Genomic DNA, 1,153,433 nt, shown 5'->3' on the forward strand with positions numbered 1-1,153,433 from the left:
GTAAATGGGGCAGAGTTTTCACACGCTTTGTTAAACCAGAGATATTAATATGGTAGAAAAATCAGAGACGTATTCTCTGTTTAGCTGGTTGGAGGAGCCAGAAAGTGACTTCTTGAAAGCCAATTATTCATCAACTGACCTCAAAGAACCCCTGCTACTGCAGGCAGCAGCACCGCAGCAAGGGTAGCAAACACCACTCTGCTCTGCTAAACTGGGTGAATGGCTTGACATACTTTTAAAACAAATGCAAAAGAAACATCATTGTTATTAACGTGTTTTGCGAAGGAGTATCAATTAACACCATAGAACACGTAAACATATGAAATAATACACATTGCCTATTTATTTCACTGAAGAGTATGAATAAGTATTTGACATTGAAAAACAAATGAATTTGCTAGTCTCGCAAAGAGGTAGAGATGTTCCTCTATTTATTTGACCTGATTATTCATTGCTGGAGAAACACAAGAGCATGGCCATTTCATATGTTGTATTTGCAGCACAAGGTGTGAGCACAAAGTCAGCACTCAAGGCATACATTGGCACTTGCTTCATAACAGTATTTGTAGAGGGCAAGTGTGGCAAATATTGTGAACTGCGGTATACAGATGAGCAATGATGGCATATTTTTTGGCACAATGAGAATGAAGCTGTGTTATTACAGTAAAAGGAGGCATATATTTGGCAGAGCCAGTATGGAAATGTTTACAGTGGCTGCAAATAGTGGGCACAGCCAGCATGAAAATGTTTTAACAGTAGAAATACTGGCATTTGTTGTTTGGGCACACCGAGACATCATGCACATATGCTTTACAGTGGTGGTGCTGAACTATGCTGTGGGGTAAGGCATCAGGATATTTTACAGTGGCAGTACTGACATATATTGTCATCACAGACATGATGAATTCTATTTTACATTGGCTATGATCGCATATATGTTTTTGCCACATGAGTTATGAAAGAATATATTTCAGTAGCCAATGCAGGCTCATATTGCGGGCCCAGCCATCCTGAAATGTGTTTTACTGGGGCAATACTTGCATACATTGTGGGCACAGGCATAATGATAATGCACTGGAAAATGGCTCCTTTATACTTTTAGTGACCAGGCATGTTTCCGATGTTTTCATTATCGTTACCTTAAAAAAATAGAAAGCTCATAAAATCTCAAGCCATTATTTTAAAATGTTCTCAGGATAGAGTCCATTGAAACTGCCTTTGGTTGGTTCTGGCTTCCTCACTATACTTGGTCGCTAGCTCAAATTCCGGGGAATTATTTACTTGCCTCCAGAGAAAAAACATTTACCAGATGGCAGCACCAGTACCTTTTGATCAGAAGACCAGTAGAGTCTGGTTTGAAAATGCAAGAAGGCAGATAAGCAAAGTAAAACACACAGATTGCAAAAGCATCTAACTAGGAGTGCTTAGGAAAAAAAGAAAAAGCAGGCTGTGAAAGAACTGATGAGCATAGAACAGGAACTGCTAGGAAAAAGGATCGAGGCAATTATGAAAGCTAGAGGGAATATGAAACTTTGGGGATAAAACGAGATGAACACGGACAGAAGCAGCTGCTAGTCCGTCAGTGAAGTGATGTGAATACAATTAAAAGAACTAATAGTGGAAACACCCAATGCAAAGCAGGTGAGAGTGGGATAGACAGGGCAACGCATAGGCCCCAGAGAACGGTCATTCTAATAGTATATTCTCTGATTCGCTCACTGGCAAAGACTCTACAGCTCTATTTCCTGGCACAGTATTCAAAACTCATACTATTTTTCCTGGTGCAGAATTAATTCTATTTTTCGGCAGCCACACAATGATTTCGCTACAATTTGTCTGTTGTGTTTTCATACATTTTAAAGGCCATAAAATATCCTATTGGGCACATGCATGTTTTTGTAGGTGGAGAGAAAACATGCTCCTCGATACTGTGACAGACCTTAAAGTACTGGATTATGTTTCCTCTTCTTTTCAGAACAGTCTTGTATAAGCTATACTATGGTCTTTTGGCCAATATTTGAAAAATACTCTGTAACATGCACCATTTGGCGCCATTTTTTACAACGTTTCATGGAGAGGTAAAGTAAACCCTGGAGCTGCGTTTTAAGTGGTTGGCTCACTTTGTAAATTCACTTCTTTGGTGACAAAGTTATTTTTCACAGCGCCTGTGATGTGGGATAAATGACACAACTGTGCGATGAGTGCCCCTCTCAGGGCTGTGATGTCCATATCGTCTTGGGGAGCTAATCTGACTTTCTAGATTTAATCATCATCAACCGCCCTGGAGACCACCAGATTGCAGCGATGCACGGTCTATATTCCAGTAACATAGCATAATGTGTACTCCCCATCAGCCGCCATTCCGTGTGTTGTGTTTGCAGGAAGAGGCATGGTTAATAATTGCACTGTCTAATGAACTTACACCACTGTAACGCGGGATCTGGATTGGTGGGCGCTTAACGAAAAACGTTCACAGTTAAATAAATACACGCATGCGTACACGTCAGGAGAAACTTTCTTTCTCATTAAAATGGAAGCAGGCGTGAGGGTATGTAAAGAATATACACCAAGTGTTCCAGTTGTCATTAGTATGACTTTGACCAAGCCCTCTGGGCGAAAGCATTACACTTGGTGCAGAAGTCCTGCCTCATAGACTTGACTGGAGGGCGCGCGCCAGAGATGCGAGGTGAAGGGCCTGTCACGTCCCCTCCATGGCAGGCCTCTCAGGGTCTGGTAGCCTGATGCCTTAAAAGGCGAGCCCTGCTGAGGTGATGTGTTGCTTATCTCTTGCGGTTGGCTGTTTCTCTGCAGATAAGGTATTTATAGGAGCACATCCAACAGAAGAATGCCTGTCTAATTAACAAGTGAATAGCCCTTGTTGTCCAATAAAAAACTGAGCCCGCGCGCTCATTTCCGCCCTGCTTCCTGGGTCGTGGGCAGACGACGCTGAAGCTCTGACAAGGTAAGCACCGAATGCCTGACGCTGCGACGCTCTGGTTCCTCCATTTTGTCCAGTCTCTTCCAATAAAGGCTTGGCAGCAGGGAGGGCGCAAATGGATTCTAGGGGCTCTGGCTGATGATGGTAGGTGCAGTTAGTGGAGAGTGAGAGCGAGAGGCATAAAAGCAAGATCGTTTGCTGTTGTGTTGATTTGTGCAGACCCTAAACCCTGAGCTCTGGGTACGAATCAGTTTATAGGTCAGAGGTCTGTCACCTGCAGCTCACGAGATGATTTTGATTACAAATCTCGCCATTCCTGGCCATTTATTCGACAGGGCTGATGGGAGTTGCAGTCCAAAACCTCTGGCAAACCTAAAGTTGCAGCCCCTTGTTATAGGTGTTCTGTATCAAAAGCATAGAGGCATTTGTGTCCAAAGGGGAACCTCAAGTGCCTGTGGTGCTAGGATGCATTGGCCCAGCGTGGGGTACGTTAAATTGGTTTTAGAGGTCTAGTGTACAGATGTTTGATGTCTTTTTGGAGGAGATTTCAATTGCCATCTGTCGGTAGCTTATTTGGTATTTGTGTGTTGTAATGTGGAATTTGAGCATGTCAATGCAGGGAGAAGTCAGAGACCTTGACGGGCATCAAAGCCAGAAACGACGACATAGAGCAGAGCATAAGATGGCATAGCAAGGCATAAAAGTCTTCACAAAGCATCAGAAGTCATAGAAATGGATTGGAAAAGTCCTTACAACCTGGGGTCCCCCTCGTGCTCCTACCACTCGCCTCTTGCAGACTGCTCCCATTTCACCTTCTCATATTGCCACTGTCAGATATTGCCCTCTTTCACTCTATCTCTCCCTCTCGATCTCTCTCTTTTTCTTTCTTTCTTTCTCAAATTGGAGAAAAAAATATCTATGTGCCACAAGGATCCGGGATTTGGCAGATGCGGCAAGGGGGCTGTTTGGAGGATGCACTCATTTCCATAAACTAGGTGCTAAAGATTAAGGTAGGCAAGAGCATTTGGTTCAGAGAAGCAGTTCCTTGTGATATGAAGACACCAGGCACCACTTTCAACTTTATTGATAGGTAGGTCAGCGGGCTGAGCGCCATCTGAAACCTCACTCTAACTTGCCCAGTTGCTGTGCTCAGTTGCCTTCTGGGGCATTTGGTTGTTAGGGCATAAGGCAACGTGTGTTGGGCATAAGGCAACGTGTGTTAGGCATTCGTCAGGCGATCAGGGCAGGGACCAGAATCCCTGGTCCTTTCCCCAACAATTCTACCTCAGTGTCTCCCACAAGCCAGACACACCCCTCTCAAGCAGTGCACACAGCAGAAGGCCAAAATGAAAATAAATGAAATCCCTCCCATACCTGCTTCCGCCACCCCTCACCTGGTTTAATGGCCGTTCCATAACTTCAGTTTCATAATAATGCTGAAATCTTGCTGGGGGTTCTTCGTGGGGGAAATGAGGAGCAGGAAAGATAAAATTTGGAGTATGAAATCCTCAAAGTGTCAAAGTGCACCGCCTCTTAGTCCTAGAGGGCTGCGGTGCAGTGGCTGCAGGATGGTGAAGAGATGCATTTTGACAGGGGGGCTCAAATGGGGGGGGGGCAATTGACAGTCCAGTGAAACTGTAATCTCGAGTTTGCAGTGTCTCCTACCCCTTACTAGGTGCTGCAGTATGCCCAAGCTCCCGGGAAAACTTTGCAACAAACCTAACTAATGATGACAGGGCAATAGCAGGTAAGTAGTGGGGCCTCCTGGAGCCAGGAAGAAACCACCTCTACCATCAACAGCTATTTGCACAAAAGGAGACTTAAGGTGGAGGGGACTGCCTCTCTGGAACAAGGTGGATTTGACTAATTTGTAGCCTAATTTTTACAGTTTTACACAAGTTGGTATGATTTCTGGGGTGAATGTCAAAGATTGTGTTTACATACTTTTGAAGCTTGCTCCAAAAGCTTCACAGCAGCACCTCTTTTATCCATGCAGGCTCCTTTTGGTTGCCTGGTCACTTTCTGCTCTATTTTGTCAACGGGCCCTGCACGTGTCACGGCTTGTCATTTCCTGACTATTGCTGGACTGGCTAGTCAGTATATTTGCTGCCTTCTCTTGACACAACGTCCCGGCATGGTCTCGAGCTTTGCCCTTTCCTCTACAGCACTGCAGTTAAGTATTAGTACACAGTGCACCTATTTGCCATGGGTTAATGAGCACACAATAACCAGGTGCCCGCCGCATACAAGTGCAGCCTTTTAGATGTCGGTGGCAGAAATACGAATTTTTTCTCCTCATCCAACACCCAATTTCACCTAATATGTTGAAAGACAGAAGTTCTACTTGAAGTTCAGCATTACCTGAACACCTAAATGCCTACATGCTTGTTCTTAAGTTAAAATTATTTGATGTTTACCCAGCAGTCTGCTAAGGGACTTAGTTTTTGTTATTGTTTATGCAGCAGTCAGTGAAATGTATTACGTTTGTGCTATTTAGCACCCAAGTGGTTCACAATTAATAACTGAGCAGAGACTTATTAGCTACAGATTAAGGCTAGTCCTTGTATTTCGAATTGCAACATTTGCCTACAATTCTTCTTTTGGTCAAGACTTAAACCATATAAAATTCAAAAAATTTGCAAATCGTATGTCGTTTTACGTCTGTTGCGTATCATGCGTCCTTTTTGAAGAGATTCACATTGAAATTTTTATGGACAAATATAGATCAGAAAATTATGCTTATCAGGCATCCTAACGAAAAGTTATTATTGTAAATTCATGATTATTGGAATTCAAATACTCAGGGTTAGGTGGCGGACACTAGAGGTCTTTTTTGGGGGGGGATAGAAACCTGTAAAGAAATGGCGACCAGGCATTATGCCCAGCCTAGAACCACTGAGGCATTAAGAAAGTAATCTCTGGACTTTATCCAGACAGGTATTTTAGACCTAAATTGTGTGTAGCTAGATTTAGCTAATGCAAACTTCTTAAACTCATGTATCTAGCCACCATAGAAAAGAGGAGACCTGAATCCTGTGGAAAATTCCAAAGGCCACCTAATCTCTGAAGCAGCTTTATCGAAATGCATTGTGCCAATAATTGACACAATCTAATCCTTACTACCCCGAGGACTCTCTGGTTTAAATGTTTCACACACTAGTAGCTGCTAGAATGCAGTCTTAAATCAGTTTAGGTTCATTTTGGGTAAATGCTGTTTCTTTCTCTTGAATTCCCAACATAATCAATGATTTGCTTACTGCCACTTCTTTTTCTAGCATTTCTGATAGATTTGTACAAGCGTAGCGTCAGAAGCTGCTGGTTTTATCACAGGTGACCAGCATAGGGACATCATCGGCTGCAGGAGGCTCGCATCATCCGCAGTTGCTATTGAACGCTTTGTGGGACTTCTTCAGCCTCATCAGGGTGTAGTAAAGCCTATGTAAAGCATACAGTGGTTTTGACTTAAGGAAACAGCTTTAACCATAGAATGTAGTAAAATATTTGACACTTCCTATTTAGATTGAAGTCTGCTCAAAGGGAAGCATCTTTGTACCAGATATTCCACGATGGATTCATTCTGTCCAAGACCATACTCTACCAAGTGGATTTTTCTTTTCCATTGGATATATTGTTGTCACCTGCATTGCCATATCGGAGGCCTTTTCTTCCAGAGTTGCTCGTTTGCTTTGTAGAAGGACGCCAACGATAATTTGTTCAAATTGGTCTCAGTCTTTACCCTTAACATACAATTCTTCCCAAAGTTAAATCATTTATAGTGTGAATCTGTGCTTTGAGCAGAAGTTCATAGTTTTTCTTTCAAAATGACAAAAATTTAAGGAGATTCGCACATCGGCAAATTCGGGCTACCTTATGGTATGTTTGGTATTTTCCTGATTTCATACCAAGCTCTAACAAAGCATTGCAACTCTTTTAATTTATTTTACTTAAAGAATGTTGGGGCAGAGCAGCCATCTATATAACCTCCCAGTTTGTGTGAGCTAGTCACTACTTTAATATGACTAATCTGATTTCCAATATTTCATCGCAAGCATGAAAGTTTGAACTTGCTTGACTCTGATTGTAAAATAGTGAATCTGAATATCAGGTAAGGCTAATACCAGCTTTGTTCACTGTGTGCTTGAACGCTTCCAAGCTAATCCTGGAAATACACGTCTCAAGTGAATACATGTATAACACTTTGGAATTGTAGGACACAAATCTGTAGGAATATTTTCAATTAGGAAATACATTTTTGAGAGAAGCATCACCGTGACTATAATAATCTCATTTACTGTATTATTATAAGCTTTATTGGTATCTAGTGATTTTACTGAATACATTACAGAGAATGCTTTTGTACCGAAATTTGGTAAAAATGTACATCGGGGGTGGGGTAAAGGGGTAAAACAGGTGGTGATATTGTGGGTTTAGGTCCCCCCCCCAAAAAATAATCTGTATTTCTTTCTTATTTTCGTTGTTTTCGGTTCAGAAAAAAAACATTCTCTGTAAAGGAATTCCTTTAAAAAATCCTTTATATTCCTTTAAATCACATAGATCAGCTTTAATTCAGACAGTTTTCTATTTTGTCTTTCTTTTCTTTTTTAAGCTGTCACAATTAGCTTTGATTAGATCCTAGAGTTTCTCAGGAGTTTCTATTCTAAATGCCTATGTTGGTTAGTCTTTTTAGACATATCCCTCCTCTTCCTCATATTCCAGGCCATCACTGCCGTCTTTGCTTAAATATCCAGACATATTCACATGAAACAAGAGAAAAAGAATAAAGAATGTGCTTGGAAAAGCTCACAGAAATGTAGTAGTCCAGGCAAGTTAGTCAATACCATTTTTTGTTTAGTTTAGAGAATATGTCCACATAGTGTGTATGGACAGCACATGTTTTGGGTGGTATGTACTTTATCATCATAGGATATTATAAAACATGTGTGTGTTGTCTCTCAGCATGGCAGACTTCTATGGTCCTATCGTTGTCATTCATCCTTTATCCTACAGCCGGATCCCGTGACAAAATCTAGGTTATTTCTGATGGAGCTAATGTATCAGGGTTTATGCTAGAAGTATATAATAAGAGATCACCTGTGTATAATGCAACCTCCTTTTCAAAGGTAAGGTAAGGTAAGGAAAATAACTTTACATTCCGACTGCTGCTGACGAGGTTGGCCAGTGGGTATTTATGTACTTCTGATAGTAGAGGAGGTAATAGGCGACCGGGATGCGTTCCTTTTCCAATGGCTGTATATTTATATTTCAGTCTTTGAGTTTGGTACGTTAAGTGACCGCCTGGTGCAACGCCCTTCAGGTCGGGGTGCACGAGGGAGAGCAACAATGATTTTAATTGATTTCTTGTGATTCTATCCCGCTTATTTGCACCATTTATCAAAGATATTAGTTGGTAGCCGCTGCTTAGTTTTCCGGCTCTTCCCGGCTTTCAAATAGGCATAATAACTTCCTGACTCTAGGAGGCAGGTGCCTGACCACCGACCTATCAAGGTATCATTAAACAGAGTGAAAATCAGAGGAGCCCGCAGAATTCCACTGGAAGTCCGTCTGGGCTATTTGCCTGCCCATTTTTTTTTAGTTCTTTGAAGAAATTAAAATGATCAACAAGAAAGGTGAGTTTTTAAATCGGAAGAGTTCTACAAATATAATAACAACAATGAGCAGAGCAATCCATAGACAGGTTGCCTTACAATGATAGACAGTAAATAGAGAGCAGGATATCATAGAGGGTTTATAGTCATAATGTCGACAACAAAAATGTCGACAGTCAAAATTTCGAAAAATAAATGTCAAAAAAAAAAATGACGACTTTTTTTTTCAATGCATTTTTTTTTTAAATGGGGGGTTCCCCCCCAAACCCCCTTTTTTAATTTTTTTTAAAATTATTCCCTTTTTTTTAACTCCCGAACCCCTAAAATAAATATATAATTAAAAAAAACGAAAGTCGACTTTTTTTTCGACATTTTTTTGTCGACATTTTTGTCTGTCGACATTTTTTTTTCGAAATTATGACTGCCCACCATCATAGAGATGACCGATGTGTAAAATATAAGTAGGAACAAGGACTGAGGACATCACAAATCGACAAAGCGGGATATTCATCATATAAACTGTAGTGCTACTGAAAGCGAGGTTGTGGAATGATTATCTCACTGTCAGTCTTAGGTGCCCCTGACTGGAAAAGAGGTACTTTTTGAGAGCAGTCTGGGATACTGGTACAGTGATAAGGGACTAAGGGGTTCCAGTGATAGAGAACAAGAAGGGGGAAGGAGAGAAAGTGTGAAGCAGTGCACAGGGAACAGACATATTGAGCATGACCTGCGGCCAGAGAGTGAAAGGCGAGGAGTAAAGGGATACATAGCTGGCCTGGTGCTTGTCAAGAGGAAGGTGCACAAGGAGGCTAGAACAGTAGTCGGCTTGATTGATTGATAGGTTATTTATAATGCGCCTATAGACTTGCGTTTCAAGGCTTGGGTAAAGAGGGGACACCATCAAGGTGTTAGTAAACAGGTGGGTGTGGTGGAGACATATTTTGCATTCATTTCTTTATTTATTGGAGTCTGAAGTCACGCTGCACTGCGAGCAAGCCACTTCAAAGTGCCAAACAGGTTTATCCTTCAAGGCATGATAGCAGCAGAGGGAAGGAATTGTTGAAGCTTTACCTTGCCATCAAATTGGTTCCCAGGATTGAGAGCTTTTAGAGATGGGGTGAGAAAATCAGAGAAAGATAGCAAGGGTCGGGAAAGGTCTGGCGAGCTGAAAGGTACCATAGTTGCGGGGGGCCACAGAAGAGTTGAATATTAGGTGCCGAAATGGCATATAGTGATGGTTGTCCAAAAGACACAGATATATGGGAAGATGGCTCTGGAGTGACATATGTGAAGGAGAAGATGGCAGTTGTTTGCAAATAGATACTAGAAAAAAGCAAAGGACAAAATTAGTTTTCTCCTAGAGGAGGTTAAGAATGTGAAAAGAAGTGAGTCACCTTGGGAATGCCCACTGGGAGACCCGTGGGAGTGTAGGTGCCAGCATTTCCTAATATACAGACAGATATATCACGTAGGTCGGAGGCATTCCAGACAAGCGCAGAGCGCAGAGCTGTGGATGCCAATGTTTGAGAGGGTTAGTAGGAGAGCCGGCAATTTGTATTTGTATTTATTTTATTTATATAGCGCACCAGGCCCAAGGGCAACCGGGCGCATTATTTAGTTACAGGCATGGTAAAATAAAGCATTGGTATAGAATTATATTCAAATTATGCAAATTATACAACATGTAATTATAGACATGTAATTACAGTCATGGTAGAATAAGGCAGTTTGGGTGAAAATATACATAAAGGCCATTTGTACAAGAAATATATAATGTGAAAAGAGCAGGTCAGTAGCACAGTTGTAGGGAACCTGGACGTTGTGATCTAGGAATCAAGCAAGTCCTGGGCAGACAACCAAGCTGAGGCTTTGCGCTTGAAAGCCGGGAACAAGGTTTCTGCTCTTAGGGGATTCGGTAGTGAGTTCCGCAGCTTGGCTGCTAGGACTGGAGCAGTGAAACAGTTGGACATGTGAGTGGAAGATGATTCCATGGAGAATCTGTTGAAGGGCCAAGTTTGCAGGCCATAGAGTAAGACCTTCATGCCAGACTCCATCCTCTAAGCACAGGACTAGGTGTTGAATCCATGTACCTCAGCGTTGTCTTGTTCCTAAAATGAGCGTGTGGCCCTAGTTGTTAATGCAGCTTTTGAAGTTCATATTAGTTTTTGAGGAGCATGGTTGTTTATTACAGTAGATATTTTGCAGAAATCAATGAGCAACACTGTGGCAAACTAGAGGTTAAAGAGTGGCGAGAAGTACTGTAATAGCAGTTTAGAGATGCAAAGTCCATGCCAGTTTGGTAGGGATAGCGATAGAAAAATATAGTAGAAGAGAAAAAGGGGAGGTAAGGAGTAGTGGGGAGAAAAATGGGAGGGTGGGATAAGAATTTGCTTAGAATATTTATCTTTTAAATTATGAGAAGAAGAAAAAGTAATTGGCTGGGAGTGAGGAGAAGATTGGGTGAGGGTGAGTGGATGGTGAATGGAATGGTGATGGGGGATTAGGTTGGTGTAGTGACTGGACTTTGATGAGTCCAGAAAAAGCAAAAATGGACTGAAGCACCAGGAACTGCAGAGGACTGACCTGGCCTCCAAAGTTTACTACTCCACATCATTCAAGCAAAGACTTGTTCAACGTACAGAACCCTCACATCTTTCTTCCAGCCACTTTCCTGAGATGGCTGAACCCAATATATGTGATGGGATACTAAGCTAAGGGACATATTCTTTATATTGAGAAAAAGGCTTTGAGATTAAGGGAGATAGTCCTGATTTCACACAGTTGTGAGCAAGAGGATGAATTATCTACCCGAGCTGGTTATCCAGAATTAAGGCGCACATTTGGACCTAATGAGAAACTCCAATCTTACACGATGAGGTAAGGACCTCTGAGTCCTGAACCAGTCAAGCACTTTGAATGAAAGAAAGAAGACATTGTAATCTAGGAGGATGCATTTTGACATGTTAATGACACATGATTTGGACACCTTACCTATTTGATACCTTTTGGCTACACGTTTATTGTGAATTTCTATGTGTGTTTAAGATTTATTATGCTTAATCCCCTCTCTCATCTCTTCTGCGTTTTTGTTACTAATTTTGCCTCGACCAATCTTGCTAACAGGCAGCTTCACACATTAACATACTTTTTATGAAGACAAAACTTCTACAGTCACACCTCTGCTAGATTATACTTAAGAGATGTATTATAACTGGGTCTATATTTAAAACAACCTGCACGTCGAAGGCCACGTCCAAAAGAGGCCACGATTTTGTGGCCGATTTGGAGCAGCCTTCAAAATGCAGGAAAGACCGATTTCAGGGGGTTTTACTCCTCTGCCCTCAAAAACCTTGGAACCAATCCCAATCATGCCCTCCTTTTCCCTCCCCCACTTTTCTCCCACGTTTCCGGAATTTCTTCTTATCAGGGGACTTCAAATCCCAACACTACTCCACAACACACACACACACCCCGCCACAAGCATTGTGCCCCTGCCCTCCTAAATACACACACACACACACACTCTTAACTGCCCTGCGTGCCTTCCTTCAACTGGGCCACTTAGGAAATGGCTGTCAGCCCCTGCGTGCACTTGTGTGCAGCGTGGGGTGGGGCTCGGCATCTGTGGTCCGGAAGAATCTGGCCAATGGTATACAGTCTTTTTTAGCCACGATCGCGGGCAAAAGACTGTATACCATGACAACTGTGTGCATTTAAAAGTCTAGATCATATTTGCCCTCTTGCTCCACAGAAGATCCAGGCATTTTTCATAAGATGCACAGATCATTTACAAATCTGCATTGGCTTTTATAGGGCTTTATAGTTTGAAGATGTTGCCTTTCGATCTGAGCACAATCTTAGTTGATGCTTCACCTATTATGCATACAAGGCCAACACAATGCTTTTGTTCGTCTTATGTATAAGTCTCCACATAGGCTGTGACATTCTGCATGCTTCTTCACACTGCCTTGTCACACTGTTTGGAAACAATTAGGTCATTGGGGAGGATAACTGCAAAGTCCCTCTCCTGTGTGAATGCTTTAACGCACTCGTTGCAGGGTTTGTTCACCCAGCATGCTTACATTTCCACTTGGCTACCTTGCATCCTAGGTATAACATCAAATCATTGTTTGTAAGGTTTTTGAAGTTCCTACAGGGTTTTCTACTCCCTCTAATGATTCAAATATGCTAGAGTTCTTGGTGTCATCTTCAAACAGACTCACCTTCCACCCCAGCCCTTCTGCATCGTCACTGATAAAGTTATTGAAAAGGATGGGCTATCCCAAGAGGGTCGACATTTCCTAAATACTCAGTTTACCCACACTCTTTGCCACCTGCCATTTATCCAGAACCTAATAAAGTCCGCCACCATGGAGCTCTCACCGGGGTTAATGCTCAGTTATATACATTTGTACTTAAAATGGTATTTGCTCTTTGCCCTTTCAAATGCATTACTTTACTTCTGGCCCCACGAAAGAGTGTGCTGCTCCTATTGGAAAGCATGCATGCATTCACAAGCCAGGGTACCGCTAAGCAACACGAGTCCAATGCAGATATTCTTACAAACATCTAAAAGGGACTATAGGGCCCAAGTCCTTGCCCAAATACCTTGATGAATTATAAAAAGGCAGTTTCAGCATATAAAAAAGCGATTTTTGTTGCTAAACAGCTTAATTAGAATTCTCTGGGCCAAATCTAGTTCATGAGAGATCTTTAATATTCTTTGTGAATTGGAAGGGAAGAACACTAGGCCAGAAATTGAAAAATAGCCTGGTTCCAGGCTATTCGGGAGGAATTTGGCAGAACATTGCTTGCACATCAACAAAACATTGCTTTATGTTTAGATAAATTAAAGCCTCCCAATCTTCAGTTAGCCACTACACATTGTGAGGAGTCAGAAATGAGAAGCAGACACAAATGCGTATTATTCTCAAAGTTCGACATGTTATTAAACAAAAATGGGTTGGAAAAACGCCTCTCTAACCCTATTTTAAAGAGGGGTCTAACTACCTGGAATACTATAACTAAGGATCTGGCTGTCTCAAGTAGTCAGTAACTTAAAGTCCGTCCTTGTGTCCTCAACATTCTAAGCTGACCCTCACAGTACAAAAGAAAAAATAACAAGGAATGCAGAAATGTCTTTGACTTGATATTAGCAAAAAGTGTTCACAACCAAAAATATAATGATAGTTGCAACAGAAAGGGGTTTCCAAGGAAGGAACCTTGGGTCCAGAGGGGATTCTCTTCCCTTGCTTTTTTAAGTAGGAGGGCAAAAAGTGTCTCTTCATCCAACAGTTCCTTTGTGAATTCACCAATGTTCGAGTTCACACAATAATTCCCATAACAGTCTTTCTTTGACTTCAAACAGTACATTCCATAACAGTCTGTCTTTAGCTTTTCTTGCGACTTTTGCAGACTGCGTGGTATACTCCCCTGCCAGGAATCATTCTATGGGATTTTCAGATCCTCTGGTTTACTTGCCGACCAGGTATCTCACCACAATGTCAAACTCTTTATACAACTTCAGGTGCCTGGTGTACTCCCCTGCCAGGACCTCTCATTGGTTTCACTGTTCCTTTCACTTCACCACCATGGCACATACTATGAGGTGCTCAGTATATTTGCTTATGGTAGCACTTGCTTCAACTTTGCCCCACATTAACATCTCTTACATCCGTACCTGCCTGGGGCTTGATGCACCACTTTGTTTTGTTCGCTTTCAAATTTTCTTCTTATTGGCATTTGAACTTGTGCTTTTACTTGGTTGCATTTAAACAAGCTTTGTATCTTCCTGTCATTTGCAACTTCATACAGTTCTGTGAGCGTGGTGATGCCTTGGGGTGCCCCACTGCTCTAGGCAGACTCACTGTGTCTTCTTTGCACTTCCAGACTTGCTTGGGCTTCCACAGTATTGTTCCTTCCCCCTCGGGAATGTGCAGACGCTTTGTCAGCTTCCAAAATGGCTCTGTGAGCAACGGCCGGCTACCCTGGACCGGAGAGAACAGTTTGCCAGGGTGGTCGTATTTCCGGGAGTCTCAGCAACCTCCAGCCTCTCCACAGATATTCCTTCCCTTATGCTTCGCTCCCTTCTCACCACACTGGTCTGGATACCTCACAGTCAGAAGCCCCAGCACAGGGTTCCTCGTCCTCTCCTGCACAGCACACTCCTGCACTGCCTCTGCCATTTCTAAATGTCCCGCTCACTTTATATCTAAAGAAACAACTAGCCTGCACGTCAGACTTCAGACTTTGCATGAACTCCTTGTCTCCGTACCTGAGGGCTTAAGGGAGTTGAAGTCCATAGATGTTACTGAGTCTTTTGGTCGTCGTTGTTCAGAAGTCTGACAAAATGATACATCAAAACCAGAAGGTGTTATGTAGGAGATATGATTGTTTGAATCATAGATGGGAGCCTGAGAATAAAGTAGAGGAAAGGGTTTCTGATTTGTACTATAGGGTGGAATAAACTTAAAAAGATCTATTTGAATGTTAGCTGTTGGAACGAATGAGAGGCCCTTATTAAGGACAGACGTTTCAGCTGGGGAGAGCGAATGTGAACTAAGGTTGGTGATGAGATTCACAGGTTTTGATTGGACAGTTGTTGCTGAGACATTGCTCTGGTGAGTCTTCGAGAGGGTGGTGACATTAATAATTATATTACGGTGTCTAATTCCTGTAGATTCCTTCTTGGCACTGGCCCTCACTCAGCAATTAGAGTTTTTTTGGAGTTTTTTGCAATTTTGAAGTCAAGGTAAATTTTATTTCTCATGCATACTTCAACAGAATACTATACCTACAAGGGCTTGAAGTAGCTTGTTTTTTGATTGCGCTGCTGCAGCCACTTTTAATTTTGTATATTGCTTGTTTCTTCTTCCCTTTCTCGGTTATTGACCATCCATCAATTAATGAACTTCAACTATGTGCGGTACTGTTCTCTATTGATATCTTTTCCTTTTTACATGCCAAATTGACTTATCTGTCTGTGCACATTGTTTTTGCACTAACTTCTGTATAACATGTATCATATTGTCTTGGCAAATTACTCCTTGCATTGCCCCTTTGTGTTATGCCTTTTGTTGTTATTTTTGGTTTGGTTATTTTATTTTTCAATTGCATTTATCCATTAAAAATGCAATGTTATTATATCTTTTGTTTGTGGCAATATCATATTCTTTTTTGGTGATATCTCAGCCTCAGATAAAGAGCTGTTTCAGGCTCGAAACACGTGTCAGGCTGTTCCTTTCCTTAATAAATTTTGGACTTCAATCCTTATTTTGCATACCTTCTTGGCGCAGTATGACTGGGACCCGCTCTTGTTTGAATTGTACTTTCTCAGTGGTAGTATACTGGCAGTATAACCACACCCCCCAGATACCTGCAGCCTTGTGTCCCTCACTTAATTCTTTAAAAGTACAAGCGCTGTGGATCACTGACTTTTCCTGCCAACCTTTGTTTCCTCCATAAAGTGTGTATGGAAGTGGCGACTGGACCCTGAAGGAATCGGGTCCAGAGAGAGAACTTTGCAGTTGATACTCAACGTGACCTACCAAAGAACGTCATAGTTCAGCAGTCAGCTGATTCTGTATGGGTAGTCGCTGACTCTGGAATTTGTAGTTACATTTGTTTCCCTTTTTGGAGTCTAGCGCTGCAATTCCCCAGATGCACAGTGCTCTTGGGTATCCAAAAAGACTGGATTAAAGTAACCCTTATGGCATTGTCGCCAGCTGGCAGCTAGGCAAAGGTCAGAAAACACAAAAGCAAAGTGTGATGTCTTTGGGGCATGAAGGAGCCGTATCCTATCTTGAAATGAGAAGAAAATAGCAATGGTTCCAGACATATCACTTGCACTCCATATCAGAAGCATAGTACCCGACTGTATCCTGCTGCATCTGTCTCCTGATCTGCAGCTCCTGCTCTCCAGTGAGATAGAGCAGGTTCAGAGGTCACAGGTGCATTGTTTGTTAGCTGTGTATGACAGCACAGTCACTGCAGACATCTGCACTTCTGATCCATAAACATTATGATAACCTACCACCTGCTGGCAGGATAATCTTGAACTATAAGCCACAGCTAGGTTTTGGGTTGGTGGCTGGTTGGTCACATAATTATTAAAGCCACATCTGATTTGTAGCATACACATGACAACACTGTGAGGCCAGGCCAGCCAGGGAAAGGTTGTGTCTATTCTAGTTAGACTGCTGTTTCTACTGAGCCTGCGGGTCAATGGGAATAAGACTGTTCCTCCCTTACGTACTTTGTGAAGTTGGGTAACGGCTCTCTCTCCAGCAGGGCAGCTCCCAGCAGGAGCCCCGGGAGCAGCAGCTTTCAAAAGGGCACACCCTTAACAAAAGGGCCAGCCTCATACTAGTGTGTTACATACCAGAGGGCCGTTGAAGTGCAGGTTTAGGGAATGGGGCGGGATTAGACAGTCATAAACAGTAGAACAGAAGTGAGGAAGGATTCCTCCATATTGGTTTTCTGTGGACTTCTCTTTCCTTTATTCCTCCACCATATCCTGCACAGCAAAAGCATTTTGATTATGTTGTCCGAAGTCAAAGGTTGATTGCTACCTTAACAGGGATTGGACGCTTTGAAGCAGTCTTTATTTTATCGTCTTCTGGTCGGCCGTATGGCTTTGTGCTATTACAAGGAAGGATCTCACACTTTCTTTGATTCACTGTTGGACCTTCAAAGACATCAGGATGACTTCATCTGGACCGTGTTGGGAGAGACGTCCTCTGCAAAGTCCTCTGCCAGAGGTGAAGACTGGCGCTCCAATGGAGAGGCAAGCTCCATTCATGGGGCACATTGTGGGAGAACTGCTGTTGGGTCAAACCTGCCTCTCTGCCCGCTGCACTGGTACCCAAGCCCCTTACTGGAGGTGAATGACTCCTACATGTGCTAACTAGACTCCCCCAGGCTGGGAGTGAAGAGAACAAGGACCAACCTTGTGCCTGGGCCCATGGATAGGGACTCACAGAAGAGGCAAAGCAGCTAGTTTTCTGCATTCTACAGCTTCAAGCTGCCATTGAACAATCGTTGACCATGTTCAAACACCTTTGAACCACCAGGACCCAAGGTGCTGTATTTGGCACTTCTTTGAACTTCTTTTGCTGCATTCCAAAAACCAATTCGCCAATGAATCACACCAGCTGAGCATTTCACCTGCTCTGGTTCTAACAAGAAGCTAGCCCGAAGTGGAACTCTTTGAACTGTCATAGTGTGAACAGCATCTAATCCCAACAGCATCTTTGTCATCAACCCAAGCTTGAATGTCAAACCAACCCTGGTGGCCTAATGGATCCTTCCAAGTCACATTGAACCACACAGAGCTTCACCTCGAACCCGACTCGATGCCAAGTTCCTATCTGGATTACTGTGACCAGCCGCATGCGAACCTGGTTTGATCCGCCCCCACAACATTTAGACGCTTAGTTCATGGCCATCAAAATTCGGACAAAGGTACTGTGGAGAGGCCCCCTTTGGACATTTCTGTCACATTTCTGACCCTAGAGATTGCTAAGTCAGCCATTTGAATCTTTTTCAACCAAGGCATATCCTTTTTGGCGACTTTGTTGTGATTTAGCGCCTTTCACCACTGCTACATTACCCAGCGTGCTTGAATTCTTTGTTCTTTCTACAGTGGTGGGTTTTGTAACGTTTTTAAGAAGAGTTATTATTGCATATAACTTGTTTAATTAAGTTATATACTATTATTATACTGCGATCACATCCGCACCCCTCTTAAGAGTATAGCCTTCCCTCGGGCCACCTTACCACAAAAGGCAAACAATGCATATTGCTTGACTGTGTCTGTTTCAACTTTTAATGAGTCACACTGTTGGTTTGTAGTAGTGTGAGGGCCGAGAAGGTGGTTTAGCCACTACTCATCCTTGTACTCCTGTAGGGCATTAGTCATTGCGTCACAATTCCTATGCGTCGCTGTGTTTGTAGCCAGGCATTGTCCATAGTGCAGATGGCTACGTTGCGTGCTCCTACAGGGCACCGTTTGCTATCAAAGAGACCTTTTCAACAGGAGCGGGCACTGATGTTCTTTATTCATGTGCCAAACCATTAAGCTTAACCGTCCTCACTGAATATACCAAACAACACACGAGTAAACAAATGTAAACCCCTCTGCGTCTTAAGCCATTACTCACAATTTGGAGTGCTGCTCTTAAAAAGGGCATGCCAGAACTGGGGTTATTTGAAACAGAATGTTTGGCATTACCACGAGGTTGTTTGGATAACTCAAATTAGGTCACCTTTTCTTCTTCAAAATATTTGCTAATTGGGATTCAAACATTTTTATGCTAAACCCCCCTTGAGTAAACACATTGTTGCTGGGTCCTGCCCCTTCAGTAGAACTATGGTTGCTGGGGCCCCCAGGTGACACACTTGCTTATATTTTCTATTTAAAGCAGTCACCGTACTCACTTTTTGAAGTGATGTGCACTCCCCTCAGACATCCATTTTGTGCCATGAGGGGGCCCAGCCCGACAGTGTGAAGGGCACTGCGCTATCCCCCTCCCCCACACATAGCTCTCAACTCACACGCTTTTGGCGAGTGTCACCCGCCTTGTAAAGGGCTGACTCACCCGCCAAGCCTCCTGCACGCCCATTCATTCCAATGGGCGTCTCACCCGCCAAAAACAAAATCGTGTGATTTCCTCCGCCTTTCTAACACAAATGGTTGAGAGCTATGCACACACATCCGCCCTGGACGTTCTGCACCGAAGATGTGAAGTGACTCCTGCTTCTTCGGGCTCAGGTAGCGCACAGAGCTGAAGCTTGCTCCACACTCCAAAAGCGTGAATCTTCATTTGCAAATGCGGAACTGGCTGTGACTTACATCTTCAACTTAAAGATGGATCACCCCTGTTACATTTCTGGGCCTACATCCAACGGTTGCCTGTGTTTGCACGCCCGGGGTTTGCTGAAGTCTGCCGAGATCAGACAGGAACACGCCGCGGAGACAGAGAGAGAAATAAGCGAATGCTGGCAGCCAACGTGCATTCCTTGCGCTAAGGGCGATGCATGCATGCAATCCAGGGTGGGGCGGGAAAGCTTCCAAGATGTTCAAGGAAAGCAGCTGCGCAAATGGCGGCGATCAATAAACTGTTGTGGGTCAAAGGCTGTGCACAACAATTATTCGTGTAAAAGACTAATCACCATGTGCTAACGGCTTTCCTACATTATTATAGCAGCCTTCGGTGCACTTTGAAGAGAAACCATACACGTGACTATCTGTCTAAACGTTTCAAAGCATCACAGATCTCAGCCAGTCCTATGTGCTTTGAATGAAAGCGCTTTTCTGACTCTGTGGCTAAGTCCCATTGTCGCTGGCTAAAACGAGGTGCGGATGTAGTTGATTGCAAGGCCAATCTCACAAAGCCAGCGGTATCTGACATTTATAAATAACCATAGCTTCCTTTTAGGTCTGGCTAGAAAGAGCCTTAGCTCTCTGCCCAAGCTCGTTAATAAGCGTCTGCCCTTATGTATTTATTTATTAACATTTATAAAGCGCACGGCAGCCAGAGGCATCACAGCGCTGTTACAGAACAATGAGAAAACGTTGCTGGTCACAGAACTTAGTTAAAGGGGAGTAAGGCAGCTAAGCACTGCCAGAGCTTTTGAAGCAGTACGTCAGTGCTTTAAACGGGCCGGTTCTACCTGGCCCATTTAAAGTTGTTTCTTATTTTTTAGGATTTGAGTACCTGCACTTCTCAATGCCTGAAAGAGGATACCGGTACTCAACTATGTTGTGAGGCGAAAATGAAAGCTTTTCATTTCACTTAATTGCAACGTAATGGACTAAGTATCTGCAGCCTTCTCTGGGGAAAGCAGTCTCTACCTCCTCCTCTCTCCACCACCCGCAGTGCCCATAATGTCTCCTTCAGGGCCCACCCTGCGCAACAAAAGGAGAGACAAACATGCAGCTGCTGAGCAGGTGCACCAGCCCAGGCAGGAGGTGCTAGAGGGGCAGCTGACATAGCGGGCCGCCCCTCTGGTCACCCCCTCTGTGGACTTGCCTCCTCTCTGAGAGGCGTAGTGCCCATTCCCACGGGGTCCAGCCAGAAATGGCTGACCCCTCGGGGGTGCATAAATAGATTGGTGTGAGACAGCCAAGTCTCTACTCTGTGGCGTAGTGCATACGCATTGTGCGCATGCGCGAGCCTCGTTCTGGGCCGCGCATGCGCGTGGTTAATAAAGGAGGTCCCGACGGCAGTTGCAGCCGGGACCCCGTACCAGCAACACGCGTCCCTTCTGTGTCCCTGTATGCATGCGTGCGAGCGTGTGTGTGCATGCGAGGGGCCTGGGGGGCCACACGCCACCTCTAACACTGGCGACGAGGAACGGCGACGGTGGGGAACATGACATTGCTCCGGCTGCTGCTGAGTCGGAGGTAGTGCATTCTTTCCCCACGCGGTCGCGAACCTACGCACATGGCCGTGGCCATCTTGGGACACACGCGGACACAGCGGTTGCAGCCCACACGGGTGCTCATGTGCCGGCTGTGATCCAGATCATCCTTAGATAATTTTTGGACACTCCATGGCTTTTTGTGATAAGGGCCGTGGCTCATCATTATGAAAAGAAGATAAGGCTGAAGGCGCCTCCTATACCTGCCGCAGGCCCACCACGCCTCCATCCAAAGTTTTGGGGCCTGGACAATATCCTAGACTCCTGAAGGTCAGTGTAGGCAATCCAGGGCTGACCCACTGGCAATACCCTCAACCCAGTCACCACCATGGGTGAGGAGGAGGGAGAAGAGGGAGCCCCAGCGCCAATTCCACGCAGGTTGCAAAGTACCTTGGCGCCCATGCCTGAATTCGACACCTCAGGCCCACCATCCAAGCTGGAGCCGAAGTGGCTACTGTGGATGAAGAAGCTAGAGATGTTCTTCAGGGCATACTCAGCTGGCACGGAGGTCCACAGAATTTATGACACGCTGAATCTTCAGGTGGCCACATATGATGCTGTGAAGCAGGCCCTCCAAGACCACTTCCTTCCCATGGCGAATGTCAATTTCAACAGATTTGTGATGTGTGCAGAGAAGCAACAAGGGGAGGAGTCCTTGGACCAGTTCTGTGCACGGCTGAGACACCTCGCAAGCACCTGCAGGTGGGTGAATGAGGAGGAGATGGTGAGGAACCAGCTGATTCAGGGGTACAGCTCAGGAAAGCTGAGGAGGCAGGTGCTTAGGGAGCCAGGCCTGACGCTGCCGCAAATCCTTGACACTGGGAGAGCGTATGAACTGGCGGAGTCCAGAGGTGTGAAAATGGACGCAGCAATGCACCCAGGAAAGGGTGAGGACGCTTTTGTCATTGGGCGCTCTGCCCCAGGTAGGGCGCGCTGGGCCCCCAGAAGAGTAGACAATCCTTATGCACCCGGAAACCCCCGGTCGTGTCCGTACTGTGGATATGATTTGCCACATGCTGGGGAATGCCCTGCAAAGACAAGAGTCTGCGGATGGTGTGGCACGCCTGGACACTACACAAGAGTGTGCAGGGCTTCAACTCCAGTGGCAGCGTCAAGGGGGCCAGTGAGGTCAGTCGGGGGCAATACCCTGTGCGTGAGGGGTGTGTCGTCAATCGAGCAGGTCGTGCAAGATCTGGATATCGCCGAGGAGGAAGAAGAGGAGGAGGAAATATTTTTCATCTCGAGCATAACCACCGGGTCAAGGCAGAGCAGGCAGCCGGCGTGCACGGTGAACATTGGCAATGTGCCCACCCCAGTCTTGATAGATACAGGGGCATCGGTCTGTGTGCTGGCCGCCAAACACTATGAGGCCCTCCCGTGCCCTGCCCAGTTGGAGGAGTCCAAAACCCGGATTTACTGCTTTGGAGGGGATACGCCGCTTCAGATTCAGGGAGTCTTTGTAGCCCCAGTGTCACATGGGCTGAACAAGATCAAGGCGAGTGTGAGCCCGCACTCCCTATTGAGTTGTGCTTCATCTGAAGCCCTTGACATCGTGCACTTCACTCTGGTGGTGTACCACACAGACATTGATCGCCTGTTGCAACGGTTCAAAAGCATCTTTCAAGGGGTAGGGAAGCTGAAGGGTGACCCCATCAGACTCCACATTGACGGGTCCATAAGGCCGACGGCCCTCAATTATCGAAGAATCCCGTTCCACCTGAGGGCGCAGGTGGAGGAAGAGCTTTAGTCACTCATCGATTTGGACATTATCGAGAGGGTAGAGGGCCCAGCTCTGTGGGTCTCACCCATAGTGGTGGCACCAAACCCAAGCAACCAGGGGATGTCCGCATCTGCGTGGACATGAGACTGCCAAATGCCGCCATTAAGAGGGAGCATCACCTGACACCCACGCTGGACGATAAAGTGGCCGAGCTGCAAGGAGCAAAAGTCTTCTCCAAGCTTGATCTGAGGTCAGGCTACCACCAGCTGGAACTCCACCCGGAGTCGCTGTACATTACCACCTTTACGACCCATGAAGGGCTATATCAGTTTAAAAGACTCAGTTTTGGTGTCTCGTCAGTGGCGGAGGTCTTCCAGAACGACATCCAGGGACTCAAAGGAGTCATAAACATGTCTGACGACATCCTGGTCTTCGTAAGTCAGAGTCTGAACACCTGAAGAGACTGGAACGTGCCTTGGAGAGACTTAAAAGCTTGGGGCTGACCCTGCACAGAAAGAATTGTGAGTTCCTCAGGGACCGGATAGAGTTCTTCGGGTTCATATTCCATGCCATGGGGCATATCGCCAGACCCAGAGAAGGTGAGAGACATTCGTGAGGCGGCCCCGCCCGAGTCACCGGCAGAGATAAGAAGCTTCCTCGGCATGGTGAACTATTGTGGACGGTTCATCCGCGACCTGGCGTCGCTGTCAGAGCCTTTGCGGGCCCTGACGAGGAACGATGTTGCATGGACGTCGAAGGAACATAAGGCGTTTGCCGAGATCAAGAACGCTCTGTCGGGCCAAGAAACCATGGCGTACTTTAGCCTGGATAGGGAGTCCCAGATAGTTGTGGATGCCAGCCTGCTGGGGTTGGGTGCGGTGCTCATGCAGGCAGACTCTCAGGGGCTCATGCATCAATCGCAAATGCCAGCAAGGTGCTCACGGATACAGAAAAATGGTACTCCTAGATCGAGCTGGAAGCCCTGGCCATCCTGTGGGGCTGCAAGCACTTCAGGATCTACATCCGGGGTAAACCGGTTGTTGTGATAACAGACCACAAGCCGCTGATTCCAATCAAGGCAGGGGCCTCATCTAAGCCACCGCCACGCATCGAGAGGTGGATGCTGTCGCTGATAGAATATGGGGTCAAGCTGCAGTATCGCCCGGGCACCCATAACCTGCAGACTACCTGTCCAGACATCCAGGGGCCGGGCGCCCCCGTGACACTGTCGAGGTGGTGGACTGCATCCAGATGGTGCACAACGTTGTGGAGGTGGCCCGGCCAGTGGCCCTGGCGCGCCAGGAGATTTCAGACGCTTCGAATGAAGATGAGTTTTTTCTGATCATTAAGGAGGCCATGGACAGCGGGGAATGGAGAGAGGTGCTCACTAACAACGCCAGGAGGGCCCCCGGGGCCCAAAGAGATCTCCAAGCACTGTGGAAAGTGTGCAACGAGCTCTCAGTTGCAGAGGACGGCCTTCTGTTGAGAGGTCGCCAAATCGTCATCCCGCGAGCCTTGGTGATGAAAGTGCTGCAACTGGCCCACAAGGAGCACCAGGGAACCGCGAAGACGAAGGCATGCCTAAGACGGAAGGTGTGGTTCCCGGACCTGGAGAAAAGAGTGGACGAGTTTGTGCGCTTATGCGTACCATGCCATGCCATGCGGCCAGTCCGGTGGAAAGAGGTACACCGATTAGAGCGATGGAAAGAAGTGAACAGCCATGGGGGACAGTGCACGCCGACTTCGGATCCACAGGCCGAGGACTGTACTTTCTCGCAGTGGTCGACCAATGGTCACAGTATCCCGAGGTGGAGCTGGTAGAGTCAACGGCCAGCGACCACACCATCCTGGCACTGGAGAAGATGTTTGCGACCCACAGGTTCCCCACTGAACTTTGTTTGGACAACAGACCATCATTCCAGGGGCAGCAATTCACCAGGTACTGTGAGGAAAGAGGGATCACCCACCGGAAGATCCCTCTGCTATGGCCCAGGGTGAATGGTCAGGCAGAGCACTTCATGCGGACACTCAATAAGGTCTTCCGAATCTCGTTGGATGGGGAGAGGAATTATGCCAAAACCTCTTTGAATTCCTGCGAGAGTACCGCACGACCCCACATCAGTCTACCGGGGTCGCGCCGGCCGAGGCCCTATTCAAGCGGTGCCCCAGAGGATTGCTGCCGGAAGTGAAGGGGCGCTGCCCGGGGGTGATTCACAATAACCGTGTACGCGTAGAGTGTGAGGTCAAGAACGAGAGGGAAAGCACCCGCAGGAACCTGCCCGAGAAGACGATCGTGGTAGGGGACACTGTTCTGGTCTGGAACAGAAGGCCGGAGGGAAAGCTGTCACTCCCGTACGAGGCCCAGCCGCTAGGGGTGACCCACATCAAGGGGTCCATAGTCACGGCGGCCAATGCGAGAGGAACCATCACGCAGAACGTCTCGTTCTTCAAGCAGATCGAGGCCTCATCACCCCCCCTATGCCACCAGAGGCATCCTCTCCAGGACCTGGACCTGGACCACCACCACCGAGGGACCAAGAACCTCCAGAGGTCCCAGGAACACCAAGACCACCTCGAGAGGAGTCCAGAAGGTACCCGAGCCGTGAGGGTCGACAGCGCCCGCAGAGGTTCCAGGACTTTATCATGGACCCGGTCTCCTAGGAGGTCGAGAACTGGTCCGGTGTTCCCAGGTTGGGTGTGTTATTTGTTAATGTTGGACTTGTTCATTGGTTGGGGAAAAAGGAGGGTTGTTGCTTAGTGCATATGCATTGTGCGCATGCGCGAGCCTCGTTCTGGGCCGCGCATGCGCGTGGTTAATAAAGGAGGTCCCTACGGCAGTTGCAGCCGGAACCCCGTACCAGCAACACGCGTCCCGTGTGTGCCCCTGTATGCATGCGTGCGAGCGTGTGTGTGTGCATCTGGCGGGTCTGGGGGCCACACGCCACCTCTAACATACTCCAGCCCAGGCAGCAGCAAACACCCTCCCACCCAAGCTGTAGGAAAAGAAGAGGGCAAAAAAGTGGCTGAATTAGTGTTTGCCAGAAGGACAGGGGCAAAAGGTTGTTTTATGAAATATTGCACTTGTTTTTATAAATGTCTAACTCGTATTAACCAGTTTTTACGCATAGTTGAGTGTAGTTACAATCAGACTTGGACCCCTTGCTCACTGTGCTCAGAGAGGCACAGCTCCACCTCACTGATGAGGCTCAACAAGGCTGAAACATGTGTATTGGGTTGCTGTTGGTACTCTTGTTCAGAAGAGAATTGCCATAGCATTTCTCTAATGGACTGCACATGTGGGCGGGGCAAAGACTGATATGAAAATGGATATTCCCCTTCTGTGAAAGGTACAGTGAGCTAAAGTGTGGCTGCGGACTCTCGAATGGGTACCTTCCCAAAGGACAGGTCATTTAGCCGTGTTCGTTCTCGCAGACTATTTTTTCATCATTTTATATGGATATTCCAACTTTCTTAACACAATGCATAACAACAAACTGGACGTTTGTGTGAAAGGATCCCATATACACTGCTTTACCAAGGTGTGTGATCCTTGGCACATCATTTTATCTCACTGGGCATTGCCTGCCAACAACAGGGTCAACTAAAAGGTATGTGTGCCCAAGAGGCTGTGCCGAAACGACCAGCAATAAAATCGCTGCGCCGGAATAGCTTGGTGAGTACCTGCACTTCTTTTTTTCCATTTGAAGCACTGCAGTATGTAGGGGGGCCCTCGTGTCAAACAGCTTATGCATGATGCAGAAAAGTGCATCAAGGTGAAGGCCCTGTTCTAGTGTCAGCATTTTTGTTCAACATAGAGCAAGTGTGTTAGTTGGAGAAAGTTATCAAATGTTGCTTTTAAGAGCTTTTTAGTTTGCCACGCTGCTTCGTACAGTGATGTTCTTTCCACTTTTGGGCTGCATTAAAATGTGTTTAAAGCAGAGGCGTTGCTAGGGGGCGCCCAAGGGGGCGCCTAAGGGGGCTATAGCCCCTGGTCTATTGGTTGTAGCCCCGGATAGAATCTTATGAGCTACAACAAAAAAAGGCTAGCTAGCTCCCAGTCCCGACAGTTCTGACATTAGCGTAGCCCCGGGTCTTTTCCAGACCTAGCAACACCCCTAGTTTAAAGAATATAATAAATTGCACTCTGATGGAGAAAGTGACTTTCATTGGACCATCGGGTCTTTTCCCTAGCACTTTATCCCAATTACTTTGAACTTTAGGGTGTAGCAGTCATGTCATTCCGTGGCCCCATTTAATAAAAGCTGGATCAATTGCTGAATAAAAGGCACATTGCATATCAGGGGTTCTGCAAAACCTGCTTACGATCTTGAATGAATAAGGCAATACCTCACATTCAATAACATCGCTTTTGTCTAGGTAGCTACCTTCTCCCACAGTGCATCGGTAATGACGTGATGGGTTCTGTTGGTGCAGTTTGCCATTTTTCTTTCACTCCAATGGCTATGACAGATCTGACTCTCAGAATATCCCCATAGACAAAGGCTATGAGATTCCAGAATCCCTCAGCCACCAAAAGTAGTTCCAATGTGTTAATCGTTTTAGTTCTTCCAGGAAATTCTTGTCAGTGTTATCTGGCTATCACCCCTAATTGTGCATATTGCTTCATGCCCAAAACCTGTCCGCAGGCTCAGGCTGGACTATGGGGCAGTAGGGCAATGCTTGAAGAGCCAGCCCCTGGTACTAGTATAGATCAGGTTATTTTGGCGATAATGGACAACTATTTTGGCCAGAGTAGCCCAGTTTCATAAATTGCTACATTAGTTTTAACCAATGCTACTAAGCAAATATGCTTTCAAATGCATTATATGCAACATATTTTATTAAAAATACCCCCCGCCCCTACTTAAGTAGTACTCTAACAGTCTTAAAAAATTGTAATGTGTGATTGGGTGGCGCTTTTTCATTAGTGCCCGGACTGATTTCATGTCCCAGTCCTACCATGCCTGTCTGCCACACCTATCCTTGAATTGTGGTACGGCAAGTAATTCATCCTCAACATATATTTCACCTGACTTAGACTTAAAAAAAAACAGTGTTAATATACACTCACACTAGACCCCTACACATTCAAGCGTGAAACTAGAAGAATGAACACTCCCTCCATACCAATACAAATTCAACCTTAAAACCCACTTGAACTACGGCATAAATGTCACCTGCCAAATATTTAAAGTAAGTGTTAAGGTTGAATTAGTGGTATGGAGTGAGTTTTTATAGTTTGAGTTTCATGGTTGAGTTGTGTAGAGTGAATGTTTGTACCTTAACATCGATATGTCTACTGTTTATAGACTTTACATTTTGTTATAGTGATCAAAACTCTTTTTTAAACAGACCCTTTTCAATTTTGTGTGAGTGTTTCTTGTGGGGAGTTTGCAGTATAGCATAGGAGTGTATGCTGTACAATTGTATGTTATAAAAATGTAAGGTGTATGAGTGTTTGTTGTATTAATGTATTAGCAAATAAGCATATGGCGTATGCCCAATATACATGTCATATCAAGGTATCGAATATGGTGTATCATATATCAGTGTATGGTGTATGAGTGTATGGTTTAGGAGTGAATTGCTTAGGGCATGCACGTGTATGCTATATGCTGTGAGAGTGTATGGCATGTGTTTATGTCATATCTGATCTATTGATGTCATTTTTGCATGGCGTATGATGTATGGCATATGAGTGTATAATGTATGGGTGGTGAATGAGTTTTGGTATGTGAATGTCTGGCATATGAGTGTGTGGTGTGTAAGTGTTGGGTTTATGGCATATGGGTGTATGGTGTATTAGTGTTTGGTTTATGAATGTGTGGCATGTGAGTGTATATTGTATGTGTATGGCATGGGAGTGTATGGCATATCAGTGTATGCCATATGATGTATGCTCCATGAGTGCATTGCCTTTAAATGTATGTTGTAGGGGTGTATGGCATATAGGTCTATGCTGTATGAGTGCATGGCATATAGCTATGGTGCATGCCATAATAGTTTATGATATATAAGTGGCTTATGAATGTTTGGTATATCTGCTTGTTGCATCATATCTGGTGTACGATGATATTGGACATGTGCGTATGACATGCCATTGTATGTCATGTTGGTATATGTTGTATGAGTGCATGTTCTTTGAGTGTATGGTGTCAGAGAGCTTGGCATAATAGTGTGTGTTGTAAAGTTGCATGGTATAAGTGTGTGGGTTATAAGAGCACATGGCGTAACAGCATAAGAGTGTGGTTTAACAGTGTGTCTTAAGTGTATGACATAAAATGTGGCCTACGAGTGTATAGCATATGAGTGCAAGGCACACAACCACATGGTGTGAGTGTGTAGTGTAAGAGCACATGTGGCAAGAGCATGTGTCATAAGAGCTGTAAATGTGTGTTGCATAAAAGGATGGGGCATATGAGCATGTGGAGTGTGTTATTTGGTGTGTCTTAAAATGTAGTTATCATAAATGGTTGTGTCTAAAGACCATGTGGCATAAGAGTGTGTGGCCTAAGTGAGTAGCATAAATGTGTGTTGTAAGTGTGTGTTTAATAAGAAAGTGTTTCACAAGTGTGTGTCGTAAATGTAGGTTGTGTGTTTGGTGTAAGAGGGTGTGGTTTAAGAGCATTGGTCTTAAGACCATTAACCGTAAACATATGTGGCATAAGAGTACGTGCTATAAGAGCATGTGGCATAAGAGCATGTGTTATAAGAGCGTGTGGAGTAAAAGCATGAGGTGTAACAGTGTATGTTGTAAGTGGATCATAAATGTTTGCAATAAGTGTGCGTATTATAAGTGTGCAACATAAGAGAATGTGTCATAAGAGCATGTGATGTAAGAGCATGGGCCTCATTACGACCCTGGCGGTAGCCGTGCCCTTATTAAGGGCACGGCTGCTGGTAATTATTTTTTACTGGGTCCCAGAAAAGGGCAATAACCAGGTCATGCCGACCTTGGCATACCCGGTAATTGCCCTTTTCTGGGACCCGGTAAAAACGAATCCCCATTCCCATTTTTGCCCCATAGGGCTCAAATGGGAATGGGAGGAAGTTAACAACGGGCCCGTTAATGACAGGCACGTTGTTAGCATCCTGGACTGCTAGCGGGACCCGTTAAGGATGCCTGGTCTGACCAGGCGTTCCTTAGTGGGTCCTGCAGCAGTCCTCGTAATAGGGCAGCCCGTAATTAACGTTGCCGGTCCCGTACCATCACTGTTCATTATGTGGCCGCCTGCCCCCTAATGAGGCCCCATGTGTGGTAAGAATGTGTGCCATGAGATGGTGTGTCATAAGTGTGTGTGTTGTAAGTGTGTGTCGTAAAAGCATGTACCCTAAAAGTGTGTGGCATGAAAGCCTGTGTCGTAAGAGCTTGTGTCGAGTTTGTGTGTGGTACATGTGTGTTTTAACGGTGTGTCATAACAGCATTTATCATAAGAGCATGTGTATTAAGACCGGTTCCATAATCTTGTGTTGCATAAGAGTACCTTGCTTAAGAGCATGTGTTGTAATAGCTTGTGTCATGAGAGCATTTGTCTTAAGCATGTTTCATACCTGTTTTTGTAAGTACAGCACACAATTCTTTGGTATACGCTCTTAAGACATATGCTATGTCACATGCTCTTATGACACACACTTATGACACACCCACACTTATGACACAGTGACAGAATTCCATCTAGTGAGGGTGAGATAGACCATGTTTTCAAGTTTTTAATACATAGAATGGGGCGTGTAATTTTGTTTCTGAAAGGGAAGTCTGCTAATCAGACCCCACTTTCATAAATGCTCCAGCCATAATTATAGTGCAAACTTGTGCCTTTGCTAGATAGTGTACGCCTTCAGCACCAGTCATGCAGTGGGACATGGAAGGTTCTATGGTTAGATGTGCATTCCCAGCAGCTGCTGGAACACAGTGTGACAGCAGGCAGAGGTGGCTTTTTAACTAGCTGCACCTCTGATATAAATTAAAGTAACTGTGTAACCTAGTCAGCCTGGTGGCACAATAATCTTTAAATATACATCATGACTGTGAGGAACTCCGTAGCTCCGAGGATTACACAATTAGGCAACCATAGAAATTTGAAATCAGTCTAGTGCCATTTATATGAGCCCAGCTATGACCGGGCAATATGTATCAACCATCAGGCCTGGATCCCTCCACAACTGCCAAGTGAAACAATGGACAGGAAGCTGTCTTTTTTGATTCCCCACATAAAGGGTAATACCTTCCTCGACAGGACAGGAACCCTCCACAGGAGATCTCCTGGGAATCAGTTCTTCAACGATAGCACTGACATAGCACACACTCACACCAGGGTACTGACCACTGGAGTCCCTTTGAAGTAGGAAGAGGTGCAGAGTTAGAGTAGCGACGGGAGAAAGGGTGAGAGAGTGGTTCCACTGTCTTGGTTTCTACTAGGGGTCTCTAATCACTTCCTGTCTGCCCATTTCTTGCAGGAAAAAGGACTCTAGGTATGATATCAGAAAGCAAGGGGCCCTCGTTACAACAGCCTGGGTTGAACTCTTTGCAGCAGGCTCACATTGGGCCAATGCCCGGGGACATTTTGCCTTCATGTCTTACATTATGCACATTTACTCCACGCACACTTAATCCAGACTCTTACGCCATTCACTCACACAACATAAACACACAACGTACAATGACACAACATACACTGACACAACATGCACTGCCTTGCCATACCCACATACCCCATACACCTGACATTTACTTATATGCCAGGCACTCATATACCAACCACATGCTCAACTACCAAACACTCATACACAACTGATACACCATACATATATATGCCATACACCATAAACCAGTTGAATGGCATACAGTCATACTGCATACACTCCTACGCCATACACTCCCACACCATAAACTCCTACTCCATACACTCATATGCCATACTACCAGCCTTCTCAACAGTGGGACAGTCATGATTCAAGAAAACTATTAACAATTTAAAATGTGAGGACTCCCAATCTATCCTAACCTTCAATAAATCAAATATATTTGTCCTTTCGACTAACAAACGTTCTCCATGAAACACGGGTAGCAAGGCTATAAGATTGCCTCAGCCCATCAGAATAAGACTTCTCCAAGAAAGAAACAAAGGACGCAGGCAGAGGCCCCAAGGATTCATGTTGGATATTCACCGCCCAGTGGTGCCCAAGGGATGACCATTGGGAGGGACAAAACTACACATAGGGATCCTCGAGTGGCCTATCCCACTGGACTGTTTATTTCGAAGGGCAGACTGGGTGCACAGGCTGAAACACTGCCAGGGCTGACATTGCCCCAATGATATTATCTACATACAAGCATTAGGAACCCAGACGTTTGAGGGGGACTAGAGGTGTGCCTTAAGAGTAGGTACAGTTCATGATTGCATGCATCCTTGTGGGGGTGCTTAGGTCAACTTCAGTGACCCATGGCACACCTGTAATCTACTGGGCATTTCAGCGTGCTAGCTCTCAGCCTGTTCGAGCGTGTCAGAGCACCAGAACACGTATCCTTTTTATTAATGCAACAAAGGTCCACAGTACCTGTGAGGGACAGCATATTTCCATGTGCAGACATGTAACCAGGGTCGGACTGGGGCATAAAATTGTCTCGGGCACCAATGAAAATGTGGCCCACAGTTGCAAATGGCAATTCATTCCTTTTGTGACAGACTGAACAGTACCCAAGGGGGAAATATATGATAAAATGTGAATGCAGATTGAGCATTTTATTTTAAAGAATATTTATTCAGTAACACTGTTCAAAACTACTAGCCGCATAGTGAAGTAACGCATCAAACTGGCCCACATGGACCAAAAAAGTTCCCCACTTTGACCAAAACAACTGGCCCTCACTATCATTCTGCGTTTGCGGTTGTCCTATAGGTCCTTCCGAGACTGAACCAGACACCTTAGTAGTCCAGTTTATGATCAGTTGCAATTCGGGCTAATGCAAACTTTAAAGCATTGGTGTGTGAGTGTGGCCCTGCAATTCACCAGACTCACTCCCATGGGCACCTGCATCCCTGCCAGCTCCCCAGGGGCATGCTGCAAGTCTCTTTTCCCTCCTGGTGGCATGGAGCGAATCCGAGTGGGGCAAGCACATAGCTTTGGGCCACACACAAGCGCGTGCAGGGCCTGAGCTTCAAATATCAGCAGACAGATCCACACAGCCATATTCCCCTGTTGGATGCTTTTTTGTCAGGGCACATACAAATAATGCTCGCTACCCAGGTACATTCTTGGAGGCAGTTCAGCTTTTATTAACCCCTTAACTGCTGGGCTGTTATGCATGTCTGTGAAAATAGGACGAGCATACTCATCCCCAGCGCTTAAGAGGTCCACCATGTCTCACCATCCCTGGAAAATAATGTGGGACCCATGATAGCCCCCCGGTCAAATGGAGGCCTTGGGGAAGAAGGAAGACGCCCTCTTTTATGGACCCACCGTTGCTTATGCTGAGCCTCCATAGATAGCCCCACATCCCAGATTATGTTGAGAGGACCAGCGTTCGCCCGGGGCAGGTCAGGCAGAGGCATAAGGAATATACCCTACATAAATATTGCAAACCCCAAACAAACCGTGTGCTTCCCCGACCGGGGAGAGAAAGGGAAGCCCTTTATTAAATGTGTTTGTTACATAGAGCCACCCAGGGACGCCTTAGACACCCTAACACGAGGTTAGGTACAAGGGGGGAGCAACTATAAGCAAGCTAGTTGCTGGCTGCAGTCAGTTCCTGGAGAGAAAGTGGGGACATGCTAAGGCTGAGAGAGTCTGTAGAAAGGGGAGACAAGACAGCTATCATTTCCATTGATCAGTCTCTGTCAGTCATCCAAGTAGGAGGAGAAAGCTTTCCTGAGATGATCCGATGACCAATGGTTACATTTATATCTGTTCCCCTGATTGGCTGAGGCCCTGGGTGGGAGGAGGAAGGAGGAGAATCTTTGAGAGGACCAGAGAGAGCTGAGTTTACTTCCATCGGTAAAAGACGTTGTAGTTTTTTTCTCTTCACCAAGGCCTGTCTTAATACTAAAGTCTGGTAGTTGTGAGGGAATAGTACTCAAGCCACCACGTACTGAGTCAGTGCCCATATTAGCACCTCATCTGTGTGGTACTGTATTTCCATCAGCCTGAGGTCCAATGGCCTTGCATTATCATTGCAGGTGTTGGTTGTTTGTCAACACTGATACAGTGTTTTTTTCTATGTAGTACAAAGTCCTTTGAGTGTTTGCTACCATGTAACGAGCCCAGTGTCCTGCTCAGTCCTCTTCAGCTTCAATTCCCAAAATGATCTCTGAGTAGCGGGTGAGGACACGTACCTGTGGGAGGCCTGTCACCATACAGCTGTTGTCTGTTTATCATTCTACTACACAAAGGGGAAACAAGGCAGGTGTACAATGCGCTGCACACCCCATACACTGGGATTGCTAATCAGGCTTTAGTGATGATCATCTGCGCTCATCAACTTCATTCGGAACACTGCAATCATTCTGCTTGCCTGTGATTTTGGACCCCCCTTTTTGCTGCCATTAGGGGTGTAGCAATTGCAATTGCTGTAAATGCTCCCATGTTCTGTATGCACACCACATCTTCACTTACCATGCACTTGTACGAGTCTTTCATGTTTCTAAGAACCGTTTTAGTCTAAACAAGACTCTTGCCTTGCCAATGAAAACCTGGTCTAAGGCCTAAGGCACCCAAACACCAGGTAGTGACACAGGCAATTGTGCCACAGACTTGACATGCCCCCACAGAAAAATTCCACTCTTAGAGGTTTTCCAATTAAAGGGATTGCATATCTGTTTGAAGCAGAGTAAAGAAGACAAGCTAAATGTATCAGTTTAAGGACATAATATGATACCATAAAGACAGATGACCTCTATATCTAAAGGCCATTGGCTCTCTAGACAACCCCAGCGACTGAGCATGTCCACTTGCACCCTATGCCTACACCGGATCATATGCAGGATCAGGGATGGGCCATGCAGAACAGTGCCGCCAACAGAAAGAGGGGGCCTCTGGTCCTTGTTCTGCTGTGGACCTGAGCAGCCGCCGCGTACCCACCAGGAAAGAATAGGTGCTCCAGGGGAACTAACGCATCACTCCCAGGCTCTGAAAGCTGCTTCGTATAGCCCGCTGGCCACCACCGGCAGGGCTTCCATTGTTGAGCACTGGTGACTTTTCGGCGAAATACTGCAACACGCTGCATCTCTTTCTGCGACCAATGAAAGCGGTTACCTCAAACTGAAAAAGGTATGTGAAAGTGTGAACAATGAATGATTCCTGAGAAAATGCTTATTCCCTAGATACATTGCGAGCATAATAATTTACATCGTCAGGAGAGGGCAGGGGTATTCTTGATTGAATGCAGCAAGTGGCTGCTGACATGTACTTTAGTCCATGGTACCTTACAAAATTATTTTGGTGAGTAGGGTTTTGGTTAAATTGGTCATGCGCAGGATTGCAGATACCTGCTAACACAAATGCCACAAAGCAGCAGATGATAATGGAATGCATGTCTTAATATGCACGATGAGTTCAAACTTTAGCTTTTTTCCAGAGCTGGTGCAGCTCGGCGTATCTCTACACCCCTTCCTCCCCCCTCCACCATAAACGCACTGGTTGAGTTTGACTGAACAATGTCTCGTATAGCCGACACCGTTGCTACGGGCACTGCTCTACCAATAGTTCGCACATGGCAATTGAGTCAGCTTGGAAGAGAGTTTAGAAAGGGCAAACGATCACATAGTCAGGAAAGAGACGCGTGTTGTCCTGTGTAATTGCGGGAACAACCCATTCAAGGTGTGACGTTAGTTTATAGGAACATAGACCCCGCTACTCCCCCTTCCAGAAATTGACCTCGACTGGGGGATATCGTGGGGGTGTGATGCGGCCCAACTTCATTGAAAATCTCTGGGGGGCCCAGAGTGTTCCAGTTTCTGCTGCCACTGATGGATGAGACCTTAGACTCGGATGTTGTGGTAGAGGGTAATGTTGCGAGCTGCAGAGGCTGCCTTGGCAAGCATGCCCCGTCTCTAGCCAGACAGTGCATGCACACTGCCTCACTAACACTGGGTGTATGCAGCACATCCCAGTAACTACAGTGTGGAGGCCAAATAAGGTAGAATACACACACATGTGATTTGCTCAACACGGTGGATGTCTTTGACCTTGGGAATAGACACTGGCAACTTTAAATCACTGGCACCCGGCGAACAGCATAGAGATCTGCGTGGGCTATAGTCCTGCCCTTCGCGTTCTACTCGTGTCTCTCATTAGTCCCTCCACTGCGTCACGTCTCTACAGGCCTGGGCGGGGTGCTAGGAAACTTTGCGTTCTTAAATGAGCCGATACCACATCGTCTCCTTACGTGAATGTATGCAGTTCTTATTGGCTGAACCTCACTGGTGCTGGTTTCTTCCTTACAGTCTGGCTCGCAACGCTGGGTTGACAGGTCGCGTCTTCTTTAAGACTTTGCCCTGACGGTTCATGCATCCGAACTTGACTTGCCTTGATGATCTGCTGTCCGATTTGGTTCTGGCCAGGCCCCTTGTCTAGTGTTCCATGTTGTAGAAGGCCTGATTTATAAAAAGGACAAAACTGGCCTTTGCCTTCATTGTTATGATCTACCCCCTCTTCGCACATGTTTCTCTGCTTATGGCATCCTTCCTGGCATAGCGTGCTCTGCACATATCAGCCCTTCCCTCTATCCGTGATGATCGTGTCATTGAACGTGAGAATGACCTCTGTAGGGTCTACTTTGAGGACTATTTTGGGTCTGATTTTGACATGATGGACAATTTTCTCTTGTCATTTCATTATTTGAACTACATCCTCTTCTTCCCCCAGGCATTAGAATCTCCTTGCTGACCCACTGGGCTGATGTTTTCCTGATCGCGTACTCACATCTGTAACCAGGGTAGATTTAGTTTGGTACGGGCCTTCCAGCCTGTCATCAGGACAAATCAAATGGGGTTGTCCCTGTTGTTGAGTTCACAGACACTCCATGTGCAGATAGGTGAGTGACAGAGGGGCTGTGTGCCCTAGCCTGTTGTGTGGTCTTTCTGATCATATTGGTTGCCCTTTCAACGTGTCTGTTTCCTCTGGGGTGATGCAGACCTGCTGGATATTGTTTTATACCATTCCCTTCTAAAAAAAAACAAACTGCTGTGTCCTTCGACATGAAGTGTACCCCATTGTCTGCTACAATTGTCTCTTGGCACCCCTATCTGTGTATGGCAGCCCTATCTGTGTAAGACCTATGGTACCTCTATAGTGATAGCCGTGGTGATTGTCTGCAGGAAGTGTGCTCCTACCCATTTTGAAGTGCAGACTCATATTTCTGATGCAGGGCCATGTGCTCTAAGGGACCAATACAACGGATTCCTACCATCTGCTATGGAATCCCAGGTGATTCAACAGATGCCATTGGTGGGGTTCGCGTGATGAGAAATGTTTGCCCTCGTGGCAGGCAGAACAGGCTGCTTCGTGTCGCTCCATGTCATACTATATCCCCCAGCCTCCAGTACTGCTCTCAAAGTAGACACTTTTATAGGGTAATGCCCAGGTACCCCTCCAAAAGCCAAGGACAGGAGTGTTATGATGAGGGCTGTTGGCAGTATCCACTTGTCATTCCGACACAAAAGCTCGTCTTCCTCTGTGCGCTTAGAAGCTATTTTGCAAGAAGAGTTTTCCCTGGAGGCCAGCCTTGCTTTACATACGGTGGGACTATGTGGTCTTTTGGGGGGGTTGAGGCCGGCGCTACTCGCAGGTTGCAGTGAGATGTAATCGGAGGTGACTTCCTCTGAGTCTAGTACAGGAGCTACTATACCGTTGATGGCGTTCCAGACCGAGTTATCTCTGATGGGTAAAGGCAGCCTCTACAGGTTTGCTAGCTTTGCCATCTTGGAATGTATTCGACTTGAATCATGAATTCTTGCAGCTTCATGTGTGTCAATCGTGAGGTGATTTTCCTGCTGCCACCTGGGATCAGGATATGTAGCAGTAGTTTGCGCTCCACGTGCAACGTGAAAATATAATTCCAGAAATGTTCGCTCGCCTAGGCCTACTCTGGCATCTCTTTTTTGATTGCAGAATCGATTTTCTCTGTGTCAGAGAGTGCTGTCCTCGCGAACGCGATGACGTAGTCGCCGTCTATCTCTTTTTGCATCACGTGGCACTGAGCCCGTACGCACGGGCATCGTCTGTGATGATAATAGGAATGTCTGGTTGGAAAGGGCGTAAAGTCAGAGCTAAGAGAACGTTCTTCTTGATGGCGTTGAACACGGTTTGGCTGTGTTTCGACCATTCCTAGGAAACTCCTTTCCTGAGGAGATAACAGAGTGGTTCTGTCTTCCAAGTGAACACTTCAACAAACTTTTCATATTATTCTGTCAGCCCTATGGATGAACGCATAGGTTCTTCGATAGTAAGAAAATTAACTTTGGCAATAGGCTAGCGCCCAAAAAGGGAAATGTTTGGCTGGATGCTGATATGGTGTAGCCCAAGCACTCGGCCCACAGTTGCTCAAACATACACTTTTCTTTCCTAAGAGTTAGTCCACTGGCCTCCATCTTCTGTAGTACCTTGCCTACATGACAAGCCTTTGTAAAACCGAAAGTCCGAAAGGAATCCTTGTGTCGTATACTGGTATGGCCCAAGTCAAGGTGAAGGGGGACCAGATGGTACAAACTTGTTCGACCAAAAGAAAAAGTTCCGCAATATTCGGCTGCAGGTATAAGGTGATCACTATGGTATTGTTTAAGGCTGCAGAGGTCTGTCTACGCATAGGCAGAGGCCATATCTGTCTCGTATTTTAGTGAGCACCACTGGGATCAGCCTTGCTGTGATTTCAATCAGTTTCATGATATTGTTGCATCGCCAGTCCTCAAGCAGCTGCTTTACATCCTTGTGTGCTGTGGAGGGGACAGGGTGCCCTTTGTGTTTGACTGGCATGTAGGGGCTGCAGAATAATCTTGTGAGAACATTGTTTAAGGGTCACTGTTATCTTGCAGAAAACCTTCTCATGCTGAGTAAGGAGGTCCTGTACCGACATGTGTTAAACAGAGGAGAATTGTTCTTCGGAGCACGTGTCAAGCTTGACCTCTAAGAGTCTTTAGTCACCCCAGCCCAAAACTTCCAGTTATTTGGTCAATGGATTAACCTTCACGACTTCTGACTGGTCTTTGAAAAGGACTCAGCTGCATCAGTAATTCAATAATTCTTTCTTGTGCCCTCCATAGGCACCTGAGACTATGTCAGGCACGTGAAGTGTATTCCTGCGGCTGGCAAATAGTAAAAAGTACTCTTGTTGCCGCAAGATGGTGCAGTCCCATCCAGAATCTGCAAGAAGACTTGTCATGATACCGTCAACTTCAACACCGCAGAACGGTTTATGCCATGGCCGGGCATAGTCATGAACACATAGAACTATATCTCAAGTTCTTCAACTGGTTCTTTCTCCTCAGAGTCTTCTTGCACGGATGCTAGTGCGGCACTGCCTGAGGTTGCACAGTGCCGCTAAACGTCCTCGTTTTTGACGTTGTATACATTATTTACCAATGGCTGGGCATGTCCTGTGTCGTCTTTCCGCATGAAGTTGAATAGATGTCTATGTTGGCCTTCTTCCGCTTGTTTGGGGTCTATGTGGTGTCTTTCGTATTAGGGTGTCTTTGCTTGAGAGGAGGGAACATACAACGTTCAACAGTTTCCGCTAATGTGATAGCCTGCTCAAGTGTGTGATCTTCACTGATCCACAATGCTTCTCGGTCTGCGAGTCATGACAATGTACTATTAGCTGATCCCTAGTGAGCTGGTCAGCCGTCTTCCCAAAAGTGCATGTCCTTGCTAGCTCTTTCGAGGCAGTGACAATGTAATCGTTAGACTGTGCAGGAGATTGGACATGCTCGTACAACTTCTGGGGTTCCAAAATAATGTTAGTTGTCTTGACAAAACTGCTTTAGAGGCATGCCTGTGCCTCAATAAACATGTCATCATGCTCTGAGCCATAGTAAGGTCCCATTTCTTTGATCCTGCGAAGGTTGCTGAACCCCACAGACTCCAATTGGAGGGTCCACCCTGTGCTTTCACTTTACAGCAACAGAAATGGCCCCCTCATGGGGGGAATGACGAAGTGGACACAATTTTACCTGGGATCCTTCACTTAATGCCCGGAGATTGATATCTTCTAGGTATTTTCTATACAAAGCTTCTTAAAAGTTTTTTCCTCCGATGATGAGTTTATCTCCCTTCCCATTATTCTTTTCACTGGATTAAGAACTATTGTGCAACTGACAACTTTAATTTCTTTCATGCTTTAACTCTTCTTAGATTTTACGTTTTTCTCCTCTTGAGCTTTTCCAACAATGAGCTTATTATTAAAAAAAAATGCTAGTTCCTCTTCCTCCAATATCTGTTCCTAGGAGTCTTCGCGCTATCTCCTGATCACCACGCTATCCATGCTCAGTTCATTTATCGCACTCACTGCGTTTAATTTACACTGTGTTGACTCACAGCGCACCTCGTGCTTCAATCTCATTCACCGCGCTCCCCGTGCATGCACTCGGCTTTACGCTTCTGATATAAGTTGGTTCCATGGAGCTCGAGGCTTATTCGGCCTAATTCGGTTCTGCGCTATCTACAAAACACTGAGAAGCTTCGTATGCCCCAATAAACTTGCGCCACGGTTTTAGGTATTGATTGCGCGCTCACCAATCTATGCCCCACTCTGCGCGCTGCCCCAGCTACGGTAAAGGCTTTAGGCTTTTCTCCTTAAAATTAAATTGTTCCTTACTAAAGTTTACTGAACACTTGCTACGAATGGGAAGGTCCACACGCACCACCTATAATCCTGTCTAAATGCAATTCACCACTCTAAGCATCGCTTCTGAAAGCATAGCACATGCTTGGAACCTTTTGAAAGGGCTAAGTTTTCTTAGCGTATCTCGGCTCTGAAAGGGAACATTTTAGGACATTCTTTAGAATTAGTCTAACTTTTTACAGTTCATAAAATGACATACGTGACACAAATGATTGACTACTACTTATCATCTTCTGTTGCTGTACAATCTTCTTCCTAAAAAAGTGCTAATCTTATATTTTAACTCTGGTTCTCCTTAGAATTCTTAAATATTGATTACTCAGCGCTGGAGACCGTGGCCTGCGTGCTTGAAATATTGGAAGAAAGACCGTTTAGAACCCACCCGAGGGTTCCACTCTGCCTCACTGGTGGGTCTTCAACCAATCGTGAGATGTCTCACCTCCATCTTGGAAAATAGAATAAGGCCACCTCCCTAAAGGAATCTTAGTTAAGGAAAAGACAGGGCAGCACCGGACTCAATCTTAACTTTCATGTATACTGTTGTAGGCTTGCTCTGGGATGTGTGTCACTGTGAGTGGAATGGGGGTGATTTCCTGGTGAATGCAAGGTCTTACTGTGTGTGTGTGCGAAGGTTCTGACAACGGCAGTTGGAGCTGGGTGCTGGCGAGTGTTGGTTGTGCCAGTGTCTGTCAGGATAGTTACTTACCTGTCATCACTTACCTGGTACTCTGGAGCATAGAATAAACGGACCTGAAGAAGCCTTGGGTCAGCGTCTTCATTGCCCACGTGGCTACCACATATACATTCTTCTAAACCTTCTGTAATCTGTGTGAACAGAGCATCCTCCCACCTTATGATTCACCTGAGCCACTCTTCCCTCTCTTGCTCTCCCGACTCTCCTCCTACCACGGGACCTAACCAACAGCTGGGGCCTTCGGTGCCCGGGCTTTGCACAAAAGTGCAGACTTCCTTTCAGGGTCAAAATCCATTCCATCAGTGACTTCCAGGTATGTTTGAAATTGTGTGTGGAGGGGTAACTGCTTGCATGGTGCCCATGCACATTCTCAACAGAAGCACGTGCTCCACAGGTGCCGGCGATGATGTGCCTGCTACAAAGAAGACCCTTTTATAAATCGTTGCTACTGCGAAGGTTAAATAAGGTAGAACACACACATACTGTATTTTGTTCACCAGCATTTATTTATGATACAAAAGTAAATCAGCGGCACCAGGTGAGCCGCGTAGTGAGTTGGCGTGGACTGAAGTGCCACCACTTTGTGCTCCCATCGTGTCCCTCCACTGCATCACGTCTCCACGAGTCTAGGCGAGGCGCTCGGCATGGGGCACGATGATGATGATGAGGAACTGGGAAAGGGCATAGCTCTTAAAGGAGCCAAGCCCACACCGAGCCTGCCATTGGCAGGATCAGCAACACCCACAAAGTATGGCTGAGAAAGCTGCCCATCCCACCACACCCATAATGTGAGTTAAAACATCAGTCCAAATTCTCAATATTTTCCTGCGGAATTTCGTATCTCGTACCCAGACACTTCTGTGAGGCATGGCTGGTGACCCCAACCACTAGCATTGCTCAACAAATCCCACGTTAATTGATAAGACGACGTCAGTGAGGACATTTTCTGTAAGATAAATGTATGTTAACAATAAAGAGGATCGGGCTCAGCAGTCCCACTTCTGTCTGGTAATAAGTCTGATCTGATATATTCCGGGGAATGTGGCCAAGTCCTGGGATATTTTAAAATCAGAAAAATTTCAAAATATAATGAGCGCGTTTCTTATTGAAGTTTTGGTTTACTCATTAATCATGAGTGGATAATTCAAAAAGAAAAACTCTGACTTACACTTGACTTACACGTGCAAAGAGCTATTTCATTAACAAAGAAGTTATTTTGAGTACCCCTGAATCATTCCTGATTTAGAAATAAGTCAGTAGTAAGTCAGACATGTTTGTGAATCAGATGGTCCTCTTCAGGTTTCAGTAAGGTGTACGTTAGAGTTGCTCACGCTCCTTTATGAAGCAGCCCACGTGATGATGCATGTCATGGAATGCCATCAGTATGCCATCAGTATGAAAAGGTGTGCACGCAACACTTGGCCACCATTTTCCTTCAAAGGTGATGTCACCTTTGATGGAAAACGGTGGCCAAGTGTTGTTTGGTGTTTTCTTTTGTATAGAGTGGCCAGATTGATCACTCTCCGTGTGGTTCTTTTTTAATACCAATACCCAGCAGAGGAGACGCTTCTCCTTTGAAATCATCCAGGCTCCTTCCATGCTTCATTGGGCCTCATTACGAGTTTGGAGATAGCCATGCCGTTTTTACCGGCATGGCTACCCCCAAACTCAGGTCAGGGTCCCGAAAAATGGGAATTACTGGGCCATTCCGACCTTTGCGGGCCCGATAATTCCCATTCGCAGGACCCGGACCCGATACATCCCCATTCCCATTTGAGCCGCCATAGGGCTCAATGGGAATGGGGAGGATGGTAACAACGGTACAGTTAAAAACGGGACCGTTGCTACCATCCTGTTCTGCTAGCGGGTGCCGCTCTGCACGTCTGGTCTGAACAGGCGTCCAGAGCGGCACCCGCAAGCAAACTCATAATGTTGCGGCGAGGTAACAACGGCGCCGGTATCACGACCAGCGCCATTGTTGCCTTACCGCAACACTCATAATAAGGCCCGTTGTCTTTTGTTAGATTGGACTTCCCCCTCTAGTGTTTTGAGGGCATTGTTGCAGAGGATCAGCCAGCTGCTCTCCTCCAGGGCGTTAATTAAGGGGTGGGCTCCGTCTCAGCCGCAGCGACTTTGGTACCTTATGGCACAAGGTTGATTTTAAACAAAAATTAAGGCAATGTCACCGGAAATGTTAGGATTTTCCAAGCAGCAAATATTCATCTCTGGGCCAAAAAAACCTCAGAATTAAAATATGAAGGGATTGGAGTGTACCTTAACTACTCAGGTAGGCAGGGATCGTATTTCATTCTCATGAGTTGATTTGGTCCATATACCTTAAATTCAGTGGTCGAAGTGAGCGGGAACAGCTGAGAGCGGTGTTCCACTACTTTGTGCAACCATTTTCACTATTCCAGAACATTTCTTTGTGAAGTTAAAGCACTCTTCTCCACTTTACCACCTGACAGCAATTACACCGAAACTAAAATCAGTTTCAACTCAATTGGCTGTCAATCAGCATGGCTGAAAACCAGGAAGGTCATTTCACCAAAATGCCTGGGGTAGCGGAAGTGACATCATATGACCCTTGATCTCTGATGACATCACAGGAAGTGAAGTTGTTGACCCTGCCCCCACGAGACATCAAAGGAAGTGATGGCACACGACTTTCAGATGCGTCTAACACCTGTGTTTCCAGGCGCTCTCATTTCAGCCAGATATAAGAACCGAGGCACAGAGGGAGGCGTGATTTGTCCACGTCCATACCTTTGGGGAACGTCATTTGCCAAATTCGACGTGTAATGCAGTACTTGTACCTGGGTAACTGAACTCTTTAACGCAGGCTACAGCTAGTTTATGAAACATCCATGGATCAATGGACACAGAAGTACTCATAATCTGTGGCATTGATGTGTTAAACCAGCCAAAGAAAGCACTGGCCTGGAGAGGCGTGCACTGTCTGTTTACCCAGGAGAAAAATGCTGCACTTGCAAGGCCTGAAAAGTAAAGCATTAACCAGGATTTCGTATCAACAAAATTCCCTGGTTATAACTATGAGTCAGCTACCACTACAACAGAAGAAACCTGTTGAGCGGGTGTAAGGTGAGGCAATCTGTCCACATGTGTATTTATCTTTAAGTTATGTGACAACCCAAACTCAGAAGGTTTGTCACGCCTTTTACCATCCCTGCAGTTGTCAGATCTTTCCTCTCTTTGGAAATCTCGGCTTTCTGAAATCTAAATGCCCACCACCGGGAAGAGGCTAAACACCTAGAGGCTAACTAGAGAGAAGGAGATTTTGAGTAGGGCAGTCATACCCCTGGCGCTGTCCAGCCCTGCCAACCTTAGAGAGACACTAGTCTGTCGTTAAATTTCACAATACCCCCATATGTCAGCACTCAAACGACGAGACCCGGCAGCTCCTAAATGCCTCCATCTGGACCTGGCCCTCCAAATGCCCCTCTCCAGTCTTGACCTTCATGTTGATAAAGTCACCCGCATTCTCATCCATGTTTAGGTGTGCTTACGAAGTCATACCTGTTTTCCGTCCTTTAGTGCAAATTAAATAATTAAATATGGCACGAAGGCAGCTTCTCAGGGGCAGCCTCACCTGCAAGATGGAAAGTGCTGGTGTTTCTGTGGCGCAGCAGTGCAGGAAGGAACAATGGCCTGCCACGGCAAGCTATTTATATCTTCCGGGCTTCCTGGGTATCCAGCAGCCAATTGGGGAAGATGAGAGGCGGGAACAGGGTGGAAAGGGGTGGGAGGGAGAAGGGAACAAGGGCGGGTGCAGGGGCAAGGGGAAACCACTCATAGTGCTAATTAAATCATTAAAAATGGTAAGATAATGGTAGAGTGAATGCCCCTCTGATGTATGTAGGTTCAGTAAGTACCACTTACTTACTTCAATGCATCAAAAATAATGGATGTGACTTATATGAGAAAAAACCTAGAATGGTGGAACTAAAACGCCACCTATATGGATTGACTGTGTGGTGCTAAAGCACCATATATGAAACACAGACTTCTTCTGCCTTCACAATGGCTATTATTGCCTCCCTAAGTGCTGTTAAAGTGGCACTGATGAGTCAAAACGAGCAAATTAATAACAAATAAAAGCCATGTTCAAGTATTTTAGTTAAATGGTTTTTGCCACGAAAATCTCAGCCAACCCTTACCATATTGTGCATGGGGCCCCAACATTTGGTGTTGCGCAATTCATTCTACTGATTTTAATTCACACAATTGTGTAGAATGGAAAGCACACAAGTGTGGCAATAGTTGTAGTGAATGCTAAGCAACCTTCTTTGCATACCAATAGCACACATCGCTTTTCCCCTGACATTTTAATTCTGGGAAATGTTTCTGGATAGAGAAGAGAACATGCATCCCACAGAGGCTGGCTATGAAGTGTATACCACAGACCATTTCCAAAAAGGATTGAGAAACAAAAAGGACCCTGCAGGAGTTAAGTATCTTGGCATGTTGCTTTTATTTATTTTCCCTGCAATGCCTGGATTTTCCTATTCATGTCCCTTCTCGAAACACGCCCACAATGCCCGCCTGGTAGCACTTAACAATTTCTTCAGCTTCATTTTTGTTCAAATCTTACCAACCCGCTGTGGTGTGTAGTTTCCAGCTCAAACAAACAACATTCATAATCTGGATGTATAGATTGCGCTGCTTCACTGTTTCGCATTTGAAAACTGCCTCCATCAGCATGTCAACAATTCACTGCATAAACAGCTTCGGAAAAAGGGATAAGCTGAGGAGCAGGAATTAACATAATGCGTACTGTGTGCACAGTAAAAAGGTTTCACCTTTTAATCAAAAGCAGGCACTGAAGAGTAGGCTTTTAAACTAAACAAAAAGGATATCCTTATTATCCGGAGTGGGATATTGAAGGGGAGACATAGACAGGAGATTTTGTTTTTATAAAGATTTATTCAAGCAGTGGCTTTCTAAGGTAAGTCCTTGTCTTGTTACTTACCATAATGGAAGAGACTATAGCCACAATGTTCACTGGCCACACTTGGCAGAAGCAGGAGAATATGGCCAGAATTAGGTAATTGTGGGTTTCCCCTGCACCTGGGCATTGGTGGTGGATGTGGAGAATGCCCTGGCCAGACTGACCTTGGAGGACGAGAGCAGCGCTGACTCCAGCTTCCCGGCAGACACCAACTTGTAAGGCATGCCGTGGCCGTCCTGGTCCATGTCCATAGACTTCTCACTGGACATGGTGACAGAGAAGGATTTCTTCAGGCCATTCTTCTCCTTGCTCACAGTGCTGGTTAGCAGGTGCTCTGTCTCTTTTGAGTCAGTGAGCTGGGCATTGGCACACTCGCTCAGTGCCTTATCAAAGTGGGCATCAGTGTTGATAGCCATTTTGGGTTTTGATGGAGGGGCCTGGCTGACGTCCCTTTTTAAGAAGTAGGCGCTCAAGAAAGGTGCTAGTTTTCCATCCCGGGCCAGCAAGTATGTAAGGAAGCAGAGCGTAGGAGCCCTAAATCTGCCGTGTGCTTGGGGACGCTGTAGATAGTTTGCCCATTAGAAGAAAAAGTCAGAAGATACCCTGCTTTCTGTGGGTTTGAGGACCAAAGGAGCGAGCAGGAGAGTTTCTGTTAAATACGTATATTCTACACCAGCTGAAACGTGTGTATGTGTGCCCCTCGCCTCCTACGCGTGATTGCTGCTACCACGCTGGCCCACCAAAGTCCTGGCAGCACTGCTAGAGGAAGCTGAGTAGAACAGTCCTGACAGGATGAACGTTGAAACCAACTCCAGACTGAGGCTTCAGATTGCTTATGCTGCTGAAATACTCTTATGAGGCAAACCTGACCCCCCCATGCCGATCCCCCACCACCGCTGGTAGGGTTTAAATGCAGTTTTTTAGGGGTAGCATGGGGGGATCCTGGGGGTCGCAACTGCAAACCCTGGTGACCCCCAAATGACGTCCCTGTGCAAACCTTGAAAAATGTGTTGCAAGTTGCTCCGTCCCTGACTACTCTATGCCCCGCTTGAGTTACAGTTCCACTACTTTTTTTGGTACACATCTACCACTGGTTAAATTGTATGATGGGCTCATGGCTCCCGGTAAGGTGCGTACTGGGCATTTTATTACATAATAAGTGTACAATTTGTCAACTTTGTGTTTCCTATGTGTAACATCTATGTGCTCAGTTTTTATCTTCAGGTATTTTCCTTTCTTTTTCTTATACAAATCTCAGCATGTGGTCACGCAGATGTGGTGCTCTTAGGGCATTCATGTTTGCTCATGGACCACTCAGTGACTTTTGACAACAGACTGGCATTTTCATATTTTCCCTTCTGGGAGTCTGACAACCTTACAGTATCAGCTTTCAGATAAACAAGCCTCCATACTTCAAGGGTTTGCTTGAGTATAACTTAAGCCCATCACGCAACCAATGATTGACTATATTTAGTACCTGTCTAGGTACTAGTAATTGCTCTCATGGGTTATACGCCTGTTCTAAGAAGCCTTGGCCATTTTACCTTCTTTTCAAAGCAACGGCTTTGATCTTTCTAGAATAACACTACATGCATGCATGCATACTATCACAAACCCCATCCCAAACCCTATTTCCTTTTAATTCTATACAATCCCTTCTTCTTAGTCTATTTCTGCCTTCCCCCCTTCACGCATTCTCTCAGTTGTTGCCGTTTTACTCTTCCTCTACAGAATATGGTCTGCAGGGGAAGAGTAAATTGGCAATATAGGGCCTGGCAAGGGCACAATACGCAGCTGCTGTTGTACAGGTTTCAGTTCTGTTAGATCACTGCAGTGATGACTAGCACAAATGCCAATATATAGTTACTAAATGGCTTTTCTGCAGGATTATATATGTGAGTAGTGATTAAAACACCTACTCAGTCCCCACACTTCTCAAATCATCAATGGTGCCAATCATAAAAATAAAACCGCCACATCCAGGAGCTATAACTCATTTGCCTTTTGTGGTAACGTGGGCCAAGGGACCGCTATGCTCTTAGAAGAGGTGTGAACGTGATACAGTAACAACCAAACGGCAAATTATAACAGTCCAAAATAAAGGGAATGTCCAATCAAAGTTCTATAAAAAAAAAAGATATATATATATACGCCATCTGCAATATTAACTAAGAAGAACACTACACACCTCTAAGGAACGTACAAGGAATATGCAAAGATAGAAAGATGTAGCACACTGGGACAGGAATCAGGGGTGAAAGACAATTAAAAACCATCAAAAAGGATAAGTTCTTGATGCAAAAAGTGACCTAACCAGGCTGTAGAGCCCAAAGGTGAAACAAGTGGTCAGTTATGGATTAATAGTGCCTTTTTCCAGATATTGGGCCTCATTACAAGTCTGGCGGTCTGGAAATAAGGGTACCGGTAGCAACGTACCGGCACCCTTTCCGGACCGCCAGACTACGCAGGGGCCGGTCTTCCTGGGAGGTCTGATCTGCCAGAAGCACAGGCCCCTGCAGGCATGGTTTCCATGTAAGCACTGGCACTGTTAGCCATGGTGCCACTGCTTCCGTGTCCGCATTCCCGTGGAGTCCTATGGGACTCCATGGGATTGGGGACTTACAGTTCCTGCTGCATGACATCCCGGCTGCCGGGACTTGTAATATCCCAGTGGCACTGGGATATCAGGCGGCTGAAACTGTGTTACGAGGTCGACGGCAACCCGCCGGTATCACCGGTGGGTTACCGCTGACCTCATAAGGAGGCCCCTTGTCAGTGCAACAGAATCAAACCAGGCTTTGTACTGTTGTGCTGACTGTTCGACCAACGTGCAGATGCAGTGAGTCATGTTGCTGCAAGAGGCAAGCAGACGTTGAATTGGTTAGAGTGAGGTGATTTAGAACAGTTTGAAGGTGGTGTTCGGGCAGTGCAGGTCAGATTGTTCACCAGGATCCATTCAGAGTTGTGCAGGTTTGAGGCACGAGGGTCAGTGAGTGACGTTCGAGCGGTTCGATTCCAGATCCGACAATGAGCAGTCGATTCAAGCCAAGCAGGTCATTGGCTCTGTAAGTACAGTGCAGAATCAAGCTTGTTTGAAGTTGAAAGCATGCTGGTTACAAGAAAACTCTCTAGTAGGTGTCAACTTACACTTACCAGGTGATGGCGAAGCCCTATTAAATACTCTGACTACGGAGGATGGTAAAATACCTGTATCTGACTTCTCACCTGGAAACCCGTCCTCCTTGTTGTTCCAAGACTCTGTAAACATCGCTGCAGCAAAGAAAACGACGCCTTGGAAGCATTGAGCACTGAAATCTCAATGATGAATGGCACTCCTCCTGTGTTGATGCCTGCGAAAATATGACGTGGGACTGGTGATGATGTTGCCAACTTAAAAAAGTAAGTCTCTTTTCAGAGCAAATCTGTTGGACCATATCCATCAAATCAGCCAACAAGTGGAGCGCCCTCCAGGGACCAAAAGTGTTTACTAGAGTCCAAGGCGAGGGGTCTAGGCAGAAAGTCATACTGCACGGGCCCCTGGACAAATGGATGTATCCAAGGGGGAAGTCCTCCACAGCTAAAATGATGGTTGGTCCCGAGATGGGTTCCATACGAGTAGCTGTGTTTCGAGGGTGCTCAAGTGATCCCGTTGTCCCTGGTCAAATCCTCCACCTATAACTTCGTTTCAGGACCCCACAACTGGCAACTACAGTAAGAAGTCAGTATTTGGGAACCTTATTAGGTTCGAGGAATTTTGCCCTAAGGCTGAGAGCCAGTTTTTGAACAGATCCCCTTTGTTAGACCTTTGGAAACAGATCCCGGCCTCTCGGCCATCTCCAGCGCAGATCTTCTGCGAGTTGAACTCCCGAACTGATTTAGTGTTATGAACTGGGCAGGAATGTGTCTCTTCTATGGTGCCCTTTTTACTGTTCTTGTATAGGGATCTATTCATCACTTGGGGTTTTCGACTGATGGTCTGTGTTCAGCGATCAGCAGGGGGCCCACGACTCAGGTCACCCAGATGACCGTCCGCCTATCCCGGCTTACAATTATGCTGCTGTGCATGGGCCCACCAGGGAAAATGTGCTGCCTGGGAGCACCAAACCTTTGCATGGTGCCACTAGTCCTTATTGTTGCCCACGGGAGGTGGGAACACTCCATGAGATTTGGAAATTGACAGTATGCAAAGACAGCTGTGCTTCCCCTACCGCTGGTGCGACAAATGGCCCGAATTTTGTCGAATAATCCCCAAACCCTTTGGTGGATCATGATTTGATAGCCATGCAGCAGGAGACATGGTTGCTCACGGCACACGATCTCCAGGGATACACATGTTTCCATATCCCAACAGTAAAGGGGAATACAGGACGCCCGAGTGTCCAAATTAAACCCACCTTTAATTTGCTGGTAAAGGTGGGTTTTTTCCAGTCAATCGGCATGTGCCCCATTGTCTCTAATGATTTAATGGAACTCCAAATGTGCTGCCCTGATGGATTTTGGCTCCTGTGTATCAATGTCTAGTACTGCCAAATTACCCTAGCCAAAAACTTCCTATTGCAGTTACTAGAGGACAGAATCGTCGGGTGGAGGGACAGCTACCCTGGTCCATCAAAAATTATCATCTGTGGGGATTTTAACCTTCAATTCGAACCATTGGTCGTCATGGCAGGCCTCCAGGAAGACGAGGACCTGAGATGGTGTGTGGGAGACTTGGTGGTGGACTATCCCAAGAGGTTGCACAGATCTGCAAGAGGCACAGCAAGTCTGTTTATGACGCTGGACCAAGGGCACACAACAGACGTTTCCAAAGTGATCAGCGAGCAAGCAAGACCTATGACATGTACGCCAACTCCAGTTTGATAGACTATAATCTGATAAACGTGGAAGCCTGGGTTCATCTGTGTGATTTTAGGGTGCTGAAGAGGCCAGAGAGCTACCATAATACGATAGTAGCCCTGGCCAAAGGGTCATTCTTTGGTGTAAAAGGCGAGGATTACAGGACTGAGTCAACACCAGCGGAGACAGGAGGCATAGTAACATGTCCCATAAAATGGCATACATTGAATCTCGAATTGAAAACCCCAGGGTTGTATGCATCGATCCTGCCTCTGCTGGAGTACTTTTGCCTTACTGAGGGGTCTAATGTGGACCGCTTGTTGTCAGTGTATGAAAGTATTATGAGTGTTTTAGGCAGCGGTCGGAGCAGAGCTAGGACTACCACGAGTAAAAGGGCAAAGAGTAGCACACCCTGGTATGATAGGGCTTGCTGAGCCACCAAAAGGGTCCTAATCGAGTGCGCAAGGCGCCCTAGGGCCCAGGGCATGAGGGCCCTTGTGATTGCAAGAGCACATTACCACAAATTACTAAGGGGGAAAAAGGAGGAATACTCTGCACAACTTTAGGATAACCTTCTCCGGATAGCAAAATCCAGAGATGCCAAAGGTTTTTGGCATCATGTTAACGCAGGAAATAGTAGAGTGGTCATCCCACTGTATAGCAGGGATAGTGCCTCTAAAGGCTTTAGCCATGAGCCCGCCGCCCCCAGTACGTCATATGAGAAGCCGCTGCTCCATTGGTGCTATCATTACAGGACATTGAGAGAGCGTTTATGTCCCAGAAGCCGGGGATAGCTACAGGCTCTGATTGAGTCCTCACTGAACTGTTTAGACAGGAGCCATGGCTTCCCTTGCTGCTTAAGTTCTGTAATGTTCTGCTGGTCGCTAAAAGGGTTCCCCATTCTTGGACTCGGGCAATCCTTGTCCCTATATTTGAAAAGGGTGACAGGGGCTGCCTGGCTAATTATCGTCCAATTTCTCTTCTTGATGTGAGGGGAAGTTGTTTGCAAAGGCGGTGCTGGGCCACTGGAAGGCCTGGTGCCAGGAGGTGGAGGCCGTTCTTAATCTCCTGGACTGATGTCAGCACAGTTGATTAGGTCCTGTGGCTTTCGTTGATATTGTAGAGGTGCACAGTGTTAAAATCTATGAAATCTATTAAAATGTATGCCGTCTTCATTGACTTGAAGACTGCCTTTGACAATATACAGAGGGTGGGCCTGTGGGCCGCGCTGTCCAATTTAGGCCTGCCATTGGGTATATTGGGTGCAATACAGTCACTGTACCACAACAACAGAGCAGTTATTAGGTACTCGGAGGCATGGAGCGGGAGGGGGGGGGGGGCAGAGAATCCTCTAGAATAGAAATTGAGGCCGGTGTGCGACAGGGGTGTGTAATTGCCCCAATCCGGTTCTGTCTTATTATCAACCGAGAGATTGAGTTACTATTGGCCAAACAGACTGATGCCCCATGCTTAGTGCTGGAGAAAATCCCCATTTTATTATTTGCTGATGCTGCAGTATTGCTTTCCCTGACCCCCACGGGTCTCGGAAGCAATTAGTTATTCTTTAGGCATTTTGTGCAGCCATTGGACTTGAGATTAATCTGCACCAAACTCAGTCCATTTTGTTTTGCAAACCTCATGCCAAGAAGCTTCTCTGCCTGAAAGCTGTTTTGAGGGGCTGACGAATTGAACAGGTTGCGAGCTTCGATTACTTAGGGGTTTGTCGTAACGGCCAACTGTGTTCGGGCAGAAAAGGTAAAGCGGTCGGGTTTAAAGCTGACCAGGGACAGTGCAGCCATATCTAGATTTATCCAGGCGCATGGGTGGGTCTGCATAAACCAAGAAGATTAGTACTGCTACTGACCAGGTATGCTCCCATATGTTATCAATGAATGAAACAATTATATCCTAGTGGACTGGAATCCTGATATTGGTGGTACTACTGGGAAAAGAACTCTAAAATTCTGTTCCATAGGGATGTCCAGAAAGGAGGTGAGGTTTAAGCAAAGAGAATCACATACAGCCATGGTAATGAATGAAACATGGTTTGTATTGAGACAAAGATCATTCAAACATAAACAAGAAGACATTTACAAATATTTTGTGTGTGAAAATTCAAATTCTCTTAGACATAAATAAAAGAAAAAAACAGAAACATAGAAATCACAGTTTTGCTTCAGTACATCAATCAGTACATAGTCCTTGATCGTGTTACATGGAATATATCACTGGTGAGATCATAAAGGCTATGCTAAAGTGCAGTGATAGGTGTAAGGTGCTACCCATCCACCGAATTTTGCAGATGGTGTTATAGGTGCCTTGTTTAGTAAAACATCTAGTCTTTCAAATGATATTTCAGGTGTCAACGTGGCAGGGGGACCGTGGTCAGGTTACTTAGTATTAGTGTGTGTCTGTCAGTAAATAGTCCATAGACCCCAAGGCATCTTTGACAATGCAAATCACCCCCTTGCATGGGTGGGTTTGGTCAGAGTAACCCTGCACATTTACAAGAGCCAGGCTAATCAGGCAGCCCTTTATGGGGCTGAGCTGTGGGGCATTCGCAATTTAGCAGACTTCTAGGCCACGGAACAGAAATTCTTAAAATCTCTTTTGGGGCAGAGCATTGGGTTCATAGCTCGGCTGAGGCCAGTGTTCCTTTCGGCCAGACTGTGGTTTTGAGGTAAACTGGCCCAAGACAGGATAGCGGTTACCGATGTTCTGGCATGTGTGGGTGGCCCAAGCCTACCTTGGTTCTGGGCGATCCATATGGAGTTGTCTGCAGTGGTAATTGAGGGCTAATGGTTGCATCCTGATTCTATCCTAAGGAGCTTCAAACAATTATACAAGAGGGCCTCCAGGATCAGATGGGAGAAAGATACAAGATCGATCCTTGTGAACTCAGCCAGTCTAGCCCCCTATTTGGCCAGGAGATTAACCCCAGGACTTGAATGTTACCTGGATTTTATTCTACCTAAATTACTGAGGGCCCTATATACATGAAGTTGCGCATCGGCATCCTGCCCTTGGCATGTCTCAAGCATTCTTGGAATGCGTCTCATTCTGCCATTTGTCCTCTTTGCCCCAGTGCGGCCGAAAGCATTGAGCATTTTGTTTTTTTCTGTCCAGCACATAGGTATGCAAGGCATAAATACCTGTTACCCCTGGTTATGCTCTCGAACTCTAATAGGGTACCCCTGGTACTGCGCTTCTGTCTGAGTGGTGACACAATTGTGTTTTTCGGCATGGGGCATTTTCTGTTGCTCGCATGGGGGAAGCGACTTAACCATATGGCTGCTGGCGGACACGCTTTATGAGCCGTATTTAAATGCATGCATTTATCTTATCTTTTAAAGTGCATAGTTCTATCTCTTGTTTTTATTTCCATGGTTTAATCGCTTCGATTTATTTGACTGTTTCACTTTTATGACCTATTATTGGTTGAAATAAAGAATTGATTTAATTTGGTTCAAAGAGTTTGATTGAGTGCCAAAGGCAGCACCAGTGGGTCCTTAAATTTGAATGTGGCAAACCTGATTTGAAAGCAGTTCTAACGGCCTGAGGCAATGCACAACTGGGATCCTGACTTTCTTGGCTCTCATGATGCTATGAATCGCAATCAAGGGACCCAGGTTCAAGATGAGCTTTTATTCTCCTGTCTAGCACCAGGGATTGGCTGGCATACACCTGCAGGGATCCTTTAGCTCAATGCGATTGTAGGTACCAGTGTGGCTGGCAGAGACACAGGCCTTGTGCAGCAGCAGGTCAGCCCCAATGTGCCCTGTGGATTCTTGGGGAGCAGAGCTTGTCTCTGGCGGGGGGCTTTGGAAAGTCAACTCTCCCAACAGAGGTCCAATTAATTTTTCCTCAGGTGTTTGTTCCAGAGTGAATCAAGGAAAGAGTGAGAGACCCCTTCTTTTAAAAGCAAAAGTGAACAGGTGATTGGGCAAAAGCTAGCTTGCTTTAAGCAGTCCAATCCTTGTTCTTGAGACAAATTGTCTCTGCCTCCTGGCATCATACCCAATGTTCTTTGCACTAGAGGAAGTGGAGGGAACAGGAAGGAGAGATAGAGGCAGAAATAAACAAGATGTCTACACTAACACTGGCCCTTCCATTCTCAATAGTATCAAATGTCCTTTTGGTATGCAACACCCTGGTTTGAGACTGCTCCTTTTTGTGAAGGGTGTGCCCTGTGATTCCTGCTCCCAGGAGAAGCGTCCTGATGAGGGCTTGTGTCACTGGGAGAAGTGTTACCTGGTGTCTAGTCAAATGGTCGACAGACAAATGGTCGACACAATTTGGTCGAGAGGACAAATGATCGATATTTTTTTTAGTTATATATATTTTTGTAGGTTTTCGTTTAGGGAAAAAAGGGGTTTTAGCAAAAAAAAGGGGTTGGTGGGCCCACCCCCACAAAATAAAGAAGTGTGAAAAACAAAAAAAGAAATTCGATCATTTGACCTGTCGACCTTTTGGTGTCGACCATTTGTCCTGTCGACCATTTAGATTCGACCATTTGACCTACAACCGTGTTACCCTACATCATAATAGATCAAAGATAAGCAACCCTAAGGGCTACAGTGTTGCCGAGAGCAGCAGAGACAGCCTGGCTGGGGAGAATACACACAGTCTATCCACAGCTCGGTTGGGCCCACATTGTTGATATGTGTGATATATGTCTGGTGTGGCTTCTTAGAGATATTTGAATTACTATCAGCCATACCCTAAACCAGGTATTTCTTTGTTTAAAGATTAAAATGTCACCAGAATAGTAATTTGTTAGGACTGTGGTTTTGGAGCAGAGGTGCAGACTTTAAATGTAGCCTCTGTGCTGAAATGACATGGCTGTCCCAGCAGTTGTCAAATGGGCACCTCTGTCCTCTGAACCTCCTATGTGCCACTGGAGAGCAGACATTGCACATCATGATATCGACTCAGCAATCATGAAACTGACTCAGCAGGGCACATATGTACACTATGCTCTTGGCTAGGAGCTTTCGAATGGGAGATCTGGTTAGTACATCACTCTTTGTGAGATCGATTTACCAGCATAATTGAATTATTATTTTTTAAAACAGGGCTTCTACGCCCTGACCATATGGCAATTCGTCACACATATGATAAGATAAATGCAAACATTCCCAGTTTGAGTCACTTTTCTACTAGTGACCTGACCCATTCTCTACTCTGTTAACAGTTCCCTCCTAAAGTATACTTGTGTGTGTGTGTTTCTTCCCCCTTCTGTCTCTTAATATTCCATTCAGGTTCTCTTTCTGTTCACGCCACTGTGTGCACATGTCTTATAATGTAGTAGGTGGGCTATTCACAGTGTATTGTAGAGAAGTACACATTCATTTTAACATGTTCACTGGGGGATCTGGCTGATGTGCTTTCTGTGCATGAAGAACAGATAAACAGTGAAAGGGGTGAGTGGAACATTTACACTGCAAGCAGAATAATGTAACATCCCTTCAGGTTCTGCTCTGCACACGAGAATATAACACAGAACATTCTTTCGGTTATATCTGTTCGATGATGTGAGCAATGTGTGTTCCAATCATGCATTTGGCTTCCTAACCAATCCGAGTGGGTTGGGTGGAATGTTCTTCTGCTCTGAATCTCTGATTCATCGAAGTGTTCCACCCATTCTGATTAGCTGGACTATTCCGGCCTCTATGAATGGGCTGAAGACAGGACACTCCACCCAATCTGCTGCCTCGTAGGTGACACCAGTGTTATGTCTGCAAAGCCAAGCAGAATAGATGAGTAATGAATTAAACGACTACTCAGCCCCACACTACTACTAAACCAACAGTGCTCTCAATCATAAAGATGAAACAGGCATCCAAAACAGCAATAGTACTGTGCTACCAAAATAAAAGAAATGTCCAATCAAGGTTCTATAAAATATAAAGGTTGAATCAAACTAAAAACAAATACAGCCTACTAAAACACTAATAACCCACCCCTGTAAAGGAAGGCACAGCATATGCCAACATTTGGATACAAGGGAGAGACAAACAGACAATAGGCTTTGTAGAAATGGTTACCGCAAAGTACATATCTTTTTGAAAGGGAAAGAGTGGGGCCTTAAAAGTCAACACAGCATGTAAAACCAGGCGAGGAGGTCAGAACTACTGTAGATACCTTTCATTCCTGTTCTTGTGGCTCAGCAGTGTCAGTCCTGAGTCAGGGAGCTTTCATAGGTGGCGATTGGGCATTAGGTTGGTGAGCAGATAAACTGGCATGAAGAAACTTGGGACAGGCAGGCGATATCTGGTTCAGTGTAGCTCACAAATGGTTCAAGGCGGTAACCAGAGCCCATTGCTCTTCCTTAGCCCCGGGGTTGCTGTGAGACCCACAGCCATGTTTCAATGCATCAGATAAGTCCCCTTTCTGTCCGCTCCAGCCAGGAAGTTTACCAGAGAGAACTTGCATGTCTGCCCCTATCCAGCCGACAGAGTCCTCTCTACCAGTGGTGTTAGCAGCAGACAGGCTGGTCCAAACAGCAGGCCATTCCAAAAGTTCAATTGTAGGGGTGGGGGAAAGGTCTTGTTCCTTTTTTGGTACAGCTTTATCATCACCTCAATGGATGAGAACTTTGGACAGATTGTACACCAATAAAGAGACAGTGAAATCCTTATTCTTCTGATGTCCGAAGATGATTTAACTAAACGGGGGATTACCAACTCACCAAGTAAAGAGGATTACTCCCCTTAAACAATCTTCCACAGATGATTGGCTCTCTTCTAGCCTTCTTTAAGGGCCCCCATTATGGCTCCTATGTGCAGAGGCTTTTGCTTGGTGATGTCGTACATAGAGTACTTTGTCTTCAGGAGGTGGGAGAAGGGGCACAGGAAATGTGGCCTGAGAAATACCAAGATGGTGGCATGGCATCCTTTTGCTAGTAATTCTGATCTTGCTCCACCTTAACCATACCCTGTCCCCGTCTGCTCTGCTTCAAGGGGCACCCAGTAATTTACACATTAGCAGGAGCTGCCCATCGTACTGGCAGGGCTCACCTTTGAAGCACTGGTTCCCAGCTGACCCATTAGGGAATTTCCTGTCCTCTAGGGAACGCCCCAAACATTCCCAGAGAGATCAAAAATGAGCTTCCTGGGCTGGGCCCACTAGCTTGTTTGTGGTGCAATCCAGCCCAAGTCAAGAGCATCCACTACGATTGACAGTTGAATGAGTTCAGAAACCAGGCAAACAATAAAAGGGATCTATGTGAAAACTGTGAAACAAAACCTTCGAAGCCCAAAATACTGTTCTCTTTTACCCTTTTTCACCACCTATATGTAGGGAGGACCCTCCGCAGCCACTCCAATACCCCTCCACCTTTGTATTCCCTTAACCCACCCCCCACATATATATGTGGTAAAATGAGGGTCTCGAATTGCTGCATTTTGCACTTCAAAATGTTTTCATTCCATATTTGGTTATGATCCCCAATAAAAGGACATTAATAGCCTGATTCATGGAATTATTTGCGCTGAAATCGCAGATTTGCGCGCCTTTCTGCCCGAAAATCCCCATACTTTAAACAGGGATTTTCGGGCAGAAAGGCGCGCAAATCTGCGATTTCAGCGCAAATAATTCCATGAATCAGGCGTTAAATGGGGTTGGTCAGCACAACTCTAGCTTTCCACTGGCCACCACATCTAAAACTAGATATGACTTAATATTTATTTTTAGGCAAACCTCCACCAAGCATGAGCGAGGAGCAGTTATTGAAAACTGCTTGTTTGCTTTCAATGGGATCCACGTTTTTATTGCAAAAAAGGCAATTGCGAAAATTAGAATATATTTGGTTTTATATGTCAGCTATGGAAATTCCCTCCAAATGGTTGACTTCTACCACTTGTGTAGTAGATTTGCCAACCAGAAACGGTTTTATACATTTTAGTGAACGAATCAACTGTGGCACTTACTAAAAGGGAAGCCTCATTGTTGCTGGCAGGCCAAATATAGATGCCCAGCAGCAAGTATACATCTGGGTACACACCCACCAACACGAGTTTTTAAAACACAGAGCGCTGTCTGAAAGTGAGACTGTTCAGGGGATCTTATTTTCAAGGCAGAAGTCCATTTGCTAGAGTTTCTGACACTTCAGAAAATGTGGTAGATTCGCCTTAGAAGATGCATATCCGTCACACATGCTGGTTTATGTACGGGTACATCAATCACCCATGCTGGAATCAAATGGGCCACCTGTATTGGCTACTACCTCCCATATAAAGAAATATTACCAAAGTGTGCTATGAGAAGCAAGACTGAATGTTAGGCCTGTGCGCTGGCCTTCTGTATCTTGCACAGGGAGTTTGCAAAGTGAAGCGCAGCACAGCCTACAGGCTGCATATTCCGCACCAGGGCTTTAAGTGGGTAGGGTCCAGCATGGTTTTTAGTTTGGCCCATGCACAGCAGGCTCCACCCTCGTTTCCCATATGCTGCTGCCTCTGTGGCAGCAGGGCTTACCCTTCAATTACTGGAGGCACTGACAAGCAAAAGGCACATTATTTATTGCCTTACTGACTACTTGAGTACTGATTGCAACAAAGTGTTCCTAGAGGGAACGTCTTGATTTTGCTCAAATGTATTTTCCACCTTTCCAAGAGAAGACATTTTGAAATGTCCGTATTTTGACGAGGATCAAATTGAGGAGCATATTTTTCAGGTTTTGGGGAATGAGCTGAATAGTGAGAGTGGGACCACAGCCCTCCTTTTCTTTTGGTGGAGGTATCTGCACCCCCAGAATTTTAGAAGGGCTGGCGCTAGCTGGGGCAAAGCCTCACCAGTGTCCAAATGCCCATCACAGGCTTCCTCTGTCCCCACTAATAAGAAGCCAATGCAATCTCTCCTCTAAGCACGCTTCTGGAAACTCACTGAGAGATCGATTTACAAATTGTGAAAGGAATGCTTTTTTTAAATTATAACATGATTTGCTTTATCAAAACCTTTCACATCAAAACCAACGTTACACGTCATTCAATTTAAATTCATTTCAGTTCATAACTTAATATGCACAATTTTACACTAAAAAGCAGTTCATTCATCATCATATACACATTGATATAAAACCCCTTATATTTAAAACCTTCCCACTTAAAAAACATCTCTGATAAAGCAATCAAGATAATTGTAATAACCTGGCTAGACTGGCATTTGGGAGCAGTCAGTCCTTATGTTGGCATTGTATATATTTTCTGGGCATCTATGATAAAGTAAGCATGATAAGTGTCATTACGTGGTTAGATTGGCATTTTGGTGCAGCCAGTCTAGGTATGTCTTACTGTGGCATATAATTTTCCTGTGCATTATCAAGGCTACAACAAACCTGATAAGTGTTATTAAGTGTTTGGCCTACATTGTGCAGCCAGTTTTTACATATTTTCTTATGGTGGCATTGCATTTTTAAATGCAAAGCCTTAAAATAGCTCAGTGGTTTGAGCATTCACTGCTATGATCTGCAGGTTCGAATCCTGGCAAGGTACCAACTTCGGTTGGGATGAAAATTGCATGTAAATATCTACAGTGCTTTGGTGAAAGTGCTTTACAAATAAAAAATCATCATTAATTAAAGCATTAATGCTCATGTGTCGTGACTTGTATCTATTGAATTTTTGGATACGGTATTATCGCAGCAACCTGCAATGTAGGGGCTTTTCTTTTCATATAACGATAATAACTGACATACAGCTATAATTGGCATAATGTGGAAGTAACTAGCCACACATTGCTGAAGTGGCATATCTATGGCAGTGCTTCAGCCTATGTTGTTCTTTTGGGTGGAACCCTGTCCTATCATGTCCCCATCTATGCCATATAAAAGCAGCACCCTTAAAATGTGGTTGTTATCTAAAATATTCGTGTCTGCTTTAATACCTATTTGGTTTTTAAAACGTGTACGTTTATGAACATTTTTAAGCCTGCAAGCCACTTCTGGTGATGTCACCAAGGTTAAGGAGGGACTGGTGGCATCTGGATCAAAGGTCAAGTGACATCACTTCTGGTGATGTTATCAGGTCTGTGATGTCACTTCCTTTATCCCTGACATTTTGGTGAATCGACATCCCTGAGCATTGGTATAGGATGTGCTCACAGGCAGATTTAACACTCCCAAAGGCAGACAAACGGTGAGTGGGCCCTGTGCCCTGCCTCACCCCTTCCCAGTCTTTCAGAGACACACAGACCCGGGTCAAGCTCCTACTCCACCTTTCCATTTCCTCCATTTCTGGGCCAGTGGAGACATGGTCGCACTGGGCCATAAAATGATCTCGGGAACCAATGAAAAAGTTGCCCACAGTAGCAAATGGTTAATCATTCCTTGGTTAATCATTCCTTTTGTGACACTGTTTGAATAGTACCCAAGGGGGAGTTTCTTGATAAAATGTGATGCAAAATGTGCATTTTATAGAATATTCATCAGCACTGGTCAAAACGACTTGCCGCCTGGTTACTCATCAAACTGAACCACATTGGTCAAAATGTGGCCCACTTTGACCCAATTTATGAACAGAAGGTAGAAAGAATCTATCAACAGTGATTCCCGCATAAAAAATCACAAAACTTTAGTTCAACATTTTATTAAGATTCAATATTAAAATTAAAAAATCGCAAAAACGAGATCACAATACAAAACAATTTATTAAACAACTCTTAAAACGTACAAATAAAGTGCAAGTGACAAAAAACTCTTTCTTTCAAATAGAGAGATTGATGTTGCATTCATCTATTTTTTATATATGGAACAATGCTAGAGAAAAAAAATATATGCTTCTTCCTATTGTTCAGACCCTTAGTCAGTCTAAATGTACACTGCTAGGTTTAATTATCACTAGAGGGAAGACTCAACATGTTTCAGTCCTCTAGATATGAATGGGACTTTCATCAGGAAGAGTCACACAAAAAGAGTTCCATATTTTCACTATCTTCTTTCACTGAAGTTTTTAGTCTTAGCGGGGATCACTGGTCAAGCTGGTTGAGCTATTCCTTCATGGTTCATTGTGCTAAATTGGACTGTTTTTTTTTAAACTTTAGAAGAGATACGTTCCTCCTGTATATAGAACCTCTTAAGTTCTTTAAAAAAAAAGGCAACTTGTTTTTGACTATTCGAATGTGGTCAAAGATTCCAGAGTTATGTAGCCGTCACACCAGGTACGTCTAGGTTTGCGACTGCACTGTGTTTTAGATCATAGCTTGGTTCCTCTGGCTACTAAATCGAGGGGATTCCTTAACTCTGTATCTGGATTTCTCTGCATCTTTGTTTTTTGATGTAAAGACCAATCGTCAACAGGTATGACTCGCTACTTGGCGCTCTATGGCATCAGCATCCGTTTACAGATTACAGCATGTAGCTCGATCCACATGGCATCCACTTACCAGATCGGGATTTCTCTGTCCCGGTCTCAAGGTTCCTGTGTTATTACTTGCCACTTTGACCCAAACAATTGTCCACACCAGCATTTTGCGTTTTTGGTTCAGCCATGGGCTGTTTGCGCTATAGGCCAGTCTGAGCCTGAGTGGCGAGCAGGTGCACCAAGGAAGAAGGCGCTGCCATGGCCACCGGGCCCATATTTAGCAGGGTGCTGGTGGTCATGGTCTGGACTCTGTAAATGTTCCTGATGGTACGGGCATGCTGAAGGCCTGGGCGACCCCTCAAACAAGAGAGAAGTTTGTTTCTGCAGCATCAGATCGCATAGGCAGCCAGGAAAAGCATGTGTTACCCCTGTCTCTCCCTTCCTGCCTGCTTGCATTGCGTACTTCAACGACCCATGTTGCTGTGACCAGGGCCCTGATGGTTCAATGGCCCAGTCCCACACCCATCCCTTGGGGACCTGTCCTAATATCCTGGCATTTCTTCTCCTTTCTAGTCCCCGCTGCACCATTCCCCCTCTGCTTCTGGTTCACTGGGGTTGGGTTGATTGTCTCATTCCCCTGGGGCCCTGTCCCCTTTTCTAGGCCTTTGTGTACCACTCTGAAGCCCCCTCAAGCCCTTCTTCCTGACCTTGAGGGCTACTTTGGCTGGGCCCAAGACCTCAGTCCCCTGCCACCCTGCCGAGATTTTTCTGTCCAAGCTGCTCCCCTTCACTATCCGTTCCGGGGCCTTGGGGACTTTCTTTGCCAACCTTTTTGTCCCACACTGTAAACCATCCTCCTCTTCCCCTCCACCACATAAGGGGAGTCACCTTCCCTTGACAAAATAATTTTGCAGGACACTTTAGGCCTGATGGCAATGGCACATCAGAAGCAGTTTGTGGCGCGCCCAGTTAGAATCGTACAAACATACCTCTTATGGTATCATTTGTGGCAAAGGCATTGCGCTTATACACAGCACAGTGAAATAACACATTGGGACTCTATGGAATCTGAGACACTGACTTTTAGATTTTTCTTTGTGGCCTGCCTGGGTTTTTGAAGGCCCTGTACCAGGGGTCAAGTCCTAAAAATAAAAGTGGGGGGACTCATCAACAAACGCAATGGGATGTGACGTTGCCAGAAATTAGCATATCAAGGTGAAATGTGCATATTTCATTAAATTGGCTTTGCATAACCACCCAAATTGCACAGGACAAACTCCATTTGCTTTCATAAAGTCAACACACACAAAAAACCAAGAGAGGATATTTTCTTCTAATAGTGGTTATTGAAAACGTTAAAAGATGTGCATGTTTTAAACTCCAAGAACCAATTCAAATATTTTCCCTGGAACTTGCAGTACCGAAATGGGACATTTCACATTTAGTTGTTTGTTATTTTTCATCAGGTTATATAGTGCAGTGGTGAAGTGTCCAGACTGTAAACCTGACAAATGTGGTTTGATCGTGTGGTTGGCTTTAATTCAAAGAGGACCTCCAATGATTCTCATTTTAACTGTGGGGACTGAGTCCACCCTCTGAAAAAATGTGGATGGACTCTGTCCACCTGCGTGTACCGTCGACTTGAGCCCTGCCCTGTACTGCAAAAGACATGCAGACTCCCTAATTCCTTTGGTATGGCTTGACATGAAAAACATCACAGAAAATAACATTACAAAAAGTGACATTGATCTCCAGTACTCTATGGCATCATTGGAATTAACATTAAGAGGTTTTAATGTGTAAGGCAAGGGGAGTTTGTTGTGCACTATATGAATCAACACTATATTTTTAATATGTAACAAAGTAGCTTAGTGGGTTGAGCACTCACTTCTGTGATGTGTGTGTGATCTGCAGGTGAAATACTCTAATACTGGCAAGACCAACACATCCTTTCATCCTCCCGAGGTCGATAAATCTGTGTCAACTTTGGTTGGGTGATAATTGTATGTGAGTATGTTTTATGAAACGTGGTTTGGGGAAAGCACTATTTAAATAACCAATAATTATCATTAAGTAGAGTTTAGTGACTCTGAGGAGTATATTTTATTTCATAGGAAAAGTTGCAAACTGAATTGCTTTTATGATGAGATGGCATGATTTGCCCAGTATTACACACTTTGTTTAAGTAGCAAAACCAGATTGTGTCCCACCCGGCGATGTAAGAACTTGACCGCATATCTTCCCAGGTATACTTCATATCAGTATTTGCTAAAGTTTAATGATCAAAAGGTTAAATCATTATTTGTCTAGCAATGTCTTGAAAAGTACACAAATCACATAATAAAGTGACCTGGCACTGTATGTATATTATGTAAATGGGTCAAGCAAAAAGAATGTGATATGTTTACGTTTCCCATCATCAATGCAAGGTTTTCATGTGTAAGCCAAGAAAAGTTTATGTTGTGCACTATATGAATGGACAGTATATTATTAATATGTCACAAGGTAGCTCAGTGGGTTGAGCGCTTACTTCTGCACTGTGACTGTGATCTGAAGGCCAATTCTACCTTTCATCCTTCTGATGTCGATAAATCAGTACCAACTTTTGTGATAATTGTATGTGAATATGTGAATATGTTCTATGTGTAGTGGTTTGGCAAAAGCACTATTTAAATAACCAATAATTATAAATAACTAAAGTTTAGTGACTCTTGAGTAGATTTTATTTAATAGCAAAAGGCCCATATTTACCAGGGTGCTGGTGGTCATGGTCTGGACTCTGTAAATGTTCCTGATGGTACGGGCATGCTGAAGGCCTGGGCGACCCTGCAAACAAGAGAGAAGTTTGTTTCTGCAGCATCAGATCGCCTAGGCAGCCAGGAAAAGCATGTGTTACCCCTGTCTCTCCCTTCCTGCCTGCTTGCATTGAGTACTTCAACGACCCATGTTGCTGTGACCAGGGCGCTGAGGGTTTAATGGCCCAGTCCCACACCCATCCCTTGGGGACCTGTCCTAATATCCCGGCATGTCTTCTCCTTTCTAGTCCCCGCTGCACCATTCCCCCTCTGCTTCTGGTTCACTGGGGTTGGGTTGATAGTCTCATTCCCCTGGGGCCCTGTGCCCTTTTCTAGGCCTTTGTGTACCACTCTGAAGCCCCCTTAAGCCCTTCTTCCTGACCTTGAGGGCTACTTTGGCTGGGCCCAAGACCTCAGTCCCCTGGCACCCTGCCGAGATTTTTCTGTCCAAGCTGCGCCCCGTCACTATCCGTTCCGGGGCCTTGGGGACTTTCTTTGCCAACCTGTGTGTCCCACACTGTAAACCATCCTCCCTTTCCCCTCCACCACATAAGGGGAGTCACCTTCCCTTGACAAAATAATTTTGCAGGACACTTTAGGCCTGATGGCAATGGCACATCAGAAGCAGTTTGTGGCGCGCCCAGTTAGAATCGTACAAACATACCTCTTATGGTATCATTGTGGCAAAGGCATTGCGCTTATACACAGCACAGTGAAATAACACATTGGGACTCTAAGGAATCTGAGACACTGACTTTTAGATTTTTCTTTGTGGCCTGCCTGGGTTTTTGAAGGCCATGTACCAGGGGTCAAGTCCTAAAAATAAAAGTGGGGGGATTCATCAACAAACGCAATGGGATGTGACGTTGCCAGAAATTAGCATATCAAGGTGAAATGTGCATATTTCATTCAATTGGCTTTGCATAACCACCCAAATTGCACAGGACAAACTTCATTTGCTTTCATAAAATCAACACACACAAAATACCAAGAGAGGATATTTTCTTCTAATAGTGGTTATTGCAAACGTTAAAAGGTGTGCATGTTTTAAACTCCAAGAACCAATTCAAATATTTTCCCTGGAACTTGCAGCACTGAAATGGGACATTTCACCTTTAGTTGTTTGTTATTTTTCATCAGGTTATATAGTGCGGTGGTGAAGTGTCCGGCCTGTAGACCTGACAACTGTGGTTCGATCGTGTGGTTGGCTTTAATTCAAAGAGGTCCTCCAATGATTCTCATTTTAACTGTGGGGACTGAGTCCACCCTCTGAAAAAATGTGGATGGACTCCTTCCACCTGCGTGTACCCTCGATTTGAGCCCTGCCCTGTACTGCAAAAGACATGCAGACTCCCTAATTCCTTTGGTATGGCTTAACATGAAAAACATTACAAAAAGTGGCATTGATCTCCAGTACTCTATGGCATCATTGGAATTAACATTAAGAGGTTTTAATGTGTAAGGGAAGGGGAGTTTGTTGTGCACTATATGAATCAACACTATATTTTTAATATGTAACAAGGTAGCTTAGTGGGTTGAGCACTCACTTCTGTGATGTGTGTGTGATCTGCAGGTCAAATACTCTAATACTGGCAAGGCCAACACATCCTTTGATCCTCCCGAGGTCCATAAATCTGTGTCAACTTTGGTTGGTTGATAATTGTATGTGAGTATGTTTTATGAAACGTGGTTTGGGGAAAGCGCTATTTAAATAACCAATAATTATCATTAAGTAGAGTTCAGTGACTCTGGGGAGTAGATTTTATTTCATAGTAAAGGTTACAAACTGATTTGCTTTTATGATGAGATGGCATGATTTGCCCAGGATTACACACTTTGTTTAAGTAGCAAAACCAGATTGTGTCCCACCCGGCGATGTAAGAACTTGAACGCATATCTTCCCAGGTATACTTCATATCAGTATTTGCTACGGTTTAGTGATCAAAAGGTTACATCATTATTTGTCTAGCAATGCCTTGAAAAGTACACAAATCACACAATAAAGTGACCTGGCACTGTATGTATATTATGTAAATGGGTCAAGCAAAAAGAATGTGATATGTTTACTTTTCCCATCCTCAATGCAAGGTTTTCATGTGTAAGCCAAGAAAAGTTTATGTTGTGCACTATATGAATGGACAGTATATTATTAATATGTAACAAGGTAGCTCAGTGGGTTGAGCGCTTACTTCTGCACTGTGACTGGGATCTGAAGGCCAATTCTACCTTTCATCCTTCTGATGTCGATAAATCAGTACCAACTTTTGTGATAATTGTTTGTGAATATGTGAATATGTTCTATGTGTAGTGGTTTGGCAAAAGCACTATTTAAATAACCAATAATTATAAATAACTAAAGTTTAGTGACTCTTGAGAGTATATTTTATTTAATAGCAAAAGTTGCAAACTGAATTGCATTTATGGGCTCCCAATGTTGGTAGCTCAGGCATGATGAGATTGCATGATTTGCCAGGGATTACACACATTGTTTAAGTAGCGAAACCAGTATTTTGTCCCAGGCAGAGAAGTAAGAACTTCACCATATATCTTCCCAGGTATAATTCATATCAGTATTTGCTTGGGTTTGGGAGTCAAAACATTAAATAATTATTTTCTAGCAATGCCTTGAAAAGTGCACAAATCACATAATAAAGTAACCTGACAGTATAAATACATTGTTATAGAAATAGGTCAAGCAAAAGAATGTGATTTTACATGTATTTTGCCTATCCTGGATGCCAGGTTTTCCTGTGTAAACCAAAAGAATTGTGTGGTGTGCAATATATGAATGGACACGTTATTATTAATATGTAACAACTTTATAGTTTGGGTGCACTCCTTTAGTTGCATCTGTGATGTTTAATGATAACTGGCGTGTGTGGAAGACCGGGGCCATGCATAAAATGGATCTGCATGCTGTAGGAATTATCATATGATATCATATCCTGTGACGTCTTCCCATTGCCCATGTTCTTAAGGCCCCCATTTTTCTTTGTTTTTCTTTTTAATACTTGCCCTGCCACGCACCCATGTGTGTCTGTCAGCAAACATTGGATCCAACTAACCTTCTTACAGCCATTTTTCTAGGAAATTGTGTGGGCGCGATAAGCTCCTAGTTCACTTAGCCTTCAAACATGTTCATTTCCAACATTAGTTTCAGGCTTTATCATCTGATGTTACCATTGAGAGCGAAGCCTGGTCAGGGGGCCCAGCTGTTTCCACTTAGACCCCTAAACAGAGGTAAATATACTAAAGACAACTAGAAAAAAGAACTTTTGTCCCGAAGGTTCATCATTGTGCACTTGTGACCGCAATTAACTCCAGCACCCTAAGCTCCACCTCCTTGACCCACCCACCTAGGGCCCTTTGTCAGGTGCTGCCCACTGGGCCCTTTGCCTTAAATCTGCCCCTGGATGTTCTTATTTTTTTGTCTGTTAAATAGCCACTCCATACATGATTTCTCATCTCAGTTTTCTCATCTCACGTCTTCAGCAACATACCTCTGAGCAGAGACTGTGCAACAAAGCAAGGTCAGAAGGGCAGCGATATCTGGCCTCCGCTCGAGTGGAAATTGTTCTGGACGCTTTGCAATGGAAAAAGGCTTTCCACCTAGTTCTTATTATAACTTCCCCAGCTTGGTGGCTTGGAATACCGGATTGTTCCAACTCACGATTTTATCGCGATTTGGTCAAGTGCTGGAATCGGGGGACAGTGAAAGCCGAAAGAACCAAGCAAACGAAAACAGATGTACAACGATTGCATCGACGTGTGCACAACAGCAACTGTGGTCAGTCCGGTTCCTCTTGGAAGTTGAGCTGGCGACATGTTCATAACAGATGCAATTTACAAGCAACCCCTTGGGACTATTTTTGCAATAACACTCTGTATTTTTGTTTTTCTTTTGGACGGAATTCGAAGTTTCACAATTCGTTTGCCTATGTCACTCTCTCATGCTTCTTTCTTTCATTCTCCCTTCCTCTTTTTACTTTCTTTCTCTATATCCTTCCATGTATTTCTTGCTTGAAACATGTCACGAGATAATGCGCGTGACACTTTTCCGTAACTTTGTATGAGCTCTTACTCCTGAGATGAAGCAAGCTGGTTTGCATTTGTTTGGAATGCCAGTTTTAACCCCCTCAGACTTATAAAATCCAGGCATTCCCTAAACGGCCGACGGCAATAAAACGCGCTGTTCGTACACGTGTAGCACACATCCTAGTTTCGCAGTGTGCTTTTGCAAACAAGATTAGCATTGTTACTGCATGCCCACTCCAGTGGCACCATGCCATCGCCCACGGGCTACAGTGCCACCGAACGGAAACCTACATTTAAACGGCCATTCAACTGTAGGTCCGACTGTGCAAAACAAACGCGGGATGATAGCGCAAAGGTGAACTGAATGACAGTGCAAGGGGTGAAGTGTGACAGCACAAGCAGAGACGAATACAACAGTGCAAGCGGAGGAATGGCCACAAATGGGAGAGCATGACAGCCCAAAGGGGTGAGTAATGACAGCGCAAAGGGGGAATGATAGCTCAGGCGGGAGCAATCACAGAGCAAGGGGGATTGACAGCGCAAGTGAGAATGACAGCACACAGGGAAATGACAGCACAAAGTGGAAGGAATGATGGTGTAAGGGTTAAGGAATGACAGCACAATGGGCTAACAATGACAGTGCACGGGGGTTGTAATTACAGGACAATGGGGGGAAGTAATGTTTTTGCTTTACCCTTGATGCCAAATAAAAAAATCCACGTCACACTGTGAACCTATATGCAGACTGGCACTATTAGTAGTGCCAATTTGCATATACTTTCTTAATTTGGCATTGCATATTTTACTTGCCATCGAGGTTAAGGCAAATATGATAAGATAGAATGGCCTACATTTAATTGAGGCCAGCCTAGCCACCTAATAACACTTATCTTGTTTGCTTTACCCTTGCTGCACAGTGTTGTGCCTCACGGTAAAGCAAACTTAAGTGTTATTATGTGGATACACTGGCTACATTGACTGAAGACCCGTATAGCCATGTAATAACACTTATGATGTTTGTTTTACCCTTGATGCACTGTAAGTATACTTTACTGCGCATGAGAGGTAAAGCAAACATAAGTGTTATTATATGGATGGACTGGACTACATTCACTGTAGGCCAGACTAAGCTCGAAATAAAACTTACTATGTTTGCTTTGCCCATGATGCACACTACATGTAATTTACTGTGCTTTGGGGTAAAGCAAAAAATAAACACACACACACACACACACACACATACTACATAAAAAAGCACTTAGCTGCTGGCACCTCCACAACGCGCTGCCTTGGAGGACCGGATGGCACTCCCCTCCCCTATGCAACGTGGGCACGTTAAATGGCTGCTGTCACTTAGCGTGGTCACGTTAGGTAAAGGAGAGGAGGGACATCCGGTACTCAGATGGACCTCCCATCCTTTACCTGGACACGCTGATTGAAAGCTGTCACTCATTTTGTCCATGCTGGGAAGGAGAGGGGAGGGTCATCCAGTCCTCAGTGGCAGCACGTGGGGAGGGTGCGAGCAGGTAGATGTTTTTTAAACAAAATGATGCATACATACACATTACTTAAAATTTTTAAAAAATACCTCACTATGCGCTGCCACAGAGGACTGGATGGCCATCCCTTCCACCATGTTGACACACCGATTTACAGGAGAGGACACTTCTCCTGTCAGTCAGCGTGTCTATGCTGTCAGCGCAAAGGAAAGGGAGGGCAATCCAGTTCTCCATTGCAGCGTTGCACGTAGAGTGTGAGCAGGTCTATCGTGTCTCCCTCTGTGTAGGCCTTCAGGATGGGCCTAAGGCCCCTGCACGCGCTACACTGAAATAAGGGACAGGAGCCAAAATAAACACATGCTCTTGTATCTTTATTTCTCACATTCTGCCGCGATTGCGGCAAATCCGCTTAGCGCATGCGCAAGCATGCATAAAGCTGATTTGTTCCCTCCAGCGTGACGAGGCTCCTCATCACGCTGTGCTAACGCCGTAAAGGACACAGCATCTTCCTCTCTCCGCAAATAAAAACTCTGTTACTCACAGTGACTTCACATCTCTTCAATGAGTCTTATGGGTCTTGTGATACACCGCTTGGGCCTCAGCGACAGCTCCACAGGCTGCTGTCCAGTCTCTGTCGAGGCTGCATTCTCCTTCCTTGCCTTCACTTGAACAACTTCCACGGCAGTCTCCTCGTCCTCACGCTCTCTCTCTCCTCTTCTCTGTAGAGCTGGAATTGTGACACATTTCTCGTGATCACCCGTCCCGGGGACCAGTTACTCACCATAGACCCTTTGATCTGCGTGATTACAAAGGTATTGGGATCAAATCTGGACTCTGACTTCCATTCTTGCTTCTGACACACGAGAACCTTGTCTCCCGCTTGCAGTTTCGAACACTTTTCTCCCCTCGTCCAATCAGCATACCTTTTCATCTCCTGTTTCCTTGTTGCATCCTCATTCTGGAGCACCTTCCGGTCTGTCTTTCGGATGTCTCCACTATGGGGTATTCTCGTCCTCACTTTTCTCTGAAACACCAATTCTGACAGGCACCTTCACGTTGTTGCATGTGGCGAGTTCCGATAATCCTGGAGCATGCTGCAAAGCGCCTAGTTCAGCGACCTCTGACTCAAAGCATTCTGTTGCAGTACCTTTTTCAAATGCCCCATGAATTTTTCAATCATCCCATTGGCTTGTGGCCGCAGCAGTGGGATTTTTCTATTTTCCTATGGCGTTTGCCCATGTGGTTCATGAATCGAGCAAACTCCCAGCTGCTGAATGGAGGCCCGTTGTCTGACTTGAACATTTCAGGAATGCCCCACGTTGAGAATATGATGTCCAGCTCGAGGATGACAGTGCTTGCTGCTGTGGATCAGATCATTTGTACCAGAGGGAATCTAGAGAATTCGTCCATGATCACCATCCAGTATTTCCCTCCACCAAATGGCCCAAATAATTTGATTGCGACATGTGTCCATGGTGCTCGGGCAGCTCAGACATCCGGAGCGGCTCCGGTTTAGCTGGCTTCGACGTGCACTGACAGAGATGGCATCCTTTTACTGTGTCTTTTTTCCACCATGGGGTCAATTCCTGGGAACCAGATTGTGTCTCTTATCTGGCGCTAAGTGGCCACGATGCCACGATGCCCTTCACGGGCATCAAATTCTACCCCTTTCTCAAAAACTACCATCCCAAAGCGTTTTTTTAACCTTCTGTAATCTATAGGTGAGAAGTTATGTCAATCCCATTTGTTCCTAACTTCATTCATCGTGAGCCATTTCCCATCCTTTTGCAAGTCTCCAACCAATTTAACCCCTCCAAAAAACCAGTCCGCCAAAATAACACTTTACCATTTTCTTAAATGCATTCTCACCCAACTACCTCAAAAGCTCTTTCCAAGAGCTTCTCAGAAACTCAGTGGCGGGATTCACCTTACTACCTGGTCTTGATGTTATTGACAAAATGGCCCTTGGCATCAAAGGCCCTACAAAAAAAGCTTCTGCTGTCGCCCAATCATTTGGTTCTTTTTCTAAGCATGGAATATAGAATTGCGCCATGAAAGCTAGATGATAAGCATAGAAATTTCGGGACTCCCAACCCACCTTTTTCAAGTGATAACTTCAACTTCCACAACTTTAGTCTGGATGGTTTGTTATCCCAAAGAAAATTCTGTAGAAGCCTGTCAAACTCCTTCCAATATTGTGTTCATATTTTCAAAGGTAGCAAACTGATAACATAGGTTACTTTTTGTGTGGCATTCCTTTTTAAAGCTTTCACCTTCCCCCATAAGAAGAGTTTTAACACTTTCCATCTCTCCAAATCCTGTCTTAAACCACCACTCAAATCTTTCATATTTTCCCATACCATATCCTCCATCTTTGGGGTTAACCAGACTCCTAAATACCTCAATCTATCCAAGCACCATCTAAAACCAAGCAAAGTAACCCACTGCTTATTACATGTTACTGTCAATGGTACGACCTCTGATTCCGCCCAATTAAGCTTGTATCCTGAACATATATTAAAATTTGAAAGAATTCTCATCATAGCGGGTAATTAATTCTCTAAATCCTTCAAGACCAACAATAAGTCGTCAGCATAAAGCCATATCTTTTGTTCCACACCCAAGAAACTCACTCCATTTAGAACACTTTCATGTCTAATTGCAATGGCTAGTGGTTCTATCGTGATAACAAACAAGGGGCAGCCCTGTCTAGTTCCTCGTTCTAATTCAAACTTGCCAGAAATCAAGCCATTTGTACTGATATCAGCAGAAGGTCTGGAGTACAACAATTTTATCCAGGATATAAATCCCACACCTAGACCCATTTTATTCAACACAGCATATAAATAATTCCAATTAACTCGATCAAACGCTTTCTCAGTGTCTAAAGATAGCATCACAATATCTTCACAAGTATCCGAAGCTTGTGACATTGTTTGTAGAAGCCTCCACAAATTACAAGAAGCATGTCTTTTCCTGATACATCCTGATTGATTTTCATGAATTAGCTTTGGTAACAGTGCTTCCAATCTCATGGCCAAGATCTTAGATAATACCTTGTTTTCTGTACTTATTAGGCTGATTGGACGATAACTCGATGACAAAGTCTCGTCCTTTTCTTTCTTTTTAATTAATGTAATCATGGCATGCCTAGTTGTTTGGGGTAGGATACCATCCTTTAGATTCCAGAGATTGGTAAAACCTTATAAAACTCAGCCGGTAGACGTTGGGTCCAGGGGATTTCCCAGTATTCAAATCTGCAATTGATTTCCTTATTTCTTCAATCGTCAGCTCTTCTAGTATTTTTCGCTCCTTTTCCAGTATTTCCGGGATCTTCAAATTTGACACATTTTTCAGGTCCCCTGTCACTGATTGTTCATTGCAGTACAGATGTTCATAATATTTCAAGAAAACTCACTTGATCTCTGTGGGATTAAACGTGACTCAACCATCAGGACCCCTTATTGATGCTATTGCCCTGACGGACTCTAATTTCCTCAGATGATGCGCCAGCCAGCGGTCACATTTCTCACCTTTCTCAAAGTAGGTGCCTTTTAACCGGTATAAACTACATTCCGCTCTATCTGTCAGTATCTTATTCAGTTCTGTTTTTAATTTCCGTAGCTCCTTGATTTTCTCTGTTTGGTTTGGATCCTCTGTCACCTCATGTGATAGTCTTTTGATCTGTATATCCATATCAAGCCTGTCCCTTTCTAGTCTTTTCTTCCAACTGCTTGATAAACGAAGCAGCAGTCCTCACATAGAACATTTGAACACTTCCCACACTGTTTTAGCATCTAGCTCTCTGGTGTGATTTTCCTCCACAAAGTGCTCTGCTTCTGAAATGATCTTCTCCAGTAACTTCTCCTCTTTCAATAATGAGGTATTCATCCTCCATGTGAATGACCTTATAAGCTCAAAATTCAAGCTCATGTACATTTCTACTGGTGCATGATCCCTTAAAAGCATGTTTCCTATCTTCCCCGTCCTATAATTCTCAGCAACTTTACCCGCTGTTAGCAGCATGTCTAATCTTGAGTATGTGTCATGAGCATTGGAGTAGAAACTATACTCCCCTAATGATGGATTTTCTAATCCCCATATATCTTTCAAATTATGCTCCTCCATCAGAGCATGAAGTGACAAGAAGTGGTTATTCCTACTTTTCTGTACCCTATATTTACTTTTATCTAGTAGTGGATCCAGAACTTCATTAAAGTCCCCACCCAGCTAAATGTTCAGCGTATTCATGTCTGGTATTGTTTGTGCCACATACCTATAAAATTAACCATTATCCACCGTGGGTGTATAAATATTGCATAGTGCCAGTATTGCTCCCTGAATATTCACTAACAGTGCAATCAATCTACCCTCTTTACCAGAGTCTTCTTTCATTATTTGGATTTGGGCATTTTTACGTATTAAAATTGCAACCCCTCTTGATCTCGAGGTGAACGAGGAGCCATACATATTCCCAACCCATTTATTTTTATGGCTTGATAGTTCTTCCCATATTAAATGAGTTTCCTGCAAGAAAATGTCGGCGTTATGGTGGGGCCACAAAACCAAAAAGGAGTTTGGCAGCCGCCCCCAGAGACATTTTGTTTGAAAGCACGTGACATGGAAAATAATTTGATTAAGACTTTACCTTTCACAATATCCATGAATCTTCCTTTTGATGTGCATTACATACTGTGTATTTATTCCAAAATACTGGTGCCATTACTTACGTTAAAAGGGAAACCTTGCCCCTTAACTTCCAAGACGGTAATTGCTGTGTTTAAATTGTTGGCCATAAGCCGTCACAGTCACTGGTTGAATCCACACAGCTACTCATTAATCAACTGCACGCAAATCCCACACAACTGGAATAACGACCATTCAACCACCCATCATCGCACACAACCACCCAGCAATGTCAACACTACCAAAAAAATCAACCTGCCCAACTTCACACTCTCACAATCAGGGGTCAAGTCCTAAAAAAGAAAGTGGGGGGACTCATCATCAAATGCTATGGGATGTGACGTCGCCATAAATTAGCATATAAAAGTGAAATATGCACATTTCATTAAATTGGCTTTGCATAACCACCCAAATTGAACCGGACGAATCGTATTTGCCTTTCATAAAATCAACACACACACAAAACCAAGTAAGGATATTTACTTCTAATAATGTTTTTGAAAACTTTAAAAGGTGTCCATGTTTTAAACTCCAACAACCAATACAAATGGTTTCCCTGGGACTTGCAGTACCGAAATGGGACATTTCACCTTTAGTTGTTTTTATTTGTCATCAGGTTATGTAGTGCAGTGGTGAAGTGGCCGGCCTACAAACCTGATGACTGTGGTTTGATTGCAGAGGTTGGCTTTAATTCATAAATTCAAAAAGGACATTCAATGATTATCATTTTAGCTGGGGGGACTGAGTCCACCCTCTCAATAAAGTGGGTGGACTCACTGCACAAAATCACTACCAACCAAGCCACACTCTACATCGCACACCACACCCGATCACTAAGACATGAAAGCATACTGCTGGAGCATGTTCATTTAAAAGTCCCACAGTAACATCCAGCCATTGCAGAAGGTCACACAGTCGAACTACCACTGACGTAAAGTCATGCATCGAGGTGATAAAGATGTATCACAGCGGCGACTCCTATCAAAACACGCTCTTGACTCCATGGCAGTGATCAGTGCTAAAAAGGCACTGCAATGTTGAACGGTGTGCTTCAAAAAGTCTTCTTAACTTAACATAATGTACTTAAATGACCACTTGTTCATATAGCATTGGCCGAGCCTACCTCTGTTCCTCATTTCTACAGCTAAGGAGGCTGAGGCAAGGAGACATACTGCAGTTTGCCCAGGGTCACGCAATTTGATTAAGTGCCAGTGCTGGGATCACAACTCATACATCTTTACAGAGCCAGCAACATCTACAACAATGTGTGCATTCGGGGATGCATTTGATATGCCCATCAGCCCCCAAAGGAATTGTCATAATGGGAACAAATTCCAGTCAAAACACTTCAACAACCTCTCCCTAAACCCGACCCCCAGCTAACACCGTAATCCCTGGTGTGGTGGTTGACAACTGGAGTCAACCGCAGCAGCATTGGCTGACCCATCCGTTTATTCCACTCCTGAGAACCCAAGGGTCTCAAACACAGCGCATCGCGACTTCCAGTCAGTTGGGCGCGAGGCCCTGTAGCTTTCGCTGGCCGCTGTCACATCTGTTAATGAACTGTGGGTAACATGTAAAACATTTGTTTAATCTGGAAGAGCAAAGGCAAACCAGTTTTATTGGTCGTTTGACATCCCTATTATACATTTTGAATCAGCAACTGAAATGTATGATTTTCAATTTACTTTCTCCTCTTTAAAGATCACATGCTGCACATGTTACTCCCAGGTACACAAATAGGTCCGCAATATGAGTTGGGTTTTCTGGGCGTACACTAAGTGTGCACTGTATACTGGGAATATAACTAGATGCACTGTGTTAAAAAGCAGGTTCCAGGCTCTTTAAGATTTCTTCAGGTAAGTTTATTTCCAAGTTCTTAGTTACATATCCACATGAAGACATAAAGGACATAAGCTGTGACAACACCGGCTCCCATCACCCAGGGCCAGCCAGCTGTAACCGCCTCTACACAGAACAGTCACTCAGAATATTCCATCATCCACACATAAACATTCCACATGGCATCTCAAGCTACCTCACCTCAGACAGGCATAATACAACACACCTCCCTCCTTTACTAAACCATACATGCACAGAACAAGTCACATACCAGAACAACACAACTACCACCTTCCAAGATATACGCACACGTAACACTCAACTGGCAGACAGACACTTCCACGGCCAAACCCAACCATCAAAACATCACACCCTGACAAACTACATTCCATGTACCAATAACAAAAATACTGTCATCCATCTGCCTGTTCCTGCCACAAACAAGCAACTGGGCTCTCATCCCAGGACCTGGCCAACCCTGAAACTGGGCTACTTCACCTACATTCCTGAACAACCACAAGACTGCTACACCTCCTACCACCTGCCCCCGCCTACAACGACACGGGTGTCCAGGCTGCCACCCTGGAACTCCAGCAGGCCTCTAGACTGCCACTCTAGAGAGCTGAGACCTCAAAGCCTCCAAAAAGACAACCACAACCTCACTCCAATAGGGATTCACAAAGTGGAAACACAAAACACAACTGAGACCACAAACACCCATGGACTCAACGCCACACGCATTACACCAGACCAGATTGTGCAAACCTTCCAAACCCATTGGGAGCAGTGGCCACGCACTTCCAATGCCAACATCAATGACTGGTAAAAACTCAACGGTCTTATAGCAAGGAAAACATCCTAACCCAAAACAAGCTGTTGAACCCATGGATACAACGAAATCCACAATAAATACCACAAGTAACATAGAAAACAATTTACTCATCATCTGAAGACTTACCACACTCAATACCGACGGGTCATTACCAGGTGTCCCCAGCTACCCCTTTACCAAGAGCTACCTACTGTCCAATGTGATGAGAAGGATACAAAAAAACCTAGAGGAGGCGCTACCTCCCTCACAGAACAACCTCATCGCTGCTCAACCTTTACCAGAATCAGGTAACCCCTATAACCAGACCAATCCCCTCACATGAAATTAGAAAATCCTAACATCCTTAATTGAAAGAGTCGAGGCGCTACCTCACTCTAGAACAATCGCATGGGTGTTCAACTTTTACCATGAGAGGTAACTACCCAAACCAAACCAAAACAAAACAATGTAAGGAAAACTATATACTCCACTGACATCACCCAAACAATTCAAACCATGCATTTCACACTGCAACACTTCCATGCTGAATGTGAGTTCACCCAATACCCAACACTCACTGACTCTCTCCAACCTATCTGAGTCAGATTCATCATAACATGCATTCCAAAATCATAGAATGCTGCAACCATATGCTGTAAACAATACATAAACCGCATTGAAAACATTTGCGTTGTGCACTTTTGAATACAAAACCATGTTGCTCATAGTAAGTAAAATCCCCAAAACTAACACTTTTATGAACTAAAACGTCCATAGCCATTTGTAGGCTCTTAAGCGAACCTATGAGTCCATAGCCATTTACACAGGCTCTACTGACATTGTGCAATATAGCTGAAAATCCTCAAAATGATTAAAGCTATCACACTCATACACATACCACCCATTTTACACTAACAGCAACGATTTATGCACATTAGTGTCCATGTGCCATGGTGCTTGGCACTCGAAACCTGCAATTCCTCAAAAGAATTATGCTAAATACCCTTCATTAGAACATATTACCACACTATATTGTCACCGTTTCACGTACCCATTTACATAACAGAACAGCGCTGTTTAAGATGCATGTATATCTCCTATAAACACAAACTCATTTGCATCCTCGCAGTGCCCCCATTCTACAGATTCACAGCGCACGAAGGCACTCACCATCCTGTACATGCAAAAATGCTCCGTCAGTTTTAAATAGGTATATTAAAGTTCCAAACTACCCAACATAATGGCTGTTACTCTCTGCACAAGCCTATACCCCACCATACTGTCATGACCTAAAAATGTCACCTTATTTGTTGGCCGCTACCTGTCGCCTCACTAACTGAGACGGAGCGGCATGCCAGCATCACAATACGCCGTAAATGTCTCTTTTGCCAAGCAGAGACCACAGCATTTGGCCGCCTAAACAAACAACGTCTCTTGGATCCGATTCGTATCATAGGGTTCCCATGTTCTAAGCATTGTTCATTCCTGCTTTAATATAGCTGCACACATATTTTGCTTCCTTCTTTCTAAGACACGTGTCTTGCCAAACGTCAGATTCCTTAAAGTACTTTCCCTTTTACATCCTCAGGGCAAACAGCACTTATAATACGAAGCTCTAACCATAGCACATTCCAAAGAACATTCTACGCTTCACCATCTCCCCCTGCTGCATGTGTGACATCATCAGTCACTACTGCTCAGCAGGGCTATGCAGAGCTTCATAGGCCAACGGTCGTTCACTTCCCAGGAGACCTCGCCACGAAAGGCTCATAAATCACCAGAGTTTCAGACAGCCAAAAATATGATGTGCACGATAAGCACAGTACGGTGCTGCCAGGCTCCCATAACTTCAAAGCCTGCAATCATCTCGTGAGAAGGACAGCGTTTGAAACAGCAGCTCCCCATTGCTATGAGTGCACAAGACATGGGAGTGACGTGTAGTCAGGCAAACAGTCCTCCTTGTTCATGTCAAATTCACATCCATTTCCCAAACACAGAGCAGCGTCTCTTTTTTTCTATTGCCATTCTAACTTTTAAAAAAAACGTAAAGTAGCATTGCATTCCTCCCAGTGGGCTAGCTCTTCATTAAATCTCACGGAGGACCAGGGTACAGCATTTGCTTTCAACATCAATTTCCCAGTATTGCCAGTATTATCTTTCACCTGCTGGTCCAGTGCCATCTCCAGCCCCCAGGGCAGAGCTCTGCCTCCTGCTTAGGAGCTGCCCATCCAAAAAGGGGCCTCTTTCTTGGACTTCCCCTGAACCCTGGGACGCAGTCCTCCTTCCTGCTCCTGGAGCCGATCCCTCTGCAATGGGGCCCAATTCCTGTTCCTGCCCCTGCGCTCTGGGGAGCCATGTCAGGGCTTCTCCCTGAAGACTCCCTGGGGCGCAGCTTGCCCACTACTTATGTGCGCCGGTCCCACCAAAGATGGGGCTTTAATCCTCCGGCTCCCCCTGCACCCTGGGTGATGGGACTTACAGTTTTTGGGGGCGGCGTTGTCCTTCTCCAGAAGCTTGTCCTTCCTGCACCCCCCGCAGCAGGGTCCTCAGTCCATCAGCTTGTGGCACGTAGGTTACCAAAGACCGACTCGTCGCCATTGTTAAAAAGCAGGTTCCAGGCTTTTTAAGATTTCTTCAGGTAAGTTTATTTCCAAGTTCTTAGTTACATATCCACATGAAGACATAAAGGACATAAGCTGTGACAACACCGGCTCCCATCACCCAGGGTCAGCCAGCTGTAACCGCCTCTACACAGCACACTCACTCAGAATATTCCATCATCCACACATAAACATTCCACATGGCATCTCAAGCTACCTCACCTCAGACAGGCACAATACAACACACTGTGAATGTATACTTCGATTACGCCCCAATGTTTCCTCCCTCTAGCCTTCTTTCCCTGCTGTGCACTATGAAGCAATTGTATTGCAAGATGGCGTCTGAAAAAAAAAAGGCTTTAAAGCGCAGTCAATTTGCACAACTAAAATGGAGTGTATCCTTATCAACAATCTCTTAAAAGCGCACAGTAACATCATCAGATTGGTGGCGGATGGGGCTGTCAGTGTTCCAGAAATAAGCCACATGGAAGCATTCACATCTGCAGAAGCAAATCCTCTGGTTGCAACATACAGGAGAAACAAAGCACTGGCTAAGCCCACTTAATGAAACTTTAGCACAATCCAAACACACAGGAGAGTAAAAGAAGATGAACCCAGCTGGGAGGACTTACAGGAAGCCGCGTGGGCAGAGGAAGATGAGTCTTTCCCGCCCGTGTCATGCCTAGCCCGGAGGTAGACCAACAGTGGTGTTGCGAAAGACGAGCATTAAAAGGTAGACTCATGATTTTTCCTGGCTTCGATTGCATTTTGGGGAGATTTGGATGTCTGTAGAAAAACCGTAGGGCCCACATTGCCGCTTGTTGCGCATAAGTGGATTGGTTCTGACGAGCCAGATCCAACCAACTGCCACCACGTTTTCCACAAACTCTACGTTCTCTGTGTGGGGATTCAGTTTGGAATGCAATTGAAAGAATCCACTTCCCAGTTGCACTGCCACTAGTCCAGTTTCCCGCTCAACTACTTTTAAAACCCTTGCCTGCAGTTGCTGGTTACCATGGCAAAACACTGGGAAACCGCAGCCTCTTTGATTAGCAACCCATTGTCTCAGTAGATGGTAGTTATGCATTTCTTCCTGCATTGAGGCTTACATTTCATTTAGGAACTATATGTCGGCAGTTTCGCTCTTTGTAAAGGGTATGGTCAGAGGTATGCGGCTGGTGGTTGACCAGTCTAAAGAGGAAGGTTGTTTAATCCTTTTGTTTTACTTGGAGGCTTTGTCACTGTCAAAGATCACTCTCTTTGCGACCCCCAGTTCCCTTTCCTGGCATTGAAAACATAGGCTGCTCTCCTGGCCGTGTGGGGTATGCGACTGCGCTAAGCACAGCCATAGCTCTCAACTCACCCGCTTTTGGCAGGTATCACCCGCCTTGAAAGCAGACGAATCACCCACCAAGTCCCTCATATGCCCATTCAATTCTATGGACCCCTCACCCGCCGCCCCTCACCCGCCAAAAAGAAAATCGGGTTTTTTCGCCCGCCTTGGTGACTAAAAAGGTTGGGAGCTACGGCACAGCACTTTCATCACAGAAATCTCGCACAAGGCACTGAGGATGACATTGCAGTGAAGACCAAGGGATGTGAACCCAGGGCGTGGCCGCACTTCTTCTCCGCATGCAGTATGGCCAGGTACTCTCAGAAGAGGTGGATTGAAGAGGTACAGATTTATAATTGGGATAACTTGAACCAACAACTAGAGCCAACGGTAAAAATAACAAGGCCAACAATGAAATATTAAGTTGTCTGCTCCAGAAAAGAAAGCCAAAACACCCCAAACAGTGCACATATTAACCGAAAAAGAAAACATTCCAAACAAACTGTTGACAAATATAAATATAGAAAATGAAGGCTTCTTTAACAAGAATGCTAAATACATAGTTTGGTCGCACTGTCTAATGAATCGAAAAAATGTATTATGTAGGGTTAACCTGTTGCCTTGTTGGTACTTCATAGTGCTCAGTTACATATTATTATTATTATTATTATTATTATTATTATTATTATCATTATTATTATTATTTCGATGAAAAAGGGTTGGGTGAAAATCAGGAAGCTAAATATGTCTTCAAGGTAGGCTCTTGGACTGGTTTTGAGCCGGGAGACATGTTCCCTAGAGCCAGGGTCAATTCCATTTCCCAAGATAAGCTTGCCTCAAGAATGGATGTGGAATCTCAGACTTTGATACCCTCACAGATCCAGTAACCCCCAATGTGGGGGCATCTATGTCCATCTGCCCCAACGCTATCCCAAGAAATTCGACCCTTTGCTCTGCCGCTGGCTCAGGATAAGTCCAGAGATAGGGTAGAGTACCCACCAGGTCTGAACCTACAGGCGTTGGAAGCCATGCCAGTTTGGAAAAATAAATCTGGAGCCGACCTAGGAACAAGTAAGGGGGATACTAGGCAACGAAGATCAACAGGGTCCTCCGAAACTGCTCCTGGAATTCCTCTTTAAAAAGGGCGTGCCAGGAATATTCAATCAGGCAAATGTGTGGGATCTTTTTTTATGAAATACCTAGCCTTAGGTTAATTACATCTAAGGATATTGACATTGTCGAGTTTGTGGATCCGGCAAGAGATGATAGAGTTACTTTATCGATCCCTTTGAGGATTGTGCACAATGTACTATTGAAGGAGGTGAATTGTCTGAGGCAACTAGGCTGTGATCTATCTCACTATGTCTCAAAGGAAACCCAACAGCATTTTGTGCTATTGAAGGAGGTGAATCGTCTGAGGCAACTAGGCGGCGATCTATCTCACTATGTCTCAAAGGAAACCCAACAGCATTTTGTGCTATTGAAGGAGGTGAATCGTCTGAGGCAACTAGGCTATGATCTATCTCACTATGTCTCAAAGGAAACCCAACAGCATTTTGTGCTATTGAAGGAGGTGAATCCTCTGAGGCAACTAGGCTATGATCTATCTCACTATGTCTCAAAGGAAACCCAACAGCATTTTGTGTTATTGAAGGAGGTGAATCGTCTGAGGCAACTAGGCTATGATCTATCTCACTATGTCTCAAAGGAAACCCAGCAGCATTTTGTGCTATTGAAGGAGGTGAATCGTCTGAGGCAACTAGGCTATGATCTATATCCATATGTCTCGAAGGAAACCCGACGGAGGGAATAGTGTTCAAAGAACTCGATGATGGCAGATACCCTAAGAGGGAGGGACGAGAGGTAGTAAAACATCTACTGCCATGCTCCAAGGAACGAGAGGTTAGCTCGAGCTGGCAGCCTAACTGTGCAAATGTGAACAAATGGCCATGGCTAGCTGTGGCCTTAAAAGACTTAGTCTCCCAGGTGAAGGAATCAAATCAACATCTTTAGCGCACGCACTCCTTTCAAATGTATTTTGTGGAATGTCCATGAGTTTAATGAGCTGTTAAATAATCAGGAGTTATGCACACTCTTGAGTCTCCACACAATTCTAATCTTAAAAGAAGTCTGGTTGACAGTGTGCCCTGTGTTTGATGGCTATCAAATCATGTATTAACCTGCTATTAAAGGGAGTTGGGCCAGAAGGGAGTCTCAATCAAAATCAGGCAGGGTAGGATGTGGAGGCAAACAATGGAGAATTGCATCTTATCTATGTTGAATGATCAAATGAATGGTATGTCCCAGAATCGCCCTACTTGCCATAGGGAGAACTTTTCCCCCACAACTGATTATATGTTTCCCAAGGCCTTGCTGTAATTTGCTCGGACCTTCATATTAAGGAAACCTGCCTGAGTGACCACAACATGCTTGTCACGTAGTTCCATAACATGATACATAAGGGTGAAAGTAGTGGCAGGAGAGCACGGGAGGTAAACTGCAGTCGAAAAAGGTTAAGATGGAGTGATAATAGAATCGCCTGATTCAATAATAAGATGAAAGTGACCTTTAATATTACCACATTGGAGCATAAACTTCAGCTATTCGTTATAGGAGGGTTTGGTCGTGTAATTCATCATTTATCAAACATCTATTAGAGTCGAGATCAAAACAGAAGTTGGCAACATTTCACGTGCATAGATTTGATAAGGTTGTATATGAACACAAAAAGCAAAGCAGGAAGATAATTAGAGATATCAGCACAGTGGCAGGGACATGGATAGTGTTGTTACCCTACTGAAACAGGAGAGACAAAGATATTAAAAAAAACTGGTCTAAGGCCCATCAACACCTACTCCTCTGGCGGGACGGGAAAATTATGATGGCCATTATGGCAGGAAACTCAGAGGCTAAGTTCTGGGCCACTATCAATGCACTGGAGGCAAATAGGAGGTGGCCAAAATTAATCCCATACCAGAGGATGTGTGGGTGTGACATTTCCAGGATCTGTATGATCTGTATGGAGAGAGTGTGTGCAATTTTGTCCAGATCACCCCCAATAAAGATGCAGAATGGAGCCTAGAATTTACATTGGAAGACAGGGTCCCTCATTAGGCGAGCAAGTTGATCTAGGGCAACCAGCCCAATCAACTCACTAATACTGTCTTAAAGCAGGATCTAAATTATATGTCCTTTTCAGTGATATTATTGGTCTACTGAGGACACTACTGTCCTTGAAAAATGCTTACGTAAATCCAATGTATAAGAAAGGTAATAGACTAACACCGGGTAACGCTCCTTGACGGGACAGTAGGATATTCGTGGGCATAATATTGGATAGTTTTGCCCATAATAATATTGGAAAAGGTGGAGCAACGGGCAAGTGCAGAGGGTTTGCTAAATAATGACTAAACCGGTTTTCGGCCAAATGTAGGGGCGGATTGCAATGGCTTCCTTATGCACTGTTTACAGATACAGGCGGGGGCCAAAAGCTCTCCACTAATTTATATGGTCTCACTGGATCTCTCCACTCCATTTGACTCAGTGGATCAGAATTTATTATGGGCAAAACTATACAGTTGGGGTATGCCCATTGGTCTCCTCAAAATTTGAACTGATCTCCAGTCAGGGACTACGATCCAGGAGAGGTTAAATAATCAGGGGTGATGTCGAGGGCTATTAATACGAAATAAGGATTACGGAAAGGGTGAGTGTTGGCACCCTGCTTTTTTAATTTGAATGTGGCAGACATTGGTGTTGCCTTGGGTAAGTTGACTATTATTACCCCCAAAGTGGGTCGGATAAAGATACCTTGGCTTTCGTACGCCAATGATTATCTTCCCTTTGATGTGACACTGATTGGTCTACAGCTTTTAATCACAGTGTTTGCTGAGTATATGGAGGTCCATAAGTGAAAAATTAACCCCCAAAAAACAAAAGTGATGAAGATATGCAAAAAGGATAGGAAGTGTAATCATGGCTGGTTTATGGTCACACTAGGGATAATAGACAATCTTAGATAGGTGGGCTTTCACATTTCGGCCCATCCAAATAAGACATTCTATAGAGAGACTTTAAAACAAAAAGTGAATATGCTTGCTGCTCAAATGATGAATATCCGCACTAAGTTTGGAAAGGTCTCCTTACAACCAGTTTTAAAATGTTAGACCGGCAAAGTGTTCCCAAAATTATTGTATGGTCTAGAGTTCGTCCCCATTTGGTTGCTGGAGGAATTAGACTACTATGAAGCCTCATTTTGGAGAAGGACACTTTATTTTATACCGCAGTGTGTCCCCCTAGATGTCATACGATAGGAGTTGGACCTGCAATCACTGCACAGTGAGGTAGTGTGGAAGCAGTTGGCATTGTACCGGAAATGTCTCCTTCCACCGTCCGATACTATGTATACTGATAACGGAAAAACAGCATATGGAAATACCTCCCCCAACATAAATGTCTTTGCAAGTTATTGTCAAGAACAATTTAGGGGTTTAGACACAACAATTGGCACACTGATTTCGAATCCATCCAAGGTGAAAGCTATCGTGATAATAAGAAATTGGATTAGAACAAGGGAGGCCCTATCTCACCTCACTCTTTATGGTCACTTGTGAAGTATTCATAAGAGGGTGGGAGTGGCAGAACCTTATGTAATAACATTTCCTGATTGGCGATATTAGAGCAATTTTATGAGATTTTGTTTCAATGTGTTATTCCTGAAGGAGATGGTCTGTATCCGAAATAAGTTCTCCAAGCAATAGGCTTTCTGCAGATTTTGCTGCAATATGAAGGTAAAGGAAGACTTAAAACATCTATTACTATTCTGTCCCGTGCTGCCCACCCCCAGCACATTGTATCATTTGGGCAGTGTGTCAACAATCTGGTGCATGTAGACTCAGGGAACTTATGGTTAAGGATGTTGAGAGGCAGATTTGTAGCTCTGACACTTACTGTGATGATATTTCTAAAGATTTTAGCTTTATGGAAATTAAATTTTGTTTAGTTTTCAGGGTGTTTTGACCATTTGAGTTTTACTTGGGAGTCATGTTAGTGTTCTTTTTATCAATTTTTTTTGATGTATTGGAATAAGAACAAATTTAAAATGTGTTGTCCATGTGATTTAGCGTGATGAATTGTAAAGGTTTGTTTTAAACCATAAACAATAACAAATTATATATATATATATATATATATTCTGCTTAGATCACATGCTGTGCATAGGCTGACATCTAGTGGAAGCTGCAGAGTATTACAGTTTGTTTTTCGAAACTCGAACTAGGGTGTGCCAGTAATACTATCCCTAGTGTGACGTCCCCTGTACCCATGATCCCTCATGCGTGCAGATTGTATTTTTTCTGACATGAGGTAGCATGAGGAGTAGCGTGAGTACAGAGTATCCAAGCAGATAAGATAGATAAGACTACCAGCATCAATGTGCCTTCTCTCAGAGAGGAGGAAGGGCGGGCGCATGTGAATCTAAGCAGATACAAGCATCAGAAATACGATTACGGTGAGTAATGTATCCCTTCTGAGGCTTGTGGAATCTGCTTAGATCACATGCTGTGCATAGATTAGCTAGCAGTGTTAGAAGAAGAAGGTGGGATGTGTGAACCTAGCTCTAGAGCAATGGAGCACTGTACAGGTCGTAGAGCAAAACATTGGTAGCGTGAATGTATGAATTCATCAAGTAAACATTAGTAATAACAGTATCACAGTACACTTTAAGGATGAGGGTGTGCACAAGATAGCCGGGATCCAGGCTAGCCAAAGCTGTTGTTGTTAAAGAGGTCTTCAGTACTGTCCTTAACTGAAGAAGGATTGGAGCAGTCCAGATTACTACCGGGATGGCCTTCCAGAGGATTGGAGAGTAGCATGAGAAGGACTGTTCCCTAATTTCCTCCTTGTGAGCCCATTTCTATTCCAGTCTGGTGATGGTTTTACTGCAATATGACTGATGCAGCGCCCAATGTGTTTAGTTTGACCATCAAGTAGTCCAGTGTATTGACAATGGTTGCCTTGTAGGCGAGCATGCAGTTTTGAACCATATCCAACCTGGGATAGGGAGCCAGTGTAATTTGGGCAAGATGGGGGTGATGTGATCACATTTTCTAGAGCCGGTGATTAGGCGAGCTGCAGCATGGTGAGCTTTTTTGAAGGGGGTCCATGTGAGCAGCCTGAAACTCTGTGAGGAGGTTGTTAACCCCAACAATATATAAGATTACTAGGGCCTGCACCACTGTTCGGTCCTCAGGCAGGAGGAAGGTCTTGATCTTGCAGCGTAGATAGATCTAATACCAAGCTGTTTGTGCCTTTTTCACAATGGAATTTTTGAAGGTATTACCCAAATTGGTAATTTCGGATTGATCGAATGGTACAATTGGCCAAATTCGGCCAGTACCATTTGGTCATTTTGAAACAACCATTTTGGGCAATCACTACCAAACATGGGGAGCAGGGGCTGTAGGGGTGTCCCCCGCTCCCCATGTTTGGTATTGATTGCCTTTGGGGGCAGCGGGGGTGTCCCCCGCTTCCAGAGGTATGGAGGTGGGGAACAAAAAAAAGAAAAGCGGACCATGCGGCATCCGATCTGACCCATGTAGGAGGGACAGATCCGATGCTGCAGGGTCATTGTAGGCCTGGACAGTGAAAAGGAAAGTCGGGGCTCGGTGGGGGTGTGTGTGCGGGTCGGTGGGAGGTTTTTAACAGGCCGGTTTTGGCCACAGCAAAATTGGCTTCATGGCCGATTTGACCACAGTCAATTCGGTTGTGACCAATTGTGCTATGGCCAAAACAGATACATCCTTTTTGAAACATAGATTGGTATTCACAATGAAGCCTTTGGATTTTGAAGAGCAGGTGAGTTTAGCATTAAACCCCTCCAAGTGCATTTCGTCCAGCCACCATATAATGGGTTCTTGGATGAAGAGGTGACAAGCTTTAAGTAGGCATTTGTCATTCACATTTGAATGGTTTCAAGGCTTGAGCAAAGGTGAGAAATATATTTTGGATCCTTGATGGTTAGGTACAAATGTGTACTGGTTTATTGCAATGTTGGAGCCATCTAAAAGTGAGCCTAGCGATTCCATACAGAGGTTAGAGATGAGAGGAGAGAATGGAACCATAAGGGACCCAACAGGTGACAGTTGACAGGGTGGAGTTCAGACCCGAGGCAGCCCAGCTGTGCAGCCTAATGTCTGTCATATAGGAAGGATGTGAACCATTTTAGGAGAGTGCCAAAGAAGCCCATCCTATATGCAAAGAGAGTGAGTAGCGTGTAAGGTTCAACTGAGTTGAATGCAGCTCAGAGGTGCAGGAGGACTAGCAGGCACAGATCCCCATTGTTGAGAATCTGAAGGGTGAAGGCAAGTCCCTTTTAACACACACTACAGAGTGAATACAACCCTCTAGGGAAATAGGCCAGGAGATAGCTTGCAAGGATGACACAGCTTTAATTGTACAGAATACAAAATATCAGCAAAGGACTCTTCTGCTAGAGAACGTTCTGGTTAGTCCTGGTACAAACAAGAGCTTAAAAGGCCTGTTGGGTTCATCACATAAAGTAAAAATCAGCATCATGATTGGCGATACTATATACATGGGCCTGCTCCATAGGGGATGCCAGGCTATCATTGGTTAGTACATCGCTGTCAGTCAGGCTCCCTGTGGGTCAGCTGGCCTCATCTTTGAGGCTGGTGAAGGTCAGGGCACTCGCAAAGTACAATGTTGTTTCTAAATTAGTATGCTAAGCCTATGTACTATATCACTGTGGCATGCACCTGGGCGGCTTGGGAATTGGTGGTGCCAGGGGAAGGGAGGATAAAATACAGTCACATTGACCCATTGACCCTTGTGTTACAAAGTATGTATTTTATGCTGGGGGAAAAACAGTCGCACATGCTTAGATCTTTAATGGACCCTTGATTTGTGTTGGGACCAGGGTTGGAATGGGGCTATCTGTCATTCGGCCACGGGCCGAACAACCTTGAGGACCTGGGGCCAGTTTTAGAGTAAGCCACCCTGGACCGGGTTTTTAGGTGACAAGGAGACAAGAGGGGCCATGATCACTGGCCTCAGGCCTAGTATGACTTCCACCGGCGACGGCGTGGCTGGCGCAAGCCACGCCGCGCTCCTGTGCGAATTGTGACACTCTGCCTGAGCTGGGCCTGACCTTGCACACTGCACATAAGTACAGTACACTCCATTTGCAAATTGCTTTCAACTTTGCAGGTGCCAAGTAACAACAACAAATTGTTGCACTTGCAAATTTGAAAGCAACTTTGTCTGAGTGCCCTGGGGCCAGGGAACGACAGCAATATTGGCTGGGCTTGGGCATTTTGGGTGCACACACGGAGGCAGCAGTCTGCAACTGCAGTACAGCGGCAGGCAGCACCCGCCACCTAAGTTCTTCTCACTTCACCCTCAGCGTGGCTCAGCTGCCCTCAGCAGCAGGCAGCGCAACAGCAGAGGAGAGGAGCTGTTGTGTCGCCACCACTTTGGATTGTTTGCTTGCCTTGAAATTGGGCTCATCATTTGGACAGGGTAAGAAGACACAATATTCGCTTTGGAGTCATTTCCATTGCTTGTGCAGAATTGGATCTGTGAGTTAACCACATATATTTGTAACCAGTGGTCATTGGTTAAACAACTTGTGAGACAGGCAGACCGACCCTAAAGGATCCATTGTAAACACTGCCTTATGCAGTGCCATCCGATAAGAACTATGTGCCCTAGTGATGTACCACTCTTTATCTCTGGTACCACCCAGCGTCAGATCCGGTCCCGCAACTGCTGCACAACATCACTCAGTGAACCTTGTCTCACAACTGGTGGCACCACCAGAAAAGGAAGGCATTTAATTAAAGAGTAAGAGGAAGGTTTTGGTCACATCTTACTGATGGTCGTGTCATTTCAGTCACCTGATGGCCATGCTTTTGCCTGTTTTGAAGTCGTTGCTGATGCAGGGCCACGCTTTGGCAATAGGCCTGGCATAAAAACGGTAATTGACCCCACAGAGCTATGGGTTCCCTGAACTTCCCTCCATGAAAGTTTGTCATGCCCCACAAGGGACTGGTGAATTCTGCTGGCTGGAACCCATTTGCCCAGTCGCAGACTTTAATTGATCAAAGTCATGCATTCTGGGATTTGTAGTGTGCATTAAATTGAAATGTCTCTAAAAAAGAATTGTGCTTCTGTCGTAAAAGTGTCATGTAATATAAAAGTTACTTAAATTATAACTGCGTGTTTGTTTCTTTACAGCAACTTGAGGGTTGTAGAGATATTTGCAAACCACTCCGGTTTTGTGTTTTATCATTTGATCATAACCGCTCAGAGGCATTCCACAGCCACACATGTTGCATTTTCTATATGCATGTTGACTTATTGCTATGATTACATCATCAAATCAGTGGTTTTAAAACTGATAATTAACAGCAATTGGGTTATAGATATTTATCTTTTTTCTATAATTCATCCGATTCACATCATTCACGTTGAAAACATGGGGTGCTGAGAAAATTTATTCCTCAGATCTTTTTTTTCTTAATCTTAATTTGCGTCTTTGTTCTAAAAAAATTCAATTCCTTTTGAATAATCAAAACATGCTGCCATGGGGATTGGTTCTGGATGTGGTGGCATTGCAACAGATACACCCTGTAGGAGCAAGCTGACCTCCATTCAGCCCACAGAACTGGCCACAGCAGGCTGACCCTCATACAGCTCATCCCAAAGAGCTGCAGAGCTAGCACTCAGATTAAGGGCACTAGGTGCATGGTACTACATTTCCCATGAATGCTGCCAGAGTGGCCATCTTGGAGACGGTGCATTGCTCCACTGAGTGTTGGAGCGAGAAGCAGAAATACAATGTTGGCATTGCCCACAGTACTTTATTTAACAGGAATACCCACACCTCTCAGAGACTAACTCAAAACTATCATGGTAGTGTTTGGGTTCAACAGAAGCAAGATGGATTCTAAAAGAACCCCCAAAAGCAGCTAGGGTATTGGGTGTTGCTTTCTTCTTATATTATATTTATGCTGCAAAAGAGTTTTATAAGCAATTCATCTTATTGCTTCAGTTAAGGGTTTTAGGAGTTTAGAATCCACCTGTACCCATGTCTACAGGTGTTTGGGGTTTCCACTGGTATTATGTGAACTGTTATTTTTCTTTCCATCTAGTATGTTCTGTTTCAGAATCTATTTCCTCAAGACCATCCCTAACCCTCTTTACTGTGACCCTGTCTGCCTTCATGTCCATGTCAACCTCTGTTTGATAAGGAGGAAAGGTCTGTTGCTTGCAGAGGTTCCTTGATTGTGTTCCTCGCTTCAACAGAGGAAAGCGGGGCTTGGGGTCAGGTCAGGTGCTGTGCCTGGTGCCGGCAGCTGCAGACAGTGCCTGCCTGCAGACTGTGCCGTGGCAGTGCCAGCCGTGGACTCCTAGACCAGTCACTGCTACTGCTGGCCCAAACGCACACCGTGATACCCGGTCGGGCCGGCCAGCCGGGGGCCCGAGTCTGCCACTACCACTGGGCTAGCCTGGCAGTGGCACTCTGCTCGTTGACGAGATGTCGACGACTCAACACTCTGCAACACTGTGTCACACTGGCAGCAAGTAAGTGGGGGTGATTCAGGATTTGTCACACACACACTATGACTAGTCTACACAGGGAAAGGGGGTCTAGGGTCAGACTAGGCTGGCCGTACAATTGTCTCGGGAACCAACGAAAAAGTGTCTAAGTTGCAATAGCAATTCATTCCTTTTGTGAGAGACTGTTTGAATAGTACCCAAGGGGGTATTTTTTGATAAAACGTAATGCAAATTGTGCAATTTAAAGAATATTGATTCAGCAACAATGGTCAAAACTACTAGCGGCATAGTGAAGTAACTCATTAAACTGTTACTGGCCCATACTGGCCAAAACATTGGCTCACTTTAACCCAAAAAACTGGCCCAGACCAGCATTTCGCATTTTTGGTTCAGCCATGGAGGACACTGCACAGGGGCAGTGCGTACTGCGCTGTGTGGAACGGTTGTTGCATGCTTACTGTTACATGATTGGGTGAAAGAGCATCATCATTCAAGCCAGAAACTGTGCGAAACCCCCTTGTTCCCTTGCTAGTGCCTTCATATGAATCCACATAGAAGGATACACACTTTACAGTTAAGTTGGAACATACAAAGTTGGGGATAGCATGTAATTTTGTTACTACCTACGAACATACTTGCATACAAAGAAGTAATAGCCTGTATTTGCTATGCACGTGTTTTAGTGGAACGAGTTTCCATTCAATTTCATATGCGGCAGCGCAATGGCAGCAATGGGGTGGAATTCGAGCAGGGAAAGCAGCTTTCAGCAATACTTGGACAAGAAGAGTGACATGGGTGGGGCAGAACTGGGACAAGAGGCAGTATGAAAATGTGTTACAGTGGTAATGCAAGCACAGATTGTTAAGGCTGGTACATGTTGTGCATTTTCTTTTCATGAGCCAACCTGATGATTGCTGTCTTGGAAATCAAAGCTTGTGCCTTGGAGTGTATGGGGACTTGAAAAGCGTTTTATTAACCTAATGAGCATGTGGATTTCAGAAGAACAATCCCCTGGGTACGGATCCACCCTCTCTCTCTCTCTCTTTCTCTACCACCTGTGTCTATTTCTCCCTCTCACTGTCTTTCTCTTTCCCACTACTACTATCTATCTCTCTCTGTCTCTCTTTCTGCCCCCCTCTCTACTCCTCTTCCTTCTGCCCTCATTCCCTCAATTTTATTTATTTATTTACTGTGCATTGTAAGGCACTTATACATCATGTAAATTGTGTTTCAAAGTGTCCCCATTGTCTCTCTCTCTCTCTCTCTCTCTCTCTCTCTCTCACTCTCTCTCTCTCTTTCTCTCTCTCTCTCTCACACACACACGCACACACTCCTTTACCTGTTTACTGAAATCCCAGAGTTCCCTGAACTAGCACGTTACTATCTGGAAATTCTTTCACAATTTGCATCCTCTAAATAAAATAAGGAATACATCAACACGTCACAAATCATCCTCTATTGTTTTTTTACTCAGCATTTATTGTCCTGGATGTTCTACTCCTTTGTTTGTGACAGACTATCTATGGTTTAGCCCCTAGCTATTGGAGGATGCTTTGGTGCTCATCATATCTTTGTTACAAGCCCTGTACTGTATTTGAATGATATATACTGTGTTTATTGGGTTTTCGTTATCTTTACTTTGCTTTTGCAGGCAGGTCGCTGTTCAAGTATCCACTCCAGCCAGGCTTTAGCAGAGCTACCAACGGCCAGCCAGGCGAGCCCATCACTGTGGGTAAGTAACCACTAGTGATTGTATATCTTCAATGCAGTGTAATGTAAGGTGGTTGTGTATAGCACACTTAAACCACGTTGGCAGGCTTCATTATGCACACCTTCTGTCTCCCCCCAGGATCCCGGCCAACCTAGGCTCCAGTCCAGTCTATAAGCAGCAGTGACCAGGAAGAACTCCTATCCTATTCCTCCACACCCAAATTAGAATTAGAGAATCAGTTGCTCTCCTCTTTCAATCTGGCCAAGTTTTGTTATTGTAAATTTGTATCCAGCCTTAATGTGTGCCAGGGCAAAGAAGAAATGGATTTCACCTCTCTCAAAGGCCCTATTGCAGAGCACACACTAGGGTGGAGGGTAGAATTATTACACAAATGTGTGCATTTGTGTGCATGCAGCAGGAATTCACTTGCTACATAGGTATGTATTGCTGCATGGCCCTTTGCGTTTTTCATAAGTTAATTAAAATGCAGCTTTCCCTTTTGGCTACTATTTTTTTCTGTGACGTCAGACCATAATATGATGTCAAGGCCCCTGGCCAGGAAAAATAACATGCATGCATCCAGTTAATTTATCGTGTCATTGGGCAGGATTACTGTTAGACTCAGCATTTTATCGACCAAGCTGGATATTGTTCTCTTTTTTGGTGTCAGCATTTGGCTGTACTGCTTATTAAATGCAACTCTATTTTCATTACTGGTGGCAATGAGTAGACATGCCTTGAGTCTGGTTCTGCAAAATAAGTATTTAGCTATGTGATGTTGTTTTTTAAAAAAAAGAACAAAAGGAATGTTATCATTTTCTCAAGTGTTTACACAAATGCAACAGACACATGAACCCTCGATAAGTAGCATTTTCTGTGTGTTTGGGGTTATTCGGTCCAGGAGTTTGATAAATATTTGACGGAGAAAGGGGTGCCCCTTACCAAACATAGACAGAGATATTTGGGGATTTACCCGAAACCGGGTGTTTTTAGAAATGAAACGATCGCCATCTTGTTTTTCTCTTGATGCAATCGATATCTTTGGCTAAAGCCGAGGATATGAGAAAATGAAACCGGAATCAAGCTATTTGCAGGTCAAACAAAATGCATATTCCATCATGCTAGAGGTGGGGGTGATTAGAGGGCACAAGTGAAATTTGGGAGTCGGAGGCGGTCTAGGGACTGAGTTTTCTGTAAAGTCGTGAATTGACGCGATTCACGGATGATGGTTTGAGGCCCACTTTTTTTGAGGCGAGGGGTGGTTTTTGGGTGTACAGGCCTATTTCTTGCCTCAGTCTGACCCTGGTAGAGACAGGAGGGTCACTTGCTTATCATGGAATGCAGGGGTGTGGGGGTCGGGGCTGTGGGGTGAGGCTGACTCTGGGCTGCCTGGGTGGGGATTCAATGCCTACTGGCAGCTTAGTGGTGATGGTTGGACCTGCACGGAGTCCGGTGTTGTCTCATGCTCTTGCAGGGCGCATTCCTCTGAAAGATACTAAATGATTGCAACAGTAAAGGGACATGGGGGAAGCGGACTTCCGTGGGAACTGACGGCGTGCATTCATTCTGCCATGAGGGTGTTGGGCTTAATGAAATCTTTCCATGGAGCTCGGCTGGTGCAGCGCAGTCATACAAGCCTGTGTTTTCGCCATAACTACAAAATGGTGTTTCTTTCTCTGTGTCTCTTAATACCATGCATCTGCTGTTCGTGCAATATTGCTTTCGCACTGAGTTTCATAGTGCGTTTTTCTCCCCCCTTATACACTACACTATTTTGTAGGGGATTTGCCTCACCTGAAAGCGCTTAGGGTGTGGGATATACTCATTTCCATCCCAACAAGGGTGATGTTGACTACCTAGATGGTGGCTGTTTCAGTCCTGCATTTAGGGCAGAACCTAGCTTGGTAATCACAGAGCAGCATGAGAATGTATGGATCTATGATGTGTCCTTGCAGCAGTTTGCTTGAAACCCATTTAGTGAAATTCTTTTTAACCCCATTTTACTGCAGAAAATGTGGAGGGAGAACCCTGCACACCCTCTCCACATCCCCAGACATTTCTAAATACTCAAACCCAACCCCCTGTCTACATTTTCTGGTAAAATGTGGTAAGAAATACATGACCAAATGGACCTCGAGCAAACTGGTCTGCGAGGAAATGGGCTAGTTCCGAACATACATATGAATATGCGCAAGGGGATGCTGCTTTGTGCTATACAAATGATTACCCAGCTTTCAAGTGTCACTCAGCTGTGCTTGCTAGGTTGGCTCTTACATGGCTTTAGGTGTTAGTTTGGCTAATGGGCAGGTTGGGGGGTGATTAGTATGAGGAAGGGTTTGGTTAGGCACTGCAGCAAATGGCAGTTATAGTCTGGATGGAAGCAAAGTGTATCCCCTTTCTAACTGACTTTGAGTTCTGTGTCTTGCGCTATCAGATTGGTTTTTGCTCCAGACCCACAGCAAGGATCTGTCTAGAATGTGAAGATATTTCTTCATTCTCGGCTTTTTGCAGTAACTGCTTGTGTACCTTGAGTTGTGGGCAGGAGGACTACGAACAAATGGAAAGTGTTCAAACATCTCTACCTTTGTACTCACAAGGGACAGGCACTGTGACCTGTGCCACCAGGACTTCAGAGGTGGATCTTGCACTCTTTGGTAGACGAGAAGAACCTGGTAGCAGTGGAGAACCAGCTTCCACGCACATTGGCAGCGAGTGACGACATGCAAGGCAGGTTTTATGTGATGGTGGATTTCACATTGTGTCAAGTTTGCAGCCTCTGTAGCCTATCTAATAATTCTTTGGGAAGGGTCCTGTAGATTATGCTGAAATAATCCAAGCCCCTCTTGTTACTTCCATGCAGTGATTGGTCTGTTGGAAATATAAGATGTTATTGGTTGAGGAGTGGTAGGAGCTGATACCGTTGTCAACTTGGTTTATCTGGGGTGAAGTCTGAGTCAAAATGTACACCATAGTTCTTTGGTTTCTGTATTGAGGGTGGGGCTGTACCCAAGGATGCATGCCACCTGAGCCAAAACGTGTTTTTCTTCTATGCCCCCAGCATGTACCATGATATATGTAATTTAGACAGTGGTGAAATAATCCATGCTCACCAGTCCATTCTTCAGGTAGGGGTAGAGCTGGGTGTCGTCAGCATACACTTGGTATTGAAGAGTGTGATGTTTTAATGCCTTGCCAGTGGGTGCAAACACATACGAAATAAATCACCAGTGTCAGTATTTCAAAACGATGGGTTTCATTTTTCCAAACAAAACAGATTTTTATCAACTAATCTTCCTAGTGTCAACAGAAAGTTATCCTGCCTCTGATTTTAAAAAAAAAGTAGATTAAACTAGTTTAAAGAAAAAGCATTATAAAATTGTGCATGTTTTGATTGAAGATACTTAATAAAAAACATTACTCCAGGAAGGGTAAACTTAAAATGACATTAGAAATGATAAACAAAAAAGAAAACGAAGATCAAAATAAAGTAGCTGTTAAAAAATGTTCAATAGCAAAAGAAACAGGATAATCCCCAACCCCATAGGAACCAGAACGGTAGACGACCGAAAGAGGACCACAATCACAATCCAAAAATCAAAGTAGTGGAAAGAAGAAAAGAGTTGTCAGCCAAATTAATCAGATAAAGAAGTTAGCTAGAAGGCATCTGAAAATGATGAAGCATAAGTTTAAACAAATGCGAAAGGAAGGAGTGAAGCTGTAAAAACATTGACGAAATGTGATCAAACATTTGGGTTCTACCACACAAAACTGTATTGAAAATGCATTTGAAAAACATGCAATAATTCTTTATCAGCAACATTTTGGGAATAAGCTTGATTCATATATCAACCAAAAAAAAAACAGTGATGACTTCTGGCAGAATCAATTCCATGTGTCAAGTTTAAAACATTGAAAACCAATGCTGCACCTAAAAATACAGTTTTAGTGTAACCACTCCTATTTCTGCGACGATTAATGAGGTAGGACTTTTAATATACCGTCGGCCAGGCTTGCACACTAGCCCCCACACTAAGCTCACTCTACATCTTATTTCACCATCTCTCTAACTCATCCCTTCCTTCCCAGACGTTTCATCTCATCAGAATCTAGCCTTATGTTTATGCATAGCCCCAATTTGCAAGTCTCTTAAATATATTATGGCTTACATAGCTGTTTGCTTTGTATCTTTGTAAGAACTGATAACAAGATTTGAAATCAAACATTCTTTATTACCCCAAATTAAACATACTTCAGGGTGGAGCATAGCTTTCAGAAATGAGAGGCAAAAACCAAGAGGGACACAGGACAACAAAATTGAACGTGAAGGATGAAGACAATAGATTTGGTAGAAGAAAACAGTGTATGGGAAATACCAAAAATGTTCAAAGAGGACAACGATGGGTGAACAGGAAGTGAGGAAAGGCAAGAGGTGCAAAACAGAATCTAAGCATCCAGCCCTCAATGGCAGCCAGTCATATGCTTCAGCATTCATTGCCAACCACAGATGACCCCGTAAGAATAATTGGTTGTCATCCACACAGTAATGGGGATACTTGAGTGCTCAACTAAGTTCCCCAGAATCTCCATGTAGATGTTATTAAGAATGGTTGATAAAACACAAACATTAGGTAGACCGCAATAAATAGGAAAGGTGCCTGACCTAAATGAATCCATTAAATTGAACTGCGGTCTCCCACACCGATATTGTATCCATCACTGCTGATAGACCAAAGAGAGCAGCAAACAGGAATGGCCATGATCGAGAAAGCTCAGGAAATCATTGAAACCCTACAGTGTCATGGTCTAGATACTACAGAAGGACCAGAAGCCCGGCTGATAAGTACACAATAGGTGATTAACAGAAAGGAGACTGCACTCTTTTCAAGAGTGTGTCAATAAGAGGAAGGGATGTAGGCACATTTTTAAATGAAGGAAGAACTTGGCTGACTTTAAAAGAGGAAAATCACCAGAGCAAAAAGGAGCGTTAATTAGAGGGAATTTGAAAGAAGCAGATGAATCATAAGAAAATTTGAATAAAGGGTTCTGTAATAGGATCATCATAAAATGAAGTACCATTCATTGCAATTATAATGTTTGCAGATTCCAGAAGAGGCAAAGGAAGAAACGCATTGCAAGATGACACAGAAAGAAAAGAAAAGAAAAGGAATTAATGATAAAAGGGTTATTGGAAACCTTGCTGGAAATCTATTCCCAAAGAATTGGATCAGTGGAGCTAGCAATGGAAATAGAATTAGGAATGGAAAGACAGGCCAAGTATTACACAAGGCATGACATGTAATAACCCACACTACCTTTTTCGGCATTCGAAACACAAGATTTTAGATAGACTATTTTCATTACAACATTCTTTCTATAACATTTGTGAGCTTTAGCCAAATGGAGTATATATTCATTAGCAAAGCCAACAATACCCATTTTGCCATATCAAACGGCATAACGAGTTATGACACTGCACCATTTGATCATTGGTAATATTTCACAATGCTCTTGGCCTCCAACAGTGAATATTTTTCAGCAAAGTCCAATAGTTGAAAAAGTGATCAAACCTCAATATTTACGAAAACGAAACAACTGATAAATATCTGTAAGAGAGACCAGCACTTGTATTGGTTCAGTAAGGTAAGGTGTAAATAAAACAAATTACATTGTAAATATCCAAAGTGTATTTGCCAAAGGCTTCACAGTCTGCCTTTAATTTCTATCAGTTCCCTAAAAATGTCTCTTCTTTACAATCTCACAACTCGGAACCCTTTGAAAACAATCCACTGCTGCCTACTGGAACAACTTAGCAATGTATCAGGTTCCAAGCCATACAGAGGCAGAGGGCTTGACTACTTGGACATGCACTCTTACTTTACCCCACCAGACACCTGCATGTAATCCTCATGCTTGTTTTGTCTCCCAGGCTAAATGGAAGAAGAGAAAGTCCTTATGCACCTGCATCCGAAATACACTGGTGTTCCATGTCACGAGTCTTCCTAGCTCACCCACATTTAAGGAAGCACTAAACAATGGTGTATTCAAATAGGTATGTGCTTCTCTATCAAGAAGAGACATGGCTTCGTGGGACCAAAGAAGGGATTGAGCATAACCCATCCAAACATTATGCCACATCCTGCATATTAACACCTTACCCAGACGGCCTGTTGAACACCTAAAATGACATTAAGCACATACCACGGGTCACAGAAACAGTACTACCATCCCACAATGTAATATAATAGAAAGTGACGTATTTCAGAAGGCCAACCAAGCCCAGGAACATCCATTGTCAAAATAGCACTAGCATCATCGTGTAGTCAAAAAACAGAGAAAATCATGTAGCTCATTCCATCTATCTGTGGCACCCCAGTTCCTGATTCGAGTATCATTACAGTGGGGGCGATGGGTTAGGGGGTAGGAAGTGAACCTGTACTGAAATTGTGATAGGATGCCATTTGTGTGGGCAGAGTAGCCTGAGTTTTTTTTTTTTTATTAATAAAATAATGCAAGTAGCTCTGTCTCTGGAAGTGAGATCTGCTATTAAGACTCACCTTTCATAAAGCTCCATGCTTGAAAAGCATAGTGCGCATACGTGAGTTTGCTGACCTTCACTACTGACAGCTCTCAGCAGCTGTCTTGTGATATGGAAATATGGAAGCAGCAAAATGGCATGTTTATACCTGTCAGCAACTGTTGGAAATAAAAGTCCAGCAGTCAGGCACTGCCTTTAATGATGGACAATCCTGAATCTAAATGAAATCATATAATTGTGACCTGGTGGCAAATAACAAATCTAAATATAAGCCTAATGTCATTTTATTATCAGCTTGCTTACTTGTGACCTTCCTGGACAGGGGCACCTGTGTATTCATTGTAGGGCACCGAGTTTCAACCAAAACAAACCCTTTGGGTTCTGCCCCAAAGAAAGCCTTTGTCTTCACTGGGAAAGGGTTGTCACCTTCCAGCAAGACAGTCACTGCCCCCTGGGATGAGTAGGGAGCAGTGAGTGGCTCTGTATTGACACAGCTGTCTTCACCTCTGGCAGAGCGCTTTGGAAGAGGCTGCTCTCCCAACAGGGTCCAAACACATTATTTTGTCATTAAGATTCCAAGACGAATCAAGAATGAGTGGGAGGCCCCTTCCTTATAATGACAAAAGGCGACCAAGGGTTGGATTAAAGCAAGCCTTCTTTAAGAGGTTGAAGCCCTGTCAATGTAACAAGTGACTGTTGTCTTCTTGCTTCATACCCAAAGTGCTTTGCTCTGCAGAAAGTATTAGGAGACACAAAGGAAAGAGAAGCCCACAGAAAATCAAGATTGAGGAAGCCTTCCACCAGCCACTTCTGCTCTGTTGGACTGTCCTCACTCTATCCCCTCCTTAGATCTGCAACTTCAAAGGCACTTTGGTATGGAACACCAGGATGTGAGGCTGGCCTTTTTGAGGTGCGTGTGTCCCTTTGAAGCTTGGTTCCCAAGAGTCCTCCTGCTGCGAGTTTCAAGAGCTAGAGAGGAGCTACCCCACCGCCCATGGGATCAAAGAAGACACAGCCTTTCTACCTTTGTCCGGCAGGCTGAGCAGACACAGGCATTATGACTAGAATCCACATTTCCCTTCCATTGCTGGCCTCGTCATACAACATTGACATGTGTATGTTGTGGCTTAGATAATTGAGTGAACTATCAGTCACCATACCAAAACCCAGGAATAGCTTATTATTAGGGACTAGTGTAAAAGCCTGTGTAAATGTGCTAATGTTTGTCCGGCATATACAATGAGTTTAATTTCTTCAGCATTTAACATTTTGCGCATTCTTAGTGTTTGCAACTTGAAGTATGCTGTTAAAGTGGCATCCCTGTCTTGGTCCTTTGCTGCAGCTAATTGTGGACCCTTGCTGCAGCTAATTGTATGTTATCATTGTTGAAATACACATTTTGTTCGCCTGGAAGATGAGCTTGAAGTCTTAATATTGTATGTGTAAGGCAACAGTTCCCTCTAGTGGTGATAACAGGCAAAGCGGGCAGTCTCTACTGCGCAACTTCAATTCTTATTGTTGTATGCATAAGGCAACAGCTCCCTCTGGTGGTGGTAACAGGTAAAGTTGGCGAATGACGGCTTCGGACAAGCATACAGCTGGCCTTTTATTATATAGTTTGATTACCCTGCCACCAGACAGAGAGTTAAATATAATTATTATGGTTTTGAATCAGAGATGCAGATTAGGATACAACCTCTGTAAGTGGTGACTTTGCTGTCACAGCAGCTGTGAAACAGGGGCTGTGACCTTTGCACCTACTCTGTGCTACTGGAGAGCAGGATCTGCAAATCAGCAGACTGGTGCAGCAGGGCACCGTATACACTATGCTTTCTGAAAGGGGTGGTTGTCTGTTTAGCAGACTACACTTTCAGAGATGGATTATCCGCATCATTTTATTATTAGTAAAAATAAAAAACGGCAGGACTTTTCTATACACTTGCCAGACGGCAATCCTTCACAGTGTCAAAAGCGCGTAGGCTTCTGGTTGGATAGATACCAAAAAGCCTGAAGAGCAGGAATACATTTAGTGGTTCAGTTCCCCGGGCCTGCTTTAATGTGCCCTGGTGACTAGTAAGACCCCACTCTCTACCTTTTTCTAAGACATCTTCAGTGAACTTGACATTGTTGCTAAAATGTATTGCCTGAGCACCCTTGTCTTCAAACCCAGAGTGCTGAGTTTTTCCAAAGTCTGCATTTGCTGTGTTTTCCCTTACAGGGGTGGGATATAGTGTTTGTAGTTAGGTGTTTGTGTTTCTAGTTTAATGTAAGTACTCTGTGTTTACAGAAATATGATTGGACATTATTTTATTTTGGCACCACAATGCTATTATTGTTTGGACGGCTTTTGTGCTAGCACAACACCCTCCTGATGTGTACAACCTGCCCTTGGCCCACCTTACCAAAAGAGGAAAAGGCAGCATACCTGTCAGAATGTGCCTGTTTCACCTTTATGTGTGTAATCATTGCTGGTTTAGTGGTAGTGTTACGGTAAGTAGGCGTTTTATCCATTACTCATGCTTGCACTCCTGCAAAGCAGCAGTCATTTCATAACAGCAATTTCTAAGCTTCGAGAGGACCCTGGACAGATGGAGGAGCAGCGATACAAAAATGGGTACTCCAAAAAAAGGGGAGGGAGATGGGTGGAGTGATTGGACCCACATAACATGATGGAATTGGCCAAAATGAATACTCCATCAACCAGAAGGAGTTTGACCTAAAGCCCCTTCACAATCTGTCACTCCCTCCTTCCAACAGATATCGAAGGATTTACAGACATGGTGGGTAATAAGAGCCTGTAGAAAAGGATTTGATAAATGTAACACCCCATGCAGATACACCAAGGTTCAGAAAGGGCTCTCTTAATAATGGAGGTCGGGAAGAAAGAAAAAGTGCAATCAGCAAGGTTACTGCACCCAAATAAACGAAAACCCCATGACTCTAATTATTGCGAAAGAAACATAACTCCGATAAGCTGTAGCTTCCAATCCACTTCATAATTCAAGCGATGAGAGGCAGCAGAACGGCACCCTCCCTTGCAGATCTTGCCATCCCAGAGACAAAGGGCCTCATTACGAGTCAGGCGGAATGGGTTAACGGGTGCCGCTAATGGATGCGGACCCATTAAACCCATTCCGCCTGATTACGAGGTCCCTTCGCGGGACCCGGTAAGGACGCCTGGTAACACCAGGCATCCTTACCGGGTCCCGCGAAGGGACCAGGGAGCCAACAACGGGCCGGTCGTAATCGGCCCGTTGTTAGCTCCCTGCACCCATTCCCATTGAGCCCTATGGGGGCTCGAATGGGAATGGGGACGGTCCGGGACCGGGTTCCCTGAGGGAGGAATTACCGGGCCCTCCAAACTCAGAATGGCCCGGTAATTCCCCATTCAGGGAACCCGGACCCGTTTTTGGAGGCAGCCATGCCGCCAATAGCAGCATGGCTACCGCCAAAGCCGTAATGAGGCCCAAAGGACTATCAACAAATGGAAACAACCACCACAGGGGATGACAGATAGGGGACCCCCAAGCCCCTTGTGTGTAAGGTCTCCAGGTCAATAGCCTGAACAGCAAGACCCATCCTGAAAAATGGCAACACATGAACCAAGATGGGTTCTGGATGTGTATTTGGCAGGTGTGCAATGGCAGACCTTTCTACAGCACATCAGCAATCAAATAAGCAGAAAGAGCAAAAAACTGAACTAAGGAGACACAGATCCATATCCAGCCTCCGACACAGCGCATGAAACAAACTAGCACACGAATGCTTGGCTTTACACCCAGGCCAAAGGGTGACCTTATTTATAGAGTTTTAATGTAACTGGCTGGCACTGTTGTCTGTTTCCCGGACATGACTCACCCTTATAAAATAAGTACTGTGACCAGGAGGCAGGGTGATGGGAGTTGCCAGTCAAGAGAGGTCTGCGTGCTTCTACACTTCACAAGCATTCTCTGTTATGCTGGCCCGGGCCAGGCTGAGTTTCACTGCCTGGTGTTTTGAAGCTTCGTACATGGAATTCTGGAATGGTAAGACTTGCAACCAAAGTAAATACGAAAATTGTCTTATTGTGTCTTTTACCCATATCCCAGATGCATCCTTCACGGTGGTCCTTTCTGATTTCACAGGGGGTGTTTTCTTAAATCACATGTATTCCCCCAACCATTGAATAGAATTGGTGTGTTTGAGCTGGGTGATAGGCAGATGAGTGTTATTTACGCGCCTTGAAGGGTATTGCATATCTGTGGCGCTTTTTGAACACCCAAACAATTAAAAAGAAAGTATTAGGAAGTATTAGGAAGAGGCATGACAGGGCTGCACTTTGAGTGTGCTATTTGGTACTGCATATTTGTTTTAACTAATGCTCCTGGGCCTCTTTGCATGCTTTTTGGGGTACTTAATGCCTATATCGGTAGGTTACCTGTTTATTCGGATTTTGTTTGCCTTTTTCTATCTATTTTTTGCCCTTTGCGTTCCCTTTTATTATCTTTGTTTATATTTCTTTGCTTTTTTGCGTTCCTTTTTTACCTTTGCTTTTTATGGCAGGGGCTACTTCTCCTCTTGTTTCTTTCCTTCCTCTCCTCTTTTACTCCTTCCATGTTTCTTTCTTTTTTATTCTTATTTATTTTGCTCCCCTCACTTTTACCTGCACTGTTTGCTTCTCCCTTCTTTGTCTCGACTCGGCTTCCCCTTTAGGGTCTACCCTTTACAATAGATCTTTCATATTGCTCCCAGAGGCTCTAATTTCTTCGTTTTTGCATTTTCATTCACCTTTTTCAGATACCGTTATGTTCTTCTTTTGGCAGTTTCCTTTTACATAATCAGTGCCTGGAAACATTCGGCAGAGGTAATTAGGCGAACGGGTTGTAGTAAAATGATCCTGCGGCCCACTTTGACCTAAGACTCCATACCAGGCAAGTCACTATAGCATACAACCAGGTGCTCTGGGCCTAATATACCAAGCGTGTTGGTTTTCAGTGGGTGTTTCCATTGAAAAACGCGTTTGCAAATCAGGCGCACAGTATTTCAACTTTAATTATTCGTAAAATGCAAGTCCTGTGAAAAATCACAGGCACATTTGCGGGCAGAGCAGGCCGTTCTGTGATAGAAACACACACATTTCGAGAGTGATCATTTTGTTTTTTTGTCGAGATGAGTGGTGAGGTTTTGGGAATTTAAGAGGAATCAGGTAGCCTTTGTGTGTGAATGTATCTGAGGTGTCAGCTAAAGTCAGGTTCATGCTCCCTAAGGCGCCCAGCACCAGTAGGCGACCAAAATGGCAGAAGTTAAGTTATGCAAGGCCACATTACTTAACATCAATTCACATGAAGCAATGAGGTTATGGTTAAAAAGTCTTATTTGGAAACGTTCCAAGGTGTCAGGAACCCACCACAATTCAATTCAACCCCTTTTCACGTGCAGCGTTGTCCTGAGCCCACACCTTTAAGGATTATCTTCCCATGAGAAACATTGGCAGGAGAAAAGTATATTGTGGGCAACACATGTCAGCACCAAACCTCTAAGGCATCCAAGTACCGCACATGATATGCTGGATTAAGGATGCTTTGCCATGTGTAATAAAGCTGGTTAAGGGGATTAACGATTTGGATGACGACATGGAGACCATGGGACCAAAGGTTGCATGCTGTGAAGGCCGTAGACGCCCGAAAGGCCTCTCAAACCTTTCTGCAATCTTCTTTTTAATGATGAGGTACTCAGCGATAATTTAAACAGTAAATATTTAACTTTTAGAGAATATATTTGAATTTCTCCTGCACCAGATTCCCCAAACCGCCTGCTGTTGCAAACAAACATTAGTAAATTGGATGCCATTTTCAGCCTGGCCTAATGGGTGATAGCCAGTTTCTGATGCTGCTGATTCCAGTATAAATTGTAAAGAAGATGTAAGGTTGTCCAACTGCAGGCCTCGAGGGCCGTAAACCTGCCAGGTTTTCAGGACAACCCTCATTAATATTCATGAGCAAACATTTACATATATTTAGAATCATAGTGTACGCAACTGTATCTCATGTATGTTAATGAGTACCATCCTGACAATCTGACATGGATTCTGTCCTTGAGGCCTGGAGTTGGACAAACCTACGTGAATCCCCATGTTGTGTTGTCTTGTTCTTCCTCACCCTCTCTCTTTTTCGGCTTCTTTTCTCTTTCTCTGTTTCTTCTCTTCATTCTTCTTTTTCACACTCACTGTTTCTCTGGCTCTCTCTTTTCCCAAATCATTCTCGTCCCACCTTCCCCTGCGCTACTGAATTGTCTATCACTACATCACCCTCGCTGTCGGCCTCGCATTATAGACTCATACACTCCAAGCGCAACAATTCCTGTTCCCCATTTAACTGAAAGTAACCTCCTTCTGCGAAGCACCACCCTCGCCATCCCCACCACAGTTCATAACCTTAATTCCTGTATTATAATATCCAAGCTTTCTGCACTTTTTCTCCGTGACATTTTGCAAACATTGTGAACAACCATGGGCAATTCACATGATGTCTAAAAGTCCTCTGCGGTAAATCACCCTAAAGACCTTATTTAAGGAAACGTCAACAGCTAATCAAACCCACTCCACCAATCAGACACATTGTAACAACATTCCAGCTATCCCCTATCCAGACAGCCTATCAGCTCCCGTTCTTCACCTTAAACCCACTCCACCAATCAGACACATTGTAACAACATTTCAGCTATCCCCTATCCAGACAGCCTACCAGCTCCCGTTCTTCACCTTAAACCCACTCCACCAAGCAGACACATTGTAACAACATTGCATCTATCCCCTATCCAGACAGCCTAGCAGCTCCCGTTCTTCACCTTAAACCCACTCCACCAATCAGACACATTGTAACAACATTGCAGCTATCCCCTATCCAGACAGCCTACCAGCTCCCGTTCTTCACCTTAAACCCACTCCACCAAGCAGACACATTGTAACAACATTGCATCTATCCCCTATCCAGACAGCCTAGCAGCTCCCGTTCTTCACCTTAAACCCACTCCACCAAGCAGACACATTGTAACAACATTGCAGCTATCCTCTATCCAGACAGCCTTCCAGCTTGCGTTCTTCACCTTAAACCCACTCCACCATTCAGACACATTGTAACAAAATTGCATCTATCCCCTATCCAGACAGCCTAGCAGCTCCCGTTCTTCACCTTAAACCCACTCCACCATTCAGACACATTGTAACAACATTGCATCTATCCTCTATCCAGACAGCCTTCCAGCTCGCGTTCTTTACCTTAAACCCACTCCACCATTCAGACACATTGTAACAACATTGCAGCTATCCCCTATCCAGACAGCCTACCAGCTCCCGTTCTTCACCTTAAACCCACTCCACCAAGCAGACACATTGTAACAACATTGCAGCTATCCTCTATCCAGACAGCCTTCCAGCTTGCGTTCTTCACCTTAAACCCACTCCACCATTCAGACACATTGTACCAAAATTGCATCTATCCCCTATCCAGACAGCCTAGCAGCTCCCGTTCTTCACCTTAAACCCACTCCACCATTCAGACACATTGTAACAACATTGCATCTATCCTCTATCCAGACAGCCTTCCAGCTCGCGTTCTTCACCTTAAACCCACTCCACCAATCAGACACATTGTAACAACATTGCAGCTATCCCATATCCAGTCAGCCTAGCAGCTCCCGTTCTTCACCTTAAACCCACTCCACCAAGCAGACACATTGTAACAACATTGCATCTATCCCCTATCCAGACAGCCTAGCAGCTCCCGTTCTTCACCTTAAACCCACTCCACCAATCAGACACATTGTAACAACATTGCAGCTATCCCATATCCAGTCAGCCTACCAGCTCCCGTTCTTCACCTTAAACCCACTCCACCATTCAGACACATTGTAACAACATTGCAGCTATCCTCTATCCAGACAGCCTTCCAGCTTGCGTTCTTCACCTTAAACCCACTCCACCATTCAGACACATTGTAACAACATTGCAGCTATCCCCTATCCAGACAGCCTAGCAGCTCTCATTCTCCACCATAGGAAATAAATACATACAGAACGTCTTAACAAAAATGTGGTCAAGAGGAATAACTTTCCAAGCTATTCAGACTGTGACCTTTATTTTAATATTGTTTTGTATCACGCCGGTAACGCTACAAGCATCAAGGCGTAGATCACATAAGCACTCAACAACCTAGAGAACATTTACCGACCAAGGGAGAAGATCCTGATAGAAATGAGAGAGCTTTATGTTCATTTATTAAAATATTTATTTATTGTTTTATTTATAACACGCCTAATACTTTAGTTGCGTTTGGTTTCTAAGCGCGGATCCAGAATTCAAACCTCTCTTGCTATGCGTGGTCTTGCTTTCAAGACTAACGCGTTGCCCCTGTGCTAGCCTCCTTTCATAATAGATGAGTGTTTATCCTTTAATACTCTCCAGGCATCCCCACAATGCCAGTACAGCAGACAAACCATAACCAGACCAGCTGCTGGCCAGCACATCAATAATAGGTACCTCTCAGAGAACCAACAACTCCAGCACCTTCTGATAGCAGAAATCCAGCTGTCTGTTCAGTGCTATGTGATTTCATCTCTACAAAGACTTCTTCAGTGCCCTTAAGTTTATAAAACTTTTGCAGTGTCCATTTTATTAAGAAACATTTTTAAGCATTCATTTTACTGCAACCTAAAACGGGGTAACGGTATACCCCCTTCCTGTCGCCTAACCCTCTCCACGTCGCATTACCCTTGCCACAGTTCTCTGCACCCCATCGCCGTGCCACTGGCCCTGCATGCAGATATCTCTAGACCCTGTGTGCTCCCGGTGGAACTAAATTAACAGCAGCACAATCCGTGGCTGGTAGTGTGGATATGGCTCCCTCCCTCCTCCTTTTAAATCAACTGAATAGTTTTAGGTGTTTTAGATATACAATTTTAGATAAAGTTGTTTGTTATAATTCCAACACGATAAATAAGTAAAGCACTGTCATTCTCTGGATGAAAATGTTGTTAGATGGATTACAAAAGAGGATTTTCCTGACATATATGAACCACATTGCAGCCTTAAATGCTCCCCGCAAAGTGTAGTATCATGTGCAAGGAGAGGCCAGGGCAGGCAGATTATTCCTCATTCATACCAAATGCCCAGCTACTTAAGGGTGCAACACTTCCCTCATAAAGAAAGCCCTATGCCACCCGGCAGTCCCCAAACCAACATCTAAGGGTGCCAAAGAACATCATCGCCTTAACATTTTCAAGTTTGAGTTCTGACCAGCTCATGGCATGGAGATCGATCGGATTACAGTCTGGGATGATACATTGAAGAACATAGATGAGGGTGCTTTTACCCTCCTGATCTTGCTTGATCTCTGCGGCCTTCAACACTATTGATTTCGCTACACTTCTCAACTGGTTGCAGGAGGTCTCTCGGGTATCTCAGAGGAATCTTCGGTGGTTCAGGTCGTTCCTAACTGGCTGAACTCAACAAGGAAAAAATGGGAGATGCTACTCTTGTCCCTGTCACTTGCAGAGTTCTTCAGGGCTCTTCCCTACCAGCTGCACTGTTTTATTTGTGCATACAGCCATGCATGTCCATTGTCTCCAACTATAAACTCTCCCATCATTCATACGCCGATGATGCTCAGATATATAAATGCATATCAATAAGTCCTCTCATTCGATCCACAACACTGTAGACTGTAGACAGGAAGTTAATCAATGGATGATTACTAACAAATTGCAACTTAATCCTTCGAAAACAGAACTCATCTTGTTCGGCCCTAAATACTTATTAACAAATTCCCAATGTGTACCTTCTCCCTCTTCCCTGGTTGGTCTCGCGTGCTCCTAGGCCTCAAAGGAAAACATTCTTGGATGCTTCTGGCAGTCAAATCTTGGCTGTGTTTTTCATGACAAGGAGATTGTGAAGCCAGTCTTTTTTTCGTCTCCGGACACTTGGATCCGTTCTGCCTTTTATTCGTGCAGCTGACCGCCCCACTGTTATGGGAGCATTAGTTAACTCTGAATTGGACTATTCTCATGCCAATCTTTGTGGCTTTCTTGAGCAACAACTCTCCCCCTTACACGTGGCCCAGAATGCAGCGGCCAGACTGCTGCTCATAGTGCTTAAATTTTCTTCTACTTCCAAATGGAGGATCTTCTTTCACTGGCTGGCTTTCAGGCAACTTTGTCTGGTATTCAAATGCATCTACGGACTGGCACCATTGTACCTTGCCAACAAAATCAAAACTTATTGTCATGCTCGCTGCCTCCATTCTGCTAGTCAACATCTCTTAGCGGTCCTTTTCTCCCGTTGTGTCACCAGAGGTGACGGGCATTTTCGGTAGCTGGCACTTGACCATGGCACTCCCTCCCACCTTCACTTAGGGCCATGGATTTGTATACTTTGTTCCGTAAAAGGCTTAATACTCACCTGTTCGATTAATACTGATCATTGAAGATCTCTTATGCTACACCTGCACCAGGATGCATTTCACTCTGCCTGGTTCTTTAGCGCAATATAAATGACTCAAATCAAATCTAAATGGTCTCCCCCGCTACATCAGCGACAGTAGCTATCTGATTGGTAAGGCTCTTACAATACTTAAACATCCATGCTAATGACATCATCAGACTTAAAAGTACAAGATGTTATCCAGGGGTTCCAGAATGTGAGCTCATCCAACAAACGGAATCACCCACACATAGCCACGGAAACACCCTTGATCTCACTTTCACCCGCAGCCAGAACACCAATTTCTTTCAACAGCCTCAACCTTGGCAGCGAGCCAAAATATCTCACACAACCAAACTGCAAGCAAGCCATTCAAGAGTATGAAAGTGGTCTTAACCAAGCTATTTCCATGCATCTATGCCCAAATCACCCTTCTGCCCAACACTCTATTGGAATGCCTGTCCAAATCCAAATTTGGGACAATGAGCATACCAAAAGCACAATGCACCCAGAACCAACAGCGACAGCCAAAATGACAAAAACAAAATGATAAATGGTGCCCCTTGAACTGCTGAGCCCAAACAATAAAGGATTTGGCAATGTGAAGAAAATGAATTCTAATATAATGCCATGTAATGTGTTAGTAAGCATTTGTATTGCACCCATCACCAACTTAGTTGTCTTACAATACAGAGCCGTGTTTGAATATTGCCGACTGTGTCTATGCCAGGGTAACCCTGAGTGTGACCTATGAAGATAAGGCAAGGGGCATGTCTGGGTGCAGTGGTTAAATACGTCTCTAAAGTGAAAGCGACTGTTTGAAAACCTATCCATAGCCAATGATAAAACGTCTAACATAATGAGATCCTTGGCAACATGTACGATTAACATGGCTCTTTCCCGGGCTGGCACGCGTACATGCTGAATACTCCTTTTCTTTGACTGTGGCAGCAGGAATAACAAAAGCTTCTCAAATATATAAAAAGATACGTGTACAATAAAACTATTCAATTATGTAACCCCTTGGTAGTGATTAACAGCTATTCTGACTCAAAGATTGTTTATGCAACTATGTTTCATATGACCAATACATATATCATTTTCAAGCTTTTCCAAGCCAAGTCTATTTGACATTCTGGAAAGAAGAGTCCACTCCAAAAGAGGTAAACACTTTAATGCTTTGCAGTCCAAGGTTAAACCCCCCCTACACCCCACACCCCCCAGTCACATCCTGCTAAACAGCAGGCCATAATGCCTAATCATTGCATCTTCAGAAACTAAAAAGAAATATCTTCCTTTTTTAGGTCTTGCTGTAGTCACCCTGACCTACTACATTGGAAATAAAACCATAACAAAAAAGGCTGTACCATGCCAAAAAGTATCCCTGTGATGCCAGTTGAAGTTACACGAGCTTTGATTGGTTGGTCCATGTGCATCCCTCCACGAAAGTGTCTGTGCGACAAGGTGCAGAGGCAGAAAGCCAAACATTCCCCCTCTCCACTGGCCAGCCGCTTCATCCTGCCTTATATGAACGAATCAGCTTTACTGCAGCCATCCCACTCCCCTCTCATCCGAAAAGAGTGTGGGTGAGGTTATCTATAGTACTAAAAGTGCTGCAGAGCTCCTTGCTTTGTCTGCAGCTCACCCTCATCCCGCAGAAACCTGAAGTAATAGAATATATAAGTACAGACCAAGGCAGCGTGAATTCTGGGATAAGTAGTCAGGTAGAGACAGTCAAGGTCATGTCACCCAATAAGCCTTCATCAATAATCAGTATTATTTGGTATATTTAATGTAAAAGCACTACATCTACCACAATGCACTGTATTTATGTGCTGTAAGACGTGCAACCATAATCTCTATTTTTCATCACTACAACCCCCAAAATGCATTGCGCTGGTCCAATCGAAGCCCTGGAAACGTAATTTTACATGTTCGATACTGCATCCACCACATAGTGGTGGTCTACTGGAAGTAGCGGACTTCTGAGCGTCAAAATGCACAGCTCACAGGGTATTATACTGGTCCAATGTAAGGCTTGGAACCTGAATGTGAACTTTTCATTTCCATTGAGAAGGAACATCCAGTTAATTTATAAAACATCCCAGAGTAAACACCAGTCAAATTTACAGGAAGCTTTAACGAGATTTGGGAAATGTAATGCAGTGGTGAGTTCCTTGTCCTGAGATAGGCGCAGCTCCTCCTGGCACATGCACTGCTTTGTAGGCGGGTCTTTCCTTTCCCCTCAGCTTCTTCCAATGGCTGCCTTCTCGCGAATAGACGCGCAACCTCTGCTCACACACGCTCCTTGCAGCTCTAGAGAAAGATGTTTCTGTGAAGAATCTTTCACGCAGCATCAGTACCTTCACACAAGGAAGAGTAAGGACATTTGTGGGGAAGGTTGGAGATATTTGGATAAGATATTTGGGAGATTTACTGGTAACTATCGCCAGAAATATTAAAAGCTTTGTAAAGGACTTCAGTGACATTTGAGGAAATCGTCAGAAACATTTGGAAGGAACATCAGGAAGATTGGGAGAGAACACCTATCGAATCAATTTGAGGAGCAGCATGATCGCACTGCCTCCGCGACTACGTCCAGCATCTTAACTACTAGATATTGTCCTTCATGCCCAAGCTTGGAAAAAAGCTCTTATGACTCCCACCATTTGTTTGCGTGACAGCGATCATTCGACTTGTTTTTTCCAGATGCTAAAATCAGGTAGCAATCCATAGGGATTCAAGCCCTTCCACCCACAACAAAATTAGATACGCCGGAAACGCTGTTGGTTTCCCCAAATGCGCATAGCATATTGCTCTCGTCGTGTCCCGCTGCGTCATAGGAAAGCTGACTTAAGTGGCACACATTTGAAAAAAAATACATCTGCATAAGGTTGACTCAATGAGTTGCACGGCGCTCTGTTCGGGTGTGTGTGTGTGTGTGTGTGCGTGCGTGCCTACAGTACAATGAAATAGCAACATTTGCAAGGAGGTTTAATGAGATTTGGGACATGCAATGTGGGGAGTGGTCTACCGAATCCTGGCACAATCTGTCCTGGGACATCCAATGCTACATGGTGGTCGGTGATATGTAGGAGTCCTCTGTACTGTCAGGCAGAGTGCATCCTATGACATAGAGTGCAGTTGGGAGGGGGAGTGCAGATCAGCGGTAACTGCAAAACTGAGAAAGACAAATTGCATTGTGTGCCAAGTAATGAAAAAGAGAAAACCCTGGCTGCTCAGCCAGCGGTGTGGGCTGCACACCCTATTATCCACTAAGTGGTGTCAAAAGCTTTTACTTGTTGAAAAATAATAATTTGGTTTACAAATAAAAAATATCATTCTTGATTTATTAATTGGTCAGAGTAGTACACTCAATTTAGAGCAGATATACATTAGGCCTATGCATTCTGGACGATGAGGTCCTTCGTCAGGACCTGTACCATAATCTTAGTGAGTTAGAAGTATCAATATGCTGATACATTTCATCACTGCAATACAATCCATCAAACAATCATAATATCAAAATCGACAATATAAATGCGTGTGCAAACCAGGTGTAAAAAAAACATGCGTGTTGGTGACAAGTATCATCACCCCTAAGCGTAGAACGCGCAAATTCACATACCTTTCTAGAAGCGGTAGAGTGGTACAAAAATCAGTCAAAGAACAGGAAAAAGAAAAAGAAAAAAGAAGGAAGAGTTAATAGCAGACATGGTATTGCCTTATGGTGGAGTGTTGTTATATCAGTAATGGTTCTGACCTGTGACTGCTCTCAGAGATGAGAGTTCTGCGATGGGTATATATTGTCTGTAATGGAGTAGCATGCTTCACTATTGTGGATACATGTTCACTGTGGGTTGTCAAACATGAGTGTATTTATCAACTAACAACTAGTCTTAGCTCAGAGAATGAATATCTACTCATACATGCGCTCTATAGGTATTGTAAAATCTGCGTGTGCAAAGCGTGAATTTGCGATTGCACTCAGTAAAAGTAACACTTTCTCGGGAATTCACTAGATGTCCGCTGCCGATCTGCAAGAATTTACAGATCGTGGTGTTAATCGATTTTGAGGTGCTAACGATCAGCTTTACTCTCAATGCGTAGCGTTAAGTTGTCGGGTTCAAAGGTTCTTATCCGACAGCAGCTATGTGGCATTCCGCGTGGCTTGCACCCGCCCGGGTCCTTCGTGTTATAAACAACAATACGTTGTCATGGTAACCACAGTCAGTGCAGATGATTGATGTAGGAAGTGGCCATCTTGGTAAGGTACCGCTCCTATAAAGTGTTCGTAACGGGCGTGTTTACTGAAGGTGGCAAGAGTACTCAGTGCCAAGTAATTAACCATATTGTGCGTAGCACGGATGAGACTGCATTAGAACATAGTGATGTCCAATGCTAAATGGTGGTCAGTGATATGTGGGAGTCCTCTGTACTGTCAGTCAGAGTGCATCCTATGATATATAGTGCTGCTGGGAGGAGGTGTGTAGGTCAGTGGTATCCGCAAAACTGAGAAAGAAACTTGTGTGGCAAGTAGCCATTATGGGGAGGCCTCTGAGTTGTGGTTGACTGTGTATTGTTGCACAGGAAGTAATATAGGTGAATCTGTACTTAGCGATACAACATGCATTTTAGGGCATGTGGTCCACAGGAGGCATTTGTACCTTCTGAAACACTTGTGCATTCATAGAAAAGTAGTCTGATGGTGCACTCTATACTGCATAGAGCAATGTGCATACCATGATATGTACTCCTATGAGGGTTGGGGGCATTAAGTGAAGCAAAGTCCCTTTTGTGGCATGTGACCAAGAGAGGCCAGTTATCTGTTTTGAGGGAGGCCTATAATGTATCTGTACTGTGTGAGGAAGAATGCATTCTGGGACCAGTAGTTCTGTGTGGACTGTGCTTCCATGTCTTACCCATGCGCCTTCTTCTTCTGCGACGGTCTTCAGCCCTTCATTCACCGCGTTTTATTTGGGTGGGACTCTTTGTTTATATTTCCAAGGGGACACCCCAACTCCCCACCTCTGGTTCACCCTCTGCCCCCAGCAATGCTCCCCCAAAGGTTTCACTCCTCTCGTTGCACCGGTATGGAGTGATAAAATCGCGGCAAAAATGTCGCAGCACAAAAAAACGCAGCTAAAATGTTGTGGTTGACCCGTTAAAGGTGTACCCCATTACACCATTTAAGGGGAGCCGGCGTTGTGGGGGTGTCCCCTGCTCCTCTTAAATGGTATAATGGGTCCAGGGGTTGTGGGGGTGTCCCCCACATCCTTTACATGGATTGCAGCATCAAAACCACAGCCTTTTTGCTGCAATATTTTGTGCCCACGGCCATTTTTGCTGCAATTTTAACACATTGAACCGTTGCACCTCCTTCCCACCTCCATCCTCCTGCCTCTTCCACACACACTCCCCCATGCCACCTTCCCACCCCAGATATGCTCTACAGAGCCACTGTCACTGCGACGCAGTGAATAACCCCTGCTGCAAAAAACAGCACAGGGAAAACTTAAGTTGGCAATGACTTGTTTGAAGAATTGTTTTGTTGACACATTCGACATTATAAACAGGTGCCATATTCTTTACGCCACATCATATTGAACAATTAATCTGAGAATCAAATTACCCTTGTTTACATAAGTCTACATTACGTTCTGACGTTTGTGTATGCATGTTCTGTGGAACTTTTGTCTCTTTAATGGGTTCTGTGTGTTGTCTTGAGTGTTTCTGTTCTGCGTGATATGTTCCTTCAGGGATCCATGGATTGGAACTGCTGCACTTTGATATTCACATTCTCTATGAATCATGAAATCATATTGGTATTCTACTGTAAATATATGCAAAAACATGATGTTAGATTTTATATGAAACATACTGATGGACTATATGAAATGCGTAACAAATCCTTTTGGTTGAACTGTGTTTCGGAGTGGAGTACTTCTCTCTCGATTGCAATTAGAAAGGTGTGGAAGGCTTTTGAAAAGGAAATAACTTTGAAAGAATAATGATATATATATATATATATATATATATATATATATATATATATATATGGAATCAGTAAGATCTTATTGCAATATTTGTAAATGGGATAATATATGGCACATGAGTTTTATTGTATTGTATATTTATATGTGTTTTTTTTGTTGCTTTTCTTATTACATGCAGTAGCGTATTTAGGCTTTCTGCTGCCCTAGGCCCATATAAGTTCATGCGCCTCGCCCAAACTTTAATCTACCTCTGCCAGACTCTGCCCCTTCACCAGATTCCGCCCCTTCAACAAACTCTGTCTGCCTTGTCCAAACCCTGCCCCTTCACTCCCATTTTGTCCCTTATTTTGGCTCTATAACATTATAAGGACGTTTATACGGTTGCAGGGAATAGAAAGTTATTGATTGCTCTCTATTAATTCAAGCCTGTCATCTTCTATGTTATGTTAGTTGAAAGAGTGTTTTCAGATCTCTGCTGCCCAAGATTTGGAGAAGACAGTGTGTTCTACAGTTGGGTGCGCCAGAGGAAATTATTACAGCTAATTGTCTACTTTCCGTTAGGTCAGAAAACAATCTTTTAGAGGAAGCGATCAGAACATAAGCTCTCTGCCTGCCAACTGCACACAAGTGAGAGAAGGATGGAACGAGGAATTTTGCTTTCAATGCTTATATCTGGTGTATCTCACAAATTCCCTGCTGTCACTCTGAGAAGCACCTAGACTGGTCTGTAATATTAATGCAACATAATTAACTTTCAACGGCCGGTCTTGTGAAATGGTAAAGTTTACATAGAAAATATATGCAAGTGGTACAGGCACATCAGATCAAAATGCTGAATAAAAAGAACTCGGCCCCTTTTCATGGTTACAGCTCTGGTGTTAGGAGTGGGGAAAATGGAAATAAGGCAAGTTACCTCCTGCAGCCGATGTACATCCAAACCCTTGGACTGGAAAGCCATTAAAATATGGCAAAATCACAAGTGAAGTTTCTAAACTCTGCCTGGGCATAAACACCTCAGTATAATAAAGACAGTTGAAGAGGTTTCTTGGACTCTCTGGCTGTGCATCCTGCCAGTAGAGTAATGGATAAGGGTGACTCTGAACATTCATGTTTGGGAAGCAACATCATTCCTCGTAGCTGCATGATGCAGGCACCTTTTATAACAAATGAAGTGGTACATACTGTTTGCATCATTGCTGTTTGTGCCATTGTCCAAAATACTCAACACTCCAAATCGAACAATGGATCAGGTGTTCCAGCACAATATTACCTTTGTGGGCGTGGGTTAGGCTATGGGTCTTACCAGCTTGCGTTTCAGTTAATTTAAAATGTTTGTTAACTCCATAGAGTTGGCTGGACTGTACAATACATAGGAACGTTTTGAGGTGTGTGGGTATAGATACAGATGTCCTGCTGGTTTGAAGTACTGTTTCACAGTAAAAGTCCTACCTTAAAATATAATGAATGTTACGATTACTTGTAAACATCACATTTATGCATTGTGTGGCATACATTAAAGTCGGTTCTCCTGGTAGTACTGAGCGTGCAGCAGAATGTCATTAAAGACACATGATAAACCCAACAGGGATGCCATTTGCCTGCTTAGCACTGTGCAGCTTCTGTAAAGATGGCTGAATGGATAGCTTTATGGAACACCTTTACAGCTGTGAAAGTGTATACCTTTGGCAAACAGTTTGTTGTTCTCACCCTTCTATGGCTTTGGGTATGCTTTCATAGGTTTCTTGATACACTTGCGCATTCAGATTTACTCTTCACCATTTTAACGTATGTATGATCTATTTCATGCTTGCACCTTTTGGGTGGCCACAGACCTCTGAAATGTGGGGCCGGGGAGGGAAATTACTGCTTGCTTCTGAACACCATTTTTAGGGCCACCTGTGGGAACTCTGTGCTTGACTTAAGCAAAGGCATGCATTCAATATTGTAAAATGATGCATCATTTTTAACCTTTACTTTTCTGAAGGGGAAAACTCTAATTTTTGCAATGGTTAAAAAAAATGCACGTCGTGGATTTGAATATAAAAGTGATTGCTTAAAACAATGTATATGAGTATCGATTAGAAAAAACTCTAAAAGATAATGTGAAGTGACACAAATAAAACTAGTGACTGTTTTGCATATCAAAGAGCATTTTGGGAAGATAAGAATGACCAAAGAGCTTTATATATGTCATGTCTGTGAGAGTTTTATGACTGAATCACTAAATACCTAAAGCACGCTGGGTTTGTTATGCAATTTCCTTTAAAAAAAAAAAGTCACCCTAACAATAATGTATTGTTATCGTTCCCCCTACCGGCACAAATTCAGCCCATTGACCTGTGCTTGGGTGGATGGCTGCCGGGAGAGTCTCAACCACGCTTTAGCTCACTACACTTTTCACAGACTAGATATTTACATATGCATATCAGTCTTTGCCCCACCCCTAGGCTGCCAGCACCGAAATGCTAGGCAAATCTCCTGTGAACAAGACTACCAACAGCAACCCCAGACACGTGTTTTAGCCTAGTCGGGCCTCATCAGTGAGGTGGAGCTGTGCCTCTCTGAGCAGAGTGAGCAAGGAGTCCACGTCTGGATTACCCTGGTAACTTAGGGTAAGACTCCAAGTAACTCAAAATATGCAAAAGAAGGTCTGGGAGTCTCTCTACCAGCACAAACACAGCCCATTGACCTGTTCTTGGGTGGATGGCCCCAGGAGAGTCACAGCCACGATTTAGCTCACTGCGCTTTCCACAAGCAATATATGCTTGGCCGGGAAAGTCTTTAGCTGTCAGAGTGTCATGACTGCTAAGAGATCAAAATGACTCACGCACTGTTGTCGATCAGCCATACGGGGAGAAACAAAATTGACAACCAGTAAATTGAAAATAAACTGAAATAAAATGCTGCCCCTCTGGCAATCTGTCGGCCTAGGCCTAGGCCTAGTCGACCTTGTTGTAAATACGTCTCTGATTACATTTATTAAATATTAATATTTTTATTCTTAACAAATTGTGCCTCGGGTATATTGGTTAACGTCGACTTTTATATGTATGTATTGTTTACTGGTTAGTGGATTATTGCTTTAGGAACGTTGGTCGTGTTATTGCAAACTGCTATAGTGAGCAGTCGCATGGCCGTTGGTGGAGCGCATCTTCATGAGCTTGCCTGCTGCTCCAGGAGGGTGTGATGCATGCCTCTGTGACTGCTCTGCAGCTCGGATAGAAGGTGTCCACAGGAGCAGGTGTAGCGCCAGACAGCAACACTCTTGTAGGGATCTACAGTCCCGCTACATTGACCTGGAGTCCATGCCTGTGTCCCATGACTACGTTATCCCGCGGCTGGACCTGGATGGTTCCTGGCACCCTACAGGCCTGTTCCCAAAGTCTCCCCAGGTTAATGCTAAATGTACACCTGTGCGTTTGTGGCAGAAATTCAGAGTGTCTCTCTTGGGTCCTATTTTCTCCTTTCAGCCTTTCATAATTGGATCATACGCAATCCCAAAGTGGCATTCCTTCATTTGCGGGGGCATGACCCATGCAGGGAAATAATGCATCCTTCAGAATGCGCCTGTGCTAACTTTATGCCCGTACATTTAAGCGCCAATAAAGGCCTTTAATTTTCCACTTCATTTGCCAAGCATCCAAGTAAGTGGAGAAGATTCAGTTTCTTTGCATCTGCTGCATGTGCAGCTCTCTGCATTTGCATCTATGCATTTGTCTATTGTTTTTTTTTACTGGGAGAAAGCTCCACGTACCCTCTACATGTTACATTTTCCATTTTACATCTGTTGTGCTTGCTCCCTAAAAAGTGAGCTAAGTCAATGCTAAAGTAGCAGATGTCAATGCAAATGTGCAAGTATGTAAATGCAGGAAATGTAAAGACGTGTCACTAGTATCAGGTAATAAAATGGAGGCAAAAATGTCGCCGGTAAATAAAATTGCGGCAAAAATGCTGTGGTTTGACCCAGTAAAAGTGCACCCCATTATACCATTTAAGGGGAGCAGGGGTTGCGTAGGTGTCCACCGCTCCCCTTAAATGGTAAAATGGGTCCGGGGGTTGCGGGGATGTCCCCCGCTTCCTTTACATGATTGTGGCAGTAAAACCACAGCATTTTTGCCATGATATTTTGTATACACGGCTATTTTAGCCGTGATTTTAAGACATGGAACCGTGTCACTTTGGTGGAAAATCTGACATTCTGTGGTTGGCATGATTCACAAAGTGAATCTACCAGTACAGATGGCTTTGGACTTGCAGATTTCTGCCACCCGAATACGTTGTGGGCAGAGCGTGTGTGTGTGACATGGGACCGCGTTGCATCGCAGAGCACACAATGATTCACACAGCGATGCATTCTAAGATGCAGCAGTCCCTGCGCCTCTTTCACTATCACGTGGTACCCCAAGTCACAGGCCAGCTGCAGGGGCAGTGCATTGCAAGCTAGTACCTCCCACCGCAGGCTGGACACACCTATGCAATGGTGCATGAGAGGATGGATGGGGTCTCTTCCTCAAAAAGCTCAAATACAATTGTGCTTTAATTTCATACATCATAATAGCAAAGCAAAGGGGGAAGGGTCATCACAAAGTGTGGCAGAGGGGACTATTTGCCCTAGGCCTCGCAGTACAAAAAGGACCCCTCAGTGTGAAGCAAGTATTTTTTGCTGTTGTTGAGGTAGCCGGGTGGCAATGCCGGCCGTAGCCTCCACCCAGGGTGCTAAATCTGGCAGGGTGACTGGAACTGCTTGTACTTTCTCCCCGCTGCCTCCCATTCATTTGTTGATGCCTGGCACTGAATGAAGGCGCTCATGCCAGGCCAGTTTTACCATGTGAGCATCAGACTGGGCAGCACAATTCAATGGAGTGGAACCGCCAGTGTCAGAGGTTCTCTGCATTCATACAACCAGGAACCAAGATTTTGCATCAGTGGCCCCCTTCTCATGTTCGAATTTAGCAGTTCATCGCCTGTCTTGCGATATGGAAGCATGCCTTGTTTCATGAGGTTTGCTGCCTTCTCAGATCTTAATTCCCTCCGTGTTTCCTTCCTTGCATTTGACATTGCACTCTGTTGACTAACACAGGTGCATTTCTTATGTTTTAATCCACTAATTTTATTGCGAATCCGTACAAATAACCTAATACAAAAAAAAGAATGATAAATTACCACATTTATTTGACCGAACATAGTGGTATTTTAGTATATGTATGGTAAATAATAGGTGGGGTAAGGGTATACGTTAGGGCAGGGGGGCTGAGGGCAGGGTGCGCAGGGACTCCACTAGCATTATAACAAATAAAAAGTTTAAAAAGCAAAAAGTAATTTTCGTTTTTCGGTTAAAAGAATTAGGTCATTTCTCAATTCTTTTTTTTTCGAAAATACCACGGATATCCATTTGATTGCACTTCCCTTGGAAGTAATGTAATCTCTGCTGTGCTAGTTTCTCTTCCGAAAAGCGAGCCATGCTTGTTTTGCCTAATATGTGTCCATAGCCTCCTGAATACTGTCGGATTCACATCGGATGCTCACGTCACAGAAAACAAATGATAGGCTGCAATGCTTGGTTGGTGGGGAGATAGCCTAGAGGTTGGGTCTGTAAAAGGTATGTTGTATCCTGCCCCAGGTTAAATAATCAAAGTCATGCCAATCATTTATACCCAATTCACATTAAATGTTTTGTCTGCGGTCTTTAAACCGCTAAATGGAAGCACGACGTAATAAAGTGACCCAGAAAGTAAAGATGCACAATAGTGTGCCACGCTTCCCCCCTAACTGTCTACGAGGAAGTGCAGGACCGAGCAGACAGGTAAGTGACATCAGATGGGCTGTGGGGTGTGGCTGGATGGGAGAGGCCATGCGTCTGGGAGTGGGCCGCTGCAGAGCAGGAGGGATTGTGTGGGGGAAGCCCACCAAAGGTAGACTGGCAGAGGGGTGAGAGATGGAGAAAACAGTTTGGCAGAGGGTGGCCTTGAGCAGGCGTCCCTCTGCAACTTCAGCCTTTTGTGCGCGGTCTTTAGACATAGATTCAGATATTTTGATGGGGTTTGTGGCAAGTTTGCTTGTTTTGGAAAATCATAGTTGTATCAAACTTTGGTAGGTTCAGGTCTATAATTTGTAAATTGGAGAGCTGGATTCCCCATATTGCCAAAATGGTGTGATCCTGGACAACCACCTTCCTTCTTTATGCCTCAGTCCAATTGGAAGTGCATACACCTTGCTAAACAGAGACTAAGCAAGCATTGGGCAGCCAAACGTTTAGACTTTGGCATAGGCTTTGCAAAGAGAGTCTGTGTGGACTGAGGCAATGGGGCCGATGAGGAGTGAGAGAAAAGGGGGCAAGAGAAAGGAGGGTGAAAAGGAGTGAGGGGACCGAGGGCAGTGATTAATGAGGAGTACAATGTTGCTTTCTGGGCTCTGTCTCCAGATGAATAGTCAGAGATAGGAAAGGTGGTACATCACAGCTAAAACTATCTTCAGAGCACTTCAGGGCATGTACAAAATCCAAGTGTCAGCAACTAGAAACAATTTTGAAATGGGAAATCAGAATTTCCAACAGGACACTGCATCCACGTAATAACCGTAAGAGAGCAGATGCTGGCTATGGCAGGAGTGGGCTATTGCAATTCGGTACATTTACAGAAACCTTTTGGAAATAGTACACTGGAATTAGTATCAGGACAAACCCATACGACTCGATATCTGCACTAGGGTAAATGCTCATGTTGGATGTAAAAGATATAATGACAAAAAATGCAGTTATTGAGATAGATTTTTTTTTAATGTGTCTACATGTAGACTGTTCTTTTGTGGCAGTAATGGATATCATGTTTATGAGAAGTCATTTCCTTTTCAAATGTTTTAATTTTTGTCAATGTGATTGCATGTTCTATTTGCACTGATACATAGTTTTGCAAATGTTGAGCTGTTTTAGAAATCATATTTTGATATATAATAAAGATGTTGTTAAATGAATTATAATTATTGTTCATGTCTCAGGTGCACCTTTGCTAATTTGTTGAGAAGAGTAGAGCAGAGTTCATCAAGATTTTATTTGTAGCAATGAAAAAAGCACGAGGCAGCAGAGTCTGTTTATAGCAAGGAGGAATATGTCTATTGACATCCAGAGGATTCAGTTGCTGACATGTACTTTGATAATCGGGTGACCTATACAAGGTGCAGAAAATAAATAAATGGCATTTTCATGCATATCACAAAATAATATGTTTGCAATATGTAACATTCATACAGTATACATATCGTCAAATCCTTAAACTCACTACCACCATAAAAGGCTTTACTGTTCCTATACTTAATATAAATGAGCACTCTTTCAATCTCCATGTAGCTTCTAAGTGCATTTTATGGAAATGCATAACATTTTACTTTACTAAACATCCTTGGAGTTGTGCTCCTGTTTTAATACATCTTTCTTTCTTGTGGTCTTTAAATTAAGTTGGACCAGGCAGCTTTTTTTGTGTAAAATGCATCATAGCGAGGCAAAGGCAAACAGATTATGGTTTGCCTGCTAGAAAGTGTTGCTTGTAGATGAATATGGGTGTTTCAGTTTGTATTATTTAATAAGTAGAATTACCTTGATGTTTTTGTCTTGACCGGATGACATCTCTTTGTGCTGCAACAGGATCCCGTAGAAACTGTTTGCAGCTCACACACTGAAATGCCCACCAAGATTGTATCAAATTCAGGGAGGTGTCTTCATGGCACTGTTTCGGAAAAACTGTTGTCAACTGACTGCATTTCAGGGAAGCTTGACTATGGCAAACAACCACGCGTCGGGGGGCGGACGTGATAACGGCTCCCCAGCCCGAGCCTAGACATGCCCAAGCGAAGTGAGGGTCTCAGCGAGATCTGTGGGCTCTTACCGGCCATGTCCGCCCCCCCTGACAAGGGGGTGATAGCCATTCGCAGCCCCTGGGCTCATCTGTGGTGCAAAAGGTTTCATTTTGTTTCAGGAGATGGGCTCTGCATGTTTTTTGCTAGCCCATTATCTTGAATAAAAAGAAAAAAAAGGTGTCTGCCACCAAAGGAAAAGGGGCATAGTCCCTTTTCCATTTTTATGGCAGCTGTGGACAGGAGGATGGTTTGAGACAGTGGGCGATACACAGTGTACTGTAGCCTGCTGTTCCAGCCACCTGATTGGCTGGGCGCCCTTCTCCAGGTGCGAATACATTCGAATCAGAAACATTTTAGAAATTCAGAGAATGGGGGTGACCTGTCCATTGCCAGGTTTCCACTATGTGTTAGGCGTGAGTGCTCAGGGTATGCACACAAACCCTTCTTCCATTTATACTAGTCCTTCACTCCAGTGCAAAGGCGTTAAAGCGCTTTGGCAGCCTTTCTCGGGCTTCTTCCATAAACCACTGCATGGAAGGCATGCTGCAGAGATTTATTTGCAAAGAATGTTGTTTGAAATGCTCCAACCCCCCCCCGTACTATACTGGAGTGACACATTCTTACACATACGCACTACACAAAGGCCTTTTCTGGGACACTTGTATGACATCATTATTTTCATTTAGAAATATGATCCTCCTCGCCATATTCAGGGTTTGCAATCATGTCAGTGAGCTACTCCAGCAAGAACAAGGCTGCCAGCGGCAGGAACCTGTGGGTAACAGTGGACAACCAATCCCAACGTCTGCTGAAAAAGATTACTATCCATGGTCATTATCTTTTATTCGTATTGAATTCCAGTTTCCTATATAGCGCCAACACAATCTTCCACAAGACAGCTGCTTCAGGCAGCAGAAGAGTCCAAAGTGGAGATTTTTTGGTTCAGTTTGCATTGGCTAATAAGACATATGTCTACTCTTAGACACGCTTAATCAGTGCAGGCAATCCCTGGGATACATAAAGTGAAGGAAGATGCCTCAGAAATGGCCAATTATATGGCAAAGGAGGGTCCGTCCTCTAAAGAAGGGTGCCTTGTATTCTTCACAAGGGTGCATGGCGCTACTAATAGAGAGTGAGCGTGCTGGTATTATGCATGGCACCTGATAGTGACATATTCATGGCTCTCTAGTGAGCCTCTAATGTCGAGGATCGTCCTTATTTTGCCCTGGTGGAAATGCCAGCCAAACAGTTGCAAATGGTTTCTACTGGATCCATTTGGTAGCATGTGTGTTTTTGGTCATCGTTTGCACTGCCATTGAGGCACAAAGTTGTTTCCAAACACCCTCTAGGAACAGATTGTTGGTGGATAATGGTGTCTGGTGGTGTTTACCTGATTGCCATTTCAATGCAACTGGTGCCTGGTCCCTTGATAATTTTCATGAACATGGCAGGCGGGGTTGTTGGTGTCGCCACCTATCTAGTGCAAAAAATAGTAAGAGGCCTCACCTGGCTTCTGGAGTGACAGTCTTCCGACAGCCCTTAATAGAAACCCCTCCTATGGCTGTAGAATGGTTTGTACATGAACCATCCCACACATACCTACGGATAGATTCATAGCTAAGGCATGAATATCAGACTGAACAGGTACTGCATGGGCGAGCCGGTGAATCGTGACGGGGGTTACCCCGTGAAATCTATCTGAAGTATGTCTTAAGTAAACATGGAATACTATGTGGGTTTGCGGCTTTCGCCTCGGGAACACTGCAGGGTTAGAAAAACAAACGGCAGGGAAACATGGTTCTTCGAAGGGGTTCAGCCAAGGCAGAGAGTTTCGTTAGAGAAGAGAAAAAAAAACAATCTACACACAGCCTCTGGATGAAAGTGTCGAATGCCAGCTGCAGTGAGCATAAAAGCGCGTCTCCGAGGCTTTCGTCTCCTTATATGGTAAAATGATATGAAGGGTTCATTAGGCTGTGAAGGCAGGCTCCTTGCACACAGCCCTGGCTGCAGAGCAGGGAGCAGGCGGGCTGCCGTCCTCGGCTGGAGGGGCTCCCAGCGGCGTGCTGTACCTCAGCCGCGCAGCCGCGCCGCCACACGCAGGCCAGCCTGCCGCAGCTGCGCTAATGGAAGCGTGACTCCCAGGTCCCCGGGGGGGAGGGACGTCGCACTGCCGGCTGCCTGACTGTGAGTAGACGTCTCCTTTCTGTGCCACCGCCAGGCAACCCACTGCTGTCGCCCAGGAGGCTGAGTGGCGGGGAAGCGGGGCTCCTGGGCATGGCTTGCGCCGAGTGGAAGCGTGGCGCTGCGTGCGCAGCGTGAATGTGGGAGCGCGCCCAGTAGCTGAGCCTGAGTGCACAACGCAGAGAGACGGGCAGCCAGGCAGCAAAAGCTTCCATTTCATCCTAATGAATTGTATTAACCATAACAAGGAATGAACTGCTTAACGGTCGTTGCTTTGGGACGCCCTTCCTTTGATCAGGAAACCGTGGCACACTCTTTCGGTCCTTGTTTTCATGACGCAAGATACAACATCCGACCTGGTTCTTTTGTGACTGTGGTTGTCTATATGTGCGTTGGCATTGTAAAGGGGTTATGAAGTCCAGTTCATTTTATATAGAGCATTTATGACCTGCCGTTAAAATATTCCTCAAACCTCAAATTTTAGCAGAGAATGGAAAGAAATCGTGTGTGGGTGTGTGGTAAGGGTGTGTAGTTTGGTCAGAAGCACTCACTTTGGTTACGTGGGGTGGCAAGCAAGCTTTAGAACGCCAATCAATAAGTGTATAATGATGAAGTGAACAATATAATTGTGTTATATTTTATGATTTTTGTTTAGTGCTATACAATGCAACTTCATAGCGCTGTGTTGCAGGAGAGGACTGGAGGCAGTGTAGGTTGGTGCAGGTGCAACGGGACAAAGTTCCAGAGGGAAGCGCTTTGGTGAAGAGATCTAGCTGCCACAACTGAACACATATAGGGCCTGATTTACAGGAAAACGTGCAAAGTGCCTCCAAAAGTTCCAGCGTGTGCGCTGGGATTGCGTGGCGCAAATGCATTGCGTGAGGAGGCGATTTACAGAAATAAGTGCGAGCAGGGACTTACAGTGCAAAGTACAGAGGTCTGCACCCGCTCCACAGATTGTAGAGCTTCAAAGTAGGAGTGGCAATTGTTAAAAATCGTTCTCTTTCCGTGTGGCGATGTCCAATGAACCACACACTCTGTGCTAATGGGCAGCTCGCTCAGCAGGGACTATCACCATAGCGCCGGCTTGACGTAGCAGCGCAGTGTCATCTTCAAGGCGTTATGTAGAGTTAAATAAAGGCCGTAGCAACTGTCCTATTATTATGATAAACATGATAACTGCAACACTAAGCAGAGAAGCAATGGCGTTCCATAATCTGTAGTGTTGGGGACCCCTCTGTTGTAGGTAGGGAACTGGTGAGGATGTGCTGGCACATCCTCACCATGTACATACAGGGCTGGAATTAACAGCACACCTCTCAAGGCCCACTTCCTCAAACCTCAGGTGGTCCAGTGGCATGAAGGGCCACGCCCACTATACAGCCCCAGTGCATATCTCCTGAACTCCCTCGCTGGACCTTTGTCTGTCCAGCGTCATTGACCAGAGTATTCAGTGTGAAACCGAGGCACCTAATGTGGCGTGGTGAAGCATTTCGGGAGTGGAGCCACCGTGGTGGTGAGACACTTAAGCTGGTGTCTACAGCTCTACCTTCCTACTGGGAAGTGCAGGCGAGTGTCCACGATTGGTCGTTCTCTTCTGGATCTGCTCAGCTTTGTGTAGAGAGTTAGAGTGATGGCACAGTCATTTACTAGCCTTCAGCCTTTCTGTGACCTTTATGCCTCACAGCCTTATAGTGTTAGACCTCTCCATGGGGGTTTAACTCCGGACACTCCTGGGACAGCTGTCCCACGTGGGAATAACAGATACGGCCTTGACTTGCAGGCTTCTTTTTTAACAGGTCGCACTCCGTGGTCCTGCCTCCTTATGAGTCTACTCCATGGCCTATTAGTTCTGAAATTGCACAGGTCTGCTCTCCTTGCTGATTACTGTTTAAATTACAGGGTTTCAAAATTGAGGGGAGCTATTCAGCTCTTGCTTCTAGCCCAGGAGAGCCTGGCTAGCTTGAAACCAGCATTTACCAGGAGCTACTTTTATCTCCCAAGATCAATTGATGCCTTACAAACATACATATGTGACATTAACTTTGAGTATTTGAAAATTCTAACAAAGAAGAATTAGGGTGCCTCTAGTACACATTTAAACATAAGGAATCATACATAATAGACACAAATTTAAAGCGTGAATCTCATGTGGAGGTAAGATTTGCGGTGCGCTGGGAACTCGCCCCTGGCTCCCCAGCAGTAGTTCCTGCCTACTGGGTGAGGCATGACACCCAGGTGCTGGTTTTTGCTCCTTCTCATCGAAGCTTCATTTTGAACCTGGAATTATATATGAGGCCCTTGGCAGCTAGTGTCCAGTCTCACTGCTATTTTATTTGCAAGCGGAAGTCACCCAGGTCGCCCTATGTCTTGGTGATGACCTGGATGCCACAGTGGGAAGATTCCTGCTTTGTATTGCAAGTGGGAGCACAAATGAATAGCAATCGTTTTAAGTTTAACACCGCAAAAATAGAGGTCCTGCTCTGTCAGGTAGTACGTCTAGATAATCTTTTCAGAGCCAGTTGGTCCTCGGATCTCTGGCCGTCAGTTCTGGGGTTCAGCCCTCAAGCAGCGAACAAAGTACACGCTTCAGGGGTTCTTTTGGACTCCGCTTTATCATATCTGTTTTTGTATCTCTCTTTTTCTGTTGAGCTTAGATGGTTAAAGGAGTTGAACTCCAGTAATTTGGATCACAGTAATGCAATCTACTGAGGTCTGCCTGCGAAAGCTCTGCTTAAATTGAAGGCCAGTCGAAATTTACCTGAAAGAATTTTGTTGAGACTGATTGAATGAGGCCACATATGGCCAATATTATGGGCTTTGCTGGGGCTACCTGTAGAGGAAGGGAATGCGTTCAAGTTGTTTTGTCTGGTGCATAAAGCATTGCACCAGGCATGTCTCAGATTTCTCCCGCTCTCACCAAACAGTGACTTGCGTCCATTTTCTTTAGTCTTTCTTGCTGTACCCGGCTCCAGATGATCATGACGGGGAAGCCGGGCTGTCCCTGTGCAGGTGGATACATTTTGGTACTCATTGCCACCTCAGCTAAGGACCATGCGCGATCCCATTCAGTTGAAATGTAAGCTGAACTCCTTTCTGTTTCCACACTAGTAATTGGCAGGAATGTTGTATTTCCAGATGGACCGGACTAGTGCCTCAGTGTAAGGAGTTGATGCTTCAGCGCCATGATGCCCCAAGAAAGGCGAACAGGCACTTTACAAAACATTGTGCCATACCTTACCATTTATGCCATACTATGTTATGCCACGCCATACCATGGCTTGCAACATTATGTGTTACTACTGACTTCTGCAATTGTATTCGCTCTCCCCTCTTCCTTCTCCACTCTTTTTGACTGCTTATTCTCTGTTCTCATCTCCTCTCCCCTCCTCCCCTTACTTTCGTCTATGCACTTACTCTATCAGAATTGTCCCTGGACCTAGTATGATAGCAACCTTGTCTGTCTCCTCCTCCCCCTTAGTTGTCCCCCCCTCGAACACTATCTGAAATGCCGTCAGGCCTATTACGATAGTCCCTTGTTTTGTTCCTCCCCTCCCTTTCTGCACCCCTCTCCCTCATCTTTTGTTTTTCTCCGGCTCTACCAGAAATGTTGTCAGGCCTAGTACGGTAGTCGCCTGTCTGTTTCCTTTTCCTTACCACTCTCCCTCTCCCTTCCTTATCTATGTCTTAGCTCTTGCACTATCTGAAATGTCATCAGGTCAAGTATGATAGTTAATTTCACATCCTTACTGTTCATGGCCTGTAAGAATGTCATTGTATTTTCCCTTGTTCCCTCCCTTGCCTTGAAGCGCTTTGAAACACATTGTGTATAGGCGCTATATACATAAACTATCATCTCATATCATACCATCCCATACCTTACCATGCCGTACCATAAATACCAAACCATAGCATGCCATATTGTTGTGTGATGTTTGATGTCTTCATTACAAATAATTTGTAGCCCTCTGTCGTTCTTAGACCAAAAGCGACGAGTTTCCATTCCAGAACATTATGTTTTAAAAAAAATAATAAAAAAGAAATATTTAAATAAAGGAAAACTGAGTCTTAAGGGGATAACCTAATGTCCAAACATCGCGTTATGGGGTTTAGTGAAATGCATTTTATTTACTACACAATTTCACGAATTGAGCTGCTGGGGATTTTCTGAAAACATGTGGATCCCTTTTTTTCAGCACCTCAATTTTGAACAAAAAACAGACTTTGGGAAGTAAATGTATAGTCGATTTTCCCCCCACTTTCCGTTGCCATGTGGGCCCAGCTACCTCTGGAATATAAACAAACAAAAAGACCAGGCAAAATGTCGCCGTCTGCCCCTCATAGCAGGAAGGCAGTGGAGGTACAGCAGAGGATCGCACTGGGGCTCCAATGAAAAAGTGGCCCACAGTTGCAAATGGCAACTCATTCCTTTTGTGACAGACTGTTTGAGTAGTAACCAAGGGGGAGGGTTTTGATTAAAATGTGATGCAAATTGTGTTTTAAAGATTATTTTGTTCAGTAACACTGGTCAAAACTACTAGCCTCATGTTGAAGTAACTTATCAATCTGGCCCACAGAGCAAAAAAAGTGACCCACTTTGAGCAACAAAAACTGGCGCACACTAGCATTTTGCGTTTTTTGGTTCGGGCATTGCCCTATTGCCATATAGGCCAGTCCAAGCCTGGTACAGCACCTTGATTACAGCTTACTTCCTCACAAAATGTTGGAGCAGTGTCAAACCCTTGCACACATTCTCACCACACCTTTACAAAAGTTAAGTTTAAAGTTTGTATAGGCGCACCAGAAGAAATTGCATGGTATAGTCCCCAAACCAGGCATCAAGGCAGAGCGGAGAGTACATCAGCGGTCATTGTAGTCTGATAAAGACCATTGGCTGTCCAATCAGTTCAGTTTCCACTCCATTTGTTCGGCTTTTAAGTTCTTACAAAATGGCTCATACTAATAGTTCATTTTTTGAAAACAACCGTTCTGCATGGACTGTAACTGCGCAATGAGGGACGTGCACGCTGCTGCAGCCATACATTTAATTAGTTGAACCGACCATTAAAGAAATAAGTACGGAGAGGCCATCCTAAAAGCTTAAGAGCAGGTTGTTTGAAAGCCAGTCCAGTAATAGCCACACTATTTACGTTAACATGAAATGTGGTTATGGTTAATGCTCACTCCATGAGATGAGCGCGGCCACTATGTCACACTTTACCAGATGCCGATTTGTTTACGACTATCATTCAGAGAGCCATGGTTTGCTGCGTAGGATAACGTCCTCCCTGGGCTGTCTGGAAGGCGTCTCGTGCTGCTGTTGGGAACATTCTAGAAACCACCCAGGCTTCGAGAACAGCATTATTTTCGGAGGGAATGCGCAGCATCTGGAAGGAACAGACGTCATCACGTGGCCTCGCAGTTACCATCATTTTTTATATCAGGGATCTCTTAGGCAGGGTTCATGAGCAGCCCCATAGCGCTAAACTATGAAAACATCCCTTACATTAATCCACAGAGAAGTTAAAAAATATCACTACAAAGTCAACGTATATGAGCAGTGCCAACTGCCTATATTTATTGCAGCCATATACTTTTTACAGCACAAAATGAAGAATACCTTCTTTCAGGACCCATAAAGTGATGAACGTTCACCCTTTGCACCCTTGTGACGTCCTTTTCAAATTGTAATGTTTTAACGTTCTTGTCACGGGTCCAATTTTCGGATTTTTCGTTGGAACTATTTGCCCCGGAACAGTTTGTAAGTAGACACATAAAGCATGTCTATCATGTGCTGTCACTCTCAAGAATGACACCCCCCACTGCCCCCCATCAAACCTGTAGCATCATTTGCAACCATCCTGGTTCACTGAAGAAACGGAAGATGATTACCCAACCAAAGAAGACAGGCTGCCTGCTTGTGGTATGCAGTGCTTTCCCAAAAAACATACATACACGAATACATATTAGCGCACTAGAAAGGCTCCTTGCAACCCCATTGGCTGGAACATGGGCTGGATTAAACACTCAAGTTCCTCCAGGGGCTGCCAGAACTTCTCCCTGCCTGCTATTTTTATTCTCGAATCCCCCCACAGTCCCTCACAGCCCTGTTCCCCCCCCCTAAGCCCCTGTCTCCTCCTCCCACACTTTCCTTTTATATTTTACACAGGGGCCATTTTGTTTTGTACTTTTTGAAATAGGAAATCTGGCCAGTGCTCTAGGCCTAGACCTGATTTCCGTTAGTAGGACCCCAGAGGAAGCCCCAGGGTGCTAATAGCATTAAGTACCACGACAGGGACGCAGTTGAGCGATGTCAGCCCTATGCCCTCACTGAGGCCCTAGTTTAGCTCGGGCCTACTTGCGCGGACCGATATCAGCCAAATCCAGCCCCTCTTCTCAGTGCTTATCACTACATAATATCTGATGGGTCGAGCCATCTTTCACGCCCACATTTTGATGCAGCTTCTTTAAAGAGCAAGCACACCTTTTTGGCATCACAACATTTAAACTTCTCTCTCAAGAAGTCAAACAATAGTTGATGCCTTGCAGTTATGAATGGGACCCTTATGTTTCCGATTTCTTCTTAGATCATCAACCTTCTCCCCAGAGCTCTCACAGGTATGGCGCTATAGAATAGCCTACTTATGATCTCTGTCACGCGTGTCCGCAGTGGCATAGTGGCTCATGTGTGGGCTGAAACCAGGAACACATGGGTTATAATCCCCATTTCTCAAATTACCAAATTGTATGGGTCTTGGAAAATAAGTGTTTCATGTCCCTCATGTTGCAAAGTTGGGGTCCCTTCAAAGCAGGGGAACTCCCAGTACCAAAGATTATATAAAAAGATGAGCTGTGCCTACGTGGCAAGTGGCAGCTGGGGAATTGTGTAAGTGGTGGGGTATACATATTTTCACTGAATTGAAGCAAGGATGTAGCGTGTGAACTCCAATCCACGAAGAAGGGCTTGTGGGACTTTCCCCTCGAGAAACTGTTTCAAAGGGGGTGAAATGGTGCATTTTACAGCTACATTTTTGGGTGAAATTAGATTATTAAAAAAGTCATGAGATGTAGAGGGAGCTGTGACAAACATGAAATATTCTAGTACATCAGGTGCCAGGTCCCTAACAGCATAATGGTACCATTTTACATTAAAAAGAAATTATGTGCATGCCATTCGGAAAGTGTTATAGCCAATAAAAGCACTGGATGCAGAGTAGACACACATATACTTCTGCCTTGCCATTGAAGCTGAGCCTGCTGTAGTCGGGCTCTACTACACTGGAAAAGATCCCGAATAGTAACTCATATGACAGTGGACCTTGCACCAGATGTAAATATTTTCAGGGGATTTAACTTTTAATGCACATCATTGTTCTTGTACTAGTTAATAAACTACAACCTTTGTCTCTCTGATGCGCCCTACATCAATCTCATTGCCCTGAACTGTCCCACTGCCCCTGGTTTACATTACTTCAGACACATTGCACCCTAGAAAAGTCCTTTTGTCAGGAACCACTGCACCCTGATTTGCTGTGCGGCCCTTTCATTAGCCCAGATTTTCCTCATTGCTACGTTATTTGCCCCGTCATTCCCATTTCATTGCACAAAGAACTGCCACAAGCAAAACTTAGTTGGTCCAATGCAAGTCAAATTCCCCCACAACACTACCCCATTGCACCATGATTTTTCCCCAAGCCATTCTTAGTGCCGCAACAATTGACAACTGGTCCCTGATTTGCCCCGTGTCATTCTCCTTGCCTCTCAAACTGCGTGATGTACTGCCCCATTGCCCCTGTTTGCCCCATATCAATCTCATTGACCCCAAAGCTACCCCACTGCCCCATATCCTTCTCACTGCCCGTACAACTATCTTCCCCCGTATTTGTCCCCATGCCACTCTAACTGCGATAGAACTTCCCATGGCCCCCTCATTTTCCCCATTCACTGTAATGGCCCACAAAATACCCCACTGTACCCTGATTTTCCCCATGTGACTCTCATTGCCAAAGAACTGTCCATTGTTCTTGATTTCTCCATGCCATTATCATTGTTCTTGAAACTGCTCAATGTAATGTCTAACTGCCTCCTGATTTTCCGCATGTCACTCTCATTACGCCAGAACTGCCCCATTTCTATAGGATTTGGCTCATGTCACTCTCACTGTCCCAACTGCCTCCAGATTTGCCCAATATAATTCTCATTTCCTCTTTATCTGCCTCATGTAATGCCTCACTAACACTCGATTTGCCACATGACCCCCCGTTTCCCCAGAACTGCCATAGTTCCCCTGATTTTCCCCATGCCACTCTCATTTCCCCTCTTATTGCCGCTAGGAGTGCCCGCTATCACATCCCACTGCCCCATGTTTGTCGTTATGTCACTCTTATTGCCACTGTCTGATGCAGGTAAACATCATGAACACAGGGATAATGGCATCCTTCATCCGGCCTCGACTGTGATCCATGGGCCTCAAGGAGCTGGGTTCACATCCCGGGGCAGGAACTGTTCTTGAGCACCCTCAACGCCTCCTACAAACTATGATCACCAGCACCCCCTGTGCCTGCCTGCACAATGGCCCAGCAGGCTCCTGTGTGTGGGTTGATGAGATTTGGACCCTGCAGCACAAGGGACCCTATGGGAATGTGCTGGCCCTGCAGGAAGAGCCTGGTGCAGCATGCAGCGCGCTCTGCTCAGCTAGCCTCCGAACTGATCAGCTCAGGGCCGGATTGAGAGAAGTGTTCTCATTTTGTCCCTGGGCCCATCCAGATTGGGTGGCGGTCACTGTAACCGACTGACCTCTGCATTGCAAGAGTACAAGGATGAGTAGAAGCCAGTGGCGGCTGGTGAGTTTGAAAGCTGGTGGGGCGTACATTTTCCAGGGCGAATTTAGTAGCGCGCGCAGCGCGCGAGCCCACCCCCCTCCCCCCTGCAAAATCTTTGGAAAAATGGCCTACAAAATATGCAATTTACTGTCCAAAAAACCCACCGAAATATGAAAAAAGCATTCGGTTTTACATATTAATGGTGGTACACTATTCTTACGTGTGCAAGTGTGATGGTGTATTTTACAGCAGCTTGTATTGAGAATAGCTGGTACTACCTCTGGGAAATCCAGTTGGAAATCATGGCCATGGTACTTAGGACCGCGCCCAGCTTGAGAAGGGCACTTATCGCTGTGGAGCTGAATCTGAGGCGAGCACCTTTTCACTTTACATCATGGAAAGGACAAGGTCGGACTAGGGCAAAAAATGGGCTCCGGCCCCACAAAAACCCTGGCCCTCATTTGCGATCACAGTTGGCTACTTTGCTGGACAAACTGTTGGAGAAATACCCGCGGTGTGTTTTTTGATACAATTTGTGGCAAGGGCATTTTACAGCGTACTGGGCCAGAGGAATCGGCTAGATGGGAGGGGACATTTGGAGGAAGGCACTAGAAGGGCAACAGACTGGGCCAGGGATGGTGTGCAGAGGTCAGCTGTGCGCATAACTGTGGGGTGTTGGGCAAGGTGTAGGAATAAGTAAATAAAGCATCATCAGAATGAGATCAGCGTTACGCAGAGCTCTGCATGCTTGCTCCACCCCCTGCGCCATGCCTGCAGACCTGTTCTGCAACATCGGAACCTTCGGAGGGGTGGAGGCAGCAAAACAGGAGTGCTGCACCTTTTAAGATTGCCCTATTCTATCCCCCTCCTCACTACTCCCGCGCCTCCACTCTCTTCTCGCTCCTTTTGATACATCTTCATTCCATTCTTCATAATCAGTTCCCCTTACTCACTTTATCATTCTTTCTATCGCCCTCTTCCTATCTCCCCTCCCAACTCTACGTGTCCTTTCTTCCAACCTGCCTCTCTCCTTCTCTTACTGGTCCTCTTCTTTTTCCTCATCTCTTCTCCTTATTTCTCCATCTTACTCCTTCCTCTACACTCACCCATCTCTTGCTCTCCCTCTTCCCCTGCCCCTCGACTCCTTCCTTTCCTCCCCTCACTCTATCCATCTCTCCCTCTTCCCACCCATCTCTCGTCTTCCACCCAAACTATCCTTCTCTATCACCTTCCTTTTCCTCTCCTTCCTTCTTCCTAGCCACCTACTTGCCACTCTTTCCCAGTACTCCCTCTCCTTGCTTCTCCCACCTCATTATCTCCCTCCTTCCTCACCCCCTCCCCCTCTCCTCACACCACACCCACCCCAACCCAACCTCTGGCACATACCGTTACAGTCCCATGAGGAGATGGAGGTTCTACAAGCATTCCCGTCGTTTGTCTGTCAGTCCCCACAAAGACAGGACATCACCCCATAAAGCCAAACTGGTAGAAGACTGGGAGGGTATACAGACCTCAGACGTCGTGCCAGGGCCGCCCCCAACCAAACATGCAATGGACAGTGACATGGAGGGCCATTTGGTGCCCAACCCACTCTTATAGCCTTCACCCACCTCCCCCTCAGATATACTCAATGACGAGCATCCCTGCTAGCACACCTCCATTCAATGGCCTAACACACTTATCCCAAAATATGCCAGCCGGAGTTGGGGAGCAACACACTTTACATTCCCCACAGCCCACCCAGTTCAAAATATTCTCTGTCCTCACTGTCAAGCACCAAGAATACCACTGCCCCCCCCCGAGGCATACGCATTCACCTTCCGACAACAGATTGGGGGGATTGGGGGTGCTAAAGGCACACCTGGCCCACATCTGGCACCCCCAGTCAGGGGTCACACTAACTCAGACACATCACCTCAACAAACTCAGAATGGAAGCTGATGGGAAGTGGGGTTGGGTGTCGGATCCCTGCTAGAACCACGCCCACATGAACTAGCACTGGAAGGTGATGGGGGGTTAGGTGCCTGACCCCTGCTAGGACCACCCTCACATGAACCAGCACTGGAAGGTGATGGGGAGTGGGGTTAGTTGTCTGCCCCGTGCTAGGACCCCTTCACATGAACCAGCACTGGTAGGTGATGGGGAGCACCCTTTTCGTTTCTGACCCCCAACATGACTTTTCCTTTCTCTACACGTTAGATATACATCATTACTTCCCTCCAGAGTGCAGGAAGTCAGAAATCACACAAGAAGATCATGTCACAAGGTAATGTAAATGACTGAGCGCACTAGACATATATGCATACAATACCATAACATGTAGCACTGCATCTGCATAATTTTCACAATAAGGCACAACTGCTTGCAAACCCCTCCACCATGTCAGGGCCATCAGCATTGCATGGAACAGGACTATGAAATGCTGTCACTAGACCTACTCGCCTCAGTCACATGCACCAGCATTACAAGACCTATATTCCATACACAACTACTGTCATTGTTGACATTTCACATGGAGAATAACAGGCCATTGCCTGGACTAGTATCCCTAGTTCATCCATGCAGGCCCCTGCGGATATCTGTTGCTGATGTGGGCTTTAGCCGAGTTCCCCCATGCAAACACAGTGCAAGTAATCCAATAGGACAGAGCCCACATATCACTGCTGAGCAAGCCATTGAGGTTACACTGTTAACACAAAACTGGAAAAGTAGTTGAGTAAACCCCAGACAAGGTATCTTGTATTACTCTCTGATGCTCAGATGTGGGCGAGCCAAGCAGGGCCCGGGACCATTCTGGAATTCAATGCTGGCAGAAAAACTGCTGGCAACAGAATTCAAGTGTATACCCCTCAAGCAAAGAGGTAAAGTGTTTAGATGATGGGGGAAGGGAGAGGTTGATGGGGGGGGTACCCCTGTAAAAAATAAAACGGGAGTGCTGTTGAGGGTGTTCTCCCACCGGCATTCTATTTCTGGCATAAGAACATAGAACCCTCTGCCTTGCTCAGGCCAAATGAGTGGCTCAAGCTGAACTAAAACTGCAAGTTGCCAGCTGCAAAAATCAGAGCAGAGCCTGGCCAGCTCAGGACTAAAACATAAAATAAAAAAATAAAACTCAATAGCAGTCACAAGGCCTGACCTATTTTCCTCCCATTCAATATCAGAAGAAACCTTTCACAGAGCAGTTTCATTGCTGCTTCAGCTTTGGTGGGAATACAAAAGACATGAAGCCAGCCTCCCCCTCCCGCATCATGCTGCTAGGCCTGGCCACCAGGCACTGCACCAGCCGTGGTGGTGGTGCCACTGTGCCAGGCGGCCAGGCCTCTTCCTCACGCTGCCAGGGCTCTCCCTGGTGACTTACTTGTGCCGTTTTATATTTTCGGCATTTTTTGTCGAAAAATGCCGAAAATATAAAACGGCACATTTTGGATGGAGATTCTACGTGGCACGCACTGGGCAGCAGCAGTACGCCTGCCTGGGCCTTGCTGTCCGCATGGGCCAAGGCCCTTGGGCCTTGGCCCACGGACCGGGGGTAAAGGCCCAGGCCAGGCAGCCCCCGCCTTGGTGGTAGGCGGGCCGGGGCCCGCTACCACCAAGGCCCGCCAGAGACTCACTCGACTCGAGTGAGATACAAGGCCCCATTAAGTTGACGGCAGTCTAGTCAGCAACACTGAAAGACGTAGGCCCTGGCCTACACGTCTTTCAGTGTTGCTGACTGGGGCTCGTGGACCACGTTCCCTCCCCGGGCCCAAAACACAAACAAGAAACAACATCTGCTGGGACCACCTACTTACCCGCTGGCAACTCATGTTGTGGACTCGTGGACCAGGGTCCAGGCCGTCTCTGCTGGGCTGGTGGTGGTCTTCAGGGCCAGGCAGCTGGGCTCGCGTCGACTTGTGACTCCTGCCGTCAACTAAAGAATCAAGGCCAGGGAAGAGTGTGAAGGTGGCGCAGGCGCACCCACACACCCTGCACCAGAGATCTGCATAGCTACAGTAATGTCATTGGCTGTTTGCCAGCCAATGAAAGGGTTGTCATTGGCCGGCAAACAGCCAATGACATTACTGTCTCCATGCAGGGGAGGGACTGGAGGGAATTTCAGTGACCACTGATGACCCAGACCTAGTGCGCTGTTTACGCATATTTTAGACTGGTGGGGCCACCCCTGAAGCGCCCCGCCAGCCTTCTAATTGATGGGGCTTACGTAGAGTGCGTGGAGCTACGGGCTCCCCGCACTCTACTATTGAAGAAGGAAGACGTAAAACGGGACGCGCCCCGCTGTGAAAGCAGCCGGGCCCGGCCCTTTGTTATTGTTGCCTTGCCACAGCGCCCCCGCGCTGTTGTCAAAGGAAATGCAAGCTAAAAGAGATTCAATCAGAGAAGTTCTCAGATTGAATCTCTTTTAGCTTCCTCTTTCTTTTCTCCTTTTCTGGGGGGGCGGCGCCCGGCCGCCCTATGATAGCAGCCGCCACTGGTAGAAGCTAAAGCGTCCTACTCAGCCCTCACACTTCTGCAAAGCAAGAGCCAGCACAATCATAAAGGTTAGTCATGCACAGTTGAGAGATATACCTCCTTCACGTTTTATTCTAATATGGGCCGACGGAAGGCTATGCTCTCAAGAGGGGTGTGAATGTGAAACAGTAGCAACCCAAACAGTGAAGTATAACAGTCCAAAATAAAGGAATGTCCAATTAAGGTTCTATGAAAATTCATATACTTTAATTGAACACACCATATGCAATAATAACTAAATAAAAAACACTGCAAAAACCGACCCTTGTAGAAAGAACACAGAATATACAAGATAGCAAGATGCAGCACTGAGTAATGGAGTAATGACACAGAAAGGCAATAAAAACCACAATGCTTAAAAAGGATATGTTCTTGGGCTGCTAAAAGGAATTAATGCGACCGGGCCAGCCTTTGGGGCCCAAAATGAACCTTAGGGGACAGTTATCAGGCAATAATATCTTTGCAGTGTGTTGGCAGTTCGACAAGGTAAACCAGATTTTTCAGTGCCGTTCGATTCAGTTTGAAGTGTGGCAGTCGCAAGAGTCCAGTGGCAAGAAGATGTCAAGGCGGGGTCAAACTGAAGAAAACTGCAGTTCCATGCGATGCTCGAGCAATGCATATTGTGGATGTCCTCAGGTTAAGGTCGACTGATGGAGGTCTGACAGCAGACGGGCTGGTGACGGGATGCGCAGGAAAATCAGTTCAATTCTGGCCTTGAAGGCTGCAGTTTGGAGAGAACAACAGGGTCGGTTAGATCATAGACTGCACTGGTGATAAAGAGGCTGGTGTTTTGAACAGCGGTTTGAGTGATGCAGGTGCAGCAAAGCTTCTTTGTTGAAGCCGAGGCAATGACGTGCTTCAGCTGGCGCGGTGTGGTGTCAAACTTGTTTGTATGGGCCGGAACTGCAGTTCGAAGGTCGGCGATTGCCAAAACGCAGCTCTCGAGGGTCCTGTTGGTTCAAACTAGGTTGAAAGCACGCAAATCACATTCAACAGAGAACGTGTAGGAATCCTGCCTGTCTTGTGTCAGGGGCAAGAGTAGTCCCTTTCTTGGGCTCCCAAACACGGGAAAGGCTGGCACACACCTGCAGGAGGCCTTCAGCATGGTGAGGTCCTGAGTACAAGTGTGGCTGGCAGAGAGGGAGTTCTTGCTCCAGCAGCAGGTCACCCCCAATGTGCCCTGGAGATGATTATGAGACAGAGCTTGTCTCTCCCTTGGGCTGCCTGTATTCACCTCACAACTGGATGGATTTGGAAAGGACTTCTCTCCCAACAAAATCTTCTTGAAGGTTTGAAGTCCAGAGATGATTCAAAGAATGAGTTGAAGCCCTTTCTTTTAAAGGCAGCAGTCATCAAGAGATGGTACTAAATTCAGCCTGCCTTAGCAGTCCAATCCATTTCCTTGGACCAAGGGAACTTTGTTTTCTGTCATCACACCATAAGTGCTTTGTGTTAAAGGAAGTGGAGGGGACAGGAAGCAAGAGAGATAAAGAGAGAAAACAAGGTGGTAGAACCTTCCTCCAGCTGGACTGAGCTCACTCTGTCTACAGTAACCCTGCCCGCTTCTCCTGTCGGTAGAATGCAGCAACCTGCTGTGAAGATAGTCCTTTTGTGAAGTGTGTGCCCTCTGATTCCTGCTCCCAGGACAGCTTCATGAGGAGCGGCTGCCTCACTGTGGGGGGTGTTACCTGCCTCATAAAGAATCAGAGAGGCAACCTCCATAGCTGCAGTCTTGCTGGAAGCAGCAGAGACAGCCTGGCTGGGGAGTGGATGAGGGGGATACACCTATCCCTTCCACATTTGAGCTGGGCTCACAGAGCTGATGCATGTGTGATATCAAATTGTTGTGGCTTGGATAGATATGAGAGATGCTAGCCACCATACCTTAAACTCAGGTGTGGCCTATATTTAAAGTTTAATGTGCCCCCAGGATAGCATTCTCATAGTTAGGTAGTTTTGGGAACAGAGGTGCATATATTAAATGCAGCCCCTGTGCTCTAGGGACTTGTCTGACACTGCAGCTGTCAAGAGGTCACCTGTGACCTGAACCTACACTGTGCCACTGGAGAGCAGATGCTGCATATCAGGCTACTGATTCAGCAGGGCACCGGTATACACTATGCTTTTGTCATGGAGCTGTCACCCTGTTTGAGATGGAATTACCCACATTATTTTAGTGAATAAAAATTAAAAAGCCAGGTCTTCTACACCATTGCCAGGATCAGGTGATAACGGCCTAGGGCCCAAGTTGCGCTCAGGCCTTAACGATGGGTTCCATATCCTTGGACTAGTTCTAGGAGTAAATCATGAATCGCATTCAGAAGGCTCGTGCAAGTTGTGTAGAACTTTGAAAGCTAGGGGATAGCAACAGCCCTTCCTTCACTGCTGGAAGCTCAATGTTTGAACTATAAACTCCATATCTTTTTCATTCCTCAGAAAAATGTTTAGTGCTAAATTTCAATTTAACTGAAACTGACTGAGGCACGTAGAGGGCAGATTGTAAAGCACACTTTGATGCATTGCCTGTTGGCATGTTCATAAGCGATTCAGAGACAAATGCCAGGAGCAAAAGTTACATTTTTGCTGATCATAGAACACTGCGCAGAATAGTAACCACACGGCAGGGCACATCAATTTAAAAAAGCAATTAAATAAAACATCTCCTCCAAGTGAGGAAGACCTGGCCAAGTTCCCTCTTCAAGGACCTCCAAACCTTTTGCAAGCAAGAATGGTGGACTCGATTAATCAGTGGTGAAAAGACCCAATGGACAATTGCGGTAGAGGGTCGTTTCAGACAAATTGGCCTGGATTGCATTACTAAGAAGGCCCCTCCCCATCCCCCTGATGTTGTGTTTGGTTAAATTAGGATTAAACTCTCAAACTGTAGGATACTGGGTTCGTTGGGGAAAAAAAGGGAGGTGGGTTGGGTTGCAGACCCATTGATACCAATTGTATCCCCAGGAATGAAACTACTCCCGCCACAACGGACCAGCCTGAGAATTGGAAACTTTTTTACAGGCCCTCTGTGGAGACGCCGGAATGTTCTTCTTCTTTTATAAAAATAGTTTCGTACAATTAAATCAAATTAAAAAAAAATCTTTTTAACAACACGATTTGGACACCGTTGACGGTAGGTCAGAGGCAAATTAAATTTAATGTGGACTAATAACATCATGTGTTTATGTAACGCATCATACCGGATTCATTCCTTCCACTTCGAAGCACTGCAGGAACAGGTGTAGGTAATCCCTAATTTTTAGTTAATCAATATCAGAACTATGGTGTATCTGCCCTTTTGGAATTTAAATGTGTGCAGTGAAGGCTGCCCGTATGTCTTAGGAGAGCGCTTTAACTCATAAACTGCCCTCTTGGACTAGTGTATGGCGATTCCTTGAGGTGACAATAATACAGACCTAGGTACAGGGGGTCATGCGTAAAGATATGGGGGCATTCACAAAAGCAGACGCAAGATGAGTGCATGTTGCCATTTTGGGGTTGTTTGATTGTTTTTTTGTTATTTACGGCAAACTGACCGCAATTCATCTGTCCGGGCCCCATTTAAACGCACATTTGTTTTGTTTTTTTGGGTCTCCCACCTCCAATTTTAAGGAAACGGGCGACACTCCTGCACCCCTGAAATCACAAAATACCGAACATGGGTGCGGGGGACAGCCCAGCAACCCCCACTCTTCCAGATCAGTATTTTGCAAAGTATGCAGGAAAAGTGACCCGCAGGCCAAATCGCCCATGCCAAAAACAATCAAATGGGTCCATAGATCAACATGTTTTGGTCAGATAGGCTAATTCACATGTAACCATGTGGCAGCCTTGAAAGAAGGGTGGGCTTTATCCTGCCTTAACAGGCTCATGGAAGTTCGGCTCGAGGAGTCATTATACCATGGTCACGGTGCAAGACACAATATGCTTGTTGTATAGATAGTACAAAAGTATACATGGGAAGTTGCAAAAGGGCTACAGGGAGTCATCTAGCAGAGTGTGAACATTTGTGTTCAGAGTGAGTGAGTGAGCTAGTGAGTACTTTTGTATGGGGCAACCTACCCCTATGGGCCTATTTTTCTCTTGTACTCACTCTTGTACTCACTTGATGGTCCTACCGGGTTTAGTGTCCGTGGTGTCAGCTATATGGAACTGGTTAATTTGCATTGAAATGCAGGTGCATTCTATGTCGCACCGGGGGAGGGACGGGCTGTGAGGCCTCCCACTATTGAATTTCCTAAAGGTTCCAAGACGGGTCAACACCTAGGTTAAAGGGATTGAAGGCTAGTTACAAAGGGCTCTCTTCCAGAAAATCCTGTTTTTCTTTTATGAAAGTGGGGATTTGTGTATAGTTATATAAATGGGGACCTTAATGCTATTATATATGTATCCTCACGATCACACCGGCTGCCAGATTTCTGAGGCAACATTTGCGTCTAACCGCAGGAGACGCTTCTGATCCAGATCACAAACGCCCCAACAGCCTCTTATGGTAAACGACATGTTCCGGTTTCCCATTTAGGTTACCGAGATAAGTTTCTTGATCAGCTGACCTTATTGGGCTGACATATACACATTTTTCATTTATCCGTGCTACAGTAATAAGCAGCGACATGGGCCTCCAGCGGGGATCATAGCAGACGCACTAACCAACATGAGCAGCTGCCAGATCCTTTCCAAGCCCTCCGAGTCCTCTTTTCTTCCGAGCCAGGTAAAGATTATGTACACCATGTTGCGTAGCTTTTTAGAATCTTGCCCAAGGGCGGGCATTTCAACTGCTTACCACTCTTTTGTCCCCTTGTCACAGGACAGGACGCAGCTCCTGGATCCCAAAGTACCATGTTTACGTAGACATCCCACCCAGCCCCGTCATCCTGGAGCATGCCTAGAGAATAGCCCACCACCCTACACCAGGGTTGTTCAATAGAAGTCAGTGGATTACAGGCTCGTATGTAGCCTGACCCATTTTTTCTTACTTCCCTTTTGTTTTGTAATTAGCAAGCACACATGTTGAATAAGTGCACCGCAAATAATTGAGTGCAAACCTCTTCTACCCTAGGGGGCACCCAATCCAGTCCAGAAGGCAGTATAAGTGGCTGTTCCCTGTCGAAACATCTTAAGCTAGGACCAGTATTCTACACTTCTGGCCCTGCTTTCCATTCGCAACTAGACATTAGCGACGTCAACTATAGGATTGGTCACACAGACTAATGTAACAGACATTAGATTACAAACAAACTTGTGTTTTTGCTACTTATTGGCCACAGCAGAGGAGTGCAGTTACAGGTACAAAAATAAATAAAAACATTAAATACCATACATACATTAAATACAATCAAAAGCTTTAGAAAGCACACAATTGATTCTAGCCTCTACATCCATGAAGTGTCCATAGAGCCCAAGTCTAGACCAAATGTCTATGTTTTGATGCAGAAGTACCCTGCACCAACACATAGACATCTGGAGTTGCTGAAGGGTCCTTTTGGATTCGGTATCTCCCTCTGTTCCCTGGGAGATGTTTAGGAGAGGGATCTTGCTTCCCTCTTGGAGGTCCTGGCCTTCCTTCACTGGCAGATGATGTAAGGCAGAATGTACCTTCAGCCTGGGTCCATTGCTGAGTTCTTCTTGCTAGTCCTTTCAAAGTCTTCATATCATCTGCGCAAAAGAGGGTCTCAGCCCTCTTTTAAAGTCAAATGGGTCACAATGATTGGTGTAGGCTAAGCCTACCTTAATGAACCAATCCTGCCCCCCCACCAACAATTTCCTGTCTGTATGAGGTCATGACCACAGTGCTTTGCAACAGAAAAGTTAAAGGTGTGAAAACATGTAATACTAAATCTCAACCATCTTCCTGTCTGTTATAGATTAAATAGTTTCTCTAGGTAACTGAGCTCTATGTGGTTCCTGATTAAAGTGGCAGGTCTCCTTTGAAGCTGTGGCGAGAACAGACTTTCTGTCTCTGTCAACCCATATACTCATACCTTTTGAATTGAGTTCCCCTCCAGGAATGACTACTGTAAACATGCCGTCCCAGAAATGACATTTCCCTGTCAATCGATACTGAAGGCGGGAGCTGCCATCAGGTTGACACAGTGCATATGAAAGGGTGTTGGGGGTTTCCTGTCTCCGTTGTTAGCCTCTGCAGTCAGGCCCCATGTAGGCCTGTTTGAATTAAACTTTGATTAGTCTGCAAAGCTGCCACCAGCAACAAAGGTAAACAAAAGGACATGGCAGATCCAAGTGGCCTTTGTCAGTTAATTAGGCTGGCCATGGCAGGGGGAAGGTTTTGGCCCTCCCCCTTCTGGGATGACATGGTGTAATCCTGACTGTCATATCCCAACTGGGGGGACTGCGACTGTAGGCTCTGTCCACCCAGAGCACACAGGTCTATGTGTATGTCATGCAGTGAGCATAGGAAAATGTGTGCAGATTAGCCCCGCACATTTTCCGGTGGTTGATCTACCATCACTCAATTTCATTTAAAATTTCAAAAAAATCCAGGTGAGCGCACACCGTGCGGATGGGCGAATTCCTCATAACTACACAAGTGACTATGATCCAAATGTGTGATATCTGCAGTTGGTGTAAGGAATTTCAAACAACGGTACATCTGCAGCGCACCACAAGTCATACACAAGAAAACCTCCCCACCAGAGCAGCATATGTCATTGTGAAGTGGTGCAGTGCATGCACACGGCAAGTGCAAAGTGCAACCATGCTATATGCCACAAGACATCATTAGTCAGCCCATTTACATTACAAAAGCACGGATGAAATCCAGTACCCTGAAATATGTCAAGTGCACCGTGCCTGATATGAGAACTTAGATGCCACCTAGTACACATCCCTGTAATACAATCAGAACAGAAAATTCAGACGGCTGAGGGACACAGTCCATGTGGCAAGGATGAACAGCACACAAGTCAAGACCCACAGAAACCCACCTCAGTGGCAGTTGAAGTTGACCGGTAATCAATGTAGAGGCTCAGCCCAGCCATCAATGAGGATAAAGTATATGAAATGCAAGCAGTTGTGCTAAAGGACCCCTCGTGCATACTGTGACCCCGTGAAGCAAGCAGCATGAAATGTGACTATCGCATTCACATGGTACCTGCCGTCATCTACCAGTAGCAAGGGTCCACACGTCCCTACGCCCCTATACACTCGAAACAGTCTACTGCAAACTTCCAGACATGCCCCCAAATAACCTGGATCATAATCACTGTTCACGAATGTACATGATCTGCCAACTGATAGCCACCATTCAGGCGCATGCGTCTAACAGTACAATGCCATGGCAGGCCATAGCGGTGCAAAGATTCAGGAGACAAAGGCAGTACTGCAGTGAACAGGTGGGCAGCACATTGCACAGTCAACAGAGAAGACACACAATTGTAATAAACTAAAAATGGACATATGCACACACATCATCCCATTTTACATAGAGACACGATAGACGGCCTCATTACGAGTTGGGTGGTATTCCAGCGGTAAATCTGCCAATATACCACCCATTTGAATTTCCGTTACCACCACTTGGTCCAGGTGGATTTCCTGCTGGATTACAAGTGGCGGTGGCGGTGTTAGTCCCAATTAATTTGGAGTCCATAGGACTCCATTGGGAATTTCGGCAGAGTTACTGCCGGCGAAATTACTGCAGTTGTAATTTTACCAATTTTGTCAACTCTTCAGCAGAAAAAGGGAGGATTTACCACCAGCATGATGCTGAAGGTAAATCACCCATTGCAGGGCCAAACTCGTAGTATGGCGGGGCGGAAAAAGTGGCGGTCATTCCGTTACCACACTTTTTTCCCGCACTGCCATGCTCGTAAAGAGCCTCATAGCACCGCATGAGTTGTACGGGGTGGAATCCCTGGCCTGCCTCTCGTACACAGAATCGGTATCAGGTAATATTATCCCCATATATATGGTCGCCGTAAATAATATCGCCGGGAAAAGGTTGTGGCGATATTATATGGGTGACCATGTATATGGGGACAGGGGCAAAAAAAAAAAAAGTTTGTGGGTTGCGGGGGTGTCCCCCGCAATGATGTCGCTACAAAAAATGGCCATTTTTCGGCGATATTTTTGCATGGCGAGATTTTTGTGGCGACATTATTACATGGAACCACAGAATCCTTTGCTTTATCTGGAAGACTTAAGGGGGCGCAGCATTTGCATTCTCATTCCATAGGCTCACAACTGCACCATCCGCCGCTGTATGTCTCAATGTATAATTGGGACTTGACATAGGACTCCCCTGTGCCTGCAACCAGCCAAGCCATATGAATCAGAGTGCCTGTCTCTGACCTCGGCCACTCTCTTGTGCATCAAATAGTGCCAGGGAAAGGCATTGTTGCTCCCATAAGACAAGCTCACCGAAGACCTTGGAGCTCCCGCTTCCAACATTTGTTTGAAGGGCTGAGCATACCGGCGCAATAATCATGAAAGCAAGGCTGTCAAAGTAAGGGTGTTTTGTGTCATTCGTTGCAAAATGTATTAACCTGGATGTAAGTGGCAAGAACACAACATGAACATTTTGGGAACAACACCCACAACTGTAACATCTGCCAAACAAAAGCCTGCCTGTGAGATTGGACAGATCACATGTAGCGGGTAACCAGGGCATAAAGTCGCCTGGGAAAAGGTCGCCAGGGGGAAACATTTCCCTGAATTTACTCTCCCAAGAAATTCAAGCACTTTGCCACCCCCCCCCCAAATATTCTAGGGCAGGAGTATATAATAGCTAATAATACCCGTTCTAGAATATGTGGTGTGGGGGAAGGTTTTTGGAGATGCAGGGAAAAAAGTCACCTACCTGTCGACTTTTTGCCAGATGACATTATCACACGGAACCATCTAGCATTCATCCGTGTGTGGTGAGTCCGTTATCTCAATACTGTCAATAATGCCTGAAGGCAGTATGTGTGTTGGACGTAGGGGAGTGTCTGCATGGTACCTTCCTATTGTGTTTTGATGTCGGCTCACAATGGCCTGGGCAGGGTTCATAATAATATCATTGGTTCATTCATTGTCTCATGGTGCCTCTCCCCAGCACATATGTCATTCTGAACAATGGCCTCATGTATCTGTTGCAGATGGGAGCATATGTTGTGCATTTCCTTGCCAAGTGTCTCAATATCCTTATTGATGGACCGCACAACCTTCAGCATTTCGGGCAATCCATGTTGGGCTGACTCTGGAGTGAACGACAGATCGCTACTCCTTGCTGACTTTGTGCTAGATAGACCCATATGTCCTTTATCCACCATTTCACTTGGCTTTCAATGTGCTCCGCTACGTATGTTACCAGTGGCTCAGAAGCCCCATCGTTTTGGCATGTTGGCAGTGGTGGAGGCTGGGGTGTGTTGGAGATGGGGGTGATAGAAGCTGTGGGAGCCTGCTTGTGGTTTGAACACACCTTCTGATGAGCTGGTTATGCCTGTCATTGTCTGCCTGGATTTCTTTCCAGTTCTGGCTTGCAAAGTCCTTTCACACATGTTCACCCTGAGTTGGTGATACCCTGCAACCTATGGAACCAGTTAGAGAGGGGATGACGAGTGTCTGGACACCAGGGCTTCACATGTAATTTCTTGCATGGCCATGTAGGGTGATGTGAGTTACTATTACCCTCAAGAGGCTTTTACCCAGTATACAACTGCATGGTGATGGTGGTGCTACGTTACATTGTCACCATCTTTCTGAACAATGATTCCACGACAGAGTGCCAGTACATGGCACAACCAACAGTATTTTAATTCTCTTTGACAGTGCACCATCCTTGGACCATGCTGCACTGAATATCACATGCCATGATACACTCCCACCCTGTTAATGTCGGGCCAACTATAACAGGTAGGTACTGGCAGTAGATTGAATATAATGGCTTTGTGGCTCCTCTGACATGGGAAATGTGGGTGTTTGTTCTGGCAGTAGATTGAATATAATGGCTTTGTGGCTCCTCTGACATGGGAAATGTGGCTTTGTGGCTCCTCTGACATGGAAAATGCGGGTGTTTGTTTACAATGAGGTGGGTACTGGCAGTAGATTGAATATAATGGCTTTGTGGCTCCTCTGACATGAGAAATGCGGGTGTTTGTTTACAGTGAGGTGGGTACTGGCAGTAGATTGAATATAATGGCTTTGTGGCTCCTCTGACATGAGAAATGCGGGTGTTTGTTCACAATGAGGTGGGTGCTGGCAGTAGATTGAATATAATGGCTTTGTGGCTCCTCTGACATGGGAAATGTGGCTTTGTGTCTCCTCTGACATGGGAAATGCGGGTGTTTGTTTACAATGAGGTGGGCACTGGCAGTAGATTGAATATAATGGCTTTGTGGCTCCTCTGACATGAGAAATGCGGGTGTTTGTTTACAGTGAGGTGGGTACTGGCAGTAGATTGAATATAATGGCTTTGTGGCTCCTCTGACATGAGAAATGCGGGTGTTTGTTTACAGTGAGGTGGCTAGTGGCAGTAGATTGAATATAATGGCTTTGTGGCTCCTCTGACATGAGAAATGCAGGCGTTTGTTCACAGTGAGGTGGGTACTGGCAGTAGATTGAATATAATGGCTTTGTGGCTCCTCTGACATGAGAAATGCGGGCGTTTGTTTACAGTGAGGTGGCAACTGGCAGTAAATTGAACATAATGGCTTTGTGGCTCCTCTGACATGAGAAATGCGGGCGTTTGTTCACAATGAGGTGGGTGCTGGCAGGAGATTGAACATATTGGCTTTGTGGCTCCTCTGACACGAGAAAGGCGGGCGTTTGTTCACAATGAGGTGGGTGCTGGCAGGAGATTGAATATAATGGCTTTGTGGCTCCTCTGACATGAGAAATGCGGGTGTTTGTTTACAATGCACAGTTCCTGACCTGTGTTTTCTGTGGCCTATTCGATAATACCCAAAGTCCAACTTTTCGTAGTTGTACTCATTGAGGGGGGGGACACTAATCTTCAATGATTGTCTGTCCTCCCAGTATGCCACTATGCGCCACCTCACTTTGTCAAAATCTATCCTGGATCCACTTATTCTCCATGGATGCTGGAAAAGTATGAAAGTTGCAGGGAATATGGACATAAGCATGTGAGTGGAGCCCCTGAGGCACTTGCCTTGAGATGGACAGGTGAGGAATAAGCAATCATGTTTATATTTTGCTGTGATACCTAAGGTTTGCCTGATGTCTCTTTCCTTGATGGAGTATGTTCTCATGTTTGTTGAAGGTATGTGAGCCGCCGCATCATGCGTTGTGCAACATGTATTGGTGTACAGTTGACGTACATGAAGGGTACACAGCTGTATGCCAGAAGATTCTGCACCAGGTTTGCGTGCATACATCTGGCATACACTCAGTGTACAGGTTGCATTTGGCATACAGGTGATGGTCATGCTTATTGCAATTATGTGTGGCACCAGAAACCCAAATGCATATGGGACGTTTTGCCTTTGTATGTACATGCCTCTTTTGTGGAGTTATTTTTACCAGGGTGTTGTATTTATGTGTGAGGAAAATAATGATTTATGATGAATGCGTGCATGTTGTATTGCGAGCCATGTGCTGTCATGCATTTTGCCCTTCATGTTCTTCGGGTGCCTGGCCAGCCATAGGTCACTTGCAGTCATTCTCTGTGTCAGGTGTCTTGTGTTCTGGTATACTGTCCATTGCAGTATCATTTGCAGTGTGACGTAAGATGGGAAGTGGTATATATGCGTACTAACTCATCATCAGGAATTCCAGACAGGGTGATACATATTAGCACACATCCGAGGCACTGAGTCCTACCCTTATGGTTACACAAGCGGAGCCGCTCAGCCAACTCCCACACGCAAGACAACGCACACAGATGCCAGTTTCTCTGGGTGCTGAACCTATCCTATCATCCTATCCTCACTAACGCCTGGAGACTGCCCTTCGGTGGTAGCGGTGCGCATGCGCAGTATAAATCAACGTAAGCATGTAAGTATGCCCACAGCAACATGTGCTGGCAGGACCGTGGCTGTAGCTGGAGTATGCCTTGCGGCACTGCTGTTCTAGGCTCACTCCTGCTTTCAGTAGCCACACCTTACATCTGCCTGAAGATGCGCTTCTAATTGCACTCAGGCTGTTGCTGACTACTCCTTTACGGGTGAGTCATGGGTTTGTGATGTGTCTATTGCCACTCCCGATTTTGCAATGATGACGTCCGTTTTACATGGTTTTAGGGCTCTTTAGCATGGCTCTTCCTATTTCTACGCCTATTTTTTTGCTTAGTTACTTTTGTCACTCTGGTATCAGGAAGCTTACTTGTAAGTAGAGTAGACTGTTGCATCGAGCCGGCATAAGCAGTACACCCCTTATACATCATATACGCGCTGCCATATGCCAAGGTTTACGCATGCATATCCACAGGTTCTGATTACTAGTCTCTTTCATTCCAATTGTGAGCTTCTCCTAAAGCAAATCAGTGGTGATGGCCATGCAGCAGATCCCGAGACAGCTTTGACCAGATAGCCAGTCACCTGATTCGTGGCTCAGTGGAATAATGTATCTACTACATGGGCCGGTGCTTGACCTCATGACCACAGGTTCAAATCCTGGCAGGTCCACTCACCCCTTTACCTGTCCGAGGTTAATAAAATGAGTACCATTCATTTGGGTAACAAGAAACATCTGTTATTTGTCAATAGCGCCAAGCTGCCCCTCTGGGGGTGAACATGCACTCTACAAATGCTTATGTTATAACATTTTCGTAAATTGTTGAAGTCAGCGAGAGATCCAATACTCAGTTCTTCCAGTACCTGAAGGCACCCTGTAACTGTGCCCTCTTTGCTCCAGTGTCTGATAGGATCGCCCAGCCTCGTGTGACATGGAACATGTGGAGTGTAGCCAAGTTGCTGTGCTTTTGGCTAAATGACCCAGTGAAGCTGCTGGAACAACTGCCCCTTCTTGACCCAGTATGACGGGGATTTCGATTCCTTGATTAAAACAGACGCCATCTCTCTCGCTGCAGTGTGTCTTTATCTTAAAAACCTTCTATTCTACACTAAATTGTGCCTCATTTCTTTGGTTTGCAGCAAGGTCAAGTTGGAAAATAAATTGATTAAAAAGTGTGAAAATGTTTTCATCTGGCGAATTCAAACACAATCTCATCTACTCCATAGCAAACATTGCAATTGATATTACTACAGATAAACATCACTGCAAGATTTGAAATTGTTACTGCTATTTATATTGATGGAAATCTCCATGACATAGATGCAATCTGCTTTCAGTCTCTATCTGTGTGGCTCGGGTGAAGTTGTTTTTTTTTCTCTGCCCTTCTGTATACCCTGCAGCTCCTTTCCATTGTCCTGGATAATAGCAGCCCTGATTTGATTAGATAATGTATAGAAAGGATTTGTTTTTTTTAATTCAGTGTGATTATCTAAATTGTGTAGATGGAATGTATCAGAGACATAGCTACATAGAAGTAACTGCGTTCACATGTATTGTGGCTGAGACATTCTTCCACTTTGGTCTTCGCAAGTCTCTGTAAAGTACCAGCCCCTCACTCACAGATTTCTGAAATATTTAAAGTCCACGTAATCATTTATTAACACGTTGTGCCGCTAAAATATTACAATTCTAGGAAAGAAGAGTATTCTGAAAAAATGAAAGTTAAAAAAATAAACAAATTGTGCAATAGAAGAAGTGCTGTATCTGGCAAACCTAAAATAAATTGTATGCAAGGTATGAGTAGTGCCTAAACCGCAGACTCAGCCCCACACTCCTATGCAACTAGTAGTGGTCCCAATCATAAATCACGGTACGACAGGTATACACTGTCACCTTTTTTAGTTACTTGAGGTAAGGGCAGGCTATATCTGCGGACTCAAGAGTGGGTACCTTCCCAAAGAACAGGTCAATGGGCCGTGTTCGTTCTCGCAGAGGGGCGTCTATGGGCTAATTTTTTGATTATATCTAGAGGAGGGTTGTGAGCTGTTAACAGTAGCAACCCAAACAGCTTAAGTACAATGGATCCAACATTTAAGACTGTGCATTCAAGGTTCTAGTCAAATTTGAATTTTAGTTTAGTTTAGTTTATTATTTGATAATGCTCTCCAAACCCAGGGGTAGCCGGGCGCAGCAGTCGCAAGAATACTTAAGCTTAGGTTACATTACATACAGAGGATACCAACAAAAGATGCATTACATGTGTTATTAACATATTTACAATACATATATACAAAAGATGCAAGAAGTGGGTACCTCACATCACACGGGGCAATGAGATAAGTCTATAGTCTATAGACCGGGTAATTATATGCAATGATCCGGGCCTAGAGCAGGTGATCCGTTTGTTGGTCGTCCTTGGTCCACAGCCAGCTTTTCACATTACATCTAAATCTAGAGTAGGGTAGGTTAGCTCTCAATGCGATTGGGAGTGCATTCAAGGCGCGGGCAGCTCTGACAGGGAAGCTTGCATTTTGTTTATGACAGTTTTACTGGTGCCCACATAAAGGGCGTTGCAGTAGTCCAATTTAGACATTACTAGGGTGTTGGCTAGTGTGATACAGTTGGTTTTGGAAAGGTAGGGTCTGCAGGCTCGGATTAATTTACAGGTGTAGGCTGTAGAGGAAGCCAAAGAGTTGACTTGTTTTTTGAGAGATAATGTGAAGTCGAGGTAGAAACCCAGTGTTTTTACCTCCATTGCCACTTTAATTATATTGCCATCTATGTTGAAGGCAAGATAATTAGGGCTAAGTATTTTGAGGTTAGAGCCGGAACCCAGGATCAGTATCTCTGTTTTGTCATCATTCAGGCAGAGGACGTGGGAGGCCATCCATGCCTGAATGAGGAGGTAAATCTTGTTTACTAGAACTGTGTCTTCGACAAAATTGCCAGATAGTGGTATGAGGATCTGCGTATCGTCCGCATAATTAGTATAAGTGACCCCCAGTCTGTCGAGTTTGTTGAAGAGTGGCTTAGTGAAGATGTTGTACATTGTGGGGGAGACACATGAACCTTGTGGGACGCCACAGGTGATTTGTATTGGGTCCGCTGAGGCTAATGGGGAGAACACTCTCATCGTACGGTTGGCTAGGAAGGATTGTACCCAGGCTATAGCTTCGCTTGAGAAATAAGCGGCAGACGCTAGGTGGTTGCATAACACTGCATGGTCCACCAGGTCAAAGGCCGCCGACAAGTTAAGGAGGAGGAGCATAGCTGTTTTACCTTTATCCTTCAACTCATCGATTTGTGTCTTAAGGTCAATTAAGACCGTTTCAGTACCATGTAGTGGTCTGAATCCAGATTGGCGTGATCCTAGTAGTTGATTTGTCTCCAGATAGTTTTGGATCTCGAGGTAGGGTACTCTGTCTATGATTTTAAGGAGAAATGGGACCGTAGTAATGGGCCTATAATTGGTAGGGATAGCTGGGTTGAGGGTCTGTTTTTTAAGGAGAGGCAGTACCCAAGATTCTTTGAGGTTTGTAGGTACAGTGCTGGATCTAAAGGAGGCATTGATTAATTTAGAGCTGAAGGGTGCTAAGTCTCTAGCTGCGTCCTTAATAACTTGAGCTGGGCACCTGTCACCTTGGCAGTTGGATGGTTTCAGGGATGATATCACCTTTTCAGTTTCCAATATAGATATGTTGGTAAATCTGAATGGTTTGCAGTTGCTTTGTGTAACTGTTCTAGGTGTATTTGTCAACTGGGTGGTATGGGTTCCAGTGGAACTCAAGGACGCTTTCTTCTTAGCAATTTTGGATTGTAGGGTTGTGATTTTATTAGTTAAGGCATTTTGGATGCTGGTGCACCATTGTTTATCCTTGGGGACATTGTCTGTGGGGGCAATCGGGTTTTCCATTTCCCGGACGATGGTAAAGAGTTCTTTGGAGTTTGAGTTAGCTTTACTAATTCTCTCATTAAATGTGTCTTTTTTGGTTTGGATGATTTCCTTCTTGTATTTTTAGCAAGGTTATCAAGTAGAGTTTTATTCTCAGCTGAGGGTGTATGCCTCCAGATAGCTTGGAGTTTACGCTTTTGGATTCGCAGTTCTTTGAGGTGAGGGGTGAACCATGAGTTGAGATAAGATTCTCGTTTACTTTTACGTAGTTTGATAGGGGCAATTATGTCCAAGGCTTTGGACATAGTGTTGTTGAATGTCTCAACTAGCGTATTAGGGTCAGAGTTAATAGTGCTGGCAGTGAGAGCTGGTAGGAGGAGTAGTTTTTCAGTCGTAATTTCTTTTTTACTTCTGGTTGGCATAGGTGGTGCTACTTCCGGATTATCTAATTTAGGAGGCTCTATAGTAGATGAGAAGCAGATGAGGTGGTGGTCAGTCCAGGTTTGTGGTAAAATATTAGAGATGGTAGTAGCACAGTTTCGGTTGGCTATCCAATCTAATGTGCGTCCTTTTATATGTGTGGGTGCTAAAACTTTTTGGGTAAGGCCGTGATCGACTAATATTGATTGGATGGAGTGGGCCTGTTTGTCCCCATCGTCATTGAAACCCAGGTTTAAGTCACATAGTAATAGGAGCTGGGTGGAATCTTTGATAAAGCAATAAATGCAAACAAACTAATTAGAAACACTAAAAAGCCACCCATGTAAATTAAACATTCAGTATTTAGAACTTTGATGTGAAAGGGCACTCCGGGTTGATAAGCAGGAGTGTTCAGCCAAGAGACCTAGCAACAAAGTAAATTGTTCAAGGATATGACCTTGGAATGTGTAGAAGGAGGGCTTAAAAGTCACTATGGCCCTTTAAAATGGACCAGAGTGACAGGGCCTCTTCAAAATACCTCAGTTCTTTTCTCTGGCTGCTCAAGAGTGTCAAGATGGCATTTTACATAGAGACACGATAGACGGCCTCATTACGAGTTGGGTGGTATTCCAGCGGTAAATCTGCCAATATACCACCCATTTGAATTTCCGTTACCACCACTTGGTCCAGGTGGATTTCCTGCTGGATTACAAGTGGCGGTGGCGGTGTTAGTCCCAATTAATTTGGAGTCCATAGGACTCCATTGGGAATTTCGGCAGAGTTACTGCCGGCGAAATTACTGCTGTTGTAATTTTACCAATTTTGTCAACTCTTCAGCAGAAAAAGGGAGGATTTACCACCAGCATGATGCTGAAGGTAAATCACCCATTGCAGGGCCAAACTCGTAGTATGGCGGGGCGGAAAAAGTGGCGGTCATTCCGTTACCACACTTTTTTCCCGCACTGCCATGCTCGTAAAGAGCCTCATAGCACCGCATGAGTTGTACGGGGTGGAATCCCTGGCCTGCCTCTCATACACAGAATCGGTATCAGGTAATATTATCCCCATATATATGGTCGCCGTAAATAATATCGCCGGGAAAAGGTCGTGGCGATATTATATGGGTGACCATATATATGGGGACAGGAGCAAAAAAAAAAAAAAGTTTGTGCGTTGCGGGGGTGTCCCCCGCATGTTCCATGCAATGATGTCGCTACAAAAAATGGCCATTTTTCGGCGAAATTTTTGCATGGCGAGATTTTTGTGGCGACATTATTACATGGAACCACAGAATCCTTTGCTTTATCTGGAAGACTTAAGGGGGCGCAGCATTTGCATTCTCATTCCATAGGCTCACAACTGCACCATCCGCCGCTGTATGTCTCAATGTATAATTGGGACTTGACATAGGACTCCCCTGTGCCTGCAACCAGCCAAGCCATATGAATCAAAGTGCCTGTCTCTGACCTCGGCCACTCTCTTGTGCATCAAATAGGGCCAGGGAAAGGCATTGTTGCTCCCATAAGACAAGCTCACCGAAGACCTTGGAGCTCCCGCTTCCAACATTTGTTTAAAGGGCTGAGCATACCGGCGCAATAATCATGAAAGCAAGGCTGTCAAAGTAAGGGTGTTTTGTGTCATTCGTTGCAAAATGTATTAACCTGGATGCAAGTGGCAAGAACACAACATGAACATTTTGGGAACAACACCCACAACTGTAACATCTGCCAAACAAAAGCCTGCCTGTGAGATTGGACAGATCACATGTAGCGGGTAACCAGGGCATAAAGTCGCCTGGGAAAAGGTCGCCAGGGGGAAACATTTCCCTGAATTTACTCTCCCAAGAAATTCAAGCACTTTGCCACCCCCTCCAAATATTCTAGGACAGGAGTATATAATATAGCTAATAATACCCGTCCTAGAATATGTGGGGGAAGGTTTTTGGGGATGCAGGGAAAAAGTCACCTACCTGCCGACTTTTTGCCAGATGGCATTATCACACGGAACCATCTAGCATTCATCCGTGTGTGGTGAGTCCGTTATCTCAATACTGTCAATAATGCCTGAAGGCAGTATGTGTCGTTGGACGTAGGGGAGTGTCTGCATGGTACCTTCCTATTGTGTTTTGATGTCGGGTCACAATGGCCTGGGCAGGGTTCATAATAATATCATTGGTTCATTCATTGTCTCATGGTGCCTCTCCCCAGCACATATGTCATTCTGAACAATGGCCTCATGTATCTGTTGCAGATGGGAGCATATGTTGTGCATTTCCTTGCCAAGAGTCTCAATATCCTTATTGAGGGACCGCACAACCTTCAGCATTTCGGGCAATCCATGTTGGGCTGACTCTGGGGTGAACGGCAGATCGCTACTCCTTGCTGACTTTGTGCTAGATAAACCCATATGTCCTTTATCCACCATTTCACTTGGCTTTCAATGTGCTCCGCTACGTATGTTACCAGTGGCTCAGAAGCCCCATCGTTTTGGCATGTTGGCAGTGGTGGAGGCTGGGGTGTGTTGGAGATGGGGGTGATAGAAGCTGTGGGAGCTTGCTTGTGGTTTGAACACACCTTCTATTGAGCTGGTTATGCCCGTCATTGTCGCCTGGATTTCTTTCCAGTTCTGGCTTGCAAAGTCCTTTCACACATGTTCACCCTGAGTTGGTGATACCCTACAACCTATGGAACCAGTTAGAGAGGGGATGACGAGTGTCTGGACACCAGGACTTCACATGTAATTTCTTGCATGGCCATGTAGGGTGATGTGAGTTACTATTACCCTCAAGAGGCTTTTACCCAGTATACAACTGCATGGTGATGGTGGTGCTACGTTACATTGTCACCATCTCCCTGAACAATGATTCCACGACAGAGTGCCAGTACATGGCACAACCGACAGTATTTTAATTCTCTTTGACAGTGCACCATCCTTGGACCATGCTGCAATGATGATCACATGCCATGATACACTCCCACCCTGTTAATGTCGGGCCAACTATAACAGGTGGGTACTGGCAGTAGATTGAATATAATGGCTTTGTGGCTCCTTTGACATGGGAAATGTGGGTGTTTGTTCTGGCAGTAGATTGAATATAATGGCTTTGTGGCTCCTCTGACATGGGAAATGTGGCTTTGCGGCTCCTCTGACATGAGAAATGCGGGTGTTTGTTTACAATGAGGTGGGTACTGGCAGTAGATTGAATATAATGGCTTTGTGGCTCCTCTGACATGAGAAATGCGGGTGTTTGTTTACAGTGAGGTGGGTACTGGCAGTAGACTGAATATAATGGCTTTGTGGCTCCTCTGACATGAGAAATGCGGGTGTTTGTTCACAATGAGGTGGGTGCTGGCAGTAGATTGAATATAATGGCTTTGTGGCTCCTCTGACATGGGAAATGTGGCTTTGTGGCTCCTCTGACATGGGAAATGCGGGTGTTTGTTTACAATGAGGTGGGTACTGGCAGTAGATTGAATATAATGGCTTTGTGGCTCCTCTGACATGAGAAATGCGGGTGTTTGTTTACAGTGAGGTGGCTGCTGGCAGTAGATTGAATATAATGGCTTTGTGGCTCCTCTGACATGAGAAATGCGGGTGTTTGTTTACAATGAGGTGGGTACTGACAGTAGATTGAATATAATGGCTTTGTGGCTTCTCTGGCATGAGAAATGCGGGTGTTTGTTTACAATGCACAGTTCCTGACCTGTGTTTTCTGCGGCCTATTCGATAATATCCAAAGTCCAACTTTTCGTAGTTGTACTCATTGACGGGGTTGGGGGTGGGGGGGCACTAATCTTCAATGATTGTCTGTCCTCCCAGTATGCCACTATGTGCCACCTCACTTTGTCAAAATCTATCCTGGATCCACTTATTCTCCATGGATGCTGGAAAAGTATGAAAGTTGCAGGGAATATGGACATAAGCATGTGAGTGGAGCCCCTGAGGCACTTGCCTTGAGATGGACATGTGAGGAATAAGCAATCATGTTTATATTTTGCTGTGATACCTAAGGTTTGCCTGATGTCTCTTTCCATGATGGAGTATGTTCTCATGTTTGTTGAAGGTATGTGAGCCGCCGCATCATGCGTTGTGCAACATGTATTGGTGTACAGTTGACGTACATGAAGGGTACACAGCTGTATGCCAGAAGATTCTGCACCAGGTTTGCGTGCATACATCTGGCATACACTCAGTGTACAGGTTGCATTTGGCATACAGGTGATGTTCATGCTTATTGCAATTATGTGTGGCACCAGAAACCCAAATGCATATGGGACGTTTTGCCTTTGTATGTACATGCCTCTTTTGTGGAGTTATTTTTACCAGGGTGTTGTATTTATGTGTGAGGAAAATAATGATTTATGATGAATGTGTGCATGTTATATTGCGAGCCATGTGCTTTCATGCATTTTGCCCTTCATGTTCTTCGGGTGCCTGGCCAGCCATAGGTCACTTCTCTGTGTCAGGTGTCTTGTGTTCTGGTATACTGTCCATTGCAGTATCATTTGCAGTGTGACGTAAGATGGGAAGTGGTATATATGCGTACTAACTCATCATCAGGAATTCCAGACAGGGTGATGCATATTAGCACACATCCGAGGCACTGAGTCCTACCCTTATGGTTACACAAGCGGAGCCGCTCAGCCAACTCCCACACGCAAGACAACGCACACAGATGCCAGTTTCTCTGGGTGCTGAACCTATCCTATCATCCTATCCTCACTAACGCCTGGAGACTGCCCTTGGGTGGTAGCGGTGGGCATGCGCAGTATAAATCAACGTAAGCATGTAAGTATGCCCACAGCAACATGTGCTGGCAGGACCGTGGCTGTAGCTGGAGTACGCCTTGCGGCACTGCTGTTCTAGGCTCACTCCTGCTTTCAGTAGCCACACCTTACATCTGCCTGAAGATGCGCTTCTAATTGCACTCAGGCTGTTGCTGACTACTCCTTTACGGGTGAGTCATGGGTTTGTGATGTGTCTATTGCCACTCCCGATTTTGCAATGATGAGATCCGTTTTACATGGTTTTAGGGCTCTTTAGCATGGCTCTTCCTATTTCTACGCCTATTTTTATGCTTAGTTACTTTTGTCACTCTGGTATCAGGAAGCTTACTTGTAAGTAGAGTAGACTGTTGCATCGAGCCGGCATAAGCAGTACACCCCTTATACATCATATACGCGCTGTCATATGCTAAGGTCTACGCATGCATAGCCACAGGTTCTGATTACTAGTCTCTTTCAGTCCAATTGTGAGCTTCCACTAAAGCAAATCAGTGGTGATGGCCATGCAGCAGATCCCGAGACAGCTTTGACCAGATAGCCAGTCACCTGATTCGTGGCTCAGTGGACTAATGTATCTACTACATGGGCCGGTGCTTGACCTCCTGATCACAGGTTCAAATCCTGGCAGGTCCACTCACCCCTTTACCTGTCCGAGGTTGATAAAATGAATACCATCCATTTGGGTAACAACAAACATCTGTTATTTGTCAATAGCGCCAAGCTGCCCCTCTGGGGGTGAACATGCACTCTACAAATGCTTATGTTATAACATTTTCGTAAATCGTTGAAGTCAGCGAGAGATCCAATACTCAGTTCTTCCAGTACCTGAAGGCACCCTGTAACTGTGCCCTCTTTGCTCCAGTGTCTGATAGGATCGCCCAGCCTCGTGTGACATGGAACATGTGGAGTGTAGCCAAGTTGCTGTGCTTTTGGCTAAATCACCCAGTGAAGCTGCTGCAACAACTGCCCCTTCTTGACCCAGTATGACGGGGATTTCGATTCCTGGATTACAACAGACGCCATCTCTCTCGCTGCAGTGTGTCTTTATCTTAAAAACCTTCTATTCTACACTCCATTGTGCCTCATTTCTTTGGTTTGCAGCAAGGTCAAGTTGGAAAATAAATTGATTAAAAAGCGTGAAAATGTTTTCATCTGGCGAATTCAAACACAATCTCATCTACTCCATAGCAAACATTGCAATTGATATTACTACAGATAAACATCACTGCAAGATTTGACATTGTTACTGCTATTGATATTGATGGAAATCTCCAGGACATAGATGCAATCTGCTTTCAGTCTCTATCTGTGTGGCTCGGGTGAAGTTGTTTTTTTTTCTCTGCCCTTCTGTATACCCTGCAGCTCCTTTCCATTGTCCTGGATAATAGCAGCCCTGATTTGATTAGATAATGTATACAAAGGATTTGTTTTTTTTTAATTCAGTGTGATTATCTAAATTGTGTAGATGGAATGTATCAGAGACATAGCTACATAGAAGTAACTGCGTTCACATGTATTGTGGCTGAGACATTCTTCCACTTTGGTCTTCGCAAGTCTCTGTAAAGTACCAGCCCCTCACTCACAGATTTCTGAAATATTTAAAGTCCACGTAATAATTTATTACCACGTTTTGCCGCTAAAATATTACAATTCTAGGAAAGAAGAGTATTCTGAAAAAATGAAAGTTAAAAAAATAAACAAATTGTGCAATAGAAGAAGTGCTGTATCTGGCAAACCTAAAATAAATTGTATGCAAGGTATGAGTAGTGCCTAAACCGCAGACTCAGCCCCACACTCCTATGCAACTAGTAGTGATCCCAATCATAAATCACGGTACGACAGGTATACACTGTCACCTTTTTTAGTTACTTGAGGTAAGGGCAGGCTCTATCTGCGGACTCAAGAGTGAGTACCTTCCCAAAGAACAGGTCAATGGGCCGTGTTCAATTCTCGCAGAGGGGCGTCTATGGGCTAATTTTTTGATTATATCTAGAGGAGGGTTGTGAGCTGTTAACAGTAGCAACCCAAACAGCTTGAGTACAATGGATCCAACATTTAAGACTGTGCATTCAAGGTTCTAGTCAAATTTGAATTTTAGTTTAGTTTAGTTTATTATTTGATAATGCTCTCCAAACCCAGGGGTAGCCGGACGCAGCAGTCGCAAGAATACTTAAGCTTAGGTTACATTACATACAGAGGATACCAACAAAAGATGCATTACATGTGTTATTAACATATTTACAATACATAAATACAAAAGATGCAAGAAGTGGGTACCTCACATCACACGGGGCAATGAGATAAGTCTATAGTCTATAGACCGGGTAATTATATGCAATGATCCGGGCCTAGAGCAGGTGATCTGTTTGTTGGTCGTCCTTGGTCCACAGCCAGCTTTTCACATTACATCTAAATCTAGAGTGGGGTAGGTTAGCTCTCAATGCGATTGGGAGTGCATTCCAGGCGCGGGCAGCTCTGACAGGGAAGCTTGAATTTTGTTTATGACAGTTTTACTGGTGCCCACATAAAGGGCGTTACAGTAGTCCAATTTAGACATTACTAGGGTGTTGGCTAGTGTGATACAGTTGGTTTTGGAAAGGTAGGGTCTGCAGGCTCGGATTAATTTACAGGTGTAGGCTGTAGAGGAAGCCAAAGAGTTGACTTGTTTTTTGAGAGATAATGTAAAGTCGAGGTAGAAACCTAGTGTTTTTACCTCCGTTGCCACTTTAATTATATTGCCATCTATGTTGAAGGCAAGATAATTAGGGCTAAGTATTTTGAGGTTAGAGCTGGAACCCAGGATCAGTATCTCTGTTTTGTCATCATTCAGGCAGAGGACTTGGGAGGCCATCCATGCCTGAATGAGGAGGTAAATCTTGTTTACTAGAACTGTGTCTTCGACAAAATTGCCAGATAGTGGTATGAGGATCTGCGTATCGTCCGCATAATTAGTATAAGTGACCCCCAGTCTGTCAAGTTTGTTGAAGAGTGGCTTAGTGAAGATGTTGTACATTGTGGGGGAGACACATGAACCTTGTGGGATGCCACAGGTGATTTGTATTGGGTCCGCAGAGGTTAATGGGGAGAACACTCTCATCGTCCGGTTGGCTATGAAGGATTGTACCCAGGCTATAGCTTCGCTTGAGAAATAAGCGGCAGACGCTAGGTGGTTGCATAACACTGCATGGTCCACCAGGTCAAAGGCCGCTGACAAGTTAAGGAGGAGGAGCATAGCTGTTTTACCTTTATCCTTCAACTCGTCGATTTGTGTCTTAAGGTCAATTAAGACCGTTTCAGTACCATGTAGTGGTCTGAATCCAGATTGGCGTGATCCTAGTAGTTGATTTGTCTCCAGATAGTTTTGGATCTCGAGGTAGGCTACTCTGTCTATGATTTTAAGGAGAAATGGGACCGTAGTAATGGGCCTATAATTGGTAGGGATAGCTGGGTTGAGGGTCTGTTTTTTAAGGAGAGGCAGTACCCAAGATTCTTTGAGGTTTGTAGATACAGTGCTGGATCTAAAGGAGGCATTGATTAATTTAGAGATGAAGGGTGCTAAGTCTCTAGCTGCGTCCTTAATAACTTGAGCTGGGCAGCTGTCACCTTGGCAGTTGGATGGTTTCAGGGATGATATCACCTTTTCAGTTTCCAATATAGATATGTTGGTAAATCTGAATGGTTTGCAGTTGCTTTGTGTAACTGTTCTAGGTGTATTTGTCAACTGGGTGGTATGGGTTCCAGTGGAACTCAAGGACGCTTTCTTCTTAGCAATTTTGGATTGTAGGGTTGTGATTTTATTAGTTAAGGCATTTTGGATGCTGGTGCACCATTGTTTATCCTTGGGGACATTGTCTGTGGGGGCAATCGGGTTTTCCATTTCCCGGACGATGGTAAAGAGTTCTTTGGAGTTTGAGTTAGCTTTACTAATTCTCTCATTAAATGTGTCTTTTTTGGTTTGGATGATTTCCTTCTTGTATTTTTAGCAAGGTTATCAAGTAGAGTTTTATTCTCAGCTGAGGGTGTATGCCTCCAGATAGCTTGGAGTTTACGCTTTTGGATTCGCAGTTCTTTGAGGTGAGGGGTGAACCATGAGTTGAGATAAGATTCTCGTTTACTTTTACGTAGTTTGATAGGGGCAATTATGTCCAAGGCTTTGGACATAGTGTTGTTGAATGTCTCATCTAGCGTATTAGGGTCAGAGTTAATAGTGCTGGCAGTGAGAGCTGGTAGGAGGAGTGGGAGTAGTTTTTCAGCCGTAATTTCTTTTTTACTTCTGGTTGGCATAGGTGGTGCTACTTCCGGATTATCTAATTTAGGAGGCTCTATAGTAGATGAGAAGCAGATGAGGTGGTGGTCAGTCCAGGTTTGTGGTAAAATATTAGAGATGGTAGTAGCACAGTTTCGGTTGGCTTGTATCTTAAGAGGAAAAAAATAGAGAAGAAACAGATTCTTTGGGCCAAAGGTAATTGTTTTTAATAATACAATGCGATATAGAAAACAATTGTTTCTTATTTGTTTCTTATTTCTTAATGCAAACTCTCAATTCAGTATTGTAGCTCTCAATTCATTGTGGTTTGACACAATCTCTCAATCCTTTGATGCAAGTTTTGAAATCTTTATTGTAGTTCTCAATTCCTTGTTGTTTTGTACCAGAATTAAATGTTTTTAAATGATAAATTGCTTCTGGCTTCATACTGATACTGGGATTTTATACTATCTCACAATCCCTCAAAAAAGTCTCTCTGTTCTTAATCCAACAACATGTGTTTCTCCATCTTGTTTTATAGATGGTTCATCAGGAGGGTTCACATCGAAACATTGTAATTGTATGACCTAAAACAAATCAAATACAAGGTTTCATGAATATGATTTGTAACTAGACCTATTTTAAAAAAATAATTTCTCACGATTTGAGATACAACAGTACATTAATTATTGTGGGATAAGTGTACTCACTGTTTACGGTGAGTATGAGGTCCAATATTCACTCCATATTGGCCTATGGTTCTGGTTTAGTGCTCTTGGTAACTCTGCTTGTGCATTCATTCAATGTAGATTCTGAAATAAATTGGTAATATGTATCCCTTTAACTTAATGAAACTTGTTATGTACTATCAATATAACATGGGGTACATGTGATTGTGATGGATATCCTATCTCTTGCTGCTCTCCCGTGTTAGGACTGTTTTCCTCGCAGCATAATAACTGTGGGAAAATGGCAGCTATTTGAATAGATGTGATGACGCGGCCACGTGATTTGTACGCTTCCACATCATCAGGCATCCTCCATCTTGCATTGGGCTAATGGTGAACTCAATATTGCATGCGCGTTGTTTATGTTTTGAGCAGCGTGCTGAATGGCCCTGACCGAAAATGTATGGATATTAAAAGTTGTAATCTTAATTTACTGCCAGTGATTTTTATCCGAAATCTTGAAATGTATGATTAACTTGAGCTTTTGAATATGGTGATATATATCTATGTTGTGACTTTTGCTTCCAATATAACATAACAAATGTTAAGCTCTGTTACATTTTTTAATGTGATCATCTTGCATACATGTTGAAATAGACAATTCTAAAACAGAAAAATAGCTAAATAAAGAGCTCAATGTTAAACAATAGGCGAGGCTGAACAAACTATTAGCAAACTCAGTTCAATCCAATGATAACTGTCATTAGATGAATAAAATAATAATGGATAAATGTTCATAAGAGATAGTTATAGAAAATGGTACATCTACATATCTTCATTTAACCCTGTGTGACAAGTGTCCATCAAGCATATCCATAATGCTTCTTTGCGTCTTAGCATCTTCTCTTGATTGCCCCCTCTGGGGGGCATGTTGACTCTTTGGAGTCCAAAAAATCTAATAGTGTCCATGGGTACCTCAATGTGGTTCTGCTGAAAGTGATTGGCCAAGGGAAAACGTAGGTCCTTATTTTTGATTGATCACAAATATTCTCTATTTGTACTTTTAGAGGTCTAATAGTGCTTCCTATATACATTTTGGCACAGGTACATTGTATCCCATATACTACGTGTTGCAATTGATAAAGTGGCACATTTTCCAGGTTGTGCCATATGGCATCTGGATCTCTTTCTTGCCATTTTCCGAATATGGACATACTTTACAGTTACCACACTTTTAGTTCCCTTGTAGTGCCTTTTGAGTCCACATTTGTGGGAGGCCTGTGTCTTGCTGCTTGGCCAAAAAGTGCAATGGGCTCAACATATTTCTTAGGTTCTTGGCTTTACGAAATGTTAAACAGGGGGAACTATCCAAATGTATCATTAGATCTGCATCTAGTTGCAAAATCGGCCAATGCTTGGTCAAAATCTTTTGTAAGTCTTGCATATTTGAACTGTAGATGGTGATAAATCAAACCTTGTCTGAATGAGCTGATGTACTTGATATGGGTTTGTTGATTAGCAAGCCCGTTCTTGTGCGTAGTTTTGTTTTATGATACGTTTTTTTGAGATGTTTAGTTTTACGTCCTATCTTTGAATTTACAAATTGAGTCTTGTGCATGTTTCTTAAATTCCTGGTTCTCAGTACAGATTCTCTTAATCCTTAAAAGTTCTCCATATGGAATATTTGAGATCACGTGATGTGGGTGGTTGCTTTTCGCGTGAAGGATACTATTACCTGCCACAGGTTTCACAAAAAGAGTTGTATAGATGGTATTGTTTTCGATATATAGATGCAGGTCCAGGAAGTTGATTGCTGTTGTACTATCTTGTAAAGTAAAATGTAAATAGTAGTCGTTGGCATTGAGATAGTTGTGAAAATCTTGAAGTTGTTGGTGACTGCCATTCCATATTATCAATATATCCTCAATATACCGTCCCCAGTATACTATGTTGTTATTTGTTGTAAATGCGGGGTGTTGCCTGGCATGCTCGATCTCAAAATGACCCATAAATAAGTTGGCGTATGATGGTGCCAATTTTGCCCCCGATGGTGCCAATTTTGCCCCCATGACCGTACCCTGTTTCTGGTGGTATACTTGATTGTTGAAAGTAAAAATATTGCTCTGGATAGTAAAGGTGAGCATTTCTGTGAGCATACGATTTTGCTGATGGAAAGAAATGGATCTAGTTTTGAGAAAATAAAAGTTGTGTCAATACCCTTATTATGTCAAATGCTTGTGTAGAGTGAGGAAACGTCTAATGTGACTAATCTGTAGTTGACTTCCCATGAAACTAGTTCAAGTTGCTCAATTACATGTTTAGTATCCCCCTACATTATATGTAATGCACGCCCAACATCTTCTCATGTTCACGTGCCCCTCCATAGCTGCGCTTGCTGCCCCTTCCCTTACTTCCCTCCCCAACTTACTTCCTGGCCTCTACTGCAAAAAAAGATATTTCATATAAAAAAACACCAAAAATAGGTTTCTTTAGAAACCACCTTTTACAGTTAAAAATAGAAGTTAAACAAATAAGCTTATAGACTCCATCTACTTTACATTTTTCACTAAAGTAGTTATACTCAATAAGATTCTCCAACATTCCCATTAGCATGTTCTACTATGCTAATGGAAATAATGGACAATTGTATACTAGAGAAAAAGAAAAAAGCACAGAAGCAATTTTATGTCCCAAACACTTTTCTCTAGCACAGGACAATAATCCACGGTCCTTCATGAATATCTGTGGTCTCCGCAGTTACCTCTGTAGGCCATGCATTATTTAAAAACCTGGATTGCACATGCACACCATCGCACAAGACAGCCCTTCTATCCTTTTTACTGTTATGTTTGTAGCACACCCTCATTACCGGCTTTGAAACAGTCACACATATACCCACCAATCAGTTTAAAACACTCTACATATAACCCTATCAACATATTGAACTTCCACACACCAACTACCACTTAAAAATGTTCTACAAATGATTTGCATATGCATTTCACTTGCTTATCCCAAAAAATGTTACACACTGCTGCTATAAATGCACATATGTACTGTGCAGTAAAAGAAGGGCATGAAAAGGAAAGAGGAGTAGGGATTACCAAATTCTCATTCAAGCCGAGAAGGAAAGTGCCAAGACATACCACTAGCTACCTGCTAGGTCAGAAGAGTCCCAAGGCTGTGGTAAACATCCACCAGGCGGTAGACCTGCAAGGGCATTGCTGAAGGGGTGGGGGTGTACTGTTGTTGACTACATATAGGGCCTGGAACCTGTGAGGCTTATGAGGGACCAGGGCACCAGTCTTCCGTGGCAGTGGTATAAGTTAACAGGCAAGGGATTAAGTAAAACAGGAACACAAAAGTTGATTTTTCAGACGTTTCCGGAATTAAGGAAGTCAAGCTCAAGTATAGGAGGAGCAGGAAGGCTGTTCCAAAGACAGGCACCTGCCGAAGACAGAGACATGCCTCCCGCTCTCTGTTTCAAAAAGCATTTGACAAGCAGAGTATCGGAGTTACAGCAGCCGAGGGCTCTAGCAGGGCAGTATTTAGGGAAACAAAGGTGGACATATTGTAGTCCTTGCAATTAGCAGGAGCCAATGTAGGGCTGCAGCGATATGATCCCTGGGCATGAGGCCAAGGATAAGTCTAGCAGCCCTTTTCTAGATTATCCGAAGGGGGCATAGACAACAAAGCGGGAGGTTAAGGAAGAAACTGTTGCAGTAGTCCAGCCTACATAGGACAAGGGCTCTACAGAAAGTGAGCTTCCGGGAGAAGGTAATGAACTGTACAATGCCTGTAAGGCGGTCAAGCTGAAAGCATGGGCTTTCTTTAAAAGCTCCAAAAGGCGTAAAGGAGTGAGAGGAGTTAAAGATAACCCCAGGGTTTTTGGTCTCACAGGATGATGAGAGTAGAGGGCCCAAAGACAGGGGCCAGAGGGTAGGAGTGCACAGGTGTTGAAGTAAAAAGGATCTCCATCTTACTGGCATTGAGACACAGATTGTTACCCACACACAATACCTCAGTGGCGGTCAGACAATTAGAGATAAAAAACGAGGGCAACAAATTAGTTCAGGGTAGTTTAAGGAAACCTGTGTGTCATTAACATAGCACTGGAAACGAGAAAAGAAGAAGGACATCAGGTGGGCCAGAGGGATGAAATATATATGGAAGAGCCACAAATATATGATAAAGCCCTGGGGTACTCTGCAGGTGCACAGTGAAGAGGTGGAGTAAAAACAGCCCAGGTGCAGCTGATAAGGGCGGTTAGTGAGGAAAACAAATCAGTCAGTTCAGTGCCCACTCCATGATGCTAATGGTATCATGTAACCATTTAATGAGAATACAATTTTTGGCTGTGCAGGGTCCGCAAAATCTACTAGCCCACTCGAATTGACAAGTAGTTATTATGAAGGGCGAGTACCATTTGCATGATACTCGACCTTGCTAGCGAGTATGGGGGATGTTGCAAATACATGTTTCACTGTGCATGCTTGACAGCATTGCAGCAAATATGAAGTATGCTTATGTCGACATGCACCATTTTACAAAAAGCACTGCTAAATATTTTGTCACCAGTCACCTTGGGGCAAGTGCATTTCTCTTGGCCTTCTTCCTGCTTCCCCTTGCGAGGCTAAAAACCTTGGGGTCATCTTCGACTCCACACTCTCCTTCTTTCCTCACATCTCTGATGTCTCTAAGAAGTCACACTACCAGCTGCACCTCCTGAGAGGTATTCTTCCTTTTCTCTTCTTCCCCCAGAAGCTCACTGTCTCCAGAGCTCTGGTTCTCTCTAGGCTGAACTATTGCAGTAGCCTCTTTCTAAATCTGCCTGTTTCTTGTCTCTGCCCCCTGCAACTCTTCCAGAACAGGACTGCTAGACTTGTCCTTGGCCTCAAGCCCAGGGATCGCATCTCTCCAGGACTGAAATCTTTGCACGGGATCCCAGTGGCTGCGAGGATTAAGTTCAAAACCCTCTGCATAGTCCACAAGGCCTTCGGGGGTCTCAATACCTTCAACTCTCTCTTCCTAAATATCTTCCTTATCGAGTTCTTTGCTCATCCATCGCCAACTCCCTCAGGGTCAGTCACTTCTCCAAGCAACGAGTTGGTGGTAGATCTCTTTCTTCGGCTGGTGCCTCCCTCTGGAACAGCCTCCCTGCATTCCTGAAACTTGAGGAGCACCATCTCCGGTTCCGGAAGCACCTCAAAACCTTCCTCTTTGCTTCTGCTTTCTCTCCTCCTGTCCCCTGCTGAATTCCTGGCTGAAATTGAAACTGCACTGGTTACCTGGCCACCCTCTGATCTCGGGCTCAGGTTCCCTCCCCGACAGTTGCCCACCTGCACTGCCTCCCTGGCAACCCCCACACTTGGGGACTGTCTTCTGTATCACTACAGCCCCCCTACCAGCACTTGACACCTGATGTCTGCACTTAGCCTTGCACTTGCCACCAGCTTTATTTATTGTTTTATTTATCCCATGTACTGCACTGTCCCCTCCTCCTTCCCCCCGCACTTTTTCCCTTGCCCCCTTCCGATGTACTTGCGCGATCTGAATGACACCTGGCCTAGTAAGATCGCTGTCTCTGTCTTCCCTTTGTTCCCCCTCCCTTGCCTCGTCGTGCCTTGAAACACATGTGTATAGGCGTGTTATAAATGCCTTATCATATCTTATCATATCATATCTTTGGTCGAGTATGTAAACTAAAGAACTCACCCTACAGGTCTAGTGGGATTTTTAAGAATTTGCAAGGCCTGCCGTGTGAAAGGAGCAGGAGACATCAAGAAGCACTGTCCTCAATTGTGCTACAATCGTAAATATCATGTACACTTTAATGATATCATTCCACCATATTACAAAAACTGTATACTCCCACTACATTACTTATAATTACTACACACATATTACTATAGTGTGTGCGTCCAGTGGCCACAACCACCACAATAGAATTGAACCATATACCAAGCACATACAATACACCTTCAAATAACAAAACTCAACCAGAACCCCCTGCCATCCATATGATGTCCGTGGACAGTAAGAATTGACCGCGGACTTGGTGGCATCTGCACACCCTTTTTTAACCTATAACAACAGCTGCATATCATCCTTATGTCACTCCCCTCCCCTTTTCCATGCTCTCTTTCAGCCATCAAATAAGCCCAAATGTGTTTTCCAAGCTGTTCATTCACAGCACTGTCGGCGGACTACTGCGGTGTCTGCAGACTGTGCGGTACCTGTGCCCACTTTTTTCACCTAGAAAAACAGCTCCATATTAGATCCACCCACCCTTTCCAGACCACCTTTCGACCACCAAATAACCCCAAATGTGTTCTCCAGACCTTTTCCACGGGGTGCTATCCGCAGACACCGGCGGCTGCTGTCCATTAAAACAAAATATGACGCACTGCATGTTTTTAACCAACTAATCAGCGGACGTGTACGATGTTCACAGACATCACGCCGGTCCCTGATTGGTCCAGCAGGGTGTCCGCAGATCGAATAGGGAAGTTAGTCCGCAGACCAGACCCAGATATCACTAATTTATTTTAACCTACATTTTGGCCGTTTTTAAAAAAATGACTGGACAGATGTACACCAAATTTACAAAAGCACACTTTCGGGATCAAGCCACCACTCCTGCTGCAAATGTGGTGAAAATCTGCCCAGCGGTTTGGGTTGCAGGATTGAGCAAAATCTATTTTCCATTGCATTTATGAGGATTTCCACAAATTTTGGGACCCCCTCTATAACTTTGCCCCCACTGGACGTAGCCGCACCAAACATCACAGAATTGTTCCAAGGGGACCATATACTTTTCTTTGCAAAGTTTGATGAGGATTCGTCCAGGGGGGTGAAGTTATAAGCAGCCCACAAAGTGCTCTTTCGATGAGTTGAGCAACTTAACCAAAGCTACACAGCTGCTGCCGCAGCCCGTGTAATATTTATGCAAACATCCATACTGTTATCCTCATTTCTTCTCAGTGTCTTTCCTCATATTCCAAATTGGCTTACTTAGTTCATTTATAATGTTTCTGTATTATGTATGATAAAATGAAACAAAATAGGCTATACAAAAAAAGAAATAATACAGTAGTTAGCCTGGACTGACAATGACCTGTGAGAGAGAAGCCCTTTCTTTCTTAGCCAGCAAAAGTACCAGCTTGGGAAGCAGTTTGATATAGTAGCTATTGTTCTTGGTCGTGATCTATGTTTTTCTTCAAGGATAGAGTTTAATGCATGGTACTCCAAAGGTCTTTACTTGGGATACAGTTGATTGGAATAAGTGTCACATAGCTGTTTTACACCCCTCAAATAGTAATGGTGTCTTTTTCACATTTGTGCTATTCACCCATGCTAATGTCCTGGGATTAAAAGCGGGAACAGAGGCGTTCCCAGACGTACTGCGCAATTTGAAATTATTTGCAAGACTGTAAAACCAGACATGCGTGCCTAGTCTCTGTCTCATGAGAAGAGAGATGAACTGCCTAGTTGTATCTTATAATTGTCGCTTTTCTTAGAGGCTACAAAAAGTACTGTACGATCGACCACATCAAACATGGCCGACAGGTACAGTATTTATTTATTGGGTATTTATAATGCACCTATACACAAGTGTTTCAAGGTGCACATACATTCATCCAATACGCCTGCCGAACTCTCATTAGAGTTGTTTTTTGATATTGGCTACGGTTGTGTTAGTGCCCATTCATGCTTCAAATCCTATGACTAACCTCTTTTGCCTGTTCTTAGTGGCTCCTTTGTTGACAGGTACAACTTTCTCTGGTACATAATAGTGGAATGTATGCCTTGTAGCTGTATGCTTGTATCTTTTTTTGTATCTTGTTCAAAACAGCCTTTTGAATCTCACCCAATCCCTACTGAGAGGATTAAGTGGTTAAGGAAAAGTTTGACTCTGGCTTCATTCATTCAAATCTAAAGCTTTTCTGTGAGATTCTGTCTGCATGTCTTTGGTTGTATCCATTTTTCTATGGTTGATTCCCTTTTTAGATGGCCAGTGTCTTGGCCATTATGGTGCAGTTATGTGTGCAAAGATGTATCATCAATGGTGGGCTGATGTTTCAAATCTCTTGTTAATATTTTGAGCTTTCAAGTATCCACAGAATGGCCATTGTGCGTCCAACTGATAAATCATCACACAGCTGATTGAGGAGTTGTCTCTACAATCAACCATTTGTATTTTTATGTTTACTTTTCGAAAGTTGCTGGATAATAAATAGCCACCAGTATCTACCAGTATCTACCTGGGACTGGTCCCGAGTACAAGGACATTCATCCACATTACCTATTACCTGGGTTAACTCCACTAAGTTACTTGTCTTGGTTTGACCCTATTGATGAAAAACAGAAGAGCTGCATGTGCTAGCAGGGGTTATATGGTTCACAAAAGAAACCAGTACGTTCCACAGAGCCTGCTGCTTTATTAAGGTGACAACTTAAAGTTCATTGTGTCTGGACTGCTGGACACTGTGTTGAGCCAGCACTGGGAACCCTCCTGCTGACCCCACACCTCACTTCTCGCATTGCAGCAATCCTCTGCAGTCCTGCCTCCCCATCGATGATTCTAATGATACACACTGTTTCGTGGCCGCAACACCTGCCAAGTAGTAGGACTTAATACATTAATGTTGAATTAAAAATAAAATCTATAATGACATTTGAAATCTGTTTCTCCATTATGGCTGCCCAGTGTAGGTGCATAGACAGGTGCAGTGGCCAAGTCATCTCAAAGTCAATTCTGGAATTCCTCTGATTGTTTCAGATTGTTAGTAGTATTTGGAAGCATGCACATTTGGCATATTATATCATGGCCCGCTTTATGGCTGGGTTGGTCACAGCTGACATAGACAGAGTGGGTCGCTGCAAAATGTTAATCTAACCAGCTGCTTCCCCTGCTTACAGAAAAAACATGTTCTGAAGCATACTCATTGATGCGTCTGGCTCTCTTTAATATATAGCCCCTGATTTGTGCTGACCAACCAGTGGTAGGTGTATGGCTATTTGGTAGTTGGTTCAGCAATTCCAAAGCCACGCGTGCTGCCCATGGTAGATGCATGAGCACTTAGTAGTTTTTCTTTCTCTGATTTGTGCCTGCCATCATCTATGGGGTAGAGTTGCTAATTAGGTCTACCCATCATTGTGATATGGCAACTCTGGACCACCAATGTACCTTCAGATACAGACCCCAATTATGATCTTCCCACCCTTTCCCCAGACTAATTTAATTGAGTCACAAACGATCCCCCTCGACATACATTCAGATAATTGCCAGAAAGGCATGAGATGAACTCACTTATAACATGTACTCATGGATAATTACTTGCCATCATTGATATAGAACAACTCATTTATGCTTTTCAACAATTAATTATAGTTAATAAAAGCTGCTGGCCACAGCCAAGAAAAAGGTCACTGATTGCCAGTATTTAGTTACTGCTTAGTAAGACCACTCCTGGACTATCTTCACTGATTATTAATGTCCATCCTTAGGCCAGTGCCCCCAGTAGCAATGTCATTTCAGAGCTATGGTTACTGTAGCAGGTCTACTTCTACTCAACTGTTCTCCAAACCCCTTTGCTTTTTATAGCCCCATTTTTAACCTCAGGAGGATGTTTGGTCTGCACATTCTGGTACGCTGAGTGAATACAAAACTTTCAATACACTACCCAGGCATTTTCAACATGTGAGAGACTCGTCAACCCGGGCAATGCCTTGTCCATTCACTTATTGTATCCATTGAGGTTTAAACACAAGAAGAGAACTTGCACTGGCTGCTGTAGCCAGAACATGCAAACACATGTAACTTATAACCTGTAGATTTGCACACGCTTACACAATAAGAGTATTGACTAATCATAACTTCTACAGTAGTTAATATATCATCTGTAATTACGAATTCGAATGGGATGTTTGAAATAGCTAAATTAAAGGAAAGATTAGCCTGATGAAAATATTATTTAATGTGTCAAACTTTAACCAAAGCCAAGCAGTTATTTAGGAAATTGCATGGGTCTGAGAAAGTCACTCACCAATGTACAGCACATCTTCGACTTTCTACAGCTATTGAGCATGTGCGTTCACAAACAAGAGTCAACTAGCTCTTCTGTAATAGGAGAGAAGACATGTTCAGATTGTACCCCTTCATTGGTACCACAACACAGCTTGGCACCTGCATGTTGGGTAGTTTGGCGGGCTTCTGACTCCATTTGAAGCACCAGCAGCAAGGACCAATATCGGGGCAACATTTGCTGGTGGTAATATTCCTTGGACAGAAAATGGGACCACATGTTTGGTCTTACAGTAGGACAACTCTCACAACATGCAGAAAGGGGTGGGTGGCTCCATTTCAATTGTGCTCTTTAGGGATCTAAGACCCAACCGATTAGAGTGAAGCATGTGCCTTTATAATTGACCCATGACCCTATCGATGCAATAGTTGAGAAATATCTCGAAAGATTGACCCCAAGCATTCGTATGAGCTAAGATTAGAAGATGTAGGTTGCTGCCAGACGTTCCATGGGTATGATGGAACATTTACATTAGGGGAGATCAGCACTACGGAGAAGCAGTTTACGAAGCACCTTTAATCCCTAAAAACAACAATTACTTGCAACAAAAAAATAGGGAACAGAAGAGTATTACTCTTGCTTCTACCCACACAGCACCACGCATATGTGTGGCTAAGAGCAAGGCTATAGGAAAGAGCACTAGAAATATTACCATCTGATCGGAAGAGGAGCTTCTTTAAGGTAAACAAATACATATTTCAATGTTCCTGAATTGTGGCGTGCAAAGAAATATGGATTTCCAAGATATATATTTTTAGAGTTTAAACATATTTGTATCCCCCTACAAAATACCACCAATCAGAATGGTTATTACTTTTTAGCCCCTAAAAAATAATTTTACTCCCAACTTAAAAAAATTATTAGTAAAATACTCTCACTTCAAAATGCTCTTTAAACCTATTTTAATCCCCCTAACAAAATACCACCAATGGCAATGGCTATTACATTTACCCCCTAAAAAATCATTTTACTCTCATCTTTAAAAAATAGTAAAATGCTCCCACTTCAAAGTCCTATCTGGAGCTATGGATGGGATCTCAATTATTGGTTCCAGTAGGCGATGCCTTAATCCCTTGATTATATTTTGGGGTCAGATTCCACAAGTAAGGGAATAAGAGAGCTCCTGCACAACCTATATTTATATCTATATGTATACAAGTGAAAATGTGTGGGTTTTTGGCTCTGCGTATGTTACCTATACAATCCCACTCTGTTTCACCAATCTGCACCACATTTTGCACAGTCACCTGTTAGGACCCTCCGGACATTACTGGCTACATGACATCTGGAAACTCCACTTCTTTCCTCAGATTTCAGCAAAAGTGCAAATGTGGGTGTGGGTTGTGGTTTTGTGTATGTTACATATACAATTCCACACTGTTTCACCAATCTGCACTAAATCTTGCACAGTCACCTGTTAGGACCCTCCGATATTACTCCCTACATGACAACTGGACACTCCACCCTTTTCCCCGGATTTCAGCAAAAGTAAAAATGTGTGTGTGGGTTTGTTGCTTCACGTATGTTCCCTATACAATTCCACACCTTTTTACCAATCTGCACCTAATTTTGAACAGTCACCTGTTAGGTCCCTCCGGACATTACTGGCTACATAACATTTGGACACCCCACCCTTTACCCCAGATTAAAGGCAAAAGTGAAAATGTGGGCGTAGGTTTGTGGCTTCGCATATGTTCCCTGTACAATTCCACACTGTTTCACCAATCTGCACCAAATTATGTACAGTCACCTGTTAGGACCCTCTGGACATTAATGGCTACATGTCATTTGGACACCCTACCCCTTTCCCGGATTTCATCACAAGTCTCTGGATATGTGGCTTCCCGTATGTACCCTAAACAATTCCACACCGTTTCACCAATCTGCACCAAATATTGCACAGTCACCTGTTAGGACCCTCTGGACATTATTGGCTACATGTCATTTGAACACCCCCCCACCACCCCTTCCCCGGATTACAGCAAAAGTAAAAATGTGTGGGTGGGTTTGTGGCTTTGCGTATGTTCCCTATACAATTCCACACCGTTTCACCAATCTGCACCAGATTTTGCACAGTCACCTGTTAGGACCCTCCGGACATTACTGGCTGCATGACATTTGGACACCTCACCCCTTTCCCGAGATTTCAGCAAAAGTCAAAATTTGTTTGTGGGTTTTGGCTTGGCAAAATGTTGTTCCTTATACAATTCCTCAGCATTTAACCAATCTGCACCAAATTTTGCACAGTTACCTGTACCTATTAGGTGACAAAAGCCCGGGCAATGCCAGGTATATCAACTAGTCTATATATACAAAACTGAAAATGTGTTTGTTTGTGGCGGGATTCGTGGCAAAGCGTTGTTCCTTATACAATTCCATGCCGTTTCACCAATCTGCACCAAATTTTGCATAGTTTCCTGTTAGGACTCTCCAGACATTACTGACTACATGACATTTGGACACCCCTCCACTTTCCCCGAATTTCAGCAAAAGTCAAAAATGTTTGTGGGTTTGTGGAAAAGCGTTGTTCCTTATACATTTCAACACAGTTTCACCAATCTGCACCAGATTTTGCATAGTTACCTGTTATGGCCCTCTGGACATTACTGGCTACATTAGATTCGGACACCCCTTTCCCTGGATTTCTGCAAAAGTCAACCTTTGTTTACTGGGTTTGTGGCTTGATGAAGCGTTGTTCCTTATACAATTCCACACCGTTTCGCCAATCAGGCCACATTTTACAAAGTTACCTGTTAGGACCCTCCGGACATTACTTGCTACATGACATTTGGACACCCCACCCTGTTCCCTGCATTTCAGCACTAGTCAACATTTGTTTCTGGGTTTGTGGGTTTGTGGCTTGGCGAAACGTTGTTCCTTAAACAATTCCCCACTGTTTCACCAATCTGTACCACATTCTGCATAGTTACCTCTTAGGACCCTCCAAACATTACTGGCTACATGTCATTTAGACACCCCACCCCGTTTCCTCGATTTCAGCACAAGTAAAAATGTGTTTGTGGGTTTGTGGTTTTGCAAAGCGTTGTTCCTTAAACAATTCCCCACTGTTTCACCAATCTGTACCACATTCTGCATAGTTACCTCTTAGGACCCTCCAAACATTACTGGCTACATGTCATTTAGACACCCCACCCCGTTTCCTCGATTTCAGCACAAGTAAAAATGTGTTTGTGGGTTTGTGGTTTTGCAAAGCGTTGTTCCTTATACAATTCCACACTGTTTAACAATCTGCACCAAATGTTACATAGTTACCTGTTACGATGCTCCAGACATTACTAGCTACATGACATTTGGACACCCAACCCCTTTCCCCGGATTACAGCACCTTCACACATGAGACGGTTGCTTGAAATCGGCGAACCATCAATGTGGTCGTAGAAGGACCGGTCCTGACACAAGGAACAAAACTCAAGGTCCAGGCCCTAGGATGCACGGTTTGCAAGATATTTGCACTGCAATGAACTGCACCTTGCCAGGGTGAGGCGACAGGTGGGGAGAGAGCACAGAAGGTCCATGTATGCAGCAACACACCAAATCTCGCCTCCCCCCAACGTTTGCTCCGGGGTATGTCAGCCAGCCACACATGTCCATTCTTAGTGCAGTTTACTTCAGGGTGCAAAGCACATCAAGCGATACGCGAATCGGAGCAGCGACCTACAGGATCAGTGTTATCATGTCTGTCTACAGAACCCGTGAAATCATTTTACACTCAACTTGAAAAAATAGTAAAATACTGTCACAATAGGCGATTCCTTAATCCCTTGATTATATTTTAGGGCCCGAGACCACAAGTAAGGCAATAAGAGAGCTCCCCCACAACCTACATGTGCTTATATTTTCTATTAAAATCAGTCAGCAAAGTTCCTTTTTATAGCCCCTCGTAACTCCCTGCATCCCCCCGTAAATCCTTTGGGCCCCTGAAGGCGGCCAGCCCCACTGAGATTGGTTCTTGTACTCTGACCAAGCATATCTTAAAGAAGCCATTTTTACTCGATGGAGAGAATTACTTTACCGCAAACCGGGAAGGTTTTAAGTGAGATGAGATGATGAGTAATGTGGGATTCCCTCATGGCAACAGGACTTTCTGGAGGATCCCATATTGGAGACTGCTCGGCCAAACAGAGGCGGGGTGGAAAGCGGCAGGTGGTGCAAGGCGAGGCATAGAGGAAGGAGGGAATGTGAAGGCAAGTAGTGGAGAACATATTACAGGAGCTGCTAAATGAAAATAACTGCATTGTATTAGTGAATTGTGTTAGTGGTTCCTTTTCCCAAAAAAAGAGGTTCTTTAATGGTAAATGGTGGTTAAGAATAGAACAACTATTGTATTCCGAACGCTTCCAAAGACCTACAAGGTGACTTAAAGCACAGTATAAAGCTCTGCAAACAAGATATCCTCCTCCAAGACAAAGGGGGAGATCTTAAATCATAGGAGATTTCTTAATAAGGTGATCACAGGTAATGTTTTTACTGCTCAAAGCAGAGCCAGGTAGGGCGGCGACTCTGTAACTCGTCTGCCCCACGCATTATTCACACACGTTGCTCTGGAATGAAATAGCTAAAGGGTAAAATATCAGAGGAAGATGCTTTCTTGCCTTCCAAATCGTTAGGCGCAACTTTGATGCACAAATCTGAATTTTGTTAAACAAAATCACTATTCCTCTGGCTATGCATTGAAACATATTTGATATTTCAGCACAAAACAGGCCGAAATAGTGATGAAAAAAGCATAGCTTCTGTCTGTAGTAATTTGGTCTAAGAGTATTGCATGCCTAGGGCTATGTGTGATGTACTCATTTACATATATTTCCTGGTTGCATTAGAACATTATGCAAACGTACCTGAGTCACAGAAAGAAAGGGAGGTTTGGCCACAGGCGCTGCCACTAGCCCTGCACAGGAAATTGGCCGTTGGCCATATGCAAAGGGAAAAAAGCTTTCACTTGCACTCACACAAGGGCATTTTCAGTGGGTGTTGAAAATCCACAATCGTTTCATCACAGACCTCAAACCTGGAACGGGTGGGTCTAGAGCATGGATTTTGTGTGTGATGGGGCGGGGGAGCATGTGTGATTGGTGTTGTATTTGGCCATGGGCTTGTGAGAGTGTGTTACAATGCACCTAGTTCCTGGCCTTTTCTCTCCCTTTAATAGGCCCCAATGCCCTGCTGGGTTTACGCCTGTTCCTCTATGCCCCTCCCTCCCAGCACCCACTGCGATATCTTGTTCGGGTCATGCTCTCTTTGCATCGTTGTTATTATTTGGAATGCTATGCTATGACCTATCTTTGGTATATGGTTGTGCTATGTCACCCTATGCTCTCCTATTTTCTTGCAGGATTTGAAATGCTATGCTTTCTTTTGTTTTAAATGTTACACTATGCCTTTCCATGGCATGTTAAACACCCCCCACATACTCCCCGTGGAGTTAATTGTCCTTCCTCACTGCATCTATGCCTAACCCTCTTCCACATTGGTATTTTTCCTTTTTTGATTCTCCCTTTCCTATTTTGATCTTGTAACCTAATCACATGTTTTGTTTTATGTGAGTCTTGCTCCTTCTCATCTACATGTATTAATTCATTCATTTGATACCCCCTTCAGCCTTTTGGCCATAATGCTGGTTTTGTTATACTAGCTGGCTCTGTTGTGTTGTGCCATGTTATTTTATCTCATATTTTGTTATACCTTTTCACATTAATGTCATGTTGTTTTGTCCACGGCCAGCTATCGCTTCGAAGCAGTCACAAGGTGATATATAGTACTCCACAAAACACCAAATAAAATACATGTAAGGGACACTTTGTCATGAAAAGTACCATACCACCAAAAGTAGGCCTGAACCCCTATCTGACCTAGGATCCCCCTGCTGCGCTTTATTTCAGTACAAGGTAACAGTGGCCCAGGGCAAGACGTGTTGACAAGGCGGGATTATGCATGTTAACTCCCAAATGAGCCCCCCACTCCTATCATCTGATCCGACCACTTCATTCTCTCGTTTGCCATCCCCGCACCCGGCCCCCTACCCGTACCCACATCTGAAACTCCTAACCTACGAAAATGCTTGAAAAAACTAATAATCACCCCGGACCTAGCCAAGGCACTCCTCCAGTCTCCACCACCTACCTGCCACCCTAACAACCAACTAACACCTGAGACCTTTGACTCATGGCTCAACACATCTCTGATGCGACTCACCCCTCCATGCAAACCATCAACCCGCCGTGGCCCGTTCCCCAGATGGTTCACTCCTGAGCTGAAGACCAGTAAACAACACTACAAATACCTAGAACGCAATTGGCAAAAAGAGAAAACCCTCGAGAGCAGGACCACCTTGGCCCGACACTTGTACCGTTACAAGGCCGAAATCCGGAAAGCTAAAAAAGCCCACTACAACACCCGAATCCTAAACTGCAAAAACCCAAGCAAAGAACTCCACAAAATCATCTCCGAATTCACCAACCCAACTTGTAATACAACCGTCCCGACCCCGTCACAATCACTGTGTGACTCACTCTCCCTCCACTTTTACACCACAGCAATTGAAAGGACAAAAACTCTAAACACCAAACTGGCTCTCATACAACCAATTAACAATCCCCCTCCCATACCGGCCAGCCCGTCAACTGCAACCTCTACTCAACCAATGTTCGAATCCTTTAGTCCAATATCACCAGAACAATTTCTCAAACTTCTATCTGCCTGCAAACCATCTGGATCCCCTCTGGACCCCTGCCCAGCCACAACCCTTAAGGAAATCTTTGCTTCCACCAGCGCAGGAGAACACGCAAGATCTATCATAAATGCCTCCCTTTCCTCCGGTATTTTTCCCGAAGCATTCAAAATAGTACACGTCAAACCTCTAATTAAAAAACCCTCGCTCGACCCTCTCGAGCCCAAAAACTACCACCCAATCTCAAACACCAGATTCCTTGCCAAACTCATTGACCGAACCGCCTACTCCCAACTAAACGCCTTTGTCGAAGCCAACAATCTCCTTGACCCCGCCCAATCAGGTTTCAGAACTCGGCACGGAACCGAAACAACCATAACCTCGATCTGGGATGACCTTAAAATCACAGCAGACTCCGCAGGATGTGCCGCTCTAATCCTTCTCGACCTATCCGCTGCCTTTGACACGATCAATCACTCAATCCTCCTAGACCGCCTCCACTCCCTAGGAATTCGTGGAACCGCTCTTAAATGGATAGCTTCATTCCTCAAAGACAGGCACCAAATAACAACACTCTCCAGCTTTACCTCCCAAGCTCGACCAGTCGACACGGGAGTCCCTCAAGGAGCATGTCTATCCGCCCTCCTGTTCAATCTCTACCTGACCACCCTCCCACCAATAATTCGTTCACACAACATCCTATGTTACAACTACGCCGACGACACTCAACTAATTCTAAAATTCCTGAACTCGAAACCCAACTCCCAACCCGACCTGGCATCCTGCCTTGTAAACATAGAGCACTGGATGACCCAAAGCCACCTCTTGTTAAACCCCTCCAAAACAGAAATCATGGTTTGCGGCAACTCCGACCTTCTTCCGCACCCACTGCCCTGGCCACCCGCCTTGGGCAACTCCCCTACACCCTCCAAAACAGTAAAAAATCTCGGATGCACCCTAGACTCCAACCTAACACTCTCGCGCCAAGTCAACAATGTCTCAAAGTCCTGCCACTACCACCTTAAAAACCTTAGGTGCGTCTTTCCATACCTCTCATTTCCCAACAGAGTCTCCGCTGTCCAATCAATCGTTATATCCAGACTGGACTACGGAAACCCCCTATACCTCGGAATCCATGCCTACCAACTGAATAAACTCCAAAGAGCACAAAATGCGGCGGCCAAAATGCTACTTGCGCTCAATCCAAGAGACCACATATCCCCAGCCCTTAAAACACTGCACTGGCTTCCAGTAGCCCGTAGGGTAGCTTTCAAAACCTTATGCCTCTCCCATCGAGCACTGCATAAAACTGGACCGCAATATCTTCAAGACAAACTAATACCTTATCATCCCTCTCGCACACTAAGATCAAGCTCAGCCGGCCTCCTAGTAATTCCCAAGACAAACTCAGTCAGGCTAGGCGGATTATCTTTCTCTGCCCTGGCACCAACCCTGTGGAACTCACTCCCACCCCACATCCGCCTAACTGAGGACATAACGTCCTTCCGCAAACTACTGAAAACCTGGCTCTTCCCATAAAACCAATCTAGCATCATCACAATAATACCGACCCAAACTACATGAAGCGAGAAATGACAGCTAAATAAACTCAAATGTATACTAGAAAGACAAAACAGGCCTAAACGAGTAAAGTAGATCAAAACAGAGAAACAGAAAATAGGAATAAATCATTGAGAAACTTGGAGATCTGAACCGATGAAAGGGACATAATGAATGAGAAGGGAATACAGTGAATGACATAAATGAAATAATTAGAATGGATGAAGCGTACAGAACAGACAAATACACTAAACGGAAGCGTGCGGTCAAGACTGGAGAGCAGATGAGTTGTGGAAAGCGGATGAATGTGGAGAGCGGAGGAGTGCGGAGAGCGGATGAGTGTGGAGAGCAGATGAGTGTGGAGAGCGGATGAGTATGGAGAGCGGATAAGTGTGGAGAGCGGATGAGTGTGGAGAGCGGATGAGTAGCGAGAGTGAATGAGTGTGGAGAGCGGACGAGTGTGGAGAGCGGACGAGTGTGGAGAGCGGACGAGTGTGGAGAGCGGAGGAGTGTGGAGAGCGGACGAGTGTGGAGAGCGGAGGAGTGTGGAGAGCGGATGAGTGTGGAGAGCGGACGAGTGTGGAGAGCGGACGGCGGATATGAGTGGAGAGCGGATGGCGGATGAGAGTGGAGAGCAGTTGGCGGATGAGAGTGGAGAGCGGTTGAGCGCAGAGAGCGGTTGAGTGCGGGGACCAGAAGAGAGCGGAGGAGCGTGGAGAAGGGACGAGTGTGGAGAGCAGATCAATGCGAAGCGGATGATTGTGGAGAACGGATGAATGAGGAGAGCGAAAAAGTAAATGTGTAGCGTGGATGGGCGTATGGAATGGATGTGTATATGGAGCAAGCAAATGTCCGATGCGGATGAATATATGGAGCGGACGATTGGGTAAAGCGGGTAAATACGTGGTGCGGACGAGTGTGCCTAACTGATGAATCCATGAGCGGACAAAAACATAGAGCAGATGAGTGTTTGGAATGGATGAACAGACAGAGCAGACGCGTAGTTGGCTTTTCCGATGAGTGGATGGACCGGACGACCATTGTGGACTGAACGAGTGCCCTATCTGGAGCCGGTATGTAGACTAGACGAGTATAAACTACAAGAGTGTGCGGACTGGACGAGTGTGCGGACTGGACGAGTGTGCGGACTGGACAAGGGTGTGAACTAGACGATGATAATGACTAGACGAATGTGTGGAGCGGAAGAGTGAGGAACGGACGAATATGTGCAACAGACAATACTTAATATGCTTTGGAATGAAGGAAACACTTGAAAACATACATCATACCACACCCCACACTTACTCTCCCCCTTACACCACCACTCATCTAGAACACAGAGATACTAGGACACCATTCAGTATAACTGTTCTCATATCTACATCTCCCGCTTACTCCACATCACTCTAAGTATCATTGCTGGTTTCACACCCCCCAGCCAGGCGTTCTCCTCAGGTCTAAGGCAGCCACACTCGTTCTGGGTAAAACCAACCAGAGCGAACACATACTCCTGACCTCTCAACCACCACACCTACAGCTAAGAAGCAGCTACCACTCGTTTTCCGCACCAGCTGCACACATACCTGGTGCGCACACGCACTTTTGGACTCCCTCTACTCTCTCTACTGACCTGAACTTCGGTTCCCAAGGGCGTTCAACCTACCAGCGCCTTCAGACCATACCAAGGGTATAGAAGGCGCTATATAAATGCAAAATAACATAACATAACATAACATAACCTCACCCTTAAAGCTTCTTCTAGGCCTTAAGAACTTTCAAGCAGCCCAGTCCAGGTCATTGCTCCCAGAAGAACCAAAATTAAAAGCACTCACTCAATTAAGAGTGCTTGCAGTTCCTCCCAGCTTTCCTGTCTTTTCTTTGTGACCTTTCATTGTCTAGGGTGTTTGCTCTTTGGTTCCATTGTGCATTGTTTTAACATCATGTTGCTAACAGTGACACCCGGTAGTTGAGAACAGCCTCAAAACCTGCCTGCTCCTAAGCCAAAGACATTGCAGATCACTAGAACATTTCACACATGTGAAAGTCTACTAGACGTTCACTTCATACAGAAGGACAGCCATCTGGCACATCCCTCTCCCCTTGCCCTGTTGGTCTTCGTCACATTTGCCTTTCGTACAATCTATTTTTGATTTGGTCACTCTTGGCCACTAGCCTTGGTGATCCCAGAGTTACTATTATGGGGACTTATTTTGAGTGAAATAATATACTACCAGGTCATTAACGCAGACACACTTCAAGGGTCCGCTTGATCACATTTCGAGTACACCACACAGACGGACTCATTTTAGTAATACCTGTTTAGCTATCGAAAACTCGAAAAGCTCTCGAGTTCATGTAAATATTCCCTTCTCCTTCATACACTTAGAATGTACTCCTAATTATTTTAACCATCATTGTTGGCCTACTTTGTCTGGCTCGGCTATCATGAGCGCTATCCCTCTTCCTTTAACCTGCAACACCTCTTCTTGGGGGTGGGTGGGGTCACAAAAAAAATGTTCCGGGCAAGTCTAGGCACTCTGTCACCACTACGGCAGTGACTTGGTGCAGTATGAAAGATTTCCAATACACTGAGATGTAACATTCGCCCAGTTCAAATTCCTGATTCATGACAGATGTCCGGTGTGGGCCAGTTCTTTGGGTCAAAGTGGGCCACTTTTTTGGCCCGTGTGCAGAGGAGTTGCTAGGTCTGGAAAGGACTCGGGGCTAAGCTGATGTCGGAACTGTTGGGACTGGGGGCTAGCTAGTCTTTTGGCTGTAGCTCCTGAGATTCTATCCGGGGCTACAACCAAAAGATCAGGGGCTATAGCCCCCTTACCCCCCCCCCTAGCAACGCCCCTGCCCGTGTGGGCCAGTTTGATAAGATAATTCATTATGCGGTTAGTACGTTTTGACCAGTGTTGCTGAATAAATATTCTTTAAAATGCACAATTTGCATCGCATTTTATTTTTTAAAAAAACCTCCCCCTTGGGCACTATTCAAACAGTCTGTCACAAAAGGAATGAATTGCCATTTGCAACTGTCGGGCCCCTTTTTCATTGGTGGCTGAGACAATGTATGCCCCAGTCTGACCCTGCTCGTGCTGTCATTTTTTGAATCATTAAACCTGGTTTGGAATCTGCGACTTTGTTGGTAGAAACCATCATTTGCATTGTCTGGCCTGGACCCTTCTTGGGCACTTACATTTCTTATTCGGAGTTTAAATTGCGCGTGTGTGGGTGACACACACACACAGGAAATGGATGCACTGGCTTTTTGGAGCAAGGTTTCCTTTTGCAAATCGTCCCCTTAAACAACAACGTTTTCCTTCTAAGGCAAAAGCAGATTTGTCACAAATCAGCGCGTGCCTGATAACTAATTCAAGGTTTGAAATCAGATCCACGCCCGACGCATATTCCAATGTTTTTCTTCTGGATTACATTTGGCATCTAAATCGGTTGCAGACTCTGCGCTCGTTGTAGTATTGTAAAATAGCTGCACATTTCCTTATACATGTCACTCTGAATCAGTGGTATTCATTACGTGTACTGTGTACTCTAATTAAAAGCACATTCCTCTAAGAGGAAATGTAATTCGTCACAGCAAACCCTTGGGGTTCCGGGTCAAAAGAAAACAAACCGCAGTAAAAATAAATGTGCTTCTCCTCAAAGAACTGAACGGATAAAAATGTGATTTTATATTTCTAAAGTGGTCCCTTTAAGAATATATATGTTGTCTCCTACTGTCATCGTTTTCACATTGGCCTTATTACCCTTCCAAAAACACTTTTCGTTGATCCGATTTAACCTTTGCTGTTAGCATACTTCTTAATTAGGCCTACCTCCATTTAGTGACCTGTTTTCAATTCCCTGAGCTGAAACAGTAAGTGTTCTTAGAAGGTTCTGGATCTGTATTCCACCAGACATGGAATACGGGTCAAGTACAGTTTCCCAGGATAAGATTAATGGTGGGCAAAATCCTTTTTTGTGGTGTTTTTCTAATGCACAAATGTGTTCATGAATAATGGTAAAGGTAATGGCAGGAGGGGGTGCAATTATTGATTCAGTAAAGACATACAAAAAAACTAAGGATGTTGTGTACCCCGTAACTCCTAGTCACCATGGGTCAAATATAAGCAAAAACAAGGCAGTGTATCACAGGAGCAAAAAACAATTCAATATTATTTATTTCAATTTGGGACTTATTAAACATAATGAGAAAAGAACCTGGAGGACAGTGGTAGACATATGTTTTCAATGAATCCTAAAGTCACATCAGCTTAATGTATTTTATTAAACACATCACATCAAACATGGAATAAAAATCCCTACCGAGACAGCATTATTTTAATACTCATAAAGTGGTATGATAGTGATTGCACCCTGCCTTTGTAAACATTATTTTGTGCGAATAGCAGCATGCTAATACAGGAAAAACAGCAGGACACACATACACATCTCAATTCATATACCAGGCGATAATCCGTCTCAATGCATGCAGTATATCGGTGGTCATGTTAGGCATTACACTACTCAACACGGTCTAATACCAGACCATTAGTAGTGGGAACTTGTCAACTGTTAGCTGGTGTGGGGAATACAGACACCTTCTCATCAAGATCCCCATGATATGTTTTTATAGCCATCCTTGAGCAGTTGTGACAGAAAGAGCTAGTGCAGAAAAATTGTCCATCTTCCTCAGGGCGTAAATAACCAGTCAGTCGCTCCCCTTCACTTCTTTACTTGGGATGCCTACCTCATAAGATACGCTTAATTATTCCTCACTGGTTCTGATTATCTACACACAAATGGGCAAAAAATACAAACATACATAAAAACTGTGAAAAAACATACCACTGTGATATCACGAAATTGGCACCTTCTATTTGAATACCCTAAACTAGTTCGTGCAAGAATAATGAAGGGCCTCCTATGGATATAGGGCGTGGAACACAGCCATCGTCATAATGTTTAAGTATGGTTTGCAAAGTCAGCATCCCCTGCAAAAACAAGACATGCATTCTAATATACATGTAAAGGCATGTCCCCTACAACAACACATACCTGTGCAATGAATTCCCCCCAGCCTTGTCCCAGAGCAGGGCAGGGACATCAATTGGGGGTCGCCAGTGGTCTCAATTGTGACCCATGGCAACTCCTGTGCTACGCCTGGCTCTGCCTCTGAGACCCCTGGGGGTTGCAGAGGCAGAGAGAAACCTAAAGTACATTAATTTTTTTTTCAAGTGAGTCTGACGTAAAAAAGAAATAATTACCATAACAAAAATATTGTTTTTTTGAAGTCAGAATGACTTCCAAAAGAACTCCCCTCTCTCCCTCCCTCCACAGAACATGGAGCGCTCTGGGTCCACTGCTCTGCGCATGCGTGGGGAATGGGAGACAGAGGCCAGCCAGAGAGTAGTTCCCCGGAATAGCAAGGGACTTGAAAAAGGTAAAAAGGTAAGAACTTGTTTTTTTGTGTAAATGTGTGTTCGTGCATGCATGGAAAGGTGTGTATGTATATGTATGTAATGTGTGAGTGAGTGCATGATGTATGGGTGGCTGGGTGTGTGAGTGAATGGTGGATGAGTGAAGTGTAAATGCGTATGTGAATGGTGTGCTTGTTTTCAGTACCTAGATTACTTACAAGTAGTCTGCATTACTCCTAGTTCTACTCTTCCTCGTACCAGTACTTGTCCATGAAGCACCTTGCCTCATACGTAAGTACTGGGGCGAGGAAGAGGGATGTGAAGGTAATGCTGGGCCAAGGGGCTGCTTTTGGGGTTGGAGGAGGAGTGTGGGAGGGAGAGGGAACGTCTCAGGAGGGTGGGGCAAGAGGAGGATACGCTATCACGTAATGGACATCCATAATAAAGCAGGCATGATATGTTTTATTAGTGGCTAGACTCGCATTTTGGTACAGCAACTCTAGTAATTTCTTAATGTGCATGACAGATTTACAGGGCAGCTATAATAAAGTAAGCATGATAAGTGTTATTACCTGTCTAAACTGGTATTGGGGTGCAGACAGTCTGGTAATTTCATGCAACATCATGGCATATTTTTCAGGCATCTATAATGGGGTAAGCATGATCAACATCATGGCATATTTTTCAGGCATCTGTAATGAGGTAAGCATGATAAGTGTTATTAGCTGTCTAGACTTCCATTTGTGTGCAGCCAGTCTAGTAATTTCTTAGGGTGGCATGACAGTTTTACGGGGCATCTATAATGAAATAAGCATGATAAGTGTTATTACCTGTCTAAACTGGTATTTGGGTGCAGACAGTCTAGTAATTTCTTACAGTGGCATGGCATATTTTTTCTGGTCATCTATAATGAAGTGCATGATAAGTGCCATTACCTGTCTAGACTGGCATTTGTGTGCAGCTAGTCTAGTCATTTCTTACTGTGGCATGACATGTTTATGTGGCATGACATGTGTACATGGCATCTAGAATAAAGCAAGCATGATATGTGTTATTAGTGGCTAGACTCACATTTTGGTACAGCCAGTCTAGTCGTTTCTTAAGGAGCATGATATTTTTACAGGGCATCTATAATAAAGTAAGCATGATAAGTGTTATTACCTGTCTAGACTGACATTTGGGTGCAGCCAATCTAACCATTACTTACTTCGTCATGGCATATTTTTCTGGGCATCTATAATGAATTAAGCACCATACGTGTTGTTTTGTGTTTCTAGACTAGCATGTTGCTGCAGATAGACTAGCCATTTCATACTATGGCTTGACATTTTGTACTGGGCATTTCTGATAAAGCAATCATGATACATGTAATTACCTGGCTAGAATGACATTTGGTTGCAGCCAGTGCTTACTGTGGCATTGTATATTTTTCTGAGAAGCTATCATAAAGTAAGCATGATACGTATTATTAGATGGTTAAATTGGCATTTTGGTCCTGCCAGTCTAGGTATGTCTTACTGTGGAAGGGCATGTTTTACTGTGCATCATCAAAGCTGCATCAAACATGATAAGGGTTATTACGTGTCTTTCCTACATTGTGCAACCAGTTTTGCCATGTTTTCTTATGGTGGCATTGCATTTTTAATAGCAAAGCAGTAAGATAGTTCAGCGGGTTGAGAGCTTGCTGCTACGGTCTGTGTGTGATCTGCAGGTCGCAGGTTCAGATCCTGGCAAGGCCAACTCAACCTTTCATTCTTCTGAGGTAAATGAGTACCAACTTTGGTTGGGATGATAACTGTTTGTAAATATGTGCTATGTAAAGTGCTATATAAATAACAAATCATTATCATTAATTAAAGCATTACTGCTCCTGTGCACTGAAAGTGACTTGAACTATTGGGTTTTTGGGTGCTGTATTATCGCAGCAACTGGCAATGTAGGGGATCTACTTTTCATATTATGACAATACCCGACATGCAGCTAAAATTGGCATAATCTTGAAGTGGCTGACCATACAATGCTGAAGTGGCATATCTATGGCAGTGCATCGGCCTATTTTTGATGTGTGTTTATAGTTTATAAAAAATGTTATACTTCACAACTCTGAGTTTGTTACAAATGGAATAAATTACTAGACACAACATTCTAAAACAAACATTACATATATTAATTCATTTAACAATACAATATAATATCATACTATATACCTATCAGTGAAAAAACTTTGTTAATGTGACGTTATGGTTAAGTTGTGCTACTAAAAACCTATGAAATTCAGTTATTGTTACAAGTAAAACCAAAAAAAACCTGAAATTCGCCAGTTATGGTAAGCTAAGCAACCATAACTCACGCCACCACCGTTCACTGCTAAGACTAACACCCAGGACATCAAAGATGACATCACAAATGTCATTGATGACATCACTGATGACATCACATGTGCATTTAGTTTTCATGCACAGCCTCCACAAGGTACTGTCATAATAATGTTGGCAGAAAAGTATCAGAGATCATTGAAGAACTATCATATGCCAAATAGTTCATTAAGCAATGCATTGCTATAAATACCATTGCATTACTGAGTTCTTTTAGTACATGAACGAACCCGTGAAGAAACATAGGCGTTCTCTGCAGCATGCAGCATAGAGGTGCAATATTCAAAATCTTCCCATGGTGGATAGTAAAATTATAAATGCTTTCATTTCAGAATTTTGCATACTGTGAAACATAAGTACCTACCAATGCTTAACTTACTGTATAATTGTACTACTACAACACAAAACATAAAGAGACCACAATGCATTCAAATAGAAGTATATACATGGAAAGTAAAGTAAGTAAAAAAAACTGCAGTATTAGCAGAAAGTGTTAATAACCTAACTAATTAACGTCATGCACAGAAAAGATTCTTGTGTTTCAGGATTCCTTCTTTGATGTCATCTTTGATGTCATGGGTGTTAATCTAAGCAGCGCACGGTGGCGGTGCGAGTTATGGTTGCTTAGCTTACCATAACTGGCAAATTTCAGGGGTTTGTCGTTTTTACTTGTAACCATAACGTCCCTTTAACAAAGTTTGTTCACTGCATTACATAGGTTTTTAGTAGCGCAACTTAACCATACCGTCACATTAACAACGTTTTTTCATTGAATTTCATAGGTTTTTAGGAGCGCAACTTAACCATAATGGCCCTTTAACAATGTTTTTTCATTGAATTTCATAGGTTTTTATCAGTGCAACTTAACCATAACGTCCCTATAACAAAGTTTTTTCACTGAATTTCATGGGTTTTTACCAGTGCATGCTATTTTCCTACAACTTACTAATATCATACTTACCCCAATATAGCAACCCTTCTGTCCCATTTACAACGTTTCACCTTAAAACTCTGCCAATTCCCACCTTCTAGCATCATTTTTAACTCCCCTATACACTTTTTGCAACTTTCTCCACTGTTTTTGCATCTGTCGACGTCCGCAAAGGTCTGATATCATCACAGACCTTCCGGACAGTGCCACGTGACCATGCGCTCGCACGCAGCATGATGACATGTCTGCGAAGGCGTCTGCACTTCGGAATCGGGTCCATGCTTGGAAGACTGTTTGGAACTGCATTTTACGACTGATCTAGGAACTTTCAAGCTCAAAATGTACCCTAGCACAGGTCCTACACCTATACTTACTCATTATCTATTAACAATCTAGTGCAAAGCACATACTTGGAAGAATATTAGTAAAACTGCTATTTCTCTTAAAAATGGCATCAGATAGTGCCCTCCCTCCTCCCCAAGAGCCACCACCAGCTGGAGCACCTACACAACAGAAAAAGTGCAGTACTTCCAAAGACAATGAAGAGGAACAAGAAGATGAGGTAGAGGACATGCCTACCTCTAGCACCCAGAGAGAATCATGGGTTTGGCAGTTCTTTACCACTGTTGGGAGTGTACCAAAGGCTTAAGATACCAAAGTGAAATGCACAAAGCAGGAACCTGGGGTGCTAAACACATTTCTTCCTGCAGCGGGACGCCTGCAGCATCCCGCTGTAGGAAGGAAGGACAATCCTTTTTCAAGATTGCCACCATGGAAAGAGAAGGTGGTGCTCCGTACAGAGCCCCTCTTCCCTTTCTATGGTAGAACCCTAGGACCATATTACCACAAGCACATTTTTTTCCCTTTGAAACCTATTCTACTTTCGAATAACTTTACCACATAGCCGGTCCCAGGTGGACATGGCCACTTTAAGACCATTTTTCGTCCGCAACAGCGGATAACAGCCCGGCAGCTCAAGTTATCGATCTGAGCGAAATGTGTCTGTGTGCGCCCTGATGTCTGCAGGCTTTAGCGTGTTATAAATAAATAAATAAATAGCGAGGACTCTTGACCATTATCTTCCATGGCAGCCCCTGCAATGAGGGATAAAGGCCATTAGCAACCCTGGTTCCCAAAGTGGGAAGCCGGGGTTCTAAAAAATAGATTTCTCTTCCTACAGTAGGAAGGAAGGACAATCCTTTTCCAAGAAGGCCACTATGGAAAGAGACGGCGGGGCTCCGTACAGAGCCCCTCTTCCCTTTCTATGGCAGCCTGCAGAACCCTATGACCATATTACCACAAGCACATTTTTTTACCCTTTCAAACCTATCCTACTTTCGAATAACTTTACCACAGCCCGGTCCCAGGTGCACATGGCCACTTTAACGCTATTTTATGTCTCTCGCGGTTATGGCCAGTAGCCAGATAGTCCGTGTCATGACCTTATGTCATCACCCAGACAATCTGGCTTCTGCCCACGGCCACAGATTTACCTCAGTCGCCAAAGGTATGTAACTATTTTTTGTACCTACATTATGAAACTTGTCAACAAATAAAACACAGGCACATTTGAAAAACCATGCTTTAATGTCCTTGCCAATGCTCCTCACGAGTTTGCTCGAAATCGGCCCATGTTTTATTTTTTCAAAAGTGTCAAAATGCATGTACATACAATAGCCATATAATTTAGGCCCACTTGACAAAATCCATTCAGTCTTTACACAAACATTGAAGGTTGGGTCTATAATCTTTCTCAAAACTTTTGTCCACATTCGTCAAATATCAACAAAGTTATAAGCCATCTAAAAATGTTGAGACCCCCCTCTAATTTCACCCCCTCTTGAGAAAATCCCACCAAACTTTAGAAAACCATTTATATCTAGATCCAAAATCGTTTTGCCAAATGTTGTGCAGATTCGTCAAATGACACACATTTATATGCCTTTGCAATATTTTGGGACCCCCCCCCCCCTCTAATTTTGCCCCCTCTTGACAGAATCCCACAAAACATTGAAAACCTATCAGGATTAGGTCTGGAATAGAATTGCAAAATAACATGCAGTTTCATTGAGTGGCGCTAAAGATATAAGCCATCCAAAAACTGCTTTTCCCCAACCATGTAATGTAGAAATAGGTGCAGATGTCCTAGGATATCTGAAGTGTCTGCGGACACACAGGACTGCTCCAGGACATCTGGAGTGTTTGCAGTCTGTCGGGGGTGAAACAACCCGTTTTTTGGCTTTTTATGGCCATATCCCATCCGATCCTCATGCCCCCCACCTTGCCAGAGATTGTTTGTTGAGTTTGACAAGTGCATTGTTGCTTTTTTAAAAAAGTTTTTCGCTGCGCTGTCCGCGGACCCCAAAAAAAGTCAGCGACTCCAACATGGCGGGCGTTTTGCGGAAACCAACGCATTTTATGTTTTCTCACCACCCAATCAGCGACCGCGTCTCGATGTCTGCGGATCACGCAAAAATCAGCGAATTTTCTGGCCAATCAGAGGCCAGTCCTCGGACCGAACAGGGAAGTGAGTCAGCGGACCGGACATAAATATCACTAATATTTTTGCCTTATGTTTTGGTTGTTTAAAAAAAAAACTATTGGACGTATTTACACCAAATTAACAAGAGCACGCTTTCAGGACCAAGCTGCCGCTCCTGCCGCAAAGTTGGTGAAAATCTGTGCAGCAGTTTGGGCTGTAGGCATGAGCAACGTTTTTTCCCATTATGTCTACGAGAAAAAAATAAATTTTGGGACCCCCCTTATAACTTTGCCCCTCCTTGACCAAACCTCACCAAACTTTGCAAAAAATTCAGAGTGAGCCATATACTTATTTTGCAAAGTTTGGTGAGGATTTGTCCAGGGGAAGCGAATTTATAAGCCGCCCAAAAGTGCTCTTCCTATGGGTTTAGCATCTTAACCATAACTACATGGCCGCTACCGCAGGCCATGTAATATATACCTATCAGGGCCTTCCTTTCTAACCCCCCAGATTACATTTGCCACCTTTCCGACAAATTACTCCCTTCCCTACTTAATCATGGTGGACTTATTGAGAAAAGCATTTTCCCCCAACGTGTTGTGTCTCACTATTAAAATATTCACCAAAGCAATGCTCATTGAGAAAGAGTATCCATACAAGAGCCTAGCCCACATGACTCCACTGTTTAATTCCTCTAATCGCCTTATGAACTTCCCCAACCACATTTTCCACAGCCATAGTTTTGTGCTACAGCCAGTCAGCCAATCTTGTAGTGTTTCTGCACCCCCAGCTTTTTGCAGAGCTGACAGTGTATTTCTTGTCAAGGGATCCCTCTTATGGAACCCCAACTTTGTAGGGAGCCTAATAAATTAAGATGAAAGCGCCCATAAATGTAACAATATTTCGGCCCTGGGAATTGCATCACGGAGGGCTGTATTGCCATATATTTCCTCCGTTGTGTGGTTAGCTCCCTTTGTAGTTTATGCAATGACATTCTCTGTATAGCTTTCACCATTTTCCAATTTTAATTTTGTTGTACATCTTCACTGGGCTTTCCATCAAGCTAAGTTTGTTTGAGTCCATTTCAGCAGAATCGGTTCACAGCACTCCCCAGAATTGCTCAATGCTTTGTCATAATTATTGCTTAAAGATATTTTCAAATCTTCAAATAAGATATATCCAAATCTTCAAATAGCGAACTCAATGGTTGAACCATTATTGGCTCGGCCTTTGTTGTACTATTGGGTCTAACCATATTATATCATGACCCTTCCATGGCATATGAAGACAGCACCCTTGTTAAAATGTGGTTGTATCTAAAATATTCTTGTCTGCTTCAGTATGTATTTGGTCACCATGGTTAAAGAGGAACTGATGTCATCCTGGTCAGAGGTCAAGTGAATCACTTCCGGTGATGTCATCTGTTCTGTAATGTTGCTTCTGCTACCCCTGGCATTTTGGTGAATCAACATCCCTAAAGTAGGAAGGGCTATTAAACAACTAGATTTGAGGTGTTCAATGCAAGTTAATCCGTTTGCCTATGGTTAATGGCATATAAACAAAACAGACCATAACGCCAGTCACTGACCTATGGTTCCATGTCATAAATCAGAGCTCATTAAAAAAATCACCTTCAAATGTTCCGCTGTGTGTCTATTCACTTAGTGGGGTGGCGAGTATTATATCGCATGGAGCAGCCATCAGGGTTTCAACAAGATCAAGTGTCCAAGATGGATGCACACAAAATAAATCAAGTTGGTGCGAGACACATCACTCACTGTGACTTTAATCCATAAATATGGCTCGCGCCATGTGGGAATGGTGTCCAATGCTTAGTTGATGGTAGCCTAACCTACCTAACTAAAATCAAGGCACAATCATTTACAAATGAACTAATCATGTGTCCCAAAAAGAATTTCAGACCACACTGAAGTCTAAAGTAATTATACATTTACTGTGACCTAGTAGCACAGGGACAATCCAAAAAACCTGGAGATCTGCTAAACAGACTTCACTTTCATTCAGAGGTAGGTGGCACTTGAAACTCTACATTTCAGCTATGTCTAATTTTGACATGGTGGCCTCATGGAATGTAGAATTATATGGCCAAAACCTATTTGTGTCATGTTATTGTCATTTTGACATGGTCTTATGTCTATCAACATCTCCAAACTGGGTTTCACGTAAAAAGAAACATTTGATCCTAGCCCAGAAATACCCCCACCCACCGATTGATCTCTCAGGTGAGGCTTGTCACCTTATCCAGAAGACAGGACATTTCCACAGGGGATTAGCCGGGAACCACTGCTTCAAATGCAAGCCCTGTCAGGACAATAGAGAACTCACACCAGGGTGCTAATTGACAGATTCAACTTGACACAGTGCAGACTGGCTAGAGGGTGAAGTTGGAGTAGCCAGGAGACTTTCACCAGTAGACTGAAAAGTGCCATCATCTTTGATTCTCCCAGAGTTCGCACACTTCCTGTGCCCCTCCCAACTTCCTGCAGACTTATCCAGAAGACAGGACATTTCCACAGAGATTAGCCGGGAACCACTGCTTCAAATGCAAGCCCTGTCAGGACAATAGAGAACTCACACCAGGGTGCTAATTGACAGATTCAACTTGACACAGTGCAGACTGGCTAGAGGGTGAAGTTGGAGTAGCCAGGAGACTTTCACCAGTAGACTGAAAAGTGCCATCATCTTTGATTCTCCCAGAGTTCGCACACTTCCTGTGCCCCTCCCAACTTCCTGCAGACTAAGCACTCTGAGTATGACATCCACAAGCAAAAGATTTTGGAACAGTAACCAAGACTGGACCCCTTACAGAAGGCTAGAAGGGAACCAATCCACTGTATCAGTTTGAATATGTAAGAGGGTGAGACCACCCCTTCTGTTTAATCATCTATGAACTACTGAAGAAGATGGATTTCACCTGGAGCCTTACTAGGGGCACAGTCTGCCCCAAAGCCCTCCTCTGTAGAGGTGAAACCAAAGGTTACCAAAGGGGAGACAGACCCTTCCCTCAACCACCCTAGAGGAACATTTGGGGTGATCTGCTGCTACTGCATGCTGGGACTACTGCTACCCCCAGGAACTTGCTCACTGGAGGCAACAGTCCCTCAAGTCCTCACTGGGACCCTTACGGCTGGGAAGTGCAGAACAAGGACTCACCTTGCCTCTGGAGACCCTGTCAGGCACCAACAATACGCCTATAAGGTACTTGAAGGGGTTCTGTCCCTGGCCTGCCTTGAAGGGCCATAGTGACTATTAAGACCCTACACTGACCTTTTTAAAAGAAATCTTCAGTAGACTTGACATTGCTTCTGAAATGATTGCCTGTGCACCCCTGTCTTCAGACCGAGAGTGGCCCCTTTCATTACCAAGTCTGCATGTTCTCCTCTTACAGGGGTGGGTGATAGTGTTTGTATGTTTAGTTTAATTAAGGCTACCCTACTTTATAGAACCTTGTTTGAACATTATTTTGGTAGAATAGTACAATTGTTTTTGGACTGCTTCTGTGCTAGTTCACATCCCTCCTGATATAGCCTGCCTCGACCCACCTTATCAAAAGAGGTGAAGGAGATATACCTATCGGCTGTGCATGAATCACATTTTTTATTGGGGTCACTGTTGGTTTACTAGAAGTGTGGAACCGGGTAGGGTTTTTTTCAATTGCTCACCCCTGTACTGCTGCAGAGCAGTCATCATTTCATCACAAGAACATGAATCACAATGGTGGGGTCAAGGGTGATGGAGCGCTAAAATTGTGGTCGAGTCACATTGTGGATTATGACAGATGGGGAACAGGCTGCAATGATGCATTTGCATTTTAAAAACAAGATAAAAATGAAGCAAGCAGCGTTGTTCTCTTCAAAAGAGCAAATAACATTACTTTACATTTTACAACTCAATTTGGAAAATGTTAATGCTGCATTTTTCCAAGCAGAGTCAGTTGCACACTGTTTCACAGGACTGTGCACAGGTAGGCATAGTCCAATTACTGCTGCATAAAATAAGAAATGTCTTAGGCTCCTGGTGAACGTAAACATGTATGCAGGCCTTTAAGTGGACCACGGCTAGCTGGGGCTGAGCCCCAGTAGTTTCCAAAATACTCCTCACAAGCCACAGCACTGCCAGGGCTCCCCTCAATGCCCACCAATAATAACCACCTGAAACATTTTCGCCTATGCATGCCGGTTATGAATCAGAAAGGACAAATAATGATTTACAAGCAGTGAAAAAACGTTTAAGGACACTCGGCGTGTGAAACTACGAGCCAGCAATCACATTTTCAGAAATTAGACATAGAGCCTCATTATGAGTTTGGCGGGAACCCTTAAATGCGGTGGTAACGCTATTGCCGCCTCATTTAAGGGTCTGCCAAATCACGGGTTTGGCTGCATTTACCCCATCTCTGAGCTGGGGGTAAATGCGCCAAGAAAATTCCCATTTTCGGGCACAATTAGCGCTGCGCTATTAGCACTGCGCTAATTGCGCTGAAAATTCCCCATTGGGTCCAATTGACCCAATGGTGAATGGGGTATACCGTTACAGCCAAACCTGTGATTCGGCAGTAATAGGGCAGGAGGGCTTGACGGTAACGCTATTAGCCACGGTGGTATCCCGGCGTTAACACCGCCGGGATAATGCCCAACGCGTAATGAGACCCGTAGTCTTCTACTCGCATGATAGCACATGCATCACATACAAAAATGTAAGCAACCAAATGAGTGTGCCTGGTTCATGGTTTGCAAACATTCTACTTATAGTGTGTGATGCACTCAGAAGGTTTGCATGCTTGAATCATTTTAACACACCTATTTGTCAAATGTAAAAATATCTGCTCATCCTTATGTTCCAGAAAGCCCTTTGATTTTATGCAAAGGCACAAGTAGCCCACATTGGTGATTTTCCCCCTCTCCTTTCTCAAAAGAGAGCTATTTACAGAATTACAGTGATTTACTCACTGAATTGTTTCTATAGTGATTGAGAGAGTGATTTATTTACACACAGCGATTTATTTATAAACCCAGCCAGAGAGAGATTTGTTTACAATGTGTAAATAAGAGCACCTGAGACCGTGCTAAATGACCCAACATACATGTTTTCAGGTTCTCTTGATGTATTGTTTGATACAGGCAGTCTTTTCCTAAGTCCTCTGCCCCCTTTAGGTTACGCCCAGTCCTCTTCATGCCACACCCATCACTTAGGCCACACCCCCTTGTTACATACCCTCCCTCGATTTTTCAGCCCACTTAAAGCACTGCAAGGAGCCCACTACATGTGCTGGCTATATTTATCGGCTTAAGTAATGTACAGCCAGGTTGCAGTAAAGGAAGCCTGCTTTGCTGAAGCCTGGTTGCAGAAAGAGCAACATCAACCAGTCTGCCAGGTAGCAAGATGGTATGCGCTTCGGCACTTGAACTGTAATATGTGTTTCTGTGCCTTGACACTTGAATGTCAATTTGTGTTTAAAGCATTCTATTAATTTATATTCATGTGTTTAATTTATATTTTTTACACATTTCAAGCGTTTGCTTTCTTTGTTGTTTATTTCTTTGTTGCTGCTCCCTAGTAGCAAACTGTTGATTATCATTAACATTGTATTCATATATCCATTCACACTAGAGTTTGTCAATTTTTGACAAAATGTATTTTATTTTTTTCTGTATTTCGCTCACCTGTAAATGTTAAAATACTAATTTTTGCCTTTCTTATTAATAAAAACCAAAAGGAATAAGATCTCCTTCTTCACTCGTTCCTCCTTTCTTTTTTGAACAGTGATCTATTCTTTCAATACAGATCAGCACACTTCATATTAGCACCTTTTTCAATGCTGAATTCATCTACAAATCAATTTGAAATGAGTACACACGGGAACACTTTGTTGTTGTTTAAGTAATGTACAGCCAGGTTGCAGTAAAGGAAGTCTGCTTCACAAAATGGTTGCAGAAAGAGCAACATCAACCAGGCGCAGTCGTTTAATAAATCGAAGAAAAACAATCCTACCTCCTTTACATATGGAAAAAGTCAGACTGCGAAATATTCCATATTAGAGTATTTCCCTAGTGAAATATCGAATATACCTTATATCACACACATATCGGTCATCAGCATTCACGGTGCCACAGGGTTACTCTGGCCAAGTAAGTGCTACTAGCCTCTTCCAGACTACCACTCGTGCTACTTTCCCCCAGGCCCTCTGTAGTCAACATGGGCTACCCCCTGGAATTCCCCTGTCACTTGCAGCATTGCGAGCCAATCGATTAGCATACATCAACAAACTAAAGCTAATTGAACTGGATAGCCTCCCGACTTCCATACCGGCTACTCCTATCTGCACAGACAACGCACAGTCAGATTCTGCTACTCCCCCAACAAATACAGTTATAGCTGTCCAAAAGCACTCCGATCTCCCGGAACCCCTCTCAGCCACTCCTTTTCATACAGCAAACTTTCTGGATCCAGGGTTTTCGAAACCCGGTTCCTTACCTCATGGTATCCATCTTTCTAATCGCATTTATCACACGGCCCTAGAGGCTGTTACCTCCTCTTCACCCCCTTACTCATTTTCCGCTATCCCATCGCATAGCTTCTCTAGTCCAGATAAAAACACAAACAATCTCAAAAGCCCACTTCATAAGCAAAGAAACCACATTAAAAGTAACGCTCCTCAACACAAGATCATTGATCAGCCACGCTTGCCTCCTCCACGACCAGATAACTGACAACAATTTGGACATATTTTTCATCACCGAAACTTGGATTCGGGATACAAGCGGACCTACTATCAAACTAGCAGTTCCCATGGGCTTCTCCTTTTTTGGCGCTAACCGCAGTTCCGGCTACGGTGGTGGAGTGCCTATCATCGCAAAAAACAATGTAGGTCTCTTTCCAGCTCCTGTCTCATGCTCCAGATGTGAAATCCTTCATGTTAAAATGACTCCGACTAACAATAATGTATAAACATTGTCCTCATCTACAGGCCCCTTAACCCTATGCCTGATTTTAACAATGAGATTATCAATATCTTAAACAATTTGTCCAGCCCCAACTCGGCCACTCTCTTTTTGGGAGATCTGAACAGATGGAGAGGGAACATGTTGGATAAAGAAACAATTGAATTAGAGTCCTCATTTATCAGCATAGGACACAAAGTCCAAAATAATGAACCCACTACAGCAAAAAACAACATACTTGACTGGGTGGTGACAAGGAACCTCCTAGCTAACATGTCAACCAGCCCCTGCATATGGTACTATCATTTTGTTGTAAGCTTCAATATCAAGAGCCCCATCCTTCCCCTAAGCCCCCTAATCATACAAAACAGTCACTGGTCGAAATTTCAAAAGAATCACATACCAGGATTTGCAGTCCTGCCTAAGCAACATTATGTCCAAAATAAAGCCAGACGACTCAGCTGATAGCATAGTCTCTTCCTTCTCGGAACTACTTATCGAAATGCTTGACCAATCACCCCCTATGAAAACTAAACAGGTGAGGAACAACCCAACCCACCAAACCTGGTTCACTCCGGAACTAAAACTCCTTAGGAAACATAAACGAGCTCTAGAAACCCGCTGGCTCAAACTCCAATCTAATGACACTAGGTTTGCCTGGAAGGAAACTTACAAATTATACAAATCTCTAATTCAGGAAACTAAGAAGAACTTCTTTAATGCCCAAATTGAGTCTTCTTCCAACCACACCAGGAAGCTTTTCGAAATCTTGAAGTCTCAGGAAAAACCTAAGGCATCTCAGATTTTCTTCACACCAACTAACTTAGACTGCTCTACAATACAGGCTGCCCTACAAGCAAACATTTTGAATGTTCAAAACAAAATAACAGCTGCCCAAGCTTACAACTCCCCCCTAACGAAACAGGATTACTTACAACCCATAGGTCAGGTTTTCCAAGAATTCTCTTTCTCTCAAATCTCCATCCAAGATATGTCCAGCATGCTGTCTTCCATGCACCCTACCTCTTGTCCTTATAATCTGCTACCACCAAAACTTATTTTGGAACACAAGGATCTGTTTGCTCCCTTCCTGACTTACCTAGTCAATGCTTCCTTTAGGGAAAACTACATACCTAACGACATCAAAAAAGTCACAATCACTCCCATCCCGAAAAAAACTAACATCGACCCCAGAGAACCCAGCAATTTGAGACCCATTACAAATTGTCAATTTTTCCTAAAAATACTTGACAAATTTGCCACCACCCAGTTACAATCCTTTGTGGAGTCTAATTGCATTCTACACAATCGACAATTGGGTTTTCAACCTTCATTCAGTACGGAGACCGCGCTTGTCGACCTTCAGACCCAAATGATGGAGCTCATGGACAGAGGGAAGGCTTGGATTTTGATCTTATTGATCTCTCAGCGGCTTTCGATCTCATTGACCATGAACACCTTCTTAACTGCTTATAGGACCCAGGCCTTTGTTCTAAGGAGTCTGTGAACTGGCTCCATTCCTTCCTCACTAACCGTGAGTCTAAAATACAGTGAGGATTTGCTTCCTCCTCCTCGGCCTCTATCCGCTGTGAAGTACCACAAGGTGAATCTATCTCACTGGTGCTGTTTAATTTATACATCAGATCCCTCTGTGCTCTCCTTGCCAAGTTGGGTGTAATTATTTTACAAATTATGATGACAACACCCAAATCGGTTTGGAATTTACGGGATTTATGCCATAGACTCCAGAACTTTGTGTAACATCTACGGTCATATCGATAGCTGGATGTTCGAGAACTGGTTGTGCCTAAATGGCAGTAAGACAGAGCTAATGATCTTCGGATCCAAACAGGCCCGGGACAAACTGAGCACAGACTACAGTAGCTTCCCACTAAAAGACAATGGGCCTCATTATAACTCTGGTGGTAGCCGTGTCGGTAAAAACAGCAGGCTGCCGCCAGACTTATGCTTTTTTTCCAGCGCCTGTCAATGGGGAATCAACAGGGCATAACAGCCCCAGCGGTCCCTGAAGCCAGGCACCGGAAAAAGTAACTCACCATTTCCATTCGAGTCCCATAGGACTCAATGGGAATAGGGAGGACGGATGCACCTGCACTGTGTGCAAGAATGCTGGTGCATCTGTCACAGGCTGCAAAAGGGTGCCTTTCCGCCCCCCAGGTCAGACCTGGTGGGTGGAAAGACACCTGCATGCAGAACTCGGAGTGTGCTGGTCCGGTAACAACAGTTCCGGTAGCTTATCGGCACCGTTGTTACCAGACCGGCGTACTCATAATGAAGCCCAATATAATCAAAACCCAACATAAAGTAAAAACCTTAAGGGTTCAGCTGGAGGCCTTTTTAAATTCAGATGCCCACACAACATATGTGAATCACACATCTAATTACTACCTATGCCTCCTCAAGAACATCCACCCCTACATTTCTGGGAAACACTGCGCCACCTTCACATGAGCTACTATTCTGACCACATTAGACTACTGTAATTCTTTACTTATCGGTGCTTCTTCCTCCAACCTTAAGAGATGTCAGATGATCCAAAATGATGCGGTCCGAAATGTGACCAACACTCACAGAAGATCACACAATTCAGATCACAGGAGGAAACTGCACTGGTTGCCCATCCGGGAACGGATTGCTTTCAAAGTGGGCTCCTTGGTTCATCACTGCCTCTTTGGCATTATACCAGAATATCTCAAATCACTGGCTCCTTTACATCAATCCACCAGATACCTTTGCTCTTCCAGCCTAGGGTTGATACAGGGCCGCACGACAAAACGTACCAAGGGCCTCAGTAGATCTTTTCCTGTTAAAACAGCCAGTCACTGGAATGCCCTGTCCCTTGCTCTCAGGCTCGATCCTGATATGAAAGCCTTTTGAAAAGCTTTAAAAACATTCCTTTTCAATTGATTAGCTCTGGTTCCACTACAAATTCTCTAGCTCTGCCTGTCTTATTTTAACTGTTCTGTTTTAGCGGTGTCTATATCTGCACCCCCGATGTGTGCGGGCTGCCGGGGCATTACAAATACATAAATAATTATTTTTTTAAAATTAGCACCATAACTATTGTAGCATTTTATTGGTGATCAATAATACCCACCTGTTAGTAGAGGTGAGCATTCAGCTGCCAATTGGCTCTGTATCATGAGGGGTGCCTGATTTAAATGCTGGCTTTCTTTAAACGTCTTTTTATTTTATTTTATATGGTTTTTAAAAAAACTTAGCAAAACACATACGTAAAATTACAAGCAAAAGACGATTAAAGCTGGCCGAGATAAGAGGAAGAAATAAAAACATTGCATTAAGTACGACATATTGAATATTCACAAACGAAGCATACGCGCTAAAATATCCTCCTTCAACATTTCAGGTCTTCTACATATTTTCACGTTGGTTAAGTGCGAACAGATTTTTAGGTTAGCGGTGCTGCTTCAAAGGCTGCACAATGCCCACATCGCCTAAAACTTCCTCAAGTGAAGAAAATGCTGTTAGAGTACACACAGCAGGATACAAGTTCAGGAGCTGCTCAAGTGCAAAGAATTTAAAAACGCAGCCACGCCAAGTCCATCAGAAGTGATCTCACTACTTAAACATCCTGCCTTAGATTTTCATGATCATTCCAATTGATTGACAGAAACACCTTCTCAAAATTAGCCATTCTTTGCCCATTAAGGGCACTACAGCACAACAGCAAGTGCTTTACAGTTTCAATACTGTTCTTGATCTTACAATCCTGGCTTTTTAGCTCTTTGCACTGTGCATGCTGATATGCAGAGCTTCATATTTTCCATAAAGTGCATGGTACTACAAGTCCTAGCATGCCAAGTGCTTGTAAATACATTCAGGGACTTCATTTCAGACTGAAGTGTATCACTGTGATCTTAAACGATTGAGGGCTCATTGGAGACATCAGTGGTTTGGGTCATTAGAGGGAACAGCAGTCGCTAGACAGCACAACTTTATGCTGTCTGGGACAGCGTATTTCTATGCACTGCATCAGGCTGTGCTGGAACTTCCATTTGAACGGTCATTTATCTGTCCCTCTCCGCTTCTCCCAACTATCCGGTTGACACATCCACCCAACACGAAATATGCCCCACCACATGAACCAACCAATTCCCTCCCATAATCCGCCCAATGGGAAGAGGTTCTTCCTTCCAAAAAGAACCGTGTCCTGTTATCAGGGGTGGACTGGCAACCACAGATGGCCCAGGAAATGTTTTTCAAAATGGCCCCATGTTACACCGTGTGAGCAAATGTAGGGAGAAACCTCACTCTGTAGAATTTGGGGTAGACGGGGAGTTCACTGCCCAACACAATTTGGAAGAATAAGTCCAAATAGTGCATTTTAAACTACATTAGTTTCTATATAGAGATTAACAAGTAGTTAAACCTAGCACATATCTTTGCTTCAGAGGAATGTGGGGAATGAGGGGCAACTGAAAGAAGGGGGTGGAGTGCATAGTAAAGAGGGTAAGAAAAACAGAAAACCAGCCTAGCCACAGAAAAGATACCCTTGGTGCAGAGGCCCACAAGGGAGTCTCCAGAGTTACATGTAGGCCAGTCCATCACTGCCTGCTATTAGATGTTTAGAGCAATCCTGTTGACGTGAAACATGTGGCTTTCTGTTCGCAAGGTCCAAGTCAGTGCACATATCAATTCTCACAATATGTTTGCCTTTTTAAAATATTCTGGACTATGCAGTTTTGTGCCATCCCGATTTCTGGGATATCATACTAATGGTTGGTGCTTTCTAAACCCTTTTTACTCTTGCTCACTACACAGAGAGAGGGCAGAGAGATGTGTTTAAGCAGTTAACAGTTGCACAGAGCAAGTACCTAATGATGAATATAAGCTTGCATTTCAATGGTAGTACTCAAAGTATTGACCTTGCCCTGCAAGGAGTCAAAGGTGTAAAGTGCAGAGTTGCTCAATGTCAGACCTCAGCAGTGAGCTATCCACCCGAGCCAAGATCTTTGCATTACAATAAGCATTGATGAAAACAATGTGTCCGGTCAAGCTGTGTTATTTTTACAGTGAAACACTTTTGAGTTGTGAATGGAGATGTACTGTGTGCATACTTGTGTGAGGTTTCATCTGATGTGTATGTAGTTTTCGCCAGGAATTGCACACGTGTTTTCTCTCAGTTGTGCTCTTTCCTCATTCCACATTCCATCTAAGAACTTTCCATAAAGGCCGTGTATGTTGTCGGGTGTAATTACCAGGGGTTGTGGTGATTTGCAGATATGTATTATTAAATACTGATTAACAGGTTAGTTCACCACACAAGACACCTATGCAGAAAGCAGTACACATTTGCTTACACTAAAGGCGATGGAATCTGCTGTCAAATTGCACATGGGATCTAATCCGGTCTTTCACACGTCACCAGTTTTTGTTAATCACTTTACGTCACTGTACTGCTACACTTGTGTTAGCACCCTGTGGTGATTTTGTTAAGCCTGCACCATAGAAATAGCTGCACGGACTGGATTGCTGCTCCATAAAGGGCCAACATGCATAGGGTGCACCGCACAGGCAGGATTTTCTCTTCCCCCACTCATGACAACCTAATTTCTGTGTGAATAGTTGTTCTCACTCCCAAAATTCAAACAAGTGATGGACGGTTCTATGTATTGTCATCGTTTTTTTCAATCGAGAAAAAATGAATCGATTTTTTTTTAAGGACTTTTTACCGCAAATGTATGCAGGGGGAGACCTCCGGCTAACTCCCCCTACCGTTATTATTACCCTAACCCCGCCCCCCACATACATTTGCAGTAAAATGCAGTGAAAATAATTCAACGAATTGTCCCTCAATGGAAAAACCTGCGATAGAATCTTCCTATGGCGTGATGAACTACTATCAGGTTTGGTGGGTGAGAGTATATTGCATCCTATTCTCTGAGGAAACAAAGTAACATCGTTCATTTCTGGTGCTGGGTAAAATTAAAATAACTTATTGTCATTTAAGTGCTCTGCCAATTTAATTTGTGTCAAACGGTTGTAGGGGATAAAAGCAGGGGGCCTACCTGAGACACAATCTTAGCTTCCGCACATGATCGAACTTGTGTTACCCTGAGCAAATCACTTTTTACAATTTCAATGGTGGGTTATTGTTATTGTTATTTGGCATTTATATAGCGCTCTATACAGCACTGGTATGATCTCAAAGTGCTTGTAGGTTGAACGCCTTTGGGGACTACAGTCCAGGTCAGCCGAGAGTTTAGATTAGAATACAGGGCTTGGGTGCACTCAGTATGTGTGCAGCTGGTGTGATTTGCATGATGGTGGTGGCATCCTAACACTAGGTGTGGAGGTAGTGAGAGATCAGTCGAATGTGTGCAGTCAGGTTGGGCTCAGACTGCATTCTGGCAGCATTGAGCCTGTGCAGGAAGTTTATGTGTGCAGCTAGGCCAATTTTTTCGTGGGGTATAGCTGCGTTCTAGCAGATTGTTGAGGTGTTCGAGGAGATGCATGGGTGCAGCTGGGACGTAATTGATCGAGGTGTATAGCTGCATTTTATTGTTAGTGTAAAGTGGAGAGTGAGCATAGTGGTAGGAGTGGTGAGGGTCAGGAGTGGATGGTCTACTCTTTGGAGCCCACTGGTCCTGGTTACTTTGTGGGTCAGGATGAGATGGCCGTGATCGTTCTCATGTTTCGTGGTAGAGGTATTCAGAGGTAGATTCACAGGTTGGACCGGGGTATGTTATGATTTGCACAATCAGATGGGCATTATTCTCAGGTCAGCATTAAGTGTCGGAGAGCCTGTTTTCATTAAACTCAAAATTCTAGAATTGTGGTAAGTTCCAGTGGGCATAAGTCATGATTTACAGAATAAGCCAGGTTTTTAGAGCTTTACAGAAGGCCATATAGTGATGGGTGTGTCGAATCTAAGGACGGAGTGAGTTCCACAGAGTTGGAGCCAGGGATGAGTAGGCGGACCCTCCAATTCTGGTTGAATTGGAAGCTGCAATCACTAGTAAGAGGGCAGTGCTTGACCTTAGGTTGAGTGATGGGCGGTATGGTATAATCTTCTGTTGTAGGTATGCTGGGCTGCTTTTGTGCACTGCTCGGTGGGTAATGCATAGAATTTTGAATGTGACCCTTCGTCTAACAGGCAGCCAGTGAAGGGTGCAGAGAGCGGGGGAGATGTGATCCCTGTGTCCCAGTGTAAGAAAGAGTCTGGCTGCAGTGTTTTGGGCTCTTTGGAATTTAAGTTGGTATGCCGGGGTACTCAGATATAAGGAGTTGGCATAGTCCAGTCTTGACATAACAGTGGACATAATAACAGTGAGTCTGTTGGGGTAGGTGAGGTACGTGAAAATGTGCCTTAGAAGCTTAAGGTGGTAGTGACAGGATTTTGATACATTATTGATCTGATGGGAGAGGGTTAGGCCAGAGCCCATAGTGCAGCCAAGGTTTCTGACTACTTCGGAAGCATGGGCGGGTGCCAATGGAGTGGTTGCGGGAGAAGGACAGAGTTGCCGCTCATCAGGATCTCATTTTTATCAGGGTACAGAAGGAGGTGGTTTCTTGTCATCCATTGGTCAATGTCACTGAGGCAAGCTTCAAGGTCAGGTTTTGGGTTGAATCTTGGTTTGGGAGATCTCAGGATAACTTGGGTATCATCAGCGTAGTTGTAGCAGGTGAGGTTGTGCATGCAGATGATCCCTGGGAGCGTGGTCAGATAGAGTTTGAAAAGGAAAGCAGAGAGGCAGGTGCCTTGTGGTACTCCTGTGTTCACAGTGCACACGGTTGAGAGAAAAGGGGAGAGGAAAATGATTTGTTTCCCGTTGTTGAGGAATGAGGCAATCCATTTGAGTGCCGAGCCCCGGATTCCAAGGGAGTACAGTCGGCCGAGGAGGATATAATGGTAAACAGTGTCAAAGGCGGTTGACAAATCCAGGAGAATCAGCGCTGCGCAGCCCTCCGAGTCTGCCGAGACCTTGAGATAATCCAAGATCGAGATCTGAGTAATTTCTGTTCCATGGTGCGGCCTGAAGCCTGATTGAGCGGGGTCAAGTAGTTTGTTGGTTTCTACTAAGTGATTGAGCTGATATTACACAGCCTGGACAATGCATTTCGCTAAGAAAAGGGTGATGGAAATCAGCCTATAGTTCGTAGGCTCGAAGGGGTCAAGGGATGCCTTTTTCAGAAGTGGATTGCCATCTGCTATTTTAAAGGCCTCAGTAAAGATACCAGAAGTGAGGGAGTTATTTATTATGGACTTTGCTTGGTCTCCCGCAGATGTGGAGGAGAATATTTCTTTCAGAAGTGAGGCTGGACAGGGGTCAAGCGGTGATCCAGAGGATCTGCTTCCAGATAGTAGATCAAGGAACTTGTCACTCGAGATGGGGTTGAAAGAGTCAAACAATGGTATTATGGTGGTCGGAGCAGCAGAGTTGTAAGGAGGAGGTTTTGGGCAAGGGGTGAGGGTGGAAAATGTGGTATTAATGATTGCCATCCTGCCTAGAGCTGTTTTGTAGAAATGAAGGGAGAGGGTGTTGCAGAGCGTTTGCATGGGTGTGGTCAGGGTAGATGTGCAGGAGGGTTTCACTAATTCAGAGATGATCTTTGCTGCTGTTGTGACAATTCATGATTCGTTTATTGTAGTCGGTCTTTTTGGCCTTTTGAATCTCAGGTTTGTAATTACGGTGGTGCTGAGCGAATATAGATCTGTGGAGAGGGGATTTAGATGTTCTCCATTTGCATTCAAGTGAGCTGTTTTTGCTTTTGAAGGTCTTCGGGTGGGGCGTGAACCATTTGGAGGACCGTCCTTTGAGAGAGGCTCAGGGGCATGAGGAGGTGAGAGGAAGTTTTGATTTGTTGAGCCAGGAGTCAACTGGCTCCATCTGAGGTTGGCGGTTCTGGGAGACTGTGCAGCAGGGCTTCAGCTAGATCAGAGAGTACCTTGACTTTGTTGCAGCATTTGCGATCGTGTGTGTAGGCAGGGTTGGTCTTGGGTGGAGGGGCTGGAGTGAGGCCAGAGAATGGTATGGCAGAGTGGTCTGTCCAGATGAGCGGTTTAGGTTTAGATACAGAGACATGGTCATCAGAGCTGAAGATTGCATCAAGGGTATGACCTCCAGAGTGAGTTGGACCTGTATGGTGTCGGGAGAGGTTGACTGCTTTTAGACTGTCTACAAGGGGTTGGGTCATGGAGTTGTTTGTCATGTCAAACCAGATATTGAAGTCTCCCAGTAGTGTGAGAGTTGGGTGGATTACCTGAATGGTAGCTAGTGAGTCACAGAGATTGTTGGCAAAGTGTCTGTCATATCTGGGGAGTCTATAAATGAGTAGGAAGTGGTGAGTGCCTGATGGCAGTAGAGAGAATTTTACTAGAAGGGATTTGCAGTTAGCGTTGCAAGGTTGTCTTTCAGTGAGAGGAGAAGTGAGACTTATAGAGGATCGTACTCCGCCACCTCTGGACGGTCTTTTGTGGTAGATACGCGAGTAGCTTGGAGGGAAGACCTTGTGCGCGATTGGTGCAAAATCATCTGAGAACCAGGTTTCAGTGATGAAGATGAGGTCAGGGTTGTCAGAGGATAGGAGGTCAATGATGCTGTGTCGGTTTCTCGGCAGGGAGCAGGCATTGAAAAGGAGACAGGTGATTTCACCAGGCGTGGCTGTTTTCCTAATGCTTGTGGCAGGGATGGCTCGGTTGGATTGAGAGGCAGTGGGTATGCAAGCTGTTGTAGGTTAGGGCCGCTTCACCATGGGCCAGTAGATTGTACTTGCCACAAGGCCAGAGGGTTCCAGTCCTCCCTAGAAAAATTACAACTCATGTACTAAATGAAATATGTTTAAACACATTACAAGGGAAAGTCCAAGAAAGCATACTTGACATGGGATTTATTGCTAAGTGTCTTTAGTGCTTCCCTTAATATCCTCTTAAATGGCAGATAAACATTTCAGTTTGAACTCTTTCACTGAGTAGGGCAGAGGCCAGATGCACACAGTGCTGAATGAGCTTAGATTGAGTAACAGAAAACACATGGCAGCAGCAAAAAATCAAGAACAAAAGGTTTCAAAGCACAATTTATCTTCTTAAAAAGTTCAGACTTGCAGAACATCAGTGAGCCTCCTTGAAATATACCATGAGTTTACTCTAAAGCTTTTGTAAGGGTCTTTATAGACTTTGCCCCTACTTACCTCCAGATTGACTATGTTGGTAAGATTGCACATTTTTTGCACTGAATTGTAGATTGCGATTGTTTTAATGAATGTATTGTTAAATGTTAAAGGTATTTGTACCGACACCATCACCATCACCAAGTTGGTCCCCAGGCGCTCTGGCGGATCTGAAAACGAGAAGGCTGGATGGGTTAGTAAGGCTAAGAGGGAGTAGGATAGTGAGAGGGGTGGTGTACTGTTGGCAGCTTCAGTTCGGTATACTCTGTGTGCTGAGCTTTGTTGCAAGTGTCGGATCGATGTCAGTCCTCGTGTGCTGTTGGTGTGGCTTATGTGTTGTTGGGGTATGGTGACGTGCATGCGGCTCGCGGTACGAGAGGTGGTTGTGTGAGTTTTTTGAGTGAGTTAAGTATGCATAGAGTTTGAGCTTTTTGGTTAGTGGGGTATATGATTTGGAATTGATCTTCACAGTATGCCTAAGAGCCTTGATTTCCCAGGTCCTTCATGGGAGGCCAATGTATTGTGAATCGATAATTGTGATTCCTTAACTTAGCATTGATAAGCATTCATTTTACGCAGTGCAATGCAAACTTTGCGATATCTTCTTTAGGGCCCTTTGCACTATTCAAATTTGTATTTGCACATTTGCAATCGACTTTGTGACCCATTACTAATCTGCAGATACTTTGAACAATGCAAGCAGCAATATAAAAACTGGAGGATTCAGTACAGGCATATAATGATCCAGAATGACGCAGAACTAATGCTTTCTGTGGTCATAGGGAAACAAGAGAGACATTTCTGGTCTATAATTAATTATAAATGCCCTAGCAAATAAAATTGTGACTCTTCAAAGTAAAATATCCAGCAAAAGAGCTTCCCTGAACAACACTCTCAATTCAAAAATTCATGACAAACCCTTACCCACTGACCTAGCTCGTTTCCAGTTTGCCAAAGTCAATATCTTGGAAGTGGAAAAAATCATCTTATCCCTGAAACCGTCCAATTGCCAGGGAGACTTGTGCCCTGCACAGCTCATCAAATATGCTGCCCGGGACCTCTCCCCTTTCATCACAAAATTGATCAATGCCTCCTTCGCTACTGGATCCATCCCCACTAACCTCAAACAATCCTGGGTAGTCCCATTATTGAAAAAACCTACCCTCGACCCTGCCATACCCACAAACTACCGACCTATAACAACCGTTCTCTTTCTCCTAAAAATCCTGGACAAGGTTGCTTATGTACAAATACATAAGCACCTGGAAGAACACAACCTCCTAGGATCTAGACAATCTGGGCTCCGGCCCCAACACGGGACCGAAACTGCTCTCATTGACTTGAAAGCCCAGATCGATTCGCTCAGAGACAATGGGCAAGCTGCCTTACTCCTTCTCCTTGACCTATCTGCAGCTTTCGATCTGGTCGATCACTCTGTCTTATGTTCACACCTCCACACTGCAGCTCACTTCTCAATGGAGGCTATCACGTGGATCACATCCTTCCTTAACGGTAGGACCATGAGGGTCTTCTCTCCCACGGCTGCAGCAGACCCCATACCTATCACCTGCGGTGTTCCTCAGGGCTCCTGTGTCTCCCCCACACTATACAACATATTTACCATGCCCCTTTTCGATGATTTGGATCATCTCGGTATCACCTACACTAATTATGCAGATGATACGCAGATCCTCCTTCCGCTTTCTGGAGATTATGGAAAGGATTTAGCCTTGTTAAATAGGGTGTACATCATCATCCAGGCATGGATGGCCACTCATGGACTATGCCTGAATGATGATAAAACAGAATTTATCATCCTAGGTACCTCACTCAACATAAAGAAACTCGGCCTGGCCTACAATTCCTTCATGATTGACGGTAATAACATCAAAGTTGAACAGGAGGTCAAAACATTGGGATTATATCTAGACTCCACTTTTTCCTTCAAAAGACAAGTGAGCTCCCTTGCATCCTCCACGGCTTATACATGCAAATTAATCCGTGCAGCTAAACCCTTCCTGTCGAATTCCAGCTGCCTGAAACTCACCAGAGCTCTTATTCTGTCTCGCCTTGACTACTGCAGTGCCCTATACCTGGGATCTACTAAGGCTACCACCACTAAACTGCAAACCCTTCAGAACAATGCTCTAAGAACAGCTCTGGGCATTTCCAGACGGGAACACATTACTAATTATAGCCAACAGAACAATTGGCTAACCACTAAAGACAAAATTCTATTAAAAACGGCATCACTCACTCACAAGTCTCTGAACAATGCCGCCCCAACTTACCTGATCAACAGATTCCACCGACAGTCCTCTTCAAGACCTACTAGAACTGCATACAAAAACTGTCTATCTGTTCCCCACTTCAAGCGGGCCACCATAGGGGGCAACAGCTTCCCAGTAAAAGCTGCTTTGTTGTGGAACTCCCTGCCTCCAAACCTCAGAATTGACATGCCTTACCAGATTTCCGCTCACTGGTAGTCTCATGGTTGAAACTCGGAGCCCACTAAGACTATGAAGTGCCCAGCACCACCTGTACAATCTGTAACCACATGTGCCTTACTGCTTACCTGCTTGTGTGCCTTTGCTTACCTGTATATAATGGCCTGTAAGCCTACTACTGATTTGTATATAACATTGGTGTAGTTTATTTGTGCATTATGTATACCCTTTGTACTGTAACCAAGCTTCGAAAATTCTTGTAAATGCTGCGCCCTGATACCCCCGGGTACGCTTGCGCATTATAAATAATAAAAACAAACAATTCAATGCAGTCCAGCCAACTTGATATGCAATTGAATCCAATTTCCAGTGAAATGTGGAAAATACACTTTGGTAACGTATACCCTATTAGAATACTCCAGAATGAGATGGTCTCACATAAGAAAGAGTGTAAATAGGACCTACATTTCGACTGTGATGACATGTTGCTTCTAATTAAAAGAATAAGTAACTCAAGTGTGGTAGGTCCAAATGGCTTGGCTAATTGGACAAGAAAAGGTAATCCAGAGTTATGGGCCATGATACACAATATCTTGTTCTGTAATATCATGCATCATTGGAAACGCTGGATTCCTGGAAATTGTCATACATTGTCCCCATCTAATAAATCGTTTAGACCTAAATAACTATAGACCAATCACTCTTTTGGACGAGGAGAGCAAGATCTTCTCCTCATTGTTTCTGAGAGAAGTGGACGCCTGGGCTATCAAGGTTGGGTGCCTGACAAGGAATCAAACTGGTTTCCACTAAAATGTCGATACCTCGTTGGATACATTAATTTTGAATATCTTTCACTACCTGTACACCAGCGCGCACTCCTCTGATCTGTTTCTGGGTTTCATTGACTTCTCTAGTCCTTTTGATATAGAAAGCGGTTATAGGTCGAAGGATTGAATCAAAATGGATCGAAATGCAATAGGCTCGAAGCAAAAGGACGGAAAACAAAAAGGTCGAATTTTTTTATTTTTTGTTTGTTTTTTTGGGAGGCCACCCCACAAACCCCTGTTTTTGGTGTAAAAACCACATTTTTTCCTATACGGAAACCCCCCAAAAAAAAGATACATTTAAAAAAAGGCAGTTGACCCTTTTGGTTTCGGGCCTATTGACTCGAACCTTTTGTCATTCGATCCTTTTGATTCGATCCTTTGACTGGACACGATAGTAAGCAAGAGTAAAACTAGCTGTATGGGATCTCCCCTCGGGTTTACTGGACATCTTGAAATATTGACACTGAAACATCTTTGTTTAGGTCCGGCTAAACCTAGAAGGAGAGGTCTCTGAAATTATCCCTACAATAGAGGGCTGGGGCAAGGATGAGTTTTGGCCCCTTGCTTATTTGATCCTTACATATCTGACATAGGAGAAGCTGTAGAAAATCATGCTCTGCGGTCCCCGCTTGTGGGGATTATTAAAATAAAGTGGCTAGCATATGCAGACGAATTTCTGACCCTGGAACATACCCAAATTGGTGTGCAGAAAATGTTAGCAGATTTACACACCTATGTAGATGCCTATGATCTTGTGATCAATAAGTAAAAAACAAAAAATCATGAGATTCTCGGCCACCAGAAAAAAAGATTGGGTTTAAATGGTTGTTGAGAAATACACCGATTGAGGTGACCAAGCTTTTCATGTATTTAGGAACCCTGATTCTTAATAAATGGAGCAGCACAGAGATTACAAATAAAATAGATGGATGCATACCTAAGATGAAACAAATCAATAATAAGTATGGGAGGTATTCCTTGGAGTCGGTAATCAACCTTGGAGTTGGTAGTCAAATACTGTGAGAAGAAAGTGATCCCCATGGTGATATTTGGCCTAGAGACAATGGTATCCCTTAATAAGGAATAAATGTATGCCCTTAACGGGAGATTGTGGAGGAAGGTCCTAAGACTGCCGAACTGTGTTCCCCTTTTGGCTATTCGAGATGAATAAGGGTTACAATCTGTGGAATGTCGTGTAATCTGGAATATGCTGCTATTATTCAGGAACGTGACTAGACCACGTCAGTATTCTTTATTTTGTGATGTGAATAGCTTGTTAATGGAAAACCTTTGTAAGATACTCTCAAAATTGGCCTCTGAGTGTAATGCTATCCTGGAGGAAGCGGCCTGAATCTTGCAGCAACATGATGTGAGCTCAGAGCTGGTAAAGAAAATGCTCGTGGAATTGGCACTGGATTAACACCTGTTTAGCTCTGAGAAACTACAAGCTGGATAAAGATTTGTGTGGAGATCATAAGAAATGGGGCCAATTGTCAGTTTATTTAACGAAATTCCCAAATGTCAGGCTGAGGACATTGTTAATGAGATTCAGATTTAAGTAGATTTTAACTAAGGAAATCCAAAACCTGTGTAATTGTGATGACTGTCCCTGATCCTTGCTGCAGGTTTTGCAAAACAGACATCAAAATTGAGTCTCTGAGACATATTGTGGTGGGACTCTTTTTATGGGGGAAAATGTAAGTTGCGGTTATACCACAGAAGCAGATCTGTTCTGGCATTGATGTTAGATCTGTTTCTCTTTCTATTAGAGTTGTGAATCTCCTTATGCACATGGGACTTGTGGACTGGTAGTAGAAGGAAGTTCTAAATTGTAAGACTAATTGGATTTTATGTGAGGATCAGCCTTTTTTTTCATAATGACTGCACCCCGTGTGCTTGTTGACAACTATGTATCATGCGTATGCAATGATAGGTATGTTTTCAATTTGTTAAGAATCATAGTGTAATAGGATTTTTCTTTTATTCCAACAGATTTATTTTGTATATAATGTTGATGATGATGTTATGTCCTGAATTGCTTTTGTATTATATTTCTTTTGTGAAAGGCTTATTTTTAAACCGAAACCCAATAATACAAAATAAAAAGATACTTTGCACATCTGTCTCAAACCTATTTCCTTCTTTAAAGATGCGGTCTTGTGGGTAGGCGAATATGGATGGATTGTTACCAGGGGCAGTATGCGATTGGTCGCAGAGAGAAGCAGACATGAATAGAAAGTTGGTGTGATGATGGACAGCAGAGGCTTTGGCAGGGGGGCTAAGATGGATATAACCCCCCTCACCCCAAGTATTTTGCTTGTAGCGCCGGCTAGAAGAGCAGGGGCTACAACCAAAAGACTAGCTAGCCCCGGGTCCTGACAGTCCTGACATTAGCATAGCCCTAGATCCTTTCCAGACCTAGCAAGACCCCTCATTGACCGTGTATTGCAGAGGAACAGGAAAAATCCCAAGAGGTGGTTGCAGCAGCTTGGAGCTGGCATAAGCACCAGAAACCATTGAGAGCAAAAGGATTCCTTAGTAGCGGTCTGGAGAGCTTCTCAGAAAAAAGACCTACTGATATGCCTCAATCTCTGCTTTAAAATGAGTAAAACACAGTAAAATCACTCTCTAGAGGCTGTATGTGGTTCACAATGCGCAAAACCCCTCCTCAACCCGGGAGAGGGTCCAATATTACATGGTGTTCTCAAAAGCCAATTCTCGCTCCAGACGGAGGGTCCAATATTACATAGGGTACTCAAAAGCCAAATTAACTTCTTTCTGGGAAATTCCCGCTTCCGGGGCAGGGTCCAATATTACATGTGGTACTCAAAAGCCAAATTAATTTCTTTCTGGGAAATTCCCGCTGCCGGGCAGGGTCCAATATTACATGGGGTACTCAAAAGCCAAATTAATTTCTTTCTGGGAAATTCCCGCTCCCGGGGCAGGGTCCAATATTACATGGGGTACTCAAAAGCCAAATTAATTTCTGTCTGGGAAATTTCCACTCCCAGGACATGGTCCAATATTATATGGGGAAAAAACACTCCAGAGCAGCATAGAATTAGTTCTGTGGAGGAGACCACCCTCTACCCCTACATATAAACACAGTTGGAATGTTGCTTTATTGGTTTGCGCACTCTGTGAGGATGACGACCCCCTTCCCCACAGGGCAACAAAAAGCGCCCTCTATACTCCTAAAATGCAGCATCCAGTAACGTCAAACAGATATGCACCAGGAATCTGTGTCTACATGTAGTTGGACATGTAGTTGAATCTACTGTTCTCTCATTTGTTGGTTTGCAGATTCATTTTTCAGTTCTTGAAAAACGAAAACAGGGCACCACTTCAAAACGTAAAACATCTTGTCATTATACAGTATGGTTAGGGCTGTTTTAGTAGCCTAGGAGATAGTCCTCCGGGACACACTTACCCTGCCCATGTTTCCCGGACCCCTTTTTTGGGGGATTGGTAGGATGCCCCACTGGCACCATGGCCTCAGACTTCTGGCTACACAGCTCTTGTTCTACTCAATAAATATCCAAATCAGAGGAACTCTTAAGTGGATACGATGGGCTTGATTTTCACAATGCTTAGCGCCCCGCAAAGGGACTTTGCACCAAAAAAGTGCACTTTAAGCAGCAGACAAAGTCAGAATGTGATCATTACTGCACCATATGACCTGCGCATGATATATGGTGCAGTAATGATCTCTTTCATGTTTGTGGGATGTGGGGAAGCCGACATGCACGTACCATAGCAGCAGTCCAACCGGTATTGTTATTCCTAAACATAGATGAACGGAGTCTGCCCCATACCAATCAAAAAGTCTAAATGTGATTCACAATGTCCACTTTGCATTGGCACAGCCCCCCTTATGCCCTGCACCACAATAGCACAAAGGAAGGACTAACGCAAGGACAGAGAATGGTGCGGAATATGCCTGAAGCTGCATTATATTGAGAAAAACGGTTGGCATAAGGGGGCGTGGGCATGGAGGCATGGGTCAAACTCTCAAACACACCCACCAAAGTGCAAAAAAACCCTCAAATATAGAACCTGCAGTGCCCATGTGCAATCACCATGAAACTTACCACTTATCTGCAGCAAGAGCACAGTATAAAAGTGCCTTGCAAACCCAGCGAGAATGGCCCATCACGCATTGCTCGCACTTGTGCTCGCGCAAAATGCAAGGAAGAGGCGGAGGCTACAACCGTACAACCATTTGTGAAATGCTAGATGAGGAGAACTATGGCTCAAAAGGATTAATCCCACATGTCATCCTGGACGTGGTTAGGGAGTGGGAGGCTAACTGGACATCCCGAACAATGTGCTCAGATGCTGTACCTCTCCATAGGGAGGTGTAATTAGCCCTTCACTTTTTGACAACTGGTTCATCCAGCGGACCACAACCATTGTCGGGGGCATATCCTAGCCCACGCAATCCTGGTGCCTGCATCCGATGTTGCAGCACATCGATGCACAGCTGCATAGCCATAGAGACATGCTGCTGACTCTGCAGGAAAGGCAAAGAGGGGTGCGGGAGTTCTATGCCATGGCACAGCTGCCAGGTCTTCTGAACTATTGATGGCAGGCATGTAGCACTGCAACTCTCCAGAGAAATGGAGCACAAATAAAAGAATCGCAAAAATTGGCAGGTCATCTGCGATGCCAATGGCAACATAATGCATGTAAATGTCAATTTTCCCGGATACACTGGTAATGGTTATATGTGATATAATCACTGGTACAAACATCGAGGCTGACTCGATATTTTTTTTAACTGCACTAAACACCCTTCCCAACATATTTTAGGACTTGTGTTGGATAGTGCCCTTAAAAAAATATAGAGTCACCCTTAATGTTTATTTCCAGTGATTGTATCACTGGATACCCTCATGATAGCTCACTCCTACTCCATTCCCCACTCCATCAGGCTCTGGCATATGGAACCTTTGGTAACCTGTGGCTCCTTGGTAAGTATGACCCATCACACCCATCCAACCATGTAGAGGGGTCGAGTGCGTAGAAGGGATGAGTGCGTAGAGGGGATGAGTGCGTAGAGGGGATGAGCGTGTAGAGGGAATGAGTGCGTAGAGGGGATGAATGCGTAAAACAGGTGAACGCATAGTGCGCCCAGTAGCCGCTGTGTGAATTTAGAAGTGTGCCCAACAGCCTTGCTGAATCTAGAAGTGTGCCCACTAGCCGCTCTGTGAATTTAGAAGTATGCTCAATAACCTCTCTGTGAATTAAGTCGTATGCCCACTGGCCTCTCTGTGAAAAGTTGAACTTAGAAGTGCACCCAATAGCCTCTCTGTGAATTTTAGAAGTGTGCCCGACTACCTTTCTGTGAAAGTTGAACTTAGGAGGGTGCTCATTAGCCTCCCTGTGAATTCAGAAGTGTGCCAAATAGCTTCTATGTGGAAACAGAAACTTAGAAGTGCGCCCAATAGCCTCTCTGTGATTCTAGAAGTGTGCATTTAGAAGCTGAATTTAGAAGTGTGCCCAACAGCCGCTCTGTGAATTTAGAAGTGTGCCCAATAGCTCCTCTATGAATTAAGAAGTATGCCCATTAGCCTCTGAAAATTGAATTTAGAAATGTACCCAAAAGCCTCTCTGTGAATATTAGAAGCGTGCCCAATAGCCTCTCTGTGAATTTAGAAATGTCTGAAAGGGCATGTAACCCATCATATCTCACCAACATGCATACTCTCTCCTTACATCATCACTCAAATAGAACACAGAGATACTATGACACCATTCGGTATAACTGTTCTCATATCAACATTCGCTGCTCACTCCACATCATTCTAAGTAATCACTGCTGGTTACACCCCCCCCCAGCCAGGTGTTCTCCTCAGGCCAAACGCAGCCACTTCCGATCTGGATAAATCCTGCCAGAACGAATACATACCCCTGACCTCTCAACCATCACACCTACCGCTAGAAAGCAGCAATTACACGGATACCACACGAGCTGTACACATACCCGGTGCTCACAAGCACCTTTTTGACTCTACTCTCTCTACAGATATGAACTTCGGTTCCCAAGGGCGTTCAACCTACCAGCGCCTTCAGACCATACCAATGGTATATAAGGCGCTATATAAATGCAAAATAACAATAACACACTTAAACAAGCACATGCAAAACAGCCACCTACCACAAGAACCAAGCTAACCCACTATTTACCAGTTACCCATTATCCACAGTGCCTACCCATTCTTTGCATTCCTCCTGACACCGTTCAGGAATCCTGCAAACCCAGGTGTGGCCCGATAAAATTCAGCACAGATTGCCACTAGAAGCATATGTGGGGGCACCTTCGGAATGCTCAAATAACGGTTCAACTGTATTGACCACGTGGTGTGGCACATTGCTATACACACAGTTAGTGGTGTGTAAAATCATACTGGCATGTTGTGTTCTGCACAACATTGCAACATTCCATGGCATACCTGCGGAAGTACAGGAGAGTTTACAGACAAATCCATCGGCCCCACCCATACCCCTAGTGGTACAAATTGCACAGGGACAAGAAACATGTGGTGGAAAAAATATTTGCATGAACCACACCCTGTGTTGTGGATACAATAGAAGCCCCATCTTTGACAGGTTTCAATGATGAAAGAGGGCAAGTCCTGTCTGCCCAGCATAACATCCCAAGAATACCTGTGTAGGAGCAGTGTGCACAGTGATAGGAACTACACTATGTAAGCACATCTTCCTCTATGTGTCACACACTTATACAAACACTTACACAAACACACACACACACAACACCCATAACACATGCCTCACAACATCAATAACCATAAACAACAAATTGACTACGTCAGTGGTGTAACGCAAAATATGGGTGGGGCTCCTCCAGAGGGCCACCGCCAAGCTTCTCAGAGAAGTGCATGCTTTGCCACAAATGCCTGGGCCAGACTGGGACACAGTGCATGTGCAATGCATATGATGATTATGCTGCCAAAGGGGACGCTGCACGCTGCACTAAGTGAAAGAGGTATGTTTTTTAATCAAACCGTATATATTTCACTTAGCATAGAAACAAGGGGGGTAGCACCCGGCCCCTGGTGCCCAAATATACCTGCCTCCACTAAGCGTGGCCAGTAACATTGTTATGTGCCTGCCAGTGGTGGGGGCAGCCTCTGAGAAAGTGTTTAAAATAATGTGTTCAAATTCTGCACTTTACATCATAGTTTTGAGAAAAATTGGTTAAAAAGTCCAGTACATGCCATGTCACCCACAGTGCACAGGAGTGCTTACAACATTTTCATGATGCCTATGTTCACAACACATGGCAGCATTGCCAGTATGTCACTTTCATAAAGCTGTGCTAATGATATATGCCAGCATTGCCACTGTGAATCAGTTTCTGAAGGTTATATGCCAGCATTTCAGTTGTGAATCACTGATGTTGATGCCGCAATCTATGCCAGTATGTCCACTGTAAATCCCTTTCATGATGTTGTGGCCAAAATCTATGCCAGGAATGGTCACTGTAAATAATTTTCATGAAGCTGCGGCCACAATCTATGCCAAACCTCTGGATATGGTCAGCAACTCAGCAGTGCTGTATATATGAAAAATGATGCATACATTTTGCAGACAGTGCAAATCCAGAAAAAAACATAACAATTGTACAATATTTTGGCTTGCCTGCCTCAGGCATATATGTTATTATTTCAGCAAGTGTCACTTAATCAATGAAAAATGCTTTTTTAAAGGGGAATACACCTAAGATTTAAATCACGTTAAAGGGAGTGACAAATAATTTTTAAAAATTGTGCGCTACAATATAAAATGAGATTCCCAGGATCAAGCATGTAAATGGTAAAGCAGGGATTTTGTACAGTCAGCAATTTCAGGGCTTCGTCTTAGCCACAATAGTTCTGTGTTCTTGTCGTAACGTGCAATTATTCTGAATGTTTGATTTACAAGAACTAAAATCAAAGTCTGTTTTGCAGGCTTGACTTTCAACGTACACAAATCACACGATTAATCAACTGATAAGCATGCAATTTGGGACTGATACTGCAGAGTTCAAAATTGAGGGGAGCCTGGAGCTATTTAGCTCCTGCTTCTAGCCTAGGGGAGAGCCTGCTTACCTTAAAACCAACAGCTACCAGAAGCTACTTTTGGCTCCTAGAGCCAACTGGTGCTCTACAAACATGTAAATGTGACATTACCTTTGAGTATTTGAGAATGTTAATAAAGAAGAATTGGAACACATTTAATACACATTTAAACACAATGGTTCATACAAAATGGGCAAAAGGTTAAAGGAGCATCTCTAGTAGCACCTGCTTCCCCTGTGGTATCTCCTGCCTGCAGGATGATGCCAGCCACCAAGGAGCTGGCTTTAGCTCCTGCTCATTGAATGTCAATTTCGAACCCTGCACTGCATCCTGGAAAATGTAGTCAACGTAAGAAAGATTCCAAAGGAGCTCAGATACTGAATTCTGGGAAAACAAGGTAAACAATGTGACAAAGGCCTGATGCTGCATTGCAGGAAATACAAATATGGGGAGCCAGAGTGCCTTCAAAAGAATGCCCGGGGAGGCCTTAATGTGCAGGGAGGTGCGAGAGCCTCCCATAGGCACATTAAGGCCCGCAGAATCCCAGCCTGCATCCCCAATGGGCAGCGCAAGGCTGGAGGAGCCCTGGCCTTGTACGGCCCATTGGGCATGTGTGCTGGTAAACTTAAACTGTCCAAATGATATGGGGTTTCCCCGTGACAGTTAAATCCAGACAAGCAGCGCTTGAGAGAGCTTTCCCTGGGATGGTTTTGGCTCGTCCAAAATGGCAGTGCTTAATTTGTGGGGGTGTTTGCCAGGGTTCAGCCCATGCACTTATTTCTGAGCCCCAGCACTTATTGTCTCAGACTCAGTTTGATCTTGATCTGGTGTTTTGGCAACTTTATTATTTTAACTGCCAGTCACATAATAAACACCTATAGAATCAGGGCAAAATGTAAATGATGATAAAGATTGCCCACGCTAATAGCTCAGGAAAGTCTTCATTCTATTAAAGACAAGGAGGCGAGCATTATGCTTATCTTTCTTTAATACTGCCATATCAGCATTTCAAAACTTCAACTTTTAACTTTTATGTTTTGGTTTTTCTTACATGTTACTTGGAAAAAACAAAGCAGGAAGTTACAAGTTTCATCTCTCAACTGAATCAACTAGGTTTTAGAAACCACGCTTCCCATAATCCTGAGGCCCTTTGTAGTCCTGACCTCTACTCCCACACCAATCAGTGGCCAGATAGGGGTATAAACACTGGCTCCCCTAAATCCATTCCTCTTTCTTTTGCCATCATAGTTCTACAAGTACAGATAGTCCCTCAAAATGTCAAACACAATCCATAAGGCCTGCACTCAATCCGCAGCTGGCGTGACTGTTCGGTCCAGCGGGACAACTTGCCAGAAGATCCTCGGTGCATATCCTGACTTGCTCATGTCGCCTTCTGATCGTCTCCTATGAGAACAGAAAAAATCATATGAGGGTGGGAATGAACTACAAATGGAACACCATGCATGACAGTTTTCGTTCGCTCAGTCATTGCTCTCATTTGTTTCATACATTAGGGTTGGATATAATGCTCGCCTCCTTGTCTTTAATAGAATGAAGATTTTCCTGAGCTATTAGCGTGGGCAATCTTTATTCTATGACAAGACAGGAGGCTCGCATTATGCTTGTTCAAAGCTTGCTATTACTCTATTCGGTATATCAGATACTGGCTTGAAGTAAAAAGTCTTAAAGGTGGATTCAGAAGACCAATCAGCAGATTTGATAATATCTTGTAGGGCTACTCCCGTCGCAAACGCTCTAGAAGCCATTTCTCCCCTAGCGGAATGTGCACCAAATAAGGATAAGTCTATCCCTGCCCACTGCATGACCTCCCTCACCCATCTCGCAATGGTCGCTGTCGCTACTGCGTGGTGAGGTTTCCTACGCGCTATAAGCAACTGAGTTACGCCGTGCGGTCTGAGATGCGCTGTAGCTGCTTCATAATCTTTGATACATTGAGCTACGCATAACTTCTTATTCTCTGCAAAATATGGGTAGGAAATTACTTTGGAGTCGGTCTTTGTTCTTTTCGCGATAGTAAACGCTACTCCTTCTGGATAAAATATCTTTCTATCGATTTCTAATGCTTTCACGTCTGACACTCTCCTGCACGCTACTAGACATAGAAGCATAGCTAATTTGCCTGATAATTGTGACCGGGATAAAGCTTCATTTTCCGGCCACCTAAGGAATAATTGAAAAACGTCTCTAACGTCCCATAAAACCGCATACTTTGGCTCTGGCGGCTTTCTCAGTTTTATACCTTTGAGGAGCCGTAAGATTGCTGGGTGCTCTCCTACTGGATTATTTTCTATTTTCTTGTGCCCTGCCGAAATTGCAGATCTGTATACTCCTGTCGTTCTGTAAGCAGAACCCTCCTGGAATTTTGAAGCCAAAAAGTTCAGGATGCTCACTAGAGGTGCTGAAATGGGATCCAGACTGTGTTCTGAACACCACTGCGCCCAACCGTTCCAAGCTGTCGGGTTCACCCGCTCATAGAAGGCGCCCAGGAATCTCAGATACAATCTGCAGCGATGTTCGAAATTCCTGGCAAGTTCCATCTTCTCCTGAAACCCTGCAGGCAATCAGCTGCAGGGAACCCGCTTCTATGAGCGGGTGAACCCGACCGGTCGAGTAGAAGGTCCTGGATGCTCGGAACTATCCTCAGAAAATCCGTAGAAAGTTCCATCGCTACTGGAAACCAGGCCTGCGCCCTCCAACAGGGCAGCACCATCACCACTTCCGCTTTGTCTCTGCAGACTTTCGCTAGAGCTCTTGTGATCATTGCGAATATCGGGAAGGCATAGTGAACTGCTTCGTTCCATGGATGTAGAAAAGCGTCCGTACCTGCTGCTCCTGGATCTATCCTCCAACTGAAATATTTCTGCGTCTGCGCATTCAGTCTGGACGCAAACAGATCTATGTCTAGGGGTCCCCATATGTCTTGGAGGCGCTTGAAAACTAGAGGGTGTAGCTTCCAATCGCTGGAGTCTACAAGATACCGAGAGTTCCAGTCTGCTATACTGTTCTGGCTCCCTGGAAGATATTCCGCAGTCACCGCAATGTCGTTCTGAAGGCAATAATGCCAGAAATCTTTCGCTAATTCCGCTAGCATTCTGGATCTCGTTCCCCCTAATTTGTTGATGTAGCGGACTGCTGAGATGTTGTCCATCTTGAGCAATACGCAACATCTTATTTTGTCCTTCGTGAATGCCCGAACTGCCAAGGAGCCTGCAAGAAGTTCTAGACAATTTATGTGGAGATTCAACTCTTCGCTGGACCATTTCCCGCCTGTCTGGGCTTGTTCGCACCTGGCTCCCCAACCTGACCTGCTTGCGTCTGACTCGATGGTCAGTTCTGGAACATCTCCGAAGATTGCTCACCCGTTCCAGGCTTCCATGTTCTCTAGCCACCACTGTAGCTCTGTCATGGCTTCTTGGTCTAGGTTCACTAGCTGATGGTATTTTAGGCCTCCGCGGAGATGCTTGATCTTGAGCCTCTGTAACGCTCGATAATGTAACGGTCCTGGGAAGATGGCCTGAATGGAGGCTGCAAGCAGGCCTACTATTCTGGCCAGGTTCCGAAGCGAAATTACTCGCTTCACAATCACTGTCCTGAGCTCCTTCTTTATCGCTCTCACTTTGTGACTTGGAAGCTCTAGAGTCGCTTTCACGGTATCTATGGTGAAGCCTAAAAATTCCAACCTCTGAACTGGCGCTAATTGGGACTTCTCTAAATTCACTAAGAATCCCAGAGATGATAGGAACTTGAAAATCCACTGCACATCTATCGTTAGGGTCTCTTTGCTGGATCCCATCACCAGGATATCGTCCAGATAGATAATCATACGGATACCTCTCTCCCTGATAGCTGCAGCTACTGGCTTCATCACTTTCGTGAACGCCCACGGTGCTGACGCCAGCCCGAACGGCAGGCATGCAAAGCGCCAAATCTCTCCTTCCCATCGGAACTGGAGATACTACCGAAAGGTAGTTGCTATCGGAATCGCTAGATAGGCATCTTTGAGGTCTAGACGGGCTAGCCAATCTCCTGAACGCAATAGGTCTCGGAGGAGATGGATGCCTTCCATCTTGAAATGGTTGTATTGCAGCCAACTGTTCAATTCTTTTAGATTTATGACTGCACAAATCTTTTCCCCTCTGCGCACCAGGAACATATTGCTGAGGAAAAACTGACTTTCTGTGCTCTCGCACTCTATTGCGTTTTTCTCTTCTAATTTGCTTAACTCGCTGTGTAAAAGCACTTTCTCTTCTAGTGGCATGTGAATGGGGACAGGTCCTCTGTACTGCTTTGGGATGTCTATGAAATCTAGGTGAAGGCCCGCTACTGCTTGTAAAACCCAAGCATCGCTTGACAAAGCTTGCCATTCTCTCAGAAAACGGAGAGTTCTGCCTCCGATAGGAACAATTGGTGTACTCACCGCCTGCTGCGCCGGGCTGACGGAAAGAACCTCTTCCTCTGCGGCCTCTTGGATGTCTTCCTCTGGCCGGGAAAAAGGTGTCCTGTTGACGGTTTTCCCAATATTGAGCGCATGGACCTTGAGGTCTTTTTCGATAGTTGTAGCGACCGGACGAACGACCTCTGACTCGTCCGGTCCCAGCAAAAACACGACCGGGAAATATCTTCTTTATAGAGCTTTGAGCTCTCTCGAGGGCTGAGTAGGTGCCAACAAATTGAGACATTTCCTTAGCGAAGGCCTCGCCAAAGCCCCTGCTTCATACTTGGCTAGATCGCTGAGCTTATTGTCGATCTTTAGGAGGATGCCTCTTCTACGCTCCGAAGAGAGTGCACAGTTGGCGTTACCCAACAAGCTCACTGCCCTTTGAGCCCAGTTACCTAGGGCGTGAATATCTACTGGGGTACCAGTATCTTTTGATTTTTCGACAAGGTCCATAATCTTTGCCAGTGGACCCGCTAAATCCAAGAGCTTATCTTGACACCCTTTCCACGCACGATCGATGCCTTTCCTAACGTCTCGTGCTGTTTTGGTCACGAAAGTGACAATTTTTGGGTCTAGTTCTGGTGTATCTGCCAGCTTCCCGGGCAGTTCAGGCCGTGGACATTCTGATCGCATGCGGGATCGAACTTCTCTGTCCAGCGGCTTCCTGATGTGTTGTGACATGTATAATGCCACTCTGGGTGAGGGCACCCACTCAGAAGACTTTGGGTGTCTAATGGACTTCGGGTCGAACATATCTATTACATTGTCTTCTTCCTCGGGAAGAGCTTGAGGAATTGGCTGAGGGAACTCTTCTTCCTCGCCGCCTTCGTCGCCGGGGGCGTATCCCTCTTCATATTCCCCTGAATTGTCCACCCCTGGGGCAGGGGGTCTGATGTGGCCATCTGCTAATGTTGCTAGAAAGGCTTCTTTCAATCTGGCGACTGGGTCGCTTTCACTTTGGGGAACAGAGTCAACCCTATCTTTTGTGCCCGAGGGGGTCAAAGAGTCTGCGCTCTTCTGGGCTTTTTTACCTCCCTTATTTTCAACCCTCTTCTGAGGGTGTCCAGCTGACGTCTCCTCTCCAGGGCTGTCGGCCCGTCTCTTCCTGGCCGCTAGCTGTTCCCGCTGCTCAGCCATGCATGCTTCAAGCATTTCTAACCTTTCAGTCAAAGGTTGCACCCCTTGGGAGACTTCTTGAGAAAGTGAATCTCCCAGTACCCTCTTGAAGCTGAGTGATAAATCTGTGTCTTGCCAGGTGGGTTCTTCCTCCCACTCTTCTTCACTCCACTCTGGTGAGGTGGACTGGGAATCTCTCGGGTGCGATGAGTGAGCCAGTGAATACTGTTAGCAGCGCTAACTTCTCGGGGTCAGCTGAAAATTAAGGCTCTAAATCAGAGTTTACCTCCTGTGCACTCTGCGCCTTCTAGCCTATCTGTGAACTGTTTCACGTTCTCTGTAGATCCAACAGATGCCACCAAGGAATGTCTTTTTCCTTTTTTTTTTTTGGAAAAAATTCCTCTCAGGTACTGATTCACACGACCCTCCGCTCTGTGTACGCGCGAAAAGCGAGCGTTAGGAGAACGTGGAGCATGCCGGGAATTATATGAGGCTGAACCTGGGTCCTAAAGCCCTGTGCGTTCGGCGGCGCGAGCCGCCTCCGCGCACACGCGTATAATGTAGGCTGCCGCAGGGTCCTAGCCTTCGCGAGCGAAGACTTCGGCTACACCGGAGGAGAACGGGGCGGCTGCCAGAAGCGAGCGGCTTTGCCCGCGGCTCCGCCCCGCCTCTCCTCACTCCCGTTCCTGTTAGAATTGAAACAAAAGCATGATGGGGGGAAACACCGGTAATACGCGCGCGCGTGCTCCCTACACAACGGTACAAACGCTGTAAAATAAGCTCTCGACAGCCATCAATCAAACACCTGTTAGTCTATCCGCTAACTATCATTGATAATGAGTACATTTAGAGACTAAATCATAATCGGCAACGATAATTTAAGAACAAAACATGAGACATAACACTTATCTCAGTATGGCAGCAAAAAGAAAGAGGAATGGACTTAGGGGAGCCAGTGTTTATACCCCTATCTGGCCACTGATTGGTGTGGGAGTAGAGGTCAGGACTACAAAGGGCCTCAGGATTATGGGAAGCGTGGTTTCTAAAACCTAGTTGATTCAGTTGAGAGATGAAACTTGTAACTTCCTGCTTTGTTTTTTCCAAGTAACATGTAAGAAAAACCAAAACATAAAAGTTAAAAGTTGAAGTTTTGAAATGCTGATATGGCAGTATTAAAGAAAGATAAGCATAATGCGAGCCTCCTGTCTTGTCATAGAATTATGTTTAGAGACACACCTAAACATTTGTCTCATGTCAAGACACAACAAGTATTGTATTTAATGTGTATATTGATTGGTATTAGTAAATCATACATCTGCCGTAGTGAGTACATCCATCAACCACACTAAGCTGGTGAGAGTTGCAGCTCTAACCCCATATATGTTGCCAGAATTGGGAGCAGCCGTGGGTGGTGGCAAGGGTGGGGGTGTAGCTAAGCGTACTGACTCGTCATGCACGTGTTAGAAAATATTTGAGCCACAGCACTTGATTCTTTTTTAAAACTAAGCACTACATAATGGTTAAAGGCACGGTCGCTGCCCCGTCGCACATCATGGAGGAGCCGTCATTGTGTAATCCTTCTCCAGTACTAACATGGCAGAGGGAGGAGTGAGGACACATGCTAACGAAAAGGCATCACAGTCAGCCTTTCAATGCTTTGCTATTTTCCTGTTCTGTTCGTCATTTCTTTAAGCAATTGTGTATACATAATCATTTTGGGAGACCGGCCTTGAAATGTGCTGTTTAAAAATTATTTTATAGACGTTTTGCTATTGTAAAAATATATTGTGAAGATGCTGGGAATGTTTACTAATGCATCACATCAAAAATAAGAAGTTTCACCACCGCACGTCAGTGTTTAGAATCAGAGTGTGTATTTTTGAATTCCAGACAAACTTTCATGCTCTTGCTGATTAGAAAGTAATACACACAGCTTTTTGAGACGTTGGCTCTGTGGACTCCAATTAATACTAATTAATGCAATATACAGATTGCGCCTTAAAACGCAAAACACTTTGCTAAACATAACGTACATGCCCGTGCTAGCCCCAGAAAATATCCATATGACAATCCTGGTAAAAAGGAATGCATTACTTGTCCAGCAATTACACAAGGCATCATGGAGTCTCTGAGAGCACCCAAACAACAGAAGAGTGAGGCAAAAGGGACAAGTGACCATGCCGTACTCTCCTGTTAGCCTTGCCATACTCTCCTGTTAGCCTTCCACTCAAAGGGGCACTTTTTTCTCCTGTTGCCATAGTCAATGCGATGTGCGGCAGTGGGAGAAACACTTGGAACATAGACGCTAGACACGATACTGGTTATACCATTATCCAAAGAAACATTCAATGCTTGGAGCCAGCCTGATCATGACATGAACCAATTGAAAGAGAAGACAGACTAAAACTAGAAGTATGTCTCCATAAAAAATAAACTAAAGATCATATGCACTCTTTCTGTAAGGAGGGATGGGGGGAGTGAGTTGGAGTAGGCAAGGCAGCTGGTGCAGAGGCACATGCAAAATTACAATTGGTGCATTGCCTGCTGTCTTCCTCAGCCTTCATACCCCCCCAGCATTAGACTTGACCCTGGTTCTAGGAACCAAGAGTTAAAACTGAACAAATGAAGTTGGGTAACATCTGCACAAATTATTTCACTTTGCAAATTCATAATGTCGAAGTTATCTTCATAAATGAATGAATTAGCTGATATGTAATAATTAATTTGAGAAACAGGTAGATGAGGTAGAACAGTGCAATTAACACATCTGTTTGTTTTCTTTTAAAAGGACTCTTGACAGAAACAGTGGCCTCAAAATGACTGAACGATTTGACTGCCATTATTGCAAGGAATCCTTGTTTGGAAAGAAGTACATCCTCAGGGAAGAAAACCCATACTGTGTGAAATGTTACGAGAGCCTTTACTCAAATACATGTGAAGAGTGCAAGAAACCAATTGGCTGCGATGGCAAGGTATTGGCCTACTTTTGTACATTCAATGTTCGTTTATGAATGGTAACCACATTTCTAATGACCTCTTCATCAGCCCTTAGAATAAAAGTCACCACCTGACTCGTAGTGCCAGGCGGAACCATTTATCTACTTAAAAAGTAGCAGGTCATTCTCCTCTAAATGCTATTGCAAAACTGTCCCTCCTGCTTGGTAATACGGGTTGTATCTCCCCATTTTTGTGTCTGTCCTCCTAGAGGATCCAGAGTCCTCTCATAGTCCAAAGCTTGCACACTCTTTGCTTGGCACTACTTCACCTGAGAATACTTCTCAATTATTAGGCATACCCGAGGCAATGCCAATCCGTTTTCTGCCTCTTCTATTCCAGGGTCATCGACAATGGTAATCTCTTGAAAGATGATCAGTTTTCTGGTAGCCTCAGGCTGGAGGTGTAGGCCATGCCACTCCCTGTCATCTTCAATTCCCTCAATGGAAAACACCTGACTAATGGCTTGGGCCTTAGTCACCATTACCAATAGACAACAGTCAGGAAGATTCCCACCCACAATGCCTCCTCTGACTGGATATACATTCATCCTCTTCTGGGGGTGATGCACATTCCCACTAGGTTCACCTCTGCAGGAGGAAAGCTTGCTTTGTTCCTCTGAACACTCTCTACTGAGACTCTTCACTCTATTGCCCATGCAGTCACTACTGTGATCAAACTAACCTTGCATTTTGCACAATATGGCCAGCCTCAATATACCAAGTGTCAGCTACCATTGTCTCCTGAATCAATTGAAATACCTGCAACTGTTAGCTGGCTCTTAGGGTGGGACATCAGGGTTAGCTGCCAGCCTCACCTCGTGGGAACATATAATAGCTCAATCCCGTCCAGCCCCCACTGGGTTCCTGGCTCTCGAAACCTTGAGAAGCTTCTTTCTGTTGTTACTATTAAAGGTCTTTCTCTCTGTGCCCTGGCGGTTCACAGTCCCAGCAGAGTCCTTTGGGTTCATTGAAATGACTGGGCCTTGATACCCTCTCTTTCTAGCCTTCATCCTTTCGGTTGGCACCTGCGGTCATTCCCATCTGCTGATTGTGCTTCTGTCTGGAAGGGGTCTCTCACACATTGGCAACCACTCTACACATCTTTCCGTGCATTTGGTTGATTGCATCCCCTGTCTGGTACTCGTATATGCCAACAAACTGAGCCACTATCATATGACTGATTATCTTGAATGCAATCAAGTGTTGGTGGACCTTTGATCAAAGATCTTTTCTGTTAATTTACAGTTAAGCAACCCCTCAAATGTCACCACTTTCTTCACTTTCCCTTTAGCAACACACCCTGTTTTAGCACAGCATTTACTATCCTATCTAAACTTTGCCTGGTCCCTGAGCCGGTAGCACATCAGACCCTGCTCAGGGGCCTTTTATGTATTAATATGTATTAATCAAAGCCTCATTCATTCTCTTGTGCACGTTCCTCTCTGGATTAAAGTAAAAAAGAAATTACCTCTCGTCCCAAAGAGAGCATTCGACAAATGAAGGCAGCTCCCCAATACTGTTTAAATGCCAGGCATATTTTAATTTTGAACTCTGCGCATAGGCATATGGCTGGTTGGGTGCTGTAGTTGGGCATTAGGACAGGATGGGAGGACATAAATGGCATACCGTGTTAGTAGAGACAACATTTTTAGGGCCTTATTGCCCAGATCTGCAGGTAGTACCATCAGTTATGTGCCCGGAAGCTTGACCTGTGGGCTCAACCAAAACCGCCAAGAGTCATAAGATGGGCTCAGGGCACACATGGCCAACGTGCAATGTTCACTAAGCGGCCGCTCGACAGAAGCCCTTCTCACTTTGTAGCAGGACAGGGACAGGTTGTGGTCGACGATGAGAGAAACCTGAAGAGGAGGGGAGCAGCAGATGATGGCCAGGCAACATGAGCGAAAGAGGTGGGAGATGTGGGGAGGCAGACATGTGGTTTGAGGAAACCAGAACGGAAAATGTATTCCTGTTATCCATCAGGAACGTTGCCATACGGCTGATTATTGTCTCCGAAGGTCGCTTATTAACCCACAGCAATTCTAAATTCAGCACCGGAGGCTGAGGGCAATGTCGGGGATAAGGTGCTCGAAAAGGTTTGACTTAAAAGCGCAAGAGAAGCAATTATTATTAAGGTAGGATGAGGGCAGCTAAGGCCCACCATTTCCTGAGGTCCAAGGGTGCCAGTGCTATTCGCATCTGCTGTGATCCTGCACATGACCTTTACAAAAAAAGCTTCCAGCTCGATGGTACACAGGTATGTTGCTCTCTGCACTGGAGGACATTACAGGGAGGAAAGGCATGGGCGCAGATAGAGGAGGAGCTGGCATGGCGCTCCCTTTGAACAGAGGAGTGCTGAATTTCTGAGTCTGGCCCACGAAGTGAGCAGCGTCTCCCTTGCTTTTGGGGCACTGCAATGATTGGTAAATGATGGTGGTGACGAACGCAGCTCTCCTAGTCCACATGCAGGAGTGAGCTGAGTCCAGCCCAGCGGCAGTAATAAAAGCGTTGCCCCACATGCTCACAAGGCATCACACAGCGGATTTCCTGTCAGCAACAACCAGGTAAAGAACATTGGGATTCGCTCAGCCAGGCAGGAAGGAATAATTCCAAGTGCTTACCAGGCAGTAGTCCCAGAATGTGCTTGGAAACCTCGATTCGAATCCCCTTGAGCCAATCCAAACATTGTGTTAAGTGTGCTAATACACAATAAATATTACTAGTATTTACATGTGCTGCATGACTATCACGTTGTAGTATTTAAATCTATGTACACGCCATAGGGCAGGATGGGTTTGATGTTCCTTTAAGGGAAAGGATGGGCTACTTCAGGTCATTCCTGAAGCCTGATATAGTAGCGATGGACTTAATATCACAGGGTCAGGTGTTTTAGTGTTGGGGAGCTCCATTGATGGGGAGTGACTATGGTAAAGAAGTGAAAGCGGGAGGTAGAACATGGAGCATGGGGTAAGGGCGTTTAAGTAGGGCTCGATATCATAGAGAGCAAGGTGGTGACACCAGAGAGGTTGAGGTAGCCAGATAGGGAGGGGTTTGCCCATACATGATTTTGTAGACAAGAAGAAGATGTTTAAAGAGGGAGAATTCATAAATAAAAAAAAGCCATACCATATGGAGGCAGTGCGCAGAGGTGGGTGAGGAGCAAGTGAGGTGGAACAGGGTGCAAGTAGCAAAATTAAGTACCATGTCAAGGTGGCTACAGGAGTACAGTTGCAATCGCCTGAGGAGGTTGGAGCTGTGGTCCAGCCTAATGCAGAGAAAGGAACACATGAAGAAAGGAAGAGGTAAGAGTCTCAGTGGAATGAAAGGTATGATAGAATCAGATTTTGTGGATGTTCAGGAGGCGGAATCTGGCAGGCGAGGGAATGCAGGACATTATCTACTGAGCTGTCAATGTGAAAGGGAGCCACAGCTTTTGAGGCATGTTTGGTGAAGGTTTGAGGGGGAAAAGATAGATGTGAGGGGAGATGGATTTAGGTGTTAGAAGCTGAAAGGTCGATCACATTACTTTTGGAGGAGCTAAACGCCAGGTATGTATAGCACCATCCATTGGGGGATAGCGACAAGACAGTGGGCCTCATTAGGACTCCGGCTCTAAACCATGGTGCTATTAGCACCATGGTCCATGGCGGAATGGGGAATTACCACCCCATTCCGAGGTTGGTGGGGCGGTAATTCCCCATGCCGCCATGCCCTTCCCCATTCCCATTTTTGCCCCATAGGGCTCAATGGGAATGGGGAAGGCGCTTATTACGGTACCGTAAATTGCGGTACAGTAATTAGCACCAAGGTCCCTTTGCGGGTCCCTACTTTAACGGCTGGTAAAACCAGCCGTTAAGGTCGGGTCCCGCAAAGGGACCTTGTAATTAGGCGCTAGGTGTTTAACGGCGCCGCAGCCTTTTACGGCGCCGTTAAACACCTAGCACCTGGGTCATAATGAGGCCCAATATCTGGTGTGAGATGACAACTCTGGGCTGAAGGAGGAAAAGAGAACAAAGATGTGTGTGTTTTTTCAAAAGAAAGTATGAGATTCTAAACAAGGAAATGTGCTTGCCGATGTACAATGTGTAAAAAGTGAATAATGGCCGGGGGTGGGGAGCACGACAGACCCTTGAGGGACTCTAATTGACACAGGGGGTCAGAGGATAGGCCACCATTTCAGTCGGGAGAATAGTTTTTTTTTTATTCGACATAAAAGTACAGGCAAAAGATTTGATTAAGACAGAATGAGCCATGCCAAATAAAAGCTAAAATGATCACTGTGATAATACAAGTACAGATTAGACTTCAATCTAAGCTACACAATTACATAATGTCATCAATCTTGATCCTTCAAAAGCACTCGTTAGCAAGTGCATGTTAACATATTAAAACTAGGTATCAATGCTTAAGATACAGATTTCAGCAGTCAAGACCTTCTAAGCCAAGCTCCATGTAAGTATTTTACAACAGAATGAACATTTAAAACCTCTTACTTACAAAAACTCATAGCCTGGGGAAGTCTTTGCACATTATGGAGATTTAAAACAGGCTTCAAATACCTGACTCTCAAATTTTTAAAATCAACACATAAAAACATAAACTTAGTGATCGTCTCCTCCCCATATATTTGACAGAGACTTGTCCCATTGGCTTTCCAATTATGCATAAATTAAGCAACGCTCAAAGTGTCCCTCCTGAATTTTATATAAAGTGCACGTTCAAGGCAAGGTTTAACAACATCCAGAGGTTTCATACCCAAAATCCAACTTAAGTTCTAGGTATTGCGGCGATGTCGATATCCGATGGCATGCATCTTTCATGCTAGTACACGCTAGTGCAACAGTCGATTCTTTCACAATAGTTTTTACCACAGCACATATTTTATGAGGGTTATCCCAATAAGATCTTAACCCCACAGTAATCAAACTTCCCTTAATGTGGGCAAACCATGGGAGAGACATCCCTCCCTCTATTGACATGACATGCATCAATACCTCACTATACTTTGCTAAGCCCAGAGAACCCCAGATGCGAACTACGAACAACCCTGCTCTCAGCTTGAGATCTTCCACAATAGGTTTTATATCTGTATCCAGGTGAAGCAGAGCATTAGATGTACTTAGGGGGAGCAGAAGTGACTTCTTTAAGAAAATGTTTTCAGCGTTAGCAAGGGTCTGGATGTTAGAAGGCCCCTTGCTCCTGAGCAAATCTTCTTACAGCCTTCTGTTCTTGATGAGGATAATACTAGCTTTTGCAAGGTGGGAATTCCAGAAGCAATTGTCAGCAAATCTCAAACCCAAATAATCGTATAATGAGACCAGCTCCAATCTGCTGCCGTCCACCCTCAAATCCAGTGAGCGGGCCTTATGACATTTTGGTTTGAAGATCATTGCCTTATTTTACTAGCGTTTATCATTAGGCATAGGACTTTGCATTTTGCATAAAAGCTGTGCAGGGTCTTCCTAATCCCCATTTGTGACGTGGATAGTAGCACGGCATCACCTGCATCATCCTATGTGTGCCTAGCCTGGGCTGATCCATTGAATATTCCAGGAGATTCCTTATGACCTCATTACAGTACATACAAAATACCAGAAGGGCCAGGATGCAGCCATGTCTGACTCCCTTCTGAAGAGGGAAGGAGTCAGTCAGGGCAACCCCAGTCCTCAACGCAGAGTTACGTGATTATTAGTGAATAAAAGCTGGATCAGAGTAAGGAGGTGACCAGGATATGTCCATCTCTAAGTACTTGCCATAGCCGTGCACACGGGACCCTCATCAAGCGCAAATCTTCAGGTCAATGAAAACTGCATAGATGTTAGCTGTATTCAAAGATGCATAACTCTGCAAATTCAAAAAGAGGCGGAAGACCTGCTCTACTGTGCTCTTCACAGCCGGGAAGCCATCCTGAAGATGGCTGATTACATCTAAGGAATTAACCCATTCCTGCAGATGCCCAAGATGAACTTTTACAAAGATCTTTCCAGTTGAATTTAACAGAGAGATCGGGTGATCATTTGCAGGAGAATCTGCCACCCTCCCTCCTTTTTATAAATCGGCACAATTTCTCCAATCCTCCAATCCTCCAGGAGTACGGGACAACTTTGCATTTGCCGATAGGCCTCAGAGCTATCACTACACAAAAAACATAACACTACAAAATATTTAACATAATAATCAAAACAGAAAAGAGAAAATCAGTCAATAACGATTCTTAAACTTATGGTAGATGATAGCCTTCCTAGTGAATTACAGCAGGATAAAAAAAAGAGGGAAGATTACAGTGTCCACACCCAATAACAATGCAGTCAGTGCCGTCCGACATGGACATTTCCTTGATATGAACCCTGTGCAAAAATCTAAGGTCCAAGGTTCTGATACAGCTCCCCACAGCTTTAGCCCGTAACCAGACCAGGACTTTATTATGGAGGGCTTCTCTTGACTTAGGTCTTTCCGGTTTGCTCACATTAACAATCACCAAATTCCTTTCATCTGTGACTAGCCCTTTTAAATGAGGATCCGCAATCTCAGGCATTGAGGCCGTTCTAGCTTGTATATCTCTCTTCGTATGGAGGCATGTCGAGTTGTGAATTGCATTTCAAGCTAGAGGAATAGAGTCAGAAGGACCGATGCACCAGAAACCAAGCCCAGTGGCATAATAAGGCCTGCCAAAGTGATAATCTTATACATGCTTTCAAATAACAGCATAATATAGGTGCCCAAACAACTAGTTCTACCTTGAAGAGATCAATAGGGATCTTGTCTAGACCTGGGGCCTTCCCGCCCTTTTGGGAAGCTATCGCTTCCCGAACTTCCCTCAATGTGAGTATGTGATTAGCTTTGCCTGGCTCCGACCAGACTCTCTGCCCAACTGATAGATCTACAGAGGGCATGAGTATGTTTCTGGTTTCCTTATATAAGTTGCTAAAATACCCATACCACGCATCTGGCCTGATCCAACCTTGAAAAACAACATCCTCTCTATCATTACTCTCGAAAACCATTTTCAAAAGGACTTAGAATCCCCACCCTTTGCCTTGTGTAGCAAAGCGTCCCATCTTTCATCCTGAAAGGATTTCTTCTCATGGTTAACAATACTCCTATACTCTGCCCTCAAATGGCAGAAAAGGCCCTTATCTACTCGTGGAGGACCCTTTAGGCAGGCAACCATGGTCCTTTTCGCCTTCATACACTCACTATCATACCAGGGTGTGGTTTACAAGGCATGCCTTTTCACCAATGACCCAGAATTAGTGATTAGTGGCTGGATTTTCCCAACAAGGGATTGAAATTTTATGATCATCTGCACATATGGGTAACTTTCCTCACTAAACCTTTCTATCTGACTTAAAACAGCCTGATAAAATGTGGAATGCGTTTTTGTTCCTCTAGGCGTTGCCATTTTATTGAGCTACCGGAATGATCAGATAGAGTGACAGCTATAGAGTCACCCTTTCCATGGGAGCACCATACATGGGTGCCAATGTTCCTAAGATTCATAACAATAGGTTTATGGTCACTGTCGCATCTGTCCATCACCCCAAAGCTCTCCACAAGCCCCCAATCCCTGGCTAAAATGATTATGTAATCGATCTTGCTCCCTCTGTTATTACCTGTAAAGGTATTTTTGGCTAGCTGGCTGGCTGGTCCAGGAGCAACTCGCCTGGTACAAGCCCCTAATTGGTTTGAATTGGAGTTGAGGTCTCCTGCCACAATGAAGTGGATCTTTGCTGGATCATACGTCGACAACTCGTCTAAAATACCCTGTAGAATGCACAAATCACTGCCACCGAGTCTGTTGTACACGTTGAACAGCAAGATGGAAAACAAAATTTGTAAGTCAGGGGATCAAGTATCTAGTTCCCTGATATTCCAATTCAGGTCAGTATTGATCCAAGTTAGGAGGCCCTCATTGGGTCTCCCTCTTGGGCCATTGTTGGCATCAATGCAGAATGATTTATAACTTTGTATGGCCACCCGCTGCGTGAGCCAGGTTTCCTACATACAGATCAGGTTGTAGATCAGGTGTAACCTCTAACAAAATCAAGACATGTAGGGTAGGCTTCCCACCCCAGAAATATTCAAGGATACCATTCTTAAATTATATTCACCAATGGTTACAGGTGTACCCAATGCAGATAGTTTTCAATCCACCCCTTGGAGTCCTTCACCTTTTTCAATATTGACACCACTTAAGTACTCCATGCTGTTGAATGCTATGGTGGAAACTGGATTTTGTTCAGCAGGTGGGCCATCACAAGGGGCTTTGGGGATCGGAATATTCTGCCTGAGGGTGATTGAGACCCTCGTGATGCATACGCTTGTTAGGAAAGATTTCATATTGTAGGTAATTTTCCTTCCATGTGGCAATCCCCAAACTTTTTGCTGTTGTTTTACACCCTGATCTAGACTTTGCCAGAGAAGCGCAGCCTTCCGCCGAACTCCTCTGGGCTTTCGCTCCATTCTTACGGGGAAACTGACATGCCCTTAAAACAGTCAGTACCAGGAAACGTTGTTTTCCGTAGTTCTTTTCTCATGTTGCAGCTTTCACGCAACATGGCACAAGAGGGCACTGTAAGATAAGTTACTGCACTCTTGGGTCTCTAATCATTCTACAGGCCCTAGAAACTCTCGATGGATTTATAACGAACTGTGCAAGTATGTCACGGAGGGGACTGGTGGCAGCGATCGCTTCTTTGTGTTTTGAACTCCCTTTGGCCCTGTTAACCGTGCTTCTCGCGTTTGGCCAAAATGGGTGGCCTGGCTTCCAAAATGGCCAGACCACGAGGTCCTTTGTCGTGTCCACTGACCGTCTTGCCCCTCCACCTTCCCCAAGTCGAGCCGACCCGGGGCCATCCTTATTTGGGCATGTACTTTCCCGCGGAACACAGATGCTTTTGCGGGCTTCTACAGGCCTGTTGCGAGCCTCCAGGATGTGGGCTGGGATGTCTGGTCCCAATACACATCCTGGGTGCCAGAGAGTCTAGTGTGTCTTGAATGCCTGGGAAAACTGTGGTCCGTGGTCCGTGATAGGTCCACATATGGTGTGATTGTTTTGTGAGCAGATCTCCCATTGGGTCCTCTCTGTTTTGGCGCGAAGGGAACTCTGGATAAGAGGAGGCTGGAAACACCACTACCATGTCGATCTCCTGAGTTCTCACAAATGAAGGATAAAGGAGCCAGCCAAGTATCCTGCAACCAAGAAGCTGAGTCGAGGAATCGCTGGTGACCCGCTGAAGGTTTAGCACCCTGCACTGCTGTTGTCCTGTGAGACCCCTCTGCCTCTTATCGTACGAGAAGGCCTGTACTGGCGCTTCGACCCTTTAGAATAGTGGGAATAACTATTCTCGACATCTTCACCAACTCCTGTATGTAAGCCTTCGGAAGCGTCCCTGGGCCATCCAGCGCACTGACCAGCCTACACAGGAACCTTGCTCTGTTACCGCCGTCTGGCTGCTGCTGAAATCCGAGCCCTCGACACTCTCACACAATTCGTACGCTTAGCGTTCCCAGGTCTGAAGTCAGAAGTGTACATTGGGCCTGGAATACAAGCGGCTGCCGAGTTGCCCTGCTGAGGTAACCAACTGTGCGTGTTCGCTGCGTTTGGGACACCCTCGACCCTGCCTTCTGCTGCCGCGGAATCTACACGGTGCCGAGACGTCCCTCTGATCGCATCTGAACCTGCCAGCGAAGAAACAAACTCGGAGAAGCCTGGGTCTGCCTGCATCGGGGACCGGTGAGTAGTCAATACCCTGAACCGGTCTCCCTCCTGCAGAGGCCTGTGGCTTTCCCCCGCTGTTGAAAAGCAGCACCCCTGTCTCCGTACTCGCGCCCTGCTTCTGCCCACAAGTGGAGGCTGCGCTTGAGTAGCGGAGGTCTGTTCGCCATCGTTTGTTCACCTCTCTGAACTGCCTGATTTCCCCGAAGAGACACTCCTTGGCACGTTGGCACCCGCGTGTGCAGGTACTTTTGAGCACAAGGCTCCACTCTTCGTAGGGCTCGGACTTCCTTCTAGTTAGGTGGTCTCTGATGTCGAACTGGGCCTAACGATTACTTGCACTGCCTGTTTTCCTCCCCATCTAGGTGGTTTGCATATTTCGTGCTTCTAACTCGTTAGATCCCTTGGTCTTGTATTTATATTGTATTGATTGTGATGTGTTGGTTTACTTGAGTTTTATCGTGATTCTTTACTATGGTCGATGTTACAAAGGCCTTGTAATAAATGTGTCTATATTTTTAATATAACACCTGCCTGGAGTAATTTGTAAGTGTCCTTGCTTTGTGTGCTCATTGCGGGCTTTCAGTCACCCTCACCCCTCTTGAGACCTAGTCTTGACGGCTGCCATTGCTACCCTGATTGGTCTGGCTTGTCCAGAGGTTACCCTGTTCCGAGAAACTAGGCTGGCCTTCTGAACCTCTGCCCCTCCAGGACAGAGTTCAGAAATCCATCTTAACAAATTGGTGTATAGCGGTGGGATACGACTGAAGGTATTTAGTGTTGCGCACGAGTGAAAGCACATCAAGTTATTCCTACCAGGACAAGTAGTGAATTGTCGTAGTATAACTTTTAAAAGGCCATAGTCCTATCTAACAGTATGGAAACAAGTACCTTGTTAACTTTAAATGCTTCTAAATCCGAAACATTGAAAAAAATGTGTGCTGAGAGAGGTGTCTCCTATCAAGGCACCAAATTGGATATGATCCAAAGAATCATGGCGTGGCAAGAAGCTCAGCTTGACGCTATAGCGTCCGAGGACAGTGCAGAAGGAGGTGGGGCTGATCTCACTGGTAGAACTGACAGTTCTGCCGCTGCACTAGTCCACCGTGACCATGAGGACAGGGAGGATGAAATGTCCAATGTTTCCTCTGCCAGTGCTGATGGGGAGGCCATACTTGAATTCAAGAAGCAAGAACTGATGTTTAGGCAGAAGGAGCTTGATTTCAATATGGCCAAGCTAAAAATTGAACAGGCAGAAAAACAGAAAGACAGGGATCACCAGTTGGAACTGGCCAACCTTCAGGTTGCAAATGGATCCAAGGGTCCTGGACATGGGTCTGGGGCCTCCTCTCATACAAGGTTTCCAAAAGATCTGCTCAGTGTGTATGAAGAAAAGAATGACATTATGGACTGGCTGAATACATTTTAGTTGACAATGCTGATAAAATTGCCTGGTTACTTAGCAGACTGCCCCATTCTGGCTGCAGTGCCATTATGGAAATGTCGAAGGCTGAGCAAGCATATTTTGCAATGTTGAAGCAAACTCTCATTTTAAAGTTTGGAAAGACTCCTGCCCAATATTTAAAACGATTCCGAGAGTATAAGGAAAAAGAAGGTGGTACTTGGGTATCTTATGTAACCGAATCCTTAAAAAACTTAACTGGCTGGGTCGAAGGTTATAAGGTTTCTACCTTTGAAGGTATGATAAGTCTTGTCATGCTGGAACATATTTTTGCATCTTCTTCCCCGGAGCTTAAGCAGCATTTGGCAGATTCTAAGGAGTTAGATCCAAAGAAACTTGCCATTGCAGCAGATTTATGGGTGTCACATCGAGTGTCTCATAAGGACAAAACTCATCCTGGTAAGCAGGAGGAAGGGAAAAGCCCAAAGATAAGGAAGATGGAGAATCTGATAAATCTTCTTCTCAAAAGGGCCACAAAAAGAAAAATAAGGGTACGACACAAGGGAACTCACAGGGTAGTGGAGGTCAGCCTCCGAAACAGAACTTTGGTTATAATAAGCCTCCGTATGTAAACAGACCCACTGGATCTTGTTTTGCTTGTGGAGCAACTGACCACGTGAAGGGGGATCCCCGGTGTAAGGTTAAACCTTTGGGGGACCACTCCGCAAATCTGGCCTTCTCCTCCTACGAGGAAGAAGAGATTACAGGAGCATCCTTCTCCTCAGACTCCTTCCCCAGTGGGATAGAAGCTGAGGTAGTTTTAGTTTCCCTGGGTTCCTGGGAGCCTAAAGTCGCAGAGGCTTATGCTAGGATCCCAGATAACACCAAGCACTACTTTAAAGACAGTGGGCCTCATTCCGAGTATGGCGGTAAGGGCTAGCGGCCAAAGGTAACGAGACCGGTGGCGGTAATCCCTTACCGCCATACTCCGAGTTCCCTCTGCGCCCTCGCCCTTAACGCCTGCTTTGAGCAGGTGTTAAAGTCGAGGGCGCAAAGGGGCCTCCAAGCCAATAACGGTGACCGTAATGAACGGTCACCGTTATTTGCATCTTCCCCATTCCCATTGAGCCCTATGGGGGCTCATTTGGGAATGGGGAAGAGCCTTGGTGAATGGGGAATTACCGCCCCGCCAACCTTGGAATGGGGCGGTAATTCCGCCATCCACCAAGGCGCTGCCGGTCCGGGTACGGCGTCAACCAAGGCGTTAATAGCGCCATTGGTTAGCGCCGTACTCGGAATGAGGCCCAGTGTGCTGATCAATGGAGTAGATACTCCAGCTCTTAGGAATAGTGGGTGCAGTCGAACTGTAGTGGATTCTACCTTGGTAGACTCAGAGGAAGTTGCCAGAGCTACTCTGATGCCCACTAAATTGGCTGACGGCCCACCTCACATGTTTCCAGTAATACCTGTAAATCTTACTCTCAATAGTACAGCAGTCAGGATTCCAGTGAGCATTCAGAGGAACGTCCCAGGAAAGGTCTTGTTGGGCAATGATCTCAGAGCTTTAGGGGCTCGTGGGAGACACTGCTGACAGACCCTGCACTAGGTCTCAAACACGGGCATCATTGGCCAAGACCAATGTGTTGCCCCAGCCAAAGGGGAAACCCAAGGCTAAAGGAGTAACAAAACCAAAACGAGGGAAAGAAAATATTCCCCCGAACTCACCTACCACTGCGGTGGAGGAAGTTGGTCAATCCCCGGACCTGACGAGGAGTCGGCGATACCAGATGTATTTGACCCCAATGACCATCCTGAACTAAAAGACTTGTTAGTAGCAGGTGGTCCTGACAGGGAAGAGTTCAGTAAAGGCCAACGTGAGTGCCCATCTCTGGAAGGCCTAAGGAGACAGGCCTGCTCCCAGCTTGAGGGTGAAACTCCTGGGAAGCATCAGATTTATTGGGAGGGTGGACTCCTGTATACTGAGCCCACAGAGTCTACAGAAGGAGACCATAGGAGGTTGGTGGTTCCCCTTGCTGTAAGACCCTTCCTCCTGCAGCTGGCGCATGAAGTGCCCCTTGCTGGTCACCTTGGTATTAAGAGGACCAAGCAAAGGTTATCCATGCACAGCTACTGGCCCAAGATGGGGGTGCAAGTAAAAAGTCACTGCAGGAGTTGTGCCTCCTGTCAGTTATCTGGTAAGAGTGGCTCAACAATCTAAGCTCCATTGTACCACTCCCAGTTGTGGGAATACCATTTGAAAGGGTAGGGATCGACATCGTTGGTCACCTTGACCCGCAAACATCCTCAGGCAATAGGTTTATGCTGGTGCTGGTCGACTATGCTACCAGATATCCTGAGGCCATCCCATTGAAAACTGTAACTGCCAAGTCAGTTGCAAAAGCGTTACTTGGCATCTTTACTAGGGTTGGCTTACCTAAAGAAGTTGTGTCTGACATAGGCAGCAATCTTATGTCAAAGTATATGCAGACTATGTGGAAGGAATGTGGGGTTACCTACAAGTTCTCTTCTGCATACCACCCCCAGACCAATGGTCTGGTAGAACGGTTCAACAGAACGTTAAAGAGTATGTTTGGGGCTCTGGAAGAACCTCAAAGAAGAAAATGGGATCTTCTTTTACCATGCTTACTGTTTGCCTACCGAGAGGTACCACAGGAGGGTGTTGGCTTCAGCCCCTTCGAACTTCTGTTTGGTCACCCTGTGTGGGGACCCTTAGCCATAGTCAAGGAGGGATGGGAGATGCCCACTCCCCCTATTACTACCAACGTAGTAGACTATGTGTTAGGGCTCAGAAAACGGATGGTACTCCTGATGGGTCTGGCTAGTGACAAGTTGAAGGCAGGACAAGCGCTGGGGAAACATTGGTATGACCAGAAAGCTTCCCTCATCAACTTTACACCTGGTCAGCAAATCCTGATCATAAATCCCATAAGGCCTAGAGCTTTACAGGACAAATGGTCAGGCCCTTACACAGTGGTGGAGCCCCTGGGTGAGGTCAACTATTTAGTGGACCTTGGAAGGCCTGGACAGGCTCCAAAAGTGTTCCACGTAAATAGATTGATGTCATGAACTTCAGATCACGCTCCTTTTGGACCTCCTGGTCCTTGTCTCAACGGGGCGTACATTCCGTACTACTTCCAACATGGCCGTCCAGAGCTGAAGCCCTTGCTCGCACCATGCGCTGAACGCGGCATGGTCTATTTATAGACCACGCCTTCCGCAGCTCCGCGCGTCTCAATGCTATTGCAGAGTAGCTCAGACGTGTGTTCGTAGCTTGCGGTATTGTTTCCTTGTCCCAGTGCTATTACCCACTCCTTTTCCTTTCCCCCTTCCTGGTTCCGAGCCTTTCGAGCCTTTCCCAGTCTCCCGGATTCCTGGACTCTGTGATCCCGGAACTAAACGCAACCTGGAACCAGACGAATCTCGAGCAGCGCTGTTCAAGACCAGGAGCGTTCGCAAGAAGGCACCGATCGAAGTCACTGGCAAACATCGGACCCAGGTGAGAAGGGGGGAACTCCTTGACAACTGAAGGCTTTCGTCCCAAGAGTCGAAATCGCAGCACTGCTACTGGCTTCAGATGTTGAGGAAGAGGAGTCTGAACCTCGCCCCGACCTGTTCCAAAGCAGTCCTTCAGATAGCTCCTTTGAGGGTGTCCTAGTGGCCCCTCACCTGACTTCTGATCAGCAGGCTGAGGTGAAAAGTTTGCTTAGGCCATTTTCCCCCCTATTTTCGCAGTCCCCTTGGTGCAAAAATAACATAGACACAGGAGACAGCGTTCCTACCAAAAGTAGAGTGTACAGGATGTCAGGCAAAGTACGGTCTTACATTAAGACAGAGGTCAACAAAATGTTAGACCTTGGGGTGATTGAACCCTCTAGTAATCCTTGGTCCAGCCCTGTGGTTTTGGTTCCAAAAGCAGGCACTTCTGAATTGAAGTTCTGCGTGGATTACAGGGCTCTGAATGCTGTCACCAAGAGAGATGCACACCCCTTGCCTCGAACAGATGAGCTGGTGGATACCTTGGGTGCCTCCAAGTACCTAAGCACGTTTGACCTCACTGCGGGCTATTGGCAAATAGCCTTAGCAGAACATGCCAAGGAGAAGACAGCGTTTTCCACTCCAGGCGGTCTGTACCAATTCCGGGTAATGCCGTTCGGGTTGAGGAATGCACCTGCTACTTTCCAGAGGTTGTGAATCATGTGTTGAATGGGTTGGATGAATTCTGTCTTGCATATCTGGATGATATAGCAGTTTTCAGCGCCACCTGGGAAGACCATGTGAAACATCTCGGGATTGTGCTACAGACTCTTCAGAAAGCACACTTGACCATAAATACTAGTAAATGCCAGATTGGACAAGGCTCAGTGGTTTACCTTGGACATGAAGTAGGTGGAGGGAGGATACAGCCTCTACCCAGTAAAGTACAAGCAGTACACGACTGGCCTACCCCCACTACACAGACCAAAGTGAGAGCCTTCTTAGGACTCACCGGGTATTACTGCAACTTCATGGCAGACTTTGGCACCATAGCTGCCCCTCTGACTGCCCTCACAACTCTGAAGAAACCCAAGAAGGTAACTTGGACCGACGAGTGTGAGAAGGCCTTCAACGGCTTAAAAGACTCCTTGTGCCAGGCCCCGGTCCTCAGGGCCCCTGATTATCAAAGACCTTTTATTGTGCAGACAGACGCCTCTGACACTGGGATAGGAGCTCTACTATCGCAAGTAGATGAGAAGGGTAAGGAACACCCTATTGGTTTCATTAGTCGCCAGTTTAAGGACAGAGAGCTCAGATGGTCCACAGTGGAGAAAGAATGCTTCTCTGTTTTGTGGGCCCTACGGTAGCTGTGGCCCTACCTCTATGGGACCCACTTCACTGTGCAAACTGACCATAAGCCCTTAAAGTGGCTGATGAACATGAAGGGAGAGAATCCAAAGTTGCTTAGGTGGTCCATAAGTCTACAAGGCTTTGACTTCACTATTGAGCATTGGCCAGGTGTCCAACATAGCAATGCTGATGGGTTGTCCAGAATGTTTAACCGACCAGAACAAGAGACTCATCCAGGGGTGGATTAGTTCCCCCAGTCCTTAGTCTGGGAGGGACGAGTGTTAGGAAAGATTTCATATTGTAGGTTATTTTCCTTCCATGTGGCAACCCCTAAACTTTTTGCTGTTGTTTTACATCCTGATCTAGACTTTGCCAGAGAAGCGCAGCCTTCCGCCGCACTCCTCTGGGCTTTCGTTCCATTCTTACGGGGAATCTGACATGCCCTTAAGACAGTCAGTACCGGGAAACGTTGTTTTCCGTAGTTCTTTTCTCATGTTGCAGCTTTCGCACAACATGGCACAAGAGGGCACTGTAAGCTAAGTTACTGCACTCTTGGGTCTCTAGTCATTCTACAGGCCCTAGAAGCTCTCGATGGATTTATAACCAACTGTGCAAGTATGTCACGGATGGGACTGGTGGCAGCGATTGTTTCTTTGTGTTTTGAACTCCCTTTGGCCCTGTTAATCGCGCTTCTCGCGTTTGGCCAAAATGGGTGGCCTGGCTTCCAAAATGGCCAGACCACAAGGTTTTTTGTCCTGTCCGCTGACCGCCTTGCCCCTTCAACTTCCTCAGGTCAAGCCGACCCGGGCCATCCTTATTTGGGCATGTACTTTCCCGCGAAACACAGATGCTTTCGCGGGCTTCTACAGGCCTGTTGCGAGCCTCCAGGATGTGGGCTGGGATATCTGGTCCCAATACACATCCTGGGTGCCAGAAAGTCTAGTGTGTCTTGAAGGCCTGGGACCACCGTGGTCCGTGATAGGTCCACATATGGTGTGAGTGTTTTGTGAGCAGATCTCCCATTGGGTCCTCTCCGTTTTGGCGCGAAGGGAACTCTGGATAAGAGGAGGCTGGAAACACCACTACCATGTCGATCTCCTAAGTTCTCACGAACGAAGGATAAAGGAGCCAAGTATCCTGCAACCAAGAAGCTGTGTCGAGGAATCGCTGGTGACCCGCTGAAGATTTGGCACCCTGCACCACTGCTGTCATCCTGTGAGACCCCTCTGCCTCTGATTGTACGAGAAGGCCTGTACTGGCGCTTCGACCCTTTAGAATAGTGGGAGCAACTATTCTCGGCATCTTCACCAACTCCTGTACGTAAGCCTTCGGAAGCGTCCCTAGGCCATCCAGCAGACTGACCAGCCTACACAGGAACCTTGCTCTGTTACCGCCGTCTGGCTGCTGCTGAAATCCGAGCCCTCGACACTCTCACACGATTCGTACACTTGGCGTTCCCAGGTCTGAAGTGAGAAGTGTACATTGGGCCTGGAATACAAGCGGCTGCCGAGTTGCCCTGCTGAGGTAACCAACTGTGCGTGTTCGCTGCTTTTGGGACACCCTCGACCCTGCCTTCTGCTGCCGCGGAATCTACACGGCGCCGAGACGTCCCTCTGATCGCATCTGAACCTGCAAGCGAAGAAACTAACTCAGAGAAGCCTGGGTCTGCCTGCATCGGGGACCGGTGAGTAGTCAATACCCTGAACCGGTCTCCCTCCTGCAGAAGCCTGTGGCTTTCCCCCGCTGTCAAAAAGCAGCACCCCTTTCTCCGTACTCGCACCCTGCTTCTGCCCACAAGTGGAGGCTGCGCTTGAGTAGCAGAGGTCTGTTCGCCATCGTTTGTTGACCTCTCTGAACTGCCTGATTTCCCCGAAGAGACACTCCTTGGCCCGTTGGCACCCGCGTGTGCAGGTACTTTTGAGCACAAGGCTCCACTCTTCGTAGGGCTCGGACTTCCTTCAAGTTAGGTGGTCTCTGATGTCGAACTGGGCCTTACGATTACTTGCACTGCCTGTTTTCTTCCCCATCTAGGTGGTCTGCATATTTTGTGCTTCTAACTCGTTAGACCCCTTGGTCTTGTATATATATTGTATTGACTGTGATGTGTTGGTTTACTTGAGTTTTATTGTGATTCTTTACTATGGTCAATGTTACAAAGGCCTTGTAATAAATGTGTCTATATTTTTAATATAACACCTGCCTGGAGTAATTTGTAAGTGTCCTTGCTTTGTGTGCTCATTGCGGGCTTTCAGTCACCCTCACCCCTCTTGAGACATAGTCTTGACCGCCGCCATCGCTACCCTGATTGGTCTGGCTTGTCCATAGGTTACCCTGTTCCAAGAAACTAGGCTAGCCTTCTGAACCTCTGCCCCTCCAGGACAGAGTTCAGAAATCCATCTTAACAAAGCTCTATATTCAATGGCCAAAATCCCATTTACAAACCTAGGTAGAAGGGTACCATAGGAAGACACAAGTATGACAGAGGGAATCCAGGCCAGAGCGGCGCTCTGAAGCTAAAGTGAGAGAAAGTCAAGAGGAGGCATGAGTGGTCGACAGTATAGAAGATAGCAGGAAGCTCAAGGAGGATGAAGATGGAGAATAGGTGGAGGGAAGAGCAGTAGCATGGAAGTTAGAGACATTGGTGAGCACTGTATCCCTCCAGTGATTGTTGCAGAACCCAGCCTGGAATGAGTCAGTGAGTCCATCATTTCCAGCTTATAGTGATACGATAGAACACAGCTGTTTGTAAAAAAGTGGAGGAGAAAGCAAACAGGTCAGAAGTAATTAAGTCTGTGTGTTTCCACAGTAGGGTTTTCTGAAAGAGGGTTATGATGGTGGCCACCTTGCAACAGGCTGGGATGATTCCATTGAAAGGGGATGAGTTGAAGAGGGGCAAGTTAGTTGCAGGAAAAAGGGGTCTTTTCTTCAGCATTGTGAAGGGGTGTACAGGAGCAGAAGAGAGGTTGGTAGCCTAGAGGATGGGTGCCAGTTTAGCCACAATGGTAGGGGAAAAGTCAAAGTGAGTGGAGGAAGTGAGCACGGGGGTGTTGGAGAGAAGGAAGGAGGATGTCATTGGCTGTGAGGAAGAAAACAATATTGCGGATGTCATGGATTTTTGAGATTTTAGTAGAAAATGGCTGTTAAAGTCATTGATGAAGACTAGGGAAGGGATGGTGAGTTGTTGTGGGGAACATGGACTGGAAGGTCCAGGATAGCTTTGACGGGAGAGCCCAGAGAAGTAATGAGGTTGATGTAGTTGGAGGACTTGGCAGAGTCATGGGGTTCTATGTTCTTAGAACATCAGAGTTTTTTGTCTAAACCTTTGGCCGAACAAACTCATACATTTCTTTTTCTGTGGAGAGGGGGTTTCCCTTATGTCCCCTTCCCCATTATCTAGTCCCTATTCCCCACCCCCACATGTTTTAATTCGTTTTTCAGATGAAAATGTTCTGCAAAACACTGGACGGGGGAACGTGTGTAAGAGTGTGGACCGGAGGGTCTTGGATACATTGCAGGGGTTAACGAGGGAAAAAGAGACACAGGTGATGTGGTGCGGGAAATTGGCAGGGTTTCGGGCTAAAGAGAGCATGTGGCTACATTCCTGTCAGGAGACCGGACAGAAGAGAAATGGATTTTTTGTCTGCACCAAAAGTGGAAGTGCATATTTGTTCTCAGCTGTTAGGTGGAAAAGGAGATCCAGGGTTGAGGATGAGGGCGGGAGGGAGTGAAAAATCAGTCCAGATAGGGGTGCTCAAACATGTCACAAAGTGCTAGGTTTAAGTCTTGGGAGTCTTTTTATTGGAATCAGCAAAGGGTGGAGAAAGCATTTGGGGATAGGAGTGGAGGGGGAAGAGACTAACTGGTCGTAGGACGACCTGCCTTGATTATGATAGTGAACTTTGGAGCCAGGATGGATTTCGTGCTTCTTGACCAAGTTGGGGGTGAGAGATCAGTGATGAGGTGGGTCCCAGAGGGAGTGATCAGAATTGGAAGAGTAATGTAAGGGTGGAGAATACTGAAGAGACGGGAGAAACATGGGAGCCAGTGAATTGTCATGAATGTGGGTTGACTGGTGAATCTCAAGTGGCTGAAGAGGCATCAGTCAAGTTGAGGACGGTTAGCCTTAGTCCTGACAGGGAGGTTGAAGTCCCCCATGATTGTGGCCAGGACTTCAGAGTGTAGAGATTCAAGTAGGAGGTCCTACTTGGAAAAGGCAATTCAGAGTTCTGGGAACTGATGGATTAGAATTATGGCAAGAGGAGCTGTAGCAAGGAGTTCAACACCAATGAATTCAAAACAGGAGGTGATGAAGTCGAGGAGGAGGGCTAGATGAAGTGTCTTTACTGCTCAAAAGTCAATCCCCCGTTGTTGGATAAGGGAGGGGAGTGGAAGAAGGCAGCAGAATCAGTGTGAAGGTCTGCTATTGTGTCTGTGTCACCTGCGGCATGCTTATGGGTTACAAGCTGAATAAAGATATCACTGTCAACTTCATACCTAACAAAATCATGTTTGGCATCATCGGGCCTGGGTATACCAGTGAAGGTCGTGGGCTACTTTGGGCATCAAGCATGGATTCTTTTAACCATTCTTTATGAGTAATCTTCTTTCCTTGTTTTGCTGTACTTGGGGCTTTTGTGATCTAAAAGTGTTCCCTTTGTCCAGGAGAAAATGGGATTTCAGGGACTTCCTTCTTCTCTTGAGACCTTGTGCCACTCTTCCTTTAGTCCTTTCGACTTCCATGTGGACTAAAAGACTCTTATGCCATTTACCCTCCTTTGAGGAGTCCTGAGAGACATTTCTGCCATTAGGCAGTATCCTGAGTTCAGGATCTTTCGGTGAGGGCAGGCATGTTAAAACTAACTTGTAGTCACCCCAAAACCAAGCAGTTCTAACAATGTATGTGCTTTATTTATTTCCTGTACTGAAAATGTGTACTGTTATCTCAACAGATTCCAGCACTAACAATCAGATGTGTACTCTTTTTTGCTGATTTGATGGAATGATATCATGAATAAGTATTAAATGGTGAGACAAATGGGCATTTAAGCCATGTTTTCTGGCTGGAAAGGATTTGGATGTGAATAAATGGATCAAATCAATATTCTGAGCTCTAGTGGAGCACGAAAATGGTTTGCTAGAAGATAGGTCACTGTGATGTACGCAGTGCGTCTTGCTGCAGGTAGTACCTGTGGGCCTAGACTTTGGGGGATTGGGTTTAAGGTTTTTGCAGACAGAAAAGAGACAGAATTATTGGACCCGATTCATGAGACATTTTATTTTACTTTTTAACTCTGTGGGGATGCAAACCTGCATCCCTAAGGTTGCAAAAGCTATGTTAAAGTCCGTAGTCGTGGGCAGATGTTACATCGTTTCCACTTATTTTACTAAAGGCAGTTGTCATATTGTTGTCAGCCATCAACATCCCATAAAGCCTGAGCCCTCCTTGAAAACCATTATCTGTTAGAAGTCCCAGCCCAGGCTACTCCTGCTGCTCTGGCTAAATAATGTGCCCCCATTTTCGAACCCAGACCCAATATGTGACGTTATCAATGTATCACTTTCTACTGGCACTGTCCCTAATGAACGCTTCATCCTCATTTGCTTCTGAAAATTCCCATCTTCCACCCGCAGGCTCAGGAACTAACCTGCATGCTCAGGAACTAGACCCCCTTCTCCAGCCCCTCCTCAACTGTTACAGCAATAACACCTAATTCCTTTCTTTATTAAGACCTTTGCAGGAAACATTTTGAGATAAGAGTTATCACCAAACTTCAATCACCTCATACCGCAATGCGTTCCACCTCAAGACAACGGCACTGGATTCCACCTCAAGACAATAGCATTAGCCGGAAAGTATTCCGGCGCACTCCCTTTCAGCGGCACGCTCACTCAAGGAGGTATAGCATCTAGCGACCAGGAAATACCCCAAGAAGGGATGAGATAATGCCTCTCAGAGCAAGTACAAGAACATTCATAAAGTAATTGAACCCTATGGTAACTCCGCTCTGAGGCACCCAAATGCTATTCATGGCCTTGCTGGCTGCCCCATGCTACACTGTAATTCATGTAATTCACTCATAAATATTGCAAAGTGATCACGCCAATGTTGCGGCTCTCCTAGGGACACCACCTGAACTCTGCCCTTGGTTATTTGCCTCTGGCCATCCCGTCTGCGAGTTCTATACTGAAACAATTTACCTAATAACTACACTTCTCTTGGCTTCCCTCTTACTGCATTCTCCCACGCTCATTTAGGACCAGTTCGTGCGCTTTCCCTCCAAATACACCAGCCCTCAATAGAGTGCCACAGGATGTCTCCTCACAATTACCTCAACTGAAGGCCAGATTGGATGGATGTGCCAAGTCACCCGTTATGCCTGACGCTAACCTCTCCCCACACTATCATTCGGAACCACTACATTCAAACATACTACATACCGACAGAGCCACTGAAATACTGAAGTTGAATACCCCTCACAACAAACATCATACATTAGAAGGCCACACTTCTGCAAAAACTCACATATCCCAGTGCTGCCCAATGATTCCTACCAGTGCACAAGGCTTCCCATTGGCTAGGGCTGGGGGTGATATAATGAGCTTTAGAGATGTATCGATATATTTTCAAAATTGAGATAGGATGAGTTAAAGGGATGGTCTAGTAAAAATTTTTATTTAAAAAATAGATAGGCAACATAAAAAAAAATACTAGCATTCTCCGTTTTAAAACTTCCTATGTAAAATTTTGAGCTATTCAAGCTCAAAATTCGCAAAAGCAATCACATGGGCGCATCCATTTTGTGAAATGGAGGCCCTCCTGTGCTGGCTTTTGCTTTTGCGGCACTAATGAAGGAAAAGCCAGCCAGCTGTAGTAAACAAAGGCTACCGCTGGGTGGCTTTCCCTTCATTAGTGCTGTAGGCGGAGGACCTGGACCGGAGACCAGAGCAGGAAAGCTGCAGCTGAATCTCGGTAAGTGCTATTTATTTTTTTTTTTTAAATAAGCACTAGCTGCGTTTTTTTTTCTAAGTTTTCCGGGCTGGAGGAGCCCGGAAAACTTAGAAATAAAACTGCAGCTTTAAAAACATTGTATTCATGTTTGCGCATAAATACAACGTTATTGTGTTGGAAAACGCTGCGGTTTTCTTTCCAAGTTTCTCAGGCTCCTCCGGCTCGGAGGAGCCTGAGAAACTCGGAAAGAAAAACCGCAGCGTTTTCCAACACAACCGCGTTGTTTCTGCCTGAATCTGCTTTCCCATTTGGGGCTCTCGGGCTCCCCACGCTTCAAAAGCGACCGCAAACATAAATACGTTTTTAAAGCTGCGGTTTTATTTCTAAGTTTTCCGGGCTCCTCCAGCCCGGAAAACTTAGAAAAAAAAACGCAGCTAGTGCTTATTTTTTAAAAAAAAATAAATAGCACTTACCGAGATTCAGCTGCAGCTTTCCTGCTCTGGTCTCCGGTTCCCGTCCTACGCCTACAGCACTAATGAAGGGAAAGCCACCCAGTGGTAGCCTTTGTTTACTACAGCTGGCTGGCTTTTCCTTCATTAGTGCCGCAAAAGCAAAAGCCAGCACAGGAGGGCCTCCATTTCACAAAATGGATGCGCCCATGTGCTTGCTTTTGCGAATTTTGAGCTTGAATAGCTCAAAATTTTACATAGGAAGTTTTAAAACGGAGAATGCTAGTATTTTTTTTTTTATGTTGCCTATCTATTTTTTAAATACAAATTGGTACTAGACCATCCCTTTAACATCGAGATATATATATATATATATATATATATATATATATATATATATATTCAATGTAAACACTTTGTTAAAGGGACGTTATGGTTAAGTTGCGCTACTAAAAACCTATGAAATTCAGTGAAAAAACGTTGTTAAAGGGACGTTATGGTTCCAAGTAAAACCGAAAACCCCCTGAAATTCGCCAATTATAGTAAGCTAAGCAACCATAACTCGCGCCACCATGGTGCACTGCTAAGACTAACAACCAAGACATCAAAGATGATATGACAAATGTCATTGATGACATCACTGATGACATCACATGTGCATTTACCTCTCATGAAAAGTCTGTACATGGGATTCTTATTGTAATGTTAAAAGTAGTGTCAAGGATCATTGGAATAAATATCATGAGGTACGTAGTGCATTAAGCAATGAATTAATTCAAATATCATTGTATTATGAATTTATTTCCAATATACTAAGGTACACATGTAGTAACACAGGGATAGTTTGCAGGAGACATGATGATGATACGTTATTTATAACGCACTTAATACCCAGAGGTTTCTAAGCGCGGACCTGGGGATAAAACCTGTGGTGCTCCGTGTCGTTTTGCTTCCAAGGCGAGTGCGTTGCCGCTGAGCTATCGCTCCGAGATGGAGATGCAATATTAATAATCTTGCCATGTTAAATACTAAAATTATAAATGCTTTCATATTAGAGTTTTGCATACTGTCTAACATTTAATAAGTACCTAATAAATCCCACTTACTACATTATTTGATTACTGCACTCAAAACAAAAACAGACAACTACACATACAAATATGAGCATATACAGGGAAAGTGAAGTAACCTAACTGATTATCTTCATGCACAGAAATGATTGCTCTGCTTCAAAGCTACTACTTCCCTATGTTTAACTATCACATATTGTGACTAGGCCCTAAGGAAAGTAGTGTACGTGCAATGTGTACAAATATGAGCATATCCAGGGGAAGTACAGTAATAAAAAAACAACAGAACTATAAGACAGTGTTGATAACCTTACTAATCATCTTCATACATAGAAAGCATTGTTTTCTTCCAAGTCTGTGTTTTCCCCTTAGTATATGTTTCATATGCTGTGAGTGGACCCTAAGTGAATTACTGTAAGAACATATTTGAAGCATAAGTCTACAAATATAGTACTTTTTGAATTTTTAGTTCCTGTTACTGGCCTAGATATATCAGTAAAGGAAAAAAAGTGAGCCAGACATGTGATGTCATCAGTGATGTCATCAATGACATTTGTGATGTCATCTTTGATGTCCTGGGTGTTAGTCTTAGCAGTGCACCGTGGTGGTGCGAGTTATGCAGTGCCTTAAGTGGCACTGCAAATCGAGCCGGGGCTCATAGAGGGGACGTGGCATAACAGCGGGGGTCTTGATGGCCCGTTAGGCCACGCCCCTTGACGAGCCCCGGCTCAATGGGCTACTGGCACCCCTGTCAGGCAGCCTTTTGTAGAGATTAGCACCCTCTCCCCTATGGGCGAGAGGGTGCTAATCTCTGCATTTATTTTCTATAGGCTTGCCTGGCAGGGGACAGCACCTCGCCTATTCAGCTTTAATGGTGGTACTGCCCCTCGCCAGCTGGGGAGGGCAGCATCACCATTAAGGCTGAAAGGGTGAGGCCACTGGAACCTGAGGCCTTTTTCCTAAAGACTGACACTTCCTCGAATCCGCGGGAGCTTCAGTATTTAGAAAGCAAGGCCTCTGCTTCCAGCGGCCTCACTTTTTCTCCATAATGGTGGCACCGGCCCACGTGCATCACTTGATTATAGGGATGCCTTGCAGGTGCGGCGCCACCATTATGGCTGAAAGGCATTTTTTTCTGAAGCCCGAATCTCTCGCACACGAGCGAGAGCTTCAGGCTGTAGAAAAAAACGCCTTTTCGTGTAGTGGCCGGGGCTGCTAGGGGAGATTAGTGGGCCCCGGCAGGGCCCCGCCTCAAAACGAAATTTCGGAGCCTGCCGGGACCCAGCCCCGGCAGGCCCCGGCCCACTTAAAGCCCTGGAGTTATGGTTGCTTAGTTTACCATAACTGGTGAATTTCAGGGGGTTTTCGGTTTTACTTGGAACCATAATGTCCCTTTAACAAAGTTTTTTTCAGTGAATTTCATGGGTTTTTACCAGTGCATGCTATTTTCCTACAACTTAGTAAAATCATACTTACCCAATATAGCAATATTTGTGTCCCAATTACAAAGTGTCACCTTAAAACACTGCCATTTCCCACCTTCCGGAATAATTTTTAACACTTCTATACACTTTTTGCAACTAATTCAACTAGTTTTAAATCTGTAAACATCTACGAACATCTGACTCCATAGCGGACCTTCCGGACAGTGCCACATGACCATACGCTGGCGCGCGGCATGATGATGTGTCCGAGTACCCATCCACACTTCACTATAAGATCTATGCTTCGAGGACAGTTTAGAACTACATTTTCTACTGATCTAGGAACTTTCAACTTAAAAATGTCCCTTGCACAGCTCCAACACCTATTCCTACTCATTATCCATTAACAATCTAGTACACAGTACAAACATTTAGCAAAACTGCTATTTATCTTAAAATGGCATCAGCTAATGCCATCCCTCCTCCCCAAGAGCCACCACCACTGCTGTAATCCAGGAGCATGAGAAACACTGCCCCTACCTTAGAAATAACACATGCGCAACATTTTCCTTTGTCCACCTACCCCTCCATATTAGTGTTTGGTTCCTCTTCCCTCATTTCCCTCCCCACCTTTCGTTCTCAGCTCTCCTGCCAAAAAAAATACATCCAAAAACAACAAAAGACATCTTCCTTTAGGAGCCACCTTTCACAGTTAAAAAATAGAACTAAAAAAAAATGTATAGACTCCATCTACTTTATATTTCTCAGTAAAGTACATAGACTCAATACGATTTTCCAACATTTCTATTTGCATTTTGTGTTATGCTAATGGGAATATTGTGGCGTTCATCCTCCGTTCCAGGGACTGGATTGGTGGATACCGGCCCAGCAGCCCAAGTTATCAGCCCAAGCGAAGCGAGGGTGGATAACAAGGTCTCTGGACCATTATCCCCCCATTCCAGCCCCTGAAATGGGGGATGAAGGCCATTAGCACCCCAGGTTCCCAAAGCGGGAACCCAGGGTGCTAAAACAGAGGATTTTTCTTCCTACACCGGGACGCCTGCGGCGTTCCGGTGTAGGAAGGAAAATCCTTTTCCAAGATGTCCACCATAGAAAGGGAAGGCGAGGGTTCCATACAGGCCCCTCTTCACTTTCCATTGCAGCCTGCAGAAGGCAAAAAGAGAACCCTATGACCATATTACCACAAGCACATTTTTCTTCCCTTTCAGATCTATCCTAATTTTGAATAACTTTACCACAAAGCCAGTCCCAGGTGGACATGGCCACTTTAATCCTATGTTTTGTCCCTTGTGGTCATGGCCAGTAGCCAGATTGTCTGGATCATGACCTTATTCCATTACCCGGACAATCTGGCCACTGCCCATGGCCACAGGCTACCCCTCAGTCACTAAAGGTATACCGCTATTTTTTGTAGCTACATTATGACACTTGGCAAATAATAAAGCACTGGCACATTTGCAAAACCATGCTTGTAGGTCCTTGCCAATGCTCCTTACGCAAGTTCGCTGGAAATCCACCCATGTTTTATTTTTTCAAAAGTGTCAAATATATGCACATACAATCGTCATATAACCTAGCCCCCACTTGACAAAATCCATTCAGACTTCACAAAAACATCTATATCTAGATCTATAATCGTTTTGCAAACCTTTGTGTAGATTTGTCAAATGACACCACATTAATAAGCCTTTACAATATTTTGGGACACCCCCTCTAATTTTGCTCTCTCTTGACAGAATCTCACTGAACTTCGCAAAAACATGTATATCTAGATCTATTATCAGTTTGCCAAATGTAGTGTAGATTCGTCAAATGGCACCTCATTTATCAAGCTTTACATTATTTTGGGACTCCAATGTTGCCCCCCCTTGACAAAATCCCACAAACTTTGCAAAAACAATCATATCTAAATATATGATCAATTTCCCAAATTAAGTGTAGATTTGTCAAATGGCACCTCATTTATATTTTTGGACCCCCCCTCTAATTGTGCCCCCTCATGACAGAATCCCACCAATCTTTGCATACTCACTCGGAATCAGGTCAGGAATATACATGCAAAATTTCATGCAGTTCCAAGTGGCACATAACAAGGATTTCAAAAGCCGTAAAAACTAAATTTGAAAATTTATGAAGTGCTATTCAAATGGTATCCAACAGGATATCCTGATTATTCTAACGTAGAACAACCCAAGGTCACCATGAGAAGCATAGAACAATATCATTTTACACAAAGAAAAACATATTTTATTTCTGACTTATTTATTTCACAAAAAGTGAGTGTGTTTAACAAGTAAATAAAATTCATTGCTTTAAACAAAGACATACAATTATAATTTAAACAAAATCTAAGTGCATTTTATAGAGGTCCGCCAGTTGATTTAGGCAAGATATAAATACATTTATATGCAATATGAAAGCATTTATACAGGTCTGCCAACGTACACTTCTCACATGGTATATGAAGAGAAAAGAAAAGAAAAGGTCTCAAAGAGAATAAATCTATAAGCAATTGGGAACAAAAATGAGTTCCAACAGACAATGAGACCGTTAAGACGTTTCGGCGGGCCACCTGTAAGGCCACTGATGTTGGAAAACCGCCTTCCTCGGGGCAAAATGAGTAGTAAAATTCCCTACGGGGAAGCAGACAAAATACTCCATCACATAATGAAATATGTAGTTTGTACAGAAAATCATTTGTATTTAAACAAAAACATACTATCACATGCTGTATGCTTCTCAAACGGAAATCCTGGGCTGACAAGTTTTAATTAAAAAAAACATTATTTCTTTAAGGCAAAGCAGTAATTTAAGTAAAGACTATTAATTTGAACTGCCTAGAAGGAGAACCTTACCCTAAATGAATGAGGGGGAATACTTCAAAGGCAGGAGGTCAGGACGTCAAGCAAGACCCCGGTACAGAGCATGAGCAGGAGTGGCTGGAGGAAGACACTGAAGTAAAGGAAACATTAAAAAACGAGGAAGAAGTTTATCCTTCAGTGAATCTGGAAAATACAGAATCTATGAAATGTAGTCATAGCAAGATGGAGAGTGAAAAAAGAGAGAGCACAAAAAGAAAAATTACCTGAGTCTTGAAAAGATATAAAGTGCTCTTCTCCAAATATCGCATACAGATCTTTAATTAATAGAACCCGATGGCCATGGACATTCTTCAGAGTGGAAGAGTTGATACCCTTTGGTGAAACAATGTTGGTATCAAATAGGTGTTGCGGTAACAAATACCTGCCGGAGGAAAGAAAAGAAGAGAATAAGAGAAGAGAAAGAGGAGGAGAAGAAACAGAAGGGTGAAAAGGAGACAAGGGCAGGGGACAAAGACAGGACTGATCCAATGATAATCCGTTTAAAAAAAACGGAAAACAGAAAAAAGTTAAAGGTTAAACTGCACATGTGCATGAAGGTCACTGGATTGCACAGATATTGAACCAGAGTGTTGTACAAGATGTAAAGCAGTAAATAAGGCTTCCTAGCGGGGTAAGAAGTGAAACAAGAGTATGCTTACCAATAGGCTGGGAATGAATCAGGCATAACTCACAGTGGGCCTCATTACGACCCTGGCGGAGAACCATGGTGCAATTTGCACCATGGTCCATGGCGCTAAGCTGCCAACTCCGCCATGGTGGTTGGCGGACTTACCACCCCATTCCGACCTTGGCGGGGCGGTAAGTCCCCAATCCCCATTTACCCTTCCCCATTCCCATTTTTGCCCCATAGGGTATAATGGGAGTGGGGAAGGCGTTAATTACGCCACCGTAAATTACGGTGGCGTAATTAACAACAAGTCCCGTAGCGCCATGGATTTTTCCGCCTGCAAAAAGCAGGCGTAAAAATCACCATGGCGCTACGGGAACTCGTAGTCAGGCGGAAAGGGGCGCCATGGTTTACGCCGGAGTAAACCCCTTTCCGCCAGGGTCGTAATGAGGGCCAGTGTCAGCGAGGATCTGACAACAGAGAGAGAGATAGACTAGGGACTGAGTAAATAGCCGGCAGCGTGATGACGTGCGATCCGGCTACCAAATAGAAATCCTCGATTGGCTATTACGTCTACGTGCTGCATCCTCCGCCTCTGGGGGGATACGCGTGACGTATCCTATCTCCTCTTTGATAGGGAAAGCGCGGAGGGGAGGTGAACTGACACACCTTCCCCGTGATTGGGGCATAAGACGTATCCAATCACAGCGCGGCCCCTGGACACACACCCTAAGAGGGGAGGTGTATGAGGGCCGTTGAACGCGCCATACAAAGCCGCGTTCGAGCGGAGCCGCGTTTAGTCACTAAGCAACGGCGAGACACGGAGCCACGTTCATGATGGATAGCTGCAACCTGCAACCATTTATAAGGCAGGTTCAGCTCCCACCAGTCGCGTGAGGACGGTGACTCAGTGAAGTGAAAATACGGATAGTTGCCTCATTGTGGCTAGACCCAGATGCTCAGCCTCTAAAAAGAAAAAGAAAAAAGAAAAAGGCAGTCCACGTGTGACTCTTTGTGAAGACTTGTACACTGGCATTATAGGAGAGATTAAAGTGGTGGAATGAATTCCTCATTTAATCCACAGGTGTGCGTGCCTAATCGGAAGATCCACCGGGCCTCTCTGTCTAACAAACATTTCTGTATGTTGGTGGAGTTTTGAACTGTTTCCAAGACCCACCATAGTATGTTGTTAGGTGAGTGTTCCAAAGTAAGATAATGATTAACTAAGGGTGCCGTGACGATTTTACATCTTATGCGTGATCGATGTTCAGCAATTCTGACATGTACTGCTCTGCTGGTTTGTCCAACCTACCTTAGTCCGCAAGGACATTCAATGCAATATACAACGTTCTTGGTTTTGCAATTGGTGAGGTTGGACAAAGTCCAGATTCGTTCATTTATTCTGAAATCTTTCATTTTTTTTAGTGAAACTGCAGACACTACAGGAGCCACAAGGGTAATGACCCTTGACTGAGCGTAGATCCCATAGACCAGTTTTGGGAGTGGTGTTGCGAAAACGAGAATGGATCAGTTTGTCACGAATATTGGGAGCCCTTTTAAATGCAAAACGCGGTGGGGGCTCCTCGGGAAGGTCCAGTCTCACAATATCCCAATGTTTTAGGATAATTTTCTTGATTTCAAAGGCTTTGATTCCATGTGTAAGAACACAAGTCATGTTTTCAGTCTCTGATTGTAGGGTTTTATTGGTAAGTAGAAGAGCACGATCTGTGAAACGTGCGCGTTTACGAGATCTTTAATGAGAGATTTGGGATAGCCTCTGTCCCGGAGTCTGATGTCTAACTCATCTGCTTGTTGGTTAAAGTCATAAAGGTCAGTGCAGTTTCTTCTAATTCGTAGATACTGCCCATAGGGGAGATAATCCTTGAGATGCCGAGGGTGGTCACTCGTGTAGTGTAGCAGAGTGTTCCTTGCACTAGATTTCCTATGTAGGCAACATTTAAGCTCACCGTCTTGATGTTTGATGATGAGGTCAAGAAAAATAACTTGATTCTTGGAATATTCAAGTGTAAATTGAATTTTTGTATCAATCTGGTTCAGCCACGAAAAGAACTCAAGGAGTTCATTTTCAGGTCCTTCCCAGATGAAAATGATGTCATCTATGTATCGCTTCCAATTGGAAATCGATTTTATGGAAAGGATTAGATTCACAAAGAATGTGTTGATTTTCAAAGTTAGACATGAAGAGAATTGCCAAACTCGATGCAAAAGCAGCACCCATTGTGGTGCCTTTTATTTGTAAGTAGAAATTGCCATTAAACTCAAAGTAGTTTTTACATAATGCCAATTCCATTAACTCCATGACGAAGTTAATTGGCACCCTCTGTTGTGTATTAGACTCTGTCAATAGCTCCAACATGCATTCGAGAGCTTGTGGTTGGGGGATGCTAGTGTATAGCGAAGTTATGTCCATTGTTACAAGAATATGTTTACTGGGATCAAATGTTAAATCTTCAAAGATCTGGATGGTATTCATAGTGTCTCGCAGATAGGTTCTTGTGTTTGTACTCAGGGGTTTGAGAAATGTATCAATAAATTTACAAAGCGGTTCAAGTATGGTACCACAACCGGAGACTATTCGCCGTCCAGGTGGATTTAATGTGTTTTTGTGCACTTTGGGTAACGCGTAAAGGGTCGGAATACGCCCTTGACTGGTTGTTAAAAATTCATATTCATTCTCCGTGACCCAATTCCGATCATATGCATATTTCACTACTTGGTCAAGCTCTGTTTTGATTTCTTTTGTTGGGTCCTTTTTAAGTTTTTGATAGCTTGCGGAATCAGTCAATAAATTGTTGACCATCTCTAAATATTGGGTGTTGGTCATCACGACTATTCCCCCTCCCTTATCTGCGGGTTTGATCTCAATCGTCTCGTTCGATGCCAGTTGTGAGAGAGCTTTACTTTCTTCTACGTTCAGATTGTGTTTTAAGTGTAGTTTAGTATTTCTATTCTGTAGATTGTGTAAATCTTTAAGAACACTCTTCTCAAAAGTTAAAATTTCCTTAGACATTTGATTGTCTTGAGGAGTAAATGTCGATGGACAACGGAGTCCGGAGTCCTGTTCCTGTATTCTCTCTTGGACATTCTGAAAAAAGATTTCAGTCTTATAGTTCGCAAAAATCTACGAACTTGCATCTCAGTAGAGAACCAATCGATTCCTCTCGTGGGGACGAAAGACAGTTATCTAGATAGAACAGAAATTTGTGGTGGAGTGAGGCTCAGATTGGCTAAATTGTAAATGGCCATTAAGTGGCGCCAAAGTTGTAAGCCATCCAAGAACTGCATTTCACCAACCCTGTAATGCTGAGGTGTCCGCGAACTTTCACAGGACTTTCGCGGCAAAGAACACCCGTTTTTTTGCTTCTTGCAGCCATGTCCCATCCCATCCTCATCACCCCTCACCTCCCCAGTGATTATTTCATAAGTTTGACAACTGCAATGTTGTGTTTTTTAACATGTTTTTACCGCAATGTCCGCAGACATCGGCGAAGTCCGCGAATCCAAGATGGCAGGCGTTTCCAAAAATCTGACGCACTTCACACTCTTCACCATCCAATCAGCGAACACGTTGCATGTCCGCGGACATGACGTAAGCCGATTAGCCAATCAGGACACTGTCCGGGGACCGAACAGGGAAGTGTGTCCGCGGACCGAACATAGATATCACTAATTTTTTGTGACCTACTTTTTGGTCATTTTTAAAAACAACTACTCGACAGAGTTTCACCAAATTTGCAAAAGCACGCTTTCGCGACCATGCCGCTGCTCCTGGTCCGAATTTGGTGAAAATCCGTCCAGCGGTTTGGGCTGTAGGCGTGAGCAAGGTTTTTTCCCCATTCAGTCTATGGGAAAAAAAGACATTTTGGGACCCTCCCTATAAATTTTCCCCCCCGGATCAAACCTCACCAAACTTTGCAAAACAATTCAGAGTGGGCTATATACTTATTTTGCAAAGTTTGGTGAGGATTCATCCAGGGAGAGCAGAGTTATAAGCCGCCCAAAAAGTGCTCTTCCTATGGAAACAGCAACTTAACCATAACTACACAGCCACTACCGTGCCTGTGTAATATATATATATATATATATATGCACACACACATTATTACATATGCTACATTTTTTTATTTTATTTTTGATATTTACACAGCTGTGTGTATTCTCAAACAGGAAACGGAACCCTGTATTTACACTTTATTTTGATCAATGTCTTATAAATAATGCTGTTTGTGACAGCTCACATGTAGTTGGCGGCTTACAACTGAGCATTTAACCCACATAAACGATATTGAGATATATATCATATATCACCATTCAGCCCAGAAATATTGAGATATGACTTTTGGTCCATATCGCCGTTGGCCACAAATGCCTGGTTCTAGGTGAAAATGTTCCCTGGGAAAAAGTCACAAGATATGTGATTTTTTTCCCTGCACCCCTAAAAGCCTTACCCCACATATTCTAGGATAGGTATTAAATACTATTATATCTCCAGTGCTAGAATATTTGAGTAAAGTGCTTGATTTTCATGGGAGTGCAAATTTGGGGAAATGCCGCCCTTTGACAACCTTTTCCCAGATGATACTGGATACCATATGACCTTGATACCCAGAAGCAGGCACACACTCAGTATATGGCCACGACGACAGAGAACAACACCGTCAAATGCAAAAAGACAGACCGCTCGGTACCGCTTGAGACCATGATTTCGACATCACCCCACGCGATCCAGTAAGTTTCCCATCCACATGCACTTGCTTGATGTATTGGAAATAAAAGCTAAATTGACCGAGCTCCTCAGGTTTAAATATGCAGCTTCCATGCTGCTGCCGTAATCCAGGAGCACGCCATATTCTCTAATAGTCAGGATACTCAGTTACCAGTTCTAAGAGGTCACCTCTCTCTTATAGAGAATGTGAGTGACGACATCTTCCAGAAGTACGATCTACCCCACACATCACGCTTCCTCACAATCAAGGTGAGTGCAACTTTACCTTCATTCATTTTGACTCCCAAAGCCAGTCTCTAAGAAACAATGGTCTAGACGTGGGGCCTAGCGCTATACCCTAGCGACTGAGCCCACGCTAGACCACACCATGTAATGAGCATTATTAAAGTACCGAACACAGAGTCCACTTTACAAATAGCCACTTTGTTATTACCATTTACAGCACTAGCAAGCTACGTTGGAAACAACATCCGATCAGCTCAGACTGCCACTGAAAATAAACTCCCTCTCAACTGACTTTTCTCAATGAAACCACAGGGTTAGTCATTACTTTTCACAGGTCGTGAAGTACCCTCCACACTGAAAGCATTATTTACATATTATCATTATCTTTACTTAAACCTGGGAAAAACAGATATCCCTTACCTGATGAAGGCTCTTTAGCCCGAAACGCATTGTACCATATATAAGAAGACACTTTGGGATACACCAACTTGTCCTGATGTAATAATTTTCCTAACATAGATATGTATTTAGTTAATCATCCCTGGATGTTATTTTTTATTTACCATGTTTAAGCACATTCACCAAGTTCGCCTATGAAATTATGATGCAGATGTTTTGAAAACTTTCTTAATTTGTATGCTTATTAATGAAATTGGTTGGTAATCATATTATTGCGTTTTTCAAATATCTACCCACGATTAAAACATTGCACTTTGTTAAATGTTATGATTCTGATTGAATGATAACAGGCGGGAATTGCTGTAAAGTGTGCCCAGGTCTTGCCCCTCAAATCTGTAGAGCCTCCTTCTTTGTTCATATACCTTTGACCTTGTAGCCAAGGTTAGACCCGGAGCACCTAAATAACCTTGAATCTGTCAAAAACAATTCTCTTATAGTCAACTCAAATCAACTACCTTCAGGTGTGCACCTCTACAGATATGTTGTTCTCTAAAAACACTGTCCATGCTTGAGGTGCCTCAACTGGCCTGCCAGCCGCGCAGACGCTGTGCCGCTCACCGAGTAATTCACTGCTCTGCCACACTTCACTGTGCTTTATCCTGCCTGAACTGGGGCACCATGCTTGGATACAGTTTGTGCTCTTAAAAAATAAACGGTTGAAAAACAATATTTAAAAAAATTGAAGAGCCATTACATTTTTCTCATTTGAACGAACTGTACACTGAGATACCTGTACTTGTTAAAACCCTTTATACATCTTTATGTTTTTTCATAATGCATGAGTGTGTGTGGAATTTTACAGTGTTGTTGCCCATGAGCATGTGGAGGGTAAATAAACCCTCTATGTATCCCCTGTCAGGGTTGTCTCCAGGAGAGAGTGTCAAAGTGTGATCACTTTTAATCTCGGAGTACAAAAATAAAACAGGAGGGCCCTGTGAAGTTGCTGTTCAGAAATCTTTCCCCTCAGCCTTTACTGCTAATGTGGATGGAAACCCACCACAAATCCGCTGTGGGTAATGTTTCTAATATGTGACTGAGGGCCAAAAGTTTAGCATATTTAGGATTTGTGCTGGGATTTGCCGTCCGAGCTGAAAGGTTTGTGTTACTACTGTCCCTTTTTGCCATGGACAGCCACGCAACCGCCTTTAAAAGCTTGATGGCTTTTTACTGGAACCTGGTCAATACCTCTCCTTCTCATGAAACCATATCTGTTCTAAAACATGTTTTAGGCATAAGTGGCACTCAGACATAGAAAAAGTGATAATTCACGCCAGCTATAAGGTATGCGCGATTCATACAGGGACATCACGATTAACAAAAAGAACTTAAGACTGTGGAGCAGCCGCATGCTCGTAGTAAATTGTCCTAGACCATAAAAAGACAGTGTTCACATGGGCATGTGTGAGAGTTCTGGATGTGTCAAGGATAGGGTATGGGTGAGAGCAGGGCTTTAAGTGTTGAAGGAACTTTTGTTTTATTATTTGAATACATCAGGCCTTGAAGGCAAGAGACTTTCAAGAGAAACGGGACTTGGCCATAGACGGCTGTGAAAGCTGAAACGGAACTGTCAACTTGTGCTGGGGAAAGCTCGAGAGAGTACTGTGCTCCAAGATCCCACCTTACCCTGTGCTTAAAACGTGGGGAAGGGAGACCCAGGCTACTGCATCCTGCCATATTATTTATGAACACTACTTTCTTTCTTCTGAATACTATCCCACACCCTTTTTTATTAGTTGCAAGGTTTGGCAATAGGTTTCTTAGACATTGTTATTTGACATGACACCACTAGAACTGCCTTATTGTTCATTTGATGGTCGACGCTTAGGTGTTCTTCCAGCCTGCATACAGTTTAATAAACACTCTTGACTGTGATCACTTGTATCTGTCTTTACTGTTGCCACCATGAGTTCCTTACACGACCCAAAGAAATATCTAAATATGTATGTATGTATATATATCTTATAGTGCGGCAGTCGCTGCACTATAGTTAAGGTGATTTCCTAACTCCATAGGAAATCCAAAAATTGAATTGCTAATAACTTTGGACTTCGTGGATGTATTTTGATGTAATTTTCTTATCAAAATGTTTGTCACTGGCCCTCCAGACTGGAAATTCTGGGAGAGATTCATTAAAATATGAAAAAGTTATTACGAAAGCAAAAAAACACTGGTGTTAGCTTACTTCCATTCATTTTCCCCTAGAGAAAAAGTCATCATTTCTGTATGCAAAGCGCAAAAACCGCTAAACTGAATTGGACCAAATAATAAACAACTTGGGCACAAACGTTGACTTAATTTCTGGGACAGGTCTGGGGTTATTCCATCCAGCAGTGTTTAAAATATTTGATGAGTTATGGGGTGCCCCCTTCTCCCAAAATTATAGCTATAACTCCCATGGTGTATTGCAGCAGAGAGGCTTTTCAGAAATGCAAAAGACGCCTTTTTTCTTTTTTTTGCTCGATGCGAGACATAACCACGGTTATTCTGGGGTTAGCCGAAAACAAAAAGTGCAAATAAAGATATTTGGTGGAGGGAAAAGGATGAAATAGCATCAGCCTTTAGGCGGGGAGGCAGAAAGAGTACATCATGCGAAATGTGGGAGTTCGGGGTGGTCTGGGAACCTCAGGATCACCTATTTGTGGAACATGTATAATGGCCACGGGCGAATGCCGTGATCACTGACCATGGCAGGAGGCCATGGCTAGTGGGCCGCAAAGAAACCTGTTGATGCAACATGTAAAGAAGCCTCCAGAAAGATTAGGGCTATTCCACCTCCAGGTCGGCTGGTTCTGGGTTTGGAGAGGATCTTGTAACCCACAGGGAGGAGAATGTCAAAACTCGTGACAGAACTCGCCGTAAACCATGTCTCAGTGAGAGAAAGGACATCTAGGCCGAGTTCTTCAAGGAGGTGACAAATGTCAGAGGAGTGTTTGACAGCAGAACGAGGGTTCAGAGTAAATAAACTGCCAGAATATGAGCATGAATTTGCATTGCCTGGACATTTGATGGCTAAACATGGCCATCTTGGAGGTAGATCTTGGGCTTAAAATGGTGAAACCAGGGTATATGATGGCATATTTTCAGCATATGTTGTGTGACAAAGTGCAGAGACTAAACTCATTAGTGGATTGTGGGGGTACCAATGGGGCTGGGTGCCACCACAAGACAAGAAATGCTGGGCCCTGAGCAGATTGGCTGGGATCCCCTGGGTTCCGCCATCATGCCACACACACACAGGTCAGGGGTTTGTCACATTGCCACCTGGCCATTAATGGAAATCTAGGAGCTGTGGTCCTGCAGAGGCACGCTTGGCCCCTTTCGCATGGGTACAGAAATCCTATACAAATCTACAGAGAGAAATAGAGGATGCCTGAATTAGGAACACAAGAGACAGACAGCCAGCTATCACTTTCAAACAGTTGAAAACAGGCAGGCTGAGTGACTCCATCCCAGGGACAGAGACAGAATAGGGGCAGTGTGTGCCAATCAGAGAGTGTACCGCCGAAGAGGAGGAACTAGCTAACCACAAGTCCCACATCAGAAATTGAAGCCATCCTCAGTGATAGTGCCTGCAAACCAATCGGTCTGGAGGGACAGACCGGAGTTCCCTTACTTCAGAAAATGCGGAAAGAAAGAGGCAGTGTTTGACAGGCAGAGAAATAACCATACCAGGGAAGGGATGAGCCAATCCCAAGCCTGACATCAGGGCTGTAAGGCATCCCCAAGGGCGGGGCCCAACACCCAATCTCTATATCAGCTAACACACCTGAGTCTCCTTTCCCCAGAGAGAGGCTGGAAGTTGGGACAAAGCCCTATACAATGCAGAGCCAGTGTCAGAACGATGTGGGGGTTAGGAGGAAGAGCTCATTAGGAGCTAGCTGGAGTCATGATCAGAAGGTGGTGAAGGAAAAAGCTGGAGCTGAAAGAAGAAGGCCTGAGTGGAGACTCTAAAGACTGGGATACGCAAGAGGCAGCAGGCCATAACAGCAACCCAGGAGGATTGGAGGTAATGAAGGACTAGAAGCCAGGATAAGACACAAAAGGGACTGTGAGAAGTAGACTTTGCTGGCTGAGAGGAAGTATACCCAACATTCGGCAGTAAACCCAGTAGGATTGGAAAGGAACAGTAAAAGAAGCTAGGACAGAAGGCTGAGAAGGTTAGTAAGGTTGAAAAACAAGACAGCTGGGAAGAGAGCACCCCAGTAGATAGGGTATACAGTGACCCAGAGGACTAGTAATAAAGAAAGTGAGGAGGCTGGGCAAGGAGATATTTCATAGGCGGTTGGGCTGAGGAGGAAGAACAGCTTGAAGGAGAGCTGAACACAATGATGAGATGTGCTTACAGAAGGAGAGGGAAATTGAGAGAATGCACACCCGTTTTTTATCAAGGTATCAATGAAAGGGGCAGAGGATTGTGGAGACAGGAAGGAGGAGGAGGCAAATGAATAGCAAGAGCCAGTGGTTAGGGGAGATAAGTAGCATGTGGGTGTTTGGAAACAGTTGTGGTAGACGTTTGGCATGAGGAGGTGCTGACAATAATTTAGAGAGGAGGGTTGAGACAAGTGTGAAGAAGGTGGAGAATAGCAGGAGAAGATCAGGTGGTGGATGAAGAAGCAAGTGTGTGGCAAGTGACAAGGGGAAAGGTTGGGCACTTGAGAACCAGAGAGACAAGGCTTGAGGGAGGGAAGCTGAGTGAACCCAGAAGAAACCTGGAGACAGTCCAGGGCAGTCTCCATTTTTCCATTGGCTCCTGGCATTGGTCAAGTTCATCTCCAAGCTACCGCTGACTACCAAGAAACCACCAATAGTCTTAGACCCAGTAGGAAAAGGCCTTCCCACCATTCCCTAGCTATGCAAGACCATCACTACTGACATTACAAACACTAGAATCTGAGAATTGGTTGAGACTATTGTCATCCATGTGGCAGAATTTAGGGTTATGCTGGTAGCACCTGAAGATACACAGGACATTAGCTGGCAATGTATTGGCATAGAAAGGCCGAATGTGGGCATGTAGTGGCAACGTTTGGGCTAATGGTGGCACCTGTTGGGCATATGATGCCAGTACTTGGGTGTAGGCTGTTACTACCTCAGCTGAATATGTCTCAACATTTGATAACTGTATTTGGGACTATGGCAACTGCACTTGAGTATTAGCTGACATAGGCCACCAGTACATGGGCATACAGTAGTCATACATGGGAATATGATGGCACTACTTGCTTGTATTTGAGTGGCAACGACAGTGCATGACACGTGTCGATGTACTCCATTAACATCATATGTCTGTTGATGTGTGTTTATTTATTTTGTTATTGTTTTTTTATACCGCGCTTAATACCATACCTGAGTTCGGTTTCTAAGGGCGGATCCAGGATTCAAACCTCTGTTGCTCTGCGTGGTCTTGCTTCCAAGAGCAGCGTGTTGCCCCTGTGTTATCCTCCGTGTTCTGTGTACCGCTAACATATGCTGTATATCGCCCACCGGTATAAGATTTGGCTGTGTTTAGAACATCAGAATTGCGCACTCAACCCCAGTGCTGCATCACTTGCAAAATGCATGTTTCAGTTACACACAGTGCATGGACACATGTAAACGCTGTGTTTTTCCGACAAATGCACTAAACACGGGCTGCAGCTTTATAGGTGTACATGCATATACATCAACAGTCATCATTCAAAAAAGGAAATCCACATGTGGATTAAAATAACACAATGAGCAACAGCAGGCAGACAACAAGAACCATTTTCATTATACATCCTATGTGAGGTTTTTCCTAAATCCAAAAGCCCTCCTTGTTAAACTATGTGTATAGAGTGCAGGGAGAATCTGGCAAGGCGGAAGGGAGTGGACATTGACAACCTTTGCAGCACAGATTCCCTGTTAAGGTGGAACCCAGAACCAGTGTGAACTGCAAGCTAGAGAGTGATACAAAAGTTTTGCTTACCCATCGCTAGCAGGGAGGTCACGGCAAGCCATGGCCAAGCTCAGGACAGAAAGTTGGTCAGCCAGTAGTGTAAGGTATCAGCGTTGTTAGTGTGGGGTTCCGTGGTGGAGTCAGGCAGGCCCCACAGGTATGTCTCCTGACCCCATAGTGGTGGCAGACCACACAAAATCTCTGGCCACGCGTCCTTTGTCAAACGCCAAACTCTAACCCTGGTTAATCCTGTGCTTGGCCTTACTCCAAGATGCAAGTGTGATCTCTCAGAACAGGAGTGTTACAAACAGCCAATCAAGGAAGAATTTGCAAGGAGAAGAAGGAAAAGAGAGAGGAACAGGAGGAGAGGTACAGGAAAGAAGTATGAATCAGAGAAGAAAGCAGGTGGCGGAGGGAATAGATAGAAGAGAAGGCGAGGAGATGTAGGAAAGAAGAATTGTAGGGAAGAGAGGACGTGACAACTGAGGAGAGTGTGAGAATGAGAGAAAGAGAGCGAGAACATAGCAAGGAGGGCAATATCCAGGCAAAATGGAGACTGCCAGCACAAGTGGTTAACAAGACAACTGGCATCCCTTTAGGCCAACTATGAGCCGTGCCATCCCTTTAGGCCAACGCTTCATGTTGCTCAGGATGGTGAGTGAGTTGATGCCTAAGGGAATCGAGGTGGTCAAGGTTTGGAAGTGGGGAAAGGAAAGTACCCTTAGGTCCAACAATTTTGATAAGATTATGATGCCTGACTCCTGTGAAGACAATGGAGGGCACGCGCAGTTGTGGTGCCAGGTAAAGCTTAAGTCAAGGAGGATCAACAAAACATTTTGACTGACTAACATTGACAAGGGAGGGTAGGTGTGGGGGGGACTGGCCTGACCCTATTATCAAATGGTATGATCAAATTGAATGCAGTTCTGAACTATCTATTGGTCTCTGTGTCCTACATATTGGTCTCAGTATTTGATCCCCAGCCGTGACAACACCTGTGACACCCATGTTAGCTGCATTTGGATGAAGTGCTGCAGTGCATGATGGGATGGCACTGGTGTAAACAGGTGGCAGCACAAGTGAGAGCAAAAGTAAGCATCAGGTGTGAGTATAGGTAAGAAGGATGCATCAAAGCAAGGGAACGCAGTAGGCATTAGGAAAAGATACAGCAGCAGCTTTGAAGGCAAGGGAAAGCACAGGGCATTTGACTGTCAGGCATTTTAACCCAGAGACCTGTCCTGTCAGATCTGGGAAGATGAGCAGTGCTAATCTAGGAAAAGTAAGGCAGAGAGGAATGGCAGCAAGTACATATGCCCCTAGACATGGTCCTATAGTGATATAGGTGGATACAAATGTGTAGAGGTGTTAGAAAGAGCTTGAAGAGAAACTTGCAACAAGATGCTCGGGGCATTTCTTTGGACAGAAAATAATGTCCACAATGCCTTGGTGGTTTAGTTGTTGTAATTGAAAGAGTGTGTTCCAGTGTTTGCTCTTACACAGCCAAGCAAAGTTATCATGGGCAAATAATAATGTCCCAGCACCCAGTGCTCCCCCACCTTCCATAATTGTGAGTAAGTAGACACAGACTGAAAGAAGAAGAAGAAGAAGAAGAAGAAGAAGAAGAAGAAGAAGAAGAAGAAGAAGAAGAAGAAGAAGAAGAAGAAGAAGAAGAAGAAGAAGAAGAAGAAGAAGAAGAAGAAGAAGAAGAAGAAGAAGAAGAAGAAGAAGAAGAAGAAGAAGAAGAAGAAGAAATTTACTTTTGACAGGGGTGAGCCCCAACCTTGCTCTTAGTGCTTCAATTCCTTATAACTATTATGCCTCTTGCAAGCTCCCACCCCTGCTAACAAGAGCGCAAGCAGAGGAGGGCCATGGTTGATGGCCTGGTCACACACTGCAGATGTTTTCCCCAGTCCAACAAGGCACTATAGGGAAGTTGGTACGAGGCCTCCATTGTGGGGTTCCTCCGTTCTTTGGTCTCACCTGCAGTCTGCAAATAAAGGGTAGGCATGCCGAGGGAAAAATAATGTCATTTTGTGTGATGGCTAGGAAAGGGAATCTCATCAGTAAGGCCCTCATTACGAGTTTGGCGATAACCATGCCGCTATTGGCCGTGTGGCTGCCGCCGAAATCGCGTCGGGGTCCGGGTCCTCGGAATGAGGACTTACCGGGCCATTCCGAGTTCGGAAGGCCCGGTAATTCCTCCCTCCGAGGACCCGGACACGGTTCCCCATTCCCATTCAGCCCCATAGGGCTGAATGGGAATGGGAGAGGGAGCAAACAACGGGCCATTACGAGATGGCCCGTTGTTTGCTCCCTCTTCCCCTCGCGGGACCTGGTAAGCACGCCTGGTTTTCCCAGGCGTGCTTACCGTGTCCCGCGAGGGGAATTCGTAATGCGGCGGTACAGAGTGAACGCGCCGGCACCTTTTACGGCGCCGTTCACTCCGTACCGCCAGGGTCTTAATGAGGCCCTTAGTCACTGGATGCAGTCTGAAGGACTGCGGGAACTTAGATGTCTACTGTTAGTATAAGGAGCCTGGGGATGTTGGTGGGATCTGAGTGGATCTGAGAGGACAGTGACATTATGGTTATCGGGGACCATTCTGAGAGGCCAGGGCAGGGCCAAAGGCTGGGAAAGTTCTGGAGGGGGTAGCGTTAGTCTGATCGACCAAGGGTGGTCTGGGAGACAGTGGCTAGTCGAGGTTTCTGAGGGCAATCGGTGGAGTCTGGTGTTAGTTTGTGGTGACATGATCCGTTAGGCGAACCCAGTGCAGATGGAGTTAATCTGAGACAGTCTCAGGGCTAAGAGCCATTCGATGATTTACCAAAATGGGAGCCTGTGTACTCAAATAATAACTTAAATAAGCCCTTGCACCCTAAAAATGGACCCAAGCAACCCCAGCATGACCCCAACGAAAAACATCAGAGCACCTGTGGGAATGAGGCTGCCCAGCATGAGTCAAGAAATGACGGGGAGATGAAGGAAGTTGAATATCTTGTTTTCTTTATTTCTCTGTGCAGAACTGAAAGGCAACATTGACTTACTCTGCAGGGCGCACTTTTCTCCTTCATTCCTACATCCACTCGCCCCACAAAGGCGCTTCCTCCCGCAAATCATTGCTGCACTGCAGACATAGTGGCTGCACCAGTCACTGCATCTCCCCCTCCCCGGGGGAAAGAAATGATTTAGGTTGGAGCAACCTCAGTACCCTTTGTGCCCTCTTTGGTCCTCATTTTCCATCTCACCTAATGTTTAATGCTCTTCTTATGGCCCTTCCTGGGCTTCTCCAAAGTAATGCATGCCCTGCACAACTATGCTGTCATTGTCAGTCCGGGTGCCGTCTGTGTTGTGTATGGGTCTAGTGGTTAAGTTGAGAGAGCGTCATGATGCTTCTCTAATAAAAAGGGCGCCCCAGGAACCGGCCACTCTTGTCTGCGTCTGGTTATTGTGGTCCCACTGCAGCGTGATCGCGGCCTATTCTGGAAGCCCGGCGTGGGTGCCTCCAGTATCGTTGCTTCTATTGCTGGGTGCCCCCAGCCATGTGGTAATTGGTCCGGTGCTCCGGACTAATCAGGTTTGTCCCTGACATTGATATGCTGCGTGAGTGCAGCGTCTGGGTGCCGTGTCGGGTGCCCTGACACCATCTGTGGCCCACCCCTGGGGCCAGAGGCGGGACACCACATTGGTGACAAAGGTTCCTGGGTCTCTGCTGCACTAACTCGTGCGTGCCAGCAGAGCCCCTTTTTATTAGAGAAGCGTCATGACGCTCTCTCAACTTAACCACTAGACCCATATACAACATCCCTCCTTTATTATAACAAAACAAAAATCACCACACACTACAAACGGGACCAGTACTGGGTCTCAACATGGTGCATTTCAGTCCGTGCACCCATCCTAATCCTACACAATCACTGCAAACATAAGGTGCATTCCAGTCCAGGCACCACCTACTAAACTAGTTACACACTGCAACCAAACTGGTGTATTCCAGTCCTCACCCCTACAGCAGGCTCTGGGAATCAAAAGATGCCCGGATCGAACTGGCCGCTGACGCAGCTGCAGGACAAGAAGAATACATTTTCCTCATCCTCTTTCTGTGCAACATCACGCCATCCAGTCCTCTGGTCTTCAGCCACCTGGACAGCAGCCACTTTTGGGGTCTTCTTCCCCCCCGCTCCCCTTCGACTCACTCCCGCTTGGTGTTCTCACCATGCTGGCGCGCGTCGGGGCGAGGCACACGCTGCAAAGTGATCCCCCTTCCCGCACCTCCCACAGGTGTGTCCCTTAGCTGGACAGTCCTTCGGGTGTGAAAGATCCCACCTGCACTGATGGCATATGGTAGCACCAGGGTCTCTCCTTGGCCAATCCCCTCTCCTCGTTGGCCTACCTCCTTGCCACTTGCCAACAGCTGACACCTCCTCCCTCAGGGCACTGCAAAGTTCATGCGGAGGGGGTTTACGTGGAAGAATGCAGTTTCAGAAAGATTAAGTTCTTCTGATGACCAATCCACATTTCATCCCCAAGGTCCTGACGGACAACCATAAGAAGGCAACCATTGTTTTAAGGTTCTTGGTCCAGAAGGCTACTACTCCTGCAAAAGTAGCTCTGCACTCTATGTAAAGACAGCCACAGAAGCAAGTCCTTTAGGAGCCCGACTCAACTGTTCCTGGTGTATCGACCTACTAACAAAGGGCAAGCGCTATCCAAGCAAGGCATTTCCAGGTGGATTTGTTTGGTAATATCGTTTTTGCCATGTGGCAGCAGGAACAACTTTGGCCGTTCCGCCCCATGCTCATTCTGGAAGGGCTAGGACAGTGTCATTGCATTATGGTCGGGAGTCTCCATCGCAGACATTTGTCAAGCAGCTACCTGGTCAGTGCCCCAAACTTTTACAAGGCACTACTGCTTGGATAGACAGTACACAGTGGACGTTCATATAGGGAGAGCAGTCCTGCAGCAGCATCTTTTCCAGTAATGTAAGTGTTTTACCTTTTGCAACCACCAATAATACTCACTGCTACTGAGTCCCTTCACAGCATGTGAATCTATGAACAATCCAATGCTGGAGAAGGAGTGTGTTGCTTACCTGTAATTCCTGTTCTCCAGCATTGGTATCTTTCATAGATTCACATGCGCTCCTCCTTCCTCTCCTGCAAGGTAAAAGCCTTCTTGGTCTGGCCAGCATCACAGGTCAGAATCTGAAGAGAGGACGAGAAGCAGGATCTATCTACTTGATGTCCCGTTGGATGGGGCCAAAAGCACCCATAAAGAGGGTGACAGCCTACACAATAGAGAATTGTTTGCTTTAGGCAAGGCAAGCAGGGCTTTAAGTGGGCCGGGGCCTGTCGGGGCTAAGCCCCGGCAGGCTCCGAAATTTCGTTTTGCGGCGGGGCCCTGCCGGGGCCCAGTAATCTCGCCTGACAGCCCCGGCCACTACACGAAAAGGCATTTTTTTCTACAGCCTGAAGCTCGCGCTCATGTGCGAGAGCTTCAGACTACAGAAAAAAATGCCTTTCAGCCATAATGGTGGCGCCGCACCTGCGAGGCATCCCTTTAATCAAGAGATTCCCGTCGGCCGGCGCCACCATTATGGAGAAACATGAGGCCGCTGGAAGCAGAGGCCTTGCTTTCTAAATACTGGAGCTCCCGCGGATTCGCGGAAGCTTCAGTATTTAGGAAAAAGGCCTCTGCTTCCAGTGGCCTCACCCTTTCAGCCTTAATGGTAACGCTGCCCCTCCCCAGCTGGCGAGGGGTAGCACCACCATTAAGGCTGAATAGGCAGGCGCTGTCCCCTGCCAGGCAAGCCTATACAAAATAAATGCAGAGATCAGCACCCTCTCCCCAATAGGGGAGAGGGTGCTAATCTCTACAAAAGGCTGCCTGGCAGGGGTGCCTAGTAGCCCATTGAGCCGGGGCTCGTCAAGGGGGCGTGGCCTAACCGTCCGTCAAGACCCCCCGCTGTTAGGCCACGCCCCCTCGATGAGCCCCGGCTCGATTTGTAGTTCCACTTAAGGCACTGAAGGCAAGCATAAGGTAATCGAGGATTCCCAACTTGATGCCAGGGAATATTCACAGCATGTGAATCTATTAGAGATACCAAGGCTGGAGAACAGAAGTTACAGGTAAGGAACTTACTCATTCTGACCCATTGAAGCCTTTATCATAATGTGCCCAAATGTCTGAGCCATACATATCAGCCATGCCGATCATTCAGGTCCTCCTATCAAACATAGCACAACAAAATGGGTCCAGTGCAACGACATGCAGTGATAAAGAGTGAGCTATGTTATGTGGAAAAACATGCCTTGTATCGAGAGAAATAAGCACAATCCCATGACATTTTTCTTTGATGTCCTGGGTGTTAGTCTTAGCAGTGCACAGTGGTGGCGCGGGTTATGGTTGCTTAGCTTAACATTTCTGGGGGGTTTTCAGTTTTACTTGTAACTATAACGTCCCTTTAACAAAGTGTTTTCTGTGAATTTGCTAGATTATTATTAGTGCACCTTAACCATAGCGTCCCTTTAACAACGTTTTTTCTGTGAATTCCATAGGTTTTTATGAATGAAAATGTTTCATGATGTTACATCACTGTATATAAGTTATTAATAATTCCTCTTTTAACATATAAAATAACTGTAAACCTCCTTTAAGAAACGTAATTTTTGCAACGCATACTGATGTGTGTCGTTATCAGCAGGGCATGCTGGGGATGCAAGTCATGGTTCAATTGTCTAGGGCATGAGGCTTGATCATGACCACAGCTCCACCAAACCACCTCGTTATCCACTCCACCTACCCTGCATCCTAGTTCAGTGTACACTATACCGTCATGCTGTGACCAATGGCCACTGCTTATGGCTTGCAGCCATGGCCAGTCTCCACAATCCATGGGGCATGGGCTTCGGGCATGCTGCATTCCCTAATAGTCAAACCGGAGCAGGCATTCGTCCTTGATGAGTGGTAGGCCCACTGTCCATGCACCAAAGTTATATCAATAGCTTTTGTACTTTTGTACTTACATTTTGACACAGTGTAAAATAAAGCACAAGACAGATTTGGAAAAGCATGCTTTCAGGTCCTTGCTGATGCTCCTCGCGCAGGTTTTTTGTAATCCAGTCCAGCACTTCAGCCTGTAACTACAAGCAGAATATTGTTTGCCATTCAAACCTAGAGCTTTGACCGTGGTGCATGCCCCAATAAGCAAATCAGAGAACACATTTGACCTTGCTCAGGGCCAGGCCCATTGCCCAGAAACCAAAGTTATATCACCATTTTTGTACTTGCAATTTGACAATTTAGAAAAAGTAAAACACAGGAGAGAGTTGCAAAACCATGCTTTGAGGTCCTTGCTGATGCTCTTCTCGAATGTTTGCTGCAATCCTGTCCAGCACTTCGGGCTGTAGCCACAAGCATAATTCTTTCTCCCATTCAAACCTATCCCGAGTTCAAAAACGTTACCACAAAGGTGGCCCTGGGGGCCACGCCCACTTTAACCCCATTGCTGGTCGTTCACGGTCATGGCCAGTAGGTAGATTTTCCGGGTCATTGCCTTTGGCCTTTGGCCATGACACGGACAGTCTGGCTACTGCCAATGGCCACAGGCTATACCTCAGTCACCTTAGGTATATCACAATTTTTTGCACCTACATTATGACCCTTTTCAAAAAATAAAACACGGACACATTTGCAAAACCATGCTTTCGGGTCCTTGCCAATGCTCCTTGCACGAGTTTGCTGAAAATCCATCCATGTTTTATTTTTTGAAAGGTGTCAAATGGCACATGCAAATAATAGTCATATAATACAGCCCCCACTTGACAAAATCCGTTCTGACTTTGCACAAACATTCAAAGTTGGGTCTATAATCTTTCTGAAAACGTTAGTGCAGATTCATCAAATAGCAAGTTGTGCCCACTCTTGACAAAAAGCCCACCAAACTTTGCAACCATTCAAATCTGGGTCTAAAATCTTTTTGCAAACTTTTGTCCCCTTGTCCCCTCCCGGTTGCCCTGTGGGCACTTTGAAACAGAATGTACTTGCTGTATAAGCAGCTAACAAGCAAACAATATATAAATAAATAAATGTGTCAACCAGCACCAAATTTATATGTCTTTCAAATATTTTAGGATCCCCATCTGATTTTGACCCCTCTTTGCGAAACAGCACCAAACCTTGCATAACCATTCCAGGTCAGGTCTAAAATGATATTACAAAATGTCATGCAGTTTCCTTGAGTGGCACCAAAGTTATAAGCCATCCAAAAACTGCTTTTCACCCACCCTGTAATGCAGAAATATGCATGAATGTTACTGAACATCTCAGATGTTCGAGAGACATCACAGGAAGGTCCCCGAACACCCGATTTTTGCATTCTTATGGCCATATGCCATCCCATACTCATCAGCCCTCCCCTCCCCAGAGATATTTTCCTTTGTTTGACAAGGGTAATGTTGTGTTTCTTAATATGTTTTTACCGCGATGCCTGCAGACTACAGGTGCTGTTTGCGAATCCAACATGGCGTCGGATTCAAAAGTTTTGATGCACCTCATGTTTTTAACCAACCAATCAGCGGGCAAGTACGATGGCTGCAAACATCACGCTGCTCTCCGATTGGTCCAGAGGCGTCCACGGACACCAAATCAGGAAGTGAGTCTGTGGACCTGACCCCGTTATCACTAATTATTTTTACCTACATTTTGGGTATTTTTAAAAATAACTACTGGATGGATTTACACCCAATGTACAAACTCACGCTTTTTGGGACCAAGCCGCCACTCCTGACACAAATTTGGTGAAAGTCCGTCCAGCCGTTTGGGCGGTAGGCACGAGCAAAACATTGTTTCCATTGCTTGTGTGAGGATTTCCACACACTTTGCCCCCCCCTGAACAAAACCGCACTAAACTTCACAAAATCATTCTCGGGGGCCATATACTTTTTGTTAAAAGTTTGGTGAGGATTCGTCTAGAATGGCAAAGCCGGCCAAAAAGTGCTCTTTCTATGAGTTGAGCAACTTAGCCATAACTGCAGGCCCTGCAAAATATATATATATATATATATTCATTGAAAAAACTTTGTTAAAGGGATGTTATGGTTAAATTGCACTAATAAATACCTATGTAATTCAATGAAAACACTTGGTTAAAGGGACGTTATGGTTACAAGTAAAACCGAAAAACCTCAGAAATTCGCCAGTTATGGTAAGCTAAGCAACCATAACTCCCGCCACCACTGCTGAGACTAACAACCAGGACATCAAAGATGATATCACAAATGCATTTTGTGTTATGCTAATGGGAATAATGTGGTGTTAATCCCCCATTCCAGGAACTGGAACAGGGGATAAAGGGCCGGCAGCCCAATTTATCAGCCCAAGCGAAGTGTGTCTGTGTGGTCCCTGATGCATGCAGGCTTTGGCGCGTTATAAATAACGAGGGCTCCAGACCATTAACCTCCATTGCAGCCCCAGCAACGGGGATAAAGGCCATTAGCACCCCTGGTTCCCAAAGCGGGAAACTAGGGTGCTAAAAAATAGATTTTTCATCCTACAGCGGGATGCCGCAGGAAGGAAAATCCTTTTCCAAGATAGCCACCATAGAAAGGGAAGGTGGGGCTCCATACGGAGCCCCTCTTCCCTTTCCATGGCAGCCTGCAGAAGGCAAAGACAGAACCCTATGACCATATTACCACAGGCACATTTTTTTCCCGTTCCAAACCTATCCCACTTTCGAATAACTTTATCACATAGCCGGTCCAAGGTGGACATGGCCACTTTAACACCATTTTACGTCCCTTGCAGTCATGGCCAGTAGCCAGATTGTCCGGTTTGGGCTATAGGCATGAGTAAAGTTTTTTCCATTCACTCTATGGAAAAAATATATATTTGGGACCCCCCTATAACTTTGCCCCCCCCTTGACGAAAGACACCTCACCAAACTTGCCAGAAACTATTCAGAGTGGGCCATATACTCTTTTTGCAAAGTTTGGTGAGGATTCGTCCAGAGGGAGCGAAGTTGTAAGCCGCCCAAAAAATGCTGTTCCTGTGGGTTTAGCAACTGTACCATAACTACACGGCCGCTGCCGCATGCTGTGTAATTGGGATATATATTAGGATAGTCCATTTGAGCCAAGTCACACATTACACAACGCCACCTAGTAGCCATCGTTGGAAGTTCACCTCCAGTTCTGATCCACATCAGCAAACAGTACTCATGGGTACAGGTTGAAGTGCTGGATGAGATAGCAACAAATATGTACGAGGAGGGTCAGCAAGAACTGGACAGCATGATTTTGCAAATATGTCCTGTGTTTTCTTTTTTTTAAGTGTAGAATATAAAACACCAGTGATACAACATTGGTGTCTGGGCAATGGGCTTGACTGTCAGCAAGGAGAAATGTGTACTGTAATTTGCTTATTGGGGCATGTGGTATGGCTGAAGCGGTAGGTTTGAATGGGAAAAAATATTCTGCTTGCGGTTACAGTTTGAAGTGGTGCACAACATTACAACAAACCAGCATGATGAGCATTAGCAAGGACCTGAAAGCATGTTTTTGGAAATATGTCTTGTGTTTTATTTTTCGAAAGTGTAAGAATGTAAGTTTAAAAACAAGTGATATGCATTTGGTGTCTGGGTAGTGGGCCTGGCCCTCGGCAAATGTAAAAGTGTACTCTGATTTGCTTATTAGGTAAAGCAGCATGGCTGAAGCCTATGCCCCATGGATTTGGAGAGTGGGCATGGCTGCAAGCCATGAGTACTTGCCATTGGTTACATTATTAGGGTATAGTGGACACTGAGATGGGATACAAGGTGGGAGCATTGAATAATAGAGGTGGTTTGGTTCAGCTGGGGTCATGGTGGAGCCTTTTGCCGTAGGCAATGGAATGATAATTTCCATCGCCAGCATGTGCTGCTGATAACGACAGACATAAGTATGTGTTGCAAAAAAATTGTTTTTTGAAGGAGGTTCATAGTTCTTATATATCTATATGAAAAGAATAAGTATTAATAACTTATATACAGTGATTTAACACTCTGAAACATGTCCACATATAAAAACCTATTAAATTGACAGAAACAACTTTGTTAAAGGGATGTTATAGTTAAGATTCAGCCCACTCTTGGGACTCCTCTGCTCCAGTAGTTACCCAGTGGTGTTGAGGGAGTGTTAGAAATATAAAATTAAAAAGAGTAGAAGGGCTGCCCTGTGCGATGGTGCGCATGTGCCATCCGGGTCTTTTAATGATCCATGGCGTGGAAAGGGACCTGTGGAAACCGTGGATAGGTATAAAAAGGTCCATCGATTATGGTCCTTATTCTATGCTAGTGAAAAGTATTTGGGACAGAAAATTGTTTCCTTCCTTTTATATTTTTCTCTAATATACAATTGTGCATTAGCACTCTGGGCGGGGGAAGCACTCAATCAGGTGGCTAGGAACGCGAGCTTGAACCGCCAGTACAAGCCCGCATTCTAAGCCTCCTGACGGCCGGCTCTCTCTACCGCCATCTTACTACTCACTCTCGGTCCCATTTTTTATTTTTGTGTTCACCCCTATACCCCTCTACCTACCTTATTTCCGCTGGTGCCGCCGCCACATTTACTTCATCTGTTCACCTGCTGCAGGCTGCCATGGTAAGGTAAGAGGGGCTCCGTACAGAGCCCCGCCTTCCTTTTCCATGGTGGCCATATTGAAAAAGGATTTTCCTTCCTACAGCGCGGCGTCCCGCTGTAGGAAGGAAAATCCTTTTTTTTAGCACCCTGTGTTACTGCTTTGGCAATCCGGGGTGGTAATTGCCTTCATCCCCCGTTGCAGGGGCTTGAACGGGGGATAACGGTCCGGAGCCCTCATTATCTGCCCTCATTTTGCTTGGGCCGATAACTTGGGCTGCCTGGCCATTATCCCCCATTGCAGCAGCTGGAACGGGGGATGAACTCCACATTATTCCCATTGACAAAACACAAAATGGTAATGGAAATGTTGGAAAATCTTATTGAGTCTATCTATTTTACTGAGAAATGTAAAGTAGATAGAGTCTATAAGATTATTTTTTTAATTCTATTTTTTAACTGTGAAAGGTGGTTCCTAAAGGAACCTTTTTTTGTTGTTTCAGAAAGTAAGGTGGGGAGGGAAATGAGGGAAGAGGCAGCAAGCACTAATATGGAGGGGCAGGTGGACAGGGGAATATGTTGCGAGTGTGTTACATATAAGGTAGGGGCAGTGTTTCTCGTGCTCTGTGATTACAGCTTCAAAAGCACTTCAGAATTGCTCCCCCTTGCAGAGTGGTGTGTTGCAGTATATACAGAGTACTGCTGTCTTCGAAAGATATGGATCGGTGTGCAGTCATAAAATTGAATAAATAATGTCGAATTACAAAAAATTCGAAACAATAATGTCGAAAAAAAAAAGTTGAATGTTTCATGTTTTTATTTATATTTTTTTTGGGTTCCGCATGTAAAAAAAAGGTCAAATAAGGGGTTTGTGGGGAACCCCCCATTTCGAATAAAAAACGTAATAAAAAAGAAATTCAACTTTTTTTGTACATTATTTTTTCGATTTTTTGACTTTCGACATTATTGTATTTAATTTTATGACTATAAACCATATGGATCAACAGCCTCTTATCGCTTGCAAGGTAGCTGGTGGGATTTTGTGTCCCACAGAATTAGGCTGTGTCGTTACAGTATTAGTTGAGGAAGATGAGGTGGAGGAAGAAAGCCTACTACTTGCTAAGAAAGGAACAACCTCTCTGAGTGCATTGCATTGGTTGGATTTGGTGTTGCAGCGCATGGAGGTGGTCCCGTGGGAGTACTGTCCAGGTCGTCCGCGACTGAGAGCAAAGTTGCACTCAGTGCATTTCACTTCGGTAGCTTTAGCCTTTGGTACATTTCCAACAGTGGTAAAGAACTGCCACACCCATGATTCCCTCTGGGTGCTAAAACTAGGCACTTCCTCAACCTCATCTTCTTGGTACTCTTCATTGCCTTTGGAAGTACTGTGCTTTTTTTGTTGTCTAGGCCCTTCAGCTGGTGGTGGTTGTGGTGGTGGTGGCACTTGGGGAGGAGGGATGGCAATAGCTGATGCCATTTTTAAGACAAATAGCAGTTTTGCTAATATTCTTACGAGTATGTGCAATGTGCTAGATTGTTAATGGATAATGAGTAAGACTAGGTGTAGGACCTGTGCAAGGGTACATTTTGATCTTGAAAGTTCCTAGATCAGTAATCAGTAGAAAATGCAGTTCTAAACTGTTCGCGAAGCACGGACCCGATCGTGAAGCACAGACGCATTCACAGACATGTCATCATGCTGCGCATGTGCATGAGGTCATGTGACGCTGTCTGCAAAGTCTGTGATGGTGTTAGACATTCACAGACATCGGCGAACACAAAAACAGTGGAAAAAGTTGCAAAAGTGTATAGAAGTGATAAAAATTATGCTAGAAGGTGGGAAATGGAAGAGTTTTAAGGTGAAACTTTGTAAAGTGGACACAAATGTTGCTATTTTGGATTAAGTATGTTATTAGTAATTTGTAGGAAATTAGCATGCACTGGTAAAACCGATGAAATTCACTGAACAATGTTTGTTAAAGGGACATTATGCTTACAAGTAAAACCGAAAAACCTCAGAAATTTGCCACTCATGGTAAACTGAGCAACCATAACTCGCACCACCACTGTGCACTGCTAAGACTAACACCCAGGACATCAAAGATGACATCCCATATGGCTCTCTTGCCCCTGCACTTGTGAATCTCTGTAACCACCCCTTTGCTACCGGTTCTTTCCCTTCCTCCCTCAAGAACTCCCTTGTGCACCCCTCCTCACACTCAGGACATTGCATAGAAGTCCCACTTTCACCTCTTCCTTCTCAAAGGAATTCTACCTTTTTTCACCTTCCCCGAGAAGCTCAATGTTACCAGAGCCCTGGCTATCTTTAGGCATGACTATTGCAACAGCCTCCTTCTGAGATCCTTCTTCCACACTGTGACCTCTCCAGCTAATCCAGAATAGGGCAGTGAGACTTATCATTGGCCTCAAGCACAGGGATCGCATTTCTCCTTTCTTAAAAAGTCTTCACTAGCTCCCGGTTGCTTCACAGATTAAATTAAAATCACTCTTTATCATCCACAAGGCTGTCTGGGGCCAGAGACCACACTATCTGCAACTCTCTCTTACTAAATATTCCCCCCTCTAGACCCATCTGCTCCACTGGCACCAACTCTTTGTGTGTAGAGCTTTTCACAAAACAGAGGGCAGGAGGTCGATCGCTTTCCTCAGCTGGCTTCCATCTTTGGAACAGCCCCCCCCCACCTCACTCTTCATCTTGAACAGGACTTTCTTAAATTCCGGTAGCTCCTCAAGACTTTCCTCTTTACTCCCTCTCCCCCACTCTCTTCTGCTAATCTCACAGTTGCTTGTTTGGTGTGCAGGGGCCTTATGCATTCTTGGGGCCCTGACTCCAACACCCAATCGGCCCCAGTTTCTGTCTATCCTCAGCACTGGCCTTGGCTCACCCTCCTCCTCGGAGGCTCACACTTATCCTTCATTGCACTTCACCTGCTGCTCAACCCATAAGGACCACATGACCTATCCCATTCCTCCTCCCTTCTGCACTTGCACGTTCGGAACACCCACAAGGCATAGTAGGTTTGCCCCCCTCCACCCACCGTATTTAATATTTCTTTATGTATTTAATTGTATTCATTGTTTAATTGTTGCACGTCCCCTTGTCCCCTCCCGGTTGCCCTATGGGCGCTTTGAAACAGTATTTGCTTCCTGTATATGCATACCTAACAAGCAAACAATAAATAATTAAAATATAAAATTAATTTTGATGAAAAATCCCAACAAGGGGTTGTGTTTATAATGTTGGTAACAATATGTTAGGGGTGATCGGGAGACCTATCCTGAACTACTTAATGTATTAAAGAATGTACTCATCTAAACAAAACATTATATTGGAGTGTTGTTGTTAATACAGGTACTTAATCATACACACACATAGGCAATGGCGGCAGCATGCACCATAGAAGAACAATATTTCTAATCTGGTAATTGTGGATAGTAAAATAATAAATGCTATCTTATCAGAGTTTTGAGCAATGTTAAACATGGAATAGACAGGTAACAATTGAAAATGTATCATACACTTGTGTTAGTAGAATAAATGCATATAAAACACGCAATGCATACAAATTAGAGGCACTTACAGGGAAACTAAAGTAAGGAACAAAGAAACAACAGCACCAAAAAATGATAATAACATTAGAGTTAATCATCATGTACACAAATTAATTGTGTGTGTGAGGCATGCTTATTGCCCCATGTCTATGCCCTATGAACTCAGATTAAACTCTAATGAAAGTACTTTAAGAACATATAAAAAGGGTAATGTGTAGACATATAGCACCTTTTAAATTTTGGAAATTCTCTTTGTCAGTAAAAAACAAAAAACTAGCCTAATCATATCAGTAAAGAGAAACAAGTGGCCCAGTTATGTGATGTCATCAGTGATGTCACATTGACATTTGTCATGTCACCTTTCATGTCCTGGGTGTTAGTCTTAGCAGTGCATGGTGGTGGCGCGAGTTATGGTTGCTTAGCTTACCATAACTGGTGAATTTCTGGGGGTTTTCGGTTTTACTTGTAATCATAATGTCCCTTTAAAAACGTTTTTTCATTGAATTTTATATTTTTATTAGTGCAGATTAACCACAGCGTCCCTTTAACAAGGTTTTTTCAGTGAATTTCATAGATATTTATTAGCGCAACTTAACAATAATGTCCTTTTAACAAAGTGTTTTCACTGAATGAATATTATGTATATATATTTCTGAGGCTTGTAGAATCTGCTTAGATCACATGCTGTGCATAGGCCGACATCTAGTGGAAGCTGCGGAGTATTACAATTTGTTTTTCGAAACTCGAAAATGGGCGTCGACACAGTTCGTGCCAGTAATACTATCCCTAGTGTGACGTCCCCTGTACCCATGATCCCTCACGCGTCTAGGACTCTCAGATTGTTTTTTTCCGCCATACTGGTCGGAAGCATTTTGCGGAGTTCCCTGGCCTAAGCCATAATCTTGCAAAATATTGATAATTTTGCCCCTTTCTCCACCCCAACGTCGGGATTCCGAATTTCTACACTCGACGCCGGATCGGAGAGGATTTCGACCGTCGACTGCACAACGGATTTGGGCCTCGAGGCTTCCGTCTCGGCCCGGGCCTGGGCCGCTGGCCTCGGCCCTGCAAGTAAGGAGAGTGGGGGGTGGTCATACTCTACACTCCTGTAATATATAGATACACGTATATATTCCTACATTTACCAGCCCGCTGCCACAAGGTGCGTATGGAGGGTACCCCTTTCCAATTCTGACCCAAGTGCAATCACAAATACCCTTGGGTCGACAGGCACGCCACGTGCAACCTCTGCTTGCCGAGGGACCACCCCGAGGCAAATTGCAGAGCCTGTAGTAGGTTTAAGCCTAAAACACTTAAGGACCGTTCAATCAAGCATTGGACCCACCACGCCAGGCGTCAAGAGGCCATGGCAGCGGAGGGCGCCTTCAGCGATGGCAGCGACGCCGTACTTTCGGACGGCGAGGGCTTTATGGCGTCGAAAGACAGCCGAGCGCAAGTCCCTGACCTCGGAAGGTCGACCGGCAGGCCGGCTATGGGGAACACCCCCGGCGACACGAGCGCTTCCCATGACACTTCCACAAAGCACATAAAGTCCAACCGAGACTCGACGCGCACGTCGAGTTCTTGGAAAGAGGCACATAGAGAACGGCCCGAATCGGCGTCCTCTGGGCGCTCTCGATCTAGATCGCCGCACGACGCCAGGCAAACATCCACTATTGCCAAGAGTGCCTCGCTCCCTAAGGTCACGGTAGCTCGATCGTCGGAAGACGAAGCCGACTTCCACCCTCAGGCCGCACTCCAAGAGTCGGCGTCCGCAGACCGAATTACTACAGATCCCGAACCCCTACCTCCACGCTCGAAGGATAGGGTCAAGACCCCCGAACCTCGACGCCAGGCGTCGAAAAGCTCATAGGGCTCTAAAACACATGGGAAACACTCCTCCAGTCATGGGGAGGGAGGGAAACAACACTTCCAAGCCCGTAGAACACTCCACTCCTCAAAAACAGAAAGACAAGTCCAGATCTTCTGATAACACCAAAACCCCTGCACAGGCTACCAAGTCTAGTCAGGATAAATTTGAAAAACTCCCAGAAAGGGTCATTCCCAGTTCCAGAGAATGGACCAGTGTAGACATAGATAGGGTAATGTCAAGAATGTCATCTTTGGCAGATTTTTATGCACAAAACCCAGAGCACTTTCTTGCTTATACTCCCGACGGGTCAGCACCTCTGGCTCTAAGGATCCTATACCTCCAAGTACAAGGTCCCACTTTGAGACACCAACAGGGTCTTCAGACCCCTTCTACGTCCAGCCCTACTCTCATTACCAGGGAGAGACATCCTTTCTTGAGGATCCAGATTTGGGCATGGTGGAGGAACAAACTGGGACAGGCTACTATGGGGATGATGAGGATCAAGATGAGGAGGAGGAAGACCCCTACAGGGTAGACTCCCCAGTAGAAAGAGAGGCATCGGTTACCGACTCCCCTGTCGACAACCAGTCGCTCCTGAATGAAGTGCTGTCTCAAGCAGCCGAACATTTCCATATTGACACCCAGGGTGCCCAGGAGGAAAGAGACTTCGCAGAAGAGTTAGTGGGGGAGAGGAGGCCTGTTGCTCAGGCCATCGCTATCCTAAAATCTATTCAAAGAAGAATAGACCCCTCACTCCTCAATCCTAACCTCACCAGAGCAGTGAACCCTAGGATTGAAAAACTTTTCAAGGCGGCCCAATCAGATCCACTGTATATAAGGGGGCATCTGAAGCCGGACTCCCTGGTTGTTACTAACACCCGTAAGAGGGCTGGAACACCCTTATCATCGTCCGAGGCTCCTCCCGACAAGGAGAGCAAAAAACTGTACGGGTTAGGCAGGAAAGTGGCCTCCACTTCCGCCTACCAGGCAAGGATTGCCAACTCCACCACCCTGTTGGCCAGCTACACCTGCCATCAGTGGGAAGAGGTCGCGGCACTCATAGACTCCGCACCAGAACCCTTAAAGAGCCAATTGGCACGAGTTTCAGCGGAGGGAAGAGCCGTGTCCGGTTGCATTTTAAAGGCAACCTTTGATGCCGCGGATAACGCCGGCAGATTAATAGCAGAAGGAACTGTTATTAAGAGACACGCTTGGCTACGCCAGTCTGGTTTCAAGGCTGAAACACAAGCGTCATTATTGGACAAACCGGTGGAGCCGGATCAGTTGTTTGGTAAGGCGGTCGAGGACGCACTAAAGAATGCTAAGGACGAGTATGAAACACTCAAATCCCTAGGCCAGCTAACCACTAAACCCCCGAATCAGAGAGGGAATGGCAATTTTCGTCGCCCACGCGGCCAAAATTCCCAGAGAGGTTCTAACTATTCCCAGGGGCAGGGTACACAGTGGAACAATAATAACGAGCAGTCTACCCAGGGTTACGGCAGGGGTAATAAGAGAGGACGTGGTAGAGGTAGAGGCAGCCTCAATAAAGGAGGCGGCACGCCTCCACCGAAACAGTGACGCTCCGTTCAGGGTCCCTTCTCACGCAACCCCAGTAGGGGGACGCATTTCCAACTTCACCCAAGCTTGGGAAGGGATCACATCAGACAGATGGGTGCTGTCAACAGTGTCCGCGGGGTACTGTATAGAACTACTAGAGCGTCCCCGAGACCATCCTCCACGACAAAAAATACATTCTTTGGAACACCAGAAGATCCTCCTAGAACTCGTCCCGGGACACCAGGTAAACAAGGCTATTTATTCAACTTACTTCCTTGTGCCAAAAAAAGATTTGACAATGCGACCAGTATTGGACTAACGGCCTGCCAACAAGTATGTCAAGCCCCAAAGGTTTCACATGACAACTCTCCAAGAGGTAATCTCCCTCCTAAAAAAGGGGGATTACATGGCAACATTGGACATGAAAGATGCCTATTTTCATATTTCCATGTTCCCAGCGCACAGAAAATACTTGCGCTTCAAGGTGGACAGTCGGCACTACCAGTTCAAGGTACTGCCCTTCGGGATAGCTTCGGCCCCAAGGGTATTCACCAAGGTACTGGCGGTGGCGGCAGCACACCTATGCAGGGAGGCAATCCCGGTGTACCCTTACCTGGACGACTGGCTCATCACGGGGGAAACCCCAGTAATTTGCAGAACAAACATTCAAAGGACTATCGACCTCCTCTTCGAATTGGGCTTCTCAATAAACGAGAAAAAGTCAAGTCTAGGTCCAAGCACATCCAAACAATTCTTAGGAGCTATCCTAGACACTCAAGAGGGGTTGACCATTCCTTCAGAGGAAAGAATTCGGAATATACTGCTGTGAATTCTGCAATACCAGTCCGGTCGCCAGATAACGGTACGCAAAGCAATGCGTTTGCTGGGCATGATAGCGTCATGTATTTACCTGGTCCCACATGCGCGCCTGCGCATGCGTCTCATGCAGGAATGGTTGGCGAAACAGTGGTCTCAGGCAAGTGGTCAGTGGGACGATCTAGTGGTCGTTTCGCCAACACTGGTACAAAGCCTTCTCTGGTGGACAAGAGAGAATCTGTCCAAGGGGAAACTCTTTTACGATCCCGAGATACAGGCGGTAGTCACAACCGATGCATGCCTGACGGGGTGGGGAGCTCACCATCTCCACCACACAGCTCAGGGTCTCTGGTCTCACGCAGTGGCCAAGAATCACATCAACCTGCTAGAGCTTCTGGCAGTATTCAGAGCGCTCCAAGCTTTCGAACCCTACCTTTTAAACCTGTCAGTGCAAATCCGGACGGACAGCACTACAGCCATGTTCTACCTGAACAAACAAGGAGGGACTCGCTCGCCAAATCTGTCCAAGCTTGCCCAGAAAATCTGGATATGGGCACTCAGACGGAACATCTTCCTGTCATCGCAACATGTTCCAGGGGATCTCAATTCCCTAGCGGATGCTCTGAGCAGAGACCCCCTCCCAGAGGAACACGAGTGGTGTCTACACAGAGAAGTCATAGAAGATATCTTCTCTCAGTGGGGTTTCCCCACTATAGACCTATTCGCCACAAGCGAAAACAGACAATGCCCAGGATTCGCAACCAGGTTCCCCCAATCAGACTCCCAGGGGAACGCCCTGTGGATGAACTGGTCAGGGATGTTTGCGTATGCTTTTCCACCAACTCCTCTAATCAGGAAGGTGGTCAACAAGATGAACAGAGAATCGATGACGCTCGTCCTGGTTGCTCCCATGTGGGCGAGACAACCGTGGTTCCCACACTTACGCAGACTGGCGGTGTGCGAACCCATCAGACTTCCGAGTCGGTACAACCTATTGTCCCAGCACCAAGGTCAAACAGTGCACCCTCAACCCAACTCAATGAACCTGGCAGCATGGCTCCTGAGGTCATAGAGTTTGGACATCTCAAATTACCACAGAGGTGTATGGACATCCTAAAAGAGGCTAGGAAGCCCAACACGAGGCACTGCTACTTTGACAAATGGAAGAGATTTGTAATCTGGTGCCAGAGTAAGCAAGTCAACCCAGTTGATTGCACTCCTTCCACTATTGTTACTTACATGCTCCACCTGCTGGATGCAGGGCTGGTTTTTAACTCACTGAAGGTACACCTGGCAGCCCTGTCAGCATACACCACTTCCCATAACAAGGTGTCGTGGTGGAAAGTACCAGTAGTTAAGGCCTTCATGGAAGGAGTAAAGAGACTTCACCCTCCTATTTCTAACCCACCACCAGGATGGGACCTGAACGTGGTGCTATCTAAACTCATGGGCCCCCCATTCGAGCCCATGCATAAAACAAGTCTCAAACACCTGACCTATAAGACTGCCTTCTTAGTAGTCATTACATCCATAAGAAGGGTCAGTGAAATTCAGGCTTTGTCAGTGCAGGATCCTTTCTTTACTATTCATAAGGATAAGCTGGCTTTACGGACACACCCTAGGTTCTCACCTAAGTTTATTTCCAAATTCCATGTAAACCAGTCCATCGAGCTTCCGGCTTTCTTCCAAAACCCGCAAAGCTCGGCTGAGGTTAAACTACACACCCTAGATGTGCGTAGGGCGGTCCTTTACTACGTAAACAAGGCCAGACCGCTTAGGAAAACAGATCAACTGTTTGTCTCCGTAGCCACAGGCAAGGAGGGAGATCGCGTCTCTAAGGGTGCCATCTCCAAGTGGATTGTCAACTGTATCCAGTTGTGTTACTCTTTCTGACAAAACTTTGCCTTTTACGCCCAGAGCCCACTCGACAAGAGGCATTGGGGCCACTCTGGCTTTCATTGCAAATGTTCCCCTTGACACCATTTGCAAAGCAGCTACTTGGAGCTCTATTCACACTTTTACTCAGCACTACTGCATTGACACCCATTGCAAGACAGATACTCAAGTGGGACAAGCGGTTCTAAGACATTTATTTGCTCATGACCCTTCTCAAATCCCACCTCCTTCTAACACTGCTCGCTAATCTATGCACAGCATGTGATCTAAGCAGATTCCACAAGCCTCAGAAGGGATACATTACTCACCGTAATCGTATTTCTGATGCTTGTATCTGCTTAGATTCACATGCGACCCACCCTTCCTCCCCTCTGAGAGAAGGCGCATGGATGCTTGTAGTCTTATCTATCTTCTATCTGCTTGGATCATCTGTACTCACGCTACTCCTCATGCTACCTCATGTCAGAAAAAATACAATCTGAGGGTCCTAGATGCGTGAGGGATCATGGGTACAGGGGACATCACACTAGGGATAGTATTACTGGCACGCCCTGTGTCGACGCCCATTTTTGAGTTTCGAAAAACAAACTGTAATACTCCGCAGCTTCCACTAGATGTCGGCCTATGCACAGCATGTGAATCTAAGCAGATACAAGCATCAGAAATACGATTACGGTGAGTAATGTATCCCATTATCCCATATATATATATATATATATATATATTACATGGCCACAGCAGTGGCCATGTAGTTATGGTTAAGTTGCAGTTTCCATAGGAAGAGCACTATTTGGGTGGCTTATAACTTCGCTCCCCCTGGACGAATCCTCACCAAACTTTGCAAAAAAAGCATATGGCCCACTCTGAATTTCTTTGCAAAGTTTGGTGAGGATTCGTCAAGGGGGGGCAAATTTATAGGGGGGTCCCAAAACTTTTTTTTTCCCATAGACTGAATGGGGAAAAAACTTTGTTGTGCCTACAGTCCAAACTGCTGGACGAATTTTCACCAAATTTGGACCAGGAGTAGCGGCTTGGTCCCGAAAGCGTGCTTTTGCAGATTTGGTGAAAATCCGTCCAGTAGTTTTTTTTAAAATGACCAAAAAGTAGGTCATAAAAAATTAGTGATATCTGTGTTCGGTCCGTGGGCACACTTCCCCGTTCACTCCGTGGACAGTCCTGATTGGCCAATCGGCTTGCATGATGTCCGCGGACATGTGACGTGTTCGCTGATTGGACGGTGCAGAGCGTGGAGCGCGTCAGATTTTCGGTAGCGCCCGCCATCTTGGATTTGCAGACGTCCGCGGACAGCGCGGTGAAACTTGGTTTAAAATTTGTATTAAGTAGAGTGTCTTGGTGTGTAAGAGTTTTTGGGGAGGGTGGGAGAGTATGAGATAGGTTAAATGTTGTATTTTGTTTATGTGGTAGATGCTCTTGTTGTGTTCGATTTGTCCGCGGACAAACCGGCTGTTCTGAAATGATCTAAATAAACTAAATGGGGGGTGTTCTGAGGACGCAATATGTGTCCGTTTTGTTCGCAAGCGAGCTGAAACTGATCTAAGAACACTTGCGGTGTCCTAAAATGTTCATAAATAAACAAAATGGGGGTATCCTGAGGACGCTGTCCGTATTGTTCGATGGGAAGTTAAATGTGTTCTAAGAACACTTGCAGTGTCCTGAAATGTTCGTAAATAAACAAAATGGGGGTGGCCTGAGGACGCTGTCCGAATTGTTCGTTGTCAAGTTGAAAGTGTTCTAGGAACACTCACGGTGTCCTGAAATGTTCGTAGGGGGGGTCCTGAAGACGTTGTCCGTATTGTTCTCTGGCAAGTTGAATGTGTTCTAAGAACACTCACGGTGTCCTGAAATGTTCGTAGGGGGTGTCCTGAGGACGCTGTCCGTATTGTTCGTTGTCAAGTTTAAAGTGTTCTAAGAACACTCGCGGTGTCCTGAAATGTTCGTAGGGGGTGTCCTGAGGACACTGTCCGTATTGTTCTCTGGCAAGTTGAATGTGTTCTAAGAACACTGGCGGTGTCCTGAAATGTTCGTAGGGGGTGTCCTGAAGACGCTGTCCGTATTGTTCTCTGGCAAGTTGAATGTGTTCTAAGAACACTCGTGATATTCTAAAATGTTCGTAAATAAACAAAATGGGGGTGTCCTGAGGACGCCGTCCGTATTGTTCGATGGGAAGTTGAATGTGTTCTAAGAACACTCGCCGTGTCCTGAAATGTTCGTAAATTAAAAAAATGGGGGTGTCCTGAGGACACTGTCCGTATTGTTCGTTGTCAAGTTTAAAGTGTTCTAGGAACACTTGTGGTGTCCTGAAATGTTCATAGGGGGTGTCCTGAGACGCTGTCCGTATTGTTCTCTGGCAAGTTGAATGTGTTCTAAGAACAAAAGCGGTGTCCTGAAATGTTCGAAAATAAACAAAATGGGGGTGTCCTCAGGACGTTGTCCGTATTGTTCGTTGTCAAGTGTAAAGTGTTCTAAGAACACTCGCGGTGTCCTGAAATGTTCGTAGGGGGTGTCCTGAAGACGCTGTCCGTATTGTTCTCTGGCAAGTTGAATGTGCTCTAAGAACACTCATGGTGTCCTGAAATGTTTGTAAATAAACAAAATGGGGGTGTCCAGAGGACGCTCTCCGTATTGTTCGATGGGAAGTTGAATGTGTTCTAAGAACACTCGCGGTGTCCTGAAATGTACGTAAATAAACAAAATGGGGGTGTCCTGAGTACTCTGTCCGTATTGTTTGTTGTCAAGTTTAAAAAGTTCTAGGAACACTCACAGTGTCCTGAAATGTTCGTAGGGGTTGTCCTGAAGACGCTGTCCGTATTGTTCTCTGGCAAGTTGAATGTGTTCTAAGAACACTTGCGGTGTCCTGAAATGTTCGAAAATAAACAAAATGGGGGTGTCCTGAGGACGCTGTCCGTATTGTTCGATGGCAAGTTAAATGTGTTCTAAGAACACTCGTGGTGTCCTGAAATGTTCGAAATAAGCAAAATGGGGTTGCTCTGAGGACGCTGTCCGTATTGTTCATTGTCAAGTTGAAAGTGTTCTAAGAACTGTCGCGGTGTCTTGAAATGTTCGTATGGGGTGTCCTGAAGACGCTGTCCGTATTGTTTGATGGCAAGTTGAATGTGTTCTAAGAACACTCGCGGTGTCCTGAAATGTTCGAAATAAGCAAAATGGGGGTGTTCTGAGGACACTGTCTGTATTTTTCTTTGTCAAGTTGAAAGTGTTCTAAGAACACTCATAATGTCCACGGACATTAAAAGTTTCCATACGCCATAGTTGAAATGTTTGACTCTATGGGTGTGATATGCTGCGGTGGTTGTGCCCAGGGCATAGAGTCTTGGTTGCATGGCCATTTGGCCAAATGGCCATGCAGCCAAGACTCTATGCCCTGGCCACAACCACTGCAGCATATCACACTTATAGTTGCTTAGACCTTTGAGTCAAAAAGAAATTTATAATGAACAAAGTTATAAGCCATTATGGGTGTGATATGCTGCGATGGTTGTACTTATTATAATATACTTACTGTTTGGTTTAGTAAGTGGAGTTCATGTATTTCTTGTTCATTTCTGTGATAAAAGAAAATAACACGTTAGTATTAGTATTTTGCAATGACTTATTACATTGTATAATCAACATTTTTTTTTATGAACCCTCATATTTAGTAGATTACAAACCAGAGTACTGTGCAATTTTCTCAGTTTCTGTGTTTGTTGATAAAATCATTGGGTCTGTGGGAGAAAAAAAAATCCATGCTGGATTAAAAAAAAAAACTTTTTCTGTTATGCTACAGTTTATTTGTTTGTTTGTTTTCAGTGTTCACTTGTTGTTTCTGGCTAATGCTTTATACATTGGCTTGTTGCAGTTTTTTGAAGCAGTAACATTATTTATTTGTTTGGATATTGTAAAATTTTGGAGCAGTTAGATATCAGTAGGCGTATTCTAACTGTTTCTTTTTTTATATACTTTAGTGATATTGATTAATATGTTTGGATATTGTTAAATTTTGGGACAGTTCGATACCAATCGGCGTATTCTAACTGTCTAATTTTTTGCTCTAATTTAGTGGTATTCATTTATCTGATTAGTTGTTGTAGAATCTTTGGGCAGTTAGATAGCTTTTGGAATATTTTAACAGTTTATATTTTTTACTACAAGTTTACTTAAGGTTTAAGTACAGTTTATTTATCAAATTTTGGTTTTAAGAACATTAAATAAGCGTTTGTAAGATTTGCTGGTAATCTCTGCTTTAGAGTAATGGTACTATCATTACATTCAAACAATCCACATTTCTTTTTTATGTATGCAGTGTAGTGCCCTGAATTGGTTGTGGCTCCTGCGATTATACCTATTGTTGTGAAGGTTTTCTTACCAAGTGATATTTGACCATGTGTGAATCCAGTCACCTTGCAGTTGTTTTTGGTACCATCTGCATTGTAACATAGAAGCATTAGTATTACGTATTTGCTATGTGTTTGTATTACTAACGTGGAGCGATTACCCGAATTGCAGGTAGTACATAATCTACCATGGTTTGCATTTTGTACAAGTTGCTGAAATGGAATGGATTCACAATTAGGTATTGATATATATATATATATATGAAGCGTTCATTGGGGATTTCTTCTTGTGTCAAATTGTTGCAGAGAGTGCATGTATGTTTCCACATGTATGAAATCTGGAAGATTTCATTTATAGGTATGTTTTTATTTTCCAGTACTTGTAGTAAGTACATTAGACATTCTTGTGGATCTTCCTGTGAGCTTATAGTGAATTTAACCATTCAAGCACAGTAGTCCAATTGCTGTCTTATTCCATAAACACTATACGTGTTATCAGGATTGTTTGTTGCATTTCTGTGAAGTACTAACATTTGCAAACACAATTGGTCTATACTGTGTAAGTAAATGTTGTCAACAATTGGTGGCAATTGAAATAGAATATTCATTGCTATGTTTGCGTAGCAACTTACTCCAACTATATTTGAGAGTTTAAATGGTCCAGGTAGTTCTGTATCTGATTGATTTTTTTTTTAGTTTGTCTTCCTTCTTTGATGAAGTACCTGGTTTACTTTCCCTAATGGGTTCTTTTATGTTTGTGGTACTTGATGAAGTTTTAGTTTCTTTTACTCTCTTTGGAGGATTTGCAGTGTGACATCCTGTTGCATTTCTATTTGATTTAGTTTTCTTTTAGAATGTTTTACTTTTTGTGGTACAGAATGTGTTTGGATGGAGGGTGTATAGTGAGCGAAGTCTATTGTATTTTAAAATGCAAGGGATATCAGCGTTTACTTTACTTGCATCAAAGTTGATTAGAAATAGACCGTCAAGTGTAAGTAAGCGTGATAGTGCTACGTAGCTCATGCCTTCTTTAAAGACTGTGTTGCCAATGTCTATCATTGCTTTGTCTAGGGTAAGACCTTGTTATTTATGAATGGTGACTGCATATGCAAGAGTTAGAGAAAATTGTTCTCTGCGTACATACATGTCTTTGAGGAGAAGGAATCGAGCTGTTGAGCGTCCTATCCTTTTTACTTCTGAAAGTTTGTCAAAGAGAATATTGACAAACTGAATTTTGGTGTCACGTGGGTATGTTTGAAAGCCAACAACTGTACCCAGTGCTCCATTAACTAGTCCTTGGTCCACATCAAAGTTACGTTTAAGCATTACTCTGCAATTTAAGGATAATTTTAATATCTTTTCCAAGCCTGCTGTGTTTGAGATTGATTTTTCTAAAGTATTTAGTCTTGTTGTGGCTTGGTCACACATGGGTAGTGTCATACCATGTACATCTGGTTTGTCTGTGGTGCTAATTTCCATTATTGGTTGCATTTCTTTACTTAACATTATTTCATTGAATTTTAAACAGCTTGCAAGAGTTTGCATTAAGGCCATACAATTGACATTTTTGTGGGCTAATTGTTACATAACTTCTGTAGCATATGCATTATCATCATAAAGTGCATGAATGTGACGGGTTTTCAATATTGCTTCTGCTTCTTTAGAAAGTATACCAACTCTGATACTTTTTAAGATGTTGGCATAAGTGAGATCTGTAGATTGCCGCATGTTTTCTGTTAATCCTCTGTATTGGAAATGTTGCCAAAGGTTGACATTTCCAATGCTGCCAACAGTTTTATGGCAGAGTTTGTGTCCTAATGTTTTAAAAATAGGCTCACCCTTTACTGGTGTCAATTGAAGAAGATCTCCGAAAACAATAATGTGTTTTCCTGCAAAGAGCTCTTCATAGTTTGTTTTGAGTACTTCTTGTAATCTGAGGTGAATCAAAGCCAACATTAGGTTGGACACCATGCTCACTTCATCTATTAGTAGCATTTTCATTTGTTTCAATACTCTGCGTAGTTCCATTGCAGTTTCTGTAGAAAGTTTGTAATAGTCTAATTTGTTTTGGTGTTCTACTGGCAGGAGTAGTAATCGGTGTAAAATGACACCACCTATGTTGTAGGCAGCTAAACCTGTGGGGGCAGTGACAACAGCTGACAGTTTGTTGTTTGTCAATTGTTGAAGGAACTTACTTATGATTTTGATTAGGAATGTTTTGCCAGAACCAGCTTCACCACTGACGTACATTAGTATAGGTCTGTAATTTTGGCAGGTGCATTCTTTGTTTTCATGTTGTACACCATGTGCAATTTCTTTTGTTACTTCTTCAAAAATTCTACGTTGCTCATTGTTTAGTTTTGATTGTAGTATGGTTAAGTCTTCTTTATCTTCATACTGACACATGGAGTTTTCTACTTCTATCATAGCTAATTCTGCCTCATTTGCTATTAGTGGCTCTCCTAGTGGTTCTTGGCTTCCTGTTACAAAAGGTTGACTACTGTCAGGTGTGTCCTTATCTAGTTGGGCTGGAGTTCTTCTTCGTGTTGCTGTTCATTGTGCAAAATTGTTTTGTACTGTGTAAAGTTTACATCAGTTATAGTGCTTTCATTTGCTTTGAAAGCGTCTTCATATGAGTCATAGTTATTTAGTATTTCTTCTTCTTTTCTCCATGGTTTAAAGAGTTGTAGCAGGGACATGTAATATACTTCTTTATGTTGAGGAGTCTTAAATGACAATTTGATATGATTAATTAAATTTGGTTTGGTGAGTTTTACTAAGCTGCCTTCACAGTTTGTCACTCTGTATTTACCGTTTTTTTCATCAGGTTTTATATTATTTTTGTATGTGTAGTTTTGGGCTATGTGGTATAGACACATGGTTGCCAAAGTGGTACTCCTGTTTGGGTAGTATGTGTCCAATAAATTGTTTTTTAAAATGTCTTGGCTGTTGGGATCATGTTTGGCTATTGTTTCTATATCTTCGTATGATTTTAGAACTCTTTTTCTAGATTTAGCTGGACCAAGACTTAGCCATACTATATTTTCAGATTTACCATACAGTGCAGTACCAGTTAAACGATCAGCTGCTTCATAGGATCAACATTCTCTATGGGAGAGCATTTTTATGCCCAAGCTGTATAAATTTTGAGATACTGTTTTATCTGATGACAGGTCATTCCAGAGGTCTTGCAGCTCTGTCTTTTCTGCTTTGGTTAAGTATGCTGTGACATATCGTGCAACTGCAGTAGAATTGTCTGCAATGTACTGCACATATATGCTTGCATTCCATAAGTGGGCAATGACTGCATTGTAATCATTGATATATTTTTCTTCTTCTTTTTCTTAATGTAATATGTGTTTTTAGGTAATTTACCTTTAACACTATGTCTAACTGAAGACATGAGGTTGTTCACTTGACCTGTATTTGTAACTGGTCTAGGGAAACCAAATCGGCATTTGGTGTAGTATTTCCCTTTGTTTTTGTATTTGCGACGAAAATATTTGCCACATTTGTGTCTTTGAAATTGTAAAATTTGTGCATGAAGATCACTATTTTTGGATTCCGATGGAATTTCACAAGTGACATATTTTTCAATAAACTGTAAAACAGTGGCATCACTGTCTTGACCAAATTTAGGAGCATCTTTAATCCATAAAAGCATGTGGATATGTGGTGCTCCTCTGGCTTGGTATTCTTTTCTCCAAAAGAAGTGTTGCACTTCTCCAAGGGAAGGAACAGTTTTATTACAAATAAAATGTAGCATAGCAATGAAGCGATGGTGAAAATATCTTGAAACATTAACAGGATCCAGAGAACAAAGTTCTCCAGGTGTTAGTATATCTATGTTTGTTTTGTTTTTGTTTGATATGCGTAGGAAATCATGTAACTCTTCCCATGCATATTCTGCACAACTTAATGTAACAAACCAAGTGGGTGGGCCAAGGTTTCTGATCATACAACATACATCTCTATGACGTTGCAACCAGTACTCTTTAGTACCACGCATATTTGCTAATGGATTTGTAATATTTGATTGTAAAACGTCATATTTTTGTTGCACTTTTTGTAATAATTGTGTAGCTGTTATATTTTGAGAGTGTGATCCTGATTTTAATATGTGTGCAACTTCGTAACATAAAGTTGCTAGTTCACTTTCAAAGAGTAGGTGGAATATGTATTCCACATTTTGTCTAAATCTGGGATCTTCAGAATACATCCGTAATGAGCGGTATTCTGATGCTGATATTTGAATAGGTCTATCATCGTATCTTCCTCCTTTACCAGTAGAAAAGAGTAGAGGAAAAGCACGTGCTTCTATACTTTTTTCCCATATGAGGATTGGTGATCCTTTTGTTTGACGCATTTGGTATGTTTCCAGTGCATCTTCTATGGTGTCATTAGAGTGCAATGGATGAATTGTATAATTGTCTAAAGTGTTTGATATTGTAGCAGGATCTAGTAGCTCAAATTCACCAGATTCTTGTGTCTCTTGAATTATTTCAGTTGTATCCTTCAAGTTTTCTTCAATATTAATTTCTTTGTAATATTCATTATTCTCTTTAAGATATTGCAAGGCTTCTCTAACTTTATGTAAATCTACCAGCTGTTGCCAAATTGTTTTGTCTTTTGTAGGTACTCTATTTCCCAAGATAATTAAAGATTGTTGCATTGGACGTTGCACTCCTAGAGTGTGCACATTTTCTTTTAGATCTAATGGTAAAAACACTACTTATCCACGACAACCTTTCACTAATTCAGAGGGAGGTAATTTTGCAGTTTTTGGTTGAAGGCGTATTATTGCTTGAAATGGGTGCACTGTTTGAATTTTGATGCTGTCATATAAATTAAGTTTTTGAAGGGGTTTTAGTAGTGGATATAATTCCAAATTATTTGTGATAGCACGTGAAGGAGTTTGGTTGTTGTCAAGTTTTGTAGTGCAGTAACTACAAAGTATTACGGGGTCAGTTATTTCGTATTTGTTTTCTGCTATAAGGTAGAGAGCTAATTCAAACCATTTAGAATCTTCATTGTCTTCTATTTTGTATGATAGGTCTACAGTTTTTGTGTTACTTTTATAAAAAGTTCTGCGGCAACATACACACACATGGTTTGGTACTTCAGCTGATGTACTTTTAAATTTTAGTATTTCTTTTTTGTATGTGTGTAGTAAAAGGTTACCATGTATAGAATTGTTACTAATTTGGTTTACAGCTGTTTCATTCTGTAAGTGGGTTTCACTTCCAAAATATTTTTTCTGAATATAGTAGATTTATTCAAGTAGGTCTTTTGCAGTACCATGTAGAAGAATGTTATTTAAATTGGCTAGTGCTAAAGCAGGACTTTTAGCATAGTACAGTTCATAAACTAGATTTCTTATAGTTGAATGATGTGTTGATATCCTTTTGATATCATGGAAGGTGGTTTTGCAAGTAGGTCCTGTAATGCAGGCCAATGAATGTCCTTGTAGTCCTGTGTACTTGTGTACTGGACAGGTATCCATATTTTGCAGTAGTTTAATTTTGATTTTGTCTTTGCTTTTCACATATTGATTAAGGAATTGGCGTAAAGACTTGAAAAATTGTTTGGGAATGTTACAGATTGACGTGCATGGCCATTTGTACACTAGACGTTCTGATTCAGTTGAATGTAGGGGTAATTCTAAGTTTTCAGGGCATATTTTTGTAAGCAGTACTTCTTGTTCCATTATAGTATTATTAACATTTTCATAACCTCGACCACTGCTATGTATGGCAATTGTATTTGTTTGCTTTTGTTTGTATGCTTCTTCATTAAAGTATGGCTCTGTGCTTGTAGTGTGACTCCATTCACCTCCGAAGATACTTAAGAAGTTCTTTCTGTTGACATTTCGTTTTTTGAGAATTTTTTTTTGTAATTTAGTTATTAGTTTTGTTAGTGGTTTCATTTTGTTTAACACTAAAATAAATAACTTTCTTTTGAGAAGAATTGTACTGTCTATCAACGCTTCTAAGATTCATTCCCTACGACAGGTTTTAAGCGTTGAACTTGGTTTCTCTCCTGTTTTTATAAGATTTTGAAGGACTTTGTGACGGAACATTTTGGCTAAAATACTTTTCTTGGTATGCTTACTTTGAACTATATCAAGATTTAAAGAAGCAGTTTTATCTGTAGTGATAGCTGATTTTCTGTTAATTGTTTTTTGGTTTGGTTTACATTTTGATAGAGGAGGCAATGTTTTTGTTTCACTAAAAAACCTCTTTTGTTTCACTAAATGACTGTATTAGCTGTTTTGTTTCAACTTTTTTTTACAAATTGTGCTAGAGATGGATGCTTATGTTGGACACTTTTATTTTCATTTGCTCTACTTCTGCGTTGCTTTCTACGGACTTGATTTTTGGTAGGCATTCTTTAGGATCTGTTGAAAAAAATAAAGAAGGTATGGGTTGAGGTGTTCGGCAATGTATGTGTGCTGTGTGCATGAGTGTTTGAGTAAGATGATAAAGATGTATGTGGTGTGTGATTGTGCATTGGGAACTACAACTAGTAGGGATGAGTATTATTGAATTAATGTGTTACTAAACTGGGATTCAGAGGACAGAAAAAAAGTAAGCTAGTGGTGTGGAGAAGTATAAATAGTATATCTAATGCTATACAATTAAAACAGTTGTTTGTTCTATAACATCTAAATTCTAGCGGTTGAGTTGGGTAATTTGTGTGTCGAAAAATAGGAATTTGTGGGCCATTCTGACTGTAAATCGCTGTTTAAGACATGGGGATTTGTGGACAGATTGGTGAAGAATCTCTATTTTTAGGCACACAAATAGCATGAATTAACCTTACTGTGTGTTTGAGTAATAATACAAATATTATGGTGATATTCTACTTACTTTTTTTCTAAAATTAGCAGGTTACTTCTTAGTTCTTCTTTGTACTTCAAATTCACGCATCTTCTTTTCAGGAGAATGGTGTTCACTGTAATTGTAAAGGAAACATATTAGTAATTTTTTTGTATATAGCACTGTTTTTAATTTTTAATTGGCATCCTCAGCGCCTTCCTCAAAACCATTAAAACTATCTTATTTACATAAAATACGTCACACCAGTTGAATACATATGATATGTTCTTAATGAACAAATTGTATTGCAATTACTAACTGTAGCAAAGAAAATATCTTTACTATGTCTTTTGAAATTTATAATGTAGCACTGAATACCATTATTCCTGTAACTAAGCTCTTCCAAGTAATAGTGCCTCAATGTCATGGGCTGCTTGTCATATATAAATGTAAATAATTAAATAAATAAAGAAATTACGAGTATTATTGTTTGAGATTTGAATATAGAGTGTGCATGCAATTTTGTTTGACTATATGTAGTCTATATATTTCATTTCAAAAATGTTAGTTTAACATGATTTGAGTGTGTGTGTGTGTGTATAAAGAAATTAAATAGTATACAGGTTTGTAATTGACAGTTGATTTTAGGAGACTGAAAAAAAGACAGTAGATTCATTTTACATATTATAGAAGGTAAAAGTCAGTTAGAAAATGTGTTCATATACTGTACAGAAAATATGCATACCTGTAGTTTGTGTTCATGCATATGGATATGCATGGAGCTGCAAGTAGAAATCTTGGAGACTTGTACAGTATTTCTTGTAGATGGTGCTTGCCAATGATATGACACTTGTACTCAGAGAGATTCACAGTACATTTGCAGTGCTAATCTATGATGATGCAGTTAGATGTAGAGGTCTTGAATGTGATCGGTGGATGGTCATGTGACTTCTTAGCTACATCCAATTAGGGAGTGGCACAGAGAGTGAAGTGGAAATGGTAGAAGGGCTGTTCATGTTACGATATGTCCGCGGACATGGCGGTAGTTCGTGGACATCGGGTGTTACATCCGGGGATTTTTGGGTTCAGAAGTCATGCAAATGATAATGAGCACTGAAAGGGATTGGTCAGGAAAGTTTAGTGGGTGTGTTGTGCCAGGAGAGAGTTTCTCAGATACTCTTTTTGCTGAGAGAAGAACAGATAGCTATGGCTGTGTGTTTCAGAAAACAGATTGTTTGGATTTTGGGAGACTCGTGGATACATTGGTTGAAGATGCATGCAGAAAGCTGTGGAGTAGCTGCAGATCTTGGATTCCCTCATGTGGAAGTGCACTGGCATGGAGTACGTGGAATGAAGTGGTTGGACGTGTTACCTCTCTGTGCTACTTTGGAGACAGAGCAACATCCAGATATAAAATTATAATTCATTGCGGAGGGAACATGTGTCTGGAATTTCTTAGCAATTTGCAATGAAAGAAGCACTTGGGAAGGTCATGGACATGTTTCCAAATTCTCAAGTAATTTTTTCACGGATTGCGCAGAGACAAATGTGGCTTCGTTCGTCTTCATTTGGTCCACAAATGGAGAAAGCAAGGCGCAATGTCAATAAGGCTGTTTGTGCCTTTCTAAGAGATTTTGGCATGTCCTCTTTTCACAATGAAAATATTATGTTTCGTAGTACATACATTTTTCGCAGAGATGGAGTACATCTAACTTATGCTGGCAATCAGATTTTTCTAAGAAACCTACAAAATGCATTGCGACATTTTTTAGAATTACAGCATCCATTTTGAAGTAGGTATTGAGTATTTATAATTTTTGAAACACAAACACCTCCCAAAGGCTCTTTTCAGAGCCACCACTTCCTCCCAGAGAAAATTGCAATGGTTATGATAGGGTAGCACCCCAAAATTTTAGATGTCCGCGGACTGTCCGTGGACTTCTAAAAAATACAAAGGGCCCTGCTTCATTTATTTTCAGTTCTATTTATTAACTGTTATTTTATATTTTTTTGGTTTGTTTTTTTTATACATGACACACTAGGAGAGGAGGGGAAAGGAGGGTAAAGGGGAGACACCAACCATGGGGATATTAAAGGGCGAGCTGAGAGAGGAAGATGTAGAGTGGGTTTTATTTGGGTAGTGAGCAGGTCTTCTCGTGCTCTGAGACGATAGTCTCAAAAGCACTATGAAGTCGCTCCCCCCTGCAGAGTACTGTTTCGCACTACATATACACAACTGTGACCCTCGAAAGGTAAGGGTCATCAGCATTATGTATGGCCTGTGAGGCAGCTTGAGGAAGACGCTGTCCCACAGAGGTGTTCCTTGTGGTGACAGGATCGGAAATGGAGGATGAAGTAGAGGCAATCAACCTACTACGCGCCTCGCAAGGTACAACCCTGCGAATGGCCCCAGAGTGAAATGACCTGAGGTGTTGCTTCATGGTTGGGGTCCCAAAACTGTACGAACCACGCCTCCCGTGACTGTGTACCATTTTGCACTCATTGCAGGTGACGCGGTTCGCACAAGCCTTAGGACCATTCCCATGAATGGTAAATAACTGCCACACCCAAGATTCGTGCCTAGTGCGAGTAGTAGGGATTTCCACTACCTCATTCTCGTCATCCTCTTCTTCCTCCTCTGCATCCTCACTCCTGTTCCCCTCTTCAGGCCCTTGGGGAGGTGGTGGTGGTGGTGGTGGTGGTGGGGGTGGGGGTGGTGCTGAAGCAGGTGCAGCACCAGGTGGCAGTAGTTCAGCCATGGATGCCATCTCAATGATGGTGTAATCTGCAGGTGGCAGCAAAAATCGCTGTGTTCTGAAGAATAGCCAGAAACACAATGAGAATAAGCTCTAGGGCGTGGTCTTTTATAGGGGTGCTTGTACGCGGTTCGCGGACATGCGCGCTGTCTGCGGATAGATCAAACACAAAAAAAGGTTCAAAAGGTTTCAAAAAGTATGTAGAAACTCTGGATTAGTATGTTGGACCTCTGCTTTGGTGGGTGAGTTTTTATTGAGAAATATTGTGGATTACATGAAAATGTACTTTTAAATTGTTCGGGGACACGAACAGTGTCCGCATTCAGAACATGCGATCAGCGTGGGCACAGTCACATGATCGCTCCGCGAACATGTTCACGAAGGAAGCGGCTGTCCGCAGGACACCAAATGCATGGACATTGGTTTGCGCATGCGTGGTGATGTTCTACGGACACTGTTCGGGTCCTGAAGTAATTAAAAGTGTGTCACACGTCAAACGAACAGTTACGGACAACCGTTTGTTCTTAGAACAGTTTAACTTCCTTGCGAACAATACGGACAGACATAGCATTCTCAGGGCACCTCCATTTTCATTTATTTACGAACATTTCAGGACACCGCTTGTGTTCTTAGAACACTTTCAACTTGGTAGCGAACACTACAGACAGGTATAGTGTTCTTCAGGACACCTCCATTTTCGTTTATTTACGAACATTTCAGGACACCACATGTGTTCTAAGAACAGTTTCAACTTGCTAGTGAACAATACGGACAGGTATAGTGTTTTTCAGGACACCTCCATTTTGTTTATTTACGAACATTTCAGAACAACCGCGCTGTCCGCTGACACCTACATTTTTTTTTTATTTTTTAAAAATTTAATCTAATTACAACAAAATATCAAAATTTAACTTTATTTAACATATGATAACAATTTATGACACAGAACGTGAGGCAGAAACGGAAACAAAAACAGGAGAATTAGGGGTTTCAACATGATTGGTATCAGGTGAAGAAGGGATGAAAGTCTCATCAAAATGTTTTGGGTTATGGAGAGGGTTTGGGGATAATTGACTGGGATATGGTGAAGGGGGACAAGTACATGTGGGACAATGGTGTGAGGTTTTTGTTTTAAAATGATTCTCAACAAAAGTTTTCAAATTATTAAAATTGGTCAACAATAAATCAATTTTTTCTTTTATGCTTTCAAGAGTGTTATCCGTAACAGTTTCTTCAGAGGTATTTTCTATTTTGGTATGCTCTGTACAAAAAAAATATATGTTAAATATATATAAAATAATAATAATTAAATGGTTTATATTGTAAAGTGTGTACCATTAGCTTCACTATCTTCTGACATTTCGTCATGTGGGAAGTGCTCCTCTAGCCATTCCAGAGTACTAGACATTTCTGTGAGAAAAAAAAAGGTAATATTTTTTTTTAATCTAATACAGAAAGTTCATAAATGTAAAAGGAAGTACACTTACTATTTGAGGTAATATATGTTCTGAGTACTCTGTAGGTCGGGTCTTGCTGTTAGTTGTGGAGTGTCTGTGAGGTAATTATGTTGGAAGCCAATTTATCTTCTTTTGGTATATTCCATTTAAGAGCATATTGTATTTAAATGAATGGTTAGTGTGTTACATATATGGGTTACATTTCTTCCGTATTACTACATATAATATGTATGTGTGCTACTTTGTGAATTTTTTAAATGTTACTATGTTATAATATAACAATTAAACATACCCCCCCCCAGACTTTTTAGGTAGTGGTACTGTTGTCCGAACATGTCCGCGGACATCAAATAAGTTCACGGACATCAAATTCAGTAGAAGGGTTCAGTATGTTCCATATTACATGTACATAAAGTCAAAGTTATTATTGTTAAGCTTTGTTACTAAAAACCTATGAAATTCAGTGAAAAAACTTTGTTAAAGGGACGTTATGGTTAAGTTGCACTAGTAAAAACCTATGAAATTCAGTGAAAAAAACTTTGTTAAAGCGACGTTATGGTTAAGTTGTGTTACTAAAAACCTATGAAATTCAGTGAAAATAACTTTGTTAAAGGGACATTATGGTTCCAAGTAAAACCGAAAAACCCCTGTGATGTCATCAGTGATGTCATCAATGACATTTGTGATGTCATCTTTGATGTCATGGGTGTTAGTCTTAGCAGTGCACGGTGGTGGCGCGAGTTATGGTTGCTTAGCTTACCATAACTGGCGAATTTCAGGGGTTTTTCGGTTTTACTTGGCACCATAACGTCCCTTTAACAAAGTTTTTTCACTGAATTTCATAGGTTTTTAGTAGCGCAACTTAACCATAACGTCCCTTTAACAAAGTTTTTTTCACTGAATGTATATATATATATATATATATATATATATATATATATATATATATATATATATATATATATATATATATATATATGACAGGGCAGAACATATTTGAGAAATAGCGATCCACAAATAAGTGGATGGGAGTGGTGCAGTTGTGATACAGTTGACCAATCGGTGCACGTTCTGCATTATAGAGGAGCGGATTGACAGGCAGGTCTCTCTAACATACCTCTCCTGAGGGAAGATGCTCTCTCTTTTTTGTCTGAAGTCTGGACATTTTTCTTTGTGCCAAGCATCTCTTGCACTGTTAACTAACTCTGGAGCTCTGACCTTTGATGAGAAGGTGGACCTTAGTTTAAAAATAGTTCCTTCAAATTCCACTAAGGGCAGCCCCTTAAAAGACAGACAGGAAAAAGGCATGGAGTATATATCATGTTTAGTAGAGACTAAGCAAAAAGGAGCACATTTAGGGTGGCAGTAAGTGAAAGGTGGCACCTGGAGAACGTAGAAGAGAGAATATGATCCCTATGAATGCCAAGGGACTGGGTTTGGTGCAACAGATGCTTTACTGATTGAACATTGATGTTACCTATCTGCAAAATGTGGTTACGTTGATGTTCTCAGCACACATTTCTGTGACTCAGATCTGCAAGAATGCCCAAAAGTACACGTGTACTATGCCTAACCCAAAAGCATTATATGAAAAAAGCTGAAACTTCGACTCAGATTAATGGGCTTTCGTTGTTCCTTTGTGTTTTCACATAACCTCTTTTTGTCCAGGTGTAGCGCATAACAGACATCAGAAAGACAACGGCTCAATTCGTGAACATTTTTTTTTCCCATTGGCGAGTAACGATGTTACCCAAGAATGTGAATGTTTTGACAGTGATAACATTGAGAAGTAAACAACCCGGGTTTGTGGACCATAAGTAAGCAGCTGCCCAGACTGAAGGTTCGTTCACCTTCAAATCCCATAAATTATGTTTATTTTACCAATTTCCCAAATTTCACAACTGACCCATCTAGAAAGGAGGCAAAACGTTCTTCAAATTGGAATGAAATTAAAATCTCATACGATGCTAGACACACAGACCCAGATTTTCCAGTTTGCATCCATAAGGGCAATTTCAGAAGAACATTGGTCATGTGGATCTATAAATTACGGAAGATTGAAAGAATCTGTTTCTGAACAAATTAGTGCAATTTGCATCTGATTACCATGACACAAAATGGCCGCCCTTTGCTTTCCATTGATTTTTGCAGAAACATCTCAAATATTTCCAGCCGAATTTCTAGATCCAGAGGCATTTGTGCATTTGAACAATGGATTGTTCTAGAGACTGGCTCCATTCAGAGTCTATGCCAGTCTTGCACAAACCAACTTGCAGTAAGAATGTTTATCTGTATGACCTTTCAGTGAAGACTCGTTCAGAAACCAACAGCCTACTTCCATCTCTAACAGCTATGAAGCATCTCTGGGCTGATCTCTACACTGTAAACTATTTTGCAACTTCTTGTGTAAGCAGCCGAGAATGTTGTTGATGTTCACCATACTTGGCTTGCATGCAAACCGTAATTTGAATTTTTGATTTTGTAAACTCTCAGAACTATTTTGCAACTTCATGTGCAAGCAGATGAGTACGTTTTTGATGTTCACTGCATTTTGGTTTCATGCAAACAGTTATCTGTATTTTTATATTTGTATTTATTTTGTTTTCATAGCACTTTGGCCAAAGCGCTGTACATGCACTAAGTGCTGCGCAACTAGTAATACAAAAGCACAATAAATATTATACTACACACCCATTTAACTCGGAAATCAAATCGTATTTCAAACATTGATAATGGAAGTTGAGAATTTGTAAGCACCCCATCCTACTTTACTCACTAAGTAAGATGCTCACATTCCATTTAGGAGTCCAGTCACCCCACAAAATGAATTTGGCACGATTGCTCAGAGACCTTCAAAAGATTCTCTGCTGAATGCAAATACTTGCAACCTTCCCAGCAGACACCACAAGTAGGCAATTTTCACCGTTCAAATATAGACATATGCAGATGGAAAGGTTATGGGTCTGTTCTCTGATTACAATCCATCTAGACAGCTTCCAATATTGGCTGCTGGTATGCTTGTAGCAAAAGCAAAACTGAAGGTTGATGACTGGAACGTTATGAATTAATCTTAACTATTGGCAATCAAACTGGACAACCCTGCAGAGCATCTTTTTACTGCATGGGATGTCATTACAGAGTGCAAAAGACTATATGCAAATCAGGCTTGGTTCCAGCACAAAAGGGTCAGTTCAGCCCAAAGTGCTAGGTCACATTGCGTTGGCACGAAGCCACACGCGCCCCGAGACATGTAGCACAGATGACTTGGATTTAGTAAAGAACTGACATTCTGAAGGGTTTTTAGCGACTCCTTAGAAGTGGATGTGGTGTGTTGATCCGATAATGTGGACAGAAGACTTATTTGAATTCAATGGAAGGACTGCAGCACAGTCATTTTAGAGAACACTGTGTGAGAGCGTGCAGTGAGAGTCTGGGATGGCTGGATGGCGTGTCTATGCAAGCCTAGTGATGTGAAGAAAACCACGAACAGTGTTTTTGCTATTAAACTCAATGGGTAAGTCACTGCCTCTCGGCTCCTGCATCCCATCAGTTTGCGTTTTGAGACCAGTTTGCAGTAGTGAGACCATATCCAATGCCAAAATAAAGCAATTGCGAGTTGAATGTCTAGGGCACCGACAGAACGACACCCTGGGCCTATTTTGGCAACATAAACAACAATGCAGGCCAAATTGTAAGGGAGGACAGTGCTAAAATGGCAGGCCTTTGGGGTGACATAAATGCTTAGACCAACCTCGACTGAAATGGTGAGAAAGAGAAGGTGAAGTGAGGTGGCAAGTAAATGTAGGGGGGGAAGAGTGAGGAATCAAAGACACCATGCTGCAGCTAGGCAATTTATAACGGGGTGCTAGTGGTAGAGAATTGTTTTCAGGCGCTGCATGTAGAGATTAATGATGACTGCTGAAAGGCTGGATCATTGATGGTCTCTGCATGTCACTGGGAGGCGTTGAGGTCTAGAGGGTCCGTCGGCACAACTTCTTGGCGATTGAAAAGATATGAGGAGGAATACCAGTGGACTGCGTCAATCACTCCCTCTGCGAGCAGAGTATGTTTTAGTAATGTATGATGCATAACAGTATCAAGGCCACTGCCAGGTAAGGCCAGGAGAGTATCCCTGCTCTGGTCATGCTTGCAGGCTACATAAATGTTCATTAGTTTAGGTTGGATGAGATTTTGCTAGCAATACTAGACATACTGCTAAAGCAAAGTGTTTACCATGATACCTACCATGGAAAAAAAGCAATGTGTGTCTTCCTTCATTAGAATAAGATTTTCAAGAGCCATAATGGCATGTTGTCATCTTCCAATGGCTCACCACAGATAACTGCACAGATGCCAATAAATACATGGAAGCTGAACTTGAAGCAACTTTTTTTTACTATGCTATGTAGCCTTGTAACATCTCTTTCTATCGCTTAAGCCGGGCAGGCCCTTTCATCGACTCTGGCCTTGATGATTTTTATTCACACCAAAAAACAGATTTGGAATGTCTGCGTTATCATGACAAACATCCATACCAGGAACGAACAAGCACATTATTTTTCCCTCAATCTGTAATGTTGCTGCAGCCCCTGGTTTATATGGCTCTGGTCCTGGTGAGCACAGTTTGCCAGTAATGGCCCACACTGGAACCATCCCACCATCCCAGACTAGCAGAACAGATGAAGCTCCGGGCAATCTGCAATTTAAAGGTGTCAGTACTGGAGTTGGGCCACAATCCTGGGTTCCTGATATTAAATAATGCACAGTACACTGCAGGGGGGGTGTTTTACTGTTACAGGCTTTTATATCAAATATGCAAACTTATTAAATAGGTAGCTGTTTTAGATTTTCATTCAAATGGCCAGTCCATTCTTATTGGCAGGGGAGACCTGCCTATTGTTTTAAGACCCAGAGCATTATGTAGTGGGGACACCACAGTCAGATAAGACCATTAAAACACACACATTAAATAAAACATGTGTTTTAAACTCCTGTGTCCTGGTTTATTTTTCTTCTATTCCTCTTCATAATATTTTCATTACCCACACCTGTATATAGACTCTACCAGAAAAGCCCCATTTGAGCAGGGTATTACATTATGTTATGTTATTTAATGGTATGTTATGTTATGCTATGTGGTTACATGTCCAAAGCCCAACATGCAAAAGTGAGAAATCCTGTAACCTTCACACTTTAAAAGTCTTGTTTTTTAGGTTATCTCCCTTTTGAATGTGTACCTTTCAACCTGCCACTTCTGATGAAGTCCATAGTTTAGCATCTTGTTGGGAATTTGGAGAGCTCTGGGGCCAGGGGAAGCCACCCACTCTGCGATACAGCCATTGCAGGTAGTATATGATCCTTAGAACACTTCCAGCCCTTTGTGTAGGGTGCCCTAGGATCAAGGGATCATCGCAAGATAGTGACCCATGTAAAGGGCAGCAAGGTATCTCTAACCACCTAGACCCTTGGTGTGGAATTAATTTGCTCAAAAAGCAGCACGAGAATCCCCTTGGCCCTAACACTCACTGTATGTAGACAAGAAGAAAACAGCTACAGGAGTGAGTGCCAGCTGGTGGGCTAGGGCCATGGACCCACCCCTGAACATAGCATTATCTGATTTACAGTGATGGTCCTGAAAGGTGAACTGCAGGACCACTTGTGGACAGAGACGCATGGTAAAGAAGGGAAACAGACCCCAGTATGATGTTGTGGCTCATGAGTTGCATTCCAACCTTCCTCCTTTGATCCGTGCATTGTGGAGAGACTGGGAACGCCAGCGTGAAATGGTGCAGTTGCCATCTTGATTCAGGCTGACCTCAAGATGGCGGCATCCCTTCTTCAGCACTCTGCCTATGGCTCAGAGACCATGTCTGCATATTAAAAAAGAGTTAAGGTTAGGAATGCCAAACACATGAGAACCTGTGCTAAATTAATCTGCCAATCTACATCTGTAGAAATGGGTTGCAGAGATCTCCACACAATTAGTTCTTAGATCACTGGCTATGGTCCTTATGTGGTGACTGAGGTAGAGGGATCTCTGAACTACAGGGAGGTGGCCAAATCTACCACACCAACTGACAGAAATCCTGATAAACTCTCTGCCAAAGATGACTTCTATAGCTTTCTCATTCCATCTGAATCCTCTCAACCTAGGCACCTCCAAAGATCTCTCAACTCAATTCACTCACCTCTTAAACCCTCCTCCATCTCCTCTTCTCTTTCTGCTATTGATCTAGCTTTCTACTTCTGACCTCTGCACTCTGAGTCAGCTTCCCTCTATGTCAGCAACTGCATCTCTTCCTAACTTTTCATCTACACTTATTCCTCTCAACCTCTCTGCTGCCTTCGATACCTGTTAAGACGGATTTCTGAACTCTGTCCTGGTGGCGCAGAAGTTCAGAAGGCCAACCTAATTACTTGGAACAGGGTAACCTCTGGACGAGCCAGACCAATCAAGGTAGCGATCGCGGCGGTCAAGACTAGGTCTCAAGAGGGGTGAGGGTGACTGAAAGCCCGCAATGAGCACACAAAGCAAGATCACTTACACACTACTCCAAACAGGTGTTATATAAAAAATATATACACATGTATTTTAAGGCCTTTAAAACAATGACCGTAGCGAGAAAATCACAATATAACGATATTAAACCAACACATACCATATCAAAACAATATATATACAAATACGACAGTCGCAAGCGTTATATGCACGAAATGTGTAGTCCACCTGCAAGGGAAGGAAAACAGGCAGTGCATACAATGCTTTAGACTCAGTTCGCCTTCAGAGGCACCTAACTAGATGGAAGTCCGAGCCCTGCGAAGAGTGGAGCCTTGTGCTCAAAGTACCTGCACGCGCTGGTGCCAACGGGCAAAAGGAGAAGCTCTTCGAAGGAAGTCAGGCAGTTCAGTTTAGTGCTTACAGAAGAAGAAAAAGTTCCGCGACTCAAGCGCAGCCTCCACCGTGGGCAGAAGCAGAGCGCGAGTACGGCAAAAGGGTGCTGTTTTACACAGCGGGGAAAAGCAATGGGCTCCTGCAGGAGGGCGACCAGATCCTAGCTAAACTACTCACCGGTCCCCGATGCAAGCAGACCCAGGCTTCTCCGCGTCAGTTTCAGCAGCTGGCAGGTTCAGAAGAGCAGGGAACGCTTCGTCGTCGTGTTGAGTAAAAAGACGTCCCAATCGAAGAAACCCGCACAGTTTTGTCACCACAGCAGGGCAACGGAGCGGCCGTGTGTATCTGAGCCAAATGTACAATGCTCACTTCCGACCTGGGAACGCCAAGTGTACGAAGCGTGTGAGAGTGACAAGGACTCGAAATACTACACAACCTGGCGGCGGTTACAGAGCAAGACTCCCGTGTAAGCTGGTCAGTCAACTGGATGGCCCAGAGACGCTTCCGAAGGCTTACTGGCAGGAGATGGTGAAGATGCCGAGAATAGCTGTTCCCGCTATTCCAAAGGATCGAAGTACCAGTACAGGCCTTCTGGTTCGATCAAAGGTGAAAAGGGTTTCACAAGGCGACAGCAGTGCAGAGGAGGAGTCCTTCAGCGGGTCACCAGCGATTCCTCGGTCCAGCCTCTTGGTTGCAGGATACTTGGCTCCTGTATTCCTTCGTTCGTGAGAACTCAGGAGAACGACATGGAAGTGGTGTTTCCAGCCCCCTCTTATCCACGGTTCCCTTCGCGCCAAAACGGAGGGGACCCAATGGGAGATCCGCTCATCAACACTCACACCATTCGTGGACCAATCACGGACCACGGTGGTCCCAGGCATTCACACCACCCTAGACTCTCTGGCACCCAGGATGTGTATTGGGACCAGACATCCCAGCCCACATCCTGGAGGCACACAAAAGACATGTAGAAGCCTGCGAAAGCATCCGTGTTTCGCGGGAAAGTACATGCCCAAATAAGGAAGGCCCCGGGTCGGCTCGACCTGGGGAAGGTGAAGGGAGCAAGACGGTCAGCGGACAGGACAAAGGAGCCTCGTGGTCTGGCCATTTTGGGAGCCAGGCCACCATTTTGGGTTAAGCGCGAGAAACGCGCTTAGAACGCCAAAAGGAGCTCAAAATACAAAGAAAAGATCGCTGCCACCATTCCCGTCCCTGAATCACTTGCACCGATCAGATACAATCCTAAACGAGTATCTAGGGCCTGTAGAAGGCTAGAGACCCAAGAGAGCTGTAACTTAGCTTACAGTGCCCTCTTGTGTCATGTTGCACGAAAGCCGCAACATGATAAAAGAAACTACGGGAAACAGCGTTCCCCGGTACTGACTGTCTTAAGGGCATGTCAGTTTCCCCGTAAGAAGGAGCGAAAGCCCAGAGGAGTGCGGCAGAAGGCTGCACTTCTCTGGCAAAGTCAAGAACAAGGTGAAAAACAACAGCAAAAAGTTTAGGGGTTGCCACATGGAAGGAAAATTACCTACAATTACGGAATCTTTCCTAACACTCGCCCCTCCCAGACTATGGACAGGGGGAACTAATCCACCCCTGGATGAGTCTCTTGTTCAGGTCGGTTAAACATTCTGGACAACCCATCAGCATTGCTATGTTGGACACCTGGCCTATGCTCAATAGTGAAGTCGAAGCCTTGTAGACTTATGGACCACCTAAGCAACTTTGGATTCTCCCCCTTCATGTTCATTAGCCACTTTAAAGGCTTATGGTCAGTTTGCACAGTGAAGTGGGTCCCATAGAGGTAGGGCCTCAGCTTACTTAGGGCCCACACAACAGAGAAACATTCTTTCTCTACCGTGGACCATCTGAGCTCTCTGTCCTTAAGCTGGCGACTAATAAAACCGATAGGGTGTTCCTTACCCTTCTCATCTACTTGTGATAGTACAGCTCCTATCCCAGTGTCAGAGGTGTCCGTCTGCACGATAAAAGGTCTTTGATAATCAGGGGCCCTGAGGACAGGGGCCTGGCACAAAGAGTCTTTTAAGCCATTGAAGGCCTTCTCACACTCGTCGGTCCAAGTTACCTTCTTGGGTTTCTTCGGAGTTGTGAGGGCAGTCAGAGGAGCAGCTATGGTGCCATAGTCTGCCACAAAATTGCGGTAATACCCCGTGAGTCCTAAGAAGGCTCTCACTTGGGTTTGCGTAGTGGGGGTAGGCCAGTCTTGTACTGCTTGTACTTTACTGGGTAGAGGCTGTCTCCTCCCTCCACCTACTTCATGTCCAAGGTAAACCACTGAGCCTTGTCCATTTTGGTGAGGGGCCACTCGGACACCCTCAAAAGAGCTATCTGAAGGACTGCTTTGGAACAGGTCGGGGAGAGGTTCAGACTCCTCTTCCTCAACGTCTGAAGCCAGTAGCAGTGCTGCGATTTCGACGCTTGGGACGAAAGCCTTCAGCCTATTCATGTGAAACACTTTTGGAGCCTGTCCAGGCCTTCCAAGGTCCACTGAATAGTTAACCTCACCCAGGGGCTCCACCACTGGGTAAGGGCCTGACCATTTGTCCTGTAAAGCTCGAGGCCTTATGGGATTCATGATCAGGACTTGCAGACCAAGTGTAAAGTTGATGAGGGAAGCTTTCTGGTCGTACCAATGTTTCACCAGCGCTTGCCCTGCCTTCAATTTATCACTAGCCAAGCCCATCAGAAGTACCATCCGTTTTCTGAGCCCTAGCACATAATCAACTACGTTGGTAGTAACAGGGGGAGTGGGCATCTCCCATCCCTCCTTGACGATGGCTAAGGGTCCCCGTACGGGATGACCGAACAGAAGTTCGAGGGGGCTGAAGCCAACACCCTCCTGTGGTACCTCTCGGTAGGCAAACAGTAAGCATGGTAAAAGAAGATCCCATTTTCTTCTCTGAGGTTCCTCCAGAGCCCCAATCATGCTCTTTAACGTTCTGTTGAAACGTTCCACCAGACCATTGGTCTGGGGGTGGTATGCAGAAGAGAACTTCTAGGTGACCCCACATTCTTTCCACATAGCCTGCATATACTTCGACATAAAGTTGCTGCCACGATCCGACACAACTTCTTTAGGGAAGCCAACCCTAGTAAATATGCCGAGTAAAGCTTTTGCAACTGACTTGGCAGTTACAGTTTTCAATGGGATGGCCTCAGGATACCTGGTTGCATGGTCGACCAGCACCAGGATAAACCTATTGCCCGAGGATGTTTGCGGGTCAAGGGGACCAACAATGTCGATCCCTACCCTTTCAAATGGTACCCCCACAACTGGGAGCGGTACCAACGGAGCTTGGATTGTCGCGCCAACCTTACCAGACAACTGGCAGGAGGCACAACTCCTGCAGTGACTTTCTACTTGCACCCCCATCTTGGGCCAGTAGAAGTGCATGGATAACCTTTGCTTGGTCCTCTTCATACCAAGGTGACCAGCAAGGGGAACTTCATGCGCCAACTGCAGGAGGAAGGGCCTATCAGCAAGGGGAACCACCAACCTCCTATGGTCTCCTTCTGTAGACTCTGTGGGCTCGCTATACAGGAGTCCACCTTCCCAATAAATCCTATGCGTCCCAGGAGGTTCACCCTCAAGCTGGGAGCAGGCCTGTCTCCTTAGGCCTTCCAGAGATGGGCACTCACGTTGGCCTTTACTGAATTCGTCCCTATCAGGACCTCCTTCAACTAACAAGTCTTTTAGTTCAGGATGATCGTTGGGGTCAAATACTTCAGGCATCGCCACCTCCTCGTCAGGCCCGGGCGATTGACCAACTTCCTCCACCGCAGTGGTAGGCGAGCTCGGGGGAATATTCTCTTTCCCTCGTCTTGACTTGTCGACTCCTTTCGCCTTGGGTTTCCCCTTCGGCTGGGGCGGCGTATTGGACTTGGCCAATGCTGCCCGTGCTTGAGACCGTGTGTAGGGTCTTTCGGCCGTGTCTCCTACGAGCCCTAAAGCTCTGAGATCATTACCTAACAAGACCTTTCCCGGGACGTTTCTCTGAATGCTCACTGGAATCCTGACTGCTGTACCATTTAAAGTAAGATTTACAGGTATTACTGGAAACATACGGAGGGGGCCATCAGCCAACTTAGTGGGCATCAGAGTAGCTCTGGCAACTTCCTCTGAGTCTACCAAGGTAGAATCCACTACAGTGCGACTGCACCCACTATCCCTAAGAGCTGGAGTATCTACTCCATTGATCAGCACACTGTCTTTAAAGTAGTGCTTGGTATTATCCGGAATCCTAGCATAAGCCTCTGCGACTTTAGGCTCCCAGGAACCCAGGTAAACTAAAACTACCTCAGCCTCTATCCCGCTGGGAAACGAGTCTGAGGAGAAGGATGCTCCTGTAATCTCTTCTTCCTCGTAGGAGGAGAAGGCCAGATTAGCGGAGTGGACCCCCAAAGGTCTAACCTTACACCGGGGATCCCCCTTCATGTGGTCAGTTGCTCCACAAGCAAAACAAGATCCATTGAGTCTGTTTACATAGGGAGGCTTATTGTAACCAAAGTTCTGTTTCGGAGTCTGACCTCCACTACCCTGTGAGTTCTCTTGTGTCTTACCCTTATTTTTCTTTTTGTGGCCCTTATGAGAAGAAGATTTAGTAGATTCTCCACCCTCCATATCTTTGGACTTTTTCCCTTCCTCCTGCTTACCAGGATGAGTTTTGCCCTTATGGGACACTCGATGTGACACCCATAAGTCTGCTGCAATGGCCAGCTTCTTAGGATCTATCTCCTTCGAATCGGCCAAATGCTGCTTAAGCTCCGGGGAAGAAGAAGCAAAAATGTGTTCCAGCATGACAAGATTTATCATGCCTTCGAAGGTAGAAACCTTATAACCTTCGACCCAGCCAGTTAAGTTTTTCAAGGATTCAGTGACATAAGATACCCAAGTACCACCTTCCTTTTTCTTATACTCTCTGAAACGTTTCAAATATTGGGCCGGAGTCTTCCCAAACTTTAAAATGAGAGTTTGCTTTAACATTGCGAAATCAGCTCGCTCAGCCTTCGACATTTCCATAATGGCACTACAGCCAGAATGGGGCAGTCTGCTGAGTAACCAGGCAATCTTATCAGCATTGTCAACTCGTTGAACTTCGCATGCATACTCAAACGCATTCAGCCAGTCCATAATGTCATTCCTTTCTTCATACACACTGAGCAGATCTTTCGGAAACCGTGGATGAGAGGAGGCCCCAGACCCATGTCCAGGACCCTTGGACCCATTTGCAACCTGAAGCTTGGCCAGTTCCAACTGGTGATCCCTGTCTTTCTGTTTTTCTGCCTGTTCGATTTTTAGTTTGGCTATGCTGAATTCAAGCTCCTGCTGCCTAAACCGCATTCAAGCATAGCCTCCCCATCAGCACTGGCAGAGGAAACATTAGACATCTCGTCCTCCCTGTCCTCGTGGTCGCGATGGATCAGTGCAGCGGCAGAACCGTCGGTTCTACCAGTGAGAGCAGCCCCACCACCTTCTGCACTGTCCTCAGAAGTTATAGCGTCAAGCTGCGCTTCTTGCCACGCCACGATTCTTAGGATCATTTCCAATTTAGTGCCTTGAGAGGAAACACCTCTCTCCGCACACATCTTTTTCAATGTTTCTGATTTGGAAGCATTTAAAGTTAACAATGTATTTGTTTCCATACTGTTAGATAGGACTATGGCCTTTTTAAAGTTATACTACAACAATTCACTACGTGTCCTGGTTGGAATAACCTGAAATGCCTTAGTTCGTGCGCAACACTGGATACCTTCAGTCGTATCCCACCGCTGTACACCAATTTGTTAAGACGGATTTCTGAACTCTGTCCTGGTGGCGCAGAAGTTCAGAAGGCCAACCTAATTACTTGGAACAGGGTAACCTCTGGACGAGCCAGACCAATCAAGGTAGCGATCGCGGCGGTCAAGACTAGGTCTCAAGAGGGGTGAGGGTGACTGAAAGCCCGCAATGAGCACACAAATCAAGATCACTTACACACTACTCCAAACAGGTGTTATATAAAAAATATATACACATTTATTTTAAGGCCTTTAAAACAATGACCGTAGCGAGAAAATCACAATATAACGATATTAAACCAACACATACCATATCAAAACAATATATATACAAATACGACAGTTGCAAGCGTTATATGCACGAAATGTGTAGTCCACCTGCAAGGGAAGGAAAACAGGCAGTGCGATACAATGCTTTAGACTCAGTTCGCCTTCAGAGGCACCTAACTAGATGGAAGTCCGAGCCCTGCGAAGAGTGGAGCCTTGTGCTCAAAGTACCTGCACGCGCTGATGCCAACGGGCAAAAGGAGAAGCTCTTCGAAGGAAGTCAGGCAGTTCAGTTTAGTGCTTACAGAAGAAGAACAAGTTCTGCGACTCAAGCGCAGCCTCCACAGTGGGCAGAAGCACAGCGCGAGTACGGCAAAAGGGTGCTGTTTTACACAGCGGGGAAAAGCAATGGGCTCCTGCAGGAGGGCGACCAGACCCTAGCTAAACTACTCATCGGTCCCCGATGCAAGCAGACCCAGGCTTCTCCGCGTCAGTTGCAGCAGCTGGCAGGTTCAGAAGAGCAGGGAACGCCTCGTCGTCGTGTTGAGTAAAAAGACGTCCCAATCGAAGAAACCCACACAGTTTTGTCACCACAGCAGGGCAACGGAGCGGCCGTGTGTATCTGAGCCAAATGTACACTGCTCACTTCCGACCTGGGAACGCCAAGTGTACGAAGCGTGTGAGAGTGACAAGGACTCGAAATACTACACAACCTGGCGGCGGTTACAGAGCAAGACTCCCGTGTAAGCTGGTCAGTCAACTGGATGGCCCAGAGACGCTTCCGAAGGCTTACTGGCAGGAGATGGTGAAGATGCCGAGAATAGCTGTTCCCGCTATTCCAAAGGGTCGAAGTACCAGTACAGGCCTTCTGGTTCGATCAAAGGTGAAAAGGGTTTCACAAGGCGACAGCAGTGCAGAGGAGGAGTCCTTCAGCGGATCACCAGCGATTCCTCGGTCCAGCCTCTTGGTTGCAGGATACTTGGCTCCTGTATTCCTTCGTTCGTGAGAACTCAGGAGATCGACATGGTAGTGGTGTTTCCAGCCCCCTCTTATCCACGGTTCCCTTCGCGCCAAAACGGAGGGGACCCAATGGGAGATCCGCTCATCAACACTCACACCATTCGTGGACCAATCACGGACCACGGTGGTCCCAGGCATTCACACCACCCTAGACTCTCTGGCACCCAGGATGTGTATTGGGACCAGACATCCCAGCCCACATCCTGGAGGCACACAAAAGACATGTAGAAGCCCGCGAAAGCATCCGTGTTTCGCGGGAAAGTACATGCCCAAATAAGGAAGGCCCCGGGTCGGCTCGACCTGGGGAAGGTGAAGGGAGCAAGACGGTCAGCGGACAGGACAAAGGAGCCTCCTGGTCTGGCCATTTTGGGAGCCAGGCCACCATTTTGGGTTAAGTGCGAGAAACGCACTTAGAACGCCAAAAGGAGCTCAAAATACAAAGAAACGATTGCTGCCACCATTCCCGTCCCTGAATCACTTGCACCGATCAGATACAATCCTAAACGAGTATCTAGGGCCTGTAGAAGGCTAGAGACCCAAGAGAGCTATAACTTAGCTTACAGTGCCCTCTTGTGTCATGTTGCACGAAAGCCGCAACATGATAAAAGAAACTACGGGAAACAGCGTACCCCGGTACTGACTGTCTTAAGGGCATGTCAGTTTCCCCGTAAGAAGGAGCGAAAGCCCAGAGGAGTGCGGCAGAAGGCTGCACTTCTCTGGCAAAGTCAAGAACAAGGTGAAAAACAACAGCAAAAAGTTTAGGGGTTGCCACATGGAAGGAAAATTACCTACAATTACGGAATCTTTCCTAACAATACCATCAACTATTCTGACCTTATTTCAACCCTATCTTTCCTAGGCATCAGATTTCATATTTGCGGGCACTAGAGTAATTAAAGTTTACTCGGCTTTTCCTTTGTTATTGTCGGTTCATTTTCTGGTGCCTTTCACTTTAGGTGGCTTAGGGTTCTCTAAAGCACCTAGCTCCGAAACCTGCTCTTTGAGCGACTGGAAACAAGTGGATTATTCCATATTGTCCTCTTGCATTTTGGAACATCTTAATATTTCCTCTTGTTTAGCCTCCATCACTGATCCTCTTACAGTGCTTCAGGATGCTTTCTTGAGTGCAGCAGACTTGGTTATGCCTTTGAAAAAGCAACCAAAATCACATAAGTCTTCTGCCCCATGGTATACCCCTTCACTTATGGCACTCAAATTGTTGTATAAGCAAGCTGAAGGCACATGGCACTCGTCATACCATCCGGTTTAAAACTAGCCTTAAAAGCTTGCCGTCTTAAATATCATCCATCCATCAAAGAGCAACATCTGCTCTTTTTACCAACCGGATTTAGTTGGCACTGAAGAAACCCAAAGAATTGTTTTCAATTGTAAAAGAACTATCCTTGCCAAACATGATTTCTATTCCAGTTCGTTCCACACATTTCTTTATGACTCTTTGTCCGATTTTTATATTCAGAAAATCGTGAATATTAGGGCCAATATCTCGGCTCCGGTCACCCCAGAAGTTGCTATGATAGCCAGTCCTGGCCTTTCTTTATCGGCTCTGAACAAGTCCTTATCTTGGTTTGACGAAGTTATGATTGTGCATCTTCTTGAAGTCATTTTGCGACTCAAATCTTGTTCACCTTTAGATTTGACCCCACTGTATGTGTTTAAGGAAATGAGTGCTGAGCTAGCTTCTGTCATCACATCTGCTATATATGTCTTGGGAGGATAGCTCAAGGGCAACGTGCTCGCCTTGGAAGCAAGACGACATGGAGCAACGCAGGTTCGATTCCCGGGTCCGCGCTTAGAAACCTCTGGGTATTAAGCGCGTTATAAATAACCTATCATATCATATCATATAAAGTATTCCATAACCCAAGGGGTAATTCCCACTGCTGTCAAACATGCATTGGTTAATCCCCTCCTCAAGAAGCCCACTCTCTATACGGCTTTCTGAGTGATTTTTGCCCTATCTCGCTGCTCAGATTATTAATGAAGGTTCTCAAGGCCATAGTTGCGCCCCAGCTTAAACATTTCTTTGAGGGATCTTTGATTCTTGACCCTTTTCAGTCCGGATTCCAGCCCCTTATTGGTACTGAGTTGGTTATCGTCTCAGTAATTGATGACATCACCATGGTTAGGGACAGGGCGGTGTCGGCCTATTAATACTACTAGACCTATTGTCCATGTTTGACACTATTGATCATATGATCTTGTGTCAGCAACTGGAGGAGATTGGTATCCCTGGCATAGCCCTGCAATGGTTTGCATCTTTTTTGCCTGACCATTCACCGATGCTTTCTTCCCTTACCTGTGGTGTTCCTCGGGGTTCGGCATCATCCCCTCTTCTTTTTAACATTTATGTTCATCCCCTTGCCAGTTTAATTCACTCCAATGGCTGTCATTTTTATTCATACGCCGACGAAACCCAGCTTGTCTTTAGAGTTGACCAACATCCTCACGAGCCTGCTGGGGGTCTGAAAGCATGTTTATCAGCCATAGGTGATTAGAAGAATGCCAAGTGGCTTAAACAGTGATAAGACTGAGGTTCTAGTTGTCGACCCCCCCTCCCCAGCTGCCCGTCACCTTTGGGCTCCTATTTCCTACCCTCCAATCTAGGCACTTTCCCCTACAATCTTGGACTCAAAATGTCAGCTTCGCTTACACCCAAACTACAGTTCAGCACTGTGTGAAAGACAGGCTTCTTCAAATTGAGAACCCTGAAAAAAGTGTTACGTCTTTTACATTACTCTCTTGGAGGCCCTCTTGTTGCCGCTACAATTGCAGGCACTATCGATTACCGTAAGGCTGCTCTTTTGGCGAAGCCTAAATATTTCATCAAGAGATTGCAAGTCCTTCAGAAACGCAGTTAGCCGATTGGTTGTGGGCCTGCTGAAATTGTCTCATATATCACCTACTTTAGCCCAGCTTCATTGGCTCCCTGGGGACAGGAGATTCAGATTCAAGGCTCTGTCTTTTCTTTTTCCCAATAAATCTCCTCTCTTCTGGTTTAGCTTTCTCCCCCTTTGTTTCCTCATAAGCGTGTGAATACCCTTGGGTGGCAGCGCGCTTTACAAATGATATAACATAACATGGAACAGCATTATCTCCACACTCTTTGTCTACTTCTCTTCATTCTCTACAGGGGTCGAACTGGATGGGAGCGGTTAGGAGCGGTGCTCCTCTACTTTTTTAAATTAAGTTTTACTGTTCCTATACTGTCATCTTAAAAAGAAACCATTCTGGAAGGGTTTTGTTTTCAAATAAAAGTGTAGCAAGAAGTTGAAACTTGCACTGAACGTTCCCCTTAAACAGCAGGCACATTTTTTTAGGGGGCTGTCTTGAGCGTAGGAGGGGGTGTGGTGATGGGGTTTGTGGGGAGCAGTGACAGTCCTGTGGGGAACATAGTTCCATTACTTCTTTTCATATACTTCGACCACTGATTCTCTATACCTCTGCTCTTGGCACCTTGATCTCCTCTCGTGGCTTCTCATATCAACTCTTTGTTGATGAAACTCAGATCTTCTTCTCCTTTCCCTCCTTTTCTAGTTAGGTACGATCAAAAATTGCTAACTGTCTCTCTGCTATCAAATACTGTACGGCATCTCACTTGCTCATGCTCAACTCCACTAAGACTGAAGTTCTCTACTTCCCATCCTAACAGGCTATCTCTTCCTCGTCCCCTCTTTTATTGTTCTCTTCTGACTACCTCTGTTCTGTTCGTAACCTTTGACGCATTAACTTCTCACACTTCATCTCCAAATCTGCACCTGTGTCCAGACTTAATCTCCTCAACATCAGAAAACTAAGACATCTTCTTCCCTTCAACACTGATAAGCACCTAATCTCCTCTTTTGTACTCTCTCAATCTGACTACTGTGACAGTCTACTCAATGGCTCCTCAACTATGTTTTTTCCCCTCTCGACAAAGTACTCAACTTTGCTGTCCATACACTCTTCAACCTGCCCCCGCTTTACCATCAGCCCCCCAGCCCGTCATCATTTTGGTTGGTTATATATTAGACAGAGGACAAGTATAAACTGGTATCACTACATATTATCCCCCAACAAAAATATCACTCTATATATGGTCGTCTGGAACGGCCATAGGCAATATTTTGGGGGGGGATCATTTTTGGGGTTTTTGGGAGTGGGAGTTGCGGGGGTGTCCCCCACTCCTTTAAAAATAATGTGGGAGTTGCAGTGGTGTCCCCCGCAGGTTCCATGCCTTAATATCGCCGCAAAAATATGGCGATATTTTTGTATGGCAATATTTTTGCGGGGATATTAACACATGGAACCGTATAAACTCATTGTCATCATCTTCAAAACTATACATGGACTTGTCCCACCCTACTTATCGGCCCATCTCATTCCCTTCTCTCCCCCCGCTCCCTACGATCATCCTCTTTTCCAATCCTTGCCACCTCCTGTGCCCTTTGTGCTCTCTCTCATTTCTGCTCTCTTCCTCACCTCGCTCCCTTACTCTGAAATGCTCTTCCTCTCCCTCTCTGTACTACTCCCACGCATTCTATATTTAAATCCAACCAACTGGCTTGACTCCTTTATAAAGAACCACTTGCATTGCATTCTACACCACTACTCTCCCTGTTTCTCCTTTCCCCCTACCTATCTACGACAACCACCCAAAGCATTTATAGCTCACACCTTCATCCAAAAATGTAGCACTTCCTCCACTATCCTGTGCCTATTTCATGCTCTACTGTCCTTGTCCCTGGTTCATGTTTCTGCCTCCACTGAATCATCTGGTCTTTTATCCACATCCTCTGACCCTTTGTTAAGGACACTGATCTTCCTCTCTGTAAATCAAAGTCAATACGTTTTGTAAGCATTTTCGGGCCAAACATTCATTGTTTTCCCTGTAATTTTCATTGAATAAATACAAATACAACGATAATAGTAACCAGACCCGTATGGCATCCATCAAAGCATCCCATTTAAACCCACATTCTCCCAACTGCCCCTCCACTGTGATACATGAACATCTACCCAAAAGCCGACAGCAAGCCTTCTAGGATTTTCTTCACCATTTTTCTTATGTTCTCAGACTTACCTGTGTGGTTTTGGGTATTCCACCATCATATTAATACCCCTCCCTAAATGTTTGTCATGCTCAGGCCCCTTAGGCGCTGTCCAGCTTATATTAGGAGGTTTCAGACTGCTGTGCCATCAGATGTGGTATGCCATACATGAAGTATGTTCAGATTAAAGGAGAATGATCAGGCAGAGTTCTGGCCGCATCACTGACTTTCCAAAATGCCAGAGGTCTGATTTCCTTGTGAACACAAAATCTGTCCTACGATGAGACCCACACACTGTACAGTAGTAGTATGAATATCCCTTATATTCTCCACAGAAAAGCCTCCAAACCTCAGTTTAATAAATGCCTGGACCAGTCTAATTCAGAGTACATTTAGTGGCTTTCTTCTGTACTGCTGTAGATAAATCTGGTACAGACACAAGTAGGCAATTAAAATGTCCTCCCCAAAAGAGCATGCCAAAGCCCAATAATGACATATGATCCATACACGTTGTCTATGATGTGCACATTTTAGCCACATAACTCACAATACCCAATTTTCCCTTCTTTTTTTATTGTGTTTTAGTCAAAAGAAATTCGACTTTTCATTATTTACATAGTATCTAAATCAATTACAGTACAGATTCAGTATCTGCCAATAAAAATAAAATAGCATTAAAGAAAAAAAAGAAGAAAAACAAAGAACAATTAACAAAATATTGTAAATATACACTTCGCAGAAAAGAAAGTTGCATAATATCAAGACAACAACCTGAATAAAACAAAGTATCGAATCCTTAGATCAATGATAATTAGTGAGTATAAAATTCACAGGAGGTTTTTAACTCTTTTAAAATTTGCAATTAATGTCATCTCAAAATCAAGAGATAGTGAGCAAGAGGCTTAATTTGACCTTAGGTATTATTAATACTTAATTTGTGACATTTTGGACAAGATAATAGCCTCCTATTGTTTTCATTGGTATCTAATAAGATTTAACTCTTTCAAGACCTTTATTACTTCGACCGTCAGAAAGAGTTCATTCCCTGAGGCTAATCTCAACCAGAAGGTATTCGTTTCTAGAAACCACATGTTATGGACAAATCTTTGTGATCTTTGTACCTGCAAATCCCAGCTCCCTGGGCATACGGATAAGAGATGTTCTATGGATTCTTTTTCGACCATATCACATTTTTGACAGACATTGGTTGGCGTCTCTACACCATCTCTAATGTGCTGGATTTCCAGTGTGGGTAAGATATCTAATCGAAATCTTAAAAAGTCAGATCTGGTCCTAGGGTCTGGTGACTTCTTTAGATAGGAAGGTAAGAAAGATCTTGGTTTATCAGTCAGAGTCATCGATGCAGATGTTTTTGCTAATCCCATCCTCTCAATCGTCAATTTTGGATAAGGGTTTCTATTGTACTGTCTGACTGTGTCAGTATCCCAGTACATTTCTTTCTCAGCTTATTTAAGAAAGTATTCTCAGATCGCTGTAATAGATCCTCCACGTCTTCGTATAGAGATGGTGAAGGTGGGTCAAGGATCGGCCTATATAGGAATATCCATTTCCACTCTAACCAAGCTCCAAGAGATGTGAGGCCCAATTCATACTGTAGACAAGCTATTGGGACACAATTCAGGAGCCCCGATGTTCGCCTCCATAGTTTTGTTTCAATTCTATCCCAATTAATATCAAACAATTGGGAGCTGGAATCCAAGCCATAGAGGAGAGTTGGAACTAGATTTCAGATGTAGAATCTTATTGCCGGGACAATAGAGAATTTACAGAATATAATGAGAATTGTTTTCAATTGTGAACCCAGATTCAAAATCTTTGCCTCTAGGATTGATAATAGATGGCTTTTAGTTGGAAACACTCTTATTTGGGAGCCCAAGTAGGTAACCTCATTGATAATTGGGATGGTTTGGTTGTTCATACACCAGATTAATGATTTAGTAACTAATAATGGATGTTTAAAAATCCCAATTTTGGATTTATCAGGATTTATTTTTCAGGTCATTAAGGTTTGCATACTCTAACAAAGCGTTGAGCAGCTGTTGTAAACCTATCTGCGTATGATCCAGTATTACAATATCATCGGCATATGCCAACCAGTTTATCCTAACAGATCCTATCTTGGGACTCACTAAGGCCACCTCTTGAAGCCATTGAGCTAGGTCTGACAGATATAAATTGAACATGCTGGTCACCAGGCATCCCTGTCAGACCCCTCTTTCTATTCAGATAGTTGTCGAGAGTTCCCCTGATCTCCTCATTCTAACTTGGAGGGTCGAGTTTTTGTGCAGTTCTATGAGAATGGACAGGAGATTATCACGTAGGCCCCATTGTTGAAGTTTTCCCTAGAGGCAGTCCCTATTAATTGTATCGAATGCTTGAGACAATTCGGCCCAAGCTTCAAACAGGGAACCACCCTTTAAGAAAGCACCAGAACTGACGCTACTGAGCACAAGACCAAGACACATTACCATTGAGTGAAGTTGAGAGGCCTCTCATAAACCCTGTTTGTTGTTTGGGGAGGATCCCCTTGATTTTAGCTCATGTTTCCAGATCCCTCAGAACCAATCCGGCGAAGATCTTTACATCCGCGTCCAAGAGTGAGATCGGGCGATAGTTCGAAGCTGCCAATCAATCTCCCCTCTATAGATCGGGATGACTATCGATCTTCTCCGGGATTCTGGAATTTGGCATGTCTCGATTATACTATCGAAGAGGGATTTTAGCACCCTAGCCCACAACACAGGGTTTGATTTAAGAATCTCATTCTCTCTTGCAATATGTATGCTGTGAATTATAGCTTGTTATACAAACTTGAAAACTAAAACTTTGAACAAGTGTTATTTTTCTTTTTAGAAGCGCTTGCATTTGGTGATACTCTTGAGCATCACCACAAAGTGTTCTTAAGCCCTTGCATCAGTCATTTCTAGCAGGAATGTGTGGCTCAGTAACTCAGTAGTTCTCATGTCCACTCCATTTAGCTGCTGGCAATTCCCCCCATTCAGCCTTGAACCCTATGTGATTTCTGTTAAACTTCGGGAAAGAAAATTGCAAACCGTTGTGGATTACCTCAAATAACATCCTGTTTCAAATCCCATGAAAACTAGGGGTTCGAGTAGCCAGAATGGCAGGAGTTGTGTGACTAGGTCACCTACCTACCAGCCCTGAAAAAGGTTTGAGCAGCTCTGTGGATCAGGGGGATCCTTGGACTCCATGATGCAACCCCTAGATGTGCTGCTACATGTGGGTCTCCCGGGATAGTCCCATCTTTAGTGGAGGTTGCCCCTGGGATCAGTGAGTCATAGCAAAGTTTGTGACCTGGGTGGGAAGAAGCAAGTTGTCCCTACTCAGCTACACCCTAGGGAGAGAGATGAGGTTGCCCAAACACTAAAAAGACCAACCCCGTGGGCCTGGGCCTGCAACTCACTGTATTGACACAGCAACAAGGTAGCTACCGGGGTGACCCTGGACACACCTCTGATCGTAGCATCTCCCTGAACATAGAATGAGGAGCATGCAAGTCCTGTGGCCACATTGTGAGTTGCCAAGTTGGTGGAGGTAGGCGAAGCACGAGCATGCCCTTTAAGCACCCATGTCCTCTTTCCTTCCAGAGTAGGATGACATTGTCGGGACAGATGAATGCTTCAATAAAAGTCCCTTTCATGTGCTCCTGAAACATGTTTAGCTAAAGGTTTTGCCAAATTAGAGCTTGTTCGCTTGAGTAATAGGTGAAATCTATAAGAAAGCAACCGATAAATATGTATGTCCAAAACAGCAACTGCTTTACATAAATGCATATAGGTTGAAAGTCATCATGAATATAGATGCCTAATATGACCAACTAAATTAAACTTTGTAAGGTACGCTTACAGCTTCCCCGCATTGGTATGATAGTCTAATAACTTTAGTGAATGGATTGCCTGTAGTAATTGTGGATATACGGATTTTGACATATCAAGTGGCCACACATCACCAGGTAGGCAGATACCAGATATTCATCTGGCCCAAAACCATTGACTTCTAAACTTCAAGATTGTGAAAAGAAGCAGCAGTGATTCTTTCGGGGAAGAATACATGTTGCTGATGGAAAAAGAATCACTTTTTTAATGGAATGATCAGTTCTTTAGACACTTCCCGATAGTTTAAACTCCCCGATCTCCAAAAAAAATACAATGTGTATTCCATCCAGTGATCAAAGTGAGCGGGAATGGTCAGGAACGGTGTTCCACTTCTTTTCATTTTTTTCTGTTTACCATACCTCTACTTTTTACGACCATATTCACCATTCTATACAGAGGATTTGTCCATTCATGTCCTTGTGCAAGTGTAAAGTTGTAATAGGAGCCTTAGTTACTAGTCACTTAGCTACTGCAATGCCCCTGCCGCAACACCGTGTCGCAGGTTGCACTATGCTTCCACTTACACACTCCCCTGCCGACAACACAGTTCCACTACTTTTTTCGGTACACTTTTACCACTGATTCAAACCTCAAAGTTTTTAAACCTGGTCAATAATGGCTGGTATGAGGGTGCTTGCTGGTAAGTGATGCCCTAATGGGTGGACAGATTTAGGCCGCAAGGGCGTTACCATTTGAGTAACTCGTGCCCGTTAGTTCATTGCTATTTTAAATGGAGTAAAGGAGAAACGTCAAAATCATAGCAATGTTTTAAAGTTGTTCGACAGCTTGCCGCTTGGTTTCCCAGATAAGCTAGACTCCCCAAACGGACATTCTAGTTGAATCCGATTCAGAGAGAGTTCTTAGCTGCTGTTGTGGTATCCAGTTAATTAAAACGTAGCATTGTGCCTGGCTGCTCTTAGAAGACTATTATGTTAACTGTAATCGTTTCCAGCTGAGCGGTTATAAAAAAAAGACCCGTGCTGCGCATGCTTGTAACTAGAGAAGTGGGTCAGATATCAAATTTATTCTGTGGGCAGTTTCCAGTCTATTCATGGTATCCATGTAGGCAGCGAACCATCCCTGCAGAAAAACGTGAGATTCCGTAAGGAAGCAAAAGTTCACGTTTCAGATGCTTCGTTCTCCAGTGCATAAATATGCAGTTTTCTGGAACATTCCACGAGTTCTTGGAATACATTTGAATACTTTTGCTAAACTAACCCAGTCTACATTTGTGACCTACCCCATTTAACCAGTGGTCGAAGTGTACGAAAGAAGTAGTGGAACTATGTTCCCAGCTGGCCTGCACCCACTCCCCACAAACCCCATTGCCATGACCTCTCCCACACACAATAAACACCCCAAACACGTGCGCCTGCTTTTTAAGAGAACTTTCAGTGCAGCGCACTGACAGTGAAGGTTTCAACTTCCTCCTACACTTTTATTTTAAAACGAAACCATTCCGGAACGGTTTCTTTTTAAAATAAATGTATAGGAGCTGCAAAAGGTAATTTAAAAAAGTAGAGGAGCACCGCTCCCGCCAACCACTGCATTTAACATGTCCATTACATTTTATGGAGCCTGTAGTAAAGAAAAAATGAAATCCTTATTGATTTCTCATTTGTGGTTGAATTGAAGGTGGGCTGCCACCGTGTGGCAGATACAAACATCAGGCCGGTGAGTACGATGACAGTACAGAGGGGGCCACAGATTTCACGGCCATTGGATCAGGGCATTGGTGGGCATGAGAGAGGGGACGTCGTTAATGCTTGGCGGGGGTATGCTGGATTTGTAGGGAGGCCTCTGGATGACTGACGTTGGAAGGAAAAGGACCTTCAGGACGTGCGATCTATGAGGGCCTTTTTAGAAGTGTAATGGGAGGTGTTGTAGTTCACTTATAGTGCTAGCCAATTGTTGTAATTTGGCGACGGACTCTCTCTCCACCACAGAGAGAGACTGACTGGTGGAAATACTTTGGAGAAAAGCAGTTGTATTGCACAGCTGAGAAATGCTAAAAGACTTTGTGAGATGAGTGCTGAGCGAGGAAACACGGGTAATGAAGTAAAATGAACTTCAACCCCTATAGAAACCCAATAGTGGGGGGCATTGCCCAGCGCACGGTACAGGAACATGGCTGCCTGCGTGCCTCCGGTGCCATAGAGATGAAGGGCCATATCACACCCTTCTAGAGACCTGTCTTTGCTTCCTAGGTAGCGGTGGCCAAGGTCCATGAGGTCAGAACCACAGCGACCACTCCCCAGTAGGTGACTAGGGAAGATACACAACTCTGGCTTTTGGAGATCAAGCTGGAGGTCCAGAGAAGTCTGGATGAGATGTCAGGAAAGAAGCCTCCATGGACAAGCGGCTTCATGAATCGGAGTGCTGCATTGAGGAGGTGTAGACCACCCCATGCGAGCAGTCTTACAAGGTCAGTGAGTGGGCCCAGCGCATTGAAATGTTGGAAGACAAAGTGAGCCTAATAGAGGCCAAACAAGAGGACTCAGAGAATCGCTCACGCCGTAACAACATGCCTGGAGTGGGACTTGGAGGGCTATGTCACTGACCTCTTTTGCCAAATTCTAGATGCCGCGCCAGAGGAACCAATCGAGCTTGATAGAGTGCAGAGTCCGACTGCCAGGCCCACTTGGTCAGGGTCTCACCCAGGATTTCCTCACGATGGTCCAATCCTACAGGTTGAAAGAGAGAATCCTGATGCAAACCAGACACCTGGATAAGATAGTCTTTCATGGTGCCACTATAACCCTCTACCAAGATCTAGCGGGGATCACCTTGCTGAAGCGCAAAGCCCTCAGACCTCTCAGAGAATCGTTCTGCGAGAAGAATATCCAATACAGATTGAGACTTACCCACAGCTCTCCACTTTAACCACATAAACCGTCCCTGGACGATTACCACAATGAAGGAGGCTGGTATGACACCCTCAAATAAAGATCCGACTACCGATTCACCCTTGAGAGCCGCAGCCAGGGTGTGTTCCTGGTCCAAAGTGGGGAAAGGGTGTAAGAAGAGGATGGCCCTGGACTCCCAGGAAGCCCCTATAACCCCCCGTGAGAACAGAGCGGGCCCAGTCTGGCTACAGGTGTTGCTGTGAACGGCCCAACATTGTTCAACCTCAATAACTCTTGCAAATCTGGGTTCTCCCTAACAAGCTTAGCTGGCTTGATGGGAGGCATAGACTGTTTTCAATAATTGTTCATTTATAAGTTTATCCCTGTCGCATGTTACCCCGAAGTTTTGTTTGGTCACCCATCAACCCTGTTTTGGTTCTAAATTGAGGATGCTTAGCTCGCATTTCTCGATTGGGGGGAATAAGGGATTACTGTGTCAAGAGGCAGATGAATATGTCATTCACAGTGTCTGCCCCTCCCCCGCTTCTGTACCTTAAGGGTGAGAAACGTTATGCACTAAGGCAGCCATACCGACCATATCCAGGATATGAAGCAGATATGCACTCACCACAAAGAAACACGAACACAAGGTCAAGCGTGTATTTAGATATGATGAATATTGCTTGCACCATATAGACATGAATAATATAACATAGCCAATGTATACAGTGAAATGCAACACAAACGATATACACATATAGCTTGATAAACGTAGAAACGCAACAGTAACAAGTGGCCATCCTGTATAAGATGGATGATGGAACTGCATTAGAGTTAATGAGAAGCTTTGAAGCTGCAGGAAGACTCGACTTGTTAAATTAGCTGAAATACAGATCCGGGCAGAACAGAGAGTGGCCCATCTCTGAGGTTACTGTGAAAATAAGGGAGGTTTCTATTTTTCCAAAGAGAACAGAAAATATAATTCCCAAGGGTAAGACATATTTCTTTTAGATTAAGTAGAGAAAAAACAGCCTTTGAGAGACAGGTGCCCATTAACTAGAAGCTTAATACTGAACCAGGAATGGCTCGACCAAGTCTCCAGCGGCCAAAGAGGGTAAGAACACATGTATTAATATGAACTAAAATCATGGTAAAAGTCAAGCATATTAATTCAAAACATTGTCTTCTCTTACGTGAACCATAATTGGAAAGCATTGTCCATTCATTAGCTCTAGGCACAGGCGATCACCTTTCTCAACTCCGCACAAATTCCCATAACAAAGACACAGGACAAGGCCAAGTACAAAGCTAGATGTCATGGCTCGTGGCCTAGGAAATAAGGGATGGTGTCTTATTTATTTGGAAGACGCAGTTCCTGGGTTTCGCTCCCCCTGCCACTATTTTGCTCATGTGCCAATGACCTGCCAAATGTCCAAGGTTGGTGAGACAGACGCCAACCAATCAAAGCTCTCAATGTGATGCCACCCCTGTTGCATTAGCCAATTACCTGTTGCTAAGATGATGTCTTTCTTACCCTTATCAATTTAACGATGACCTTAGGTGGAGCCATGAGATAGTCATGTCTAATGAGAAAACTAACCCCTATACTTTACATATGTAGAACATTCCCTTAACCAATCCCTCAACCCCATAGGTTTTTGCAACTAAGATTGTGATATTGCATCAGTGATGACGTGTTTTCAATTTATAACTCAGTGTTCTGTATTGATACGATGGAGAGCTTTTGAGACGTCTGTGCTTACTGCTGCCCCTGCTTTATGTGAAAGGTTAATAAAGCGTTGTGCGGGATTTCCCGGCCTGTCTGTTCTGTTTGCGTTGGGGTTTCCTGGTGCACCTGTACAACTGGTTTTCATAGTTAAAACATGGAACGGGGGCAGACAGCACCTTATAGCGATAACATGACAGCAGCAGAGATTCATTGCAGTTCTAACTTATTGACACACAGCTCTTATGGCCTGTCCTAACGGCACTACTTCAGATTGTGTATTGACCATGCTGACCTGTAATGTCCAGGGCTTGAACTCCCCTGCGGGGTGCAAATCTGTACAGGCCAAATTAGTAGATTTCTCACCTTTGGTAGTTTTTTGCAGGAAACCCTCCTTTTAAAAAGAGATGAAGAGAGATTCACACAGACGCATTTTGCTTGGGTTTTTTGCCTGTATCACGATAAAGATGAGAGGTGTCGCAATCCTATTTGCCAGATCCACCCCCTTTGTGAAAGCAGAAATTCTGCTGGCTCCCAACAGGAGATACTTGGGTCTCAAGGGAACATTTATGGGGAACATCGCGTCACTTTCATCTCATTATATGCCTCAAACGATCGACAGGATCTCTTTTTGACTGACTTGCTGGGGCGGATACTGCCCTTTGCAGAGCGTCCGATCATTGTGGGTGGGGATTTTAACTTGGCTCTGGACCCCACCATTGACAAAACCCTTTGGTAACGGGGTAACTTTATAAACTCATTGGCTTTCATGAAGGTCCTCCGGGATCTGAAAATGGTAGACATATGGAAACTACATCGCCAAGCACATCACAAATTGACACGCTCCTTGCTTCCTCTTCCCTTGTTCCAGCTATCCCGGAGGCTACCATATTTATTTTGGCACTCTCAGACCATTCCCCAGTTTCACTGTCCCTATCTGTAGTAGGACTATTACCTCCAAGTCAGGGGCCCTGGAGATTATACAATCCTATTCTTAAAGATGAGGTGATCCACTAGGAGATCACAGTGGAAATCACCTCCTATTTTTAAAATAACCTCAAAGAAAATAACCTCAAAGATGAAATTGTGCCCATTAAGGTTTGGGACCCACTGAAGGTAGTGGTTAGGAGTGAGCTACTGAAGCTAACCTTGTTCTATTCCAAAACCTAGAATTTGCCTTAGAGAAGGGTTGAAAGAGGAAGTTTGCAGTAGGGAGTGTGATGCTGGAAATGCACCGCAGGGACAGGGACTCTGTATCCTTGTCCTTTAGTCAGTTTATCATGTATGTTCTGTCTTGTTTTCCATGCCGGAGTTCATGACTCTTGGCAGTGCAGCTCTTCCTCTTTTTGGTTGTGTTGAACAGACCCTTGGGATACCCTTACGTACTGCCGTGTACTCCTAGTGTATGGTTTTGGGCACCTTTGTGTGGCCCATCGAGCAGGGTATGGGCTGGTGGCAGCTCCATGCAGAATTTGACAGATGCTCTGAGTAGCCTCCATTTTGGGATACCCAGGCCCTGCCATTGGAATCAGTTGATGTGGCCTCTTGCTTTCTATCACCTGTTACCTTGTTTTCCCAAAGTCCTGGGAAGCCCTGACTCTGTCCCTTCCCCTGACTGGCTGTTGGGTGGAAGTTCCATATATGGTATTGTGGGGAAGTTCAGGCCAGACTGGCTGGAGCCTTCCCAATGATTATATGTTGTGGGTACGCCCGTGGGGTGGGACCTGAGTGAATGGAGTTTGTGACAAATACACATTTCATGTTATGGGTGTCTAATATCTGGTGTGTGACACAATGACTGAGGCAGACCTGCCTGGAACTGGTATGAATGCAGTGTGGAGTGCTGAATGGCTCGGTGCTTGTCCAAATCCACATTCTGTGTTGTGAGTGTCTGGATGGAGAAGAATGGCCTGAATGCAATGTGAGCCAGATTGGCTGCCTGCCTGCCTGCCTGCCTGAATGCCTTTCTGAATGATTGGTTGCCTGAGTGTGACCCAGCAGAGTGAATGAGAGACCGAACAGTATATCTGGGGACCTCTCACTGATGGAAATTGTTCAGAAGCTGAAGTCAAAACTTGATGCTTAACCTTGAAGTACAGCTAGACAAGAAGATCTGCTGCCGCATTCTATCACCAACTGAAAGCTGTCGTGTCTTCAAGAACTGATCCAAGAGAGGACCTGGCTAGGAGACCTCTTCCCTAGCTACAAGGGGCCTTCGTGCACCAGCTGATCTTTGCCAAAGCTCCCTGGAAGTGAGACCCTCGAAAGGCTGCCGACCGGAGAAGGGGACTGCCGAGGAACCCCAAGTGATGCACCCGGACATCCAAGTCCATTGTTGTTCATCAAGGTTCGCAGGTTTGCTATAACCGCTGGAAGAACATCAATGGGTGTTTCCCAGAAGCTGGGACAACTTGACGTTGTGCTGCTCAACAACCGGAGCCGCAACGCTCCATTGCCTTAGACATTTGATTCAAGGACTCCCTTCCTCATCATCGTCGACCACTTTATCCGGCTGGAGAAAGTCAAGGTCGTCAACGACCGAGGAGAATCTGCCAGTGGGTTCCCCGCCACCGGAAGACCTCAAAGACGACGATGAAGTATCAAAAGCCAATCGTGGTCGAGTCCCATTCGCCGACACCAGACGCCGACGACCCGATACCCTTGCTTGGCCAAAGTTCTTCATTGACGCTTTGAGGCAAAAAACTATCATCGTTGAGGTGCACCGCACGCCTCATCTTTGCAGGACGTTTGACCAACCGTCAACGAGCACCGCAAGGACCGAAGCTGCTGCCTCAACGACAGTGTTCACCTTTTCTTCATGGAATCTCGACGACCCGTTGCTCCTGCCTTAAAGGGAGTTCCCTCAAGAATGGCCCATCAACGACTCATCGAAGAACTCTAGGAAACCAGGTACATTGGGGCCGTAGAACCTTTAGAAGCAATCAAGAGTATGTTAAGCATACCTGGACTGGGCTTGTCAATACGCTTTATTTACAGGTTGCCCAGGTGGAGGGATCTTCACACAGAACTGTGTCGGGTGGTAGAGAACCAGTATTCTGCCATTACTTAATTCACCTTGTTTTCTTTCTGTGGTCTATCGCTGATTCATTTTATAATCTGATTTGTATGCCATTTGAACCGTTAGCAGTTGATCCATTTCAAAGTAATCGATAGTTAAGAGTAGTACCCTGTAGACCTATATGTATTTGCCATTATAGTATTGCCAAAGTACAAAGTGTATTATTGTGATTTTGTTTATAACTTGAACCTTATATATATATAAAGACTGTGTTATCACTAACATAGTGTGTGGGCATTCCTTTGTGGGTGCTTGGGGACCACACTGTACTTAAGAACCAGCCCGCATGACCTCTTGAGATCTTAAGCCTTGATTGCTCGCCGCCGATACCATATAGAGAATCTTGGCTGGGGTGCTCTGTGCTTCGACTCTGCTGTATAGAGAGTAGAAGTACAGATACCCCCCTCCAGTCTTTACAGGGAGGATGCACACAAACTCTCTGGTTCCACAGCATCAGCTAAAAATAGCCAGGGCCAAACTGGAAGCCTATCTTGCAGAGAGAATGTCCAAGCCTTATTAAAAGTTGAAAAATTCTATTAAACTAGGGGTAATAAGACTAACACGATTCTAGTCCACAAACTAGCCAAGCGTAGGGCAGTAATAACATCCATGCCCTGCTGGATGATGAGGGACTCCTACACTTAATGGAGGAAAGAAAATTAGCTTGGGTCCATACGTCGTGTCCATCTCTGCTGCCCCTTTGGGCGTATAGGTCCTGAGAGATTACTTGCCCTTGTTTGCCTTCCTGCCCCTCCCGCCAGTGAAGGTCACATAGCTTGAACAACCAATACATGGGGTGGAAGTTGAAGCGGCCATCAAGTCACCCAGGAGCACAACCACTGGCCCGGATGGGTTCACTTCTGAATTTTATAAAAACCTACTGTGATAGCCTTGCCCCATTCCTAATGCAACTTTTGAATTCCTTCCAAAATGCAGCGATAACAACACCCACAATGTTGGAAACCTTTACTATCTCCATCTTTAAACCCCATAAAGACTCCCAGTTGCTTAATACATACCGCCCAATCACCCTTATCAATATCGACGCAAATATATACTTGGAAATCATGCCCACCCGTCTTATGACGGCCTTACCGTCGCTTATCCTCCCAGACCAAACGGGCTTCATCACCTGACGCTGCATGCAAGATAATATTAGGAAAGTCCTTAACTTGGTGGAAATTACAGGAAACTCGAATCTGAAAACTGGCTTTGTAGCCCTTGATGCCCATAAGGCCTTTGACCAACTAGACTGGGCATACTTGATAGCAGTGCTCCAGTTGTCGGGTTTGGCCCAGAGATCAACGAATCCCTGTGAATGGGAACCCAACCCCCTTACTGAGGGTCTCTAGAGGCACGAGGCAGTGATGCTCTTTGTCCCCCCTCCTCTTTCCCCTCTCCATGGAACCCTTGCGATGCGCATTCACAATAATCATGAGATTAGCGGGGTCCCATACCAGTGACAGGAACTCAAAATCACACTGTATGCTGACAATGCCCTGCTCACATTGACGGAGACGAGAACCTCAGCAATAGCACTGATGCGCAAGCTTAATGATTTTAGCCGGGCCTCGGGATTTGAAGTCAACTATTCCAAGTCCCAACGTTTGGCAATAGCGCTTTCTCTGGTAGAACTGAATGAGCTAGCAGGGATTTGCCCAATTCGGTGTAAACAGGACCAGATTGATTATCTGGAGGTTAAAGTACCCAATGACATTAAAACACTATACAACATTAATTTCATCCCTCTTTTTACAGACGTGGAATCAGACCTAAAATGGTGGAATAAGCAAACAATTTAATGGGTGTGGCAGACGACAGCTATAAAAATGACTACCACCCCTAAACTGATTTATCATTTCTCGGCCCTCCGGACCCACATCCCAACGCACAGACTACACACACTTCAGATGAAAATTCTTGCCTTCATTTGGCAACAGAATAGCAAAATAGCAAAAATGCTCCTACGGAGGAATGTAAACATGGGAGTTGTTGAGGTCCCAGATATCTACTGATACTACCTGGCTTCACAACTCTCACATGTATTCTCATAGGCACAGTCTAGGGACACTCCAATATGGACAGAGATAGAACAAGCCTCGACCCAGATCGCATTTCCGCAGCTTCCATACACCAACATGACCTGGGACGAGGTGAGGCGTACTCTCCTATCCCTGACAACCTATACGCTTACTTGCTGGAACATAGCAACAAGAAATTGGGCTCCCCACTTGGCTTATGCCCGTTATCGCCCATAATCTGCAATCCCGACTTTCCCCTGAGATGCAAACATCAGCCTTCACCTCCTGATCTTCAGGCAGGCTTAAATAACTCAGATAGCTCTTTGGTAAGGTTCCCCACTCACTTTCAAATAGTGTAAACAGACATTCCTCTTAAAGGAAAGGGAGAGGTTTAGATACTACCAACTGTGTCATTGGGCTAGTCACCCTAAAATTAAACAAAGGGGCACCAGGGATCTCAAAGTCCTGAGACTGTAGTGGGACGAACCAAGGGCAGACTCTCACGACTGTACAACTTACTGGAGCGTTATGACCCTCAGGAACGTCTGTCATATATGTCTTGCTGGGCGAAGGACCTAGGTGTGCAAACTGCGGAAGAATCCTGGTGCTGTATCTGGGCATGGAATCACAAAGTAGCCAAATGTACGACAAAGAGTGCCAACCCATTCCTACCCCGAGACATGTTGGAGAGGATGTCTAGACAAAGGCATTTTTTACCATATGTGGTGGTTATGCACCAAAGCCCAAACCTTTTGGAAAGGAGTCCTTTCGCTCATCAAATCTATGTTCAATGTGACACTGCCCTTAGTTCCTTTAGTCATTCTACTAGGCAACCAATGAGATGGGCTATATCCACTTACAGGCAACAAAGCTAACGCAATCACTCACCTCCTGCTGACAGTGAAGACCTCTCTGGCTCACAACTGGAGATCCCCTCATGGCCCTGTTATAGTGATGTGGGGGAAACCCTGGGAAAGCTTGGCCTCAGAAAAAATCCTGGCACTGGTGGAGGGACAATACTAGTTCTATGTGGCTACCTGGCTTCACTTTATCAACTATGTATAATACTCCTCAATAATATAAACCATACCTGGACAGATATTTGGCATTATTGGAAAAACTGACAGTTAATCCATACGCCTATGGCATGGTCCTGTGTGTACAATCAGCATATAACTGCTCTGTGTGTTACGCTACTCTTCTACCTGCTTAATTTCTGATTGTTATGAAACCTATTGTTATTGACAATGCACTTTCGCCTGTCTGTCTCACAAAATAAATAAAGATGTTTAAAAAAGAAAAGAAAGAAACCCAGTAGTCAGACTATGAGAAAGGCTGACACTGTGATACTGGATGGGATAGGAGAAGAGAAAGGTTCTACCTTCCCGTAAAGTGGGCAAACTGCAACCTTTTGGGGTGTGCAGGCACTGCAGAAAAAAAGAATAAGCAACAGTAACTCAGGCATGGAGGAACTGAGTTGTACAAGAGAGAGAGGCGATGAGTGCTTGAAGGTAATGGCTACGAAGGGTGATATGATAGGTATTTGAATGAAATCAAGGCATTCCGGTATTACAGAGTTGCAAGGAAGAATGGAAAAAGCAGAAGACATACTTGAAGCTCCTGAAAACCATTTTGTCTGACCTTTTGAAGATGAAATACGAGTCCAGACTGATAGATTCAGTCACCACAGGAACAGATTTGGTATTGAAGGACGATATGCAAAATAGAGCAAAAATAAATAATCTGAAGAATTTTGGCCTTGAAGAAAAGGTGGGGGAAGACCCCCAGAAATGTGTAGAGGAAGGTGATGGGCATTGTAAACGCTCTCTACCAAGATGGTTGCATTAAGGAGCTGATCATCGATGGTGCTCACAGAGTGGGGGCTCTGGTAAAGGCCTGATATCCGTGGTGGTGAAGCACCATTATTACAGTTGTAGATCAGAAATGTTAGCAAAAGCACGAAAGAAGGAGATGATCAACTATGAGGGCCCCATATCCACATCCAGGATCCCACCAGCTTAACACTAACCAAGAGGGGAGAATGCCAGCCACTAACGCTATGGTTCACCTCTCATAAGATTAGATACTGGTGGGGGTATCCCTTCACTCTCATCTTTGAATATCAAGGAGAAGGTTACAGCATTACAAGTTTAGAAGATGCCACACACGCACTTTGCCACATATCGGAATACAAAGTTAGATAACCCCTGTGACACAACGAGCAAGGTCAAAATAGAAAAAAAGCTCTAGTGTGGCATGCATGCACAAGGAAAATGATCACAGGAATTGGAACATTTGTGAAAATTAGGTTCCTTTTCTCTGGGAATGAGTGCTGGAGATCAGTCTAGCAACAAGGGAGTTCTTGGTGAAGCCGATAATGGTTATTGGGCAGTGGGTGGTGTAATATGACTGGTAGGGTATAAAGACAAAATCTTCAATCTCAGGGAGAATTTGAATGAGATGAATGAGTAAATCCTTTGGATTGGCGTGGGCAGGGGCTCTCTGTTGTGGCCCAGATGGTCATTGGCGTCTCAGTGTTAGTATGGTGGGTTATTAAAGTTGACCAAGTTATGTGGGCCTCAGGAGAAAACAAAAAAGGTTGGTATTTTACTTCAAAGGTTACTAAGATTTGAGGTAGCAAGATGGCAGGTATTGATTGTAAAGGTACACATATGGAGTTTCAACGTGGTATTCTGTCCACTATACGGCCCCAACCAAGGGCAATTTTCATTCTGTGAGGAAGCTCTGGGGTGGGTGATAAGCATGACACAAGGCTTACTCATTACAGAGGAGATTTTAATATAGGGACAGACCCACCAGGTACATATAGATTGGCTTTAAGGCAGGAGGGTTGCTTCTTGCATACTAGTGAAGCCAGCTATCTAAAACACTTGCTGCAGGCTCATTATTTGAGTGAAGTGTGGAGGGAATTCAACCTGAAAAAGAGGGGCTACACCTTTTCTTCAGCCCCACATGCCACATACACTCAAATAGATTAAGGTTTATTGGAAGAGGGTCAAGATTATGGGGTTATGCAAAGTGACATCTTTAAAGTGGCCTGGTCAGATCACGAAATGGTGGCGATAACCCTAGACATCAGTGACTTGTTCCAAAAGAATAAGGGAGGGCAATGCAAGGACACCTTACTGGGAGATTCCCTATTCAAAGAGGAGCACAGGGTGGAGATTGTAGAATTTTGTAAGAGATATTACACTGGGAAAGTGAGAGGGAGTATGGGGCGTGAGACAGCGAATGACATGATCAGGGGCTTTGTGATTAGGGAGGGGTTAGGACAAAGAGAGAGAAGAGCTTGTTGGAGGCAAGGTTGAAGATGGAATTAGAGGAGTTAGAGGAACCCATCCAACTCACATGGGGGATGGAGGAAGAACTTTTAATAGATATAATACAATAGAAGCAGGAGTTGAGGAGAGGCCTTCTGGAATCTGCTTCCTGGAGCAAATGTTTTATGAAACAGGAGGTCAGGCATACTCAGTTCTTGCATGTAGACTGAGAGCACAGATGCTAGAGAGTAGGATAGATCAGGTGCTGGATGCTGAGGGGAGATTGGTGAATGACCCAGGGGACATAGCACAATGTTTCTCTCAATTATACCAAAGATGCTATATGGAGGAAGGAAGGGGAACACGTGAGCAGGTACAAGAATAGCTCATTGGGTTAGAGCTCCCTGTTTTGGCAGCAGATGAGGTTTTACAGTTGGTACACACCTACTAAATGGGTTTTATAAGTGGTAGACAGGGAACAGACAGTACAGAAGATGCTTAATCTGATGGATGTTGGGAAAGATAGAAGGAATGACCTGGTATATCTGTTATTGAATACCGAGAAGGTGTGTGTCAGGGTCAACTGCGTCTGTCTGTTGTTGGCCTTTGCCCACATGGGGTGTATAGATAGAATATTGAGAGGGATTAAGGCACTCTGCTTTAGCCCTAAATCACAAGTAGTGGTCAAAGGAAAAAGATCAGAAATGTTTACATTAGGCAGCTACATTGGCTTCCAGTCAAACATTGCACTCATGTCAACATTGTTTATAAGGATTATCTCTCTATTTTCACTGGCTATCCTTCTGTTTTCTCCTTCCATTTTGGCAGTCACGTTCCTTCTAGATCACTTTGTCTTGCTCACTGGTCCCTTCTTTCAATTCTTTATTTTGGCAACTACTATCTAGGCAGTTGAGCGTTCTCTGTTATAAGACTTTCTCTTTGAAACATTCTTCCCTTTCTCATTAGGTCTCTTCCCTCTTACTCTGCTTTCCATCGCTTCCACTGCTTATTATTTCTTACTTCAATCCCTTCTTTGCCATTTCCTTTCAAGTTTTGAATTAGCGTCAAGAAACTGCTTTGCTGTTTACTTGTGCTTTACAAAAATACTGGACTAGGTTAGATATAGATATGTATAATGTGAGACAAACCTTTTAGTAACTTTGGTCCTATCAGTTCACTTTACAGAATAAAATACACATTTGCAATACGCCTTTGCATGACAGTCTGATGCTGCCCAAAAATCAAGCCCAACACCAAAATGCTGGGTAAATCCCATCTATTAAAATCGTACGAATACCCATCCCAAACACATGTTTAGGCCACTTTAGGCATTGTCAGTGAGCTTCATCTAGACATTCAGAACAAGGGGGTCTATATTTGGGTGACTATGGCACTCCAATTGATATACTCTAACGATATCTGGGTATATTTTATTTTTTCTTCACTAAGTGGCAATCCCTAATTTAACACCCCCTAGTATACAATACCACCCCCAATTATGAGACAAGAAGCAGGCCCTATTAGGAATACAATTGTTGTTTTATTAAAGTAGAATCAATTGAAGGATGGTACTCCAACCTTATGCTAGGGTAGTCTTCTCAATATACATGTCTACAGAAGAAAATCTACCTGCCTATCCAATTCTCACTAAGATTCGGTGCACACATAAAGTCACACCATGAACCAACTACTTATATTCCTAAATATTTATAATTCTGAAAAATACACTGCACCTTTTAAGTATCACACTTAATTAAATATGCATGTAAATGAAACACAAGCTCTGGTGGCAAACTGTGCTATCAGTTTAGAATGCAAAGAATACTGATTTAGCTATACTGTGTACCCAACCCAGCTTCTGATTTTCTGAAAGGACAACAATTATCCTCAAAATTCTCTTGGATGATTTGGGTGTGTTTAATTTAGGGTCCTTGCACTTCAACACAATGTAATGTGTGATTTCACAAGGCTTTCAATGTAGTGAGAAAGCCATGTTGCATCTCACACTAAAATGTTAAAGAATGCTGTTTGGAATGAGCCTCTCCTAGGAGCAATCCCTTCCTGGCCACACACCCCTTGGTGTTAACAGAGAAATAGGTTTAGAGGACTACTATCTAATTACATTGAGGGAATTTCCATATTTACTTTTGAATAATTATTTAACACACAGAGCAAGCAAGGACCCACACGAATGTCCAGGAAATTTCAAGTCAAAATGGCCCCTTCTGGTCTCTTTGTCCCTCCAGGAAATCAGGTTAGCGGCCTCAGGTCAAATCTGCTTCAGGCTTCCTTGTGGGAAAGGGCCCTTCATCTTTAGATATTATCCAAGCTCAGCACTTGTCCATTTGGAGCAGGGTTCCCAGTTTTGATCCTAGCTTTTCCTCCCAATTTCCTCTGTGTTTCTGCTTATAGAATGCACAATATTCCCACACCATGTCATGGTGACATCATGCATTTTGATTGCCCAAGTGTTCCTAATGGCTAGCTTAACAAAAGGAAACTCCTAAAGAATAAACCCCTTCTTTTTATTAGGTCGATCATATTTCAGCACATGTGGTATGTGCACATGGGGCTTCACATTTTTGACTGATATTCGTACTTGTTTCCCATATCTTGTCGTAGCAACGTAACACATGGATGAAATATGGATTGATTTATAGACTCCCATGCCCCTCAAGACTTTAGGGACACCCGACAAGTATGTGCAATGAAATATGACTGAATTATTAATGTTTATATGATTTATCAATTATTAATACTTATCACATTATCACGTTAAGTCTCTAATCAAAGAGGAGGCTTTAACAGTTTCAGAATATCTTTCCTTTTGCCTCTAAGTCATATAATTGTGGAGTTTGTTGAAAATTGTATTTAAAGGAACTAAATAATGTTAATTCAAAGGGCCCATTTTATTTGTGTCAGCACAGTAAACCATACAAGCAGCTCTCAAAGGCCCCTTTGTGAAGCATTGAGTCAATGAGTGAGTTGGTTAGCTGTCAGGCCTCTTTTGTTTGAGTGTCCATTAGGACCACAGTTTCTTGATTTTATGGGGAGAGGTAATGTTCAAGAAATAAGACCTTAAGTGCATTCAGCTGCGTTTGAAGCCCTGAGCCCAGAAAGCAGAACCTCATAGCATGTGGTCAGTACAGATTCTTATCAGTCTAGAGGACCTTGTTTGAGGCCTGGATGGAATGCTTAAATGTATTCTTTTAAGAATATTTCTATCGAGATGAACCCATGTGGGAGAGGGCATCCCATTAACCAGAGGACTTGAACAGATGGGTCTTTGGTATAGGGATTGTAATATGTGTCTTTGGTGCAAGATATATTGTTCTGCTTATGTTTAGATGGCCAAGCTAATCTCATGTGACTTAAAGCCTTCCCTCCCTCAACCGGGCTAAACAGAAAATTAGTTTGTTGCCAGGTTCCCTGGAATAAAGAGCAGAACTAGCATTGGCAAAGCTACATTGTAATACCAATCTGGCCATGCAAATTTAAACAGTAATGTATTCCCAATGTAAAGACTAAAATATAACTATAATGCCTAATACATTTACAATAAACTTCCGTTTGCATTTCGGAGTGCATTGCTATATGTTTCTGATATATATTCTTGAAAGGATAGTCCCCTGAGTTTTGATTGATCTTGAAAAAGAAATAGATTATTTATATTCAACATTAGCTCACATATCTTAAATGAGATAGTACAAAGTTAAAGCAAAGCCTTGTGTAATATGATGCTTTATTTGAAATTGCAGTGGAACACTTATTGTACAATGTGATGCTCCATTTGAAAATACATGACATTCTGTTTTATGAAATTACAAAATGAATAAATTAAACTCTCTTTAAAAGCTTCATAGTTTTTTCCAGGAAATGTAAGAACGTGCACCGGTTCAGTCGCATTTTTACTTATGCTGTTCCGATTATGATTCAAAGTTTGTGGGGAAATTGGCTTCATCTGATCCTTGGTTTGTCTCCTAGTGTAGGATGTGCATTTTACAGGTGCACCATTTGCTAGTATTTGAAGAAAACACAAGAAACTTAAATGAAACAAGTCCCCAAAGTAGTACGTCACTTCTCACTTTAGGTTCAGCCAGTCTCCATGTCTCTTAATTTCTTCAACAATACAAAATAAATACCGGGATTTCTCCCAAAACCCTGGTGCAATGGCTCTCTGGTTTACAAGAATCTCTATAGATGTTCTGCATTGTGGCCCTAAGACCATCTTTGGGAATGACTATCACTCACACTTACACCAATGTCATCACTCCCAACACAACTATCAACCTCTTGCAAATTTGGCACCCTCTTATTAAATAACCTTATCTGGCATTGCCATACCAATAGGATTGGCAAAATATACCAACACAAAAGCACTACAATGCAATGAATTTATTAATACATAAAAGTGGGTATGGGAGGATAAAAGCAATCACACTTACAAATGAAGTGTCAAGCTGAGAACAAGCAGGGTCTGTGGTACTTCCCCGCTATCCTTTGCAAGGCAGCTTTGGCTTAGAGAATTACCAGTTAGGAAGCACACTGCATGAGAGTGAAATGGTTTTGGCACACCAAAATCAACAGATTTATTTGAACCTATACTCCTTTTCTATTTCAGCACTTGTTTGATTCTGTATTGTCCCAAAGCTTGCTAAAGTGGGAAAGCAATCATATTGGTACTATGAAAAAAACAAACAGATAATAGCAGGCATCCTCTTTCTGGACATCTGATTTCTGGCCTTCTTCTTTAGGTCCCTTTCCCACACCAATCTACTTTGTTAAAGATCTACTAGTGAGACTCTCCTCCTCCCTCTCCATGAAACTGCAGGTCAGCACAGATTGTCAGCGGGGCTACTTTCAACTTAAACATCTTCGTTGTGTTCTTCCTTTTATCCATGCTCACCTCCGTGACCCTGTAGTCTCTGCTCTCGTCACATCTGCGATTGACTACTGTAATTACCTATTTCTTGCTCAACCTGCCTACAATACACAGAATCTTGAGGTCCTTCAGAATTCTGCTGCACGCCTGGCTACCTCCACCCCCCACTGGACACATATTTCCCCTATTCTTAGGAGTCTTCACTGGACCACGATTCTGCTTTAAACCGCTCTGGCTGGTTCATTGGGCCTTCTACAGTCAAACAGCTGAATATTTAAAAGCTACATTTTGGCCAGATTTTCCAGACCTGGTGCTGCGCTCCGCTGATGCCTGCTTAGTCCCCATACCTGTGGCTATATATAGTCGGATTGGTGGCCGCTCCTTTTCAGTGGTGGCTGCTGGTCTTTGCAATTCCCTGCTGCCCCCTCTCAGAGACACGCTCAGCCATTCAGCCTTCCGTAAGGCCCTGAAGACTCATCACTTCTAAATTCTTTCTGTCTCTCCGCCCTGCGAGGAGCAGCAAGATTTCTTTGGGTGAATGTTGCACTTTCTAATCTGCCCTACAATACAATACAATACAATACAATACAATACAATACAATACAATACAAGACAGCTAAATGGATCAATACATCAACTGCTTAGACTGTTATGCAACATACAGATCACAGGCTCGACATCGGACAATGCCCAGACAAGAGAAAGGGTAGCACTGGAACAGTTCAATAACAGGTTGTATATAGGTGCTTCTACCTGAAGCCGTCGTCCTGAAAGCTGATGTACATAATTTCCACCTGTATATTTGCACTTGACAAGGTTCTTCTGTTTACACTTATTGGCATTTGTAAAGCATGGTGCCCACCTTGCAGTATCTAGGTTCTAATGAAATAAATGATAAAGGAGATAGGTCTTTAAATACTCTAGATCAGTGTATTTACAAGGTATACAGCCAAGTTTCTATTAATCTGTGAGATTTAAATAGACCATTTGCTGCTCTAATATGTAAAGGAAACAAGTTCAAAATCCAGAGGCGTGGCATGACAATCCCCTTTCTCCCATTCGAAATAAGGTGGGTTTTCAGTAGCTTATCTACTCGTCGTAGAAAGCTGGGCCATTTCAATTTTTTACCCACAAACTTGGACTTAGTCCCATATATGGCCACCTGGACTAAATTGCTGCTTTGTATAGAACTTTGTATTTCAACAGAGGTTACTGAAGTCGGCGAAGAGCAGGGAACATATGGTCCTGAGTCCTAATGTACAAAACAAGGCCAGCAGCCAAGGTTTACACTTATTTACTTTGGGTATACTTACCTTAGGCAGATAGAATTATAAGAATGAAAACAAGCTATTAACAAAATAAGAAGAAATACCTAAGTATGTATTCGTAGCAGTCACAACTGACAGTAGCCAGCTTGCGCAACAGATGCAATCTAATCTGAATAAGGTGGCAGAATCAATTTTCACTCAAAGGATTCCCGCCAATTTGACTGTGCCAGGAAACGGATCCATACAAGGGAACCAGAAATGAGTTGTCTTCAGGCCTTCATCATCATTTACTAGAAGGATCGCCTTCTTTCTAGTTTCATTTTAAAACATGAACACCCATCCTTTTATAAATGGATTCCAGGCAGGCTTTAAAGTTGTATTCTCTGAGGAGTATCTTGGGATACGTAATGTCACAGAGCCACATCTAAATCTGTTCCATGTAACCCTTACTGGTCTAATATTTCCAAGAGCAGTAGATGTTCCACCGTGCTACAGAGCAGTCAAATAGAATTAACGCTGCTATTCCTGCTCCATTGTCGTTTCCATAGAGGTCGTCCGGAATACCAATAAAACAGGCTTGATTCTCATACCTTGGGAGGAGTCTGCCTGTTGTTGATGCAGAACACCATTATTTCTGCAAATTCTTGCATTTGGGAGACCACTGCTTTTTCCAATAGATCTCCCAGGTAGGGTAATTGAGAAATGGGATGACAATTAGATGGAATTTGCCTGCCCAAGGAAGGCTGTTTCAGCAGTGGTTTGACCAATGTAATTTGCAGTTCCCTTCATAGAGAACCAGTACCAGTGATGGATTTAGAATACAGAACAGCTCAGATAGGATTGTTGAGTTACATTTTTCAATCATTTCCCTAGAAAGAAATATTGTGGGGAACACAATGCTTCACTGCTTCGGATTGACTTTTTCTTTTGAGCTTCCAAATGTGGGATAAATATATACAGGGCCTTGATCACAGTAACAGGAATTGGGAAGTTAAAGGCGTTAACGCAGGCTCATCAATGTCATTTCAGTGCAAAGCATCAGAATTGTCAGTCGGAAGTAGTGAGCAAGAGAATTGCGGAATTCGAGTGAGGTTGAAATTGGACTATCAATTGGGGAGGGAGTATAGCTCAGGGGCAACGCGTTTGTTTTGGAAGCAAGAGAACACAGCGCAACACAGGTTTGAATCTTGATTCCGTGCTTAAAAAACACTTGTTAGTATTAAGTGTGTTATAAAAGAACAATTATAATATCAATAATACTAGGTTCTGTAGTTCATTTAATAGGTTAAATCCCTATTTGGATTGACTGTCTTTTGTATAAATTTTCTACTGAAACCACCTGTTTATAATCCCTTAAAGCTACTACATGCATGAATATTCCGGCCTCAATGTATCTGTGTCTCAAGTTGTTTTCAGGCTCCTTCAGGTGAGACCCCAATTTTTTCAGGAGCCCCAGAGACACACTGACAAGATTATTACATTTTTGAAAAATGTAAAAAAATTTGGAATCTATGTGATCACTGCACCGCCCGTAATTCCTCCGACGAATATGTTGACTGCAATTATGGCACAGCGCAGTGATCAGATAGATCACTTCAGCTCGCCTGCACAGGCCCGCAGTCCCGAAAACACTACCCCCCACTTACCTTTACTGTGGTGCACTCCTGTGTGTGTTGCCGCCATCCTTGGGCGTGAGCTCTTCCTACTTACCTGGGGCGGTGCTGACGGTGCAGGGTTCTTTTTTAAAAGTCTTATCCCCTGCTTACTGTAAAGGTAAATGAGCACACCCCCGCAACCCCAGACCGTGTTACTGCCTCCAAGGAGAGCTCTGCTTGGACACAGTAATGGGGGTCAGGATTTTTGTAACACAGTCAAGCGCAGTTTTAGTAATAGTGCCACAATCGTGGCGACATTATGGTACGATTCCATTTTTTGGAGAGGCAATCATGTCAAGTGTTTTAAAATTATTATCATTTCCATCTAATCGTTCTTCTTGCTTAATGGATGTTTTTACATATATAAAGTACTCTAAACCACCCGCCAAAATAGGTTCATGCCTTTGTCCCCTAAGGTAATTCTGCTTGTGTTATGAGAGACATCTTCTAAGGGCTGCATGGGGATCTCTAGACTTCGGATAATGCTATCTGCACACTCAACCAAACAGATAGGCCTGTTCAACCATCTGTTTGGTGTTTAAAATTCAGAATCATTGGCCTAGTGGTGTTCAGAACCCTAGCTGTCACTTTATGCTAAGGCTTTCTTTTCTAGATATATTTTCTGATATAAACTGCAGCCAGTAAGCCAGGTATGATGTAATTATGCTTTGAGAAAAATTACATATCGAATTGCAGACTAAACCTGTGCCCCCCCCTATAACATTTGTTCCCTTGACAGATCTTCATAAAGCATTACCGAAATAAATCAGAGGTGACTGAATATTATTTCTAACGTTTCATGTAGATTGATTTAATGGTGCTTAAGTTATTAGACTCTTTAAAAGTGTGTGTCATTTGGAAAACCAAATGTAACCATAACTACATAGGTGCTATTGGAAATCTTTGCAATATAAAAATCTTTGCTCTGCAACATGGGGTCTGGCATGGATTCACATGCTCATGAATATTCCCTGTTGTCAGGCTGGGAATCCTCAGTAAAAGAAAAAACTGTTTCACTAAGCCCCTTCTCTGGCAGCTATCTTCAGATTTTTACTGCACGCTTCAGTGTTGGGAGCCCTCAAGTTTGCTCTCTGAGCTATTTGTAAATTTTTCGTGTTTTTGATGAAAAAAGTTATATTTGTGTTTCAAAGAAGCCTTTGTGCTCTTTTCTTCATCTGCCGACAGCAGAGATCTGGTGTCAGTGAAGTTCCACGCCCCTCAAGAGCGAAGATCATCGACGATTCTATGAGGCCTTTGGGCCTACTTTGCGCCCTCCGACCATGACGAAGGAGAAGGAGGGAAAGTCCCTCTTCAGGCCTTGCACCAAATGTGGGCTACGGAATGTGTTTGTGGAGGACAAGCACCTGCAATGCCTCTACTGCCTGCACCCAGACCACAAGGAGGTAGAGTGCCAGATATGCCTCAGTTTCTCCAAGAAGACAACAAAGGACAGGTGTAGTAGGCTAGTGGCGTGGCTTAACGCCAAGGCCTCTGACCCATGCTCCGAGCAGGGTCATGTCTCACCCAGGACCGGCCGGTCTAAGTCCTTTGAGGGTGCCTCATCTGTGGGGGACCACTATAAGGCCAAGAGCTGCAAGTTCGAGTCCACCGGGTTTGCCGTGGAAGCGGGTCCCATGGTGGATAGGGCGCAAACAGCATCACCTTCAGCATCACGGGAGCAGGCCAATGGACAGACAGAGACGACCGCCCGGCTACTGACGGATCTGAGATTCTCCATCAACTATCCAAAGTCCTGCTTAACGCCATTGCAGAACACGCTGTTAGTAGGCACCAAACTCAATACAGTGTCTTGTCTTGTCTGGTGTTGTCATCGCAGGAGAAGATAGCAGCCATTCAAGGAAAGGTGGACTGTCGTCGACGAAGACAGCCACAGAGCAGGCCATCAATTTGTTACTGGGCATGATGTCGTCCTGCATCTACCTCGTCCAGCTCTGCAGGTTGCAAATGCGACCCCTACAGGAATTCCTGGACACCCGCTGGATACAGGTGTCCGGAGGCTTCACAGACAAGAACTCTCTCTCAACGACAAGTTCCGTCGGGTGATAGGATGGTGGGGCGTCCGCTCCAATATCGGCCAAAGCACAGGATTTTAAAACCCCCCATATCAGTAGACGGTCACCACGGACGCCTCCCTGGAAGGCTGGAGAGTGCACACCGGAGGTCTGCACGCCAGAGGCCTGTGGGTGCCGGAAGAGAAGGATCTTCATATCAACATTTTGGCGCTACAAGCAGTGTTCTGGGCCCTCAAGTCGTTCCTACCGTTTCTGAAGGGGAAGGTGGTGAGGGTCTTCACGGACAGCACAACCACCATGTTCTACATCAGGAAGCAGTGGGGCACTCGATCCACAGTGCTCCCCAAAGAAGCACAGGACTTGTGGTGATGGGCCGTCGGACATGGGATGTTCCTCATCCCTCTCCTCTTGGCAGGAGTCAAGAACACCATCGCAGACTGGTTTAGGTCGAAATGACCGGAAAAAAAAGGTCGAAACGACCAAAAGTTCTAAAAATGCTACCACCAAAGGATCGAACACCAAAAGTTTGATCCTATGGTGGTAGCATTAAAAAAAAAACGGGGCTGCGGGGTTGTCCCCCGCATTGCCCCGCTCACTATACTTTATTGTATAGTGAGCAGGGGCTTCGGGGGACACCCCTTGCAGCCGTCCGTGGAAAAAAAAAAAACGGGGGCTGTGGGGGTGTCCCTGCATTGCCCCGCTCACTATACTTTATGGTATAGCGAGCGGGGGCTGCGGGGGACACCAACGCAGCGGTCCGTTTAAAAAAAAAAAAAAATGAAAAGGACCCTGCAGCGCCAGTTCCCAATCACAGAAGTGAAAGGGAACTGGCGCTGCAGGAACCAGCGTGAAGGTAAGTGGGGTTTGTGTATGTTGGTGGTGTGGGTGTGTGTGTGTGTGTGTGTGAGAGGGAGAGAGGGAGAGAATATGTGTTTTGGCAAATTATCGGGGCTGAAATGCCCAAAAACAAAGTGTTCGAACTTTTGGTAATTCAAACATTTCGTTTTCGGATATTTCAGCCTCGATAATTTCCCCTTCGGTCAAATCACTGGGATTCCGCAGACTACCTCAGTAGGGAATTGCGCTCTTGACATGAATGGGAGCTTCATCATGATCAGGTGGACTGCCTATTCATTAGATGGGGCAGGCCCCAGATCGATCTGTTTGCGACGGCGGCAAACTCCAGGTGCCAGAGGTTTACCAGCAGATTCCACCAACCGAGGAGCCTGGGGGACGTGTTCTTCCTGACGGAAAGGACTGTTCCTGTACCCATTCCCTCTCCTGCTATGAGTCATCAACACACTCAGACAGTGTCCATGCAAAATGATTCTCATCGCCACGGCGTGGCCGAGGCAGATTTGGTATCCGGACCTTCTCAGCCTGTCAGTGTCGCCTCCAGTCAAGCTGCCAGTGGTTCCGTATCTTCTCGCCTGGTGCACACCTCTATCAAGGTACATCTGATGGCTATCTCCCGCTACACCAGGTCTTTAGGAAGATCTTCACTTTGGTCCCACCAACTTGTCAAAGAATTTCTCAAAGGACTTTTCAATCTTTCCAGCCAGTGAAGGCTCCTGCCCCAGTGTGGGAACTCAACGTGGTTCTGACGAGGTTCATGGGGTCCCCTTCGAGCCTATGCACCAGGCCCCTCTCAAGTTCCTCTTATGGAAAACAGCCTTCCTTGTGGCCATCACATCTTCCAGGAGGGTAGGTGAGATCCAGGCTCTATCCTGCAAGCAATCGTACCTGAATTTCCACGCACCCATCTGCGGGGGAAGACCTGAAAAGGGGATCCTCCATTTAGGAGTTTGTTGGCCTGGTCATAGAAGCAATAGTGCCTTCATACCTGATGCATCTCTCATCTCCTTTGGGCCGTGGCTAAGGAACATTTTCAAATCCCCCTTTCATGTCAGCCTGGGACTACAAGTTAATTTATAAGAGTGATTGAAATGTGCATAGCGATCCCTACTCACGTTCATGTCCCCTCTCCTGCCCCAAAGCCAGGAGCCATAATTGCATTAACAACAAGGCCCCTCTGTCTGAAGTCTAGCTACTCCCACCTGTCGGGTGTTCTCAGTTGCCCTGATTGGTAGGTCAAGAATGGAGAAAAAGCCCTGCGGAACACCACACGTCCCAGCCTCATTAATAAGACTCAGTCACAAATGGGTGATTGCTAGGCTGGAAGATACAGAGCCTTGGACTGCCCCCCCCCTCCCCGTTCAGCCTCATTGGTGGATCGTCTATACTGAAGGACCACTAGCTGCCAAAGCAGATCCCGGAAACTCAGCCAGAGGTGATTTTCTTGTATTTGATACAAATAACATATCTCATCATACCCTTACCCTTATCCCCACCTAGGACCTTCCAAGGCACCTTAGCTAGGTGTTCTTGTCACTCTCCACCCTCGTGGTTTAGATCCCCCTAAGATGGAGAGGAGAGGTCGGCTCTGCTGGGGGATATCTACCTCAGCACAAGTGAAGTGAAGGCCTTTATCTTGTGTTTATCTTGTTGTTTAGCTCCTGAGGAGTAGCACAAATGTTCATCCACCCTGTTTTAAGGTACTCTCTGTCAGGCTATTTAGGGCATGAAGCAAGGATTATTGAGTACTAAGGATCCACCTTCAGAAACATATTACTAAAAGCTTTTTTCAGGAATTCAGTTCACTCAAGCAAAAGTAGGTGTCAGGCAATGTCCAATGAAACCCCAATGCACTGGTGGCACCTTAATCTGTCATATCCATGAAGACATTTTGAAAGGAAGAATAGGCTATGTGCTGGAGCAGGTAGTGCTGGGAGCCCAAGCAGGGGGCACCACCGCAGAATGATGCAGTGCTTTCTTCCGGTCCTTTCTTGTTGATTTTGTTTTGAGGCAAAGTTCTCTCAATGGGACAAGTCACAACCTGAATCTGATGAAATCCTGGTATCATCTAAGGATGCTCATTGTCGCGCCTTGTGTATAGGCGCTATGAATGCCATATCAGATCATATATCATAAAGGGAAATACTCTGAGGGCAAGCAGGTTTTGCCCACAGGGTGTTTTTCTCCACAGAATATAAAACGCAATATGAAATGTTCAAATATATAAATAGTGCTTCAAAAAAAAATTTCATTAAAAAAGTGAAGTGTTCATGGGTATATGTACACTGAAAGTGTAAATAATGCAACTTCATGTACAGGTTTTATAATATCCACAGCCGAAACCAAGTGTGTGTGTAATAGGAAAAGCTGTGCTCTATAATCACCCCCTTTCTCAAGAAAACTGGGTGAAAGAGTCTTTATGTTCAAAGGAAACAGATCTCGTATAGCCCTTTTCCCATAAGGTGATTTGGGTGGTACATCAGCATAGAATTGAAAATTAAACATGCATTGATTTAACTAGGGCTACATGCACTCTGTCTGTTTTAGCGATTGGTGATTTGTTTTTATTTATTTAGCATTTTTAAAGCGCTCACACAGATTGCGGGCATCGAGGCGCTGTTACAGGAATTGTTTTTTTTTGTCTTAGTAGCGTATTTATAATGCTCCTAAATACCCAGAGGTTTCTAACCTGTGTTGCTTCCTGTCGTCTTGCTTCCAAGGCGAGAATGTTGCCACTGAGCTATCCTCCCGGATTTGTCTTCTGCTTTGCTGGAGAAGTGTTAAAAAAAACGCCTATGTAGAATTTCCATTTGAAAGCAATCCATGTAATTACAAAAATGCATCATTCCAATATGGTAAAACATCTTCTTGAAGGGTATGAAAAAGTACACATAAAAGGAAAGATATGAGGCTTAACTTGGTGGCATAGTGGAATCGATTAGCTCCACTTTAGCTCTCTGGATTAATAGGCATCCAAGGGCACCTTGAGGTTTATTGCCAATCTAGATGTGGAGAAGAGGTGACCCCAGAACTCTACATCACCCGTGCACAGGGTGGACACACTTTCAGAAATGTAAAGTGTTGCTGCATGTTTAGCTGGTGCTAGAGTACAAGATAGTGGCCACAGCTGCGTAATAAGAAAAACTGATGGGTGACAGCCTGTGAGGGGCTTTGGTAGCGCTGTGTGGACCAAGGCAGTAGAGCAGAGAAATGTCAGAAAACTGGACTGTAGTTGAACAGGATTGCAGCTGCACTGGATCCTAATTGGTGTGCCACTCAGCCACTGACTCAGCTGGTGTTCAGTATGCACTCAACAAAGAAGGTAGAAAAACAGGGGTGAGTGTAGGAGTCATGTGCTCAGGCCAAGGTGTGGTTGCTGGCTCCATTCTGCTGCTGCCTCTTGGCTACGTGGCTACCTCCGTGAACAACATAGTGCCTGTTATCCCCCCACCTCAGTCTCACCCCCATGCCGTGGCTGATTGCACCCAATATAGTATGTGAATGGTGTGTAGAGACTGCGACACAGAAGGGAAGAGGCTCCCGGCAGTACTGTTTGACAACATAGTTTGATTTAGATAGCTGACAAAAGCTCATGAACCGAGCTACCACTTAAGAGGGTGTCCTGCCAGGAACTGCCATGGGTCCCCCACCCAGTGCCAAGGCCTTTTTTGGTGATTTCGGTATTTCACCATGCAAAGCCTTCTAACATTTTCTCCTTCATTAACCCCTTAAGTGCCAAGGACAAGCTATCTCGTCCTTGACACTGGGGAGGCAATCCCAAGGACGAGATACCTCGTCCTTGGCACTTAAGGCACGGGTATATCAGGACATGGGGTTTGGCTCATTTCTAGGTATCATTGGAAGTGTGGAGCCATGTGAGCCATCATTGATACCTAAATTCATCTTTACTCTCCACCCCTGCAGAGACCAAATACTGGAGAGGCTTTGCCATTTGGAAGAAGTGCCAGGAACAATATCAAAACAATTTTTAAAACTATATTCGCAGCCTGACATACGGGTGGGTTGTGGAAGGCCTTGGGGGAAAATTGATCGGTGAAATGGCTCTGAAGACCAGTCTCCGAGCGATTTCCTAAAAAATCAAGAGCAGAGTCTCCTCATAGAGCCTGGACTGAACTAATAGTATTGTGAGGATCAGTAAAAATTGAAAAAAGGGTGGAAGGCATTGACCAAAGCATGAATGACACGGCCAACCTGCAAGCCAATCCATCATCTTGGCTGGAATTTCACAACATTCAAAACAAAACACGCAGAAATTGTTGTGTGAGAAACCTTATTTTGGAATGTGCGCAACTGACCAATTTGTTAATTTATGGTTATAGCAGTAAGACCACAGGAGCAGCAGAGGCAGGGAACAGTTGGTTTCTCACTAACCACTGAAAAGGATAGAAAAATTGAAAACTAGTTTTTACTCACCAATCGCGCTCACAGCCTGATATTTAGATGTCCATTAATAAATCAATGATATTACTCGAATAAATATTAGTCCAGAAACACATTTTTAATCCAGGACTTAAACTGCCCGTCAAAACTTAAGCTGCCCGCCACCACGTGTTTCGACCCACTTAGGTTGTCATCAGGGCGGATAAGTGGTGTCAAAATGCTAAAACATTCATAATCAACATACATCATAAAGACGTATACCAAAGATTGCATTTTGTAGAAATCAGTCAAACAGAATGATGAGCAAAAGCAGGGATGGAGAGGGGAAATGGGGTAGGATGAGGGGCAAAGGGAGAGAGAAAACAAGAAGACTTAGTTAATTATCACTTGAATTACACCACCATAAGCACATTTTTCATATGGTGCAATGAGTGAGAATATGGAAACATTGGCATAGTTAAAGTGCATTGAGGTTGATCATACACCCTCAATGCATGTGGGGTACTGCTTATGTTGCATCAATTTGCTACCATTCATACACCACTGTGAGTTAGGTGAAACCATGGAACCAGATAATATGAATTGGTAGTGTCTATGTCAACTTCTACTTATATTTCATTCTGTTAAATGATATGCCCATTTGCTACTATACATTTCTTGGCATAAGTAAAATAAACGCATAGTATGGTAGGTAAAGCAAGTAATGTATACTGATGATGCCTATGTCATGTGGGTCCTGGTTATGACATCACATTTAGTAGTTTAAACAGCCAGACATAAGATAGGATGCATCTTATCTGTCTGTGCTGTGAGAGTTTGAATTCACTTGATTTAGTGTGATTCGGTTCGAAAAACAAGGTGTTCACATCTACTTTCGGTTTGATCACCAGTTGGTAAATACGTGCGTGCAGAGACTGCAATGCTGCAGTAGAAAAAAGAATTTGCTTCAAGGCACAGTTTTGCCTTAATTCCAATTTACATTTAAAGATTCATGTCCCTTATCTAAAAAAAAAAAAAAAAACACAAACTGATTTTAAACATCACTCACCTAACTTTCCGTGATGTATAGGTAAAAACATCAATACCTTCAAAGAAAGTATTCAGACTTGGTCTATCGCGTATTGAGTCGGCGGTACTAGTGGTCATAATTCCCCAAATGTAGTTCATACATTACGGCGGCAAATTTCCAGGCAGCACTGTAAATAGCATTAAAAAGAAAAGTGGCTTAGTGTGTGCGAGATTGCGCTGGTACTAATCGGTTTATTGATGCGCGTAATGCAAATGATAATTAACTAAGTCTTGTTTTCTCTCTCCCTTTGCCCCTCATCCTACCCCTTTTCCCCTCTCCATCCCTGCTTTTGCTCATCATTCTGTTTGACTGATTTCTACAAAATGCAATCTTTGGTATACGTCTTTATGATGTATGTTGATCATGAATGTTTTAGCATTTTGACACTACTTATCCGCCCTGATGACGACCTAAGTGGGTCGAAACACGTGTTGGCGGGCGGCTTAAGTTTTGACGGGCAGTTTAAGTCCTGGATTTAAAATTTGTTTCTGGACTAATATTTACTCGAGTAATATCATTGATTTATTAATGGACATCTAAATATCAGGCTGTGAGCGCAGTTGGGGAGGAAAAACTAGTTTTCCATTTTTCAATACAAAACACGATTTGAAAAACAGAACATTCAAAAGATCAACCCAGAAGGAACACACACATGAGAGGAATTCCTCAAGAGATTGTGGATGAAAACCTAGAAATTAACATGCAAGATCCTCCACCTTACCGGCAATGATATCCTCATTTCAAAAATAGTACAAAAAGTCAGCACTTTATTTCAAACAGCTGCAAGGACGTGGAGGCATACTCAGGGTATTCCTGGGCATGGCCCAGGGGACATGAGCCAAGAGATGGAGGTTGTCAAGTCTGACATCCTCAGCAAAAACAAAGAGGTGATAGCTGGAAGGTTTAGACTGAATCTTAACCACTGGAGTTGCTCTGGGCAACCTTCCAGACTATCGTTCTTCGCCTGCCAAGCCATTACAGAAGAGGAAAAACCATATGCAAATCAGGCTTGGTCCCACCCCAAAAGCGGCAGTCCAACCGGAACTGCTAGGTTACATCCCTTCTGCACGAGACCACAAGCATCCCCAAACATGTTTCGGCCTTGTTGGGCCTCATCAGTGAGGAGTAGCTTGGGTCTCTAGGCCCAGCAGGCACAGGACCCACGTCTGGGCATACCCGTCCCACTCGGGGTGACAAAGCAAAAACAAAGAGGTGATAGCTGGAATGTTTAGACTGAATCTTAACCACTGGCATTGCTCTGGACAACCTTCCAGGCCATTGTTCTTCGCCTGCCAAGCCATTACAGAAGAGGAAAAACCATATGCAAATCAGGCTTGGCCCCACCCCAAAAGGGGCAGTCTAGCCGGAACTGCTAGGTCACATCCCTTCTGCACGAGACCACGAGCATCCCCAAACATGTTTCGGCCTTGTTGGGCCTCATCGATGAGGAGTAGCTTGGGTCTGTGTAAGTGTGACATCCTGGCTCAGGGATAGATAGATCCTGTAAAGGTGGGGTTTCTCCTGCAGATATGATTTGAAGAAGAAGCAGCCAACATGTTGGCAAAAATGCACCATACGAGCGCAGATACCGGTTTTGCAGCACTCCCAAACTGCCTCAGGGTCACAGAATGGCCAATGATTCCCCTGTAACTGCTACAGAAGCACAGCAAGCAGCAGAATAAAGAGGAGAGCATCCATGAAACCACCAAATGGAGACCAACCTGAGCCACCACAAGGAGGCCCACAATACTGAACTAATAAATGTATCCAGTTTTCTAGGCACATCAGAAGTGTTGGGGTAATTTATAATGGTCAAGGGGCTTCATTTGTTCAGTTAATGAAGCGGATACTACTGAAAATGGACAGCAAAATTAAACAGGGAAGTTAATTAAGTTACTTTAAGGCTTGTTAATCATGGTTCAATTTGTCAAAGGCACCTTGCAGAAGTTATTGGTTTTGTGTTGGATATTTGGGGGACCAGAGAGCAATGAGGCAGATAGGATTGTTCCCAGGTTGACACATGTAGATTAAAGAAAAGGATTGCCTTAATGGTAAAAGGGAGGCGGATATGGAGTGGGTAACAGCGTGGAGAGGAGTTGTCAGAGAGAACAATGGGGTCATAATTGCTGAAAAATCAGCCAAAATGGAATTCTATTTGCAAGTTACAGTTCCTAATGAAATTGCAGACTAATCACTAGATTGCGATTTTATAAAATGCAGGATTATGAAGGTGTAGCTGGACCAGACGAGAGTCAATTTGAATGTCCATGGGACCCTTGCGTAAGAAACAAAACAAAAGTTATGTATATATATTCTCCCTCAAAGAGAAAGCCACTGCATAGAAGCCTCTATGTGTCTGACACCACAATATTAATAATTCAGGAAACTCACTTAAGTAAGTGCCTGGCTTCCAAATGGTGTCTCCCACTAAATGTTTTCTCCAGTAAGGAGAATATAACATTCACGCCCGGCGGGGCGGACATGGTATTTAACGGCCCACCAGCCTGAGATTTGGTCACTCGGGCCTCAGCTCGTGCTCTGGGCCGTTAAACGCAATGTCTGCACTGCGGAGGCTTGAACGTTTATTTGCACCCTGGGCTTTCCCAGGGTACAGATTATTTCTTTTTTTTTGTCCAAGTGGAGATATGCTCTGCGTGAGCGTGTCTCCTGTCGGAGAAAAAGAAATGATAAAAAAATGGCCACCGCCATTAAAATGGAAGAGGGGTTTCGGATTACGGCAGCCATTGAAAACATGTTAAAAAATGTACACCGTAATCCGGAAAAGGACCTAGTCCGTCTTCCATTTTGATGACGGAAGGCATTTTATTTTTTGTTTTTTTCTTTTCCCACAGTCGCGGGCGGTGAAGGCAGAATCGCGCCTGGGAAAGGCAGATTATGATTGGTCAGACTGCCTTTCCTGGGTGCGGATATTGTTTTTTTCTTTTCCCACAGCCGCGGGCGGTGAAGGCAGAATCGCGCCTAGGAAAGGCAGATTATGATTGGTCAGACTGCCTTTCCCGGGTGCGAATATACAAGGAGTGGCACTCTTATTTAGTCATGAAGTGGCTTTCATAAAGCAGGGAGTCATGAGAGATACGGAAGACAATTATTAGTGAAACGAAAATTGGAAGGGCAGAATGTCACCTACGAGCAATATATGCTTCAAACAAAACAATAAGCAATACACTGTCTTTGAGACCTCTTCTCTGAGGTGGCGGCGTACTTGAAGGTTCAGATAACCATATGTGGGGATTTTAACATGGCCCAGGACCAGAATATATGCAAAAACCTTTCTCCCTATTGTTTCTGCAGATGCTAAACAGGCCCTGGGTTTCCAAGATCACGATTGTACAATTGGATGGGAGATATTTTCTACCTCATTCCAAGATTGGCAGTAATTTGGAGGTAAACCCTGCCAAAATTGGTTACCATTACCACCACTTGATCCTATGGACTTACCATGGGATTCTGAGTGATGGTCTGGCAGTGTTCATCCCCATTTTTTTAAATCCACAGGACTCCATGGGGATTTTGGTGGATTTACTGTGAGGGGTAATTTCGCTCTGATAGAACTGCCAATGTTTTTGGCGTTAAAGTGTAGGATTTACCTCAAGCATCATGCTGGAGGTAAATCCTCCACTTCAAGGTCCAATATAGTAGTTTGGCAGTGTGGTGAATGTGGCAGCAATCCCATTACCTCCCCAAAAAGTGGTGGTAACTGAATTACCAACAATTGTTTACTGCAATGCCAAACTCGGAATGAGGCTCTTCGTTTTTTTTTCAAATACACAGAGGCTTGTTTTGTGTTCACCTGCTTATTATCACAACCAATCGTATATTCTGAATTTCTGAGGTGGAAATAGGCCAACTGAAATTGTCAGATCCTCCCCACTTACTGCACTATTAGAAAGATACTGAAATTCCCCAGTGATGAATCTCCAATGGGAGGTTAGCAGTTTCATTTGTCACATGACCCAATAGTAGTTGAATGGGAGTTCCAAACCTTAGAAAATTACTTTACTGGGAAGAGAGATCAGTGAGCTACTTGGGAGACTATGATGTATGCATGCAAGGCCATCATAAGTGGGGAGATCATACGGGGGGAGATCATCAGCAAAACCTCAGATAATTTAAGTGCAATGGTGAATACACATAAAGTCCTAGAGTAGCGGCTAAAGATCCAGTAGGAGCTCTTAGGTGCATGTTAATGACCAAACAGGAGCTATATTGCTAACACATAGGGCAACACATGCATTACTGAGAATGAAGCAACTGTACCACTTGAAAGGGAATAAGGAAAATAGCATATTGGCCTTTAAAGTAGGGCAAACCCAATGTAGGCTTTACATACACAAGCTCAATGGTTATATGGAAAAGGTTCATTTCTATTCACATCTATTTTAAAAAAAAATTAGGTTGCTCACTGCAGGAGGCCTTGTGACAATGTATCCCCATTGCCAAAATATCAAAGGAGGAGTGGGATTCACTGGAGGAATATTGAGGAGGTTATGCTAGCCATGTCGTCCCTTCTGAATTATAGGGTTCTAGAGAGTAGTAGAAGCGCACCGAAAAAAGTAATTGGACTGGGAACTCAGCGGGGGATGTGGTAGGTGGGAGCATAATGCAACACGTGACAAGTTGTTGTGGCCTGGGTGCGTAGACCACCAAGTGGGTGGAACTAGGTGAAAGAAGGTGGTGCCCCTGTATTGCTTTTCTTTTTTTTCTCAGTCAGTGGGATTATTTATATATTGCCTAGACTCACTGATCGTATCTCCACTAGAATGTATACCCAACATCTACCTGAACAGATGACGCTCCCACAGTGGCCTGAAACGCTTGCCAATGAATTAACAGAATTTGATAATACAGTGTCCCAAGAATACATGTCTAATCTCCTGTTGCCTGGCAGAGTTTTAGGGATGAAAAGTCTGTGATCCTCTATAGACCAGAGGTTCCATCCAGGGGTGTAGCGTGTGATGCTATCCTAAACATAGGCAGGAGCTGCCCCGTTGAAGACATTTGAAAATGATGCAAAGATGTTTATGCTAAATGTTCTACTCTGCTGGAAGCCACAGCCGGTTCCTGTCCACAGCTTTAAGATGATCATTTTTCCTGCGTCCAGAAACAAGCAATTCTGAACCATCTGGAGTCTGCTAGTAACTTTGATTGAAGCAACCCCCAGGAGAGCATTGCATTAGTCCCAGCGGCTAGTCACTAAGGCTCATACTACAACTTTACACTTGCCAATGGGCATGAACGGACACATCCTCTATAGCCACTTGCTATAGCATGGACCTTTAAATTCAGGTGTTAGCATTTTACCTGTGATACCAACTTGACAAGTTTTCCAAAACTCAAGGTGAGATGGAGTATGAGGAGAGATTCCTTTTAGTGTTACCAGGAACTCTTTCATCTTCCCCTGGCTAAGATGAAACCAGCTAGAATCCATCCAGGCTGTTTAGCTGCAACCTCTATAAGATGGTAAAGAGAAGAGGAATGCTTCAATGCCAAGACGTACAGTTCCGGAAATGCTGAATACGGGTGTAAAAAGTAGTGCAGCTGTTAACAGTAAAATATAAGAGTGTGGACACTGCTCTCGACAATTCCCTCTCACTCGGTTCACTGGCTCTAGGACCAGACAGTGTTAGGCAACCTTTCACAAAAGGTATAACGAGCTTCTGGCTTCTGTGAAATGTCACACTCTCTTTGGTTAATTCCACAAGCACAGTATCCTGGAACCTGAGATGGATTGTGGCTCACATCGGCCCATCCCCCTTTTGTCAAACCTCAATACTAACACCTATAGCAAAATCATTTTTGCATGTTTTTTATGAGTTGTGCTAAGTGTCTGCACTTTGTACAGGGGGGTAGTCCTGCCCTCACACTTTAACACTATAGTGATTTGTTGCAGGGATAATTGTAACAGACCTCCAAATTAGTTCTAATACATCAAAACAAGTATGCATTATTGGAAGAAGGTTCTGATCCAGATACTGGAAAAACATTACAGTGTCCTTTATTAATTAGGCCACATATGTAGGAATTGAAAATTGAGATTGGAGAATAAACCATATCAACAAAAAAGCCAGTTGTGTTAGAAAAGTAGCATGTAATTCAAATGTTCAGTGCACATTGAATTTGTGACAAGTGGGCATTGAATATAGCCTTTTTAAGCAAATACAAAGCAAAACATTCTAAAGTGCAGTTTAGAGATGCACTGGAAGTTCAAAAAGGTACAATTACAAAATGCATTAGGTGTGCTGCCAACACACCTGTACAGTAGTGCAGAGTTGTTTTACCTGTAAAATGTTTTGCAGAGTATTACATCATATTTGCCAAACAGTGTATACCAACAGTATAAACAGTCATCTGCGTGAAACATCACTAAATGATCAAGAAACCTAAAAATAGGGTCTGCTATAGGGTAAGTGTCTGCACAGCAGAAATCAAGCCCCTAGGAGTGCCATTAAATGAGGAAATGAACAGAAAGAAGTTAATGCTGCTTAATTCTACAATGCTAGTTTTCATAGCACGTAGGGCGGTCACTCGGCCCACACCACCATGCTGCCCATGAAATGCGAATCGGGTTGGGGCACTCTAGCCTCAGAGAGACAATCACTTCCAGCTGATAAGGACATGCAAAACTTTCATGCAAGCAGACCTGTAGAATGTTCCAAGTGCCCTGAATTGGCCAAAGTCCCAGCACCCCACGCAGTCATGTGGCTAGATTTGTTTGCCAGGCCCCTTGGTTTCCACGCAGGACATTTCAGCCAATCACATCCCGGGCTGGACTCCCACACCTGGCTAGCGAAAGTAGAAGCAGAGTTTTAGAATTCCACTCGGTGGTGTGACTCGGTGGTGTGGAGCGGATCCTGAAATTCTGTTCCGCCGGAGAACAGATCATTAACCCCAGCTCATAGTTAGATAATGGGCCACATTATGAGTTTGGTGATACTCTGGCGGTAAATCTGCCTCATATACCAATTCCTCCACTTGGCCCAGTGGACTTTCCATGGGATTAGGGGTACTGGAAGGACAGTGTAATACCCATTTTAATGGCCCGATAGGACTCCATGGGGATTTTGGAGAATTTCCCATAGCCAGTAATTATACTGTGGTAATTTTTCTGCCTATTTACCTTAAAGTAGAGGATTTACCTCCAGCATGATATTGGTGGTAAGACCTCCACTTCAAGGTCAAACTCAGAATTCAGCGGTTTTGGTAAAAACGGGAGCAATTCTGTTAGCACCAAAACACGTGGCGGTAACAGAATTACTGCCCCTTTGTTTAATTCACTGCCAAACTCATGAGGCACAAACTCTTTTTACTGTGACCCCCATACTCCTAATGATGCCTTTAAAGGGAGGGCAGGTTCCCCTTATCGACAACTAAGGCGCGATTTCAACACAAACAGATGAACCGTTAAGTAACACCAGTCAAAAAAGAGTAACGTCGGGGAATGTCAATCTGAAGTTAATAAAACTAAAAGAAACCGTGACAATAATTGGCTTAAATATGTCAGAATCTACGAAAACGCCTGCAAGCCACATGAACATTTTCAAAATGTCCCTCTTGGCAAGCGGGCTACATATTTGCACCAGCGTGTTATTCTCTGGAGATTAAGTTTCGATTGCGTAACTTCCTGTGTCATATGAGGAACGGGAATGCAAATACTTAATCTTTTCAGTATGAACTTGCCTGAGATTTGTGTCTCTTAGATTCTCCAAAACAATCTCATTTGCAAGGGCCATGGTTGCCTAAAACTTTACAAAATAAATTAGCTCCTGATATTTCGTGATATTACCTCACAAAGGGGTCTTAGAACGGGAGAACATGACCGGCCTGCGTTTGGAAGTTTAGAATATCAGGAACACCAGAAATATGTGGCTTGTTACGACGGTTCCAGGGCTCCCTCACAGAAAAAAAGAGAGCAGTGCATATATTGCCTTTTTACTGAAAAGATTCATGAAAGGTTCACTTGGATCTCCATTTACACAGCATCCAACGCCTCTGTCTGTATATGGCGGTAAAGATAAAACATGTGGTATTTAAAATACTACTGCTTTTTTTAACCCCTACCTAATTCTGAGGGTTTTTTTGCTACACATTACTATTGCTGCATGGGGGGGAACAAACATTTATCCCATGCAATTTGTCTTTGTACCCCCAGCAGTGAATGCCCCATGCAAACCCAAATCATAATGAGGTGGTGTTTCAAAAATAAGCAGTATTAAAAATACCACATGTGCTTACCGTTCCCACCATAATCATAGTGAAGCTTTCATGAGGAAAGTTGCATGACTTTAGCAGGTTTGGAAAAAAAACCTTCGAGTCATCTTCGACTCCACTCTCTCCTTCTCCTCTCAAATCTCTGACATCTCTAAAAAGTCTAAATATAATCTACACCTCCTCAGAGGTACTCTACCTTTTCTCACTTTCCCCCAGCAGCTCACTGTCTCCAGAGCCTTGCTTCTCTTTAGGCTGGACTATTGCAACAGCCTCTTCCTCATCCTCCCTTCTTCTGCCCTGCGCCCTCTGCAGCTCATCCAGAACAGAACGGTTAGATTTATCCTTGGCCTCAAGCCCAGGGACCGCATCTCGCTGGCGCTGAAATCCCTTCATTGTCTCACTGTGGCTGCAAGGATCAAGTTCAAGACCCTCTGCATTGTCCACAAGGCTTTTTGGCCCCTGGTGCTGTACCTCACGAACCCTCCGCTCATCTACCTCCAACCTTCTTGCGAACGAGCCGGTTCTCCAAGCAGAGATTTGGAAGGAGATCCTTATTCTCTTTAGGTGCCTCCTTCTGGAACAGCCTCCTTGCTACCCTCAGTCTTGAGCCTGACCTTCTTAAGATCCCGAAACTCCTCAAGGCCTTCCTCTTCTCCTCTTCCTTCTCTCTCCTCTACCCGGCTAACCTAGCGCTCTGCTCTCTCCATCTCTTCCTCCTCTTCCTTACAGCTTGATGACTGGCTGCCTAGCATACCTCAGAGCCTCCCCGGTCCCGGGCAACCCCGCCAGTCCTCTCTCGCACTTGCCTCAGCGCCCTACAACTACCCAACTTCACTGCACTTAGAAATAACGCAAGAGAGTGTCTCTCTCTGCACTTACCCCAGTCTCCGCTGACTGGGTGAACTGGACCTCCCTCTCCTTGTGACCGTCTATGCACTTGCATGATCCAAATGCAACGTGCCTGAAGATCGTCTGCCTGCTCTCCCTTGTCTTCTCCCCTTAATCGCACTTGGTAAAACTGCAGAATCGCTGTCAGGCCAATTTGCTGTGTCTCAACTGTTAAATCTATTTTACGCACTTACTCTGCCTGTGCAGACTACATCTCAGAATTTCAAGGGCTCTGAGAGACTGTTTGTTTTTTCCCCATTTTCCCACCGTCCTTGAGCGTTTTGAAACACTTCCTGTGTCTAGTTGCTATATAAATAAACAAAACAATCAAAGGGAAACCCCAAAGTTCAAGCCATAAGCCATTGCATGGTACCTATGTGGCTGTCACCCTTTTTAAATATAAGAACTGTTACTGCACCACGCCATGACGAAGAAGACTGGTGGTTTTTATTGACCAAGTTAAACAATGTTAGTAACACAGGTGTCCAGAGGGCAGGTTCGGCTTTAAATAAGTCAATGGCAATACCATTTTTAGATTCCCACATCTCTTTCTATTTCTGTCACTTTTTTTTCCTTTTATCAGGGCCTTTTACTCAGTTCTCCTAAGGTTGACCAGATTATTTTATATCGAAGCTATCACCTTTATTAGCGGTTAAGAGTGCAGTTCACTGTCGAACCAACCCCTGGGCCTTTTCAGAAGTGAAGCCCAAGGAAGGTTCTGTTGATGGCAGAAATAAAGTTGTATGGCTTGGATCAGGCTTCCATAAAGTATAAGTTCTTGTGGGTTGTTCAGTACATCGTCATTCATAAATTTGGATATCATAGGATCAACTTTTGCATGGATGTCTACCCCCAACTCTTGGCAGTCAATTGACTTCAATTTCAGATTACAACCAGTAATTGATCTAATTGCCCCCAGTCCATTTCAATGCATCCGTTTTCTTTGTATGTGATAGCTCAAAGTGATTGCCAAAGCATTATGGTCACTTTCGGGCGATCCACAACAGATATAGCTTTAAGCATCTGCCTGTGCGCAATACTAATCAGGCAGTAGTCAATATGACTACTGGCAGACAGAGTCCTGAAGTTGGTTGGGCCGGGATATTCCCTGAAATATGGTTATTTAGTGCTCTACGCACTCTTGTTGCCAACTTTAGGGCATGCTCATATCAATTTCTTGTCTGTACCAAGGCCCTAGGAATGCCTCGTCCTCATCCTCTAAGGCGTTCGCCATATAGCAACACAGCTCCATTTGGGCATTGAGGTCCCCCACTACCAGAACAGTCTCTGTCCTAACTCCATTTCCTGTGGTGGATAAGACATCTAAACAATAAGATGGAGAGATAATTGCAACCGCTGCAGAAGTGCAGCCACAAGATTGAAAATACACATCAAATAAGAATAGCTGTAAGCCATCAGAAAAACAGTTTCTGCAGTTATTAATCAGGACGCCTACTTTGAATTACTTCTACTATGATGTTAAGATCAATCTTCATCCATTTCGAGAGGCCTTCTTTTGATCTCCCTCATTGCCCCTTCATAGCCGTGACAGTGTAAACAGGAAATCCTTGCTTAGTGGGAATGCCACCTTCCCAGGGTTCCTGAAGAGTGATAATGTGAAAGGTATCCAAAAATAGTTGCCATTCTTCGTATGTGAGCTTGGCTTGAATTCCAGCGATATTTCATCAAAGGAGCCTTAAAGGGGTAGTAGTTCCCATCTGTGTTACAGGAATGACCCAGGGAGACAGTGGATCCCGCAGGGGGAAACCCTGTCATCCATTGCCAGAGGAACCTTCTACTGTGGAGCTACTATTTGCATTAGGGTTAACCATTGCTTCTTGAACATAGAGGCTTGTTTTACGGCCATGGGTGGGGGACAAAGCCTCAGGCTGATTACTTCTTATCTGTATCGAGGAGTTAACTGGAGTGAGACTCCTAAAATCTAGAATAGTTAATATATCTGCAATTTTACTTGGAAGTACACTTTCAATATTATCAAACCTATGGCTTTCCCCACCTTCTATTGGGGTAGCTTTTAGAATATGCCTGAGCCAATGACTACCTTTATCCACCAGGGAATACTTTGTTTCAGTAGTGCCCCTAATAGGTTTTGGGGTACCTGCCAGATAAATTCTGCCTTGTCCATTGTACATCATACCTGACATTTTGGCGATAAGTTCTTTGTGCACCTAAGAGGCCTTAACAAGATTGCTTTAAGGGCACAGAACGAATACATCCCATGTTATTCCTTGACTTAGAGTATAGTGGGTGTTGTGTTTTCTGGGCCTGCCTTTCAATCACATTCAGCAATGGTTCTAAAGCTTTCCCTGAATAATTTCAGGCTAAATGATTTGCTTGTGGGCAAGGGATCATCTGGTTCCAGCACAGGCCCCATTGGACCACCCCATTCCCTACCCTTAGATTGGGGCCATGAGGTTCTATTAGCTTCCTTAGCCCCAGTACAAGTCGGTGAATCTGTGCTGTTCCCAGTTGTGGTCATAGCTTCCAGCTTTTTCCCCAGGTTGGACACCACTTGCGGTAAGGAACTAAATTTAAGTCAATCACTTCCTTTCTCAGCAGGAGTCAGTCAGGTCACCCTTTATGGCCAACTACTTCTAAAGTACATTGTTTTCTAGAGCCCTGACTTATGATTCAGAAATAAAAAGTTTCCAAGTGGAAGAAAAATCAGGATGTAAATCTCTAGGCTGTTGGGTTGGGTTGTCCCTAAAGGACTGAGTTTTCAGCAAGAAATTCAAATGTGTTAGAGCAGGGGATGAACAGCACAAAGGTCCTACCCTCTCCTGGCGTTAATTGCCCCTGAGTTCTCAAGACATTTCCACCATCAACAGATTTAGGCAGAGCCCCCTGTTCCTTTGCTGGATGGTCCAGCTGGGCCTGTAAAAGTGGTAAGGATTCCCTACCATTGTTTCCCATGGCAATCTGCTATGGTACAATAGCATATAGCTGCTGGCAATGCAGGTGGATAAGACATTTTAATTTAATTTAGATGGAAATATGGTCTGAATGCCAGAAGCCATATCCTTATCTATCCTATGTCCATTACTGTGTATAGGAGGGCTTTTGTGTGTAAGCTGTTTTTTTCAACTTCTTTTATAAGGTATAGATGAAGTGTCTTCATCTAATTCATTATTACCCAAACCTTCTACGGGGACCTCTAATTCATTAATTAATAAATAAGCATAAACTATTGGTGCCATTAAGTTGGGGCCACTTTCTGCTCTTCCTCAGATGTGGCCTTCCTTTTTGACATATCGGTTTCCAAGTGATATTCTGTAGTGCTACTATAAAGTGCCATAGAAAAAGTGCTTAAGTAGGAGGGCAATCACTAAAGTGCAAATGCAAATTGTCGGAAACAAAATAACTAATGGTATAAAAGAAATACAACATACCACTATAATTATATGATATAAAATCATGCTGTAAGTGGGGCAGACGCCCTAAAAAATGATCTAAAAAATATGGGATATGTAGAAAAAGATTTGTTTAAATTAAAAAGAAGGTCGGAACCACCTGATTGTTGGTAATTATCCAATTCCGCCTATTTCAAGTGTCTTGAAGTTGTTAAAACAAACAAGTAGTTAATACAAGCAGGATCCCAGAAGTACTTAACAAATTCAGACAACATATTAGGTAAAAACCTGTAGGAAAGATCAAGCTAGCAAAACAAGCACGAGCAATCCTACTCGCAGCTCCTTATTGTGTTTCAGACAGTGTAAACGCTGTTAGAGGAAGGCCAGATTGGCTTAAGCAGCTGCATTAGTCCGTCGTCTCCCCTCCTTCTCACCTTGCTCCTGTATAATATGCCAAATGTTCTTTAGGGCTTTTCAACCCAGCGTGAGTTTGCATGAGAGAGTGTGCAATACAAACAGCTCCTTATTAGTCCACTGGTGGTGTTTTGAGCTATCAGAGGAACACCCAATAGGCTTAAGGGGCAGCCTTAGTCAGTGGTCGAAGTGAACGAAAAGAAGTAGTGGAGCTATGTCCCTACTGGCCTGCCCCCGCTCACTGCAAACCGCATTTCCGCGCCACCTCCCACACACAATACAAACCCCCAAACAAATGTGCCTGCTGTTTAATGGAACGTTCAGTGCAGTGCATTGAAAGTGGAAGTTTCAAGTGCCTCCTACACTTTTATTTTACAACAAAACCATTCTGGAACGGTTTCTTTTTAAAATTAAATTATAGGAACTGTAAAGCTTAATTAAAAAAAGTAGAGGAGCACCGCTCCCGACCGCTCCCGCTCACTTCGACCACTGGCCTTAGTCCGCCCCGCCCTTGCTTCTGCAAAAAAAGCTGCAGTCACCTCAACAAGCTTCAGGCCGTCCAAGGTAAGCCCCAGTTTGATGTTATCCAAAGTCAATCAAGTTGATAAAATAGGCACCAAAAGGTCATTCTCGTTAATTTTCTTTGCTGAGAATCATACTATCCATAGAGAGGGAGTCCAACGACCAGAACAATACAGGAGAGCAGTTTGTCTTTCTGCTTACTGGGAATAGAACTACTTTGTTCCGTTGGGGCGCTCACCGCCAACCATGCCAAACAACCCAACAGTGTGACTTGAGTGCTGACTTTGGCCTGGCGCTGAAAACATCGGCGTGGCCTCTAGGACCCGGCATGCAGTGGCTCCAGCCCTCAGTGCTCAGCCTCACATCGCGACTTGAGCACCGACCTTGGCGCCAACTCCTCTGTTTGTTCCATTTCACGTGATTTACTGGTTATAAATCAATATTTTCGTTGCAGCACTTCTACTGGGTTCAGCCCTTGGCTTTGCTGCTGACCCCTTATGAAATCTGTCATGGGGGTTGTCTCCCTGGACAACCATGTTTCTGGGTATCCACTAGATTACACCCTTTGCCTATTTCTGAGAGCTGTTCGAGGCGGCCTGATCATGGCTCTCTTAGAGGGGCCTGTTCCTCACTTCACTCCTATTGTTTACATAAGTTTGCCTCCTGGTCCTGTGGGGTAACTCTTTGTGTATTTTTCACTCAGGCATTATTCTGTGTGTAGTCCTATGAGGCAGCCCGCCCAAAGTCTTAGCAGCTCATCTATTTCAGTGGATCATCGGAGAAACGGGAATGGGGGCTACTTGCTGGATTTCCTCGAGATCTCTGACATGGATCACCCTTCCTCTGCACTTCTTTCGTAGGCCTTCCCCTTGGGTCAGCTTTCCTACCTTGCCTCCATGTGCCCCTCGTCCGTATTACAGAGTAGTATTGCAGTGAAAATTACTTTGGCCCCTCCTCGTTCGTTTATGTGCCTTCAGCATGCAGGCCTGATTACCTTGGGCTAATTTGCAGCTTTGCGGCTGGACCTGCTGTTCCTCCATGTGGGTGTGTCTTTTCTGTTGAACTTCGGTAGCACCAGGGTCCCAGGTCCTCAGCCCCCCACTCGCTTCCTACTCATGAGAAAATCTTGAAAACAAGTACTTTGAAATCATTGTTGTGGACTGCCACTCATAGAACCACATTGAGGCAAATAGCACAGCTGCAGCATACCCCAAATACATCATCCCCCTGCCCGCATCAACACCTTCTCCAGTGGGCTTTCCATCATTTTGCTTGCCTACCAAACCTCTTTGTCGCCACCAGAACCGCCACTGCCCAACCAGAGACTGGAACCTTCACAGTTGATCTTTAAATGTGAAAGTTACAAAAATGTCACCATCAGAGGTCAGAACATACCAGGTTTACCAGACCACGAGTGCCGATCTACAGCCTTGAGTGGGCCCTATTGTTAACAATAGGGGACCTCAATACCTTCAACTCTCTCTTCCTAAATATCTTCCTTCTCAAGCTCTTTGCTAATCTGCCTCCAACTCCCTCAGGGTCAGTTGCTTCTCCAAGCAACAAGTTGGTTGTAGATCTCTTTCTTGGGCTGGGGCCTCCCTCTGGAACAGCCTCCCTGCCTCCCTGAAACGGGAGGAGAACCATCTCCGGTCCCGGAAGCACCTCAAAACCTTCCTCTTTGGTTCTGCTTTCTCTCCTGCTCTCCCCTTCTGAACTCCTGGCTGAAACTGCACTGGCCACCTGGCTATCCTCTGATCTCAGGCCCAGGTCCCCTCCCCCACCAGTTGCACCCCTGCACTGCCTCCCTGGCATCCCCTGCACTTGTTTTCTGTATCCGTACAGCCCCCACCAGCACTTGACTCCTCATGTCAGCACTTACCCTTGCACTTGCCGCCAGCTGGCCGCTTCCCCTGCACTTGCATGATCTCAATGTCACCTGGCCTAGTAAGATCGTTGTCTCTGTCTTCCCTCTGTTCCCCCTCCCTTGCCTCATCGCGTCTTGAAACACCTGTGGATAGGCACATTATAAATGCCATATCATATAATTTGGACTATACTTAACATTTGTGGTACCACAGCATCCATAACAGCATCCCACCAGCTAATCAGAAGCCGTCCATCTCGCCCAATCATTCCTGAGAGATACTAAGTGCCAATTGATCAAATAAAATGTTTGCCCTAGTCCTAGCATTGGTGAGAACTTTGCCCCAAGACATGAATGCATTAAAATAATGTTTTTTGCACTAGGTCATTTTTTTAGATCTAAGCAATGATTATATAAGATGGCCCATAATATCTAATCCAGAAAATGGTAAGTACTTCAGTGAAGGTTATTGACAGTGTCTATATAATCACACTGAACAACTAAAAACATGATTTTACGCCCTGCTAAAATGTAAGCACATTTGATGGATAGGACATTATCTGACCCAGCGTGTGAATGTATTTTCTGGTGAGTTTGGGATTGTGGGTCAGTTTTGTGGGTTTGCCCTTCTTTTATGTACCAATGCACCCGAGCAGATTGTCCTCCATATCCGCACGTATTATCTCCAGCGCCTTGCCTGCTCATGGCAGTGTATCCCCGTATTACAATGTATACAAGTCCAGTGCATTCTCTGCTGGTATAGGTCCTCGCTCTACAGCAAACAATCTCTCTGTATATATTTCCTGACTCCAAAAACCGCTTATATGTCTGTTAAAAAATGCAAATGTACACAGGACTGAGCATGGCACATGGTGGGCATCTCAAGAATTCTAAACAACAATACTGATTTCCCGGTGAGCGCCCTGCATGTTCCAGTTCTTCCGGGGCACAGCACTGCTTGATCCATTCCTTTCTCGTGGTGCTGCCCCACCCAGATCACTCGGGCAGCAACTTTTGATACTCTGCGTTTAAAGTAGCTAAAATAAAATCATGTGTGAACCGCGTGTGTGAATGTAATGCAGCGTGTCCGTGTGTATATGCATATGAGAGAAAGAGAGAGAGTGGGCCTCATTACGACCCGGGCGGTAAGCGATTACCGGTTCCGGTAAGGGCACCGGTGCCGGTAATCCCTTACCGCCCTATTCCGAGGTCCCTTTGCAGGTCCTCCCTTAATGCCTGGTTTTACCAGGCGTTAAGGACAGGACCCGCAAAGGGACTTTGGAGCTAAAAACGGTACCGCAATTAGCGGGACTGTTATTAGCGCCTTCCCCATTCCCATTATGCCCTATGGGGCAAAAATGGGAATGGGGAAGGGCCATGGTGAATGGGGAATTACCGCCCCCGCCAACCTTGGAATGGTGCGGTAATAGCTACATTCACCAGGGCGGAGTCAGTATGGGTTTGGAGGCAGCCATGGTGCTAATAGCGCCATGGTTACCTCCAAACTCGTAATGACCCCCACTGTGTGTGTTTGTTTTACCATCCTTGTGGGGACTTGGGCATGATAACATGCACACGCTGTGGGGATTTGATTTCACTGTGGGAACCTGAACCCAAGTCCCCACACAGTAATGTCATCCAAATTATGTAAAATTATTTTAAAAACTTCAGTGCCAATTTTCAGAGCATTTAAAAAATATACCTTATGACATGCGCACAACTAGGGATGCGTGCAGCATCATCAAAGTGACCAAACACCTGAAATTAGATGTCCTGCAGGGTTTAACCATTCCATTGAAGACTTAATGAGGCCAGTCTGGCAAATTACCCTCATTATGAGTTTGGCGTTAATTCCACTGAACTACTGCCAAATGGAATTACGGTTAACTACCACTTGACCTGTGGATTTACCACAGGACTACAAGTGATAGTAGGCGGTGTAAGTCCCAATTTCTTGGAGTCCATAAGACTGCATGGGGATTTCGGCAGAATAACCACAGGGGGTAATTTCACCAGCAATAATTCCACCGATTTTGCTGAATGCTGGAGGTAAATCCTTCACTTCAAGGCCAAACTCAGGATTTGGTGAAGTGGTAACAGTAGGGGTTCATCCCGTTACCATCACTTTTTTGCCAATCTGCCAAACTCAGAACAAGGCCCTTTGTCCACAGTCAACTGAATTCAGGACCAGCACCTAGAAAGTAAGTGCTAAAGATTAGGAACTGTATCTATTCAGTTGAAGAAGCAATCAACCAGACAGCCGACAACAGGATATGTATATGGTGAGCCAAGTCAAAGTCCAAAGTTCAAACCCTGAGACTGTTCCTTGGGGAGCTAGTGCAGGTGAAACCCCATTTACTATTAATTATGAATGCATGACATAAGCACTGAACAGAATTTCTGATGACACGAACACCGGACCTGGTTGAAGCACTGCATTTATCAATTTCTAATCTATGTGCATAAACCATAATTCTGCATACAGTAAAACCAAGTGCAAATGCTGGCTTATATTATGATGGGAACAGTACCATGGCAAGTGATAAAAAGTGGCAGTGTTTTTGGCATATTGCGGCCACAGCTGCCAGCATCATAAAAGCAGCATAGAGGGGCAATAGCGCTAACACTGACATATGTATTGTGAGTGCACTTCATGAAAGTGAATAATTACAGGGGAAATGCTGACATATATTGTGGGCGCACCTTCATGAACATGGAATAAAGTGGCAATGCCAGCATATATTGTTGGCACACCACCAGAATACTGAACATGATATACACTGGCATGAAAACACAGACTGAGATGAAAAGTAATCTCTATGCCCCTGGGATGTTCTAGCTATTCTGTGATTAAAAGCATTTAATTGTCAACACTATTCTATCGCTCAAATCTTCTAATTATAAAGGAGACCTGCCCAACTGATAAAGGATGCAGCCAGAGACTTGGCCCCCTTTATCTCCAAACTCATTAATGCTTCATTCTCCACAGGCTCTATACCAAGTAATCTCAAAGAATCTTGGGTATTACCTTTGCTTAAAAAACAGACGCTAGACCCTGCCATATCCACTAATTACCGTCCTATTACCACTGTGCTCTTTCTTCTGAAAATTATAGACAAAATGGCTTACTCACAAATTCAGAAATATCTGGAATCTTACCACTTGCTAGGTGCTCATCAGTCCGGTTTTCGACCTCAGCATGGAACTGAAACAGCTTTAATTGATTTAAAGGCCCAAATTGACGAGCTCAGGGACATGGGTAAATCAGCTTTACTCCTCCTCTTGAACCTATCAGCTGCATTTGACCTTGTGGATCACAAGGTCCTTTGCAACCACCTGGACTCGGCTGCTCATTTCTCTGAAGAAGCTATGGAGTGGATTCAATCCTTTCTTAATAATAGGACGTTGAGAGTCTTCTCCCCTACAGTGGCTGCAGACCCTATCCCTATCACTTGTGGATTGCGCCAGGGATCTTGTGTCTCTCCCACGCTATACAACATTTTCACAAATCCCTTTTTTCGATGATCTGGACAATCTTTGTGTCACCTACACTAATTATGCAGATGAAACACAGATTCTCCTACCATTTACTGGTGATTATGACAAGGATTTGGCCTTGGTGAACAGTGTGTATCTCATCATCCAGGCATGGCTGGCCACCCATTTACTATGCCTGAATGATGATAAGACAGAGATTATTATCTTGGGCACCTCCTCCACTCTCAAAAAATTGGGACCCAGGTATTCCACCTTCAATATAAACAACAACCTTATCACTGCCGCCAATGAGGTGAAAACTTTAGGTGTCTATCTGGATTCTACCCTCACCTTTAATAAGCCGGTCAATATGATGGCCTCCGCCACTGCATATACCTGCAAATTAATCAGAGCAGGTAAACCCTTCCTATCCAAAAGCAGTTGCATTACCCTGGCTATAGCTCGTTCTGTCAAAGTTGGATTACTGTAATGCTCTTTACATTGGAGCCAACAAGCTATTATCAAGAGAATCCAGCTTCTTCAAAATAATGCTCTGAGAGCACCACTTGGAATTTCTAGGAGAGACCACATCTCCAAAACTAGAATATCTAACAATTGGCTCTCAACTCGTGAAAAAATCCAGTTAAAAGTTGCTTTACTTGCATATAAATGTCTTAACAATACCGCACCTTGCTATCTCTCAGAGAGACTAACCAAAATCGCTCTGACCAGACCTACCAGATCATCCAGTACCAACAGCCTTCTATTCCCAAGATTCAAACCCTCCAGAGTTGGGGGACGTAACTTTCAGGTCAAAGCGGCTCTACTTTGGAACTCACTACCCTCTCCTTTGCGAGTGGATCAATCATACCCTAAATTCCATCAGAACCTCATTACATGGCTCAAAGACCCAGACAAGTAACTGCCTTGCCCTTGGCTTACCCAAGACTTACTAATTGGCTTACCCATGACTGATGAATTCTATACCTTCCCCTCTGGACCTTGTTGTATATATGTACATGATCTGCTTTGCTGTGTAACTAAGATGTAATTTGTCTGGGATTATGATGATGTGGACCATTTTGTATTTATGTACATAATTTGCTTTGTTGTGTAACCAAGATGTAATCTGCATGTGATTATGATGATGTGTAACTAAGCTGTAAGTTATTTTATGCCATGTGCCCTGATACCCAAGGGTCTGGAGCACAATACAAGTAATAAAACAAACAAACAAACAGGACGAATAAACTGAGCAATACAAAATGCAGTCTTTTATTGCCCATATGTCCTGTGCTTGTTACAGGCCAGTTGGTACTCAAAACACTCGGTTATAGTTCCATGAATGCTTTCTGCATGCATGTAATTTGTACAAAGGTACTTCAGGCAAATTGTGAAAATAGGTGCTATTGTATTGCAGGCATCAGAATGGCTCAGAGCTATTTAGGTCGTGGTTAGCCAAACACCATCAGGTTCCCTGGCCAACTGGCGCCATGCAACAGTTGGCCAGGGAACCTATGTGACATTAAGATGTGTGTTTAGGAATACATACAAAGGAACAGAAGGAGACGTCTACAGTACATTTAAAGCATTTAAAGCATAACGGAACATGTATAATGGACAAATACATGGACATTAGATGTACAGCATACTATGTACTAGCTTCACCCCAGAGATAGTTCATGCTTGCGAGCTGATGCCTGATATCCAAGAGCGTCTTTTTGCTCCCGGCCATTGAATCTTTACTTCTAACCCTAGTGTTGTAATAGCATGGGTCAACCAATAACCATAAACCTAGTGTTATGGGAGGTGCACTGTGATGATGTCATGTTAGTGTGTATTGCATTAAAGGTACTTTGTACTGTTCATTTGGCCTTGAATGGGTTTGATGAAAGAAAGGTTCTCTGCACCACACTCGTGCACTGGCATAGCTCAGGTATGGGATGGGGAATGATAGATACTTTTTGCTATAGTGGTGATATTGGATGGTCCCGGATGATGGTTCAGTTAGGGCGATCCTCTGGTATGCATAAATGATTGGATGGCACAGAGAGGGTGTCATGAGAAGTACTCCTTGGTCAATGGTCCAAGAGTAACATATAAACACTTCAAGGGCTAGTTCAAACTTTAAAAGGCAGGACAGTTCTCCCAGATTTTTTTTTGTCAACATTTTCATTGGCAACTCAAATATAATCTAACAATATAATAAAGCTTCTGTGCTACACCTTTCCACCGTCAGACCATTTCACCCTCCTCCCCAACCCTAAAACACATGTGCAAAAATATGGAATTCCCACTCTCAGTGAAACAGAAATAGGGATATTTTGGTGACACCAACTTGTAGTGGTCTCTAGCATAGGGCATTTATTCATGTTCCAAGAGGCAGTTTAATTTATGTTAAGTTGTCTTGTACCGCGCACCGTTACCTACAACTTTTGGTGTGAGCTACATATACTGTCATATTTACTGCCCCACAAACAGTGTATCATCTAAGTAGGCAGTCTCCTCCACTCAACTAAGAGTTCTCTGTAGGTTATGCACCTGCCGCTGAGATCTATGTGACATTGAGGGCCTAGGCTTAAATCCTCACAAGCAAGCTCAGTGGTTTCATGTGCCTGCTGAAAAGATCTATCCAGCTTCTAGAAAGGTCAGACCTTCCCGCTCTGAAAGCCTGTTATGCTGAGATCCAAATAATGCTAATCTGTCGCAGTTTATTACGCTGTCCCACTCAACTCAGGTAGTCCCTTTCCCCCCCAATCAAGTTAGCGCACAACAAATCACTATTATTTTGATTCAGTTTGGTAAGGCCTCCAACCCATCTCCCACCCAACCCCAACAAATACCCAGTGCCACAATGGACTAAGAACCAGGCCATTGTGTAGTAAGAATATAGTTTTATTAATTTATTTAAACCAATTTTGACACAGACTAACATCATCCACCATGTTGTGGCAACACAAGAACAACAATGACATCTGTAATGGCACCAACACAGAGCTAATACTAAGATATGCAGTCACAATTTCCCACAGCTTTCTTTTCAAATCACTCACCAATACAGAAAAAGTAAACTTCAAGGCACACATTGATTTCTGATTTGGTTAGAATAGTTTTTCTCTCAGCAACCCCCACCCTCCAAAAATCAATTAGACCTGACACAATGGGAAAATCTTGTTCGGTTCTGATAGAAAAATGTACTCTTTGGAACAGAGATTCAGGGGAAAAATCATTTTGCACTTATTTCTACAGATGCAATATAAGGGAAAGAAAAACAATCAGAAAATGTGTTTTGCCACACCTAAAAAGAACAGGCACGGTTTTGTGGTTTGGGTCAGAGCAACCTGCACACTCACTTGTAAACAGGGTTTTGGGGAGTAATTCTTTTGGATTCAGGACCTCCCCTTTCTGTACTGAAGTCAGGGGGTTTCTTACAAATGGTCAATCAAATCTTTATGTCTATACCGACCCCAAACACACTAGGAGAAGCTTGTTAGTTTTCAATGCTAACAAAACACATCCCGTGATTTCTATAGGGGAATTGATTTACTTTAATTAAATATGCTAAGGATCTACACAGACAAACAGGGTATTTTGTTATGGGGAAATAACTAGAACAATACTTGACAAATGCAGGGCCTACACAGTCTATGGCTTTGGGATAGTTTTACTTACAGGAGAGGCCTTGTAGTGGGCATCAGGGAACAGCAGGGCACCTCTGGGATAGCAACAGTGTCAGTCAAGGATAGTCCCCTCTGGCTTCTCCAATGGGTCCAAGTCAGCTTCTATGTATGTCTCCTGGTCCCTGTCTCCAATGCAAGATTTGGAGCCTCTCTGCTTGGGTGTTTCTCGCAAGAGTTCAGCAGCAGGTTACCTCCCGGAATAAAGTGAAAAAACTCAGTTCTGATGCAAACGGGTCTACTTATAGGGCAAAAGACATCACAAACTTGTCATGATTACCGTGGAAGGGATTGGTTGGTTCTCAGCACCCACCTCCCACCTGTGTGCTAATAAGACAAGGAGTTGAGGGGTGTGAGTTACAGTGGCGTAACACAAAATGTGGGGGCCCCCCTGTGAGCCATGCTGAGGGGGCCCCCCCAACTCGGCAACAAATCACGGGTCATGCTACACTGTGAGCAGGCCTAGATTATCACGTTTGCACAATACGCATGAACGTGCTGCTGAAGGGGTGTGCCGCACACTGTACTAGGAGAAAGATCTAAATATGTGTTTTAATGCCATATACAGCACACTTTCTGAGAATAATCGTTTAAAAAGCCAGAGTGTTTGCAATTGTTTTGTAGGGAAATACCAATCCAATACAAATCCATCACATGCAAGTCACCAACAGTGCACAGGAACATTAATGCTTTGCTATTAAAAATGCCATGCCACATTGAAAACATGTCCCACTGGCTGCACAATGTAGACCAGTGTAGACCAGTGTAGACAGGTTATAACATTACAGTAAAGCATGCCAGGCCACATTTAGACATACCTAGACTGGTTGCACAAAAATGCCAGTCGAAGCAATAACACTCATCAAGAAGAGAGCACATATTGAAGCCCAGGTCTCTGCGGCCTCTAACAACACGGCCAAACTCTTTCAAATCTGCAAGGAACTGGTCAATCCTGTTGCGGTCTCCACCTCTCCTGTTCCCTCCCGGCCCTCTGTATGGCTCTGGCCTCTCACTTCTCTGCTAAAACTATCTCCTCTTCCTCCCACTCTTCCTCTCTCGGCCCCCCTTTGTCCATCTCTACCTCTCCTCCTCCTTTCTCCTCTTTCTCTCTGAAAACACGTGACAAGGTTTCTAGACAAGTCCAATCCATGAAAGTGTCCAAACAGGTGCTCCCGTGCTCCTCCAGAACCATCAAGGACCATATTGACACCCTTGCTGCACCTTGGCCGATTTCTGTAATCACTCTTTTCACCACTGGAACGTTCCCCCCTCCCCTTAAGCACTCCCTTGTGCACCCACTCCTCAAGAAGCCATCTGCCGATCTACCTCTGCAGCAAACTTTCGCCCAATCTCCATCACCCCTTTCCTGGGCAAACTCTTGGAAAAAAGCTGGCCATCTCCCAACGCACCCTCCACAATAAATCTGTTGGTTGTGTCCATGACCATCAGTCTGGTTTCAGAGCTGCCAGAGGCACAGAAACCTCTCTACTGAACACCAGGGAAGATCTGCTCTCTTACCTTGATTCCAGCATTTCTTCTGTCCTATTCCTCCTTGATCTTTCCTCTACTTTCGACGCAGTTAACCACACCATCGTTATCAATCGACTACGTGAGAACCTGGGCATCATGGATCAGGCCCTGGAGTGTCTGACCTCCTTCCTCTTGGACTGCTCCTCCCAGGTCCAACTTGGTCCGTTTCTCTCCGCCACCTTTCTCTCTACCTGCGGCATTCCCCAGGGCTCTATCCCCTCACCCAGGTTTTTCAACCTCTACTTGGCCCCTTTGGCCCACCTGATCTCTACCTTCTCCTCTAACTTTCAGTGTTATGCAGATGGCACACAGCTTTCCTTCAGGCTCCTCTCATCTCTTGCTCATTTCTGACTGTCTATCCGTGATTCAGGATTGGTTCACCTCCAACGAGATCTACCTTAGTGCCACTAAGATGGAGATCCTTCTCATTGGGGCCTGCTTTCCCTCTCTCACTCTAGCCGCCCACCTTGGGCCCTCTTCCTTCGCCTTCCTGCGAGACAAAAACCTTTTGTGTCATCTTCGACTCCACTCTCTCTTTCTCTGCTCGCATCTCGGATGTCACCAAGAAGTGCCACTACATACCAGCTGCTCCTCCTCAAAGTGACTCTTCCCTTTCTCACTTTCCCCTAGAAGCTCACTGTCTCCAGAGCCCTGTTTTTCTCTAGGCTTGGCTACTACCACAGCCTCTTTCTCAAGCTGCCTTCCTCTACTCTCCGGCCTCTGCAACTAATCCAGAACAGGACAGCAAGACTTATCCTTGGCCACATGCCCAGGGATCATATCTCTACAGCTCTGAAATCTCTCCTGGGGCTCCTGGCCGTTGCATGAATCAAGTTCAAGACCCTTTGCATTGTCCACAAGGCTTTCTGGGGTCGGGCCCACACTACATCCTACGCTCTCTTCCAAAATACCTTTTTTCTCGAGCCCTTCCCCGGCTACCTCCAACTCTCTAAGGGCTAAATGCTTCTTCAGACAGAGAGTGGGGGGTAGATCCCTCTCCTCTGCAGATGCCTCCCTCTGGAATGGCCTCCCTGCCCCTCTCAAACTTTAGTGGACCACCTGATGTTCGGGAAGCAGCTCAAAACTTTCCTCTTCTCCTCTGCTTTCGCTCTCTCCTTCCCCTGCTGACCTACCTGACCTACCTGTCTGCCGTACCGGCTGGTTGCTTGGCTACCCTCAGAGTCTCACTGAGTCCAGGCTCTTTCTTGATCAGTCAACCTTGCACTGCCTCCGGCCTACCACGCACTTAGGAACTGTAACCCTACAGTCCCTTGTTCTTTTTGCATAACCCAGAGCCGCACTGTCCTGGCTGCACTTACTCAGCGCATTACAGCCCTGTTTTCCCCTCCCTTCTTCCTTGTACTTCCTCCCTCCCTTTCCCCTTGCATTTCTCATTCTCGCACTTGCACAATTGAATGACACAAGGCCTAGTAAGATCATTTGTGTTGTCCACCCTCTATCTTCACTCCATTGCTTCTCGGCCAAGAAACACTTGTGTACAGGCGTGTTATAATAGACTTATATCATATAATTTTATCACAGATGCTCAAAAAAATATACAATGCTGCAGTAAGCAATGGATAGACTGGCAGCACCCAAATGCCAATCTAGCCAGATAATTACACTTAGCAGGACTGCTTTATCAGAAATGTGCAGTTAAACAAAAGTCATACCAAACTGAGGAATAACTAGACTGGCTGCACCAAAATGCCTCTATAGCCACTAATACCACATATCATGCCTGCTTAGCCTGGACATGGACACCCATTATGATTTATGGCACAATCCCACTGCCCACACATCCCCTCTCCCTTCCATACCCTACCCGCACCTCCAAAATCAGCTCTTTGGCTCAGAATTACCTTCACGTCCCTCTTCCTTGTCCCAGAGCTTATGTTTGAGGCTCCTTGACTCATAGGTAAGTATTGGGATGAGGAAGGGTGGGATTAGAAGTAATGAAGATAGAGGTAGCTAAATCAGGCATTACCTCCATGTACCTCTACCTCATTCCAGTGCTTGTGTATGAGGCATAGTGCCTCAGGCATAGTGCCTCATACACAAGTACTGCCTCATACACAAGTACAGGGACAAGGAAGAATTGGGCTAGGAGTAATTACGATTACCAATAAGTAATTAAGGCATTAAACACAAGTAGGGGCTTAACAATATTCAGTAGACTGGGCTGCAGCACTCACCCCCAGACATTTTGGGCTATGTTGACTCAACATGGCTGACCTTCAGAACAGTTGCCGGACAGAACAGGACACAGATGTTAAACGGCACCTGGGTTTCGCTCTTAACAAGTGCCCAGCAGTTACTAACGTAAAGCATTTCACTGTTAGTACCTGCATTCAAATGCCACATTTTTTAGGCAATTGAAATTGTGATTTGTATTTAGTACTTGCATGCCAGGGGAGTGATTGGAAGGGTAGAGAGGGAACAGGAGACACGTCATTCTCACAGCAGTTCATCAGTGGGTGCTTTCACACTTAAAGGACAGAGATAACTGCTTGTAACATTGAAGCTGCAATAGAATAGTCTCATTAAAATGCGTAAAGAAGTTATATGCCCCCACACAAATAAGTTTGCCTCCCCACCACCCGTGAAGTTAGCGCCTTTCCTAACATTTGAAACTATCAGCCCCCCAAAAATGTGAAATATCAGCCCCCCAAATGTAGGTTCTGTTGGGCCCCTGAACACAAGCACAAACACCATTCACCATGTACACACATGCAAACCCAGCCATCCTTACAGTTAAGTGTGCAAGCTTTCACCATACAGGCACACCCAGGCAGCCATCCATACATTTAAGTGTGCACCTTTTCACCGTACAAGCACACACGCACTCCCATTCACCCATAATTTTGTGTGCACCCTTTCACAATACACTCACACAGGCAGCCACCTCCACATTTAAGTGTACACCCTTTCAAAGTACACTCACACGCACACATCATGGGGTTGAGAGGAGCCCTATTACTTTAAAAAGTATCGGCACCTGTGAGCAGAGCATGTCGGATACACGGGCACCACCGGCACCATTCTGAATGGTGCCCGTGCATCCGAGCTCCCCATTCCCATTGAACTCTATGGTGATCAAATGGGAATGGGGAGCATTTTTTTCCCGCGCCCGCGAATGGCAATTACCAGGTCCGGCGGGGCCATAAACACCCGGTAATTGCCCATTCAAGGGTGCTGGAAAAAGTACAAGTTTGATGGCAGCCTGCCGGTTTTACCGGCAAGGCTCCTGCCAAACTTGGAATGAGGCTGATTGTTTCTTTTTTAAATCACTCTGACTTCATAAAGAAATTATTTCTGTTGAGGACCGAACCATAACGGAAATCATTTCTTTATGAAGGCAGAGTGACTTCAAAAATAAACAATTTCTTTTTGAAGTCATAGGGCTCCCTCACCCCATGACTTGGAGGCCTTTGGCCTGGGGTCTTCCATGTCATGGGGTAGGGCGAGCCCTCGGACTTCAAAAAGAAAGGTTCTTTTTGTAGTCACTCTGTCTTCATAAATACATTATTTCTCTTCCATAATTTCTTTATGAAGGCAAAGTGATTATAAAAAGAAATAAAAAAATAATAATTTTGAAAAATAAATAATCTTTTTTTTCCAAGTTGGGGCAGTGGGGCCCTCCCAGGACATGTGCTAGCGGGGCTCCCCGCACCGCGGGGGATGCGGGGGCTCCTGTTAAACCAGTGGTGAGTTAGGAAAGCTGGGGGAGGAGAAAGCTTTTTCATCCCAAACTGACATGTTGGTTTGGCATGTTTAAACTCTGAAAATCTATCAACATGGCATTCACCCTAATTTTTCAAATCTTTACATGTATAGATATATCTTTAAGAACTACATTTTAAGGCAAATCAGATGATGCTAATCTGAAGTCGGCACACCCTTCCTGTGCAGAGATACAGTTTTTCTTTGTTTACTTAGGAGCCGCGTCAGTGAAAAATATGACCCTTCATAGTTCCCATGTTAATGTTATCCTTCACCCTCACACCAACTTTCAAATCTTTCGGAATCATGGGAAGGCCCAATTCAAATTTTCCTTACTAACTTCTGTTATGTTTATCACACAAAAAACATTTTGGCATGGTTGAAAGGGGATTACTGTCACCTTTAATAAAAGTCTGGAATGAGCATTGTGGCATATGCATTTTCTATGAATTAAACCCCAGCCTCACTGGAGCTCACTCTAGACCCAACCTTTTTTTCTCTAGTTTCATTTACCCTTAAACATGTGACCAGCCAGATGCTGGCTCATGTTTATCATAGCCTATCCCTCCTTGGCCTACCAATGCTCCTGGCTATAGCTTTAATGCACATTTTATGGGAATTGTGACCTCATTGTCACTTCTGCTAAAAAAAACAACAAAAAAACAGGCAGGGCTTTATCTATTTACACCATGATTTCCATCATTGGCAGTGTATTTATTTGTATTTTTAAGCAATGGACCTGATTGATTGTTGACCACCAGACCTCCCTCTTCGGGACAAGCAGAGGAAAGGTCTTTGAGATTAAAGTTTCCTTTCAGTATAAATGCCAAGCTGCATGTACAATTCTGCAAGAAATGGCTTTTAACTCCGACACAATGCATTTTACATGAAGCATTTTATAAGGCATCCCAGGCCTTATATCCATGTGTAACACATTTATTTAATCTCACAGTTGCAAAAGACAAGTATCACTTCTGAATTGTCCATACACAGGGCCGTTATATGAGAAATCCATGTTCACCTTGAAACCCAGTGTGCGCTTCTACTGCATACTGTCATTCGGTATGAGGGAAAGGAAGTTATTTTATTTCTTATAATTGCAATAACCTTGGTTTCACTTGAGATTCCATGATCACAATCTAATATTACATTGAAGATAATGTACACGCTGCTATCTGTCTCTTTAAGTATAACGTGTAGCTTTCCATGGATTTAGTAAAACAGCATTTTCAGCCAAGTCTTTCTCTTTCTTTGCTGAAATGCATTGCACCTATCTTCGCACTATTGAACTTCCAAGCACACAGATGTGGCAGGATGGAGGGTTTAAACAAAGATAACAGCAATGTGCCAGGGCACTTTCACAGCTGCCAGCAATGTGTAATTCCACAGTTGTATACTTATGTCATGAAAGCTTAGTGGAAGAGCATGTGTTCTAGCTCCCTGTGCAATGTAAAGTGGTCTTCTTTTTTTCTCATTACTGGGCTCATTCTGTTTCAGATTTTTGATCTAGCCCAGCCTGAGTATTATCCTCTAAAGTTGTTTTGAAAGGATGATTAAGGGGTTGTTTTTCCTTCTTTGGACAGCCTCAGGTTTCAAGATAGCTTCAAGTGTGGGATTATCTTTGCAGGCACTTGTGACCTAAAACCCAGGATGCCCTCAGCACCATGCCAAAATCGTGGCAAGGATCCTCAGCTGCATTTTGAGCCAACATTGAGACGCATAGCAGGCATACTCTAATCAGAATAATACCCTAGATGCTTGAGCGTAGATCTATTGCATTGGTGGCACCGTTTTAGTATTTTAATTTTCTTCATGTGTTTTGTGGCTGTGATTTCATTTGGGTTCTTTTGCACTGCATACCTATCTGGCAGGCATAAAGGCGCAAAGAGACAGTCTGCACCCGTGAAGGGGGAGGGTTAACAGGCAAGGCTCTCGAACTGGAGATACTTCATGTTCCTTCTCAGCGTGATCATCATCATTTCAGTATTCATGTATGTTAAAAATGGGAACAAATGTGAATGAAATGCAAATTTGAGTTTTTTGCTCCATGTTTGTCAATTGCTGGACTGCCAATCTGAAAATTCAAACAGAATTTGATAGGGCGCTTTGTGTTTGGAATCTGGTGAAACAGTCCACTCACCAGATCTCTAAGCATTCCTGTTTTGTCTGTCTTACTCATCCGTGGGACTGAATGCAATCATAGACGTGCCTGTCTTCATTTTGGTCCTGGCTCATTCATCCACCAGCCCAGTGTTAGGTGCTCTGGCACATAATAACCAATGTGCTCTTGGTTTCCCACAGGATCTGTCTTACAAAGATCGCCACTGGCATGAAACCTGCTTCCATTGCTTCCAATGCGAACGTTCACTCGTCGACAAACCGTTTGCTGCGAAGGAGGAGCACCTGCTCTGCACCGAATGCTACTCCAATGAGTATTCTTCAAAATGCAATGAGTGTAAGAAGACTATCATGCCAGGTGAGGATATGCCCAGCCATTGTGTTGAAGCATTTTGGTATATAATCTGTGTCTATGCTCAAAGAAAAGGTACTATTTTAAAAGCAGGATGACCATGAATTTAATATTCTATACTATTGCTAGAAAAAAGCCTGAATAATAAAATGTAAAACATAAGTAAAGAACTTAGATTTGACAGGGCTAGAGACCCTTTACACATTTTGTGGTTAACTAATGATAATTAGCATGCTGTAGCAGTTATTGACCACAGCGCAGATTGCTTGAGGCCTATTTGATTGTTCTGCTCCGCCAACTTTTCCATCTCTACTACTACCCCTAAGAATGCTTTCAGCCGACCAATCATTGCTTTTGTAGTGGCATCCCCAACCTGCACAGTGCTAGCAGCATTGTGCTTCAAGAATGGAAAGACCCTGAGTATCTGGCCTAAGATGTACCCCTTAGAGGATTTTGACACATTGAAAGTGCACTCACTGTGCCCTTGCTTCACTAGTGGACCCTCTATGTTATGTTATCCTGTTCTTATAAAGTGCAACCGTCACCCAAAGGCATCTTGCCGCTAGAGGAGGACAAAAACCACAGAATGCCGAGAAGAGTCACAGAAGATACTTAGAAAAGGAATGTTTTGACGGCAAAGCACAAGATGATGTGCAATAGAGCGGATAGACAATGGAAGAGTATTCCAAAGGATGGAAGGAGGGAAGCTGAAACGGAAAAGCGCAGCTGCCCGGTCTAGTGCGAGGAAACCGAGGAACCTGGATACATAGGGCATTTGCAAAGTGGAGATATCTGACCGAGGCATACGTGTGGAATTTATCCTGAAGAAATTCTGCACTGTGACCATAGTGGACAATACAGAGGGTCTTAAATTCAATTCTACCAGCCACAGGCAGCCAACGTAGTCCAGGTAGAATAGGGGAGATGTGTGCCCGATATGAAGAGTCAGAGACCGCTCTAGTAGCAAAGCTCTGGAGAACTTGAAGCCAGTGGAGCAAGTACACCGGCTGTGCAAGATAGAGGGAATTGCAATGGTCAAGATGACCAAAAACCGCAGAGGTAACAACAGGCACACTGAGATATGGGGGGGTGTAAGAAGGAGAGAACCTTACGCAAGACCTTAAGTTTAAAGTGACTAGTCCGACAGACCGAGCTGATTTGAGCCTCCATTGACAGAGAGGCCATGATCTTAACTGCCAAATCTTTCACAGTGGACACCTGGGAGGGAAACAGACCAAGCGATGTGGGCCAGAAATCTGCAGTCCATAGAGAAGAAGAAGTAGTAGTAGAAGACCCAACCACCAAAACCTTGGTTTTTTCACCATTGAGCTTGAGCCAGTTAAGGCACATCCAGCTGCCCACTAACTCAAGTCCTGAACTGAGCCTGGTGGTGGCTTCAGAATGTTTAAGATCGAGACGGACCACAAATTGAGTGTCATCCGCATATTTGTGTAACATCGAAAAAACGTGACAGTGAATCAATTTAGCCAACGGCTGAACATAAACGTTAAATAAAATCAGGAAAGAGCCGAACCCTAGGGAACACCACAAGTGACTGGCTGAAAAGGAGGAAGCGAGAGCAACTGAGAACAGTCTCTTAGAAAAGAGTGGAACCACGACAGGACCTGCCCCGAGATGCCAGCCCCAGCCAGACAAAAAAGCAGGATTGTGTGGTCGATGGTGTCAAACGCTGCTGAAAGGTCTAAAAGGATCAGAGCACTCACACCACCCTTGTCAGCCAGCCTGGCTAGGTCATCAACTACCGAGACAGGCACTGACTCAGTGCCATGACCAGGCTGGAACCCAGATTGAATGGGGCCAAAAGAAGAAGTGTGTTCAAGAAAGAATAGGGGTGATGAGAACCTCAAGTAATTTCATGGGAAACGGAAGCAACGAGTTAGGATGGTCGTTAGTGGGTAATAATGGATTTTTTAAGCAGAGGGATCACCAGGGTGTGTTTGAGCAGTGGGAAAATAGATCCAGATTAGAAGGATTGATTGACTGCTGATGTTAGAAGCAGTGCCAGGCTATTGGCCCTAGATTTCAGTACTGAGATAGGAATTGGATCAAGTGATGAAACAGACCTCTTCAGATTAATAGTCGGAAGGATATCAGCGCTACTAAAAACAGATGAGACCGATAAAGGGTGTGCTCACACATGAGTACATTGATATCCGGACTGGTTGACAGCAATATTGCAGCAAAGTAGCAAGATTTTATCAGTAAAAGAAGCACCCAAAGAGTCGCAAAGTGCCTGCGAGTGGAGGCTAGAGCTTGTCAGGAGGGCCGGATGAGAGAGACTGCACCACTTTGAAGAGCTCTCAGGATTGACTGAGTGCCATAAGTATACGATTGGTGAAGTAATCACCTTTGGCAGCTCAAGTGGCTTTATGATAAAGGGAAGTAGCAATCTGGTACACGGATTTGGCAAGTGGACTATCATTCTGGCGCCATTTCCTTTCCACATGACGGTGAAGAAGATGAATATCAGCCACAAGAGAAGTAAACCAAGGCTGAGAGGGATCAACATAGGGCTTAAGGAGTTTCAGAGGAGCAAAGTGATTAGCAGCATTCAAGAAAGCTGAGGACAGGTGTTCAAACTCAACATTAGAGTCTGAAGGAAGGGAGCCACAGGTAGTCTCAATCAAAGTCAGGACTTCTGGTAATGCACCATTCCACCACTGACGACACATCTGGCTGGTACAGAGAGGGAGGGAGGAGAAACCGGGGTGGGGAGAGTCATGGGGAAAGAGATGATAAAATGATCAGTCCAGAGCACTCGAAAGAACGGGTAAACTTTGGCCAAGGTAGCGTGAGCAAAGAGGAAGTAAAAAATGTTACCCGGTACATGACTGGACTCAGTCACAAGTTGCAGCAGTTCCAATTCAGCCATAGCCTTGTGAAAGGACGCACAAGAGCAGTGGACAAGTGAAAAGAAAGGAAATTAAAGTCACCAGTGATAATCAAGTTATAGAACCATAGCTTAAGATCAGCAATAAGCTGAAGGAATGCAGCAAAGAAGGACGAATCCCGGTAGGGGGACGGTAGAAGACAAACATTTAATAGGGTCAAAGATGCAGAAAGAGACCCTAACAGGCATGGACTCCATCTGGACATCATGAGGGAGTGATAAGAGAGAACAGGTGTATTTAGTATCGAAAATTAAGGCAAGCCCACCTCCAGGAGATCCGGTCTACACAGATACTACTACAGATGGGAGGCAGTGTGTGGACCAGAGCCGGGTTAGACGACTCTTGCAACCAGGTTTCATTGACATACTCACTCAGAAGATCATAGCAATCTGAAGCGTGCACCACTAATGATAGGGCATTAAGAAGAAAGCAATTTACATGACTGTTGTCAAGTGAGCTGCAGACAGCTATGGGCGGCGGCAGGGAATGGGAAAATCCAGCCTGAAATTTCAGGTCTGGAGGGGCAACGTCCAACAGGATATTACGCTCATACTTTCCAGTGAACAATTTGAAACTATTGGGCTGGTCCAGGGTCCAGCCCGGGTGGACCCAGACAGTGGCGTAACACAAAGTTTGGGGGGCCCCCTGCCAGCCATGCTGGTGCATACCCCCCCCCCACCCCGCCACTCAACAAAGCACAGGAAGCACCACACACTGGTCTGGCCTGGACCACCATTTGTGGGCAATGTCCATGATGATCATGCTGCTGCAAGGGCATGTGCACGCTGCACTAGGTGAAAGATGTATGTTTTTAATCAAAACTTAAATCTTTCACCTAGTGTAAAAACAAGGGGGAAGTGACTGGCCTCTGGCACCCACATGTACTAGCCACCAGTGGCCACTGGTGAATTTTTTTATTGGAGGGGCATACATATTTGTCACAAGTATGCAAGAGCGACCAAGTGTATTGAGGGAGCCCGGATCAATAAAAGGCGGTTCAGGGGGGCTCACCCCCTGGGAAGAACCTTTGAATAATGAGTTAAAATGGTGCATTATGCAGAACACTTTTTGTGAAAAATTGGATAAAACACCAGACAGTTTGCAAATGTTTTTTTTGGGTAACTCATGAAAAAATCCAATAGATGCAAGTTACCAACAGGGTACAGGAACATTTCCTAATGCATTTTCATGCCTTTCCCCACAACATATGCCAGTGGTTAAGATAGGTGGGAGAGGTTGGGAGTAGTGCTCCTTTACCTTTTTTAATTAAGTTTTACCATTCCTATACTTTTGTTTTTAAAAAGAAACTCATCCGGAACGGTTATGTTTTAAAATAAAAGTGTAGGAAGAAGGTGAAACCTGCACTTCAGTGCACAGAACTGAACATTCCCTTAAATAGCAGGTGTGTTCGTTTCGGGGTTTGTATTGTGTGTGGGAGGTGGCATGGCAATGGGGTTTGTGCGGAGCGGGGGCAGGCCAGCAGCAAACAAAGTTCCGCTACTTCATTTCGCACACTTCAAACACTGATATATGCCAGTATGAAACATATGTTCATGCTCTCTGTACTCATACATTTCCATACTGGCTGTACCAATATATGCCAGTAACTCCACCTCGGAACATACTCCTTTCAGCATTACTATTAAAAATGCCATACCATAATAAGAAAACATGTCCAAACTCGGTCCAATGTAGACAAGTCTGGACATAAAAGTATGCTTATTTTTGCTTTTTCATAGATGCTCAGTAAACACATGTAATGCCACAGTAAGAAATAGCTAGACTGGCAGCATCAAAATGCCAGTCTAGCCATGTAATAACACATATGCTTTCTTGCTTTATAGTAGATGCCAGGTACAAAATGTCAAGCCAGGACTAGCTGCACCAAAATGCAAGCCTAGCCACATAATAACACACATCAAGTTGGCTATGCCCTAAAATGCCACTAAAATAAGTCGTGTAATTTAAGGAAATTTAAACATTGCTCCCCAGGCCCCCAAGTAACTTGCACACACCCATAATCATATTCATACCTGTTCACCCACCAGTCACTTACCCATACACTTTCCATCACATTCACTCACATGCACCCAGAGCATTCACAGTGCATTCTTCAAACATGCGCCCGCAATCACATTCCTACCCATTCACCCACCAATCACTTACCGATACACCTTCTCTCACATTCACTCACACTGCACCCACCAATTCAGAACATTCTGTCACATGAATACCCACTCACTCACCTATCACTCATCCAAACTCCTTTCACAGTCACTTACACTGCATTCTACACAAAGGTACCCACACAGAACATTTGCACACATACACAATGACATCCATACCCATTCACTCACCCACACACCTTCTCTCAAATCCACTCCACACATGCATCCACTGACCCAGAACATTCAGTCACATTCATACCCATCCACTCACCAATACACCTTCTCTCATAGTTACTCCACTGCATTCTCCACATGGGCACGGGCACCCACCCACCCAGAGCATTCAATCACATTCATATCCGTTGACTCACCTATCACTCATCAATACACCTTTCATTTTCACTCACACGGCATTCTACACATGCACCCGTGCGCGCGCACGCACGCACGCACACACACACACACACACACACATTTTCTCTCACTTTCACTCACACTGCAATGTTCACCCGAGCACCCACCAAGAACATTCACGCACACAACCACATTCATACCCACTCACCCACCAGCCACCCACCCATACATCTCTCACATTGACATTCACTCACACTGCATTCATCCACACGAGCACCCCGGACATTCATCCACACACTCTTAATTCTTAACCACGACAGGCGCACTCACCATCCATACATACATGCAGCATTCACATGCATGCACACAAAAACATACATGCATACATCCATAACATTAATTGCACAATCATAACAGGCACTCACATATACATACTGCGTGAGCGATGCTCCTTCTTCCTTTCAGGCCAGGCATTGAACAGGGAGGAACCAAAGTCATCAGGAGAACAAGGCAAGTAGTCTGCTAGTATTATAAGAAGTCTAGGGCAGGAGCAAGGACACAGGAAAAGATGGCCAAGGGTCAAGAAGTCTGGTAGGGTAGGAGATCCAGGACCCAGAGTCACTGCATTGAGCTTAAGAAATTTCACAGTAAAGACTAATTGAACAAAGCCTTAATATATTCTATGTTGGGCCCTCCCTTGGAGTTACTGACCAGTGGGACAAGCAGTATGTAATGGTCCAATGTGATTTCAGACGTTGGGCCTCATTACGGGCACGGCGGTAACCCTGCCAGTGCTACCGGAGGGTTGCCGCAAGACCTGTAAAGAATTACTGGTGCCTGACTTCGCAATGCCACCAGAAGATTTAAACTCTGGCGGCTGGGAAGTCAGGCGCCAGTAATTTTGTTAATCCCCATTACCATAGAGTCCCAAACGACTCTATGGGAGGAGGACACAGAAGCACCAGCACCGTTGTTAACAGTGCTGCTGCTTCCGTGACGGATTTACCTAGCGTGACCACTGTGCCCAGGAGGGTCTGACCTGTTGGGCACAGCGGCTCCTTCAGGCAAACCCGTAGTTTGCCGGTCCGGAAACAACGGTGCAGGTGAGCTTACCTGCATCCTTATTTCCAGACCAGCAAACTCGGTATGAGCCCCATTGCTTACATGATTGCGCTTGCTCAGTGTGACTGCAGTGTATGCAGTATTTGTAGATCATGGCGCTGGCCAGTGCTGGAAATGGAAATTATTAACTCTTGAAATCCCACCAGCAGGCAGGGTGTGGGAGGTGTCACTGGAGTTCACAGGATATTTTTCTAAGTCCCTCCATAAATAAACATTTCCATTTCCAGAGATTAATGAACACCTGGGAAATAACCCAAGAGAGGAGGAGTGTTTCCTATGACGGTGCAAGCAAAGTATAAAAGGTGTACACCTTTCACACCTACAAAGCTTGTGTAAATATGTTCTGCAATCCTAACAAGCATATTCACTTGTATTCGAACCAGAAATGTAAGTGGTCTAGTGGGTACATTCTCTTCGAATACCTGCTTTGGTAACAAAAGCAAATTAAAAACAATAGATCTCTTGAGGGGTGGACATGGTGATCCAGGGAGAGATACTTTGCCAGATCTCGATCTGGGACAATCCAGCCAATGATCAGCACTGGTGGTGGTAGCATCTTTTTTTTTAATATACAATATAGACAAGGACAATGTCAGTAGCAATGTGTGCCAATAATTCCTGACAGGAATTGAAGGCAAGTGACATCAGCTGGTGTGATAATTGTTGCCATTCGTCTGTGATAACCTCAGCACTGCTCATTCTGGTCTGACTCCAGTCAGGACCTCGGCACGGGGCAGCGCTACGATAGCGAGAAGTTCTCTGCTTCTTGGGATTGTCGGGCTCTTGGTTGCTTATCAACCACCTACAGAAAGAGTGTCCCAACAAGGGCAAAAAATGAAAAAGGCACCTATAGGACCTTTGTAAGCTTGCGCCTTTTTAATTTTTTGTTGGCAGTGACAGTGTGAGGCTTGTGGAGTCCCAGCCCACCACCCCTAACCCCACATCGTGGGTGCTGCGGGTGCCCCATTGACGCCAGTGGGCCCAGGTGGGCGCGACTAAAGCGCAACTTTGGTACGGGAGGCGCGCTGCCGCTGCGCATCCTGGGTTGAGTGAGGATAGGGACACAGAGTATAACTGTGAACCAATCAGCAGAGAGCTGAGGCTCAGCAAGAAGAAAGACTCCACGTCCCACCACAGGAGTCAGGCAGGGAAAACAGTGACACCGGGAGCTTTCTTGCCAGCAGGCATATGAGGTGAGGCACTCTCTGCCGAGAGATTGGCGTACAAGTAATGTGCATATTAAAATAAGAAGCTAACACAATTAATAATTAAATAATAAAAATGGGCACTGAAATAAAGAACATAAAAACGCATCCAGTCACACCAGCACTGGAAAATATCAAGTCCTTAAAAGCAAAAGAGCATCAACATGATAAATCTAAGATAATATACTAAAAGTAAATGCAAAACAAAGACACAGACAGGCAGAAGCCGAGTCTGTGATAAATCCCATCTTCCTATGTCTTCCAAAGCTCCTTCCCCAGTAGACCATGTCGCTAAAACGGCCAGTGCATCATTGAAGAAAGCCCTCAAGGCTCAAGATGTTGCTCTGCAAATAGGGGTCTAATCACTGCTATAGAATTCCGAAATATTTTCGCTCCTTTGGAAGATGGATTGGATTGCACAGCCATCATTTACCATCATAGGAAAACAACTCATGTTTAATTCTGATATTTCATTCGATATACTTTAATCAATTCCCTTGGAAGCAGTGTTTGTAGTAGTTCGACTGACTACTGGACATTACCTCTAATACCCAAACGCCAACTCACCGATTCTACAGCGGATGAACATTTTTTTTTGTACATCTTTGAAGTGTCCCGACACACTACAAGCTGAAGCACAGTCTCTTTTATCAGGCCAAGGGAAGCATAGTCTGTCTTTACTTGTGCCGTCATTAATGCACCTGGTACAAAATAGGTTAATGCTCCTCTTTTGAATTCAGCCAATTCCCAGTCTGTCTTCGCTTACGGCTGAAGCTCAGGGATGTCATTTGGGGGTCGCAACTGCGGGTCCCGAGGTCTCCCTTGGTACCTCTAAAAAATAAAAAAATAAAAAAGTTCTTCTTAAATGTGGCCAGTGCCATGTGGCTCTCTGTTTCTGGAGTGGCTGGCTTTCTTGTTCAGGCCTCTTATAAAACAGGGGGTTTCACAAGTGTAACACTTTGAGCAGTGACCCTAAATGAGAAAGAAAAGGAATAACAAAGAATTTGTCTTTCTGAATTCTCAGAATATGTGGTACAGAGTAGGGGAGTCCTCTTTTTTCGGGGGCTGTGTGGAGGAGGACAAATTAACACTAGTATACACAAGTTTCCACAAAGAACAGCTTCCCACCTTCTAACGCACAAGATCAAATAGTTCACAAATATCACCAAACAAGAAATGTCATCATTTGTTTAGACAAAGATACTTAAAGTTCACATATTTTAATCAATGGCCCTCATTACAACCCCGCCGCTAAGCCATGGCGCTGTTAGCACCATGGTTGGTGCCGGTGTTGTAACGAGTCCGCCATGGTGGAATGGGGAAATACCGCCCCATTCCAAGGTTGGCGGGGCGGTATTTCCCTATTTCACCATGGCCCTTTCCCATTCCCATTTTCGCCCCATAGGGCTCAATGGGACTGGGGAAGGCCCTAAGTACTGTACCGCAAATTGTGGTACCGTAATTAGCACCGAGGTCCCTTTGCGGCGCCCTACTTTAACGGCTGGTAAAACCAGCCGTTAAGGTCGGGTCCCGCAAAGGGACCTCGTAATCAGGCGTTAAGGCGTTAAGGGTTTAACGGCGCCAACACCTTTTATGGCGCCGTTAAACCCTTAACGCCAGGGTCGTAATGACCCCCAATATATACATATATATATATATATATATATATATATATATATACAAAACATAAAAATATGGGCATTGAAAAACGCCTAAAAAACATAGTTCAAAATTAGCAATGGCCCTATCTGACTGGGGTGATGACACCCAAGGCTAACTAAGTACATTCTGGTCATCACAGTATTTTTGTGAGGTTAGTAGGGGAGTGAGGGATATGTTTTCATAAATTGATCAACCCTCTTTCTTCTATATAATCTCCCTTGACTTACTCGACACTAAGCTGTGGTTCTAGGTCCCAGAACTGAGATTGTATGCAACTGGCTCAATCTGGTTTGCAACATCTGATGGACATGTCTTCAGGACACTGTGTAGTAGCACATATGGTTTAAGGATGGCACATTGTATGAGAATCTTCTAGTCAAAAAAAACCAAAACGGATTCGTGTTGGCGACAATTTTAATTTTAAAATCATGCTGAACTTTGTATCTATGAGTGGTGTTGTGGCTGTCATCACTGACCTTTCCATTTCTTTCACGGCGTGTGAGGAGTCGTCTAGAGTAATGACAACGATGTTTCTTCATTCATTGGAGCTTTATACGAACTGTAGTCTGACTATAGAAAGGAAACAGTATGCAAATCAATAACTGATGTTTCCCCTAATTCCTTTTATATTATTTAATCTCAATGGAGCTGCTGTTTTTTATCTCGACAGCAAATCCAGTGAGAGATGAAAAAATTATTCATTCCTTAGACCAAACACCCGTGGCAAAGGGTTTTAAGTATCTGCCTCACTTAAATCTTAGTAGGCAATGAATGATATGATAAGGCATTTATAACGCGCCTATACACAAGTGTTTCAAGGCACGACGAGGCAAGGGAGGGGAACAAAGGGAGGACGGACAGCGATCCTTCTAGGCCAGGTGTCATTCAGATCGCGCAAGTGCATGGGAAGGGGGCAGGGACAGTGCAGTACATGGATAACAATAAGTAAGTAGCAGCCAGCATGTGGCAAGTGCATGGGTAAGTGCAGACATTGGTGTCAAGGGCTGGGAGGGGGACTGTAGGGATACAGAGACAGTCCCCAAGTGCAGGGGTTGTCAGGTGGTGAAACGCTGGCGGGGGAGGACCTGGTCCCGAGCTCAGAGGGTATTCAGGTAGCCAGTGCAGTTCCAGTACAACTAGGAAGTCAGCAGAGGAGGGGAGGGGAAAAAGCAGAACCAAAGAGAAAGGTTTTGAGGAGCTTCCAGAACCGAAGATGGTTCACCTCCAGTTTAAGGGAGGCAGGGAGGCTGTTCCAGTGGGAGGCCCCAGCCGAGAAATTCGAACAGAATTTTTACATTTGCTTTATAGGTAGTGAAAACTAACCGATTTGAACGTTAGACAAAAGATCACACTGGTTTCCGAATGATTACCTTGATGCCATTAGTTCGTAGCTTCTTAATATTGTTTTTATTCTTCTTCCCACTGTGTTTTATGCCGCAGATGCTGAATGCGTACAGGATATATTGGTGAAAAAAGTCCCTGGGTCACCTGGCAGAGAAAAGATAACAAATAAACCAACCCTGGGGTTGTAAAACTGTACAACGTTAATTCGCTATATGTATGAAAGCTTCGTAATGGTTTAAACAGCTACGATAATTGCTGTGAAAGCAAGGATGTAGGACTTACTTGATTAACCAAAGCTGTGATGTTAAAAGGAGTCGCAGTGAAGTTCTAACGACTTCCAAAACACGAACGTGTGGAATCGCGTTCGATGCCGGTATTCATTGCATGACGCTATACTGTCATGGGTAGTGGGAAAGTGTCTAAATCATGCCGCCTTTTTAGGTGTGTTAGTACTATGTTATGATATAGATTACTGCAGATGCTTAAAATATCCATAGTTACAATTCAAATGCCCGATTACCACATTAATTGTTAGACTTAAAGGTTTATTTCAGGCACACTTCAGGGGGTGAGTCACTGATTTAGTCTGTCCTTAAACACCTTAACTCAGCCTTTCATCCTTCTGAGGTCGATAAATGAGTACCAACACAGGTTGGGTGATATTGGATGTATATTTTTTCTATATAAATCGCTTAAGCGTAAGTGCTATATAATAACACATCTTTATCATTTGGCCTTGGACCTCTGCTTGCATTCACAGTAATGTGTTAACATGAGCATATGCACACTGATTAACGATACAAATGGTGATCCATTCTTGTATGAAATGTATACCACGCTATATATTGATGTTGTAACCATATTTTTCGTAGTGTACTTAAAAACAATGCTACATAGAAATACTCTCTGCACCTGAACACTCTGCCTTGAATGGCTAGTATAATGGGCCTCATTACAAGTTTGGTGGTATCGGTTAGGGAGAATTCTCATTTCTGTGCTAATTCCCTTCAACCTTAGACACCCCCAGCTCTTTTGCTGGACTTTAGCACTTTTTAATTTTAACCCTGGAGGGAATTAAACCTTTTTTTACTCTCTCATGTGTTTTGACCTGATTTGGATTATGTGTTTCCGCTGTTTTTGGTGTCTGACAAACCCCATAGGCATCTACTTTTTGTATGGTTACACAAAGCACCTTCGGTGCAGTGTCACAGATCGGATTTCTCCTAAGGTTTAAATACCTTTTCTTGTGGCAACTACTGTTCCCAAGAATAGTAAAGTGAAATTGACTTTACTTACCCTTTTCTCTTTTTATGTCCAGCACACACCATTTTATGTGGAGTGCTTGTGGGTTACTTAGTAGTCCCTTATCCTATATACTCATGTAACATTTTATGTTACCCTCACTACTTTAAATGGCTGGTGGCAGTGGTTTTAAGTGTCCTACCATTGTGCCTTTCTACAACAGGCTGAACCCTCAGCTGCAGTATAGGGCCCATGGGTGCCCATGTTGTCAAAATGGCCTTGTCTTCTTTTTTCGCCATTTTCTGTTTGTGGGGTCTTTCTTGGGTTTTACTCTGTACACCAAGCCAGGTTTGAGCCCTTTGTTCATTTTGCCTTTGGCAGGCTTCAGTCCTGAATCTTGCCTCAGGTTCCAGTGTGTCTGGAAGGGCAGGAAGTGAGGGAGGTTCCTAAAACTCCCCTGTCCTTTGTGTCTAAGAATGCCTGATTGCAACCAGTCCCGATTAGCTGGCTGGCTGTCCTTTTAGGACAGCCACCCTGCTGTGTGATTGACAGCCTAGGCTGTGCATGAATGGGAGAGACCTGGTTAAAAGGCAAGGGTTTTGGGACTAGAGGCAGAGTGGCCCACTGGGAAAAACACCCGACGGAGAAACCCTGGACAAAGTTTCCTGCATCCTCCTGGACCTTTGTATTGCCAGGTGAGGCCCTGCTGTTGTGCTGAAACTCGTTTCTCTGATCGACAAGAGAAGCTCCGGAAGGGACGACTTCTTCCCTTGGGTTAGTGGGACGAACTAACCCTAAGAGGAACTCCACTGGACCATCTTCCCCGACTGGCTGTACTTGTGTGCTGCTGCAGGAACCGAGTGACAGGGGGTGAAGAAACCCGTAGTTGAGTGCAACGTCTGCAATCTGGCCAGAAGCTCCAGGAGTCTCCTAAGGACCATTCAGAAGCAGGACGACCAGAGCTCGAGTCCCCTCACCAGTTTGCAAGATCCAAGGAGTAAAGGAAGCTCAATTGGTATCCAAGATCTGCGGTGGTGCTGTTTACCGTGCGCTGAAACCGCAAAGTGCCACTGATCCGAAAAGAGCCTGTAGCTGCTGACGACTTCCAAATTGCTGCCGCAGGAGTCCTCCAGACATCCTCCCTCTTGTCACCACGACTGAGGCTCGGGAAACCAGGATCTGCATTGCTGTAACAGGACAGATTCCAGCTGGACCACTCTCCTTCAAACCAGAGGTACTGTTCAGGCGTGGAGTACTTACCTCAGTGTCGTTAGCTTTGCTCTTCTCAGTTGAGACTTGCAGTAGCTAGTTTTGTTAGTTGATGTCAGCTCTGCTCTTCACAAGTGTAACAGCGTGTGACGCTCCAGGTGATTTCTACAAAGCTCTCTAACTTTTTATTAACTACTAAGTGCCTCAGCTCCATAGACTGTGATCCAATGGACTGTGGCTGTCCTGGCTCCCTGCAGACCCTTCTAGTCCATTGAGTTTGATATTTTCTGTCCCTCAGAGGTGATAACTTGTTTTTAGACTGGTATTGCTGGGAAAGGTTTTGTCTACACTCATTGGACGATTTACATATACTCACATGCCCTGAGAACATGTTTAAACTGTTTCCTTCCTTTAACCTTTCCTTTCGGCAACATCAGAATCTGCAAAGTGTACTAGTAATATATAAATGCCATCACTGTCACTGGTGTAGGCACTGTATAAAAAACATCTCTAAAGAATATCTAGTAAGCTTATGCTGATTCTGGAAAAGGATTTTAAAGTATATTTCATTGTTACATATCTTGCTCTTTTTAAAGAACGCTTATTTAAAAATTGACATTAAATAAATAACTATTTATAACTGAAACCTTCAGTATAAGTGTTACTTGGCTACTTGTATTTGCGAATGTCATTGCTGCAGCTCTACAGGTCACATGAACTCCTCTTGAGATAGGCCTGGCTGCTCACTCACACTACCAACATGTATAGTACAGCCCTATACCAAAATGTGGGTTACCTAATACCAAGTAGACAAGTGTTGTGTAGACTCACACAGTGTTACTACATCAATTCTTGCCTAACAGTATCTCCGCAGTAAATCTGCCAAGGTACCACCAAATGAAAAGTGGTGGTGTGGCAGTGTTAGTCAATGGGACTCCATGGGTATTTCTTCAGAATTACCACTGGTGGTAATTCTGCCAAAATTTGTGTTTTTTGGCAGTAAGGTGGCAGAATTATATCCAGAATTTTGCTGTAGGTTTTTCCTCCACATTACCTCCAAAACCATAGTTTGGCGGTGTGGCAATGAGGCAGTAATGCAGTGGTAACTGCATTACCACAGTTTTTGGCCATACCACCAAACTCATAATGAGGCCCAATGTCTTTAAACTTGTTATCTCAGCTAGTAATTGAACAGTCGACTACATTTTAATTACCATCTGCATGCAATATAATGATCTCTTATTTTCATGTTAGTCTATGTTCTGCCAAATGGCCATTCACCATACAGCGCTTTGAGGCCAGAACAATGGCAGCAGCGCTATTAAAATATCAAGCAACATAACATAACCTAGCATCATACAGGAATCAATTAGGGTAAACTATGTGCCACGCCAACATTTTAAGATGCTTAGGTATGACCTACAAGTCTGCTGATTTTGTAAGCATTAGCACTGAACCAGTAATTCGTTCAAAGAAGAAGTAACTTGCTGTGATGTTTAAATGAGAGAATCAAACATAGCTGGGGCACTGTAATAGAAATCAGTTGCTGCTGCTGTTGTTCTCGTAAGTCTGAGAAAAAAGAATGGAATGGCCCGACTCATTTACCTGATCACGTCGCAAATCTGTACAAAAAGAAATAGTGTTGGTCAAAGCATGGCAGGCATAACAGCTGGTTCATATTCCAAGAGTTTCTAACTAAAATGAGTAGCCTTGAAATGCACATTTTGTGAGGGATGCAAAGATTTGTGCTGCATCAGTCTCATGTATGTGTCGCATCAGTCTCATGTATGTGCTGCATCAGTCTCATGTATGTGTCTATTCAGTGCTTTCAAATTGGGGTGAGAAAGCACTTTTTACTTCAGCACTTAGAAGCGGAGGAAACGTAGCACGGCACACTACATAAGAATGTAATATTATTGGTATCTTTAAATAATAGGAAAAAGAAGAATAAAGTCCTAAGTCGACGAAAGAGATTAAATAAACACTGGAAGAAAAAATAACCAAAGTTGCTTTTTCATCACTTTCAGAAGTAAATGTTGTAGTTTCTTGGTAGAAATACTAGCCTTGGCTAGAGGAAAGGGAAGCGTTCACTCATTGGTGACATGATGCTAATGCATCATACCGTCCCGCCGCATTACGAGTTCTGCTCGCGGGTTCCTGACAGTCCGCCAGGTGTTACCTGGCGGGCTGTGCGGCACCCACGAGCAGAACTCGTAATGCCGCTGGCACCGTTGTTAACGGTGCCGGCGCATCCATGCTCCCCACCCCCATTCTGCCCCATGGGGAGCCTGCCATTATGGCCACCCGTGAATGGGCCATTACTGGCCCATTCATCTCGTAATGGGCCAGTTATTGCCCAATCGCGGGAGGCGGTGCCGGTAGCGAGCATGGAGGTAGCAGTGTCTGCCATACAGGCATGGCTATCGCCATGCTCGTAATGAGGCCGAATGGCTTGGTTGGACTCATGACTGTGCTACTAATATCCTAAAAGTGGCTTAACCAAGTGTGCCTTCAACCATTTTATTTATATCTGTTCCTTATGCTGAAGTCCTGTTGAAGCCAAGCATAGACAAAGCCAACAATGTTGCCTTCTCTGTAGGTATTAGATATGCATTTTCCAGGCACAGCTATCATCTGCCCAGGTTATCACTCAACTTTCCAGCTGTTGCCACCTTATTGCCAGGTAGTATATTTATGCTGGTGTGGAGAAAATGCCGATCCCATGCCTACACAAAAGTCACAACTGTTGGCTTTCCCAGTGCTTGAGTACAAGGCCACCAATCATATGCATTGTCGCGTACTGTTCCTGAACCCCAAAGCACAGATTTAAAGATTTGAGTGTATTGACTTTTTTCAGAATTTCCGTCTGATATGCAGCACCAGTTGAGTGAGTAACTCTCAGATCCAGGGCAGGGAGAGCCATGCTGGCTTTTGCAGGTTGATAGACTGGCAGTTGTCGGTTTTGCTAGTAATTACAGCAAGGGTAGGCAGTTCCCCTACTTTCAAAGTTGGCCTTTTTGGGAGGCCGATATATGCTGAAAACTTTCGTTCCTACCCCACAAATGGATGCCAAGTATTGACAAATAATGATTTTCTCCAGGTTATTAATGCAGGGATATTATTAGCCAGACTGGCAGACTGACCCTGTCGGTAATGGTTCACTACCCAAGTTAAGGTCTCGGTGAAGTGAGGGTCGCTTAAGAAAAGTCACAGTGCATTTCTTAACTCTGTTTTTCCATATTAATGACCATGGCGTTATTAACAAGGAAAGGGGACTTCAGGAGATCAGTGCGATTTTAAGGATTCTGTAGTCACATTTTAGTTTTATTTCTGGTTCCAAAAAGGCTTTAGTGCCTGCTGTATTTTTTGCAAAGGAGAGGGGGCAAGAGGCAGAAGCAGACAGACACTCGGGCTGCTCGGAATGCAGGGTTGTACCTGGGAATACAGTTTATATTCCGTGCATTCTGATTGGCCAATGCCCCACACCAGGGTGCTAATCAAAGTTTGAACTATTTGAATAGCATGCCATTTGATGTAATACCATTTAAACAATTCCAGTATTGACATAATCACTATGTATTAACATCCTGATATGCTATGTACTAATTTGATGGGTCTTCTTTATATATCATCATGTCAGCAGAGAAGGGAATATGGAATGCTGTAGCCTAATTATTAACAATTATTTTTGCGACAGTTTGCCATCTGACAAAGGGTGCAGAAAACCTAGCTTTTTTTCATTAATTAATAAAATGATGCAGGTTATTCCACCTCAGAAAGAGTAATCTGCTCATCAGATCTCCCTTTCATTATCTCCATGGCAAAAAATAATTAGTGTACACCTGTGCCCTGCCAAATTAGTATCCTGATCTGCAGCGCCTAATCTGCTGTGGTACAGAGCAGATCCAGGGGTCACAGGTGCCTTCATAAAAGCTGCAGTGACACCCAAGTCCCTGCAGCGAATGGGCTTCATTTAAGGTATGCACCTCTGTTCCTAAACTGTGTAATTATGGGAGCTACTATCCTGGTGGCAGTTGTGCATTTTGAAAATAAGCCATCCCTGAGTTAGGGTATGGTGGCTAACATCTCCCATACTTATTAAAGCCACATCAATTTAGTATCATACCTGGGTCTGCACTGTGAGCCCAGCTCAGCTGTGTAAGGGTTATGTGTATTCTGGTCAGACAGACTGGCCATGCCAACTGACAGGCAAGGATGCTTAATAGTTATGCCTCTACTTTGATCCTTTTCCTTTTTGAGGTTGAGCCACACCTCTCTCCAGCAAGACAACCTCCCAGCAAGAGCTATCCTGGGAAACAGAAATCAAAAGGCATGCCTATCGATCAGCGTGCTGCATACCAAAAGGGCCGTTGATGCTGTTGACATGGGAACGGTTGGAGTTAGTGTAGACAGAGAGCTCAGCATATCTGGAGGCTTCTATCATCTTGTTTCTTTCTGTGTATAGCTTTTCTTCATGTTGCCTCCAATTCCTTTCACACAAAGCACTTTGGGTATGATGCTAGAAGGCAAAGACCTCTTGTCTCTAGCACAGGACCTGGACTCCTAAAAACAAGCTTACTGTAGTCCAATCACCTGTGGGCATTTGACTTTAAAAGAATGAGTCTCACACTCCTTCACTGATTGATTCTTGAACAAAAACCAGAGAAAGAGTTCATTGTTCCTCTGTTGGGGAGAGTTGGCTTGAAGACTGAATGTCCAAAGCAGAAGCATGCTATGCTCCCTAACCATCCCTAGGGTACATAGCAGTTGACCAGCTGCTGGAGCAAAACCACACTTGTACCCAGGAGCTCTGTGCGTGGAAGGGCTCCTGCCCATTTATTTCCCGCCCCTTTGTGTTGGGAGCCTGAGAACAAGATCTAGCCTTATCTTTGGGTCCCTGGATTGTGACTCACAGCAACCTGAGAATCAAGACAGCCAGGACTCATATGTTTTCACCATCAAACTACTGCAAGGCATGATTTGTAGCCATTCAACCCCTTTCAAACTAACAAAACCACCTTGGAGCCACCTTTGGCACTGGAACGATCTTCAAGCAGCTGTCTCGCTCTCTCGAACCAGTTCACCACTTCAGAGCACCAGATGAGTGCAATGTTTCCTTAGCTTAAATTATAACATTATTGTTGCACCCACCACCTTCGAACCGCCTTTCAATCCTCCAGTATCTTTGTTGCCAATCTTTATCGACAGTTAACCAGACCCTGGGGGAATCCTTGAACTTGGAATGCTGCATTGGACTGCCTAACTCTAACAGCACATATAGTCACCAGCATCTTCTCTGTCAAAATGACCCGGTTGGCCCTTTCGATTTGCACTTCATTGAATGTCACTTGAAACCACTTTTCAGACCACCAACACCTTCAATGTCAATCTTCATTGCCAGTCGAACCGATGCTGGTGGCCTCATCAAACCGCAAGGCTCGAACGCTGTGTCGGACCACCTACCTTCAACTGTGCATCCAGTCACCAGCATCTTCATCATCAAACCGACTATCGACCGAACCTGGTGGCCCTCATGATCTGCACTTCTTTGAACCATAATGAACTTCAGCTTGACCCCATCTCGATAATTGCTCCCCATCTGGAACAACGCAACTGCCATGTTCAACCCTGATTTCAAATGCACGAACAGTACAAAAGAGTCTGGTTCCGGGCTGTTGAATTGCCAAGAATAGTGAAAAGTATTCACCAATAAAAGCCCCATTGATCCATCTTTGGGCCCTAGAGAATGGTTAGGCCACTTTTAGTCCCTTTTCACACAAGGACATATCGTTTTGAAAACATTGTGGCTTTTGATTGCCTTTCACCCCTGTTTCACTACTCAGAGGGCTGCATCTTTTCCATCTTTGCATATTCTGTGCTCTTTCCACTGGGGTGGGTTTTGTGTAGTGTTGTTCTATTTTATTATAATTGCAGGTGGCATTTTTAATTAAAGTGTATGTGTTTTATAGAACCTTAATTGGACATTGCCTTTATCTTGGACTATTACACTTTGCTGTTTCGGTTGCTACTGGATCACATTCACACACCTCTTCAGAGTATAGCCTTCCCTCGGTCCAAGTAATCACAAAAGGCAAAGGAGAAGGAAGCATAGTCCTTAACTGTGCCTGTTACGTTTTTATGATTGAACTCACTCTTTTGTATCAGTTTGAGGGCTCAGTAGGCGCTTTAGCCACTATTGACGCAGAGCGGAAATCACAATTTTATATCAATAAAATGTTCAAATATCCGAAAAACTGTCTTGGCCGATTACTGCCAAAACTCCAACCAGTTTTTAGAAATGTAAAGATCACTGCTTGTTAATAGGTGACTTTTCACTTTTGGTACCAGATACTGTCCCACAACAGTACAATATTTTGCCACTTACCCATGTAGATAAGTGAGATCCTTAAATATTGGACTTGTAGTAGTTCCCAAATATAATAAATCAACCAAGAGGGAAAGGCCTGGTTAATAGGTCACGCATCTAGAATATTCCATTTGTGTTTACCATCTCAGTTTCAAATAGATGTTGGTGACATGTCAATTGGGACACCACTGATTCACACAGCACTGTTATTGACTTTTTCCTGAATCTCACTGATTGTTGGCGCCTCCCCTTCTGTGTTCTTGTTTCCAGCTGTTTACTAGTGATGCACCGGGCAGTCTCTTTGGTGGCATGCAGAGGTGTCGTTAGGGGGGGGCTGAGGCGGCTGTAGGCCCAGGTCTTTAAGTTGTAGTCCCGGATAAAAGCTCAGGGGCTACAGCCAAAAGGCTAGCTAGCCCAGAGTCCTGACATTAGCATAGCCCCAGATCTTTTCCAGACCTAGCAACACCCCTCGCAACATGCTTAGCAGGAGATTTGCACCATCACTTGGGAACTCACTCCCTGAGAACATATGCATGCATTGCTGTGTGGTGTCAATCCTCAGAGAGTATATGTAATATGACAAAGTTAGCGATGAACCGAACAGTATTTTAAAAAAGACTGATCACCGGAAAGTTATTGTTTTATTTTTCTCTTTAGGGACCCGTAAAATGGAGTACAAAGGCAGCAGCTGGCATGAGACGTGCTTCATCTGCCTGCGCTGCCAGCAGCCAATCGGAACAAAGAGCTTCATCCCCAAAGAAAACCAGAACTTCTGCGTGCCATGCTATGAAAAGCAGTTTGCCATGCAGTGTGTGCAATGCAAGAAGGTACCTCCTTTCTGAATTTGAAACTGATTACTTGGCATTAATCTCCACTCTGCGTTGTGCTCAACCCTTCTGAGAGGATGGCATTCCCCACCTCCCGCCACAGCCAGCAATGCTTATGGCTCAGCCAACACCTTCTCAAGGTCCATTCCCACCTCATGGTGCAATACCCATTTTAAACAGGCCAATAATTTCAGGGATTATAGGAAGGCAGAAGACGAAAATGAAGACCTACAAGGGTTTGTCTTCTTGCGCTCAGTTGCGGAATCATAAAATCCAATTTTCAGTGATGCTTCTTACTGATAATCGGCATCAGTGCTTAATTTGTGGGGGTGTTTGCCAGGGCTCAGTCCTTGCACTTATTTTCTAAGCACCAGCACTTATTGCCTCAGACTCGCTCTGATTATGATGTGGTATTTTGCCAACTTTATTATTTTAACTGCCAATCACATAATAAAAACCTATAGAATCAGAGCAACATGTAAATGGCAGTTGTGTTTAAAGACACACCTAAACATTTGTCTCATGTCAAGACACAAGTATGCTATTTAGTGTGTTTGTTAATTGGTATTAGTAAATCACACATCTGCCGTAGTGAGTACATCCATCAACCACACTAAGCTGGTGGGAGTTGCAGCTCTAACCCCACAAAATGTTGACAGCATTGGGAGCAGCCGTGGGTGGTGGCAAGAGTGGGTGGGGAGCTAAGCGTACTGACCTGTCATACATGCGTAAGAAAGTATTTGAGCCCCAACACTTACCTTTTTACAAATTAAGCCCTAGTCAGCATAGTGCTCTGGCTGTAAATTGGCTACACTGCAGGCTTTACTTCCCCTAGTTCAGGGCTCTGTGTAGACTTTTGCATTGGGTTTTGGACTGTAGAAAGAATGCAGTCCATATTCATTATGTTTAAAGGATTTATTCTTGACCCGCACTTTACACTAATCAAGACCTACATCCCAAACTACGATAATGACAGGGGTTTCAAGCAGGTCACCACTCATTAGACGCAATACGTATTTGGGATGATAATATAACACTTTTATTTCTCCAGTTGAATGTCACAGGAAGGGAACTACATGCATATTGTGTTCCAGTAATTTTATAATACATGGCAACCTGTAATACTCGTATAAAATCCTGCAATTACATTTCTAATTGCACCGTGGAATGGTGTTCAGTCAGTCCGGTTGCTGTAAATGTGGGCGAGAACACACATTGTACCACCCGCATGCTTCCAGTCACCTGGGGCCCTTCTCCAGATGGCGCCAATCTTGATTGTGGAGAAGCAACAGGGAGCCTCTCCCTGTTGCCTCCCCATGACGCCACCTTCCCCTCCACCTCCAAATACATCCTACTCCCTTTCCTTACCACCTCCCTCCCCACTTACTTGCTGGACCGGAGCTCTGTGCTCCGGTCCCAGTGCTCCTCCCCCTCACAGTTGGCATGAAAATGGAAAAGGGACTAAGTCTGCTTTCCTGTGGTGGCAGCAATCTTGTTTCTTTATGTGAGATTGTGCTTGGACAATACGAGTGGACCGCATTTACCGTAAAACAAAAGGTAAACTACAGTGGAGCAAATAGCTTTCACCGCAGTGTCGGGGGCTTACATGGCTGGTAACGGCCCACAGCCATCGCTGAGGGCCTGCCTAGGCTTGGGCTAGCAGGCCGTTAACAGTCATGTACACCCCCTGACGTGGAGGTGATTGCCATAATAATACATGGCAGCCTGCAATATCTGCACAAAGGCTTGGAAATTGTTATCTTGTTACAGGGTAGTTGTGACATCACAACTGACATGTTATAAGAAAATGACTTCACAACTGCTCTGTAATCAATTAGGCCTTAGTTGTGACATCACAATGTTTCCTGCTTGGGCCAGCAGAGAGAATTCCATATGCCACTGCAGTACTTAATTACAGCTTTACATCCCTACCTACAAAAGAACCAAAACGGGAGGCTTGAGCTTCCTATTCTTAGCTCCTAAACAGTGGAATGCTCTCCCTATGACCCTAAGGAATGAGACATCCCACCTTTCCTTCCGCAAGTCACTCAAAACAAAGCTCTTCAACTAGCCCACATCACCAGAAGAGGCCCACACCTATTGTCACCCTGGGATGGTCCTTTAAATTGCTCTGGCTCCCCCTGTAACCATGGAACCATCGAGACTGTAATCTTTGCTCAATATGCATCTGTCAATATAACCAACAACTTTCGTTTAACAGGTTCACTGTAACCCTGGAACCGTTAAACTGTACCTATGCCTCTGTCTATGAATCCATCAACTACCATGTCACAGGTTCACTGTAACCAAGAACCACATACTGACATTCCATTGTTTTTCTTGCTTCATGTTACTAAGTAAGCCTCCTTGTAACAGCGTCACGATACCCCTGGGCCCATTTGCGTGCTTTATAAATGTAAAAAATAAAATAAAATAAAGCCGTGAAAAGCTTTTCAAATTCCTGGCTTGCAGAGTAGTTTCCTGTGACACATTGCAGTAGGTAATTGACAAGGAACTGTTTATGGTAGAATGTTTCATTTGCGCACTGATGGAGTTTAACTCATGTGAGCAGAAATCTGCATGTTATTACTTATTTTAAAGCACAAAATAATTTTTTTTTAATACATTGTATTTTTCTGCAACACATTAGGAGCTGCAGTTTTACTTTTAAAAAAAAAAATCCAGATTCTATATTGATTATATGGATCGGCAGATGAAAGATCTCTTACATATACTAAGCAAGAGACAAGGTAGTAAAGGGAATGACAGTGTGTGGCCATGTATTATAGGGAACAAAATACCCACCATACATAAAAAGGATATTGTAAGTCACCTTGGAGTTCCGTGAGCTTATAAAGGAACCCGGCCTTCAGCCTTCTTCCTCTCTTTGGTCACCCCTCAGTGAATTCAGTATCCTTAGAATGTACGGTAAGGGGTACCTTATGCTATATATTACAGGCTAGTAGTGACGTCACTGCTGACCCCTAATAAGAACATAGCATCACTATTGCTCTGTAATCGGCTATTATGCTTCAGTTGTGACGCTGCTTATGCCAGCACAGAGCCGCGTTCCATCTGGCAAGACAGCACTTAATTAAAGCTACGAGAAGCTTTACAATTGCCTTTCCTGTAAAATATCCTTCTGTGGCACTTTACTGCAGGCTAATGTATGAAATGCTGTACTTGTTAAAAAACGATATTGCATTGGCACCCATGCTTGTAAGTCAGCAAACGCGGCTGCCAACGACACGAGCGATGCTTAAGCAATTATAGTACAATAAATCAGGAGAGATTCCCAACTTAACGCTGCGTTTCCTCCCCGCACGCCTCAGGCCATCACTACGGGGGGCGTGACTTACCGAGAGCAGCCCTGGCACAAGGAGTGCTTCGTGTGCACCGGATGCAAGAAGCAGTTGTCCGGACAACGTTTCACCTCCCGCGACGAATTTGCCTACTGCCTTAACTGCTTCTGCAACCTCTATGCCAAGAAATGTGCCGGCTGCACCAACCCCATCAGCGGTAAGTATGCGTCGCTCCTCTGCCAACTCGCGGGTGTGGCGAGGGGCGAGTCATGGCGTGTGCATGGATTCAAGAGTGACTTTGAAAACGAGCGGGCGGGCGTCAACGCTGCCTTCTGTCTTGTTCATGCAGCACAATGCATCCCACGGCTTCATTATATCGTGTTTCATTGTATTGCTGTTGCTTCAGGGTTATGTTTCCTACCGGTGTTTCATGTGTTGTTTCAGCCTCTAAACCTCCATTGCCACGTCATGAGTAGGGGGTACGTTGTATAAATACAAGCATGAGCATTGTGTGTAAGAATAAAAGCATGTTTCCTCTGCAATACCAGGGTGTATGCACCACACGCAGAGGGTAGGAATGTGCCTTGTGCCTCCAGTGGCTCTAGATAATGGGCCTCATAAGTTTGCCGGTCCGGGAACTACGGTACCAGTAAGCATGCCGGTACCGTAGTGCCCGGACCGGCAAACTACGAGTTGTGCTCACGGGTGCCTTTCGGCCCGCCACCCGCGAGCACAGCATGTCGGATGCACAGGCACCGTTACAACCTCCCCTTTCCCATTCAGGCCGAACGGGGAGCATCTTTTTTCCGGCGCCCACGAATTGACAATTACCGGGTCGGGTGGGGCCACAAAGCCCCGGTAATTGCCCATTCGTGGGCGCCGGAAAATATTGCAAGTTTTACCAGCAAGGCTACCGCTAAACTTGTAATGAGGCCCAAGTAGCAGAGGTACTTTTGAACCACTCGTAGAGGACTGCACTTCCACTCTAACTGCATACGACCTACACACCGAACATAAACACCAGTGCACATCCAAGGAACTGAGTCTTACCCTTACCGTTACAAAAGCACGCAAGATACAATGGCAGTTTCTCCTGGTTCTGAATCTATCCTATCCCTACGAGCACACCACACCCTCTTTTCTTGCACAGCCACGTGAGTGCCTGGAGACTGCCCGGGTGGTAGCGGTGTGCAAAGTATAGATGTAAGAACATTTGCACCTGTTTTTGGCCATCCTCCCAGCCCTCCACACATTTCCTATTGGCCGTTTCTGCTGTCACTCTCACGAAAACAGCCCCAGATCCCATTGTTTCCATCAAAGAGTGCCAGCAGAATGGGGCAATGATGACATAGCCAAGAGACCTCTAATGCCTGCCCTGACCTGCTGAATGCCCAATGGGATAGTAGAGGGTCGTGATTAATACATGTTTATGAACACTTATAAAGTGATTTTGAGGCCTCTTCAAGAGGCGTGTGGGGCCTTCCTTCCCCCGCAGATGCCTAAAAAGAATCCGTCAAGTGCTGATAAACATTTAGTTGACATTTTGCTCGAGTGCACGGAAATAGAAGAAATATTATTTGTAGGAGCGCGATCAACATTGGAAAAAAATATGTTTTCGGCCCAGCAGTGCAAGAAGCAGGCCTCTGCCACCACCAAAGCCAGTTTCCCGGTATGTGTCTGGGCGAGATGCACCATGGGTCTGCCTCGGTACTGTCACCTGTAATTTGCCCAGTTACTTGCACCATTTGGAGTGTGCAGGTGCAGCCGCTTGCCCATTTGCTCAGCGAGACTTCACAGGACAGTGCTAGCAACAGCTTGTGCATGGCGGGAGCACCTGGACATATCACACTGCCTGGCATATGCCTATACAGAAGCCAAAACTCCCAATCTATTGGCTTTGCCACTGCTTGTTTGTGTAAAGGCTGCAAGCCAGATGATAGTAGGCCATTTTCATGGTGTACCATACCCCTTATTGAAAATTAGAAGCTAATTTGTTTTTAAAAATTAATGTGTCACAGTGCAAACTGTCATAACGAATAAGAATAACCGCCCCAAAAATTACATTTCTCTCACACTATGAAGTGTTCGAATGCTAGGGCATTAACTCGGACATTGTCCTTTATCGATGGACACATTAGGTGACAAGACACCATTTGACCCCAGGGCTATCCAACTGAGGAAAACAGAACGACTCGGGGAGGTTGACAGGCACAAGCCTCTCTGGGGAACCGAACCCTAGGGAATTTCAGTTATGACCGGGCAGGGGTGGACTGGGAACCAGAAGAGGCCCTGGAAATAATTACTGAGAACCAAAAGAGGCCCTGGAAATAATTGCTGGGAACCAAAAGAGGCCCTGGAAATAATTGCTGGGAACCAAAAGAGGCCATGGAAATAATTGCTGGGAACCAAAAGAGGCCATGGAAATAATTGCTGGGAACCAAAAGAGGCCCTGTAAATAATTGCTGGGAACCAAAAGAGGCCCTGGATATAATTGCTGTGAACCAAAAGAGGCCCTGGAAATAATGTTTAAAGTGGCCCCATATTACGCATTTTCAGCAAGCGCCCAACACTTTTCCTACGAGAACACTTGGAAATACTAAACAAAAGAGGCCGAAGGGTGGAGAGGCCCACCAGGAAATCTCTAGAGTGCCCTATGGGCCAGTCCACCCCTGCTGACGGGCCTTAATCGGGGGAAAACGATCTTACAAACCAACAGCACCAAGTCCACTCCCGGTGCTACTACTTTAAACCAAAGTGTTCCCTCATAGTCCCATGTGCCTTCATCACATGCCAGAACAGCTGTGCATCCCGGCGTTCAGCTCAACATGTACAGCCTCACATGGCTGCGTACAACCTCGTAGAGAAGAGATTCTTTTACATGGCCACATTCAACTTCTCATGTACAGTATTTATTTGTATTCACATATTTGTATGGTCCTTACTGGGCCCAGAGGGTCTCCGAGCGCCTTACAGGTTCAAAGGTTGGAAAGGGCAGAGGTGAAACGGAATTTACAGAATGTTTTTGGGACAGGATCGAACAATTAGGACAGGCAATGGGCAGCAGGAGAGACAGAAGGGGTGTGGTTATGTGTGGGGAAACAGGTATGTTTTGAGGGTCTTTCTGAAAGTGGGGATGGACAGTTCGATACTCGCATGCATAGGGTCAGCTTCATATGCCCACGCATGGACACATGTGCCCAGTTACGTGCTGGACGCCCATATACTGCAGTGCCCAGGTAAGCACATATTATTATGCCAGTTTCAGCATTGCTCCCAGAAAAGTGGCATGCTCGTTTGCACACTGCCATGCTGGGAGAGCACAGGCAGCAGCAGTGCCAACATTTCCCCCATTCGCCTAGCCAAAGCCTGAGCATTAGTGCCAGCGTACTTCCCTAACGGAATAGGTTCAGCAAAGATGGCGGCAGTGCCAGCTTCCCTCACACTAGAGGTCCAATACAACCAGCAACAGTTCCAGCTTTTCTCCAATGGAACAGTTACAGCGCAGGCAGCAACAGCTTAACTCCTACAACCAGCCACCCACAGGCAGCGGCAGGCCCAGCCCAGCTTTCCACTCATCACCAGCAACAACAGGGCAAGTTTCCCCTCTCACACCGCAGGTGCATCACATGTTGCAGCAGTGAAAGCGCCACTCACTCAATGTCTGCAGCACAAGGAGCAGTAATGCAAACGCCCATCGAATGACAGGCGTAGCATCAATGCAAAATCCCCACCCATAGAAGAGATAAAGCACATGCAGGGCGGCAGTGCGAAGGTCCCTCAGAAAGGTCCGCCATGGGCAGCAGGAGTGCAAGCTTCACTACCATAGAGCATGTATATCCGAGGCAGCAGTGGAACAGCCCTGGCCCTAACATATACCATCTATACTACAGGTAGCAGAGGTTCAGGCTTCCCTCACACAGCACAGCCAGCACAGGTAGCAACAGTGAAAGCTTAACTCCCACGCAACAGCTACAGCACAGACAGTAGCCCTGCAAGCGTACCTTCCATTTAACATGTACAGCATAGGTAGCAGCCCTGAAAGCTGGCCCTCCACAGAATCCGTCACTTGGCCCCCAAAATGCCGCGTGCTGGATTCCGGCCACCATGCTGATTGCTACCACTGGAGCTGTACCATGTGCTGCACATGGAAGTCTGTTTGCTATTTCTTCTTTGCAAACATAGAAAAGGGACTTACTCTCTCACTAACTCATCACAGCAGCCAGCATGTCGGGCGGGCATCCAATTGAGCACCCTCTGCTGCCCCTGGAGAATCACCCTTCCAATTCCATGCTCCCAAACTATGAAACAAGTGTGCACTGCACAGGACACTTTTTCGCCCTCTTCCTAACGTACACCTACTCTTCAGTATGATGGGCCAAGCGAGTCTGTTTATGGCCAATACTATTTAAATGGGTAAAGTAATATTCTCACCTCTCTGCGACTTTCCAAAGAGGGGTTGATAAATGTGAATGCATTTGACAGAGAGGCAGCACCGTTGCAGGTTTTTCTGTGTTAGGATCACAAACGTTGACTGGGACCGTCTATCCATTTTGAAATCATACACCTGTCATTCACTGCCCATCACTATGTTCTAAGCTATTGTAACATATCCTCTTCTAATAGGCCAGTTCTCTTTAATAACAGCAGTAACTTGGTACTCATTTGATTGACTGCAGAGGGATGAAATGTGGGGAAAGCTCAGCTACAATTAAAAACATTAAACATAAACAAGCAGGTTTCACTTAGTTATCTACAAATGTCCACAGATCTCTATAGACCCATACGTGTGTAATTGGCCCTTTGAAATGAACCCACCTAACCAACAGAAGTGCATATTTTCACATCTGGCACACAATAGTGATCTGCATGCTAATTAACTTCTGAATACGACAATCTAAACTTTACTAACGCGAGTAACGCTGACCAACCACTATCCACATTTCTCACCTATCAGACTTCATTAACACACCCATGTTTCAAATATATGCAGTGCTGGACATGAACAAAATGTACTGGTGGAACCCTCTCATCCTTGGAGGGGTGGGGCCAAAGGGTGTGGGCCCAGGCCATGTCATGCAATATAGTATCTCTTCATAGAACCCAATCCTGCCAATTTGCATAAAAGCAAAGAGCATTGTGGGAACATAAGCATTTCCACAATTTTAAATTTGAAACATGTCTAGTGATTCAGTAAGAAACACTTTTGCGCGAATAATGGATGTTGGGCTCTGCAGTTTTAATTGGTCATCCTACTCACCCTGAGAAAACAATGTCTGTGCATTGCAGGAAATATTTACCAGTTTGGACAGCTACAACAAGTATGTGAAGCTTTGGCTGTTTCTGTATTCAGTTTCCTGTGCCGAGTTTACTGAAAGGGTCTGTTTTTTGAACTGTGGATTGCTCATGCATGTGATAACTCAGCTTTCAGGAAGGATCCTGTTCTGAAGATGAGTTATCAGAAGCAACCTGTGCTTCAACGAACAGACACCTTTCAGAAGGTGTGTACTTCGATGAGTAGACACCTTTCAGAAGGTGTGTACTTCGATGAGTAGGCAGCTTTCAGAAGGCGCACCGGCAGGAATTTTCTTCCCGGAGCGCCGCTCTGTCTTGTTCCAGCCCATTTTCTGCACTGCAGATTGATCCTCCCACTTGAGATGCGACCACGAAGGAGGTTTTTACATGGTCCTTTTATTTATAGTCTTAAAGGCGCACTGTAACTGAAGCTTTCTGATAAACCTACCTGGTTTTCTATTCCTCATTGACACATGCATGCAGCAAGTTGACGATGTGACTAAAACGAAGTGCCCCACAAAAATGAAACACGTCAAAGAAATAGACTAGTTATAAGGAAACGGGTTTACTTAGTTAATTAGTTTCATAATTTGTCCACGTTCCACCAGTTTGGTAGAGTAAAGGGAGGCTTGTCGGGTTTTGGAATTGAGATGCTAATGTAAAATCTCACCTCTTTACCAAAACACTCCACAATCATTTGTGCCTGCCCCTCTCTGTGCTATTTATTAAGTAATTAGCAAAAAGTACCCGTACTACGCTGGGGTTCTGTAGACAGACATGATAACACTCATCAATAGTTGAAAATCAATGACCATGTAGGTCGCTGTTCCGAATCGCTTATCGCTTGATGTGATTTGCAATCTGAAGTAAACTGCACTGAAAAAGGGCGCTTGTGGCTGGCTGACATACCCCGGACTAGACGTGGAGGGAAGGCGAGAGTTAGAGTGCTGCAGCATACTGGCATCTTCTGTGCGCTCTCCCCACCTATAGCCTCACCCTGGCACAGTGCAGTGTGTTGTGGTGCAAATGTGTCCTAGGGTCTTGAAACGTGGTTTTGGGACCTCAAGTTTTTTTCCTCATTCCGAGACTGGTACTTCTACGACCAGGTTTAACAAGATTGGCGTTAAGAGATAATATTTGCGCTCAAAAATCCATATTCATTTGATTAACCATATATCCAAGACAAGGTTTTTTGATCTCCAATATCAAAATATGTTTAATCTGTGTTTTTCTAAGAACAGAGACAGCTGATACGTGTTTTGACCAACCCGGTCATTCTCAAAGCTGTTGAGATATCATCCCTTTTCACAATGTTCCAAAACAATTGAGGTTAAGCACAACAGTGCAAAAACAAAGTCAAAATAATATGATATGAAGATAAGCAATGTAGAAAAATGTCCACATACCACACATGATGTTGCACACGGAGGAAACCTGCAACATGGATCAGAAATTAAAAGAGGAAATAAGATACATTCAAAAGGTTGAGCATACAATTTGTCAAATCTTAAAAATAACAAACAAATCCTGTTGTTTTATGCTTGGGAAAACATTACAGAGCAATCAGAGGTGTGCATCGAGTGCCCAATACTCATTAGTTTGAGCATTCAGTGTGCCGCAAAACCGATCCAACCCTGTGCAAATGTAAGTGCCCAGAGTTGGCATAAAGATGTTAAAAATGTTAGGTTGAGTGTAAGAATCCTCTACGTGTATGATTGCTGACTATTTAACCATAGAAAATGTGTATATATTCCCCGCTACACCGAAAAAGTGGAGTTAAGTTTGCAGAAAGAAATGCTGTAACTATTAATCAGAGGCTTACCCCAAACTGGAACTTGTTCTTATGGAGTCTAGAGATTAAGTAAAAGGGTTCTGTTAATTCCCCCTCATAAAAGATGTTATAATGTTCCCAAAAATTGCGTAATGCACTTACTTACTTTTGTAATAAGTCAGTAAATTATAGCTTGTGATAGGTGTGGTTCGCACGTTATTTGGATTTGTTTCCAACAACTTCTATTCAATCGTCCTGTAAAATTTATTGAAAAACATAATTAATGATGCAAGTCCGCTGTTGATCAAATTCTTCCTTAATGTGTGTACAATGAGAGTTATGCACATCCCCTTACTACTGCTGTTTGTAACAGCTTTGTGATCCATATAACTCTAAAAACTATCGTTAACCTAAATTCCAATAGCTGTAATACCGTGTGGTGAAGCAAATGCTAATTACCTGGTCTAGCAATCCTTTTGTTAGGGGTTACTTGATAGGGTCAGATCCCAGTACTAATCTCTGCCACCGGTGGTGTGCGTCTACAATGGACAGTACTAACAACTAGACTGATTATATTCGATCTCCATTTAGAAAAGACGTCATTACATAATGACGTCACATGTAGTATTGCGTGTGACGCCATTATGTAAACAAGAGACATCATTGCACGAGTCTATGGTGCATAAATTGCAGTATTCATGTGTTGTCGCAATGATATTCCTGAATGTAACTTTTGAATTTACAATTGTCTGACTTATATAAGTAAATAGATGTCACCTCAAAAATTTTCCACGAAGCTAAAGGTCATAAGTTAGCTCTATTTGATCTCTGTTAGAAAAGCCGTCATTGCGTGATGACGTCACATGTCATATTGCGTGTGACGTCATTACATAAACATGTGACGTCATTGAACAAATCTAGAATGCATATATTGCAGTATTTAGATATTATCATGGTAATATTCTTGAATGTGACTTGTGGATTAATACTTATTTGAGTTTTGTAAGTAAATAAATGTAACCTACAATGTTTTCGAAACAAAAAATGTATGCCATCAGTTTGTCCAACAAAGGCTGTGGATAATCTCCAATTGTGAATTCATATCTAATACCAGGGTTGAACCAATGATGCTTGCACACTGAAAAATAATTGTTATTTAATTTACATAAACCATTAAATATATACCAAAAAAATTGATATGCATATACTGACATTCATAAAAAAACATACATCTCATGGTCTGTGTTAAGACCAAGCTCTGTGGACCGTAAAGAGCAAATAAGTTTGGATTCCATTTGACGCAGTCGCATCTGCATATTGCCTCCCCCTTTGCCCTTCTTCACTTTCATTAATCCCACGAAACGAAGATCTTCATGGTTACTCATCTGATGTTCCACTTGCCAATTTATGGCCAATGGTAATATTGGATCAGTATTGCTGAGACTGGCTATGTGTTCCCATATGCGTATCCGTAGCTGCCTGATGGTACTGCCAATATAGGTTTTCCCACATACACATCCAATAGCGTATATTACAAAACATGTTTTACAGTTAATAAACTCAGTCATTTTGATTTGCTTTCCTGAGTAATCTTTACATGTTAGTCAATTATCTAACAGTATATTATATGAAGGGAAACCCAATAGTACCACCACAGTGGTAGCTCTACCTTATATTGGGGCTTAAATCTCAAAGACACAAGAGGTAGTTAGCTAATATCAGCAGTCACAGTTAATGCACATTAAATCAAAACTGTTTAGTGATAAAAAGGATTCATTTATTCAAGATTATGCATTGTTTAAAAAGCGAGAAACATAAAACATATCTGTTATCGCACAACATATTAAATGTTTAAAACTGTCTTAAAACAGACAATTAACTCGTGACACCAATACCTAAATCTAATAAGGTGATATGTATACTGAAAACATGAATTCAATGTTAACTATTAAAGAGGCTATTGCCATCTTAGAATAGTTAGGGCCCTTTTAATGAGCTATCTATATAACCCTGGTTATTTCATGCCAGGTAGAAGTACTCGACATGTTTCTGTTCTCCAAGGTAGTTGTGGGAACATTCTTCAGGAGGTATGTCACTATCTCTTTAGAGTAGAGTTACAATAAAAACAAGTAGCTTCAAATTGCTAATAAGCTTACTTCTTTTCTTTCTTGTTTCTATATCAACAGATACAGCTATCCTTACCTCTATCAATCCGCTCTATTCCTACCCTCTCCTCATTCCGCACATCCCTTAAATCTCTACTTCACCATCACCCGCCATGAAACCCTTCCCCATCTTGATCCCCCCCTTCCTTGATCTTTTCCCCATGACCATCTCTCTACCCTCCCCCATCCACCCCATTATCACCCTTTTACCCCCTTCCATTTTCCCTCCTCCTTCTCCTCCTCACCCCTCCCTCTCACTTCTACTGCACTACTCTTCCTCTTCCCTTCAGTTTAATTGCTCTACTTACTGATTAACAATTGTAAATTGCTTCTACTGTTATAATGTTATATGTATCTAGTTGTTAAAATGTACAGCGTTTTGGAGTAAAGCGCTACATAAACATAATAAATACAAATACAAATATGTGCAGATAGACGTTTTTCATTGCCAACAAGAGTTAAAACCGTCATCAATTTGAAGCTACTTGTTTTTATTGTAACTTGGAGAACATCTTTAAATTGGGACTATTTACTTGGGACTGCTTTCTTTGGGCCTCACATGTGTGGGTGCACCTACCGAGGCACAAAAGGAAAAGGATAACCCACTGGTAACCCCAAGTGTTTCGGCACAGCACATTTTGTTCATGTGGGCAACCTACAGATTTGGGCCTACGGTGTGGAAGTCAGCAAGGAAAACAGGGAACCCCATGCATTTCCCAAATGAGGACACCCATGGGAATCCACAGAGGTCAAATCGGCCCAGAATTTATTACCCAGAACCCCCGGCAAAGACCCACATGGGAGATGGGTGCCCAAGGCCAGGGATATTACCGCCGACTTTGCTGGAGCTCTGGCTGCCCTGCATTACAGCTTCTCCCCACCAGGTAGTCCCAGCAGTGTGCCACTACCTCCCTGAAGGGAAAAGCCGTAATGCAGCCCAGCCGCAACTCCAGGACGGTTGGAGGTGATGTCCCTGGCCTTGGACATCCATGTACCCTGTGGGTATACCGTCCCCTAAGCACAGCGCAGCTCCAGGGAGCCCCGGCAGGATCCCCATTCCTCCCCCGAGGTGACATCTGTAACATAGGACAGTCAGAGATGGAACCTGAGCTTGCAGAATGGACTGCCCACACGGGAGGCATCCGCTCCCAGGGAAACACCAATGTTCTGCTGGCACGGTGGGCATTTTGTGGCCTGCCCCTGCAATTGTGTCCCAGCCCACCAAAATATCTGCCCAGACGGCCCATTCCTACCCACACCACCAACAATCCAGCCCCAGTCTCACCCACCCCACTGACAGTGGGCCCTAACCATAGAAAAGTAAAAAACAGTCCTCACATAACATTGCAGCTGCTCGCGTATAAGAAGCTGTAAACAAAACAAAAAACATTTGTTACCTATGGTCACCCCAGCAAAAACAAATCTACACTCATACTTTCCAAGCATGCCTCCCTTGCATGCCATCCCTGGTGGTCTACTGAAACTCACTCCCCCCAGTGAAAACACAATTGCCCCTTCCTACGGGCAGATATCTGCCCCCGAGAGGGCTGCATGAGGTGCCCCCCACACTCCATTTTGGGTGGGGGGAGAAGCCCACCCCAAAAAGTCAGACAGGCCCCCCCCAATGGATGGGGCAGTAGGGATTGGGCACCCAGGGCCTGAGTGGCACACCAATGTGCCCCTCTGCACCAAGGCAAGTTTGGTAAACATTGAAAATGGCAGGCTGCACTTTAGGGGGTGCTGAGATAAACCCTACACCGCCGGGGAATTTTGTAATGTGAAGGAGGTGCACCTCTCCACCCCCACCCCAATTGGATGGGTGGCGCATCTCATGTAGCCCTCCCTGGGGGCAGAAAAGGGGGGCTCTCCTGCACTCCTCCCTGGGCTCAGGTGTCCCTTCCTAGGACCAGATATCTTCCCCCAGGGAGGGCTGCATGACATGGCCCCCACTCCATTGTGGGTGGGGGTAGAGGGGGTCACCACCCATTCCCATTAGAACATTCCCTGTTGGTTTGGGGTGCCCCACAGCCCCCTAAAATGCAGTCTACCATTTTCACTTTTTTCCTTTGGTAACCCAAATCCACTTAGCGCAGATGGGCCCAATTGTGTGCCAATCTGGCCTCAGGGTGCACAAATCTTACTACCCCACCCACTAGGGGGCCTGTCCCACAATTATTGGTGGCCCTCTCCCCCCTCACCCAAAATGGGTGGTGGGGGCACCTCATGCAGGCCTCCCTGGGCCTCCTACAAACTGCTGCGTGAGGTACACCCCTGTTACGCTCACCTGGTATCCACGGGGACGCCACTCAGCCCTGGTTGGATGATATGCACCTCTAACCCTCTCCCTGATCCTGGGGGGTGCCTCCGATGGAAGTTTGAGTCTGAAATACATGAGGGCTGGATTCAAGACTGGGCCGTCTCTGGTAGGGTCTCTTCCCACCTCCCTTGGATTCAAACCTTCCCTTTGGCCCTCTCCTCACTTTGTTTCTGTAGAGGGCGTGCTCTCCGTCCTGCTCTTTGTGGCAGGGGTGCGTAGTTTCGTGTGGGCGTGGGCGACCAAGTTACTTCACTGGTGCGAGCCCTTTCAAGTGTCTTTAAGGTAGGTCTTGCTGCCTTGCAGTCTTTGTATTCAATACTGTTCTTGCCTTCCTTCCTATTGTGGTTAATGTCTTTTATCTTCTCTTTATGTGTGCAAGAGATTTGACATTTTCTTGCAGGCTGGGTCGAGCACCTGCCAGTAATCGATGGCGCAGTGTGCGCGGTGCTGTCCAGTAAGTAATGGGCAATGCGCGGTGCTGTTCACCTTGTATATGCTAACCTGTGTCTTTCTCCTTCTTCTGCAGGCCGCAATGTTCTTTACCGGTGGACGTGATGTTCCGGAACGCTGCTAGCCAAGAGGTGACTAACCAGGTGAGAATCGTGTAATGTCCGTTGTTCGTGTAAAGCCGTTAGTATGCGTTCACTAATGCTGTTCTTCTCTCTCTTCTTTTCAGGTCGCTTTGTTCCAGAAAGCATGCGGTGCCCAGAAGATGTCGTTCGCTGGATCGACTGTCCCCAGGTAAGCAGAATCAGGAGTGATTCAGCTGAAGACAAGATGCTGTTCACAGGTAAGATTGCTATAACGATGTTCCTCTTCCTCTCTGCAGGCTCGCTGTCCCAAGGATTACTGGTATCAAGGACACTGGAGACCGGACTGGACACAGTGAGCGATACGCTGCAACCTGCAGAATAACGCAAAGCGTGTTCCTCTGCTTGGGTGTGGTTTAAATAGCCTTCCATTAAAGTAGTCCAGGTAAAGTAGTCCCAGGCCAACCACACCCAAAACACTATACCGCATAGCTCAGTTCTTGGGAACTGGGCTAAGTGAGTGCCCCCATCTTTACTGCAGGCCCAAAGAAAGCAGTCCCAAGTAAAAAGTCCCAATTTAAAGATGTTCTCCATAATGAATATGAGCCTGGCGCCAAAGGCGCCAGGACTGTCTCCAAGAGAGTCTCGGATGAGGTTGTAAGGCCTTTGAGGCCATAATGGAACCCCGAAACCCAGCCCTACCTGGCAGGCTGACTTGCCAGTGGGGGTCTGGTGTAAGGGTCATGATAACCCCCCTTCCATTTGGGGTGGGGGGGAGAGGGCCACCAAAAACTGTGGGACAGGCCCCCCAGTGGGTGGGGCAGTAAGGTTTGGGCACCCTGGGGCCAGATTGGCACACCAATGTGCCCCTCTGCGCCAAGGCAAGTTTGGTAAACAAAGAAAAAAATTGAAAATGGTACACTACACTTTAGGGCGGGCTGAACATCACCCTAAACCTCTAGGGAATTTTCCAATGTAAAGGGGGGTGGCACTCTCCCTCCCACACCAAATGAAAGGGGTTGCTATCTCAATCAGCCCTCCCTTGGGACAGATAAGAGGGGGGCTTCTCATGCAGCCCTCCCTGGGGTCAGATGCCCCTTCCTAGGAGGCAGATAAAATACTTTTTTTCATTTTGCCCCCTTCCCTGGGGGCAGATGATCAGCCATCTGCCCCCAGGATTGCCCTAACCTGCAGGCCCCATCCTTTGGGGGGTCTGCCCACATATTCCTGGTGGCCCAATTGGTTGGGGGCCACCTCATGTACTCTATCCTGGGGGCAGTATTCTGCCCCCAGGGAGGAATAGATCTGGGGTGGCCCCCCTTTCGACTTGGTGTCTAGTGGTCGCCCAGGCCCATTCTCATTGCATTTCCTATTTTTTTAATTTTATTTTGCCCCCTTCCCTGGGGCAGATGATCAACCATCTTCCCCCAGGGTTCTGCACATATGTGCCCCATGATTTGGGGAATGGGGGGCTGCTTACTAGAAACTACAAAACTTCAGTCACTCAGGCCAAAGCAGCCTCCTTTAACACCAGAATTGCAAACGCAAAATCAGTGACGCGAGAAATCTTCTCCATTTTCAGGGAACTCGAGTCTCCTGCTCGCCCCCCAATCCACCATGCTAAAAGACACAACATGGTGTAATAAGATTCAAACAGCTCTGCTGGACAAACTTGAAACATTGCATTCCAAAATCCTAAACCACCAAAAAGCACTTTCTGACCTACTTCCCTAACCTCACGACACAGCACCTCCCAGTATCCCAGAGAACCCCACTCCAGTTTTTAACTTCAGGGATATGAGTGAATCTGAGGTCTGTGCTCTCCTTAATTCCACCAAAGCCTCTAATTGCAAAGGGGACGCCTGTCCAGCCCAGGTCATCAAAAACTGTGCATCCTCCCTCACCCCATTCATCACTGCTTTTATCAACTCCTCCTTCCAGACAGGCCGTGTACCCACGACACTCAAAGAAGCCTGGGTCCGCCCGCTCTTGAGAAAACCGTCCCTCAACCCACTTGTCCCTGGGAACTACAGGCCTATTACCACTGTGCCATTCCTACTAAAAATTCTGGACAACGCAGCCTATCTGCAAGTCCAAGAATTCATCGAGAACAACCACCTCCTCGGTCTGCGGCAATCCGGATTCTGACCCAGGCATGGCACGGAAACTGCCTTGCTCGATCTAAAAAATCGAATGGACGATCTCAGAGACGTCGGCAAACTCCCGCTCCTTCTCTTACTGGACCTATCCGCTGCCTTCGATCTGGTGGATCATCAGACCTTATGTCACCACCTCTCCACCGCAGCCAACCTCTCTCTGGGCGCCTGTACCTGGATAACCTCCTTTCTAGAGGACAGAATCATGAAGGTTTTCTTGGAATCTTCCTGCGTCAACCCGAGTCTCATCAAATGTGGAGTCCCGCAGGGCTCCTGCATTGCCCCCACACTCTACAACCTCTTCACAAGGCCACTATTTAAAATTCTGCACTCGCTGGGCATTTCATACACCAACTATGCGGATGATACCCAGGTGTTTATCCCCCTCTCAGGTGATTACCAGACCGACCTTGACACCCTCAATGCCATCTACTCTACTATCTAATCTTGGATGGCAGAGAACTGGCTTTGTCTCAATAGTGAGAAGACAGAACTTCTATTAATTGGCTCCCCAGGCACTTTGGGAAAACTGGACAAGCAATACTCTTCCTTTACTATCGACAACATCCCTATTGCAATCTCCAAAGTCATCGAGACATCAAGACTTTGGGTGTGTACATCAAACCTGACCTAACCATGAATAGGCAAGTCAATGCTGTCACCTCTGCATCAGCGTACCACTCCAAACTTCTTAATGCAGCCAGACCCTTCCTCTCCCAAGAGAATTGCCTCACTATTGCTAGGGCAATTATTGGCTCCAGGATTGACTATTGCAATGCGCTCTTTGTAGGGACCTCTCGCAAAAACCTGGCCAAACTCCAACTAGCTCAAAACAACACCCTGAGAGCCGCTACGGGCATCTCCAGACATGACCACATTTCGGAAATCAGTAGAAAGGTTCATTGGCTTCCCGCTAAGGAAAGGATTGTGTTCAAACACACAAATGCCTCCACGGGCTGGCAACACTATACCTAGCCCACAGAATTATCCCCCACACCACCGCCAGAGCATCAAGAATGGCCTACGCCAACAGAATAATGGTGCCCACCACACACAAAATGTGTGCGGGTGGCTCGAGCTTCCCTAACATGGCTGCCACCTACTGGAACGTTCTCCCGCCAGAACTGCGTCAGATTGACTCTCACACAGTTTTCAGGAAAGCTAGCAGGCTCTTTGTATGACAGGTCTTCCTGTCACAGCCTTAAAGGGCTGCACACACTGTATGATTCCTTGTAATGTTTAATGTAACTGATCACTATGTAATTGACTTTGCTCTAAGTACTTTTGTGGGGCCGCATTCTTGTAACCCTGAATAATGCCTTCATTCATGTCCTTCACAGCGCCTCAATGCCCGAGGGCTGTAGTGTGCTTTATAAATATAAATAAATAAATACTGTAAGCAGCCCCCACCTCCCCCCACTTCTCAGACAGATCCCTGGTGTCTAGTGGGCATTGATGGGCACGGATCGAGAGCTCTGCTTCCGATCCGTGCCCAGCATTGCTTTCACAAAAGGTGTCGTTGGAAAGGGAGAATCTCCCATTTCCAACAACACCTCCCTCGATCTTGGCTTGAAATACAGCCAGAGATCGAGGGGGAGAAAGTTGGAGACTCACCTTTCATTTTCACCGCGGCAGCCCGAAATGGCTGCCGCGGTGAAATTTACTTTCACTTTGGCGTTGGCGTGCGTAATGCAATGAAATTGAAGGTAATGCAACCCCCTGGCAGTGAGGGAGGACCTCCCCCTCACAAAGCCGGGTGTTGGATTACAGTTTTGAGCGATCTGAAAACAAGGTGCCAAAAAGGATGCGCTATCTCGTCCTTGGCACTACGGAGGTAATGTCAAGGGCGAGATATCTCGTCCTTGGCACTTAAGGGGTTAAGCAAATATTGAAGACTGAACTGAATGAAACAATTGTTGGCAGAGCTGCAAGATGATGAAAGTGAAATGGGAACATGCCTATTTAAAATATTTGAAATAAGATCCCAAGTGTGAAAGAGCCTGACAAAAAGGTGGGGAATAAATAAGACCACCACAAAGTGAACTTTATGATTAAATGCCATGTGGTAAGCCCAAAGACAGGCGGGAATTGTATGGCACATTGTGGCAAAGCCAAGGGACTAACCAGGAGACTAACCAGGAGAAGCCAGAAGCCAAGAGAGTGTGAACCTGTACGTAAAGCCAGGAAGCCGACAAGGAGAATGCAAGTGAGTATGAATCTGTAAACATGGTCAAATATAAAAGAACCTGTGTGGGTTGAAGAGCCTAGGATTCCTGGTTGCTTGACCTGTGATGGGTGTACAATGCGGTCTGACAACGGCGCCTAGACCAGGGACTCCTCAATTGTGAAAGATAAAGACATTGTGAAACAAACCAAGAAGGAGCACATTAAGTGAACTGTTAATGCAATCCTGAAGGAGTGTCCAGGAGTTGTGTTGAACATTGGAAGTTTGAAACCGAGGATACATTGGAGTATTGGGCAGGGGAACCCTGAGGCTTGATTAACTGCAATGCTTTTTTGAGGATGGAGCCCTCAAGACCCTTTTCTTCGAATCTGTGCTGCCTTGAACTTGGGGAAGAGAACCCCAAGGAATTGTGGAACTTTGGCAAGGGGAGCTGAAAAGGAAGTTAAGAGCTGGAAGAAGCTTGGAACTTTGTTTGATCACCGGTTCTTTTATTATTGACATCACTACACATTGTTTAGCTTAGTTGTGAGGGCAAGGGTAGGCTTTGGACACAGACCTTTAAGCTGAACCTTCTGGCTTTCCTTAGTTTCATTCAGGTCGGGAAATCCCACCTTAGCATACTGCAAGTCAGGCCTTCAACCATCCAGACATTTGATTTAATAAAACACTTTGTTTTGAACTTTGAATCTTTTGTCTGTGTCTTACTGCATGATGCCTTCACACTTTCCAATTTTGTAATGACAAAGAACAATAATCCACCTTTGGATGTGCAGGCGTATAGACCACAAATCCAAATAACACAGGTTATTGCAAGGTGGTCCCTCAATTCGCTCAGAAAACACAAGGAGACTCTTGGTGAATCATGCTAAACGAGCACATACAGGTCTATTAGAAGATGTTGACAACCACAGAACAGACATAGCTACAGAGGTGGACACTAGACCTATCAAAACATTTATTGAAAAAATGAGTGTGGATCTGCATAGGTTAGTAACTAAGACAACATTAACTCAGGAAATTCCAAGATGACAAAACTGATGATTCCACAGGGCGCATATACACCTTTACCAGAGGGTTTGACCATCTGGGGACAGATTACAGAAACTTTTCACCAGTGCAAGTGCAAAGTTCCACGGTATTACCAATAGGGCAACGTTTGCCCTATTTCTAAAAACACTGGGACATATTATAAAACCATTGCACCATGCCAAGTGCAGTTTGGTATGTTATAAGCACCAGGGCAAACATTGTCACTCTCTATGAGAATTCTCTTCAGCTCCACTGTCAACCCGTCGGAGTCTAGTCCAATAACCTGCCTTACAATTGGCTTGCATAGATGTTAACATCATAAGTGACCTCCCCTTATTGCATCACAGGGAACTGGTAGCTATGTCACTTGCTAGCTCAAATACACTAGAAAGGGTGAGTTTAGACCCCTGCTTGATGGTAAAATCTTACATGGGAAGATCAAATAACAGAGACAAATAGATGCCAACCTTAAATGAAGCATGGGGTTAGGTCCTGGCTATTTTTTTAGAATGGCGTGTGCATGCAATGGATTCCACCTGTTATCCTTAATTCTATGGTAAACTAAAAAGAATAGAGGCATCCGGCTTGGAATGTGTGCATATTAATACACGTCAGGGCACAGCAAGGTAAAAAAAAAAAATGCAGGGGCAACAATAATGTATACCCATAAAAAGCCCTGAGCCTCAGGCACACTTTCTCGCAGTGTCAATCCCTATTTAGCACGTGGTATAAAACCAACATAAAAGTCGAAATTACAAGTTTATATTTCCTTTGGACTCTTGATGAGTGTTAAGATGAAGCCATGGAATGGCTTTCGACAATATCTGACTTTTCCAACCCCATGATCGTCTTTACATTCATATTTTTATGTCCTGAAATGGAACTTATTTTCTTTCCATTGTCGTCCTCCATGAGATGAGACAGTGACCATAATTCAGAGATTTGCTGTGAGAATAAAAAGATACGGCGCGCGCGCGCACAAACACCCCCTCCCCTTTCCGAACACCCTTACCGAAGTCTAATGTGGTTTACCCCATTTGGAAAAGGCATCTGCGGTTAAACAAACTAGGTCAGAACCTGTCATTAATAAACAAAAATTAGTTCATTGTACATTGAAATTTGATTTTTCTGTAAAACAGAGGGTTTACGTGGGATAAGCAGATAAATAGGCTACCCCGTACAGATTGGCACTGGATTTTATTCACATATTGTGGATATCCAGGCTCTGACTGGCCTATAGGGCAATAGGCCCATGGCCAAATTGGGCCACTTTTCTGGCCAATGTGGGCCAGTTTGACGAGTTACTTCACTATGCGGCTAGCAGTTTTAGCCGAATATATATTCTTTCAAATGCTCAATTGCCATCACATTTTATCAAACACCTCCACCTTGGGTACTATTCAAACAGTGTCAGAAAAGGAATGAATAGCCATTTGGAATTGTGGGCCACTTTTTCATTGGTGCCCGAGGCAATTTTATGGCCCAGTCCGACCCTGTGGATATCGATGTTTGAAAAAAGCAGAAACACCCAAATTTATTGCAGAGTCTTAATTTATTGTGAACATAAGTTCTAGTGGTAAACTTGGCACATGTGGTGCTGGTCACATGGGGAAAAACCATTACAGGGAGGCTAAACCAGAAATAAGAAAGTTGCACATAATTGTAAGTTGCCTTTTTACATAAAAAGTTTTCCATCATTAAAAAAAACACAAGAATCAGGAACGGCCAGCAAGACTGATTTCTGCCTAGCCATTAAAAAACGTATATAGATCCTGAGTAGCAGGGAAGTGAGTGATGTGCTCTTCCAAAAGGTTTCAGTTATGATCTGCAAGAATGATAAAACGTGAGTCCAGATTGCAAATCTCCTAAAATATCCTAAAAACATTAAAAAAGAACCCTAGAACTGGATGAAACAGGAAAGATGCCCTCATGCAGCAAGCCAACTCCAACCTCATAACACATTGGCCTGCCTTTGTGGTGCAGTGGGTGAGCTTTGCATAACCGGTTGACTTGATCATGCAAAGCAGGTGTCTGGGTGATTTGTACAACCCCTTCGGCCGCAATGTTCGTTCTCTACGCAATGCATGTGGAAGTTCCATTCAATGTTCTACATCACACAGGTTGTTTACTTGGTTGATAAATTGGACATCCCCGACATTGTCTTCAGGGGTATTTTACTCAAGACTTTTTGTTACATCGCCACATCAATGCACTATGTAGAGAACTGTGGATAGGGGAAAAACCTTGACCTGAGACATTATCTGTTCTCTCGTTACAAGAACCTTCAGGATTCTGCCCGCCACTCTCACCTCAGAGAGGTCTCTTCAGCTCCAACTGTCAACCTATCCGGTCAAAAAACTCCCTTACAGGTGGCATGCATCAATGTCAGCATGATAAGGACCCTCTCCCTATGACATCACAGGGAACATGCTACTCTTCCCCTGCTCTGGAAAACAGGCTATTTTAATCCTAGCTGCTGGCTTGCCAGTAAGAGGGCACTGATGTCTAAAATAAACAAGGAAGTAAAGGAGTTTAAGCCCCTCTTTGCCACGTACAGCTCTCAGGGGGTAAAGCTCATAGCATAGGCAGACAATCAGATGTGCATTACTAACCCCAGATTAATCATGGAGTTAAATGTAGCATTACATGCATTTACAATAAGATGGCGATGACAGACAGGATGGAATATCCTTAACTGCATCCAGCAGCACCGTCTGATTTGGGACAAACAGTACATTTGGCGCGCTTGTGTTGCAAGTATGAACAAGGGAAATATCAGCAATGGGAGGCAAATATGTTATTGCAGTGTAGCCTTGTGCTCTTGGGCAACCAGTATATTGTGAACTTGTTTGTTCAACTATATGGAACAATGAAAAGTGACAACCACAGACGTTGGCACTGGGGGTCGCAGGATTCATCACAGTGCAGCCTTGTGATCTTGGGTAGGTCGTGTGTTTCAACTACAGGAATGAAAGCAGTCAGCACTATGGACTTGAAGGGATTAATTACCATCCATTCTTGGGCTCTTTGGAAACACTATTTTGATTTGATTTGAGTATTTATAACGTGCTCAGGACGGACTCAATCGTATAAAGGCGCAGTTGGTATTGACAAACGGTAACGACTCAAACATCCAAAAAAGAATTGCATCCATACATTCGGTAAAAAATGCAACGCAGCAGAATTCCACCAATAAACCCCTTCTCCTATTTAAACAGAAATGTCTTAATAGCCTTGCGAAACTGAAGAAGCGTATTGCAAGCCCTGATCTCCAAAGGATTCTATTCCAAAGTTTCGGACCTGCAACTGTGAAGCGTCCATCTCCTCTGGAAACACATACCGATCGAAGAACACTCAACAGGAGCTGGCCCTTAGATTGGAGGGTCCTTAAAGGTTGGTGGTAACAGATTTTATTGCTCAAATAGGCGGGAGCCAGATTATTTTCGACAATTTTAGATTAAGTGCGCCACCTTAAATTTAATGCGGTCTTCCATTGATAACCAGTGCAGTGTTTTGCAAAAAGGGGAAATGTGGGCTGAATTACCCAGGCAACCTATCAGTCTGACGGCTGTGTTTTGGGCTTTTTGGGGCGTATGAAATTGTTTTGCCAGGATTCCCATCAAAAGATTATTTCAATAGTCCAGGTGGGCATTTGTTCGGGCCCCCACCACCATTGCATGATCCTCGCCTGGAATAAACAGTAACACCTGGCGAAATGTGCACAGTGAGTAGAAAACTGCCTGGACCTTTGCTGCGACCTTCGCCTCACTTCCAAGATTCTCATGCCAAAAGCAGCCTAAATTCTTAATCTTGGAGGTGAATTGCAACTTTTCACTGAGAATATGCAGAGCTAAGAATTCTTTAGCGGTCAATACCAACAGTTTGGGCCCAAACATGATAAGCTCATTCTTTGATGCGTTCAACTGAAGCTGGTTATTGACCATCCAATCATTTATGTCATCCAGACATTGGTTGAGTTTACGGAAGGCATCCTCGGTGTTACCAATCTCAATGCATGTCATCAGCATATAAAAGGGTATTTCAATCCATGAATCTTGACGATATTCATCAGAGGTTGCACATATATGTCAAAAAGCAAAGGGGATAGTGAGGATCCATACGGAACACTGCATCCCATTACGATGGGATCCGAGATATAACCCCAAATTTGAGTTGTTGCTGCCTATTAGTCAAGAATGATCCAAACCATTTGTTAGCATGTTTGGAGACATGCCCCACCACTCTTAAATGGTCGAGCAGGATGTTATGGTCAATCATGAGGAAGGCCGCAGGCAGGTCTAGCATCACAAGCAGTGACAGCCCTCCTTTATCTGCGACCTCCAACAGCTCGTCATATACCGATAGCAAGGCCGTTTCTGTACCAAACTTGGGTCGAAATCCTGATTGAAAACCATCCAGCAATAACTCTTTTTCTACAAATGTTTGCAGCTGGGAGGTAACCACCTTCTCCAGTATTTAAGCAGGCCATTAGAGGCCTGCAACCGGTCGGTAGTTCTTCAAACTGGTTGGGTCCAAGTTGGATTTTATTAGTAATGTGTAATAATGGCGTTTTTCAATTCAATGAGGACAATCCATTGAGCTAAGGATTTATTAATAAAAGGGGTCAGATCTTGAGCTAAACGTTTAGCAGTTCAAGCACGCGGTGTGAACATAGAGTTGCTGGTAGGTTTAAGGCGTGCAATAAGAGATTGCTCTTGGTCCTCAGTGACTATCTTGAAGTCCAATAGGGTACAGTCCTCTCTAAGCTCGGCTTCTAAAGCATTTAGTGTAGGACTTGCTTTCGTATCATCAGTGATAGGGGGTGTAGTAGTTCCTTCTTGGGTAGAGCCGCAATACTCTCCTGAATCAATTTCATTTTTTTAATAAAAAAAATGTGTTGAAAGTGTTGGTCTATACTGCTGAGGGCTCCAATGAGGCCACAATACAGCTAGGTTGACAAAACCTAGAAATCACTGTGAATAATTCTCTAGAGTGATTGTTAGCAGTACACATTTTGTTATGAAGGTTCTCCTTCTTAGCTTCAAAAATAGCTTGTTTATAACTTTTCAATGCTGATTTGGCCCTCAGGGCATCCTCTGAGGATCTCATTTTTCCCCAATTCATATCCATTAAGCTAACTTGTTTATGAAGGGGTGTCAGATCTTGAGTAAACCACGGTTTAGTGACCTTTTTCGCCTATACCTAGAGCTTGGGTGTTCCAACCATGGCATGGAAAGGAAATCAATCAGCAATAGAAGGTGGAGTGATGCAATGCAGTGTATGCATGGGATGATAGGCACATATTATGTTCTGACATCCTTTGTGCCATGGGAAGGAATCAAAAGCAATCTGTACTGGGAGGCAGGAGGGAATTCATGTAGCGTTAAGGCCCGTGCTCGCAGTTGTGCTTGGTCATTAATGGTCATTAATGACCCAACAGCCTGGGCTAAAGCAGGGTCAAGCAAAGTGAGGGATGGTTCCTGCCAATGGCCAAGCCTGCACTGCAAACGTGGATGTTACAGCTATTAGCACTGAGGGAATCCTTTGTCTGTGTAACTACTAGTGTTAATTTCGGCACAGCAGTGAGGCGCAGCGGGGCATCACAGAAATAGAAACAGGGTATGAGATCGTACCCCCTCTTCTACTTCTATGACCAGAGAAGGCAGAGCCAGCGAGGGACTGTGTAGCATTGTGGCAAAGCAGGAGAGAGGAGAGAGAGAGAGGCAAAGTAAGCAGGTACTTGGGATAGGGAAGAGGGTGGTGTGGCTGTTGGGAGTGAGTGGGGGATACTAAATGAAACAAGCGCAGTAATTGAGGCGCTAGCTGGGAGTAGTGGCTATGGGGGTTCACCAGTTATTCATGCCTATGATCCGCAGCACCTGACTGGCTGTCACTTTTTCTATGGGTGCTAATTATAGTGGCTCCTTAACATCTTGGGCCAGAATTGAAGTCTGAGCCCCTGTGTTCCAACCATAGGGTGAAAAGCATTAAGTAAAGCAGGGATTTATTACAATGTAGTCTAAGATTTCTGGCCAAATTTATTCTGAGATATTGTCTTTCATTGGGAAGACGGTAAGGCATGGCGAAGTGGGATACGTAGGGAGTTAATGAAGTGAAGCCTTTTGATTTTCGACTAAACCAGGGCTCACAAAATCAACTAGCCCCCTAGCATTGGCTAATAGTTTTTATGAAGGGTGAGTACCATTTGCACAATACTCAACCTTGCTGGCGAGTTTGAGAATGTTAGAAACTTATTTTTCATTTACTGAAAGCACACTGCATTAAATGGCAAATACAAGTTTCACTGTGCATGCTTGAAAGCATTGCACTAAATAGGTAGTAGGTTTATGGCAACATGCACCATTTTACAAAAAACGGTGGTAAATATTTTGTCATCAGTCACCTTGGGGCAAGTGCATTTCTCTTAGGTTGAGTATGTAAACTAAGGAACTCGCCCTGCAGGTCTAGTGGAATGTTTTAGAATTTGCAAGGCCTGTAAACACAATATGCCGAGCTCTTTAATTCCACATATGGTGAGGACTGCAAAATGCACTGCAGTTAGGACTGGGATGCAGCGATTCATTGTAGTACAGGCTTTTGATCTAGGGCAAATGGCATATTGTATTTTAACCATGCAGAGGAAGGCGAGAGTAGTGGGAGTTGGCGGAAACCATTATTTTGCAGCCCTATGATCTTCAGCAAACAGTATTTAATGAGCTCTGTGTTCCATGCAGAGGGAGGAGGAGCAGCCTTGTGTGTAATTGGGTGAACAATACATTATGAGCTCTGCAGTTCAGCCATGAGGAGGAAAGCAGTCAGCACTGGAGTGGAAGGATCCATTACATAGCAACCCATTGTGTGGCGTGCTGCTCCCTTATGAATGATGGCACACATTGATATAATATGATATGGTATTTATAACGCGCCTATACACAAGTGTTTCAAGTGCATTGTAGGAGCTCTCTCCCTGTCTGGGGGTTTTTCCTCAACATCACCAACCATTCCGATTTTTCCATTCTGCAAATGGGGCCCAGCCTCCATCGTCCATCCCAAGGATCCCAAGAGAAGTATTGCCTGACCAAAGAGTGGCCCGCTTTACATTGGACAGGCTGATACCATTCAAACTGTCCCTGCTCTCTCCTTTGCCTGTAACCTTAATTGGCCCACAGTTGCCCCATAACCGTGCCCATAACCCTGCTGTTTTTCAAACTGGCAAAAGTCGATTTTGAACTTGAAGCTAGCTAACTAGGTATTTTCCAGTCCTAAATTAGAGGCTTGGGTCATATGGTCAGAATTAATATTGTGTTTACTAGAGGCCAATAGAACTTTTCTGTAAACTGCAATAGGTAATGTACTATTTTAAAGAAAACGTTAAACGTGTTACAGGTATGAAAAAACCGAGCAATATAGTGAAAAAAAACATTAAAATACCTGTTATTTTTTTCGTTTTTCCAAATTGTTTCCATGGTGAAATCCCAGCGACCCTCCTTGGACAGAGACCCACCAAAAGGGTTGTACGTTTCATTCACCGTCCAGAAAAAAGTTGTTGCGCCACCCTGCAATAGGTGGAGAGATTGGCATCTGTGTGCTTCAGTTTCATCGCAATTAATCTTTTGTTTCTGGTACTAGAGCGACCTCTAGTGCCTATTTACGGCATATATCTTAAACTTTTCATATATTTTTTAAAATTAAGATTATATAGTCCAACCACCTGCAAAGCTGTAGGTTAGGGCCGAGTTGATTCTCGTTCTCCTTTTGATAAGTTGTTCTACTTCGTCATAACGCAGCGAAATGTCTATTTATTTGATTTACAAAGGGGATCTGTTTTTACAACTTTTGCACCTAAGGACAATTAGACGCCAAAACAGAATGCACCTTTGTGGGGAGTCTTTTGGTTTGAGATATCTGATAATAAAAAAATATATGTTTTATAGAGGCGTACAAATCATGCGAGCGGCAGGAACTCCTTGAAAACACATCTGTTTTTAGGTCTGGCTAGAGAGACCCTTAGCTCACTGCAAGTGCTTCTGCATTATGTGTAGAAGGGCCCTCTTGTCAATTGACTGCTGTGTGAGGGAGAACAAATACATCATGGTGAAAGTTCTGTTGTAGTGTCAGACATTTTTGTGGAAGCTAGAGCAACTGTGGTAGGTGGGGAGAACATTGTTGAATGCTGTTCTTAAGAGCTGTGTAATGCAGCCCCAATTCAAGAAAACTCAAAACATATAATTAAAAAATGTAACAGTTGAGCTAGGCATGAATACAACACCTCTTGTTATTATACAAAATTAAACTAAACGGATAGTTTGTTTTGCATTTTACATGTAGCCTAAGATGCTGTGATAGTTTGGGTGGAATTTTCTCAACTGCAGCAAATCATGGATTATGATTTTAGGGAAACAATCTAGCCAGAGTTCTTATTCTCAGGGGAGAAAAGCAATTAATGCCGTTAGGTGGTGGGGGCCATGGTAGTGCAGCCTTTTGCAGCTAAGCAAATAGTGAGTATTGTGCACCACAAGAAGGAAAGAAACACACACAGCAATGGGAGGTCGAACCATTTATTGCAGTGTCCAGGCTTGTGATATCTGGCAAAAATGATAATATGAGCACTTAAGCTCCGTGGTTAGGAAAGAAAAACAACGTCTAATTTGAGTTGGAGTGTTTCATTGCAGTTTAAACTTGTGTTCAGGGGCAACTAGTACAGTCCAAGCCCTTGTGTAAATATATTAGTTCTAAGTACTTCTTTACAAATAATTGACTTGGTATATTAAACATATCAGTAATTCATAATTAGTCATATGACTAACTTATCGATTTTTACAGCTTGCTCAATTGCAAAGAAGCATCTGCTATATACCCAATCCACCTTCCTCCAATAATTGCAAAGTTGGATAATCACGGGTAAAAGCAGGAGGGAAGGGCATACCCCTGATCTTTGGTAACGTCAGGCATCGTTCCCTTACCTTTTGTCCTCGCTGAGATGTCTTCCTGGATGTCAGGCAAATGGCACCCATGTTTTTGTCGGCTCCCTCACTGCGGATTTGTGCCTGGACCCTGCGGGGACGTTGCTTAGGTCTCACCCCGGTGAGCTATCTTGCACATTGCTTGATGTAGGGTTTTCAGCACCCTTAACCTTCATTTGCAGCACCTGCTGTGTGCAGGTAATGGTAGGGTGATAGGGGGAGCTTTATCTTTTGGATGTCCTTAAGAGGTGTGAATGGTGAGAAATGAGAAAAGGGGTGGAGTATGAAGCCACATGCTGTGGGAGGCTATGACAAAGTGACAGTGCTCATGTAATGTGCATTTTATTCCACTGTATTTTTTTTTTTGCAAAACACAATGGTGCGTCTTGGGGTGGAGGAGAGGCAACACCCAGGTACAGGGTTTGTATTGCAGGAGAGGAGATAGCAGCCTTGGCGGTCAGTTGGGAGGGTGGTATAGAAGGTGGAAGAGAGGGTGGCGGGTCAGCGGGGAACATAGTTCCACTGCTTTTTTTTAATCACTTTGTCCCCTGTGTATAATGCAGTGTGTGCCAGACAGTAATCCACTATTATGCTGCTGATGAGGCTTTAGACCAACTCATACTGGCTTTGAAGCTGGACCCATACACAAAATGGACAGTGGTCTTCTTTCCTCCATTTCTGCTCTGCCCAAGTTGCGTTCTCCGTCGAGAATTATAGGTTGTGCTTGAAAAAAGTTACACATTGGAACAAATGTCAATTTTAACTCGTTGGAAAATGTTTTAGAACTGTAGGAGATCACCAGCTCCCTTCCCCCGGGGCCATAGGTTCATAAAAGCAACAGGCAAGTGCTGATGACCGTTCTGCTTTGCAAGCAGGCGAAAGTAGATTGTGGACTTACATACAGCACTAAAGGTGAGTGGTGTTCTCAAGTAATGCTTCTCCCTAAGTTTATAGATACATGCATGGGTTCATCTTTCTAATTTATTTATTTAATTTATTTATAAGGTATTTATATTGCACCTATGCAGCAAATGGTGTTTCAAGGCACTACAAGACAGGGGTGGGAACAGATAAAGAATAACAAAAAAACGGTCCTCCTAGGCCTGGTGTCATTCGGATCGAACAAGTGCAGTTAACAAGAAGCACAGGGGAGTAATGAGGAACCCAAGCAAAGCTGGTACACAAATTACAACTTGTATTCTTCATCCTGGGTGTAAGGCTGATAAGCAGTCCTCTGATGTCCACCAGCACAAGTTAAATGTCCACTATTGACATGGGTAGTATAACTCCCCGTTCCTCTGCACTTGCGCGATCTGAATGTCACTAGGCTTAGTAAGATCGTTGTTTCTTGTCCTCCCTCTGTTTCCCCTCCCTTGCCTTGTTGCGCCTTGAAACACTTATGTATAGGCGCGTTACAAATGCCATATCATATCATAACTCAGTGGCAACACAATCGTCTTGGAAGTAAGATGGCGCAGAGCAACACAGGTTTGAATCCTGTGTCGGCGCTTAGAAACCTCTTCAGTATTATTATAACTATCCCTCTTTGAGAAAGGTTGCAGAAAGAAGGCCTTGTGCACTTCTACCTACGTGTGATCATTTGCGTGAGGACAAGGGTTGAGCGCTGAGACTGTACTGCAATGTCATGTGCATGCAGTCATTGCAGAAAGACCAAAAAGTTAGCATGGTGAGACTCAAAATCACGTGTCTCCCACTAGAGGTAATAACTCCACAAAGAGGCCACGTTTTAATGGCATCGTAGGCTACAATCACCTTGTCGCCCACAAGACATAACTCGAAGATGAGAAAAAGGTTTCAACTGACTGTGCTATACTCATCCATGAAGCTAATGTTCACTGCCAAGCGGTCTAACCATGCACTGGATATCCAAAGGTTTTTTCATCACCCTGGTTTCAATTATAGACCAAACATGACTGCAACAGAGTGGTTATGTATTTATTGGGCTGGACGCATGCACTCACTTTAGAGATGACCTCATATCCAAAAGATAATATTTCTCATTCCTCCCAAAAGCTGTAGCATCGGGTAATGAACCGGCTTCAAACAGGGTCAGCTAGACTATAGAATGAGGGGCCAGAGTATATGCGAACTATCTTTATTCATTACAGATCGCGAATTGACGGCACGCATCTCTATCTCCCTTCCTACGTGTGCACCGCGACCCTGGCCTTATTGGCCCACATGCCGTGAGACCATGTCAGCAGTAGCAGACACCAGATAACCCCGGGAGTACCAGACGCATATCGTCAATGAAGCCCACAGGTCTCTTGGTGCACATGACGGGTCGAGAACGTATGTGCAGTTGTTCACTCATCCCCATTGGTTCCGGACTAGATATTAAGTCTTCACCAGGTGGGTCTTCCCTAGGTTCTTCTTCATTCTTCAAGAGATTTCTCTTGAAATGGGTCACATTGCATGTAATGACCCGATCAGGAGGTCTCGCTGTCACCACAGAGCCTTTGTGATTGAGCACTGTCCGAGGCAATGGATCAAAAATGGAGTGCGACTTTCGCCAACAGCAAACCAGCAATAGATCGCTTGTATTTATGGAAGACATGGTAGCATATCTTCTGTGTTCTGCGTAGGTTTTCATGCCTTCTTTTCGATTATGGTCAGTCGTGGATACTTCTCGATGCAGCTGCTGCCATTGGTCAGTAGATGTGGCAATCTCGTCCTCAGTTTCCGTCTACATATCTGCTCTTCTGGACATTTGCCAGTGGTGCTGTGAGGCGAGTTCCTGTAAATCTCTTAACATGTTGCACATCGCTTGGCTGGGGGACATAGAGCTTAACTCATTTTGCTGTATCACTTTGAGAACGCCCATGAACCTCTCAACTACTCCACTGGCCTGAGACCACAGAGGAGTTATTTTCCTGCGATGAACACCCATGTAGCACATGAAAAGGGCAAATTCTAGCCCACTGAAAGGAGGTCCATTGTCTGACTTGAGGACTCCTGGAATTCCCCACGCCAAACAAATGTTGACTAATTCAGGAATTACTTTAGTCGCCGATATCACCTGTACAATAGGGAATTGGGAGTATTCGTCCATGGCCATTAGCAGATTCCCATCCTGGAGAGGCCCAAAACAATTGACTGCAGCAATACCCCAGTCGGTATGATGCATAACAGGCTTTTGCAGCGGCTCAGGCCTCTCCGGCCTTGTGGTGCTTTGGCACAGAGGACATACTGCACAGTGCGCTCCACAAGGGCATCAAGCCCAGGAAACCACATGGTATCTGTAGTCTAATGCTTGGTTGCAAGTACCCGCAATGCCTTTCGTGAGCAAGATCAACAATTTATTGTATTGTTGCAGCCCAAAGGGAAATATCAGTCGGGTCCCTCCGTGGAGATGAATAGTTCGTCTTTGAATTGAAGGCACACAGGTCAGTCACTGATATCTTGTTCTGCTGATGACCCTGCGGGGACACAGAACCATATCACCTAAATGCGATCAGTTCTTGTACTTTGAGCAGTGTTTCATCATGGCGAGTATATTCACTAATGAGAGATATTGATGCAGCTCCAGACGGTAATGTCTGAGTGAGAACATAGATATATTCCTCAGCAATGGGCAGACCATGTACCAGATATGGTAGAGGATGTCTAGACACAAAATCGTCCAGACTATATTCTTTTGCTAGCTTGTGAATGATACTGAAGTCATACTCTGATTTACTAAATCGAAAGCCGCAGAGAGATCTAAAGCCCCATAACTCTATTCAAATCAGCGTTTTGCACCATGGATTTTCATGTATAGTTATTAGTACCTGGTGATCAGTAACTATTGTGAATGGCTTGTCAAATAAGAACATGTGAAAGTGCTCACTGGCCCATACTACTGCTAATCCTTCTTTTTCCGGTTGAAAGTAACATTGTTCTGCATCATAGAGACTCATGCTGGCACAGGTAATCACAGATCTTGGAGAGTCTTTCCCTGGTCTATGTTGCATGAGTATATCCCCCAGGCTAACGGGACTGGCAATACGCGATATGATTGGCAGCGGTAATGTCCTGTTTGATTTGCTGAAACGCATCTCCACACTGAGAGGACCATCGAAATGACACCTTGCGTGGCGAGTTCTCTTAGTGGCGTACTCATAGTAATGAAGTCTTTGACGTTACTGCTGCAGTAACTGGCTGTTCCCAGAAAGGAACAAACATCACTGATGTCCTTGGGAACCAAGATTTCCGATATGGCTTTCACTTTTCCTGGATCAGGCTTCATGCTTTTTTGAGAAAATATATGCCCAAAGAACTTCAAACGAGACTTGTGAAATGCACACTTCTCAGCATTGAGCATCACATCTGCCGCCGCCAATGCAGTACACACTTGTGAAAAAGCCTGGTCATGTTCTAGTGTGGGCCTGAAGATTAAAATGTCATCACTGTAATTGAAACAGTGTCCAATGGGCCTTATCACATTGCAGATACTTTCTTGAAAGATAGCGTTGTCCGAAGAGATGCCAAAGCTTAGACACTTCAATCAAACCAAACCTAGATCTGTGGATAAGATGGTCTTGTATCTCAACTGCAGGTCCAATTCTAACTGGTGATCCCCTTTGTTGAGTTCGAGCTTTGAGAAGAATTGTGCACCATTAAATAGACTTATCATGCCATCTAGGTGCATCCCAGGATGTCTTTCACTTCTGATTTGCATTTCTATTTATTTTATCTATATAGCGCACCAGGCCCCAGGGCATCCAGGCGTGTCACTTAGTTACAGGCATAGAACATAACAGTGAAGTGTACAGTACAGACAGTGCATTAGGAGAGAAAATGCAAGTTATACAGGAAATACAGTATATTTACACATTAACAGTATAGGTTATAAATGACTCAGGGGCCAAGGAGCACGGTCAAGACAGATATTGGGCAGACAACCAGGTTTTGACTTTGCGCTTGAAAGCTGGGAAGGTAGATTCAGCTCTAAGAGGATTAGGTAGTGTGTTCCATAGTTTCGAAGCTAGGACCGGGAAGCTACCATCACCAGATCTCTGGAGGTTGAAGCGCGGGATAGCAAGGCAGTTAGTTTGGGCACTTCTGAGTGGTCTCACGGCGGTGTGTAGTGTGAATCTATTGTCTAGGTAGCTAGGTGCTTGGTTGACGAGGCTTTTGTGTGTGAGCGCAAGTGCTTTAAGAGAGACTCTTTGGGAGACTGAGAGCCAGCGAATACTCAGTCTAGTGTCAGAGATGTGGAGGTTCCTGGGTAGGTTCAGAGCTGCTCTGATGGCATTATTTTGGATGATTTGTAACTTTTTAATGCTACATTGGTTGGTGCCCAGGTAGAGTGCATTGCAGTAATCAATTTTAGATAGGACCAAGGTCCTACCTAGCTAGTGTAGTGCAGTTGCCTGGAGATAGGAAGGGGTGGCATGCTGTGATAAGCTTGCATGTGTAAGAGGCAGCCGATGAAACTGCATTAGTTTGCCTAGCTAGTGAGAGTGGAATCGATTTAGATTCCAAGCGTTTTTGTATTTTTAGCCACTTTGATGGTGTTACCATCAATGGTGAAAGATTTAAACGATGCGTCTAGTTTACTGAGTCTTTGATGGGTGCCAAGGATGAGAAGCTCGGTCTTTTCATGATTCAAGCACAGTTCGTGCAGGGACATCCAGGCCTGGATGACTTGGTAAATGGCGTTGATGGCTAGCGAGTCAGCTTTGTGGTCACCTGTGATAGGGATGAGTATCTGGGTGTCATCGGTGTAGTTAGTATAAGTGACACCCAGATAATCCAAAATGTCGAAAAGGGGTTTTGTAAACACATTATACAGTGTCGGGGACACGCATGATCCTTGAGGGACTCCACAAGTGACTGGTGAGGGATCAGCGGTGGCGGTGGGGGAGAAGACCCTCATGGATCTATTAGCAAGGAAGGAAGTGATCCAGGCTGTGGCTTTGTCCGAGAAGTGGGCGGCGGTTTTGAGGTGGCGGCATAGGATTTGGTGATTTACTAAATCGAAAGCCGCAGAGAGATCTAAGAGGAGTAGGCGGGCAAGTTTACCATTGTCTTTTAGATCTTCAATCTGGGTTTTAAGGTCTAAGAGAGCAGTTCCTGTACCGTATCGAGGACGGAAACCAGATTGCCTCAGTCCCAGGAGTTTATCAGTTTCCAAATAATCTTGGATCTTCAAGTAAGCAGGACAATCCAGAATTTTTAGAAGGAAAGGGACTGTGGTGATCGGTCTGTAATTGGTGGGTATGTTAGCATCCAAAGTGGGTTTTTTGAGGAGAGGGATAACCCAAGCATCCTTGAGGTGGTCCGGGACAATCCCCAAGCTAAATGAGGAGTTAATGAGTGTGGTGATAAAGGGCACTAGGTTATGTGAGGCCTCTTTGATAATGGTGGCAGGGCATAGGTCCCCCTGACAATTGGAAGGTTTAAGGTTATTGATGTGTTCAACTTCGATGATGGAGAGGGGTGCGAAGCTGAATGGTTTCAAGGATTAAGGGTTGGCATTAATATTAACCTGGGGAGTTTTGTGGTGCAGGCTGTCCTGTAAACTGATTTTGTCATTGATTTTTGTTTGGAGAGTGGAGATTTTTCCAAGGCGGGCCTTTTGAATGTTCGCACACCAGGTACTGCTTTAGGACAGGTGTCTGGTGGAGTGGCGGGGGATTCCAGTTCCTTTAAAATTCTGAATAGCTCCTTGGTGTTAGATTGGGCTGTTTCAATGCGTTTGTTGTAGATCTTTTTTTTTCCTGAAGTATAGCTTCTTTGTAATTTAGAGTAGCTAAGGCAGTACATGCTTTGTTAGTTTCCGTTGGATTACTCTTCCAGCAAGCTTCGAGCGTCCTTTTTTCCTTGTGTAGGGTTCTCAACTGTGGCGTGAACCAAGAGTTGAGGTGGGCCCGGGGTTTGAGTTTTCTGAGTTTGGCAGGAGCAATAATATCAAGGGCTTTCAGCATCGTCTGGTTGTACATGTCTACCAAGACTGTAGGATCAGAGCAAGAGGATGAGAGATCATTGAGAGCAGGGAGGATGACTGGGAGTAATTTAGCACAGATTGTGTTGCGCTTATTTCTTGTGGTTGTGGCAGGTGCAATGTCTGGAGTGGTGTGGATGATTCTAGTTGGGATGCTGAATGTGATTAGGTGGTGGTCTGTCTAGGCACATGGTTGATTAGATTCGATGATAGTGTCACAGTTTAGGTCAGCTATCCAGTCGAGAATCCTACCCTTAGAGTGGGTTGGCGAAGTGACCTGTTGTGTGAAGCCTGAGTTAAGTAGCAGGTTATTGATATCATGGGCAGAGACATCATTGGGTTCTTGGTAGCCAAGATTGAAATCACCTAATACAAGTATTTGAGACTTGGTCTTAGTGTTGTTAGCAAGGATGTGGGATAGGTCCTCAGCAAATGTAGATAAAGGACCGCAGGTCTGTATATGATGTGGAGTGTGATCATCTGGTTGTGGGTGATCGCTAGCTTGGCAGTGAGTAGTTTGGCTGAGGTGATTTGGCAGGGAGTTTGATGGCCTTGTTTGCCTGTCTCATGTCCACACAGAAGCGTATGTCACTGACCGTACTTTTCTTTGGGTCAGCTACAATGCGTGGAACCCACAGAGTGGGACCTGATAAAGGTTCAGTGACGTTTAATTCGCTAGAAAGCAGTTGATTTTTTTCTCGACTTGTGGTTGGAGATGAATGGGTATTTGTTGATGATGCTGTGCCATGGGAGGCACTACCTATTCATCCATTTGTAGCACCACTGGACCACCCTTGAGACGCTGCAGTCCCAGGAAGAAAGAAGGAGGAAATTGGTGCAAATGGGATTCAGTGGTTGCATGGCATACATGACATTCACAATGTTCATGGCTATACCTGATGATCGCCCCTGGACATTGCTCCTAGGGACTTCCCCTTGAAGGATATGAACTTCAGATTGTAGCTTCCTTTCTTTGTATTGAAGCGTGTTTCAAAACTTGCCATGATTTATTACTGGGCCCTTCATAGCCCATTGAAAACCTCTCAGCGCAGATCGTATTAGGATCGTTGGTTTCAAAAAATGTGTTTGTTGAATTCAGAGATGCGCATGATATTTAGCGTTGCGCCTGTGTCTATGACAAATTTTGCAGAATGATCCCCTACAAGTAGGTTGACATCACTGCCATGAGAATTTACTAGATCAGAAATCATGTAGGCGTAGTCTTCACCCTTGCTGTGACCAGGCGACAGAGGACACAGGGCTTGACCAGTCATGTGGTGAAAGTGACTCACCAGTTGTCACACGCCGCGGGAGCTGGTGGCTCTGGCCCCGATGGCGCTTATGTCGCCATTGACCCGAGCCGTGACGCTCGGGCACACCATGTGTATGCGATCTAGTTCTTCCGACGGCAGTGACGTCGGAAGCCCGTTATCCCTAGCCGCAACCTGGAAGCCTACGTGTTGCAACCTTCGCGCGTTAGGCTTCCGGGTTGACACGCTACAGTTTTCCTTGTCTTGCTACCTTGTCTGACTCCCCGTCATCCTTCCCTCCTGCCAGCCCTCGCTTTCCTTCTGTGCTCTCCGGTTCCTGCCCAGCTGTACTTTGTTCTCTCCTCCTCCATATTCAAGGTTTTCCTCTCTTCTTTCCTTGGTACTGTTTTCCAGGCCCCCCCCTGCTGCTCTGCTGTTCTCTTTCTGGCCTGACATTGGGTTTACCTCACTCTGGATCCATTCCTCGCCCTCTGAAACACACTTCATCTGCGGAAGATCTGTGGGCCACCACCTCAGGTTTTTTTTATGCCATCTGGCTTTTTCCCCTGAACTAGTTTTCTTGGGAAGAGGGGCCCCCCTAGATCGCTTATTCAAGGGTCAGGGTGACTTCCTTTCGAGGTAGACCCTACCACCACTCCAACAGAAAAAAGGAGGCACTTTGGAAGAAGAGGCTTGGAGAGGAACTAGATTTCGACATAACAGGTGAGGAGGCGGAGGGGGAGAGGGGCATTCAAGAGAAAATCAAGTTGAAGAGTGAAAACAGTGAAGGTTGTGAAAGTTTGCAACGCCAAAGTATAACAATGGCCACACCTGAGCAGATTCAGGAATTGGTGAACGCTGTACAAGCCATGAATATTGAATTACAGAATGTTAAGGCTGATAACGCCGCTCTGAGGCAGACGGTTGCCAATCGCGACACTCGTGATTCGGATTTACCACCCATGATGCCATCTGTAGGAAAGTATGATGGAACTCCTAAAATATTGAAAGAATTTCTTGAAGCCTGTTCCGTATACTTTGCATTTCGCCCCCAGACTTTTTCCACAGACCGTACTAAGGTAGGCTTCATGGTATCCAACATGATAGGTAATGCTTTGGCATGGGCTACGCCTTTAGTCTTAAACAACAACCCGGTCAGTCAGGACCACAGGGCCTTTGAAACTCTACTTCGACAAACATTTGAACAACCCGAGATCACCCATGTCGCGGCCGGTTCAGCAGGGCAGTTGTGACTTGATTACTTATATTTCTACCTTTAAACGTCTAGCAACTGAGGCCGGATGGCCTGAACATGCACAATATACCATATTTCGTCGTGGTTTGAAAGAGGAAATAAAGGATGAACTAGCTCGCATAGCTCGCCCAACCACCCTATCGGATTTAATGTCCCTTGCCCTCCAAATTGACTACCGTCTGAATGAACGAAGGGTGGAAAGGAGAAAACACAAGACACCAGTGGTGCATCCTTCCAGTGCCCCTTCCCCGCCTCCTATGCCTGCTCTAGGGAACAAGGAGGAACCAATGCAGACAGGAACGACGCGGGGCCCTCTGACTCCAGAAGAAAGGAGGAGACGTAGGGAGTCCGGCCTCTGCATGTATTGTGGGTCCAGTGCTCATCTGCTGAGAAGTTGCCCAGAGGTTCCACCAAGGAGAGCGGGAAACAAACCACCTCGGTCCTAAAGGGGACGAGTGTCCGAGGTTTATCTTCCAGTCCCTACGTAACAGTTGCATCGTCTGCCGAGTCAATGGATTCACGCCTTATGGTTGTGGCTGTCCAGCTAGAAACCCCAACTACGCTTCTTTCCACCTTGGCTCGCCTTGACTGCGGAGCGACAGGCATCTTTATGGATAACCAGTGGGCTCACCAACAAGGTCTCTCCCTCTTGAAACGCGATGATGTCCAAAAGGTCGAAGGAGTCGACGGCTCCCCTCTCTCTTCCAGGCCCATTACCCGTTCCACTGAACAGCTAAGAGTACGCATACACCAGCATTCAGAGCAGTTACAGTTCGATCTGATTCGAGCTGCTCATTTCCCTATCATCCTTGGTATTCCTTGGTTCAGAAGACATAATCCGGTCATAGATTGGACCAAGAACACTATGGCATTCCAATCCGAATTTTGCAAGCAGAATTGCTCATCACTGATACAAGGAGAAACGGTTTAGGTCATGACTCCCGAAAATAAGGAGACTCGGAATATCTGTAGTATCCCTCCCGAATTGGCAGAATTTCAGGAGGTCTTTAGTGACAACCCAATTCTGGAGTTACCCCCACATTGTCCGGAAGACTGCGCCATTGAACTAGTCCCTGAAGCCTTGGTGCCTTTCGGGCGCATGTTTCCTTTATCAGTGACAGAAAGACAAGTCCTACGCAACTATTTGGACTCCCACTTAACCAAAGGTTTGATTCAACCATCAAGATCCCCAGCTGGAGCCTCACTGTTCTTTATACCCAAGCGCGAATCATCTGAATTAAGACCCTGTATAGATTACAGAGGCTTAAATAAGGTCACCATTCGAGATCGTTACCCGATGCCCCTCATCTCCGATATATTGGAGGCTGTGCAAGGCGCAGTGGCCTTCTCTTAATTGTATCTTCGGAGTGCCTATCATCTCCTCTGAATACGCGAGGTAGATGAATGAAAGACAGCGTTCAGGACTCCCTTTGGACTATACGAATAAAAGGTTATGCCTTTCGGCCTAGTCAACGCCCCGGCCATATTTCAACGATTTATGGACCGGTTGTTCTCCGACCTACTGTATGTTAGTACCATAGTATGCCTCGATGACATTCTGGTCTTTTCCTCCACCCAACAAGAACACACCCAACATCTCAGGGATGTCCTCCTTCGTCTTCAATGTCAACATCTCCTGGTGAAACCAGAAAAATGCTTATTCAATGTAACCTCGGTCCCCTATTTGGGTTACATACTCTCCCAGGAAGGCATAACAATGGACCCCAGAAAGGTGTCCGCCATCGTGGATTGGCCGACTCCCACTTCGCTTAAGGAAGTACAACGGTTTTTGGGTCTGGCCAACTTCTATCGAAAAGTTATCAATCAGTTTTCTCTAATAGTGCTACCCATAACAGCCTTACTTAAGAAGGAGGCTAAGCCCTTCGTCTGGACTGACCAAGCTAACCAAGCATTCCAGCGCCTGAAGAGGATGTTCTGTACCGCCCCCGTCCTGAGTCAGCCGGATCAGTCTTCACCCTTCATTGTTGAAGCGGACGCCTCAGCGGGCGCAATGGGAGCTGCACTCTTACAAGTCAAGAATGGTAGAGAACATCCAGTCGCCTACCTCTCCAAGACTTTTTCCCCTAGTCAACGAAACTATTCTGTGATCGAAAAGGAACTGTTGGCCCTTAATACCGCGTGCGAAGAGTGGAGACATCTATTACAAGGCAGTTCGCATTGGTTCATACTTCGCACCGACCATAAGAACTTGCAGGTCCTTAGAAGCATGGAATGCGTTAATTCCAGACAGGCTCGCTGGTCTCATTTCTTTAGCCAGTATGACTTCACCATCACATACATTCCGGGAAGTCATAACAGCCTGGCTGATGCTCTTTCCAGACGGGACACCCTAGAGTCACTTCCAACTCCGCCTTCTGAGTATATGTTTCCCCAGAAGAGGATAGTGGGAGTGGTAATTTCTTTTCTCCAGGAGGTAAGGTCCAACACCACTCCTGATTTGGAATCGAAGTTGCTCAGTCATCAAAGACGGTTAGTCCGATGGTCTGACGGTTTGTTATTGGTTATTCAGAGGTTATATATCCCTTCAAAAACCTTACAGTTAAAGATCATGAGATGGGGACATGATCATGTTACTTCAGGCCATCGTGGCTCACAAGGCACTTTAGAATTGATCTCACGTTCCTTCTTCTGGCCATCTCTATCTTGGGATGTTAAGAAATACTGCAGAACCTGTCAAACTTGTGCCAAGAACAAGGACACCACATTAAAGCCATATGACTTACTCGAACAACCCGAATTACCAGTTCGACCTTGGTCCCATATCTCGACCTATTTTATCGTGGATCTACCTCGTCTCAGGGTTTTTCCTGTCTAATGGTAACTGTGGACTCTTTTTCCAAACTCGCTCACTTTACTCCTTTCCCGGGAGTACCGTCTGCTTCGGAAATGGCTGAGGCTTTTCTAAAGGATATTTTCAGATTACACAGCCTCCCTGACAAGATCATATCCGACCGGGGTAGCCAATATACGTCACGCTTTTGGGGAGCCCTGTGCCAGCGGTTGGGCATTGAGCGCGCCCTTTCCTCTGGGTTCCATCCTCAAACTAACGGCCAGACTGAACGACTCAATGCCTCCCTGGAACAATATCTCAGGTGTTACATCAATAGATTACAAGACAACTGGGTGGCCCTTTTGCCCACAGCAGAGTTCGCTTATTACAATGCCATGCACACGGCTACCGGCCTTAGTCCTTTCTTTTGCACTTATGGTTTACATCCATGTGGTATGCTGCCAGTACACAACCATCCTACAAACACACCTACCATTGAATCTACCCTAGCAGACATAGCTTCGGCTCACAAGGTTGCTCAGCAGAGCCTCCTCACAGCACGCAAGAGGTACAAGTTACACGCAGATCGGTCCCGTATGCCCTGCCCTGACTGGAAAGAGGGGGATAGGGTCTGGTTGTCGACTAAGTTTTTGCCCCGGTGGCTTCATCCCACCAAATTAACTCCCCGTTTTATAGGACCCTTTAGGATCGCAAAGAAGGTGAACCCTGTCACCTTTAGATTACACCTTCCAAGAGCATGCATCGGATTCACCCGGTGTTCCATTCTTCCCTTCTTCGCTCAGTAGACCCTGACATCCCATCCTCAGGGAACAGGGATCTAGCGGAATGTCTTCCATCTACCTCTGAGGAATATGAGGTAGCTGGTATCTTGGATTCCCGATATAGTAAGGGCAGGTTGGAGTATCTAGTGAGTTGGAAAGGATACCCCCGATCAGAGGATTCCTGGGAAGCCGAAGCTCATGTCCACGCACCTGTTTTGACCCGACGGTTCCATAGGCTCCATCCGTGGAAACCCGGTGGCGTGGGTAGAGGAGGGGGGCATAATGTCACACGCCGCAGGAGCTGGCGGCTCTGGCCCCGATGGCGCTTATGCCGCCATTGACCAGAGCCGTCACACTCGGGCGCACCGTGTGTATGCGGTCTAGTTCTTCCGACGCCAGTGACGTCGGAAGCCCGTTATCCCTAGCCGCAACCTGGAAGCCTACGCGTTGCAACCTTCGCACGTTAGGGTTTCGTGCTGACACGCTACAGTTTTCCTGGTCTTGCTACCTTGTCTGACTCCCCGTCATCCTTCCTTCCTGCCAGCCCTCGCTTTCCTTTTGTGCTCTCCGGTTCCTGCCCAGCTGTACTAGTTTCTCTCCTCCTCCATATTCAAGGTTTTCCTCTCTTTCCTTGGTACTGTTTTCCAGGGGTCCCCTCCCTCCCCCTCCACCCCCCGCTGCTCTGCTGTTCTCTTTCCGGCCTGACATTGGGTTTACCTCACTCTGGATCCATTCCTCACCCTCTGGAACACACTTCATCTGCGGAAGATCTGTGGGCCACCGCCTCAGGGTTTTTTTATGCCATCCGGCTTTTTCCCCTGGACTAGTTTGCTTCGGAAGAGGGGCCCCCCTAGATCGCTTATTCAAGGGTCAGGGTGGCTTCCTTTCGAGGTAGACCCTACCACCACTCCAACAAAATAAAGGAGGCACTTTGGAAGAAGAGGTTTGGAGAGGAACTAGATTTCGACATAACAGGTGAGGAGGCGGAGGAGGAGAGGGGCATTCAAGAGAAAATCAAGTTGAAGAGTGAAAACAGTGAAGGTTATGAAACCAGTTCCCTTGTAGCGTTTACATCACGGCTTGCAGGTAACAGAGTTGTACACATTTGCATTGCACCTTACAGGTACAGAAATGCACACATTTGCTAGTTTGTTTTCTCTATCGCAGTTTCTGCATTTTTGCGCAGACCTCATTTGTACACACGGATGTCAGCAGGTTGCCGCGAGGTGACCCCAGGTTGTGCGAGCGAGAAGTGAAGTACATATGCCTACTGGCCGTGTTAATGTTGGTACAGACCGGTGTAAGAACTTTCCTGCGTTTCTATGGAGTGCTAGGCATGCCTCGCTCTTTTACATTGATATGTCTCGAACATGCCATAGTTAGGGCTGTGAGAGATTGTGTCTCAAATTTGAAGGAAGAATGGTCGACTTTATGCTGGATGATAATTGACTATACAGTTATTTGTACTTGGCATATATTAGTCTCCAAGTTTGAATGGCGTTTGCGCATTGATTGAAGATTTCTTCTTTCATTCTGGCCCTGAGGAGGCTGCACTATATGAGGTCACAGTATTGTACATGTTGACCATAAGTCTCAGGCTAGCTTTCTTTACAAACACGTTGCTATTACGTACTGCTTGCACACAGGCCGCACTATACGAGTTCACAGTGTTTTAGGTGTGGACCCTAGGTCTCAGACTAGCTTTCTTTACAAACATACATTCACGTGCATTTAAAAAAGTTGCTATGCAGCTTGCACACATGAACTGTTCTGCATATGATAATTGCTCATTTGCACTTGTCGGTGGATTGGACAGACTATGATCATGCAACATTTGATGTTTATTGCTTTGATGTAATTTAAAACTGCAGTCTTTTTAATGAATGTGTACATTTTGTGTTATAAAGTTTTGTAATTAACCTTTTTTTTCACAGTTAATTTGTAAAGATTATTGTTTTTTGTTTCTCCTCATTGGGTACTTTGGCATATGTGTACCGGGAAGTGTCACTTTCTAATTGTGTATTTACGTGCATGTTCAGAAAAAATGTGTGTTTTATTAGATTGCCGCCCCTGCTCTCCTGTCCCTTTACAGGGTACCCTGGTGGTGTTTGGAATTTGTGCCCTAAGGCAGGATACATTTTCTTCATGTGGAAACAGCAGTACTTCCTCAATGGTGTGATGCTTCCATACTTGCTCTTTAGCTAGCGAGTGTGAGATTTGATATAGCGGTTCTCCTTTGGGGTATTTGCCAGTTTCTATCTGCACTGCTTGTGCCTCGGCCCTCGCTTCAGTTCTAGCCATCATGGGCTTCCGTTCTAGCCATCATGGGAACGGTTGCCAACGGAATAGGTTTCCTCTGCAGATTTTTGAAAAAGAGGATGGCAAGCACACGCCTATCAGTCGAAGTCGAAAAACGTTCTCATTTGTGAAGTTGTGAACATTACAGTGGGCCACCAGCTTGCAAAGCGTAACCATTAGTCTGACATGCAGTGTTAAATGTGTCTTTCATGATCAATGTTCCTGATTAGGCACTCTGAGCTTCTTTCAGCCCCTTGTAAGACTCAGTCATATCAGGTGGGAAACTGGGAAGGAGATCTTAAACTTCGTCCCCTACTGGGTTGATCAGGAGGCCTAGTGAACCTATCAGACGAATTCTCACGTTATGGATGTAGGCAGTTTTTCAATGGTCTCAGTCAGCGTTCTCACCGTGAACCAAGTGCCTTCTTGTCAAACATGTGGAAGGTACTTGGGTGGCGAAATGCAGCTCCACTTGACGGCTCAGCACTAGAAGTTTCAGTGTCAGACATTTTGGGCACAGTCTTTGAGAGTGCAAGACGTAGATCACTTCAGTTTATTGAAAATGATCGCTGCATCCCTGACATGCAGGCACAACGAAACAGGTATTTGTACTCACAGGTACGTGCATCTGACCATCAGAGATCTTGATTCGGTCTGTGAATTTCACGCCCTCTGTCGATGTCAATCACACATCACATGTATGTGTTGGTCTCGAGGTCTGACATATTTGTTCACAGGATCCAACAAGAGCCCATCCTCATCACCATTATGTAGTATCGAGTAACAAACTGGCTTCAAACAAGGCCAGCGAGAACCCCGAATGAGGATCCAACGTGTATGCAAACTATCTTTATTCATTACAAAGTGCAAACTGACGCTGTGCATCTCTTTCCCTTCTCCAGTACTGGATCCTTCATAGATTTGCATGCGGTTTGAATAGTCCCCATCATCAGGCTAGGAATCCTCGGTAACCGTAAAGCAGTTTACATTTAAATTTTAAAACTGCTGTCATTTTAGTGCTCTATAAGAGTAATGTTGGGTCATATTACCCCACTTCCATTTGCAAGCTGAGGATATCTTGCCGTACCCTTTGTCTTTAGCGTGAACCTGTCTGGGTCATTCTTCCATCAAGGTACACCTGACTGGCATGTCCAGGTTCATGCGTTCCCAATGGACTTTTTCTGTGTGGTCACACAAACTAATCAAGGAATTTCTTAAAGGATTGTTCCCCTCTTTCCCTCCTGTCCTAACGCCTGCTCCAGCATGGGAGTTGAACTTGGTCCTCGCCAAAGTCATGGGACCACCATTCGAGTCTTTACAAAAGACCTCTATAAAGTTCTTGTCTTGGAAGACTGTTCTGCTGGTTGCCAACTCCTCCGCAAGACGTGTGGGCGAGATGAAGGCTCTCTCATGCAGACTGCCTTACATGACTTTCCATAGAGCCAATGTGGTCCTTTGCACTAACCCAACTTTCATGGGCAAGGTTCCATCTTCATTCCACCTTAAAAAAAATAGTGGTACTACCTGTCTTTTCAGGTTCTCCCTCCTATCCTGTGGAATGCTCTTTGCACACCTTGGACATTGAATGAGCCCAACAATTCTACGTTTCCCATACAAAAGGCTTTTGCAAGTCTTTGCAGGTGTTTGTGGCTTTTGGGTATTCTGACATGGGTAATGCTCTTTAAAAGGCATATATTGCTCGTTGGCCATCCTCCTGCATTTCCTACTGTGATCAACTGTTTAACAGGCCTCTTCCAGGCAGGCCAAAGGCCCATTCCACAAAGGCTGTGGCTGCTACCGCAGCTTTCTTCTCTGGTGTTCCCCTGTTGGACATTTGCAGGGCTGCCACATGGGGATCAGTGCACACCTTCATCCGTTTTTACTGCGTCAACAGGGATTCCACTGAGGAGTCCCGGGCCGACAGGCAGTGCTTTGTAACCTGTTTAGATGAGGTGAGTGTTATCCTGAGGTGAGTGTTTCCTTCAGGTGAGCTTTACCTCCACCCATTGTTGGTATTGTGCACATACTACTTTGTCATCTATTCAAATAACATGTGAATCTATGAAAGATGCAATGCTGGAGAAGGAATACGTTACTGACTCTATCCCCGTTGGCTCACATGATGTGAGATGTGCCACGTCAGCAGTAGAGGACAGTGGTTAACCCCGGGAGTGCCAGGACACGACAGTGGACACCCTATTTCTCTAAGCAGGCATCCCATGCACACTCCAGAGATTATCCCACAGGTGAGAACAGTGTTCTTTAAGGAACGCCATGAGTCTACACCCTTAACTTTCTACTGTGTCCTTCAAAGACAGTATGATAGTATGGTGGGTTAAAACAGCTGCTACCACAGTCTATGTATAACCGGCTGGTGATGGTTAGATCTTCTTACTTTGTCTTGCTTCCTCTTGAGGTTCATCTAATGAGTACAATTGTGCATAATAAAAGGAACACCTGCATTTGTAGCACTACTAAGCTGCAGGACAGACTAAGGGTTGTGAACAAATTTCGCCCCAAGAATGGTTTTTGGGAGTGATAGTTCATTTATTGCTAGTAACGAGACATCCTAATTGACACTTGTAAAATGTGAAGCAATAATAATGGGTTGCCCCCAGAGCAAGAATCCCTTGCATTATAGCAGCATTTGCCATATACTATGTTTTACATTTAGGGATTGTAAAAGTGAATAACCACATACGTTTGTGTGCACCAGGCCAAAGTAGAACAAATGTATATTCATATAACTATTTCTTACATTTTTCAAAGTTATGGTGCTCATGTTTACTCTCACATCACTGACCATCAACTCAACTCTCTCAAATCAATCGTTTGTAATCCCTCCTGTGTGAAAAATAACATGATTTTCTGGAACAAAGCAGCAGTGTCTTATCCTAGCAGTGGTGCTACATGGGTGCACAACTGAGATCTGGCTAAGATCTGGAGCATGGAAGGCTGATGCTGATCAAGGAAATGAAAATACCAGTAAGGTTGCTGAGAAAACAGGGAGGCTGGAAATCTGGCAGCCATTATGAATTCATAGCAATAGAAATGTTCTTCAACAGCAAATTTACTGTAGCAAGCATTGCCAAAGCCAGTAGGGTGTACATGTAAAGGCTATTGCCTTGTTTTGCTATCCATTTTGGTCAGATACACTAAATTGCTTGTTGGGAAATTCTGTTAATTAATATGTAACTAACGCATGCTTCTGACCTAGCAATTTGGTCTGCACTGCCCTTTTGGGTTGAAACGAATCCTGATTTGCATATGGTCTTTCCCCTTCTGTAATGGCTTGGCAGGCTGAAGGGTTGCCCAGAGCAATAACAGAGGTTAGGATTAATTCCAAACCTTCTATCCATCACCACTTTTGTTTTGCATAAGTCACCCTGAGTGGGACGGGTATGCCCAGACATGGGTCCTGAGCCTGCTAGACCTAGAGACCTAAGGTACTCCTGACTGATGACACCCAATTAGGCCAAACATGGTTGGGGATGCTTGTGGTTTCATGCAGAAGGGATGTGACCTATCAGTTCAGGCTGGCCTGCCCCTTTTGGGGTGGGGCCAAGCCTGATTTGCATATGGTCCTTTCCCCTTTCGTAATGGCTTGGCAGGCTGAAGAACAATGATCTGGAGAGTTGCCCAGAGCAATGCCTGAGGTTAGGATTAATTCCAAACATCACCTATTGTTTTTGCTGGATTCTATTGGCCATGAAAGATCATTTTTCCTTGGCTATCCCATTTAACACCGCTGCAACGGTCCTGCAAGATATAATATTGTAATACAGCACACAGTTAATTATTAAAGGCTGTGCATTAGTTTGGCATTCCTAGTGAGGGTGGGTGGGTTAAAGCCTCCATTCTAGTGCAAGAGAAAGATGGCTTCCTCCTTGTAGGCTGCCCCATATCTGTCCTGCCCTCCTTTATTAACCCCTCGTTGAACCTGTAACTTCTCACACTACCCTCTTCCTGAGGGCACCTATTCAGGAACTCACATATTTGGTCATGGGGTTTCAATTCCAGTAGGCGTTATTACTAAAAGTGGTAACCTTCAAGCCCTTCCAGTGATTTGCTCAGCCCCCATGCATTACCTTTACACTAGTATTTGTATTTCTTGTTTATATTGCTGTGACAACTTCACTTCTGCCCAGCAGGAGTACAAGGGCAAGTAGAGGCTAAAGCTCCTACTCAGCCCTCACACTTCTTCAAACCAAGAGTGAGCCCATTCATAAAGGTAAAACAGGAACTGTTAAGAGATATACCTCTTTCGCCTTTTGTGTTAATGTGGGCCAAGAAAAGGTTATATCCACAAGAAGGGTGTGAATGTGAAATAGTAGAGACCCAAACAGCAAAATAAAGGACTGTCCAATCAATGTTCTTTAAAAATATATCTTTTAATTATGCACAACATATGCAATTATAACAAAATATAAATCACTACAAAAACCCACCCCTGTAGAAGAAAGAACACAGAAGATGCAAAGATAACAAGATGCAACACTTTGGGTAATGAGACAGGGAGTTGAAAGGCAATAACCACAATGTTCATTGAAAAGGACATGTCCCTCTAGCAAAAGGGATTAAAGTGACCTAGTCAGTCTGGACGGGGGGCAGTTATCAGACAATAATACCTTTGCAGTGTCTTGGCAGTTCAACAACAGCGAACCAGGCTTCTCAGTGCTGTGCTGGCGGTTCGATTTGGGCTCAAATTCAGCAGTTGCAGTAGTACAGATGGCAAACAGCTATTGAGTCGTGGTCGAACTGAAGGTTGCCGTCGTTTGAAGTGATGCTTGAGCGATGCGGATCATGGAGGTTACCAGGATTGGTCCAAAAGTGTGAGATCGATGGCCGACAGGCTGTCAGGATGCACAAGACGAGTTGGTTCATTGTAGCACTCGAAGGACGCAGTTCAGGAACAGCACCAGGTTCGATTCAATCCTCGACTTGATCGCTGATGAAGAAGATGTAGGTTCGAACAGTGGATTGTGCAGTGCTGGTGCACCAATGCTTCTTTGTTCGATCCTAGGCAGCAATACGCTTCACCTCGCGTAGTGCAGTGGCAAACTTATTTGAACATACAGTACTGATGTTCTAAGGTTGCCAAGTAACAAACCAGAGGGTCCTGTTGGTTTGATCGGCATCGAACAGGCTTGAATCATGGTTCATAGCGGTTCAACCGCAAAATTGCAGAATTGTGACTGCTTTGGTTCTGAGGGAGCTACAAGCCATAATCCAGGGTCTCAGGGGTAAGGGGAGTCCTTTTCTCAGGCTCCCAAAGATGGGGGAGGCCGGCCTACACTTGCAGGAGTCTTTCAGTACATTGAGGGCCTGGATACTATTGTGGCTAGCAGAGAGGCAGGTTTTAAGTATCAAATCCCTGTTCCTGGAACAGGTGGACTTTGCCTTCTGACATCACACCCTAAGTGCTTGGTGTTAAAGGACGTGGAGGGGACAGGAAGGAAAGAATGTAAAGAGCTCAAATGCTTAGTTTAAAAGTATGGCAGATCAGCAAGTCTATATCTATGAATTAAAGCAACACAAAGTCTGATATTTCACTGGCTTGACTAGGGAATGCAAGTGCTTGTAGAATAATATTTCAAGCAGTGACATACCCCTGTGCTATATGTGCTCTGACTGAAGAGTTTGGGGTCTCTCTCCCATCGGAACTACAATACAGGATCTCTGCCAACATCGAGAGTGAACTACTCAGAAACATGTCCAAGTCCCAGAGGAAAAGTAAAAATTCTAGTTTAGACACTTTCTTAGAATCTTAGAAAAAGGCTGATCCCGTGCAATCAGCTGCACATCATATGGTGCAGACAATCAGATGGAGAACCACAGTCCTGATATGCATGGCACAACCTTATTGACACATGTGATCCAGGGACCTAAGGACAACTGTAAGGGCAGTTCCAGAAAGAACTGTAGATCTTTAAGATGGATCTCAAAATAGCCAACCTGGACAATAAGAGGGCGATAAACTTGCTAGGCGAGAGGTGAAAGAACCAAAAGCCTTAGAGACATTGAGCACTCACTTCAACTGAAATGTGAGTACCTAGGAAATCATGCAAGAATGAAAATGTATGCACTAGATTACTTAAAGAAGGATGCATGATTCGAAAGCAATCAAACTAGAAAAATGGAAAAGTGAACAAATCTGGAGACATGATCCTTCTGTCACTAACAAAAATAACCTTAGTAAAATAGCCACCCTCTACAAAAAAGAAGTTATTCTTGCCAAACAATCGTCCTTTAACCTACGTATTACTCAAGCCAATTCAAGCACAAAAGAACTGTTCACTATCCTTAGAGAGATAGAAACGCCCATCATTGCCCCGGACACTTCCCTCTAAGGACAAGCTATGGTGCACCAACTTTCAGAGTGCCATATCCAACATGTTAACAAACCTCCAGGCCAAAATCAACAAAAAAAAAGAAACTCTCCACCTTGCCCCCAAACCTAACAATCCCCCTGTGCCACTGCCCACGCCTCATTTTCATCAACTCCGACCCCGCTGTAATTTTAACAAAGCATCCATCCTAGAGGTGGAAAAAGTCATCCTCACGCTCAAACCTTCCAATTGCCACGGCGGCCCCTGTCCAGCCCAAATTATAAAAGATGCGGCACGTAACCTTTCGCCATTCATTTCCAAGCTCATCAACGCCTCCTTCTCCACTGGCACCATACCTAATAACTTGAAACAATCCTGGGTCCTCCCACTCCTCCAAACTCCACTCCAAACTCTTGACCCTTCCATTCCTACAAACTACCGCCCTATCACCACAGTCCCTTTCTTGCTTAGAATTCTCGATAAGGTGGCTTACCTTCAAATTCAACAATATTTGGAATGTAATCACCTTTTAGGAGTACGTCAATCTGGCTTCGAACCCCAACACGGGACTGAAACTGCATTGATTGACCTTAAGGCACAAATTGACACGCTGAGAGACAATGGAAAGGCAGAATTACTGCTCCTACTTGACCTCTCAGCGGCGTTCGACTTAGTGGACCATAAAATCCTATGCAACCACCTGCTGCCCACTTTTCCCAATAAGCGATAGCATGGATCCAATCCTTCCTCGACAACAGGACCATGCGCGTCTTCTCTCCATCTGCAGCCGCTGACCCATACTAATCACCTGCAGGATGCCCCAGGGTTCCTGTGTTTCCCCAACCTTGTACAACATCTTCACAAAGCCCTTTTTTGATGATCTAGATGGCCTGGGTATCACCTACACCAACTATGCCGATGATACCCAGATCCTCATCCCGCTGACGGGAGATTACGGCAAGGATTTGGCCTTTGTGAACAGAGTGTACCTCATCATCCAGGTATGGATGTCCTCGCACGGTCTATGCCTGAATGATGACAAAACGGAACTTCTCATCCTTGCCACCCCTGCAACCCTTAAATTAGGTCATAACTATGCCAACTTCAGAATAGATGACAATAATATTACTGTAGCCAAGGAACTCAAAACCCTTTAATAGACTCCACACTGACTTTTAAAAAACAAGTCAACTCTATGGCCTTGTCAACGGCCTACACCTGCAAACTAATCAGAGCAGCCAAACCCTTCCTTTCTTCTAATAACTGCATCACCTTAGCCAAAGCCCTTGTTTTGTCCAAACTGGACTATTGGAATGCCCTCTGTTTAGGGTGTGATAAATATATTACTAACAAGATCCAGATTTTACAAAACAACGCATTGAGAGCAGCCCTAAGCATTCCCAAAATAGCCCACATCTCTGACATTAGAAGAGTCAACAACTGGCTCTCGACAAAAGACAAGATCCTCCTTAAAACAGCATCACTGACACATAAATGTCTCGACTTTGCCGCACCACACTACTTCATAGCTAAATTTATAAGACAATCCTCCAACCACCCCACTAGAACTGCTAACCTCCTAACGGTGCCCAGATTTAAACGTACTAAGACTGGCGGAAGCAGCTTTCCGGTCAAAGCTGCTCAATACTGGAACTCCCTCCCCCCACTCCTGAGGGAAGATGTACCCTTCCTCCACGTCAGGTCCAACCTCATCCGGTGGATCAAGGAAAATGACTTAACATATCCTAGTATGCCTTTCCCCATTTGTACATACCTTGTATATTGATCATTGTGTATCTATTTAGACGTGTAACCTACTTACCTGCTTCTCATCTTATCCTGTACAAATTGCCTGCTCCTCACCAGCTACTTATTGTATAAATTGTATAAATGTATATTCCTGTACAGCATTGTAACCTAAGCTGAACAATCTTCTTGATGGCCATTGCGCCTGATACCCCTGGGTCTGGCGCGCATTACAAATAATAAAACAAACAAATACATTGTGTTATTTTCCTAGTACAACAGGCTTTAGGGAACCCGTTCAATTAGGAAAATAAAATTTATAGAGCTCATAGCATGGGTCCTCAAAGGCTAAATTCCAACAACCGTTATATGGACATTGTTGCGAAACTGTATTATTATCCATCATCACAGCGGCACACCATAAGATGAGTTTAGACTTCCTGGACTGCAAGGTGCTGATTTTTCAGGAATTAACTCTGTCTACCGGCAAGACAGAATTAATTGAAATCAATCACTGAGAAATTAACTGCATGAAAGATGTGCAACAAAAGGGCTCCATATTAAGCTTGATGCTAGAGTGATGACAGTCGTTACCCTGTCTGAAGGAGTCAAGGTTTTGGGTAAATAAGGAAGGAGAGTCCCCCCGCACCCTCCAACCGATGCATATGGGAAATCACATGATAGTCGTAGACTTTGGCAAATGCAGAGAACCAGATCCAAGCAGAACAAACTATTGAGCAATAATGTTGTTTCTTGAAGGGTTTACTTGTTATTTTGTTGGTGCAGCCTTTGGTGATGTAGAGCAGATTAGCTCAACCTTTGACAGGAAGTTAAAAATGTTGCTTCTTTTCCTAGAGCCATTTGTAGCCTATAATAGTTGAATGGGAAACTGATTGGAAGGAAGGTGAACACGATTCTGCTTACAATATGCAGGCTTGGTTACTTGATTAAGATTTTAATTTCCAGGGGGCATCTTCTCAGTAACAAACAGTACAGTGGTGTTGTTTATATTACCTTTCGACTTTGATGGTTTGGTAGTTATTAGGGGAGGACCAGGATCAAGTGAAGGGGTTTACTAGCTTTATAAGATCAAGATGTCTTCCACTGCGGTGCCAGACTCTTGACAGAGGGGTATAGGTCAAAGACAGAAACTCTCTTCTTGTATGTTTCGGATGATAAGAGAACTGCAAGTTGAGAGAGTGTTTGAAAGTGTTTATTTTTCTTTTGTTACTTGTCCTCTTTTCAAATGAGACCTACCATAAGATTTTGTTTGTGATTGATAACTATGGTAAGAGGAACTAAGGTATCAATGTCATTACTAAGTTTTCAAAGCATCTATCAAACATTATCTGAAGTCCATTGGTCCATTGCGAATAAACTGGACGGAATTGAAGTTTGAAATGTAAGTTTCTTATCGATGTATTCTTCCTAAAACGGGTTTTCTGATGCAGTTCATCCTGTGATGCACATTAGCATAAAATTACCAAGAAATCTGGCTCCTTTAAGACACTAAAATAGTGGCCAATAAAAATGTATCTAATGAGGTTTCTTTGATCCCAAAGTGTAATTATGAAGCAGACTTGGATGAACCTGCTCTGCACAAGGCGTTATTCTTAACCATGGGAGAGAAAAGATCTCGTCTTTTTGATACGTTTATTTAAATAATCTAAAAACAATAACAAATCTATGACACCAAGCAACGATTTTATTAATAATTTTTTTTCGTATCTACATGTGTAACGCTCACCTGAATCCCTCGGAGGCGCAGGTCTGGGCTGGGGGTTCTCGGAGTCTTCTAGGGTCACGCGCAGGCCTCGAATGCCACCCTGGAAAGGCCCTCTCCTCACTGAGATCTTGATCTGAAGGGTGAGGTGTCTGCAATTGTGAGAGCAAGGGGTTAATAGGATATATAAGCCTGACAGGCAAGCTGACTCCCCTTCCTGGTAATCCCCACGTAGTTCGTAGGCTAAAGGTGCTCACCTTATATAGGTGAAAGCGGAGCTCTCCATCCTGCGTCTGTGCAGGGGCGCCGAAGCCAGTTACTTCACTGGTTAATTGTCCAGCCTCTTGGTTGCAGAGGATGAAGATTTGGAGCTAGGCCGTCGTTAGCAGCACGAACGGCGGTTGCTTGAATGGAGAGCGATGGAAATGCGAAGGTATTGCAGGCAAGTAAGTAAAAAATGTCAATTCGAAGTTTAAAGCACTTCTTAATGTCTCTTTTCCTTTTTCAGGTTGCAGAAGCAGCTGGGTAGAAAAATAGATGTCGAGGAATGCGCCGAGGAGTGAGAAAGATGAGAGCTGCCCAAAACACGTGCGTATGGATGGAGTTTTGTATTTCTTAATGATGTCCTTTTGTTTTGCAGATGCGAGTAGCAGCGTCGGCGGAGGCGAGAAGAATGCAGCGCAGGTAGGAAAAGTTTCACGAAGGTTACTAACCAATGTCCTTGCTTCCACAGGGTGCCGAAAAATGGAGAGCTGCAGCCCGTGGCTTGAGATGCACCGATGGATTGGGTAAGTGCTGCGCTGGTTTTATCTCGTGCTAACCTGGTGTTCTTTTCCCTTCTCAGATGCTGCAGAAGACAAAGATGGTATTTCAGAAGGTAAGATTACGGATTTCTCTTCCCTAGATGCAGAAGTTGCAGATTCTCTGGAGCTGACACGGTGAGCGTCCTGCTGCTATTGCAGAATAACGCGAAGCACGTTGCTCTGATCGGGCGTGGTTTAAATAGCCTACTGGAGTGCTTAGGTGTCTCCTTCCACAGCAGCCTCGCCCAGGAAAGAAGTCCCAGCTTCCAGAATAGTTCCAGTATCCAGTCCCAGGGAGTGGTGCTGGCCACACCCAGAAGGTAAAGTAGTTCCAGCCATGGATGGATGAGGATTTCATCCTGCAGGCGAGTGAGCAGCATGGTCTGCAGCAGGTAGGTCCACCCAAGCACCATTCCTTGCATCATGAGCCCGGCACGTCCTGTGCCGGGACTGGGTCCCCTTATGAGCCTGGCGCCACTGGCGCCAGGACAAGGTCCATAAGGCCCCTATGGGAGCCGATGGGTGCCTGGAAATGAAGTTGTGACCCGGCTTCCGAGGCAGTTGGGCTAAACCTGACTCCTTGGAGACTGCGGTCATGACAGCATCCCCCCTCAAGGCCCCTCCCAAGCTTGTCTTTTCCGGAGGTTTTGGCTTGTTGGGAAAAGCCCGATGAAATTTTCGGACTAGACGAGGTGCATGTACATATTCTGAGGGTTCCCAAGATCTCTCCTGGGGTCCATATCCCTTCCAATCAATCAGGTAGTATAGTTTTGATTTGGAAATTTTGGAGTCCAAGATGTCTCGAATTTCAAATTCGGATTCTCCGTCAACTTGGATTGGCTCAGGAGGTTTAGTCAAACGGGTTCCGGGTTGCACAGGTTTCAGGAGAGAAACATGGAAGACAGGATGTATCTTCATTCGAGTAGGTAATTCTAGTTTGACAGCCACTGGGTTAATCACGGCCGTGATTGAGTAGGGCCCTAAATATCTTGGGTTGAAGGTGCGTGGCCCTTTTAAAGATAAATGTTTAGTGGACAGCCAGACTTGATCTCCTTTTTGATATTGAGGAGCCTCTTTTCGATGTTGGTCTGCTCCTTTTTTGTATGACTCTTTAGCTCGTTGAAGATGAGCTGTGGCTTCTTTAAAAGCTTGAGTTATTGTCGAATGCAGATGGTCAACAGCAGGTGTTCCGAGAGCTTGAGGTGGGTCCAGATTTGAGGTTCGAGGATGACTTCCATACAGCAGGAAAAAAGGGGTTTTTCCCGTCCCAGAATGGATTGAATTATTGTAAGTGTATTCAGCAATCCAAAGGACATCCTTCCAAGTACCCTCGGATTGATGCAACATGCAGCGCAGATATTGTTCTAGAGTTTGGTTAGTTCTCTCAGTCTGCCCATCGGTTTGAGGATGATGGCTGGTGGAAAGTCGTACATCAATTTGTGCTAAACGACAACAACTCCGCCAAAAATGGGAAATAAATTGGCTCCCTCGGTCAGAGATTAGTACTGAAGGGAAACCGTGTAACCGGACAATGTTTTCAAGAAATTCTCGGGCTAGAATGGAAGCTGTAGGTAAACCCTTCAGTGGGATAAAATGAGCCATTTTTGAAAAAAGGTCTACGATCACTAGAATTGTGTTGTATCCGGAGCAAGGGGGTAAATCCGTGATAAAATCCATCGAGAGCGTGTGCCAAGGGCCTGGTGGAATGTCTATTGGACGTAATAATCCTGCTGGTTTTTCCTTCTGACTCTTGTTTTGTGCGCAGATACCACAAGAAGCCACAAACTCCTTAACATCTTTCCTCCAAGATGGCCACCAAAAATTCCTTTTAATTTTCTCTGAGGTTTTGGCAACTCCAGGATGTCCTTCCATTAGAGAATCATGGTAGCAGGTGATGACCTGTTTTTGTAAGTCAGCGCAGGGTAAGAATAGTCTTCCTTGTAAATACAATAGGTTCTGATCTATTGTAAAATCCTTTCCTTTCAATTGCCAATTCGATGAATCTTCGGGAGTTATGAGCTTATTGACCCTTGCTTTAATTTCTTCGAGGGATAATGTGTTGATTACTCCTAGTATCTTTTGTTCAGGAATTATTGGCACCGGCTCCGGATTAGCTGTAAGTTCGTCTACCCCTATCCGGGAAAGGGCGTCTGCTTTTCCGTTCCTAACGCCTGGTCGAAATGTGATTACAAAATCGAATTCTGCGAAGAATAAAGCCCAGCGTAGTTGCCTCGAAGATTGAGCTTTAGCTGACTTCAGGTACTGGAGGTTACGGTGATCCGTGATTACAGTTACTGTGTGCCGGGCTCCCAAAAGATAATGCCGCCAGGCCTTAAAGGCGGACTTAATTGCCAAGAGTTCTTTGTCCGTAATTGTGTAGTTGATTTCAGGAGCCGAAAATTTGCGAGACCAAAAGGCTACAGGGTGTAACTGGTGCGTTTCGGGGTCTCTTTGTGACAGCACCGCCCCATTGCAAGACTGGAAGCGTCTGTCTCAACGATGTAGGGAAGTTCTGGACGGGGATGCCTTAAGACTGGAGCAGAGATAAATTTGGCTTTTAATTCTTGGAAGGCTTGTTCGGCTTCTGGAGTCCACTCGAATTTTTTATTCTTTTTCAGAAGAGCCGTGATAGGTTGGACTACCCGAGAGAATTCAGGAATGACCCTTCGGTAAAAATTAGCGAAGCCCAGCATGCTCTGCACACCTTTAACGGAAGTTGGGGAAGGCCATTTGGTGATAGCATCCACTTTTCTTGAATCCATGTGAACTCCGTTGGGTGATAAGATGAACCCTAAAAATTCCACTTCCTTTGCGTGAAAGGTGCACTTCTCCAGTTTAGCAAACAAGCGGTGTTGGCGAAGTCTCTGTAAAACCGCTGTGACGTGTCTACGATGATCAGTTTCTGAGGCTGAGTATACCAGGATGTCGTCAATATAAACGACTACGCACACATCAATAAGTTCTCTGAGGACATCATTCATGAAATACTGGAAGGCGGCCGGTGCGTTACATAGTCCGAAGGGCATTACTTGATACTCAAATAATCCATATTTAGTGCGAAAGGCCGTCTTCCACTCGTCGCCCTCCTTAATGCGTACCAAATGGTAAGCTCCTCTGAGGTCTAACTTTGTGTATATGCAGGCGCCTTTTACCTGGTCCAATAATTCAGGAATCAATGGCAACGGGTATCGGTTTTTGACTGTAATCTGGTTCAGGGCGCGATAATCGATACACGTTCTTAGGTCACCTTCCTTTTTCGGGACGAAGAACAAAGCTGAGGAAGCCGGGGATTTCGAGGGGCGGATGAATCCGTTAGCCAAGTACTGGTCCAAGTATTGCCTGAGATGGAGGTATTCTGGTTCAGTGAGGGCATATATTCTGCTGCACGGAGGGGTGGACCCAGGTATCAGGTCTATCTGGCAGTCGTATGACCGATGCGGTGGCAGGGTGTTGGCTTGATCTTTCTGAAAGACGTCGCTGAACTCTTGGTATTCCAGAGGTAATCGGGGGTCCTCGGAAGTGATGGCTGCTAGCTTGATTTCGGACTGAGGATAACAGGTTGAAGCGCATTCTGGAAACCGAATTACCTTGGCTCGCCAGTTTATCTGAGGATTGTGCTTTTCCAACCAAGGCATTCCCAGAATCACCTGAAACTGCGGGGCCTTGATTACATCAAACACGATCTTCTCCGGATGTCCGCCTTGACATAACAACGTTACCTCCATGGTGGTATGAGAAACTGGTCCGGAAGCTATTTCAGTACCATCCACTGTAGTGATTACGTCCTTTACCATCTTGGGACATAGGGGAAGATCCATCCTGGTAGCCAAGTCGTGGTCCACATAATTACCGATTGCTCCGCTATCAATGTATACTTTTATAGCATGCATGCGATCTGGTCTATTGGGACTTATGAGGACCATAGGCATAACCAAATGCGAGGTCAAGGAACTGGTTTTAACGCTCGGCAAGCGGACCTCTACGCTTGTCGGGCGAGGTCGTTTCCCGATTCCAGTTTCTCAGCATTTTTATCAGAAGCTCCTACGGTCTTCTTGACCGGTTTCACTGAGCAATCACGAAGGAAATGTCCAGAATTCCCACAGTATAGGCACAGCTGTAATTGCCTTCTTCTTTCCCGTTCTTTCTGAGTTAATGGTCCTTTTACTACTCCTATTTGCATTGGTTCCACGGAGTCATTCCCTTTAGCGGAGCTCTGAGGTCTTGAAAGTACCCGGGTTTCAAATCTGGATCGATCGGACTTCCTGTTCTGTAGCCGATGATCTAATTGGACCACTAGGTCGATATAATCTGAACAGCCTTGCGGCGGATTAACCACCTGTGCTAAAACGTCTTTAAGTTCCCCACGTAGGCCTCTGTAGAAGAGCGTGATTCTCTTATCTTCAGGCCACCTGGTCTCAACCACCAGTCTATTAAAGGACGCTATGTAAGCCAGGAGATCCTGATTACCTTGTCTGAGTGACAGGAGTTCATTGTCCAAGGCCTGCCCCTGTGAATGTCTTGCGAACAACTTTTCCATACTGGTCTGAAAGTCTTGAAAGTGATAGAGGAGCGGGTCATCCTGTGTCACGAGAGGAATGGACCAATCTGCAGCACTACCGCTAAGATAGGAGAGTACAAACGCTACCTTGGCTTGGTCCGTTGGGAATGCGGCGGGTCTACACAGAAAGTGCAAGCGGCATTGATTGATGAATACTGCATATCGCTTTGGATCTCCGGAAAAACGTTCGGGCGGGGCCAAAGGCACATTCCCTGGCAGATTAATTTGCACCGGATTACTTGAAGTTGTAGGCGTGCCGCCCCCTCCATAGAGAGGCAGTGGCGTCTGTCCCGCTTGAGCCTGTAGCAACTGTCTGGCCAGATCATCAGTCCGTTCCTTGGCCATGATTAACTCCCTTCGTAAAGCGTTTGTTTCTTGGCGAGATGCGTGTACTTCTGCCCTTAGTTCCCCAAGCATTTGAGCCAGTTGATCTGTGTCCGAGGTTTCCATTGCGCCTGGGTGGGAATATTGCGGTAGGCTTCGCGTTCTGTAACGCTCACCTGAATCCCTCGGAGGCGCAGGTCTGGGCTGGGGGTTCTCGGAGTCTTCTAGGGTCACGCGCAGGCCTCGAATGCCACCCTGGAAAGGCCCTCTCCTCACTGAGATCTTGATCTGAAGGGTGAGGTGTCTGCAATTGTGAGAGCAAGGGGTTAATAGGATATATAAGCCTGACAGGCAAGCTGACTCCCCTTCCTGGTAATCCCCACGTAGTTCGTAGGCTAAAGGTGCTCACCTTATATAGGTGAAAGCGGAGCTCTGCATCCTGCGTCTGTGCAGGGGTGCCGAAGCCAGTTACTTCACTGGTTAACTGTCCAGCCTCTTGGTTGCAGAGGATGAAGATTTGGAGCTAGGCCGTCGTTAGCAGCACGAACGGCGGTTGCTTGAATGGAGAGCGATGGAAATGCGAAGGTATTGCAGGCAAGTAAGTAAAAAATGTCAATTCGAAGTTTAAAGCACTTCTTAATGTCTCTTTTCCTTTTTCAGGTTGCAGAAGCAGCTGGGTAGAAAAATAGATGTCGAGGAATGCGCCGAGGAGTGAGAAAGATGAGAGCTGCCCAAAACACGTGCGTATGGATGGAGTTTTGTATTTCTTAATGATGTCCTTTTGTTTTGCAGATGCGAGTAGCAGCGTCGGCGGAGGCGAGAAGAATGCAGCGCAGGTAGGAAAAGTTTCACGAAGGTTACTAACCAATGTCCTTGCTTCCACAGGGTGCCGAAAAATGGAGAGCTGCAGCCCGTGGCTTGAGATGCATTTCAGAAGGTAAGATTACGGATTTCTCTTCCCTAGATGCAGAAGTTGCAGATTCTCTGGAGCTGACACGGTGAGCGTCCTGCTGCTATTGCAGAATAACGCGAAGCACGTTGCTCTGATCGGGCGTGGTTTAAATAGCCTACTGGAGTGCTTAGGTGTCTCCTTCCACAGCAGCCTCGCCCAGGAAAGAAGTCCCAGCTTCCAGAATAGTTCCAGTATCCAGTCCCAGGGAGTGGTGCTGGCCACACCCAGAAGGTAAAGTAGTTCCAGCCATGGATGGATGAGGATTTCATCCTGCAGGTGAGTGAGCAGCATGGTCTGCAACAGGTAGGTCCACCCAAGCACCATTCCTTGCATCATGAGCCCGGCACGTCCTGTGCCGGGACTGGGTCCCCTTATGAGCCTGGAGCCACTGGCGCCAGGACAAGGTCCATAAGGCCCCTATGGGAGCCGATGGGTGCCTGGAAATGAAGTTGTGACCCGGCTTCCGAGGCAGTTGGGCTAAACCTGACTCCTTGGAGACTGCGGTCATGACAACATGGGAGCCTTGTTGGAATCTCACCAATACATGACCTTAAACACACACATGGTTCTGCATTTATTTCATGACATTCTGAGATTGAAAACAATTGCTGCTAATGATATCAAACAAGTGGAATTCATGGTGGATAATGGAAATGACTTGGTAACCATTTACTTGTACTCCAAATTGACGACAGCCCTACTTTTACAGGAAGATAATTTGTTTCTAAAACATGGGTTATGACATTTATAGGCCTTATGTGCCGACTCCACCAATAAGGAATGACATAATGCCCAGTCAGTCGATTCCCATTGTCTCATCTCAGAATTATAACCTAAACATTCAGGTTGTGTCTTATTATATAAACCATAGATGGTCAGACAACTTTAAAATTCAGGTAGATTGCATAGTCAATGGGTAATGGCAATAACTTCTGTTTATGCCAAAGCTAATGAAACCACCAACTGGTCAGCGATTACAACAGCGTTACTTCATTCTAAAAAGAATCATAAATTAGTGATATGAGGGATCGATCAATTAATTTTACTCTCTGTATTTTCCTGGAATACAAGAGGTTATACTCATTCGACTAACTCACAATTCTATTCTAACACATTTAAAATTCATGATATTCTCCTATTCCTGGAAACATGGTTAACGGATAAACCTTTCATTGATGGGTATGATCTATTTTTTTTCCCATGAAGAAGGGTTTGAATAGACATCCTACGCGGGCCTCCTCACAGCGATTCCCTCTCAGTTGAATATTCGCTACGAAAACTGGAGTCGTAATTCCACTGATATATTGCCTGTTAAATTAACTTGGAGTATTATAACCTTTTCTTGCTTGCTTATTAATATCTATTGGAATCCTTCTAGGACTAAAATTTATCATTTCCTACAAGCTTTATCAAATGTACTTGAATCATTGTATGAGTAATCTACTGGGGAGATAATTGTGTCAGGTGACTTTATCTCAGTTTGTATTAATCCTTTTGATAGCAAAAAGGATTTAATTTCAAAGATTTTAGATTTAGGGGTGAAAGTATTTTAGATTTTATGACCTATGGGCCCTCTTCATGGCCAATGGAGAATCCGGTATTGACATTCCGGCCAACTGAAATGGTCTATGAATTCAACAATTGATTACATGTTTCTGGATTATTATTTGACAAATGTGTACACTTTGAGATAATTGTTACTACACTCAGTGATCTTGCTCTTTTACACATCTTAATTAATTGGAATTTTCCACGAAGCACGACTTCAAGTTGTTATGCTGACATGGTGGTGGTTATGCAACAAAAATAGTATTAAGTGGATGCCAAGGGATATCTCTAAATTCAACTCAAACCTGGGCTTTGTTGTCGATGGAAAGTTACACAAAAACAATGTTGCAAACTCCCTTCCCAACCTTATAGAATTCCATTTGAAACTCTTCCATAGGAATAAAGGCGGACTGTTAAAGACAAAATCTATCGTGTGCCACTGTTTTGATGAAATGATGCATGAAAAAAAAGGGGAACTTAGACATGATTTGTGCATATTGCACCTTGACCATCATCAGAACTCTCTGCTGATGCAAAAATCTTTGAAACAAAGATATAAGAATTGGTAAAAGTCTCATCAACATATAATGTACCAGAGAGATGCAGAAATTATGTTAAGGATACTAACCTCCAATAACAGCTTTTGGCAGTTAATTAATCATTCTGTATCTCTCCAAATTGATGCCCAATTAAATCCTATCCCAGACTATCTGGAAGACACTTTTCCGAGAACTATACAATTAGTAAGGTTCAAGGACCAGAGTCATTCTCGGGCCATGCTTTTGTATGGTCACTCAGTTTTGAGGAGAACGATGGATATTGTCAATTTCTAAAAGCAAAACCTTTCCATGCTGCAGACCCTGTGGTTTACTTATAACTATCTTCAAGGCTGACCCAGTGCTCTGGTCAACAATCCTGTTTGATTTATATAATCTCATACTTTGGGTCAACTTCATACCGAAATCTTGGAAAAACATCATTACTTGTGCCCATCTTTAAAAAGGGTGATTGGAGCCTTCCTTCCAACTAAATGCCAATCACCCTCATGGATGCATGATGTAAGATTTTTTCGGCAATATTTTTGAACAACTTGGCTGACTGATCTAACTCACATACAATTGTTGACGTAAATCAATCCGGGTTCAGGCAGGGAATGGGCTGCTCCATGAATTGCCACATCTTTCAATGATCCAACAGCAGTTTCAGCCCCAACAGAAGCCATTATAATTGACATTTATCAATTTAGCTTTTAATCATGTAAATCCAGATCGACTGTAGGACAAATTGTACAAAAATGGATGCCTGGCAACAATAGGAAGTGTCTTACAATATTTACATACAAAGAATCCGACTCGACTTCTAAAGTACTCTTTCTGATGCTATAAACACTTTTCGCCGTCTTCACCAAGGTGGCAAATTAGCCCAGGACCTTTTTAATTTGTAGATCTCAGACCTGGGTCTTGCACTTTCCAAACGTGTTTCTTTCTGTCCCAAAGTAGGCACTTCACTCATTCGCCATTTGGTGTACGCTGTCAACATTGTGTTAATGGATCAAACCCCAATTGGCCTTCAGAAACTGTTTGACTCGCTCTTCGATTATATGCATGATTTAGATTTAGAGATGAATTCAACTAAAACTAAAATTTGTATTCAAAATCTGGCCAGAAGTAGAAAGATGAAGTATAGATGGTACATTAATAGTAAACAACTAGAAATAGTAACGAGTCTGACGTCTCTTGGCCGTACCATTTACTAAAATGTGTCTAACACTGAGGTTGGGAAAGACTATCAACCTAAAATATCAGCTGCTGAGGTTTTATATTGGGAATATATAAAATAGTCCTGTGCTTAACCTTTGGTGCTGAAACCCTCCCAACTGTGGTAGATTGGTTAGAAATAGAGGCTACATTGTGGCAAAAACCTTTGAACCTTCCCACTGGTGTTCCAATTGTTGTGATTTGTTATGAAGGACTCCATAGAGCCTTACACGCGTATGTTGAATGGCAGTCACTACTATTCAATATAAAGATACAGAATTCTCCCCCTTTATCTCCATATACTACACTTCATGATCTACTACGGAACCAATCCTATCTAGCTCTAAACAATTGGGCCATCAAATTAAATAACATGATGGATATCTCTGAACAGGATTTGGTGGATTATCCCCAGAGTATTAAAAATAAACTCTGCTTGGGAGATTGGATTCATATGAAGAATCAGATAGGAATCTACAAGTTGTATAGAAACTCAAGAGTTTGTAAAACCTCCTCTGGGGAACATCTCAAACTATTTTAAGAAATCGTCTTAAAGAAAATGGAGTTTATACGTTTTGAGACTCAGGCTAAAGCTGTGCCCTATGGGAGACGTTAGCGGGGTTTGACTGAACGTACCCAGAGCATTGCAAATTTGTAGATTTTGCCATGAGGTCTGAAAAGTAGAAACATTGGAACACCTCTTTTTAGATCATCCTCAACTGCACTTTGAACAACTTTTTTTTTCTTCTCGATTTGCTGAATACTCTATTTGTCAATGGATTCGATGGGGAAGCGCATTATGAATGAAGACAAATTTCATTATGTATAGAGTAAATTATTTATTAGAAATATCAGAAATTAAATAGAGTAGATGCTGATTTGTTTTAAATTACGGGTTTGTTTTTTATATTTCTGTATGTATGAACTCAGTAGTTGGCCTTTCGCTCTCTTGAATCCAGAGGAAGGAGCCTCGGTAGTGTATGCACCTACCCACAAATAACTGTTCCTTTGGTTGGGCCATGGCCATCAAGCCCATGTTAGGCGTGCCATCAGATGCTGTTAGGATTGTGGTTTTTATTGGATGCATATTTAAAAAGCAGAAATTGCTACCATATGTATTTGTGCATGGATTTTATATTTTGTATTGATGATTTGGTTTTTTGGATGTTTTTAAAATTCATAATAAACGTATGCGACAAGGGCTATTGTTACCAGTCTTTTCTATTACTTAGCCGATAATCCAGTTCAAATGATGAAACATGTGAATAAATGTTTACATCAACTGTTATCCTGGCCTTTGCTGTGGTCACAGAAGGAAAATAATAGCTGACATAACTTTTGAGCTCAGTACTCAACACATGTTTATGCCCTCCTGTCTTTCCTTGATACAGGGCTTGGAGGGACCAAGTACATCTCCTTCGAAGAACGCCAATGGCATAACGACTGCTTCAACTGCAAGAAGTGCTCCATTTCATTAGTCGGCCGAGGCTTCCTTACTGAACGGGATGAGATCCTTTGCCCAGAGTGTGGAAAAGATGTGTGAAGATGAACATGGGTGGAACAGCACATTAACACGTGCTTGCAGTCTCTACACGTGCTTGCAGTCTCTATCTATAGAATTCAACCATGTTGCATACAGTGCCTTTATCCTGCCAATTAATGATTGCAATGCTATATTCTTCATTAGGAGTCACATCAATTAACCCTTGCATAATGTACAGCTTACTTATTACCCAAGTGTGCAGGAAAAGGGTGCACATTTAAAAAAGTAAATAAAAAACTAATAGTAATTATTCACACCGAGTGCATGCATCATAATCTTTGAATGTGATTAACGTAAGCATGTTTGTCACTTAGTAGTTGATAAACAAATTGTGGCAGTCCCTTAGGTCCATATCTATAAAATGTATGGATTAAGTTAACACATTTACAGTTCAACCACTAGAAACAAATCACATTTTGTATACATTGTACACATTTGCAACTTGTGTGATTGTGAGATTGCTGGCAGGAATAGTTTTGCCTGGTTATATTTTGAGAAAAGAAAAGAATTGCATCACTGAAACAAATAGACAGTTCACCTAAAAAAGGGGAAGCTATATGTATGAAATATTTTACTGCATGCATGGCTGACCATATGGTGAAGTGCAGAGGATGAAAATAGCACACTGGCAGTATTAAAAAATAAATTGGAACTGTGTCACATCTTGTATTTTAAAAATAAACTGCTAAAATCCAAAAATACAGCCATTTATTTTCTGTTGTGTGATTACTGTTGGTGTGCTTGTTTCTTTAAAAGCTGGTTCTCTTTCGGGAAACGGGAACGCTCCACTTCGTTAAACAGAAAAACTGATGCTAAGCAAATACATGTTCACAATATTGCATATACTCATTAGCAGCAAAGCACAATTGCAACATATTACGTTTCCGAGAAAACCTGCAACACACCAGTCAGCAGGGCTGACCAGAGCCATTTCCAAGATGACCACCACCCCTCTTTGAGCAGTAAGGCCCAAAGCTAGTGCTGCCAGTTTTCTAGACACATTGGGATTAGGCTTCTGACACGCAAATGCCCAAGACTCTTCCTTTAAGCTGCCCTTTGTGAGCCTTCTGCACTGGCCCAATTCCATCTTGGCATCCCTTGATCACCCAGCAAGGCAGGAGCAAAACAAGCATGAGGTGCGCAGTGTTCCAACCACACCAACCTGCAGGCCAGAATCTGGCCCTTTCAGTGAGAACCCTCCACTCATTGTGGTGAAGTCCCCTAACTGGCTCTTGTGGTGAAAGATGTGGTAACCATGGGACCGAAGCGGCACCACTAGTGAAGTGATTCTGAAGTGATTCAAGGCTCATGGGACGTGTGAGAAGAAGCCCCTTGCCCACCCCACCACACCCCATTTGCATGACTCTGACACTCTGATGCTGCCCTTTGAGGGGCTATCCTTTCTTGGCGCTACCCGCTGAATATGCTGCTATGCCTTGGTCAGGTGCCACCACTTCCTTGATTCAGACATGCCTCCACCAGCCTGGGATCGTTGGGGGCGGAAGATGTTTTCAAGAACGCAGCTAATATAGGGCCATTCATGAAATAACTTCTCGAAGAGCCGGTATAGCTTAAAATAATGGCGGACAATTTGGATTCATGTCTAACCCTAAGACATGGCCTCTACTGGGTGTTGCATAATCAGTAACCTTATCACAAAAATTAAATCAGCCACTTTACCATTTGCGACGGTTACAGTCAAGTGGTGCGATGATGGAGACCTTAACACACTTTTTGCTGTTCTGCCCCCTGTATGAGATATCCTCTAGGTGGTTGCTTCTTCCTCTGCTAAGAGGGAACCACATCTCTACATGCATTGAAGCTATGACGGTTTTGCTCTATGTGGCTGAAAAATGTATAAGTGTGAATTTGGTCACATTTTTAAAGCAAGCATGGTTGACTAGGATTGATTATGTGAAATCTTTGTAATGATGGTCTACTTTTAAATAGGGTTGCTATTATGTGATGCATTTAATTTGTATATGTTTTGATTGCTATTGTCCTGGAAGGAGGAGCTGTTGGATAAAGAATTCTGCATCTAGCATAGCGCGTCACAGAGAGTGAGAAACAGTCTGGCAGTCCAGCCAGCCGAAGAATGCGGCAAGGTTGGGGAAGGCTTGGCTTGGATTTTCTGAGACCCCACTTACAAAAACCTCACCATTGGTAGAGAAAGGACCCGGGTGAGTTTTGGACCTGTAAGGGCCTTTGTGATCTGTGCAAGAGGGGAAGAGTAACTTGCAATTGTGTAATTGCACTGCATCATTGCATTAGGAGCGGGCTAAACTTATAACATTTTGCTGACCTTCTTTACCTGTGCTGAATTGTGACGCGGGCGACTGCGGTGTGGTTTTATTTCTTCTTTTTCTGCCCTTACCCTTTGAGCCCACAAAATGGGTCTATCAAAAGGAACGCACTATGCAATGCCTGACAGTGAGAGCCCACTGCTGAAACCAACTGCGAAGAAAGGGGAGTACGCTGCTCGGCAGCGCGGTTTCAACCACATTAATAACATTGTGAGAAAAGGTGTCTGTGACCTGGGTGACTGTGGGGTAGCTTTGTACCATTTGAGCACCACCAATAGGTCAGTTTCACACAAAAAAAACAACATCTGTCTGGCTGTGTGGGTGTAAATCGCACTTAACAAAGAACCAACCAAAATGTATAAGCTTCGTAATGGCAAACTCAAAATAACTGAGAAGGGGCGCATTGCATTACAAGCCCATGAGGAGTTGGTAAGACTGTGCGACACGCACAAACCACATTCACATATGGGAACTACCCCGGTACAACTCAATGAAGAATCTGAAGATGTTTTTGTGGAAATGCAACAAAGTAAATCTAAGTCACTGTCCTCAGAAGGCAGGGGTGACAAAGGGGAATTGCATGGGGAGAGGGAACCTGAAGTGGACGGTACTCCCAGTCTTTGCTCTGCAGTATTGGGAGATGGCTATGGCCCTCGTGAGGATGCTCAAGGGCGCGGGGACAAGGGAGCGGGTGTTGGTGTCCCGCGGAGGAGCAGTTTTGGCCCAGGAGGGCTTCCATACTTGCGTGCAAGCCACGCCCCCTCCACTACTTCCCCCAGGACTCTCGGCCCGCCAGGGTGAAGCCCGCGGGGACAAGGGCGCGGGTGTTGGCGTCCCGCGGAGGAGCAGTTTTGGCCCAGGAGGGCTTCCATACTTGCGTGCAAGCCACGCCCCCTCCACTACTTCCCCCAGGACTCTCGGCACGCCAGGGTGAAGCCCGCGGGGACAAGGGCGCGGATGTTGGCGTCCCGCAGAGGAGCAGTTTTGGCCCAGGAGGGCTTCCATACTTGCGTGCAAGCCACGCCCCCTCCACTACTTCCCCCAGGACTCTCGGCCCGCCAGGGTGAAGCCCACTGGGACAATGGCGCAGGTGTTGGTGTCCCGCGGAGGAGCAGTTTTGGCCCAGGAGGGCTTCCATACTTGCGTGCAAGCCACGCCCCCTCCACTACTTCCCCCAGGACTCTCGGCCCGCCAGGGTGAAGCCCACGGGGACAAGGGCGCGGGTGTTGGTGTTCTGCAGAGGAGCAGTTTTGGCCCAGGAGGGCTTCCATACTTGCGTGCAAGCCACGCCCCCTCCACTACTTCCCCCAGGACTCTCGGCCCGCCAGGGTGAAGCCCGTGGGGACAAGGGCGCGGGTGTTGGCATCCTGCGGAGGGGGTTTGCGGACCCGTGGAGGTGCATCTTCTGGACTTTGTCCCTTTGACCCTGAGGCGGTACAAGGACACAGTGTTTTGGCGGTGAAGAGGGAGGCTCGGCCTGGATACACCTGGGAGAAGAGGGTGAAGTAAGTGCAGGTGAGGGACTGTACGAGGAGCTGTTTGCCTGTGTGTCTTGGACAAGAGGGCAGAAACACTGGGGTGGACCTACTAAACCCGCAATGTCACTCCTCAAGTCCCTAAGAACTTTGAAAGCTCAGGGACCACCAAGGAAACCCCTCCCTCCATTACCAGCTCTCTCACCCTTCCGCCTCCCCTCATTTTGTTCAGAGGTTCTTCTCACCCGCCAAGCGGGTGGTCCCAAACCCAAGCGAAAGGTCCTGGCTGTGAAGAGGTTTTGCTCCCAGGGTCAAAAGGGAGCGCCAGCCAAAGCTCCAATCCCGGATGTGCAAAACTCTGTCCTAATTCATGAGGGTGAGCCCCTCCCATGTTCCCCGAACCCCCACTAGTGATGAAAGATGGGGGCTGTCGGCTGCCACAGGGGGACAGTATAGCCGCCGGACAAGGGACCAGGGAAGGTCCAATACCTACTAACCATGGCAGTATGTCGGATCCTTGCGTAGGAGGGGACTGTACCTCTAAGCCTCAGGAGGACCAGGCTATCATAGGCCCCAACGGAGGAAGACATCCAGGCCCGATGTCCCATCAATCTACTGCAGATGTGCTCTCTCCCCTTGTCCCCACCTTGAGCCTCAGTCCCCCCAAGGTGTTATGCGTCTCCAGTAATCTTGGCACCGGATCAGAGATGCCGGAGTCCAATGAGGGAGACACTGCAGGAATCGGAGTACTAGCCAGCAGCTATCCCTCAGTAAGCTCCACTCCTGCTTGCAACATCGTGGCTTCCACCCGTCACCATGCTCTATCATTCGTGCCAGACGGGAAAGTCACTTTCTAGCTCCGCTCTGGCTAGCCCAATTGCGGGGGGCAGTACATTTCTCCCTGGACAACAGAAGTTTCGGGAGTGTACTTATGCCCACAGTGTGCCCGTTGGCCAGCCCCTCTCTCTACCTATCTCCATTTAGGGTGTCCATGCAACCAAAATGTGAAACCTCCCCGGCTGTAGGGCCGGTTATTAACCCCCCAACCGAGGTGGTTCTGTCACTCGGGGGGTGTAAGTGCAACCAAGTTTTGGCTGAGTTGGCTGCCATTAGAAATTTGCTCACAACTCTAATAGCCATTAAGGGGAGGGCGCAAAGGGAAGGGGAGCCCTTTCCCATTCCGATTGTCTGTAAAGGTCTCTCTGACTTCCCTCTGGTACACCCCAAGGATCAAACCCCCCTGTGTCCCGAGACTATAGCTCCAACATCTTCTTGCCCCAGCCTGTTGTCTGAGTTTGCACATTAAGACATTGGAAAAGATCCCAGGGCAGGCGGCACCAAGCACAGTGAGCTTGGTGGGGTGGTGGAATTTGCCCCAAGTCTAGTAGTCCTAAAAAGCCCTAATCAAGATTGTCTTTGGTCCACGGCACAGAGTCGGCCCATCTCAGCTTCCTGTTCATGACCAGAATGGTCGAGCTACAGTGTATCTTCACGGTGTACCAAAAATGGAAAAGAACATGTTGGAGTCCAGGGAATCTCTTGTAAACAAAAGTGTACACTGGTTACGTTCCGTGAGAGGATGTTCCTTTGTGTCCAGGGAATCCTTGGTAGGCTGTCGGAGATTGGCCAGTGTGGGCAAGAGCCCGAAGGACATAGTGGAATTGGCCTTTTGGGACTGGAGACTGGCGAGCAGGGTCCTGGGTCAATAGGGGGGGATGGGAGGGACATCAGGGAGCGGAATTCTAATCAGCCCACACTCTTATTTAGGCTTCATATCGCCCATGAGGCCAGTCAGGAGGTCCTACCCCCTGTCTGGGGCAAACCTCACTCGCCTGGGCCGTGACCGGACAGGCTTTTTGGGGATCAAGCCCAGGCAAGGGGAGTTATCCAGAGGGTGATGGGGGCCTTTGTTTCACCCTTTCCTTTCCCTAAGAGACTCTTTGCTGTACTATTCGAGTATATGGTCTATTGATTGTAAATGCTTTTTGTGTGATGTTTTGCTTTGTGTTTGATGGATTTTTTTCAATCTGAATAAACTTGTTGGCTGACAATACCAGACATTGGGCCTAATTGGCAAGGTGTTTGTCCTTAATGAGTATGGATCTGCCATCCATGGATAAAGGAGTCCCACTTTCGACCACTAACCATGTAACTTTCATGACCCCAAAATCTATGTGATGAGAACAACGTCAATGTTGAAAACCACACTAGTCCAACAGTGCAGAACAGGGAACCTTGGGGTGAAAACAACAAACAGGCACCCTGCTTCATAAGCAATGAACATGGACTCTACTGGACCCATCCTTTGAGAAACTCTGCAATGATATGGAGGGAATAATGAAACGTTCTGATCAACCATTGGAAAAACTGGTCCAGTGAAATAGGAAACAAAAGATCTGGAAGGGGCCATGATTGTGTTTTTAGTCCTCTAAATAGCTCATTCATAGAGTGTCAGGACCTATGAGAACTCAGACAAGCTCAGTTTGCTCTTCTACATGAACATTATTTCACCCCCAAAAACATCACATTAAGGAGGGATTCCAACATTATGCCAAAAAGTGAAACCCTTGACCCTGTCTCGATTTCAGCACTTCATTTGGTGCTGGAATCCTTATTGAGGCTGTATGACAGCGTAAAAGAGCTAGTGCAGGCACACGTGGAAAGGAGAACTGTCCAGGAGAACCTAGAACAATCACTTAGAACAATCATGGAATCGCCAGACAGTCCAACTCCGCTCGTTGAAATATGCCTTAGGGAGAGGGAAATTGCCTCGGAGGAATCTTTCCCTGCGCAGGAAATGCACACAATTGATGACTCACCAGGAGAGGAAAGTGGTTGAGAAGGCTGGGTAAGAGTCAGCAGACAACAAAGGAAAGGAAAACTACAAAAGAAAAAAAAGTCTAAAACCTGCCAGCCCCAAATGGTAATAAACGGACCAACTCTAGACAGTTTATCAACGCTTTGTCAGGTGAGGCCCTGGGCCATAATGAGTCTCAGCAAAATCAAAAACTAAGCACCGCAAGCAGCAAATCTGGGGCTGTCAAAAATAAAAAAAAACAACCTAACTGTATATCTGGAGACATTGAACTGACTCCAATGCAGAGTTCTTGTGCTCCTGATGGCGAGAAGAAATAAAACAAAGGGAGCCGGTGGCACTCAGGGGGACAGAAAACATGCAGATGACCTACGAGTAGCCAAAGAGGTAAACAGTGGATGCCACCACATAAAGACACGCTGTGTGGGGCGAGTTCAGGCGGATGTGTATGCAGATGGGGAAGAGTAAAATATAAAGCACCTGAAGCTGGGGATTACGTCAAAGGAAAGTGTGGTCTTCAGGACGCGGCGAGACACTGATACGTGGGAGGACGCAACCCACTCTGATAAAGAGCCCAGCAAAAATAAGCTCACGTTGGGGCTTTACCAAGATAATTGCCCCAGACCTGAACAGACACACTGGTGTGGAATCAACACAGAGGAGTAGAACTGCCACATCTGAGACCAGTAACCTCAGGCGCCTAACTGAGGCCGCATGATGTCGGGACGAGGGGCAGTGAGCAAGAATAAGAACAAGCAAACCACAATGGAAACATTCGCCGAAACGCAACAATCTCCTGCGGTCATGGCGCCCAAAGGCGTGATGGCACCAGCAGAGAGCACCGCAGCGACTGAAAATCATCAGATACTGGCAGCCATTGCAGAGCTGAGAGACTCATGGGGGATAGCAATGTCAGACCTGCGCACTTCCCTGGAAGCCAAAATAGACACAGAAGTCACCCTGCTGAGGCAAGATGCCAGGGGATTGGCGGAGAGAACTAGTAGCCTGGAGAGTGCGGTGCAAATCAACACGGACACTAGCACAAACAACGCAAAGGAGGTTCATGTACTGAAACAACAGGTAGCCAACCTGTAGAATCGGGCGGAAGAAGCAGAAGGGAGAGCAAGAAGGAACAACATCCGCGTGGTCGGCCTGCCGGAGGGGGAAGAAGGACAAGATCCGACAAACTACGTGGAGAACCTCCTCTTACAAGAAATATGGGCCGAAAAACTTTCACAAGGATTAGCTGTTGAGCGCACACAGAGCCCTCATGAGAAAACCAAGGCCTGGGGCCCCTCCTCGGCCGAAAATTGCAAAAATACTGAACTATAAAGATCGTGATAAGATACTGGAGCACTTTACTTTCGTAAAGGGGGAACGATTAAAAGGGCTTCAAGCGTCATCACGGCGCATCCTGACTATACAATGCTGGTCCAGAGGCAACGGTACAGTTATGTGGCAATCAAAAGGAGACTACGCATGGCTGGGATAAAATACATGCTTCTGTACCCAGCTAAATTGAAGGTGGTGCATAAGAGTAAAATGTTTTTTTTGATACTCCGGAGGAAGCAACGTCATGGCTGGACCTGCAGGGCTACCCGGAACGAGACGAGGAGCAGGCTCAAAAGGAACACGATAAGTGACTAGTGCAATGTTTGCATACCGTATGGCGCAGAGCGAGAGCACCCAGCAGAGCCTAAGATAACGATTGAGATTAAGGGGTGTGGCTGAGTAAGGTGGATATTTGGCTGGGACATCATTGACTGTAAAGAATGTGAGGAACTGGAATATAGCAGCAAGTATATATACGTAAATTGGGTAGCAATGTGTAGTTGACCTGAAGTAAAACTGTAGCCGGCAGGGCGGGAACATCCTACCCCCCGAACTATATTCATAGTAGCAGTAGGTTAGCCAATAGGGCGGCCTCACCCTGCAGAGCTTCGAGTACAGGCGAAAGCCAGAAAGAGCTAGATGCGGGGATGCCTGCGATCCAGGGATGGAGCTGGGCAACAGTTGAGGGGAGTGATGTTGGGAAAGGGACGGCAGGTCGGAGGGGGGAGGAACGGGGAGTTTGGTGTGTTTTTTGTTAAAGGGAGTTTAAATTGTGGTACGAGCCTATATAGACTGGAGAGGGACTTAGTGTTAGATTGCACCTGTGGGAGGAAGAATGGAAATCGAATTGGCCATGGGAGACCTTAAAATAGTTACATGGAACGTACAAGGGCTCAATAGTTACTTAAAGAGGAATAAAGTTATGTTGTACCTGCGTAGGCAAAAAGTAGATATTGCGCTGCTGCAAGAAACTCACCTGACAAGGAAGAGCATGCATGTGATTGCTGGGAAGTGGAAGGGAGTGTGGGTGGGCTGCTCATATTCTGCTTATGCCAGGGGTGTGCTTATCTGGGTGGCGCCACATGTACCTTTCCAGCGATTGCTGGTGTTAGCTGAAACAGATGGGAGGATGGTTATACTGAGAGGACTGGTGGAGAATAAGGAGGAAAGTATAGCCAACACGTATGCCCCGAACCAGAACACAGCGGCATACATCAGAACTTTGTGTACTAATCTGAGCATGTGTGTGGGAAGCGCGATGATCTGGGGAGGGGACTTCAACTGCGTACTGAACCCAAGGGTAGACAGATCGGACGGGAAGATGGATAGACCTGCCCCTGCCGCCAAAGCGTTGCAGACATTGCTGAGCGACTTTGGCTTGGAGGACGCATGGAGAGTGGGACACCCCCAGGAGAGGCAATACTCACATTATTCCGCCCCACAGCAGTTATTCACTAGGTTGGACTATGTCTTCACTACACCTGAGATGATAGCAGAGACATGGCGCCTACGAGCGGAAGCATTGAAAGGCCCCTTCTTTAGAGAGGACTGGAGAGAGGAGATTGTAAATTATTTTGAGACGAATACTGGAAGTGTGGAATCAGCAGGAACACTATGGGAGGCCTTTAAAGTGGTAATGAGGGGAGTAGCCATAGCAAAATCAAAGTACCTACAAGGTGGGATTTTAGCAGATGTACAGGAGACGGAGATGAAACTAAAAGAGGCTTTGAAGGGCTAAGAGGATACAGCAGAGAAGTTAGAATTGACACTCAGGTTACAGCAAAAAATGCGCGGAATGCTGGGGTAGACTGTGCAACCTCAATTATAAAAAATATGTAGAGAGACAGCATGCAGGAGGGGATAAACCAGGAAGACTCTTGGCATGGCTATATAAGAGCGAGACCCCCAGAGTTACAATCAGAACTATAGAGAGACGATGGTAGCATAGCAGATACCCAAGAAGGAGTTAATCAAGCATTTGCAGACTATTATAAGGTATTATACGAGGACGGTGGTGTGAGCAATTGCACCATGATAAGAGAGACGTTGGAGGACATAGGATTGCCCAAGATAGGTTAAGAAGAGAAAGAGGAGCTAGATGCACCAATTACTTTAGAAGAGCTAGGGGAGGTGGTGAAGCAGTTGCCTACTAGCAAAACCCTGGGGGCAGATGGACTTCGAAGCGAGTTTTATAAAGTGTACATGGAGGAGGTCCTCCCCCACTATTAGAAACGTTAAATGAAGCGTTTGAGACGGGAAGTTTACCAGAGTCACTGAGAGAAGGAATCATAATACCGCTTCCCAAACCTAATAAGCCTGGGCACAGCTGCAGCTCCTATAGACCCTTGTCCATGCTGAATCAAGACAGCAAGATATTGACCGCTGTTTTAGCTAATTGATTGAAGAAGGTAATTGGCAGACTAATACACCCTGACCAAACAGGTTATGTCCCAAACAGAAACATCACCAATAACCATAGACGACTCCAGAGAATTATTGAGAGCGGCAGCGGGAACGATGGTGAAATGGCAATTGTGTCCTTGGACGCAATAAAGGCCTTTGATTCAGTCAAATGGCCATGGCTGCTCGAGGCCCTGGAGTGCTATGGGTTGGGGCCAGGATATGTATGATGGGCAAAAATATTGTATAGCAAACCACTGGCTAGAGTTAAGACAGGATCAGTGATATCGGGAAGGTGGCAGCTCAGCAAGGGCACCAGGCAAGGATGTACGTAGTCTCCAATGCTCTACATATTGGCCCTAGAACCTCTAGCAATATATTTGAGACAACAATATGACATTATAGGTATCGAGGTGAAAGGGGAGCGACATTTGATCTCCCTATACGCAGATGACATGCTACTGTACTTGCGACACCCGGAAGAAAATCTCCAGTACATTCTAGGGGTGATGGAAAGATACGCAGAGCTGTCCGGTATAGCGGTGAACCCCCAGAAGTCCAGCATGTTCCCATTATGGGGGTATATGGGGATCACATCGGAGCGCTTGCCCGTGTTGCAAGTGCCATGGGCGGTCAGCACGTTTCGGTACTTGGGAATAGACATATACCACAGCGGAAGAGGAGCATAGGTTCAACACAGAGGTAGCCATTAAAAAAAAATCGAGAAGTGCATGCAATGCTGGGTTAAGCTACCCTTGGCAATGATGGGGCGGGGAGCAATGCTCAAGATGATGGTTCTGCCTAGGCTATTACACTACTTTGGAAATATACCATACTTGATCCCTAAGAAGTTCTTCATTAAACTGAATAGCATGTGCAGGGATTTCTTGTGGCATGGCACGCGGAACAGAGTGGCGCTGTGGAAACTGCAGAATTTCCATGACAAAGGAGGGATAAAATTGCCCAATTATGAGGTAGCAAGCCAGCTGCAATATGTTGCTAAATGGCTCTCTGATGAAGAGACCTCTGAATCCAGGCTGTTTGGATGTGACTGTGCACCATTTTATTTGAAAGAGATGATATGGGTACCCAGGACGGAAATGGTAGGGCGCCCCAAGATGATGCTATTAGGGTGGAAGATGTGGCATAGGGCGTGCCAGATGATGGAGAGCCCATCCCCCTGCTCACGGCAGGTACCATTGGTTGCATTAACGGGAACAGATGTACAGTTAAGGAGAATAATTAGAAACCACTGGGAACCTGTTGGAGTCGCAACAATGGGTGACATTTGGCGGGAGGGCTCTAGTATCACTTTTGAGGGGCTGCGGGAAGAAACTGGGTTGCACGAGGGACAGTATATTACATACTAAAGATTGGTGCAGAGAATCAAGAAAATATGGCCCGAAACTGTGCTGGAGGCGGAGCCAGATGCTAGCATAGACATGATATACGATATAGCGGAAGGGGGCCATGAGATATCCAGAATATATGAGATGTTGATGCCCAAAGTGGGGAAGGAGGTCACGCAGTTGAGATCAGAGTGGGAAACGGAAGTTGGAGCCTCAATGGAGGACGGGATGTGGGAAAGGGCGCAGGTATATCATAAGAAAGTATCTAGAAATGCGAGACGGCAACAGATACAACTGTATATTACACACGGGGCGTATATGACGCCCCACAGGATATCGAGGTCTGTGAATGCGGGGCGGCAGGCATGCCCTAAGTGCGATGAGGAAAACGCGGGCATGGTGCATATGTTCTGGTCATGCCCGGTCATTGAACATTTCTGGAGCGAAGTAAAAGAGAAACTTGAAAAAAAGGGGGTCCAGCTGGTAGCGGACACAGTGTGGGCTTGTCTGCTGGAGGGGTTCCCAAGATCACAAAAGCTTAAGCATGTGGGCAAATTGAAAGATCTGGCTTATGTGCTTGCTAAAAGACGAATTGCCATGGGTTGGAAGACTTGCAATAAACCAAGAGTGGAGATGTGGTGGAGAGTCTTGCAGAAATGGGCGGAGGCAGAAACCATGGTATGGCAAGAAACGAACAATGCAAGGGGGGAGGAGGAGACCGAGTCCCTGATGGCCTGGAAATCACTGATAGCCGAACTGTTTGGGTCAATATTAATATTGAACCCGGCAGAACCTGTAGTAGGGGAGACTGTACCACAGGATGCAGAAACAGAATGTGCAAAGTTATAGACTCGTAAAGGGGGGGTGGGATAAGGTAAGCAGGGGTTAGTAATGTAAAAGTATGATGAAACTGATGATATATGCATTGCCTGTTTGGTTTGTATTGTTTGTTGAATTAATTAATTAATAAAAAGTTTAAAAATAAAAAATAAAAAAAACTGTATATCTGGAGAACACCAAGACCTCTAATGCAGATATGCCACCTCAAGAAATGGCTACTCCAAGGACCTGAGAGCGGTCCAGGCATCCTTACCCAACCAGATGAGTGTGGTGTCTCCCTTGAGGGCAGATGTTATCCTGGGCACATCGGATACGGTGGCCGATGTTGTACCCCAACCTCAGCCGACGGCAGGTCCTGCTGCAAAGAAACTTGAATTAGGGATTTTTCAGGGCGCAATGATGAGTTGGCAGATTAACACACATTTGTGGGTCCATTCACATAAATAGGGGCCAAATAATTGAAAGCTTCCAGGCCATCACACAACTGTGGGCCCTGAGATCTGGTGACATTCAAAGGGTTGTATTTCCCAAAAAAGGTGCAGAGAGGTCTGTTTGCTATTACGCCTCTAGTTTGATTGCACAGACCATTTGGAATAATCGAGAAGATCTCAACTCTCTTGGCTTTAAGTTGGGCCAACTAAATACAAGAGAGGAGGTTGAGACCTTCTTAGCCCCTGTACAGCAACTACAAGTTCCTGATACCATTATGATGAACAAGCCTAAAGCAGTGCCAAGGCCGGATTTAGAAGAATGGGCTTGGTTGGAATCTGCAATTGAAATGTTCAAAAAGTCCAAAGCAAGGCAGCTGAGCCTTTGAGGGAGGTTGCCTGAAACTGATGTCATGGAACATGTGTGGCTACCATAAATTGGAGAGTCACTGTGCTCCAGACTTAAAGAGGGCAACTGTGATAATGTTACTAGAGACAATGGGCCTCATTACAACACCAGTGGTAGCCGTTCTGGTAAAACCGGCAAGCTGCCGCCAAAATCGTCATTTTTTTCCGGCACCTGACTTCACGGAATCACCGGGGCATTACAGCCCAGGCAGTCCCTGAAGTCAGGCGCCAGAAACTGTCACACCCCATTCCCATTGAGTCCTGTAGGACTCAATGGGAATGGGGAGGACAGATGCACCAGCACCATGTGCAACAGTGCCGGTGCTTCCGTCAAAGTCTGCGGGTGGCAGCCGTTCCGCCCGCCAGGTCTGACCTGGCGGGTGGGATGGCAGCTGCCCACAGAACTCCGAGTGTGCCGGTCAGGCAACAACGGTGGCTGTAGGCTTACCGGCACCGTTGTTACCGGACTGGCATGCTCGTAATCGGGCCAAATTGCTACAAATGCTTTTGAATTGGAAGGGTTCCACATTTATTGCAAGCCGGCAACAAGAGGCTTGCAAGGTAGATCAAGAGGTGGTCTTGCAATTGCACTAGATTTAAATTGTGACTGTACACATTATGAGCTAAAGGTTAAGTCAAAAAATGTGATGGCAGTCGATCTTAATTTACCCAGCTTAAATGCGAATTTGTTGATTGTAAATCTTTATCATAACCATGCTAACACCAAACGGGCAGATTTACAGCAGGAATTAGATCTCCTGTTTACGGAGTGGCTGGGTAGGGGTGAAAAAGAGTACCTTGTTGTGGGTGGGGACTTTAATGCTGCATGTGTATCGCCTCAACCCGCAAGGGGATTGATTTCACTGTGCAAAGAAACTCTTTACCCAAACGGTGTGGCAGGGGGTGGCATGGAATCGATACTTTGAGCTGTGGGACCTTCAGGTATGTTTACCAGGGGAACAGGAGCTGAGGGACTTCTTCACATGCAGTAAGGGGCAGGGGTCATAGATTGATCATCTTTATGTGTCAGAGGATTTGGGATGCCTGTGTGACCCATTGGCGAGGGGGGACCCTTGGGGTAATGATCACTACCCTATAATTTTGTCCATGCATCTGCCTGCAAGTTTGTCACTTGCAATATGCTACTGCTTTCAACACACCAGAGAGGGTGGTTTGACCATGAAATGGAACTCCAAACCATATAGGATCTTCAGCACTATATGGGAAAAAGAATTGTTGAAAATGGAGATGAAGGGGGTCAGGTTGACTGCCCATAACTATACTCATAGCCTTTTAGAATGTATAAAGCTTCTTTCTAGTAGAGGCCAAATAAGTGGAGGTAAACAACATAATCTTCCCCTTTGACTTAAAGGTTAAGCAGGCAAAACAGGCCAAAAGGGCGGAAATTAGAACCTCCCTGAAAATGACAGTTGACATACCCCTGCCGCATACCCACATTCTTGTGCATTCTTAGAGCCCAAGCAAAGGATTGTCAGAAAGTATAAACTCTCCCTTAAACGTATTGGTTGGGAAAAACGTATAGAACAAAACCAAGAAGGTGTTAAGACCCTCTTCAGAAAGATAGTGTAAATTTGTGGAAAGAAATGGGGGGAGTTACTAAGTGTGTTCAGCTCTATATTCAATGTAACATCACAGAACAGGAGTGGGTGGGACACATTTCCAAAAATTACTCTATGCCATGTGGTGAGGAGGGTCAATTCCCGATAACCAACTTGGGGATGAAACATAGTGCACTTAAATGGCAGATTGATGACATACTATGGGCATTTGGTAAAACAAAACCATTGAGGGCTCTGGGACTTGATAATATACCACCTGCTCTAATTAAGTCTAAGCCAGAGCTTTGGGCTATCCCTTTGCAGGATTTATTTAATTATGTGAGTCGAACCCTGACAGTTCCCGGCACATGGAGAGAATCTTCAATTATTCCGATCTTTAAACAAGGAGACAGCAAGGATCCTAAAAACGTTTGATCAATAATACTCTTCTGGATTCTTCTAGTAAGATTGTTGGAACTCTCATGTTAAGGGAACTCAATGCACAAATTACTCTAGGCCTGTACTCTCAGTACCAAATTGGGTTTCGAGCAGGTATGGGAACCTCCTTAAATGTATTTACTATGTCACACCTGCTAGCAGCTGTCAAAAACCAATCCGTGGGTACAGTCTATATGGCATCAATAGACATGTCCAATGCCTTCAACACAGTGAGCAGAGCGAGCGTTTGAAAGAAACTTCTGGACATGAACCTCCCATTGACTCTGGTGCAGCTATTGGCTCTGCTGCACATGGATACAACAATCAGGGTGAGGGTGAGCAGGGAGGCAGCCATGACGGACCCTATTGCTACGTATGTGGGTATGCGGCAGGGGTGTTGCTCCTACCCTGTTTAACCTCTACCTTGCAGACCTTAAAAATGTCTCGAAGGGAGATACCATCAATTGTGCTAGGCTGGGGTCAGTATCCTTGCTGGATTGCATCGCATTCGTGGATGACATTGTTCCGTTTCATTTAACACTGATTTGGCTGCAGATGAAGTTGACTCTTTTTTTGATTATGCAGCTCAAAATAATCTCAAGATAAACAGACACAAGTCTAATATCATTGTGTTTTCTAACAAAAGACAGCCCAAAACTATGATGTGATGAGTAGGAGGCAATCCTTTAGAAAGGCAGGAATCCCCGAGATGCCTGAGTTATCACATCACGAATACAAAGACCAGGGAGAGCTGGAAGCTCTTGATTAGGGGGAAATGTGTCCCTTTACTGGCAAAAATTAAGAGGGTATACTCCCAATTGTGCTACCTTTTGCTCAAGCCTCTGCTCCAGAACTGTGTCGTAATGTGTATTCACGGGCTTGTTGAGTTATGAGTCCGTGAATGTGAAGCATGTCTCGTGGTGGTCAGAGCGTTCTGTGCAGGATTGCGTGTGTACAGTCCAACTTTGGCAGTTGGAGATAACTGTGGCTGCTGGGTGGTGTGTTTGCCGGTGTCGTTCACACCATTATATGGAAGTACCTCACTGTAACTAGCAATAAAAGTTACTACTACTTTACATACCTGCCTAACGGAGCCTTCATTGCCCACGAGGTCACATCATACTACTTGTCTAGTGTGGAGGCGGTATTGCTATACGGTCTGGACCTCTTCCTGATCGATTTGGGGGAATATCTCAATTCGGGTCAGGCAATGTTCTGGAAGAAAACATTGGGATTGGCAAACTCAATCCCAAACTCAATTATGAGAGTTTGGGTTAATCTTGCTGAGAGCTAGACCCAAGTGGAGAAAGATGGCCGAGTATGCTAAACTATCAAATCCACCTCTTATGTCTCTTTATCAGAGATGGGGTGAGGATCAAACTAGGGAATCTGGCGCCAGCATTGCTAATTTTGAGAAACAAATGATTGAAACATTTTCATTGATATGTGTGAGGTGGAAGCAGTGGCAGCCGCCCTGGACACTGGGAGAAAGGAGGCAGTTGAGGAAGAGTCTCGTAAAGTGCTGGCCATCAATGAAAAGAGACAAACTACAGATCCCAAAATGCCCCACGAAATACTGCATCAGGGGGGAGGCACACCGATGGGTAAAGAAAGGAGAAAAAGGAAAGGGAGAACCAGGTTTCCTTACGTTAAAAGCGCCCGAACACAAACAAAGTACAGGGTTAGCCCACATGGGACAGAGCAGGGAGGAGGTGGGGAATCTGAATCAGGTGTGTTAAAACCGTTGCTGAGAACACATGGGGCTGATTACGGGGGAGGGGCCGGACAAGGATTAAATGCAACTCCAAGAGACTCAGGGGGCGTCTTTTTTTTCAGGAGCGGAGCAGCGCGAGGCGAGAGACGCCGCACCCGAGTGGAGTGAGACCAGCCAAGATTACGAGTGGGCTTACTATTAGTAAGCGGAAAGTTCACAGATTGACACCGTACCCGGGCCAAGGCTCAAGACCTTCCAGTGGAGATAAACGGCCGCCTAAGAAGAAGGATTCAGAGTGGTGAAGTGTGTACTATTGACATTTTGTTAATTTCGTTTTCATGGCCGGCGGACAGGTTGAAGGGTGAAAAGCCTGTAATCGCCTGGCTGTTATCTTGGAACTAATTAAGGCCAGCAGAGGCCGTTGCAAGTAAAGTAAGACAGAACGCCTGTGCCTATGAGGTGAAAAGAACCGTCATCAGTTGGCTAAATTTATTGATCTGTGACTAGAATTTGTTGTGCAATAAACCACTGTGAAAGAAAACCTCGTTTGTCTCCAGCTGACTACTTAACAATATGCTAATCTAAAGAAGAGTTTACTTACAGCTTGGCCACAGTAAAAAGAAGCTTTTCAAATAGGATTGGGCAGTTTCCTCTGGTAAGGTGGGAACATACTCTGTGTATGGTGACAAATTTCTCACTAAAAGGGAAGAGCTTCCAAACTATATTGTGATCTTTCCGTGTCCAAAATTAAGGACAATTTATCTTTGCTTTAGGCTAAACCAAATTCCTACGCTAGATATAACAAGCAAATGGGCTTTGGGTCTGCATGACCAGATCTGTAGATTTTGCACTAATTTGGCTGCTAAAGAAACTATAAAACATCTAGTAACTAATTGTCCGGCACTGAACAAATAAAGAAAAAGACATCTAGTTAAGACAATAATTAACATAAAGCTCATTCTTCAATGAATTTTATTACAAATTGTTTTTTTTAAACTGATGTCAATGTACCTTTGGATTATACTATTTTTGGATAATTTACTGTAAATATGTATAAGGATGTGTTTTCTTTTTTACTTTTTTATCTAATGCTATTGAGTGTTTTGTAAACAATGTACGGATTTGTTGTTTTATGAAATCATAGTATGTCGAAATTAACAGGTTTAAAAAATAATACATAACATATATATATATATATAGGATTGTCCTTGCCCGAGGGATAGCTGTGTGTCAGATTCCCTTCTCCGGGCTGCATTTGGGCTGGCCAGGCAGGGGGGGAGCATAGGGGATTCAAGATGGAAGCCAGCTTTCATTAAGAATCAGTCTGTAGATCAAAGGAAGGCAAGGGGCATCTGGAGTGGCGGGAAAGCAGCACACATGAAGACATTAATCAGCCCATTATCAAGGCTACAAATTACTTACAGCTTAAAATAGTTGAACAAGTACATTTGCACGGCTGGCATCATGCCTTTGTATAAGACACCCAGCATTGTTAGCAAAGTGTGTGGAGATTGAAGGATCGGTGCAGGAACATGCTGGCGGCAGAACAAGCTGGAGAGTGGATCAGCAGACCGTAGTGAGAAAGGCTGGGCAGTGCAGGAAGTGAAGCTGGAGGTCGGAAAAAGGAGGTTGGCAAGAAGGAGGAACTGGTGACTGAGGAAGAGGTGATGACTGAGGAGGGGATGGCGGTCAGGAGGAGGTAACAACTGAGGAGGAAAGTAAGGATACCTCAAGTGCTAATATGCAACAGAGGTTTTGATATACAGAAAGAGCATTGGTTCAGGAGTACCTTTGTTGCAACTGTGATGAAGCCCCTTCCCATGAGGCCAGGGAGGTAAGGCCACTACCCAATCGTCTCCCTGGGGTTGGTGCTCAGCGGGTGGATCTTGTGGGGATGGAAAAACCCTATAGGACAACACCTGGGGAGATACGCTATATAATTCCCCTACACCCCAACCTCCCTCACCCTTTTAACTCTCTTCCATGTATGTCTGCAGAGTAAGCAATGTTACTTTCCTGAGAAAACACTGAGATGAGGAAGAACATTGAGTGCAGAGATCACTATAATACTGGAACGAGAAAGAGCAACAACAACCTAGTGAAGAGTGGACTGCACTACTAGGATGAGTAAGAGCAACAACAAAGTAGTGAGGAGTGAAGACCTCACTCTGGAAGGATGAAAATCAACAGATCCATGTGGCAGGTTCTGCAGAACCCATATAATGGGTAATACCATTTAGGTCATAAAAAGGGAAGAACTGGGAAAGGAGAGAGACCCTCCAAGGAGGAACGGGAGATTAAAATGCTGGCAGCTGTAGAGGAGACGTGACACCGACGGTACTGAGAACGGGACGCAGAATCATTGGTAAAGGTGTCCCTAAAAGCTGTGTCGCAGTTGAACACCCGCAAGTGGCAGAAGCATGTGATCCCATCCAGTCGGGAAGCCCGTAGCGTGTGTGGAAGCCATGACATGCAGCTCAGAGTCCAGGTGTCTACACAGAGCTGCAGCAAGTTGTGGAAGCAGCAGAGAGAAGCTGCGAAAGCCTGAAGCACTCACGAGCAACTGAAAAGCACCGGTAAGCTCCTCAGAGAGGTGAGCGCTGGTGAAAATGATCCTGCTGTCCAGGTTTCTGTAACTGATCACCAATGTGCCGCTCTGGCGGGGCAGGGATTATTTTACTATGCTGCATCGGATACTCTTGCAATTCCTATGGTAATGCAGGAGGGGTCAGAAAAAAGTGGGTAGACCTTGCGCAACCATATGACAGCGGTGGGTTTGCTGCGCCCCATTTTGAGAACTACTGGCTTGCTGCCAAGGCCGAGTTTGCATCCTACTGGTACAGAGGTGACGGATCCCCTCTGCATGTTCGGCTTGAGCTTTTTCCTGCTGATAAGATTGACGCTAGGACCCTTATCCTTAGTACTTCATACAAGGACGACTGCCCATTCAACCCGGTCTCTATTACCATTGGGGCTTGGCAGAGAATATTCTGCAATCTGGGAGTGTCTCAATCCTATTATAAATGGCTCCTGCTATGGAGATTTCCAGGTTCAGAACCTACCTGGGATAGCGCGCTTCGCACTGCATGAGACAGGCTGGGATATCGGACGGTGGGAGACTTATTCCCAGAGGGGAAGTTAATCACCATGCAAACCTGGAAATAGGGACATACTGGCAGTGTCACTGAGAGCCTGCAATTTTACAGGCTAATGGCATCAGTATTTACAATGTGTCAGGGCTCCCCCGTTGAGCCACCCGAGGATGGGATTTTGGCATACATCGCTAACTCTGCGGGATGCCGCAGATTGCTGGCCACATTGTATGGGTTACTTGCGGGATGATCCTTGGGGCGAACACCGCCTGCTAAACAAAAGTGGGGCAACGACCTGCAGATGGCAATATCTGATGAATGGTGGGTTAAGATGTGCTCGCTGACTAGGAAAGTGTTGCTTAACTCTAGATTTAAGCTTATACAACACAAAATACTACACAGACTGCATTACACCCACTACAGGCTCAGGCTTATCTATGTAAGGGATAGTAGGAGCCCCCGCTGCCAGGCAGAGGAGGCAGACCACCTACACATGTTGTTGGACTGCCATAAACTGCAGGTGTTTTGGAAGTGTGTTATAGATACCCTATTGCACATGGTGAAACTCCCACTGTCATACTCACCCATGGGGGCTCTCTTTGGCTTATGGGAAAATGGTGCTGGTAGAAGGACCAGATCCCTCCTTAACATTGGGTGTAAAGTGGCTAAGCGCTGTGTATTGAGGCGATGGAAGGACGTCGAGGGCCCCGAGGGGCAAAGACTGGTTGTTGGTTTTGATTTGGGTGGAGAATTGTGAGGAGCTCTACATTGCCACACTGCCAGGCACATCCAGGCCAAAAGACATATGACGTGACTTTTGGGTATACCTGATCAGCCTTCGAACTGCTGTTGATGACTCCTGAAGGAATCTAGAAGGGAAAGGGTGCCCAACAAGAGGAATAATACAGGAGGTGAATGTGCTGCCCACAATAATGTTGGTCTATTAAGGCTATGTTAGGAACCCAGCAGTAACACTGAGCCCGCAGCACTCATGTATACAGTGACAGTTTCTTAATTGTTGTTTAATGGTGACCGCAAGGAATAGATAAAGGTTTTAAAAAAAATGAAAGTACAGAGAAGGCAAAGTCTGCCGCTCACTCACATATTAAGAGAGAGCTAAAGCGATCTTCATATTCATGGTACCTGGCAGGATAGTGTACCGGGTTGGCTGTGAAACCAAGGAGAAGGCAAAAGGAAACAAGACATTACCCTGGGAACATGATGAAGAACGATCTTCATAATCACAGTGCCTGGGAGAACTAAGAGCCAGGGTGACTGAAATATACTGGGAAGAAACCATGGCGAAGGGAAGCCTCCTCCCTTGTAATGGGTGGAACACTAAAAGAGGAGGAGACTCTCATTGGACATTTGGAGGACACGACAGGAATACTAAAAGAGGAAACGACCCTAATTGAACATTCAGAGGGCATGACAACCTGGGAGTAAGGTTGTCCATCCTTTTTGGAGTTAGTTTGTTGCACCATTTTGGAACTTTGTTTTGCAAGTTGGAACAGAAATTTGAGACTAAAGAAGATCCCCTATTCACATTAGTTAAGTTTTAGGCTGGAAATATGAAAGTTGCCACAACAGTGGACTTGTTTCTTTTGCACTATCCTGACAGACCCTTTAGAAAATTATTTTGAGGCAGGGAATCCCATCTTAGTATTGGGGCCAGGAAGGTATTTCTCCAACCCTTATTTGTTGACTAAAAGTCTCTGTTAACAATCATGGCACCTATTTGTCAATCGCCTCATTCCACACCATTACATATGGTGTCGGGCATGGGATCTGGCTGCGTTGATACAAAATGGGGAACCCTAGAATTTACCAATTAACAGAGAGCCTGTGCAAAAGCCGTGGCTACTCGTGAGTTAATTAGCTTTGATTTGCCTAGCAGCTGATAGCTGGCTATTATTCCAGGGGAAAGACAACAGGCTTAGTTCTAACCCCCGCCTCCCAAAAGGCATATACATGACCCTGACATCAAAATCCGGGCTAGCCTAGCAACATGGGCTAGGCGTCCTAAGGGTAGTCATTGCACCCGATTACACAGGTGATGTCAAAATCATTATGCAAAACAATGGGAAGCACGCCTAGCACCCCTACCATGTTAAGATAGGAGACAAGGGGCTCATTATCAGTCTGCTGGCCCAAAAATAAGGGTGCCGTTAGTAACATACCAGCACCCTTTCTGGACAGGCAGACTAGAACTCTGATTTCCTGGGCCTATGCACCCAGCAGGTCTGACCTGCCAGGCGCAACAGCCCCGGAAAGCAGAGTTGACCCAGAAGCACTGGCACTGTTAACAATGGTGCCGGTTCTTCCATCTCCTCACTCCCATGGAGTCCTATGAGGTTCCATGGGAATGGGGAACAACATTTCCCGGCGCCTGATTTCCTAGGCAGCCGGGACTTGTAATGTCCTGGTGACACCTGGATATCAGGCAGCGGAAACAGGGTTACAGTCCGGCGGGCTACTGCCAGACTTATGAGGCCCAAGGTATTTTAGAAAAAGAAATATTTCCTGAGATAGTGGAAGTTGTAGTGGGTGAGGTAAGGAAGGATAGACTGTATGATGTTTTAAGAGTACCTTTATTGTCCGTTACTATTAAATAAGGTACATTATGGACATAAGCATATTGAGACATAAAGGGCCCCACCGACTGCAACTCCAACGTTCCTGCTGCAATTCAAAACAGCGCAGAGTTCTGCATACGTAGCACACGGTCAGTTTTCTGAGCACAGAACACTCATGGCTGATGTATCCATGAGTTATGCTCATGGTGGAGCTCCGTGGCGGTAAGAAAGGATATATGCATTACTACACATCTCCCTTCCTTAGCCTCCCACTGTCCTTTAAAAGTCCACTACCGGGATCTCCTCATTCTCTATGCTCTAACACGAAATCCTTCATATGTCCTGGTCTGCGAATGATACTTCCTGTTCTTGACACATGCGAGAAATCTGGTTTCGGTTTTGACAAGGAAATATTTGATAACACATTCCTATCCATCACTCCTCTGATACACCTACCATCCTTCTCAGTGTTCTTACCACTGCTCACGCTTTCCTGGTTCCTACGCAAAGACTCATTAGGTACATTCACTCTACATGGTTTTATCACACATACTCTTTCCATGTTCCAGACTCTTCCATCCTCAACCTTTATCGCGTATTTAAAAACCTCAACTACACCCACTGGTTTAGACCATTTGCAAGGTCCATCTCTCAGTACAGGGGGAAGTTTAATCCTCACAAACCCTCCTACAGTCGCTGCTTCTCTCTCCTTTCTCCTGTGCAAAAGGCTGTCATGAGCTAGTTTGTTTTTTAACTGTGTATTTCTAATGTTCTCACACACTTCACCAAAATCCTTCCTTACAACAGTTACTCTCTCCATCCAGGATGGGTTTAACTTAGTGTTTGCTCTGCGTCCCCTACTTAACTCAAATGGAGACAGACCTGTCGTACAATGCGGGGTGAAACGGTGAGCAATGATTTTCCTCTTAACCGCATCTTCCCAATTTAGTATGTTAGCCCAAGCCCACCGAATGGCGTCCTTGAGCGTTTTGTTGAAGCGCTCAACCACTCCATTCGTCTGTGGGTGATATATGGCACTTCTTCTGTGCATGATAGAGTTTTCAGCACAAAACTTTTGCATCTCCTTAGACTGAAATTCCACACCATTGTCTGTCAATATACTTTTCGGAAAACCCTCTCTTGCACACATTTCAGATAAGAATTCAATAATTACTTTTGCAGACATGCACGGTTTAATCAGAACTTCCACCCACCTGGTCAGAAGGTTAATGACTTGCCATCGCTATATATTGGACCTAGTATGTCTATTCCCATATCATCCCAAACTTTACCTGGGATATTCGTCACCACCATAGGATATTTCACATTCACATTTGTACATGCCCTATCACTCTCATTGCAAAGGATACAGTCTCGGATGACTCTCTCGATTTGTAGGTCACATCCTGGCCATCAAAGGTCGTCACATATCCTTTGTTTCATCTTCATTACTCCTTAATGACCCTCGTGACCCAATTCGATGATTCTTTGTCGTAAACTTGTAGGCGGAATCATTCGGTCACCTCTCATGACTGTTCATCTGCAACTCTTCAATAATCCATGAGATTAAGTTCTTTAAATTTTGTTTTCTTCAGATATTCTTTACTTTGGATAATTGGTTTCAAAAGCATCATAGGAGCATCTTGTCTCTCTGCTTCTTCCCATTCTGTCTTGGATATGGACAGTGTTTCCATATTTAGACAACTTCCGAATTAGTCTAATTTCTCTCATCCATCTCAAAAATATTGGTGAGACATGATAAGCAATCAGCAGAATGATTTATTACCCCTGGCACATATTGTACTGTGCAATTATACTCCTGTAAAAGTATGACCCATCTTTTTATGCAGTTGGAAACATTGTCTAATCCTTTATTCATTATGACATGCATTAACGGTTTATGGTCAGTGCGAATTTCCACCTCCACTCCCCAAATGAAATTTCTGAATTTTTCTGTTGCCCATTTGATGGCCAATATCTCCTTCTCTATAGCAGCATACGATTTCCCTGGACCTTTTAGCAATCTCGACGCAAAAGCAATCAGAAGTTCTTTTCCATCGACCTCCTGGGTGACAACAGCTCCAAGACCTAAATTACTAGCATCTGTAGTAATTATAGTTTTCTTGCCGCTTCTAAAATTCTTTAATGATGGGGCCCTACTTAATTCCAATTTGATCCTTTCAAATTCCTCTTTGCATTCTACATTCCACTCAAAGGTTTTCTTCTTTAAAAGATCACAGAGCGGAATAGTATGAAGAGCAAAATCTCTTATGAACTTCGAATAGTATCCCGCCATCCCAATAAAAGTGCGTACCTCTTTGTTCGGCTTGGGTCTTAGCATATCTTTTATAGCGTTGGCCAACTGTTTCTTCGGTAGTATACCTCCAGCAGATATAGTATGCCCAAGATATTCAATTTCACTACGGTTGATATTACATTTTTCTCTACTGAGAGTCATGCCTGCCTCATATAATTTCTTGTAGACATGTTGTAGCCTCTCATCATGTACCTTCTGATCAAAAGCATGCACCAAAATGTCATCTTGAAAGCAGATGATGCCTTGATCTCCTTCGAAAAGTTTGTGCATTATCCTTTGAAAGACCGAGGCTGCCGATATCAACCCAAAAGGTAATCTCTTGTACTAGTACAATCCGTCTGGCGTGATAAATGCTGTCAATTTCTTAGATTCTTTATGTAAGTTCACTTGGTGGTATGCTGACTTTAGGTAAAGAGTGTAAAAATATCTCGACGGGCCAATGGTGGACACACTCTCTTGTATATTAGGGAGTGGATGCCTGTCAGGGACCACGCACTTATTGAGTTCTCTCATGTCCACACATATTCTCAGCTTTCCAGATTTTGTTTCTGAGGATAACTAACGGCTAAACCCACTCGCTGGCATCTATTCTTTCAATAATTCCCTGATCTTTAAGCATTTTAATCTCCTTCCTAGCCTCTTCTCTCATGGAAAGTGGAATGTTGCGTAACTTTTGTGCCACAGGTGTATGATCCGGCTTCATCTTGATTTCATGCGCAAATCCACGAAGACACCCAATCTCATTTCTGAAAACACCTTTTATTATTTCATCATTATTTGTGATCTTCTTGGCCTCTTAGGAGTTCACCGTGCCATTTTCAACCGAAAATACAGATTCACTGGATGCAGCATCTAATTTCACTTTGAGTTTGCTCTGATGAGGCCAAATCAATAAAGGCGTTCTTCCTGCTTTGGTAATGTATATTTTGCCATTTGCTTTCCTCTCCTTGAACTTAAGCATGCCCCAGAACCACGATATTAACATCTATTTTAGCTCCTCCATAAGCTCTGGGTCTTATGTCTGGCTCATGTAAATACTCATGTTTCTGCCTGTTCCACAGATTCTGTGGCACAAGAGTATATTTAGCTCCGGAATCAATCATCATGTGCATGTTAATTCCATCAACACACTCTGTGGCCTTGGGACTTTCCATTTCCTCTTAATTTTCTTTGTCCGTTATGACGAATACACATTCTTCTCCATCTTCATCACTGTAGTTATCGCTCCCTATCCAGTTTGTAGATGTATTTTGTATCCTACAACATCGGGCATAATGTCCTTTGCCACTGCATTTCCCGCAAATGATTTTGAGAGCAGGACACTCCGGGTTATCCACCCAATGATCTGTGCCATCACATCTGAAACACCTGCCTGTGTTCATTGTCTTAGATTCATTCCTTCGCCTGCGTGGACTCTTCATTCTCACACTATAACTTGTTGTTTTGGTAGTTATTTTGTTTTTCCTGTCTTCATTCCAAGCTGGTCTGCAAACCCTCTGTGGCTTGCTTCTACTTGTAATTTCTTCCACATGAGCTATGGATTCAATATTGTTATTTGCATTGGTCATTGTGAGGTTATCTTTAGGAATTTCATGCTTTATTTCAACTGTTTGTAATGTGTTTTCCAATTCTTTGACACATTTCTCAGTGTGTTCAACCTCCTTGGCTACACGTAAAACCGTGTCCAAAGTCTGATCGTTTTCTGCCCATAACCTTTCCCTTACTTAACTGCTTCTACACTCTAACATGAATTGATCCCTCAGTCTTTCATCCAACTGTGTATTACAATTGCATGGCTTAGCTAATTTCTTTAGGCTAGTTATGTATTGCTCCACGCTTTCGCCCTCCTCTTTCACTATCTTTCCAAATTTGTAGCGTTCTAAAATTGTACTCAACTCTTTTTCATAGTGTTTGCTCATTTTCTTTACTGAGCGTTTGTATTCATTTAAGTCAACATCTTCATCAGGAGGTAGTTCTGGTAAGTCTTCGAATTTTTCTTGCCCAGCTGGGCCTAAACAGTGTAGCAATAAGGATTTTTGTTTCTCTACACTGCAATTCTGACCACACAACACTCCGGCATAGTGTTCGAATGATTTGATCCATCTTTTCCACAGGATCGCTGGCTCCCCAACTTCTGACAAGAAAAACAAGGGTGGAGGTACACTATTGAAAGACATGTTTCCGCCTGCTGTGGATGTCTGTCAGGTGACAGAACATAGAAACTTAAAAGTTGCTGATATTAGGAACTCAACAGAGCAGAAGATTAATAGAAAATAGTATTGCTCTTAGAAAAAAAACGGTATTCCTTTGTATCGTTGAAAGGTAACTGGTACCCAATTTCCTTGTCATCAAGACTCCTGCATGCAATAGTGTTGAGTGTGACTTATTAGATTGCAGTCAGAAAAAAACGTTTGTCTTTATATTTCTACTCTGATCATAGATCTCTGTGCAGTGCTCGACTTGCTGGCAGTGAGATGTCATAGAAAAGTTGAGAGGTTTGACTGACACTGTAGGCGTGTGTCCTTGTTTGTCCCTGTTTGATTATTATATATTTTCATTCACTTTGTCATTACCCTCTATAACAAGCAGCAGAAAACACGGGGCTCGTATACCGTGTAATACGGTAACATAAGCGCAGGGCAACGTGAGGCAGAGACATTTGCAGCCGGCAGAAACAAAACAGATCTTGTGAGATTGCAGGTAGGGTGCGCAGTGAGCCACAGCCGGGGCAATTATAAAGTAGATTGATGTGGGATCACGGCAGGTTGACGAGTCAGCCACGCCCGGGCACTTAGGTGACTTGATGGCTGCTGCAACGTTCACACGTGAGTGAACGGAGCAGCGGCAGCGGGACCGCAAAGCTGCACAGGCCGCTACAACACTCAAAGTCGATCGATGAGGCAGTGGGGCCCAGAAATAATCCTCGTCGCCACTTGTAGTGGGTGAGGTAAGGAAGGATAGACTGTATGATGTTTTAAGAGTACCTTTATTGGCCGTTAGTATTAAATAAGGAACATTATGGACATAAGCATATTGAGACATAAGGGGCCCCAATGACCACAATTCCAACGTTTCTGCTGTAATTCAAAACAGCATAGAGTTCTGCATACGTAGCACACGGTCAGTGTTCTGAGCACAGAACACTCATGGCTGATGTATTGGCGGTAAGAAAGGATATATGCATTACTACAGAAGTCCCCAGCCAAGAACCAACAGATAGAGCAGAAATGAGATTTGGAGTAGCTGACATGGCTACAGACCCAAAAGTACACATCATCGCTCCTTGAGTAGAAACAGAAGAGGTAGAAATAATACCCCATTTTGCATTCAATGAGCGTAATGATCCAAATACTAGCTGAGGCCCTGTTCAAAGTTATCCCGGAGCAAGGAGGAAGAAGGAAGAAATAAAGGCTATCCCTTTTTCTTCAATAAATAATAGGTGCTATATCGAGGGGATTGTGATGAATCCTACAGAGTAACTCCCAAAAAATCTACCTAAACTCTCCTCCCAGATAGCCTGGGAAAGGCAGACGTTTCCTGATACTGACCCTGGGGGTGGTATTAGCCAGGAGGATAACCTAAGTGGAGAAGGGCCCCAGGGGAACAAGATGACTCTGATGGCTGAGACACCATATTTTTCTTCCTCTCGGAAGGAACCATTACTGATATCGAAATATATAATGGCTTGCTTTCAGAGAGAACTTTTATTTTCCCAAGCTAACTATCAGAATGTGGGTGAAAGCAATCATAACCCCTTATGTATTGGGAGTAAGAAATGCCCTTTTAAGGTAACTAATGTTCATAAAGATGAAGGCTCATATGACTACCAGGGAAATAATAAAAATGCTTCTTTAAATATTAGCAAGTTCGATCCTGAAGACCTTCATTCTTCTGTAAAGCTAAATCCTTCCTGGAATACTTATAATATTCCTTTGGGCAATATAAATAAGGATAGAAAGGAACTTGGTGTTGATGTTTCGATTAGAAAAGCTGATTTTTACATTGTGGACTCCAAGTCCCAGGATTCCAAAAGTACTGGGAGGAAGAAGAGGGATGCAGAGGCACGAGACTGCAAATTGCAGCCTATTAGTGGTAATGACCCACACCTGAGGGAGACAGACTGGGAGGCATAAAAGACCCCCTCAGGTGCAGGACAGAGAGAACAGCAGCAGTGGAAAGTGGACTGATTGCAGGAACTCCACATTGCAGGGATTGCAGCTGAAGGAACTTCGAGACGCTGGAACCTCTGTGGCTTGAAGTACGGATCCCAGTTCTGAGAGGGTCTTTTCCTTCAGAGACCCGAGGTGCAGAGATCGTGCTGCAGGAAGCATTACGAGTACAAGCTCTCCCCTTGAAGATTGTTACTGCAGAAGCTGCGCAGCGGGAAGCTGAAGCCAAGAAGCCTCCTCCCCAGCAAGGCAGACTCCGATGAGAAGAGAGCACCAGAGAGCCTTGGGAACATGGAACGCTGCCATTTTGCTCAGTGACCCCGGAAAACCAAGCAAGGTGGTTTTACAAGACGCCCAAAGCAGAAGCTTTTAAACGAGTGAGAAACATCAAGGAACATCTAGTTCACTCCATGTATGTACACGACACCCCACAGCCAGGACTTTGGAATCTACGCAAGATGACAGGACACTACCCTTGCGAGTCGTGCACTGTCTGCAGATTCACCAAGAAAGTTCAAACCTTCTCCATTGGAACAAGGGACTGGGTTTTGAGACATCTTTCTAACTGTAAATGCAGCCAGGTAGTGTACTGATTCGAGTGTCCGTGTGGGTACAGATATGTAGGCCAAACCATGCGAAGAATAGGCATTAGAATCTCTGAACACCGATCTAGGATTCGGTGCAAGTACACACCGTCTCCCTTAGTAGCCCACTACTTGGAGACCAGGCACACTGCCGATGACCTCCAGTTGTGGGTCCTGGAGAAAATCACCAAAGGTCCTAATATTCAGACTAGGCTTCTGAAACTGGAGAGCATATGGATTCACCGCCTAGACACCTATGAGAATGGCCTTAACGAAATGCATACCCGCCATATGAATACTATGTATGCATGGATTTTTTATTGCCAAATATAACTTGAGGAGGTCTCTCGCTTTTTGGCTCCACCGCTTCCCTGTGGCTTTCTGAGGCCTCTCAGTGCACACAAATGGTGCACACACCTCAGTTTACAAAGATCCAGGGTGCCGCCTGGATCTTGAATCACATTGCTCCCGGGTCTTCATCTGTTTTTGCATCTAATTTCTGCTCGGCTCTCCATGGAAGCCCTGACCGCATACAGTAGAGTTTGGTGCCACCACATCCATTTCCATCTACTTGCTCCATCCCGGTGGCACACTGAGGTATACCCGGAGTACAGCCCGATGCACACACCGCATTTTGGGATGCTCCGGGGCTATGCCCTGTGTTCTGGTCACAACACCCTGACATCGCGTGTGGCCCCATTCTGCCCCTCTGCGCCAGCCACGATCATACTCACCAGAGCGGAGTACCATAACATACACGCCCATATCTTCGATGTGTATGTTTTGCCCCATTACTACACTGGCCACATCACACTGTGAAAATGCACTACCACGTCTAACACCCTCCGTAGGGAGCATTTGATCAGAGATGCCTTCCGTCTTGTCTTTCGGCACCCCCTTCCCCCTTTGTTTTCTTTCTTTCCATTTGCCGAACGGGAATTATTGACCTCCATTCTACCGTTCCACATCTGTGAGGACAAGCACCAATGCTAGCAGGACATTGGGACGAGCCCCTCTGTTTACATTTGCAGTAAGTGACGATTGGTGGTCATTCCTTCCGCATTCCGCACACGGAGCAGCCAATCAGAAACCTCACAGGGAGGATATTTTTCTCCTTCTGCATACGTCATTAGCCAATCCGAGCACTGTCGGGTGAGACCGGCCCACTGGAGACCACCGAGTTGGAACTACTCTTTCAAGGACGAACGTTACATGTCCGGTTTCGCTGCTCTCATTCTGCATGGGCTGGAGCTATTCAGGACTGCGCTCAGCATGAAGCACGCAGCCCTACGCATCAGGACAGAACGATCTCCACCGGCAGCATTTCTACAGCCATCCGAGCGTGCCCGCCCAGCCCTTTATGCACAGGTACGACAGGCTTTTCTTACAGCATCTGTGTGTCTGTTTTCTTGCGCCCCCCAATCTAAAATAATATTCATTAGTTACCAGAAGTGATTTGCTCACTATACCTTCTCGATTTCCTTATTATTCCCCCCCCCCCCTTGCCCATACTATGCCCTAGGTCCGGACAGCAACGGGCCAGTGCACCTTTCTTTTGGTGCTACATTACAACAAGCACCCGTCCATTCAGCGCTGTCAAGCGTGCAATTACTGGTCTGAAAGCCTGACCTCCATTTCGAGGGACACGAATGGCACCATGGTTTTAAGTTAATTACTTTTTTGCATTACATTTCTGCAGACAGAGATTGGTGCACCAGTGTCTGCTGCCTTACTAAAATTAGTGAACCTCCCCCATTTCTCTTCTCTTCTATTCTCCGCCCCTCCCTATTTCGGCTTACACTATAGAATGTCCACACCCAGAGACGTCCACACGGCTTCTCCAGCTAGACAGCATCTCTCTCAGAAGCCAATATTCTGCATCTAGATACGTCTAGGACACCTGACCTAGAGCAAGGTATTCCCGCTATTTTTACGCACCAAATGGTTTTACTGACACACATGGTGACCATTGCACGGTTTTGGCCCAATCACGGTGATGTCCCTCTTTCCTCCTTGAACTGGTTTGGTGCATGGGTGTAAACAAGGAAATTAAGCATATTTTTTTCATTCTGATATGTCAGGTACAGAGTTACACACAGAACCTCGCTCACTGTAGAGATGCAATTTCTTCCCTCTCTATGGATTTAAAATTCACCCATTGACAGCCTGAGTCGAACACTCATTTAGGCAACAACTAACATTGTTCTTTTATTACAATTTTGTTCTCTTGCTCTCTTTATGAGACTTCCTTTTTGCTTTGCAGAATTCATCACTGCATCCCCGAGGAAGGCGGAACCAATTACTTCCTGTATTCTGGTTTTCCTTTCCGCCGAAACACAAGAATCGTGCAGGGTCCATAGTTCTCTGGAATTGTTCCAAAATAGCAGCCTTTTTCCAACGCTTCTAATTCTTTCTGTTTCCCCCACTGTGTTGGCAGTTTGAACCTCGGCAAACAGTTTTGAGTCCGATAGGAATATTGGTTAGTTGAGAACCACCATGATGAGCCACACTTGAGGAAAAAAAACTCAGCCCAAGTATTCAACTACTGTGGGACTTTTCCCACACCCACCTTTGTTCTCGTTGCTGTATATAACTATCACTTCTTGAATGATGTAATTGTCTGCATTTTCTGATATCTTCCCCACCCTTCCCTTCCCATCCCCCTTTCCTGATTTCCTGTGGTGTTATCTCTTTAGCTTCATGATTCACATTGGTTCTCTGTACAACAGAAATGAAGTTTGTACCGCTCCTGAATCAACTCATGTGTGCTTTTTTACTTTTTTTCTCTACATTTGTTCTTTGTATTATCAACAATTCCTATGTTATTTCATATGTCTTTGTATGTTTGATGTTGGATTTTTCGTTCCTCTGTAAAATATATGTTGATTTACTTTGATTACCAAAATTGAATATATAATGATTTATAAATCTAACCTATGAGTGTTTTTGATCTTTTTTTGTCAATGGGTATGAATGCAACTGGTTTTTAATTAAACAAATAGTAGTACTCCAGAACACAAACCACTTTCTGGACTAACAGAGGTCGACATCGAGAATTTACCTTAATTTATTTAACCCAGTCCCTCTTTTTTGGCACAGCAACAACCCCCCCTTTTTTGTCTTTTGCCCAAAGCAGAAGAAGCCAGAAACCCGAGAGCAACGAGGCGAGCTGACACACACAGCAAATCCGGTGACTCCTAACCACCTGTTGGCTTGAAGCAGGTCTTTTGAATACTGAACTAATATAAAAGAATTAAAGTAGCAGACATCATACTATGTAGCATGTCGAACTGGTGCAGAACATAAAGATCATTCTTTTTACTAACCAGAGAATGTGAAGTGGCGGAAATGGCAGAATCAGGGTTTGGCAAGCAGACCAGCCAACTACTATTGTGAATTTAAAGGTCAGAACAGTTACCAACAACACAAGGGAATAACCTTGCTAGAAACAGACAAAAAGCACCATTGTCAAAGCCAAGAGGAAACAACTAAGACAGAACTTGGTAGTAAACTCTATTGGCAGAGGAAGAAAGAGGCAATAAAGGTCACTGACCTAAGTAAGTGTTGGTTAAGACAACAAAGAGCAGAAGTGAGAAGAAGCCATTACAATAACTTGTTTAATGCAAGAAGAGGAAAATAAGAATGGCAGTAAGGCTGCCCTTCCAACAAAAAGTGCACAGAAGGAGAGGATCATAACCTTCATTGCATGTGGCAAACAAAAGTATGAAGCAAACAGCACTAATGTGTTTTATTTTTTCCCCAAAGAAGTAGTTCACATTGTTGTTGATCAAATTTTAAAAACCTTCTCAGTTGTATTAAGAGAAACACTACCACAAGAGTAACTGAAGAAGGAGTAGCAGTTTTGCTAGTCCTGGCAGGGGGGTACACCAGTACAAGGGAGCCAGTGGTAGAGGCCTGGCAGGTGAGTAGACCAGGCGGAAGTGGTTGCGGTACTGTGGTGTGTTTAAATGTCTGGAAGAAGAAGTGGCAGAACTACTAAGTATTTTGTTGAACTGTCACAGAAGTGTCTTGGCACATTAATATCACTGAAGCAAGTGTTGTGTGAACTGCTGCAGGACCCTTTAACATTGTTACACACGTGTTGTGAGAGCTATTGCAGAATTATCCTGACAAAGACATGTTTGTGGAACTTAAGGAGCTATGGAAGTATTCTTAGTTTACAAGACTGAGTTATTTTTATCTCTTTGTTCCAAATGGAAAGAAGGAAACCTTTCTGGATACATTTCAACTGTTGGTTGAACTCAAATTGGAACTTTTGCTGTCAAGTTGTAACCAAAAGAACTGAAGTGGAACTCTGTTAAAAGACAGGATTTCCTTATCTTTTTGGAACTGTTAATTAGAATCCTGCTTGAATTTGGGGAAGGGGAATTCACCCCGATTATAAGGCAAGACATTTATCAGATTGTGAACATAACTGTTATATTTGGTTTATTTGAATTGCCATATATTACCTTGTTGATTTGTTATATGTACAAGTGTGAGGGACAGAAACCTTTTGTTAGAGTGTTTCCTTTAGTTTATTTTAGGCAGGGAAATTCTTGTTAGGGTAGGGATAGTGAGGCATTTATCCAACCTTTTGAGTTAATAAAATTGCATCTTTTTAAAAATCTTCACAAATTTATCCACTTCACATTTCTGACCCCTCACAGGATGTAACCAATGAAGGGGTAACTAGGTCCCAGATTGTGGTTAAGAATAGCCACTGCCGAGTGGTCTTGGAGAAAGCTCACACTCACCACACCTGTGGACAATTAGAAGCAGCCAAAACCCAGGCTCAGATAATGAGCCCATGTTGTTGGCCAGGTATCTTTGACGACATTAACATTTCTGTATTAACCTGCCCCTTGGGCCAAAAGACTGAGCCACATAAATCTCCTCCCCTCACCTTGCAGCCATTACTGATAACAGATGTCCCTTTTTCCTGGATTGGGATGGATATTGTGGGGCCTTTACAACCCTCTAAACTTGGGAACCAATATAAACAGGTTGTTTTAGACTATGTTATGCGGCAGTCAGAGGCATTTCCTATGTGAAGTAATGCATCCCAGCAAATATTAAAGCATCCCATTCCATTCTGGTCTTGCGTAGGGTTCCCAAAAGAAATCCTCACCAATCACGGTACAACATTAATAAGTAAGATTATGGCTGAGATCAAGGAAATCTTTCAAATGAAAACACGCAAGACGCCCCTGTACCATCCACAAATGGACGGCCTGGTTGAATGTTTAAACACATCCCTTAAAAGCAACTTAACACGGCTAATCAAGGAGGATGGAAGAAATTGGAACATGATTATTCCCTGGGCTCTATTGGCCATCTAAAAAACCACTCGAGCATCCCCAGGATTTTCACTGTTCAAACTCCTATATGGATGAGAACCCTGGGATGTACTAGATATACTCAGAGACAGGGGACCAGTGGGAGAATGCCATATTTCCCTTGTCCCAGGCAGTGCAGAGAACAAAAGAGCATATGGCACTCGTTAGAGATATAGTACATTCTAATCTGGCCAAGGATCAGGAATATCAAAAGGGCCAATATGATTTTAAAAATGGTACAGCGATCTTTCTCCATTGGACAGAAGGTCCTTGTACTTCTCCCCACATCCGAAAATAAGACGATGTCTCCCCGGCACATCCCCTACGAAATAGTAGAGCAGAATGGTCCATGTAATTACCGGGTGTCCCAACCTGATAGAAGACTGAAGTCACAAATTTACCACATAAACCTCTTAAAGGAGTGGAAGAAAGATTCTGCAGAGGATTCTTCAGTGGTAATGGCCAGTATGCTAACGGACGAAAGGGGAGACCTCAACTTAATCCCAGCGGATCTCCCAGCGCCATCGCAGGAAGATATCCAAGAACTTTTGAATGCATTCCCAGATGTTTTCAGTGATGAACCAGGGAGAGTCAAAGGGATTCATCATCACATTCAAACATCCCTTTAATGTCATCAATCAGCAACCCTACAGGATCCCAGAAGCATGTAGGGAAATAACCATCCAAGAGGTGGAGAAGATGCTCTTACAGCTGATATAATAGAGCCATCTCAGAGTCCATGGTCCTGGTAGCCAAATTAGATAAATGATGGAGATTTCCAGAAGTTAAATGGTGTGTCTCAGTTCGACAATTATCCTATGCCAAGGATTGACAATATAATTGATCGACTGGGCACAGCCGTTTACATTTCCATGATTGATCCGACCAAGGGCTTTTGGCAGGTCCCTCTGAACCCTGAAGATAAGGAAAATACATTCTGCTCCCCTACTGCATTAGCCCAATTCAAAGTACTTCCCTTCAGACTTCACAGGGTCCCATCCATCTTTCAAAGGTTGATGGACCAATTGCTCCAACCCTATTCCAACTTTAGTGGGGCTCATTTAGATGATATAGTTATCTATAGTAAGTCATGGGAGGAACACATGAGACATCTATGCCAAATCACTCAAGCCTAGGAACAGGCTGGACTTACTGCTAACCCAAAAAAATGGCACCTTGCCCAATCAGCAGTTAAAGATCTGGGTTTCTTTGCAGATAACTGACTGGTCCAACCTCAAACAGAAAGATTTAAGGCAGTTTAGGAAGCTCCCATCCCAAAAGCTAAGAGGCCAGAGGGCCTTTTTATGCCTAGTAGGATATTATTAGGTTAATCCGTAGCTTTTCCTCTACTAGATCATATCTCACAGACAAGTTAAAGAATGCAGAACAACAGAAAATAGACCTCCATCGGCCTCTATTATACCTATACTATGATATGCTTCTACCACTGAGAAGGCTTCAAGAACTGGTAGAATGTTTTCATGAATCCTGGGTAGCAAGGTGTCAGCATTAAGCTTTTCCCATTTTACAGTGCGCCTGGCATGTCCTTCAGAAGTATTACGTTTGGCAAATCAGTGTCACCTGCTTGGCCCCTAATAGGGCCCGACTTGCACTTCATTTTAATCAGTGGTGATCACTTTCTATTCTAAATGCCCCAGCAAAGTCCTTTACAAACATCCATGATCCCACATTGACCATAATGTAACAGATCAGGCTAGTTTGGGTTCCATCCACAAAAGGTCACCCTGGCCGGGGAATCACTAGGTGACCTTCCATTGGAGGCTCTCAGATTAGAGGTCATCAGTAAACTACCTAATTCGTTTGCCTGTCAGTGCTTCCGTTTGGCTTTTGGAGCATTCAAATCCTATACTCCCCCAAACCCTATCTTCTTCAAGCACACCTTCCATGATATCCAAGGGCTCAAATTGCATATTGAAGTCCCCAGCTATAACAATCCCTGATGTACACGAGTATCTCACCTTACAGGAATTTACTCTCTTTTTTAGCAGGGAAAAACATTTAGCCCCTCCTTCTAAGCTGGGTCGATAATGCAAATTAACTAGGACTATGCCGGTACCGTTTGCAGATTTCAGATGTACTTCCAGCCAATCACTTGTCAATCACTACAAAGTTGGTTATCAACACAGCATCCACCCAAATCAATGCTCTGCCACTGGGCCTGCCAATCTTGCCCTGTTTTGCTGGAATGGAAAAGGTCACATAGCCCTGCAAATGGGCTGTCTCTACTGCCCAAGTTTCCTGCAGACATATGACTTTGTGGCCACGCACAAAGCCAAGCCAGTCCTCTTCTCCAAGGTATTTATTAAGCCCTGCAATATTCCAAGACATGACACGCACCACCGACTCTGGAGTGGGCATTGAGACTAAAGCCTGGGCCTCCATGCCAGAATCATGGTGCTGTCCATGTTGTCAAGATCTTCGATAGAAGTGACACCCCCAGAACTACTTTCGCCCCTCTCTATGACCTGGGTTGAGGGGACCTGATGTTCTCTCTGTGTTTGGACAGTTCATCCCAGCATCTGTGTAAGGGGGATATGCGAGTGCTTGTTATCAATGTGCCATATGAAGTAGTATTGGTGATTTATGTCAGTTTGCCCATGCTATGTGCCCTTCTAGCTGGTTCCACGCTAGCAGCGGTGGGCCTCGAGCTCTGGAGAACTCATTTCTATCGTAGCTTTCAACCCATAGTTAACAGGCCGTTTAACAGATCTTCATCCATTGTCAATACTCTAATTTAATCCTTAAACCCGGAGCATTGACTTGGCAAATGCTCACACTGCAGTATATCACTTCTAATAATACTATTATAAGCACCCTCTCTTTGCCCGCAGCCAGTGTATCACCTTGTTAATTAGAGAGTCCCCTGGTTCCTTTAGGTTACTGGCGATCCTAGTAGTCCATTTACCAAGTTTAAAGAGCCTTTTGGGACAGGCCTGCTGCCCTGTCCCCCCTCATAAGACCATGTCCCTCATCCCAATCCTACTCCCCTAGTTACATTCTGGAACCTGGGCTGTGTGTGAATCAGCCTTAACATAAGTCCCAGAGAAGATGTTTAAACTGGCCACAAGCACAGTAATTGGACAATTCTCATTACTGGAGAAGTCTAAGTCAACCAACCATAAATTGATCCTACCAGGTATTAAATCCAATTGACCAAATTCCACTACTAGACAGTAAGTACAATCAAGTATCATTAGGAAATTGCCTTAGAAATAAAAAGGGTCCTGTAAGCGCTATGGCACAGGGACAAAATAACAGAAACCCTGAAATGGGAGTGATAAATACCAGATCAGCAAACAAAAATGTCATTTGCATCTAGAAAACAATAACAGACCACAAATTAAACACATTGGCGGTGACCAAAGTTTGTTAATGATTATACCATCATATCAGATGCCCGACTCCTACAAGTTTAAAAAATGACACAAAACAAGAGGCGAAGAACAGGAGGTTGTGTGGCAAACAATCCCCAGAGAAATGGAAGTGCTCCCTAATCACAACTAAACCAGAGCATTACACGAGCAGTTGACACCATTGCTCCCCTAACATTACGCAAGCCCAAATGCATCTCACATATCAACGCATGGTTTACCTCGGCCATCCGCACCCTCCGAGCAAATAAAGTGAAGCTGAATCCAAATGGAAGAAAACCCCATCCGACATATATAAAGCATGCTTTACCACTGCATCAAAGGAATACAAACAAGCCATCCTACTGGCTAAAGGCACCATCTACAACACCATGCCTCTTCACAATGCTATGTGAGTTGGAATCCCCCCCACTCTACATCATCAAATCATCAAGGATGCCACCTGGTGCTCTAACATTCAGACAGCACTCTGTGAAAAAATAGGCACTCTTCAAACCAAAATCGCTTTGAAAAAAAAACACCCTCTGCACCAATTTGCCAGTCCCATCCAACACTACTCCTCTGTAAACTTCACAAGACAGCACCCCCTTCCATTTTAACCTGGTCTCAGAATCAGAAGTCTATCGATTAATAAAAAAAGGTCTCAAACCATCCCGCTGCCAAGGTGATGTATGCTCGGCTCTTGTTATCAAGGACTGTGTCAACACCCTCTCTCCTTTCATCGCCACCCTCATTAACACTTCCTTTGCTACAGGCTCAGTGCCATCCACCCTGAAAGAAGCCTGGGTCCCACCACTCCTGAAAAAAACAACACTTGACTCCTCCATTCCCACCAACTACTGACCCATCATCACCATCCCCTTCCTCCTAAAGATCCTAGATAGGGCTGCCTAACTCCAGATCCAGCTCTACCTTGAAGCCAATAACATCCTACGAATGCACCAATCTGGCTTCCGCCTTGGCCATGGCACAAAATAAGTGACCCTGGACCTCAAAAACCAACTCAACGAGATCAAAGTTACAGGCAAACCAGCAAACCTACTGCTGGACCTGTTGGCAGCTTTCGATCTTGTAGGCCATCAAATCCTTTGCCAACACCTCGCCTCTGCAGCAAATTTCTTACCTGAAGCCACAGCGTGAGTAACCTCCTTCCTATCGGACAGAACCATGAAAGTCTTTAGTGACAATGCACCCTATCTCCCTTGCCCGTCACTTGCAGAGTGCCCCAAAGCCCCTGGGTTTCCCCCACCCTTTACAACGTATTCACCAAACCCCTATTTGACCTTCTGGATGACCAGAGCATATCCTACACAAATTACATGCATGATACACATATTCTCCCCCCTTGACTGGCAACTACCCTACTGACTCTGCCATGCTGCAAACAGTCTACCGTACCATCCAAGCCTGGGTAGCAGAACGCATACTCTGCCTCAATGACGACAAAACTGAAATTCTCCTGATCGGTTCTCAAGTCGTCCTCAACAAAATGGACCAAGCCTACAAGGCATTCACTAATGAAGGCATGACCATACCAGACTACAGTGTTGTGAAGTCCCTGGGTGTCCACATAGATGCTACCTTTTCATTAGCACGGCACATCAATGCCATCACCTCATCAGCTCACACCACTAAGCAAATTAACACTAGCAGGCTATTCCTCTACACTAACAGCTGCCTCACCATCGCCCATGCACTTATCTGCTCCAGACTTGATTACTGAAATGCTTGTTTTGCCAGCACCTCCACCCATAACATCAACAAACTTCAAGTCTTCCAAAATAATGCACTTAGAGCCGCTCTTAACATACCCAGATTAGAGCATATCTCGGCAGCAAGAAGAAAAGCTCACTGGCCCCCTGTGAGGGATTGCATAAGGCTCAAAACACTGGCAATCGCCCACAGATGCCTCTGCAACTCTGCCCCCATTTACCTCACCCAGAAATTTTAGAAATCCGCAAGACCAACAGACTCCACCTATACGCACCAAATGATCACCCCAAGATTCAAGCGAATGGGAGTGTGGGAACACACTTCCCTGTCTTCGCCACCAAGAACTGGAATGCTCTTCCCCAAGCTCCGAGAACAGAGCAATCCTACTGGACTTTCCAGAAACACCCCAAGACATTGTTATTCTCCCAGGGAACATTTCATGACTGATCGGCAACTCCCATTGTCTTTTTCATTTGCCTGACTAAACTTCACCGGACTTGGTCGGTCTGAACTTGTAACAGGTGCCTTGATGCCCACAGGTTTAGTGCTCTATATAAATACGTAAATGAAGAAACATAGACCTTTTAAAAATATTACAAACACATGTAGCCCCACCGCTTAAAGGATAGTTCCGGGACTTTTTTTTTTTATTGTCCTTACGGTTCGGCCATGTGTTTTTAAGCATAACTCGGTAGATCGTAGAAAACTTTCCTATGGACCTTACCCGACTTTTCGTCCATTAACGCACTCGAAATCAGCCGCCATTTTCTGATAATCCTATCATTTCCCCCCATCGCCCTGGCTCACCTGCTTTTGCGGCACTAAATCAAATCCCCCGCCCCTGAGCCTGACATCAGCAGACGCGTACCGCCCATTTCCCAACGCCAAAGCACGTTTCGTGTCAACAATCGCTGCGCCTCAGCTAATGAAGTGTCGCCATGGAAATGGCAGGATGCCTCTTCCCTCAATAAGTATAAACACACCGTTTCACAACACACAGCAGCAGATTTTCGATTCCATTACTCTCTGTGTGTTACTTTGAGTATTCTGTGACTCGTTTCTGTGCTCTGGTCAGCTACCTTCGCCGCTTCTAGGCCTTGTGAACACCTGTACCATCTCTGTAAATTATTTTACTTTCTTTACCACACAATGGCTACAATAATGCCGTATATGTACGAGCCCGAGTACACCGAGGAAGAACTACTGGAAAGGCAAGCACGCGAAAACGATGGGGATTCGGACGGCAGTTGGGAGGACCAGTCAACGGATGAAGAGCCTGGACCATGTCGCATGGACGGCGTCTCCACCTGGTGCACGTGCAATCGGTGCGAGCTAATGCCAACTGAGGGGGAGAACTGCTGCTGCCGTGAAAATTCCGGGTGCTTGGCCTACATTTCGGAAGGCGAGCCAAGTCCGCAATGCATCACCGAGCTGCCAGAGTTCAGGGAAGCCTGCCTCTCACGGACCGTGTTGAGGATGATGATGGTGCTTATGCACGAACTTCGCGGCACTGTTCGTCCGCGTAATCCGAGTAACGAGTAAGTATACTCTGGTTTTGATGTCAGTGATGCCACTACTATGTCATGGTCGTCTCCCACATATAAAATTACATCTACATATCATTCGAATGCATGTAAATTGGTTCCATATTGTGCATTTTCTAGATAGAATTTTTTTCAAAGCAGAATGACATTTTTTACCTGAATCGACAGTGATAAGAAAGTTTTGTCATTTTAATACAGTTTGCATCTTTCATTTTCACAGGTGGTACAGGCTGGTGGCCTATCGTTGCTTCACTTGGTGGCTTCACGGGAGGCTCGGACACCGCGTTCGGAGAGTAATACCTGCCTGTGCGGTACTTGCCATTAGACAACATTTCCCCAGCGACAGTGGACAATACCGCAGATTTTCCCTGGATGTTCTGCAACCGGATCTTTACAATGTGTAATGTTTATTATTTATGTTCAATTGAAATTAAGATCTAAAATAAAACCCAACATATATTTTAACAATGGTTGTTTTGATTTTTTAAATGAATCTAGTGTGTCTCCATTGAATACTCTTCCTGTGCCTTGTCTTGTCACACCACATGTCTCCGGCCAGCATCCTCCCTCACGCTGGCCGCCCACCTTCAATCCACATAACCGTTGAACCCATATGCAGCAGACATACATATGTTATTTTGCGGGTTGGCATCAAGCCTCCCGGCCTTGCCTCCTCCCCCAAAAATACTTACCACACCGCTTTGTTCAAGCGTTGGCAATAAAAGGAAGGCCGTTGGATTTTATTGATACAAAACATGGTTATAGGTAAATAATCAATATGGTTGATCATAATAAATCATCATTTTGGGCACCGGGTACAGAGATGACCCCCTCTGGCCCGTGCCGCCTTGCCACCACAGGTCAGCCTGCTGCTGACTAACTGCCTAGGCATCCAGGGTCTCAGGGTGAACTGCACCCATATATTCTCCTGGGAGGCTGAGGTATTTATAAACTCACCCCCCTGCCTTCCATGTACTAGATCCTTCAGCCTGCCTCTTACATGCAGTTAGATGGCCTCTCCTTGGTTAGGCCCTGCGGCAAACGAGTCTTGTCTGCACGACCAGCGCCCTAATCCACACCCCCCCCCCTGCCCTATCAAAGGCAGTTCGCACCGGGGTACTTGCGCTGCCAAGTGGAGCTGTCAGGGAGCGATAAAGGCCAAGAGGTGCCAAAGACCATGTACACTTCAAAGTGGTCTATAGAGCATGGGTTGTTGTTCCCATGTCTACCTCCAGACCCCGTGTCTCCTGCCAAGCATCCCCCCTCACGCTGGACGGCCCCCTGCAATCCACATAAGTGTGTCTCCATTCACGAGTCTTCCTGTGTCTTGTCTGCACGACCACCGCCCCAATCCACCCCCCGCCCTATCAAAGGCAGTTCGCACCGGGGTACTTGCGCTGCCAAGTGGAGCTGTCAGGGAGCGATAAAGGCCAAGAGGTGCCAAAGACCATGTACACTTCAAAGTGGTCTATAGAGCATGGGTTGTTGTTCCCATGTCTACCTCCAGACCCCGTGTCTCCTGCCAAGCATCCCCCCTCACGCTGGACGGCCCCCTGCAAACCGCATAATGCCACGACATATACACGTCATTCATTCACAAACACACCCCTGTTTCGAATTCTTTATAACCCACTTCATATTTCTAATGAGCACTTCTTTGCGCTTTGCTAGTCAACCCGTGAAGGTGCTGGTTATCTGCTCTTCGTCTCTGTGAACTTCCATGACCACTTCGAGGAAACTCCTCAGTTTGCAACCTGTGAACTGCTCCCTGTTCTACGACAAGAAACTACTCTGATCCCTGCATCTAACTGTTTGTTCGTCAAGGTAAGGCCATGTACCATAATCATTTTGCGTCCAATTTCTTTTCGTTCAAGACAGTACATGCAAGGAACTAGTCACATGTTCTGAGTTTACATTGGTATTCATAGAGAATTGTTGATCTTTACTTTTCAGAACTTTCCACAATGCCTGCCTGTTCCATTGGCGGTTGCCCTTCGAAGACCCATAATAAATCTGAAGGTACTATAATGCATGTTTTCCCTAAGACAATAGATCAGATAAGAGAATGGGTCCGATATTGCGGATATCCACCGTCTGAGCTTGAAAGTAGAGTCCTAGAAGTCTTTGCGGACAAGAGGGGTGATCGATACCGCATCTGCAGCAGGCACTTTACCTCTGACATGTACTCCACATCATTGCTAATAAAGAAGAACACACCGCGAGCGAGGCGAAAATTGCTCTCAACCGCTTTTCCCACTCTATTCGTCCACATCCCTCCACTGGTGAGTCAAGTTTACGTATTTATCTCTCGGCCTTGCGGTAGTGTGAAGCATTAGCTAACAATAATTTCCCCATTTATGTATCCACTCAATATGAAGGCGGAAGATTCTCCATCCGTGTCGTTATTGCAGTCATCAGCCACTTCAAGCGCGTATCGGGTAATCTTACTTGGCTATTCTGCCACTGACTTGTTTTAGGCATGTAAATCAATAGTTTTAATTTATCGTGTAATTATTTTACCTTATAGTACACCCTTGTACTCGTCCTCTAGTCTTTGTTTTCAGTTATAATTATTGTTATCCAAAATAATGCAAGTACTGTCTTTCAGGAAGATGCTGAGGAGTCCAACGTATTGACGACTACCGTTGATGTCACTCAGATGCTCGAGGTACGTTTCCGGACAGTTCCATCGATGGAGATCATCAGATCTTGCATTCTTGTAGCGTGATTGTTACACACAATGTTTCTTTCGTTTTTAGCCATTGATATGTCCTTCTGTCGTCGCCCTCCTATGTGTCTTCTTTTTTCAATATTGTGTTCATTACTAATGAAAGTCCTATGTTTCAGGGAGTCGATGGAGCATTAGTCCAAGAAGAAGGGGGAGCATGCAGTTACGGGTCGGCGCAACAGCTTGCAGAAGTGTGCACCGCAGTTACATCGTCCCTTGATGTTCTTATGCATTTCGAGGTATGGATACTGACAGTTCGATCAAGCGAAATCATATGACGTGATTACATCCGCTATACTTCCTTCTTTATTAACGCAAGTACTATGTTTCAGGGAGATGACGGAGCTTCTTCTACAAGAACATCACCCCTAGTAGTTGATGCAGATCTCTGGGTGGTGACACTTCCAACGATCGAGCAAATCGAATCATATTTAGATATCCATTATTTATTTAAGACAACTGATCATTTGTGCAGGTCTATTTAGATGAGCCGTTGACGCCTGCACAAAGTTTCTGTTCTTTTTATCAAAATAGAAAACCATACTAATGCAATTACTGTGTTTCAGGGAGTTACTGAAGCATCATCTTCAATAATATCATCAATGGAAGTCTATGAGGAGCCCGAGGTATGGATCTTGACAGTTCCATCTAACTAGATCAACTATGCGTGAATAATTGTCGTTTGAATGTTCTACACAAAGCGTTCATTCGTGTTTTGCTATTGAGATGTACGCGGGTATTGGTCCCCAAATACATTTTGTGTTTTCGATATTATTATACATACTAATGAAAGTTCTATGTTTCAGGGAGTCAATGGAGCGTCAGTGCGTGATGGATGTGGTTATCATGAAAATATAGTCGTTGCAGCGCAAGAGGAAGTGGAGACATGCACACACGAGTCGGAGCAACAGCGTCCTGATGTTGAAGTTCGAGGCAAGAAAGTTTCAAAGAAAAGAAAGCAAAAGAAGGTTAGTGTCCTGGTCACTATATTATGTTGTTTTTCACTGTTAATAGTTCAATACTGTAAGTTGTGTTTAAACTGAACATCCCTTTTCCAATCTGTCCTCTAGTTGCGAGTGGGTGTACAAACTAGATCTACACAGACAGTGAAGCGAACGAGAGATGTTGCTTGTCAAACCTTTTGGCCGGGACTTGAGACTGGAGATGCATCGTGCCAATGGGAAGAATATGAAGTGATTGACAACGGAGCTATACCACATCCAGCCATTGATAGTGAATGTCCTCCTGGTAGTTCGGATGCAGTCGGAGATCAATTCACAGAATCCACACCCGCAAAAACTAAGACCGCGAGAAAGTTGAAGAAATTGTCTTATTCACCCATCGCCGGAGAAGGAACAGATGTTGCAATGGAAGAGAATGAAGTGGACGACAATGAAACACCATCAATATCACTGAACATAGCGGAAGACGATATCAGAGATTCTACCTTTCATGTGAGTGACATGTCCTCAACGTTACAGGCCGAACCAGCTGGGATGCAGAGTGACAGTATAACGAAAGAGGCCAAATTCATTGTATTCGATAGTTGTTTGATTGATATTATTATTCGGATGAAATGTGGGCATTCGGTTGGTGGGGAAGTATGTGGGGAGCCATTGATTAATGTGACTCGTGCAATTCGAGGCACTAACCTTAAAATACATGCCACCTGTACAAAATATCATCCTTTCTCATGGTCTGCACAACCCATGCTGGAGCAACTGCCAGCAGGCAATCTACTTTGTGCAGCGGCTGCGCTTTTTAGTGGTTCAAGTTTCAAAAAGTTAGAGTCTTTCTTTCAGTTTGTGGGAATCCATTTCATTGCGAAAACTCAGTTCTACAAATACCAAACCGATTATCTATTTCCAGCCATTAGCGAAGCTTGGAGAATGGAAAAAATGTCTATTGATAGTACATTCGCGGGCAAACGGTTCAGGCTAGCCGTTGATGGACAGTGCGACAGCCCAGGATTTTCAGCCAAGTACTGCACCTACCACTTTCAGGACATGGAAAGTAAGAAAATTGTGAGTTCGGTGGTCGTGCAGGTGTCACAAAGTACATCCTCAGTGGCCATGGAGAAAGTTGGCTTTGTAGCATCATTGCAAGAACTACAATCGCGGGGAATGGTGATCGACCTGATAGCCACGGACAGACACGTTTCAATTGCCAAGACAATGAGAGAAGAGTACAAAAATATAAATCACCAATTTGACGTTTGGCATCTTGCAAAAACAATCAATAAAAAAATGTCGGCTGCAGGTAAAAAAAAAGATATGCAAGGTATTTCACAGTGGTCCAAGTCAACCAGCAACCATCTATGGTGGAGCTCAGAAACATGTGGAGGGTCGTTGGAAATTCTACTGGAAAAATGGCGGTCAGTAATGCTACACTGTACCAACGTTCACCGCTGGAACACAAACCAACATTTCCACAATTGTGAACATGGCCATTTGTCCACAGAGGAGGCACGGAAGAAGAAGTGGTTGATTCCTTCATCACCCACTCACAAAGCCATTGAAAAGATTGTATTTGATAAAACTATAACAAGAGATTTGAGGGGCCTCACGGAATTCTGCCACACAGGAGATTTGGAGGTGTTCCACAATATGTGCCTAAGGTACAGGCCAAAACGATTGCATTTTGGCATGGAGGGCATGATAAATCGGACTCTTCTAGCGGTCTTGGCACATAACCATAATGTTGGCCGTCAACAAAGTAGGACGACCGGAACTTTAGGGACGCTTCGCTACAATAAGGCCTTCACTAAAAGAAGTAAACAATGGGTGATCAAACCAGTGTTTGAGGATATGCAATATGAGTTTATTGAGAGACTTATTGTTGACGTCCTAGATAGGCACATAAATGGAGTTGTGAACGAACCTGTGCAGGGGACAACTGCATTGCCACCCAACATTGCCTCTGTTCCATGTCCACCTAAAGAAGAGCTCATTGAGAAATACACATCACGGTTTAAATGATTGTAATTTGATTGCCTGTTCTCTCGAGTCTCCTCATGTCGCAGGCCCATTGAATATGTGTATCTATGTAATGTGTAAATAAAAGTGATTGCTCAGTGTACATGCAATGTGTCTATCCAACCTTGTTCATTTGCGCATTAAATTAAACCAAACAGTAATATAAATCATTTTTCAAAAAATATAGAATGTCTCCGTATTTATGGTTCTCTGGGGCTGCAAAGCACGCAGACAAAATGCAAAGATGGAGTGTAAATTTCAAGTCCTGTGAGATGGCCTTACACTGAATGTAGCTAACTAGGAATGTGTGCTCGTTCAAAGTGAAGGTCAGCTGCTTTGATTTTTTGCTCGGGTGCCGGAATGGCCCACGACTCAGTATAAGGTTCTATTGTTATTTGACCTTGACAGGCCGGGACCATCCCGAAAGACTTCTTTTTGGGGGTGTGGGGCAATAACGTAAGAAACGATAATGAATATAATTTCAGAAACGAAAGCCATTTAATGTTCGTTCATTAGAAGAAATAACGTCGGCATAGAAGGAGTGGTATTTCGGGGCTGCCCTACGCACAGACACAATGGAAAATGCAAATATAATGTAAGTAACTCTTTAGATGAGTTTATACCGCAATTTAATTACTATACAGTAGCTTTAAAGACGGGTTAAGTTGTACTTGTTCGTTCTATGTGGCATATTGTTTTGTACCGCGCACTATCTTGAGGAGAACCATCTCCTTTTACGGAAGCACCTCAAAACCTTCCTCTTTGCTTCTGCTTTCTCTCTCCCTCTCCCCTGCTACAACTGGTCCACTGTCTGCGACCTCGGTCCTGGGCCCTTCCATTCTCCACCTGCACTGCCTCCCTGTCAACCCCTGCACTGGGGGACTGTCTCAGTATCCTACAGCCCCCCCTTGACGTACAATACCCAGTTGCACTGTCTTAGCTATGAAATAAGTTCCCGACCTAATATATAAAATGAATAATTTTAATAAAGATCTGATGGTGAGACTAATTTCATTTTCTATGTTTTTCAAACAGGTACATCATTCATTATTGCATGTGTCACGAGTACCAGACACCGGCGGATGGGTTTTTTAACCGCTTCTCCGCGTGAACAACGTTACCACCCTGACCATTTTATGGGACGATCGCCAAGTACAAGTATGCCCTTACGCGGTACTAACGGCTAGATGCAACATACAGACCGTTGTGGTGGCCTAGTGCCTCGTTGTTGGAACAGCCATGCGATTATCAGTGCGACCGAAGAGCTTATTTTATCGTAAACCAACACCCTGTATACTGCACACGAACATCGCTTGCCTCAAGACGAACTATTTTGGATCGAGAGCAAATAAAAATGCAAATCGCTGAATATTTTCAAAACATTTGATGTCAAATAAATGTACTTTGCCAAATGTACAATCTTGCCGTTTGCTTTTAAACCACAGTTTCATATTCCGAATTGTGGCGCTGTATTGTGAGATGATCTAAGACCCTGTGTACAGCAAAGGAACATTGCGTGCCTCAAAACAAACTTTTTGGAACGTGAGCAAATAAAAATGCAAATCGCTGAATATTCTCAAAACATTTGATGTCAAATAAATGTACTTTACCAAATTTACAATCTTGCGGTTTAATTTAAAAGTACAGTTTCATATTCCCAATTGTGGCGCGCTGTGTTGCGTGAGCTCATCTGTGTTGATTTCCTGGTTCTGTGTGGAGTCGCGTAGAAGACGCCTGGGCGCGTTTGCCTACGCAGCTCAGTCACTTCACGGATAGAGGCGGGGAATATGAATGTTTTGATAAAGTCTGTTTCAGGGGCGGGGGATTTGATTTAGTGCCGCAAAAGCAGGTGAGCCAGGGCGATGGGGGGAAATGATAGGATTATCAGAAAATGGCGGCTGATTTCGAGTGCGTTAATGGACAAAAAGTCGGGTAAGGTCCATAGGAAAGTTTTCTACGATCTACCGAGTTATGCTTAAAAACACATGGCCGAACCGTAGGGACAATAAAAAAAAAGTCCCGGAACTATCCTTTAAACAGCTTTCATCATCCTGGCAACATAAAGGCCACCTGGTAACAACTCCTGCATCGTAGAGCAGCCAATATTTCCATTGCGAAAATCAACAACAATAGGGATTATCACAGGAGACCTCAAATTATGGATGGAATGCTGAAAGAAAATTCAGGTGATGTCCTCGACAATATGCAATCCCTATGCTTTAAATTAAATGGCCTATTCGCATGGACTCTAAACGACAAAGCACTACAAATTCCAGCACAATTTTGGGCAGACGACCACTTAATAACTGGGGACATCATATTACCAGAATCCCAGAGCAGCCACGATGATAAAAAAAGAAAACATTCTTATGGAGTCACCTGAGACTCGTCGCCAAAAATAATATCAAAAACACCTTCTTGAACTCCACTATACAAACTAATTTCAGCCCACCCAGAAACCATACTGTAAGCTATCGCTATGGAATTGGAAAATACCATAGAACAACTTGTCCCAGTTTAATGGGAAAAACCCAAACCCGTATCCACACAGGACAATAAATGGTACAAAGTGGAGATAGCCATGGTCAAGAGAGAAGGTAGCAAAATAAAAAAGAAATGGAGAACATCCAACTGGTAGGAGGATGAAGTGGCCTGCCTTAGACAGATGAGAGGCCATCAGCAAGCAATAAAAAGAGCTAAGCAAAACTGCTATACAAAGAGAATCTTTCAAACTCGGAATACAATATAAACATTCCTCACAATCTCCAATAAACTAAAAAATTCAAATCAACAACAATATTTACGCAATACAGAAACTAGCCAATGATATCTACAACGGTTTCACTAATGAAATCAAGAGTTCAGCCTTCATTGGATTACATGAAACGTCAAAAAAAGCCTTCCGATCACTTACACTCTAAAATGGAACCCCTCCTTTAACATCTTTTCAATCTCTAAGACAGACGTCCATAAAACATTACATTGAAAGCACTCACTCGCTAGTGTGATGCCTAACACAACTCTTCAACTCATCACTCCAAGCAGGAAAAGTACCGAAAGCCTTCGGTTTGGGCCTAACCAGATCACTCAAAACGACCTTAATCAACATCAGTTTCAGTTTTATTGATGTACATATAACAAAACAAATGTTTTATATATAATTTCATCCCATTCACGTTACATGTTATTTCTAAAATTAAACATTTACAATTTTATTTTTAAAAACAATCAGTAATTGGCACTAATAATAATGGAACCAAATCATATAAGGCTATATAATTCGTTAGTTCATAGGTGATTCATATCATATATTACAGTAATCCCACATTGTCACTCCAAACACTGTAAAATCTGTACAATTTTGGTATAAAATAATACCATAAAGTACATTAGATTTAAATCATTACCACTCATAAACAATGACCAGAGACTTTCAATTTCATTAGGGGTAAGGTTATTATTGTATGATATCATATGTCTATGGCGAAGTGCATGTAGACTTTCACATACAATGAGAAGATGGTGTAACGTATCAATTACATCTATCCTGCACAAACGACAGTAGCGACATTCTCGCGGGATACCTGTATGTGCGCCTTTAATTTCAAGTGCTTCAGATCTATTAAACTTCAATAGTAGATATTGCCTCACTATATGTGGACTGGAATAGGCATTAATGTATCTGGGTATATGGCTACGCAGTATACGTTCATTGCAATAGATCGCACTATTGGAATTAGTTGCAAGATCAATTATCTGTTGTTCGTAGCTAACTTCTTTGAGAGCATTTTTTAAAGTTACCCTCACGGAGTGTATACTCATTTGGACATCTATGGCCAGTTGACGGGCCCACTTATTGTGAAGTTTTTTTAACTCGCCCATTACTCCAAACATGGTACCATTGACTAGGTGTAAGTAAGCATGTACATAAGCACTAGTGATAGTTTCGGTCTTAAGGCGTAACAACTCCTCATAGCTTAGCACACAATGGTTGATGAAAACATGAGATATGCCTGTCAGACATCAAAGAAGCCATATTTAAAATCATGAATGAGAACAGGAAAGTGCTACCAATATTACTAGATCCTTCAGCGGTCGCAGAAACAGCGGACCACTAAATACGTCTTGACAGACTGCATCAACCAGGGTACTGGAGGCAAACCCTGCAGTGGATTAAATCCATCCTAAACAATAAACCAACACTGGTCCAAGTAGGTCGATTTTTAACTAGACTGATGACACAGGAGCTGGACAGAGTCCCACAGAGCTCTTTTCTGTCCCTCTGGCTTTCTTTTTAACAAACCATTTTTACTGCCATTTATCATAGGCATTTCATGGTGTATAAAACAATTAACATGAAAAAGCATCCCCAGCCCACTCCTCCCCACAATCTTCATCCCACCTCCCAATAACAAACTTGACATCCAACAAGCCTTGCAGCTGCAAGGTCACGTACAACCACTAAGTGAGAAACCATTCCTGTGGCATCCCGCCCTACATCCACCCAACCCAGCTGACCATTAGCGCGCCTTTCGCCACTTCCCCCATTCCTTTTTTCATCTTTGCTGGGCATCTCCTTTGCATGTACATTAACCTGTAAAATGCCATGCTTCTGTCCCGTCAAGTGCACCATTCACACACGATGGGTAGTTCAAAGCACCCCATTTTCTAGTGAATTCCCTCTTTCCAGTTACCAAGGCCTTAGTGATGAACAGTGTATCTTGTGCACTCTAAATCTCAGCATATGCCCAGTAGGGCTAACATCAGATAAAGACCAAGTTTCCGCCCCAACAAACTCAACATACATAGCTCTACAGCAGCCCTGGAGAAGAGGCAGGCCCAGATTATGTGGCCAAATGTGCTGGTTTTACAATTTCGGCTTAGGGTAGCATCCCTTCTTCCCATTCTGTTAAGTTAATCATGAGACAGTGTGTGCAAGTACAGTAACAGGGGAGAGGAGAAGAGTAGGATGGGATGAACAGGGAAGAAGACAGACAAATAACATTCCTACTAGGTCGTGAGACAATTCGGAGTGTGCAAGTGCTGTAACAGAAGTTGTGGGGAGGAGGGTAATGCTCAGGAGGGGGAGAGTAGAAGGGAGCATAAAGGGCAAGTGAGCAGGTTCACTTGCGCTTTTGAGGAGAGACTGCTAGAGGAGAAGCGGGAAGGAGCACAGTGCCAAGGAGTGATCACAGAGTCCTGGAGTAAAGGAGGCAATGTTGACCTTGAAGTTCAGGATGAGCAGGGGAACACCTGTGGATGCGACTAAAAGAGCGGGGTCATCCACAGACCTCGTCAGGTGACGTGGGAGAGAAAGAGGAGAGTAGGAGGGAGAGGGGGCCCAAGAGCAGGTGAGGGAGAAGCAAGAAGCAACTTCAACACAACAGAAATGCAACCATCTATAATCAAGTGTCCAGGATAAGGGAAATGTCTAAGATTCAACATGTAGCAGAAGGTAAAAACGCCGAAATACGAGATTCCTAAAAAGGGAGGAAAAGCCTAGGATTCAACATACAGCAGGATTGCAGAGATGTGTTTATTACTTGGGCTCCAGTAGAACTCCTCCTGGGGCTCGTACCCCCCTTTCAGCTGCATGCAAGGTGTGCCTAAATTGTAAGTAATGATAGAACATCTTCCAATCAAAACTCTGTAAATTCTATAAGGTGCCTTTCCTTAATAAATTCACCAAGGTTCTGTATCCGCTGCTCTACATAATTTTTAATGTCTGGAATTTTCTAATATTCTGGCAGAGCAACGGTGCCTCAGATTGGAAGTGCCAGGTTGACTATCTCCCAACTCATTTTTATTGTGAGTTCCCGCCAAGTATTCACAACAAGCACACCAGCCAGGAAAGTGTACATAAGCATGGCTTGAACCGTAATCTGTGTGTAGTGCCCTATTCGTTCCCTATGGTCATATGTATGCCCAGGTATTTAAAGGTCATGGGTGTCACAATCATCAGGCATTTTGTTAGGGCAAGGAAGTCCTTCCTTTTAATGTATAGCAGATACATTTATCCCAGTTGATCGTAAATCCACTATGGGCTCCAAATTCTTCAAATATGTTTTCATATGTAGATTGTAGATGCAGATATTGTCTCGCTTATCCTGAATGTATCCAATACACGCAGTACTACCATGCCAATTGTAGAACCATATGATTAATGTGAATGTTATGTTGTTCATAAAATCCTTATGAAGAGAAATTTAAATTACATTTAGAAAAATGATATTGATCTCCTTCAAGATGCATTTCGATTGGTCAAATATCAGACAATCGCATCAAATTACAGGGACATTCTGTTCTCTATTCTCATGTGCCAGCTGAATACTGAATGAACTGAGTCTCCGCGGTTCCATTCCACTAAAGGTTTGATGACCAGAGAGGAGGAAAGAGGAACTGGGGCACTTCTGCCTGGTGCCTCTACCCAGGGGAAATTCCTTAGAGTAAGGAATAACAACTTCACTCGAGCTACAGGTTTAGCATACCATAGTCCACTCTCGTCGAGAGGGCCCAAAGGAAGCAACATTTGACAAAGTCAAATGCTAGGCAAGACCCCAACAATGCCAATACCATCAGTAGGATGTGCAATGACCCTTACAGCACAAGCACTCCAAATAATAGCCTCAGATTCATTTGGGTGGACCAGCCCACAAAAAGCCACACAGCTCTGTGCGGATTGGTGTGGTAATCACTACTAGCAATCGGCTCACCGGAACGTTGGTCAATATCTGAGTTTTGCTATTAAGGACTATTATATATTGATAGGAACAGCAACAATCTGGCGATTTGCCCCTCTTATGAATTACCACAATCATGACCTAACAGAAATCCGGCGTCAGAGTTCCCATTTTCCTGGCCGTGAATATACTGTGCAGATGTTCACTAACCTCGCCCACTAGGAGCCCATTGTGCCCAGTGTTTTCTCCACCTTGACTGCCTGTTACTATGCTGAAAGCTCTTGAAAGCTCAATCTTCAGTGAGTCCCTCTGCTGGTCTTACGACTGAGATATTAGGAGATCCCTGAAGAAGCTGGAGCTGCAACAAATCTCAGGGCAAAAGGGGGCACACAGCAGCAGCACACCCTCGAAGTTCGTCATCATGGCTGGGCAACACGGTGTGTGTGTGCACTCAGGTTCAAGCGTACTCTCCTAATTCCAGACCTAGGGTGCCTAGGTGTATGAAACTCAGCAGGAGAGTGCCTTATACACCCCATGCTTAAGATCTCCTAATTCTCCAGAGTTAACTCGAGGCGGCAGCAGTTCCAGAGCAAAGGTCCTGCACAAGCTGGTCAGTTCACTGGTTGGGCCAGGAACACTTCCGAGAAGGCTCGCTTGCAGGTTAAGGGGAGCCGGGAATAGTTGTTCCCACTATTCAAATGGGTCAAAGCATCTTTGCAGACCTTATGGTTTGATCAGATGCAGCTGGGTCCCAGCTGGGTCCTGCGGGACAACAGTGGGCTCAGGGTGCCAAACTTTCCAGCGGGTCACCAGCGGTTCCTCGACTTGGATTCTTAGTTTCAGGATGCATGGATCCTATGTCTTGGAATACGCGTCCCACTCGGGGTGACTCAAGCAAAACAAAATGATGATGTCTGGAAGGTTTTGAATTAATGATAACCATGGGTACAGCTCTGGGCAACCCCCCCAGACTATCGTTTTTCAGTCTGCCAAAAATACTATGTCTTATCCCATGGAATTCCCTCACCACCTTGGGGTTGTCTCCTCCCAGCTGATGCTCCCGCAGTACACCACCCCAAGGGTTGGGATCAGAAAGTGTCTGCCTTTCCCTGGCCACATGGGAGGAGAATTTAGGCAGGGTTTCAGTGAGGGATCCGCAGGATAATTCACAATTCTCACCACTGTTGCAACCACACAAGTGTGACGAAATTCAAATTCTGGTTGTGGCATGGTCACCTCTGTTCGCTCCACCTCTTGATTTGTTTCCTTTTCCTGGCAATCCATACCATGGCTCTATCCTCTATGGTTGTCTTATATGCTTCCCATAAGGTGCCTTCATCCTCCACAAAGATAGCATTCTCGCTAAAATATTCAATTGTTGTCTCCTTAAGGACAACCACTAGACCTGGATCAACAATATGATATGCATTACGCCTCAATACCCTGGCTAGGTTTGAACCAGTGAGTCCTATTGTACCGATAAATGGAGAGTGATCTAAAAGTGTGCTATTCGCCTACAAAGAATACAGAATAAAACGATGTTTCCTAGAGCGAAATGAACAACATAATTGGTATGCCATGTATTCACCAGCATCAGTGAGCTGGCCCCCCCTTTGCAACCTAGTTGTGCCCAAAGTGGGTCTATTTGGATGTCCTGTTTTGTCCCATGGGATCCATGACATGAAGTTTCCCACTACAGCAGGAAACCTTGCATCCACATTCATAATTACTCCACTTACTTCTGCCATACTTTCCAGGGCGACACTGGGGGATGAGCAATTACATTCACAGCATTAGATGTTCAGTGCCCTTCGGCTGCCACCCACAGGCACCCATGTGTCACCCCTTTGTCCGTTTGAGAGCTTAGGGTCACACAACAGATGGATTTCTAGATCAGGATATGATCTCCCCCGCCCCCCAACCGACAATCCCTTCATGAGACCAGATTGAAACACTGTAGAATATTGAGCTCTCTGAATAAGGAGGATACCTTTCCAACTAAGCCAGACCAGGTTGGGTTGATGTCATTTTATATACTGAAAGACCCACCCATCCTTCGCTTAATTTTATCACTGCATGGTACATAATGAATCCAGGCTAACCCATGCTAATCCATAACAAACACCCAAAAGCTGGTCCCAAAACGCCAGATGTTCTCCTACGGAGCAATAAGTTCCCTTACTCTTCTAACCTCCGGTTGTGAAACAGAACCAAAGTGTAATTCCTATCTATCCTGTAATCTTAGACCATACTGCAAGCCCTTTCAACCATCTGGGACTCCCCCGTCCCCATGAGTCCCTGTTCCCAAGCTATATCTATAACAAAAGAACACCCTCTGAAACGTCAGTTCTTCCAGGAGTCTCCATGTCTGGTCTCTAGATAAGGGCTTGCAGAGCATCCCCCTCCACCCGCAGTGTCCTGGACCACTGCCTGGACAATAGTGGATGTAGTCCCTTTCCATATTCCTCCAGCCCCTGTCCAACTACTCCCAGTGCTCATTGGGGGTTAAAGCTCTCCCTTCCTGTATTACTTTAAATTTGGCAGAAAAGTGCAACGTATATTTCAGTTCGCTCCTCCGGGGTTTTCATTTGAATGACTTCTGCAGCTCCCTAGAACAGTCTGCAAACAGGAAAACCTTGGAACCACCCACAACTACTGGTCCTGAGGTTGATGGGGGCTTCCAGGAGATACAGGATTAAATATGCACATGTTATTTTTGACCAGGAAATATGAAACTGCATCAGCTTGGAATTCCCCAGCCCCTGTGGTTTTTATTAACGCATCTAATTTTTAAAAAATCTGCTCAGGACCCAGTTTGGGTTCTTTGTGCTTTTCTTAGTGCTAGCAGGACTCTGGTTTGCATGTAGCATAAAATAAGAAAAAAGGACAGGAAAATGTGTCCTACGAGCCACCTTGTCCTTTTAAAGAGGACATTTTTCAGATGCAGACAGCGCTTGTCTTTCAAGCAATGGACTGCAACTAGAAGTGCAGAACTCCAGAAAATTAACTGGAGGCTAATTGGGTATTTGGGCTAATCCGCTCAATGCAATGTATAAGCTGCAGATGGGGCAAGGGTTCTGTTATGTGTCACCCCTCCTGGGAGGATGGTAGCTCCCAAGACTCATGTAATGGTCACATGGTGTCAACCATGTGACCAACTTAATAAAAGGGATGAGCTGTTTCCGGCTAGTCAGTCGAACAAAGAACTGACTCTGCCGTGTTATTGAGAGCACCATGCTGGTGCCACGCCGCAAGCAGCAGGCCCTATGGCGTGGCCCTGCATCAGGACGGTGCCTCTGCTGGGCAACACCAGCCCACCTGAAGGTCTTGGCCGTTTGACCATGTCTATTGGAGCAACCCCGGCCTGGGTGCTCCCAGAGCCGGGACTGTAGTGTGCTGGGTGCCCCCAGTCACGTTGTCCTGCTCCAGTGATCTGGAGCGTGCAGGGGGCTCCCTGTTGAGTGTCTGCTGCATGAACGCAGCCCAAAGGTCTAAGTCGGGCGATCCCGACATCTGCGGTGGCCCGCTCCGGTAATCCGGGAGCAGGCCACAACAATGGTGATAAGGGCTGGTCCCGGCTCCACAAGCTGGAGTTTGCAGGCTGTTGGTAGCCCATGTGTTTTGTTTTGGGTGAAGAGGCAGCATCGGCCGCTCTGCGGGTGGCTCAGGGCCCTGTGTTTTGTGTTGGCATGAACCGCCTGGTGCCCGCGAGATGGAACGCAGCATCGGCTGTATTTGAGGAGGCGGCGGTGGCCGTGCAAAGAAAAGCAGCAGAGGCAGCTTCGGCCACGATGTAAGGGACAATCGAAAAAAGGGAACGAGGCCCAAGACGAACCCAGTGGACCATATCCCCCTCAGGGTTCCTATCCGGCCTTTCCACCACTGACTCTTCCTTTTCGACCCACAGATCTAGGGCCTCCTCCCATAGAGAATGTATTCGAGACCAGGAGGTGAGCTTACCACCGATGAGTACACCATCAGCGGTTTACAATATCTGGAAAAGAATACTAACTCGGGAAGAGACAATTATTTTGGAGAAACCCTAGCCAAATGGATTTGGAAATTGAATTTCGGAATTTTTTCCAAAAGATACACCTTAAGGACTATTTTGGGCTAATGCTATTCCTATACAAGTGAATAGCAACACACCTTTTAGACCCCAGTCTTCCTTCACCCCAACTACCCAAATGGTTTCAGATGAAACCATTGTATTTGAACGGGCTGTTTTAAGAGACTTTTACTCTATTTTTAATTAATCTACGGATCTTAAACATAAACGTCTTTTAACTTTTCTAAAAAGGAATGGGAGTGCCTCCAAAACCTCAAGGAAGACACCTCCATAGTCATTAAACAGGCTGACAAAGGTGGAGGTGTGGTTGTCTGCGATTCCACCTACTATGACACAGAGGTGTGGCGACAGCTCAACAACTCTTCCTTCAACCTTAAATTGAGAGGTGATCCGACAGAGAGCATTAGAAATTAGATTCTAGCCCTTGCTACTCGGGCACGGGACGTTGATATATTGAGTGAAAAAGAATTCCAGTTCCTTGCGACTAAAGGGACAAGGGTTCCACTCATATATATCTGTAACGCTCACCTGATTCTCGCAGAGGCGCCGGTCTTGAATGGGCGACTACCGTATCTTCAAAAGTGATGTGTAGCATCCGGTTGGCTCTTTGGGCTGGACCTCTGTGCACTGTATGCCTGACTCGAAGAGTAAGATGTCTTAGGTAAGTGAACGCCGAGCTCTCCATCTGCCTCGGGGCAGGGTGCTGTAACCAGTTTCTTCACTGGATAGGTAGCGCAGGCCTCTTGACTTCAGAGGACTGCTGTCCGTCGTTTACTTCACGAACGGTGAGTTCCGAGTATTTCAAATGTCTTTAAAAGTCTTTTGTAATGCTGTCTCTTATTTTGCAGGGTTCCGGCGATGGCGGTTGACTGGCTGAAGTGAGTTGAGGATGGACCCGTATGCAGAATAGAAGCGCCTGGAAGCGCGTAAGTAAGCGCTTGTTGCTTGCTTCACGATGCACACTAACTGTCCTTTTATTTTGCAGGTACCAGTTTGGAGCTGCTGAAGGATGCCGGAATGCCCACTGAGTTCGGCGTGGATGGAGTAATGGCACGTGAGTATTTAACATTACCCAATGTCTTTAAACGCACCTTCTTTTGTCTTACAGATGCGGGATGCAGCGCCGAAGGCCTCCGGAGCGTGCGAAGAGTTGGTAAGCTTTTGTCTTTCAGATGCCGGAATGCAGTGCGATGACCCCCGGAGCGCGTGAAGAGTAGGTAAGCCTTTGTCTTTCAGATGCAGGAATGCTGCGCGAGGCGTTGATCACAGCCGATGGACCAGGTAAGAGATGCGCTGTCACTGAAAACCGCAGTGCTAACCTGTTCTTTCTTGTCTTTATAGATGTTGCTGAAGACTGGATTCAGGATGGTAAGCCTTTTTCCTTTAGGCCCAGGATCAGATGCAGAAGACACGATGAGCGTTCTGCTGCAGAGGATGCAGAATAACGCAAAGCAAGATTCATCCATCGGGTGTGGTTTAAATAGCCTCCTGTAGTGCTTAGGTGTCTCCTTCCACAGCCACGCCTAGGTAAGAAAAGAGTTCCTGCTTTCCAGAAGAGTTCCAGTGTTCTGAACCTAGGGAGTGGCTCCTGCCCCACACAACAGGAAAAGTAGTCCCAAACAGAAGAGGATCAGGGGTTCAACTGGCAGGTAAGTAAGCAGCATGGTCTGCTGCAGGTAAGTCCACCCAAGCATTATGAGCCCGGCGCTTGCAGCGCTGGGACTGGGCATATTTATGAGCCTGGCGCCACCGGCGCCAGGACAGGGTCCAAAAGGTCCCAATTGGGATTGGCTGGCACTCGGAACCTGGGTTATGGGTCTGCTTCCAAGGGAGTTGGGTAAGTCCTGGCCTTTTGGAAGCAGAGATCATGACAGTACCCCCCCTCAAGGCCCCTCCCAAACCGGGCATCCCCGGGGGTTTTGGCTTGTCAGGAAATGTTTGATGAAATCTTTTGATTAGACGAGGAGCGTGGACATATTCTGCAGGTTCCCAGGATCTTTCTTGAGGGCCGTAGCCTTTCCAGTCAATTAGGTAAAATAGCTTAGATTTGGAGATCTTGGAGTCCAGGATGCTTTTGACTTCAAACTCGAGTTCTCCATCAACTAGGATAGGTTTTGGGGATTTAGTTAGTCGGGTTTGAGGTTGCACGGGTTTTAAAAGAGAGACGTGGAAGACCGGATGTATCTTCATGTGAGGGGGCAAGTCCAACTTGACCGCTACTGGGTTTACTATGGTAGTGATGGAATAGGGACCAAGGTATCTTGGGTTGAATGTGCGTGGTCCTTTTAGAGGTAGATATTTGGTGGATAACCAGACTTGATCTCCTACTTGATATTGGGGGGCTTCCTTCCGATGTTTATCTGCTCCTTTCTTGTATTGTTCCATAGCCCTTTGAAGGTGAGAAACGGCTTCCTTAAAAGCTTGGGTGATTGTAGAGTGCAGGTAGTCTACTGCTGGTGTTCCAAGATCTTGGGGTGGATCCAACTCTGAGGTTCGAGGGTGACAGCCATATAAAAGAAAAAACAGGGTTTTCCCAGTTCCTGAGTGGACAGAGTTGTTGTAGGCATATTCGGCTATCCAAAGGATATCTTTCCAAGTTTTTTCAGTTTGTTGCAGCATGCAGCGTAAATACTGTTCCAGAGTTTGATTGGTCCTCTCGGTTTGTCCGTCGGTTTGAGGGTGGTGACTGGTCGATAATCTCACATCAATTTGAGCCGACCGACAACAACTTCGCCAAAAATGAGAAATAAATTGACTACCTCGATCCGAAATTAGCACTGAAGGAAAACCGTGCAGTCAGACGATGTTTTCGAGAAATTCCCGGGCCAGAGTTGTTGCTGTTGGCAAGCCTTTGAGTGGAATGAAATGCGCCATCTTGGAGAATAAGTCCACGATTACCAGGATCGTATTGTATCCGGAGCATGGAGGTAGGTCGGTGATGAAGTCCATAGAAAGCGTATGCCAAGGGCGAGGTGGGATGTCAATAGGGCGTAAGAGGCCGGCTGGTCCTTCCTTTTGACTCTTGTTTTGGGCGCATACTCCACAGGACATTATAAAGTCTGATATCTTTTTTCCAAGACGGCCACCAGAAGTAGCGCTTGATCTTTTCTGAGGTTTTGGCCATACCGGGATGTCCTTCCATTAGAGACTCGTGATAACAAGAGATCACCTTTTTCTGTAAATCTGTGCTGGGCAGGTATAATCGTTCTTGGAAATACAATAAGTTGTCCTTTACTGCAAAGTCCTTTCCCTGCAGATGCCAATTCTGTATTTCTGCTGGAGTTATAAGTTGCCTGGTTTTATCCTTAATTTCCTCTATGGATTGTGTGGTTATTACACCCAGAATTCTTTGTTCGGGAATGATAGGTACAGGTTTAGGGTTGGTCAAGTGTTCCTCCACTCCCATCCGAGAAAGGGCATCAGCTTTACCGTTTTTTGTACCAGGTCGATAGGTAATTATGAAGTCAAACTCGGCAAAGAATAGTGCCCAACGGAGTTGTCTAGAGGATTGGGCTTTTGCGGTTTTCAAATATTGCAGGTTTCGGTGATCCGTAATCACAGTAACAGTGTGTCGGGCCCCCAGAAGATAATGCCGCCAAGCCTTAAAGGCAGACTTGATAGCCAGAAGTTCCTTATCAGTAATAGTGTAATTGATCTCAGGAGGTGAGAATTTGCGAGACCAGAATGCCACGGGATGTAACTGATTGGTTACTGGGTCCTTCTGTAATAGAACTGCCCCCATGGCAAGGCTCGAAGCATCAGTTTCAACGATGTAGGGGAGTTCGGGGTGAGGATGTTTTAGAATTGGTGCAGAGATAAATTTTGTCTTCAAATTCTGGAAAGCTTGTTCCGCCTCGGTAAACCATTCAAAATGTTTGTTTTTCTTTAACAAGGCGGTGATGGGCTGGACTATTCGAGAGAATTCGGGGATAAACCTGCGGTAAAAGTTGGCAAAGCCTAACATGCTTTGAACCCCTTTTACGGAGGATGGTGATGGCCATTTGAGAATTGCATCGACCTTCCTTGAATCCATACGCACTCCGCTAGGTGATAATATGAATCCCAAGAATTCAACTTCAGTCACGTTGAAAACACATTTTTCCAATTTAGCGAAAAGTCTGTGTTGACGCAACCTCTCGAGGACCATTTTCACGTGTTTACGATGTTCAGATTCCGATGAAGAATAAACGAGGATGTCGTCAATGTAAACGACAACACATACATCTATGAGTTCTCTGAGGACATCGTTCATAAAATATTGAAAGGCGGCCGGGGTATTGCAAAGTCCGAAGGGCATGACCTGATATTCAAATAGCCCATACTTGGTGCGGAAGGCCGTCTTCCATTCATCGCCCTCTTTTACTCGTACCAAGTGGTAGGCTCCTCTAAGATCCAGCTTTGTATATATGCATGCTCTTCTGACTTGGTCCAGGAGTTCAGGGATTAAAGGTAACGGATATCTATTCTTAACGGTGATCTGGTTCAGGGCGCGGTAATCTATACAAGTTCAAAGGTCCCCTTCTTTTTTTGGAACGAAGAACAAAGCTGAAGAAGCAGGGGACTTAGAAGGACGAATAAACCCATTCGCTAGGTATTGATCCAGGTATTGTCGGAGGTGAAGGTTCTCAGGCTCGGTGAGGGCATACATTCTGCTACACGGAGGAGTAGATCCAGGTATCAGGTCTATCTGGCAGTCATAGGACCTATGAGGAGGTAGAGAGTTAGCCTGATCCTTCCGGAAAACATCTTGGAATTCTAGGTATTCGGGAGGTAACTGGGGAGTCTCCGAAGAAATTGCTGCTAGAGCAACACCAGGTGGTGGGTAACAAGTAGACACACATTCTGGGAACTGAACCGTTCTTGCTCGCCAATCGATCCGAGGATTGTGTTTCTCTAACCAAGGTATCCCTAGAATAATCTGGAACTGAGGGGCCTTGATCACATCGAACACGATCTTCTCATGGTGTCCATCTTGACTTACTAGCGTCACTTCTTGAGTGGTATGCGTTACTGGTCCGGAGGCTATCTCCGTACCATCCACCGTAGTAATGACGTCCTTTACAGCCTTGGGACAAAGAGTTGGATTCATCCTCAAAACCATTTCATGATCCACATAATTGCCGATGGCACCGCTGTCGACGTAAGCTTCAATCGCATGTAATCGATCCGGATGATCAGGGCTAATGAGGACCATAGGTATCACGAAATGCGAGGTCACGGAACTGGTTTTAACGCTCGGCAAGAGGACCTCTATTCTTGTCGGGCGAGGTAATTTCCCTGCTCAGAGTTTGTGACCTTGGTAACTGCAGCTCCTACCGCCTTCTTGGCTGGTTTCACCGGACAGTCTCGAAGAAAGTGCCCTGAGTTTCCGCAATAGAGGCATAATTGCAACTGTTTTCTCCTTTCCCGCTCCTTTTGTGTTAGTGGTCCTTTCAGGCCCCCTATTTGCATGGGTTCCCCGGAGTCTACTCCTTTGGAAGGAGTTGGTGGTTTGGAAAATACTCGAGCATCAAACTTGGAACGATCGGCCTTCCTGTTCTGCAGTCTGTGATCTATTTGAACAACTAAGTCTATATAGTCCGAACAGTCTTGTGGGGGATTCACTACTTGGGCTAAAACGTCTTTGAGCTCTCCACGTAGACCTCTGTAAAACAGCGTAATCCTTTTGTCCTCAGGCCATTGAGTTTCCACTATTAGTCTGTTGAAAGATGCAATATAAGCCAAAAGGTCTTGATTACCCTGTCGCAACGAAAGAAGCTCATTGTCCAAGGCCTGCCCCTGTGAATGTCTTGCAAACAGTTTTTCCATACTAAGCTGAAAGGCTTGAAAATCATGGAGAACCGGATCATCTTGATTAACTAGAGGGATCGACCAGTCTGCCGCATTGCCACTAAGGTACGAAAGCACAAAAGCTACTTTAGCTTGATCAGTTGGAAAGGCTGCTGGCCGGCATAAAAAATGCAACCGGCACTGATTGATAAATACTGCAAACCTCTTTGGGTCACCAGAAAATCGTTTGGGCGGAGCCAGAGGTACATTCCCAGGTAGGTTGATCTGCACTGGATTCATAGGGGATGTTGAAGGAAGATTTGCCCCTGATGCGGGTAACGGGGTCTGTCCGGCTTGTGACTGTAGCAATTGTCTAGCAAGATCGTCTGTTCGCTCCTTGGAAATAATTAGTTCCCTTCTTAGAGCATTCGTTTCCTGACGAGCTGCATGTACTTCTGCCCTTAGTTCCCCAAGTAACCGGGCTAGGTGGTCGGTATCCAAGGATTACATAGCGCCTGGGCGAGAGTTTTGCGGTTGGCTTTGCGTTCTGTAACGCTCACCTGATTCTCGCAGAGGCGCCGGTCTTGACTGGGCGAATACCGTATCTTCAAAAGTGATGTGTAGCACCCGGTTGGCTCTTTGGGCTGGACCTCTGTGCACTGTATGCCTGACTCGAAGAGTAAGATGTCTTAGGTAAGTGAACGCCGAGCTCTCCATCTGCCTCGGGGCAGGGTGCTGTAACCAGGTTCTTCACTGGATAGGTAGCGCAGGCCTCTTGACTTCAGAGGACTGCTGTCCGTCGTTTACTTCACGAACGGTGAGTTCCGAGTATTTCAAATGTCTTTAAAAGTCTTTTGTAATGCTGTCTCTTATTTTGCAGGGTTCCGGCGATGGCGGTTGACTGGCTGAAGTGAGTTGAGGATGGACCCGTATGCGGAATAGAAGCGCCTGGAAGCGCGTAAGTAAGCGCTTGTTGCTTGCTTCACGATGCGCACTAACTGTCCTTTTATTTTGCAGGTACCAGTTCGGAGCTGCTGAAGGATGCCGGAATGCCCACTGAGTTCGGCGTGGATGGAGTAATGGCACGTGAGTATTTAACGTTACCCAATGTCTTTAAACGCACCTTCCTTTGTCTTACAGATGCGGGATGCAGCGCCGAAGGCCTCCGGAGCGTGCGAAGAGTTGGTAAGCTTTTGTCTTTCAGATGCCGGAATGCAGTGCGATGACCCCCGGAGCGCGTGAAGAGTAGGTAAGCCTTTGTCTTTCAGATGCAGGAATGCTGTGCGAGGCGTTGATGACAGCCGATGGACCAGGTAAGAGATGCACTGTCACTGAAAACCGTAGTGCTAACCTGTTCTTTCTTGTCTTTATAGATGTTGCTGAAGACTGGATTCAGGATGGTAAGCCTTTTTCCTTTAGGCCCAGGATCAGATGCAGAAGACACGATGAGCGTTCTGCTGCAGAGGATGCAGAGTAACGCAAAGCAAGATTCATCCATCGGGTGTGGTTTAAATAGCCTCCTGTAGTGCTTAGGTGTCTCCTTCCACAGCCACGCCTAGGTAAGAAAAGAGTTCCTGCTTTCCAGAAGAGTTCCAGTGTTCTGAACCTAGGGAGTGGCTCCTGCCCCACACAACAGGAAAAGTAGTCCCAAACAGAAGAGGATCAGGGGTTCAACTGGCAGGTAAGTAAGCAGCATGGTCTGCTGCAGGTAAGTCCACCCAAGCATTATGAGCCCGGCGCTTGCAGCGCTGGGACCGGGCATATTTATGAGCCTGGCGCCACTGGCGCCAGGACAGGGTCCAAAAGGTCCCAATTGGGACTGGCTGGCACTTGGAACCTGGGTTATGGGTCTGCTTCCAAGGGAGTTGGGTAAGTCCTGGCCTTTTGGAAGCAGAGATCATGACAATATCTTACCTAAGGTCCATAAGGATAGTCTCAACCCGTCCGGAAGACCTATTGTCTCTCTGTGTAGCTCCATTTTGGAGCCATTGGGCAAGTATTTAGACTTCTTGAAGCATTAGCGGCATCCACTGCAACTTATTTGGCAGATACCACTGATGCCATTTTACATCTAGAAGGTCTCCCATTTGATCCCTGCACTAATCTTTTTATCACCTTAGATGTGGAGTCACTGTATTCTAACATACCGCAGATGGAATCCTTGCCCATAATCAGAACCTTCTTGGGCTCAAGAACTGACCCGCAATTTTGTCCCAAGTGAATCATTAATCATGTAGAGATAGCATTGACCAAAAATGATTTTCGATTTAAGGAAGAGTACTTCTTACAAATCAAAGGCACCGCAATGGGTGCAGTCTTTGCCCCTAATTATGCCATCATATTTATGTGGACCGTTGAGAAGGTTTCTATACTTCATGAATCTAATTATTTTCTTCAATCTAATGTGTTCTACAAAAGATACATAGATGACATCATCATCATTTAGGACAAAACCAATTGTAATCATGAACTTTTCCTGACATGAATTAATACCTTAAATAAACATCTGCGATTTACCATGTCAGTGAATAATGTATCTATACTGTTTCTAGACATGCTTTTGAAAACTAAGGATGGCCTTATTGCAGTTGATCTTGTACTCTGAGACCCCCTACCGGCCCATAGAGTCAGAGTTTGCTCAGAAGCACATTAAGACGAGATAGCAGCACCCGAGAGATGGATGGGGGTGCAGATTTATTACTCCAACACCAATCAATAAGGACAACTCAAACTGTTTGGCAAAGGGAGTCAGTTTAATGACAAGTACAAAAAACAGGGAGTTATGGATGTCAGCAATGATGCGATCTTCCTTCTTGCTTCAACTCCAACGAACTTCATAAAAGTTGTAACATTTATACTCAAAACTCATCATCATTGACGTTTAACACTCAAAAGTTGACATGCAATTCTATTGGTTAGGAAAAGGTAACTTAACTATAGGTACTATATCTGTATATGGTAACGGAATGAGGGGATTAGGTAAACATTGTCAGGTGGGCATCTAAGCCTCTCCTTCAAAATGACTACTGCAGATGTCACTAAAAGTATGTCATCCCATTGGTTCTACTAATTATAGGACCCTAGATTATTTGGTCAATTGTGATTTGGTTTGGCACCAACCCCATGCATACTTTTCTACTTTGCTTAGCAGCACGGCAAATGGTCGACCAGGTGCGAGGTGCCCCTTAGTTACCCAGCCTTCCTCCAGTCCTTGTTACAATTAATCATAACTTTAGTAGCCATGTGCAATTAGTTCTGTGTGGTTGGCCTCGAAACTGCATCTCCTGTCTGGAAAAGGTTCTGATATCTTCATCTGGCCTGGTGCCATGCGTAGGTGTGAACCCTCGCTTCTTCTTGGTCAGCTGGTCACGTGATTCAGACACTGTGAATTTGCCCCTTTTCCATCAATTTATGTATTTGATTTTCGTTCAACCCGCCATCTGCCTTCGCTTTCCTATCTCGTCCTTTCAGAGGCAGGATATTCTTTTCTTAGTTTCAATTAGATGTACCTACTGTTCGTCTCTTCTATTGGTATGACCTTGGCTCTCCTGGCACAAGTTTCCTCTGCTGAGTTTCGTTTCAGCCGCCTCTTCTCGTTTTTGTTAAATATGAAGCTTTCTTGTGTGGCCTTTAGTAACCTAGGTTGATTCTGCTTCTTGTGCAAAGTAGAAATAAACTTATAATAAGGTGCTTCGTTTGAGGTAGGTTATGTATAGTGGCACTTGCCGCACTATTCTTCTACTAAGCATACCAAGCCGCACTGTTTTCTTAGCTTTCTTGCGGTTGCAAGCATATTTACAGGTATAAACTGGTCGAATATCTTCATCTTGCTTACAGCTTAAACTTCTTGCATTTTGACATAGTCCTTTCACTTAAGGTTCACGATATCCTTCTTCATGGCGTTTCGTTTCTTTGCATCATTCTATGGTTGTCATTTCTCCTATCTGTGAGTCAGTCCGGCCCCTTGTGACGTCACCATTCGTCTTCGATTAAGGCCTTTTTGGTTTCTTCAGGGACTATACTTAGGCGATCTTCATTTTGTTTCATTTGTTGATAGGGTTTTCTTAATGGATACCTTACTGTCCATGGTTTTCTGGGTATTGGTACTTCAATAGGTGCTGTTCTTCTAATAGGCACTGGGCAGAATCCTACTGCGGCTTTCTGCTGGTTTATTTGCTCGTCATAAATCACATATCTCGGTGTGAACGTTCCTGGTACTTCAAAATGGACGTTTGGCGTGCAGGTGTTATTTGGGACCTCCTCTACAATCTTTACCGTAAAACTACAGATAGAAACACAATTTAGCATTTTGAAAGTGTCCATCCTAAATCTTTAAGGGTTAGTATTCCTTATGGTCAATTTCTAAGAGCTAGACGTAACTGCACCGAAAAACAGGTCTTCTCAACTCAGGCAGACATTATTGAGTCGTTTATCTAGTCGAGGCTATCCATCACATGTGTTAAGACAGTCTCGAAAGAGGGCACGCAACCAACATTGCAATGTCCTATCGTCTAAGAATACTCGAGATAATGCAGATAATCCACGTTTGGTCTGTGCCATGACCTACAGTACCCACCATTCTGCTATTAAAAAGGCCATTAGCAAACATTGGCCATTGTTACAACTAAACAATTTCAAACTAGAGCTCCCGATGTATGCATTTCGGAAAGGAAGGGAAAAATTGATTATATATAGATATTGTATAGATTAAAAAAGGACCTCGGACCGTTTCGCAACTTTGGGGGATGAATAAGATCTGTGGGCATTTTACATGTGAATACTGCTGCCAATGCGGATCCACATCGGCTAGGAGTGTGGTCACTATTAACAACAAGGCATGGAACCCGAGAGACCACACTACATGTAATTCTAAAAATGTAATATATGCCGTTATCTGTCCCTGGAATTTGACATACATCGGGAAAACATCTAGACCGGTTAAATTTAGGATTACAGAACATAAGTCCAGGATTCAAACTAAGAATCTTACTTCTCCTCTTGTGTCTCATTTTGTTGATAACAATCACAGCTGTGACAATCTTCAATGGTGGGCTCTAGAAGTGGTGAGATTCGCAGATATGTATTCAACTGCAAATAGACTTTTCACATGAGAAACACTGGTGGATTTATAACACCCAGAGCCACTTGGTCGTTCTAAATGTTTTAGAAGAATGGCCATTGGCTCTTTGACTATCTCTGCACCATTTTCTGCATATCTTGTACTACGGTTTTGTTACTTACAACAAATATGGAACGGAACATGTTCAGTAGTATGCCTTGATGCGATCCAGCAATAACATCCTAGGACTCCTATTAGGTCCCTTTCCATTTGTATTTATTAATTTATATAGTGCTTTACGCCAAAGCGCTGCACAATTGAACAACTTGATACAAAGAACATAACATAACAATATAACGGTAGAAGCAGATTACAATATGAATCAAACCATTAAGAAGAGCAATAAGACTGGAAGGAATAGGGAGAGAAAGCAGTGGGAATATGGGTGAGAGTAGAGGAGGGGGGAGCAGAAGGAGAGGGGGAGAGGGTGAGAGAGGCGTGGTAGGGAGTGGAAGGAGGAAATCAAGGGAAAGGAAAAAGAAAGGAGGGGGAGCAGGAAGGGGAGGGTGTTTCAAGGCGGGGGGTGGAGAGGAGGGAGGAGAGGTAGGGGGAGCAAGTCCATGGAGAGATTTGAAGACAAGGCAGAGGAAGTGAAATTTAAGTTGAGAGTGAAATGGAAGCCATCCAAGGGAGGAGAGGGAAGCTGAGATAGAGTTGCGGGAGGTAAGGAGACAGAGGGTACGGACAGCAGAGTGAAAGATGGACTTGAGAGGATCAAAATGAGAAGTAGGTAGGCCAAAGAGTAAGGAGGAGCAGTAGAAGAGGCGAGAGGAGATAAGTACATTAGTAAATTAGTACATTTGGTACCATTACACAGGGTTTGGAACACTGCCCCAATAATCAAGTGAGGTACTATATGGTTCCAATGAAAGTGTTTGTTACACATCATTTGAGGCACAAAATGAAGTGTGCATTACTAATCTTCTAGCGTGTGTTGCAGATTGGGAGGTGACTCTTTTGTTTTGCCTGTCTATACTGGATGCCGTATAGACGGTTGGTGTGGGTTGTCGGTCTTTTTGTGTCTGCATGATTAATGCCTACTGTTGCAGCAGCACCAGTGTCTTTTATGTGTGAGCTTGTGGTGGAAACAGCGCATTGCACATGGCTCCATTTACCTAATGACCAGGCTCACATAGACAACTGGCATAGGTCACCTGTTTACGGTCATATGACCTTTAAACACACGGTAGGAGGTAAGGGATTACCGGCACCAGTAAGGTCACCAGTAATCCCTTACCGCCCTACTACGAGGTCCCTTAGCATGTCCCGTCCTTATCGCCTGGTCTGACCAGTTGTTAAGGGCAAATAGCGGTACCGTTATTAGCTCCATCACCATTCCCATTGAGCCCTATGGCGCGCGAATGGGAATGGTTCCCAGAATGGGGACTTACCGGGTCCTCCAAGGTTGGAATGACCCGGTAAGTCTCTATTTTTGGACCCCAGACCCGGAATACGGTAAGGGGGTAGCCATGGTGCTAAAAGCACCATGGCTACCTCCTACCGCGTATTGAGGCCCATCATCTTGATGTTGCAGCCTTTCTGTGGGCCAGTAATGCACGCAGTACGTCAGACGCATCCCAATGTGTTTAAAACGATTGGGCGTATGCGCAACACTTTATTGCTCGGATGGCCACTGTGAATGGAGTTTCTACGTGCGCGAGGTAAGCAGAACGCCAGATTTATTTAGTAGGTTTAGGTTTGATTTAACATGAAGCATTATTTAATGCTTGAACGGGCCACGTGTCCGACTTTTATTCACTTGTGAATGTTTACTCGTGCACATTCATTTACATATTCAGCAGACTGCTACCCGCTATCTTTATACATACCGCCGTCTCGGTGACCTCTGTTATGATCCCCGACGGGCGTTCAGAGGCGGCTTTAACACTCCATGGCCACTCTGCCGTATATTTAAATCATATTTATAATTACCACGGCATCATTGATTTAGAACTTGGGCGACAGCGATATGCTATAGTGTGCATACAATGCATACAATCCTTTTGATCCATTCCAGCAAATATCATCCAGCCCTTCATTGTGATGACGCTGTCTGGCTCTACTTTAGATCGAGTCTGGAAATAGCTGCATATGCTTTGGGCACTCTTTCAATAATGAGATACAGCTTGGTTATACCAAGGATGTTTTTCTGCAAATTCGGAACGTTACAATGGTCCATAAACTGAACATCAGGTTTGTTTCTTCTTTTTCTGTTCACAGCACCTGATGGATATATGATATGAAAAGGGTGGACTAATGCCACCTGTGCTATTCCTTCATCCCGATGAGCTGTGATTAAAGCCATTGTCACCAGCCCGATTCACTTTAGGCCTCTGGCTTACTTATGTCCTGTTTCCAGCTTCTTTGACTGGGTGAGTTGGATTCTATCTATCCTGTCCATTGGAATTGTCTGGTTCTGCTCATTTGGCCACTTGGTGGTCGTTTTGATTCACTAATATGAATTTAGGGTTGTTCCCAATTTCACAAGCTTTTTTAGTTTTGCCTCCTTTTTCTTCTTTTATGTCCCCACAGAATCATCCAATGAGATCTATATATGGCAGGACTAACACATCACTAGAATTGTATAGTTGATGTTGGGATTGGCCAGCCTGGTCAAGTAAATGGTATTTATGGTTTTCTCCTGGCTCTATAATTTATAATTATATTTATGTTGAAGTGTTTGTTTCATGACTTTGGTTTAAGGAAATGTGCCCAGTAGAGTTCCCTTTTAGACTTTAAATCTCATATTTTGTTTATTTTTATTTTAGGATCGACTACCCTTTTTGGGTGTGTCTATCTAGTTCTGTCCCCAGAATTTTGTATAATTGAAGTCAGCCACATTTTGGGGCTGTTGACTACAAGGTAGTGTTTCGTCCTGAGGAAGAATGGCATCAACTGGAAATTCGGCTAGATACTTTCACCCCGTCGAAACTACTAATATGATTCTTTTCTAAGTGTTAGGTTGACTTTAGAATATCCTATTTGTCCCACATTAGGTTAGTTGACGAATGGCACCTCTATTCAATTGTTTGCACAATTCTTTTTATTAAAATAAATGTTCATCTAAAATTTGCGACTGTATATTTTCTAGATGTTTTGTTAGGATTCCGCAGACATTCGGGTGCACACCGCTTTCCCTCCTCGAGTGATCTCCTTCACTCACCTTGGGTTTCCGGTGCCTCGCATGTTTGCATGCGGAGTGGACCTTTTAGTTTGTCCGCTTTAATGATGTACAATGTATTTCCATTATGATGCATTTTATCTGTAATACATTGAGGCAATATTTGGTATAGGCTTATACAGTCTGAATATGAATTTAATCTATTTTGTGATACAACAATAAAATTACTATGTATTTTTCATAAAATGACAAAATAGTTTGTTGATTTTTTTGGTCCTTTTTGGTCTCTCTGGGCTTTTTTCTATCTTACTTTTGTCAGTTTAACACTCATGTATTAGATTCTAATTTTGTTCCACTCGACATGACCCTTGTTTGATTACCAAGACAAGCCCAGGCCTACAGTGAAAAGGCAAAAGAAACTCCCCACAAACACGTTCCAAGCGGGGGGACTGTGGAAGGCCAATTGCACAAAGAGCACCCCGGGCCGTCCGGCAGTGAAGTGTGCTGTGCTCCATGGCAGAGATGAGTGTTCAGGGTTGCTGCCGGAAGAATATCAAAGAAGCCTCTGGGTTTCACTAGGAGGTTGAGGCCCTTAGCTCCCAGGACAAGTAGGAGTGTGCCCCACTTCCATCCAGGCCTGCAGCAGCTGTAAAGAAAAGCAAATCAAGAACACGGACAAAGACTGAAGGCTGCTGTCTGTTTTCTAGCCAGAGTGCTTCCCAAGACACCATTGGGAAACGGGGGACCACAGCAGGCGTGGGCTGCATCCTTCTCGCCCATATCTCAGCTCGCCATGGTCATCAGCTGTGGGCAAGGCAGGCATTAGGGACGGAAGCAATCCCTTCCCTCTTCAACCAGTACCCGGGAGGAGGAGGGTGCAACAGCCTGCCACTAATCCAGGCTCCCTGGTAGTGCGACGTCAGAAAAAGGAGGGTCACGCAAGAAGCCATTTGTCATCGCGCATCAAGGGGGAGGAGCAGACAGGCTGCTCCAGTGGCCCAAAGAGCGAGATGGGCAGAGGAGAGGGCCTGCATCCAGTACCCTGCCCACTGAGCACTGGCCTGGGCACCCATCGGCCCAGACTATCAGGGTGTTGGCCGCAGTTTCCAGGCAGCAGCAACATCATGCAATTGCATAGTGAGGACAGCGTGGAGCAGCCCACGCTCACCAGGCAGGTGCTGGCCCCATGCCAGCGTGTTGTAGGTGTGAGCGCCACGCCAGAGCAAGGCGAGGAGGAGGGTTGCAGCTCTCCCGAGTGCTTGTGCGCCTTCTGCCATTCGCAGTGTCCAGCAGTACCCCTAGGCAAAAGGGGAAGTGAAGAGAGTGGCCCGTCATCCCGCCACTAAACCAGCACCCTAGCACGGTCCTGCCCCCACTAGCTAAGGACTAGGCCGATGTGGCCCCTGGTATCCCCAGGTGTTGCTTTGCTGGCCCTTGAACTCCAAACTGTCCTGAAGAGATCTCAATGGAAGTCAGACTGGTATCCAGTGGACCTGCAAGTGCCCAAAGTGGACCCAGTAATCGTACACAGCAAAGCTGGTAGCCCACAGAACTCAAATGGCCCAGCCAAAATATTTTGTCCAGCTGTGTTCCTGCACTTGTGGGTTTTGTAGTGAGGGGTGTCAGTGGCGAACAATGGTGTTGTGTCAGTGGTGTAATGTCCAGTGCCGTAGGTTAATAAAGGGTGTGCTTGCATATGGAGGTTCTAACGTGTGCCAGTAGCTCACCAACCTGGACTGTCATCCCGGGGTGACCTGGGCCCCCAAATGTGTGAAGGTTAGTTGCAGCTATAGCCGTAGTATTATTGTGTGTATTTGTGGACTGATGTTATGTTGTTTGGTCGCTATGAAAAAGGAGGAGTGTTATGTGTCACCCCTCCAAGGAGCATAGTAGCTCCTAGGACTCATGTAATGCTCACATGGTGTGAACCATGTGACCAACTTAATAAAAGGGATGAGCCGTTTCCGCCTCGTCAATCGAACAAAGAACTGACTCTGGCGTGTTATTGAGAGCACCATGCTGATGCCATGCCGCATGCAGCAGGCCCTATGATGTGGCCCTGCATCAGGACGGTTACCCTGCTGGGCAACGCTGTCCCACCTGAAGGTCTTGGCCGTGTGACCACGGCTATTGGAGAAACCCCGGCCTGGGTGCCCCCAGAGCCGGGGCTGCAGTGTGCTGTGTGCCCCCAGTCACAATGTGTCAGGAATCAGGTTGGGTCTGGCCGGAATTACAAAGGACAAATGCCGTCCCCATCACAAACAACAGAGACATGCTAGAATGCGCCCGTTGCACCATACCCCACTGTTACGGCTTTATGTTCCCCACCATACCGCAAAACAAAGGTCAACGTCCTATCGCACCGAATATCGGAAGGCTTACCCTTCGGCTTGGTCGCGTTGGCGGTTGCCATGGCGATTGGGGCAAGCACGCCGAATCCGTACGTCAGACGCACGATAGGTCATGTGACTTCGGCTTGATAAAACTATGCCGTCTGAGTTGTTTTTTGCTTCTGAATTTGCTCAAGTACGCTACGTATCCTGGATATTGTAACTTGTTATCTCGCTTTTCCTGGTGTTCCTTGCCAAGTTCCTAGCCCTTCTGTGTTTGGTGGTTTGACTCCACGTCCTCCCTTGAGCGCTCTCTCCCTGTTCCTTACCTACCTGTTCCTCTCTTGTTCTGCCTTAGTCCTTCCCCTGGCTGACCTCCCGGAACTGTCTTTTGCTTTACCTTGGTCTCACGTTCTATCATTGGAAGGATCCCCTGTTGCCGACCCGGACTCCATTTGAACTGCCTTTGCTTCACGTTGTGTCATCAGAAAGATCCCCTTTGTCGACCCGGACTCCTCCTGGACTGCCTTTTGCTTCACGCTCTGTCCTCGGAAAGACCCCGTGTTGCCAACTCGGACTTCTTTGGATTGCCTTCCTGGATCCATGCTCTTGCAAGTGTCCCGAAAAGACCGCTGGTGCTCTTCTCCTCCCCTCGCCCTAAAACGAACTAGAGACTGCAGGAGTATTCATGTATGATGAAGGGGGGAGCATCCTTGTGCCGTCGGGTGTTCCCTACTGGACTTCCTGCCCCCCAGGCGTCCGCGTGCCGGCGGGAACAGTCCTAGTCATCTCGGCACCTGGTGGTCTTGCAGGGAGCACTTGCATCTTTTTGGAAGATCATTACTCCTATGGTAAGAGTGTCTGTCCTTACTCCTAAATTCATGTGTGTGCATTCCTTCTGGCTTTTCTGTAAGTACTAAGACCTCTTGTTTGTTGTGACAGAATCCCTGCAGTATTTCTTGGTGTTGATTGATTGTAAAACAAGGGGTTACCTGGAAGATCGTCTCCTTTCAAGAAGAGGTTCTTCGGCATCGCGTCTGGGTCCATTCTTCCAAGTAATTGATCCCTGGTGCTGGTTTGTTTTATCCAGACACAGGGTTACATTGCAGGGTAGAATTCATCGTCTACACCATGTGGGCATCTTGGATCGGCTACCCTGACATATTCAGAAGCCGCCATGGACCCAAACGAAGCCTTGACCCAGATCATGAACATGGTCACTGAGTTGCGTGCAGTTATGACAGCCGCTCAAACCGCCACACAACAACGCATCAATGAGATACAAGCAGGCATGATTCCTGCTAACCCCCCGGTAGTGGATCCCATGGCCGCCTCAGGTTCAGGCCTGGCTCGGCAAGGACAGGAATCAGGTCCTGTGTTTATGACAGCCCATTTTCCATTAGCCCAGCCGGAACGGTTCTGTGGGGATCCACGTACCTACCGTACCTTCTTGAATCAGTGTCGCCTGCATTTTCTATGTAGTCCACCTTCGTTTCCTGATTCTAAGACCAAAGCGGCGTTCTTGCTATCTCACTTTGGCGGCACAGCCGCTTCATGGGCTAACCCATTGCTTGAGCAGGGTAGTGCTTTATTGTTTGATTGCGATGCACTGACTGCTGCCATGAGTTGTGTTTTCGATACCCGATACAAGACCCAGGCTACAGATCTTGAACTCTTGAATCTACATCAAGGGGACTCTTCATTGCTGGCATACTTAGCCCGATTTAACCAGCTCGTGGCTGAGACGGGATGGCCCGAAGACAAAAAAGCTTCCATGTTTTACCATGGGCTATCCGATTCTCTGAAAGACACCCTATCCACGGTTCCGATTATTCCTACGACCTTTCCCGAGCTCCTGGATATGGTACTCCAGATAGATTCACGAAAAGCGGAACGAAAGGGCGAAAAGAGGCTTTCTACACCTCTGGCCACGTTGCCACCTGCTTCCGTCGCAGGGGGATCAGAACCCATGCAAATAGGAGCAGTTTGGGGTCCCTTGACCACCGAGGAAAGGGAACTCCGAAAGAAAAACAACCTGTGTTTTTACTGTGGGTCGTCGGAACATCTGCTGAAGGCTTGTAACAAGAAGCCTAAGCGTCAGGGAAATGCCAGAGCTCGGCAGTAGATGGGGTCGTTCTGCCGAGCTCAGTCCTTCTAGACTCCCTGACTGTAAGGCCGTTTATCATTCCTATCCGTTGTTCCCAGTCTCCGGATCACGAACGGTTCATTGATGCTGTCTTTGACTTCGGAGCTACCGGTATCTACATTGATTAAGCTTTTTCCAGAAAGCTAGGTATTCCAGTGATCACGAAACCTCAACCATAAACGGTTAACACTGTGGACGGTTCCTTACTGCTCTCCGGCTTGGTTACCGAGCAAACAGTCGACCTAACCATGACCACCAATCATGGCCATGAAGAAACCATTACCTTTGACCTTATTGCAGCCCCGCAATACCGCTTAATCTTGGGCTTGCCTCGGTTGAGACGCCATAATCCGGTGGTGGACTGGCATACCGGGGAGATCGAGTTTGTAGCCTCTTATTGTGAACACTCATGTTTTTCTTCGAACCGGGAGCCCACGAATCCTGGCAAGCCCCTGTTGCGTGGGGTCTCTTCTATTGGAGCTGTTGTCAACAACCCGTTACCTCAGGAGTACTCTTCCCTTAGTGATGTTTTTGATGCCAAGGGGGGGAGGGGGGGAGACCCTTCCACCTCACAGACCCTATGATTGTCCCATTGACTTGATCCCTGGTGCCAAAATACCTTCTGGCCGTATGTACTCCCTGACGCAGAAGGAGGATGTGATCCTAAAGGAGTATATAGATAAGTCACTCAGAAATGGGTTTATCCGTCCTTTGCGTTCACCTGCAGCCTCTCCAATGTTTTTCGTTCCCAAAAAAGAAGGAGACCTCAGGCCTTGTATAGACTACCGTGCCTTAAATGCCATTACCATCAGAAATCAGTACCCAATACCCTTAATATCGGTTCTCCTTGATCAGCTAGGTTCCTCTAAGATCTTTACAAAACTCGATTTACGTGGGGCGTACAACCTTGTACGAATCCGAGAGGGGGACGAGTGGAAAACGGCCTTCAAAACCAGATATGGCCTTTTTGAGTATTGTGTTATGCCCTTTGGGCTATGTAACGCCCCAGCCACATTCCAACACTTTGTTAATGACATATTCAGGGATATGACGGACCATTTTCTTGTTATTTACCTGGATCACATTCTAATTTATTCTGATTCCTATGAGCACCATGTACAACATGTTCGCCAGGTTCTGCAAAGACTAAAAGAACACGCCTTGTATGCTAGACTGGAGAAGTGTATCTTTCACGTGAAGTCTGTGGAATTTTTGGGCTATGACATAACGGATCAGGGCATACAGATGAGCTCAAACAAGGTCCGAGCGGTTCTGGATTGGCCAGTTCCTAAAGACCTCAAAACACTGCAGTCATTTTTGGGCGTTGCCAATTTTTATAGGCGCTTTGTGCGCTCCTTTTCGGAAATTGTGTCGCCTTTGACGGCCTTGACTAGCAGTAAGAGACCTTTCTCCTGGGACCAGAAGGCTAATGATGCTTTTGAGAGTCTCAAACGAGCCTTCACTACGGCCCCGGTGCTTCGACACCCTGATCCGCTCCTACAGTTTGTGGTAGAAGCAGATGCTTCAGATATAGCACTGGGAGCCGTCTTATTACAGTCCTGCCAGGAATCTCCAGCTTTGCATCCAGTAGCCTTTCATTCCAGGAAACTCTCCATTCATGAGCAAAACTATACCATTACTGAGAGGGAGCTCTTGGCTGTCAGGGACGCATTCATGGTCTGGAGACATCATTTGCTCAGTACTACAATTCCGGTTCAAGTGTATACCGACCACCGTAACTTGGTAGCCCTCCAGTCGATAAAATGTACCACTGCTAGGTTGGCCCGTTGGCACGAGTTCTTTTCAGCCTTTAACTTCACGATAACATATCGCCCTGGTTCTTGCAACTCTAAGGCTGATGCTTTGTCCCGTATCCCGGGGACTCCCAGACTTAAACCGGTACCTACTCCTTTATTGCTCCCTACCCAGGTGCTATGTGGATGCATGGTTGATCCATCGATGAAATCCCTTCTAGTTACATGGGTTGCAAACAATTCCAAGATCATTGAAGAGGAGGGTATAAGAATATCACATTCACTACCCTATCTTCACGAGAAGGTGTTCCTTCCCAACCAGGAGACACGGACCTTGGTCTTCAAATGGTGCCACGATTCCAAGTTTTCGGCACATCCTGGGATAAGGAAGACCATGGAGTTGTTAAACAGGTGGTGTTGGTGGCCTACTATGAGAACAGACGTCAGTCAGTACACCGATACCTGTGCCGTCTGTGCACAGGGTAAAACTGCATGCCAAACCTGTGGGTCTACTACACCCATTGCCTGTACCTCGGTTGCCCTGGTGTATGATCTCTATGGATTTCATAGTGGAATTACCGCCTATCTCACGTTTCAACACCATCTGGGTGGTAGTGGACTACTTGACCAAGTACGCTTTGTTCATCCCCTGTTCAGGGTTGCCTTCTGCTCCGGTCTTGGCCGAGTTATTCATCTCACATGTTTTTCGGCGATTTGGTCTCCCCAGTGTTATTATCACAGACTGGGGGTCCCAGTTCACCTCTCGTTTTTGGAGGGCCATTACATTGTCCTTGGGCATAGACGGCCGGTATTCCAGCACTTATCCCCAGATGGATGGACAGACGGAGAGACTCAATGCCACCCTAGAGCAATATCTCCGTTGTCTTTTGCTCCATCACCAGGGTTATTGGTTGTCCTCATTACCCATGGCCGAGTTTGCCTATAATAATTCATTGCATGCGTCCACGGGATCCACTCAGTTTTTTGCTACTTATGGGCATCATCCTCGCACATTGCCATTACCTCCGTTAGGTGGCTCAAGTAACCCAGCTGCTGATTCCTGTGTGCAATCACTTACAGCCTTGCATTCCCGGGTTAGACATCATTTGTTGGATGCTCAGGATCGTACCAAACGACATGCAGATGCCCACTGTTCACCATCTCCATCTTACGCTAAGGGTATGCAGGTCTGGTTGTCCACTAAGAATCTGCGCATGCCAGGTCATGGCTCTCTGTTGCCATGATTCTCTGGCCCTTTCACGATCTTGGAGGTGATTAATCCGGTGGCGGTTCGTTTACAGCTCCCACCTTCTTGGAAGATCCATTCTGTTTTCCATGTTTCGCTTTTGAAACCGGTTCAGGGGGGTTCTCGGTTGCTCGTCCCTGACCGTCCCTTACCTGTGGTTGGATCAGACGAGTACGAGGTCAACCTGATCTTGGACACTAAGGTCCGTCGCGGAACCCGTCTGTTTCTAGTTGACTGGAAGGGGTATGGGCCTGAAGACCGTACTTGGGAGCCATTGGACCATATACATGCTCCAGGGTGTTTGAGAGACTTTTGGTCCTCCCTTAAGGGGAGGCGTTCTTTGAGGTGGGGTACTGTCAGGAATCAGGTTGGGTCTGGCCGGAATTACAAAGGACAAATACCGTCCCCATCAAATAAACAACAGAGACATGCTAGAATGCGCCCGTTGCACCATACCCCACTGTTACGGCTTCATTTTCCCCACCATACCGCAAAACAAAGGTCAACGTCCTGTCGCACCGAATATCGGAAGGCTTACCCTTCGGCTTGGTCGCGTTGGCGGTTGCCATGGCTATTGGGGCAAGCACGCCGAATCCGTACGTCAGACGCACGATAGGTCATGTGACTTCGGCTTGATAAAACTATGCCGTCTGAGTTGTTCGTTGCTTCTGAATTTGCTGAAGTACGTTACGTATCCTGGATATTGTAACCTGTTATCTCGCTTTTCCTGGTGTTCCTTGCCAAGTTCCTAGCCCTTCTGTGTTTGGTGTTTTGACTCCACGTCCTCCCTTGAGCGCTCTCTCCCCGTTCCTTACCTACCTGTTCCTCTCTTGTTCTGCCTTAGTCCTTCCCCTGGCTGACCTCCCGGAACTGTCTTTTGCTTTACCTTGGTCTCACGTTCTATCATTGGAAGGATCCCCTGTTGCCGACCCAGACTCTATTTGGACTGCCTTTGCTTCACGTTGTGTCATCGGAAAGATCCCCTGTTGTCGACCTGGACTCCTCCTGGACTGCCTTTTGCTTCACGCTCTGTCCTCGGAAAGACCCTGTGTTGCCGACTCGGACTTCTTTGGATTGCCTTCCTGGATCCACGCTCTTGCAAGGGTCCCGAAAAGACCGCTGGTGCTCTTCTCCTCCCCTCACCCTAAAACGAACTAGAGACTGCAGGAGTATTCATGTAGAGTGAAGGAGGGAGCGTCCTCGTGCCGTCGGGTGTTCCCTACTGGACTTCCTGCCCCAGGCATCCGCGTGCCAGCGGGAACAGTCCTAGTCATCTCTGCACCTGGTGGTCTTGCAGGGAGCACTTGCATCTTTTTGGAAGATCATTATTCCTATGGTAAGAGTGTCTGTCCTTACTCCTAAATTCATGTCTGTGCATTCCTTCTGGGTTTTCTGTAAGTACTAAGACCTCTTGTTTGTTTGTTGTGACAGAATCCCTGCAGTATTTCTTGGTGTTGATTGATTGTAAAACAAGGGGTTACCTGGAAGATCGTCTCCTTTCAAGAAGAGGTTCTTCGGCATCGCGTCTGGGTCCTTTCTTCCAAGTAATTGATCCCTGATACTGGTTTGTTTTATCCAGACACAGGGTTACATTGCAGGGTAGAATTCATCGTCTACACCACGTGGGCAACTTGAATTTGTATTTGTTTATTTATAACGCGCAGACCATCAGGCCCGGGGGCATTAGGGCGCAATTTGTACAGGGTTGCAAGAAAAGAACATACAGGGAGATAGATTACAATAAAAGTATACCAATACAGCATAATAACAATCATAATAATTACAAATATTACACATGGTACAGTGTCCCTAGGCTCCGCAGAGGAAGTATCCCTGAGGTAGTTGGGAAGGTAGCAGACTGGAAATCGTGCAGGGGAACAGGCGGGCTGGGTAGGTAGGACAGATGTCTAACACAACTATTGCTGGTCAAAGAGCCTAGATTTGGTTTTATTCTTGAAGGTGTTGAAGGAGTCTTCAGCTCTGATGGCAGCGGGGAGGGTGTTCCAAAGTTTGGAGGCTAGGACAGGGAAGCTAGTGCCTCCCGCTTTTTGGAGCTTAAACCTAGGGATAGTAAGGCAGTGAGTCTGAGCAATTCTTAGTGGACGGGCAGTGGAGTGGCGCGAAAGCCGACTGCAGAGATAGATCGGAGCCTTGTTGGCTAGGCATTTGTGCGTGAGGGCAAGCGTTTTTAGGGAAATTCTCTGCTTCACGGGTAACCACTTTAGGCTAGTTCTGGCTTCTGAGATGTGGTGGTTACGAGGGATGTTCAGGGCCGCTCGAATTGCATTGTTCTGGGTGGTTTGGAGTTTGGACAGGTTTTCTTGGCTAGTGCCTAAATATAGAGCACTGCAGTAATCTATTTTTGCCATGATAAGTGTTCTCGCTAGTGTGACGCTATTGTGGGTGGTGAGGAATGGTCTGCAGGCTGAAATGAGTTTGCACGTGTAGGCGGAGGTGGACCTGACTGCATTAGTTTGTCTTGACAAGGATAAGGTGGAATCCAGGTAAAAGCCTAGTGTTTTAGTGTCTTTCGAGACTTGTATGGAGTTGCCGTCTATGATGAATGACTGATAGGATGGCTCAAGTTTGCTCAGGCGTTGTGATGTACCCAGGATAAGTAGCTCCATTTTATCGTCGTTCAGACATAGCTGGTGCTGGGCCATCCAGGCTTGGATGACCAAGTAGACGTCATTGAGGGCCTTGGTGTCAGCAAGATAATCACCAGAGATGGGAATGAGTATCTGGGTGTCGTCCGCATAGTTGGTGTAGGAGACACCCAGATAATCAAGCACATCAAAGAGTGGTTTCGTAAAGATATTGTAAAGAGCAGGTGACACGCAAGAATCCTGAGGAACACCGCAATGAATAGGGGAGGGAACTGCGGCAGCGCAAGGTGCAAAGACCCTCATAGATCTGTTGCTCAGGAAGGATTTGATCCAGGCCGCTGCGGAGGGAGAGAAGTTGGCAGCAGAGTGGAGGTGCCTGCAAAGGATCTGGTGGTTAACCAAATCAAATGCGGCGGAAAGGTCGAGGAGTAATAGCATTGCTAATTTGCCCTTGTCCTTCAGGACTTCGATCTGGGATTTTAGGTCTAATAGAGCCGTTTCGGTCCCGTGTCTGGGCCGAAATCCAGATTGTCGTAGACCTAACAGATTGTTTGATTCAAGGTAGTTTTGGATCTGCAGGTAAGCTGCACGGTCCAGTATCTTCAGCAGAAATGGTACTGTAGTAATAGGTCGGAAGTTCGTGGGTATGCTTGGGTCAAGGGAAGGTTTTTTTAGTAGCGGGATCACCCAGGCGTCTTTAAGGTTGTCCGGGACAATACCTGTTTCAAAGGATGAGTTAATGAAGGCTGTAATGAATGGGGCTAGGTCATGGGCGGAGTCCTTAATGATGGGAGCTGGGCACGGGTTACCTTGGCAGTTGGATGGTTTCATCCTGAGTATGATGTTTTCTACTTCGGTGACAGTGAGCGGTGCGAAGGTGAAAGGTTTGATGTTGGCAGAGTTGGAGAGGGTGGGTCTAGTAGGGGAGAATGAGCGGTTGTCACGCCTCAGGCAGTCCTGCTTTTCTTTTCATTTAGATGGGAGCATAGAGATTTTGTTTAGGAGGGCTGCTTGAATGTTAGCACACCATTTGCTGTCTTTCGTGCAAGTGTCTGGCGGAGAGACTGGGGTTTCGAGCTCTTTTAGGACTCTAAAGAGTTCCTTGGAATTAGAGTCGGCTTGCATGATACGATTATTAAGCGATTCTTTTTTAGCAATGATGATGGCGTCTTTATAAGTGAGGGAGGCGAGGAGGAAGCCGTCTTTATGCTCATCAGATGGGTGGCTTTTCCAACGGTTTTCCGCGCAGCGTTTGGCTTTGCAGAGGATTGTTAGCTGCGGGGTGAACCATGAGTTGAGACGTGCTCGTGGTTTAGCCTTCCTGGGTTTAATTGGTGCTATAGTGTCAATAGCCGTGAGCATCGTTTGGTTGTAGATGTCTGCTAGGGAGGTGGGGTCAGAGCAGGCGTTGGTCGCCGCATTAAGAGAGGGGAGTAACAGTGGGAGGAGTTGTTCTCTTGTTATATTTATTTTATTGCGGGTGGGGAGGGCTGGGGCTATGGGTGTTGGGGCTCGCGGGGTAGCTTCAATGTTAAATGTTATGATGTGATGGTCAGACCATAAGCATGGGGAGTTATTGAGGACCTGGATGTTGCAGTTGGAACCGGCTAACCAATCGATGGTCCTCCCTTTGATATGGGTCGGTTCTTGTATGTACAAGGTGAGGCCAAGGTCAGTAAGAGCATACTCCAGATCAGTTGCTACAGGATCCTTAGGGTCGCCGTGACCTAGATTGAAGTCACCTAAGATTATTGTTTGGGAGTTGTTTTTTGTTTTGTCAAGAAGAAGAGTGGAAATTTCACTGACAAAGGTGGGTGCCGGCCCTGGGGGCCTGTAGATAAGGTGAAGGGTGGCCGTTTGGTTAGGTGTTAGTAGTAATTTGATTTTCAGCAGTTCAGCTGATTCAAGTTTGGAGTCGGATACCACTCTTAGGTCAAGGGAGTTTTTGTGGATGAATGCCACGCCGCCACCTCTAGTATGGGCAGAGGAGCGGTCACAGCGTGTGATGCCATAGTCAGGCGGTAAGGCCAAGGATAGAGAAGGGCCAGAGGCGGCATGTAGCCAGGTTTCGGATATGGCAATGAAGTCAAGGTCGGCAGTGGTGATAAGGTCGGCTATGTCAAGAGCGTGTGCTGTGAGGGATCTAGCATTGATGAGGGCACCCTTGAACACAAGCAATTTAACCCCTGTGGTCTTAGTTTTGCAAGTGGCGGTGGGCGAAGGCGGGCTGGGTGGTGTGTGTGTGGGGCTTGCTTAGTGGTGTTGGTGCAGGAAGGACGAATGCAGAATCTGGTGCCTAGTCTCTTGTTCCTGAGAGTGAGGGGGCAAGATTGGTTAGGAGTTGGTTGGGCAGGCCAGGTTATTAACCTCAAAGGTAGGAGTGGTTGAGTGAATAGGGCAAGGTGTGTGGTTAGGAGGTAGTGCAATAGAAGGCGCACGCTGATGTGCATGATGGTGGTGCTGGCTGCCAGAATAGGTTCCCCATGAGCTTGTTGACAGGGACAAGATAGGGTCTCCTTGAGTGGGACTGGTGAGATAATGGAAGGGAGTGAGGATGCTATGGTATGGCTGGAAGCCTGGGCACCTAGATAGGGATGACCCAATGGCTGGAATGCACAGGTCAGGGCAGCCCTAGATTAGCGTAATCACAGGCTGTCACCCAGGGCAGTGGTAAACCTAGATTAGACGTGGCCCTTAAGGCACAACACAAATGAAATCGTCTGTAAGCGACCATAAGGCACAACACAATGAAATGGTCTGTAAGCGACCTTAAGGAACAACACAATTGAAATGGTCTGTAAGCGACCATAAGGCACAACACAATGAAATGGTCTGTAAGCGACCTTAAGGCACAACACAATTGAAATGGTCTGTAAGCGACCTTAAGGCACAACACAATTGAAATGGTCTGTAAGCGACCATAAGGCACAACACAATGAAATGGTCTGTAAGCGACCTTAAGGCACAACACAATTGAAATGGTCTGTAAGCGACCTTAAGGCACAACACAATTGAAATGGTCTGTAAGCGACCTTAAGGCACAACACATTGAAATGGTCTGTAAGCGACCATAAGGCACAACACAATTGAAATGGTCTGTAAGCAACCTTAAGGCACAACACACTTGAAATGGTCTGTAAGCGACCATAAGGCACAACACAATGAAATGGTCTGTAAGCGACCTTAAGGCATAACACAATGAAATGGTCTGTAAGCGACCTTAAGGCACAACACAATTGAACTGGTCTGTAAGCGACCATGAGGCACAATACAGTTATAAGGTGGTCTACTAGTGACCATAAGGCACAATACAGTTATAAGGTGGTCTACTAGTGATCATAAGGCACAAAATACTTATGATATGCTAAGGTTCGAGAGTTCAAGGGTGGCCTGAAACACATTCAAATAGTAGTGGCTCAGAGTACATGCCTACAGTAGTGTCCCCGGTACTGGCATGCGTGATTATACTCCTTGAAATGACGGTCCACGTAGTAAATGGAGTACAGATATAAGCCGACTGAGGGGGAGTCGTATCATTGCAATGTCAGTAATTGGAACAAGGACAGGGGCAAAGTACTTACAGTAGGTTCTCCTTGTATGAATGGAGATATTTGGATACTTGGTTCCGATAGCTTGCCTCGGACTTTGCGGAAGGCGGTCGGGGAAGTTTAAATTGAGCAGGGGGGGGTGGCCATGCCGCGCTCCCATGCGCGAAACAGGCGCAGGAACAGGCCTTTGTGTGGCCTTCGTGCTGGCCACCGGCAGTTCCGCCTACCGGCGGATGAATGCAGTTTTACACTGCTTCAAGCAAGGATCAGCCTCGCTTTCGTGCCGCGCGGCGCCCGGCATGCGGGAGTCAGGCACCTTTGAGGACAGGGTCAGGCAGGCCCTTCTATGGTGCCGGCGATGGTGCTGCAATGCACTCCATGTGTGTGGAGCAGCTTCAGGGATGGGAGGGGGGGCTCCTGCCCTCTACCCTCGGCGAGGATGGATGGAATTGGATCGGCTACCCTGACACAATGTCCATCTCCAGTGATCCGGAGCGTGCAGGGTGCCCTCTGTTGAGTGTCTGCTGCGTGAATGCACCCCAAAGGTCTACGTCGGGTGATCCGGGAGGTTCTGATTGCAGAGTGGCGACATAACTGGGGATAGCAAGTGCAGCAAAACACGAACAGTAATGTATCTACTTGAACTCCCAATCACCGTAAACACGCCAGATCAGCAGCGCTTGCTTGCTGCACACATGAGTCCCTGGGCTGGCGCCAGGGCTCGGGGAGGGCAGGTGATCTGGTATACGCCACTGCTCAGCCAGGTCACACGTGCACCCGGCGCAGCATTATGAGCACAGACACATGACAACTAAGTCCCACAGGCAACAGTCCCACAGGCAACTGTCCCACTCCCAGGCCAGCACGCTCATTCACTCACCCCCGACCTGACGTGCGTCACTCTTACTTTAACTTACTGTGTTTCAGTCAGAGCAGCCCAGGAGCTTGACGGCAGCGCGTGCCACGCAGAGGACTGGAGTACCACAAATGTGCTGCTCTGAAACAATGAGACAAAATGGAGGAAACCGGCACACGGCACCATGCTTGCTAACTGTGGCCACGCCCCCTGCATTCCGATTGGAAGAAATGCAGAGGCCGGACGAGATTGACAGCGGTCGCAAGCCAATCAGCATAGGTCGCTCATGCGACCTCTGGCTACCCTTGAATGACATCCCTGCGCAAGTGTTTTTCCTTTCAGGGCAAAGTATATTGGTCCCTACAACTGACTACAGAGGTTCCCACTGAACGAGGTACCAGGTGCACTAAGGGTCAACTGTGAATAGAGTGGACTTGTAAAAACATGACCAGTTACTGTGGTATTTACCACCAACGCTATTTCTGAAAAATAAATCTGCTCAACTCGTAATGGACTGCTAAATAACTGAACTCGCAAAGTCACTGCCATGAAAGGTGTACTCATTGCAATCAACAACTGCTTTACTTCCAAAGGACAAGTAGCAGCTCGTCCACTTCCATACCTTCTCAGAATACAAATGCAAATTAGGGCTCTATGGAAACCCATGTTGTTCCTGTCTTTGTTCTCTTGGAAATGTTGAAACCACATGCACCAGTGAAAATAGATATGCCTGAACACACACAAATCCCTCTTCAAAAACCTAAACACTATTAATATCCCAAAAGGAGTAGTATTGAGACGGTGGGGCCTCATAAGCCAAATATTTTAGAGAAGCCTGTAAGGCACTTTTCCCTGCAGCGACTCCGTCGATAAAGTTGTGTACAGCTGAGATTCAGCTGTGTAAGAGGAACATAATTCCTGAATGAGTGTCAAGCTTTCTTTGAAAATACCAAAAATCTGCCAGGGCAACCAAAATCTGCAATGTCACTAGGAAAAGAGAAACCTCTTGCATCAACGAAGAGAGTCCCTCTCTGATCCTTGAAAAGACGAAGAGAGCCTGAAAGAACTGGAAATGCTAGTGCAAGAATAACGGGAAACCCACCTTGCCAGCTCCAAAGACGGTTGTATCAAGGTAGGTGAAATAGTCATTGAAAAGCAAATGACTGGAGACCAGCAGGGTGCACAGGCAAAATGACAGCTGGAACACTGAGCTCCACGTATAAGCACCAAAGTTAATTAGAAAAAAAGCCCCTAAAAAGGTGGAGAAGAGGGTTCTATTTTGCTCCTTCTGCCCCCTCTCATGCGAGAACTGCAAGCAGGACTTTGGCGAGCGCCATCTAAACATGGCATGGCTCTACTTGGAGGATACGAGACCAGGACGCAACAGGGAGTGAAAGCTGCCAGGTGAGGCCCCTCAGGAAATGCTGGGGCATGGCGGCCTCCAGAGGCAATCGAGTCGGAATATGGACTCTGAAGGACCTTTGATTGACCCTTTGCAAGGGGGTGGCGACATTCACCATGTGATGAGCAGTGGCAGCAAAAGGAAACTGGTCAAGCCCAGTGGCCATGGGGTGAGTGGCAGAGGAGGGAAGGGAGACTGCAAGACATGCCATGGGAGTACCTAATAATGTACAAGAGGGTCAAAACATAAATTAAAATAATATGACAGCAAAAAGGTTAGCAGAAGAAGACAACAATCTCATCAGCACCATACTGAAGAGGTGGGAAACAACTTGAGGGGAGGCATCTGCAATTGTGTGGCCTTCTCCTCGTGTTCCATGGTGGCCCAAAGAGCATAAGGTAGTGCTGTAGGAATAAGCCAGTCGTGGTACATCCAGGCAGGTTGTTCCATGGGTGGGGGGGGGAGGGGGGGCAATAACTGGTGCCATGACAAGACACCATCCTGAAGGATTCTGATCCGGTGAAGGGGGAAATTTGTGCACATGAGATTGCTACAACTCTACTCTTTAATCCCTCTGCGTACTGTGCATTAGCACATGGTGCACAAAACAAAAGAAAAATACTTACCTGTGGTTGGCTGGATTCCGAGCCTTACTGCATGGTGATTCCGATCACGCAACGGCGTGCAGCTCGCTCCCATCTCCGACAGCATTTTCCTTCTGGGATGGCCGCCATGGAAAGGGAGAATGGACTACATATAGTCCCTTCTCCCTATTCCATGGTGGTCATTTTATTTGTTTACTTTTTTTTTCAAGTTACTTCAATGGCCGCCATGGAAGGGCAGAAGGGACTACAAATAGTCCCTTCTGCCCTTCCATGGCAGCCATTTTCTTTGTTTACTAAGGCTGCAACGGAAAGAGAAAACGGACTAGGTTTTCTGTCTGCGGTGGCCATTTTTAAAAACGTTTAAAACTTTTTTTCCGGCTGCGAAATGCAGCACGTCTTGCAGCCAGTAAAAAAAAAAAAAAAAAAATTAGTACCGCGGTCCAATGGGCCAGGGTACTATTGCAATATGCCCCTCGACTGCGGTCAATTACTGAATAAGGTAATGCCCCTGGCGCCTTCGTTAAGGCCGGAACTATGGGACCCGGGGGCATTACCTTATGCGATAATGGCCTGCAGTCTCGGGGCATATTGCCTTAATAACATAACAACCATTACAATACTTGAGATATTTTTTAGCAATAAATTATCCATTCCACCCAGATGAGAAATATAGGTGCCATTTAAGAAAGGCAAACCAGGAAATACCCAAGAGTGTGTGCTTCTGTCTGGTGGATGGTTTACACAGGCCTGCGGGTCTACCAAAGGTCCTTGTGGTCCCATGACTTTAAAAGGGGTACTGGCCTCTCTCCAAAGTACCATAAACCCAAGGTGCTGACAACAGGTGAAAACAGTGAGGCCATGTCACCCTCACAGAAGACATTAGAAGTAGGAACTATAGCCGACATCATGTTGCTCCTAAAACAGATTAAGTCTTTACACAGAAACCTTTACTCATCTATGACAGAACTGAAGTCCAGGATTGACAAGATGGAAGTGTTAGCGAATTACCAACTCTCAGTGGACCTTGTTGAGATGAAGTACAAAGCACATATGAAAGAGCTTGACCACGGGCAATGCATCTTAAAACTAAAATTCGATGATGTAATGTCCCATCTCTATTGATACAATGTCTTATTTCTATTACTATGTTCGTGGGCTGCGACCCAAGTGTTTGCATGTGGGCGGGGCCTCCCCCCTGCCACCAGTTCGCACATTGAGTAGTAAAGGAGTAGAAGCCGACTCATTAGGCTCTGTGTTATTATTGCCTCCCGTCTCATTACTGGTCCTATTACGATTGATCTCACAGTATAACACATGACTAAAGAGAACCGTGAAAGGAGATGCAATATCCAAATTCTAAACGCAGAGCCTCTCGGGCTTAGCAGCCACTGCCGTTAAAGCCCTAATGAACACCTTCTTCAAAGTGAGGGGGGAAGAGTGTTCACCTTTGACAGGATCCATCAAGGCGGGGGGCCTCACTGGAGATCCACACTCCATATTGGCTAAAAGTATTTGCTTTAGCTAAAAGATGGAAAATGTAAACAAAGCAGGGATGAAAGTTCAGATTGAGTTTGGAGGCTCCAAAAGACCTCTCCACTGAAATAAATTAAAGAAAAACAAATTAAAGAATGTAAACAATTAACATCCTGGCTTAGAGAACAAAATATCAAATATGGGTGGGGTTTCCTTTGTCAGTACCATTTTAGTACCTGGCAGAAGATTTTGTTATAACAATGCAAGAGCAGTCTTAAACCATTTAAAGAACAGTCGCTGGACACACGTCACAGGCTCAAGAGACAAACCATCTGAGAGGCAAGGAATTGAGGGGATTCTCCGTGAGGGGAAACATTAATGGGGACATTTAGAAAATTCAATAATCCATCCCCTAGAAAAGGACAAGCACATGGAACATAGAAATCCTGAAATGCTTCGGGATAAAACAAAGGTAAGTCATGAGGAGCCGGAAACACCATACGCCCAGGAGGTATGAAGATCAAGGGCCTATTCATCAAGGCAGCCTACATGATTGAAAATGTTGCACTGGGTGGTGAGAGGTCTCAGTTATCTTTCCAAATACATAAACAAGAGATAATGGTTAAATTGTATGGCCGCACATTGTAATAAAAGAGGGGCATGGGAGGACAAGGTCTAACAGATTTTGGTGCTCGAATCAGGACCAACCTGAGTGGCCCTAGTACTTATCAGGGCATCTTGCAGAGAATTTATTATGCTCTATATGGAGGTGGTGGGAATAGAAGGGGGGAGAGGGAATAGGGTATTTGTTTCTTTTAAACCCAATGATGGGGCATTGTTAAATCTGAAAATATGAACAAGACCAATATCCAGACATTTATGCTAGTTAATTTGCACAGAATAAGTTTTCAATTGTGAGGTGAATTTTTTTATCTGATGAGGGGGGGTTAATAGTTTGAAAATTGCCACGCTGAATGTGAAAGGCCTAAACAGGGAAAACAGGCAATACTGTTAAAGGAATTCAATCAAGGACGCCTAGATATTCCGAATGTGCAGAAGACACAGTTTAGGGCACAGGAATTTGGAGGAGAAATATGGGCATCAGGCACACAATATGGGGAAGGAGTAGGTATATTTTATTGCAAGATCCTGCAGTTAGAGTTCTTACAAACCAAGAAAGCACCACAAGGGTGGTTTATATTGGTTAAATATAAGTTGGGAGGCCAACTACAAATGATTGGTTCATTGTACAGTCCTGACCAGGGACAAGATAACTTCTGCAAGGTGGCCTTTGACTTGCTACTGGAGTGGAAAGAGGGTCCCTTATATGAGGAGTTAACTTTAACACAATAGCAGACCCAAACAGACTGGTTCTGGAAGGGGTGTCGAGGGGAAGAAATCGTCCGGAGGACAGACTCACATTCCACTTGCTGAAATATTATTTGGTTGACACTTGGAGAGAGACCAATCCAGCGAAAAAAGAATTCATATTTTTATCAATACCCCAGAAACCGTAAACAAGAATAGACTATGGTCTAAGGCAGTGATCCCCAACGTGTAGCTCAGGAGCAACATGTTGCTCACGGCACCCTACATTGTTGGTCACCAGTTGCTCTGGGCCATGGTGTGGAGCCCTAGAAGGAGGTGCTGAAGGGATGAGACCTCAGAAGCAATATAGCCAGGACACAGTCCTCGACTGTGCAAGAATCTTGACCAGTAAACCTGTTGTTCCAGCTGGCTTATTTTTATACATGCAAGATTTGTGTTTGTTGCCACCATGCAAACAATTGTTTCCGTAAATGTCCTTACTTATTATAGCAGCGTCAGTGCCAAAACCCTGTCCTCTTCAGATACTTTGCTCAGCTGACAAATGAATGAGTAAAATAATTTAACCATGTTTGTGTCATATTCTGTTCCTTTGTACAGCGAGTAGGAGCATAATGGGCAAATAAGTGCCATGATTATACAACTTTCCTTTATTAAATAATTAGCATGCACTGCTTTGTGTACACGTGTGGTTTGTGTTTGATGCCACTATGCATTCAGTTTATCAGAAATATTCATTTTAGTGTCACCTATATTTATTACTACAGTGTCCTAGTGGAAAAGTCATCGTTTGATACTGCCCATCTGGCACGTGGATAATGGGCAGATAAGGTAAATGCATGCCACATTTTTCATAATTAATTTGCCCTATATTAAAATACAATTACGTTACTGTTAATAAATTTAACTTAATAAGCAAATTAATTAATCCAAATACTTACACCACCACACCACTCTATGAAGTGCTCATCATATGCTCAAAGCTTTGACTAATGTTTGCCACTAAGTCTTGGGTAAAATCCCTTTTGTGCAAACTAAAGATGCTCCAAATGCTTCAGGATAGTATTATTTTTATCCTAACCACTTTCACCAATATAAAAGGCCCCAGGAGCTTTAAAATGCACTATTTCATTCTAAGGAGGTAACCTCCAAAGCCCCAGTGAAGTGATCTCTAATGCCTACCATGTAATGACCTTAATCAATATGTATGTAATCATATTTCTCCATTAAATTAGCAACATTTAAAAACATATATTTCAAAGATTTCTCAAAGAACAAGCACAACATGAAAAAGCAGCTCTAACATATTCAAACAAACTATATACAAAACCCTGATCATTACAATTAATTATATAAAGCATAGCTGCCATGTATGTCCACGCTTACGCAAAACAGAGAAACAATGACAATTTAACAGAAAATGAACTAAATCTTCACCGACTCCTACTTTGCTGGCACTTTGTGCATCCTCCTGCAGACCGTAATTTATTGAGGGGTGGGTACATTTAAACGTACCAATAGCATCAGCCTCCTGCATTCTGGGGATCTTATTTCACAGGTGCCATTGTATATGTGTACGTAGGTCTGTATATAAAGCTAAAGAGGGCAACCTATGTACATTTTGGGCATCTGACTCTATCACCATCAGACAAGCTCTTGCTTTAAGCGCTATTTTGAGTTGACTTAATGTGCTCAATAAAGTTCTATCCCACCCTCTATCCAAATAGGTAGTGCCTTACAACCCCACCCCACCCCGTGCCACCAGTATGTTTCTTCTTTACCAGGGGAGGCTGCAATTCTAATTTTATGATTAGCACAAAATCCCAGATGTGCTTTTCAAAAATAATGAAAATATCTTAACTGGCCTGACACCTTCAAAATGACCACCTCAATTCAGCTCATAAGGCAATACCAGGAGTATCTGCAGGGAGACCTGGCTATTTGGCACAGGAATTTATTTTGCAGCCCCTCCATGACATGACGGTTTTAAGCACCCTAGATTTCGCTGCAATAAAAATCATGGAATAGGTCTTTGCCTTATATGCTGCCAGGCACTTGTCCAATCAGAATGCCCCAAACGTGAAATGAAAATGTAAAAAGCCCTTTAATCCTTAATGTTGCCCTTCCAGCTGTCTTCTAAAAATGATTGATCCAATCATTTCTCTTTGAGAAGAATAGGCTCAAATAAAAATGAGACTGCCCCCTCATCTCTACATTCATTAAAAACTACTTACACGGTTTCACCCTTTTCCTGAACACCATAATTTTCGGTTTTATCATACTTAATGTCAAACTATAGTTCCAAAAATAGTCAATTGTGTTTAGTAGGCCCTGTTGAAGACCTGCCGGGCTTAAGTCCAAATTAGCTGTGCCTTCGGTTTAAAGAAATATGCTATAAAATGTACCCTTCAGAGAGGGTGGAATTACCTTCCTAAGAGAAGTACTAGAACCAATGTCTGAAAAGACCAAATTGGGGCCAACTGGCATCTGTGCCTTTTCACCTTTATTGGTGGGGAAAACCATGGGCCTCATTACGAGTGTGCCGGTCCGGTAATAATGGTGCTGGTAAACCTGGTGGGCGGAACTGCACATGCCCGCAGACTTTCACGGATGCACTAGTGCCGGTGCTTCCATGTTCCCCATTCCCATTGACTCAATGGGAATGGGCAATTACAAAATTACTGGTGCCGGACTTCCTGGCTGCCGGACTCGGGATAGCCCGGTGGCACCAGGAAGTCAGGCACTGGTAATTTTTCACAGGTCCAGCGGCAAGCCACCGTTATCACTAGCAGGCTTACCGCCGGACCCGTAATGAGGCCCAATGTATAATTCCCCACTCTTGTATATCGGACACACGCTGCGATGTCTGCGTATCACAGTTAGGTAAGATTTAATAAAACATTAGGGACTCCAATAAAATGTAAATTATGCTGCACTATATTACTATCAATCAAATCAAATGTTTTCTCCAAATCTGAAAAAACAAAAATAATCTCACCATACCATATTTCTCCATGATGGTGCTCAAGCAGCGGCCCACTGTACTAAGCCCTCCTCTGAAACCCGTTTCAGAGGACTTCAAGATATTGTTACTTTGAATCCACTCCTCCAGTCTGAGCAGCAAACATTTGGAGAATATCTTAGTGGCAATGTCTAGTGAGGAAATTGGCCTATAACGGTGGTGGGCTGGTGGCCCAAGGACTACTTGGTCAAAGAGACAGCATAATGGCTGTCTTGAAAACTGCATTAAACATGAAATAGGTTGGTGTCCTTGCGAAAAAGCTCCCATTGTTTCCAATAAATATTTTTTTAGTATTTTGCCAATTTTTATGAGCCATTATGAAACTATAAATCTGAGCAGCCATGTAAACACCACTCATTAAATCATGGTTGCATTTTATTTTCGAGATTCTACATTCTGCATCAAACCATGGGGCATCCCTTTCTATAACCTGGACCTCCTGAACTTGGGGATGCTGTTTGTCAATAGCTCTGTCCCGGATAGTTTCAACCAAAGACTGAAACTGACACTTTCCTTCGGGGCCACCAAATTGTTCAACAGGTTTAAGAGAATATCTTAATTTCTTGTGATTTAGTCATTCTTTCCAATGCCTCCTTGTCAGGCTTAGGCTTCGCCAACCAGCCTCTCTGGCTGTCGGACATCTTCTTCGTAGTGCCTACCCTGGCCATTGGAAAATTAACTCAAGAAGATGGTGTTCACTCTTTGTTAAAACAGAAATGCAAAATTTCATAACATTCCTGAAGAAAAAAAACAATCCACAATATAGTAATCAATGACTGAGGAACAGTATTGCTGATCTTGTATGCTTAGGAGGGCACCATTTGGCACTAAAGATCCCAGAAAATCCTCGGCCAGAACCCCAGAGTACACTGAAAAGCAGTGTTCCACTTGTGACCAATTTTACTGTCCAAACATTTGCACTTAATTTCATGAAAATATTTTGCTTGAGAACCTGAAATCCCTGGTAATTTTAAATGCAGTGCTACTATATTTTTGAACAACTTGACCCTATGTGTCTAAATATTGACTACTGACTACTCAATTTCCTAAACAATTTCTGTAACAACCACTTAATGGCAAATTAAGTTAAAGGCTTTGCAAATTTCCTTTACTAGAATGTCACTTGGTCTAGCAACTAATAAGAAATTTAAAGTGTTCTATAAGCAGTCATAAGTTTATTACATTTCTAATTTGTTTTGCAATCATTTGTCCGCCAACTGAGCGCAGATATGTGCAGTCAAAAAATTGATGTTGCTCAACATTTATTTTGATATGCAAGTTTTGCTCATTGTGTACAAAAGGTTCGGGACCCCTGTTCTAAGGGATGCAGGGCAGGAAACCGGCTCATAGAGGTTTCAATCCATACAGTGAGATGGTCAGACAACGAACTTGTCATGATTGCCATTGTCTTTGGAAATGCGGTGGTGAGAGAAAAATTATGGATCTGCAATGGCCAAGTGCTTACAGATCTATTTTTCCAAGAGTAGTACATGCTTCTTCTCTATAAACAATACAGGGGAGACCTGTCCCAGCATATCTTGGAAGCAGCCAAAACTACATTCCGTGGCCTATTGAGAGCTGATGGAGAAGTCAACAACGTGAAGAACCACTATAGGGAATTCATCTAAAAGGGACATTCGAAAACTAGAAGTCCAAGTGAGAGGAAATAGAGAAGATACTGAATCCCTGATGCAAGTAATTCTAGACAAGAAGCAAGAATTGAAAACCCCATGCACCTTAGAGTATACGGTCAGCTGAAGTTCATTAAACAAAGATACTCTGAAAAGGGAGCCAAGGACCATGCCCTGTTAACAGTACGACTGAGCACAGAAAGCATAAACAGCAGTTACTAGAATTAACGATGGGAAATTCATTACCAGCACCAATGGACTCGCCAAAAGGTTTGGTGACTTCTATAGAGCATTATATGAAACAGAAAACTATATTACAGCAGAGGAAGGGTCTTTGTTTCTCGATGCACTTCCGCTCCCGAAACTGAAGCAGGAAGAGTTAGAAATACTAGAAGTTCAAATCTCACGAGAGGAAATTCACAGGACCATATCAGCATTATAAACAGGGACAGCACTAGGAAATGGTGTGTTCTCTTCAGTGTTCTACAAGAGGTTTGCTGAGATCCTGGTCCCAAAAAGTTATTCAATTCCATCCTAGAAGCAGGATATGTATGGATCCTTAAAGCTAGGATAATGGTCATCTGCAAAGAGGGTAAACAAAAAAGTGAGTGCAGCTCCTACAGTCCCATACCCTTCCTTAACAACAACTTATTAGTGAGCATTCCTGTAGGGAAACCAAGTCGATTTCTCCCCAGTCTGATCCACTCAGATCAGGTGGGGTTTATATTTGAAGAACGGGTTGCAGATAATATCTGGAAGACCCTTAACCTAATAGTAATGCATAGTGGACATACCAGAATATCAGTTCTTCACTCCCCAATACTGAAAAGGCTTCCCATCGGGTTAGCTGGCCATTCTATTTATGACCCTTATAAAGATGAGTTTGGGGCAAAGGTTGATCAACGGAGCAAAAGCCCTCTACCACAGACCGCAGGCAATGGTAAACTGGGTTGCTTCAGATGTGTTTCTATTGGGAAGAGTAACCAGACAAGAGTTTCTTTCGGTCTCCACGCTTGTTTGCCCTGGCCATGGAGCTCATGGCCATCTCCATTAGGGAGAAAGATACCATAATGGTTTTCAAGTGGGGGGCAACACCTATGAACTGGCTCTCTTTGCAGATGATATTTTAGCCTATATAACAGACCCAAGGACGTCTATTACTGCCTTAATGAAGTTGCTCTCCGAGTTTGGGGAACTTTCAGGTTTTAAGATAAACTTAAACAAATCAACAGCACTCCAACTCAAAGAAGGTTCCCCAGAAATCAGGGAATTACTTTTTTTTATCCTAGATTCGCATACAGAGCACAGTATCAGATAATTGGGGGGTCAGTCTAAAAGGCCACCTAGATGATTTCTTTAAAGCCAGCTACCCATAATTGTGGAGAAGAGTGAAAGAGGATATGGCTTGTTGGTTGAAACAAACATTATCATGGACAGTTAGAATCGTGCCTATTAAAAAGAATGTCCTCCCTAGGATACTGTTCCTTTTCCACATACTTCCTGATGAGATCCCATCGTCCCTCTTTAGGGCAATGATGAGAACTGGTCTGACATTTTCAATCACGTATACTACCCATATCTGAGCAAAAGAGGTCGGGGAGCCGGTTTCCTACATCTAGCAGACCTCTTTAGAGCGGCACAGCTTAGAATTGCGATCGGACATCTGAGAACTAATTCGCTCTCACATTTGGTTGATATTAGAGTATGAAGTTTTGTTCCTAGTCTCAGTTGGGGAAAGGCTGTGGGTGCCAACATGTAGACTCCGAAAAGGGTTTATAAACACCCAGTAGTAAAGGTGCTGTGGGACCTGTGGAGGAAAAGGCAAACATGCCAAGGATGTCCACTTGGCATTAATCCAAGACCCCCTGAGTTGGTAGGAGGCACGTCTCTCCCGGGTGGGCCAACTGTGGGATGGATAAAAGTTTATAAGTATGGAAAAACTACGAGAGGATTTGTGTATGATAACATGATCCCCTTTCTTCAATTGAGTTATTCTGGATCCCAGATGGAATGAGAAACTGAAGAGGCAATCATATGCTCTAAAGGTCTTCGATCAAAACTATACTTAGCCTTATTAAAGAGGAGCACAACACGAGCGTCAATCAGAGACCAAACAGCATTGGGAAGAAAATCTATTGAGGGATATTCCTGACGAGTTGTGAACCCACCTTTGTCATGGAGCATGGAGGTCGTCCCTCTCCATGCAATACAACATGCAAACTTCAAAATATTAAACAAGTGGCAAAACCATACTCTGAAACTGTCTCATATGTTTAAGGACACCAAGCCACATTGCTGGAGGGGATGAGGGACAGTGGGATCTTTTTGGCACAAACGGTGGGAGTGCCCGTTGGTCCAATTTTATTGGGAAAAAAGGGTTGGCTTGGATAAAATTCTTTGTAGGGGTTGCTAGAAATTTTTGTTCGATCATTATTCTGTTTGGTACAATAGAAGAGGGAGGCAATCTTAAACGTCTACACCTTACATAGTATGTAACTTGCTTCTGGCAGTGAGGGTTTGCCTACTCCCTCGCCACAAGAAGCAACAGTAATAGGCGAGAAAAGCTAAGGAAATAGGACATGGAGAATCTCATAGCACTGCTGCAAGAAATGCCAAAGAGTTAGTAGTATGAGTGGTCTCCATTTCTGGGTGGTTTTGATGGACCATAACACAGACTAGGTTTTGGATGGACATTGATGTACAAAACTAATGGAAAAACATTTCTTTAAAAGAAATGGCAGTCAATCCCTTTGTTGGAAAATAATTGAGCGAAATGCCTAAGAGAATCACTTCCTGTTTTACATTCATGCCTGAAGATCTTCCATGTTTCGAAGCAGGTGCTAAATTGTCTAGGGAAGATCCTTAGCCTCAGTCACTTGCTTTTTTTGTCCAATACGATTTGATTCAAAATGTTATTGAAACATATATTGACATTTTTTTTTTTTCTTTAATCAACAAAGTATTTTCAGCTCCATGTCTTAGCTTCACAAAGAAAGGTAAGCATTCATGTAATAAATCAATGTACCACCTTATTAACTTAAAACCAGGAACGACTATTACGATAAACAAAATGAACAAATCTAAACATGTCCCTAATTAGTCCGGACTCTTGTTATTAACATTACTATTCCTTTCTCCGTCATTCCTCTAAAAAGGATCTTATTTTCATCTTCAGATATTTATAGCATTGTAACTTGTTCACATAACTAAGACTACATCAGTCTCCCTTTGGACACAAGATGTTTCAGTGAGATGACCATCGTCTGGTGTCTGCTCTTGAAAATAACGTATATTTTCAAATCAATCAACAATTAACTTAATTTCGATTTTAGTAAAACATATCACTTACCTGAACATTCAATCCACTGAAAATATATACCACAGCTCACCTGAGTTAATATTTTCTTAACGTTCCCATTCCAGCAGCCTTACAACGTGGGTTTCCATATCCGGTACAGCATCAGTTGCCATTGTCTACACTGAGTCAACAGCACTGTCACCAACGAAAGCTTACCATTCCTCTCAATTTCTTTCTTAGTATTAGGAATTTGCTAGCCTCTTAATGTAATCATGGGCATAACAAAGGTAGCAACACCACCCATCATCGCATGTCTATTCATTGTCCAAAATGATTGCTCAATATATTAATTTCTCAACTTTATAATGAATGAAATGAAATTGAGGCATTTTCAAAGGGTATCAAGATGTCCGCATCATACTAAATGTGCATAAGCAACTGGACTTTTATATTCCTGATCTCATCCATTTGTCTCATATCAGTATTTGACATTATTCTACACTTGCTAACTGTATAGCCTCCATACGTCCATTTGTGCAGTTTTATGCTGTGTTCATCCTAAAAGAAAGCATCTTTCGTGGCGTGACACAATATGATTTCTCACACCATTTCAATGCTATTTTTGCAGTCATTAATAATGCCGAATCTTTTACATGTTTTTTAATATCTAGTTTTTTTAAAGTCTCCACTGCAAGAAGAAACTGAGGCACGTATGCCTTTTCTTTGAGGTGATAGGTACATTTAATTATGCTGACTTTTTTCATCAGTCCATATCAGGGCATCTTCAATATGTTTCCAATAATAGGTGGTTTGACAAATCGAGTAATCCAGGGTCAGTGTTTAAAATATATGTTCAGTTTGATAGACATTGGGGTCTGTGACAAATCTGGACTATTTTCCCATTCTCCCCAGAGGGAAGCCATGCCCTTTGAGGCTAGGGAGGTGAGCCCAGTCAGCAAGCCTATGAGTCTGGGCAAGTGGGACATCACTGGGAGTAACTCCCCTCTTAAGGGAAATGACTCCCATTTCTCCAGCAAACTCCCTGTGCAGAATATCTTATCTACCTACATGGGAATGGGAAAGGCTGTTACTTCTATTTCACTTTGGCTTCAGGTAATGTGGGAACTCTGCTGAACTGCACAGTCAAAGAACAGTGACACACACCTTTTTGGGATGACGTACATAAAACAACGAGGAACTTGAAATGTAGTAGAGAGAATCGTAGGCCGATGTGAGTCTCTGATGGGAGGACGTTCTGGTGGGGAGGAGCTCGCTAGACCACAAAGCCAGCGGTATCATAGAGAGCGAGTGAATTGCTAGATGGAGGCTGGAAGGATGGTGTCCTGTCTGGCTGTGAAGCCAAGGTCGAGAAGGTAAAGCAACCGTCTTGTCTGGTGGCACAACCATATAGAAGCCATGGTGGGCCTGGGGCCCGTTAACTGACAATGAGACCAAACCGCAGTGAAGAGATTGGATCTGGATCTCTGCACGAGAAGCGCATTAGCTGCCAAGCTGAGCAGCGGAAGAGAAGCAAATGCTCCTGGAGAGGTAACGCCCCACAGAGGAGCAAATCATTATATTAGAGGGTAGGAGATCCACAAGGTTTACAGGAGCCAAAAAAAACAAGCAGGCAGATGCCCTACCAAACCGAGCTAATGCAAGCCTTTCAGAGGTCCAAAGGGGTTTGAAGAGACCCAAGAAACGGAGAGACATTACTATCAGAAGTTTGGAAACTCACAAGGGATACGTAAACCAAGAAAACCTTAATGGGCAGACGCCCTACCGAAGCCCTACTAAAGTAAGCCTGTGAGAGGGTCAGGGTCAGAGGAATTTGAGGAGTCCACGAAACAGTGGACAAAACTAAGAAGAGAGCAACCCTGGAGGGTTCCAGTGCTTAAAAACGAAACAAGGCCACAATCGAGCAACAAGTAAGAAATGGTGGAATTGAGAAAACCCTGCCTTCCTGGGAAAAGGAAACAATATGGAATATATGTAAAAGACTTAAAACCTGACATACAGAAACTACAGAGAGGTTTAGAACTGGACTGTAAGAAATTGATGAACTCAACAAACCGGCTGTGAAAAATTAATCCATGCAATTGTGCCCAGCAAAGCCCAAAGAGAGGCTATTGCTCGAGCCTCATTTTTTTGTTATATTTTTCCTAAGTGTTAGGGCCAGTTAGCTTATAGAATTTGGACTAAGGACTATTTTGTTTGGACTTTGACGAGCACCCTTACTTTTAGTTTTGTTAGGCAGGGAACTTCCCTCATAGTGGCATGGCCGGATAGGCGTTTCGCTTATTATTTAAATGAACACCCTTGAACATGTCACTACTTAGTCCAACTCCTCCTTCTGGTTTGCCACAGATAATATATCGTTACATAAACTAAACAATCTCTCTGTTCCTGCTTTACTGGTGTTTTTGTGGTAATTCATGCCTGGTTTACGTTTTGCTTTTTGGTGCATTTCTTCAAAGATTGGGGCTATATCTCTTGCTCAGTTGCATTTATGGACTTTTATCATAAAATCCTCATTGATTAAACATATTTGTTTATACCTTAAGAATTGTAAGGCAGATTGTGCAATGGGTGGTATAAATCTCCTCTCAAAAATGTATTGTGATCTCTTTATGGAAGACTTTGAAACAAAAATGATTGCTATTCAAGTTTGCAGGTCTATCCAGATTACCGATTTCAGTTTCTTCAATGGTTGTGTGAAAGTGGCCGTATCATGCATGACATTAATCTTCCAAAGAAATTGGTGTAAGGAATCATCTTAATGTCAATGAACAATATCAATTTAGCTTACCTATAAAGAGCCTCTTTTTCTATTTAGATGGCTACAATATAATCACTGCAAATGTTTAGCAAAAACTGGTTTGGATATCTGCATAAACAGAACACCCTTAGGGTTCTCTTAATTTGTTTCAAAATTGTATTTTGAAAATGGAAATGAAGACCATGCTAGATTTAGCAATGAAAGGAGGTACTCATAATTGCTTTCGGCCAGATGGTGTTTAATGAAACACTCCCTGGTGGTATGAATCCTTTCCACATGCATTATCTTTATATAAGCCTTTACTAAAGCTAATGGAGCCATTACTTAATGGTTCTGTGCACAAATGAAAATGTAACATTTTTGAATGAAATCCATTGTGTCATTAATATGATGTTGACTTTGACCCACTAAAGGTTGTACTATACCATCGATGTATACACACGTGTTAAGATAATAGACCTTTTCTGAGTGAACAGGATAGCCAATTGTATCAATAACAACTAAAGGAAAAGGCACATATCCATGCCCCAGTTGTACTCATTGTAAACATGTAACTAAAGGATATAGTCTAAACCATCCATCAACTGGCACAGAAATAAAGTTGAACTTGTCACACCATCTAGTACCTAAACTGTCCCTGTGGGCAAATGTATATGGAAGAAACGATGATGAATTTAGGAATATTATTGGAGAATATAAGTGTGCTAGTAGACATAAAAACAATAATTCACTAGATGCAATACTTAAACACCAGGTATCACAGTTGAAATCAAATAATGTGGATGATGGAACATCACCACCCCACAGTGAAGATAATCAACAAGCACACTTAAGAAAGAAGCAATAGTTCAGCACAATAAGTGATTGAAAGAACAGCGTTGAAATAGCAAAGACCCAAATGGCTTCACTAGTGATGTTTCCAATCAGGATGAGCACAGCATTAAACATCACACATAGACACATGGAGGATATACAGTCAGTGAATGCAGACAACAGTCAAATATTTACATGGGACAACAGGAGACAATCAGGACAGATAATGCATCAAGGTGCAGTTGATTGTTCACATTTAGTATGAGAGGAGCATCTTAAAAACCTTTGCAGATTTTCAATACACTTAAAATTGGAACATTTTGTGCAAAGCTGAAGTAAATGACACGTAAGTAAGCAAATGCTGATCTCATTAGTCTGGAAAGGGAGGTGGGTGGGACACATGTGAATCTATGACTGTTTGCAATGCTGGAGAACCACAACTACAGGTAACTTGTTTTTCTCCAGCGTTGCAACTTCCATGTATTCACATGCTCAGAAAATATTAGGAGTCTGTCCCCTTCATAAACGGGAGGCAGGAGAAGTTAAGTGTTGTTAACAAGAAGAACATTTCTCCAAATAAAGTTTACGAATGTGTCTCACCCTATTTGGATAGATGGCATAGCACTTCTCAATGCAGACCCGGCTCTGTGCATGCATCAGTTGCCAAGCAATAAAGTTCAGAGCAGGAGTGGAGGGGCATTCCTGTGGGAGACTTGCATGTGTCGTGAAGTGGAACACCTGTGTGCAAGGTAGCCATGGGAGCCCTAACGTGGATACAGTGGGTCATAGGCGTTTTGTGCAGGGCTTCTTCCCACTGCATTATGGCAGAATACAATACAGGCTGACACTTTGAGAGGGATTTGCCCTTGGCTGTTGGGTCAAAGGCTACGAATAGTTGGTCAGTTTTTCTAAGATTGGATGTCCTGTGAATGTCATACCACCAATCCCTCCCGACATTGAGCACGTAAGTATGGTCTCTGTTGGAGTGCTGTTATCCTTGCAAAAAGGCTGCAGCGTAAAAGACTGGTTTATTTGAAATTCTGGCATGACCTTTGGCAGGTATTGAGAGTGTGAGCACAGTCTCACCTTGGAGTTATGGAACGCACATATAAGAAATAATTGTGGAAAATGCTTGGTTATCGCGGACCTGTCTTGCCTTGCAGACGTGTTCACTAAGAGGAAGACTGTTTTGCAGGAGATGCATTTCAAGCCAGCTCTGTATAGAGGTGCAAGGGGGAGTTTCATCAACTCAAGAGGGAAGCTGGGGAATGAGATGGAGGAGATATCTGTAGGAGCCTTTAAGGAACTGTTTCATTAGTGACAGAAATAGTAGTGTGGCATAGTCCCATGTTGTTGAAAACAGGCAATCCAGATTAGCTCAGAGGTATGAAATGGGAAAGAATTTTGAGCTGTGCTGCTTGCAATGGGCGAAGATTAAAATGCACTACAAACAAGCCCTTTGCCATTTCTTTGCTTAGATGGAATGCATAGAGTTAACCTTGGTGGCCATCAACACCTTGGTACAATCCTCAAGGCAATCCAAGTATCCATATCTGGTCCTTCCAGGTATCACGCAGTCAATTGCAGTGATGCTGGATTGTGGTGGCAGATGTGATCTTGCTTTCTGGGCAGTAGTTTGGGATGCAGTTTGAGGGCATTTGTTTCTTCTTTGGATATGAAGATGGTACTGGTGCCAGGTGTGTCTCGGCTATGTTAGAGCAATTATAATCATTCTGTAGTGGGTCATCCATAGGGGATCAGTTGAAGTGGGGGGAATGCGTGCATGAAGAGCTGGTTCCACGCGATAGAGAACACTTCTCCAAGGGTGCCGGATTGCTTACTCACACAAGATGGCTTACTCCTTATTGAATCACTCACCATCTCTCTCTCCTGTCTGGACAGTCTGGTTTCCCGCACAAACTTAACATCCTTTAACCAATTTAACCAATGTATTTTTAATTTTCAACCAATACAACAAAACTCTAACATCATTGGTGCATTAATCAACAGTTTCACGTGTAAGCCCCCTTCGCCCACTCCCGCTCCCAAGACCACAATCTGTCCTTCGAGTCTACTGTTACAGGGCTCCGATTGCAAGCTGCCTGCTTCATCCGTAATGGCATCGTCTTTCCTTGAGTTGAATAATGGCACTGTGAGCGCCTCCCATTGTTGCAGATCTTCACTGTTGTCTAGCTTCTGTTCCCGTAGTGCATTCTCCCACGCCCCAGATTCCGCTGTCACCCACTTTTGGAGATATCCCCACCACAGCACTACGGCTGTTGGTGCTTTTCCACCCCATGGCGATGCGTCTCTTTGCCAATATGTACATCAAATCTTTTAGCTTGTTCAGTGGCTTGTTCTTTCAGCTTTTCTTATAACTGCCTAGGATGCATGAGATCGGGGTTAGTATGTCCAGGTCTATGTCTGCCTCAGCCACCTTTGTAGCTATCTGTGTCCAGAATGAGTGCATTTCTCGGCACCCCCAAAACATGTGAGTCATTCCAGCATTCGATTCTTTGCATTTAGGGCATTCCTTAGCTCCCGCCCCTTTGAACTTGGAAAGCACTTTGGGTGTAAGGTACGCTCTTTTGGTGATGTAAAACTGTATCAACTGCAATCTGGCATTCCTAGATACCTTTTTATGGTAGTGGGTAATGGTTTCCCATGACGTATTCTCAAATTCTATGCCCAGTTTGATTTCCCATTTTGACTTGCATCTGAGCACTTCATTGATTGTACTGTCCAATAATGTTTTGTAGAGCCTTGAAATGTCATGCCCCCCCTCAGCTACATTTAGTATATTCTCAATAGTTTCATGTTCTGTTTCTTGGTTTTTGACGTCGGGCCATCTTTCCTCAAGCTGTTTCACCAATGCTCTGTGAAGCAGGAACTGTCTGATGGGCAGCCCCGTAGTTTCGTGCAGTTCAGCAAAAGTCAGGATCTCATGGTCGTTCATCAGGTCCCCCAGTGTGGCTACTACGCAGGGTTCCCACCCAGTTCTTATTCCCATTTGACCCCAAGTTCTGCCTGCCTCTGCTATAGTAGCATTATCGTTGTTAGACGTGTTTGATAGTAATCCCTAAACATGTCATTTATTTCTTCATGCTTAATGGTTGTCTGTCCATTAGGTTTCGTGATCCCACTTATATGTTCTTAATTATCCTGGGGCGGTCTACCTCACCATAGCGTCTTGCTTGCACTTTCTTGGTTATGAATTTGGTTTCTCGATCAGCTAATTCGTGTAACTTTTGTCTGTTACCCTTGATTAATCCCAGTAGCGCCCCATCGTTTGTATTGCTGTATTCGTTTGAGTTTTCTAAGATTTTCTTCAGTCTCTTAACTCTACCCTGGTGGTTTTTAAAATACTAGATGTGGCGGCTATCATTGCTCCTCAGAGCCATACTTTGAAGATCTTCCAGACCGTGGAGATTCTGGGAACAGAGTCCTCGTTTTCAGCGAAGAACGTTTCAATATCTATCCTTAGTGTTTCTACCAAGGAATTGTCAAGCAGTGCAGACGGAGGCATTCGCCATGGGGGTCTTGATGCAGCAGAGCCTGTCTTGCAGTATTTCAAGCATTATAGGTGAGTGGTTGGACCACGTTAATGGTAAAATTCTAGTTTTACATGTTCCATTTGTCCAGGATTCAGATATTAGCCAGAAGTATATCCATCCACAAGTGGGCATTGTGCACTGTGGAGTAGTATGTATATTCCTCAGAGGTTGGGTGTTATGATCTCCAGATGTCTATTAAGCTGTATTGGGACAATCTGATTTACTGTGTATGTTTTGGTCATGTTCCTTCGTTTGGTACTCGATCTGTCCATAGAAAGGTCCAATATTGCATTGAAATCACCACCCCAAACAATAGGAACGTCCGGGTTATGGTCTATCAATGTAGCGATTTTAGTATAGAATGTCGAGTCATCAGAGGTAGGACCATACGTATTCACGAGGATCATCGGCCTGTTATTGATGGTGCTGGATACCATTACACATCTGACATCTGGGTCTATGTTCGTAGTGCCTACTCTGAAGTCAGTATTTTTGTGTATGAGTGTTACCACTCCTCTCACTTGCGAATAGTAGTTGGTGTAAAATATGTTCTTTCCCCACTTGTGCGCAATCTGTTTGTGAGTCGTCTCCAGGGCATGGGTTTCTAGGAGCATTACAATGTTAGGTGCATGACGGTCTAAGTACGCCCAGATCTTCCTCGCCTTAATTGGGTTGCTTAGACCGTTCACGTTCCAAGAGATCAGCTTGAGATGGAGAGCCATGGCGTAGCAATTGTTTAATTATTAATTTTTTCCAATTGCATCATAGTCCAATTATGCATAAGCATGCTCCAGATTGTATGACCTTTGCCACAACTTTTGTTAACTTTTCTTCCCATAACTTCTGGGCTGATAACTGCCCGAACCTATTGACCACTGATCGTGCATGTTCTCCCCAACTTGCCCCTTCCCTCCCCCCGCCCTCACCATCTTCCCCAACTTGATGATGTGACCATTTCAAACTCTTGGATAAACCCTCGGAGTCCATGTCAACCGCTTTACCATCTGTTCAGCTCGACGTTCCTTGGGGGTTCACAATGTATCCGCCCATCACCATTGTGGTGGGGTGTCGGAACATCTGGTTAGCTTTGTTTAGATTCATAATTTTCAATAATTTTCCTCTAAAGATTCTTCCTCGTTGTTGCGTGGTACGCTGGCCCCAGAGTGTGGTTGTCTTGGGGGGCATAGGAATATTTGCCTCCACATAGGACATTGCTTGATTAGGGTCCTCGAAGAAATGGGCTTTCCCCTCATGTTCAATTCTCAGTCTGGCTGGGATTATCAACGAGTATGGGATCTTTCGTGCTCGAAGAAGCATTTCACATTGTCATAAAATATTCTTTGTGTTTGTATGCCATTTGCGAAGTCAGGGTATATATGAATTCTGCTTGCTTCAAACTGTAGCGTGCCACTTTACCTGGCAAGCTGAAGTATTTTGTCTCTGTTGCAGTAATTTAACAGTCTGGCAATTATTGTCTTCGGGGGGGGGGGCCCCGGGGCGTGGAGGCGGGCCAAGTGTCCCATGTGCTCTCTCGACCAGTTACTGTGGTGAGAACCTGGAGGGGTAGAAAAGTGATTTAAGGAGATTCTCCATGAAGAGTTCCATGGCACCCTTTGTTGATGACTCAGGGATCCTGACCACCCACATGTTATTACACCGGGCTCTTGAATCCAAATCCTCACATTAACCATTTTCTTGAGTTCCCTTTGAATGGAGTTTAATGTGCGATCATGGCATGCAATATTGCCTTAGTTCGTGCTGATTCGCCCATTTGCCTCAGTGATGTGGCCGCTTTCTTTTTCAATTTTCGATTTCAGCGACCCTATTGTACCCACAATATCATCCAGCTCCACATTGATGGCTAAGAACCCATTTTGCATGGTTTGTAATAACTGGTCATCTCCCGAGTTCTCCTCTTCTCCTAATGTTTGAGAGTTGCTGGGGCACAGGGGTGGGGGGTTTCAGAGGGTGAGGGTCTTGGACCCATGAACGAGTCCATCAGGCCCTTCTTTTTGTTGGCCCCTTTGGTCATGGTGGTCGCTTGATGAGTCAGTCGTGGAGAGTATTTGTACGTTTTCCCTCCAGTGTATATTGTAGCTTCCAAAGGGGGAATTGGTAGTTGCCCTGCACAATGTGACAGATGTTTTATAATGTGGGTTTGTAACAGTGGTTATTTAGTCCGGCTGTGACCAGTGGTATTTATAAAATGTTTCCTTGGTCATTGTGGCGCTATGAAGTGGTAAAAGACAGCCCTTCGTGGGGGTTGGAAGCACGGATCATGTTAGTGTGCGCCATGAAGTTGTACTGTAATTGCTTTCAAGAGATGTGGTGGAGCGTGAGCTCTTGGAGTTTGGTATGGACGTGCAGTATTGCGCACTATTTATGGCGCCCGGTGCTGTTAGGTAGTGTAGATTTAGCTTAGCATTGTAGAATCTGGCTGGACACCCCCCGAGCCCGCATCACGTTGCTTTTTACCCACACTGGGGGTTGGGGTTAGTTCAGTAGATTGTGCCTGGGGTGCCGGCTACTGGTGAGGATTACTGCAGAATAACGTAGGTTAGAGTTAGGTGCTGAATATAGCCCTAATAGTCAGCCAAACCCCTGTGAAGTGTGCGAGAACCAAGCACTCAGGTGTTCCAGGAGAGGGTAAGGTTACAATTCCTACCTTAATGTCATAATAGGTCCCCACCGACGACGGTTCATCCGCCTTCTGGGAGTGTGGTTACGCTGCTCTTTCAACTGCCTCGTTGCTTGCCACCCGTATACTCTTCTTAATAACTCTGTTAAACCGTTCGACTATCCCGTTGGTTTCGCAATGGTAAATGGAACTAGTCTTATGTTCAATGCCATTGGTACCAAGATACTCTTTTATCTCATCTGCTACCAACTGTACTTTATTATCAGTGACAATAGAAGTGGTATAGCCTTCCCTCCTAAATACACTATCCAAAAATGCAATCACGTCCCTGGCACACACATTTTGATCCCATGACAATTCAACCCAATGAGACAGCATATCAAATAGCACTATACCAAATCTATTGAATCCATGAGACCTCACTGGACTAATTATATCCAAACCTACTCTTTCCCAGGGAACAGAAGGAATAGACATAAGGGTCATAGGTTCAGCTCTAGAAAGACACCCTTTGGACGCTTTTTCCACAGACAGCACACTTCCTGATAATCCTTTCTATGTGTACATACATCCCTGGCCAGCAATAGTCCTCTCTAACCAATTGTTTGGTTTTAGTCATTCCCTGATGACCCTCATGAGAAACTTCAATGATTTTCTTCCTAACACCTGTTGGAGGCAATATTTTTTCACCCCTTAAAATCAAATCCCCTTTTATGCATAGTTCATTGAAAATATGCCTTTTCTTAACTCGGCACCTTTCATACCACACTCCAACCTTTCCTTAACATTGATGAGGGCCTCATCAGCCAAACATAGCCTTACACTATTTTTCCTGTGTCACTACTGCCTGGTCTATATTCAAAATGTGTTAATCTTTTTCCTCATCTTTCTCATCCTCAATCACATTAGTAAGCCTGAATAAACAATCTGCCGCCTTATTCTTACCACCAGTTAGGTACTCAATATCCCAATTGAAATCCTGTAATCCAGCTACCCACTTGTGGATCCTGTACGACACCTTATCCAATCCCTTAGAAATGGGAATTTCCTTCAAAGGTTTATGGTCCGATCTAATAACAAACTTTATCCCCCAAAGAAAAGGACGAAACTTCTCTATTGCCCATTTTATGGCTAGAAGTTATTCATCGTGGAGTCATTTTTTTCAGCAGCCCTAAAAAAGCTAGATGTAAATGCAACGGTGTACTCCTCCTTCTCCCCCTTTTGCGACAGCGCAGCATCCAGACCATGGGCACTAGCATCAGTGGACTTCCCCTGGAATCAAAGTTCTTCAATGTGGGTACCTTTGTGAGAGCAAACAATCTCCTGGAATTCTCTTTCACACTGATCGGAACAAAGGAATCTTACCCCTATCTTTACTTATTCCCTCATGTGAGTGGATTTGCTCGCTAGACCTGGAACACATTTGGAATAGTATTCCGCCATGCCTAAAAGGGATACTATTTTCTCCTTGTCAGAGGGACAGGGAAAATGTACAATGTTGTCCACCAACTCTGCCTTAGGCTCAATGCATCTTTCAGATACAGTATGTCCCAAATATTGGATAGACATCTTACTAAACTTACATTTGTCCTTACTCAAGGTTAAACCTGCTTCCATAAAAATATTTAATACTCCCTTCAATCTCTTATGTTCCTCCTGATCTTTACTATATACCAACACATCGTCCAGGAAGCACAGAACACCATATGAAATAACTGGTACATTTTGCGTTGAAAGTCGGGGAAGCTGAATCTAATTCAAAAGGAATGCATTTTCATTGAAATAAACCTTCCAGCATAATGAATGCTGTCATGTTACTGGAGGATGGATGGAGTACAATCTGGTGATAGGCAGACCTCAAATCTAATGTGCTCATAATATATGCCTCTTTATTGGTACCAAGCATTTCTGAGATATTGGGAAAGGGATGCCTATCTGGGATTATGCAATGATTCGAAGATCTTAAATCAATGCATACTTTCAGTTTTCTATTAGGCTTATGTACCACTACCAAAGAAGAGACTGATTGTGCAGCCTCTACTCTTTCAATAACATCATTCTTCTGCATGGTAAGTAATTCCTCCTCAACTGTATCCCTGATGGCTAGTGCCTAGGTTTATGCAAAACAGGAACAGATTCTGGTTTTAGTCTTATTTTGAGCATAAAACCTTTGAGGCTGCCCAACTCATCACGAAACACAACATGATGGGCCACATCAACATTGCCTTCTACACAGTTTCCTCAGTGTTGGGATCTAATTTTATCTTAAGCCATTTCTGATGGGACCAATTTAGTAGAGGATTACTACCTTTCTTAGAAAAATACACTTTAGATTTTGCTGACCTGTCTTTGAATTTCAATAAAGCCCAGAACCAATAGTCCAAATCTATTATCTTTCCACCGTAGGCGACTGGGCATATATCAACTGCATTGAGGGATATGGAACCTTGCAATCCCTTATCAAACAAATGTTTAGGCAGCAACGTGTACTTCGCCCCTGAATCTATCACCATATCCAGATTCATTCCTTGCAGTTCAATGGCAGCCACGGGTTTTTCGGTGTCAGCATCATCATCATCAACCTGTACTATGGTGACATCATCCAAGGTAAAATCAAGGAGACATGTGCAGTCCTCCATGTCCTCACATAGTTCATCCAAAAGAGCAATATTCTCACTTTTTGTCCTGCAACATGAGGTAAAATGTCCACGCCTGTTGCATCTTTTGCACATAGCTTTAATCGCCGGCCTTTTGTCACTGCTTGCGAAATGAGAATGACAATCACAACGAAAACACCTTTTCTTGTCGGATTCATCCTTTCTACCCCTGCTCCTTATATTTCTCCTTTTTCCATTATCCTTCTGAACATTCCGTTTCTTGTTGTCGTATTTCTTTGTCTGACCCGTAGTTACTACCATAACGTGGTCCTCTACTGGTTTCTTCTGATCTCTTTCAATCCCGTTCTCCAACTCCTTGAAACATCTGTGGGTATGCCCCACTTTTTTGCTACCCTTATGACCTCATCAATGGTTGGGTTGTTCTTGGCCCATAGTGCTTCTCTCACTTTTTCATTGCAACATTCATGCACGAATTGATCACGTAGCCTTTCATTCAACTTGTGATCAAATTCGCACAAAGCAGCTAAGCCTCCCAGAGCCGTGATATATTGTTCCACGGACTCATCCTTTCCCGTTTCCTTTTTCCAAAGCGATATCTTTCTAATATAATGCTTGTGCATTTTTCATAGTGTTTGTCCAACATCTTGATGCATTTCTCATATTCTGATAAGCCATCAGCTTCTTCTTCCGATAGAGCAGGTAAGTTTTCAAATGGCTCGTCCATAATTCCCAAGGCAGTGCATAAGTGCATAAAGAGACATTTCTTCCTTTCTCCTGCAAAGTTTACTCCATGCACAGCTAAGACATAGTGATCAAACCTCTTCTTCCACCTCTTCCAAGGTATACTTGGCTCTCCTTGTATCTCCAGAAAGTAGTTTGGAGGTGGTACTCCTTGTAAAGTCATTACGTGCGTGGTATTAAGAGATCAAAGGTTCAATTTGCACCTGTAATTGGAACACCAAATGCAGTATATACCAGGACCACAGTCTGGCACATGCACTGTGTCTGCTATAAAGTTGCACCACATGATGTAATAATGGCTGTAGAAGCACTGATTTTTGTAATGGTACTTGCTCAGTTTGCTTTCAACTGGGTGAGAAATGCTTGCTGAGTCTTGGAAGTAGAGATGCACACTTTGACACTGGCACTATGGCTGACTTGCAATCGTGCTGCAAAATTCCAGTATTGGTTGTATTAGCACTCCTTGCTGTGGTCAGTTGCTGTATGGCTCTTATAAAAATTGAGTTTTTCCTTTGTTTACTGACTTGCTGTAAATCTATGTATGTGCTTTACACACTTTTAGAAGCAGAGCTATCGGCTTGCATAATGTGCATTTTTTAAGCATGTAGACAAACATTGTCCTAGAGCCATACACTTTTTGTACATATTTTCCTGTGAAGAACTGCCTCTGCTCATGTTTTGCTGTATGTGTTGATTGACACCCCGTAGTTGTGAAATTGTTTTCTTCAGTTTTTTTTAAAGTAATGTTTCACATATATTTATTGCTGAATAACAGGAAAAGTCTGTGTAGATTTACTTTAATTTATTTAGAATGCCGCAATCGACACACTGCAGCTTTATTTGTATTTATTTGCGGTGCCGCGATCGTTTCCCCAAGCCTGGAAGGCTGTGGTAGTTTGTTGTTGACGTTGCCTTGGCAACACAAGATGGAGTCACATAGACTGATGCTGCTAAGTGCTTTCCTCTAGAGTGTCAGTCAGTGAGCCGCTTTGTGTGTACGGCTGTATTCCTTTGAATGCCAGGCCCACGTGCATTGGAGCAAATGTAAATATAGCTCCCTCTTGCCTTATGAATGGCTGCTCCGCTCCCAATAAACATAGCAGTATGCCTAAAACAAAGCACACAAAGCAGTAGCCTTAGTTAGAAGCAACATGAAATAGCAGTATGCACTCTAAACATGCATTTCTGGACCTCTGGATGTGCACTGTAGACAGCCTTCACTCCTTAAGGTTCGGTGTCGCGATTACTAAGTGGAGCCACTGCAACATGGAGCTCTCGTTGCCAGTGAAATGATGCCTCTCATACAGGTAGGCCGTGAAGAGCCTATTTTTATATAAATAAATGATCTGCAATACGCCCCACCGGCCTTGTCCACAGCTCGTTTCAACTGACAAGGTGAACACTGACATTCTCATTCCACCCTTGTCAATTCCACGTAATGTCCTTATAAACACAGAGAGATAGAGGTCGAGGGACCTCCATTTCTTTTCAGAATTTGCTGAAATGTGTGGTGAAATCAAAGCAGTCTTCATGGTTTGTAGTCTGGACTCCCTGATGTGGTCCAATATGGGTACTGCGTTGGCAGTCCTGCACCACTTATGCCTCCTGTCATACAGGAAACATTGCTTTTCCAATGTCACTATTTGCAAAACCAAACATGGCAGAGGCCTTTGGAATCAACCTGTGGAATGTGTAGATGTCATCTGGTGGAGAAGTCCAAGGATCTGGTTCAGTAGGGTCTTGCGTAGGAAGGATGCAACCCCCATAACTGCCCTATCGAGAAGAAGGCAGTTCGTCCTCTTCCCGTTCCTAGCTCCCTTTCGGGGGATGGAGGAGGGGGTTATAATACTCTTAAGAATCAAATGCATCGTACTCCCCTCTCCCCTGTTCATGAGAATCCTCTGGGTGATAGTACTATTGATATTTTAGTTCTATTGCGCTCCTACACAAGTGTTTCAGAGCGCGACAAGAAAGGGGAGGGGAACAGGGGAGAACAAAACAACGATCTTACTAGGCCCAGTGACATTGAGAACGTGCAAGTGCATGGGGGAGAAGTGGAAAGTGTGGAGCAAAGGAGAAACAGATAAATAATAAAGGCAACAAAAAGTTGTAGTGCAGCCAGCAAGTGCTGGGTTTAAGGCAGCAGACATTGTAGGTCTGATAAGTGCAGGAAGAAAAGGGGGGGGCCCTGTATGGGTACAGATACAGACCCCAGAGCAAGGAGTGGCCCGGAGGCAGTGCAGGTGGGTGGCAGCAGGTACCAGGGCTCGGAGGACAGAGGGTGGCCAGGTGCACAGTGCCAAGAGAGAACAGATCAGCAGGGGGGTGGGGGAAGCAAAGGCAGAGAGGGGCTTCCGCAACTGGAGATGGTTCTCCTCAAGTTTTAGAGAGGGGGGGGAGGCCCCAGCCGAACACATAGATCTACCTCCAGCTTGTTTCTTTGAAAAACGACTGACCTTGAGTGAGATAGAGGTAGAGGAGCGAAGAGCTCGAGAGGGGAGGTATTTGCAGAGGGATAGCTGAGGGTATTTTGGAGCCAGGCCCCAGAAAGCCTTGTGTACATTGCAGAGGGTTTACTAGCAAGTGTCTGTTGATCTCTCTTGGCCATTGGTAAGTTGTCGATGTTGGAAGATGATAGGAGGAAGAGGAAGCAGATAGGAGGAAGAAGAGGATAAAGAGGATAGGAAGAAGAGGATAAAGAGGATAGGAGGAAGAGGAAAGGGAGGACAGGAGGAAGAGGATAAAGAGCCTAAAGAGGATAGGACGAAGAGGAGAAAAGAGGATAGGAAAAAGAGGATAGGAGGAAAAAGAAGAGGATAGGAGGAAGAGGAAAAAGAGGAGGAGAAGTCTGTTTGTCTGTGCTGATTTTTGTGGCAGGGGGCAATATTCACCTGAATCTTCTGGAGCAAAATGCACATGGCTTCTCTCTTCCTATGTTTTTTCAACTGTTTGCTCTTTTCTTATACTCCCCCCACAGAGATTGAAGAGGAGACTTGGTTAGGGTAACAATTAGTTCAACCCCCTCTGGATCAGCCTTAGATGCCTTGGGGGTCCCTCTGTCCCCTGCTCTTTCGCACCTCAGAATCTCCATTTGATGAATCTTTGTGCTTCTCTCTTGACAAACTGAGCCTTGGAAGGCCTGGTTTCTCTTTAACGGGGGATTCAGCAGCATAGGTTTTCCTGTCAACTGGGGAGTAGTCGATGAGGGTGATTAGTGTACTGCCATAGACAAGGCAGCCCCTACTGGTTCCTTGCTTGCTATTGCTGTATGCCCTGTCAACAAAGACATGGTTGAGGCACTGTCAGAAGGTGCAATTGACCTACACACTGCAGGTCGTGTCTCTGTTGATGGTGAGGTTCAAGGATGAAGTCACCTATGGCAGAGCAGTTTCCTCAGTCAGTAAATTATGACACATGCTTTTGGGAGGAAGAAACTTGTTTTTAGGTATTTTTGGTGCCAGCCACATCATTAGCAGGTGAAGGAGTGGAGGTGTTAGCATGGTTCTACGTTAAAATGCAGGGGAAAAAAAGAGGACCCAAACAATGAATTGTTTTGTTTTTGTGTCACATTTCAAAGAAAGATAAAATCGTTTTTTGTGCACTTCTTTCTTTTGTTAATGTAGGGGGCGATCCCCCTCACATGCCCAATATCCATCCCCTCCACCTTTTTTAGACCATAACTCAACCCCCCCATCTATTTATTGTTTAAAAAGTGCAAAGAAAAAAATCGAACAATTCGACCAAACAAATATAGCTATTTTCATCGTCGCCGCTTATGTATTCGTTTTTTTGGGTCGGATTAGCGTTAAAAAGTCCGGGTCAGGTTGAAGCCTTTCAACCTTTTCTCCACCAGATGTATGTCCTCAAAATGAGGCATCCTTTTTGAGGCGATTTTAGAGTGTCCTTCCCTTTAACCATCCAATGCATCAGGGGCAGTCTGACGAGATTAATCTCCTGATCAGAGTCAGTTCACTTATATAAAGTAGCTGCCTCCTTCTGTCTAGAAGGGCTTTTGGGAGAACCTGTGACATACAGAACAATCGTCAGATACATGGTCAGGTTGCAGATAGTAAAAGAGGTCATGAGGATCCTCTAGGACTACATTCTTTTTGTGACATTTGGAGCACACATTTCGGAGAGTGATTTCTCAGTCCTTAGGATGACCTACCTTTCAGGCAGATCCAGGGTTCAGTCAATGAAAACAAGGAAAGCTGTTTCAATCAAAGTAAGGGAAATCTGAAGAAAAACCAGGAGAAGAGCAGAACTCCCCCATGCGCACACACAAGGTGCAGTAAGACTTGGAAAATGGCTCCCAGGGAGGAGCTCCAGCCACTCTGTGAAGTTGTCAACAATTAGGGTAATGGGCAGAAAGCAGCAACTCTCCTAATAGTTAAAAATCTACAGACATTTACAAGATGATGGAACTGAGGAAGATTCTGGGGATGGCATAGGAAGTGCCACAAGCTATGACAGAGCATTGTGAACGTTGTAACAGCAATTTTGAACGCAAAACCAATGTAACATTGAGAGGCCAAATTAAAGGGGAAAGCATGTACGAATTGTATAGCCACTCTTGACTGATCACTATCTGTACATTTACAGTTTTACAAGACACAACTCAAATTCACAAGACGCCATGAACACCACAAGAGCAATTGAGCTGTGCCACAAATGAATGAACCTTGTCAATTCAGTGGAATACCAATCTGCGAGAAAAGGTATTAGCAGTTACTAATTGCTGTGAAAAAGGTTACCGTTTATGGCTAAGAGAACAATGAGCACAGAAAACAAGATCAATCTAGAGTAGACAAATTTGCACTCTGTTGGGATTGGGAGGGGATGTATATCTAAACTGTAGCTCAAAGTGGGTGTAGGAGGAATAGGACTGTAATGAAAGAAAACAAAAAGACGTGTTTGGTGCAATCCGAGTGTGAATGGCATGGTAATGGATATGATATTCCATTGAGGTTCCCCATAGAACAAAATTCCTAAAGATGGATACTGCAAAACTCAATACATCAGATTTCAGCACAAAAATATTGGAAAAAGCCGTGCCACAGTCATGGGATATTTATGGGTAACCCTTAAATACAAGAATAGCTCTGCGGCGTGCACACTGTATATAGTAGAGGAGGGATTATGAGTGCTTGGTTGGGATGACATAGGTGCTGATAATACGGAGCTTAAAACCAGGGGAAGAGACATATTTTGGAGTAACATAACTCACCACTGAAGAGTTTCTTGTATCAGAATACCCTCATGTGTTCAAAGAAGAAATTGTTGTTTTAAAAAGGAGTTAACCATCATATTTTATTCCAAAGATAGAAAAAAGCCCTAAAGTGTATATATTTAGTTCTGTAACCATAGCAGCAAGAGGGGAACTACTCAAAGAGCTAACTCATTTGTGCGACAGCGAGGTGCATGAGCCTTATTGAGTCATCATACCAGTTAGCTGCAGTGATCATTACACATAAAATGAATGGGAATATTTGCACGTGTGAGTTGCGTCACATTATTGCCAGCATTTGGGAAGATTGGCTTGCATAATATTTCAAAAATGCTGCCCACCATTGCAGAACCAAACAATTTTCCTAACAGTACCCAAAGATCAGTGAGCAGCAGCCCTCAAGACTTCTTGCAATGTTTGCTTTAGAATGGAAGCTCAAAAGTAGTTCCGGTATGATCTTAGAAATACCGGAGCTACTTTTGAGCTTGCATTCTAAAGCAAACAAAGAATAATTCTTCCAAAAGAACATGAGTAATTTGTTTACAACATATGCTTTCATTTGCAGTGATAGAGGAGACTTTTTTACTGCAAATATATACATGCCATAATTTTGCCTTTTTTCATTTGCCATCACGTTCCGAAAAGTTATTAGCATGTTTTATTTCACTGCCTTTTAAATAGCAAATTAACCACTGCTGTGTTTGGGGTAAGTGGCAATCTGCTTTCCCCCCATGACAGCAAGCAACATTTGTTAGGCCCTTTGAAGCTACATATATTTTGAGTCGTTACTAGCTACATTTCAGAGGCTCATGCAAGAGCCATTCGGAAATATGTCAGGGGAGTACTATTTGCAGTGTAATATATTGTTCACAGGGATATCTGAATAACAGAAGGGTAGGGTGGCTGGAATGTTGATAACCATGGGAGAAAAGTGTTTCATTCTAAACAAACATCAGATCAAAGTTGATAATGCGTTATATTTGGGTAACAATTTTCGATGGAGATATAAAGCCGAAAAAAGCAATCGGTACAGGCAATGCTGGATGTATACATTCCTATGAACAAAGACCAATTGCACTTATTCTTTGTGGTTATGGATGTACTAGGTTAATTCAGAATTTTGCTGATGGATCTGCAAATATGAGAATACTGTTGGAATAAAAATGAAAGTAATGAACTGTCAGAGAAACCAGGGTCACACATCACTTTTGGGTGATGGCAAACAGAGGCAATTTATTAATGGATTTACAAGTCAAGAAAAACAGCATCCTGCTCCATAACAGGAACCCAGTTGATTGACCTGACTCGCTCTCCATACTTCTTACCTTTATAGAACACTGGTCACTTGAATGGAGAAGATTCGAGAATAACCCTGCTAGACGTTCTGGAACATTTATCCCGCCTCCTACCAAAACAATATCCTCATTTATAAATGAACAGTCCATTAGCATTCACTTCTGACTATGACACAATATGTCAATGTCCAGTCAGTCAATCCTGACCGAGGGGCACTGGATATCCCCCAAATGATGACTTCTAGGATGTCAATCTTGTTCGAGGGGTCTTGATTGCCTATGATTAGGCATGATCAAGAATCCTTTATCTCCATCCCCCCAAGAGGCTGTGATAAATGACCCATGGTCATCATTCATTCCTGTCTGAACCACACTAAGTCCAATGCCAGCGCTTATGAATATCCGGGCCTAGGTTTACAGTGCCTTCAGCATGATCAAACATATATAGTCAGGAAAAATAAAGATTTGTGACCCACACAGAGATGACAGATTTAACTCAGTGCATTGATTGACAAAGGGCCTCATTCAGGGTATGGCGGTAAGCCCGACGGTGAAACCGACGGCTTGCCGCCAGACCTGGAAAATATTACTGGCACCTGACTTCCCGGTAACACCGGGGTATTACGACCCCAGCAGCTGGGAAGTCAGGCGCCAGTCATTTTCTAAGTCCCAATTCCCATGGAGTCCTGGGAATGGGGACCACCTTAGCACCGGCACCGTTAACAACAGTGCCGGTGCATTCGTGAAACACTGCGGGTGGGTGCTGTTCTGCCTGCCAGGTCTGACCCTGAGTCGTACTGTGCCGGTCCAGTAACAACAGTGCCGGTAGGCTTACCGGAACCATTGCTACCAGACTGGCACAGTTGTAAGAGGCCCAATGAGTTGTCTTGGTGATGCAGTTTAATATCCCTCATCTCCTACAGGCTGCTATATTTAGTAAGCACGCAAGATAACATTTCATTAATCCCATTAGCAAAATCATGTAAGCAAGGAACATTGTGAACATTTAAAATAATGTTACAAGTAATGTTTAGTATAAATGCACAGAAAACATTTCTCTTAAACTACACTACCAGTCTTCAACGACAGATCCCATTGTGCAAACATTGGAAAGAAAAAAGCATGTCAGCTCCCTCATGCTTTCCTGCATCTCCCTTTGTCGGCAGTTCCTTTCCCCAGCCCACCTCACAGCAATGCCTCTCTTGTGCTGTCCAGGCAAGACTGCTCAACCTTCTTCCCTTGCCTCGTGGTCTGGATATAATAGCCGAATCAGAGACACATAGGAACCCCTCAAAATTCTGTTGTTCATAACTTTTGATTTGAGTAACGGATTTGGCAGAAAATTCGAAAGCGATTAAAAATGTGCAGCCTCATCCCCTCCCACTCCCCCCGACTGCAAAGTTTTGTAAAGATTAATTAAAAAAAAAAAAATCAAAAAGTTATTAAGCGTCCCAAAACACACCTACTTCCCATTCATTTTCCCATAGACAAAAAAGGTCAATTTTTTCTAAAGCGCACAGCCCAAATCACTGGACAGATTTGGACAAGGTCCAAAACAACTTGGGCACGAAGCGTTGACTCACAATACATGCATGGTTTGGGGTTATTCCGTGCCGTGGTTATTGTACATTTTGACAGAAAACTGTGTGCCCCCTTCTCCAAAAATGATAGTTATATCTGCCATGGGGCATTGCAGGATCATGGTTTTCAGAAATGAAACAACCGCCATCTTGTTTTTCTCTGATGTGAGAGATATATTGCGGCTGTAGCCGAGGTTATGGGAAAATGAAATGCAGTAAAAAGCTATTTGCGAGTACAAACAAATACAAATGCAGTCATGGTAGAGGTGGGGGAATGGCTAGAGGGCACCAAGTGAAATTTGGGAGTTGGAGGAGTTACAGGGACCGAGTTTGCAACACAAATCTTTCCGTAGCCCAGGCTATAGTCGTGAATAGCCGTCATCGCATAGCAAACTGCGTCATAGAAGCAGCTTGTGTTGTGGGCGAAGGGAGAGGGCAGGGGAGGTGAGGAGGCTGTCTGTGGGGTGTGGAAGCTGGCACAGATGAGGGGGCGCTTGGTGAGGTGCACGGAGGGCAGTAAAGCATTTTTTCCAGCCATTTTGCAAATATTCGCGGCTATATCCAAGGCTACAAAAGATTACAGACAGCCGAGAGTATGTGTATTATGGTAATCGTGGCTTTATAGTTTGGGGCATATTTTTTTTTAAACTACTTGTTTAGGTTTACTGGCATCGGGGGTGAAAAATCACTGGCCATTGCCAAAGGTCATGGTCAGTGACCTGGTAGATATTAGAGAGTCTTCTTTATTTTGGATGTGTATTTTCAGACCTTTGAGCATGTGAGACTTTGGAGAAAGATAGAAGAAAATAATTTAACAAAATGTATATAATAAGGAGCAATTGTAGTCTACTTTTAGATGTACCATACAATGTATTTTAGGTTTTGTAGTCTCACTTATGGTATTATGTTGTGTGAGTATGCAATGTTTGCCTATCTAGTTTACTGTTATGTCTTTTATTCATGGTTCTTATTTTTCAATTACTTTACATTAGTACACGAGTAGTGCTATTCTGTATTCATCATTCAATTTGGATACTTTTTGTAGTCGTGGCTATGGTAAAAGTCAATGAACTTTATTCGTGGGTATAATACAAAAATGTCTTGGTTATTTAATGTATTTGTGTATTTATGTATGCTGAGTAGTCCTTAAAAGGACTGTTTTGTGGTACACTATGTGTAGAACTTTAGGTCATCAGGAGTACTGTTTTGATGTTATGGAGGAACACTGCATTTCTTTCATCTTTATCAGTTATGTGTACTTCATCATGTCTATTGAAATTGGTCATGTAGAACTGCATGTTGTTGTTCGCAATCCATAATTGGTTGTGGTCTGTCATGAATGCTGAACGTGCTTTATTAACAATTTCACAATGTTACCATTACATCTGGTGGTCCATCTCCATTTTTGAGTGAGACTGGAAAAGAAAGATAGTGTGAGGAAATGGTTCCATCAATTTTCCCATGATGTGTTTCATTATTAAAGTAAGGGACACCACTTGCACGCTCCCCAAATCAATGCCTCCACAATGAATTAGTATGAGGTCTAGGTACCCTGTACTTCTCAGAATTAACCATTTTGAAAAAAACCTGGAACCAATGATTCCCCGCAATCCAAACCACAATCCAAACCATGGTCCATGTTAATATTTAGTTTCTCACAAAAAGCCTGCAACCAAAACAGCCAACTGTCTCCAATCAGCCACACAGCTTTTATACTAAACATGATATCTGCAGTATTTCCCTGTTTCCAGGAAAATGATTCCTAGTTTGCATTTCTAGGAGAGAGAGAGGGAGGGAGAGCGAGAGAGAGGGGGAGAGAGAGAGGCAGGGAGAGTGACAGAGTACTTTTTAATTGGTCGATGGTGCTATTGTTAGTATTCGTGGCTAACCAACAGCCATCTAGCATGCGCCATTGCTAATCACGGGTAGATCTTCTCACACACCTCCCACATTGTAGCAGCAGCTATATTCAAGCAAGTGACATGTCTTGTATTTGTGGATGTGTGGTAGCCGCGACTATCTGAAATATTGGGTGGGGTGGCATTTTAAATGCATTGAGTGTTTTAAGGAATTAGGGGAGACTAGGCGAGTGGAGGAGGACTATGAAAAGTAAAGGTGGTGTTGGTAGGCATGTTGGGGACAGTTTTTGGAGTTTGGTGCAGTGGAAATGCAATTTTTGCAGTTTTTGCGAATAGTTGCGACTACCAGCAGGCATCAAGGAGGGGGTCATATAGCCGCGTCTATAAAAAAGCATGTGCGTAGGAACGTTGATAATATCCTATGTTTCATTAGTTATGGCTGGAGTCATGGGTATATTTAAGGCTGCGTCTATAAATATAGATTTTATGTGCAATCTAGTTTGCTGTAGGGCGGGTGAGAGAAAATAACCAAAAATGGAGACAATTTGGGTTTTTTCCTGAAAATGCTAATAAAATGATGTACAAAGAAGCCTGTGTTTTTTTCCTTGTAAGAGCTAGGAACAAATGGTTTGCTGTGCTGAATTCGCCATGTTCCAGGCTTTCAAGAACAGGTTGAATGGAAACCAAAAAAACATATTTCAATATGGTTACCAGCCGTTTTGCGAGAAGTAGCAATTTTGCCCTTTTTCCCAATAGGACATGCGTGGACGAAATGACGAAATGGAAGAAGAGGGTTGGAAAGCTAAATGGGAAGATAAAGGCATACATTTCTGAAAAATAGACAAAATTCCAAGTTTAGGAAGGGGCGATTTGCACCGGTCAGGCAACAACTATGTAGGGAAAAATTCCATAGATTGAGGAAAAATGAGGAAAATTACAGATAAAAAAGGTATGGCAATGGCTTCTGTGAATTTTGAGAAAAGCAATGCCCCTCTACATTCCCCAGACTCCTCAAGTTAGGAAATCATACATTTTTCACAAAACAAGCAGTACCACAAGCCAAAAATGGAGCCATGGTACACAGGTTTTTTATGCTTATGGCCTAAACAGACATACTTAGCATGTGTAAGTTAGGAAAACAAATGTGGTGAGGAATAGCACGCATACATGTTTTGAAAGAGCACATGCAGACCGTTTGAAGGGTAGGTGACTTGTGCAGGTTACCAAAGTGTAAAGTGCCTAAAGCAGCGACTACATATAGGTCACATTTGGGAAATTAAAGGGTTGTGTGACAAAGTGCAGCAGCAAATGTTCGAAAACGTTATGAAAATCATGCAAACACAACAAATGTCCTACCTTCCCGTCTTTCCACAGGTGTCCCAATGAAAACTTGTAGAGCAGATTTTGCAGGATTTTGCTTTTGTGGACAACCTACAGATTTGGGCCTAGGGTATCGCAGCAACAGGTTGCTGTTGGTACTCTTGTTCAGAGGAGAATTGCCTAGCATTTCGGTGCTGGACTGCCCCTGGGCAGGACGAAGACTGATATGCAGGGACATTGCTCCTCTGTGAAAGGGACAGTGAGCTAAAGACTTGGTAGTCTTTCTTACAGGGACATCCACCCAAGAACAGGTCAATGGGCTGTTTTCGTGCTGGTAAAGGGACTCCCAGAACCCGCCTTGTTTTGCATATCAACTGTGTCTGCATTCAAATGTCATGTGGCACCAACCATATCTGCACACACACAGCAAGTGGACATCTGCTCACATTGCAACCGTGTCTCCAGGCGATATCTTTCACACCATTTTCCAGTACTTGCCTATCAACTGTGTCTGCATTCAAACGTCATGTGGCACCAACTGAATTTGCACACTAATAACAAGTGGACATTCGCTCACTTGGCTACCTGGCCTACAGGCGCGGTCTTTCACACTAACTTAAAGTAGGCCCATAGCAAGTATGCCTGCATTCACCAGTCATGTTGAAACATTCTTATCTGCAACCTTACCCACACTAAACACACATCCACTAACATGCTAATCATTTCTGCAGTGCTGGGAAAGTGCATTCACAGAAATCACATCTACATGTACTACCTTGTTTTACCTCACTTACCAATCATATCCAAGTCATTCCTACAGAACATATTTCAGTCACACCAAACATGACATAAGTTCAGTTAAAAAAATAAAAAAGGCAGAGTGGAACGAGATACACAAGACACTGCTGCTATATAGATGGTGTCCAAGTACCATTTTCATGACACTTAGACCTCAAGGGAGTAGGCCAAAGTGGCATGTACTCATTTCAAAAGACACCCCTTGAGTGGAGGGAACCGGAATGGTGGTACACTCTTCTCCAACACACCCCTCGATTAGAGGGAGTAGGACTGGCGTTTCTTTCCATGGCAAGCCTTGGGTGGAAGGAGCCAGAATCGCATTCTTTTCCAATGTACGTCTGAAGCAGAGGGAGCTTCACTGACGTTTCTTTCTAAGGCATCCCTCAAGTGAAGCGAGCTGTACTAGAATGCCTTGCCAAGACACCCCAAATGGGAGTGAACCAGAGTAGTGTTCCCTTCTTCTCCAAGGCATGCCTCAAGTGGAGGGACCTGGAGTAGCATTCCATTCCAAGATACGCCTCAAGTGAAAGGAGCCTGAATGGCGTTCCTTTGCAAGTCACCCGTCACACAGAGGGAGCTAGACTGACCTTTCCTTCTAAGGCAGGCCTCAAGTGAAAGGTACCAGAGTAGTGCGCCTTTCTAAGGGAGGCCTGAAGTGGATGTAGCAGGACTAGCATTGCTTGCCAAGGCACGCCAAAGGGGAGTGAACCAGAATGGTGTTCCTTTCTTGTGTAAGGCACGCCTCGAGTGGAGGGAGCCTGAATACATACATGTCCCATTCTGTTTTATAATGTTGCAGTAAATACATTATTTTCACAATTAATCCATATTACAAAATGCAAAGTGTCTGCAGGTTCATGACAATTGTGACCTCTCAGGCCAAAACATCCTTGTGCCGAGAGGTCCCTTCCCCAACTGGCTGCGTCTAACTGGGCGCGCCCAAACAGAACACGCAGCAAAAAGGTCATGCCATAACGGCATGCACCTAACTGCCCATGCCAAAATGTCCTGTCCCGTGCTCCAAGACCCTTGTTTTATGGGCGGTCTCTTGGTGACTTTTGTGATAGATAGCACAACCCCAACTAACCACATTCAAGCAGCACGGAAACAGGAGAAAAAGGACCGGCTGCAAGAACAACATATGGCCATGTACTTTCTGCACCCATAGTGAAAATCAAAACCTGGCACCTACAAATACGCACAGTACTGCTTAGCTTCAAAGTGAGGAAGGGGCCAGCACCTTTATGCCCCGTTGCTCTAAGTGGTCTTGTAACTTTGCCTCATTTATTAGGCACCATGGCCTGAGGGGGCTGGCATTTTCCTCACTTTGAAGTTAAGCAGCGTCAGTCCTGGTTACAGCATGAATGGCAGACCTGGTTCACCAGTGATTTTTCAGCCTCAATGTCACTGTAGCTGTAAAAATATCTATTTTTTGTATTATGTATAAAAAGCATTGCAGGTTTTCAGAATTCCCAATGTTTTTAGTTAATGCCCTGTGAGATTAAATTATTTGCTGAGGATCGAACACCTTGGTTAAGCAGCATGCTACAAGTCCCTGGTTTTATGGCCAGTCTCTTGGTGACTGTTGTAATATATTGCATGACCCAAACTACCTGTATCTAAGCAGCACAGAAAAGGGTAAAAAAATGACTGGCTACAAGAATAACATATGCCCAGGTACTTTTGCCCCCATAGCGAAAAACTAAAGCTGGCACCCATTAATATATGCGCAGTAAGTGACCATATATTTTGAAGTGAAATATACAAATGTAGTTCAATTGATCGTCTCCTTAGAAGAAAGTGCACAAGACAAAAAAGCATTGGACTTATAAAAGAAAGTAAAGTAATGTACATCAGAAAAATAACCTGAGAGAAGAAATCGACCAATAAATATGCTGCCAGTATAAAAGGTGCTCACCTTTCAAACCCAGGAATCTGTAGTGAAATATTCCATGGAAACCAAAATCCAAATGCGAGGCAAAAGCTTGTGGTCTTATGGGTAAGCATCTGCACTGGGAACATGACCACCTGAGTAAAATCCTGGTATCCAAATACTTGAGCAAGCTTGCCAACCTCAAAAGAACCCCAGGGGTTGTGCTCGCCCTCTGAAAAGAGGTTACACTGTCCACCCACGTGTCCTTTTACTGGTGCCCTGAAAATCAGCCACAATCAGGGGAAAATAACTGCACCAGTGTCCAGGATTGCAAACTTTCTTGTCACTTTGTGGGCAAATACTCATGACTTACTAGCCCTCTCATCATTTCCCCTCCTCTGCTCCATGTCTGGCTTTCAGCAATACTCTGCTTCATAAAGCCAACTTGAAAAGTACACATACCATAGTGTCACCCAAATATATAAATCCTTATAGAACTATGTTAGACAAAAAGTGTACAATTGTGGCATTATCCCACCCCACCCCCAATCTTTACCAGAATGCAATTCAGCAAAAGGCAAATAAATGGTCTGTATGCAAAACTTTCAAGGACTGACAGCACAGTTTAAGAAAAGCAAGGCAGGAACCAGCCCCTTAGGCCATGTTGCCTGACAAAGGGAGACCGGAACACATGCACAGGAGAGAGTTTCTGTAATGTCAATGTCGGTGGGCGCCAACTCCTTCAATCACTGTGAAAAAGGGAGAAAGGACACGTATTTTTTTCCAATATAGCGAGTTGAACACGCAACTGTCAAATAGCAATCATGTGCATAGAGGTTCTGCGAAATGTATTGCACCTTATGGCCCGGTTGCTCATGTATGTGCCGGGTGTTGGACTAACACCATGAGCTGTTTCCTTACGGTGCACTTCCTCTGGTGTGTAGATAAAAGAAGAATTGTAAATACCTTGGAATAGGGCAGCAATAACAAAATGTGTACTCTGCTTGTTTAGTGGATAGAGGAGGGCTGGCTCAACTTGAACTAAAAAGAGTCATGTGACATGCTAGCTTGCGGGCAAGCGCGAATATGCCAAACGACCAAATCGGTATCTCAGCCTTATTGGGATGTAAAGAAGCGCTACATGTTACTGTTGTGGGGTGCATTTAAAGGCCCCAAACAGAATTCCATTTCACATGAACAGCAGCATTTAAACACTGCAACCAAAAACAGCCTGGTTTTTGCTTTTATTTCACATGAGTGGCAAGAATGTAAACACTGCAACGAAAACAGCTTGGCTTTTTCTTTGTTGTTCAAGTAAAATTAAAGAACCATGGGGAAAGGGGCCTACCTGTAATTATCAATGGACTAGCAGCAATGTAATTAATCCAAGAAAGAGTAATCAAAGAATCCTGTGACATGGAAAACAGGATTTTTAAACATTTAAAGCAAAAACGGACTGTACTTGTGTTTGCAAATAAAAAAAGCTTTAAAAAGCCACAATTGAAAAAGATAGCACTGCTCACAGAAAAATGTCAGGAAAGCAAAAACCTGATGTGGTGGTTGACCAAAGCCAATGCATAGGATGTTTCACAGTTGGAGAGACACTTCAGGAAAAACCTGTTCTGGCTGGGTGCAGAAATTTCACAATGAAAAACCCCACTCCAGCTGGATGTCGCACCTCCCAGCTAAAAACCCAGCAATACATTTGAAACTGCTGGAGGCGTCAAACTTCCCCATTCTGCAGACAAGCTGGCACAAAAGCAGGGATTTCAAAGAAGGCAATACATGGCTAAAGCATGACAAAAAAGTGTGAGCCGTTGTTGCACCCACTTCAAAAGAGGCCACACTGACTTCAAAGGGACTCATTAAAAAAACTCTGGTTTCAGGCAAGCCCAAGGAGACAGATGGTTGTCGGGGTTGACGCAGCCCTCCCGTAGTTTGAACAGACACTCCCAATTAATATGAAAAGACTATGTTCATTTTAGGCATTTTGCACAGCCATCAGACTAAGATTTTAGGGGTATAAAATGCATCTACTTGGGACTCTGGGAACTGTAATGGCCAGTTAGATTAGGTTTCTGGCTGATCTGAATATATGACAATTATGAGCATTGATGAAAAGGTGGAACATGAAGTTAGGAACACGCTTGATAACTTACATATTCAAAACTGTTGTACATTTTATAAAAACAACAAAAATGTGACATGTGGCCATGCTACATCGTACGGATTTGGTGGTCAGCTTATCCAATTCCACATGATCTGCGCAAACAGAATATATGTTTTATATGGCAGTAGCTAGTACAATTATGAAGTTATGGTACATAACTAGTTTTTGCCAAAAAGTTGTAAGTAGAACAAAAGGATGACAACAAATGGAAAAAGACAGATGGTGCTCTCCTCCCCTGGACCAATCCTGACTCGGGGCGGATTGTGAAGGTAACTGTCCAATCCTAGCGGCAGGAATAATTACAGGGTACTCCCCCTGGATTGTAAAATTAGTGACGTCATTTTTGCTATATATACTAAGACTCAGGACACAGAATAAACAGGGAGACAGAAAAGGCAAAAGCAGAGAAGGCTGGTGAATCTTTGAGAGTGGAGTGACCAGTCCCCCTACCCTTTCTTTCCAGAGTGTCCTGAGAAGCAGCTGGCTTTTCGGCACCTGAAACAATGGCTTGCTATGTAAGTAGCAATAACCCCAGCCCTATTGCCAGTCAGCCAGTCAAAAAGTTTATTTCCGATTCCCAAAATCCATAAAACACATAAAACCATCATAATACACACAATGATGAAACCCATCATTTAAGAGCATTCACAAAAAACACATTGTAATTTTTTCTAAACAGTCACAATGTAAAAATAAAAACAAAAATAAAATATATACTGCCAATACCAAAGCAATTTTAAAACATATCTAAGAACAATATGCCCTATTCAATACCGTTCGACAGAGGAATCAACGGCAGTCCTCACCCTGAATCCTTAGTATCCCCTTTCTAAAATACATCACCCTTTTCAGAAAGTTGAGTAATGCCCATGCAACCAAAACAGAATCTGCACTTAAAAGAAATAAAATAGCCTCTCTGTAATGGCGAATCTTGGACTCCCTAAAAACTGGAATTAATGCCGCTCTCCGGGACCCGGTATACCCCGGTCAAAATATTAGCAAATATGGCAAATTTTCAATGCTGTACCCACACACCAGGTAAGCAGCGGAATCGGGATAGCTTTTCCAGTTCATGGTATTCCCTCGCAAGAGACAGTCGAACCTTGGCCGAGTAATTAACCAAATCTTTTTTATGGGCACCCCAGATTAAATAGGGTTCAATCACAAAGCTAATCGTTACAGATTGCATAAGCCCTTCATTTTTGCAGCAGTGCATCCAATTTTCCTATTGGAAAACCCAATTGCCCGTGTAGTTTAGTCATATCACCATAGAAGAATCTCTTGTTTGCCTGTGTATGTTACCATATCCCCATTAAGAAAACCCTGCATTTGTTTGTGTAAATCCTTAGGATTAATTCCCCCATCGAATTTCAGATCGGGATTGTTGAAATTCAAAACCAACAATCCTGTTCCTCATTTTTTTATTGAATTGTTATAGTCATTAAAATGTTGACCCGACAGAATTATTCCTATTGTGAGCTGAAAACCGAATTGGTCCGTGTATTGTGTGCATTACCAAAAAAATCCCTATTTGCATGCGTCAGTTTAAACCCCAACTGGTTTCATTAGTGTGAGCAATCCCTTGGCCAAGAAGTCTACCTGTGAGTTGCCCCTGTCATTTTGACTGAAAACTGTGTTGAACCATTGTTGAAAGCGTGCTTGTCATTTTCTGTCATGACCCTTACACCTGACCCTCACTGGCAAGTCAGCCTCCCAGCTAAGGCCAGGTTCCGGGCCTCAATTATGGCATCAAAGCTCTTGGCACCTCATCCAAGACACTCTTGGAGGCAGTCCTGGCACCTTTGGCGCCAGGCTCATAATCATTAAGGAGACCAACATTAGGATGGGACTATTTACATGGGACTAATTTATTCGGAGACTTCAGGTAACATGGAGGCACTCACATAGCTCAGGTACAAAAAAACTCAGCTATGCAGTATAGTGTTTAAGGTGTGGCTGGGCCTGGGACTACTTTATCTGGACTACTTTACCTGAGACTATTTAAACCACACCCAAATATCAGAACACGCTTCACGTTATTCTGCCATTTGCAGCGTAATGCTCACCGTGTCTAGATCTGGTCTCCAGTGTTCCTTGATGCCCGCTTATCCCGACACCACGAACCTAAAGAGAGAAAATCGTTAACATAATCTTACCTGTGAGTAGCCTCCTGTCTTCGACTCTTCGCCGGCAGCAGATCCCGCTTACCTGAAGATACTCGACCCAGCGAACTCCATCATTCCGGCGCCGCATGTCTTCTGAATACAACAACCTGGAAAGAAGAGAGAGAAAGGCAGCATTAGAGAGCGTTTAGTCACATTTCCTCCCGAACGACGAAAGCCACAAGATCCTTACCTGGTTAGTCGTCTCTTGGTCAGCATTATTTCGGGAACCTCACGGTGCTCGACGAGGAACAAAGTGGCCTGCGAAGAAGGGAGAAAAACACAGGTTAGCAAAAAAAGAACAAAACAGCGCAGCGCACCGCGCATTACTCACCCGACAGCATCGCACCTTCACTTGCTGGCTCGTGCTCATCACCAATCTGCACGACAACGCCGAAACATCTTTCCATACCTAAGGGGAAGAAAAAAAAAAACAGACATTCTTTAAATATAGAAGGACAAGAAAGAAAGAAGAACTAAATACAAAGACTGTAAAGCAGCAAACCTACCTTGTCAAAATGGAGTCACAGCAGGCCTGGACTCAAGCAGGGCTCACACCAGTGAAGCAACTTGGTCGCTGCAGGCCCTCCACAACTACGCGCCCCTGCTACGAGGAGCAGGATGGAGAACGCATCTTATAAAGAGTCAAGGTGAGGAGAAGGCCCCAGAAGGCCCCGGGGGAGGTTTCGAATCGAAGGGAGGTGGGAAGACGCACTACAGGAGACAGTCAAGTCTTGAACCCAGTTCTCCTGTATTTCAGGCCTCACCTTCATCTGAGACATTATCCAGGGATCGGGGAAGAGGGTTCGAGGGGCAAGTCATCCAACCAGGGCTGAGTGGCATCCCCGTGGATACCAGGTGAGTTTAACATTTTCAGCCCCAGCAAAATTCAGTGATTTTCATTTTGTTTTTCAAAAAAATTCTTTTCATCCTTTAAAAAACAATTTTCCTAGAGTATTCCCCTTCCTCTATCATACTCCGAGCTTGGATTTGGCATTGCCTTTCCTTCGTTTCTCATGGCTTTGAGCTTGACTGTAATTTCCAGCCCCAGCAAAATTTTGTGTGATTTACAATTTCGTTTTTCTAAAAATGACTTTTCACCTTTGAAAAATCGTTTTCCCTACTCTATTACCCTGATCACGGATTTGACTGACATTCACTTAATTTATTTTTTATTTTTCTTTCTCATGTGCTGCCTGTGTTAAAATCGGATTTCCTATGTGTGCTAGCGAGTCTGTTTTGAAGCCCTATTTGTTCTCTAGTGTAAGCAGCCCGAAGTATCCTTGTACGTTGTCCCATGGCAGTAGTATTGAAACATTGAAATCCCATTTTTCTATTGCCACAGGGGGAGTGTTTAACCTTCCTGCAATCATTTGAGTGAAATTATTTGGCATTGCTTTTCACAACACAAAATTGGTGAAGCATTACAGTATCTCTTAGCCGGGTTATGTTATATAAGTCTGTGCATTTGTGTTGCCACAGCATTAGTGGCTGCTGTCATCTCTTTGTACTGATTGGATCTAAAAATAATCAATATATTATTCATTGACAACACACCGGCCTGGTTCCTGGTCTATTTTGAAAAGGGCTGCTGCTGGAGGGTGGGTGCGAGACAGGTTGGAGTCCTACTCAAAAGAATCCGTAATATATTAAAAATAAAACATGTTTTATTGTGCGCCACATTCATTGTAGGGGAAGGAGTTCCCTGGCTGGCGTGTGCCATGTAATAAACCGTGACACTGTGTATGGGTACGATACCAATAAGTGATGTAATCCCACCTCCGATGGTCGTAGTTACATTACATATATTGAGCCCACTTGATGGTAAAAGTTGAATGTACAGAATACAATGTGTTGTCCCATATCGGTGACCATTCTTGTGTACATCAGAACCACTTACTGAAGACAGCCAGTCTTGTTGGCAAACCTTGAGCCAACTAAAACCAGAATGTGGACGGTGCAGGACCAGGCACATTTGCATGTGTATCAGATTTCATCAGTAGATGAAGGCGATTGAGGTACTAAAGGACGATAGGGAGTTGCTTGCTAGCGCCAGTGATATAAATTCTTATCTTCTGCATCCACCATCTCTCTTTGTTTAGGAGTGCATTTGTCACGTTAGTGGATGACATGACCACATCAAGGAGTCACCAACGGATGTCGTCCAGGCCATGTTGGTAGTCTATGTAATGAGACCCTAGTGGTACTGTAGCATTTCTACACAAGTTTGCCGATCCTTTTGTGGACCAGTTTACTGGTCTGGCCTACATATCTCAAGCCACATGGACATTCAATGCAATAAAATGGCCTTGGATGTTTTACAATTTGAGAAATGTTTTATGACCCATTCTTTGTTCTTTACTAAGGTTTTCATTTTAGTTGTAAACAGGCACACGGTACATGTGCCACATAGATGAGTGTTCAAATATTTCTCTCAGAGTCCACAGTGTAGTTTGACACTTTTTTCTTTAATTGAGAATTTGTGAAGTATTTGCGCACATTCTTTGGTCTTTTTAGTGCCATATTAAGCAGTGGTTCTCCTGGTAAGCAGAGTGGAACAAGGGGCCAAAATATAGGCAAACACCGCTCTAAAATTCGTTGTAGTAATGCTACAGCACCACAAGTGTCTCATTACATGAAGTAACAACATGGCCTGGACGAAATCCGTTGTTGTGTCCTTGATGTGATCATGTCATCCACTGATGTGACAAATGCACTCGTAGACAAAGAGCATGATGGACACATAAGATGAGAAATTAAATTACTGGCCTTAACGAGCAGCTCCCTATCGTCCTTTAATACCCCAATTGCCTTCATCTACTGGATGCTATCTGACACTTCGCAGGATATTTAGTAGCGAGCTAGCTGATATCCTTCACACATGCCTGGCCCTGCACCGTCCACATTCTGGTTTTATTTAGCTCGAAGTATGCCAACACCACTGGCTGTCTTCAGTAAGTGGGTCTGATATACACAAGAACGGTCACTGATATGGAACACATTGTACTCTGTACATTCAACTTTTACCATCAAGTGGGCTCAATGTATGTAACAATTACCATTGGAGGTGGGATTACATCACGTATTAGTATTGCACCCACACAGTGACATGGAGCGATTCTTTACATACCAATAAGACTGAAGTGCCAGTCTAGTCCTTTGGCATGTTCGTGCTTGCCCAGACGCTAGCATTTCATGCGTCACATGACTCTTTAGTTCAGTGGAGGAGGGACGGCTCAACGTGAACAAGCACAGTACATTTTGTTGCGGTTGTTTATATAATGGGGCACACATCAGATGAACTTCACTGTAAGGAAACAATTTATGGGGTCATCGATTCCAATACCTGGCACATACATGGGCAGCCGGGCCTTAAGATATGATACATTTTCCAGAACCGCTATACACACGATTACTATCTGATGAGTTACGTGTTCAACCGTCTATGTTGTGCCAAGGATACATATCAATTTTCTTATTGTCACTGTGATTGAAGGAATTTGTGCCCGCCGATATTCACATTGCAAACACTGTCTCCTGTGCATGCTTTGCGGTTCCCCTTTCCCTAGGAGCCCACTGCATAAAGTTGTGTGACAAAGGCACACGTCACACAAACCCTTATACATTTTTGGGATAATTCATTATCTATTTCCAATTTTATGACACAAGGTTCCTTAGTTCTGGTTCCCCTCCTCATTTTCCTTCATACAACAGGCCTCCACAAATGAATGCACATCAATGCAAGAGAAAGCTCAATCTAGACACTAGACCCTACAAGATGAAGCAGCACCCCCCACCCTTGTACAAGTCAAAGCAATCCAACTTAGTAGCATTGCACTCCACCAGAGACAAATTAAGATCTACTTTCAACAGCACCATGGCTTCTAGAACTGGAGCACCTACCTTAAATAAATTTGGAATATATTACAGACAGTACATTTTACTCCCATCTGGCAAGGGTGTGCAAGCCCTAGCTTTGTTGATTTTTATTAGGATATGACATTTATAGCGCACCTATAACAAGTGTTTCAAGGCGTGACAAGGCAAGGGAGGCGAACGAAGGGGGGGAACAAAACAACAATCTTACTAGCCCAAGTGACATTGAGATTGCGCAAGTACAGGGCAGAGGGAGGGGGAAAAGTGCCAGGGCAAGGGGAGGAGGAGCGAGTGCAAGACATAGGATCAGAACATTGAAAAACAAGAAGTGCGGCCAGCAGATGGCAGTGCAGACAAGTGTTAGATAAGTGCAGGTGGGGGGACTGTAGGGTTGCAGATACAGCCCCAAGTGCAGGGTTGTAAGGAGGCAGTGCAGGTGTGCAACTGGGAAGTCAGGGACCTGGGCCCATGGTTCAGAGGGTAGCCAGGTAACCAGTGCAATAACAGGAGATCTGCAAAGAAGAGGAAGAGAGAAGGCAAAGTCTTGAGCCGCCTCCGGAACCGGAGATGGTTCTGCTCAAGTTTCAGAGAGGTAGGGAGGCTGTTCCAGAGGGAGGCGCCAGCTGACTAGAGAGATCTGGCCCAACTTGTTGCTTGGAAAAGCAAATGACCCTCAAGTACTTGGAAGAGTGAAGAGCTTAAGTAGGAAGATACATTCGAAGACAAAAGCTGGAGATATTTTGGTCCCAAGCCCCAGAAGACCTTGTGGACAATGCAAAGGGTCTTGAACTTGATCCTTACAGCCTCTGGGAGCCAATGGAGAGATTTCAGTGCTGGAGAGATACGATCCCTGGGCTTGAGGCTAAGGACAAGTCTCGCAATCCTGTTCTGGATGGGTTGCAGAAGACAGAGCAAAAGCGGGCAGATTTAAAGAGAGGCTGTTACAGTAGTCAAGCCTTGAGAGAACCAGAGCTCTAGAGAAAAGCTTCTGGGGGAAGGAGAGGAAAGGAAGAATACCTCCAAGGAAGTGCAGTTGGTAGTTTGGCTTCATAGAGATGTCAGAGATGTGAGTAGAAAAGGAGTGTGTGGATTCAAAGAACCCTGAGGTTCTTAGCCTCACAGGAAAGAGCAGGAAGAGGGCCATGGGAGGCCTGCCAGAGAGTGGCAGGAAAGAGGGGTGCAGGTCGGCGGATGAGGAGGATCTAAGTCTTACTGGCTTCAGGCAGATATCATTGGCGGCGCACCACTCCTGGATTGCAGACAGACAATCTGGGACGAGAGAAAGAGAAGTGGCGGCATAGGGGAGCCTGAAAGCGAGCTGGGTGTCATCCACATTGCACTGGAAGTTGGATCAGAGAGCAGCAATGCGGTGGGCGAGAGGTGCTAGGTATTGGTTGAACAACCAGGGAGAAAGGTTAGACCCCTGGGGAACATCACAGGTGGAAAGAGATGAAGGAGAGGAAGGACCCAAGTTGGACCTGGGAAGGTCGGTCAGAGAGGAAAGTCGTCAACAAGGCCAGAGCCTGATCAGTGATACAAAGGTTATCATGGAGCCGGTTAAGCAGCGTGGCATGCTTGACCATGTCAAAGGCAGAAGAGAGATCAAGTAGGACAGAGGGGAGATTAGAATCAAGGTTAGAGAGCAGGGATTCACAGATGTTCAGGTGAGCAGTTTGTGCTTCTAGCTGCTCTGAAGCCAGACTGATGGTCATGGAGACAACCAACAGATTCAGTGTGAAGATTAAGCTGGGAGATGGCTGGATTTTCCAGAGTTTACCCAGGAAAGGAGTGATAGAGATCGGGCAATAATTAGCCGGAAGGGAGGGGTCAGCTGAGGGTTTCTTGAGAAAAGGGTGCACAACAGAGTACTTCAAGGGGGAGGGAAAGGTTGAAAGAGTGGTTGCAGAATTCATCCAAGGCTGGAGCGAGGGTGTCAATGTGGTCCTTGATGGTTTTGAAGAGCATGGAAAAACCTATTTTGATGAGGTTTTTATAGGTCGGAGTTGTCTAGAAACCTGGCAGAGAAGAGAGGGGGGCGTTGCTGCAGGGGGGCCAGAGGAAGAGGAGAGAGTGGAGGGAGAAGTAGGAGAAGCCGAGAGGGTGGACAGGATGTTGTGGGTTTTAGAGATGAAGTGAGAAGGCAGTGCCGTACAGAGGGCCTGGGTAGGGACAGGAGAGGTAGAGACTGCGGCAGGATTGGCCAGCTCCTTACAGATTTTAAAGAGTTCGTCCGAGTTGTTAGATGCTGCCGAAAGGCGGGCTTGGATGGAGCTCTCTTCTTAGTGAGGACAGAGTCTGTATTGCCTTTGGAGCAAGCGGCAGGCCAGTTTGTCAGAGGATGTACAAGATGCCAACCATTTCCTCTCAGCCACCCTACACTTGTGTTTAAGGGTGATGAGGTCTGAGTCGTACCAGGAGTTGCACTTGATTTTATGCTTCATGCAGATCCTTATGACAGGGGCAAGTACATCGAGAGTATCAGAGATCGCTGAGTGGAGCATGGAGAGGGCTGTGTCAGGGTGTGAGTCAGCCAGAGGTGCAGGAGGGGGAGAGAAAGATGCAGCGAAAACCTCAATTGACTGACAGTGGGTGGCAGCGTGGGGGTAGTCTTGGCCTGATGGGTAGAGAGAGAGATGAGAGGAGAGGAGAAAGTGCTCACGCCAGGAGGGAGGAGTGGTAAGAGGGTTAGAGAGGGGGAGGTCTGAGGAGATCCGAACTTCAAGAGTGCGCCCTGCAGAGTGATTCGAGGGAGAGAATCGCAAAGGTCACGAAAGACAGGAAGCATCCAGGTGGATGTTGAAGTCTCCAAGGGGGAGGAGTTGAGTGGTTGAGGCCAGGAAGGAGGGAGGAAGAGAGGTCCGCCCACTCGGAGAGGAAGGAGGAGATCTGACCAGGTGGCCGGTAGATAGTAGCCACTGTGAGACAGTGGCCAGGAGAGAGAAAACCTACAGATGAGGCATTCAAAGGAGTAGTAGGCCTGCATAGGAATGATAGAGGCAGGAATCCACTCTGGGAAGCTCAGGGCTACACCCCGACCGGAACAGTTGGATCTGAGCGCAGAGAGAATCTTTTAGCATCAGGAAGGAGAGTGTCAAAGCTTGTGACTGAGCTGGCCGTGAACCATGTCTTGATGAGAACAAGGACATCAAGGTTGAGTTCTTCCAGGAGACAGCAGATGTCAGAGTAGGGTTTAACAGCTGAGCGAGAGTGGCGAGGTGGAGAAGGTTGCCATCCTTGAAAGACTTCCGGGGAGGGGTACAAATCAGAGGTACTCTCTGCAGAGGTGCAGAAGGAGCCCAAGGGAGGGCAGAGGAGGTAGGAGGAGAGGGCAAGGTAGCCGAGGAGGAGGGAGAGGGCACCAGAGAAGTGGGAGAGCGTGAAGGCAAGGCAGCCGAAGAAGAGAGGGAAGGGACTGCGGAAGAGGAAAGGAAATCAAAAAGGCTCCGGAGGCATCTATCAAAGATAGGAGGTTGGCCTGAGGGCCTTGGACCAAGACAGTGCCATTAAGGTAAACATTAATGATGACCTTGGAATAGAAGGAAGTCAGGAGGGCCTCCCCCTGGGTGCCACCATTAATGGGAGAGGAAGATTACGGAGAGAGAACAGAGTCCATAGGTCTGGTGAAGGACGACAAAAAGGATGTTGGTTGGGGTCTGTCTGGAGGAAGCACTGGTGTAGTTATCAGAGATGGGGAGGCCCGGGTTGGAGACCAGGATATCCTTTTTTAACTTCTTCCTAACAGACTTAGTGAGAAGGGTAGGGTAGTCGATAGAGAAACAGTTGGTGAAGATAGGAGAAACAGAGTGCATCATAGGTGATGTGGAGGAGGGGCAAGAGGAGAGAGAGAGAGGGGGGTGGGTGGGAAAATGAAAGAAAAGCAGAGGGGGTGGAGACACTGGGGGAGAACACACAGGGGGCAAGCAGAAGAGACAGAATAAGACAGGACCAGCAGGACAGAATTAAACAATGCAGCCACTGGGCAGAGCCAAGTTCAAAAACAGCAAGACAGAATGAAAAACACAATGCAGCCACTGGGCACACTGAAATTCGAAACAGCAGGGCAGAATGAAAAACAGAATGCAGCGACTCTGTATAGCTAGGGGTAATAAGAGTGGGAGTCCAGGTGAGAGAGTGAGGGAGGGACAGTCACAGGTGTAGGAAGCGATGGAAAGTAAACACACTAAAGTCCGATTTTAAAAAAGGAGGCACAAAACAGTGAAATGCAGGAGGTTCACAGGTGGAAAGTAAACATACCAAACTCCATTGTACCTACAATTATTTGGGCTTTATATTGGAATGCAATGTCTTTGTATACACCTGAGGCGCCTCGATCCGGCATTAGCCAGCCCCAGGCTCTGTGTATATGCTATTGTAAGGTATTACAGCGCCTTCTCTGGGCACATGTGCAAAAAATCAAGAGGTTGGGACGAAAACTGGCATTATACTGAGACCTCTTACTAAAAAAGAAAACGGGCCCCGGCGGGCAGAGCAGGCCTTGGGCGCGCTATAGAGAGGCCAATCCATGTTACGGCATCCCGCCCAGAGTCATTCATTCCCCAGCTGCTGGTAGGATCATGAACAAAGTAGTGGCATCGGCTGGGACGGGCACCTCTCGCTTTTGGGAGAAGAAAGGCTGCAGGGATCACAAGAATAGGAGCACAGACTGCGACGAGGGCTGATGATGTCGGAGGCCGACCGCCGCTGCTTCAATTAATCATTAATAAAAATGATAATGGTAATTTCATCTCTTAAAGGGTCATCTGCTAATCAGATTCACCTTTCATAAGGCTCCATGCCAAAAACATAGTGTGCTTGTGCCCTGGTGCATCAGTATCCTGATCTGCAGCGCCTGCTCTACCAGTGGCACTGAGCAGGTTCAGAGGTCAAAGATGCCCATTTGATAGCTGAAGTGACAGCCAAGTCTCTGCAGCACATTGGCTGCAATTAAGATATGCACCCATGTACCAAAACTATGATGATCAAAAGTAGCCCATACTGGTGGCACACACTGCTCAATCATTACAGCCATATCCAATTTGGTATAACAAGTGTCAGCTCCTGTGAATCAGCTCAGCTCTTGAAGGTGATGCGTACTCTAGCCAGTCAGGCTGATACTGCCAAAGTGACAGGACAGGAACTTGAATGGCCACGCATCTGATCTCTTTGTGAAGGAAGGTAATGTCCTCCTCCAGAAGCAGCTGCACAACAGGCAGCTGTCCTGTGCCAAGGAATCAAAAGAGCACACCCATTCAAAGGGAGCAGCCTAACACCAGTGTGCTGCATTTCTAAAGGCCTTTGATCCTAGTGGGAAGGGGATTGGGTTAGAGTAGACAGGAGGTGTTTGTACAGTGGTGGAAGACTTCCGCCATCTTGTTTCTTTCTCCCCCTCTCGTCAATCTGCCCCCTCCACTTCCTCTAGAGCATAGCACTTTGGGTGTGATGTCTGAAGGACAAAGTACATTGATTTTAAGAGCAGGGATTGGACCGCTAAAGTAGGCTGGCTTTAGTCCTATCAACTGTGTACTTTTTCATCAAAAGAAAAGGGTCTCTCACCACTTCTTTGTATCATCTTTTGGAGTCCAGGCCTTGAAGATTTCATTTGGAACCTGATGGAAGTGCAGTCCTTTCCTGAGTTCTCCATTTCTGAGGTGAAGACAGGTGTTCCAAGCCAGAGGTGAGCTCAGTCTGCGAACCACCCCATGGACCACTGGTGGCGAACCTGCTGCTGAAACAAGACATTCCTTTCTGCCAGCCACAGCGGTACCCAGGACCTCAGTGTGTTGAAAGAACCCTGCAGTTGTGTGCCAGCCTCCCCCGTGTTCGTGAGCCTGGGAACCAGGACCCATCCTGTCCAGAGTCCCTGGAGTGGGACTCACAGCAATCCGAGTGACCTGCTGCTGAAGCAAGACCTGCCTCTCTGCCAGCCACAGCGATACAGAGGACCTCACTATGTTGAGCACTGCAGTTATGTGCCATCACCGGCCCCCATGTTTGTGAGCATGACAAAAGGACTCATCTTGTCTCCAAGCTCCTGGACTGTGACTCAAAACACCCAAGAAGCCTGATTTACCATGCAGAATCACAAAAAGGTACTAATGGCTATCCCCCCCCCCCCCCAACCTCCTTGATCCATTTATGGACCCTTCATACGGACTAGGCCACTTGTATCCCTTTTAAACCCAAGACCACATCCTTTTTGAACACTGTGGCCTTTAGTTGCCTGTTCTCCCCCTGTCACATTACCCAGAGTGCTGTATCTGCTATGGAACAAGTTACTTACCTGTAACTGTGGTTCTCCAGCATGGGTCTGGCATGGATTCACATGCTCATGAATATTCCCCGTCGTCAGGCTGGGAATCCTCGGTAAAGAAAAAAAACAGTTTCAGTTTCGTTTCTGAACTGTCTTTCTACTAGTAACCAATCACTGGTCTCTGGGTCATCCTGCCCCCAGCCAATGACTGCCCTCTACCTAAGCCCCTCCTCTGGCAGCCATCTTCAGATTTGGTAGCACGTAAAGTGGCAGTAGGACCAAGAGAAGAGCCACAGAGGGGTAGGAGGGAGGGTTTGCATGTGAATCCTTGCCAGACCCATGCTGGAGAACAACAGTTACAGGTAAGTAACTTGTTCCTTCTCCAGCATGGGGTCTGGCATGGATTCACATGCTCATGAATACAAGAATACATAGCAGTACACACATGCACAACCACAGTACCTTAGGCATGAAGGCGGGGTGCGTCCTCAGCACCACCCTCATCTCGTGGAATGTCAGGTATGGAGGTTTACAGGAGAGAACCTGGATCTCTCTCCACTCGTCGTGCGGAGGTGATGGCCACAAGAAACGCTGTCTTCCATGACAGGAACTTCAAAGGTGCCGAATGCAGCGGCTCGAATGGCGGACCCCATGAGCCTGGACAGCACACGTTAAGTTCCCATGCCGGGGCCGTTACCGGCGGGAATGATCAGAACAGTCCTTTCATGAACTCCTTCACCAGGCGATGGGACCATTGCGACGAGCGCCCCAGAGTTCTGGTCGAGCGGGAGATAGCCGCTAGATGGATCTTGATGGAGGCATGCGCCAGCCCCGCCTTGGCCAGCGATAGCAAGTACAGCCGCACTTGAGGGGCCGTAATCCGCAGAGGGTTAATCTTCTGTGCACGGCACCAGACAGAGAACCTCTTCCATTTGTGCCCATAGCACTTGAGAGTCAAGGACGCCCTGGCCTTTGCAAGCACCTCCTTGCAGTCCGCTGGGATATCGTACCCTCCGGACTCTAGTGCTGCAGGAGCCAGGTCTGCAGGTTCAGCGACTCCGGGTCGTGGTGGAGGATGGCGCCTCCTTTTCTGGCGAGAAGATCCGTGTCCGTCGGCAGTTTGACTGGCGGGGACACTAACTTGTCCAGAAGGTCCGGGAACCAAATCTGCCTCGGCCATGCCGGTGCAACGAGGATCATCCTGCACCGGGACTGTCTGAGTTGACTTATGAGTCGCAGCAGCAACGGTGGGAACACATATAGGAATAGGCCGTCTGTCACAATGCCTACCCCCAGACATCAGGAGCAGGCCAGTCTACCGAGAGTACAGGCACTCATGAGGGCCCAAAGGATTGCCTAGGGGCTTCATGGACTCAGTCCTGGGGCCGTTGGCGCCAGGCTCATAGTGCCTTTTTCAGAGAGATCAGGTCATCAAGTGGAGAAATCATGTACACGCCACTGTGAGGCCTTTGAAGGGATTACTTTCTTCCAGTGACTATTTTCTTGGGTGTGGTACTGGGACTATTTTACCTGGGGACTACTTCGTGGTGGCTATTTAAACCATGCCCGGAGAGCAGAACACGCTTCGCGTTATTCTGCACTTCTGTAGCGTAACGCTCACCATACCTGCAGCTCCAGCATCCAGTCCGCAGCTACGCCCGTCTTGTTCTCCACTAACTGAACCTGCAAAAGAGAAAAGGAAAAGCAGATTAGAACAGGAGCCTTACCATTTGTCATCACATTCATCTGGGAGTCGCTGCACCTGCAAGAAAAGCAACACCTGTTACCGCGCTGTACTGTCAGCAGCAGCGCAACGGAACACTCCCCGATGCTCCTTTCATCCATACGATCCCGCAAGGCACTCTGATGAGATCGCCACTCGGAGCATCCACATCTGCAAAGGAAAGAAAGACAACAGGTGAGCTGCGCTCTGTTAAAAGACATTTAAATTCGCACAGCAAGATACTTACTTGGGAACAATACCCGCTCGAGACCTTGCTACACCATCATACGCCCCTCATTCTAGAGAAGCGCCGCACCTGCAAAATAAAGAGAGGACAATTGATTAATCACATGAATGAACAATATCACTTGCTAAGACTAGTGCTTGGTGCAAAAACTGACTCTTACCTTGGCGCTACCTCGTTTCTTTCAGAGAAGAGACATCCATCTTGGGCCATTCTGCAAGAGGAAGAAACATAACAAAAAGTGCAAGAGTGAACTATAAGACAACCTGAACTCATACTTTGGATTGGCATAAAGACTTATCTCTGAGTCGTCGTGGTCTGGAACTCTGCCATAAGATCACGGGATCAGTGAAGTTAACTGGTTTCTACGCACCCCAGCATTCCGACACAGGATGGAGAGTCCATCCTTCTTAACTATAAGGTGAGACATAATAAGGGGAACACAAGGTGGTTACGGAAAAAACAGAAGTTAAACCTCTTTACCACAGTCAGCTAACTACCATTTTTACCACTTTAGGAAAGTCCTCCTACATGCCAGACAGACGAAACAAAGTGGGCAAGTGCAGTGGCACATCACTACACTACGAGTCACATTGGTGGAGACCGTTGCAGTCCAGCTTCGTTCGGCGCCCCTGTGGAACCCAGGTGAGCGAAACACCGTCCCAGGGGAATGAGAAGGCATGGCCCATGCTCCCTGGCTGGGGAAACCTGCTGGCGAGCCTCCGGCACTTGGCGTTCGTCGCCGTCGCGAATAGGTCGATCTGGGGATTGCCTCATCTTCGGAATAGGAGATCCACTTGATCCTGCTGCAGCTCCCACTCATGGCACGAGCGCAGCTCCCTGCTGAGTGAGTCGGTGATGGTGTTCTTTATTCCTGCCAGATGGAAGGGTACTAGAAACATCCCTTGGCCGACGGCCCAGTGCCACAGATCCTGCGCTTCCTTGGATAGGGCTGAGGATCTGGGGCCCCCCTGCTTCCGGATGTAGAACATCGTGGTGGTGTTGTCGGTGAAGATCCTCTTCACCTTGCCTTTGAGGGACGGACGGAATGACCCGAGGGCCCAGAACCCGGCTCGGAGTGCCAGGACATTGATGTGCCGAGACCTATCCTCCGGGAGCCAAAGGCCTCTTGCGTGGAGATCTCCGGTTTGCGCTCCCCATCCCTCCAGGGAGGCGTCCGTCGTCACCGTTTCCTGATGTGCCGGTGTCTGGAAGTCCATACCCGTCGCTAGATGCGTGCAGGTGCCCCAACACCAGATCGCTTGGCGGAAAGTCTCGTAGAGTGAGATCCTGTCCTAGAAAGTGGCCGCCGCTTGTATCCAACAGGCGTCGAGGAACTCCTGCATTGGTTGCATCCGCAGCCTGCATAGGCGCACAAGGTAGATGCACGATGACATCATGCCGAGTAGGGACTTGATGGACCTCATCCTGGCCACCTCCATGGTCAATACCCGTTGTACCTTGCCCAGGATGGCCTTCGTCCTTTCCTCCAACAGGAAGGCCAATCGCGCCACTGTGTCGAGTCTGGCTCCCAGGAACAGGGCGACTTGCGACGGTACCAAGTGGGAGTTCGCGAAGTTGATCGAGAATCCCAGATCCTTGAGCAACTGGACGGCCTTTGCTGTGTGATCGACGGCGAGTTCTCTTGACTTTGCTCGGATGAGCCAGTTGTCCAGGTAGGGGTAGACATTAATCCCCTGCAGGCGCAGCCACGCAGCCACTGGCGCCAGGCACTTGGTGAATACCCTGGGTGCCGACTTCAATCCGAAGGGAAGGGCTTTGAACTGGTGGTGCCGCCCTTGGACCACGAATCGTAGGAATTTGCGATGTCCCTTTAGAATGGAAGTAGGCATCCTCCAAGTCCAGCGACGATAGGAAATCGCCTCCCTCTAGCTGTCCCAGCAAGTGCTGGAGAGTGACCATCCGGAATTTCTGAAACTTGATCTACTTGTTTAGACGAAGGTCCAGGATGGGTCGCCAACCGCCGGTCTTCTTCCGGACGAGGAAGTACCGCAAGAACACTCCGGAGCCCCGGAGTCTTTTTGGGACAAGTTCTATGGCTCCCTTCCTTAGCATCGCTCATACCTCCAGAAGTAGTTGTGGGACATGGTTTTCCTTCCTGGCCACGGATGGTCTAAAGGGGCACCTTCTCTGAAATGCCACGCGGGCCAGGGCATCTAGCACCCAACGGTCAGTGGAGATTGACTCACACGCTGATGAATTTCGCCAGGCGGCCTCCCACCGGGGTGCTTAGGTGGGGGCCAGACGCTACGGCCGGTTCAGTCCTGCTTGGCCGTCGTCTTGCCGCCTTGGCCTCCTTGACGACGAGATCCTCCTGTCTTGCCGCGTCCTCTGTAGGCTTCCTGCAACGAGGAGCAGGCCGCTTGGCGCTACGACAAGGAACCGCTGGCGAAGCCTTTGGAGGCACCTTGCTTGCCTCCGGAGTTCCGAAAGGACGGCCGTCGTTGATGAAGAACACCCAAGGCCCGAGCCGCCTCGGTGTCCGCCTTGATGGCCTGCAGTGACTCGTCCACTGTCTTGCCGAACAGGTTGTTCCCATCGAAGGGCATGTCCAGATCCCTGGTCTGCACGTCCTGGCGGAAGTCGGTGGCCTTGAGCCAGCCACGCTGGCGAGGGCAAACGCTGTTGCCCATCTGGCGAAAACCAGTGTCAGCGATGTCTGTGGCCACTGTAATGGCGTGGTCCGAAGCCACCTCGCGTAACTATAGAATTTACAGGGCCTCAGCCCTCTTGTCGTCCGGGAGGAAGTCCAGCAGGGGAGCTATCTTAAACCACAGCTCCGTGTCGTAGCGTGCCATATTCGCAAGGGCCGCTTTGTCGTGTAACGCTCACCTGATTCCCACAGAGACGCTGACCCGAACTGGACTGCTACCGTTTCTTCTATCGTGAGGCGCAGGGCCCGGAAGATGCTCTGGACGGGGCCTCCGAATTTGGATTGCCTGGCTTGTAGAGTAAGTTTTCTGCAGGTGGAAGAAAAGGGATTGATTACCAGCTGGGGTGGATATGTGTTCCCACCAATCTCCCGTTTCTCACTCTTCTTGACCCCCAACTTGGTTTCTGCGAGCTCTCACCTTAGGTATTGTAAAGATGAGCTCTCCATCCTGCTTCAGGTGCAGGGGTGCGTAGAATCCAGTTAGGTCACTGGATGGGAAATAGTTGCGGACACTGTGTCCTTCGCCTCTCCTACGGTAGCCGTAAGTATGAGTGTCTTTTCTCCACAGGAGCCGGGGCCCAGAAACCTAAAGCTGGTAAGTCTCTTGGGGAGTATGTGTTCTCCATGCTTAGTTAGTGCTCACCATGTATTCCTCTTATGCAGGTGCTGGGATGTAACTGGCGTCGTAGCCGCGGTGGAGGAAGGTAAGTGAAAGAAAAGCGACTGCTTACTTCTAATGATTGTCTTTTTCTGTTTTTTCAGGTGCCGAGATGCTGCCGGTGTCGTGGCCGCGGTGGAGTTCGGCGAGGCCACGGATGGGTAAGGCAAGGCGGCGCGGCTGCCAGCGTTTTAAAGCGCTGCTAATCTTGTACCTTTCCTTTGCAGGATCGTCGGAGGTAGGATTGCTGAGGCCGGATTCCGGTAAGTAATTTCTAATGCTCGCCTTCTCTTTTCTTGTCTGTTTGCAGGTGTTCCGGGTGCTGGCGGGCATGTCAGGAGCCAGGATGCAGGAGCCGACTCAGTGAGCGTCCTGCTGCTGATGCAGAATAACGCGAAACACGTGTATTCCATCGGGTGTGGTTTAAATAGCAGAGAAGTGCTTCAGGTGTGTGTTCTTCCACCGGCCCCACCCAGGTAAGAAAAGAGTTCCTGAATAGAGAAAATAGTTCCTCCCAGCCCTGATGGCTGGGGACTTCAGCCAGACTGGATTGTTCTGGGTAAGTATGCAGCATGGTCTGCCTCAGGTAAGTCCACCCAAGCATTATTACACAGTTTATCAATATGAGCCCGGCGCCTATGGCACCGGGACTGAAGTCCTTTATGAGCCTGGCGCCAAAGGCGCCAGGACACGGTCCAAAGGGCAGCTGTAGGGGTCTGCTGGGTCTGGAGATGTGGAAGAAGGGTCTGCTTCCGTGGGCGCTGGGCCAGTCCTGGCTCCTCGGGAGTAGTGCGCATGACAGTCGTGCCGACGAGATGACCCACCACGGCGTCTCATTTCTTTCCCTCGCCGTCTGGCGGGGAAGTTGAAGTTGAAATCGTCGCCCCCGCCGCTTTCTTCTTGGCCGCCGTGGAGACGACTGAATCCGGGGAAGGCTGTGCCCGGAGGCAGAACGGGCGGAGTCCGGGACCCAGTACTACTTCTTGTACCAGTCTCTGAGCAGGAGCCGTGGACGGGTTCTTCAGGAGCACCAGCCCCTCGTCCCAGATGTCGTCCAGTAACGGGACTGAGAGGACAGTCTTCCTCTTGGCCTCCCGCCGTTGGTAGAGGAAACCTTCCTTCTTCTGCTCTTCGGGGCAGAGCTGGAAGAGCTCAGATGCCCTGGCGATCATGGCATGGAAGGAGCCAATTTCGTCGGGAGGGGAGGCCTGAGCGGGTGGTGATGGAAGGTCCATACTGTCATCACCACCGTCATCTGCTCCTGCCGTCTCTGTTCCCGTCTCATCCCTCGGAGGAGGGGAAGGAGGTGAAGGCTGTGAAGACTGTAAAGGAGGAGGGGGATGAGTTCTCCTCTGCTTGCTCGGTGGACTTCCCAAAAGGTCCAGGCTCTGCTGGATCGTCCGCTGGGGGTAAGGGCAACCTCGTCCTTATCTCCGTACACAAGGCCCGAATAGCCATCAAGATCGCTCCTGAGTTGTCTTGTGGCATAAGCACCAGTTGCGACGGGAGCGACTGTTGGGGAGTAGGATCCTCCATCCCCTCCACGGCCCGCGGTTCCTCATCGGCACCGCCGTCACTTTCTTCGTCCGCCTCGTCAGTATCCCTCCCGTAGGACCGGACCTCCTCGAACTTCTTCTCCAGGATCTTTGCAATGCCAGCCAGTTCATTTTCAGAGGTAGTATCTGTGTCCGTAATGGCTACCGGGCCGCCCTCTTTCTCCACCCAGGGTTTCACGGGGTCTTATCGATAGGCTGAAATGAGGATTCCCTCTGCGGTGGCAGGGAAACTCTAAGCCCAGAGGTAGTCTCCACTGGGATAGCCTCCGCAAGCTTTGCCAGGGCCACCACGACTCCTTCGATCGAGGCCTTAGCCGGGTGAGTCAGGGCCTTCGCGACTTTGGCCGCGCCTGAGGCCTTCACCTTGGGGGAGGGTCACCGCCTTGCTCCCCCTCGGCTGTCTCCGTCGGGATCGACCGGGACTTCTCCCGAAGCTTACCGGGGTTCTCCAGTTTCCTCTTCCCCGAGCCAGAGCGTTGGCTCGTGGTTGATGGCGTTGGTGATCATGCGCCCTGCCTGGCAGCCGAGGAGCTCGACGGATCGGGGCTCCCGGTGCCCGCGGACTCGCGGTGCTTTGCCTTTTGTTGGGCCCCCGTCGCCGGAGCGCCCTCAAAGTTCTTAGAAGACCGCTCGGACTTCTTCCTCTTCTCACCTGCTGCTGGGCTCTTCCCCTCCAGCCAGTTGGCGAGTCGAGTACGACGATCCCTCATAGTCCGTTTGGACATGTTCTTACAAAATGCACAGTCCTTCACGTGCGATTTGTCGTTATGCAGGCAGTAAAGGCACCGAGAGTGCTCATCCTCAAAGACGTTCTGTAGCCTGCATCCAAGGAAGCTCCTAAACAGCCTGGGTCCAACAGGTGTCATGCTTCCTTTGTCCTGGGCCATGACCACGCGGGGTAGGCCTCAAGGTCTTCTGGAATCCTCTGAGAAGTGGAAACTCGATGAAAAGATGCCCTTGGGGGGCATTGAAAGTTCCGAAAATGGGTCCCCGTTGATCGAAAGTAGAATCGGTGGAGCTTGAGGCTCGACTGATGGACAATATAAGAGTAAACTCTTCGAAAAAATGCAAAACGCAGTAAAAGCTCGAGAACTAAAGCACGAGGACTCCCAACACTTGAACGTGTGGTAAAAATCTGAAGATGGCTGCCAGAGGAGGGGATTAGGTAGAGGGCAGTCATTGGCTGGGGGCAGTATGACCCAGAGACCAGTGATTGGTTACTAGTAGAAAGACAGTTCAGAAACGAAACTAAAACTGATTTTTTTCTTTACCGAGGATTCCCAGCCTGACGACGGGGAATATTCATGAGCATGTGAATCCATGCCAGACCCCATGCTGGAGAACTTTACATATTCCGTGTTCATTCTACAGGGGTGGATAGGGTTTTATAGTTAGTTAATACTGTACATTGTGTGTTTGAATACATTATATATGTATAGAACCTTGATCAGACATTCCTTTATTTTGGACTGTTCTACTTTGCTGTTTGAATTACTAACATTCACACCACACTTGAGAATACAGCCTTCCCCCGGCGGCCCACGTTACAACAAAATCCAAAAGGAGGTCAATCTCTAAACTGCGCCCGTTTTACCTTTATGATTGTGTTGGCTCTTGGTTTATAGATGCGTGAAGGCTAAATGGACGCTTTAGCCTCGTACTCATCCGTATACTCCTCTGCCAGGCAGTAATCAATTCTTCACACCATCAAAACATTTCACAAAATAAGTTTTCTAAAGCACAACCAGGCACATTATAATCGTATGTTCTCATCTGAGTGTCACTATTGTTGAAAAAACAGGACAAATGAAAAAGTGAAAACTAAATTTATTTAGCACAACGTATTTACAAAAGAGGAATCTATGCTCGATAAGTATTTAAATATAAACTGTACACTGTGTGGAACACTTTACATACAAAACTTGCACTTTTTATTAAAATCCAAAAAAAAACAAACAGACCACTGTCACCATGCAACCAACCAACCGTTGTTGCCATTTGATGGTTTATAGAAACAGCACTCATTTACATAATGTTAAGTAAAGTATTACATACAAAGCTGATCAGGAACGCCCTGACTTGTGCATTACTTTCTATGTTATTTGAAATCATGTTTTCGTAAATTGAATTTCTAGAGCGTAGACTGCATATCTGTGAAATTTGCAGAAGGCTGAATATAATGAAACAAAGCTAAACAATGATACTGAAAATGTACAGCTTCACGCTTAATCAGTCTACGTTATCGCTCCTTAATATTTTTTTTTATTTACCAGGGGAATATCAGAATGTAAACATGGCTGCTTTACAGCAAGCTAAATATTTTCAACTTTCATGCCAATAATCAAAAATGCTGGTAGAGACATGCATACAGCACCAGAACGAATTGAGAACAACGTTCGAACATGGTCACATTGAAGCCCACGCATGCCAGGTCCCCCACACATTTTATATTTTGAATTTTTATCCAGCGTGAAGACTTTTGGGAAAGGTATCATTGTTGAAGCGACTTTGCTTGCTACACAGTCCACAGTCCGACTGAAACACGAGCTATCCCACTTTCTCAACCATATTGAATATTTTTAAGGTGTAGTGAGAATGAGCTGCTGAGAAAATAATGTCCACAGTCATGCATTAATCCTGAACAACAAGTCAACATCCTACCTACCATATGCCACACTACGGAAACTCTAGGGTCGGAAATTGAGAAGGGAGTGTACAGAAATGAAAAATCCCTTTCTACATTGAAGAAAGTTACCAAGTATACAACTGAGTTTCCAGGACTGCTTCATTAAGATCAAACTATCATTATGCACGTGTGGAAAATGCTCCAGAAAGATTTATGCTGTTAATGAAAAGGATCTTTAAAAAGTCCACTACAATTCAATGGGTAGGTGGGTGTACATTGCACCAAATAAATGTGGAACAGCTAACTTGCGGGTTCATGCATATGTTGCCAACAGCCTTCAACATTGAAAAAGGAAATATGTACAGAACCATTTCTTCACCTTCAAATTATTATTTCAACACACAATAGGGAAAGTCATGAATAATGGTTTTCAGTTTCTTCAGGTGTCACCTTGCCAACCAGGGAAGGGGTACAGTAGGTGTATTAGGGAGGTTGGGGGAAGGGCTTCTCCGTGTCCACATTAGTTGGCAAGCAATCACAGATGTGTTGAGTGTTCAGAAACCTCGTCCAGCTATTCCAGCTATTAAAAAGCGTTTACAATCTGTGGATTTATCTTTAGCTACAATAAGCAGATAATTGAAGCAGTTGCTAATTGAAATGTTTAGGCACCCCGTGTTCATGGACAAAGCTTACTCAGGATGTGTGTGGGACCTAAGCTTAGATGTGGTTTCCACACTAGAATGCAAGCATTACTGGATGAGTGATGTCTCATGGGGAGTGCAGTGCTTCTTATAAAGGCTGAACACCGTTGTATGCACTAAGTGAAGAAGCAAGAAATAAAACGTGTACAGAACACATCTTGAGGTGAACTTCAGCGCATATGTCCACTGGATAAAGCACACAACCGAGAAAGTCGAAAATATGTTTAGACTTCATTTAGGCAATGTCCTTTTGTGTCGTTTACAGCAACACTGAAGAGCACGGTTCAGCCAGTGGCATCTAGGATAGCACACAATCATATTACCAGCAGATAATATTTTGGACATCGAAAACTCCAACCCAATCTGTGAGGAGTTCCAATGATAAAGCATAGCAGCAGGTGTGTAAGCCATAGTTGTGACATTACACAGAACAGTAGGCGTGGGTTAATGAACAAAAAGTTGATTGGTTTATGGGCACATTTTTTGTGGAGATTACAAGGTTTTAAAAATAATATCTACAACTATTCAAATTCATGTTAAATGTTATTTAAAAAAGAAAATACTGCCAGGAAACGTTGACTCTTGAACGACCCTGAAGTACATCTTTATAACTGCACAGCGAGCACCATAGGGAGAGATCTCATGGCCATGTCACATGCTGAATCTTTTTCTTTGCTCCTGATGGTTTAGATTCATCCTGTAAAAGAAGAACATTACAAAGATTAGCTTTGCATGGTGAAATGACAAGTGCAATAACCATCCGACATTAAAAATCTTGAACAATCACCTGGCAATCATTTGCTAAGCATTTCAAAGCAATGTATTTATTTGCAATTCTTATATAGCGCTACTCGCCCGTGGGCCTCAAAACGCACATTAAGAAAAAAAACAGAGACGGGACTTAAACGAAAAGCCAGAGGGGGTTCAGCAGTCAATCTGCAGACCAGAAACAGTAGAGATTTAGGAACAAATGTTTAATCTGGGTCAAGATTGAACAAATGTGTTTTGAGACTTTTCTTGAATTCCAAGCAGGAATTGGAATGCCTGAGTTCAAACAGAAGTTTATTCCAGTACAAAGGAGCCTGTACATTGAAAATAGAACCGCCAAAGGTTTTTAAGTTATACCTTGGTTGAATACATTTTAGTGGGTCATTGGATCGCAAGTTACAACCAGCTGGGAGGGTGATGAGATGGTTCAGAAGATATTGAGGAGCTTCATTGTGAACGTATTTATTGGTCAGGGACAATAACTTGTGCATAATCCGTTGTTTGACAATGAGCCAGTGTAGGCTACGTCTGGCATCAGTAACGTGTTCCCTATGAGACAACCCATAAACAGCTCCGCTCTGGGCAACCTGCAGCGACTGAAGATTCGCCTTGGAAGTCCCCACCAACAAATGATTGCAATAATTAAGGCGCGAATTGACGACAGAAGTGGTGAGGAGAGACCTGTTTTTTAGTGAGATATATGGCCGAATATGGTTCAATAATTTCGAAACATAACCAGAAGAAGCCCAGACAGTAGCAACATGGGGTTTCCTGGACAGTTCTGCATCCAATACCACACTCAGTGTTTTTACCTTACTAGATACCTGAATTTGATTACCAGCTATTGTAAAAGTCTTGTATTCCGGAGACAGTTTTTGTAATCTTTGTCCTGATGCCAAAATCAGGAGTTCTATCTTTTCGGGATTAAGAGCAAGTGAGTTTATCATCAAATCTTGGATGGCGTTATATATATAGGATTAATAATGTAGGAGTCTGTACTATGGCAGCCGGTTAACTCAAAGATTATTTGTGTATCATCTGCATAATTCACCAGCTGAACACCAAAGCCATCCAGGAGTGTGAGCAGTGGCATAATGCAAACATTGAATAATAAAGGGGGAGATACAAGACCCCTGTGGAACACCACAAGTGGCAAGTGTGGGGACCGAACTACATTCTGTACTGCAACTATGGCGCTCCTGGGACCAAGGAAGGACAGGATCTACTGATCAGCCATATCAGAGCACTGTGTCGGTTCACTTAACCTGATGATCAACAAAGAGTGATCAACCAGGACAAAAGCTGCAGAAAGATCCAACAGCAAAAGAGCAGGTCTTCCTTTATCAATGATGTTGGCAATGTTGAATTTAAGGTCAGTCAATGCCATTTCTGTCCCATGCATGTGCCTAAAACCGAATTGCCGCCAATTCAGGATGCTGTTATTTTCAATAAAATTGTTCTGTCCAGAATGGAGTTTCCGGTATCGCTTAATTAAATTGAAAACCGAACCAACCAATACAACTAAGGAAAACTCAGTAAATCACAACTCCCGAAAAACCCAAAAAGGAGGAAGCATAACATATCTACCACAAGCAATACCCATACGCAAGTGAAAACACATTGGGAAGGATATCTTTCAGGTCTTACTGCGGTCTACCATATCTCAATTTAAACCGTCTGTGATTTTGAGACATTGAAACTCGGTTGAATGTTAAGTCATGCACATGAAATTAGCACACGGTTTACTTGGCACAGAAACATTGCTGGCGTATAAGCTGACGAGTTACTACAAGAATTAACAAACACATTTTGGCAGTTGTATAGAGAACAGGTTTACAGTGTTGCCAAGTATTTGTCATATGCCCAGGTGCTTATCAAGTGCAAACTGTTTCTTCAAGTTCCCCAGCGGCCACAATCATTCATCAGCCACTGTTATAGCATGCCAGGTACTGTCAGCAATGGGCATATGCCAGGTGCTACTACGATAAAGTAGGCAGTGTGATGATCTGTTCTCATCTCAACTGCAGCTATGAGCCCTTTAGCAAGGGGAGGCAGGGCCAAACACACAGGGTGCTCCTTATGGGCATCAATTTATGGGGAGGACAATGGTGTTTGTCCCACCCCCCCCCCCAACTTTCGTAGCACACCATTTTTGTCCCCCTCATTTGGCAGGGGGGTTCCTTTAGATGTCAAATCCCTCCCAACATTTTCAACAAAGTTACTCCACTGGTGCTCTCCTTAGTCCCCTCTGAAGACAGCGGTGAGGAGAAAGCTGCCTGGATATAGCTGCACCAAGACAAGGCATGTGCATAGGCCACAAGTGACAGAGGAGAAGGTATGGGCTCCAGAGAGGGCAAGTAGCCTGATTTGACATACGTTACCATATCTTTGCAACAAAGATGCTGTGGGGACCGAAAGGATGCAGGAGATCACCTTAATTATCCCAGAAGGTGATTCTGTGACCTATACGTCAGTGGTAAAGGAGACGCAATGCAGCTTTCAGGGACACAAGAAAGAGTGTTTCTGGGGTCAGTTGACGGTGGTGTGATGGACTGCTGACGCACTCGCTGTGGATAAGATGGTAGATGGAAAGAAAGCTGCAGGGCTCTGGTATGTGAAGGTGCCACTGGTAAGTGGTGGCCACCAGAAAGGAGTCTGTTGAGACATCTTTGCTGGTTGCTTTTTCTTTTTTTGCTCAGTCCCTGATCCCTTGGACTGGCCTGTTAAACGTTCAAACAAAACGAGTGCCATTGAAACACTGTTATTCTCTCCACGATTAAACTTGGAGCTCCCTTAGTCGCTTAAGATTTGTCCCCTATCTTCAATTCACTTAAGTGACTTCTTAGTCTGATTTGATTTTGTTCTAGATTTGGGAAATAATGAAATACATCTTGCATGTCTGCATACTAAAAAGTAATTCAATCCTCGTTGATCCAGGGCAGCTTTACCTAAAAAAATAAAAAATAAATGGACCTTATCACCACAAATCTAAAGAAACCATCATTGGATTTTGATAATTATTCTAATCTTAGATCGAATACCAGCCTCCACTTCTAGGCAAAATCCTAAAACAGGTAGTCTTGACCCAGTTAAAGGATTAAATAGACGCAGCACTGACTTCTTCACCCAGTCTTGGTTCTGTCAGTTTTACACTGCTACTCTTCTTACTTGATGATCTACTGAAAATAACCAATGTTGGCGATGCAGTCCACCATGAAGTCATGTTTTCTGTTCTTAAAGAACCTATTGATAAAATATATGGGGGTGACAAAAGCCACCCCAATAAACAATCTCTGCCTTGTGATTCCCAGAGCAGAGAAATCTTACAGCTTCTCTTCGTTTGGCTCCTTTTCAATGTTTCATAAGGAGCTTAAAAAACGTATGGTCTCCAAGACAATTCTTAAGACAAGGACCCCAAAAAAAAACCAAAAGAAAATAACGTTTTGTATATATTTGGGTGCATTGTTGTGTGCTTTGTTCCCTTTGTTGCCCAACGGTTAGGTTTGCGCAAAATAAAAATAATCAAAAGGCGGATGGGTGGGCACTAGTATCTTGAGCTTCTAACAGTCATAATAATTACTGGTCTTGCATAGGGCAATTTGGTTCTGTGTGATTTGGTAGAGTATTTTTTTATCGAAGTAGAATTCATCACATTTATTTTTTTCCTGTGGGATTTTGCTGCAAAGAGCAAGTTACTCTCTTACCTGGTAACGTTCTTTCGATAGGATGGTCCGACGACGTATTTCATATCTATGACATGTAATCACCACAGCTGTGCTGCTTCGGATAATCTTCGGCGTCTGCGTCCTGCGTCGATACGCCGCCCTCGCGGACCTCCTCCGACGGCCGACAGCACTGGATGTTATAAGTAGGACGCATGACGCCCGTAGCCTCAGTTGTAGTTTTTTCCCAGAACGTGTGGCACCAGTCTTCTGCCAGTCTGACACACAAAGCCTTGCGGAAACGTAAGCTGTAATCGCATAAGAAATTCTGTAGCGGGGAAGGCAGGGAGGGAGCGATATGGAATACGCCGTCGGACCATCCCATCGAAAGAAAGTTACCAGGTAAGAGAGTAACTTGTTCTTCGAGGGGATTGGGTCCTCCAATGTATTCCATATCTATGACAGACTCCCAAAGCAGTACCAATGCAAGGAGGTGGGAAAAGAATTTAGAAAACAAATTTAGAATGCCCAATCAAATTGCGGAGTAAAGGACCGCTTTGCCAAAGGCCAGATCCTGCCCACGGATGGAATCGAGGGAGTAGTGACGTACAAACGTGTGTACCGAAGCCCAGGTGGCTGCATCACAGATTTTACGAATAGAAACACCACTCTGTAGGGCAGTAGAGACAGCCATACCCCTGGTAGAATGGGCACGCAAGTCGACCGGTGGGTCCTTACCCGCCAAGCGATAACACTCAGAAATAGCCAGAATAATCCAGCGAGACAAACTCTGTTTCGTCACAGCTTGTCCTAAATGCTTTCCAGCGTAACCAATGAAGAGTTGATCGTCCACTCTGACCCGGGACATTCGTGAAATATAAAAGCTTAATGCTCTCCTAGGATCAAGCCTATGGAGTCTCTCCTCTTCCTTACCAGGATGTGGAGGAGGATAAAAAGCCAGAAGAACAACCTTCTGGCCTAAATGAAATTCCGACACCACCTTTGGAAGAAAGGAAGGACAAACTAAGGACAACCCTGTCCTTATGAAACACAGTGAAGAGTGGCTTAACTGAAAGTGCCTGTAACTCACTCAGCGAGCGGAAGTGACCGCAACCAAAAATACAGTTTTAAGAGTTAACAGTCTCAAAGGGCATGAATGCAAAGGCTCAAACAGAGCACCCATCAGAAACTTGAGAAGAAGGTTCAAATCCCAACCAGGCACCTGGAAAGGTGAAGGAACACATTAGTGAGCCCTTTCAGAAACTGAGAAATTAAAGGAATTTTAAAATAGGAACACTCTTCAGACGAGCGCTTAAATATGGACAGCGCCACCAGGTAACCTTTAACGGTACCCACTTGCAAGCCCCTGTGGGCCAAAGAAAGCAAAAAAGACAGAACCATGGGAATGTCGCATGCAAAAGGATCCCTGCACCAGTCGCAGAACTTACGCCAACGGTACAGGGACTTTGTTGCTGGCTGTCTGGCCGAGAGCAACACCTCCATCACGTCTTCAGGGAGGTCCCAATCCTTATACCTCAACCTTTCAGAAACCAAGCGTGAAGGTTGAAGGATCTGACCTCTGGATGGAGAACCTGATCCCCCTCCCGTGAGAGAAGATTGTCTCGGTAGGGAAGACGATGTGGAGGGCAAATGGACAAGTCGAGAAGGTCCGGGTACCACGTCCTCCGGGCCCACACCAGAGCAATGAGGATCATCCGGGAACCGAACCTCCGTAACCTCTGCAGTACTCGCGGGATGACGGGGACTGGTGGAAATGCGTACAGCAGTGGGAATGACCAATCCACCACGAACGCGGCACCTAAGGCTCCTTTTGGAGGAAATTCCCACGAGCAGAACCTCTCGCACTTCCGGTTGACACTGGCGGCGAAGATATCCGCTTGAGGCCCCCCCCAAAGGGCAAAGATCTCCAGGAGAATCTCCTGAGCCAACTCCCACTCGAGAGACATCGCGCTCTGCCTGCTCAGAGCGTCCACTGTCCCGTTTTCGTCTCCGGCCAGATGAACTGCCGAGATCTAAACTTCCTGCTGGATTGCCAAGAACCAGAGCTACATCGCCTACCTGCGCAGAGGAAGTGACCCTGCCCCCCCCCCTTTTTGTTGAGGTAGTTCATGGCCACTGTGTTGTCCATCAGGATCAGGACATTCAAGCCTTCAGGGCTAGTCTGACGGCCCTCAGCTCCAACAGATTGATATGGAGTCAGGACTCCAACTGAGACCAACGACCGCTGTCAACTCGTTGGCATGAGCTCCCCATCCCGTGAGGGATGCGCCCGTCACAATCGTCACCTCCGGCCAGGGTAGCCAAAATGGAGCCCCCCTCATCAGATTGTCTTCGACAGTCCACCACAGAAGTTCCTGGGCGACCGAGGACGGCATCTGAACAGGGTCCGACAACCTGCCGGAGGACTGAGGCCACTGGAGCTTGAGTGCCCATTGCAAAGATCTCTTCCGAAACCTGGCCTCCGGCACCAGAAGAATGCAGGATGCCATGAGGCCGAGCAATCTCAAGAACTCAAACGCTGGGAGACTCTGGGCAAGCTGAAACTTGTGCACCATCTGCTGAATGTGATGAGCCCTCACCTGGGGAGGAAAACACTGCCCCAGGGACGTGTCGAGCACAGCTCCGATGTACTGGAGCCTCCGAGTTGGTGTCAAATGGGACTTCTTTAAGTTGAGGGAGAAGCCCAGCTTGTGGAGGGAGTGGCAGGTGACTAACAGATGATCCAGGACTTGCTCGGGAGAGCACGCCCTGATCAACCTATCGTCCAGTTAGAGGTAGACGTGAATCCCCCCTTTCCTGAGGTGCGCTGCCACCACTACCATGAGCTTGGTGAAGACCCTCGGGGCGGAGGTCAATCCGAACGGCAGGACCCGAAGCTGAAAGTGCGAGTCGCCAACCGCGAACCTTAGGTACTTCTTGTGCTTTGGATGTATCGGCACATGAAAATAAGCATCCTTGAGGCCGAGAAAGGAACCTCCCCTCCATTGCTGTCCCCTAGGACGAAAAGGCGGAGGTTGGCGAACTCCAGCGCCCAACGACTTCGCTGCAGCTTTGGAGGTCTGCAACCTCTCAAGGCTCTCGTCAGTCTTGCTGCCAAAAGGATGTTCCCCGTCAAAGGGCATGTTGAGGAGCCGGGCCTGCACATCAGGAGCAAACCCTGACGTCCGCAACCACGTAAACCTGCGTATCGCGGTGCTCGCCGCCATGGACCGGCTGACGCAATCTGCCATGTCCAAACCCGACTGAACGGCCTCACACATGGCATCCTTGCTATCCTGAACCATGGCAAGGAAACCATCCCGTTCGTCCCCTTTGGGAATATGTTCAGCCACTAAGGAAATAGTTCCACAGAGTGCGTGTGAAACATGACAAGGCACATACGGAGTTGGCCGCCTGAAGCACCATACCCCCTGAAGAAAACACTTTCTTCGCCCAGCCGTCAAAACGCTTGTCGTCCCTATCAGGAGGGATGGTAGGATACGACACCTGCTTTGCCGGGGCCGTAGCCGCCTGCACCACCAAACTCTCCGGAGTGGGGTGCTTGGTCAAGTAGCAGGGGTCGCTACTTGCTGGGTGGTATTTTCACGGCAAAGACTTGCCCACTGCCGGGAGACTCTCTGGAGCAGTCCAAGCCGCCGCCACCCCCCTCTGTCGAGCCATATGGAACGGCAGTCCCAGGTCAGTTGGTGGACCTTGTTAGAGGATATCCGTAAGGTCATCCTGAAGAAAATCCCCTGGGGGAGCAGACCATCCCAAGTACTCGGTGACCCTAGACATAAGGCAGGGTCAGGCCTACAAAACTCCACCTCCGGAGAGGTGTCCAGACCACTGGCATCCTGCAGGGACTGCCGCAGGTCCTCAATTTGGCTATGGCCCGAGAGAATCTCGTCTGGCACTGTATTAGGAACCATGCCATCTCACCGTGTTAGGAACTATGCCATCATACGAGCCCTCATCCACCTCTGAAATAAACTCAAGATGGCGGTAAGAAGGCACAGAATGTGGAACAAAGCCATGCTTGACCTTGGCCAGAGCCTTTCTAGGGGGTTCCACCGAGCACCGGGGTACCCCCGTCGAAACAGACTCGAAAGGCGTCGAGAGCATCGAGTGAATCGGCGTCGACGCCAAACGCGGTGCCGACAGCATCGATGGAGTCGACACAGGCCTCGAGGCCGGAGCCCCGAGCGTGTCCCTCGACAGCCTTGGCGCCAATGGCGTCAACGACTTCTTCGGAGGCAGGGCCTCGAAAGAGTCCGTCGACGACCTCGGCGCCACCGGCGTCGACGTCTTCCTCGAAGACACCAGAGGTGCACACGGTCTCGAGTGCATCGAGGACCGGGACCTGGACCGGGCATGACGAGAACGATTCCCCTTGTCCGAGCGGGACCTCTCCCGCGAATCGTGCCGACCACATGAGCCCGAAGGCGTGCGAGCGGTGTCTCTCGACCGATCGCTAACATTTTCTTCCCGAAGGAAGTCCATTCCTCCGCATGCTTGGTGGGATAAGTGACCTGCCGATGGGCGGAGTGCTCGGATAAGGATGGCGAAGGCGACAGATGACGGCGCTTCCGGGAGTGGCTCAAAGAGGCAGAGGAGTGGCGGGACCCACTCCGGGACCGAGACCCACTGGACTTCCGACGACGATGCGGAGAGTCGCCCCTCGAATCCTCTGTCGAAAGCCCCGCAGACCTCGACTTCCGTGGCTTGGAGACCTTACCTACCGACAACTTCTTCTTGCGCTCCCGCAAGGCTTTGGACGTGAGCGACTGGCAGTCGACACAGTCATTCGTGTCATGGCCCTCCCCGAGGCACCAGAGGCAGGCATTGTGCGAGTCCGTCACCGACATCTTGGACCCACAACCCCTGCACTTTTTAAAGCCCGGACGTGGGGTTGGAAGACGAGGTAGACATCTTCACGAAGAATATACTTCACAATGCGAACAGGTTCAAAGAACCGAGAAAGAACAGAAACTCCAAAGAGTCGAGGCGCGCCGAGATCTCCGAAGCGAACACGTTTGCGGAAAAAACGGAACTGAGGCTATGGGCGTCGTGCGTCCTACTTATAACATCCAGTGATGTCGGCTGTCGGAGGAGGTCCTCGAGGGCTGCGTATCGACGTCATCGAAACAGGCGCCGAAGATTTTCCAAAGCAGCACAGCTGTGGTGATTACATGTCATAGATATGGAATATGTCGGAGGACCCCCTCCCCTCAAATATATGCTAGAAATATATATTTTTTTAAATGTTTTTATTATTTAACAACACAAAGAACAAGAAACCAAATGACAACTCTCCAACATATTATAACACATTCACTTTGTTTTGTCTTGTCCACCCTCCCCTCTCCCCTCCCCTCAACTCAAGCCTACTCTACCACTTGGCGTGGTGACAGATTTGTTGTCTTCTGTATCCCTAGAGGAATTCTGTTCCTCTGGCCCATCTAGGGTGGACCCTTGCAGCATAGCTTAAGGAGTCTCCATGCCAGTATTAACCATGGTGTACTCCTGTTCTCTCATTTAGTTAATCAAATTCTATGGCTCGTCCCTCTTGCCATAGGTCTCCCACTGTAGCTATGCCCACGGTTTCCCAGTGCTTCCTGATCGACTTGTGCAATTGTTCATCTACTCCCTTCAGCACCACTAACGGCACCTGGGGGGAGCACAGAGACAGGTTTTCGAGTGCCCGGCAGGCCCTGTGCCACATGCTCCATCCCAGGCCCAGCAGCCACGCTCTCCCTTTCAATTCTATGTTAGGCACCCAAAATATTTCCTTCAGGAAGAACGGGGCACATTCGGACCGAAGCAAGTTGAACTCAGATGTGGGGTCTTCCCTTAGCCATCAGGCCATGTGCTGTAATTGGCTGGCTAGGAGTACATCTCAGAATCGGGTAGTTTAATCCCCCCCCCCTTGTTGTATGGGTTTTGCAACTTCCCTAGGGCTATCCTGTTTCTGGTATTGTGCCATATGAAGCCCCGACATAAGCTCTGTAATTTGCCAAAGAATCGCTTAGGTATCATGTAGGGGATATTAACAAAGAAGTGTAATAGCCTGGGGAGTGCCACCATTTTCAACAGTGCTACCCTCCCAATCATAGCCAGGGGTAGCCTTGCCCAGAATCTCATGCTCTTCTCCAAGTTTTCTACTTCCCTTACCGTGTTATGTTTATGCTCATCCTCCACCATGTGGTATATATTCATCACCAGGTATCTAAAGGTGCTGGTCTCCCAAGGTATCTGTAAAACTGGTAAGTCTTTACTCTGGGTCCCTATATATCTGCCTAAGGGAAACAGTCTGGATTTTAGGGGAGTTTAAAACTATCCCGGAGAGCGACGCGAACCTCTCCATCACTTCCAGGACATATTGCAGGTTTTCCTCTGGGTAGCTTAAATATAGTAAGATATCATCTGCATATAACGAGATGAGGTGTAGTCCCCCCCCTTGTGTAGATCCTCACAGGTTCATATTGCTGTCTCAAATATATTGCCAAGGGTTCTAGTGCGAAGATATACAGCATCTGGGACCAATGGCATCCCTGTCTGGTGCCCCTACTGAGCTGCCATCTGTCTGAGATGATCGCGCCCTTCGTGACTCTGGTGAGTCGGGAGCTGTACAGCAGTTTCGCCCATCATAGGTACCCTGGCCCTATGCCGTATTCTTTCAAGGCTGCTAGCAGCCAGGGTCATCTAACCAAGTCAAAGGCCTTCACTGCGTCCAGCGAGGCTATTGCCATTTCCTGGGGGTGTCCCCTTCCACTTGTTCTATAACGTGGTGGAGCCTCCTCAGGTTATCAGCTATACGTCTGTGTGGCACCTAACCGGTTTGATCTGGGTGTATGAGCTTGCCTATGACTTGTTGCAATCTAGACGCTAGCACAGCCGCAAGAATCTTGCTATCTTGATTTAACATGGAGAGCGGTCGATACGACCCGCAATCTTTGCTAGGTTTGTCCGGTTTAAGGAGTGGGATGATAATTGCCTCTCTAAAGGATTCCGGCAATCTCCCCTCTTCAAGCTCCTCGTTCAACATGTCTAGCACACGTCCCCCAAGAGTATATCTTCGGGTACCTCGAAGAAAACTGATTGCAACCCAGGTAAACAAGAAATGCAAACAGGTGTATGGTGAGTTTTCCCCACCTTGGGAATAAATTGCCCAGGTCACGGTTGTTGATTTCACATTCGTGGGATTGAAGGAATTGTTGGCTGAGCTTGTTTGCCAACACATTGTACTTGAGGGGAGATATTCTGCCCTCATGTGTATTTTGTGGTGTAGTTCCCAGTTCCAGAGTTGTTAAGCTTCCAGCGACAGGATGCATGACTTGGTGCTGCCCTGTTCGTTTTGTAGTGCATTGACATGGTGTTGTCCGTCTGCACTGTCACCATTTGTCCGGAAAGTACCGGTAGGAAGGACTTTAGCGCCCATCGAATGGGCCCGAGTTCCAGCACATTTATGTGCAGACGGGAGTCGGCTGGCGACTACACCCTGCTGGCTTGTAGATTGCCCAGATGGAAACCACAGCCCGAGAGTGAGGCATCTGTTCTCAAGAGTACAGTGGACATGGGTAGCTGGAAGGGTAAACCCTGTAGAAGGTGGGTTTGGCCCACCATTCCAGAGCCTTGTGGAAATTTGGCGTGAGATGCACAATGTCCTCCCACGATCCACTGTGTTGAGCCCATTGGCTGTCCAACTCCTCCTGAAGTGGTCTCATCTTCAGTCTGCAATTTGGTACGAGGAAAATACCGGAGGACATCATGCCCAGGACGGACTTGCATTGACTGACAGTGGAGCTTGTTCTCTCTTTGAACCATGCAATGAGGTTTTGCATTGTGGCCACTCTGTCTGGAGAGGGGTGAACCCTGGGAACGAGTTACAATCTGCTCCTAAAAAGATTGCTGTCTTTGCGGGTAGTGGCGAAGATTTGTCCTCGTTGATCGCGAACCCTAGGTCTTGGAATAGGGTCGTTTTTCCCACTGCCTCCGACGCCGTTTCCAGGGAGCTTCCTTTCACTAGACAGTCTGCTAGGTATAGAAAAACCTGTACCCCAGAGCACCTGAGGTGAGTGTCACTGGGGCAATGCATTTCGTAAACACTCTTGCTGCGGACTCTAGTCCGAAAGGACACACCTTGAACTGGAAATGTTGGTAGCCGACAGTGAACCGAAGGCACTGTCTTTGGGATGGATGGGTACATGGAAGTAGGCGTCCTCCAAGACTAGGGTAGCGAAGAAATTGCCCTTTTTAAGCCATGGAGGGACAGGTTAAAGGGAGGTCATCTTCAATTTTAGATGAGAACTTGGTGAGGGCCCGTAGATCTAGTATCCGACACCACTGGCCATTTTTCTTCCTTACTAGAAAGAAGTGGGAGTAGAATCCTTCACCCCGCTGTAGAGGTGGAACCCGCTCTATGGCGGCCTTTAGTAAAAGCTTGGCGGCTTCAACGCTTAGCTGTTGCAGCCGGATGATGTTTTTTCTTGGCTGTGGGCAAGGTGGTGGTCGTTGAACAAAGTCTATAGTATGTCCCCCTTTTATTACCTGAAGCACCCATTTGTCGATGTTATGGTATACCAATGATTGAGGTGCTGTGAAACGTGTCCTCCCACCGGGGTGTGATGTGGAAGGCGCGCTAAGTACAAGTCAGTTCTTCTTGGCCTGGTTCCTGCCCTGGCTTGAGCCCCTTTTGCCACGTTGGTTCTGGTTCCTGGTGGAACCTTGATGATATCTTCCTCCCGATTGGAAGGAGGTTGAAGAGGACACTTGACCCTGCAAAGACCTGCCATATGACCTGTACTTGGAGCTGGCACTTCGAAAGGAGCGAAAAGGACACCGGTCTTTGTCCTTAAAGAGCTAATCGGCCTTTCAGTGTTGGCTTTGATGCCCTTTAAGTGATAATCTATTTTCGGGCCAAATAGGTCTTGCACATCAAATGGCATGTCTAGGATCTGGACCTGTACCTCTGGCCAGAATCCTGTGGCCTTCAACCAGGCTTGGCATCTCAAAACTGTGCCGTGTGCCATTTGCCTGAAACTGCAGGAGCGGTGTCCACAGAGGTGTTGATAATGTGATCCGAGACCGCTTTGCTGTCTGTGATAAGGGCTTTGGCCTCTTCTTGAAACTCCTCTGGAAGGCGTTAAGTGAGACAGGACATACAGAGCCATAATTCTCTATCAAGCCTTGCCATTATGGCCATCGCGTTGCTGGCCGGCACCGTCAACAATGCCACCGTTGAGACCTTATGTCCCATCGCCTCTAGTTTACGTCCCTCCCTATTGGGAGGAGCTGTGAGGTGAGAGGCCACGGTTTGCAGTTTTTCCTCGCCGCCACTGTCATGCGGGTTCAGGATGGCTTCTGAGACACAATGGCACAGAGTCTGAGGCTTTATACTTTTTCCCTGGTCTAGCCAACAGTGCTAGAGTGAAAAGAGCAGTGGCCAGGATTTTTTCACCCGCATCCCAAATAGTCTCTAATATTGGTATTGTGGCGACGGTGCAGCATCTTTTGTCTCTCTAGTCAGAGGACTGATGCTTTCTCCTCTGTGGCGACTTGTGTTTTGAAGATCTATGCCGACTTTGCCATGATGGAGTGAAAAGATATGATTTCGTCTGAAGGCGAGGACCCCCCTCAGCCCCAGTGAGTCACGTTTCTTCTGCTTCTCGATGAGAATAGAATCCCAATCATCTGTGTCTGGAGTGTCCTGAGGCAGTTCATTTTCTTCCGGCTTCTCGTCATGAGTGTTGGGGTTGGAAAACTCCCTAAAAGGGTCATCAGGTTACCCAGCATCGCCGGGCCATTCAGAAGCTGGAGCAATTGAAGGCGCATTGCACGCTTTGGATCTTTGAGGTCGTCTTTTTTTGAGGCGTGGGTGACCCGCCGTAGTGTGAGCGTTGTCGTCGGCGGCTGCCAACCGATGAAGATCACTGAGGCGGCGGTCAGTGATGTGGGGTACGATCTGTAGGAGACCTGCTTCCAGTGCAGTGCACTGGTGATATGCTTTGCGACGGTCCGCTTACAGGAACTAGTGACCAGGAGCTTTGTCCTTCGCCTCCTTTAGAACTCGTCCATAATTCTGCTCATCGACTGCTCCCCACGCTCGCTTCCTTTGTCCCCCTGCAACCACTTCCTGGTCCCCACTCCCTCCCGCCTCCCTGCCCCTCCACCCCTTTGATTGGTGCATACTGCTAGTCCTTCTGCACTACTCACCTGCTGCTCTCCCCGCTCGCTTCCTTTGTCCAGCGAAGCGGGTGCGAGTAGTTCTGTGCCCATGGCCTGCAGTTACAGCTTGCTAGTAAGATCCCAGCCCAGTCCTCGGGGCCTCCACATTCAGTGTTTTGGTGTTGTATTGTTGGCGCCTCGAGCGTGTGGTTTTCCCGCTCCCCCAGCAGCCACTTCCTGGTGCCCACTCCCTCCCACCTCCCTTCCCGCCCTTCCCACCTCCGCTCCCACCATTGGGTGCTCATCTGGTCTTAACTAACCCTCCTGGGAAGCCCCCTGCCTGGGAGACCCACGGCTAAGGACCCCTAAGGCAAAGGGCGGCTCCCACGGTTGGGGCTCCTGTTGTGTCTGCAGGTGTCCGCAGGGGACGCCAGTTGCCAGTCTCCACTGGTTAGTCCCACTAGTCACTCTGCCTACCCCACCTTTTAAACACGGATGTGCTGCCCCCTGTGTTGTTGTAATACGCACTGTATCAGCATTTAAAACAGATTTTGCCCTGTGAAAACTAGGCCTCCCCCCCCTTTCAGTATTCTCTAACTTAGGTGGCTCCCTTACATGTTGTTGTAATACTCACTGTTTCAGTATTTAAACATTTTGCGCTGTGAAAACCAGGGCTTTTTCACCCCTTTCAGAATTCTCAAACTTAGGTGGCTTCCTCACATGTTGTAATACGCACTGTTTCAGTATTTAAAAATTTTGCACTGTGAAAACCAGGGCTTTTTCACCCCTTTCAGAATTCTCAAACTTAGGTGGCTTCCTCACATGTTGTTGTAATACGCACTGTTTCAGTATTTAAGAAATGTTGCGCTGTGAAAACTCTGCCTTTTTCTCCCCCTTCAGGATTCTCAAATTTAGGTGGCATGTCACTGGATCTAAAGTTGAGCATTTGTGAGCTCTTTAACCCTGAGAGTCTGTCCTATTGCGCTACCTGATTGCTGCTCGCTATCTTGTCTGCCTACTCTCGCCAGTCTCTCCCCCTCCACTACCACCTACTCTATGGCGCTCTGTCTCTGCTATCTTCTCCAACTGCTTCTCTATTGACTATCCTGCTCTCCTCACTAAATCTGGTAGGAAGAAGTTTAAAAAGGACATCCTGGTCTCCAACCCAGGCCTCCCTATCGCTCACATCTACACCAGTGCCTCTTCCAAGGAAACTCTCACCGAAATCCTCTTTGTCGTGCCTTCACTTGACTTATGTCCCTTCGTATGGTCTCTGTGCTGTCTCCTTTCTCATCTTCTCCCATTAATGGTGGCACCCGTTGGGACGCCCCTCTGGCCTCCTTCCATTCCTCTAAGGTCATCATTAATGTTTACTCTAATGGTACCGTCTTGGTCCAAGGCCCTCAGGCCAACCTTCACCTCTTTGATGGATGCTTCCTGCGCCTCATCAACTTCCTTTCTTCTCTGGCTGTCCCCCCTCCTCCCCTTTCCTTGGCTATCTTGCCTTCATCTCTGCCCCTCTCGGGGTCCTCTTACACCTCCGCAGGGTGTACCTCCGATCTGTACCCCTCCCCGGAAATCCTTCAAGGATAGTAACCTTCTCCACATTGTCACTCTTAACTCTCGCTCTGCTGTCAAACATTCCTCTGATATTTGCCGCTTTCTTGAAGAACTTGACCTCGATTGTCCTCGGTCTCACTGAGACATGGTTCACGGCCAGCTCTGTCAGCAGCTTTGACACGTTCCTACCTGACGGCTACAAGATCCTCTCCGCACCCAGGCCCAACCGCTCTGGTGGGGGTGTAGCCCTTATCTTCCCTGAGTGGATTCCTGCCTCTGTCACTCCTATGCAGACCTACTCCTCTTTTGAATGCCTCATCTGCAGCCTCTCTCTCTCTCTCTCCCCTAGCTACTCACTTACAGTGGCTACTATCTATCGGCCACCTGGTCAGATTTCTTCCTTCCTCTCTCAGTGGGCGGACCTCTCCTTCTCACTTCGGGCCTCAACCACTCAACTCCTCGTTCTTGGAGACTTCAACAACCACCTGGATGCCTCCTGTCCCCCCACGGACTCTTTCGTGACCTCTGAAACTCTCTCACTCACCATTCTCCCCTCTGGCCCGACTCATTCTGCAGGGCACACTCTCAATGTTCTGATCTCCTCAGATCTTCCCCTCTCTGTCCCTCTCTCCACTCCTCCCACCTCACCCTCCCTACTCCTCAGACCAAGCCACCTCCATCACTGCCACCCACCTTCTCGGTCATCCGACCCATGAAGCGTGTGTCAGTTGATGCTTTCGCCCGCCACCTTCTCACCTCCTCCTCCCCCTGACTCGGCTCCCTCTCCACTTTTCTATATCTGATACTCTTGCCCCTGTCATGAGAATCCGCCTGAGGCCCAAAGTCAAGTGTAACTCCTGGTATGACTCAGACCTCGTCACCCTAAAATGCAAGTGCAGGGTGGCCGAGAGGAAATGGCGTGCTTCATGTTCATTCTCTGACAAACCGGCCTGCTGCAAAGGCATTACCGGCTCTCCGTCCTCACCAAGAAGAGTGCTCACATCCAAGCCTGCATCTCTGCGGTATCTAACAACTCGGCTGAACTCTTTAAAATCTTCAAAGAACTGGCCAATCCTGCCGCAGTCTCTACCTCTCCTGTCCCTTCCCAGGCCCTCTGCACGGCACTGGCTTCTCACTTCATTTAAAAAACTCAGGACATCCTGTTCTCACTCTCCTCCTATCGCCTCCCTCCCTCTATTCCCTGCTCTTCCTCTGGACCTTCTGCAGCCTCCCCTCCCTCCTTCTCTGCCTTTCCCCTTTTCTCTACGAACAAGGTTTCTAGACAAGTCCGATCTATGAAAGTCTCGTCGAAACAGGTTCACCCCTGTTCCTCCAAAACTATCAAGGACCACATCGACTCCCTGGCTCCTGCCCTGGCTGATTTCTTCAATCACCCCTTCGCCACTGGAGTCTTCCCATCCCCCCCCTGAAGCACTCCCTTGGGCACCCTCTTCTTAAGAAACCCTCTGTCGACCTCTCCTGCCCAGCTAACTATCACCCAATCTCCATCACTCCCTTCCTGGGCAAGCTCCTGTAGAAACTGGCTTCTCCCAGCTCAATCTCCACACCGAATCTGTTGGTTGTCTTCATGACTATCAGTCTGGCTTCAGAGCTGCCAGAAGCACGGAAACTGCTCTCCTGAACATCCGTGAAGACCTACTCTCCAACCTTGATTCTAACACCCTGTGCGTCATCTTGCTTGATCGCTCTTCTGCCTTTGACACGGTCAATCATGCGATCCTACTCAACTGTCTCCATGATAACCTGGGTATCACTGGTCAGGCTCTGGCATGGCTGACTTCTTTCCTCTCCGACCGACCCTCCAGGGTCCAACGTGGGTCCTTCCTCTCTGATATCTTTTTCTCTACTTGTGGTGTCCCCCAGGGATCTAACCTCTCTCCCTGGCTGTTCAACCAATACCTGGCAATCCTTGCCCACCGCATCGCCGCTCTCTGCCCCAATTTTCTGTGCTATGCAGATGATACCCAGCTCATTTTCAGGTTACTTTCGGCCTCCTCCTCTCCTTCCCTCATCTCTGACTGTCTGCTATCCAGGAGTGGTGTGCCGCCAATGATCTCTGCCTTAATGGCAGTAAAACTGAGATCCTACTCTCACCCACTCCCTCTTTCCCTGCAGCTCTCTGGCCGGCCTCTCTCGACCCTCTTCCTGCTCCAACCTGCATGGCTAAAAACCTCTGGCCATCTTTGACTCCACACTCTCCTTCTCTCATCACATCTCTGACGTCTCTAAGAAGTCACACTACCAGCTGCACCTCTTCAGAAGTATTCTTCCTTTCCTCTCCTTCCCTCAGAAGCTCACCGTCTCCAGAGCCCTAGTTCTCTCCAAGCTGGACTATTATAACAGCCTATCTAAATCTTCTGGCTCTGCAACTTATCTAGAACAGGACTGCGAGACTTGTCCTTGGCCTCAAGCCCAGGGATCGTATCTCTCCAGAACTGAAATCTCTGCACTGGCTCCCAGTGGCTGCGAGGATTAGGTTCAAAACCCTCTGCATTGTCCACAAGGCCTTCTGGGGCTTGGGGCCGCAATACCTTCAATTCTCTTTTTCTAAATATCTTCCCTCACAAGCTCTTCACTCATCCACCTCCAACTCCCTTAGGGTCAGTCGCTTCTCCAAGCAACGAGTTGGTGGTAGATCTCTCTCTTCGGCAGGGGCCTCCCTCTGCAACAGCCTTCCTGCCTACCTGAAATTTGAGGAGAACCATCTCTGGTTCCAGAAGCACCTCAAAAACCTTCCTCTTTGCTTCTGCTTTCTCGCCCCCTCTCCCCTGCTGAATTCCCGGATGAAACTGCACTGGTTAACTGGCCATTATTTCTGATCTCGGGCCCAGGCCCCGCCAGTTGCACACCTGCACTGCCTCCCTGGCAACCCCTGTACCTGAGGACTGTTTTCTGTATCACTACAGTCCCCCTACCAGCACTCATGTCTGCATTTACCTTGCACTTGCCACCATCTGGCCGTTTTTATTTATCTTATTTATTCCACTATCCCATGTGCTGCACTTTCCCCTCTCCCTTCCCCCACACACTTTTCCCTTTCCCCCTTTCCCATGCACTTGCCCGATCTGAATGACACCTGGCCTAGTAAGATCATTGTCTGACTTCCCTTTGTTCACCCTCCCTTGCCTGATCGCGCCTTGAAATACTGTTGATAGGCGCTGTTTAAAGGCCATATCATAACATTAGAGTGGGGTCAAAAGGATCTGCCACGTCTTCCATTATCGCTTGCCAGAGTGGACTGTGTTCTTTAGGTTGTACTGGCAGTTCATCCCCCTTTAAAAACTCCTCCTGCAAGATTATGTCAGGCAGTTTGTTCATCTCAGTTATAGAGGATAGAGAGGTAGCACTAGCTAACCCTTATAGATGTGGTGTATGGATGCTTAAAGCTTACTCTGGCTGTGGAAAAGGCTTGTCAATGACATCTGCTGGTGTTAGGTCAATCAACAGTGTTCTACCCTCCTTTGGGGGCTCGTTGATGGTTCTTCAGTCGACGGGTCCTTCAAACGTTTGGATGTTGAGTGTTTCGAGGATGTCTTAGTTGACACGTGCTTTTCGCCAGCGTCCTTCGTGTTCGATGTCGACAAGGTGGTTGGTTTGACGGTGGACAACGGTTCATCTGTCCACAACGGGGCACTTTTAGTGGGCAGCAAGGTTAGTTTATCGTGGACGGTGACCCCGTGGACAGCTGTTTCACCGACGAAGGAGAAATGTGTAGTTCTCCTTCCAGCAGACCTTTAGAGACACCTACAGGTTCAGTTGAGGATTTACCACCCCTCTTCCTGCACATGGGTGGCGGAGAGTCGGCTCTGTCCACTGAAGTTCTCCTCTTTGGAGCTTGCTTCTCAGGGTTCCTGGAGGAAGTCTGGGACGCAGTCTTGCTGGATTCCTCATCAAACGACATCTGTCTGCTCTCCAGGTGAAGTAATAGCTGCCTATGCCTGTCTTTCAGAGACTTCTCGGAAAAAGTTTGACATACTTTACATGACAGGATGTCATGTGGGAAAAGGCAATGGATGCAGAGTTTGTGGGGATCTCTGATGAAGATGACCTTTTTACCACACCTGGAGCAGTCCCTGAAAAGGGAGGTCTTCTTCTTGACAGCTTGCACTCAAGTCTCAGCCATGAGGTGAGAGTAGGCAGCCTACTAAAAACACAACGTTTTTAGGTGGCAAAAGGTGGCTACCTGAGCCCAAAAGGTTAAACCAGGAAGCCCCATTGATAGGGAAGCTATAAAAGCTTAAAGTATGTCAAACAAATCTAGAATTAGTTTAGATAAATTGAATTTGCTTAGAGAGCTGAAAAGGATTACCCTTTTCAGTAAACAGTGAAAAGTCTGAAGAGGGCTGACTGGGGTGGAGCCTATGCCCTGCCACCTCATTGGTTGGGGCCTAAAAGGACCAAAGGAGGTGGAGGGACTCCACAAGTGAAGCGCTACACAGGCCCTATAGGGCTCTATGGGTGTAGCTTTTCTTCCTAAAGGAAGATGTTTTATATTATTTAAATTACTCAGGATTCCCAGTCTGACGACAGGGAATATTCAAGCATGTGAAGCTATGAAAGTTCCAATGCTGGAGAAGTGGATGATCCAGCAGACTTTACCCAACCCTTGCTTACAGACCGGAAAATCTCTGAAATTACATTATAGGCTACCCTGCATCGCTTCTAGGGATTTCTGGCATGCAACTGAACATTTTGTGGCATGAAAAGGAAATATTACAGCACAATTCTTTTTGGAGCATATATTTTATTGTCCATAGGGTGCGAGAGCCAGGTTTTGAGAAAGAGCCAGTGTTTACAAGGCTGCAGGAGAGCAAGGTTGACATAATGCGAACCTTTTGAATGTTGCCTCTGCTCTCCACTTAATAGCAAGAGTCCCTGATGTCCCAAGCTTGACAGTGTTTGGCTTGCTCTACTTTTAGTTTGAAATGTGCGCCTATTTCATTAACGTTATTGATCATTACAACTTGTAATCGTGCAAGTGATCCTCTTCTATATTCTCTAATCCCTTATTCATCCACACCCCATCCTCACCAAACGCCTTAATCACTACAATTTACACTCAAAAACCTCAGGGTCAGTCATGCCCATATCTCACAAGCATTCACACTGCCAAGTCACAAATTGCACTTCAAGTCCCTGTTACACTCCAGTCTTCCAACTCACACCTTACGCTCTCTAGCAGCCAAAAGAACATCTCTGCCCCAATCTCTTGCTCCTTCTGCGTCCTTTCCCCCAGTCTATTGCACTCTTTCCAGACCTGCTGCTCGTGCTCTCGATCATGCCAGGGTTCCCTCTCTGGCCCACTAGTGCACCCGCTCGTACACTGACCCCACAGTCCCTCTCTGGCGCATAGACCCTTCTCTCTCTTTATTCCCTGCCTCTTCCTCCTAGCGTGACCTTTTTTTTAAAAACATGCAGATTTGGTAGGCATGTCAGAAAATACATGGGAACAACCACCAGGTATGATGTGACCCGCCATAAAGCAAGACGAGAAATGATAGATTAAACATCAGATGTTTTAAGATTTGGTTATGGCATGGTGTTTTCACCAATTAGTCTTCCTCTGTGAGGCTCCATAAAAGCAGCATTTTACGCAAACATTGACTGGCTCTGATAACTATAAACTGGTGTATTGACTGGAACAGGACAATATGTGGCACTCCCTGTATGTACTTATCCTTTAAGAACAAGTCAGGATTAGTATGCCTCATGCCAATATAAAACATTACACTGGCAGAATTACGAGTGAAATGAGGTAGAATGTGTGAAAACTATTGTCCAGAGTTTGGACTAAATTGCACCGTACATTTAACACATTTAATGTATGTTGAAGGAGCACAAACATACTTAACCTTAAAAGTCTTGGTCTACGTGAGATATTTGTATCACCACCGAAATATAGCCTTGGTCTGTTTACATTGCAGGTGCTGTGTGTTATATACATAGGACAGATAATGTGATTTATGAACAGTTGCAAAATAATGGTTGGTAATATGTTGTTTATGCTAATACGGGTCGCATAGGTTTAAGAAAAGCATCGGATTAGCTCACTGACGATCAGTCCTGAAAAAGACGGGGAAGGGAGCAGCAATTGATACAACTCTCTTGACTACCTGTTGTCAAATCAGGTTGACAAGGGATGGATACTGATGTTTAGTGAGCAAACATTTGACATTGTTTAGAATTACATTGTGTGTCACGTTTTACAAGGTACCTATCCTTAAACGGTGTCCCTTCATAACACCTATTTACTGCATCGAAAGTAACGTGCAAACGAATGGCAAACGTTTTCTACTTAAAGATCACAGGAGGCCACCTCATATCCAATTGTGGGAAAACTAAAACAATGCGAACAAGGACACAATCCTGCATGGACTCAGGCCTAGGACTCAAAATTGTATGACAACACAAGTTAATCCCTTTTTTCCAGACTACAGATACGAGGATCAAATAAAATACTAAGTAGGCATCAAAATGTGTACCCGTCACTAGCAAGTCATAATTTCTACTTGATAAGTAAGACATTGGTGTGCTGTGTGTAGGGCTGGGCGATATGGGCCAAAAGTCATATCTCAATATATTTGGGCTGAATGGCGATGTACGATATATATCTCGATATTGTTTACGTGGGTGAAATGCTCAGTTGTAAGCCACCAACTACATGTGAGATGTCACAAAAACCTTAAGACATTAATCATCTTCCGGTTTCAGAATACACACAGCTGTGTAAATATCAAAATGTAAATAAAAAAATTGTAGTATATGTAATAATGTATATGGCATACATTACTCACCGTTATCTTACTTCTGATGCTTTCATCTGATATTCATAGGCCGACATCTAGTGGTAGTCGCAGAATATTACAATTGGTTTTCATAACTCGAAAAGGGACGTCGACTGGGCGTGTTAGAAATACTATCCCTAGTGCAATGTCTACTGTACTCATGGTCCTTCACGCATCAAGGTCACTCAGATTGTTTTGTTTCTGACATGAGTTTGCATGAAGTGTAGCGTGAGTACAGGTGTAATAAAGCAGAAAATGGCGATACAGAAACAAACATCTATGCACCTTTGACTCCAGGAGGGGAGGAAGGGTGGGCACATATCAGAAATACGATTACGGTGAGTAATGTATGTCTTCTGAGGCTTGTGGATCTCACATGCTATGCATAGATTAACGAGCAATAACTGGAGAAGGATGTGGGATTTGAGAAGGTACAGCGGCAAATAGATGTTTTAGCACCACTTGTCCCACTGTGAATCTGCTTTCGAGTGTGTCAATGCAGTAATGTTGCGCAACGGTTTGAATGGAACTTGTTAGGGAGAATTCTCCGTTTAGGCTGAATTTCCTAACCTAGTGAGTCCCCCAGCAGCTTTGCTGGATTTTTGGGGTTTCTTTTTTTCTCCTACCAAGAGTGAGACTCTTTTTACCTCACTCTTGGGCATTATTTGAGTGTGTTTCTTTGACTCTAGATGTGTTTAATGGGCTATGGGGTCTTTTACTCCATATGGCTTCATGGGTTTTTGTGATGTGTGTTACACAGCACCCTCAGTGCAGTAACACAGGGGTGTCATAGTGACCCCCCAGTATAGACTCCATACCCTGGGTCTGACTACTGTCTCCCAGGGTATGTTAAGTCACCATTGACTTTACTAGTCTCAAATTCTGAACAGAACCGGTACAAACCATCATATTGTGGACGTATTGGCCTGGGCAATTCGATTGCCCCGGGGTCTGTTAGTCGAGGGGGCACGTCTCCGTCCCCCCTGATCGAGTTTTGGCTGGTGGCAGTGGAAACTACTTTTTATATTCGACCGCGAATATATCCCTATGGGATTTCCCATTGTTCGAGGCTACCAACTTTAATTATTTAATTCTCATAGCCTCGAACATACCGCTGGTTTATTTAATTAATATTAATTCTCCGGTTGGTATTTTTTGCCAAGACTCTTTTCTAAAATGGCGTTTGTGTTCTCTTCTGTGACTCTAACCCAAGTCGAGCCCTTTGTTCCACTTTTTGGCGGGCTTCTCCACAGAAGTCCCCAAAAGTGGTGCCACTCTGTCTGGGTACCACAGGGGGTGTGGGAGGCGGTTTAGGCATCCTGGACTGAGTTGCCTAGGCAACTCAAGTCACACTCCGTCCTGTTTGGCCCAAGTGGTGAGCCGGCCGGCTCACCACTTAGCATGTTTGAGTGACAGCTAGGCTGAGTGAATGGGGGTTTTCTGCATAAAAGCAGGGCTTTGGGGACTGGAACTTTAGAAGTCGCCACAGGACCTAAGAATCCGACGAGGGAGAAGCTGAGCCGAACTGCTACGACGACACCACCGGTGGAGACCTGCTGAACCGTCTCACCACTTTTCCCAACGACAGAGGAGATCTCCAGCCCGGAGAGTCTTCTTCCTTCGACTGGTGGGGATAACCAGTCTGCTTCCTTTTCCGCTTCCTGGAACAACTTGTGGCCGCCTTGCCTGTGCCAAGCACCCCGGCAACCGGGATATCACGTTTTACCACTACCGCGAATCAAAGGGTAGTACCTTTAACCGGAATACTCCACAGCTGGTTTCTTCCCTAGCAGTGCAACGACCTTCATCTTTCCTCCACGTCGAGATCTTCTCTTCCTCTGGACGACGCCGCGACTTGCACCCGCTGCCAGGAACAACTGCCCCACTGGATGATCCTTTCCACATAAGGTACCGTGTTCCGCCTGGCTTCCCTTGCAACCGACTGTACGGGATAGATTTAGCCCCCGGCTTTCGAACCTGGGTTAGCCTGGGACACCCTGGCTAAACTTTTCTGAGCCTAACTAAAACCTTTCTGAACTCCCTGCAAGACTTTTTAAGCCTGTTGTCATTGTGTGATCTTGGGTGCATTTGTGCCCTGCTCTCTCCAAGAGTGGGCCCGGCCTATGGACTTTGGCTCACAAGTAACTTTTGACTTTCCTGCCTTGCTTAAGAGTTCCTAAGTATTAGTGTGGTGTATTTTCCTACATTCTGCCTTTTCCCTCCCTTTTTCGTTAACTTATTGGAGTGCCATCTATAGTTAAGCGCTCACCTCGGTCTGGAAATAAGTGGTGTTAACTAAGAGTTGTCTGATAAGGAATAAGGGATGTATATATAATAATAGTAACTGTGTTTAGAGTGATTTACAATATTAGTGCTGGTGTGTTTCAATAAGTGTGTTTTAAAATAAATAATTATATACCTTGATACCAAAGCTCTGGTCAGTGTTTGCTTGTGCTATTGTATCCGAGTGCCTATTGTGTATACTTTACATACTGCCCAACTCTTCTTGAGGGAAGTTTGACTGCTCAGCCACAGCTACCAGGTAAATCTGGGTGGTGCAGAATGCTACCAAGTGGGTTTACTGCCAACACCTGTAGTCCTAAATCTTTTGCAGTGGTCCCCAAGGGAACTGCACAGGTTTCTGCCTAACAGAACTCCAAGTAGCTGCTTTGCAAATAGTGTCTAGGGCAGCAGTATTCAAAGTGTGGGGCATGCCCTTGCAGGAGGCATCCCTGGGGAGCCATGAGAGCCCATCATAAAATGTACTAACAAAAAAGGGGGGCGATGCTAAAAATGGTGGTCCTGCCCAGGCTCTTACATTTTTTCAGCAATATTCCGTACATGATACCTAAAAAGTTTTTTGCCAAGCTGAATAGTATGTGCAGAGACTTCCTATGGCATGGCACTCGGAATAGAGTGGCGCTATGGGAGTTGCAGAACTTCTATGAAAGAGGGGGTATTAACCTGCCAAATTCTGAGGCCTATTATGTAGCTGACCAGTTGCAATATGTGGCCAAATGGCTCTCTGATGAGGTAACTCCTGAATTTAGGCTGTTTGGACAGGACTGTACTCCGTTTTACCTAAAGGAAATTATTTGGTTGCCCAGACTTGAAATGAAGGAGCGCCCGGGTATGATGTTGCTTGGGTGGAAGATGTGGCGTAGAGTATGTCGAACGATGGAGAACCCGTACCCGTGTTCCCCGCAAGTGCCGCTGGTGGCCTTGGCAGGGGAAGACAAACTAAGAATGATAATCAGGACCTACTGGGAGTCGGTCGGGATGGTTACATTGGGAGATGTCTGGCAAGAGGGGGTCATTAAGGATTTTGAAGAATTAGGGGAAGAGGCAGGCTTACATAGAGGCCAATATGTCACGTATCTGAGGCTAGTGCAGATTATTCGTAAAACCTGGCCTGAGACTACATTGGCAGAGGAGCCAGACGCCACCATGGGGACAATATATGACATGTCAGAAGGAGGGCACGAGATCTCTAGACTGTATGAGATGGTGATGACCCGGGTAGGGAAGGATTTGACGCATTTGAGGCTGGATTGGGAAACAGAGGTGGGAGCACAGATGACCGATGGGATGTGGGAGCGTGCTATGGGATACCACAAGAAGGTGTCCAGAAATGCCAGATTACAACAAATACAGTTGTACATAACGCACAGAGCCTACATGACCCCGATGAGAATATCTAAGTTTGTAAATGCGGGACGACAAGCGTGCCCAAAATGCGATAAGGAAGATGCTGATATGACACACATGTTTTGGTCTTGCCCAGTGATTGAGAGTTTTTGGGGGGAAGGGACACAAAAACTAGCGGACAAAGGGGTCACGCTCAATATAGATACAGCCTGGGCCTGCCTGTTGGGAGGGTTTTCCAGACCACGGAATACTAAACATGTTGGGAAACCGAAGGACTTGGCATATGTGCTTGCAAAACGAAGGATTGCCATGGGCTGGAAGCAGTGCCATAAGCCACTGGTCGAGGTATGGTGGCGGGATTTGCAAAAATGGGCGGAGGCTGAAACGGTGGTATGGCAGGAGGCATGTAGCAAGTGTGGGGAAGAAGTGAGTATCTTGTTAGCATGGAGAGTGTTAATAACAGGACTGTTTGGCACAATAACAGATTCTGCAGTCTCAGAAGAAAGCGATACCCTGCCACACGCAGCAGATACGGAATGAGGAAGATAAACAAGCTCTTGAGGGGGGAGGGATTGGGGGTGCAGTGGTGTTCATTTATTGGTGTTCATGTGTTTTTTTGCAAAAAACGCTGCTAGTTTGATTTGTATTGTTTGTTTGGTTTAAAAAATAATAAAAACCGTTTAAAAAAAAAAACGTTTTTTTTTTTTTAGATTGGATGAAATGGGCAGGGGTGAAGCACGAAACTGTCTCGGGCACCAATGAAAAAGTGGCCCGCAGTTGTAAATGGATATTCATTCCTTTAGTCAGAGACTGTTTCAATAGTACCCAAGGGAGTGCTTTGTGTTAAAATGTAAGTAAATTGTGATATTTAAAGAATATTTATTCAGCAACAATGGTCAAAATTACTAACTGCATAGTTAAGTAACTCAAACTGGCCCACATTGGCCAAAGGGGTGGCCCATTTTTACTGGCCCATTTTTACTGGCCCACACTAGCATTTTGCATTTTTGGTACAGGCATTGCACAATTTGCCTACAGGCCAGTCCGAGTGTGGCGGCTCATCCATAATGGCGATGGGGCGCCCACCCAGTGGCCCCCCTCACCCATTATGGAAGAGCTAAGGAGCCAGCCAGTGAAACAGTGAGCACTCCCTCAGCTGGTTTTTCCAGCTGAGGGAGTGCTCCTGGGCTGGCTGAACTGTCAAAGGGAAACAAAGGCTGGCTGAACTGTCAGAGGGTCTGTAACAGTCTATACCTAGGGGAAAACCAATCCATAATCAATAAGCAATAGGTACTCCAAAATAACGCGCTATGTGCAGCCTTAAACATTCCCAAACGAGAGCACATCTCCACCACAAGAAAATCGTGCAAATGGCTCTCCATACAACAAAAAATTGACCTTAAAACCATCTGCCTCACCTACAAAGCCATAAACCATCTAGCCCCACCCTAGCTCACCAACAAATTCACCATGAAATTTGCCACCAGAACTACTAGATCCTCCAATACCTTATGCCCAACAGTGCCTAGATTCACATTAAAAAGAGCTGGAGGTTCCAGTTTCACGGTCCTTGCCTCCTAACTCTAGAATACCCTACCACTTAACATTAAATCTATCGAGTCCTTTCAGCCTTTTGGGAAACAGGTTATTAGCTGGCTACTGGACAAAAACGAGCATTGTCCTTCTGCCCATGTCTGACGATACTGCCTATACTCAACTGTGCTTACCTGAAAACTGTATAACTGCATAAATGTATAAACGTATAAATGTAAACTGTACATAATGTATTCTGTAACCATTTCCTGATGTGCCCTTTTACCTCCGGGTCTGGAGTGTTATATAAATAAAACAAACTATTTCCCTTTGACAGTTCAGTTCCCCAGCCACACATGCTCACTGAGCCATGCAAGGCTGGGGCGTTTTGCTTCGCCAGCATTGCATACCTCATTGGAAATACTGTCTGGGACACTGCATGTCTGTATGTGCGAGGGAGAGCCCCTGCGCCTCCTCGCACATACGGACAGAGCAGCCTGGAGAAGGACATTTCAGCACCTACACACAGGCCAATGCAGAAGGTACGTTTATGTTCATTTCTTTTAATTTAAACATGTGTATAGATGCGTGTATGCTTGTGTTATGAGTGAGTGTATGGTTATGGATGAAACCTTTGCTTTCCTTATCTAGTGGGGCCTCTGCAGAGCCTAAAAGTATTCCTGCCCTTTTTTTGTAGTGGTGACAACCAAAGAGTCTGGTTTAATCTGACTCCTCATGTACAGAGGGTAGGGGCTGGCCTGAATAACTTCTCGATGCAAGGGTTTATCGCCCTTGTGAGGTTAGGCGTAAGAAGAGAAAGCTGGGTACACCTTTGGATGGATTGCAGTAGAGGGATAAATTAAGTGGCACATTTTGTGTCCCCAAGAAGGACCTCCACAAAGTCTGTGCCAACCAGGGTCTCCTGGATGTCTATTTTAAAATGTTGGGTGTCCCTGAGAAGTAGCTCATTACATTGGAATGGACTGACGACTGTTGAGTCAGCCACTGGCTGGTCTTGGTCTGCTGACTACCATGACGATGAAGACATTTACGTCATCCATAGGTCTTGGCCATAATGGTCGCCCAGATCTACTTGGGATCCAGGGTCATGAGATCCCAGGGGATCTATAAGGTAAAGGTCTTGAGAGGGGTCAAGGTACTGAGAGGTGGCTTGGGTCTCGGTGGAAGTGCTGAGCTGTTTAACGTCTAGACTTGTCCTTTTAGAAGATGGTTCATCCCTGGGCACTCGCTTTTGTGTTGCAACCTGAAGCTTTTTAAGTTCCTAACAGTGCCTGTCCATAAAGTGAACAAAGCAGGGCATTCTACCCATAACCCTATTGAAACTTTCTGAGGACCGCTCAGTTGACTTGGGAAGAATTGAGGGGCAAGCGGTCTGGTGTGAGGGTATCTGTTCTTTGTGATGCATGGTCGGTAAAAGGGTGTCCCCAGAGGTAGAAAGGCCACTATCTTGGGAGATAGAGGGCTGAGACGGTCATAGGGGGGAAAAAAAAACAAACATACTTTTCAGGTCAACTTTATTAGTTTGAGCTGCCCAGCGCCCTCACAGCTGGGCGGAGATATCGTTTTATGATCCTGCTTGCTAACAAATTTTTTAAGATTACGCGTACACCCAGGTATTTAAAGTCTTCCATGATTTCAATAGTTTTGCCCGCCAAATGTCAATGTACTGTTTTAATTATTTTAACTCACGGGTTTCTTCATAAGCATCTTCCTCTTTAATAGATTGATTTCCAAATCTAACGCCTTTAAATAGCTTTACAAAACGTTTAGCGATCTCTGATGACCTAAAGGAGCCAAAACACAAGACTATATTGTCTGCATAAGCTATATACTGAATCGACACAGTAAACAAACACGGGGGGAATTCTTTGTAGAGGATAGAGTAACCTTCAGAACGGATTTATAAACATTTTATAAAAAAGGAGCTAAAACAAAGCACTCTGATATAGGCCGCAAAACGTATTGATGAGGCAAGAACAGGTAGTCTCCTGATCAAGGCGTATTTTCACTTTTGTATTTGCATGCAGGGATATAAGAATGTTTAATAAGTGACTTAGACAGCCTTTCTGTTTCAATTTTTTGCCACAGTATGACGCGGTTCACCTGGTTAAACGCCAACGATAGATCAATAAATGCAGTACATATTGGACGTTTTGTTAGCTAGAGTTGCTGGGATAGAAGATACAAAATAAAACAATTTAAAGAGGTTCCCATTTGTTTCTTAAAACCTGCTTGATATATGTCCGTTAGCCCAGGTCTGGAGATCCTTTAATATTAATGCAGAATCTTTTTTACTTGGTGTCCAGGAGGGAGATAATTACCTGGATTAAGCCCATCAACTATTTTAAACACCAAGAACATATTTGGGAACTTACACTATGAAGGAATAATTTGGAAAGCAACAATTTGTTTAAACAAATCCCCCATAACTGTGGCCCACAGCTCGGGATGCGTTTTGAATGTTGCATTAGGAAGGCAGTCAGCCTGGGGGCTCACAGTGGCTTAGACCTTTTAATAATAGCTATAGCATCCTCATTTGAGAAATCTAAGAACCACCTACTGGCATCTTTACAAGACAATGCCTTATAAATTGTGCCCATAATACTGTAAAGGCTCTCAAAATATTCAACCTAGAGCCTCAGCGATAGGTTGAGCCTGAAGCTAGGACAGTGCGATTAGGCGGGGCTTGTTAATTAAGAGCCAAAAGGCACAAGCATCTTTATTGGCTAAGTCTCTCAGCATATACTCTGCATACCACAAATAAATATTTGTGGGCTTTTAGCCAGTTTTTATGTGCTTGCTTAAGAGGTTTGACTTCCTATAAGTATAAGGCAGGATACTGTCGGCATAGCCTCATTTTGGATCCCAAGCCTTTTTTCCTCATGTACTACAGTGACGTAACAGTGAATATGGTTTTTCCAATGAGAGGAACTAAAATTGTGACTCTCTACAAGCAGCGCTGCAATAAGCCATTGACACTAAACAACGATGTAACGAGGGTCAGCTAACCTGTCCGCCTCTTGATAGCCACTAGCCAAGATTTCTGATGGACAATTATTCAAAGTCTGTGACAAACCTACTGCCTGATTCATGGAATTATTTCCATGAAAAACGCAGATTTGCACGCCTTTCTGCCCGAATATCCCCATACTTCAAACAGGGATTTTCGGGCAGAAAGGCGCGCAAATCTGCGTTTTTCAAGCAAATAATTCCATGAATCAGGACTCTAGTCTCCACAGTACCTTGGAATTGCAGGGCACAATTTCTACGGGGAAAGGTATTTGTCAGTAACTTCCCTAATTACACAGATCTCTGCACTCAAACTTAAAACATGGTGCTCACTATCATTTCATTTCTGTTGTTGTCAGTTTAGAATTGCTCATGAAGAGCGAGTTTGAGACAAATATAGGACCTAAAGTCGATCAGGATATAATATTATGCCATGTAAAATGTGGCATAATGTCACCATGAAGGCGACAATTTAAAGGCACAAGATCTCACAACTTCATCACGTTCTCGATGACCCTGCCGCAAAATACAGCCTGTTGTAGTGTTACAGAGGAAGGAAGGTTAGCGTAAAAACACTGGTTCAGGCATTTGCAATTGAAGTCACCCAAAACGATTACCCACCCTGCACACGTTAATTGCCACCTTTCAAAGGTGTCAGTAAGCAGAGACAAAGAATCCGAACATTTTTGGGGATTCCAATACACATTAAGTGAGACAATTTTCCTTTGCATTAGTAGCATAATGTACCCAGCTTAGTTTAAATGATAAAATATCCAGAGGCATATCCTTCTAAGACTCAGCTAATAGGCCTACACCGTTTCATTTTGCACAAATCAGACCCCCAAAGGGCCTGCCTCGTGTGCTCTTTTGTGCTGACTTAAAGAAAATGGTAAAACAATCAATGGTAAAACCATCAAAAGTGACATCAACCAAACAAGTTTCTTGAAAGGGATGTACGTGATCATATTGGATTATGAAATTCTCGAATTACAAAATACTGAGGCCCACTTTGCCGCATTTTGCAATTCAAACTTTTTTTTAAAAAAAATTGTTTGTCCCCCCCACCCCCCCTGAATGTGGGGGGACACACCCGCTCAGCCAATTTGGTATTTTCGGGTTCGGTCTTTTCTAGCAAATTATCTATTCAGTCTTTCCCCCCCCTCAATCTTTTGGTGCAATTCCCTTAAAAGCCCATGATTGAAAGGGTCCTACCGTTGAGGTTAGAAAATGAATGTAGATTGCAGGTATAGCATTTGATGCGAGCTATATGTATATTATGATTAATAATTTATTAATAATGTATTGCTGTATTAAATGACGACTGGGGTATGCTAGGAGATGCGGCTCGCAAGGTTGAGGTGTAAATGCGTGTTTCATGTGTGCATTCATATATCAATTGTAGTAGTGGGGAATGGCCAACCCTACAGTCTATTTACATTTTGATACCTTAATAATTCCAGTGTTAAGGTTTATAGAATTCTGGAAATGGTAGCGCATGAGAGAATTAAAGAAGCCTGGATATAGAAGTGTTAGCGCATTTAGTGGATAATCCAGCATTGAGTTGAATTTTGTTGCACATGGATATGATTAAGAAGTCTGCATATAGTGGTTTTGGGGCAGTTAGTTTATAATCCAGCGTTGAATTATGTTTGTTCCAGCAGCATAAGGAAGTCTGGATATTGAGATTATTAGGAAGTCTGGTTTTGGAAACGGAGCTACCTGGCCTTCAGTTATTAAGACGTCTGGGTTTGGTGTTATATTAAACATTTTGTGTACCTACCCAGAAGATTAAGAAAGTAGTGCACTTCCACAGTTATGGAGTACTATGTATAATGGAAGTCTGGAAATGGAAAATATGTAGAATGTAGGGTACCTGTCCAGCAGTGATAAGTGGGTAGAAGAGTGGAGGTGCTAGAGATCTTGTGTCCAAGTTAATTGTAGAATTTCTATCAGGTTAATAGGACAATTTTTATACTTTTTAGTGGAGGTCATACTAATACATTGGGTGTACAGTATTTGAGAAGTGACACAAGATTGCGATTACACTAACTACTTTTCACTTTGTTGGACAGTTAACATGAGGACATTAGGAGTAGCTAATCTTTTGTTCATGTGTTGCCTGTTTCTTCTTCCAAGCAATACTCCTTTGTATTGCGTTTTTGTTTAGTGTGATCTTTGTTAGGTCAGTATCTTTTCGGTTCTTTTCCTACTTTTAGATGTTCTCTTTAGGGGAGGTGGTTGTGAGTTTTGCCTTCACGTGTATATGGTTTTCCTGGTAATTAGGTGAGGTTAAGAGTTCGGACTGAAAGTTTTCTTTCCTTTTATGTGAAGAGCGAGCATTGTGCTAGAGTGTGAGATACTTGAGGTCAGGATGTGGTAGATCCTGAAAGAAGGTGATAAGTTATTTTTGGAAGGCTATGTTGGTTAGGTAGGGTCATGCTCTCATGTGAGCGGTTGTGCTCGGGCTTGGCAGGTCTGAGGTCCTGGGTGGCAGTCAGGACAGAAGGTCTTATGGCAAATTTTAAGGAAGTTTGTATTTGTCAAAAATCTTATAGGCATAGTGATTGTGGCATACGTAAGAGTTCTCTTTTTGTTTGTAAGGAGGAGGATGTGTAGTATTCTGTATCAGTATGTTGTAGAAAGTCAGCTGAGAGGCTGCATGGAATGTTAGAATTGTATGATGCATGGAGAAAGGTTGTGTGATGGGCGTTCAAGTGTCTGATGGCGGGATACAGGAACCAGAAGGATGTTCTTTTTCCTCTCTCCATATCTGACCTTACCTGTAAGCAAGACATAATAAATAAGTATTCATTTTACACGTACCTGGTCTGGAGTGGTTCCTTGTTCGTGATTACTTACCTTTAAGACCAGGGATAATACTTCACTTCCCACATAGATGTTGTGCATGTCATAATAGACTATGTTTGAGGGGAGAGTGCAATACTTGTAGTTGGGAGTGTCTGCTTAAGGAACCAGGATGAATGCTACATATCAACAGCACTGTCGTAATAGAAACCTATGATATGTTTTGTTGGATAGCTTTAGCCGCAATGTTTAATTATTGCGACATTGACAGTTGATTTTTGGACGTGTACACAAATATGGTTGAAGGAAATGGGAAAATGGATGGTGGGATTGGGAGATAATAGTTGATACTATGCAAGTTGTGTGTGTGTTTTATGCATTGAATACAGGGGCGCACATTATGCGTTTATGGTGCTGTTACACATTATATATCGTACAGCAAACGTTTTAGAAGGACTGTCCTCTTTGAAATATTACATTTGGGGTATATTTTTTAATAAGAAGTGTGTGATTATATTGGAAAACGTTTGAAATAAAAATATATTAATGAATGTGTTTATAACTGGATTCCATATACCCACTTCACAAGATATAACTTGGTGGGCAATCAGTGTCTACAGCATTATGGAAAGGAGTAGACAAGGGGCAAGAATCAGTGTTTTCAGAAACTTGCGTTTTGTGAGTGTGTTTTAGGATTGACTGCCAGTATACCAGTGCCACAATTGGACCGACGTTGCCCTTGGTACTGTCAATAGTGCCTCTTTGTTCTGGTGGCAGGGGAGTTGGAGGGTTCTCAGGGATGGTCTAGTGAGCGAGTGCTGTGGGCATAGGTGTAAAATATGATGTAAGTTTAGAGCAAGAGATGTACATTCAGGGTACACACTGCACGTCTCTGCAGTTTTCTCTGTGACAGGGTTAAAAATGCAGGGGTTGTATGAGGCGTGTGTGAGGGTAGAGAGCAGGGTTGCAACAGTGTTCAGAAAGTTACTGCCTCAATAGATCCATAAGTGATGGAAGTGTTGACCGGGTCTTTTCGTGAGGGGAAAGAGAGAAGTGGTATTACCACAATATTTAAATTCTCCTCCTGTGATACTGTTGGACCTCCTCATACACTTTCACTATGTTCACTGGCTGACAACAACAGCAAAATAAAGGAGAGCGGAGAGAAGGCCAGTTGGCCTTTGGACTAGTTGACTGGTGCAATGAAGAGATTTTGCTGAGGGTCAAAGGTCACGGGGGAGGCTCTTGTAAGTAGAAGCAGATATAGCACTAGTGTTCGACTGAGTTGTCCGGAATATTAGGTCAAAAGAGAAAGGTGCAGATTTCGAATTTTGTAGTTTTTATTGGGACTGGTCAGTTTTGTAATTTAGACTGTACCCATGGCAGACATTGGAGACTGTCCACCTCATTTCTGAGGTTGAAGACTTTATTGATCAACTGAAGATCGTAAAGAAAACTCTCTCAAACGGCCTGCGTTCACCATTGTGGAAAATGTAAAAGAAGACTAGGAATAGAATAGGTAAACTGGTACAAGATCAGCAGATACAGAATATATTTTAATGGAACAAAGATAAAGGCTGTCACTATGAAATCTTACTCAAGAATTTCAGGGACTATTTGGATAGGGACGTTCTCCCACACTCCCTGAGAAGTGTCTCTCGTGCAGGTGCATGAACCTTATTAATACTGAGGCCACCGACTCGCTAAGGTACGCACACGTACGTTAGCAAGGTTGCTAGAGGGGCTCAAACAACCAGATCAATTGGTATTCATAGCATTCATATGCACTAGAATTAACATGTGCAAACTTTACAATGCAATGGCAGTTAGAGACCAAATAATAGTTAATAACTTGTGCTCTCACATAGCACTTCAGACCAGCTTCCAAGTGCAGCCCTGGGTTATTTTGCACTGATCCACTGGTGGATCCTACACCATCAGGCCAAGAAAGGACCACTGTAAACCACCCCCTGCTTCCCAGACCAGCCTTACAGAGAAAGAACCCAAGGACTACAGACCCATCTACACTGCCTTTAGAAGTTAGTTCATAAGGTCATTTTTCTTTTTTATTTTAACCAGAATTATAGCACTGTGCCTTTGGAACCAAGAGGGGAGGTGTGGCTGGCACATGCGATTCAAAGCACATACATGCCACAGAAAAACGATTACTGGGTAAGCAATGTTTGTCTGCAGAGGCTTGCAAATCTGCTTTGATTCAAATGTTTTGCTTAGACTAGCAAGCACTATTTGATGGAGGAGTGAGAGTTGAAGATACAGTTGTGGATGTTTTGAAACTGCTAGCCCCACTTGTGAATCTGGTCTTGCTTGGGTGTTTTGACAAGGCCTGTAATGTGGTCTTGTCAAGAGGCGATGGGAACCCCTTTCAGCCAGCGGAGGGACCTGGGAGAAATCCAGAGCCAGTTCTACCTGTGAAAGCCCCCAATTCCTGCCTTCCCTCTCGTGTCAGCATGCTTCTTTGCAGACCATCTTGTTCTTAAGCCTTGCTTTAAAAATCAGATGGTGTACAGTGAAATTAATGAATAGAAAATAACAAATAACTTTTTCAACAAACCATAAATATTGAAAAAATACCGAAAATTAAAGGCAAGCATATATAGGGGGATGAATCGGGGGGTTGAGGGGTTAAAACGGGTAGTGGGCTGGTTGGGGTCAGGTAACAATCAGAGGACAACAGGGGCTTGGTGAGGCAACCACCCCCAATTCTTTTCTTTTTTTAATTTCAGCATTGTTTCATTATTTATTTTTCATTAAACAAGTTATTTCCTATTTCGTTAATAACACATGGAACCCTTTGTATGTGCATTTATTTGAAGAACAGGGATGTCAATTTTGCATAAAGACGATAACAAGTGGTGTGCTAGTTTATAAGGGTGAAACAAAAGTGGGACATATAACAGGGACAAGACAAAACAAACACATATATTACAAAAGGAAACAGATGACTTTAAAAAGGTAATATTAACCTAAGGGCAAGTGCTTCCAACTAAATAAGTACTATTTAAATATAAAATATTCAATTATTAAGCATCACTGAAGGCAGCGGTGGGGTTAGGTATGGAGGTAATAAATAAGTAACGTTTAAGCCTCAAAGTGCAGAGATCCAGTTTGGCTGGCTTTGATGGTTATAGGCAGAGGGTGGCAGTGGGGCGAGTAGGCAGAAAGAGCGAGAGGAGGCACAGGGAGGGTTATGGGACGGTGAGGTTGAGTGCAAAGGAGGATCGGAGGGAACAGGATGTTGAGTAAACAGATGCAATCAGACAGGTATTGAGGATATAGACCATTAATAGTTTTAAGAGGGGTTGTGCGTGGAGAGCCAACCAGCATGTTGTCAGTAGGTGGGAGAGGATCTGGGTAGGTTGTAAAGAGTGCAGGTTGAAAAGCTGAGGACTTTGCATAGAGGGAGGCAGGAGAAGAGAGGAAGGCCAAGGAGTAGACATAAGCAGTCATTAAGTTTGCTGAGCATGAGAGTGGAGATTAGAACTTTTGAGTGGTTTAAAAGAAAATTATCAATATTTAAAATGTTGAGGGTAATACGAGCAGCAGTGGTAGTGATGTATTGTTGCAGTCAAAGGTTGCAATCAAAGTGGACCCCAGGATTGTGAGCCTTGTATGAATGAGAAAGAAGGGCGGGCATGAAGGAAATGGGTGGGGTGAGGGAAGTGATGGCACTGGAACCTGGAAGAAAAGATTACTTCCATTTTTTAATACTTCAGCATGAGGCAGTGGAGAGCCATCCAGTGACTAATTGCATTGAGACAGTTCATAATCTGTTCAGAGGTGGCTGAGCTGAAGGAGGGAAAGGAGAAAAATGTTTAGCAAAAAGATGTTTGTGAAAGCCAAAGGATGAGATGTCTTCTTAGGGATGAAGCATAGAGGGTGAAGAGCAGACATCCAAGTACTGATTCTTGGGAACACCGACGGGGAGAGGGCTGGAGTCAGAGGTTAGTGAGTTCGAAGAGTTTTGAAAGGATTAACCATCTAGGTAGGAGGCAATCCAGGCAAGTCCTGATTCACGAAATCTAAGCTCCTGGAGGGTGACGAGGAGAGAAGAGTGGTTGACGGTGTCGAAAGCGGCAGCCAGGTACAATGGGATCAGTAGAGAAGAGAGTTTTGTGTGGTGAGCAGTATAAAGTTGGAGCCATGCACGAGTGCAGGCTCAGTGGAGGGTTTACTGCGGAAGCCAGATTGAAGTGGATCTCCAAGATCCTCTAGGTACTTAGTGATCTGGTCAAAGACCAACTGCTACAGGATTTAGAATAAGGACAAAGGAGAGAAACTAGGTGATACATTTACTGGGACATTGGGGTCAGCAAAGGGTTTCTTCAATAGGGGCAAGATAGTTGCAGATTTAAGGAAGCAGGTAAAACTCCAGCAGAGAGAGAGAGAGAGAGAGAGAGAGAGGCAGAGAGAGAGGCAGAGAGAGAGGCAGAGAGAGAGACAGAGAGAGAGGCAGAGAGAGAGGCAGAGAGAGAGGCAGAGAGAGAGGCAGAGAGAGAGAGAGAGAGAGAGAGAGAGAGAGAGAGAGAGAGATATAAGAGCAATGGATAGAGACTAAGTCTTTGACTGTCTGGGGAACAAAAGGGTCAATGGGAGCACAAGATGGGTTGGCACTGCCACAGATGGGTGCAAATTTAAAGGGAGAGGAAGGGGAGAAGTAGTCTAGAGTACACACGATAGGGAGGAGAGGTGTTGAATAGGAGGAGGGCTGGGGAGGGAGCGGAGGGCTGCGAGTGTCACAACTTTTAGAATGGAATTAATTTAAGATAGGTGTTAGGAAGAATTCTCTGTTTAGGCTGAATTTCCTAACCTAGTGAGTCCCCCAGCAGCTTAACTGGATTTTGCGGGGTTTATTTTTTTCTCCTGCCAAGAGTGAGACTCTTTTATCCTCACTCTTGGACATGACTTGAGAGTGTTCTCTGTGACTTGCTATGTGCTTATGGGCTAGGGGGTAATTTTCCCCATAGGCCATCATTGGTTTTTGAATGTGGGTTACACAGCACCCTCAGTGCAGTAGCACAGGGGTGTTTTAGAGACCCCCAAACATAGACTCCACACCCTGGGACTGACTACTGTCTCCCTGGGTCTGTAAAGTTACCATTGACTTTACTAGTCTTAACTTAGGAACTTAACCAGTACAAACCATCTTACTGTGGAAGTACTGGTAGGGGCAATTCGATTGCCCCTGGGTCTGTTGTCGAGGGGGTACTGTCCCGTCCCCCCTCGCCGAGTTCTGGCTGGTGGCAGTGGATACCACGGAAATATTCCACCGGAATATTTCCCAATGGGATTTCCCATTGGTTTTTGATGCACCACTTTTTGGTGCAATGTTAAAGATACCGCCGGTTTATTTATTTAATATAAATTCACAGGTTGGGATTTTTTGCCGGAACTCGCCGCCAAAATGGCGTCTAGGTTCACTTCAGTAACCCTGAACCTGAGTCGAGCCTTTGTTCCACTTTTGGCGGGCTTCTGCACAGAAGCCCTCCAAAGTGGTGCCATTCTGTCTGGGTACCACAGGGGATGTGGGAGGGGGTTTAGGCACCCTGGACCGAGATGCCTTGCCAACTCAGGTCGCACTCTAGTGTGATTGGCCCAAGTGGTGAGCCACCCCGCTCACCACTTAGCATGTTTGAGTGACAGCTAGGCTGTATGAATGGGGGTTTGCTGCATAAAAGCAGGGTTTTTGGGACTGGTTCTTCAGAAGTCGCCACAGGACCTAAGAAGCCGAAGAGGGAGAAGCTGAGCCGACCTGCCAAGACGACACCACCGGTGAAGCCCTGCAGAATCGTCTCACCACTTTTCCCGACGACAGAGGAGATCTCCCGCCGGAGAGTCTTCTTCCCTTAACTGGTGGGGACAACCAGTTGCTGCCTTCTTTTCGCCGTCCCGAAGCATCTCGTGGCTGCCTTGCCTGTGCCAAGCACTCCGGCAACCGGGATACCACTTTTTACCTCAACCGCGAAAGAGGGGTAAAAATCCTTTGTGACCGGAGAACTCCACGGCTGGCCTCATCCCTGGTAGTGCAACGACCTGCAGCCTTCCTCCCCGTCGAGATCACCTCTTCCTCGGGACGACGCCGCGACTTGCACCCACTACCAGGAACGACTACCACCGCTGGAGGAATCTTTCCACTTTTAAAAGGTACTGTGTTCCGCCTGGCCTCCCTTGCCACCGATTGTACGGGGTAGATTTAGCCCTCGGCTCTCGAACCTGGGTAGGTCTGGGACACCCTAACTAAACTTTTCAGAACCATAGTAAAACCGTTTTCTACTCACCTGCAAAGACTTGTGACATTGTGTGATCTTGGGCACATTTTCGCCTGGCTCCCGCTAACGCGGGCCCCGAACTAATTCCGCTTGTTCCACCATTTACTGTCTTTGCTAACCTTATGTGAAAAGTGTTTTACCTAACTGCTCTCTTTATTTCTGCCTTTTCCCTCCCTTTTGGTAATACTTGTTGGAGTACCATCTAACGTTAAGCGCTCACCTCTGGTTGGAAATAAGTGGTGTTAACTTAGAATTGTCCAACAAACGATTAGGGATGTACATATGAGTAATAGTAACTGTGTTTGACTTTCTTATCTGTTCTAATGTGCTAGTGTAATTTATGAGTGTACCTTTAATAAATAAGTTTATACTTTTACACCTAGCTCTGGTCAGTGTTTGCTTGCGCTATTGGACCTCTGTACCTATTATGTATCCTCTGTATACTGCCTAACTCTTCTTGAGGGAAGTCTGACTGCTCAGCCACAGCTACCACAGTGAATCTGTGCGGTGCAGACTGCTACCAAGTGGGTTTACTGCCAACACCTGTAGTCTTAAATCTTTTGCAGTGGTCCCAGAGGGAACTGCACAGGTTTCTGCCTAACAATAGGAACAGGGTAGGCGTCTATAATTTGCACCAGCTTTGTACGTCACGGCACGTTTGTTTTGAGGGTATGAATTACAGAGGTGACCCGATGCAGAGGACAGGGTCGGGAAGCAGTGAATATGCAAGCAGTATAGTATTGGTCAAATGGAGTCATTAGTGCATAGTGAAAGTCAAAGAAAGTACGGTCAATAAAAGGCATGAATAGGGGAGACAGATGAGATGTCCTCAAATCAAGACTAGGGGCACGAGAGTCCTGCCTGAATTTCTTCTTAGACATTGAAGAGGTGAGAGGAGGTTTAGAAGGTGGAGGGACAAAAACGTTAAAGTGATCACAGGAAGAGGGGCCAATGGAGGAAAGTGAATTGGAGATAAAGACATGGTCAAGAGAGTTCCCATCAGAGTGGGTAGTCTGGTCGTAGAGGGAGTGGTCAGATAAGACTGAGTTAAGTTCAAGGCAGGTAGCTGCAGAGGGCTTGGAAAGGTTAAAGTCATGACAATTGGGACTATCACTAAGAAGTGACTGAAGGAGAACGGTCAGATCAAGGAGTTCAGAGGTCCAGGGGGTTGTGAGAGAGCCAGGCTAGTCAGAGGAGTAGGAGGGAGGAGTTACATCGTGTAATACTTGAAGAGAAAGTTGATGTCAGGAGGGCACAGAGTCAAGTGTTGAGGGACTTATTGGAAAGGAACCTCACATCAACACCCGTCCCAGAGGTTCGGGGAGAGAGAAGGTAGCAAACTCAGTGTGGAGAGCTACTAGTGTAGCAGAGTCATGAGGGAAGATCAAGATTTCTGTGATAACAAGAAAGGTGATAAGAGTTTAGTTGGTCAGTGTTGTAGAAATACTTTTTGCAGAGAGATTGTGCATTCCAGAGGCCAAGTGAAAGAGTGACAGGAGGTGGGGGAGAATAGCAAGTGCTGTAAGTTAGGCGGGGGGGGTTGGGTGAGGTTGGAGCACAGAGGAGTCCTATTTGAGGGGTGAGGGTGCGGGGGGGGAGATGGGAAGACCAGAGAGTGAAGCAGAAGTTAAACCAAGTTGAAGCTGGATGCTATTAGAGAAGTGACCAAGAAGAACAAGTGGAAGGAGGAATGTAGAAAAGTAAAGATGAATAATGAAAGGTAGACAAAATAGGCAAGTGAAGACTGGGTGCAACCCAAAAGTGAGATTGGGTAGGTGGGGAGGCAGAAAAGGAAGCGTGTGTAAGTTCCTAGTTATGCTAAAATGGGGCTATAGGTAACCAAAACACAGTTTACAGACCCAAAAAAATCAATGTTCCTTGGTCCTGTGAGGTAACCGAAGCTCCATGTTGAATGTATAGTCAACAGATGGAAGAATCTGTGGAAAATTATGAACAAATAATTATAGGCACTTTGCAAAATGAATGAACATTAGTTATTTTTATCTGGTCAATTTTGTGCGCACAGTCAAGTGTGCTTGCCTTGCAGAAAAAAAACGTTTGCTCTGCACACACGCATTTATTCTCCAGGAGTGAAAATAGCTTAGCAGCTTTATTAGCAGTAAGCTGAGACCCTGGCTCAGTGTTCGCACTTAGCCTGGAGAGTTAATGCCCTTCATGAAAGCAATGTAGCTCCAAAATGTATAAAGGTGGTTTGTTCTCATAATAACTTCAGAAGCACGGATGAAGTGAATACACTATGGCTGTGAAGCCTTTGAAATCTTCTGTGCTGTTGTCTCATTCTGCTGGTTATGAGCACAGGCGGGTATTATGAAAAGCATAGCCCACAAATTGGCACCCCCAGATGGAACCTCGTTGGAGCTGAGATCTAGTTGGATTATTCTGCCACGGTTGGACAGCAGGCAGAGAATGGGAGGAGGTCGTAGAGCGCACTGCTTGAGTTGGACAGAGGTTTCCTACAGTAACAACTTTCACCCACGTGACGGTCTCTTCGACACATCGATCTCTGTGACCGAGGGTCCCCCGCCTGTGTGTGGAAGGGAGACTTGCACTTCTGTTGAAGCGCTGGCACAGAAGACTACTAAAATAAAATAAATAGGGGTGAGACCATTTCATGCACAGATTGCGATGATTTAATACAGAATGTTGTTGTACGGTCAGATGTTATGAATGTGTAATGTATTTTCTATTTGAGCATACTGTTAACTGAGCCAGAGAAATACACCTAGTGTACACAGGTCGATACCATGGGATGGATGAATCATGAAATGAGCGTGTAGTTTGTACCGATTGTGGGCGCACAGTGTTAAGTGGGACAAGATTATCAATGCAACTTTGTGATCACAAGAAACAGTTACTGTGACAGAAATGGGAAATTCATGGATGTTCAGAATTAGAAAAACAGGTGTCTACTGCCCTGAAAGGTACAGCAGGAAGGGAGTTGGTGATCAAGAAAGGCTTGGGGGTAACGTGTTTGTGCAAATGGCACAAATACACTGCCAACAACCCTGATTTACAGTTCCCTGTGCATGAACCTTTAGACCTAGAAAAAATAGGATATTTAAGGGAAATGTTAGCCTCTTAGGGTGACAAGGCCATTAGACCCTGCAATGGGAATCAAACAATGGGAAGATTATGCGCAAAGCGCAATTGAAGAAAAAGCCTCAGTCAGAGAGAGATAAATCACGTGCATATAAGCATAAAAAAATGAAGGAAGAATGGGATCAAGGGGATCCGGAGGACATGAGAATAAAAGGGGTATATGTGGCAAAAACACCATCCGTCCTGACCACCATGGTCACATCTGTGGAGGAGTTTGATCTGTTACTAGAATGTTTACTTATTAAAAGACCTCCTCCACCCCCTTATCAGAATCAGAAACCTGTTGGTGAAGCACCCTCTCCATCTCGCTCCGTAGAATGACACCCGCAGATGCAAGCACTGCAGAAAGAGTAGTGGCAGCATGGATTCAGAAAGGGCGGGAAGGGATAGTAATGGCTATGTAAACAAATGTGGTGGTTGCATAAAAGGGTAAATGTGGAGGAAGAAGTGCATCCCCTGCCAAATGATTATCCAGAAATAGACCATGTAATTAAGGATTATAAACTTGATTCGGGCCAGTGTACAGCAATAGTGTCAAAATGTTTATGTTGGATCATAAATGCCCCAACGAAGTTGATGGTAACTCAAACGTTTCCCATGAGAGAAGTGCTTGGGTTTGATACTGATAATCCAACACACCAAGTCCATGTACCCTGGAATAGGATGGTGCTCATTTCTTATTATTCAGAGATTAGACAAAATCCAGAGCAGTGGTAGACCCAGACGGACCGGGTTCTTTAAACAGTTCTGCTCAAGTTGAGAGATATAGATCAGTTGTTTGCATACATCCTGCCAGCAGATATATGGCGCCAATGCAGAATGCAAGACAGTTTAGTTCCTGTCAAAGTGGGATGAGCTGACAGAGGCAGCGATTGAAGGGGGGGGGGGACTAGGGAATTGTCAAAAGAAATGAAAGCTCTTCCAGCCTTTTAACACATTTCCAGCAAGTAGTTTGCCGTACATGAATTGGGAGAAATTGCCTGCTTACATGCAGGAAGAAAGGGAGTCAGTTGAAAAATATTTTGCACAAAAAGAAGAAGTTTTTACCTCGTTTAGTGAGATGGATAGGTCTACCCAAGAGGGGCAAAAATCATTCTGTTCCTATTTGGTTGAAGGGTGGTTACCTCACTTAAAAAACGACATTCAAACGTATGAGACCATCTGGCCAACCAAAAGTGCTTCTCAAATATGGACAATGGCTATGTATTATGCAAACCGCCATGGTAAAGACAAAGGGGAAAAGGAAAAAAAAGATCAGAGTTAAAAACGTCAGCATTAATGCAACAGGCTTTGCCAGAAAGAGGCAGAGGTAATATACATATTCAAAGGGGAAGAGGAATGTATAGAGGAGGAAGAGATGGTAGTACCCTGCCAAGTAATGGAGCAGGTATGATAGACACTGGGAGTCATTTTTGAAAGGCAGAAGACCCCTGGATAAGGGAGTGTCCATTGCGCCGGAGAGGGCGTGGACGCTCTTATGGGTGAGGAATGACAAGAGGAACTTTGAGAAGGACCAAGGCCGGGAACACCATAATAACAAATACTGACACACTAGAAGAGTATAATGAGCAACAGCATAATTATTTTGACCCTAGGCAAGGCCAGCAATATTCAGCTAGGGATTGCAAGGATGATTACAGTACAATGAACTAAGCTGCCCTGGAGATGGAAAAGGGCGCATAATTATTCCTGTAGATTAAAAGGGGCCATTTGTAAAAGATACAATGCAGGGCAAGCAGGTGACATTCCTCCTTGACACTGCGTACAACATCTGTTTCCCACAAACCAGTGCCCCAAATTCCCCTCTCCAGGAAAGTAAACAAATCAGTGGGATTCTCCAATAATCCGGTCCCAAGTCCAATATATGACCCCATACAGTTTACTATAGGTAATATATCTTGCATTGCTCAGCTTGTTGTCACAGATAAATGTGTTTTAAATCTGTTGGGAATGGATTTGCTGGAACATTTATATGCAAATATATATTGCTCGCCTCATTGAGTACTCCCACTCTGCGCCCTCTTCCTGCTCCTTCCTGTGAGGCAAAGAACCTTAGTGTCATCTTTGACTCCACCCTGTACTTCTCTCCTCACATCTCTGACATCTCTAAGAAGTCAAACTATCAGTTGCACCTCCTCAGCGGTATTCTTCCTTTTCTCACTTTCCCCCAGAAGCTCACCGTCTCCAGAGCTCTGGTCCTCTCTAGGCTGGACTATTGAAACTTCCTCTTTCTAAATCTTCCTGCCTCTACTCTTCGACCTTTACAACTTTTCCAGAATAGGACTGCAAGACTTGTCCTTGGCCTCAAGCCCAGGGATCGTATCTCTTCAGCTCTGAAATCTCTTCACTGGCTCTCCTTTGCTGCAAGCATCAACTTCAAGATCCTCTGCATTGTCCACAAGGCGTTCTGGGGCCTAGGACCTCTCTACCTCCAACTTTCTCTTCCAAAACATCTTCCTTCTCTAGCTCTGCGCTCATCCACCTCCAATTCTCTGAGGGTCAGACGCTTCTCCAAGCAGAGAGTTGGTGGAAGATCTATCTACTCGGCTGTGGCCTCCCTCTGGAACAGCTTCCCTGCCTCTCTCAAATTTGAGCAGAACCACCTCCGGTTCCGGAGGCAACTCAAGACCTTCCTTTTCGCTTCCGCTTTGTCTCTTTCTCTCCCCTGCTGATGCACCCGATTGCTCCGCGCACTGGTCTCCCCCTGTGCACTTTGGCCCAGGCTTCTGCATGTCCAGTGCCCTTGCACTGCCTCCGGGCTCCCCACCACCATCTGTATATGCAACCCTACAGTCGCTTCTCTCTGCACTTATGAGCCACCTGCTGGCTGCACTTGTGAGTTAACTGCACTTCTCCTCTTGCACGATCTGACTGACACAAGGCTTATTTTGTTTCCCCCCTCGTGCAATATCATATAATATCTAAAATGTAATGCTGAGTCTTTCAAAATGTTTTGTTGGTACTAATGATTTGCCACCTGAACTTAAGGGAGTTGACCCTATGGTATGGGCCACGGGATCCAATGATGTAGGATGCATGGAAGTTGACCTAGTGAAAATACTAGTTCAGCCGAGTGCAGTATTACCGCAAATTCCTCAGTATAAAATACCCAAGGAAGGTTTTGAAGGAGTTAAAGGGGTAGTCCAGCTAAACATTTTATTTAAAAAATAGATAGGCAATAGATAGGCAACATTAAAAAACAAAATACTAGCACTTTTTTTTAAACTTCCTATGTAAAATTTTGAGCTATTTAAGCTCAAAATTCGCAAAAGCAAGCACATGGGCGCATCCATTTTGTGAAATGGATGCCCGCCTGTGCTGGCTTTTGCTTTTGCTGCACTAATGAAGGAAAAGCCAGCCAGCTGTAGTAAACAAAAGCTACCGCTGGGTGGCTTTTCCTTCATTGGTGCTGTACGCGGAGGACGGGGACCGGAGACCAGAGCAGGAAAGCTGCAGCTGAATCTCGGTAAGTGCTATTTATTTATTTTTTTAAAATAAGCACTAGCTGCAGTCTTTTTTCTAAGTGTTCCGGGCTGGAGGAGCCTGGAAAACTTAGAAATAAAACTGCAGCTTTAAAAACGTTGTATTTATGTTTGCGGTCGCTTTTGAAGCTACCGCACACATAAATACAACGTTATTGTGTTTGAAAACGCTGCGGTTTTTCTTTCCAAGTTTCTCAGGCTCCTCCGGCTCGGAGGGGCCTGAGAAACTCGGAAAGAAAAACCGCAGCGTTTTCAAACACAACCGCGTTGTGTTTCTGCCTGCTGTGGCTATCACTTTGGGTCACTTTTGGGACCCAAAGTGAAAGCCAAGGCAGGCAGAAACACAACACGGTTGTGTTTCTGCCTACAGCTGATTTCCCATTTGGGGCTCTCGGGCTCCCCACGGGAAAGCAGATTTAGGCAGAAACACTGCAGCATTTAGCATTTCCCATTTGGGGCTCTCGGGCCCCCCGTGGGGAGAGCCCCATATGGGAAATCAGCGGTAGGAAGAAACAGCGGTTTGGGTCCCCAAAGCGATAGCCACAGCAGGCAGAAACACAACGCGGTTGTGTTTGAAAACACTGCGGTTTTTCTTTCCGAGTTTCTCAGGCTCCTCCGAGCCGGAGGAGCCTGAGAAACTTGGAAAGAAAAAACGCAGCGTTTTCAAACACAATAAAGTTGTATTTATGTGTGCGATAGCTTCAAAAGCGACCGCAAACATAAATACAATGTTTTTAAAGATGCGGTTTTATTTCTAAGTTTTCTGGGCTCCTCCAGCCCGGAAAACTTAGAAAAAAAAACGCAGCTAGTGCTTATTTTTTTTTTTTATAAATAGCACTTACCGAGATTCAGCTGCAGCTTTCCTGCTCTGGTCTCCGGTCCCCGTCCTCTGCGTACAGCACCAATGAAGGAAAAGCCACCCAGCGGTAGCTTTTGTTTACTACAGCTGGCTGGCTTTTCCTTCATTAGTGCCGCAAAAGCAAAAGCCAGCACAGGCGGGCATCCATTTCACAAAATGGATGCGCCCATGTGCTTGCTTTTGCGAATTTTGAGCTTGAATAGCTCAAAATTTTACATAGGAAGTTTTTAAAAAAAAGTGCTAGTATTTTTTTTTAAGGTTGCCTATCTATTTTTTAAATAAAATGTTTAGCTGGACTACCCCTTTAAGCCCGTAATGCATGATTTACTAGTTAAAGGGAGTTTAAAAAGAATTGTGGGGAGTCCCTGCACCAGCCCAAATCTTCCTATGCAAAAAGTGATTGACGGGAAGCCTTGTGTTCCAGCAAAACAGAGACCGATTATCGATCTCTGAGCAATAAATACAATTGTAGAACCACAGTATCTAGTGGTGCCGGACATGACTTCTCAGTTCACCACGATACCGCCTTCAGCTCAATATTTCACTTATCAACCTCAAAAGTCCTTTCTTTAGCATTCCAATCCATGAAGACAGTCAGTACCTATTTGCCTTTCATGTGGAAGGGCGGTCCTACACCTTCTATAGGGCGCCCCCAAGGTTACACTGAAAGCCCAAATATCTCCGCCAAGCATTGAACACAAAGATAGACATGTTTACACTGACTGCCCATGTGCATATTTTTCTTCCACATTGGACCCAGTGGCAAAAGCACTTCTAAATTCTTTAAATGGTGTAGCGGCTACGGCCATTTCCTTGAAGCAAGCCGATGCATTCATATTGGGACACCAAGTTATAAAGTCTGTGCCACATACAATCAATATTTTATTGAATAAAACAAACAGCACCTGACAAATGCCAGGTTAACTAGATATGAGCTGACGTTATTGGCTCCAAACCTTTCCATACAACGCTGTAACACTCCAAATCCTGCCACCTTGCTACCCCTCCCATCAGATGAATCAAAAGTAATGCACGTTTGTTTATTAATAATATAATGAAAAGAAAGAAAGACAGGTAAGATTTGGTGAATACCCTGATTGATAAACCTAATGTTACATACATGTGGATGGATCATGTTTTAAATTACCAGATGGTACTACCAGAGCAGCATATGCTATTACAACATTGAAAACCATTGTTGAGGCGTGTAGGATATCTCGGCATTCAGGACAAGCAGCTGAAATGATTGCCCTCACCTGAGCTTGTAAGTTCAGACCTGGTCTTGTAGTTAATGTTTACACTGACAGTCAATATGCATTTGGAGCAGCTCACAACGTTGGCCGCTTATGGGCTGAGAGAGAATTTTTAACTTCACATGGGACAAAAATAGAGCATGGTACACTGATTTCGAAGTTATTGAATGCATTGACCCTGCCAAATAAACTGGCCATCATCAAATGCAGCGCACACAAGGCCGTTGTAAATGATGTGGGAAAAGGTGATGCTTTTTCTGAACAAACTGCAAAGGCAACTGCACAGTCCTCTATATCTCCAATATAATATCATATTTGCTACCTCCCTTAAAATAGCAAAATATTCAGGCTGAGGTCACTGAGCAAGAGTTTCAGGATTGGAAACTGCATGGAAAATATATAGATGGATGTTGGGCGGACTCACAGAATAACACACAGATGGAAGTTGCCAAACAAATACATACCCTTAATGTTGTCTCATGGCCACGGCTCATCTCATGTAGGAGCAGATGGCATGCTTAGTGTCTGCTGACCACAGTATGGAGAAACACTAAATTAAGACAAGCATGAATTGCGTATTGTAGAAACTGTCATGTCTGTGCTGTCCATAACGTTAGCAAGGGAGAAGGTGCACCAAAATGACATTTTAGACCTCCAGAGTTTCCTTTTAAAGCCCTACAAATGAACTTCATTAAATTGCCTCCATGTCAAGGAAAGAAATATGTATTAGTAATAGTATATATGTTCAGCAAATGGGTAGAAGCGTTCCCATTAAAAGATAACGCTGCCGTGAGCACAGATAAAGTACTAGTTAAAGACTATTTACCCTGATTGGTGATGCCAGACACTGTTTGGAGTGACAACGGCGTTCATTTTGTTAATACCACAATGGAATTGGTATGTAAGGATTTAGGCAGACATTTCACGCCATCTACCATCCCCAGGCAGCTGGACTGGTGAAGAGAATGAACTCTACTTTAAAAAATAAACTGGCGAAGATATGCGCTAATAGTGCACTAGGATGGGTAGATGCACTCCCACTAGCATTATTCTCTATGAGAACTATTGTGCATTCAGGTGTTGGATTGTCTCTTTACGAAGTAGTTATGGGTCGCCATCTTTTGTATGGGGTGTGCCAAATCCAAAGAGACTGAGTACTCTACCTTTGTTGATAGCTTACCGTAAGGTGCTGACTAAAACATTGTCTGTCCTCCGCAAACAGGTCGTTGACAAATTGGCAAAACCACTGGAGGGGCCATGACACAGCATTCAACCAGGTGTGTGGGTCTATGTGAAAAACTTTCAGCTAAGATCTGGATTGCAACCCAGGTGAAAGGGCCCAGTGCAGGTGCAACTAACCACTCATACTGCTTTGAAGTGCACCGGCCACGTAAATTGGATCCACTCCAGTCACGTGAAGCGTGCCTCGTCCTCTTTGTTACCTGCCCCTGTGGATAGTGCATTGCCTGGTAAGGAGACCCAAAAACAACCTCCAAGTGGTAAGACTATTTAATTTTGCACTAACATCGCTGGAGCAACAGAGGGGCTGTGATATAGGTTGAGACCTAGGAAACTGAACCGACAGCTACTGAACTACAAACTGAAGAGGAATCCATTTCCATGAGGGACGACTACCAGGTGGTCAAGACCGCCATATTTAATAGACTACTTGGGGGTTAGGTAGTAATGAGACACTCCATAAAAATGACAGCGCAATTACAAGCTGTGCGTTTACCCTACCTACTATGTGGTTGTCAAATATAATATGCCACGACAAGAGCATACCGTCATATCGCTCCAAAGAAGTTAATCCATTAAGAACACAAAGACTGAATGGTATACAACAAAGACTTATTCATACTATGTTGATTCTTATCATATTTTGTGTTATCGGAGGGTGGTTAGTGGTAGAATAAGTTGTGTATCCAGCCGTCTACAATACCACTATTGCACAGCCTACTTTATCCACTGTACAGAAATACATTTCTAGAGGAAAATACTTTGGTTTCACGGTTACATAACACACATGAAATCATCAATAGAAGCAACTGTTATATCAACTGTAGGATATCTCACCCAGCCTATGTGGGCGAAGGGCTCCCGCTACAGCAGCTCCTTTACCATTTTCCACCTCATGTTATGCACTACATTTAGCTGTGGCAAGAGAAGGACTCTTTCTTTAGCATATCTGCTAAACTAGACACCAAGCACAACTCACCAGGGATCTCATATCAGTATCTTTATGAAACCCTTCAAAAAAAGAAAAAAGAAAAGAGGGTTCTGAGCGCATTAAGACATTAATGGACCTGTTCACTATAGAATGGCAGGAATGGTCCATTCTTATGAATATATCATGATACAGCAATTAGTCTCTCAACTGCCTTCCTATACACCAACTCTCCACATAAGGAAAAATACTGTTTTATGGAGTGCATGCATCTCCAGCGATGGTACAAAGGACATGAGCTTTACCTTGAACTGTAACTATTCATTGCACCTACCGGCCAAGGTGTTCACAGGCCCTCTTATGTAAGGAAATCAGTATATTTTATTTGTGCTACCAATGCATATTCTTGGTTACTTTCTGACTGGGCAGGGCGATGCCACATGGGGTTTGTGCTGCCTGCTATTACAGTAAAAGATCGCCATTGGTCATCTCTCCCACGACAAAAGCGTTATGTAATACAGGATGTTACCAGCCATCAGGCAAAGCGAGATATTCTTAAAGCAATCATTCGCTGGTATGGCCATTCTGTTAATTCCACAGATATATACGCAGATGGTCATGACTGCTAGAAGCCACTATAAGTGAATCATCAGATGCCCTCGCTAGTATCACTATTGAGTTGAAAGCTGTGCGCCTTGTAGCAATGCAGAACAGTGTAGTACTTGACATGATTTTAGCAGAGAAAGGAGGGGTTTGTCAGATTATCGGGAAAAAATACTGTTTGTTCATACATGACTCCTCCCCCTCACTGTGGCATGCCATTAATAATCTCCAGAGTACTGAAGACCAAGCACATTTCCCCACGGTTACATTAGATATTGGTGGATCTTTATGGTCCTTAATGCCATTTGGGTGGAAACTATTGTCCGGTATTTTTGTTTTATTGGCCATTTCTTTTTCATGTCTTTTTTATTAAATGTGTGCCTGTCTTGTGCCAGATATTAGCTTGTCTCAGGCAACTTCAGTATCCACCACAAATCCTTTTTTTATGCAATAGAATGTTATTAGAGATATGCTCGCCATAGATTTAACAGATTGACTTACTTACTGATATTACATTGTGATAATAGAACTATGTTGAAAAAGCAAGATTGTGGAAAATGATGAACACATAATTATAGGCACTTTGTAAAATTAATGAACATTAGTTCTTTTTATTTGGTCAGTTTTGTGCACACGGTTAAAGTGTGCTTGCCTTGCAGAAAAAAGATACCCTTTTGCTCTGCACGTATGCATTTATTCTTGGAGCAGTTTCCAGGAGTGAAAATAGCAGTTTAGCAGCTGCATTAACAGTAAGCAGGGGCCCTGGCTCAGTGTTCGCATTTAGCCTGGAGATTTAATGCTGATGATGAAAGCAATGCAGCAGCAAAATGTATAAAGGTGGTTTGTTTTCATAATAACTTCAGAGGCACGGAAGAAACAGTTGCTTATACTGCAAGCTCCGCTTAAGCATGTCATGAATAGACTATGGCTGTGAAGCCTTTGAAATCTTCTGTTCTGGTGTTCTGCTGGTTATCGGCACAGGCAGGTATTATGAAAAGTATTGCCCACAGATCCCTGTGCATGGAAGCAGAAATCCGGTAAAGGGTGAGCTCAGTGAAGTCCAGGCTTGAGCATAGGTTGTGGGCTCTAGTCCCTTTTCAGCTCCAAAAGGCCCAACCAGGAGCTGCCCTTTGCTACTTTTTGACCTTCGCTGCAGACGCCAGGGCTGGATCATCCGGGGAGACTGAATAAGGGGGCTGTGCGTCACATATCCCTCTGGGAGCCAAATAAATTGCTCCAGATGGCTTCTACACTTGCAGGCAGCGTACTGGGTGTTGCAGGCCCCAGGAGCTTCGTTTTGTAGGACTCTCAGATGGTGCACATGGTCCTCTGCCAAAGCAGGATCTGGATCTGGTAAGAAATAAAATGTATTGAAAACAATCATATGTGCCCCATGAAGCCTAACAGTGCTTCAGATGGCTTCCATACTTGCAGGCAAGGTCCTGGGTACTTGCCACTGTATCTCAGCTGTTCCCAGAGACAACCCCTCCCATCCGTCAGGCAAGTAGCGAAACCAAGGAGAGAAACCAGAAATAGGCACCCCAAGGGCAGAGCAGGGACACTGCAGCCCACCCACCAGACTGCCAGAGGGAGGCACCAGCCCTGCAGACTACATCACAGGCTTCCCTGGCATATTGCAGAGGAGGAGTGTGGAGCAGGGTGGAGCCGCCCAGATACGTGGCCAAGAGACCATCATAGCAGAGCCACCAGAAGTCTCTGGCATGGCCTTGCAATGAGACAGAAAGCTACTAGACAACCAAAGACTAAAGGGGAGAAGTATCCACCCTCTCCAAGACTAACTTGGGGACAAATGAAAACCAAACTCTGTGGTATGAACACTTACTTTGATGGGCTGCCATTGCTGTTACGCGGCAACCCTCTGTGAGAAAAGTAGGCTGGGTTTAGCCCATTACGTATGCGTTTACAATGCACACAAACGGCACGGGTGGGGAAGACAGGGCTAGACTGGCCAGGGAAAGAAGACCAATACCCAGGAAGGAGGGAAAATATAAGAAAGGAAGTAGGAAGTGTGGGTAATTCGGGTAAGGTCAGGAGTGGAGGATGGCCAAGAGACCAGCAAGAGGGAGGACGGGGCAGTGGACCGTTGAGGCAATTTTTGGAGCAGGTGAGGCAATGGCTAAAGAGTGAAAGTGGTACTGCAGCGTGAGTGTGCATGCATGCGAAGAGAGTGTTAGGAGGTTAAGTGTAAGGAGTGTTTGTGAAGTGGATGGTAGTGAATGAAATGAGGGTATTTGCGTACTGGTTCGGAGGGAGGAGGATTGGTTAGGAGGGAGTAGTAATAGTGGTTGGAGGGAAGAGTAGAAGTGTTTAGAGGGAGTAGTAGTGGGAAGGAGGCCGGAGTAGTGGTGTGAAGGTGGGAAGAGTAACCTCAATGGGTGGAGGCAAGACCTAGGAGGAGTGTGAACATCCAAGGGACAGGAGACTATAGGGACTTGTGAGGCGGAGTGGAGAAAAGAGGCGAGTGAGCGTTTCAGACAGAGTCTGAATCAAAATAGGGTATTAGTATGGCATAATCCCAAATACCGGTAGAAAATTAACCCCTGTATAGAGTAGGGACAGCTAGGAAGTCCCCGAAGGATTCTTAGTTAGAAAAAAAGCAGTTCTGCCTTTAGGTCTTCACTACCAAGACAATTCAGACTTTAATTAGTAGGCGTCGACTTTTGCTAACATCTAACCCATGGATGCCTGGGTTAGGGGAGAGTCAAGCCGAGAGAGAGGGGCAGCCCTAGTGCCCACAAAGACATCAATTAAAACCCTTGAACCATCATTTGAGACTTGGAGTGATTCCGGTGCCATCTGTGACAGTGTCTATACTATAGTGCTGAGCGAACATGTCAACTGACCTCATATTGATGCTTTATAAATTGGCCCTAGAGGTACATTAGCAAAAAAAGCTCCCGAACTACGTGTGGAGCGTGCTTTAGGGTTAAAGGGAGAGTATTGTGTGATAAAGTACAACATCGTTGAATACATCTAAAACTATCTGGCAATTGAAGACTTTGTGATTGAATCTCCTTCTCTCCCTGCTGCCACAAAGAATTGGTAAATCTTTCTGAGTTATGTTGTGCTACATATGTCAAGTTCATGAACTGCCGTCTCACTCCTGGTGTGTGGGTGCTAAACGTAAGCTGACAGTTCTATGGCCTGATTAACATCACAATGTTGAGATATATTTTAGAGAGAATGTAGGATGTTTTCTTAAAACCACCTTGTTCTTGTGTATAGTGAAAAATGATGCCTGTAGCTCACTTATTCTTCCAATAGAAAGGACGGCAATAAGGAAAGCAAATACATACCTAAGGTCCTTAAGAGAAGCTTCATTCCTTTGGTTGAAATTGTGTTTGCATACGTTTACATAGTACAAAGTTTAAATCCAAGCCTGGTGAAAGATGTGCCACCAGTGGATATATCTGCTTTTCCGCTTCCATAAAAGCCTTGACTACTGGTATCTTCCACCAAGATCCCTTGTGTCCTGAGGTTGTGTATGCTGGTAATTCTTACAAATGTAGCTTCACTGAATTGGATACCGGACTACAGTCAAGTAAATGGGCCAGTAAGTAATATTTGTTGGAGAGCAGTTAATGATGCAGATCTGTTTTTTTATACCAGATGGCAAACTTCTTCCTTTTAATGAAGTAACAATGTCTGGTGGTGTGGGTTGAGTCATGCATGTGGAACCACAAAGATGCATGATGCCTTCATGCCGAGGAGCTTAATAACTATCCTGACTTATCTGGCGATATGGCCATGTAACAAGGGATTTGCGCCAGTAGCGTTTGTACTCTTTCCTGAGAAAGGTAAGCCTTTGACATACTCTTTTCCAGCAAAACCCCTGGGAACTGTTTGTTTTGGTTTATGAGAAGACTTTGCTTTTCGTTGATCGAAAAGCCCAAATTGCATAGGAGATTTAACATCTTGCCTGCGTAGAAGGCATTGTTTTGAACTTTTACCTGTTAATTAACTAGTCAGCCAGATAGGGGTATTCTAGGATACCCAGTGCAACGCAGGTGAGCCGTCACCACTGCAAGAAACTCAGTGAACACACAAGATGCCAAGGCAATTCCAAAAGGAAGTACCTCGAATTGAAAATGTCTTTGGTCTGCCTTGAAGCAGCGATATTTGCGATGTCCTGTGAGGTATACATCTTTCACTTCCAGTGTCGTCATATATTCTCCCTTAATAGGGAAATTACCTTTTGGATGTTTCTCATTCTGAATTTAGTTGTGTGGTTTGCCATCCGTTTGTAGGCCTTGGGTCTAGTACCGCCTCGGGTTTGTGTTTTTTGTTTACTAGGAAGTACAGTGAATCATATACCTGGTCTCGTGTGTTAAGATGGATTTCTAGAATCTTGGCTGCTGGACAGATTTTAGGAGGCCACCCTAGATATAGTGAGCAGGGAGCTCAAAGTTTAGCCAAAACCCAATCAAGGTAGCAATGAAGAGCAGTTAAGGCTTAGTCTTAGGAGTGTGTGAGTGGGGCGTCAGGGGGCCTCATTGAGGCCACACAGAATAGCACACAATACCTCAATTTAGGCTGTCAGTTACAAAAATACAATAATGTTTTTAAGGTCTTCAGAACACACTGAAAAATGAAACTAGCAAGTAGTACTTTCACACAATACTCTAATACAAATATATACAATCAACATTGGATTGACTAGACATCAGCAAATAATTACCAGGCAAAGCAGGTTAAATACTGTAGTGCAATAAAACAATGGGCATCAGTAACAAGACCAACATTCAAACTTTAGAAGTCCAACCATAAGATGAATGGGGCCTTGTGCTCAAAAGTCACAGATAAAAGTTCTTCTTGTGAAAAGGATGCAATGAGCTTGTGATGGAGATTAGTTGCAAACTATTTAAAACAGTTCTACAAAAATGCACCAAAGGAAAGTCAAGTGTTCTCCTTTCTTCCAGACATGAGACTAACCCAAACCAGATTCTATGATCAAAGGTGAGTAGAATGGAGATAGCCGGCAAAGGGACTTATTCCCAATGTTATCCTATGAGGGTCTAAGGGAGAGAGGTGCACAACGCTTGCTTGCAGATTTTCCCAGATTTCTTAGTGAATTGTTTTGGGTGGTGGGGAGGAATTCGAAGGGGGCTTTAATCTTACGCCTTTTGTTCCAGTGAGAGGTGCCCAGGAGTGTCAGGTTCAAGGATTCTTCAAGTTGGAAAGGGAGTTCCAGCAACAATCACTGTTTGCAGACGACAGGCGTCCTTCAAGTTGCAGTCTAAGCAGCTGCTCTGAAACAGGTTCCCTTGAAGATAGGAAGATGGAATTCGGGAAGAAGGCGACTTGTGGTACAAGCTTGCGATCACCAACATTACTGATGCGATCGCGGAACGGCAACACTTCGGGCGAAGTAGCCTACAAGAGAGCTGGTCAGTCCACCGGGCAAGGGAACTTCTGAAGGCTCTGAAGGGCTGGATCATAGATAAGGCATTGATGCTAGTTGGTCCCACCAGTCCGAGGGTTGAAGCACTGCTCAGGGTCTTCGGAGATCAGACAGAGGAGCATGGCTTCACCGGGCCAGACACTGGAAGGAATGCTGGGTCACTTAATGAGTAGTCTTCAGGCCTTCAGCGGTCTTCTCTTCTTCAAGGGATTCTTGGCTCCAATGTAGATCTGAAGTATAGCTGCAAAGGTCCGTCTTTTATCCAAAGCTTACAAATGGTAAGGATCTGTACCATTCAAATCAACCAGTAGTTGTCCAATCAGGAACTATACTACTGGCTTCACATCCACCCCAGAAGCAGACTTTCTGGCACCAAGGATGTGGACTACGACTAAACTGTTCCAGCCCCCTTCTGGGGTCACACACAAAGGCTCACTAGCCCGCAAAAGCAGCAGCTTTCCCGGGCAAGTGCATGACCTTAGAAGGATAAACAAAATAAAATACCTAGAGGTCTTAAGAGCTGTATTATGCCAGATTTCAGTAACAAGGCAAATGTGGACCTAGCTAATAAATGGGAACATAATCTGGACACTAGCTCAAGGACCATAATAGAATTGCTTATAGAGCATGCAGACAGGGAACACAAAAGAACAACAAATGGTCACACTCGAACAAGAAATAGCAGAAATGCCTGCACCAGATGCTACAAAGGCCAACAATTATAAGCCCCTTAATGAGATACTTCAGAAACACCAAGATATCAAATTACATAAAACCAGAAAAATATTCCGAGATGACCGGGATTACAGCCGAAGTATGACGACAACAGCAAAATGACTTGTTCCTGGGACATTACACCAAATTGTTCCCCGGCTAGTTCAGATATTGATCTGGATAGTGAGCGTTCAGGAGCACATACCCAGGCCCTTTGTTAGATCAAATAAGGTGGTTCAGGAAAGGCAACAGGCCAAACAATAAAAGAATTGTGATATTTGCAGACCCAGTCACACAAGAAACTACAATACAAAAAGTAGATTGAGGATGCAGAGGAGGTGAGAAAAGGAAAAAGTAAGAATAGACAGAGTGCTATCAGCAGGGTGACAAGAGGCCAATCCATTGTACAACGTGCATCACGTCCGAAGCGAATTCCGAGTACTTAACTGACAATCTCACTAACAAAGATGTTTTGGAGATTCAAGTCCTTAACAAAGGGTTGTCTTTTGCACCATCTAAGCCATTGCATTATAAACGCACACACATTGATTTATACAAAATGTATAAGAAAACGTAAGCTTAAACACTTTCATGACATGGAGAAAGGGTGTATGGATCATTCCACTGCTAAGATTGTACCAAGTATGTTTACGGTTGGAGACCTAGAGGATAATAGGCTACATTTATCTTCAGATGTCGAGACGAGAAGTTTACATCAGCTACAGCTCCCAATAACAGAGACTTTCTATGAAGCTATACTAATGGATGTACACCAATTAATGGATAAAAAGAAATCCAAATCTCCACTTTGGACTTATAACAATTTATCCCAATGGAACAAAAAACACTTAATGATATTGCGAAAGATCAATCAATTGTAATTAAGGAGGCAGCCAAAGGGGGCAATATTGCTATTCTCAACAGAGAAGATTACATTACAATGGGAATTAGCCATCCTAATACACCTGGCTGTTACATCAAATTGAATGGCAACCCAACTGCTCACATTCTACTGGAGTACAATAGGTTAGTCTTACAATGACATGGACAAAGGATTCTACTAGATAAGGACAGAACATATCTTCGGCAGGAGAACCCGATCATGCCCACTATGGATTTTTTCCCCAAAATACATAATAAATATAATCAGAATTTACCAGACGTGAGACCTATTCTAAGTGGTATTGGTTGGATCACTGAGAAGATTTCTAAATACATTGATCAATTTTTACAACCACTAGTGATCCAACTGAAATTTTACGTACGAGACTATTAAACAGATAATTTGTACGATAGGATGGAAATCTAGCAATTATCTAGCGAGCTTTGATGTCAAATCTTTATACACGTCAATTGAGCATGCTTTTTAGTACAGCACTAATACCACATCGGTTGTATACTAATTGACCTTTTCACAATTGACCTCAGTAGAATTGACCTAATTTTGAAAGTCAATTACAACATATATGCGGGGGGTCACCCAATCCAAAACACCGAGCAATCCCCCACCCAATCCCCTTATATTATTTTTAATCCAAAACCAACCCAATACCATTATAAAAAAACTAAAGTAATATAAAGGTCAATTGTGCAGAAGGTCAATTAGGACCACTATAATTAGGACAATTGTGCAAAAGGTCAATTGTAAAAGGTCAATTTGGGTAATACCACCACATCTGCTACCTACTATTTTGACATTAACTATGAACAACAACGTCTTTACTTTCAATGGGACTTTTTTCAAACATGGGGGCATGCTACGCACCCTCGTTAACAAATCTATGTATGGCTCATTTTGCACTTACGCATGTTCTCAAAACCAATAATTAATTTTTCTCAAAATATCTTGGGATGTTATTACATTGACGACATCCTCCAAATTTGGAATGGTACAACTGCAGAATTTACATAGTTCTCAAATGTATCAATAACAATTCTATGGGACTAGAATTGGTGGTACATGTCCATCATGAAATGACATTTTTGGGTCTTACCATTTACATTAAGGACAACCAAATGCACTGTAGTGCATTTCATAAAAAAACAGAGGTTAACTCAATTCTACACTACAATCGCCGTCACCAAAGATATGTGGTTAATAATATTCTGGTTTGTGAAATGATCAGGGGCAGACGGAATTGTAGTGAGGATGAAGTCTTTAAACCAGAACTGACTGTGGTCAAACAGATTTACAAAGAGAAGGTACAGTGATGCTTGTGTAAGAGAAGCTACCAGGAAGCTGCAGATCAGAACAAGGGGCAAACTTATCACAGACAGATGTAATGTGCAAGGAAATGAACGTCCCAATAAACAAGTAGTGAGATTCATTACACACAATAGTACTGAAAGCAATGTACTTTACAGAATCGTGCATAGGCATTGGCATTTATTGAGAATGGATTAGAAATTGGAGTACATAGGAAGTAAACCAGCTATTGCATACAGTAAGGCACCAGCTTTGAGAAATATATGTCCTAGCTACATGAAACCTACTAAACCACTGGACAATTGGTTAACTATTGCACAAAATAAAGTTTTGGGCTTTCATAAGTGTGGATTCTGCTCTATGCATATCTATGCTTTTTTCACGAAATGGGTGACTATACACATCAACAGTATGGATGGAACGGTGTAACGGTATACCGTTAAAGATACCGTGAACAACTTAAATTGAACAATATTAACCGTCACTTTGTTTATACCGGTATACCGTTTATACCGTTAAGTGTGCTTTTCAATCTGATTTGGAAAGGCTGCAGTAAGCAAGTGCTGCGCAGTATAGGTCTTGAACTGTTGGATGTGCCGTCTGCCAAGGGGGCCTTGTTTGGCATACAAGAGCATAGGGAAAGTGAGGCCACATTAGTAAATACAGCTTTGCTGCTGTGACCGCTCTTTCTCTGTGATCAGTAGAGTCAGGTCAAAGATCAGCCGACTTTGCACAAATTGTGTTGAAAGCTGCTCAGTGCCTGAACCTGTGTTCCCCATGCAAAGCTGTTAACGATGAGCTGACTGGCTCTATAAGCATACCGGAGACTCCATTTCATAGACTCTGCCAGACCTGGATTTCATGGACGAACTAGAACAAAGTTATCTTGTTTCAGGCATTATTTATTTGAAAGGCAGCATCCAGATTTTGAATGTTTTCACACAGTCATGCTGCTCTGCGCTACAGGTCAGATCTTCTGTGGTGATTGTCCCGATTTTCAATTTGCAATTAGCAAGACCACAGGGACATCACAAGGGTGAGCTGAGGGCCTGAAATGAAGTGAGCATTTTATTTTTCCTTTTGTTCGTATGTAGACAAATGTAGTAAAACAGTGACTTGCAAAACAGTAGAGCCAAGAGCACTTTGCTTAGCAACCACTCAGCCAGCAGGAGCAGACATGTATCGATTCAGCCTGGCACGGCATCATGTGCCATTAGTTCAGTTAGTTAAGTTCCTACAGCACTGAGCAAACACACATTGGAACAGCTCTTGCTCTGGCTGTGCAAATTGTTTAAAAAAAAGGACGGCCAGTGAAGTCACGCATATCGAATTACTCTCCCCAAGGTCTAGATTCAAGGAACTTAGGTTTCTCATGGTCATGGATTGGATAGCCACCCAGTTATGTTTTAGCATAGAATTCTGTTATCTGTAGTTTTGCCACCAATTTGAAAGATGGGGAACTACACGTCCCAGAATTCAAAGGGGGGGAATGAATTGGATGCCCTTCTGATGCATGTCCACAAACAACTTTAGCTCTGTAGACCAGGCATGGACTAGTCTTTAGGGCAATAGGCCCATGGCTGAACCAAAAACACGAAATGCTTGTGTGGGCCAGTTTTATGTGTCAAAATGGGGCACTTTTTTGGCCAAAGTGGGCCAGTTTGATGAGTGACTTCACTATGCGGCTGATAGTTTTGAACACTGTTGCTGAATAAATATTCTTTTAAATGTACAATTTGCATCACATTTTATAAAAAATCTCCTCCTTGGGTACTTTTCAAACCTTGTTCCAAAAGGAATGAATTCCCATTTGCAACTGTGGGCCACTTTTATGTTGGTGCCCGAGACAGTTGTATGCCCCAGTCCGACCATGCTGTACACTGTGTGAACTCTGGGCCTATTAGTGCTTTCTGCTAGTAAATAAACTGCCCCCCTCACGGTCCTGTGTGTAGATTTGCACATTGGCACTAGAGTTGTTGCTTCGCTTGATCCTTCACCTACCTGCCTTCTGCATATGGCACTGGACTCCAGGTAGGGCAGATTCTACATTCAATTTGAAGTTTCCAGAGCATTGGGGGTGAAATGTTTCTTAGGTCTAGTCTCAATTTGTGACACCAACCATGAAAGCATTCTTCCCTCTGAACTTGCATCACAAGGGTCATAAGGCACTCACACCTGGGGAAAACTGGTGAGGTGGTGGCCTAGGCCATATTTGTGCCGATATGTATTTTAACTTTGTCATTTTCAAAGTGTTTCTTTTTTGCCACTATCTTTAAGAAGGTAAATGAACATGTATTGCAAGAATCAAAAAAGAAATCAACAGCGCCCACTGAATGCTGTCCCTTTTAGGATTACATGGTCAGTGGTGACTCCGACATCAGACCTTCATAATGCACCAGGCAGATGGTAAACAAGCTATAGTGATTAGATCACTATGCAACCTCTGTGTTGGCTATGACATTTTGACAAAAGAAACACAATGACATGGGCTTTCAGACCGCACATGAGTGACTTTTCTCCCTTTTAATGGGATATAGAGTTGTCAAAACAAACTTTGTCGTAGCAAGGAGTCATGATGCCCATGCCATGTGGTTCCAAAAAAATGCAAGTCGAGACAATTTTCAGAGCGATGACCTGTGACTGAGCAGCAAGCTCATTGCTCAAAATGTGCATTATAACACTTCCACTAGTCACTCTTTCGTTCAAGGCGATAAACTAGTGAGCATCATGAAATACCAATTCTGCAGCCGCCTTAGATTCCTGGAGGATCAGCTAAATATGTGTAGAGACAAGTTTCAGAATGCTACCTTGCTACAGCTGGAAAATCCTGCCTTCATATTCGTAAGTTAACTAAAACGCATTGACTTAATGGTAAGTTAAAGAACTTCAAATGCAAAAAGGCAATGTAAAAAAAATATATATTTGTTTCGGTACAAGTAGTTTCAGTTGGAGCAGTTTTTAATCCCATTCCATAAACCACACGTGCATGACACAAAATCACTATGTTAGCAATATGAAGAATAAATAGTGCAAAGAAGGAAAATTATTTACTTTGGGTTGGCGGCTTTGGGGTTTATATATTTATAATGGATAATGTTTTCTAAACATATGACAATGGGGGATTTCCCTGGTTCTATCATTCAATTCACATATAATAAGTCACACCTCGAAATTCACTCATCTCTGTGGGTACCATGTCCCTGACTACTGAACACATATTGGCCCGCAAGTAGACTAAAGGCTGTAACGGGGGGTGGTGGGAGGGACAGAGAGCGGGACAGAGAGAACAAGAGCATACTACCATCAGCCTCCATTGATCTGTGGCATGCTGATTATCATGATGGAAACATGTTCCTCTTCACCAGTAGGCAGTGGGGGAGCTAAAAGCCTAAATGACCACTTAAGAAAAGCTATTAAATTTGATTTGGCAGTCGCAGCTGGCCCCCCTCCTCCTCGTCGTCGTCCTCCTCCTCTCCACATGTGTGTTTGTGTTTTTGGTGGAAGCAAGGGGTGGCATTTCAGTGGAAAGTATGTTGAAAAGCCCAATTCTGGCCCTGGGTGCCTGGTTGTGTTTGTGATGATAAATCTGACAATGTGTATGACCTTTTAAGAAAATATTTGTTAAGACTAGTTAACTCCACCTGCTATACCGTGATAACCATGATATACCGTCATTTGGCAAGAGGGTTATCGTACTGCCATAAAACTAATACTGTGACACCCCTAATCAACAGGTATCTTAATTGTTGCAGCAAGTATGTGGTATGCCTTATTGCATGCCCAACTAACAAATTGAATGTGAGACGTACAATTAGGGAATTATGTTTTCATATTAGGGAACACCTGAATTTTATTAGTAACCAAGACTTGAGAACCCCACTTCCCCAACAATGGCTTGAAGTGCACAGACTGGAAGATAAGAAACGTGAGATTTCTGGCTATCGATCCTGTGTAGCCACTACCCAGAGGCAGCGACAGAGAAAACGAGTTAAGAAAGATGGAGGCTAGATACATCTGTAAGCTCAGATCCACATTACATGGACTTAACACAGATACTGAAATTGATGTTCTCTTTGAATAAATTCATAACATTGTACACTTATTAACTGCAAAATGGTGGGGCTCTGTAACATCAACAAGTGATATTAGTTTCCAATTCGATCAAACAAATAATATTTGAATATGGCCAGATTGGGAATAATACCCAGTCAATATCTGGGCAACTTGTATGTTAACATATATTATGCTTTAAATACTGGGCATTATGTTCAGGCATATCTTATGCTTTAGTTCATGTGTTAAATGTGGGGATAGCACCTTATTAACCCATACACAAGATCGGCATTTTGTGTTATAGTGAGATATAATTTTGGTTTATTTAAATCTGTCTTTATTGTGAATTTGTAATCTTTTGATTCAATCTTTATATTCAACATAAAGCTACGTTTTTTGACCTACAAATAAGGAACAATTGCCTGTGGGATTTACATCAATCTTTGATCTTATAAGGACTTTCCTGACCTGAGGGGGCAGGAATTAGGCCAGACTACAATATGGCGCCAAAGAATAAAGAAAATCTAGTGGAATGGCCATTTCAGGGCACTAGCCAGGTTTAGTAGCCATTCGAGGTAAACACGAATGTGAACAACAAACATAATGCAGAAAATGTAAAAAGATAACTGGTGCCACCCGCTTGTCTTTAGGCACATATAAGTAGCTCAAAATTATCGGTGTAAAAGGCTAGGGTGATACAAAAATATCCCCATTGTAAGATACTGTGTGCCATATTAAAAATACAGGCATTCAAAAAGGGTACTGAAGGACTGATCAGTTTCCAGATATCATGTGAGCAAAAGGGAAGTGAAGCTGGAGGTGTTGCTTCCCTTCAAGAGTCAGAACAGGGATCAAAAACAAATCAAAAAGAATGTTGTTCCATAGGAAACTATGGAGGGAACGTTGCAAAAATGAATTATTTCCCAACATAGAGGTACCGCGTTGATGGATCCATTTAGAATCAAGCCCTTTATTTCCTCTTGTAGTAGTACAAGATGATCTGGCGGTAGCTTCCTACATCTTGGAGACAGATGTGTAATTTTTTATGAACTCAACTCAGTAACCTGTACACCATCAAGGACGTTACTGTGTTGAGTTAATAAAAAATGCACACTCTGCCTCAAGATGTAGGAAGCTACCTGATGTTATGCCCTTCCAAGCGTGGGTGTAATGCATTATCCGTCCCCCTGCTGGAGTAATATGGGGGGACCTCTATTGCTGAGTCATTGCTTTGCAGTAGAGGATGACCCTCTATTGGGTATGGCCTCTACTTAACACTCTGCCACGTCTGTATTGACTATGTGCTCCAGAGGAGGCTGGGTGCTGTGAACTGGGACTGGCATACCAGGTATTGGTACGTTTACTAATGCACGTGTACTAGTCGATGGACTGAGTACCGTTTAGGAGGAAAAGTCTGCCAACTGGATTAGGCTCATCTATGCTGAAACGTTGTACTGATTAACTGTTCAAGACACTGGATTGTCTCATTTTTTTTCTTAGCCTTTCCAAGTGCTGCATCCACTGCTTTCCTGAAAAATAGGATGTCTCCACAGACCTATCCACCAGTTGCCTGTGTCTCGTGTCTAAAGTCGGAGCTAAGCCATGCAAGTCTTATAATTACTGTGCCTCTGCCAACAGTCTCCCCACTGTTTCTGCCAAGTTTAATGCATTTTTTTATTTGTGCATCCACAGACTGCTCAAGCATTGCCTTCTTTATGGCTGATCTTAGAGGTTTAGGAACTTCCTTTACAAGATTATCCCTCCGATCCTACTGTCCTTATTGCATCTTGCCTTTAATGTGGTTGCATTATCAACGCATACTTCATATGCAGCCAAAGTGGATACTTTTCTCCTAAGAGCATGCATCTTTTTGCTCTCCTTATCTGGGGATTCATTGGTAGACAATTGTGTCCCACGCCTTTTGCTTGATGAAGTGACAATCATAGCGTCTGGGGTTGGATGTCCCTTAATGTAGATTGGGTCACTGGGTGCAGTGTTATATTTTTTCCCAATACGAGGGTTGACCGACTTGGTAAGAACTGCTTTGGCCAGTGAAAAAGTTACCCTCTTTTTGATTGATTACAATAAAGGAATCTAGTGAACTACATGTTTTATTCTCATGTTGATGTCTTCAATTAAATCAGTGTTTGCATCAAATCCATTGTTATCTATTCTGAGTTGACATGCCACCCCTGTATCAAAAGGTTGTTGTATAGACACTGATGATCTCTGGGGGGATGAAGTTGTCAGTGGTTCCACGACATCTAGCAAAGGTAAAGAGTAATCCTTGGGTTCAATTGTCCTGGCCTTCAACCAAAATTACGTCTTAATCGGTATACCTTCCTGATCGAATCCATCTTCCTCATGTTTCACCAGTTGTTCCACCTTTATTCTCCGTTTTAAACAGTGACATTACCCTCAGTAAAATCTTGTTTTCTTTTTAGGGGGTGATTTTCAATTAAATCCATCAAGAAATGCATTTTTTTCCCATAAATTGTCTGAAATTATCATTTTGTCCTTTTTTTCTTTGGATTTATAGATGGACCTTGCTCTCAGTGCCCTTTTGTCATCCGTTTCAGAGATGTATAAGGTTTTTTTCAGCATTGATGCAAAACTAGAACCCACCCCTTCAGACATACCAGGAGTGTGAGGTTGACTGGTGCTTTGTAGTTTTATGATTTTTATGTGCGTTCTTGAGCGAAGTAGAAGGTTTTTCTTTTCACTCCTCTAACCATTAAAGGCATTTCTTTTCTTTTTTTAAACTCTATTTCGAACGGCTTTCACTTTCTATTTCGGTGTAAGTGCCGAATTGTCAATGATGATTTTCGAGCTTGAATTTCACTGCATGCAAAGTAGCTTTCACACTCTCCTATAGACGAACTCCGACCATTTTTGTTTTGGTCTTAATATTCATAAGGGCAGCCTTGTGGATGCCAGAAGTGGACTCCACAGCAAGACGTGAAGTCTGCTCTATGGAGCGGGGGTAGCCATCTGCAAGGAAACTGACGTCTCCTCTGTTAAAAACTCCTCGGTTTGATTTTCGAAAAAGACACTGGTTTCCTTGACTTTGAGGCCATCCCCTGTAGAAGTTGAATGGTCCAGAGATTTCTCCTGCCACATAGCATAGGCAGCTCAGCGTATTGTTCTGCAGTACTTTATATTCTTATGTTTGAAGAGCTGAAAAGCTCGACACCTTTCCTCCTTATGGTCCCTCAGAAGACAACTGCTGTACACAGTGTGCGCATGTTTCCAGGGGAATTTGGTATTGCAGAGGGGCAGAACTAAAGAGGTATTAGCCATGGGTGCCGAAGGTTACCAGGGAACGAATATACATGTGGTATTAAGGGGGCTACAGGGGCATTCTACAGGCTGCCTGTGAGTATTTGACATTATTTCCTCCACTCCTCCCCTATTGTTAGCCTTTCACAGTGGAGCCGTCAATCGTAGTTGCTGAGTCGGACAAATCCATCTCTTTCCCTCGAAGGCAATATAAAAATCATCATCAGTCTCGAACTCGGGTGGATGTTCTATTCGGTTTCGGGCAGATGTCTTTAACGATTAACTTTTTCAGTCGCTATGTAAGAACTCCACATGTAAGCATCCAACCAGATGGCAGAAACAACATCTGACACAAAAAAGGATGCTCTTCGCCGCCACATTATGTGCCCTTCGGCTGATGGCAGGATAGTGACCAGCGAACAGTTGGATTTGGAGTGTGCAGCAATATTAAGAACATTCGATACCCATGGGGAGTCTCATGGTAATTTCCCAGTGCACAGATCAGCAGTGGCATTACCTATTCATTGCACATTAAGGGAAGAATGTAAGACCCTCAACTATCAAGCATGCAGCTCACTACTAGGAACATTTAATTTGAAACCATCCTCAAGTGATCTGCTACTGATGTGAGGCTTTAGCAGGCCTCTGTGATGCTGGAACTGCATTGGAGGGACAGGGCCTGTGTGTCCTTTATTGCTTTATCATGTATGTTCTGACTTGTTTTCTGTGCAGGAGTTCATTTGGGACTTCTGGCGGTGCGGCTCTTCCTCTGTTTGGTTTGGTGAACAGACCCTTGGGATACCCTTATGGCACCCATGGGTGGGAGTACGACCCTGTACTCCTAGTGTGTTTTTGGGCACCTGTGTGTGGCCCACAGAGAAGGGTATGGGCTGGTGGCAGCTCCATGCTGAATTTGACAGGTGCTCCGAGTATCCTCCATTTTGGGGATACCAGGCCCTGCCTTTGGAATCACTTGATTCCTGATAGGAAACAAGATGGCCCCTGTGGCCTCTTGCTTTCTATTGCCCGTTACCTTACTTCTCCTGAATCACCGGGAAAACCCTGACTCTGTCCCTTCCCCCCTGACTGGCTGTTGGGTGGAAGTTCCATATATGGTATTGTGGGGAAGCACAGGCCAGACTGGCTGGAGCCTTCCCAATGACTGCATGTTGTGGGTATGCCCTTGGGGTGGTACCTGGGTGAATGGAGTGTGTGACAAATACCTCTGCTGCTGTCCTTCGCTAATCTGAAAGCTGCTGTGCCTTCAAGGAACTGATCCAAGAGAGAAGACCTCTTCCCGAGCTACGAGGGACCACTGTGCACCAACTGATCTTTGCCAAAGCTCCCTGGACGTCAGACCCTCGAAACGCTGCCGACCGAAGACAGGGAGAGCCGCGGAATCACGAAGTGAAGCGCCCGGACATTGAAGTCCATCACTGTCGACTTCTGCGGTCGCCGACCAGAGCCGCAGTGTTCCTTTGCCTAAGAACTTTGAAACAAGGACTCCCTTTGCTCATCATCGTCGACCACTTTCTTCCTGCCGGAGAAAGTCAAGGCCGCTGACGACAGAGGAGAATCTGCCGTTGGATTTCCCCCCACCTGAAGACCACAGAGACGCTGACGACTCGACACCCTTGCTGGGCCAAAGTTCTTCATTGACTCCTTATGGCAACAAACACTCATCGTCGAGGTGCACCGCACGCCTCAATCTGCAGGTCGTTTTTGACCAATCATCAACCAGCACCGCAACAACCGAATCATCAACGAGCACCGCAACAACCAAAGTTGCTACCGCAACGACAGTGTTCACCCTTGTTCCTTGTGGGATCTGGACGATCCGTGGCTCCTGCCTTAAAGGGAGCCGCTCAAGAAGGATCTGTCGATGACCCGACATCGAACTCTGCTATTCCAGGTACATTGGGGTTGTAGAAATAAGAATCATTGAACAATATATGGACTGGGCTTGTACGATATATCTTTATTTAAAGGTTGCCCAGGTGGGGGGAGAGGGGCAGATCCTCATACAGAACTGTGCCTGCCGGTAGGGGACCAGTATTCTGCTAATTGTTCTAACCAACTGCTTTCCTCCTATGTCTATTGTTGGTTCACTGTATTACTTGATTTGTGTGACATTTAAACTAAGTACAGTTGATGCACTTTAATGAAATTTCATAGTAACTGTGGTACCACATAGAACGGTGTATATATTTTCCATTGTAGATTAACAGAGCACAACGGGAGTAACTGTGGTACCACATAGAACGGTGTATATATTTTCCATTGTAGATTAACAGAGCACAACGGGAGTAATTTTGTGTATAACCTTGAACCTTATTTATATAAAGACTGTGTGTTCACAAATACAATATGTGGCCATTCCTTTGTGGGTGCTTGGGGACTACACTGAACCAGCTTGCATCACCTCCTGAGACCAAGGCCTCGATTGCTCGCCCACGTTTTACCAAATAGAGAATCTTGGATGGGGGTCTTCTGTGCCTCTCCTCTGCCATATAGAGAGCAGGAGTACAGCTATCCCCCTTCAGTCTTTAAACCCGCTTCAATTTTGCTCTGTTGAGCTGCATCATTTAAAAATGTTGAGAAAAGTAAACGTAACCTAAATGTAAGAACTCTCCCTTCCCCTGCACACCTATATACTGAAAACAGTCAATAGTTGATCAGTTTGATAGTTTGTTTTGTGGTGGCAATAAGTGAAGAGTCAGGCCAGGTGGATTAAGCATTTGGTTCTAAACTTTTATTTAACAAAGAAATTAACCCATCTGTCCTTAACTCTAATGGGGTTTCCCTACCTAAAGAAACTGAGGTGCTATGAAGGTTCAAATCAAAAGACATTGTCCCAGTCAAAGAGGCGCCTACACTAAACCCATCACTACAATAAACACATTCTAAGGTTCTGGTGCTGATCGTGACCCAGGAAAAGGACTCCCTTCTCCTGGATTCAAAAGACGCCAAGTATTCTCAAAAGTAAATGTTCCAAACTTTTCATAACAAATAAACAGTTTTCAGGATACTTGTGGGGCTAAGAGAATGACCCCCCTTCTCCTAGTGGGTTCTCCCAATGTTCCTTTAACAAAATCTGTAGTTCTTTCAACAAGAGTATAAACACCATTAGCTTTCTTCATACCTCTTTGCTTGCCCCCCACTGGGATGACAAAGATGCTCCCTGAGATCCTCTCGACTCTCCAGCGCCTGCCCAGGGAATCGCAGTGATTTTTAAAAAAAGAAAAAAAGGGTAGCAGGCGCTCCTCTCCAGAAATAACACGGCATGATAACCTGTTCTGAGTTGAGTTTGCAGCACACACCTTTTGCTCACTGTACCTTTCACAGATGGGAAATATCCATTTCAATATCAGTCTTTGTCCTGCCCAGCTATGGCAATTCCTCTCTGAACAAGAGTACCAACAGCAACCCCATACACGTGTTTCAGCCTTGTTGGGCCTCATCAGTGAGGTGAAGCTGTGCCTCTCTGATCACAGTGAGCAGGGAGTCCACGTCTGGTTCCCCCCAGGTAACTCAGGGTGACCAACCCCAAGTTCCTTGCAAATATTTTTTAAAAAAGGGGTAGCAGGCGTTCCTCTCCACAGTATAAAGTGCTCTACTAATTTCTCTTCTCCTTCACTATTTACAGTCTTGAATCTTCCTAGCCCCCTCCCGGACTTGTATTTGCTCTAGTTACCTCTTCCTGAGGAACTTATCGGCTTTGCCGGGGGTTGCAGGTCCTCACCCTCAACTTCTTTCAAGCTACTTCTGCAGCCTGCTTCTCTCTACGGTCAATTGTTGCAGGCAGTTTGAGCGCAAGTCTGAGACCTCCTGTCACAGGTCATAGCGCTGCCACCGTCTGATCCACCTTCTGTTAGTTTGCCTACGCAAATCCACGGCAGGCTTTGCTTGACGGTCACTGCATAGCTGTCGGGCTGCACGGTCCACCCATTACAGGTCACGCAATCACCACACTGGTTCCACTCTTTCTTTGCGTTTGCCTACAGCAAGTATGTGAGACACTTTCCTTATGCCTCTTGTTTTCTCTCTCCTCCTTTTCTCAAACTGCCTCGCTGCAGCCTCACACTGTTCGGTTTCGGATTCCTGGACTGGTCTGGAATTTGACCGATTGTTTCTTCGCTCAATCGGTCCACGGGCTTCCAATGTTAACCGTTTCATCTCTGGCAACTAGTTGGCTTCTCTTCTTCAGTTTTCTCTTGGTTACTTCTCCAAATCTGAGCCGATGCCATGTCGGCCAACAAGACTTTCTACTACAGACTTCTTCGCCACACCAGCCTCAGTCTTCGGATATCGAGACCTTTCTCCCTTCTCTGGATATTGAGCTCCTCATCCTTCCTTGCAGGTCAGTTTAAATAGGGACGGCCCCAGCGTAATATGAGCCCAACTGACAGCAGCTGATCGAGCCTTCGTCCTGCTTGATTGTAGTGTTCAAGCTCGTCTTCGTCCCTGTATCTATGACGACAGGGTGGTTTGATATTTTACAACATATGGTTCGGGATGTGAGCTTATGTGTAGAAGGTTTGGGCACTAACATTAGCCTGTTGGCTTGGGGTTTAAAAAGGCTTCGTCTCCCAATTGCGTACTTATCCCCAGGAGAGGAGTCCCTCTCCATGAGATCCTCCCACGTTACCACCTCTCGGGGGACTATTGGTTGGTGGCCTCACCTCCCTATGCCTCATGGAAAAGGGCTCCTCCCTGGGGAGAAGTGATGCTACCTGAAGGACCGTCATTGTTTGTAGATGTTATAGTATCCACTTATTACAAACAAAGGGGGTTGTGGGGTGCATTCGGGTTCCCGGCTCATTCAGCCTCTTACAGTGCAGATGGTGTTCTCCTCCAAGTGCTTTCTTGCCCTTTGCACTCCTCACGGAGGCAGTAAGTTCACGTGTTGCTGGTTCGTACAGGCTTGTAGCCTCCAGGAATTCTGGTAGCTGTAGTCCATGAAGGCAGCCAGGAACCAACTCTTCCCTCCCATAGCTCAGCGGCAACGCGCCCACCTCGGAAACAAGACAACAGAGCAACACAGGTTTGAACCTGGGTCTGCGTTTAGAAACCTCTGGTTATTAAACGTGTTATAAATAACCTATGAAATCATATCATTACACAATGTAAATCACACAGTGGGGGTGAGGTGGGAAAAAAATCAATAGTGTGGCTGAATAAACTGGGAACCAGAGTGCACCCCTAACCCCCCTTTGTTAACAATACATATTTGAGAGCTCCGGACTGGATAGGGGCAGCACTGGGGTGATACATGCCCCACTTTGAACAGCCACACTATTGGTTTTCGCCCTCTGTGGTATTTGCTTTGTATAATGGGAGAGAGTTGATTCCTGGCTCCCTTCATGGACTACAGCTACCCGAATTCCCTCCCGACTATCCAAAAATCTATAAATCCGATGTATCACTACTTGGAGTACTTTTTTGTGTTTAGTTGTTTAAATGTTGGCCATTTTGTATGAATTCCAGAAAACCACATGCCTTCTGGCAAATTGACAAACTTTGAGGGAGAAGCCTATAGGTTACTCTGGCCGGAGGACTAACTAGGGTTGCCCTTTCTTCATTGTATTCGTAAAGGTAAGTTGAGCACTGAGCCCAGATATCTGTGTTCCTGCTGTCGGACAGCAGTATGTAACCAAGCAGACCCTTCGTCCTTTTGAGTTCAAAACATTGAGTATCATTGAATTTGGTAGTATTACAGTGCTTTAAAGTCTGAAGAATCAATATGGAGATCTGGTTATGTGGCATTAGCCATTTTGATCGACACTGTGCATGCAATGATCGTCACACTATGGGTTGTACATCAAACACATTGTCATTATCCTGCATCAAGAAGAAACAATAACAAATCACTCACCAGTAAACCTAGGAGATGGTTGTCATAAGATATAGATGAAAACAAATGGATGATTTACTTGATTGTCGGAAGCGACCAGTGCGAGAGCAGTAGAGAGCAGCAATACTGGTGCGGCTTGACGATCTTGACGATCTGATAGGTCCTTTCCTCTAACGTAGTCCAGGCAGCAGTGAGGACGGCTGCGAGCCAACAAAGCTGGAACCGAAGCTGAAGTTGAAGTTGGGTGCCGGTGTTCAGACGTCGGGTACATGCCTGCACTCCACAAGCACTTTCAGCGCGGTCTGTGTTCAGCGTTTGGAGAGGTGAGGTCTTGTAGATCGAGCACGCCCAGAAACCGTTTGACAATGCCGAGTCGAGCGGAGTTGAGCTGATTTGTGCCGTCAAGTTGCAGTTATTGAGACATTGAACTGCTCAACTTGCAGTGGGTAAAACACACAGCAAAATTCAGGATAAATGCTCGGCAAACGTACAGTATAGTAACGCACAGAAAATGTACTCTCTGCTCCAAGTTAACTGTCCTAAGCAATCTGAGCAAATTGAGTAAATCGATCGTCTGGGCTGTTGCTGTTCGGCCTGTTGTTTGGGCTGTTACAGCAGGGACTATCGTAGCCCAGCCTATTGGTACCGGGTAGTTGAGGTTGTTCAGTAATTTGAACAAATTCCTCATCACTGTCTGAGTGCACAGGGCCTGTTTACTTGAGATCTGTGCGGCGACTGCGGGCCTGTTGCCTTTGAGCCGCTCAGATCTCTGTAAGCCGGAACCCTGCACGAAGGAAAACAAGGAAACAAACCAAAGGTTTGCCTCTGTGAACGGCGGTGTTGGTTTGATACCCGTGTGGCGACTGCGGGCATTTGGCCTTTGAGCCGCACGGGTCTTTATTCTTCTTAGTCCCTCTGTGGGGGGCCAGAGGGGGATATTGCTTCTGTGAAAGTGGCCCGCTCGGAGTCTGTGTGGCATCTGCAGGCACTTTGCCTCTGAGCCGCACAGTCCTTTTTTTTGGGTAAATGAGCTATCCTATAATTTGTCCAAAGTCAGCATCCCACAGGATAATGAAGCTGCGGAGCAATTTGCTCTAGGATGACCCGAGAGCCCCAGAATGGGTGGAGCCAAAAACGGCTAGTAGCCCTCTAGTCCATGGTGTGAGAGGGCCTTTGAAAGTAAGCAGGAAGGTACCGTCTCCTCAACAGCTTCGGGTCCAAGTGCATGCAGACCCATCCCTGTCCCCCCTCTCTACACCAGTAAGAACTTTTGGGGGGCAGGAAGTGGAACCCACTCTGGCGGACAATTGTAAAAAGGGTCTTGAATTCACAATAACTACAACCAAAATTCAAAAAAAGATTGATGAGCATTTTGGAGAAAGGAAACAATCACATGTATCAGAAATGAACACGGACATTGATACATCCTCAAGCCCCATTAGAAATCACAAAGGGTCTAATGAGTCTGTTAGGCCTGTCCTGGATTTGGGCACAAGTGATCATACGTTAAGTAAACTCAATCTGTCCGGCATAAACATTAATCTAGAACTCGCTGGTCCATTACAGGAAGAAGTACCAGCAGAAGTACCACCAGCCCTAGACTCAAGTGACCCCCAGGGGGAAAGTGTTGAAGAGAGGGTCCAGTCAAATGACAACACAAATGATTATCTGGCTATCCTTAACTGCTAAAAAGCATGTAAAATTTCTAAATCGAGGGACCATACTCTCACTTCAGAAAAAAATTCCGAGTTTGTTTTTAATCAACAGTAAAGACATAGAATCAGTCAGATTCCCAGATCCAAATAACCCTCTTTTGGCAGAAGTGGGCTGTGCCTCCAGGGAAGTGTTCCAGGCAATTGAAGATGCAAAATCGGACTTAAGGAACTTGGATATACTAGTTTTAAAAAGCCAACCAAAACCACTGCAGCCACGGAATGTGGCAGCCGGAAAGATTGCTCACTTTCAAGAAGGAGCTACCAAATCGCAATCCCCAACCAAGATGACTACTGCCACATGTGAACAGACAAGTGTCGCCAATAAGGATAATACCTTAGCCCTTTTGCCAAGTAATTTAACAGAGGTCTTTCAGAAGCTGGGTCTAGGGTCCCAACATCTTTGAAAATAAGGGGCTGAGAGTCATCTGCTGGAACACACGGGGTCCCAATAATTGTACTTCAAGGGCCATAAAGAACTATCAGTTTGATGTGGGAGATGTCATAATGTTGCAGGAGACATGGCTCGTAAACCCTATAGTAGTTGAAGGGTAATCAATTGTTGTACAAGGGGCAGCACAGAAAGCTAGAGGGAGGCCGAGTGGGGGGTTGCTTATTGCCTTCAAAAATTAAAAATTTAAGGATGTTGTCTCCTTTGAAGGGAATTTTCAGGGGCTACAAATGTGCAAGGCTACATTCAGAAATGGGGCGTGCGATAGAGCAATGCTTTTTTCCAATATCTACTGGAATTCGTCTAATATGGTGCTCCTTGTATTCCTTGATGTGTTAGCCAAGGCATTAGGTGATATGAAATCTGCTTTTCCAGGGGCGGACATAATCCTAGGGGATGACCTTAACACACAATGCATTGATCTCCTAAGGAATCAGAGAATATCTGAGGGGAAAAGAACTACCAAAAATGGCCACCTGTGGGTTGAGTGGTTGAATTATTGGGGCTTGAAAATGTCAAATGGGTGTCTTCCAGGTGACATCCCGGCTAATCCAACTAGGACTCAGGGCACGTTTGCCTCAATATTGGACTATCTTTTCCTATCTGGTGGTCTTTTCGAACAGAAAGTAAACAGAGGGGGGTGGTAGTGACCATCTTAGGGTGGAACTCTTTTTCCCAGACATTTCAGCAGAAACTTTGCCATGGATGGCTCAGAGGCATACAGCTCGGAAAGGCAAAGTACGCCTAATGAAATATAAAGCTGGGGGAGCTGACTTAAGAGAAAGGCTTTCTGCACTACCAGAAGTAGTGCAAAGAGAGAATTGCTCTCCCTCAGTCTTTATTAAATTCATTTGTCAAATTTGTCTCCCGAAGCCAGGTGGGGGTGGGTCTAAACATGTCCACCGGCACGTGTATGATGAAGAAACGATGGCTAAGAAAAAAGATTTAAATGGCAGGTTGAGGCTTATAAAAAACTCATCTATTGGTAAAATTGAACAAGGGTTGCAAGTAAGACTGCTTAAAAACAGGTACAAACAACGGTCAGTAGCTAGGAATGTAAAAAGGTTCAAACAGGATGGGGAGCATATCTTGGAGGTTCTAGGCAAAAGAGATCCTAAGGGGTTCTGGGACACCATACATGAAACGGAGGGGGATAAAATTACCCAATTGTGCAATCTGATACCCGAGGGTGAGTGGATCAAATACCTAAAGTCAGTCTTAGGTCAACCAGTAAGAACAGCTTGTGACTATAATACCAAGGCAGAATGGCAGCTTGATCTCAACACCTCGGGAAATCAAAGACTTCATTAGGAAGGCCTAGTCCTCTAAAGCGGCAGGGCCCAACGGGCTGACTTATGTCCTGAAGGGAAATCCAGCTCTATGGGCAAAATTGCTTAACTGGCATTTTATGGAAATCCTGTCTCAGAAACAACTACCAACATCATGGCGCACTGCCACAGTTATCCCACTATTCAAGGAGGTGTGATAGGGAGGTGGCGAAAAATTATCGCCCCATCGCCTTGCTGGATATTGACAGCAAGATTTTTATGAAAATCTTGCTGGGGGAACTGGAAGCATGGGAAAAAAAGTCAGAATGCTCTCAAAATATCAAACTGGGTTCAGGAGGGGAGACTCAACGGCAGTGAATGGCATAGTATTAAATCCTCTGAGTGAAAAAACCCAAGGCAAGGGAGGTGAACAACTCTATGGTGCCTGGGTAGATTTCTCAAGGGCCTTTGACCAAGTGGACAAGGGAAGGTTGTGGATGAAACTAAGAGCAAAAGGCATCCCAGAGGGGCTCCTGGCGATGCTCATAGAATTCCATAAGGACAATGATATCGGGGTGAGATTAGATGCGGCGGGTCATCTGTCAGAACCTGTGAGAGTTAACTGGGGGGTCAGACAAGGTTGTCTTGGGGCCCGCTATTCTTCAACTTGTATACCTCTGATATGGGGGACTTTCTAGCATCTGCGGCGTTGGCCAGTCCTTCCCCAAATGGTAAGAAAATACATTGGCTGGCCTAAGCCTATGATGTGGTGGTTTTAGACAAAACATCCACCGGGCTGCAACGTCTACTTACCGGTATTCACAAATATGCAGTTGAAAATGGGCTCTCCCTGAATCCCAACAAATCAAGGGTGTTGGTATTTAGGCAAAGGAATAAAAAATGTTTTTGTTTTTCGCAAGTGGTCAATGGGGGGGGGGGCAATCATAAGGGTGGAGGATTTGGTTTACCTGGGATACAAAATCTATGCCACATCGGCATTATGCAAGGTGGAGTCTGACCTCGAGACAAAAATAAAACCCCTAGCAACCCAGATGAAAAGAATTCTTTGGAAATACGGCAAATTTTCATTCATACCTGTCCTTAGGTTTTACCAGGCCAAAGTCATCTCTGTCCTATTATATGGGCTAGAAGCCAAACCTCACCTATGGAACACGTCCTGGCAAAAATGGGAAGGTCTCGTTTGGAAACATGCCTTGGGCTTACCAATGAGTCCATCGATGGACAATATCAGATTTGAACTGGGCTTATCATTAAAATCCCAAGCAGGGTGGAAACTGCTGACTTTGCAGCACCGTATTACGACAACTCAAGACAAATCCTTACACACAGATATGAGAAAACACCTGGAGGCTGGTAATTCCCACCTCTTGGATAGACTTGACTCGCATGGTGAAGGAATGGCAGAAGTGGGCGGATATAGACTCAAAATTGTTGGAGGAAAATCCATTAAAGGCCAAAAAGAAATGGGAGGAAATGGACTGGATTAAGACCCTTGAGAAAATAAGATCGGGGGTCACACCCAAATCCCCTACAAAGATCGGAAAGAAAACTGGGCTTCCTCAGCAAATATCTAATAAAATTCCCAGACTGGACACTAAGGAATATGTTTTTCAGACTGAGATTGAACATATTACACACTGGGGAAATCCTGGCGAGAAGAGGTTTGGGAGCTTCTTCAGGAAGTCTATGTCAGTCGTGTGCCAAGCCAGAAAACCAATCAATCAAACATCTGATGGAGTGTGAGGGCACAAGAAATTCCAGACATCAATTTCTCAGTAGATTCATGTCCGATGTAACATACTGGGCACATGATTATTTCTGGGAAAGCCTGATCGATGGTCACTCCCATCAAAAGACGATCGCTGTTGTCAAGATGCTTGAGGACTGTAAGATAGAACTGTAAAAGCCTTTTAAATATTGTTTAAATTTTGTTTGAACTGGCTTGGATGCGAATGCTTTGTTTGTTAACTGTATACATTTTCTGTCCTTTTTTAAATTATGTATTTGACTTGAGATTTGTGAAAGGTTATAATTTTGTAACCATATACAAAAAAAAAAGATGAAAACAAAACAGAAATTAAAAGAAAAGTTTACATAGTATAAAACAGATTGTAGTACAATATAGTTGATCAAATGAAACCACAAGGACAGGTCCAATGTAATCCCTAGATGTTATGGCCATCATACAATAAAACTGCATACAATAGAGGGTAAAATGGGGGGAGGACAGGAGGTCTTGATACACCTGTGGGCAAACTAGTGGAATAAGGACTCGTACATGGGTAATGATGTACATAATCGGGAAAAAGTACTGAAAACTATGTATTACTGTGCTAGGTATTTCGGGTAGTGGGTTAAAAGAACAAGGGTATTTTGTATGTGTAACTCAAATTTGACAATGGGATGGAGGCATCTAAACCGGTAGGCTGCAGGGGTTGGGAAGTTGGTTTTGGTCGTCCTGTGTTCCATATGTCCAAGGATCCTACCTACCCCAACCAAAAACAAAACAGAAAAAACTTCACAAATGAACACGCATTTGTTTTAGAGCAGTCAATATTAAAGCTGCACACTGATTTACTACAGAAGAGTAGACATGGTGACCACTCAAGTGTATATAAATGTTTTGAAGAGGAAATGACACAATTTTGACTCTCACGCTACAGTCTATTTTAGGATGTTCACAGGATTTGTGACGCACACAAACATGGTGACTGTCGGGATGTAGAGGGCTTGAGCGCAATGCTGGCTCTCCAGGAATTGTACATGGGTCATGGTGCACATTTAATGAAGGAACATTTAGTATCTGGAAGGCTAAACAAATAGCTTGTCCACATGGATACCACAAATAACAAAAGTGGTTTACTGCCTACTATAAAAGGGTAGAACATTCTCACACGCATTGTGTTCATTGACAGTTCAGGGAGAGTCGTGGGGCAGAGCCGTCAGTACTCTGGCTCCAGACCTGAGGAATCGACGAGAGGACAATGCAGAGAAGCAGTGTGCTGACCAGCAGCGAGACAAAGGGCAATGGAGATAAGAGAAAAATCCAGAGATTACATTCAGGTATGTAATATCCAAAATTGGCATGGAGCAAAGTGTTTGGGACAAGAATTGCCTGTACTCCTGCCCTTTGCCACAGGGCTAGGAATGAAGAATCGGTTCCCTGTACTCGAGCAGAAGCCCAGTTTTAGTTTATATGAATGCTGATAACACGCACTGCAGTTGCACTCCGCCAAGCAAAATACTGTGCTCATAGTGGAGCATGAAGCCTCTGGCAGTGAGATTGTGGTAGCACAATTCAGGGTATTGGACAGTGACTAACAAAGACTACATATCGACTGACCGACAAACAGGTTTATTTTGATGGGGTTAGAGATTGGCATGGACTCCGAGTTATTTCTACTTGATATTGTTATACTAGAGACTTTAAAGCATGCTGCATATTTGCTATGCTACATATTGTGTCTGACCAGGTAGCTCAGTACAATGATGCATCATTAGAGGACAGATTGCCCTGCGAATTAAGCATTAACAAGATGCACTAGAAATTCTCTACACTGGTTCTTGGAATGAGACCCTAGCATTCATATCAGTGTTAAATACCGTTGGTTGGATGGTGTGGACCTGGAGGGTGGTGCGGTATGACCCTCTATCTCCCTTATGAAAAGAATAGGAATGCAGGGATAGAGGAAGTAAGTGGCAGACAAGAGATAACTGACATTCTGGCACAATTTGTCTCAGTTTCTTCCTCCCACCAGTGTTCGCTCTCCCTCTCTCCAGATCTGGCGTTCTACTTTTTCTTTTTTGCTCTCCTTTGCAGAACACCACCTGTTTATTTCTCTCCATTCCAAGTTCCACTATCTGTCCCTCTTGCAGTCCTTGTATTATTGCTCCTCTATCCATTTCTTCTATTAATTTGTCTCTTAGCTCCAACAGTTCTTTAAATGTTCTTCATTTTATTTTTATTGACATTTAACCATGACACACACACACCCCCAAACACAGAGGGTTCAGCAAGTGAGCAAAGGGCAACGCAAATGCATGAAGACTAACAACCTTCCAATAGCCCCCCTACCCTCTTACCCCCGCCCAAAATTCCCACCCCCTGAAAACGAACAATGAACCGGATGCTGCCAATCCTTCCTGATGCACAACGTCACACGTTCCAAGAGTAAACAGGTCTCTATAATCATAAACGCTGTACTCTCTGCCCCCAACCCCCTCATCATCACGATAAATTGTGGCAGAAGCCTATCATCGCGTCCTAGTTCAAGAGAATCCTCCGAGTGCAAGGCTACACCCGAAGGCTCGGCCTGCCCAAATGCCCAGTCCCGTGCCTGCTTAATCGTGATGGTATGCTATCCTCTCTCCTGTTTCCCGTGTTAAAACAGAACCCTAACCCCTACAAAACGAGCCCCACAAAACCAAACCACTGCAAGTGTCCGCGCCACTCAGAGTATCCGCTGTGAGGACTCCAATAATGTTAACCACTGGTTACATGTACCAATACTTAAACCTCGAACAGGGTGCATGCAGGATATGCTTACATGCTACGTTACCATACTAAATGGTCTGAAGCGGGCCCCTGAGTAACTCCTACTGATCCCAGAGGCACCACTACTAGCCAGGGCTGCAGCGCCCCATGTGAACAGCATCCCACAGAAGCCCCTCTCATGGGGGTCGCGTGTCTGAAGGGGGGCACAGCTCCTGCACTAATGCGTCCCAGGCATCTGCATCTGTGCTTACTTTGCTCATCTCCCACCCAGCCTCCCCCCCCCCGCCCTTGTACAGCTCTGTACCAAGCAGTGGACTCAGTAAATGCCCAGCACCATAAATCAGCCCACTAAGCTTCAATTCTGGGGCCTTCAGCCGACTTCCAGGCATTGAGATTCTCTGCTTAGCCAATATGCAAATTAGGTCTTTTTAGTCTTAGTAAGGTATGCCCTGTGTTTCCTCCCTCTCAGGAATAATCCCAATAGACAAGCTTCCAGGGGCCATGCATGCATCCGCGTTTCTCCCGTAACCACCCTGTCGATTATCGCCTGCCAGAACCGGATGTTAGAGACATTAGAAGTGATGATTTTATCAAGGGAGAGCAGTGCATCCAGCAACTCTGATTACGTGTGATCCAGCCTTGCAAGCTTATTTGAGCCAGTGTCTCTTTATTATCAGCCTTGCACCTGTCTGACCCCGTTGAGTACAGGCGCTCGTCGTATCTGGAGAAGACTTCATTAAACTCCCCCTGTGTTTTCACTATCTCCCGCTTCTTGTCTCCTCGGCATGCAGCCTTAATCTGCATTTGGCAAAATCAAGTTTGCCCAGCCGTTCCCACTCCACCAGACCTTTCTGGTGCAAAGACATCAAATCAGGGGCCTCCTCCGCAGCCCGATCTGAATTTTCAATCACTGCCTGTTCGCAATATCTGCTAGGATTTCCTTCCTGAGTCCCCCCATCTTACCCATTGCCTTGCCTCCCAGTGCCGTATTAAAGGCGTCCAAAAAGACACTGGATTCCTCCACACTGCCTCACCATCATATAAGGCTTCCGCAAGCAGCCGTCAGGTGGGGATTGGTCAACTGGGCAAAGATCTCAGCCAAGTCGCTACCAATGGAGCATGAGCTGAGAGAATCCTAGCTTTATATTCTGTGGCTGGGAACTCCCCCAAAGTATCTTGCACAGTGAAAATGTAGCCAATGCAAGTGTGTACCTTGTGTGGTGTCACGTAATGCAAATCGCCCCGGTGCTCCCATGTAGCTCTCGCCAAACATGAACCAAGTCCAGGTTAGCGTGGCTACGAGGTCATGAGCTAAGCTTCAGATCCAGGGAGCTCCCGAGATCCGTCATTGATCCGACCGAATAGATGGCGGAATAGATACACTGTAACCAGGCAAACTACATCCAAATCCATGGGGACGTGAAAACCGACATTGGGGGTTCATAACGGCACTGGACGAAGGAGCCGCGCGGAGAAGCACCCGTAAACCATGAGAGGGAGGTGTGCGAGACAGATGAGAAGGAGAGAACAGCTGAGGGGGACAATACATAAATGACAAGCAGCAATTGAAATAGAAACATGGGCAGTGAGCAGCTAGCGGAGTGTACTGAAACATTAGGGGAAAAGAAAAGACGGACGGCAAAGAGCACAGAAGAACAAGTTACTTTCTTACCTGGTAACGTTCTTTCGATGGGATGTTCCTCTGATGTATTTACCATCTATGACATTAATCACCACAGCTGTGCTGCTTCAGAAAGTTTTTCGACGTCTGCTTCCCCAGATGTTATATGTAGGACGCACAACGCCCGTAGCCCAAGTTGTAGTTTTTTCCCAGAACATGTGGCACCAATATTCTGCCAGTATGACTACAGAAAGCCTTGCGGAAACGTAAGCTGCAATCGCTTAAGAAATTCTGTAGAGGGGCAGGCTGGGAGGGTGCAATGTGGAATACGTCAGAGGAACATCCCATCGAAAGAACATTACCAGGTAAGAAAGTAACTTGTTCTTCGAGGGGATTGTGTCCTCCGATGTATTCCACATCTATGACAGACTCCCAAAGCAGTACCAACGTATGGAGGTGGGAAAAGAATTTAGAATTTTAGAATGCCCAATTAAATTGCAGAATAGAGGACCGCTTTGCCAAAGGCCAAATCTTGCCCATGGATAGAATCCAGGGAGTAGAGTTTCACAAAAGTATGGACAGAGGCCCATGTGGCTGCTTCACAGACGTTACGAATGGGAACACCCCTCTGCAGAGCAGTAGAGGCAGCCACGCCCCTAGTAGAATGGGCCCGCAGGCCTACCGTAGGGTCCTTACCAGCCAGACGGTAGCTTTCAGAGATTGTCAAGATAATCCATCTGGACAAGGTCTACTTAGTAACCGCTTGACCCAAACGCCTTCCAGCATATCCAACAAAGAGCTGATCGTCCACTCTGACCCGGGACATGCGTGAGATGTAGAAACTTAAAGCTCTCCTAGGATCCAACCTATGGAGTCTCTCCTCTTCCTTACCAGGATGCGGAGGAGGAGGACAGAACGCCGGAAGAACTACCTTCTGGCTCAAATTAAATTCCGACACAACCTTCGGAAGAAAAGAAGGACGATCCCTAAGGACAACCCTGTCCTTATGGAACACAGTGAAGGGTGGTTTGGCAGAAAGTGCCTGCAACTCACTCACTCTGCGTGCGGAAGTAACCGCAACTAAAAATACAGTTTTAAAGGTTAACAGTCTCAATGGACAAGACTGCAAGGGCTCAAATGGAGCTCCCATGAGGAACTTTAAAACCAAATTCAAATCCCATCCCGGCACCTGGAAAGGAGACGGTGGAAACACATGAGTTAGCCCTTTCAGAAACTGAGAAATCAAAAGGGATCTTAAAATAAGAACACTCCTCAGATGAGCGCTTAAATATGGACAGCGCCGCCAGGAACCCCTTAATGGTACCCACTTGCAGGCCCTTGTGGGCTAACGAAAGCAAAAAAGACAGAAACACAGGAATGGCACATGAAAAAGTATCCACATTCTTTACCCTGCACCAGTCGCAGAACTTTCTCCAACGGCAACGGTACAGGGACTTTGTTGCAGGCCTTCTGGCCAAAAGCAACACCTCCATCACGTCTTCAAGGAGGTCACAATCCTTGTACCTCAAACTTTCAGAAACCAAGCATGAAGGTTGAAAGCCTTGACCTCTGGATGGAGAACCCAATCCCCCCTCCCGTGAGAGCAGATCGTCTCGGCAGGGAAGACGTTGTGGTGGGCAGAAGGACATGTCGACAAGGTCCGGGTACCACGCTCTCCTGGCCCATGCAGGAGCAATGAGGATCATTCGGGAAGCTCGACAACCGCTCACTCTCCCCTGCTAGGGCCCCCTTTCCAGATACCGCTAACATCATACCATTTGCCTTCTCTCCGCTCACCATTACGGAGGTAGCAAATATCATCTTGAGAATCAAACCATCCAACTTCCAAGGTGACCCTTACCCAGCCCCTATCATTAAGGACTCTGCACATGATTTGGCCCCTTTCATTACGGCCTTCATCAACTCCTCGTTTCAAACAGGTATTGTCCCGGACAACCTTAATGATGTCTGACGATCCCATTGCTCAGAAAAAACATCCCTTGACCCTAGCATACCTACTAACTTCCGACCAATCACCACGGTACCGTTTTTGCTTAAAATCTTAGACCGCACAGCATATCTTCAGATTCAAGATTACTTGGAATCTAACAATCTGCTAGGCCTTCAACAATCCGGATTTCGTCCCAGACATGGGACGGAAACTGCTCTAATAGACCTAAAGACCCAAACCGAGGTATTGAAGGCTAAGGGCAAACTTGCAATGCTAATACTGCTTGACCTCTCCGCCGCATTTGATTTGGTCAACCACCAAGGCACCTCCACTCTGCCGCCAACTTCTCGTCGTCTGCTGCGGCCTGGATCAAATCCTTCCTGAGCAATAGATCCATGAGGGTCTTTGCCCCTTCCGCAGCCGCGGACCCCTCCCCGATTCACTGCGGCGTACTCCAGGGATCTTGCATGTCACCTACACTTTACAACATCTTCACAAAACCACTCTTTGATGTGCTCGACTATCTGGGTGTCTCCTACACTAACTATACGGACGATACCCAGATTCTCATCCCCATCACTGGTGATTATCTAGCTGACACCAAGGCCCTCAACGACTTCTACCTGGTCATCCAAGCCTGGATGGCCCAACACCAGCTATGCCTGAATGACGACAAGACGGAGCTCCTGATCCTGGGCACCGCACAACGCCTGAGCAAACTAGAGCCGTCCTATCAGTCATTCACTATAGACGGTAACATCATACGAGTCTCAAAAGATAACAAAATGTTAGGTTTCTACCTCGACGCCACTCTATCATTATCCCGACAAATAAATGCAGTCAGATCTGCTTCGGCTTACACATGCAAACTTATTGCAGCTTGCAGACCGTTTCTCACCACCACTAACAGTGTCACACTAGCTAGAACACTCATTATGGCCAAAATTGATTATTGCAGTGCTCTTTCTTAGATACCAGCCAAGAGAACCTGAATAAACTCCAAACCACCCAGAACAATGCCGTACGTGCCGCCCTAAACATCCTCCGTAACCACCACATCTCAGAATCTAGAACCAATTTAAAGTGGCTACCTGTCAAGCAGAGAATTTCACTAAAACATTGGCCCTCACGCACAAATGCCTGGCTAATAATGCCCCCATCTACCTCTGCAGTCGATTGTCTCGTCACTCGTCCTCCCGACCTCTAAGAACTGCCCAGACCCATTGTCTATCGATCCCGAGGTTTAAACTCCAAAAAGCGGGGGGTTCTAGCTTTCCTGTCTTAGCCTCCAAACTATGAAACCCCGCTACAATCAGAGCCGAAGTTTCATTCAACACATTCAAGGCCAAAACCAAATCCTGGCTTTTTGACCAGCATTAAGACATGTTCTTGCCTCTAGCTTACTTATCCTTGACCGCTGACACTTGGTACGATTTTTTCCTGGCATATCCACTGTTAAGCCGTAGCGGCACTGTAACTTCTGTATTATTGTAAATAGAAACTCTGTTAATATCTCTTTCAATGTAATTTCTGCTCTTTGTCTGTATATATGCTCTTTTCTCCTGTAACCTATACAAATTGCGCCCTGATGCCTCCGGGCCTGCTGGTTTGCGTGTTATAAATAAACAAATACAAATACAAACCGAACCTCCATTTCACTTGCGGAATGACGGGGACTGGAGGAAACGCATACAGCAGTGGAAAGGACCACTCCACTACAAACGTGTCCCCTAAGGCTCCTCTTGGAGGAAATTCCCGCAAGCAGAATCTTTCGCACTTCCGGTTGACACTGATGGCTAAGAGATCCACTTGTGGGGTCCCCCAAAGGCCGAAGATCTCCAGGAGAACCTCATGAGCCGGCTCCCACTCTTGAGAGACCGTGCTCTGCCTGCTCAGAGCATCCGCCGCCTTGTTTTCGTCTCCGGCCAGATGAACTGCAGAGATCGAAATTTCCTGCTGGATGGCCCAGAACCAGAGCTGTATCGCCTCTCTGCACAGAGGGAGAGACCCTGCCCCCCCCGTATTTTTGTTGATGTAGTGCATGGCCACTGTATTGTCCGTCAGAATCAGGACATTCTTCCCCCGCACAGATGGCAGAAAAGCCATCAGGACTAGCCTGACGGCCCTCAGCTCCAACAGATTGATATGGAGTCTGGACTCCGATGGAGACCAACGATCGTTGACTGTCAACTTGTTGGCATGAGCTGCCCATCCCGTGAGGGATGCGTCCGTCACGATCGTCACCTCCGGCCAAGGTAGCCAAAATGGAGCCCCCCCTTCATCAGACTGCCTTCGACGGCCCACCACAGAAGTCCTGGGCGACCGAGGGCGGCACCTGAACGGGATCAGACATCCTGCCGGAGGCTTGCGACCACTGCATCTTGAGAGCCCACTGCAGAGATCTCATCCGCAGCCTAGCCTCTGGCATCAGAAGAATGCAGGATGCCATGAGGCCGAGCAACCTCAAGAACTCGAACGCCGGGAGACTCTGGGCATGTTGAAACTTGTCCACCATCTGCAGAATGGATAAGCCCTCACCTGGGGAGGCGAACACTGCCCCAGAGATGTGTCGAGCACTGCTCCGATGTACTGAAGCCGCTGGGTAGGTAGACTTCTTTAAATTGAGGGAGAAGACCAGCTTGTGAAGGGCGTGGCAGGTGACTGACAGATGATCCAGGACTTGCTCGGGAGAGGGCGCCTTGAGCAACCAATCGTCCAGGTAGGGGTAGACGTGAATCCCCCCTTTCCTGAGATACGCTGCCACCACCACCACCATGAGCTTGGTGAAGACCCTCGGGTGGAGGTCAATCTGAACAGCAGGACACGAAACTGAAAATGCGAGTCGCCAACCACGAACCTCAGGTACTTCCTGTGCTTGGGATGAATCGGCACATGAAAGTAAGCATCCTTAAGGTCGACCGACACAAACCAGTCCTGAAGTTGAAGGGCCTGGAGGACTTGAGAAAGAGTAACCATCTTGAACTTGTCCTTCCTGAGGAGCTTGTTCAAACCGCGCAAGTCCATGATGGGTCTCAATCGCCAGTCTTTTTTTGGGATCAAAAAATATGGGGAATACCATCCCTTTTTCCTCTCCGCTAAAGGCACTAGTTCTATGGCGCCTTTCTCCAGCAGGGATTTGATCTCCTGTGCAAGGAGCAGATCCGGACTCTTCAAAGAGCTTCCCTGGTGGATTGTCGTGAGGCCTCGCCGGAAAGGAAGACAGTAGCCGTGGGCTTTGATCTTCAGAACCCACACATCTGAAAGTAATGGCACACCATTCCACAAGATGCTGTGCCCGCCTTCCCCCAACCGGCGAACCATGGCACATGGCCTCATGACTGAACTGAAGCGACTGCGGCAGTGCCCGAGGACAAAGAGGCAACTGCCCGAGCGGCTTTGGCACCTCGAGTACCTTGTTTTCCACCTCTGGTACACCTACGTTGGCCCCTTTGACTGGCAGCTCCCCTAGAGCTACCAAAGGTAGACTAGTATCGAAAGGAACCTCCCCTCCATTGCTGGCCCATAGGATGAAAAGGCAGAGGTTGACGAACTGCAGAACTCAACAACTTTGCTGCAACTTTGGAGGTCTGCAACCTCTCAAGGCTCTCGTCAGCCTTGCTGCCAAAAAGATAGTCACCATCAAAAGGGAATGTTGAGAAGCCGGGACTGTACATCAGGAGCAAACCCCGACTTCCGCAACCACGCAAACCTGCGCATCACGGTGCTCGCCGCCATGGACTGGCTGACACTATCTGCCACGTCCAGACCCGACTGAACGGATTCACACATGGCATTCTTGCCATCCTGAACGAGGGCAAGAAAACCATCCCGTTCCTCCCCTTCGGGAATATGTTCAGCCGCCAAAGATACACAATTCCATAGAGTGAGTGAATCTTGCCAAGGCACAAACTGAGTTTGCTGCCTTTAAAGCCATAACCCCAGATGAAAACACTTTCTTCGCCCAACCGTCGAAACGCTTGTCGTCCCCATCAGGAGGGATGGTAGGGTACGACGGCTGCTTTGCTGGGGCCATAGCCGCCTGCACCACCAAACTCTCTGGAGTGGGGTGCAAAGACAAGTAGCCGGGGTCACCACTGGCTGGACGGTATTTTTTAGGCAACGACTTATTCACTGCCGGGAGACTCTCCGCAGCAGTCCAAGCAGCCGCCACCCTTCTTTGTAAGGCCATATGAAATGGCAGCACCGGGTCAGTGGGTGGACCTTGGTCCAAGATATCTGTCGGGTCAGCCTGCAGAAAATCCACGGGTGGAGCAGACCACCCCAAATACTCTGTCACCCTCGACATGAGACGCCTGTATGAAGATTCGGCGTGAGTACCAGGCTCAGGCCTGCCAAATTCAACCTCCGGGGAGGTGTCCAACCCCCTGGCGTCATGCAAAGATTGACGCAGGTCTCCCAACTGGCAATGACCAGACAACAGGTCATCAGGAACCTCCAGAGGAACCAGATCTTCCACATCCAACCCTTCATCCACCTCAGGGATATAATCCAGAGGCTGGAACAAATCCCTGGTTGAGGACACAGAAAAATGCTCAAACACAGGCCTCACTGACTTACTCAGGGCCTTCCTCGGTGTATCCACCGGTCTCCGGGTTACCTCTGATAAAGCCTCCTCAAAAGGCATTGAGGATGTCCACGAAATCTGAGTCAACGCCGAGCGAGGCGCCAACGGCTTCGACAACGGCTTCGAAGCCGGAGCTCTGAGCGTGTCCTTCGACGGCCTCGGCGCCGATGACTTCCTCGGAGGCGGAGCCTCGAAAGAGTCCCTCGAAGGACATGGTGCTGACAGCGCCGATGTCTTCTTAGAAGACCTCACAGGCTCCGACGGTCTCGAGGGCGTGGAGGACCGGGACCTGGAGCGGGCATGGCTAGAGCGATCTACCTTGTCCGATCGGGACCTCGATGGCTCCCGATGATTGTGCCGACCGCCCGAGCCCAAAGGCGTGCAAGCAGTGGCCCTAGCGCGTTCCTTGCCGGCTTCTCTCAAAGGCGCGGATGGAAAAGAGCCCTGCGATTTGAAAATCGCCATCATCTCCTTACGAAATGCGTCCCATTCCGCAGGAGAGGAATGCTTGTTTGGACAAGCTACCCGACGTCTGGCGGAGTCCTCGGACGAGGACAGGTAAGGCGACCGTTGACGGTGCTTCCGCAAGTGCCTAGAAGAGGCAGAGGAATGGCGGGAACCACTCCGAGACTCCCTGGACTTACGCTGACGCAGAGAGTTGCCCCTCGAATCGTCGGTGGAAAGCCCAGCGGATTTCGACTTTCGGTGTTTAGAAACCCTACCTACAGATAGTTTCTTCTTCCGCTCCCGCAAGGCCTTCCAAGTCAAAGACTAGCAATCATCACAGTCATCGGTGGCGTGGTCCTCGCCGAGGCACCAGAGGCAGGCGTCGTGCAGGTCCGTAAGCGACATCTTGGAACCACAGTCCTGACACTTCTTGAAGTCCGACCGCGGGGTAGAAGAAAATGAAGACATGATTTTTCACAAAAACCAAGAACGAAGAACCGATTCAATCAGGAGAAGAACTGAAGAGCGCCGAGATTCCGAAGCGAACACATTTGCGGAAAAAACAGAACTGAAGCTACGGGCGTCGTGCGTCCTACTTATAACATCTGGTGACGTCGGCTCGACGGAGACCCTCGAGGACAGCGTATCAACGCCATCGACGCAGGACACAGAAAAATGTTCCGAAGCAGCACAGCTGTGGTGATTACCCATCATAGATGTGGACTACGTCGGAGGATACAATCCCCTCGAAAGTTATCTTGGAGCAGAAGCATTTCATTACCCGAACATAATTATCCTGGGTGTCTTTAACATATGATACAATACACCAAACAATTCAGAATATGCACAGCTCAAGGATATTATGTACACTCATGACCTTAGCGTATTAACTGAAATGGCATCCTATGTAGGTGGCCACTGTCTAGACATAGTAATGTTTAGAGGGAAGGCAGTGTACCATCATGAGAACACACCTGTTATATGGTCTGATCATTTTGTGGTAAAGTTCGCTATCCCGATGGGACAAAGGCAACATGAAAAAAAAACCACAGATGTCAGCGTTCAGCTGACACGCAGTAAAAAGAAAATGGAATTTATTACTAGTGCTGAATTACTTAGAGGTTTAACTGTCTGCCCAGTTGATTCAAATTGTTCAGAACTATATGTGAATCTTGTCCTGTCTTCAAAATAACCGATACATTTGCTCCCTTAGCTAGCACCAATAAACCCAGAAACAATAATAATCAGTGGTATAATGAATCATTGAGAATGTTAAAAAATAAAAAAGGAGTACAGTCGAAAGGAAAAGCTGTGGCTAATTACTAGATCCCCTCTAAACCTTCTAGACGCAAAAATAGCATTAAAAGTGTATACGGAGAGTATTGTCCTAGCCAAAGCTGTATGCCACCAAAAACAGATTGATCTTGTTCATAATAGACCAAAAGCTATATTTTCAACTTATAAAAATAAATTCCTGTCCACCATGCACAATTCCGCACCTCACCCCATCCTTGTCTCTGGCAAATGAGTTTAACATTTTTTTTCCAGACAAAATTGATCAGATTAGGAAAAATATTGATCTTGAACTCTCGTTGCTACCAGTAATCACATCCAATATTAAGACGAAGGCCAACAAAGATCAGATATGCCCCAAGTTTGTGTTTAAACCTGTGGATTTGGAGACAGTATCCAACCTCATGTCTAAGCTAAAACCCACTAAGCATAATTATGACCCTATCCCTGCCTATTTAGCAAAAAGACATGTGGGCCTGTGTTGTCCGTCATAAATGCCTCTTTAACTCAGGGGCTTTTCTCAATGGAGTTGAAAAAGTCCTATCGTACACCCCTATTAAAGAAAAATACTTTGGACCATAAGGTATTTGCTAATTATCGTCCCATTGCATGTCGCTGTTGGCCATCCAAAATCCTGGAAAAAAAACATCACAGTGCAATTACAAGTGTTCCTGGAATACCGGGGGATACTGGATTTGCACCAATCAGGATTTAGGCCAGGACATGGGACCGAGACGGCACTTGTGTCAGTTTGGGACAATATTTTGAAGGCTGCCGATGAGGCTGAAATCAGCATGCTAGTCATGCTGGAACCTTCGGCAGCTGTTGAAGCAGTCGATTTTGAGATTCTCATCTCTAGACTTTCTGCAGTGGCTGCTCCTCCCTGTCACCATTGTTATTTAATATTTATATTCACCCTGCTCAGAATTCGGCCTGCATTACCACTCCTACACTGATGATACACAGATCTAGGTTTGGTTAAAAGAACCCATGGAAGCAACTCAAAGTGTCAGCATGCGCTAGCAAAAATAAAGAGCTGGATGGTGGCTAACAAGCTCCAATTAAACCCAAATAAAACAGATCATTTTATTCGCACCCAAGACAAAATTGGCTAAAACTTTACATCTGCCCTGCCCAGAACTCTTTGAGGTCTCCACATCATTTGCAACTAAGGTAAAGAATCTTGGATACACTTGGCAGGCAAACTTAAGCTGCAATCTGCAGGTAAATGATATGGTAAAATCTGTATAATACCATTGTAAACTGCTAAAACCTCTGCTACCGCTGATTTCTTACAAAGACTGTTCACTGGTTGTCAGTGCACTAGTTAATTCTAGGTTAGATTATTGCAATGCCCTTTTAATGGGAATCCCAAAAACTCAAATCCGGTGTCTGCAGGTTTCCCAAAATGCAGCCTGGTTTTTTCATTGCCCCAACATTCACACATTTCCCATTTTCTGGAGGAACCTTCATTGGTTAACAATACAGGAAAGAGTGTTCTTTAAGACCCTTTGACTTTTAAATGCCTCCATGGGACTGCCCCAAGATATATCTTTTGTCAAAAATCTCCCATCACCCGGATCGCTGTAGTCGATCGTCAGGACAACACCTACTGGTGGTTCCTCCAACAAGATCTGTGACCTGGGTTGATAGACTTTTCCTGTGCAGGGCCCTGAGCATGGAATGACCTGCCCCACGACCTTCGGAAAATTCACTTCCCTTCTTGAATTCAGGAAAAAGCTGAAAACATATCTCTTTGATTAAATGTGTTGATAATACTGGCTTTCTGGTTTTCTGTCATTCCACCTGCGCCCAGATGCAATTCCTTGCTTGGTTCCAAGTCGGATGTGCGCTTTACAAATTCAAAAATTCATTAATTCATTCAATCACCTAGGGGATTATCAAGCTACACAAAGTTGTGGCCTCCCCTAGCACCAATAACTAAAGGGCAGATTCACAAATAGAGGAAGAAAACATTTGCCTCGAAGCATCACAACAACACAGCAGAGGACACCCTATGATTACTCGTTCCAGAGAAAGAGAAAAAGGGAAAGGACTTCCTACACATCCAGAGTGAGGGATCACTGTCTGTTTATTATTTTTCTTTTCGCACACTGACAGCATTCATCGTGAAAGTACGACAGTTATTATTGCATTGTTAGCATTGCATTGTTTCATGCCTCCCCGTAATCCTCATCCCGAAACATTCCAAGGCCAATTCGTCCAATTTGTCAGGAGGTCCAATAGCACAAGGAGACGCTATCCAAATGTATATTTCTGTGTCTTCATACTTTATTTGTCCCAAGTATAGCCACACCTGGAAAGAGGAACTCCATCAGTACTCTATGAACCCAGAATAAAAGCTGTGTGGGAACAGCTATTCCTTCTTGCTATGGCCGACTATTTTGTTCGCTTGAATTAATTTAATATTAACACAGTAGCGCTTACTTTGCGCATTTCAGGCGGGCAAAGGATATTTTCAAATTACACAAGGATTCAAGAGGAGTAAGTGATGGAGGGCATTATTAAAAGAATGATTATTGTGTCTCATGTGTTATTCTCATGTAGTATGTTCGCCCTCATCTTTTGGCAAGTGTCTTATGTTGCTAGTAATACTGCTGAATCCTCTACAAACACAAACTCCAACTCCAGCAGGTGGAACAACCATGTCAGGTGGACAGGTGAGCACTGCAAGTACAATAAAGAGAGGTAAACGCAGTGCTGATGCAGACATGGGCGTCAGGGGGTGGATCTCCATTTCACTGATACTGCTAGAGTATCTAATAACATGTGGTACAAGCACATGACTAAAGTAGGTAAGCAAACCACTGGGGAGAGCTGCTATGTCTGCTCACTAATCCCCTATGCCATGAGTGCCTCCAGAATGTGTGTGCAACTGAAATACCAGCAGCAAGAGCACAATGCCTTATGTACCTGTCCAGGTTTACAACCAGAGGAAGATTCCAAGGGAGAACAGCAACATTGAGATGGATGTCCAAGGCAACATTCCCCTATGAAGATAGTTATATAAAGACACTTGACATGATGAACAATTATTGGCAATTAGACCACGCTGTACAATACATAACTGATGGCCCACAGAAATGAGAGGCAAAAACAAACACTGAAAGAATTGCCATGTCCTAAGAAGGGACACCAGGAAATGGGAGGAGAGCAAGGATGTTATGAACGACCACAGATACTTGTGTATGGCCAAGACTACACAGATGAAGGATGGAAGGAGGGAGTGTTAGGTAGCAAAGCGCACACGCTCTTACAAGCTCCAGTAAATAAAGTACAAAGAGAAAATTATAAATGCCTGAAAGAAGGGACTGCAAGCACAAGGTTGCTGACCTGGGTAGACACTGAAGCTGCACCTATGCACATAATAGCAATGAAGAAACCAGCATTGTGTTTCCAGAATGATGGTGCAGTAAAGGTTGGCGAAAACGGAGTGCAAGTACACAGACAAGTATCCAGCAATTGGGATGGCATTATTAATGGATTATTGGGCGTGCGGATCCAAGGCATACAAGAAGCTGCCACTTAACTGGGGAGGAGTATGTTCATTGGTACACATCAATACACCAGCACTAGTAGTACCACAGACGGACATCAAGACAATACTTCCCTACAATGGACAATGCAAAAAGAAAGAAGGTCAGTAGAAGTGAGCATAGTGAAAAGAGAGAACTACTTCTCATCAGCATAAGCAGCATCACTTGACGATGTACCACCTGAATGTCGATTGTACAGTAGGACGGAGATGTTCTTTGCGTCAGTATTCCCAGCTGTACAGACACACAAACGCAAAATGGCTCCAGATTACGAGATCGGAACTAATGCAAAGAAACTCAACTGTAAATGGCTTCAACGCAATAAAAGAAGAGCTCTGAGCAGTAAGGTTGATGGCTCTCCAGAAGAGAGATGTTCTAGACATTCTCACAGCAATGGAAACAGGAGTTTTCTCCAAGATCGGAGTTCTTGCAGTACATTTGTGCCTGCAAATGATGAAACAAATGGTACACTAACCGAAGCAGTGACAAGATTGTCGAAAATGCACGCCAAAAAGGAAGAGGAAGCCAAAGGAACGGGAAAAGATGAAAGCTGGCTGTCGTGCATCTTCTCATGGATGCCAACATGGATAGTTGAGGTACTAAAAGTATTATTATTAGGGACATTAATACTAGTATGACTATGTGTGATAAAGAAATGCATCTCGCAATGCCGCAAAACGACAAAGAAAACAATAGGGATGAAAGTATAGTAGATATAAATACAAATGGTAAAGAAGATAAGATAGTAGAGGAACGAAATAAACGAAGGACACAGATAAAGGAGTACCCATTTTTCCCCACCGAGCTAACATTCAATGATCCCGTGGACAACAAGTGGTATTGTGTAACCCAGAAGGATATTGCAGTTCCATGACATGGAGTTTCGATGACCATGCAAACTACTATGGACATCTTGGAAAAATAACAAAAATATGGTTACCAAAGGCAATGGTGACTAGGTTTGGTCGACAAGTCAACCAGAGCGGGTACTGAAGAGAGGGTCCCTAGAATGCCCCTCTATGGCTCCTTCTAAGCAGGACAGCCCGAAGAGTCAGTAATGCAGGATGCCAATCACTGTTTGGACAGCCCCCAGGAGGGCCAGTGACAAATACATATGCAAACAGATATTCTCTCAGACAACCATTCAAACCTTATCCAGCTAACGTCATCATGGATACAGGTGCTTCACTGGACATGATTGACTAATGACATATCTAACTGTGCTGACGTCATTAGAGACAACACGACATTGTAAGATTAGCCATGAAGCAAACTCGCATCCCTGCAACAATTTACATGGACACATATGTGCACACACGTAGAACATGCTTACATAGTTCTGTAGATAAAGGACAGATACATATACATACTGTTGAAAGCCTTTATTATTTTTTCACTAGCCAATTGCAGAACGTTGAAACGCAAGAAAAGCAAGAGATGTAGTGCAAGCTTGCAGAGGCTTACAGCAACTAACCATATGGAACTGCAGGATTGTATAAGGAACCTGGAAGAACCAAAATACTACTAACCTATAAGAAGGATAGTACAAAATAGAGATAGCAATCATAGCATAACTATAGTAGAATGCCATGGAGCCACAGGCATCTGAACAAGAGGCGAAGAAAAGCAGAATTAGGATGCACAAAGCACCAGGCCATGGCTCGCAGCCAAGGTCAGAGACAACAGAACATTCCTAAGCCTCAGAGACAAGGAGCTAACTGCAAAAAAGTAGAATAAATCTACACTGCAGACGAGACAGCTCAATTTTGCAGTCTTCACTCACGTGGTGCAGCCGAGCCGAACCCCGGCCTTACTCGTGGTGGGAAGAGGATCTGTTCCAAGCAAAACATACACAAAGTGACATATGTGTTGTTTTACAACATTGCAACCCTGCAGACACTCGAAGGCAAAAGTGGCAATACTGATGGCAACAATGGGGACACTGTCTCTCTCGTCACCTTCAGATGGTGCACGAAGCGCTAAGAACAGAGCTGGGTCCAAGGCATGGGGAGATCAGCTCCAGCCAATCAGGTAACAAAAATCTAGGAGTGGATGGCAAAGGGCAAGGGCCAATTATAATCCCGCGACCCTGCAACAATGTAATAGATTGTTTCTGGGAAAGGTTCAGGCACGCCACCTGACATGCAAGGGCAAGTCAGATAACCTCTATGTGCCAGGTATAGGTAATACTACTCCAACCACCCAATCACGCATGCTCTTGGGTTTTTGGGGGAAGAGCCTGATTTATGTCAAAACCTTGGCAAAAGTCCCCGACAAGCGCTCAGGAGCTGTGATTGCTGGAGAATTGTTTTTCCTGTCTGTTATGGAAAATAAAGCTCTAACTTGACCTTGGCGGAGTCCTCTGTTTATATGCCGGAGGAGGGCTTGTTGGGCCCTGGTGCTCTGAATGGTGAATGTGTGGTGTGAACCCCGGTCCTCTCTGGCATACCTATACAAACTTGTGACACGAGCGTGACAGACCATCTAAATTACTACACAAGTGTGTTTGCAAGAAACTTGTGCCATGGAAGACCTAATCTGGGATGGCCACTCTTGCTTCCAACCAAGGGCGCAAGGGGAAACGCTGGCCACCCAACTGGGGGGGGTTATGTACTTTCATCAAGCACAGGGTTGTTATCAAGTGTACCTTAATATCAAATGATCACAGTGGTATCTTGGGGGTTCTTTTGGAACTGGAATTAAACTCCACCTATAAATCTGTTTTAATAATTAATGTGTACTGGCTTTCCTCACATTCTGAAATCATGGATATGCTTGCATTACCGGATGAATTGATGGGGATGTTTAAAATGGAACACCCTGACTCAGAAATATTAATGGTGGGGACTTCAATTCGTATTGTCTGCCTCAACTTGGAAGTTCGGCCGAGAATGGAATCCTACAAGCCCTTTTGCATCCTTTCAAATTGAATAGGGTAACCATTGAAAGGAATTCTTGGAAGGATCGGGTTTGTTAATGTTAAATGGGCATACGCACAGAGACAGCCCGACAAACCCCACTTGGCATAGGAATTAATCCTACTCTTAGTCCGTCTAATGCCACCACATAATCCAACTATGTCGATATGCAGACTGTCTGGAGGTAATTAGTAGGCACGTGAGGGCTCACGATAAAGTGAGTCTAACCTTTGATTTGAAGATACTACACCCCGAAATGACAAGTTGTAAAAATATAATAAATAATCAGAAGAATAGGTTTGATTGGAATGAAAGGAGTACAGAGATTAGGAATCGGCTTGTCAAGAACTTTTGGGACAAAACTACACTCCAGATTAAGATTAAGGAATTGGCTGTTGAATCTTTTCCTATGTTCATTATGGAAAAGTCGGCTTTGTGCAATAAAAAGAGGGATGGGCTTTCGCTCTAATCGACCCCAAATATATGTGGAGGAGGTCCAAGTGAGGAAGATAAAGATGTGTAGTAAGATCAGGGAAATTAAAAACAATCTAAGAGAGATAAATAAGATCACCCTTATAAAAAAAAAAGAGAAACTGGCATACAAAAATTGGCACAAAAGCCATAGGTATCTCCTTCTCCAAAGAGATGGGGAGGCAATGCTGGAAGCAGTATTCAATAAAAACACCACAAACATTTGGAATATAATTAACTATAGGAGAGGGATGACTGAGTTGGCTATGGTGAATGATTGCGGAAGATGTTGGGATGCGTCACTTTTTAAATCTCTTCGGAGGGGCACACGCAGAACTTACCAGTGAGGCTACTGGGGAGTGGGATTTGGACAAGTCTGTACTACCTGAAAAGTCTGTACGCCGATGTCCTTAAATGTGAAGGTACGGATACCGGTACAGAGCTATGCCGACGATGTGGCTCTTATAGCCAGAACTCTGAAGTCAGTCCAGGTTCTGGTGGATGGCTGTGGACAGTGTGTCAAGAAGGAACACGTTTGTTACCTGTAACTGTTGTTCTCCAGCATGGGTCTGGCATGGATTCACATGCTCATGAATATTCCCCGTCTTCAGGCCGGGAATCCTCGGTATAGAAAAAATCAGTATCAGTTTTGTTTCTGATCTGTCTTTCCTAGTAGTAACCAATCACTGGTCTCTGGGTCATACTGCCCCCAGCCAATGACTGCCCTCTCCCTAAGCCCTGCCTCTGGCAGCCATCCTCAGATTTGGTAGCATGTAAAGTGGCAGTATGACCAGGTGAAGAGCCGCAGAGGGGTAGGCGGGAGGGTTCGCATGTGAATCCATGCCAGACCCATGCTGGAGAACAGTTACATGGATTCACATGCTCATGAATATAAGAATACATAGCAGTATACACATGCACAACCACGGGAGGTGGCAACAGGCTCAACATTAAGCAATACAACAAAAAAAAACTCAACATTAAGCATCTCTTACCTCCTTACCAGGCTCACCTTAAGCGAACAGGTTGCGCAGCACTGCTTGGCCGACCTTGGACTCCTCCCTGGAGTCCCGATCGACGCAGTAGAATCTCGTGAAGGTGTGCGTCGACCTCCACGTCGCAGCCCTGCAGATGTCGAGCAGGGGCACACCAGACAGGAACGCCGTGGTAGTAGCGATCGCTCTGGTCGAGTGGGCTCTCGGACGGCCGGGCAGCGGTCGGTTTGCCAACCGGTGACAGTGCATGATGCAGCCGGAGAGCCATCTAGAAATGGAAGCCTTGGAGAGAGCCTTCCCTTGATTCACAGGTCCAAAGTTTACAAACAGCTGTGATGTCTTCCGAAAACTCTTTGTGCGTTCCACGTAGAACTTCAGCGCTCTAGCTACGTCCAGCGAGTGCAGTGTCCTCTCAGCCGGCGACGAAGGCGACAGGAAGAAAAATGGCAACACCAAGGGTTCGTTGAGGTGGAAGTCCGAAGGCACCTTGGGCATGAAGGAGGGGTGCGTCCCCAGCACCACCCTCGTGTCGTGAAAAGTCAAGTATGGTGGCTTGCAAGATAGGGCCTGGATCTCTCCCACTCGTCGTGCGGAGGTGATGGCCACGAGAAATGCTGTCTTCCACGACAGAAACTTCAACAGTGCCGAATGCATAGGCTCAAATGGGGCCCCCATGAGCCTGGTCAGCACCACGTTGAGCTCCCACGTCGGGGCAGGGGCCTTCACCGGCGGGAACGATCGGAATAGTCCCTTCATGAATTCCTTCACCAGTCGATGAGACCACAAGGACGCCCGTCCCGTAGTTCTGGTGTATCGTGAGATGGCAGCCAGATGTATCTTGATGGAAGCGTGAGCTAGTCCAGCCTTGGCCAAAGACAGTAGGTACGGCAATACTTGAGGGGCCGTAATCCGCAGAGGGTTAATCTTCTGTGCACGGCGCCAGACAGAGAACGTCTTCCATTTATGTCCATAGCACTTTAGAGTTGAGGATGCCCTGGCCTTTGCAAGAACCTCTCTGCAGTCGGCTGGGATGTCGTACCCTCCAAACTCTAGTGCTGCAGGAGCCAGGCCTGCAAGTTCAGCGACTCTGGGTTGTGATGAAGAATGGCACCTCCTTCTCTGGAGAGAAGATCCGCGTCCGACGGCAGCTTGACTGGTGTGGACGCTGACAAGTCCAGAAGATCCGGGGACCAGATCTGTTTCGGCCACGCCGGTGCGACGAGGATCATCCTGCACCGGGACCTCTTGAACTGGTTGATGAGCCGTAGCAGCAACGGCAACGGAGGGAACGCATAAAGAAATAGGCTGTCCCAGGGGAACGAGAAAGCATCGCCCATGCTCCTCGGCTGGGGGAACCTGCTGGCCAACCTCCGGCACTCGGAGTTCATCGCTGTCGCGAAGAGATCGATCTGGGGTTCGCCCCATCGTCGGAAGAGTCGATCCACTTTATCCTGGCGTAGTTCCCACTAGTGGCACGAGCGCAGCTCTCTGCTGAGTGAGTCGGCGATGGTGTCTTTTATTCCTGCCAGATGAAAAGGCACCAGAAACATCCCTTGGGCGATGGCCCAATGCCACAGATCCTGGGCTTCCATGGATAGGGCATGGGATCTGGTTCCGCCCTGCTTCCGGATGTAGAATATCGTGGTGGTGTTGTCGGTGAAGATCCTCACCACCTTGCCCTTGATGGATGGAAGAAAAGACCTGAGGGCCCAGAACACTGCGCGGAGCTCCAAGATGTTGATGTGGAGTTACTTCTCCGGGAGCCAAAGGCCTCTCGCGTGAAGATCTCCGGAGTGTGCTCCCCAACCTTCCAGGGAGGCATCCGTCCTCACCGTCACCTGGTGAGCTGGGGTCTGAAAGTCTGTGCCCGCCGACAGATGAGAGCGGGTACCCCACCACCGGATCGCTTGACGGAACGCCTCGTTGAGTGGGATCCTGTCCTCGAAGCTGCCCGTCGACTGGACCCAGCGGGCGTCGAGGAACTCTTGTAAGGGGCACATCCGAAGTCTGCAAAGGCGCACCAGATAAATGCAGGAGGACATCATCCCAAGGCGGGACTTGATAGATCTTACCCTGGCCATGTCCGTGACCAGCAGACGCTGCACCTTGCCCAGGATGGTCCTGGTCCTTTCCTCCGACGGCGATGCCAGCCGCGCCACTGTGTCGAGCTTGGCTCCCAGAAACAGGGCGACTTGCGATGGGACCAGGTGGGATTTTGGAAAGTTGATGGAGAACCCCAGGTCTGTGAGCAGCTGGACGGTCTTCGCAGTGTGCTTCACGGCGAGCTCCCTTGTCTTTGCCCGGATGAGCCAGTCGTCCAGGTAGGGGTAGACATGGATCCCCTGTAGGCACAGCCGCGCCGCCACCGGTGCGAGGCACTTGGTGAACACCCTGGGTGCCTACTTCAAGCCGAACGGGAGGGCCTTGAACTGGTAGTGCTGCCCTTGGACCATGAACCTGAGGAACTTTCGGAGTCTTTTTGGACTAGGGATGTGGAAGTACGCATCCTCCAAGCCCAACGACAACAGGAAATCGCCCTCCTCCAGGTGTCCCAGCACGTGCTGGAGGGTGACCATCCGGAACTTCTGTCCCTTGATGTACTTGTTCAGTCGTCGCAGGTCCAGGATGGGACGCCATCCTCCTGTCTTCTTCTTTACGAGGAAGTACCTTGAGTAAACTCCGGAGCCCCGAAGCCTCTTTGGGACGAGCTTGATGGCACCTTTCTTGAGCATCGCCCTTACTTCCAACAGTAGTTGAGGGATGTGATTTTCCTTCCTCGCCGCGGGTGGATCGCAAGGGCACTTCTTCTGGAACCCGAGGGCGTGCCCTTGGGCCAGGGCGTCCAGCACCCACCGGTCGGTGGAGATGGACTCCCACACGCTGACGAACCTCGCCAGCCGGCCTCCCACCGGGGTTCTTCGGCAGGGACCCGACCCCACGGTCGGTTCAATCTTGTTTGGAGGCCGCCTTGCCTCCTTGACCTCCCTGTCGACAATGACGGGCAGCACCTGACTTGACGCGTCCCCTGAAGGCCTCCTGAGACGAAGATCTTGCCGCTTGGCGGTACGTCAAGAAGCCACTGCCGGATTCTTTGGAGGCACCTTGTCTGCCTCCGGCGCTCCGAAAGGATGGCCGTCGTTGTTGGAGAACTCCCAGACACGGGCTGAGTCTCCGTGTCTGTCTTGATAGCCTGAAGGGACTCATCAACCGACTTTCCAAACAGGTTGTTCTCGTCGAAGGGCATGTCCAAAACTTTGGTTTGTACGTCCTGGCGGAAATCCGTCGCCTTGAGCCATCCTCGTTGTCTCAGGCAAACACTGTTGCCCAACTGACGGAAACCGGTGTCGGCGATGTCCGTTGCCACCGTGATGGCGTGGTCCTAAGCAATCTCACCTTCCTGTAAGATTTCAAGGGCCTCAGCCCTTTTGGCGTCCGCAAGGAAATCCAATAGAGGAGCGATTTTGAACCACAACTCTCTGTTGTAGCGGGCTACGATAGCCAGGGCGTTGGCCACCTTGATAGTCGTCGCTGCAGATGAGATGACCCGTCGTCCCATCGGGTCCAGCTTCCTGCCCTCGCCGTCCGGCGGGGAAGTTGATGTCGAGGCCGATGCCCCCAGCTTTCTTTTTTGCCGCTGCCGAGACAACCGAATCCGGGGTAGGTTGTGCCTGAAGGCACAAGGGGGCAGCGTCGGGGACCCGGTACTACTTCTCGTAACGGTCCCTCTTTGCAGGCGCCGTGGCAGGGTTCTTGTGGAGGGAGAACCCCTCATCCCAGATGTCATCCAGGAGTGGTACGGCGAGGACCGTCTTCCTTTTAGCCACGCCGTTGTTAAAGGAACCCTTCCTTTTTCTTCTCTTCAGGGCAGAGCTGGAAGAGCTCGGATGCCCTGGAAATCATGGCATGGAAGGATCCAATCTCGTCGGGCGGGGAAGCCCGAGCAGGGGGCGACGGGGGACACGTCCCGTCGTCACCTCCGTCGTCATCTGTACCTGTCGTAGCCGTGTCCGTGCCTGTATCATCCCCGTGGGTAGTTGACCGGGGGGAAGGCAGAGCGGGCCGCAGAGGTTGGAGAGGTGGCAGAGGATGCGTCGTCCTCTTCTTATGCGGTGGACTTTCCGAAGGTCCCGGCTCCGGTTCCCCCGTCGGGTCTGGCTCAGGTACCTCCGTCGGGGGGAGAGGCAACCTTGTCCTCATCTCCAAGCATAAGGACTGAATTGCTGACAAAATGGCCGTCGGCACAGGAAACGACGGGCGCAATGGCTCTTGAGGAACCTCGTCGGCGACACCGTCGCTCTCGTCGTCGCCCTCGTCGGGATCCCTCCCGATGGGCTGGGCCTCCTCCACGACTTCGATGAGCTCTTCGTCAGAGGTCGTGTCCGTATCCACGATGGCCACCAGCCCCTCCCCCTCCTTTTCCAACAGGGACTTCGTGGGGGTCTTCTCGATGGGCCTGAAAGACGACTCCCTCCGCGGTGGCAGGGAGACTCTGGATCCTGAGGTTGCCCCCACTGGCATAGCCTCCACAGGCTGAGCCAGGGCCGCTGCGACATCCTCAATCGAGGTCTTAGCAGGGTGAATTAAGGCCATTGTCACCTTCTGCACGCCTGGGGCCTTCACCTTGGGGGAGGGTCCGAGCCTCGCTCCCCCTCTGCCGGAATCTTCGAGATCGACCGGGGCCTCTCCAGAAGCTTCGCCGGGTTCTCGGACTTCCTCTTACCCGAGCCAGAGTGTTGGCTTGTGGTTGATGGCGCCGGGGAGGATGCGCCCTGCCTGGCAGCCAAGGAACCCGACTGTTCGGTGATCCCGGTGCCTGGCCTTTTGTTGGGCCCCGTCGCCAGGGCGCCCTCACAGGACTTAGAAGACCGCTCGGACTACTTCTTCTCGCCTGACGGGCTCTTACCTTCCAGCCGGTTTGCGAGATGGAGGTGGCGATCCTTCATGGTCCGCTCCGACATGTTCCCACAAAACGCACAGTCCTTCTCCACGTGAGTCTTGTCCTCATGGAGACAGTAGAGGCATAACGAATGCTCATCCTCCTTGAATACATTCTGAAGCTGGCATCCAGGGCAGGTCCTGAACAGCTTCCTGGGCGTCGAGCTTCCTTTCTCCTGGGCCATGTCCGGGGTAGGCCTCGGAACTTCTGGAATCCTCCAAAAGCGTAACTCAACGAAATCTTCACCCTTGAGGGGCGTAGAAAACTCTGAAACGGGTCCCCGTTGATCGGATGTAAAAACGGTGGAGCTTGAGGCTCTATTTAACCGAAAAAATAAGAAAAATCTCCTGAAAAAGCACGAAAACGCAGCAAAAGCTCGAGAGCTACAACACTCCCAACACTTGAACGTGCGGTAAAAATCTGAGGATGCCAGAGGCAGGGCTTAGGGAGAGGGCAGTCATTGGCTGGGGGCAGTATGACCCAGAGACCAGCGATTGTTACTACTAAGAAAGACAGATCAGAAACGAAACTGATATTGATTTTTTCTATACCGAGGATTCCTGGCCTGACGACGGGGAATATTCATGAGCATGTGAATCCATGCCAGACCCCATGCTGGAGAAGTGAACTTAAGGTGAACGCTGGCAAATGCTATGTAATGTATTTTTCAACTAAAGCCCAGCGACCCCCAAGATTAATTTTAAATGATCTACGTTGATCAGTTTGCCAACCTTTTCAGTTTACCGGGCTCGAGTGATATTGGCAAACCTAGATCAAAAATGAAGTAAGCCACTGGTGGTATTCTTAGGTTTGCACAGTCATTACATCATTGCTCGGTCAATCGTATGTTGACAGCCTATAGGGGAAAGAGCGTGTTAGTGGGGGCTTATGGGTGTGAACTCTGGGATGTGGGCAATGTGAAGGTGTTGTAAGGGGAAGAAAAATGCCTCCCTTTCCTGTCACGGCTTCCATTCTTCAGTCTGTATACATTTCAGGTACAATAGGAGGGAATTGATATAAAGATTGAACAGAAGGGATGCAGCACACACCACTGCCTGACTCCTTTGCTTGCCTTAGTAAGTCGACTTCGCTCCTCCGCCTGTCAAAACAGACGCAAACCATAGTGCCGCTATGAAGTGATTCCAATATGCAGGAGTAATGGAGCATGTACTCCAATCTCATCGGGAGCCCTCCAAAGAAGACCCCTATCCACGTGGTCAAAAGAAGAGCAGAGATCTATAAATGCCAGATAGACAGGGGGCCCCCAGGACAAACTTATTTGGCCAAAATTAGGTACAGATTTATACTTTGGTTAACAGTACCAAGGCTCAGTCTAAAGACCACCTGGGTGTTGACAAAATATTCCCATCCCTAAGCCATTCCTCCATTCTGTGTAGCAAAACGCCTGAAAAGAGTTTGGCCGCCTCATCCAGTAAGTTGATGGGGCGTTTCAGGCCATTCAGCAGCTTTTTGTAAGTTGGCATGATACTGCCAGTCTTCCAACTCTCAGAAATAGGGTCTTCCGAGAAGAGGGCATTGCATAGAATAGTCAGAAAAGGAGGCCATAGTGCAGTAAGAGATTGAAATAGGTCAATTAGGACCCAATCCGCCCGCGGCGCTTTCAGGGGTCTTTAGCTACTAAGGACCAACTCTAGATCTTTTAATGTGAAGGGCTCCGGGGTTTCACGGTCTGGGGGAATCAGATTTATTAGAACCCTGGGCGAGTGAATAACCCTTTCCCATTGGCCAATGTGCGAGCTGTAACAAACAGTATAGCTCGCCGTTTCATTATAGCCCGCAAATTGCCCATTGCTTTCTTCAGCTTGGAAAGTTGAGCATGAACAGTGATTCGCCCCCCTCTATTGGCCAAAGTGAAAATTACATTTTCCTAATACCATCTTTTTTCGTTTAAATAGTTTTAGTCGAAAGAATAGCTTACTATAATTAAGAATGGCTTATTTTTTTATCATGCTATTTTTCATGTTTTTTTAAACCTAAATATTCCATAAGGAATATTTAGGTCCCCAAAAAACAATATAATAATTTAACAAATTATATTTTTTAATTAACTTTTTTCTCTTTGGCCCAGGGTTCTAATAGCTTTTTGTAATGTTATGCTTCATGTTTTTTTGTAGACTTAAATATTCCATAGGGAATATTCAAGGCCCCCCAAAAAAACAATGTATTAATATAAAAATGATATATATTAAATGAGCTTTGTTCTTTTTGCCCATGGGTTGTAATAGCTTTATAGACCTCACCCTCGGGCCGTACCGTCGTTAGGGGCCTCATACCATGTTAAAGGCCCCTAACGCCCGGAACTGCCCTCAGGCGAGGTCTATAAAGCTATATTATTACTGGTTTTGCCCACTGAACCCGAATCGGGTTCTGGGCCATAGAAAGTGCAAACATGCTTAACCCACTCCTCCATTTTGCACATAAATTTCAGGAGAATTTGGGAGGCCCATATCAAACCCATTCGGATTTCTTGCGGAATGTTCCAAAGAAAGATTTGTTGTCAGGAAAATAGGGTATGGACAGACCTTCCCAGTTTCCTCTCAATTTCTGCCCTCCTTTTAGCCAGCTGTGCCTCATGTTCCTTGCGCCTCAATTTGCTATTAACTGCGACTATGGCAGGGTTGCCCAACATATGGCCGGCGGGCCACAATTCCCTCCAAGCCATTTTATTTGGCCCAAGAAGCAGATTTATTTATGCAATGTTTGTCGGGTACCTGTATCCGACAAACATTGTATAAATAAACCGGGTCGTGGCGGAGGACTGCAACTGCCTCTGGTGACCCGCCACCACAGGCATTTACAGTCCTCCGCGACGACACGGTTAATTTATTTAAGAAAGGTTTGTCGGATATGTGGGCCGGCAGATTTATTTATGCAATGTTTGTCGGATAGCTGTATATGACAAATATCAAATATTGCATAAATAAATTAACTGGGTCATGGGGGGTTGTGGCTTCCGGGAGGGCTGGGGCCGGGTCAGTGCCTGCCTTCTCAACTTCGCTTAGCAGGGCTTCCAGAACAGGCCCAATCCCTGCCCTCTTGCTTGCAACTTTCCCCTGATCTATTGGTGAAATAAAGAAAAGGTTAAGTGTGCGAGTCAGGTTATTTGCACACAGAGCCCCTGGTCTTGTAGCAGAGTTTCCTTTGCTGCAGTCAAGAGGGCCAGCCCTGAGCAGCTCAGGGGTCCACAGCCCTGATGTATTGGTGAAAGAAAGAAAAAGTCACGTGTGTGAGTAGGTTGGTTGCGCACAGAGACCCTGGTCTTGTAGCAGAATTTTGCTGCAGTCAAGAGGGCCAGCATTCACGGGAGGGGTGAAGTACAAAGGTGCCTAACCCCAGACGTGTGCGCCCCATAATATCAGGTGTCCCTGTTGTTCTTGAAGCCACCCTGCCCTGGCTCTGTTTTCGTGCCCAGGCCCTCGAACCTTAAGACGTCCAAGCCAGCTCCCAGGAGTTGGAGGGGGGGCTGGCAAGCCCCGTCCAAGCACTGATCGGCACGGTCAGGCCTTGCCTTTACAGCGTTGCCGCGTCCTGCTGGGGGGGCACCCCACCTGAGACGCTCTTGTTAAGTGTTGTGACCTGTCGGCCATGGACCCGTCTGGGGCCGACAGGCCAGTGGGCACACTGCACCAGGCCTGCGGGCACACTGCACCAGGCCTGCTCGCATTCCGACTGGACCTGCTGGCTGGCAGCCAGGCCCGAATTTATGCAAATCTCGGGCCGAGCAGGGCCTGATGAAAGGAACTGTTCTACAATGTGACTCTTCTGCTGGGCTCTGCCTGCCAGAGCTTCCCCCTACACGTGGGTCAGGCAGATCTGCAGACGCTCAGGGCTTCCGGGAGGGCTGGGTCAGGGCCTGCCTTCTCACCCTCACTTAGCGGGGCTTCCAGGACGGGCCCAACCCCTGCCTTCTTGCTTGCAACTCATACTTAACTGGCAGTGGAGAATCTGTGATCAGAAAGGCAGATCTCCCAGGGTGAGGCTCATCCATTGCACATCGGATTTGCAGACTCCTGCAATGTCCCCAAATGCGGGATACTCGACTGCATTATTTCTGGTAGTGGGGGGCTGCGTTCGCGCTTTCCCCTGATGTATTGGTGAAAGAAAGAAAAAGTTAAGTGTGCAAGTCAGGTGGTTTGCACACATAGCCACTGGTCTTGTAGCAGAATGTATTTTGCTGCAGTCAGAAGGGACAGCTCTGAGAAGCTTGGGCGCCCACAGGCCACATTTCTTGGTGAAAAAAAGAAAAGGTAAAGTGTGCACTAAGCCTGCTAGGTTGGTTGCACACAGCGCCCCTGGTCTTGTGGCAGAATTTATTTTGTTGCAGCTTCCTGTTCCTCCCCTCCTTTGGCCTCCTCCTCCTCCTGTTCCTCAACTGCTCTTTTCACGTCACATTTTGCCCCTACTTTCTCCTCCTCTTCACAGCCTCCATCCTCATCTCCTCTACGAGCCTCTCCATTCTACAACTTTCACTCCTACTCGTTCTCGAAAAACTCCTGCACCCTCTGCTTTTCCGGTGTCAGGTTTTACACTCCAATGTCCCCTTCTCCTGGAAAGGTCATGCAGTGGGGGTCCACAACCCAGTTCATATTTATTTATGCAATGTTTGGCAGATACATGGACCCGGCGTATTAATTTACTCATGCAATATTTGTCGGATACCTGTATCCCACAAACATTGCATAAATAAATAAATATACAGGTATCCGACAAACATTGCATGAATAAATACGGTTTATAGACATAATTTCGAATACAAAAATCTCGAAAGTCCAAAAAAAATTTGAATTTTTTTTTATGACGTTTCTTTTTCGAAATGGGGGGTTCCCCACCCCAACCCCCTTTTACTTTATTTTTACCTTTTTTTTATATAAACTAGAGCCAAAAAAAAATATCGAAAAAAAAGAATTCAACTTTTTTTTTCCACATTTTTGATTCGACTTTTTTGTCTTTCGAAATTTTTCATTCGAAATTATGACTGGACACCAATAAATACCCCTATTAAAATCACACACATGCAGCCACACAACTGCTTTCAAAGGGGAGCTGTAGAAGCTGTGCTGGGTGTGGTTCAGATGAAAACATTGCTTATGGCGAACAGAAATCACCCGGTTTGAATAGTACCCAAGGGGAAGTTTTTTTTTGTAAAATGGGATGCAAATTGTACATTTTAACTAATATTTACGCGGCAACACTGGTAAAAACTATTATCTGCATAGTGAAGTAACTCAATTAGGTTCACAATTAGGTCATTGTTTGTCCACATTTTATCCAGTTGAATTGGATTATGCTTCTTTCATCACCACAGAAGGGAATAGTTTCTTACCTGTAACTCCATTTCTCCAGCATTGGTATCTTTCATGGATTCACATGCTTAGAATATTCCCCGTCGTCAGACTGGGACCCCTCGGTACACATATATAGCCTTTTCCTATAGGAAAACTTCCGACACTTTTGTGTCCTATCCTCGTCCTTTTAGGACCCGCCTACGCATGCTCCGCAGGCCGTCCCGGTATAAGAGGCCCGCCCCCGCGGTTCCCCTTCAGATTTCGGCCCCTCCAAAGTAGGAAGGGTTAAACTTACACATCACATACATAGCAGTCCTGGGGAGGCTTGGCGGGTGCATGTGAATCCATGAAAGATACCAATGCTGGAGAAATGGAGTTACAGGTAAGAAACTATTCCCTTCTCCAGCATTGGATCTTTCATGGATTCACATGCTTAGAATAGATTGTATAGCAGTAACATTTGAGACGGTGGTGAGAATGCAATGTAACGTACCCTCACCCTACTACTCAACACATATGCACAGCAGTCATAAGTTTACTCATATAACCTTTCCCACCGAGAGTATACTGTCATCAAAGGTAGAGAAAACACTCTCCACAACGTGGAGCTTACCTTTACTGAAACAGATGTCGCAGGACAGCTCTTCCCATCTGCACCTCATCCGCATGCTGCCTGGCAAGGCAGTAGTGGCGGGTAAACGTGTGGGGCACTGACCATGCCGCAGCCTGGCATATGTCCGTCAGCGGAATTCCGGCCCATAACGCTGTTGAGGATGACATCGACCTTGCAGAATGGGCTCCAGGATGTCTTTGCAGTGGCCTTCCGGCCTTAGAGTGACAAAAAACAATCGTCGACGAGACCCATCTGGCCAATCCCTGTTTCGAGATGGCTTTACCTCTCGTCGACGGACCATATGCAATGAACAGTTGCCGAGTAGCCCTGATGTCTTGTGTGCGATGTAGGTAGAATTTCTGAGCCCTCTTAAGTCCAGGGTATGAAGAGTTTTTTCTGCTGCCGACGATGGAGTGGCGGAGAAAGTAGGCAGAACCACGGATGAGTGTTTGTGATATACCGTCGGCACCTTAGGGACGAACGTAGGGTTAGTCGCCAGGACTACCTTGTCCTTAAAGAATCTGAGGTAGGGCGGGTCCACGACCAGCACTTGTAGTTCCGAGATACGTCTAGCTGATGTGATAGCTATCAGGAATGCCAACTTCCACGAAATGAATTTCATGTCGGATGTGGCCATAGGCTCGAAAGGCGGTTTCATCAAGCCTGCCAACACTGTGTTGAGGCTCCACGCTGGGGGAAAACGTTTCACCGGGGGAAAGGCTCGAAATAAACCCCGCATGAAGTGTTTCACCAGTCTGTCACTGAATAGAGGAGACGACTGCCTCTTCCTTGTGAACCTCGAGATGGCTGCCAGGTGTACCTTTATCGATGAGGGAGACAATCCCTTTTTTGCTAAGAGGAGCAGGTAAGGTAGAACGTGTTCTGGCGTGACCAACAATGGTTGTAGGTCCCGCTGTTTACTACACCATTCACAGAATCTTCGCCACTTATAGGAGTAGGATTTGTCAGTGGAAGGGGCTCTAGCCGCCTGCAGAATTTCTTGGCACTCCTCTGAAATGTCTAAGGCCCCGAATTCCGAGAAGTCAGGAGCCAGGACGTAAGATTGAGACTGTCCGGGTCGTGATGCCACACCGTGCCTCTGTCCCGGGATAGAAGGTACAGGACTTTCGGAAACGCTATGGGATGTTCCAGCGATAGATGGAGGAGGTCTGAGAACCACGGTTGCCTCGGCCAGTATGGTGTCACTAGAATCACCCGGCAATTGTATCTGCGTATCCACTGTATTGTTTTCCGTATGAGGGGAAACGGGGGAAAAGCATAGAGGAACATGTCCGTCCATGGGAAGGAGAACGCCTCCCCCACCGAACCCTCTTGGGGCCACCTGCTTGCAAATTTCTCGCATTTCTTGTTTTCTTTGGTCGCGAAGGCGTCCAGAGGGGGGTGGCCCCATTTCTCGAACACTTTCTTCAAGTGAACCGTGTCCATTTCCCACTCGTGTATCTGGGCCATGTTTCTGCTGAGGGAGTCGTCTTGGCAGTTCCTCACTCCTGGCAGGTGATGAGCCACGAAGGAGATATCGTGCTTCGATGCCCAATGCCATGTTTTCTGGGCTTCTATGGAGAGAGTCCTTGATCGTGTCCCTCCTTGTTTCCTCAGATAAAACATGGCTGTTGTATTGTCGGTCAGTATCCGCACCCGCGACCTCTTGATGTGTGGTAGGAATGCCTTCAAGGCCCATCGTACCGCTCTGAGTTCCAGTACGTTTATGTGTAGGAGTGACTCCGTTGGCGACCAGCGACCTTGCGTTTGGAGAGCACCCATGTGCGCTCCCCATCCGGTTAGGGACGCATCCGTAACTATGGTGCTCTGGAACTCCGGCTCCTGTAGGGGCACACCTTTGTTCAGATTGTGGGAGTTCTGCCACCACTGAAGGGTCCGAAGTAGCTTGTCGTCGTCAACGGTTATTCTGTCCGACCACGATCCCTGAGCCTGTGTCCATCGGTCTGCGAGGAATTCTTGGACTGGCCTCATGAAAAGTCGACAGTTTCTCACCAGATGGATGCAGGATGCCATGGCCCCTAGGACCGAAACGTACTTTCTCACTGAGATCCTGGTGTTTCGCCGTAGCCGGGCCGCCTGTTGAATGAGTCTCGAGGTCCTGTCGAGAGAAGGTTTCACCAGCCCTAGCTGAGTCTCGAACTGTGCCCCCAAGAATACCAGCGTTCTCGATGGCCGCAGAGAGGATTTCTCAAAGTTTATGGCGAATCCTAGCCGTTGTAGGAGCTGCATGGTGGCTTGCAGACTTGTGTTGGTCGACGCTGGGGAGGATCCCCTTACCAGCCAGTCGTCGAGGTATGGGTATACATGGTGGCTTTGCTTCCTTAGCCAGGCCGCCACTGGAGCCAGGCATTTTGTGAACGTTCTGGGAGAGGTTTTGAGCCCGAAAGGAAGAACCGTGAATTGGTAGTGGGTTCGCCCTATTACAAAACGTAGAAATTTCCTGTGTTTCCGACACATTGGAATATGGAAATACGCGTCCTGTAAATCCAGGGACGCCAGGAAATCTCCCTTTTGAACTGCGCGGATTACTTCCTGCAGAGTGAGCATCTTGAATTTCAGGCTCTTTAAGTACTTGTTGAGCTCGCTTAAGTCCAGAATGGGACGCCATTTGCCGTTCGGCTTTTTTACGACAAAGTATCTTGAGTAGACTCCTTGGCCTCTCTGTGATGTTGGAACTAATTCTATCACCCCCTTCGCTAACATGAGTGTAACCTCTTGTTGCAGTGCCTTCATATGGGACTGAGCGGTGAACGCAGGTGGAATTTGCGGAGGGTTGTGTTTGAATTGAAGAGAGTGTCCGTGTCTTATAGTGTCTAACACCCATTGGTCCGTCGTTATCCTTTCCCATTCGTCGACATACGCTGAAACTCTTCCCCCCAGAACGGGTTGTGGAACGTCACTGCTGATCTTTAGTTTGCTTGTCTCTCGTCGACGATGGGTATGATGGTCGTTTTCTGGAAGACTGGAAGTTTCGTTGACGGGTAGCCGATTGTGAGGCACGTCGGTATCCCTGGGAGGGGTAAGCCGATCTGGCGAAGGATTTGTCTCCCGAAGAGAATCTTGAATTACCTGAAGCCCCTCTAAAGGGGCAAAAGGACTTGTAGCTTCTGCCACTCTGGAGGGCACCCAAAGAACGTGCCGTGTCCGAATCTTCTTTCATCCCTTTTAGGGCCTCGTCCACCTTCTCACCGAAAAGAAGGTCTCCCTCAAAGGGCATATCTAAGACCTTGTATTGTACTTCTGGTCTGAAGTAGGTACACTTCAGCCATGACTGTCGACGTAATACGACCCCATTATTGACTTGCTTGAAGCCAGACTCCGCAAGATCCACCGCGATGTTTATTGCGTGATTTGAGGCTTCCTCGCCCTCTCGGACCAGTAGCACCGCCGCCTTCCTCTGTTGTTCAGGAAGATGATCAAGCAGCGGAGCCAGCCTGTGCCACATCTCCCTATCGTATCTGGCTACAATTGCCAGAGAGTTTGCTGCCTTTACTGTGGTCGCTCCCACGGAGAGCACCTTCTTGCCAAAGGCATCTTGGCGTCTCGCTTCATTCTCGGGTGGAGTCGTGCACTTGTCTTGCGCCTTTGTCTTCCTCGCTGCCGCCGCCGACACCACCGAGTCTGGTGTTGGTTGAGAGGATAGACACTTGGGTGTAGACTCTGGAGCCTTAAACTTTTTTTCTAGGCGTCCTTTCACTGCTGGTTCTGAGAATGGGTGTCTCATTGTCTGCAACCCCTCCTTCCATACATGGTCAAGTATCGGTATCGAGAACACCAACCTCCTTCTCTTGCCCATGTGGTCGAACAAAAAACTGTCCTTTTTCTGTTCTTCCTGGGACAGACCAAATTCTTTGCATGCCTTCTCCATCATCGAATGGAATGACGCAATGTCGTCCGGAGGGGACGGGTGAGCTGGGCTTCTGGGGTTTTCTAGCTACGCCTCTGACTCCCAGGTAGGATCCCTGGAGGGGGATAAAGAGACCTCTGACATGGCTCCCCTGTCCGACTCTGAATCTGGCAGCTCACCTTCCTCCTGCGCCAGTGTTGGGATTGGCGTGCGTGGGTGCGACGGTTGACGGGACGGGCCTGGCTCGTCGACGGGTGACTGTGGCAGGCTGGCCTGGGGAAGTCGCTGGTCCAACGACCGTAGCAAGGACTGAAGCGAGGACAGAATATCCATCGACAAAACCGATTGAGGAGAGGGGCAGATACCGGTGTAACGGATGCCCTCATTGACGACTTGGCAGCCGCTCGTAGCCCTAGGTCTGCTGGGCCAGCCACTCTCTCGCTCTCGTCCTCCGAGGACAGCAACATAGCTTGCTCTTGTCGCAAAGCCTCTGGGGGAGTAGGGTCGAAGACCTCAGGCCTCCAGGCTTCCTGCAGGACCCCCGTCGACGAGGCTCTCGTCGACGCCATTGTCGACGGAACGGAGGATGCCCCTTGAGCTAGTGGCGGGAAGGCGGCCGGTGACTGGATCGCCGTCGACGACGCCGGCTTCGCAGGTGGTTTTGGCGGTCCCGCCTTCTCCACACTGTGCCCGCTTTTACTCGACTCTCGACTCGTGGTCGATCTGTGGTGATCGCCAGAGGAGGATTTCCTTTCCTTCTCATGCTTTTTTGATGAGGATGATTTCTTTGACGAGGAGTCTGTAGTGGAGTGAGTTCCAGACAACTCTTTTTCAGACGGTCTAGATTTCTTCGCCTGTGGTTCCGACGAGGCCGCGCGGCGTGATGTTTTTGCCGACTGTGTGGAGCCTACCTCCGAGGGGGGGTACGCCCCCGCACCCTCATTCAGCCATGCCACCAGGCGTCGGTTCCGGTCTTTGAGGGTTTTTTGAGAAAACCCCTTGCATATGTCGCAGGCATCCGCCGAATGGTGAGGGTGGAGGCAATATATACAATCCATATGTCCGTGCCCCTCGTAAACCTTTTTCAAGCTGCACGTCGCGCATGGACGGAACAGCGCTTTTCCTGATACAGAGGACATATCGTACTCGAAATCCAATAAGGCAACCTAGTACAAAATAGTAAGACAACACGAGGAGATCCCACTCATTTGGAGACGGTTGAAATCTGAAGGGGAACATCGGGGGCGGGCCTCTTATACCGGGACGGCCTGCGGAGCATGCGTAGGAGGGTCCTAAAAGGACGAGGATAGGACACAAAAGTGTCCGAAGTTTTCCTATAGGAAAAGGCTATATTATGTGTACCGAGGGGTCCCAGTCTGACGACGGGGAATATTCTAAGCATGTGAATCCATGAAAGATCCAATGCTGGAGAAGTAATGAATGTGCATTACAGAGATAAGATGCCATATGTATTGGGCACAACACTGCACAGGCAGCATCAATCATTAACACAGAAGTAATGAATGTGTATTACAGAGATAAGCTGGCATATGTATTGGGCCCCCGCACATGCTCAGGCAGCATCAATCATGCTTTGCACAGGACAATGCTGGCCTAAATTGGGAACAACCAGCATAGACATGTTGATACAGAGGCATATTTTGGGCACAACCAGCATGACAATATGTTACATCAGTGACAGTGCTGTCTTACACTGTGGACACATTGTACAACACAACACATGTTAATGATCAATGTTTTTGTCTGCTGTTGGTCACATGGAATGTTCATGTCCCACTTTAGAACGGATTGTAAACTTATGGCTTTTTGGTCACTTTTTCTGCTGTAAAATGCACCATTTCAACCCCATATTTGAAAAAATATTCCTTGGGGGGGGGGGAGGGGGGAGGCGGAGCAGCCCCAAACCCTCCCCTAGATCCTTATAGCTTACTCGCTACGTTCGGACGTCCCACTACTTCAGAAAAATATTAACACATACACACTGAAAGAAATCACAAGCAACTAACCTTTGATCACTCTTTGATAACCTTGACACCAAAAGCTTGACACCAAAAGCTAACTTTGGGATTGCATGGCTATCACTGCCTGTGATGCTATTGTGTCAAAGGTCACACACTATTGCTTTTTAATGTACTGCTTTGGGTGAGGTTGTTGACTTTTGGCTCGCTGGCCCACTGCGTGACAAAAAGTGAATGCTTCGGCCCCTCATTCAAAAAGGTTGGACAAGTCTGGTCTATTGTAACAGCTTTAAGAGCAACAAAAAGGGCTGTTTTTTTTTTACTCTTTACATTTAGTCGATTTATATAGGGGTTTGTTTATAATGAACATCTCTCCACAGCGTCTACTCAAGGTGGCAAAGGCTTCTTTTATAGACTGGGGGGAAATGTCGGTACTTGAACACCTTGAAATCCTATATTTATTTATGCAAATTACTTTGCTTAACATTCCTCTTCCTTATCGACCTTCCAGCGAATATTTCTAGCTCCTTTCTCCAAAGGTTGAGAATATAAGTCAAAGGCAACTGTATCCTCTCTATCGTCCCATAAACAAGTGAATAGGCGAGGTTTATGATGGCTCCGACAGCAATGAATAATATGAAACCCCCCGAAATATGACCCCCAAAAGTATATAGTAATTCAAATCTAGTCGATAATACTTCAAAACCAGCCATTACTAAATGTAAAGTGACCGAATTTAGATTGAGATTCTAGTTAACAGCTCTGTAGCCCATCTCTATTAATGCGTTCCAAAGTAAAAGAGCACTGTTTAAAGAAGCCTGGTGAACCAAACACGGGCTTGGGATTGAAAAGGCTTGTTCCTCATCTTTATCAAAAGGTACATTCTCACCAGTGCCCAATCTAAGATTAAAATCCACCCCGATAATCAGGGGGAAATCAGAGCCAACCTTAGCCATATGACTTTGAAGATTTGGAGCAGCTTAATCGACTAATTTCCAGGTTTATTGTGGTAGAACTGTATAGGGCCTAGCAGTTCCGATCCCAGCATTCAGACGATAATCATTATATTGGCATCTGCTAAATGTAGATGCTCAATTTACCAGCCCAACCTTGTGGCGGTATAAATTGCCAAGCTTTCAGAAGGTCGCCTTTTGCACCCAGTTTTAGAGTCGGGTTAGGAAACTGGCGGAAACATGACCACCTCGTGTTTAGTTACAAAATCATACCAGGATACATCACGTAATTTACGTTGTAGGCCAGCAATGTCCTACAACAAGATGTTAATATCCTGCTTGCTGGCCAGAAAGGTTTCAGAAACATCTGGTAGGTTTCAGAGCCACAGTTATGTCATACAGAGAAGCGCAATGGTGGACCTAGTGCCAACAAAAGTGGACTAGCAACCTGAATTTTCAAAGACACAAGTGAAAAGTAAAAAACGGAGTGCCAAAAAGTCCAAAATGAACATTCGGCATGGGCAATAAAATACAACTCGCCATATGAAAGTGCATTGAGTGGTACATTTTACCAAAACCATTTGCCATCTAAGTAGGTTTTCATCACTTACCAGTTCTTCTTTTGGAGCAGCCCGTTTTAATTTCACGACTGCAGTTCCTCCGATAGAGATCAGGTTATTGCTATGAGTCACTGGGACGCTGCTTTGCTGAGCTCCACTATTATTGGATTCCAATTTGATGATCTTGGTTGGGCTTGGGATAGGAGACTGTGAAGAAGAATTGGAAGGTGACAGGGATATCCTCCGAATGGTGGTGGTGGTGCTTCCCGATGGTGGTGGCTTCAGGCGATCAGGAACTGCTTCATTTTCCTTTTTCACTTTTATACCTGTTCTTGTTGAACTGCCATCAAATACAATAAGCGGCCTTTTCCTAAATCCTTGCGGAGCTGCAGGACTGAAAAAAAAAGAGGGGCATTTTGTAACAAACAAAAAGGAGAATCCAATCTTTTGTAAACAAAAACAACCAGCTAACTGCCACCTCTGAGGAAAAATGCCATTTTGTCAACTGTGGAAGTAATGCCACACTATACTCAAGGCTGAAAAAGTAATACATCAGCCTGGGTTTGTGGAAACTGATTGCAACTTTGTCAACTTCTCTGCAAGGGGTTTTACAAAGGTTGCTGCTTGTACAGGTGCGTATAGGCTGAATTGGACGGGCCTGCAGAATGACCCTGCAATTAGGTGGAAGTGCTGCCTCTTTGTAGGTCCGCTGGGTGGTAGCGATGCTGTTAATCAGTGGCTCGTAAACCCCTGGTCAATTAAGTTTGAATTAAGTTATGTATATCATGGTGCAGTGAGGGAACAGTTAACAGGTGTTATGACAACACGGACAATTACTGTATTAGATTAAAAGAATTAACTGAACACTATGTTTAATCAGTATGCATGTGAGATCCAAGTGTGCAAGAACATACTGCATGTATAACAGTGGAAATGAATCTGCCTTTTATCTAAAAATCATTGTGCCTTGGGAAAGCCTAGGTACGGGCGAAACAATTCATGGGCCTCCAAAAGGAGAATGTCTTGAAGTGTATGGGCACTTCTTGAAATGTATGACAATTTTAATAATTTTGGAAATAAACCAAAAATAAACCAAATCTAAAGAATGACTCTTCTACTAATTCAGAACGTAGGTGAAGAACAATACCAGTCAAACCTTATTATAATTATCTATAATTATAATTGTTATTTTATAACATGCTGAATACTAGAGATCAGTTTCTAAGCGCAAGTCCAGGATTGAAACCTGTGTTGCTATTCGTTGTGTTGCTTCCAAGACAAACGCATTGCCCCCGAGTGGCCACAGTGGTACAGTCATCTCTGCGGATATATATTGGATGTGTGTGCTGGAAAAGGGCAGGGAGAGGTTGCTCCTGTTGAAGATATGATATGGCATTTATAACGCGCCTATACACAAGTGTTTCAAGGCGCGATGAGGCAAGGGAGGGGGAACAGAGGGAAGATAAAGACAACAATCTTACTAGGCCAGGTGACATTGAGATTGCGCACGTGCAGAGGAGGGCGGAGAGGGGCAGTGCAATACATAGGATCAACAGTAAGAATAAATAAAATAAATAAAACAATAAGTAAAAGTGTAGCCAGCTAGTGGCAAGTGCAGGGGAAGTGCAAACATCAAATGTTGAGAGCAGGGGGGCTGTAGGGATCCATAAACAGCCCCCAAGTGCAGGGGTTGCCCAGGAGGCAGTGCAGGTGTGCAGCTGGCAGGGGAGGGGACCTGGGCCCGAGATCAGAGGGTAGCCAGGTGACCAGTACAGTTTCAGTCAGCAGATCAGCAGGGGAGAGGAGAAGAGAAAGCAGAAGCAAAGAGGAAGGTCTTGGGGTGCTTCCGGAACCAGAGATGGTTCTCTTCGAGTTTCAGGAAGGCAGGGAGGTTGTTCCAGAGGGAGGCCCCAGCCGAAGAAAGAGCTCTACTACCAACTAGTTGCTTGGAGAAGCAACTGACCCTGAGGGAGTTGGAGGCGGATAAGCAAAGAGCTTGAGAAAGAAGATATTTAGGAAGAGAGAGTTGGAGGTATTGAGGCCCCAAACCTCAGAAGGCCTTGTGGACAATACAGGGTTTTGAACGTAATCCTCGCAGCCACTGGGAGCCAGTGCAGAGATTTCAGTCCTGGAGAGATACGATCCATGTAACTGAGGCCAAGGACAAGTCTTGCAGTCCTGTTCTGGATGAGTTGCAGGGGGCGGATAGTAGAGGAAGGCAGATTTAGAAAGAGGTTGTTGAAGTAGTCCAGGCTAGAGAGCACCAGAACTCTAAATTGAGTGAGCTTCTGGGGGAAGGAGAGGAAAGGAAGAATACCTCTGTGTAGATGCAGCTGGCAGTGTGACTTCTTAGAGATATGAGAGATGTGAGGAGAGAAGGAGAGAGTGTAGTTGAAGATGAACCCCGAGATTATTAGCCTCACAGGTGAGAGGAGGAAGAGGGCCAAGAGAGGATGGCCAGAGAGCGACAGGAAAGGTGGGAGCAGGTATGCCGATGAGGAGAATCTCAGCCTGATGTTAAGGCAGCACACCATTCCTCAATAGTGGACAGTCGGCGATGAGAGCAGAAGAGGTGGCTGAAGGGAGCCTAAAAATGAGCCGAGTGTCGTTAGCATAGCACTGAAAGTTGGGGCACAGAGCGGCAATGTGGTGGGCAAGACGTGCCAGGTATTGGTTGAACAGCCAGGGAGAGAGGTTTGACCCCTGCGGAACACCACAGGTAGAGCTAGAAATAGAGTAGAGGAAGGACCCTAGTTGGAACTAGGAGGGTCGATCGGAGAGGAAAAGAGGACAGCCAAGCTGGGCCTGTTCGGTGATAACCAGGTTATCACAGAGACGGTTGATCAGGATTGCATGGTTGACCATGTCAAAGGCATAAGAGATCAAGTAAGATGAGGACACTTTGCAGCTTGCAACGTGACGCTCACTGTGCCCAGCTATTCCCTCGAACCTCGGAGAAGCAGAACCTGCAAGGAGACAAAAGGATCATTAGCAGCAGCATTTTACCTGCAGTCTTCATCTTTAAACACTCACAGCTACTAAGAACAGCTTCCTCGAATCTGCACGCCTCCTGGACTGAACGACCTGAAAGAGGAAGATAGAGGGAACATTAAAGAAAGCAGTAGAGACATTTACAAATTACGAACTGCTCAAGAGGCTTACCTGGCTGGTCGCCTCTCGGCTGGCACCACTCGGGACATTCCACTCGCGATGAAGAACACTGCGACCTATCAGGAAGGAAAACACAGGTTAGCAAAGGCAAGACTTTGCAGCGCATAGTGCTTAGTTACCGCATCATAGCGCTCTTAATACGCCATCATTTGCCAGCAGGGCTCAACCAAACCAGCGCTGAAGCTCTGTATACCTAAGGGAGAAAAAAAAAGACATTTTAAACAAAAAGGCATGCAGGATAGCAACAAAACTAAAGAACAGCAATAAGACCTACCTGAACAATATCAAACGGGCCGGATTCAGTGAAGTAACTGGACCACACTCGCCCATGAAAAACAACGCACCCCTTCAAAGGCAGGGAGGACGGAGAGCACGCCTAATTCTACCACAAGGTGAGGAGAGGGCGCCAGAGGGACTGAAATCAACCGGGGGTGGAGGGAGGATACTTACCCCAGTCGGTCAGTGTTGAACACAGTCCTCCTGTATTTTAAGGCAGAACCTTCCCCGCAGACCACATCAATGCAAAGCTGAGAAGCATACCAGCGAGTAACCCGGCTGGGTGGCGTCCCTGTGGATACCAGGTGAGGGTAACACCCCGCTGCTTCTGGATGCAGAACGTTGTGGTGGTGTCGTCGGTGAAGATCCTTACCACCTTGCCCTTGAGGGATGGGAGGAACGACCTGAGGGCCCAGAACACGGCTCGGAGCTCCAGGACATTGATGTGTAGAGATCTCTCCTCCGGGTGCCAGTGGCCTCTTGTGTGGAGATTGCCGGAGTGAGCTCCCCATCCCCATCCCTCCAGGGAGGCATCCGTCGTCACCGTTTCCTGATGCGCTGGGGTCTGGAAGTCCATGCCCGCCGCTAGGTGTGCGCGGTTGCCCCACCACCGGATCGCTTGTCGGAAAGTCTCGTTGAGAGAGATCCTGTCTTCGAAGCTGCCAACCGCTTGCCTCCAACGGGCGTCAAGGAACTCCTGTAGGGGTTGCATCCGCAGCCTGCATAGGCGCACGAGGTAGATGAACGAGGACAGCATGCCGAGTAGGGTCTTGATGGACCTCACCCTGGCCGCGTGCATGGTCAACAGCCGTTGTACCTTGCCCAGGATGGCTTGCGTCCTCTCCTCTGACGTTGAAGCCAATCGCGCCATTGTGTCGAGCATGGCTCCCAGGAACAGGGCGACTTGCAATGGTACCTGGTGGGATTTCGCGACATTGATTGAGAATCCCAAATCCGTGAGAAGTTGGACGGTCTTCGCTGTGTGATCGATGGCAAGTTCTCAGGTAGGGGTAGAAGTGGATCCCCTGCAGGCTCAGCCGCGTCGCCACTGGTGCTAGGCACTTGGTGAACATCCTGGGCGCCGACCTCAACCCGAAGGGAAGGGCCTTGAACTGATAGTGTCGCCCTTGGACCACAAATCACAGGAATTTTCAATGTCCCTTTAGGATAGGGATGTGGAAGTAGGCAAGTCCAGCGACGATAGGAAGTCGCCTTCCTCCAGCTGTCCCACTACGTGCTGGAGGGTGACCATACGGAACTTCTGGGACTTGATGTACTTGTTTAGACAACAAAGGTCCAGGACGGGTCGCCACCTGCCTTACTTCTTTCGGACAAGGACCTATCGCGAGTACACTCCGGAGTTGTGGGACGTGGTTTTCCTTTCTGGCCACAGGTGGAATGCGTGGACACCTCTTTCAGAATTCCAGGGTGTGCCTGCAGGCCAGGGCATCTAGCACCCAACGTTCGGAGATAGACTCCCACGCGCTGACGAATTTCGCCAGCCGGCCTCCCACCGGGGTGCTTCGACACCACGGCCGGTTCAGTCCTGTTTCGCCGCTGCCTTGCTGCCTTGGCGACGACGGGATCCTCCTGTCTTGCCGCGTCCTCTGTAGGCCTCCTGTGACGAGGAGCGGGCTGCTTGGTGATACGACGAGGAACCGCCGCTGAATCCTTTGGAGGCACCTTGTTTGCCTCCGGAGCTCCAAAAGGACGGCCGTCGCTGTTGAAGAACACCCAAGGTCCGAACCGTCTCAGTGTCTGCCTTGATGGCCTGAAGTGACTCCTCCACTGTCTTGTCAAACAGGTTGTTCCCATTGAAGGCATGTCCAGAACCCTGGTCTGCACGTCCTGACGGAACTCGGTAGCCTTGAGCCAACCTCGCCGGCGAAGACAAACGCTGTTGCCCATCTGACGGAAGCCGGTGATGTCTGTGGCCACCGTGATGGCGTGGTCTGAAGCCACTTCACCTTCCTGTAGGATCTCCAGGGCCTCAGCCCTCTTGTCGTCCGGGAGGAAGACTAGCAGGGGAGTGATCTTGAACCACAACTCCCTGTCGTAGCGTGCCATGATCGTGAGGGCGTTTGCCACTTTGATCGTCGTCGCCGCCGACGTGATGACCCATCATCCCATGGCATCCAGCTTAATCCCCTCGCCGTCCGATGGGGATGTTGAATTTGACGCTGTCGCCCCCGCCGCTTTCTTCTTGGCCGCGGTGGAGACCACCGAATTCGGGGACGGCTGTGCCCCGAGACAAATAGGGGAGGAATGCAGGACCCGGTACTTCTTCTCGTACTGGTCCCTCCTAGCAGGAGCCGTGGACGAGTTCTTCAGGAGTGCCAGCCCCTCGTCCCAGATGTCATCCAGTAACGTGATTGAGAGGACAGTCTTCCTCTTGACCTCCTGCCGTTGGTAGAGGAAACCTTCCTTCTGTTCTTCGGGACAGAGCTGGAAGAGCTCAGATGCCCTGGTGATCATGTTGTGGAAGCAGCCAATTTTGTCGGGCAGGGAGGGGGGGAGACACGAAGAGGAGATGAAGGGAGGTCCATTCGGTTGTCACCACCGTCGTCGTCGTCGTCGTCATCATCAGTCCCCGTCGTTGCCGTCTCCGTTCCCGTCTCATCCCTCGGAAGAGGGAATGGGGTAAAGGCTGGAAGGGGTGGGATGGGGGGGGGGGAGGATGGACTTGTCTCCGCTTGCTAGACGGGCTCCCCGGCGGACCAGGCCCCGCTGGGTCATCGTGGGGGGTAAGGGTATCCTTGTCCTTACCTCCGTGCACGGGTTCTGTATCGCCATCAGGATAGCTCCTGAGTTGTCCTGCATTAAGGGTACCGGCTACAACGGGACCGACGGTTGGGGCGCAGGGTCCTCCGCGGTCCTATCTTCCTCGTCGGCCCCCTCGTTGCTCTCCTCATCGGCCTCATCGTGATCCTTCCCGTGTCCCTGCCCTGGATTCCTCGAACTTCTTGTCCAGGATCCTTTGGACGCTCGCCAGCTCATCCTCAGAGGTGGTATCCGTGTACGTTAAGGCTATCGCGCTCCCCACTCTTTTCCCTGCTGGTGTTTCACGGGGGTCTTCTCGATAGGCAGAAAAGAGGATTGCCTACGGGGTGGCAGGGAAACTCTAGCCCCCAAAGTCATCTCCATTGGGGAAGCCTCTGCATGTTTTGCCAGGGTCGCCACGACTCCCTCAATCGATGCCTTAGCCAGGTGAATCAGGGCCTTCACGACGTTGGGCGCCTGAGGCCTTCACCTTGGGGTGGCGGGGGGAGGTCTCCGCCTCGCTCCCCCTCGGCTGAATCCGTCGGGATCAACCGAGACTTCTCCCAAAGCTTACACAGGTTCTCTGATTTCCTCTCACCCGAGCTAGAGTGTTGGCTCGTGGTTGATGGCGTCGGTGACAATGTGCCCTGCCTGGCAGCTGAGGAGCCTGGCAGCTAAGGAGCCCGACCGATCGGCGCTCCCGGTGCCTGCGGACTCGCTGTGCTTAGCCTTTTGTTGGGCCCCTGTCACCGGAGCGCCGTCAAAGGTCTTAGAAGACCGCTTGGATTTCTTCCTCTTCTCACCCACTGTTGGGCTCTTCCCCTCCAGCCAGTTGGCGAGTCGAGTACGACGATCCTTCATCGTCCATTCGGACATGTTCTTACAAAACGCACAGTCCTTCTCCACGTGCAGTTTGTCGTTGTGAAGGCAGTAGAGGCACCGATAGTGCTCATCCTCATAGACGTTCTGAAGCCCGCATCCAGGGCAGCTCCTGAACAGCTTGGCTCCAACAGGCGTCATGCTTCCCTTGTCCTGGGCCATGTCCACGCGGGGTAGGCCTCAAAGATCTTCTGGAATCCTTCGAGAAGTGGAAACACAACAAAAAATTGCCCTTGAGGGGCGTAGAAAATTCCAAGAACGGATCCCCGTTGATCGGCAGTCAACACAGTGGAGCTTGCGGCTCTATTGACCGAAAATATAAGAGTAAACTCTTTGAAAAAACGCAAGACGCAGTAAAAGCTCGAGAGCTACAGCACGAGGACTCCCAACACTTGACCGTGAGGCAAAAATCTGAAGATGGCTGCCAGAGGATGGGCTTAGGTAGAGGGCAATCATTGGCTGGGGTCAGTATGACCCAGAGACCAGTGATTGGTTACTAGTAGAAAGACAGTTCAGAAACAAAACTGAAACTGATTTTTTCTTTACCAAGGATTCCCAGCCTGACAACGGGGAATATTCATGAGCATGTCAATCCATGCCAGACCCCATGCTGGAGAAGCACGCCATTTCCTCTCAGCCACCCTGCACTTGCGTTTAAGGGTGAAGAGGTCTGAGTCGTACCAGAAGTTGCACTTCGCTTTGGGCTTCAGGCGGATCCTCATGACAGGGGCAGGAACATTAAGATTATCAGATATAGCAGACTGGAGCATAGATAGGCCTGTCAGGGTGTGAATCAGCTGAAGGGGCATGGGGGAGGTGAGAAAGTGGTGGCGAAAGCCTCAACTGACACAAGCTTCAAGTGTTGAATAACCGAGAAGGTGGGTGGCAGTGCTGGAGTTGGCTTGGCCTGGAGGGGTGGAGAGAGTGAGCTGGGAGGAAAGGAGAAAGTGATCACTCCAGGAGAGAGGAGTGGTGAGAGGGATAGAAAGGGGAAGGTCTGTAGAGATCCGAACATCCAGAGTGTGCCATGCAGAGTGAGTCAGGTTAGAGGGGAAGACAGAGTGAGAGAGAGTCGCAGAGGTCGCGAAAGAGTCCAGAGGAGGGACAGGAAGCATTCAGATGGATGTTTAAGTCACCAAGAAAGAGAGGAGTGAGTGGTCAAGACCAGGAGGGAAGAGGAGAGGTCCGCCCACTCAGAGAGGAAGGAGGAGGTCAGACCAGATGGCCAATAGATGGTAGCCACAGTAAGGGAATGGCCAGGAGAGAGAGAGAGAGAGAGCCTGCAGACGAGACATTCGAAAGAGGAGTAGGTCTGCGTAGGAATTAGAGAGGCTGGAATCCACTCAGGGAAGGTCAGAGCTACACCCCCCCCGGAACTATAGGACCTAGGCGCGGAGAAGATCTTGTAGTTGTCAGGGTCGAGAGTGTCAAAACTTGTGACGGAGCTGGCAGTGAACCATGTCTCAGTGAGACCAAGGACATCAAGGTCAAGTTCTCCAAGGAGGCGGCAGATGTCGAGGAGCGTTTGACAGCTCAGCGAGAGTTGAGAGTGGCAATATGGAAAAAGGAACAAGTTACTTACCTGTAACTGTTGTTCTCCAGCATGGGTCTGGCATGGATTCACATGCTCATGAATATTCCCCGTCGTCAGGCTGGGAATCCTCGGTAAAGAAAAAACCAGTATCAGTTTCGTTTCTGATCTGTCTTTCGTAGTAGTAACCAATCACTGGTCTCTGCGTCATACTGACCACAGCCAATGACTGCCCTCTACCTAAGCACCGCCTCTGGCAGCCATCTTCAGATTTGGAAGCACGTGAAGTGGCAGTATGACCAAGTGAAGAGCCGCCGAGGGGTAGGCGGGAGGGTTCACATGTGAATCCATGCCAGACCCATGCTGGAGAACAACAGTTACAGGTAAGTAACTTGTTCCTTCTCCAGCATGGGGTCTGGCATGGATTCACATGCTCATGAATAAAGAATACATAGCAGTACACACATGCACAACCACGGGAGGTGGCAAAGGCTCAACATTAAGCATCACATCAAACTCAACATTAAGCATTTTACCTCCTCACCAGGCTCACCTCAGGCGAACAGGTTGCGCAGCACTGCTTGGCCGACCCTGGACTCCTCCCTGGAATCCCGATCGACGCAGTAGAATTTCGTGAAGGTGTGCGTCGACCTCCACGTAGCAGCCCTACATATGTCCAGCAGGGGCACACCAGAAAGGAACGCCGTGGTAGCTGCGATCGCTCTGGTGGAATGGGCTCTCGGACTGCCAGGCAGCGGTCGGTTTGCCAACCGATGACAGTACATGATACAGCCGGAGAGCCATCTGGAAATGGAAGCCTTCGAGAGAGCCTTCCCCTGATTGACAGGTCCAAAGTTCACAAAGAGTTGTGACGTCTTCCGAAAACACTTTGTGCGGTCCACGTAGAACTTCAGCGCTCTAGCCACATCCAGCGAGTGCAAAGTCCTCTCAGCCGGCGACGAAGGCGACGGGAAGAACACAGGCAACACCAAGGGTTCGTTGAGATGGAAGTCCGACGGTACCTTGGGCATGAAGGAGGGGTGCGTCCCGAGCACTACCCTCGTGTCGTGAAAAGTCAAGTACGGGGCCTTGCAGGAAAGGGCCTGGATCTCTCCCACCCGTCGTGCGGAGGTGATGGCCACAAGAAACGCTGTTTTCCACGACAGAAACTTCAACGGGGCCGAGTGCAGAGGCTCGAACTGAGGTCCCATGAGCTTGGTCAGCACCACGTTGAGCTCCCACGCCGGGGCCGGAGCCTTCACCGGCGGGAACGATCTGAACAGTCCCTTCATGAACTCTTTCACCAGACGATGAGACCACAAGGACGTCCGCCCTGTGGTTCTGGTGTATCGGGAGATCGCAGCAAGATGAATCTTGATGGACGCGTGCGCCAGTCCAGCTTTGGCCAGCGTCAGTAGGTACGGCAGTACCTGGGGAGCCGTAATCCGTAGAGGGTTAATCTTCTGTGCGTGGCACCAGACAGAGAACCTCTTCCATTTGTGTCCGTAGCATTTAAGAGTTGAGGACGCCCTGGCCTTTGCAAGAACCTCTCTGCAGTCGGCCGGTATGTCGTATCCCCCAAACTCTAGCGCTGCAGGAGCCAGGCCTGCAAGTTCAGCGATTTCGGGTCGTGGTGGAGGATGGCGCCTCCTTCCCTGGAGAGTAGATCCGCGTCCACCGGCAGCTTGATTGGCGGGGACGTTGACAAGTCCAGAAGGTCCGGGAACCATATCTGCCTCGGCCACGCAGGTGCGACGAGGATCATCCTGCACCGTGACCTCTTGAGCTGGTTGACGAGCCGGATTAGCAGTGGCAAAGGAGGGAACGCGTAGAGGAACAGGCCCTCCCAGGGGAACGAGAAAGCATCGCCCATGCTCCTCGCCTGGGGAAACCTGCTGGCGAACCTCCGGCACTTGGAGTTCGTCACCGTCGCGAACAGGTCGATCTGGGGTGTGCCCCACCGTCGGAAGAGGCGATCCACTAGATCCTGCCGTAGTTCCCACTCGTGGCACGAGCGCAGCTCCCTGCTGAGTGAGTCGGCAATGCTGTTTTTTATCCCTGCCAGATGAAACGGCACCAGAAACATCCTTTGGGTGACGGCCCAATGCCACAGGTCCTGCGCCTCCTTGGACAGTTCTGGGGACCTGGTTCCGCCCTGTTTCCGGATGTAAAACATGGTGGTGGTGTTGTCGGTGAAGATCCTCACCACCTTGCCCTTGAGGGACGGAAGGAAGGACCTGAGGGCCCAGAACACTGCACGGAGCTCCAGAACGTTGATATGGAGGGACTTCTCCGTCGGGAGCCAAAGGCCTCTCGCGTGCAGATTTTCGGTGTGCGCTCCCCACCCTTCCAGGGAGGCATCCGTGGTCACTGTCTCCTGGTGGTCTGGGGTCTGGAAGTCCATGCCCGCCGTCAGATGCGCGCAGGTGCCCCACCACCGGACCGCTCGGCGGAAACTCTCGTCGAGTGTGATCCTCTCCTCGAAGCCGCCCGTCGTTTGGATCCAGCGCGCGTCCAGGAACTCCTGCAACGGGCGCATCCGGAGCCTGCACATGGGAATGAGGTAGATGCAAGAAGACATCATTACGAGGAGGGACTTGATGGACCTCATCTTGGCCGCGTCGGAAGCCAACATCCGCTGTACCTTGCCCAGGATGGACCTGGTCCTTTCCTCCGACGGGGAGGCCAGAAGGGACACTGTGTCGAGCTTCGCTCCCAGAAACAGTGCGTTTTGCGCGGGTACCAGGTGGGACTTGGCGTAGTTCACGGAGAATCCCAGGTCCGTGAGAAGTTGGACGGTCCTTGCCGTGTGCTCCACGGCAAGCTCCCTCGTATTGGCTCGGATGAGCCAGTCTTCCACGTAGGGGTAGACGTGGATCCCCTCGCGGCGCAGCTGCGCCGCCACCGGTGCAAGGCACTTGGTGAATACCCTGGGTGCCGACCGTAGTCCGAAGGGGAGGGCTTTGAACTGGTAGTGACGCCCTTGGACCACAAACCTGAGGAATTTTCGGTGCCCCTTTAGGATGGGAATATGGAAGTAGGCATCCTCCAAATCCAACGACGACAGGAAGTCTCCTTCCTCCAGCTGACCCAGGACGTGCTGGAGGGTGACCATCCGGAACTTCTGCGCCTTGATGAATTTGTTCAGACGTCGCAGGTCTAGGATGGGGCGCCATCCACCCGTCTTCTTCTTCACGAGGAAGTATCTCGAGTAAACTCCGGAGCCCCGAAGCCTCTTTGGGACGAGTTCGATGGCGCCCTTCCTGAGCATCGCCCTTACCTCCAGGAGAAGCTGAGGGACGTGAAGCTCTTTCCTGGCCACGGGGGGGACGCGCGGGCACCTTCTTTGAAACTCGAGCGCGTGGCCCCGGGCTAAGGCGTCCAGCACCCAACGGTCGGTGGAGATGGACTCCCACACGCTGACGAAGCTCGCCAGCCGGCCTCCCACCGGGGTGCATCGGTGGGGGCCCGACCCCACGGTCTGTTCAATCCTGTTTCGACGAGGCTTTGCCGCCTTGACCTCCCTGGCGAGGACGGCGGGGTCCGCCAGACTTGCCTCGTCCTCTGTAGGCCTCCTGAGACGACGAGTGGGCCGCTTGACGGTAGGTGGAGAAACCGCCGCCGGAACCTTTGGAGGCGCCCTTGCCTCCGCTGCTCCGAAAGGGCGTCCGTCGTTGCTGCAGAACCCCAAGGGCCCGGGCCGTCTCAGTGTCCGCTTTAATGGCCTGAAGGGAATCGTCCACTGTTTTCCCAAACAGGTTGTTCCCATCGAACGGCATGTCCAGGACTCTGGTCTGTACGACTTGACGGAAGCCCGTAGCCTTGAGCCATCCACGCCGCCTAAGGCACACGCCGTTGCCCAACTGGCGAAACCCTGTGTCGGCGATGTCCGTCGCAATAGTGATGGCGTGGTCCGACGCCACCTCACCTTCCTGTAGGATCTCCAGGGCATCCGCCCTCTTGTCGTCCGGTAGGAAGTCCAGCAGGGGAGCCAGTTTGTACCATAGCTCCCTGACGTAGCGGGCCACGATAGCCAAGGCGTTGGCCGCTTTAATCGTCGTCGCTGCAGACGAGATGACCCTGCGTCCCATAGTGTCCAATTTCTTTCCCTCGCCGTCCGGTGGGGAAGTCGATGTGGAGGCCGCACCCCCCCCCGCTTTCTTCCTGGCCGCCGCGGAGACGACGGAGTCCGGGGTAGGCTGGGCCCGGAGGCACAGGGGGGCCGCGTCCGGGACCCGGTACTTCTTCTCGTACCGGTCTCTTCTAGCTGGCGTAGTGGAAGGGTTCTTGAGGAGGGCGAGGCCCTCATCCCAAATGTCGTCCAGTAGAGGCACCGCGTGGACCGTCTTCCTCTTGGCCTCGCGCCGTTGATAAAGGAATCCTTCCTTTTTCTTCTCCTCAGGGCAGAGTTGGAAAAGCTCGGATGCCCTGGCGATCATGGAGTGGAACGAACCAATCTCGTCGGGCGGAGAAGCCCTGGTGGGAGGTGACGACGGTAGATCCTCGTCGTATACCTCGTCGTCCGTACCCGTCGCTGCCGTGTCAGTCCCCGTATCATCCCCTCGGGTGGACGGGGAGGAGGGCTGGACGGTGCGCGACGGCTGAAACGGAGGTGGGGGGTGAATCCTCCTTTTCTTGGGCGGGTGAACGCCAGAAGGTCCCGGTTCAGGATCCCCCTACGGGAGAGGTTCCTCCGTCGGCAACGGTAGTCTCGTCCTTATCTCTGAGCATAAGGACTGTATAGCCAACAAAATGGCCGCCGAGTTGTCTTGCGGCGCTGGCAAAGGGGAATCCGACGGGCGTTCAGGGGCCCCGTCGGCACCCTCGACGATGTCGTCGTCACCTGCGTCGGGATCCATCCCGACGGGCCGGTCTTCTTCCACGCCAAGGCCGTGGCTTAAGACCTCGATCAGCTCTTCCTCCGAGGTTGAAGCCGAATCTACGACGACGCCCTGCCCCCCCTTTTTCTTCCCCGCCGGGGATTTCACGGGGGTCCTACCGATGGGCACAAAAGAGGACTCCCTCCGAGGTGGCAGGGAGACTCTGAGCCCCGAGGTCGCCACCACTGGTGTAGCCTCCACAGGCTGAGCCAGGGTCGCCGCGACGGTATCGATAGAGGGCTTGGCCGGATGGATTAAGGCCTTCACCACCTTAGGTGCGCTCACCGCCTTATCCTTGAGGGGGGGACACTGCCTCGCTCCCCCTCCGATGGGGCCTTCGAGCTTGACCGGGGCCTCTCCAGGAGCTTTGCCGGGTGCTCGCCCTTCCTCTTACCCGACCCAGAGCGTTGGCTCGTGGTTGAAGGTGCCGGGGAGGGTGCGCCCTGCCTGGCGCCCGTAGAGCCCGACCGTTCGGCGCTCCCGGTGCCAGCGGACTCGCGGTGCTTGGCCTTGTGTTGGACCCCCGTCGCCGGGGAGTCCTCAAAGGTCTTAGAAGACCGCTCGGATTTCTTCCTCTTCTTCTCGCCCGACGGGCTCTTCCCTTCCAGCCAGTTGGCGAGACATTGATGGCGGTCCTTCATGGTCCGCTCCGACATATTGCCGCAAAACGCACAGTCCTTCTCCATGTGCGTCTTGTCCTCATGTAAGCAGTAGAGACAAAAGGAGTGTTCGTCCTCCTTAAAGACGTTCTGCAGCTGGCATCCAGGGCAGACCCTGAACAGCTTTCCGGGCGTCGAGCTTCCCTTCTCCTGGGCCATGTCCGGGCCTGAGAAGCTTCTGGAGTCCTCCAAAGCGTAGCTCGACGAAATCTTCACCCTTGAGGGGCGCAGACGAATCCGACACGGGTCCCCGTTGATCGGATGGAGAGTCGGTGGAGCTTGAGGCTCTTTTGACCGAAAAAACGAAGTTTTTGAGCAAAAAATGTGAAAAAATAGCACTAACGCTCGAGAGCAATAGCACGAGGATCCCAACACATGAACGTGCGGTAAAAATCTGAAGATGGCTGCCAGAGGCGGTGCTTAGGTAGAGGGCAGTCATTGGCTGTGGTCAGTATGACGCAGAGACCAGTGATTGGTTACTACTACGAAAGACAGATCAGAAACGAAACTGATACTGGTTTTTTCTTTACCGAGGATTCCCAGCCTGACGACGGGGAATATTCATGAGCATGTGAATCCATGCCGGACCCCATGCTGGAGAAGTTGCCATCCTTGAAAGACTTCCCGGGAGGGGTACAAATCAGAGGTATGCCCGGCGGAGGTGTAGAAGAAGCCCGAGTGGGGGCAGATGAGGAAGGAGATGGCAAGGTAGCCAAGTAGGAGACAGCAGGGGGAGGCAAGGAAGCCGTGGAGGGAAGAGAGGGCACAGCAGGAGAAGAAAGGAAATTGATGAGGCGCAGGAAGCGTCTATTCTATCAAAGAGGAGAACATTGGCCTGAGGGCCTTGGACCAAGACGTTACCATTCAGATAAACATTAATGATGACATTACAGGAGTGGAAGGAGGCCAGGAGGGCCTCCCACAGGGTGCCACCATTAATGGGAGAAGAAGAGAAAGGAGAAAGCACAGAAACCATAGATCTGGCGAGGGGACGACAAAGGATGTCAGTGAGGGTTTGCACTGGTATAGACTTGATATACCAGAAGAAGAGAGTCCACATTCAAGCTCATGTTTCTGCGGCATCCAACAACTCAGCCAAACTCGTTAAAATCTGCAAGGAGCTGGCCAACCCTCCTGCAGTCTCTACCCCTCCGGTTTCCTCCCAGGCTCTTTGCAAAGCTCTTGCCTCTCACTTCATTTAAAAAAAAAAACAGGACATCCTGTCCACCCTCTCCACCCCCACCCTTCCTCTCCCCTCTCCATCTGTACTTGCTGACCCTCCTTTAGTCACCCCCCACCATCCTTCGGGTCTTTTCCTCTTTTCTCCCCTGATGAGGTTGCTAAACAAGTCCGATCTATGAAAGCCTCGTCAAAACAGGTTCATCCCTGTTCCTCTAAAACCATCAAGGACCATATGGACACCCTCGCTCCGGCCCTTGCTGATTTTTGCAACCACTCCTTTGCCTCAGGATCCTTCCCCTCCCCTCTGAAGCACTCCCTTGTACATCCTCTTCTCAAGAAACCCACAGCTGATCCTTCTTGTCCAGCTAACTATCGCTCAATTTCCATTACTCCCTTTCTGGGCAAACTCCTGGAAAAGTTGGCCATCTCTCAGCTTAACCTTCATTCCAATTCTGTTGGCTGTCTCTATGACCACCAGTCTGGCTTCAGAGCTGCCAGAAGCACGGAAACTGCTCTCCTGAACATCCATGAAGATCTGCTCTCCAACCTTGACTCTCATTCCCTCTGTCCTCATCCTCCTCGATCTCTCTTCTGCCTTCGACACGGTCAACCATGCCATCCTGCTCAACAGTCTCAGTGAAAACCTGGGTATCACTGATCAGGCTCTGGCCTGGCTGACCTCTTTCCTGTCTGATCGACCCTCCCAGGTCCAACTTGGGTCCATCCTATCATCTATCTTCCTCTCTACCTGTGGTGTTCCCCAGGGGTCTAGCCTCTCTCCCTGGCTTTTCAACCAATACCTGGCAACTCTTGCCCACTGCATTACCATTTTCTGCTCAAATTTCCAGTGCTACGCTGACAACTCAGATTCAGGCTGCCTCCGGCTCCACCTCTCCCTCTCCCATCTCTGATTGCCTAACTGCCGTTCAAAATTTTTGTGCCGCCAATGATCTTTGGCTGAATGCCAGCAAGACGAGATCCTCCTCATTGGCACACCTTCACCATCCTTTTCCCCTCAATCTCTGGCCGGCTTCCCTTGGCCCTCCTCCTACCCCGCCTGCAAGGCTAAGAACCTCGGGGTCATCTTTGACTCCACCCTTACGTTCTCTGCCCACATCTCTGAGGTCTCTAAAAAGTCAAACTTCCTACTGCACCTCCTCAGAGGTACTCTGCCTTTCCTCTCCTTCCCCCAGAAGCTCATGGTATCCCAAGCTCTGGTTCTCTCTGGGTTGGACTATTGCAATAACAGCCTCTTTCTAAATCTACCTGCCTCTTCTCTCCGCCCTCTGCAACTCATCCAGAACAGGACTGCGAGACTTGTCCTTGGCCCCAAGCCCTGGGATTGTCTCTCTCCAGCTGTGAAATCTCTCTATTGGCTCCCAGTGGCTGCAAGGATTAAATTCAAAACCCTATGCATTGTCCACAAGACTTTCTGGGTTCAAAATACCTTCAGCTATCTCTCCACAAATACCTCCTCTCTCGAGCTCTTCGCTCCTCTACCTCCAACTCCCTCAGGGTCAGTTGTTTTTCAAAGAATCGAGCTGGGGGTAGACCTCTGTCTTCGGCTGGGGCCTCTCTCTAGAACAGCCTCCCTGCCACTCTAAAACTTGAGGAGAACCATCTCTGGGTTCTGGAAGCACCTCAAGACCTTCCTCTTTTCTTCTGCCTTCGCTCCCCCTCTCCTCTGCTGATCTGTTCTCTATTGGCATCGGGCACCTGGCCACCCTCTGTCCTCCGGGTACAGGTACCTGCTCACCCTGCCACCCTCCCGCACTGCCTCCGGGCCTCCCCTTGCACTGGGGTCTGTATCTGTACCCATACAGCCGCCCCATCCTTTCTTCCTGCACTTATCAGACCTACCCTGTCTGCTACCTTAACCCTAGCACTTGCAAATTGCTGGCTGCACTGCCACGGTTTGTTGTCTTTATTATTTATTTATTATTAATCGGTTCCTCCTCTGCTTCGCACTTTCGCCTTCTCCCTCCTTCCGTGCACTTTTTCCCCTCCCCCTCTCCCATGCACTTGCGCGTTCTCAATGTCACTGGGCCTAGTAAGATCGCTGTTTTGTTCTCCTCTGCTCCCCTCCCTTGCCTTGCCGCGCTTTGAAACACTTGTGTACGAGCGCAATAGAAATAAAATATCAATATCAATACTGGTATAGACACTGGTGAAACACTTGTGTATAGGCACATTATGCAATATCATATCATATCATATATCATATAGGTATCAGCAATAGGGAGGCCTGGGTTGGAGACCAGGATGTCCTCCTTAAACTTCTTCCTACCAGATTTTGTGAGGAGAGCAGGATAGTCGATAGAGAAGCAGTCAGAAAAGATAGGAGGGACAGAGAGCACCATAGAGTAGGTAGGGAGAGGAGCGAAGAGGACGGGGCTGTGGGGTGGTAAGAACACTAGGGAAGGACACAGGGAGGGGCGCAAGCTGACGAGACAAGTAGACAATTGGACCAGACGACAGGAGCTCAGATAATAGTAGAACAGTATGTTAGAAGAATGCTTTGCAAGAAGGCAAAACCAAAGAACAGCACTATCACAATGTGGTTTAAACACTGGAGAAAAGCACACCCAAGTCTGAGAGTCCTATCAAGTGGGAAAAAAGGCCTAGGTTTCAATGCAATTTAAATACTTTCACAAATGACAGCGCTATGCAAGCGTGGCACAGGCAAATAAAAAGATTTAAAAAATAAAATAAAAAATTACAGTATTAAACTAGTGTAGATAAGGTTGCTATGTGGCAGGGTAATTCGGGTATAGTAAAGGCTCTATTCCTTACCTGGGCCACTCCTATCTTACTAGTCGCTGCTGGTTGACGGCTGGCCACAGGCGTCCCCCTGCTGACACCTGCAGACACTAGTTGGAACCGCATCTGAAGGAGCCGCCCTTTGCTTAGGGTCCCTTAGTCACGAGGCATGCACGGGCAGAGGGCTGCCCTGGGAGGTCAGTTAAGACCAGGGATCTGGCCAGTGACGGGCAGGGTGGGAGGAGGGAGGAGAAGAACGGAAGGTGTGGTGAAAGCAACACTGCACATGGGGCCTACGGGGGCGCACATAATTATGGCAACAATTAAAGGCCCAGGAGGGTCAACAACCACACCACTCACCTGGGGCTGCCTGGGGCTGAAAAGTGATGCGGTTGTCATCCCTATTTAAGCAAGAAGTACCACATGAGGCAGTGGGGGGTTGATCTTGCTTCAAGAAGTGGTGTCTGTTCTTTGACTCAAGTGTGAGACAAGGCAAAACTCGGAACTTCCACCTATGTTTCTGGCCACCCCGGGAGAACCACTGGTTCCGTGGGAAAAATGGGAGGATTTATTCAAGTTTTATTTTGTGCTTCTGGTGGGGAGAGATTTTCTGATGAGTATGGGGGCGGAAGCTGTAAGGATAATAAATACAAGTTACAAAATGTTCTGGATGAAGAAGGGACAGTGGTGGTTTATATGGGAAAGCTTTGAAAAAATTGGAGGCATAATTTGGCAAAACGATATGTGGTGTTTCAGCGATATAAATCAGTTTCAAAGAAACAAGGGGTTGGCGAATTAGTAGATTCATTGGTTTCTCATTTGAGGGGTCTGTTGGCATCGTACGAATTTACAGGGAGGCAGGATGAATATATTTGAGATCAGTTAATGATGCACACATTCGACCCCAAAATTGAGGAACATTTGTGACCAGCTAAAAATTCAGCAATGCAGGAGGCATTGTCCATTGGCAAGGGTATGGCGTTAACGAGTAAGTGCGTGCTTAAGGAAAATTAATGCTAGAAGTGGCAAAGAAAGTTTACAGGTGATAAAAGATATTGAGCTGCATGAATTTACTGACCTCGTGTGGCGTATAAGTCATTTGAATGTATTTTAAGAACCTATGGTGAATTTATATATCTTTATTATAGAGTCCTGGCAGTGTTAGCAAAGCGCGTCAGTGAATGGGTTGGGTCGTGGTTGGTGGTGAAGAGGCTCGGATTGAACGTAACTGCCGGAAGTAAGTTAGTTGTATTTACCTAATAGTCATCATAACTAGTTGATATGCTTACATATCACCGACCGCTATTTGGATGGTTGCTTCTGCGAAGACCAAAGTTGCTGGTACAATACAAAGCCCTACAATATAAGAAGCCAAACAGTAATGGATGAACATAGCAAGGGGCAGTGAAAGTATTAACTCAAAAACAAAATCACTGGTCCCAGGGCCATGTCCTCTTATGTTGGCGGATCTCATAAAGGAGGGGTGCCCGTGTGCTGGGTTGAGGAGTAATTCTAAGCAGATCGTAGAGTAAGTTGGAGTTTGTTCATCTCATAATAGTTCTGTAAATATTGGCTGTGGGCCTCAACCTCCCCTTTTACAAATTTGGAATACTACTGGCCCCTCCTGGTCAAAGATTATGGGTGTGCCCGATCTGAGACAAGTGTTGATATAACTTCAGGCTCTTCAGGGGTGAGGGACGAAGTTTTGATAGCAAGTGGTAGTGATGGCTTAGAGGAATGGGCATCCATTTTTTTATCCCTATAGAAAATATTGTGGCTTCTCCGATGGGTAAGGCTTTGTGGAGTAGTACTGTAGTGGCAATCCAGGCTGAAATATTGCGAGCAAAAACGTTAGTCACTCCTGCACAAGCAGTAGTAATGGATATGGTAGCATCTCTATTGAGGGATGTAGCAGCGCCCGTAATACACAAGTTGAACATCAAACAAAAACAATGGATGACTATTGTATGAAGCCACGCCCCTTGACCAGTACGAACTTTAAGATCTTTACCCATTTCCAGAAATGGAGTAGAAATTAGTAAAGCCTTGAATAACTATCGGTGATCAAAGCCTTTTGGTTGTAGGTTCACAGGTCAAGTAAGACCGTAGTTTGGAAAACGAAACAGATAAACGCCTCAACCTAAACAAACGTATTGAAATGGAAGACCCCCCTCCTCCATTTTAACATAACAACTTAATAGTAATACTACACCTGAGAAAGATCCGGCAACTAGTGCCCAAGCATCTCAATGATCTCTGCATTATACCTTAAGAGACCTGAATAACTAAATTCGATTGACAGCACCTAAGATATCGGCTATGAACTTAGTTTTAAGTTCTTTTTCAACTTTGCATGATATCAGAATAGAATTGACCACGCACCACTTCAACTATGCGATGTGAAAGTCAATTTAGAATTATTAATTGCTCGATATCAGAGCTGTCTGGTGAAGTGGGGGACTTAAGGAAAAATAAGGAAATATTAATTCCACCTAACAGCTCGGGGCAAGTCGAGCCAAACTTGCAATTAATAACACCCTCACCCATAACTGGCCCTACAACTTTAAATAAGAAAAAAGGGGGGGGGGATTAGAAACAAAAGTGTCAAAAAGTAAGTTCTAGGAAATTTCTTAGCACTTATTTGACAGAGGAAGCAGTACAGGCATCCCCTGAAGAGAATAACTCTGGCTATGCAAATAACTCTGTCATTAGATTAAACCCTGCTGGCTCAAAGTCTATTACCACACAGAACGAGGTAGTTCTATCGACCTCAACCGATCAGAATATGCAATTTGAGCCATGGCAGGAGATATTCCCCTATCCCTCTTCTGTACCATCAAAGAATGAGGGGAGTGTGGATGCCCGGTGTAAGGCGAACAAAAAAGTACCCCAGAAAAAAAAAAGAGATGGGCCTACAATGTAACATAAATAATCCATATCAAACTAACGGACAGATTAGGAGTGATAAATTTCATAGGATGGTGGGTCAAAGGCTAGAGCCCCAACCAGCAGCCATGTCTAGTCAGGGAGGACCAGTGATAGCTCCCCATCAAACGTTTAAACCTTGGTGTTTGTCGTATCAAGATTCTCATTCACAGACATCTTTTTGGAGTTGTTCGGGACCGATCAATCAAAATCATCAGAATCAGCCTCATGAATGTGTTAATCTGTAGATCTCTCTTTGGGGGATACTTGTGTGGTGGTTTCTAGGCACGGAATTTCTACTCACTTAAGAGCGGACTACTAATAATGGCTTGCTATCACTTACGAACAGTCAGTTTGTTCAACCTGCGGGTTGAGTTGCATCTGCTCCTATATCCAATGATGGAAGTAGTTTTGGTCTACCTGTTCAACGCTCGAGAGCCAACGACGGTCCCTCGACAGATACAATTAAGAGATGCTATCTGGAAAGTGGGAACAAGAGTATTTTACTAAATGGATCTAATGTACTTAAATTGCTACATGAATTTCCACAGCTGCGACTTCTTGAAACAAAAGAGATTGAGAGGGTTTATTTCCGCCAGGAAGAAAGAACCGATTTGGTGCAATTGGATTTTTTATCTCAGATTGTTGTTCAAAGGATTCTGGCAGAAATTGATTCCCTCAGAGCAATGGTTTACATTTTACCATCTATCAAAATTATTTAGACACAATAGATGATTGCCCATTGTTAGGGTTGGGGCGCAAATCATCTGATGTCTCATGAACCAATTAAAGTAACATGGTTTATGGCCCATCAGAGAAAGAGGGTTGGGGCAGAAAGGGTGGCTCAGAAAAACAGCCTACATGATTGGCAATGGCTACTATGATTAAGAGCTGTGTTACCTAATCAGCTCCCTCTTTCAAATCAAACTAGAGGTGTTTGCACTCTTACTTCATCGAGCATTGGGTACAAAACTGGGCCACTCTCACCGATCTCGGCCCTTGGCCCAGCCACTCTCCCCTTGCACTGCCTCCCTGGCAACCCCTGCACTGCGGGACTGTCTCTGTATCTGTACAGCCCCCCTTCCCAGAACTTGTCTGCACTTACCTTGCACTTGCCACCAGTTGGCCCTTATTATTTATCTTGTTATTCTACTTCCCCTGTACTGCACTTTCCCCTCTCCCTTTCCCTTGCACTTTTCCCTTCCCCTCTACCCTTGCACTTGCGCGATCTGAATGACACTTGGCCTAGTAGGATCGTTGTCTGTCTTCCCTTGTTCCCTCCCCCTGCCTCGTCGCGCCTTGAAACACTTGTGTATAGGCGCGTTACAAATAACATTTCATATCAATACCAAAGCACAGAAAACACTGCCACCCCACATAGGTAATCACAAGGAAGCTCCACTGGTCCCTGCACTTCTCCAAAACCTCTTCTGATGTTTATGCCCTACCAGGTATCTGGGGACATAGGATGTCTACTGTCCAGAAGGTACTGAGGAATTGGCAAGCTCTTCCTTTGACCGGGTGGGAAAAGCGGACTCACAGGCTCCCAAGAATTCTCTGATCCTGGAAAATCCTTGCTGCGTGGTCCCTGCACAGGCCCGACAGAAGGAGGCACCAATGAAGACAGGTGTGGAACCATAACAGAGGTTCTGGTTATTTACCAATTATCAGTGCGAAAGCCTTAATGCCACGTTCATCTCACGATTGTCCCTTCTCTCCGATTCAAATTCCTTCAACACAGGCTTGCAGTTCCTCTCCAATCCCCACAAAATGCATTCCCATTCCCTCTGTTCTACCCCACTACTTGTTCCTGGCACCAATTGGATCTAGTATGAAGACTTTGTTTCCATGGATTAGAAAATGGTTTTAACAAGCAATTACTTCATTCCAATCATCTGCATGGCTGCCAGGAACCCTCCTCTCCCTCCCCCTCCCTCCCGTCATTGAAAAAGCCACAGTATCACAGGTTATCACGCCAGCAGGTGTCCACAGTCACTTGTGAATGTCAGAACAGATTCCTAACCATAAGCACAAACTAGGAATAAATCATTAAAGAAGTTAACTATTTAAATATGTGAACTGTTCATACCATTAACACAAACAGCTAGTCTAAGATTATAACATTTTCTAGCTAGTAAAATCTTAAATCATCTGTTAACTCCGGACGTGTGAGGAATGCATTCGGGATATCGGGTTAAGGGAAAGGGATAGGTTTCGGTGTAACCAATTGAAACACTGGCTAACCGACCCACTCATCAGAAGCGTCCACACGACGGCTGACCCCTTTCTAAGCATACATCGCGACCCATACGGGAATTGAAAACATTTACATTGACTCTATACGTTTCTCAACGTCCACACAGGCTGTAGTTCGATTGAGGTACATGAAAAAATTGTAAAGACAATAGGGGACACCATAACTGAGGAACACTGGGAATATCTTTGGGGAGAAGTTCCGAAGTTAACACGCTCCGTTCAAGTGAGGGAAATGTGGTATAAAGTTATACTTCAGAGACATTATACTCCGGAAAGATTTCATGCTATGTGTCCCTTAGTATCAGCTCAATGCTGGAGGGGCTGTGGGATTGTAAGAGACTGGGCACATGGTCAGATTGCCCTGTTTTGCAACCGTTCTGGGAGACGGTGAAAACACAAATGCGAGGGATGTTTCAGGGGATAGAGATTGTAGATGAAGGGGTGTGGATGTGCGGCCGCTGAGACCCATCATCAAGAACTTATTCACAGAGACAGACGAGAGGCTTTAAGGCCCTTCTCATGGCAGCATTGCTAACAGGGGCTCAACACTGGAAACAACAGATTCCTACAAATCAGGACTTGCTTAAGAAAGTATGGAATTTTGTCTTACTTCAATGCATAACATACAGGATTATCAGGATTCCTTCAAGAAAGACCGGGAAACGGTTTTAATGTACTAACAGAGTGACTTTATGTTGCAATGGTGCTCCCATGAGATGAGAATTTTAGTTATTCTGTGAAAGCAGTTGGGTGTCTTATAACAATAGAGAAAAGATGTACTTACCTCTGGCAAGAGGGGAGGGGCGGGAGTTGAATGTATTGTGATGTTTTTTTAACTCATTTAAAAATAATGTATCCTGTAAGTTTGGACGCCACTGTGATTGAAATTCTGTCCCTTTGATGTAGACATGCATGGTTTCTACGATTTTCTAATTAAATGTTTATTTTCGGGGGGAGGGGTGCTAGAGAGCCAGCAGCCAAGATGGCTGCTTCTCTCTGAGCTCTGCGTGTGACCTGCTGAAAGGGGAGGCCAACCCCTTACCCATCAGGAGAACAAGGGAACCGTCACGGCGGGGGCATTCGCTTAAACGTGCCGTCCATCTGCAGCCTGAGTTAGGGCTCCTAAAACAACCTGCGAACACCCTAACGGCATGGAGGAGGCTGTGTGGCTTGCACTGGCAGGAAGGCTTGAGCTGGTGAAATGGGAAGAGGGAGGTGTAAACACTGCCCGAACAACTGCTGGCAACGTGACTACTGGAGGCTGACATAACCCAGAACAACTTTCCGGAGTGGAGAGGTCAGCCTCTGGTGCCAAGCACTCGGACCGAGAGCAGAGGAGTGAGCAGCGAATATACAGCCCGGACACAGAGAGCCGCCATGAGGAGATTTGCATAGCCTACCTGAAACCTGGCCTTCTTGTGGCGGTTGGGGCACTGAGTGCAGGAAAGGAAGTAAGCTGCCCGCTCGAGGTGAAGAGGCCGGTAGAGGCAAGCCCTGAGTGAGCCCCCACCAGGCGATACCAGCGGATCGACATCCACACCGCCTGAGCCGGTGAGCACTCCGCTGGTGTTGACCCGCTGCACCTCTGCACCCCACAAGCAACATTACTGCAATGGTGGCCCCAGAAAACATTACACTGGCCAGTAACACGGCCGAGCTGCCCGCTGACACTGCAGCAGCCTTGGCACAGCAGCTAGCAGCCACGCCTGTCCCGGCTTAACAGGAGCCTGGGAAGCCCTGCTGCACAGGACCTAGCAAGTTCCAGAGGCTACTGCACCCACATAACAAACTCTGAACTGGTGCATCCCCAAGCAACACAGGCTAACCCTACTGCTATCCACACCAAACCCAGTGTGAATGCTGGTGAACCCAGGAGGTACTCTTGCCACTACTGTGCCCGCAGCCCCAAATAGCAGTCAGCAGCGAGAAGCCTGACGATTGTTTGCACAGATGTCTTTGTTATCATTCTCCTCATGGGCGTTTCTGTTTTGGTCTCCCTCTAGACCACAGCCGCTCCTCATGTCTGCAGAGGTCTTCGCTGCCCACTGTTTTTCTACAAAATGTTTGCTGTGCATGTGGTTATTGCGGCACGATCGCTCCTGCCGTCTTAGCAGCCTCAGCCATTATCATCACTGCCACCCTGCCACGATTGCTAGGTGTTCCCAGCCACTTTCAGTGGGTGCCCAGTCCCGGAGTGTGGCTAGCACTGTTCCTCCGTATGCTATCTCGCTGTTTCCTGGTCTCTTCTTTGTTTGTCATCACGGCAAGCCTAGCTGCACACCAGCCCCAGTACTTCGACATTAGGACAATAGTCCCCTGGCTGGGCAACCGCGGTGCGATAAGTAGAAGTGCACAGTGTTGGAGGGGGTCTCTCAATGTCGATCGGAAAAGCACTTATAGCAGCTGCAAGACCTGCCTGCTGTTATGCGCCCATCCTTAATTCAGCATTTAACAGCCTGCGCATTAATCTGCCCGGATACAGACTGCAGAGTGAAACCATCGGCACACGAACGCGCAGCATAAAAGAGAGACAGTCTTGCCGGTCAGGAGCTGTGGTGGGGGTGCAGCCCGGGGTAGCTCTGTGATAAAGTGTCCAAACTGAACTCCTCGCTCTTGGTGGCCTCCTACTCAGGAGGGGGGACGCGCTGACAGCCATTGGAACATTACGGGCCGCGACCACCTCTCCCCCCCAGATCCGGGGGGGTACTATAGCATAGGTGCTGGAAGGCACTGCAGAAAAGACGGCGACGAGCAGGAGGGATGGTCCCATTGTGGAGGAAAAAGACGCCCAGGCCACACACGTTCACAGAAATCGCACCCACAAGCTGGATTCATGGCCAAGCTGCAGTGAGGCGCGAGGGGCACGCAACCAGGTCGAGGAGCTGAACCATAAAGGAGGTGAGCGCCACCAACGTGTGCAGCGCTGCACGAATCAGAGACTGGGCGTGGGGAGCAGCAGGCGCAAAGACGCTTAGGTAAAAAGAAGATGTGCCACCCATGAGGCCCAAGGTCGTGTGAGACACACTAAACCACTGTAAAGAAGTGGAACACTGCCAAACCGGGTGGCAGGGTTGACACACTTGAGTGAACGGTACAGAGGGCCCGAAGAGAAAGCAGACAGCCTCGCAACCTGAGGGCAGTCCCCGCCCCCCATACAAGCGCATTAGGTGGGAACGGAGAACTTGCAAGCGATGCAAAGCTGGGGTGCGCCACTCGGAGCAGAGTGGTCTCCTGGGGATGAATAGGAAGGATTGTCTGGGTCAAACAGTGCAGAAGAGCAGAGCAAACCGCCACAAACTGCCCTAAATCTCAGCCCGAGTGGACTCGCACAGTTATGTGACTAAGGGTCCTGTGGATAGAACCGGGAGAGGTAACGACGAGTAAACAGCCTGAACTGCACAAGACTGCATAAGCATGACTGCTGGCACCACCGAGAACCAGCATTGCCGCCATGCTCTCCAACACCAGGCAGGCGCATCGACAGGGAAAATATAGTGACGGACTAAAAACAGCTACCTATTCCCACACCAGCAAGGAAAGGGGGTACGTCCCCATCAAAAGGGAATTAAGGTCCACGATCATGGACTCCTTTGCTGCAGCCAAGCCGTGCGAAGTCACGCAGAAAACCAGCGCGGCGCAAAATGATCAACACCCCTCAGAGGTAAACAACAAGGATGGTCAAGTCCTGGAGGCTATAGGTACTCTGCACACATTCATAGACGCCAAGATAGAAGAGGTCAAGTCATGCGCAACCTGACCGAGAGGTTAACGGCTACAGAAAACGAGTTGCAGGACATAGCGGGAAGCGGGAAAGACTTGCAAACAAGAGTGAATTAACTGGAATGGAAGAACGCAGCGCTAGAGACAAGATTGGAAGACGCAGAAGGGCAGGCTCAGCGTAACAATATCCGGTTGCGCATGGAAGGCCCGAACCTCACAGGATTTGTGGAAACCCTAATACTGCAAGAGGTCAGAGCAGGAAAACTCTCGCAGGGGTTCGCGGTGGAAAGGGCTCACAGATCCTTGCAGAAAAGACCTCCCCTGGGCTCACATCCTCGCCCGATGATTGCTAAAATATTGAACTTCCAGGACAGGGAGGTCATATAAAAATACTCGAGAGAAGGAGGAGAGATAAGCCATGACAACTCGAAGATATCTATATACCCGGATTACACGCCCACAGTACAAAGGGTAAGAAACTCCTTTGTCCCGATCAAGGCCAGACTCAGACAACTGAACCTCAAGTACATGTTGATGTACCCGTCAAGGCTCAAGGCTGTCTTCCTGGAGACTCAGGCAGCGGCCAGGAATACAACAACCTGGCTGACGGGAAGGAAGCCGTTACATGAGTGGTGTCTTTTCAAGAGGGGCAGAGGGAATTGGGGGAATGAACAAACCACAATAAGGGTAACTTCACAGCATCTGGTAATTAATGACTACACATAAATGCCCAAGAGTTCACATATGCTTGCACTTCTGCGACTTTGTTCCACTGAACAAGGTAAGCGTCTAAGCCACACGTAACTTTATGTATTGCAGACTCTGTCATACTCACGACTTCGCAGTTCATTTTTGACAGGAGCAATTACCGTACGTGCGCTTGGCACGTTTGTTGAGGATCTATTTGAAACACAAGGTACAACGCTTTATCCTTAACGCTTTTGAAAACCTCATATTAATTGTTGTGATTTATCTAACTTTGCTGACTTACAGCTTTCTTATCTTTTATTTTCACGCTTTGGTACCTATGGATGGACACTTAACATTGGTATGTGATTTTCTGCTGCTTTACTTTAACAAATTGACATCTGGTTGTTCGTATGCAATTCTTTTTGATAATGAAAGTGTATGTTAGTCACATCAGAACTAACTCATTTTGTACAGCCCTGAAGGTGGTTATAAACCAAAATGTATTGGCACATGTACATGATATTTTAAGCATTATATTTGCCTGGCCTCATTGAATACGAATCGACAATATTTGATGAAAGAACCAACAGGAATATGAATAAACAGCTTTTTTGTGAAATTTCTAATGAAAAGTTGCGTAAAACACTAATGATTTTTGAAAATGTATAAGTACCTTAGTACACACATCTGCAGCCCAGACAAGGTCCAACTGAGAGCACCAGTTCTAATAGGGTGGATACACTTTTTTTTTTGTTTTTTCATTGATTTTTGGTCCCTGTGCCATAGGACCTTTTTCCACTGGTAGCTCCAGGACAAAGCAAGAGAAATCTGAATCACATTATACGGACTATTGAATAAGACTGAACTACCAACGTAGTGCCCACCTAACCACCTATATTTCTTGTATCCTGTCTCGGCATAACTAAGTTGGAGGCACACAGATTCAATTTCCATAGTTTACCTTCTGATAAATATGTCATTTGCCGATATAGAAGGCTTGACAACCAATAGAGCTGAAACATTAGGCTTCACAGCTGAAGAGGCAGATAAAATACTCAGTCTTATCAAAGACAATGGATTCAGTACAACCACTACCAACAAGGAAGATCCTACACGCCAAATCAAACAGCTAGAATACCTAATTCGGAAAGAAATCAACTGCAAATTGCATGCAATTGCGCTGAGCAGATACCACAAAAGCCAAAGAATACCCAGAGGGCTTTGCATCCAACTAAAACCTACTCTGCGTAAAGAAAGCAAAGAGTTTATAAAAAATGGGAGGCTATATTGAATAAATGTTCTCTGGATCTATTGACAATACAAGAATTGGCGAATAATCTCAAAGATTTAGGACAAGAAATTCAGGAGATAGAGAACAAACTTGTTGCAACTCTGAACAGAGAAGAAGTAGACACCATCCTAGAGGATATTAATAACAAACTATCTGGATATCAGACAGAATTAGATATTAGACAGAATTATAAACCAAAAGGATTTGCAAATTCAAACGAGATATCTATGATTATTTGAAGGATGAGGTATACAGCTGGATGGATAAATATGGACCTCATTTGAGAAAGCCCAAGACTAATTCTACCAGTGAAACGTCAAGCTTAGGGACAGACAGAGAAAGAGAAGTTACTAATCAAGAATCATCATCATCATCATCATCTCGGGGTACCTCGGGCGGAACAGGCCCAACAGAAACACTTAACAGTAATCTAGTTCCTTTTTTAGACAGGGGAAGAAGAGAAAGAGAAGGGGGCAACAAAAGCAACAAAAGGGAAAACCAAATACAAGGTTACAACAAAAGAAAACGGTGATTAATCTTTCTTCTAGAGTGCTTACGACCAAAGAGACTCAGACCCTACAGAAAGGTTGTAGCTTCGTTCCTACCCACGACAGCACCTTATTTCAGTCCAAGATTGAACTGTATAAACTCATTTGTAAAATGAAACTAAAAGGTGTTCTTCGCTGAGCTTAAACAAGAATAGCCTGGAGACAAGGATACTCTAGATCTCAAAGAATCTAGAGGAAAGAGCAATTTCATCCCACCTATCTCTATACCAACCATTGAGATATTCCAAAAACAAGTAACAAGGGATCTTGAGGAAATCAAATTTGGTACCTCTAGGAATTGCAATATGAAACCCCATGAAATAAAACTGATCAAAAACCTCTATGGAGATGAATCATTAACCATAAGATCTGCAGATAAAGGAGGTAGCCTTGTGCTACTTAACAGCAGCAATTACGATTGGGAATGTGTGAGACAACTTAGCGACACTAACACCTATGTCCCACTAGAAACCGACCCTACAGAGAGGATAAGAAACAACTTAGAGAAATTGCTAGAGCGAGAGGAAGATATCCGATGGATCAATCAAAATACCAAGAAATTCTTAATCAATTCTCATCCACGGGTACCCCACTTTTATACCCTACCGAAAGTACACAAAGATCTACTCAATCCACCAGGAAGACCGATAGTGGCAGGGATGGACAGTATCTCAGAACCATTAGGCAAATACATCGACTATTTCCTGCAACCGCTCATTCAAAAAAACAGTACTTACAAAGATTCCATGCACTTCTTACAACAGTTAAGAACAATACCATTTAATTCTGACAATATCTGTTTTACAATTGACGTCAAGAGTCTCTACACTTCTATCCCGACAATCGGGGTAGAGAGGCAGTAGAATTGTTACCCTTACAAGAAGAAGCCATACCGGCACAGAAGGAATTCATCATGGCACTCCTTGAATTCATCGGCAACAATTCATATTTTTAATACAAAAACTCATATTACTTACAAGTTGCAGGCACAGCAATGGGGGCCACCATGGCCCCTTCATATGCAAATGCCTTTATGCACAAGTTCGAGTCCGAACACGTACTCCAGAACTACCACTGGCACAAAGATTTGGCCATATGGATTAGATACATTGAAGATATTTTTGGAATCTGGACAAGTACTGAACCAGAACTTCTAGCCTTTTTCAACTTCCTCAACATCATAGATCCCAGGATACAATTTACACACAAATACTCATGTAAAACCATCAATTTCCTGGATTTCCAAATCAGAATCACATATTGTGAATACCAAACCACAATATTCTGTAAGAGTACAGACCGCAACAACCTTTTACATAGACTGAGTTAACACCAACCCAGTTTAATCAAGAATTTCCCTTGTAGCCAAATGTTACGGGTTAAAAGGATAGTCAGTGATCCCATAGACTATTAAAATGCAGTTAAAGAGATGGGAGATACATTCCTAGAGCAAGGATACTCAAAGGAGGAATTAGAAGCGGCAGCTATTCGAACTGCTGCACAAAACAGGGAAGACCTGCTGAAACCCAAAGCAAAAATCGAATCAACGCCTCCCCTTGTTTTTGTATTCAAATACTCCAAAGTAGCCGCATCAAAACTATAATTAAGAAAAATTGGAATACTATCACTTGCGACCAAAGAATAGAACATCTATTCAGAGAGTTTCCAACTTTTGCTTATCAACACAGCCAAAACTTGAAAGACAAACTAGTCAGCACCCTTCCGCCACGCAAAAAGAAGATCACAGATCGCATTGGGACTTTCCCCTGCTTAAATTGCAGCAACCGTAACTAAATCATGAAAAGGGAGAATGTCAACCACCCATATTCTGGAGAAAAAAAAACTGAAAGATTACGCTACATGTGATACACAGAACATTATTTATGTGATCAAATGCCCACTTGGCCTTTTTTATGTTGGGCAAACAACGCACAGCCAAAGTCCGGTGGAATGAACATCGATCTTGCATAAGGAATAATACTGCCACTTCAGACATTGTCGAGAAAAACAACACAATCTGGCTCAGATAAAATTTGTGACTTAGAAGTAGTCCAAAGACTTCACAAACATGAAAATCTACAGAAGAGACTAGACCAACGAGAAACATATTTGATCGACGGATTGAACTCTCTAACACCCAAAGGGATCAATGAAGAGATCAATTACATGTGCTTCCTATGAACAGAGATTTGGGCCAATGTCTTTGGTACACCAGATGTATGAGAATATGAACACACTATGAATCGGAGGTTTCTTAACAGTCAAGAACTCTTACATACACTGTGATAAAGACTGCAAATACAAAACATTTTGCATATATAATCGACCATTTGAGCATGTAACCAGTCAGTGAGTCTTTATTCTAAAATCTGTCCAGGTTTCCCACTAGTCGTTGTTTCAAAGTGGATTCTGTAATTGAGTGATTATTACCATCTGGTCTACCACACTTGAGCGACCAGCATCTGCTTCTCTCGTTGATGCACATATTTTTCAAATAATCTAATTGGTTTCTATACAGATACAAGCATGATTGTCAACGTTCTTACCTAAGCTTACGGCACTGCTTCCGCGGTGTGAGAACAATAGATAATTAGAGATTGTTTACGTATCCATGGAGACAGTCCCGCCTACCAGCGTATTCGGGAGGCGGGACCCAAGGCGTATGTGCCTTGGTCTACCACACTTGACCGACGAGCATCTGCTTCTCTCGTTGATGCACATATTTTTCAAATAATCTAATTGGTTTCTATACAGATACAAGCATGATTGTCAACGTTCCTACCTAAGCTTACTACACCGCTTTCGCGGTGTGAGAATATATAACTGGAGATTGTTTACGTATCCATGGAGACAGTCCCACCACCAGCAAAATCGGGAGGTGGGACCCAAGGCGTACATGCAGCGGTCAGGCTGCAGCGCAACACCTTGTCCCGTCTCCATGACTACACAAATGCAGAAGAGTTCACACGCGCTCGCGCTTCTGCGAGCATGATGCACATATTTTTCGAATAATCTAATTGGTTTCTATACAGAGACAAGCATGATGTCAACGTTCCTACCTAAGCTTACTGCACCGCTCTCGCGGTGTGAGAACAATAAACAACATATAACTAGAGAATGTTTACGTATTCATGGAGACAATACCTCCTTCCTGCATAATCGGGAGGTGGAACCCAAGGCGTACGTGCCATGGCAAGGCTGCGGCACGATGCCTTGCCCAGTCTCCATGACTACACATAAATGCTGAAGAGTTCACTTGCGCTTCTGTGAGCACGTCTCAGTCTGTGACTTCGTTCAGCTGAACAAGTTGGAGTCTAAGCCACACGTAACCTTATAGAGTATTGCAGACTCTGTGTCATACTCACGAGTTTGCGTTTCATTTTTGACAGGAGCAACTACCATAGGTGCTCTCTGAATGTTAGTTGAGGATCTATTTGAAACACAAGGTACAACGCTTTATCCTTAACGCTTTTGAAAACCTCACATTAGTTGTTGTGATTTATCTAACTTTGCTGACTTACAGCTTTCTTATCTTTTATATTCATATTAACGCTTTGGTATCTATGGATGGACACTTAACATTGGTATGTGATTTTCTGCTTTTTTGATGCTTTACTTTAACACATTGACATCTGGTTGTTCGTATGTAATTCTTTTTGATAATGAAAGTGTATGTTAGTCACATCAGAACTAACACATTTTGTACAGCCCTGAAGAAGGTTATAAACAGCTTTTTTGTGAAATTTCTAATGACCTGTTGCTTAGAACACTAATGATTTTTGAAAATGTATAAGTACCTTAGTACACACATGTGCAGCCCAGACAAGGGCCAACTGAGAGCACCAGTAAGTTCCAACAGGGTGGATACACTCTATATTTTCTTTTTTTAATTAATGTTGGTTACGCCATACTGAGAAATCCAAAGTTGAAGGGGGACTGGCCAGGGTCTCTCGGCCAAGGCTAGAAGGTCCGACCAGCGCAGGGATTTGTGTCGCCCAGTTTCGGGAACGGCACAACTCGCACTCGACGACCTGGATGGGCCAAAGAGTGTCGGGCGCCTGTGCACCGTTTGGTTGGAGCAGCAGCTAGGCGTGTTTGTTGTTACGAATGTTCTAAGTTCTTCACATAAGCTGACAGAGGCAGGGGAATCATCATATGCAATGACTAGGAGCACAGGGGGGCTGAAATGATATAGATGGGTAGGAGAGGCGATTGCTAAATTACCTAAGGGGCAGTGGGAAAAAGAGGGGCAGCTGGGGGTACTGACATTACATAGTCATGGCGGCTAACATTAAGGTTGTGACTTGGAACATAAGGCAAATGGGCTCTTATTTGCACCGGAACAGAATTAAATCCTTCTTGAATATGAAAAAAATATTGATTGCCATGCTACAGGAAGCCCACCTCACAAAGGACACTAAAGCCAAAGAGGGAGAGTACTGGGGGAGACAAAGATCCGGAGCAGCGCACAGGGTGTCTTTACATGGATAAGTGACAATACACCCTTTTGTGTACTAGAAATGGAGGCAGATGCAAACGGAAAGTACTTATTACTGAAAGGCTACTTCGAACAAATGGAAGTTTGTATAGTCAACTCCTATTTCCCGAATCATGGGATTCCTGCACACCTCAACATGCCGAGCACAAAAATAACCCTGTATCGGGACTGCTTCTTCATCTGAGGGGAGGGGGGGGCAATTTCAATTCCATAAGGGACCTGGAATTGGACAGATCTAACCCACCATAAGGCAGCCCCAAGGGCACTTAAAACAGTAATGGGGGATCTAGACCTAGTTGATGCATGGAGGGAACTGCACGCAAATGACAGAATACTCTTATTTCTCTTCGCCACATCATCTGTATACTAGGCTAGGTGACCTATTAATAAAGCAAATCCCACCTACCACAGGTGGAGTTGCACAATACTTGGGCAGAACACTCTCCGATCATTCGCCACTAATACTGGAGTGGCAGATGCAGGGCCCTAGGCCTCCAATACCACTGTGGCGCATGCCAACAGATGCGCTGACAGATCGATCCATCAGAGGCGATCTACGGAATAAATTAGAGGGATACATTGAGAAGAACGTGGGGAGTGTGGAAGAATGGGGAATGGTATGGGAGGCCCTGAAAGTAGTGGTGAGGGGAGAGGTCATAGCCGGAGCAGGGGGCATTAGAAGAACATTGAGGTCAGACCTGGAGAAACGGGAAGAAGAGATTTGACAGATGGAAGCCAACAACCAGGTAACCAGGGAGGAGGAATCTAAACTGGGGGAAGCCAGACGCAGTTGCCAACAAGCCTGGAGGTTATTGGCAAAGTTTGATTACACAGTGAAAACTGCTAGAGCACATGTGGAGGGGGATAAACCCAGTAGGCTTTCAGCATGGTTGTGCAGGAGAGAGCACCCTAGGCACCTGACGACAGAAATTAGAGATGAAACAGGCGAGATACACAGGTCACAGCAATTGATTAATGATACCTTCACAAAATTCTATTCCGGCTTGTATGGTCACTACTCCTTGGTTCCCCAAGACGACATATTGAATATGCTGGAGGAGACTGGTTTGCCCAAACTAGATAACACGCAAAATGAGACACTAAATAGGGACATTACACTTGAAGATGTGAGCAAGGCAATCAAGTCATTAGCCACTAGCAAAACACCAGGGAGCGATGGACTCCCCCAGATTTCTACAAAACATACGGACCGGTTCTAGTCCCGGTACTGCATGAGGTATACAAGGAGGCATACGAAAAAGGGGTGCTACCAACGAGTACGAGGGAAACACTTGTGTTCCCAATACCAAAGCCTGGAAAAGCTGTGGACGACTAATTCGTACCGGCCGCTAGCAATGCTAAATTGCGATTTCAAGATATTGACAACTATATTGGCGAAGAGACTATCCAAGGTTGTTGGTAGTCTGATGCATAAATATCAAAACGGTTTTATACCAGGGCACAACACAGCACTAAATCTGCGTAGGCTGCAACATGTTATGGCACACACGGCTAGCTCACAGGAGCAATACATAATAGTCTCGCTAGACGCCATAAAAGCATTTGACTCGATATATTGGGAATGGTTGATTGCTGTATTGAGGGAGTTTGGGTTTGGTGAAAGGTTAATCAAGTGGATACAAATACTCTACATAGATCTGGTACAGAGGATAGTGTCATCGGTCTGGGAAATACAAAAGGGGCACCATGCAGGGGTGTTCACTGTCGCCCATGCTATACATACTGGTGTTTGAGCCAATAGCAATCTACCTTAGGAAACAATTTTGGGACGTGGGCATACGAGTGGGGAACACCAGCCACGTGGTCTCGTACGCGGACGACGTGCTACTGTACGTGAAGGATCTGAATGTACCAGTAATACTCGACGTGCTGGACAACTATGCAAAGGTATCGGGATCTGTTTCAGCAGAGAGAAGTCTTGTATAGTCCTGCTAGCGGGGTTAAAGGGGAGAAGCGAGAGAAGTACTGCAGGTTGGACTCACGTGGCAACTAGAATCGTTCAGGTACCTAGGGATAAACTTAACAAATAGACCAGAACTGATGCACGAGGGCAATACTGCAGCTGTGGTAAAGTGATTGAGGAAATCCGTGAAGTTCTGGTCTAGACTACCATTGTCAATGATGGGAAGGGCGGCCGTCACTTAAATGATTATCCTACCGCGATTTTTATACTATTTCCACAACATGCACTGCTATATCAGGGCTGCATTCTTTCGCTTACTGGAGACACTGCTAAGGGAATTCATGTGGGGTCCACCTGACAAACTGTCACTTGCCACACTCAGCCTGCCCTACAGGAAGGGGGTAATACAGTTACCATATTTAGAGAAGTACTATCTGGCAGCGCAACTTCGCTTTGTGACCAGATGGCTCTCAGATTAGGTCACATCAGAAACAGACCTATTGGGGCAATTGGTAGCTTTGGCACGCCTAACAGCAATACTGTGGGTCCCCCTGGGCTGCCTGGGGAATGCCCCCATGATTGTCTTATTAGGAAGACGAGTATGGAATAGAACTAGGACGCCATTACACCTTAACCACCCCTACTCACCTGAGATCCAGATCGCTGCAGACGTCTGCAAAGATAAAGCAGACCTAATGGTGGTAAGACACTGGGAAAGATGGGGTGTATACACCTGTGGAGATGTACACAAGAAGGGTGACTTCAGAGTTTTAATCCCTGCGTGAAAAAGAGGGGCTACCCAGAGGGCAGTTCCTATGGTACCACAGGACCAGACAGGTGCCGAAAGGGAAATGGGAGAAATGGCCAGAGGAGCCGACGTCGGACCCACTGCTGACCACAATGCACAACCTGGGTAACGGCTGGAAGCTGGTGTCTAGGCTATACAGTCACACAAACAGCTCAGCACTAAAGACGAGGTGGGAAGCCGACCTGGGCATGAACATAACAGAGAAGGAGTGGGAGAGGATAATTATGTACCCCCATGAGGTGTCTAGGAACGCCCGATTTCGGCAGATCCAATTAAATGTCCTGTACCGAACGTACATGACACCAAATAGGATAGCCAAATTCAGCAGTAATGCAAAGCCACTGTGTCCTTGGTGCAATGCGGACAAGGCAGGGATAATACATATGCTCTGGGAATGTGGGTCGGTACAGCAATTCTGGGCACGAATAGAACTGGCCTGCAGAAAAGCGGGATAGGTGCACTACGAGTTGTCGCCGAAGGAGTGCCTGCTGGGTGTTTACCCCAGAATAGGCAAGCACAGACATGTGGTCAAATATATGGACATGGTGTGTATACTAGCCAAAAGAACTATTGCATAGGCATGAAAATCAGTGGGGGGCCCGCAATATGTGAGATGGCATAGAGAATTTGAACGCTGGGCGGAAGCAGAAACCAGGGTGCTGGGTGAAGGCGTGTCCAGGTCGGAGGAGAATGTAAGCGACACATATGAAGCTTGGAAAATGTTAATTTGGGACATGTTTCACCCCTCTGATGACAAACCCCCCCTGAATGCAGTTAAGCCACATCCGAGAAGACATCCAGGTCGATGATGCAAACATAATGAGAGGATTATGGCCCTGGCTACTACCCCCTAACCGATAGTGGAACAGGTGGTGAAAAAAACCCTGCATAATTGGGTATGATAATGATGCTGGACCCAGCCACTAAGATCATACTGTGAAGATTGTTTATTGTTGGTTAATATGTTGTTTTTGTTCTGGTTTATAAACTAAAACGTTATATAATCGCAAAGATATGTCTGGCTATCCGAAATACAATGTATGGACATAATATTACAAATGGCAATAAAAATATTTTAAAATAAATGGGAGTTCCTCCTCAGCTGAGCTTGATGGATTTTAATAAGAAGCTGGTAGTTCAATGGCCTGATTGACATAGAACTTTGAAATGAACTTGGGTGAAAATCTAGTTTGTGTTCTTAATACCAATGTGTCTTTGTGGATAACAAAGAAAGGGTTTTGAACTGACAAAGCTTGCAGCTTCCTGACTCTCCTTATGGAGGTGATAGCCACCAGGAAAGCCATTTTATACGGAAGGTGTTTAAGGCTGGACTTATGCATAGGCTCAAAGGGGGAGGACCCATGAGCTTTTCAAGTATTACATTGAGATCCCAGCGTGGCGGCGGGTTTGAAATAGGATGGTGGAGTCTTTTTACTCCCGCCACGAATGCCTTAATGATAGCGATTTTCCAACAGGAAACCTTACTTTTAGAAGTGGTGTACGCGGATAGAACCGCTAGGTGAACTTTGATTGAGTTAAATACTAGCCTTAAGTCTAGTAAGTGAAGCATGTAGTGAAGAATGTGTGATGAGTACATTCTATTGGGTTTATTTGCTTTGGATGGCACCAAATTACAAATATCTTCCACTTCGTAAAATAACAGTGTCTATTGTTTGGTTTACGTGCCTCTGAGGATTTCCATACACCTTTGAGGTAGATTTAGATGACCAAACTATGAATTCAGGAGCCAAGCTGCCAAGTTCATAGACCAAGGTGGAGGGTGTAATGTTGTCCCCCGAGCTGTGAAAGCATGTTGAATGGGCATGGGAGTCTGATCGGGTCTCACATTGCCAGTTTGCACAGATGTGGATACCAAGTTTGTATTACCCATATAGGAGCAACTAGGATTATTGTCCTCTGTTCTTTGTGAATCTTGCTCACCACTTTGCTCATTAGGGGATTTGGGGGTAAAGCATAAGCAAATTTCCCTGACCAGTTCATCCACAGGGCGTTCCCCCTTGGAGTCGTGTTGGGGAAACCTGGATGCGAAGTCTGAGCATTGTTTCTTTTCTTTTGTTGCAAACAAATTTAACGGGGGATAACCGCATTGTGGGAAAATGTACTCTACAATATACTTGTCGAGTGGCCACTCGTGTTCTTCTGGTAGAGGATTTCTGCTTAGTGAGTCCACCAGAGTATTGAGATCCCCTGGAACATATTGTAATGTTAGGAACATGTACCGCTTGAGTGCCCACTTCAATATTTTTTGTGCTAGCCTGGACAGACTTGGAGAATGTGTGCCCCCCTGCTAGTTTATATAAAGCATTTGCATGGTGCTGTCTGAGAATCTGTACTGTCTGATTTGTCAGGTGTGCTTGGAAGGCTTGTAATGCTTTTGAGCACTGCTAGATGTTCCAGCAGATTGATGTGGTACTGTGCAGTAACTCGAGTCCACAGACCATGCGCTGTGAGATGGGCCCACACACCCAGTGAGTGAAGAGTCTGTTGTGACAATCGCTTGCAGCGCTGGGTCGTGGAAGGGTTTTCCCTTCAATAGATTTTCCTTTGTCCGCCAGCATAGAGCTTGAACTAGGGTTGGCGAAACAACCACTAGATCGTCCCACTGACCGCTTGCCTGAGACCACTGTTTCACCACCCACTCTTGAGTGTGGGATCAGGTAAATGCATGATGCCAGCATCCCAAGCAAGCGCATTGCTTAGCGTGGGTTATCTGGCGACCGGCTAGATCCTGAGATATTTGCAGCAGTATGTTTTATACTCTTCCCTTTGATGGGAAGACTAGACCCTCTTCTGTTTTTATGACAGTTCCTAGGAACTGTTTGGTCTTGTCTGGTACAAGGCTCAACTTTTTCTCGTTGATTGAGAAACCCAATTGAAAAAAATAGATTGATCGTTCTTTGGATCTTTTGCTTGCAACTTTGGGGATTCTCCCCTGTGATCAGCCAGTCGTACAGGTTTGGGTACACTGGGATTGATTCCCTGCGTAGGTTCGCTGCCACCACCGCCAGTACCTTGGTGAAAACCCTTGTAGCGGATGCTATGGTGAAGGGTAGCACCTTGAATTGAATTGGTGGTGCTGTTTTGCTATCTTGAAACGCAAGAATCTACTATGCGCTGGGAACACTGAAATATGAAAGTATGCATCTTTCATATCTATGGTTGCCATGTAGTCCCCCCGTGTAGCAGCAGGATTACTTCCTGTAGCGTTGTCATGCAGACTTTTTGTGGCTTGACATAGGTGTTTGCAGGTCGCAGATCTAAGACAGAGTGCATCCCAAGATCTTTTTTGGCACAAGGAAGTACATTGAATAGTTACCCTTGTTTAACTGGTTCGCCGTGATGACTTCTACGGTGTCCTTTAAGAGCACCACTGTCACCTCTTCCAATAGGATGTGCTGTTCTTCTTTGGAGGTAGTCCTTTGTCTTGGTGAATGGTTGGCGGGTTACTGTAGCAGCTCTATACAATAACTGCCCGCCATGGTTGAAAGTACCCACTTGTCTGAGGTGATTCCCTCCCATACGTGGGCAAAGTATGAAATGCGGCCTCCTACTGGAGAGGCATGGGAGGGAACTTGTAGCGGGTGGTCATTGTTTGGGGGGCGTTGAGACGCCTCTGGAAGAGGAAGATCTACCCCTGCTACGAGACCTTCTCTGGTCCCTTTGAAAGCCTTGCGAGGACTGCCCCTGTGGTGAGCCCCAGGACGAGTTCTGACCATGGTTGTACCTGGACCCCCGTTGTGAGTTTTGCCCTCTAAGGCAGTGAAAATGATAGCCCCACGTATTTGTCCGGAGGGTTTATTAGTAAGATGCCCTAATGACTTTGGGGTATCATACTCTTCTTTTGCGCTCTTTAGGGTGTCTTCTACTGCCTTGCTGAACAACACGTCTGGCTCTAGGGGCAAAATAAGAAGTGTAGCGTGTATCTCACGCTTAAACCCAGACTGGCGTGGTGTTCGATTAACGTACCCTCAGCTATTATCCCCCCTGCGTTATCTGATGCATCTACGCTGTTCTTAAGGATGCAGTTTGTAACAGTTTTACCTTCCGCTATGGAGAGTGACAGTTGGGTTTTTAGGGGCTGAAGCTATCTGTTCAGCCACCTCACTTATGGCAGGTTAGTAGGGTGGTGTGATTGGCAATTTTCACCTCGTAAGCTGCAGAGCCTAACAAAAGTACAAATCGTCTTACTTTCATTATCCGGGTTTGCTTCTGAAGATGCCAGGAGGTGTTCCTGCTCTTTTTCTAGTGGTTGTAACCACTAAGGAGTCTGGTTTTAATTGACCCCTGATGGAAAGGGGGTCTGAGGGAGCTGGCCGGAAGACTTCTTCAATGCGCAGGTTAACAATCTGTGTTAAATTTGGAGTCACTAGAGAGGCTTGAATTCGCCTCTGCATTGATTGGAGAATGGGAATGAAGTGGGTAGCAGACTTTTTATCTCTCAAAAAATCCTTGTCTACTTGTGTCTCCCGTGTATCAATTTTAAAATGTTTTGCTGCTCTTAGGATTGTTGTACAGAATTTGATTGTCGACCGGCGAGTCTGAATGATCCAGTGACTGTATGACATAGACGACGTCGTAAAACTGGTCAACATCACCCATGTCCCCTTTCCCCTCAGCGTCAGTGTAAGTTCCAGTGTCCTGTAAGTCTTGCATTGAGTCACAGTAAGCAAGCTGCCCTAAATCCTGCTGAGCGGGGGGTGCTTGTGTGGTGTCTGTAAAGGCTCTCTTGGTGGGGTCTGTGTAACTGCAGTCCCACTAGCTGGTCTGCTGTGTGGAGTGCCCTGAATGTTTACTAAGACTTTGGGGTGGTTATCAAAGAAATTGGCTAGGGAAGACATAAGTCTCATGACTATAACAATTTCTTCTGCAGACCACTGAGATTAACTTGGGATAATTGTGGAGGAGGGAGAGGAGAGGTGGGTGCTGGTTCAGATGCAGGGTTTTTGTTGCGTCACATACCCCCGTGATATGGTGGCCTCCCCAGGGGTCACAGTCCCTAACTAGAGCCCTTTTTCTGATTGTTTGAAGGTGTGTGGTTTTTCGACGTCCAACCTTTCAATAGAGTGTCGGGGATGTGTTTTTTGATGAGCTTACTCATTTTCAACCTGCCTTCGAAGGGGCCTCTGACGCGTCTTTCCACTGTCGTTTATTTGGCACGCTTGCGGGCCATCGACGTGTATTTCGCCTCGGTCGTCGGCATGTGTGGACTTTGAGATTTTGGACACAGCATCAGAACCAGACTTGCCTGTCAATTTTGGGGGCCTGTCGTGAGGCGAGCACGATGGCCCAGAGGGCAGGGAAATGTCGGATTTACCCCTTGGCGCTGTGTGTGGCCTTCCGGTCGGTGTTGAGGTTAACTTTTGGCCATCGGATGTGTGCTTTGTGTGGTGGTGTTTGTTCGTGCCAGTGCCGCCAGGTGTCGTCCCTGTAGCAGAGCCTCCGGCCTGCCTGATGGGGTCAGGGGCTAGCATGCGGGAATCTGACAGATCCCGTTCACCTTCGGCATCATTATAGACGTCGATGCTGCCGTCACTGGAGGCTCCCTCAATGTACATGGCGGCTTTGGACGGTATGGCCTGGTGGACCCAGCGCTTTGTTTTGCAGTCCTTAAGAGTCTTGGGCTTGAAGAGTTTGCAAGATTTGCAGTGGCCCTCGTTTGATCCCTTAGGAGACAAAGGTTGCACACCCAGTGCAAGTCTTGCCAAGGGAATTTACAGTTGCAGGACGGGCAAAATTATAAAGGTGTATTCTCCATTGTGTATGGGGAAGGCAGCCGGGTAAATTAAGTGGGTAGAGAAGGGAATATGCATTCTCTTAGGAAACTACAAAATGAACCACCCCCACTCTCCCTACTGAGAGGGCTGAGGCCCGATGCGGCCTTTCCGAGGCCGTCTGAAAGTTTTGTCGAGACGAGTTGGAGTAGTCGTCAACGAAAGTAGTCCTCAATGCCGGCGAAGGTCTTGAGAGAGAATGGCTAACAAAGGACAGAAAGAGTAACTAGAATGTATTATTTTTCTAAGTAATGGAAATAGCCAGTTAGAACTCTATGAGCAACTGACAATGATGGTGGAAAAAAACAATCTGAGGGACTTCGACACATGAAGCACCTTGGGTACAGTAGACGCCACACTAGGGATAGTATTACGTGCATGCAGCGTCGCCTTCCCTTTTCGAGTTTCGAAAACAACAACTGTAATACTCTGCAGCTTCCACTAGATGTCGGTCTATGCATAGCACATGATCCAAGCAGATTCCACAAGCCTCAAAAATATAGTTCCAACTGTCCCACAGGTGTTATTTTGATAGGCTGAATATTTAGAATCCCCATCCTAAAACTAAAAGTAACATTAACAGTCAAACTTGTTTTAACCTGGTAATATTCAGCAAAGATTGTGAGCAGAAACGTAAACGTTGCACAAAATATATGGACAGCATCTCCCCAATATGCAAGGCCAGTTTTCAACACAAACATGTGCAGGATAATCTCACTTTTGGTCAATTTTTAAATCTAGATCACAACAGCAACAAGGTCATCCAGAGATCCCTTACACTACAGGCACTTCTGGAATAAGGTGGAGGCAACAATGAGGAGTGCTAGATGAAAATACTTTAAATGTAGCAAACACTGGCAATTTCTCTGGGAAGCATTCCAAAGCATTGTTTTTAGCCTGATAAGCCATTAGAGAATGGGGGAAAAAATAGGCTCGATTGAATCCCAAAATGGGCAACAACCTGAACTGCTAGGTAACATCCATTCTGTGCGAGCAACCCATAAACAAAAAAGGGTAGTTGAAGTGTCTTCTCAGTAGAGTTAGAAAGAAGGCACAGAATGTTAAACAAGATATGCGTCAGGAAGGGTCTGAGTGCCTGCCAGAATCTGATAAATTTGTTTGTGTGTCCACCTTAACCAACTTCACGTTCCATATCATGGTAATCCCACTATGTTATATGCACATTCTTAACAGTGCCACACATCCTGTGAATGAGCGGTATCGCATGAGAAACAAATATTTGTGGGGTCATGTTCAAGAATGCTGTTACCTCAAAAGGACTCCAAGGGAATCCATAATAAGTATATTGTTCAGTCCCTAGCTGGTGTCAGGATATGACCCTTGTTGGTTCCTCACATCCACTGTCTAACAGAAAAGCCACCTAAATAGACACTGGACTGCCCAAACATGGACCCAGACAAACCGGACCCAGATTCTGAGCAGCTCAACCATGTACGCTGATTAAACTAACAATGGACTGAGCAAACACGGCCATGTACTCAAGCCATCCTCACTGTAACAGCACTGTGGTTAACCCTGGATCATTGAACACACACAAGTTCTAGGAGATACCAGACGCTCTCTGTACCATTAGCGATGCATTTTGCACAGTTTGCTCCTTCAGCAGTTGAGCGCTACAGAGCAATTTATTTTAACAGATGCATAGTGACTACAAGGCACAAACTGAAGCTCTGCTAATCTGGAAAGGAACAGGAATCTATTTTAAGACTAAAAGCCCTAGCCGCGGCTGAATGAATGTAATGATCGACTGGACTGGGACCATGCAACTCTGCTAAGGTTGTTCACAACTCTTTGGAGCATGCACTATTCCTTTATGCGTGTTCATCCATAGCCTGCTGATACGCTCTGACCAAAAGAATTAAAGCATCTACCTGTTACTATCAAGAAGGGAGCATATCATACCCTCACCCGTTAGATCCCCGCTCCCTTGTTTCTCTGCTTCTTTCACCATGTTCTTCCCCTTATAATTGTAAAGCGCTCCATTGCTTCCTGAAAGCTAGGTCCACACGCAAAACCCTAATAATAATAACTTCACAAATGAAAGACTAGCAAGCAATGTAGGGTGGTTAACAGTGCAACATTAGCAAAAAAAATCCAAAAGGATCAAGGCGCTGACAACGTTGCTGTTACATATGATATGTTATGATAGGATGGATTTTTTATAACGTGCTTAATACCCAGAGGTTTCTAAGCACGGACCGTGTCGTCTTGCTTCCAAGGCGAGGACACTGCCCCTGAGCTATCCTCCCGAGATAGTCTTTTAAGGTGTTCATTACAGAGCCCAGGACAGAATAGCTGGCAATGGGAGGAGCAGAAGAAGCCTGTTTAGTTACTGTGGGTTGGATATCGATTTAAAAAAATAAAATTAAAAAAAAAGACAGTGGGTGTTGAGAAAAACTACACATTGGAGAAGCTTGACAAATGATGGTGGAGCTAGGTCAGTCATTTCTGTAATCTATAAAATAGAGGGAACGTTTCTTGACTAGAAGGGTAATCGTTCCTTTGAGCTGGGATGTGCTGGACACACTTTGCTACATTGGAAGAGGCTATTGACCACGTGTAGAAAAAAGAGAAAACAAGTGTATGATCAAGAGCATTGACAAAGGCGGGGGGGGGGGGGGGGGGGGCACTGAGTCCAAATGATTTGGTGGAATGGAAAAGAGAATTCAGAGGTACATGAACGACTAGTGTGTATGAGGGAGCTGGACTGAGCCAGTCTTTTCTTAGGGCAGCAACCTTGTTCAAAATAAAATTGGGTCAGCAAGTACAGACTGAAAGTGTTGATATTAATGGCAAAGAAGAAAAATCACTTATGGCTTCCAAGAGACTGCAAAATTAGCACTCGCCACTGGCGCACAACCATTCACTCTTGGCAAGGAAAACATGCTGAGCTGTGAAAATGTGGAAAACTGAGGAGTCAAGTTACTTTTTATGTCATGCACCACTGGCTTTGAATAGTTATCTGTAATTGTAAATAGGGTATAGAACGTTTGACAAACTGTGCCAATATGGGGCGTGGGGGCATCAAATAAAAGTTACGTTTTGATCCATTTCTTCTAGTGTTAGAAACAGGCCACAAACTACCTGTGTGATAAAGTTCAAACAAAAGCACACTGCTAAGTGACAGTATAACAGACAGCATAAACAAACAAAATGTGACTCGGTCTGTGTCTAAATCCAGTTTCTGCAGAGCAAATAACTCGGCAGCAAATGTGTGCAGCATATGAGTTTATCACATAAACGGGTCTAAGATATACTGGTCTATCAACTGGGCAGTGTCACTTGCAGAGACGATCAAGGCCTAATGACGGGATGGGTGTGGCTAAGTGAGGGGGAAGACAACAAGCTGTCTGGTGTCCATTGACATTATCTACCAGAGTTCTTCTATTTGAATTAATACATTAATTTACAAAGGTAGAGGCCTTATGGTGATCAACATTAATAATGCGACTGTCCCTGCACCAAAAGGAAGGGAATGGACAGGATGAGCCATTCTAAATCTAAACCTCTTAATTCTATGATCCAGACATTTCTTAATGATGTACCAAACTGATTTGCTAATGTTTATTTCTTTCCTGGGTCGTATTGAGTGAAAACTTGATTGTAGACCCATCTAAGTAGGCACAATACCATAGAACAGGCTCTACAGCCTTGTTGCGGACTCACATTTTTCGAATCTTTTTTTTTAAAGCACTCTGTAGTAGATTTAATCTTCGTTTGTTGGAATACATACTTCTGTGCTCTATTTTATGTCAATCACCTTGCAATAACGTGATCGTCTCATGATTCATTGAAAGAAAATCTTCACCTCAGCAGAATCGCCATACTCTTTTGAAAGGTTACATTTCATGCACGAACCCCTTTGTGGTACCACCAACGTAACTGGTACACAGCAATAATAGAAGTATACATAAGGTAAAGCAAACAGATTGGTGCATGGACACATACTTTGTCGATTTAACGGCAGAAAAGCAGGGTTGAACAAAAAAAGTTTCAAATAAAATGGCAGGAAATTTAAGATTGTGGAGACAGAACTCGAAAAGAACCACCTTGACAATTTCCATTTTTTTTCCAACGGAAGATAATGGCCCAGAGGACATTGTCAACGTATTTCGGTAAATAAATCAGGGTGCCTTGATCTATTTCATGGTTGGTTTAAAAAAAAAAAGGCTATTCATTTAATTTTAAAACATGTCGGCGATTAGCAGAGGACTTAAAACTTGGGCAAGTGGGCCTCCCTTTTGGGACCCCAGTAACATTTGCTAAAGTTTACCTTTTATTTTGCTGTGTAGGAGAAACACTTTTCCCCCTTTTATCTTCCATCATTTTGCCCCAGCGACTCTTTGGCAGACTCCTTTGGGGAAGTGGTATAACATGCTGAACATAAATATCTGTCAGTTTCTGCTTGTCATTTAATGCACTTTCAACTGGTATGTTCTTCTGTAGAGCAGAAAAGAAAAGAAGGTTCAACATCTTAGAAAATATCTGTACAGTGCATAATATGTATTCTTTGTTCAGTAAAGTCATTTTAAACAACACTCAAACAAGTAGTAGTCAATTTACAAAAGAGCAATCTGGCAAATGGTAAACCTTATCTCTCCGATGCCCCCATCCCTCCACCACCACCCCCGGATTACTTTAGAACCTTTTGGTTACAATTATCATGATATATTTGCCCAAACAATAAGTATAATACATTTCTACACGGATAGTTTACAATCTTCATCACAAATCTTAAAAGACCATTTAAGGTTGTTTTGCCAACAAAAAGGAATAATTGTTCTCTATTCCATACATAAACAAAAAAGGTCACATTTGTCTCCCGCTTCATATGTGAAATGTGTTGCAGCAACAATACAACGGCAGCATGCCTGTCATTGTATTCGTGGCAAGAACACTTCAAGAAACACTATCTATACCAGCAGCGAGTATCCAATTTGCCTGCCAATACTTCCTTAAACTTTCCAGTCAATGTGCGTCCCTTCCAACGCCGGGTCACCGGCCGGCATTTCTACACGGAGTGTGTCTGAGTGTCCGGTGTGCAGCCCATGCTGAATTTTCTTTGGAGTACTATTTATTTTGCCGCATAGGAGTACAGGAAGCTGCAAGGAAAGACATTGAGAAATCTTTCTTCCTGCACCCTGCAGCAGAGTCTTTCTTCCTTGGATACTCTTGGCAGCCCCTGTCAACCAAACACTCCACATCCCTACGTCCACTTCCCAACAAAAACCGGAAGTAAAGCATAGCGTAGCGGAGTCTGTGTGAGTGTCCGGTGACAGTGAGTAGTGAGCACAAGGATCCGAATAATCGAGGACAGAAGGTAAGAGGAGTATGTGAAACCTACTGGTTAATTAGAAGGTATGTTAAAGCTGACTATACCTGCACAAGGTGACTCGGTGTCTCAGACTGAGTCACCCTCTGTACCAAGCAGGGTTAAAATTGCGATCAAAGCTGTGAAAATAACTAATTAATCGGCTCAACTGTGTGGGGTGGAGGGGGGAAGCCAAGAAACTGCTTGCTCGACACCATCATGGGCAGCGGAGGTGGACCCGGGTGGAGGATATCCGGGAAGCATCAAACCCCCAAAGTAGCTGTCCCTTTAACATCCAAGCTTCAATTGGTGCAAGTACGGCCCAATATATAGATAACCTGCCTACAGAACAGAACAGAGGATGCAATGAGACCAAGGGATCCTCGGAGGGGGGGGGGGGGGGCGGGGGTGGGGTGGGTAGTGGGGGCGGGATTAGAGATTGTGGCAGGCAACCTGTAATTACAGCGGCGGTCTGCGACCTGCCTTGAACAGGTACCAGCCTTATCTACAAAAGAACTGGGGCATACAGAGAAATTAGCTAATCCCCGGGACCCAACAAGACCAGTTGTATCGCCGCAGACATCGCAAAAAAACATTGCAGATGGCCAGGAAGCAACAAAGGATAAATTTACAAGGAGTCAAAAAATGAACGAAAAACAAACTCCCAACCGGGGAATGAACTACCAAAGATTTTCTTGAAAAGGAAAAATTTTACTGACACTGAACATGATGAGGTACCACCAACTCACTCTCCCAGGGAGAAAGAGAAAACCTGCGAGTCCCCCTTTAAGATGCACAGTAAAAAGGACAAAATATTTTGCCCAGAGAGAAGGCCCGGACACCTATAGTAATACATGGAGGCCTTACAAGTTAGGGTTGGCAATGAAACACGCAGGCTATCAGGGCTCCTCTAGCACCAAAGCAACACATTTCTGGAAACCCGCAACATCAATGAATAAGGAACTGGTAACCAGATTCCCTTTCGGTAATGAACAACATCAGGGTAAGACGGCGACAATCCCGCTCATAAGATTGGGAGGCAATGATGACGAAATATCAGGATGACATTCTGCTCGATACTTCATTAAATATGGAGAAATCAGCCATAGAAAACAACCCAGCCCTAATTAAGAAAAGAAATAATCAGACTCACCAGAAACCTCCCGTCAGGAACACAGAACAGGCTACTCCGACAATGGGGTCAAGGAGTGGCGACCAGCATTGTTTGGAGAAACAAAATGCCTCCACATCGAGGACACCTGAGAACGAGCCCTTCAAGAAAGCTGGCAGGTCAGAGGAAGAACACTAGTAGTGACAATGACATCGATTTTGGCACCCTTCATGAAACTATATGAGGAGATTGCAGGAACCATGAAAGAACAATCAACCCTGCTTGCAATGGTCCATTCTAAATCCATATTTGTGGAAGGGTTTATACCAGCAATACAAAGCAACCTGGATAATAGCACTGCAAGTAAGTGTTTCTGAGCTCTTGCATGACATAATTGAACCTATATTGAAAAAGAAAGAAGCAAGAAGAAAATGTCAAACAGGAAAAGATTTAACAAGTGGAGAAAACCCCTGGAGGAGTGTAGCCGCACTAGAGACCCCAAGAACAGAGTCAGAGGGTCCCAAAACGATAAGACCGGAGAGCAACAGGGAGGGAGGGTTGAGAGCCCAAGAAACAATTCAAGAAACCAACCTCAGGATGAGACCAACGTCCGACAGCCAAAACTCTGCAAATATGGAGAAATCTAGTAGGGTAGGGTTGGTCGGAGAAAAGTGCAGAAATCAAGAGGACAGGACCTCAAAAGGACACTCAGTAAATGAGTCACAGACACAACATTGGGATTCAATCTCCTCAATGGAACCTGAAAGTCTCAGAATATAACCAGGTGGGGATCGTCCCCAAAACATAACTGCCAGTATTTGCCAACACAGAAAAACAGCAAGTAGTTAACAAAGAGAAGGAGCAGATAATGAAGACCTCAGAAGTCTTGGTTAAAAAAAAACCCAAAACGCTAACACCAGCAATTTGAAAGCAAATCTTAACACAGATGTATGCAAGTTTTTCAAGAAAAGAATCCCAAACACTGGGTATAAAAAACAAGGTGGTGTCATAAAACAGAAGAAAGCGGGTGGAACAGAGTAAAAAAACCTGACGAGCGGAATATCTCTGTCCCCGGGAAAAAACAGAAAAACCAAACACTACCAAAAAAAAAAAACAAATTTCAATAAAAGCTGTGCATTTATAAAAAATCAGACTTACTAAAAGACCAGCCGAGCATAATGGCTCAACTAATCAACCCAAAGAAAAAGGTCAGGGTAGAACAGAGCACCAAGGAAAATGCTACCCCAGAGTTTGTGGATGATGGGTGCTCAGAACCAGATCTAATGGACCTCTCAACATATACAATATCCGAAGACAAGGCGAGGCATTGGGTGAAAGAGCAGAAGAACAAGACCATAACCAATGAAGAGTGTGACACGACCGAGAGCGAGTGATGGATTCACATCAAATGATGAAACACCTAACCGCACTCAAGAAAGGAGGGAGGGTGGAGAGCTCAAAGCCATTTACAACCTATGGAACGGATGGCAACTACAGGAAGCAACAAAAAATTGGGGGATATATTAACAAAGAACTATCCTGGGACAGACCACCGGGGACAGGGTTTGGAAAACTCGTCCTTAAGGGACAGGACTTCAAGAAAGAGGTTGGTCCCTTCATTAACGACCCACAGCAATAAACCGGCATCACAAGCTAAGGGGCAAGCGATGGACGCAAACCTTGTGGAAACCATAAACCAACAGCACCAGCATGCAAATCCTGACAATAATCGGACCACGAGGGGCTAGATGGCCGACGCCAGAAAGTGCTCAGTTGGAGGCTAGAACATTCGGATGATATATGGCCTTCAACACCGTCGCTTAGCTGGGATCCTGCTGCCGTGCTGCAGCTAAACACATTTGGCACCCGTGGGTGCAGTGGCGGTCTAGCAGCACCCGAGATTTCCTCATAATCCCCAGGCTCATGGGTGCGAGGCCGCCGGACCCTGCGGCCCTCGGACCATTCCCCAGCAGTGTTCGCTGTGGTGCGGGTCTGCGCCTCGTCACTAATCTTCAATAGTCGTATCTCCTTTGGTTTGCCCGGAGCACCCTGCGAGGCAGTCGGCCTCCTCCCTACTGTGGCCACGGTTCTGCACTCAGCTGGGCGCTGGGCCCTGTATGCTCGGAGGCTGGTGTGCCCGAGCTGCGGAGCGCGGGTCCTCAACCAGTCTGGAGACCAGTGGGGGTGTTCCAGCCCCCCTGTGGAGGAAGTTGTGGCTCCTGATCGTGCGGCTTTGGCCTGACTTGGGAGGCCTTCCATCGGGGGAGACAAGCCGTCCCGGCTGCAGCGCTCGTCACCCGCCAGAGGCTGGTGAGGGGGGCTGGAGGGATACAGCAGTTATGCGGGCCGGTTAGCTGCTCCTCCTGTGGGCATGCTCCTCCCCCCACACCTCCTGCTGGCCTGTTGCGCCCAACCCACCCCCAGCAAAACGGACGGCAGGATCCATCTGAAGTGCCTCCCTTCCCCTCCTCTTCCGTGGAAAGCTGCTGGATTACGGATCTGCATGCCCTCGGGCAGGGCTTCATCATGGTGTGTGCCCCTCTACCTTGGGCATAGATGTACGGACACTGCACCGCTGGGGCACCCTCAGGATTCTTTGGTCAAGCTTGGGTTTCCTCTAAACAACCAACGTCTATTGACAAGGGGCTGGATGTGTACGGACCACGGCGCTATCTGTGAGTGCATGCTGCTCCAGGCTTGCTGCAGTTGAGTTTGCCCCACAACTGGCTGGATCAAGCGCTTCACCGGTGCAGAATACATTTGTTGGTTCCTGCCTCATATTATTGGCGGGGGTCGTGGCGTGGGGCAGAGGGATACCTTCTTGCAACTGGGTCTGGGCGCCTGGGCCCCTTGTGGAAGGACAGTATTATACATCCCAATGGGCCCCAAATACCTGTTTTTTAGCGAGTGAGTTCACCTAGTGCTCGGGTCCTGGCTCCACGCCCGCCGACTTCCCCGTCAGGACCACCATAAAGCGTATCCACTCGGGGTCGGGGCACTCTTGTTTGGTCCCTGCCTGCCCCGTCCGGCGCAATTGGCACCTATCACAATACAGCCTCCTATGTCCATCCGGCTCCACCAGGTCACCCGGATTTATTTCTCGCAGACGTCATCTCGCCAGGCAGCCTTTGGGTCCACTTCGTGAGTCCCTCGGGGTATCATACCTGCCTCTCTGCGGTCCCCTTACTGAGGCAGATTCCAAAACAAGCGGTGTCCCCCTCAGAGACTGATTGGAATGGGCAACCAGAAAAAATAGTGGAAAATGGAGCAATTTGCCAGACCAGACCGAGACCCACCACATCAGGAGGCTATCCCCGGTTCTTCACAGATAGACATTGCAGCTCTCAATCAAACCCTGTTGGTGCTGAAAGGGAGCACGGACAATCTAGGGGCTAAAATTAACACTTTATCATGTAAGGTGGATGTGTCGGCGGTACAGATTGACAAGCTGTGTGGAAGAATGGCTGAAGCGGAGCATAGAATCGGGGATGGTGAGGATAAAATCGCAGTGCTCCAGCGAGAGGTCGCCTCCCTCCAGCAAACTGTAAAAAGTTGTGGCCAAGAACGAAGATCTTGAAGGTAGATCTAGGCGGAATAATATACGGATCACAGGGGTGGCGGAGACCACCCGGATAGACAATATGGAACAGTTTGTGGAAAAGCTACTCATCGAGATACTCGATAACCCCCTGGTCACAAACCACTTTATGGTGGAGCGGGCTCATCGCTCGCTGGCGAATAGACCGCCGCCGGGGGCCCCTGAGAGGGCAATCATTGCCTGTATCTTCAATTACCGGGATACACTGCTGAGGGTGGAGAGGGAGAGGAAAGTCTTGAGGTGGGGTTCAGCTATGATACGTCTCTTTCCGGACTTCAGACAACAAGTACAGGACCAGAGGAAGCCGTTCCAGAATGCGAAAAACATCCTCTGACAAAAAGCTGTGCGCTATGCCATGTTGTATCCAGCTAAGCTACGGGTGGTCCATGAAGGTAAAACTCTGTTCTTCACTTCCCCGGACGCTGCAGAGAGATTTGCAACTGAAATTGTGGCCCTGGATGGGTCCCCGCCGGGCTCCCCTTGAGTTGAGCGCTCGGTGGAATGCGCATTTCTCCTGCAGGGTGCGCCTACCCCTCCGGGCCATATCCTTGACTGGTTCCATTTAACTATTGAAATTACTGTTGTCATATGGTTTTTGAATGCTTTTCAAGGGATATGGTAAAGCCTCCTGACACTAGGAGCCACAGCGGCCGCCAGCAACCCCATGCCAAGGGTGTTTGGGTGGGGGAGGGGTGTCATGGCCAGTAGATTGGGATTTCTGGCGTGGGTGGGGGGGAAGCTACTGTTCAAAGTTCAACGAAGGTTACAGTAGGTATTGCACAGGGTTTTGTAGGGAGGTGCGGGAGGGTTCCCTCTTCCATGTCAATGAGATTATTTGCACTCTGGGTTTCCACTAAGCAGCCCATAATTCACAGCTTCATCCATGGTAACACAGTAGTTACCTTAATCCACATTCCCGATCCCTTAGTGACGTGACTCATCGTCGGGGGTGGACTCCCAGCCCCCCCAATACTGTACTCACTCTGGTCACTTGGAATATTCGGGGGTTCACTAATGGGAAGAAGACTCGCCTCATTTCAAACTATTTCCGGAATCACCATGTGAATGTCCTATGTATTCAATAATCCCACTTGGGGAAGGAACACAAACTCCCAGTGCTTGCGGGTTGGGGAATACAGATATCCATCCTCCTACTCCGCCCACTGTAGGGGGGTTGCAATATACATCCACCGCTCGCTAGAGTTTAAACTGCACAAAGTGATCACTGATACGCAGGGTCATTTTGTCCTGGTGGCTTGGGAAATCGCGGGATGGCCCATCCTGTTTATAAACAAATATGGTCTCAACTATGACTGCCCAGATTTTTTTCAGGACTGTGCTGACCATCTGCATTTGTTCCAGGGTTACGAGGTGGTATGGGTGGGGGACTTTAATGTGGCTATATCTCTGACGCATGACAGGTCCTTGACAGCTCGGGCGTCCCTCTCCCGTGCGGCGACAAAATAGTCTTCAATAGCTTTGGACTACTCCTTGGTCGACGTTTGGCGCCTTCAACAGTCAGATAGACGGGAATTCACTTTTTACTCGAGCATACATGGGAGCTCCACCAGAATAGACTACATCTACATGTCCCCCGAACCTCGAAAACATTAATCTTACCTCGTACCCTGTCCGATCACTCCCCAGTGCTAGTGCAATTCACAGGCGCGATTGTCTCTCCCAAACAAGTGCGATGGCGATTTAGAGCTCGGGCTCTGGAAGACTTGGTATTTCGTGAAGATATCGGTCTAGCCATCTCAGAATTTTTTAGAATAAATGCTGACTCAGTCTCACACCCCAGGGTGGTCAGGGAAACATTTAAAGTGTTTATTTGGGGTTGGTGCATCACTCAGGAGGGTGGGTTTCTGAAGTGTATCCATAGAAATATTTTATCTAAAGAAAAAGATTTGAAGGATATGGAGAGGCGTCTCTCACAGGATGACCCCTCCGAGGTCCAGGCTAGCATTGAGGCTAAGAAACAGGAGATCTGCTCCCTGATGGCCGATGAGGAAAGATTCTTGGGGGACCCGATTATGGCTGCCAGATACGGTGAGGGTGACCGCCCGAGCAAAACTCTGGCTTGGGCCATAAGGCAGGAACGACACCTATAACCAATAGTAGAGGGAAGGGGAATCCACTAGAGACTCTGGGCAGATAAAAGAAACATTTGGGAGGTACTATGATACGCTGTATTCCTCCAAGTGTATGGCAGGGCATGATGATATCGTGCAGTACCTGGATAGGATTGCTTTGGGATGGCTTGACCCGGAGGTGGGCGCGCTGCTGAATGTACCCGTACCCCCCCTCGGATGAGGAACTGATTAAAATAATTCAATCTCTTCCTAATGGTAGGGGCCCCAGAGACCGACAGTATTACTGCTGAATTGTACAAAGCTTTTCCGTACCTACTCATTCCTCATTTGCGAAGTATGTTAGAGGCATCCATCTCGGTCGGGGTGCTTCCGGAATCCACCAGGACGGCCCTGGTGACGGTCCTGCTTAAACCAGACAAAGACGCCAGTCAATGTTCATCTTATAGGCCCTTGTCTTTGGTGAACACTGATAACAAGATCCTAGCGAAGCTACTTGCAGACAGGCTCTTGCCCCACATGCCCGCCCTGGTTTTACCAGACCAGGCCGGCTTCATACCGGGACGGTTCACACAGAATAATCTATGCAGACTGTTCACTCTGATGCATAATGTTAACCCAGAGGTCCTTATAGTAGTGGCAGCACTGGACGCCGAAAAGGCATTTGACTCAGTCTAATGGCCTTTTCTGTTTGAGGTTCTTCGGCGGGCAGGTCTGGGCATTACGTTTTTGTATTGGATCCGTCTGCTGTATACAGCCCCCCGGGCCTTGGTGTATACTAATGGTATTCAGTCTGACACTATTCTTCCATGTCGAGGCACCAGACAAGGCTGCCCCTTCTCCCCCATCCTATTTGCCCTGGCCATAGAGCCAGTGGCATGTGTCCTAAGAGAATAACATGCCCATAGAGGGGTAACACTTTGCTCGCACACCTCCATTGTCTCATTGTATGTGGACGACATGTTGGTATACATCAAGAACCCGCAGACTAACCTGGAACCCGTGGTTGATGAGATAGCTAAATTCAGGGCTCTATCCAGCCTTCCTATCAACTGGACCAAATCCAAGGTGCTTCCACTCACCCCTGGCGTTTCCCCCCAGGAGTTTGCAGACTCTTTCGCCTGGCGCCCACAGGGTATCCGTTACTTGGGTGTCTGTGTTTCCACATTCCAGCTAGGCTATACGAGGAGAATTATATTACAGCTATACAATATGTGGAACACTGAGTGGACACCTGAGTGCGCCTTCCCATTTCCCAAGCTGCCGAATCTCGCTTTCTAAGATGGTGATCCTTCAAAATTAAAATATGTGTTTAACAGGTTCCGGTATGGCCCCTTGTGTCCTTTTGGTGAAGAGTGAAGGGCATGATGACCAAACTGATCTGGGCTGGGAAACACCCCTGTGCCTCCCTACAGACTTTGTCGCCCCTACTCCCAGGGAGGGCTGGATGTCCCCGACCTTTTTTTATATTATTTGATTGCCCAGGCCCAGTATGCCACTTGGTGGTGGGCTCCCTCGGACGACTTACCCCATTCACGCCTTGAGAGGGCCATTGCCTGTCCAGATGACCTTAGGGGTCTCCTGTGAGCCACGCGGGAGAAATACCCGACGGTAGAGGTCCAGCCGGTGGATATCACCATTAGAACCTGGCACGGGCTAGCGATGCGGTCCGGGATGTCCCAATGGTACACCCCCACTATGGCTATATTTCACGTCCGGGGTATACCACTCACACATGAGTCTATTTTTATACAACACTTCTCTAATCTACAAATCCATAGATTGGGGGATGCAGCCCCGGAAGGGAAATTTATATCATGGGAAGTTCTTAAATCAAGGGGCGCCTGGAACTCTATCACACAGCTTTTATATTTCCGACTGAGGGAGGTATTGAACTCCCCTCTCCCCTCTCCTCTCATGACATACATCACCGCCCGATATCCACCAGGAAACTAGTTTCGACCTTGTAAAGTATGGCCCGAGCGACCAAGACCCTGCTTCACACCCGCTCCAGGGATAGTTGGGAGGGTGCCCTGCGGAAAACGCTGTCTAACGATCAATGGGGTCAGATCTGCACCCAGACCAAATCCATTTTCTCCAATAACAGATTCCGCCTGATCCACTTCACATTTTTACACCAGATGTACTTTTCTCCCCTCAGGTTGAACAAACTATTGCCACATTGAACCCCTGGAATGCAAGAGATGTTGTCAAATCCATGTCCTAATTTTATCCATGTCGCGTGGTTGTGTCCCCGGATCCACGCTTTCTGGGTGAGAGTTGCTGATGCAGTGTCGAGTATGACTGATTGTCTCATCCCCCTATCTCCAGAATGCTGGTTACTGGCCCTTGTGGAAGTTGGATCCAGTAGCGAAAAACACCCTGTGAGTATGGCTTCAGCTTTCGCAAGGGCACTAGGTGGTGCGTACCTGAGGAGCCACTTCACCACCCTCATTTCAGCACTGGCTCAACCTTATGTTGCGTTGTGAGCGCAGGGAGAATCAGTACAACCTATTGCTTCCTAATAACAGCAAACCTAAGGACTACTGGGGGCCTTTTAGAAGTTACATGGCAGGGAAAGATGATCAAAACAATGACTATTGGGTAGCCCCCCGCAGGACTAGTCTGTGGTGAACCCCCCACTGTGGGGGGCTCTGTCGCTAACTACTCACATCTAAATCTCTAATAGGGTGTCAAGCTGTGCTTCAAGAACTTGGTCACAGTTCTACCGTTGGAACCCTCTGTATGCTGGGCTTATGCCATAGACCATTGTGTATTATAGAAATCTGTTCATAATGATTGGGAGTGGGAGGGAGAGGCTTTGGATAGTAGGGGTCATTGGCACCTTGTTTCATTTGGGTCTTGTTTTCTTTGCTCTGTTAATTATGTAAAATGTTAAACATTTTTTTAAAAAATTATAATAATTGGACCACGAGGCAACCTGGTCTTACCTTGGAGCGTATACTACATTTTGATGATGGGTTGAGCTTAAACAGGGCAAACGTCATATGCTGGTTACATCATGTCCCGGCATTAAGGCTAATTACCACCAATGACTTTGCCATTGTGGAATTTGCCAATGAAGCATGCACAGACAAAGTGATCTTACACACAGTGTCAAACCTGGTCATACAATTGCTCTTGGAGGAAGCTCATCAGCTAAGACCAAAGGGCTAAGAAAGTGCCAAGACATTAAAAGAACAAAAAAAGCACTCGCCCAGGTCAAACAACAAGCAAGGTAAAGAGCCCAAATATCGGAAGAGCCGTAGGTCACCACAGAGATAAAGCCATAATAATGGTAGCCGGAGCCAAAACTTGGGAAAAACAAGAGTCAGCGACGAAAATGAAGCAGCAAGATGGAAATGGTTAAAGCACCTAATTGCTGACAAAATAGATACCCAATAACTTACAGAGAACAAAAAGGATGGCTCTTGGTCCCTTGGAAGTTGGAACACAAGAGGCTTTTAGCCATCTCTTTACCACAGAATTACAAAAGGAGAACCTGAAAGTCCTCTGTTTACAAGAACCCTGGTTGCAACAACCACCAATGCTGGAAAGTTATTTGGTGGTATTAAATCCAGCAACAAAAGGAACAAAAGGTTGCCCTATGTCAGGGCTTTTGGTTGCAATTAAAAGAAACACAATTGGAGGGTGGTGGAGATCAAGAACCCCTCCTCTTTCATTCAGATGGTGGTTATACAACCGGACAAAGCAGAAGTTGACAAACCGAGTCTTGATCCTGCTGAATTTGTCTGGAATCCCACAAGTCAATACAACAAGAACGTTCCGGAACAAATATCAGGTTTATTGGACGAACAGTGAGAGAAGTGGACGGACCCACTTTGCATAATTGTGGGCGACTTAAATTGCACCTGCTTGGACAAAGGTAGGCAATGGTACACGATCTGGCGTTATCAACATCAAAAGAAAAAAGAGGAATAAGGTGGAGAGAAATTATACAATCAAGAGATTGCATGATACTAAACGGAACGGTCGAAGGGGATGTCCGGCCCAAGCAACATGGAAGGGGGCTCAAACAAATGAAATACTAGATTACATTTGTACATCAAGAAATCTGTCAACGGACACCTTAACGTCGGAGGTGATTACAATCTTCGCCAGCGACCATAACCTGATGAAACTTACCTGCAGGAACATTAGCAACAATAAGATCATCACTTGCAATCACAACATACTGACATCAGGAAGAGGAATAAAACTTAAGATACGACCAGAGAACATCAAAGGACTAAATCTTAAATTAAAAGACTTGATTGCGGATCTGGAATTCAACCAAAAAAAGCAAAGGATCGACTATATTCCGAACTTTAAATGTTATAGAGCGGAAGGGAAAATTGATAAAAACCAACTAAGATCCATTCCCATTTGTATTATAGAATATTATGGAAAAGGAAAACAACATGAAGAAAAATATTACCTGTTTAAATAAGATCTGGTCCGCGGATAACAGCAAGGAGATCCACAAGCTGAAACAGAGATACCGCAACTGGTTATACTTACATAAGAAAACCAAGCTCAACCAAGACGCAGAGTGAATGTTGGACAAAATAAGATAGAAAAAAATAAGGCGGAAATCTGGACAATTATCAATGAAACAGACACCCGCCAAGATGTGCGACTGTCGAACCCCATAGGTGCACCGAATGGTGTGAGTTTTACATGCAGCAGCAAGAGGATAATCTGACTTCATCACAACGTAGATCCTTGGCAAACACAAGGACGGACGTATTAGACATTGGTATGGAGGCAATTGAAATCATATTGAATTACCTAAAAAAAACTCTAGAGCCCCGGGACCAGACGGACTGACGAATGTGATACTAAAAAGTAATACACCAGAATGGGCCTGGTTCTTGCATCGACTATTTAAATATGTGCTATGTACGGGAAAAATCCCAGAGTCTTTGAAGACAGCGGTGGTTGTAGCCATTTACAAAAAAGGGCTCAGAACATCTCCTGACAACTAAAGACCAATTGCCCTCCTGGACGTCGCATGGAAGGTATTTGCGTCCACATTATTGAAGGCCTTAGCAGAATGGAGCATTCAGAACGGCCGGAGAGACGCCTGGCAGTCTGGTTTTGTCAAGGGACGAGGAACCGCCCTAAAAATGTATTTGATCAACCTGTTGAAAGCCAAATCTGCCAGGAACAAAGACCAGAACATTTACATCGCCTTCATTGACCTGTCTAAGGCCTTTGATACAATTAGAAGAGCGAAACTGTGGGACAAACTTGTGACTTGGGAGTGTCCTCAAGTCATTGTGGAGAACATCAAAGATCTTTATCTGGACACAAGTATTAGAGAAAGGCTGGATAAAACAGGGACATTGTCAGACCAAATTTCCATCAAAACGGCTCTGAAACAAGGTTGCCCCCTAGCGCCGGAACGCTATAACCTTGGTACATCAGACATTGGAAAAGCCTTTGACTCTATACGCAGCTTTCCTCCAAAAGTCGCGGGGTCATCAATAGGGAGACTGTTATACGCAGATGATATTGTTCAGATAGATCAGACGCCGATCGGTCTGCAACAACCTTACAGTCACATGTGGATGCCAATGATCTGATAATAAATCCAGAAAAATCAAGGACAATGAGGTTTACTCAGGGAGGAAGAAATGTAAAAACAGAAGACGGAATGGACATGAAAAAGGAAAGACATTTTTTGAAGTAAACAATACCAAAAGTGAAGCCCCAAGAATTGATGGGCTAAGACGGAAAGTAATCAATCTAGCCGCACAGGGTAACATTTTATTGATGAGATACTGCAGGTTTACCATAATTCCTTTGATAACATTGTACAGAATGAAAATAGTACCTATACTGTCCTATGGAGGAGAAACATAAACGTCTTTCCTAGCACAAGTATGGCCGATTCTGGAGGACCTGTTTTGGCAGAAAGTACTTCAACTCCCCAAATCAGTTCCAATACAACTAACAAGGAGAGAGCTGGCATTAACATCGATGAAAGACAGTCGACTTGAAAAAAATGTCCTTTTATCGCAAATGCTAGGAGGAGAACTCATCGGGAGGCTTTAGTGTGTTGAAAAAACCTTTGAAAGAACAAACAGATGTCGTTCGTGCTAGTGAAATGGCAAGAAACCTGTCAAGCAATGCTAATAAACCTGAATGAAACAGAGAAGGATTCATTTAAAAAACCCAGATAAAACAAAAAAAGCTGTATACAATGGACTGGATAGAAACCCAAGAGCATAACGGGAAATATAAGAACTATGAAGAATTCTGGGCTCAGCCTCAGAAGTTGAACTTGCTACCAGGATACTTGACATTGTTCCCACACTGGTACTTTAGATTACTTCTTAGATACAGACTTAATGTTTTGCCGACCGGAGAAATACTGCAAAGAAGAAACATCAGGAGCAGAGATATAGTGTGTATAGATTGTGTGAACTCCCTGGCGAGATAGAATCCTTGAAACATCTAGCCCTAAACTGTCTGGGCCTAAGGCATGAACGTGAGCACTGTCTAGGGGACATTTTCAGAAGCCATCCAACTATAAGTATGGATGGCTGGTGGAGAATATTGATCGAAGGAGGGAAAACTAAAATCAATATAGCCCTCGTAAAGTTGGTAATCACAATGCTCAAGAAACTAGAGGTACCGGATTCAGAAGGAACGCGGAAGAGGTACTGGGCATTGGACGATCATCCGCCAAGAGATTGAAATTGGATACCAACGAGGTCTGGACTTGACGAGACTATTTGTAAACGGTGGGAAGGCTTAAAGGTTTTCGATTTGTAAACCAAATGACCTGTTGAATAAATAAAAAAAATATATATTTCTACACGAATACACCAGCTTAATGAAGTAAATCATGACCACAAGCCGCAAAGCCGAGAAACTGAATAATGTAAACAGACTGTCTACCGAAACCCCATATCAATTTCATTTCCTTGCACACTTTAAACATTATAATAGCCAGCTACCACGTTTGCTCAATCATACATCAACCCACATTCACTCCTCTCATAACACTCAGAAGTCGTTTATCGTACTAAACTGTAATTCAGCATACAGAGAGGTTAGCTACTTCAATAAGGATGTACTCGCCAACCGAACGTACCATTTGCGTTTGCTAATTCAGATCAATGCACGTTAGTCAAACATCTGGCAGCGCAGTCTTACTTTTGGCCAGTTAAAATGCCTACGTGAAAAGATGCAGCCTTTTGCCAGGTGCACATTGGAAACGGCTGGGCGGATTTGCACCGAATAAACAGTTTAGACACACAGCGTTGCAAAGGGTGCTTTTTGATGGTTTCATCAAGTTTTTTTTATTTGGCAGAGAAGCGGGTACCCAGGTGGGCAAAAAACTTTTTTATCTTCCATAGTTGCAAGCACTGATGCTTTCCAGAAATAAAAACCTGCCACTTTGTCTGCCCCATCCAAGGGGAGGGTTTAATATTACCAATTGGTGACTTGAGGGGGGGTCATTTTTCAGGTAATTGTTTTTTACCGCAGAATTTTGGCAGGAATTAACATGAAGTGTGCCATGAGAAGAAATACGTGTAGCAAAATGATTTAGGAGATCGCCAAGGGGCAGCTTGACTGTGGGAAGGGCAGACCAAAAACGAAGGAGTAGCTGGGAGGTTTGGGAAAATACTTTTCACGTCATTTTCTGAGACAATGAAAAGGCATTGCAAAGCATTTTCACAAGAAAAGCGATGCATGGGTTCTTGTGGAATATTCTCACAGAAACAATTATCTCGGGGAATATCCTGAGTAAATGAGAAAAAAAACGTGCTTAACAAAATAACATAACAAACCCCATTAAATTACGTTAAAAACATAGTTAAGAGGTAGTTAAAGATCAACAATTGTAAGGCAAGACAACAAATCCCACAAACACCTTACCAGTTATGGCCAATATTGCAAATGTAAATAACAAGTACTATATAAATACACACCATGCGTAAAAAAACGTGCACACCTCCAGCTAATGACTAATAATAATTGAATTTTGGCTATTAAGAAATGCATGCCAGACTAGTAGCTCGTAACCTGACATTTTTACCCTTCATCTACATCAGTATTTTAGCCATATTTTAACGCCTTCTATAGACATGCCATGCAGTTATTGGTGGCCCATATCACAACGGGCACGGGCAACATCACATAAATCATTGATCTTTTGATAAAGACACTCAGCTTTTACAAGTGCGAACAACAGTTGAAGGAAGATAAATTAAGCCGATTGTAGAGATGAGGGACAGCAGAAGTGGACCAAGTTTATTTTTCTCTGTTATCTGGCAGTTTTTAGAAGGAATAAAACAACTTTTCATTATTTATCTGCAAATACCTTATTGTACTTTTGAATAGTTTTATAGATCATTTAGCATCTGGACTAGGGTTAATTAAAATCTAAACATGCATTCATTTTATGCTCTGTAACAGTAGCATTCTTTCCAGAATTGATACATTACTAGCATTTAGACAGTAAGCATGCAATAGATAGGCCAACATACTGAAAGGATTTTTATAAAACCACATTTTTCTGACTGTTAAATAACACACAAGTACGCATAGGGATAATGCATTTTGGAGGTGCATGGACAGAGTGGCTATTTGGTACGCATAGGAACACCAAAAACGTTCAGTGTGCATAAGCCCCTCAAAACAAACGGAAGGTAGCATTGATTGTCCATTGCCATGCTAAACCCTATGGCCAGTCACACCCACTACCCAGTAATAGTTTTTCTGGAGCTTGTATCTGTTTAGACTCACACTCGTATTTTTACACACTATTATTTCAACATTAGCATTCTAGATTAACTATTGCCCCACTGTATGAATTTGTAGCTCTAGTTCAATTGTTGCGAAGTATGAATTGTTTCCTGGTTTAATCGTTGTCTACTGTATGAATTTCTTTACCTGGTTTAACAGGTGCCAAATTGTATTGTGCTATTTGACATCCAAGATCGTATACCCATGATATAAATGGTGTGCCCTTACACTATTCACCGAAAGTATACGCAGACCAACTATGCTCCTTGGACAGACCAATTTTAAAAACCCTCCCTTCAGATATCAAACAGAACACTACACCTATTCAAGCAATTTACAGACCATTGCACCGGCCAATGCATCCAAGCACCATGTACAAATGAGGTTATCTGGATCCAATGCATCTATGACAGTGGTAGGCCATCTGCAGTCCAGCGGTTGTTTTTTTCGGGTTGAAGCTCTCATCAGCCCTAGCCAGAATGGTCAGTGGTAGGGTGTTGCAGGGGGAGGGATGGATGGGTAATTGAAGTTGTGTACGGGACCACCTGGTGGGGCGCCACTGCTCTAGCTTGCATATTCCACCTCTGCCACTAACATAACCCAACTCCTGCGCATTCAGAGCTTCCAGAGCACCTGCAGACCATAGGAATGTCAGCAGTGTAAATCCAAGAACACACATGCCATTGTCAAACAAGCATATCTCGGTCACCACCATGCACTGCACTGTTTAAGACATCTCTCCTCATGCTGATACTTTTAAGAAATCGAGGTTTTCAAAATTAAGTTTAACAGTTATGTTATTTTTAGTTAATGGGTATAAAGTCGTGATGTGCTATGATTATGTATCTAGTACTGTTTCTTGACTATGTCAGCTATATATACAGATGTCTATTTTTAACATGATATTTCAGAATAAACTTTGTTTTAACAGCATTTTTGATGCGATAGTGTGATCATATTTGTGCTAATGGAAACATCCCTTAGCAGACTAGCGTTTTGTGTCAACATTTCCCGAGCCTCAGAGAGGTAGCCTTGACTCAATCTTTCCTTTTTTCACTAATGGGTATAAAGCCATAACTATTTGCATAGAAATACAGTTAGGCGGAGATGGGATGCAAGCAAGGTCACGCAGCCGGTGGGGTTTCGGCTGTTTACTCACCCATCTATGACCCTTGGCAACGCTAATCTCTATAGCCATTTACACCAACCACTATCCCACCCCGCCAAAACACACACTCCTGGGTTTTCTAGGAGCCAGCGCCATCACTCGGCAGCATCAAAGCATGAGCTTTTCTACTGCTGCCATAGCTATCTCAAATAGATCTTCTGAAAGGCAATGGCTTCATTTCAGTTGTACATTTTAAGTTAAGATTTAACCAGCGCACCACTGCCATTTGCATTGTCTCCATGCACTCTAGTATGAAGGCAAGGGGGGGTGGGCAAGATTAGTGGGTAGAGGGAACTTGCAAGATAGCTTTCCTGTTAAGTTGATGCATGTAGAACTCAGCTACGCTCGGCAAAAGATGAGTTTAAAGGTGTTCTACAACGAGAGCATAGAGGCATGTGTGTCTTGGAGAGAACCTTGTTTGCAAATGCTGTTAGGGTGCATTGACCAGGACTGCAATATGCAAGTTTATAGTAGAGGGGCCACATCCTGTGCCTGATGTCCTCTAGGTGAATTGGTTAATTACTGTGTACGAGTGGCTGAGTTGGCATTTATATAGTGCGTTTCAGCATATAGGTTGAAAAAGTTAGTGAGGGAAAGTAAGTGACGGACTCGATGGTAAACTTGTAGCATCCATCTACTGCAGCCAAGGTGACATATCAGTAAGTTGCCCCTCGGCTATGGTCCTTGAGGTGTGGCCCTGCCCTCCCTTCCCCTTTCAGTTGGCTGGTATTTCCAGCAGTGGATAGTGTGCAGTGGCTAGTCATTTCTGAGAGTGGGGAACGGAGAGAAAAGTGGAATGGAAGGCATAGGGAGCAGGCAGCAGTTGGTACCAAGTAGGGGAGTCACGGTATTAGTTTTACGACGGTATGATAACCTTCTTGCCAAATGACGGTATATCATGGTTATCGCGGTATAGCAGGTGGAGTTAACTAATCTTAACAAATATTTTCTAAAAGATTATAAATTGTTAGATTTATCATCAGAAACAAAATCAGGCACCCAGGGCCAGAATTGGGCTTTTCAACATACTTTCCACTGAAATGCCACCCATTGCTTCCACCAAACACACGTGTGGAGAGGAGGAGGGGGGGGGGCCTGCTGCCACTGGCAAAGCAAACTGAATAGCTTTTCTTAAGTGGTCATTTAAGCTTTTAGCTCCCACACTGGCTACTGGTGAAGATGAACATGTTGCCATCTTGATAACCTGCATGCCACAGATCAATGGAGGCTGATGGTAGTATACGCTTGTGCGCATACACACACACACGACCACGCACACACACAATCTCTTTTTACGTTACAGCCTTTAGTTTACTTGTGGGCCAAAGGTGTTCAGTAATCACGGACATGTTACCCTTTGGTATGGCAGCAGGGAATACCCACAGAGCTGAGTGAATTTAGCAGTGTGACTTATTATATGTAAATTCAATGATGGAACCAGGGAAATCCCCCATTTTCATATGTTTAGCAAACATTATCCATTATAAATATATAAACCACAAAGCCGCCATCCCAAAGTAAACCCTTTTCCTTCTTGGCACTGTAATTATTCTTCCTATTGCTAACCTTTGATTTTATTTCAGGCACGTGTGGTTTATGGAATGGCATTAAAAACTGCTCCAACTGAAACTACTTGGCAGACGGCACATCCAACAGTGCAAGTCCAAGACTGTGCAGCACTTGCTTACTGTGGCCTTTTCAAATCAGATTGAAAAGCACACTTAAAGGTATTAACGGTATACCGGTATAAACAATGTGACGGTTATTATTGTTCAATTAAGTGGTTCACGGTATCTTTAACGGTATACCGGTATACCGTTACATTCATAGTACCAAGTAGACAGTGTATGCAAAGTGTTTCCAAAGGGGAGTTCAGCGAAGGCATAGCCCTTGGGAACAACTCGGCATCCTTCATGGTTAAGGTGTGAAATCTAGGAACCAATCTTGTAAATTTCATTGGGCATCATACATCAAAATAAACAGCAGGGTATTGTAGGCAGTTATTGGGCACTGTAAGGAACTTGTGGTGGCAACAATAAAGACAGACAAGTGATCACAGTTCAAGGGTGTTTATTAAACTGTATAAAGGGGTGAGAAAAACGCCTGATCTAAACCTAAACCTAAGATGGGAGCAAGCTACGACCATCAAATAATAATAAGGCAGTCACAGTGGCGTCTTATCAAATAAAAAAGGGCCTATACTAAAACACTATTGCCAATCCTTACACAATAGTGTGGGATAATGTTCACCAGAAAAGAAAGAAGTGTTCACTAAATAATAGGTCAGGATGGTATGGCTGGGGACTCCCTTCCCCACGTTTTTAGCATGGGACCTGGCAAGACTCTTGAGCACAGCACACTCCTGGGCTTTGCCAGCATAAGGTTATATAGTTCCTTGCAACAATAAAGCACCTTCTGGGACCAAGTCTCTTTTCTACAAAGTCTTTCTCTTTAGAAGGCCTGATGGACCATAAACAACAAACAAAAAGGATCTTCAGTAAATCTTCATATTGGGCAATTTCTCATCAGCATTGGATCCCCCTCAACCGGGCTCAGATCTTTCTTACAACGTGGGCCTCCCTCAGTCGGGTTCACTATGGCCAACCACTCACTGTGGACATCCCCAATTCAGGTTCACATTTGCCAAACAATACAGTTCACTTGGGTTTTATCACAAGGTGGGGTTCACTTCCCTTAGCCTTCCCTTGGCTTTATCACAGTACAGGATTCACCTCCCTTAGTTTTCTTCTTAGAGCCCCTCGGTCTGGCTTCAATCCTTGTTCTCTCAGTGTTAGCCGCCCTCAGTTTTCCTCAACGTGTTAAAGACTTTCAAGTGTACAAGGAGTTTTGCTCGACCCTGACATGACCACTTTAGACACATTCTGTCGGCCTCTCCTAAGCCCTCTTGGTTCTCATAGTTTCAACAAAACTAAGAAAAAAGGTTCCAGTCAGAGACCTTCGAATGAGTGCCCCCGGACCACTCTGCCACTGGACCTTTACCAGGGGTTCTTTTAAAGTTCAATTACACAAGTTCTTTGTTAAACAACGTTGCAGCCTGCAACCTTGGGCCAAGCTGAGTTCTGTTTCCATCAGTCCTCTCCGACTCACCGGCTGTGCTGAACTGCTGGAGTTTCTTGTCTCGGGAGTCAAGGACGGCACCACGGCAGCAAGTGCTTCTCCCACTTTGGGTATCAGCGAGTTAGGGCGCTCAGTGCCGTTGACATCTGTCACACCACAAGCCAGCTGGACTTCCCGGTCTTATGATTTCCCTTTCCGAGTCTTCGCAGGTCTGAGTTGAAAAGGGCGCGGGTAGTTCCCTCATTGTTGTCCCTCCAGGTCTCGGCATCCTTTCTCCTCAGTTTTCAGGTATGGAATAGCTGCTTCCTCATGTGTTGGGTCTTGCTCAAACCGTGCTCTGTCTTTTAGCCCTGTGAGAAAGGGAAAGGGCCTTCAGGTGTGCATAGTTATTGTCAATTGCCTGACCCTTGTGTTGGGGTATGTCAGGTAAACTGCTCTGGTGTTAATCTGTTGTCTTTCATGGTGTAATACAGTGTTTGTGTCAGAAAAGGGGGCTGAGGGGTGGCAGAGCTTCTGAATATCCTACGGGGTAGGATGGGGGAAAAGGTGTTATAAGGAAGGGGGTACCAGTCTCACCCACCTGTGTCCCACTTCGACTCCCTGAGGACCCTGCACCCAGGTGATCCTCCCGCACTGGTCCACCCCCAGGAACTGGATCAATAGCGATGGCCGTGTCCTTGCCACCTAGATAACAGATCCTGGGGACTAGCGGGTGAGACACCTTCAGGTTTCTCACAGCACAAAGGGACAAATTCACTGAAGGACACCATGGAGAAAGAAATCGGGGTAGGACAAATCAGTTCATAGTCCGTGCAATAAAAAGGGCTTAATCAGGAGCGCTTCAACTTGATTTTTAAGCAACACGTGTGATCAGGCATTCCCGATAAAAATAGGCATTGGCAAAGGCAGCAGTTTTGGTTCTTTTAGAGGCATTAGATCACTATTTGTTAGACACCAATCTCATATTCCCAGATACGCACACCACTTGCCTAGTGTTGGCATCTAATGGTCAGGTAGTACATTATGGCAATGCTTGGCAAATGCGTATGCCATGCCTACACTAAAACTTTAGCTTTTCCAGTGACAATTTTCTTTTGGCCCTTACAAACTTAAAATGGGCCGAAAAAGACTGAGGTACTCTTTTTCAATTTTCCTTTCTAGAATCAATCCTTTGTTTCTGAAGTCTGGTTCCTGGTCTAGGCTCTTGCACGTCATTTGTGTTGGCTTTATTGGTGACTCTGCCCATGCTCTGGCAACACCTATGACAGTGAAGTGACCAGTGTTAAATCAACTGGGCATGAGCTGCAACACTATACAGTGGACACTGACAAATTAAGATGGCCATGCCCTGGGCTCCTCCAACCTGCTCAAGAGGCCCCTGTGGCCAGGGCATGGCCTTCAGACCCCACTAAGGCAACTCAAGTGACCACTTTCGCATTGAACCTATTAGTGACCCAGGATCCACCAAGGAGTCTGTGGGCTGCCACCCTGGTCCATGGGCCCAAAGACCACCAGTCGTCAACCAACCCTCCCCGCAGCCCAAAGGCCAAATACATTTTTCCCCCTTTTATGCCCTATTGAACCCCTCGGCTCATCGCCCATCCTACATATGGTGGAAGCGACATCAACAGGGCTACAATATGGCTATTTCTCACTTTTTTACAGAGCATTGTGCAGCTGGTCACAACGGCGCCCACTCAAAAATGTTGACACCTGGCAACCAGCTAGAAGGCTCCTGTAAGAGAACTAATCTGGTTTACCCTTAACAGGTCCATGGTCCCAGTCCCATTCAGAGAAAGTTAGGGTCCGCTGACTTAAGTAGCCAAACAAACTAACCAAAGTGATAGGGAGGGGGACGGGGGTAACGGGTCTATGGATTGTTCCAAACACACTCAGCAAGTGGCTTTTAGGCTCCTTTAAAAGAAGCCACGTGAAGGATGTGTCACAAATTTGCAAAAGCAAGAACTGGACGTCCAATCCTTACAAACGCTTGGCACAAACCTGTCCTGTGGTTTTGACTCAAGGAAATGTTTGTCTATGGGAAGAAAATATATGTTAGGACTCCCTATAAAACTCTACACCCCTCCCCTGCCCACAACGATAAAGCACCACAAAACTTTCCAAGAAAATGAAGCCAAGCACATTTATAGTTTGAATGTTTCGTGCACAGTGTCAAAGTTATAAGCGCTGAGAAATTGCTCTAACATTGTGGACATCAATTTAACTACAACTACAGATCAAATGAAACATGTAAATGATGCACTTAGTCTTTCCATTCATCTCAGCTCTTTAACATGTGAACAAATGGCGGTACCCATTATTATTAGCGAGTTGTTGCATGCAAACTGCTTTCCCCGAATAATCAATGCACAATAGTATCCTAGCCTGTCTGTTGGGGCCCTACAAACCAAATATCAACAAAGAGCTAAACCTGTGACACCGATGGCAAAATCATTAGCAGACTCTGGCTAAATGGATTCATACCTAGATAGACTAGCATTCAATACTAAAGTCAGTGAAATTTGGATTCAGAGCTAGATTAATCTATCATACATCCGTTATTCGTAGTGCAGATATTGACTATAAAGTTGTTACTGCTATAAATATGCCTTCATATGCTGCATTGCTGGTCTTCTTACAAGCATTCGATTCAATCTGGTCGATAAAAACACAAACTGGGACAAACTCACAAGAATGGGGGCAAGAGGAAAATATTTTCAATCTCAAAATAGAGCTGAATGTCAATATGGGTTGGGGGGCGTGGCTAACTGGCCATGGAATAGGACGTGCTGCGTGAGGAGCTCCTGATGATCCGACTCTATTTTTGCCGAATTTACCTGCTGAAACTGCAATGAGCGCCTAGAACTTTGAGGATCAGGTGTCGGAAGCCGCACGCAAAGTGAAGTTCGCTGGAGAAGCTCATAGTGCCCGAGAAGCGTGAGATATACACGGTTTTGTCAGCGCGATTGTGTGGCTGCCTCGACACCAAGATGGCGGCTAACAAAGGAAAGGCCTCCGAGGAGAAACGAAACTGATTCCCCGGACCTGCGGGACACGGCTGCGGTAAATTGCCTGGAGAAGTAACACAATTGGGTGATATGGCAGAGTGGTCGAATCCATGAAAGCGCCCGGCCTGACATACGCGAATGGAGCCTCGGCGATCTGACCGCAGGAGGAGATGACATTGGATGCTTGGGCGACGAGGCCTACGGAAGTTGCATGGGGAGTGTGAGGCCATAGCCCATCCGCAAGACAATTCGAAGTGCCATCTCGAATGTGCGTTAGGTGACCTGGAAGCCGGACCATTGTCGGGCCGAGGATGGTGCGACAGCAGCACTAAAGCGGAGGCATACAGGAGCAGCGGGAAGCGCCATTTCGGCGAAAGGGTTGAGAGTCAAGACCAAGCAACCCATTATGGAGACTTTCGCGAGAACGCAACGGACTCCCTCAACATCAGTAGAGAGCGCGATCGAGACCCCTGCGGAGGATGCCCCCAAAGGGTATAAGCACCAGATCCTAGAAGCTATAACGGGGCTAAGCGCTGGCAATGGCGGATCTACGCACAGCTCTGGAGAATAAGATCGATGCTGTGGGTACAGAACTCACCCTGCTACGTCAAGATGTTAGGGGACTTGCAGAAAGGACCAGCGGTTTGGAAAGTGGGGTGAAGATTAATACCGATGTTAGCACGAGCAATGCGAAGGAGATTCATGTCTTAAAACAACAGGTCGCTAACTTGGAAAATCGTGTGGAAGAGGCGGAAGGAAGGGTGAGGAGAAACAACATTCACGTGGTTGGCCTTCCGGAGGGAGAAGAAGGCCAAGATCCCACAAACTATGTTGAAAACATGATCCTGCAAGGGATCGGAGCTGGTAATCTTTCGCAGGGATTTACGGTGGAGAGGGCGCACCGCGCCCTGATGAGGAAAACCCAGCCGGGGGCCCCGCCAAGACCGCTCATCGCGAGGATCCTGCATTACAGAGATAGAGAAAAGATCCTCGAATACTTTCGTAAGGGCGGCACGATAGAGAGAGCATCCACCAACATCACAGCATATCCGGACTACACAAGGCTGGTACAGAGGCAGAGGTACAGCTATGTAGCCGTCAAAAGGAGGCTGAGGGTAGCAGGAATCAGATATATGCTTCTGTACCCGGCACAATTGAAAGTGCTACATAAGAACAAAGCACTATTTTTCGATACCCCTGAGGATGTTATCGCATGGCTGGACCTGCAGGGCTGCCCGGAACAAGAAGCGGATCGGGATCGGCAGGATCATACCAAATGAAGATTCAGTAGGGAGAAGGACCCTGATTGTATGGAGAAGCTGTGACGAACTGAACTTTGTACACAATCTGAGCCTGGTGCTCGATTCGGACTGGAATATAGTGAGTGTAACTGTAATCGGTAACGGTTTGGCAATTGAATGTGTAATGTTTTTTGAAAGGAGCAACAGAACACGGACGACCTACCCCAATAGACTATTAGTTTCAGCGGCCATTAGGGCGGCTTTATCCTACTGAGCCCTGAGTAGAAGCTTGCGCTCGGCAGGGCTAGATGTGGGGGTGCCTGAGATCCAGGAATGGAGCTGGGCAACGGTTGGGGAGGGTATTGTTGGGGGAGGGGTGGGTGGGCAGAAAGTTGGGGGATGGGGAGTTGAGTGCGTGTGTGGTTATGGGGAGTTTAAGTTTAGTTTCGAGCCTATTTGGGAGAATCAGTTTGTGGTACTTGCGGTGCATGAAGGGACGTAATCGATGGAGGATCGGGTGGGTGTTTATTAACGACCTATGGGGGACCTCAGGATAATAACGTGGAACGTCAGAGGCCTTAACAGCTACCTGAAAAGAAACAAGATCATGATGTATCTGAAAAGGCAGAAAATAGACATCGCATTACTACAAGAAACGTACTTGACGCGGGAGAAGTTGGACCTAGTTAAGAGAAAGTGGAAAGGGACCGTAGTGGGCTTGCCATACTCTGCATATGCCCGGGGGGTGCTAATCTGGGTGGCACCGCATGTCCCGTTCAAATTGACACAAGAGGTGGTTGAAATGGATGGAAGGATGGCTATACTGTGGGGGCTGGTGGAGAGCAGGGAGGTATGCATAGTAAACACGTATGCCCCCAAGCAAAACACAGCAGCATATTTCAGAGCCCTGTGTACCAATCTTAGTGTGTGTATGGGGAGCGCGGTGATCTGGGGCGGGGACTTCAATTGTGTGTTGGATCCGGTGGTGGACAGGTTAGATGACAGGGTGGGTAAGCCTAGCCCAGCGGCGAGAGCGTTGCGGACACTGCTAACTGATTTCGGTTTTACAGATGCGTGGAGGATGAAACATCCCACTGAGAGGCAATACTCACACTATTCAGCCCTGCACCAACTGCACACAAGGCTCGATTACGTCTTTGTCACAGCAGATGTGATGTCCGAGATTACTCAAACCGAATACAAGGCCAGGGTCCTCTCGGATCATTCGCCCCTGATCCTCGGATGGCAATATTGCCCCCGAGGGCGAAAATCCCTACATGGCGCCTCCGAGCGGAGGCGCTCAAAGATCCAATCTTTAGAGAAGATATAAGAGAGGAGATTACTAACTTTTTTGTGGAAAATACTGGACGTGTTGACTCTGCGGGCACACTATGGGAAGCTTTTAAGGTGGTGATGCGGGGGGCGGCCATTGCTAAATCAAGAGGGTTACAGGGTGGGGTCTTGGCTGACCTACAGAGGGCGGAAACTGAGCTAGAAACAACGTTAAAGAGCGAAGATGTAGACACAGAGCTGGTACACCAACTACAGCAACAATGTGCAGGGCACTGAGAAAGACTCTGCAATCTTAATTATAAGAAATATGTTGAGAGGCAGCACGCAGGGGGAGACAAGACAGGCCGCATTCTGGCCTGGCTATACAAAAGCGAGACCCCTAAGCTTCCGATTAGGACTATTATTAGGGAGGACGGAGAAGAGGTGGCCACGCAAGAGGGGGTTAACAAAGAATTTGTGAAATATTACAGAGTGCTGTATGGAGATGATGAGATAGGCGACCAGCGCACGATAACCGAAACGTTAGAAGACATAGGGCTGCCCAAGATAAGCGACGAAGAGAGGGAGGAGTTAGATGAGCCAATCACGTTGGAGGAATTAGAAGATGTAGTAAAGCAGCTGCCCACTTGTAAGGCCCCAGGGGCAGATGGGTTCCCCAGAAAATTTTATAAAGTATACAAGGAGGAAATCCTCCCCCCAATGCTGGACATGTTGAATGAAGCGTTTGAGATAGGACGGTTGCCCGAGTCACTTAGAGAGGCGATTATAATACCGCTGCCCAAGCCCAATAAACCGGAGCACAGATGTGGTTCCTACAGGCCCCTGTCGATGCTCAATCAAGACAGCAAGATTCTCACAGCTGTCCTTGCAAATCGATTGCGGAAAGTAATTGGCAGACTCATACATCCTGATCAGACAGGTTATGTCCCGAGCAGGAACATTACACACAACCATAGGCGACTTCATCGGGTGGTCGAATGGGGTGTTAAGAACGAGGGTGAGATGGCAATAATGTCTCTAGATGCAGTCAAGGCTTTTGACTCGGTCAAGTGGCCATGGCGATTGGCTGCTTGGAAAGGGTATGGAATGGGGCCGTGCTATATCAGGTGGGCCAAGATGTTGTATAGTGAGCCGCTTGCCAGGGTCCGAACTGGAACGGTGATATCCGAAACATGGCAACTTGGCAGAGGCACCAGACAAGGGTGCCCCTGGTCCCCGATGCATTACATCTTGGCCCTGGAGCCTTTGGCAATATGCCTTAGGGCACAGTATGAGACGATTGGCATTGAGGTGGGAGGGGAACGACACTTGATATCCTTGTACGCGGACGATCTGTTGCTGTACTTGCAATACCCAGAAGAAAATCTCTTATACATACTTGAAGTGATGGAAAGGTATACAGAGTAGTCGGGCATCTAGGTGAACCCCCAAAAGTCTGTCATATTCTCATTAGGTAGCTATAAGGGGATCCCTGCAGAAGGACTGCCGGTGCTACAGGTACCGTGGGCAACGAGCCCTTTTCGCTATTTGGGCATAGATATATATCACACGGCGCAAGATGAACACAGACACAATACGGATGTAGCCGTCGAGAAAATCAGAAACAGCATGCAGTTCTGGGCAAGATTGCCCTTGGCGATGATGGGGCGGGGGGCTATGCTCAAGATGGTAGTTCTGCCCAGGCTTTTGCATTACTTTAGTAATATCCCATACATAATACCCAAGAAGTTTTTTAGTAAATTGAACAGCATGTGTAGGGATTTCTTGTGGCACGGTACCCGAAATAGTGTGGCGTTCTGGAAACTGCAGAACTTTTATGAAAAAGGAGGCTTTAGACTGCCCCATTTTGAGGTTTATTATGTGGCGGGACAGTTGCAATATGTGGCTAAGTGGCTTTCCGATGAAGTGACCCCTGAGCACAGGGTGCTTGGGCAGGACTGTGCCCCGTTTTATTTGAAAGAAATGATCTGGCTGTCCGAAACTGCAATGAGGGGGCGCCCTTCGATGTTGAAGCTTGGGCGGAAAATTTGGCGTAGGGCTTGTCGCCTAATGGAGGTCCCATACCCGTGCCTCCCGCAAGTACCGTTGGTTGCTTTGACAGGAGGGGATGATCAGCTAAGGGCGATTGTTAGGGCCTACTGGGAATCGGTGGGGCTGGCAACGCTAGGCGATGTTTGGCAGGAGGGATCCATTAAGGAGTTTACAGAACTCAACAAAGAGGCGGGGCTACACACGGGGCAATATGTCACATATATTAGATTGGTGCGAATGATTAAGAGCACCTGGCCAGAAACAGTTTTGATAGAAGAACCAGATGCAGTTTTGGAAGCAATGTATGATATGTCTGAAAGGGGTCATGAGATGTCGAGACTGTACGAGATGGTGATGGCTAAGGTGGGTAAAGATTTGACGCATCTGAGACTGGACTGGGAGATGGAAGTGGAGGCCCCAATGGAGGACGGGATGTGGGAGCGTGCCCTGGGTTACCACAAAAAAGTATCTAGAAATGCCAGATTAAAACAAATTCAGCTGTATGTAACGCATAGGGCATACATGACCCCCTTGAGGATATCTAAGTTCCGAAACGCTGGCATACAAGTGTGTCCTAAATGTAACCTGGAAAAAACTGACATGACGCATATGTTTTGGTCGTGCCCGATTATTAGATGCTACTGGAGTGATGTTACTCTTGTCATAGACACGGCTTGGGCCTGCTTACTGGGCGGGTTCCCTAGGCCACGGAAACTCAAACATATTGAGAAACTAAGAAATCTGGCGTATGTGCTTGCGAAACGTAGGATCGCCATGGGGTGGAAGAAATGCCACAAACCTAAGGTGGATGTATGGTGGAAGGACTTATAGAAATGGGGGGAGGCTGAAAAGGTGGCATGGCAAGATGCGAGTAGCCGGGCTGATGAGGGGGAGGTGGGCAGCCTATTGGCCTGGAAAACGCTAATATCAGAATTGTTTGGAGTAATATCAAACCCAAAAGACTCCGAAGAGGACGAAACTCGGCCGCATGTGCCAAACACAGAGAGATGGACAAATAGGCTCACGGAGGGAGGGATAATGGGAGCAGTGACTACGATAACTTGATGTGTAATTGAACCATTATGATTATGCTGCTTGTTTGGTTTTCATCGTTTTGTTTGTATAAAATCAATAAAAGAAATTTAAAAAAAAAAAAAAGAATGTCAATATGTTTGCAAGGCACTTTGGGCTTATTGCAAGCGCACTCTAAAATTCACAGAAACCAGATCGGGGAACAAGGCTGCCTCCTAGTTGTTTCAATTCTGTTTTGTTTCTACATACATGATATAGTTAAGAATTTCGCACACAGAGAATCGTCCAATTCCATTACACACACAAGCTGACCATTCTGTGATCCTGGCACAGACACCAAGGATTCAGCACTGGAAGTTATCAACAGTGGATCAGAACAAAAATTAAACCATCAACAAGGCAATATCCCAAATAAAGATATTCAGCATAAAACGGAAAAGGAAGCCAATCAAGGGCTTAACACTGGACGGTGTACATTAGATCAAGTTGAGTTGCAGAATATCCCTTTGCATAAAAAATAATTTCAGCGATATACAGTTTGAAACCATACATTGTAGGCTTTCAGAAAAGCAAGCACCAAGTAGAGCAATGTGCAAACGTGTGCGCAAACACCATATCGTTTCAGGTCGAAGTGCTTCCAGCAAAATGTTTTAGATGGTCTAGGAAGCACAACCATGGCGCACACATTGAAATTGATACTTTGCCCTAAAGATGCCAACAATGCTGCTTTATTGGCCGACACTGGGCTATCCTCAATATGAAACGGAATCAGAAACAGCCCTGAGAGAGAAGCCGTCAAAAGGACTATGTTAGAAAAAGAAAATTTGATGAAAGTCTGGAAGGCGCTTCTGAAGCAAGAAAAGGCATCTAAAAACCTGACCGCTTTAAAGGCAAACTTCACTTGCATAGAGTTATGAGAGATCCCCAACGCAGATAGCACATCTGATCTACATCTAGTCACCATGCACTCTTGGGACAGCCTTGTAGAGAAAGTTATATTGGAAATCAAATTTGCTAAGTGGGGACGGATACATGGCAGTTTATTTATAGTGTGGCTCAAGCCTCAAAATGAGCACTCATCAACAGCAAGTGATAATTGACTGGGTGAATAAGAGATATTATGCTGCGAGTGTGAACAAGAAGCATGGGGAGGGAAGGGTGACTTGTTATGCCCTGCTAGTAGCCTGAAATACTTACAGCTGGTGTGGATGCATTCCAAAAGACCTAGTTCAGTAATCTGACATGACCACAAGGAAGCTGGTTTGGGTTGAGTCAGCCATATCTAGCATTTAGCCAAAATGGTGGTGGTACCCAGATGGAACCCAGGATGTATGCATTGTTTAAACAACTAACCCACTTCCTCCTACCACACACCGCACCTTTGTAACTTAGTGGAAGGCATGGGCTCATCCCACACACCTTGAACTCACATAAAACTCAAACACTACTGCACAACACTTCTGCCATTAGAATGAAGCTATCTTTAACGACATACTCGAATTGTAGATTCCCACATAGTTTTCTGTTTCCTTAAACACAATCCACCTGATACGTGCATAGTATACGCCCGTTGCGCCCATCCACACACAATTCCGACATGGGTGACTAGCAGGGTCCAGGCCACCCTCACATAACTGATGTCTGAAATGCACACACGCATAATAGCACCCGCCATTTTTCCCCAAACTTGACTGGTCCTCCAAGGGCGTTCAACCAATAGCGCATGGGGACAGGAATTGTGATGAAAAGCGCTATGCAAATGAATGAATTAATTCACTACAGAAGCCGCAGCGTATGTACAAGGCACCACTTCATTAGGACACTAGCCGCAGGCATGGCTACCCGCACTCATCAGAATACAGCGAGGACTATGACAAAATGTGGTAGTTCTGGTCACAGTTTTCCATCTACTTACACCAGACTATGCCTCAACACCTCTGACATCGGCATGCAGCGCAGACCATTGCCGAAATTCGGACACGCTGAACACATAATGAGTGTCTAGCACTCACGCCATACCCCCGCCCCCCAAACTCCTCTTCTCAGCACCCATCCACATGCCCAACCTCATGGATTGCTCTATAACCAAGCCTGGCCAGCCTTGCTAAGCCTTATTTGGCCAAATGCACATACGCAATGTAATCCAACTCCATGACCTCAAACATTCTGGACTTCGGTCTCCAAGGTGTTGCCACCACAAGCGCATTGAGACTATAATAAATGGCAAGTACAATACAAGAGAATTTGCCTTGGCTAGATGGGACAAAATACCTCCAGGTACCAACATGAAAAAAAGTAGCTCAGAGTGATGATCTGTATGAATGCAAATTAAAGCAGGCCGAAAATAAGCAACATTCCTTCCTTATTTCCATTAATAGTTCTATGCCAAGTAACCGAATTCTGCTACATCTGTGAGCAAAATGAACACATGATGTGAAAACAGCAATAGGTTTCCTTCGATGTGACTGATGATACAATCACTATGATACGTTCCTTCCTGGAAGCCACCTGGAAGGCCAGAGAAAATGTGTACACGAAAGGATGACGAGGCAAACCAATAAGGGTAGGACTGAAAATTGTTGAGACCACAGAGAAGTCGAAGAGATGTCAAACTAAAACGTGGTTTGTTGGGAGGAAAAGTGCAGCAAAGTGAAGAAACTCTCTGGGGTAAAGGGGACTGGGAGCACATACAAAAAACACTGATCACCCCTGCTCTCTGAACCTAACGTGTCATTAAAATTATCTACAACCACAGAGTCGCTATCACCCAGAAACGTAAATGGTAGAGAACTGAAAATGCCAAAAACCCGAGAGCCTCAATTCAAATAGTGGAACTTACTCATTTTCCACCAAAAGTTTGTCTGATGTGGTGATCGCACCTAAAGGCCCACAAGCGTAAGCTTGCTATGCGAGCTGATGAGAGTTAAAATCTCAAAATGATCCTTTTTCCAGCATTGCAACACAAGAAGCAGTTTCAAAATTACTCTAAGAGCTTTTGTTATAAGGCATTCATAAAGTGCCCATCCGCCATTCGTATGGCCATGCAGTGGCTCTGGGATATTTAGGGTGGCCAACTTTACAAAATGGTTTTGGAGGACAATTTAGATGCAGTGGTGCATCCGAATGAGTTTGAGGCACGCACGCTTCCAGGCTGAATCATTTGTGCCTTTTCCTTTACCTCATCCAGTTTTATGGTAACTTTAGTTGCAACCTACATTTTAACACAAAACAAATATAACAAGACTTTAGGACTGTTGTGCATAAAGGGACTGACCAGTTAGATTTGTCTTCCTCGCTTGAGATTTCCGAAGACATACACAACAATAGAAATGCATACCCACTAATTTGGACCTGTACCGTAATCAGAAGTGACATGTTAAATAACATTACAAGGAGGAGAGTCGGTCTTTGATACTCTAGACTAGAGCATCCTAGGTAGTGCTATTAATTGATGCGTCCATGCATAAGCCAAGACACAAATAACTTTGTAGTATGCAATATATGAGTTCTCAAACAAAAAGTTTAGTAACCCATGAGAGAGGATGCTTTAAAATCTTTAATATCTTTATGTTTAATTCTTTTTAATAACCAATTGTATTAGATGTGTATTAGGTGTGTATGTGATGTTACTATATTGATTGGTTTTACATGTATTGTCTGTAATGTTATGTAATTTTTGGTAATTTAAAATGTATTAGTAAAAAGTTATGAAGTAAAATACAATAAATAATATCAAACGCTGTACACTAAATCAATTCTATGGGCTCACAATGTTGGCAGATCAGGAACAGTGGGATAAAAAGATCGGCCCAGGATCACATAAGTTGCTTGTGATATGACGGACTGCGATTTGGGTATTTTATCACGTATCGTAACAGATATAGCTTTTATAAATATTTGACTTTCAAGAGATGTAATAATAATTAGTTTTATCACAATGCCATGAAAAGTACAACAATGACATAAAAAAGAAACTAAGCTGACTATATACACTGCTAGATAAACATGTCCCCACCCTCAATGCAAGTTTACAATACCAGCCTCCAAAGGTATGAAAGCCTAAACAAATTTCATTTTGGTTTTAAAACGGTGTTCGCAGAAGGAAATAATTCAGAGCAACTTGAGGGATCTTGCTTCAGTCACTATTCCACACAACAGATAATATGCAGTAATATGCTCCCCTTCCATTGATCAGCCATCATTCGCACCTCCTAAAGGACAATAGTCCTACCCCAGGCACCCCCTATGCTGGACCAATAACCTCAAAAAAGTGTCCCAAAATCATGGACACTCGTCCCCTGAACACTCTTAATTGCATTAACAAACATTTATAATCAACCTAAGGATTCAAGTATAAATACAATTCTTAAGAATGATTGTAGATAATGTAATACGTTGTAAACAGTTCTTTAATAAAAGAAAAGTCAACGCGTTTAGAGAGATCCCTTCATAAGGAGCAAGTATACAGTACATCTTCAAAGTAAAAGCATCCAATCTACAATGACAAAAAGTTCAACATAGTTTTAGTTTGGTTATGATAATTAACAAAAGCATTATCAGGACCTTAAATGGAAAATCAACATCACTTCACCTGGATGGTTTAAGGAACAATTTTAAAAGAAAACCAAACTTGTCTGTGATTCTTCACAAACTGAAAACGTCGACACTATGGTGTCTACCTAGATAGAGGACAATATCTCAGCTATTCCACTTGTTCATAGATGGAGACAATTCTAAAAGCAATTCCAATTCAAAAGAAAAAATAGCTTACCTCCACTGTGGGAGAATTCTGAAATGGCGACCACACACTCCTGTAAAGGTAATTGGTAAAATTGAATATTTGTTTTGAGAAAGATGGGTAGAGTCGAAAATAGAGAGCCCCTCTCTTTCAGAATGGAGAATGTACCCAAAATTCAGCATCCACTCATCTATATTCGGGTTTTGAGAAGCTGAAGCCCGTAATGGCGGAAAACGGTAAATAAAATGATAAATGGTGAACAAAATTGCATCAGAATTCACCTAAAAAAAGGAGAGACCTTACTACTAGTGACTCTCGAATCAAGCTCAAAGAGTGTTGGCATATAGCCTGTGTTTCAACAAGAGGTTACCACGTTGGCGGAAAAAGGCAGCTTAAGACGGCGGTCCGCTAAATCGACGCGCATCCACGTAATGACATCACAACGTGGAAACACCATCTTAAAACATTGATTGTATCCGAGTTGCGGGCAAAGAGGTTTCAAAGACCTCATAGATGTTACAAATAACGTGAAAACAAGTAAAGGAATGATCGAGACCCATCTGCAGTGAAATGATTAAGAAATCGAATCCTTACAATGTTGCTGAAACAAAATCTCACAATTATAGCACCATTGTTCATGGTGTTGCTGCTTCATAATAAATGTAACAGCAGATGGATCTTATATTGAAAATTTGAAAGTAAAGGTGATATACCTATCTTAAAAAAATACAAAAATAAATAAAATAAAAATGTTTTCAGCTTAGTCCCAATCTGACAGACAGTAATAACAGAGTAGTCAAAATGTATAAAGTAGACATGTGTCTATTCAGTAATTATGGTAACTCCATTATACAGCGTAGTATGATAATTAATGATTGCACAAAAAAGTCCACATACTGTGGTGCTTCCTCCATTAGAGTCCAATGTGTCAATAACAGTTAGAGAAAATGAAAAACTCCAAACTGTAGAGATATAAAAGTAGCTGAAAAGTTCCTGTTCTTACCATACATAGCTTGAAATTATGATAATTAATCAGTATTCCATAGAACTAAAATGTGTTATCTTTACAAGGAGATCACCATTTTTTCTAAAAGACATGCAACAAACACCTCATTCATCCCAGAGGGGTCTAGGGATTCTAATTTGGGTATCCAAAATCTCTTTTTAACAGGATGATCTCACTTACATTGCCCCCACTCCCGGGGTGGTGTACACACCAGCTGAATTACCACAAACCTCAATTGGGCAATGGTGTGTGTCTGTGTGTCAAAATGCCTCGCTACTGGTGATTGTGGATTCTTTGTTCAAATGTTGGACTTTTGCTCAGTTAAGCATACTTTGAGTTTTTCTGGCGGCTTGTCCCGGGTACAGCTTTCCACAAGGACAGATCAGACCATAGATGACATGTTTGGAGTCACATGTCGCAAAATGCCTGAATGCAATTTTACAGCCATAGTATTGGTGTCTTATGCGATTGCTTTTATGTACATTATTGCAGTGGCTGCAATGGAAGCATGGGTATGTGTCCCAGTTAGGTTTTGCAAGAATTGTTGCTCATTAGTGGCTTGTCTCTCTGCTCCGATTAGACTATCCCTAAAGTTTTTTCCTCTCTTATAAGCAATCATGGGGGGGTTTCGGGAATAATCTAGACAATTGAGGGTCCAATTTGGCCAATCTACACTTTTTCTTCAAAAGTCTTGAAATTTTGGGCACTTTGCCTTGCCTTGAGTATCAATGGTGTTTCTCTGTCTTATTTTTGGTGCAAGCAAAGAGCCCCTTGGTTGGGAATAACTCTTCTCTCTAGCCTTAGTAAATAATTCTACTGGGTATCCTTTATTCTTGAATCTGTCCATAAGTAGTTGATTCCTCCTTGCATTGGTTTGCATCAGAATTCATTCTTTTGATTATCAAAAATTGGCTCAGTGGCAAACTGTTGTTTTAAGTGTGGTGGGTGAAAACTCAAGTAGTGTAATGCTTTTTTTAAACAACTGTGGTTTCCGGTACACTGACATGATTAACCTTTGGTCCCTGTGAGTGATTTTAACATCAAGGAAGTGTATGTGTGGACTACCCGTCTCTTATGTGAATTTGATTCTTTGGTGGCATGAGTCGAGATGTTCTACAAATGATGTATGTTCTTCCCAATTTCTCTTCCAGATGCTAAAAATGTCATCAATGAATCTGCTCCAATATTGGAGCTTAGTGGACCGTAATGGATGCTGAAGAACAAATTTGGTCTCAAAACAATACATGGAAAGATGTACATAAACAGTGGCCATAGCAGACCCCATGGAGGTTGCTGATGTTTGAAGGCTACATGTTTTGTTGAAACGAAAATAATTGTTATAGAGAATGATTTTGTAAGATCCAAGGAGAAGATTGTATTGGCTTGGAAATATTCCTCTTGTAAGATGATCCATTCCAATGCTTGGAGACCTTTGCTATGAGCGATTGAGCTGTACAAGCACTGTACATCGAGTGTGAAGAATGAAAGTCTGATTGTATAGGCCCTAGATCTTCCAGCGAGTTAAAAAAAAAGTGCGTAGTGAGTAGGTAAATGTCCTCCGCACTATTGTTTGGAACAATTTATCAAGGTACTGGGAAAAAGGGTCAGAAATGCTGGCAGTGGCAGCAACAATAGGTCTGAATCGTGTTTTTTATGTATCTTTGGGAGGGTGTAGAAAACTGGTATGATTAGGTGCTCTTTAATGAGGAACTGTGGTCTTACAGGAGATCTATTCATTATTGTGTGCACTTTCTACTGTGGAGAGAATAATCTCTTGTGCATCCTCAGTGCAATCTTGATCTAAACTCAAGAAAGTGTTGCTATCAGCTGACAGTTCCAGACAGCGTGTTGTGTAGATTGGTGCCCATTATTACTGTGGCTCCCCCTTTATCAGTTGGTTTAATTGTTATAGTAGGGTCATCTGCCAATTGTTATAGAAGTCTATATTGGTACTTCCTTAAATTGTGTTGTCTCTGATTGTGAAATTTGATAGTCTTCAGATCCCTAAACATTTTAGGTGTAAATAAATCCAAAGCTGGATTTGGGATTGTCTGAGTAAATATGCTTTTAGGCTTCATTTTCAAAGAATCAAAAACAGTAGATCTTTCTTCAATGGAAGGTTGCGAGTAACATGTTTAATTGCATTTTGCGCCACCAGTTTAGCTAGGTTAATGAGTTCTTCAGACAGGGTCGATTTGGTACTAGGGACAAAGGAAAGCCCTAGGCTGAATAAATCCAATTGCTGATGGGTAAAGGCATGTTGTGAAATATTTTTTAATTGTGGCTTTTTTTCCTGCAACAATGTTTTCATAAGTCCTCTTCTTGTCTTTCTGTGCCTAAAAAAGGATGAGCAGGTACTGATGTTATAGGTTCTGTGAAATCTTCAGCAGGTGGTGTTGAGCTGATCTCACCTTTCTCCTTAGGCACTTGTAGTGGTACTAGTTCTCCCCCACTACTAGATGTGTCATTAGAAGGTTTAGTATCTTTTGACTTTACTCCAGTTGGTTTGTAAGTTGTGTGGGCCTATTCTGTTGGTAAAATTCTTGCCACAAATAAACAATGTCTAGGGAATAATAGAGTGCTTCTCGCTTAAACTTTCTGATCTTTCTCTGCTCAATGTTTTTACAATATGAGTCTAACTTAGTGTTAGTGTCTTCAGTATTTTATGCAAGTCCTCCTCTGATAGTAATGCTTGTAGTTATTGTTTAAGGTCAGTCATTTCAGTGTCTATACGTTTAAGAGATTTGGCCAATTCTTCAATAGTTAGTAGTATTAAGACCAACAAGCATTTGTTTAAAATGTGCTCCCATTTTTTGATAAACTCTAGGGTCTCTTTACATAATGCAGGTCTTATGTAAATCCTAAGTCCCCAGGGAATTGTTTGGGCCTTATATTACTGCACTAGTGTGGACGCATGTAGTTTGTGAGATTTCTCCTCTAATTCGTTTGTCAAGATTGTTAATAAGCTTTTCAGGACTTTCTGTAGATGCACTAGTTCTCACAGTGTCATTAATTGGTCACAAGGTGCAAGCAGCTTCCTCTTCATCAAATACTAACGTGGTAGCATGTTTTGTAGCAAGTTGAATGGATAACTAACAAGTATTAAAGTCAATGGGAGGAGGGGCGTGGCTTGGCAGCCATGGAGTAGGCTGTGACTCCAGAGGGCTCCGTGATCCGACAGATGACCCGTGGAAGCGTATGCTGCCAGAATACAGATCGAAGTCCCAAAATAGCACTAAAGGTTTCTGAAAGCCGAGAGACCAAAGCGTGACCATCAGTTGGGGAATCGTGCCATGAGAAGAGAAGATCGGACAAGTTGAATCTCGGGTTGAAAGCCCTGACAATAACAAGATGGCGGTGACCCGAGACACAGAGACCCTGGGCGGCGAAGAAAGCAGAACAGGGGCGTGCTGATGAAGGAAGGAAGGACAACAGAAGTGCCGTTGTGTATATATACATAAATGGCTGTAGCAGCGCAAGAGCGCGGGCCCCCGAGGGGTCGAAAAGCTGGACATGAAGGCCCGCGGAAGGCATCGGACAAACGCTGTAAGGATAGCCTGCGCGTGACAGCCGATCGGGCTCGTAGTGGCTCGTTCTGCAGTGCTCTCAAAGGAGGAGCTCAGTGCGAAGACCGACCCGCCGTTGGGCCCCCAGAGATAGAGCATCTTCCTCCCTCTGGCACTGAGAGCAGCTGTAAGGAGCACGTTGCGGCGGGCAGAGCGAGAAATGAAGGCGAGTCCGGGACCGGTGGTCATATCATTATATGCGCAGGAAGGTAGATGCACAAGAGGTGAGCGGAACACACAGCAATAAGCAACGGCGAGCGAATCGCTTGAACCTGGTGAGCACGTGTGACTGAGGAGCTGGGATCGGCTACGTGATTCGCGAGGAACAGACCTAGAGTGTGCAAGTAACACGCGGCTGCAAGGGACTTGGTAGACACCTGCTGGAACGTGAGGAATCAATAGAGGGGCTCAACTAGGTATGCACCAGTGGCGCTGGGAACGACAACAAGGAAGCGCGCATGCAGTCATATTACATCGCTCACAAGCCAAGACAGCAGATTGGGACGCATGACACGAGACCCAACGCTGAAGGGCTAAAGGAGTACGCTGGCTGACATCAGACTGCTTGGCCACCAAGAAACAAAGCTCAAGAACAAATGAGAGCCACAAGAGAGTGAGAGTGGACAGAGACAGTGACATTGAGAAGGAGATGGCATGGGGGAGATGGCTCAAGCAACACTGAGATCTATGCTGCCCAAATGAGAAAAGGAATGGAATAAAAGAAAATAACCCCACGACAAAGTGCTAGCAGACACTGAAAGGCCCCCAGCCAGCTAAAGGCATTCAGCCCACGGAATAGTGGAAAAATACACTGGCCCCAGAGCAGGAACTGAATTAAATAACACGGGCACGAGCCGCAACACGAGAGGCCCTCAGCCACATGAATAAACAGCAAGGAAGCACAAGTCCTGCAAGTCGCCCGAAACAAATGTTTGAGGCAAACGTAGAGCAGAAAATGTCAGTGAGAGGTGGCAAAACTAAGGGCAATCAGCCCATGCTGGATATATTTGCTAAACCACAACAGTCCCCCGTCACCCCAACGCAGAGTACGGCTACTGCGTCTGCAACTATGACATCATCTAGCGAGAACAATTTGATCCTAACAGCCATCAAGGAACTGAAAGCCTCGTGAGGGATAGCGATGGCAGATCTGTGGACTGCGCTGGAAACAAAGATAGATGCTGTGGGAATAGATGTCAACCTGTTGAGGCAAGATGTGAGAGCGCTTGCGGAAAGAACTTGTGACCTAGATAGCGCAGTGAAAATCAACACGGACACTAGCACAAATAATGCCAGGGAAGGCCACACATTGAAGCAACAGGTGGTAAACGTGGAGAACCGAGCAGAAGAAGCCGAAGGGAGAGAGAGAGGCGCAACAACATACGCGTGGTCGGCCTGCCGGAAGGGGAAGAAGGGCAAGATCCCACAGACTATGTGGAAAATATGATTATACAAAATAGGGGCAGGCAAGCTCTCCCAGGGGTTCGCAGTTGAACGTGATGGTGCAGAGACAGCGCTACAACTATGTAGTGATCAAGAGACGACTGCGTACAGCCGGATTTAAATACATGCTTTTGTATCCGGCAAAACTTTCCACAAAGGCAAGGTGTACTTTTGTGATACCCCGGAGGCCGCGGCAGCATAGCTGGACGCAAATGGCTGTCCGGAACAAGATGAGGAGCGAGGCCAAGATGAACACGATAAGTGACAATAAAACTAAGCATGATAAGGGGCAGGCGATGGGAGTCGGGAATGGAGATCGGAGAGAGGATAAGGAAGGTGGGGCCAGCAACCACAGTAATGAGACATTGAAACATGAGACATTTTAAAATGTGGGACTGGAATATAGACAGTGTAATTCAATACGGGCGGCTCTAGGCGCGCTTCATTTTATTAACAAAGGAGCAACAGGACGGAGACACCCTATCCCCAAGAATTAGGCAAGTAGGATCGCCAGTAGGGCTATATCTCCCTGCTGAGCCGTGAGTATGGCAATAGCCGGGAAAGGGCTTGATGCGGGGGTGCCTGAGATCCAGGGATGGAGCTGGGCAACAGTTGGGGAAGGGAGGGGGGGGAGAGGGAGTTGTTGGGGCAAGGAAGGGGAGGGAGGAGGTGGGGGGAGTTGGGGACGAGTTGGGGAGTGTGATGGGGTTGGGAAGGGAGGGGGTGTTAGAGAAGGGGCAAAGGGGAAGAGTTTATGGTTAAGGGAAGTTTGTATTGGGGAACGAGCCTATGTGAAAGAAGAGATGACCAGAGACTTGGCCTGTACTTGCGGAGTGAGGAGTGGGAACCGGATACATTATGGGGGACCTTAAGGTAGTTACCTGGAATGTTAGAGGGCTCAATAGCTACTTAAAAAGGAAGGTGATGTATTTGCGCACGCAGAAAATAGATATAGCCTTGCTACAGGAGACTCACCTAACGTGAGAAAAACTGGAGGTGGTCCGGAAGAAGTGGAGAGGCACTGTTGTGGGTGTAGCATATTCAGCTTATGCTAGAGGAGTGATTAGCTGGGTCGCACCGCATGTGCCGTTTCAGTTGCTGCACTCCACGGTTGAGCCAGATGGGAGGAAGGTAGTAATAAAGGGGTTGGTGGAAAATAAGGAAGTATGTATTATAAATACATACGCCCCGAATCAGGATACGGCAGCATACTTCAGAACGCTATATAGCAAACTCAGTGTGGCCCATGGGGGGGGGCGGTGATTTGGGGAGAAGACTAACTATGTACTGGACCCAAAAATAGATAGATCAGATGCTAAAATAGACAGACCAACCCCAGCGGCTAAGACACTGCAGTCTCTGTTAGCAGATTTCGGGTTAGAGGACGCATGGTGGTCACACCATCTACAAGATAGGCAATCCTCGCATTATTCAGCCCCCCAGAATCTACATACCAGATTGAATTACGTGTTCGTCACCCAAACACTGATGACAGAAATAGCGCAGACAGAATATAAAGCGAGTGTCCTTTCGGACCATTCGCCGCTGATACTAGTATGGCAATATCGACCTCCTAGAGCGAAAATACAGAAATGGCGCCTCCGTGCAGAGGCGTTGAAGGATAACATTTTTAGGGAGGATATGAGAGAGGAAATAAGCTATTTTGAGACCAATACTGGGACTGTGGATTCGGCGGGAGTGCTGTTGGAAGCCTTTAAGGTAGTAGTAAGAGGGATTGCCATCGCTAAGTCCAAAGGGCTACAAGGTGGGATTTTAGCGGAATTGCAAGGAGCGGAAGAGGAGCTAGAGGCGGCATTGAAAAGGGGAGTGAACACTAGAGAAGATAATGAAGCAATACTTAGGCTGCAGCAAAGATGCGCGGGATATTGGGAAAGGTTGTGCAACCTCAACCACAAAAAATACGTGGAGAGGCAGTATGCAGGGGGGGACAAACCAGGGAGAGCTCTGGCATGGTTTTTTTTTTTTTTTTAAATATTTTATTGATTTTATATTTTAGAAAACCAAACAGCACACAACACAATACAACTGTTAATTACTTACAGAAACACAAAAGAAAATACGAAGAAACTCCCCCCACCCCCATCAAGCTAGAGCCGGCTTCCTTGTATCCTCAGTCGGGGCACTGTCAGGTGGAGCATTGTCCGTAGGCTCATCTTCTGAATTCTCAGATTCGTCCAAACCCTGTTGTGGGTTGGTCATAGAGGCCACCAATTGTCGCCAGGCCAGCAAGGGCCCTATCTCCACCTCGCCCCCTCTAGTGACCGCTTCAAACCATACCACGGATTCCGCCTCTGCCCACCTCACGAGGTCCGCCCACCATAGTTCCACTCTCGGCCTGCTGGCCGATTTCCAGTTCATAGCAATCCTGCGTTTGGCCAGAACATATGCCAGGTCCCTCATCTTGCTCAGGTGCCTAAAGTGTCTGGGCCTGGGGAAGATCCCAAGCATACACGACCAGGCCGATCTCACGTCCAACACCACTCCCCCACCTGCGAGCTTCATCTTGACCTCCTCCCAAAATGTATACACTTCTGGGCAGGCCCAAAACATGTGTAGCAACCCTGCGTCCACCTCCCCACACCTGGGGCATTTTTGAGTGATCGAGCCTCCAAACCGTGCAATCTTCTGGGGAGTCAGGTAGGCCCTGTGAGTAATGTAGAACTGGAGTTGTTGGAGCCGTGCATTTCGGGACACCTTTTTATGATACCCCAGGACCCTCTTCCACTGACCCTCCGTCATGAGTCCACCCATCTCCTCCTCCCATTCATGCCTCAGTTGGGGCAACTCTTTCCCAGCCTTCGCTCTGAGGAGTTCGTATATCCGTGATATTTCATGCCCGCCCTCTGAGACATCATACATAGTTTCAAGGGTGGCATCAGGGTCATCTGCCAGTGCCGTCACCGGCCATCTCTCTCTTACTCGTTTAACTAGCCTGGCATAGGTGATGTACTGGCCTCTGTGCACCCCCGTCTCATCCTGCAACTTTTGGAAGTCCAACGCCTCCCCCTCCCGCCATATGTCCCCGAGCGTGGCCAGGCCCACCGGCTCCCAGTGCCTACGGACAGACTGAAAAAGTTGGGAGTCGTTTTCGCACAGAGCCACCAGCGGGACCTGCCAAGATGGCGGTTCTGACTCCCCCATCAATTTCCACGTTCTGTGCCAGACCTCCCATCCCAACCTCAATAGCCGCCCTCTTCCCGTCAGTTTATTCCTTTGTAGCCACACCACCTCTCTCAGGAAGTATGGGGCCGCATCCTCCCGCAGCAACCTAGATTCCGCCGAATCTTCATCAGACAACCACCTGGCCACATACAACAGCTGCCCCGCCAGATAATATAGTTCGAAGTTGGGCAAGCCTATACCCCCCTTCTCGTGCGGGTTCTGGAGCTTCCACAGGGCCACCCTATTCCTGGAGTTACCCCACACGAAGCCCCTACACATACTATGAAGTCGCACAAATAGGCTCTTAGGGATCAAATACGGGACGTTCGCGAAGAAATGCAGGAGTCTGGGAAGGACCACCATTTTCAGCAAAGCCGCCCTCCCCATCATGGACAGGGGCAATCTGGACCAGAATGCCATGCTGTTCCTGACCCCCTCTATGGCTCTCTCTCTGTGTTATGCTTGTGTACCGCCTCAGTCCGGTGGTAAATATTTACCCCCAGGTACCTAAACGTGTCGGTCCGCCATGGTATTGGCAACACAGGCAGCCTCTCCAGCGGGACGTCCCTGTACCCGCCCAGAGGGAACAGGCTAGACTTCCTGGGGTTCACTGATATGCCCGAGAGGACAGCGTAATGATCCAGTACCTCCAGTACGTACTGCAGGTTCTCCTCCGGGTAGCGTAAGTAAAGCAGCATATCGTCCGCATAGAGAGATATTAAGTGGCTGCCGCTGGCGGTGTTAATGCCCACCTCTCCGTATTGTTGCCGCAGGCATATCGCCAGCGGCTCCAGCGCGAGTATACATAACATGGGTGACCAAGGGCATCCCTGCCTGGTCCCCCTGCTGAGTTGCCAGGCATCCGAGACTGTGGCCCCTGTCTTGACCCTCGCCACCGGGCTGCTATATAACAACTGGACCCATCTGATATACCCAGGGCCCACGCCGTATCCCTGCAGGGCCGCTTTCAGCCAAGGCCATCTCACTGAATCGAAGGCCTTGACCGCATCCAGCGACACTACCGCCATCTCGCCCATGTCGTCCTTAGTATGGTCAATAACATGGTGCAGCCTCCTATGGTTATCACTGATATTCCTGCCTGGGACATATCCCGTTTGATCCGGGTGGATCAGCTTGCCAATCACCTTCTTCAACCTGTTGGCCAGCACCGCCGTGAGTATTTTGCTGTCCTGGTTTAGCATGGACAGAGGTCTATAAGATCCACACTCAACAGCCGGCTTGCCTGGTTTCAGTAATGGGACAATCATGGCCTCGCGGAGGGACAACGGGAGTTCTCCCTGTTCGTATGCCTCGTTAAACAAGGCCAGCAGTGGCTGGACCAGCTCCTGCACGTACACCTTGTAAAACTCACTTGGCAGTCCGTCCGTTCCAGGTGCCTTACACGTGGGGAGGCCCCGGATCACCACCTCCAGCTCGTCTGAAGGGATAGGGGCGTCCAGTTCCTCCCGCTCCAGGTCGTCTAGGGTGGGCAGACCAATGTCTTCCAGTGTGTTCAGGATGTCCTGACTCCTGTCCTCCCCAGTGTCCTCATACAAACGTTTGTAGAACCTGAGGAATTCCTCGTTCACCCCATCCTGAGTGTTGCGAAGACAACCGTCCTCACCACAGATCTCATGAATAACCACCCAGGGGGACTCGCTCTTGTACAGCCAGGCCAGCAGTCTGCCTGGCTTGTCGCCCCCCGCGTGCAGCCTCTCGGTGTATTTCCTATGGTTCAATCTGCATAGTCGATCCCAAAGAGCACTGCACGCAACCTGAAGGTCCCTCGCCCTAGTCTTATCTTCCTGAGTGGCGTTCTCGAGACGAGCTAGGCTCTCCAGTTCCCTTTCGGTGTCCTGAAGCTCCCTCTCGATACCCCCTTGAAGTCCTTTGGATTCAGAGATGGCCACTCCGCGCACCACTACCTTAAAGGCCTCCCACAGAGTTCCCACAGAGCGCACGCTGCCCGTGTTTATCTCAAAGTATTCCCCGATGGCAACCCTCAGGTCCTCCCGGAATCCCTCATCCTGCAGTGCCTCCGACCGGAGCCTCCATGTGGGGACCCGAGGCCCAGGGGGTTGGTGTCGCCACTCTGCCACCAGGGGCGAATGGTCCGACAATACTCAGGCCTTGTATTCCGCCCCCACTATTTCACCCGCTATCTCGGCAGTTCCAAACACATAATCCAATCTCGTGTATGAATCGCATGGCGCCGCATAGTGCGAATACTGCCTATCTGTGGGGTGGAGTTTCCACCACACATCTACCAGTCCCAGGTCTCCCAGCAATGTTCCGAGCGCCTTGGCCGCCGGCGACATTTTCCCTTTGGTATCAGCGGACCGGTCAATTTTGGGATCCAAGACGCAGTTGAAGTCCCCACCCCACACCATCGCACCCCCTACCAGGGGGCCTAGTTTTCCATAGAGGGATCTAAAGTAAGCTGCAGTATCATGATTGGGGGCATACAGGTTGAGGATGTGTACTTCCCTGTTCTCCAGGAGTCCTGTTATCGCCACCATTCTGCCCTCCGGTTCCACTATCGAGTCAAGCACCCGGAACGGCACATGCGGCGCCACCCAGGTGATAACCCCTCTAGCATACGCCGAGTACGTGGCACCCACCACATTGCCCTTCCACTTCCTCTTGACCACCTCCAATTTCTCCCTAGTGAGGTGGGTCTCTTGTAGCAGGGCTATATCTATCCGCATCCTCTTCAGGTATAGCATTACCTTGTTCCGCTTGAGGTAACTATTGAGGCCTCGGACATTCCAGGTAGCTATGCGAAGATTATCCGATGCCATCAGTTCGGTCTATACTCAGCCCCGCCCTCCCCACAATGCTCCCTTGGTCTAACTCTCCGCCGGCTCTTCCGTCCTTGATCCCCGTCCCCCCTCCCTGTTTCCCAACTACACACCACAGCAAACAACCCCTCCCACCCCAACAAAAGCCCAGCTCCATCCCTGAATCTCAGGCCCACCCGCGTCTGGTCTTATCCCGTATTCAAGGAGTAGGACCCCGCGGGGCGTCGCCGATCTAACAGCGACCTAACTAACTAGATATGTTACTACTGGGGACAAAGGAAGCCTCTCGGAGCTCCTAACCAAGTAACCACGGGTAGGCACGCCCAGTGGGCCAGCCAGTCAGCACCGCATCATACGCACCATATGCCATATAAATGACTATATTCAAGTCCCAATGTCTCGGCCCCATTGCCCTAGGCGACCCAGCCGTAAGCTACTTATCTTCCGTAGTCTCTGCCTGGATGCCCGGTTCTTGAGGACTGCCCAGCGCGTCTAGCCAGTCCATTGCTTCAGTCGGTGTTTCAAAGAACAGGGATCTGTTTCTGTAAAAAACTTTCAATTTGGCCGGGTAGAGTAGCATGTAGCGATGACCAGCTTCACAAAGTCTCCTTTTCACCGCCCCGAAGTGCATCCGACTCCGCTGTACTTGTAGCGTGTAGTCAGGGTAGGCCATAATCTTGGCCGATCCTCTGTCAATCGTTCCCCCTTTTCGAAAGAATTCAAGAATCTTTTCACGATCTTGGTAGTTCAGGATTTTCGCGATCACCGGCCGCGGGGGGGCCCCAGGAGGCGGCCTCCTGGTTAGGGCCCTATGCGCCCTCTCGACTGCAAACCCCTGGGTCAGCACCCCGCCGGTAATCTCCTGCAAAAACATGGATTCCACAAATTCCGTGGGGTCTGGTCCTTCCGTTCCTTCAGGTAGGCCCACAAAGCGAATATTGTTGCGCCTGGCACGTCCCTCCGCCTGCTCCGCTCTGTCCTCCAGGTTGCCCACCCGTTGCACAAGGGCGTGTAGTTCCTTCTTATGAGCAGCGCAGTCTGCCGTGTTCGTGGCCGTCTCCTTCTCAATGGTCCCTGTGCGCTCCGAGATCGCCCTCACATCCAGTCTAAGCAGATTCACCTCCTCCTGGACGGCACCGATCTTAAGGTTTAATCCTTCCTGCAGCCCTTTCATGGCGAGGCCCAACTTGGTCTCCCATGACACTTTTAAGTCCGCAATCGCCGCCAGCACCTCCTGTATCGTGCCCGGCGACTCTGCGACCGTCACGGGGGTCTCTTTGTTCTTGCCTCCTTCCGCCCCTGAGGGGGACTTGGCGTAAGCCTCCATCGTGGGCTGTTTGGCCTTGGGTTTCACACCTCTCGTGGTCATATTGTTGTATGAGTCGGGCGGGGGCCCGTCCCGCCAGGCACCGAAGGGGAATCACGCCACTCAATGCACAAAGCCTGGCCCACCACACCATGGGGCATCCAACACGCCCAGAGCACCCCAACCACCGGACCCACGGTCCCGTCGCCACAGCTACATCCGTTCGGCCCTCCAGCTCGCTGGGCCACCGTGCGTCCTAGGCGGCGCTCACGTGTACTAGTCCCCAAGCGAAGGGACCCATGGGTCCTGCACTCGTGATCGCGGCACTGACTTCACGGTCCTCGGTGTTCGCAAAGTGTCGCCGCCATTTTGTCTTGTCTGCCTGCTCAGGGCTCATCCCAGTCAATCGCATTTATTTCGGTTCCCGGGTCTCCTAGACATCACAAACTTTCAGCGGGTGTAGTGGTGGCATTCCCACACCTGGACATCGATTTCCAGCGTCGGCCGGCCCCCATGGACGCACCCCTCCATCAGGATCAAAACAGGATCAGCGGAGCTCCTCCAGAGTGCGACCCTTTACATGGCCGTCCAAGCCACGCCCCAGCTCTGGCATGGTTATACAAAAGTGAGAATCCCAGACCAATAATTAGGACGATAACGAGAGAGGATGGAAGTATAGCAGACACTCAAGAGGGAGTGAATCAAGAGTTTGCAGACTATTACCGTATCCTGTATGGAGATGCGGAGGAGTGGAACAGCAAGGAAACAAGTGAAATACTAGATGATATAGGATTGCAGCAGATCAGCGCTGAGGAGCGAGAAGAGCTAGATGCACCAATCACACTAGACGAACTGGAAGAAGTGGTGAGGCAGTTACCGACTAGTAAGACCTCGGGGACCGACGGATCCCCCAGTGAATTTTATAAGATGTATAAAAATGAGATGCTCCCCCAGCACTTAGAGATGCTCAACGAGGCATATGAAGTCGGAAGGCTACCAGAGTCCCTTAGAGAAGCAGTCCTCGTTCCGCTCCCCAAACCGAAAAAGCCAAGTTGCGAGTGTGGCTCCTACAGACCCTTGTCGATGTCGAACCAGGACAGTAAAACATTGACGGCGGTCCTGGAAAATAGAATGACGAGAGTCATTAATACATGAATACACCCCGACCAAACTCCCCAACAGAAACATATCGAACAGTCTCAGACGACTCCACAGAGTCATTGACTATGCCAACAAGGAGACGAGTGAGATGGCAATAGTCTTGTTGGATGCAATAAAGGCTTTCGACTTGGTCAAATGGCCATGGCTGATCACGACTTTAACAAACTATGGAATGCCAACCTTTCATTTTCCTATACACAGCAGTTTTAGTCTAAGCTGGGTGTCATTTTACGAGCAGATATCAAAGCAGGAAGCTTTTATAATTGAAACAAGATTTAAATGAAGGCAGTACTGTACACAATTAGATCTTTCCCCATACATTCAGAAACAGGTATTACAAATAATGGCAGAATAACTACAAGATGAATACATTAAAAGGAAATTCTGTTGTACAGCAGATGTTATGAAAATATGTAAGTGCACCGTTCACAGATGACACTGCACTCCCTTCCCTGTCTCGACTTAGCTTTACTGCTCAACAGGATTGAAAAAGCCACCGCTCAGATGCCTATGAGAGAGGTGCCTTTGACACTTGTCCCACAATGAGAGGAGCAAGCCAATGGTGACGTGGCTTGCTAGAATATTTGCTGCACACCATATTGAACAATTTGTATATGACCCCTTTTCCAGACAAGTAGTTAAATGATTAAGCTATCCATCCCAGGCATAAAGAAGAACCCCACCGGGGTCTATAAGGAAATACAGTCGGTCTTGGCTTCTTCAGTTTTGACTTTAAAAGATAGTTATTTCCTGTCATTTTACCTTCTGATTTATGGAAGGAAATCAGGAAAATAGATAACGGGGCTTTGGGGGTGAACATGGCCAGAACTCATAGCCGCCGACGTACAGAGAAAAGCAGGTGAGAAACCTTCACAGACAATATTAGCATTACCTGACGCCATCTTTGCTAAAGACTTTAGTACCAGAGAAAAGGTTTATGTGGGACATATTAACTGTCTGCATGCAAGGGAAATCTGAGGGGGCACCAGAGTATTTCAATAGATTTGAACAGGTATTTGCGGACTACAGCTGACAATATTTGAGCACTGAACGGGAAAGAGATTGTTTATTGACACATTTCTGTGTGCTCTTTTGCCCAAAATTGAGTCTCAAATCACAGCTTCGGAGAGTGCCTGGCAAACAAATACACCTTCCGAAATACTAAGTATTATGAGAACAGAGTTAACAATGAGAAGGTAAAGTTAGAAAAGAAGTAGATCTGAATACTAGAGTGTTGTTACAGCAGGTAGCTAGGGGACCGCAAGGCAACACACTGGCATAGTGACTGAGAACCAGTGCGCCTACTGCAAGCAGGAAGGCCACCGGAGGGCGCAATGCTCAATACTCCAGCAGAAGGGAAACAATATGTACGCAAGACAAGGAAGACGACGTAGTAATGGCATGCGGGGACCGAATAGAAGCCAGTTATCTCAGAATACACAGTTCAGCAATAATACAGAAAATACAGACAGGCAACACCCGACTAAGCCTGCCAACATTTTAGATAACACTCCCTCACAAAATTATTTTTCAGAGGACTACTCATCTGACGACAAATTCTTTGGTTAGGACAGCCCGAAACAGGGGCTGGAACCTATCCGTGTCAATCAAAAAGGACCCTACGTGACAATGAAAGTTGGGGATAGGCCACACATATTTCAAGTTGATACTGGTGCACCGAAGTGCTCCATTGATCACCTAGCGGTTCCAGATATTCTTCTGTAAGGGCAACAAAATGTTTCTGTAGGGTTCGCTGGCACACCTGTAATAGGTTTGGTCTCAGAACCGGTATCTATTTCTCTGGTACCATACATTGATGCATGTCCTTTTCTATTGACAACGAACTCTGGTGAAAACTTGATAGGGTTGAATTTACTGAAGAAATGATATGCTGTTATTTACTGCTCACTTGATGGTGTATATTTGACTACTTCAACAGTAGCACACTTCTACATCTCAGTTGTTAGCCCTCCCACTACCCAGTGAATTGCAACTCATTTATGGGCCCTTAGCGATAATGAAGTGGGAATGCTCAATGTTGAACCAGTCCGCATCCTTTTAAAGCAAAATTATCACATTACTGCGCATACAACAATACCAGGTTTCAGTAGACGGAGAAGCCGCACTGAAAATGATAATTTCAGATCTAGGCGTCACTGAACGGATTGCAGGTAGCACTTTTAACAGTCCCATACTTCCTGTATACAAGAAGGGTGACAACGTACTGCCTTACCGTTTTAGAACGGATATATGGGCCATTAATAAAATGGTCTGTCCCCAATTTTCCATTGTGCCTGACATCACTACTATTTTGACTATGATTCCAGGCCAGGCCACCCATTTTTCTGTGGCAAGTTTAAAGAACACATTTTTCAGTATACCGATCGTCATGATGCCTACCCCCGGGCAGCTGGACCAAGCCCATCCGCCTCGGAAGCAGGCATCCGGACATCTGTTTAAACCCCAGAAGCCCCGGCTAGGGGCTATCTGGGTTCAGTCCTGGTGCCTAAGGCGCCAGGCTCATAGTCATCACTTACCTCAGGCAGACCATGCTGCACATGCATCCAGGCCAACGTGAGACCTGGAGGGACTATTTTTCCACAAGGACTACTTTTCACTCGGGTGTGGTTCTAGGGACTTCTTACCTGGGACTACTTTCAAAGCTATTTAAACCACACCCAATCTTCAACACACGCTTTGCGTTATTCTGCATTTAGCAGCGTAACGCTCACCGTGTCTGCAAACCTGCATGCAGCCTTCTGCCACGCCCGCCTCGAACACGGAGCCCTAAGAGAGAAAGGAAAATAGAAGAAGAGGTTAGATTACAGACTTTAATCTGATTCCTCACCTGATTTCGGATCCTGCATCACTCCGAGCCTGAAGGGACATTCTTCCGGCACGCGTAGCATCCCAGCTGCAGCGCCGCTCCATTTTCACCTGCCCACAGCATCTCTGACTCGGCGCTGCCTCCGTCACTTTTTTGGTGATTTTCATTACCTGAGGAAAAGACAAGAAAAGCAAGGTGAGCCTAAAGAGATTAAAAAGACAATCACTTATATTACAAGACTTACCTGATTATCACCGGAGGCCTTATTCTTCAATACGCCGCATCCAGGAAAAAAGGAAAAGACAGTGGCTAATCTCACGCATCTTTACAGGATAGTTTGGGTAATACAGACTCTTACCTGAACGCTGCCAGCAACCTCCAGACAGAATTTGCCGTCGTAAATCAACAGGGGAGTGCAAGAGTGAACTTTGGACAATTTGAACTCTTAAGAAACTTGGCAAACTCCAGACTCAATAATCGTCCAGAACCCCAACACCTAAAACCAGTGAAGCAACTGGTATCTACGCGCCCCTGCATGCCACGCAGGATGGAGAGCTCACCAATCAAAAACATAAGGTGAGGACACTGACCAGGAATATCGGAGGTGGCAAGTGGGGAGATCGTGAGCAGGGATGGGGGTCTGCATTCACACCCACAGGGCTAAATACCTTTCTCCATCTACAGGAGAATATTTCTACGAGTCAAGCTTACAAGACTGAGGGGGTCCGTCCAGACGGTCATCTTTGCCCTACACTTCACGCTGGTGGAGGCCGCAGCGGTCCGGGTTTGATCTACGCCCCTGTGGGAACCAGGTGAGCATAACACTGATACATTCTGACAGTAGGTGCTTATTCGTCTTTACTCTGGGGGGGTTGTCGTTTACATTCCCTGGACTACCCCAAGGACACACTGAAAGCCCTAGCATTTATAGTAGGGCCCTCAAGAAACAACTGGACACTTTGATACAGTACATGTCTATCAGCTTTATTTTACTTGCGTGTTCTTGTCGCTTTCGGTCTTGTATGCTTGCACCCCTCCTCTTGTGCCCTTCCCTTGTGTCTCCCCTCCCCCTCCTCTTTCCCCGACCTCTGCATCCTCTATGGTGCTCTCTTTTTCGCCTATCTTCTCTAACTGCTTCTCTATTGTCTATCCTGTCCTTCTCATCAAGTCTGGTAGAAAGAAGTTCAAAAAGGATAGCCTAGTCTCCAAACCAGGCCTCCCGATCGCCGACACCTAAACCAACGCTTCCTCCAGACAGACCCTCACTGACATCCTCTGCCGTTCCTTCGCCAGACCTATGGGCTCCACACATGGCCTCTGTGCCCTCACCTTTTTCTTCCTCTCCCATTAATGGTGGCACCTGATGGAAGGCCTACTGGCCCCCCTTCTATTCCTCTAAGATCATTAGTTTTTACCTAAATGCCACCATCTTGGTCCAAGGCCCTCGGGCCAACCTCCTCCTCTTTGATAGACACTTAACATGCCTTAACTTCCTTTCCTTTCCTTTCCTGCGGTCCCTTTCCCGGCTCCCTTGCCTCCTTCGTCTGCCACCTCTCTGGAACCTTTTCCTCCTCCTTGACTATCTTGCCCTCTGCTCCTTCCTCTTCTGCCCTCCCTCTGGCTTTTTCTACACTTCCGCAGGGAGTACAACAGGCATATACCGCTCCCCAGAAGTCTTTCAAGGCTGGCGACCTTCTCCACATTGCTACTCTCAACTCATGCTCAACTGTCTAACACTCCTCTGACATCTGCAGCCTCCTGGAAGAACTTGACCTTGATGTTCTCGGTCTCACCGAGACATGGTTCACGGCCAGCTCTGTCACAAATTTTGACACTCTCCTCCATGATGGCTACAAGATCCTCTCAGCGCCCAGATAAAACCATTCTGGTGGGGGTGTAGCCTTGAAATTCCTGGAGTGGATTCCTGCCTACATCATTCCTATGCAGACCTATTCCTCCTTTCAATGCCTGGTCGGCAGGCTCGCTCTCTCTCCTGGACGCTCTCACTGTGGTCACCATCTACCGGCCACCTGGTTGGGCAACTTCCTTCCTCTCCAAGTGGACGGACCTCTCCTCCTCCCTCTTGGCCTCGACCACTCAACGTCTCCTCCCTGGAGACCTCAAGATCCACCTGGATGCTTCCTGTCCCTCCTCTGGACTCTTTCACAAACTCTGCGACTCTTTTCTCTCTCCATTCTTCCCTTGGGCCCGACTCACACTGCAGGGCACACTCTGGATCATTGTTCCCTCTAAGTTGTGAGCATGTGCGCTTGCTCAGCTTCCTTCTGGGTGCTGCTCAGAAGACTTTTTGCAGCACACACAAACAATTCCCAACCATTCAAAAAGATTTAATAAGGCACAAGCCACAACAGGTGACTAATATTTGTTTTCTCTCAAAATAAAGCTAAATTATACTAACTAGTCTTGATATTCTGGTCTAGTCTATTTACTTTGCCCTACTATGCAAGCTTGATCTTAAAACCCCCCCAAAATTAAATACACCCACTAGAGTTTAAAAACGCCTATGAAAAAGTGGCTCCATGAACTGAAGGTATAACTAACATATGTCTGCACACATTAACTGAATTAACTTCCCTCCGCACCCATGACTCCTATACTTGACTCTACAACATGTATACCTTATGACTTGTACCACCCCAGACCACATTCAGATATTACCAGACAACCATGACTCTACCATACCTCTGTAAAAGGTTACCAGACTGACCTACATAGCCTCTTGTTTTAAGTTTGTTATAATATGAATGATGTTCAAGCACATCAATGTGTTCCTAATGGTGCCTTAGCGGTATAGGTATGTTACACTATTATTTTTTTCTTTGCATTTTTTCTTCTTTGCACACACCATTACTACTTGTTTTTTATAGGCAAATTCGTTGCATATCTCATTCATTGTATATATTATTTCCTACATTAAAATGCTTCATTTCAGCCGCAGTCCCTCCTGCTTCGTCTTCATTGATTGCCTAATTCACCCCTTCTCTCAGTGAAAGCAAAGGGGATTGTGCGGGTGTCCCTCGCTTGTTTAAAATCTACCATGTCTGAGGTATGCTTTTCAAACCTTTTTTTCACATTCCTGAAATCCCACAAGATTTTGTACTAGTCACAAACACAGAAATTGCATTTTTCCTAAACATTCACAGATTCTGCAAAAATAAAAAAAGGTAATCTCTTTATGGAATACCTTTTTTTAGGTTATATTTTAACTCAGAGATTACACAATCGCGCTATCGGCTGTTCAAGCATTTTTTTTAATTAACTTTAGATGTATCGTACCAAATGTAATCACGTAGATCTATTTTAGCAAAAGCGTCACCCAGACTATGTAACCCAACTGTAAGCTCAAATATCAGATACGGACTGTAAGTAAGCAGGCTACTTACATGTGTAACCTCATCTCATGCTTCCTATCCATTGTGCACAAGAACTTTGAAGTGGCCCCTTGCAGGTTAGCGCATTACAAAACTCAAATATGAATTTGCCCTCTAATGATTTGGAGTAGGTAAATGTTATGCTCCGCGTCTCCTACTTCAGCACTGCTAATATTACCCTATATGTGGAGAGTAACATTGCAACATTTACTTGGTCTGCAAGAGATTTTCGGTTTGGACTATGCCTGGCATTATTTGTATATACTATTAGGGCACTGGGTATTCAGATAATTAGAATGTTTTTTGTTAGACACGATTGTATGAAGTACCCTTTGGGAATGCTACAACAACCCTGATTACAGCTAATAGGAAACCCAACCTTTGGTATAAGCTTGTACTACACAGTTTGGTAGCGTGTTGAGCAGCCAGGCCTATCTCAAGAGGGGTCAATGTGAGCTGTAGGGGAGTTACACAGAGATTCACATTGACAATTATTCAAACAGACTCTTACAGAAAGGTTTCTTGAAAAAACAATTATTAATTTATCAGACAGTTAGAATAAGCCTTCTTCAGAAGGGAGCAAGATAACAGTAACACTCAAATACACTTCACAAAATACACACTCTTAATATTTCTAAATCAGCAAGTACCCTTTTGGGATGGGCTACAGACACAACCTACACCCTCAGGTGACTTCAATAGCTAGGGTGCTGGGGACATTAATGTATCACTGTTGCATTTAGAGTCATTTAAGAGTAAGTCAAAGGAAAAGGTTATTAGAACATACAAGAGACCACAAATATTCTCAAGCAGGCAAATACTGTCAGATCCCCCAATAAGAGTCATTCAATAGAACAGGCTAAACCAAAGTCAATGGGCAAAAGTCTGTCTGAGCTGAAGTACTTCTTTGCAGGTAAGAAAAGTCTTTGCACAGTGTTTTAGAAGTCTTTGAAGAAAAGGAAGAATCAATGTAGGGCCACAAGCCGTTAGACTTGTGAGTAGTAAAAGATGCAAGCAACTCTACATCAAGAGTTAAGTTCTCTCAGACTTTTACAGTACCTTTGTATTGAAGAAAAAGTGCAGCAGTTGGCATCTGTTCCTGAGCAGCTCTGCAGATCTCATTGTTCCTGGGCCTCAGTTGTGGGGACAAGAGGGAGGACGTCTTGGAACTCCTGCACTGCAAAGGGACGGTCACTGCTTGCAACCGGTAATCTTCAAACATGTGGCTGCTCGGTGTTTCAGCTCCTCGCATCTACAGCAAATAGCAACACTGCGGTTCCTGGCTGTCGAGATGGGCTTTCCTTGCTTCTGGGGTCCCGCACTCTGTTGAGGGGGCTTAGGCTCGGTCAGTTCTGCTTCCTGGGAGTCCGGAGGATCTTGCTGGAGCTCTTGGCCAGCTTAAAAGCAACGCACACAATCTGGTGTTCCTCTCCCTGGCATTTCAGTTTCCATCAGAAACTCTGTGGAAAGTCAACCAGCTCCGAGATAATGTCCAGGTGGCTTACTTTGGAGTTGATTGGTCCCAACAACTAGAGTGGAGAAGTCGTCCTTGCAGGGGCTTCTCTGTCGATACAAATTTGGAGTTTCAGCACAGCAGCAGGGCTTCACCGGGCAAACCAACGGTCCAGGAGTTGCAGCAGGCGTCCTCTTCAAGTTCTTCTTCGGTTCCTTCGTCCAGTGGTCGACTCTGCCTTCCAAGCCAAAAGCCTAGCCTTTTATTCAGTTCTCTCCCATTCCTTCCAGCCCAGCTGCCAGTCACCCAGCAGGGTGGCCGTCCTTGCCGGACAGTCAGCCGGCCAATCAATACAGTGTGCATTTGGGTCTCCTAGGAGACCAAGTACAGGGAGTTTAGGGCACCTCCCTCACTTCCTGCCCATCCCAGACACCCTGGAACCAGAGGCAGGCTTCACTCATGAATCCCACCAAAGGCAAAGCGAACAAAGCGACCAAACCTGGTTTGGCGCGCAGAGTAAATCTCAAGAAGACCTTTCCACAAAGAAATGGCGGAAAAAGAAGACTGGGGCCATTTTGACAAAAATGTCACCCTTGGGTGCTTTACTGCAGCTGCGTACGCAGCTCGCGGTAAATGCACACCACGGTAGTTAAAAGTAAACCACTGCCACCAACCATTCAGTGAGGAAAGGGTAACATTAAAAATGTTACAGGAGAAGCTAGTGAGTGGGAGGAGGGGGCATTTTGAACCCCCCCCCCATTCCTACACTTCCTGGGTAGGCCCAGTTGTGGCTGCTTTGGGTCCAGGGCCCCGGAGCACTCATAAGGGAACACCCCTAGGAACTGTGACCCCCACCCCCCCTTGTGACAGTGTAAGAACAGAGTTAAACGAGACTCCATTCTGTAAGCTACCGACTCCATTTTGTAATGTTAAGATAGTTGTGAAGTTTCAACCCAGGCCTGCAGCTCTCCCAGCCAGGTGCGCAAAGCGAGCAAGCTACTCCCCCCCACCTCCTCCCCTTTGCCGTCTCTCCAGTTGTTCGGTTCTCATGAGAGACTAGCCGCGAGAATGCAACAACCTTTACACAATATCTTCTGTCTTCCGTCTCACTTATTGACGCTGATACAGCCCTGAGCAGGGGTCAGTGCCAAAGCAATCTGTCTCTATAAACCTGCCCCCACACCCAACAGACTCTGGCCCTAAAGAACACCATCCCATTATTCCTTAAGACAAGGTCAACAGTTAGAAGTGACCCTCGAGTCTGTTTGATTGGTCGCATCTCAGTGAGGACAGAGCCAACGTGCCTTTTTGCATGCAAAATAATGTAAAACTAATAATGGGGCAATAAGTATACTAGCAAACAATATAACATGTGTTATTAGAAGTTATGACGTTACAGCTTAATTATGAAAGTGTGATGTATATTAACATATGGTATAACTTTGCTCATAAAAATACATTGCAACAACAAGATGCATAACCAGTATAATACTGGGTACACGCCAGCACTAAGCTACCTAATTTTTCGTAAGTTCAAATGTAAATATATGTACGATATTGTGTAAATGTAATACAGCAACTGATCACACTCGCCAAATTGCAACATCTGTTAAGGCTACATGCACAGACCTCAAGCCATGAACTGCTTTTAATGAAGGATGAACACTGATTCAAGTACACTTTTAATTTCTTGATGAGTTTTTGTTACAATGAGAATGTTTAGCCCGATAGAAAATATAGTATACTCTAAATCAGTATAACCTGAATGAAATATAGAAAGCCACGTGTAAAGGCCTATTTGTAAGATCTATTCCTGAAGGCCCTGTTTCTTTGTGTAATGAGGAACCGTACCGCAAAGAGGTTTCGATTCTCCTCTACCCTTCATGGTGTCAAGATAGATTAGTAGAGATTTAATGTTTGAACAACCGACCACTAAACCCCCCCCCCCACAATGAAATGTATGCCAATGTTGGTATGTGCTTCTTGTGACCTATTTGTTCGAGTCATAGATTTAGAGCGCTCTTTGATGGTTATCCAATGGACTTCCCAGATCACACAATGACCCCAAGAGCTCTACCCCTTAGTCAGTATATTCTGAATTGTCTGAACAGGTCAAGTGCTGTATTTAATGAATTAATCTTAACCTATGCCCAATAATAAATTGACCTGTATTTGAACCACGTTTTCATAAGTGTTTAGGCCACAAGCGTTTGAGCTCACCGGACAAGCAGATTATGGTAGTGTATGAATGGGGATGTGTGGCCACAAGGGCAAATGTCAAAATGGTTATTTAACAAAGGAAACATCACAAGTTGCCGATCCTACATACCAGCTCGATGAGCCCAGCTGACAGATTGACCCAAGACAAGTCATCGCCACACCACGTGTCCTCAAGCCAACCAAGCGCCTCTGACCCTATATCACCTATAGGTGTCCGCTCTTAGAGACCAATCCCAACTGTTCATGTGCCCCCTAGGCCTTCCCTCAGCTTGATGAAAAATTTTCTATATAAAAGTAAATTTTAACATGTTTTCTGCAGAGCGCTCTCGGCGTGAGCGGAGTAGATTCTGCTTGCCCTATTTTAGATAAAGTCTCTGAAATAACCAGCACTTGGTCTTGGTCTCATTCCCTGTTGGGGACTGTCCTGATTGAGTCCATTGGGAGAATTAACTGTATTTTTGGGGGCCGCTCACTTACACTAGACAAAGGGGATACTAGGTAACCCCTCCAGCGCCCTATTGTAAGATAGTGTGTGCTTGGTCTAGAAAGTTACAAATGTAAGTAAAGTCAATTTCACTTTACTGCTCTGGGAAACAGTAGTTTATCCCAGAGAAGGTATTTAAACCTTGGGAAATTTGAAAGACTGCTGTGTGACACAATGTAAAAGATGATGCCTAGTCAGGCTCCATAACCAAAAGAAACACAAAGTTCAGAAATCACATTAAAATACATGAAAGTGGGGAAAAGGGGTCTCACTTTCTCCAGGTAAAGAAAACATGTCCTTAAAATCCAGCAAAATTGCTAGGGGTCTCTACTGTGGAGGGAATTCGCAAATTTTGAGAATTCTCCCTAACACTTTTCACACATCTGCAGCCTTTCCAAGTTTTCAGAGTTCCATGAGACTTAGACCTTAACAGATTGTTTGGTAACATGCTGCTGTACAAAAACGGTTTCACTGGGCACTTGTATAATTCTACCCAACAATTTAAAGATGGAGTATGTTGCAAACAATCTTGTATGCACTTCCTAGTAATTGTGCACATACAGATTTTCTTAAACTGCACATAATATAATTGTGAGGCTTTACATATGTTATGCTTGCAAAGTATTGTGGGTATGCAAATATCCCAGTTAGTGCTGACTGCTACAATCCCTCACCTTTTACAGAGCACGTCAAATAATATTGGATGCTAGAACAAGAGCGGTGGAGGGGTATGGGTCAAAGGGCACAGGAGAACACTTCTTCGGATTAAAGTACAAATCAGCAACTTTCAAAGAAAGAAAACAAAACAGACGATTCGGCAGTTAAGTACAGTCAAGGAAATGTGGCGTTTGCAAAAAGATAGGAAACTCTAAAAACAGTCTAGGAAACTGCACCTTGTTTTTCTTTCTATGCTCAGCTGCTGAGGACTTTTCAATATAATCATGTGTTTGCATTAGGAGTCGTCTTTAGTAAAAGAAGGTTCTCAATCGTTTGTACCTCTGAGCATGGAAAATAAATCAGATTTTCTTCAATGGGGCTCCAGACGAAACCTCAGTAAGGCTCTTGCTGAATTTTGTCTACACTGTGGCGAGGAAGGGTGGTGGGCTATAAGCTGTATTATGTGTCCTGATATTTCACTTCCTATGTCAGGGTCGCAAGCATGGCTCTGAAACGATTTTACTCCCTACTTGGAATCAAATGATTTTTTAGGGAGTAAAAGTAATTAGCTTTACCAGTAGAGATATTTCATGCTTATTAATAAATGTTCTTTCCCCTTAAAATTCCTCTGAAGATCAGACAGTAATATAATATTAGAGTTCCTACCACTCTCTGCTGGTCGCGAAGACAGATCAGTGGAGCTTTGTGGGTAGAAGCAGGGGGTAGGCTCTTATATGTGTTCATGGTTTCCTGTTTTTTGCCAGCACATTTTCCTGTTTTTAGGGAATAAGAAATTGATGGTGTATATGCCTCTTAACTACAAGGCTGGTTTTGAGCAAGTGGTGTCACAACTCACAGGACAACGTAATCTGGATAGTAAGCAGAGGCCCAGGAATTCTGATAATTGTATTCTGTGGTGCAGTTATTCTGATGCAATTTTCATCCGTACACAATGAGAGGTATGTTCTCTTGGCCCTTGAACTACTTCATTAAAATGGCACATTAACTCCTATTGTTTTCTGACACATTACTTTTAGTTGCCATTATTCCATTTGCAAAAATTCTATCCTGTCTAGATTTTGTGACAGCCACATCAGCGATAAGCGGTATTTGTTTTTTGTAATAAACAAGTGTTCTTTTCCAATGGCATTAGACACTTTCTGCAATGTCTCTGAACAATTGAATAAACAGAACTAAACCTATTGTTTATCCTGCGCGTACCAATCTTTTTTTTTGCGCATACACGTTTCTTTCTCTCTACAGGAGTACTTTTGGTAGGTACTATAGCATACCTTGAAGTCTTGGACTGGATGATGAGCTTTCCCTATAATTTTTTTAGCCTACATGTTTGGAAAATAAAGTGTCGCAAGATGCACATTTTATACGGATTTGTAAAGAACTGTAGTAGATGGGGTGGTGAAATTCCCTTCCAAACTTTTAAGATGTTGGCTCACCACCTACACATGCTCACAAAGTGGCTTACCTCGTTATTCAATTGCGCACGTGGAAAATCATGTGCGCAACAAAAGCTAACCATTTCCGCAGTTAGAGAAAAATAATTAGAGGGAACATTGCTCTGGATGTTCCGATCTCCTCAAACCTCCCCGTCTCTAACCCTCTCACCACTCCTCTCTCCTGGAGTGACCACTTTTTCCTCTCACCTCTCTCTCTCTATCCCTCATGCCGAGCCTACCCAAACACTGACACTCACCTTCACGGTCATCCAACCCATGAAGTGTGCGTCAGTTGAGGCTTTTGCCACCACTTCCTCTCCCCATCCTGCACCGGTGGCTCACTCACACCCTGACACAGCCCTTTCCAAACTCCACTCTTCCATCTCTGACTTGATGTACTTGCCCCTGTCAGGATCCGCTTGAAGCCCAAAGCCAAGTGCAACTCTTGGATCGACTCAGGCCTCATCACCCTTAAACGCAAGTGTAGGGTGGCTGAGAGGAAATGGTTGGCATGTTGTACATCCTCTGACAAACTGGCCTGCCGCCTGCTCCAAAAGGCAATAGTGACTCTGTCCTCACTAAGAAGAGAGCTCACATCCAAGCTTGCGTCTCGGCGGCATCTAACAATTCAGCCAAACTCTCAAAAATCTGCAAGGAGCTAGCCAATCCTGCTGCAGTCATTACCGCTCCTGAAAATCTGGTCTAAACAGGTTCTTCCCTGTTCATTCAAAACCATCAAGGACCACATTGACACCCTCGCTCCAGCCGTGGCCGACTTTTGCAATCACTCTCGCCGCTGGGACATTCACTTCCCCCCGAAGCACTCTCTTGTGCACCCTCTTCTTAAGAAGCCCTCAGCTGATCCCTCCTGTACGGCTAACTATCGCCCAATCTGCATTACTCCTTTCCTGGGCAAACTCTTCTAAAAGATGGCCATCTCCAAGCTTCATCTTCACACTGAATCTGTTGGTTGTCTTCACGACCACCAGTCTGGCTTCAGAGCAGTCAGAAGCATGTAAAATGCTCTCCTGAATATCCGTGAAGACCTGCTCTCTAATTTCGATGCCAATCACCCCTCTGTCCTCATCTTACTCGATCTCTCCTCTGCTTTCGACACAGTCAACCATGCCATCCTACTCAACCGGCTCTGTGATAACTTGGGTATCACTATTCAGACCCTGGCCTGGCCGACCTCTTTACTCTCTGACCGACCCTCCCAGGTCCAACTTAAGTCCTTCCTCTCTGCTATCTCACTCCCTACCTGTGGTGTTCCCCATGGGTCTAATATTTTTCCCTGGCTGTTCAACCAATACCTGGCACCTCTCGCCCACTGCATTGAATTTCTTTGCACCAACTTTCAGTGCTATGTGGATGACACTCAGCTCGCTTTCAGGCTCCCCTCAGCCACCTCCTCTCCCTCTCTCTCATATCCCGGTTTGTCTGCAATCCAGGAGTGGTGTGCCGCTAATGATCTCTGCCTCAATGCCAGCAGGACTGAGATCCTCCTCATCGGCACACCTGCACCTTCCTTTCCGGTCGCTCTCTGGCTGCCCACTCTGGGTCCTCTTCCTGCTCACACCTGTGATGGTAAGAACCTCTGGGTCAACTTCGACTCCTCGCTCTCCTTCTCTCCTCTCTCTGGCATCTCTAAGAAGTCAAACTACCAGCTGCACCTCCTCAGAGGTATTCTTTCTTTCCTCACCTTCCGCCAGAAGCTCTCTGTCGCCAGAGCTCTCATGTTCTCTCTAGGCTGGACTACTACAACAGCCCTTTTCTAAATCTGCCTGCCTCTACAACTCATCCAGAACAGGACTGCAAGACTTGTCCTTGGCCACAAGCCCAGGGATTGCATCTCTGCAGCCCTGAAATCCCTCCATTGGCTCTCAGTGGCAGCAAGGATCAAGTTCAAGACCCTTTGCATTGTCCACAAAGCATTCTGGGGCCTTGGACCACAATACCTCCAACTCTATCTTCGGAAATATCTTCCAACTCGAGCTCTTCGCTCCTCCAACTCCTTGAGGGTCATTTTCTTCTCCAAACAATGGGTTAGGGCAAATCTCTTTCTTCTGCTGGTACCTCCCTCTGAACAGCATCCCTGCCTCTCTGAAACCTGAGCAGAACTATTGCCGGTTCCGGAAGAACCTCCAGACATTCATCTTTGCTTGTGCCTTCTCTCTTCCTCACCCCTGCAGATCTCTTGTCCGATACTGCACTGGTCCCCAGGCTACCCTCTGCATTTGGACCCAGGTCCCTGCCCACCCAGTTGCACTCCCACACTGCCTCCTGGCATCCCCTGCACTTGTGGTCTGTATCTGCAAGCCTACAGCCCCCTTACCTGCACTTATTGCCACCTATTGTCGGCACTTCAGCACATGCACTGGCCATCTGTTGGCTGCACTACTTGTTTGTGATCCTGTGTCTGGCACTAGCCCATCCCCCCCAACCCGGCACTTCTCCCGTCCCCTCTCCCCTGCACTTGCGCAATCTCAATGTCACTAGGCCTAGTAAGATCGTTGTTTTTGTACTCCCTTGTTTCCCCTCCCTTGCCTCGTCGCTCCTTGAAACACTTTTGTATAGGCGCGTTATAAATGCCATAGCATACATCGACAACTTACTTATTGTCGTGGATTCTGATGAAGCTTGCAAGGAGGACACTGTGTTGTTGTGTTAACACATTTTGCTAACACAGTCACAAGGCTTCTTTAAAGAAATTACAATATTGTCAACAGGAGGTTGAAGAAGCGTAGACGTCTTGTACCAGAAAGAACACAGGCGCTCTCCGACATGGTGGCTCCAAACAGACAAACTGAGGTTAGAACTTTTATCGGGATGACTTCCTATTGCAAGCAATGGATTCTGAATTTCTCCCTTTTTATTAGTAAGAACACGGTTTGGCAGGAAAAGTAACTAATCCACAGCGCTTTTATGTTACAAAGTTAAGAAGAAAGCAACAAGGCTGCAGGTGTCTTGGAGGTGTGGTTATACTGCCAGTATAATACCACTGAAAAAGTTCAATACAACACGCGCGGGTTCAGTCACGCTGCGCCAAGGAAGTATGCAAGTTAAGGGTGTAAATCCAAAAGATTTATTGAACACAGAAACAGCCTGACACGTGTTTTGGACGTGAAAAAATAACAACAAGGATTTCAGCGCTGAAATCCTTGTTGTTATTCTTTCACAACCGTCCAGCCTTACCGCAATTGCGAAGCATTAGAGATTCATTCCTGGCACTGTCCTCATTCTGCAATTAGAGGTCTCTTAATTGAAGCTAAGCCTCAGATGAAGAGCTGTTTCAGGCTCGAAACACGCGTCAGGCTGTTCCTGCGTTTAATAAATATTTTGGATTGACATCCTTAACTTGCATACTTCCTTGGCGCAACGTGACTGGAACACGCTCGTGTGTATCCCTTTTTATTAGCACTAACAAAAAATGATGTAGCTCTTCCTTGGAATACAACTTGTCATGGTGCTTTTGATATGCTCAAACGGGCTTTGTGTTCCATGCCAGTATTGGGCACACCAAATTACACTAAGGAGATTGTGTTATTTGTGCATGAAAGAGATTGTTGTGCTTTAGCTGTTTTAACACAGGAACATGGGGAAAGAACAGGCCTTGTGGCTAATTTTCCTCAACGTTGGACCCTGTTGCATGTGCTTTGCCAAAATGTCTTGAAGCTGTGGCTGCTACCGCTGCATCAGTAAAACAGAGCGAAGGCATGCTTTTGGGTCACTTCTCAACTGTCATGGTGCTCACTCAGCAGATGTACTATTGAGCAGAATGCAAACACAGCATCTCTCAGCTGCTCGCCTCATTAGATACAAGCTCATTTCTTTTGCACCTCAACGATGTAACACGTTAAACCCAGCTGAACTGTTACCTCCCCTAGAAGATAGTAGGATTCCTGATACCAATCATGATTGCAATTTTATCGCCGAAAATGAATCCAAAGGGAGAATCGATTTGACTGACACACCTTTGCCATCGCCAGATGGAAAAATATTTTGTGATAGTTCTTGCTTTAAACTTCCGGACATCATTTCTACTGCTGCTGCTTATGCAATCACCATACTAGGTACAGTGGTAGAAACTAGGAGAATTACTTACAACTCCGCCCAAGCAGCAGAAATAATTGCCCTAACTCGAGCTTGTGCGGTATCGCAAGGGTTTAAAGTATTTATACGGACAGCCAGTATGCCTTCAGTGTAGCTCACAATTCTGGGAAACAATGGGCTGAAAGGAGATTTCCGACATCCCATGGTACCAAGATTCAGCATGGTGCCTTTATAGTGCAGCTTTTATCAGCACTAGCAATAATGAAATGCGCAGCCCACCAGAAAATCACTGACAGCATTGGAAAAGGCAATGCTTTTGCAGACTGAATTGCCAAACAAACAGCCACAGACTTACAGTCTGGAATGTATGTATTGGGTCCTGCTAGATGGGTCGTAGAGAGTGGGATGATGGAAGAGGGCATTAGCAGTGTAAAAGAGTTTCAGGCTGAGGCAAAAACCAAAGAGATCCAAGAGTGGGGATCGGGACCAGTCCACATAGATTAGGAAGATTGTTGCGTTGACCATGACAAACAGAGATGGATGTTATCTAATGCATATGTACACTCTATAGGGACCATCGCCCATGGCCCTGCCCACATAAGCGCAAAAGGCATCTGTAAACACCTAAACCCAGTAAGGAGGAACTGCAACATATCCAAAATAGCAGACCGTCTGGTCAAGAATTGTATGACCTGTTTACAGCATAACATTGGGAAAGGAACACCAGTACCTAAGTGCAGCTTTGGTCTACCTTCCATGCCCTTCGAGGTAATAAACTTTGATTTCAATAAGATGGAAATATGTCAGAATGTTAAATACATTCTAGTGGTAGTTTGTGCATTTAGCAAAAGTGTTGAAGCTTTCCCTCTGAAAGATAACACTGCAATGTCAACAGCAAATGTAATGCTAAAAGAGTACTTTCACTGTTTTGGTTTGCCAAGGATGATCTTGTCAGTCAATGGTTCACACTTTATAGCATCGGTCACCAAGCACGTGTCTGAGGGATTATATATCAGAAAGAAATTTCATTCCGCAAACTATCCCTAATTGGCTGGGTTAGTTCAAAGACAACTGTATCCTGAAGAACAAGTTAGCTAAAATATGTGCACAGAGCCAGCTAAAATGGCCTGAAGCCCTACAATTAGCCTTAATGTCGGGAGAAGGCCGGTGTGTACATCTGCACGAAGATTCAGCCATCCGGACCACAGAGAAGCGTTCTGATGCTCCACCATTGCTGCACACGGAGAGGGAAGAACGGCCTGCCCTTGAAATTGCTGCCATGGTTTCCCAGGCAACCACCAAAATACAAGCGGGTGTCATGCCTGGGAAATTCAATGCAGCAGGCCCGGCTTTCGATAGGCTTCTTCAGCCTGCCAGCTCCTCCCCCTCCAGCCTTAAAGGGAGAGGGAGGAAGCCGACAGGCTAAGCCGTCGGGAGAAGGCCGGTGGAAAAGGCCTTTCTCCCTCTCTGCAGCTCTGTGCTGAAGCCCGCCACCCAGGACAAGGTAAAAATCATGTTGCAATCAAAGGCATCATCCGATCCAAACCCTGGGGAGCCGTCCTCATCTCCTCCGCCTCCTATGCCGCAAACCCAAGCATCTCCTTGCCGGTCCTACTAGCCATGCGAAAGAAGCACCACTGTGCGTGCACACTCCGTGCCCCTCCCCCATTACCCGTTATCCCCCCTCCCCACCAAAGAAGCATCCGTCTTGGGGCTAGGCTCACACCCCAGCCAAAGCTTCATGGTGCTGCTTTAAAACGTGAGGCAGGCCTCTGAATAAAAATGCCTTACCGCCGAAACATCACCTGCCTCTATTCTGATACATTGCTGCCCGCTCTATCCATGTATCCAGAACCACCCTCCACTACAAATAGCAGTAGCAAAGCTTACGATATCTGCTCCTCCATATCTAGCCTGGATATGCTTGCCCCTGCGCCATCCACTGCATCAATGAGATCCTGGCCGACCTCACCAGCCAAAATCCTCACAACTTTACGGATGATTGACCACAGCAGGATACACTTGGTTACGCAAACTGACACTGGCAAAAGATTGCATACAGTATGCCAAATGTGAGCCTCATTGCACAGAGTAGTCCCATGTCAAAATGTGCTTTATTTGCCGCGCCTACATGTGCAAATGTTACGTGTGATTTGCATCTTGCTAAATCTGATAAGGAGGGCTTCCTTATGCCACTATAAATTAACTGTGATTTGCATATGCCCAGTATTGCTGCTATTGACTTCATTGTGCCAATGCCACCAAAATATGATTTGCATTTGCCTAAAACTGAAGGTGTTGACTCCCTTGTGCCAGTGCCACCTACACGTGATTTGCATTTGCCCAATACTGAAGTTGCTAATTCACCTGTGCCAGTGTCTACCACGGGTGATCTGCCTTTGCCTAATATTTTTACTGATAGTCCTACCACACCAGGTGTGGTCAACTCGCAGGACCCTATCAATGCCCCACCAACTGCCTCCACAACCTTTAAATGTGCCCTAATCAATGCCTGTTCCCTCCCAGGCCATGCCCCGGGCGTTCATGACTTCATTATCAATAGTAACATTGACCTACTGATATTGAGTGAAACCTGGCTGTGTGAAACATCCTGCCTTACACCCCTTCCCTAGCCATCCCAGTAGGCTACACCACCTTTAGGCAAGACTGTACCCTCCAGAAAGGAGGAGGGGTAGCCCTCATTGCTAAAGATGCAATTTCACTCAGAAGGCTTGAAGGTGAACTGAGTTGTAACTGTGACTACCTTCTTCTCAAGGTCAACCCTTCCCCTAACTGTACTGTCACACTCCATGTAGTCTATCGTCCACCAGGGTCAGCCCTGGACTTCCAAGAAGTCTTGATTCATACTCTCTCAGACACCTTGAAACCAACTACCAGATCCATGCTATTGGGTGATCTCAATTCAGGCCTTCATGACACCTAATGACTCCCAAGCAGCGGCCCTTAACAAAGCCCTATCAAACCTAGGGTTCACACGGGCCATCTCTGAGCCAACCCACATTAAGGTTGCACGCTTGATTGGGTGGCCCATCATAACTGTTCTGTTCTAATAGCAGACATTTCTCCTATTACATGGTCAGACCATCAATCCATTCAATTTGACCTGAACATCACGAACAGGCTGCCGAAGCAAGTGGTTCCATTCCCACCAGCACTCACAGCTCTTCACTTCACTTGATGAGCTCTCGTCAGAAGAAGCTCACTCCATACCTCATGGTGCCTGCCCTTCAACCCTCCTTTTCCAGTGACCCTGAGGTTCTCGCTAGTGCATTCAAATCGGTCATCACTCAAGCGGTTGATACCATTGCTCCCGTCACACTAAGAATAAATGCTAAGTGGTCCAAGCACTCCAATGCAAGGAAATCCCAGGAGCTTCTGGAGCTGCGGGCCAAGAAGATGACAGCGCTGTCCACCTGGAAGGCTAAACCAAATGATGCAAGTTGGCTTTTAAATATATGTCTAAGGAATGCAAGGCGGCCATTATTAAAGCCAAAGAAGCTTCATATAATATGAGGATTGCAAGTGCTAAATCAGGGACTAAAGAAATCTTTGCCATTTTAAGGGAGTTGGAAACCCCCATGACCTCTCCACAGACTCTCCTTAAGGACGTAAATTGGTGTAATGATATCCAAGCTGCTATGCTTGATAAACTTAACACCTTACAAAATAAAATTCTTGCACATCAACAGGCTCGCAGCCACCAAATTGCTAACCTACATAGCAGCAAGTCTGTTGAACCTGGATCTAAGGGACCCCCGTCATTCGACTTTAAGGAAATTAGTGAACCTGAAGTCTTGGGCCTCCTCAAATCCATTAAACCTTTCTACTGTAAAGGAGATGCTTGCCCTGCGTAGCTCATCAAAAACTGTGCCCCTACCTTGGCCCCTTTCATCACAGCCTTCATTAATGCATACTCCCAGTCTGGTCATGTCCCAACTGGCCTTAGAGAAGCCTGGGTACGCCCTTTCCTCAAGAAACCCTCGCTTGAGCCCAAGGTCCCAGGTAACTATAGACTTATCACTGCAGTTCCATTCATATTAAAAAATCCTGGATAAGGCAGCCTATCTGCAAATCCAAAAATTCCTTGAAGCTAACCATCTTCTTGTCCTCCGGCAGTCTGGTTTCCATCCAGGACACGGCACCAAAACTGCACTCTTAAGACCTAACAAATCAAATGACTTTCGTGACGCAGCCAAACCTGCTTTCTTTTGCTCCTCGATTATCTGCAGCATTTGACAGCCCAGGTAAAAACAGGTCTGTTCCCGTATGAGATTGTGATGGGGAGACCTTCCAACGTGTGGAATGTACCCCGGCCCAAATTGTCCGAGATGGAGTATCCATCATTGGTAGACTATTGTAACTAGTGGACTCAAAACTTGCGTTTGATTCACCAACAGGTGCGAGAAGCGCTGCCTGATCAATACGTGGGTTCTGGCCACACCATTCGGCCGAGCGACTATGTTCTGGTGAAAGACTTCCAGCGGAAATCCAGCCTTGAGCCGCGTTGGAAGGGGGCACTAGTAGTCCTATTGGCCACCCAGACTGCTGTGCGTGTAGACAGAAAGAAACATTGCATACAGCTAAACAATTGGTGTTCTACCGATAATACTGACTGTATTGTTGTTGGATGTGGTGTTAGTAGTCTACCTTTGTTTCTGAACAGAAGTACAAACCTGCATACAAATGTATTTGCCACTAAATTAAGAATTGTCCTGAACTGACCTGTCCTTTTGCTATCTCCCATGGATGCTGGTGAATAACATATGCTGTTTTATTTCTTTCCTGAAGCTGGCTATATGTTTATGTATTATGGATTTTGTGCTCAGTGTCTAAGCTACTTATTTTTGTAAATGTTTGTTTGTTGGCGCCCTTAAGGCTCAGGGTCAGTGAAGCGCGGTATAAATCAAATCAAATACATGCAGCACATCTGAAACGAGTACCTTTGCCCTATGACAAATGGGTGAAGGGGGAGGGACAGCTAAAATGGCCTTACGCCCTGCCATTAGCCTTAATGTCAATGAGAACGACAGCACAAGCAAAAACAGATCCCTCCCCATATGAGATTGTGATGGGGAGACTAGCTAATGTGTGGAATGTACCCAGGCAGAATTCTTTTTCAGTGATTGAATATCCATTGTCGGTAGACTATTTTAACTAGTTGACTCAAAACTTGCGTTTGATTCACCAATGGGTGCGAGAAGCATTGCCTGATCGATACGTGGGTCCTGGCCACCCAGACTGCTGTGCCTGTAGAAGGGAGAAAGATCTGGATACATGCAGCACATCTGAAACAAGTACCTTTGCCTTTGCCCTATGGCAAATGGGTAGATGTCATCAGACTTGCAGATAGTGAATTTCACATTCTTAATGTCTCAGGGCCTTGTAAGAATGTCATTGTGTTTTCCCTTGCTCGCTCCCTTGCCTTGAAGTTCTTTGAAACACGTGTGTATAGGCGGTACAAAAATAAACTATCAAAATCAATAAAGGAGGGGGTATCTGATTCGGAACACAAATGTGTTCCTCAGCACGTACCTTTCAGTGACAGAGAATACACTAACCCACATTTAAAGCAGCCAGACGTTTTACCTTTGCCAACCACCGACACACTGTTCCGAGAATAACTCTGTGCCCGGGGTGTCCAGATACAATCTTCGAACACAGAAATAGCTAAGGAAGGACTTCTTGGAGGTAGGAAAGCATGGTCGTTTTTAGTACTGCACCCACAAGAAACCAGCAACATTCCCTCCATTCCTCTCCCCCCCCCCCCCCAAGAGACACCTGTAGGTAGAGCGGGGAAGGGAAAAGAAAACTCCAAGCCAGATAGGCCACAGGGTCAGGCGCTACTCCTGGATGAACTTATAAAGCCTACATCAGTGAGGCTTCTCAACGGACACCGAGAGACTATGCCTTTGTTTGGGGTACGCAGAAGTGATGAAATGGAAAGTTTTACCACTGGAATGACCAGATCCAAAGGATTGTGGTCAACTAGAGGTAAATATGTTGTTCTTTTGTTATGCAGTTATAGTTATTGTGGCATGTATCGTAACTATAGTAATGCCAGTTTTATGGTTTCTGGAGAGCTCAAACCTCCTCAGCTCACTATTGCCTACGATCAGCTCCACTACTAGGTCTCCTTTCTATGTACACACATACACACTTCGTCACTTTGATTTTGAACACAGAGAGGGATCTCTCAATAACACCTTCTTAAGAATAATGAATGATACTCATGCAATACTGAACCAAACCAATTGTTGGGTGTGTTCACACCTTCCACAACACAGTGAGAAAGGAAAAGGATGGTACATATATCCTCTCCCATTGTTCACTGCTTGCTATGCATCCTTTAGGGCCATGTTATTTGGTAGATGGAATGACAGTACCAGAGATAGCTTTGAGGGGTCAAATATACATAATTTTGATCAGCAGGTGCTACTATCTTTGGGATGTTCTGTGTTTGTTGATAGGAGCACTACCAACACTGCCTCTACAAAACGCTCAGACAGGAATTCTAGGCAATAACAATCAATGATATAATTTTGAATGTCACCTATAGGGAATAGAGAAGCGACTCCTTCAGCATACACAATTAACAATAATCCTGCCATGGTACCCTTTTGTCTGAGTAAGGAAGGTTCTGAGTACATATGACAAACGTATCAATACTGCAGTTTTGGTGAACGAAACAAGGGCCATTGTGGCATCCATTTACTTGGTCTGTGGGAATCAAGCAAATCCATGGTTATCCAAAGATTGGAAGGGATCTTGTTACTTAGAGATACTGTTATCATGGGTTTACTTGACATCAACTTTGTAAATATTGAAACACTGTCCTAGGAGGGATATCGATGGCGATACAGCTGATCAAATATCAGGGGAGGTCAAAGCGATAATTAAGTTTTGGGTCCAGCAATAAACTCCTGAGACATCAGAAGGTTAGCACGAGTGTTAGAAAAAACGATTAATGAGACGACTGATATACTAATCCATATGACATAAGAACAGAGAGCTATTAGGCTGGTTGCACTTCGGAGTAGGATGGTATTTCACACAATGTTAGCTGAAATAGGAAGGGATTGCAAAACGGTCGGGTCATCTTGTTACGTTTACGTAGCAGACTCCTGCCCTACTGTGTTTCAGGCTATTAAGAGGTCACACGCATTGAGGTCCAAAATTCATGTTAGCTAAGCTAGCTGGAACAAAGGTATTTGGGCTTGGAATTTGTTTACAACACAGGGTTGGAAAATACTTTGTCCTTGCTATGATTGCTGTTGCCATTCTCCGTTACGTACGTCAGGATCTATGCTATGCCAGTGCTGTTCTAGAGCTATGGAACACTGAACGCTTGTCCCCTGGGAATGTGACAAATGCATCAATTATGCAGGATATGGAAATTCAGAAATGTATGAATATTGCCATACAAATATTTGATGATGTATTTTAAAAAAATTTATTAGCTCTTAGGCTAAAAGGAGGGTTTCTGAAAATGCATTTATTCATGTTAGCAGTAAGCGCCTCCATTTTGTTTCACACATGCACTCCATTTTTGTGCTCTCCTATTTGGAACTGGAAGGAATATTTTAGCTGGTGCACAAGAGTGCTGAGCCACATAGAAATGTTACAGCAAAGTAGAATGAGCTAATTGTTTATACAGCCTTGGATCCTGCACAGAGCAAGTGCGATAATCTATTCTCGTCTGCAGCTGGTAATTGCGTGGTCCCACAAATGCACAAACAAATAATTCAGCATCTACCAGGAAAGGGTTATCCTAAATAACTGTAAAACATACCGCTGCGCAGTAACCCTTGGTCATGAAACCAAAAGATAACATTGGTAGGAATGTCTCCTTTAAGTGAGAACAGTCTGTCTAGTAAGGTCAGAAAGTTAGAATGTACAAGCATGAAATCACTGACGAATGTATGTTTCACCGAAAACCCTATATGTAGCAGGCAGCTGTAAACTATAACAGCAGAACTCAAGTAAACTGGGGTGCATAAAAGATTTGATTTCCTTTCTGTAAATGGCTCAAATCTACACAGCTATTGTTGTGTGGAACCTGGGTCTGCTTGAAGCAACTTATTTATACTTATCTATGTGTCTGTTGGTCTCATCTTGTTTGCAGTACATTTACCAGATTTTGGTTTTACAAGACTACAATAACTGAGGAACAACTGATCACTAGTAAAGCCTCACATCAAAATGCCATTCTCAACGTCTACGTAAAACAAACAAATATGTCAACTTGAAGTGCTCAGCCCTGAAAGTTGAGGTTGAGCAGCTGCACAACTGCGCGCCTAATCAGAGCCTTCGTAACCATCTGCCAGCCTCGTCACCTCATCTGAGGGGTATCTCTGTCCCTACTAGAGGACAGCTGCATCACAGCCTGAGAGCTGAAAGTGGGAGGATGCAGGAAAGGAAAAGCAATTGAAAGGAACAAAAAGTGGGCAAACAGAAATGGCTGGTGACTGCTAAAAGCCAGAAAAAATTGTTCATGCCTAGGACTAAGCACGCCCAACAGCACCTTATTCTTGTGCAAACGGCCAGATAGAGAAAGAAGACTACAATGAGCGGGGCAAATAGAGAAAGAAGACTACAATGAGCGGTGCAACTTTAAAGGACAGTGTGGGATTACAGGAAAGTAGGTCACATGCGAGGAGAAATTCTGGGCAACAGTGACTTGAGACCAAGAGATTGGGGTCAAAAGAGTGGTATAAGTTTGAAAGGGCAGTGGGACAACAGATAGGCACTTAAAGGAGGCGAACATGGGTTTTTGGCGGCGGACAATGTGTGACTAGTTCTAAGAGCCTATGGGAGAGACAGCAGAGTAGCTCAGTGAGATTTGTACTTAATGGCATGGTAGAGACTTGCACAGAGAATGTCGTATGAGAGCAACACTAACTTGGTAAAGAAGTCCCATCATTGGACAGTGAGTGATTTGTGGTGAGGGGGTATGAAAATGGTTTTAAGAGCTATCCGGAGTGCTTGGGTTATAAGAGATGGGGCCACGTAGAGTACTATGTTTGAGTTTCTGGTGATAGGCAGGGCATATCTGAAAAGTGGTTTCATGTTGGTGCTGTATCAGTGCTTCGGGATACTTGACGGAACTGTCCTCAGGTGGAGGTACGGAGAAAAGAAGTTTCAAAAAGAAAGAAAAAAAAAAGCGTTGTCGTGGGTGGTGCAGAAACAAAAGTTAGGTATGTGGCATTGGTACCCTGGGGTGTGCCTGGAGTTTAGGGTACTCTGGCCGGTCCTGGCTGGTGCATGTCTAATGCAGAGATTAATGGCTGGTGTGCCTAGAGCTAGGGATAATTCAGGTTGCAATACTGCGAGTAGTTCCTGTGGTAGGATTAATTCCATGTGAGCGGGTATACTTGCAGAGGGGGTCTTGAGGTTGTGTTGGAGAAATAACATTTGATGGTGGATACTTGGCCTGGCCTTGCACTGTAAGGGGTGTGGCTTGCCATGGTGCCGAAAGGAGTGCATGGAGCGAGCTCCAGAGGACGATCCTTTAACTGATCCTTACTGCCAGAGTTAAAAAAATTATCCTGGCTAGCAACTGGTGTAGGAGGGTCTGAGGAGTAGCCATACAGAATTTGGCTCACAATGGTGGTGACAGGTGCCCGTCGCCCGAAGAAGTTTGTGCCCAGGTGAGCAGCAAGATGGCGGATGCTGTTGCGTTCTGAAGCCTTTGACGCAGTGGAGGGAGAGCAAAGGAGGAAAAGCAGGCACTGTTGCCCTGTGTGAAAAGGAGACGGTGGCCAAGGCTCAATAACTTCCTGATCGATGTACGAGTAGTGGTGGGGGCCCTGAGGACTGGTCGGTGCCGGCTGGAACAGCGCCGGGCGGCACTCACGCAGCACAGTTAACGACTGATGCACTGGGCGAGGAACCGGACCGATGGTGGAGTTCCCAACCCCACAGTGAGTGGTCAGCAAGACCCACGAGAGCCAGAGGGCTGCTCTGATGAGGCTCCACAGACGGGACAAGGGGGATTGGTCTAAACAGTGAGGCAAGCAGACAAAATAAAAAGGAGACTTGGTTGCTGCAACTTGAGGCTGGGATAGCCTTAACAGTGTGCGACCCGCTGGAGAGGCCTGGGAGAAAGACCTCAGCTGGTGGTGGTAAGGGTGCTGCGGAACGCAGCACCTCAGGTGTTGCCGACGCCCCACCGACTACAGGGTAGGGAACCAGTCTTGATTTACAGAGTAGCAGAGACCATAGAGAGTGCCTGTTACAGCACGGGTCACCCTGGTGGGAATGCTTAACCAGCTGTATAGCAGATAGAGACAGCGCTGCTCCGTGACCCGAGGGCCGGAAGAATCTCCTTCTTCCGAACAATCAACGGGGCGCAGCATGTCGAAAGAGTGAGCCGGGTAAAATCCTTCCTGCAATATAGTGATCGGATCGGACTGGCCACAGAGGACTTGGCCAGCACCTGAACCTTACTGGCACGGACAGTGGCTGAACAGGGGGAGGGGTGGCACAGTACGCAGATCGCGACTACAAGGTTGGTGGGGCCCGCTTTGACTGGGGAAGATGTGGGGACCATGAGGCATGTGCCATCACACAGATCTGGGCATTCAGTGACCTCTCTTATGCCCCTGGAGAATCTCCATCTGCTGCGCCACCCCCCCCTGTTGCTGGTCACACACGGGTTCCCCGCCCTAGCCCAGTGTTAAGGAGTTTCAAACCCTGACTGCAAACTGGGTCGCAGGACACAGTCCTCCCAGCTGAGGGAACCAAGAATATTGAAAGCAGGGCCGGGATTTTGTTGCCTGCTCTCCGAGAGGGTTGAGGGCCTGACACTGGGGCCACAAGGAGGGCACAACTCATGGTGGACCTGGAAATACGCAACACTGAAACCCCTAAAGCAAGAGCAGCAGGAAGACGGATCCAACTTTAGTTAAACTGCTCCTAGTACAATGCAGAGGCCTAACACATGGGATGCAAGCTTCCAGCCCAGGAAGCCACCAGAGTTCAATCCTGATGAGTGCTCAGATAGTCCCAAAGAGGGTACACAGACAACAGAATCGCAGAGTACAATAGGGGTGCTCCAGACTGACTGTATACCTCCGAAAGTAGCCAAGCTGCGAGCTAACCAAACGACTCTGGACAGTTACGCCAAAGGCCCACTGCGAACACCTCAAGGAGACATGGCGACAGCACCAGCAAAAGAAGGTGACCCCATAGTGATGCACAATCAAGTAATGCAGGCAATAGCAGACTTGAAAGCCACATTAGGCCCACAAATTGAAGCCATCAAGATAGACATGGGACTCTTACGTCGGACTGCCAGAAACCTGGCGGAACGAATCAACAACTTGGAAACCCAAACAAAAGAAAACACTGGAGCTTCAGGAAGCATACACCAAGGTGCACATACTGCAACAGAAAGTCAACCTACCTGAAAATGGGGTGGAAGACGCAGAGGGAAGAGCCAAAAGAAACAAAGTTCGCATTGTTGGCCTGCCGGAGGGCGAAGTAGGCAATGACACTACAACATACATAGAAAATATGTTCCTACAAGAGATCGGTCCGGTGAACCTCTCAAAAGGCTTTACAATCGAAAGGGCATACAGAGCCTTTACTAGATGGCTGCCTCCAGGCGCCCTCCCTAGACCTATAATCACAAAAGGTGCTGAACTACAAGCTCAGAGAAAAAAATCTTTCCTACTCTAGACAAGGGGACACCTAACGGCGAGCCTCAGCAGATCTAGCGGTCTACCCAGACCACACCTTTCAGGTGCAGAAGAGCAGGTTACAATTTACATCAGCCAAAGCAAGACTAAGGTCGGCTGGCCTCAAATATATGCTTGTTTCTACCCGGTGCGCTTAAGGATCCTGTATAAGAACCAAGCCCTGTTCTTCAACCTCCCGGAAGAAGCGCAGGAGTGGCGGTTGTTCCGCCCTGCCACGGGGGAAGCAGATGTCCTAGATAAGCTGCAAGGAGGTAACAAGGCGTTGGGGAGCAAATGACAATCAGCGAGCCAGTAGCTGCCTTTCCCGTATTAGTCTGCCGTGATTCGGGTGCCAGTTGGGGCCCCAGGACAAGCAGCTCCGCAACTAGCGAGCCCACTATTCCGGTTTATGGCCGACACCTTTGGAGGGTTTCTTTATTCCACCCCATATAACGAATTTCTCCACATGCAGTGACTGTCGTCTTCACAAAGAGAGACCAGGCTAGTAGCTGCTGCTATTATGTCCTCAGGCTGACTCCCGTTAACTTTTCTTTTTGGGGCACTCGTTTTTGTGCCCATCCGCCGTGCACACGCCTCGGGTGGACGTGGCAAAGGCAAGAAGCGGATATGCTCGAGCAAGGGTAGAGATGCTGGGCAGTTGTTTTCAAATGGGGTAGTTGGGGAAGTTAAAGAGGGTAATGTTATGCCTATACTGGACCCCGAATGGTAATACTTTGTATTGGGTGCCGTCTTGCACAGTTGGAGGGCCAGCAAACCGGTTTGTGGCGGGAGGTCTCTCCACAACACCCAAAGGCTCATGGCTAGTGCCATAAAAACACTTACCTCGAACGTCATGTGATTGAATGAATGCATGGATGATATTTTATTTGTAACATGCTCATACAACGGTGTTTCAGAGCGTGACAAGGCGAGGGAGGGGAAACAGGGGAGAACACAACAACGATCTTACTAGGCCCAGTGACATTGAGAATGTGCAAGTGCATGGGAAAGGGAAAAGTGCATGGAAGGGGTGGGGCTGGAAAGTGCGGAGCAGAGGATAACAAATAAATAATAAATAAAACTAACTGGGTAATAGAGGCAGCAGACCTGGTAGGTCTGGATAAGTGCAGAAAAAGAAGAAAATGGGGTGGGGGACTGTATGGGTACAGATACAGTCACCAGTGCAAGGGGTGGCCAAGAGGCAGTGCAGGAGGGTGGCAGGGTGAGAAGGTACCTGGGCCCAGGGGACAGGGGGTGGCCAGGTGCACAGTGTGTCGAGAGAGAAGAGTCAGCAGGGGAGAGGGGTAGCGAAGGCAGAAGAAAAGAGGAAGGTCTTGAGGTGCTTCTAGAACATGAGATGGTTCTCTTCAGGTTTTAGAGTGGCAGAGAGGCTGTTCCAGAGGGAGGTCCCAGCAAAGGACAGAGATCTACCCCCAGCTTGTTTCTTTGAAATACGACTGACCCTGAGAGAGTTAGAGGTAGAGGAGTGAAGAGCTTGCGAGGGGAGGTATTTGCGGAGGGATAGCTGAAGGTATTTTGGACCCAGGCCCCAGAAAGCCTTGTGGACAATGCAGAGTGTTTTTAATTTAATCCTTGCATCCACTGGGAGCCAATGGAGAGATTTCAGAGCTGGAGAGATATGATCCCAGGGATTGAACAATTATGTGAAAAAGGAATAGGGTCCACTCATACATCATACATCACCTGACAAGAAACAAGGAAGACATCGCCCTACTGCAAGAAACACACTTGACGGCCGAAGAACAAGCTTTATTGTCTAGCAAATGGAGTGGACGTGTATTTGGCTCCGCATACGCCAAGGGGGTTCTGGATCTGCATAGCGCCCACAGTGCCGTTCTAAGTCACCCAGATTAAATCGGATAACAAAGGCAGAATGGTGCTGATACTAAGGCTAATGGAACGCATAGACATGTGCTTGATCAACATGTATGCTCCCAACCACAACACTGCCAGGACCCTTCAAACCCTATATCCGAGGCTTAGTCCCTACAGAAATGGCAATATCATATGGAGGGATGACTGTAATTGTACTACAAATCCAGCACTAGAAAGATCAGACAACAGATACCACAGACCCGCCCCACCTGCTAGGTCTCTCCAGAGGCTTCTGACTGCATTTGACCTGATAGACATTTGGAGGAACCTGCACCCAGGCACCAGACACTATTCCCACTTCTCCTCCTCCTCCTCACGAGGTCCACAGCAGTATAGACTACTTTTTCACGGGACATGAGCTGGTGGCAATTTCACATTCGCTGAATACAAATGCAGGATTCTGTCAGATCACGCCCCCTTCTACTGCAGTGGCAGTACGGGCTCCCCAGGTCCCCAGTACCCACATGGAGGCTGAGGAGTGAATCATTGCATGATATCCCCTTCCGTGACAACATTAAATATAACATTGTGGATTACATTCAACTTAACACAGGCGGTATCTCCAGCCAGGGATCCCTAGGTAGTTATCATGGGTACCGCCATTGCACAATCCGGCAATGCTCAGGTCAAGATAGTCAGAGAACTATCCTCAGTGGAGGAACAGATACAGGCATTGGAACAAACCAATACGAGCTGCATAGACACCGAAGTAGAAATAACAGGGCGAAGAAAGCAGTGTGCGGAGTGTTGGGAAAGGCTGGGCAAATACAACTACGCCAAATATGTTGAGAGACAACATAAAGAGGGGGACAAAATGGGCAGGTTGCTCGTTTGGTTATATAAAAGGGAAGAATGCTGAGGCCCCATCCACTCGATACTTACGCAGCAGGATGACCAGTGTCACACCCAAGGGGGGATTAATGCGACCTTGAAGGCATTTTACTATTCTCTTTACCAGGAGGGGCCCAGATGTCACACGCGCACATACGTGATGTGTTAGATGAGATAAATCTCCCGAGACTGAGCCAAGAAGCGATAGATAACTGAGATGCACCCATCACATTAGATGAAATATAATGCACAATTAGATAATTGCAGACGGGCAAAACCCCAGGCTCGGATGGCCTGCCCGCTGAGTTCTACAAGGAATATGAGGAGGTAGGAGCTCCTCAGTTTCTGAATGCATTCATAGATTCATATGCAGTAGGAGTCCTGCCTCTTAGCCTTAGAGAATGGCTTATTGTCCCTCTCCTTAAACCTTGCAAACCGCTGAAGGAGTGCAGCTCGTATAGGCCCTTGTCCATGCTTAATCAGGATAATAAGATATTGACCGCCACATTTGGAAACCAGCTGAAAAAAGTGATCCATACAATTGTACAAAACTGACCAAACAGGATATGTGCCAGGTAGGAACATGGCCTAGAATTTTCGGCGGTTGCATCATGTTATGGATAGCACCTCATCCTGGGAGACCCCCTGCGCAATAGCAACACTTGATGCTGTAAAATCGTTCAACTCCGTAAGATGGGAATGGCTTAATGCAACGCCTCGTAGATTTGGCTTTGGGCAGAGGTTCATGAAATGGTTACGGCTGGTTTACACCCAACCAGTTGCAAGGGTTAAGACAGGCAGACACATTTCAGATTTGTGGGAGCTAGAAAAGGTAACCAGCCAGGGGTGCCCGATGTCCCCATTACTTTATATCCTGGCCATGGAACCAATAGCGCAGTACCCGAGAACAGAATGTTTAGCATCAGGCATAGTCATCGACTGGGTTAATCACCCGATATTTTACGCTGACGACACCTTGTTCTATATACAAAACCCGGAGGACGTAGAGTTGATTATGGAAACATTGGCGCTGTTTGCGAGGTCGTCAGGGATCACGATCAGCTTAGATAAATCATCCCTATTCCTAATGGCAGGATTCACCAAGAAAGAACGTAACATGCTTCTAGTCCTCACATTACAGTGGAATTTCAACACATTTAGGTACCTAGGGGTCAATATATACCACAACCCAGCAACGGAGTACATTCACAACCCTCTGCACACTCTAGAAGGCATCAAAAATTCTATACGGTTTTAGGAAAGTCTGCCCCTCTCGCTAATGGGTCGGGCAGCTCTTCTGAAAATGGTGGTCCTGCCTAGGCTGTTGCACCACTTTGAAAATGTCCCATACTTTATACCCAAATCCTTCTTGAAGACACTAGACTCCATATGCAGTGGATTTCTATGGCAAAATGGTAGGTGCAGAATAGCCACGTCCTCCCTACGCAGACCATTTGAGGAAGGGGGAATCAGGGTTCCACACTTTGAACAATATCATATAGCAGGACAGCTGCAATTTGTGGTGGATTGGCTAGCAGAGGACCCTTCTGCAGATATGCAGATGCTTCAGCCTACAGTGCCTCCCATTTATCTGAAGGAATTGCTATGGATTAAGAGACTGTGTGCCCCTCAGAGCTCACACTTGGTGTCCCTGGGAGTCCAGCTGTGGGACAGGGCGCTTGCACTGATTGGACTAAGTGACCCATTCTCTGTGCAGATTCTGTTAGTATCTGTGGTACCAACCACTATAGAAGCGCGACTGGGGATAAGAGCGAACTGGGAATCTAAGGGGGTTGCAACAATGGGTGACCTGCTGCACGACATCCTTCATACCCTTTAGTGAGTTAGTTGAGCACACAGGCCTGCATGGGGGCCAATATTTGCTGCACTGTGCCATCAGGAGGGAGAACGTAGGCAGATGGCCCACATATGGCAAAGTAATGGAAAAACATTCAATTGTAGACGTCCTGTATGACATCTCGGAGGGAGGGCATTCCATATCCAAGATATACGACTTACTTCTAACTGGTGGACCCCCCACAACATTAGCGGTCAGACGCAAGTGGGAGGAAGACCTTGGCGCTCCTTTCTCAGACACACATTGGAAGGAGATTCTATGATACCATAAGAGTGTCCCGAACGCTAGATTACAGCTGATTCAGCAGTTTGTGACACATAGGGCATACATGACTCCCTTGAGAATTTCACATTTCCATGGCGCGAAAGTACAATGCTGCCCTTGGTACAATTCCGAAGAGGCAGGCATGTTACATATGTTTTGAGCATGCCCCAATGTAAAGGACATACTGGCAAAAAGTGGCAGACTGAACGGGAAAAGGGAGGGTTTGAGTTGGATTTATCGTCCCCTGGGGCATGATTGCTGGGTCGATTCTCGCACCCCAAACGCGCGAGGCACATACATAGGATGAGAGATTTGGTGTACATTTTAGCTAAACGCAGAATCGCGATGGCTTGGAAGGACCCCAGGAGCCCTAATATCGAGGATTGGTGGGGTGATCTGAAAAAGTGGGCACAGGCCAAGACAGTGGCTTGGAAGGGAGAGATACACCTAAGCCTATCTGACACCAATGAGGTTGGGAGGTCCTAATACAAGGTCTGTTTGCTACGATAGCTACACACAAGGACACAGCGACCACATCCCTATCGGAATTACCGGTACAGAGCCCAACCCGTACTGTGCCCCATGATGGTTAAACTGGTTGTGGGCTAGTGGTATAAGAAAATTAGGAGTAGGGAAGTTACTTTTAGTATAGTTAATGTTGGATTATTTATAATAAAGTACAAGAATGTAACATTGATGTTTCTTTGGTGCAAAATTAAAAATCAATAAAAACCTGTTTTAAAAAATAGAACTGGTTCATTAATTAGTGGGGGCACTCACTCGGTCCTTAGCAGATCTTCAGCTCCTACTTCCCTGAAGCTCCCACCTCTTCCTCGTCTTTGGGCGGAGCTTCCCACACAGGGCTTGGTCCGATCCTCCAGTACGTTGTGGACGCTCTATCAACTTTTTCCCCCCTCTCTATCATTCACCGACTGTCCCGCACCTCCTACTAGGTAAGCACGACCACAGTCTTCCGATTCGTGGCAAGTGTAGAAGGAGAATGACAAATGACGCCTGTATTTAGGAAGCAGCTAGATCTGCGGGCCAAGTCTGAGCTTCGGGTATTGATTAGAATACTAAGGGAATAAAGGGCAAAGCATTGTTTAATAAAAGATGGTTCTCTCCCCTCCCCCAAATTTGGGAAGGACTTGTGCTTTGGAGGGGTGTCGGTTGCTGGCAACCTGAACAGAAAAAAACTTTTTTCACTACAGCTACCAGAAACCTTTGAGTCTAATTAGACATACCTGCTTAACAGCCTCCCTGATGATTATTTGAGATAAGAAAGCGCTAGGAGGAGAACAACCACAGACCACAGAACTGCAGCTGAGGGATCTAACCCTGTTAATACTGACTACCTGATTTGCAGCAAGGGATCTAACCCTGTTAATACGGACTACCTGATTTGCAGCAAGGGATCTAACCCTGTTAATACTGAGTACCTGATTTTCAGCAGAAGGGATCTAACCCTGTGAATATTTGTCCATTTTGGGATGTGACCCAGCTACCTATTTTTTGCAACAGGTTTAATTGACCAGGACCGGGAGTGCGCGCCTCACCCACCTTCTTTTTTGTATTGAATGCTATGGGAGTCCCGGGCTCCAGAGGCAGCGCCACGGGGTGACTGTGCCCCACTTTGGAGAATCATAAAGATGGTTCTCTCCCCTCCCCCAAATTTGGGAAGGACTTGTGCTTTGGAGGGGTGTCGGTTGCTGGCAACCTGAACAGAAAAAAACTTTTTTCACTACAGCTACCAGAATCCTTTGAGTCTAATTAGACATACCTGCTTAACAGCCTCCCTGATGATTATTTGAGATAAGAAAGCGCTAGGAGGAGAACAACCACAGACCACAGAACTGCAGCTGAGGGATCTAACCCTGTTAATACTGACTACCTGATTTGCAGCAAGGGATCTAACCCTGTTAATACCGACTACCTGATTTTCAGCAGAAGGGATCTAACCCTGTGAATATTTGTCCATTTTGGGATGTGACCCAGCTACCTATTTTTTGCAACAGGTTTAATTGACCAGGACCGGGAGTGCGCGCATCACCCACCTTCTTTTTTGTATTGATTGTTTAATAGACACTTTGCCATCTTTCAGAACAACATTTACATACATACCTGTTATATTTCAAATACAAAATGAAATGCTGTTATTTGTGTCTCATACTGGGAAAGAAGATGTACTAGGTCTTGGAAATGTTTGTATACAGAATGATGCGAGGCGCATTCAAAATAGCTTCATGGCCAATTATATTCTGCAATAGAACCATTGCAGCTGATTTGAGCGTGCTCTGACAGTAGACAATAGATACATTAAAAAAAAATTAAAATCTCACAAGCTCCCAAAATACAAATTACTGTAGCTATTTAAAAAAAAAAGATGATACTCACATGATTCAATACATCATTTTATTTGGAAGATACATGGTATCTTTCCCATTCAAAGATGGCCGCTAGTTTTGGCTTGTTTCCAGAGAGCTTCCTTAGGGACAATTATCCAAGATGTTTGCCTCCATGGAAGAGCACAGAGCTCAAAGAGTACCGAGATGGGCAGGAATAGGTGGGATCAGCATGGTTAGGGGCAGGGAATGGGATGGGATCCATAAGCAAACAACACCAAATACACCGTGTATCCCTCCTCAAATTGCATCTCTTTTGAAAAGCATTACAGACCTTATTTCAAAGCTCTTACGGTAAAGCTCTTATATTAATGACAATCATTTTGGCTTAAAGCACAACCTAATAGCCCAAACAACAACAAAAAAACAAGGCAGGATGTACCATTCATGCTCGGATTACTTACTGATAATCTTCATTACTCCTAGTCCTACTCTTCCGCGTCACAGTACTTACATCATGAGGCCCCTGCCTCCGACAGAGGACCTTCCTTTATTTCTTTAAATCCCTATAACTCCTCCCCCTCATCCACAACACACAGTTTCATATTACCAAGACGGAGTATGTGGAGGGTCGTCAGTACTGTGATAAGGAAGAGTAGGACTAGGAGTAATGAAGAGTACCGTTATGTAATCAGATCATTACCTCCATGTCCACTCTTCCTCGTCCCAGTACTTACCTCATGAGGTATACCAAAGCAGCAACAGGGGAAATGGTCCGAATGAGACACAGAGCCAAAAACAGTGCAGCAAAACACACACCCACACTAACTCTTAATTCACATCCCCACAGACAAAAACTCCAACCCCGAAGGAACCAACTCCCGAGTGGGAGAATCTCAACCCATAGCGGTTGATGAAAGTGCTTAGACCAGCCCAGGCGGCAGCCATACAAATCTCTTGCAGAGAAAACCCTCCTTGCATCGGCCCAGGAAGCCACCAAACCCCTGGTGTACAGCCTGGACAGCCCCTTATCATGCGCAGGCACAGGCAGGCCAGAAGCCACATAGGCCATGGAGATCACAACACGGAACCACCGGAACATGGAAACCACAGATGCCTTACGCCCAGCCCCAGCCGGAGCACAAGCAATCAGAAGACTATCAGATTGGCGGAAAAGAGCAAACCTAGCCAAATACTCCAACAATGTTATGCCAAGCCACCTCTTCAGGCGTTTTCGGATCATGAAAGAAGTCAGGGAGAACCACATCCTGAGAGTTGTGAAAACTGAGAGACAACTGTAGGGAGAAACTTCGGACCACAACTCAGCACCAGCAAGTCTGGCAGCCCCCTCAGGAAAGGAGGGTGACATAAGAGAGCCCCAATCTCCCCAAGCCTACGGCAGAAGTGATGGCAATAAGAAAAGCAGATTTCAGTGTGAGATGTTTGATATCAATCTCAGAAATGGGCTCAAAAGGAGGCCCTTGAAGGAACCGTAAGACAAGAGGGAGAAACCAAGGGGTAGCCCTTTATCAGTACAAGGACGGGAAGAAGAAAAACCCTGGAGCAACTTCTCCACCAGCACCTCCCCAACCAAGTGACCATCAGGGTCCCCCAAAAGGAATTTAATGGACGACCATTGAGAGCAAAGCCTGGAAAAACAGCCAGGCCCTTGTCAAAACAACTCCTGGAGGAATTGAAGGATAGCGGGGAGGCCAGAACGCAGGGCGGGGATCCCAGACCGCCCATACAAGTCTCGGAAATGGCCCCGATGCCTGCCGAACACCTTCAGAGTGGAGGGTCTAAGAGCATCTATTACGGAGCTATTAGCCTAGACTGAGCAATAGCCAGACTGCCCATTGCATCCAGCGGACTTCCAACCGCAAATCCCCTTGAAGGGGACACGCCACCTCGGAACCAGCCAAGGTTCCTAGAACCGAAGCTCCAACAGAGAGGGGAACCAACTCCGGCGGGACCAGAATGGAGTTAACAACAACACAGTCACCCTGGACACTCTGATGCGCCGAATCATCCAGGGCAGAAGGGGAATAGGCGGAAAGGCATAAAGGAAACTCCAAGGCCACTGTACAGAGAGGGCGTCCACCCCACAATCCCCTCGGCCTGAAAACCGAGAGCAGAAGAGGGGAACTTCTGCTGAGGCTGGGGATGCACACAGTTCTAGAACAGGGGACCCTAATCTGACACAGGCCACCGCAAAGACCTGGGGCAACAGAACCAGTTCCGCACAGAAGTGAAACCGGCATCAGAAAAGATCCACTTGAACATCGTCCACCCCCTGATAGTTGAGGCCACCAGAGACATCAGATGTGATTCCCCCCAGGTGCCTATCAGTGCTGCCAGAGCATTCAAGGAGCAGCCGGAACCTCTTTTGCGGTTGACATATGCCAAGGCCGTTGTATTGTCGGTTCGGACCAAATCCGCCCGACCGTCCAGCAACTCCTCGAAGTACACCAGAGCTTGGAGAATGGCACAACTCTCGCCAACTGGATGATCGACAGCTCTCCCCAGATCTCATAACCCTTGAGCTGAGAGGACCCCCAATGTAGACCCCCCCAACCCATTTTGCTGGCGTCGGTAGTAAGAGAGGTCACAGGAGGAAGGGCCATGGACACCTCAGCCTGTAGATTTGGAACCCCCCACCACCATAGCAGGGAGACTTGCAGCACTGGGGACACTGAAATTAAAGCTTCGAAAGCTGAGGCATCGGGAGCCAGTGGGGGAGAGTATAAGACACCAGGGGACGTAACTGAAGACGGGCCCAAAGAACTAGAAAACACGCAAGATGCCACGTGCCCCGTAACTTCAGCAACAGGCAAGCCGAGACATACTGCCTTCTGAGAACCCTGCCCAGAACAGCCAGCAAGCGACGGACCCTCCCTAGGGACAGGAACACCCTCTCCATCCCGGTGCAAACCAGTGCCCCAATGAAAACTAGATCCTGGGAAGGCTCCTGCTGAGACTTCCACCAGTTCACTAGCAAACCCCAGTCCCGCAATGCCTGGCAGACTAAAGGGAGACGAGGAAGGATAGCCTGCCGACAGGACTCCCCGACTAACCAATCGTCCAGGTAGGTTGGACAGGAGGAGACAGGAACAGCAACTGATACCCCCTCCGGAAGGAGCCCATTACCCAGGAAGCCAAACCCCACCGGTCCGATACACCTCAGAGAAAATAGAGACGAGGAGCGATGGAAAATCGCCAGTCACTGCACTTGCACCAGAGGAAAATCACAGGATGTTGAAGCAGGCCAGCGCCGCAATAGAACAGCATGCTTGCCAGCCTACAAAAAGATCCGACCTATCAACATGAAGATACAGGACAGCCCAGTAGTCCAGCAGACCATGGCCCCCTCAGCTGACAAGAGGAGCCACCAGGCTGGCGTCAATGGGCAGAATACTGTCACAAAGCGGGGCAATGCAATCCATCCTGGATAGCAGACACCAAAGGCAACCCCATGCCTGGGGTATGCCTATACTGGAAAACTCACTGAAGGGACAGCCCCCTCCACCGGCACCAGGGGCTCTGAGAACCCCTTTAAGCACAGACATGTGCCACCATCTGCCATATTACTTCCATGCGTCTGAGAGGAGGTGTGAAAGCAACAGGTCGGCACCGAAGGACCTGGACCTTAAAAGAAGAGATACTCGGAACCCCCTGCATGGCCGTTACTTCCATGATGCATTAGCAGTTTCTAAAATTCCATGCCGGACAAGGGAAAAGAAATTCATCTTCTTTGTCCATCCCCCGCGCAGTTCAGAGGAAGAGGACAGGACAAGGAGCCTGCATCCATGGCTAGCACAGACCCAAACACACCACTAACTCACCACCTGTATACACAGCACATGACTGAGAGGTGGCTTGAGCATCAAGTAGCTGGTAGCCTCATGCTCTAAATGGTTCTCAATGCGTCGGCCTTGGAAGGATGAAGGGCTGAGTCAGCCCCGCTGAGACTCGAACCAACGATGTGTAGACTATGCCAGGCTGCTACCCTTCCGACCGTAAGATAGTGCTTGCAGACGTGTCCAATTCTGCGCCCTTTTCACAGGTTGCACGCAGAGAATGCAGCCAAAATCCGGAGCATCCTGGGCTGTGTGTGTGAGGAGCGGGTCGTATGTGACATGCCTGCGACAGAACAGAGCCCCCGCACTTTCAAAGATTCTCTGCCACTGTCACCCCACGACAAGAAGCAGAGAGGCCTCACAACAAAGGGAAAGCTAGCCGATACTGCCAAGTGCTTGCCATCATTTCTTAACGTCCCCACTTCTCAGTCAGAGCGTCTTCAAAGATGCAGCCAATAAAGATGTGTATACAGAGCACGAGAAAAACGGCCTGTCGAGCTAATGGGTACCCCTCCAAAAGGCACCAACCAAAAGGGAAAAACCAAACAAAACAATCCCCTAGGCAACACCACATCAAACAGGAGGCATGTCGTTGCACGGCCCCAACGGCAGGAGAATCAGGGCACAAACATTCACAAAGCGCCCAACTCCTTACGGAATCCCGGGTCCTGCAGGACCCAGGCCGTGATGTCCTCGCTCCGGCCCACAATCTTGCAAAACACAACCGGGCGAGGAACCAGCCTCCATAAGGCACACCAAGGAGCCGGCATGAATGGGACGCCAAGATGGCCATACCAGCAGGAGGGGAAAAACAGCAGGCACAGAGCCCCCTACGCTCTCCTTACCTTCCCCCGGGCTGTGCAGGACCCGGGACACAATGCTCGCATTGCGGTCCGGAGCCCAGCAAAGAACCGAGCGTGGCAATCCCGCTCAACTGGGACCCCAAGCCCCGCAGGGGACCAGGAGCAGCACCACACTGGAGGGAGCCGAAGGCCCCGCCACACAGCCCCCCCAGGGGGCCAGCAATCAGTGCTCCCCAGTGCCCCGCACCAGGAAGAAACAGACCAACCTGCCGGAGGCAGGAAAAATTAAACTGAGTGACGTGGATGTGGAGGAAGAGTTATAGGAATTTAAAGACATAGAAGAAGGTCAGGGCCTCATGAGGTAAGTACTGGGACGAGGAAGAGTGGACGTGGAGGTAATGCCTGACATAATACGAGGGAATACATTTTCACTTTGCAAAAACATACATGTTAAGTAAGTAGGGGGAGGGATAGTAGCTGCTAAGTGCAAGGCATAAAATAAGGAGTGTCGCAAAGCAATTTGCTATGCAATTCTGTAGGTTTGCTAATTAAATTGACATTTGTGTAGCAAAGCTAGCTATTTAAATGACCTTGTTGAGTGAAAGCACGGCTCACCCTACATCCCTCTTTTGCCCTCAGGGTTCTCACCCCCCTCTTTTTTTATGTTCACTGCAAGTTCAAATGGGCTAATGGGGAGAGAGTGCAGCAGTAATCGTCTCCTGAACTCTTAAAAGTGCCAAAGACCTGTGTGAGTGTGCTAGGCAAGAAAGATTATTTCTTTTTCAAATAATTGCAAACCAGTGTCCATTCATGCAGCAAACCTTTATATTTTGCAAACTCATCTCTCTGTCTTCAGTCTTGCACGTACATGTTGCTCATTTTATGTATTGGGTACAAATAACTTCTGGTGACACTAAAAATATTAGTACAACATTGCTAATCAAATAGGTGTGTTTGCTAATCAAAAATATTTTCATTAGCAAACTCTGCTAATCAATTTTTGAAAACTAATGTATGACTTGTAAGTGTCACTGATTTACAGACAATGTCAATTTGCTTTTGGGGGATTTATAGGTTCAAACCTGTGAAAAAAGAAAAACTAGAAGTCCCAGAATGCAAACTGTTGTTGAACAGAAAAACCATGGCTGAATAGAGGGGTTCATTTAGTGATACAAATGAACTTCTTGGATTTTACTTTCCACTCTGAAGAGCTATCAGAGTATCCAACGTCAGGTTATACGTACTCCCACCAGTCCTGGCATTCGAAGCTCATATTATTGTGCAAATCAACTACTACTTCTGCACTTATAGTGGGGAAAGTTAAGTCAAATAAAATGTGAGATAGGAGCACTGTATCTGTACATCATTCCGAAATTAGTTATAAAGAAGAAGCCAAGGTTTATGAAAATTGGGCAGTAGTTTTGTCAACATTATCAGATGTATTTATCTTAGCATAGACTCCTACTGTGTGGTGCTGAAAATTCTAACGTATACAGCAGTCCCACATTGACAGAATTACACCCATGCATAAGATGTGCACATGGCCCACTATACTGAAATATATATTCTTCCACTGAGCATGGATGAATCTCTTAAAAGGCAGTGTGTAAAGTAAGCCATTTCCAGGCACATAGTGACAGAATGTGTGCACATTATAGAGGTTAGAAGCCCTCGTCTCTCTGCAAAGCATTACAGGGTTTGAAATTGCGGTGAGCTATTTAGCTCTTGCTTCCAGCCTAGGAGAGCCTGGTTAGCTTGAAACCAGAAGCCATTACCAGGACAACTGGTACCTTGCACACATGCATGTATCACATTAACTTCGAGTATTTAGAGTGTTAATAAGGAAGAATCTCACGAGACGTTTAAACGAAATGGAGCATTAACAACGGGAAAAATGTAAAAGTGTGCCTCTCCTGTGGAAGTTGGACTTGAGATGCTTTGTGGTTTCACCGTTCGCACACCTTTGTAGAGAGCATTCAAACCACTGAGCTATATTAACATCACTGTCCTCTATGTGATGGTAATCTCATATGGCCGAACATACAGGACTAAATACTAGTTCACAAAACTGGTACCACCACAGGCATGTAACAGACTGCAGAATTGCTCCATTTATAAATAATAATGCGAAGTTACCCTAAAGTAAAGATGCCATTTGGACTAACACTACACGCTGTCCGAGACCTAAAGCGTCTGCTTTTACTATCAGCATTGACTAATGAGGTGAGGTGGTTGTTAAAACGTGTCCGGGTCGCGACAGTTTCCTCCCCCTCACCTTTTCCAGGGTGAGTCGAAGGAAGTGCTCGGACAGCAACTCCGGGTGCAAAAGCAACAAGTCGGTGCTGCCACCCGGTTCTTTGTCTCGGTTCCCCTCGGCCATGTTTCTAAAGACAGGACCCGGCGCCCCAGGGCCACCGGCAAAGGCCAAGCGCGGACCCCCGCGGGAATTTGCCTTCGGAAGTGACGTCTCCTACACTACACCCATTGGTGTTGAGAATGCATTCCCGAGGGAGACATGAGAGGCAGAACTACTTTTGGGACGAATGTAGCAACATATTAGTTACTGATAATCAGATGATAGTTCTTTAGTAATAAGAATGTGTTCGCAGTACCCAGTTTTGTATGTCGCACACACAACCTCATAATATATATACATATATATGTGTGTAGTAGATAATAAAATAACTATTCATCAATTAGAAAAAATTGACAAAGTTATTAAATGACTAAAGATACAAACATCGAAATATCCGTGATCCATTCTGTTAGTATAGAAACAAGAGATCGGTGAACAGTCCAAGATGGCCGATAGACAAACGAATTGAGATACCCACATTTATATTGAGACGGTGTTTCGATGGAGGTCTAAAAATGCAAACAAGGCGGCCATTTCGAATTGAACATTTGTCATGGCCATAGTGTCGGCTGTGAGGCAGTGATGTTATACCAAATATCCATACACTAATTTCCATGTGTGATGCCAATACGTTTCAATGATCCATAACTATTTGCATTTCAGAACATTACTTAATACAAAACTAAACAGTACAACCACATAGATGTCTACTTTTTAGGGTGGGCGCATTTTCCGAAATTACAACGGTGGTAATAGAGATCCAATCCCGGTCTCCATTACTCTTATCCTGTTTTGGGGCGGGATTCTAAGCAGTCACGTGAAAGGTTAGAGTGCCGGGATATCACATGATCTGGGTGTGTGTGGGAAGTGCTGCGAAGACAGTGGTCCCGGAGTATCTCCGTGGTTGGGAGGAGCCCGAACTGCCGCGACCTGCAGGGGTGGGCGGTGCCAAGAACCCCGACAGGTGAGGTTGCAGCGCTATATACTTGCACCGGAGAAGAGAGGATTCAATATACTTTCGCGGTTAGGATATTTTGCAGCAGTAACGACTGCTACCCAGCCAGTGTTTCTAACCAAACATCATTCACCAATGCTCACACTGGACAGTCTGTAGCTATACTAGAAATCCCCTATCAACTTATCTTTCATTGCCCCGCCCTTTTACCCGTCTGCGCGGAGCACAGCTGTTGCCCTTTCTATCTCTACACACGGTGTCCGTCACCGCACTCGTTAATGCCTTTACTCCACCCCCATCCGTCAGTTAGCCCAGTGCTATTATATACACATTTAAAGTGACATATTTCTTGTCTTTTGTAACCTCTATTACTGCTTTCATGACTTCGACTTTTTAAATAAAAGATGAACAGTTTTTAATCTCATCACGCTTCTATATGTTTTTGGTGGAGTTGGGCAGGAAGCGATGCCGTATGCCGGAGTTCAGGCCCCGCTGCAGTTGAGGAAGAGCTGCTACACCATCGTTAGCGACTTTTTCCTGAAATGTGGCGACACTGTGCTTTGTGTATACAAAGAAAAATATGTGAAACGTGTAATTAGAAGGATTTGAAAACCCCTTTGTAGTGGCCTGTAGGGACGACAGGACGCTCAGATGGGTCTTAACTGTCTTTATTAATAAGACACACTGGTGGGCATAACTTGTCCTTGAGTAGGGCCAGGGAGTTACTCACAGTTCCAGTCTGGGCTTTCCAGTTACTTCACTGGAGGCAAGGTGTGCTCATGGATGGCACACTGTGAGCTTCTAGGGCCCCGATGTGGCCTCCTGTGGCCTTGGACTTATGCCCTGGAAGCTGGACTGCAGAGGCTTCTTTGGGCCAGCGCTGGAGCAGCGCTGTAAACTGACCTCTTGGTCTGGCGCTCTGCCAGAATGAGGCAGCAACGCTCTGTGACGTTTTCTCGTAGAGCGCAGGCTTGCAAGATCCTGTTACATCAAGATCTCGCAAGATCGTGCTCCCGCGATCACGTGACGTCCCCACACACCTCCTTTGCAGGGAAAAAGGATAGGATGTCATTCCATGACAAAGTCTGCAAACTTGCTGGGTTTCCTTTTCTCTCTTTGAGTTCTGCCTTGATCCAGAAACGGGGCAGGGCTGTGGGAGCACTCTTGGGGAGGTGCGGGTGATTCAGGTTCTCCTTGTCTTGCCCTTCGCTGTGACTCCCTGAGTGGAGTTGGGCAGTGGACACTTGAGAACTCGTCGCCGTAGGGTGACTCCGAGGCATCTCTTCCTGACTGGTGAGGGTTTTCGGATGGCTCTTGTTGGTCTGGGTCTTCTCCGGTTTCCCAGTGTGGCTGCTCAGCGGATTCTTTTCTGCGGTACATGGCCACCCTTTCTAGATTCCATTTCCTTCCGTCGCTGGTGCAGATGTGGTTTTACCCTTTCTCGATGACTTCTATGGGACTGCTGTATCTGGAGCCGGTCGAAGTGTCTTTGTGAGGGAGATATATCTTTACCAGGCCGCCTTTGTTAACTATTGTCTGGCGAGTGGCTCGACGCATGTCCCCTTGGGCCTTCATGGCTTCTTTGTTATGCTGCATGCGGAAAACCACATCTTCCATGTCCACATCTTCATCAGCCCTCACTTAATGGAGCCAAGGTGGTACCAGTGTGGATGCTGCCCTTCTGATGCGGTGGGCTGTGACAGCCTCCTTGACCGACTTGTATGGGTTTAGGCCCGAGGCATGCGCTAGTTGCAGCGCCCCTTTGATGAAGCGGTTCGCCCTCTCGACCAGGCCATTGGCCTGTGGGTGGTAGGGACTTGCTCTCCGCTGCCGAATGTTGTTGAGGTTGAGGAATTTCTCCATCTCTAGAGAGACCAACTGGACTCCATTATCTGTTAAAATTTCCTCCGGGAGGCCTTTGCGCTGGAATATGGTGGTGAGTGCTTCGATGACTGTGCTTGTGGTGATGTCCAAGGTGAAGTCGACTTCGACCCATTTGGAGAAATAGTTGTCCGTTACTATCCCACATTTATGTTCTGGGGGCATGCTGTTCAGGGGCCCGATGAAATCCAACACTAGTTTGCACCACACCCCTTTGGGGACTTCGGTGGGCAGCATAGGGGCTTGTCTCACAGCTAGACGCTTGTCACTGTTAGTGCACTCATGGCACCTTTGGACCATTTTTCGTATGTGCTGATCCATGCCTGGCCACCAGTAGGCGTTGCGTATCCTGCGTCTGGTCATGTTGCATCCCAGATGGCCTGAGTGTGCTCTGCACAGGATCACTTTGCGAATTCCGCTGGGTGGGATCACTTGGTCGCCTCTCAGAATAAGACCGTTCATGGTGGTGATTTTGTTGTTCACCTTCCAGTATGGACGTAGGCCTTCAGGGATTGCTCTTTCTTCAGGCCACCCTTCGCGGGCCCAGGCTGCTACGCGCCTTAGAGCATTGTCCTGCTCAAACTCTTCCTGCCAATGGCGCTCACTTAGGTCCATGTACTCGCCGTTCCTCAAGTCACCTATAGAGGCTACGACACATTCATCTTCCAAGAATGTGGTCCCAGGGGCGTTTTGGTTGAGGAGCCTGGACATGCAGTCCGCTTGCGCGTTTCTCCAACCAGCAATTTGGGCTATCTCGTATAAGTACTCTTGCAGTTTTGCAGCGATCTTGGCCAGTCTTGGGGTGGCAGTCTTGGTGCTGCCCGGGCTCAACATGTGGATGAGGGGTTTGTGCTCGGTGACCAGTCTAAATTTCGTGCCCCAAACATAAGATCTGAAGTAATTGACGGCCCAGGCACATGCCAACATTTCTTTCTCAACGGTAGAGTAATTCTTCTCCGCTGATGATAGGGCTTTTGATGCAAACACCACGATATTTTCAGTGTCGCCCTTCTTCTGGGTCAGGGTGGCCCCCAGCCCGTATGCGCTGGCGTCCGTTGTGATACAGGTGTCCCATTCAGGGTTGAACGGTTTCAGGCATGGTGCATGTAGAATTCTCCTTTTGATTTCAGTGAAGGCTTCATTTTGTTCTGGCCCCCAGGAGTAGGCTGCCCCCTTCTTCAGAAGCTCCCTCATGGGGGACGTGGTTTCGGAGTACCTTGGGACGAATTTTGCATAGTACTCGGCTAGGACCAGGAACCAGCTTAGTTCTTCTCTGGACATCGGGGCCGGGCCGTCTGTAATGGCCTCCATCAGATTCTTCTTGGGGCTCACCCCTTCGCTTGAGATGCAGTACCCAAGGTATTCTACCTTGCTCACTCCAAAAACGCATTTCTCGTGGCGTAAATGGACGCCTGCCTCTTGAAGCTTGCTCAGGACTGCCCTGAGTGCTTTATCATGGGTCTCGTTGTCCTTGACGTACACGAGGATGTCGTCCTGAAAGAATGAAACATTTGTGAGTCCTTTAAGTAGAGAATTCATCATCCTCTGGAATGCGGACGCTGCCGAAGACAAACCAAAAGGCATGCGGATATATTGAAAGGTGCCGAACGGAGTGATGAACACCGTCAAGGGGCGTGAAGACTTGTATAGAAGAATCTGGTGATAGGCGTCACGCATGACCAGCTTAAAAAAGATTGCCGCCTCTTTCATCATGAGGACAATTTCGCTGATGCTGTGGAGCGAAAAGCTATCAGTGACAACCTCTAGATTCAGGCTTCTCAAGTTGATGCATATTCTAAGGTCGTTGCTGGATTTCTTTTTAACTAGAACCACAGGACTCAACCATTCGCAGCATTACACGGTCTCAATGGTTCCTTCTTCGACCATTTTCCAAAGGTGGGCCTCTAATGCAGGTCTCGCCGTGGCAGGTACTGCTCTAACTTTGTGTTTCACCAGGACTGCATTGGGTTTCAAACGAATCTTGTGGACAAAGTCTCTCTCTTTCCCCGGGTTCTCGGAAAACAGGCTAGGAAACATCTTGAAATTTTGCACTGCCCCTGAGGAGACAATGAGTACCTGTTCCGGAGTGCTGGGATCCAGTTTAATGCTGAGTCTGTGTTGATCGTCCCATCCAAGCACGGCTGGGCCTTTGGGTGAGAAGTACACTTTGGTGGTGGTAGACCTCCCTTTGAAATCAATCCAGGCTTTGATGTAGCCCAGCAGGTTGACAGTTGCACCTCCGAAGATCGTCGGTTTTTGCCTGGTCGTTCTGATTTCCACTTGTGCTTGGCCCTTCATTTCCTTATACGTGCCAATGGGGAGGATGGTGAGGCCTGATCCCGGATCTGCCACGACACGTGTTTCCATTCCTTCCACTTTAATGTTGGAGCGGGGCTTTTCTCTCCTGGCGTGGAGGGCGTTGACCATGATGACCATGGGTCTGTCCTGTAGCTCGTCATCATCGCTTGAGGCGCGGTCGCCATCAACGCGGGAAGCGGTTTTCTCCCGCCACGCACGTACATGCCGGAGCCACGTGACCAATGCGTCCGCACTTGGAGCACTCCTTATTCCTGGCGGGGCAGTCGCGATCATTCCCCATGTGCTTGGTACTGGCACATCTATAACATTTTGGCAGATCCTTTTGTCTGGTGCCTTTTGTCTCTGGGGCTGTCGCAGGATTGCTTGTCTCTGCACCCTCTCCATTGCAGCGTCGCAAGTTCTGGTATGGGCAGGTGGCTTCCCGCCTCTTTGCGCCTGCTGGAGGTTTTTTCCTCTGCCCTGGCAATTTGAATGGCCTTGTCGAGGGTCACTTCTTTTTCTTGGATGAACTTGTCCTGCACTTTCCTGGAGTTAGTGTGAATGACCAGCATGTCGCAGATAGCTTGTTCTGCGTTTTCGCTGAACGCGCAAAGAGAAGCCAGCTCCCTCATCCTGGTGATATAGTCGTCCACGGGTTCGCTCCCTTCTTGTTTACGGGTGTAGAACCTCAGCCTGTGTAGCACCATGTTCTCTTTATTGGTGAACCGCTTCACAAAGCGAAGGGTCGCCTCCTTGTCATCGTCATCGACTACTGGTATGGCTGTTAAGCTGGCAAAAATGTGCTGACCTTCAGCCCCCATTGCGTTCAGCAGCATCGCCTTCTTCCTGGCCGCGGCATATCCCATGCCGCCCACAGCCTCCAGATACGTGGTGAAAAGGGGCTCTCATTGCATCCACAGAATTGCCGGGGTCCCAGGTGAAGGGAGAAACGCAGGGGGCGGTGTGGCGCCTTGCATGGTGGGCCCGTGGGTCTTTTGGTATCCTTGTCGCCAATTATGTAGTGGCCTCTAGGGACGACAGGACGCTCAGATGCGTCTTAACTGTCTTTATTAATAAGACAAACTGGTGGGCATAACTTGTCTTTGAGTAGGGCTGGGGAGTTACTCACAGTTCCAGTCTGGGCCTTCCAGTTACTTCACTGGAGGCAAGGTGTGCTCATGGATGGCACGCTGTGAGCTTCCAGGGCCCCCATGTGGCCTTGCACTTATGCCTTGGAAGCTGGACTGCAGAGGCTTCTTTGGGCCTCATTTATGGTGGCTCCTTAATAGGAGCAGCGCTGTAAGCCGACCTCTTGGTCTGGCGCTATGCCAGAATGTGGCAGCAACGCTCTCCGATGTTTTCTTGCGGAGCGCTGGCTCGCAAGATCCCGTTACATCGAGATCTCGCGAGATCGCGATCACGTGACGTCCCCACACCTTTTAAAAACGTTTTATCCCTGCCTATATTTCCAGTCAGTGTCTTTTTCGAAAATGTTTCTTTTAAATATTGTGCAACCTGCAGGCTCCATCATTTGTGTGCTAGATTGGCTTTATTAATTAGAAAACCTGCCCTTTAGTAAGAAAATGAATGCAGCTTCTGCGGCCTTCCGTTAAAGGGTGAAATGGGATTAGCAGGTAGTTGTCACACTTTTTACAACCCCTCTTAAACGCCTGAGTACATTTAGGAAATACAACTTGTATTATACAAGTATTTGTTTAAGTACGTATGTTATTAGTCTGTATACTATACACGTCACAACTGTTTTGGGTTTAAAGTGCCAACCCATGTCTGTTTATAAGGGAATTGTGACCCTGCCCAGTGTGGTAACCAGACCGTGGTCTGTTCGGTGGAAAGGAAACTTGTTCAAGTAGAACTGGAACGGTACGATTGGGAAAAGTAAGGGAGACAAAAACATGCAGACTCAACACACAACGTGTAGGGAGATGACCTGCGGGTGAATGCTATTGATTTTTGGGATGAATGTATATAGTTTTTAGTGTATTGACCAAAAGAAAATATAATTGGAATAAAAAGGGAAGAAAGTCACCTATTGACCAGCAGGATTTTTATGCTGGCTGTTACTGATGTGTTTGTATTATTTTGTTATGTTGTGGATGCATGATGACCTTGAGATCTGCTTGTTTATTGTGGGGACGACTAACCAGATAATTCAGATTTTCCATACTAACGTTCAGGAAAGCCCTAATTCTATTAAAGACACATAGGTGAAGTATTGTGCTTGCTCTCTTTATTCACCACTTCAGCAGCAAAACAAGTTTTAAAAACATTAAACACATCAAAGAACTTCCTTCCCAGAAGGATTTATAAATAAAAGACAGTCTCTTCACTGAATCTTGAATGTTTCAACTTCTTCTTGCACGTGACTCTGTCCTCCACTACAGACATAGCTCCTCACATAAAGCTTTCCGACACTCACTTTTAATCCTCTTTCAGCTGCTGCTCCTAATTCCTTTTTACTGAAGCCTAACATTGTTCAACAAACTGAACTGTTGGTGCCCAATGAGGTACAACTTCCTCGCCCAGTCTACACTCCTAACCGGTTCCCGACCGTTTCTACATGAGCCTCCCAGCTTGGCCTCTGCTCCTAGGGAGAGTTAAACATGTTCTAGGCACTTGCATAGAATATCGGGTGGGCAATCGCATGCACTTGCACTGCTTCCCTTCTCCTCAGCCGCGTTCTAGCCGCTCAGTGATTGCTTGGGTGGGATAATACTTTCCCTATGTGTCTTTTGTAGAATTATGACTTTCCTGAACGTTGGTATGGAAAATCTGAATTCTATGCCAAAACCCAGAGGCTCTTATTACACTTGTTCAAAGCTTACTTGGACCAAGGGAGGCCATCTGGTAAACGGGCTTAAAGTGAAAGGTCTTGCAAGTTGATAATCAGGGGTCTTTATGATATCTTGAAGCCGTCCACTGCTCGTAAAAGCTTTTGAAGCCATGGCACCTTGTACCGAGAGTGCTCCGATTCTCTCGATGGCAATCCCTGTCTGGAGTATGATCCACTTGACCCATCGAGCCAGCAAGGCTACTGACACTGCTTTAAAAGGCTTACGAAGTGCTGTGAACAAACCGCTTTCTCCGGCAGGTCTGAGGGGCCTGGTTCTCGCTTCGTACTCTTTAAGACTTCTGACTGGCCATAGCTTCGGTTGTCCTGAAAAACTCAGAAAGGATACTGAGTTGTTTGCAGTCTTGGTCCTTGTCACGTGAAAGGTCACTCCTTTGGGGAATGATTTGCCATCTTTAGTCACTTTCTCCTTTCCTCTTAGCTCACTCTCTCCACCCCTCGGGCCAAGCCAACTCCAGCGCTGCCATCTACCTTCTCGGTTATCCGACCCGTGAAACGTGTGCCAGTAGAGGCTTTCACCGCCACTTTCTCACCTCCCTCCCCCTTTGGCTGACTCGCACCCTGACGCAGTCCTTTCTATGCTCCGCTATATCTGATACTCTTGAAGCTCTTGCCCCTGTCATGAGGATCCGTTTGAAGCCCAAAGTGTAATTCCTAGTACGACTCATACCTAGTCACCCTTAAACGCATGTGCAGGGTGGCTGAGAGGAGATGGCGTGCTTCCTGTACATCCTCTGACAAACTGGCCTGCCGCCTGCTCCAAGCCCGCGTCTCTGCGGCATCCAACAACTCGGCCGAACTCTTTAAAATCTGCAAGGAGCTGGCCAATCCTGCTGCAATCTCTACCGCGCCTTGTGTTCGAAGAGCCACATTTTAGGAAGGATTGTTGGTCGCTGGGGTCCTCTGTGTGCTTTAATACCCCCTGGGGTTGCTAACTTTGGTTACCAAGTTCCCCTTCTCATGTTCTCCCCGTCTGTTTTTCTGGTCCTTGATTTTCAGATTGTTCCGAACGATGTTCAAGTGATTCTTTTTCTTCTCCTGAGCTTTCTTCTGGGGAGAACGTTATTGTTAATTTCGTCAAGGGGCCCTTAGGCATTCGCCCCACGTTAGCTGGGTCTTTAAATATTCTCGCATATTCCGTTTCCAGAATCACTTGTGAATCCTCTTTGTGGCTTCTGTAGTGGGGAAAATATTTCTATACCATTCTTCTCTTTCTCTCTAATCGATTCCTTTTTAGGTACACTCTTTACTTCTTTCAATTTCCTTTCTTCAATTCGGTTATCTCCCTTTTGGATAAGTTTCTTCTTTGTTGTGAAATTTCAGGGGAATCGTGCAGTGTTTCCTCATGGGTCCTATCCCAATTTCTCGCCGGTGACTTTCGATAGGGTTCCCGATATTCTGTCAGGACGTAACCTAGCATCAACAGATGAAAAAACTACTAGGGAAGGGACATTGAGATAGACACGATCTAATTTCCCTTTGACACCAAATTTGACAATTTTGATGTCATCTGTTCTAATGAGTCTTAAGGTTGGTATACACTGAAACAGCATCGTAATGTTTTTCCTGTTTAGGATTGTACCAGCCGATATTTTTAAATTTATTTATTTTAGTTTTTTCCCTTTATAGTTTCAAGTAGGAAGTTTCTTTCAGTCGTTATTTTTTCCTTATATAGGACTCTTTCCTTCCTTCTTCCGGCAGGGATCTACAGTTTTCCTTCCCTGAACGTCGATTATCTCTTGTCATGCCTTCGGGTCGTTCCTCCGGCCATGTCCCGTCACCCAGTCTTGTAACCCGTCTCTCCCATTCACCTGTCTCCCGGGGCTCACGCAGGCAACCCAGTTTGGCTCGCGCGCTGGCAAGACAAACGCCATACGCCTTACAGTCGCGGTTGCGGCCGTTTCTCCATTGGCAGTTGCCATGGAGATTAGGCCACCGCTCGAGCAGTAACACACTCGCTCGTATCGTTGTGACCCGATCACGTGACTCGATTACACGGTCATGTGCCCCAGGTTCGCGGTCACGTGACTCCGTTTAGTGTCATGTGACCAGGAAGAAGATGGTATTTAAACGGTGCAGTGCCTGTACACCACGCTTCACAGCTGGTTTACTTGGAGACTCTGTTTGGCTTGCTTACCCGTGTTGCTTACCTGGCTTCCTTAGACCTAGCTTTTGTTTTCTGGACTTCTTGTGGATCGCGCTCGGCTATTGCTATGTCGGCTCTTCTGCTCATTACGGCTCCTGACCCCGGACTGAACTACGGACTCCCTCTGGATCGTGCTTTTTGTTCTTCCATTGGTTCGGACGGCTCTTCCTGGCTTCAGACCTTTTTTCTGCTCAACGGACCTCTCTTGGGCCTCCCTGATTGCACCTCTGCACGGTTGGTCTCACTTCCCAGTTGGTGGCTGTCATCTGATTACCTGGGGCCCTTCTACAATACAGACACTCCCCAGGTGGAGACTGGCGAAGACCATCCGGACCTATCCCTTAGGGTGGGTCCTTTGCCTACGTGAGTCCCGGAACCATCCTCCCGTTCAGGTTCACCATCCCTTTCATCAAATCCTCGGTAAGACTCTGATTGCCTTCTGACTAATACATGTAGTATCCTGTCTGCTTGGTATATAATCATTGCCTTTTTTCACAGCTGCCTTGGGGTTCCTAGTACTTCGGTTCCGGCTCCGGATCTTCTCCACCTGTGGCCTCAAAGGTTGCACAGGGAGTGAAATAGTGATTCTCCCTGTGCGGCACTTGGGGACGAAGGTCTCCTGTATCTTCACGACTCTCAACGCAAAACATCTCTGTCCTTAGAGTTCCTCGATTTTTGAATCATAATCCTCCCTTCACTTCGGAGAATGTGTTCTTTTTCTGTGATTCTGGTGAGCGGAATGGTGATCAGAGGATAGTATGATTTTCTCTGTATGAGCAGTCTGAGCTTTCCTTACATCAGATACTATAGACCTCTCAGTCGGTTTCACAAGCTGCGGTTTCCAGGGATGATTTTTCTCAATCTTTTCACATCTTTTTGCCGGAGTCATAAACAATGGAAGAGACTCAGGAGTTTCTACAGTGTCTTCATCTGGTCTACAAACTTGGCTCGGTTGGTTAGCCAATTCTTGCACACTTTGGTCCGTTTCTGAATCCTCTATAGAATACTGAGACAAATCTGTTAAGTCTACCCTCTCAGTAGGCTCCGTGTTCACTATGAGGTTGTTCGTTGGACGATCCTGTCGAGGCGTAGAAGTCTTTAGAAGAGGACCTTTAGGAGCAAGTTTATGAGGTAAGATCTTGTTTTTTTTTTCCCCTCGATCATTACTCCTTCGGTTAACTGAATAGGTGGTGTCTGGGGTTTTTCTCTTCCAAACGTTACATGTCTACCTCCTGCAGGTCTTGACCCCTTTGGTTGTGACAACACAGGGTAGACTTCTTCTGTGCTTATAGTGTGTGCGTCCGCTTGGCTCTGATTATTATTTTGTTGAAAGATGCCGTGGGTGGTAGATTTCAATTCCAAAACAACACAGACATTTTGAATTGTTGCTCACTTAAGCATTCCTTTTCTCTTGATTGATTCTTATTTTCTTCCTGATTTCTTCCTTGTTTTTGTACAGGAGAGGTTTGTTCCAAGATCTTAGATTTTTTCTTGCCTACCACATCCCCTACTTCCTAGAGAGGAGTAGATTTTGTCGCTGGAGTCTTTCATTGGAGTTGTCTGCGTACTACATATATATGTATCATTTTTTGTTGTTTCTGTGCTCTTATGTTGAAGTTCCAATTGTGGCTTCGAATTAGTTTTGTGTTCCATCACTTTTCTTTCTATCGAGTCTTTCTCTTTTTCTGATGCATTTATATGCCCCTCTAAAAAGGTCAACTTTGTATATATCATTGCTATTAATGATATATGGTCCTTCATGAATAGTTAAGTTCTGACAGTCTCGTAGATTTCCTTCTACTTGGATTTGTGGGAGTTGATATATATTTTACATCATGAATTTCACTGTGTTTTTTCTGAGGCTCTTTAAAATTGCTCTGACTGTCCATATTCGGTTCCTTAGTTTGTAAATCAATTGACAGTTATTTCTTCATTTGGGGTTTCAGATCTTCCTTCAGTATTTATTAGTTGTTCACCCCGGCCTCCTTCTTCCTGGTAATTTTTTTCTTCTTCTCTAGTATTTTTGGGGTTGGGCCCCAGGAGAAGTGGTTCATTTTGACAAGACTCATTTGTTTAATCAGCTAGAGCTGGTTTTGCTAATCGTTGCACATCCTCGCAATGCACAGATTTATTTAAAGTTGATTGCGAGAATATCATCTTGCCTTTCTACTGTTGCTTATTGTTACGGTCCTCCCCGCCACACTTGCCAGGGAGTATTTCCCCAGTAGTAATTTCTGTTAGATTTTGGTTTAATTGAGCAGGTATATCTACTCCACAATTCTCATTATTTCTGTCAGGAGCCATGCCTGCCCATGAAAAGGTCAACCTTTCTGGAATCTTAGACACTAGTCCTGGTTCTGCTCCCAACAGAATTTCTGCATCCGATAACTCTCCCAAGGTTGTCAACGGGTCAGGTTGCTTTTTATGGTAAAAAATGTGTCAGGGCACATTCTCCTGCCACACACATCTTAGTTTTCACGTTATTTTCCTTTTTAGTTTCATTATCTTTAGCAAGAGTGTTCTTTGACACCCTTTTTTTTTGTAGAATTATGTGAAGTTGCCCTTGAATTTTCCCGATCTTTTTTAGGGGTTTTCTGTTTTTAATACCTCGGTTGGGTCATTTTTGCCTCAGTTCCCTGTGAATCTTTTTCATTAAATTTAAATGTGAGCCATCTAAATCCATTGAATTCTTGGGTTATTTATTTCCCTCATGAGATCGGACAAATCTATGCATGAGTCGCTTTCTTCACTCACGGCTGTGTTCCTGCTAGCGTCCAAAGCATCAGTTTTCCTTTCTGTTTCTTTCACAGTTGCTGGTGGACTGTGAAGACACTCTAGTGTAGGCGTCGGGTTAATATCAATTTCGATGATGGTTTTTTTTGGTTCCTTTTGCTCTCCGTTCTGTGGAACACAGTCAGTGCCTAACACTGTGTTCAGTTTAGAAGCTTCACAAACAACGAGCTAGCAAAAGGGAGTTTCCATGTTTCAAGCTAGAGCTCGGGTCCAATTTTTCTCGAATTGGGCTTCTAGTCTGTCTATGTTCATCAGGGGCCAGACATCCGTCTCAACCTCTTTCCCACTTTTGTAGGGGTCATCTTGCATTGATTGGGTTGTGAATTTACTGGGAGCATGTCTCCAAACGCCTTACCCTGATCCTCGCCTTCCACACAAGAGGCATTCTCACACATCTTCTCTTCCCCGGACCAGGGGCTTCTCAGCAGCTTCCCTCCACACCCAGCCCTCCTCTCGTCATGTTCCTCCCCCATGTTCTTTCATCCCCGGTAAGGGGGTTTCCCTTCCTAGTCAGCAGACTCGCTTATGCTATGTCTGGAGCGTGTTGAAGGGGATTTTGAGTTGACTTTGAATCATGGGGGCACTGTTGATTAACAATGTTGTGTGAGGGGGGCTGTTAAACCAGGTAGCTGCTGGGAATGTTGTTCAATCAAAAGGGAGTTTTTCTCCTCTTTCGAGGTCTTACATCTTTTATCTGAGTTCATGGTTTTGATATTAGGGTGGAGTTGTTTCAACGGACTCCGAGATTCCAGACTGTTGTCCTCACCTCGCAGATGCTGACTTCTCAACCAGCGGCTCTCCTCTTCGGGTTCACGCCTTATTGCCGGCCCTTGCCACGGACTACCAAACTCTGCTGCTGAACTTTGCTGCCAAACTATGCAGCGGCAGAGTTTATGAAGGCAGCTCCTCCTCGTTATGGTAGCAAACACTGTAAGCAGACTCACGGACAGAGGGAAACGTCCTATCCACTGCCACTGCCGTTGACTGCCAAACTCTTCTGCCGAACTCCCAGTCTGACTACAAAATGTTATACTAATGCAGTGTTCCATAAACCTTATCCTTCCAGTAACGCTCCTTCGGTGCATTAATACAATGTCCAAAAATGTGTATTTCTGCTTTAGAGGCTGGATCGCTTTCACTCCTTGAGCAGTCTGGACAGTAGAGCATGCTCGCCTATAGGAGGGCCCAACAAATGCTAATGCCCGGCTGAAATTGCTCATGCCTGGCTGAAATTGCCAACCTGAAGGTGTTGACCGTTCTATATGCCTTACCTTGGGCAGCCAGGGCCGCTAAGAAATTTACCACATGTATTACTGCTGAAGTGGGATGGGCGTTCCTAGCCAGACACCAATTTCGCCACTTGGCACAGGCTGATCTATAGGAAATGGTCATCTTCGCTGCCCAGCTTTCTCCAATGAGGCTGTCGGCCTCTCCCAAGAGGCCTGGCTTTCTCCAGGTACCCCTGGATCCCAGAGAGCACTAGCTGGTTTTGGGATCCCGCCAGATCCAAAAGAATCCCATACAAGCTGGTTAACAATACTGGATCGACAGATCTAGGAGGTTGGAGAACCAAGTTTGGCTCTTCCAAGCTGGTGTTACTAGCACCAGCTTCTCCTCCTGCCGTCTTGCATACGCCATAGTCTTAGCTATCATTGCGAAGAGCAGGAAGGCATACATCTGGTCTGACGGCCACTTTTTTGCATGAACAATCCGTGGCAGCCGCCTCCATGTCCGGTCTCCAGCTGTAGAAATGTGGTAACTGTCGATTTTAGCCTGCACGCAAAATGATCCATTGTGCAGGGCTCTTTCAGATCCATCAAGACTGTGAAAAATCGCTGTGTCCAGCTGCCAATCGCTGGAATCCCTGAGGTAACGAGTGCTCCAGTCCAATGTTCCCTCTAAGCTGTGTGCATGTGTGCTTGCCCAGCTTCCTTCTGGGTGCCACTCAGAATAATTTTGCAGCGCACACAGACAATTTCCACCCTTTCAAAAAGATTTAATAAGGCACAAGCCACAGCAGTTAACTAATATTTGTTTTCTCTCAAAATAAAGCTAAATTATACTAACTAGTCTTGAATTTCTGGTCTAGCCTATTTACTTTTCCCTATTATGCAAGCTTGACCTTAAGACCCCCAAAATAAAATACACCCACTAGAGGATAAAAACTCCTGTGAAAAAGTGGCTCCATGAACTGAAGGTATAACGAAGATACGTCTGCACACATTAACTGAATTATCTTCCCTCCGCACCCATGACTCCCATACTTGACTTAACTTTGGGTATAGGTATATTTCATTCTTTTTTTCTTTGTTTTTTTCTTCTCTGCGCGCACCATTACTTTGTGTTTTTCTATAGGTGAATTCTCTGCATATCTCATTGATTGTATATATTATTTCCTACATTAAAATACTTCATTTTGGCCGCAGTCCCTCCTGCTTCATCTTCACTGCTTCCGCTGTGAGAAGGGGTCTATTGGGCAAAGGGGATTGTGCGGGTGTCCCCCGCTTGTTTAAAATCTACCATGTCGGAGGTATGCTTTTTAAATCTTTTTTCCACATTCCTGAAATCTCACGAGATGTTGTACGAGTTGTAAACACAGAAATCCAATTTTTCCTAAACATGCTGATTCTGCAAACAAAAGGTAATGGGCCTCATTAGAAGTTTTCCGGTCCGGTAGCAATGATACTTGTAAACTTGCCAGTACCATTGTTACCGACCAGCAAACTACGAGTTCTGCTCACGGGTGCCTTCCTGCGTACCTGCACCTGCGGGCAGAGCATGTCGGATGCACCGGCACCATTCTGAATAGTGCCGGTCCATCCGGGGAAGGGTGAGAATTCATTTCATTTTATTTATTTATTTTTTTTTTCTTTTGTTTTTCCGGTTTGGACTATGCCTGGCATTATTTGTATATACTATTAGAGCAATGGGTATCCAGATAACTAGAATGCCTTTCCAAGTTTTCAGAGGTCCATGAGGCTTAGACTTTAAATTGATTGGTGAAATGCTGCTGTACAAAAACGGTTTCACTGGGAACTTGTATAATTCTACCCAACAACTTAAAGATGGGGTATGTTATTAACAATCTTATATGCACTTCATAGTAATTGCACACATACAGAATCATGACATTTTCTTAAACTGCACGTGATATCATTGTGAAGCTTTACATATGTTATGTTTGCAAAGTATTGTGGGTATGCAAATATCCCAGTTAGTGTTGACTGCTACAATCCCTCAACTTTTACAGAGCCCTGTCAACTAATATTGGATGCTAGAACAGGAGCTGTGGAGGGGTATGAGTGGAAGGGCAAAGGGAGAACACTTCTTCGGATTAAAGTAGAAATCAGCAACTTTCAAAGAAAAATAAAATCTAGGATTTGGCAGTAAAGTACAGTGAAGGAAATGTGGTGTTTGTCTGCAATAAGATGGGAAACTCTAAAAAACAGTCTAGAAAACTGCACCTCTGTTTCTTTTTATGCTCAGCTGCTGAGGACCATTCAATATAATAAGTCGTCCCTAGTTCAAGAAGAAGGTTCTCAATCTTTTTTACCTCTGAGCATGGAAAATAAATATGATTTTCTTCAATGGGGCTCCCGAAGAAACCTAAAGCTCTTGTTGAATTTTGTCTACACTGTGGCGAGGAAGGATGGGCTATAAGCTGTATTACGTGTCCTGTCATTTCACTTCCTATGTCAGAGTTGCAAATGGCTCTGATGCGATTTTACTCCCTACTTGGAATCAAATGATTTTTCAGGGAGTAAAAGTAATTGGCTTTGCCAGTAGAGAGATTTCATGCTTATTAATAAATGTTCTTTTCCCCTTAAAATTCCTCTGGAGATCAGACAGTAATATTATTCGAGTTCCTACCAATGCCGCTGCTCGCAAAGACATATCAGTGGAACTTTGTGGGTAGAAATGGGGAATAGGCTCATATATATATTTTCATGGTTTCCCGTTTTTGTTGGCACATTTTTGTGTTTTTAGGGAGTAAAAAATTGATGGTTTATATGTTTCTTAGCTGTAAGGCTGGTTTTGAGCAAATGTTGTCACAACTCACTGGACAACGTAATGTGGATAGTAAGCAGAGGCCCAGGAATTCTGATAATTGTATTCTGTGGTGCAGTTATTCTGATGCAATTTTCATCAGTACACAATTTATGAGAGGCATGTTCTCTTGGCCCTTGAACTACTTCATTAAAGTGGCCCATTAATTCCTATTGTTTTCTGACACATTCCTTTTAGTTGCCATTATTTCATTTTCAAAAATTCTATCCTGTCTACATTTTATGACTGCCACATGAGCGATAAGCGCTATGGTTGTTGTAATAAATGGGTGTTCTTTTCCAATGGCATTAGACACTTTCTGGAATGTCTCTGAACAAATGAATAACCAGAACTAAACCTATTGTTTTATCCTGAGCATACATAGCTTTTGCGCATACACATTTCTTTCTCTCTACAGGAGTACTTTTGGTAGATACCATGGCATATCTTGAAGTCTTGGACTGGATGATGAGCTTTCCCTATAGTCAAATATAAAACATTTATTCTATTTTATTTTAGCCTACATGTTTGGAATCAGTGCTGTAAGATGCATATTTTACACTGATTTGAAGTTCAGTAGTTGGGGAAGGTGACATTCCCTTCCAAACTCTTTTAAGAGGTTGGCTCACTACCTACACATGCTCACAAAGTGGCTTACCTCGTTATTCAATTGCACACATGGAAAAATAATGTGTGCAGCGAAAGCTAACCATTTCCGCATTGGGGGCGGGGGGGAATAATTAGAGTAAATGTTGTTCTAGTCTGCTACTTGATTCGCCGAACTGGGCCGGTACTCCGCCATCACCTTGATCTTCCTGTTCAGATAGAGATGCCTGAATTATTTTGCTATCTCTGCTAACTGTCTGGACTTGTTGCCTCCAAGCCGATTGATGTATTGCATGGCTGAGACGTTAGCCATTTTCAACCGGAAAAGGCACTGTGCTCTGTCCTGCACGACTGAGCATCAAGGACCAGAGCTGATGATTGGAAAGCCACCTTGGACCCTCTTCAGAAGACCCGCCAAGTCCTAAGAAGATTTGGCGTATGGGGGGTGAGTTGTAACAGTACTTACCTGAACCCCTAACTCCCTTTTAAATGTTTGGTTTCAGAAACCTTTACAACATTTTTGGCTTTGCCATTGCTTGCTCGCACAAGCATTCCGAAAGTGGGGGACACTTTCATTAGTTAGGATAACTTGTCCTCTACCCTTTGGATCTCTTCACTGTACCTCAGAAGCCCCCACTAACTTGTTATTGTCTCGCAAAACTGTGTTCAACTTTGGTGAACATTTGGGCAGAAGGCCACATCTATGGGATGGACTTTTAAATTTGGTGTTATAAATCTGTGGACATGTAGTGCTGCAGACTAATACTTTCCTTCCTTTGCAGGGGTTTGTTATGTATTTTGCCCTACTCCAGTGATTGTGTATATTCATAATTTATTTAGTATTGTATATGCATGTTAGTAGTCATTTTTCATAGTGGTATATGGCCATAAATAAGTATTTTTATAACTCTTTGTCTAAGTGTGGTCCTTTACTTTTCACTGTGTGTGCTCATTGAGGACCCCTTACCAGGCTCACCCCTCCTGAGACGTAACCTTAAATACTCATCTTGCTCCCTTGAACTGGTTTGGCTACAGCTCCCAGAGTTGTCCCTGTCACTAAACTAGGTTGGCCTTCTATACATCTGTCTATCAGACCAGAGTGTAAAAAAAAAAAAAAAACAGTCCTAACGTGGCATCTCTGCAGTTTTTCTTCATACCGGGCTAGCGCGGCCTCCAGCTACCATGCTTCCGAGGTCTCTGGGGCACCCAGAGGTTGAACCTGCTCACAGAATGTGTGGTCCTTGCATCCTGGACCACCCTTCGACTCTCTCCTCTTCTCCTTGGTATTCTGGGCAGCATCCGTCTGCACATTGGGATTCTCCTGGCTCTCGCGGCTCCTCCGGGGAGGGCTTGACCCTCTGTCAAGTGCTTCTTTGGTTTTTCTTCCAATCAATGTCTATGAACAACTCGACTGGTAAAAGTGGCTCCAATGGTGATTCTGTATTGCTCTGCACCTCCTCATCGTCTCAGTACTAAGTGAGTGTGGGTGTGGTAACTCACTAGGAATCTCCCTCTCCTCCGTACTTTCTACATGAACTGCTTTCACAAAGTACATAGGGTAGGAAGGTAGGACGGAAGAGGAATGAGGTGACTGAGAAGTGGAGTAACTGTGGGAAGGGATCTTGGGGTCATAGAATTGGTGGAAATACTGTGTTCTCCTGATGTGGTCATCACTGTTCCTGCTGAGTACCACCCACAGGGGGGGACTATCAGGGAGTAACCTCAACTTCTTGGCCTCATGGGGAAAAGGCTCCCCCTTCGGAAGCAGTGGCGACATTCTGGGATTTGTCGCACAATGCACAACACTGCCAACTGGAGTGTTCCCTTTTTTGTGTCCCATGGATTCCATCCCCGTATGTTGCTGGAAGATCTGTGGGCCTTACAACTGTCCCGGCGGCAGATGGTGTTGCAAGTCAAATAAAAGAGATGAACACCAGTGTCGAGGAACATTTGTTGAAAACCAGGGATGCATATAAAGTGCATGCAGATAAAAACACACTCGGGTACCACGTTGGAGATGAGGTGTGGTTATACACACTTCATCTATGTTTGACAGTGGTATGCAAGTTGGTACCGTACCCAAATATGTTGGCCCTTATTCAGTGACTCGTTGCATAAACCCAGTTGTTGTGCAACTACAATTGCCATCCTCCTGGAAAAGACATCCTGTGTTTCATGTCTCTCTGTTAAAGCTGTGTTACCCTTGCTGACGAAAGGGGTGGTCAACGACATCATGGGAGTCCCGAGTTCTTTGTGGCAAAATGCTATTTATTGTGGATTGGAAAGTGTACAGTCCGGAAGATCTCAACTGGGAGCCGAAGTCCAATATACATGCCCCCCATTATTATTTTCTGCCCTTGAGAGGAGGTACGGTCATGCACACAAAGCCACAGACAGTGGTGGGTTCCCGGCGCTTGCCCTACAGTTCACAATGCATGCCACATTACTGCAACGTCACAAACGGACGCCAAATTACTCGTGACGGTGAAGGGGACTGCCACTCACGTCGCTGACGCTCTGTCTACAAACACTGCTGGCTGCAATGATGCACGCTCCTTAACATTTGTAGGTGAGCCCCTGTTCTCTTGCATTGCGGGTCCTGTTGTGCATGCATTCTCTGTGTTTTCTGTCCTCGTATTGTCTGTCCCTCTGTTTTTTCCCCAATAATCATCTTTTCCTTCCCCTCTCCCTTATGCCTTAACTAGATTCCCGACATATCTGACCATCAACCTTCTTGAGATTGGCTCTACTTATTTTGGTGGTTCCTCTGTATTTTCCTTGTGGTGCTGCTGGGATTGCTATATTTTCCTTTTGTTTCTTGGATTGCTGTTATTCTTTCTACACTTCCTGTGGAGTTGTATGCACACTCTGCACTCAATCACATACTTCTATCCGGGTCATCCTGTTATTAGATTTGTCTGCGTTTTTGTGCGCAGCTCCCCACGCTTTTGGTTTTGCTGCAGTGTGTCCTGGCGGGCGGGGCTCCTGTACTACGGACTTGGGGTGAAGGAGGGTTTTGGTGAAGTCGCCTAGGTTTAGCATCTGCCAACACCGATTTCCCCAGCTGGTTATCACACATAGGGTGTTGATGTTGGAAGTATTCCTGTACTTATCCAATCTGTGCTTATTTTTCAGCCTGAGGGCTCCTTCACCAATGACCTCACCTTGCTCCTTTTACCCTCCTTCTGCACTACCACAGACTATATCTTCTGGGTGGTGAGGTTGTTGAGCGGTGGGGGCTTACCCACACAAGTCATCTTGTACAGGTCCTGACACCTATGTACAAATCTGCTACTTGTCGCCGTTGACTTTCTTTTTGCCATTCTTTCCTATTGGGCCATTGAATAACATAGCAGTTGGGGGTTTCTAAATCTATAGTTGTCTGTCTGCCTCCCGAAAGTTCCAGTTGGATGACCTAAAATATTTGACTTGGTGTGGTCAGGTTTTTGTGTGCGAGTGTTCACACCTGGAAAAAGGTATCCATGTATTTGTAAAAATTGTACATATTCCTTTGCACCACTTTTCATAAAGAACGTTTTTACAATTCTATTTTGCAAACCTTTCCTTATTGGTATTTGAAGGTGTTTCACATTGTTCACCTTCTGAAGAGTTGACTTGACTGCACAGCCATACAGAGTCCAGATAAGTCGGTGGAAATGCTGTGTACACCAGAATGGGTTGACCTCTGGACCCTGGAATTAAGCCTCATGACACATCTTCCTAATGCCAATCTTCCATCAGAATTTTCTTTAACAGTGATTTCTTGTCTGGGAACTTCAGTTGACCATCTATGCCAATTGACTGCTATTTTTATCTATTCCTTCATGCTGCCTTGCTATGCGCAATTTATGATTACATTTCTCAAACCTTTCTGATGCTTGCTTCATTTACTTGGCTTTGATGTCTCAACGGGGCCTGTCCTGCTGTGGGGGGTCTGTTTGAACCCGAGACTCTTGCTGTTTATTGATTTGTAGGGTTCACCAAACCCGTAGGTAACTAGGTGCAACAAGGTACAAGTATACTTAAAGCTTAAGTTAAACAGTGAAGTAGATACAGTAAGGCATCAGGAAATATACAAGGAAAGCCAGCATAAAGGTACAGTAGGTTACATAAATCCGATATATAGGTGTATATACATCGGAAGTAGGTCCAGTAGGGATCATGTGTCATTGGACCACAGCCAGTTCAGGGTATTAAGCCTAAAGCTGAGTTAGGATTGGTCAGCTCTGAGAGCTGGAGGTAATGCATTCCATGATTGGGCAGCTTTCACCGGGAAGCTGTTGCCTCCAGATTTTGTTAACTTGTATCTGGGTATCTCCAGGCAAAAGGAGTTAGCCATTCTGGAGGGGCTGGTAGATGTTCTCCTAACCATTCTCTCTGTTAGGTATGGGGGTGCTGCGTTGTTGAGGCATTTGAATTGCTGTTTATTAATCTGTTGTTGAGTTGATCTCTGCTGTCTCTGAGGGATATCAAGATCTTGTATGCGCAAATGCATTTCCCCACTTTTTAAATGGCTCTTGTCCATCCTTTCTTGTTCTTTTCATTTCCAGTCCTGTCCCTTATGTCCCTTAAGATTAGGTTAAGTAATGCTCCTGCTCTTAACCCCTAGGTCTACACTATACGAGTGCCTCTACCCCACTCCGCACTTCCGAGTGATCTGAAATGGTGTTCCTAAAGTATTTGTCCCCCGTGAAATACTGGACTATTTCTACCCGGTGAACAATACATTTGAGCTGAGTGTGAACCTGATGCACGGTGAGTAATGGGAGTAGTAATATGTCACTATTTTATGCCCTCCATTATGTTTGTTGAATAGAGGATTCTTACCATAGGAAGTAGTGCGAGTTTCACTAGAAGAGGCGGACCTAATTTGTTTCTGATCATTGAATGCTTTATAGTTCTCAAAAATAAAGATTTGACGAGCAGAAGCTAAAAGCAGCTCCTGTGTGTCATGCATCCCCCAGTAAGCAGCAGCTGCCTCTGGTGAACGAGAAGCTAATGTATAGCATGCCCCAAATCTAAATTTGACATGAGGTGGAAATGTAACTTTCTGACTATTCTGCATGACTCATTATGCTGGATAGTCTTGTAATCTTATTCTTGAAGAGCAATTACCCTTCTCTAAATTTGAGCCATACACATTCACTGCATTCACTATATACATTCTCTTACCATCTTACATTCTCCTTACTGACTGATGATGAAATGCCCATCATATAAGGGATCAAAATACCTATGCTGCTTTGGCCCGTCCTTGCGTACATGGAGTATCAGCAGTAAGTGAACCCCACCCCACTCCCCATCTCCCTGCCTTCCTGTCATGCCCCTCTCTAATCAATTGCGTATCTTCCTAGAATGTAGTCCCATTATATTTCACATCTATGGTCCAATATGTGTTAATGTCAATGCATTGTTACTATATATCGATGAAGCTTCACCTTTTCCTGCTCCATTCCTTTCGGTGGTTTGTTTTCCAATTTTGCCATTAACATGATGGCTAGTGTGCGCTTCCTTCTCTCAATTCATCCTACTCTTCCCAACCTTTCCTACCATTGTCCTCTTTCCTTTTACTCTGCTGAATTTTCCGAGTGCCTGCCCAATTTTCCTTTTTAAAATAAGCAACGTTTTGACTGTTGGATTAGTTTGCATTTTCCTGTCAAAAGTTGTGTAGACCAATCCTTGTGGTAGAGATCCCAGATTGCTTCAAGCACAGTGTCACAAGGAAAGAGTTTAAGGTATATATTAATTACTGCCCCACAGGCCCCCGTATTGCTGCTGATCGGTAATAGAGATGAGAATCACTTAACATTAATGTGTTCTACAAGATGAGAATACATTGCTGTAGAATTAAATGCAGTTTACACATTATGAGTAATATTTTATGCTTGTCAATCCTTGGATTACAGGGTACAAATTGGCACGGGCCAGGTGAGTGCAAACTCACACGAGTTTAATCAAATAAGCAAATGGGTAAAAGAGTTTGCATGTTTTTTAATGGCTGGGCTCTTAATCTTCATGACGTTCCTGCTCCTAGACAGTGCTATGGGATAAAGGTAGGCTATTTCCACCTAACAATATATTTTTTCAATATCGTCTTTTTATTTTCATTTTCAACAGTGGAAAACAGTAATAAATGGAACAGCAAACGAGAACAAAACAAAAATCAGGGCGCCAGCAGAGTATAACATAAAATCATCACATTGCCAAATGCTAGTAACAAGATGACATCCCCTACCCACGTACAAGGATCAACCCTGAAGGTTGAGTGACGGTTGAAATAGGCTTGAGATTGGGGTTTAGCCAGCTCTGTTAGTGGAACCAGGGTCTGTTATCGCCTGCCTCAGGCCCCCAGTCCTCTTTCCAAGGGTTAGTTTTTTGTGCACCGTCTGAGGGAAGGTGGTTTACGCACCACCACCAGGACCTGTTCAGCGTAATCAAAGAAGGGGAACCAGATGCTCTGAAATCTCCCAATTTTCCCTAGGTGAGCAGCTGTAATGTTCTCCGCTACGGCTGTGTCCCAACATTTTGCCCACCCTAAGGCAACCACCGGCCCCTCAGCGCATTTCCAGAGCCTGGCGATGGCGATCTAAGCTGCAGAGAGGAGGTGCGTAATTAGGTCTGCCATGTGTCCTGTCAATGGGAACGCTAATCACCTGTACCCCCCCAATAGAACTATCCGAGGGGTTCGTTAACCCCGTGATGAGCTTGACCTGAGCTACAATCTCTTTCCAGAATTGGGTTGATTTTTGACAGGTTCACAAAAGGTAGAAGAGCGATCCCGTGCCCTCACCTCCCCTCCAGCACTGCGTGTATACTGCCGGATTGCACTTGTTCAGGACTTCTGGGGTAACATACCATTTGTAGCATACCTTCACTGCCCCCTACTTATTTGTGACACACCTGGAACTCCTATGTGTATGGGTACAAATACGACCCCATTCCTCGGTCCCCATCTCCCTCCCCAAATCTCTTTCACACTTAAGCATGTCATTCTCCTTCTTCCAGAGATCCCCCCCCCCCGGTCTAGGAGCTTGTAGAGGAGCAAGATTTTTCCCTTCGGGCTGCTGTTGTTAAAGTGAATTCTAATGCGTTGAGCTCCCTACTCCGTGCCTTTGATCTTGTGACATCCAATGCCAGAGCTGGGTGTACTGACACCTTTCCGCTTCCAGAGACATTTTACTTTGCAGTCTTCAAAGGATAGAGGGGGAGCCCATTATCAATCTACATCAATCCTCCCTCCCGCCATCTACGGACCCCGCTGACCCCATCCCCTGTGTGAATTCTGGTTTATCCCAAACTGGGGTAAGAGGCCCAGGGAGAACCTGGCGCCCCATCGAATCGCGGTTTTCCTCCATCTTTGAACCGTGTTTTTGGTGGATGCCAGCGGGCCGAGCCCTGGGCCACTGCTTATCGGCCGGGTCCGAGTGGGGTTGTGCTATGTGACTCATTTATTTGCTTCCAGTGGAGCAGATTGTCTGTGTCGTGCCATGAAAAGGAGTGGGATAGTGGCGCCGCTAGGCAGTACCTGGATATATCTGGGACTCCAAGGCCACCGCTGGGGGTGCTTCGGAGCATGACTTTTTCCTAGCTACCCATGGCTTTATATACCCCATATGTATCTCATCATTCCTCTTTGTAGTTTCCATAACTCTCCCTTGGGGATTGTTATGGGCAGAAAGAGGCAATGATAGAGTAACCTCGGGATAAGATTCATTGTGAGGGCAGAGATCCTTCCGAGCCATGACACTTCCTGATTATGCCAGAGGTCTAGATCGCTCCATAGGTCTTTGAATAACTGCAGGAAATTGGCTGAGTACACTTCCTCTGCTTTATTCAGTATTTGGACCCCAAGCTAAGTGATTTGGGCTTTGACCCACGATATTGGCCCTGTGCCCGCCATTGCGTCCCTGCGCCTGTGAGGAATGTGTGCCCCCAAGGCGCTTGGTTTCAATTAATTGACCTTAAAGCCTGATGCCTCTTCGAACGCTGAGATGTCCTGCCACAATGCCCCCAAGGAGTCGCCAGCTGAGTCAGGGAGAGGACGTCATCATCGGCGTATAGGGAGACTTTGTAGCAGTGGTCTCCCACCTTTATGCCCCGTATCCGCGGATTGGCGCGGAATCTGGAAGCAAATGGCTCCATCGAAAGGGCGAATAGTAAAAGTGATAGGGGACAGCCCTGACAAGTACCCCGAGAGATGGTCAAATTCGGGGACGCCACTCCGTTGATTCTCAGGGATGTAGTGGGATGTTGGTAGTTGGCAAGAACCCATTTAGTGAACTTTGGACCAAACCCAAAATTGGCCAGTGTCTTGCCAATATGCCCGAGTCAAGTCGATCAAACACTTTGTGGGTGTTGAGAGATACTACTGCTAGCTCCCCCCCTTCCCTCGTGGCACTCTCGATCAAGTTAAGAATGTGCCTGATGTTGTCTTGGGTGGTGCAGCCCGGGATAAACACTGTCTGATCCGGGTGTACTAGATCGTTCAGGACCCTAGCGAGTCTAATGCTAAGATATTATAGAAGATTTTTGCATCATTGCTCATTAGTATTATGGGCCGGTAAGAGGCGCAATCCTCTGGGTCTTTTCCAGGTTTTAAAAGGCGTACTGTTAGAGATTCTTCCATGGATGGTGTACTACACCCCGTGGCTTGAAAGGAGTTAAATAGTTCCACTAAGTGCGGGGCCAAGATGTTCAACGGAGAGGCAGAAGTGAGAATGGTCCCAAGTGTGTGGGTACGTTTTTTTTGTATTCTTTTATTTTTTTAAACTTTATTAGGTGCTAGACAAAGTGACAAGTGCTGGCATACCAACAGTACTGAACAAGGCATTGTTAGGACAACTGTGACCGTACATCAAAACAGTGTTACGTTAGTGATGTCACATATTTCCTGTCAGGAGTGGAAACATACACAAATGTAGAGAGCACATAATTGGGTTCAGGTGAGAATCGGGGGGGGGGGGATTTTTATCAGCAAGCGTTTGCAGTTAAGCCCGGAAGGGTTGCCATATGTCCTTGGGCCTGCCACATGGCGGTTGCAATGAGGACCATCGTACCTCAAGGTTAGATGCCCAGGTAACATCCAAGAGCCGTTGAATTACGGCGGGGGAAGCTGGTCTCAACCATAACAGTAATATACAGTGCACAGCAAGAATTGTGCAAAGACTGGCAAGTTTATGATGGGCACGCTGCAACGATGAGAACTCGTGAAACAGGCAATTCATTGGCTTGGCTCAACAACATAGTCCAACATTTCAGAAACTGCAGCGCAGACAGCCTAGTACTCAGGGATTTTGGGGCAAGACCACAACATATGTAAGTAGTCTGCATCATCTGAGTGGCATCTAGGGCAAAGGGGGGGACTGAGCCGGGGGCATGAGGTGGAGCCTAGCAGGGGTGTAGTGAAATCTGTGTAATACCTTAAACTGATTTAGCTGGAATCTAGCGTTGAGAGAAACTGAGTGTGTCTGCATGCACATAGCTCCCCAGCCATCATCCTTGATTTCTAAACCCAGGTCTCCGCCCCAAGCCTCGCGAAGGCTGAGTAGTGATTTGCAGGCTCGAGCCTGCAGCACTCTTTACAATATGGATACTATCCCAGTGGTCAAAGCGGCTCATCTGAGGGCAGCCTAGGGCACTCCCTCCACACATCCTTGAACGTGCAGCGCAGACCCGCATACTGCAGCCAGCCAGCGAGCGCCACGCCCACCAGGGGGACCGGGCAGGTCGGGCCAAGAGATAAAGGAATCCATAACAAACATATCACCCAGGTTGGAATAGCTGATCTCCGCCCACCTGTGCACGTCAGATTTGCCGATTTCTTTTTAGGGAACCCAGGGAGGAGATTCCATAGTGGTAAATCCTTATGGAATGGGCATGAGTTGGTGTATTTTATCCCAGTCGAACGCAGTGGGGGCGGGTGGACTGGCAACCCGGGGCCTTTCCATAGTGGGGCAAGAACCAAGGAGCGGACGTCCCGAGGAGCTGCGGCAAGCCGCTCAATCTTTACATGCAGGCGTAATAGGCCTCGGTGAACCAGTGGGCTGCATATTGGGCCTGGGCCGCCAGCCAATATTTCTCGAAGTCTGGAGCAGCAAGACCTCCCTGACTGTATGGTCTCGTGAGCGTGGCCCATTTGAGCCTTACTGCACCAGAGTGCCACAGGAAGCTGTTAACTGCGACTTTAAGTGCATCAAACATTGCTACCCCAGGCCACATCTGAACATTAAGAAGCTGGTATAATAGTTGCGGCAAACCACACCAACTTAACACCCAAGGAAACCCTGTGGGATCCCCTCTGCCGCTCTCCGGAAACCCCCATGGTTGTCGGGCTTGGCAGACAGATATGGACCAGGACTTGCCACATCAGGAGGGTACAACACCCATACTCTTCGGACCATCCCATAATGGCAGATGCGTGCAAGAAGGAGGCAGACCTCCCCATAGCAAGGAAGTGGGAGGAAGCCGCGATATACACATGGGGGGACATGTTTGAAGATGGAGTGTTCAGGGACTTTGAATCGATCCAAGAAATCGAAGGGCTACCCAAAGGTCAGTTCCTTTGGTACCATAGGCTCAAACGTACCGCCAAGAATCAGTGGCCCACCTGGCCAGAGGAACCTACCTCGGACCCTCTACTACAAGAAATGTATGACCTCTCTGATGGATGGAGACCAGTCTCCAGGTTATACAACAGGCTCATTGACAAACCAAACCCTAAGGGAGCGACACTGAGGGCGAAATGGGAAGCAGACCTCGCAGCCCCGCTCACTGATAAAGAATGGGAAAGAGCACTAATATTCCCCAAGAAAGTCTCGAGAAACTCCAGATTTGGCCAGATACAATTGAACGTCCTTCATCGAACTTACATGACCCCCCACAGGGTTGCCTCGTTCAACGCGAAGGTTCCACCGGTGTGCCCATGGTGCGGGAACGACAAGGCAGACATGATCCACATGTTCTGGTCCTGCACCAAAGTGATGACACTCTGGTCGAAAGCCAAGCAATCCTGTAGAGACGCCGGCATGGAGCGATACGAATGGTCACCAGGAGAGTGCCTATTGGGTACATACCCTAGACCGAGTAAATTCAAACACCTCGTGAAATTAATGGACATTTCATGTATACTTGTCAAAAGAACTATAGCGATGGCTTGGAAGACACCAGCGGGCCCCAGACACGAGCGATGGCTAAACGAAATGGCGAGGTGGACGACGGCAGAGACCAGAGCCTGGCAGGAAGGAACTACATCTAGTGGAGAAGCCACAGGCGGCTCCTTGGTCGCTTGGAGGGCCCTTCTGACGGGCATGCTCTTCGACGCGGACCATAAGCCCCCTTGAACACCTGTTGCGGTTCCCAGTGACAGGCTCCCATCATTACAAAGTATATGCCTCTTGCAGCTGTTCCCCTCCACTTCCTGAGAAGCCATACTCTGGACTGAATCACCATCATGGACCTCACTTACTACATTACACGAAGACTATAGTTGTTTAGGATAAGTTTCCTTTTGTTCTTTTCTTTTCTTTTCTTTCTCCCCATCTTATTCTCTCTTTCTCTCTTTTTCACTTGTTTAATTCACGAGTTTGTAATGTTTTATCATATCACGAAACCAATAAAAATACTTTTAAAAAAAAAAAAATAATAGTTGCGGCAACACCACCATCTTAAGGAGAGACACACAGCACGCAAGGGTCATAGGTAATTTAACCCAGGCCCATATCTTAACAGAGAGTTGTTGCAGGTAGTGCCCATCATTTGGTCGTACAGCGAGGTTTGGTGCCTCGTGACTGTAAACCTGTACTCCGGAGACCCCCGGCCGGTCCATGGAGCCGAGGTTTGTGCCGAAGTACTTTAAGACGAGATAGCTGCACCTTTGAGATGGATGGGGGTGCAGATTTATTACTCAACACCAATCAATAAGGACAACTCCATGGTTTGGCAAAGGGAGTCTGTTTAATGACAAGTACAAAAAACAGTGAGTCATGGCAATCAGCAGTGATGCGATAGTCCGTCTCGCTTCAACTCCAATCAACTTCATACAAACAGTGACATTTATACTCAAAACTCCTCATAATTGATGTGTAACACTCAAAAGTTAACATGCAATTCTATTGGTTAGGAAAAAGTAACTTTAGTATAGGTACTATATCTGTATATGGTAACGGAGTGAGGGGGATTGGGTAAACGCTGTCAGGTGGGCGTCTAAGCCCTTCCTTCAAAAAGGACTACTTTAGACGTCACTAGTACGACATCCCATTGGTTCGACTAACTATAGAACCCTAGATTATTTGGTCCATTGTGATTGTGTTGGCATCAACCCCATGCATACGTTTCCACTTTGCTTAGCAGCACACAGAACGGTCAGTAGGTACAGGGTGCCCCTCAGCTACCCGGCCTTCCTACAATTAAGGTTACAATCCATTATCGCTTTAGCAACTATGTGTCAATTATTTTACTATGGTTGGCGTCGAACTGCATCTTCTGTCTGGAAAAGTTCTGATATCTCTGCCTGGGCGGATGCCAGGCGTAGGTGTGAACCTGTGCTCCTTCTCGCTCGGCTGGTCACGTGCTACCCACACCGTGAATTTGTCTAGGTTCTCTCAATTTGTGGATTTAATTCTTATTCAGCTTGCCACTTGCCTGTTCCTCCTTATCTCGACCTTTCAAAGACAGGATATTCTGTTCTTAAGTTTCAGTTGTATGTAGCTACTGTTCGTTCCTTATATTGGTATGACCTTGGCTCTCCTGGCACGAGTTGCATCTGCCGAGTTTCGATTCAGCCGTCTCTTCTCGTTTTAATAGAATATGAATCTTGTCTTGTTTGGCCTCTAGTAACCTGAGTTGATTCTGATTTTCGTGCAAAGTGGAATCTCATTTATAATACTGTGCTTCGTTTTGAGGTAGATTATGTATGATGGCGCTTGCCGCGCTATTCTTCTACTTAACATAGGAAGCTGTACTGTTTTCTTAGCTTTCTTGCAGTTACAAACATATGTACAGGCGTTAGCTGGTTGAATATCCGCATCCTGCTTACAGCTTAAGCTTCTTTGTATTTCAACATCATTCTCTTCTTCTAGGTTCCCGATATCCTTATTCATGATGTTTAGTCTCTTTGTGTCATGCTTGGGTCGTCATTTCTTCTGTCTGTGAGTCCGTCCGTGTCCTTGTGACGTCACCATTCGTCTTCCATTAAGGCCTTTTTTTTCTCTTCCGGGATGGTACTTAGGCAATCTTCATTTCATCTCATTTGCTGGTAGGGTTTTCTCAATGGATACCTTACTGCCCATGGTTTTCTGGGTATTGGTACTTCAATAGATGTTGCTCTTCTGATGGGTACTGGGCAGAGCCCTACTGCGGCTATCTACTGGTTTATTTGCTCATCATACGTCACATATTTTGGTGTGAACGTTCCTGGTACTTCAAAATGGGTGACTGGAATGCAGGCTTTATTTGGGACCTCCTCTACAAAACCAAAGTAGTTAATCTCATCGGGGGACCAAGCAAATCCAATGAGGTCAAGTGGAGCAGTAGTGGCATCTGTTAACGTAAAAAGGTCTGACTTGGTACAATTAACTCTGAGTCTGGAAAGGAGCCCGAAGCAGTGAATGTCACGCATTATAGGGCCAAGGTTCTCATCCCGGTTCCTGACCTACAGTAATGCATCATCGGCGTACAGCAATATCATTTTGGGAGAGGCTGAGAGTTGTATGCCCTGTGCGCATGATTCTGTTGCATTAGGTTGGCTAGAGGTTCCATGACTACAGCAAAGATTAGTGGAGAAAGTGGGCAGCCTTGCCTGGTTCCTCTGCAGATATCAATTCGGGACAAGTGCAGACCACTGGTGCAGACCCTGGCGACAGACTGTGTGTTAAGTAACTGTACCCACAAGATAAATCTGGGGTCGAAATTGCTCTTAAGGACAGCCCAGAGAAATTGCCAGGAAATCGAACCAAAGGCCTTCTGGATGTCTAGTGTGGTCGCCACAGCTGCCACCCCCGGGTCCACACGTGCTAGAATGTTAAATAGGCACCTTAAGTTAAGGGCCATTGAGCGGCCGGGAACAAAACCGGATTGGTCAGAGTGCACCAGATAAGGCATATAGGGGCAGAGTCGGAGGGCTATCACTGTAGGAAGTATTTTAACGTCACTGTTGATGAGAGACAGTGGCGGTATAAGCCACAATGGTTAGAAGGCTTACCAGACTTAAGGAGCACCATTATAACTGCCTCTCTAAAGTGTGGGGGGGGGGGTAACTTCGCACTGCAACTGGATTCTCCCATAGTGCAGACAAGTGGGGCGTAAAGGAGGGACTTATAGCATTTATAAAAGTCCATGGTGATCTCATCTGGGCCAGGAGCCTTGCCAGCAGGCAGAGCGTTGATGGCCAGTATAATCTCCTTGGCACTCATCGGGGCGCCGAGAGCATCTCTGGCTTCATCAGATAGTACAGAGAGCGGTAGGCCATTCAAGAATTAGTCAATGTCAGTGCAAGGTACTACATCATTGTTGTCATAAAGTGCTGCATAAAAGGAGGTTCGGAACACCTCTTTTACTCCGAAGCCGTGTGGACTAGTACCCAAGCAGCGTCCAACATGAGTGGGATGTGGTGGTTGCCTTCCCCATGCTGCACGACTCGGGCGAGCACTCTGCCCGGTTGTTCCCCCCTCACCATATTGCCTTGCTGCTGACTGGTTATCTAGGCACTTGCGTTCCCTTTCAGCATGGTCTCTGAAGTTGTCAGTTATGTTATGTTACTTTGCATTTATATAGCACCTTATGTATCATTGGTATTATCTCTAGCGCTGGTAGGTTGAACGCCCTCGGGAACGGTAGTTCAAGTCAGTTGAGAGAGGGAGTCGCAAGGTGTGTGGGTGCACCGGATATGTGAGCAGTGCAGCTGGTGAGGCACTTGCATGATAGCTGCTTCTTAGCAGTAGGTTGGGTGTTTGGGAGGTCAGGAATATGTGCTCATTCTGGAGGGTTGACACCCAGACTCATTTCTGGCTGCGTTAGGCCTGAGGAGACGCTTAGGCTTGCAGTGCGTGCTGAGCTAGCTGTGTTTAATTAGGATGTTGAGGAGTAAGAGGCAGGGGTTCGTATTAGAACAGCTATAGCGAATGTGTCATAGTATCGCTGTGTTCTTGTTGAGTGGTGGTGTATAGGAGAGAGTAAGCGTAGTATTGTGAAATGGTGTGTAAGTGATTTCAACCCGGCACTTCACCTAAGTCAGTGCCTAGCGTGTGATGCACAGCTGAAACCCTTAATTAGTTGTGTCTACAAGTTCTTTTATTTCTGAACGATGTACCACTTATCTCACGCCCCTCTCTTTGAACCCCCCCCCCCCCTGGTCACACTGAACCAGGAAGCAGGCTGGTTTGCAAAGTTAAAATATTTATTATGTATTGCACAATATATATCACATTATTTTTAATGGTTCTACAATAATCACCAATGGGTCGATGTCACACTATACAATCTCCTTAATCACAAGGAGTAATGATGGGAAAAATCATGCAGCATAGAAATAATGCTTTTGTGTGTGTTCAATCAAATGGCAATGTGGTTAATATTTCTTCCTGCACACTCCTCAATCCCCCCCAATATGCAATATAAAGAGATAGAGAGAGAACAGGTTTCAGGAATACAGAATTTAAGCAAATGTATCAATCCCAATTTCCCCCAGCAAACACAGAGAGAAACAGAAATGATTGCAAACTTGTCAAAAATGGTTTTAAAGTTGGCTTGAATGAATGGGGGAAAACACTGAAAATGGATTTAATTCACTGAAATGGTTGAAATTCTAATGGGAGCCGCTTTGTATGGTATCACACAAACACCAGCAATGATTTAAGAGTTATAAGCAAGTTGAAAACTTAATTTTGAGGTCAGGTGCAATGAAAAGCTATTTCACACGTTATAGATTTGAGCCAAATGAAAAATTGGCGGCAAACTTTTCTGTCCGGGGTAAGTGCGATTGCAGAAAGACTTTAAGGAGTTGAGCTGCGGTTCTGGGTTCTTTAGAAAGCTTAGGATGTTAACTTCAAGTAGGCACTTAATTTCCGTTTCTAGCATGAAGAAGTTAGGAACCTTTTTTTTCTTTTCAGAAAGAGGAAAAATGCAAAACAAGAATGCGCTTTTTAAAATACAAACAAGGTTTCTTTACACTAGGAATAGACTATGAAAATACAAACTACACAACAGCACAAGCACCAGATCAGGACGTCACCAATCAGGATTTTGCCCGCCGAGACGTTTGCCTTTCTTCAGATAAAATATATCAGCGCAAAGATGATTTTAACAGTATCATTACAGAAGGACTATAGGATAAGAGAAAGTTCACGCAAGACAAAACGATTTCTAACAATACACTTCTGGATATAAAATGGATTTGATTTTGATAGGGATGACTATGGATAGTACCCAGGCTAGTGACAATCCTGTACTATGGATACATGTTTTGAATGGACCCGTCAGGGATGCTTTCTGGGACAGACTGCTGGGCACACCGGACTGGTCTGGTCAGCGATCAGCAAGGCCCTCTGGGCACCGCACGAACGACTGGACTGGATCTGCAATGGCTCTCTGGTCTGCACAGCACGGCACAGGGTTTAATCTGCCCTTCTGGTTATGAAAATGATTCTTTGGCAGGCAAGCAGTTACATCACAGCCTGGCTGCTCCTTTTTGGTTTTCCTTTAAAGTGGAGGGATGGGTTCTGGAAGTTAGGCCCAGCTAAAAGTGGTTCAGCTATGCTCCGAGCCTTTCAGCTTGCAAAGTTTTTGTGGTTTGGAACAAGGAGTATGGATGTGTAACGCTCACCTGATTCCCGCAGAGGCGCCGGTCTTGACTGGGTGAATGCCGTATCTTCAAAGGTGATGTGTAACACACGGTTGGCTCTTTGGGCTGGACCTCTGTGCACTGTATGTCTGACTCGAAGAGTAAGATGTCTTAGGTAAGTGAACGCCAAGCTCTCCATCTGCCTCGGGGCAGGGCGCCGTAACCAGTTTCTTCACTGGATAAGGGTGCAGGCCTCTTGACCTCAGAGGACTGCTGTCCGTCAACTGCACGAACGGTAAGTTCTGGGCACTTCAAATGTCTTAAAAGTCTTTTGTAATGATATCTCTTGTTTTGCAGGGTTCCGGCGATGGCGGATGGCGGGCTGATGAGAGTTGAGGATCGAACCCGCGTGAGGAATAGAAGCGCCTGGAAGCACGTAAGTAAGCGCTTGTAGCCTGCTTCACGATGCGCACTAACTGTCCCTTTTATCTTGCAGGTACAAGTTCGGAGCTTTAGAGAAGCTGAAGGGTGCTGGAATACCCACTGGATTCGGCGTGGGAAGGAGTAATGGCACGTGAGTAATAAAGTTGCCCAATGTCTTTAAACGCACCTTCTTTTGTCTTTCAGATGCGGGATGCAGCGCCGAAGGCCTCCGGAGCGTGCAAAGAGCTGGTAAGCTTTTGTCTTTCAGATGCCGGAATGCAGTGCGAAGACCTCCGGAGCATGCGAAGAGTAGGTAAGCCTTTGTCTTTCAGATGCCGGAATGCAGCGCGAGGCGTTGGTGACAGCCGATGGACCAGGTAAGAGATGCGCTGCCACTGAAGACCGTAGTGCTAACCTGTTCTTTTTGTCTTTACAGGTGCTGCTGAAGACTGGATTCAAGGATGGTAAGCCTTTGTTCCCTTAGGCCCAGGATCAGAAGCAGAAGACACGATGAGCGTTCTGCTGCAGAGAATGCAGAATAACACAAAGCAAGATTCATCCATCGGGTGTGGTTTAAATAGCCTCCTGTAGTGCTTAGGTGTCCCTTCCACAGCCACGCCTAGGTAAGAAAAGAGTTCCTGCTTTCCAGAAGAGTTCCAGTATTCTGAACCTAGGGAGTGGCTCCTGCCCCACCCAACAGGAAAAGTAGTCCCAAACAGAAGAGGATCAGGGGTTCAACTGGCAGGTAAGTCCACCCAAGCATTATGAGCCCGGCGCTTCCAGCGCTGGGACTGGGCATCTTTATGAGCCTGGTGCCACTGGCGCCAGGACAGGGTCCAAAAGGTCCCAATTGGGACTGGCTGGCAGTTGGGTCTGCTTCCAAGGGAGTCGGGCAAGTCCTGATCTTTTGGAAGCAGAGATCATGACAGGATGGTTCTCCTGCAGAGTGCTTCACTGAAATCGGGATGGTGGGTTGATCAGTGTGTCCCTTTCTAGGTCCTCAGCTGTCTCTATTTATGTGTTTGACAAAGGGGTGGGCATGCTGAATTATCCTAGGCGCACCCCCTAGATAGTCCATTGGCTAAAGTCTGCTCTCTCCCTTGATTGGAGGGGAAAACAGAATGTCATCATGATGATGCGGTTTTATGGGCTATGGAATCCTCCCCTTGGCTTTTGAACATGAAATCTACTTTTCATATAATACATATTTACAATTTTACAAACTTGTTAACAATAGCATATCTATATCCCATACTTTGTGGAGCAAATATTCTTCCAAACCCCGTCTCTGTAGGATCTTGCGTCTGGATCTGACAGATTTTCGCACTTTTTGTCTGGGACACTATCTGTTTTGTCCAAACTTGGTACACATGTGCGCATTGCATAGGGGCATAAGGTTGTGAAGTTTCATACTTCTGACATTATTACATTTGGTATAAAACCACAATTTCTACAGTTATGTCCCAGAACATAGCACAGAGTTCTGGCTCCTCTTAAAATGTACAGCAAAAATTTAGATTCAGAAGTCCGGGGTTTATATATTTTTAAGAATTGTCCACAGTAAATGATCGGTCTTATGAGAAATCTGCTTTTTGGTTCATTGTGAATCAACAATACTGTCTATCCCCGCCTACTTGGCTCTCTTGCAGCTCCAGCAGTAATCTCCGCCTACTTCCTTCTGGCAGAGAGCACTGTTGACACTTTAATCTGCATATCCTTTCAACCCAGGAAGGCCCATTGTTCCTTCCCAGAGCAGCTCCGGTGCCCCTCCCCTCTTAATCAACACCTGAATGTGAGTTCCTGGCTGTTTGGTGGGAAGCAGAAGGGAGGTGTCTTTCCCAGTAGGGGAAGTTTCTTTGTAGTTTCGGCTGAATCAGGCTTACTTTTAAAAGTAAATTTATTACATTTTTCTTTGTTGAAAATAAACTTACAATTTAAAACGAACATCTAGAACACTGATTCTAAGCTCTAAACTATGAAGTTTAAATAAATAGTGACAACCTAGTTTGCTCTTGATAACAAGTCACTTAGATTTGAGACATTAGATCTTAATGGTACGACCTTTACAGTTTGAAAATGGGCTTTTGAAACAGTCACAGGCGGCCGCTGGTAATGTGCCCAGATTTTGACAGCTTTCCCAGGCAGGCAAACTGGCTGTGGATGTTTTTGTGACCAATTCAACGTTCCTGGATATTGCAAATGCACAATAATTCCTTGTATTCCATAGCATGGGACACCCCGCAAGAAGATTGGATGTTTGCGGGTGTTTGGGACCAGCATTCTGTATTTTCTTTAGCAACCAAGAAAAGATTTAAAAGCAGATTTCGGATTTCTTTCAACAAGCCCTGCTTTTCATCTGTGCTCCATTTTTACATGTTGGACAGCCCAGTGATAGGTTTCAGCAGTGAGGTCTCCTTCCACCACAGCCAAAGTAGATTTGGCAGCCATCTTTTCCGGTTTCAAAGCGCAATTTTCATAGGTTTTGGCACGCATAGGACTTTTGCTGCCATTTTGCTGATTCGGGTGCCACCAGCACACAGTGATGCCGCGGGGCAGAGCCTAATGGGTTAAAACATCCCACAGGTGGTTTTCAGTAAGGCCGTCCGTTCCATCCACACCATCTCTTTGGTCTGTTCCATTTAGTCCATCCGTTCTATCTACTCTATCCATACCATCCACTCGTTCCATTCCATCTATTCCCTTTGTTTCATCTGCTCTATTTATTCCATCCATTCTATCCGTTTCATCCACTCATCTGTTCTATTCGCTTCACCTGATCCATCTACTGTTCCATCCCCTCCATACGTACCATCTGCTCCATCGGTTCTGTCCATTCCAACTTTTCGCTCAACTCATTCTGTTCCATCCACCCCTTCTGTTCCGTTCCATCCACCCCTTCTGTTCCGTCCACTCTGCCTGTTTCGTCCAATCTACCTGTTCCACCTATTTCATCTGTTCATCCTCTCCATTCCATCGACCCACTCCACCTGTTCCCTCTGCCTCATTTGTTTCATCAACTCCAACTGTACTGTCTACTGTATCCGTTATAACCATTGCATCAATTCTATTCATTTGGTTTGTTTGTTCCATCCGCTTCGTCCGTTCCGTCCACTTCATCCATCCCCTGCATCTCTTTCTATCTCATTGGTCCCTTCCGTCGGCTTGGTCCCTTCTGATCGCTGGGTCCCTTTCATTTGCTCCATCCGTTTCATCTGCTTCATCTGCTCCATCCGTTACACCTACTGCAACCATTTCATAGTTTCATTTCTTTCATCCACTTCATTCCATTCTGTTTAGTTTAGCCGTTTTTCACGATCAGGTCGCAATGCTTTTTTGATTCGGCAACCTTGGGTTACTGTCTATTGTTGTTGATTAAACTGTTTGTGTTAAGAGTCGATTTTTAGGGGAAGAGCCACATTTTCAGTGATTTGCGGAAAGAAATGAGGTCTTCGGTGAGTCGGATGTGGGTTGGAAGTGAGTTCCATTGAGTGGGGCCAGGGCTGAGAATGATGATCCACCTAGCCTAACTGAGTTGGTTTTTGTTATCACAAGGAGGCGGCCAGAGCTTGATCTTAGAGTGTGTGGTGGATGGTAGGGTCTAAGTTTGTCCTGTATATATTGAGGTCCGGTTTTATGCATTGCTCGGTGAGAGATGCATAAGGTTTTGAAGGTCACCCTTTGGCTAACCGGGAGCCAGTGCAGAGTTTTGAGAGCTGGGGAGGTGTGATCCCTTGGGCCAAGAGCCAGTAGTGGTTTGGCTGCAGCATTTTGTGATCTTTGTAGTTTAGTCAGGTGGTACGCATGGACTCCGAGGGAGAGGGAGTTAGCATAGCATAGTCTAGTCTTGACGTTACAGTTGATTGGACCGCAGTAAGTCTGTTGGGAAAGCAGAGGTAAGGAAAAATGCACTTAAGAATTTTGAGGTGGTAGTGGCAGGACTTGGAGATGTTGTTGACTTGGTGCGAGAGGGTTAAGTCAGAGACGAGAGTGCATCCAAGGTTTTTTACTGAGTTTGATGTTGTCAGGGAATTGCCCATGGCAGGTCGCCAGGGTAGAGGGTGCGGAAGAAGTTTGGTGTTGCCACACACCATGATTTCGGTGGAGGGGTTTAAAAGGAGATGGTTTGTGGTCATCCAGTAGTCCATGTCAAGGAGGCAGGCTGCGAGTTTGGGTTGGCAGCTGGGTTTTTGTTACACTCAGGCTTCCGTGCGGGCCTCCTTGCAGAATGTGACTTCTTTACAAGCTCCTCTGTGGACCAGAGCCTGTACAAACTACGACGGACTCTGGGTCATCTGACACGTCCTGTATGTGGAAGACGTACGGCAAGACACGCCCCCTTACGACTATAAAACCACTGTCTTTCAAGGGGCTTGTTGCTGCTAATTAGCGTTACAAGCTACATGCGGTTACGTCCGTTACTTCTTTGTGTCTTATCCACACGATTCCTCATCTGAATTCCTGGTTTCGACCCTCGCCTGACTACCGGATTGGCTTGTCTCCTCCTTCATTCCTGTCGTGCTCGTCTGGTTTTTTGACTCGGAAGGTTACTGGATCCGGCTCCCTTCTGTCTCTTGCGGTTCTTCATTCCAGGTTGCCGCTTCTGCACACGGAACCAAAGCAGAGGACTTGCTGTCTTCTATCCGGAACTTTTCAACATCTACTCTGGATGCATGTGGGCTCAGGTACATACTTAATTGGCAAATCCCGTTTCTGCTACTATTTTCTCTCCACGACTTGTTTGGATACTTGTCTTCTGTTGGATTCTGGGACATTGGGTGACTGTCTTGTGAACTTGTCTTCAAGTGCATATAAACGCTCTGCTGAAACTGCACCAACCCGGCACTAGTGCGACCCTTGTGCCGTTCGGGGCTACTTCCCTATACTAACATTCCTGTTTATTTTCTCCTTTTGTTGTTTTCTGTTTCCTGGATTCCTTTCCTCAAAATATCCCTTTTCAGGTTAGTTCTACCAATTCGATATATATATATATATATATATATAAGTTGGGACTGCTACTTCAAAGGCTCTTTAGAACATCCCACTCCTTGTGTTATATTTCTTGTAGATCCACCCCGGGGAAGCTCCACTCCAATACTTATCTAGGTAGTTTCCCATTTAATTCAACTCTTCTGATTACGTGCTTTAACTTCAACACGGTCTAATATCTTTGTATTCCTTTGCAACATTGGTATTGGGGGTGTGTGTTATCCCCGCTCTTTTATTCAATTGACACCTCTGTCTGTCCCAACTGAAACAGCAGAGAGGTACATTGTAGAAAAAAGCCCATCTTTGAGGAAGCCTGAGTCTTGTACTCGGGGGAGCTGGGATGGAAGGCTGACTATCGATTCTTGAACCACCATCATCTCCAAGGTCACTCCTCCGCATTTTCGGCCTATTTCGGAGTGGTGAGTAACAGTTTTGAGTTAAGGAGTTTTAGATTTTAGTTGGGTGTCGTCTGCATAGTTGTAGCACAGGGTATTGTGCGAGTGGATTATTCGTGGGAGGTTGGACATGTAGAGGTTGAACAGGAGGGCTGATGGGCACGCTCCTTGTGGAACTCCGGTGTTGACTGGTTGGTCTGCGGAAGTAAAGCAGACGAGGAGGGTTTTGCTTCCTATTGTTAAGGAAGGATGCTATCCGTTTGAGAGCGTTTCCACTGATTCCTAGGGAGTGGAGGCGGTCGAGGAGGATCGAGTGATTCATTGTGTCAAAGGCGGCGCATAGGTCAAGAAGGATTAGTGCAGTGCATGCCGCAGAGTCTGCAGTGTTTTTAAGGTGACCCCAGACTGAGGTCAGAGTAGTTTCGGTTCTGTGTTGAGGTTTGAAACCTGATTGAGCGGGGTCTAGGAGATTGTTGGCTTTGACAAAGGCGTTTAGTTGGGAGTACGCGTTCGGTTGATGAGTTTAGCAAGGAACCTGGTGTTTGAGATGCAGCGATAGTTTTTGGGGTTGAGAGGGTCATGGCCCGTTTTTCTTTTTTTTAGGAAGGGTTTGACGTGAGCAGTTTTGAACGCGTAAGGAAAAATTCCTGAGGAGAGGGACTTGTTTATTATGGTTCTCGCGTATTCTCCTGCGCAGGTAGATGCAAATATTTCTTTGAGGGTTGAGGCTGGGCAGGGGTCTAGCGGGGAGCCGGATGGTTTCTGGGAGGAGAGAAGTTTGGTAAATTGGTCAGTTGATATTGGTGTGAGCGAGTCGAAAGTAGGTTGGGTTGTAGTTGCAGGCGGAGGGTTGGCGGGTGGGGAGGGTGGATTGAGTGGCGAGTGCAGAAGGGCCAGTTTGTTGATTAGGGAGTTTGTTCTTTCGAGAGCAGTGGTGTAGAAGTGGAGAGAGGGTGAGTCGCAGAGTGACTGGGAAGAGTTTGTTTGGGTGGTGGTACATGAAGGTTTGGTGAATTCAGAGATCATTTTGTGGAGTTCTCTGCTGGGGTTTCCACTGTTGAGGATTCAAGAGTTGTAGTGGGCTTTTTTTGCTTTCCGGATTTCGGCTTTGTAGTGGCAATGGTGCCGGGCTAAGGTGGATCTGCTCAGGGTGGTTTTATCTTTCCGCCATTTGCGTTCGAGGGATTTGTATAGTTGTTTTGCAGTCTTGAGTTCAGGTGTAAACCATCTTGGAAAAGGGCCATGGCGAGTGGGTGATTGGTAGGTGGGCGTGAGCGGGATTAATGAGGTATTGAGCCATGTGTCAAAGGTGTTGGGGGTTAAGGGTACATTGCGTGTGGAGGTAGGGGGAAGACTGAAGGAGCGTGTGGGTCAGGTCCTGAAGGAATTTTAGTTTCTTCCAGCATTTGCGTAGATTCAGAGGTTCTGGTTCAGGTACGGGGCGGGTGAGCGAATGCTGAAAGGGACAATGAAATGGTCGGACCAGATGATAGGGGTGTGAGGGGTTAGATGTATCTGGTCGTGGGAGCTGAAGATGGAATCAAGGGTGTGTCCTTTGCAGTGAGTTGGTCCGTTTATGTGGGTACGGAGGTTAATCGCATCTAGGCAGTCAACCAGAGAGTGGGTCATAGGGTTGGTCGGGATGTCGAGCCAGATATTGAAATCTCCTAGTAGAGTGAGGGTGGGATGGTTTAGTTGGATGGTGGCTACCGAATCGCATAGGTTTGAGAATTGTCTGTCCTAGCCAGGTGGTCTGTAGATGATTAGGAAGCTGTGGGAGAACGTTGGGAGAGGGATAGTTTGACGAGCAGCGATTCGCAGGAAGGGATAGTTGGCTGGTTATCAGTGATTGAGGTGGAAAAAGTGTGACTTGAAGGCGATTGCTACTCCTCCTCTAGAGGGTCGGTTAAGTAGTATGAGGGAATAGTCTGGGGGGAAGGCTTCATTGGCGATGGGGGCAAAGTTGTCGGAGAACCAGGTTTCTGTGATAAAGACTAGGTCAAGTGCATCTTTGATGTCACCCAGAGTAGCAGCCAAAGGCTCAGCCGCATACTGCCTTTCAAGTGACTTGAGGAAGGCCTCACTGTCAGGGATGTTAAGACTTATGGATTTTACGATCCCCAATTACTTTGACAGGGCGATGCCCCGGATGTAGGCTTTGAAGGCATCCCAGAGTATGGCGTGGGAATCCAGTGCCCACTTTTATTTTGAAATGGTCTGCAACACATACCCCAATCTCGTCCCTGAATACCGGATCTAATGATTGTGGCTTTAGCCTCCAGGGGCGCCTCATGCCAAGCGACGCACCCCAGGATAGAGTCAGAGTGACCAGGGAGTGGTCTGAATATGTCCTAGGTAATATATCCACTTCCACCATCCAGTTGATCAGTGTCCTGGATATTAACCATCAATCTATTCTGGAATGTGAATCATGCACTCTTGAATTAAAGGAGTACATCTGTGACTGAGGATGTACCAGTCTTTTGGTGTCCTCTATTCTCCCCCCCCCCCAACTTGGTTTCACATTCTATAATGGTCCGGTCAGCCCGAAATAGTTGCCCTGCCCTGCTCTGCTCCTGGATCTGTTGTGGCTGATGTCGACAATGGTATTAAAATCCCCACCCCACAGGACCTGTACTAGGGCGTATGTTGCCAATAGATCTGCTATCTGGGAATAAAAGTCAGGGTCATCAACATTGGGGCTGTATATATTGAGCATTACTAGTGCCCAAGGGAGTCCACGTGAGAGGTCTTAAGCACACACTGTAGTGATTTGTGTAAGAGGATCATGACCCAGCGGCTTTGAGTAGAATATTGTGTGTAAAAGTGATTTGTACCCCAGTTTTTAGCAAATCTACTGCAACTAGCAGTTAGTGCGTGAATTTCTTGTAAAAGGAGAATTCGGGCCTGGCTGGGTTCAGCATAAAGCGGTAGCCTATGCATCTTAATGTGATTGGCCAGTCCCCTGACATTCCAGCTCATGCACAATAGGGTATCACCCGCCATCTGGACATTGCAACCAGTAGGTCATGGGCCCGAAACCGGCCAGTTTGGAATACCTTGTAAAAAAGAATCTCAGAGCTTGATTGCAAACCAAACGCTACGTCGCACCCGTCAAGCATTTTCTGTTCAACTTTCCCCAAACGCCCACCCTCACCCCCTCCCAATCAGAGGAGTGAATACCCTCTGATTGGGACGGGTGCCCTCCATTTGCAACTGCAACTCATTCGTAACGTCTGCAGCTTAGACAGTGGTCCTTCACTTCGAGCGGTTCCCTAACCTTTTCACTACTGCCTGCGCATGAGATTCCTCCATTAGTATAGTCATCCAGAACCTTCTCATGTCTGTACATACAGACACAGTATGGCCCCCTTACCTATCATGTTGCACACCATCCTTACTATGACACCTGACGACAACCAGTCATGATTTTCATGCTGTCATTTGCGATCGCTTCTAGTCTTAGAGTAATTTGAGTCTGCCCCTTAGTTTATACTGCACCTGCATTGTTCTGCCTAGACTACTAACCTGCATACTACAATAACCTCACTATAACTACACCGTTTTGCATGCATGTGTTATATGCACTAGACCACCTGATCTACCTTTGTAATGCACACTGTAGTTGGTACCTGAACTGGCCTACTCTGATCCAAATTTGTATCGCTTATCGTGTATGATATTTGAATTAGCACACCCTGTCCTACCTGTGCATTGCCTACCGTATGTGATAAGTTGAACTAGCCTACTTTGATCTATCTTGTGTATTGCTAGCCAAATGTGATATTTGATCTAGTCTACTCTGACCTACCTATGTATTGCCTACCGTTTGTGATATCTGGACTAGCCCTCCTTAGATTGCCTGTGCTAATTACACTGCCTGGGATATTTGAACTAGCCTACCCACTTGCCTCGCATGACACACTGTCTGTATAGCCTTGCTGCTACTCCACACTGTTGCCGCATACTCTATGAATGCCCAATGTGTACTAAACCAATTACACTAGCGCACTTCGAACTGCCCATCAAACTAGCCTACTGCTCATTCTGTGTTGTTGGAATTGCCCATTGCATCTGCCGACTGCTGACAGACCTTACCTATCTGTTATTTGACCATACCGCTGGATTAACCTTTTATGCTACTTTGTCTTAGCTCACCTTGTAGTTGACCCACACATACAATGTTGGCCTAGCTTACCCGTTCAAATTCTGTAGCCTAAATTATACTTTATTCGGCCACCTATACTAATATCGAACTAGCCTATTTTGACTAGGCTTAGAGCACCCAAGCTAAGTGCATCAACTACCACCAAACATCCTTCTACAAGATGCACACCAATACCCACAGCTTTTACGCTATCAGTATACTACCTGCAATCGGCCTCCTAGTGTACTGCGCCTGGCTCCTAGTCTATTGCGCCTGGCTCCTTCCCGCTGGTGCACAAGCCTCACCTAACCGGACCATGTCAGCCCTCCTATCACCAGGCAACCTAGCGACTCAACTATATCAAGTTCATTCACAAGCAATCTTTGCACCTTAAGTTACAGGAATTCCAGACTCCGCTCCAGACTAACCAAACTTTTTGAACCCCTCACTAGATCACTGCCTTCGATGAACAAGAAAATGAACCTCCATACCAGTTAGAAATTTAGCAATGCCAATACTGTCACTATCCCGTCTCGCCCGTATGCCACCGCTAAGCATCACAATGTGCAGAAACTTAAGATAGTCGACTCATCTCTGACTATACTCCTCCCTGCCATAGCCACTTCTGAGGCCCACCCACTTAAAGGAGCTCTTATAAATACCAGGTCCTTGGTTGCCCATGCAGCGGACATCTCTGACCTAATATTGGCAGATAACCTGGACTTCCTTGCTTTCTCTGAATCATGGTTACATGATGCGGCAGGACCATTGCTCTCGCTAGCTGTCCCAGGCGGCTATACAATACTTAGACAGGACAGAGACAAAATACGAGGCCGAGATATTGCCATCATATCCAAAACATGCCTCTCTGAGACCTGCCCCCCCCATATCACGCAATCCTACAAAGTTCTCACTGTTAAATTCCTGCTACTCAACTCACAGACCCTCACTATTCACCTAATATATAGACCCCCCTACCCCCTGGCCAACTTGGAACATTTGAGGAGGACATCTACACTCTACTCTCCAACAACCTTAAAACCACCACTCAACTATTACTACTAGACGACTTTAATTTAGGATTCAATGACCCTTTAGATAAGCATGCCATAACTACAGCTAATATCCTGTTCGAACATGGCCTATCCCAAAAAATCGACGAAACCACCCACAATAAAGGGAGAACCCTAGATTGGATGACTGACTACAATTGCACGGCCAGTATTCCCTCCATCCGCCCGCAACTGTGGACAGACCACTTCCTCGTGTCTTTCACACTGTCTACTACTAGACCACTCCCATTGGTTACTCCAGCTGCCCCACCTTGTTTAACAAGAAATAAAAAGAACCTCACAGTGGACAAAGTGATCCCAACCATCCTCCCGACCCTCAACTCATTGGCTGACAACCTGGATCCAGGTTCATTGGTCAATGAGTACAATAAAATTATGCTAACTGTATTTGACAATATTGCCACACTTAAACTCAGACCCAGCAAGCCCAAAACTCACTTAAACAAGTGGTTCACCCCACAGCTAAGAGACTTACAACTCCATAAGAGGAGCCGTGAGACTACCTGGAGATTACTCCCTTCAGAAGCCAACAAATCCAAACGTACTAAACTCTCATCCCAATATAAAAAGGAAATCTGCTTGGCCAAACGCAACTCCTACAATGAATGTATCTCAAACGCCAACTCCAACATGAAGGAACTATTCACCATATTAAAAGAATTAGTCTCCCATAACCTGATATCTGCAAAACGTGGTGCTCAGATATTCAACAGGCACTTTCCAACAAAGTAACCATCGTCCAAAACAAAATTGCAACAAAAAAAGCCTCCCTTAACTCACTATCCCAGTTGAACAATTTAGACCCCCCCCAGTGAAACATATTTGACGTTCCCGCCAGATTGCATTTCCCTAAAACATCTATACTTGAGGTAGAAAAAGTAATTCTTTCACTTAAGCAATCCAACTGCCAGGGCGACCTATGCCCAGCGAAGATTATAAAAGACGCCGCAAGAGATCTTGCCCCTGTTTATATCCAAACTCATTAATGCCTCTTTTGCATCTGGCATCATCCCCACGAACCTGAAGCAATCCTCGGTGCTGCCCCACTGCTAAAGAAGCGAACCCTGGATCCACCAATTCCTACCAACTACCGTCCGATCACGACAGTACCCTTCTTGCTCAAAATACTTGATAAGGTTGCTTATACTCCGATTAAAAAATATTTGGGACTCCATAAACTCTTGGGAGCAAGACAATCAGGCTTCCGCCCACTGCATGGTACGGAAACAGCCCTCATCGACTTGAAAACACAGGTTGATGAGCTAAGAGACAAAGGGAAAACAGCGCTCCTCCTACTGGTAGACCTTTCTGCTGCATTCGACCTAGTGGACCACAAGGTCTTATGCGGCCACCTGGATTATGCGGCCCACTTTTCCAAAGAGGCCATTAACTGGATAGAATTTTTCCTGAGTGACAGAACCATGAGGATCTTCTCCCCCTCAGCAGCTGCTGATCCTATTCCTATCACGTGCGGTGTCCCCCAGGGCTCTTGTGTGTCCCCTACACTATATAACATATTCACTAAGCCCCTTCTGGGTATCACCTACACGAACTATGAAGATGATACTCAGATTGTCCTCCCACTTTCCGGGGATTACAACAAGGATTTGGCCTTGGTGAATAGGGTGTATCTCATCATCCATGCATGGATGGCGACCCACGGTCTATGCCTGAATGATGACAAGACCGAGCTTATCCTGGGCACCCACACCAACCTTAAGAAACTAGGCCAGGAGTACTCATCCTTCATAATTGATGGGAACCTCATCAAGGTGGCAAAGGAGGTAAAGACCCTTGGCTTCTACCTCGACTCCACCCTTTCCTTCGACAAACAAGTGAAATCAATGGCCTTGGCCACCGCCTACACCTGTAAGCTCATTAGGCCTGGCAAACCCTTTCTGTCGACTGAAAACTGCATGATCCTGGCCAGAGCCCTAATACTCTCCAGGTTAGATTATTACAATGCCCTTTACATCAGAGCCAACAAATCAATCATTCAGAGGATACTAATCCTCCAAAACAACACCATAAGAGCTGCACTTGGTGTGACCAGAAGATCACATATCTCAGCGACTAGGCACCAAAATAATTGGCTTTTGACCCACAATAAAGTCCATCTTAAATCAGCATTCCTCACCCATAAAGCACTAAACAATGCTGCCCCTAGCTACCTCAAGGATAGACTCCTTAGGAGAACATCCACCAGACCAATGAGACTTAACGCCAACTGCCTCACTATCCTCAGTTCAAGCTGGCCAAGGTAGGTGAAAGCAGCCCAACTTTGGAATTCTCTGCCACACCCTCTTAGAGAAGATCAACCATACCTGAACTTTAGACGCAACTACATTAACTTGCTCAAATCCATGCCCTGCATCTGTAAAATAGTTAGACATTTGGGTATAGGTGAATTCTGTTGGAACCGAGGAGTAGCTCCCCCTTAGCCCTGGCTGCTCTCAGCAGTGTGTCCCTGTCACAGTAGTTTAGTACTTGTGCAATTATCAGGCGAAGGGGCGGAGGGTCACCGGGTTTAGGCCTTGTAGTTAGCGAGTGATGAACCCTTTCAATAGCCAACTGTGGTGACAGTTTGGGGTCGCCTAGAAGAGAAAGAAGGGTGCGCTCAACAAAGTCTTCCATGGAGCCCGGTACGCCATCTTCAGGAATACCAATTATGCACAGGTTGTTGCGCCGGGATTCCAAGTTGTAATTTTTCTTGACGACTGCCTGCATCTGCCTGGCGAGTGAGGTCACATCGGCTCGGAGTGCTGCAATATCATCCTCTGTTGCCAAATTCTGGTCTGTGCCTCGGCAACGCGTGTGTCCGTTTATTCATGAGGGCGTTTATGGCCCTGATCGTGCCACTCATGTCATCAAGTTTCCTATTGAGGGTGGTGAACCCCTCTCACATGTAGTCCATCAATCACTGCATTTCAGTGGGTTCCCCTGCAGCTGATGTGGAGGGACCTGATGTGGCCTTGTCTGCCTCCCCTTGCTCCCTGTGGGTAGCCTTAGTGACCATATTGATAGAGCTTTGTTTCTCCCCCCCAACCCTCACACTCATTTGTTCATAGGGGCAACTGTCAAGTCGGCGATGCTGATAAGGAAATGTAGGTGGGAAGCAGGGGAAGCTCGTCAGTATGGTGGATGCAGAGGCCCTTAACTGGAAATTCAAGTAGGAGATTAAGCTGGATACCTAGTTGTGGCGGAGTGATAATCGCAGAGACAGCGCATGGAGACACCAGCGGTCAGTCCTGAGAAGCTGCACTGATGTGATTAGGGGCACAGCTGCAGCCAGTCAAACCATGAATCATGTAAGCACGTCCTGCCTGGCCAACTGGTGGAAGCAATAGGAGGAGAAGTCGGAGGTAGTAAAAGGGGCCACACAGGGGTAGCCCGGTTTCAGGGGCAGGCAGCAGTGCGGAGAGAAGAGAAAATGGGAGAGAGGGTATAGCCAGTGAGAGGCTGTGCCACCAGTATGATGTTGTTTGTTGGCCCTTAGCACAGAGGGCCACATGGCCAGCTCCTGGTAGGTACAATACACTTTTATGGCTCATGCTGCGCCGACCGCAAAATCCCAATCCGGATGTACTTGCAGCACGGGGGATATGCTGCCAGGAGCAAGCACCATATGCAGAGTAGAGGAAAAGACACCTGGTGCCCAGCATGGGACTGCCGGGAAAGATCCAGGCTCTGTGTGCAGAGGAGGAGCAGCTGCAGGAGCACCACCGGAGTCGGAAGTGGCAGGGTGACCAGGACACCAAGGTAATGTCCACCAATAACGCTGGCGCCACAGGAGAGAAGCGGCGGACCCGGGAATGAATCCGGCTGTCCGGCCACCGGGTGCCACAGGAGCCCATCGGCAGTGGAAAGGCAGGCACAAGGATGCCTGCAGCAGCAGGAGATTTCCACCACTCCCTGCCGGGTATCCACAGGGGTTTGAAGTCTTCAGATGCCCTCACAGTGCAGGCAGGCCGGTCTCCCGGTCAAACGCGCTGTCCGAGCGGCTTAAATGGCAACAGGCCGGTCGCCGGATGAAGGGGCCGGCAGAGCTCAGTTGCAGTGAGGAAAGAGACTTGGCCCTCCGATCTGTTTATTTGCTGTCTTTCAAGCAGTTAGTGCACGGTAAGGATCCAAATGACACCGTGTGAGGGTCACAGACCCTGAAGCTGCTGAATTACGTGGCCATTTTGCTGCACGTACAACAGTGCCTCCTAAAGACATTTATTTAAATTAAAATGGGTTGGGAACATGCATCTCTGGCCCTACGCTAAAGAGGAGTTTCCTATCTAAAAACCAGAAACGAAAGATCGGTCTGTGTCTGGATGTCAGTAACTGAAAAGCCACCCCTGAAAAGCCACCCTTGTGTCCAAAAAGTTCTATCCTGACCCTCGTACTACAAACAGAATCATAAAATATTCAAGGAAACGTCTTCAACCTGTAATTGGCAAAAAAAGTGTTCGGAATTGAAGATAGATTAACTCAAACAAACATGTTCTCCAAGGTTAAAGACCTTAGACCCAGAGGTTGGTTCCCTTCCCCTGGATTCTGAAATGGATGGCAATGTCTCTTTTACTCTTTTACTTACAGTTCCTTTTTTGTCTCTTGGATCCACAATGTTCCTGTTAGGCAACAAGTTCTGCAACAGTCTTTCTTTAACACAAGTGTCTCCTTTTGTCCAGCAAAAGCTGTCCTTTTAGTATTTCGTGTAGCTTTGCAACTCTCCTGGTGTACTCACCTGCCAGTACTCTGTGCAATTCCAACTGCCTGGTGTACTCTCCTGCCAGGACTTTGTGGTTTCACTTCCCTGGTATCCTTCTCTTGCCAGGACTTCTTTTGTGGTTTCATGGTATCCTTCTCTTGCCAGGACTTCTTTTGTGGTTTCACAAATCCTCTGTATCACCAAAACTGCATGTACCATTTTTGGCTCGGTATATCTTTCTGTGGTAATGTTCATTCAAGCTTTTCCCCACACTTGCATCTCATGCATCCGTATCTCATTGGTATTTGAATCTGTACTTTGCCTTCTCTGCATTCAAATAAGCTTATATTTTCTGTTTTAGCAATCTCATAACATTCAAATTGTCGTTGGTGCAGTCCGGCTTCCTTTGTGGCTCTGTGGTCATATGCCTGCTTCCCTTCAGGTCCGATCTGGAGAATGCTGCCTCTTCGAGCTCCCATGGACCCTCTTGTGGCTCCCAGCGTCTCCATGGGTCTCTTTGCACACTCACTGTGTTTCTCATTCTGCCTCGACTGACACCTCTTTTCCGCCACACCGGTACATGTCTCTGACGCTCGAAAGCCTCTGCATAGGTGCCGATGTCTTCTCCTGCACTGCCACTCTCAGTAGTGCGGTTGCCATCTTTAAATGTCCCGCGCACAGGCAACTTTGTAGAACAACTAGTTTGCACATTGGGCTTCAGGCCCACCTGGTTTCAACACCTTTATCATGCTTGTCTCAGTGCTTTGGTGATTATGGACGTTGAGTCTATGGAGGTCATCAGACATGCAGCATGTTCATAGTCTTTCTCTGTGGTTTTACATGAGAACATTTCCACAAAAAGCTATCTCCGATGCAAAAGGGTTTTTGTTGGAGCTTTGTGTGTCTACGTCGTAGATGGCGTTTTGACCTACAGAATATTGGGAAGAGGTTGCTTTACTTCCTTTACAAGGGGGAGCAAACTGCTTACAGTAGGCCATTAATGTCTTGGCTATCAGAGGGTCTTCACCATGTGACAGGAGGCAAACCGCGTCTTGTCCAATGAAGTTATGACATATCCCCGGTATTTGTCTCCTTCATTGGATCCTCCCTCATAGAGCCACCCCCAGGGTCGGGATCTGGTAGCAGCTGCCAACCCATGGCCACATGGGAGGAGGTGACCGCCGGAAAAACCTGTGGTGACTCGATTGGATTCATCACAGGCCCTGTTCTGGATATGAGTGCAATCCACAAACCAACCAAAGGAATTAAGTAGAGTGAGACTAAGAGAACCCCCGAAAGGAAGAGGGGGGGACTGAAGCATGTCAAACACGGTCCGATTTGCGGTTGCAGTTATCCAGAGGGGTAAAAGTGTAACAAACCTTCCAAAAAACAATAGTAGAATATTCTGGTGCTGAGTGAGGAGAAGAGAAGGCTCTTACATGGCATCTGTACTGAGTTTGACCCTGAAAATGCTCATGGAGAATCGAGGCAGGAAAGTGATTAAAAAAAAAAAAGTGGGTGAGCTGAAGTTTCTGGAGAACAGAACTCTGTGAACTCCCAAAGGACCAGCGCTGATCAGACCTAATGATCTACAAGGAGGTGGCGGCAGTCTCGCAAGACACCCAAGCTAGGCCCCGACTCAGCTGGGATTAATGTGGAAAACTTGTGTTCCATCCTTCGGCATTCCCCTCCTACTCCCTTTTCCCCTCCTTCTCTGCCTCCTCTTTTTATCCCCATCTCGGGACAGGTGGCAATCATGCACCTAGGGTTCCATTTAGCCGCAGACAAGCATGTCAGAGGTGACCATAATGTAGCTCCCTGACCTTACTCTCTCTTTCATTAGTTTTCACATTCTTCAGAGTGACACTGCTCCTTATGGTTTTACCATCTTGTCTAATTAGTCCAATATTCACCCTTCGCTGCTTGCTTTGTAGGGTTTGTTATTGCTGCCCTCCATCCTGTGTCTGGTACTTTCTTCCTATTCCACTCCCCGTCTAACCTGAGACTGGGTGATCTGCTCCCCCCCAGTTACCTCCCCTAGCTGCTTGTAGATCCCTTGCTGGCAAATTGCCTGCCATCTTCTCTCCCCCCCCGCCCCCGTAACCACCTGTTATAGCTCCCCCCCTTGTATCTCTTCGTCCTTCTCCAAGTGCTCCCCCCCCCCACCGCCCCCATGACTTGTAAAGTGCTCCATTGCTACACTAATAGTAATAATTGCTCCCAGGTTTTTGTTTTTGGGTTCTGATTTTTGTCCTATTAAGAGCCTAGCTGCGCTTGGCTAGCAAGGTATTTGAACCTCACTCTGTTAGATATTGGTTTGCATCGATGGTGGCATCTGTTGATAAATCTCCGGTATATGTCAAGAGTATAGGTTCTCCCTGTTTCTGTTAGTCGCTTGTGGGGCGGATATGGGTAGGTGAAGAGCTAAAATGCAAATTTTCTTTCCAATTCCAGTGTCAGTATTCTGTGTTGTGCTTTTTTGTTGTAGTATTTCTTTTGCACACGACTGCCATCGCTCAGAAGAGCTATAAAGCTGTCCACCTCATTTCCAACATTTGCCTAGAATTGTGCCTCCAGGAAGGCAGGGTGCATTCAGGTACTTGAGCAGAACTGATCCAAACTGGTTATCGATGAAAGCTTTTCTGAGATGTTATCTTGGATGTGCAGGAAACACTTTATGCCCATACCATTTTAGTAACAATCTACTGGCATCTCTTCCCTGCAGGTTCACTCCAATGTAAAACATGTGCCTGTGTTGGTGATATCTGCATTTATTTGTTTCATCTGCACTTGCATTTCCATCTTCATCTATTTCTTTTTATTTAGTTATTTTTGTTCTCACCCCCTTCTGCTGCTGCAGGTCCAAACCTGCAGCAGCCGAAGAAGAGACACCCTTTCTTAATCCCACTCAAGACAGGTGCTTCCTGCTATGCGTCATGCTGCAGTCTCTTAACTCCCAGGTGGCATCCATTCCCGGTTTGCAGGGTAGTTGTGCCAGTCATGATATGATATGGCATTTGTAACGCGCCTGTACATAAATGTTTCTAGGTGTGACCAGACAAGGAGGGGGGAGGGGGAGTTGGGGGGAAACAAAGGGAGGACAAAATAACGATCTTACTAGGCCTTGTGTCAATCAGATCGCGCAGGTGCGGGGAAGAGAGTAGGGGAGAAGTGTTGGGGGAAGGGGAAAGTGCAGTTAACTCACAAGTGCAGCCAGCAGGTGGCTCATAAGTGCAGAGAGAAGGGACTGTAGGGTTTCAGATACAGACCCTTAAGTGCTGGTGAGCCCGGAGGCAGTGCAAGGGCAACTGGACATGCAGGAGCCTGGGCCCGAGATCAGAGGGTGACCAGTACGCAGAGCAGTCGGGTGCATCAGCAGGGGAGCGGAAGAGAGAAAGCGGAAGCGAAAGGAAGCATGCACTTGACCTCTCATCTGTATTAGGGAAGGGCTGTTTCCTCCAGACCCCTTGCCTTCCTTCTCTTCCCGCCTCCACCCCCCTTTGCAGTGCCTCTAATAGAAAGTACAACACACTGGGAGCCTCTTGCTAGCTTAACAGGAATGCAATTGGCATCTTGCTGTTTGCTCCACAGCACTGTCTCGGACCGGGGTTGGCAACCAGCGGCTCGCAAGATCCTTTGGACCACAACTCCCATGAACCCTCTCTAATGGCTATTCTGGCATGGGTTGATGGGAGTTGTAGTCCAAAACATCTGAAGAGCCAAAGGTTGCAGATCCATAGTTTTAGGAGCCAGGGATACCTCCGGGGATTTAGTTGGTGCAGTGATGTGTTGGTGTGGAGGATCACATTCTCCTTCCATGTCTTGCCTTTTTTTTTTTTGTTTTGCTTTTTTTTGCACTTTTATTTGCAGGATTGCTGAGTTGTGCGAACAAAGCTCAAGGAATACACATGCTTCTTCACTCCATCCATGTGGCAAAAGTTCAAGTCACTGAGATGGGAGCAGTCCAAATTTTACTTCATACGTTAGAATTGCTGCTATTTTGGTTACTTAATATCCAGAAGCTAGGAAATGAAATTCCCCTCTGCAGGATAGGTTGTTGTCAGTGATCTAAATGGTGATTTTTTTTTTTTTTTTTTTAATTGACTTTGTACTCCTAACCTATGCAATGCTTGTGGCCGGATAGCATGAGGACACTTTTTTGTGGCATATGTTCTTATGGTTATTAAAGTGTCACCAATGGGTCTTTTTTACATTGTCTTGTTTGTTCTCTTGCAGGACAGCTGTGGAGAGGCCACTATGAGTGTCAAGGCTTTTGAACTTGTGTGCCTTGTAGAGCGGGAGCTGCTTGCATCACCATTGGCCCCAGGGGACAAGTCCCGTCCGCAACAGCTACTCCGCATCGAAAGCCTTGAGTGCTGTGGCCACAACCTGTATTTAGGGTCAAGCGACGGATGCATCCATCGCTTTCATTTTGAGGAAAAAACCTCACCCCCAGGACAGACTACCTTTACTGCCTCCCGACAGCTTCAGCGAACCCTGCCAGGCCCAAGAAAGCCAGTTACAGAGTTACGTGCAGCATCAGCCCTGCACCGGCTGCTGGTACTCTGTGACAATGTCATCAGTTTAGCCGACATGAGCAGTCTGGAGCCTGTGGCAGCTGCTGGTGCAAGGATCAAGGGTGCCACAGCTTTCACCCTAAATGAAAATCCGGCAAGTGGGGGAGACCCTTTCTCTGTAGAACTGTGCCTCATTTCAGCGAAGCGCCGTGCTATTCAAATATTCCTGGTCTATGAAGATCGTGTACAAATTGTCAAAGAAGTGGTAACCCCAGAGCAGCCTTGCTCCCTTGCAGCTGATGGGCACTTCCTGTGCCTGGCCCTAACCACCCAATACATCATAATGAATTACAGCACTGGCTCTTCCCAGGATCTCTTCCCCTACAATAGTGAGGAGAAGCAACCAATTGTGAAGCGCATAAGCAGACAAGAGTTCCTGCTAGCCGGACCTGGTGGATTAGGTGAGGCTGCCCGAAAAGAGGTTGTATTGGGACCAATTTTGCTAGTAGGAATAGGCAATCCACAGATTTAATTCCCAACATATATTGTTGTTTTGGGAGGTGGGAGAGTTCCATTGTATCATGTATCACTGATGGCTGGCCAGGTTACATTAGAATGTGTTGTAGCTTTTGTAACTAGCTGCTGTGATCGTTTCACTGTAGTTGAAGGGAGGGATACGTAGGTGATGATGGAGATTGGACCAGAGATAGCACTTTAGTACTCCTGCACAAATCGAGAACAGAAATAAGGTCTGCCCGGCTATTCCAGCTCAGGACTTTGCACAGATATTCAGATTCAAGCAAGAGAGCTGTTTGAGGAGATTTCACAGGCCTTTCACACTTAGTCATATTAAACACTCTCCCAGTAGTATAGGCTGAACAGTAAGGCAGACTTGGGAGATAAGGGGCTGGTGTGTAAGTAAAGACAAAAACACTTGGTGACAGACAAGTAATAGTGTAACACAGAAGTATAAACATATACTGTGTATTAGCATGAACACACATGCAGGTAAACAATATGCACTAAAAAAAACATGTGTATAGATGTGCGTGAGTGTGAGAGAACACTTTACCCTACACACACTAGGAAGCGAGTGGTAAAAAACATGGACCATACACCCTGGCTTATAACTATAAGGTACACTCCTAACTAGAGCAGTACTTCCACAAGTAGTTACAGATTCTCCAAGAGTTCCTCCTAGATCAGTAAGAAAGTGTGGTGGAGGTTGAAAAGGAAGTCTTAAAGTTCACCTGCACAGGTAGGTACCAAATGTAGGTCAAAAGTACATATTTTATGTAACAGATTATACTTAATTACACCAATCTAGGGCTTAGCCAAGGGGGGAAATATAGGCTAGAACTGCACCACCCACAGCCAGGGACGGTAAGTAATGGGCCTTTGTGCCCATATAATCCATACGTAGCAAGGGGGCAGCAAACGTGGTATTTGCACCTGACATAGAACTCTTATTTTTTCCAAGCATATGCCCTTGGGTTGCTCTGATTTGCTGGGGCCACTGTGAAGGCATCATGAAGAAGGACACAGACAACAGATTCAAAGTTCAAAACAAACCTTTTTATTAACTTAAATGTCAGGATGGAAAAAGGCCTAATTTGCCCTATGCAAAGGTGATATTTGCTGTACCTAAATAAAACTAAGACAAGTCTGAGTCTTCAATTTAGGAATCCGTCTGTGTCCAAAAACCTATGCTTGCCCTCACAACTAATCTATACAATGTGTAGGGATGTCCACAATCAAAAGAAACTGTGTCCAACATAAAGTTCTGAGCTTCTTCCAGCTCGTAGCTTTCTTTCAGCTCCCCTCCCCAAGTGTAAAACAGTTCCTCAAGGAAAAGAAAACCCTCAAACCTCCCTTTTCTTAGGTTAAGATGCAATAGGTGTATTCAGGTGTCTGGGACCTCCCCCAAAGTCAGGACTCTGGGTTCCCTTCCCCATGTTCCAAGTCATGCCGCTCAAACAGCCTTGAAATAAATGGATCATGGTCAGGACTTTAGGGTTCCCTTCCCCAAGTTACAGAGTATGTAGTTCAAAAAATGTGGTTCTCAAATAATGGTTCAAATAATTTGCAGCTTTAACACTGGTTGAAAATGTCACTGTTAATCAGCTTCTGTATTGTTTGGTTAAACGTTTGTTTAAAGACACATTGGGTTTCAGCACATTGTGGATTGGTTTATAGTTAGTCTTTTTGGCATTACAGCGTTCAATGGTTTGTTTGTAATGTTCATTTAACTCTTCACTGTATAATGGCTAACTTGGATTTAAAGTTTCTTTCTCTTTGGTCGTGAATTGTATTATTTCTGTTGGGTAGCAAGGTTTTAATTCAGTTCGGTATTCAATAATTGTACATTTTGCTTAAGATTCATTTTCACTGTCAGTAGTTAAATATTTGTTAGTTTTGCTTTAATTACAGGGTTCGATGTACAGAGGCCTTCAAAAACTTGTTTCACAGCACGCGCGACCGCTCGGATACAAAGTATTCCTGTCTAACAAGGACCAGAGACTTTCGAAAAGTTGCTAATCTGCAGCACACGGCCAATCTGATACAAAGTATTTAAACAATAAAGGGTTCATACATGTGTGGGTGCACTGGGTTTCTGTCATGACCTACAGAACGTGCCCGTTTGGGACTTCCTGGTCCTTGTCTCAACGGGGCTTACACTCCCTGGTACTCCCATCATGGCTGTCCAGCATGAAACACCTTCCTTGCTCTACACATTGGACGTAGCGTGTTCTATTAATAGACCACGCCCCCTGCGGCTCCGCGTGTCTCAATGCCATTGCGAAGTAGCGACCAGACGTGTGCTCCATAGCTTGCGGTATTGTTTCCTTGATTCAATCCCAACTAACTCCATTCCTAGTCCCCTTCCCTTCTTTCTTACTTCCTAGACTCGTGTGCTGAGTAGTGCACTTTCTTAACTTCCCGGATTCCTGGATTGTTGCATCCCGGAACTTTGAACGCACGCTGGAGTCGGAAGAGACTTGTGCAGCCTTATTCACGACCCGATCCGTCCGCAAGAAGGCATCAACCAAGAAATCCAGCAAAGATCGGACTCGGGTGAGAAGGGGGGAACTCCTTGACAGTTTCAGACGCCACCCGACCGAACTCGATATGGACATGGAAGCGGCCGTCCAGGACCTGATGCGTAGCATGCAAGAGCTATCAACCGATGTACAGAATCTAAAGGTAGAAAACGCTGCTCTCAAACAATTAGTTCTATCCCGTGATTCTGCCACAAAAGAAAGTGTGTTGCTGGGCGGCATAGTGGACAAATACGATGGGTTGGCAAAAACCCTTTGTGGATTCATGTTTGGTCCACGTTACTTTTAAGCTCTACTACTTTTCGACTCACAGGGCTAAGGTGGGTTTCATAATTTCTCACCTTTCAGGAAATGCCTTAACCTGGGCTGCGCCCCTCGTTAATTCCGGCGATGCTCTCCTAGATGACTATGATGGGTTCATACAGGCCCTTAAAACCATGTTAGACCGGCCAGAACAGGTCTATAGTGCCCAGGAACGCCTGTTAGACTTTCAACAGGGATCCCAGGATATGCTCACCTATGTAACCTGATTCAAGCAATTAGTCAAGGAAGCTGAATGGTCCCCAGAGGCGAGTTTTACCCTTTTCAGGAGAGGAGTGAATGAGAAGATTAAGGATGAGTTGGCCAGAGTGGCTCGCCCAAATTAATTCCAGGCACTAATGGACCTTGCCATGCAAATAGACTTTCGTATCCAGAAAAGGAAGGCAGAGAAGAAGAAATCCAGAGGAAACCCTCCTAAAGTGTCCTTTGAGAGCACCACCAAGACAGACACAAACCCAGACTCAGTCACTGAACCAGAACCAATGCAGATAGGAGCCTTCCGTGGACCTATATCCCCGCAAGAAAGGATGAGAAGGATTCATATGGGGTTGTGCCTCAGACAAACACTTTGTTAGGGAGTGTCCTCTAGCCCCTCCTCGGCGTTTGGGAAACGCCAGCTCCCGATCCTAGATGGAGCAGAGCTTCGGGAGAGAGATGTTTGCTCCACATAAATTCCATCCTTGAACTCTCCTGGACAAAACAATTTGGTGATACTCCTTCCTATCGCCCTCCAAGAATAAGACCTATTCCATTTTGGCCTTGGTAGACTGCAGTGCTATGGGAATTTTCATTGATCAAGATTGGGTTGTTAGTCATATTCCATACGAGACGCGAAGCACCATGCAGCCGGTGAAAGCAATCGACTGAAGACCCCTCACTTCAGGACCCATAAGCCTGCAGACTAAAGAGATACAGCTTTCTATAAACCATCACCAAGAGCGGATTAGATGCGACATTATTAAGTCAGCTCATTACCCCATGCTATTGGGTATCCCCTGGTTACAGAAGCACAATCCGTATATCAATTGGACAGCAGGATCGCTATTCCTAGGCTCAGAGTTTTGTATGTCTCACTGTCTATTCCTGGATCCCTCCTTGACACCCCCTAAACAACCACCAAGAGACCAACAAACACCACTCATGGTTTCCAATATCATACAAGTCCCTGAGGCCTATCGGGGATCTGCTGATGTATTTTCAACTGCCATAGTCCAGGCCTTACCCCCCTCACAGACCTGAAGACTGCGCAATAGATACAGATCCCTCAGCAGTGATTCCCTTCAGCAGAATGTTCATCCTTTCCGAACCTGAGAAAAAGGCCCTCCGAGAATACCTGGATACCAACCTTGAAAATGGCACCATAAGACCTTCAAAATCTCCAGTTGGTGCTTCGTCTTTCTTTGTTCCCAAGAAGGACACCAAGGAACTCGGACAATGCCTCGACTATCGTGGCTTAAATCAATGCACCCTCAAAGATCGGTACCCACTGCCCTTGATCTCGGATATCCTGGAAGCTGTGAGAGGTGCCGTGATATTCACAAAGTTGGATCTCCGAGGTGCCTATCATTTGATCCGCGTCCGAGAAGGAGACGAATGGAAAACAGCCTTTAGTACACCCTTTGGTCACTATGAATATCTAGTCATGCCCTTTGGACTAGCTAATGGCCAGCAGTTTTTTAACGTTTCATGGATAGGGTGTTCTCTCTGACATGTTATTCCTCTTTGTCATTGTCTATCTGGACGACATTTTGATCTTTTCCAAGGACCTTCTAAAGCATGAAGAACATGTAAAGGCAGTATTACAACAACTCCGTGAACACAAACTTTTAGCCAAACCCGAAAAATGCTTGTTTCACGTTACTTTTGTTCACTACCTAGGATTCATCATTAGCCCAGAAGAAATTGGTATGGACCTTTCAAAGGTAAAGGCCATACTGGAATGGCCCGCTCCCACGTCCGTGAAACAAGTACAATCCTTCCTGGGGCTTGCCAACTTCTACCGGAAGTTCATATCCATCTTTTCCGAGATCGTTCAGCCGATCGTTGCACTCTTGAAGAAAGACACCCCCTTTATCTGGTCTACACTGCAAGATAAGGCATTCCACCATTTAAAGGCAGGGTTCACGCAAGCCCCATCTGAGCCCAACCCGACATAAATCGACCATTCCTAGTGGAAACGGATGCCTCCAACTACGCCATAGGAGCAGTCTTGAAGCAAGAATTTGAGGATAAACTGGAACACCCCATTGCTTACCTTTCACAAACCCTGACTCCCAGTGAGACACACTACTCCATCCTGGAAAAGGAACTGTTAGCCATCCGCCAAGCCTTCACTGAATGGCTACATCTACTTCTGGGTGCTGGATATCCAGTTCAGGTCCGCACGGACCATCGGAATCTTCAAATTCTACAGTCATTGGAGTGTAGGAACAGTCGTCGGGCGCGTTGGGCCTACTTCTTTGCCCAGTACCATATCACTCACGTTCCCGGATCACAAAACCTGATTGCTGACGCCTTATCTCGACGTGCTGACTATGTAACTACTGAAGATAGATCCTATCCTAAGATGTTTCCCCACACGATCTTTGTAGCTCAAGCAGTCAATCTCCTGGAAGAAATTAGAGTGCAAACCCAATCCTCTGATCTGTGGAAGGATATTACAAGGAAGAATCGATGGAATCTAAGAGCCAAGGAAGGATATTTATTCAAGGACAATGCACTGGTCATTCCTACACAGAAATTACAACAAAGAATAATAAACCTCTGTCATGCTACCCTTCACTCCAGACATCGTGGCATAACCAACACCCTCCGCCTCATACAAAGACAGTTTTGGTGGCCTGGAATGAAAACCAACGATCAGCAGTACAACGTACAGCAGTACATCCAAGCTTGTACTATCTGTACTCAAAAAACAAGAAACCGACAGGTCTTCTACTGCAACCTACCCTGCCAACAAGGCCATGGGAATTCATTGCTACAGACTTCATTGTGGAATTGCCACCTTCCCGAGGATACACAACCATCATGGTTACCATAGACTTGTTCACTCATATGGCTCATTTTACACCCCTGTGTAAGCTACCATCCTCGTCCGAATTTGCTGGAATCTTCCTGGAACACATATTCCGTCTGCATGGACTTCCTTCCAAGATCATATCTGATCGAGGACCTCAATACGTCTCACAATTCTGGAAACATCTGTCGCATTTTGGGAATCCAACGCGCCCTCTCATCAGCCACCAAGGTTTAGGATGACTGGTCGCTCTTGATACCGTGGCTGAATTCGCCTACAACAATTCTGATCATTCAGCACTTAAGACCAGTCCCTTGTATTGTAGACAAGGTTTCCATCCATCCGTTCTACCCTCTGTTCTCCCTCATCCCACACCAGTACCTACTGTCGACTCCTGGATCAAAACCCTCATCAACGTACACCAGGAGGCCAAAGAAAACTTGGAGAGGGCCATACACAGACTAAGAGGTATGTGGATTTCCAAAGAAGACCAGGGCCTTCTTATGCAATTGGTGATCAAGTCTGGTTGTCCTCGTAATTACTACCCCGACATCTACGGCCAAACAAGTTGGCCCCTCGGTACTATGGTCCATTTCCCATCAAGGAAATTATAAATCCAGTCTCATACCGGATCAAACTACCAGACTCCTGGAAGAAAATTCACCCAGTATTTCACACATCCTTATTAAAACCCTACATCCAATCCTCCCGGAAATCCTGCAGACCCCCTCCTATGTTGGTTGACAACCAACTGGAATACAAAGTATCCCGAATATGCGACTCCAGGTATAAACTGGGACAGCTTCAATACCTGGTTGAATGGAAATATCCTCCTAGTGAAAGAACCTGGGAACCACTTTCTAATCTCAAGACCCTCGACTGCTCAGAAGATTTCACCTTGTACACCCGGGCAAACCTGGAGGAACGGGTCTTCGGAGGAGGCATGCTGTCATGACCTACAGAATGTGCCCCTTTTGGACTTCCTGGTCCTTGTCTCAACGGGGTTTACACTCCCTGGTACACCCAACATGGCCGTCCAGCGTGAAACGCCTTCCTCGCTCTATACGTTGGACGTAGGGTGTTCTCAATGCTATTGCGAAGTAGCGACCAGACGTGTGCTCCGTAGCTCGCGGTATTGTTTCCTTGATTCAATCCCAACTAACTCCATTCCTAGTCCCCTTCCCTTCTTTCTTACTTCCTGGGCTTGTGTGCTGAGTAGTGCACTTTCTTAATTTCCCAGATTCCTGGATCGTTGCATCTCGGAACTTTGAACGCACACTGGAGTCGGAAGAGACCTGTGCAGCCTTATTCAAGACCGATCTGTCCGCAAGAAGGCATCGACCAGGAAATCCAGCAAAGATCGGACTCGGGTGAGAAGGGGGGAACTCCTTGACAGTTTCTCGTTCACCAGAAACTCACTGGTCGCTTTAAACGGTAACACTGCACCATGGGTCACACAGCCTTTTGATTCTCAGCACTCCAGTTTCTGCCCCTCCACTACAGAGGAATGAGCACTCTGAAGAAAAGGGCAGCCTTCCTGCACGACTCCCATCGCCTCCTTCAGTCTGCTCCTGGGAGTTCCAACTGCCTTTGCCACACTGTAGAATTCCCTGCTGCATACACTGACCTCTGGGTCCTTCTTCTATTGTTCCCCGCCTTCCCTCTTGCCACTTTGTTGGGTTGTTTTTATACACATGTGGACCTTTAACAGTCTGCAGTTGTGGATGGTAACTCAACCCTGCCTTTCCACAATTCAGGGTACATGCCTGACCTTCACTCCTCTTAGTTGCCTCTTCATCCCAGTAATGTTAAGAGTCAATTGTGGGGACATTAGGGAAGCTGGCTTGCTATAGCTCATATAAGTTGGGGGGTGGGTTGGTTTGCTTGTAACTAGTGAAAGGGGAATACCATGTCTTGACCAAGGGTCCCCCATTCCAGTCCCCAAGAAACCTCCACCCAGGTGATCCTCCCACGCTACTCCGCCCCCAGAGTCGGAATCCAATAGCGATGGCCTTTCATTGGCCACCTGTACAGAGGATCCTTGCAGAGGATCCAAGGGTTCTAGGAGTAAGAATACCCTCAGGTTTCTCACACCACTTTGTACTGTTTTTGGTCCTGTAGCTGAATGCCCAAGGGTTGCAAGTGCCTGGTTTGGGTCCGGCTTAATGGTGGTTCTGCTTGCTTGTTCTGGGATGGTCCTTTCAGCAGTAGGGGCCAGATAAATTGGTACGGCAGCCATGACGACTTCCATGACAAGGATGGACCCCTAGGACAGCACGCCAGGTCAAATGTCAGAGAAACCCCAGACAGAGGTTCCATTAGAACTGCTACAGAAAGTGGGATATTGCATTCAGCAGCTCCCTGTTGGAGCCATGCCTACCGGTTATTGTAAAATATAAATAAAGTTTGGAAAAAAAAGAACTGCTACAGAAAATAGCCTCAAATCAGGTTTGCTTTGAATGGAGAGCAACCGGTGTAGGTAGATGCTGCTGGTTCTCCAGCAGAAAAACTGCAGTGTCCTATGCTCCCAAATTGTGATGCAACCGTTGCTGCAGAGAAGCCTACTTGGTGAATGGTCAGTCCACATGAGGGTCCTGGGCCACTCCTGTCGACAAGGCACTGATGCAGGATTACGTAATCTCACCAGTCCAAGGGAGGAAGGCACCAACAAAGGTCTCTTGTGTCCCCCGCTGTTAGGCAGAATTATATGCAGTACCCTTTGGGAACAGCACACACAATTAAGACTACAAGTGACAGTACAAATTCCCCTTTGGTACAAGCCTGTACGACACAGTAAAAGTGGTAGCGATGGCTGAGCAGCCAGACTTCTCAAGAGCAAGTGAGCAGTATCAATAGTTATACAAAGGACAGCAATCACTATGATTCAAACACTGACTCAAGGTTTCTGAGTAAAAGAATATACATTTATTTACACATCAGTTGTATAACATCTCACTAAATTAAAGCAGTTTAAAAATCACACTCTTGATCCACCACACCACTCCCAATATGTTCCAGACAAGTTAAGCTCACAAAATGAAGTGGGAGCAAAATGGCACTCCAGAAATTTAAAAGGGAGGGAAAAATAGTTAGGCAGAAATTGAATAGCACCAACAGGTAAGTAAGCAAGCTCCTCGTCAGTTCTTTCGTTCCAGTGGCAACTCTGCCTTTCCAGACCCAGAGACCTGCTTTTTATGCAGTTTTCCCCCATTCACACAGCCTGGCTGTCAATCACACAGCAGGGTGGCTGTCCCGCCGGGACAGTCACCACAGCCAATAATTTCAGAGTGCGACATGGGTCTCCAAGGAGACCCTGTGCAGGGAGTCCTAAACCCCTCCATCACATCCTGTCTCCCCCCAGACATACAGGCGCCTAAGGAGGGCCTCTACGTAGAAGCCTGCGAAAAGACAGTGAACAAAGGAACCAAACCTGGTTTGGCGCGCAGAGTAAAACCCGAGAAAGACTTTTACAAAAAGAAATGGCGAATAAACCCAGCCGGAACTGAAATAAAACATATATGGTCTAGCGGGATTAAGTTCGAGGCTTCCAAGGTAGCCTAAAACAATACCAAGGTTATTTAAGATAACTGTGGTAGGAACAATAGGGTAGTTACCACTGCCACCAGCCAAGTCTTGATAAAAAGGAAGCGAAACAAGGCTCCAAGAGAAACCGACAAAAAGGGCTAAGTATTAACCCTTTCCAGTACTCCATGTAAGATGGTTTGTACTGGGTCTGTGGTTTTACAGAGACTTATAAAGTTAATGGCAAATTTATATGGTCTGGGAGACGGTTAGTCCCAGAAAATGGGAAGTCTAAAAGACAACCCTGTGTCACTGTACTGAAGGTGCTGTGTAACACACAGTAAAAAGATGCCTGTGGAGTAGGTGAGGCTCCACAGTCTATGAACACAAACATGTTAAACACACACGGCAAAACACATGTAAGAGTGGGGAAGAAAAGGCTCACACTCTTACCAGGTGAAAAAATAAATCCCAGAAATCCAGCAAAGCTGCTGAGGGACTCAGTAGGTAAGGGAAATTAGCCATTCTGGAGAATGCTCCCTAACACCCCCCCACCTCATGCCCCCCCCCCGCTCCCTCTTTCAGCCGGAGAGGTGGCAGTTTCACAGGTGGCTAGCTTGGTTGATGCTGTTTCACTTCAGCAGTAGCCCTTCTGGTCTTCTGTGCAATCTTTCCGTCATTGGATAAAAAGTTCCAGAGTGGCTCCAGACCCTCTTCTCTTATCCAAAATCGAGGCTTGGGGGTTGCCCCAGACCATCGATGGTAAGGATCTGTATCACTAAAACAGGAAAGGGCTCTCTGACTTACTGCACCTATGTGCAACAACAGACATCCCTTGGAATAAGTGTGGATTGGGACAAGATGGTCCCAAGCCCAGTTTCTTTTTTTATTTAAACTTTCTTTATTGGTTCACTTGGTAACGAATGGTACAACTTCATAGCGTTATAGGACACCAATACAAATATCCCATAAAGCGGGGACGGTCATAATTGAATGCGAACCTTACAGACTGCAGTAGGGTTGAAGATCGACTTTTGGAGGTATATGTCTGTGTGACTCCTGTAACCAGAGTTCAACGACCTGAAAGCAGTTCACTTCTATAACAGCGACAGGGGTATATCCCTTACAGTTGTTGTGCGCAAAAGGTACGATTTAAGTGGATCCCAAATGTCTTGTATTTTTATTTAGAGATTTGTATGGGGCATACCCCTCAGAGAAAGGACCAGGAAAAAGTTGCATCTGGGTACAGATGGAAAAAAAGCAGACAAACAGGCCAGCGCTTAGCACAAACTAATTAACTAAAGAGAGAGGTTTTTAAGTTCTTCCTAAACACAAACAGCGTCTTTGTATTATGCAGTTCATTTGGTAAAGCATTCCATGCTCTTGGTCCTGCACATGAAAAACATTGGTCACCCCAGGTGATGGAATCTGAGTGGGGAACCACCAAAAGCTGTTGATTAGAGGAACGCAAGTAACGTTCAGGTTGATAGATCTGGATTTTGGAGACTAAATATCTCAGGGCCTTGCCTTGAATACACCTGAAAACTAGACAGAGAATCTTGAACAGGATCCAATGTTGCACAGGCAGCCAGTGGAGAGCCCTCCGTGGTTGCGTAATGTGTGAGCGGGGTGACCATGAAAAAATAAGCCTGACGGCTGCATTGTGGTTAACCTGTAGGCGCTGAATCTGCTTTTTTTGGACTCCTAGAAGCAAAGCATTGAAATAGTCGAGCCTTGAATTAACCAAGGCCCCAACCACCACAGGATGATCTTTAGGTGAAATCAGTGGGAGCAGAGGCTTTAGGAGTCTAAGTTGATAGTACACTGACTTCACGGTTTCATTGACCTGCAGATTACAGCCTAAATCGCCCTGCCAGTTACAACCTAGGTTTTTAACTTTTGGGGCAAATGTTGTAGGAGCTTCAAATGTCAGGACAGGGCACAAGTGGCAAGGTGGTAGCCAATTTCTTTTTGGGATTAAACAAGATAATCTCCGTCTTCATCCATCATCCAGCTCCTAACTTTGCCAGCACATGCAAGTACTCTCTGCCTGGCTGCCAGAAGTTCATTCGGCCGCACATAGATCTCTGTATCGTCGGCATATGAATGATGGGACAGACCAAAATGAATGAAGATTTCCAACAATGGGCGAATATAAATTTTGAAAAGCAATGGTGATAGTGAAGAGCCTTGAGGGACTCCAAAATTTACTTTCAACGTGTCTTAGATAAAAGATCCCAACTTTACCTGTTGGAAACGATTGTGTAAAAAAATAGTTAAACCATTTCAATGTGGCATCAGAGACTTGGGCTGTGGCCGAGAGTCTTGAGATGAGCAATTCGAAATCAACTATATCAAAGGCAGTCGAGAGGTCCAGCTTGACCAGCATACTAATATCACCCTCATAGGCTGCCTTTAAAGTATCATCCCAGACTGTTATCAGTGCCGTCTTGGTCACGTGACCTGGCCTGAAGCCAGGTTGATACAGGTCCAAGATGCCCTGATTCTCAAATAATTCCTGCAATTGAATTGTAACAATCTTTCCCGTAATTTGGCCAGCCATGGTAAACCTGCAATGGGACGATAATTCGAGTGTACCTTGTGGTCTAATGTATTTTTCTTTAGTAAGGGTGTGATAAACGAATGCAACCCTGTGTTAGAGAGGCATTAACAATGGCCGACACGGGTACACTCAGAATGTCCACATGTCTCCGGGCTAAATAGGCAGGAATAAAATCATAATAGCGATTAGTTGGTTTTAATGTGGACATGAGATTCTTAATCGGGGTCCGACTCCACCGGTTTAAATTCAAAATTTGGACAGGCCAACTCTGGCCCAGACCTCCGATTGGAATTCAACTGGTCATTTGATTCAGATGATATTTCCAGTTCTATGTTAGTTCGAATCTCGTCAATCTTTTCTACAAAGAAAGTATTAAAATCATTGGCCAAGGATAAAGGTATTTTGGTCTGGATTCGGGTGATTGCATGTGTGCCCATTCTTCTTCCCTATCGTTAGCCCATATCACATCCTTAGCCAGTGGCCTTTGTTCAGAGCGTTCACATGCGTCCATCGCAGAAGAATGCAGCGCTTGGCCAATAGAAGACATAGTCGCACAAGTGTATACATATTGCCCAGTGAAGGGTCAGAAATATGAAAGGAGCAGAGCAATGTTGGAGCGGTAACATTTTTGCCTGTCATTTCCGACAGCATCTTACACACATAGATCCAAAAGGCCACAAGTTGCGGGCAGTCCCACAGCATATGGAAGTATTTAGCATGGGGTGTGGGGGATTTACAACGTGGGCATGCTCCAGTTCCCACATTTGAAAACATATGCAATCTGTCTAGAGTATTATAGTGATAGCGATGTAGTATTTTAAGTTGTATCAGTTGAAATTGGGAGTTATGACACTTTGCATGTTTGTGTGCACATGTTGGTCCAGAGGTCATCAATCACATCTATTTGGAGATCTTCTGCACATTTAGCTTGCACATTGTGGCGCAATATGCCAGAGTGAGTTTGGATTAAATGATACAGGGTCGATACTTGACTTCTACGGTCACATGCTGTCAAAACAAATCCTAACGAGGGATAATTTGCAGGTTTAACCCGGAAGCAACTCTATAATTTCTTGCACGCTTTGCAGACCCGCATACAGCAACCACTGTGAGGATATGTTGTATTCGAGCCCTGTGGCGTCGGTGGTTTGGATGAAGTTGCCCTCCTATACAGTGAACCCAGTGTGTGGAACCCGTGGCACGCCCATGTCCTGCGTGAGCCAGCATCGCGGTAGGAATGGAACACAGTTCCAGAGAGGAAAGTTTTCATGGTATGGGTCGTGTACGTCCAGCTCTTTCCATATTTTGTGCCAAGCTAGCATTGTGACGCTTGCAGGGTCAAATCCGCAGTCGTCAGTGATCTGATGGGAAGAACCAGTGATTTCAGGTCCTTGTCCCCCGCAGAGTATTTTTCAAGTTGTGTGTAGGGTGTGGGTGAGTTATCACCAAGCCACAGGGCTGCAAATTGTGCCTGTGCGGCTATTCAGTACAATCGAACATTGGGGGTTGCAATCCCACCCTTATCATATGACTGTGCTTATGTGTCCCATTTCAGTCGCTCTGCTCCGGAGTGCCAGACGAATTTGCAAATGTTCCCCTTCTAACTCTTGAAAGAATGATCGCCCAGGCCACAACGTTATGTTGAGAAAAAAATATAAGAGCTTGTGAAGAACAGTCATTTTGAGTAGTGCTATCTTGCCGACAATCGGAATGGGGAAGTGAGTCCAGCTGGTAAGCTTAGATTGGAGGTGAGTCATGTACACACCGTAGTTGCCGTCATGCAGCTTAGGGCCGAGTCTTGCAACTATTACCCCTATGTAGCGTATGGACTCTAGAGCCAGCTTGAATCCTTGAAGTCAAGTTTCAACTAGTTCAGCCACACAAACCACTTAACCAGGAATCCTGAGCAGGACCCCTGCTAAAATGCATGCCCTTACATGTACATTTTCTGACCTGAGAGGCAGGGTGATGGCCAAAGAAAGAAAGATGGCTTAAAATGAATGGAAAAGCAATCTTGAGCAGATGGTACTCAAAACTGCATTATGCTGTTAAAAAAGATGATGCATGTTAGCACTGCGAAAAAAAAAAATAAAACATGGTTCACTGCCTATCCTATGCACATCACAAAGACAAAATTCTGCCAGAAGACAGAAGGGAGCGGAGGGCCGGACTAAAGTACCTTTGTATGTACTGGTAGCCTTGGGAGCTGCCAGGCACCCCCAAATAGCTGAGTTGAGCAGGTAAGTCAAGCTTGTGCGCCCCCAGCAGACCATTCCTGCCTGGCCAACTATCGCCCTATTTCTACCACCCCTTTCCTGGGGAAACTGCTTGAGAAGTTGGCCCTCTCCCAACTCAACTCCCACAATGAACTTGTTGGTGATCTTCATGACCATCAGTCTGGATTCGGAGCAGCCAGAGGCATGGAAACTGCTCTTCTGAACCCCTGTGAACTGCTTGCATCCCTTGATTCCAACTCCCCTGCTGTCCACATCCTCCTTGATCTCTTCTGCATTTGACACAGGGAACAACACTGGCTTAGCTCCTTCCTCACTTACCGCTCTTCCAAAGTCATACTTGGCACCTTCTTCTCCCCTACTTCCTCCTCCACTTGTGGCGTCCCCCAGGGAATCCATTCTTTCGCCTTGGCTCTGTAAGATCTACCTTACTCTGCTGGCACATCTCATTTCCTCCTTCTCCCCCAACTTCCAGTGCTATGCTGACACACAGCTCTTCTTCACACTTTCTACAGATGCCCTTGCACCATCCTTCATCCCGGCCTGGTGTGCTTCTAATGATCTTTGCCTCAACACCAGCAAACCAAAGATTCTCCCTATTGGGACACCAACACCCAACTTCTTCCCTTCCCTTTGGTCTTCTTCAATGGGCTCTCCCCCTGTTCCCTCTTCAGAAACCAGAAACATCAGTCATCTTTGACTCCTCTCCCTCCTTCCTCCCTCATACTCGGGACATTGGCAAGATGTCCCACTTTCAGTTTTTCCTTCTGAAAGGAATTCTACCTTTCCTCACCTTCCCCCAGTGACTCAGTGTTACCCAGGCTTTGCTTATCTCTTGGCTTTAATATTGGCTTTAATATTGGCTTTAATATTGCAATAGCCTCTTTCTAAATCTACCTTCCTCCACTCTGCGACCCCTCCATCTAATCCAGAATAGGGCAGCAAGACTTATCCTTGACCTCAAACCCAGGGACCGCATCTCTCCTGCCCTGCCAAGTCTCCACTGGCTCCCAATCACAGCACAGATTAAATTTGAATCCCTCTGCATCATCCACAAGGCTGTCTGGGGCCAGGTACCACTCTATCTGCAACTCTTCCTGTCCAAATACTCCCACTCTAAGACACCTGCATTCCTCTGGCACAAAATCATTGCGTGTCAAGTGGTTTGCTAAACAGAGAGCAGGTGGTTGATCGCTTTCCTCAGCGGGCTTCCTTCTTTGTAACACCCTCCCCCTTCTTCTTAGTCTTGGGCAGGACCACCTTAAGTTCCGGAAATGCCTAAAACCTTCCTATTTATTTCTTCCTTCCCCCCCCCTCTCCCCTGCTAATCACACAGTAGCTTGATTGGTGTGCAGGGCCCTTAGGGCCCCGAGGATACATGACCTCCCACATTTTATCATCCCAGCTGCTGTCTATCCTCTGCACTTGCCTCGGCTCACCCTGCACCACTGGAGGTTGAACTTACCTTTCCTCATAGCACTTCACCTGCTGCTCTCCATGAGCACCACAGCACCTAACCCATACCCCTCTTCCCCTCTGCACTTGCACGTTCTGAACACTCGCAAGGCATAGTAGGTTCATCTCCCCTTCCCCATTATCTATTCTTTTGCTGTATTTAATCATTTAACATTGTTGAAATTCTCCCCTGTCCCCTCCCTATTGCCATGAGGGTGCTTTGAAACAATATTTGCTTCCTGTATAAGCGCCTAACACGTGAAGAATAAATAAATAAATAAGGCTTTACTGACACCAAAGGTTGACCAGATTCCAGGGCATAAACCGATATATTCCAGAGGTCCCATTGAAATCGTTTGTGGGAAAGCTGCAAAAGAAAAATCCCTCAGCGCTTTCCCCGATTAACATTCTTGGACATTAAAATTTAGGACGGCAGACCTGTACCTCTGGTTACAAAAGGTACTAACCAGTTTTCACTGTGGGGGAAAAGCATGCAAATAGGTCATTCTCGTTTCCTTGCTTGGCCTCTGGTGCTCTTTTGCTTGAATGGCCTCTGGTGCTCTTTCATGCACAACATCGCTTCACTGCAATTTTTCTAGTACTTTTATTTGCAAACGCTCACAAATGCACAAACCTTTTCTTACAAAAACTATTCCCTCACATAGTTTTGGACTGATGATTGCACCACACGGATAAGATTTATGTTTACATCCATGTTCACTGCAGTTCAGATCTGCTTCATACTGTAGAGACAGCCTGCACACATCTGCTTGTTATTATGTAGCAGGCATTGGAGTGAGGAGCCAAAAGGGGGATCAGTATGCATCCCTTTCTCATCCAAGCAATTGATACAGCCATATGACAGTTGCCCATAGGAGCAAAGAGTTGGTTCACTATTTGGACAAATTCCGAGGACCTATCGTTTTCTTTTTTTTTTTTTGGGTACTGTGATGATTCTGATAATGTCATATTTTCTTTCACAGGGGTAACCTCTCCTCATGTGGCCAGGGGATGGCAGCTGCTACCTGATTCTGACCCTGGGGGTGGCTATATGAGGGAGGACTAGATGGGAGGGCGGGCTGGGGAGAGGTGACCCTCAGAGGGGTGACACAACATCATCGGAGAAGGCATGGTATCCCCTTCTCTTCGGGATACCCGTTCTGTTTCCCATGCCTTAATGGCCTATTGTAATAGCTATCTTCAACTATCCATGGGGCCTACAGATAATACCTTCCAATGTACTATACATAAATGACCAAGAATTGACTTCGTTTCCATGCATGTGAAAGTACTGTTACGAGAAAGCTGAATGGAGCAATGAGGATCAGTAAAGACGAGGAGCAGAGAATGCGCTCTCGTGGTTGCGAGCGCACGATAGGTGCCTGGACATTTAAAAAAAACTAATCAGCTTGCAGGTAAGACGCGGCCTGAGAGAGCTTTGTCCTCTCGTTACCGACCGAGGGACTACTGTGCTGCAGAGAAGCCCTTGAGCCAGCTGGCTTGGTGAGCTGGCCAGAGGAAAAAGACTTCAGGAGCCGGTCCGCCACGTAGAGCTTGTGATGGGAAGAGGGATGACTTCTTGGCAATCGCAGGAACCGGAGAACAGTTTCCACGCTGCCCAAACACAGAAAAGCACACAGTAGGCAAACAGGAGCCACGAAGAACGTTGAAGCCATTTAGTGAAGTCGATGAGACTGGGAAGTGGGGATGGGACGCTGAAGCGCTGCTTCGCTTTGACCACAGGAGAATCGAAGGACGCTAGAGAAAGCCGTGAGACCTCGGGACGGACACTGAGACACTGGGGCGCTTTGGCAACCTTACCAGGGACAAATAAGAGTAAATGAAGCGCATACTAGCAAATATAAAACCCTATATTTCCAAAGGGTTATTAACAGAATCAATGCAGGATGTATTCAAGTGTGTCAAGTGAAGCATGGGCGAAAGCCCTGGCAGGAGGGTATGTCAGCCAAAGTCAAGTTGGCAATTAAATCGCACAAGAAGTTCTGGTAGGAGAATACACAAGGCATAGCCAAGACTGAGAGTAAAGAGTTACATTAAAAGTGGAAAAGAAACCTGGCATGGGAGTACACCAGGTGTCCCACAAAGTTGGGACTAACAGCCAAGTTGTTTTATATCCAAGTTGTTTTTTTGTTGATCAGAGAATTCCAAAAAAGACTTGAGTATAAAGTATATTGAAGAGAAATCCCGGGGAAGGGAGCAATCCCTTGGAACTGTCAACTTTTTCCATTGGGAACTTTTGTGTTGGAGTTACGCTTTTCCTTGAACATTTGTGCACTTTCAAGGCCAAAAACACTACCCGGTACACCTTAGAGTTAATTTTCGAATGTGAGGGGCAGAATAGTATTTTTGAGAGACCTTTTTTTCGCTTTGGACATCTTGACACAGGACGGACCCTTCGTTTTGGTTGAGATGGGGGAAAAAACCTTTTGAGTAGGGATAGCGAAGCATTTTCCAACCCCTTTTTATTTTGAATAAGTCTATAATAATAAGTCTAATTCTCACATGAATATCTTTTTTGTATGCTTACTCTGATTATTTGCAGTGATGGGCTTTTTCGCTGCTAAACACACATTGCAAATAAGCATAGAAATAGGATATTCATGTGAGATTTTAAATTGGAGGTAAATACAAATTTGGTGTTCAATTAATTAGTGAAATTAACATGTATCAAGTTTATTGCAAAACAACTCAATGAAAAAAAGACACACTCTCTTGTAAAAATATTTGAAAAACAAACAAAACGCTAGAGCAGTTTAGCACAGACAGCGTGATGAGCACTTTCTACAAATGACCTGTATATGGTGCACGGAACACTACAAAACGTAACGCTGAAGAAACAAAAAATGAATTATCTCTGGAACGGGATGACCTATGAAGCAAGAAATAGTTCCATTGTTTCGGCAATGAAGTAAAGAATATTCCATGCAAAGTTCATGACGCCAGACCTCACCGTTCATGAGGATTTATGTCCCCAAGATCAACGCCATATACAAACCAACAATCAAAAGTGACTTTGTTTTATTTATATATAGATAAAGGTGTTGGAAAATGCCTCACTATCCATACGCTAAGAGGTGTTTCCCTACCTCAGCCAAAACTAAGGGTCTGTCCTGTGTCAAGGTGTCCAAAGTTAAAAAAAAATATCTGTCCTAAATCCTATTCTAAAAGTAATTTTAAGGTGTAAAGGCTATTGTCTTTGGCTTTGAAAGTGCATAAAATGTCCACATCCAACAAAAAGGTACAAATCCAATAAAGGTCTCAGCTGCTTAATATCCACTGTTACAGGGAATGACCCCCTTCCCCAGGTTTCGCTCAACCTAAACAAAAGGTCAAAGAAATAATCTAGTTATTTGTAAACCAAGAGGATGGCTCCCCCCTCTTGATGTCGCAATCCGCTCCCGGTGAAAGGACTCCCTTCCCCAGGTTTCTTTCCACCTTCAGTGTAATTACCACAACTTCGTGCCTGTCCTAGACTCGCAGAACACCTGGTATACTTCCCTGCCATGTTCACTTCCACATTCAATCTATTTTAAACTCCTATGGGCTTGAGTCTTCCTTGGGATTTTCCTATGCAGTTAATTCCCCACACTTGGCTTTGCCTGGTATACTCTCCTGCCAGGACTTTCTGATGCCGTTTACTTCATATCCCTGGCTTTACCTGGTATACTCGCCTGCAAAGACTTTCTTATGCAGTTTACTTCACAAAGCATGTGCTCAGTTCTCTTAATTTGTTCATTTACTTTGATACACGAAAAACTACCTGGTATACTCTCCTGCCAGGTCTTGATACAAAATGTCCCTCTGGTTTTCCATTCTTGTTCTTCCCCAAGTTCGTACTGTGGGTCCCAGACCCCAGTCCCACTCTCTAGGGCTTCTGATATTTTGCCTGACAGTGCTGCAGTGTCCCAACCCTTTCCCTGGGCTCACCGGTTCTTTTCCTGCAGCCTCTGTGTTCCTGACTCCGAATAGGGTGCTTCTCTGCTCTTTCTGACCCTACAGGCACCTCCGGCAGGCGTTTGGTCCTCGGTCAGCGTCCCAGCTTCCTCGGCTGTTAGGAAGCACAGCTTGCTTCCTCCTGCTTTGCCACAGCCTCTACTGAGCTTCCCTGAGTGTGTCGCTCATCAGACTGCCTTCTCGCTCCATCTGGTCGCCCCGTCTTCTGCACTGGGCTGGTTGCCACACTCCCTGTTTCTCTGGCCGCCTGCCAATGTGACAGCTTGGGTTCCCCGGCAACACCTAGCCGGTCGGATTACCCATTCTTGCAGCGTCCTCGATCTGTACCAGGATGAAGAAGACCAACTCCATACTCTCTTCCTAGCATGGTTTTAAACCGTGTCAGGCTAATCGGATTCTTCCTTTTGCTAGACTGCTGGTGTTGGTTTTCATTGGGAGTAATCATCATTGTTCCTTGCCTCTTCCTCGTCTAGGTTTTTGTCACTTTGTTGGTTATCTGATTTTGAAGAGTACTGATAGTAGACTCGGCAAGCTGTCTGTGATGCTGGAAATGCATTGGCGGGGACAGGGCCTCCCTGTCCTTGTTCTGTAGTTCTTTTTTCCATGTGTGTTCTGTATTGTTTTTCTGCACAGGAGTTCATGTGGGCCCCCTGGCAGTGCAGCTCTTCCCCTTTTTTGGTTTGGTGTACAGACCCTTGGGATACCGTTATGGCACCCATGGGTGAGGGTAAAACCCTGTACCCCTAGTGTATGTTTTTGGGCACCTGTGTGTTGCCCACAGAGCAGGGTATGGGCTGGTGGCAGCTCCATGCTGAATTTGAATGGTGCGCTGTGTATCCTCCATTTTGGGATACCCAGGCCCTGCCATTGGAATCGGTTGATTCCTGATAGGAGACAAGGTGGCCCCTGTGGCCTCTTGCTTTCTATTGCCCTTTCTCTTGTTTCCCAATGTCCTTGGAAGCCCTGACTCTGTCCCTTCCCCCTGACTGGCTGTTGGGTGGAAGTTCCATATATGGTATTGTGGGGAAGTCCAGGCCAGACTGGCTGGAGCCTTCCCAGTGCTTGTATGTTGTGGGTACGCCCTTGGGGTGGGACCTGGGAGAATAGAGTGTGTGACCAATATGCACTTCTTCTTGTTATGGATGTCTGGTTTCTGTTATGTGACACAAAGACTGAGATAGCCCTCCCTGAAACTGGTATGAATGCAGTGGAGTGCTGAATGGCCTGGTACTTTTCCTAATACTCATTCCTTGTTCTGAGTGTCTGGAGGGAGGAGAATGGCCTGAATGCATTGTGAGTCTGATTGGCTGCTTGCCTGCATGAATGCCCTTCTGGATGATTGATTGCCTGAGTGTGACCCAGTAGAGCGAATAAATGACCAAACAGTATATTTAGGGATCTCTCACTGATGGAAATTGTTCAGAAGCTGAAGTTTATACTTGATGCTTATCCTTGAAGCTCAGCTGGAAGAAGACTTGCTGCTGCATTTGCTTCGACCCAATCTGAAAGCTGTAGAGTTTATCGAGGACTGATTCGAGAGAGGACCTGGCTAGGAGACCTCTCCCCGAGCTACAAGGGAACATCGTGCAGACCACTAAACGTTTGCCGAAGTGCCCTGGAAACCATCCTTCGAATGACTGTCACCCGGCGACTGGGACCACCGAGGAATCCAAAGTAAAGCACCCAGACATTCCGTCCACTGTCGTCGACCAGGGTTCGGAGGACCGCCATAACCGCTGGAGGCCTGTCGAAGCCGTTTTGCCCAGAAGCAGGGCCAGCTTGAAGCTGTACCGCCGACGGACGGAGCCGCACCGCTCCATTGCCTAAGAACATTTGAATCCAAGGACTCTCTCGCCCGCACCGCTGACCCCTTTTGTCCTGCTGGAGAAAGTCGAGGCCGCCAAGGAGAATCCGCTGGTGGGTTTCCCGCCACCCGAAGACCACAAAGACGCTGACGACCCGACACCCTTGCTGGGCCACAGTATCGTCGAGGTGCACTGCACGCCTTGTCTTCGCAGGAAGTCCACGACCGATCGTCAAAGAGCACTGCCAGGACGGAAGCTGCTGCCCCTACGCCATCAGACCTTTTCATCTACTCTCGAAGCCAAGGTTCACCTTATTCGAGGACTATCAACGATCCGTGACTCCTGCCTTAAAGGGGGCCTGTCAAGAAGGATCTGTCGACGACCCATCGAAGAAATCTGCTATAGCAGGTACATTGGTGTGGTAGAACAATTATAGAAGGAGATACAACTCTCATAAACAATACATGGACTGGGCTTGTATTTTATCTTTATTTAGAGGTTGTCCAGATGGGGGGGGGGGGGGGGGGGGGAAATCTTCACACAGAACTGCGTTTAGGTAAGGGGGCCAGTATTCTGCCTATTGTTTTAACCACCTTGCTTTCCTCCTATGTGTATTGTTGGTTCACTTTAGTCACTGATTTGTATGAAATTTGAACTGAGTACAGTTGATGCATTTTAATGGAATCAAAGCGTAATTGTGTTACCACACAGAAACTGTATATATTTACCATTTTAAAAGTGTGTTATTGTATGTGTACATAATCAAAGCCTTGACTCTGTTATCACTTAACATAGTGTGTGGACATTCCTTTGTGGGTGTTTGGTGACTAACTGTACTTAAGAACCAGCCTGCATCACCTCCTGAGAGCTTAAGCCTTCATTGCTCGACCATAGCTACCGAATAGAGAATCTTGGCTGGGCTAGTCTGTCCTTCGACTCTGCCATATAGAGAGCTTGAATGCAGCCCCCTCCAGTCTTTACACTGTTGAAGGGAATTACTGAAAATTTTGAATAAATCCCCCATTCGGTGTTATTTTGTGAACTAAAAAAAGAGTCTGTGGCGCCGTCTCCCATTCACTTGAGTGTAGGGAACCGGCGTCGCAGAGGGATGAAGGAGACGGCGGCACACAAGGTGTGCCACCAAGATGTAATTAAGGAGTTTGGGGGGCAGTGGGTTGTCAGAAATGTTCGGGGGAGTGAAAACCAAAAGTCATTTTCATTCAAATGACTTTCGTTTTTTTTCTCCCTGAAACATTTCTAATTCTGTAAATTCTTGGTAATCCGAATCAAAAGGGGAATAAGGGAGACCACTAGAGGGCGCGGACAGGAATGGCCACCTGATTCGAGGCTCCCGACTCAAGGGGGTGAAAAGAGATGAAAAAGAGCAGTTAACATCCTCCTTGCCGAGCAAAACTGTTTGGAATGGTGGTGTGAGCGTGGCCACTGTGGACCGCTGGGGCCAAGCAGCAGAAAGAAGGGGTGCCGAGTGAAGAAACGGTCGGTAACAGAAATATGGACCCCCTCCCCCACCCCGCGGGCAGAAGATGGGCCCGGGCCGAGAAAGCACCACATTGGTCCATATAGCGGTTATCGCAGCACCTGTGGGATAGCTGGAGCGGTGGGGGGAACCCGTGAAGCGAGCAAACACCCGAAGTGGTGGTGGGGAGAGTCCGCCCAACCCCTGACTTTGCAACGGTATGCCGGCCCGACCCCCTGGGGTCGTGTGAGAAAGGCCCAGGGAGCTCAGAGCGGGCAGTGATCAGACGGGGTACCCGAGGCCACGTACAAACCCCTGGAAGCAAGCAGGCAGCAGTGGCTGGTGCCCGAAGCGTGTCGGGACCAGCGGGCGCAAGAAGAGGAGGAGCACTCGGTTGGCGCGAGAAGGGTAGCAAGCGCCTTGCCTCTAGCACAGGCCCGGATCAGCAGTGCATAAGGGGCGGGCTGATGCAGCGTGGAACGGCACCCCGGGGCGGATCCAGAAGCTGTCCCAGACTCCTCGTAAAGGTACAGTGTCACACCAGTGCATTGTTGCGAAGGACTGTTTGTATCGGAGAAGGACATTAACAGAGGCAGCCCCTGCGATGACTCAGCGGGCGTCGTAGATTCCGGTTGGCCATTGATAGGAAACTCACTGAGAAGAGGTAAGAAACTGCTGCCTGAATAAGGACACTATACCACTGGGCAACTTTCCGCCCAGCCGCTGAGATGGCAGTGCACTGTGCCTGGATGTCCAAAAATGCCTCATTAGTCCTTAGCAGCCACTCATAAAGCCCTGAAGCAAGGTCCAACCGCTCAAGAGAAGTGACAGTTGGTAGGGCACAGATCAGAAAGGAGAGTGTTGGATTACAAAAGTGATGTTGGCCAACAGCCCGGGCTGATTTCCCCCCACCCCCATCCCACTCGAGTGACCCCAAGGGGCCCTCAACACCCAGGGGTAAAGGAGCCAGTAGAGAAGAGGCCGGTCATCAGAAGCCCGGGGGACGGGGAGAGGGCACAGGGGGCTCAAGCAGTGAGGAGCGCTACCTGGCATTGGGGAACGCACACAGCCCCCCCCATACATTGAAAGGGGCCTTGACAGCATTAGCAACAGGGCCCTCTCACCCGTCCCTAGCAGAAAAGACTGGGAAAGAGGAGAAATTACCTGCCCAACGCTTCAATCTTGCCCCAAAGCAAATAGCGGGAACCCTGGAACCAGCGGGGGTACCTCTGGGGAGCCTGCCCCGCAGTCCAGTTACGGCCTCTACTGGAATCAGACGGAAGAGGTCAAAGCGAAGAACAGGGGGAAGCCTGGACGGATTTCAGCAATTCAGGCGGGGCCGCACACCAGAGGAGCAAACAGACAAAATGAATGGGCAAGCTACCAAGGAGGACATTGCTGGAATTATGTCGGAGATCTGAGCGCTGAGGGCAGACATACAAGTATCAATAGCCGAAATCAGGGGAAAAGTGGAGTACATTGAGAGCAAAGTTGAGAACCTGGAGCACAACCAAGTCAATGTCGACCTAATGGAGATGAAGTTGAGTGCTTGAATGACGGAAATAGAAATGAGAGAGGTAAAACTTACCCTTAAAATGGATGACATGGAGAACAGGGAAAGGAGGACCAACCTGAGAATTGTTGTAAAAAAGGTAGCAGGTGCTCCTCTTCAGAAAGAACATGGCATGATAACCAGTTCTGAGATGAGTTTGCAGCACACGCTTTTTGCTCACTGTACCTTTCACAGATGGGAAATATCCATTTACATATAAGTCTTTGTCCCACCCACGTGGGCAGTCCAGCACCGAAATGCAATGGCAATTCCTCTCTGAACAAGCGTACCAACAGCAACCTCATACACGTGTTTCAGCCTTGTTGGGCCTCATCAGTGAGGTGAAGCTGTGTCTCTCTGAGCACAGTGAGCAGGGTGTCCACTTCTGGTTTGGCCTGCCGGAATCGGACGGGGAGACGCCGGTTGCGGTCGTGGAAAGTCCAAGAGATAATAAACCACCTATTCTTGACAGAGGGGGGCAAAACCGTGTGCATCGAAAGGGCCCACAGAGGAGGCCAAGCATTTGCAGAGGGGCCAAGGTCCGTAATAGTAAAGTTCTTAAGCTACAAGGACAAAGTGGAAATTCTCCTCAAAGCAGACCTCAGACATTCTGTTCCAAGGGGCAAAACTAAAGATTTTCCGGGACCTGACGAACTTTACGTTAAGTGTGAGAAGAGCATGTAAGCCCCTCACGGCCTGGCTAAGTGAAAGAGAGGTGCAGTACCGATGAGGATAACCTTTTGACCTCACCTTTTGAATGGAGGGTGGAGGAAAATCGGGTTGTTACCCCAGAGGAGGCCAGGCAGGTGCTCCAACACTTGGCAGAGCACAGTGACAGATCTCCAACTGGGCCTAATAAGAGCCAGGGATCGAAGTAGCAAGAGAAAGACAATCTCCCTCAGTGGAGAAAGAAATCCAAGGGCGGTAGAAAGTATGCGAAGCTGAGCCCGGAATCGCCGACAAAACCCCCAATGAAGACACAATAAGGTGGTAGAGACCCAGAATGGCCCAAAGTTCATGCACACTTCGAGAATGAAGGGAGGCGCAATAGAGCTTCCCCCATTGAGGTCTTGTCCGATTCCTATCATCAATAAGAGGGCGTCTCAATCTTGGGGACCTAGGTCAGGCAAAATCACTGTGGTTCAGTTGGCTGCGGCCCAATTAAGGGATAGTTCCATGCCCACAGTTCACTTCCTAAGTTTAAATTGGTTCAGGGTTCTAGGAGGGGGGGTGGGAGGGGAACACAAAGTGGGACAGGCAAACTGGGACACCTCAAATAGCGAATGAAAAGGCAGAACTCAAGGAGGGCTGGGGGTGGGCAATGCGATTGGCGGGGGACCCAACCCCAACTTGAAGATGTCGAGAGGTGAGGGTAGTCTGGAGTTGGGGACCCTGAAAATTGGCACCCTCAATGTCAAGGGGCTGAACTCCCCCACTAAACGTTTGTTACTAATGTGTGAATTCTGTAGAGCAAACCTAGATGTGCTCTTGTTCAGGTAACAAGGCTAAAGAAGGGGAAAGGAATGGGTCACATGTACTGAGCCTCAACAAATCTGAAGGGGGGGATGGGGATTATCCTGCATAAGAAACTCTAACTAGAAAGCCCAGACGTGCAATCCCTTATGGAGGGAAGGCTCCTGGTGGTACGGGGGGAATGGGAAAGCTCTCCAGTGACGCTAGCGGCCATTTATGCACCCAATCAAGGCCAGGGAGCGTTTAATAAGGAAGCCCTCTTAACAGTGATGGCAATGGTAAGAGGTGGCCTACTTATGGGGGAGATTTTAATGCATGGGCAGTCTAGCACTTAGATATGTAAGCCACGGAAGTGGCTACCAAACCACCCCCCCCCCCAAGAGGAAATGGGTGAACTCCAAAAGAGCATAAGGGAGGCAAACCTGGTGGTCGTTTTGCGGGCAGTGATACCAGAGGCAAAGGGATTTACATTCCGTTCAGCAGTGCATGGGATGTTCACCAGAATTGATTATCTTCTGGTGGCAGGAGGGAATGCATCCGCAATTAAAGGCAGTGAAATTCGCCCAATAGGGTGGTCCGATCATGACATGGTCGTGGCAACGATAGTAATGGAGAGGCTCCGTAGGCGAGAAACTGGGTGGAGATGCAATGAATTCCTCTTAAAGGACAAGCTCAATGCACAAGACTTGGATAAGGTGATTCAGGAGTACTTCCAGATAAATGGGGTTGGTGAGGTAGGGGACACAACGATTTTGGGAGGTGGGAAAAGCAGTCTGGAGGGGGCACTTAATGAGACAGGGAGCCTTGCGAAAAAGAGAGAGGACATTATTAGAAGAGAAACTTAGGAAAGACATCTCCTGCCTGGAGGAGAGGCTCCACTCATTGGGCTCATATAGGGGAGAGCCAGCCCTCCAGATAAGTTGCGTATTGTGCCTTTTTACGCATTTAATTATGGTGAATACGGATGACTTCATTTTCTACTGGGTACCGTGTATGCTTTATTTATTCATTAAAAAAAATATTTTCCACCACTAGATGGCACTGTAGTGTTTCTTATGTCATCAGCAGCATAGCAAGCGAGCAACACGATATGATATGATAGGTTATTTATAACACGCTGGATTAGAGAAGTGCCCCTCACAGAACTATCTATTCTCGAGGATGCATAAAATGAAGCTGACTGTAACAGAGGGGGCAGGAGCAGGAGACCTTGTGCAAGCACAACAATGATAAATGGATGCAAACCCAATTCTGAAAATCGGGCCCATGTCATGTGCAACTTCTCTAATTTAAATCGTACAACGTGTCATTCCACAGCCGTGTATTGACCATTTCTGCCACTTCAACTAAAGAGTGTCTGAAATTCTTATATTGTTTTAAAAGTCTTCTCACTTTCACTTGGAAAAAAACCGCCTTCACGGCATTTACATTAATTAAGTCAAATAAACTGCATTTCTGACATGTTCCCCCTCTTATTTTAAAAGGGAAAGCGCACCATGGCACTTCTGGGCGCCAAGTGCGTGTTGGCGATAATCGGGCTAGCAGCCAGCTCTGGTGTATGTCTGTTTCCTCAGGGGGACATGGCGCATGACATCGCACAGGGCCTCTCGGCCTCCCATCCCAGCCTGTCATTTGAAAACTCGCCGTTTCCAGGAAGGGTCCGGCGGTGTGTGCTCCAGCTGACATCTGCTTCGGTGAAGTGAGCCTGGCAACCCCGGCCCTGCACTGACCCACTTCGGCGCGCCTGCCCACCCTCACATCCGCTAGTCATGCCTGGCAGCTGGGACGCGTGCGCCCTTCTCCTCGCAACTTTCCTTTCGACACAAGCCTTTCCTCAAACCAACATCAAAATCAGCCAAGGTGAGGAGCAGGGACGCTTTTTTGAGACAGAGCAAGGGTTCGTATTTCAAGTTGTTCAAGTTCATAACTTTGTGAATATTCTCCAAAAATTGATGTGCAACTGTATGGACTATATGTCAAAAAGGTGAGGCGAGGTGTGCAGTACATTACAAACCTCTAATGGATTATGAAGTCACCCGCCTGCCTACAGTCTTTTTTGGAATGACTTAATAATATTCTGATTGTATATAGCACTTAGCACTTAATGCCGCAGCCACACAAATTCATCCACCTCGAAATGCAAATGCTAGGTGCTTAAGGGCCAATTCATTGACATCGGTAAAATAAGGCTACGCTGGCCCGAGGCAAGTGCCTAACTCGTGTTTCGTATTGATTGAAGGATGTCTGCTTTGTGAACGTTTTTTTGGAAAGGTGTGCTAGGGCCCAGCCATTTTGCAGCATACTCACTGGATGCCACTTGTAAGGTCAGGGAGTTATTGGACCAAGAAATCACTAATCCAACATCATGCATGCAAACCTGCCCGGAACGTGGTGACGGTTTGCTTTAGTGGGCAGTCCTCTTATAATGCCAAACTGAATAACAGACGGGGTCAAAGAACTGTCTGTTAGGAGGAGGTGAATTATAAAGCTGCGCACCAGTATGGGTTTGCAACAATGTATTTCTCAATTATTTCTAGCTTTCTTCTGTCTGAATAATTTTGTCTTTTCTGTGCACAAATAACTTTTGGATTTAATTTCGTTCTGCGCTCTTTTTAAATGTCTGTCCACTTCTTTAAGTATTTTTGGAGATTTTGGATGATGTTACTTTTTTCTTTTTTGTTTTTCTTTGTTCATGTTGCCGAAGACCCCCCTTCTCTAGCACACAAACCTTTAAATGTCACTCATGATATAAGGGAGGGCGATATCTTTTTTAAGGCCGAGGTTATATTCCAAAGTAAACACTTTCTGAAGAGTACTTATAAGTCATTTCTTTTCACATGTTAGGGTTCTGAGGAGGTAGGATATGTTTGTTCCAAGTAAAACGCAGATGAAGGTGGCCGTTCCCAAATTGAAAGTGCGGGTTCAAATCTCAGCTTCGCTCTTTAGCGTAAGTGTGTGATGCTGGGCAAATAATGTAATCTCACCTGACTTCAATTGCAAAAATTGGAGTGCTTATAAATTATTAAGTTTACACCCTTACATTAAGACAGTTTTAATAAGTGTAAGGACAAATTAGTGTACCCTGGTACTGCTCTGCTAGTGGAACCAATACTGCTGCATAGAATTGCATTATTGCTGCACTGGCCCTCCCCCATTCTTGTAACACTGAATTTGACAGGCAGACAAAGTCTCACCAGTCAGTGCACCAGAGATTCTAGTATAGCGTACTGTGGTAGAACCAACATTACATGTTCTCCCCTGTTGCTCCCAGCCACTGAAGGTGCTTGGGTCGTCCAGAGTACTGCCCCACACTCTGCAATGTCCTGTTATGCTATGATATCGAGTCTTTCATTGCACACCATCTGCCATTTTCACACTTTCTAGAACCTTCAGGTTCTGCAAGAAGTGGGTGTTTCAGACTCAAAGATCTGATTGTAACATTGAAACTGCACTAGAATAGTCTTATTACAATGAGTATTTAAGTTAGATGCCCTACACATTTGTTTGCCATTCCTCCACAGTCTCTGAAGTTAGTGCCTCTCGCAACATTTGAAGGGTTAGCCCCCACATACAGTTTTGTCTAGATGCACCCCTGGATGTGCACACTTGCATTTTGTTAGGCAGAGAGGTGAGGGAAACCTTTCCCCGAAACTGGCGGTGTTAAAGATTTACTGTGTGTGTTCAGAAAAATGTACTGCATATTGCTCTAATATACTATTCGATAGTTGGACCCCACACCAGACCATGGGGGGGGGGCTAGAACAGTGGGTGCAGATCCTCCCAAGTTTGCCCTGCCTATTTTTCGAAGTGGCCCCTCCCATCACGACTTAGTCCCCCTCTTAGCCCCCAAAATGTAGGTTTTGTTGTGCCCCTGCATGGGAGGGAGGTCAGGTAGGTGGGCTTACTCTCGCAAGCCACCAGCCACCCCCACCTCGCCCCTAAAAGTGCTGAAATAAAGGGCGGGAGCCAACACATCTGCAATTATTCCTTTACTTGCTGCACCAATGCCCGTTGCAAAACTGCTCTGTAATGTATCATTTATAAAGTTATGCTTGCTGTAGTAAAACGTGCGCTTGCTGTTGGGCTATACCACGAGGGATGGGCTATTACCCCATACAGTGATGAACGGTTCCATTAGCCTGAAATGAATATATTTGCAAATAGCACATGGAGGTAGGCCATGTGCTACTGGCACATGCAGAAAAGAGATGCTCAGTTAGCATGTGCAGAGAGGAGATGTACTGCTGCATGTGCACGGAGGCTATCCCACTAACATGTGGAAAGGGAGTATGTGTTCTTACATAGCACTTTTGGCCAAATTCCTTCATCTTTTAAGCACTGTGTTAACAGTTATTATCCCATTTCGAATGGTACTTCATTTATTACAGCAAAACCGAGCAGACTGCCAGGGGAGCACTGTTGGACATTGTGGTGGGGGCTGGTGAGGACATGTTAGAGTCAAGCTGAATAAGGAAAGGGTAGGGGGAAAATCGGGTACATTTGGCACCAGTACATTTTGGCCATTTCCAGCACTGATAGTAACTTGTGTGAATGGTCATTCTTCATTATTGCATTTCTTGTAAGAAAGGAGCGACTCATCTGCGGACTTCCCTCTGCGCCACACCCATCAAGGCTGTGTAAGGTAATTGGAACTTGTTAAGTGCAGGCCGCTCTCCTGCCCGGTAGCTTTCCACCCTTTCTTTGGATGCAACGTTAGCATGTGCTTTGCCAACATCAGCCTGTGCAGAAGGGAGCCCTGCCGTTAAGACTGGCAGAGAGGAGATGTGCCGTTATAGCATGGGCAAAGGAGATGCTATGTTAGCACTTGCAGATAAGAAATGTCCCCATAATACGTACTTGGTAAAGATGTGTCATTTGCACGTGCCATGGGACCGAAGTGCAATTAGCATGCAGTCCAAGATGTGCCGTTAGCATGTGCAAACTCCACATATTGTCTCTGCACATGCTAATTGCACATCCCGTCGCTGCACAGGATGTGCAGTTAGTACGTGCAGGGATGGGATGTGCAGAGAGGGTATGTCCCATTAGCATGTGCGTACATAAGGCGTGCCGTCAGCATGCACATCTCCTCTGTGCACATGCATGCAGTTAGCACGCATGTACAGAGAACTGTCCCACTAGTATGTGCGCAGAGTAGTTGCACTATTAGCAGACGAGAAGAGATGTGCCAATAGCATGCGCAGAGAAGAGATTTTAGGTCACTATGGGTAGAAATATGTCCTGTCAATGTGTGCAAATATCAGGCTTTCTAAACAGAACGTGTTCTATCAATATGTGAAAACAATGTCTGTCATTAGCATATGCATAGAGATGTGCTGTTAGCATGCGCACGGTGTAAATGTGCAATTTACACATGTAAATTACACAAATTTGCTCTTCAAATGCTAAAAGCACATCTCTGAAAATGTTGAAAGGAGATGTGCCTTTACCATGTGCACAGAGTATGTGTCGTACTCGTTAGTATGTGTCAAGAGGAGATGCGTAGCTAGCATGTTCAGGGAGGATATATGCCATTCTCAAGTGGAGTGATGTGCTGTTACTATGTGCTCAGACGGGATGTGCCATTTGCATGTAGCGTGAAGGGCTCTGCACAAGCCAGACAACTTTGATCTACAACACTTTTGGTCTATGGGTCTGATTTTACGTATGCATTGTGTGTATGTGTTGGATAAGTTTTACTCTCTTGCAGAGGAGAAAACTCGTTTTTACTCTCTTGAAATTGCATTTACTCTCTAATTTGAAAAAGCATGCGTAAAATACTCTGACCTCAAAATCTTATCTGGAGCAGGCGGGGGGAGCACCTTGAGACGCTTGCATGGAAAAGGGAAGAACTGAGCGCTTTATGCAAGGGCAATGTCCTGAGAAAACAAACGCTCCTAAAGCAAAATTTCTATGAAAAGGGGGACAAGGCGGATAGAATGCTGGCAAACGGACTGAGAGCCCAGAGGGTGGATAGGTGGGTAGATGGGATCAAAACTGAGGAAGGGGGTTTGGTGCACTCTCCGGCAGGCATAGCTAACCAATTTGCTGAGTACTATGCCAAACTGTACACTTCGGAAGGGGGAGGGAATAGCCCTGAGATGAGGGAATACATAGATAAAGCCGGTCTGGCACGCATCACCACAGAGGAACACTCCTTCCTGGAGTCTCCAATCTCTCCCCAGGAAGTTGAAGCGGCAGTTAAGCCCCTCCCGCCAGGAGGGACTCCCGGGAAGGACGGTTATACCATGGGCTTTTACAAACACTTCTCCAACACCCTTTCGCCACATCTGGCTGATTTGTTTAACCATATACGAGACACCGGACTGGCACCACCATCCTTTTCAGCAGCGCAAATGATAGTGCTCCCGAAGGCTGAAAGAGACCCAGTTTGTTGTAAATCATACCGGCCAATCTCACTCCTGAACATGGACGCCATGCTCGAGTGATGGCAACGCGAATGGAGGACCTAATGCCACATTTGATCCACTCAGATCAGGTGGGTTTCATTAAAGGTAGACAGGTATCTGATGCAATGAGGAAATCCCTGGGCATCATGGATAACGCCAAAAGATCTGCAGGAGAGCACATGCTCCTGAGTATTGATTCAGAGAAAGCCTTTGATCGGGTGGAATGGGCGTTCTTGTGGGCCACCCTGGAAAATATGGGATTTGGAAAGCAATTCATATTGGCAATTCAAGCAATGTTCAACAACCCCGGGGGCAGAGTGGCAGTTAATAACAGTCTCTCCAGAGAATTCGCCCTGACTAGTGGCACCAGACAGGGCTGCCCCTTGTCTCCGCTTCTTTATGCCCTGTCAATTGAACCTTTGGCCAACATGATAAGGAAAGACCCGTCCATCAAGGGAATGCAGATTGGGGACACAGAATATAAACTAGCCCTGTTCGCTGACAGTAGCTGACCCCAGCACATCGATACCCAGTCTGATGGCCTCAATGAAAGAATTTGGCAAATGGGCAGGTCTCAAGGTTCATGTAGAGAAGTCATCCCTCATCGAATACAAAAGGTCGGGGAGCGGCGGAGGCGAGGCCTCTCTGACAGGGGGGGATACCCTCGACTGACGGGGAATTGAAGTATCTGGGGATTACAATCACCAAAAATCTCGAAGACCTCTACACAGCCAATTTGCCTCCGCTGCTCGGTGACCTGAGAAAAGATCTGGATAGGTGGAGCGGGCTCACAGTATCCTGGTTGGGTCGCCTGAATGCCCTAAACATTGTGATCTTTCACAAAATCCTGTACGACTACCATAAATTGCCTATTGCTCTCCCCAAGGATCATTTCACAGAACTGTGAGGCTTATTTGTGAAATTCCTCTGGTAGGGGAAGAAACCACGCGTTGCCTACGACACGCTAATCCAGCCAAAAGAAAAAGGAGGAGTTGGCCTGCCAGACCCCTACACATACTATCGAGCAGCGTAGTACCGTGCCCTCGCCCCACATTTGAAAAATGACAAGCAGAAGCAATGGGTGGTCATTGAGAACTTTGGGCTATGGCCTTTGTCCCTGGGCAAATTGCTATGGGCGCCAGAGAAAGCCTTCCCCAAAGCGTCCTAAACCATGTGGCAATGGGCCCTCTCATAAAAATCTGGTGGAGATCAAGGGAAATTAGAAGTCTGACAACTTGGCCCTCCCCCTTGAGTTCAAGCTGCCCCCCCCCATCAGAGACAAACTACAGAACCCGAACGGATACCAAGAATGTTATGAGGGAAGCCTAGAAAGAGTGGGGCAACTGGGGGGCTCCATAACGATCCAGGAATTAAAAGCTGGACTCCAACAGGGTCCCTTTAATGTTATGTTCCTGCAACTAAAAGACATCCTAACCTCTCAGTTATGGAAGGATAAGCTCCAAAGAAATCTCACCGCCTTTGAACAAACGCTCAACAAGGCCCAGTCCAGCAAAGGACTTACCACACGTATTTACAGGGCATTGATAGCAGAAAGAAGAAACAACCTTGAGGGCCTTAAGAATAGATGGGAGAAAGACCTGGGCCCATTAATGACTGAGCAGCTCTGGGGGAGGATGTGCACGGCAGCACAAAAGACCTCGACCTCAGCGCAATATAAACTACATGATATCAAGCTGTTGCATAGGTGGCAGTACGACCCGCTGAGACTCTCCAAAATGTTCAACCAGGCAAGCCCTCTATGTTGGAGGGAGTGCAGGAGTTCTGCAGATTACTGGCACATGTGGTGGACCTGCCCAAAAACTCAGACTTTCTGGAGCGAGGTCCTGGCATGGATAAGGAGCATAGAAGGGATTCCCAGGTCCCTCGACCCAAGGCAAGTGCTCTTTGGACTGGAAGAAGACGAAGGGGGTTTGAAGAAAGTCCCGCATATGACTCGATTCTTATTGCTTGCTGCTAGGGATTGCCTCACGATAAGTTGGAAGGTGAAAAGTCTCCCCTCAAAGCAGACCTGGGACAGGAAGGCCAGAGAGCTCTACAAAATGGAGAACATTACAGAGTCCATCCACAGACTATCTCAGAGTAGAGAAATGGAATGGGCTCTATTTTGGGAGGCATATAAGAGTCCTGAGACCGTAGGGGCTGAATGCCCCCCCCCAGGTTCCATAAAGCCTGCAGACTGAGTTCTTCAACTGGAGCTTCGCACTGTCTCACAAGCGAGGGTGGGGTGGTGTGGGAAGAAATGTGAGGGGAGAGGCCATTTTGGGAAGTTCGCAATGAACTAAGTTTGGAGAATGGAGTTGTGTTTTGGTGGGGACAAGCTGTGGTGCCCGAAAACATTAGATATTGCATTATTGATATTGCCCATGAAGGACATGTGGGTATTGGTAAAACCAAAGCTGTGTTACGAGGTCATTACTAGTGGCCGGGTTTTGACAGAGGTGGAAAGGAGGTTACAGGATTGCACAGGATGTATAAAAAGTTGTAAAGGAAGTAAGGCGAAGCAGCAACCCTTGATGATGAATGATGTTCCACGGAAAGTGTGGGAAGAGGTGGCCATATATGTCCTAGGACCGGTCGAGATGGGGCTCGGAGAAGGCAGATTTTTGCTTGGTGGACTTGTTTTACAGATGTTGTGAATGTGTTTTTGAGGGAGATTTTTGCAAGGGAGAGTTTTCCCTGTTGCATACTAACTGATAACAAGTTACAATTCACAGGTGGATGTTTTAGAGTATGTGCTAAGCTGTGGTGTGATCCATAGGAAATCGGCATTATACCATCCTGAAGGTAATGAATTAGTGGAAAGAATGAACAGATGCATAATGGAAGGGATCCGATTAGCTGGTGTATGTGGGTTGGATAGAAAAACAGCCGTTAAGGAAAGGTTGTGTGCATTGAGAACGGCACCGTATTCCGTCACCGGTGTGTCACCGTTTGAACTCGTGAGGGGTCGAAAAGGTTGCTTGGAAGTAAGTCCTCCCTGGTTGGGGAGAGGAGGTCACTCAGATTGTGTGATGGAAGAGATAAGGAAAAGTTTAAAAGGAAAGAAAGAAGAGTATGTCATGAGGGAGAATATGAGAAGAGGGGGGGAAAAGAGCTGAAGGTGGAATGTGGTGACTTCGTGAGGATCGGAAAAGCTGTTCTATAGAGGAAAGATTAATTGTTATATTCTGATCCTGTGAGTGTAATAGAGGTTATGAAGGGTGCTGTCAGAGTAATTGGAGGACCGGTGTGGAATACAAATAGAATTGCCATTGTGAGGAGGGGTTGTATGTGATAAGCGAGGGAGATTTGTTATGATGATGCTCTTGTAAATAGCTATCTGGCAATATGTAAATAGTTAACTGTGTAGTCCTTTGATGATGTAACCAGGTTCTCAGTTGGATGTTTCCACAGATAGGATGATGTAGCTTAGAATGTGTATGTTGGCATGTAGAATGTTTAGGATTGAAATATGTTCTGTAGCAGTTTATTGTCCCAGCCTGGAGGAAAGAAGTACTGGGGGCCTATACGTGTTTACTTAAATTAAACACTCTGGTCATCTAATCTTTGGAGTGGGCAAGGGCACGCACATAGTGACTTCAGCCAGATCCAACATAGAGATCGGTGGCCATGCACCCTGTAGAAGAGTGGAGGCTGTGGGCTGTGGTCCCCTGGACTAGTACTCTGCCCTGCCATAAAAGGTCCTGAGGCTAAGGTGTGGGGCCTCTGATTGTGAACACTGCCCCACAGGAGGAAAGCCATGGGCTGCACCAAGGGATCAGACCAGCAGAGACAGTTGGTTAATACCACTGGCTAGGCCAATAGGCAAGAGTGGAGAGTAGGTTGGCGAGGGCCTCCTGGAGGTGCAGGGAGATGGTACGCGGCCCCGGGACACTTGAGGCAGACGAACAAGTCTTAAACTACCACAAGCTACTGGGGCACGGGCTGGCAACGTCTGAGGAACCGATCCCCTTGGGCCAGGCATGGTTGGAGGAGGGGGCAGTGAGAGAGACGAGCGACGGGCAGGAACTTCCCTATACCAGAGGCAGCAGAGGTGTGGGAAGGTCACAGGGCACTGGCAGTGTTCGGCAAGGACAGGAGGCGAGGAATGGATTGCCAGCACATGCTAACCAAAAGTGGCATGGCCAAGGACAAGCCTAGGAAGTTGGTACTCCAAAACAGAATGGTCCAATACATGGTGAGTGGCCCACCCAGTGCTTCAATTCACACCCCGGCAGATGGTGGTAATGGAGGAGATGTCCAGGAACCCAAGCTATCCCTCAAAGACATTATGGGAGCCATCGGGGAATCCAGAACCTTGTTGGAGGTCAAAATCGACAGCCTTGCATCGGAATTCTGAGACTGGACTTGGGGAAGCTTTCCACCAGGGTCAGGGAGGCAGAGCAAAGCATCTCTGACTCAGTGGTCGCCCTGTGATGCTTGGAAAAACAAATGGCCACAGTTTCCCAAAAACTCACCCAGCTGGGGCGAAGGGTAGAGACAGCGAGGGGAGATCTTGTCTGGATGCCCCATAAGGAAGAATGCCACGGCATGGAGCTCTTCCTGGAAAAATGGCTGGCGCACCTATTCGCCCCCAAGACACTGTCGAAGTTCTTCTCTATTGAAAGGGCGCACTGGATCCCAACAGGTCACCCAGTCACAGGGGTTCCCTTGATCACCATTATAACTTGGCTTCTAAACTACAGCGACCGTGACACCCAGCTGCGGATGGCAAGGGCAACTGGCCCGGTAACATACAACAGCCACAGGATCGGGCTGTTCCCGTATTACACCAAGGAAGTGTGGAGGGCCCGCCAAGCCTTCGACTCAGTTTTAATGAAGCTGGCGTTCATAGGGTTAAGTATGCCCTCTTTTTCATGGCACAGTTCAAGGTGTATCGCGAGGGGATGGTTCACACGTTCAACAACCCTACAGAAGCATGGAACTGGATGGAAATAAAGATCTGTCAACTCCCGGATCCAGACCACCAAAGGGGCAGCCCAGAGCGCAGGTGGTGGGGGGAGCATCCCCGCATCTGTTTGACTCGCAGCCTGCAGAGCAACACGATGAAGCGGCTGGCGAGTTGGACTCCGGGGTCCCCGGCTGAACTAAAAGCTAGAATTTGATTGATTTAACTCAGCAGTGACTGAATTGGGGTTGTAGCCTGCATTGGCTGCCTGGATGTGCACCCCACACATGTTTGTATTGTCTCGTATCGGTTTACACAGGACTGGGGCGGCGGGTGCTTCTCTGTTTGGGGGGGTGGAGGGAGAATGAGGGGGGAGTTGGGATGCTCATGGAGTTATGTTCTGGGAGGTATGCAGTGCATGAGGAAGACTTACCTGTATGCATGGTGACACAGGGTGGTACAAGGGATGGCAGGGAGGTTACAGGATGGTGTGAGAGGCCCGCGGCATGACAAGGCCATCTTTGGGATGATGGCTCATGATGGGAATGTCAACAGGCTGTGTTCAAGTGTTAAGTGCAGGCTGGTGCCACGATTTCTTAATAGGCAGTCAACCTGACCTATTTCTCATTGAGACACATCTAGCGGGAACGCAGTACACATTTTTCCTCCGTCGAACTACAGGGTGGCATTCCATGCGAGTTTATCGAGGGGTTCCCGGGGGATGCTCCTACTCCTTCCTAAGAGGATCCCATTTGTGAAGTCGGACCATAGGGGGCGCTTTGTGTTGGTTAAAGGGGAGGTGTGGGGCGCCACCTGGGGCATGGTGGTGTTGTACATGCCCCCTTCTCTTTCGCCCGATCTTATTTCAGAACTTCAGGGACTCACCCTTCAACGCCACACTGATATATGGGTGCTAGGAGGTACTTCAATGAGGTGATGGACCGGGATATAGACAGAAAGCACGTTGGCACCAGTAACCCAGCGTTTTGCACTAAACTGTGCTCCTTCGCCACTACCCTGGGCTGGGTGGACGCATGGAGATGGCTGCATACAAAAGAAATGGGGTAATTCCCCCCCCCCCCCCCCCCCCCCCCGCCCCTCTGGGGTTCAGCACTCCCAACTAGTCATGGAGCTAAGAACTGGGTAGTCTAAGCCCGCCGGGTACGGGCGCCTGAACACCTACTACCTGACAGACCACAGAATTTGTGGTCGGAATTTGTGGAAGAGCTGTCAGCCATGGCCAAGGAATATTTCACTATGAATGTGGCACTGTCGAAAGCCCTGTTATCTGGGAGGGCTATAGGGCAACACTGCGGTGGGAGGCATTATCTTTGGTGGTCACTAGGCACAAGAATCATATGCAGGCAGTGGAGGAGGCAGAGAGGGCGGTACAGCAAGTGGAGGAGGCGTTTCCCCTGAGTCGTCGGAGGCATGGGTGGCCTTGATTACAGCGCAGAAGGCACTGTGAAACGTGGCACTGGACAACACCAAGGAGGCCCACTGGGCTAGGTAAAGCCAGATGCACAAGATCGGGGACAAGGCTGGTAAAATGTTGGCCTGTCTGGAGAGAAGGGACAGGGGGAGTGGGGCATTGCGGGCTATGCAGGACGCCCAAGGGAGGGATCCGACCGATGATGCAGATATTGCGGGGAACTTCTCCTAATTTTATGAGACACTTTACAGTCCCTCGAAGGGGGCGTGGGCTGGCGGCAGAGAGGGTTCAGATATGCTGGAGAGGGTGCCTCTTCCAAAACTAACCATTCAGCAGGCCTTGGGTATGGAAGCAGATCTCTCTGAAGAGGAAATCTCTGCTGAACTAGCGCAGTTGCAGACTGGTAAAGCGTTGGGACACAATGGTTTCCTGAAGTATGGAAGCGCCTGGGAGAGTGGGTGGTCGAACCACTGCATCGCTTTTTTTTGCAATGCAGACAGGATGGGTGCCTTCCATCTGATCTCAGAATGTATATTGGTGCTCCCGAAGCTCAGTAAACCCCCAGAACAATGCGCCTCCTATAGGCCCGGGTCTGGCTAATTGCTTACTGGGGGTAATTGGTTCTCTGGTTCACCCGGACCAGTGCAGGTTCATGCCTTCCAGATCCACACTGCGTAGGATGCAACTTGACATAGGTTTGGCTGCTAAAATGCTAGATGAGCTGGCTTCCTCACAATAGACTTTGAGAAGGCGTTTGACTCAGTGAGGTGGGATTCACTCTGGGAGATCATGGGTTGGGGGGTGGGGGATCTTTCTGTCCTGGGTATGCCTGCTCTACACCTCTCCTGTGGTGAAAATTGGAGTGAACGAAGTCTCTTCTCGGACCTTCACCCTTGGGGCAGGGCACGAGGCAGGGGTGTCCCCTTTCCCCGTTATTGTTTACATTGGCAGTAGAGTTGCTCATGATACAACTCAGGGAGAGCCTGCAATGTGTGGGATTCAGATGGCCTTGCAGGGGGCGGGGTGGTCTCACTCTACGTGGACGATCTCCGAATTTATATGAGCAACCCAGGAGTTTCGTGCCCGGTAGTAATACGTATATTGACAGCATACCAAGGCTTTAGCTGGCTTAAAATTAATTGGCAAAAGTCTGTTTTGTTTTTTCTCTCCTGATGCAGGGGGGTGAAGATGAGATTCCACAGGATTGCCCATACACAATTGCGACCTCGGGTTGAAATACTTGGGTAATACCCCCGAGTCCCGACTTAGATTTTTCCTGGCTTAATCTTCCCCCGTGGTGGACAGGTTTACCCTGCATGTAACGCACTGGCAAACTCTCCCACTTATCTTGTTGTGCAAGGCGGATCTCTTTAAAATGCTAACGCTTCCCTATCAAGAGCACGTGGCCATACTAGCCCTCAAGCTACTCGAGGTCTGGGACAAGGCACTCCCTGTCTCCATCCTCCCCCCTTCTATGCGCAAAGCTGTCATCACAATCTTGCTCAAGACTGGCAAACCAGACGACGAGTGCGGGTCCTACAGACCTCTTTCCCTCATGAAACTAGACACCAAAATCTTTGCAAAGATCATAGCGAACCGCTTTCTGACCATTATGCCATATTTAGTCCATGAAGACCAGGCGGGCTTCGTCCCTGTTAGGTCTACCTCCCATAATATCAGGAGACTGTTCAACGTCATGTCCCGCATAGATCAAGACGCCCAAGCCGTGGCGGTCACCTTGGACGCTCAGAAGGCCTTTGACATGGTCTCATGGAACTACATGTGGTTGGTGCTAGAGACAATGGGCGTCGGACCAAACATGATCGGGTTTATCAAATTATTATACACCTCCCCTGTGGCGCGAGTAAGGGCTAATTCATTGACATCTGACCCTTTCACACTCTCGAGAGGTACCCGGCAGGGCTGCCCCTTCTCCCCGATTCTCTTTGCACTTGCTATAGAGTCAATGGCGGATTATGTCTGTGCACACCACGGCCGCAAGGGAATAAGACTGCAAGATGACCCTGAGATCATATCCTTATACGCGGATGATGTGCTGTTATACATTAGAGAGCCCACAACCCATATTGACCCCATACTGAGAGATATCACTCACATCGGCACCTACTCTGGTTTCACAATCAACTATTCAAAGTCTGAGATCTTCCTGCTTAGTAAATCTACTCAACAACCCACCACCGAGTACCCCCTTTGCTGGTCTCCGAATGGTGTCAGATATCTGGGGGTGCAGATTTCCTTAACTAAATCCACTCTACTTGCTGACAACTATTCTGCCGTAGCACAAACAACCGAGGCCAAGATACTACGGTGGCGTTCTCTCCCACTATCCATGGCTGGTCGGCTCTCCCTCATTAAAATGATTCTGTTCCCCAAGCTCCTTTATACTTTCAGCAACATTCCTATATGGCCTGGGAGGGGATACTTCACTAAACTTCACACACCATGCGCACAGTTCCTCTGGCACTCTGGTGCGGTACTCAAGAAGTGGGCGGATATGGCGCTCCCATACAGACAGGGGGGGTCTCACTGCTCCAGATCTGATACTCTACTGGACCGCGGCCCAGGCTCAACATGCCACCCATTGGTACCCTGGTTCCCCAACGCGGCCACACGTCAAATTGGAGCGCCTTGCGGCCGCCGACACCAACATAATATCCCTTATACTACATCGTCATTATACACCTGACTCTTCTATTGACCCCGTCGGCGCGACCTTTCATGCCTGGGAACGCTTGCTGTATCAAACAACCGAATCCTCCCCTTACTATAAATGGCTCCCAGTGTGAGACTTTCCTGGCCTGGAACCCACACGATACTGCTCTGGCCCAACATTGGGAGGCATTGGGATATCGGGCACTATCCGACTTCTACCCCAAAGGCAGGTTTATTGACCCCCAAACATGGAAGCAGGGGCACACCAGATCCGCCTTAGAAACCCTCCAATACTATAGCCTACATGCTGCGTTCCGCACTGCATGGCCCTCATTTCCAGACGAACCCCCAGAGAATCCCGCGATTGCATGCATTGCTAATTCCGGCGGCGCCCGTGGTGTCGTCTCTTCACTATATAAGATCCTACAGGAAAGTGCCACGACCCCAGCTCTCAGGGCACGCGATGATTGGGCAAACGAACTGGGCCTAGAAATATCTGATGGGGCCTGGGGCGGAATGTGCCTATACACAAAAAAAGACTCCCTCAAATTCCGCCACCGCGCCATGCAGTACAAACTCCTCAACAGGCTCTATTACACCCCACACAGGACCTCGAGATTCACCCGCACCACGGCGCACCTGTGCCCTCGGTGTGGTGCGGAGGAAGCTGACCACTTGCATATGTTCTGGTCCTGCAATGACCGAAACTGTGGTTGACCCCGATCCCCTGGCAGTTCTGTTTGGGGCCTGGAAAACAGACGATACCAGACGTCTGGCTACATTTCTAAACATAAGCTGCATGATTGCCAAAAAAATGTATACTCCAGAGTTGGAAAAGCCCCTCCCCCCGGCCTAGAAGAAATGGTTACGCTTGCTCACCTGGTCACAAAATTGCGAGGGAGAATACCTGACTATGCTCCCCGCCCGATCTCGCCCCAAGAACATTTGGGTGGAATTCAACACTTATCTCAACAACCAAAGCGAGGGCACTCCCGAGTCTGGATTGTCCCCCGCCCCGCCGGACTCTGACCCCACCTCATGAGGCCCCACAGCTGCTTCTTTCTGGTGCCGCTCTGATGTAAAGACTGTGATTGCTGTATCTTAATTAACGTGCTGCTCTATGATGTAACTGTTGCATACATTTGCTGCTTTGTGTACATGCCTTGTGAACCTCTGCCGTCAAAAATAAGTTTTAAAAAAAAAAAATTACAAAAAATGCTTCCCAAATATCTTTTATGTCCTGCACAATGCCCAGCTCTCAGTTCCCAGACACATTTTTACAGAAATTGAGGGCTCCCTGTGCGGTCTTCTCTGGGGAGGGAAGCGACCGTGGATGACATTGAGAACACTTCAGCGGTTGGTATTGGGGGGGGGGGGGGTTATTGGTTTGCCCAATCTTTAAATGTACTACTGGGATAGTAAATGACTGGCTAGGGGGGTAGTACATGACTGGCTGCATGGGAACCCAACACTTCCTCACATAGGGATCGAGCATAGATGGATGAAGGGCTGGACACGTAGACGGGTGTTATATTGGGACGGGGGGGCAAGGAACAGAAGGGCTCTCCAGGGTTGACATGGCACAAATGTGCTAAGGATTTGACCCACCTAAAGGAGAGATCAGAGCTGGGTGTGGTGCGGTTGGAACCAGAGAAATGGGTGGAGGTTTTAATGTTTCTAAGAGAAGTGGGAATTGCGGACAGACTGTGGCTAATACAATTTAAGGTACTCCTCCGACTATACTACTCCTGCACTGCATTGGCCAAGTGGGGCATTGTGGGAGGTGATGTATGTCTTGGATGTGGACGGGAGGCGGCACCTTTTGTCACATACTGTGGCACTGTGCACAGGTCCAAATCTTCTGGGAGAAATGTGTGCAGAAACTGTCTACTGTGGTGGATGCTCAGGTGCATCTCGAGCCAAAATTGCCTCTGATGGGGATTTGGGAAGATGTTGGGTTCACGTAACGCAAAAAATAGTTTCTGCTGTTAACAATAGAGCTTGCTAGGAGGTTGATTGCAGCATCCTGGGGCTCTGCGCAGCACCCAAGACTGAGCCAGTGAATTGCTGAAGTGGACCGATGTTCATCCCTAGTCAGGAGAGTGTACAGGGCGAGGGGCTGCCACAACATTTTTTGAAGTTATGGGTCAAATGGGTGATGAAGAGTTCCATATAGTCCCCATGAAGAAAATTCAAAATAATTGCCCATTCCGTTTAAAATTTAGCTTGCTCCCTTCCAGATCTTATAATACTAATCTTTTACATTAGGAGTATCCAAGGACTTCCATTTCTGAGCCACTACTAGGAGTGCAGTCAATTGAAGAATAAAACGTGTGTTCATCTTGTATTTCGGCCAGTGTTCATCATCTTGTCGTGCCATACCTAAAAGGCTTTACCCAAGAGGTCTCTCCTTTTTGAAACAAACATTACCTTCCTATCAGCCTGCACATCCTCCCAAAATATAGCTAGCTGCGGACACAACTACCATACATGCAACCAATCTCCTATCCCCCCACAACTCCTCCAACAAGAGGCCGGTACTGATGAAGAGATTTTATGCAATCGTTCTGGGTTATAGTGCCTCTGGTACTTTAATTTAAACCAAAATTCCTTAATTTGTATAGACCTTGTCATTTTCTGAATATCTAACCACAAACGTGAGCATGATTCATGTGCAGGCATATGTCTTTGCCCAGGCTAGATGAAATGTTGGAACCCTTGACGGAGGTGCATCCACCAAGTGCTTGTATAGACTGGAGATTAAATGTTTATCCCCTAAGCTTGAAATTGCAAACTGCTCAAACGGTGTGAGTGCTCTTAACACTGCCGACTTGTTAGGTGGGGCCAGTAGCCAGTGGTGGACCTGATGATATTGAAAGCAATGTTTCTCTTGAAGGGATTTTATCTCTTTGTCTAAAAGCAAGTCGCAGAACTTTATACAGCCCTCCCTTTTCCATTCAGAGAAGGAATTTCCGTTAAATTGGGTATTTGCAAACAGGTGAGTGAGCGGAGAGAGAAATGTTGTGAAGCTGTGCTGACGGACTGTCTAATCCCAAGTATCCTCCACTACCCCTGTAATTGCACTGTGGTGAATATTTCGCGGCCCTTTCCTATCTACGCAACCTTAATTTCTCTCCTGTTCTACGACCCACAATGGCTCTTTTCATCTGTCTCTATCTTTTATCTGTCTTCTCTGAACCAATCCTTAATAAGGAGCAACTGTGACGCACAATAATCTCTCGTTCGGAAGACCTACTCCTCCTCTGTTTATGGCAAGCATTAAAGTTTTCAAAGCAATGCATGGGGGTTTATTTTTCCAGCTATACTTTGAGACCATTCTGTGCATGGTTCAGAAATGGGAAGCAGGGAATCGGATCAGAAGAGCCTGAAATAAATATAACAGCTTAGGTAAGATCACCATTTTAGTTGAATGAATCCGCCCCAACCACGAAACCATTAAAGGGCTCCAGCAATGAACCAACTTTTGGATTGCATCTATTAGGGGACGAAAGTTAACCGTGAATAGTTCCCCAAGGGAATGTGGTATGTTGACCCCCCAATACCCTTCTACTTCGTGGCATCCATCGTCGCTGTGTGTTCAACATTGCTACCGATAATGTTCCCTGTTTAAGGCCCAGATTCAAAATGTCGGACTTTGTGATGTTAATTTTAAGACCAGCCACCCTACATAATTCTTCTAATTGATTCATGGACGCAGGTATGGAATTAGTCTGGTTACAGATCGCGAGTAGCATATCATCAGCATATGCCATCAGCTTGTGGATCTCTTCCCCAAAATATATACCTTCTATTTGTTCGGTCTGTCAGAGCTGCGATAATAATGGTTCTAAATGAAAAGCTTATAAAAGCAGAGCAAGAGGGCAGTTCTGTTTAGTACCTCTTCCAAGAGAAACGCTTTTGGATAGTTGACCATCAATGAACACTTTAGTGGAGGGGTGCACATAGTTGGCCTTAACCATCGCTAAATATTTGGAACCAAACCCCATGGCCCTTAAGGTATTGAAAAGGAAGGACCATTCCATGCAGTCAAATGCTATTTCGGCACTTAATGACACCAATACCGCCGCCGCCCCAGTTTTATTCACTTTTTCCACTAGATGACAGATTTGTTGTATGTTGTCCTGGGTTGGTCACTCTTTTATAAATCCCATCTGATCAGGATAAATAAGGTGGGGCATAAGGTTCGTAAGTCGATTTGCCAGAATTTTTGTATATATTCTTGCGCCGTTATTTATAAGCGTGATTGAACGGTATGATCCGCATTTAGTTGGATCCATACCTGGCTTTGGAATAAGAATTATTTTAGCCTCATCCATTGAAACTCTACCACTCCCTATAAAGTAATTATATAAATCTGTTAGTTTAGGAGCTAAGATTACACAGAACTTTTTATAGAAAGAGGCCTTACTTGTTGGGAGGTTTGATATTACTGATAGAACTTATTCTTGGATAATATCTCTATCTAAAAGTGCTCTCTTCTTCCAAAATGTTCTCCAGTCGAATTGACTGGATTTCATTTTTTGAATCTGACTTATATAAGGTAGAATAAAATGCTTGGAACTGGGATATAATTTCTTCTGTCAGTTACAATGTTTCCTGTTATATCTTCCACCCCATGAATAATCTTAGACGCTAATTTCTGTTTTAATTGTCTAACTACAATTTTTTTATGCGTGATTTGCCTTGATATATACCATCTGCTTTAAATATGATAAGCTTCTTTCTGCTTGCTTCATACGTATCAAGTTCAATTTACTCTTAGCTATGTGGCACTGCCTGTACAGACCCTGGGATATATCTGATTCAATTTTCTTTAAGGATATCCTTTACCTTAGTCTCCAGCTCTATTTCCATTCTATACCTTAGCTTCCCCCTATGTGCCTGAATTGATATGAGTGCCCCCTGAAGGGTCACTTTAAATGCGTCCCCAACCACATCTAAACTAACTTCCCCTTTCAAATTAGAATCAAAATAGTCCTCTATTTTCCCCAGTATTTCTTTGTATGTGAGCGAATCTGATAATTCATTCAGAAACCTCCAACTCCAGCGTGTGTAACCCATTTTGGGAACGTTCAGGTCCATGGTCAAGGGTACATGGTCCGAAATTGTAATTTTGTGGGTGTCAATTTGCATCACTTTTCCGAATTGAGAATAAAATGTATACACCCTTTCAAAGAGGGTCAAATGTCGGATGATAACATTTCCGTCTGAGAGCTAGTGACAGCGTGGGTCTGGCATGTATAGTATTGGAGCTTCTCTCGCATATTGGATTCCATGCAATATTCAGATCTCCCATCACAATCATTTCACCCTACCCAAACTGTTCCAAATTAGACAAAGCCGACTTCAGAAAGCCATCTTGGCCTGCATTTTGGGCATATATAGAGGCCAACGTTGGCCATCAAACCCATTTGCACTAACCTATAAATAAACCGGCCCTCCTTGTCAGCTAACACCTTCATAATAGAAACCTGTAAATTTGCCATGTTGGCTGACAATACATTAAGTGGTTCCCAAGCACATGTTTTTCCATGGTGTATGAGCCTGGCGCCATAGGCGCCAGGAGTGGCCCCAAGAGGGTTTTGGAAGAGGATGCCAGGCTCTAGAGGTCCGAGTCCTGACTCCACCTGGCCAATGGGTTTGCCAGAGGGGGTTTTGGGTGAGGGTTGTGACACCCCCCCCTTCAGTATGCTGCACTGAATTCTTTCCTTGCCTTTGATCATGGTGACATGTATATGGTCTTCCCTCCCCACCCCCAAGTTCCTTGTTTAACCCCCAACCCCTATTCTCCCAAACATTTTCCCCTTTTCCCTGGTGCAGACCACCTTAGCTATTCTCTCATTGGATTCCGTTCTCCGAGATGGCCTGCCACTTAAACCAGGAATATGTGCAGGGTATCCTAAAACCCTTATTTCTTTCTTTATTCCACTCCAAGATGAGATTCTGATGTGCTCCAATTGTGTGATGTATCAACCGTATTCTGCAAAACAGTACCTTATCACTCTTAGCGCCAATAGCCTAGTAAATTGCCAACCTTCAGGATGCTGGTGTCTTCTCCGCCAGAAGGGGACTTGTCTGTTTTCTTGTCCGGGTCCGCAGAACAGAAGTCCATTCCCAGTGTCTTGGCCCTCGAGGAGCATGAAGTTGCATTCCTGTGCAACTAGTACTAGAGGCCGGTTGGTGGTCCTGATCTTGTCTCAATATTCTAGCACCCTCCTCCTTCAATGTAAGTCAGTGTTGTTTGCCTTCCCAGGTGATTAGAATGCCGAAGGGCAAAGCAATCTATACAGTATCTTATGCATTTGAAGATGTTGCAGGATCTCTTTCATGTCTCTTCGCTTTTGCAATGTCCTTGAGGACAGATCCTGAAATAATTGAATGTCATTCCCATTAAGTGTTATCTTTGTCGCTTTCCTAGCTTCCCTGAGAATCGGCTCCTTCTGAGGGTTACTTGCCAGTGCCACCAATGTGTCTCTAGGTCGGGCTCCTGGGTCTTGACGCTTCGGGACGACTCTATGAATTCTGTCGATGGGAATCATAACTTCCTCATCATTATTTAGTAGGTCCCTGAAGACACCAATAACTTCCACATTTAAGCCTGAGGTTGGGCACCGATTCCGGAACGTTCCATATACGAATATTGGACCGCCTTGATCTATTCTCTAAATCCTCGCATTGTGCTCCACATTGTATGTTGTTCTTGCTAACTGTTCCAGGAGAACCTCGGACTTCGTGGACTCCTGTGCCAACTCTTGTAATGCCTGCTAGTTTGTGTCTGTCCTTTACTCAAGAGAGGCAATGTCCTTTCTCATGTCTGATGGGGCAGATTTAAATTCTGTAGTAAAATTATCAAATTTTAGTTGTAAAGATGCTGCTAGTTTATCCTGAAATCTTGAAAGCATAGCTCCACATTTTCTTTTGAGGCCGCTATGTTGGTAAACTCACTGTCACGTTGTGCTTGCTCCAACTCTTCAAGTGTTTAGGATTTTATTTTGGGCCTCTTGAACTTAGCCAACAGCTTCTTATTGGGTTATCTTTGGGAGTGGGAGGAAGCGAGGATGTACATACTTTTCTTTTCCCCCAAAGTTCTGACATTGATCCAATGCCCACTGAGATGATCTATCTGACAATATCTGGTATAGTTTGGCCTTTACTCTATAGATCTCAATGCTGTTATGGTCGTTCAGAACGGGGATTATTCAGATGTAAAACTTGTTTGCCTTAAAGTAGCTGAGAGTCTGCCTCTCGCCTTATTCTCCCAAGGACCAATCTTCTCCCTTCTCAGGTACAATTTGTGAGTTAATGTCTATGGCATCCACTCCTGGGCTCTGAAAAGCATAAGAAATGCTCTTTGTTATCACCCTAAGTCTTAAATAACCAGTTCAATGTCTTTTGCTAAAATGTTTGAGTTCAATAAATCAAGCATAGATGCTCCTTGCACTGTCCATAAAGATTCCCACAAAGCTACACCCTATGTCTCCTGTCTAATGTGTTACTTCGCCTGTGGGCTGAAGCTTGTAACAGAGAGAACAGCCAATGTATTCCGCTTTAACAGACTAAGAAATTGCTTCCCAGGAGTGTAATATGTACTGGGGGTCGCGTAAGTATGGGCTCCGTCAGGCTCAATGTCACTCAATCAGCTCCCTGGGAGGGTCCTTAATATTACCACAGCAATACAGGGGGTTGTGCCATATCCTGCGAGTGAACCAGTTCACTCACTGTGCTTTAATCTGGTGCCCAGACTCATCCTCTGCAGAGCACCCTGGTCTTTTAACAGCACTGGGGTGGCGGGCAGCACTCCCATTGCATTTATAGGGATGCCGGGTAAAGTGTTGGGCGTTGTCTCCGCGGACCAGCTTTCAACAGCTCAGGTTCTTTCCTCCACTCTTCGGATCTGTTCCTCACCGTCACACAAGCCCGATAGGAGATTCTGTCCCTCTGACTGCCCGTTGCAGATCCTCCAGTGAGTCTATCTAATTTGTAGGTGTGCAGCTCCACGCTGCTGTATCTTATTCCTCGATCAGCAGTGCTCTGTAATGCCTCTGGTCTTATCTGCTTCCTAACGTAGCGTCACTGCATGCTTTCCATCATCGCCAAGAATGCTAAGCCCAACTCTAATTTTTACACTTCTGCTTGCAGAATGTAGCTTCACATGGGGCACAGAGCTCAGGTTGCCGTGTCTGCATGGCGGCCATCTTGGAATCGGCTTCCACTGTTTTAATGTTATCGCATTTATATCACCCTGTGGAGACTGTTGTATCATGCTTGGACGTTTTGTTTTTCTGTTATGGTAAACTTAATAAGGGTGATTTAAAATGTGATTTATTAAAGATTCTCATCCATGGACACTTCAATTGTTAACTCCTCCCTTGCAACTGTTTAGTGATCAAAATCATGTGGGGGTACTCCTCAGTAAATCAATGAAAAAATATGTGTAAGATTCTGATGGGTTCCTCAGTTTGTCTCAGCATTCCGTTCCTGAAACCATATGTGAGGCGCCAGGATTGAAACGCAGACACAGAGGACTCATATTTTTGGTTATAGACTTTTCTTTAAATAATAAAGGGGTTGGAAAATGCCTCACTATTTGTAATCTAGGAGGTATTTCCCTACCTCAACCAAAACTGTCTGTCCTGTGTCAAGATGTCTAAAGCAAAATAAATGTGTGTATGAAATCCTATCCTAGCCCTCACACCCTAAAAATAATTCTAAGGTGTAAAGGATATTGTCTTTGGCCTTGAAAGTACACAAAATGTTCAAATCCAACAAAAAGGTATACATCCAACAAGTCCCGGCTGGTTAATAGTCACAGTTCCAGGGAACGACTCAATTACTCAGGTGTCTTTCCACCTTCAATGTAATTAACAATCCTAAGGGCATGTGTCTTCTTGGGATTTGCTCTTCACAATACCACAACTTGGGTGCAGGTCGCACACTCGCAGAACACCTGGTATACTCCCCTGCCAGGATCTCTTCCATATTCAATGTATTTTAAAATCCTAAGGGCATGAGTCTTTCCTTGGATTTTTTTATGCTGTTCATTCCTCACACTTGACTTTGCTTGGTATACTCTCCTGCCAGGAATTTCTGATGCAGTTTTCTTCACACCGCGTGTGCCCACTTCTCTTAATTTGTTCATTCACTTTGATACACAAAACAACAAAATACCTGGTATACTCTCCTGTCAGGTTTTAATACACAATGTCCCTTATGTTTTCCCTTCTTGATCTTCCTTCAAGCTTGTACTGTGGGTCCCAGACGCCAGTTCCACTGTCTAGGGTTTCCAATACTTTGTCCGACAGTGCTTTGGTGTCCCTACCCTTTCCCTGGGCTCACTGGTTCTTTTCCTGCAGTCTCTCTGCGTTCCTGACTCAGAATCTGGTGCTTATCCAGCTCTTCCGTCCCTCTCTGACCCTTAAGGCACATCCGGCAGGCATTTGGTCCTCGGTCAATGTTCCAGGTCCCTCGGCTGGTAGGAAGCACGGCTTGCTTCCTCCTGCTCTGCCACAGCCTTGGTGGAGTTCACTGCCGCCGGTAGCTGCACTCCTGGGTTCCCTGACAACACCTAGCCGATCGGATCTCCCGTTCTCGTGGCATCCTCGATCTGCACTAGGATGAAGAAGACTAACTACATATGTCTCTTCCCGGCATTTATACTGTGTTGGGCCAATCCGATTCTTCCAGCTACTAGACTGCTGCTGTTGGTTCTCATTGGGAGTAGCTATCATTGCTACTTACTCCTTCCTCATCACAGTTTGTGTTACTTTGTCATCTGATATTGAAGAGTACTGTCAGTAGACATGACAAGTTGTCGAAGGGGAATATGGCAGTATGCCATCAAGGCATGAGGGAATATCCCTAAAAGGGAAAGGGGATACCATGTCTCACCTTATGTCATCTCCTCGAGGGTCGCTCCCCCCTGACCCTCCCCCAAGTGGTCCTCCCTCAAATGGCTGCCCCCAGGGTCAGGATCAGGTAGTGGCTGCTGTCCCCTGGCCACATGAGGGGAGGCTACATCAGGGAAAGGAGTGATGACATCATCAGATTCATCACAGAACTGATGTAAGATCATTGTGTACATTTATATTGCTAAACAAGTTTACAATAGCCTCTTTTGTTTGGCGTTTTTTGTTTGTTTTCTGCATGCCTGCTGCAGTTGTGCACAAGAAATTCTTGGCATAGAGCCCAGTCTTTGCAAGTTAATGACATACAATGCCTGCCTTATGCCATCATTGCCTCTCCTGGACTCACCGGCCACCTGCAATCCAGCAAAGTCAGAGTCTGCGTCTCCCTGCTCCTGCATCCAATGGCAGCAGTTGACTTTCTTTACTAAAGCTACAGCAATATTTTTCAGAATGAACCCGATCTCTCGCTCAGGCTATGTAGCATGCTCCAGCTGGCAGCAGACTTTGTCCTTTGTTTCTGTGACTTTTCCAGCTCCAGAGGAGAGGTAAAGCCAGTGTCATGTTCTGCGGTACTCATTGTTGCTTTTTTCAAGAGCATACCATCTCGAATTATGTAAATAATTCAGGCTACTTGTCTTCCAGCACTACAGTTTTTACTCGGATGGCACCGATGATCTCCAGCAAGTGTAATGGCAGTCCTCGTAGCTGTCAAATGGAAAGTTCATGGAGGCAGGTTAATTTTGCTTATGGATTAGGGGGAAATTGCAGGAGACCCCCAATTAATACATGTGAGGTGAAAGGTCTGTCTGGATTGACCCTTCACAGCTAATGTTTTAGTCCCCATGGCACTGGATCCTTTGTCACAGATGGTGTAAGGAACTCTTGGTGTCAACAGTAAAGACAGACACAAGTGATCACAGTTCAAGGGTGTTTATTAAACTGTATAATGGTGGGAAGAACGCCTAATCTAAACCTAAATCTAACGTGGGAGCAAGCTACGACCATCTAATAAGGCAGTCCTAGTGGCGTCTTGTCAAATAAAAAAGGCCTACACTAAAATAAAACGATTGCCAATCCTTACCACTAAGTTACAAAATAGTATGAGATTATGTTCACAAGAAAAGAAAGTAGTGTTCACCAAATAACTCATGAAGGTATGGCTGGGGCCTCCCGTCCCTGTGTTTTTTAGCACGGGGCCTTGCCAGCACAAGGTTACAGTTCCGATAACAGGACCTTCTGGGGCCAAGTCTCTTTTCTGCAAAGTCCCTTGCCTTAGAAGACCAGATGGACCATAAACAACAAACAAAAAGTGTCTTCAATAAATCTTCACGTTGGGCGATTTACTCTTTGCCTTTGGACCCCCACACGCCAGCTGGACTTCCCGGTCTTATGATTTCCCTTTGGGAGGCTTTGCTGGTCTGAGTTGACAAGGGTCAGGGCAATTCCCTCCTAGTCGTCCTTCCAGGTCTCGCTGCCTTTCTCCTCTGTTTGAACTGCCGGTCCGGAATAGCTGCTTCCTTGTGCATTCGCCTTGCTCAAAGTGTGCTCTCGTGCTCTGCCTTTTATCCCTGTGGGGAAGGGAAAGGGCTGTCACGTGTGCGTAGTTATTAAAAAATAATTTTGATTGCATTTTATAAACAACAATGAACAAATCACAAACTTCACCATAGTATACAGCATTTCAACGTCCTCTGTGTTCATAACCCCAACTAACTCTATATAGAACCCTGCCAAACTTAGCCCATATAACCTATTTAGTCATACATTTATTATCTCAACGCATCAACCTCCCTTAGTGCCGACTCCGCAGCCTCCTCCCCTACTTTATTTGCAAACATTGTTACAGTTAGCGCTATCCATCTCTGTATATCATCCTACATCTGCACTTTGTTCTCTGAGTGTCTTTTCCCATACCTCTGTCTCCGCTACACAACATTTTTCCAGCTCCTTCCACCATCTGGTTTTGCTTGGCACTTTTGTGTCTTTCCAACCCATGGCTATGCTGCGCTTAGTCTTTATAAATATCAAATCTTTGAGTTTGTTCAACGGTTTATCTTTCACATTCCTCATATATCGGCCAAGCTTGCAAACCTCCAGTGTCTGAATAGCCAGTTCTATGGCTCCCTGGGCTGCTCTACATGCCACCCTCTTCCAGAATCCCTATACAACCGGGCACTCCCAAAACATACGCATAAACCCAGCATCCGCTGCCCTGCATCTGGGACATTCTTGTCTAGTTGCCCCTTGAAACGTTGAAATAACAGCAGGTGTGAGGTATGCTCTCTGTGTGACATACAGTTGTATTAACTGCAGTCTGACCTTCCTGGAGACCGTCTTATGGTACAATGTTACTTCTTTCCATTCTTTATCCTCAAACGTCTTCCCCAAATCCATTTCACATTTCTCTTTGCATTTCAGCTCCGATCGTGAGGTTTGGCCTATCAAGATCTCATAGATTCTAGAAATGACGTGTCCTTCCTGTGCTACAATGTGCAACGTCTCAATGTCCTCACTGTCAATGACCCCTTCCATGTTGTTTGGCCATCTAGCTCTCTCTCAGTACCTTCATTACTGTGTTATACAACAGGAACGGTCCTGCGTGTATGCCCGTAGCTTCTTGGAGTTCCGCAAATGTCTTAAAGCCTCCCTCATTCCGCAGGTCTCCCACCGTTGCCACTTTGCTCGTCTCCCACCTTGTTCCTATCACCGCCCTAATACCCGGTTTCCCTTCCAGGATCGCTGCTATCGGTATCTGTGGTGAGAGTGGGTTTGCTATCCCCATAACACTACAGGCCCTGTGCCAGACTCGGATACTGAATTTCACTAAGTAGGGGTTCCCATTTTGCTCCCTGCTGGGGATCCACTGGAGGTCCCCCAAGTATCTTAGTTTTATAACTGGTTGTAACAACACTGTTTCCGCTGTGGGAACATCTGCCATCAATTGCATCACGTATTGTAGCTGGCATGCCAAAAAGTACAGCTCAAAGTTTGGTATCTTTAACGTACCCTCTTTGTACGGCCTTTGCAGTGTGTTTAGGGCTACCCTGTTCCTCCCCTCCTGCCAGAGGAACCCCCTACACCTACTATCTAAGTCTCAGAAGTACCACCTCGGTATATTGTACGGGACATTCCCAAAGCAGTGCATAAGTATCAGCAGTGCAACCATTTTCAACAATGCTGCTCTGCCCATCACTGACCAATGCAATTTACTCAAAAACCCCATAGACGCTACCTATCCGGCTTTGGCTCGCACTGTTAGTTTCGTACTCTTGCTTAGGGTCATGATGAATATTAATGCCCAGATATCTAAAGGAGTCCCTGCTCCAGGACAGGGGAAGGTCTGGTAAGTCCTCCTCCGCTCTCTTCGTAGTAGCGGCCAGTTGGAACAGGCAAGACTTATTTTTATTTTGATTCCTGTTAGTTTACTAGAATTATTTAGTACCTCCGAAATGTATGGCAGATTCGTGTCCGGGTTACTCACATATAGCAACACGTCATCCGCGTACATGGACACCATATATCTTACCCCGCCTATGTCTATGCCTGTATCACCATATCCCTGCCTCAAATATGCCGCCATAGCTTCAGCCGCTATGATGTATAGCATCGGGGACGATGGGCACTCATGCTTCTATACAATTGCCACGCCTCTGAGTACGCACTCCCCGTCCTGACTCTGTGCTAGTGTATTAACCGTACCCATTTCATCAACTGCAGGCCAATCCCCATCTTCGTCACAGTGGCATATAACCAGTTTCAATGTACTGAGTCAAATGCCTTTGTCGCATCTAAGGAGGCCATTGCACATTCCGAGGCGCGATCCGCCGTACTATAAATCACGTGGTGCAGTCTTCTAAGGTTCTCTAAGATGTTTCTCCAAGGTACATACCCCTTCTGGCCGGGATGAATAAGCACGTTTAGTACCTTTCGAAGTCTGTTAACCAAGATAGCCGTGAGGATCTTTCTATCTTGATTTAGCAGCGGCAGTGGTCTGTAGCATTCACGATCTGTACTTCTTTGATCTGATTACTTATTTGATCTGCTTTAAGTATCAGGGCTTCCCTCATACTCTCAGGTAGGATATTATCTGCATACGCTTTGCTCTACATTTTAGCCATCAGTGGAGCCAGCGTATCAGCACAGGCTTTATAAAATTCCCTCGGTAGTCCGTCCGTTCCTAGTGCTTTCCCCGTTGACAGTGTCCTAATGGTAGCTACGACCTCCTCCAGGAGTTATGGGTACCTCCAGAGGCTCAGCCTGGAGAACATCTAGCCTGGGCAGGGTTATTTGATTGAGAACTTCCTGGATATCCTCCTCCTCACCTCCCTGGGGGTATGCATATAATGCCCTATAGTACTCAGAGAACACCTTGTTTATGCCCGCTTGCGTATTCACCTCCTCCATATCTGTGTTCCAAATGGAGTATATTGGAGACCTAGTGTTGTCATGCCTGCACAGCCAGGCTAGTGTTCTCCCAGGTTTATCCCCTTGCGCACAGCTTCTTTCCAGGTATTTCACATAATTAAACTTCCCCAACCTGTCCCATTGCACCAGGTCTGCCTGTTTCAATGCGATTACTTTGTCTAGGTGCTCCCTATTTACCTGGGCCTCCCCTTCCTGCACCTTCAATTTCTCTCCCATCTTCTCCAGCTCGCTGACAATGACTTTTTTCAGTCCCCGCAACTCTATCATGACCACTTTGTACGCCTCCCAAACTGTACCCACCTGTCATGGCCACAGGCCCCAGAACACAAAAAGCACACCATCTAGAGATGGGGCAACGGGTCACTTGACTCACTTATGTCCCTTTGGGACCAATAAACACAGGGGCCCTGGCTGGACTCTTTCCTGGCGCCTTTGGCCAGGACCGATTCCAGGCCAAAGAAAACTTTATTTCAGTGCAGGAGTGCTTTTACTTTATTTCAGTGCAGGAGTGCTTTTATTTTACAAGAACTTTCCTGGAGCTGAAAGCCTTTATTCCAGAGAACATCCTCATGTGCTGACTCATCGGGTGTGGCTCCCTAGGCCTGGTCTTCATGTGCTGACTCATCGGGTGTGGCAGGGTGTGGCAGGCAGGCTGAACCTAGTGGGCGTGGCTTCAGAAGTTCAGCTGTATAAGCTGCTCCATACTTAAGGCCGGCGCTTTGCGTTACTGTGCACTCGTGTGCAACATGACACTACCCACCGCTTGGACCAGTTTACTTACCTTTGAAACCAGGTGTTCTCCTGCATACTCACCTCCAGGAAACCGGTGCTTCGCTTCACTTGCAGACTCATCTCCTGACATCCAGTGATCTTTATCCTGACGCCGCAGCACCGCACCCCGCATCCATAAACTCTGACCCTGTGAAGAAGAAGAAAGACAATGTTAGAACATCCGTCCTAGGGCTGCGCCGCATTTGAACCCTGCGCGCCCCCTAGTTAACAATTTAACAGCTTCTGTGCCGCTGCAGCTTCGTTCCTCATTCCCTCCGGCTGTCGCCTCGAGCTCTGCAGCTTCTGCCGGACCAGCAACATCATCTGCAAGGGAAGAAAGCAAAAGAGCAAACATCAAAAGCGGAATGGACATCAATACAAGACAACAAACTTTACAATACAACAGAAACAGACGAGGAAAGACAAAGGCAAACAGGAACACTTGCCTGAAGTATAGTGGCTTAGTCGCAGCAGGACTGACTACCACGTGCAAGGGACCAGTGAAGGAACTCGGTCCAGATCATACAAGCACCCCTTCCAGAAGCAGCAGAATGTTGTGCTCGCCAAAACTAATCAACAGGTGAGCTTTCCAGGGGTAGCGCATTCCACGGTTGCCACGGTTGCCACGGTTTGGGAGAAGGGGTCTGGAAGAGGATCAGGCGCACAAGCTGGCATACTCACACCCCCTATTCTCCACGCAGGAGCAGTCCCGAGCAGCATCACCTATTACCACCAGTCACCACATAAGCGCAGGGGGCAAAGTCGGACCCGAGCAACCTCATCCCCGGGAGGGCTGCAACCATGCCCCAACGACTCTGCAGAGACCAGGTGAGCATAACACCACCTTCTGCACACACCCCTCATTTCCTGTAATGTATTTGATTGTGCTTTTCCTGACATGCTCAGCAAATGCTGTATCCTGCAGCGATTCACTCATCAACTTTCATGTGGTGATGGGTGGCCTCGGGCCGGACATTCCATCTCGCTACGAGCGGTGAGTGATCTGACCGTATTCTAGCTAAATAATCCAGCTCTGAAAATTCAGATTCATATTGCACCCCAGTAAACGTGTAGTCTATTCTTGTATATACTTTATGCAGCGCCGAGTAGTGAGAGTATTCCCTGCCCTCCCCATGTTTTGCCCTCCATAAGTCCCTCACTTGGAAGTGTTTTGGTAACGAGTTCAGTACCTTGGCCGGAGGACATGGTCGTCTGTATTTTGCATCTGACCGCTCTTTGGTGAGGTCTAGCGTACAGTTAAAATCTCCACCCCAAATCAAAATTCCACCCCTATAGGGTCCTAGTCTCGCATACAGTGATCTAAAAACCCAGTAGCATCATGGTTTGGGGCTTAGGTATTCACAACACAAATCTCCCTATTTTCCAATATCCTGTGTGTTAAGATGGATTTCTCAACTCTGACCTGGTGTGCAGAAGTTCAGAAGGCCAGTCCAGATTCTTGGAACAGGGTCACCTCTGGACAAGCCAGACCAATCAAGGTAGCTTTGGCAGGCGGTCAAGACTAAGTCTCAGGAGGGGTGAGGGTTTCTGAAAGACCTCATTGAGCACACAGAGCAAGGACACTTAAAAATAACTCCAGACAGGTGTTATATAAAAAATAAAAACATTTATTACAAGGCCATTGTAACATAGACCATAGCAAAAGAATCACAGTAACGCTAAATAAACCAACACATCACAATCCATAATATATATATATATATATATATATATATATATAATACCATTGGGGTCCAAAGGGTTAACTGCATATGTCGACAACCTAGATGGTAAGGAAACAGGCAGTGCAGGTGATCTTTAGGTCCAGCTCAACATCGAGAATACACATAGATAAAAGGCAGTCCATGCCCTAAGAAGAGAGGAGCCTTGCGCTCAATAGTACATGAAATGCAAGTGCACGCGGTTATGCCAATGGGCAGGATAGGGTCTCTTCAGGGGTCTCTAGCAGCTCGGGAAGGTGGATGAGGCGATGCAGAACAAGTTCCCACTAGTCAAAAAGGACCTCCACTTGAAGGCAAAAGGCAGGTTGAGAGTTCGGGATGGAGTCGCTATTTCGCAATAGCAGTGGATAGGAGAGGGGCCCTCAGGAGCCACTTGTGCGTAAAAATGGGCCCTTGCGCTAGGGGCCACCGGTTTGGGTATTGAGTATTCACCGGTCCCCGACGCAAGCAGACCCAAACTTCAGCAGGTCAGTCCACTTCGCTTGCAGGTTCGAATGCGGCAAAAAGGACGTCTCTGAACCTTTTAGTTCCTGAGGTACAGCGATTATTCCCAAACGGGACAGTGGCGATTTCTCTGCTTTGGGTGGATGAATCGAACCAATTTCACTGCAGCAGGCTTCAGTGGCAAGAGGGTCACAAATGCAGCGGAATTGCAAAGGACGTCGCTGCGGAAGGGCAACAGGGTAACTGCGTTTACTCCGGTCCTGGCGCACTCGTCTCACTTCAGACCTGGGAACGCCAAGTGTATGAAATTCGGTGTGAGGGGGCCGTGGACACAGAGCTAGCAGTGTACCAAGTTTCGAGGGCCTCCTCGAAGCGGTGGCAGCGCAAAGGTCGTGCGCAAGCTGGTCAGCCGACTGGTTGGCCCAGGGACACTTCAGAGAAAGCTTACTTGCAGGTTTTGGTGAAGGTGCCGAGAATAGTTGGTCCCACTATTCCAATGGGTCGAAGCGCCTTTGCAGACCTTCTAGGACGACCAGAGGCAGAGGGGTCCCACGGGACGGCAGCAAGCTCAGGGTGCCAAACCTTCCAGCAGATCACCAGCGGTTCCTCGACTCAGCTTTGTGTTGCAGGATACTTGGATCCTATCCTTTGTTCAGTGAGAACTCGGGAGATCAACGTGGTTATGGTGTTTTCAGCCTTCTCTTATCCAAAGTTCCCTTTGCGCCAAAACGGAGAGGACCCAATGGGAGATCTGCTCACAAACACACGCTCCATACGTGGACCAATCGTGGACCACGGTGGTCCCAGGCATTCATGGTACTACAGACTCTCTGGCACCGAGGATGTGTATTGGAACAAGGTATGCTGAAGCCCACAAAATAATTGGGATCCGCGGGAAAGTGTATGACCAAATAAGGACTGACCGGGGGCGACTCGATCTGGGGAAGTTGAAGGGGCAAGATGGCCAAAGGACAGGACAAAGAACCTCGTGGCATGGCCATTTTGGAGCCAGGCCACCTATCCGTGCCTAACGCGGTTAACATGGCAGGAAAGGGTTAAAAATAATGCAAAATGATAGCTGCCACCAGTCCTGTCCAAGACACACCTACCTGCACAGTTCATAAAAAGTCCAGTGAGAGTATCTAGGGCCTTTTGAAAGGACTATAGACCCAAGTGTACTGTATGGTAAGATACATGGCACACTTGTTCCATGTTGCACAAAAGTTGCAACACGAGGAAAGGACTAAGGGAAACAAAGTCTCCCAGTACTGACTGTCTTAAGGGCATGTCAGTTTCCCCATAAAAAGTGAGCGAAAGCCCATGAGGAGTGGTGCTTCTCTGGCAAAGTCAGTCAATGGTGTCTAAACAGCAGCAAAACTTTTGGGGGTTGACACATGGAGGGAAAATACATACACATATGAAATCTTTCCTAACACTGTGTAACATAGCCATCCTTCATTATCAGTTTTCACAGTCAGCATTTTGAATGGTATATTGGGGGCTACCCAGATGAGGACCCCTTTTGCATATGTCGAGTATGTGGAGCCCACCATCACCCCTCCCCGCGCCCTCTCTAGATTCTTTTACTTTTGTGCATCTAAGTGTGTTTCCCGTAGCAATGCTATCCCCACTTTATTCCTCTGCATATACATGCTCACTCTCCTGCGTTTCACGTGATTGTTAAGCCCCCTAACATTCCAGGTCATTCTAATAGTGCCAGCCATTATAGACCATGTCTAGGGTTTCAGTGAGGCCATCAGCCTGTGGCCAGTCTCAGTAGGAGTTTGATGCAGTCTGTTATTATAGTTATTAGGCTCCACTCTTCTGTCCCCGCCCCCTGCTCCCTCCCTCCAACCCCACACAAACCAAACTTCAAACATAACTCGTCCTGCTATACCATGCGTGCTAGGACTACCCCGTTTCCACTCCATTCAACCTGGTCGCTAGACTGGTGCCCTACCGGCGGGCCCTGGAAAGTAGCCCTTAATCTACTTCTCGGGGTGTGGGGGAGATAGAGGTTCTGCTAAAAGCGGTCCCTCTACTGGGTTTCGTAACTCACAATTCTGCTCCTGTTACTTTGTCACATCCCTATAGCTTCCATATTACTATTGCATTTCGTTACTAAATGGCTCAATTTCCACCATTGCTAATCATACACTCATGTTCCTGAACATTGCTATTACATCCAACCACCCCAGGTGTCACTCCCTCTCTTAGGGGTGATGACTCTGCTCTGCTGCTTCCGGGATCTGAGCTCTGTCCATCCACTCCTGTGCCTCCCCTGCTGACTCAAAGAACAGGGCTTTGCCGTTATGTATCACTTTCAGTTTTTCTGGGTATATCAGCATGTATTTTAGGTCCTCCTTACTGTGTCTGGCCTTTGTTGCTATATACTGGGCTCTCCTCTTCTGCACTTGGAAGGTGTAATCGGGGTATATTGAGATGTTTGCAGATGCCCTTTGAATCGTCCCTCCCGACCTAGAGAAGGCGAGGATCTTTTCTCGGTCTTTATAGTTCAGCACCTTGGCTATCTCCGGCCTCAGTGGCTCGCCCGGTGGCGGGCGCCTGACAAGTGAATGATGAGCTCTGTATCGTGAACCCCTGCGTGCGATCCCCCTCCTCTGTTTCCTGGAGCAGCATGTTTTCAATATAGCTGGTAGGCTGAGACCCTTTTGTTCCCTCAGGCAGCCCAACAATTATGTTATTTCTGCATGCCCCTCCTTCCGCCTCTTCCGCCCTGTCCTCTAGTAGCTTGACTTTCTGTTGGAGGGTATCAATGTCCTTAGATGTCTGCACCCTGGTTGCTGTGTTTTCCTTGATCTGCTCTTCTGACATCCCAGTACATTCTTCTATGGCACGGACATCTTGACCTAATAGTCCCACATCTATGCCTACAGCGTCAATCTTCGCCTCCAATGTGGTTTGTAGTGTTGCAATGGCTTCAAGTATCTGTCTGTTCCTCTCTTCAGCCATGTCACTAGGGGGAATTACTTGCTCCTTCCCTTTGCCCTCGTCGTCCAAAGTGGCTTGCTTGTGTCTGTTTTTGTTGCACTTAGTCATCATTTCTTCTGCTTGTCTCGCTATGCTCCCTATATGCTCTGGTTCCCAAGAGACTGTGTTCTGGTTACAGTTAGCAGTGTCTTGTCTGTAGTGATATCTTGGGCCCCCGCGTCTATCGTTTTATGCTACACACTCCCTGGTGCCACAGACCGTTAAAAGTCTTTTAGGTCAGGTCCCCTACAATATTGCTTCCCCAGCAGGTCTACCACACAGTGTTCATCGGGTCTTTTGGTTCCCTGGTTCTTGAGCAAAGTCTGTGTGTGGTTACCTTGCTTGTTCTCCGGGCTTTTACAGCAAATGTTGTCTGGCCTCTCGGGCCTCTATCACAGCTCGCACACTTTTCGCCGGTTTCTCACTCCAGTGCCTCTTTATAGTAACGATGTGCCCAGGGCAGGGGGGCGCTACAGAGTCAGGGACCACTTTGTATTGTGTGGCCTGAGCCACATCATCCATACAGCCCCTCCGGGGTCTTTCGTGGGGGCTATAGCTTCCCTAGCAAAGAACGTTGCTGTGCCGCCAAATTTCCTCTTTGTAATGTCCGCCGACCCCGGCAGTGCCCCGCCCTCATACACTTCCTCTATGAGGCGGCGTCTCTTGTTCCGTAGATGACGCCCCTATCCTGTGATTGCCAGTATTTCCCTTATGCCTTCTTATGCCTGGCACCCTCTAGAATGTTTGTGGGTATTTAATGGCAGAGTATGTGGGGAGTGCTGGGACATGACCAGCACACTTTATCCTCCTAGTCTTGTTATCTGTATGCAGTCCTACCCTTCTTTTGGGAATTTTCGTGAGGGCTCCAGCACCTCCTGCTGAAGTGTGGTCACCGGAGTCCAGTAGAACACCAAAGTAAGTTCAGTTTCTTCCATTCCCCATTGAAACTACTTTAACGTCCCTGAGGTTCCCCAGCCTGACGACAGGCAATATTCAACAGTATGTGCATATATGGAAGGTACATTGCTGGAGAATCAGTTTTGGCAGGAATGCGTGTGGACCTCAGTTCTGGAACAGAAGCGCAAGCGAGAATTCAGGATTTAAGTGCAGCAATGTGTGTGGGCTCAAGGCTACCACAGCGGGAGATGCTGCAATGCACTGTGAGAGTTGCTGCTCAAGGTCCGCCCTATCATGCCACTCCCCTCGAGTTGTCCTGTCCACAGCCTCCCTTGGTAATAGTAGTTGTCGCTTGTGTCCATGTTCGGCAACTTTTGTCTTCTTGGTGGCTCTTCTGAGTAACACCTAGCACTGTCTAGAATCATCTGCTGCTTTAGTCTGCTTTAATGGGCACACAAGTATGCCTTAAGCTTTGTAACTAGCGAGTGCATATCAGCTCGTCGCACGGCGTTAACATAATAGTGCAGCTTAGCTGCTTTATAATATGCAGTCCACACTCGGGGCTCAGGAGCCTGTATAATAGGTTCATATTCGAACTGTAGCCCTCCAGGAGGGTACCCCAGCAGCATTTATAACTGCGTTGCTCACACCGCAAACCATACCCTGGTTGCAGTATGGTGATGTTCCGGTGTTTCAGGGGTGGCAGGGAGGTGCCCACTCCTCTTCTAATTGCTATAAATGTCTTTTCTCCGGGCCCCTCACCCCCGTCTCCTTAAAGCCACATCAGATGATCACCCAACTCCCTCCTGGCTCTTGTAGAGCCTCCACTCAACCTGGTGTCTCTGCTGCTGCCGCCTCCGAAGGCGGGAGGTAGCCTTCTCGGTCACCTTCCAATTAGTCCATTCTTGTTGGGAAGCTGCTGCGAATCAGCCTCCCGTCTGCCACCGGCCACTAGTTGTGTGCCTCGGGCTGTGGGACCACTTCTATCGTGTTATGTCAATTGTGCGATCTTGCAGCGCTCTGCTCGATGTCTTTGCCATAACCCAGCAACTCCGCACCGTGGGCTGTCGGTCTCCTTTGTCTCTGATGCCACGCTACAATTCCCGGTCCTGCAGCCTTTATTCCGCCATTCCGTGGTTACCCAAGCGCTCACCTTGCTTCGGTCGGAACATCCAGACAGCAGCTGCTTCCCCTTTGCCGGCTATGCTGCTGTTGGCTCCAGCCAACGTTCTCTGGCGTTCGGGCTTTACGGCATTCCCTGTTCTTATGCCGCCATCTTTATTAACACGCACTCTGTGCCATAATCCTACGCCACGTTATAACGCGCCATAGGAGATGCATCCAGGATACTTCTTTTGGCTCACAGCTTCCCTGGCATTTACTGTTGCTCCACATGAAATTTCGGTTGTTTTAAACTAAAGGAAGTTATGATACAGAGCTTCTCATTGACGGGTCATAGGATCCCAAAGTGAGCAGGTCTGCCTCACATGGCTGCTGGCCACCCACGTGAGCATAGTTGTCAATTGCCTGACTCTGCCTGACCCTTGTGTTGGGACATGTCAGGTAAATGGCTCTGGTGTTAGTCTGTTGCCTTTCACACTGTAAGAAAGTGTTCATGTAGGAAAAAAGGGGGGGGGTGGTTTGAACATCAGACTATCCTACGGGGTAGGTTGGGGGAAAAGGTGTTATAAGGAAGGGGTTACCGCATCTCACCAGTCTGTGTCCCACCTCCTCTACCTGTGGATCCCCCATCCAGTTGATCCACCCGCACTGGTCCACCCCAGGAACTGGATCCAATAGCGATGGCTGTGACCTGGCCGCCTGGATGACAGATCCCTGGGGACTCGTGGGTGAGACGCCTTCAGGTTTCTCACAATGGCCTAAAGAAGACAACAATTCTTGAAGACTGTTCCAGGATTTTTATTAGACAGTTGAGGGGGCTTACATAGACCCTATTTCATCTCCTGTGGGATTGTCCCACCCTAGCCTGGGCGTCACTAAATCCCAAGATGTTCACTAGAGATTAGTAACCCCCTACTATTTTGGTCCGGGCTGGCTCATATTGAGAGTCTAAAATAAATCGTCTCATCTTTCTTGTTCCTTCAGTGATTCTTTTGTTTAAAAAAAATAATAAATTTAAAAAAAAACATTTTTGGGGCATTTTCACAAAACATGCCATCGGGTGCAACATCAACTTCATGGCTGTTTGCACCAGACAAAACATCAAGGCTACAGGTATAATGTATATCTTCCACAATACCCGTATTTTGGTCCATTTGGCCCGGTAAAGCATTCCTCCACGATCTTCTGAGATGTGTAGGGGCACCCGCGGGAGCAATAAATACATTCCTCAATCATCATACAGACTTCAGTGTACCATTTCGCATAGCTTGGTATTCCCCACTCGCCCCATAGCATTGCAGTGTTACGTTTAACAATCAAACAGGTGGCTATGAAAAGCTTGTCATATCGAAGATGAATCACCCCTTATATCTAGTAGTATCCATTTCGGATCATCCGGTATCTAGCATCCCTCTGTATCTTGGGGTATTGCCATATAATATGAAATAAGGTTCCATCAACAGTTTTAGCATCATCATACAACATACATTTATTCTTCCTTGAGGCCATCAAATTAAAACATTACATCATAAACATAAACCATTTCTGATATACAATAACAATAGGTTGATAGTACCCGCCAAAACCCCAGGCCATATAGCAACCTACCTTGGCTGCATTCCCAAACATGACTTGATATTAGGGGTCAGTATGGGACTGTTAAAGTGACCTGGTGTACAACTGTCCTGCCCCTGTTGGTGTATCCGATCCCTCCCAGACAGATTTGTAATGTTTTGTAGGGAAATTCAAGATTGGGAGCCTTGCGAGAGCAGTTCTCTCAGGACGTCGTCCCCTATTCTATATCAGGGACCTCAATGTGTGTATTTTGCAGGACGTACACATATCTAGGAAGCAACAGCATCTTATAAAGCGTAGCTCTCCCTAACGGTGATATCAGTAACGATTTCCAGTGTTAAACATGCAGAGAGAAACAGGAGAAACAGGCGTTTATCGGTTCCAGGTTATGTTTAAGAAATAATCTGCAGGTCTCTGCATACGTGGCTGCCCAGGTATTTAAATGTCTGTCGAGCTATTCAGTATATACATCTCAGTGAGATCGCTAGATCATCTCCATGTATGGGAAATAGGGAAATAGTTGAAATAGTTGACTTATGCCAATTCACTGTGAGACCACTGATTTTTTTTTTTCAAAATTCTTGAAGAATTTGTGTCACTCTATATCACGACTTCTATAGCGCCCGCCTCTCCAACCCAATCACACTCGCATAAAAGCACCCCTGCACTCTCTCATAGGGCTTCACGATGCATTTCAAAATGGAGAACCAAGAAACTATACAGTTGGTCCAGGGCATGGCATGCTTGGCATCAGCTGCTTTATTCAATACCATGAACGCCAACATGGAGGAACATTGATCCAAAGGAACAAATGGGAGCAGTCTAGTTGCTGGGTGTGGCTGACTATATAAACCACACCCAGACAGAACTCCACGCTTAGCGTTACTTTGCCCAAAGACAACGGCACGCTCACCGCAGCTTCGGAACAACTCCAGTAGTACCCGGACCTTCCGCTGCTCTTAACTAACCCGTTCAGGCTCCGATCCCTTCTGAGCCTATTACCTACCTGTTTCTGGCTCCAGCATCATCCACGGCTCCTCCAGGCGCTCCAGTGCGCACACGGCCGCCGGCTCATCCTCAGCCCTTCCAGGCGTTCCAGTGCGCACACAGCCGCCGGCTCATCCTCAGCACCTCCAGGCACTCCAGTGTGCACACGGACCACCGTCTCTTCTTCAGCTCCTTCTGGCGCTCCAGTGCGGACACGGGCCGCCGGCTCCTGCTGCATTCCAGCTCCGCCCCCGGCACACGTGACTCGGCAGCTTTCAGCCTTCAGGTTGGTGCGTTCGAGGAGCCGGCACTCCGGATCCTGCAAAAAGTAAACAAACACACGCGTAAGGCTACCCACGGATATTTAAAGGCATATGCAGTAGTTTAGTCAAAACTACAGATCAGGCTACAGAAGAGAAGATCCTGCATAACGGAAAGGAAAGCACATACAGACAATTGGAAGACTATACGATTGTTATAAGGTGTGAACAAAAACCAAAGACCACAAGCCATAAGGCCAAGCAAGTCATCTCCAATCGGGGGATAAAGCAAGGGATTGGACTTTGGTAAAGCAATCCAATGCCTCGGTGCCATCAGTGAAGTAACTGCTGGACTATTGCGCCCCTCCTAAGAAAGAGAGAGCAGGACTGAGAGCCCACCAACTACTTACCTAAGGTGAGCATATACACAGTGGGAGGTTACAGAAGGGATGGTTGGAGGGGCAGGTCACAGATCCTAAAATTCTCACCGTTGCCCTATGTTCTTGATTCCTGATTCAGACGCAGTCATTCCAAAAGAGGTGACCCAAGAATAGACCCAGCACAGACGATCCAGATACTCGCGCAGAGCTAAGGTGAGCGTGACACTCTAGGGAATGATCAGTCAGTCTCTCCCAGGATAATAAGGAGATCATCTGGATACAGTGACACTATATCTTCGATTAGATATACTCTAAGACCTAGATGGTTACAGGTCCACAAGAGCGCTAATTCATTGATACCTACGATTTCTACATGTGTTACACATGGGTTTTGCTTTGCACTTCAAGCTAATTATGTATTTTTCCCATTCGGGTTATGTTATGTACTTCTAATTTATTATGTACTGAAACACTCCTATGGGCTATGTTTTGTACTTGCAATCCAATTATGGACTGAAGAGCATTTTAAGAAAATTTTCAATTTTTCCATATGAATGTATTCACAAATGTTTTGATGTTTTTGTCTCAATACAAACTATTTATATCCACAGCCTTTGATGTATGTGAGTTCCTTTTTTCTTTTTTTTTTCTTTTTTCTTTCTGGACAATTCCATGGATTGCAAACTTAGGGATTCAATCCATTAGTACAAACATACCAGGTTCCCCAATTGTAATCATACGTTTTGTTTCATTTATTGACAGAAATTGGGAATGAACCTGGGCAGTAGCAGTTCTACCCTTGTTTGGTTTTACTATATCTTCGTGGGCCATGCAAAGCCCTGTCATGCCGGGTCAGATGTCAACCAGATCACTTAAGGCTTGATGGCCCGGGTGAACAGGAGCAGTGTGAGAGGACAACCCTGTCTGGCCCCTCTCTGCAATGGGAATGATTAGGAGGATGTTTCATTGGATATCAATGGGCCTTCGCCCTTGGATTGTTGTTTAATCTGGTCCACCATATGATTTCAATGCCAAAACCCATTTTTTCCATTACCTTCCATAGAAGATCACATATCAGTGAGTCAAATGCTTTCTCGAAGTCGATGGGAAAGGAGCAGGCATCTAATAAGCAGGCCATGTTTATAGCCACTTGGAGTTGTCTAATATTAATTCGGTTGCATCTGTCGGGTAAGAACCCGCATTGATAGGGGTGATTTATTGAGGGTATAACCTGTTGTAATTGGTTGGCTAGGATCTTGACTTTGCCATTGATGAGCGATATGGTTCTTTATGATGAGCATTCTATAGGACGTTTATTCTTTTTGGGGATGACCCCTATTGTAGCTGGGCGAAGGTCTGGAGGCATGGGCTTCGTGATTGTATTGCTGAGCGTCTTCCCCAGTTCCCTCCCTTTGGTCCTGGTGCTTTCTTGGAATGATCTGTGATCACCCGAGTGATCTCTTCTCTAATATGACGGTCCAGCACAGTTTTTTGGTGGGCCATGCTTCATCGCAGAGAGCATAAAGGATGTCAGTCATCTGGAGTATCTGGGATTCAGGGATTTCAGTACAGTGACTCGTAATGTTTAGCAAATTCTTTAGCTATCTCCTTATCATCTGTTATCCTTAACCCACACCCCCAGTTCCAGCTTCCAATTCTCTAACATACCTCGATTCCTCATCCCGCCTCTCGAGCCATGCCATCAGTTTCCCCACTTTATCTGCCACTTCACATATTCGGCATATATTGGCCTTGTGGTGTTTGCACACTATCCAGAGCGAGTGTATGGTATTTCTCCCTAGTCTTTCTAAGTATTCCATGATTATCATCATTGGAGTTTATAGAGAGAAACTCACTTTTCAACCATATGTGAATATTGTGGCAAAGCGATCCCAGCCTGAACGAGGGAAATTCATGATCTGAGCTCGGACGAGGGAGATCCATGGTCTGAGCCCGAACAAGGGAGACCAAGTGTAAACATTGTGGTAAAAAGGAGGTTCAATCCTGAAGGAGGTAGACCCATGATGAATACTAACCGAGAACCTGTGCATGTGAAGATCCTGATAAGAGTGGAACTTTGATATTTGTTTGTAAACAGGCCCTCTGCGGTAAGAGACTGTTATTGGAAAAGAGGCCTTGGCAGAAGGCCTTGATACCTTTGCTTTGAACTACATCCCCATGACTGAGAAGCCAGAGTGTGTGCGAAGCTCTAGTGTACCGCCTTGCCCCGTGCTGAAAATGTGGCGAAGGGAAGCCAACTGCTCAACCAGCCTAACATATTGTTTCTTGAATACCTTTCTTTTTGCCTACACAATTGTCCCACACCCTTTTGTATTTAGAAGTAAGCATTGGCAATAGGTTTATTAGTATAGGCCCTTTTATTTTGACAGAGACTTGACTAGGACAGCGTTATTATTATTTGATGGTCGTAGCTTGCTCCCATCCTTAGATTGACTTTAGATAGGCGTTCAAACAACCCAATGAAATACAATGAACACCCTTGAACTGTGATCACGTTTCTGTCTTCACTGTTTGATACCATGCCTTCTTTACAGCTGTCACTAAGTCGCCAAGCTGTTTCGCCCTCACCCTCTCAAAACAAAACCAACACCGATCCAAGTAGAACCACCGCTATTAAGGTCAGCCCCATCTGAACCATGAGAAGTAGTGAGTTTTCCTCTCAATCCTCTTTGCACCAGATATCTTTCCCTTGCACATTCCAGCGTAATTACCCCTCTCCTCCTCGTTACACCTTCCAATCAACTGCCGTCAAGTCCCGAACCCCGCTAGACCCTCCATATGGGCATATAAATGGTTTGGATTTCCCTCCCATTCTATTTCTGTATTCCCGCCCATGCCATCTATGACTTCCGTAATCCTCTCCATCACATATATATTTTTCCCTCTGTTTATCCATTCCTTTTTACTCGGAAGAGTTACCCTCTTCCAATGTGTTGCCAGGCATGCTCTCCCCGCTAGTAGCAGGAAATGCAGAAGATGCGGCAGGCTGTCCTATTCCCCCTCTCAACCTTCTAGACCAAATAGGACCAATAGTGGAGACTGTGTTCTGAGGACTCCTTCCAATGCCTTGATCCACCCCAACACCTCATCCCAGTACATCTGGACTTTTGCGCAGCCCCACCACATGTGCCAATATTTGCCCTTTCCCCGCATTCATGACAGCAGTGAAGGCTCACCCCCGAGAACATCTCGGAAAGCCGCACTGGTTCGTACTGCTATCTGTGGAGTAGTTTAATCGCATGTTGTTTGTTATGCGATGCGATTGAGACTCTGTATGGCCTGCAGCACATTTTCTGCCATAGCGCTTCGTCCACCTCTACTCCCAGATCCCCCTCTACTCCCAGATCCCCTTGCCGCTTGACCCTAAGCCTCTCCGTGTTCCCCTTCCCAGCCTCCAAGAAGGCACCATATAGGGAGATTAGTCCCCTCATGTCTCATTCCATGGGTCTCAATTATCTTTCAAAGAGGTATGGTTCTTCCCTTTTTGTATTAATGGCCACAGTGTCACAATTTCAAAGAGGGATCTTGACCCCTGGGATTTCTCAATCCTTTTTGTACCACTGGTGTACTCTCCTGCCAGGAAATTTGCAACTTGTTACTTATCCTTAAAAGGGGTATGATTCTTCCCGTTTTATATATGGATTATCACTGTTCCACAATTTCAGGACATGGTTTTTAAACCTGAGTTTTTTTCACTTCTCTTCTTACCCCTGGTTTACTCTCCTGCCAGGGTATCGCATTTGGGTGCAGGTCCCAGACTCGCACACTGCCTTGGTTTATCGTCCTGCCAGAGCTTTTTATGTCCACTCATGATTGTGAGTCCCAGACTCACTGTTTGCCTGGCTCGCTTCCTGCCTGAGATTTATTTTCTTTTCTCCATTCACTCTCCTGTATCCAGGAAATAATGCTTTTCAATATTGGGTCACCAACCTTTTCTTAACCATGTTTGTATTTGTATGAACATTTCCAGTTCCTTTTAATTAGGCTCTCTCACGCTGTGAACGGTACGCAGCATTTGCCCTGAAGCACTCCGGTGTCCTATTCACTCTAGCTGGTCTTCACTGGCGGCTGCAGTGCTCCTCGCATCTTGCCGTCATCTTTGCTGTCGGCCCTCTGACTGGGAATGCTTCCTGTTAGCTGCTTGGTTCCCGCTTTGACTTCCTCTGCTTTTGGCGACTCCATCTGCTCGTGGCAAAAATGCAGCAAATTCTCTCTGCTTGGTTTCTCTGCATGCTGTTCTCGTCCGCCTCCGTGCTGCGTCATGCTGTCTGCTCACCTTCGGTGTCCCAACCAGCGTCAAAACTAGTTGAATTCAGCAGCAGTCCCTGTCTCTCTCTCTCTCTCTCTCTCTCTCTCTCTGTCTCTGTCTCTGTCTCTGTCTCTGTCTCTGTCTCTGTCTCTCTCTCTCTCTCTCTCTCTCACTCTCTCTGTACATGGGAGTCATTAAAAGTTACAGCTGAAGGATTATTCGGATTCAGTTTTTTCTGTCTCCCTGGAGTTTTTCCTCCCCTACGTGGTCCTCCCACAGAGATGATTCCCTCCAGGGAATCGGTGATGTTGTTGCTAGTTTTCGCAGGACCCTTAAGATCCTCAAAGTTGTGGTATACTGCCATGGAGCTCCCTAGTCTCGTTGGGTAAGAAATCTTACCCATACAGTTGCACTGGATCCGGTGGGTTGCAGTGTACTTTAAAAAGACTGTATGAGTAGTAGCCATGTTTAGTCACAGGAGTAGTTTTTCTGTCTGGAGGGTCCCAACATGGAGTCTTTAGTGTTCTGGAAATCCTCTGCCCAAGTAACCAATACATTGTTGGCCTTGGGTCGTGGCTGAGAATGACCTGGAAGGAACTCGCAAAGGGCTATGTGGGTGTTCCTGCGTCTGTCTGCGGCGGTTGGCTCTGGTATTTCCCTGGAATCGGCACCCCATTAATTTGCCTGTGATGAGTCACCCAAAGATGTGTGTGGGTGTGTCTCCCAGGCACCGATTGAGTTGTGAATGTGAAGCTTTGCCTTATGACACAAAGGAATCTTGTACTGTTCTCCTTTTCTCTTGATCAATTGGGATCTGCTTCATCAGTCGACCTGAAGGTGTTTCAGTGCTCCTCCAGGTTGGTGTGGCTGCTACCAGTGCAAGACCTTTTTCTTGATAACTGATCAGTATAGCAAGACTCTTGTACTGCCCTCCTGTTGTGGACTCTTCTAGTGGCATGCGTTTTTCTGCATTTTGCTCCAACTGTGACCCCACGATAGGGTCACTGTTCTTTTTGCAGTTAGTCATCTGCCTTTTCTTCACTTCTTTATCAGGGGTTCCACCGACTCCAGCTACATTCTTTGGTCCCTTTTTTGGGATTAGCCTACGTTTGTGACTTTGTCCAGTTGACAACCATGACCTTTTCTGCTGCTACTCAAAAGCCTTTCTTTGCAGGCTCCTTTCTTCCGTGCATCCTCTTCCTTAATGCCCCAAGACTCTTCCTGAATTGGTGTTTCTGCTATCCTGGCACTAGAGTACTCCCTTGCAGACGCTTTCCTTTCTGGCTGATAACTGCAAAATCTTTGACGACTGCTCCTGTGGCACCGAACATTAGTTGTTTTAAGACAACACTTTCATTTGGATCTCCTCTCAATGCTCTCTGCTTGGTTCCATTGTTCTATGGCCGACTCCAATGCTGACCCAGTCAGTCCACAGCTGAATTCCTTACCCCTAAAATATCCCTTCCTACTGTGTGGTGTGGCGATTTAGAAGGAGGACGCGGACACTCTGTAGACATTTCCAACCTGTTTTTTATTAAAGAATAAGAATAAGGCCTACTTTTCCCTATCACTATGGGGTATTCCCTGCCTATTTTACCACGTAACGTGCTTGTCAGTAAACGTCCAAAGGAATTGGGCTGCTGTGCAAAACTAATGCTAACTGACCATGCCACTATTCTAACAAACTAAGGTCAGGAGAACGACTCCCGTCTCCTGATGGATGCTTCTCGCACTTCTCTTATTTAATCTTATGAGTTTCTTGTTAATATTCACTTTTCAAATATTCTCTTGTTACTTTCGGTAACCAGTTTCTTTAGTCTCTTTGCAGACTTTTGGGTTTCCTCTCCTCTTTAAGGATTACATTCTTTGGTCTTTGTCGAATCCTTTGATTCGGGCTAATATGTTCTGGGAAACGTGCAAAGTGTTGTTTGCAATTAGGCTTCAACCTTTCTTGGCATATTCTGTCTTGCATATGGTTTATGATTGAGGTTTCTCTGCCCATCACTTTATACTATTCTTTCTCTGTTACGTTCCCCTCAATGTTCCTTGACTGACTGGGTGTTTTCCCCTCTTCGTAGGATAGTGTGACCCGCATTCCATTGATCCCTCGCTCAGGATTATTTGTGATCCTTCTTACATTTCCACTGTTCCAATTGATCAGATTTACTTTTACAATGTCATCACTTGTACTGAGACGAGTCTCTGAGCTTGTATGAGTCCCGCTCGGTCTCCCATTCTCCGGTTACCTTTGCTGTGCCGGGGAGAACATCACCAGGGCCTGTACTGGAGTGTGACATTCTCCTTGGCTCAGTTTCTCTTCCGGCTCTCTCCCACTGGCATCTTCTCCTTGCGATTCTCTTGTTCTCTCTTGGCGTCTCGGTATCATGACAGGTGACCGGAGCATTTGCCAATTCCTGATCGGTGCTGTGTCGGCGTTAGACGGGCAGCATGCCCACCATGGCACGGTCACACTTTGGACTCCATTTGCCTCTGCTTCTTGCTTTTTTACAAGCTGCTCTACCAGCATTTGTTTCCTGTGTTTAGAGCACTTCTGAACGTCATGAGCTCTCTGGCTCTCTCCAGTTCTGCCTCCTCAGCTCTTTCGCTCCAAGGGGCCACCCAGCCTGCGTATGCGTTCCTCTCTCTCTGCTTCGTTTGGCCTGCACTCTCTTCAACCTCCTCGTCCCAGTTGATTAGAGATTTTTATTTAAAGAGACATTTAAATTTTCTTCCTGGTGATGGCATAAAATATCTTTCTCTTCAGCCAGGTCTCTGGACTTGAGACTACTTCGGATATTGGATATTTCCATCATAGGAAATGGTTTAGGGAGTTCCTCACAGGAACGCAAGTCCTTGTTCCCTAAAGGGGAGGGGGGGTGGGAGTCTCTGCCAGTGAGGTCCCACTTGCCTCTACCGCTAATGAGGGTATTGCAGAGCGGGCTCTCCCCGCCTTCGGGCGGGTCCTCCTTGGGGAGAAGGAATAAATTCCCTTGATTCGTCACAGTGATGACTGAACATCTTCGTTGAGGTCCCTTTCTCCCTCTTGTATGCAGGCCCCTGTGTTGTCCGTGGGCACCAGGTAAAGAACTTATTTACCTCCAATGAATAACATTTGCCCATGGATTTCAATTGGTTCCTTGGGATAACCTTGTGTTTGGGGGTTCAAATGACTGCTGATATCTGACACACTCTAAAGGTCCTGCTGAACCTTTTGGATAAGTATTTCAGGATATTGCATGGGCACTAATTCTATTTTTTGGAAGCGTACTTATCTGTGGTATTTGTAGTGTGACGAATCCTGATATTTCGTCACTTCTCCCCAAGAGGGAGCCCCTTCCCATGAGGCCAGGGTGGTGAGGCCTCTACCCGATAGTCCCCCTGGGGGTGGTACTCAGCGGGAGTCTTGTGGAGAGAGACTTCCCCCTCCGGGGATCAGGGAGAATGCAATATAATACCCCTCACCCAACACCCTGCACACCTTCACACTCCATAGATTTAACATATTACTTAGTACTCCCATGTACCTTTAAGTCTGTGACTCTAAGATATACTGAGACGAAGAAGAGTATGGACTTCCCAAAGGAGCTGTACCAGACAAGTACTGGGACAAATGGGATGTGCAGAGCTGTAAAGAACACTCCATGTAACCTAGGTGAGGATTCTAGTTGTCAGCGTAAGATTCAAGGAACACCGAGAGCAGTTTCCTCCCGATACAGAGGAAAGGGGAGTTCTCCACTCGGTGGCGAGGGTCTGATCCAGTAAGTGTCTAGACACTGCGAGGCGGTGGTGCAACCTGGCGAAGGTGGACCAAGCAGGCCCGCAACAGCACCAATACTGTCAGGCCCGAAAATGGGAAGACAAAGCGAGGGCCGAAAGACAGGGAAGCCAGAAGTACCCGCTCAGCCAGACGAGAATCCAGCAGTGGAGAGAGGCCGGCTAAATGTCCCATGTCCAGAGAATGTAACGGATGAGACACTGGGGCCGGTGGGGGCTGGAATTTAATGGAGAGTACTAATCCGCACCGAGAGAATGATACAAGGCATCTTCCTCGTGGCAGTACCTGGCAGGAAAGTAAACCAGGTCTGCCACATCAAAGCAGTAAAGAGATATAGGTCTGGGACCTGCACCCACAAGAAAAGAGCAGTACAAAGCATCTTCCTCGTGGCAGTACTTGGCAAAAGAGTGAGCCAAGTCTGCCCCACTTGGAGATGGGGTTAACCTGGGTCTTGGGCCCTCAAAGTTAAGAAAGGCCAGGGCAAGGGAATCAATCCCCTTGTTAAGCAGAACTGAAAAGACTTCCTATTGCAAAATTGTTAAAAGATAAGCCGCCTGTCTGCCAAAGAAAAGTGCTGGAACTTTGTCTTTTGTGTTGGAAGACAATTTTGACCCAGGCCTAAGAAGTCCAAGTGTAGAAGCAAACGTTTATCCCCAGTCCAGAAGAAGGGAGTCATTCTTCTGTACCAAGAAGGTCTACTTTACCTCCAGTTTAGTTTTAAGTGTAAGCGACAGAATTAGGGTTTTGATACAGGATGGATGACTATTGTTTTATTTACACAGTGTAAGGGTGCACAAGGAGGAGACTGACACAGGCAGCATTTTTGTTGGTATAAACTTGTATTTAGTAAAATAAAGCAGATCCGAACTCGGAGGGGTTTCTCTGCCTCAACTATGAAACTAAGGATGCTGTCGGAATGTCCAAGTAAATGAAGAGTCCACCGTTGAGTGTCAAAATGCTTACTTCTGTCCCTCACACTTGCAACTAATACTAAAAAGGTAGAGCTGTTCTTCGTCCAGAAGAATGGCTCCCTTGTTCTGGACAATGGTCTTCAGTTCAAATTGTAGGTTGGAACTTCGCCTTCGAGAATGACTCTCTTCCCCAGGTCTCCGTTCCTTTCCAGGTAGACAACAAAGTTCTAGTTTTTGGTGTTCTAAAGTTCTCAGTTCAAAAAAAGATAAAGTTCAAACTCTAACATTCCTTATTGCCCATTGTTCAATTCACTATTGGGTCCCTGGAAAATGTCTCCATTCTCCAGATCTTGGTTTCAACACTTCCACAGTGCTTAGGGAATGACTCCTTCCCTGGGCTTTCCTTGGCTTTGCTACCGAGGGTATGGCTTAATTCCCCTGTTCTTTCTTGTGGTTAGGTTTCCACTTTAGCTGGGGGAATGTCGTCCTTTCCCCATACGGTTTTCAGGTCCTGCTCCGCAGCTCAAGAAGGCTAAGGCAAATGACTCCCTTCCCCAAGCGGTACTAAAACTCTTTACGACAGTTCACAGATGTTGGGGAAATGTCTCCCTTCCCCAGGCTTGATTATACAATTCACAGTACCAGGGGTATATCTAATATCCCCAGGCTTTGACCAACTTAGTTCACTAACCTGTCAAGTATGGGCTCTTTTCAGTTGGGTGTGGGTCCCAGACCCGTGTTTCTTTTTCTGCCTGCTTTGGCAGTCCTGGCTCATACCTTTGACAGGTACTGCGCTGAAGAAGAGGACTCATTATGCTCATCTCAACTGGGTGCTGACCCGTACTTGTCTTTCTGTTGCAGCCTTATCAACCGTCCCGGTCACCCACGTAGCTTTAGTGTGTCTGCTGGTCATCTCTGGTCGGTCTCGGGCTTTCCCGCGTGCTGCTCGGTGTTCTCTGCGGTCTCCTGTGACTCTCTGGGAGCTGTGGTGACACCCAAGTGTTCTGCTTCTCTGGGGTTGTGTTGCTTCCCAGCGCAACACATCTCTGCCGCTGCTTCCTACTGTTCTCAGACATTCCCCGCTCAATGGTCGGGCCTTCCTCTCTGAACAGATTTGGAATGCCTGTCTGTCTGGGTTCCAGCTAGAAACGCTGTTGCTTCTTTGCTCCGGTCAGCGTCTGCACTTGCAGTTCCTCCAAGGCGGGTCCTGATTGGCCAATACCAATACAAAGTACAAGCAGGAAAACCAGACTGCTCTATAGTGTTTTAAGGATCGCTCTGCATGCTTCCACCAACTCCTCCTTGTATCAATACTTCCCTAAGAGCTCTCTAAGGTAAACCTGACTACACTCTCTGTACCTTCACCATAGATCTCTCTTGGGTCAACTAGGTTCTTCCCTGTCCCAGTACTGCTGTTACTCTCTACATGACACATGTACATGGAGTGGCAAGGAAGAGGAGGGTTGGATGAGGGGGATTGAGGTGAAGTATACCACGTTCTCCCTGAATAGTTGTCCCTAATCCCCTAGGGGAGATCCCTTCTCATGAGATCCACCCACTGAGTACCACCCTCAAGGAGACTATCGGGTAGCAGTCTCTCCTCCCTGGCCTCATGGGAAGGGGCTTCCCTTAGGAGAGAAGGGACAGCATCCAAGGATTCGTCACAACAGACATTCTGACCAAGCATTTTAGTTGAAGCATGGAAACCCCTCTTAGAGATAAGTAAAGTTGGGTTTTCCCCTTATTCTTTGTGACCAAGAAAAGCCTTTAGCAATCATCATCCTACCTGTGTGTCAGCCTCTACCTTCTGCACCCTTACAGTAGATATTACTTTACACACATTTATTCTTCAGATTTATTTTATGGACATTTCCATCTTGTTTGCTAATCAAAAATATTAACTGTACCTTTTATCATACTATAACCACCTGAAGAGTTGTCTTGACAGCTGAGCCTTTCTATCACTTGGAGAGTCAGTTTAACTAACTCAAAGGAAGAATCCTATAATGCAAGTAGGTTGATTTTAGTTTACACCTAGAAATAAGCCCAAAGAAAATGTTCCCTACTGAGCTGAGATAGTTCTTCTCCGAAAGCTTTGTAGAAGTCGTATGTTAAGTCATGAATGTTCTGCATGGGCATTGTGTGGTGAGTTGAAGAAACTTCCCATCTTTTATTATGAGGAGAGGGGGTAGTGCCTGATGGCAGGCCAAGTCCTTCATGAAACCTGAGAAGAGGCACTGGGATCGGGATGAGAATACAATCTTCCTTAAAGGGGTAGAAATACCCATTACGAGTTTCGTGCTGAGAGCACTGAAGGTCATGGAGAGAGATGAAAGACATTAAGTGGTCTTGAAGAGCACTGGGAGAAGCCAGAGAGAATATTGATGAGCTAAATGGAGAGCCCGTGGAGCGGCTTAACAAATTTGTGTTGACTAGAGATCCTGCAGAAGGCACAACCAGAGCAGTGGTCGAAGTGAGCGGGAGCGGTCGGGAGCGGTGCGCCTCTACTTTTTTAAATTACCTTTTACAGCTCGTATACTTTTATTTTAAAAACGAACCTTTTCGGAATGGTTTCGTTTTACAATAAAAGTGTAGGAAGAAGTTGAAACTTGCACTTTCAGGCACCGCAATCAACGTTCCCTCAAAACAGTGGGTCTAAGTGTTTGGGTGTGTATTGTGTGTGGGAAGTGGTGATGGGGTTTGTCGGGGGTGGGTGCAGGTCAGCAGGGAACATAGTTCCACTACTTCTTTTCATACACTTCGACCACTGAACCAGAGTATCCTAGGAGGAGATTGCAGAGGAAAGCATCACATTTAACACACTTGTAAGCTAATCAGAGGCTGCTGAAAAGCCTAAGAGAATGGCAAAGGAAACCTGAGCTTGTGACAAGACCTGGCCTAAATCAGTGTACATGAACATAGCTAGTACTGTAGCTGAGAAAGACCATCCTTAAAGAGACTTGAGAGTTGGGCTAAACCAAGAAATCTGAGCTTAGAACCGGACACTCTGTAACTTGCACGTCATTGAAAGGTCAAAAATAATAGTTTCAACCTTAGTTGGATAGGAAAAGAGGAATGCGACAAACAATTCATCACCAAGAAGTATAGAACACCGGAGGCCTGGGAGAAGCCCTACACAAAGGTTGCTGCAGACTTGATGAGCTACTGAAAAGACTGAGAGTTCTGAGTTTCTCAGGATAACCCAACCTTTAGTAATCTTGGGAGTGATGTATGTATGGGATATCTTATGGTTGTTTTCTAGAATCGGGATGTACTTTGAAAAGGATAGGCTTATGTAAAATGTTCTGGACCAAATCTAGAGAACTGTTGTAGCTTAGGGTTAGCTTGGAGGCTAAAGGACTTTAAAAGAATAGATTTAAACTTTCTATTTCCCATCACCTTTGGATTTTGTTATTCAAATAGGACAACCCTGGAGGGATAGACCTTTAAGAATAGATTGAAAACCTTTGTTAAAAGAACTAGCAGGGAGAGCCTGGATAACCCACTTTTGAGTTGGGTTTTTATTTCATTTCCTGACCCTAGTTTATTATGTATTGTAAAGGCATCATGAGTCGGACACAGACAACCGGTTCAAGTTCTTTAACAGAGTTTTATTAACTCAAAACGTAGGGTGGATTAATGCCTAATTTAGGGTGGATTAATGCCTAATTTGCCCTATGCTAAGGTGGGATTTGCCTACCTAAAGAAAACTAAGGATGGTCTGCGTCAGGAAGTCCAAAGTAAAAGCATCTGTGTGTCCAAAAATGATACTTGCCCTCACAACTAACTGTATACAATATGCAGGGATGTCGGCATCAAAATGAATAGTGTTCAAAGTAAAGTTCAGAGCTTTGTCTCAGTCTCTGGCTTGCAATCAGCTCCACTTCCCCAAGTTCAAAGTAGTTCATCAAACACAGGTGTTCCCTTTCCCAAGTGTTCAAAAGTGTTCAAATCTTCCAGCTTTTAAACCAATACTTGACTTCAAAGTTACAAAAATGTCTTTGTACAACACAAGCTTCTTTTTATAGGCTTTTTCAGCGGCTTTCCGTTCAAGGGTACTCGGTCTAGGTGCAGGTTTCTGTTGGTACTCTTGTTCAGAGGAGAATTGCCTAGCATTTCGGTGCTGGACTGCCCCAGGGCAGGACAAAGACTGCTATGTTTGGGATATTTCTTCTCTGTGAAAGATAGTGAGTTAAAGACTCTGGGTAAGTCTCTCGTAACCAGGACTAATGTCTGGCAGAGGGACTCCCAGGACCCCCCTTGTTAATTTGACCACACAGTCCACCAGTTATAGGTCACGCATCTGGTACCCCTCCTTCACTGCTTTTCCATTTAACAGCAGTCCACTGCTTCTCCTCAGCAGTGAGGCGTGCCTTAGTCACATGTGTCATGAACCATCGGACGCGTCCTTCTGGACTTCCTGGTCCCTGACACATAGGGGCTTGCACTCAGCAGTACTCCCAACATGGCCGTCAAACACGGCACGCTGGTTATCAGTTTCCACGTCGGACGCATCACGTTCTATAAAGCAGACACGCCCCCGCGGCCCTGCGCGTCTCAACGCTACCGCTTGCAGTGGCTAGACGTGTGCTGCCGTAGTTCGCTCTTGCTAACTTCTTTGATTCCTGGTTCCTGGTCCCCTATTATTTCCTCCTCATTCATTCCTTCCCTTTTTGTCCTCTCTTGCATCCCGGATCTCCGTGTACTCGTTTTTCCAAGTACACTCTTTGCTGTTTCCAGGACTTCCAGGACATTCTGAACGATCCAGGAGTCGGGACGCTGAACGCACGCTGGAACCCGAGGACATACGCAGAGAGTTATACAAGACCGAACTGTGCGCAAAAAGACTCCATCGAAGAACTCCAATAAACATTTCAGACAGGTTAGAAGGGGGGAAACCTGTGACAGATTGAGACGCCAACAAACTGATATGGACATGGAGGCGGCAGTCCAAGACCTCATGCACGTCATGCAGGAGTTAACAACAGAAGTTCAGAATCTCAAAGCCGAGAATGCCGCATTAAAACAATTAGTCCTGTCACGTGATTCCACGACCAAGGAAAGTGTATTGCTGGGCGGAGTAGTGGATAAATATGATGGTTCATCAAAAAACCTTCACGGATTCCTTGATTCGTGTTTAGTCTACTTTACCTTTAAGCCCTACTACTTCTCTACCCCCAGGGCAAAGGTGGGATTTATGATTTCTCATCTTTCTGGGAATGCATTAACTTGGGCTAAGCCCTTAGTTAATTCTGGAGATGCCCTCCTGGATGACTATGATGGATTCGTACAGGCTCTAAAGACCATGTTCAACCGCCCAGAACAGGTCTACAGTGCCCAGGAACGCCTACTGGATTTCCAAAAAGGTTCCTAGGATATGCTTACCTATGTGACACGCTTTAAGCAACTGGCCAAGGAAGCAGATTGGTCCTCCGAGGCCTGCTTTACCCTTCTTCGAAGAGGACTGAATGAAGAAATAAAAGATGAGCTAGCCAGGGTAGCTCGCCCATGTTCCTTCCAGGCTCTTATGGACCTCTCTTTACAAATAGACTTCCGTATCCAGGAAAGGAAGCCAGAAAAGAAGAAGACTAAAGTGCCTTACCAAAAGACCTCCATAGAACCTTCCTCTAAACCTGAGCCCACTCCTGCCCCCACTGCAGACCCAGAACCCATGCAACTGGGGTCCTTCCGTGGACCCATATCCCCGCAAGAAAGACTGCGACGGATTCACACTGGGCTGTGCAAGTATTGTGCCTCAGATAAACATCTTGTAAGAGAATGGCCCTTAGCTCCTCCACGGCGTTCAGGAAACACCAGCTCCCGATCCTAGATGGAGCACGGCTTCGGGAGAGAGATGTTTACTCCACATCTATTCCATCCTTGAACTCTCCTGGACAAAACCATCTTATGATCTTGCAGGCCTTTCTATCGCCATCCAAGAAAGAAACTTACCCATTTTGGCATTGGTGGATTGTGGGGCCATGGTGATATTTATAAATCAAGATTGGGTCACTACCCACCACATTCCATATGAAACTCAAGGCATCATGCAACCTGTAGAGGCTATCGATGGAAGACCTCTCTCTTCAGGACCCATAACCCTACAAACCAAAGAGATCAGCTCTCGATAAACCATCATCGAGCGGTGATCAAATTTGACATAAAGTCTGTCCATTATCCCATGGTACTGGGTATGCCCTGGTTACAGAAGCACAACCCATACATCAACTGGGCAGCAGGATCCTTGTTTCTTGGTTCCGAGCAATGTATGTCTCACTGTCTATCCCTGGATTCCTCGTCGACATCCTCTGAAGGTACGCTGACAGACTAGCAGGGCCCATTCACGGTCTCAAATATTATCCAGGTCCCCAGGGCCTATCAGGATTACACTGATGTGTTTTCAACTGCCATAGTTCAGGCCCTACACCCTGACAGACCTGAAGATTGTGCTATTGATACTGAACCCTCAGCAGTGATTCCTTTTGGAAGGATGTTCATTCTATCCGAACCGGAGAAAAGGGCCCTCCGAGAATACTTGGGTACCAACCTTGAAAATGGCACCATACGACCATCCAAATCTCCGGCAGGAGCTTTGTTGTTCTTTGTTCCCAAGAAAGATACTAAGGAGCTTAGGCCTTGTCTTGATTATCGTGGTCTAAATCAATGCACCCTCAAGGACCGCTATCCATTACCTTTAATCCGGATATCCTGGAAGCGGTGAGAGGAGCTGTAGTCTTCACGAAATTGGATCTCGGAGGTGCCTATCATCTGATCCATATAAAGGAGGGTGACGATTGGAAAACAGCCTTTAGAACACCCTTTGGTCACTTTGAATACCTGGTCATGCCCTTCGGGCTCGCCAATGCCCCAGCGGTCTTCCAACGTTTCATGGACCGGGTGTTCTCCGATATGCTGTTCCTCTTCGTCATAGTCTACCTGGACGATATTCTGATATACTCCAAGAACCATCTTAAGCATGAAGAGCATGTTAAAGGCAGTCTTAAAGCGGCTACTTGAACATAAGCTCCTGGCTAAACCCGAGAAATGCCTTTTCCATTTCTCTACTGTTCACTGTCTAGGATTTGTCCTTAGTCCAGAAGGAATTGAATGGACCGCTCAAAAGTAAAAGCCATACTATCCTGGCCTGTTCCAACTACCGTGAAACAGATTCAATCCTTCCTGGGGCTTGCCAACTTTTACCGGAAACTCATACCTTCCTTTTCTGAGATAGTTCAACCGATCATTACATTGTTGAAAAAAGATACTCCCTTTCTCTGGACAGCAGGCCAAGATGAAGCGTTCCAACGATTGAAGGCGGAGTTTACACAAGCCCCCATCCTGGCTCAACCTGACATCGATCGACTTTTCCTAGTGGAGATGGATGCCTCCAATTACGCCATCGGAGCAGTTCTAAAGCAGGAATTCGAGGACAACTTAGAACACCCCATCGCTTACCTCTCGCGAACCCTAACTCCCTGCAAGACTCATTATTCTGTTTTGGAAAAGGAACTGTTAGCCATCCGTCAAGCCTTCTCAGAGTGGTGCATCTACTCCTGGGAGCAAAACATCCTGTTCAGGTCCGTACGGACCATCGGAATCTTCAAGTTTTACAATCTCTGGAATGTAGGAATAGTCGTCAAGCCCGTTAGGCCTTCTTCTTCTCCCAGTACCAGTTCCAAATTCATCATGTCCCTGGAGAACACAACATAATTGCTGACGCCTTATCCCGACGTCCCGACTACGAAACTCTTGAAGATCGGTCCTTTCCAAAGATGTTTCCCCACACAATTTTGTAGCCTAAGCAATCAGCCTCCTGGAAGACATTCCGATTCAAACCCAGTCCTCTGAGATCTGGAAGGAATTTACAGGGAAGAATCAATGGAATCTTAGAACAAGGGACGGGTATTTGGTCAAGGATAATGGCCTGGTCATCCCCACACAGAGACTACTACAAACGATTATGAACCTATGTCACGATACCCTTCACTAAGTACATTGTGGCATCACCAACACTCTCCGTTTAATACAAAGACAATTTTGGTGGCCAAAAATTATAGTTGACGTCCAACTGTACATCCAAGCCTGTGCAGTCTGCAATCAAAACAAGCATGATAACAAGAGACTGGCGGGTCTCCTACTTCAACCAACGCTACCAACAAGGCCCTGGGAATACATCGCTACAGACTTTATTGTGGAATTGCCACCCTCCAGGGACACACAACTATCATGGTCACCATTGATTTATTCACTCACATGGCTCATTTTACGCCATTGTATAAACTACCATCTTTCTCAGAACTCGCTGGAATCTTCCTGGAACACATATTTCGACTTCATGGACTCCCTTCCAAGATCATATCAGACAGAGGACCTCAATACATATCTCAATTTTGGAAACACTTATGCCATATACTAGTAATCCAACGTGCCCTCTCCTCAGGTTATCATCCACAGACTAACGGAGCTACTGAACATGTGAACCAAACCCTAGAGCAATATCTTCGTTGTTTCACCACCAAGGTCCAGGACGATTGTCACTCTTAATACCTGTGGCTGAATTCGCCTACAACAATTCGGATCACTCGGCTGTCAAGACCAGCCCTTTTTTTTTTGCAGCCAAGGATTCCACCCTTCGGTTCTACCATCCATTCTCCCACATCCTACACCAGTACCTACAGTCGACTCCTGGATTGAAACCCTCATCAACATACACAAGGAAGCCAAAGAACACCTAGAAAGGGCCTGAACTAACACCAAGCATTATGCGGACTCCAAGAGAAGACCAAAGCCTTCCTATGGAGTGGGTGATAAGGTCTGGCTATCCTCGAAACTACTGCCTCGACACTTATGACCGAATAAGTTGGCTCCCCGGTACTATGGCCCCTTTTCCATAAAGGAAATCATTAACCCAGTGGCCTTCCGACTCAAACTACCAGACTTCTGGAAGAGGATCCACCCAGTGTTTCACACGTCTCTAATGAAACCATACGTCCAGTCCTCCGGGACTGCTCCAAGTGTCCAGAATATGTGACTCCAGGTACAGACGTGGTCAGCTACAGTATCTGGTTGAGTGGAAAGGGTACCCTCCCAGTGAACACACCTGCGAACCAATCTCAAACTTAAATGCCCCCAGATTACTCAAAAGGTATCATCTTAACACCCGGGCAAACCCGGAGGAACAGGCCTTCGGAGGAGGCATGCTGTCATGAACCATCGGAAGTGTCCCTTCTGGAGTTCCTGGTCCCTGACACATAGGGGCTTGCACTCAGCAGTACTCCCAACATGGCCGTCAAACACGGAACGCTGTTTACCAGTTTCCGTGTCGAACGCTTCACGTTCTATAAAGCAGACATGCCCCCGGGGCCCTGCACGTCTCAACCCTACCGCTTGCAGTGGCTAGACGTGTGCTGCCGTAGTTCGCTCTTGCTAACTTCTATGATGGTTCCTGGTCCCCTATTATTTCCTCCTCATTTATTCCTTCCCTTTTTGTCCTCTCTTGCATCCCGGATCTCCGTGTACTCGTTTTTCCGAGTACACTCTTTGCTGTTTCCAGGACTTCCCGGACATTCTGAACGATCCATTAGTCGAGACGCTGAACGCACGCTGGAACTCGAGGACATACGCACAGAGTTATACAAGACCCGAACTGTGCGCAAGAAGACTCCATTGACGAACTCCAATGAACAACACAGACCGGTGAGAAGGGGGGAAACCTGTGACATGTCACACTCTCCTGACACTGTATTGTGGCATGGTGAGCCACTGTGCACTTGTTATACTTTCTTATGTTCCTCTGGCTCTTGCCAGTGCTTGTTTGCACTTTCTTGGTTTGGGCCAATGCTGGATATATCATGCATACAAATCTGTGTTCTCTTGGCTTTGCTAGAACTTGTTTTCAGTTAATGCAGTTCATTGTTTCAATAAAGTTCAGAAACTTCCTTTCAATTAGATTCACACTCTTCCTTTCACTACTTTCAATATGCTTTAACTTGCTTTCATTTAGTTCTGTATTCAAAGTGCCTTGCTTTCATTTTGTTCCATATTCAAAATACCTTTATGCTTTAACTTTCATAGCGATGCACGTTTTTCATTTACTTACAAGTTTTTAGCGTTATTCCAATCACCACCTGGCAGCCCGGTGTTCCCCCTTCCTGGTACCACTCAGCGGTTGGTCTTGTGGATCTCTGCGAGGTCCTCCGCTGCCACATGCCTTTGTCTCTCCGGCCGGTCTATCGCGTCTTCTCCCAGAGGTCTTGTTGTGGCTCGCGCACACCCAGCAGTGCTCTATCGGCAAAGCAGGGCTCGCACAACCGTTTTCTTCGGTCCCACCGGCCTCCTTCTCACAACTTTCCTCCAGCCGCCTGTACCTTCGCTTCCCACTGCATATGCTCTGCACTTTCTCATGGGTCTCGAGCACTTCTCCTGCCAAGCTGCCACACTGGAGAAGTCTGCCTGCAACCAACAGTTCGTGGCATACTACCACATCTGATGGCTCTCCTTCAGCTGACTCCATTCAGTTCGGGCTTCCAGCTTTCAAAGTTCCCGCCTCCATTTTCACCCCAAAAAGGACCAAAAGTGGAAGTCCTGCTTTGCTCTTGTCCTGGGTTTGATAAATGTTTGTTTTCACAAAATGTGGATGTTGTTTTTAGGTTTCCTCTTCTTTGACCGAGTATCTAAATGGGTTGAATATGTGTTTGCATTAATACAACCAGGATGTGTTGTTCTAGTTGTGCTCTTCTTTCACCCAGTAGCATACTGGTGCAATTTGGGAAATAAGTTAGGGGCAGTCACTGAAAAAAAGGCTGACAAAAGCCTACAAAGGCTTGAGGGATGGAGGGTTTGTGTTGAAAGAGAAATGGGGGGATTCCATGTCTCACCTAAGGACATCCTCTCCCCACGTCTCCTTCACCCATGTGATCCTCTGTCGCATCTCCACCCCCAGGTTCGGGATCCAAGACCGATGCCCTTTTCCCCCGGTATCCTCTTCTCAGGTGGCCAGGGAAAGAGGTAAGGACGCCCTCATGTTACTCAAAGTATTTCCCTACGTTTTTAGACTATGGCTCTTGTATCCATAAGCATTCATCGAAGTCTAAACCTTACATTGCAAATCTTAATAAATATATAATGACAATCCTCTGTGGTCGTATTTCTCTGCATCATTACAGGTGACCATGACCTTGCTTTGATTTCTATCCATGACCTTGCTTTCATCCATACAGGTTATTTGAAAGAAATCTCTTGGTATTCTCTAAATGAGTGGGGTATTTGGCATAACGGATGTTATAAAATTGCAGAGGTGTGTTATTTGCTCATTATCAGTAGTTACAGTACAGAGTGAATTGCCTTGCCACCTTGCACTTGTTTGCATGTGCGTTCTTCCCCCAGTGTGTTCCTCTGTATTGGTCTTGCGCATTACATCTCCCAAATCATTCTCTACTGGGTTGGGGTCTCTTGCCCTGGCTTGGGTTTCTCTTTCTCAGTTTCTTAAATTCTGGTTGCCCAAGCCTTCCTGGGATAGTTGTGGGTATTTTGTCCTGGCCTTCCCCAGGTAGGTGGCAGCCTTCCGCCCTGATTTCCTTGGCCACCGGTTTCCCCTGGGTAATGGTGCGTCCCAGAACCTTGGTGGTGCTCCACCTGGCTTCTCTTGCTACCAGACCTCCCCTGGGTAATGGTGCATCGCAGACACTTAGTGGCGATGCTCCGTTCTGCTTTTCTTCCTCCCAGGCTTCCCCGCAGGTGTCCTTGGTCAGCAGCTTCCTTGCAATTTCTCTTGGTAGGGACTGACTCTCTGGGTCTGCCTCTTGCACTGGACCCAGGGCCCCAGCTTGCCTTCTGGGCTGGGTGGCTGTTCAGTCTTTCCTGGAGCTTCTTGGCAGGAAACTGGTAATACTGTTCCTGTACCTCTTATCCAACAGGATACATACCTTGTGGGGAAGGACTGACCCTTCTTGGGTCTGCACAGTAGAAGCAGATTCAGGGCCCCAGCTTCCCTTTTTAGCTGGGTGATGGTGCAGTCTTTCCTGGAGCTCCCAACTAGGTAAAGACCTCTGTTAGTCCTTCAAGGGTCCTCCTGCTTTCTTGTTCAGAGCTTCCAGCAGCATGAAGCAGCTCCTCCTAGCTCCAGACTCCTCCAGGGAAGGACTGACAAAACTTATTGGATTCCTTGCTTTATTTCTATTGGGTGGGAACCAATAGGAAACCGGCAACCACTAGAATGCTTAAGTGGTTCCTGGAAGTAATCTTCATTACAGAGTATTTAGAAGGGATTGTGTCCTCCAACGTATTCCACATCTATGACAGGTAATCACCACAGCTGTGCTGCTTCGGAAAATTTTTGGCGTTTGTGTCGATGACGTCGATATGCTGCCCCTCAAAGGCCTCCGTCGAGCCAATGTCACCGGATGTTAGAAGTAGGACGCACAACGCCTGTAGCCTCAGTTCGGTTTTTTCCACGAACGTGCTCGGAAATCTCTGCGCGCCTCAGTTCTTCTCCTGATTGAATTGGTTCTTCGAACTTGATTGTTTGTGAAGTATCATGTCTTCGTCTTCTTCTACCCCACGGACTGGCTTCCAGAAGTGTTGGGACTGCGGTTCCAAGATGTCGCTTACGGACCCGCACAACATCTGCCTCTGGTGCCTCGGCGAAGACCAAGCCACCGATGACTGTGATGAATGCCAGTCTTTGACGTCGAAGGCCTTGCGGGAGCGTAAGAAGAAGCTGACTGTAGGTAGGGTTACCAAACCCCGAAAGTCGAAATCCGCTGGGCTTTCGACCGACGATTCGAGGGGCGATTCCGTGTCGGCGTAAGTCCAGGGGGTCTCGGTCCCAGAGTGGTTCCCGCCATTTTTCTGCCTCTTCTAGGCACATTCAGAAGAGCTGTCACCGGTCGCATTCCCCTTCCTCCTCCAAGGACTCCGCCAGATGGCAGGTATCTTGTCCCAACAAGCATTAATCTATGGCGGAATGGGATGCATTTCGCAAGATGATGGCGATTTTTGAATCACAGGGCTCCGTTCCGTCTGCGCCTTCACGAGAAGCCGGGAAGGAACGCACTAGGGCCACCCCTCGCACGCCTTTGGGCTCGGGCAGTCGGCGCGATCATCGGGAGCCGTCGAGGTCCCGATCGGACAAGGTAGATCGCTCTAGCCATGCCCGTTCCAGGTCCCGGTCCTTGATGCCCTTGAGACCGTCGGAGCCTGTGAGGCCTTCTAAGAATGCATCAATGCCATCGGCGCCATGTCTGTCGAGGGGCTCGCCCGAGGCTCCGCCTCCGAGGAAGTCATCGGCGCCGAGGGCGTCGAAGGACACGTTCGAGGTTCCCGCCTCGAAGCCGTTGTCGAAGCTGTCGGTGCCTCGCTCGGCTTCGACACCGATTCTGTCGATGCTTTTGAGGAGGCTTTTTTGGAGGTGCCCCAGAGACCGGTGGAAACCCTGAGGAAGGCACTGAGTAAGTCAGTGAGGCCTGTGTTTGAGCCTTTTTCTGTACCCTCATCTAGGGATTTATTCCAGCCTTTGGATTATATCTTAGAGGTGGATGAAGAGTCAGATGTGGAAGGGTTTGTCCATCCTGATGTTCCTGACAAACTGTTGTCTGGTCATAGCCAGATGGAAGACCTGCGTCAATCCTTGCATGACGCCAGTGGTCTGGACACCGGAGGTCGAATTTGGCAGGCCTGTGCCTGGTACACACGCTGAGTCTTCGTATAGGTCTTTCATATCGAGGGTGACTGAGTACTTGGGGTGGTCTACTACACCTGTGGATTTTCTGCAGGATGACCTGACAGATATTTTGGACCAAGGTACACCCACTGACCCGGTGTTGCTATTTCATATGGCCTTACAAAGAAGGGTGGCGGAGGCTTGGACTGCTCCGGAGAGTCTCCCGGCAGTGAATAAGTCATTGCTGAAAAAATACCGTCCAGCCAGTGGTGACCCCGCTACTTGTCTTTGCACCCCACTCCAGAGAGTTTGGTGGTGCAGGCGGATACTGCCCCAGCGAAGCAGGCGGCGTACCCTACCATCCCTCCTGATGGGGACGACAAGCGCTTCGACGGTTGGTCGGAGAAAATATTTTCATCTGGGGGAATGGCTTTAAAGGCAGCCAACTCTGTTTGTGCCTTGGCAAGATTCACTCACACTTTGTGGAATTGTGAATCTTTGGCAGCTGAACATATTCCCGAAGGGGAGGAACGGGATGGATGTGTGAATCCGTTCAGTCGGGTCTGGACGTGGCAGACTGTGTCAGCCGGTCCATGGCAGCGAGCACCGTGATGCGCGTGGTTGCGGAAGTCGTGGTTTGCTCCTGATGTACAGTCACGGCTTCTCAACATGCCCTTGATGGGGACCATCTTTTTGGCAGCAAGGCTGACGAGAGCCTTGAGAGGTTGCAGACGTCCAAAGCGGCAGCAAAGTCGTTGAGTACTGCAGTTGGCCAACCTCCTCCTTTTCGTCCTAGGGGGCCTCAATAGAGGGGAGGTTCCCTTCAATACTACTCATCCTTTGGTAGATCGAGGGGAGCTGCCAGTCAAAGGGGCCAAAGTAGGAGTCCAGAGGTGGAAAACAAGGTACTCGAGGTGCCAAGGCTGCTCGGGCAGTTGCCTCTTTGCCCTCGGGCACTGCCGCAGCCGCTTCAGCTCAGTCATGAGGCCATGCTCCATGGTTCGCCGGTTGGGGGAATACTGGCGCAGCATCTTGTAGAATGGCGTGCCATTACTTCATATGTGAGTTCTGGAGATCATAGCCCATGGCTACTGTCTTCCTTTCCGGCAGAGTCCTCACGACAATCCACCAGGGAAGCTCTCTTTGAAGAGTCCGGATCCGCTCCTTGCGCAGGAGGTCAATTCCCTGCTGGAGAAAGGCACCATAGAACTGGTGCCTGTAGCGGAGAGGAACAAGGGATGGTATTCCCCATATTTTTTTGATCCCGAAAAAAGACAGGGGATTGAGACCCATCAAGGACTTGCCTGGTTTGAACAAGCTCCTCAGCAAGGACAAGTTCAAGATGGTTACTCTCTCTCAAGCCCTCCAGGCCCTTCAACTTCAGGACTGGTTGGTGTCTCTCGACCTCAAGGATGCTTGCTTTCATGTGCCGATTCATCTCGAGCACAGGAAGTACCTGTGGTTCGCAGTTGGCGACTCGCATTTTCAGTTTCGGGTCCTGCCGTTCGGATTGACCTCCTCCCGAGGGTCTTCACCAAGCTCATGGTGGTGGTGGCAGCGTATCTCAGGAAAGGGCGGATGCACATCTACCTCTACCTGGACGATTGGTTGATCAGGGCTTGCTCCCCCGAGCAAGTCCTGGATCATCGGTCAGTCACCTGCCACGCCCTTCACAGGCTGGGCTTCTCCCTCAACTTAAAGAAGTCCCACTTGACACCTACCCAGCGGCTCCAGTTCATCGGCAAAGTGCTCGACACATCCCTGGGGCAGTGTTCGCCTCCCCTGGTGAGGGCTCATCACATTCTGCAGATGCTGGACAAGTTTCAATGTGCCCAGAGTCTCCCGGCGATCGAGTTCTTGAGGTTTCTCGGCCTCATGGCATCCTGCATTCTACTGGTGCATGGGGCCACGTTGCAAATGAGATCTCTCCAATGGGATCTCAAGGTGCAGTGGTCGCAGTCCTCTGGCAGGACGTCAGATCCCGTTCAGGTGCCGCCCTCATTCGCCCAGGATCTTCTGTGGTGGGCTGTCAAAGGCAATCTGATGAAGGGGGCTCCATTTTGGCTACCGTGGCCGGAGGTAACGATTGTGACGGACGCATCCCTCATGGGATGGGGGGGCTCATGCCGAGTTGACAGTCAGCGGTCGTTGGTCTCCGTCAGAGTCCAGACTCCATATCAATATGTTGGAGCTGAGGGCCATCAGGCTAGCCCTGAAGGCTTTTCTGCCGTCTTTGCAGGGGAAGAATGTCCTGATTGTAACTGACAATACAGTGGCCATGCACTACCTCAACAAAAAGGGGGGGGCAGGGTCTCTCCCACTGTGCAGAGCGGTGATGCAGCTCTGGGTCTGAGCCATCCAGCAGGAAATTTCGATCTCGGCTGTTCATCTGGCCGGAGACGAAAACGAGGCGGTGAACGCTCTGAGCAGGCAGAGCACGGTCTCTCGCAAGTGGGAGCTGGCTCAGGAGGTTCTCTTGGAGATCTTCCCCCTTCGGGGACCCCACAAGTGGATCTCTTCGCCACCAGTTTCAACCGGAAGTGCGACAGATTCTGCACGTGGGAATTTCCTCCAGGAGGAGCCTTAGGGGATGCATTCATAGTGGAGTGGTCCTTCCCACTGCTGTACGCGTTTCCTCCAGTCCCCATCATCCCTCAAGTGCTGCTGAGGTTACGGAGGTTCGGTTCCCAAATGATCCTCATTGCTCCAGCATGGGCCAGGAGAGCGTGGTACCCGGACCTTCTCGACATGTCCATCTGCCCTCCACGCCGTCTTCCCTACCGAGACGATCTGCTCTCACAGGAGAGGGGTCGGGTTCTCCATCCAGAGGTCAAGTCTCTCAACCTTCATGCTTGGTTTCTGAAAGTTTGAGGTACATGGATTGGGACCTCTCTGAAGACGTGATGAAGGTGTTGCTTTCGGCCAGAAGGCCTGCAACAAAGTCACTGTACCGTTGCCGTTGGAGAAAGTTCTGCGATTTGGTACAGGGTAAAGAATGTGGATCCTTTTTCATGTGCCATTCGTGTGGTTTTGTCTTTTTTGCCTTCATCAGCCCACAAGGGCCTGCAAGTGGGTACTATTAAGGGATAACTGCCGGCGCTGTACATATTTAAGCGCTCGTCTGAGGAGTGTTCTTATTTTAAGATTCCTTTGATTTTCTCAGTTTCTGAAAGGGCTAACTAATGTGTTCCCCCTATCACCTTTCCAGGTGCCTGGTTGGGATTTGAACTTACTTCTGAAATTCCTAATGTGAGCTCTGTTTGGGCCCTTACATTCTTGTCCTTTGAGACTGTTGACCTTTAAAACTGTATTTTTGGTTGCGGTTACTTCCGCTCGCAGAGTGAGTGAGTTGCAGGCACTATCCGCCAAGCCACCTTTCACGGCGTTCCATAAGGACAGGGTTGTCCTTGGGGTCCGTCCTTCTTTTCTTCCGAAGGTTGTGTCAGACTTTCATTTGAGCCAGAAGGTCATTCTTCCGGCATTCTATCCTCCTCCGCATCCTGGTAAGGAAGAGGAGAGGCTCCATAGGTTGGATCCTAGGAGAGCTTTAAGTTTCTACATCTCACGCATGTCCGGGGTCAGAGTGGACTATCAGATCTTTGTAGGATACGCTGGAAGGCGTTTGGGTCAAGCTGTTACTAAGCAGACCTTGTCCAGATGGATTATCTTGGCAATCTCTGAATGCTACCGTCTGGCGAGTAAGGACCCTCCCGGTAGGCTTACGGGCCCATTCTACTAGGGTTGTGGCTGCCTCGACTGCTCTGCAGAGGGTGTTCCCATTCGTAACATTTGTGAAGCAGCCACATGGGCCTCTGTCCATACGTTTGTAAAACACTACTCCCTGGATTCTATCCATGGACAAGTTTTGGCCTTTGGCTAGGCGGTACTCTAATCTGCAATTTAATTGGGCATTCTAAAATTCTAAATTCTTTTCCCGCCCCCATACGTTGGTACTGCTTTGGGAGCCTGTCCATAGATGTGGAATACGTCGGAGGACACAATTCCTTCGAAGAACAAGTTACTTTCTTACCTGGTAACGTTCTTTCGATGGGATGTCCCTCTGACGTATTCCACATCACACCCTCCCAGCCTGCCCCTCTACAGAATGTCTTATGTGATTGAAGCTTACGTTTCCGCAAGGCTTTCTGTAGTCATATTGGTAGAAGATTGGTGCCACACCTTCTAGGAAAAAACTACAACTGAGGCTACGGGTGTCGTGCGTCCTACTTAACATCCGGTGACGTCGGCTCGATGGAGGCCCTCGAGGGACAGCGTATCGACGTCATCGACGCAGACGGCGAAAATTTTCCGAAGCAGCAAAGCTGTGGTGATTACCTGTCATAGATGTGGAATATGTCGGAGGAACATCCCATCGAATGAACGTTACCAGGTAAGAAAGTAACTTGTTCTTCTCCTTCGTGCCAGTACTTAAAAGGTAATCTCCATGAAAGCAGGTTGCCTGCTTTCTCGTGCTAGTACTTTTTAGAGATGAGGAAGGGGAAGGAGGGAGAAAGTATATAGGAATAGAAGAAGAATTCTTGATCATAAGCGAAGAGGGAGGAAAAGCAGCTGAAACTGAGTGGGGATGCCATGTCTCATCTGGTGACTCTACCCCACTCCCATGAGGGTCATCTCCCCTTTATTAATCCTCCCTTCTTATCGCTAGGATCGGTGTGCTCTGATCACTGCACGGCCCATAATTCCGCTGACGACAATGTCGATTCCAATTGCGGTGCAGCGAATTGATCAGATCACTTTTGCCCACATGCCCCGGCCTGCAATCCTCCAACCCGCACCCCCATCCACACTTAACTTTACTGCGGCATACATCTGTGTGTGCCGCTGACTGCCTTATAGCCCTGTGGCGTCAGTGCCTCCCACTTACGTGGGGCAGTGCTGACACTTCTGGGTCTGTGTTTTTTTTTTCTTTCTTATCCGCCACTTACCATAATGGTAAGCGTGGGGGGCAACCCCTGATTTCTGTTACTGCGACCAAGGAGAGCGGGGGACACCCCTGCCCCTCTTGGGCGCAGTAATGGAAGTCGGAATACGGTGTAGGGGAAAAGTCGCATTAACTGCGTGGTCGCAGTTATTTTGGTGACATTTTCTTATGTTTCCTATCGCCTCAACTCAGACAAGACTGAACTCCTCCTGGTAGGTTCCCCCGACACGCTAAAAAATCTAGACTCCCAATTCGGTCACTTCACCATCGACGCCATCAAAATACCTGTCTCAGATTGTCAAAACTCTTGGAGTCTATCTGGATTCCAGTCTATCCATGGATAGACAAGTGAACGCAATAGCCTCAGCAGCAGCTTATCATGCTAAATTAATCAACGCAGTCAGGCCCTTTCTCTCCAAAGAGAACTGCACAAACCTAGCCAGAGCCTTCACTGGCTCCAGGCTAGACGATTGCAATGTACTCTTTCTAGGAACCTCCAATAAAAACCTGGAGAGGCTACAAGTCATACAGAATAGTGCTCTCCGGGCAGCCCAAGGCATCGCCAAAAGAGAACACATCTCGGAAGCCAGAAAACTAGCCCACTGGCTCCCAATAAAGGAAAGGATCACCTTCAAAGCTCTGACACTGACCCACAAGTGCATTAATCTCACTGCTCCTGCCTACCTCTCACAAAGGATCCATCCCGTCTCCTCTACAAGGCCAACCAGATCACCGTATACCAACATGCTCTCTGTGCCACTAGTAAAAAGAGCCAGAGCGGGTGGATCCAGCTACCCATATTCCGCACCGACTCACTGGAACGCCCTACCTCCCACAATCCGAGGTGAGGCCTCCCTCATAGCCATCCCCAAATCTATGAAAACCATCCTCTTCACATAAGGTCATTTGAATCAGCATGAATACTTAACATATGACCCACTGCATAAACTGTAATGTAATGACCAAGTGCAATATCTCTAACAGTATTATGTTTTGTAGTATTCATAATGTGTCAACGACTGCTACCATCCCTGTACCTTTGTAACTAAGCTCTTGCAAGTAACAGCGCCTCAATGCCCCTGGGCTGTTTGCGCGCTATAAAAATATGAATAAATAGCGGCCGCCTCAACCTGGCCACATAAGGGGAGATTTTTCCTGGGAAAGTAGTGGTGGCTTCGCCAGATTAGTCTCATTATCTATAATTCTCATAGTTGTATTACATGAAGATTCATAAATTTCCTATTCTGTGGAACCCCAATCGTATCTCATCATACTTTCTCTGCTGTTATCTTGTCGAATAACCCGATGTTTCTTTCTCACTCACAAAGGCATCCCTGCATAATTTATATTTGTTTAGAACTTCTAAAGCATTACATTGACCCTCGTGTATGTTGGCATTCAGGAAGGGTAATAGGCAGAACGATGGGGGATTAGTCTGTTGGAGGGGCTAGCCAGTCTTCAGAGCGTTCCTGAAAGCCGGGTGCTTAACTAGGGGATGGATGAATGTTAGAGGGAGTTTCAGAGTTTGCTAGCCATTTCTGAATGGCATGACTGCCTTTTTTGTCATGTTGAATTGGGGTAGAACTAATTTTCTCCAGCATTGGATCTTTCATGGATTCACATGCTTAGAACATTCCCCGTCGTCAGGCTGGGAATCCCCGGTACATTATATAGACCCTTTCCCGTAGGAAAACTTTTTCGACGCTTATGCGTCCTATCCACCTCGTTTTGCATCATGCGTGCCCACGCCGTCGGGGCGTCATGACACAAATACAGGTCCCGCCCCCGCGCTCCCTCAGATTTCAACCGTCTTTCAAAGTAGTGGGATCCTCGTGTTTTACTACTAGTGAAAACTAGGTTGTTTTGTCTGTTTCGCTTCGGCGAAGTTCAAATTCTAGGAGAATTATGTCTGGAAAAGCGTTATTTCGCCCGTGTGCAACCTGTGGCCTCAAAAAGGTTTATGAAGGAGATGGCCACATGGACTGTATCTACTGTCTCCACCCACACCACTCGGCGGATACATGTGAAATTTGTCAAGGTTTCTCCCAAAAAACCCTTAAGGACCGAAAAAGAAGGCTGGTCGACTGGCTTAATGACGGAGCAGGGGCCTACCCGGCTTCGGAAGTTGGCTCCACGGCCTCCAGGAGTAGGTCGGAACCTCCATCGAAGAAGGTACGGCCAGCTGAAATGCGCTCTGAGGACAAGCATAAGAGGAAACAGGATGGATCTTCCTCATCACATAAAAAGTCCTCCTCCTCCTCATCATCTAAGACGGAGAGGCTAGCGCTGTCAAAATCCTCCTCAGGGGACCGTCCCAGGTCTTCCATGAGTCGGGAAGCCTCAGCCGGGAAGTCGGCATCCAAATCGACGACGAAGTCTAAGGGCTCGACGACGACGACGACTTGCTCGTCGACCTCGGTGTCATTGACGATGCCTATTACCGTCCAAGCAGCAGCGGTGGGGATTCCCCCGTCGACGGAGACTCAGTCCATGGCTTGGCTGCCCGAGGTCTATGACCCGATCCCCCCGGAGGTCTTACTGCAGCCAGACACGGCCGGCTCGGCGGAAGGAGAAGGTGATCTGGTTCTGCAGCCATCGGATTTAGGCTTACGGCCTTCCACGTCGACGGCGACGAGTGCGAATGGGGGTATGGTACCGATATCGTCCACGTTATTGACCCCCCAGACGGTTTTGTCTCTGGATGTGCTTAATACTCTTCAGAAGCTCCTGCAGCGGCTGGATACGCAGTTCCCTCAGCCCGGGACTTCATCGTCACTTTTGTCTGTACCTTCCGTCGACGAGCAAACTGGTACGGCTCGATCGACGACAAAACACCCGTCGGCTCCCCAGGCAGTAAAAGATCGTCCTCGAGCACAGGAGGAGGGTGAGTTGTCGGAGTCCGATTCTGTACTGGGGGACTCAGGGTCAGACATCTCCATGTCACCTTCGAGGTACCCAACATGGAATTCGGATGTAGAGTTAGAGTCTACGAGGGGCCAGTCACAGCCATCTCCCCCGGATGATGTGGGAGCCTTCCATGCAATGATGGGGAAAGCTTGTTCTGAATTCGGCTTGATTCCGGAGGAGCAGAAGAAAGACTGTTTCCTTTTTGACCATATGGGCCAAAGGAGAAAATCAGTATTTGCCATCCCAATCCTGGACCACGTGTGGCAAGAAGGTCTCAAGACGATGCGACATCCGTTCTCGGAGCCAGCCATAAAGGGTCGGATCGAGAAAAAGTTTAAAGCTCCGGAGTCCACTCCAAAATGTCTAACATCGCAGCCTCTGTCTGACTCGGTGGTGTCGGCGGCAGCGGCTAGGAAGGCCAGGGTCCAGCAAAAATGTTCAACGCCACCTGAAAGCGAAGCTAGGAGACAGGACGCCTTTGGAAAGAAGGTGCTCTCGGTCGGAGCGACGACAGTAAGAGCAGCCAATTCCTTAGCGATCGTGTCACGATATGATAGGGAAATGTGGCACAAACTAGCCCCTATCCTAGAACACCTGCCAGACGAACACCGGAAAGCAGCTATGTTACTGGTGCGGGACGGCGAAGAGGCCTCGAACCACGCTATCAATATCGCAGTTGACCTAGCAGAATCTGGGTTCAAACAAATCAACCATGGAGTAGTGCTTCGTCGGCAAGCGTGGCTCAAATGTACTACTTTCCGCCCTGAAGTACAGTACAAAGTCCTTGACATGCCATGCGAAGGGGAACACCTGTTTGGCGAAAAGGTTGATGAAGCGCTGAAAGGGATGAAAGAAGACACGGATACTGCTAGGTCCCTCGGCGCCCTTCAAACGGGTAGAAATTTTCGGTCTTTTCGCCCCTTCAGGGGTGCTTCTGGAAACTCCCGCTTTGGAGCTTCGAGGGACCGTGGATTCAACAGGCCCTCTTACTCTTCACAAGGGTTCAGACGAGCGTCCCAGTCGGCACGTAGAAGCAGGGATTATCAAGCCTCCAGACGGCGAGGCTCAGGTCCGTCGTCGACGAAGACCAAGCAAACCAGCAACCAATGACGGCCTTCGGAACGTCCTGGGGGGTCGAGTCTCTCATCACTTCGACCGATGGAAATGCATCACCACAGATCGATGGGTCCTAGACACGATTCGCATGGGTCATGCGCTGCAATTCAAAGACAAGCCTCCGCGTCTTCCTCCTTTATTCTCGACACAGCCCCACCTCCGAATCCTACGACAAGAGGCGGCGCTTATGTTGCAAAAAGGGGCGGTAGAGAGAGTTCCTGTAGCACAGTAAGGACAAGGAGTTTATTCCAGGTTCTTTGTTGTAAAAAAGCCAAACGGCAAATGGAGGCCCATTCTCGACCTGAGGGTACTCAACAAGTGGCTAAAGAGCCTAAAATTCAAAATGCTAAAGCTCCAAGAGGTTATCAGGTCGGTGCAACCCATGGATTATCTATCATCACTAGACCTTCAAGATGCTTATTTTCACATTCCAATACGCCCACGACACAGGAGATATTTAAGATTCGTCGTCGGGAGAAAGCATTTTCAGTTCAAGGTCCTCCCATTCGGGCTCAAGTCCTCCCCCAGGACGTTCACCAAGTGCTTGGCCCCTATAGCGGCCCATTTGAGGAAGGACGGTCATCATGTCTATCCATATCTAGACGACTGGCTGGTCAGAGGTTCGTCCAAGGAACAAACACGAGACAGTCTACGAACCACAATGTCCCTCTTACAGGAACTGGGCTTCGCAATAAACTTCAACAAGTCCTCCGTAGAGCCTTCGAGGACCTTGGTCTTCCTAGGAGCGGAGTTTCATACACACACAAGCCTGGTGAGACCATCCAGCGAAAGAATTCAAAAACTTCAAAACAAGGCGTCGGAATGGAGAGGCGGTACCAAGGTCTCGGTGCGAAAGTACATGTCCCTGCTAGGGACCATGTCGTCCTGCATTCCGCTAATAAACAACTGTCGCCTGTTTATGAGACCTTGCCAGGAATTTCTAGCGGACCGTTGGGCGCAGAGCCGAGGTCGCTGGTCCGACAAACTGGTCGTCGACGAACAACTAGTTCAAGCACTCGGCTGGTGGAGAGTGTCTACTCATCTAACGAAAGGGATGCCTCTACTGGAACCAGAGTTCCAAAAGACGGTGGTGACGGATGCATCGCTGAGCGGATGGGGAGCTCATCTGGATATGTTACAGGTACAAGGCCAGTGGTCCTTGCAGGAGTCCTCCCTGCATATCAACCTGCTAGAACTGAGAGCAGTGCGATGGGCTCTAAAATCTTTTCTTCCGCAACTAAGGGACTCGGTGGTGCGTGTCATGACGGACAACACCACTACGATGTTCTACTTGAGAAAACAAGGAGGGACACGTTCCAGGTCCCTATCGACGGAGGCACAGAAAATCTGGCATTGGGCCCTACAACACAACATGCAAATCTTAGCGTTCCACCTACCAGGCGTGAGAAATGTGGAAGCCGATGCCCTCAGCAGAGAAATGAACGAAGTTCACGAGTGGGTACTGAACGACCAACAACTACAACAAATATTCAAGAAATGGGGACATCCGTCCATAGACCTGTTTGCAACGAAGAACAACAAAAAATGCCATCAGTACGCCAGCAGATGGCCTCAGAAGGGCTCTCTGGGGGATGCGTTCTCCTTCCCATGGACGAACAAATTCATGTACGCATTCCCTCCATTTCCCCTGGTCCGGAGGACATTGCAATGGATCCTCAGGTACCCATGTCGTGTAATTCTGGTGGCCCCATACTGGGCCAGACAGGTGTGGTTTTCAGACCTGCTACACTTAGCGGCTGCGGAACCGATGAGATTCAAGAAGACCCCCGACCTTCTGTCTCGACAGGACGGTGTTGTTTGGCATCACGACCCGGACAGCCTCCAGTTGACGGCCTGGCTCCTGACTTCGCCGAATTTGGTCGGCTAACGATTCCGGAGGACTGCCGGCGTATCCTACAAGCGGCAAGAGCACCTTCCACAAACGCCTCATACGCGTACAAATGGAAAAATTTCTGTCAATGGTGTGAGGATCAACCAGGCTTGGCCCCGCAATCGATTAAGCCAGAACAGCTCCTTCCATACTTGCTGCTCTTAGCCCAAAAGGGCCTGTCGGTATCTTCAATAAAAGTACACCTAGCAGCCATTTCCAGGTTTACTCGTCGACGGCACTCGGCTCCTTTGTTCAGCGACCGCCTGATTAAGCACTTCCTTAAAGGCCTCTTTCGGATTTTCCCTCCAGAGAAGAAATTTCCGCCGGAGTGGAGCCTCAATCTAGTCTTAACATCTCTTATGAAGCCTCCTTTTGAGCCAATGTCATCATCGTCTCTAAAGTTTCTGTCGTGGAAATTGGCCTTCCTGGTGGCCATCACTTCAGCACGACGCATTTCAGAAGTTCAGGCTCTAATGATAGACCCACCATACTTACGATTTTTCAAGAACAAGGTAGTCCTAGCCACTAACCCGCAGTTTATACCAAAAGCTCCGTCGGTGTTCCATAAACACTCCTCTATTGTGTTGCCTACGTTTTTTCCGGAGCCATGCTCGGGAGCGGAGCGCATGCTACACACATTGGATGTTAAAAGGGCTCTTAAGTTTTATCTCCATCGTACGCAACCGTTCAGAGAAACGAGACAGCTGTTCGTGGCTTATTGTTTGGGTGCTAAAGGAAAAGCCATTTCGAAGCAAGGACTGTCAAGATGGGTGTCATCTACCATTTCGTACTGCCATTCTAGAGCAGGGAAACCTCTTCTACGACGGCCAAGAGCTCACTCAACTAGAGCAGCGGCATCGTCGACGGCACTGTGGGCCGGAGTCCCTCTGGGGGACATTTGCATGGCGGCTACCTGGGCGGCTACACACACCTTTACCCGCCATTACTGCCTGTCGCAGCAACATGCCGAAGATACCCGGATGGGACAGGCGGTGCTTCGACACCTATTCCATTAAGGTAAGCCCCGGCTGAGGGGTTGCATCCTATGGAATTTATGACTGTATGTGGTTTGTTTTCCTGTGTTAACGATTACTGATGTATACATGATCATAGGGAACGGGCCTTGCGACAAAGTATATGGGTTTGCATGCACGCCTCCTCTTTGGGGGTGGTACTGCTGTGTAATCTATTCTAAGCATGTGAATCCATGAAAGATCCAATGCTGGAGAAGGGAATAGTTTCTTACCTGTAACTCCATTTCTCCAGCATTGGTATCTTTCATGGATTCACATGCGCCCTCCTGCCTCCCCTGAACATGCAAACCGGTTCCCCCACTACTTTGGGGGCCGAAATCTGAGGGAGCGCGGGGGCGGGGCCTGTATTTGTGTCATGACGCCCCGACGGCGTGGGCACGCATGATGCAAAACGAGGTGGATAGGACGCATAAGCGTCGAAAAAGTTTTCCTACGGGAAAGGGTCTATATAATGTACCGGGGATTCCCAGCCTGACGACGGGGAATGTTCTAAGCATGTGAATCCATGAAAGATACCAATGCTGGAGAAATGGAGTTACAGGTAAGAAACTATTCCCTTCTTTTGTTTGCAGATCGCTATTTTTGGACTGTAATTTTAGTGTTTAATGAAGCCTAGGCTGATAATATGGTAGGAGTGTATGACTTATGATTAGACCTTCAACGTAATTCTCTATGGAATGGGAAGCGAGTGGAGGGATTTGATTGTTGTAGAGATGCAATACTTGTGACAATAGTCAGAAGATTTTGCCAGCAGCTGCATTTTGGACAATCTGGAGTCTATGAATTGAAGCTTTGTGATAGATTCAGTTACAGTAGTGAAGACTGGATGAGATGAAAGCATTGAGAACTATTTTATGGTTGGTTGAGAAGAAATCAATGATACCGCGTTATGACCTTAAAGCAAGGCATTATTTGTCTTAATTTGTGGATCAATTATAAGATTAGAGCTAATGACGATTCTCCGGTTACAGGCTTTTTGTAAAGGAGTGGTGCAGGTGCCCATTGTTTGAGGACATACTTTATTATTCCATGTTGATGAGTTGTAATGTAATGCGATCTGTTTTTAGTCTGTTTGCATTCATCCATTCGGTGACTCTCATGCAGTCATTTTATTGAAGCCATTTTTATTCTTCCGAGTATCATCTGTGTAAGACAAAAAAAAAGGGAGGTTGAAGGATTTGATGAGTTCAGCTAATGATTTGAGACAAATGTTGAACATAATGAAGGGGAGGATGAAAATCTGTGGCAATATACAATGTATTGCAATTGTCAGTATCTGAGGTTGTTAGCAAGTCTTTCATTACAGTTGAATTGGTCCACTGCAGGCTGCTAATGCCAGGAACCAGAGGAGAGACCCCATGCCTGAGTTTCTTAATATGAATCTATCAGGGTTTCAATCTCTCGTCTGGTCCACAGCTAAGTAAGAAAGAGCGGGATCCAGGCAGTCTGCTCAGTCTGGGTCTGGGTAAGGATAGTCCGACCCCCCACCCATGCCCCCCCCCCCCCCCAAGTCCACAAAATGCCAAGGAAATGAATTAGCCATAAACGCAGACCAGGATATGCATCTCCTGCTTCCCCCTTTCCTTAAAACAACTTGGAGACTACTTACTGGGTAGATAGTGTGAACCTGGTGCTGAACAAATGAGGTGGTGCAAGTATATGCTTTAGCAGAGCTTAATTCCATTTTGGGGTTGTAGTGGTGTGGTCTGTAATAACAGAGTTAGAGGGGAGCATGGCCGAGGTCTAGATCTCTAATGAATTTGGCTAGGACTCTTGATGATATTATGATAAGTAATCTCCTAAACTGTCCTATCTAGGATTTATACTCGCAAGATGCCATGTCTTCCGGTGGGAGCCTAAGAGGCGTAGTCTGTAAATCATATGGCTCTGGAGTCTTCATCACGCAAGAGCGGCGTTGATGAGAGGCGGCTCTGTAAGGGCCGTCTCTTTTTGGCACCTACAAACGGAAGTGAGTGTAAGTGCTTTCAGCGCTGTTTCCAACACTGGCACCAGGCATCTGTGCACAACCAGCCTGGTGGTTCGCAGAGGCCCAGGTGACTGCATGGGAAGTGGCGCCCCTTGGTACAGGTCAGTTCATAAAAGCAATTTCTTTTGATTCTATGTGATCCGACAGGAAGAGGCATATCAATGCTAGAGCCATGTCTCTGATTCCAGTATGATAGCGATTTCTCAGGAGGTTAGCATTTTCCGCTGTGTCAAGAAGCAGCTGAGGGCCAGCAGAATTAAGGCGCTTGTGCCACCAGTATAAACTAGCATCCTGATCTCCAGCGGCAAGGCGACCAGACTAATTTCCTCTGTCCGGACAATAAAACAGCTTGATGGTGATGGAGGAATCTGCTGCTCTTTATGAATGGTTGTAGTTTGGTCATTGCTGCTCAAAGAGTTTGCCTAGGAAGGGGAGTTGCGAGATAGGACGGAACATTGTGGGTTTGTTGGATCGAGTTGTTTTTACATTTTATTTCCAAGAGGACGGATTACTGTGTGTTTTAACGCAGTTGAGGTGCTTCCTGAGGTTTTGCGCTCTGAAACACATGTGTACGGGTGCGATATAAATAAAATATCATTTCATTTAATTTCCTGTGAGGAAAGAAGAATGGAGTAAAGCAGGCCTCAACATGTGCACTCACTACTAGCCATTGGCTAGTGATAATTGACTCTTGGCAAGTGTGTGCTGTATGTATGTATGTGTATAATTGAAGGGGCAAGTGACTTTTGCAAGTAGCTTGTAATTGTTACCACTGAGAAAGGTGCAAAGATACTCTTGGTTAAGTGTGACAGTAAAGCTTTATTTTTGATGGTTATTGATTTCAGAGAGGGCCAGTTGGGTGGCACTTGAAGGTTAGACTGCAACGTTTTCTTGGTTGATAGGAGTCAGATATGTCAGTTTATGGTCTAAAGAGATGTTTCTTTAGGTTGGGATGATGTGTCCGGATCTGACGAGGACAATGTTTTGAGAAATGTTGCCGATTTTTATGTAGATTTAAAGATGCTGCATTCTTGCAGAGCTCTACAGAAGATTTGATGGATTAGTTAGGTTGTGATTCCTCTAAAGTTGTTGAGTATGTTGTATTCTTTTGAGTATGTTGTATTCTTTTGAAGTGTTCAGTGCCGATGTGAGGTGTTCAGTGAAGTACATTTTATAGCTGTAAGGATTTGTTTTTTGTATTGGGTTTGCTTCATTAGGATGACTTTGGCTTGGGGGCAGTACTGATAGACCCATTTTTCCTCCAGTGTTGTAACTGGGGACAATTTCCTTCAGGTGTTTTAGTGAGGGACATATTTGTTAAAGCGAAGGTGTTTTTTTACATGGGGATATGTAATGGCACACCAAAATGGTCAGACCATGGCGGCAGGAGGAAACATTATGTGGGAATAGAGACTAAAAGCTACATCCATTGTGTCCAGTCCAATAGAATGCATGGGGACCTGAACCAGTTGAGTAAGACCAAAGTTAGAAAAGCTGGTTAGAAGAGGTTTGGTATCTGGAAGATCATCGATTCAAGCCATAAATTGAAATATACAAGAGTTAGTGGGTTAGGAGCAAGTGGGGGTTGTGGGGTTGAAAAGTCATCTTGGATGAAGGTCGAGTTTGGTGATGGTGTGTACATGAGATGAAGTCCAAAGTAGAAGGATGTTGTTGGAATGCAATTTATTTATTTAATTTATTTCTAAAGCGCTGGAACAGAACCCTCAAGCATAGAAGCGCTGATAGGGCGAACTCGTTAGAAACAAAAAGGAGCTGAACAGCAAGGAAGTAAATTCAGCCGGAGAGGACAAACAATTATTCAAAGACAATAGTCTTCAGCCTATGCTTAAAAGTTTTAAGGGAAGGACAGGAACTCAGGTTGGGGGGCAATGCATTCCATAGGCATGGGGCTGCCACGGGGAAACACTTCTGACACAAGTTGGAGTTTGTAAAAGGCCCGAGTTGTTCAACCTCATAGTACGCCTGAAGGGGAGCCAGGACAGCTGATTCGAAAGATAGGATAGGATGGGCTTTTACCATAAAAGCAGGCGTGAATGATGCTCAAGGTCTGCAAGGCAATCAGTTTTCCGATTGGTAGTCAGTGTAGAGATCTTCTTGCCACTGAGACATGATCAGTCGTCCGAAGACCCATGAACACCCGAATCGACCTGAAGATGGTTGAGTTCACCTCTGCCCACGCCCTGCAGAAGACTGGAACAATAATCAAGGCGGGCTCCGATAATGGCACGGGCCAGAGTGTCACAACCGGCTGAATCCAGGAATGGTCTTCTGAGGGTCGTGTAACGGAATTAAAAGTGCAAGGTTTTTGAATCTGGTAAAATGAGATTTTGCATTTTTTTTAAATGCATGTAGTCCTTGTCTTTGCCGATGCCTTGGTGTCTTTTGATGCAGTCATTGCGAAGACTGATGATCAACTAAAGCTGAACAAGAGTAGTCGGGGTTCCACGTTTCTGTGATAAATATCTAATTGGTGTCTGTATCAGCAAAGAGATTATGGATGAAAAAACTTTTTTCTTTTTTTTTTTTTTTTGCTGATCTGGGATTTTTCAGAAAGCTTTTGATTTTGGTGTCCTTGGGAGGTGTATAGAAGGATGTGTGCTTAAGAGGGAAAAGGTTGTGTGGTTTGTGTCTTGCTGGGTTGAGGTGCTTGATGGGAAGTTCAAGGAAGCTGAGGGAGATTGTGTTTGAGTAGTTAATGGCGAAAAGGCTGCTTGAGGATTCCGAAAATGTAATTCTTTGGCTCTGTAGGTAATTTGGTGAGTGTCATAGTCTGAAGTTAGGCAAGGTTAGTTAAAGGGCAGATTAAAAGATGGTCTCTGAAGTGTTTTGCTTGCATTAGCGGTACCTTAAATGCGCGACTGCTGTCATGTCATGCTATAGTCGTAGATTTTAGTTTTTATTCACACATTCTGGGCAAGGAATACAGAGGTTTGCATAATTGGCAACATATTTTACACTGTTGGGATGTTTGAGTGTGTTCTTGCAGTATAAAAACTATATTTCGAAGGGATTGTGTCCTCCGACGTATTCCTTATCTTAGATAGAAATCCTTCAGCTTTGCTGGCCTCGGAAAATTTTTTCGCCAGAGGGCGCTGCGCGTCGATGATCGCCGAGTCGATGACCCTCGACGGCCTCCGTGCCGACGTCGACGTCATCCTGCCTATAAAGGCCGCGCGCAGCGTCCGTTGCTCAGTTCCGTTTTTCCGCGCTTCGTTGTGCCTCGGAACACCGTTGCTCAGTTCTCGTCAAGATAACGTATATAATAACTACTATTTACCTCGATATCGATGGCATCCTCCTCCGACCCGACGACCCCTCGGTCCGGTTTCAAAAAGTGCCGAGACTGCGGGAAGAAAATGTCGTTGACGGACCCTCACAGGGTCTGTTTGTGGTGTCTGGGAATCACGCACCAGAGTTCGGAGTGTGAGGAATGCCTTTCCATGACGGCGAAAGCCTTGAAGGAGCGTAGGGGGAAGCTCGAGAGAGGTAGGTCAACTTTAACTTCCTCGAAAGCTTCTTCGGTAGAGTCGAGACGTTCGTCTCCTCACCATAAAAAACACTCTCGATCTAGATCACGAAGTGGCTCCCACCACTCGTCGACATCGAGACACTCGAAGAAGAGACGTAGGAGATCCCCTTCGTCATCTTCGTCGAGTTCTCCTGAGAGAGTTCATTGCCCCACAAAACGCAGCTCGCAAGCTGAGTGGGAGGAATTCAGGAAAAAGATGCTAAGCGTCTTCGAGAAAGCGGCCTCGTCCCCCTCGAAGACAGCTGAGGGTGATACCCCGGGTAAAAAACCCAAAAAATCTAAACGCCGCGAGTCGCAGTACCCGGCGGAAAAGTCAACCCGAAAGCGCCTCGAGCCATCGGGAGATAAAGCATCATCGACGCCATCGTCGAAAACTCCTTCGAAACAGAGGTCGGCGCCATCGACGCCGTTGTCGAAGGATTCATCGGCGCATCAGTCGATCGAGTCGACGCCGACGTCGACGCCGATATCGACGCCGGTGAAGGAAAGAACCACGGCTACTCCACAGCCAACGGTTAGACAAAAGACCTCCGACTCGACGCCGAGAACGTCGACGTCGTTCTCGAGCAGGACTCCGATCCTTTCGAGTTCTTCGAGGCCTAGTACACATTTCTCGACGCTTTTCACGGCGCCTTCGAGTACTTTCACGTCGGTGTCGACGACATCGACGTTTTCAAGGCCTGTGATGATGGCTCCTTCTGCATTGGAAATGGGGTTTATACCATTCCAAAAACCAATGTATCCCCCTTTAACCTCGATTTTTGAGGAAAGGGAGGATTCAGACCAAGATATTGATTTACAGAGGACCACATCACCAGAGCCAGAGACTTTCGCCTCTGAGGAAGGAAGATTAAAAAATCTTCAGGATGCACTTCAGGAAGCTAGTGGCTTGGACACTTCTCCTGAAGCAGAATTTATCAAACCAGACCCAGGAGAACATGCGGAGACTCCATATAGAGCTCTGATGTCTAGAATCATAGAATTTATGGGTTGGTCTGCACCTTCTCCTGCCTTTCAGCAGGATGACCTCACTGACATACTGGACAAGGGCCCACAGGAGGATCCTGTGGTTCCATTTCACTCTGCTCTACAGAGAAGGATTTTGACAAACTGGGAAACGCCAGAAATTATCCCGGCAGTAAATAAAAAACTGTCAACAAAATACAGGGTGGCTAGTTCTGACCCTGAATATTTGTCAAAACACCCTACTCCTGAGAGCTTGGTTGTACAGGCTGCAACCTCATCAGGCAGCACATCTGCATACCCCACTGCTCCGCAGGATAGGGATGACAAAAAGTATGATGCCATGGCTAAGAAGGTTTTTTTCTGCCTGTAGCATGGCGTTAAAGTCTATTAACGCGACCTGTACGCTCGCTAGGTTCAGCCACACCCTTTGGGAGTGCGCTTCATCAGCGGCTGACTGCCTCCAAGAAGGAGAGGAAAGGGACGCATTTTTAAACATCATCAGGGATGGTAAAGATGCGATGTGCGAGACCCTACAAACTGGCCTAGATTCTGCTGACAGTATCAGCAGGGCCATGGCGGCAAGTACCACAATCCGCAGGCATGCGTGGTTGAGGAAGTCTGGTTTTGCCTCTGACGTGCAGACCAGGCTTTTGAATATGCCCTTTGACGGTTCTACCCTCTTTGGAAAGAAGGCGGATGACAGTTTGGAGAAACTGCAAACGTCCAAGGCAGCAGCCAAGTCATTGGGAGCTGCTATCCGTCAGAATACCTTTCGTCCTTCGGGATCATCGTGGAGAGGACGGTCCTTTCGTTACTATTCCTCATATGGAAGGGGCAGGGGACGACCGGCTCAAAGAGGCCAAGGAAGATTTACCCGTGGTGGACGGGGTAGGGGAAAGAAAGCCGCACCCGCAGGAGCAGGAGCCACTTTACCTTCGGCAACTGCATCAGCCGCTTCAAAACCACTCTGAGGTCTCCCCTCACAGAACACCAGTAGGGGGCAGGTTAACTCACCATCTGACGGAATGGCAGGCTATTACGTCAGATGCTTGGGCTCTGGAGACAGTGGCCCAAGGTTACTGCCTGCCCTTCCTACATATCCCTCAGAGTCATCCACCGGGGAACAACCCTTTGAAGCTTCCAGATCCGCTCCTCTTGCAGGAGGTTTTAGACCTGCTAGAGAAAGGTGCCATAGAACTGGTACCTGTAGCGGAAAGGAACAAGGGTTGGTACTCCCCCTACTTCATAATACCGAAGAAGGACGGAGGACTGAGACCCATCTTAGACTTACGGGAATTGAACAAATTCCTCCGAAAGGACAAGTTCAAGATGGTGACTCTCTCTCAGATCCTTCAGGCCCTCCAGCTTCAGGACTGGTTGGTATCTCTAGACCTCCAGGACGCTTATTTCCATGTGCCGATCCATCCCAGGCACAGGAGATACCTGAGGTTCGCAATTGGCAGCTCTCATTATCAATTTCGAGTTCTGCCATTTGGGCTAACCTCCGCCCCGAGGGTCTTTACCAAGCTAATGTCGGTTGTGGCTGCAAGTCTAAGGAGGGAAGGGATTCATGTCTACCCTTACCTAGACGATTGGTTGATCAGAGCTGTATCTTCGGAACAGGCTCAGAGACAACTAGATTATGTTTGCCACTTCCTTCACAAGCTGGGCTTCTCCCTCAATTTAAAGAAGTCACAGATGATACCATCACAGAGACTCCAATTCATTGGAGCAGTCCTGGACACTTCCCTGGGAAAAGCCTTGCCACCAGAGGTGAGGGCTCGAGATATTCTGCAGATGGTCATCAGATTTCAGAATGCCCAATATCTCCCAGCCTACGACTTTCTGAGGTTGCTAGGCCTCATGGCATCCTGCATATTCCTCGTGCCGGAGGCTCGCCTGAGAATGAGATCCCTCCAGTGGGCACTGAGAACTCAGTGGTCACAGTTCTCAGGAAGGATGACAGATCTCCTTCGGATCCCGGTCAAAGTAGCCCGAGACCTTCAGTGGTGGGCCTGTCGGGAGAACATCCTGAAAGGAGAAATGTTTTGGCAACCATGGCCGGAGATAACAGTAGTCACGGATGCCTCACTCACGGGGTGGGGAGCTCACGCCAACGACTTGACCATCAGCGGTCGTTGGTCTCCATCGGAGTCCAGACTACATATCAACCTGTTGGAGCTGAGAGCCATCAGACTAGCGCTGAAGGCTTTTCTGCCGTCTGTACGGGGAAGAAACGTCCTAATAATGACGGACAATACAGTGGCCATGCACTACCTCAACAAAAGAGGAGGCGTAGGCTCACTACCACTGTGCAGAGAGGCGATGCAGCTCTGGTTTTGGGCAATTCAGGAAGGAATCTCTCTATCGGCAATTCACCTAGCCGGAGAGAAGAACTTGACAGCGGACGCTCTGAGCAGGCAGAGCACAGTCTCTCACGAGTGGGAGATAGCTCAGGAAGTCCTTCAAGAGATCTTCGCCCTTTGGGGAACCCCTCAAGTGGATCTGTTCGCCACCAGTATCAACAGGAAGTGCGACAGATTTTGCTCAAGGGAATTTCCCCCGAGAGGAGCTCTAGGAGATGCGTTCGTAGTGGACTGGGAGTTCCCACTTCTGTACGCGTTCCCTCCGGTCCCTGTCATTCCTCAAATGATCAGGAGGTTGAGAAGGTTTCGGAAGACCATGATCCTAATTGCCCCGGATTGGGCCAGGAGAACGTGGTACCCGGACCTTCTAGACATGTCCATCTGCCCTCCAATTCGACTGCCATACAGAGAGGATCTTCTCTCGCAGAAGGAAGGTCAGGTTCTCCATCCAGCCATCAAGACCCTCAACCTTCACGCTTGGTGTCTGAAAGGTTGAGGTACAAGGATTGGGACCTTCCGGATGATGTTATGGAGGTGTTGCTTTCGGCCAGAAGGCCGGCAACTAAAACTCTATACCGCTGCCGTTGGAACAAATTTTGCAGCTGGTGCAGAGAAAAGAATATTGAACCCTTTTCTTGTGGTACACCTATGGTGTTGTCATTCTTACTTTACCTGGCTAATTCAGGCCTACAGGTTGGCACAATTAAGGGCTATCTCGCAGCGCTATCAATCTTTAAGCGCACTGCAGAGGAGCCTTCATACTTCAAAATTCCATTGGTAATACAATACCTAAAAGGATTAACTAATGTTTATCCCCCGAAACCTTTTCAAGTTCCCTTATGGGATTTAAACCTAATTTTAAACTTCCTAAAGGGTGCCCCTTTTGAACCACTACACTCTTGTTCATTGAAGCTTCTCACCCTCAAAACTGTTTTGCTAATAGCATTGACATCTGCTAGAAGGGTTAGCGAGTTGCAAGCCTTATCGTGTAAACCTCCACATACAATCTTTTACAAGGACAAAGTTGTTCTTCAGGTGAAGCCTAACTTCCTCCCGAAGGTAGTCTCGGAGTTTCACATCACTCAGAAGATTATATTACCTTCTTTCTACCCTCCTCCTCATCCGGGGAAGGAGGAAGAGAGACTGCACAGGCTGGACCCTAAGCGAGCCTTGAGCTTCTATATCAGCAGATTGGCTAAGATCAGACAAGCAGACCAACTCTTTGTAGGTTATGCAGGACATAAGTTGGGCCTTCCAATAACAAAACAAACCATCTCCAGATGGATTATTTTAGCCATTCTGGAGTGCTACAAATTGGCAGGAAAGGAGCCTCCTCAAAATCTAAGGGCTCATTCTACCAGGGGTATCGCAACATCCTCAGCCCTTCAAAGAGGGGTGCCAATTCGAGATATATGTGCGGCTGCCACATGGTCGTCCGCACATACATTTACCAAATTCTATAGCCTGGATTCCTCCTCTAGTCAAGAAACTAGATTCGGCAAGGCTGTGTTACACTCTGTCCATTCTGGAAGGGTAACATAACTTTTATTACTCCCGCCTCCAGTCACAATACCACTGCTATGGGAGTCTATCTAAGATAAGGAATACGTCGGAGGACACAATCCCTTCGAAGAACTAGTTACTCTTACCTTGTAACGTTCTTTCGATGGGATGTTCCTCCGACGTATTCCTTATCGACCCTCCCATCCATCCCCGCAGTATGACTTCCTGTGGGTTTGCAGCCTATGCTCCTTCAAGGTGATTAGTCTAATCCAAAAACATTACTGGGGACTACAAAACGGAACTGAGCAACGGACGCTGCGCGCGGCCTTTATAGGCAGGATGACGTCGACGTCGGCACGGAGGCCGTCGAGGGTCATCGACTCGGCGATCATCGACGCGCAGCGCCCTCTGGCGAAAAAATTTTCCGAGGCCAGCAAAGCTGAAGGATTTCTATCTAAGATAAGGAATACGTCGGAGGAACATCCCATCGAAAGAACGTTACAAGGTAAGAGTAACTAGTTCTTTACAAAGGTATTGGATGCTTGATTACACTGCTAATATCCATGTAGTTATGTACTCCAGGATGTTAACTTTTCGGTTGAGCCATCATTTGAGAGAGTTTAGATAATTCAATGTGGAGATCACACAGGGCACAAAATTTACATTCGCCACTAGCCATTGGTTAGTGATAATTGTCTCTTGGCGAGTAAGGGATGACGCATTGTGTATATGTATAGAATTGAGATGGTGGAAAGTGACTTTTTATGCCTGGCTAGTAGCTTGCAACTTGACAATTTTCCCCTTGACCTATAGTGTGTGGAGGCCACAGAGTTGGTGCTGCACAGTGTTAATGCAGTATCATTAGCAGTCAGCATTTGCAGCAAAGATAGTGTTGGGTGGTGTGATGAATCTGATGGTGTCATCACTTCTCTTCCAGTGGTGGCCTCTTACCATGTGGCCAGGGTATGGCAGCCGCTACCTGATCCTAACCCTGAGGGCGGCTATTTGAGGGAAGATCACATGGGGGAGAGGTGACCCTTGGTGCGGTGATGCTTGTCGCAACCTAGAGCGGTGTCCCAGTTGTTGCAGATAACACCTCCCCGCTTTTGGGAATACGAAAGTCCCTAACGTGGTATGCCAAAGACTTTCCCCCCAAGAGCTCAGCCTACAGAGATAAATTACACCTGTTAGGCCGGGGGCTTGAGTGAAAAGGCAGGAGCAGAATCAGCAGAGCTAGAGGGACAAAGAACAAAACAGTCGTTCAGAAACTGCAGCCATGTAGTGCCGGAAAAAAACAGCAAACACCACCCACAATGTACCCACTCTTACCTGCTCCGTAGGGAAAGTATACCAGGAACCTACTAGTATGGAATGCAGAGACAAGGATGGTATATGGTGAAGGAGGAGTGTACCAGTATTCCAGGAACACCAATGTTGAAACAGCAAAACGTCCCAAAAAGTGTCCAAAGCAATCCAATGGTGAAGCAGCAAAGCGTCCCCAAAAAGTGTCCAAAGCAATCCAATGCTGAAGCAGCAAAGCGTCCCCAAAAAGTGTCCAAAGCAATCCAATGTTGAAGCAGCAAAGTGTCCCAATTAAAGTGACCAAAGTGCAAAAAAAAGAAATAATGCCAAAAAGTGTTTAACCAACTGATAATAAAATATAAAAGAAATGACCAGGGAAACGAGCGTTCACCTCACGCTAGTTCCCTTGAAGAAATGTTCAAGTTATCAGGGCGTCACAACCTAAGGACTTAGCAATCGGAGGTCGAGGTGAGGAAGCTGGGTTCGTATTTCAAAAGAAGGAAATCGAGGGAGGCAGGCGTCGGAAAACAAACGAGGGCAAAGCAGAGGCAAGGTCTAGATTCAAGCGCCGGGTTTTTGGTTTATAAACAGGAATCAGGAAAACAGATGCTCGCAACTAATAACAGTTTAGGAGCACCCGATGTTCAAATAGACAGTATTTAAATACGGTCCTCACAGAAGGAATGCGGCAACGTAGTACGCGTGTGTCACAGGACTACAATAGCGGGAATGATGGGAATTGTAGTTTCAAAGGGCTCTGTGTGCCGGATAGCGATCAGACAAAACGCCAGCCATGGCAGCCTCCAATTAAAGCGGGACGTGACAATGCTATGACACCAGACGAGATATGGTATCCCCCCTTTCTCGTTTGAGGATAACCCTGTCATTCCCTGTGCCCTAATGGCATACTGTTATCCCTCCCCTCACCGACCCAAGAAGGACACTTAAAATATCTGCCCAAGTTCTGCACATAAGACATCAAGGGCTGACTTGCCCTTCGAGATCACCAAGAACACTGTACAAAAGTCCTCATCCAATTTATCAGAAACAGACTTTTATTTTCCTAAGTGTGAAAGTACTGTAATGAGGAAGAGGAATCGAGTAATGTTGATTTATGATATTATAGGTTATTTATAACACGCTTAATAACCAGAGGTTTCTAAGCGCGGATCCGGGGATCGAACCTGTGGTGCTCCGTGACGCCTTGCTTCCAAGGCGAGCACGTTGCCCCTGAGGTATCCTCCTGAGACAATGGAGGCCCGGAGCGCAAGCAGCACTCTAGTTGTTACAGAAACCTATGTTAAGCCAGGATATGTAAACCAGCCCAACAGCTGACGAAGGAATGCTGGCTGGAGAACGCTATCTCCCTCTGTACTGACCGAGGAACCGCAAGGCTGGAGTGGTGTCCATGGAGCAAAGCAGCTTTTTGAAAAAGGAAGGATACGCTGACTGTAGGCAAACATACGAGTTGAGAATGCCAGAAGGCTTCTGAGAGCTTTGGGTGTTCGCTGGTACTACAAGGCAGCTTCCACCGTACCAAAGCTCAGAGAAGAGAAGCAGAAGCCACAAGAGGCTGTGGAGCTTGAGAGCAGACGTGGCGAGAGAAGGCAGAACACCAAAAGGCTGCCACCGGCTTACAGCAGGAGACCCAACGTATGCCAGCCTAAGCTGCTGAGTCCACCCAAGGGAAGCAGGGGAACCTAGGCGTATTGGCATGCCTGCTAAGCCTAAGCAGCTGCAAGTAAAGTACATAACCAAGAACAAGCAAGTGAAATTCCCTTGGAGGCAAAGTGAAATATACAGAAAAGTGTGTGCGTGAATGCAGTACACGTATGAGAGAAACCCTGGCAGGATAGTGTTAGTTTTTTTTTTATTTATCAAGTGCGCCGGTAACTGGGCACCACAACATACAAGGTTACTTAAGCTTTGTTACAGAGTGAGGATAGATACAATTGTAGAGAAGATGCATAGTCGGTGAGTCTGGCAAGTGGAAATACAAAAAGAGTACACTACCTGATTAGGAAGTCTAGCTAATGGAAGTAAAAAAAAGTACATAGGTATACATAGGTTCAGGAGGGAGCAGTAGTCAGAAGGCCACATGTACCGTATATATTTGTCAAACTAGGCGATCGTTAGCTAGTAGCCAAATAAGGATGGTGCGTCTAAAGTTGTAGTAAGAGTGGTCTTTCCTAAGGTCAAGTGGGAGTGTGTTCCAGTACTGGGCAGCCTTAACTGGGAAACTCCTGCCACCTGATATTTGTAGTCTAAATCTAGGTATTAGAAGACAGTAAGTGTTGGTGGCTCTGGTGGGGCGTTTTGATGTTCTTCTGACTATTCTTTCCATCAAGTAAGGTGGGGCTGTGTTGTTGAGAAACTTGTAGGTAAGTAAGGCTGTTTTGAGTCCAATTCTATCGCTGATTTTGAGCCAGTGATATTCTTTCCTAATATCAGATATATGTTCTCTAGTAGGCAGGTTCAGGGCCGTTCTCGGGGATTTATTCTGTAGTGTCTGAATTTTGTCTGTCATATATTTATTAGCACCTAAGTAAAGGGCATTACAGTAATCTAGGCGTGAGAGTATGAGGGCATTAGCAAGGATGATGCAACTGGCTTGGGTTAGGAAGGCTCTGCGTTCTCTAGTAAGTTTGCATGTCTAAGTGGTAGATGATACTAGGGAGTTCACCTGTTTCTTCAAAGTTAAGTTGGAATCAAGGTAAAAGCCTAGCGTCTTTACTTCTTTGGCTACTGTGATAGTATTGCTGTCAATGTTGAAGGCAGAGAATCCTGGGTTGTTTTTTTAGGTTAGCGGCAGATCCGAGGAGCAGGATCTCTGTTTTCTCATCATTCAGGCATAGGCCATGAGTTGCCATCCATGCCTGAATGATGAGGTATATTTTGTTTACCAAGGCTGTATCCGAAGCAGAACTGCCCGAAAGGGGAATGAGGATCTGAGTGTCATCAGCATAGTTGGTGTAGGCGACACCCAGTCTGTCCAATTTGCCAAATAGGGGCTTGGTAAAGATATTATACATAGTTGGCGAGACGCAGGAGCCCTGGGGCACGCCGCAGGCTATTTTAATAGGATCTGTGCTGCTGAAGTGGAGAAAACTCTCATTGTTCTGTTGTTTAGAAATGACTGGACCCAGGCTATAGCCTCTTTTGAAAAGTTGGCTGCCGATGCCTGGTGTTGGTCCACCAGGTCGAAGGCCGCCGATAAGTCAAGGAAGAGCAGCATTGCAGTATTTCCCTTATCGTTAAGCTCATGTCATATCCCCTTTCTCCAAATGGTCTTGGTGGCTGAGAAACCGGCGGAGATATGTCTGTGTCCGTAGTATTCATGTAGGGACTAATGTGTCACGGAGTCCTTCCAAGATGGCGGTGCTTCACGGACGTAGTCCGCTCCTACCTTCCACTGTTTCTACTTCTGTGGAGACTCCACCCACGAATGGTCAGATGACCGTATATCAAGCAGTAACACAAACCTGGCATTGCGTCGCTCCTTTGTTACTAGACGCTCCGTAAGTCCGCAACTATTCCTCTCCTGTTGCTGTTTCATTGTTCTGTACTCTTCTCATTCCACCTAATATTAATACTTGTATCCTTTCAGAGATCTTAGCTCCAAACCTTTTTCCTATCTCCGCTCGCACCTTCCGCACGTTACTGTCAGATGCTGTTCCGCCCTCTCTGCAGTTACACGCCATCTGACCGAGAGAGCCCCCAGCACCATAACGGTAGGAAATATTTACCATGGGCTTCGAACCCTACCCGAACCCTCACACTGCAACCCTCTTTTGTTATCTTCCATAGACAGTACCCTCGAGCGGACTGTAGGAATCTCACCGCTCTCACCCCGTGGTTCCCTGGACCCCCTACCATCTTCGGAGCCAAGGACCGAAATATCAATCTCTTCAGTGTTAGTACTAAGGTACTGTCCCTTCCCTCCTGAACTTTTCTACCCACTGCTTACCTCGATTTACCTTGAACTTATCCCTTCTCATTTACTTCTATCAGCCCTCCGTCTTGTTGCAAGACCTTCATCTTGCCTGACCCATCGGAATAATCTGCTACTCCCACCATTGCTGTGACGATGCTCCACCCATCTCCAGACGAGTCGCAGAAGGGTTTTTTACCCCAGAGGGTTTCCCTGGGGTTTCTGCAGTCCTCAGTTTTCCCTTTGGTGGGCTGGGAATTGTAGGGACCTCACGGTGACTTTCACTTTCATCTCGACTACGTCTGCTGAGCAGATTAGTGATTCTGTGTTTCTGTGGCAAAGTTTCTCTTTTTTGGCACACCTTAAGAATGTGCGTGATCAATATTTGATAGTTAGCGACGCCAGAAAAATTACAATTATAGTACCATTGAGAAGCTATTGCCACAGTAAATATGGAGCAGCAGATGCAGCAATTAATGTCAGCCATGCAAACGTTATCCCATGAAATGCAAGGCCTAAGACAAGAAAACGCGCACCTCGGACAACAAGTAGTTGGGACTACCACTGAATTACCCCCTTCCTCTCTCCCTATGGGAATGTACGATGGCTCTCCCCATAAACTCAAAGAATTTCTGGACAGCTGTACTGTCCAGTTTACTTTCAAGCCAAATGTTTTCCAACTGACAAAGATAAGGTAGGGTTTCTTATTTTAAACGCTCTCAAGGCCATGTTTCACAGGCAAGAGATTTCAATTTCCTCTCAAGAACAATTACTTGATTTACGCCAGGGCTCTCAAGAATTACTTCAGTACGTGACTAAATTTAAGCAATTATCAGCAGCACCAGGCAGTGCTTTGGTCACTTTGTTTTGGAGAGGACTGACAGAAGAATTGAAGGACGAGCTGTCTAAAGTCCCTAGACCGGTGAATCTAGCCAATATGATCACTGCTACCTTGCAAATTGACTATCGCATTCAGGAGAGGCATGCGGAACGTAGAAGGAGTCGGATCTCCAGAACTCCCAAATCAAGAACAGAAAGAACCAGTGCAACCTTCAAAGGAGAATCCCCAGAAGAGGAACCCATGCAGTTGGGGATAGCCAGAGGACCTTTATCACCTGAAGAAAGAGAACTGAGGCTTTCTGGAGGATTATGCATGTACTGCGGGTCATCCATTCATGTAGTAAAAGACTGCCCTATAACTCCTCCCAGAAGATGGAAAAACAAGAAGTCAGGAAACTCCTGCGCCCAGCCATAAAGGGAACCTCGGCTCGGGTGATACAGGATGGTTCCCAGAACTTACCTCAACTTCATAATACTAGTATTCCGCATACATCTATGGTCTTAGTCCTGGTAAAACTCTTTCTAGAGGATCAGAGTCTGTGAGGCCCCAGCTTTGGTGGACAGTGGGGCCGCAGGATGCTTCATTGATGATCAATGGGCCAAGAATATGGGAATTCAACGATTCACTAAGACCCTGGCTGTTCCTATCCAAGGAGTCAATGGCAATCCACTCAGTTCCGGACCTATAACGGAACAGACCTATCCACTACTGTCATATCTCAACCCATCAAGAGACACTCAGCTTCGATATAATCAAGGCGGCTCATTTCCCGATTATTCTCGGATTTCCTTGCCTACGGACCCATAACCCTTTCATAAACTGGACAGCTGGAATTCTCTTTATGGGTTCTGAGTATTGCGTCACTCACTGTTTTCCACAAAGTACTAGTCCGGCTCCAGTTTCTTCTCAGGATTCAGAAACCGATCCCCCTACAACAATCAGTAATTTATGCCAAATTCCCGAATGTCATAAAAAGTACCTTCCAGTTTTTGATCATCCACAGTTTTCTTCTCTTCCCCCTCATAGTAGGGACGATTGTCGCATTGAATTGGTAGCTGACCACTCTATTCCCTTTGGCCGAATGTATATGCTCTCCCAAAAAGAAAAAGCAGCGTTAAAGGCTTATCTACACACTAACTTAGAAAACGGTCTGATAACTGAATTAAAATCACCTGCCGGCGCATCTTTATTTTTCATCCCCAAGAAAGACACTGATGAGCTTCGCCCGTGCATCGATTACAGAGCATTAAATAAGATCACTATTCCGGATAAATATCCAGTGCCACTTATTCCCGATATTTTAGAAGCTGTTGCAGGAGCTAAAATATATACCAAGTTGGATCTTCGAGGGGCTTATCACCTCATTCGAATTGCGCTGGGGGACGAGTGGAAGACTGCATTCAGGACTCCTTTCGGACACTACAAATATCATGTCATGCCCTTTGGCCTATCAAATTCCCCTGCCGTATTTCAGCGTTTTATGGACCATCTATTTGTTGATATATTGTTACACTTTGTAGTTGTCTATCTAGACGACATATTGATTTTTTCCCCGGACAAGGATCAACATATACATCATGTCAATGTAGTATTGGAGAGACTCCAAGCCAACCAGTTATTCTGCAAGGCAGACAAATGCATCTTTCATCAGCCTCAAATAACATACTTGGGGTTTGTGCTTTCAGCCAATGAAATATCAATGGATCCTGAGAAGATGAACGCTGTAGTAACTTGTCCAGCTCCTGGTAATGTAAAAGAAATCCAGAGGTTTTTGGGATTTGCAAACTTTTATCGAAAATTCATTCCTTGCTTTTCAGAGATTGTTCTTCCCATTACCCGACTTTTACGAAAAGACGTGCCATTCGTCTGGAACCCTCAGGCGCAAGAAGCCTTTGACACGTTAAAAAGACTGTTCACCCCGGCTCCAATACTTTTAACACCAGACCAATCAAAGAGATTAATTCTGGAGACTGATGCCTCTCATCATGCGATGGGATCTGTGCTCCTTCAGGAAGACTCTGAAGGGACTGAAAGACCAGTAGCATTCCTCTCTAAAACCTTTGGACCATCGGAGTTGAATTACTCAGTCCTAGAAAAAGAACTCTTGGCTATCAAACGCTCCTTCGAAGAATGGAGACATCTACTCCTTGGGTCACTTCATCGCATCGAGGTCCGCACTGACCATCAAAATCTCAAGATACTACAATACGCACAAACAGTCAATAGTCGGCAGGCACGTTGGGCATATTTTTTTTCTCCTTACCGGATCCTATTCACATTCTTACCTGGACACCAAAATATCTGTGCAGTTGCTTTGTCTCAAAGGGATTCCCCAAAGCTCCAATTTAAAGCAGATTGAATCTTCCCCAAGGCAGTATTTGTACAAGCGGTCACTGATTTTATACAAGAGATCAGACAATCGACGATTGATAAACAGGAAATTTGCCAGAAATTGGCGCACATCCATCATTTGGTGAAGGGAAAGGGTCTTTATTTTAAAGTGGAAAAGGTCCTAGTTCCTTCAGTAGAACTCCAGAAAAAGGTCCTTTTCATGTGTCATGATTCGAAGGCATCGAGGAATTAAGAAGACACTGGACCTCATATAAAGGCAGTTTTGGTGGCCTTTTGTGTCTCTAGATGTGCGAGATTATGTTACCGGCTGTACTACCTGTTTGCAATCCAAGTCGTCACATCCGGTTCCTATGGGACTTCTTACACGGATGCCCATACCTACAAAACCATGGCAAATTATATCTACTGACTTCATTGTAGACCTGCCTTCCTCAGAAAACAACATCATGGTGACTATAGATTACTTTACCAAACTGGCACATTTCACAGCCCTTCCCGGGATCCCTTCAGCTTCTCAGATGGCACGTATTTTTATTACTGAAATCTTCTCTCGTCATGGTCTCCCTGAAAGAATTATTTCTGATAGAGGTACGCAGTATGTTTCACAATTCTGGAAGATGATGTGCTCCGTGCTACAGATCCGAAGAGCCTTAAATTCCAGATATCATCCACAAACAAATGGGCAGACCGAGCGCCTTAATCAAACTCTGGAAGGCTATTTGCGATGTTTTGTGTCTGCTGCACAAGATGATTGGGTGGAATTATTACCCTTGGCGGAGTTCGTATACAATAATTCCACTGTAACGCTCACCTGGTATACACGGGGACGTCACTCAGCCTGTTCTGACCTCTTACGACCTCGAACCCTTCCCTGGAGTCTACTCGACGAGACCGGGCCTTGTTTTCCTGGAAAGTGTGCTCTCCGTCCTGCTTTCAGCGCAGGGGTGCGTTGATTGATGCAGGCTCTTTGCTGCCTAGTTACTTCACTGGCAAGAGTCCGACAGGTAAGTACAATGAGTCTTTTGAACAGTTCTCTAACTTCGTTCCTTTCCTTCCTTAGATACTGGCCGGCGTCCGGGGATGGCGACGTGCTGCTGAGATGAGTAGCGTTGAAGGTGAGTGAGAGTGCAATGCGACCCTTTCGTATTTGTATTGAACCGAGTTCTTTTTCTGTGTCTTATGTGTCGCAATGTTTTCAGCGTGGATGCCGGTTATGAAGAAGAAATGCGGTGAGTAAGCGCGGTATGCGGCGCCTCTAGATGTTTCCACGCTAACCTGGAGTGTCTTTTCCCTCTTGCAGATGGATGAGCAGTTCCGGAGACAGAGTTCGCTCAGAGCGGCTGGGATTCAGGTAAGCGTTTGAAGCTTGTACAGTCTTTAAAAATAAGCAAAGATTTGCTGAATGCTTACTAATGCCTTTTTTTCTGTTCTTTTCCCTTTTCCTTAGGAAGCGGCGTGCCGGGATGGGAATGATACCGCCGAAGATGCCCACAGAACAGAAGAAGCGAATGATGGGCAGAACCGCCGCAAGTAAAGGCTGTTCCTAACTGTGTTCTTGCAGGAGCTGATCGCAGAAGAAAGATGCAGACCTACTGGAGACCGATCCGAACACGGTGCGTGTCACGCTGCAGGTGCAGAAAACATAAAGCATGTTTCTCAGCCTGTACGTGGCTTAAATAGTCTCTGGGTATCCCAGGTGTCTCTGGACTGAACCAAACCCAAATGACTAGAATGCACATGCAGTTTTGGGAACCGAAAAATGTGGGGGCATCCATCTTGTCCCCATCAATTCACTACAAGTCCAATCCCCAATGTTATCCTATGGGAGCAAGCGAGTCTGGTGCCACAAGCGCCAAGTCTGACTCCAAGTGGGTCTTTGGAGGATGGAGAGGCCCTTGAGGGCCATGTAGGTGATTGTGGCCTGGCTCCAGCCTGACATCTTGGAGGGCTGGGGACATGAGGGGCAGGAATCATGACATCCACTCATATGGCTCTCAAATCGAGCCCATTTTACTGCTCCTATGGGTTTCATCCATCCTTCCTGCCTATTTCTTCCCCATCATCTTCAAGATTCCCTGGGGTGGATGCATTGGTTGAGAACATTCATCGAAGTCAACAGCTAACTCGAACCGCACTATTGGATGCCCAAGAACGAGTTAAACACTACGCGGATCTACGACGGAGACCAGCTTCGGTGCTGGCTGTAGGTGACCCTGTATGGTTGTCGTCTAAATTTCTTCCGCGACATCTGGTGCCGTCAAGCTGTCTCCCAAGTATTTCGGTCCCTTCCTGATCACTCAGCTTGTGGGAGAGGCTGCGGTGCGTCTTCACTTACCTCCCTCTTGGTCTCGCATCCTTCTTGTGTTTCATGTCTCCCAGATTAAAGTACATGTGTTGGACCGATTCGCAAGATCGAGACCACATCCTCCCCCAGTGGCCACCTCTATGGGACCCAAGTTTGAAGTTTCTGGAATCTGTGATTCAATGTACTGTAGAAGTAAATTACAATTTTTGGTCGACTGGAAGGGATACACTTTTTTATTTTTTTATTTTATTTCAACAACCAACACAAACCAAACTTACAGTGTTCATAACAGTATTAATACACATCATTTTGTCTTGTCTACTGTGTTTCAAGCCTACTTTCCATCCTGTTCTATTTCTCCATCTTGTGGTAAAGTTTCTGTATCTGATACGCCTGGTGGGTCCTGGTCACTAGCCCCATCATTTGAGAGCCCAAATAGTTCTGCAATTAGTTGTTTCCAAGCCATAAGGGTCCCTGCTTCCTCCTCCCCTCCAACATTACTTGCCTCTTGCCATACCACTGTCTCCGCCTCTGCCCATTTTTGTAGATCCTTCCACCACATTTCTATTCTTGGTCTGTGACACGCTTTCCATCTCATTGCAATTTTTCTTTTCGCTAATTCATACACCAAGTCTTTCAATTTGCTCACATGCTTCAGCTTATGCGGTCTAGGGAACCCCCCCCCAGTAAACAAGCCCATGCTGTATCTATCTCCATTTTGATCCCTTTATCTTCCATCCTGTGTGCTACTTCGCCCCAAAAACTTTCTATTTCTGGACATGCCCAGAACATGTGTACCATTCCAGCATTTTCTTCATTACATTTGGGGCACACTTATAGTCCTGCATTTTTAAATTTAGCTATTCTTTGCGGCGTCATATACAGACCTATCGGTGATGTATAACTGTATCTGCTGTAGTCTGGCATTCCTCGACACTTTTTTGTGATACAGTTGAGCACGTTCCCACATCCCATCACTCGTTTGGGTCCCCACATATTCTTCCTAATCTTGTCTAAGTTGTACCACTTCCTTTCCCACCTTAGTCATCACCGGCTCATACGATCTTGATATTTCATAGCCCCCCTCTGCTATATCGTATATTGTATCTATGGCGGTATCAGGTTCACTCAATAGTTTGTTCTCCGACCACGTTTCTTTAATCCGCTGCACCACCCTATGGTAAGTGATATACTGTCCTGCATGTACCCCTGCTTCCTCCACCAACCCTCCGAAATCCCTTATATTACCTTCTTGCCATATGTCTCCCAAGGTCACTATCCCCACAGACTCCCAATGTCTCCGGATCATCAATCTTAGTTGCGTTTCCTGTCCTGCCAAAGCTACCAATGGCACCTGCAGGGAGCATGGGTAAGGGTCCTCCAACATTTTAAAAGCTCTTCGCCATATCTCCCACCCAAGTACCATCATCCTCGGGTGCCCCTCCATGTCTACTTTGGGTAACCACATCGTCTCTTTAAGGTAAAATGGGGCACAATCTTGTTGGAACAACCTGGTTTCGAGGTCGGCTCATCAGAAAGCCATTTAGCTACGTACTGGAGTTGACTTGCTATATAATAGATCTAATAATTTGGTAGCTTGATGCCTCCCTTCTTGTATGAGTTTTGCAGTTTCCAAAGGGCCATCTGTTCCTTGTCCCCTGCCAGAGGAATTCCCTGCACATGCTGCTCAACTTAGTAAAGAATGGCTTGGGCAACAAATATGGGATATTCCCAAAGTAATGCAACAGTCTCGGCAGGACCGCCATTTTAAGCATCGCCCCTCTACCCATCATTGCCAAGGGGAGTTTCACCCAAAATCTCATACTATTTTCTATGTTCTGTACAGCTTTCTCGGTATTGTGCCGGTGCTCTGCTTCTACCATATGATATAAATATCTATTCCCAAGTATCGAAACGTGTTGACCTCCCACAGTATCTGGAGGACCAGTAATTGCTCCAGTGGGACCCCTTTATAACTCCCCAGTGAGAGAACACAGGACTTTTTGGGGTTCACTGCTATGCCCGAGAGCTCTGCAAATCTGTCCAGCACCTCTAGGACATACTGTAGATTTTCTTCCTGGTAGCGCAGATACAGCAACATGTCATCGGCATATAAGGAAATCAAATGCGGCTCTCCCCCAATGTTGATGCCTATCATGTCGTACTGCTGCCTCAAATATATCGCCAAAGGCTCCAGGGCCAGGAAATACAGCATGGGGGACCAAGGGCAACCGTGCCTGGTGCCCCTACCAAGCCTCCACCTCTCTGATATAACTGACCCTGTCTTCACTTTGGCTAGCGGTTCACTATATAGCAATTTGGCCCATCTTAGATACCCCGGCCCTATTCCATAGTTCGCCAAGGCAGTAATCAACCATGGCCATTTGACTGAGTCAATGGCCTTAATTGCCTCCAACAACACAATTGCCATTTCATTTGTTTCTTCATTAGCATATTCAATGACTCGGTGGAGTCGCCTAAGATTGTTGGATATGTTCCTATTAGGGACATAGCCAGTTTGATTGGGATGTAGTACTTTAGTTATGACTTTCCTCATTCTGTTTGCCAGGACTGCTGTCAGTATTTTGCTGTCCTGATTCAGCATCGACAAAGGTCTGTAAGATCCGCACTCAGCTCCAGGCTTATTGGGTTTCGGGTGCGGTATGATTATCGCTTCTCTCATCGATTCTGGTAGCTTCCCGACTTCGTATGATTCGTTGAGCATTTCCAGGAGTGGTGGGAGCACCTCATTTTTATACATCTTGTAAAATTCACTGGGGAGTCCATCAGCCCCAGGGGTTTTACAGGTGGGAAGCTGCCTCGCCACCTCTTCCAATTCCTCTACAGTGACGGGCGCATCTAGCTCCTCTCGTTCTTCAGCACTAATCTGCGGCAATTCTATGTCCTCTAGAATTTCGCTTATTGCGTTATCACTTTCCTCCATGTCCCCATACAGGACATGGTAATACTTTGCATATTCTAGATTCACTTCCTCCTGGGTATCTGCTATACTTCAATTCTCTTTCAATATCGTTCTTATTATTGGTCTGGGAGTTTCATTTTTGTATAACCATGCCAGAACTCTCCCTGGTTTATCTTCCCCCCGCATGCTGTCTCTCAATATATTGTTTATAGTTTAGGTTGCACAGCCTTTCCCAATATCCTGCGCATGTCTGTTGTAACCCAAGTATAGTTTTGTTATCATTTTGAGTCCCCTCCCTCTTTCAACGCCTTCTCCAGCTCCCTTTCCGCCTCTTGTAGGTCTGCTACAATCCCTCCCTGTAGCCCCTTGGACTTGGCTATTGCTATCCCTCTCACCACCACTTTAAAGGCTTCACAGAGAACTCCCGCTGACTTCACACTACCTGTATTAATCTTAAAGTAGCTTATTATTTCCTCCCTCATGTCTTCACTGAAGGTGTTGTCCTTTAGCGCTTCCGCTCTGAGACGCCATGTCGGTATTTTCGCTCTCGGAGGTCGGTATCGCCATGTCAATATGAGAGGCGAGTGGTCCGATAGGACCCTCGCCTTGTATTCTATCTGTGCTATCTCTGTTGTCAGCGCATGCGTGACAAACACATAGTCTAATCTAGTATGTAGATTGTGGGGGGCTGAGTAATGTGAATATTGGCGGTATTGTGGATAGTGTGTTCTCCATGCATCTTCCAACCCGAAGTCTGTTATCAAAGTCTTTAGCATCTTAGCTGCTGGGGTTGGTCTATCTACTTTGGAGTCCGATCTATCTATTTTCGGGTCTATTACGCCATTAAAATCTCCTCCATATTACTGCCCCTCCCAGGTTTGCGCTGAGTTTACTATATAGGGTTCTAAATTATGCTGCCGTGTCTTGATTCGGGGCATAGGTGTTTACCGCACATATCTCCTTGTTCTCGCCCAATCCCTTTAGTATTACCATCCTCCCATCTGTCTCCACCGTAGATTGCAATAGTTGAAACGGTACATGCGGTGCCACCCAGGTGATTACCCCCCTAGCATACGCCGAATATGTTGCACCCACTACGGTCCCTCTCCATTTCTTCCGTACCACCTCCAGTTTTTCTTGCGTCAGGTGAGTCTCTTGTAATAGGGCTATGTCAATTTTCTGTCATCGCAAATACATCATAACCTTATTTCTTTTTAAATAGCTATTGAGCTCCCTCATGTTCCAGGTGACTATTCTAAGGTCTCCCATAGCACATCCAATTCTCTCCTTTCTCCAGCATGGGGTCTGGCATGGATTCACATGCTCATGAATATTCCCCGTCGTCAGGCTGGGAATCCTCGGTAAAGAAAAAAACCAGTATCAGTTTAGTTTCTGATCTGTCTTTCGTAGTAATAACCAATCACTGGTCTCTGCGTCATACTGACCACAGCCAATGACTGCCCTCTACCTAAGCACCGCCTCTGGCAGCCATCTTCAGATTTTTACCGCACGTTCATGTGTTGGGATCCTCGTGCTATTGCTCTCGAGCTGTAGTGCGTTTTCGCGCTTTTTCATAGGAAAATTCTCTCTTTTTTCGGTCAAAAGAGCCTCAAGCTCCACCGACTCTCCATCCGATCAACGGGGACCCGTGTCGGATTCGTCTGCGCCCCTCAAGGGTGAAGATTTCGTCGAGCTACGCTTTTGGAGGACTCCAGAAGCTTCTCAGGCCTGGACATGGCCCAGGAGAAGGGAAGCTCGACGCCCGGAAAGCTGTTCAGGGTCTGCCCTGGATGCCAGCTGCAGAACGTCTTTAAGGAGGACGAACACTCCTTTTGTCTCTACTGCTTACATGAGGACAAGACGCACGTGGAGAAGGACTGTGCGTTTTGCGGCAATATGTCGGAGCGGACCATGAAGGACCGCCATCAACGTCTCGCCAACTGGCTGGAAGGGAAGAGCCCGTCAGGCGAGAAGAAGAGGAAGAAATCCGAGCGGTCTTCTAAGACCTTTGAGGACGCCCCGGCGACGGGGGTCCAACACAAGGCCAAGCACCGCAAGTCCGCTGGCACCGGGAGCGCCGAACGGTCGGGCTCTACGGGCGCCAGGCAGGGCGCACCCTCCCCGGCACCTTCAGCCAATGCTCTGGGTCGGGTAAGAGGAAGGGCGAGCACCCGGCGAAGCTCCTGGAGAGGCCCCGGTCGAGCTCGAAGGCCCCATCGGAGGGGGAGCGAGGCAGTGTCCCCCCCCTCAAGGATAAGGCGGTGAGCGCACCTAAGGTGGTGAAGGCCTTAATCCATCCGGCCAAGCCCTCTATCGATACTGTCGCGGTGACCCTGGCTCAGCCTGTGGAGGCTACACCAGTGGTGGCGACCTCGGGGCTCAGAGTCTCCCTGCCACCTCGGAGGGAGTCCTCTTTTGTGCCCATCGATAGGACCCCCGTGAAATCCCCGGCGGGGAAGAAAAAGGGGGGGCAGGGCGTCGTCGTAGATTCGGCTTCAACCTCGGAGGAAGAGCTGATCGAGGTCTTAAGCCATGGCCTTGGCGTGGAAGAAGACCGGCCCGTCGGGATGGATCCCGACGCAGGTGACGACATCGTCGAGGGTGCCGACGGGGCCCCTGATCGCCCGTCGGATTCCCCTCTGCCAGCGCCGCAAGACAACTCGGCGGCCATTTTGTTGGCTATACAGTCCTTATGCTCAGAGATAAGGACGAGACTACCGTTGCCGACGGAGGAACCTCTCCCGTCGGGGGATCCTGAACCGGGACCTTCTGGTGTTCCCCCGCCCAAGAAAAGAAGGATTCACCCTCCACCTCCTTTTCAGCCGTCGCGCACCGTCCAGCCCTCCTTCCCGTCCACCCGAGGGGATGATACGGGGACTGACACGGCAGCGACGGGTACGGACGACGAGGTATACGACGAGGATCTACCGTCGTCACTTCCCACCAGGGCTTCTCCGCCCGACAAGATTGGATCGTTCCACCCCATGATCGCCAGGGCATCCGAGCTTTTCCAACTCTGCCCTGAGGAGAAGAAAAAGGAAGGATTCCTTTATCAACGGCACGAGGCCAAGAGGAAGACGGTCCTCGCGGTGCCTCTACTGGACAACATTTGGGATGAGGGCCTCGCCCTCCTCAAGAACCCTTCCACGACGCCAGCTAGAAGAGACCGGTACGAGAAGAAGTACCGGGTCCCAGACGCGGCCCCCCTGTGCCTCCGGGCGCAGCCTACCCCGGACTCCGTCGTCTCCGCGGCGGCCAGGAAGAAAGTGGGGGGGGTGCGGCCTCCACATCGACTTCCCCACCGGACGGCGAGGGAAAGAAATTGGACGCTATGGGACGCAGGGTCATCTCGTCTGCAGCGACGACGATTAAAGCGGCCAACGCCTTGGCTATCGTGGCCCGCTACGACAGGGAGCTATGGTACGAACTGGCTCCCCTGCTGGACTTCCTACCGGACGACAAGAGGGCGGATGCCCTGGAGAACCTACAGGAAGGTGAGGTGGCGTCGGACCACGCCATCACTATTGCGACGGACATCGCCGACACTGGGTTTCGCCAGTTGGGCAACGGCGTGTGCCTTAGGCGGCGTGGATGGCTCAAGGCTACGGACTTCCGTCAAGACGTACAGACCAGAGTCCTGGACATGCAGTTCGATGGGAACAACCTGTTTGGGAAAATGGTGGACGATTCCCTTCAGGCCATTAAAGCGGACACTGAGACGGCCCGGGCCCTTGGGGTTCTGCAGCAACGACGGACGCCCTTTCGGAGCAGCGGAGGCAAGGGCGCCTCCAAAGGTTCCGGCGGCGGTTTCTCCACCTACCGTCAAGCGGCCCGCTCGTCGTCTCAGGAGGCCTACAGAGGACGAGGATAGTCTGGCAGACCCCGCCATCGTCGCCAAGGAGGTCAAGGCGGCAAAGCCTCGTCGAAACAAGATTGAACCGGCCGTGGGGTCCGGCCCCCACCGATGCACCCCGGTGGGAGGCCGGCTGGCGAGCTTCGTCAGCGTGTGGGAGTCCATCTCCACCGACCGTTGGGTGCTGGACGCCTTAGCCCGGGGCCACGCGCTCGAGTTTCAAAGAAGGTGCCCGCGCGTCCCCCCCATGGCCAGGAAAGAGCTTCACGTCCCTCAGCTTCTCCTGGAGGTAAGGGCGATGCTCAGGAAGGGCGCCATCGAACTCGTCCCAAAGAGGCTTCGGGGCTCCGGAGTTTACTCGAGATACTTCCTCGTGAAGAAGAAGACGGGAGGATGGCGCCCCATCCTAGACCTGCGACGTCTGAACAAGTTCATCAAGGCGCAGAAGTTCCGGATGGTCACCCTCCAGCACGTCCTGGGTCAGCTGGAGGAAGGAGACTTCCTGTCGTCGTTGGATTTGGAGGATGCCTACTTCCATATTCCCATCCTAAAGGGGCACCGAAAATTCCTCAGGTTTGTGGTCCAAGGGCGTCACTACCAGTTCAAAGCCCTCCCCTTCAGACTACGGTCGGCACCCAGGGTATCCACCAAGTGCCTTGCACCGATGGCGGCGCAGCTGCGCCGCGAGGGGATCCACGTCTATCCCTACCTGGACGACTGGCTCATCCGAGCCAAGACGAGGGAGCTCGCCGTGGAGCACACGGCAAGGACCGTCCAACTTCTCACGGACCTGGGATTCTCCGTGAACTACGCCAAGTCCCGCCTGGTACCCGCGCAAAACGCACTGTTTCTGGGAGCGAAGCTCGACACAGTGTCCCTTCTGGCCTCCCCGTCGGAGGAAAGGACCAGGTCCATCCTGGGCAAGGTACAGCGGATGTTGGTTTCCGACGCGGCGAAGGTGAGGTCCATCAAGTCCCTCCTCGGAATGATGTCTTCTTGCATCTACCTCATTCCCATGTGCAGGCTCCAGATGCGCCCGTTGCAGGAGTTCCTGAACGCGCGCTTGATCCAAACGACGGGCGGCTTCGAGGAGAGGATCACACTCGACGAGAGTTTCCGCCGAGCGGTCCGGTGGTGGGGCACCCGCGCGCCTCTGACGGCGGGCATGGACTTCCAGACCCCAGACCACCAGGAAACAGTGACCACGGATGCCTCCCTGGAAGGGTGGGGAGCGCACACCAAAAATCTGCACGCAAGAGGCCTTTGGCTCCCGACGGAGAAGTCCCTCCATATCAACGTCCTGGAGCTCCGTGCAGTGTTCTGGGCCCTCAGGTCCTTCCTTCCGTCCCTCAAGGGCAAGGTGGTGAGGATCTTCACCGACAACACCACCACCATGTTTTACATCAGGAAACAGGGCGGAACCAGGTCCCCAGCACTGTCCAAGGAGGCGCAGGACCTGTGGCATTGGGCCGTCGCCCAAAGGATGTTTCTGGTGCCGTTTCATCTGGCAGGGATAAAAAACGCCATCGCCGACTCACTCAGCAGGGAGCTGCGCTCGTGCCACGAGTAGGAACTACGGCAGGATCTAGTGGATCGCCTCTTCCGACGGTGGGGCACACCCCAGATCGACCTGTTCGCGACGGCGACGAACTCCAAGTGCCGGAGGTTCGCCAGCAGGTTTCCCCAGGCGAGGAGCATGGGCGATGCTTTCTCGTTCCCCTGGGAGGGCCTGTTCCTCTACGCGTTCCCTCCTTTGCCACTGCTAATCCGGCTCGTCAACCAGCTCAAGAGGTCACGGTGCAGGATGATCCTCGTCACACCTGCGTGGCCGAGGCAGATATGGTTCCCGGACCTTCTGGACTTGTCAACGTCCCCGCCAATCAAGCTGCCGGTGGACGCGGATCTACTCTCCAGGGAAGGAGGCGCCATCCTCCACCACGACCCGAAATCGCTGAACTTGCAGGCCTGGCTCCTGCAGCGCTAGAGTTTGGAGGATACGACATACCGGCCGACTGCAGAGAGGTTCTTGCAAAGGCCAGGGCGTCCTCGACTCTTAAATGCTACGGACACAAATGGAAGAGGTTCTCTGTCTGGTGCCACGCACAGAAGATTAACCCTCTACGGATTACGGCTCCCCATGTACTGCCGTACCTGCTGACGCTGGCCAAAGCTGGACTGGCACACGCGTCCATCAAGATTCATCTTGCTGCGATCTCCCGATACACCAGAACCACGGGGCGGACGTCCTTGTGGTCTCATCGTCTGGTGAAAGAGTTCATGAAGGGACTGTTCAGATCGTTCCCGCCGGTGAAGGCTCCGGCCCCGGCGTGGGAGCTCAACGTGGTGCTGACCAAGCTCATGGGACCTCCGTTCGAGCCTCTGCACTCGGCCCCGTTGAAGTTTCTGTCGTGGAAAACAGCGTTTCTTGTGGCCATCACCTCCGCACGACGGGTGGGAGAGATCCAGGCCCTTTCCTGCAAGGCCCCGTACTTGACTTTTCACGACACGAGGGTGGTGCTCAGGACGCACCCCTCCTTCATGCCCAAGGTACCATCGGACTTCCATCTCAACAAACCCTTGGTGTTGCCTGTGTTCTTCCCGTCGCCGGCTGAGAGGACTTTGCACTCGCTGGATGTGGCTAGAGCGCTGAAGTTCTACGTGGACCGCACGAAGTGTTTTCGGAAGACGTCACAACTCTTTGAACTTTGGACCTGTCAATCAGGGGAAGGCTCTCTCGAAGGCTTCCATTTCCAGATGGCTCTCCGGCTGTATCATGTACTGTCATCGGTTGGCAAACCGACCGCTGCCTGGCCGTCCGAGAGCCCATTCCACCAGAGCGATCGCAGCTACCACGGCGTTCCTTTCTGGTGTGCCCCTGCTGGACATATGTAGGGCTGCTACGTGGAGGTCGACGCACACCTTCACGAAATTCTACTGCGTCGATCGGGATTCCAGGGAGGAGTCCAGGGTCGGCCAAGCAGTGCTGCGCAACCTGTTCGCCTGAGGTGAGCCTGGTGAGGAGGTAAGATGCTTAATGTTGAGTTTGATGTAATGCTTAATGTTGAGCCTTTGCCACCTCCCGTGGTTGTGCATGTGTGTACTGCTATGTATTCTTTATTCATGAGCATGTGAATCCATGCCAGACCCCATGCTGGAGAAGGAACAAGTTACTTACCTGTAACTGTTGTTCTCCAGCATGGGTCTGGCATGGATTCACATGCGAACCCTCCCGCCTACCCCTCTGCGGCTCTTCACTTGGTCATACTGCCACTTCACGTGCTTCCAAATCTGAAGATGGCTGCCAGAGGCGGTGCTTAGGTAGAGGGCAGTCATTGGCTGTGGTCAGTATGACGCAGAGACCAGTGATTGGTTATTATTACGAAAGACAGATCAGAAACTAAACTGATACTGGTTTTTTTCTTTACCGAGGATTCCCAGCCTGACGACGGGGAATATTCATGAGCATGTGAATCCATGCCAGACCCATGCTGGAGAACAACAGTTACAGGTAAGTAACTTGTTCCTTCCCTCCCCAGGTACCCTCCAGTTTTATCCAATTTCATATCTCCCCTTGTTTTATGTAGGCTTGTTCTCCAATACAAACATCCCCAGACTGCTAACTCTACCCCAACTCCCCACCCTCCTCCCTTCCCAGCCCCATCACACTCCCCAACTCTTCCCCAACTTCCCCCTGCCCTCCCTCCTTCCCTTGCCCCAACACACCCTACTTCCCCAACTGTTGCCCAGCTCCATCCCTAGATCTCAGGCACCCCCGCATCTAGCCCTTTCTGGCAGTTGCCTTACTTGCGGCTCAGCAGGGAGATGTCACCCTAGTGGTGATCCTCCTGGTCTAACTCTCTGGGGTAGGCTGTCTCCGTTTCCTGCTCCTCATTCAAACATCAAATTACTCGTACTGTCTGCTTCTATTGCAAACCCTATATTCCAGTCCAGCGCGTTCCAATGTCTCGTTTTACAGCGATCCCCACCCCACATTATACATTCAATGGACATGACTATTAGATCACTTATCGTGTTCGTCTCGGCCCTGCTCCTCGTCCTGCTCCGGACATCCTTTTGCATCCAACCACGCAGCTGCGTCTTCCGAAGTGTCAAAAAAGTGCACTTTGTCTTTGTGGAGAACCTTGAGTTTTGCTGGATACAACAACATGTACTTAAATCCGGCTGTGCGCAGTCTCCTCTTAATCGCTACATAGCTATATCGCTGTCTCTGCACCAGCATGGTGTAATCGGGATATGCGGTAATGGTGGCGGATGCTCTTTTTTTCGACCCTCCTTTCCTGAAAAACTCTTTTTTTCCCTGTCTTTGTAATTCAGGATCTTTGCTATAATTGGTCTTGGGGGAGCTCCAGGTCTCGGCTTCCTCATCAGAGCTCTATGTGCACGTTCAACCGCGAATCCTTGGGAGAGTTTATTTGCACCTATCTCTTGCGCGATCATATTTTCCACATAGGTCGTAAGGTCCTGGCCTTCTTCCCCTTCCGGCAGCCCGACCAACCGTATGTTATTACGTCTCGCTCTCCCTTCTGCTTCCTCTGCTCAATTCTTTAAATTGGCCACTTGCTGTTTCAGTATATGAATTGCCTGCATGTTTTCTTTGCTAGTGTCTGTGTTGACTTTCACAGCACTCTCCATACCACTTGTCCTCTCCGTCAACGCTCTTACATCTTGCCTCAGTAGGTTTACCTCCACTCCAACCAAGTCTATTTTTGTTTCTAGTGCAGTCCTCATGTCCGCCATCAATATTTTCCATGCAGCTTTCAATTCCGATATGGCTGTTAAGATCGACTGCTTTTCGCCTGGCATTGTCGCTCCTGTGGACGCCGTCGTCCAACTTTGGGTCGGGTGGTAGGCGACTGCTGCTGTTTAGCAAAAATATCCATTGTGGGCTGTTTGCCTTTGGTCTTGCCTCCTTTCACCGACATTTTGTCTACTCTTGGGGTTGGTGCACAGGTTGTGTCCCAGTCTACGTTCTTCCACAGTCTTCCGCCTAGCCGGGGGTTTCGCTCAATGTGTCCTGCCTTTGTTTTCACTCAGCCTGCTCTTAATGGCGTGCCCTTGCCTCCTTTACAGTACGTCTTTACCACTCTTGCTTGCTGGTCTCCTTCCACATGTGATGTTGCATTAACGTTCTCACTGCCCGTTGTGCCTTTGTTCTGTGCTGCACTACCATTCTTCCAGCGTGTGTGCCAGTATTGTGTGGATGCTACCATGTATCCTTGGTCAGCATTATCACTTCCGCCAGGGAGTTCCACGTGGGCAGCCACTCTGTTGCCAGAACGTTGCCGCTTTCTGTGTTGTGCCCCAGCACTCCCTGCCTGGGCCCGGCTCAATACTCGGCCGTGCGAGCGTTCCTTCTTTCAGCTGCTCCAGGGAGACAGCCCTGTGTATGGCTGCGTCTCCCCCCTCTGTCTTGCGGACACAGTGTCACAGGCCTCAACGTTCTCTGCAGCTCCTGACTGCTGCGTTATAGTCCCTTTATTTTTCTTTTTTTTTTTTTTAAGCTGCACCGCCTGCCGGGTGGCCTTTGGCAGCATACGGTGGAACTCGGTTCCCATCCGCTCCCATAAGGCGTCATGTACAAAGGGATCAGTTCGGTGCGCACCGGCTGACTTTGTTGCCAGCTGCGCAATCTTGTTGCGGTATCCGCAGGGGTCCCCAAGTATCACAGCTTCGCCGCCGGCTCCATGGTCTGTGTGCCACTGTTACCCAATTCTTGTCTCACCGCTGCGCACTGTGCAGTGCTGAGTACCAGACAATGGTTTACCAGCCGCTCATAACTCCAATACGTGGATTCGGATCGCGCTGCGTTGGTTTCACTTTTGGAACGTTGCAAGCCGTGGGTTATACAGTTCATCCACCGGGGCTCCACGGCCCGACTTTCTCTCCAGAGTTGGAGCGCACAACATTACGCACCTGACCCGCGCCTACATCAGTTCGATACTCCGCTTCCTTCATGGCGGAGTTCGGATTGGCATTCGAGCCGTCGCACAACGACGGACCACCTTCAGCTGCCCACGAACCACTCCGCACTAGCTCGTTGCCGGGGCCCGACACGTATCTCCCCCAGTCTTTGCCACTTTTGTAGCTCTGCTCGACTCTCAGGGAAACATTTCACCGATCCTTGTTGGGAAGCAGACGCTCTCGCTTTGTTCCTCTGAGAATCAATTAGTGCGCTCCTTAGTCCCTTTGTTCTCAGGAAGCGGCCATCTTGTTAGGGCATCTTCTAATTCTCGTCGCCTTTCCATCCCACATAACTTTCGTCCTGTTTGTCGGAGTTGGCATCACTGTTGTGCACTGCATGCCGCACACGTTCACACAGCTGTAGGTTTGTTTAGACGGTGCGCACACCGCTGCCTTCTTGCGAGTATTCCAGGTTTTTGTCAGGATCAGTAGGAGCCGTGGAGATTCATGGCTTATTTCATGGCTAGCTAGCCACGGCGCCCTGGAAGGGATACTCTCCCGCCGACCGATCTTGGGAACCAGCCTCCGGGGTGCATGCCCTTTCATTGATCCGCCATTTCTATCGGCTCCACCCGGGTAAGCCGGGTTGTCCGTCTCTGAAGGGGGGGGGCATACTGTCATATCCTATTTCTCCAAATGGTCTTGGTGGCGGAGATATCTGTGTCCGTAGTATCCATTTAGGGACTAATGTGTCACAGAGTCCTTCCAAGATGGCGGTGCTTCACGGACCTAGTCGGCTCCTACCTTCCACTGTTTCTACTTCTGTGGAGACTCCACCCATGAATGGTCAGGTGACCGTATATCAAGCAGGAACACAAACATGGCATTGGTTACCAGACGCTCCGTAAGTTTGCAACTATTCCTCTCCTGTTGCTGTTTCATTGTTCTGTACTCTTCTCATTCCGCCTAATATTAATACTTGTATCCTTTCAGAGATCTTACCTACAAACCTTTTTCCTATCTCCGCTCGCACCTTGGAGCACCTTCCGCGTGTTACTGTCAGACGCTGTTCCGCCCTCTCTGCAGTCACACGCCATCTGACCGAGAGAACCCCCAGCACCATAACGGTAGGAAAGATTTACCATAGGCTTCAAACCCTACCCGAACCCTCTACACCGCAACTCTCTTTTGTTATCTTCCATAGACAGTACCCTCGAGCGGACTGTAGGAATCTTAACGCTCTCACTCCGTGGTTCCCTGGACCCCCTACCATCTTCGGAGCCGAGGACCGAAATATCAATCTCTTCAGTGTTCGTACTAAGGTACTCTCCCTTCCCTCCTGAACCTTTCTACCCACTGCTTACCTCGATTTACCTTGAACTTATCTCTTCTCATTTACTTCTGTCAGCCCTCCGTCTTCTTGCAAGACCTTCCTCTTACCTGACCCATCGGAATAAGCTGCTACATCCACCATTCCTGTGAAGATGCTCCACCCATCTCCAGACGAGTCGCAGCAGGGTTTTTTTACCCCAGAGGGTTTCCCTGGGGTTTCTGCAGTCCTCAGTTTTCCCTTTGGTGGGCTGTGAATTATAGGGACCTCACGGTGACTTTCACTTTCATCTCAACTACATCTGCTGAGCAGGTTAGTGATTCTGTGTCTCTGTGGCAAAGTTTCTCTTTTTTGGCACACCTTAAGAGTGTGCGTGATCAATATTTGATAGCTCATCAATTTATGTTTTAAGATCAATTAAGGCTGTCTCTGTACCATGTTGTGGTCTAAAACCAGATTGTCAGGAGCCTAGGAGATGATTAGTTTCGAGGTAGTGCTGTATTTGTGAGTATGCCACTTTTTCTATTATTTTGAGGAGGAAGGGTACCATGGTGATAGGTCAGTAGTTGGTGGGGATAGAGGGGTCAAGGGTTTGTTTCTTGAGCAGTGGCAAGATCCATGACTCTTTTAGCGTACTTGGTACAGTGTTAGTGGAGAAGGATGCGTTAATTAGATTAGAGATGAAGGGAGCTAGGTCCTTTGCAGCGTCTTTAATAAGTTCAGCAGGGCAACCGTCTCCCTTGCAGTTAGATGGTTTTAAGGATGCAATAGTTTTTTACGTTTCCTGGACGGATACTTTGGTAAATTTGAAAGGAGCAGGGCGAGGCTTATTTTCAGTTGGGTTAGTAGGTATAGTTTCACTAAGGGGTAGGATGGCTTTTTTCTTTACAATTTTAAGTTGGAGAGTTGGCATTTTATTAGCTAAGGCATTCTGAATGCTGGTACACCATTGCTTGTCTTTGGGAATGTTGTTGTCTGGGGTAGGTATCGGGGATTCCAATTCCCTAAGGATAGTGAACAGTTTCTTAGTATAAAAGCTAGCATTAGATGATATTTCATTATATAGATTTTGTTTAGTACGTAGGATTTCTTTTTTGTAGTCATTGGCAAATTGTTTTAGTATTTTCTTTTTGTCGGATGGGGCGTGTCGCCAGATGGGTTCCAATTTCCTTTTTTTGTAATCCGAGTTCTTTAAGATGAGGGGTGAACAAGGCGTTGAGGTGTGTCTGTTGTTTGCTCTTGTGTAGTTTTAGAGGGGCGATGGAGTCCAGGGCCTTGGTCATAGTTTTATTGTAAATTCCCACCAGGAAATCTGGGTTGGTATTATCAGAGAAAGCATTGATGGTAGGAAGGAGGAGGGGTAAGAGATTGTCAGGTTTGATGTTAGCTCTGGTGAGGAGAGGGGATACCATAACTTTGCCTTTGGGTACTTGTTTGTCTAAGGTTAAGGAGACGCTGATTAAATGGTGATCCATCCATAGTTGGGGGGGGGGGGGTGTTTTTAGTGATATTAATGGGGCAGTTCAAACTGGCAACCCAATCTAATGTCCGTCCTTTGTTGTGGATTGGGGTGAGGCCTTTTTGGGTTAGGCAGTGTTCTTCAAGCACGGTTGCTATGACTTGGGCTTGCTTGTCCTCTGGGTCATGAAGACTTAGGTTGAAATCGCCTAAAATGAGTAGTTGGGATGAATCTTTTATGTTATTGGCTAACAGACTGGATAGGTCCTCCTCAAAGGTACCGATGGGGCCTGGTGGTCTGTATATTAGGTATATGGAAAGGGTACGACTATTAGAAATAGGCATTTTGACAGTGAGTATCTCGCAGGATTTTAGAGAGGGTACAGTTGTGAGTCTTGGAGCAAGGTTGGCTTTCGATATAATGGCTAGACCGCCTCCTCTGCCGCTAGGTCTGTCCACTCTGATTAGTTGGTAATTATCAGGTATGGCAAGTGAAAGCGCAGGGCCTGCCGCTTCGTGCAGCCAGGACTCCATGACAGTTAGGAAGTCAAGTTTGTTAGTCAGTAGGATGTCGGCCATCTCCATGGAGTGGGCCACTGTAGATCTGGTGTTAATCGGGGCTCCAGATGTAATAACGCAGGTAGGTTTTATTTGGGTTGGGTAGTTGGCCTAGGAGTTTTCTCTGGGAGTGAGGTAGCTGTTGTGATTTGAGCCTTAGTGACCTTGTAACTCTGAGCTTTAGGTTCGTAGAGACGTGGTAGTCTAGCACGGAGTCTGGAGTTTCTTTCTGTGGTAGGGCAAGGTGCATGATTGGGCAGGGACATGATTAGGTAGATAAGTGATAATGTGAGGCACAGTGAGGCAGTTACTAGTAATTTTCTAGTGCACATGATGGTAGTGTTTTGGCTAGGCAGAGGTGAGCATGGCAGGAGTATGATAAACAGGCACAAGTATGCTAGTCTGACATGAGCAAGTAACAGTAGGGTGAGCTAGTTGAGCATATGCATATGAGGCAGATAAGGCTAAGCAGTAGTTAATATACTGACTAGGAATTCGTGCAAGTACAGTTCTAACAGGTAATGGGCAAGTATGTATCACCAGTGACTGTTAATTTGTACACTAGGAATGCAGGGACAGATTTCACGGTAGCAAAACAGGTGAGTTGCAATAGGGTCAATCACTGAGGTCAAAAGGGTTCAGGCATAGAGTTTCAGATAATAGACTGAGTTATGACACGTTACTTAAACGAGCACTAAATTAGAATTGAGAGTACATGAGAGGACCAACTCGGGATGATAGGCAGCTCTAGGCGGGTCTAGCAAGGTGCGTAGCGTTAGGCTGAACAGTGAATGAAAGAGTGATAGATCTGGTTGTGCTAGTGCATATGTACAATTTGCATACAATACAGTAGCAATAGGTGCAGAGAAAGTTCAGGGAGCATTTGTGCAATGGCAAATGCAAATACAGGCAGTTAGCTTATTTGGAGACATGCATTGGCATAAGCGAATGGCAACAGAGTCATAGGGTAAGTACTATCTAGCTTAGAGACATTTGCAAAGGGGTACAACTTACGTGCTCCTCACGCACTAGTCGGGTCCATGGTGTCCTGCAATGTTATTGTTCATAAAGGCTGTTTCTTTGTGGATGGATGGTAGTACCGGGGGGAGTTCAAGACAAGACGGATATGAAAATCTGTAAAGCCTACAAGGGTGCACAATACATTTATAAGTAAATTCCTTGCAGAAGAGTATAGCAGGCAAACACAATTTGAAAGTAACTTGAGTGGCAAGGTCAAGTTTAACAGTGTGTACTATACAGTACCTGAGAAGTTCCTGAGCAGGATAGAATAGGACTGGTGAGAATGCTGTGAAAGCATGTTAAAGAGGAAGTGGAAACCTGGCAGGAGATTATGAAAGGGGTCCAAGTAAAATACACACTAGTGGCCAAGTTGTTTGTGTGGTTGATCAGAGTCTTGAAGAATGTACATACTTGAAATACAAGGAAGAGTGAAGAGAAAGCCTGGGGAAGAGAACCACCATCTGGAACAAGGAACTATGTCCTTCTGAATAATTTTTTGTGTTGGAGTTAACACCCAACATGAAACCAAACCATACACAACCAGACCTCATCACCACATGCCGGCTACCGGAGAAAAATGCACCAATGCTCAGTGACTGGTTTCTCCGAACCGAAGCTGCCAACAGCACATCAAAGCTCTCTTGCTCTTCTCCCTCTCAACCCCATTAACAAATCTCCAAACCCCTCCCATTGCAGATCTGCCAGAGAGCGAAAAGACCACGCAAGTGGCGACAGTGTGTGGTACAGGGCCCACTAACATTTACTTTTTGAACATTTGTGCACTACTGGAGGCCAAAGACATTTGTGACGACTAGAATATTACTTTAGACACAGAACGATTTGCTTTAGACATCCAGACCCTTAGTTTTGGTTTTAGGTAGGGAAACACCTCTTAGAGCAGGGACAGAGAGGCATTTCCCAAACCTCTTTTATTTTAATAAGGTTTTGACCAAAAGAATGAATCCACTATGGCTTCGTCTCATTCCTGGCTCTTCACAGCGGCTAACGGTAGTGCCAATAATGAAGCTCTAGACAGAGATCAGAACCCTCAACCAGAGGCAGTTGATACATTTATCATTTGAAAAGAACGCTAGGTTTGACTTGCAGGATACTTCACGTGTGGTAAGCAACGTTTTTGAGTATGTTGCAGAAGTAGATCGATGATTGAGCATAAGTCACGTTGCAGTGCTTCCTTTCTGATCGATTTCAGCAGGAGTTGGCAACTGCTGGGGCTAATGAGTGGTTTAACATGTCGAAAATGGCTGCTGTGCTTGCAGTGTTATTCCACTTTTCATCGTTTTAGGGAGAGAGTAGCTTGCAACAGTGACCTCCCATGGGGAGTCCAGTGCAATGTGTAGTAGCTGACAGGTGGAAATACACGAGCCATGGACAAAGCAAAACCGCAGCCATAAATGAGGGATGGCATGGTGATTGCAGCCATGTTTGGGCAGGTGGCACAGTGAGGGGTTTGATTAGTTGGCATGCACAAGAGAGCCCATAAAGCAGTTCAAGCATGAAGTAAGCATCTGTCTGAGGCGCAGATGTGCTCAACCACCCCCTGCATCATATTAAGGCGTGTTTAGCTGCCTGAGAACTGAAATAGGGGAAAGGGGCACGTGGGAACTCGGTGCAAGATTAGGAATTATTACATGTCATGGAATGATCCGATAGAGGTAGTGGATCTGCATCACATGGGTAGGCCAAGCCCAATTGTACAGTTATCTAAAGATTCTGTAAAGCTGTGAAATCCAAAATCGGAGGATATGTTGTTAGGAAGTTCATTGTTAAAGAATGCATCATACAGACCCTTTCTCTGTAAGGGTCATAGTGTACAACACTGTAAAAACCCCGGAGGTAGCTGTGCTTGGCGGGGAAGGCAGCACTTTTTTGGCACTGGGAATACTATGCCAGTTTCCCTGTCTCTTTACATGCAGCTGTACATAAATAAATCCTGTCTCTACCTCTGCTGCCTGGGTTGCCTAATGGATTATATTGTGATGGATTTGGGCTTTGATAACTATGCCTCATGCCTGCTCAAGCTGCAGACATGTTTTACTTTGAGTGTAGTGGAAGGAGCATGTGCCAGAGGCTTGAACAGTAGCTGCAGTAACCAGAGATGTTGGTGCCCGCGAAGGTGTGCATGCTCTTGAGGCTATCCAGCACCACAGTTCACACTTTCTGCAGTGCGTAGATTGCCACAGGCCAGCGCTCTTGGCAGTGCTTGGATCAATGCAACCAAATCTGTTTTTCAATATGGCAGAAGGCTGAGCCTCGGTGAGGGAGCGGCTAATCGAGAAAGTTGCCACCGCTTGTCGTTCCAGCTAGAGTTTCAAGGCCAGAAGACGCAGGGATGGCACTCACTAGCAGAGGCGTAGGCAGGGTAGGGCCTGAGGGGCAAGGCCCACCCAAAATCTGTAAATGCCCACTCAGCAGCGCTGTGTGGGCATTTACAGATATTTTTGTCAGTTGAGTGGGCCCAACTACATTAACATCAGGCCCCATTTGCTAGACAATCCTGGCTACGCCTCTGCTCACTAGATGTGCAGCGAAGCAGAGAAGTCGGTTCAAAAGATGAAACAAATCTGAACTCTTGTGCCATGTCTGTCTACTGGGATTATGATGTAATCAAAAATAGTATATTTGGGTGACGTTTTGGGGGCTCAGTGGCTCGCTACCTTCTTGAAACCATGTTCTTATTTTCATCTCCAATGTATCCTACTTGACAGCCAAAGTCCTTCTCATCCATCACAGATTGGTCTTGATATTACACGTGTACTCTTTCTGTTTAGCAAGAGGTGACCCTTAATTACTGTTTCAGTTGTCTTTCTAATCCATACTGTATTGGCTGCTATCTGCAAGCTCTCGTCTTGCTGCTCTGTTGGCTCTCTCATCTGAGCTGTTGGCTTGCAAATGATACAAATTCCTTTTTTTGTGACACTCCAAAAATGCATACGTCTTAACAGACAAATGGCACTCCATTACACATTCAAGAACAAAGACTGGGTGGGCATCACCAAGGATTCTGTGTTTTAAATAAATATAGGCTACTTAATTGTGTAATTGGCTGAACCCTATAAAGAACTAATGCCTCTTTGTCTGGTTTCAAGAGAAGAAATGGAAGGGTGACCCATTTTGAATGCAACTGAGCTAGATGCCTGAAAATTATTAAAAAGGCAGGCCATTTGGCCTGTTAATACCTGATAAAAACCTTTTGAGACTAGAGCTGTCAAGCCACCTGAGACCTGTGCTTTATTCAATGCAAGAGATTTTTTTAGTTTGACAAATTTCTGCTAAAGTCTGTTGGAGAACCACGTCCCAAAGAAAAGGATGTGGGCTTGGATCAGGAGGTCTTTTCAGTAAAAACTGAAGAGCATTATTTAGTAAAAGTATCTATATTACACGTTCCTAGACTGCAAGTTGCCAGTCTCATCCTAAAGATCTGTAATTAAATGGTGCAAATGGACGGTTTTCAATGTATACACTCTAATCCTATTAACCGTGTTAGAACAAAAATAAAAGTTGTGTGGACTCAATTAATAGACTGTTGTCTCGTCATCAAGGGATGGTATTTCTGCCCTAACCGCTTTTGCTACAAATCCTTTGCGCCTCCATTTATGTTGGGAAATAATTTCTTTTTGCAGCTTTCAATTCAGCTTCAAAGGGACCCCAAGCATATCTGCAGAAGGTTTGTGTAATCCTGGACTGATTATGTATGTATCCCCCCACTCCCCAAAACTACACTGCTTGACTTAACTCACTTGATGTTGGGGCACTGGTTAATCTTTATGGCTGCCAGTGGAGGGTGTAGTTTCCCTTATTGAGAGTAATGCAGGGAAACCGTGTTCCCTGCATTTGCATTTTAGCGCAATTGTTAAACGTTCCAGTACAACACTGCAGGCTGGTGGCAGTGGTACCTCCTTTGAACCATTTTTGGGTGCACTTCCATGCTCCGGTATATTTTTACTGTGAGGTAGCCATTTTATCTCTGTGATTGTCCAAAGTGGCTCAAACCTGTGTTTAGGTCCTGCCTTTGTTCTTTGGCCGCCTTATCAGCGAGGTTTGAAAGGGCCCTATATAGTTCTGCTTTCTTTGGGCTTCTTGCAAGAGGCCTGCGAAAAGATGCATGCTCAAACTCGCTGAAATTTGGCAGAGGCATGCAGATCTTACCAATGCACATTCGAGCCTGAGTGAGGAAACGGTTGCTTGTCAGTTTAGGAGAGCTGGCTGTCCAGGATTGGTCAACCATTTCACATATGAATTGTACAGTACCTTCTATTGGTGGATTGGCGTCACCGTCCGCCCAGGATTTCACATAGTGCAAGGGCAATAGCCAAGATTGCAAATAAGAAACTACCAACGAAGGAGGCCGGAGGACTGCGATGCGAGCCACAAAGGCAATCCATCACTGAGAGGAATCTCTGCTCTTTGAGATAGGAGACCAGTACCTGCTGCCTCCCATCCTTACAGGCTTTGCAAATGATTTAAAATCCCACTGTAGACCTGCCGGGCAAATTAATTAGCTTACATGCTCAACCTAAGAGAAATTCACTTGCCCCATGGTGTGAGCTGACAAAATATTGTCACCATAAGCACACTTCATATTTGCTGCAGTACTGGCTACCAATGGCCAGTTTGTTTGCAGTAAATGTCCAATAAAAGTTGCAAACAACCCCATACTTGCCAGCAAGGTCGAGTACCATGCAAATGGCACCCGCCCTTCATAACATCTCCTCATCAATGTGAGTGGACTAGTAGATTTTGCAAGCGATGCTAAGGGGCCTATCTAGTCTGGAGTCCTGCTGTGCGGAACTCTTATTCTGGAGCTTTAAAGAGTCACTGAGCCTGTATCTGGCTTGCACAATCTGGAGTGGGGACTCCTCCCTTCCTCTGTCCTGAAAGGAAAGAAGCAGCAAGACACTTACCAGAGACCCACGCAGAGAAGAGAATCCCCAGCCGGAACCACAGGAAGCAGAAAAGCCGAAAGCTCAGCAGCGCAAGGAAGAGAGCATCTGTCTGGTGTTATCGGCGGGCTGTGAGGAGACTCTGAAACACCACGAAGAGCTGGTGAGTCCATGCTGGGACGGAACAGCGGGGCGTATTGGTGAGCACGCTGTATGTTCAAAGTTGAACAACCCAAAATGGATAAAGAAAGGAAGCCATTTGTTAACGCTTACATTTATCACAGAAGGGACTCTTTGAAGTTTGCCCCCATGTACAGAGAATAAGAAACAGTAACAAGGGAATACTTACTGGACAATATGAATTGGCCAATGGCGCTAAGGTGGTAAATTACCATGGTTGGAAGTGTGAGCAAAACACTAACAAGGCAATATGCTATGGACAAAGGGTATTAGCCAAAAGGGCTAATGTGGTGAATTATCAAAGGTCGAGTTGCAGAGACGGGCAACCACAAGAGTGTGAATACAAGAAGCCCTGGCAGGCGGGTGTGCCCGGTAATTAGAAGTGTGCGAATATAGGGAACCAGAGAAGCCCTGGCAGGAGAGTATACCAGGTATTCGGACAACTCAAAGGCTAAAGATAACTGTGCCTACGTTTGGTCAAAAGGAAAGATCAGTATTGTTATTTTCAGGAAAAAGTGAAGAATCCAACTGAAGGGAAACACCCTCTGGATTAAGGAGCAAAATTCTTGAAAGATTTTTTATTGAAAGTTGTTAGGCAAGATTGTATGCCATACCCTTTGGGTGGACTACAACAACCCTGACCTTCTGGCAATAGCAACCCATCTTTTGGTATAAGCCTGTACTACACAGGTTGGTAGCGTGTTGAGCAGCCAGGCTTATCTCAAGAGGGGTCAATGTGAGCAGTAGGGGAGTTACATAGATTCACAGTTCAGTGACAAGTATTCAAATAAACTCTTACACACAAGGTTTCTTGATTAAACAATTATTAATTTATTTAACAGTCAGTTTGAGAAAGCCTTCTTCATAAGGGGCAATATAATAGTAACACACAAATACACTCCTAAATACAAACTCTCAAGTTTCTCTTAATCAGAAAGTACCCTTTTGGGATGGCACAAACACTTCCTACACCCTCAGGTGACTTAAATAACTAGGAAACTGTGCACATTAATATACCCCTGTTGCATTTATGGCAATACTTAGGAGTATGTCAAAGAAAAAAGGTTATTAGAACCAAAAAAAAGAAATATCACAAATATTCTGAAGCAGGTAAGTACTTTTGGAAACCCCGAATGCAGAGTAGGTTAACCCCTTTCTGGAAGAAAGACCAAACACAATGTCAGAAGGAAAAAGAGTCATTCAGGGAGCCAGGCTAGGCCAAATTCAATTGGGCAAAAGTCTAAGTGAGCTGAAACACTTCTCAGAGGTAGGTAAAAGTCTTGCACAATGTTTTAGAAGTCTTTGTCGAAAAGAAGAAATCAAAGCAGGGCCACAAGCTGATTAGGTTTGTGAGGTAAAGAAGCTGTTAGCAACTCACCAGAAGCAACCAAGACAAGTCTCAACTGAGATCAAGTGAGGTTACACAACAAGAGTTATGTTCTCTTAGACTTTACAGTACCTTTGGTTAAAAGAAAAAGGCTTTGGCTGGCTTCTGTCCGTGTGCAGCTCTGCAGATCCTGTGTTCCTGGGCCTCAGTCGTGGGGACAAGAGGGAGGACGTCTGGAGGACTCTGCACTACAACGGGACGGTCAGCGACAGAAAAGGACCAACTTCTTTTCAGTGGCACTTTGTGGTTTCAGCTCCTCGCGTCTAAGCAAATAGCAACACCGCAGACTCTTGGCTGTCGAGATGGGCTTTCCTTGCATTTGGGGTCCAGCACTCTGTTGAGGTGGCTCAGGCTCTGTCAGCCCTGCTTCCTGGGAGTTCTGAGGATCTTCCTGGAGCTCTTGGCCCACTTAAAAGCAACGCACACGATCTGGTGTTCCTCTCCCTGGCTCTTCGGTTGCAGCAGAAACTGCGTGGACATTCATTCAGCTTCCAGAGGATGTCCAGATGGCTTACTTTGGAGTAATTGGTCTCATCAACTCAAGGGGAGAAGTCTTCCTTGCAGGGCTTCTCTAGTCGACGCGAATTCGGAGCTTCAGCACAGCAGCAGTGCTTCACTGGGCAAACCATCGGTCCAGGAGTTGCAGCAGGTGTCTCTTCCAAGTTCTTCTGATTCCTTCGTCCATTGATCGACTCTGCCTTCCAAGCCAAAAAGCTTTGCCTTTTATGCAGGTTTCTCCCATTCATTCCAGCCTAGCTGTCAATCACCCAGCAGGGTGGCTGTCCTTGCCGGCCAGCCAGCCAGCCAATCACCTAGGAGTGCATTCCTGTCTCCGCGGAGACTAAGCACAGGGAGTTTCGGGCACCTCCCTCACTTCCTGCCCCCGCCAGACACCCTGGAGCCAGAGGTGGGCTTCACTCGTGAATCCCGCCAAAGACAAAAGGAACAAAGGGAGCAAACCTGATTTGATGCGCAGAGTAAATCTCAAGAAGGACCTTTCCATAAAGAAATGGTAAGAAAAGACAACCAGGGCCATTTTGAAAAAAATGGCACCCTTGGGTGCTTTACTGCAGCTGCGAACGCAGCCCACGGTAAAAGCACACCACAGTTGGTAAAAGTAAACCACTGACACCAGCCATTCATTGAGGAAAGGGTAACATGAAAATGTTACATGAGAAGCTAGACAAAGGGGATACTAAGTAACCCCTCCAGCACCCTATTGTAAGATAGTGTGTGCTGGGTCTAGAAAGTTACAAATGTAAGTAAAGTCAATTTCACTTCACTGCTCTTGGAAACAGTAGTTTATCCAAGAGAAGGTATTTAAAGCTATGGGAAATCTGAAAGACTTCCCTGTGCCACTGCACTGAAGGTGCTGTGTGACACAATGTAAAAGATGATGCCTATTGAGTTTGTCAGGCTCCATAAACAAAGGAAACACAGTGTTCAAATCATAACAAAGATACATCAGAGAGTGGGGAAAAATGGTCTCACTCTTTCCAGGTTAAAAATTCAAGTCGTCAAAATCCAGCAAAGTTGCTGGGGGTGTCTCTAAGGTAGAGCGGAATTAGCACATTTGAGAATCCTCCTTATCAACATTTTTTCGTTTTCCATTTCTGAACAGTTATAAAATACTGAAGGCCAAAAAGCAAAAGAAAAATATATTTGAGTATACTATTAATCCAGAGAAACAACTGTTTGTAATAAAACAGGGAGAAGAATCCAGGGGAGGGGAGACACTCTCTGGATTAAGCAGCAATATCCTTGAAGAGACTTTTTGTTGGAGTTATTTATACCTTTTCCCATTTGAACATTTTTGAAACTCTGAAGGCCAAAGACTTCATCCTTTTCACTTTAGGATTAATTTCCTTAGAATGTGAGGGTAATTATAGTACTTTGGACACAGGATGGTTTTGTTTTTGACATTCTGACACTGTTTTGTTAGGGAAAACCCTCTAGCGGAGGGACAGCAAAGCATTTTCGCAACCCCTTTTATTTTTATCAATAAACCATATCGAATATTTGTAAGAGTTTCATTCCTGGCTCTTCACAATACATAAAGTCCTCGGTCCGAAATCCCTAGTTCCTTTACCCAGCTCTAAAAAGGAAACAAAAAAAAGACCGGATTTTGATAACTGCTCAAGGAAAATATTGGCTGCTTGCTTTGAACTCCCATCCAATTGTCTCTTTATCCTAGGCCTTTGCCTGTGGGTACAGTTCCAGGCAAGCGGACTCCAGTGCCGCCCCGGGACTCCAGCCTAGTGTTTCTGCTTCTGAATCCGTTTTTTTCTAAGTCTTTTCTCTTCGGGGGAGACTGTCTTTTTTGTTCTCTCTCCCCCATTCTTGGACTTCTCAATGGGATTTGATCTCTCTGTCTCTTCCCCACTCTGGGATTCACCCCTTTCACATGCCCTTCTCTGGGGATTTTCTCCCTCTCTCTCTCTCTCTCTCTCTCTCTCTCTCTCTCTCTCTCTCTCTCTCTCTCTCTTTGTTTCTCTCTCTCTCTCTCTCTCTCTCAGCTCGCTCTCTCTCTCTCAGCTCTCTCTCTCTCAGCTCTCTCTCTCTCTCTCGCTCAGCTCGCTCTCCTCCCCCCCAACCTGAATCTGGTGTTCTTCCCTGGATATTGGGCAGAGAATGGGTTGAGTCAGCTAATATTGAAGAGTTTCTAGTTGTTCAATGCACTCTAGCGTCTGCATACCCCATGAAAGTGTTTTAATATATGGGGAGGGATGGTGACTTACACCCCTCTCTGAGGTTTTCCTGTCCCTGAAGGGGGAGCCTCCTCCAGAGGGATCCCGCTTACCCTATCCCCTAGGGTATTTAAACATAGGGGGCTCACCTCTGTAGCCCCAAAGGGGATGGCTCCTCCTTTGTGGGAGGTGACAATCTTCTTCAATTCGGCATGCTTGACTTTGCCCACAATGCCCAAAAAAAATGCAATGCTACTATAAGAAAACATGCCCATACTGGCTACAGCAGTGTAGGCCGGCATGGCCACATAAGACCACTAATAATCAGTGCTGGTCATTGGGCCGGCTCTCGGATCCGAGATTCGGCACCCCAGGTGTAGCTGGATTTCGGGATCCAGCCAGAGTCAGCCACCCCGAACCCATGCTCTGCGCTGGGTTACATGGGAAAAAAATGTGAAGAAAAAAAAAATGCCAGCGACGGCAGAGCGCTCATGGCGGCAATGAGCTGCTCCACCCCCCTATAGGACTTTGATCCAGGTCACTGCTGCAGGACAAGCACACTGTAACTTCCTCTGGTGACCCCGTGCGAGGGGTCACTAGTGGAAGTTACAGTCCTCGGCCACAACCCGGTTTATTTATTTATGCAAGGTTTGTCGGATGCTTGTATCCGACAAACCTTGCATAAATAATGTCTTGGCCTGTCTCACCCCCAGCTGCATCGAGGGAGGGCAGGAGCCCTTCCCTCTCCCCTTCCACGGATATCTCAGAAGAGTCGCCAAGCGGAACAGATGCACCACCAGGTAGCTGATCTGCGCTTCGCTTCCATCCGTCTCCAGTATCCCGTGCGCGCTGTTCAACACTGCTCGTTTGATTTGAGCTTGTTTTACGCTGAATGTTATCTTCGAACCGGGTCGACACGAGGCCTGCCCCTAAGATGGCCACCGCCAATCTTGCTGGTTAGGGTTGCCAGGCTACCAGCACAGCTGATACAGGCTCGCCCCTGATCGGCGCAGCCTCTGCATAATATCCGGTCACCATCGCCGGAAAGGCGTGAGCCGGACCGCCCACATAAGGACCCACACCTAAGGACACCTTCCTGTCTTGGCCTGTCATGGCCGCCCAGGGCCGTAGGGCCACCCACACTGTTCCGATTGACACCCACCTAAGGTAAGAGGCGGAATGCCTCAGACGCTGTGTCCAAGCACCATCTGCCTTCGTAACAACCGCCTTCCAGACACTTTTCACTATTGCAATGGTCTATCTATTCCATCGTAGCAGCATGATATTGTACACTGTGCGGACTTATCCATGTCATATTACAATGCGGGGAGCACTCTCAATTGTGTACTGACCAAGCCCTGTCCTACGATATGTATCCACCACAAGCGTATTTGCAAACTGTACTGTCTCATATGCTGCCCTAATCTGTACTGCTAGAAGCACCATTGCTGTAAATTACATAATTTAAGCGGTTCACTCGACATTCCTACGTTGACTTAGAGCTTATTGTACCACTTCACTATCATAGCCTCTGTAAGGTACTATCGTCCACTGTCCACACCTATAGACCACACACAGGATCAGGATGCACATGCTCTACCAATATCCAACACTTTTTAGTACTGTACTACTTCTGAAATGTTATAGACATTGAGCACACGCCCTTCGATATACATGCACATTGGGCACTCTCAAAGTCTACATTGCATTTGGTTAAACTTTTACCCAAGTCCTCTACTGTATGCACCCTAGCTAATTTTGAACCTGCCTATTCTGTATGCACCCTAGCTAATTTGAATCTGCCTATTTGTGGGTACCATAGACAATATCTAATATGCCTATTGTGTGCACTCCTATCCATCCTATAAGCCAAATATCCCCACTGCACACCAACAGATCCCTACCATGCTCATCTGGCTCACCCTTATCACGTTCCCATTTTGTATCATGCATGACAGTGTACCTTGCAGTGGAAACAATGACATAGCTTTCAATAATGGCCTAGCCAAACGCGCATGCCCAAGACACTTCCCCATCCCTTGCCCCACACCGTTCTTGCCCACCATGCCACCATTCTCACTTATCTACTACCATAGCCTGACTACCAGTGATCATCATGTTAACACCCTAGCCAAGCCTACTACTGACAATACCTCATGTCACCAACCTAGACTACCTTGCCCGACTGCTGGCGCCAGCTCTAATCACCCTAAACCCATCATAAAGTTTGCCAAAACTAATCGCCCTAGCAACACACTCACCGTCAACCCCAACCTCACAGACCGAAACTTTAGACTAGGCACTAGACTCCCCCATACGAATAGCAATCCATCAGTCAAATCCTCTTCCAAGACCAATAAAAACAGCACAACTGCCAACAAGCCCAAGCCACTCCCTTTAAAAGGAGCGCTACTAAATGTCAGATCCCTTGTGGCCCATCCTACAGAGGTCGTTGATATCATCCTGTCCAACAACCTTGACCTCCTCGCCATAACAGAAACTTGGCTACATGAGGCCGCATCCTCAGAGCTGACAGACCTAATGCTCGTGGAGGTGGCGTAGCTATCATCTTTAAATCCTCACTAGACCTCAGATCAGTCACCTCCTCTCCACTAAAGTCATGTGAACATCTCACAATCAAGCTGGAGACCTCTCCCAAAAGTACTATCTCCATTCACCTAATATATAGGCCCCCAGGACATCCTGGCTCCTTTTGAAGAAGACATTACCTCTCTAATAGCTGAAAATTCTAAACCTTCAGCACAAACTATTATCCTTGGGGACTTTAACCTTTGGTACAATGACCCCAAAGACCACCCAGCCTCTTCCTTAGCCACCGCCTTAGCTGAGCCTGGCTTCACACCACTTAGTTCTCAACCTACCCATCAGAAAGGTAGAATTATCGACTGGGTCGCTGTGCTAAATTGCAATACTACCTGTAAGGTCTCCCCTCCTCTCCTATGGACTGATCATTATCTCATCTCACTAGACATTAATATCAATAACCAAGAACCTAAAAATTTCCCCCATTGCACCAGCCTGTCCTAACAAGAATAAGCAAAACATTACTGTCGAAGCCTTAATACCTTTGGTACTTCCCACTCTCGATGCACTTCCGGCCACGACCGACCGGAACTCTCTAGTCAACACCTATAACGAGTCCATCGCCATAGCCATTAACACCATCGCCCCACTGAAACTGCGCAAAGGTAAACCCAGAGCACACCTGAACTCTTGGTACACCCCCGAGCTCAAACTATTGAGGAAAAAGAAAGCCAAATTAGAGACACTATGGAAAACGACACCTTCCACTGAAAACAAAACGAATCTCGCTACCATCAAGTCCCTATACAAAAGTGAGATAATACGTATGAAAAAAGAAGCCTACAACATAAGGATAAACCAAGCAGGCTCCAGAACCAGAGAACTATTTAACATTCTAAAGGAACTGGAAAACCCTAATCCACCAGCAGATACTTGCGTCAAGGACAAACCCTAGTGTACCAGCATCCAGAATGCCCTTGCTAACAAAATCACAGGGCTCCAAACTAAAATAGAGTCCAAACGACAGCAATTTACCTGTAGCAAGTCTACTAGCCCTAGCACACCATCCACCTTGGATACTAACTCAGGCTTTACATTCAAAAAGGTAACCATACCTGAAGTACAAAAAATTATAGCGTCTCTGCAACCTTCCAACTGCAAAGGTGATAGCTGCCCAGCCCAGACCATAAAAGATGCAGCTAGAGATCTATCCCCTTTCATTACTAAACTTATCAATCTTTCATTCTCTACCAATTCAGTCCCTAGTAATCTGAAACAATCTTGGGTTCTCCCACTTCTAAAAAAACAAACACTAGACCCGGCTATTCCCACCAATTACAGACCCATCACCACGGTTCCATTCCTGTTAAAAATCCTAGATAGAGTTGCGTATCTGCAAATGCAAGATTATCTAGAGACTAACCAACTATTAGGAATTCATCAATCTGGCATCAGACCTCTACATGGAACAGAAACGGCCCTCGTTGACCTCAAAAGCCAGATTGACAAACTCAAAGATAAAGGTAATGCTGCCATCCTACTTCTCTTAGACTTATCAGCAGCATTCGACTTGGTTGACCACGGAATCCTATGTAACCACCTATCATCAGCAGCGCACTTCTCCTCTACTGCTGTCATGTGGATACAATCCTTCCTCACCAATGGACCATGAGGGTCTTCTCACCTGCAGCGGCAGCTGACCCTATCCCCCATCACATGTGGTGTCCCACAAGGCTCCTGCGTTTCATCCACTTTGTATAACATATTTACAAAGCCACTATTTGACAAACTGGACCATCTGGGTGTCACCTACACCAATTATGCAGATGACACCCAGATACTCCTGACCTTATCAGGTAACTACAATGCCGACGTTACCCGGATCAACAAAATCTTCTCCATCATTCAGGCATGGATGGCCACACATGGCCTCTGCCTGAATGATGAGAAAACCTAACTCCTCCAAATCGGCTCCCCTAACAAACTGCAGAAATTTAGCTCCAACTACAATAGCATCATCATCGATGGAAATACTATTCCCATTGCTAAAAGTGTAAAAACTTTAGGTTTCTATCTTGATGCTAATACCAACCTCTCTAAACAAATCAACATGACTGCCTCAGCCACTGCCTACACAGGTAAGCTGATCAGAGCCTGCAGACCCTTCCTCTCCTCCAGCAGTTGCCTCATACTGGCTAGGGCCCTCCTACAGTCCAAATAGGACTATTGCAATAGTCTTTACCTATGTGCAAACCACTCCATAATCAATAAACTGCAGGTACTCCAAAATAACGCCCTTCGAGCGGCATTAAACATTCCCAGGCGAGAGCACATCTCTACCATTAGAAAATCGTGCAATTGGCTCTCCATCCAACAAAAAATTTACCTAAAAACGATCTGCCTCACTTATAAAGCCTTGAACCGGCAAGCCCCCCATTATCTCACCAACAAATTTACCTTGAAATCTGCTACCAGAACTACAAGATCCACCAACACCCTTTGCCTCCTGTTGCCCAGATTCACCTTAAAAAGAGCCGGAGGATCTAGCTTCATGGTCCTTGCCTCGCAACTGTGGAATACCCTACCATTGAACATCAAATCTATCTCTACCTTTCAATCATTCAGAAAACACGTTATCTCATGGCTACTGAATAAAACCTAACAACTACCATCCTTTTCCCTCCATAGCCATCGTTCGAGGGACATTCTTGCCGTTGTAGTCAAACATAGTGCACAACCTGTAAAATGTGGATACTCTAAATGTAAATTGTGATGTATAACCTACTAAATGTATAAAATGTACTAAGCAACTGCTTACTTAAGCGCCCTCTTACCTCTGGGTCTGGAGCGCTATATAAATAAAATAAACAAACAAACAAATATGCAGGTATCCACAAACCTTGCATGAATAAATAAATAGCCCTATTATCATTGAAACAATGATGCAAGATGCAGCCACCCAACTGCTCTTAGGGGAGCTGCAGGAGATGTGCGGATGCGGGTCAAGTAAAATAAAACATTGCTTCTGGTGAACAGAAATAACCCCGTTTGAATAGTACTCAATGGGGAGTTTTAAAAAATAATAAAATGGGATGCAAATTGTGTATTTTAAATAATTTGTACTCAGCAACACTGGTCAAAACTATTATCCGCACAGTGAAGTAACTCATCACCAGTGCCATGGAAGTGGTTTAAAGTGGAATTCATATATAAAGAAATTGTGCCTTTTTTTAAACTGTTATTTTGGACGTTTCCTTTGATCGGAGGTCAACTGCCAGCTCTGCCCCAACCCCGCCTCCTCAGGCACCGCCCCCCAAACTCCACCCCCACCCAGACCTTGAGGGATCCCCCACCACATTTTTTCCATTTCCTCCACTGCTAATAATGGTGGCTTTACCATAATACCAGACAAAATAATGTGCACCAGTATTGCCATGCAAGACCACTCAAGTTGGCTTTGCATGTAATGCTAGTTAAAAAATATCTTGCACCAATTAAGGCCATTCTGCACTCATAAGAACACTCCTGCAGGGCCCGCCAACAGGACAGTGCCCCTGCTGGGCAATGCTGTCCCTGATGTCTCCCACGTCTAGCAGAGCCCCTGCCTGGCAACTTTGCAGCTATGTGCCAGTGCCCCTGCCGGGCAACTCCAGCTGTATTGACCTGGGTGCCCCCAGGTCATATTCCCGTTGTGTGACCATGACCGTGGTGTGAATCCATGTGACCAGAGACAACATGGTGACCTCTGCAACTAAGATGTCGGATGGGAGCCCCCAGCAAGTCCTCGGGCTGGCCCGTGTGCTCATGAGCCACCCCGCAGCAGTCCATGGCAACGTGTGTGCTCACAGAGATAGTCTGCTGGTGTAATAAAGTCATCTTGAAGCGTTATAGGTAATTACTCAAGTTTATTTGTAGAGCCCCCAGAGCATACGGCCACCGGGACATAACTTAGTATACAATCGTTCTGGAATGGCTACATTCCAGAATCATTCAACTGTGCACAAAGCTCCACACGTGAGAGGATTCCATTTAACATCTCCCTCCCTTGAATTGCAATGAAAACAAAACGCAAGAAGAGAATGAAAACAAAACATAAAGAAAAGAACCTTAACTAATTGTATGATAAAGACGAAAATGCTCAACTGAAAGATAAAAGGATACTACTGTGCAAGGTAGTACAGCCAGCAGAACAGTCCTTTGACCGTCCAATGAAAATTAGTAATAAAGGTAGTCTTTGTTGAAGTTCTGGATAATTCTGCGGTTCCTCTTAGATAACATGTCTTCTGAAACATCACCCCTACTTCCACACTCTTTGTCTCCATTACTAGAACTGCAGTCTTGTACTGTCCTTCCTCTGTGGTCGGCCGCCACTTGAATGCTTGATTTACTGGTACTTGGTATATTTGAATCTTTCTCGACCCTTACAAAATCGTCGCATGACCACTTTTTGCCATCATCCAGCAACGCAGATTTTCCAGAAGAACGTATCACTCTTTGTGGAGACCTAAACCTGGACTCCCCTTTTAATACATTCTTGGGCTCCTCGATGCAGACCCAATCTCCACTTCTGATTTTATTCTCTCTCACTCTGTTTCTGCAATCCTAGTACTCTTTATACTTACTTTGTTTCTCTCTCACCCTTCTTATGATTTGCTCAATGTCAATATGTCCTTTACCTGTATTCATAAACATCCATGCAGGCCTTAAGCAATTTGATGCCAGTCTACCTGCATCATGGTAAATGACTCAACATCTGTAGTGGAATGAGGAGTTGTTCTGTATGTACAAAGAGCTTCCTTAAGAGTTTCCCTCCATGGAAGCGTGTTCACTACAGCCAGTTGAATAACACTTTTCACAAATCTATTCATTCTTTCAACAAGACCATTGGCCATGGGATGATATAGCGATGTAGTTATATGTTGAATTGCCCTTTCCTTCAAGAATATTTGAAATTCAAGTGATGTAAATTGAGCCCCATTGTCAAACTATTTCCTTGAGGTCACCTTCTGTATTAAAAATCTCATACAAAATTATTATTTTTCCTGTTGTGACATTCCCTTCCACAACGCCCCACTCGACCCATTTTGATGTGTAGTCCAACAAAACTACAATGTAGATCTTAACATTATCTAGGTTCTCATACGGCCCCATGACATCAATTGCTAATTTGGACCAAACTTGGCTGGGAATCTCCACAGGTTGTAGAGGTGCTTTTCTCACAGTTTTTACTTTGTCACTTGCTGCGCATGTAATAAAATTCCTGACACTTTCTTCCATATCCTTCCACACTCCTGGCCACCAATAACTGCTCCTCACTCTTCTCTTGGTAAGACTTCTGCCCATATGTCCTTCATGGGCCAACATTATTATCTTCTCTCAAGTTTGCAGGAGGAATGACACGGTCACCTCTGTAACTATGTGATGAGTCCATGGATATCTCATCTTTTATTTGAGAATATATTTCCAAACTTGGATCACAGTCCTTCCATTCACTGCTTATAGCTTGTCTGAGGCCCACTTGTTCTGGATCGACATTAGCAGTTTCATTCCATTCTTCTTTTGTTATACCTGGGTTTATCATTGCTACAATATCATCTGGATCAGACTCCATCTCCAATATAGTGTCAGTATTCTCACACTTCCATGGCAACCTAGAGAGACAATCCGCAACCAAATTGAATTTGCCTGGAGTGTAACATACGCATATATTGTATCGCATTATGTCTAGAACTCAACGTCTTATTCTCGGCAATATTAAATATGGTACCTTGCCTTGGATTATAGCACATGTATGATCTGTTTTGAGCAATATGGGCAACCCCCCACACTAGGCTCCTGAAATGCTCCAGAATCCATTTTACTCCCAAAGCCTCTTTCAATTGTAGAATAATTTAATTCTGCACCTTTCAGGATTCTTGATGCAAATGCAATTGTTACCAAGCCTTTCTCTTGAACTTGCTCCAATAACCACCGAGGCCAATCTTGCTGGCATCCACAGAGATTATGGTTTTTGCTTTACAGTCCAACATTCCTAAAGTGGGGGCCTCATTGATTGCACTCTTTATTTGTTCAAATTCCAGTTTGCATCCATCCGACCATGAACATTTTGCAGATCTCTTCATTAACACTCTCATACATTTTGTTTTATCTGTATAGTCAGCCACAAGTTTTGAGTAATACTCTCATTCCCAAAATACTCCTTAATTGGTCTTCATTGTCGGGCTCCGGAATGTTCATAATTGAATTCATTAACTCTCTTCTGGAACTATCAGCATTTATGGAGTAACCCAAATATGATGCTTTGTCACACTTAATCTTACACTTTTCCAACTTAAAAATGAGCCTACTTTTCTGAATCACTTGTAATACTCCCGTCAATTTGGCATTGTGTTCCTCTTCCGTCTCAGCGGATATCTAAATGTCATCATGGAAAAAATATACCCCTTTGAGACCTCCAAACAGGTGTGACATTAACCTCTGAAAGACTGCCGCAGCCGAAGCAAGACCAAATGGCATCCTCTTGAACATAAAGGCCCCTAGTGGAGTGATGAATGATGTCAAATGCTTGGACTCTTCTTCCAACGCTATCTAGTGGTATGCTGAAGAGAGGTATTATGTGGTGAAATACTTGGCTGGAGTCATGTTCATCAACAATTCCACAATGTTCGGAAGGGGGTGTCTATCCAGATAATTCCTGTTTAGATCTCTTAGGTCTACGCACATTGTTATAGCTCCATCTGGTTTCTTCACTAAGACTATACGGGATAACAATTTCTTTCCTGAGGATGATCTTATGTTGAAAGCCTTTTAGAAGTCCAATTTTCTCATTAAATACTTTGGGAAACTATTTGGCCAAAACATTTTTGATGTCATTGTTCTCTTTCAAAACACTATTTAACTTCTTCACCTGGGTGAATTTTAACTCGTAGGGTTGCCTGCTCCTCCCATCCTACAACAGATGACCCATTCTTTGTTACGTATAACTTGCAGCACGTTTCCCTTTGACGGAAACGCAATTTCACCCAAGTGTATCCAATAATGTCCATGGGTATTTTTCCATAACCCGTTGCTCTCACTCCTGTACATTGTAGTTCCTCAGGATTACCAGATAAGACCTCAACAAAAGTGTCAGCATCTACCATGGTGTACGGTGACCCCGTGTCAACCATGACTGTATAGACACTCTGTTTATTTGCATGTTCACCCAAGGTCCCTTATACAGTTGTAACAGTGAAAATGTGTATGTTGTGTGTCTTCTCCGCTAATGGCCAACATATATCTGGTCCTTTGTTTCCTTCAATTAGTCTCACCATATTCTGTGGTGGTCTGTTCATAGTATATTCACCAAATCTGCCTACTCTTCCACAAACATTTTACACATCTTGGCAAAATGTCCCATGTGTCCAAATTTATAGCACTCTACAGCTGCTGCAGGGCATTCTTTTTCTATGTTGTTTGTACCAGCCACATTTCTGGCAACGACTATGAGTTTGGTTTCTGAAGCCTGTTTCTTTCTCTCTTGAAATTTGCTTTAGAATTGTTGGTGGTCGTTCTTCTTACCATTGCCACCAAGGATTCAACAGTGTCTTCCTTCCTTCCTTTCTTCTTGGACCATCTCCAGCGCTTGTTCTAGTGATGGGTCTCTTGCTTGCCACAGTCGTTGCTGGATGTGTGAATCAGCCACATTCAAAACTAATTGATCTCGTAAATATTTGTCAGCAGTGCCAGTGAACGTACATGTGGACATAAACCCTCCCAGGGCTGCAATATGTGTCAACCGATTCTCCTTTCAATTGCCGTCTTGAAAAAAATGTGTAACTTTCTAACACAATGTTGGTTTTATTGCCAAAATGTTTAGCTAGCTTCCTTAGAGCACATTCAAATTTGCGGTTGTTGTCACCCTATCCACTTTCAGCACCATCCAGATCAGGCAAGGCTCTAAACATCCTTAATGCTTCTGCCCCTATACAGTTGAGTAAGGTGGCCTCTTTCAGATCATCATTGTATTTGGTTCAACCAACTGCCCTCAAGTACACTTGGAACCCGTCAATCCATTGTTCACATGGACAGATGAGATTTCCTGGTTGTGGAAGGAACTGAATTGGTGCTGTCACGTGCTGCATGATGGTTGAATGTGTTTACTTTTGCTTGCCACAATAAAATATATCTGTTTATGTGCTCTCCCCTTTCAGCAGAGGGTGACATATTAGGCATATTAGGTGTGTGTGTGTATGTATGTATATATATATATATATATATATATAATATTGTAGTCCGGTATACAGGCTTGGTAATTCTTTCTTTAAGGGTGTTATATGTTGTTGCACAGTTGCATGAGATTTCACTGTTCACTGCTGTAATCCTTTATTTAAACCTTTGTTCATATGTTATCACACACAGTATCATAAAGTTTCACTGTTCACTTGTGATTTATATGCAGTCCCACCAGCCCTCACTGTCACACATGCAACGTGGCACTAAGTTGCTGTTTCCCTTTTATTTTTTTTTTTTTTTTTAAGTTTAGGTCTCACTTTACTTTCGTAATGTTTGTTGCCACAGTAACAGTAAGGAAAGCAAAAAGATCCTCAGATGGTCGCCACATTTCGACACGCCTTTAGGTCCCTTCCTCTGCTCTGCAGCTGTCGTTACGAGTGCATTTTGTATAATGCAGCGTCTGAAATTTTATGGTTCCTCTGATCAAAAGTGAAGTTTCTTTAACTTGGCTCACCAGCGTCAGGACACAAGGAGCAACGCATCCTCCCTCTCAATCTAAATGTTGAATGGGCTCCTTCTCTCGTTTGACAACCAACGCGAATCTCTTCACTGGAAGGCTCCAACACTTCCTCTCTCCGAGGGCTCTCGATAACGCAGGTACCTGGTCGCCATATGTAATAAAGTGATCCTGAAGCATTATAGGTAATTACTCAGGTTTATTTGTAGAGCCCCCAGAGCATAAGGCCACCGGGACATAACTTAGTATACAATCGTTCTGGAATAGCTACATTCCAGAATCTTTCAACGGTGCACAAAGCTCTGCATGTGAGAGAATGCCATATAACACCTGGCCTGCGTGATCACAGGTCCAGGACACCACAAAGGCAACGGGGGGGTTATGGACAGCATTCCTGCTGCGGCCGCCCGACTCCCTGCTGGGAGTTTGCTTGATGCGAGCGAGTGCGGAGCAGCTATTCGCTGCAGGACTTTACTCGCTCCACGCCGGGAGAGGTAAGGAGCGGCTCACAAGGCCGGACCGGTGCGATTTCCTTCTGTGGTTCCCGAAAGGCCCCGTAGTGATCCCAGGGCCATCGGCGGTGATGGTTGCACTCGGAGTTCGGAGCAGAAAAAGGGAGAAAAAGAGTTAAGTGAGGATAAAGGAAAATGGAGATGTGAATAAGCGGTGGCTGTCGGCTCTGCCATGCTAGTGCACCTCTGACAGTGTGTAATAACTTGGAAGCTGATGAACACCTGAGCCAGCAGGTAAGTTTTTAAGTAGATTTATTGTAGTTCAATGCCTTGAACAAAACATTGGCATGTCCTTTCCAAGTCCGCATACCTCCAACTGCCAAGCATAGAATCCCCCTTCAGACCACAACACACCAACACTCCACTCACACTAACATCACTACATTCCATTTAGCCGTGATGTCATCCACTCGGCTAGCAAGACACATTACAACACTTCTCCCTCCTTTACTTTGTTGGAAACAGAGAAAGATCACATCAAAACCACCACCAGACAAAAACCCCTACATGTACGTGTGGCCAGCATGCAATGCACCAACTAATAACATCACTGGTGACAAGAAACTGGCCCCAGAGAACACCAAACCCCCGGACACTCCAAGGAAGATCAAGGAAACAGGAAAGTGCTCCACCAAAGGAATAAGAACCTAATAAAACCTAAATGGCACCCCCAGAATGCTAACAACTGTGCCAACACGTTAGGCAACATGACACCCTGTGCCAACCAAACCCTTACACCAAGTCCTACACCCAAATCAACACTACAACTAAACACCACTTCCACTCCTCCCTTTATAGCAACACAGAGAGGAACCCAACGCAGTGTAAAAAGGGCTCACTCCTTCCATGAACAGAACCGAACCACCTTCGAGACACAAAAATAAAAACTAAGCACCTCCACCTGTTCCAAGCTGCCCCTTGGAACCCAAGTCCTGCCACAACCCAGCGTCCTCAAACTACCTAACAATCCACATGCCTTAGAGCACAAACCTCCTTCCGTCCTAGTCTGCACCCCCGGACACCAGGGCTGCCACCCCGATGCACAAACCACACAGCTCATCCAGAGCAACAACGAGCACAACAACGCAGAACAGTTCACCACAGCACCCCTAAGGGTACCACAACACCACAAATCCATAGAGAATACAACCCGCAAGAATGCGGAACACAACCAGGACCAACCACCCAAACCAGACACACACCAACCAAACGGACCCCTGGTCCAGCCTACTGCACAGCACAGTACACCTACCACTCACCTAGGACCCCAGGTCCAGCCTACTGCCAACCGCAGCACACCACTCCATACCTTGGACCCCAGGCCCAGCCAGCTGCCACACGCAGCACACCTAGTACATACCTTGGACCCCAGGTCCAGCCTACTGCCACCCGCAGCACACCACTCCATACCTTGGACCCCAGGCCCAGCCCCCTGCGTGAACGCAGGACACCACTCTACTCACCTTGGACCCCTGGTCCAACCACCTGCAAAACAGCAGGACTCATCACCAACATGGGACTTACCCAATGGCCCCACCTTGCATGTTGCTATTGGAAACCCCAAACAGAGGCCCACTGTAACAATAGCACAGCTCACATACACACACAACACGGATAGCGTCACCTCCACTCTCCATATACACCCCCACAGACCATATGCATATATGCTAAAAGATACACTGACTTCCACATGCATATTCAGTGCTACCAAAGATTAGACATAACATAACTGAACAATTAGGATGATAAATGTCTTAAAGCACCTTTGGATAGAAATGACTGCCCGATAAACCATAAACACCCGCGGGCACCCCCCACCCACAAGTCCATCCAAAGCCAAATGAAACCCATCCTGTAAAGAAAACATTGTTAGGCCTTAAGCACATTAATCAAGATACTCATAACAACATGTGAGTGCCCTCACCCACAAGTCCGAACCCTAAATGTTCAGTCCACCTAAAAGAAACAACACTGCACCCCGACCTGAGTGCCGACCCAGCTCCACCTTCAGCACCGCCCGGCCTGCTGAAGAATCTTAGACAGCCCAATAAAAACACCTTGGGCTCCAACTTGCTGTCAACTTGGCAAATGGACATGAATTCACAGGAGGGCAATGTTTTCCCGTTTCTGGACTGTCCCCTCCTCGACAGGATCCCATCCTCGTCGCCAGTGTAATAACTTGGAAGCTGATGAACACCCGAGCCAGCAGGTAAGTTATTAAGTATATTTATGAGTTCAATGCCAGGAACAAAACATTGGCATGTCCTTTCCAAGTCAGCATACCTCCAACTGCCAAGCATAGAATTCCCCCTTCAGACCACAACACACCAACACTCTACTCACACTGACATCACAACATTCCATTTAGCCGTGATGTCATCCACTCGGCTAGCAAGACACATTACAACACAGTGCCTGGGCCGCTCTTGGACAAATAAAGTGTGCATCAAATGTGTAGTTGCCCAGTGTACCCAACAGGCTGATAGGCATAGAGAGCTGTGTTCATGCCTGTCTAGTAGGCTTAAAATGAACTCTGTGAAAGTGTCATGGTTTTTCGCCTCAGATCATCTGCCAGAGTTTAAAGTGTCTGTTATGATTTGTGCCTTTGTAAGGTATGACCCGGCGGCAGGTGCTGAAATGCTTAAAGTGAACTCAGTTTAAATTTCTATTTGAAGCCGTGATCCTGCACGTTACCAGCATGTTTATAATGTGCCTAGTAAACTAGCATTGCGGGGTGCTGGAACCGGCTGTGTGCATTCAGCAGTCCACGGACTACAACCGTGACACGCAGATTTAATACAGAAAAGGTTAGTAGTGTTTTGGGTAGATTTTATGTTTATAATTGACCAATTCATGATGTGATTATTGTGTACCCAGCTCCTCAGTTAATCACATATTGCTGTTTTTACTATTACTTTATGTCCAGTGATACTTTTCGTTGTTTTTTACTCATGAAAAAGGAGGAGTGTGGTGTGCCACCCCTTCATGGAGCCCCTGCCTGGGCTCGTGCTGGTGTCACGTGTTGTGCACCAGGTGACAAAGTCAATAAAAGGGACGAGCGGTTTCCCGCTGGTCAGTCGATATCACCGGACTCCTGCCTGTTGTGTTGCCCTTAGATGCTGGCGCTGCTTAGCAGGCAGAGCCAGGGCCTGCCCTGCAGGGCCCTCCAAAAGGACAGTGCCCCTTCTGGGCAGTGCTGTCCCCGATGACCCCACGTCTAGCAGAGCCCCTGCCGGGCAACTCTACAGCTTTGTGCCGGTGCCCCTGCCGGTTAACTCCGGCTGTGTTGGCCTGTGCCCCCAGGCCATGGTCACGTCATGTGACCACGACTGTGGCGTGAATCCGTGTGACCACGGACAACAGGGTGCAACTAAGATGTTGCCTGGGTTTCCGCAGCAAGTCCTCGGGCTGGCCCACAGCGCCCATGGCAACGATACACATAGCACATATTAAGAACACTTATGCTGGCCACGCTGCTGCATACACGTCTTCTTCTAGGGCCAGGCGTTTGCTGGCATTGCGCCTTGTATCTGGCCTCGAGGTCCAGGGTAATGAGACCTTCCTGCACACCAGCTTTTTTCCCCTCTTCCATCCCGCAACCTCTCGTGCGCTCTCCCACCCTCTTTCGTGCACTCTCTCGGCATTCTATTCCATTAATAGACATTCCTCTTCATATCCCTTCTTGCTTTCACACCCTTGTGACACTTTAAATCACCTCGCACTATCGCCATTGCACGCCCTCACACCACTCATCATGTTTACACCTTCGCTCATTCTCATACACCAATGCATCTGCACACCGACACTCTGCCCAAAAAAACGGTGCTGATTTAAAAGATCACTAATTAAAGTTTAACTGTGCAGTAAGTCGGCACAACCATGATAGCTGTCTTGTCTTGCTGCACACCGCATCACTTAGCGGTGGATTGCTGCTGAAGAGTGGCCTGGATGTGAGCGTATTAGTTGAGTTATAAGGAACGTCACAAGATGGGCCTTTGAAGTGTGTAGATGAACAAAGGCGGTGGCGCCTTAAGTGCTGGCACGCTTTTTCTACCGCTTGCACCTGCACAGTAAAGTTGTGCACTGCAGCGAGGAGCACGTTGAAAATCCAGGTGACGCCACACAGCACAGGAGAGCCAAATGAAAGTGGGCAGCGAACAACATTGCTATGCTCGTCAAACACTATTGTTAGTTAATGATACTTTAAACCAAACTGCTGATCTCCCAAGTCTCAGCTTATTTGCTAGTCCTAGTTCCCAAGCAAGTTGATACTTTAGTGTCAGACCTTTGCAGGCCCCCTAAGGTTGACTTCCTAGAACTGTACACCAGGAGTGGCTCTGAAAAACACCTAGCATTGTTGGGATTCATGTTTAGCCACCTTCACCAGAGGTGATGTCCTTAACTTTCCGTTGGCTTTCTTTACATTGCCGATGATAACAGGTTTTGAAAGCATCCCTTGAGGTTAATGATTTGGAAACCTGACCATCACTCTAAGAAAAGTACGTAGTGCAATGTTCTGCTTTGGTTTGGACTATCATCTGACCACTTAATGACTCATTTATGCACCGTTGCCGAACTTTGTTCTCTGGCACTGCATCAGAAGTCCAGGGAATGGTCTGGTAAGGATCCCAGAACTATTTCTGAATCCCAATAGGGGATTGGGAAAGTAAGAGATAACCTATTCTCGAGCAGCTTTTATGTACATTTGAATAATGGGAGTATTCTTTTTCTAAAGAGTGCACGTGTCGCCATATAGCAAATAATTTAAAATACTGAATCATATCCAATGTAGCAACTGGCCTGGGAACCAGTGGAGTGCACGTTTTGATTAAATCTATCAGTAAGATCACTCAGAGGCGCATTGAAATCCCCCTCCCATATTCCTTCACCCACTTTAAATCACAACCGCTGAAGTGTATTTATGTAAAACTCATTACGAGGGCAGTTTGGGCCATATAAAGAAATTAGAATGAAAGCATATCACCCGAGTGCAGTTTGGACTACAAGAAGACCATCATATGAGTCTTGCGTTAGAACTTTGACATCCCCTATTAAAATCTTAGATGATAGAGTAGCAAAACCTATTTTAATTCTGACATGCTGAAGTAAATCTTTGCAGGGTGTTAAATTGTGAACGAAGCCTATGCTGGTCTGAACGTTGTAAATGTTTTCCCTGCAATTGGGCGATATCTGTCCAGTACTTGCATAAACGCTGTAAGACTGCCCTTTGTTTAAAAGGGAAATGTATGCCCTGGACATTCAGGGAGATTATCTTCACGGCGGACGCTATTAATAAGTAAAAACACCTTCCTGCACGTAGATATTGTAAAACCATTTCCCACACTGTATAGCACCGTTTAAATCTTTGAAAGATCCATGTTGTGGATTGAAAAAACAAACAAGCTTGGAAAAACAGCACTCTTCAAAACGAACCGATAGATAATCTTGCATAACACTCTCTACTGACTTATTGCAAAGTGACAATTAATTGTGTTTCTTGGCTCCTACATGTTTCAGGAGCTGCAGAGTCCTAACGAGGCCCGGTGGTAGAAGGTACAACAGCGCTCCTGAATCCTGTAGGAGCCAAGATGCGCAATAATCCTGTGTGATCGGGGCATCCAATACAGCTGTCGGTGTGCAATTAAGTTGCAGCCTGAATGTCTCCCGGAACAATTTTGAGCTGAGGCTGTTCCATTGACACGAATGGATGCTGGACACAGTGTATGAGTAGGCGACATATCTGTAGCCAATTTCCTTGCAAATAGAGTTTGAAGAGAGTCCTGAAGAAGGTGGCTTAAACCACTTCGACCCGAAACTGGGTGACTCAAATATGGAGACGGCAGTAAGGTTGCTGCTGCAAACCATGCTTAACCCACTGGGAGACAAAGAAATCCTAGAACGTACTCACCTGGTATAGTCTTCACAGCATGACACTTCATTTTAGTCCTGTAATCGGTGACAAACCATTTTAATTCAGGGTTCATTTACCTCCAGTAATGGCCAATTAAGTAATAATTCTGCCCTAAATACTGTTTGGTAATTGTTAGTACCCCTTAATTTTTTATCAGAAGCAAGGGTTTGATTGGTCAACGCTCCCTCTCTCTTCTACACTTTGTATAGCTCTGAATACAACAATGTCTGGGCGAGTAGTCCATCAAGCCTCTTTGAACGGAAGTAAAAACCAGTTGAAAATTGAGTAATATTTCTTCATATTCTGTCCACTATTAAACAGGCAGCCCATCAGCACTGACTAGGGATAGTATCCTATAGAGGCAGGGACAGTTGGAATTTTCTCTGTGCTTTTTAAGACCTACTACTCTGTTGCTTGCTGACATGCCTAGCCACATTTTGTTATTTGTTATCTGCCGAATACACAATAAACTAGACAATTTGACAGGAGCGTGAAGACCTCATTGTCCCTCGCTCTTTTGAGACGTACAGGACCATCTACGAACATTATATATGCTCATTGGCACATTGACTCTAAGGTTTTCCTGCCCACCCACCCCCTCTCCCTTTTTTCGTGTTACCAGCTAATACTTGGACATAACGCATTTACTCTTTCTAAGCAACCCAAACCCCTTGTGTAATTCTTAGTCCTCGGAATATCCACAACTGTACGATTTTTAGCTCTGGGGCGCATTGGAGTTCTTACAGGGGGGCAAGCATATCCATTATGGTCATTGATTTATTCAGCAGCTGGGTCTTTTTGTTCTCCTGGCGCCTTCCCTCTGGGAGGGACGGGGACCCATTGTGGCCAGTGTCAATGTGAAAACTCGAGTAACGGCTGAAAAAGGGGCTATAAGTGGCCCATCGGCTTAGCACGCCTAGTTATTGTCCTGTTTGTTACTCATGTCACAGGAGGACAGTAACAGACTTGTAATGCCCTTGGTACCCCCAGTTAATGCTGGTAATCATTGATTCGGACTAAAAGCCCATCCAGTGATCTTGTGCCCTATTTCCAGACGTTCAATTTCTGATGTTCATGACATTATGGTCTGCTTCAGAGGCTGTGCTAACGGCATGCGATTCCTATGTTGGTGCAGAGTTGGTGGGTGGATATGCCTCAAATACGAAATCACACTCATCCCACTTCCGGCTGGTGTCTTCATCCAACCAATAAAATGTTCACAGGGCCCCGAGGTGGAAGTGGAGACAATTGAGCTCCACAGAAGGATCATCTCAACTGCTACTCTCAGCCCAAGCACCCCGATTTGCTCCAGACCAGCTCACCACCCCCCACCCCCCACTCACTCTTGCTTTTATTGAAGCTGCCTCATTCTGGCCCTTCTATCTCCCTGCTGGCAGAATGGGATCCTGCTTCAACAACCAACCACTGGACGTGTGTAGCCATGCTGCTGGCCCATGACTTTAGTCTTCCTCTGATACCTGCTCCTGAATCAGTTCAGCGTTTTTGTTTGTTTTCGGCGTGTAAAAGCACCAGGGCTTTCCATTCTCAGGGAGCCAAAAACAGACTCCCAGGGCCTGGGGGAAGACCCACAGTGCGGTTTACAGCATTTGTTATTGTGGGCTTCTCCGTAACTTGCTGAGCTCATTGCAGGACTCCAAGCCTTGCCAACGGACATATTTTATAATAAAAGTGACGCTCTGTTGGTTTACACTTGCGTTTTCTGCATTGATTCACCATGGTGTTAACCTAAAATGGAAATATGCCAAAAAGTTCATTTTCTGATGAGACACTTTCCTCAGACCACCTCCCTATATATTTACTGTAACCTCATGATCTCCTTGTCCTCCCCTTGCTTTGTCCACTCTTTCTATCCAACCGCTCTAACAACCATAGCGTCAACATCCAGCACAGTTGCAACAGCACTCTGAAATGCCACTCCCACCTCCACCTCCTCTTCATCCTTGTCTGGCAATGGAGACAAACCAAACCATCTTCATACCTTTTCTTCCTGTAAGCTTAAACTCTAAATTGAAACCGTGGTTTAGTAGCCAATCTAAATGACCAATTCAGCTACCTTGATAGCACCTCAGGTTTCAGCATGTGAGACAGTGGCTTGTGGGCAGTACTCAAGGCACATTTGTTTTCTCTGTATAAGGCCTAACACGTTTGATTGTAAACGCATAGGCCGATTACTTAATTGTACAGTGAAGTTCCATTCGCTTGCAGTGCCCTTGAAGCAAAATAAATATTTCATCTATATCACTGCAATATCATATCACTGGATCAATAGAAAGGGAGCTTAGTTGCACTGTTAGAATGGTCTTAATTGACAAATGAAATGGCTGAAGATTTGAGCTCGGAATCCTCTAAATCTGTTGCCTCCCGCCCCTTTCAATTGTAAGTGTATTCCAGTACACTTTTTTTAGTGTTAATTCCTGAAGTATTTAGTAACCTTGTCTAATATATTTGCCTTCGATGAAAACAATCTCAATCCTCGCTTGTTCACGATGAAAGTTGCAGACGGCAAAGGCCAATAGCTGGGCACAGGCGAACACCACACGATATACTGGCAGACAAAGTTTTGCATACAATATCATTTTTTTTCTGTACAGGACTTTTTGTTTATAGTCCTTGGAGAGGCCCTATAACACATCAATCATATCAAATACAGCTTCCCTCATTACCACAGTGGTGCCCTGATCAAATGCACTGCACACCTTCATGCTCCGTACACAAGAGGTTTTTACTATTGCACCCAGACCTTTTTTTTTTTCGGTCAATGCATCTTTAATCAGCTGAGGCACTCTTTCTGGTATGGGCGGCATTTCTGTAATTTCGTGATGGAAGCGGTTTATGAATTACAAAAACAGTTGCTACTTCCAGATATCTTTATTTTGCATGAAAACTGTGTTACTCGAGCGACCTCGTTTGCTGCTCCTCTACCATCCCCCAGATATTTGTAACTTGCCCTTTCCTGTGTAGTAAACAGGATGCGCGTTCAGTCCTGATTAGTCCTGAGGTATTTCTATCTATACTCACGCATGCACAACAGCTTCGTTCTAACTATACTTTAAAATGCAACTTACTTCAAAGTCTGAGTTCTGGTTCTTTCTAGAAAACAAAAAAGGAATACTATAATCTTAACATTGGCAGCTTGATTTAGCCTAGTGGGAGGTAGGAATGGAGCGTAGGTTTTAGTTTTATTCGATAGCAAGATTTTTCACATTTCACAGCAGCTTTTGCACACCAGGACCCGAGTGAATTACTTTATCTTTGCATATTTATGTTCATGTTTGTTTTTATGTAAATTCAGACCCTCCAGCTTATAGCGTTGTTGTTGTACACATTTAGATGAGTTTTGATATTGGGTGCAACACATCTTGAGAGTCCATATTGTAAATGTATTACTGCTGCTTCATCAATGTTAAAATTTTCAGTGCTCCATGCCATTTTTCCGTGGCAGTAAATATTTTCAAGACTAAATTAATTTTACAATATGACATCATATCACAACCTGAATTCAAACCGGAGATTGACCCTCTTTGCCACTCCTAGTGGATTCAGCAACATACAGCAGGAGACGTCTTAGGTATTGGTGATTATGTTCCTGGCACTCCTATGTTGTGTTATTTTTTCTGCTTTAGACAGTTTTGGTGGACAGTTTTAGCAAAATAGGCCACAGCACCTAACACACTATTTTGTTACTGCCTGTTTTGCCCTATGCTAATGTGACCCACAAAACTCTACTTCGAATGGATTGTGTCCTCCAACGTATTCCACATCTTTGACTTGTAATGTCCACAGCTGTGTACTTAGGAAACTTTTTCGGCAGAGGGCGTCCAGCGTCGATGGTGTCGAATCGATGTCCCTCGAAGGCCTTCGTCGAGGGCGACGTCACTGGATGTTATAAATAGGGTGCATGTAGCCTAAGTTCAGTTTTTTTCTGCAAACGTGTTTGCTTCGGAGACTCGGCACGCCTCGTGTATGCTTTGTGAATGTCTTCTTCTTCACCCCATACGACTCCTTGGTCTGGCTTCAAGACTTGCCGGGACTGCAAGTCAAAATGTGAATTACCGACCCGCATCGCATTTGTTTGTGGTGCTTGGGTGAGAGTCACAACACCGACAACTGTTCCAAATGCCAGTCGCTGGCTGCTAAGGCCTTGCGGGAACATAAGGGGAATCTTCAGGTAGGTAGAGGTTCTAAACCCAGTAAGTTCCGTAAATTGAAGTCCAAGGGGATGTCTGATGATTCGAGGGGTGACTCTCCACGTCGGGAGTTGTCCCGGGGTTCTCAGTCCCAGAGTGGTTCCCGCCACTCGTCCTCCTTGTCTCAGCGTTCTAGGAAGTGCTGTCACCAGTCGCCTTCTCCGTCCTCCTCCGAGGATGGAACCGCGAAGAAAGTAGCTTGCCCGACAAAGTCCCCGACTCTGGAGAAATGGGCTGCCTTTCGAGAGCAGATGTTAGTGATTTTTCAATCGCAGGGCACAGTTCCGTCCGCGTCTTCTGATGAAGCTGGCAAGGAATGGTCTCGTACCGTGGCTTGCATGCCTTCGGGCTCGGGCCCTGGATGAGACGCTAATTGGGAACCTTCGAGGTCCGATTCGGACAAGGCTAAGGACAGTCGCTAGAGACGTGCTTCCTGGTCTCAGTCCTCGTCTCCAGCGAGACCGCAGAAACTGGGTAAGGGCTCAAGGTCGGCGTCGACTCTGTTGGCGCTGTGTCTGTCGGATACTGACGTCAAAACTTTGCCTTCGTTCCAGCCCTCGGCTCCGTCAACGCCAAAGCCAGCGGCGCTCTTGACGCCGAAGCCTTCGGTGCCCTCGACGCCTTCGGTGCTTTTTGCCTGAAATTTACCGTTGGAGATCCCTGATACTGTGGATAGTCCAAGGAAGGCTCCTTATAAGTGTGTGATGACTGTGGTGGACTCCAGACCCTCCTCTGTCCCAAGGCAGGGCTTTTTCCTCCTTTACATATATGAGGGGGAGGAAAGTTCCGACTTTGATATGGACCCTGTTGAGCCTGATGTGGCTCCTGCCTTTTCTGGACACAGTCAATTGGATGAGTTGAGGCAAACTCTTCATGATGCCAGTGGTTTGGTCACTTCTCTGGAAGTGGAATTTGCCAGGCCTGAGCCTGGGGCTCATGCCGAGTCGTTTTACAGGAGGCTCATGGCTAGGGTCACGGTGTATCTGGGCTGGTCCAATGCTCCTGAAGATTTTGTGCAAGATGATCTAATGGACATTTTAGATCAAGGTCCGTCCTCTGACCCGGAGTTAACTTTTTATCTGACATTACAGAAAAAGGTGGCGGCTGTGTCATGATGCCTGCCCCCGAAAGACCAGACCAGGCCCAGCAGCCCCGGAAGCAGGCATCATGCCACTTGGAGCATGCCCAAAAGCCCCAGTTAGGGGCTGTTTGGGTGCAGTCCTGGAGCCTATGGCGCCAGGCTCATAAAGATAAAGTCAGTCCTGGCGCCATGGGCGCCAGGCTCATTATTGATAACTTACCTGAGGCAGACCATGCTGCATGAAGACTCAAGCCAAATGAGGCTTAGGAGGGACTATCTTACTGAAGGGACTATTTTGTTACTTGGGTGGGGCTGTGGAAGAATACTTACCTGGATCTTCTTCCAAGGCTATTTAAACCACGCCCGGACAGCCACACGTGCTTCGCGTTATTCTGCTTGCTGCAGCGTAACGCTCACCGTGTTTTCAGCAGCTCCAGTCTTCAGCCACGCCCGCTTCAGTCCTGGGACTCCTGAAACAAGAAGAAAAGAAGGATAAAGGTTAGAACAGGAGTTTTAACCTTAATCCTTACCTGAATCCTGATCCATTTTGCCACGGAGCTGAAAGACAGAAGTCTTTGAAGCATCGCTTTGCATTCCTACGGCGCTGTGCTGAACTCACCTGCTTGGCGGTACTTCAGCATTCCATCACGCTCTCTCCATCTCGCGGCCGCCCTCCAACACCTAAGGAGACAAAGACAGCAAGGTGAGCAAGGGGACTCTCTAAGGCTATACAAGCTACCCCCAAGGACTTACCTGATTTACCACGGGAGGTACTCGCCTCATCTCGGGTCGGCGCAGTCAACTCTGCTTCATCGCCGTACCCCGGCCCCTAAGGGGAGAAAGCAAAGACAATACCAGTTACCCCCCACAAAACTTACCTGATTTACCACGGGGGTCTCACCTCATCTCGGGTCGGCACAGTCAACTCTGCTTCATCGCCGTACCCCGGCCCCTAAGGGGAAAACCACAATAGACTTACCTGAATCTTACCAATTTCCATTTGGAAATCTTCGAGTGGATTAATCGGCAACCTGCAAGGAATCGGACAGAGTGAAGATCAGACATTTGAACTCTTATGAACAATTGGACCTTAGAGTCAATACTGGAACTCACCAATTCCTCTACGCCAGTGAAGTAACTGGTCATCAACGCGCCCCTGCGGTCGACGCAGGATGGAGAGCTCATCCTTCCAGACCATCAGGTGAGACTAAGGAGGGGACATCAAGAGTGATCAGTGGGAAGACAACGGGAGTGGGGAAGGTGGGTTGACACTCAATTCCACGGGTGGTTAATTCCTCTTCTCCTTTGCAGAAGAATATTCTTGCGAGCCAGACAAACTAGGCTGAGCGGGCCAGTCCAGTCAGTCATCTCGGCGCTACACGTCACGCTGGTGGAAACAACAGCGGCCCAGTTCCGGTCGACGCCCCCGGGGGAACCAGGTGAGCTTAACAGGCTGCTTGGCAGTCACCGGAATCTTTTCTGACTGTTAACAAATCGTTAACCAAAAAATACTGCCCTTCCGGTAGCGACCCCAGCTTCCTTTCATCTCACCCCACTCCCGAGATTTTGGTGGTTGAGGCGGCTACGGCCACCTCGAGGCAGGCGGCATACCCTAAGATCCCTCCTGATAGGGACGATAAACGATTCGACGGTTAGGCACGCAAGGTGTTTTCTTTGGGGGGAAGTAAGGCATTAAAGTCTGCCAACTCCACTTGTGCCTTGGCAAGGTTTTCACACACTCTGTGGAATTGTGTTTCTCTAGCGGCTGAGCATATTCCCGAAGGGGAAGAAAGGGATGAGTTCCTTGCTCTCGTGCAAGATGGCAAGGATGCCATGTGTGAATCCCTCCAGTCGGGTTTGTACACGGCCAACAGTGTAAGCCGGTCCATGGCTGCGAGCACCGTTATACGCAGATTTGCGTGGTTGCAGAAGTATGATTTTGCTCTGGATGTGCAAAGCCGTCTTCTCAACATGCCCTTTGATAGCGCGCATTTGTTTTGGCAGCAAGGCTGACAAGAGCCTTGAGAGGTTGTAGAACTGAAACACTGCTGCTAAATCTTTGAGTGCAGCTGTGCGTCAACCTCTGCCTTTTCGTCCTAGGGGACAGCAGTGGAGGGGAGGTTCTTTTCGTTACTACTCCTCCTTTGGTAGAACGAGAGGGGATGTCAGTCAAAGGGTTCAGCGTAAAAGTACCTGTGGTGGTCGGGGAAATAGAGGTGCCAAAGCCGCTCAGGCAGCTGCCTCTTTGCCTTCATGCACTACCGCAGCCGCTCCAAAACAGTCATGAGGCCATGTCCCAGGGTTCGCCGGTTGGGGGCAGACTGTTTCAGCATCTCGAAGAGTGGCGAGCCATTACTTCGGATGCGTGGTTGCTGGATACAATTGCCCACGGCTACTGCCTTCCTTTCCTAAATCAGCCTCACGACAATCTACTGGGGAATCTCTTTGAAGCTTCCGGATCCACTCCTTGTGCAGGAAATCTTGACCCTGCGAGAGAAAGGTGCTATAGAACTGGTGCCTGTAGCGGAGAGGAACAAGGGATGGTATTCCCCTTATTTTATGAGCCCAAATAAAGACGGGGGATTGAGACCCATCCTGGACTTGCGTTGGTTGAACAAACCTCTCAGGAAGGACAAGTTCAAGATGGTCACTCTTTCTCAAGTCCCCCACGACCTTCAACTTAAGGATTGATTGTCTCTGGACCTACAGGATGCTTACTTTCATGTGCTTACTTTCATGTACATCCCAAGCACAGAGTCCCTGAGGTTTGCGGCTGGTGACTCGCACTTTGTTTCGGGTCCTGCCATTCGGATTGATCTCCGCCCCAAGGGTCTTCACCAAGCTAATGGTGGTGTTGGCAGCGTATCTCAGGCGAGGGGGGGGGGGGATTCACGTCTACCCCTACCTGGACGACTGGCTGATTCATGCGCGTTCTCCTGAGCAAGCATTGGGTCACCTCGGTCTCGCCTGCCGCTCCCTCCACAGGCTGGCTTCTCCCTCATTTTCAAGAAGTTGCATCTGACACCTTGCCAACAGCTCCAGTACATCAGGGCTGTGTTGGACACGTCCTTGGGGGAAGTGCTCGCCTCCCAAGTTAAGGGCTCATCACATTGTGCAGATGGTCGACAAGTTTCAACATGTCCAGAATCTCCCGGATTTTGAATTCTTAAGGTTGCTCGGCCTCATGGCTTCCTGCATTTTTCTGGTGCCAGAGGCCAGACTGCGGATGAGATCCCTGCAATGGGTCCTCAAGAGGCAGTGGTCGCAGTTCTCAGGCAAGATGTCAGATCCCTTTCAGATTCCACTCTCGGTCTCCCAGGATTCTGTGGTGTGCCAACAAAGGGAACCTGATGAAGGGGGAGCCATTTTGGCAACCATGGCCGGAGGTGACTGTAGTGACGGATGCTCCCCTCACAGGATGGGTCGCTCATGCAGACGACTTGATCGCCATCGGTTGTTGCTCTCTGTCGGAGTCCAGACTCTACATGAACCTGTTAGAGGTGAGGTACATCAGGCTAGCCCTGAAGGCTTTTCTGCTGTCTGTGCGGGGGAAGAGTATCCTGATCCTGACAAACAACACAGTGGCCATGCATTACCTCAACAAAAAAGGGGGGGTAGGGGTCACTCCCATTGTGCAGAGAGGCAATGCAGCTCTGGCCCTGGGCATTTTGCTTTCGGCAGTTCATTTGGCCGGAGACGGTAATGCAGCGGCGGATGCTCTGAGCAGGCAGAGCACGATCTCTCACGAGTGGGAGTTGGCTCAGGAAGTCCTTCTGGATATCTTCGCCCTTTGGGGAACGCTGTCAGATACCGAGGCTTCCTCCCCCAACTCCTCACCTGTTTCTTCCAGAATGGGTTCTGTAAGAGTAGCCTCTGATCTCTTCTGATCCCTCCTCCTTGTGGCAGTCTTGTCCTTTGGTGCTCGGGCCTTTTTATCGTACAGATAGGGTCTGTCCCCTCCGGAGGCCACCTTGGCAGAGATATTCCCTGACCGCGGGGATCCCCAGGGGGCCAGTCCTAGATTCAGGGAAAAAGCACTAAGGCAGAAAAAACCCTGTTCCCAATTGGGTTCTGCTGGGCGGCAATTAGAACTCCTCTCTTCCCGTTATGAAAGTTCCATTTGCAGCAGGCAAGGAAGTCCGTTAGACTTGAGAACAAACTCCACCGCTGATGAATATGATACAAACTGCTCAGTGTATCCAGGAGATGTGGAATATTTGAACAGGAGAATCTAAGAAAGATACTAGAGCCAGACAGTTCAGACTAAACAGAATAACAGAGAAAAAGTACTAGAAAAGGTAAGTAGGTAAAGAATAAAAGAACCCATTCAGAGCACACCGCGAAGGCGAACAGTTAGGAAGAAAGGAAGAAGTACCGTGAAAGAAACCCACTCACCAGTAAGAAATGCTCCTTAAGGTCTTAGTGCGAGCAAAGGCTTCGCTCGCTAAAACAGAGTGACGGCGCCGGTTGCAATTATACCCCCGGTACCTAAAAGTAAAAGAAATGAAAAGACCAATAGTGCTCAAAAAGAAATACCAACAGAAATAAGCATTATGAAGGCAAAGAAAAAAGTAAGCACGGCACAGAGCAAGCCGAATACCGCGTACAGTGCAGTAGAATTCAGGCAAAGGAGAAAGCAAAAAAACAACGGGAGTACAAGGCAAACACATGAAGGGCTGAAGAGTACAGTAAGGAATCAAACAATAGGCGAAAGTAGGAAGCCGGAACGGATGAATTTCACGAGAGAATCTCCACACGAACCGAGCGCTGGTAAACAGATACAACGCGTCGGCTTGTGGGAGGAGCCTGCCTATAAAGGGCCGGCGGCCATCTTGGGTGAGGACTGGAGCGTGATCAAAGCTTCCAGCGCTTCCACAGCCTCCAATTCCTGACAAACCCCACAAGTGGATTTCTTCTCCACCAATGCCAACCAGAAATGCAAGAGATTCTGCTCGAGGGAATTCCCTCAGAGGAGCCTTGGGAGACAAATTCGTAGTGGATTGGTAATTGCCACTGCTGTACGCGTTTCCTCCAGGCCCTGTCATTCCTCGAGTCTTGAGGAGGTTCGGATCCCACATGATCCTCATTGCTCTGGATTGGGCCAGGAGAGCGTGGTACCCAGACCTTCTAGATATGTCAATCTACCCTCCACGTCTTCCTTACCGAGAGGATCCGCTCTCGCGAGAGGGGGAATGGGGTCAGGTTCTCCATCCGGAGGTCAGGACTCTCAACCTTCACGCTTGGTATCTGAAAGATTGAGATATAAGGTTTGGGACCTCCCGGATGATGTGATGGAGGTGTTGCTTTTGGCCAGAAGGCCATCTACAAAATCTCTATACTGTTGCTATAGGTTTTGCTACTGGTGCAGAGGACAAAATGTTGATAATTTTTCAGTGTTCCATTCCTATGGTTTTGTCTTTCTTAATTTCCTTGGCCTACAGGGGCCTTCAAGTAGGTACCATTAAAGGTTACCTGGCGGCGCCGTCTATATTTAAGCGCTCATCTGAAGAATGAAGAATGCTCTTACTTTAAGATTCCTTTTGATTTCTTGAAGGACTGACTAATATGTTCCCGCCGTCCCCTTTCCAGGTGCCGGTTTGGGATTTTAATTTGATGACATTTCTAATGCGTACTCCGTTTGAACCTTTGCACTCTTGTCCTTTGAGTTTATTGTCCTTCAAGACCGTGTTCTTGGTTGCGGTTACTTCCGCTTGCCGAGTGAGTGAATTGCAGGCACTTTCATCTAAGCCACCCTTTACTGTGTTCGACAAGGACGGGGGTTTTTACAACAAACACCAAATACACAACACACCCGACAGTATCAGTTTTTTGCATTTTAGCATACGTTTGCGTGCCTTTAATACTGGCACCCCCCCAACCTCCCCTCAACTCAAGCTTTCTCTGCTGTTTTTCAGGTGTCATATCTTGGGGGGGGGGGGCCTTTCCCCTTCGCTGCTATCGGACATATCATGATTGCTTGGGTTGGTGTGGGTAGATCCCGTCAATGTGGCCACCAGTTGTCTCCATGCTATCAGAGGTCGCACTTCATTTTCCTCACCTCTGCTGGTTGCTTCATACCATACTACTGTTTCAGCTTCAGCTTCGGCTCATTTTGGGAGATCCTGCCCCCATACCTCTATTCTGGGTCTGTGGCATGTTTTCCAGCTCATGCCTGTTCCACGTTTAGCCAAAATGTAGGCCAAGTCTTTGAGTTTGCACACGTGTTCCAGGTTGCGTGGTCTAGCAAATCCACCCACCATGCATGCCCACACGGATCCCACATCTAGTTTAATTCCCTTCTTGGATAGACGTTGGTTAACTTCCTCCCAGAATTTTCCCACCTCCGGGCATGTCCGGAACATATGAATCATCCCCGCGTCCACCTCCCCACACCTGGGGCATTTCTGTGCTCCCAAATTTGGCAATCTTCCTGGGGGTCATGTACGCCCCATGGGTTACATATAGCTGTATCTGTTGCAGCTTTGCATTCCTGAACACCTATTTGTGGTATATCTGTGCTCTTTCCCATTGCCCATCCTGCATTGGTGCTCCCGCTTCCTCCTCCCAGTCCCGTGTCAGGTGGGGCAATTCCTTACCCCCTCTAGACATTACCAGTTCATAGATCCGAGATACCTCATGCCCTCCTTCCGACATATCGTATATTGTTCTATAGCCATATCTGGTTGTTCTGCTAGTACTATTTCGGACTATGTCTCCTTCACCCGTTTAACCATTCTGGTGTAGGTGATATATTGCCCTAGGTGTACCCCGGTTTCATCAACTAACCTTTGGAATTCCACTGCTTCCCCTTCTAGCCATATATCTCCCAAGGTTGCTACATCCACCGACTCCCAATGTTTGTGAATCCCCTTCCTTAGTTGCTCGTCCACCCCGCATAGCGCCACTAGTGGCACCTGCAGGGAACATGTGGTCGGGATTCCCATAACTCGGCATGCTTTGTGCCATGTCTTCCAGCCTGGTTCCAGCAATCTCAATTGCTCTTTTAACTCTGATTTGGGTAGCTGTATCATTTCTTTCAGAAAATACCGGTCACATTTGTCTCTTAACAATCTAGATTCTGCTTTCGCTTCTTCCGACAGCCACCTAGCTACGCATTGTAGTTGACCAGCCAAATGGTATATCTCAAAATTCGGTAGTTTTATTCCCCCTCTATCATATGTGTTCTGTAATTTCCATAAGGCGATTCTGTTTCTGGTGTTGTGCCACAGAAAACCTCTACATAGACTCTGGAGTTTGATGAAAAGGACAGGGTTGTACTGAGGGTACGGCCTTCCTTTCTACCTAAGGTAGTTTCTGAATTTCATTTGAGCAAAAAAGTGGTTCTTCCTTCTTTCTATCCTCCTCCTCAACCTGGTAAGGAAGAGGAGTGACTCCATAGATTGGTCCCTAGGAGAGCTTTGACCTTTTATATTTCTAGGATGTCCAGGGTCAGAGTGGACCATCAACTCTTTGTGGGATATGCTGGACGCCGATTGGGCCAAACAGACCTTGTCTAGGTGGATTATCCTCACTATTACTCAATGTTACCGATTGGCGGGTAAGGACCCTCCTGAAGGGTTGCAAGCTCATTCCACTAGGGGCATGGCTACTTCCACAGCCCTACAACGTGGAGTTCCTATTAGGAATATTTGTGATGTAGCCACCTGGGCTTCTATCCACACCTTTGTTGAACATTATTCCCTGGATACGATCCATGGTCGAGATATGGCCTTTGGTAAGGCGGTTCTTTATTCCGCCATCTGATTGGGTACTCTAAATTCTTTTCCCTCCTCCATTTTCTGGTACTGCTTTGGGAGTCTGTCAAAGATGTGGAATACGTTGGAGGACACAATCCATTCGAAGAACAAGTTACTTACCAACTGGTAACGTTCTTTCGAATGGATGTTCCTCCAATGTATTCCACATCATCCTCCCAGCCTGCCCCTCTGGAGAATTCCCTATGCGATTGCAGCTTACATTTCCGCAAGGCTATGTGCAGTTCAGCTGACATGGGATTGGGGACACACGTTCTGGAGGAAAAAACATAAACTGAGTCTACGGTGCTGTGCGTCCTATTTATAACATCCAGTGACCTCGCCCTTGACAGAGGCCTTCGAGGGACATCGACGCAGGACACCATCTGCTGAAAAAGTTCCCGAAGTACACAGCTGTGGACATTACATGTCAAAGATGTGGAATACATTGGAGGAACATCCAATCGAAAGAACGTTACCAGTTGGTAAGTAACTTTTTCTTTGCTAGTAAATGTTAGGCTAGGCTACAGTTTTTGGTAAAGTAGTCATGCTGGTAGTAAACCAGTGATCAGATAAGATCTATTCTCTAGTATACATGTCCTAACCTGTGTTGCACTTAAAATTATTATGAATGCTTGGTCTAGTGAAACTTAATCTGTGGGAGGCACAACTAAGAACTTTTCAAAATGGAAAAACAAGACCAGCCTTGCAGCATACATTTTTTTTAAAGTTAGTAGCCTTGTACTGGTGCATTTCTAAATAACACCATGTCAAACCGTCATGGGCTCGTAGCTTTTCTGATGGGTTGCAGTGTGTTTTAATCTTTCTTCTTTCCCATAAATCACTCGGCCCAAAATGCGTGTTTTTACTGTGTTCCGATACTATAAAGTCCAGAAGGCAGGACAGGTTGATTGTACTCCAATATATTTCTTTGCTTTTCCCTTGCAGGAATGTTTGCAACTGTAGCAGGGATATCCCAACGAGCCCCTGTTCGATGGTCTGAAAATGTGATTGGTGCTGCAGTCTGTTTTCCATATGTCGTAGCACTAGATGAAGAGTTTATTACTGTGCATAGTATGCTGGACCAGCAGAAAAAACAGACTCTCCCTTTCAAGGACGGCCACATCCTGCAGGATTTTGAAGGTACCGACATACATGCAGTTTTGTATTACATCTAGGGGACTAAGCCGATTAAACCAGATTCACCCATCTCTTGATCCAAGCCCTTTGCAAACCACAAAGAAAGGTCCAGTTTGTTGTATGAATACTTTAATTGATGGTCAAAACAAACAGTGCTGTTGATTGCCCTCTACCACTCTTTCTCTCCCGCCGGTGTGTAGTATTTTATTGATTACCTAAATGTGTTTGGAATCCTTTTCCTGCTATGTTAAATTGCAAAAATAAGTTCTACTAATGCAGGAACAACCACAACAGGCCTCCCTGTGGCAGGGATCTCGATTGGGGACTGGTTCAGTGCTTCTGGCCTCTTTATAAGTCCTGATTTACACCATCCCCAATTGGAGAGGCTGTATCATCACCTCCTACACACTGTTTGTCCTGGGTGTAAGTTGTAGCTGTTGTGCTTAAGGTGTACAACGATATCCATTATTAGTGGCAGAGCAAAGGTTGTAGTGAAGGTACAGCTATGGTGGCTGGCTGCAAGTTCTAATGAGGTACCATAACATTTCTGATTTTAACTATCTCCCTCTTCTTCTTCATAGGTGGACTCGGAGACGATAAACATTTGTTGGCTAGCAAAAAATTTGATTGGTCACACTGGTGTCCCCTTGTTCTTAAAGCTATTTTCTTGCTATATTTGAGGTGGCAATATACAGACCGCCACATCTCCACCATCAAATCTCCCAAATCTATCCCAACTACTGGAATGGAGAGCTTTCATAGGGTGTGCTATTTTGAGTTCTGGTATACTGAGAAAGAGGGCAAGATATCTTTCCAATGGATTGTGTCCTCCAATGTATTCCACATCTTTGACATGTAATGTCCACAGCTGTGTACTTTGGAAACTTTTTCGGCAGAGGGTATCCTGCGTTGATGCCGTCGGGTTAATGTCCCTCAAAGGCCTCCATCGAGGGCAACGTCGCCGGATGTAATAAATAGGACGCACACCGCCCTTCGCCTCAGCTCTGTTTCTTTCGCAAACGTGTTTGCTTCTGAGACTCGGCGCGCCTTGTGTATTCCATGTGAATGTCTTCTTCAACCTCTCCGACTCCGCAGTCTGGCTTCAAGACTTGCCGGGAATGCAAGTCTAAGATATCGATTACCGACCCGCATTGCATTTGTTTGTGGTGCTTGGGCAAAAGTCAAGACACCGACTACTGTTCCAAATGCCAGTCGCTGACTGCTAAGGCCTTGCAGGAGCGTAAGGGAAAGCTTCAGGTGGGTAGGGGTTCTAAACCCAGTAAGTCCCGTACATCGAAATCCAAAGGTATGTCCACCGACGACTCGAGGGGTGACTCTCTGCGTCGGAAGGAATCCCGGGAGTCTCGGTCGTGGAGTGGTTCCCACCATTCTTTGTCCTCATCTCGACATTCTAGGAACCGCCGTCACCGGTCGCCTTCCCCATCCTCCTCGGAGGATGGAGCCGCAAGGAAAGTGGCTTGTCCAACAAAGTCCTTGACTCTGGAGGAATGGGCTGCCTTCAGGGAGCAGATGTTGGTGATTTTCCAATCTCATGGCACAGTTCCTTCCACGCCTTCTAACAAAGCTAGCAAGAAATGGTCTCGAACCGTGGCCCGGGCACCTTTGGGCTCGGGTCCTCGGCACGATCCTCAGTGGGAACTTTCGAGGTCCCGTTTGGACAGGCTCAGGATGGTCGCAAGAGACGTGCTTCCAGGTCTTGGCCCTCGTCCCCAGCTAGACCGCAGAAACCTAAGGGCTCGAGTTCGGCGTCGACTCCGTCGGTGCCGTGTCCATCGGATACGGATGTCGAAGCTTTGCCTTCATACCAGCCGTCGGCACCCTTGTCGAAGCTGAAGCCATTGGCGCTCCTGACGCCGAAGCTATCGCCCCCCCCCCCCCGACGCATTCCGGGCTTTTTGGCTGGTATTTGCCGTCTGAGGTCCCTGTTACGGTGGATCCTCCAAGGAAGGCTGCTTCCAAATCTGTAAGGCCTGTTAAGGACTCCAGGCCCTTTCTGTCCTGAGACAGGACTTTTACCTCAGAGGAGGAGGAGGAGGAGGAGAAGGAGGTAGAGGAGGAGGAGGAGGAGGAGGAGGAGGAGGATCAATTGGAAGAGTAAAGGCAATCTCTTCATGATGCTAGTGACCTAGACACTTCTGCTGAGGTGGAATTTGGCAGGCCTGAGCCTGGGGCTCATGCCGAGTTGTCCTAAAGGAGGCTGATGGCTAGAGTCATGGTATATCTTGTTTTGTCAACTCCTGCTGAGGCTTTCAATCAGGATGACTTGACAGATTCTCTGGATCAAGGTCCGTCCTCTGACCCGCTGTTACCATTTCATTTGACCTTGCAGAAAAGGGTGGGGGCTGCTTGGCAGACCCTGAAATCTCTGCCAGCAGTTAACAAATTGTTAACAAAAAAATACCACCCTTCCGGTAGCGACCCCAGCTATCTTTCTTCTCACCCCACTACCGAGAGTTTGGTGGTTCAGGCGGCTACGGCCACCTCGTGGCAGGCGGCGTTCCCTACCATCCCTCTGGATAGGGACGACAAACTCTTCGACGGTTGAGCACGAAAGATGTTTCTGCGGGGAGTATGGCGCTGAAATCGGCCAAATCCACTTGTGTCTTGGCAAGAATTTCACACACTCTGTGGAATTGTTTCTCTAGTGGCTGAACATATTCAGAGAGATGTGCTGTTACATTTGAAGAGCAAATTTGTGTAATTTGCATGTGTAAATTGCACCTTTACACAGCACATCTCCATGCATATTCTAATGGCAGACATTGTTTTCACATATTGATAAAACACGTTCTGTTTAGCAAGCCTGATATTTGCACATGTTGACAGGACATATCTCTACCCATAGTGACCTAAAATCTCTTCTCTCCACATGCTATTGGCACATCTTTTCTCGTCTGCTAATGGTGCATCTTCTCCGCTCACATACTAGTTGGACAGCTTTCTGTACATGCGTGCTAAATGTGTGCATGTGCACGGAGATGTGCATGCTAACGACACGCCTTCTTTATGCACCTGCTAATGAGACATACTCTCGCTGCACATGCTAACTGCACATCCCATCCCTGCATGTACTAACTGCATATCCTGTGCAACGGAGGGATGTGCAGTTAGCATGTGCAAAATCCACATCCTGTCTCTGCAAATGCTAACGGCACATCTCGACTCTCATGCTAATTGCACTTCTGTTCCATGGCACGTGCAAATGACACATCTTTACTAAGTACGTACTATGGGGACATTTCTTCTCTGCGAAGTGCTAGCGTAGCATCTCCTCTGCCCATGCTATAACAGTACATCTCCTTTCTGCCAGTCTTAACGGCAGGGCTTCCTTCGGCACAGGCTAATGTTGGCAAAGGACATGCTAACATTACATCCAAAGAAAGGATGGAAAGCTACCGGGCAGGAGGGCGGCCTGCACTTACCAAGTTCCAATTACGTGACGCAACGTTGATGGGTGCGGCGCAGATGGAAGAGCGCAGAGGAGTTGCTTCTTTCTTACAAGAAATGCAATAATGAAGAATGACCATTCACACAAGTTACTATCAGTGCTGGAAATGGGCAAAATGTACTGGGGCCAAATGTACCTGATTTTCCCCCTTCCCTTTCCTTATTTAGCTTGACTCTTACATGTCCTCACCAGCCCCCACCACAATGTCCAACAGTGCTCCCCTGGCATTCTGCTCGGTTTTGCTGTAATAAATGAAGTACCATTCGAAATGGGATAACTGTTACCACAGTATTTAAAAGCTGAAGGAATTTGGCTAAAAGCGCTATGTAACAACACATACTCCCTTTCCACATGTTATTGGCATAGCCTCCGTACACATGCAGCAGCACATCTCCTCTCTGTACATGCTAACTGAGCATCTCTTTAATGCATGCGCCAGTGGCACATGGCCTCCCTGCATATGATATTGGCAAATATATTCAGTTTAGACTAATGGCACTGTTCATCCCTGCATGGGGTAATGGTCCATCCCTTGTGGTATAGCCCAACAGCAAGCGCACGTCTTACTACAGCCAGCATAACTTTATAAATTCTACATTAGCGAATAGGTTTGCAACATGCCATGGTGCAGCAAGTAAAGGAATACTTGCAGATGTTTTGGCTCCTGCCCCTTCATTTCAGCACTTTGAGGGGAGAGGTGGGGGTGACTGGTGGTTTGTGAGAGTAAGCCGACCTACCTTTCCTCCCTCCCATGCAAGGGCACAACAAAACCTACATTTCGGGGGGCGAGAATTAAGTTGTGATGGGAGGGTCCACTTCAGAAAATATGCAGGGAAAACTTGGAGGCTCTGCACCCACTGTTCTACCCACCTCCCCCCATGGTCTTGTGTGGTGACCAACTATTGAATAGTATATTTTAAAGCGCAATATGCAGAGAGGTGATGGAAGACTTTCTTGCAAGTAACAACTTTAAAGATTTCCTGCGTTTTTTCAAGTACATTTTTCTGAACAAACACAATAAAACTTTATCACAGCCAGTTTCGGTGAATGGCTTGCCTCACCTCTCTGCCTATCAAAGTGCAAGTGCGCACATCCAGGGGTGCACCTAGGCTAAAATTTAGGCGGGGGCTAACCCTTCAAATGTTGGGAGGGGCACTAACTTCAGAGACTGTGGAGGAATGGCAAACTTACTTGTGTAGGGGCATCTAACTTTATTACTCATTGTAATAAGACTATTCTAGTGTAGCTTCAATGTTACAGTCAGTTAACCTCTCTCTCCTTTGAGTCTGAAACACCCACTTCTTGCAGAACCTGAAGGTCCTAGAAAGTGTGAAAATGGCAGATGGTGTGCAATGAAAGACTCAATATCATAGCATAACAGGACATTGCAGAGTGTGGGGCAGTACTCTGGACGGCCCAAGCACCTTCAGTGGCTGGGAGCAACAGGGGAGAAAATGTAATGTTGGTTTTACCACAGTACGCTATACTAGAATCTCTGGTGCACTGACTGGCTGATGAGACTGTCTGCCTGTCAAATTCAGTGTTACAAGAATGGGGGAGGGCCAGTGCAGCAATAATGCAGGTGTATGCAGCAGTATTGGTGCCACTAGCAGAGGAGCACCAGGATACACCAACGTGTCCCTACACTTATTAAAACAGTCCTATTGTAAGGGTGTAAACGTAATCATTTATAAGCACTCCAATTTTTGCAATCGAAGTCAGGTGAGATTACATTATTTGCCCAGCATCACACACTTACGCTAAACAGCGAAGTTGGGATTTTAACCTGCACTCTTAATTTGGGCACAACCACCTTCTTCCGCATTTTACTTGGAACACAAATTTAAGTTTTGGGTGTCAAGACCTACAATAATTCTGTCCTATAGAGTTTACTTCCAAAATAAACAAATTGCATAGTAAAGCATCATGACAACATGTAAATCCTTATAGCAGCATATGGTGCCAAAATAATATCACTGTACCTTTATTTTCCACATCCTGAATGTAAAACTATAAGAGGAAAAAGGCAAAACTTCCTGATTTACCCACTTTATTTTCAGCGCTTTAAAACGCACACAAAAATAAGTTGTGCCATAAACTCACTTAGGTTTGGAGATTGGTCACAAACCTCCACCGTGTTATGTATGGTTTAAGAACATTCAACTAAGGACATCAAAGCAAACTTGACTTTTTAGCATATCAAGCTATTAGACGTTATGGGTATGAACACATTTTAAAAGGGTACATTCTTTGTGTTGCTCGCTTGCTATGCTGCTGATAACAGAAGAAACTCTACAATGCCATCTAGTGGTGGAACGTGTTTTTTATGAATAAATAAAGTGTACATGGTACGCAGTAGAAAATGAAATCATCCGTATTGGCCATAATTACATGTGTAAAAAGGCACAATATGCACGTTATCTGGAGGGCTCGCTGGGGGAAGACTGTCTCAGCATCTCGAAGAATGGCGAGCCATTACTTCAGATGCCTGTTTTCTGGATACCATAGACCACTGCTACTGCCTTCTCTTCCTACAGCGGCCTCACGACAATCCACTGGGGAATCTCTCTTTGAAGCTTCCAGATCTGCTCCTTGTGCAGGAAATCTTGACCCTGCCACAGAAAGGCGCTATAGAACTGGTGCCTGTAGCAGAGAGGAACCTGGAATGGTATTCCCCATATTTTTTGATTCCAAAGAAAGACTGGGGATTGAGTCCCATCCTGGGCTTGCGTTGGTTGAACAAACTTCTCAGGAAGGACAAGTTCAAGATGGTCACTCTTTCTCAAGTCCTACAGGCCCTTCAACTTCAGGATTGGTTGGTGTCTCTGGACCTACAGGATGCTTACTTTCATGTGCCGATTCATCCCAAGCACAGAAAATACCTGAGGTTTGCGGCTGGCGACTCACACTTTCAGTTTCGGGTCCTGCCATTCGGATTGACCTCTGCCCGAGGGTCTTCACGAAGCTCATGGTGGTGGTGGCAGTGTATCTCCGGCGAGGGGCGATTCACGTTTACCCCTACCTGATGACTGGCTGATCCGTGCGCGTTCTCCCGAGCAAGCATTGGATCACCTCGGTCTTACCTGCCGCTCCCTCTACAAGCGGGGCTTCACCCTCAATTTCAGGAAGTCGCTTCTGACACCTTCCCAACAGCTCCAGTACATTGGGGCTGTGTTGGACACGTCCTTGTGGAAGTGCTCGCCTCCCAAGTTGATGGCTCATCACATTGTGCAGATGGTGGACAAGTTTCAACATGCCCAGAGTCTCCCGGGTTTCGAATTCCTAAGGTTGCTCGGCCTCATAGCATCCTGCATTTTTCTGGTCCCAGAGGCCAGGCTGAGCATGAGATCCCTCAAATGGGTCCTCAAGATGCAGTGGTCGCAGTTCTCAGGCAAGATGTCGGATCCCGTTCATATTCCAATCTCGGTCTCCCAGGATCTTCTATGGTGGGCCAACAAGGGGAACCTAATGAAGGGAGAGCCGTTTTGGCAACTGTGGCCCCTGGGCCGTTGACCACCACCTGCTCCATTCTGTAAGCACAAGAGTTGCCATGCAAAGGATCCTCCAAGTCACCTGCTCTACCCCCAGCTTTATGTCTAGACTTTATAACAATCACTGGGTACTCGATAGTTTCACCCAGAAACCATAAACATCACAGAAAATATGCTAATGTCGAGTGAGAAAGTCTTATGCTTTTCAGGTCCTGCTCACACTGAAATTAGGAACCCCGCATACAGCTCCATAAACAGCGACAATCTTAAAATGCTAATGAAGGAAGAGTCTGTGGTCTCTGTGAGGGAACTGGTTTGCAAATGCAAAGCGAACTACTCATGTGAAGTTTAAACTGTTTTACCTACATCACAGAGAGCTAAAAGGGGGGACGGACACAGTAACGTACAAGAACAAGACAAGCCAACCTAATGAAGTTGAGATGACTACTGGGCTTTTGTAAGCTTTTGGGTACAGCAGTCTGCTTTTCAGTGGCTCTAACCTGAGTAAGTTACAGTACAAAGTAGGGCTGGGCGATCAATTGAGTTTTGGATATATATCGATATATTTTCTAAATCGATATAGGATGAGACAATATCGTTAACATAGAGATATATATATAGTCAAGTAAATTTGCAAACATTCACTCCTTTTTTAGGTGACTTTTAATTATTCAATTATTTTGGGGTTTCCTTGTCGCTTGTAACAAAGATGCTCTTTGTTTGTCCAACAGTAATTGACTTGCAAAAAAGATTGATCTTCGTTGTTCATGCACTAAGGATGACAAAGAATTTTAGATTGCCATGTTTATATTTCTTTATTGTGATCAGAAACTCTGTTGTGAAGAAAGAAAACTCAACACATGTTTCTACACTTAACATGTGGATCTTCAGGAGGTAAGTAATATTGTTATGAAAAAAATTGTAGTAGATGTAATTTTATATATATATATATATCTATATCCATTTTTCTAATTACATTTTGATATTTACACAGCTGTGTGTATTCCCAAACAGGACAAGGAGTCCTGTATTTGCACATTATTTTGGTCAGTGTCTTATAAATAAAGGTGTTTGTGACATCTCACATGTAGGTGGCGGCTTTCAACTGAGCATTTAATTGTTACTCACCAACCAGGATGAGGATAAGGAGGTGACCAGGACCGGTATTCGCAGGGTTTGATTGAAGAGCTCGGATGGGGCCTCCAACCGAGCCTCCTCTCTGTGAGGGAATAGATCTTTAAAATGATATGACCCCCTACTGATTAAAACAGTACAAGAGCCCGATCACCCAAAAGAGCGGGGAGAACACACCGCCACGGTTTACCAGCTGTAAAAATAAAGAAGAAGAGATGAGTTCTATAATTACAGACCGGAGATGGATTATTTCTACCTCAAGACAATATCCCTGTCAAGACTATTCAAGGAACTATGACAATGGGTTGGAATAGGAAAGAAACACTCCTTACCACTAGTAGTGTTGGGATCAATCCAAGGTGAAACAAACGGCAGTGTAAAATAATAAATGGGAATGTTAGTGAGGGTTCTAACCCGAACGGCACGAGGAGCGCACTAGTTCCGGGTTGGTGCACACTCTGCGCAGCGTCCCCCTGTGCACTTGTTGAAGAAAGGTAAACACAATTCCCAATGTCCAATAGATCAGACTTGATAGAAATGTCAATGAATCCCAGACGGTAATCCTGTTAGATGTGCTGTTCGGGGCTAGGAGCAAGACTTGAAAGGGTCCTGTTAACGTACGGGCAGCAGAAGTACAAAATAGATTTGGCAAGGCAGTCCGTGAAAACAAGAAATAGGTCCTGGTACACTAACCTGGCAGTAAAGTACAAAGCAGCAGACAAGACGGTCCGTTAGGCAGGCAAAGGTCAAGAATTCCAGATTTTCAAGAAAGGACGAAGACGAAACTTCAAAGGCGTCAGCAACTTCAATCAGAAGCAGCGAGCTGAATGAAAAGACTGCATTTATCCGAAAGAGAAAGCAAAACGTCAGAGCATGGTGATTGGAGGCGCAGGGCACATGATAGTGCAGTGGAGCATCATGGTACTCGTAGTTTGTTCAATCCCTGCCGCAATCTCCATTGCGAAAGGAACGGGGGAATGAAGCGCCGCATAACATAAGGAAGGAAAACATGTTTGTGCGTACTTTTTAAAGAACAAGCCCGTCTTCTGGAGTGATGTGCACGGCGGGGTGTAACAGTATCCACCCCCAAAAACGGCACCAACCCCCTACGTGCATGGAAACGGCGCAAAAGGGCAGGCGCATGTATATTGCACAAAGGCTCCCAAGACCGGTCCTCGGGACCATAGCCCTTCCAATCAACAAGGTAGAAGGGACGACCCCTGCGCAGACGATAATCCAGTATGCCAGCCACTTCATATTCCAGGTCACCATCCACGTGCACTGGAGAAGGACGAGCCGGCAGCCTGGTGGAGGCAATACATGGTTTCAGCAGACTCACATGAAACACGGGATGCACTTTCCACGAAGAAGGCAAAGAAAGACGCACCACTGCCGGGTTGATCACGGCCGTCACCGAATAGGGACCCACATATTTCGGAAGGAGCGCACGTTTGCCAGGTATGTTCAGATTGCGCGTGGAGAGCCATACCTTCATGCCTACCGTATAATCGGCTGCAGGGATCAGATGCTTATAGGCATAGAATTTAGCCCGTCTCTGAGCCTTCAATAGGTGTCCATGAACTGAGTCATGCACCGTCTGCATGTTCCGGACGCAATCCAGAGCTGCCGGGTTATCAATTGGAAGAGCCGGATCCAGAGGCAAGGAACGAGGGTGTTGCCCGTATAAAGCAAAGAAGGGAGAAACGCCAGAAGAGGAGTGTAAGGAATTGTTGTATGCGAATTCAGCCGGTGGGAGCATCACCAACCAATCCGACTGGAACTGAAGACAGAGACACCTGAGATACTGTTCCATGGTGGTGTTAACCCTCTGTCTGGCCATCCGTTTGTGGATGAAAGGCCGAACAGAAACGGTCCTCGACCTGAAGCGACGCCGTTAAGGCTCTCCAGAAGCGTGACGTAAATTGGAACCCACGGTCTGAAACGATGATAGAGGGAAGGCCAAAGAACCTAAAAACGTTCTTAAGAAAGAGGGACGCCAATGCTGGGGCAGACGGGAGACCGATACAGGGAACAAATAAGGCCAGTTTCGTGAAATAATCGACCACAACCCAGATGGTATTAAAGCCGTTCACAGGAGGTAAGTCCACCACAAAGTCCATGGATACCATATACCACGGCTTATGTGGCACAGGGAGCGGTTGTAGGAGGCCCATGGGCTTGGACCGAGTAGTTTTGCATTGGGAGCAGACTGAACAGGAGGCAAGGTAGTCAATGACATCTTTAGACATCGAGGGCCACCAAGCCCAACGGCGAATAGCCTCCAAAGTCTTCTGTTGACCGGGATGAGCTGCCGAAATCGAGTCGTGCGACCAGGTAAAAGCACGAAGACGTGCTTCTCCGGGAGGTAAGTATAGCCGACCCTGGATGTAAGGCAACCCCTGAACAATGTCAAGATTGAGGTCGAGGCATTCCTTTGCATGAGTGGCAACCCATTCCGTAATTATGGAACGCAAAGATGGATGTGGGGTGCATCCGCAGACCACCCTGCAGGGTAAAACCAAAGGTCGGTCAAGAATGGTACTCTGCGGATCTTGAGGCAGGCGAGACAAGGCGTCAGCACATGTATTGAGACGTGCCGGACGATAGGTGATAGTGAAGTTGAACTGAGAAAAGAAGAGGTGCCAGCGGGCCTGACGAGCAGTGAGACATTTCATAGATTTGAAAGCCAACAGACTGCGATGATCTGAGAAAACCGTAACAGGATGCTGTGCACCCAGCAAATGATGTCTCCATTCTGAAAAAGCCTCCTTGATGGCCAACAATTCCCTTTCCGTAATGGGGTAATTCTTCTCATAGGGAGTGAGTTTCCTAGAGAAATAAGCTATAGGGTGTATTTCACCTGAATCAGGACAACGCTGAGATAAGACGGCCCCAACAGCGGATCCCGAAGCATCCGCTTCCACCAAGTATGGTAACAGTGGATTAGGGTGCTGTAGTACCGGGGCAGAGGAGAAGGCCTCTTTTAGAGCATCAAAGGCCTCTTGTGCCTCAGGAGTCCAACGGAAGGGTTGCTTGGAACTAGTCAATGCTGTCAGAGCTGAGATGGAGGAGAAGGAGTGTATGAAACGTCTATAGAAATTTGAGAAGCCCAAGAACGACTGAAGTGTTTTGACTGAGGTGGGAATAGGCCATTCTAAGACTGCCTTAACTTTCGAACGGCTCATTCTGATACCCTGATTAGTGAGATCATAACCAAGGAATTCGACCTCAGTGGTATTGAAGACAAATTTCTCGGCTTTAATGAATAAATGGTTCTCTCGCAGTCTCTGCAGAACAAAAAGCACATGTTCCTTATGTGCCTGCCTAGATGAAGAGTATATAAGGATATCATCCAGGTAGACTACTACGAACTGGTCCAAACAGTCACGGAAGATATCATTCATAAAGGCCTGAAACGTGGCCGGAGCATTGCATAGCCCAAAGGGCATGAGAAGATACTCAAGCCGTACCGGGTTTTGAACGCCGTCTTCCATTCGTCCCCCTTGCGTATACGTACAAGATTGTACGCTCCCCGCAGATCCAGTTTGGTAAATATAACAGAAGTACCTAATTGATCCAGAAGAACAGAGATTAACGGAAGAGGGTACTGGTTTTTTACTGTGACCGAATTTAAGGCCCTATAGTCAATGCAAGGACGAAGATCACCCTCCTTCTTAGGAACGGAGAAGAGCGGAGAGGCTGCAGGGGACCTGGACGGCCTGATGAACCCGTTGCTCAAGGCTTTCTCAATGTAGTCTTTTAATATCTTATCCTCTGGTAACGTAAGGGAGTACACTCTGCCAGTTGGAATTTTGGCCCCAGGTGTTAAGTCAATAGGACAATCGTATGGACGATGTGGTAAGTGGTCGGCTCCACCCTTGTCAAAGACATCACGGTAGGCCTGATATTCCAATGGAATAGTTATATCGGGAGCAGTGGTAACAGCCCTGATGAGGGCTGTGGAGGCGACTAATGCCCGACAGGAAGAATCGGGTGACACATTAGTGCTTAGAAAGCATTGTTCATTGCAGAGCGGGGATGGAAACTGAACGACCCCCTTAGCCCAGTCAATGGCAGGGTTATGTTGTTGAAGCCAGGGAACCCCTAAAATGACCCGGAACTGGGGGGCCTTGATCAAGTCGAATGTTATGTTCTCAGTATGCCCTTCTTTGGTTTGCATTCGAACCAGAGAAGTGTTTTGGGTGACCAACCCAGGTACCAAGGAGGTACCGTCCACTGCATGAACGGTTTCTGGACGTACCTTAGACACCATAGGCACATTATGAGAACTAGCATAGTCATAGTCCATGTAGTTCCCTGTGGCGCCTGAGTCAATAATGGCTAAAGAAGAAAAAGAGACGTCAGGAGTCGCTGTAAAGACCACAGGTAAGCTAACAGGGGCAGAGTTGACCCCGTGTGAGTCCAAAGAAAGTACCCCCGGCGTAGGGATTCTTACTAGCGCCGGGTTTTGGCGTTTCCCGCCTTCCCAACAGGTTTCTTTGGACAGTCCTTAAGTAGATGGTCCGCCGAACCGCAATACATACAAAGATTGTTAGATCTGCGGTGTTCCCTTTGGGCTGGAGTAAGGGGTCCCCGTATAGCCCCCACTTGCATGGGTTCAGGGGCGGACAAGGAAGAACTGGCGGTTTCCAGCAGTGGAGGGGTCAAACCTGCTGGTTTGCGTTCCCCTTTTCTTTCTGCTCTTCGGGCGTCGATCTGCAAAACCAAATCCAGGAGTTCACCAAAAGCCGTGGGAACTGTAGGTACGGTTGCTAATACATCTTTTAATTCCTCTGATAGCCCTTTGTAAAAGACTGCCGATTTTTTCTCTTCTGGCCAGTCCATTTCGGCTGCCAGTTGATTAAACCTAGTAAGATAGGTAAACAGAGAGGATGTCCCTTGGCGTAAATTCAGGAACTCAAGGTCCGTAGCCTGGGATTTGTAACGAGTGTCAAAAACCCGGTTCATAGCTGCGATGAGGGCATCGCAGTCATATAGCAGGTAGCTGTTTGACTCGAGTAGAGGGTTAGCCCAGGCTGCAGCGGTTCCACCAAAATTGGAAAGGGTAAAGGCAGCTTTTGTCGTCGAATTAGGGAAGGCCGTAGGGCGACAAAGAAAGTGCAGCTTGCACTGATTAATAAAGGTCCTATAATTTTTTGGGTCTCCAAGAAATCTCTCAGGAGGAGCTAACGGGAATTGGGAAGCCACCAGTACTGGGGCCGCAGCAAACCCCGATGTTGAGGGATTAGAGACCCCTGAAGTCGATGCAGAAGCGTTTGAGACGTTTATCCCCAAAGACTGCGGCTGCGGGAATCTTTGTAGATTATCAATCCTGTGACTCAGAGCATCATGAGCTACTGAAATCTCAGCCCGGAGTTCTGCCACCAGACGTACCATGGCGGCTAAGGGGTCCTCTCCTTCCATATTAATAGGGCTTCTGATTCTGTTACTCACCAACCAGGATGAGGATAAGGAGGTGACCAGGACCGGTATTCGCAGGGTTTGATTGAAGAGCTCGGATGGGGCCTCCAACCGAGCCTCCTCTATGTGAGGGAATAGATCTTTAAAATGATATGATCCACTACTGATTAAAACAGTACAAGAGCCCGATCACCCAAAAGAGCGGGGAGAACACACCGCCACGGTTTACCAGCTGTAAAAATAAAGAAGAAGAGATGAGTTCTATAATTACAGACCGGAGATGGATTATTTCTACCTCAAGACAATATCCCTGTCAAGACTATTCAAGGAACTATGACAATGGGTTGGAATAGGAAAGAAACACTCCTTACCACTAGTAGTGTTGGGATCAATCCAAGGTGAAACAAACGGCAGTATAAAATAATAAATGGGAATGTTAGTGAGGGTTCTAACCCGAACGGCACGAGGAGCACACTAGTTCCGGGTTGGTGCACACTCTGCGCAGCGTCCCCCTGTGCACTTGTTGAAGAAAGGTAAACACAATTCCCAATGTCCAATAGATCAGACTTGATAGAAATGTCAATGAATCCCAGACGGTAATCCTGTTAGATGTGCTGTTCGGGGCTAGGAGCAAGACTTGAAAGGGTCCTGTTAACGTGCGGGCAGCAGAAGTACAAAATCGATTTGGCAAGACAGTCCGTGAAAACAAGAAATAGGTCCTGGTACACTAACCTGGCAGTAAAGTACAAAGCAGCAGACAAGACGGTCCGTTAGGCAGGCAAAGGTCAAGAATTCCAGATTTTCAAGAAAGGACGAAGACGAAACTTCACAGGCGTCAGCAACTTCAATCAGAAGCAGCGAGCTGAATGAAAAGACTGCATTTATCCGAAAGAGAAAGCAAAACGTCAGAGCATGGTGATTGGAGGCGCAGGGCACATGATAGTGCAGTGGAGCATCATGGTACTCGTAGTTTGTTCAATCCCTGCCGCAATCTCCATTGCGAAAGGAACGGGGGAATGAAGCGCCGCATACCATAAGGAAGGAAAACATGTTTGTGCGTACTTTTTAAAGAACAAGCCCGTCTTCTGGAGTGATGTGCACGGCGGGGTGTAACATTAATCTACATAAACAATATCAAGATTATATACCTTATATCGCCATTCAGCCCAAAAATATTGAGATATGACTTTTGGTTCATATTGCCCAGCCCTAGTACGAAGTCATGCTTTCTGTATACACACACATGAAAGGAGGGTGTGGAAGATGGTAGCACAGAGTCAGAAGTGTGTAGTATGTAGAATTAAAATGAAGTCCGGAGGAAGTGGAGGAATCGAGGTGTAAGAGGAGTGTAGAGTGGAGGGGTAAGAGAAGTGGAGGGGGTGATGGGTTGGAGAGGATAGAGAGGATGGAGAAGAGGTGTGGTGTGAGAGAGGAGAGTATAGGAGGCCAGTATGGCAAGAGATGTGACTGGATGGGACTAGATACGAGTAAGGAGGTGGTAAAGACGAAAAGTAGACGACCAGAGGAGGGGGTACAGAAAGAGAAGTGGAGGAGGTGGAAAGAAGAGACTCGGGTGAGGCGGATGATAGCGGAAAAGTGACCTAGAGAGAAAGCAGAGCAGAGGAGGCAATGGAGAGGGAGCAGAGAAGGATGGGAGAAGGAAAACAGCTAAGAGATAAGTAATGAGAGAAGGATGGGATGTGGGAGAGAAAGAATAGGAGGAATTGGAGAGGGAGAAGGGAGCCTTTACGACCAGAAAATGTATAAATGGTACGAGAGTGCATTGCTGTGTGATGAGGTCAAAGGAAGGATAGAAAGAATAGGGGAGGATGAGAAGACCAGCGATAGTAGGAATAGAAGTCTGAGGGAAGAAGAAACAGAAAGGGGTAGAGGACAAGCAAATCGGGGTTAAGGGCATAGGAAGGGTCCCTCAGCTGCATTTCTCGAAGGACATATATACTGCTGGACAGGCATCAGTCAACAAATCTGTCCGCCTACAAATTCTCAATCGGATCCCTTGAAAAGCTCTAGCACAAAGACCTTGGGTTAATCAACCTCAAATCCCTGCTCACCAAACACACACACCACACACACACACTCTGTGAGTCTAAGTTGGCTTACTACGCTCCCACCATTGAGTCCGCCTCTAATAGTAGCAAAACCTTATTCAAAGAAGTCGAGCACTGGGCCAAGCCCCCATCTGTGCCCAAGATGCAGGCTTCAGAAGAGAAAACAATACCTTTCTTTATTAACAAAATCGATGAGAACACAGCTCTCATCCCTGCCTCAAAGCCAGTCAGTGCCCTGCTATACACCTCTGCCCCCACCCCACCTGCATGCATTGCCCCCCTTGAACAGACTTCACTCTTGTCTCTTCTGAGGATCTCTCAAACTCCCTTCCCTTAAACCTACAGATCGATCTGTTTGCCACAGCGACGAACACCAAGTGCCAGAGGTTCACCAGCAGGTTCCACCAGCAGGGGAGCTTGGGGGACGCGTTCTCTTCCCGTGGGATGGCCTGTTGCTGTACGTGTTCCCGCCGTTGCCTCTACTACTACAAGTCATCAGTCAACTCAGGTTGCAGGATGATCCTCGTGTGCCCCGGCGTGGCCGAGGTATATCTGGTACCCGGACCATCTTAGCCTGTCTGTGTCGCCTCCAGTCAAGCTGCCAGTGGTCGCAAATCTACTCGCCGAGAAGGAGGCGCAATCCTGCAGCACGACCCAGGATTGCTGAACCTGAAGGCCTGGCTCCTGCAGCCTTAGAGTTTGTTGTGTACGAGTTACCGCCGGACTACAGGGAGGTCCTTGCCAGGATATAGTCGACTCTTAAGTGCTACGGGCACAAGTGGAAGCGCTTAGCAACTTGGTGCCAGTTGCAGAAGACCAACCCTCTGAGGGCCACCGACCCCCAGATCCTTCCTTATTTGTTGTTGCTGGGTAAGGCGGAACTGGCGCCCGCCTCCATCAAAGTGCATCTGGCGGCTATCTCCCGCTACACCCGGAGGCCAGGACAGTCTTCTCTTTGGTTACACCGTCTAGTCAGGGAATTCCTCAAAGGACTGTTTTGATCGTTCCCACCGGTGAAGGCGCCTGCCTCGGTGTGGGAACTCAATGTGGTGCTATCAAGGCTCATGGGGGGCCCCCTTCGAGCCTATGCATCAAGCTCCTCTCAAGTTCCTTTCATGGAAGACATGTGGACATCACCTCTGCCAGGAGGGTAGGTGAGATCCAGGCCCTGTCCTGCAAGCGGCCTTATCTGACTTTCCAAAAGACGAAGGTGGTGCTGCGGACGCACCCCTCCTTCATGCCAACGGTTCCGTCAGAATTCCATCTCGACTAACCTTTTGTGTTGCCTGTGTTTTTTTCTGACACCTTCGTCGCCGGCTGACAGGACTTTGCACTTGCAGGAAGTGGCTCGAGTGCTGAAGTTGGCACGCACAAAGAGTTTCCGGAAGACGTCGCAACATTTTGTGAACTTTGGTCCTGTGAACCATGGGAAAGCTTTGTCCAAGGCTTCCATCTCCAGGTGGTTCTCCGGCTGTATCACTCACCGTCGCCGGTTGGCAAACCATCTGCTGCCCAGCCGTCCGAGAGCTCATTCCACCAGAGCGATTGCTGCAACGATGACGTTCCTGTCTGGTGTGCCCCGGCTGGACCATCTGCAGGGCTTCTACCTGGAGATCCACGTACACCTTCACAAGATTCTACTGCTTCGACAGAGGAGTCCAGGGTTGGCCGAGCAATGCTGCGCAACCTGTTCGCTTGAAGGTGATCCTGGTCCGGAGCGAAGAGTAATTGCTTCTGTTGAGCCTTGCCACCTCCTGTGGTTGTGTGTGTATGTATTGCCATGTATTCTTTATTCACAAGCATGTGAATCCATGCCAGACCCCATGCTGGAGATCGAACAAGTTACTTACCTGTAACTGTTGTTTTCCAGCATGGGTCTGGCATGGATTCACATGCGAACCCTCCTTCTTGCCCCTCTGCGGCTCTTGTTGGTCATACTGCCACTTTACGTGCTATCAAATCTTAATAAGGCTGACAGAGTAGAGGCTTAGGGAGAGGGCAATTATTGGCTGGGGCAGTATGACCCAGAGCTCAGTGATCGGTTTATAGGAGAAGGACAGTTTGTAAGTGAAAGTGAAACTGTTTTTTCTTTTACCGAGGACTCCCGGCATGACGACAGGGAACATTCATGAGCATGTGAATCCATGCCAGACCGATGGTGGAGAACAGCAGTTACAGGTAAGTAACGTGTTCCTTTTAAAGAATAGGGAAACTGTGGCTTATTGGTAATTCAATGGTAGATTGTAGTTTGAGTAGTGTTTGTGTTATAGTAGTGGTTGGAAAAGAACAATAGTTTATATGTATACCGAAGTGTTGTATATAAATATTTTGGGCCCTGCTAATGGAATTATTTGCAGAGTGCAAAGTGACTTTGCACTGCTAAAAAGTGAGTTTGCACTGCTCATAGAAACCCTGATTCATGGAGCTGTGCAGTGTATTCATGTAGTGGAAAGTCTGTGCAAATTCATGTTTGCAGTATAAAGTACGTTTGCATTGACTTTGTACTACAAAAAATAAATTTCGCACAGTATGATGAATTAGGGTTTGTGTTGGCAGCACAAGGTCACTTTTTAGCAGTGGAAAATAGCTTTGCACTGCAAAATATTTGATGAATTGGGCTGTTTGGCCGTATACACATATGTCAGAGCAGGTGGAGAATGGTGGCACCATAAGGGATGTATTGAGAAAGCTTGGATACTTTGATATGATATGATAGGTTACTCAGAACAGGCTTAATGCCCAAAGGTTTCTAAGCGCGGCCCATGGGATCGAACCTGTGGGGCTCCATGTCGTCTTGCTTCCAAGGCGAGCATATTGCCCCTGAGCTATCCCCCCTCCCTGAGAATATGGTTATTGAGAAGATTATTACAGGGTAAGTGCCAGCAATCCTGTGTGTGTGTGTGTGTGTGTGTGTGTGTGTGTGTGTGTGTGTGTGTGTGTGTGTGTGTATATATATATATATATATTTCTGAGGCTTGTGCAATCTGCTTAGATCACATGCTGTGCATAGGCTGACATCTAGTGGAAGCTGCAGAGTATTACAGTTTGTTTTTCGAAAATAGAAAATGGGCGTCGACACAGGGCGTGCCAGTAATACTATCCCTAGTGTGACGTCCACTGTACCCATGATCCGTCACGCGTGTAGGACCCTCAGATTGTTTTTTTCCGCCATACTTGACGGAAGCATTCCGCGGAGCTCCCTGGCTTTCAGCCTTATTTTGCAAAAAATCAATAATTATTCCCCGTTTCTTCCACTCCCACGTCGAATCATCGAGGTTCGAAGTTTGACGCCGGACCGGAGAAGAAACAACCGTCGAGAGCTGCATGACGGACTTTGGGCCTTGGAAGGCCGCTGGCCTCAGCCCGGGCCTTGGAAGGCCTCTGGCCTCGGCCCTGCAAGTAGGTAGAATGGGGGGTGGTAACATACTCTTCACTCGTATATATTTTCCTGCACACACTAGCCCGCTGCCACATGATGCGTATGGAGGGTACCCCTTTCAAATTCTGCCCCCAAGTGCAACCGCAAGTATCCTTGGGTTGACAAACACGCCACCTGTAACCTCTGCTTGCTGAGGGACCACCCCGAGGCGAACTGCAGAGCGTGTAGCCGGTTCAAGGCTAAGACACTTAAGGACCGCTCGACCAAATGTTGGGCCCACCACGCCAGGCAACGCGAAGCCATGGAAGCAGAGGGCATGATGGCAGCGATGACGTACTTTCGGAGGGCGAGGGCAACGAGGTGTCGAAAGACGCCCAAGAGCAAGTCCCCGACCTCGGAAGACTGTCCGGCAGGGCAGTTATGGGGAACACACCCGGCGACATGAGCGCTACCCACACCACTTCCACACCTAAGCGCTCGAAGTCCATCCGAGACTCGGCGCGCGTGTCGAGTTCTCGGAAAGAGGCACACAAAGAGCGGTCCACCAAATTGGTGTCCTCTGGGCGTTCTCGGTCAAGATCGCCGCACGACACCAGGCAACCATCCACAGTTGCCAAAAGTGCCTCACTCACCAAAGTCATGGAGGTACGCTTGTCAGATGATGAAGCCGACCGCCAGCCCCAGGCCGCTCACCAAGAGTCGGCGTCAGCAGACCGTTCGGCGGCTGCTTCTAAATCCCGACGCCCTCAGTCTAAGGAAAGGGACACTACCCCCGAATCTCAACGGCAGGCGTCGAAAAGGTCTGAGAGGGTGAAAACACCAGGGAAACACTCTTAAACTCATGGGGAAGGGGGGAAACAGAAGAAACCATGTCACCCTTCTTCTGCACCACAATTACATAAAGACAGTTCTAAGTCTTCTGATAAACAGCTAGCCAAGACCCCTGCACAAGCCCATAGGTCCAGTCAAGTCATAGAAGGGGAAACCCTCTCAAGAAAGGGTCATTCCCAGCTCCAAAAAATGGTCCAGTGAGGATATAGACAGGGTTATGTCTAGAATGTCCTCCCTAGCAGACTACTACTCCAAGAACCCAGAACATTTCCTCTCCGATACCCCTGACGGTGCTACTCCCTCAGGGTCTAGGGACCTGCAGCCCCGTGGTAAGAAACCTCGGTTTGAGACCCCAACGCAAGGTCGGTCTTCAGACCCTTTTTACATCCAGCCTTACGCCCAGTAGTGAGGATCCACTACAGGATGAGAATCCAGACTAGGTAACGTTGGATGACCAAACTGGGGTGGACTATTATGGGGATGACTAGGACCAAGAGGAGGAGGATGACGAGGACCAAGAGGAGGAGGAGGAAGATGACCCAGAAGTCTACAGAATAGACTCCCCGTTAGTCAAAGAACCTCACGTTACCGACTCTCCAATCGACAACCAGCCCCTCCTAAATGAGGTCTTGACTAGAGCGGCAGAACACTTCCGCATAGACGCTCAAGGGGCACAGGAGGAGAGAGACTTTGCTGAGGAACTAGTAGGAGAAAAGAAACTAATTGCTCAGGCCATTCCATTTCTCAAATCCATTCAACGGAGAATTGATCCTTCCCTTCTCAATCCTAACCTCACCAGGGCAGTAAAACCCAGAGTCGAGAAATTGTTTAGGGCAGCCCAATCAGACCCGCTTTACATAAGGGGGCAACTGAAGCCGGACTCCCTGGTAGTTACTAATACCCGGAAGAGGGCAGGAACGCCTCTATTATCATCTGAGCCCCCCCCCGACAAGGAGAGCAAGAAAATCTACGGGTTGGGAAGGAAGGTAGCCTCCACTTCCGCTTACCATTGCCAACTCCACCACTCTGCTAGCTAGTTTCAACTGCCACCAGTGGGAGCAAGTAGCTGCCCTCATCGACTCCACACCGGAACCCTTAAAGGGCCAGTTGGCCCAGGTTGCGTCGGAGGGGAGAGCCGTGTCCGGTTGCATCCTTAAGGCAACCTTTGATGCCGCAGATAACGCCGGCAGGCTAATAGCAGAGAGCACTGTCATTAAGAGGCATGCTTGGTTAAGACAGTCAGGGTTTAAACCTGAGACACAAGCATCCTTAATCGACATGCTGGTGGAGCCTAATCTACTGTTTGGCAAAGCGGTAGATGACGCATTAAAGAATGCCAAAGAGGAGTATGAGACTCTGAAATCCCTGGGACAGTTGACCAACAAGCCCCCTAATCAAAGAGACAATAGTCATTTTCATTGCCCACGCGGCCAAAATTCACAAAGGCTCCAACTATTCACAGGGGCAGGGTACTTCATGGGGTAACAACCAGCAGTCTATCCAGAGTTACAGCAGAGGAAACAAAAGGGGCCGTAGTAAGGGTAGAGGCAGCCCCAGCAGAGGCGGCATGCCTCCCGCAAAACAGTGACGCCGCGTTCAGGGTCCCTTCTCACACATCCCCAGTAGGGGGACGCATTACAAACTTGATCCAAGCTTGGGAAGGGATCACATCAGACAGATGGGTGCTGTCCACAGTGTCCACAGGATACTACATAGAACTACTTGAGCTTCCCCGAAACCACCCTCCACGTCACAAAATGCATTCTTCAGACCACCAGAAGATCCTCCTCGAGCAGATCGTCAATCTTCTAGCAAAGGACGCAATAGAACTCGTCCCGGGTAAACAAGGGTATTTATTCAACTTACTTCCTTCTGCCAAAAAAAGATCTGATAATGCAGCCAGTATTAGACTTGCGCTCTGCAAACAAGTATGTCAAGCCCCGAAAGTTTCGCATGACTACTCTCCAAGAGGTAATCCCCTCCTAAAAAAGGGGGATTACATGGCAACGTTGGACATGAAAGATGCCTATTTTCATATTTCCATGTTCTCAGCGCACAGAAGATTCTTGTGATTCAAGGTGGAGCACTACCAGTTCAAGGTGCTGCCCTTTGGTATAGCCTCGGCTCCAAGGGTATTCACCAAGGTGCTGGCGGTGGCGGCGGCACACCTACGCAGGGAGGCAATCCCAGTGAATCCTTACCTGGACGACTGGCTCATCACAGGGGAGACCCCAGTCATTTGCAGATCAAACATTCAAAGAACGATCAACCTCCTCTTCGAATTGGGTTTCTCCATAAACAAGAAAAAATCAACCCTGATGCCAAGCACCTCCAAACAGTTCCTAGGAGCTGTCCTAAACACTCAAGAGGAGTTGGCCTTTCCATCAGAGGAAAGAATTCAAAATCTACTACTGCAAATTCCTCTGTATCAGCCCAGTCGCCAGGGTGCGATGCGTTTGCTAGGCATGATGGCGTCATGTATTTACCTGGTCCCCCACGTGCGCCTGCGCATGCGACCCATGCAAGAATGGTTGGCGAAACAGTGGTCTCAGGCAAGTTGTCAGTGGGACGATCTAGTGGTTGTTTCACCAAAACTTGTACAAAGTCTTCACTGGTGGACAAGAGAGAACCTGTCAAAGGGGAAACCCTTTTACGATCCAGAGGTACAGGCAGTAGTCACTACGGACACATCCCTGGCAAGGTGGGGAGCACACCTCCTTCACCAGACAGCTCAGGGTCTCTGGTCTCACACAGTGGCCAAGAATCATATCAATCTGCTAGAACTTCTGGCAGTATTCAGAGCGCTTCAAGCGTTCAAGCCCCACCTGTTGAACCTGTCAGTGCAGATTTTGACAGACAGCACAACAGCGATGTTTTACCTAAACAAACAGGGAGGGACTTGTTTGCCAAATCTGTCCAAGCTTGCCCAGAAAATCTGGAAATGGGCACTCAGATGGAATATTTACCTGTCATCTCCACATGTTCCAGGGGATCTCAATTTGCTAGCGGACGCTTTGAGCAGAGATCCCCTCCCAAGAGAACATGAATGGGGGCTACTCAGTTAAGTCGTAGAAGACATCTTCTCACAGTGGGGTTTCCCCACTGCAGATCTATTTGCCACAAGCGAAAACAGGCAATGCCCAGTATTCGCATCCAGGTTCCCCCAGCCAGACTCCAAGGGGAACGCCCTGTGGATGAACTGGTCAGGGATGTTTGCCCACGCTTTTCCACCAACCCCTCTCATGAGGAAGGTGGTCAACAAGATGCACAGGGATCCGATGATGCTCATCCTAGTTGCTCCCATGTGGGCGAGGCAACCGTGGTTCCCACACCTACGCAGACTAGCAGTGTGAGAACCCATCAGACTCCCTTGCTGGTACAACCTACTGTCCCAGCACCGAGGTCAAACAGTGCATCCTCAACCCAGCTCAATGAGCCTGGCAGCATGGCTCCTGAAGTCGTAGAGTTTGGACATCTCAACTTACCACAGAGATGTATGGATATCCTAAAGGAATCTAGGAAACCTAACATGAGGCACTGTTACTTTGATAAATGGAAAAGATTTGTTAGTCAGTTGATTGCATTCCTTCCAATATTGTCACTTACATGCTCCACCTACTGGATGCAGGCCTGGTATTTAACTCACTAAAGGTACATCTGGCAGCGCTTTCAGCCTACACCATTTCCCACAACAAGGTTTCGTGGTGAAAAGTACCAGTGGTTAAAGCCTTCATGGAAGGGGTAAAGAGACTCCACCCTCCAACTTCAAACCCACCACCTGGTTGGGACCTTAATGTGGTGCTTGCTAAGCTCATGGGCCCACCATTTGAACCCATGCATAAAGCCAGTCTCAAACACCTGACCTATAAAACTGCCTTCTTAGTAGCCATTACATCCATAAGAAGGGTCAGTAAAATTCAGACTCTTATCAGTGCAGAATCCTTTCTTTACTGTTCATAAGGATAAACTGGTTCTACGAACACACCCTAGGTTCTCACCTAAGTTTATTTCTAAATTCCACGTTAACCAGTTCATCGAGCTTCCGGCCTTCTTCCAAGAACCCAAAAGCTCTGCTGAGGTGAAACTACACACTCTAGATGTGCAAAGAGCGGTCCTCTACTATGTAGACAAGACCAGACCGCTAAGGAAAACAGACCCACTGTTTGTCTCCGTAGCTACAGGCAGAGAAGGAGATTGCGTCTCTAAAGGTGCCATCTCCGAATGGATAGTCAATTGTATCCAACTATGTTACTCCCTTTCTGAAAAGACTGCCTTTTACGCCAAGAGCCCACTCTACAAGAGGCATTGGGGCCACTCTGGCTTTCATTGCAAATGTACCCCTTGACACCATTTGCAAAGCAGCTGCTTGGAGCTCTATTCACACTTTTACTCAGCATTACTGCATTGACACTCATTCCAAAGCAGATACTCAAGTGGGTCAAGCGGTTCTAAGACATCTGTTTGCTCAGGACCCTTCTCACATCCCACCTCCTTCTTCTAACACTGCTCGCTAATCTATGCACAGCATGTGATCTAAGCAGATTCCACAAGCCTCAGAAGGGATACATTACTCACAGTAAACCTATTTCTGATGCTTGTATCTGCTTAGATTCACATGTGACCTGCCCTTCCTCCCCTCTGAGAGAAGGCGCATGGATGCTTGCAGTCTTATCTTCCTATCTATCTGCTTGAATAATCTGTACTCGCGCTACTCCTCATGCTACCTCATGTCAGAAAAAATACAATCTGAGGGTCTTACACGCGTGAGGGATGATGGGTACAGTGGACGTCACACTAGGGATAGTATTACTGGCACGCCCTGTGTCGACGCCCATTTTCAAGTTTCGAAAAACAAACTGTAATACTCTGCAGCTTCCACTAGATGTCGGCCTATACACATCATGTGAATCTAAGCAGATACAAGCATCAGAAATAAGATTACGGTGAGTAATGTATTATATATTTTGTTTTGTGTGAAAGTGTTGCAAAAAATAATGTATAGAATTTAAGCATACCTGTAGTATGTTTTCTTGGATGCAGATGTTGTATCTACAAGTAGAAATTTTGGAACGTTTCACAGTAGTTTTTGATGCAGGTGGGTGTAATTAACAGGAGATATGTACTCTGAGGTCAAATGTACATCTGAAGTGTTGAACTGAGATGACAGTGTTTGGTGTAGAGTTTTTGGATGTGATTGGTGGATGGCTGTGACTGTTTGAAAGCAGCCAATGAGGAAGTCTTAAAACAAGAAAGTAGAAAGGGTGGAAGAGCTGCCTTGTGCTATGGGGTTGGCAGACACCACGGTAGTCCGCCGACTTCGGATGGGCCATCCGGGTTCTTTAATGATGCCCGTCATGGAAAGCGGACTCTGTGGATTAGCCAATTACATTTTGTGGTTTATAGGAAGACAGGGCAGCAGATGTTTTGTTAGTTGTGTGCAGGAAAGATGGCTAATGCTATTGCTTGGAAGAAGATGAATGTGTGAATGGTGGGAGATTTGTTGCATGAATTCATTGAAAGGTTATGTTGAATCTTGTGGCATCTCTGGTACTATTGGATTGCAGGAAGTGGAAGTTTGGTGGTGTAATGTTTCTGGGCTAAACTGGGTGAGTTTATCATTTTGTCAGAGTATGGCTCAATTTCAATGCCCAGATATTATTATTGTGCATTGCGGAGGAAATAGTTTGGGCTATGTTACTCAAGCATCTTTGCAGGTTGCATTAAACGATATGTTCCGAAGCTTAATGGAACTATTTCCATATGCAAAGATTTAAAAAATAAAAGAATCCAAGGCAAATATTGAGATGTCCAAATGTGCTTTGTGTACAAATAGGAGCTAGGCACCATGTGAATAAAGGTGTATGTGCTTTTTTGAATGGTTTCAGCATGGCATCTTTTCAAAATGAAAATACCATGGTGAATGGTGTAAATACTTTTATGAGCGATGGAATGCATTTAAATGATGTTTGGATAATCACATTTTTCTTTACAATGTTAATGCTTTGAAAAAGATCATGTGAACAACTTAAATGGGAACATGTTGACTGTATAGGAAAGCATTTGTTAGTAGGTGCAGGATATACAAATGAGAAAATCTAAAAGAAATGTGAAAACCTGGAAAAAAAACAAAAAAAAGCTCCTAACGGCCACCATTCTAGAATAAATTGAGTATAAATTGCCCCACCCTCTTCAATTTGACATGCTGTCCGCGGGATTCCGTGGACACTGCACGTACCATCCGGGTCCTTTGAGAATACGTGTGATGGAAAGGGGACTTCAAAGACCGCAGACAGTTGAGTTGTCCCCAGACACAGGGGGAATCAGCCAATCGGGTTTCTTGGCTGTGGTGTACAGGAAGACAGGGTAACAGGTGTTTGTTGAGTGCACTGAAGATGGCTATTGCCATGTCTGTCTTTGAGGAAGCGAGTGTATGGATTGTGCTAGACTCTTGGATCAATTGGCTGAAGGTGTATTCTGAGCGCTGTGGATTGTCTGAGAATCTTGGATTAGAACAATTACAAGTATAGAGTTTGTTGAATGAAGTGTGCTGAATTATTCAGATTTTGTGAGAGAATGGTTAGTTTAAAGCATCTGGACATCATTGTTTATTGTGGAGGCAATAGTCTAGGGTATGTGAATGGAACTTCTTTACAGTTTGAAATAAAGGATACATTTGTGAAGTTGAAGAAACTGTTACACATTCGAATAATAGTTTTTTCACAGATTGCTCAGACAAATGTCGAGGCGTTTGAATTTATATTGTCCTCAATTTGGAAAGCCAATGTGCAATGTTAATAAAGCTGCATGTGCTTTTTTGCGGGATGTTGGCATGACCTCTTTTGATAATCCAAATATCAAATTTGATAGTGTCAATATTTTTCGAAGAGATGGAGTGCATCAGACTGATGTTGGCAATCATTTGTTTTGAAAATGTTCAAAATGCATTAAAGCAGTTTTTGTGAATACATACAATATGCAATCAAGTATTTTCCCATTCCCTATTTTCCTTCCACAGGTTACCTTGCCTCTGACAAAAAAAAACAAAAGATAAAAACCAAAAACGGTAATTTTAAGGGCCACCATTCATTTCAATATACCCACCCCACGCCTGGAATTTCACAGGTGCTTGTGGACTAATGCACTGTCCGCGGACTATGCAGGCTGCAAAGGGTCCTGTGATATTTGTTTTAAGTTCTATTTTTTTATCTGTGAAAGGTGGCTCCTAAAGGAACCATTTCTTTTTGTGTTTTATGATTTTCTATTTTTTGGGGCTTTTTTGTGTTTTCATAGGAGAGGGAAGGTAAGGGGGCAGAGGGAAGGGGCGCCAACCACAGAGACGGAGGGGCAGGCGGACAGGGGAGATGTTGGGCCGGCCTTAAATTTAAGGTAGGTAGCAGTGTTTCTTGTGCTCCTTGACCGCAGCCTCGAAAGCGCCATGAGGCTGCTTCTCCCTGCAGATCGCTGTATCGCAGTACAAATATAGTACTGTGACCCTTCCATGGTAAGGGTCAACAGCTTCTGTATGGCCTGCGATGTGGCCAATGGGATCCTCTGCCCCACAGGTGGTGTCTGTGTGGTGACAGAAGCGGTCGCAGAAAATGTGGTAGAGGCAGGCAACCTGCTTCTCCCTGTGAAAAGAACACACTTTCTCAGATCACCTGAGTTATTGGATCTGGTGTGGCGGCGCATGGAGGTGGTCCCGTAGGAGTACAGACCAGGTTTTCCTCACACTGGCTACCCAAGCCTTTGGTACAACCCAATGGTGGTAAAAAACACCACCCCCAGGACTCCCTGCGGGTGCTGGCTGTAGGTACTTCCTCTGCCTCATCCTGCTCTTCCTCCTCATCCTCTTTGGCTTCTCCGCACCTGTTCCACTCTCCTGGCCCTCCAGATGGCCGGGTGGTGGTGGTGGCTGGTGGCTGGGGAGGAGGATGGCCATGACAGATGCCATTGTAGGTAAGAATTAGAATAATTTTCAGCAGTTCTCTCTGGTGCTCTTTCCTGGATAGACAGATTGAGTATGATTAAAAGTAATGGGCGGGTCCCTTCAGAGAAACAATCCGCGGACGTGGCACGACTGTCTACGGACTACCGCCTCGAAGTTTGGCCTCGGAAAGTTGAAAAAACTTGACAGATCACATAAGAATGGGTCTAGCAGCTCTGGAAGGGTAACCTCTAACTTGGAAAGTTCCTAGATAGGCCAGAAATGCAGTTGTAATCTGCTTGCGGTGACGAACACTGTTCATGGACACGTCGTCACGCGCACTGGTGTAGTCACATGATGACGTCCCTGGACGTTTGCAGAGCTTACGTGTGTCAGCAGACAGCATTGAGCGGGGGACACTGGACTCATGCGCTTGGGTTCGCGTACTAATTAGAAGTGCATCACATCCACGGATACCATATTGCGTAAGCTAACACCCCGACAGTCGTGGTGTCCGCGGACTGTTTATATGAAACAATAATCTAGAAGATATTTATAGTATAAAGAATAAATGTATTTATTAAAGGGATGGGGTATCGGAATGGGAAATATGGGAGAATTTTTGGAATTTCTAGACCATGAACATCAGGAGAGGGAGGGAGAGAAGTTTCATCAAATCGTCTTTCATTTATATTTTGGAAATTTGATGGGTGTGATTGCTGGGGGCAAAGGGGACAGGTACAAGAAGGAGTTATAATCAACATTTCTAATAACATGTTGTTTAACATATTTTAAAGTTCCTTAAAAGCATTACTAAGTTCATCTAATTTTGCAGACAAGATCATGATTACATTATGTAGAGTTGGGGTTGGGAATTGTCTTTGTGATTCCTGGGATCCGCCATAATTACATTGGGTTGTTGTTTCATCATGTAAAGTATGTACTCTAAGAAAAGAAGAAATTATTATTTTAATAAGCTGTGTGTAAATTACATTATTTGTTTATATTGAAAGACTGTTTACCATTAGAGTTGTTATCACTCATTTCTTGTTTTGGAAAGTTTTCTTCCAACCACTCAAGTGTGTTTGCCATTTCTATTACAATAAAAAAGTGGTATTTGCTTATTATAAATGTTTATATAGTACATGGTAATTGAGAAATAAATGCAGTGCACTTACTATTTGGTAAGGGGTTGTTTTGGAATAGGCTCCTGCTGTAATCTGAGTTTGTATGAGTTGTACTGAACTAATATGTGGTGTACAGTTATGGTTTGTGCTTGGCATATTCCTTTATATTGTGTGCTGAATGAAAAAATAATTTATTTTAAAATGATAAATTCAACAAAAAGGTATATTTAGGTGTAGTGCATAGAAGTCATGTTTTATGTACATGTTTTTGTTGGTTGATGGGTACAATATGCTCTGTTGTCCTCTGTGCTTCTGGGATTTGTTGATGCTACCGAATGTCTGCGGACATTCGTACTGTCTGCGGGCTGTATGGCTTTTATAATGGGGTGAGTATAATATACAGCACTTGTAGCAAATTAAGCAGGGGTTTTGGTAAAAACATATGAAATTTAGTGAAGAAACGTTGTTAAGGGGATGTTAGGGTTACAAGTAAAACTGAAAAACCCCAAAAATATTCCAGTTATGGTAAGCTAAGCAACCATAACTTGCGCCAAAATCATGCACGGCTAAGACTAACATCCAGGACGTCACTGACATCACATATGAAATTAGGGTTGTTGAAAAGTTCATACGTGGGGTTGTGTTCATAATGTTGGAAACAAGATGTCAGTGGTGATCGGGATACCTATCATGAACTACTTAATGCTTTAAGAAATGCACTCATCTAAACAAAACATTATATTGGAGTGTTGTTGTTAATACAGGTACCTAATTATAGATATGCATAGGCAATTGCTACAGCATGCACTATAAATATTTTTAATCTGGTAATTTTGGGTAGTAAAATAATGAATTCTACAGTAGCAGTGTTTTGAGTAATGTTAAAGATGGAATAAATAGCTAACAATTCAAGACCTACTACACACTTGTGTTAATACGTATGAAGACCCACAATGCAAACAAAATGGAGGTTACATACAGGGAAACTAAAGTAAGGAAGAAAGAATCAACATCATCAGAAAATGCCGATAACATTAAAGTTTGATATCTATACAAATTAATTGTCTTTTTGAGGCCTACTATTGTATGTGCACCATGAGCTGAGACCAAACCCTGAAGAAAGTACTTTAAGAACATATGACAAGGTTAACGTCTAGATATATAGCACCTTTTGAATTTATATATTGCGACAGTGAACAAAAGCAAGTGGCCTGGATATGTGATGTGGCTATTTTTCACAGAAATGGGTGATTGGTTAGTAAAAGTAACTCAGAAAACCAGTTAAAACTTTCACTTGGCCAGAATAAAATATTGTAGTAGGGTGTGAATATTGTTACTGGTTATAGGTAAGGCATTGAGGTGACCAGTCCAGACCTTTGTCTCTATAATATGAAAAGTGAATTTGCTGTTAACTTTAATATTTCTGTTTTAAGCTGTTTTCTGAGTGACTTTTACTAACCCCATCACCCATTTCTGTAAGAAATAGCCCAGTGAAATTGAGTTTTTAAAATATTTTTTTATATAATAAAAACATTAATCTTTCTACTTTGAACCATTAAGCACAGTAATGTTTATACAGGTAGAATTTTTCTGAACAGAGTGTGACTGAGTGAGAATGATGGCTGGTCAGTCACAAAAAACATATGGGTCTCCCAAATGTGTTTTTTCTCCCTTACAATTTGAAACACTAAGATTTATATATCGTAGTAGTCATGCCTCTTGCATAAGCTGAAAAATGTAAGAAAAGATCTATGGCATCATTATTGGGCCTCCATTACTAGGTAGTGATGAGAAGCTTCTCGTCACTACTCTGCAACCGAGGATGCGCAACCGGTTCATAGTCTGAGAACTGAGACGCGAGAGATGTGCCATTAGGCTGAACACACGGAGCGAAGATAAACTATGTCCTGGTTGCTACGCGACCTCTCCTATTCGTGCTTCACATCGCCCGCTCAGGCTTACCCAAGCACAGGGCTCGAGCTTATGACCTGATGCCCAGCACTGTCGCGGTCATTCTAGAGGACACAATTTTCCCTTTTTTGACACAAGCACAGTCAACCAAGTAGTCCTAAAAAAGGCGAGTTACTAGTTGCACAGTAGAATTCTGGATTGTGACTGTCTACCCGTGACCAGTTGATGAGAACCATACCACACGCCCGCCCACCCCCGAGTGTGGGAATTGCAAAAGTTGTGTAAGACGCTAGCTCTGTCATCACGTTAGAGCCCATATAGGGTACCAAACAAAGGGTCCCTACAACAAAGCGTGACTATAAGCTCCTGAGCATTGTTCATCACTTATTGGATTTATGAACAGAAACATGTTGAGCGACGGCCGTAATCCATTTGTAAGCTTCGGGTTCTACACTAAGCAGTCCAACTTTGTGTGATCTGATATTTAACACAGACCAGGATAATTCTTCTGTTTTATTTATAAACCAGCAAGTCCTAATCCTTTTAGAACTGTAGTCACAATAGCACTCTATTCAATACTTGTTGTTCTTGTCTGCACTTTTTTTGTATTACTGAAGAGCTATTGAATTTTTGAGTCTATGTGATCTTGTATTTATTTTTGTGTTTTATACATTTTTAGATTTTCTATTTTGTCTAATTTTTTGTAATTTCCCAATCTTGTTTTACTGTACTCGCGTCCTTGTATTTCCCACTACTGCGTATACCTCGTTTTTTCCTGACTGCCATTTTGTTTTATAGTAACTATTTATTTCGGGGTGGGGGTCAGGACCGCACATACACGTGTATAGGTGCGTCCTGGACTTCTCCGTCTTATTCCCTTCATCCATGTTTTTTTGCCACCCAGTCTGAGACTTTTGGGTTAAATGTGTGTCCTGAAGATATGAAATGTTAATGTCACCTTTCCAAATGCAGCATGATGTTCCTAATCTTAATGAAAAGATTAGCACTCCTGATGTTCCAAGTTGGCATCTGTTACATTTGTACTCGGATGTCCCATCCCCTTTCCTCCATC

General features: G+C 45.9%; 3 protein-coding genes and 1 non-coding gene across 9 annotated transcripts in view; 3 read left to right on the forward strand and 1 right to left on the reverse strand.

Moving 5' to 3' along the window:
* The first annotated feature begins 2,899 nt into the window (after positions 1-2,899).
* FHL2 (four and a half LIM domains 2) lies at positions 2,900-480,148 on the forward strand. 4 transcript variants are annotated; one of them, XM_069636912.1, is made up of 7 exons: positions 2,900-2,962; positions 94,150-94,230; positions 232,856-233,039; positions 392,547-392,721; positions 412,958-413,127; positions 416,460-416,646; positions 479,294-480,148. In XM_069636912.1, exons 3-7 carry the CDS (start codon positions 232,884-232,886, stop codon positions 479,443-479,445), a joined length of 840 nt encoding a protein of 279 aa, XP_069493013.1. In that variant the 5' UTR covers positions 2,900-2,962; positions 94,150-94,230; positions 232,856-232,883; the 3' UTR covers positions 479,446-480,148. The 4 variants fall into 4 exon arrangements, with proteins under 4 accessions (XP_069493013.1, XP_069493014.1, XP_069493012.1 ...); XM_069636913.1 differs by lacking the exons at positions 2,900-2,962; positions 94,150-94,230 and adding an exon at positions 104,665-104,769; XM_069636911.1 differs by lacking the exons at positions 2,900-2,962; positions 94,150-94,230 and adding an exon at positions 126,992-127,225.
* A 149,006-nt stretch (positions 480,149-629,154) lies between these two features.
* On the reverse strand, positions 629,155-886,068 carry C7PH2orf49 (chromosome 7p C2orf49 homolog). Its single transcript, XM_069636916.1, has 4 exons — positions 885,814-886,068; positions 794,794-794,960; positions 748,001-748,343; positions 629,155-631,368 (listed from the first exon to the last, which is right to left on the reverse strand). The coding sequence occupies exons 1-4, from the start codon at positions 885,916-885,918 to the stop codon at positions 631,312-631,314; spliced, it is 672 nt and encodes a 223-aa protein (XP_069493017.1). The 5' UTR covers positions 885,919-886,068; the 3' UTR covers positions 629,155-631,311.
* On the forward strand, positions 738,614-738,777 carry LOC138526611 (U1 spliceosomal RNA). The gene has a single exon (XR_011283656.1). It is a non-coding gene; the product is annotated as a U1 spliceosomal RNA (small nuclear RNA).
* A 659-nt stretch (positions 886,069-886,727) lies between the features above and the next one.
* Positions 886,728-1,153,433, forward strand: part of TGFBRAP1 (transforming growth factor beta receptor associated protein 1) — a 1,165,459-nt gene continuing 898,753 nt past the window's right edge. The window contains exons 1-4 of one of the 3 annotated variants that reach the window (XM_069636918.1): positions 886,728-886,858; positions 908,099-908,244; positions 940,220-940,961; positions 1,121,414-1,121,608. In XM_069636918.1, the coding sequence (XP_069493019.1) occupies positions 940,241-940,961; positions 1,121,414-1,121,608 (916 nt within the window). In that variant the 5' untranslated portion in view covers positions 886,728-886,858; positions 908,099-908,244; positions 940,220-940,240. The remainder of the gene's footprint in view (positions 886,859-908,098; positions 908,245-940,219; positions 940,962-1,121,413; positions 1,121,609-1,153,433) is intronic. The other 2 variants (XM_069636917.1, XM_069636919.1) reach the window with 2 other exon arrangements.

This window comes from Ambystoma mexicanum, chromosome 7p, assembly GCF_040938575.1.
Source record: "Ambystoma mexicanum isolate Mex_15411 chromosome 7p, UKY_AmexF1_1, whole genome shotgun sequence".
Taxonomy (NCBI): Eukaryota; Metazoa; Chordata; class Amphibia; order Caudata; family Ambystomatidae; genus Ambystoma; species Ambystoma mexicanum.

What these genes read in the sequence shown, in the direction of transcription:
- C7PH2orf49 (XM_069636916.1), bottom strand. Translation starts at nt 885,918, where the DNA reads ATGGCCGAGGGGAACCGAGACAAAGAACCGGGTGGCAGCACCGACTTG. An exon ending in TTCGACTCACCCTGGAAAAG is followed by an intron (nt 794,961 to 885,813) that starts GTGAGGGGGAGG and finishes TCTGCTCTACAG; the next exon opens with AAGAACATACCAGTTGAAAG. An exon ending in CCTACACAGCAAAATAAAAG is followed by an intron (nt 748,344 to 794,793) that starts GTAAACTTTAGC and finishes TTTTTTTTTCAG; the next exon opens with TCCTGCAGCTCCGCAAGGAT.
- FHL2 (XM_069636912.1), top strand. Translation starts at nt 232,884, where the DNA reads ATGACTGAACGATTTGACTGCCATTATTGCAAGGAATCCTTGTTTGGA. An exon ending in AGTGTGTGCAATGCAAGAAG is followed by an intron (nt 413,128 to 416,459) that starts GTACCTCCTTTC and finishes CGCACGCCTCAG; the next exon opens with GCCATCACTACGGGGGGCGT. An exon ending in CTGCACCAACCCCATCAGCG is followed by an intron (nt 416,647 to 479,293) that starts GTAAGTATGCGT and finishes TCCTTGATACAG; the next exon opens with GGCTTGGAGGGACCAAGTAC.